Source organism: Neoarius graeffei, chromosome 22 (genome assembly GCF_027579695.1).
Source record: "Neoarius graeffei isolate fNeoGra1 chromosome 22, fNeoGra1.pri, whole genome shotgun sequence".
Lineage (NCBI taxonomy): Eukaryota > Metazoa > Chordata > Actinopteri > Siluriformes > Ariidae > Neoarius > Neoarius graeffei.
In genome coordinates, this window is record NC_083590.1 from 10,809,160 (window position 1) to 11,962,592 (window position 1,153,433).

Below are 1,153,433 nucleotides of genomic sequence, written 5' to 3' on the forward strand. Positions count from 1 at the left end.
ACAGACACACCCTCTACTCCATCCTGGTCCTGTGGCACATAGACTAGATCACCAGCATCAGAGATTTCAGACTCAGAATCGGGACCAAGAATTTCCTCCTCATCTTTTTCAAGCAGCATGTCTGCAAACCATTTTAGCTGTAAATCTGGAATGACAAGACCTGTCCTGTTTCTAGTTAATGATAGCTAGCTAGAATAGAATATGTCAACAGCTAGCAAGCTAATAGTATTGGACATATTTCCCTAACTAGTGAAGTTCAAGATAACCTCATTTTTAGATATCGTTCTAAAGATCTTTTTTTTAGGTAAAAAAAAAAAAATCAAGTTCAGTGATTTCTCCACAGCGTTATTTGAACACGATGAGGTGATGGCAGAATGGAAGGAGGCGGTTCTTCTGGGGAAAAGAATAAAGATTTGTTTCATTTTAAATGTTTGCTTTGTTTGCCTAAAACAAACCACATTATGGCCTCCAAAAACTCCCCGTCCAACCTGCAGAAGCATATGTAAATGTATGTAAACATTTTATTCCAAGAGAAAGCTTGTAATGAAGTTGTCTGTGCTTTTAGAGCTCGTGATAACGTTGCAATAGCTATGCAGTCTGGTTAGTCAGATGACTTTCTATGGATTTGCCGCCAAGTTGCCATAGCCTTGTCCACGGCTAATGTTAACATGTAGCTCGTTAACTAGCACACTGTTAGTTAGCATGTAAAAACGCAATTACACTAACATTACTAACATTAAGTTATCTGAAGTCCTTTCAGAAATATGTTTTAGCAACATCTTGCCAAAAAAATAGAATGTAGAAATCTTTTCTAGTAACGTTGGCTACCCAATATGATTTCGAGTTTGAAAAGAGTTTACTAGCATCAGGCGGAACTTCACTGACTAGCTAGCTAAACGTTAAACCACCATGATGACACAGCATGCGTTCATTTTGTGAATTCATATTTCTGTCTTTGATAACGTTAATGTTGTAGCTTTTGTGACCTTGCATAATTACTATAGCTACTACGTGTTTTTTACCAGTAGCCAAAGAGAGAAACTAGCAAGCATCTTATTGATGATTCTGCTTGGTTGTGAGTTGTTTCATTTTGTAACATTCTACCAGGCGTTTATTCTCCAGGTTCTACAAGTTAGTCAGTAAATCCAGTCGGTTGCTTCAGAGGCATTAGGTTTTGTAAGCGTTGTGACACTAATACAACAATGCGTTGACAGAAAATATACTTTTAATACTTCAGTATTTTTAAAAGCAAGTACTTTAAGTAAAAATTTGACTGGACAACTTTCACCTGCACGGTGGTGTAGTGGTTAGCGCTGTCGCCTCACAGCAAGAAGGTCCAGGTTCGAGCCCCGTGGCCGGCGAGGGCCTTTCTGTGTGGAGTTTGCATGTTCTCCCCGTGTCCGCGTGGGTTTCCTCCGGGTGCTCCGGTTTCCCCCCACAGTCCAAAGACATGCAGGTTAGGTTAACTGGTGACTCTAAATTGACCGTAGGTGTGAATGTGAGTGGTTGTCTGTGTTTGTGTCAGCCCTGTGATGACCTGGTGACTTGTCCAGGGTGTACCCCACCTTTCGCCCGTAGTCAGCTGGGATAGGCTCCAGCTTGCCTGCGACCCTGTAGAACAGGATAAAGTGGCTAGAGATAATGAGATGAGAACTTTCACCTGTATCGGAGTAACATTTGACCAGTGGGATCTGTACTTTGACTTCAGTAATGCAGTTGGGTATTTTGTCCACCTCTGCTGACAAGTGACTGGTGTTGAAATTACAGCACTGTTTATATGTGCTCCCGCCTTTCTGAGGGATGTAAAAGTAATTAGACAAATAAACATCATCATGAATTACACTGACATTTTTATGCCTCCGACACTGAGAGGTGAAACTGGTATGTTTTCAGGTTTACTGTCCATTTTTTCTGAAATTCTTGTTTGCACGCTGTCTCGAGAACGAGTGGCTGAATGTTTGTAGGATTTATATGGAATAATCATTGTTTACTTCTCTGATTCTACAGTAATATAAATCTATAGTGTTCTATAAATGCACTCTGTAGACTCTGGAGAAACAAGTTTATTGCCCCTGTGTAGTGCACTATAAGTCTAGTAGAGAACCATCTGAGATTCAGTCTCTCTCTCTCTCTGATTAAAGTTCATGGTCTCTCTGCTGTTCTCTGTTCAGCTTCAGCTGCTGATGGTTTAATATCACACACAACAGAGGAGAGAAACTCAATATAACACTCAGTATTATCATTATTAATTACACTGTTAATGAGAATAAACAGGCAATATTAAATCCTTATGACATTCTGAATAATAAAATTAATTTTACACTCATCTTTAAAGTAAGAATTAAACCAAGATGAAAATCTGTTGATGAAGTGTGTGTCATTGTGTCTCTGCAGGTTGTATGATTGTGGTGTCTCAGATGAAGGCTGTGCTGCTCTGAGTTCAGCTCTGAGATCAAACCCCTCACACCTGAGAGAACTGACTCTGTCTCAGAATAATCTGGAAGACTCAGGAGTGAAGCGTCTCTGTGCTGTACTGGAGAATCCTCACTGTAAACTGGAGATACTGGGGTAAGATCATCTCTCTGAGAGTCACATGACCTGCTCCTCAGTAAGACACATTCTCTAATAGTGAGACTGAAGCAGAGGTTTTAGGTTCATCATCAGTGTCCTGAAGAGGAAGATTGTTTCTGTTCACTGCACACTGATGATTTGTCACAGGGTCTTTGGGTCAGATGGACGTATGTGAGAAGCTGCAGCACAAAACGGGACTTGATCCGACTGCAGTGTGTCTGAATTCACTGTGAAATTTACTACAGCACTAACTAGTCCCACAAACTGCACCTGAGACACAAACTAACTGCCCTGTGTGTGAGCTGCTGGGTTTAAAGCAGCAGTGACATGGTGGAAATGATCTCAGGAATATAGAGTTTAAAAACTAAAATGAGACGTTTCATGCCACAGAACTGATGCAGTGAAAAATTAAATAGATAAAAAATGACTTTTAAATAAAAATTAAAAAGGAGAAAATAACTTCCAATAAACTGAAACCCACGGCAACAATCCTTTTGTTGATTTTGAATTTTCATTATAAATGTTAAAGTAAATATTGTTCCAGTCCATCTCTGTCAGTGGTGATTGCTTTAAGACAACACTGGAAGCCCGGCTTCCCCTCACATTTCATTAAAATGCAGCAATGAAACGTTTCCCAAAGTGTCTATTTTATTCATCAGTCTTGGTGCCCTTCAATATTTTAGTGAATCAGTATCTCACTGCAATATCGCACTGTTTGTTCATTAAACTCACACTGTTTATTTCACCAAAGTGTCAATCTTGTCATTTTGAGCCCCGCCCAGACGCACCGCTTCACTGGGAGGGAATGAAGTGTGGGCGAGTGTGTTTTCATGCGTTTTTCTGGGTGCACGGCTTCTCCTTATTATGACTGGTCACTCTATCAAAGGGGCGGAGCCTTATAACCAACTGCCAATCAATAAATCATAAAAGAACATGATTGATATCTTGGAGCCTGCAGTGGTGGAATAATTTGGCAATATTTCAGAAATTGTAAATCTAAAGTTCTGTTTGATTCATTGCATTAATTTCTGAAATTTGTTTCTGATTGTAACTCGTGAGCTGTAACTTCCTTCTTCTGCTCACAGCTTAGCTACTTCCTTGATATGGAATGGTGAAAGAAATGCCACATCCATGGGACGGACACACACCTCTCTCTAATTTAAAAAGACACAGAAATCAAATCTTAATGTCCATAAACTGAGGCAGTGAAGCATGTCATTGTGTCTCTGCAGGTTGTGGCAGTGTGGTGTCTCAGATGAAGGCTGTGCTGCTCTGAGTTCAGCTCTGAGATCAAACCCCTCACACCTGAGAGAACTGAATCTCTATGGGAATAAAATAGGAGACTCAGGAAAGAAGCTGCTCTCTGCTCTTAACAATGATAAACATTACAAACTACAGACACTCCTGTAAGTGATAACCTTTTAAGGTAAATCTTGAAAAAAAAAATTACCTCATTATCGTTTTTCTTTGATTTCAGTAAATGTCACATGACCAGGCCATGAAATGAAACCAGTTTTAGAAAATTCACTGTGTTCTATTTAATCCGACTTTTTTCCTCACAGTTGTCTTTAATACTGTTTGTTGTTCAGTAAAATTGATTTAAAATTCATCTGAAAGCAGAAGATGGAGTCAGTCTCCAAAATGTCCCATCTGAGTGCATGAGAGTGATTGTAAATGAACACCTCGTCTCCTTGTGACACCCTGCTGTCTCTGACTTCATCCTGCTGCTTTTGTCTGAATAAGATGATCTCAGCTTTTCCCTGTTCCTGATCAGCAGCACACTTTCCTCTCAACTCTCCTCAAAACTCAGTAAAATGATCATCTTTAATGCCACACAGCCACTAATGTGATTTAAGGAGCCACTTGATTCACTCTGACACTCCTTCTTGCTCTCCACCTCCACACCGTGTCTTCTGTCGTTCCTGTAAAATTCGCCTCGGCTTCTTCTTAAAGTCTGCACTTAAATCTACATGTAGAACAAGAGATCAAACCCACCGCAGTGTTAGTTACTGTTTAAAAAGCTCCAAAGCCTGTGATTGGATAAGAGCAGTGATGTGATGGGAAACGTCTGCTCACTTTCCTGTTAGATCTTGTGGAAGTTCTCGTTTGTTGGAGCTCAATGTTAGAACACATATTATATAAAACTGAATAAATGTTGAATTAAATTATAAACAGGAGATAATGTTTCTCTTGGTGCAGAGATGATTCCATGCTGTTGGTCATGAAGTACCACAGTCCAGTGTGGGGATTAATCCAGATGTTTATTTTATTTTCAGGTTTTGATGAACATCTGTGTGTGTGATGAAGACTCTGGTGACTACTGCAAAAAGAAAATGTTTCTCATGAAGCAGAGATGCTTTGGTGGGCTTTACTTCACTTGCAGAAACACATCATGCGTTGTGCTTTAGGGATCATATAACTCTTTAGTGAGGAAATGTAAGAAAAAAAAAAGGCACTGGTGTTGGGGTAAAATAATCTTCAACAGGGTGGTGTGAAGCAGAGAGTTACTGCTATACCCTGATTGCTGAGTATTTTCTTACAACAGCACATCCCAAAGTGTTTAAAAAAAAAAATCCTTATCACAATTTATTTACAATTGTGTTACAGAATGACAATTTAACCACTTACATTTACTACTTTTGAAATGTGAAGTTATGTGATGTAATTGAGAGTTACTGTATTGTTTGCTGTATTTCTGTAATATAAATATACTTCTCTTAATCATCCTGCAGATCTTTAATAAAACTTCACTGCTTGCTGTGAAACTGGTCGATTTTATTGCCTCATCATGTCATCACACAGCAGTCACACTTTCTGTCGACAAGAAGATTTAATGTTAAACATCCGAGTTTTCAGCTCCTTTATAAAAAACACTAAGCTGTTTAACTGGAGATAAATAAAATTTCCCCACTGAAGGATGAATAAAGCTGAACCTTTCTTAGATGTCCAGTAGATGGGGTCATTGCACCATTGTGTCCAGAGAAGGCGCAGAGTTTCAGGTTTATAACTCCATGTACGTATGCTGGAGAAATCATATCACCTAAATATGATCATATCAGCTATAAACTTACAAAAAAAAAAGTCTGTAAAAATATTGATCAGGACAAATTTAAATAAAATACTAAGATTTTTTATATTTAACCTCCTAAGACCCAAGCTGTTTTTTTTACATGCATTTTTTTTATTTCTTTTTGCCATTTGGGCTTATTAGAACCTGATTAGAATAAAAACTAAGCATCATCTTTGATAAGATGTACTTTTTGAGAAAAAGTATGTCCACATATGTGGATTCTTGTTCTGAATTTCTAAAAAGTGCTGTCCATGTATGTGACCGCTAGGCCCTAGGAGGTTAAAAGACATTTCGAGATTGCGCTTTTGTGCTCCATACATGATTAACATTACATATTGTAGTACAATTTTTAAAAACCAAATGCATTAAAATTAACATAATTCAAAAAAAATTATGAAATTTTAGAATTGTTTTAAATTCTTTTAAATCTTCACTTTACAATAGCTTACATATGTTTGTCTATATGTTTGTGTATACAACTTTTTCCTTTCTAATTTAAACTATTTATATTTTCAATTCATATTTTTAGAGGTTTATGCACGGGACTGCGCAGAGCTGTTTTGCCACACAACATTTTACTGCCATTGTCTTGAATGACTGTGCATGTGACAAATAAAGTAATCTAATCTAAGTGTGTATACAGAAGAAATTATCCACATTTCACTGGATTTTTAGAAACAGCATTTTTATTTGTTGCAAACTCAATAAATAAAAACTTTATACAAAACGTCTGACATCATTTCCACTTAGAATGTAAGCAAACCAGCAAAATTACAGTACACAGCAAATTCCTCAGTGTTGAATTAACACCCAGAGTGTTTATATAGGTCCAATTGGACCTACGTACATAAACACTCTGGGTGTTAATTCAACACTGAGAAATTTGCTGTGTATAAATTTGTGGAAAATGTGATAATTCTTAAAAAATAAAGATGCGTTCTTATCAGATACTTTTATTCCATATTTTGTTGCTTTTTGGGGGGGTTTTGTTTTCGAGTGGAGTTTTTATTTCGTCCTCGGTTAGTTCAGCAACACACTCCACCATTTTGTTTTTCTCTACTCACGGTATACGAGCTGATAGCCTAGTAGTAGAGTAGCCAATCAGAGCACGTGAATGCGGATAGAATAAATATCTACAACGCCACACCTGAGATGAACCCGTGCAGCCCACTGATCTCTACGTAAAATATCTGGAGAGCTCGTTGTTCAATCCACGCTGTACAGATGAGTGAAGTCATCTGGCTGCCATATTACCATCGCGTGTACTTTGTTTATGTAATAAACCGTCATATCTGATCAAATATACGATAGAAATATCTCTTTTGTATATTTCTTCTCCCTTTCTATTTAGGACAGTTGTTGAAACAGGATTATTTTCTCATGTTCTTTGCCATTTTCTCATGTTCTCTGCCATTTTCATTTCGTTCTTGCAGTCATGTCTTAACAGTATTTATTACTTACTTATCCTCTTCTTCCCTGGGGGGAAATAAGGCCCCGACCCGGCGACGCCATTATGCCGATCCTTTGCTACTTTTTGGGCTTCCCCCCATGTAAGGCCCATCTCTTCAAGCTCGGTCTAGACTGTTCTTCGACAGGTTGTTTTGGGTCATCCAGGCCTACGCCTCCCAGCAGGGGTCGACTGTAACGATGTCTTTGGTGTGCGCCCCTGCTCCATTCTTACTCATTTCTCTCAAAACCTGGGTTGACTTTGATGTTTCATACATGGTGCAGACGTTCCATGCTCCTGTTCTAATCCTTGCCTGAGTCTACTCGGACCAATCTCTTGCAGCTCTAACTTCGCCATGGAGGCTTTCATTAGAGTTGTTCATGCTGCCACTGATTGTCCAGCTCAAGTTTACCCTCAGACCGGATGTTTCACTTGTCATTTCCGTAACTTTGTTTCTTTTTTACAGGGTGGAGTAGTTGGCCCCATGCCCAACCCCCAACCTGGAGGACCAGGGGATCACTCCGGCCGACATAGCTCTAGAGGTCACTGGGACACGCACACCGCCCCACCACTAGTAAGGTGGTGATCCTGAGCAGAGCAGAACAGTATTTATTGGTCACATAATTCACATCACACATGTATGGATCTGGATAGAGTTTAATAACTTATAGATTACTCCTCAGTGCTCACACTAATATCTCACACCTCATTTATTTTAACACACATTGGCTTTTTTATACAATTGAATTGTTATATTGATCTTTTTGTTTGATTTAGTTATAAATAGATATTGCCTGATGTTATTTCGGTTCACTCTGACTGGCCAATGAGCTCTCCGGATATTTTATGTAGGGATCAGTGCCCATACTCCTCAAACAGCAATGCTGCTCCAGCGGAAAGGCTGCGGTGAGACTATTGGCTACACTGGTGATGGACACAGAGCTAATAGATAGTTTTCACATGACGTCCCAGAGTCGGGGATTCCCTGGTGGCGGCCATCTTGGAGGGCTAGCTTATCGTACGGGTCACTGAGCACACATTGTAGCGCGCGAGTTACATTCATTTATATATTATTTACATTTATAGTTACATTACTATTTAAAGCTAGCAATGGTGCACACCTGTTGTATTCACGGCTGTCGTAATAGGTCAGGTGATGTCAAGCGGGGCTTTTATGGAATTCCCACTGTACGGGAGTACGAGGGCAAGCAAACAAACTCAGCATACAAAGGAGAAATCTATGGCTTGCGAGAATCAACCGCAAGGATTATCAGCCTTTCAAACACAGCAAAGTCTGCGCCGATCATTTTATAAGTGGTAAGTTGTTTAAATAAACAATTAATTGTGTTCAAGTTTGTTTTTGGAAACCAAAACATCATGTGAACAATCTCTGGAGAATGCCTAACTGGAACCGCTGAGTGTACATTTACATTGTAATGTACACTTAATATCGCTGGTTTGTCACGTTTCTATTTGAAACGTGTCACTTCACTCACGCAAGGGTCATTTTTGAAAAACATTTTAGGTCTATTCTGTATGATTTAATTTGTGTTTGGGATGCAAACAGCGCGCCTTTTGGCGGATGCCGCCTGAATCGCGCAGATCCGGGTTTTTTTTAGGGGGGGCGTTGGAGTGTCTGATTATAATTTCAAAGTAAATTCTGTATTAAAATTACTAAATAAGCAAATCAATTACAGTCCATGAAACAGGAAGTATAAGGATGAGAAAAAAACAGTTTAAATCGGGAAGCTGCGCACATTTGCGCAGTCCTGCACACCGCTCGGGCTGCGCAAATGTGCGCAGCTTCCCGATTTAAACTGTTTTTTTTCTCATCCTTATACTTCCTGTTTCATGGACTGTAATTGATTTGCTTATTTAGTAATTTTAATACAGAATTTACTTTGAAATTATAATCAGACACTCCAACGCCCCCCCTAAAAAAAACCCGGATCTGCGCGATTCAGGCGGCATCCGCCAAAAGGCGCGCTGTTTGCATCCCAAACACAAATTAAATCATACAGAATAGACCTAAAATGTTTTTCAAAAATGACCCTTGCGTGAGTGAAGTGACACGTTTCAAATAGAAACGTGACAAACCAGCGATATTAAGTGTACATTACAATGTAAATGTACACTCAGCGGTTCCAGTTAGGCATTCTCCAGAGATTGTTCACATGATGTTTTGGTTTCCAAAAACAAACTTGAACACAATTAATTGTTTATTTAAACAACTTACCACTTATAAAATGATCGGCGCAGACTTTGCTGTGTTTGAAAGGCTGATAATCCTTGCGGTTGATTCTCGCAAGCCATAGATTTCTCCTTTGTATGCTGAGTTTGTTTGCTTGCCCTCGTACTCCCGTACAGTGGGAATTCCATAAAAGCCCCGCTTGACATCACCTGACCTATTACGACAGCCGTGAATACAACAGGTGTGCACCATTGCTAGCTTTAAATAGTAATGTAACTATAAATGTAAATAATATATAAATGAATGTAACTCGCGCGCTACAATGTGTGCTCAGTGACCCGTACGATAAGCTAGCCCTCCAAGATGGCCGCCACCAGGGAATCCCCGACTCTGGGACGTCATGTGAAAACTATCTATTAGCTCTGTGTCCATCACCAGTGTAGCCAATAGTCTCACCGCAGCCTTTCCGCTGGAGCAGCATTGCTGTTTGAGGAGTATGGGCACTGATCCCTACATAAAATATCCGGAGAGCTCATTGGCCAGTCAGAGTGAACCGAAATAACATCAGGCAATATCTATTTATAACTAAATCAAACAAAAAGATCAATATAACAATTCAATTGTATAAAAAAGCCAATGTGTGTTAAAATAAATGAGGTGTGAGATATTAGTGTGAGCACTGAGGAGTAATCTATAAGTTATTAAACTCTATCCAGATCCATACATGTGTGATGTGAATTATGTGACCAATAAATACTGTTCTGCTCTGCTCAGGATCACCACCTTACTAGTGGTGGGGCGGTGTGCGTGTCCCAGTGACCTCTAGAGCTATGTCGGCCGGAGTGATCCCCTGGTCCTCCAGGTTGGGGGTTGGGCATGGGGCCAACTACTCCACCCTGTAAAAAAGAAACAAAGTTACGGAAATGACAAGTGAAACATCCGGTCTGAGGGTAAACTTGAGCTGGACAATCAGTGGCAGCATGAACAACTCTAATGAAAGCCTCCATGGCGAAGTTAGAGCTGCAAGAGATTGGTCCGAGTAGACTCAGGCAAGGATTAGAACAGGAGCATGGAACGTCTGCACCATGTATGAAACATCAAAGTCAACCCAGGTTTTGAGAGAAATGAGTAAGAATGGAGCAGGGGCGCACACCAAAGACATCGTTACAGTCGACCCCTGCTGGGAGGCGTAGGCCTGGATGACCCAAAACAACCTGTCGAAGAACAGTCTAGACCGAGCTTGAAGAGATGGGCCTTACATGGGGGGAAGCCCAAAAAGTAGCAAAGGATCGGCATAATGGCGTCGCCGGGTCGGGGCCTTATTTCCCCCCAGGGAAGAAGAGGATAAGTAAGTAATAAATACTGTTAAGACATGACTGCAAGAACGAAATGAAAATGGCAGAGAACATGAGAAAATGGCAAAGAACATGAGAAAATAATCCTGTTTCAACAACTGTCCTAAATAGAAAGGGAGAAGAAATATACAAAAGAGATATTTCTATCGTATATTTGATCAGATATGACGGTTTATTACATAAACAAAGTACACGCGATGGTAATATGGCAGCCAGATGACTTCACTCATCTGTACAGCGTGGATTGAACAACGAGCTCTCCAGATATTTTACGTAGAGATCAGTGGGCTGCACGGGTTCATCTCAGGTGTGGCGTTGTAGATATTTATTCTATCCGCATTCACGTGCTCTGATTGGCTACTCTACTACTAGGCTATCAGCTCGTATACCGTGAGTAGAGAAAAACAAAATGGTGGAGTGTGTTGCTGAACTAACCGAGGACGAAATAAAAACTCCACTCGAAAACAAAACCCCCCCAAAAAGCAACAAAATATGGAATAAAAGTATCTGATAAGAACGCATCTTTATTTTTTAAGAATTATCACATTTTCCACAAATTTATACACAGCAAATTTCTCAGTGTTGAATTAACACCCAGAGTGTTTATGTACGTAGGTCCAATTGGACCTATATAAACACTCTGGGTGTTAATTCAACACTGAGGAATTTGCTGTGTACTGTAATTTTGCTGGTTTGCTTACATTCTAAGTGGAAATGATGTCAGACGTTTTGTATAAAGTTTTTATTTATTGAGTTTGCAACAAATAAAAATGCTGTTTCTAAAAATCCAGTGAAATGTGGATAATTTCTTCTGTATACACACTTAGATTAGATTACTTTATTTGTCACATGCACAGTCATTCAAGACAATGGCAGTAAAATGTTGTGTGGCAAAACAGCTCTGCGCAGTCCCGTGCATAAACCTCTAAAAATATGAATTGAAAATATAAATAGTTTAAATTAGAAAGGAAAAAGTTGTATACACAAACATATAGACAAACATATGTAAGCTATTGTAAAGTGAAGATTTAAAAGAATTTAAAACAATTCTAAAATTTCATAATTTTTTTTGAATTATGTTAATTTTAATGCATTTGGTTTTTAAAAATTGTACTACAATATGTAATGTTAATCATGTATGGAGCACAAAAGCGCAATCTCGAAATGTCTTTTAACCTCCTAGGGCCTAGCGGTCACATACATGGACAGCACTTTTTAGAAATTCAGAACAAGAATCCACATATGTGGACATACTTTTTCTCAAAAAGTACATCTTATCAAAGATGATGCTTAGTTTTTATTCTAATCAGGTTCTAATAAGCCCAAATGGCAAAAAGAAATAAAAAAAATGCATGTAAAAAAAACAGCTTGGGTCTTAGGAGGTTAAATATAAAAAATCTTAGTATTTTATTTAAATTTGTCCTGATCAATATTTTTACAGACTTTTTTTTTTGTAAGTTTATAGCTGATATGATCATATTTAGGTGATATGATTTCTCCAGCATACGTACATGGAGTTATAAACCTGAAACTCTGCGCCTTCTCTGGACACAATGGTGCAATGACCCCATCTACTGGACATCTAAGAAAGGTTCAGCTTTATTCATCCTTCAGTGGGGAAATTTTATTTATCTCCAGTTAAACAGCTTAGTGTTTTTTATAAAGGAGCTGAAAACTCGGATGTTTAACATTAAATCTTCTTGTCGACAGAAAGTGTGACTGCTGTGTGATGACATGATGAGGCAATAAAATCGACCAGTTTCACAGCAAGCAGTGAAGTTTTATTAAAGATCTGCAGGATGATTAAGAGAAGTATATTTATATTACAGAAATACAGCAAACAATACAGTAACTCTCAATTACATCACATAACTTCACATTTCAAAAGTAGTAAATGTAAGTGGTTAAATTGTCATTCTGTAACACAATTGTAAATAAATTGTGATAAGGATTTTTTTTTTTAAACACTTTGGGATGTGCTGTTGTAAGAAAATACTCAGCAATCAGGGTATAGCAGTAACTCTCTGCTTCACACCACCCTGTTGAAGATTATTTTACCCCAACACCAGTGCCTTTTTTTTTTCTTACATTTCCTCACTAAAGAGTTATATGATCCCTAAAGCACAACGCATGATGTGTTTCTGCAAGTGAAGTAAAGCCCACCAAAGCATCTCTGCTTCATGAGAAACATTTTCTTTTTGCAGTAGTCACCAGAGTCTTCATCACACACACAGATGTTCATCAAAACCTGAAAATAAAATAAACATCTGGATTAATCCCCACACTGGACTGTGGTACTTCATGACCAACAGCATGGAATCATCTCTGCACCAAGAGAAACATTATCTCCTGTTTATAATTTAATTCAACATTTATTCAGTTTTATATAATATGTGTTCTAACATTGAGCTCCAACAAACGAGAACTTCCACAAGATCTAACAGGAAAGTGAGCAGACGTTTCCCATCACATCACTGCTCTTATCCAATCACAGGCTTTGGAGCTTTTTAAACAGTAACTAACACTGCGGTGGGTTTGATCTCTTGTTCTACATGTAGATTTAAGTGCAGACTTTAAGAAGAAGCCGAGGCGAATTTTACAGGAACGACAGAAGACACGGTGTGGAGGTGGAGAGCAAGAAGGAGTGTCAGAGTGAATCAAGTGGCTCCTTAAATCACATTAGTGGCTGTGTGGCATTAAAGATGATCATTTTACTGAGTTTTGAGGAGAGTTGAGAGGAAAGTGTGCTGCTGATCAGGAACAGGGAAAAGCTGAGATCATCTTATTCAGACAAAAGCAGCAGGATGAAGTCAGAGACAGCAGGGTGTCACAAGGAGACGAGGTGTTCATTTACAATCACTCTCATGCACTCAGATGGGACATTTTGGAGACTGACTCCATCTTCTGCTTTCAGATGAATTTTAAATCAATTTTACTGAACAACAAACAGTATTAAAGACAACTGTGAGGAAAAAAGTCGGATTAAATAGAACACAGTGAATTTTCTAAAACTGGTTTCATTTCATGGCCTGGTCATGTGACATTTACTGAAATCAAAGAAAAACGATAATGAGGTAATTTTTTTTTTCAAGATTTACCTTAAAAGGTTATCACTTACAGGAGTGTCTGTAGTTTGTAATGTTTATCATTGTTAAGAGCAGAGAGCAGCTTCTTTCCTGAGTCTCCTATTTTATTCCCATAGAGATTCAGTTCTCTCAGGTGTGAGGGGTTTGATCTCAGAGCTGAACTCAGAGCAGCACAGCCTTCATCTGAGACACCACACTGCCACAACCTGCAGAGACACAATGACATGCTTCACTGCCTCAGTTTATGGACATTAAGATTTGATTTCTGTGTCTTTTTAAATTAGAGAGAGGTGTGTGTCCGTCCCATGGATGTGGCATTTCTTTCACCATTCCATATCAAGGAAGTAGCTAAGCTGTGAGCAGAAGAAGGAAGTTACAGCTCACGAGTTACAATCAGAAACAAATTTCAGAAATTAATGCAATGAATCAAACAGAACTTTAGATTTACAATTTCTGAAATATTGCCAAATTATTCCACCACTGCAGGCTCCAAGATATCAATCATGTTCTTTTATGATTTATTGATTGGCAGTTGGTTATAAGGCTCCGCCCCTTTGATAGAGTGACCAGTCATAATAAGGAGAAGCCGTGCACCCAGAAAAACGCATGAAAACACACTCGCCCACACTTCATTCCCTCCCAGTGAAGCGGTGCGTCTGGGCGGGGCTCAAAATGACAAGATTGACACTTTGGTGAAATAAACAGTGTGAGTTTAATGAACAAACAGTGCGATATTGCAGTGAGATACTGATTCACTAAAATATTGAAGGGCACCAAGACTGATGAATAAAATAGACACTTTGGGAAACGTTTCATTGCTGCATTTTAATGAAATGTGAGGGGAAGCCGGGCTTCCAGTGTTGTCTTAAAGCAATCACCACTGACAGAGATGGACTGGAACAATATTTACTTTAACATTTATAATGAAAATTCAAAATCAACAAAAGGATTGTTGCCGTGGGTTTCAGTTTATTGGAAGTTATTTTCTCCTTTTTAATTTTTATTTAAAAGTCATTTTTTATCTATTTAATTTTTCACTGCATCAGTTCTGTGGCATGAAACGTCTCATTTTAGTTTTTAAACTCTATATTCCTGAGATCATTTCCACCATGTCACTGCTGCTTTAAACCCAGCAGCTCACACACAGGGCAGTTAGTTTGTGTCTCAGGTGCAGTTTGTGGGACTAGTTAGTGCTGTAGTAAATTTCACAGTGAATTCAGACACACTGCAGTCGGATCAAGTCCCGTTTTGTGCTGCAGCTTCTCACATACGTCCATCTGACCCAAAGACCCTGTGACAAATCATCAGTGTGCAGTGAACAGAAACAATCTTCCTCTTCAGGACACTGATGATGAACCTAAAACCTCTGCTTCAGTCTCACTATTAGAGAATGTGTCTTACTGAGGAGCAGGTCATGTGACTCTCAGAGAGATGATCTTACCCCAGTATCTCCAGTTTACAGTGAGGATTCTCCAGTACAGCACAGAGACGCTTCACTCCTGAGTCTTCCAGATTATTCTGAGACAGAGTCAGTTCTCTCAGGTGTGAGGGGTTTGATCTCAGAGCTGAACTCAGAGCAGCACAGCCTTCATCTGAGACACCACAATCATACAACCTGCAGAGACACAATGACACACACTTCATCAACAGATTTTCATCTTGGTTTAATTCTTACTTTAAAGATGAGTGTAAAATTAATTTTATTATTCAGAATGTCATAAGGATTTAATATTGCCTGTTTATTCTCATTAACAGTGTAATTAATAATGATAATACTGAGTGTTATATTGAGTTTCTCTCCTCTGTTGTGTGTGATATTAAACCATCAGCAGCTGAAGCTGAACAGAGAACAGCAGAGAGACCATGAACTTTAATCAGAGAGAGAGAGAGACTGAATCTCAGATGGTTCTCTACTAGACTTATAGTGCACTACACAGGGGCAATAAACTTGTTTCTCCAGAGTCTACAGAGTGCATTTATAGAACACTATAGATTTATATTACTGTAGAATCAGAGAAGTAAACAATGATTATTCCATATAAATCCTACAAACATTCAGCCACTCGTTCTCGAGACAGCGTGCAAACAAGAATTTCAGAAAAAATGGACAGTAAACCTGAAAACATACCAGTTTCACCTCTCAGTGTCGGAGGCATAAAAATGTCAGTGTAATTCATGATGATGTTTATTTGTCTAATTACTTTTACATCCCTCAGAAAGGCGGGAGCACATATAAACAGTGCTGTAATTTCAACACCAGTCACTTGTCAGCAGAGGTGGACAAAATACCCAACTTCATTACTGAAGTCAAAGTACAGATCCCACTGGTCAAATGTTACTCCGATACAGGTGAAAGTTCTCATCTCATTATCTCTAGCCACTTTATCCTGTTCTACAGGGTCGCAGGCAAGCTGGAGCCTATCCCAGCTGACTACGGGCGAAAGGTGGGGTACACCCTGGACAAGTCACCAGGTCATCACAGGGCTGACACAAACACAGACAACCACTCACATTCACACCTACGGTCAATTTAGAGTCACCAGTTAACCTAACCTGCATGTCTTTGGACTGTGGGGGGAAACCGGAGCACCCGGAGGAAACCCACGCGGACACGGGGAGAACATGCAAACTCCACACAGAAAGGCCCTCGCCGGCCACGGGGCTCGAACCTGGACCTTCTTGCTGTGAGGCGACAGCGCTAACCACTACACCACCGTGCAGGTGAAAGTTGTCCAGTCAAATTTTTACTTAAAGTACTTGCTTTTAAAAATACTGAAGTATTAAAAGTATATTTTCTGTCAACGCATTGTTGTATTAGTGTCACAACGCTTACAAAACCTAATGCCTCTGAAGCAACCGACTGGATTTACTGACTAACTTGTAGAACCTGGAGAATAAACGCCTGGTAGAATGTTACAAAATGAAACAACTCACAACCAAGCAGAATCATCAATAAGATGCTTGCTAGTTTCTCTCTTTGGCTACTGGTAAAAAACACGTAGTAGCTATAGTAATTATGCAAGGTCACAAAAGCTACAACATTAACGTTATCAAAGACAGAAATATGAATTCACAAAATGAATGCATGCTGTGTCATCATGGTGGTTTAACGTTTAGCTAGCTAGTCAGTGAAGTTCCGCCTGATGCTAGTAAACTCTTTTCAAACTCGAAATCATATTGGGTAGCCAACGTTACTAGAAAAGATTTCTACATTCTATTTTTTTGGCAAGATGTTGCTAAAACATATTTCTGAAAGGACTTCAGATAACTTAATGTTAGTAATGTTAGTGTAATTGCGTTTTTACATGCTAACTAACAGTGTGCTAGTTAACGAGCTACATGTTAACATTAGCCGTGGACAAGGCTATGGCAACTTGGCGGCAAATCCATAGAAAGTCATCTGACTAACCAGACTGCATAGCTATTGCAACGTTATCACGAGCTCTAAAAGCACAGACAACTTCATTACAAGCTTTCTCTTGGAATAAAATGTTTACATACATTTACATATGCTTCTGCAGGTTGGACGGGGAGTTTTTGGAGGCCATAATGTGGTTTGTTTTAGGCAAACAAAGCAAACATTTAAAATGAAACAAATCTTTATTCTTTTCCCCAGAAGAACCGCCTCCTTCCATTCTGCCATCACCTCATCGTGTTCAAATAACGCTGTGGAGAAATCACTGAACTTGATTTTTTTTTTTTTACCTAAAAAAAAGATCTTTAGAACGATATCTAAAAATGAGGTTATCTTGAACTTCACTAGTTAGGGAAATATGTCCAATACTATTAGCTTGCTAGCTGTTGACATATTCTATTCTAGCTAGCTATCATTAACTAGAAACAGGACAGGTCTTGTCATTCCAGATTTACAGCTAAAATGGTTTGCAGACATGCTGCTTGAAAAAGATGAGGAGGAAATTCTTGGTCCCGATTCTGAGTCTGAAATCTCTGATGCTGGTGATCTAGTCTATGTGCCACAGGACCAGGATGGAGTAGAGGGTGTGTCTGTGAATCCGTCTCACCTACGGTAGATGAAGAAGACTCCTTCGATGACACAGAAGACTCATCTGATAAATCCTCTGAAGAGGAAACTCCGACCCAGTCTAATAGATTGAGTAAAAATGGGTCTTACTGGAGCGAGCATCCCCCCACTCAGGACAGAACAAGAAGCGACAACATCCTGAGGAGCTGCCCAGGACCTGCACTTGGTTCAACAGCTGTTTCACCAAAAGAAGCCTGGGATATGTTCATCAGTAACAACGTCATTGAGGAAGTTCTGAAATGCACCAACTTAGAGGGACAAAGAGCAGCAGCAGGAAAAGGAAAAGAGTGGAGAAGAATTGCTGAAGAGGAATTTTTGCCCTTTATTGGTTTGACCCTGCTTGTGGGGGTGGACAAGAGCTGGGATGTGACCTTACTTTACTTGACTTTACAGAACTGTTTCTGGATCCACTGCAAAATCCAATGTACAAGGCCACCATGGGGCTCAAGAGATATAAGGATATCCGCAGTTTAATTCGGTTTGATGACAAGAGGACCAGGGCTTTGAGACTGGAAACAGACCACATGGCCGCATTCAGGTATGTGTGGGAATGTTTCCTAGACAATTGCAGAAGACGGTTCATCCCCAGTGACTGTGTGACCACAGATGAGCAGCTAGTGCCATTCCGAGGCAGATGCAAGTTCTTGCAATACATGCCAATCAAGCCTGCAAAATATGGAATAAAATTTTTCTGGATGTGTGATGCGAGGGTACCTTATGTGATAAATGGAATGGTCTACACAGAGAGACAGCCAGGAGAGGAGATTCAGAGGAACCTGGGAGAGAATGAGATGGTTCACACCTACTTTTGTAAGCCGAGAACACGGAGGTGGCCCATGGTGCTCTGGTACAATATGTTGGATGTTGCCACCCTCAAGGCCTACACCATCTTCACTGCACAACACCCCGATTACGAGTGGTGTAACCAGTGCACGACAGCTATTCATCAAGGATCTAGTCAAAGAGCTTGTTATGCCACATATGAAGAGGCGCATGGAGAGCACTCGGTGCCAACAAAAACATACTACTGATGCAATGGAAAGATGTGGGATAAAAAGACCAAACATAGCCACCACCCAGCCACAGGACAACATCAGACAAGAAGGCCAAGTGAAAAGGAAGACGTACAAGATTTGCTCAGCTACCAAAGACAGAAAAGCCAGCAGCTGGTGTTCCCAGTGTACCAGGCCTGTGTGCAAGGAGCACAAACATATAGTTGTCATTTGTGAGGCATGTAAGCACTGAGATGGAAATTTGTGCTATAACCATGTGATGTTATTTCATCAGTTTTATATTCAGTCACATTCACCACTGTTCACTACAGTTCAATAATGTTACACTACAGTTCAATATCAGTGTTAATTTTAACAAATTTGTTATTACAGTATTTTTTTTTAATCACACTTGCAGACATGGGTCATTTTCAACCCAAGTGTGTAAAGTTGATGTAGTAATACAAAAACTATTTTTGTTCATGAAGTAAATAAATAAGAATTAAAATGATTTATGGTAATCAAAAACAAGATGTTTAATGAACACTTGGAACATTAAATGATGAAATAAATTGACTGCAAAAGATATACCAAAGAGATACTCAGCAATACATGAAATAACATAGGAAATGAATACGGGTCATGTTTGATCCATGTTGTGTATTAGAAGGGGTTTGCTTAGCTTGTGCATCAAAGGGTTAATCAGCCCATGCTATATAAACACCTCTCCCCCACTCACTCCATGCGAAGTATCGTTCAGTGTCTTACCCATCATACCAAGCCTTGTTATTCTGCCTGCCTTATCGTGTTCTCAACCCTTGTTATCGGCTCGTTATTCTTTAGTCTAGACCTTATTACTCTGTCTGTCGATCGATCGACCCCTGCCTGTCCGTCGACTTCGATTAAGTCTAGCGTTTTGGATTTGTTTTCCAGTCTGCATTCCCCGCTCTCTGCTGCACATACATCTGTAAGTGCCTGCATCCTGACATCACCCAATCTGGATGCAAGTTTCCTTAAAATAAAACTGAAGGTCTGCACTTTGAGCTCATCTTCATTATTTAATTTCATCAACATACTGTGGAGGACAAAAAAAAAAAAATCATCCACGTCCTGGCTAGATGGGGGGGTGGGGGGGGGGGGGGGTGGTCCTGGATTCAACGTTATAAATAAAATTACATTTTATATATCCTCACAGTTAACCCTGACATTCCACACCATACCTGAAAATTTCATGCAACTAGAAAGAAAAGTTCAAAAGAATGATGAATTGATCTTTGTAATGTTTTTCTGTTGCACTTGTTTTTACAGTAAAATTGGAGCCACACTGCCTGTTAAAAGCCTCGATATCTCAGAAACTAATGCAGATACAAGCTTGGAATTTTACACACTATTTATTGGGAATAGTGACTGTGTCACATCCACTCCGGAGATTACGGATCTCTCACGCCAGCGCCGATCCGGATCCGGGACAGGAATTCCATCTCACCTGTATTCACTTCCTGGTTTTCACCACTGCTTATAAATACGCCGTTCTCAGACTCTGCCAGAATGTCTCGCTTGTTACTCTAGTCGTTTCTGTGCCTCTTATGCTTCTCATGGTTTTTCTCTCGTGTTTGTTCTTGTTTGTTTTTTTGCACTAAGCGTTTTTTGTCCTTGCCTGCCTCGTTGTTTTGTCAATGTTTTTTGTCTCTTTGTACCTGGACTATTTTGCTATTTGTTTTTTCATCCTGTTTATTTACCTTTTTGCCACGCCCTTTTCCCTGGATTAAATCACCTTATTTATTGGATTACTGTCTGTGTTCTGCTTCTGGATCCTAATCTCACCACACCTCCACCACCCCTAACAGTACGTTCTGGCCAATGTGGATCCAGCGGAACTCACCCATCTGAGAACGGCCATCCAGCAGCAAGGGACTCTCCTCTGGACCCATCAACAAGACCTCCAGCAGATCACCAGAACCTCGCCACCCTGTCCAACTCACTCAATCTCCTCACCACACAGATGCAGCGCTATCAAGCCGTGCCTACCCCTACCCAGCTGTCTCCTACTTCAGCTCCTGCCACTGCTTTTCTCCACAAGCTGAGACTCCCAGTGCCTCAGCCCTATGATGGAGAGCCAGGAGCGATCTGCAAGTACCTATCTCAATGCTCATTGATCGTGGAGCTGCAACCTCTGGCCTTCCCCACAGAATGCTGCCAGGTGGCATATATCATCACGCTCCTCACTGGCAAGGCCAGGGAGTGGGGAACAGTGGTCTGGGATGCCGATGCTCCCCGTTGCTCCAGTTTCAAAGATTTCTCCGAGGAGATGGGGCGAACTTTCGACCGCTCTCTGTCTGGCCATGAGGCGGCTAGGGAACTCATGGAGCTGCGGCAGGGGTCCCGGTCTACCTTGGACTACGCCATCGAGTTCCGGACGTTGGCGGCATCGTGCGGTTGGAACAAGAGCACCCAGGTCGACGCGTTCCTGCATGGCTTGTCAGATGCCATTAAGGATGAACTGGCATCACAGGAACTGCCGTCGGACCTCTCCAGTCTTATGGACCTCGCTAACCATATCGACACCCGGTTCCAGCAACGGAGGAGAGAGAAGACCTGCCCCAGCTTCACCTCCTCTCCACCTCCCGCCTCGTCCATCGAACCCATGCAGGTAGACCAGGTACGGGTGTCAGCAGAGGAACAACAGCGACGGTGGAGCACAGGGGCCTGTTTCTACTATGGTCAGCGAGGACACATCTATTGAGCCTGCCTGCTAAAGGGAACGAGACCACAGTGAATCGAGGGGCCCTGGTGGGCAACACTCAGAACCAGCCCCCCGCTGATCGACTGTTACTCCCTGTCATCGTCATCCACGACAACCAGCATCACCATCTCCAGGCCCTCGTCGACTCATGGTGGACAGGAACCTGATCTGCTCCGCCACTGCCAAGCGTGTGGGAATCTCGCTACTCACCCTTGACGTCCCTCTCACAGTCCTGACACTCAATGGCACCGGCTTGACCACCATCACCCACCTTACCGCCCCGCTCACCCTGAGGATTTCCGGCAACCACTCTGAAACCATCCAACTCCACATCATGAACAACCCCCACATACCAATCATCCTAGGATTACCCTGGTTAACACAGCACAACCCCCACCTAAACTGGGCTGACAACACCATCCTAGGCTGGAGCCATTCCTGCTGAGCTTCCTGCCTGAACTCCGCTCTGCCTCCTGCCAAACCACCGCAGCCTTCAGCCAGCGAGTTTCCTGACCTCTCTCACGTGCCTCCGGAATACCTGGACTTAAGAGTCGTCTTCAGCAAGACCCAAGCAGTGTTCTTCCCTCCTCACAGACCCTATGACTACGGAATTCACCTCCTGCCCGGGACGACATCACCCAAAGGGCGACTCTACTCTCTCTCTCTCCCATCGAAAGGCAAGCTATGGAGAAGTACATCTCCGAGTGTCTGGCAGCTGGGATCATCTGCCCTTACTCCTCCCCAGCAGGGGTGGGATTATTCTTCGTGGAGAAGAAGGACAAGTCACTCTGCCCCTGCATTAACTATCGAGGTCTCAACACCATCATGGTCAAGTACCGCTACCCACTACTGCTCATGACACGGCCTTTGAACTACTCCAGGGAGCCAAGATATTTACCAAGTTGGACTTACGCAATGCCTACCATCTCGTCAGGATCAGGGAGGGGGACGAGTGGAAGACGGCCTTTAACACCACCACTGGCCACTATGAGTACCTCGTGGTCCCTTTCGGCCTGACCAATGCACCCGCAGTCTTCCAGGCACTCGTCAACAACGTCCTAAGGGACTTTCTTAACATCTTCGTTTTCATGTACCTGGGTGACATCCTGATCTTCTCTCACTCCCTGGAGGAACATCAGGTCCTCCAGCACCTGCTAGAAAATAAGCTGTTTGTCAAGGTGGAAAAGAGCGAATTCCACCAGAGCTCTGTCTTGTTTCTGGGGTTCATCATCTCCCCGGCTAGGATCCAGATGGACTCCCTCAAGCTTGAGGCAGTCGCTGACTGGCCCACCCCATCCTTTTGATGAGAGCTCCAGCGTTTCCTGGGATTCGCCAATTTCTACAGGCGCTTCATCTGTGACTTCAGCACAGTGGCTGGACCTCTCACTGCCTTGACCTCGATTAAGACCTCATTCAAGTGGGGGGAGGAAGCAGAGAAAGCCTTCTCCGTGCTCAAGCGCAAGCTCACCACAGCACCCATTCTCACCATACCCGATCCAACCAAATAGTTCATCATAGAGGTCAATGCTTCCGAGTCTGGGGCCAGAACCATTCTCTCCCGGAGGGCCAATGATAACACGGTCCACCCCTGCTCCTTCTTTTGCCGGCTGTTCCCTGCTGAATGAAATTATGACATCGGCGACAGAGAGCTGTTGGCCGTCAAGCTAGCCCTGGAAGAGTGGAGGCACTGGCTCGAGGGGTTGGATCTACCCTTCCTTGTCTGGACCGACCACAGAAACCTAGAATACCTCAAGTCTGCCAAACACCTTAACTCACTACAAGCCTGATGGTCTCTCTTCTTCTCTCGGTTCCAATTCACGCTCTGCTACCACCCAGGCTCCAAGAACGGCAAACCCAACACCCTGTCCAGGATATTCTCTGCCTGCCAGGAGGAGTCTAGTACGCCCGAAACCATCTTCCCTCCATGCTGTCTGGTGGGGGCCGCCCTAATTGAGGTAGAAACATTGGTGCAGAAGGCCCTGGAGCAGGACCCCGGAGAAGGTAATTCAAGCAACATACCACCTAACCATCTGTTTGTTCCCTGTTCTGTGTGAACCCAGGTGCTGCAGTGGGGTCATGGCTCCAAGTTGGCTTGTCACCCAGGGGTTACTTGAACCCTGGCACTCATCCAACAGTGCTTCTGGTGGCCATCCATCAAGGAAGACGTCCAGGAGTTTGTGGCAGCCTGTGACACATGTGCCTGGAACAAGACAGCCAATCGACCCCCTGCCGGCCTGCTAAGACCCCTCCTGATTCCTCATCGACCCTGGTCCCACATCGCCCTGGACTTCATCACAGGACTCCCCAACTCAGGTGGCAACACATGCATCCTCACAGTTATTGACCGTTTCTCCAAGACAGTCCTTTTCATCCCTCTGCCTAAGCTTCCCACAGCGAAAGAAACCACTGAATTACTCATCCTTCACATTTTCCGCCTACACAGACTCCCCACTGATATCGTCTTCAACCAGGGTCCTCAGTTCACTGAGAAGTTCTGGAGGGCCTTCTGCAAACTCATTGGGGCCTCCTGTAGTCTCTCCTCAGGGTTCCATCCTCAAACCAACGGCCAGGCGGAACGGGCGAATCAAGATTTGGAGGTGGCACTCAGGTGCATGGTGTCCAGGGATACCGGTTCTTAGAGTAAGTACTTACCTTGGGTCGAGTACGCTCACAACACTCTCCCTTCATCTGCCACAGGTCTCTCTAGGTTACCAACCACCACTCTTCCCCAGCCAAGAGGAGGTCGTTGCCGTACCCTCAGCCCAGACCTTCATACGCCACTGCAGGAGGACATGGGCATTGGCTCGGAGAAGACTCATTCGCTCCACCCTAGCATCCAAGAGACAGGCCGACAAACGCCGCTCTAAGGCACCCACCTACTGGGTGGGGCAGCGAGTCATGCTCTCCACGCATCATCTGCCACTCAGAACCATCTCCCGCAAGCTGGCCCCCAGATACCTAGGACCCTTCCTCATCAGCAAGGTAATCAATTCATGTTCTGTCAGACTGGCATTACCACTCACCATGCGACGTATTCACCCCACTTTCCACATGTCGCAGCTTAAACCTCTGGTCTCTATTTCTTTGTTCCCACTCTCCAAACCCCCTCCTCCTCCCAGGCTCATTGATGGCGGTGAATTCTACACGGTCAAAAAGCTGCTGAAAGTGTGGCGGTGAGGCAGAGGACTCCAGTACCTGGTGGACTGGGAAGGTTACGGTCCCAAGCAGAGAAGTTGGGTCCCCGCCCGGTTCATCTTGGACCCAACCCTCATCTCTGACTTCCACCAGCAACACCCGACGCTCTTCCTAAAGTGCCTGGAGGCGCTTGTTGGGGGGGGGGGGTACTGTCATGCTCCGCCCCGGATATCCACTCTGGAGATTACGGATTTCTCATGCCAGCGCTGATCCGGGACGGGAATTCCATCTCACCTGTATTCACTTCCTGGTTTTCACCACTGCTTATAAATACACCGTTCTCAGACTCTGACTTTGCCAGAACGTCTCGCTTGTTACTCTAGCCATTTCTGTGCCTTTTATGCTTCTTATGGTTTTTCTCTCTAGCATTTGTTCTTGCTTATGGTTTTTTGCACTAAGCGGTTTTTCTTGTTCATGGTTTTTGTTCATGGTTCATGGATCCTAATCTCACCACATCTCCACCACCCCTAACACTTTGTTCAAATAGTATGAAGCAAATCTCAGATGGTTAGTTGGCAACATTTTTTATTCTGGTGATAATTCATTTTCATTAATTTCTAAAGTAAAGTAATACGTTTCAGACACATTGCAGCCACATCAGGTCCCATTTTGTGCTGCAGCTTCTCACATACGTCCATCTGACCCAAAGACTCTGTGATAAATCATCAGTGTGCAGTGAACAGAAACAATCTTCTTCCTCAGGACATTGATGATGAACCTAAAACCTCTGCTTCAGTCTCACTATTAGAGAATGTGTCTTACTTCTTGTCCATGCTGTCACGGAAGGTGGTCGCATTTCTCTGCCTCTCCCTTCCCTTATCTTCCCTGCTTCTGCTGTCTCGCCTGTCTATTGTCTATACTTTTGAGAGACTCTCTCCACACTGCTCTCCAAACTAAAAATCATGGAATTGATAAACTGGTCTCTTCACGCAATTGACACAATCTTCTTGACGATAAGCCTGGGTTCGGGGGAACCAGCCTGTCCTGCCGGAACATTCACAGCTGGCTACACGATGGACGCGTGGGAGAGGTGGCGGGTCGTGTGCCTGGTGGTTCTTTCTGTGGAGGACATTGAAGACATCTACATATATGGAACCATAATTACAGGACTTTTGCTGATTGGATTAGGCATTGCCCTGGTTTATCAAGGAAATCAGAAAATGGTGACGGCTGTCCAAAGCCCCATAAAGCTTCCCAACATGATTGAAGTGGTGGGCAGAGCTGTCGGCACTCAGAATGTGGCTATTCAGAACTTGAACCGCAACATGGATAACATCATGGAGAAGCTTTTGGCTTTGCAAAGGAAAATGGATCGATTCGGAGACCAGAATGGACAAACAGAGTAGTCGTGTAAAGGAATGTGTCTACTCACCCCAAGACCAAACAATCCCAATCTTATCTGCTTTCGGCTCCCTCAGACAGCACTGGCCTTGGCCAAGGCCGTTGCTGGGACAACAACTCCCCCTGAAGATCACTGCAGTGAGACTCTCTCGTATTCCTTCCCCCACTTCCCACTGTCACCGCTTTTACCCCCAGTGTGACAAACGGGTGCGCGACCAGCGCCGTCATGGCTGCAGGAACGGACGGCTGCTTGCTTGTGCTGGGTTACCTCTACCTCCACCACTCCCCCCTTTACCCCCTCCCCTGATTGCCCCCCTCCCCCCTCAAGTCCCGAGTTTTCATGTTGTAAAGTGTACTTCTGTTATTTTGTGCTTATGTGCTGAGGTGTTTTTTTTTAATGCTCCCACATTGTACTCCTCACAGGAGCATAGTGTGGGGGTTGCTTTTTTTTCTCCTCCCCTCTACTCATGTTACTCTATATTTTTTCTTTTCATCCCTGTCTTCCTGTCCTGTCGACTCTCCCTCTGTCAATTGTATGTATGTGTCTATGTAAGGACGGGTTGATGGTCAATTTCGCTGGTACTTGTGACGAGTGACAAAGGGTTTTCTTTCATTCATTCATTACTGAGGAACAGGTTATGTGACTCTCAGAGAGATGATCTTACCCCAGTGTCTCCAGTTTACAGTGAGGATTCTCCAGTCCAGCACAGAGATGCTTCACTCCTGAGTCTCCCAGATTATTATTTTTCAGATCCAGTTCTCTCAGGTGTGAGGGGTTTGATCTCAGAGCTGAACTCAGAGCAGCACAGCCTTCATCTGAGACACCACAACCACACAACCTGCAGAGACACAATGACACACACTTCAGTGCCTCAGTTTATGAATGTCAATATTTGCTTTGTGTGTCTATACATCAGAGGTGTGCGTGTTCCCATGGATTTGGCATTTCTGTGTTACACAATGACACACACTTCATCAACAGATTTTCATCTTGGTGTAATAGTGGTTGTGAAGATGATGTCTCTCATGTTGGACTGTCTCTATTCTCTTCAATCACAAGCTGTTATTAATAATGACTCAAACATTACCACTGTTACTGACATTAAGTTTACTCAAGGTGCAAATGATTCAGCAAAAAGTCAATAATTTAAAGGTTTAAGTGAAGAGTCAGGTTTTGTAGAATTTCTCTGTTTGACTGGATTTTTAATGATCACATATTTAATTGTAAAGACATTTTAATTATTTCTTGAAAGTCAAAGTGATTCTGAGGAGAAATTATCACTTCATGACTAATATACATGTTCTGCATGTTTTACTTTTACAGAAAAGTTTAAGTGATAAACAACACTGTGTACAACTATTAACTGCTGCTTTAGTGAGTTATTGTGACTCTCAGAGAGATGATCTTACACCAGTGTCTCCACTTTACAGTGAGGATTCAGTGAGAAAATGTGTAATTTTGGGAGCTGTTTACAATGGAATCAAGAAGATTTGGTACCAAAAGAACATTTGGGATATGAGAATAACAGTTCAAGCCTTGCTGTTGTTAAGACGCATTGTACGCGATCCCAAGAAAGCATTTTTCAAAGCAAGATGGACGAGTTTTTCTGTGATTTTTATCCGCATAAATGTGTTCGGAGTTGAGAATTCAGTGTAATTTTGGAATCGTTATAAGAAGAAAGCTGAACATTCGCAAACAGTAAGTAAATTGTGTGTGTGTATATATATATATATATATATATATATATATATATATCATCTCATCTTATTATCTCTAGCCGCTTTATCCTTCTACAGGGTCGCAGGCAAGCTGGAGCCTATCCCAGCTGACTACGGGCGAAAGGCGGGGTACACCCTGGACAAGTCGCCAGGTCATCACAGGGCTGACACATAGACACAGACAACCATTCACACTCACATTCACACCTACGGTCAATTTAGAGTCACCAGTTAACCTAACCTGCATGTCTTTGGACTGTGGGGGAAACCGGAGCACCCGGAGGAAACCCACGCGGACACGGGGAGAACATGCAAACTCCACACAGAAAGGCCCTCGCCGGCCCCGGGGCTCGAACCCAGGACCTTCTTGCTGTGAGGCGACAGCGCTAACCACTACACCACCGTGCCGCCTATATATATATATATATATATATCACACACACACACACACCCCTGTTGGTTGTATTCCTATGACTTCTGTTGTGGGAGTAGTTTTCCCTTCTAGTAACCGGTGTGAGCCGTACCGATTTTATTGCCCTCTTCGTTGTTACATATTTTAACAATATTGTGGCAGCGGGGGTGTGGTCGAGCACCGGTCTGTGACAGGAGGGTGGAGCCGGGGAAGGTGAGTGGCAGAATCGCTTCACCTGACGGTAATTAACCTGTGTTTTGTGTGTGTTTTCCCAGTAAACCGCTCCCTATTTTAAGGAGGCTGAGAGAGAGCAGAGGGAGCGCGACCCGGGATTGGAGGCTGAGTGTGTGTCTGTGTGCGTGCGTGCGTTAGACTGAAAAGTTGTTTAATAAATACGCTGTCTCTACCTCCAAACGTTGTCCTGCCGTCCTCTGTGCTCCACCCACACATTGTCCGCGCTACAATGGTGCCGAAACCCGGGAAAAGGTGGAGCACCAGTTCTGCAGCTCCATGGAATCCTCCCCGTTCGCGGACTTGGTCCACGCCCTCGCCACGGCTCAGCAGAGCCAGCACCAGGCACTCGTCACGCTCCGAAAGGAGCAGGAGCGCCGCTTCGAAGCCCTGGTGCTGGCCCAGCAGGAAGATCGAGAGGCGTTCCGGCGGCTCCTCGCGTCGGCGGGGTCCACCAGCGCCCCGGCCGCGGGCCCGTCTCCCCTCACTTTGTCAAAGATGGGCCCGCAGGACGACCCCAAGGCTTTCATCACCTTGTTCGAGCAGGTCGCCGAAGCCTCGGGGTGGCCGATGGAGCGGCGCGCCTCCTCCCCCTCCTGACGGGAGAGGTGCAGCTGGCCGCACTACAGCTCCCCGCCGACCGCCGGCTGGCCTACGCTGACCTTCGCCGGGCCGTCCTCCAGCGCGTAGGGCGCACGCCGGAGCAGCAGCGCCAGCGCTTCCGCGCGCTGCGGATGGAGGAAGTCGACAGCCCGTTCGCGTTCGGCCAGCAGCTCCGGGACGCCTGCTGGCGGTGGCTGAGGGCCGAAGATCGCGACGCCGAGGGAATCATCGACCAGGTGGCGCTGGAACAGTTCATCGCCCGCTTACCAGCCGGAACCGCGGAGTGGGTCCAGTGCCACCGCCCGGCGTCGCTGGATCAGGCCGTAGGACTGGCGGAGGATCATCTGGCGGCTGTTCCGGCGGCAGGACAACAGATGACATCGTCTTCTCTCTCCTCTTCTCTCTCTCTGTCTCCCCCCCCCTCCTCCCGTGTCCCGTCCTCGCCCCATTCCCCCACCACGGAGGCGGGGGCCGGCTCCACCCCAGCCGGCCCGCCGCACCCGTGGTGCCCTCCCGTTTCTCCCTTCTGTGTCTGTCTCTCCCCCCCCTCAGGTGAGTGAGCCCCAGAACACAGCTGCAGAGGGAAGGCCCGGGCCGGTTTGCTGGCGCTGCGGGGAACCGGGCCACCTGCAGCAACAACGTGCAGCGATGGAGGTGGGGGCGGTGGTGTGGATCCCCGACGCGCCAGAGGCTACCCTCGATCGGGCCGGAGCGTATCGCATACCAGTAAGTGTACAAGGGGCTACATATCAGGCGTTGGTGGATTCAGGCTGCAATCAGACCTCGATCCGCCAAAGCCTGGTGCAAGACGAGGCATTGGGGGGAGCACAAGGGGTGAAGGTGTTGTGTGCACGGGGATCTTCACAGCTACCCGTTGGTGTCGCTCCACATATATTTTAGAGGGGGAAAAATCGATAGTGAAGGCGGCGGTTAATCCTCGCCTTACCCACTCTTTGATCTTGGGGACTGATTGGCCGGGATTTCGGGGTTTAATGGCACGCCTAGTAAAGAGTGGGTCCTGCCGGTTGACGGGGGAGGGTCCCGGTGTCGCTTTGGCTAGAGCTGCGGTCGCAGAGCCGTCCACGTCATCTCCGCGACAGGGTGAGGAGCCGCCGGCCCCTCCTCTTTCTATTGGGGAATCCCTCGCGGATTTCCCACTGGAACAATCGCGAGACGAGACTCTGCGACATGCGTTTGACCAAGTGAGAGTAATCGATGGTCAAACGCTCCAGCCGAACGCCACCCCGTCCTTCCCCTACTTTTCCATTTTGAAGGATAGGTTATACCGAGTGACGCAGGACACTCAGACGAAAGAGCGAGTCACCCAGTTGTTAATTCCAAAGAGCCGCCGGGAATTGGTATTCCAGGTGGCTCACTTTAATCCCATGGCTGGACACCTCGGGCAGGATAAGACACTCGCCCGGATAATGGCCCGATTCTATTGGCCGGGGATTCGCGGCGACGTCCGTAAGTGGTGTACGGCGTGCCGCGAATGCCAGTTAGTAAATCCAGCGGCCATTCCAAAAGCGCCCTTGCGCCCCCTACCATTAATCGAGACCCCGTTCGAAAGAATTGGGATGGATCTCGTCGGGCCATTAGATCGGTCAACACGAGGGTACCGCTTTATATTAGTTCTGGTGGACTATGCAACGCGATACCCGGAAGCAGTGCCTCTTCGCAATATCTCAGCACGCAGTATTGCAGAGGCCCTCTTCCACGTCATCTCCCGGGTTGGAATCCCGAAAGAGATTCTGACTGACCAAGGCACCTTGTTTATGTCACGAACACTGAGCGAACTGTATGGGCTACTGGGTATTAAACCGATCCGCACCAGCGTTTATCACCCACAGACGGACGGTTTAGTTGAACGGTTCAATTGCACCCTCAAGAATATTATTAAAAAATTCGTAAGTGAGGACGCACGTAACTGGGATAAGTGGCTCGAACCCTTGTTGTTTGCAGTGCAAGAGGTCCCCCAAGCCTCCACGGGGTTTTCCCCGTTTGAATTATTATATGGGCGTAAGCCGCGCGGCATCTTAGATGTACTGCGGGAAAATTGGGAGGAGGGACCTTCACAGAGCAAAAACGAAATTCAGTACGTTATGGATCTGCGCGCAAAACTCCACACGCTCACCCACCTAACTCAGGAGAATTTGCGGCAGGCCCAGGAACGGCAAGCTCGCCTGTACAACAAGGGCATGCGCCTTAGAGAGTTCACTCCGGGAGATAAGGTACTCGTCCTGTTGCCCACGTCGAGCTCCAAATTAATCGCCAAGTGGCAAGGACCCTTTGAGGTCACACAGCGAGTCGGGGACGTCGACTATGAGGTTAGGCGAACGGACAGGGAGGGGGCACTACAGATCTACCACCTCAATCTGCTGAAACTCTGGAACGAGGAGGTCCCCGTGGCGTTGGTGTCGGAAGTGCCGGAGAAGGCGGAGCTGGGGCCGGAGGTCCCTAAAGGGTCACTGGCATCACGTACCTCTCCGGTCCCCTGTGGAGACCACCTCTCCCCGACCCAGCTCACGGAGGTCGCCCAGTTGCAGGCCGAGTTTTCGGATGTGTTCTCGCCCCTGCCCGGTCGCACTAACCTCATAGAACACCACATAGAGACGCCCCCGGGGGTGGTAGTACGTAGCCGTCCTTATAGATTACCCGAACACAAAAAAAGGTGGTTCGGGAAGAACTTCAGGCCATGCTCGAAATGGGCATCGTCGAGGAGTCCCACAGTGACTGGAGCAGCCCGGTGGTCTTGGTTCCCAAGGCCGACGGGTCGGTCCGGTTCTGTGTGGACTATAGAAAAGTCAATGCGGTGTCTAAATTCGACGCGTACCCAATGCCTCATATTGATGAGCTGCTCGATCGACTAGGCATGGCTCGCTTTTACTCGACACTGGATTTGACGAAGGGATATTGGCAGATCCCCTTGACTCCATTATCCCGGGAAAAAACGGCCTTTTCCACACCGTTCGGCTTACACCAGTTCGTCACACTTCCGTTTGGGCTGTTTGGGGCGCCCGCTACGTTTCAGCGGCTGATGGACCGGGTCCTCCGGCCGCACGCCACCTATGCGGCCGCGTACCTAGACGACATCATTTATAGTAATGACTGGCAGCGGCACCTGCAACACCTGAGGGCCGTCCTTAGGTCGCTGAGGCAGGCGGGGCTCACTGCCAACCCGAAGAAGTGTGCGATTGGGCGGGTGGAAGTACGGTATCTGGGCTTCCACTTGGGCAACGGGCAGGTGCGTCCCCAAATTAATAAGACAGCAGCGATTGCGGCCTGCCCGAGGCCCAAGACCAAAAAGGGGGTGAGACAGTTCCTGGGGCTGGCTGGCTACTATCGTAGGTTTATACCTAATTATTCGGACGTCACCAGCCCGCTGACTGACCTCACTAAAAAGGGGGCGCCAGATCCGGTCCAGTGGACGGAGCAGTGCCAGCGGGCTTTCTCTGAGGTAAAGGCTGCACTGTGTGGGGGGCCACTCTTACACTCCCCTGACTTCTCTCTCCCTTTTTTGTTACAGACGGATGCGTCGGACAGAGGGCTGGGGGCCGTTTTGTCCCAGCAGGTGGAGGGGGAGGACCGCCCGGTCCTATACATCAGCCGCAAGCTGTCAGTGCGTGAGGGGCGCTACAGCACAATTGAGAAAGAGTGCCTGGCGATCAAGTGGGCGGTCCTCGCCCTCCGTTACTACCTGCTGGGGCGCTCTTTCACCCTCTGTTCGGACCACGCGCCCCTCCAGTGGCTCCACCGCATGAAGGATGCCAACGCACGGATCACCCGTTGGTATCTGGCACTCCAACCCTTCAACTTCAAGGTGGTCCACAGGCCGGGGGCGCAGATGGTCGTGGCGGACTTCCTCTCCCGTCGGGGGGGGGGGGGGAGTCGGCTGCGGGCCGGACGGGCGCCCAGCCTGAGTCGGGTGGTGGGGGTATGTGGCAGCGGGGGCGTGGTCGAGCACCGGTCTGTGACAGGAGGGTGGAGCCGGGGAAGGTGAGTGGCAGAATCGCTTCACCTGACGGTAATTAACCTGTGTTTTGTGTGTGTTTTCCCAGTAAACCGCTCCCTATTTTAAGGAGGCTGAGAGAGAGCAGAGGGAGCGCGACCCGGGATTGGAGGCTGAGTGTGTGTCTGTGTGCGTGCGTGCGTTAGACTGAAAAGTTGTTTAATAAATACGCTGTCTCTACCTCCAAACGTTGTCCTGCCGTCCTCTGTGCTCCACCCACACATTGTCCGCGCTACAAATATATACATGGGACACATCCTGTACCCCTGGATCCTGCAACTGATAATGGGTTTAACCCTGCTGATCCACTGAGCTGCTTCTGTAATGTAGATCTGGCAACCCTGTTCAGAGCAGTGAGACGGAGACGCCCTGAGAGAATATTTACTACTTTATCCATTTATTACTCGATTAGATTATTATTACTACAACTGTTTCTTACTGTAATAACTCACTGAATTACTGAAAATCAACAGAAGGATTATTGTTGTGTAGGGACGGATTGCCATGCCCGTAACCATAGTAACCAGTTTGCACACACCAATCCCTGTACTCGACACCATGTTCTATCCCTGCCCATTTTTCTGACTCCCTGTATCGGTATTGGATACAGAGACGATACCGGATACCAAATACAGTGACGTCACGACTGCTTTAAACCAGCGGCGGAACCGAAATTCTCTCTCCCTTGCAGTGGATTCCATGCGTGAAAGAGAGAAGCCGATGCATTGGTGCTACAGAAGGACAGACAACAAAGAATGAGCTTTTGATACCGGACTTTAGCCAAAGTTCAATGTATTTGACCTTCGCAGAGTTGTAATAATAACTGAACCGGTTAGTTACTGCAGCCCACGCAGTATTTCAAACAGGAAAGGTGACCGGATCCCTTTTCCCTTTTTCAATGTCGAGGAACTATAAACAAGATTCCTTCCAGATCACCGGACGACCAACGGGACACCGAGGATCTTCAGCTGACGAGCTGTAAGGAACAAAACCATCTTCTTCCTGGATCTCCGTTCTGCGCTACCTTTGGATCAGAAGGCGCATTTTCAATCGCCAACAAGAGCGATTTCAGTAAGGCTGGCATTGAGGCAATTGTTAGTCTTAGTTGTGGCTAGTTAATGTGAAGAGTGTTGTTCATATGAATTCATTTATGGTTTAAATGTATGCATTTTGATTCACATGAAAGTCGGTCTTAGACCGCATGTTGTTTGATTTACTTTGTTTACTATTTGTATTTAGTTAGATTGTGCATGCGTTCTCTCTCTCTCTTTTTAACTCTTTCTGTGCTGACCATCCCCCTTGGGCGCGGCTGCCACAGAGTTCGCATTCCATACACACACACACGATTTCCCTATCACATTTTAACATCCACTCGCCCTTACACTGTAACACTGGCTATAGCTTATTACTTCTGATCACCACTAGTGCCTTAATTATCATATACACTACTGATTCTTATTGTATCACCATTTATATTGAATTATTCCTTGGCTGCTATTGTTGCTATATCTGATCAGTATTAGTTTGCTAATCCATGTCAGCTATTTCAATAAATGGTATCTTTGGAATAAACTGTCTTGTTTATTGTTACAATATTCACTGAGTGCCAACCTCTACCAAGAAAAGTATTCTAATTGCCTTGACCCATTTGGTATATGAATGTTATAGACCTAGAGTAAATGTATTACATTTGACCTACAATACTCACTAAACTATAGCAACATCACCACCAAGTTATTCCAGTGATGTTATCAGTTTAGCTATAAACTATTAGACACTTGAATTTATGAGACTGATTTGATAAGCCTATTGCACCTACAGTTGTGTGTGTTTTTTTTTTTTTTAAACTGAAATGTCCATTGTTAATCTATTTAATTTTTTACCCCATCAGTTCCCTGGCATTAAAGTGCATATCACGGGTAAATTCAGGAGTAAGATCAATGTAACTCTCCTATTTTATATTAAACTTTGGTCAAATATCTGTCACATCTTGCATTTTTGCAAATTTTTTTCCTTGCACAAAACAAGAAAAATTCAGTTGAAATCAAGCCATTCGAGGCAAATTCATCCGCCTCTGAAAAAACTTGGCATTTGGATTTCCCGGCAAACATTGATTTTCGTGACGTCGCGTGTGGGACGCCTCCCTCTGAATCCAACGTCAGCGCTGGTTTGTTTATGAGAAAACGACCTGGTGGTTTTCTGCAAATTTCTTCAACGTTATCACGTAATTATTAAAATGGTTAACAGATGTACCATAGGAGGGTGTAGCAACACCAATCATGATGGGATTAGTACTCATCATTTTCCAAAAGACTGGACATTGAGAGAGAAATGAGAGCGCTTGGTCTACACAGGCTGTGCACTGAAACCGGGCAAGCTCTCGCAGCCTGCTGGCGCTTCCGCAGGTAACGTCACGAATCTGGCTCCAGACTCCCTTGGGATTTTTCCAGATGTGTTTTATTTTATTTTTTTCTGCTGTAGACAGATGGCCTTGTGCAAAATTACCCTTCTGGATGAGTGTGTAAAGGGACATACTTTTCATATAAAAAAAAAGAAATTGGTCCAGGATATGCACTTTAACGTCTTATTTTCATTTCAAATTCTATATTCCTGAGATCATTTCCACTGGACGGCACGGTGGTGTAGTGGTTAGCGCTGTCACCTCACAATAAGAAGGTCCGGGTTCGAGCCCCGTGGCCGGCGAGGGCCTTTCTGTGTGGAGTTTGCATGTTCTCCCCGTGTCCGCGTGGGTTTCCTCTGGGTGCTCCGGTTTCCCCCACAGTCCAATGACATGCAGGTTAGGTTAACTGGTGACTCTAAAATTGACCGTAGGTGTGAATGCGAGTGTGAATGGTTGTCTGTGTGTCAGCCCTGTGATGACCTGGCGACTTGTCCAGGGTGTACCCCGCCTTTCGCCCGTAGTCAGCTGGGATAGGCTCCAGCTTGCCTGCGACCCTGTAGAAGGATAAAGTGGCTAGAAATAATAAGATGAGGTGAGATCATTTCCACCATGTCACTGCTGCTCACACAGAGGGCAGTTAGTTTGATTCTCAGGTGCAGTTTGTGGGATTAGTTACAGTGTTGTAGTAAATTTCACAGTGATTTCAGACACATTACAGTCGGCTCAAGTCCCGGTTTGTGCTGCAGTTTCTCACATACGTCCATCTGACCCAAAGACTCTGTGACGAATGAATTTATTAAATTTGAATGAATGAATTTAAATTTATAGAGCGCATAATTTATAAAAATATTCTTATGCGCTTTACAAGATATAAAAGTATTTTAAAAAACAACAAATCCGATTTACATGTTTATAATAAATAATGTTCTTTAAATAAAAAAAAGTATTTAATTTAGATTTGAAAATATTCACATCGCCTGAATTCCTTATATCAAGGGGAAGGCTATTCCACACTTTTGGGCCAGCAACCACAAAAGATCTATTACCAAATATTTTACACTTGGTTTAAGGAGCAGTGAGAAGATGTTGTCCATCAATCCGCAGTTCATAGCGGTTAGCTCGCTTCCTTTCCAACATTCCACATATGTAGGATGGAGCGGAGCCTTGAAGAGCTTTGAAAACAATCAGTGTGATCTTGAACTTGATCCGTGAAACCACAGGAAGCCAGTGGAGTTGGAAGAGCGCCGGGGTTATGTGGGCATACCGTGGGAGAAGACAAGTCACCCGTGCTGAAGCATTTAAGACATGCTGTAAGCGGTTAAGTTGGTATTGAGAGACACCGTAGAGCAGAGAATTGCAGTAGTCGAGATGAGACATCACGAAAGCATAAACAAGGGTCTTGGTGGCGTCTTGTGAAAGAAACTTCCTTATCTGCCTTATCTTATAAAGCCCGAAAAAGGCTTTACTGCAGACTTTACCAATGTGCACGTCCATGGACATGTGCGAGTCAAACCAAACCCCGAGGTTGCATACAGAAGAGACTGGCTTATTCTTGGAGGCACCGACATGTACAAAGTCAATGTTAACTTTCTCGAGTTGTTGATAGGAACCAATAATAAGAAACTCAGTTTTACCATCGTTAAGCATCAACATATTATGGCTCATCCAAGCACGAACGTCAGCAATACATTCCTCCATGGCCCGGATGGCTTGATCTTGGGCAAGTGACGACGTGGGACGAAACGAAAAATAAAGCTGAATGTCGTCTGCGTATCCTTGAACAGAAGGCAGGTGATTTTTCACAACATGAAACAACCGAGAAGCATACATAATAAATAACAAAGGACCCAAACAGCTTCCCTGAGGAACTCCACTAAGGAGAGAAAAGTCCCTAGACTGATCCTTATTGATGGTCACGCGTTGCTTCCTCCTGCTAAGAAATGATTTGATCCAAGAAAGGGCAAAGTCATTAATACCAAAGTCACTCTCTAGCAGATCAGACAAGAGCCTGTGGTCGACAGTGTCAAACACTGCACTTAGATCTAACAAAACGAGTAAAGTGACTTCCTGCCTGTCCATGCTGAGAAGTATATTGTTCTGCACTTTGAGCAAAGCTGTTTCAGTGGAGTGGTGCTCACGGTAAGACGACTGGTTACTAGGCAGGGGCACATATTTGAAGCAATGGTCAAAAACCTGAGGAATCACAACCTTCTCAGCAATCTTAGATACAAAGGGTAGATTGCTGACCGGCCGGAAGTTACTATATACAAGTTTGAGACCAAGCTTCTTTAGCAATGGTATAATGAGTGCGATCTTCCAATGTTCAGGAACAAGACCGCTAGCCAGAGATGAGTTTATCATCCTTGTTATGATAGGGGCAAGCACATCGAGACATTTCTTCAACAGCCACGTGGGAATTGGATCTAGCTCACAGCAAGCGTTCGAAGATGAAGAAATTACATTACGTACCACAGTTTCAGACACAGGTGAAAACTGTGATAAAGTCTCTTGAGGAGATGGAATAGAAAAGATGGGTTCAGAAGCCAAACAGCTGGCAACACTTTCTCTGATAAGAGCAACTTTCCAACAGAAAAACTCCATGAATTCATCGGCAAGTTGGCGTGGATCATCATGAGGCAGAAGAGCAATCAATACGCACACTGCAGAGAGAATTCACTACACCAAAAAGTTTCTTTGAGTCCCCTGCACAGTCTTCGATTATAGCAGCGTAATATTTTCTTTTTTCTTCATTCAAGCGAAAACAATATTGATTACAAGCTAAATGATAAGCCATGATGTCAGAATCAAGGTTGCTTTTCCTCATTCTAATTTTTAACTTTCGCCGATTAGACTTCAGTTTCCTAAGCTCATTATTGAACCAAGGTACCCTAGGGCAGTTGACAATGACCTTACGAAGAAAAGGAGCATGCGCATCGAGAATTGAGCTCAAAATGCGATCATAACCATCAGCAAGGTCACCATCATCGAGATTTGGCAGTTCCGAGTTGACAATATCTCTCCGAAAAGCCATGATGTCAATGTCCCTACACTTGCGAAACGAGATCTCTTTCACAGACCCTAAGATTGATGGAATAGCAAGTGAGGTAATGGTAAAACAATGGTCAGAAAGAAACAAAGATGGGCATGGCGAGACTAGAACCACATCATTGAATGACCTGGTGATAATTAGGTCAAGCCAGTGGCCAGAAACGTGCGTCGCAAAGTCAATGTGCTGAGTCAAACCAAAGGTCTCAAGAAGTTCAGCAAATTTCCTTGCATCAGCGTCTGAAGAATCATCCATATGAAAATTGAAATCACCTGCAATAACCAGGACTTCAGAACAAAGTACACGAGTAGCAATGGGGTGCGTCTCCAAATACGGCGGACGATATATAATAACAAACTTAGTTACGCGACCACAAGCACTGATACTCCACTCAGATGATTCAAATGATTGTTGCCTACGTTTTTCCTCAATCAGAGTAGTATTCAAACTGTCCCGCACAAATATTCCAGTCCCACCACCAAACCGACCATCCTCTCTTGGAACTTTCCTAAAAGAATATCCAGGAGGAGCTAGACTTGCTAGAGCTGTGGTATCATCATCACATAACCAAGTTTCCGTGACAACACAAACATCAATGTTCTTATCAACAGCATTAACATTCCCAAAAATGATGGACGTTTTCCTCTGCGAAAAGCGTGAAAACTGAACACGTTTAAGAGGAACAAGGTTCTTGTGGTTTTGACTAGAGCGACGACGTACAGGTGATTTATTTACGACACCCATGAAACTCGCGGGATCGATCCCAAAATCAGCAGACGGTAAAAAACTGATTGTTGAAGTAGACAATAACATCCCTCCAGGGACCGCCACACATGATGTTAAAAAGCCATGCAAACCATGGCCAGACACAGGCAAGTAAGAAGCTGAAATGTTGGTATTTCCATCTTGAATATTTAATAAAGTGGCCGCACTAATATGCAAATCACGTTCTTCATCATGATTTTCTTGATCACAAAATCCATCTTCAGTAGATATTGACGATATCATGGTAGATATTCGGCAAGGAGAAAGGTTGCAAGATTTGCTTAATCCTCCTCTGCACCTCCGGCGTGTCGGCCTGTATTTCGATATCCCAAGTTGAATTAGTAACTTCCATAGTTGTCGGTTAAGTGGCTTCCTTGGCGAACATCGCAATCGTAAAATGGCTAGTAAAGCCGGTTTCGAGTAAACCAAAGTCATTACTAAAGCCTTAATAACTATAAAAACAAAAAACAGTTATTCAAATAAAAAATTTAAAAAATGTAACATATGCAGCCGTTTAGGCGCTCCGCTCCAAATCATCAGTGTGCAGTGAAAAGAAACAATCTTCCTCCTCAGGACACTGATGATGAACCTAAAACCTCTGCTTCAGTCTCACTATTAGAGAATGTGTCTTACTGAGGAGCAGGTCATGTGACTCTCAGAGAGATGATCTTACCCCAGTGTCTCCAGTTTACAGTGAGGATTCTCCAGTCCAGCACAGAGACGCTTCACTCCTGAGTCTCCCAGATTATTAGAGGACAGATTCAGTTCTCTCAGGTGTGAGGGGTTTGATCTCAGAGCTGAACTCAGAGCAGCACAGCCTTCATCTGAGACACCACAACCACACAACCTGCAGAGACACAATGACACACTTCATCAACAGATTTTCATCTTGGTGTAATAGTGGTTGTGAAGATGATGTCTCTCATGTTGGACTGTCTCTATTCTCTTCACCAATCACAAGGTATTATTAATAATGACTCAAACATTACCACTGTTACTGACATTAAGTTTACTTGAGGTGCAAATGATTCAGCAAAAAGTCAATAATTTAAAAGGTTCAAGTGAAGAGTCAGGTTTTGTAGAATTTATCTCTGCTTGACTGGATTTTTAATGCTCACATATTTAATTGTAAACATTTAATGATTTCTTGAAAGTAAACGTGATTCTGAGGAGAAATGATCACTTCATGACTAATATGTTTATACTGCATGTTTTACATAGGCGGCATGGTGGTGTAGTGGTTAGCACTGTCGCCTCACAGCAAGAAGGTCCGGGTTTGAGCCCCGTGGCCGGCGAAGGCCTTTCTGTGTGGAGTTTGCATGTTCTCCCCGTGTCCGCGTGGGTTTCCTCCGGGTGCTCCGGTTTCCCCCACAGTCCAAAGACATGCAGGTTCGGTTAACTGGTGACTCTAAATTGACTGTAGGTGTGAATGGTTGTCTGTGTCTATGTGTCAGCCCTGTGATGACCTGGTGACTTGTTCAGGGTGTACCCCGCCTTTTGCCTGTAGTCAGCTGGGATAGGCTCCAGCTTGCCTGCAACCCTGTAGAACAGGATAAAGCGGCTAGAGATAATGAGATGAGATGTTTTACAGAAAATTTTAATTGATAACACTGTATACAACTATTAACTGCTGCTTTAGTGAGTTATTGTGACTCTCAGAGAGATGAGCTTACCTCAGTGTCTCCACTTTACAGTGAGGATTCTCCAGTACAGCACAGAGACACTTCACTCCTGAGTCTTCTAGTTTATTCCCAGACAGATCCAGTGTCTTCACAGTCAGATGCAGTTCTCTCAGACTGGAGGTTTCTGAGTTGAGCACTGAGACCAGAGCTTCAGCGCTTCTCCCTTTAATTCTATCACAACTGATACTGAAGGAAATAAAATAATGCATAATAAATTCACACAAATGATCAAACAGGTCCTCAAATCTTTCACTGCACCATTTCATTTTCATAAATGGCAAAAGTACAAACTCCAAGTCGACAATACACTGAAATGCTGTAACAGTAATTCACAGTTCGAGCTGTTCGGATTTGAGTTTTCTGCTGCACACGTCGTCACTGACACATGGGATAAACACGCAACATCAAATCTGATCGCCAAATCGGAAAATAAGAGTCTGATCTAAAATATTTATAAGAGGAGAAAGGAAAAGAGTTTCAAAAGTCAGATGAAGCAGGCAGAGTTCGAGGCAGAGTCATATTTATCTGAACAGATCAGGCATTTGATTTGTTCTCTAATTAGTGAGCGACTGAAATGATCACAGCCCAGTGCTGAAGGGGTTTTATGGAGATACTCATGATGAGCTCATTGGATAAGTGTGTGTGTGTGTGTGTGTGTGTGTGTGTGTGTGTGTGTGTGTGTGTGTTCTCAGGTGCTCCTTATTTGTTCTTGGTGCCAGTGATTGGACTGGACAAGTTCTTCCCCTTACACTCTGTGTGTTGTATCTCCCTGTCTGACTTTCCCTGTGTGTGTGGGGTAAAGACCTCTCCCAGAAAAGGACACTGAAATGGTGGAAATGATGGTCTTTCAACATCATACACCCTCATCCAGGTGACCCAGCCAGGGCTGATCAGACCCCTGCTTGTGTCCAGATGGCATGCTAGCTACCATGACTCCATGGTTCTCCTCTCTTGAGCCACAGCCATCTTGAGGCCCTCTCTGCTGCTTCGGTGGTATTGCGGATGGCTCTCCTCTTCTGCTGTCCGACGATGCCTAAACACCCCAGTGCACTGGCCAAGGACCGGGCCGCAAAGCCTCTGCAGCCTACCTCAATTGGAAGGCACTTTGCCCTCCATCCTGACTGCTGGCAGTCATTGACCAGCCCCGTGTACTTGGAGAGCTTCCTTTCAAAAGCTTCTTCCAGGCGGTCTTCCCACGGGACGGTCAGCTCCAGCATTACGACCTGCTTGGTGGCCTCAGATACAAGGACGATATCAGGACGGAGGGTAGTGACTGCAATGTGGCTGGGGAACTTCAGTTGTTTTTCAAGGTCCACTAGCAGCTGCCAGTCTCTTGCAGAGGTCAGGATGCCTGCTGGTGCTTTCTTTGCTTGGGCAACCTGCTCCCCAGCCCTGACAAAGGTGATGGTATACTTGGGGGGGGGGGGGGGGGGGGCGCAGCTGCTTTGCCCATACCAGTCCTGTGTTGATGGCTTCCGCGATGGTCTTCAGGACTTGGTCATGCCTCCACCGGTAACGCCCTTCTCCAAGTGCTGTTGTGCAGCAGCTAAGAACATGTTCCAAGGTGCCTCTCTTGGAACACAATGGGCAAGCTGGTGACACTGCAAGACCCCATGCATGCAGGTTTGATGGACTAGGCAACACATCATACACTGCCTGGATGAGAAATTTGATGCGGTGAGGCTCAGCTCTCCAAATCTCAATTTAGGTCACTTTCCTCTCCAGTGCATTCTCCCATCTTGTCCAGGCCCCCTGCTGTCTCATGCCCACTGCCCTGCAAGATCTTATTTCCTCCACAGCAGCCCTCACCTCCTCTTGGACCAGGCGCCGCTTCTCCTTCCCCCTGGTGTTTATTTGTGGAGTCGGAAAGGATCCTAGACCAGCTCTGCCTCATGCGACCACCCCCACCAGAGCCCTGTGGCGCAGCCTAGCTTCAGCCATTTGCACGGCCTCTTCTGCCTTCCACTTTCTACCCGTCCTCACTTGGATTCCAGCATTGGCCACCTTTGGATCACTGGAGTCTCTGTACCGCAACACTTCTCTAGCCCTCGTTACCTTGAACTCCTCCTCCAAGGATTTAAAGGGCAGCTGCAGTTTGTTATTGCGCCCATAGAGTGTGATGCTGCTCAGGCACTTAGGTAACCCCAGCCATCTCCACAGGTGGTTGCTTACTTTCCTCTCCAAGGTCTCTACTGTGGATACTGGGACGGCATAGACGAGGAGAGGCCACAGGATCCTGGGCAGGATGCCGTGCTGGTAGACCCATGCTTTGAATTTTCCAGGTAGACCGGATTTGTCCACGGATTTCAGCCAGCCATCCAACTCAGCACAGGCTGTCTGGATAGATGTTGCATACTTGAGAGAGCTGTCAAAGACCTTGCCCAGACTCTTAACTGGCTTCTCTGTGATCGTTGGGATGGCTGTGCCTGCGATGTTAAACCGGAACTTGTCTTCCACCTTTCCTTTCCTCAGCACCATGGATCTTGATTTGGCAGGTTTGAAACGCATTCGGGCCCACACCATCATCTTCTCTAGACCCTTCAGAATCCATCAGCATCCTGGGACTGATTCTGTCGTGACTGTAAGGTCATCCATGAATGCCCTAACGGGTGGCTGACGTTGCCCAGAGCTCATAAGAGGTCCTCTGCACTCTGGCTCAGCAGACTTGGTGAGCATATTCATGGCCAAGGAGAATAGCGTCACAGAGATAGTGCACCCTGTGATGATGCCAATATCTACCTTGTGCCAACTGAATAGAGTTGCTCCTGAAGAGACCCTCATCCTGAAGTTGTTGTAGGAGTCAGTAATGAGATCTCTACACCTGCTAGAGACATGATGTTTCACCAGAGTGAGCTGGACAAGCTTATGGGGGATGGAGCCGAATGCGCTGGCCAGGTCAAGCCATAGCACCGACAGGTTTCCCCTATTTTCTCTGGCCTCTCGGATAAGCTGTGTCACCACACCTGTATGCTCCACACAGCCCGGCATCCCTAATATTGCCACCTTTCTGGACTGATGTGTCGATGTAGGTGTTCCTTGCTAGGCAAGTGCACAGCCTCTTGGAGATAGCACTGAAGAAGATTTTGGATTCAATGCACAGGAGGGAGATGATGCGGAACTGGTCAAGCTGGGTGGAGCCTTCCTCCTTAGGGATCCAAACCCCTTCTGCCGTTCGCCATTGTTCTGGGATCTTCCCCTTTCTCCAGAAGACTTGCAGGGTTTTCCACAGCTGCAGTAAAAGTTTGGGACAGTTCTTGTACACTTTGTACGAAGTGCCACTTGGTCCTGGAGCGGAGCATGCTCTAGCTTTATGGACAACCTCTTTGATTTCCATCAGCTTCAGCTCCGACATGTCAAACTGCACCTCTGGCTCAGGTGGGTCAATAAGGATGTCGCAATCTCCCAACTCCAGCTCTCTTCTGGGGTCACTAAACATCTGTGTGAGGTGTTGGTCAATATCTTCCTTTGAGGAGGACAGTTTGCCGCTGCGCTTCTGGCCTAGCAGGTCTTTTATGACCTTGAAGGGGTTAGCGTTGGTCAATATCTTTTTATGAACTTGAAGGGGTAGGTGTTGGTCAATATCTTCCACTTCCAATATCTGCCGCTGCGCTTCTGGCCTAACAGGTCTTTTATGAACTTGAAGGGTTTAGCATTGGTCAATATCTTTTTATGAACTTGAAGGGGTAGGTGTTGGTCAATATCTTCCTTTGAGGAGGACAGTTTGCCGCTGCGCTTCTGGCCTAGCAGGTCTTTTATGAACTTGAAGGGGTTAGCGATAAAGGCCGCTCGTTTACGCGCCCTTTCGCGTCGCCGCCTCCGATGCCACTCTGCCCGGCGTAGAATCCTTATCCTCTTCCGGTGCATGGACATTAGTTGGGCTAGACCAAAGCATTCCTCATCTCCTGCCTCTTTGTATTGAGACTTCAGCGCTTTCATCTCCCGCCTTATGAGGTGGATCTTCTCCGCTCTGTGGTTCCTTGTGTAGTATGTTCCCAAGCTTTTCCTCCCCTCTTCACCGAACCACTCAGCTGCCATCCTGACAATGATTGTTGTCATGGCTTGCAGCTTCCGGTCCGCCTCTCCCTTTGACACAGACTCCAGAATTTTGTCCACGTCATCGTCGAACTGCTTCCACAGTGTAGTCATGGTACGTAGCTGCCGGCCAATTAATCCGCCTCCATTCCGACTGGGTGCTCAAGGAGTGCGGCGCCAACACCTGGAGGTTCCAAGCACTGTGGGGTGACTCCGGGCAAGGCCCCTCCTGCGACTCACCAGGTGGAACACCTGTGCGTTGTGTTGCTGCTGCTCCCCCCAAACACTTCATCTTTGCTTGGTGAATTTTCAAGCCGCGCAAGTTCTTGCATACTTTCCCACACGTACACTGAGAGCTCACAGTCGTTTGTCCATTGCCTTGGTCTGTCACCACTGAATCTGTCCAGTTGGGGTGCTCATCCTCCCCCCCTCTTGGGCACCCCTGGGGGTATCTCTCCATTGAATTCATCGTAGCTTAATTGGGTGTCCTCCTCACAGAGAACACAGATTGGGTTGCCAGCCCGCTCTGCCCTGGCTGCCGTCTCTCCAGTAGTCACCACACTATTCGTGGTTGTCATCCAGTCTTTCCTGGCTGTCACAAATTAAAATAATTAATTTATGTTATGATGTAATAAAAATAAATAAAAACGGTGTTTCTTGGCCTTTCTTGAAATTGTCTTGGCCAGCCCTAAGGGTCCCATCTGCATCTCATCATTGCTGAGGAGTGTGCTCCCATCACCCAATCAAGCATCCAGCCAGAGCAGGTCATGATATATTTTTTACCATATTAACATGCCATTGTTGTGTGTTATGCCTGATGTCAAGACTCTCGTCTCTGCGAGCCTACCACACAGATTTAATACTTGTCATTTTTAGGGCATACCTAACAACGTGTTTTCTTTCTCTCTCTCTTCCCCCCCAATCTGTCCCTCTGAGTTACATGTTAGTCCTGGGATTGAGATGCTGGCCTCTTCTGCCCCTCGGACCTGCTTGATCCATCATGGTGCCCTGTGTCTGGTCGGAGTTTTATCGCATCGCTCCTGTGAAGGATGGCCCCATGAGGATAGTTGAGGGTTATACCTGGAGGATGCTCTTGACTCTTACAATAATGCTTTTATGGCTGAGGACTACAGTTGTCTTGCTAACTTTAGGACTGCAGTTATCATGAATCAGTTTTGCACTCAAGTTTCCATCAATGAAGAGTTATAACATCAACGAAACTGTCCTCATGTTAAAACTGTTAATATTATAGTCAGGCTGTCTGTTGTTGCCCAAATGAGGATGGGTTCCCTTTTGAGTCTGGTTCCTCTCGAGGTTTCTTCCTCATGTCGTCTGAGGGAGTTTTTCCTTGCCACCGTCTTGCTCATTGGGGATAGATTAGGGATAAAATTAGCTCATGTTTTAAGTTGTTCAAATTCTGTAAAGCTGCTTTGCGACAATGTTTATTGTTAAAAGCGCTATACAAATAAACTTGACTTGACTTGTTTCTAATGAGTTCTCTGTGAAGAGCTGTTTTGAATAAAACCTTTGATCAGGTCATAATAAATGTTTTTTGGAATTATAATTTTGTTTTACTGCAAACACCACATGGTCCTACAGGCCCAGTGTCTGCATCATTACATTTCAGCGAGAACACACATTTAATCTGGAGAGATGTGAAGAAAAAAAAAAAATTATTCACACTACATTCAGTGAAGGTTTCGTACAGAAGGGAAAAAAACAAAAACACCTCATTTATTGGATATTGGAGCCTGCAATAGTGGTGTAAATTGTAAATAAACTATAAGTATAAAGTTCTGTTTGATTATTTGCTTCATTTTTTGGAAATGTGGTGTCTGTGAGTCGAGTTAGCTGGCCGTCACTTCCATTTTCAGCTCACAGCTTCAATACTTCTTGGGACAAAATGGCAGCATGTGAGACGTAAATGTTTTTCTCCTTAAATGACATCAACTGGTTTCCACTTATTTAATAGCTGAACTTCAGTTTTATTCAATTCTACATGCAACTGTTTTCCCCTCATTTATCTACTGATCTATTTGTACAACCCCGATTCCAAAAAAGTTGGGACAAAGTACAAATTGTAAATAAAAACGGAATGCGATGATGTGGAAGTTTCAAAATTCCATATTTTATTCAGAATAGAACATAGATGACATATCAAATGTTTAAACTGAGAAAATGTATCAATTAAAGAGAAAAATTAGGTGATTTTAAATTTCATGACAACAACACATCTCAAAAAAGTTGGGACAAGGCCATGTTTACCACTGTGAGACATCCCCTTTTCTCTTTACAACAGGAGACAAGTTGCTCAAGTTTAGGGATAGGAATGTTAACCCATTCTTGCCTAATGTAGGATTCTAGTTGCTCAACTGTCTTAGGTCTTTTTTTGTCGTATCTTCCGTTTTATGATGCGCCAAATGTTTTCTATGGGTGAAAGATCTGGACTGCAGGCTGGCCAGTTCAGTACCCGGACCCTTCTTCTACACAGCCATGATGCTGTAATTGATGCAGTATGTGGTTCGGCATTGTCATGTTGGAAAATGTAAGGTCTTCCCTGAAAGAGACGTCATCTGGATGGGAGCAAATGTTGCTCTAGAACCTGGATATACCTTTCAGCATTGATGGTGTCTTTCCAGATGTGTAAGCTGCCCATGCCACACGCACTAATGCAACCCCATACCATCAGAGATGCAGGCTTCTGAACTGAGCGCTGATAACAACTTGGGTCGTCCTTCTCCTCTTTAGTCCGAATGACACGGCGTCCCTGATTTCCATAAAGAACTTCAAATTTTGATTCGTCTGACCACAGAACAGTTTTCCACTTTGCCACAGTCCATTTTAAATGAGCCTTGGCCCAGAGAAGACGTCTGCGCTTCTGGATCATGTTTAGATCCGGCTTTTTTTTTTTAACTATAGAGTTTTAGCTGGCAACGGCGGATGGCACGGTGAATTGTGTTCACAGATAATGTTCTCTGGAAATATTCCTGAGCCCATTTTGTGATTTCCAATACAGAAGCATGCCTGTATGTGATGCAGTGCCGTCTAAGGGCCCGAAGATCATGGGCACCCAGTATGGTTTTCCGGCCTTGACCCTTACGCACAGATTCTTCCAGATTCTCTGAATCTTTTGATGATATTATGCACTGTAGATGATGATATGTTCAAACTCTTTGCAATTTTACACTGTCGAACTCCTTTCTGATATTGCTCCACTATTTGTCGGCGCAGAATTAGGGGGATTGGTGATCCTCTTCCCATCTTTACTTCTGAGAGCCGCTGCCACTCCAAGATGCTCTTTTTATACCCAGTCATGTTAATGACCTATTGCCAATTGACCTAATGAGTTGCAATTTGGTCCTCCAGCTGTTCCATTTATACCTTTAACTTTTCCAGCCTCTTATTGCCCCGTCCCAACTTTTTTGAGATGTGTTACTGTCATGAAATTTCAAATGAGCCAATATTTGACATGAAATTTCAAAATGCCTCACTTTCGACATTTGATATGTTGTCTATGTTCTATTGTGAATACAATATCAGTTTTTGAGATTTGCAAATTATTGCATTCCATTTTTATTTACAATTTGTACTTTGTCCCAACTTTTTTGGAATCGGGGTTGTATTAACACACTCTGTATCACCTGAAACTCAAAACATCTCAAAGTGCGTTTCTGTCAAAGTGCTTTCAGTTTCTCTCTTTCTAACAGTGGAACAGTAGAACAGTTTTATTCCGCTTTACTTACATTGCTTTTCTGGATGCTGCAATCACAGGCATCACCTTCACAAGAACCCAATCTGTTATCTTCTCTGCACTGGTATATTTACTCAGGTCAAACTCCTCCAGCTCCTGTGCTGAAGTCAATAACACAAATACCAGAGCAGACCACTGTGAAGGAGAGAGTTCACTTCGTTTTCCAGATTTCAGGTAGCGTTGGATTTCCTCCACTAGAGAATCATCACCCAGTTCATTCAGACAGTGGAACAGATTGATGGATTTTTCTGCAGGAAGATCTTCACTGATCTTCTCCTTAATGTACCAAACTATTTCCTTTTTGCTCTGGGAGCTACTTCCTGTCTGTGTTACTAAGGCATGTAAGAGTTTCTGATTGGACTCCAGTGAGAGACCCAGAAGAAAGCGGAGGAACAGATCCAGATGTCCAGTCTGACTGGATAAGGTCTGATCTACAGCACTCTTGTGTACATCTGAAATTATCTTAAAGGGCCGACTCTGATCAATAACATTTCTCTTTTCCTTCATCAAGGTCAGATGCACATACAGAGCTGCGAGATGCTCCTGAATGCTCAGATGAACAAAGCAGTACACTTTACTCTGGTGAAGCCCAACCTCCTCTCTGAAGATCTGCGTACACACACCTGAGTACACTGCTGCTTCTGGCACATCAATGCCACACTCTCTCAGGTCTTCCTCATAGAAGATCAGGTTGCCTTTCTCCAGCTGCTGAAAAGCTAGTTTTCCCAGTTTGAGAAGTATTTCTTCATCACTCTCCTGCTTCTTTGAGTACTTTCCTCTGATGATGTTTGTCTGAATGATGAGGAAGTGTGTGTACATTTGAGTCAGAGTCTTGGGGATCTCTCCACTCTCTGCTTCACCCAACATTCTCTCGAGAACAGCGGCTGAAATCCAGCAGAAGACTGGGATGTGGCACATGATGTAGAGGCTTCTTAATGACTTCAGGTGTGTGATGATGTTCTCGGCCAGGCTCTGATCACTGACCCTCTTCCTGAAGTACTCCTCCTTCTGTGGGTCATTGAACCCTCGTACCTCTGTGACACGATGGACGTACTCAGAGGGGATTTGATCAGCTGCTGCTGGTCGGGAGGTGATCCAGATGAGAGCAGAGGGAAGCAGATTCCCTTTGATCAGGTTTATCAGCAGCACATGCACTGATGCTGATTCAGTTTCATCACACACTCTCACTGTGTTCTGGAAATCCAGAGGGAACCAACACTCGTCCAATCCATCAAAAATGAACAGAACCTTTTCCAACCTGGACATTTCTGTTTCTTTAAAACAGACATGAAGGAGCTCCATCAGACTCAGTTTTTGGTCCTTCATCAGATTCAGCTCTCTGAAAGGAAGTGGAAATATGAGGGGGACATCCTGATTTGCTTTCCCTTCAGCCCAGTCCACAATGAACTTCTGCACAGAGACTGTTTTTCCGATACCAGCCACTCCCTTTGTCACTACAGTTCTGATGGGTTCGTCTTCTTCAGATAAGGGCTTAAAGATGTCATTGCATTTGATTGGCGTTTCCTCTGTTGTTTTTCTCCTGGACGCTGCCGAGATCCGTCTCACCTCATGTTCTTTATTGACGTCTCCACTGTCTCCCTCTGTGATGTACAGCTCTGTGTAGATTTCATTCAGAAGCGCTCGGTTTTCCTGCTTTATCATCACTCCATTTAAACATTGAAACTTCTCCTTCAGATTTAATCTGAACTTTTTCTGGACTTCATTTACAGCAGGAGATTCTGGGTCGTGCCTGTGTGACGGGGAAGTAGGAAGACGTGGTGAGACCTGGGCTCCAATTATTACTGTTTGAGATCACATTTTTTTTCTGACTGGTTTCCACAGATAACCATTCTTTATGATGCTAACACTATGGATCTACCTGATTTGACTGTATGTTTTCTATAATCTAATCCTGTAGATAATAACAGCAGAGAGGTTTATAATACCAGTGCGTCAGTGTCACACTCATGGTGTTGGGTTTGATCTTACCCTGTATCTGTGATGAAGGTCTTTTCTCTTCTGTCTCCTGCCTTCTGTAAAACACTGGGAACAAAAATAGTCGTTGTTAAAGACAACTTTCATCCCTTTCATACTGTAGTCTCAGATTTAGCCTGAATTTTACTGCAATTACTGGAGCAAGTGAATAATTATTTAGAGAACACAGAACTAAAGATATCACCAACATTCTGGACCTGGAAAAGGGGGAAAAAAAAAAAAGTGTGACCCTGTTTTAATTTTAGGTTTCTATTTTTTTTTTTCTGCCTACAGTCCCCTCCAAAAGTATTGGAATAGCAAGGCCAGGTGCTGTTGTTGTTTTTTTCTTTATAATGAAGACCTTTCAGTTTGAGTCCAAAAGATGAATGAGATGAACTGAAACAGCTCATTGTTTTTTTTGTTTTTTTTGCATATAGTCGCATTTCGGGCGGCATGGTGGTATAGTGGTTCGTGCTGTCGCCTCACAGCAAGAAGGTCTGGGTTCGAGCCCCGTGGCCAGCAAGGGCCTTTCTGTGCAGAGTTTGTATGTTGTCCGCGTGGGTTTCCTCCGGGTGCTCTGTTTTCCCCCACAGTCCAAAGACATGCAGGTTAGGTTAACTGGTGACTCTAAATTGACTGTAGGTGTGAATGTGAGTGTGAATGGTTGTCTGTGTCTATGTGTCAGCCCTGAAAGCATTTTAGTATCACTTAAGACCAAGTAACTATAATATACAGTTACGTCCATAAATATTTGGATGGAGACAACATTTTTCTAATTTTGGTTCTGTACATTATCACAATGAATTTTGAATAAAACAATTCAGACGCAGTTGAAGTTCAGACTTTCAGCTTTAATTCAGTGGGTTGAACAAAATGATTGCATACAAATGTGAGGAACTAAAGCATTTTTTTTTTTTTAAACACAATCCCTTCATTTCAGGGGCTCAAAAGTAATTGGACAAATTAAATAATTGTACATAAAATGTTCATTTCTAATACTTGGTTGAAAACCCTTTGTTGGCAATGACTGCCTGAAGTCTTGAACTCATGGACATCACCAGACGCTGTGTTTCCTTCTTTTTAATGCTCTGCCAGGCCTTTACTGCAGCAGTATTCAGTTGCTGTTTGTTAGTGGGCCTTTCTGTCTGAAGTTTAGTCTTTAACAAGTGAAATGCATGCTCAATTGGGTTGAGATCAGGTGACTGACTTGGCCATTCAAGAATATTCCACTTCTTTGCTTGAATAAACTCCTGGGTTGCTTTGGCTTTATGTTTTGGGTCACTGCCCATCTGTATTATGAAACGCCGACCAATCAGTCTGGCTGCATTTGAGCACACAGTACGTCTCTGAATACCTCAGAATTCATCCGGCTGCTTCTGTCCTGTGTCACATCAATAAACACTAGTGACCCAGTGCCACTGGCAGCCATGCATGCCCAAGCCATCACACTGCCTCCGCCGTGTTTTACAGATGATGTGGTATGCTTTGGATCATGAGCTGTACCACACCTTCGCCATACTTTTTTCTTTCCATCATTCTGGTAGAGGTTGATCTTGGTTTCATCTGTCCAAAGAATGTTCTTCCAGAACTGTGCTGGCTTTTTTAGATTTTTTTTTTTTAGCAAAGTCCAATCTAGCCTTTTTATTCTTGAGGCTTATGAGTGTCTTGCACCATGCAGTGAACCCTCTGTATTTACTTTCATGCTGTATACTCTTTATGGTAGATTTGGATATTGATACGCCTACCTCCTGGAGAGTGTTGTTCACTTGGTTGGCTGTTGGAAAGGGGTTTCTCTTCACCATGGAAATTATTCTGCGATCATCCACCACTGTTGTCTTCTGTGGGCGTCCAGGGGCCTCATGTACAAAGACCTGTGTGGATTTCCCACTAAATATGTGCGCACGTCAAAATCGGGAAATTTGCATACGACCAAAAAAATCCGGATGTATCAATCAGTGTGTACGAAGGTTTCCACGCACTCTCCTGTTGTACATCCCAATCAACGTGGAATTCGGTGCACATGCACGAGCCCCGTTCCCCGCCCTGTCTCCTCCCTCAATTATTCCACACTGAATATGTTAATTAGTATAAATAGACCTGCAGTAAGGCCCGCGTTAGGTAAAAGACATGGCAACTTTTACTAACGCGTTAATGTTAATTAAATGTTAGAAATCTCGCGTTAATCAAATTAACATTTAACATTTATTATTACCATTTAACATTAACATTTATTCGCGTTAATCCCTGCCTTTAGCACAGTGTAATAGAATTCACATACATCACTTAATTGTTCTGTCACCTCCAATTAAAGTGATGTTCAAAGTGTATGCTATGAGACATGCAACGGTCACTGATTGTATGCCACTGAATGTGAATGTAGCCTATACCAAGATAACGGTATGATTCGCATCGTCCGCAGTGCCTGCGCCACAATGAGTGTCTATTTGAGTTACATGGGTTTTGAAAACAAAAAAACACCTTTAGTGCTCTAATGTGTACATTTTTTCGGGGACACCCTGTATTTGAGGAAATGTCTTCCTCTCTTAGTAGGCCCAATATTCCTAGCCACATGTAACCAGAAAAACATGTGCACATATTTTCCACAATAGGATTTTAATGACAAATGTATTCTAGCAGGGTGCCAGGGAACAACAGGAGGCCCCCAGTCCATCCCACCCGAGCAGGAAGAGGACCCCCAGCCGAGCAGATCCAGCGTCACTGTCACCTGCCCCCCTTCTCCACCGCCTGCCCCTGTCACCGGGTCCACAGGCCGGGTGCTGACACGCGCGGTCCTTGAGTCGCATGGGAAAATTTTAAAGGGGATAGAGGCGATTAACGACAACCTCGAGGGAATCCGCGAGGAATTGAAGGAACTGAATAACACATTAAAAGAATATCTTAAAAAATGGTGTCCCGTCTGTCCTTACCTTTTCACATTGTGGCTATTAAGCGCTGCCGGGTTTGTATGCCATGTCGCTGTGGCACCTCATTGTGAGGCCCAGGGTCTGGGTCCTCCGGCAGGTCTCGCTCCATTATTGGCATGCCGTGCCGCTGCGCCACATTGTGTAACACGCCACACACCGCGGTTGTGTCTGATTTGTACGCACTTGGAAATCGTTTCATATATTGATCTTGGTAATTATGTGATAAGGCTACCCCACGCAACATCAACTAATAATATTTCAGTCTGACACCTTGCGCCAAATGCGCGAGGAAGATCTATTAAGCTAGCTGCAATGCATGGTCCTGCATGTGCATTCTTTAATTTAATTAATTAACCAATAGTCAATGGGAATAATATCGAAATGATATTGCTGGGGTTTCTCATTTCCCGTAATTACAATATGGAAGGGATGGTTGATGGATCTGTTGGCATTTACCCAACAGTCTCACATTATGTGTCTCGACAATGTCGTATGACTGACATACATTTCAATTCACGCATCCTGATGTTCCGATGCATTTTTGGATGCCTCTTATTGCCATGTCATGACTCTTGACCAAGTAGGCCTAAATGTAGTTGCGTTGCTCTGCCTCTAAAGGGGTGTTCACACGGCAACTTTTACTCTGGTGTAGCACCGGGGCTGCCCCGGTAGAGCGTTCACACGGTACAAGTTATACCGGTGTAGCCCCTGAAAGCTGCTTAAACCGGTGCAAATCTAACCCTGCTCGGGAGGTGGTTAAGAAATTTACTCCGGAGTAAATGCTAGTTTGCGGGGCAGCACCGATATAAAATGGGACGTCTGAACGCTACAGGGGTAGACTCACTACGCGTGAGGAGAGTTGATTACATACGGGCATTGCATAATTTACATCCTCGTAGTCTATTTTGCGCTTCCAAAATGGCGAATATCAGCAATAGAACTGCGTGTCTTCCAGTGTTGCCAGATTGGGATTTTAAGTGCATTTTGGCGGATTTGAACATATTTTGGAATGGAAAACATCAGCAATATCTGGCAACACTGGTGTCTTCATCCACGTTGTTTTCCCGGCGCTTGGTGACGCCATGACAACCGGGAAAAGGAAGTACATTTTCACGCATGCGCATATTTCATTTCCGCATTATTACTATCGGAAATGATAGTAATAATGATAGGAAATGATAGTAATAAAAGGAAATGATATCAAAACTTTATTACTATCAAAGGAAATGATAGTAATAAAGTTTTTGCTACTATTGCACGGTCGCAGAAACTGCCGTGTGACCGCAAGTGGGGCTGCACCGGTGCTAACACGCTTCTCTCTAGTAAGCAGGGTTGTGACGTGTGAACGCTGCGCAAAATTTACACCGGTGTAAGATATATCGCAACAAAATACATCGGTGCAGCATCGATGCAAATATGTGCCGTGTGAACACCCTACAAGTGTCGCCAAGTACCAAGATGCACCAGAAATGTGCGTACGCCAGCCATGAGGTTTGCGTAAAGTACCGCACTTTTCCACGCCAAGTCAATCTTTGTACATACGAATGTTTGCACAGAAAGTGACGTACGTAGCTTTTTTGTGCGTACGCAAGCTTTGTACATGAGGCCCCAGGTCTTTTTGCATTGATGAGTTCACCAGTGCTTTCTTTCTGTCTTTCCTTCTCAGGATGTACCAAACTGTAGATTTTGCCACTCCTAATATTGTAGCAATTTCTCGGATGGGTTTTTTCTGTTTTCGCAGCTTAAGGATGGCTTGTTTCACCTGTATGGAGAGCTCCTTTGACTGCATGTTTTCTTCACAGCAAAATCTTCCAAATGCAAGCACCACACCTCAAATCAACTCCAGGTCTTTTATCTGCTTAATTGAGAATGACATAACGAAGGAATTGCCCACACCTGCCCATGAAATAGCCTTTGAGTCAATTGTCCAATTACTTTTGGTCCCTTTAAAAACAGGGTGGCACATGTTAAGGAGCTGAAACTCCTAAACCCTTCATCCAATTTTAATGTGGATACCCTCAAATGAAAGCTGAAAGTCTGGACTTTATGTCCATGTCCATTATATAACTATAACTTGAATATGTTTCAGTAAACAGGTAAAAAAAAAAACAAAATTTGTGTCAGTGTCCAAATATATATGGACCTAACTGTAAATCACAATAGCTGCTAATGACAGTGGAGCTCATCCATTACTGTGACTTTAACTATGAGAATTATGGGATGTTACCTGTGTATAGGTGAGGGGTTTCCACTTTTAAAGTTCAAAGGAATGATCATAGATCCATCACTCTTCATGGAGACACAGCTGGGTTCTGGTGAGTCTGATCTCTTTATCTGGAGTTCACTGTACAACATTACAGAGAGTTCATTACAGAAAACAGTTACAGTTTTTGATTGATTTGTTAATTTGACTAACAAAAACAGTGGAATGTGTCTTTATTGGTTATTTAAAGGATTTTGTTCACCATTACTATTATTTTGTCACATCCAGATAAATTTACTTCCTTATCCTTTACGTGACACTGTGAAACACTGAACTTCACAGTTACTGATATTAATTACTCTAAAATGTTTCGTGAAATTATTGGAGCAGCACTGGGACCTAATTAAAGTATAACAAACTGATAAATATCAAAACTCTCCTAATGATCTGGACTGGATAAAGGAATGTGTAACACAGCCTTTCACTCTACAGTGACTTTAACTATGAGAATTATGGGCTGTTACCTGTGTACAGGTGAGGGGTTTCCATTTTTAAAGTTCAAAGGAGGAATCATAGACGCATCACTCTTCATGGAGACACAGCTGGGTTCTGGTGAGTCTGATCTCTTTCTTTGGAGTTCACTGTACAACATTACAGAGTGGACATGAGACAGTTTTTCTTCCACAGAATTCTGACACAAAATACCGCTGAGATGAATTTGTATCATATTGTATATCACCATATTTCTGTTCAATATTCATTATGACCTCCACCTCTTCTTACACACTCGGCAGCAGCAGCAGAGGGAGTAGCACACGTGATGACACTCATTTGTTATTTTAATAATTTAAGGCACAATTTACCCTCAAACAATCTTTCTACATTAACAACGGCACCATGAAATAGCTTTATTACAGCTCCACTGAAAAAGATTAAAAAAAAAACGTTCATAACGGGGAAAAATACACCTGATGTTATAAATCCTGATCTACTTTTCTTCTGCACTAAACTCCAGCAGCGACTTCACCGGCTCTCCAGATCTCTGGGGTTATAGTGTAGCTATCTGTCTAGTAGCTTTCTAACAGAAACAGGAAATACGCATCATCCCAATGAGCTAATCCTGTTTCTCATCACAGCTGCTGTAAACGTGAATAAACAAAGGAACCCATTCATAAAAAAAAAAAAAACAGTAGAATAATGTTATTACCTCATAGTGCTTACACTTCCAGTGTTCTCTACTTTTCAAAAATAAAAGGTGGTGCAGGGGGTTTGGGGGCCGCCTAGGCCACCAATGGGGTCCAAGCTGACGGACTTTGGGCTTTTTTGACAGTCTAACTGGCCAATAATTCATAGGAAATGCTAAATCATTGTTAAAATCATTTTACAAAAAACTAACACATTCTTACTGTCCATATCATCTTTGTCAATGTGAGACTCATTTGACATTTCAGTTGAGACTGATGCACCTGTTGTGCATCCCTGAATTAATTATATTTTTTCTGTGTGCGAAAAATAAATGAACTTTCATGCATAAACAAAATACCCAATTACAATAAATGAATACTTTTTTACAATACACACAATTAAATGTTAATTGGGTGAAACCGCTACAATCCATGCACGAGCTGGTGCGTGTGCCTGAGACTGGCACTACAAAGCCAGCCCGGCCTCCGTAGTTTGGGTTCTTTGACCCAGGAACCTGGAAGTCCTGCAGTAAACAACCACAGAGAAGCAACGGGAAAATGCAGCTCTCGCCTACACAATCACAGATACTTAAAATAAAAAAATCTGAACTTAACTAATGTGTGTGTGCTATTATATGATGACTGTAACTGGATATGGTCAGAAAATATGATAGATAAGCGTAACCGTGGCACAATAATGCTACAAACACCCGTAAAGTTATTTACCTGCTGGCTAGCTGCAGCTTGTAGCTTCCAGCGTTACTATGTGTCAGTATAGTGTAATATGGTGCGGTGTAGTGTAATGCAGGGATAGACCTCAATCTGGCTTTCTATTGCAATCGCATAACCACTTCAGGTAGCCCAGTATGCATTCGTTTAATGGTCTTCTGTGTGTTAAATAGCTACAAAATTATAATAAAGCATATACTTTATGATTTATTTGGTGTATACTGATGAAGTTCCTTTTTTTTTTTTTGGCCAAGGGAAGGGTGGCGGGCCAGAATTATAATGTGGCGGTGCGCCACTTTAAAAGCGCCCGTAGAGAACACTGCACTTCAATCATTTCTGTTTCCCTTCTTTTTCTACAGAAACATCCTGTTCTAATTATTGTTCTTAGTCGATAGGATATGAAAAAAAAGGGAATGATAACTTTAATGGATCTTCAGACTCTCCCAAAAATGCTGATGTGTCAGTATCTGAGTTGAACACTCCTACTGTATTGATACTGCAGTGGTGCGATTTGTGTCAACACCGTCTCATCAGTCTGGTCCTGTGAAGCCTGTATTGGGATACGACTCGTATCGTGGCTTTAGTGTATCGTTTCATACCTACTCTTTAACTGCTTTATTATTTTTATAAGAACATCATTTTACTGACAGTGAACAGAATCTGAATGTTTAAAGTGGTGACTGATACCTTTTCATTCTGAGGATAAATTTTTGTTCAGTTATTCTTTTCATATCTACTCACTCCATATTTCAGATATGAACAGTTAATGACTAAAATATTAGAACATGGCAGCTTACCGCTTTTCTGAGGGTGGGGTCACATTATCTGTGTCCAGATCACAGCTCTCCATTTTTGAATATTAGTGTATGGACACACAGCTCATGGACTCACTGCTGATTCCTGAAGACACTGATCTCTTCTTCTGGAATTAATTTCACTCCTAGAAAAGACAAAATAAACATGTAGTTAATACTGAAAAAAAAAATCCTTCACATCTGAAGGTGACTAAAATCATTTGTAGTGAATAGAAAAGCTACTTCAAGTCTAATACTGTTTTCTTTACCACCATTAAATGGGTTTTTGTTGAGTTTAAATGTGTGCAGTTCATTAAAAGTGCTGTAAGATGTCCTCCTCTTATAGATTCCCTCACTGACTGAAACTCATGAGCTTTTCACACACACTCCATTAAAGTCCCAGTAAACTTTAAATCACCACATTATGTGATGAAGGGAAACACAGGTTTGATATTCCTCATATTATTTCTGCTGGGAGAAACTAATAAACAGGAAATGACGAGCTGGAAATAAAATGTTTTATAATTAAACTCCCCCAAACTCTCTGAGTGTTTAATAGATGAGAAACTGAAGAGAGAAACTCGAATATAGAACACACAGCCGATAAACAGCAGCTTTACAGGGAAGATGATTTCAGTTGCGCAGTTTTACTGCTGTTTTTACACGAGCTCAGTCAAATACAACCACATTTCTCTCCAACACAGCACTTACTTTTACTCAGCACTCCATGCTGGGCTTCATTCATCTCACCGCTTCTGCCTGGGGTTGCAGTTTTGTTAGTTTTTCCAACAGCAACAAAATGGTCCCGAGGCTCAAAGATTGTTATTGATACTCCTCTCTAAAACACACAGACTTCTGTCTGCCTGCTGAGAGAGAAATACGCCACACCCTGCTCTGGAATCGTTGAGGGGGAAAAAAACGATGAAACTCGAGTTCTGCAACATTCCTGAGCGTGAAAGTGTAACCATGGGAACAGGCGTCACAACCAGGGCGATGGGGGTGTTGTAAGTACCCTGCCTGGGAAATCCCATGCTGCTTTGCACAATCGTTCCGATCTGAAAAGACAGCATGGAAACTATGGTCTAAAGGCTCTCCTGAGTTAGGGAGCCAATCAGAGAGCGGGGAGGGGTGGAAAGACGGTGACGCGTACTACTCGACAAACGGAAGCTTGTAGTTTATTTGGGACTGTTTACGGATCACATTTAACATGGCGGCGAGCGATACGAACCAAACTTTCGATCATGCTTTAGACACTGTTCTGAATAGTTTAGAGCGAAAGTTTGTTTAAAAAAAAAAAAGAACAGCGTTTGGCGTTACAGTCTTTCTTCGTCGCTCTAACTACGTCACCGGGTACAACTGCCATGATTGGCCATGGGCTACGTATACGCCAAATGATAGACATTCGCAACGTCCAATAAACGGCCGTTGACAATCGTAAACCACACCTCCCCTACGAGAAATTCAATAGGCTGATTCCAGACCATATTTCACTTGTGATATGGTCTGGTGTTAACCAGACTATAACTACCCCACTTTCACTGGGACACAGATGTAGTTATGGTAGATTGACAGAATGGCCATCCAGCCAATCACAGCCAATTCATCAGTCAGAGAAGAAAGAACAAATTCAAATTCCACTGCTGTATAGGCCATGTATCTACCCTTACATACGAGAAAAAAAAAGTTGAAACTGTGAACAAATTTAAGCTCTGGAACAATATTGTATCAGGCTGTGTTGATACTGCAGTCAGTAATGTAGACTTTCCTTCACAGTGGTGTTTTACTGAGTGATTCTAGCTCACATTTTCCATGGAAGAATATAAATATCCTGGAGGAGATGGCTAGGTCGATCATCAACCAGCTAGCTAGCCATATGTTCATGCTGACCAATGGTGTTTGGGTTTATGGAGTGAGATAGCACTGCCACAACAAGAGAGCAAGTTCAACTGTTAGTCACATGTTTTTGGGCCATCTCTTGTCCCATTGCATTTTACTATCATAGAATTGTCCCATCAGCTACAGTTGTTCTATTTCATGCCATATGCCTGTAATTATGATGCAGAAAAGGAAATGAGAGACGAGTATTGACTCCTTTTTGAACTTGATGAGATGATTCAGTTCTCGTTGGTGTGTTATTGCATTCCTTCACGTGTCTTATGTCAGTGAACATTGAGGTAATGGAAGGCTCCTTGTTTGGTCATTTTTAAGTTCAGTAACTCATTCCTTATGACTGCTATGTTCTGCTTGTTTAGGATGGACAGTTACAGCAGGAATCAACCTCAGTGAGACAGGAAGGAGTTACCAATAATATTGCACAGGTGAGCAGATAAATAAAATGAGGTTTAAGATCTGCCCTCATCTTTCAGGAAAGCTTCGAGATACAGCATACTTCAGCAGCACTCTAAAAAAAATCCAGTGGTGAAAACAATCCAGCAGCTGGTTCCAGAAAACATCCCAGAATGATTTAAAATAACCCAATAAAATGGCCCAACAGCCTCAACACAGCATTTGGGTTGAAAAAACAACCACACACATGCTTTCCTTATTCTAGGGACAGAAAGTTATGTATGTAAAACGAAACCCACCATTCCACCGATTCTGATCTTTCGCTCCCATGCAGGAAAGGCAAGCTCCGGCCCTGGAACACATCAACCACTTTTAATCGTTTATAGAGCCCCACTACAAGTCCAGGCCACTTTAATTACCAAGAAAGAGAATAACAGTGCTGTCAATAATAACAATCTCACATAAAAGCTGTTTGTGAAAAAGATAAAAGAAGGCACACTGTGACAAATTTCTGTAGTTTTCACAGCATTTTTACTGTATAATGAACAAATCCTTCCTGTAGAACCTGTATACAGTACATTAGGGGAGAGCGGGGTAATGTGAGACATCGGGTAATGTGAGACACCCCTTGTATCTAGGCAACAGAACACAATTGGGGTCATGTGACCATTATGTTTTCAACCCCCTCCCAATCCCCCCTTGCCAGGAAGGTGAAGTTGGTGCTGTGGTATGTTTTTTTTTCCACAAAAATGTGTTTTTTGCATGTAAAAGTAAATTTTCTTGCTATGAACTTAATCAAATATTGTGTCAAAGCAAATTGATTCAGGTAGAAAAACTTGTATCATACATGTTGATGAACTTCCAACATAGAAAACCATGTGATTGATGCTAGTTGAAGATTAGCCTGAATTGCTAGAGATGTAGTTTTTTTTTTAAATGGTGGCTGTGGGGTAAAGTGAGACAAATGCTGTGGGGTAAAGTGAGACACTGTCTCACTTTACCCCACCATGAAGCACAAGTTAAGTTTAGTCTTAAACATGATCCAGATAGTCCACTCCCTGCAAATGAACCACCTGCTGCAGATGATCCACTCGCTGATGCTAATCCATCCACTCCGCGTGGTCCACATGGATGTGCCTCGCCAGCTGACTCAGATGTTCCCAGCCGACCTGGATATATGTCTCCTCCTGAAATCCTAGCACTTCCCAAATGTCCCCCCAGAGCACAAACCAAAAGAAAGCATGTGAAGACAGCCATCCTAACAGATACTCCTGAGAAGCAGACAATAGAAAAGGCTTATGAAGAGAGACAAAAGAAACTGGCAGAGAAAAAGCAAAATAGCAAAGAAAAAGGAAAACTGAAAAAGAAAGCACCCAAAAGGAAAATCATAGATAGCAGCTCTGAGGAGAGTGATGTCCCTGTCCCACTTGATGATGAGAGCTCTGAGGATGAGAGAAGTGATCCTGGAAACACAGATCTGAACGTGGGTGACTTTGTCCTAGTTAACTTTGCAACCAAACACAGGAGTCTCCGTTACGTTGGCATGGTTGAGAAAGTTGAGGATGACGAAATACGTACACAATTCCTCAGAAGAATCCAGGGAAACAAGAAACAGTGGGAGAGACCCATGTTTGCTATAAAAGAAAATGATGTGGCACATGTTCCTAAAGGTGATGTGGTGAAGAAGCTGCCTCAACCTAATAGGCCTGGAGGAACCACACGGAGAGAGCAACTCTTCACCTTTCCCTGTAACTTTCAGGGCTGGAATGTAGAGTAGGCCTTGTTATAGAGTATGAGGCTGATGTTCTAATCCAGGTGGGTCTAGCCTGTGTCCTGAGTCCCAGGCTGTTCTAGCTGGTTCTGATGGTCCTATGTTCTGAGCCCCAGACTGTGTACTAACTGGTTCTGATTATGGGTCCATGTTCTGACCCCCAGACTGTGCACTAGCTGGTTCTGATTGTCCTTTGCTCTGACCCCCAGACACTAGCTGGCTCTAAAGGTCCTGTGTTCTGACTCCCACACTGTGAATGTTAATTAAAACATTTTGAATTATATTATGTTGTATTTGATTTACTTTTTAGGACTTTGGGTTACTTTCAAGTGTTTAAAAAAATGTGCTTAATTGACCAATCCCCATGATTCTGATACTAGTCCGACATTAGTTTTGGAATGTGTGGTTGTCAATCTAGCTGTCAGGATTCTAATTGTTACAACATGTGTTGTTATGGTAGTTTTAAAATGGAAAACGTAAGTGGATCAGTTTACCCACAACTGCTTCACTTTACCCCCTTGATTTCTCTGGTCTGTTTAAGTTTACCCCTGAGCTGGGGTAAAGTGAGACACAAGACCACTTTTTTTAAAAAAACAATCATATTTTCATTGCCCTTTGTCCTGAAGACATTCTGATAATTTCCATAGCGAGGAAACATCCTGAATTAATAAGAAACGTGTAAATTTTACTGATATATCATTTTAGCTTGGCTAGTGGGGAGCAAATGTAAAAAATGGCTCACATTACCCCGCTCTCCCCTACTGTAGATCTGCAAAGCATCATGATCTAAATTCTTTGGTGGGTGAATTCTACAGTAAATAGATTTTTCCTGTGAAATACAATGCAGTAATTTTTAGCAGGATTTTCCCCCACCTGCTTTTCTTCATACAATTTTGTTGCAAGAGCTGACTGATAAGATTCCACAATTTCTTCAGCCTTTGACTTCAGTAAGGTAACTTAGCTCGTTATTCTGTAATTGTACATTAATTTAGCAGTTTTCAGGTTCCCTGTGTGTGTAACTTTAAAAGTGCACTGGGAGAGAGAAGAGAGACACGCCTTTATTAGCTAGTCAGCTAGTGTGTATAATATTACCAAAATAAACTATTTTCACATTAAATTTTTATAGATTTTATTATCTGGTGACATTTAGTGGATAACGTTATCAGTTTGATGTTAAAGTAACATTATTGGATAAAAGATAAATTAGAACTGTGTGTGTTTTGTGTACCATTTGTACTATGCATGTGTAGAGTTTATGTAGAGTTTATGTAGTGTACTCAGTAGTAGAAACATATTGTGGTATTTCTAATGGGAAGTAAGGAGTCAACAAAAATAATCATAGAGCCATCAGTTTCATCTATAAATTTCTACGTCAGTGAATAATTCCTTTCCTTCCACTGCAGGGAAGAAGATTGCAGCCCAACCAGAGGATTCCAGCCCAGAAAGAAGAATCCAGTCAGTGTTAGACATTTTCCATCCATCTTCTGTAGCCGCTTATCCTGTTCTACAGGGTCGCAGGCAAGCTGGAGCCTATTGTGTTAGACATTTTATAGTTTAAAATTCTACAGTTTTTGGTGCACATGTCAGTTCTGTGTTTTGATCACAGAAACATGAATGTGATCGTTACTGCAACAGCAATTAGCCTACACTACTGTGATTATTACTGGAATAACAGTTACAGTATTTTATAGTTACTGTGATTAAATTCACAATAAACATACAACATACTACAAGTGACTTGACATTTCAGTGTTCTTTTTACAGTATTTATTACTGAATATAATAATAACTATAGTGTTTGATTTTTTAAAATTCCTTATGTATAAACAAACATTCTGTTAAATGAATTTAAAACAATTTGAAAAGAATCAGTTGTTTTTAGAATAATATTAGAATTTGAATGCATTTTTAATAATTAGACTCCTCATCTCACCTCATCTATCCCTTGACCTATGGGGTCGTTGGGGCATCATGGATGCTTGGGCTACAACCCTTCAGCCCAGGCACTGTCCCTTGTAGTATAGTATTTGTTCGACCGGCCGCACGTGTGACATGGCCATACCATTTAAGTTTTCTTTTCTTAACTGTCATGAGAAAGGTCTCATGTGGTCCTATAGCCTGTTCAACAGTCTGGTGGATAGTTTCATTCGTGATGTGGTCCCTGTGTGTTACACCGAGGATTGTCCTGTAGCACCTCATTTCTGTTGCTTTTCTTTGTAGGTCTGCTGTGAGTGTCCACGTCTCGCAGCCATACAGGAAAATGGATAAAGCAAGTGATTGTAGGAGGTGGATCTTTGGTCCCAACTGGATGTGTTTATCCCTCCATATGGTTTTTAGTCTTGCTACAGCAGATGCCATTTGTGCTATTCTAGCCATGATTTCTGGTTTTGACCCTTCGTCGGATATGATGGAGTCCAGGTACTTAAACGTTTTCACTGGTTCCAGTGTTGTTCCTTTGATTTTTACCTCAGTGTGGAACCCATGTGCAATATTTGTCAGCAATTTTATCTTTTTGGCACTTATTTCCATTCTGTAGGCATCTGAGGTCCTGTCCAGCTTTTCCACCAACGTGTTTTGCTCATCCTCTCTCCCTGCTAAGCCATCGATGTCGTCTACAAAACGTAAGTTTGTGATCAGCCTTCCTCCTATTGAAACTCTACCGGAGTGGTTTTCTAGAGCATCTTCCATTATTCTTTCCAGGTATATGTTGAAGAGGGTAGGGGAGAGGAGGCATCCTTGCCGTACTCCTACTGTGGTGTGGAACCAGCTGCCAATATTCCCGTTCAAGTGCACGACACTTGGAGCCTTACTGTACAGTTGTTCAAAAACTCTTATAAGGTTTTTGTTGATATTTCCTCATAGTGGCCCACAGGGCTGCATGCCATACCCTGTCAAAGGCTTTTTTAAAGTCAATAAACATGTGATACAAGTCTTTTTGTTATTGTAGGTGTTTCTCACAAAGTAATCTCAGATTGAAGATTTGTTCCGTGGTGCTTCGTCCTGCCCTGAACCCTGCCTGTTCCTCGGCAATGGTGGACTCAGCGACAGGTTTTAATCTGTTCAAGATGATCTTCAACATAACCTTACTAGGGTGACTTATCAAGCTTATTGTGTGATCATTTTGACATACTTGTAGGTTCCCTTTTTTTTTTGCAAGATTATGATCAATTATACGACAACATGTAATAAATATTGTGGATCACGCAAAATATCTCAATATCTTTAAATAATGTTTTTTTTAAATGTCACATTGTTTATGTAAATCTGTCCTGATCAATGTATTTAAGTTTACAGCTGATATGATCATATTTAGGTTGCATTATTTCTAAAGCAAAGAGTTATAAACCTGCAACACAGCACCTTCTCTGGACACAATAGTGCACTGGCGCCATCTGCTGGACAGCTGCTACTACTACTATTATAATATAAGATTTCCCTCCAGTTAAACAGTTCAGTGTTTTTTATAAAGTCTGCTTAGTTTTCAGCTCCTTTTAACATTAAATCTTCCTGTCTACAGGAAGTGTGACTGCAGTGTGAGGAAATGAGGCGACAAAATGGACCAGTTTCACAGCAAACAGTGAAGTGTTATTAAACATCTGCAGGATGATTAACAGAGAAATATATTTATATTACAGAAATACAGCAAACAATACGGTAACTCTCCACTTCTCAATTACATCACATAACTCATTTCAAAAGCAGTAAATGTTTTTTCACAGGTTGACCTGTGAAAACTTAGTCATACTATGATTTTTTTTTTGTTTTCTTTTGTTCCATTACATTTGTTTTATACTCTCTCATTGTCCTTCATGTTACTTAATTAACCTAACGTATAATTTACAAGTGCAATTATTTTGTAATGCAGATTATACTAAAAGTCAATAAAGGGAAAAACAAATTTAAACAGATAAAGTATGTCATTCTTAAACAGAAAATTATGAATAATAAACTGTAGTGGTAGAACAACAAAAAACACACTTTGGGATGTGCAGTTATAAGAAAATAATCAGCAATCAGTGTATAGCAGTAACTCTGCTTCATCACACCACCCGGTCATTAATTATTTTACTACAACACCACATCACCCACAGTATTTTATTTCTTACATCACTAAAGAGTTATATGATCCCTAAAGCACAAGGCATGATGTGTTTCTGCAAGTGAAGTAAAGCCCACCAAAGCATCTCTGCTTCATGAGAAACATTTTCTTTCTGCAGTAGTCAGTGGAGGAATCAGTTTTAGGTCTGAATATAGAATCAGAGGGATTGAGCTACAAAATTCATGCTAAAGATATAAACTTCATACAACAAAAATATCTACATTGTATTATATAAAATTATATTGATTTATTCAAAGTGTATTTCACTATTAGAATTATGCAAAAATACAGAACGCAGTGTATACTGAAGTAAAAGCCTTGTAGCGAGAGTCCCCTCAGGGGCCTGAAACTGTTCCTGTCCATTTCAGCTCTCTCTTCCACTGACCACGTCTCCGAGTTTCTTTCATTTGTTAGAACTAAATGACTGTGTTCATGAATGTGTTGTCTGGTCCCCAAAATGGAAATGCAGGAACACCAGAGTCTTCATCACACACACAGATGTTCACCACACCCTGAAACGAAAAGAAAAACATCTGGATTAATCCCCACACACACTGGACTGTGGTACTTCATGACCAACAGCATGTAATCATCTCTGCTCCAAGAGAAACATCATTATCTCCTGTTTATAATTTAATTCAACATTTATTCAGTCTTATATGTGTTCTAACATTGAGCTCCAACAAACAAGAACTTCCACAAGATCTAACAGGAAAGTGAGCAGATGTTTCCCATCACATCACTGCTCTTATCCAATCACAGGCTTTGGAGCTTTTTAAGCAGTAAGTAACACTGCGGTGGGTTTGATCTCTTGTTCTACATGTAGATTTAAGTGCAGACTTTAAGAAGAAGCCGAGGTGAATTTTACAGGAACGACAGAAGACACGGTGTGGAGGTGGAGAGCAGGAAGGAGTGTCAGAGTGAATCAAGTGGCTCCTTAAATCACATTAGTGGCAGTGTGGCATTAAAGATGATCATTTTACTGAGTTTTGAGGAGAGTCGAGAAGAAAGTGTGCTGCTGATCAGAAACCGGGAAAAGCCGAGATCATCTTGGGGCGTATTCACACCTACGTTGTTTGGTCCGGACCAAATGAACCAAATTTCCCTTGGTCCGGACCTTTTGGGTTGGTCTGAATACAAACCACCGAACTCTGGTCCGGACCAAACAAGCGGACCGAGACCGAGCTGCAAGGTCGGACTCGGTCCGGACCAAAGGAACTCTGGTGCGGACCTTTTGGAGGTGTGAAAGCAGACCGGACCTAATCTGACAGTTTTGCTTTTTTGTACCTCGGGAGCTTCCGTTGTTTGTCGAGCATTATGGGAAACAGAGTCTTGACACTCCACCGCAAAGTGCAAACACTGTTTCGGTTGTCAAGGGAACCTTACAACAGTCGTTCAGTCATTCAGACCAGTGGGAGGCTAGACTACAGAGTACAAAAAATGAGTAGGGGGCAAACGTGGGCCGAGGAAGAAACGCGCACCCTTGTGGATATATGGGCAGATGTCCACATATCTGAGCTTTTGGAGAGAACACACAAAAATGGCGACGTGTTTGCTGTATTCAGTGAGAAAATGAAGGAGAAGGGGTTCACGCGCTCCCCAGAACAATGTCGGCTAAAAGTGAAGAAACTCCGTCAGACCTACATTAAAATCAGGGACATTCTTTCAAAAAGTGGCGGTACTAGCGACGCAAAAAAGAAATTCATCTATTACGATGGATAAGGCGAATATCCCGACACATACCTCCTCCGTCTTGCGAAGAGCCAGAACTGTCGCAACATGATGTGCGCTCATCAGCGCTATCCTCCGTAGCCGCCTTGCCCTTTGAAGTCGTCGTTGATAAATTACTTGTACAACAGCATAGTAATCGCACAATTGTGAAAAACAGTAAAAACTGGAAAAAACATATAGCTTTGATGACATTAAAAAGAATAACAGCACGGAAAGCCTCCATGACTACTTTTGAACTTAACGCTTTGCGCGCGTGTCGTCTCTGACCAATAGCTGAACGACCTCAGGGCGCGTGGCTTTGTTGACAGATTTTGGTCCGCTTACTAAAATGTACAGTGTGAAAGCGAACCGCACCAAAATGAAAAAATAAAAAAAACATTTGGTTCGGACCAAAGCAAGTGAACTATCGAACTATCCTGGTCTGAATACACCCTTATAGTGGGACAGCATAGCTAACCTATTGTGCATTTTGTGATACAAGCACCAAATTTGGCACAAATGTACATTGACATATGGCGAACATTTTCAGATATTGAGCCACTCGGAATTCTCTCTTCATGTCCGCCATATTGGAATTCAAAATGGCCGCCATTTGAAATCTACATTTGCGCTTATCTGACCTAAACTTCACTTCCCTGTTGTTTCCATTCTGTGGACTGTTACATGAAGAATAGATATTTTTATATTCCAATTAAATTTAAGGTAATACTAGCACTGTGTTTGCCATCCAGACTGGTCCTATTGCAAGAGGATAGTGATGACCACATCAGTGGATTTTATACTTTTCCTCATTAAATAATATTTGGTGCAGGTGATGACCTAATCAATACCTCATTAAGTAAAATGAGATGTGTTGGAATCCCAGCACAGACACTGGAATGAAATGGCTGCCGTACACAGAGATGCTGATTTAAGAAAAGATTTAAGTGGTCTCTTATTTCTTTTTTTTCCAGAGCTGTATGTCATGTCTCTACACAAAATAGCCCATATTATTGAGAAATGGATTGATCAGTATAGTTTGCAAAATTATTTACAAATAAAAAAATTAATTTGTCAACTATTCACCCTCCATTGGTGTAAAATCCCTAAATTAGTTATGGTTAAATCAGCTGAAAGTTTCCAGAAACTATGAGGTGATTTCCATTCTAAAGACAGTGATTTGATTGTAGAAAGCTCCAGGGTTTATTAGAGAGCATACTTAAGCAAACAGCATCATGAAAACCAATAACCTATGAAAACACATGCAGGACAAGGTTCTGAAAAAGTGTCAATTAGGGTTTGGTTATTAAAAAAATATCCCAAACTTGGAGCACCCACAGAGCAATATTAAATCCATCATTTTAAAAAGAGGAAAGAATTTGGTACAATCATGAGGAAGTCATCCACCAAAAGTCAGTGACTGAGTAAGTAACCAAGAGGCAGAGGACGGAATAGATGCTCATTCTTGTTCATCAGCATTATCTAGTTGTTCCAGTTAAACTTTCAGGAACACACACCTTCTCCTGCTTGACAATGCAGTCACCTTCACCCTTCCATCCATCCATCCATCCATCCATCAATTATCTGTAGCCACTTATCCTCTCCAACAGGGTCGCAGGCAAGCTGGAGCCTATCCCAGCTGACTACGGGCGAAAGGCGGGGTACACCCTGGACAAGTCGCCAGGTCATCACAGGGCTGACACACAGACACAGACAACCATTCACACTCACATTCACACCTACGCTCAATTTAGAGTCACCAGTTAACCTAACCTGCATGCCTTTGGACTGTGGGGGAAACTGGAGCACCCGGAGGAAACCCATGTAGACATGAGGAGAACATGCAAACTCCACACAGAAAGGCCCTCGTCGGCCGCTGGGCTCGAACCCAGGACCTTCTTGCTGTGAGGCGACAGTGCTAACCACTACACCACCGTGCTGCCCGTCACCTTCACCTACTTTAGGATAATTAGCCTATTGCTTAACTGTTGGAACTCCTTCGGGTTCCATATCAAACCTAGAACAACACAGAAGCTAATCAATAACTCAAACTTGTCAAAATTTTTACTTCACAGACTTTGAGTAAAATGTTGTCTTGTCAAAAATACATGATGATGAATATTCATCTCTCATGAATTAAGTGGAGTACTGTAATAAAGTATGTCATTTTGAAAAATGGATACCAGCAAATATTGCCATGTACTATAAAAATATTTGACCCAGAGGTAATCGCACATGTAGAATTCAAGTGGCGGCCATTTTGAAATCCAATATGTTGGCTAATTTATAAAAGATACACAATGCAGATTATAACCATCGGATTCCTTTCCTCCCAAAACATACATTTGGACACCAGAATCAAGTCAATAGCAGCATTAGACCCAAAGATAATCGAAAATGTAGATTTCAAACAACGGCCATTTTGAAATCCAATATGGCGGCTCATTGGTACAAAATATGCGATGCAGATTGTTACCATTAGATTCCTTGCCCCCCAAAACATACATTTAGACACCAGAATCGAGTCAATAGCAGCATTAGACCTAAAGATAATCGAAAATGTAGATTTCAAATGGCGGCCATTTTGAATTCCAATATGGCGGACATGAAGGGAGAATTCCGAGTGGCTCAATATCTGAAAATGTTCGCCATATATCAAATTTGTGCCAAATTTGATGCTTGTATCACAAAATGCACAATCCTTTTGAATATTCGAGCTAAACCGCCCCACTATTATTCAGACAAAAGCAGCAGGATGAAGTCAGAGACAGCAGGGCGTCACAAGGAGACGAGGTGTTCATTTACAATCACTCATGCACTCAGACGGGACATTTTGGAGACTCTGACTGACTCCATCTTCTGCTTTCAGATGAATTTTAAATCAATTTTACTGAACAACAAACAGCATTAAAGTCAACTGGGAGGAAAAAGTCAGATTAAATAGAACACAGTGAAAATTTCTAAAACTGGCTTCATTTCATGGCCTGGTCATGTGACATTTACTGAAATTAAAGAAAAATGATAAAGAAATTAAATTATTATCCCCCAACATTTGCCTAAAAAGGTTATTACTTACAGGAGTTTCTGTAGTTTGTAACATTTATCATCCTTAAGAGCAGAGAGCAGCTTCTCTCCTGAGTCTCCTATTTTATTCCCAGGCAGAGTCAGTTCTCTCAGGTGTGAGGGGTTTGATCTCAGAGCTGAACTCAGAGCAGCACAGCCTTCATGTGAGACACCACAATACCCCAACCTGCAGAGACACAATGACACACACTTCTAGGGTTGCCACCTGTGTCTGACAAAAATCCTGGACATTTCGACCATCCAATCGACCTTTTTGCTTGTAAGCAACGGCGCCCTTCACACATCTAACCCAAGACAAAAATCGCCCTTCTATGCTGAAATTGTATTGCTCTAATTAGTAAAAATGACGCTTTTGCTAGTTATTTGTTTAGTTAATTGCTTTACATAATATAGCAGGTCTTCATTATTTTGGTTTATTTCCAACAGTTTTTGGTTGTGGACACCTGGGGGCAGTAGTGGGCACAGGTAAAAGGGGAATACATACTGTAATTAAGTTCTGTTTGTTTGCTTATGTGGAATAAAAATAAATAATTTTTCATTGTATCTAAGAATACCTGAATGTAACAATGTAAGGTGTAGTGTCAAACAGCTTACCTGATTGCTTAGAGTGTGGTGTGTGCTTTGCTTGTGCTTGCCTGTGCCTCTGCTGCTCTTGGCTAAACAAATACATAGGAGGACATGTAACTGATATAACTGGGCACATACAGGAGTATGTACTACACTACACTTTCATTTAATTCACCAAAACCTTACCTAATCTTCCATTTATATTTGGTGTTTTTCTTTGCTGCTGCTATGAGTCCTGGCTGATTTTCAATGAATGTCTTGAACTCAGTACAGGACAACTGAAAGTTTAGCCTGACTTGAAGCTCAGCCTTCACCATTGCAACAGAGAGTCTGTTTCTTTTATCAGTCCAAGCATCCTCCATTGCCCCTTTTCCACCAAAGCAGTTCCAGGGCTGGTTCGGGGCCAGTGCTTAGTTTGGAACTGGGTTTTCTGTTTCCACTGACAAAGAACTGGCTCTGGGGCCAGAAAAACCAGTTCCAGGTTAGCACCAACTCTCTGCTGGGCCAGAGGAAAGAACCGCTTACGTCAGCGGGGGGGCGGAGTTGTTAAGACCAACAACAATAACAAGACCGCGAAAGATCGCCATTTTTAAGCGGCGAGAAGCAGCAGCTGTACAAACGCGAAGTCATCCATTATTATTATTATTGTTGTTGCTTTGATATTCGCGCCAAGGTTTATGCAAACGTAGCGCCGTAACTGACGTATGCAGCGACGTAAGTGACGTTTACAGTGACGTAATGACGTATTCAGCTACGTCATGACGTGGCTCCGCTTAGCACGGCGAGCTTGGAAAAGCAAACTGGTTCTCAGCTGGCTCGCAAGTTGAAATACACATTTTGCCCATCGTGTACAAAAAACCGGGACATTCAGTGTCCCGGATTTTTATTTTTTTTTCCGGGACAGACCATGAAAATCCGGGACAATCAGGAAAAACCGGGACAGGTGGCAACACTACACACTTCACTGCCTCAGTTTATGAACATCAAGATTTGTTTTCTGTGCCTTTAAATGAGAGAGAGAATTTTTTTTTTGAATTTTCAAAAGATCTTTATTACAATCTTAAAAATACATCAAAATCAATTTTCCACTGTATTCAACATGTAAAAATAGTTTAAAAATAAATAAATAAAATATTTAAAAAAAAAAAGTCTATTTTTTAAAGAAATGTGCAAACTGCAGCTTATCATTTTCAACAGCACACAACATATTGTTGCAACACCATCTTTCCTCAAATACATCAAGGCTTTTCATAGATTTATAAAAATGAAAATCAATCAAAATACGACATCTTACAAGAGTAGAAAACACCACTAAAATATCAACATTTAAATCCTGTTCAACTTTCCTTTTACGAGTTACATATATCGCCATCTTCGCTTGCCCAAGCAGGAAGTTTAAGAGTTGACATTTAAAACGATATTTTTTTACGTATTTAAACCCAAAAATGAAAGTCTCCAAAGAGAAACTTTCATTTAGCTCAAAAAAAAAGTGTAAACAAAATAGCAAAAAGAGGGCTCAGCCGCTGACAATGCATAAAAGCATGGAATACAGTTTCCCTTGAGGAACAAAAAGGGCACCCTTGATCCACACCTGGATCTAAAACAGAGACAAAAGCATTCACAGCTATTGCACCATGTAGAATACGCCACTGTAAATCCCCAGCTTTTTTTGGTTAATGGTGACTTGTACAGAGCTCGCCATTGTGGTTTGACATTATTATCAACCTGCAAGACCTCACGCCAGGGTGTATCCACCCTCTTGTCTAGGAACCTTTTATTGAAAGATAAAACATACAGTTTATACAATTGTTTACCTGCTGCAGTAAGAAAAACCAAACTCTCCGTATCTAAATAACAACCTGTACACCCTGCTAAATCTGGGAGCAAAGTAAACCTGGGAAAAAGGTCCTGATAATCAGGACCCCTTTCCCCCCTAAAAAAATCCCGTAGCATTTGCATTTCCTCTCCAGTTAAGAGAGACCGCCATTTCCCTAGTAACCGATCTATTATCCGAATTGACCTCACACCCAAGTGATGGGCTAATGTACAGCTATCAGTCAAATCAGGACCAACAAACTCCACTAAATCCCCAAGGGTTGTAACTCCTGAGCTGATAAATTTAGATGTAGGTACCAGGGAAATTTCTTGGCTTACATCAAGAACAGAGCCATAAATCAGAGGCTCATTAAGTAGCCAGAATAATGACCCTATTGGTCGTGTGCATTGTGTAGTAAAAAGGGACCAGACTTTAAACAGATTCTTATAAAAAACAGGAAACAAATTAAGATTCATTCTCTTTGGACTGAACCTGAACAAAGTTCTATCCATCCCCAGCCCTTCAAAACGTTGTAAAATAGAACAGGCTGCAGCTTTCCAGCTTGAGTTCACTGATCCTGTGAGAAGACGCTGTATAAACTGCAGACGAAAAGCAGCAGTTCGGCTCTGTAGGTGAACGAGTCCATGTCCACCCTCCTCCTTGGGCAGGTATAAAACGCTCTGTGGTACCCAGTGAAGATTGTCCCAGAAAAAATCAACCAGTATTGACTGAATCTTCGCCAGCAGGTTTGATGGAGGGTCCACACAAGCCAGACGATGCCAGAGAGAGGATGCAACCAGGTTGTTAATAATTAGAACACGCCCCCTGTAGGAAGTGATGTTAAGTAAAAATTTCCATTTTTCTAAATGACCTTTAACCTTTTCAACCACTCCTTCAAAATTCTTTTGGATGTACACATCATCACCTAAGAAAACTCCAAGGTATTTAAACCCACCCCTATTCCAGGATAAGCCATCAGGCAGACAAGGTTCACCATTCACCCATCTCCCAACAAGCAAGGCTAAGCTTTTTGACCAGTTCACTTTTGCTGAAGAAACAGCTTTAAACTCATCACAGATTTTCAAAAGGGTGTCAACATCTCTCTGGCCATTAACAAGGACTGCCACATCATCAGCGTAGGCTGACAATTTAAAAACCTCCTCACAGTTTGGGATTTTCACCCCAGCAATATCCCTCCTCAACTTTACTAGGAGTGGCTCAATAGCCAGACTGTACAGCATACCTGACAGGGGACATCCTTGACGGACACCTCTGTATACTTTAAAAGGAGCACACAAGTCACCATTAACCTTGAGTATACTTTCAATGTCACAATATAATGCTTTAATCATACAGATAAAATTTGGGCTAAAACCAAAGGCTGACAAAGTATTCCACAAATAACTGTGCTCCACCCTATCAAAAGCTTTTTCTTGGTCAATTGAGACCACACCAAAATCAAGGCTACAAATGTTACTAATGTGAAAAACATCCCTAATGAAGGAAATATTGTTATGAATCAGTCTGCCTGGCACGCAGTAGGTCTGGTCAGGGTGGACTACCTGGTCGAGAAACTCCCCCAGTCTATTTGCTAAAACTTTTGAGAGCATTTTGTACTCAGAGCAGAGGACTGACACTGGCCTCCATGATCTTATGTCTGTCAGGTCTCCCTTTTTTGGCAACAAAGTAAGCACTGCTCTACGGCAGCTCAGTGGCAGCTTCCCCCTGGTAATACTGTCTTTCAGAACAGCAAGCACATCTGTGCCTAATTCTGGCCAAAAGGACTTATAAAAGTCTACAGGCAGGCCATCCACACCAGGTGCTTTGCCACTCTCCATGCTCTGGAGGGCTCTCTCCAGCTCCTCTAGGGTCAACACCCCTCCAAGGGCTGCATTTGCCTCTTCGGATACCTTAGGTAGATCGCAAAGGAACGCCTTGTCAGTCGCCTGATCTTGCGGAATCTCACATTTGTAAAGCTCCTTGTAAAAATTGACTGCCCTCTCACGTATTGCCGCAGAATCAGATAAGATATTCCCATCCTCAGACCTCAAAACATGAATGAACTTCCTCTGGCCATTCCTTATTTCCAAGTTAAAAAAGAATTTTGATGGTACATCCATCAACTCCACACTCTGAAAGCGGGACCTGACCAGAGCTCCCTGTGCCCTCAACCCTAGAAAATCAGCCAATGTTTTCTTCTTTGCTTTGAGAATTTCAGTAGACCTCTGATCACCGGATTGCTCTGCCTGATTTTGAAGTACAATAATTTCCTCCTCCAGCTTTCTCATTGAAAGTGTTATGCTCCTTGTGACATTGGCTGTATACTCCTGACACAATTGTTTAATTTGTACCTTGCCACAATCCCACCATTGCTGCAAAGACTTAAAACAGGATTTTGTGGTTCTGAATTCCTTCCAAAAAAAGAGGAAGACTTCTCTAAAATGGCCATCAGTCAATAAATTGGTGTTAAAGTGCCAGTAGGCACTTTTTGGTTTGACAGATTCTAAAAACAAAGAACAGAAGACTAAGCTATGGTCTGAAAAGCCAATTGGAATTATGGAACATTTCTTGAATAAACTAAGCTGGTGTCTGAAACCATAAAATCTATCAAGTCTTGCCAAAGACAACAAGTTGTTATGTGAGTGTACCCAGGTATATTGCTTCTGCCCCCCATGAAAGTTTCTCCAGATATCACTGAGGTCATTGGAGTTCACAATCTCTACAAGTCGTCTACGAGAGGGCATGTGTGGCTCTACATGATTTCTATCAATACTTTGTGCAGTGCAATTAAAATCTCCACCAAGAATAACAATATCATCAGGACAACAATTTCCTAAAACATTTCCTATGGTATTCAAAAACAGCATTCTATCTGTTGCTGTTGTAGGAGCATAAATGCAGATAAACACAAAAAAGTGATTCTCAAACTGGGCTCTGACTTTTAAAAGTCTACCCTTTGCAATTTCAATCTGATAGGTAATAGGGATAAAGGACTTTGAAAACAACACTGCAACACCACCACTATTAGATGTACCATGACTGAGAATAGATAGCCCATCAAACTCCTGAGCCCAATCAGCTACATTAGACATGTCACTGTGCGTTTCTTGCGCAAAGAAGACATCAAATTTATTCTGTCTTATTATTTCAAAAACAGCGGCTCGTTTACTTCTTTCTCTAGCACCATTTACATTTAGAGACGCCACACGAACCTCACCCATCATTAAAAAGAAAAAAAGAGAAAATAAAAATAGACCTATACAATCAGCCATCCCAAGACACATGTTGAAAGGGTGTTTAACACTAAACATCTTTAGCAAGTAGAACATTGAGTTTTGTGAGAATTTTTTTGAGACGATAGCACTCTTGATCAGAGAAGCTTCCCTCTCGCATAAATGTTCGTGTTTTCGTCATAAATTGTTCAATATCAGGAAAATAATCATCAACCCGGACCTTCTTAGCATGCTTTGTATCCCTAAGGAATTTCTTTATATCCTCCATTCTGTAATTGCGAGTGCGGTAGCCACTTAGTCGCAGACTGCAGGATATACTACAATCAGATAGATCGCTCTCACTCTCATTATCGCTCAAATCAATAAGAGACCGTTCGTCTTTTTCACTCTTTTGAATTGGTTTCTTTTTCCTTTTCTTTGACGGTATTTTAAAAAACTTATCACCCTCTTCCAAAACAGAAGTTTCCATATCTTCCTCTGGAGCCTCCTCAGCAATAGTGGCATCATCATTGCTTCCCTGACACTGAGAATCAGTGATGATCTCCCCCAAAGGTGTGGAAAGACCCTCCCCATCAGCAGTTTTATCGTTGAGGTTTTCTACTTGTGCTTCAGACCCATGCGCAACATTTTGTTCCTGGGCTTCGCTCACAGGCCCAGTAGCACCAGCGGTACCCTCCCCCTCAGTAGTTGCACTAACGTTAGTGTTAACATTAATCACGCTCGACGCTCCCTCTGCCACATCACCCCTAGTTTCATTAACATTACAATTTTCTTTGCTTCCAGAATTATTAGCGTCTTCCTTTTTATCAGGACACGCACGTACGAGATGACCCGTTTGTCCACAACCAAAGCATTTCATCACGCTAGTTGTTGCATAAAACACATAATTAAAGTTATCCACAGTCACATTCATTGTCAAATCCAAATTATCTTTGTTATCCTTAAGAACCATGTACACAAAACGCCTGAAGGACACTATATGTTTCAACAAAGGGGATTTGCTCGCAATCGGAATTTTCTTAATTGTCGAGACCAATTTACCATAGTGCGACAGTGTTTGTCCTAAAACTTCATCAGAAATGAAGGGGGGAACATTTGAGAGAATTACTTTCTTGGATGGCTTAGAAAGAGGGACAACAGATGTAAAAACACCATCTATCACCACACCCGTCTCCGTCAGGTGATTGGCAAGCTCAATTGATTTTAGGAACAAAACAATCGCATTATTCATGCGGGAAGCTGATACGATATTCTCATAACCAACAACTTCACCAGCAGCCAAACTACAATCCTCAACACTGGCTGTCGATGCGATTTTAACAGCATGACGCCGAGTAAGTTTATCAAAATCCTCTGCCATGATTCCAGCACAAAGGCTGACGGCAGTCACTTTAGGGGAAAACCCCTGTTTATTACCAGAAAGGGACTAACCCAAGTACGAAGTAGAAGTTCAGCAGAAAATTACAAGGAGAAAAAAAAGAAAGAAAATAAGAAAAAAGTAAGAAATAGAGATTTAAACAGACCACTCATTCGCGGCACAGCGGCCACAGCTCCACACTCACTCACAGCGCTCCGGCTCCGCCCACTCACTCCGCATGCGCACACGCAGAGAGAGAGAGAGAGAGAGAGAGAGATGTGTCTTCCATGGATGTGGCTTTTCTTTCACCATTCCATATCAAGTAGCTAAGCTGAGAGCAGAAGAAGGAAGTTACGGCTCACGAGTTACAATCAGAAACAAATTTCAGAAATTAATGTAAATAATCAAACAGAACTTTACAATTTATCTGAAATATTGCCAAATTATTCCACCACTGCAGGCTCCAATATGTTTAGGTTTGAGATGTCAATCATGTTCTTTCCTGATTTATTGATTGGCAATCGGTTACAAGGCTCCACCCCTTTGAGAGATCGACCAATCATAATAAGGAGAAGCCGTGCGTCCAGGCGGAACAAAAAGGGGAAAAAACCCACATTGTCCAATCCACAGTGAGATTTTTCCCCCTGTGAAAACACACTCGCCCACACTCCATTCCCTCCCAGTGAAGCGGTGCGTCTGGGCGGGGCTCAGAATGACGAGATAGACACTTTGGTGAAATAAACAGTGTGAGTTTAATGAACAAACAGCGCGATATTGCAGTGAGATACTCCATCAATCTGATTCACTCAAATACTGAACGACACCAAGACTGATGAATAAAATAGAGACTTTGGGAAACGTTTCATTGCTGCATTTTAATGAAATGTGAGGGGAAGCCGGGCTTCCAGTGCCGTCTAAAAGCAATCACCACTGACAGAGATGGACTGGAACATTATTTACCATTTTAACTATTATTATTATTATTATTAAAATTCAAAATCAACAAAAGGGGCGGCACAGTGGTGTAGTGGTTATCACTGTCGCCTCACAGCAAGAAGGTCCTGGGTTCGAGCCCCGTGGCCGGCGAGGGCCTTTGTGTGGAGTTTGCATGTTCTCCCCGTGTCCGCGTGGGTTTCCTCCGGGTGCTCCGGTTTCCCCCACAGTCCAAAGACATGCAGGTTAGGTTAACTGGTGACTCTAAATTGACCGTAGGTGTGAATGTGAGTGTGAATGGTTGTCTGTGTCTATGTGTCAGCCCTGTGATGACCTGGCGACTTGTCCAGGGTGTACCCCGCCTTTCGCCCGTAGTCAGCTGGGATAGGCTCCAGCTTGCCTGCGACCCTGTAGAACAGGATAAAGCAGCTACAGATAATGAGATGAGATGAATCAACAAAAGGATTGTTTCCAAGGGTGTCAGTTTATTGGAAGTTCTTTTGTCCTCCTTTTTAATTTTTATTTAAAAAGTAATTTTATCGATTTAATTTTTTCACTGCATCAGTTCTCTGGCATTAACGTCTCATTTTCGTTTCAAATTCTATATTCCTGAGATCATTTCCACCATGTCACTGCAGCTCACACAGAGGGCAGTTAGTTTGAGTCTCAGGTGCAGTTTGTGGGATTAGTTACAGTGTTGAAGTAAATTTCACAGTGAGTTCAGACACACTGCAGTCGGATCAAGTCCCGTTTTGTGCTGCAGCTTCTCGCATACGTCCATCTGACCCAAAGACTCTGTGACAAATCATCAGTGTGCAGTGAACAGAAACAATCTTCCTCCTCAGGACACTGATGATGAAGTGAAAACCTCTGCTTCAGTCTCACTATCAGGGGCGGAGCCACCCCAGGGCATGCCTTGGCCTCGCCCTGGCCACCCCAGGGCCGGACAATAAAATTTATAAAACCGATATGTCCCACGAAATGTTAGTTCCTCCCCCTGGATTTTTGTTCCGCCTATTTGGTTTCTGCGGGGATGCATATTACCGTAGCACAAACATTTCTCGCATTCAAGCAGCAGGTGGTATCAGATAGTCATGCTCTAGTCCGACAACACAATCTACGAACTATGTGAACGTGTGATTAATTTGGGATGCAAGTTATTCATCTCTTATACTCTCTTCAAGTTTTCTCACTTTGTAGACAGACAGTTACAATTCTGTCCTCAGACAATTCAGAGTTTCCAGAAATCTCCCGAGTTTCCAGAAATCTCCACTTTGCCCGGGGTTTTCGAAAGTATCCATTTTCAGTGACTGAAACCTTCGTTTACATGCAACTGTATAGATAAATAGGCGTCTTTATACGTAGATATCCGGCTACAGTGGGATTTGTGCTGTGTGCACATAGATAGATACTAGATAGATAGAAAGCAAAACCTCGGTGGTTTTCAATTGTACGACTCAAAAAAGAGAAAATTACGTCGGCAAGTTAGCTGTCTGTGAATCACTTTGCTCACTCTAACCGCAGAATACAACTTTTAAAGTTTGTCTGTTACATGAAAATATAGAGATGTGTGTTACTGGTGGGAGTGCACATTGATTAATAATTGTCACACTCATACATACACAACACTCATGCATTCTCTCAACACACACTCTCCCCCTACCCCTCTCTCTCTCACACACACACACACACACACACACACACACACACACACACACACACACACACACACACACACTCTCCCCCTACCCCTCTCTCTCTCTCTCACACACACACACACACACACACACACACACACACACACACACACACACACACACACACACACACCACATTTCTATATTTACATGTAACACACTCACTCACACACAACACTTATGCACTCTCTTAACACACTGTCTCTCACTCACACACACAATTTGTGCACTACATTTCTATATTTACATGTAACATTCATACACTCAACACAGACACACAACTCATGCACTAAATTTTTATATTTAAATGTAACACTCATGCACTGTCTTAACTCTCTCTCTCATATATGAACACATACTTCACTCAACACACACTATGTATTTCTCTCACTCACTATAAGATACAACTCATGCACTCTCAACACACACCCTCCAGGGATGAGAATGAAAAACATTTAAAAAGTCTGAAAAAAACAGGGCGGGGCCCATGGCCCGGGGCCCAGGGGTTCATGATTTTTGGTGATTTTTTATTTATTTTTTTAACCCCAAAACCATTAATTTTATCAGCAAAAAGTTGCAATGTATTTGGAAATAAATTCCCCTTCTTGGTGGACTACCAGGTGAAAATGATTAATATGGTACAAGAGACTTGTTTTTAATCAATTCACATTTGATGATTTCAAAAAAAAATCAATGCACCTTTTAATATAAACGAGCTCTACAGTATTATATTTCTGCATTTTTGCTATTCATGTCTTTGAATACTCTAATCCTTTAAAATGAAGTGCAAACCAGAAAAAAGTTCTGTCATATAATTCTCTTAAGCTTTCTTCTGATGTTATCATGGTAGCAGGAGGTCTTGCATATTAAGCAGGCAACATTCAACATCACTCATCACTTCCCTTTCGACTGTTGTGTGTACTAACGAGGTTTTATCTGGACAGGATGTTGTGTAATGTAATGCAGATACCATACGGTCAATTTGAAGATCGAGATGGTGATTTTGAGTTAAAGAACAGGCATGTACAATGGGCATTACATATTGGAAAATTTTTTTAAAATCAAAAACTACAAGTTCATCTCGGCCTAAAAAAACGTGGGCAGACGCTCCCGCGCAGCACATCCCAGCAATTCCCCCCCCATGAAATGAGCAATAAGTAGGAGAGTTATACACGGTATCATACCTAAAATTTTGTCAGAAATATAGATATGATACTATGATTCTCCCCAACATACTACATTAGACAAGCTAACCTCATTTATAAAAAGATACACACTTATATATGACGTGTATTTGATATATATGATGTATATTCATACATTGTTACTTTACGGAAATCTTCAATAAGTTTGGTCTTTTCATGACAGCCTGTTGTTGACCTAAATATAATGCACATGAAATGACACTCCTCACCTCAATATGTCCTTTACAATCATTTAAGCCACCATGGGCAATGCTGAAACCACTACTGCAAACAGTGCATCGCGCGAAACTGTCATTATTTTCTACCCTTATTAGACAGGGAGATTCTTTTGTGTAATCTGAGCTGAAGTGGGTTTTGTACGGTACTTTGGTTTTTTGGGGCGCGCGCTCTCTCTCTGCCATGCCGATCCTGTAGGCCGCACTGACTCAACTGAAAACTTCGGTCCTCGAGAAAAGGGATAAAAGCCCGCCCACACTGAAAGCTGATTGGCTTATTTTGCTGAGTAACCCAATCAGGATGCTCTTTGTCTGGCATGCGCTACATGAACAGGCACACAGGCAGTGTTGCCACATTGGGTGGTTTTAAGTGCATTTTGGCGGGTTTTGAACATATTTTGGGATGGAAAACGTCAGCAATATCTGGCAACACTGCACACAGTCTCCCTCGCGTGCGCACATTCTAAGATGTGTGATGCAGACCTTAATGTTGCGCGCGCACGCTCTTGCTCGCTTCTATCAATATGCAGGAGACTCCCGGAAGTTCTGGGAGACTTGGGATGTCTGTGTTATAAGGTGACCACAGATCGTTAATCATACCCCCCCCCGAAAATTTCTCAACGGATTTACATCGATCTCAAAAACGATCATTTTGGTCTGAAAAAGTTGGAAATCTGCCGATCGGCAGAAAATTCTCATCCCTGACCCTCTCTTACACACACACACGGTACACTACATTTCTATATTTACATGTAACACACTCACTGGTATACACACCACTCGTGCACTCTCAACACACACTCACCCACACCACCCATGCACTACATTTCTATATTCACATATAACACACACAACACTCATGCACTCTGAACATACACTCTCTCTCACACACACAACTTATGCACTTCATTTTTGTATTTACATGCAACATATGCTCACACACACAATTCGTATATTACAGCTCATCTATATCTACATGCAGTGCACATACTTGCCCTCTCTCTCTCACACACACACACACACACACCACTCATGCACTACACCTCATCTATGTCATGTGTTACATCAGTGTAACACTTTCACTTACACACACACACACACACACACACACACACACACACACTTTGTAACTCAACACATTTAGTTTGTACAGTACTTACAATGGACAATATCACATGTTGTAAGTGTTTACATATGTTGTATGTATGAGTTAAGTATACAAGTATTTTCCATTTCCTGAGCAAAGCACTCTTTATTCAAGCCTGACTAATATCCTTACTACTTCCCAGGTGCCTGGGACAGGTGATCTTTTAGTTTTTACTTTTGCATTTTAGTAGTGATCGTTAAAATCCTGATGCTTAACTAGAGTAAACAAGTTGGATGGTTTCTTTGTTTTGCAGATGCTTTATGTTACATAAATAAATTAATACATTAATTTCTGACCTGTTGGCTCACACGGGTTTTGTTCATGATTTAGGCACCGGATATGCCACCAGATACATCAGAATACAGGAAATAAAATCTAGCTAATTCAAAATTTCCCAGGGGAGGACCCCCAGAACCCCCCCCCTTTATTTAGTCACAGCATGGCCACCCCTTGTATATCCTTGGCCCCCCCTTTGGCCACCCCATGTAAAAAAATCCTGGCTACGCCACTGCTCACTATTAGAGAATGTGTCTTACTGAGGAGCAGGTCATGTGACTCTCAGAGAGATGATCTTACCCCAGTCTCTCCAGTTTACAGTGAGGATTCTCCAGTACAGCACAGAGACGCTTCACTCCTGAGTCTCCCAGATTATTAGAGGACAGATCCAGGTGTCTCAGGTGTGAGGGGTTTGATCTCAGAGCTGAACTCAGAGCAGCACAGCCTTCATCTGAGACACCACAACCCCACAACCTGCAGAGACACAATGACACACACTTCATCAACAGATTTTCATCTTGGTTTAATTCTTACTTTAAAGATGATGAGTGTAAAATTAATTTTATTATTCAGAATGTCATGAGGATTTAATATCACCTGTTTATTCTCATTAACAGTGTAATTAATAATGATAATACTGAGTGTTATATTGAGTTTCTCTTCTCTGTTGTGTGTGATATTAAACCATCAGCAGCTGAAGCTGAACAGAGAACAGCAGAGAGACCATGAACTTTAATCAGAGAGAGAGAGAGAGAGAGAGAGAGACTGAATCTCAGATGGTTCTCTACTAGACTTATAGTGCACTACACAGGGGCAATAAACTTGTTTCTCCAGAGTCTACAGAGTGCATTTATAGAACACTATAGATTTATATTATTGTAGAATCAGAGAAGTAAACAATGATTATTCCATATAAATCCTACAAACATTCAGCCACTCGTTCTTGAGACAGCGTGCGAACAAGAGTTTCAGAAAAAATGGACAAAAAACCCGAAAACATACCGGTTTCACCTCTCAGTGTCGGAGGAATAAAAATATCAGTGTAATTTATGACGATGTTCGTTTGTCTAATTACTTTTTCATCCTTCAAAAAGAGGGAGCACATATAAACAGTGCTGTAATTTCAACACCAGTCACCTGCCAGCAGAGGTGGACAAAATACACAACTGCATTACTGAAGTCAAAGTACAGATCCCACTGGTCAAATGTTACTCCGATACAAGTGAAAGTTGTCCAGTCAAATTTTTACTTAAAGTACTGAAGTATTTGCTTTTAAATATACTGAAGTATTAAAAGTACATTTTCTGTCAACACATTGTTGTATTATTGTCACAACGCTGACAAAACCTAACGCCTCTGAAGCAACCGACTGGATTTACTGACTAACTCGTAGAACCTGGAGAATAAACACCTGGTAGAACGTTACAAAATGAAACACAACTTACAACCAAGCAGAATCATCAATAAGATGCTCACTAGGTTCTCTCTTTGGCTACTGGTAAAAAATACGTAGTAGCTATAGTAATTATGCAAGGTCACAAAAGCTACAACGTTAACGTTACCAAAGACAGAAATGTGAATTCACAAAATGAACGCACGCTGTGCCATCATGGTGGTTTAACGTTAAGCTAGCTAGTCAGTGAAGCTCTACCTGACATGCTAGCAAACTCTTTTCAAACTCGAAATCATATTGGGTAGCTAACGCTACTAGAAAAGAAAGATTTCTACATTCTATTTATTTGGCAAAATTATGCTAAACATATTTCTGAAAGGACTTCAGATAATTCAGTTTTTACATGCTAACTAACAGTGTGCAAGTTAACAAGCGGTGTGTTTGCATTACCCGTGGACAAGGCGAAGGCAACTTGGCGGGAAAATCCATAGAAAGTCATTTGACTAACCAGACTGCATCACTATCGCAACATTATCACTAGCTCTAAAAGCACAGAGAACTTCATTACAAGCTTTCTCTTGGAATAAAATGTTTACATACTTTTACATATGTGACGCAGCCCTGTGATGACCTGGCGACTTGTCCAGGGTGTACCCCGCCTTTCGCCCGTAGTCGGCTGGGATAGGCTCCAGCTTGCCTGTGACCCTGTAGAAGGATAAAGTGGCTAGAGATAATGATATGAGACATATGTGACGCCTCACCAAATCCAGGGACACATGTCGGCCGAAACGAATCCGAGATAATCGCAAAAGAAGCTTTTTTTTTTTTTTTTTTTTAATTTGTGATTTTAATTTTTTTCCATCATGTGCAAGTTGAGATCTTGAAGAATGCAATCAGTATTTCAGATAATAGATTGTTTTGTTGGAAAAGCATACATTTTTTGTTGCAAATTGTCTCGTTTTTGTCAGGACTGTAGCCTGCTGGGGGGTGTGAATAAATTACCATATGGGCCATTCACATGATGATTTAAGTCTTTTGTTTTTTGTTTTGCCAATCAGCTGTATGATACGAGCTGAGCACATGGCTACTTAACCTGCATACAGGCATGTAATTTCACTATGGAACGAGGAAGCTAAACAGAGCGCAGCGGAGCTGAAACACTGCAAAGCAAACAGACACACAGTATTTACATCGGAGATAAACATTTCTAGCAAAAAAAAAAAAAACAGCCAAAACGAAGTGTTCTCGGATTACATTCCATCGGAGGCATTGATGTGTGCAAGGCGCCGTTTCTCTTTCTGATGGGGTAAGTTTATTAATCTAAGGCCGTGTGGTTATTTTTGCATGTAACGGAGAGTGTTGTGGTTTGGTTAAGCCTCGTGCATTTCACGCACGCCCTCCGTGCGTTTTTTGCATGTAGACCAGCCGTAGGAGCGCGTACCGTACGGCCGGTTGTGATTGAGGCTTTACATGAAACTAGTGTTGTGTTAGTTGTGTCATCGTGCTATCTTTCTTTCTTACGGTGTGAGTAATTTTTCAACCACAAAACATTAAAGTATACTTTAGGACTTATTTTTGTACTTCATAATTGTGTTGGGCATACTTTGCATGGAAGGAAAATTGACGTGGTGATCTTTGTTTACATGAAAGTAGCATCGTGCTTGCTGGTAGGGGGTAGGGCTTTCCTTAATATCATGCAAATGAGCACCATTATGTGGCCGCCCTGCACCCAGAGTAGCTGAGATGGAAAACTTTGAGGGCGAGTTTCTCCCTTTTCTGTTTTAAGAGGTATACACTTTCAAAAGGCCACACATTCTTCAAATATTGTCAGATCTCCACATGGAAGGCATCATTGGAAAGCTTACAAACTGTACTTTCTGAATCTGTCAATAACTCAAAATGCCCCCGGGCAGACATGTGTCCCTGGATTCTGGATTTGGGCACATATGCTTCTGCAGGTTGGACCGTGAGTTTTTGGAGGCCATAATGTGGTTTGTTTTAGGCAAACAAAGCAAAAATTTAAATTGAAACAAATCTTTATTCCTTTCCCCAGAAGAACCGCCTCCTTCCATTCTGCCATCAACTGATCATGTTCAAATAACGCTGCGGAGTAACTGAACTTGATTTTATAGTCTATGGACGTGATGTGACCCTAGTGATTACTAATCGGCTGTCTCAGTGTCACCTGCGAAAAAAAACAAATCACGTTTTAGCAAAGAAAAAACATCCACTTTCTAAACTGCTTCATAGTAACGAGGACCTTGACAGAAATGTAATGGAGTGAAAAGCACAATATTTGTCTTTCAAATGTAGTGAAGTTAAAGTCATAACTTTAAAAAACAAAACAAAAAAACAAGTACAGATACTCAAAAAGTGTACTTAAGTACTCAAGTAAATTTACTTGGTTACTGTCCACCTCTGCCTGTCAGTAACGCGATAGAGAGCGCCACTTCCAAACATGGCTGATCTGAACTACAACACCCAAGAACCACAGCGCCCTCTATCACCTGTCTATTAATTACACCTGTCACTCATTTCCTGGTTAATCAGCCCACGCTATATAAACACCTCTCCCAATTTCACTCCATGTGAAGTATCGTTCAGTGTCTTACCCGTCATACCAAGCCTTGTTATTCTGCCTGCCTTATCGTGTTCTTGACCCTCGTTATTGTCTCATTAACCTAGACCTTATTACTCTGTCTGCCGATCAATCAATCGACCCCTGCCTGTCCCTCGACTTCGATTTCGTCTAGCGTTTTGGATTTGTTTGCCAGTCTGCATTCCCCACTCTCCCCTACACATACATCTGTAAGTGCCCGCATCCTGACATCACCCAATCTGGATGCAGGTTCCCTCAAAATAAAGCTGACGGTCTGCACTTTGAGCTCATCTTCATTATTTAATTTCATCAACATACTGTGGAGGACAAAAAAATAAAAATAAAATCATCCATGTCCTGGCTGGATTCAGGGGGGTCCTGGGTTCAATGTTAAAAAATGTATGTAAAAAATTTTATTTATCACATCACAGTTAAACTCGACATTCCACACCATCCCTGAAATTTTCATGCAACGAGAAAGGAAAGAAAGATGAATGGAACTTTGTAATATTTCTGTTGCACTTGTTTTTACAGTAAAATTCGAGCCATGCTGCCTGTTAAAAGCCTAAAACCTCTGCTTCAGTCTCACTATTAGAGTATGTCTTACTGAGGAGCAGGTCATGTGACTCTCAGAGAGATTATCTTACCTCAGTGTCTCCAGTTTACAGTGAGGATTCTCCAGTACAGCACAGAGACGCTTCACTCCTGAGTCTCCCAGATTATTATTAGTCAGATCCAGTTCTCTCAGGTGTGCGGGGTTTGATCTCAGAGCTGAACTCAGAGCAGCACAGCCTTCATCTGAGACACCACAACCCCACAACCTGCAGAGACACAATGACACACTTCATCAACAGATTTTCATCTTGGTGTAATAGTGGTTGTGAAGATGATGTCTCTCATGTTGGACTGTCTCTATTCTCTTCACCAATCACAAGCTATTATTAATAATGACTCAAACATTACCACTGTTACTGACATTAAGGCCCTGTCCACACAGCAACGGATTCAGGTGAATCTGATAAAATTGTTTATCGTTTCGGCCTGGCGTCCACACGGCACCGGCGTTTTGGGTGCCCCAAAACGAAATCTTTTGAGAACGGGTTCCAGAGTGGAAAGATCTGGCAACGGCACCGTTGCAAAATCGTCTGGATGAGTAGAACGGATTTGTTTACGATGACGTCACAACCACATGACTGAGTGCTTCACGCCGGGCATAGACATATAAACATAGACGCCGCCTTCCAAGTAGAATCATACGTCATCCTCGCCGCCATACTGGATGGGGCAAAGCGGAGAATAAAGATGCCTCATTCATGTGCTGCATTTAACTGTACCAACAGGTTTACCATCCAAACGAGATCACATGGGATTACCTTTCACAGGTGAGACTGGAAAAATACTTTTCATTGTATTTAGTCATTATAACGTAATTTTACGAACAGATTTTTTCTGACTTTGTGGCTAATATGAAGTCTCGCGCATAATAGCCGCTCGGTGAAACCTGTCTCCAAACAATTTATAATTTATAAATAAATTTATAATTTATTTCATAGCCCACCCAACCAATTTCACCACCAGCTGTCAGATGGTGATGGCACACTCAAAAATAGAAGAGATTGGAAGCATGTCAGACTGTGAAGCAATCACATGGAGCAATCCCATTGTAATATGGTTTAATTGAGTTTTTTTTTTCCATATAGCACTGTATATTGCAAAAATTGTTTTTGGAGACATTTTATAGCCTATCTGCACGGCATTTAATGAAAGTGATGCGGAGACGGCACGGCCCGGCTTCAGCAGCGTAAGCACAGCACATTATTCTACACGATCCCCGCTGAGCTCCAAAACATGCCTTGATGTGTAGATATCGTTAGTAGCCTATGACAGTAGCAGCGGAATAAAAAAAAGTTTAGGTCACACCTCCCACGGAATATTGACGGGTATTTCGTACACTGTTTATAACCATCACATTAAAAGTTATATGTGTTGTTTTGATGCCTGTTTGTTTCCCAAATATATACGTGTGTCTTAATGGGTGAATAAAAGGCATCGAGTTAAATATTATTGTAGAAAGGGGCTTTATGAAGTTCAGTCCATTTACTTGCATTGGTTTACGGGGAAGATTTGCCACATCCAATATGGCAGACACTCTGACGTATCCCAGCAACGGGCCACCAGGCTCAATGCGGCGTCCATGTTTATATGTCTATGACGCCGGGTAGAAGAAGGGGTTTATGCGCATGCGTCCTTACTTCTTCTATTGTTCTGGTGTCTCCGATGGGACCGTCTTACAGCACACGTAGAGGTGTGGCATGTGTATTGCATCGTTTTCAGCAAGCGTTGCGTTGCCATATGTACCTGATATTTTACTGATCCGTTACCCATGTGGACGCGATATTTTTTTTTAAAAAACCTCGTTGCCGTTGTCGTGTGGATGTAGCCTAAGTTTACTCGAGGTGCAAATGATTCAGCAAAAAGTCAATAATTTAAAGGTTTAAGTGAAGAGTCAAGTTTTGTAGAATTTATCTCTGCTTGACTGGATTTTTAAATGATCACATATTTAATTGTAAAGACACCTATTTCTTTAAAGTAAAAGTGACTCTGAGGAGAAATGATCACTTCATGACTAATATATTTGTTCTGCATGTTTTACTTTTACAGAAAAGTTTAATTGATAAACAACACTGTATACAACTATTAACTGCTGCTTTAGTGAGTTATTGTGACTCAGAGAGATGATCTTACACCAGTGTCTCCACTTTACAGTGAGGATTCAGTGAGAAAATGTGTAATTTTGGGAGCTGTTTACGATGGAATCAAGAAGATTTGGTACCAAAAGAACATTTGGGATATGAGAATAACAGTTCAAGCCTTGCTGTTAAGATGCATTGTACGCGATCCCAAGAAAGCATTTTTCAAAGCAAGATGGCCGAGTTTTTCTGTGATTTTTATCTGCATGTGTTTGGGGTTGAGAATTCAGTGTAATTTTGGAATCATTATTAGAAGGAGAAAGCTGAACATTCGCAAACAGTAAGTAAATCGTATGAGAACCCTTGTGTATTGCTTTTGGAAGAGAATTTTAGCTTGTATGAAGTTAAAACTTAGTGATTTATTTTATGAGTATAATTAAAAACAGCGTTAGATAATGTGTGTTTTGTTGTTCTGCTTGAAATCTTTAATTCTCGAGTTCCATATTCTCCAGTTTGGGTCTATATTATTAGCATAACAGTCAAAGTGTAAAATTCATAAAAAAATTTAAGAAAAAAAATGTATGTATTTTTTTAAATATTGAGCAAAACTTTTGTTGGTGAGCGGCTTTCATGTTACTTGTTACATCGGAATTTAGCTCAAATTTCCAAATCCTAAAATCACTTTAAAAAAAACCCAAAACCCTTGGTTGTATTCCTATGACTTCTGGTGTGGGAGTAGTTTTCCCTTCTAGTAACCGGTGTAAGCCGTACCGATTTTATTGCCCTCTTCGTTGTTACATATTTTAACAATATATACATGGGACACAGCTTGTACCCCTGGATCCTGCAACTGATAATAGGTTTAACCCTGCTGATCCACTGAGCTGCTTCTGTAACGTAGATCTGGCAACCCTGTTCAGAGCAGTGAGACGGAGATGCCCTGAGAGAATATTTACCATTTTATCCATTTATTACTCTATTAGACAGTGGCGGAACAACTGCACACAAGGCCCCAGGGCAAAACACCAAATCAGGGCCCCCCACGGCAAAACTGCAAACAAATTAGAAGGCTTGCGGCATATAGGCCTAGTCAGGCTATATCTAACAAAAAGCAGTTTTTAAAAGGTGCCCTTCCACCAAAAACGTTTAATACTGGCTCTTTTTGAAATACCATAGTTCACTCTGAGTTGCATATGCATGCGAAAATGTAATTCTACTCCCATTCCCTGTATTAGCTGAAGAAAGAAAATAGTCAGAAAAACGAGTGGATCAAAAAAAGCCATACGAAGTGATGTCACTTCGAAAATTAGTATTCATGGCCTTGCCCACCTTGGCTTGCGACCGCCGACGGGAAGAAAGCGCGAGGAGAGAGATGTAATTCACCCAGAAGTGCAGCGCGGTGCTCCACATCAGTTTCGTTTCTAACGGTGGCTCCAGCCCGACTTTGCACGCTCGTAACTCGGGCAGGGGAGGTCCCAGCCTCCCCAGACTTGGCAGCCAGTGGCCTCTGCCCTCTCCCAAACAAGAGTGCTCCCAGGGCGGGCTCGCTCCACGCCACTGGATGCAATTCGCCCTGAGGCGCGGCGCTCCTCATCAGTTTCGTTTTAACGGCGGCTCCAGCCCAACTTTGCATGCTTGTAACTCGGGCAGGGGAGGGCCCAGCCTCCCCAGATTTGGCAGCCAGTGGCCTCTGCCCTCTCCCGAATGAAAGAGAGCTCCCAGGGTGGGCTAGCACCGCGCCTTGGGGCGAACTACGTCCCGTGGCGCGGTGCTAGCCCGCCCTGGGAGCTCTCTTTCATTCGGGAGAGGGCAGAGGCCACTAGCTGCCAAATCTGGGGAGGCTGGGCCCTCCCCTGCCCGAGTTACAAGCATGCAAAGTCGGGCTGGAGCCGCTGTTGAAACGAAACTGATGAGGAGCGCCACACCTCAGGGCAAATTGCATCCAGTGGCGTGGAGTGAGCCCGCCCTGGGTCCTAGCCTCCCCAGACTTGGCAGCCAGCGGCCTCTGCCCTCTCCCGAACGAAAGAGTGCTCCCTGGGGGGGCTAGCTCCACGCCTCGGGACGTAATTCACCTAACCCTAGGTCCCAGCCTCCCCAGACTTGGCAGCCAGCAACCCCTGCCCTCTCCTGAATGAACCAGCGCTGCCAGGGCCAGTCAGCTCCCAGCCAGGGGATGTTATTCCCCCCACACACCCCGAGGCAAGCTCCGCTCCATGCCTCGTGCCTTGATAAGAGCCGCTGCCATAGGGAGTATTCAATTTAATAAATACATAAATGAATGAATGAAAGAAATGACTCCCTCCCAGTTGCGCGCGCACACATACAAGTGTTCTGGTTGGGGAGAGAGCTCCCTTCGTCTGCTCTCCCTCTCTTCTTATAGGGCACGGTCACTGGGGAAGACACACAAACACGTTAATTCCCGTCAGGTGCAGTGATTCTGCCACTTACCTTCCCTGACTCCGCCCTCCATTCACAGACCGACGCTCGGCCATGCCCCCACTGCCACATCTACACTGTTATTGGTCAAAACATCGATGTCGAGACCATAATAGCCAATCGAAACAGTTTTTACAAAGACACCCACATCCGCTTGTTCTGACCCACTGGAGGTAGCGTCACAGTGCTGTTAACCAATCAGAGGTAACACGTTTACTAGGGTGCATCTGTAACTGGTGCTGGTAGGCCTGTCAATGTGACAACCGTGAATAACATGGACTTTTTGTTTGATTATGGGTTTGTTTTTGTTGTCTGTATTATTAATTGGTTTTGTTTTTGACTAAGTATATTTTTCTTTTGGGTTGCTTTTGCTTAACTTTTGTATTGGTTGAATTGTGTATGTCATGTGAGTTGAACATGAACTTATGACCTGGAAGCGCTAAGGCCAGGTAAAGGATTTCAATGAGTTGGCGTGCATAGCGGTGGCTACTTGCTACGCTTTATGGACATTTTATGAACTTCTGCCGCTGGTACAAGGCGTACACGGTAATTTATCTTACTTTTATATTGTATTTTTCTTTACTTATGTTTCTGTATGTTTTGGTTAAATATTAATGTGTGGTATGTGTTGTTTGTTTTGTTGGTTGCCAGTTTTCACGGTGCTCATGACGAGCAAGGAAAATAAAGAGACCAGTCATGACATCAGTTTGAAGCGTGGACCCGGGTTTATTAGTACCAGCAGTAGCTACAGTGAAAACGTCGCCTTCTGACTGAGGATTGTTGTACTCTGTAGTGGGCCGTCCTTTGGTTTCTGCTACCCTTGTTCTCGGTGGTGGGCCGGATTGATAACTCCGGTAGCCATCACGCCAGACCGTCGTGTGCAGTTGGCTCAACTCGCGTCAACTGGGCGCTTAATCGTGTGGGAGCCTTTTCGGTGGACTATGGGACAATTCATCATCGTGTCTTCATCTTAGCGGACAGAAAGGACTTACCTGCTTTGTACCCTGCTTCGTCGGACTCTTTCATCTGCCGTGTCACAGGTCGTATATCATATAAAAAAAAAAAAAAAAGTAACAATTTTTATTGCTTTGTATGCCAACCTTTTTAAGATTATAAAATGTCTGTAGTTGAAGAGCCAGTTGATGATGTGCTAAAAGCACATGAGTGTAGTATTTGTGGACAAACCAAAGAAGTGATTGAAGCTGAAGGTGAAAGTGTAAAGAATGTAGTTAGACATTTTTCATGTACCTTGTGCATAGGAAAGTCTGAGACCGAAAGGAAAGAGCCTAGTGCTGCCATTCCACAGACAAGTGAAATTAGAAAGTCCTCCCATGACAGGCACTTAACTCCAAAAATGCAAGAATTGAAAGAGCAGGAACTCTCTCAGAAAGAAAAAACGTTTAAGTTGGCATATGAGAAATGGAAAGTCAAGGTCAGAGATGTAAGATCTGCGTTGAAGACGTACTGCAATGAGTCAACTTTATTCGAGATGATGGATGAAATGGAGAGGCAAGAGACTGAAATGAGAAAGTTATACGATGACATGCGGCGTAACATTGCACCAAGTCAAGAAATTAGGAGGAGAATTGATGCTTGCAGCGCAGTAACTGCAGACCTGTTGAGATTGATGAATGTACGAGCAACTGAAGAGGACATTGACTTTGATGTAGAGGCAGAGAGGGCAAGGTTGCGTTCGCTGCTCGACAATGAATATGCACGGTCAATATATGGATCTACCGCTTCTAGAGTCACAAAACATGGCCAGCTCTCCGTCCATCCTTCTGAAGCCGGGAGTATTGCTGCTCAAAGAGCAGAGGCGGCCGCACAGTTGGCAGCAAAGGAAGCTGAAGTAGAGATGGAGGATGATATAGAGGTCAAACGTCAGCAATTAAGAAAGCTTGAGCATCACAGAGATCTTGAAGTAATGAGAGCAAGACTCAGAGTATACAAAGAGGAGGATTTAAGAGAAAAAAGTGAGCAACCTAGCCCAGCATGTGATATGAGTAATCCCAATCCAGTTCCCCCTAGTGCCACATACTTGACAGGACAAGCTGCAAAGAATGAAACATATCTAGTGCAAGCTCTGCAGGAATCAATGGCCTTAACTCGACTTCCCGTTCCAGAACCCTCTGTATTCTCTGGGGATCCATTGCAGTTTATAGAATGGAGTACCGGCTTCAAAGCTCTTATAGAAGGACGATGCTTCAATGCACCAGACAAATTGTTTTATTTACAAAAGTACATTGGTGGCGAAGCAAAGTCAGTTTTGGAAGGTAGCTTCTATAGGAAAGATGAACAGGCCTATGAACAAACATGGAAGAAGCTGCATGAGCGATATGGTCATTCCTTTGTGGTGCACCGTGCATTTAGGGAAAAACTCAACAGATGGGCAAAGATTGGCGCAAAAGAGTATATTAAGTTAAGAGAGTTTAGTGACTTTTTACAATCTTGTTGCGATGCTATGCCACATGTCAAGGGCCTTCAGGTTCTGAATGACTGAAGAGAACCAGAAAATGCTGATCAAACTCCCTGATTGGGTGACAAGTAGGTGGAATCGCTACGTCACAGAAGAATTGGACAAAAGCAAAGACTATCCAGGCTTTAGTGAGTTTTCTGCATTTATTGCAAAGGAGGCACGCATAGCGTGTAATCCAGTGTCATCATTGCATGCAATTAAAAATACAGCGGAGAGGACAGCTAGAGAAATAAAACAGTCACAAGCAAATACCTTTGCAACAGATGTGAGCTCCTCAGAAGCAGGTTGTTCCTCGTCCAAGTCCGAGGATGGTGACACTGAAGATTTTAATTCACTCTTGACAACAGTGGCGCCTAACTTTGGATCACTTAAATGTGCGTTTTGTGGAGAAAGTCATGCCACACACAAATGTCAGAAATTGATGGGAAGCTCAGAAGAGAAAAGAAAATTTGTGCTTGACAATAAGCTGTGTTTTGCATGCCTAAAAAGAGGGCATATCTCCAGAGATTGCAGGAATAGAGTCACATGTGTGCTATGTAAGAAACGCCACCCTACATCATTGCACAAAGATCGTCCTGTAGCAAACGAGTCTTCACAAGCTGTTTTGCCTGTTGAAGAGAACACAGTCTCACTTTCATGTTCTGTTAGTGGAGAAGCAAGCAGCAGTACATCAATGATTGTGCCAGTCTGGCTCTCATCAACCAATACAGAGACAGAGATTCTTGTTTATGCCCTATTGGATACTCAGAGCAGTCATACATTCGTTGATCGAGAAGTATGTGAAAAGCTGCAAATTGAAAAGGAACCAGTAAGATTAAAGCTCTCTACAATGATGGGAGTAGGTTCGGTTGTGGAAAGCCAAAGGGTCAGTGGACTCAAAGTCCGAGGGCTTTCATCAGATTATTCCATCCTCTTACCTCTCACCTATACGAGGGATTTTATCCCTCTAGACCGAGCACACATTCCCACTCCTGAGATAGCTAAGAGGTGGAAACATCTCGTACCCATAGCAGACAAAATTCACGGTTTGATGGAATGTGAGGTTGGACTTTTGATAGGGTATGACTGCTCTAGGGCTCTGGCACCACGGCAAGTTGTTACAGGTGGTGATTATGAGCCTTATGCGATCAAGACAGACTTGGGATGGAGCATTGTGGAAGTGTGAAGCAGAATACTAATCCTGAGTGTGTGACGGGGTTTTGCCATCGCGTATTGGTCAAGGAAATGCCTTTAGGTGACCCCAGCTTCTGTCATAAGAGCCCTGGAACTTGACTTTGCTGATACTCGCATGGGAGAGAGGAGCGTATCACAGGAGGATGTTCAGTTTCTTCAGATCTTAAAGGAAGGTGTCAGTCAAAATGAATGTGGTCACATTGAGATGCCCCTACCTTTTAAAGCACGTCCTCATCTTCCAGACAATAAGAAGCTTGCATTAATTCGTTTGAAACATCTTAAAAGGAAGTTGGAACGAGATTCTAAATTCAAGCATGACTATGAGATTTATGGAAGGAGTGTTTGGAGATGGTGATGCAGAAAAGGTAAAAAATCAAGCAAAGGCTGGAAACGTGTGGTATATTCCCCATCAAGGCATCCATCACCCTAAGAAGCCAGATAAGATAAGGGTAGTTTTTGACTGTTCTGCTAAGTATGAAGGCACCGCCTTGAATGATCATTTGTTGTCTGGGCCTGATCTCACTAATGGGCTTACTGGAGTGCTCTGTCGTTTCCGTAATTACCCAATTGCCATCATGTGTGACGTAGAAAAAATGTTTCATAGATTTCATGTCCGTACAGAAGACCGGGACTATCTGCGTTTCCTTTGGTGGGAGAATGGTGACATAAATGCAGAACCCACAGAATATCACATGAAGGTCCACCTGTTCGGAGCATCATCTTCTCCAGGGTGTGCTAATTATGCTATGAAGCAGCTGGCCAGCTTGAATGAGAAGGAGTACCCATTGGCTGCCCGTTTCATTAGGAACCATTTTTATGTAGATGACGGGCTCATAAGTCTGGAGTCAGTTGAGGAGGCAATAAGGTTGGTGAAGGATGCTCAAGCTGTATGTGTTAAAGGAAAATTGCATCTCCACAAATTCCTTTCTAACAACAGAAATGTACTGGAGTCAATAAGTGTGACTGATCGTGCCGCTGACGTGAAGAATGTCAATCTTAACCATGATCATCTTCCCATACAGAATGTGCTGGGAGTGAGGTGGGATGTAGAAAATGATGTCTTCTCCTTCTCAATCTCCCCTGAGGAGAAAGCCGCTACACGCCGTGGCATCCTTTCAGTTGTGTCCTCCATTTATGATCCTTTGGGTTTCTTGGCCCCATATGTCCTTTTGGGGAAGAGGATACTGCAGGAAATGTGCCAGAAGGGCATTAGTTGGGATGAACCACTGCCAAGTGAATTAAGACCAAGGTGGGAGAGCTGGCTGGAGGATTTCCCAAACCTGCACAAAATACAGATCAAGATGTTTTATACCTCAGGATTTTGGAAAGATTGTGAGGACTGAATTACACCATTTTTCTGATGCCAGCAACCAAGGCTATGGTCAGTGTTCTTATATCAGGCTTTTGAATGATGCCAATGTTCATTGTGCCTTGATTATGGGGAAAGCTAGGGTCGCCCCTATCAAAGTTGTCACTATACCTCGCTTAGAATTGACAGCAGCAGTCATTTCCGCAGCAATGAGTAACATGCTGAAGGAAGAACTTGACCTCAAGGTTGACAGAGAATACTTTTGGACAGACTCACAAGTGGTCCTTGGGTATATCAATAATGAGGCGAGAAGATTTCATGTCTTCGTCGCAAACCGAGTACAGAGAATCCGTGAGGCCACAGACCCAAAGCAATGGCACTACATAAGCACAGAGGAAAACCCTACTGACCATGCCTCTAGAGGCCTTAAGGTGGACGAACTGATCAATTTCAACTGGTTTACAGGACCCAGATTCCTGTGGGAAAGAGATAGTGGCCAGCCCAGGAACACCAGAGTTATTGGTGGGAGACCCAGAGGTTAAAGCTGTCCAAGTATTGAAAACTTATGTTGCAGAAGAAACTGATTTTTTGCAATGCCTGTCACGTTTCTCAAAGTGGACTCTGGCTGCAAACGTTGTGGCTCGAATCCAAAGGTTGGCAAAGAGGTTGAAGACACCGGTGCCCTTGAGCGTGGAGGAAAGAAGGAAGGCTGCATTGACCCTCATTCAGCTTGCACAGCGAGCAGTGTTTGGAGAAGAGATGTGTATGCTCAGCCAAGAGGGTGGGAAGGTCAGTCGTAGCAACCCACTGTACCACCTGGACCCGTTCCTTCAAGATGGTGTATTGAGGGTGGGAGGAAGATTAAGGAGAGCAATGGCACCTTTTGAAGTAAGGCACCCAGTAATCCTTCCCAGAGATAGTCATGTTACACAGCTTGTACTTGCACACCACCATGAGAAAATCGAGCATCAGGGCAGAGGACAAACTCTCAATGAACTTCGAGCCAATGGTTATTGGATTGTTGGTGGTAGCAATGTGGTAGCTCACTACATAAGGAGATGTGTCCGGTGTATAAGGGCTCGTGGGCCCCTAGAGCAGCAACGAATGGTAGATCTCCCTTCTGACCGCACAGATCCTTCCCCACCATTTACCTATTGCGGCATGGACTGTTTTGGTCCATTTTATACCAAGCAAGGTCGTAAGGTGCAAAAACGGTATGGCCTTCTATTCACCTGTCTATGCTCTAGAGCGGTTCATATAGAGATGCTGGAAGATATGACCACTGATGCGTTCATTAATGCTTTACGATGCTTTATAGCTATCCGAGGAGTTGTGAGGCATCTTCAATCAGATCAAGGAACCAACTTTGTCGGAGCAAAAAGTGAACTGGAGAAAGCATTAAAGGAAGTTAGCAAGGAGAGAGTGGCCGCCTATTTGGCAACCAAGCAGTGCGATTTTTGTCTAAATGCACCTAGTGCAAGTCATGCTGGTGGCAGTTGGGAACGCCAGATTAGGACAGTTAGGGGTGTGATGACTTCAGTTCTTACACAATGTGCTGGGCGACTAAATGATGCTTCTCTGCAAACATTCTTTTATGAAGCAATGTCAATAGTTAACAACCGCCCTCTCACAGTGGATGGCCTAAGTGATCCCACCAGCCTAGAACCACTCACTCCAAACCACCTGCTTACCATGAAGTCATCTATTCCGCTTCCTCCACCCGGCAGGTTTGAGAAAGAAGATCTTTATGCAAGGAAACGGTGGAGGCAGGTTCAATATCTGTGTGAGCAGTTTTGGTGCAGGTGGAAGAAGGAATATCTTGCTAACATCTCTCTAAGGCAATGGTGGCATTCTCCCAGGAAGAATATACAGGTCGGGGACATTGTAATCGTAAAAGATGAGGAAGTTTCTCGCAACGAATGGAAGCTGGCTAGGGTTTTGGAAGTCTGTGAGAGTGATGATGGTCTAGTACGTAAAGCTGTAATTCAAGTGGGCTCACGGAGGTTGGGAAAAAAGGGTGAGCGTGTTGCCAAGCCCTCCATTATTGAGCGGCCAATACAAAAGTTGCTCATCCTGGTAACCTCTAGAATTAAAAGCTAAGTTAAAGTTTGCCATTTTATGGTGTATGCAAGTGACTCTAAACCTTTTGACGGCAGGGTTCCCTGTTCTATTGTAGGAGTTTCAGTTAAAGGAAATGTTTGCTATGTCTGGTGTAAATGTTATGAATTTTTTCTTGAAATATTTGCTGTGTTTTAACTATTTTCTACATTGGGGGGTGGAGATTTTAAATGAACAGTGCGATTATGAATTAAAGGTTTCAATTATATGCTGGGTAAAATTACCATTGACTGTGATTTTACATTTTGTGTGCGATAATTTAAGGTAATTTTGGTGGGAGTGTAACTGGTGCTGGTAGGCCTGTCAATGTGACAACCGTGAATAACATGGACTTTGTTTGATTATGGGTTTGTTTTTGTTGTCTGTATTATTAATTGGTTTTGTTTTTGACCAAGTATATTTTTCTTTTGGGTTGCTTTTTGCTTAACTTTTGTATTGGTTGAATCGTGTATGTCACGTGAGTTGAACATGAACTTATGACCTGGAAGCGCTAAGGCCAGGTAAAGGATTTCAATGAGTTGTCGTGCATAGCGGTGGCTACTTGCTACGCTTTATGGACATTTTATGAACTTCTGCCGCTGGTACAAGGCGTACACGGTAATTTATCTCATCTCATCTCATTATCTCTAGCCGCTTTATCCTTCTACAGGGTCGCAGGTAAGCTGGAGCCTATCCCAGCTGACTACGGGCGAAAGGCGGGGTACACCCTGGACAAGTCGCCAGGTCATCACAGGGCTACGGTAATTTATCTTACTTTTATATTGTATTTTTCTTTACTTATGTTTCTGTATGTTTTGGTTAAATATTAATGTGTGGTATGTGTTGTTTGTTTTGTTGGTTGCCAGTTTTCACGGTGCTCATGACGAGCAAGGAAAATAAAGAGACCAGTCATGACATCAGTTTGAAGCGTGGACCCGGGTTTATTAGTACCAGCAGTAGCTACAGCATCAGTTGCCCTTGCTTTCATAAAATCTGATGCATTTTTGTTTGGGTGTTCCTTTTCACCAATAAAGACATCCTGTAAAACTTTTTGACCATATTCAAAAGTCTAATGGTGGCACCATGAGGTTCATTTTTGGCCAAAAAACGCTTATTTTATGTTTTCGCGTAAGGTTTGAATCACAATGTTGGACTCCATTTCTTGATTTCTTGTGAGCCAGAGATCATGTTAAGAACCTTTGCAAGGGATTGAGAAGCATTAATGTGATTCATAATACATTTGCATTGTTTAAAAGTAGTTGAACAATGATTCAATGAACAGCTAAAACTCAAACTGTGCTTGATAATATATTTAGAATATGTACTAAAAATGCGTATCTAAGATATTTGGTATACTCTATAGGCTGGGCTCACGCTAGCCGCTCGCATGTCCGCAAATTGCGAAGTTTTATTCCAATATGCGAAAAGAAAATCATCTGTATTCGCATTTTATGTGAAAGTCATTTAAAGTTTAAGCAAAATCCATCAAACAATTGCGATTTCTCAAGATAAACAGTACCTTTCAGGGCCTGAATTTGGGCGCGGGATTGCGGGTATCGCGCATATTTTTTTAAATTCCTGCACCTTTAACGATTCTAATGCGGGAGATTCCCGCACACATTACTGCATTGCCTGACAACGTCGATCTAATAATGGATCAGTGTGAATGCGCGACTACCTTCTGTTCTCAAGGTTACTTGAATTTAACCCTCCTTTTACTGACTGACCCCCCTCTCCCCCCGTAGCCTACTCAGGAAAAAGAACAGCAGCAGACACACACACAGATACAGCGCGCGCACTCTTCCTCTCTCTGACTTTCACTGTAAAACACATGGACCGCTGGCTAAAATGTACAAGTGCGGTGGCAGAAGTTTCCCCTGCTAAGAGGAAAACTCCTGAATCCGATGGTGGTAATAGCAGTGCGAGTGATATTGTTGAGAATACTGCTGAGAACACACAGGACGAGACCGCTAACGTTAACGTTGCGAAGGGGATTAGATCAGAGCATGGCTATAAGAAAAAAGTATTTACAAGGAAAAGCAAAGGACACTGATGCTGACAAAAGGGAGGACCACTAGGAGAAAGAGTAGGGAAGACTACTGTAATCCGGATGCCATCTCCGAGTCACGTGACTGCATCTTAGCATGTCAATTTATTGTCAGTAATAAATGGTGGTAAAATTTATGATGAGCAGAATATTTGTATTTTTGTTTTTTTATTTCTGTTAAAACATTGTGAAAGCACCTAGATAAGATTTAATGAGAGATGTTCCATCAGAGAGTAAAGGGGAAATACTGTATACGTGAGTTCATGAAGTTATCGTGGGACTTGAGGGGGAGGGAGGAAGGGGGGAAATGAAAAAAAAGAAAGAAGAACAAAGTGGGAGCTCCGGGCAAGCTGCTTGGAGAAGGCTAAAGTTTGAGAAATATTTCATTATTTACTCAGTTACTGATAATTTGTAACAGTTTATTGTTGATGAACCAAGCCATCCGAGTTTTGGGGAGGCTTGATTTTATACCGGGCAGCAACTAGTTGTAAACATTGCGAGGTGGACACCGAGTTAAGGCAACGCACATGAGTTGTGCCAGCAGCTAGTTATAAAAAGAGAAGTGCATAGTCACGCAGCCGTTGTTGGCTATAGTTAGACAAAGAAGACAGCGAACGTTGCTTGGTTAGCGCCTCAGACTACCAGGCACGTCTGAGGTTCCACCAGGTAACCATCGAGGGATCAACGCGCCCCGGATAGCGCCACTGACGACCCGGGTAAAGTCAGTGGTTCATCCGGGCAACGAGGGAGGCTCGCGCTTCGTGTCGGATGGTTGCATGGGCGATATGCGACAACATAAAAATCATCCCGCTACAGCTCGCTGGGTGTCGTGAGTAATAACAGACTTTTGGAAGGAAACAAAACTAGTGAGACGCAACAGGCCTGCAACGTTTGTTATTTTCATAGCCGGCTTTTTTCTTTTGTTTTTCTTTTGGTGCACCGGTGCATTTGTGTGATTGTAACTAAAAGTGTGAAGTAAGCATCGCGGTTTCTCTGAGTGCTTGGGGAAACATTTGTTTAGTTTACAGTGATAGTGGGGCGACCGTGTGACGGATTTACTTGTAAAGGGGAAGCCTTTTGTTTGGTTAAAGGGGCACTTACTATTTGTTACGGGGAAATTTATGAATGCAACTAGTGTGTAACCTCCTTGGTTATTTTATTTCTGCTGGTTTACACAGGGGTAACATAAGTGTTGTTTGTATTGTATTGGTTGGGATTTTTCCTTTTTTTTTATTACCCTTTTGAACATTGGTCACAGACAACAATTTATGTTGCTATTGAGTATGCACCTGGTGTTCTGAATAAATATTTTTCCTTTTGAAAATTCCGTATATTACTTGTCAGACTCCACTCGCTTTAGGATAATTACATTGACAGGTACCAATACTTGCTATAACTTAGCGCGAACCCACTTTGGTCCTCTTATTTATTTGAATGGTAATAGGATGGGCTACATAAAATGGCGACGAGGATGGGATTTATCTAGCAGTGGGTATAGTATTTAAGCTGGTGGTTAACGTAATAAGTGAGTGGAGTAGTTTAGTTTAATATAATAACTTACCAGTAGCAATGTCTTTTTTGGTCAATTGGTGTAAGGGGGAGGGGCTAGACCCCAAACATGCCTTGGTAGTCCGTCGTGTCTTAGCTGATGTCAGCAATGACACATTGGAAGAAACTCTCAATTCAATTAAACGCCTTGGTCGGGTTAAAGTGAAGGGAAAAATGTTCGATCCCCAAACTAATGGATTAATGGTACTGTGTGCTTGTAGTGAGGCGGTGAATATAAAAGCAATTCCACTAGATGTGGTACCTAGCACGGGAGGGGAGCCTTGGACACTCAGTGTGCCCGGTTCAGAAGAAGAAGAAAGTGTGACCCCAAAGCCTGTACAGCAGACTGCGTCAGCACCACTCACAACCGAGCAGCAGTTCCTAAAGTCCATAGGGGATATTTTAGAGAAAACACAACGACCGGTAGTACCTGAGAACACTGCTTTTCGGAGGTTACGAGCTTTCTCCGGAAACGCCCCAACCCCAGCTGGGGAAGAAACCCTCGACACTTGGCTGATGCAGGCCCATTTGATGGTGGATGAATGTGAGTGCTCTGTTGGCGAAAAACGCAAACGCATCATTGAGAGCTTAAAAGGCCCTGCATTAGAGATAGCTCAAGCGGTTAGGTCTAGTGACCCTCAAGCAACACCCAAAGACTATCTAGAGGCCTTGGAGCGGGCCTTTGGCTCTTCTGTATCCGGAGAGGACCTGTATTATACATTTAGATCACTTCGCCAAAATCAAGGAGAGCGATTGTCAGACTTTCTGCGCCGCATTGAACATGCATTAACTAAGGTTGTTTTTAGGGGTGGTGTAGCAGCTAGCCAGAGAGATCGGGTGCGTATTGAACAACTTCTACGAGGGGCAATTGAGTCAGACCTTATGCTGGTACAACTACGCCTCCGTGAGCGCAAGGACTCACCCCCTTCATTTTTACAGCTGCTAACTGAAATCCGGGAAGAGGAAGATCAGCAGTCAGTGAGACAGAAGTCACCGCCCCCGAACCCCAAAGCCACAATACGGCAGGTTAGAACAAATGATGATGAGCCACTGAGTTCCACAGATGCAGCTAAGCTCCGAGCCGAACTGGATAAGCTCAGAGTGGTGGTTGCGAAGCTGACAGCTAACAAAGCAAGACACTCAGCTCCCAGCAGGGAGACAGAGACTACCGTAGCTCCACCCAGTAATCAAATGGACAACGACAGTGAGGTGCGGGCATTACAAAGACAGGTATCTGACCTACAGCAACAATTACAGATTATGGCTGTGAACCACCGAAGTATGCCCTTCAGTACAACCCCAGAATGGAAGCCCCAGGGTGCGGGTAGCTCTTATAGCAAACCAGTGCCTGCTAGCAGTAGGAGGGCGCAGCCTCCTAGTGGGTTAGGAGAGTATTTTTGCTATCGCTGCGGGCAGGATGGACATATAGCCACTCGGTGCAATGCTGAAGAAGACTCCGCTAAAGTCATCACTCGACTTATTCGCAATTTGCGTAAGCAAAAGGGTGAAGACCATGACTTTTCCCAGAATCAACCCGCCTCTGCAGATACACATTGCCCTGCAAAGAAAAGTCACGTGGAGACCCCAGTCGCCTCCCTCCTTCCTGATGGGTTGGTGGGAAAACCATCTCTGAGCCCTGTGAAGATAGAGGGACAGGCATGCATGGCTCTAATGGATAGCGGGTCCACGGTTACTATTATTTTTGAGAAGTGGTACCATGAACATTTGTCTCATCTTACCATTCAGCCCATTTCTAGTTTGTGTATCTGGGGTTTAAGTGACAGCAGCTACACATACCTGGGTTATGTGGCAGTCTCTCTGCAGATTGAAGATGATGAGGGCAATTGCCTTACCCAGACAGTCTTAGCATTGGTTTGTCCTGACCCTAAAGGGCCAGACCAAGTACCCGTGATCATAGGTACCAATGCGAGGGCATTCCGCCATGAACGTGTGGCATGCATCAGATCAAGTGGCCGTCACCCCGCGACAACCTGGAGAGTGACTGCTGGTCTCCCAACACCGAGCTACGAACCCATGAAAAGTCTTACGGCTGATCATGTGGGACAGGTGAAGTGGGTAGGCCCAGGGCCACTTACCTTGACACCTGGGGAATCCTGTCTAGCTGTTGGCAAGGCCACGATCGACGGTGCAGGAACTCCGGGCATACTGGTTGTAGATAGCTCGAATGCATTGCCACAGGGAGTGGCCTTACCTCCTTGTGTGTTGTTACCAACTGACCTGGATAAAGACCATTGTAAAGTTCTCCTACAGAATGTCTCACTGAAAACAAAATCCATTCCCAAAGGGACAGTCATCGCTCAGATCCATAAAGCAGACGTGGTAACTGGTCTTGCCCAGGCTCCATCAACTCAGGATGCCATTGATCCAGCTCTGTTTGATTTTGGCAACTCCCCGTTACCCCAGATATGGCAAGACAGACTGGCTCAGAAGTTAGCTGAAAGGACCAAAGTGTTCTCCGTGGAGGAATGGGATGTGGGGTTGGCAAAAGATGTGGAGCACCGCATTAGGCTGACAGACTGCAGACCTTTTAGAGAACGGTCCCGACGCATTGCTCCAGGGGATATTGATGATGTACGGCGCCATTTACAGGAGTTGTTGGCGGCCGGAATAATTAGGGAATCACGTAGCCCATACGCATCGCCCATCGTCGTGGCAAGGAAAAAGAGTGGCAAAGTTCGCATGTGTATTGATTACAGAACCCTAAACACCCGCACTATTCCTGATCAGTACACCGTGCCCAGGATAGACGATGCACTCGACTGCCTATCCGGGAGCAAGTGGTTTTCCGTTTTAGATTTGAGAAGCGGTTATTACCAGATTCCTATGTCTGAAGAGGACAAGGAGAAGACAGCTTTTATCTGCCCACTGGGTTTCTATCAATTTGAACGAATGCCGCAGGGCATCATGGGTGCTCCTGCAACGTTCCAACGTTTGATGGAGAAAGCAGTGGGAGATATGCATCTGTTACAGTGCCTGGTATATCTGGACGATGTAATCGTGTTCAGCCGCACCCTTGAAGAGCACGAAGAGCGATTGCTTAAAGTTTTGGACCGCCTGGAAGAATTTGGTCTGAAAGTGTCCATTGATAAGTGTCAGTTCTTTCGTACCTGCGTTAAGTATGTTGGACACATTGTGTCTGAAGATGGGGTCTCAACAGACCCAGACAAGATTACTGCGGTGTCCCAGTGGCCACAGCCCACAAACTTAAAGACGTTGCAGTCATTTTTAGGGTTCTGTGGTTATTACAGACGGTTTATCGCTAACTACTCGGCAATTGTACGCCCCCTGACTGATTTGACGAGAGGTTATGAACCCCCCTGAAGGGGGCGACCAAAACAAAATGAACAGGGAAAACTTTACTTGAGCAAGACCGAGCCGCTTGGAGACCGATGGACTCCTGCCTGTACAGAGGCATTCCAAAAAATTAAGACTTGCTTGCTTCAGGCCCCAGTTTTAGCATTCGCTGACCCAACACGCCCTTACATACTGCACGTGGACGCCAGTTTTGATGGCCTGGGAGCTGTGCTCAACCAAGAATACCCAGAAGGGTTGCGACCAGTAGCATTTGCAAGCAGAAAGCTCAGTGGATCAGAACGCAACTACCCAGTCCATCAACTCGAATTTCTAGCGCTGAAGTGGGCGGTAGTCGATAAATTTCACGACTACCTTTATGGCCTTCGTTTTACTGTACGCACCGACAATAATCCACTAACTTACGTCCTGACTAGTGCCAAATTGAATGCCTGTGGCCATAGGTGGTTGGCGGCCTTGTCTGTATATGATTTCAGCATACAATACAGACCAGGCCGTGAAAATGTTGATGCTGACCTTTTATCCCGAAATGTAGCCGGTGAGGTTGAGTGTATCTCCCCTGCTGGGGTGAAAGCCATTTGTAAACCCATTCATGCCCCCTTGCTCCGTGACCCCGCAACACGATGCATTGATCAGTTGGGTGCACCACCCCAGTGCGTTCCGAAGGCGTATGTTCACACAGTCCAGGTCAACGAAAGGAATTTAGAGCCCTTTAGTTTAGCAGAGTTGCGTGGGGCACAGGATGGAGATGACACTATCACTAAAATGAAACAAGCCCTGCTAGCAGGACGTAAAAGTGCCTCCCCACATGACTCGCCAGAACTTGGTGCCTTACGAAGAGAGTGGCCACGTCTCGTTATCAAGAATGGGGTGCTATATCGAAACACTGTCAGGAAATTAGGGAAGATCTCCCAGTTCGTGCTACCCAAGCAGTTGAGAGTCCCTGCCCTTAAGTCACTACATGATGATGGAGGCCACTTGGGCATTGAACGTGTCATTGAACTGATGAGGGAAAGATTTTTCTGGCCTAAGATGGCAAATGACATCGCCAACTACATAAAAAATTGCGGCAGATGTGTAGCTAGGAAGACTCTCCCTGGACGTGTGGCTCCCTTAAATCAGCTTACCAGTAGTGGACCACTCGAGCTGGTTTGCATTGATTTTTTTATCGATCGAGCCAGATTCCCACGGAATCGCAAATGTTTTAGTAGTGACAGACCACTTTACAAGATATGCACAAGCCTATGCAACTCGGGATCAGAAGGCACCTACGGTCGCACGAGTATTGGTTGAGAAGTTCTTTGTCAATTACGGTTTGCCCGCTCGGATCCATTCCGATCAAGGGAGGGATTTTGAGAGCCGATTGATCAAAGAGATGCTCAGAGTGTTGGGGATCCGAAAGTCTAGAACGACTCCTTACCATCCTCAGGGGGACCCTCAACCTGAGAGGTTTAACCGTACTCTGCTGTCCATGTTGGGTACTCTAGATCCTGGAAAGAAACAAAGATGGAGCCAACAAATAGCCACGCTTGTGCACGCATACAACTGCACCCAAAATGATGCCACAGGTTACTCCCCTTATTTTCTAATGTTCGGGAGAGAGGCCCGCCTGCCCATAGATGTGTGTTTTCAGGCAGTGCTAGACAGTGAGGAGGCGGTCACTCACCCGAAGTATGTTGACAACCTGAGGCGTGACCTCAAAACTGCATACCAGTTGGCCATGGAAGCCTCCACAAAGAACCATCAAAAGAACAAAAGGGCTTATGACCTAACTTTACGACATCAGGCTCTGGAAAAGGGGGACAGAGTACTTGTGCGTGCATTAGGGGGAACTGGGAGGCAGAAGCTGAAAGACAAATGGGCTTCACTGCCCTATGTAGTCCTTGATAAGTTGCCAAACTTACCCGTTTATTGGGTGCGACCAGAAATGGGAACAGGGGCAGTGAAAACTCTACATAGAGATCATTTATTACCCATTGGCGAGTTAGTACGATTGCCCTATCCACAGACTAATGGCAATGAGGCACCGGGGCCAGCCAACAAGGGGGTGTCTACACGGCGCAAACACAGGGCAACACAAAATAGTCACCGCCCACAACACACTGACCATGAGTCCAGTTCCTCTGATAGTGATGATTATTATGCCCCTGGAGCGAGTGTGAGTTTAGAGCCTTACCTCGCCCCACCTCTTGAAGGAGCTGTGGGCATAGAAAGTAGAGACCAAGATGTGTTGGAAGTACCCTCTCCTCCGCCAACACAACCTGCTACAGAGAGTAGAGAGTTTGATAATAGCGGAGATGAGAGTTCCCCTATCAGAGAAGCAGATACTGGGGTGGTATTGGACAGTGATGTGGATGGGCAACAAGCTCACTTAGAGCCGCTAGAAGGTGCTACCGATGATACAGACAGTGTCATTGTATCTGTTGACAGTCAAGGTGTAAAACAGCCTGCCCTGAGAGAGAGGCGACACACAAAGCCTGTGCTGCGGTTTACCTATGATGAGTTGGGGGAACCTTCAACTCGCCCTTTAGTTATTCAGCATAAGGGTCTATGGGTATTGATCAACAAAGAGGGGCACAGCCCCAAGGCTGCATGTTTGATGATTCGTATTGTTTCAACAGTCTGATGGGGACATACAGACCATTTGAAGGGGGAGGGTGTAATCCGGATGCCATCTCCGAGTCACGTGACTGCATCTTAGCATGTCAATTTATTGTCAGTAATAAATGGTGGTAAAATTTATGATGAGCAGAATATTTGTATTTTTGTTTTTTTATTTCTGTTAAAACATTGTGAAAGCACCTAGATAAGATTTAATGAGAGATGTTCCATCAGAGAGTAAAGGGGAAATACTGTATACGTGAGTTCATGAAGTTATCGTGGGACTTGAGGGGGAGGGAGGAAGGGGGGAAATGAAAAAAAAGAAAGAAGAACAAAGTGGGAGCTCCGGGCAAGCTGCTTGGAGAAGGCTAAAGTTTGAGAAATATTTCATTATTTACTCAGTTACTGATAATTTGTAACAGTTTATTGTTGATGAACCAAGCCATCCGAGTTTTGGGGAGGCTTGATTTTATACCGGGCAGCAACTAGTTGTAAACATTGCGAGGTGGACACCGAGTTAAGGCAACGCACATGAGTTGTGCCAGCAGCTAGTTATAAAAAGAGAAGTGCATAGTCACGCAGCCGTTGTTGGCTATAGTTAGACAAAGAAGACAGCGAACATTGCTTGGTTAGCGCCTCAGACTACCAGGCACGTCTGAGGTTCCACCAGGTAACCATCGAGGGATCAACGCGCCCCGGATAGCGCCACTGACGACCCGGGTAAAGTCAGTGGTTCATCCGGGCAACGAGGGAGGCTCGCGCTTCATGTCGGATGGTTGCATGGGCGATATGCGACAACATAAAAATCATCCCGCTACAGCTCGCTGGGTGTCGTGAGTAATAACAGACTTTTGGAAGGAAACAAAACTAGTGAGACGCAACAGGCCTGCAACGTTTGTTATTTTCATAGCCGGCTTTTTTCTTTTGTTTTTCTTTTGGTGCACCGGTGCATTTGTGTGATTGTAACTAAAAGTGTGAAGTAAGCATCGCGGTTTCTCTGAGTGCTTGGGGAAACATTTGTTTAGTTTACAGTGATAGTGGGGCGACCGTGTGACGGATTTACTTGTAAAGGGGAAGCCTTTTGTTTGGTTAAAGGGGCACTTACTATTTGTTACGGGGAAATTTATGAACGCAACTAGTGTGTAACCTCCTTGGTTATTTTATTTCTGCTGGTTTACACAGGGGTAACATAAGTGTTGTTTGTATTGTATTGGTTGGGATTTTTCCTTTTTTTTTATTACCCTTTTGAACATTGGTCACAGACAACAATTTATGTTGCTATTGAGTATGCACCTGGTGTTCTGAATAAATATTTTTCCTTTTGAAAATTCCGTATATTACTTGTCAGACTCCACTCGCTTTAGGATAATTACATTGACAGGTACCAATACTTGCTATAACTTAGCGCGAACCCACTTTGGTCCTCTTATTTATTTGAATGGTAATAGGATGGGCTACACTACATATGAGTCATTCTATAATCAGGGGTACATCTCAAGTCCATGTGCTGTATTTGTCAATTTCACTAACTATTAACTTCAGCCAATGATCTTTTGTACATTAGCACACATTTCTCTTTTATATAATACAAAAAGTCAACAAATTACATCATTTTACTCTGCAAAAATGCATATATAATACTGGAATTTGGTGTTTTTATGCTGTCCGATTTTCCAAATGTCAGGTTTGGTCTTCATATTTACATTTTAAAAAAAGGTTTTTGTTTAAAATTTTTACAAATATTTATTCATGGTAATTATTATAATATGACAAAAGTGTTTAAAAGCCTAAAATGCTTTACATTATAAATTAAATGAAGAATTTTGTGTGCGTCCGAGAAACTTATGTCAACTGTGTTACCCACTGAACTCCCCCCCCCCCCCCCAATAAATCGGCAAATGGTTTGGTCCTAAGTCATGTGACCAACATCATGTGATGTCATATCCTCTTTGGTGGGAAATTTGAAGACCGTGTGGTAAGTTTTGAGTTCACGTCTTCAATATTTTCATCAATACTGTTGTATAGTCCTAGAGAGGGTTAATTGTCTGTCAACTGTGTTGTCAACATATTCATATAAACCTGATTTAGAAATTGTATTTACAAAGCAGGGCTTTGAACCAGAATTTTTTTCCTATCGGTTCGTTCCGAACAGAAATGGAATTTTAACGTTTCCGGTTTTGGGTTCCACCATTAAATAGACGTTCCCGAACCGGTTAGAACAAAAAAATTTCATTCCCGGAACGGTTAATTACGTTCCCTGTCAGCTGTTTAACAAATGGCTATAAAATTGTGTCTCATCCAGCTTAAGCCAAATGTAGGCTAATTCTATTACAACCTTCATTAAATAAGACAAGAAATAATTCAAAACAATTATTATTTCAAATGTTGGCGATTTGGATTCTCAGTATGTCTTCCCATCTACACAAACAGAAAAAGTGCCAAAAATGAAAGATAATTCGTTTAGTGTGTTACCAAAGGCTAGTCAGGCCCTATAGAGGGCTACCGCATGACGTCACCGCGCCGCGAGATTTTGTTAGGCGCCATATTGGAAGACCAAGTACACATCTATGCAAGTACATACATACATAAAACAAACTACACCTGAAATGTAGCCAGGGCCGGTTCTGCCCTAATCTGGACCCGGGTGCAACATCGCGCAACCCCCCCCCCCAAAAAAAACCCACCAGTCTAAATCAGGACAACCATCACATAACTATAAACATTTTATATCAACTACTTTAACTAAATGGGCTATAATAAATGAGCCTGCAGGCAGCCACAGCGGGCTGCCTCAGAAAACTAACCATTCAATAACACAACTGAAAGCCTGCAGCCACGGCGGGCTGCCTTAAAAAGTAACCAGTTGTCCTACCTTAAAACTCATTTTGCATTTTCTGCCTCCTTTTTTGTATTTTCGACCCTCCGTTTATTTTCTTTCCTTTTCTGAAAACCCGATTTGTGTCCAGACATTTTGTTCTGCTACCAACGAACTAACTCGTCAGGTCTCGTCTCTCGAGCCCGCGATGATTCCCGTGGGAAGAGCAACAATTGATACAGGCTCTTCTTTGCTCAGACACTCAGTAATGGAGACGTGATAGTAGTCCACCCTCCCGCTCTCTCCATTCAATCAGCGAACGTCACACAGGAAGTGAACCCCAGCGGGTAAAAGAAACTTGTGCAGGAGAAGAATGACTATTTGTAGGCTACAGAAACTTTGAGGAACGAAATAAAAACCGGTATTAACCGGTTACCATTATTTTTAATAAGCGTTTCTGTTCTGGAACATAAAATAATAAAGTTTCTGGTTTCGTTTCTGTTCCATGTGAAATAGAAAAAGTTCCCGGTTTTCGTTCCTTGAACCGGTTCAAAGCCCTGTTACAAAGTATACAGCTAAAGATAATAAAAATATGAATCGATTAAGGTCTTGTAGTGAAAGCTCTGAGGTCTGCAGTTAGCACAACACTCTAAAAATGGCCGAAATGTCAACTGTGTTACCGTCAACTGTGTTACCCATCAGCTATGACACAGTTGAGGAGGAGTACGTTTTTGTCACTTAATCTTCATATTGACAGACAAACAAACAATGATTTGTGTTTTAGGGAGATGGGTTTGTCTGCTGCTGAGAAGCAGCGCAGGTACAGGGCACGGCGTGATGCTGATCCCGAGAGAAGGGCTGCATATTTGCAGAAACACAGGGAGAACTGGCATGAGGACAAAAAAAATAGGGAAGGTGGAGATTGATAAGGACATATGGTCTGAGAGTTCAGAGTTGTGAACAAACCAATATAAAAGGAAACATGAAATAAAAAAGATACACAAATATAAAACTGAATACGAGTTACTTAAAAGAAAAAAGATGAAAATCAGTTGTATGAGTTGGAAATAAGTTGTACGAGTTGGAAAACGTGTCAAAAAAAATACATCTGTACTGCAGACACCACGGTTTAATATGTTCAATTTGTTAAATAAGCTACGTTTCTCTGAAATTGTGTCTAAATGTTGTTTTAACAGTTCACCTGAATTCATCAGCTTATTTGTAGTTAAATTTAAAACAATAAAACGCTCTTTTTATCCTAAAAAGTGTCCTCTTGTTCTTCTGCCCTGTCAACTGTGTTACTCCCGTCAATTGTGTTACATTGCCTGTCAACTGTGTTGCAAGTGTTTTTTGTGCTATAAATCTCTTGTGTTTGATGAACTGTAAAATAAAAGATTGGGGATTATCTCTGGATAGGGAAGTCTTGTATAAGGAGGGAGAACAACTCTAAATTTGACGTAACAAGGATTTATGTTGAAAAAAAGTGTCATTCTGCATCACAGTGAACCATAAAATCCTATTTATGAAGCTCAAAATTCATATTTTCCATAACAGTTGTACAGATTAATTAAAAACATCTTGTTAATGGACTTAAGCACTTTCAAACAAATGTGTTTTCAAATGTGTAGTATTTTTATACATGTTTAAGATGACATAACATTTGTCTGTAACACGGTTGACAAAATAAACAATCAAATGTTCATTTTCATTAAAATATTTTAAAAGTAATTTAAGATTAAGCTTGGCAATTAATTTGTTTAGGAACTTGGGGGTATATACCATGGAAACATAGGTTATTTATTGAAAAAGAATACTGATATTTTGAGATTTTGCTTTACATGAAATGTACCCCTAATTATAGAATGACTCATATGTACAAGAATCCTGCACTCAGCAAAGATGAATTGTTCAGTGTTGAGAACAATTAGATTTTTTTTTAAATTAAAGATGGCATATGACACAGGAGACAGGGCTATATGGTATAAGAGAATCCTGAAAAGTCAACAAAGACTGTTGTCATGTTAACGTTCTATATGTGGACTGAAACAAAGTTTGTAAATTCATTCAGTGTTAAGAACAGTTTGATAGCGTTTTCTTATTTTAATTGTAGACATTAAACAGAGGACAGGGATGATCAGATCAGACATGAGAATAGAAAAATGATAAAAAAAAAGATGATATAAAATGTTATAAAAGGAAAAAGCAAAGGTCACTGATTAAAGAGATGGCCACTAAAAGAAGAGACAAATAACAGAAACGCAGTTAAGAGAATCCTGAAAAGTCAGCAGACTGGTTTAAGTTAGATTTTAAGTTAGACTTGTGTCAATAAATTAATTGAGTGCTATTAAGAACAGACTGATTTTTCTTCTTTTTTTATAATTAAACAAAGCAGTGACACTTAAAGAATAGTGCATGAAGATGAGGAAGAAGCAGCTGTGTAAAGCAACACTAAGGAGGTTGTAAAATTAGCTTAACTAAAAGGCAGACAACCTTCCAAACTCTTCCTAGAGCCTTACTCGCACTGCTAGAAAACGGCTATTGGTGTTTGATGGCATAACAGTCAGTCAGCAATGTCATGCTGTAAAGGATCTCTTTCATTTTGTGGTGGTTTTCTACCCTCCACCCGAAACTGAACAGTCCATATCTTAGACGGCTGGTGGGAATAATACTTGCATTTATCCACCTGGCCTTTGTCTGACAATGCTATCCAAATTTGGAGATATCAAAATGAAGTCTACTAAAAAGGATACCTCAAATGGTGACAAAAGGTTACATACTGTAGAGATCTTCAATCTGAGTAGTGGCAGAAGGTAAGACCTAAGCTATTTAAGCCCACAAGTAGCGTTCCCCACAAACTGTATAAATCCCCCCCCCAAACTGTGTAAATCCCCCCCCATTTGAGTCACTGAGGGGGGGAATTCCCCCCCATTCTGAAAAATGAAATTCAGGCCCTGCCTTTCGTGTCCATCTTCGATGTTTTGATTTATAACCAACGCCCCCGAGTTTCGAAGCTTCTTATTGGTTGACTGCAAATTAGGTCTTCCAATAGCATCGGACCTTATATATAAAATGATCAATTTCCGAGTTGCGCTGATGATGTCGGCAATTCTCGCTCATTAGTGAACAAGATTATAGCGAGGTTTGTTTAAAATAAATTATCCGACTTTACGTATGACAAAAACTTATCTAAAAAGTGAGATAACATATTAGAATATTCTGTTAGCTTTCTCAGTTAGGGATCAAAACACGATATAACCATTCTAAAGATGTATTTTCTACATAATATCAACCCTGACAGAACTTTGGAAGAACTCACAGATGAACCAGGATATATCGACCAAGTGTACCTTGTTTTCAGAGCGTTTTGACGCACATGGTTCAAAGTTTTGACTGCAAGTGTTCCACTTGAGAAATTAAATGTTAGATATAATTATAATGAAAAACATGGACTCCGTAAACCAGATTAAGCGGGTTAAATTAAACATACAATTTCATAAAAATTCATTTTTCAATATTATGTCAGTGCAAGAAACATTTAGAAGTATAACATATCTTGCTAAAAAAATTTACTTTGCTAAAAAGAAAATTGTTCTTTTAGCATTTCTTGCTAAGCGGAATTGCAAATTGCTAAAGAAAAAAATTTGAGTCTTTAGCACTTTTCGCTAAAACAATTTGGGTCCTAGAGTGAGCACAGATAGGGTGCCATAATGTTTCATGAAAAGTGATCGAAATTGTCATAAAAGTCATAAAATAGCTTTTTCCATAACTTTGAGCTCCTGGTGCCAGGGGCGCAGATACGTTTTTTGAACTGGGGGGGGACAATGCTGCCAGCAAACCAATCCCAACCCCCACCCCCAACATGTGTTGTGCTAGGAATATACTCTGATGCCCTCAGGGCGGCGACATTACTCAGCTAAGACATTATGGCAGTGAACGCCAGATTAAACATTAAAACTGCCTTCTGAGCACTGTATCTACAGGCTACCACCGAAAAAAGGAGGCTACCAGAAAGGCATCTCTACTCCGTACGATTTTACTTTCACTACGACATTACTTTGAACAGACTATCAAAAAATTGCAAGGTGATATGATAAAGTAAGGCACAGTTTACTTACAGTCGTTTTTTGAAAAAAATGATGCAATCGTTTTCTGCCTTTTCGGTTTGGCACCCTTCATCATGCCGTGTTGGGGTCCTGAACTAGGAGCTGTCCCCGATATGCCTGTCAAACTTGTTGTGGGTAACCATAGCAACCAAGCTCGAGCTCGCAACCTGTGCAGTCTGCACAGCTCAACCAACCGAATATCAGTCTTTGTTTTGTTTTATGTGAGTTGTTGCAACTATGTATATACTGCTGTGCACCTCAATAAACCGAATGGTAATTAGTCTTTTGATTTTTCCGTGAGGTTTGCCTTATGCAAAGACAGAGAGCATAGACGTTTTTTCCTCCCTATAAGTGGGGGGGACCGAACGAGGTGAATTTAAATCTGGGTGGGACGAATCCCACCCTCTATCTGCGCCCGTGCTTGGTGCCACCATTAAACTTTTGAATTTTGTCAAAATATTTCACCCAGTGTGTTTTCTGACCAAAAGGAACAAAAACAAAAATGCATCATGATCGGAGGAACTTTTCATTTTTAGGGGGCAACTGATTCACCCTAACGTTTACTGATTGCTGTTAGCCAATCAGAGGTAACACGTTTACATGTCATGAATATTAATGAGTAAGAGCTGAAATCCTGTAGTTCTCCTGCCACCCACTCCCCCACCAAACTAGAACAGCCTGAAACAGGAGAACCACAGCATTTTTTTTTTCACCAAAACCAGCTCACAGGGCATTCATTCAGACTAGAGACCACCGCACAATTAATGAAAAAACGATGCAAGGGGACCTATAAGAACGTAGCCTTTGGACCTTGCCATGGCAAAATTGCAAACAAACAGAAGGCCTGCGGCATATAATCAGGCTATATTAGAACAGAACTTGCTCAAAGTTTTATTTTTTATTATTACAACCTCGATTCCAAAAAAGTTGGGACAAAGTACAAATTGTAAATAAAAACAGAATGCAATAATTTACAAATCTCGAACTGATATTGTATTCACAATAGAACATAGATAACATATCAAATGTCGAAAGTGAGAGATTTTGAAATTTCATGCCAAATATTGGCTCATTTGAAATTTCATGACAGCAACACATCTCAAAAAAGTTGGGACAGGGGCAATAAGAGGCTGGAAAAGTTAAAGGTACAAAAAAGGAACAGCTGGAGGACCAAATTGCAACTCATTAGGTCAATTGGCAATAGGTCATTAACATGACTGGGTATAAAAAGAGCATCTTGGAGTGGCAGCAGCTCTCAGAAGTAAAGATGGGAAGAGGATCGCCAATCCCCCTAATTCTGCGCCGACAAATAGTGGAGCAATATCAGAAAGGAGTTCAACAGTGTAAAATTGCAAAGAGTTTGAACATATCATCATCTACAGTGCATAATATCATCAAAAGATTCAGAGAATGTGGAAGAATCTCTGTGCGTAAGGGTCAAGGCCGGAAAACCATACTGAGTGCCCGTGATCTTCAGGCCCTTAGATGGCACTGCATCACATACAGGCATGCTTCTGTATTGGAAATCACAAAATGGGCTCAGGAATATTTCCAGAGAACATTATCTGTGAACACAATTCACCGTGCCATCCACCGTTGCCAGCTAAAACTCTATAGTTCAAAGAAGAAGCCGTATCTAAACATGATCCAGAAGCGCAGACATCTTCTCTGGGCCAAGGCTCATTTAAAATGGACTGTGGCAAAGTGGAAAACTGTTCTGTGGTCAGACGAATCAAAATTTGAAGTTCTTTATGGAAATCAGGGACGCCGTGTCATTCGGACTAAAGAGGAGAAGGACGACCCAAGTTGTTATCAGCGCTCAGTTCCGAAGCCTGCATCTCTGATGGTATGGGGTTGCATTAGTGCGTGTGGCATGGGCAGCTTACACATCTGGAAAGACACCATCAATGCTGAAAGGTATATCCAGGTTCTAGAGCAACATATTCTCCCATCCAGACGACGTCTCTTTCAGTGAAGACCTTGCATTTTCCAACATGACAATGCCAAACCACATACTGCATCAATTACAGCATCATGGCTGCGTAGAAGAAGGGTCCGGGTACTGAACTGGCCAGCCTACAGTCCAGATCCTTCATCCATAGAAAACATTTGGCGCATCATAAAACGGAAGATACGACAAAAAAGACCTAAGACAGTTGAGCAACTAGAATCCTACATTAGACAAGAATGGGTTAACATTCCTATCCCTAAACTTGAGCAACTTGTCTCCTCAGTCCCCAGACGTTTAGAGACTGTTGTAAAGAGAAAAGGGGATGTCTCACAGTGGTAAACATGGCCTTGTCCCAACTTTTTTGAGATGTGTTGTTGTCGTGAAATTTAAAAATCACCTAATTTTTCTCTTTAAATGATACATTTTCTCAGTTTAAACATTTGATATGTCATCTATGTTCTATTCTGAATAAAATATGGAATTTTGAAACTTCCACATCATTGCATTCCGTTTTTATTTACAATTTGTACTTTGTCCCAACTTTTTTGGAATGGGGATTGTATTATTTTATTTATTATTTTTTTATAGGCCGACATGGCCTGTATTTTCCATTCATTTTTTATTATGTTCCAAATAGACACTAAACAACAACAACAACAAAAATCCAGCAATCATGAATGATGCACCCTCATTGTGTAAGCACGTCTTCAACTACAAAGCCGACACGGAAACCTGCGTTCGTCATTAAAAAGGCATTCAACGCACCTTGTGCTCTGCAAAGTCGTCGACTATTTTAGGGATGTTAAGTGCTCTTGCTCGCTCAATCTCAATTGATAAAATGGCCAATCCACAGAGTCTCTCTTGACCCATTGCGCTCCTGAGATAATTTATCAATTTTAATTTGGAGAAAGAGCGCTCTGCTGTCGCAACTGAGACGGGGAGAGTGAGAAAAAGCAAGAAGGGGTGCACACCTCACTAAATGTAGAAGTTACTGCTGGATGATCTACTACCAGCAACCTGGCCAGGCTAAGCACAGATGTGTGTCTCGCTATCTGTTCCTTGAAACAAGCCCTAAATGACACTAGTTGACCAGGAAAGCTGGAGTCAATATCCCGACTATAGTGATCACACAGTCGACGGACCACTGCGTATAGCTCCTCGCCCTTGGCATGCTGGAGCGTATTTGGATGAATAGCCTCAAACAAATGAGCAGTCCGATTTAAACTGACAAACCTTTGTGACAGCTGCTGAATGATTACATCAAGGCATGCATAGAACACATTCACCCGAAAATAATGCTCTGCATCGGAAAGCCGACGGTCTTCGCTAAGGTGATCAAAGTGGTGCTTCACTTTTTTCAACCTGGTGGCTACAAACTGCGTTTGACTGCCCCATTTCACAGCCAATGCCAGAGTGGAAGCCTTTGCCTCATCAAACTACTCCATGTGCTCCTGTAGAGTTCATACAGCATTCTGCAATAATGCAGATGCTTTGAGGAGATCAATGGTCTTCTCCTGCAGTAACTGAGATGGCATTAGTGCACTCCAAAATCTTTGTCTGAAGGCTGATTAAAAATATGAACTGAAATTTAGTAATGGCCTTTTTAAGTGCATCTGCCTCATCTCGTTCATTCGTTTTCTCGCTTGTAAGTGAGAGCTTGTCGAGAGCTTTAATGACGTTTCCATATCTGTACTTTAACGCAACAAGCGCATCGTAGCGGGAGGACCAGCGGGTTGGGCAGAGGCATTTCAAGGTTATGTCCCTGCTCTCTGGGCTCAATAAGTCGCCAAGTAATGCCCATCTCTTAACACCGTTGGCAATCACATCATAAAACTGTCTAATCTCTGGGATAGTGTGGACAGGATCATTCAGTACCAAATTCAGACAATAAGCCGCACAGTGCACGTACTGTACAAAGCAAGGGGCTCCCGCTCCGCTATTCTCCCTTGAACACCAGAATAAATTCCGCTCATGGTCGCTGCGCCGTCATAACCCTGTCCACGGCATCTGGAGAGATCTAAGCCATTCCCTTCAATGCAGCTAATAATTCGGCCCTCCAGTTCAGAAGCGGATGCGTTCACAGTTCTCTCGAATCCAAGAAAAGCCTCAACTATCCTGATTTCACAGGGTTTTATTTTATTTAACCATGATAAGAATGTGAAAATGAGAGATATATCAGTCAACTAGTCTGTAATCATGTGAAAACTTGTAGGTTTCAAGGAATTTCCAATGAAATCGCATAAGGCACATTTATTGGAAGGGCCTGAATGTCAAACTATGGGGCCCCGTACAGCTAGTGGGAGGGCCCAAGGCCCAGAGGCAATGGCCCTGCCCACCCCCCTTTAGCTCCGCCCCACTATTAGATTATTACTACTACAAATGTTTATTACTGTAATAACTCACTGAATTACTGAAACTCAACAGAAGGATTGTGTTTTTTCTTGTACTTTTTTCATGGTTTTTACCGAAAAGTCAGTTTTTAAAATCTATTTATTTTGTTACCCCATCAGTTCTCTGGCATTAATGTCTCATTTTAGTTTCAAATTCTATATTCCTGAGATCATTTCCACCATGTCACTGCAGCTCACACAGAGGGCAGTTAGTTTGTGTCTCAGGTGCAGTTTGTGGGATTAGTTACAGTGTTGTAGTAAATTTCACAGTGAGTTCAGACACATTGCAGTCGGATCAAGTCCCGTTTTGTGCTGCAGCTTCTCACATACGTCCATCTGACCCAAAGACTCTGTGACAAATCATCAGTGTGCAGTGAACAGAAACAATCTTCCTCCTCAGGACATTGATGATGAACCTAAAACCTCTGCTTCAGTCTCATTATTAGAGAATGGGTCTTACTGAGGAGCAGGTCATGTGACTCTCAGAGAGATGATCTTACCGCAGTGTCTCCAGTTTACAGTGAGGATTCTCCAGTACAGCACAGAGACGCTTCACTCCTGAGTCTCCCAGATTATTATAGGACAGATTCAGGTATCTCAGGTGTGAGGGGTTTGATCTCAGAGCTGAACTCAGAGCAGCACAGCCTTCATCTGAGACACCACAATCAGACAACCTGCAGAGACACAATGACACACACTTCATCAAGAGATTTTCATCTTGGTTTAATTCTTACTTTAAAGATGAGGAGTGTAAAATCAATTTTATTATTCAGAATGTCATGAGGATTTAATATCACCTGTTTATTCTCATTAACAGTGTAATTAATAATGATAATACTGAGTGTTATATTGAGTTTCTCTCCTCTGTTGTGTGTGATATTAAACCATCAGCAGCTGAAGCTGAACAGAGAACAGCAGAGAGACCATGAACTTTAATCAGAGAGAGAGAGAGAGAGAGAGAGAGAGAGAGAGAGAGAGAGACTTGACTTTCAAACTTCATTTAATACAAATTGCTTATACATGCATACCATGTCCTTAAAACAAAGTCTTTACCAGTATTTAAAAGTCATTTAAAAAATAAAAGAGTAAAAATGCAGCCTAAAATAAATAAATGCACAACTCTGATGAAATTAACACAGTTAATCAGGCTGCAAGTCCTCTAACAGGCTGTTAAAATTAAGCAAATCATCCTCCAGATAACACACAGCATCTTTATAGCACCATATCCTCTCAAAAGCCCCAAGATCATTCATTTCACTGTAAAAACGAAAATCAATTAAAATTCTTGATTTCACCAACATCATAAAAACCATTAAAATATTGTAACCTGAGTCAAACTCATTTCGCCTACTCACATAAATAGCCATTTTGGATTGTCCAATTAAAAAATTTAATAATTGACATTTAAACCTGCGCTTCTGGCAATATTTAAACCCTAAAATAAAAGTTTCCATTAAAAAGTTTTCATTAAAACCACCAAATAACCTTTCTAAAAGGGTAAAAAGAGGTTTCAGTCTCACACATTGCATGAAAGCATGAAAAATGGTTTCCTTCATTGTGCAAAAGGGACACTGTTCACTTACACTGGGATTTAAAACTGAAATAAAAGCATTAACCGCCACTGCCCCATGCAAAATCCTCCATTGTAAGTCCCCGCATTTCTTAGGTAATGGTGACTTGTGAAAGACCATCCATTGTGGTTTAACCTCCTCCGTGATTTGTAAAACAGCACGCCACGGAGTGTCAATTCTTTTATCTAGGTGTTTTTTGTTCATAGCCAGAACACATAGTTTATACAATACCTTACCAGAGGCAAGGTTACAACCAAGAAAAAATATGAGCTCATATTTAAGTAAAACACCTGAGGAGTCATCCCAATTTGCAGTTACAGTAAAGTTAGGAAATACATCAGAGTCATTTGGAGACAACAAGCCCACAGAAAAATCGGTCAACAACTTATTTTCGTCTTCTGTAAAGAACCCCTTCCACTTTCCAAGAAGATGCTTTATCATTCGTAATGACCTTACTCCTAATTGGTTAGCCTCTGGACTCGCATTTTGAAACAAAGGACCTGCTAAATTGATCAAGTCATTCAGGGTGAGAACTTTAGCCTCACAGAGAACTCCATTGAGGGCAGGAAAAGACTGAACATGTGAGAGGTCTAATATGGATGTTAGGACTAGGACTGTTTTGGCCTCTAGAGGCCGCTGTTATTTCCTTTTCATGTCGTGTTTATTTTGGCCTCTAGAGGCCGCCACTGTTCCTGTGTTTTGTGTTTGTGTTAATTGCCTAATTATCTTCACCTGTGTCCTTAATTAGTTTGTCTATTTAGACCCCTGAGTTCAGTCCTCTTGTCACGGAGTCTTTGTGCTGTTATGTGTATCTCCAGTTTCCTTTGTACTGTGTTTTTTGATCTTCTTAGCTTTTGTATTTTTGCACTTTGCTTTTCTTTTGGATTATACTCTTTGGTTTTTTTTGTCTTTTGTTTTGCCCTGTATATAGTGTATATAGTTTAAATAAACCTTTTGATTCTTTTTCTACTTCCGCCTCACGCCTCTGCATTTGAGTCATCCCCCTGGTGGCCTAGTGGGGGTTTGCTGGATTATCACACCAACGAACCAGGTTCGAATCCCAGCAAAACCCTAACAGAAAGACTCCGTCATGACCGACTCAGCAGAGGCTGCTTCAACTGTCTACCCGGCCAACCTTCAGGGAATTATGGCAGCTTTGACACGCTTCGGAGCGACCATGGACGCTCATGGACGTACGCTCACCAGCCAACGTGAGGCCCTCGCTCGCCACGAGGAACTGCTTCAGCAAATTGGGAAAACCCTGGCACAGCTGACATCTCTGCCTGCATCTCCTGCTCCTGATCCAGTTCCTGCTCCTGATCCAGCTCCCACTCCTGCTCCAGTGCCTCCTGCAATGCTGCCTTCTTCACCTCGCGAACCCAGCCTTCCTGCACCACAGAGGTATGACGGCAAGCACAGTGAGTGCCCAGAGTTCCTTACCCAGTGTCAACTCACCTTTGAGCTTCAGCCTACCACCTACACTACGGATCGCCGCAAGATTGCCTTTGTGATCACCTTATTAGCTGGTAAGGCGCGAGCCTGGGCTACTGCTATCTGGCAAAGACAGGGACCTGAGTGCTTTGATTTCCAGCTGTTTTCTGAAGAGATGCTTCGGGTCTTCGATCAGGCAGACATCAGTACCGACGCAGCCCGAAAGCTCATGTCCATCCGGCAAGGAGGAAGCGTCGCAGATTACGCCATCTCGTTCCGAACACTCGCAGCAGTAAGTGGATGGAACGAGACTGCCCTGGTGTCAGCCTTCCACCATGGTCTGTCTGACCCCATCAAGGACGGTCTGGCCTCTATTGGATGCCCAAGTGACCTCGAAACCCTCATCTCACATGCTATTCGTCTGGACAACAGGATGAGAGAACGCCACCAAGCCTTGAGCCCCCCCAGCCTCCCTACCTCTACCTGGAGACCGTCTACCTCCTTCAGTGACTGTCCAGAACCCATGCAAGTGGGTCGTACTCGCCTCTCCGCATCTGAGAGGGAGCGCAGAAGGAGGGACAAGTGCTGCATCTACTGTGGCAAGCCTGGTCACTTCCGAGCATCATGTCCCGAACTCTTGGGAAAAGGACCGCCCCGTCCAGCCGAGGGAGGGTTGTGACGGGGCCTACCCTCTCTCCCGGACTCCCTGGCCAAGGAATCTACATCCCGGTCTCCATCTCCTGGGGTGAGTCTGTCCACTCTTGTCAAGCTTTGATAGACTCAGGGGCGGCTGGGAACTTTATGGACATTCACTTCGCCCAAAGCATCAATATTCCGACTGCACCTCTTGAAGTCCCACTGTCTGTGTCTGCCCTCGATGGCCAAGCGTTAGGTGATGGAAGAGTCACCCAAGTTACTTCTCCAGTTTTCCTCCAGTCTCAAGGTCACAAGGAAGAAATATCCCTGCACCTGATTCCTTCACCTGAGTTCCCAGTTATTCTAGGCCTTCCTTGGCTTACTCGCCACAACCCTCGCATAGACTGGGTAACAAGCCAGGTTGTGGAATGGGGCCCTGCATGCCATGCCTCTTGTCTTCTCTCTAGCTCTCCTGTGTCTCCTGCCGAGCCCCCTGATCTCACCGAGTTATCTCAAGTTCCCACAGAGTACTGGGATCTCAAGGAGGTATTCAGCAAGAGCAGGGCCGCCGTTCTTCCTCCGCACCGGGCCTACGACTGTGCCATCGACTTGCTCCCTGGGACTACCCCTCCTCGTGGCAGACTGTTTTCACTCTCTCAGCCAGAACGCAAGGCCATGGAGGAATACCTCAAAGATGCCCTGGTCTCTGGGTTTATTCGACCCTCCACTTCACCTGCTGGAGCCGGCTTCTTCTTTGTCGGCAAGAAGGATGGGGGGCTCCGACCATGTATTGATTACAGGGGCCTGAATAAGATCACTGTGCGCAACCGATATCCCCTTCCGCTGATGTCCACAGCTTTCGACCTGCTCCAAGGCGCCACCGTCTTCACCAAGTTGGACCTACGGAACGCATACCACCTCATCCGTATCCGACAGGGAGACGAGTGGAAGACTGCCTTTAACACCCCGTCTGGGCACTACGAATACCAGGTGATGCCCTTCGGACTCACCAACGCACCAGCTGTTTTTCAGGCCCTAATCAACGACGTCTTAAGGGACATGATTAACCTATACGTTTTTGTCTACCTCGACGACATCCTTATCTTTTCCAAGACCGTGCAGGAGCACCGCCACCATGTCCGCCAGGTTCTCCAGAGGCTGCTACAGAACAATCTGTTCGCCAAGGCCCAGAAATGCGAATTTCATGTTCCCGAGGTCTCCTTTCTGGGATTTATTGTACGGACAGGCCAACTCCAAATGGACCCTGCCAAGACCCTGGCCGTCCGGGATTGGCCTACTCCCAAGTCCGTTAAGGAGGTTCAGCGGTTCTTAGGATTCGCTAACTTCTACCGCAAGTTCATCAGGAACTTCAGTTCTGTGGCAGCACCCATGTCTGACCTCACCAAAGGGACAGGTGGATCTTATGGCTGGTCTCCTCAGGCAGAAAAGGCGTTCAAAGACCTCAAGGACCGCTTCTGCACGGCACCCATTCTGGTTCTCCCAGACACCTCCCAACCATTCATCGTGGAGGTGGACGCCTCGGACAGTGGTGTCGTCGCGGTGCTCTCTCAACGTTCGGAAGGAAAGCTGCACCCCTGCGCTTACTTCTCCCACCGCCTGAGTCCTGCTGAGTCCCGGTACGATGTGGGGGATCGAGAACTGCTAGCGGTCAAACTGGCCCTTGAGGAGTGGAGGCACTGGCTGGAGGGAGCACAACATCCATTCCTGGTTTGGACTGACCACAAGAACCTGGAGTACCTCCAGCAAGCCAAGAGACTGAACCCTCGACAGGCTAGGTGGGCCCTGTTTTTCAGTCGGTTTGACTTCACCCTCTCATACCGCCCCGGCTCCAAGAACACCAAACCTGACGCACTGTCCAGACTGTTCTCTGCCACTAACAGGGAGAATGAAGTCGGGCCTATTATCCCTGTGTCCCGGATTGTGGCCCCTGTCCGCTGGGGTATTGAGGAGGCTGTCCGACGAGCCCAACGCCAGGACCCCGGTCCTGGGACGGGGCCACCAGGCCTCTTGTACGTCCCACATCAAGCCCGGGCCAAGGTTCTCCAGTGGGGTCACTCTTCCCCTCTCACCGCCCACCCGGGAGCTCGGAGGACCCTGGACTTCCTGAAAAGACGCTTCTGGTGGCCTAACATGGAGAAGGAAGTAAGGTCATTTGTCCTGTCCTGTGAGGTTTGCACCAGAACCAAGAACCCACGACAGCGTCCCCAGGGTCTCCTGCATCCTCTGACCATTCCCCGGCGTCCCTGGTCCCACGTGGCAGTCGACTTTATCACGGGTCTCCCTGAGTCACAAGGTAACACGGTCATTTTGGTCTTAGTTGACAGATTCTCCAAGGCCTGCCGCTTCATACCACTGTGCAAACTCCCCTCTGCTCTTGAAACTGCGAAACTTTTGTTTAATCATGTCTTCCGAGTCTTTGGTCTTCCACAGGACATCGTCTCAGACCGAGGGCCCCAGTTCTCCTCCCGAGTGTGGCACGGGTTCTGCAAGGTCATCGGAGCCACTGCCAGCCTCTCCTCTGGGTTTCACCCACAGTCCAATGGTCAGACGGAGAGGCTCAACCAGGACCTGGAAACCACCCTGCGAGGCCTGGCTATGGATAACCCGACATCGTGGAGCACCTGGCTGCCATGGGCGGAGTACGCCCACAACACCCTGCAGTCATCGGCCACCAAGCTGTCGCCATTCCAGTGCCAATTCGGGTTCCAGCCACCTCTGTTCCCGGACCAGGAGGAGGACGCGGGGGTGCCCTCGGTCAACCAATATGTGAGACGGTGTCGCAAGACCTGGAGCAAGGTCAGGAAGACCCTCATACAGACCTCCAGAACCAACCAGACTCAGGCCAACCGCCATAGAAGACCTGCACACGCTTTCCGCCCTGGGCAGCGTGTTTGGCTGTCCACTAAGGACCTTCCACTGCGGGTGGAGAACCGCAAGCTTGCTCCTCGCTACATTGGCCCCTTCAAGGTGGTGCGCAGGGTGAACCCTGTCTCCTACCGGCTCCAGTTGCCCCGGACTCTGAGGATCAACCCCACTTTCCATGTTTCCCTGTTACGGCCCGTACTGACGTCTACGTATGCCCCTGCCCCTAGGAACCCCCCACCCCCCCGCATCTTCCAGGGGTAGACTGTGTTCACTGTGAATCGCCTGCTTGACTCCCGCCGGGTCCGCGGCGGGTTGCAATATCTGGTGGACTGGGAGGGCTATGGTCCTGAGGAGCGCTGCTGGGTTCCTGCTCGGGATGTCCTTGATAAAGAACTATGTCGGGACTTCCATTCGGCCCATCCGGATCGCCCTGGGAACGTCAGGAGACGCTCCTAGAGGGGGGGGTCCTGTTAGGACTAGGACTGTTTTGGCCTCTAGAGGCCGCTGTTATTTCCTTTTCATGTCGTGTTTATTTTGGCCTCTAGAGGCCGCCACTGTTCCTGTGTTTTGTGTTTGTGTTAATTGCCTAATTATCTTCACCTGTGTCCTTAATTAGTTTGTCTATTTAGACCCCTGAGTTCAGTCCTCTTGTCACGGAGTCTTTGTGCTGTTATGTTTATCTCCAGTTTCCTTTGTACTGTGTTTTTTGATCTTCTTAGCTTTTGTATTTTTGCACTTTGCTTTTCTTTTGGATTATACTCTTTGTTTTTTTTTGTCTTTTGTTTTGCCCTGTATATAGTGTATATAGTTTAAATAAACCTTTTGATTCTTTTTCTACTTCCGCCTCACGCCTCTGCATTTGAGTCATCCCCCTGGTGGCCTAGTGGGGGTTTGCTGGATTATCACACCAACGAACCAGGTTCGAATCCCAGCAAAACCCTAACAATGGAGCCATTGATCAAAGGTTCTTGCAGTAACCAAAAAAAGAGATGTAGAGCTCATAGTCCTCCCAATCTTGAAAAGACTCCATACTTTAAAAAGGTTCCGATAAAAAATAGGAAATTTCTTCAAGTTCAAACGTTTAGGGTCCATCCAGAAAAGCGTCTTATCGAGCCCCAGCCCCTCAAAAGTGCGCAGAATGACACAAGTCACAGCTTCCCAGCTGCTCTTCGCAGTCCCACTAAGCAGTCTCTGTATGAACTGTAGACGAAAGGCAGCCGTCCTGCTCTGTAAATGAACCAACCCATGTCCCCCTTCTTCTCTGGGTAAAAACAAAACACTTTGTGGCACCCAATGTAAGTTGTCCCAGAAAAAATTAACCAAAACAGATTGAATTTTTGACAGCACAATGACAGGAGGGTCTATACAGGCCAGCCGGTGCCAGAGGGATGAAGCAACCAGGTTGTTTATTATAAGCGTTCTGCCTCTATAAGACAATTTATTAATTAAAAAGTCCCATCTACCAAGACGGCCTTTCACTTTCTCTAAAACACCTTCAAAGTTTTTCAGCATAAACTCATTATTCCCGATAAACACCCCCAGGTATTTAAAACCTTCTCTGCACCAATGTAGATCCTCAGGTAAACTTGGTGGACCATTCTTCCAGTCCCCCATCAACAAAGCCACACTCTTTCCCCAATTTACTTTAGTAGAAGATAGCAATTTAAAATCATTAAGTAATCCCAACATGGCATTCACATCCCTCTGGCTCTTAACAAGAATAGCCACATCGTCAGCATAAGCTGATAATTTAAACTTAAAAGTGCAATTTGGAAGCATTACACCTTCAACCTCATTTCTCAGTTTAATCAAAAGTGGCTCTATCGCCAAGGAATATAACATCCCAGACAAGGGACAGCCTTGTCTAATACCTATAAAAACTTTAAAAGGAGCACACAAGTCACCATTAACCTTTAGTATGCTTTCAATGTCACGATATAAGACTTTTATATATTTAATAAAATCAGAATTAAAACCAAATGCGGCCAAGACATTCCATAAATAGTTATGCTCAATTCTATCAAACGCTTTCTGATATCTCAATAGACAAAGTCCAAAATCTAAATTTAGACGCATAAACTTGCAATCTTTTCTCAGCCAGCACCGAGGAAAACAGTTGATAAGATGTCGCAGACTGACATAGTTACAAAGCCTAAACAATCATCTTTGCAAGTCGTCATCAAGGACACACAAACATCTGACTTGCAGGCCTCCCAACATTCAAGGACAGACGACTCCACTTCTCCTCGGATGGATTTCCCAAATAGCATGAAAAAACTGTTTCCTATGGCTACGCTCTCTTTTTCTAGTCCAAATTTGTCGCGACAAGCAGTGTACCCAGTTCATCAAAATTGTGTTCGTCCAGGACTTTCAGCTGGCTACAAATCTTTTTCACCATCCAAAAGATACATGTCATCTCCAGTCCTTTCACCCTCAAACCAAATGGAACATTTAGAAAGTCTTGTTTGATGTACTCTGGGTCCCTGCAAATGGATGTAGAAAAAAGCAGGGATCCGATGTTGACACTATTCCTGTGTTGATAAGAAACAGAAAACATAGAGCACATTTAACCCTGGGGGTGAACCAATCTAATCTCCTTCCTGTTTTAAAACAGCATCAGAGTGCACAATCAAATATTACTGTAAAACTAGCCCTTCTGAATATTAGATCACTTTTAAACAAGTCATTTTTAATTAATGATCTTATTTGTAAACACAATCTTGATTTTTTGCTTCTAACTGAAACCTGGCTGGATCAAGCAAATAGTGCTACCACCCTTATCGAAGCAGCTCCCCCAAATTTTAATTTTTTGAATGTTACCCGACAAGGGAAAGGTGGAGGGATCGCAAATATTTTCAAAGTCTCTTTTCAATGTAAACAATCCTCACTTGGTGATTTTATGTCCTTTGAACACTTATGTGCACTTGTTACATGCTCTCCTAACATATTATTATTAACTATTTACAGGCCTCCGAGACATTCAGCCAAAGTCTTTCTTGAAGAGTTTGGTGAATTGTTATCAGTCATTTGCTTAGAGTTTGATTGTCTTATTATATCTGGGGATTTTAACTTACATGTAGATAATACTGATAACATTTATGCCAAAGAACTATTTGCAATTATTGATAACTTTAACCTAGTACAACATGTACAGGGACCGACCCACTCTCGTGGTCATACTCTTGACCTCGTCATCACAAAGGGTCTTACTGTTTCTTATACTGTTGTTGACCTGGCCTTATCTGACCATTTCTGTGTTTTCTTTGAAGTTTCTATGTCTCCTCACATTCAGCTCAACGACTATAGGCAGGAGAGTCATAAACGACAACACATGTGCTCTTTTTAAGCAAGCTCTCTCTCAGAACTCAACCAAAATGTCAGACTCTGTAGATGATTTACTGGAATTTTTTAATTTAAATATGACCCAAATTATGGATGATATTGCTCCATTCAAAATCAAAAGAATCAATGATAAGCAGAAAGCACCATGGAAGCAGTACCCGGCTGTTAAACTGCTAAAGAGAGAATGTAGAAAGACTGAAAGAAAATGGCGCAAATCTAAACTTCACATCCATTATCAAATCCATAAAGAGATGCTTTGTAATTATAATTATGAAATTCGTAAAGCAAGACAGTCTTTCTTCTCCAATATCATCAGCAGGAATATGAACAATGCCCGTGTGCTATTTTCAACAGTAGAGAAGCTAACTAATCCCCCACCACAATTAGCACCTGAACTTCTCTCAGTTAATAAATGCAATGAGTTTGCATCCTTCTTCAAAGGTAAAATTGATAAAATACGGCAGAATATTTCTCATAATATATCTCAGTTGCAAAAAATTGAAAAACTGCAATCACCAATGACACAGATAGATAACTTTAACACAATGTCAGAATTTTGTTTAATTGATTATGAGACTCTTGAAAAAACTGTACAAAATCTCAGTTCCTCAACATCTGAACTGGACATTCTGCCCACCAACTTTAAGTCTGTTCTTCATCTTATAATTACAGATGTGCTTCAAATTATAAATACATCCTTGGAGACTGGTGTTGTTCCTGTGTCCCTAAAAAAAGCTGTTGTAAAGCCCCTTCTTAAAAAAAATAATCTGGATCCTTCAGTGTTAAATAATTACAGGCCAATATCAAATCTACCATTTATCGGGAAAATCCTGGAAAAAATTGTCTTCAATCAATTAACTGCCTTCTTGATATCAAACAGCCGTTTTGATAATTTTCAGTCAGGATTTCGTGCCAATCATAGCACTGAAACAGCGCTGATTAAAGTTATAAATGACATACGTCTTAATACTGATGCAGGCAAAACATCGGTCCTGGTATTACTGGACCTCAGTGCAGCTTTTGATACTGTTGATCACAACATACTGCTATATCGACTTGAACACTGGGTTGGATTGACTGGTAAAGTTATCAATTGGTTAAAATCATACTTAAAAGATAGAAGCTTCTTTGTTACCCTGGGAAATTGTTCCTCAACGTCAATGCCCTTGACCTGTGGTGTCCCCCAGGGGTCGATTCTTGGACCATTACTTTTCAACCTTTATATGCTCCCACTTGGGCAAATTATCAATAAAAATTCAATTTTGTATCACTGCTATGCAGATGATACCCAAATTTATTTTGCTCTATCACCAAATGATTATGCCCCCCTTGAATGTCTCTACCAGTGTATCGATCAAATCAATAGCTGGATGTCACAAAATTTTCTTCAGCTGAACACAGATAAAACAGAAATAATTCTATTTGGGAAAAAAAGATGAAAGACTCAGGATTACCACTATTCTTGACACAAAAGGGATTAAAACTAAAGAAATGGTTAAAAATCTTGGTGTTTTCATTGACAGCGAGCTAAACTTTGACAGTCACATGAAAGCAATCACTAAAACGGCATTTTATCACCTAAAAAACATTTCCAAACTAAGAGGACTTATGTCAAAACATGATCTGGAAAAACTAATACATGCCTTCATCTCTAGTAGGGTTGATTACTGCAATGGCCTTTTCACAGGCCTGCCAAAAAAGACCATTAAACAACTTCAGCTGGTTCAAAATGCAGCGGCGAGGGTTCTCACACGAACAAAAAGAACAGAGCACATTACCCCAATTCTAAGGTCCCTTCACTGGCTTCCAGTAAGCTACAGAATTGACTTTAAAGCATTGCTGCTGGTGTACAAATCTCTAAATGGTACAGGGCCCAATTACCTCTCTGATATGTTGCAGCGGCCTAACCCAATCAGATCTACCAGATCGAAACAGAAAAATTTACTATTAAAACCAGTTGTTAAAACAAAGTGTGGTGAAGCAGCTTTTAGCTACTATGCAGTACCTCTATGGAACCAACTGCCAGAGGACATTAAAAATGCTCCTGCTGTTGGCAGCTTCAAATCTAGGTTAAAGACCAAGCTGTTTTCAGATGCTTTCTGTTAAATAATTAATATTTTACATTTTTTATAATCTTTTTCTCTGCATGTTTTAAATTTATTTTAACTTTATTCTATTTTATTCTGCTAGTTTTTTTTTTTCTCTTTCTCCTTTTTCTTTTTGGCATTTTAATATTTTATTTCTACTATTGTTTAATTCTTATTATTTTCTTTTAATTCTTTTAATTAATTATTTTAGAATAAAGATAAAATTATTTTATGTAATTTTATTTCTCTATTGTTTACTGTTTTTGTTTTTACTTCTGTAAAGCACATTGAACTGCCATTGTGTATGAAATGTGCTATATAAATAAACTTGCCTTGCCTTCCAACATCCACAATATCCCTAATGAACCAAATGTTGTCATAAATCAACCTTCCAGGCACACAGTAAGTCTGGTCAGGATGGATGACCTCTCCTACCACTTTTCTAAGCCTATTGGCCAGAACCTTTGAGAGCACTTTATATTCCACACATAGGACAGAGACAGGCCTCCATGACCTTATGTCATTTAGATCCCCTTTTTTTGGCAACAGTGTCACCACAGCTCTTCGGCAACTTTGTGGCAGCCACCCATTGGTTAAACTGTCACTAAGCACCTCCAGCAAATCTGTGCCTACTTCAGGCCAGAAAGCTTTGTAAAATACAACCGGTAGACCATCAATCCCCGGAGCCTTTCCACTCTCCATACTTTGGAGGGCTGTAAACACTTCCTCCAGGGTTATCACCCCTCCAAGGATAGCATTTGCCAAGCTGGACATCTGGGGTAAATTGTTCAAAAAGACATTCTCTGGAGCCTGCTCATAGGAGATCTCACTCTTGTAAAGGTTTTCAAAAAAAGCTCGTGCTCTTTTACGAATGCCAGTGTGAGCATACAGAATAGTGCCATCTTCTGACAACAAAGATTGCATTAGCTTTTTTTGACCGTTTTTCTTTTCCAAATTAAAAAATAATTTGGTAGGCGCATCCATGAGTTCAATAGACTGAAAACGTGACCTGACCAGAGCTCCTTGAGCCTTAACCCCTAATAACTCGGCCAGTAAGTTCTTTTTAATTTTCAATTTTTCCGTTACATTGCCCGTTGTGTCCCCTTGAAGATTCAAAATCTCAATCTCTAAGGCAGTCATACGATTTGAGATGTCCCTCGTGACATTGAAGCTATACTGTTGGGACAATATTTTTATCTGGACCTTAGCAAAATCCCACCACTGCTGTATTGACCTAAAAACAGGCTTTGTGCTCTTACATTGATCCCAAAAAAAATTAAAAACATCCCTAAAATGCTTGTCTTGCAATAAACTGGAATTAAAATGCCAGTAAGCACTCTTTGGTTTAAAAGTACTAATAAATATGTTGCATGTTACCATGCAGTGATCGGAAAACCCAACTGGTACAATGTTACAACTCCTAATGAAATTAGACTGGTGTTTGAACCCATAAAATCTATCTAGCCTTGCCAAGGACAGCATGTTGTTATATGCGTGGACCCATGTATACTGCCTCTGATTTAAATGTAAACTTCTCCAAACATCTACAAGATTGTGAACCTTTACAATTTCAACTAACTTTTTACGAGATGGCATGTGAGGCTCTATATGATTGCGATCTATGCCCTTCTCTGTGCAATTAAAATCTCCCCCAACAAGCAAGATATCTTCACAATCACAAGTTTTTAAAACGTCATCCAGTGTTTGTAGAAAAAGTATGCGCTCTAACACATCGGTAGGTGCATAAACACAAACACAAAGGTTTTACCATCATATTTGGCTCTTACTTTTAAAAGCCTACCTTTAATAAATTCATTAATTTCATAGGAGCATGGAATAAAATTGTAGCTAAAAAGAATACCAACACCCCCACTATTTGAGGTGTTATGACTCAAAACTGATACACCCGCAAATTCACTCGCCCAGTCATCACTATTCCTTATATCTGTGTGAGTTTCTTGAACAAACAACATCAATCTTCTTTTGTTTAAAAGTTTCAAACACAATAGCTCTCTTATTTCGTTCCCTTGCTCCATTTAAATTCAACGAAGCAATTTGAAATTCACACATAAGGAAATATAAAATATAGAACTTAAGATACATAATGATTCATAAAGAAAAAATTACAATTGATTTTTAACATCACTATCATTTAACTTGCCCAGTATCTTTTTTAAACGGAAGCCCTCTTGATCGGTAAATCCCCCTTCTGACATAAACAGATTGGTCTTTGCAATAAACTGATCAACATCTGCAAAGTGATCATCAATCCTTACATTCCTTGCATGTTTGGTTTTGGTTAAAAACGCTTTGATATCTTCGACATTGTAATTCTGTTGAGAAAAGCCGCTTGTGCGTAGACTGCAGGTAACACTACAGTCAGACGCATAACCGCTCTCACTATCAGGCACATCAACTGTCAGACTCTTCTTCTTTGCTTTGCCTCTAGAGCCTGGATGACCCCTTTTCTTGGACGGCATTTTAAAAACATTTTCAGTTTCTATAGGAGGGTTATGTTCGTTAATAACTTCATTAACGATTTGTTCCACTAGATCTGTGTAACTACCCTGCGAAACAGCGGGCATTTCAGATTCCAAAACGAGATCCATTGGGTCACCATCTTCTGGTGTCTCAGCCGGAGGGGCTACCTCTCCTTCACCATTCCCATCACCCGCACCTTCACCCTCCTCACCCGTAGGTGCCTCATCATTCTCAGTGTTGGGTGTTTCCTGAGATCTTTCATCACTGGGGATACCCTCTTTTAAATTCACATTATTCGATCTCACCTTATCTGGACAATTTCGCGCCAGGTGCCCCAGCTGTCCACATCCAAAACATTTCATCGTATTTGTGGTCACATAAATCGTGTAATTAAAATCATCCACCTTAATATTCAGAGAGACTTCAAGTTCTCCCTTGTCTTTCAAAATTATATAAGCAAACCTTCTAAACGAGACAACATGCTTTAAAAGCGGAGATTTGGTTGCCATCGGTATCATTTTTGGGGGAGATACTACTTTTCCGTAACGAGATAAGACCTCTGTAAGCACATCGTTGCTAATAAAGGGGGGGGCACATTAGAAAGCATTACTTTCCTTGAGGGGCTCGACAAAGGTAAAACGGGGAGAAAGACCTCTTCAACCACTACCCCCGTCTCCACCATTTCGTTTACCAAATCAACAGAAGCAAGGAATAAAACCACTGCCCTGTTCATACGAGACGCAGACAAAACATTGTCATGACCAATTAAAGCTCCCACAGCCAAACTGATCTCCTCCACTGAAAGAGGTGGATCTATTTTAATACCATGCTTCCTCGTTAGAAAGCCAAAAACCTGCTCAGGTGCACTTCGCGCCGCCATACTTCCAAAAGGAAGCAGACGCCTGGCGCGTGCACTTTTAACAAAATTCAAACAACAATAAACTAATAACCGTATACGAAAAAAGAAATAGAAAGATAGAAAAGAGACAAAAAAGTTTATGGCACGGCGGCCAAACTTTCAGCACGCACTCACTCACACACGCTCCACTCCACCCACTCGCACCGCACATGCGCAGAAAGAGAGAGAGAGAGAGAGAGACTGAATCTCAGATGGTTCTCTACTAGACTTATAGTGCACTACACAGGGGCAATAAACTTGTTTCTCCAGAGTCTACAGAGTGCATTTATAGAACACTATAGATTTATATTATTGTAGAATCAGAGAAGTAAACAATGATTATTCCATATAAATCCTACAAACATTCAGCCACTCGTTCTTGAGGCAGCGTGCGAACAAGAGTTTCAGAAAAAATGGACAGAAAACCAGAAAACATACCGGTTTCACCTCTCAGTGTCGGAGGAATAAAAATATCAGTGTAATTTATGACGATGTTCATTTGTCTAATTACTTTTTCATCCTTCAAAAAGAGGGAGCACATATAAACAGTGCTGTAATTTCAACACCCGTCACCTGCCAGCAGAGGTGGACAAAATACCCAACTGCATTACTGAAGTCAAAGTACAGATCCCACTGGTCAAATGTTACTCCGATACAAGTGAAAGTTGTCCAGTCAAATTTTTACTGAAAGTACTGAAGTATTTGCTTTTAAAAATACTGAAGTATTAAAAGTACATTTTCTGTCAATGCATTGTTGTATTATTGTCACAACGCTGACAAAACCTAATGCCTCTGAAGCAACCGACTGGATTTACTGACTAACTTCTAGAACCTGGAGAATAAACACCTGGTAGAACGTTACAAAATGAAACACAACTTACAACCAAGCAGAATCATCAATAAGATGCTCACTAGGTTCTCCCTTTGGCTACTGGTAAAAAACACGTAGTAGCGATAGTAATTATGCAAGGTCACAAAAGCTACAACGTTAATGTTACCAAAGACAGAAATGTGAATTCACAAAATGAACGCATGCTGTGCCATCATGGTGGTTTAACGTTAAGCTAGCTAGTCAGTGAAGCTCTACCTGACATGCTAGCAAACTCTTTTCAAACTCGAAATCATATTGGGTAGCTAACACTACTAGAAAAGAAAGATTTCTACATTCTATTTATTTGGCAAAATTATGCTAAACATATTTCTGAAACGACTTCAGATAAGTTATGTTAGCATAATCCCGTTTTTACATGCTAACTAACAGTGTATAAGTTAACGAGCTGTGTGTTCGCGTTAGCCGTGGACAAGGCTATGGCAACTTGGCGGGCAAATCCATAGAAAGTCATTTGACTAACCAGACTGCATCGCTATTGCAACATTATCACTAGCTCTAAAAGCACAGACAACTTCTTTACAAGCTTTCTCTTGGAATAAAATGTTTACATACGTTTACATATGCTTCTGCAGGTTGGACCGTGAGTTTTTGGAGGCCATAATGTGGTTTGTTTTAGGCAAACAAAGCAAACATTTAAAATGAAACAAATCTTTATTCCTTTCCCCAGAAGAACCGCCTCCTTCCATTCTGCCATCAACTGATCGTGTTCAAATAACGCTGCGGAGTAACTGAACTTGATTTTATAGTCTATGGACGTGATGTGACCCTAGTGATTACTGATCGGCTGTCTCAGTGTCACCGGCGAAAGAAAACAATCACGCCTTAGAAAAGAAAAGAAAAAACATCCACTTTCTAAACTGCTTCATAGTAACGAGTAACGAGGACCTTGATAGAAATGTAGTGGAGTGAAAAGTACAATATTTGTCTTTCAAATGTAGTGAAGTTAAAGTCATAAGTTTCAAAAAACAAAACAAACAAGTACAGATACTCAAAAAGTGTACTTAAGTACTCAAGTAAATTTACTTGGTTACTGTCCACCTCTGCCTGTCAGTAACGCGATAGAGAGCGCCACTTCCAGTCAGACTACAAACATGGCTGATCTGAACTACAACACCCAAGAACCACAGCGCCCTCTATTGCCTGTCTATTAATTACACCCGTCACTCATTTCCTGGTTAATCAGCCCACGCTATATAAACACCTCTCCCACACTCACTCCATGTGAAGTATCGTTCAGTGTCTTACCCATCATACCAAGCCTTGTTATTCTGTCTGCCTTATCGTGTTCTTGACCCTCGTTATTGTCTCGTTACTCTAGACCTTATTACTCTGTCTGCCGATTGATCAATCGACCCCTGCCTGTCCCTCGACTTCGATTTCTTCTAGCGTTTTGGATTTGTTTGCCTGTCTGTGTTCCCCACTATCCCCCACACGTACATCTGTAAGTGCCTGCATCCTGACATCACCCAAGCTGGATGCAAGTTCATAAAAATAAATAAATAATTTTATATACATCACATCACAGTTAAACTCGACATTCCACACCATCCCTGAAAATTTCATGCAACGAGAAAGATGAATGGATCTTTGTAATGTTTTTCTGTCGCACTTGTTTTTACAGTAAAATTCGAGCCACGCTGCCTGTTAAAGCCTCGATATCTCAGAAACTAATGCAGATACAAGCCTGGAATTTTACACACTATTTATTGGGAAGAGTGACTTTGTTTAAAAAGTAGGAAGCAAATCTGAGATGGTCAGGTGGCAACATTTTTTATTCTGGTGATAATTCATTTTCATTAATTTCTAAAGTAATAAATTTCAGACACAGTGCAGTCGGATCAAGTCCCGTTTTGTGCTGCAGCTTCTCACATACGTCCATCTGACCCAAAGACTCTGTGACAAATCATCAGTGTGCAGTGAACAGAAACAATCTTCCTCCTCAGGACATTGATGATGAACCTAAAACCTCTGCTTCAGTCTCACTATTAGAGAATGTGTCTTACTGAGGAGCAGGTCATGTGACTCTCAGAGAGATGATCTTACCTCAGTGTCTCCAGTTTACAGTGAGGATTCTCCAGTACAGCACAGAGACGCTTCACTCCTGAGTCTCCCAGATTATTATTAGTCAGATCCAGTTGTCTCAGGTGTGAGGGGTTTGATCTCAGAGCTGAACTCAGAGCAGCACAGCCTTCATCTGAGACACCACAACCACACAACCTGCAGAGACACAATGACACACTTCATCAACAGATTTCCATCTTGGTGTAATAGTGGTTGTGAAGATGATGTCTCTCATGTTGGACTGTCTCTATTCTCTTCACCAATCACAAGCTATTATTAATAATGACTCAAACATTACCACTGTTACTGACATTAAGTTTACTCGAGGTGCAAATGATTCAGCAAAAAGTCAATAATTTAAAGGTTTAAGTGAAGAGTCAGGTTTTGCAGAATTTATCTCTGCTTGACTGGATTTTTAATGATCACATATTTAATTGTAAAGACACTATTTCTTTAAAGTAAAAGTGACTCTGCGGAGAAATGATCACTTCATGACTAATATATTTGTTCTGCATGTTTTACTTTTACAGAAAAGTTTAATTGATAAACAACACTGTATACAACTATTAACTGCTGCTTTAGTGAGTTATTGTGACTCAGAGAGATGATCTTACCCCAGTGTCTCCACTTTACAGTGAGGATTCAGTGAGAAAATGTGTAATTTTGGGAGCTGTTTACGATGGAATCAAGAAGATTTGGTACCAAAAGAACATTTGGGATACGAGAATAACAGTTCAAGCCTTGCTGTTAAGACGCATTGTACGCGATCCCAAGAAAGCATTTTTCAAAGCAAGATGGCAGAGTTTTTATGTGATTTTTATCTGCATAAATGTGTTTGGGGTTGAGAATTCAGTGCAATTTTGGAATCGATATCAGAAGGAGAAAGCTGAACATTCGCAAACAGTAAGTAAATCGTATGAGAACTCGTGTATTGTTTTTGGAAGAGAACTTTAGCTTGTATTAAGTTAAAACTTAGTGATTTATGAGTATAATTAAAAACATCGTTAGATAATGTGTGTTTTGTTTGAAATCTTTCATTCTCGAGTTCCATATTCTCTAGTTCGGGTCTATATTATTAGCATAGCAGTCAAAGTGTAAAATTCATTCAAAAATTTAAGACAAATGTATGCATTTTTTAAAAATATTGAGCAAAACTTTTGTTGGTGAGCGGCTTTCATGTTACGCATTACATTGGAATTTAGCTCAAATTTCCAAATACTAAAATCATCTGTTTTTTTTTTTTAACACATTGGTTGTATTCCTATGACTTCTGGTGTGGGAGTAGTTTTCCCTTCTAGTAACCGGTGTGAGCTGTACCGATTTTATTGCCCTCTTTGTTGTTACATATTTTAACAATATATACACGGGACACAGCTTGTACCCCTGGATCCTGCAACTGATAATGGGTTTAATCCTGCTGATCCACTGAGCTGCTTCTGTAACGTAGATCTGGCAACCCTGTTCAGAGCAGTGAGATGGAGACGGCCTGAGAGAATATTTACTACTTTACCCATTTATTACTCTACTAGATTATTATTACTACAACTGTTTATTACTGCAATAACTCACTGAATTACTGAAAATCAACAGAAGGATTATTGTTGTGTTTTTTTCTTGTACTTTTTTCATGTTTTTTACTGAAAAGTCAATTTTTCAAAATCTGTTTATTTTGTTACCCCATCAGTTCTGTGGCATTAACGTCTCATTTTAGTTTTAAACTCTATATTCCTGAGATCATTTCCACCATGTCACTGCAGCTCACACAGAGGGCAGTTAGTTTGAGTCTCAGGTGCAGTTTGTGGGATTAGTTACAGTGTTGTAATAAATTTCACAGTGAGTTCAGACACACTGCAGTCGGATCAAGTCCCGTTTTGTGCTGCAGCTTCTCACATACGTCCATCTGACCCAAAGACTCTGTGACAAATCATCAGTGTGCAGTGAACAGAAACAATCTTCCTCCTCAGGACACTGATGATGAACCTTAAACCTCTGCTTCAGTCTCACTATTAGAGAATGTGTCTTACTGAGGAGCAGGTCATGTGACTCTCAGAGAGATGATCTTACCACAGTCTCTCCAGTTTACAGTGAGGATTCTCCAGTACAGCACAGAGACGCTTCACTCCTGAGTTTTCTAGTTTATTCCAAGACAGATCCAGTGTCTTCACAGTCAGATGCAGTTCTCTCAGACTGGAGGTTTCTGAGTTGAGTGCTGAGACCAGAGCTTTAGCGCTTCTCCATTCAATTGTATCACACCTGATCCTGAAGGAAACAAAATACATAATAAACTCACACAAATGATCAAACAGGTCCTCAAATCTTTCACTGCACCATTTCATTTTCATAAATGACCAAAGTACAAACTCCGAGTCGACAATACACTGAAATGCTGTAACAGTAATTCACAGTTCAAGCTGTTCGGATTTGAGTTTTCTGCTGCACACGTCGTCACTGACACATGGGATAAACACGCAACATCAAATCTGATCACCAAATCGGGAAATAAGTGTCTGATCTAAAATATTTATAAGAGGAGAAAGGAAAAGAGAGTTTCAAAAGTCAGGTTTAGATGAAGCAGGCAGAGTTCGAGGCAGAGTCATATTTATCTGAACAGATCAGACATTTGATTTGTTCTCTAATTAGTGAGCGACTGAAATGATCACAGCCCAGTGCTGAAGGAGTTTTATGGAGATACTCATGAGGAGCTCACTGGCTAACTCTGTGTGTGTGTGTGTGTGTGTACATACATGTTCTTCCCCTTACACTCACTACGTTTACATGCACATCCAAATCGAGCTACTGTCAGTAATCGAGCAAAGGGTCCCAGAGAAATCCAATCCTACATGCACAGTTACATGCACATAGAGAGAATCGAATTTCTGCCGTTGCTCGACTGAAATCGAAGTTCAAAATGCCATGTATACACCTTAATTCGGCTGAAACTGAACCGAACTTGATTTCTCGGAATCGAGCTACACGACCTAGTTTATGCGATTTCTGCCGAGCTACTTTGTGCATGTATACCCTATCGAGCTAGTTGTCGGGCTACTTCCGGAAGTGACGAGTGATGAGACCACAAGCGGGAAACACAACAGCCTCGGTCGGCATGACAACAGTAGTAGCGAGAAGCAGAAGAGGTCAGGAGGAACAAACGGAGAAGAGAAAATGTGGATGTAGAGCTCTCTGAAGTGTGGGTGGAGCACAGAGGACGGCAGGACAAAGCTTCTGGTACTAATAGGCTTTTTATTGTCAGACTTTTCAGTTTAACAGCCTACTTTTATTCTTGAGAGAAGTGTGCGCTGTGTTCTAGTCCCGGGATGAGCTCTTCCCTCTGCCTCCTTAAATAGGGCGCGGTTACTGGGAAGACACACAAACACAGGTTAATTACCGTCAGGTGTAGTTATTCTGCCACTCACCTTCCCTGGCTCCGCCCTCCTGTCACAGACCGGCGCTTGACCACGCCCCCACTGCCACAGGCAAGCAGAAACGTGCACTTCTGGAGCAATGAGGAGACAGAGTTCATGCTCATTCAGCTTAAGGAGTTGAATATATTAAAATTCATGGACGGGAGAAAAACGTGCAATGGAGAACACGGAACTGATAACTTTGTTTACACTCTTGAATAGCTCTTCTTCATGACGACAACCGGAAGTGTACCAACACGATGGGGCGTGTAGCGCCACCTGTGGCTCGGGTGCACAATGCACCTCACACAATAGCCCGATTTCATTGTGTGCATGTAGGATTGGATTTCTCTGGCACCCTGCTGGGACCTTCAGCTCGATTACCGACAGCAGCTCGATTTGGATGTGCATGTAAACGTAGTCAGTGTTTAAATCGAGCTATTGTTATGAGGTGCATTGTGCACCTGAGCCACAGGTGGCGCTACACGCCCTATCGTGTTGGTACACTTCCGGTTGTCGTCATGAAGAAGAGCTATTCAAGAGTATAAACAAAGTGACTACAGGCGGAAATTAGCATGCACTGCTATAACCTGGTACAGACATCTGTCCTGACCACAAGGATAATGTTTAATTTGTACACTGTCCCTTTTAAAAATAAAATAAACAATAAACTCTAAGAAGAGTGTTTGTAGTTTGTATGTACGAACAGATGTGTTCCTAACAAAGTGGGCGGCTAAGGTGAAGTGTCATGCCGACCGAGGCTGTTTTTTTTTTCGACACAATTCACAGCTATGCAACAGCTGTACAGATGTATTTGGTGATACAGTAAGTGAGCTAAATTTTAAACAGTGCAAACAATGCCACAAAAAGAAAAGATTCTTGCCGTTGTCATGATTCGTTGTCATGCCGACCGAGGCTGTTGTGTTTCCCTTGTGGTCTTGTCACTTCCGGAAGGGGCAGTGCTGAAGTAAGTAGCTCGATAGGATATACATGCACTAATGGCCCTTTTCCACTACCCTTTTTCAGCTCACTTCAGCCCGACACGGCTCGCGTGTCGACTACCAAAAAACAGCACGACTCAGCTCGCTTCAGCCCTGCTTAGCCCCTAAAACTCGCACCGTTTTGGAGTGGGGCTGAAGCGAGCCGAGTGAGGCTGGGGGCGTGAGCAGACACTCCCCTGTGCACTGATTGGTGAGGAGGAGTGTCCTCACATGCCCACACATGCCCCGCGAGCACGCTGGGATCTGTAAACACCGCAAACCCGGAAGGAGAAGAATTACGAATTAAAGCCGCAAGCGGCCTCGACGGGCCCTCGCGCCAGCGGCCAAGGGGGGCGGGGGCATGCGTCCCCGCGAAAGACCTTCCACAGCTTCTTCGGCAAGAGACATTACTCCCACAATGGTGACAAAGCACAGAATTGGACACAGAGTACACGGTGCGCTGAGATGTTGTCATGGACAGAAGATTTTATGCCATGGCTTCCCAACCAAATTAATGTATTTACCTCATCAGTCACCAAGCTACAGCTGCATAGGATTGTCTTCTGTTAGACATCTATTAGTCTGTATGTAACGCTACAACACTTGCTCCCGACTGCCTACCCATTCCCCACAAGTCATGTGTGTTTAAGGCAACCAAAACAACATACTCCTGGTGCCTCATGATTGTAAAGACCTCTCCTGCAACTGCTACAGCGCAATGAGCGCCCCCAGTGGTGAAAGTTCACCAAATTTGGTATACATGTCAAGTGACCTATGAAGAGTTGTTTTGTCAAGTTTGATCAAGTTTGACCAATCAGAAGCCGAGATATAAATTGTTGCCTGAAAACAGCGCCACCAGTGGCAAAAGTTCAGAAAATTGGGCACATATGTCAGGTGACCTGTTAAGAGTGTGCGTATCAAGTTTGATCAAGATTGAGAAAATAGAAGATGAGATATTGATTTTTGAAGAATAAATTTTTTGGTTTTTCCCATGTCAGTAGGTGGCGCTATGCTGTACATGAGCGATTATGAGTTGGAAAAAAAAGTGTCTACAACAGCAACGTACTATCACAAGGTAGTGGTGTGAAGGAGAAGCATTATGGAAGTATTTACCAAAAACCCGTTTTGGAGCAATTGCGTCTGCCAAAAACAGCGCCCCCCATGGACGAAAATTCCCAAAATGTGGTGTACATGACATGGGAGGTAGTAAGAGGGTGGCCGTGAAGTTTGACCAAATTTGAGGAAAGATTGGATTTTTTGCCCAAAAATAGCGCCCCCAGTGGCGAAATATCACAGAAATTGGGTAACATGTCAGATGCCCAATGAGTGATTTGCGTGTGAAGAATGAGCAGGTTTGAGCAATTTGAAGATTTGTTATGAAGTTTTAAGCATGCAAAATTTTGCATTGAAAATTTATTGACGTATAACTTCTGAACGGTTTATGCTACGTGAAACGTATTAAGGAACTTTTGTCAGCCATTTCGGTAGAAGATGTGTATCAATTTTGGTGACATTCCTATGAACGGTCTAGGAGGAGTTGCGCCGTCTTCGTGGCCATGCATTTCGCACAAAAGTGAAATTACCTCACTTCCTGTTGGGCGTGGCTAATGCATTGGCATTACGTTTTTGTCCGGCTTAGTGAGATACATATGCGTACCAAATGGCATGCCACTACTACAAACTACATGGCAACCAGGCACCTTAATGCGGGAGGCCAAAATCACAATGAGTTAGGGGGCGCTATAGAGGCCCTGAGGCCCGCCTGGATCTGGGCTTCTGGTTCTCAGTAGCGGTGGCAGTCTAAGAAAAAGGAGCCAAATTTCGTGCGATGTCGACCATGGCAAGCGCCCCAAAAAGGGTCTTGTAAAGAGTTTGCTTGCCAAGTTTGACAAATCAGAAGCTGCAATATCATTTCTGCCATAACCAGCACCCCCAGGGGCGAAAGTGCACAAAATTTGGCGTACATGTCAGGTGAGCTATGAAGAGTTTGCATATGAAGTTTGATGACAATTGAGTAAATAGAAGATGAGATATAGATTTTTGAAGAATAAATTTTTTGTTTTTTCCCATGTCAGTAGGTGGCGCTATGCTGTACATGAGCGATTATGAGTTGGAAAAATAAGTGTCTACAACACCAACGCACTATCACAAGGTAGTGGTGTGAAGGAAAAGCATTATGGAATTATTTACCAAAAACCCGTTTTGGAGCAATTGCGTCGGCCAAAAACAGCGCCCCCCCATGGACGAAAATTCCCAAAAAGTGGTATACATGACATGGGAGGTAGTAAGAGGGTGGCCGTGAAGTTTGACCAAATTTGAGGAAAGATTGGATTTTTTGCCCAAAATTAGCGCCCCCAGTGGCGAAATATCACAGAAATTGCGTAACATGTCAGAAGCCCAATGAGTGATTTGCGTGTGAAGTATGAGCAGTTTTGAGCAATAAGAAGATTTGTTATGAATTTTTAAGCATGTAAAATTTTGCATTGAAAATTGATTGACGTAAAACTTCTGAACGGTTAATGCTACGTGAAACGTATTTAGTAACTTTTGTCAACCATGTCTGTAGATGATGTGTATCAATTTTGGACACATTCCTATGAACGGTCTAGGAGGAGTTGCGCCGTCTTCGTGGCAATGCATTTCGCACAAAAGTGAAATTACCTCACTTCCTGTTGGGCGTGGCTAATGCATTGGCATTACAATTTTGTCCGGCTTAGTGAGATACATATGCGTACCAAATGGCATGCCACTACTACAAACTATATGGCAACCAGGCACCTTAATGCGGGAGACCAAAATCACAACGACTTAGGGGGCGCTATAGAGGCCCTGAGCCCCGGACAAGTTTGGGCTTTTGGTTCTGAGTAGCGGTGGCAATTCTCGGAACTGGTGCCAAATTTCGTGCGTTTTTGCCCATGGCAAGCGCCCCGAAAATGGCCCAACAGCGGAGAAAAATAAAGAAGAAGACGGAAGAAGAATTAAAGCCGCAAGCGGCCTCGACGGGCCCTCGCGCCAGCGGCCAAGGGGGGCGGGGGCATGCGTCCCCGCGAAATACGTTCCACAGCTTCTTCGGCAAGAGACATTACTCCCACAATGGCGACAAAGCACAGAATTGGACACAGAGTATACGGTGCGCTGAGATGTTGTCATGGACAGAACATTTTATGCCATGGCTTCCCAACCAAATTAATGTATTTACCTCATCAGTCACCAAGCTATAGCTACATAGGATTGTCTTCTGTTAGACATCTATTAGTCTGTATGAAACGCTACAACACTTGCTCCCGACTGCCAACCCATTCCCGACAAGTCATGTGTGTTTAAGGCAACCAAAACAACATACTCCTGGAGCCTCATGATTGTAAACACCTCTCCTGCAACTGCTACAGCGCAATGAGCGCCCCCAGTGGTGAATGTTCACCAAATTTGGTATACATGTCAAGGGACCTATGAAGAGTTATGTCAAGTTTGATCAAGTTTGACCAATCAGAAGCCGAGATATAAATTGTTGCCTGAAAACAGCGCCCCCAGTGGCAAAAGTTCACAAAATCTGGCAAATATGTCAGGTGACCTGTTAAGAGTGTGCGTATCAAGTTTGATCAAGATTGAGAAAATAGAAGATGAGATATTGATTTTTGAAGAATAAATTTTTTGGTTTATCCCATGTCAGTAGGTGGCGCTATGCTGTACATGAGCGATTATGAGTTGGAAAAATAAGTGTCTACAACAGCAACGTACTATCACAAGGTAGTGGTGTGAAGGAGAAGCATTATGGAATTATTTACCAAAAACCCGTTTTGGAGCAATTGCGTTGGCCAAAAACAGCGCCCCCAATGGACGAAAATTCCCAAAATGTGGTGTACATGACATGGGAGGTAGTACGAGGGTGGCCGTGAAGTTTGACCAAATTTGAGGAAAGATTGGATTTTTTGCCCAAAAATAGCGCCCCCAGTGGCTAAATATCACAGAAATTGGGAAACATGTCAGATGCCCAATGCGTGATTTGCATGTGAAGTATGAGCAGTTTTGAGCAATTTGAAGATTTGTTATGAATTTTTAAGCATGTAAAATTTTGCATTGAAAATTGATTGACGAATAACTTCTGAACGGTTTATGCTACGTGAAACGTATTTAGGAACTTTTGTCAGCCATGTCTGAAGATGATGTGTATCACTTTTGGTGACATTCCTATGAACGGTCTAGGAGGAGTTGCGCCGTCTTCGTGGCCATGCATTTCGCACAAAAGTGAAATTACCTCACTTCCTGTTGGGCGTGGCTAATGCATTGGCATTACATTTTTGTCCGGCTTAGTGAGATACATATGCGTACCAAATGGCATGCCACTACTACAAACTACATGGCAACCAGGCACCTTAATGCGGGAGGCCAAAATCACAACGAGTTAGGGGGCGCTATAGAGACCCTGAGGCCCGCCTGGATCTGGGCTTCTGGTTCTCAGTAGCGGTGGCAGTCTAAGAAAAAAGAGCCAAATGTCGTGCGATGTCGACCATGGCAAGCGCCCCAATAAGGGTCTTGTAAAGAGTTTGCTTGCCAAGTTTGACAAATCAGAAGCTGCAATATCATTTCTGCCATAACCAGCACCCCCAGGGGCGAAAGTGCACAAAATTTGGCGTACATGTCAGGTGAGCTATGAAGAGTTTGTATATGAAGTTTGATGACAATTGAGTAAATAGAAGATGAGATATAGATTTTTGAAGAATAAATTTTTTGGTTTTTCCCATGTCAGTAGGTGGCGCTATGCTGTACATGAGCGATTATGAGTTGGAAAAATAAGTGTCTACAACAGCAACACACTATCACAAGGTAGTGGTGTGAAGGAAAAGCATTATGGAATTATTTACCAAAAACCCGTTTTGGAGCAATTGCGTCGGCCAAAAACAGCGCCCCCCGTGGACGAAAATTCCCAAATTGTGGTATACATGACATGGGACGTAGTACGAGGGTGGCCGTGAAGTTTGACCAAATTTGAGGAAAGATTGGATTCTTTGCCCAAAAATCGTGCCCCCAGTGGCGAAATATCACAGAAAATGCGTAACATGTCAGAAGCCCAATGAGTGATTTGCGTGTGAAGCATGAGCAGTTTTGAGCAATTAGAAGATTTGTCATGAATTTTTAAGCATGTAAAATTTTGCATTGAAAATTGATTGACGTATAACTTCTGAACGGTTAATGCTACGTGAAACGTATTTAGTAACTTTTGTCAGCCATGTCTCTAGATGATGTGTATCAATTTTGGAGACATTCCTATGAACGGTCTAGGAGGAGTTGCGCCGTCTTCGTGGCAATGCATTTTGCACAAAAGTGAAATTACCTCACTTCCTGTTGGGCGTGGCTAATGCATTGGCATTACATTTTTATCCGGCTTAGAGCGATACATATGCGTACCAAATGGCATGCCACTACTACAAACTACATGGCAACCAGGCACCTTAATGCGGGAGACCAAAATCACAACGACTTAGGGGGCGCTATAGAGGCCCTGAGCCCCGGCCAAGTTTGGGCTTTTGGTTCTGAGTAGCGGTGGCAATTCTGGGAACTGGTGCCAAATTTGGTGCGTTTTCGCCCATGGCAAGCGCCCCGAAAATGGCCCAACAGCGGAGAAAAATAAAGAAGAAGAAGAAGAAGAAGAAGAAGACGGAAGAATAATTAAAGCCGCAAGCGGCCTCGACGGGCCCTCGCGCCAGCAGCCAAGGGGGGCGGGGGCATGCGTCCCCGCGAAATACCTTCCACAGCTTCTTCGGCAAGAGACATTACTCCCACAATGGCGACAAAGCTCAGAATTGGACACAGAGTACACGGTGCGCTGAGATGTTGTCATGGACAGAACATTTCATGCCATGGCTTCCCAACCAAATTAATGTATTTACCTCATCAGTCACCAAGCTATAGCTACATAGGATTGTCTTCTGTTAGACATCTATTAGTCTGTATGTGACGCTACAACACTTGCTCCCGACTGCCTACCCATTCCCCACAAGTCATGTGTGTTTAAGGCAACCAAAACAACATTCTCCTGGTGCCTCATGATTGTAAACACCTCTCCTGCAACTGCTACAGCGCAGTGAGCGCCCCCAGTGGTGAAAGTTCACCAAATTTGGTAAACATGTCAAGCAACCTATGACGAGTTGTTGTGTCAAGTTTGATCAAGTTTGACCAATCAGAAGCCGAGATATAAATTGTTGCCTGAAAACAGCGCCCCCAGTGGCAAAAGTTCACAAAATTTGGCACATATGTCAGGTGACCTGTTAAGAGTATGCGTATCAAGTGTGATCAAGATTGAGTAAATAGAAGATGAGATATAGATTTTTGAAGAATAAATTTTTTGTTTTTTCCCATGTCAGTAGGTGGCGCTATGCTGTACATGAGCGATTATGAGTTGGAGAAATAAGTGTCCACAACAGCAACGTACAATCACAAGGTAGTGGTGTGAAGGAAAAGCATTATGGAATTATTTACCAGAAACCCTTTTTGGAACAATTGCGTCGGCCAAAAACAGCGCCCCCCATGGACGAAAATTCCCAAAATGTGGTATACATGACATGGGAGGTAGTAAGAGGGTGGCCGTGAAGTTTGACCAAATTTGAGGAAAGATTGGATTTTTTGCCCAAAAATAGCGCCCCCAGTGGCGAAACATCACAGAAATTGGGTCACATGTCAGAAGCCCAATGAGTGATTTGTGTGTGAAGTATGAGCAGTTTTGAGCAATTAGAAGATTTGTTATGAATTTTTAAGCATGTAAAATTCTGCATTGAAAATTGATTGACGTATAACTTCTGAACGGTTTACCCTACGTGAAACGTATTTAGCAACTTTTGTCAGTCATGTCTGTAGATGATGGGTATCAATTTTGGTGACATTCCTATGAACAGTCTAGGAGGAGTTGCGCCGTCTTCGTGGCCATGCATTTCGCACAAAAGTGAAATTACCTCACTTCCTGTTGGGCGTGGCTAATGCATTGGCATTACATTTTTGTCCGGCGTAGTGAGATACATATGCCTACCAAATGGCATGCCACTACTACAAACTACATGGCAACCAGGCACCTTAATGCGGGAGGCCAGAATCACAACGAGTTAGGGGGCGCTATAGAGGCCCTGAGGCCCGCCTGGATCAGGGCTTCTGGGTCTCAGTAGCGGTGGCAGTCTAAGAAAAAGGAGCCAAATTTCGTGCGTTGTCGACCATGGCAAGCGCCCCAATAAGGGTCTTGTAAAGAGTTTGCTTGCCAAGTTTGACAAATCAGAAGCTGCAATATCATTTCTGCCATAACCAGCACCCCCAGGGGCGAATGTGCACAAAATTTGGCGTACATGTCAGGTGAGCTATGAAGAGTTTGCGTATGAAGTTTTATGACAATTGAGTAAATAGAAGATGAGATATAGATTTTTGAAGAATAAATATTTTGGTTTTTCCCATGTCAGTAGGTGGCGCTATGCAGTACATGAGCGATTATGAGTTGGAAAAACAAGTGTCTACAACAGCAACGCACTATCACAAGGTAGTGGTGTGAAGGAAAAGCATTATGGAATTATTGACCAAAAACCCGTTTTGGAGAAATTGCGTCAGCCAAAAACAGCGCCCCCCATGGACGAAAATTCCCCAAATGTGGTATACATGACATGGGAGGTAGTAAGAGGGTGGCCGTGAAGTTTGACCAAATTTGAGGAAAGATTGGATTTTTTGCCCAAAAATAGCGCCATCAGTGGCGAAATATCACAGAAATTGGGTAACATGTCAGAACCCCAATGAGTGATTTGCGTGTGAAGTATGAGCAGTTTTGAGCAATTAGAAGATTTGTTATGAATTTTTAAGCATGTAAAATTTTGAAGTGAAAATTGATTGACGTACAACTTCTGAACGGTTGATCCTACGTGAAACGTATTTAGTAACTTTTGTCAGCCATGTCTGTAGATGATGTGTATCAATTTTGGTGACATTCCTATGAACGGTCTAGGAGGAGTTGCGCCCTCTTCGTGGCCATGCATTTCACACAAAAGTGAAATTACCTCACTTCCTGTTGGGCGTGGCTAATGCATTGGCATTACATTTTTGTCCGGCTTAGTGAGATACATATGCCTACCAAATGGCATGCCACTACTACAAACTATATGGCAACCAGGCACCTTAATGCGGGAGACCAAAATCACAACGACTTAGGGGGCGCTATAGAGGCCCTGAGCCCCGGCCAAGTTTGGGCTTTTGGTTCTGAGTAGCGGTGGCAATTCTCGGAACTGCTGCCAAATTTCGTGCGTTTTCGCCCTTGGCAAGCGCCCCGAAAATGGCCCAACAGCGGAGAAAAATAAAGAAGAAGAAGAAGACGGAAGAAGAAGAATAATTAAAGCCGCAAGCGGCCTCGACGGGCCCTCACGCCAGCGGCCAAGGGGGGCGGGGGCATGCGTCCCCGCGAAAAACCATCCACAGCTTCTTTGGCAAGAGACATTACTCCCACAATGGTGACAAAGCACAGAATTGGACACAGAGTACACGGTGCGCTGAGATGTTGTCATGGACAGAACATTTTATGCCATGGCTTCCCAACCAAATTAATGTATTTACCTCATCAGTCACCAAGCTATAGCTACATAGGATTGCCTTCTGTTAGACATCTATTAGTCTGTATGTAACGCTACAACACTTGCTCCCGACTGCCCACCCATTCCCCACAAGTCATGTGTGTTTAAGGCAACCAAAACAACATACTCCTGGTGCCTCATGATTGTAAACACCTCTCCTGCAACTGCTACAGCGCAATGAGCGCCCCCAGTGGTCCACAAGTCATGTGTGTTTAAGGCAACCAAAACAACATACTCCTGGTGCCTCATGATTGTAAACACCTCTCCTGCAACTGCTACAGCGCAATGAGCGCCCCCAGTGGTGAAAGTTCACCAAATTTGGTATACATGTCAAGGGACCTATGAAGAGTTGTTTTGTAAAGTTTGATCAAGTTTGACCAATCAGAAGCCGAGATATAAATTGTTGCCTGAAAACAGCGCCCCCAGTGGCAGAAGTTCACAAAATTTGGGAAATATGTCAGGTGACCTGTTAAGAGTGTGCGTATCAAGTTTGATCAAGATTGAGAAAATAGAAGATGAGATATTGATTTTTGAAGAATAAATGTTTTGGTTTCTCCCATGTCAGTAGGTGGTGCTATGCTGCACATGAGCGATTATGAGTTGGAAAAATAAGTGTCTACAACAGCAACGTACTATCACAAGGTAGTGGTGTGAAGGAGAAGCATTATGGAATCATTTACCAAAAACCTGTTTCGGAGCAATTGCGTTGGCCAAAAACAGCGCCCCCCATGGACGAAAATTCCCAAAATGTGGTGTACATGACATGGGAGGTAGTAAGAGGGTGGCCGTGAAGTTTGACCAAATTTGAGGAAAGATTGGATTTTTTGCCCAAAAATAGCGCCCCCAGTGGCGAAATATCACAGAAATTGGGTAACATGTCAGAAGCCCAATGAGTGATTTGCGTGAGAAGTATGAGCAGTTTTGAGCAATTTGAAGATATGTGATGAATTTTTAAGCATGTAAAATTTTGCATTGAAAATTGATTGACGTATAACTTCTGAACGGTTTATTCTACGTGAAACGTATTTAGGAAATTTTGTCAGCCATGTCTGTAGATGATGTGTATCAATTTTGGTGACATTCCTATGAACGCTGTAGGAGGAGTTGCGCCGTCTTCGTGGCCATGCATTTCGCACAAAAGTGAAATTACCTCACTTCCTGTTGGGCGTGGCTAATGCATTGGCATTACATTTTTGTCCGGCTTAGTGAGATACATATGCGTACCAAATGGCATGCCACTACTACAAACTACATGGCAACCAGGCACCTTAATGCGGGAGGCCAAAATCACAATGAGTGAGGGGGCGCTATAGAGGCCCTGAGGCCCGCCTGGATCTGGGCTTCTGGTTCTCAGTAGCGGTGGGAGTCTAAGAAAAAGGAGCCAAATTTCGTGCGATGTCGACCATGGCAAGCGCCCCAAAAAGGGTCTTGTAAAGAGTTTGCTTGCCAAGTTTGACAAATCAGAAGCTGCAATATCATTTCTGCCATAACCAGCACCCCCAGGGGCGAAAGTGCACAAAATTTGGCGTACATGTCAGGTGAGCTATGAAGAGTTTGCGTATGAAGTTTGATGACAATTGAGTAAACAGAAGATGAGATATAGATTTTTGAAGAATAAATTTTTTGGTTTTTCCCATGTCAGTAGGTGGCGCTATGCTGTACATGAGTGATTATGAGATGGAAAAATAAGTGTCCACAACAGCAACGCACTATCACAAGGTAGTGGTGTGAAGGAAAAGCATTATGGAATTATTAACCAAAAACCCGTTTTGGAGAAATTGCGTCGGCCAAAAACAGCGCCCCCCATGGACGAAAATTCCCAAAATGTGGTATACATGACATGGGAGGTAGTAAGAGGGTGGCCGTGAAGTTTGACCAAATTTGAGGAAAGATTGGATTTTTTGCCCAAAAATAGCGCCCCCAGTGGCGAAATATCACAGAAATTGGGTAACATGTCAGAAGCCCAATGAGCGATTAGCGTGTGAAGTATGAGCAGTGTTGAGCAATTAGAAGATTTGTTATGAATTTTTTAGCATGTAAAATTTTGAAGTGAAAATTGATTGACGTATAACTTCTGAAGGGTTTATCCGACGTGAAACGTATTTAGTAACTTTTGTCAGCCATGTCTGTCGATGACGTGTATCAATTTTGGTGACATTCCTACGAACGGTGTAGGAGGAGTTGCGCCGTCTTCGTGGCCATGCATTTCACACAAAAGTGAAATTACCTCACTTCCTGTTGGGCATGGCTAATGCATTGGCATTACATTTTTGTCCGGCTTCGTGAGATACATATGCATACCAAATGGCATGCCACTACTACAAACTATATGGCAACCAGGCACCTTAATGCGGGATGCCAAAATCACAACGACTTAGGGGGCGCTATAGAGGCCCTGAGCCCCGGCCAAGTGTGGGCTTTTGGTTCTGAGTAGCGGTGGCAATTCTCGGAAGTGGCGCCAAATTTCGCGTGTTTTCGCCCATGGCAAGCGCCCTGAAAATGGCCCAACAGCGGAGAAAAATAAAGAAGAAGAAGAAGACGGAAGAATAATTAAAGCCGCAAGCGGCCTCGACGGGCCCTCGCGCCAGCGGCCAAGGGGGGCGGGGGCATGCGTCCCCGCGAAATACATTCCACAGCTTCTTTGGCAAGAGACATTACTCCCACAATGGTGACAAAGCACAGAATTGGACACAGAGTACACGGTGCGCTGAGATGTTGTCATGGACAGAACATTTTATGCCATGGCTTCCCAACCAAATTAATGTATTTACCTCATCAGTCACCAAGCTATAGCTACATAGGATTGTCTTTTGTTAGACATCTATTAGTCTGTATGTAACGCTACAACACTTGCTCCCGACTGCCTACCCATTCCCCACAAGTCATGTGTGTTTAAGGCAACCAAAACAACATACTCCTGGTGCCTCATGATTGTAAACACCTCTCCTGCAACTGCTACAGTGCAATGAGCGCCCCCAGTGGTCCACAAGTCATGTGTGTTTAAGGCAACCAAAACAACATACTCCTGGTGCCTCATGATTGTAAACACCTCTCCTGCAACTGCTACAGCGCAATGAGCGCCCCCAGTGGTGAAAGTTCACCAAATTTGGTATACATGTCAAGGGACCTATGAAGAGTTGTTTTGTAAAGTTTGATCAAGTTTGACCAATCAGAAGCCGAGATATAAATTGTTGCCTGAAAACAGCGCCCCCAGTGGCAAAAGTTCACAAAATTTGGCAAATATGTCAGGTGACCTGTTAAGAGTGTGCGTATCAAGTTTGATCAAGATTGAGAAAATAGAAGATGAGATATTGATTTTTGAAGAATAAATTTTTTGGTTTCTCCCATGTCAGTAGGTGGCGCTATGCTGCACATGAGCGATTATGAGTTGGAAAAATAAGGGTCTACAACAGCAACGTACTGTCACAAGGTAGTGGTGTGAAGGAGAAGCATGATGGAATTATTTACCAAAAACCTGTTTTGGAGCAATTGCGTTGGCCAAAAACAGCGCCCCCCATGGACGAAAATTCCCAAAATGAGGTGTACATGACATGGGAGGTAGTAAGAGGGTGGCCGTGAAGTTTGACCAAATTTGAGGAAAGATTGGATTTTTTGCCCAAAAATAGCGCCCCCAGTGGCGAAATATCACAGAAATTGGGTAACATGTCAGATGCCCAATGAGTGATTTGCGTGTGAAGTATGAGCAGTTTTGAGCAATTTGAAGATATGTTATGAATTTTTAAGCATGTAAAATTTTGCATTGAAAATTGATTGACGTATAACTTCTGAACGGTTTATTCTACGTGAAAAGTATTTAGGAACTTTTGTCAGCCATGTCTGTAGATGATGTGTATCAATTTTGGTGACATTCCTATGAACAGTCTAGGAGGAGTTGCGCCATTTTCGTGGCCATGCATTTCGCACAAAAGTGAAATTACCTTACTTCCTGTTGGGCGTGGCTAATGCATTGGCATTACATTTTTGTCCGGCTTAGTGAGATACATATGCGTACCAAATGGCATGCCACTACTACAAACTACATGGCAACCAGGCACCTTAATGCGGGAGGCCAAAATCACAATGAGTTAGGGGGCGCTATAGAGGCCCTGAGGCCCGCCTAGATATGGGCTTCTGGTTCTCAGTAGCCGTGGGAGTCTAAGAAAAAGGAGCCAAATTTCGTGCGATGTCGACCATGGCAAGCGCCCCAAAAAGGGTCTTGTAAAGAGTTTGCTTGCCAAGTTTGACAAATCAGAAGCTGCAATATCATTTCCGCCATAACCAGCACCCCCAGGGGCGAAAGTGCACAAAATTTGGCGTACATGTCAGGTGAGCTATGAAGAGTTTGCGTATGAAGTTTGATGACAATTGAGAAAATAGAAGATGAGATATAGATTTTTGAAGAATAAATTTTTTGGTTTTTCCCATGTCAGAAGGTGGCGCTATGCTGTACATGAGCGATTATGAGTTGGAAAAATAAGTGTCTACAACAGGAATGCACTATCACAAGGTAGTGGTGTGAAGGAAAAGCATTATGGAATTATTTACCAAAAACCCGTTTTGGAGCAATTGCGTCGGCCAAAAACAGCGCCCCCCATGGACGAAAATTCCCAAAATGCGGTATACATGACATGGGAGGTAGTAAGAGGGTGGCCGTGAAGTTTGACCAAATTTGAGGAAAGATTGGATTTTTTGCCCAAAAATAGCGCCCCCAGTGGCGAAATATCACAGAAATTGGGTAACATGTCAGAAGCCCAATGAGTGATTAGCGTGTGAAGTATGAGCAGTTTTGAGAAATTAGAAGATTTGTTATGAATTTTTTAGCATGTAAAATTTTGAAGTGAAAATTGATTGACGTATAACTTATGAACGGTTTATCCTACGTGAAACGTATTTAGTAACTTTTGTCAGCCATGTCTGTAGATGATGTGTATCAATTTTGGTGACATTCCCATGAACGGTCTAGGAGGAGTTGCGCCGTCTTCGTGGCCATGCATTTCGCACAAAAGTGAAATTACCTCACTTCCTGTTGGGCGTGGCTAATGCATTGGCATTACATTTTTGTCCGGATTAGTGAGATACATATGCATACCAAATGGCATGCCACTACAACAAACTATATGGCAACCAGGCACCTTAATGCGGGAGGCCAAAATCACAACGACTTAGGGGGCGCTATAGAGGCCCTGAGCCCCGGCCAAGTTTGGGCTTTTGGTTCTCAGTAGCGGTGGCAATTCTCGGAACTGGTGCCAAATTTCGTGCGTTTTCGCCCATGGCAAGCGCCCCGAAAATGGCCCAACAGCGGAGAAAAATAAAGAAGAAGAAGAAGACGGAAGACGGAAGAAGAAGAAGAAGAAGAAGAAGAAGAAGAAGAAGACGGAAGAATAATAATAATAATAGTGAACTCTTACAAGAACAATAGGGCCTTCGCCCATAGGGCTCGGGCCCTAATAATAGTGAACTCTTACAAGAACAATAGGGCCTTCGCCCTATAGGGCTCGGGCCCTAATAATAGTGAACTCTTACAAGAACAATAGGGCCTTCGCCCATAGGGCTCGGGCCCTAATAATAGTGAACTCTTACAAGAACAATAGGGCCTTCGCCCTATAGGGCTCGGGCCCTAATAATAGTGAACTCTTACAAGAACAATAGGGCCTTCGCCCTATAGGGCTCGGGCCCTAATAAAGCCGCAAGCGGCCTCGACGGGCCCTCGCGCCAGCGGCCAAGGGGGGCGGGGGCATGCGTCCCTGCGAAACACCTTCCACAGCTTCTGCGGCAAGAGACATTACTCCCACAATGGCGACAAAGCACAGAAGTGGACACATGGCAACAATAGGGTCTCGCACTTCGTGCGTTGTCGACCATGGCAACCGCCTCAATAAGGGTCTTGAAAAGAGTTTGCTTGCCAAGTTTGACAAATCAGAAGCTGCAATAGCATTTTTGCCATAATCAGCACCCCCAGGGGCAAAAGTGCACAACATTTGGCGTATATGTCAGGTGAGCTATGAAGAGTTTGCGTATGAAGTTTGATGAAAATTGAGTAAGTAGAAGATGAGAGAGAGATTTTTGAAGAATAAATTTTTTGGTTTTTCCCATGTCAGTAGGTGGCGCTAAGCTGTACATGAGCGATTATGAGTTGGAAAAATAAGTGTCTACAACAGCAACGTACAATCACAAGGTAGTGGTGTGAAGGAAAAGCATCATGGAATTATTTACCAAAAACCCGTTTTGGAGCAACTGCGTGGGCCAAAAACAGCACCCCCCATGGACGAAAATTCCCAAAATGTGGTATACATGACATGGGAGGTAGTAAGAGGGTGGCTGTGAAGTTTGACCAAATTTGAGGAAAGATTGGATTTTTTGCCCAAAAATAGCGCCCCCAGTGGCGAAACATCACAGAAATTGGGTCACATGTCAGAAGCCCAATGAGTGATTTGCGTGTGAAGTATGAGCAGTGTTGAGCAATTAGAAGATTTGTTATGAATTTTTAAGCATGTAAAATTCTGCATTGAAAAATGATTGACGTATAACTTCTGAACGGTTTACCCTATGTGAAACGTATTTAGCAACTTTTGTCAGCCATGTCTTTAGATGATGTGTATCAATTATGGTGACGTTCCTATGAACGGTCTAGGAGGAGTTGCGCCGTCTTCGTGGCCATGCATTTCGCACAAAAGTGAAATGACCTCACTTCCTGTAGGGCGTGGCTAATGCATTGGCATTACATTTTTGTCCGGCTTGGTGAGATACATATGAGTACCAAAGGGCATGCCACTACTACAAACTACATGGCAACCAGGCACCTTAATGCGAGAGGCAAAAATCACAACACGTTAGGGGGCGCTATAGAGGCCCTGAGGCCCGCCTGGATCTGGGCTTCTGGTTCTCAGTAGCGGTGGCAGTCTAAGAAAAAGGAGCCAAATTTCGAGCGTTGTCGACCATGGCAAGCGCCCCAATAAGGGTCTTGTAAAGAGTTTGCTTGCCAAGGTTGACAAATCAGAAGCTGCAAGATCATTTCTGCCATAACCAGCACCCCCAGGGGCGAAAGTGCACAAAATTTGGCGTATATGTCAGGTGAGCTATGAAGAGTTTGCGTATGAAGTGTGATGAAAATTGAGTAAATAGAAGATGAGATATAGATTTTTGAAGAATAAATTTTTTGGTTTTTCCCATGTCAGTAGGTGGCGCTATGTTGTACATGAGCGATTATGAGTTGGAAAAATAAGTGTCTACAACAGCAACGTACTATCACAAGGTAGTGGTGTGAAGGAAAAGCATTATGGAATTATTAACCAAAAACCCATTTTGGAGAAATTGCGTCGGCCAAAAACAGCGCCCCCCCATGGACGAAAATTCCCAAAATGTGGTATACATGACATGGGAGGTAGTAAGAGGGTGGCTGTGAAGTTTGACCAAATTTGAGGAAAGATTGGATTTTTTGCCCAAAAATAGCGCCCCCAGTGGCGAAATATCACAGAAATTGGGTAACATGTCAGAAGCCCAATGAGTGATTAGCGTGTGAAGTATGAGCAGTTTTGAGCAATTAGAAGATTTGCTATGAATTTTTTAGCATGTAAAATTTTGAAGTGAAAATTGATTGACGTATAACCTCTGAACGGTTTATCCTACGTGAAACGTATTTAGTAACTTTTGTCAGCCATGTCTGTAGATGATGTGTATCAATTTTGGTGACATTCCTATGAACGGTCTAGGAGGAGTTGCGCCGTCTTCGTGGCCATGCATTTCGCACAAAAGTGAAATTACCTCACTTCCTGTTGGGCGTGGCTAATGCATTGGCATTACATTTTTGTCCGGCTTAGTGAGATACATAAGCCTACCAAATGGCATGCCAGTACTACAAACTATATGGCAACCAGGCACCGTAATGCGGGAGGCCAAAATCACAACGACTTAGGGGGCGCTATAGAGGCCCTGAGCCCCGGCCAAGTTTGGGCTTCTGGTTCTGAGTAGTGGTGGCAATTCTCGGAAGTGGTGCCAAATTTCGTGCGTTTTCGCCCATGGCAAGCGCCCCGAAAATGGCCCAACAGCGGAGAAAAATAAAGAAGAAGAAGAAGAAGACGGAAGAATAATTAAAGCCGCAAGCGGCCTCGACGGGCCCTCGCGCCAGCGGCCAAGGGGGGCGGGGGCATGCGTCCCCGCGAAATACCTTCCACAGCTTCTTCGGCAAGAGACATTACTCCCACAATGGCGACAAAGCACAGAATCGGACACAGAGTACACGGTGCGCTGAGATGTTGTCATGGACAGAAAATTTTATGCCATGGCTTCCCAACCAAATTAATGTATTTACCTCATCAGTCACCAAGCTATAGCTACATAGGATTGTCTTCTGTTAGACAGCTATTAGTCTGTATGTAACGCTACAACACTTGCTCCCGACTGCCTACCCATTCCCCACAAGTCATGTGTGTTTAAGGCAACCAAAACAACATACTCCTGGTGCCTCATGATTGTAAACACCTCTCCTGCAACTGCTACAGCGCAATGAGCGCCCCCAGTGGTGAAAGTTCACCAAATTTGGTATACATGTCAAGGGACCTATGAAGAGTTGTTGTGTCAAGTTTGATCAAGTTTGACCAATCAGAAGCCGAGATATAAAATGTTGCCTGAAAACAGCGCCCCCAGTGGCAAAAGTTTACAAAGTTTGGGAGATATGTCAGGTGACCTGTGATGAGTGTGCGTATCAAGTTTGATCAAGATTGAGTAAATAGAAGATGAGATATTGATTTTTGAAGAAAAAATGTTTTGGTTTTTCCCATGTGAGTAGGTGGCGCTATGCTGTACATGAGCGTTTATGAGTTGGAAAAATAAGTGTCTACAACAGCAACATACGATCACAAGGTAGTGGTGTGAAGGAAAAGCATTATGGAATTATTTACCAAAAACCCGTTTTGGAGCAATTGCGTCGGCCAAAAACAGCGCCCCCCATGGACGAAAATTCCCAAAACAGGGTATACATGACATGGGAGGTAGTAAGAGGGTGGCCGTGAAGTTTGATCAAATTTGAGGAAAGATTGGATTTTTTGCCCAAAAATAGCGCCCCCAGTGGCGAAATATCACAGAATTTGGGTAGCTTGTCAGAAGCCCAATGAGTGATTTGCGTGTGAAGTATGAGCAGTTTTGAGCAATTAGAAGAATTGTTATGAATTTTTAAGCATGTAAAATTTTGCATTGAAAATTGATTGACGTATAACTTCTGAACGGCTTATCCCACGTGAAACGTATTTAGGAACTTTTGTCAGCCATGTCTGTAGATGATGTCTATCAATTTTGGTGACATTCCTATGAACGGCCTAGGAGGAGTTGCGCCGTCTTCGTGGCCATGCATTTCGCACAAAAGTGAAATTACCTCACTTCCTGTTGGGCGTGGCTAATGCATTGGCATTACATTTTTGTCCGGCTTAGTGAGATACATATGCCTACCAAATGGCATGCCACTACTACAAACGACATGGCAACCAGGCACCTTTATGCGGGAGGCCAAAATCACAATGACTTAGGGGGCGCTAAAGAGGCCCTGGGGCCCGCCTGGATCTGGGCTTCTGGTTCTCAGTAGCGGTGGCAGTCTAAGAAAAAGGAGCCAAATTTCGTGGGTTGTCGACCATGGCAAGCGCCCCAAAAAGGGTCTTGTAAAGAGTTTGCTTGCCAAGTTTGACAAATCAGAAGCTGCAATATCATTTTTGCCATAACCAGCACCCCCAGGGGCGAAAGTGCACAAAATTTGGCGTACGTGTCAGGTGAGCTATGAAGAGTTTGCGTATGAAGTTTGATGACAATTGAGTAAATAGAAGATGAGATATAGATTTTTGAAGAATAAATTTTTTGGTTTTTCCCATGTCAGTAGGTGGCGCTATGCTGTACATGAGCGATTATGAGTTGGAAAAGTAAGTGTCTACAACAGCAACGTACTATCACAAGGTAGTGGTGTGAAGGGAAAGCATAATCGAATAATTTACCAAAAACCCGTTTTGGAGCAATTGCGTCGGCCAAAAACAGCGCCCCCCATGGACGAAAATACCCAAAATGTGGTATACATGACATGGGAGGTAGTGAGAGGGTGGCCGTGAAGTTTGACCAAATTTGAGGAAAGATTGGATTTTTTGCCCAAAAATAGCGCCCCCAGTGGCGAAATATTACAGAAATTGGGTAACATGTCAGAAGCCCAATGACTGATTTGTGTGTGAAGTATGAGCAGTTTTGAGCAATCAGAAGATTTGTTATGAATTTTTAAGCATGTAAAATTTTGCATCGAAAATTGATTGACGTATAACTTCTGAACGGTTAATCCTACGTGAAACGTATTTAGTAACTTTTGTCAGCCATGTCTGTAGATGATGTGTATCAATTTTTGTGACATTCCTATGAACGGTCTAGGAGGAGTTGCGCCGTCTTCGTGGCCATGCATTTCGCACAAAAGTGAAATAACCTCACTTCCTGTTGGGCGTGGCTAATGCATTGGCATTAAATTTTTGTCCGGCTTAGTGAGATACATATGCGTACCAAATGGCATGCCACTACTACAAACTACATGGCAACCAGGCACCTTAATGCGGGAGACCAAAATCACAACGACTTAGGGGGCGCTATAGAGGCCCAGAGCCCCGGCCAAGTTTGGGCTTTTGGGTCTGAGTAGCGGTGGCAATTCTCGGAACTGGTGCCAAATTTCGTGCGTTTTCGCCCATGGCAAGTGCCCCGAAAATGGCCCAACAGCGGAGAAAAATAAAGAAGAAGACGGAAGAATAATAATAGTGAACTCTTACAAGAACAATAGGGCCTTCGCCCATAGGGCTCGGGCCCTAATAATAGTGAACTCTTACAAGAACAATAGGGCCTTCGCCCATAGGGCTCGGGCCCTAATTACGAGAATTTCTGAAGCCTTATGCGCCTCGCCTCATCTATACGCTCTTGCCAGTATCTGTTGGCGTTGTCGGTGACAACAAGCCACAGCACCAAGACCAGCAACACTAACGACTCCATGTTTATTGTTTACACTGATGTCACTGTTTGCGCTGCTTAACGACATCACGTGACGTCCACCCACTTTCGCTAACTCCACCCAATGTGTCCACCCACTTCCAGCCAGCACGGTTCAGCGCGGTTGTAGTCGAAATGCAACTCCAACAGCCCCGCTCAGCACGGCACGGCTCAGCCGCGTTTGTAGTGGAAAAGCAGTATAAGTAGCTCGGCAGAAATCGCATAATCTAGGTCGTGTAGCTCGATTCCAAGAAATCAAGTTCGGTTCAATTTCAGCCGAATTAAGGTGTATACATGGCATTTTGAACTTCGATTTCAGTCGAGCAACGGCAGAAATTCGATTCTCTCTATGTGCATGTAAACGTAGTCTCTGTGTGTTGTCTCTCCCTGTCTGACTTTCCCTGTGTGTGGGGGGTAAAGACCTCTCCCAGAAAAGCCACTGAAATTTGAGACAGAGGTTTTTGTTTCAGAGACAAATAAATCCATCAAAGAGCTTCAGCATGAAAAAGAATAAAAGCTGTGAGGTCAACACAACAGAAAAAATTACAAATTTATAAAAGATGTCAGGACATTACAACAACAACAGAATAATTAGCATGTAATTAATTTATGTTATGATGTAATAAAAATAAATAAGAACGGTGTTTCTAATGAGTTCTCTGTGAAAAGCTGTTTTGAATAAAACCTTTTATCAGGTCACAATAAAGTTTTTTGGAATTATAATTTTGTTTTACTGCAAACTCCACATGGTTCTACAGGCCCAGTGTCTGCATCATTACATTTCAGCGAGAACACACATTTAATGTGGAGACATGTGAAGAAGAAAAAAAATTCACACTGCACTCAGTGAAGGTTTTGCGCAGAAGGGAAAAAACAAAAAACACCTCATTTATTGGACATTGGAGCCTGCAATAGTGGTGTAAATTGTAAATAAACTTGGAGTATAAAAGTTCTGTTTGATTATTTGCTTTATTTTTGGAAAGGTGGTGTTTGTGAGTCGAGTTAGCCGGACGTCACTTCCATCTTCAGCTCACAGCTTCTTGGGACAAAATGGCAGAATGTGAGATATAAATGTTTTTCTCCCTAAATGGCATCAACTGGTTTCCACTAATTTAATAGCTGAACTTCAGTTTTATTCAATTCTACATGCAACTGTTTTCCCCTCATTTATCTACTGATCTATTTGTATTAACACACTCTGGATCACCTGAAACTCAAACCATCCCAAAGTGCGTTTCTGTCAAAGTGCTTTCAGTTTCTCTCTTTCTAACAGTGGAACAATAGAACAGTTCTATTCAGCTTTACTTACACGGCTTTTCTGGATGCTGCAATCACAGGCATCACCTTCACAAGAACCTCATCTGGTATCTTCTCTGTACTGGTATATTTACTCAGGTCAAACTCCTCCAGCTCCTGTGCTGAAGTCAGTAACACAAACACCAGAGCAGACCACTGTGAAGGAGAGAGTTCACTTTGTTTCCCAGATTTCAGGTAGCGTTGGATTTCCTCCACGAGAGAATCGTCACCCAGTTCATTCAGACAGTGGAACAGATTGATGGATTTTTCTGCAGGAAGATCTCCACTGATCTTCTCCTTCATGTACCGAACTGTTTCCTTTTTGCTCTGGGAGCTACTTCCTGTCTGTGTTACTAAGGCATGTAAGAGTTTCTGATTGGACTCCAGTGAGAGACCCAGAAGAAAGCGGAGGAACAGATCCAGATGTCCAGTCTGACTGGATATGGTCTGATCTACAGCACTCCTGTGTACATCTGAAATTGTCTTAAAGGGCCGACTCTGATCAAGAACATTTCTCTTTTCCTTCATGAAGGTCAGATGCACATACAGAGCTGCGAGATGTTCCTGAACGCTCAGATGAATAAAGCAGTACACTTTACTCTGGTGAAGCCCAACCTCCTCTCTGAAGATCTGCGTACACACACCTGAGTACACTGCTGCTTCTGTCACATCAATGCCACACTCTCTCAGGTCTTCCTCATAGAAGATCAGGTTGCCTTTCTTCAGCTGCTCAAAAGCCAGTTTTCCCAGTTTGAGAAGCATTTCCTCATCACTCTCCTGCTTCTTTGAGTACTTCCCTCTGATGATGTTTGTCTGAATGATGAGGAAGCGTGTGTACATTTGAGTCAGAGTCTTGGGGATCTCTCCACTCTCTGCTTCACCCAACATTCTCTCGAGAACAGCAGCTGAAATCCAGCAGAAGACTGGGATGTGACACATGATGTAGAGGCCTCTTAATGACTTCAGGTGTGTGATGATGTTCTTGGCCAGGCTCTGATCACTGACCCTCTTCCTGAAGTACTCCTCCTTCTGTGGGTCATTGAACCCTCGTACCTCTGTGACTCGATGGACGTACTCAGAGGGGATTTGATCAGCTGCTGCTGGTCGGGAGGTGATCCAGATGAGAGCAGAGGGAAGCAGATTCCCTTTGATCAGGTTTATCAGCTGCACATGCACTGATGCTGATTCAGTTACATCACACACTCTCACTGTGTTCCGGAAATCCAGAGGGAAACGACACTCGTCCAATCCATCAAAAATGAACAGAGCCTTTTCCAACCTGGACATTTCTGTTTCTTTTGTTTCCTTAAAACAGACATGAAGGAGCTCCATCAGACTCAGTTTTTGGTCCTTCATCAGATTCAGCTCTCTGAAAGGAAGTGGAAAAATGAGGGGGACGTCCTGATTCGCTTTCCCTTCAGCCCAGTCCACAATGAACTTCTGCACAGAGACTGTTTTTCCGATACCAGCCACTCCCTTTGTCACTACAGTTCTGATAGGTTCGTCTTCTTCAGATAAGGGCTTAAAAATGTCATTGCATTTGATTGGTGTTTCCTCTGTTGTTTTTCTCCTGGACGCTGCCTCGATCTGTCTCACCTCATGTTCTTTATTGACGTCTCCACTGTCTCCCTCTGTGATGTGGAGCTCTGTGTAGATCTCATTCAGGAGCACTCGGTTTTCCTGCTTTATTATCACTCCATTTAAACACTGAAACTTCTTCATCAGATTTAATCTGAACTTTTTCTGGACTTCATTTACAGCAGGAAATTCTGGGGCGTGTCTGTGTGACAGGGTGAAATAAGAAGACATGGTGAGACCTGGGCTCCAATTATTACAGTTTAAGATCACAGTTTTTCTGACTGGTTTCCACAGATAGCCGTTCTTTATGATGCTAACACTATGGATTTACCTGATTTGACTGTACATTTTCTATAATCGAATCCTGTAGATAATAACAGCAGAGAGGTTTATAATACCAGTGCGTCAGTGTCAGGTCATGGTGTTGGGTTTGATCTTACCCTGTATCTGTGATGATCTTTTCTCTTCTGTCTCCTGCCTTCTGTAAAACACTGCGAACAAAAATAGTCGCTGTTAAAGACAATAACTTTCATCCCTTTCATACTGTAGTCTCAGCTTTAGCCTGAATTTTACTGCGATAAATGGAGCACGTGAGTAATTATTTAGAGAACACAGAACTAAATACATCAACATTGTGGACCTGGAAAAGAAAAAAGAAAAGTAGTGTCCCGTTTTAATTTTAGGTTTCTAATTATTTTTTCTGCCTACATTCCCCTCCAAAAGTATCGGAATAGTAAGGCCAGGCCTCGTCGTTTTTTTCTTTACAATGAGGACCTTTGGGTTTGAGTTCAAAAGATGAATGAGAGAAATCAATGAGCTGTTTCAGTTCTTTTTGCATATAGTCGCATTTCTTGCTTCAGCATTTAAGACGTTACTTATAAGACATTTTCACTCGAATAAATGTTTACACTATTTCCTCGAAAGCATTTTAGTATCATTTAAGCATGCTTTCATCTAAACCGGGGAACAGGGGTGCTGCGCCCTCTTCCTCTCGGCGTGCGCCCCCTTACCGAAATGCCGACTGAACCCCAAGTCACACTTAGGCCATGCACTTATATGCTACTGCACAACATGCAATCTTTCTCAAAACGATCTTTTCTCCGTGAAAACATCCCAGCAACACCACGTGACAATGTGCCTGATCATCAAATACGTTATAATTACTCCAAAAATATTCCAATCATAGTAGATACACCGCCAGACGGTGCAAAAACGATCCAAATTGGTGTTTTCCAGATCGAAGCGCCATGTTGTTTAGTTGGTTATTTGTTGCAGCTGCTCTCACGAGATTTGACATGGGTTACATACAAGGTCAGCTGACTTGTAGAGCAAGATTTCTCAAGACTGAATGACCTTTCACCCACTGGTGCGGGAGCTTTTGACAGAAGTAGTTTGTGAGTTGTTTTTGTTGACACTTGGGCATTTAAAGATGTCATCCAGCGGCACGAACCGGAAGAAAGCCAAAGACTGTCCTGGGCAGAAGAAGATGACTTCTTTTTTCTGTCACAAAGCGGATAAAGAGGTTTCCAATGGCGGGATCGCGACAATCGAGGGATCGGTCCGTGCTGCCGGTTCCAGGGCCTCACTGAAGGACGCGCCAACCGAGCGCTGTGACAGCGGCATCACGGAATCCGTGATGAATGAAGACCAGATGTCTTGCTCTGATGAAGGCACCGAGTGTTCAGTGGAAAAGCAAAATGAGAAAAAGGCCGAGTTCCAGGAAAAGTTCAACTATGTATTTTTTTTAGCGCGCTTACATTTTTTGCATGGTTTCAAACTTTGTGATTTGGGTTGGATTCCAACTTTACAATGTTTACTTTTTTAGTTTCCTTTTCAAGAAAATAATTTTGCTCTGGAATTTTTTTTTCCATTTTGAACAACTAACTCTGCCTTATTCTAGGATAAGAAAACAACAGATTTCTCTGGTGAATGTTTAATACTTTGTAAGTTTGATTCATGTGAATTTGAATCATAAACTTGAATCATGAGGAATTAGTATTATGTGTAATTTGAATTATGAGGTATTAGAATTTGGATTAAGTGTTGTTTGTGACAAAGTTTTATTTTCTTTTTCAAATAAACAATTTGTTATGAATTCCCTCTCAGATAGCCTCAGAATGTCCCATTATAGCCTCAATTTTTCAAAGGCTTCGCACGGCGGAAGGGGAACCCCCCAGTCGCTTCGCTCCTTTGCCAGGGTGAGTGCCCTCATACTAAATTTTTGTAGAAAAACCCCTGCTTAAGACCAAGTAACTATAATAGAAATCATAATAGCTGCTAATGACAGTGGAGCACATCCATTACTGTGACTAACTGTGAGAATTATGGGATGTTACCTGTGTACAGGTGAGGGGTTTCCATTTTTAAAGTTAAAAGGTTGACCCATAGACGCATCACTCTTCATGGAGACCCAGCTGGGTTCTGGTGAGTCTGATCTCTTTCTCTGCAGTTCACTGTACAACATTACAGACAGTTCATTATAGAAACCAGTTACAGTTTTTAACTGATTTGTTAATTTGACTTAATTTCACTAACAATGAACAGCAGAATGTGTCTTTATTGGTTATTTAAAGGATTTTGTTCACCATTACGATCACTTTTATTGTCACATCCAGATGAATTTGCTTCCTTATCCTGTACGTGACACTGTGAAACACTGAACTGCACAGTTACTGATATTAATTACTCTAAAAGGTTCAGTGACAGTATTGGAGCAGCATTGGGACCTAATTAAAGTATCACAAACTGATAAATATCAAAACTCTGCTAATGATCTGGACTGGATAAAGGAATGTGTAACACGGCCTTTCACTCTACAGTGACTTTAACTGTGTGAATTATGGGATGTTACCTGTGTACAGGTGAGGGGTTTCCATTTTTAAAGTTAAAAGTTTGACCCATAGATGCATCACTCTTCATGGAGACCCAGCTGGGTTCTGGTGAGTCTGATCTCTTTTTCTGGAGTTCACTGTACAACATTACAGAGGGGACATGAGACAGTTTTTCTTCCACAGAATTCCGACACAAAATGCCGCTGAGATGAATTTGTATCATATCGTATATCACCATATTTCTGTTCAATATTCATTATGACCTCCACCTCTTCTTACACACTCGGCAGCAGCAGCAGAGGGAGTAGCACATGTGATGACACTCATTTGTTATTTTAATCATTTAAGGCACAATTTACCCTCAAACAATCTTTCTATATTACCAATGGTGCCATGAAATAGCTTTATTACAGCTCCACTGAAAAAGATAAAAAATATTTTCATAACAGGGGAAAAATACACCTGATATTATAAATCCTGATCTACTTTTCTTCTGCACTAAACTCCAGCAGCGACTTCACCGGCTCTCCAGATCTCTGGGGTTATAGTGTAGCTATCTGTCTAGTAGCTTTCTAACAGAAACAGGAAATACGCATCGTCCCAATGAGCTCATCCTGTTTCTCATCACAGCTGCTGTAAATGTGAATAAACAAAGGAACGCATTCATAAAAAACAGTAGAATAAACGTTATTACCTCGTAGTGCTTACACTTCAATAGTTTCTGTTATCCCTTCTTTTTCCTACAGAAACATCCTGTTCTAATTATTGGTCTTAGTCGATAGGATATGAAAAAAAGGGAATGATAAACTTTAATGGATCTTCAGAGTCTCCCAGAAATGCTGATGTGTCAGAATCTGAGTTGAACACTCCTACTGTATTGATACTGCAGTGGTGTGATTTGTGTCAACACCGTCTCATCAGTCTGGTCCTGTGAAGCCTGTATTGGGATACGACTCGCATCGTGGCTTTAGTGTATCGTCTCATACCTACTCTTTACTCTTTAACTGCTTTATTATTTTATAAGAACATCATTTTACTGACAGTGAACAGAATCTGAATGTTTAAAGTGGGGACTGATAACTTTTCACTCTGAGGATAAATTTTTGTTCAGTTATTCTTTTCATATCTACTCACTCCATATTTCAGATATGAACAGTTAATGACTAAAATATTAGAACATGGCAGCTTACCGCTTTTCTGAGGGTGGGGTCACATTATCTGTGTCCAGATCACGGCTCTCCATTTTTGAATATTAGTGTATGGACACACAGCTCATGGACTCACTGCTGATTCCTGAAGACACTGATCTCTTCAGCTGAAATTAATTTCACTCCTAGAAAAGACAAAATAAACATGCTGTTAAAACTGGAAAAAAAAAATCCTTCACATCTGAAGGAGACTCAAATCATTTGTAATTAATAGAAAAGCTACTTCAAGTCTAATACTGTTTTCTTTACCACCATTAAATGTTTTTGGTTTTTTTTAGTTTAAATGACTAATTTCTGTCCAGTTCATTAAAAGTGATGAATAAATAGTGACAGATAAAATGGAGCAGTTTGCACTTTTTAGCGACAGTAGAAACTATTTTGTGGAGTGTGGGTTTGGTATTAATATAAAAAATCATGAAGAAACTTTTGTGGTTATTTTAGCGTTTTGAAACCATTTAATATAATTTTGTTTTTTCTTTTCCCCCCTCACACGCTCCTTATAAGACTTTTTTCCTTCAAAATTTTATTGAGAACATATAGTACAAACAAACAAAGCATTTCAAAGTCACAAACAATTCCTTCTTTTGGTTGAGCAAAATAAAAATAAAATAAAAAAGTAAAATAAACAAAATATAAAGGGCTCTCGCATATTAACTTAAAGATATCAAGTAATGAAAACAATTTAAAGGAGATACGCAGAGCCATGGCCTCACTTTCGTTTATAAATGCCTTGAGACCTCAAGAATGGCACAGGAATCGTTTAAAGCGCTAGTAATAAATCTAATATAGTAATTTTTACGATTAAAGTGATTTATATAGGTAGCGGTCCGAGTGAATGACCTTGACATCTGTGACGTCACAGCAGGAAGTCTATCGGTCTCATCGCCATTTCCGCTAAACTAAAACACAGAGCTGACTGCAACTCCGATTCTCCATTTTGAGCTAATTTATCACCATGCCACGTAGATGTGTTACTGGCAGGTGCAGCAACATGACAGAAGGTGGATTTACGCTGCATTCATGGCCCAAGAATGTTCAAACTGCAAAGATTTGGACGCATTTTGCGAGAAGTTCATGGGCACATTGGGCGCCTATGAAGTGGTCTCTCCTCTGCTCTGCACATTTTACTGAAGACTCGTACGAGACCTCTGATCTGTTGAGGAGCGTTGGCTATAAGACCGTATTGAAAGAGGGTGCAGGCCCAACAATTAAAGGGAAAGAAAACTACAAGAAAATGAAAGTATTTATTTTTTAAATAAAAGAAAGTTCAGTTGCACCAGTCCTCCCAGAGTCAGCCAAGGGTTGTTGCCAAAACCCGGGCTTGAAAGGGACGGGACATATCGCTCGGGCAGTGACCTCCCCGCGGTTGTTGCTAAAACTGGTGACATCCTGTTCCATCCCGGGTTTTAGTAATTGCCTGAGCCCAGCAGTAGATTAGATTAGATAGAACTTTATTGATCCCTTTGGGAGGGTTCCCTCAGGGAAATTAAGATTCCAGCAGCATCATTACAGGATAAACAGAGAACAGAAAATAGAGAAAAACTTCTAGATAAACTAAATTAAGTATTTACATATACAAATATAAAAAAGAATAAGATATGGGGAAGAGGGGAAAAAAAGTCCAGCAGGAGAGGTATTGCACATTATATTGCACATTGTCCAGTATTGCTTATTGTCAGGCTTGGCTACTGCTCCTTCCCGTCCTCTGTCCTCCTGTTACCCCTCCTCCCCCCCAGAGAGGAGTTGTACAGTCTGATGGCATGAGGGACAAAGGAGTTTTTGAGTCTGTTCGTCCTGCACTTGGGAAGGAGCATTCTGTCACTGAACAGGCTCCTCTGGTTGCTGATGACGGTGTGCAGAGGGTGACTGGCATCGTCCATGATGTTCAGTAGTTTGTCCATAGTCCTCTTCTCTGCCACCGTCACCAGAGAGTCCAGCTTCATGCCGAGCACAGAGCCGGCCCGCCTGATCAGTTTGTCCAGCCTGGATGTGTCCTTCTTGGATGTGCTGCCCCCCAGCACACCACGGTTAAAACAGGACACTGGCGACCACGGAAATGGCGGAACACACAGTATGAAGAAAAGTGAAAGAGTGGAGCAGCCGTCTGATTTCTAAACTGGATATCGCTGCCATCTCGCCCTTACGGGGAAGAAGTGAATGAACGGAGAACTGAAAGTCAGATTGTTTCTGAAACAGTCGGCCTTCAAGAAGCGAGAACACAGACGGGTAAACTCCGACTCTCATCTGGATTAAAACACCGCGTTGTTTCCCTGCATTTAGATTAAAACATGTGACTTGTATTGTGTGTTTAAGTTAGAGGTGTAAGATTATTTAATTTGCTTCAGAATGTGATTGTCTCAGTTCATCTGATTATTTAATGAGCCTTTTACGTTTTATCAGTGAAAACGCATGCATGTCCATGTATGCTGCATAAGTTATAGCACCCATCCTGCTTTAATGAGACTCAGTGTTGCCAGATGAGAGTGACAGTTTCCAGCCCAATCACAGTTTGAAACCCGCCCAATCCAATAAAATCCCGCCCAAAGGCTTAAGTTGCCAGATCTCAACGGTAGTTGCGTTTATTAGTCATACATGCGTAGGATCGCATAGGCTGATACGCTATCACCACTTACAAGAGAATATAAGCATAAGAAAGAGAATGGAAGTCCGTGTGGCAGGGGAGAACAAGATAGTGCATACACGATACAAAAAAGTAGGCGCCACCCTCTTGTGGCCTTACTCGACACTGCAGAAATATCTAGACTGTTACAGATAGCAAATCACAACCAAAAAGAGCATAATAAAACAATCACAGAACTTGCCAAATACACCTCGTGTATCCCAGTGCCAGGCCCAAGTTAACACAGCAGCAGTAACCACCTGCTATTTACATGTAAAAAGATTACTATGGACATATGGAGACCATATTTACATGAACAGTCACTCTCCACCAGGGTGCTGAAAGACGCACGGCACTACAGTCTACAGTATGACAGCTAACATGGATCAAGAGCACACAACGCCGTGAAAAGTTATTTTAAGCCAGTCAGTAAATGCATTAAAACAGTGGACGCAATTAACAAAGGTCATGGCGTAAATAATAAAAGTCATCTTACCTTTACGCAGAATCAGCGTCTTTCGTTTGAAGAACTTGATTTGATTTGAAGAACTTTTAGAACTATGCACAGTTACTTGAAGCCAGGTCAGCTGGCTAATACATGGATGAATCAAATCTCCCCAACAACTGCCGGGGAGGTTTGAAGGTAGCGGATGTCCATCCATTTCTGCTCAGGCCAGAGCGCACACCCATGAGGCTGGAAAGGAGCCGTAATCCCGTGCGGTTTCTTGTGTCATCCTTCAGGAGTGTCACTTGGGAGAACGCTCTCTCAACGTGAGCATTTGATATTGGCAGAGTGAGTAGTCTGATCACACCGAGGGCTAATTCTTTAAAGCACTGGTTTCCACCAGCATCTTTGAATGCTTCAACTTGCAGCCAAAATGCGTCAATTGTCTGATCACCTGAGAAGCCGGCTGAAGCAACGTTTCTCCACTGGCACTCCAAGGTGTCGTATGAGCACAAGAAAAAGTCAGTGGGCAGATCTTTAACTCCTGGCCTATTTGTCGCGGACATCACAGAGGTCGGGCAAAACAGCTCCAGTTTGCGCAGCATTTCCAATGATGCAGGAAGGCGCATTTGATATTGCACCAGCACTTCCTTTAGAAAGTCAAAACACCGAGATAAAATCCTCTCCTTCACTTCTGGTGCTAATGTACTGGCCTCCAACTGCCGCTGGAAGTCATAACCCAGATCTGCATCCTGGTGTGAAAGGTAGAGGCTTGATGATTTCAGGTCAAGCTCCCTGAGACGACTGTCATTGTTCATGCGTAGTACGCTGGGCTTCACAATTCTCCTCAGTGTAGACATATATAGTCTGTCAAGATCTCTGAACACACCCAGTGAATCTCCAGTTTCCAGCTGAAAATATTTGTTCACAGTCTTGATCTCAATCAAGACAGGCCGGAGAAAGTGCATGTACATGCTGTTTGATTTGTCACTCTACATATCATTCAGAATCCTGGCAGCATAGCAGTGCTCTGCGCCTGATGCCAAACTGAAGTGTAGCTTGAGGGCATCTTCCTGATCTAAAATCCTCTCAATGCAATCTGCGATCACCAACCATCGGGTTGAGCTGGGTGATATTAATTTAAGCGGACAGCCGCCATCATTAATAGCCCGGTAGATGCTGTTATAATCACTCTGGCGTTTTGCAGAATGCGCAAACCAATTGTACGTTTCCCTGATCATGTATTCCAGGTTGCTTGGGAGAAGTTGCATTGCTTTGTTAGCAACAATGTCAAGTGAGTGGCAAACGCAGCGAATAAGCTGCAAGCTAGGCTGCTTCTCTTTAAGAAGTGAAAAAACTGAATGATTTTTTCCGACCATAACACTTGCGCCGTCTGTGGCAATGCCCACCATATTTTTGATGTCCAGTTCGTACTCACCGAGAAAAGTCACTATTGCATCTGCTATGCCACAAGCATCTGCGCTGAGCAGGTTGACCAGCCCCAGGTAGGTACTTACAAACTTGCCGTGTTTCTGTGAGCGGTACTTCACACAAATGCAGAGGAGCTTGTTCACTGATATTGAGGTATTTCACCTGACGTCACAGGGTCACGTGACGCCCCGGTGTCCACCATTTTGGACGGCAAGCTAGCTAATGTCAACAACAGTAGCTAGTATGTTACTGTAGCAATATTTACGTTGTCATTTGGATGACTGTTAAAACCTTTCAGTCTCAAGTTTTTCCTTTACTGGATTTACTAGTTTACTGAGCTAGCGCGCGATGGCTCCCGGCTCGGCCGGCGAGCGCGCGATGGCTCCCGGCTCGGCCGGCGAGCGCACGATGGCTCCCGGCTCGGCCGGCGAGCGCGCGATGGCTCCCGGCTCGGCCGGCGAGCGCGCGATGGCTCCCGGCTCGGCCGGCGAGCGCGCGATGGCTCCCGGCTCGGCCGGAGAGCGCGCGATGGCTCCCGGCTCGGCCGGAGAGCGTGCGATGGCTCAGTAAACTAGTAAATCCAGTAAAGGAAAAACTTGAGACTGAAAGGTTTTAACAGTCATCCAAATGACTGAACGTAAACATTGCTACAGTAACATACCAGCTATGATGTTGTTGACATTAGCTAGTGCTAACAGCTAGTTGCTAATACACTGCTACAACTACACCGACCCTAATAATACAGTTCTTGGTCATTGCCTGGTAACAGCAAATTTATAACGGGCCATGTCTCAACAGACTAAGAAGTTATTTCAATGACATTTAATAACATTTTGTTTATCCTGAGGACTGAAAGTAAATGAAAATGTGAACAAACCTTAGCTGTAATCAGATGGCGACCACCGGCTCCAGGGACGACCCGCTGATGAAGGCATGTTACCCAGCCTGACACAAAATATTTGTAGGCATCCAAACTCTTATACGCTTTCAGATCAATACCTGTGTATGGCGATGGGTTTTTAACGACATAGGTATACAGATCATGTGGGCCGAAGTCAGGTAAAGACGAGGGCTTCGTGTACTTCCGTACGTCAGTGAACAATCCTGGTGGAAGCAGGTAAACGTCATTCTCTAAGCCTGCTAACCTCAATTTTTGCAAATACCTCTCCCTCTGCTCGCCCTGTAAATGCCCTACGTCGCTGGATAGTGAAGGTGTTTTCTGCATCTCGCTCCTTTTTCTTTTATGTTTTTCGTTTGTCGCCTTCCTCGCATTCAAACTGATTTGAGCCGTGCCGTCCAAAATGGCAGCGTCACATGACTTGGTCACGTGAGTGAAATACCTCAATATCCGTGCTTTCATCCAGGTAGAGAGAATATGGAGACTCACCGATATCCTCCTTTAACTCATCTCTGAAGTGCGGTGCCAGAACTGATGTTATAACGGCCGTACATTTTGTCCTGTGCATTTTGAATGCATCCATCTCCTCTTGGAGTATATCAGACAAATCATCGACAGCATTGATGGATGTATGGCAGGCAACGTAGGTTGCAACCCTAAGTTCACGACGTTTTTGATCATCTTTGATTGTGGCTTGTCCTGCACCAGATCCCGCTGGGACAGCAAAGGCTTTAATGCTGGGCTGACAGCGAGACTTGTGCTTTTTTGTAGCACCATGTTCTTTCAAGTCGTTGAGGTGTGCTCTTAATTCAACATTACAATACCTGCAACGAGCCCTGCTGTCGTCTGCTGGGATAGGCGCGATCCAGGTTTTTAATTCAGGGTCGGTCTCCCATTCCTTCCTGTAAAGTTTTTTATATTTTCCCCACTTCGGCATGATGACTATTTCGCTACCAGAATACCAGCACAGAGCCTAGAACGACTAGGATACCAGAGTTGAGAGAGCGCGGGCTTCTGCCTCAGGCTTCTGCGTCGGCGCACTACACTAGTTTGTTGATGTGACGTCACGTTGTTATAGCGACTGAATAACTCACTGCAATGACCATAATACGAGTGAGTGATGTATACTGAATTTTGTATTTGTATTGTTTTTAAACCATAAAATAACGGTTTGTTGTGCAGTTTTCACAATATTAAAAAACCGCCAGTTGTTGGCAAAAGCAGCCCAAATTGTATTTACCCGCCCAATGCATTTTTTCCCCGCCAGATGTAATCAAAAGTAGCCCAATTGGGCGGAAAACCGCCCAATCTGGCAACACTGGTCACTCGACCCACAATCGGTGACGTCAAATCAGTGACGTCACGCGCTGAGGGCTGGCTGGCTCAGCTCCAATAACAACTTTGCGGTGGATTTTAACTCTCAAAAATATATATTTTTATTCCCATTTATGCAGCATACAAGAGTCACGGACGGAGATCCTATCCACTCAGAAACTTCTCATCTCATCTCATTATCTCTAGCCGCTTTATCCTTCTACAGGGTCGCAGGCAAGCTGGAGCCTATCCCAGCTGACTACGGGCGAAAGGCGGGGTACACCCTGGACAAGTCGCCAGGTCATCACAGGGCTGACACATAGACACAGACAACCATTCACACTCACATTCACACCTACAGTCAATTTAGAGTCACCAGTTAACCTAACCTGCATGTCTTTGGACTGTGGGGGAAACCGGAGCACCCGGAGGAAACCCACGTGGACACGGGGAGAACATGCAAACTCCGCACAGAAAGGCCCTCGCCGGCCACGGGGCTCGAACCCAGGACCTTCTTGCTGTGAGGCGACAGCGCTAACCACTACACCACCGTGCCGCCCACTCAGAAACTTATTTAAAAATAAAGGCTCTGCGTATCTGCTTTAAGGTGTCGATAATTGTAGCCGCCGCTCGAGTTTACACTTCTTAGCGACAGTAGAAACTACTTTGTGTCGTGTGGGTTCGGTATTAACCTATAAAGCATGAAGAAACGCTTTTTTGTGGTTATTTTGGAGTTTTAAAACCATTTAATGTGATTTTTGTTTTTCTTTTCCCCATAGCACATCAACACACACCGCGGAGACGCCCAGAAAGCCCAGCTGCACCATTACATGCGCTCCAGTTACACTCCCCCAAACTCTCTGAGTGTTTAATAGATGAGAAACTGAAGAGAGAAACTCGAATATAGAACACACAGCCGATAAACAGCAGCTTTACAGGGAAGATGATTTCAGTTCTGCAGTTTTACTGCTGTTTTTACACGAGCTCAGTCAAATACAACCACATTTCTCTCCAACACAGCACTTACTTTTACTCAGCACTCCATGCTGGGCTTCATTCATCTCACCGCTTCTGCCTGGAGTTGGAGTTTCTTTATTAGTTTTCCAACAGCAACAAAATGGTCCCGAGGCTCAAAGATTGTTATTGATACTTCTGTCTGCCTGCTGAGGGAGAAATATGCCACACTCTGCTCTGTACCTGCACTCAGTGCTCCGGAATCTTTGCCGGAAAAAAACCATGAAACTCGAGTTCTGCAACATTCCTGAGAGTGAAAGTGTAACCATGGGAACAGGTGTCACACCCGGGGGATGGGGGTGTTGGAACTGAGACACAGGTGTAGTTAGATTCACAGAATGGCCATCCAGCCAATCACAGCCAATTCATCAGAGGCAGAGAAGAAAGAACAAATTCAAATTCCACTGCTGTATAGGCCACACATCTACCCTTACATACGAGAAAAAAAAAACCCTGAAACTGAACAAATTTAAGCTCTGGAACGATATTGTATCAGGCTGTGTTGATACTGTAGTCAGTAATGTAGACTTTCCTTCGCAGTGATGTTTTACTGAGTGATTCCAGCTCACATTATCCATGGAAGAATATAAATATCCTGGAGGAGATGGCTGGGTCGATCATCAACCAGCTAGCTAGCCATATGTTCATGCTGACCAGTGGTGTTTGGGTTTATGGAGTGAGATAGCACTGCCACAACAAGAGAGCAAGTACAACTGTTAGTCACGTGTTTTTGGGCCATCTCTTGTCCCATTGCATTTTACTATCATAGAATTGTCCCATCAGCTACAGTTGTTCTTTTTCATGCCATATGCCTGTAATTATGATGCAGAAAAGGAAATGAGAGACGAGTATTGACTCCTTTTTGAACTTGATGAGATAATTCAGTTCTCTTTGGTGTGTTTTTGCATTCCTTCACGTGTCTTATGTCAGTGAACGTTGAGATAATGGAAGGCTCCTTGTTTGGTCATTTTAAAGTTCAGTAACTCATTCCTTATGACTGCTATGTTCTGCTTGTTTAGGATGGACAGTTACAGCAGGAATCAACCTCAGTGAGACAGGAAGGAGTTACCAATAATGTTGCACAGGTGAGCAGATAAATAAAATGAGGTTTAAGATCTACCCTCATCTTTCAGGAAAGCTTCTCGATACAGCATACTTCAGCAGCACTCTAAAAAAATCCAGTGGTGAAAGCAATCCAGCAGCTGGTTCCAGAAAACATCCCAGAATGATTTAAAATAACCCAATAAAATGGCCCAACAGCCTCAACACAGCATTTGGGTTGAAAAAACAACCACACACATGCTTTCCTTATTCTAGGGACAGAAAGTTATGTATGGAAAAAGAAACCCACCATTCCACCGATTCTGATCTTTTGCTCCCATGTAGGAAAGGCAAGCTCCGGCCCTGGAACACATCAACCACTTTTAATCGTTTATAGAGCCCCACTACAAGTCCAGGCCACTTTAATTACCAAGAAAGAGAATAACAGTGCTGTCAATAATAACAATCTCACATAAAAGCTGTTTGTGAAAAAGACAAAAGAAGGCACACTGTAACAAATTTCTGTAGTTTTCACAGCATTTTTACTGTATAATGAACAAATGCTTCCTGTAGAACCTGTATACAGTACATTAGGGGAGAGCGGGGTAATGTGAGACACCCCCTGTATCTAGGCAACGGAACACAATTGGGGTCATGTGACCATTATGTTTTCAACCCCCTCCCAATCCCCCCTTGCCAGGAAGGTGAAGTTGGTGCTGTGGTATGTTTGTTTTTTTTTTTCCACAAAAATGTGTTTTTTGCATGTAAAAGTAAATTTTCTTGCTATGAACTTAATCAAATATTGTGTCAAAGCAAATTGATTCAGGTAGAAAAACTTGTATCATACATGTTGATGAACTTCCAACATAGAAAACCATGTGATTGATGCTAGTTGAAGATTAGCCTGAATTGCTAGAATGTTTTTTCTAAAATGGTAGCTGTGGGGCAGAGGTGGAAAAACTTGATTGACAAAGTAAAAGTCCTGCCTAGGTTTTCCTTCTGCCTGTGCTCTCAACACAGGTGATTTCACCAATTAGCTCATCAACCTGGCTTAGGGGATGTGGTAATTAGGATCAGCTGGTTCATTGAATTGGCTGGAGCAAAAAATGTGGCAGGGTTTTTACTTTCTGCACCCGGGTTTTTCCACCTCTGCTGTGGGGTAAAGTGAGACAAATGCTGTGGGGTAAAGTGAGACGCTGTGTCACTTTACCCCACCATGAAGCACAAGTTAAGTTTAGTCTTAAACATGATCCAGATGGTCCACTCCCTGCAAATGAACCACCTGCTGCAGATGATCCACTCGCTGATGCTAATTCATCCACTCCGCGTGGTCCACATGGATGTGCCTCGCCAGCTGACTCAGATGTTCCCAGTCGACCTGGATATGTGTCTCCTCCTGAAATCCTACCACTTCCCAAATGTCCCCCCAGAGCACAAACCAAAAGAAAGCGTGTGAAGACAGCCATCCTAACAGATACTCCTGAGAAGCAGACAATAGAAAAGGCTTATGAAGAGAGACAAAAGAAACTGGCAGAGAAAAAGCAAAATAGCAAAGAAAAAGGAAAACTGAAAAAGAAAGCACCCAAAAGGAAAATCATAGGTAGCAGCTCTGAGGAGAGTGATGTTCCTGTCCCACTTGATGATGAGAGCTCTGAGGATGAGAGAAGTGATCCTGGAAACACAGATCTGAACGTGGGTGACTTTGTCCTAGTTAACTTTGCAACCAAACACAGGAGTCTCCGTTATGTTGGCATGGTTGAGAAAGTTGAGGATGACAAAATACTTACATAATTCCTCAGAAGAATCCAGGGAAACAAGAAACAGTGGGAGAGACCCACATTTGCTATAAAAGAAAATGATGTGGTGAAGAAGCTGCCTCAACCAAATAGGCCTGGAGGAACCACACGGAGAGAGCAACTCTTCACCTTTCCCTGTAACTTTCAGGGCTGGAATGTAGAGTAGGCCTTGTTATAGAGTATGAGGCTGATGTTCTAATCCAGGTGGGTCTAGCCTGTGTCCTGAGTCCCAGGCTGTTCTAGCTGGTTCTGATGGTCCTATGTTCTGAGCCCCAGACTGTGTACTAACTGGTTCTGATTGTGGGTCCATGTTCTGATCCCCAGACTGTGCACTAGCTGGTTCTGATTGTCCTTTGCTCTGACCCCCAGACACTAGCTGGCTCTAAAGGTCCTGTGTTCTGACTCCCACACTGTGAATGTTAATTAAAACATTTTAAATTATAGTATGTTGTATTTGATTTACTTTTTAGTACTTTGGGTTACTTTCAAGTGTTTAAAAAAATGTGCTTAATTGACCAATCCCCATGATTCTGATACTAGTCCGACATTAGTTTTGCAATGTGTGGTTGTCAATCTAGCTGTCAGGATTCTAATTGTTACAACATGTGTTGTTATGGTAGTTTTAAAATGGAAAACGTAAGTGGATCAGTTTACCCCCAACTGGTTCACTTTACCCCCTTGATTTCTCTGGTTTGTCTAAGTTTACCCCTGAGCTGGGGTAAAGTGAGACACAAGACCACTTTTTAAAAAAAAACAATCATATTTTCATTGCCCTTTGTCCTGAAGACATTCTGATAATTTCCATAGCCAGGAAACCGCCTGAATTAATAGGAAACATGTAAATTTTACTGATATGTCATTTTAGCTCGGCTAGAGGTGAGTAAAGTAAAAATGGCTCACATTACCCCGCTCTCCCCTACTGTAGATCTGCAAAGCATCATGGTCTAAATTCTTTGGTGGGTGAATTCTACAGTAAATAGATTTTTCCTGTGAAATACAATGCAGTAATGTTTAGCAGGATTTTTCCCCACCTGCTTTTCTTCATACAATTTTGTTGCAAGAGCTGACTGATAAGATTCCACAATTTCTTCAGCCTTTGACTTCAGTAAGGTAACTTAGCTCGTTATTCTGTAACTGTACATTAATTTAGCAGTTTTCAGGTTCCCTGTGTGTGTAACTTTAAAAGTGCACTGGGAGAGAGAAGAAGAGAGACACGCCTTTATTAGCTAGTCAGCTAGTGTGTATAATATTACCAAAATAAACTATTTTCACATTAAATTTTTATAGCTTTTATTATCTGGTGACATTTAGTGGATAACGTTATCAGTTTGATGTTAAAGTAATATTGTTGGATAAAAGATAAATTAGAATGGTGTGTGTGTGTGTGTGTGTGTGTTTTGTGTACCATTTGTACTATGCATGTGTAGAGTTTATGTAGAGTTTATGTACTGTACTCAGTAGTAGAAACATATTGTGGTATTTCTAATGGGAAGTAAGGAGTCAACAAAAATAATCATAGAGCCATCAGTTTCATCTATAAATTTCTACGTCAGTGAATAATTCCTTTCCTTCCACTGCAGGGAAGAAGATTGCAGCCCAACCAGAGGATTCCAGCCCAGGAAGAAGAATCCAGTCAGTGTTAGACATTTTCCATCCATCCATCATCTGTAGCCGCTTATCCTGTTCTACAGGGTCGCAGGCAAGCTGGAGCCTCTCGTGTTAGACATTTTATAGTTTAAAATTCTACAGTTTTTGGTGCACATGTCAGTTCTGTGTTTTGATCACAGAAACATGAATGTGATCGTTACTGCAACAGCAATTACACTATTGTGATTATTACTGGAATAACAGTTACAGTATTTTATAGTTACTGTGATTAAATTCACAGTAAATATACAACATACTACAAGTGACTTGACATTTCAGTGTTCTTTTTACAGTATTTATTACTGAATATAATAATTATAACTATAGTGTTTGATTTTTTAAAAATTCCTTATGTATAAACAAACATTCTGTTAAATGAATTTAAAACAATTTGAAAAGAATAATTTGTTTTTAGAATTATATTAGAATTTGAATGCATTTTTAATAATTAGACTCCTCACCTCATCTACCCCTTGACCTATGGGGTCGTTGGGTCATCAGGGATGCTTGGGCTACAACCCTCCTCCGACCCAGGCACTGTCCCTTGTAGTAGAATATTTGTTAGACCGGCCACACGTGTGACATGGCCATACCATTTCAGTTTTCTTTTCTTAACTGTCATGAGAAAGGTCTCATGTGGTCCTATAGCCTGTTCAACAGTCTGGTGGATAGTTTCATTCGTGATGTGGTCCCTGTGTGTTACACCGAGGATTGTCCTGTAGCACCTCATTTCTGTTGCTAGGATCCTTCTTTGTAGGTCTGCTGTGAGTGTCCACGTCTCACAGCCATACAGGAAAATTGATAAAGTAAGTGATTGTAGGAGGTGGATCTTTGGTCCCAACCGGATATGTTGGAGTCCAGGCACTTAAACGTTTTCACTTGTTCCAGTGTTGCTCCTTTGATTTTTACCTCAGTGTGGAACCCATGTGTATTATTTGTAATCAATTTAGTCTTTTTGGCACTTATTTCCATTCCGTAGGCAGCTGAGGTCCTGTCCAGCTTTTCCACCAATGTGTTTAGCTCATCCTCTCTCCCTGCTAAGCCATCGATGTCATTTACAAAATGTACATTTGTGATTGGCCTTCCTCCTATTGAAACTGTACTGGAGTGGTTTTCTAGAGCATCTTCCATTATTCTTTCCAGGTATATGTTGAAGAGGGTAGGGGAGAGGAGGCATCCTTGCCGTACTCCTACTGTGGTGTGGAACCAGCTGCCAATATTCCCGTTCAAGTGCACGACACTTGTAGCCTTACTGTACAGTTGTTCAATAACTCATAACGTTTTCATTGATATTATATTTCCTCATAGTGGCCCACAGGGCTGCATGCCATACCCTGTCAAAGGCTTTTTTAAAGTCAATAAACATGTGATACAAGTCTTTTTGTTATTGTAGGTGTTTCTCACATAGTAATCTCAGACTGAAGATTTGTTCCGTGGTGCTTCGTCCTGCCCTGAACCCTGGCCTCTTCCTCGGCAATGGTGGACTCAGCGACAGGCTTTAATCTGTTCAAGATGATCTTCAACATAACCTTACTAGGGTGACTTAAGCTTATTGCGTGCTAATTTTGACATACTTGTAGGTTCCCTTTTTTTGGCAAGATTATGATCAATTATACGACATGTAATAAATATTGTGTATCACGCAAAATATCTCAATATCTTTAATGTTTTCTTCAATGTCACATTTTGTTTATGTAAATTGGTCCTGATCAATGTATTTAAGTTTACAACTGATATGATCATGTTTAGGTTCAGTGGCAGTTCTAGACCAAAATTACTAGGGGGGCCGAGGTGGGGCCAGTGTTTTTTCAGGGGGGCACATAAGGAAAAAACATGGCAATATTTAAGCGTTCAAAATGTTTTGTTTAGTTTATTTAAAACCAAAACAAAATACATTGAGCATAAATACAATGAGATAAACATTCTGTCTCAATAGCCTAAACATAAATTGTGCTCAATAAATCTTAAAACCATGTTTCTCTTTTTTGTAAAATAAGATTTCTATTTTTGCATACAATGAATCTTTTATCTGTCCAATGACACTTTTTAAATTCACAGCATGAATGAATTTTCTTTTTCACAGCATGAGACTTGAATGTACAATCACTATCTTTATCTAAATCACACTGTCATCATCTCACTCTCTTTATGTACAGCAGGGGGGAAAAATAGAAAGAAAAAATAAATTCACATACAGTAGTCTCAGACCCCGTCCACACGTAGCCGGGTATCTGCTAAATCGAAGATATTTTTCTACGTTTTGGCCTGTCATCAGGGGCGCAGATACGTTTTTTGAACTGGGGGGGACAAAGCTGCCAGCAAACCAACCCCACCCCAACATGTGTTGTGCGAGGAATATACTCTGATACCCTTAAAACTGCCTTCTGAGCACTGTATCTACAGGCTACCACCGAAAGAAGGAGGCTACCAGAAAGGCATCTCTACTCTGTACGATTTTACTTTCACTACGACATTACTTTGAACAGACTATCAAAAAATTGCAAGGTGATGTGATAAAGTAAGGCACAGTTTACTTACAGTCGTTTTTTTTGAAAAAAACGATGCAATCGTTTTCTGCCTTTTCGGTTTGGCACCCTTCATCATGCCGTGTTGGGGTCCTGAACTAGGAGCTGTCCCCGATATGCCTGTCAAACTTGTTGTAGGTAACCATAGCAACCAAGCTCGAGCTCGCAACCTGTGCAGTCTGCGCAGCTCAACCAACCGAATATCAGTCTTTGTTTTGTTTTATGTGAGTTGTTGCAACTATGTATGTACTGCTGTGCACCTCAATAAACCGAATGGTAATTAGTAGGGCTGTACGATTATGGAAAAAATGATAATCACGATTATCTTGATCAAAATTGTAATCACGATTATTAAATCACGATTATTCTTGATGTTAGGGAAATTACTTAAATTTTATTTCACTACATTCAAACAAACAATATGAACAGCTTTCAGTGCAGAATGAAAGAGAAATTCTGATTTCCAAATGACAAATAAATGAAATTTATCCAAGAAATTACCAAAGGATGAAGGAACTGAAAACTCAATTGCAACAATTACATAGCATTATACTGAGGCCTACAAGTTTTTAGCTAGAAAGAGCAGCCTATCAACATGCTCTAGCTTTAAACACGAGCGAAGGCAGGTCACAACATTACCTCCAGTGCTAAATAGTCTGTTGTTCCGACATGGGTAGCTTTTCTCTCTCACCTCAATCTGTTACCTACTCTCACGCTATCACCCCTTGAAGAAGATACCGCTGCACTGAAGCTCTGCGCACTTGCCTTGCTTGCTTATTTAGGCGGAGTAATGAAACCTTACATGCGGCGGTTCGCCCCCTAATGGTTTGGCGGAGTACTGGTCAAAGTGCTTGATCAGATGTGCAGCAGAGCTCGCATTTTAAATGGAAATAAATCGCGATTTTCATTTAATTCAATCGTGGCAGCCAAAATCGCGATTTTCGATTAAATTCGATTAATTGTGCAGCCCTAGTAATTAGTCTTTTGATTTTTCCGTGAGGTTTGCCTTATGCAAAGAAAGACAGCATAGACGTTTTTTCCTCCCTATAAGTGTGTGGGGGGGGGGACCGAAAGAGGTGAATTTAAATCTGGGTGGGACGAATCCCCCCCGTCCCCCCCTCTATCTGCGCCCATGCCTGTCATCCACATGAAAACACATCAAAAACGAATATTTAAAAAAACTCCGGGCAAAGTGAAGATTTTTGAAAACTCCGTGTATGCCTTTTCGTGTAGACAGAGATAACCGGAGTTTTGCGTTTTAGAACGTCACAATCTGCGCCAAAAAATGACAACAAATCTGCCCTGACGTCAAACATGCGACCTTTGTTTACTGCAGAAGCCAGATTAAGCATGGACTTAAGCTAGCCGCACACCACGGCGATCCACGCGGTACCGAACCGACCCATTTCAGAGCCGACTCCCGACAGGGCACGCACATATCCCCCGACTGTTGACGAGTGCAGTCGCGATTGAAGCGACACGTGACAACTTAATAGCTTTGTGATTGGCTATTGGATATAGTTACTGTTAAATCCAACACTTGAAGATGCTACAGGCTGAATTACAAATGACACAACATGGAATATGTAGCGCACTATCTAGGCTGCATGAGCTATTATTCCCAACCTTAAATAGTGCACTTATATAGGGGAGTTAAAGCGATTTGGAATTCAGCCACACAACTTGAGCAGAGTGGCTTTCCAGCCCACTGTGTCTATGGATAAAGCTTCAGTCTATGGAATTACAGTATATACCTGCATTAGGTGCTACCGACACGTAGTTCTCGCGCTAGAAATTGTGTTTAATGATGTCACGTGTTATATGCGAAAGATATGATTGGCTATTGCTAGCGACTCTCGCCGATCAGTCTGGCTCCCGATTAGTTTTTCGAATCGGCTGTGAGATGAGTCGGTACCATCGAAAACTAGTCTTTACGCCTGACTCGCGACTTCAGTTGGCTCGGTACGCTGAAAATCGGCGTAGTGTGCGGCTAGCTAAAGAGTAATGGATCGGAGTAGTGCCTTGAAAGCGTTAATTATTGTGCAGGTGCTATTTACATGTTTAATTTTAGAAGCCCAACTACTGCTCCAAGAGCACAGGCGATGTGATTAGGGGGTAGGATTTGGGGAAATAATGCCATCTACAGGTTTGGGATGCTTATGAATGTGATTGAAAACGCAGATGTTCGGTTATGTGTGGAAGGGATTTTTTTCGAAGACGAGGTGGTGTAGATAAACTACAACAACAAGATTCTGCGATTGTGACTCCTTGAGAAACGGTCTACAAATGCATCAAGGTTCAAAGCCTTGGACCTTCTGGATTCAATGCTGAGCACACCAAGATTGCTTAGACGCTCCTCACTAATGGTGGATCGGAGGTACCGTAGGTCTTCACCAGTTTCAAAGTGGAGAAACTCCGCTCACAAGAGGCAGAGCTCACTGGGAGTGCCACAGCTATTTTGCATAGTCTAAAGAGCTCAAAAAAATACTTCTTTATATGGCTCAGTGAAACGTGTCAACGCTACTGTATCTGATGGCTTTTCAATCAAAAAACTTCGGACGTGACAGCTGTTATCACTCACGTCCGAAGTTTACAATTCGCGCTGCTGCTGGTCTTTCTGCTGCAGGTAACAGTGTGCGTGTAGCGCTTTAAGGAGTCCGTATAGAACACTCCGTCATGTCAGTTCCGATCTTCGAGCCAGCGCACGTCAAAATTAATAAATCTTATCTGTTCACAACAGGGGCCACAACAGGGGCCAGGAGCAATTTTACAGGGGCACTGGCCCCCGTTTAAAACCGCCTATGTTTAGGTTACATTATTTCTAAAGCAAACCGTTACAAACCTGCAACTCAGCGCCTTCTCTGGACACAATAGTGCAGTGGCGCCATCTGCTGGACAGCTACTACTACTGCAATTCTACTTATTATAATTAGTTATATAAGATTTCCCTCCAGTTAAGCAGTTCAGTGTTTTTTATAAAGTCTGCTTAGTTTTCAGTTCCTTTTAACATTAAATCTTCCTGTCTACAGGAAGTGTGACTGCAGCGTGAGGAAATGAGGTGACAAAATGGACCAGTTTCACAGCAAACAGTGAAGTTTTATTAAACATCTGCAGGATGATTAACAGAGAAATATATTTATATTACAGAAATACAGAAAACAATACGGTAACTGTCCACTTCTCAATTACATCACATACCTCATTTCAAAAGCAGTAAATGTTTTTTCACAGGTTGACCTGTGAAAACTTAGTCATACTATGATTTTTTTTTTCTTTTGTTCCGTCACATTTGTTTTATACTCTGTTGTCTCATTGTCCTTCATGTTACTTAATTAACCTAACGTATAATTTACAAGTGCAATTATTTTGTAATGCAGATTATACTAAGTCAATAAAGGGAAAAACAAATTTAAACTGTCATTCTTAAACAGAAAATTATGAATAATAAACTGTAGTGGTAGAAGAACAACAACAACAAAAAAACACTTAAGAAAATAATCAGCAGTGTATAGCAGTAACTCTGCTTCATCACACCACCCTGTCATTAATTATTTTACTAGAACACATCACCCACAGTGTTTTATTTCTTACATCATTAAAGAGTTATATGATCCCTAAAGCACAAGGCATGATGTGTTTCTGCAAACGAAGTAAAGCCCACCAAAGCATCTCTGCTTCATGAGAAACATTTTCTTTCTGCAGTAGTCAGTGGAGGAATCAGTTTTAGGTCTGAATATAGAATCAGAGGGATTGAGCTACAAAATTCATGTTAAATACAAACTTCATACAACAAAAATATCTACAGTGTATTATATAATTATATTGATTTATTCAAAGTGTATTTCACTATTAGAATTATGCAAAAATACAGAAAGCAGTGTATACTGAAGTAAAAGCCTTGTAGTGAGAATCTCCTCAGGGGCCTGAAACTGTTCCTGTCCATTTCAGCTCCCTCTTCACTGACCACGTCTCCGAGTCTTTCATTTGTTAGAACTAAATGACTGATGGGTTTATGAATGTGTTGTCTGTTCCCCAACATGGAAATACAGGAACACCAGAGTCTTCATCACACACACAGATGTTCACCACACACTGAAAATAAAAGAAAAACATCTGGATTAATCCCCACACACTGGACTGTGCTACTTCATGACCAACAGCATGTAAGCATCTCTGATCCAAGAGAAACATTATTATCTCCTGTTTATAATTTAATTCAACATTTATCCAGTCTTTATATAATATCTGTGTTCTAACACTGAGCTCCAACAAACGAGAACTTCCACAAGATCTAACAGGAAAATGAGCAGATGTTTCCCATCACATCACTGCTCTTATCCAATCACAGGCTTTGGAGCTTTTTAAACAGTAACACTGCGGTGGGTTTGATCTCTTGTTCTACATGTAGATTTAAGTGCAGACTTTAAGAAGAAGCCGAGGTGTTACACCTGCTGGCTCAAACAAGTGCAACATAAAGGGAGACCACACGTAGTAATATAATTTGATATAGAAATTTATTTAAGTAATAGATAAAAATCAGTAGTATGAAAAATAAAAATATAATATACTAAGGACTATGTCCAAACGACAAACCAAAACCCCAAAAATGCCTGGAAGGAGGAAGCCCCCCTCCTCCTGGCCAGCTGATCTTTTTAAAAGGCCAGGCCCCTTATTAAGCCAACTCTCCGCACCTGCACCCCAATCACCTGTTGATTAAACACATAATAAGGATACAGGGAACAGGGTGGAGCTAAGGGGCTCCTAAATGAGACAGGGTCGTGACACCCCCCTCCTTAAAACAGAGACACACCCCTGTGGGTCTCTGTAAATGTAACCACTTAGACAATACAGCAATAATACACATTATTCCAAAATACCTAAATACCACAATACATCATAACTACATGCGAATCAAACACTAATAAGGGCACAGCAAATATTAAACAACAAATTCAAAATCTCACACATTCCAGCCATAACGAGATGATACACAACATCCAATCACAAAGTCAGCACCCTCCTGCGTCACACTCTCCCCACCCACCGGCAAAATCTCGGCGCCAGGCAGCTATTTAAGGCAGGCAGAAACGAGAAAGACACATTCGCTTCTGACATGATCAGATATGCAATTAAGAAATTAGTCATCCATAGGAGATCGTGACAAAGCATCAGCCATGACATTTTCCACCCCCCTAATATGACGAATTTCTAAATTATACGGTTGGAGAACCAATGCCCAGCGCATAAGACGCTGGTTAGGGCTCTGCAACGAATGGAGAAATGTGAGCGGGTTGTGGTCAGAATAGACCACCACTGGTCAAACCCCTCCACCCACATAAACATCAAAGTGTTGCAGAGCCCAAACCAACGCTAGCACCTCCTTTTCAATAACAGAATAATTCAATTGATGTCTATTGAACTTTTTAGAAAAATAACCTACTGGACGCGCAATGTCGGCTTTATCTAACTGCAACAAAACCGCTCCAGCACCCACTTGGCTTGCATCCACCTGTAACTGAAAAGGCACATTAAGCCTAGGAGCAGCCAGAACAGGAGCGGTGCTCAATAGCAACTTCGCATTTTCAAACACAGTCTGACAATCTAGAGACCAAAGAAACTTAACATTTTTTTTCAAAAGAGCAGTCAATGGAGCGACAACAATGGAAAAATTGGCACAAAAACTACGATAATAACCCACCATACCTAAAAATCTCATCAATTCTTTTTTCGAGGTAGGTGGGGGAAACGCATCAATAGCCTGTACCTTGGCTCGGACTGGGCAGACTTGACCCTGGCCCACAACCTTACCAAGGTACACCACAGTAGCACGAGCAAACTCGCACTTAGCGAGGTTAACAGTAAGCTTTGCAGCACGCAAGCGCTCAAAAAATGATCTAATACAAGACAGGTGTTCTTCCCAAGTATCACTATACAGTGGCGCTTGAAAGTTTGTGAACCCTTTAGAATTTTCTATATTTCTGCATAAATATGACCTAAAACATCATCAGATTTTCACACAAGTCCTGAAAGTAGATAAAGAGAACCCAGTTAAACAAATGAGATAAAAATATTATACTTGGTCATTTATTTATTGAGAAAAATGACCCAATATTACATATCTGTGAGTGGCAAAAGTATGTGAACCTCTAGGATTAGCAGTTAATTTGAAGGTGAAATTAGAGTCAGGTGTTTTCAATCAATGGGACGACAATCAGGTGTGAGTGGGCACCCTGTTTTATTTAAAGAACAGGGATCTATCAAAGTCTGATCTTCACAACACATGTTTGTGGAAGTGTATCATGGCACAAACAAAAGAGATTTCTGAGGACCTCAGAAAAAGCGTTGTTGATGCTCATCAGGCTGGAAAAGGTTACAAAACCATCTCTAAAGAGTTTGGACTCCACCAATCCACAGTCAGACAGATTGTGTACAAATGGAGGAAATTCAAGACCATTGTTACCCTCCCCAGGAGTGGTCCACCAACAAAGATCACTCCAAAAGCAAGGCATGTAATAGTTGGCAAGGTCACAAAGGACCGCATGGTAAATTCTAAGCAACTGAAGGCCTCTCTCACATTGGCTAATGTTAATGTTCATGAGTCCACCATCAGGAGGACACTGAACAACAATGGTGTGCATGGCAGGGTTGCAAGGAGAAAGCCACTGCTCTCCAAAAAGAACATTGCTGCTCATCTGGTTTGCTAAAGATCACATGGACAAGCCAGAAGGCTATTGGAAAAATGTTTTGTGGATGGATGAGACCAAACTAGAACTTTTTGGTTTAAATGAGAAGCGTTATGTTTGGAGAAAGGAAAACACTGCATTCCAGCATAAGAACCTTATCCCATCTGTGAAACATGGTGGTGGTAGTATCATGGTTTGGGCCTGTTTAGCTGCATCTGGGCCAGGACGGCTTGCCATCATTGATGGAACAATGAATTCTGAATTATACCAGCGAATTCTAAAGGAAAATGTCAGGACATCTGTCCATGAACTGAATCTCAAGAGAAGGTGGGTCATGCAGCAAGACAATAACCCTAAGCACACAAGTCATTCTACCAAAAATGGTTAAAGAAGAATAAAGGTAATGTTTTGGAATGGCCAAGTCAAAGTCCTGACCTTAATCCAATGGAAATGTTGTGGAAGGACCTGAAGTGAGCAGTTCATGTGAGGAAACCCACCAACATCCCAGAGTTGAAGCTGTTCTGTACGGAGGAACGGGCTAAAATTCCTCCAAGCCGGTGTGCAGGACTGATCAACAGTTACCGCAAACGTTTAGTTGCAGTTATTGCTGCACAAGGGGGTCACACCAGATACTGAAAGCAAAGGTTCACATACTTTTGCCACTCACAGATATGTAATATTGGATCATTTTCCTCAATAAATAAATGACCAAGTATAATATTTTTGTCTCGTTTGTTTAACTGGGTTCTCTTTATCTACTTTTAGGACTTGTGTGAAAATCTGATGATGTTTTAGGTCATATTTATGCAAAAATATAGAAAATTCTAAAGGGTTCACAAACTTTCAAGCACCACTGTATGTCACAACATCATCGAGATAAACAGCACAACCCTCCAACCACTCGATTCATGAGTCGCTGAAAGGTGGAAGGTGCGTTGCGTAATCCGAAGCTCATTACATTATACGAATACAAACCTGATGGCGTTATAAACGCAGAAATTTCTTGGGCTCGCGGCGTCAATGGAACCTGATAATACCCCTTTAAAAGATCAAACTTACTGACAAAGTGAGCTAAGCCCACCCTATCAATACAGTCTTCCATCCTTGGAAGCGGAAAGGAATCGGGCTTAGTAACCTTGTTCACCTTACGATAGTCAGTGCAAAACCGAAATGTGTTATCCGGTTTAGCAACTAACAAACATGGTGACGACCAGCTGGAATAGGAAGGCTTAGCCAAGCCATGATCTAACAAATATTGCACCTCGGCTTCCAATTATCTCTCTTTCTCGGGCGGCACCCGGTAAAAACGTTGACGAATGGGCTGACTATTCTCAACCACAATGTCATGTTGAATAACATCAGTACAGGTAGGCACATCAGAAAACAAAAGCATCGAATTCACAAATCACAGATTTCAATTGGCCTTGCTGTTCAGAAGACAAGTGACCAAACAAACAATCCAAATTCAACAACATTTCAGAATTTCTCAGTCGCGGTTGCCACACTGTACCCGAGGAACTTACATCCTCAGGAGCCGCCACATCCTGAGACTCCGCCTCCACTTCGCTCACCACAGCCAAACCGACAGCCTTGGTACTCCCACCACCAAAGTCTGTTTTCAAAGCGGGAGCATAGTAGGGCTTTAAAAGATTAACATGGCACAACTGAGTAGCCCTTCTACGATCTGGAGTGGACAATAAATAATCTAAATCAGTCACCTGACGCACAACTACATAAGGACCCGAAAACTTAGCACAGAAAGGCGAGCCCGACACCGGAAGCAAAGCCAGAACCTGATCCCCAATGTTAAATACACGCTCTACAGCGCCGTCGGTCATACAGGCGCTTCATTTTTTTCTGTGCTTTGGACAAATTTTCCTTAGACAGTTTCCACGCAAGCAATAACTTTCTTCTAAAACCGTGCACATAATCAATTAGGTTTACAGGGGGCTCCACCTGCTCCACTCCCTCTTTTAACACAGAAAGAGGTCCACGAACTTTGTGCGCAAACACCAAATCATTTGGGCTGAATCCCATGCTCTCCTGAGTAACATCACGAGCAGCTAGTAGGAGCCAAGGAAGACCCTCCTCCCAATCTTTATTCAACTCCACACAGTAAGCGCGCAATAAAGATTTTAACGTACAGTGGAAACGCTCTAAAGTGCCCTGACTCTGCGCATGATATGCGCTACTTACCCTAGGTTTAACGTGGAGCTGATTCAAAACTTCCTTGAACAAACCCGAGGTGAAATTACTACCACGGTCACTTTGCACGATTTTTGGTATACCAAATATGGACATGAATTGAGGCAGCGCTTTAACCACAGAACGAGTGGTAATGGTGCGTAACCGATAGGCCGCTGGGTACCGCATGGCCTGACACATAACAGTTAACAAGTAGGTGCACCCAGACTTCGATGGCGGCAATGGACCTACGCAATCAACAATTAGATGTTCAAATGGTTGCCCCACCACAGGGATGGGATGTAACGGCGCAGACTTTATTGTCTGATTTGGCTTCCCTGTCAATTGACAAACATGGCATGTCTGAACATACTCAGCCACACTCTTTAATCTTCGGCCAATAAAAATGCTGTAACAATCTCTGGTACGTCTTACGCACACCAAAGTGTCCCACGACATCACCATGAGCTGACTGTAACACCAACTCCTGAAATTTCACCGGTACCACCAATTGCAATACTGGGTCAGCATCCCCATAAGCAGACCATTTACGCACTAATACCCCATCAATAACAAAATAACCACTCGTATAAGAATTCACATCTTCTACAGGCAACGCCCCACTCAACACCCCTGCCAACTCTTCATCCCCTTGCTGCGCTGCAACAAGATCCTCCTGGGGCAAAGATGATGGCAAAACTGGAACAGAAATGGCACTAAACTTAACATCTTTTCTGCGACTCTGCGCACGGGTCACAGCACAGGCACAGAACACATCAGGGAACCGATCTCCACATTCGTCCGATACCACAGGCAATGGCACTACACTTACAACAGGTGGCAGCGCTGACTCAGCCCACACCCGCCCACCGGCCAGGTTGTTTCCCAGTATAATATCCACCCCTTCTACCGGTAACTCGGGCCGAACAGCCATCGTAACCTCCCCATTAATTAAATCGGATTCCAAATTAAATTTGTGTAAGGGTACAGAAAATGTGTGCATTCCTATCCCCCAAATCAGAACGCAACGGTGTGTATCAGACTGTTCATTAACTGGCAACACATACTGTTTTATAAAGGACTCAGAAGCCCCAGTGTCACGCAATATTTTTACTGGCACTTTCTGCTGGCTGCCCACTACAGACACAAACCCAGTTGTAATAAATGGCCCATAGCCATCATTATACTCTGTCCCCATCACCGACATGTCAACGCTCACATCAGCTGACACACTGCACACAGAACTAGTCAACACCTCTTCAAGCTTACTAACGCTCGCATCCTCCAGTGGCGTCCCCACGCCCCTGGAGGAAGCAGCGCGTACAGGTTTAGAGGATGCAGCACCCACAGGTTTAGCTGGAGCAATTCTACCCCTACCCTTTCCCTGCAAAAGAGGACATTCTTTCTTCCAATGACCGCGCTCGTTACAATAACGACACTGGTCATCCCCAGTAACACTGGGATATGCAGACTGCCTAGAAACAGAAGAACGATGATAACGAGGGCTACGACTACCAAAAGACACACCATTATCATTAACAAACTTACCCTTGTGGATCAAAACAAACTCGTCTGCCAACATCGCAGCTTCAGCGGCAGTTTTAACTTTCCGCTCCGTAATACAAGTTACAATACGATCAGGAATGGTGTTTTTAAATTGCTCAAGCAAAACTAAATCACATAGAGTCTCGAATATATGGACACCTTCAGCTGTACACCAACGATTGAAAAAAGTAGTGAGCTCCCTAACGAACTCTGTATACAGCTGCCTGTCACCTTTTCTCCAATGTCTAAACTTCTGACGATAGGCCTCGGGGACCAGCTCGTAAGCTTTCAATACGGCCCCTTTAACCGATGCATACTTCTTTCTCTCATCAGCGCTCAACGCAACGAAAGCATCCTGGGCTTTTCCCGTGAGCACACTTTGCAACAACAAAGTGCGCTCCGAGTCACTCCACCTTCGATCAACAGCCAGATTTTCAAACAATGCGAAAAAAGTTTCAAGATCTCTATCGTTGAATTTAGGCAGAAGTTTAACCATATTTGCTACATTACATTCCTTAGAATCGCCGGTATTTCCAGCGCTATTCGCGTCCACACTCCTACGTAACTTTTCATATTCCAGCTGCCGGTCTTTATCACGGACATCAGCAGCCAGTCGGTCTCTCTCTAATTGAAACTTAATTAGTTCCTTCTGCTGCTCAAAAGTTAAATGTGTTGTAGACGGAACTACAGGTGCACCCAATACTGGTACACTAAAGGGTATCATTTTGGAAAAATCTAACATCTCCAATTTTACCAATTTGTCTTTTACGGCCAGTCTCAATTCATCCTTTCTTAAAGTCTTGGGTAAATCTGTCACAAACTCAAAATGTGCAGCTACCTCCCAAAGTTGAGCCTTCGTCAAACCATTTAATGCCTTCTCCGACGGAGAATCCACAAATGCGCTCACACTATCCATGACACAACTTACCAAATGTCAATACAAAAATGACCAAATAACACTCACAACCGATCCAAAAGTTGCCAAACTGTCCTGACCAAATTTACCAAATGCCAAACTACTTACCATGCACCTAACCAAGTTACTAGCCTACTTACCAAATGCCAAAACCAAAAATAGCTGCCCAAATTACTAGGCCAAAAGTAGCTGCCCAATACTATTTACCAAATGCCCTTTACATGCATATCAACCATTCCTTGAGGCACATGTCCCACAACTGCTGAAAGTTAAAACGCACAGGAGTAGCCCTGCACCTAACTCAACAGAAATCCCTAATTAAAACTAAACTAGTCTTCAGGAGCCCCCATACGATTGAGTTCCGAAGAACCCCCCCGTGTTCGACTCCCAAACACAAAAAACTAAAATAAACTAAAAAAAACAAACAGCGTTAGGCGCTCTACTCCTACCGCAAGGTTTGCATGTTACTCCGGTGAATCTAATCCACCTGCGTTACCTCAGCAATCAAGGGGCAATTGCCTCAACCAAAATACTTGGTACTAGAACGATGAGACTTCCTCCTCCCCCAAACAAGCAGAAACAATTAAACCAACAACCCAAACGAAAATATATCAAAATATACAAAAATACTACGCGAGTCACCCACCAATTTGATGCGCTAGTTTACCCAAAATCGGTTCCAAAACCGGACAAGCCCCCATATGTTACACCTGCTGGCTCAAACAAGTGCAACATAAAGGGAGACCACACGTAGTAATATAATTTGATATAGAAATTTATTTAAGTAATAGATAAAAATCAGTAGTATGAAAAATAAAAATATAATATACTAAGGACTATGTCCAAACGACAAACCAAAACCCCAAAAATGCCTGGAAGGAGGAAGCCCCCCTCCTCCTCCTGGCCAGCTGATCTTTTTAAAAGGCCAGGCCCCTTGTTAAGCCAACTCTCCGCACCTGCACCCCAATCACCTGCTGATTAAACACATAATAAGGAGACAGGGAACAGGGCGGAGCTAAGGGGCTCCTAAATGAGACAGGGTCGTGACAGAGGTGAATTTTACAGGAACGACAGAAGACACGGTGTGGAGGTGGAGAGCAGGAAGGAGTGTCAGAGTGAGTCAAGTGGCTCCTTAAATCACATATTTGTGGCAGTGTGGCATTAAAGATGATCATTTTACTGAGTTTTGAGGAGAGTTGAGAAGAAAGTGTGCTGCTGATCAGAAACAGGGAAAAGCCGAGATCATCTTATTCAGACAAAAGCAGCAGGATGAAGTCAGAGACAGCAGGGTGTCACAAGGAGACGAGGTGTTCATTTACAATCACTCTCATGCACTCAGACGGGACATTTTGGAGACTCTGACTGACTCCATCTTCTGCTTTCAGATGAATTTTCAATCAATTTTACTGAACAACAAACAGCATTAAAGACAACTGGGAGGAAAAAGTTGATTAAATAGAACACAGTGAAAATTTCTAAAACTGGTTTCATTTCATGGTCTGGTCATGTGACATTTACTGAACTTAAACTAAAATGATAATGAGGTTAAATTATTATTCTTTCTTTTCAAGATTTGCCTAAAAAGATTATTACTTACTCGAGTGTCTGCAGTTTGTAACGTTTATTGTCCTTAAGAGAAGGGAGCAGCTTCTTTCCTGAGTCTCCTATTTCATTCCCAATCAGATCCAGTTCTCTCAGGTGTGAGGGGTTTGATCTCAGAGCTGAATTCAGAGCAGCACAGCCTTCATCTGAGACACCACAATCATAAAACCTGCAAAGACACAATGACACACACTTCACTGCCTCAGTTTATGAACATCAAGATTTGTTCTCGGTCTTTAAATTAGAGGTGTGTGTGTCCCCCATGGATGTGGCATTTATTCACCATTCCATATCAAGGAAGTAGCTAAGCTGAGATCAGAAGAAGGAAGTTACAGCTCACGAGTTACAATCAGAAATAAATTTCAGAAATTAATGCAATCAAACAAACAGAACTTTAGATTTACAATTTATCTGAAATATTGCCAAATTATTCCACCACTGCAGGATCCAATATGTTTAGGATTGAGATGTCAATCATGTTCTTTCCTGATTGACAATCAGTTACAAGGCTCCACCCCTTTGAGAGATCGACCAATCATAATAAGGAGAAGCCGTGCATCCAGGCGGAACAAGCAAAAAAGAAAAAAAAAATTGTCCAACCCACAGCGAAATTTCCCCCCTGTGAAAACACACTCGCCCACACTCCATTCCCTCCCAGTGAAGCGGTGCGTCTGGGCGGGGCTCAAAATGACGAGATAGACACTTTGGTGAAATAAACAGTGTGAGTTTAATGAACAAACAGCACGATATTGCAGTGAGATACTCCATCAATCTGATTCACTCAAATACTGAACGACACCAAGACTGATGAATAAAATAGAGACTTTGGGAAACGTTTCATTGCTGCATTTTAATGAAATGTGAGGGGAAGCCGGGCTTCCAGTGCCGTCTTAAAGCAATCACCACTGACAGAGATGGACTGGAACATTATTTACCATTTTAACAAATTATTATTATAATTCAAAATCAACAAAAGGATTGTTGCCGTGGGTTTCAGTTTATTGGAAGTTCTTTTCTCCTCCTTTTTAATTAAAATTCATTTTTTTATCCATTTAATTTTTTCACTGCATCAGTTCTGTGGCATTAACATCTCATTTTAGTTTTTAAACTCTATATTCCTGAGATCATTTCCACCATGTCACTGCTGCTTTAAACCCTGCAGCTCACACAGAGGGCAGTTAATTTGAGTCTCAGGTGCAGTTTGTGGGATTAGTTACAGTCAGTGCATTCACATGCACATCCAAATCGAGCTGCTGTCGGTAATCAAGCTAAGGGTCCCAGCAGGGGTGCCAGAGAAATCCAATCCTACATGCACACAAGGAAATCGAGCTATTGTGTGAGGTACATTGTGCACCCGAGCCACAGGTGGCGCTACACGCCCCATCGTGTTGGTACACTTCTGGTTGTCGTCATGAAGAAGAGCTATTCAAGAGTATAAACAAAGTTATCAGTTCCGTGTTCACAAGAAGTGTGTTTGTAGTTTGTACGCACGAACAGAAGTGTTCCTAATAAAGTGGGCGGCTAAGGTGAGGTGTCATGCCGACCGAGGCTGTTTTTTTTTTTTTCCGACTGAGGCTGTTTTTTTTTTTTCGACCGAGGCTGTTTGTGTTTCCCGCTTGTGGTCTCGTCACTCCCGGAAGGGGCAGTGCTGAAGTAAGTAGCTGGACTACGTAGCTCGATAGGGTTTACATGCACTAAGTAGCTCGGCTACAATCGCATAATCTAGGTCGTGTAGCTCGATTACAAGAAATCAAGTTCGGTTCAATTTCAGCCTAGCTAAGGTGTTTCCATGCCATTTAGAACTTCGATTTCAGTCGAGCAACAGCAGAAATTCGATTTTCTCTATGTGCATGTAAACACACTGAGTGTTGTAGTAAATTTCACAGTGAGTTCAGACACATTGCAGTCGGATCAAGTCCCGTTTTATGCTGCAGCTTCTCACATACGTCCATCTGACCCAAAGACTCTGTGACAAATCATCAGTGTGCAGTGAACAGAAACAATCTTCCTCCTCAGGACACTGATGATGAAGCTAAAACCTCTGCTTCAGTCTCACTATTAGAGAATGGGTCTTACTGAGGAGCAGGTCATGTGACTCTCAGCAGGGATGTGCACAGGATTATAGAGGGGCAGGGGCTCAAAGTCAGAAAAAGGGCAGCAAGTGCATGATTTTTTTTCCCCCGGTCCTTTCCAAAATATGGAAATGTAGAATTAAAATTAACGTACTAATAGGAAGGTAAGTACTTAGCTATATGTCCTGTGTTGGTGAAAGTGATATGCAATTGCCATTTCTTTTGTGTCAGCAAAATTGTCACTCACATTATCATAGGCTTGGAAGACATGCAAAGCAATAAAACACTGGTGCATTATTCGGCTGTTTTATTGTTAAAGATTTAACATTGAACAGTGAAACCTGAACTTTGAACAAATAAATAAATAGCCTAATGGACAAAACGATAAAAATCAGTCCTTCCTCTCATAAGGTAGAAGCCTAACATTCCAGGGGCCTTAAAGCAGTAACCTTCTGGGGGCCATGTCCCTGTAGATATTAATGACCTCATTGTGATTTATGGGCATGTCTTTTTCAGTCGAGAGGAGAAGGAGATCAGAGAGCCTCTCTTCTTTGCATGGGCTTCTGAGTACATTTTTCACAAGCTTTTGTTTTTTTCTGAAACATAAAACACATTTGATTTGAGCATGTTGTGGAAGAGGTCGACAACTAGTTATATATACAAGAGGAGAATGTAAGCTTCCTGACGATATATGATACTTGCATGTAGACCGAAGCGCGGCCGAGGCAATCGATTGTGAACAGTAACAGGTCAGGTCACGTCAGTTAGCAAGCAGATTATTAAACTACAGAGACTTAAATTACTCGCACAAATGTCAGTAGCCCTACAAACGCCCAAATGTGATGTACATACAGTTTGAAAGGGCGAACTGTTAGACCATAACTCACATGTTCAAGCTGCCTCACTGTTGCGTCTCCTCTGTTATCATTGTGGCAGCGCGCGCAGCGGCTTCTTCCCTCTCACTCAGTCCGCGCGCCCCCTCTCTCTGGCCGCACGCGAGCGGAGCAGCAATGGACAGAGAAGCGGCAGCTCAGCGCGCGCAGCCACCCCGGATTACAAGAACATTGGTAGATTGTCGTGGAGTTTTTGTACCGCCACTGTTTTAAACTTCTAACAGGACTGTATTATTTATTATTATTATTATTATTATTATTTTAAAAGGGCAACATTTAATTCGAGGCAAAAAGGGCAGGGGCTCAAGCACCCCTAAAGCCCTATGTGTGCACGTGCCTGACTCTCAGAGAGATGATCTTACCTCAGTGTCTCCAGTTTACAGTGAGGATTCTCCAGTACAGCACAGAGATGCTTCACTCCTGAGTCTCCCAGATTATTAAGGGACAGATCCAGGTGTCTCAGGTGTGAGGGGTTTGATCTCAGAGCTGAACTCAGAGCAGCACAGCCTTCATCTGAGACACCACAACCCCGCAACCTGCAGAGACACAATGACACACACTTCATCAACAGATTTTCATCTTGGTTTAATTCTTACTTTAAAGATGATGAGTGTAAAATTAATTTTATTATTCAGAATGTCATGAGGGTTTAATATCACCTGTTCATTCTCATTAACAGTGTAATTAATAATGATAATACTGAGTGTTATATTGAGTTTCTCTCCTCTGTTGTGTGTGATATTAAACCATCAGCAGCTGAAGCTGAACAGAGAACAGCAGAGAGACCATGAACTTTAATCAGAGAGAGAGAGAGAGAGAGAGAGAGAGACTGAATCTCAGATGGTTCTCTACTAGACTTATAGTGCACTACACAGGGGCAATAAACTTGTTTCTCCAGAGTCTACAGAGTGCATTTATAGAACACTATAGATTTATATTATTGTAGAATCAGAGAAGTAAACAATGATTATTCCATATAAATCCTACAAACATTCAGCCACTCGTTCTTGAGACAGCGTGCGAACAAGAGTTTCAGAAAAAATGGACAGAAAACCCGAAAACATACCGGTTTCACCTCTCAGTGTCAGAGGAATAAAAATATCAGTGTAATTTATGACGATGTTCGTTTGTCTAATTACTTTTTCATCCTTCAAAAAGAGGGAGCACATATAAACAGTGCTGTAATTTCAACACCAGTCACCTGTCAGCAGAGGTGGACAAAATACCCAACTGCATTACTGAAGTCAAACTACAGATCCCACTGGTCAAATGTTACTACAATACAAGTGAAAGTTGTCCAGTCAAATTTTTACTTAAAGTACTGAAGTATTTGCTTTTAAAAATACTGAAGTATTAAAAGTACATTTTCTGTCAATGCATTGTTGTATTATTGTCACAACGCTGACAAAAACCTAATGCCTCTGAAGCAACCGACTGGATTTACTGACTAACTTCTAGAACCTGGAGAATAAACACCTGGTAGAACGTTACAAAATGAAACACGACTTACAACCAAGCAGAATCATCAATAAGATGCTCGCTAGGTTCTCTCTTTGTCTACTGGTGAAAAATACGTAGTAGCTATAGTAATTATGCAAGGTCACAAAAGCTACAACGTTAACGTTACCAAAGACAGAAATGTGAATTCACAAATTGAACGCATGCTGGGTCATCAGGGTGGTTTAACGTTAAGCTAGCTAGTCAGTGAAGCTCTACCTGACATGCTAGCAAACTCTTTTCAAACTCAAAATCATATTGGGTAGCTAACGCTACTAGAAAAGAAAGATTTCTACATTTCTATTTATTTGGCAAAATTATGCTAAACATATTTCTGAAAGGACTTCAGATAATTCTGTTTTTGCATACTAACTAACAGTGTGCAAGTTAACGAGCTGTGTGTTCACGTTAGCCGTGGACAAGGCTATGGCAACTTGGCAGGCAAATCTATAGAAAGTCATTTGACTAACCAGACTGCATCGCTATCGCAACATTATCACTAGCTCTAAAAGCACAGACAACTTCATTACAAGCTTTCTCTTGGAATAAAATGTTTACATACGTTTACATATGCTTCTGCAGGTTGGACCGTGAGTTTTTGGAGGCCATAATGTGGTTTGTTTTAGGCAAACAAAGCAAACATTTAAAATGAAACAAATCTTTATTCCTTTCACCAGAAGAACCGCCTCCTTCAATTCTGCCATCAACTGATCGTGTTCAAATAACGCTGCGGAGAAATTGAACTTGATTTTATAGTCTGTGGACGTGACGTGACCCTAGTGATTACTGATCGGCTGTCTCAGTGTCACCTGCGAAAAAAAACAATCACGCTTTAGAAAAGAAAAAACATCCACTTTCTAAACTGCTTCATAGTAACGAGGACCTTGACAGAAATGTAGTGGATAGGCCGTAAGGTGAACCCCGAAAAGTCTTTCAGAAACAAGATTCCGCTCCGACGTCTCCGAACTACATAATATCCAATTCTTAAAAATGGACGTATTATGAAATGATGTCATCAAAAAGTTCTCACCTTGTAATGCTGTCAATTTTTCGCACGAAGGCTTGAAAAAGGGAACTAATGTCATCGGCGCGGAATGATATTTTGGCACCGCGGAATAAGATTTCGCTACAGAACAGGTTCCACGGTTGCTGACGTATCCCCATTTCATAAACAAGAGACCAACATGGCAGCCGCCACAGCCTCGTCTAGCAGCAGTGGAGGAGAGGAAAGTTTGGAAATAACGGCAAAAAGGAGAAAACTTCTTGCACGTAAGCAGTGCTATATGCATATAGCTTCTGTGAAGCACGGAGTGACCCAGGAATTTACCTTCAAACGGTGGAATACATACCGGGACAGTATCCGACAGTGGCTGCAGATGAGCGGTGAGAACAGGAGACTAGCCGAAAACTACAAACACTTTAGATTTAGAGTTTGACAAGATACCCGAGGATGCTGCCTTCCACCCTGCATGTTACCGCAGGTTTACAGACAAACTTGCTATTGAACGAGCGGGAAAGTGTATGGTGCGCGAGAAAGAAGGGAGAGATGAAACTCAAGACGCCGCAAGACCCCCCGAAGCTGCTGCCCCCCCCGAAGCTGCTGCCCCCCCCGAAGCTGCCCCCCCCGAAGCTGCCCCCCCCGAAGCTGCTGCCCCCCCCGAAGCTGCTGCCCCCCCCGAAGCTGCTGCCCCCCCCCGAAGCTGCTGCCCCCCCCCGAAGCTGCCGCCCCCTCCGAAGCTGGCCCCCCCCCCCGAAGCTGGCCCCTCAACATCGGGCAGCACTAAGAGTCTTAGATCCAGGTCAGCACTGCCTATGTCCAGCTCAGGTCCCGTCCTTCCTGCCCTGTGCATTATATGTAAAAAAACCCCTCAAATTCATCTTAAAGGGAGGCAAACGACAAAGGGAAGCTCTTTCAAAAGCTGAGACCTTAACAGCAGGTGTGTGTGTGTGTGTCTTCCCCCCCTCTCTCTTTCTCTGTCACTGACACCTAGGTCATTGCCTGGATGCTGACCCCTGCCTTTTTGCACCGTGCCACAGGACTTTTATTTATATATATATATATATATATATATATATATATATATATATATATATATATATATATATAAATTTGCATTTGTAATGTGTATATATCACTGTTTTGTTGTTTACATTTTCTATTAAAGTTTGCAATTTGCCACATAGTTCTGTTGTATGATGCATCTTCTTTGTTGCCGCTGCTGCAGGTGCATAGTGCTGCCTAGTGCGTTTACCTGCCTCTACTGTGCCGCTGCATAGGTAGTGAATACTTGAATCCCTGCCATTGTGCCTCTGAACTGAGCAATAGAACTGCAATATTATATATAGGTTGTATTATTATTATTGTGTATTATTATTCCTATGGACTCTTCTCCTTCCTGCACAATTTCTTAAATCTTGATCTGAAATCACACGCATTGCCTATATATTATATATGCCATTTTATGGCTAATCCATGGTGTGTATAGCCCACAATGACGAGTCAATACTCTATTCCATTACTGCCTGTGTAACATTGTAGGTCTGTTTTTCAAGCAAATTGTTTTATGGTTGATCAGTACTTTATAGTTAATAACCTAAGAGAATGAATGCATGAATGGTCCTAGTCATAGACCATTACACCATATTTTGTACTATAATAATGGTGATAATAAAAATTATTTTTATTCTAATAATAATATAAACACTTCAATATACCACATATATGCAATATTGTCTTAGTGATGTATTTAAAGCACTATTTAGGACTTAGAAGACATTTCACCCACTTTGGAGGGCGTTTTGGAGACTTTTTCTACTAATGTGACTGTAATTACGCAAGCTGTCAGCTGATCTGTGGTCAAAAATCGGCAACGCGATTGGTCCAGACCGGTCACGTGATGTCCCGACACGTCATTTTTAGAGGAAAATACTTCGCCACGCAATCGCTTGGTGCGAGGAATTGACAGGATTATAAGGTGAGAACTTTTTTCGTCACACTTTCTAGTACTCATTCTTAGCTTTAAAATAAATATTTCGTAGTTCGGAGACGTCGGAGCGAGATGAAACGAAAACGGGGTTCACCTTACGACCTAGGAGTAAAAAGTACAATATTTGTCTTTCAAATGTAGTGAAGTTAAAGTCATAAGTTTCAAAAAACAAAAACTCAAGTACAGATCAGGGCTTTGAACCAGAATTTTTTTCCTATTGGTTCGTTCCGAACAGAAACGGAATTTTAAAGTTTCCGGTTTTGGGTTCCACCATTAAATAGACGTTCCCGAACCGGTTAGAACAAAAAAAATTTCGTTCCCGGAACAGTTAATTACGTTCCCTGTCAGCTGTTTAACAAATGGCTATAAAATTATGTCTAAGTCTCATCCAGCTTAAGCCAAATATAGGCTAATTCTATTACAGCCTTCATTAAATAAGACAAGAAATAATTCAAAACAAATTATTATTTCAAATGTTGGCGATTTGGATTCTCAGTATGTCTTCCCATCTACACAAACAGAAAAAGTGCCAAAAATGAAAGATAATTCATTTAGTGTGTTACCAAAGGCTAGTCAGGCCCTATGCATTGATAGGCTAACAGAGGTTAACGTCATTTAATGTTCGCGAGCCTCTCATTAACGTGGACAAATATATTGATATCGTGTTTGAAACTGACGTTTCTGAATAACGATAGACTGCAATATTTACCTCTTATTTAAGATGTGGAGACGTGATAGTAGTCCACCCTCCCGCTCTCTCCATTCAGTCAGCGAACGTCACACAAGAAGTGAACCCCAGCGGGTCATAGAAACTTGCGCAGGAGAAGAATGACTTTTTTATTTGTAGGCTACGGAAACTTTGAGGAACGAAATAAAAACTGGTATTAACCGGTTACCATTATTTTTAATAAGCGTTTCTGTTCCGGAACATAAAAAATAATAAAGTTTCTGGTTCCGTTTCTGTTCCATGTGAAATAGAAAAAGTTCCCGGTTTTCGTTTCTTGAACCGGTTCAAAGCCCTGGTACAGATACTCAAAGTGTACTTAAGTACTCAAGTAAATTTACTTGGTTACTGTCCACCTCTGCCTGTCAGTAACGCGATAGAGAGCGCCACTTCCAGTCAGACTACAAACATGGCTGATCTGAACTACAACACCCAAGAACCACAGCGCCCTCTATCACCTGTCTATTAATTACACCTGCCACTCATTTCCTGGTTAATCAGCCCACACTATATAAACACCTCTCCCACACTCACTCCATGTGAAGTATCGTTCAATGTCTTACCCGTCATACTAAGCCTTGTTATTCTGCCTGCCTTATCGTGTTCTTGACCCTCGTTATTGTCTCGTTACTCTAGACCTTATTATTCTGTCTGCTGATCGATCAATCGACCCCTGCCAGTCCCTCGACTTCGATTTCGTCTAGCATTTTGGATTTGTTTGCCAGTCTGCGTTCCCCGCTCTCCCCTACACATACATCTGTAAATGCCTGCATCCTGATATCACCCAATCTGGATGCAGGTTCCCTCAAAATAAAGCTGAAGGTCTGCACTTTGAGCTCATCTTCATTAATTTAATTTCATCAACATACTGTGGAGGACAAAAAAATAAAGAAATAAATCATCCACGTCCTGGCTGGATTTAGGGGGGTCCTGGGTTCAATGTTAAAAAATAAGTTTTTTTTATATACATCACATCACAGTTAAACTCGACATTCCACTCCATCCCTGAAATTTTCATGCAACAAGAAAGGAAAGAGAGGTGAATTGATCTTTGTAATGTTTTTCGGTCGCACTTGTTTTTACAGTAAAATTCGAGCCACGCTGCCTGTTAAAAGCCTCAATATCTCAGAAACTAATGCAGATACAAGCCTGGAATTTTACACACTATTTATTGGAAATTGTGACTTTGTTTAAAAAGTAGGAAACAAATCTGAGATGGTCAGTTGGCAACATTTTTTATTCTGGTGATAATTCATTTTCATTAATTTCTAAAGTATAATAATAAATTTCAGACACATTGCAGTCGGATCAGTTCCTGTTTTGTGCTGCAGCTTCTCACATACGTCCATCTGACCCAAAGACTCTGTGACAAATCATCAGTGTGCAGTGAACAGAAACAATCTTCCTCCTCAGGACACTGATGATGAAGCTAAAACCTCTGCTTCAGTCTCACTATTAGAGAATGTGTCTTACTGAGGAGCAGGTCATGTGACTCTCAGAGAGATGATCTTACCCCAGTATCTCCAGTTTACAGTGAGGATTCTCCAGTACAGCACAGAGACGCTTCACTCCTGAGTCTCCCAGATTATTATTAGACAGATCCAGTTCTCTCAGGTGTGAGGGGTTTGATCTCAGAGCTGAACTCAGAGCAGCACAGCCTTCATCTGAGACACCACAATACCGCAACCTGCAGAGACACAATGACACACACTTCATCAACAGATTTTCATCTTGGTGTAATAGTGGTTGTGAAGATGATGTCTCTCATGTTGGACTGTCTCTATTCTCTTCATCAATCACAAGCTGTTATTAATAATGACTCAAACATTCCCACTGTTACTGACATCAAGTTTACTCGAGGTGCAAATGATTCAGCAAAAAGTCAATAATTTAAATGTTGAAGTGAAGAGTCAGGTTTTGTAGAATTTATTTCTGCTTGACTGGATTTTTAATGATCACATTTAATTGTAAAGACACTTAAATATTTCTTTAAAGTAAAAGTGATTCTGAGGAGAAATGATCACTTCATGACTAATATATTTGTTCTGCATGTTTTACTTTTACAGAAAAGTTTAATTGATAAACAACACTGTATACAACTATTAACTGCTGCTTTAGTGAGTTATTGTGACTCTCAGAGAGATGATCTTACACCAGTGTCTCCACTTTACAGTGAGGATTCAGTGAGAAAATGTGTAATTTTGGGAGCTGTTTACGATGGAATCAAGAAGATTTGGTACCAAAAGAACATTTGGGATATGAGAATAACAGTTCAAGCCTTGCTGTTGTTAAGACGCATTGTATGCGATCCCAAGAAAGCATTTTTCAAAGCAAGATGGCTGAGTTTTTCTGTGATTTTTATCTGCATGAATGTGTTCGGGGTTGAGAATTCAGTGTAATTTTGGAATCATTATTAGAAGGAGAAAGCTGAACATTCGCAAACAGTAAGTAAATCATATGAGAACTCTTGTGTATTGCTTTTGGAAGAGAATTTTAGCTTGTATGAAGTTAAAACTTAGTGATTTATTTTATATACGAGTATAATTAAAAACATCGTTAGATAATGTGTGTTTTGTTGTTTTGCTTGAAATCTTTCATTCTCGAGTTCCATATTCTCCAGTTCGGGTCTATATTATTAGCATAACAGTCAAAGTGTAAAATTCATTCAAAAATTTAAGAAAAAATGTATGCATTTTTTAAAAATATTGAGCAAAACTTTTGTTGGTGAGCGGCTTTCATGTTACGCATTACATCGGAATTTAGCTCAAATTTCCAAATACTAAAATCACTTTAAAAAAAAAAACACACATTGGTTGTATTCCTATGACTTCTGGTGTGGGAGTAGTTTTCCCTTCTAGTAACCGGTGTGAGCCGTACCGATTTTATTGCCCTCTTCGTTGTTACATATTTTAACAATATATACACGGGACACAGCTTGTACCCCTGGATCCTGCAACTGATAATGAGTTTAATCCTGCTGATCCACTGAGCTGCTTCTGTAACGTAGATCTGGCAACCCTGTTCAGAGCAGTGAGACGGAGACGGCCTGAGAGAATATTTACTACCTTATACATTTATTACTCTGTGGCGGAACAACTGCACACAAAGCCCCGGGGCAAAACACCAATCAGGGCCACCACGGCGAAACTGCAAACAAACAAATTAGAAGGCTTGCGGCATATCAGCCTACTCAGGCTATATCTAACAAAAAGCAGTTTTTAAGAATGTAGCCTTTGGACCTTGCCATGGCGAAATTGCAAACAAACAGAAGGCCTGCAGCATATAATCAGGCTATATTAGAACAGAACTTGCTCAAAGTTTTATTTTATTATTATTATTTTTTTAATAGGCCGACATAGCCTGTATTTTTCCATTCATTTTTTATTATGCTCCAGATAGACAGTAAACAACAACAATAACAAAAAAAGAAATTCAGCAATCATGAATGATACACCCTCATTGTGTAAGCATGTCTTCAACTACAAAGCCGACACGGAAACCTGCGTTCGCATTAAAAAGGCATTCAACGCACCTTGCGCTCCGCAAAGTCGTCGACTATTTGAGGGATGTTAAGCGCTCTTGCTCGTTCATTCTTGTTATGTTTTCTTGTAGTTAATTTAAGTTATTGTAGTCAATGAAGAGGCTTGGTATTCCGTCCATTACGTTTACTTCAGAACTTAACGGGAGCAGATACAAAACACATGTATACAGCGCGTAGGCTTATATCAACTCTACATCCGGTCTCCTCTTCTCTTACTCCCCCCCCCCCAATCCTCATTACCATAGTGCGCCATCTAGTGGCACAGAACACGACATATTCCCCTCTTACTTAAGAATTGAGGGGCGGCACGGTGGTGTAGTGGTTAGCGCTGTCGCCTCACAGCAAGAAGGTCCTGGGTTCGAGCCCCGGGGCCGGCGAGGGCCTTTCTGGGTGGAGTTTGCATGTTCTCCCCGTGTCGGCGTGGGTTTCCTCCGGGTGCTCCGGTTTCCCCCACAGTCCAAAGACATGCAGGTTAGGTTAACTAGTGACTCTAAACTGACCGTAGGTGTGTGAATGGTTGTCTGTGTCTATGTGTCAGCCCTGTGATGACCTGGCGACTTGTCCAGGGTGTACCCCGCCTTTCGCCCGTAGTCAGCTGGGATAGGCTCCAGCTTGCCTGCGACCCTGTAGAAGGATAAAGCGGCTAGAGATAATGAGATGAGACTTAAGAATTGAACATCCACGTTAATCAGGCTATATACGTAATAACCTCAGGTAACACACACACAAGTAAATGCATGACATTTCTAAAAAGTATACCAATAATTTATAAACTAGAACTAAATGTATCTCTGCATTAAACTTGAGCATAAATCAACAAAAAGTATCTCTTCAATTAGGCAGTAAATTTCAACATTAACTGTAAAGGATATTTATTCAACAAAGTCCTCCAGCCAGCGTGGTGGTCGTCTCACATGCGCTGGCACCTCCATGACTGGAACTGGATGTTCATGAGGAGCAGCTGGTTCAACTGCAGGCGCCTCTTCAGGCATGTCAGTCACAGGAAAGTCTGTATGAACCGGCCTTGCAGGAGCACTGGACGTTGTTAAACGAGAGGCGTGCCACTTCTTCCCGTCCTGTAGCAGGTAAGTCGCAGGACCGACCTTCCTTTGAATTTGCATTGGCTCGGTGAACCTCGGGTGTGCTTTTGGCACCTGCATTGGTTTCCGAACACGCACGCTGTCTCCCTCGTTGAAAGTAGGAGAGCGCGCACCTCGTCTGGCGTCCGTGTAAGTTTTCATCTTTTCCTCTTGAGCTGTAACTCTCTGTAACAGGGCAGCAGTATCCTTTGAAGACGCTAGTGGCAGAATGTTGAGGCGAGTGCGCATCTTCCTCCCGAAGAGTAATTCAAATGGAGACGTCCCAGTTGTAGAATGGGAAGTAGAGTGATAGACTTGAAGGAAGTCATTGACGGTCTTTTTCCAGGGCTTCTTCTCTAGGATGGCAGATTGAATGCAGGTTTTAAGCACTCGGTGGAAACGCTCAATAGCGCCATTTGCAGCAGGGTGGTAAACAGATGTGCGTATGTGCTGTATGTCTCTGGATTTCAGAAATTCTGCAAACTCAGCAGATGTGAATTGAGTTCCGTTATCTGTCACTATGCTATGAGGATTTCCAAATCTGCTGAAGACTGATGTGAGGAAGGTTATGACATTGTCAGACGTAATAGAGGCAGTGAAAGCCACCTCTGGCCATTTACTGTGGTAATCAGTCAAGGTGATCGCATACCTGCAGTCCCATGGAGCAACTTCCATCGGCCTGACTATGTCCATAGCCAACTTTTCCCATGGCTGAGACGGAAACGGCACCGGCTGTAGTGGGGCAGCTGCATGTGTAGCAGTTTTGTCGCATGACTGGCACAACTGGCACCCCTTGACTTGTCTGTTAACTTGCTCATCCATGCTCGACCACCAGTATAAGTCACGTAGTCTCTGTTTCGTCCTAACTATTCCTTGGTGACCCTCGTGCGCCAAACTGACTAATGTGTTGTGTAGGGAGAGTGGAGCAACAAGGCGAGTGCCTCTGAACACGTAGTCATTTTGCACACTGAACTCGTCTCGCAAGCGAAAGTAAGGGCAAACAGTGTCAGGAAGCATAGAGGAAGAGCGTGGCCAGCCTTTTTCAATTTGTGAGCGCAGGGCAGCAAGTTCAGGGCAAGCAGCAGATACAGACGCAAAGTCAGTGGGTGACACAGCTGTCATTGACAGCATTGCAACGAACTCTGGCTCAGAGTCCATGCAGCCATCCACAACGGCAGGGAGCGGTATGCGTGACAAACAGTCTGCAGTGCTGTTTTGAGAGCCAGGTCTGTAAATCACGTCGTAGGTAAAGCAAAGTAGACGCGCAGCCCATCGCACAATTCTCATGCCTGCGCGGTCAGTTCCCTTTGAAGTCAGCAGGGTGGTCAGTGCTTGATGGTCTGTACGCAAGGTGAACTTCCACCCCCAGAGGTAAGTTCTCCACTTTTCCACGGCCCAGAGCTTCGTTTTCTATCGTTGAGTACTTGCGTTCAGCAGATGACAACGTTCTCGAGGCAAAGGCAACAACACGCTCTGTCTGGCCATGCATCTGGTTGAGGACAGCACCTAATCCATAGTTGGACGCATCAGTTGACACTATGGTAAGCAAGTCAGGATCGACTAAAGCAAGAGCTGGACTGTCTATCAGCAACTGTTTGGCAGTCTCGAAGCTGTGCTGAGCCTCTTTGGTCCAGGTGAACTCTTTATCCTGACGGATGCAAGCACGCAGAGGTTCAACGACTGTGGAGAAGTTTGGAATTAATTTGTTATACCAGGATAACAGTCCCAGGAAGGATCGCAGTGTTGGAGCATCCGAAGGAGGGGGTGCGTTCATGATTGTGGAGAGATGGTCATCAGTTGGTTGGATGCCTTGGGGTGTAACTGTGTGTCCAAGGAAGTGCAAAGTGGATTTATTAAACTGACATTTGTCTCTGTTCAGCTGTAGACCTGCCTCCTGTAAGCGTTGTAGGACAGAGGCAAGAGTGGCATCATGATCAGCTCGTGTTTTCCCCCATAATATGATATCATCCAAATAATTAGCTACATTGGGCAAGCCTTGTTGTATGGTAGCCAGCATCTTTTGGAATGCAGAAGGGGCTGAGGCTAAACCATATGGAACTCGACAAAATCTGAACAACCCTTCGTGCGTGATGAAAGCGGTAAGATCACAACTCTCTTCGTGTAAGGGCAGTTGGAAGTATGCGGCTTCTAAATCTATCATAGAAAAGACAGTTGCATCCTTGAGACTTGACAGCAGCTCATCAATGTGTGGAAGGGGGTAGCTATCTGTAACAACAGCCTTATTCGGCTCTCGTAAGTCAACGCACATTCGAATAACTCCCGACTTTTTCTGGATGACCACAATGGGGGACACCCATGGTGAGGCATCGATTTTCTCTATTATCCCTTCTTTGAGGAGTCTGTCTATCTCCTTACTCACCGCGTCTCTGACGGAGAGTGGCAAGCGACGCAGTTTCTGTCTCACAGGGGTAACTGTACTCGAGACCTTCACTTTGTGCACGAACTGTTTTGTGCAGCCATAGCCCGATGGCAGTGGCGGTGTGGTGGACAGATCCATCACAGGAGCAGTTGCAGTAGGCCTGTGTACTTCCTGTATCGTAGAGCCATTGATACACAGTTCAAGTCCTCTGATGAGATCCATGCCAAGCAGTGCAGTCCCTGATTCAACAACAAACAGCTGAGTAGAGCAGGAGGCATCATTATGTGACACAAGGACAGGTAGGCATCCCAGCACAGGAATTGGAGATCATGAATAAGTAACTAGATTGGCAGTAGGGGGTTGCAGTGTATCATGACTAAATTTAGCATCATACAGTGATTTTGATATAATGGAAACTGAGGAGCCTGAGTCCACAATGAACTCGACAGAAGCAGTGGCAGACGACGTCTTAACTTTGGCAGTACACTGAATTCTGTCAGCTGTGACAGCATCATTCAGGTACAGTATCTGAATTTCAGGTAAGTCAACTACATCAACGTGATGTGTCTGCTTCTGTGCAGAGCGGCAAACACGTGAGATGTCCAGTCTTTTGGCAATTGTTGCATTTGGCTGTGGCAGCAGGGCAGGACTTGTGGTTTGCCATGTGTTTATCAGTGCCACAGCGGTAGCATGAACATGAAGATGGAGAGGAAGCAGCATGTCCTGCATTGGAAGCAGCGGGCTGTTTCTTAGGGCGAGGGTGGCGCGGACGATTCTTGCCCTCTGTGGATTTAGTATGCACGGCGTTGACTGGGGCCATGGCAGATATTGACTTTGCCTGCATCAAGGCAGCTTCAATTTGTGTAGCAAGGGTAACTGCTTTTTCCAACGTTAAGTTGGTTTCTAGTAGCAAATGTTCTCGTATGCGCTGACTAGCAACGTGTTCCATCAATTGGTCACGCAACATTTCATCCTTTTTGTTTCCAAACTCACATGTAGTAGCCAAGTCTCTTAGCGCGGCAAGATATTGTAGAATGCTTTCACCTTGAGCTTGAATTATCTTTCTAAATGCATGTCTTTCAACAACAGTATTTCTCTTTGGGTTAAAGTGTGCTTCCAAGGCCCTAAGGGCTTCGTCCATTGTCGTACCTGGATTAGGCAGTGTGTAAAATAGTCTCTGGCCCTCAACTCCAAGACTATGCAGCAAAAGTGCCTTTTTCCTCACCTCTGGCCATTTATCCCCCGTCGCATCGACGACAAGTAGGTAGTTCTGGAACATTTTCTTCCATGTGACGAGTGGAATTGGCGGTTCACTAGGGCATGGCAGGAAAGGTGGAGGAAATGGCATCAATGTAAAAGCCATCTTCTTACAGGAAACAGCAAAAGCAACCTCGTCGCCAATTTGTTACGTTTTCTTGTAGTTAATTTAAGTTATTGTAGTCAATGAAGAGGCTTGGTATTCCGTCCATTACGTTTACTTCAGAACTTAACGGGAGCAGATACAAAACACATGTATACAGCGCGTAGGCTTATATCAACTCTACATCCGGTCTCTTCTTCTCTTACTTCCCCCCCAATCCTCATTACCATAGTGCACCATCTAGTGGCACAGAACACAACAATTCTCAATTGATAAAATGGTCAATCCACAGAGTCTCTCTTGACCCATTGTGCTCCTGAGATAAATTATCACTTTTAATTTGGAGAAAGAGCGCTCTGCTGTCACAACTGAGATGGGGAGAGTGAGAAAAAGCAAGAAGGCCATGCACACCTCACTAAATGTAGAAGTTACTGCTGGATGATCTACTACCAGCAACCTGGCCAGACTAAGCAGAGATGTGTGTCTCGCTATCTGCTCCTTGAAACAAGCCCTAAATGACACTAGTTGACCAGGAAAGCTGGAGTCAATATCCCGACTATAGTGATCACACAGTTGACAGGCCACTCCGTATAGCTCCTCGTCCTTGGCATGCTGGAGCGTATTTGGATGAATAGCCTCAAACAAATAAGCAGTCTGATTTAAACTGACAAACCTTTGTGACAGCTGCTGAATGATTACATCAAGGCATGCATAGAACACATTCACCCGAAAATAATGCTCTGCATCGGAAAGCCGACCATCTTCGCTAAGGTGATCAGAGTGGCACTTCACTTTTTTCAACCTGGTGGCTACAAATTGCGTTTGACTGCCCCATTTCACAGCCAATGCCAGAGTGGAAGCCTTTGCCTCATCAAACTGCTTCCTGTACTCTTGTAGAGTTCGTACAGGATTCTGCAATAATGCAGACACTTTGAGGAGATCAATGGTCTTCTCCTGCAGTAACTTTGAGATGGCATTAGTGCACTCCAAAATCTTTGTCTGAAGGCTGATTAAAAATATGAACTGAAATTTAGTAATGGCCTTTTTAAGTGCATCTGCCTCATCTCGTTCATTCGTTTTCTCGCTTGTAAGTGAGAGCTTGTCGAGCGCTTTAATGACGTCTCCATATCTGTACTTTAACACAACAAGCACATCGTAGCGGGAGGACCAGCGGGTTGGGCAGAGGCATTTCAAGGTTATGTCCCTGTTCTCTGGGCTCAATAAATCGCCAAGTAATGCCCATCTCTTAACACTGTTGGCAACCACATCATAAAACTATCTAATCTCTGGGATAGTTTTGACAGAATCATTCAGTACCAAATTCAGACAATGAGCCACACAGTGCACGTACAAAGCAAGGGGCTCCCGCTCCGCTATTCTCGCTTGAACACCAGAATAAATTCTGCTCATGGTCGCTGCGCCGTCATAACCCTGTCCACGGCATCTGGAGAGATCTAAGCCATTCCCTTCAATGCAGCTAATAATTCGGCCCTCTAGTTCAGAAGCGGATGCATTCACAGTTCTCTGGAATCCAAGAAAAGCCTCAACTATCCTGATTTAACAGGTTTTTTTTTTTATTTTTTTTTTTTTAAACCATGATAAGAATGTGTAGCAAAAATGAGAAATATATAGGTCAACTAGTCTATAATCATGTGAAAACTTGTAGGTTTCAAGGAATTTCCAATGAAATCGCGTAAGGCACATTTATTGGGAGGGCTTGAATGTCAAAGGGTGGGGCCCTGTACAGCTAGGGGGAGGGCCCCGCCCACCCCCTTTAGCTCCGCCCCTGCTATTAGATTATTATTACTACAACTGTTTATTACTGTAATAACTCACTGAATTACTGAAAATCAACAGAAGGATTATTGTGGTTTTTTTCATGGTTTTTACTGAAAAGTCAATTTTTAAAATCTATTTATTTTGTTACCCCATCAGTTCTCTGGCATTCACGTCTCATTTTAGTTTCAAATTCTATATTCCTGAGATCATTTCCACCATGTCACTGCAGCTCACACAGAGGGCAGTTAGTTTGAGTCTCAGGTGCAGTTTGTGGGATTAGTTACAGTGTTGTAGTAAATTTCACAGTGAGTTCAGACACATTGCAGTCGGATCAAGTCCAGTTTTGTGCTCCAGCTTCTCACATACGTCCATCTGACCCAAAGACTCTGTGACAAATCATCAGTGTGCAGTGAACAGAAACAATCTTCCTCCTCACAACACTGATGATGAACCTAAAACCTCTGCTTCAGTCTCACTATTAGAGAATGTGTCTTACTGAGGAGCAGGTCATGTGACTCTCAGAGAGATGATCTTACCACAGTCTCTCCAGTTTACAGTGAGGATTCTCCAGTACAGCACAGAGACACTTCACTCCTGAGTCTCTCAGCTTATTATTATAGGACAGATCCAGGTGTCTCAGGTGTGAGGAGTTTGATCTCAGAGCTGAACTCAGAGCAGCACATTCTTCATCTGAGACACCACAACCCCGCAACCTGCAGAGACACAATGACACACACTTCATCAACAGATTTTCATCTTGGTTTAATTCTTACTTTAAAGATGATGAGTGTAAAATCAATTTTATTATTCAGAATGTCATGAGGATTTAATATCACCTGTTTATTCTCATTAACAGTGTAATTAATAATGATAATACTGAGTGTTATATTGAGTTTCTCTCCTCTGTTGTGTGTGATATTAAACCATCAGGGGACCATGCATAGAGTAGCTTCTATACCAGGGTTAGCTAATTAGCTAATTTTCACACTTTCATCAGCAGCTGAAGCTGAACAGAGAACAGCAGAGAGACCATGAACTTTAATCAGAGAGAGAGAGAGAGAGAGAGAGAGAGAGAGAGAGAGAGAATCTCAGATGGTTCTCTACTAGACTTATAGTGCACTACACAGGGGCAATAAACTTGTTTCTCCAGAGTCTACAGAGTGCATTTATAGAACACTATAGATTTATATTATTGTAGAATCAGAGAAGTAAACAATGATTATTCCATATAAATCCTACAAACATTCAGCCACTCGTTCTTGAGACAGCGTGCGAACAAGAGTTTCAGAAAAAATGGACAGAAAACCCGAAAACATACCGGTTTCACCTCTCAGTGTCGGAGGCATAAAAATATCAGTGTAATTTATGACAATGTTCATTTGTCTAATTACTTTTTCATCCTTCAAAAAAGAGGGAGCACATATAAACAGTGCTGTAATTTCAGCACCAGTCACCTGTCAGCAGAGGTGGACAAAATACCCAACTGCATTACTGAAGTCAAAGTACAGATCCCACTGGTCAAATGTTACTCCGATACAAGTGAAAGTTGTCCAGTCAAATTTTTACTTAAAGTACTGAAGTATTTGCTTTTAAAAATACTGAAGTATTAAAAGTACATTTTCTGTCAATGCATTGTTGTATTATTGTCACAACGCTGACAAAACCTAATGCCTCTGAAGCAACCGACTGGATTTACTGACTAACTTCTAGAACCTGGAGAATAAACACCTGGTAGAATGTTACAAAATGAAACACAACTTACAACCAAGCAGAATCATCAATAAGATGCTCGCTAGGTTCTCTCTTTGGCTACTGGTAAAAAATACGTAGTGGCTCTAGTAATTATGCAAGGTCACAAAAGCTACAACGTTAACGTTACCAAAGACAGAAATGTGAATTCACAAAATGAACGCATGCTGTGTCATCATGGTGGTTTAACGTTAAGTTAGCTAGTCAGCGAAACTCTACCTGACATGCTAGCAAACTCTTTTCAAACTCGAAATCATATTGGGTAGCTAACGCTACTAGAAAAGAAAGATTTCTACATTCTATTTATTTGGCAAAATCATGCTAAACATATTTATGAAAGGACTTCAGATAAGTTACGTTAGCATAATTGCATTTTTACATGTTAACTAACAGTGTGCAAGTTAACGAGCTGTGTGTTTGCGTTAGCCGTGGACAAGGCTATGGCAACTTGGCGGGAAAATTCATAGAAAGTCATTTGACTAACCAGACTGCATCGCTATTGCAACATTATCACTAGCTCTAAAAGCACAGACAACTTCATTACAAGCTTTTTCTTGGAATAAAATGTTTACATACATTTACATATGCTTCTGCAGGTTGGACCGTGAGTTTTTGGAGGCCATAATGTGGTTTGTTTTAGGCAAACAAAGCAAACATTTAAAATGAAACAAATCTTTATTCCTTTCCCCAGAAGAACCGCCTCCTTCCATTCTGCCATCAACTGATCGTGTTCAAATAACGCTGCGGAGAAATTGAACTTGATTTTATAGTCTATGGACGTGACGTGACCCTAGTGATTACTGATCGGCTGTCTCAGTGTCACCTGTGAAAAAAACAATCGCGTTTTAGAAAAGAAAAAATATCCACTTTCTAAACTGCTTCATAGTAATGAGGACCTTGACAGAAATGTAGTGGAGTGAAAAGTACAATATTTGTCTTTCAAATGTAGTGAAGTTAAAGTCATAAGTTTCAAAAAACAAAAATTCAAGTACAGGTACTCAAAAAGTGTACTTAACTACTCAAGTAAATTTACTTGGTTACTGTCCACCTCTGCCTGTCAGTAACGCGATAGAGAGCGCCACTTCCAGTCAGACTACAAACATGGCTGATCTGAACTACAACACCCAAGAACCACAGCGCCCTCTATCGCCTGTCTATTAATTACACCTGCCACGCATTTCCTGGTTAATCAGCCCACGCTATATAAACACCTCTCCCAATTTCACTCCCTGTGAAGTATCGTTCAGTGTCTTACCCGTCATACTAAGCCTTGTTATTCTGCCTGCCTTATCGTGTTCTCGGCCCTCGTTATTGTCTCATTACTCTAGACCTTATTACTCTGTCTTCTGATCCATCAATCGACCCCTGCCTGTCCCTCAACTTCGATTTCTTCTAGCATTTTGGATTTGTTTGCCAGTCTGCGTTCCCCACTCTCCCCTGAACATACATCTGTAAGTGCCTGCATCCTGATATCACCCAATCTGGATGCAGGTTCCCTCAAAATAAAGCTGAAGGTCTGCACTTTGAGCTCATCTTCATTATTTAATTTCATCAACATACTGTGGAGGAGCAAAAAAAAATAAATCATCCACGTCCTGGTTGGATTTAGGGGGGTCCTGGGTTCAATGTTAAAAAATAAATTTTATATCTCTCACAGTTAAACTCGACATTCCACACCATCCCTGAAAACTTCATGCAACTAGAAAGGAAAGAATGATGAATGGAACTTTAATGTTTTTCTGTCGCACTTGTTTTTACAGTAAAATTCGAGCCACGCTGCCTGTTAAAAGCCTTGATATCTCAGAAACTAATGCAGATACAAGCCTGGAATTTTACACACTATTTATTGGGAAGAGTGACTTTGTTTAAAAAGTAGGAAACAAATCTGAGCTGGTCAGCTGGCAACATTTTTTATTCTGGTGATAATTCATTTTCATTAATTTCTAAAGTAAATTAGTAAATTTCAGATACAGTGTAGTTGGATCAAGTCCCATTTTGTGCTTTAGCTTCTCACATACGTCCATCTGACCCAAAGACTCTGTGACAAATCATCAGTGTGCAGTGAACAGAAACAATCTTCCTCCTCAGGACACTGATGATGAACCTAAAACCTCTGCTTCAGTCTCACTATTAGAGAATGGGTCTTACTGAGGAGCAGGTCATGTGACTCTCAGAGAGATGATCTTACCACAGTCTCTCCACTTTACAGTGAGGATTCTCCAGTACAGCACAGAGACGCTTCACTCCTGAGTCTTCTAGTTTATTCCGAGACAGATCCAGTGTCTTCACAGTCAGATGCAGTTCTCTCAGACTGGAGGTTTCTGAGTTGAGCACTGAGACCAGAGCTTCAGCGCTTCTCCATTCAACTGCATCACACCTGATCCTGAAGGAAATAAAATAATACATAATAAACTCACACAAATGATCAAACAGGTCCTCAAATCTTTCACTGCACCATTTCATTTTCATAAATGACAAAAGTACAAACTCCGAGTCGACAACACACTGAAATGCTGTAACAGTAATTCACAGTTTGAGCTGTTCGGATTTGAGTTTTCTGCTGCACACGTCATCACTGACACATGGGATAAACATGCAACATCAAATCTGATCACCAAATCGGGAAATAAGAGTCCGATCTAAAATATTGATAAGAGGAGAAAGGAAAAGAGTTTCAAAAGTCAGGTTTAGATGAAGCAGGCAGAGTTCGAGGCAGAGTCATAATTATCTGAACATATCAGACATTTGATTTGTTCTCTAATTAGTGAGCGACGGAAATGATCACAGCCCAGTGCTGAAGGAGTTTTATGGAGATACTCATGAGGAGCTCGGTGACTAACTCTGTGTGTGTGTTGACATGTTCTTCCCCTTACACTCTGTGTGTTGTCTCTCCCTGTCTGACTTTCCCTGTGTGTGGGGGGTAAAGACCTCTCCCAGAAAAGGACACTGAAATTTGAGACAGAGGTTTTTGTTTCAGAGACAAATAAATCCATCAAAGAGCTTCAGCATGAAAAAGAATAAAAGCTGTGAGAAGGTCAACACAACAGAAAAAAATTACAATTTATAAAAGATGTCAGGACATTACAACAACAGAATAATTAGCATGTAATTAATTTGTTATGATGTAATAAAATAAATAAGAACGGTGTTTCTGAGTTCTCTGTGAAAAGCTGTTTTGAATAAAACCTTTTATCAGGTCACAATAAAGTTTTTTGGAATTATAATTTTGTTTTACTGCAAACTCCACATGGTTCTACAGGCCCAGTGTCTGCATCGTTACATTTCAGCGAGAACACACATTTAATGTGGAGACATGTGAAGAAGAAAAAAAAAAATTCACACTGCACTCAGAGAAGGTTTTGTACAGAAGAGAAAAAACAAAAACACCTCATTTATTGGACATTGGAGCCTGCAATAGTGGTGTAAACTGTAAATAAACTATGAGTATAAAAGTTGTTTGATTATTTGCTTTATTTTTGGAAAGGTGGTGTTTGTGAGTCGAGTTAGCCTGCCGTCACTTCCATCTTCAGCTCACAGCTTCTTGGGACAAAATGGCAGAATGTGAGACGTAAATGTTTTTCTCCTTAAATGGCATCAACTGGTTTCCACTTATTTAATAGCTGAACTTCAGTTTTATTCAATTCTACATGCAACTGTTTTCCCCTCATTTATCTACTGATCTATTTGTATTAACACACACACACTCTGGATCACCTGAAACTCAAACCATCCCAAAGTGCGTTTCTGTCAAAGTGCTTTCAGTTTCTCTCTTTCTAACAGTGGAACAGTAGAACAGTTCTATTCAGCTTTACTTACACGGCTTTTCTGGATGCTGCAATCACAGGCATCACCCTCACAAGAACCTCATCTGTTATCTTCTCTGTACTGGTATATTTACTCAGGTCAAACTCCTCCAGCTCCTCTGCTGAAGTCAGTAACACAAACACCAGAGCAGACCACTGTGAACGAGAGAGTTCACTTTGTTTTCCAGATTTCAGGTAGCGTTGGATTTCCTCCACGAGAGAATCGTCACCCAGTTCATTCAGACAGTGGAACAGATTGATGGATTTTTCTGCAGGAAGATCTTCACTGATCTTCTCCTTAATGTACTGAACTGTTTCCTTTTTGCTCTGGGAGCTACTTCCTGTCTGTGTTACTAAGGCATGTAAGAGTTTCTGATTGGACTCCAGTGAGAGACCCAGAAGAAAGCGGAGGAACAGATCCAGATGTCCAGTCTGACTTTTTAAGGTCTGATCTACAGCACGCCTGTGTACATCTGAAATTGTCTTAAAGGGCCGACTCTGATCAAGAACATTTCTCTTTTCCTTCATGAAGGTCAGATGCACATACAGAGCTGCGAGATGTTCCTGAATGCTCAGATGAATAAAGCAGTACACTTTACTCTGGTGAAGCCCAACCTCCTCTCTGAAGACCTGCGTACACACACCTGAGTACACTGCTGCTTCTGTCACATCAATGCCACACTCTCTCAGGTCTTCCTCATAGAAGATCAGGTTGCCTTTCTTCAGCTGCTGAAAAGCCAGTTTTCCCAGTTTGAGCAGCATTTCCTCATCACTCTCCTGCTTCTTTGAGTACTTTTCTCTGATGATGTTTGTCTGAATGATGATGAAGTGTGTGTACATTTGAGTCAGAGTCTTGGGGATCTCGCCACTCTCTGCTTCACCCAACATTCTCTCAAGAACAGCAGCTGAAATCCAGCAGAAGACTGGGATGTGACACATGATGTAGAGGCTTCTTAATGACTTCAGGTGTGTGATGATGTTCTCGGCCAGGCTCTGATCACTGACCCTCTTCCTGAAGTACTCCTCCTTCTGGGGGTCATTGAACCCTCGTACCTCTGTGACTCGATGGACGTACTCAGAGGGGATTTGATCAGCTGCTGCTGGTCGGGAGGTGATCCAGATGAGAGCAGAGGGAAGCAGATTCCCTTTGATCAGGTTTATCAGCAGCACATGCACTGATACTGATTCAGTTACATCACACACTCTCACTGTGTTCTGGAAATCCAGAGGGAAACGACACTCGTCCAATCCATCAAAAATGAACAGAACCTTTTCCCACCTGGACATTTCTGTTTCTTTTGTTTCCTTGAAACAGACATGAAGGAGCTCCATCAGACTCAGTTTTTGGTCCTCCATCAGATTCAGCTCTCTGAAAGGAAGTGGAAATATGAGGGGGACGTCCTGATTTGCTTTCCCTTCAGCCCAGTCCACAATGAACTTCTGCACAGAGACTGTTTTTCCGATACCAGCCACACCCTTTGTCACTACAGTTCTGATGGGTTCGTCTTCTTCAGATAAGGGCTTAAAGATGTCGTTACATTTGATTGGTGTTTCCTCTGTTGTTGTTCTCCTGGACTCTGCCTCGATCCGTCTCACCTCACGTTCTTTATTGACGTCTCCACTGTCTCCCTCTGTGATGTAGAGCTCTGTGTAGATCTCATTCAGGAGCACTCGGTTTTCCTGCTTTATTATCACTCCATTTAAACACTGAAACTTCTTCATCAGATTTAATCTGAACTTTTTCTGGAATTCATTTACAGCAGGAGATTCTGGGGCGTGTCTGTGTGACAGGGTGAAATAAGAAGACATGGTGAGACCTGGGCTCCAATTATTACAGTTTAAGATCACAGTTTTTCTGACTGGTTTCCACAGATAACCGTTCTTTATGATGCTAACACTATGGATTTACCTAATTTGACTGTACATTTTCTATAATCTACTCCTGTAGATAATAACAGCAGAGAGGTTTATAATACCAGAGCGTCAGTGTCTCAGTCATGGTGTTGGGTTTGATCTTACCCTGTATCTGTGATGAAGATCTTTTCTCTTCTGTCTCCTGCCTTCTGTAAAACACTGGGAACAAAAATAGTCGCTGTTAAAGACAATAACTTTCATCCCTTTCATACTGTAGTCTCAGCTTTATCCCGAATTTTACTGCGATAAATGGAGCAAGTGAGTAATTATTTAGAGAACACAGAACTAAATACATCAACATTGTGGACCTGAAAAAGAAAAGTAGTGTCCCGTTTTAATTTTAGGTTTCTAATTTTTTTTCTGCTTACATTCCCCTCCAAAAGTATTGGAATAGCAAGGTCAGGCGTCATCGTTTTTTTCTTTACAATGAAGACCTTTGGGTTTGAGTTCAAAAGATGAATGAGAGAAATCAATGAGCTATTTCAGTTCTTTTTGCATATAGTCACATTTCTTGCTTCAGCATTTAAGATGTTATCCATAAGACATTTTCACTCGAATAAATGTTTACACTATTTCCTCGAAAGCATTTTAGTATCACTTAAGCATGCTTTCATCTAAACCGGGGAACAGGGGCGCTGCGCCCTCTTCCTCTCGGCGTGCGCCCCCTTACCGAAATGCTGACTGAACCCCAAGTCACACTTAGGCCATGCACTTACATGCTACTGCATAACATGCAATCTTTCTCAAAACGATCTTTTCTCCATGAAAACATCCCAGCAACACCACGTGACAATGTGCCTGATCATCAAATAAGTTATAATTACTCCAAAAATATTCCAATCATAGTAGATACACTGCCAGACGGTGCAAAAACGATCCGAATTGGTGTTTTCCAGACCGAGGCACCATGTTGTTTAGTTGGTTATTTGTTGCAGCTGCTCTCGCGAGATTTGACAGAGGTTACATACAAGGTCAGCTGACTTGTAGAGCGAGATTTCTCGAGACTGAATGACCTTTCACCCACTGGTGCGGGAGCTTTTGACAGAAGTAGTTTGTGAGTTGTTTTTGTTGACACTTGGGCATTTAAAGATGTCATCCCACGGCACAAAATGGAAGAAAGCCAAAGACTGTCCTGGGCAGAAGAAGATGACTTCTTTTTTCTGTCACAAAGCATATAAAGATGTTTCCGATGGCAGGATCGCGACAATCGAGGGATCGGTCAGTGCTGCCGGTTCCAGGGCCTCACTGAAGGACGCGCCAACCGAGCGCTGTGACAGCGGCGTTGCGGAACCCGTGATGAACGAAGACCAGATGTCTTGCTCTGATGAAGGCACCGAGTGTTCAGTGGAAAAGCAAAATGAGAAAAAGGCCGAGTTCCAGGAAAAGTTCAACTATGTATTTTTTTAGTGCGCTTACATTTTTTGCATGGTTTCAAACTTTGTGATTTGGGTTGGATTCCAACTTTACAATGTTTACTTTTTTAGTTTCCTTTTCAAGAAAATTATTTTGCTCTGGAATTTTTTTTTCCATTTTGAACAACTAACTCTGCCTTATTCTAGGATAAGAAAACAACAGATTTCTCTGGTGAAATGTTTAATACTTTGTAAGTTTGATTCATGTGAATTTGAATCATAAACTTGAATCATGAGGAATTAGTATTATGTGTAATTTGAATTATGAGGTATTAGAATTTGGATTAAGTGTTGTTTGTGACAAAGTTTTATTTTCTTTTTCAAATAAACAATTTGTTACGAATTCCTTCTCAGATAGCCTCAGAATGTCCCATTATAGCCTCAATTTTTCAAAGGCTTCGCACGGTGGAAGGGGAACCCCCCCGGTCGCTTCGCTGCCTCGCCATGGTGAGCACCCTCATACTAAATTTTTGTAGAAAAACCCTGCTTAAGACCAAGTAACTGTAATATAAATCACAATAGCTGCTAATGACAGTGGAGCACATCCATTACTGTGACTAACTGTGAGAATTATGGGATGTTACCTGTGTACAGGTGAGGGGTTTCCATTTTTAAAGTTCAAAGGAGGAATCATAGACGCATCACTCTTCATGGAGACCCAGCTGGGTTCTGGTGAGTCTGATCTCTTTCTCTGCAGTTCACTGTACAACATTACAGACAGTTCATTATAGAAACCAGTTACAGTTTTTCACTGATTTGTTAATTTGACTTAATTTCACTAACAATGAACAGCAGAATGTGTCTTTATTGGTTATTTAAAGGATTTTGTTCACCATTACGATCACTTTTATTGTCACATCCAGATGAATTTGCTTCCTTATGTGTGAGACACTGTGAAACACTGAACTGCACAGTTACTGATATTAATTACTCTAAATCGTTCAGTGACAGTATTGGAGCAGCATTGGGACCTAATTAAAGTATCACAAACTGATAAATATCAAAACTCTGCTAATGATCTAGACTGGATAAAGGAATGTGTAACACGGCCTTTCACTCTACAGTGACACTAACTGTGAGAATTATGGGATGTTACCTGTGTACAGGTGAGGGGTTTCCATTTTTAAAGTTCAAAGGAGGAATCATAGACGCATCACTCTTCATGGAGACCCAGCTGGGTTCTGGTGAGTCTGATCTCTTTCTCTGCAGTTCACTGTACAACATTACAGAGTGGACATGAGACAGTTTTTCTTCCACAGAATTCCGACACAAAATACCACCGAGATGAATTTGTATCATATCGTATATCACCATATTTCTGTTCAATATTCATTATGACCTCCACCTCTTCTTACACACTCGGCAGCAGCAGCAGAGGGAGTAGCACATGTGATGACACTCATTTGTTATTTTAATCATTTAAGGCACAATTTACCCTCAAACAATCTTTCTACATTAACAACGGCATCATGAAATAGCTTTATTACAGCTCCACTGAAAAAGATAAAAATATGTTCATAACAGGGGAAAAATACACCTGATATTATAAATCCTGATCTAATTTTCTTCTGCACTAAACTCCAGCAGCGACTTCACCGGCTCTCCAGATCTCTGGGCTTATAGTGTAGCTATCTGTCTAGTAGCTTTCTAACAGAAACAGGAAATACGCATCGTCCCAATGAGCTAATCCTGTTTCTCAGCACAGCTGCTGTAAATGTGAATAAACAAAGGAACCCATTCATAAACAGTAGAATAAATGTTATTACCTCATAGTGCTTAGCTGCTTACACGTCAATAGTTTCTGTTATCCCTTCTTTTTCCTATAGAACATCCTGTTCTAATTATTGTTCTTAGTCGATAGGATATGAAAAAAAAGGGAATGATAAACTTTGATGGCTCTTCAGAGTCTCCCAGAAATGCTGATGTGTCAGAATCTGAGTTGAACACTCCTACTGTATTGATACTGCAGTGGAGCGATTTGTGTCAACACCATCTCATCAGTCTGGTCCTGTGAAGCCTGTACTGGGATACGACTCGTATCGTGGCTTTAGTGTATCGTCTCATACCTACTCTTTACTCTTTAACTGCTTTATTATTTTATAAGAACATCATTTTACTGACAGTGAACAGAATCTGAATGTTTAAAGTGGGGACTGATAACTTTTCATTCTGAGGATAAATTTTTGTTCAGTTATTCTTTTCATATCTACTCACTCCATATTTCAGATATGAACAGTTAATGACTAAAATATCAGAACATGGCAGTTTACCGCTTTTCTGAGGGTGGCGTCACATTATCTGTGTCCAGATCACAGCTCTCCATTTTTGAATATTAGTGTATGGACACACAGCTCATGGACTCACTGCTGATTCCTGAAGACACTGATCTCTTCTGCTGGAATTAATTTCACTCCTAGAAAAGACAAAAACAAATGTAGCCTATGGGAGCACTGCACTTTTATTTTGATATGGCAGCTGGCCCCTTGTTTTCCCTGTTGGTCTCACGTAGAGTTTAAAATGTCATGACTTTAGCTCACCTGGGAAGAGACGCTGAGTTGATGCTGAGCACCTGCGGTGGTATATGTTGTGTTTCCTCTCCGTGGTTGTTATTTTTGTCTTTTTTACAAAGAAGCTGGTGGTGTGAGCCCAGCTGGTTGTGTGTGTAGTGACTTCAGTGCCTGGACAAGCAAACGGAAGTATAGCAGTGGCCACATTTGGCATAGCCGGCAGGATAGCTGAGTGCAACTGTCATGAAGTCTCAGAGTTAAGTTGGTTTTGTATGTATTTGTTTTTTTTTTTGTTTTGGGAGAAAAACAGTGGTTGCCTCCAGTCAACGAAAGGCCCTCTAAGTGACCAGCTCTGCAGACGACCAGCCCTCTAGATGAACGGCAAGGTTAAAAAGATCTGCTTTTTCTGCTAAGCTGAAATTTTGTGCCTCTGAACTAGTGCTTTTTGGTTTTGTTTTTTTTTTGTTTAATTGTTGTTGGTAATCAGTCATGAGTAATAGTGATACAGAAGTGAACCCTGATGAACATCTTAGACTTTTAAATGAACGCATTCAACAGCTGCAGGCTGATAATGACCGCTTGCGTGCTACTTTTGGTCAGGCTGGTACTTCTGGGGCTGGTATTTCTGATGCTTATGCTAGCTGTAGTGGGAATGATGGGGGTGGTACTTCCGGGGCTGGTATTTCTGATGCTTATGCTAGCTCTAGTGGGAATGATGGGGGTGGTTCTTCAGGGGCTGGTATTGCTAATGTATCTCATAGATCTGAACGTTACATATATTTGCCAAGGGAGAGAAAATGTCCTAGGTTTTCTGGGAAAGACACAGACACTCTGCCAGTAGAGGAGTGGGTGGAGGAGGCCTGTAGATCTCTGGAAGTACGACACATGTCCCGGGCAGAGCAGGCTTTGTTTTTGTATGACCTCTTAGATGGCGAAGCAAAAAATGAGATAAAGTTCCGCCCTTCCATAGAGCGAAATGATCCAGACAGAATATTTCAAGTTTTGACTGATACCTATGGATGTTCTAAATCGTTTATTTCTCTCCAAAGCAGTTTTTCCAGCGTAAACAATTAGAGGGGGAGTCCATTCGTGAGTTTTCTCATGCCTTGTTGGGCTTGATGGAGGCTATAAAGCGTAACAATCCCAGAGGCATTTCAGACTCAGATGCTTTAGTCCGGGATCAATTTATTGAGCATGTACGGGATGGGCTGTTGAGATGGGAACTGAAGAAGTTGGTTCAGCTTAACCCACGTTCTTCTTTTCTTTCCATACACAGCGAGGCTGTTCGTTGGGTGGAGGATGGGGAGCGTGTTTGTGTGCCACGACCTTGTTCTTATTCCTGTGATTCCCAGGCTCTGGTGGTGGGTGAGTGTCGAGCTGCTAGCCATGTAGTCACTGCTAAACCTAATGATGAACTAGCAGAACTGAAAGAATGCTTACAAAAACAGCAAGCACAGTTGGATGCTATATTGCAGCAATTGGCCTCCTCACACTCACCCAACATGCAGAGTCGGGGTCCAAGCGGACCTTCCCGTAGGCCTTATTGTTTTCAACCAGATGGTAAACCCATATGTTTGCGCTGTGAACAACCGGGACACATTGCCCGTTTCTGCCGTACAGAACTGGCTAGCAGCTCTGGGCCAACCATGCGGGGAAGGGTGGCTGTGCAGGGAATTGAAGCGGATGTGGCAGCTGTAGTCTCTGGGCCACAGGGAAATTAGCCCCCTCTGGTGCAGAGAGTCGGCCATCAGAAGGGGATTTTAACGGCTCAATCATAACCACAAAATATTTAAAGCTTATTGGGTCTTGTCCAGTAGTCGAAGTTGAGATGGGAGGGGTTCGGGTCCCATGTCTACTTGATACAGGTTCAATGGTAACAACCATCTGCGAGAGTTTTTTTAATCACCATTTTCAATCTTGGGATGACAAACAGTTAAGAGAGTGCAATTGGCTTCAGCTTAGGGCAGCTAACGGCCTAGACATCCCATATTTGGGGTACTTGGAGCTCGATGTTCGAGTTCTAGGTAAGGCCCTGCCACGCATGGGTGTTCTTGTTGTCCGTGATCACCCCCACTCAGATGGTGCAGCCAAGGTCCCTGGTCTGTTGGGCATGAATATAATAAGTGGGTGTTATGGGGAACTTTTTCAACAACATGGTTCCACTCTGTTTCAGTCTCCTATCGTACAAAGAGCAAGTGAGGGTTGGAGGAATGCTTTGTTTGAGTGACACAAATTAGACTGCCTGCCAGAAACGGAGCTTTTGGGGCGTGTTAAAATGAGTGGGCGTTTGTCTGTGCGTGTGCCAGCTGGGTCGCTGAAGATGGTAGCTGCCACTTGTGCCACACACTTTGGTCGTGCTCTTCACTCCACTTTGTTTGAACCCACTAGCAGGCTGCCAGCTGTCCTTTTGGCTTCCAAGGCTTACCTCTTGGTGGAAAGGGGGAGGGTATGGGTGCCTATAGTTAATGTCGGGGTACAGGATGTTTGGCTGCCATGCCGAGCTACTCTAGGTGAATTGTTTGTTGTAGAACTGCAGACCAACAGTAGTGCTATTACACTGGAGAGAGCAGGAGACACAGCATGTATTGTGCAGGTTAATACACTTCAGGCTCAACATAGTCCCCTCGACTTGTCAGCCATCTCGTGGCCCAATCTCAGTTCCAGTCAAGATCAGGAGGGTAGAGCACTTCTCCAGCAGTATAGTTGTGTGTTTAGCCAGAGTGAAGAAGATATTGGGTGTACTGACCTCATACATCATGAAATACCATTACTGGACACTGCACCTGTAAGACAGCGCTATCATAGACTTCCCCCTTCACAGTACGATCTTGTTAGGGCCCACATTGGTGAGCTTCTAGACAGGGGGGTGGTGCGGGTGAGCTGCAGTCCCTATTCTTCCCCTATTGTGGTCGTGCAGAAGAAGGATGGCACCATCCGATTGTGTGTCAACTATAGACGGCTAAATGCACAGACTCGAAAGGATGCTTTTCCTCTCCCCCGTATAGAGGAGTCATTGGATGCCTTGACCAGGGCCACTCTCTTTTCCACCCTTGATCTGGCCTCTGGATATAACCAAGTGCCAATGGCTGAGCATGATAAGGCAAAGACAGCTTTTTGTACACCATTCGGATTGTTTGAATTTAATATGATGCCATTTGGGCTGTGTAACACTCCTGGGACTTTTCAACGTCTCATGGAACGTATTTTTGGAGATGAGCGTTTCCATTCCCTACTGCTTTATCTGGATGACATCGTAGTGTTCTCCTGTGACTTTGAATCACATCTGCAGCGTTTAGAGCTTGTCTTGGGGAGACTGAAGCACCATAACCTAAAGTTGAAACTAAAGAAATGTAGTTTCTTCCAGTCCAAAGTGAAGTATCTGGGGCATGTCATCTCGGCTGCAGGAGTGTTGACCGATCCAGAGAAAATTAGGGCAGTGGCAGAGTGGAGGCGCCCACAGATGCTGACAGAGCTGCGGTCCTTTCTGGGCTTTGCTTCTTATTATAGGCGCTTTGTGGAGGGCTTTGCTGGATTGGCGGCTCCTTTGCATAAGGTAGTTGGGGTGTTGCAAAGCTCCAAGAAGAAGCATGAGTCTGGCTCATTAGATGGACATTGGGACGATGCCTGTGAGGCTGCATTTTCGGGGTTGAAGAGTAAGCTAGTAAGCGCCTCTGTGCTGCAATATGCAGACTTTTCCAAGCCATTTATCTTGGAAACAGACGCCAGTCATGCCGGTCTGGGGGCAGTACTGTCTCAAGAATACGAAGGCAAGAAGAGGCCTGTAGCATTTGCAAGCCAGGGATTGCATCCATCAGAGTGTAACATGTCTAATTATAGTGCTATGAAGCTTGAACTTCTCGCCTTGAAATGGTCAATTATGGAGAAATTCAGAGAATATCTGCTAGGTGCTAAGTTCACAGTGTATACTGACAACAATCCCCTTAGCTACCTGCAGACAGCTAAGCTTGGTGCCGTTGAGCAGCGCTGGGCCTCTCAGTTAGCACTGTTCAATTTTGACATCAAGTATCGCCCAGGGACTATGAACAGAAATGCAGATGCTCTATCTCGGTTGCCGGGCCAACCCACTCCAACGTCCATGTCAGAGCTAGTCCCAGGCACAGCCATTCCCTTGGCTATCCAGCAGGCCAGTGCTGTTCTTGCTAGCACTCACAGTGCTTCTTGTGGTGCCATTGATGCTTTTCCAGTTCGAGAAAAGCAAGAACTTAGAGTCTTACAAGCTGCTGATCCGGTTCTGGGCTCCTTTTTGAAGTATTGGAAGAGGGGAGCGGTACCATCCGCAGCTGAATGTGGGCAGGAGCCCGCAGCTGTTAAGGAGTTAGTGCGCCAGTGGGACAGGATCCGGGATCGGGATGGGGTTCTGTACCGGCTGGTACAATCACCAGATGGCGCCATCGATGTCCTCCAGTTGCTGTTACCCCAGTCTCTGCACAGCGAGGTGCTTTCTGCCCTTCATAATGATCATGGCCATCAGGGATGTGAGAGAACTTCCCAGCTGTTGCGAGAGCGCTGCTACTGGCCTGGACTCCGAAAAGACGTGGAGCAGTGGTGTCTGAACTGCGAGCGGTGCACTGTGGCCAAGGCGGGCCAGCCAAGATTGAGAACTTTCCCGGGGCATCTCCTGGCTTCCAGGCCATTGGAAGTAGTAGCACTGGATTTCACCATGTTAGAGCGAGCCAGTGATGGCCAAGAGAATGTGTTGGTAATTACGAACGTTTTCTCCAAGTTTACCCAAGTGTATGCCACACCTAACCAGAAGGCAAACACCGTGGCCCGTATTCTAACTGAGAAATGGTTTTACATCTATGGCATTCCGCAACGCATCCACTCAGATCAGGGGCGAAGTTTTGAGAGTGACCTTCTGAAGAATTTGTGTACACTCTATGGGGTGCGGAAGAGCCGCACTACCCCTTATCACCCTCAGGGGAATGGACAATGTGAGCGGTTCAACTGCACCCTGCACAACCTTCTGCGTACTCTCCCAGCGGTAAAGAAGAGACAGTGGCCAAAACACTTACCTCAAGTAGTTTTTGCTTATAACACCACAGTGCATTCTTCTACTGGGTACTCTCCTACGAGCTCATGTTTGGGCGCAAACCTTTTCTGCCTGTGGATGCCTTGCTAGGCTTTCAAGAGGATTGTGCTGAGGAGGGTTCAATAGAGGACTGGGTGCAAGAACACCAAGAACGCTGCCGGGTGGCGTATGATCTCGCAGGGCGCCACCTGGAAGAGGCTGCAGTCAAAAGAGCAGTCCAACAGCCCCAGGCCAATGCCGAGTTTCTTCCTCCTGGAACAGTTGTTTATCGACGCAATTATGTGCAAGGCCGCAATAAGATCCAGGACGTATGGGGTCCAGTTAAATATAAAGTGGTGAGGTGCTTAGATGATGAGGGAAGAGTCTATGCCATCAGTCCCTTAGATGGTGAGGGACCAGTGAAGAACATCCATTGGACGGAGTTACGGGTCTCCCCAACTGACTTTTGTCCTGAATCAGAGGCGGACCCAAGTGCGATAGAAATGCACACCGAGCCAGGTGTGTCCAACCAGGAAGTCGACTCCGAAGAGGATACGGAGTTGTTGCTCATCGCAACATTGCCTCAAGGTCAGGGGTCTGTTGAGCCCAGTGCCCCAAACCTTGTGACAAGGACCAACCCCTTCAGGATGGATGGCAACCTAGGAGGCCCGATCCTACAACAGGACACGTCACCTGCCCTCAGCACAGGCCAGCCCAGTGAGCCCTTGCAGATCCCAGTCTTGTTGCCACAGACCTTAGGGAGACGGCCTGTGGGGAGTGAGATCCCAGTCAAGGCTATTCTTCGACGGTCATCCAGAGCACAACGGGGCCATCACTCTAACCCCCATCGATTACCACGGTCTGTGACTGCAGTGGGGATTGGGGAGGGGTTAGGGGCGGCAGCTCACCCGTTGGGGGGGGAAATCTTAGACTGGTGTAGTTGTAGTGGGTCAGTATAGAGAGGGTGGGTCACCGGGACGGTTCCCTTCCAATGTGGGGGTGAATGTAGCCTATGGGAGCACTGCACTTTTATTTTGATATGGCAGCTGGCCCCTTGTTTTCCCTGTTGGTCTCACGTAGAGTTTAAAACGTCACGACTTTAGCTCACCTGGGAATAGACGCCGAGTTGATGCTGAGCACCTGCGGTGGTATATGTTGTGTTTCCTCTCCGTGGTTGTTATTTTTGTCTTTTTTACAAAGAAGCTGGTGGTGTGAGCCCAGCTGGTTGTGTGTGTAGTGACTTCAGTGCCTGGACAAGCAAACAGAAGTATTGCCACTGGCCTACAGCTGGAAGCCTGTGTGTGGGTAACAGCTCATGCGATTTGACGAGCAAACGGAAGTATTACTGATGGGGTGGACCCAGCTGGAACCTGACCTATGAGTAAAATTCGTTTCTGTGTAGCTGTCCAAGTGGGAGGAACACATCGTCATCACCATTGGTGCTACAGCAACGGTAGATGGGGCACCACTGTTTTTTTTCCTTATTGAGTTTTTATCAATTTTCTTTTTGTTGGTTTAATACTCTGGGCAATTAGGAAATTGAGCTTTGGTGATCCTGTGTGTCATGACTAGGTATTAGGTTTGTGCATTTAAAGTGTGCAGCCTATGGGCTGTAGTTCCATCCTTTTAGTAGTATTTAGGCTACCGTTGGGGGAAACCAAATTAAGTATTTTTAGAGTAGTACATGTGTGCAGGTGTGTTGTGTTACCATTTAACAAATTAGACTGTGCCCACGTGGCAGTAACTTTTTTTCTTTTTTTGGGTTTGTGGTTTTTGTATTTTTTGTTTATTTTTTTCTTGTGTCTTGTTGATTAATATGTATTGTCTTTTGGTTTTCCTCCCATGAACACCTATACTATTTATACCATACATTATTTTTGCTATTTGCACATTCCTGTTGCCAATAGGCACATTGTCACCTTACCCTCTGTCTATGTGGCTGAGAGCCTAGTGCCCATGAGTAGTCTTGTTTTAAATTAAAAAGAGAAATTAAAAGAAAATAAAAGCTTTTTATATGACTATATGACAGTTGTATTTCAGTTATTTATGTTGAACTGTTGTGGGGAAGTAAATCCAGGTGCCTTATTGTAGGGTTCTCTCATCCTTGAAACTGAGAGTGGCGTAGTCACTTTTGTTATAGCAGTGGCCACACAAACATGCTGTTAAAACTGGAAAAAAAAATCCTTCACATCTGAAGGTGACTAAAATCATTTGTATTTAATAGAAAAGCTACTTCAAGTCTAATACTGTTTTCTTTACCAGCATGAAATGTTTTTTTTTTTTTAGTTTAAATGACTAATTTCTGTCCAGTTCATTAAAACTGATGAATAAATAGTGACAGATAAAATGGAGTAGTTTGCACTTTTTAGCGACAGTAGAAACTATTTTGTGTAGTGTGGGTTTGGTATTAATATAAAAAATCATGAAGAAACTTTAGTGGTTATTTTTGCGTTTTGAAACCATTTAATATGATTTTTGTTTTTTCTTTTCCCCTCACACATGCTCCTTATATAAGACTTTTTTTTCCCTTCAAAATTTTTATTTAGAACATATAGTACAACCAAACAAGGCACTTCAAAGTCACATACAATTCCTTCTTTTGGTTTAGCAAAAAATAAAAAAATAAAGTAAAGTAAACAAAACATAAAGGGCTCTCGCATATTAAGTAATGCAAACAATTTAAAGGAGATACGCAGAGCCATGGCTCACTTTTCGTTTATAAATGCCTTGAGACCTCAAGAATGGCACAGGAATAGTTTTAAGGGCTAATAATAAATCTAATATAGTAATTTTTATGATTAAAGTGATTTATATAGGTAGCGGTCTGAGTGAATGACCTTGACATCTGTGACGTCAAAGCAGGAAGTCTATCGGTCTCATCACCATTTCCGCTAAACTAAAACACAGAGCTGACTGCAACTCTGATCCTCCATTTTGAGCTAATTTATCGCCATGACACGGAGATGTGTTTTTGGACGGTGCAGCAACACGACAGAAGGTGGATTTACGTTGCATTCATGACCCAAGAATGTTCACACTGCAAAGATTTGGACACGTTTTGTGAGAAGTTCACGGGCACAATGGGTGCCTATGAAGTGGGTGCAGTCCCAACATCTCATCTCATTATCTCTAGCCACTTTATCCTGTTCTACAGGGTCGCAGGCAAGCTGGAGCCTATCCCAGCTGACTACAGGCGAAAGGCGGGGTACACCCTGGACAAGTCGCCAGGTCATCACAGGGCTGACACATAGACACAGACAACCATTCACACTCACACCTACGGTCAATTCAGACCCCGTTTACACGCAGCCAGGTATCTATAAAAATAGATATTTATTTATGCGGTTGCACCCATCATTTACACGTAAACGGAGGTTTCAGTCACTGAAAACGGCTGCTTTCGAAAACTCCAGGCAAAGTGGAGATTTGTGAAAACTCTGTTTTCATGCCTGCGTATAAATAGTGGAAAACGGAGTTTTCTCCGTGTTATGGGGAAAATGGAGTTTTAGCATTGTGATCTGACGGTCCCTCCTCCTTGGCTTTCAGATCTCTGGTTGGCTTTCTATTTGTTTGACATGTTTTTGACAGCCTTCTCTGGCTGTTTTTGAGCATTTTGCAAACGGAATTATTTTCTAGTACGGGGAGGAGAAGATACCCGTTTTCATAAATACCCGGCTACGTGTAAACGAAGTATTGGAGTCACCAGTTAACCTAACCTGCATGTCTTTGGACTGTGGGGGAAACCGGAGCACCCAGAGGAAACCCACGCGGACACAGGGAGAACATGCAAACTCCACACAGAAAGGCCCTCGCCGGCCACGGGGCTCAAACCCGGACCTTCTTGCTGTGAAGGTGACAGTGTTAACCACTACACTACCATGCCACCCCAGCTGTGACACTTTCACTAAAAAACTGAACCAGAAGGAAACTAAAAATCGTTTGTAGTTAATAGAAAAGCTACTTTAATTCTAATACTGTTTTCTTTACCAGCATTAAATGGGTTTTTGTTGAGTTTAAATGTGTTCAGTTCATTAAAAGTGCTGTAAGATGTACTCCTCTTATTAGATTCCCTCACCGACTGAAACTCCTCCACTTCATGAGCTTTTCACACACACTCCATTACAGTCCCAGTAAACTTTAAATCACCACATTATGTGATGAAGGAAAACACAGGTTTGATATTCCTCATATTATTTCTGCTGGGAGAAAGTAATAAACAGGAAATGACGAGCTGGAAATAAAATGTTTTATAATTAAACTCCCCCAAACTCTCTGAGTGTTTAATAGATGAGAAACTGAAGAGAGAAACTCGAATATAGAACACACAGCCGATAAACAGCAGCTTTACAGGGAAGATGATTTCAGTTCCGCAGTTTTACTGCTGTTTTTACACAAGCTCAGTCAAATACAACCACATTTCTCTCCAACACAGCACTTACGTTTACTCAGCACTCCATGCTGGGCTTCATTAATCTCACCGGTTCTGCCTGGAGTTGCAGTTTTCTTAGTTTTTCCAACAGCAACAAAATGGCGTTGAGGCTCAAAGATCAAAGATTGTTATCGATACTCCTCTCTAAAACACACACACATCTGGCTGCCTGCTGAGGGAGAAATATGCCACACCCTGCTCTGTACCTGCACTCAGTGCTCCAGAATCTTTGCTGGGGGGGACACCCATGAAACTCGAGGTCTGCAACATTCCTGAGAGTGCAAGTGTAACCATGGGAACAGGTGTCACAACCAGGGGGATGGGGGTGTTGGAACTGAGATACAGGTGTAGTTAGATTGACAGAATGGCTATCCAGCCAATCACAGCCAATTCATTGGAGGCAGATAAGAAAGAACAAGTTCAAAGTCCACTGCCATATACCGGTAGGCCACGTATCTACCCTTACATACGAGAAAAAAACTTGAAACTGTGAACAAATTTAAGGTCTGGAATGATATTTTCTCAGGCTGTATCGATACTGTAGTCAGTAATGTAGACTTTCCTTCCCAGTGGTGTTTTACTGAGTGATTCCAGCTCACATTATCCATGGAAATATATAAATATCCTGGAGGAGATGGCTGGGTCAATCATCAACCAGCTAGCTAGCCAGATGTTAATGCTGACCGATGGTGTTTGGGTTTATGGAGTGAGATAGCACTGCCACAACAAGAGAGCAAGTTCAACTGTTAGTCACGTGTTTTTGAGCCATCTCTTGTCCCATTGCATTTTACTATCATAGAATTGTCCCATCAGCAACAGTTGTTCTATTTCATGCCATACTGTATGCCTGTAATTATTTGTAATTAATTGCAGAAAAGAAAATGACAGGAGTACTGACTCTTTTTTGAACCTGATGATGATTCAGTTCTCATTGGTGTGTTTTTGCATTCATTCACTTGTCTTATGCCAGTGAATGTTGAAGTAATGGAAGGCTCCTTGTTTGGTCATTTTTAAGTTAAGTAACTCATTCCTTATGACTGCTATGTTCTGCTTGTTTAGGATGGACAGTTACAGCAGGAATCAACCTCAGTGAGACAGGAGGGAGTTACCAATAATGTTGCACAGGTGAGCAGATAAATAAAATGAGGTTTAAGATCTGCCCTCATCTTTCAGGAAAGCTTCTAGATACAGCATACTTCAGCAGCACACTAAAAACATCCAGTGGTGAAAACAATCCAGCAGCTGGTTCCAGAAAACATCCCAGAATTATTTAAAATAACCCAATAAAATGGCCCAACAGCCTCAACACAGCATTTGGCTTGAAAAAACAACCACACACATGCTTTCCTTATTCTAGGGACAGAAAGTTGTGTGTGTAAAAAGAAACCCACCATTCCACCGATTCTGATCTTTCGCCTCCATTGTCAGGAAAGGCAAGCTCCAGCCCTAGAACACATCAACCACTTTTAATCGTTTATAGAGCCCCACTACAAATCCAGGCCACTTTAATTACCAAGAAAGAGAATAACAGTGCTGTCAATAATAACAATCTCACATAAAAGCTGTTTGTGAAAAAGACAAAAGAAGGCACACTGTGACAAATTTCTGTAGTTTTCACAGCATTTTTACTGTATAATGAACAAATGCTTCCTGTAGAACCTGTATACAGTACATTAGGGGAGAGTGGGGTAATGTGAGACATCGGGTAATGTGAGACACCCCTTGTATCTAGGCAACAGAACACAATTGTGGTCATGTGACCATTATGTTTTCAAGCCCCTCCCATTCCCCCCCTTGCCAGGAAGGTGAAGTTGGTGCTGTGGTATGTTTTTTTTCACAAAAATGTGTTTTTTGCATGTAAAAGTAAATTTTCTTCCTATGAACTTGATCAACTATTGTGTCAAAGCAAATTGATTCAGGTAGAAAATATCATACATGTTGATGAACTTCCAACATGGAAAACCATGTGATTGATGCTAGTTGAAGATTAGCCTGAATTGCTAGAAATGTTTGTAGTGGTTCAGTGTTGGTGGGTGGAGCACAGAGGATGGCAGGACAGAGATCGGGTTCCCCCCTTGACGGGAGAGGAAGTCTGCCACGACCATCTGCGCCCCCGGCCTGTGGACCACCTTAAAATTGAAGGGTTGGAGTGCCAGATACCAACGGGTGATCCGTGCATTGGCATCTTTCATGTGGTGGAGCCACTGGAGGGGCGCGTGGTCCGAACAGAGGGTGAAAGGGCGCCCCAGCAGGTAGTAACGGAGGGCGAGGACTGCCCACTTGATCACCAGACACTCTTTTTCTATGGTGCTGTAGTGCCCCTCACGCACCGACAGCTTCCTACTGATGTACAGGACGGGGCGGTCCTCCCCCTCCACCTCCTGGGACAAAACCGCCCCCAGCCCTCTGTCCGACGCATCGGTCTGCAACACAAAGGGGAGAGAAAAGTCAGGGGAGTGTAAAAGTGGCCCCCCAAACAGTGCAGTCTTTACCTCAGAAAAAGCCCGCTGGCATTGCTTCGTCCACTGGACCGGATCTGGCGCCCCCTTTTTAGTGAGATCAGTCAGCGGGCTGGTGACGTCCGAATAATTAGGTATAAACCTACGGTAATAGCCAGCCAGCCCCAGGAACTGTCTCACCACCTTTTTGGTCTTGGGCCTCGGGCAGGCCGCAATTGCTGCCGTCTTATTAATTTGGGGACGCACCTGCCCGTTGCCCAAGTGGAAGCCCAGATACCATACTTCCACCCGCCCAATCGCACACTTCTTTGGGTTGGCTGTGAGCCCCGCTCACCTCAGTGACCTAAGGATGGCCCTCAGATGTTCGAGGTGCCTCGGCCAGTCATTACTATAGATGATGATATCATCTAGATAAGCGGCAGCATAAGTGGTGTGGGGACGGAGGACTCTGTCCATCAGCAGCTGAAACATAGCGGGCACCCCAAACAGCCCAAATGGAAGGGTGACGAATTGGTGTAAACCAAACGGTGTGGAAAAGGCCGTTTTTTCTCGGGATAGTGGAGTCAAGGGGATCTGCCAATATCCCTTCGTCAAATCCAGCGTTGAATAAAAGCAAGCAGTGCCGAGTCGATCGAGCAACTCATCAATACGAGGCATTGGGTACGCATCGAATTTAGACACTGCATTGACGTTTCTATAGTCCACACAGAACCGGACCGACCCGTCGGCCTTGCGTACCAAGACCACCGGGCTGCTCCAGTCACTGTGGGACTCCTCGACGATGCCCATTTCGAGTATGGTCTCAAGTTCTTCCCGAACCACCTTTTTTTTGTGTTCGGGTAGCCTGTAAGGGCGGCTACGCACTACCACCCCTGGGGCGTCTCTATGTGGTGCTCTATGAGGTTAGTGCGACTGGGCAGGGGCGAGAACACATCCGAAAACTCGGTCTGCAACTGGGCGACCTCCGTAAGTTGGGTCGGGGAGAGGTGGTCTCCACAGGGGACCGGAGAGGTACGTGATGCCAATGCCCCTTTTTGAACCTCCGGCCCCAGCTCCGCCTTCTCCGGAACCACCGACACCAACGCCATGGGGACCTCCTCATTCCAGAGTTTCAGCAGATTGAGGTGTTAAATTTGTAGCGCCCCACCCCTGTCCATTCGTGTCACCTCGTAGTCGACGTCCCCGACTCACCGTGTGACCTCAAAGGGTCCTTGCCACTTGGCGATCAATTTGGAGCTCGATGTGGGCAACAGTACGAGTACCTTATCTCCTGGTGTGAACTCCCTAAGGCACGTACCCTTGTTGTACAGGCAGGCTTGCCGTTCTTGGGCCTGCCGCAAATTCTCCTGGGTTAGGTTGGTGAGTGTGTGGAGTTTTGCGCGCAGGTTCATAATGTATTGGATTTCGTTCTTACTTTGTGAAGGTCCCTCCTCCCAATTTTCCCGCAGCACATCTAGAATGCCGCGCGGCTTACGCCCATATAATAATTCGAACGGGGAGAACTCCGTGGAGGCTTGGGGGACCTCTTGCACTGAAAACAACAAGGGCTCGAGCCACTTATCCCAATTACGTGCGTCCTCACTTACGAATTTTTTAATGATATTCTTGAGGGTGCGATTGAATCGTTCCACTAAACCGTCCGTTTGTGGGTGATACACGCTGGTGCGGATCGGCTTAATCCCCAATAACCCATAAAGTTTGCGCAGTGTCCGTGACATAAATGTGGTGCCTTGATCAGTCAGAATCTCTTTCGGGATTCCAACTCGGGAGATAACGCGGAAGAGCGCCTCTGCAATACTGTGTGCTGAGATATTGCGCAGAGGCACTGCTTCCGGGTATCGTGTTGCATAGTCCACCAGAACTAATATAAAGCGGTACCCTCGTGCTGACCGATCTAATGGCCCGATGATATCCATCCCAATCCTTTCGAACGGGGTCTCGATTAATGGTAGAGGGCAGAGGTGGGGACTTGAGACTTGGGGACTTGGACTCGAGTCGACTCGAGTCACTGTTTTCATGACTTGTGACTTGAAAAAACATGAAAATACTTGAGACTTGACTCGGACTTGGAAGTTTAAGACTCGGGACTTGACTTGACACACGATGACTTGAGTGACTTGAGTGTTATTTCCATCATGTTTTTATTGTGAAAATAAAATGTAATATGCACATACTTCAGTAATTTTGATTGCACTGCCGTTGCGTTGTCACCGCCCTGTCCATCAGGCACGTTCTCTGCATGGGCTATATACCGGCACGCCCCATGCCACGATGTGTTCACATATTTCACATCATGTCAGCCATCCCAAGAGTAATCACTTTCAGCTTCAAGGGCTACTGCCTAGAAGGTAAACAACGAACAGCGCAGTGCAAGATTTGCAACGTGACGATTTCTGACAGCCAGACCACGACCTCCAATTCCGTCCGGCATTTGAAGATCCATTCTGCCCAGTAAGTTTATTAATGTGTTGTTATTTGGTGATAGCAGCTAAACTCCTCGTTAGCCAATGTTAGCCACGAGAGTGAGCGGTAGGAGGATTTTAGCCGTTGCAGATGTAGCTAGGGATTCAGTTTATTATTGTGAAATTCTTATGTGAATGCTGGTAAGCAATGTAGTTACGTCAAGTTTAATGATATTGTATATCAGTAGTAGTAAGTTGATTGTGCACTTTGCAGTCGTGATGCTGAATAACATAAGCAGCTTCCTACCCTGTTGTTCTGTTTCAGGGTTAAGCTAATGGTCAGCTTGTGAACATGTACACGTTCATGAGCAGTACAAATTCGTGTACGGTAAGTGTGTTCGTGTACATTAGCCAGACTGTCCATAGGGCATAGAGGCAGGGGAGTTTATCATAGCCGTTTGAAATAGCAGTGCAGCAACCTGCACATTTTTTTTCGTCACACTACCCGATCAAAAAAGAAAAGAAAACTCCGTCCCACTGCCTATCATGCACTATTGAAAAAAGCGCCACAATTTGGATTCCCCGGCATGCCACTCGCTGTTTGAATACAGGCTAGCAGCAATACTAAACTCTGCAAAATAGGCTGACTGTGCGCGGGAGTCTCGGTTCCCGCTGTAACACAGTGTTATGAAAATAAATTGTGCAGTCATCCAAACCATGAATTTACATTTAGTATATCAGGCTACCAGGCCGCCAAAACAATGGTTTGAATGACTACAATTTAGAGAGCACAACTCTGTAACTGAACAGGTGCATTGGATATTTCCCAGTGAGGTAATTTAAAAAGTCAAGTTCAAGGAAAGATGAATCCCGCGCACTGTCCTTTCCGTATTGTTCCCGAAACGTTGCACTTGTGGTAAGGAGGACAGTGTGTTAGCCACGACCGAAACGCTGTGAGCAAAGTTCCTGTGGAAAGGAATGCACGGGATGCATATTTCATTTAACATTTATTTTCGTAACAATCTATTATAGCGGGAACCAAGACTCCCGCGCCAAAGTCGTTCTATATGTTCCCGCTCCGCACAGGCTGAGGCAGCCTCGGAGAGGGAGAGAGCGAGAGAGCGCTTTTGCACACACCTCTGTAGCTTGTCATATGGGGTAAGATGATGTCACTTTTGCACGGGCGAACAGGTCTTCTTTTTGAGACCTAAATTATGTCTGACACATTTCTCTATCCTTTGGGTTTTTTTTTTTTTACTGGCGCAAACATACATCGAAGTCACTTCAGGTTTCTCCACGTGTATCTTATTAATAATAATCATCTCATCTGACGTGATTAGAGATTGGAGGAGCTCATGCCCCTGTTAACCCAAGGTGTTGTCCTACCCTCTTTTAACTACGCACATAACAGAATGCCAATTCTCTGTTTATTTTTCTTGTTGGCTGATGACAATGTGAGAAATTTAGTTGGCTTTCAATCTTGCAATCAATTTTGCCATCAATAAATAACTTTGACATTATTACTGTTTTGTTTTATTCCATGATGTATTTTACAGAACATGAGTATTTAAAATGCAAATATTTAACAGGTTGGGCACATGTGCCAGGGATGTTTACTGACATTTACTTATGTATTGCCTTTTCAATGTATTAAATTCATATTCTGCTGCTAAAATTATGCCAATATGCCTAAGGTGACTTGACTTGACTTGACTTGACTTATTATAGGACTTGACTTGACTTGACATAGCCTGTGACTTGACTTGACTTGACTTGACTTGACTTGCCCAAGACAAAAAAGACTTGGGACTTACTTGGGACTTGAAGGTTAAGACTTGAGACTTTCTTGAGACTTGCACATGTGTGACTTGGTTCCATCTCTGGCAGAGGGTGCAAAGGCACTTTTGGAATGGCCGCTGGATTTACTAACTGGCATTCGTGGCACACCGTACACCACCTACGAGCATCGCCGCGAATCCCCGGCCAATAGAATCGGGCCATTATTCGGGCTAGTGTCTTATCCTGCCCTAAGTGTCCAGCCATGGGATTAAAGTGAGCCGCCTGGAATACTAATTCCCGGCGGCTCTTTGGAATTAAAAGTTGCATGACTCGCTCTTTAGTTTGAGTGTCCTGCATCACTCGGTATAACCTATCCTTCATAATCGCGAAGTAGGGGAAGGGCGGGGTGGCGTTCGGCTGGAGCGTTTGACCATCGATTACTCTCACTTGGTCAAATGTATGTCGCAGAGTCTTGTCTCGTGATTGCTCTAATGGGAAATCTGCGAGGGATTCCCCAATAGAGAGAGGAGGGGCTGGCGGCTCCTCACTCTGATGCGGAGATGACGTAGATGGCTCTGTGACAGCTGCTCCCGCCAAAGCGACACCGGGACCTCCCCCTGTTAAATGGCAGGACCCACTCTCTATTAAGCGTGTCATTAAACCCCGAAATCCCAGCCAATCAGTCCCCAAAATTAAAGAGTGGGTAAGGCGAGGATTAACTGCCGCCTTCACTATAAATTTTTCCCCTCGGAAAAAAATGTGGACTGACACCAAAGGGTAGCTGTGAACGTCCCCATGCACACACAACACCTTCACCCCCTGTGTTCCCCCCAATGCCTCATTTTGCACCAGGCTTTGGTGAATTGAGGTCTGATTACAACCAGAATCCACCAACGCCTGATATGTATCCCCTTGGATACTCACCGGTATGCTATACACTCCGGCCCGATCGAGGGCGGCTTCTGGTGCATCAGGGATCCGAACCATCGCGCCCACCTCCATTGCCATGCACTGCTGTTGGAGGTGGCCCAGTTCCCCGCAGCGCCAGCAAACCGGCCCAGGCTTCCTCTCTGCACGGGTGTTCTGGGGCTCACTCACCTGAGGGGGGGAGAGACAGACACAGAAGGGAGAAACGGGAGGGCACCGCGGGTGCGGCGGGCCGGCTGGGGTTGTGCCGGCCCCCGCCTCCGCGGTGGGGGAATGGGGCAAGGACGGGACACAGGAGGAGGGGGAGAGAGAGAGAGAGAGAGAGAGAGAGAGAGAAGAGGAGAGGAGAGAAGAGAAGAGGCAGTTTGCTTTCCTGCCGCCGGAACAGCCGCCAAATGGTCGTCCGCCACACTGTAAAAAATGTCCGTAGAATTAACAGTGAATTTATGTAAAATCATGACATAAAAAAACTGTAAATACAAAAACAATGAAGCAGTGTGTAATTTACATCAATATACTGTAAAACTCCTAACCAAATGCCACTGTTAATTTAACAGTAAGAATATGTTGAATTGATCATATTTTTTTGTATAATTTACAAATTGTTGTAGTTTAAACACAGACAAACTGTAAGACTAAAACAGAATGTGATGGTTAAAATTACATCATTGCCCTGTTAAAAAAAACAAACACATGCCCACCATTGTGGCTCAGTCAACTAAGGCGTCATACAATGAATCTGGGGACCTGGGTTCAATTCCGACCTGAGGTCATTTCCCGATCCCTCCCCGTCTCTCTTTCCAGCTCATTTCCTGTCTCTGCACTGTCCTATCCAATAAAGGTGAAAAAAGCCCCCAAAAAATTCTAAAAATATATATCTGTCTAGTAGATCATTGCTTGTAACCATCATTGTTTATTGTACAATGAATATCCGTAAAATTAAGAGTTATGTACTGATTATTGTACATTGAATACCTGTAAAATTGAACATTTTCAAACTGTTGTTTTTACAAGTGTTGATATACCTTACCGTAAAGCCATATACACTGTCACTGTATTTTTTACGGTGAAAAAATGGCAACCACAGCTGCCAGTTTTTCACTGTAAATTTGACAAGATTTTTTTTTACAGTGCAGCTCGATGGCCTGATCCAGCGACGCCGGGCGGTGGCACTGGACCCACTCCGCGGTTTCTGTCGGCAAGCGCGCGAAGAACTGCTCCAGCACCACCTGATCGACGATCTCCTCGGTGTCGCGATTGTTGGCCCTCAGCCACCGCCAGCAGGCGTCCCGGAGTTGCTGGCCAAACGCGAACGGGCAGCCGACTTCCTCCAAGCGCAGAGCGTGGAAGCGCTCATGCTGCTGTTCGGGGGTGCACCCCACACGCTGGAGGATGGCCCGGCAAAGGTCCGCGTAGGCCAGCTGGCAGTCGGCGGGGAGCTGTAGCGCGACCAGCCGTGCCTCTCCCGTGAGCAGGGGGAGGAGGCGTGCTGCGCGCTGGTCCATTGGCCACCCCGAGGTCTCCGCGAGTTGCTCAAAGAGCGTGATGAAAGCCTCGGGGTCATCCTGCGGGCCCATCTTTGTCAGGGTGAGGGGGGATGGGCCCGCGATGGAAGCGTCGGTTGTCCCCGCCGACGCGAGGAGGTGCCGGAACGCCTGTCGGTCCTCTTGCTGGGCCAACACCAGGGCCTCGAAGAGCTGCTCCTGCTCCTTACGGAGCGTGACTAGCGCCTGGTGCTGGCTTTGCTGGGCTGTGGCGAGGGCGTGGACCAGGTCAGCGAACGGGGAAGACTCCATGGAGCTGTTTGGCATTGGTGCTCCAGATCCCGGGTTTCAGCACCACTGTAGTGGTTCAGTGTTGGTGGGTGGAGCACAGAGGACAGCAGGACAGAGATCAGGTTCACAATAGTGTTTATTTCTATACTTTTCAGCCTAACAACCTTTACTCAAAAATAGAGACACACACGACTAGCGTCTTGTCCGGGGATGAGCTCCTCTGCTCTCTGCTCTCCCTCCCTAAATAGGGCGCGGTCACTGGGAAGACACACACAAACACAGGTTAATTGCAGTCACGTGTAGTGATTCTGCCACTTACCTTCCCTGACTCCGCCCTCCTGTCACAGACTGGCGCTTGACCATGCCCCCTCTGCCACAATGTTGTTTTTTCTAAAATGGCGGCTGTGGGGTAAAGTGAGACAAATTCTGTGGGGTAAAGTGAGACACTGTCTCACTTTACCCCACCATGAAGCACAAGTTAAGTTTAGTCTTAAACATGATCCGGATGGTCCACTCCCTGCAGATGAACCACCTGCTGCAGATGATCCACTCAGTGATGCTAATCCATCCACTCTGCGTGGTCCACATGGATGTGCCTCGCCAGCTGACTCAAATGTTCCCAGCCGACCTGGATATGTGTCTCCTTCTGAAATCCTACCACTTCCCAAATGTCCCCCCAGAGCACAAACCAAAAGAAAGCGTGTGAAGACAGCCATCCTAACAGATACTCCTGAGAAGCAGACAATAGAAAAGGCTTATGAAGAGAGACAAAAGAAACTGGCAGAGAAAAAGCAAAATAGCAAAGGAAAAGTGAAAAAGAAAACACCCATAAAGAAAATCATAGATAGCAGCTCTGAGGAGAGTGATGTCCCTGTCCCACTTGATGATGAGAGCTCTGAGGATGAGAGAAGTGATCCTGGAAACACAGATCTGAACGTGGGTGACTTTGTCCTAGTTAACTTTGCAACCAAACACAGGAGTCTCCGTTACGTTTGCATGGTTGAGAAAGTTGAGGATGACGAAATACGTACACAATTCCTCAGAAGAATCCAGGGAAACAAGAAACAATGGGAGAGACCCATGTTTGCTATAAAAGAAAATGATGTGGCACATGTTCCTAAAGGTGATGTGGTGAAGAAGCTGCCTCAACCTAATAGACCTGGAGGAACCACACGGAGAGAGCAACTCTTCACCTTTCCCTGTAACTTTCAGGGCTGGAATGTAGAGTAGGCCTTGTTATAGAGTATGAGGCTGATGTTCTAATCCAGGTGGGTCTAGCCTGTGTCCTGAGTCCCAGGCTGTTCTAGCTGGTTCTGATGGTCCTATGTTCTGAGCCCCAGACTGTGTACTAGCTGGTTCTGATTATGGGTCCATGTTCTGATCCCCAGACTGTGCACTAGCTGGTTCTGATTGTCCTTTGCTCTGACCCCCAGACACTAGCTGGCTCTAAAGGTCTTGTGTTCTGACTCCCACACTGTGAATGTTAATTAAAACATTTTGAATTATATTATGTTGTATTTGATTTACTTTTTAGGACTTTGGGTTACTTTCCAGTGTTTAAAAAAAAGTGCTTAATTGACCAATCCCCATGATTCTGATACTAGTCTGACATTAGTTTTGCAATGTGTGGTTGTCCATCTAGCTGTCAGGATTCTAATTGTTACAACATGTGGTGTTATGGTAGTTTTAAAATGGAAAACGTAAGTGGATCAGTTTACCCCCAACTGGTTCACTTTACCCCCTTGATTTCTCTGGTCTGTCTAAGTTTACCCCTGAGCTGGGGTAAAGTGAGACACAAGACCACTTTTTTAAAAACAATCATATTTTCATTGTCCTTTGTCCTGAAGACATTCTGATAATTTCCATAGCTAGGAAACATCCTGAATTAATAAGAAACGTGTAAATTTTACTGATATATCATTTTAGCTTGGCTAGTGGGGAGCAAATGTAAAAAATGGCTCACATTACCCTGCTCTCCCCTACTGTAGATCTGCAAAGCATCATGGTCTAAATTCTTTGGTGGGTGAATTCTACAGTAAATAGATTTTTCCTGTGAAATACAATGCAGTAATTTTTAGCAGGATTTTTCCCCACCTGCTTTTCTTCATACAATTTTGTTGCAAGAGCTGACTGATAAGATTCCACAATTTCTTCAGCCTTTGACTTCAGTAAGGTAACTTAGCTCGTTATTCTGTAATTGTACATTAATTTAGCAGTTTTCAGGTTCCCTGTGTGTGTAACTTTAAAAGTGCACTGGGAGAGAGAAGAAGAGAGACACGCCTTTATTAGCTAGTCAGCTAGTGTGTATAATATTATCAAAATAAACTATTTTCACATTAAATTTTTATAGATTTTATTATCTGGTGACATTTAGTGGATAACGTTATCAGTTTGATGTGAAAGTAACATTATTGGATAAAAGACAAATTAGAACTGTGTGTGTGTGTGTGTGTGTGTTTTGTATTCCATTTGTACTATGCATGTGTAGAGTTTATGTAGAGTTTATGTAGTGTACTCAGTAGTAGAAACATATTGTGGTATTTCTAATGGGAAGTAAGGAGTCAACAAAAATAATCATAGAGCCGTCAGTTTCATCTATAAATTTCTACGTCAGTGAATAATTCCTTTCCTTCCACTGCAGGGAAGAAGATTGCAGCCCAACCAGAGGATTCCAGCCCAGGAAGAAGAATCCAGTCAGTGTTGGACATTTTCCATCCATCTGTAGCCGCTTATCCTGTTCTACAGGGTCGCAGGCAATCTGGAGCCTCTTGTGTTAGACATTTTATAGTTTAAAATTCTACAGTTTTTGGTGCACATGTCAGTTCTGTGTTTTGATCACAGAAATATGAATGTGATCGTTACTGCAACAGCAATTACACTACTGTGATTATTACTGGAATAACAGTTACAGTATTTTATAGTTACTGTGATTAAATTCACAGTAAACATACAACATACTACAAGTGACTTGACATTTCAGTGTTCTTTTTACAGTATTTATTACTGAATATAATAATAACTATAGTGTTTGATATATTTTTTTAAATTCCTTATGTATAAACAAACATTCTGTTAATTGAATTTAAAACAATTTGAAAATAATCAGTTGTTTTTTGAATTATATTAGAATTTGAATGCATTTTTAATAATTAGACTCCTCATCTCACCTCATCTACCCCTTGACCTATGGGGTCGTTGGGGCATCATGGATGCTTGGGCTACAACCCTCCTCCAACCCAGGCACTGTCCCTTGTAGTATAATATTTGTTAGACCGGCTGCACGTGTGACATGGCCATACCATTTCAGTTTTCTTTTCTTAACTGTCATGAGAAGGGTCTCATGTGGTCCTATAGCCTGTTCAACAGTCTGGTGGATAGTTTCATTCGTGATGTGGTCCCTGTGTGTCATAGACGTCGCCAGACCCATTTTAGGGTAGCTCCAGCCACCCTATCTTATGGCAAAGCCACCCTATATTTTTTGCCCTTTTTTAAATTATTTATATTTTTATTTTTTTTCCCAAAAAAAAAACAAAGGCAGTAAAGCACTGAACATGAGCCATCAAGAACGCAAGTTAATCCGAACAACAGTTTCTGCTTGCTTATTTATTGTTTAATGCAATATTATTAATATCGTTATGATTCCTCCTCATTGGCTCTGTGTCAAGCGTCACGTCGAGTGGTAGGCTAGTAGGACTTAAAAAACTACGCGGGCATTCTGCAGCAGGCGCGGTGCGGGCTTCCATTGAGTTGGGTTTGCAAAGAGTCAGAATTCTATGCTTTCATTTGCAGACACACACGATGAGATTGTAATTTGATGTCAGTGGTTTGCATTTGCTTAACTTTACCTAGGCTATATTGAGTCTTCTGTAGAATGTTTACATGATGATTTGTGAAGCACTTGCCCTCAGTTTGCGCAGGAATGCATGTCACCTACCATTGTTTTTTTCACATTTTTGTAGTTTAGCTGGTGAAGTTGCTTCGGCAAGCAATTAAATGATGAAAGCAATTTTAAAATAGAATAGAAATGGTGGGAAGTGTGTCCCCAAGGTGTGATGCTCTTGAAATAATGAATTGATTGACAGCCTTAGTAGGTGCTCTGAAAAATGTTCGGCGCGCGCTGTGCGCGCACAATACCTTTTCTCCTCTGGGTGCTAAGCTACCCCTGTCTCTCAAACCTAGTGACGTCCCTGCTGTGTGTTATACCGAGGATTGTCCTGTAGCACCTCATTTCTGTTGCTTTTCTTTGTAGGTCTGCTGTGAGTGTCCACGTCTCGCAGCCATACAGGAAAATGGATAAAGCAAGTGATTGTAGGAGGTGGATCTTTGGTCCCAACTGGATGTGTTTATCCCTCCATATGGTTTTTAGTCTTGCTACAGCAGATGTCATTTGTGCTATTCTAGCCATGATTTCTGGTTTTGACCCTTCGTCGGATATGATGGAGTCCAGGTACTTAAACGTTTTCACTGGTTCCAGTGTTGTTCCTTTGATTTTTACCTCAGTGTGGAACCCATGTGCATTATTTGTTCAGCAATTTTGTCTTTTCGGCACTTATTTCCATTCCGTTGGCATCTGAGGTCCTGTCCAGTTTTTCCACCAATGTGTTTAGCTCATCCTCTCTCCCTGCTAAGCCATTGATGTCGTCTACAAAACGCAAGTTTGTGATCAGCGTTCCTCCTAATGAAACTCTACCGGCGTGGTTTTCTAGAGCATCTTCCATTATTCTTTCCAGATATATGTTGAAGAGGGTAGGGGAGAGGAGGCATCCTTGCCGTACTCCTACTGTGGTGTGGAACCAGCTGCCAATATTCCCGTTCAAGTGCACGACACTTGGAGCCTTACTGTACAGTTGTTCAAAAACTCTTATAAGGTTTTCGTTGATATTATATTTCCTCATAGTGGCCCAAAGGGCTGCATGCCATACCCTGTCAAAGGCTTTTTTAAAGTCAATAAACATGTGATACAAGTCTTTTTGTTATTGTAGGTGTTTCTCACATAGTAATCTCAGATTGAAGATTTGTTCTGTGGTGCTTCGTCCTGCCCTGAACCCTGGCCTGTTCCTCGGCAATGGTGGACTCAGCGATAGGTTTTAATCTGTTCAAGATGATCTTCAACATAACCTTACTAGGGTGACTTATCAAGCTTATTGTGTGATAATTTTGACATACTTGTAGGTTCCCTTTTTTTGGCAAGATTATGATCAATTATACGACAACATGTAATAAATATTGTGTATCACACAAAATATCTCAATATCTTTAAATAATGTTTTCTTAAATGTCACATTTTGTTTTTTATGTAAATCTGTCCTGATCAATGTATTTAAGTTTACAGGTGATATGATCATATTTAGGTTGCATTATTTCTAAAACAAACAGTTATAAACCTGCAACACAGCGCCTTCTCTGGCCACAATAGTGCACTGGCGCCATCTGCTGGACAACTGCTACTACTACTATTATAATATAAGATTTCCCTCCAGTTAAACAGCTCAGTGTTTTTTATAAAGTCTGCTTAGTTTTCAGCTCCTTTTAACATTAAATCTTCCTGTCTACAGGAAGTGTGACTGCAGTGTGAGGAAATGAGGCGACAAAATGGACCAGTTTCACAGCAAACAGTGAAGTTTTATTAAACATCTGCAGGATGATTAACAGAGAAATATATTTATATTTCAGAAATACAGCAAACAATACGGTAACTCTCCACTTCTCAATTACATCACATAACTCATTTCAAAACCAGTAAATGTTTTTTCACAGGTTGACCTGTGAAAAGTCATACTATGATTTTTTTGTTGTTTTCTTTTGTTCCGTCACATTTGTTTTATACTCTGTTGTCTCATTGTCCTTCATGTTACTTAATTAACCTAACGTATAATTTACAAGTGCAATTATTTTGTAATGCAGATTATACCAAAAGTCAATAAAGGGAAAAACAAATTTAAACAGATAAAAAGTATGTCATTCTTAAACACAAAATTATGAATAATAAACTGTAGTGGTAGAAGAACAAAAAAAAAAAAACACTTTGGGATGTGCGGTTATAAGAAAATAATCAGCAATCAGTGTATAGCAGTAACTCTGCTTCATCACACCACCCGGTCATTAATTATTTTACTACAACACCACATCACCCACAGTGTTTTATTTCTTATATCATCATTAGAGTTATAAGATCCCTAAAGCACAACACATGATGTGTTTCTGCAAGTGAAGTAAAGCCCACCAAAGCATCTCTGCTTCATGAGAAACATTTTCTTTCTGCAGTAGTCAGTGGAGGAATCAGTTTTAGGTCTGAATATAGACTCCGAGGGATTGAGCTACAAAATTCATGTTAAATACAAACTTCATACAACAAAAATATCTACACTGTTTTATATAATTATATTGATTTATTCAAAGTGTATTTCACTATTAGAATTATGCAAAAATACTGAAAGCAGTGTATACTGAAGTAAAAGCCTTGTAGTGAGAGTCTCCCCAGGGGCCTGAAACTGTTCCTGTCCATTTCAGCTCCCTCTTCCACTAACCACATCTCCGAGTCTCTTTCATTTGTTAGAACTAAATGACTGACGTGTTTACGAATGTGTTGTCTGTTCCCCAACATGGAAATGCAGGAACACCAGAGTCTTCATCACACACACAGATGTTAATCAAACCTGAAACTAAAAGAAAAACATCCAGATTAATCCCCACACACTGGACTGTGGTACTTCATGACCAACAGCATGTAATCATCTCTGCTCCAAGAGAAACATTATTATCTCCTGTTTATAATTTAATTCAACATTTATTCAGTCTTTATATAATATCTGTGTTCTAACACTGAGCTCCAACAAATGAGAACTTGCATAAGATCTAACAGGAAAGTGAGCAGACGTTTCCCATCACATCACTGCTCTTATCCAATCACACGCTTTGGAGCTTTTTAAACAGTAACTAACACTGTGGTGGGTTTGATCTCTTGTTCTACATGTAGATTTAAGTGCAGACTTTAAGAAGAAGCCGAGGTGAATTTTACAGGAACGACAGAAGACACGGTGTGGAGGTGGAGAGCAGGAAGGAGTGTCAGAGTGAGTCAAGTGGCTCCTTAAATCACATATTTGTGACAGTGTGGCGTTAAAGATGATGATTTTACTGAGTTTTGAGGAGAGTTGAGAAGAAAGTGTGCTGCTGATCAGAAACAGGGAAAAGCCGAGATCATCTTATTCAGACAAAAGCAGCAGGATGAAGTCAGAGACAGCAGGGTGTCACAAGGAGACGAGGTGTCCATTTACAATCACTCTCATGCACTCAGACGGGACATTTTGGAGACTGACTGACTCCATCTTCTGCTTTCAGATGAATTTTAAATCAATTTTACTGAACAACAAACAGCATTAAAGACAACTGGGAGGAAAAAGTCGGATTAAATAGAACACAGTGAAAATTTCTAAAACTGGCTTCATTTCATGGTCTGGTCATGTGACATTTACTGAAATTAAAGAAAAATGATAAAGAAATTAAATTATTATCCCCCCAACATTTGCCTAAAAAGATTATTACTTACAGGAGTCTCTGTAGTTTGGAATGTTTAAGAGCAGCGAGCAGCTTCTTTCCTGAGTCTCCTATTTTATTCCTCATCAGATCCAGGTCTCTCAGGTGCGAGGGGTTTGATCTCAGAGCTGAAGCGAGAGCAGCACAGCCTTCATCTGAGACACCACAATTATACAACCTGCAGAGACACAATGACACACACTTCAGTGCCTCAGTTTATGAACATCAAGATTTGTTTTCTGTGCCTTTAAATTACAGAGAGAGAGAGAGAGAGAGAGAGAGAGAGAGAGAGAGTTTGTGTATGTATCCCATGGATGTGGCTTTTCTTTCACCATTCCATATCAAGGAAGTAGCTAAGCTGAGAGCAGAAGAAGGAAGTTACAGCTCACGAGTTACAATCAGAAACAAATTTCAGAAATTAATGTAAATAATCAAACAGGGCGGCATGGTGGTGTTGTGGTTAGCGCTGTCGCCTCACAGCAAGAAGGTCCGGGTTCGAGCCCTGTGGCCGGTGAGGGCCTTTCTGTGCAGAGTTTGCATGTTCTCCCTGTGTCCACGTGGGTTTCCTCCGGGTGCTCCGGTTTCCCCCACAGTCCAAAGACATGCAGGTTAGGTTAACTGGTGACTCTAAATTGACTGTAGGTGTGAATGTGAATGGTTGTCTGTGTCTGTGTCAGCCCTGTGATGACCTGGCGACTTGTCCAGGGTGTACCCCGCCTTTCGCCCGTAGTCAGCTGGGATAGGCTCCAGCTTGCCTGCGACCCTGTAGAACAGGATAAAGCAGCTAGAGATAATCAGATGAGATGAGATAATCAAACAGAACTTTAGATTTACAATTTATCTGAAATATTGCCAGATTATTCCACCACTGCAGGCTCCAATATGTTTCGGTTTGAGATGTCAATCATGTTCTTTCCTGATTTATTGAATGGCAATCGGTTACAAGGCTCCACCCCTTTGAGAGATTGACCAATCATAATAAGGAGAAGCCGTGCGTCCAGGCGGAACAAAAAGGGGAAACAAAACCCACATTGTCCAGTCCACAGTGAGATTTTTCCCCCTGTGAAAACACACTCGCCCACACTCCATTCCCTCCCAGTGAAGCGGTGCGTCTGGGCGGGGCTCAAAATGATGAGATAGACACTTTGGTGAAATAAACAGTGTGAGTTTAATGAAGAAACAGCGCAATATTGCAGTGAGATACTCCATCAATCTGATTCACTACAATACTGAACGACACCAAGACTGATGAATAAAATAGACACTTTGGGAAACGTTTCATTGCTGCATTTTAATGAAATGTGAGGGGAAGCCGGGCTTCCAGTGTCGCCTTAAAGCAAATCACCACTGACAGAGATGGACTGGAACATTATTAACCATTAACATTTATTATTATTATTATTTTTATTAAAATTCAAAATCAACAAAAAGATTGTTGCCATGGGTTCAGTTTATTGGAAGTTCTTTTCTCCTCCTTTTTAGTTTTTATTAAAAGTCATTTTTTTTAATCTATTTCATTTTTTCACTGCATCAGTTCTCTGGCAGTAATGTCTCATTTTAGTTTTTAAACTCTATATTCCTGAGATCATTTCCACCATGTCACTGCTGCTTTTAAACCCTGCAGCTCACACAGAGGGCAGTTAGTTTGAGTCTCAGGTGCAGTTTGTGTGATTAGTTACAGTGTTGTAGTAAATTTCACAGTGAGTTCAGACACATTGCAGTCGGATCAAGTCCCGTTTTGTACTGCAGCTTCTCACATACGTCCATCTGACCCAAAGACTCTGTGACAAATCATCAGTGTGCAGTGAACAGAAACAATCTTCCTCCTCAGGACACTGATGATGAAGCTAAAACCTCTGCTTCAGTCTCACTATTAGAGAATGGGTCTTACTGAGGAGCAGGTCATGTGACTCTCAGAGAGATGATCTTACCTCAGTGTCTCCAGTTTACAGTGAGGATTCTCCAGTCCAGCACAGAGACGCTTCACTCCTGAGTCTCCCAGATTATTATTATTCAGATCCAGTTCTCTCAGGTGTGAGGGGTTTGATCTCAGAGCTGAACTCAGAGCAGCACAGCCTTCATCTGAGACACCACAATACCGCAACCTGCAGAGACACAATGACACACACTTCATCAACAGATTTCCATCTTGGTGTAATAGTGGTTGTGAAGATGATGTCTCTCATGTTGGACTGTCTCTATTCTCTTCACCAATCACAAGCTATTATTAATAATGACTCAAACATTCCCACTGTTACTGACATCAAGTTTACTCGAGGTGCAAATGATTCAGCAAAAAGTCAATAACTTAAAGGTTTAAGTGAAGAGTCAGGTTTTGTAGAATTTATCTCTGCTTGACTGGATTTTTAATGATCACATATTTAATTGTAAAGACACTATTTCTTTAAAGTAAAAGTGACTCTGAGGAGAAATGATCACTTCATGACTAATATATTTGTTCTGCATGTTTTACTTTTACAGAAAAGTTTAATTGATAAACAAGACTGTATACAACTATTAACTGCTGCTTTAGTGAGTTATTGTGACTCTCAGAGAGATGATCTTACCCCAGTGTCTCCACTTTACAGTGAGGATTCAGTGAGAAAATGTGTAATTTTGGGAGCTGTTTATGATGGAATCAAGAAGATTTGGTACCAAAAGAACATTTGGGATATGAGAATAACAGTTCAAGCCTTGCTGTTGTTAAGATGCATTGTACGCGATCCCAAGAAAGCATTTTTCAAAGCAAGATGGCCAAGTTTTTCTGTGATTTTTATCTGCATAAATGTGTTCGGGGTTGAGAATTCAGTGTAATTTTGGAATCGTTATTAGAAGGAGAAAGCTGAACATGCGCAAACAGTAAGTAAATCGTATGAGAACTCGTGTATTGCTTTTGGAAGAGAATTTTAACTTGTATGAAGTTAAAACTTAGTGATTTATTTTATGAGTATAATTAAAAACATCGTTATATAATGTGTGTTTTGTTGTTTTGCTTGAAATCTTTAATTCTCGAGTTCCATATTCTCCAGTTTGGGTCTATATTATTAGCATAATAGTCAAAGTGTAAAATTCATTCAAAAATTTAAGAAAAAAATGTATGCATTTTTTAAAATATTGAGCAAAACTTTTGTTGGTGAGCGGCTTTCATGTTACTCGTTACATCGGAATTTAGCTCAATTTTCCAAATACTAAAATCACTTTAAAAAAAAAAAAACCTTGATTATATTCCTGACTTCTGGTAACTGGTGTGAGCCGTACCGATTTTATTGCCCTCTTCGTTGTTACATATTTTAACAATATATATACACGGTACACAGCTTGTACCCCTGGATCCTGCACCTGATAATGGGTTTAATCCTGCTGATCCACTGAGCTGCTTTTGTAGATCTGGCAACCCTGTTCAGAGCAGTGAGACGGAGACGCCCTGAGAGAATATTTACCACTTTACCCATTTATTACTCTATTAGACAGTGGCAGAACAACTGCACACAAGGCCCCGGGCAAAACATCAAATCAGGGCCCCCCATGGCGAAACTGCAAACAAACAAATTAGAAGGCTTGCAGCATATAGGCCTACTCAGGCTATATCTAACAAAAAGCAGTTTTTAAAGGTGCCCTTCCACCAAAAACGTTTAATACTGGCTCTTTTTGAAATACCATAGTTTACTCTGAGTTGCATATGCATGCTGCATGTGAAAATGTAATTCTAATCCCATTCCCTGTATTATCTGATGAAAAAAAATAGTTGAAAAAACGAGCGGATCAAAAAAAGCCATACGAAGTGACGTCACTTCGAAAATTAGTATTCATGGCCTCGCCCACCTTGGCTTGCGACCGCCGACAGGAAGAAAGCGCGAGGAGAGAGATGTAATTCGCCCCAAGGAGCGGCGTGGTGCTCCACATCAGTTTTGTTTCTAACAGTGGCTCCAGCCCGACTTTCCACGCTCATAACTCGGGCAGTGGAGGTCCCAACCTCCCCAGACTTGGCAGCCAGCGGCCTCTGCCCTCTCCCGAACGAAAGAGTGCTCCCAGGGCAGGCTCGCTCCGTGCCACGGGATGTAATTCGCCCTGAGGCACGGCGCGGTGCTCCGCATCAGTTTCGTTTCAACAGCGGCTCCAGCCCGACTTTGCACACTCGTAACTCGGGCAGGGGAGGTCCCAGCCTCCCCAGACTTGGCAGCCAGCGGCCTCTGCCCTCTCCCGAACGAAAGAGTGCTCCCTGGGAGGGCTAGCTCCACGCCTCAGGACGTAATTCACCTAACCCTAACCCTAGGTCCCAGCCTCCCCAGACTTGGCAGCCAGCAATCCCTGCCTTCTCCTGAACAAACCAGCGCTGCCAGGGCCAGTCAGCTCCCAGCCAGGGGACGTTATTCCCCCCCACACACCCCGAGGCGAGCTCCGCTCCGTGCCTCGATGAGAGCCGCTGCCGCAGGGAGTATTCAATTAAATAAATAAATAAATGAATGAATGAATGACTCCCTCTCAGTCGCTCGCGCACACATAAGCGTTCTGGTTGGGGAGAGAGCTCCCTTCCTCTGCTCTCCCTCTCCTCTTATAGGGCGCGGTCACTGGGGAAGACACACAAACACACATTAATTCCCATCAGTTGCAGTGATTCTGCCACTTACCTTCCCTGACTCCGCCCTCCATTCGCAGACCGCCGCTTGGCCACGCCCCCACTGCCACATCTACACTGTTATTGGTCAAAACATCGATGTCAAGACCATAATAGCCAATCTAAACAGTTTTTACAAAGACACCCACATCCGCTTGTTCTGACCAACTGGAGGTAGTGTCACAGTGCTGTTAGCCAATCAGAGGTAACACATTTACTAGGGTGCATCAGTTGGCCTCACTTTCATAAAATCTGATGCATTTTTGTTTGGGTGTTCCTTTTCACCAATAAAGACATCCTGTAAAATTTTTTGACCATATTCAAAAGTCTAATGGTGGCACCATGAGGTTCAGTTTTTGCCAAAAAAACGCTTATTTTATGTTTTCGCGTAAGGTTTGAATCACCGCGGGCACAGATAGAGGGTGGGACGGGTGGGATTCGTCCCACCCAGATTTAAATTCACCTCGTTCGGTCCCCCCCACTTATAGGGAGGAAAAAACGTCTATGCTGTCTTTCTTTGCATAAGGCAAACCTCATGGAAAAATCAAAAGACTAATTACTAGGGCTGCACAATTAATCGAATTTAATCGAAAATCACGATTTTGGCTGCCACGATTAAATTAAATGAAAATCGCGATTTATTTCCATTTAAAATGCGAGCTCTGCTGCATATCTGATCAAGCACTTTTTGACCAGTACTCCGCCAAACCATTAGGGGGCGAACCGACGCATGTAAGGTTTCATTACTCCGCCTAAATAAGCAAGCAAGCCAAGTGCGCAGAGCTTCGTTGCAGCGGTATCTTCTTCAAGGGGTGATAGCGTGAGAGTAGGTAACAGATTGAGGTGAGAGAGAAAAGCTAACTATGTCAGAACAACAGACTATTTAGCACTGGAGGCAATGTTGTGACCTGCCTTCGCTCATGTTTAAAGCCAGAGCATGTTGATAGGCTGCTCTTTCTAGCTAAAAACTTGTAGGCCTCACTCAGTATAATGCTATGTAATTGTTGCAATTGAGTTTTCAGTTCCTTCATCCTTTGGTAATTTCTTGGATAAATTTCATTTATTTGTCATTTGGAAATCAGAATTTCTCTTTTAAATTTCATTCTGCACTGAAAGCTGTTCATATTGTTTGTTTGAATATAGTGAAATAAAATTTAAATGATTTCCCTAACATCAAGAATAATTGTGATTAATAATCGTGATTACAATTTTGATCAAGATAATCGTAATTATCATTTTTTCCATAATTGTGCAGCCCTACTAATTACCATTCGGTTTATTGAGGTGCACAGCAGTACATACATAGTTGCAACAACTCACATAAAACAAAACAAAGACTGATATTCGGTTGGTTGAGTTGCGCAGACTGCACAGGTTGCGAGCTCGAGCTTGGTTGCTATGGTTACCCACAACAAGTTTGACAGGCATATCGGGGACAGCTCCTAGTTTAGGACCCCAACACAGCATGATGAAGGGTGCCAAACCGAAAAGGCAGAAAACGATTGCATTGTTTTTTCAAAAAACAACGACTGTAAGTAAACTGTGCCTTACTTTATCATATCACCTAGCAATTTTTTGATAGTCTGTTCAAAGTAATGTCATAGTGAAAGTAAAATTGTACGGAGTAGAGATGCCTTTCTGGTAGCCTCCTTCTTTCGGTGGTAGCCTGTAGATACAGTGCTCAGAAGGCAGTTTTAAGGGCATCAGAGTATATTCCTCGCACAACACATGTTGGGGTTGGGGTTGGTTTGCTGGCAGCTTTGTCCCCCCCAGTTCAAAAAATGTATCTGCGCCCCTGTGAGTCACAATGTTGGACTCCATTTATTGATTTCTTGTGACCCAGAGATCATGTTAAGAACCTTTGAAAGGCATTGAGAAGCATTAATGTGATTCATAATACATTTGTATTGTTTAAAAGTAGTTGAACAATGATTCAATGAACAGCTAAAACTCAAACTGTGCTTGATAATATATTTAGAATATGTACTAAAAATGTTATTTGGTATACTCTATAGGGTGCCATAATGTTTCATGAAAAGTGATCGAAATTTTGTCAAGTCATAAAATAGCAGCTTTTTCCATAACTTTGAGCTCCTGGTGCCACCATTAAACTTTTGAATTTTGTCAAAATATTTCACCCAGTGTGTTTTCTTACCAAAAGGAACATAAAAACAAAAATGCATCATGATTGGAGGAACTTTTCATTTTTAGGGGGCAACTGATTCACCCTAACGTTTACTGATTGCTGTTAGCCAATCAGAGGTAACACGTTTACATGTCATGAATATTAATGAGTAAGAGCTGAAAGCCTGTCGTTCTCCTGCCACCCACTCCCCCACCAAACTACAACAGCCTGAAACAGGAGAACCACAGCATTTTTTTCACCAAAACCGGCTCACAGGGCATTCATTCAGACTAGAGACCACCGCACAATTAATGAAAAAAACGATGCAAGGGGACCTTTAAGAACGTAGCCTTTGGACCTTGCCATGGCAAAATTGCAAACAAACAGAAGGCCTGCGGCATATAATCAGGCTATATTAGAACAGAACTTGCTCAAAGTTTTATTTTTTATTATTACAACCCCGATTCCAAAAAAGTTGGGACAAAGTACAAATTGTAAATAAAAATGGAATGCAATAATTTACAAATCTCAAAAACTGATTCACAATAGAACATAGACAACATATCAAATGTCGAAAGTGAGACATTTTGAAATTTCATGCCAAATACTGGCTCATTTGAAATTTCATAACAGCAACACATCTCAAAAAAGTTGGGACGGGGGCAATAACAGGGTTTCCCCAGGTTTGACCACCATAAATTTAAGACTTTTTTAAGACCTTTTTAAGACCACTTAAATGAGAATTAAAACCTACATCGCAGAACACCAGATCAAATTCCCAATAATGACAAATGTTTCAAGTAAAAATACTTTTATTATAAAGGTTATATACTTAAAAGTCATTATGTGCATTGCTTGTCGAATTCACATTCAAGACAAGCAAGACCGAATTTTGTTATGTAAGAGGTTTTGTTTTTTCCACAGGAGAATGTTGTAGCGACTTCCGAGTCTGGGAACACAGCCTTAAAGAGTTCGCTTATGCCCTCATTCGAGCTGTACAAGTGGTGTCCCGTAATTGTTTTTAAAATCCAGAGCACGAAGTGTCGGGGTTCCACCAACACCCATCATGCCACTGCTCGGCCCTTGTGTTGTTGCTAGCCTTTGCCGATGATGTCTGGCTTGGCTGATGCTGCTGACGTTCGACAGTGGTGCTAATGCCAACTCCAGGTGCATTCGGAGATTGAACCGTGCAGAACTGAGTGATGGGCTGGTGGTGGTGGAGGCAGGGCTCTACACCAACTTTTTTTTTCAGGAGCACACGTGCTCCTAAGTTAAAAATTTTAGGAGCACAGGGAAAAAAATGGGGGCACAAGCACAAGTAGGTTTTCATTTTAGAGGTTTATTGCAGCGCAAACCTTAGACACACCAACACATAAAACGCAAAATTCAATTGAGAATGAATGAATGAACGAATTAATAAAATGAATAACGAACAACTGAATGAATGAACAAACAGTAGCTAAACAGAGAGCAGAGCTCAGCAGAGCTAACATCATCATCAAGGACAGCTCCCACCCTGGCTCTGAGTTCTTTGACTTGCTGCCCTCAGGCAGGCGTTACAGGTGCATCAAAGCAAGGACCAACAGACTCAAAAACAGTTTTTTTCCCACAGGCCATAACCACCTTGAACAATTAGCCTTTTTCACATTACGTCACTTGCAGGGGAACTCATATCCGTTTTCAGCCTTTTGAATGGAAGAAGAGGTATACGGCGGCAACATATGTTAACAAAACTGTGTCTTTCACAGATAAGATTGATAATAATATTGCACATTGTTGTTTATCATTACGTATTCTTAGCGACCATTCCAGTCACCTATCTGCCTTGTTTTGGAGAGGAAGTTTACTGACTTTCTATGGTTGCTACTTGTTAGCCAGCAGATTAGCATGCCGCCTCTTCTTCCATTCAAAAGGCTGAAAACGGATGTGAGGTTCTTCTGCAAGTGACGTAATGTGAAAAAGGCTAATTACATGCACTGACTGATGCCACTTCTGGCAGGTGCAACAATGCACCAACAAGGACCTAAAAGGACAATATTCTCACACTTACCTGATACAGTGCAATACTTATTACAGTGCAACCTCACAGACCAACTTTTTAGTTTTTATAGCTTTTGTATATTTTATATTTATATTTCTAAACTTTTACATCCATACCCAATACAATACAATACCAAATACAGTGCAATATCCTGAGTTTTGTAGCTGAACTGAGTTTCTATAACTAATGTGCAATTAACATCTGCACCTCAACACGCCCAGTTGTGTATAAATATTCTTTGTTTTTCTGCTGTGTTGTGACATGCACCATTTGTATATACTGTATATTATTTGTTTTTCTGCTGTGTTGTATGTTCCCATCTAAATGTTTGCACTGGGGTGTGTGCTTTCCATCTCATTATATAATTTTCCCGCACCTTCTCCCATCGTTCTAGCCTTCTTCACGACACTTTCTTCCTCGTCCGTTCTTTTATTCTTGTTTCCACCAACATTGCTTTTAAAAAATGCTGTTATTCTCTGCATAGCGAATATATTTCTCAGCTCGGTCTGAACCAGCTCTCAGTTATCTCTCAGTTGAATGATCTGATGAATCCCTAAAAAGCACTTTTCCCACCTAATGCCACACCCACAACATACAACCGTGGGAAAGAGGGGCAATCACAGAAAGATGTAGTCTAGTCGTGATCCCCATAGGCCCAATAGTAAACCCAGAAATGTTGAGTACCCTAAAGTTTTATTGCATAAATGTCATCTATAGGCCTATTGGATGGAATTTAGCTTGGCTGCCCAAAGTTGCACTTTGAGCAATTTGCATAATTAGCATAAATAGGTGATTAATGTGAGATTATTACAGGTGAATAGGCAAAAAAATTTAAATAATAGATATCACCATGAAACTCTCTCAGTTGATTACTCATATTAAGATGAGAAAAAAATGTATTGCATGTTTTTGTAATTGATGTTTAAATATGCAAATGAGGCCATAAATCAACAAAAATATGCTAATTAGCATATAAACAAAACTAAATTCGTTTGATAAAGCCAGGGTCAAAAAAGGTTTCTAAGGGTAAATATGTGTACTTGGGGGGTCTGAGTTGGTGAAAACCTTTTGAGGAATCTAGTAGACAGTAGTAGTAGTAGTAGACAGCCATAAAGGCTAAAGGCCAATTTATGCTGACAACCCAGTCCTCGCAGACGGTGTCGCAGATGGCGTCTGCGTAGCCCCCCCACCTTCGCAGACGCTCTGCGTGCACCTCCCAAAAATTGTGACCACCGCAGAAGCCTCGCAGACAGCGTCGCAGACAAGAGGGCTCTGATTGGTCCACTCTACATCCGCTGTACATGCACTTCCGCTTCCCTACTTTCCCGGTTTGTTTTGTTTTCATGACCGCCATTTTTAAAAACACGAGCGAAGATGGAGCAGCACGAAGAGCGGTTGATCGAGGAAGTACATACATCTATACGACTCCAGTTCTAGTCATTATAAGTAACCGGAGGATAAACACTCCACTAACCACACCCACCAACTACTCCTAGCGATTTCGTGAGTTCGCGCCCCCTTGCATTGTGGCGGTGAATAACATCGCGCACACCTTTTACTCCCTGCTCAACAATAAATTACAATTGTCTGCGAAAAGCTATCTGTGAAAGCCTTGTCACAAGAGCATGCAGAGGCCCTAAGTCAGACCAAAAGAACTGCCGAAAGTCGCCAGAAAAAGGATTCTGACAATTCAGCTCCACTATCCCAGACATCTGTGAAGAACACAGTTCACCAACTACACTTTTTACCACAGCCTACATTCTGTGCTTGTGTCAGTCATCATAAGCATCCATACACATGCATCCACCTAGATCTTGCTAGTGGAAAATAAAGCTCTGACTTGTCAAATTCAGGACATTAATTAAATGTTAAAAACCGAGACTGGGCTGAGAAAGAGAATAAAAGTCTCATTTCACTGACCTCTCCAGACGCTCAATCCTGATTTTCTGCTATGGTATTACACATTTAGCTTTTACTTAGTTATTGTTCTATGGTATTACATAATTAGCTTTTACTTGACAGTAAAATATTTAGTCCAGACATTGACACATTCACTTGCTACTTGACTCTCTACTTGATCACTTTTCTCTCCCATGGTGAATGACTATACCCCTAACATCGACAATTCCATCTGGACTGGATAAAGTAATCCAAGTGTAAAGAATCTACAGTATGTTGGAAAATCTAAATTAATGCCTTACCAGATATACTGTAGTGGATACTGTAAGTGTTTCATTAAAGTGCAAGCAATTGTTTATCATTTGCTTGTATGGATAATATGAATGTCATTCATGCAGTATCTTTAACTTCCCTGATGCAAGGTCATATTTTGTTGGTATAACACCTAGAATCAGACTCAAACAATATTAACGACTTGTTTTTGACCCATTCCCTCATTCATGGTCAGTATGGACAGCAAAACAGTACACTGCTTCTTCACGCCATGTAATGGCAAAGGTCAATGTCAAATTTTCAAAAGCTCAGCCATCAACACAATTATCTCTCGAAGCAAAGAGAACGGAGACGACCTACACACAATTTTAGCGTCCTGTGTTGCCTCTGAGGGGGAAACTGTTTCTATTTTAGCACATAAAACCTGCTATTGCAATTACACCTCCAGATCAAGGCACATTCATGTGAAGAAGAGGAAGGGTTCTGTGTCAATTAATCCTGGTCATAGGCCACTCAAATCACAGACTCAACCACTTGAATTTAAAAGAGACTGTCTGTTGTGTGGAAATGAATGCATGCCTAAGGATCCAAAGAACCCTGAGCGTTGGAAGCACGTGATTCAGTGCCAAACAGTTGATGGGGGAAAGGAAAAAGAACATTCAAAGAGGTGTTGGAAGACATATGTGATGAGCGGCAAGATGCCTGGGCAACGGCAGTGTCTCTAAGATTAGCAGGTGTACGAGGAGATTTGCATGCCAGCGATGCTCAGTACCACAAAAGCTGCTATGACAATTTCCGCAAAATTCGACTAAATTCTGTGCCATGTAGGCCAGCAATCGATGAAGCTTTGAGATTTGTGGTTGAGGAAATGAAGGGGAAAATGCAAGAGACGTGGACCATGACTGAGCTGTATGAAATATACATTGCAAACTCAGGTACACTGACTCGGAACCAAATGTTCGCAAACTTATCTGACTATTTTGGTAAAGACATTGTAGTGTTGAATGTGGAGGGCTGTGATACAGTAGTTGGTTTCAAAAACTACTTAGCTAAAACATTGAAAATGGTGAAGCGGTCAAACATTGATGATGAATATGAACTGGACAGGCTCATCAGGAGGATCAAGTTAGAGGTGGCCAGTATACGTAAGCCAAAAGATTACGATCTGAGTGACTTCTCCTTTGCAAAGATCATAAAGGACACAAGTGCTACGTTACTCTCATTTGTTTCAAAACTGGTTTCTGGGGGATCAACAACCAAGGCTTCACTCAGTCTCACACAGTCCATCCAGCAGCACATCAGTGGCAAACACAATCAAACAACATTAGGACTTGCTGTGAAGCTCCACCATAAGTATGGTAGCCGTGAGCTGATAGAGTCCCTCAATGATCATGGCTTTGTCACCAAATATGATGAAGTTCTTTGGTTCCGAAAATCTGCAGCTCAGTTTGTAACAAAGGACCCAGCTGAGTATAACAAAAGTCTTGGTTTGACAACTGAGTTGGGCCCCATATTCAGCTGGGCAGACAACTATGACCTCTATATTACAACTCCGAATGGAATGAAGAGTACGCATGCAATGGTTTCGGAGTTCACACAACATCCTGCACCTGGCACCATTATGACTGGCAACACTGGAGTGATGCAACTTAAGATCCCAAGGTTAAGGTGGACTGAGGAAAGGTCTTTACGGCTCACTCATCAGTCTCTTCAACTGGAGCACTATTCTGGCCCCCCTAAGTTGAAACCACCAGCTCTTCCTGTGAAAAGTCCTAGTCCGGAAATGCGCCAGGTTTCCATCAGCTTGACACAAGCAAAGGAAAGAGATGCTGCTTGGCTATCACAGCTCTTCTCCCACTTAAATCCAGTGGATTGGGCAGGCTATAACACATATGAAGACAGGAAATCACAAACTACCACCAAGCCTAAAACAATTGCAGTGTTTGGGCCCCTTATCGATTCTCCACCTTCACACCCTGATACTGTGCTCACAACTCTAGTCTACCTTGAAAGATCATTGAAGAGCTTTGGCATGAAATATGCACACATCACAATGGATCTTCAGCTCTATATTGTGGCATGTCAAATCCAATGGGGTAACCCAATGAGATGGAAGTCTGTCATCATCCATCCTGAAAAGATGCACACTCTGATGTCATTCCTTGGCTGCATTGGATTCTTAATGAAGGGTTCTGGCATGGAACAACTGCTTGCTGTGGCATTTGGTGGCATTGCAAACATTGTCAATAGAAAATCCTGGACAAATGCACTGCGTGCATATCGGATGCTCTTGGCGGTTCTCCTCCAAGACCTTCTGCAAGAGGGACCACAGACTGATGCTGCCATTACAGAATATCTGGACAAGGCACGTGAACACCCTACAGGCAGGCTTTGGGTGGACTGCCTGATTCGTCCCACCTTCATTGCACTTAATTTTGTTCGTGCAGAGAGACAGGGAGACTTCCTCCTACAGCAGCACTGTCTCAGGCAGATGATACCATACTTCTTTGCTGCTGGGCACCATAATTATGGCCGGTATATCACTTGGTACCTAAGGATGATGCAGAACCTTCCACATGATGCTAAGGAGGACCTCTTAGCAGGAGCTCATGTCTGTCGCCATTCCGATGGTGGAACTGCTGTCCCTGCTGACCAGTTTGGTGAGCAGACCTATATTAAACAAGGGAAAGGACAAGGAGGACTGAAATGCATCTCAACCATTGAGGTCCAAGTTGCAGTGTGGATCAATTCCTATCCCATTTGTTCCCACCTTTCTCAGACAGTGGAGGACATGTATGTGAACCAGGAAAATCCAGAGGAGGAAAATGTTCATGGAGATGTAAAACAGACTAAGACACACAAGGAGGAAGGTGAGAGGAGATGACAGCTTGATCAAGGAGATCACAATAAAATCATGGAGGAGTTCCAGCAACATTCTCATCCCTTAAAAGAGAATCAGCAAAGTCTCTACAACATTGTGAATGGCCAAGTGGCACCAGGTTCAGTGAATGTGCAGAATGCTCTTCAGATTGGTGAACAGCAGAGCAAAGATTTTGCAAATTCCCTTCCTGAAGGCTTCCATAGCTCCATTGGTAAGAAAATCACAACCATGGAGGTGATGAAAAAAGCATTGACTGTGAAAGGCCAGCCCGTCTATGACATGGAGGCCCTGTTTGCTCAACTTTTAGTTGTGGGGCAGCAGCATGGCATAGAGTTGAAAGATGTTTTTGATCATGAGCTCAGTCCAGTTCCACCATCACTCATTGATGAATTTGGCTGCCTAAGGAAGGGTGACAAGTCTGTCCTTGTCCGAAAATTGGGAGTGCCTCATGAGAATGCTTCACTTCCCAATGTTGTTTTAGTTGATGGAAGTCAATTGCTATATCACATTGTCTGGCCAGCGGCAGGTACGATTAAGGACATTGCCTCAAGCATCAATACACGCCTCTCAAATGCCTATACTGTAGCCGGAGTTAATGAGACCCTCATCATCTTTGACCGGTACAATGATGAACCCAGTGCCAAGGATCATGAGAGGAGAAGGCGAGGAGGAATTGGTGCAACTGATTATAAGCTGACAATCAACACACCACTTCCTTGTCGAGAAGCTGTGATGAAGAGCACATCAACCAAAGCCCAGCTATCACGCCTTCTGTGCACTTTTGACCTCACCACTAATAACATCTTGTTTGCGAACGACACAGACTGCATTGTGAAGCATGAAGAGGCTGACATCACCCTAGTTAGCTACATGCTCCATACAGCTGAAGCAGGGGCTCCAATAATACGTATCCTGAGTGATGACACTGATGTATTTGTTCTGTTGGTGTACTGGGCTTGGAAGGCCAATGTCAAATCAACAGTGCAGATGGAGAAGTGGAATGGCACCATACTGGATATAAATGCCACTGTCAGAGAATTGGGTGACAGGTGTCAAGGTCTCCTGGGGATGCATGCACTATTGGGATGCGACACTGCTTCCTATCCCTGTGGAAAGGGCAAGACATCTGCCCTGAAAGTACTCCTAGGGAATTCTATCCCTGGTCTCAATACAGTGCTTGGTGAACCTGATGCTACTCACAGTGCCCTAAAAGATGTTGGGACTGAGTTCTTTGTCGCACTGTATGGGCAGAAGAAGGCCAAGTCGATGAATAGCACTCGTTACCAGATTTACAGTCGCAGCAAAAAGCCTCCTAAACTTAAAAAGCTTCCTCCTACTGATGCCAACCTGATGCTACACATACTGCGTGCTCATCTTCAGGTCATGTTGTGGAAGGCTGCAGGTCAGAGAGAGCCACCTGTAGAAGCAAGAGACATCACTAAGTTTGGATGGGAGGTTGGTGGAAGGGTTATCATGCCTGCTCTTGCCATCTAGGCAGTGGCTCCAGTACAGCTGCTTGATGTCACCAGCTGTAGCTGCAGCACATTGAAGGCCTGTAGTAAAGGAAACTGTAGCTGCCATGCTGCAAGTATCAGTTGCACTGACTACTGCAAGTGTGAAGGGGATGAGGTCGGCTGCTGCAACCCATTCACAGTTCATACAGATGAAGATGATGAGACTGAAGGGAATGAAGAAACAAATTATGAAGATGGTGAAGGCTATTAAGTGGGATGGTGTGGTTGTTCATGCATACTATATATAGTTATTTTACAGTTTGTTTGCACATTTGCAGTTCATGTACATAGTTATTGTGTTATTATTCTTTTGGGTTAGTTTGGGTGTGTTTGTGCATGCTGGATACTTGTTCTGCATGGAACACTCCTTAATCTATCCATACAGTAGTCCAAACACTGCCACCTGATCAGATTCCTTAAACGTTTTCACCAAATCATACCCCCAAGTATACATTTTTACCCTAAGTAAAATTATTTTGACTCGGGCTTCATCAATGAATATGATTTTGTGTGTATGCAAATGAGCGCATATTTGATGGTTTATGGACTCATTTGCATATTTAAACATTAAATTACAAAAACATGCAATACATTTTTTCTAATGTTAGCATAAGTAATCAACTGAGAAAGTTTGATGGTGATATTATTTTTTTTTAGCCTATTCACCTGTAATAATCTCAGTTTAATCGCCTATTTATGCAAATTATGCAAATTGCTCAAAGTGGAACGTTGGGCAACCAAGCTAAATTCTATCCATTAGGCCTATAGATGATATTTCTGCAATAAAACTTTAGGGTACTCAACATTTCCGGGTTCATGAAATCACGACTAGACTAATGTGGCAGAACGCCAAAAAAAAAAGTAACTTTTTCACTCCCCCCCCAGCTGCCATGGGAACCACCGCAGGTGCAAGACGGGGCAATGCACGCAACTACAGACAGGGAGCAAGGCGCAGGCAGAACACACACACACACACACACACACACAACACTGAACACACACACTTGCAACAATACAGGCCATTACTCGTTATACTATATTAGGTAGGCTATCCAGAGCTGGATTTACATACTTTGCAGTTTAATGTTTGATACATCTTAGAATGTTAAACTCGTCGCATCTGTGCTCAGTGCTTTCCTAAATTGTCGGCCGCAAGAAGCCCTCGCACGAATGCGCGGTTTTTTTTTCGTCGTTCGCATGCTGAAAAATTCGCTCGCAAATGCGAGTGAAATGTGCGCACTGTAGAGCCCTGGGTGGAGGGCAGATGCAATGTGCTTTGAGCTCTTCATGTGAGACTCCTAAGCGAAATGACCTATAGTGGACAACTTGAAGGTCTTTCGACAAACACAGCATCTTGCTTCAACGTCACTTCCAGGAACCTCCCTCACCCAATCACGATATCTTTCATCTGAAAGCCACTGCTGATTAAAACGACACTTCCCCATGCTGCGATTCGTGGAGTCTCCTCTCCACCACGGACTCTGACGATTGCGCCAGCGCGAAAATGTATCAATATTGTTTCTTTCTTTGCGCATACTCCAAGAAATTCACTGATGTTACGCAAAACCCACGTTTTCACATTGTAGAATAGTATGAGTAAATTTAAGACCTTTGTTTAAAAAATTAAGACTTGAGCAAAGCAATTTAAGACTTTTTAAGGCCTTAATTTTGGAATATTAAATTTAAGACTTTTAAGACCCCGCGGCTACCATGAATAAGAGTCTGGAAAAGTTAAAGGTACAAAAAAGGAACAGCAGGAGGACCAAATTGCAACTCATTAGGTCAATTGGCAATAGGTCATTAACATGACTGGGTATAAAAAGAGCATCTTGGAGTGGCAGCGGCTCTCAGAAGTAAAGATGGGAAGAGGATCACCAATCCCCCTAATTCTGCGCTGACAAATAGTGGAGCAATATCAGAAAGGAGTTCGACAGTGTAAAATTGCAAAGAGTTTGAATATATCATCATCTACAGTGCAGAATATCATCAAAAGATTCAGAGAATCTGGAAGAATCTCTGTGCGTAAGGGTCAAGGCCAGAAAACCATACTGGGTGCCCGTGATCTTTGGGCCCTTAGACGGCACTGCATCACATACGGGCATGCTTCTGTATTGGAAATCACAAAATGGGCTCAGGACTATTTCCAGAGAACATTATCTGTGAACACAATTCACCGTGCCATCCACCGTTGCCAGCTAAAACTCTATAGTTCAAAGAAGAAGCCGTATCTAAACATGATCCAGAAGCGCAGACGTCTTCTCTGGGCCAAGGCTCATTTAAAATGGACTGTGGCAAAGTGGAAAACTGTTCTGTGGTCAGACGAATCAAAATTTGAAGTTCTTTATGGAAATCAGGGACGCCCTGTCATTCGGACTAAAAAGGAGAAGGACGACCCAAGTTGTTATCAGCGCTCAGTTCAGAAGCCTGCATCTCTGATGGTATGGGGTTGCATTAGTGCGTGTGGCATGGGCAGCTTACACATCTGGAAAGACACCATCAATGCTGAAAGGTATATCCAGGTTCTATATCAACATATGCTCCCATCCAGACGACGTCTCTTTCAGGGAAGACCTTGCATTTTCCAACATGACAATGCCAAAGCACATACTGCATCAATTACAGCATCATGGCTGCATAGAAGAAGGGTCCGGGTACTGAACTGGCCAGCCTGCAGTCCAGATCTTTCACCCATAGAAAACATTTGGTGCATCATAAAACGGAAGATATGACAAAAAAGACCTAAGACAGCTGAGCAACTAGAATCCTACATTAGACAAGAATGGGTTAACATTCCTATCCCTAAACTTGAGCAACTTGTCTCCTCAGTCCCCAGACGTTTACAGACTGTTGTAAAGAGAAAAGGGGATGTCTCACAGTGGTAAACATGGCCTTGTCCCAACTTTTTTGAGATGTGTTGTTGTCATGAAATTTAAAATCACCTAATTTTTCTCTTTAAATGATACATTTTCTCAGTTTAAACATTTGATATGTCATCTATGTTCTATTCTGAATAAAATATGGAATTTTGAAACTTCCACATCATTGCATTCCATTTTTATTTACAATTTGTACTTTGTCCAAAAAAGTTGGGACAAAGTACAAATTGTAAATAAAAATGGAATGCAATGATGTGGAAGTTTCAAAATTCCATATTTTCTGCATTCGTCATTAAAAAGGCATTCAACGCACCTTGCGCTCCGCAAATTCGTTGACTATTTGAGGGATGTTAAGCGCTCTTGCTCGCTCATTCTCAATTGATAAAATGGCCAATCCACAGAGTCTCTCTTGACCCATTGTGCTTCTGAGATAATTTATCAATTTTAATTTGGAGAAAGAGCGCTCTGCTGTTGCAACTGAGACGGGGAGAGTGAGAAAAAGCAAGAAGGCCGTGCACACCTCACTAAATGTAGAAGTTACTGCTGGATGATCTACTACCAGCAACCTGGCCAGGCTAAGCACAGATGTGTGTCTCGCTATCTGCTCCTTGAAACAAGCCCTAAATGACACTAGTTGACCAGGAAAGCTGGAGTCAATATCCCGACTATAGTGATCACACAGTCGACGGGCCATTTCGTATAGCTCCTCGCCCTTGGCATGCTGGAGCGTATTTGGATGAATAGCCTCAAACAAATGAGCAGTCCGACTTAAACTGACAAACCTTTGTGACAACTGCTGAATGATTACATCAAGGCATGCATAGAACACATTCACCCGAAAATAATGCTCTGCATCGGAAAGCCGACCGTCTTCGCTAAGGTGATCAAAGTGGCGCTTCACTTTTTTCAACCTGGTGGCTACAAATTGCGTTTGACTGCCCCATTTCACAGCCAATGCCAGAGTGGAAGCCTTTGCCTCATCAAACTGCTCCCTGTACTCCTGTAGAGTTCATACAGCATTCTGCAATAATGCAGACGCTTTGAGGAGATCAATGGTCTTCTCCTGCAGTAACTCTGAGATGGCATTAGTGCACTCCAAAATCTTTGTCTGAAGGCTGATTAAAAATATGAACTGAAATTTAGTAATGGCCTTTTTAAGTGCATCTGCCTCATCTCGTTCATTCGTTTTCTCGCTTGTAAGTGAGAGCTTGTCGAGAGCTTTAATGACGTCTCCATATCTGTACTTTAACACAACAAGCGCATCGTAGCGGGAGGACCAGCGGGTTGGACAGATGCATTTCAAGGTTATGTCCCTGCTCTCTGGGCTCAATAAGTCTCCAAGTAATGCCCATCTCTTAACACTGTTGGCAACCACATCATAAAACTGTCTAATCTCTGGGATAGTTTTGACAGAATCATTCAGTACCAAATTCAGACAATGAGCCACACAGTGCACGTACAAAGCAAGGGGCTCCCGCTCCGCTATTCTCGCTTGAACACCAGAATAAATTCCGCTCATGGTCGCTGCGCCGTCATAACCCTGTCCACGGCATCTGGAGAGATCTAAGCCATTCCCTTCAAGGCAAGGCAAGGCAAGTTTATTTATATAGCACATTTCATACACAATGGCAGTTCAATGTGCTTTACAGAAGTAAAAACAAAAACAGTAAACAATAGAGAAATAAAATTACATAAAATAATTTTATCTTTATTCTAAAATAATTAATTAAAAGAATTAAAAGAATTAAAAGAAAATAATAAGAATTAAACAATAGTAGAAATAAAATATTAAAATGCCAAAAAGAAAAAGGAGAAAAAGAAAGAGAAAGAGAAAAAAAACCCTAGCAGAATAAAATAGAATAAAGTTAAAATAAATGTAAAACATGCAGAGAAAAAGATTATAAAAAATGTAAAAATATTAATTATTTAACAGAAAGCATCTGAAAACAGCTTGGTCTTTAACCTAGATTTGAAGCTGCCAACAGCAGGAGCATTTTTGATGTCCTCTGGCAGTTGGTTCCATAGCTGTACTGCATAGGAGCTAAAAGCTGCTTCACCACACTTTGTTTTAACAACAGGTTTTAATAGTAAATTTTTCTGTTGCGATCTGGTAGATCTGATTGGGTTCGGCCGCTGCAACATATCAGAGAGGTAATTGGGCCCTGTACCATTTAGAGATTTGTACACCAGCAGCAATGCTTTAAAGTCAATTCTGTAGCTTACTGGAAGCCAGTGAAGGGACCTTAGAATTGGAGTAATGTGCTCTGTTCTTTTTGTTCATGTGAGAACCCTAGCCGCTGCATTTTGAACCAGCTGAAGTCGTTTGATGGTCTTTTTTGGCAGGCCTGTGAAAAGGCCATTGCAGTAATCAACCCTACTAGAGATGAAGGCATGTATTAGTTTTTCCAGATCATGTTTTGACATAAGTCCTCTTAGTTTGGAAATGTTTTTTAGGTGATAAAATGCCGTTTTAGTGATTGCTTTCATGTGACTGTCAAAGTTTAGCTCGCTGTCAATGAAAACACCAAGATTTTTAACCATTTCTTTAGTTTTAATCCCTTTTGTGTCAAGAATAGTGGTAATCCTGAGTCTTTCATCTTTTTTTCCAAATAGAATTATTTCTGTTTTATCTGTGTTCAGCTGAAGAAAATTTTGTGACATCCAGCTATTGATTTGATCGATACACTGGTAGAGACATTCAAGGGGGGCATAATCATTTGGTGATAGAGCAAAATAAATTTGGGTATCATCTGCATAGCAGTGATACAAAATTGAATTTTTATTGATAATTTGCCCAAGTGGGAGCATATAAAGGTTGAAAAGTAATGGTCCAAGAATCGACCCCTGGGGGACACCACAGGTCAAGGGCATTGACGTTGAGGAACAATTTCCCAGGGTAACAAAGAAGCTTCTATCTTTTAAGTATGATTTTAACCAATTGATAACTTTACCAGTCAATCCAACCCAGTGTTCAAGTCGATATAGCAGTATGTTGTGATCAACAGTATCAAAAGCTGCACTGAGGTCCAGTAATACCAGGACCGATGTTTTGCCTGCATCAGTATTAAGACGTATGTCATTTATAACTTTAATCAGCGCTGTTTCAGTGCTATGATTGGCACGAAATCCTGACTGAAAATTATCAAAACGGCTGTTTGATATCAAGAAGGCAGTTAATTGATTGAAGACAATTTTTTCCAGGATTTTCCCGATAAATGGTAGATTTGATATTGGCCTGTAATTATTTAACACTGAAGGATCCAGATTATTTTTTTTAAGAAGGGGCTTTACAACAGCTTTTTTTAGGGACACAGGAACAACACCAGTCTCCAAGGATGTATTTATAATTTGAAGCACATCTGTAATTATAAGATGAAGAACAGACTTAAAAAAGTTGGTGGGCAGAATGTCCAGTTCAGATGTTGAGGAACTGAGATTTTGTACAGTTTTTTCAAGAGTCTCATAATCAATTAAACAAAATTCTGACATTGTGTTAAAGTTATCTATCTGTGTCATTGGTGATTGCAGTTTTTCAATTTTTTGCAACTGAGATATATTATGAGAAATATTCTGCCGTATTTTATCAATTTTACCTTTGAAGAAGGATGCAAACTCATTGCATTTATTAACTGCATTTATTAACTTCAATGCAGCTAATAATTCAGCCCTCCAGTTCAGAAGCGGATGCGTTCACAGTTCTCTCGAATCCAAGAAAAGCCTCAACTATCCTGATTTCACAGGGTTTTATTTTATTTTTTATTTTTTTAACCATGATAAGAATGTGAAAATGAGAGATATATCAGTCAACTAGTCTGTAATCATGTGAAAACTTGTAGGTTTCAAGGAATTTCCAATGAAATCGCGTAAGGCACATTTATTGGGAGGGCCTGAATGTCAAACGACGGGGCCCTGTACAGCTAGGGGGAGGGCCCAAGGCCCAGAGGCAATGGCCCCGCCCACCCCCTTTAGCTCCGCCCCGCTATTAGATTATTACTACTACAAATGTTTATTACTGTAATAACTCACTGAATTACTGAAACTCAACAGAAGGATTATTGTGTTTTTTTCTTGTACTTTTTTCATGGTTTTTACTGAAAAGTCAATTTTTAAAATCTATTTATTTTGTTACCCCATCAGTTCTCTGGCATTAACGTCTCATTTTAGTTTCATATTCTATATTCCTGAGATCATTTCCACCATGTCACTGCAGCCCACACAGAGGGCAGTTAGTTTGTGTCTCAGGTGCAGTTTGTGGGATTCGTTACAGTGTTGTAGTAAATTTCACAGTGAATTCAGACACATTGCAGTCGGATCAAGTCCCGTTTTGTGCTGCAGCTTCTCACATACGTCCATCTGACCCAAAGACTCTGTGGCAAATCATCAGTGTGCAGTGAACAGAAACAATCTTCCTCCTCAGGACACTGATGATGAACCTAAAACCTCTGCTTCAGTCTCACTATTAGAGAATGGGTCTTACTGAGGAGCAGGTCATGTGACTCTCAGAGAGATTATCTTACCTCAATGTCTCCAGTTTACAGTGAGGATTCTCCAGTACAGCACAGAGACGCTTCACTCCTGAGTCTCCCAGATTATTATAGGACAGATCCAGGTCTCTCAGGTGTGAGGGGTTTGATCTCAGAGCTGAACTCAGAGCAGCACAGCCTTCATCTGAGACACCACAACCCCACAACCTGCAGAGACACAATGACACACACTTCATCAACAGATTTTCATCTTGGTTTAATTCTTACTTTAAAGATGATGAGTGTAAAATTAATGTTATTATTCAGAATGTCATGAGGATTTAATATCACCTGTTTATTCTCATTAACAGTGTAATTAATAATGATAATACTGAGTGTAATATTGAGTTTCTCTCCTCTGTTGTGTGTGATATTAAACCATCAGCAGCTGAAGCTGAACAGAGAACAGCAGAGAGACCATGAACTTTAATCAGAGAGAGAGAGAGAGAGAGAGAGAGACTGAAACTCAGATGGTTCTCTACTAGACTTATAGTGCACTACACAGGGGCAATAAACTTGTTTCTCCAGAGTCTACAGAGTGCATTTATAGAACACTATAGATTTATATTATTGTAGAATCAGAGAAGTAAACAATGATTATTCCATATAAGTCCTACAAACATTCAGCCACTCGTTCTTGAGACAGCGTGCGAACAAGAGTTTCAGAAAAAATGGGCAGAAAACCCGAAAACATACCGGTTTCACCTCTCAGTGTCGGAGGCATAAAAATGTTAGTGTAATTTATGACGATGTTCATTTGTCTAATTACTTTTTCATCCTTCAAAAAGAGGGAGCACATCTAAACAGTGCTATAATTTCAACACCAGTCACCTGTCAGCAGAGGTGGACAAAATACCCAACTGCATTACTGAAGTCAAAGTACAGATCCCACTGGTCAAATGTTACTCTGATACAAGTGAAAGTTGCCCAGTCAAATTTTTACTTAAAGTACTGAAGTATTTGCTTTTAAAAATACTGAAGTATTAAAATTAAATTTTCTATCAATGCATTGTTGTATTATTGTCACAACGCTGACAAAAACCTAATGCCTCTGAAGCAAGCGACTGGATTTACTGACTAACTTCTAGAACCTGGAGAATAAACACCTGGTAGAACGTTACAAAATGAAACACGACTTACAATCAAGCAGAAATCATCAATAAGATGCTCGCTAGGTTCTCTCTTTGTCTACTGGTAAAAAACATGTAGTAGCTATAGTAATTATGTAAGGTCACCAAAGCTACAACGTTAACGTTACCAAAGACAGAAATGTGAATTCACAAAATGAACGCATGCTGGGTCATCATGGTGGTTTAACGTTAAGCTAGCTAGTCAGTGAAGCTCTTCCTGACATGCTAGCAAACTCTTTTCAAACTCAAAATCATATTGGGTAGCTAACGCTACTAGAAAAGAAAGATTTCTACATTCTATTTATTTGGCAAAATTATGCTAAACATATTTTTGAAAGGACTTCAGATAAGTTATGTTAGCATAATTCCGTTTTTACATGCTAACTAACAGTGTGCAAGTTAACGAGCTGTGTGTTCGCGTTAGCCGTGGACAAGGCTATGGCAACTTGGTGGGCAAATCCATAGAAAGTCATTTGACTAACCAGACTGCATCGCTATCGCAACATTATCACTAACTCTAAAAGCACAGACAACTTCTTTACAAGCTTTCTCTTGGAATAAAATGTTTACATATGCTTCTGCAGATTGGACCGTGAGTTTTTGGAGGCCATAATGTGGTTTGTTTTAGGCAAACAAAGCAAACATTTAAAATGAAACAAATCTTTATTCCTTTCCCCAGAAGAACCGCCTCCTTCCATTCTGCCATCAACTGATCATGTTCAAATAATGCAGCGGAGTAATTGAACTTGATTTTATAGTCTATGGACATGACATGACCCTAGTGATTACTGACCGGCTGTCTCAGTGTCACCTGCGAAAAAACCAATCACGTTTTAGAAAAGAAAAAATATCCACTTTCTAAACTGCTTCATAGTAACGAGTAACGAGGACCTTGACAGAAATATAGTGGAGTGAAAAGTACAATATTTATCTTTCAAATGTCGTGAAGGTAAAGTCATAAGTTTAAAAAAAAACCTCAAGTACAGATGCTCAAAAAGTGTACTTAAGTAAATTTACTTGGTTACTGTCCACCTCTGCCTTTCAGTAACGCGATCGAGAGCGCCACTTCCAGTCAGACTACAAACATGGCTGATCTGAACTCCAACACCCAAGAACCACAGCACCCTCTATCGCCTGTCTATTAATTACACCTGTCACTCATTTCCTGGTTAATCAGCCCACGCTTTATAAACACCTCTGCCACACTCACTCCATGCGAAGTATTGTTCAGTGTCTTATCCGTCATACCAAGCCTTGTTATTCTGTCTGCATACATGTCAACCTATATGGAATGTCCGTATTTTATATGGATTTGATTCAATAAACGTAGTATACGGGCGTATAAATATAGTTATACGGATTCTTTAAAAAAAACTTCAATATTTATTTAGAGCTATAATCAATTCCCACGATGATAAAAGAACGCATAACATTTACAAACGTACTGTACAGAACAGACAGCCAGTAAAGAGTCTTATGAAATCGCGCGTTATCTTGTGGTAGTGAGACTTCGTTCCACTTTTGATCATGCGCACACCACATTGCGAGAATCCCGCCAACCGTGAAGTCATATTATAAACATAGACGCCGCCTTCTGCGTAGAATCATATGTCATCCTCGCCGCTATATTGGATGTGGCAAAGTGGAGATTCTTCAACCGTCTCTGGTATAGCGTCTAGACAGTAGCCGAGAATAAAGATGCCTCATTCATGTGCTGCGTTTAACTGTACCAACAGGTTTACCATCCAAATGAGATCACATGGGATTACCTTTCACAGGTGAGACTGGAAAAATACTTTATTGTATTTGGTCATTATAACGTAATTTTACGAACAGATTTTCCTGACTTTGTGGCTAATATGAAGTCTCGCGCATAATAGCCGCTCGGTGAAACCTGTCTCCAAACAACGAAGTATTTCCTTCGTAACTACACTGATAACACTTTGTGTTTTTGTCAAACATTGGAGCTTTGTATTCATTCTGAAGGTTTATTGTTATTAATATTGAATAAAAAGTAACTGGGATATATCATTGTTAATTATCATTCAAATTTTCGGTAAATTATTTTAATTTGCATCTTATACGGATTTTATAAGGGAAATACGGATTTTGGAGGTTGGTTATACAGGTTTGATTGACCAAAGGTTGACATGCATGTGTCTGCCTTATCGTGTTCTCGACCCTCGTTATTGTCTCGTTAATCTAGACCTTATTACTCTGTCTGCCGATCTATCAATCGACCCCTGCCTGTCCCTCGACTTCGATTTGGTCTAGCGTTTAGGATTTGTTTGCCAGTCTGCGTTCCCCGCTCTCCCCTACACATACATCTTTAAGTGCCTGCATCCTGACATCACCCAACCTGGATGCAAATTCCCTCAAAATAAAGCTGACGGTCTGCACTTTGAGCTCATCTTCATTATTTAATTTCATCAACATGCTGTGGAGGAGCAAAAAAAAATCATCCACGTCCTTGCTGGATTTAGGGGGGTCCTGGGTTCAATGTTAAAAAATAAATTTTATATATCTCATAGTTAAACTCGACATTCCACACCATCAATGAAAATTTCATACAACAAGAAAGAAAAGTTAAAAAGAATGATGAATATAACTTTGTAATGTTTTTCTGTCGCACTTGTTTTGACAGTAAAATTCGAGCCACGCTGCCTGTTAAAAGCCTCAATGTCTCAGAAACTAATGCAGATACAAGCCTGGAATTTTACACCCTATTTATTTGGAAGAGTGACTTGGTGTAGAAAGCAAATCTGAGCTGGTCAGTTGGCAACATTTTTTATTCTGGTGATAATTCATTTTCATTAATTTCTAAAGTAAAGTAATAAATTTCAGACAGTGCAGTCGGATCAAGTCCCGTTTTGTGCTGCAGCTTCTCACATACGTCCATCTGACCCAAAGACTCTGTGACAAATCATCAGTGTGCAGTGAACAGAAACAATCTTCCTCCTCAGGACACTGATGATGAACCTAAAACCTCTGCTTCAGTCTCACTATTAGAGAATGGGTCTGACTGAGGAGCAGGTCATGTGACTCTCAGAGAGATGATCTTACCACAGTGTCTCCACTTTACAGTGAGGATTCTCCAGTACAGCACAGAGACGCTTCACTCCTGAGTCTTCTAGTTTATTCCCAGTCAGATCCAGTGTCTTCACAGTCAGATGCAGTTCTCTCAGACTGGAGGTTTCTGAGTTGAGCACTGAGACCAGAGCTTTAGCGCTTCTGCCTTCAACTTTCTTACAACTGATCCTGAAGGAAATAAAATAATACATAATAAACTCACACAAATGATCAAACAGGTCCTCAAATCTTTCACTGCACCATTTCATTTTCATAAATGACAAAAGTACAAACTCCGAGTCGACAATACACTGAAATGCTGTAACAGTAATTCACAGTTCGAGCTGTTCGGATTTGAGTTTTCTGCTGCACACGTCATCACTGACACATGGGATAAACACGCAACATCAAATCTGATCACCAAATCGGGAAATAAGAGTCTGATCTAAAATATTGATAAGAGAAGAAAGGAAAAGAGTTTCAAAAGTCAGGTTTAGATGAAGCAGGCAGAGTTCGAGGCAGAGTCATATTTATCTGAACAGATCAGACATTTGATTTGTTCTCTAATTAGTGAGCGACTGAAAGTTTTATGGAGATACTCATGATGAGCTTGTTGGCTAACAGTGCATGTGTGTGTGTGTTGCCAGGTGCTCCTTATTTGTTCCTGGTGCCAGTGATTTTCAGACTGGACATGTTCTTCCCCTTACACTCTGTGTGTGTGTGGGGGGGGGGGGGGGGGGGGGGGGGGTAAAGGTCACCCAGAAAAGGCCACTGAAATTTGAGACAGAGGTTTTTGTTTCAGAGACAAATAAATCCATCAAAGAGCTTCAGCATGAAAAAGAATAAAAGCTGTGAGGTCAAAACAACAGAAAAAAATTGCAATTTATAAAAGATGTCAGGACATTACAACAACAGAATAATTAGCATGTAATTAATTTATGTTATGATGTAATAAAATAAATAAGACGGGTGTTTCTAATGAGTTCTCTGTGAAAAGCTGTTTTGAATAAAACCTTTTATCAGGTCACAATAAAGTTTTTGGGAATTATAATTTTGTTTTACTGCAAACTCCACATGGTTCTACAGGCCCAGTGTCTGCATCATTACATTTCAGCGAGAACACACATTTAATGTGGAGACATGTGAAGAAGAAAAAAAATTCACACTACACCCAGTGAAGGTTTTGTACAGAAGGGAAAAAAACAAAAACACCTCATTTATTGGACACTGGAGCCTGCAGTAGTGGTGTAAACTGTAAATAAACTATGAGTATAAAAGTTCTGTTTGATTATTTGCTTTATTTTTGGAAAGGTGGTGTTTGTGAGTCGAGTTAGCCGGCCGTTACTTCCCTCTTCATCTCACAGCTTCTTGGGACAAAATGGCAGAATGAGAGACGTAAATGTTTTTCTCCTTAAATGGCATCAACTGGGCGGCACGGTGGTGTAGTGGTTAGCGCTGTCACCTCACAGCAAGAAGGTCCGGGTGCGAGCCCCGTGGCCGGCGAGGGCCTTTCTGTGTGGAGTTTGCATGTTCTCCCCGTGTCCGCATGGGTTTCCTTCGGGTGCTCCGGTTTCCCCCACAGTCCAAAGACATGCAGGTTAGGTTAACTGGTGACTCTAAATTGACCGTAGGTGTGAATGTGAGTGTGAATGGTTGTCTGTGTCTATGTGTCAGCCCTGTGATGACCTGGTGACTTGTCCAGGGTGTACCCCGCCTTTCACCCATAGTCAGCTGGGATAGGCTCCAGCTTGCCTGCGACCCTGTAGAAGGATAAAGCGGCTAGAGATAATGAGATGAGATGAGATGGCATCAACTGATTTCCACTTATTTAATAGCTGAACTTCAGTTTTATTCAATTCTACATGCAACTGTTTTCCCCTCATTTATCTACTGATCTATTTGTATTAACACACTCTGGATCACCTGAAACTCAAACCATCCCAAAGTGGGTTTCTGTCAAAGTGCTTTCAGTTTCTCTCTTTCTAACAGTGGAACAGTAGAACAGTTCTATTCAGCTTTACTTACACGGCTTTTCTGGATGCTGCAATCACAGGCATCACCTTCACAAGAACCTCATCTGTTATCTTCTCTGTACTGATATATTTACTCAGGTCAAACTCCTCCAGCTCCTGTGCTGAAGTCAGTAACACAAACACCAGAGCAGACCACTGTGAAGGAGAGAGTTTCCTTCGTTTTCCAGATTTCAGGTAGCGTTGGATTTCCTCCATGAGAGAATCGTCACCCAGTTCATTCAGACAGTGGAAAAGATTGATGGATTTTTCTGCAGGAAGATCTTCACTGATCTTCTCCTTAATGTACCGAACTGTTTCCTTTTTGCTCTGGGAGCTACTTCCTGTCTGTGTTACTAAGGCATGTAAGAGTTTCTGATTGGACTTCAGTGAGAGACCCAGAAGAAAGCGGAGGAACAGATCCAGATGTCCAGTCTGACTTTTTAAGGTCTGATCTACAGCACTCCTGTGTACATCTGAAATTGTCTTAAAGGGCCGACTCTGATCAAAAACATTTCTCGTTTTCTTCATGAAGGTCAGATGCACATACAGAGCTGCGAGATGCTCCTGAATGCTCAGATGAACAAAGCAGTACACTTTACTCTGGTGAAGTCCAACCTCCTCTCTGAAGATCTGCGTACACACACCTGAGTACACTGCTGCTTCTGTCACATCAATGCCACACTCTCTCAGGTCTTCCTCATAGAAGATCAGGTTGCCTTTCTCCAGCTGCTGAAAAGCCAGTTTTCCCAGTTTGAGCAGCATTTCCCCATCACTCTCCTGCTTCTTTGAGTACTTTCCTCTGATGATGTTTGTCTGAATGATGAGGAAGTGTGTGTACATTTGAGTCAGAGTCTTGGGGATCTCTCCACTCTCTGCTTCACCCAACATTCTCTCGAGAACAGCGGCTGAAATCCAGCAGAAGACTGGGATGTGACACATGATGTAGAGGCTTCTTAATGACTTCAGGTGTGTGACGATGTTCTCAGCCAGGCTCTGATCATTGATCCTCTTCCTGAAGTACTCCTCCTTCTGAGGGTCATTGAACCCTCGTACCTCTGTGACTCGATGGACATACTCAGAGGGGATTTGATCAGCTGCTGCTGGTCGGGAGGTGATCCAGATGAGAGCAGAGGGAAGCAGATTCCCTTTGATCAGGTTTATCAGCTGCACGTGCACTGATGCTGATTCAGTTACATCACACACTCTCACTGTGTTCTGGAAATCCAGAGGGAAACGACACTCATCCAATCCATCAAAAATGAACAGAACCTTTTCCAACCTGGACATTTCTGTTTCTTTTGTTTCCTTAAAACAGACATGAAGGAGGTCCATCAGACTCAGTTTTTGGTCCTCCATCAGATTCAGCTCTCTGAAAGGAAGCGGAAATATGAGGGGGATGTCCTGATTCGCTTTCCCTTCAGCCCAGTCCACAATGAACTTCTGCAAAGAGACTGTTTTTCCGATACCAGCCACTCCCTTTGTCACTACAGTTCTGATGGGTTCGTCTTCTTCAGATAAGGGCTTAAAGATGTCGCTGCATTTGATTGGTGTTTCCTCTGTTGTTTTTCTCCTGGACGCTGCCTCAATCCGTCTCACCTCATGTTCTTTATTGACATCTCCACTGTCTCCCTCTGTGATGTAGAGCTCGGTGTAGATCTCATTCAGGAGCACTCGGTTTTCCTGCTTTATTATCACTCCATTTAAACACTGAAACTTCTTCATCAGATTTAATCTGAACTTTTTCTGGAATTCATTTACAGCAGGAGATTCTGGGGCATGTCTGTGTGACAGGGTAAAATAAGAAGACATGGTGAGACCTGGGCTCCAATTATTACAGTTTAAGATCACAGTTTTTCTGACTGGTTTCCACAGATAACCATTCTTTATGATGCTAACACTATGGATTTACCTGATTTGACTATGTTTTCTATAATCTACTCCTGTAGATAATAACAGCAGAGAGGTTTATAATACCAGAGCGTCAGTGTCTCAGTCATGGTGTTGGGTTTGATCTTACCCTGTATCTGTGATGAAGATCTTTTCTCTTCTGTCTCCTGCCTTCTGTAAAACACTGGGAACAAAAATAGTTGCTGTTAAAGACAATAACTTTCATCCCTTTCATACTGTAGTCTCAGCGTTAGCCTGAATTTTACTGCAATAAATGGAGCAAGTGAATAATTATTTAGAGAACACAGAACTAAAGACATCAACATTGTGGACCTGGAAAAGAAAAAAGAAAAGAGAAAAAAGTGTCCCTGTTTTAATTTTAGGTTTTAGCTTTTGACAGAAGAAGTTCGCGAGTTGTTTTTGTTGACACTTGGGCATTTAAAGATGTCATCCCGCGGCATGAAATGGAAGAAAGCCAAAGACTGTCCTGGGCAGAAGAAGAGGACTTCTTTTTTCTGTCACAAAGCGTATAAAGATGTTTCCGATGGCGGGATCGCGACAATCGAGGGATCGGTCCGTGCTGCCGGTTCCAGGGTCTCACTGAAGGATGCGCCAACCAAGCGCTGTGACAGCAGCATCACGGAATCCATGACGAACGAAGACCAGATGTCTTGCTCTGATGAAGGCACCGAGTGTTCAGTGGAAAAGCAAAATGAGAAAAAGGCCGAGTTCCAGGAAAAGTTCAACTATGTATTTGTGGCAGCGGGGGCGTGGTCAAGCGCCGGTCTGTGACAGGAGGGCGGAGTTGGGGAAGGTAAGTGGCAGAATCGCTACACCTGAGTATAATTAACCTATGTTTTGTGTGTGTTCTCCCCAGTAAACCACGCCCTATTTAAGGAGGGAGAGTGAGAGTGGAGGGGAGTGATTATCCAGAGGAGACGACAGTCTGTGTGCGCGCGCGAGTCAGTCTCTGAGCGAATGAATTGAATGTTAAACTGAAAAGTTTGGCAATAAAAGCCGATTGTTTGCATCCTGATCTCTGTCCTGCCGTCTTCTGTGCTCCACCCACACATTGTACCCGCTACAGTGGTGCCGAAACCCGAGAAGGTGGAGCACCTGTCCTGCAGCCCCATGGAATCCTCCCCGTTCGCGGACTTGGTCCACGCCCTCGCCACGGCTCAGCAGAGCCAGCACCAGGCACTCATCACGCTCCGGAAGGAGCAGGAGCGCCGCTTCGAAGCCCTGGTGCTGGCTCAGCAGGAAGACCGAGAGGCGTTCCGGCGCCTCCTCGCGTCGGCGGGGTCCACCAGCGCCCCGGCTGCGGGCCCATCTCCCATCACCTTGACTAAGATGGGCCCGCAGGACGATCCCAAGGCGTTCATCGCATTGTTCGAGCAGGTCGCCGAAGCCTCGGGGTGGCCGATGGAGCAGCGCGTGGCACGCCTCCTCCCCCTCCTGATGGGAGAGGCGCAGTTAGCCACACTACAGCTCCCCGCCGACCACCGGCTGGCCTACGCCGACCTTCGCTGGGCTGGCCTACGCCGACCTTCGCCGGGCTGTCCTCCAGCGCGTGGGGCGCACGCCGGAGCAGCAGCACCAGCGCTTCCGCGTGCTGCGAATGGAGGAAGTCGGCAGCCCGTTCGCGTTCGGCCAGCAGCTCCGGGACGCCTGCTGGCGGTGGCTGAGGGCCGAAGATCGCGACGCCGAGGGGATCATTGACCAGGTGGCGCTGGAACAGTTCATCGCCCGCCTACCCGCCGGAACCGCGGAGTGGGTCCAGTGCCACCGCCCGGCGTCGCTGGATCAGGCCGTAGGACTGGCGGAGGATCATCTGGCGGCTGTCCCGGCGGCAGGACAATGGATGACATCATCTTCTCTCTCCTCTTCTCTCTCTCTCTCTTCCCCCTCCTCCCATGTCCCGTCCTCGCCCCATTCCCCCACCACGGAGGCGGGGGCCGGCTCCACCCCAGCCGGCCCGCTGCACCCGTGGTGCCCTCCCGTTTCTCCCTTCTGTGTCTGTCTCTCCCCCCCCTCAGGTAAGTGACCCTCAAACCACAGCTGCAGAGGGGAGGCCCGGGCCGGTTTGCTGGCGCTGCGGGGAACCGGGCCACCTGCAGCAACAGTGTGCTGCGATGGAGGTGGGGACTGATTGGCCGGGATTTCGGGGGTTGATGGCACACCTAGTAAAGAGTGGGTCCTGCCGGTTAGCAGGGGAGGGTCCCGGTGTCGTTTTGGCTGGAGCTGCGGTCGCAGAGCCATCTACGTCATCTCCGCGACAGAGTGAGGAGCCCCCGGCCCCTCCTCTTTCTATTGGGGAATCCCTCGCGGATTTCCCACTGGAACAAACGCGAGACGAAACTCTGCGACACGCGTTTGACCAAGTGAGAGTAATTGATGGTCAAATGCTCCAGCCGAACGCCACCCCGACCTTCCCCTATTTTTCCATTTTAAAGGATAGGTTATACCGAGTGACACAGGACACTCAGACGAAGGAGCGTGTCACCCAGTTGTTAATTCCAAAGAGCCGCCGGGAATTGGTATTCCAGGCGGCTCACTTTAATCCCATGGCGGGACACCTCGGGCAGGATAAAACACTCGCCTGGATAATGGCCCGATTCTATTGGACGGGGATTCGCGGCGACGTCCGTAAGTGGTGTACGGCGTGCCGCGAATGCCAGTTAGTAAATCCAGCGGCCATTCCAAAAGCGCCCTTGCGCCCCCTACCATTAATCGAGACCCCGTTTGAAAGAATTGGGATGGATCTCGTCGGGCCATTAGATCAGTCAACATGAGGGTACCGCTTTATATTGGTTCTGGTGGACTATGCAAAGCGATACCCGGAAGCGGTGCCTCTTCGCAATATCTCCGCACGTAGTATTGCAGAGGCCCTCTTCCACGTCATCTCCTGGGTCGGAATCCCGAAAGAGATTCTGACTGACCAAGGCACCTCGTTTATGTCACGAACACTGGCCGAACTGTATGGGCTACTGGGTATTAAGCCGATCCGCACCAGCGTGTATCACCCACAGAAGGACGGTTTAGTTGAACGGTTCAACCGCATCCTCAAGAATATTATCAAAAAATTCATAAGTGAGGACGCACGTAACTGGGATAAGTGGCTCGAACCCTTGTTGTTTGCAGTGCGACAGGTCCCCCAAGCCTCCACGGGGTTCTCCCCGTTTGAATTATTGTATGGGCGCAAGCCGCGCGGCATCTTAAATGTACTGCGGGAAAATTGGGAGGAGGGACCTTCACAGAGCAAAAATGAAATTCAATACGTTATGGATCTGCGCGCAAAACTCCACACGCTCACCCACTTAACTCAGGAGAATTTGTGGCAGGCCCAGGAACGGCAAACCCGCCTGTACAACAAGGGCATGCGCCTTAGAGAGTTCACTCCGGGAGATAAGGTACTCGTCCTGTTGCCCACGTCGAGCTCCAAATTAATCGCCAAGTGGCAAGGGCCCTTTGAGGTCACACGGCGAGTCGGGGACGTCGACTATGAGGTTAGGTGAACGGACAGGGAGGGGGCGCTACAGATCTACCACCTCAATCTGCTGAAGCTCTGGAACGAGGAGGTCCCCGTGGAGTTGGTGTCGGTAGTTCCGGAGAAGGCGGAGCTGGGGCCGGAGGTCCAAAAAGGGTCATTGACATCTCGCACCTCTCCGGTCCCCTGTGGAGACCACCTCTCCCCGACCCAACTCACGGAGGTCGCCCAGTTGCAGGCCGAGTTTTCGGATGTGTTCTCACCCCTGCCCGGTCGCACCAACCTCATAGAACACCACATAGAGACGCCCCCGGGGGTGGTAGTGCGTAGCCGTCCTTATAGATTACCCGAACACAAAAAAAAGGTGGTTCGGGAAGAACTTCAGGCCATGCTCGAAATGGGCATCGTCAAGGAGTCCCACAGTGACTGAAGCAGCCCGGTGGTCTTGGTTCCCAAGGCCGACGGCTCGGTCTGGTTCTGTGTGGACTATAGAAAAGTCAATGCGGTGTCTAAATTCGACGCATACCCAATGCCTCGTATTGATGAGCTGCTCGATCGACTAGGCACGGCTCGTTTTTACTCGACACTGGATTTGACGAAGGGATATTGGCAGATCCCCTTGACTCCATTATCCCAGGAAAAAACGGCCTTTTCCACACCGTTCGGCTTACACGAGTTCGTCACACTTCCGTTTGGACTGTTTGGGGCGCCCGCTACGTTTCAGCAGCTGATGGACCGGATCCTCCGGCCCCACACCACCTATGCGGCCGCTTACTTAGACGACGACATCATTTATAGTAATGACTGGCAGCGGCACCTGCAACACCTGAGGGCCATCCTTAGGTCGCTGAGGCGGGCGGGGCTCACTGCCAACCCGAAGAAGTGTGCGATTGGGCGGGTGGAAGTACGGTATCTGGGCTTCCACTTGGGTAACAGGCAGGTGCGTCCCCAAATTAATAAGACAGCAGCGATTGCGGCCTGCCCGAGGCCCAAGACCAAAAAGGGGGTGAAACAGTTCCTGGGGCTGGCTGGCTATTATCGTAGGTTTATACCTAATTATTCGGACGTCACCAGCCCGCTGACTGACCTCACTAAAAAGGGGGCGCCAGATCCGGTCCAGTGGACGGAGCAGTGCCAGCGGGCTTTCTCTGAGGTAAAGGCTGCACTGTGTGGGGGGCCACTTTTGCACTCCCCTGACTTCTCTCTCCCTTTTTTGTTACAGACGGATGCGTTGGACAGAGGGCTGGGGGCCGTTTTGTCCCAGCAGGTGGGGGGAGAGGATCGCCCAGTATTATACATCAGCCGAAAGCTGTCAGTGCGTGAGGGGTGCTACAGCACTATCGAGAAAGAGTGCCTGGCGATCAAGTGGGCGGTCCTTGCCCTCCGTTACTACCTGCTGGGGCACTCTTTCACCCTCTGTTCGGACCACGCGCCCCTCCAGTGGCTCCACCGCATGAAGGATGCCAACGCGCGGATCACCCATTGGTATCTAGTGCTCCAACCTTTCAACTTCAAGGTGGTCCACAGGCCGGGGCCGCAGATGGTCATGGCGGACTTCCTCTCCCATCAAGGGGGGGGGGGGGGGAGTCGGCTGCAGGCCGGACGGGCGCCCGGCCTGAGTCGGGCGGTGGGGGTATGTGGCAGCGGGGGCGTGGTCAAGTGCCGGTCTGTGACAGGAGGGCGGAGTTGGGGAAGGTAAGTGGCAGAATCGCTACACCTGAGTATAATTAACCTATGTTTTGTGTGTGTTCTCCCCAGTAAACCGCGCCCTATTTAAGGAGGGAGAGTGAGAGCGGAGGGGAGTAATTATCCAGAGGAGACGACAGTCTGTGTGTGCGCGCGTGAGTCAGTCTCTGAGCGATTGAATTGAATGTTAAACTGAAAAGTTTGGCAATAAAAGCCGATTGTTTGCATCCTGATCTCTGTCCTGCCGTCTTCTGTGCTCCACCCACACATCGTACCCGCTACAGTATTTTTTTAGTGCGCTTACATTTTTTGCATGGTTTCAAACTTTGCGATTTGGGTTGGATTCCAACTTTACAATGTTTACTTTTTTAGTTTCCTTTCAAAGGGCTGATGACACGTTTTTGACATTTTTGGCGATGTTTTATAACATAAAAAGTAATTCCCGATGATCCATATATTAATTCATGAAGGCACCTATTTTACAAGTTATGATAAAAAACGTGGCTATTTGGGCAAATTTGACGGGGCTGCAGCACCCAGGAGACGAAAGAGGAGGAGGGGCTATATGACATCAGCGAAAGAATCTTCCTCCTCACTTACCAGTTTGTTGTTGATACGAGAGGTGTTCAGTTTATCATTATTAGTATTATTATTATACATTATATATATATATATATATATTAGTGCTGTCAAGCGATTAAAATATTTAATCGCGATTAATGTCGCGACTGTCATAGTTAACTCGCGATTAATCGCAATTTAATCGCACATTTTTGTCACATGAAAAACCATTGTAATTCTCTTATCAGCATAAAAAAGTGAATGGGCTTGCTCACCGTTCGAACTACGGGGGTACACAGGGGATCCGAGATCCCCTGAAACAGACATGAGATCCCTTGAAAACATGATTTGGGAAATGTTGGGGGGTCTCTAAAATATTGGCAAAATGATGTTTATTGACATAGCAATCGTGTGTAACGGGAAGCATTTGCATATCCGAAGTGAGCGCACGATGGAGAGGCGCAAGCACCCCCCCCAAGGGAAAATAAGGGACCCCCCGAAAATATCGGCATAGTTCGAACACTAGTTGTACCAATGTTTTTTTTTTTATTGCAGAGCATAACACGTCTTGTCACAGCCACTGCAAAGTGGGGCCGCCGATGGGAAAACGAAAAACTTAAGCCGAGCACCGTGGCGCTTCGGGGGAGGGCAGAGGACTCTGGCTGTGCGGGGCGTGGCATCATGTCACAGAGCGTTAATCTCGTGATAAAAAAATTATCGCCATTAAAATTCAGTCAAGTTAACGTGTTAATAACGCGACATTTTTGACAGCACTAATATATATATATATATATATATATATATATATATATATATATATATATATATAGTTATTATGCCTTCGCGTTGTGTTGCCGGTTTTTGCTCCAAAATCCACAAGGATGGGGTAAGTTTATTCAAGTTTCCCCGAGACACCCTTCCCAGCTTGACACCCTTCCCAGCTTAAAGGAATCTCTTGGGTGTGCAGTTCAGCACAAACGTGTGCTGCTACCATCAGCAGTACCTACAGTATTCCGGAGGGGGTCTACTAGTAGCTATGCCAGATCCATCAGTCGCCTGGGACAAGGCAACTCCTCCAAAGACAGTCCAACTGTCAGAACATGTGTTGAGAAACAACATAAGATAAAGGTACGTAGAGCTATAGAGTGCTCTGACATGATGCTAAAAATAGTAACCATGCGGTCCGCACGGCCATCTTGGAAGTGACTCGCTCCAGAGCGCTCATAGAGTACACATCATAGAGGACACATCATAGAGTACACATTCATGATAATCATAAATGTAATCAAAAAGTCGGCGTGATATCAGTCATGTATTTGCTTGTGAAAGCTTGTTTCTCGAAGCAAACACTGAGGGAAAGCTAACTTAGCCAGACAAGTAGGCTACAGATTGTCATTTGCTTACGCTGATGTAGGTTATCAAATATTTTGCTTCATTCAAGGATAAAACTAAGAAGCCATAAACTTGAAGACGTGCCTGCCAATATTATCCTAAATGTATCACGGATCAGGCATAGTCGTAAGCTTATTATGTTAGCCGTTTGCATGCTCCATTAGGAACTATGTATTCAGTGTAGCATACAGCTTACATGATATAAGCAGTGTTTACACATGCAAGACAACAATACACAATATTAAAATATTGATTCCGTAACATTTTGAACAAATACGGGTTGACCTAGTTTCCCCGAGACACCCTTCCCAGCTTGACACCCTTCATAAATACGGGTTGACCTTGTTATCCAACCTTGTGGTGTTCAATGCTGGGCTGTCTGCCTGTCCGCTGTCCATCTCGGAATCGGAGTCGCTCTCAGATTGCACAGTAACAGGTTCAAACCTGTACGGTTGGATGCACCCGTGTTCGTCATCACTTGATTCTTCCGATCTATCCAACTCACAACACAATTCTAGACTCCCAGAAGAGGAAGAGCTAGAGAGTTCACCGGCGTTTTCATGCACCATTTCCATTGAGTAGACAGCCAGTGAACCGCAGTGTGTTCTTCCGCTGACATCACCGCGAGCCACGGACCCAGTTTTCTTGCGCTGTGCAATTAAAAGTTGGATATTCGCGTAACAACAGCTTCTTTTCACATAATTATAACAGAAATCTAACATGTTTGCCATGTTGTATAGTTTATTTAAGAAATTGCGTAGAGTCATGTTCGTGTCATCAGCACTTTAAAGAAAATAATTTTGCTCTGGAATTTTTTTTTTTTCATTTTGAACAACTAACTCTGCCTTATTCTAGGATAAGAAAACAACAGATTTCTCTGGTGAATGTTTAATACTTTGTAAGTTTGATTCATGTGAAGTTGAATCATAAATTTGAATCATGAGGAATTAGTATTATGTGTAATTTGAATTATGAAGTATTAGAATTTGAATTAAGTGTTTGTGACAAAGTTTTATTTTCTTTTTCAAATAAACAATTTGTTACAATTTCCCTCTCAGATAGCCTCAGAATGTCCCATTGTAGACTCAATTTTTCAAAGGCTTCACACGGTGGAAGGGGAAACACCCCCCCCCCCCCCCCCCCCCCCCGGTTACCTATAAGACATTTTCACCTGAATAAATGTTTACACTATTTCCTCTAAAGCATTTCAGTGTCACTAAACACCAAGTAACTATAATATAAATCACAATAGCTGCTAATGACAGTGGAGCACATCCATTACTGTGACTAATTGTGAGAATTATGGGATGTTACCTGTGTACAGGTGAGGGGTTTCCATTTTTAAAGTTCCAAGGTTGACCCATAGACGCATCACTCTTCATGGAGACACAGCTGAGTTCTGGAGAGTCTGATCTCTTTCTCTGGAGTTCACTGTACAACATTACAGACAGTTCATTATAGAAACCAGTTACAGTTTTTCACTGATTTGTTAATTTGACTTAATTTCACTAACAATGAACAGCAGAATGTGTTATTATTGGTTATTTAAAGGATTCTGTTCACCATTACGATCACTTTTATTGTTCCATCCAGATGAATTTGCTTCCTTATCCTGTACGTGACACTGAAACACTGAACTGCACAGTTACTGATATTAATTACTCTAAATTGTTCAGTGACAGTATTGGAGCAGCATAAGGACCTAATTAAAGTATCACAAACTGATAAATATCAAAACTCAGCTAATGATCTGGACTGGATAAAGGAATGTGTAACACGGCCTTTCACTCTACAGTGACGCTAACTGTAAGAATTATGGGATGTTACCTGTGTACAGGTGAGGAGTTTCCATTTTTAAAGTTAAAAGGTTCAATCATAGGCCGATCACTCTTCATGGAGACCCAGCTGGGTTCTAGTGAGTCTGATCTCTTTCTCTGCAGTTCACTGTACAATATTACAGAGTGGACATGAGACAGTTTTTCTTCCACAGAATTCCGACATAAAATACCGCCGAGATGAATTTGTATCATATCGTATTTCACCATATTTCTGTTCAATATTCATTCTGACCTCCACCTCTTCTTACACACTTGGCAGCAGCAGCAGAGGGAGTAGCACACGTGATGACACTCATTTGTTATTTTAATCATTTAAGGCACAATTTACCCTCAAACAATCTTTCTACATTAACAACGGTGCCATGAAATAGCTTTATTACAGCTCCACTGAAAAAGATAAAAATAAGTTCAGAACAGGGGAAAAATACACCTGATATTATAAATCCTGATCTACTTTTCTTCTGCACTAAACTCCAGCAGCGACTTCACCGGCTCTCCAGATCTCTGGGCTTATAGTGTAGCTATATGTCTAGTAGCTTTCTAACAGAAACAGGAAATACTCATCGTCCCAATGAGCTAATCCTGTTTCTCAGCACAGCTGCTGTAAATGTGAATAAACAAAGGAACCCATTCATAAACAGTAGAATAAATGTTATTACCTCATAGTGCTTACACTTCAATAGTTTCTGTTATCCCTTCTTTTTCCTACAGAAACATCCTGTTCTAATTATTGGTCTTAGTCGATAGGATATGAAAAAAAGGGAATGATAAACTTTAATGGATCTTCAGAGTCTCCCAGAAATGCTGATGTGTCAGAATGTGAGTTGAACACTCCTACTGTATTGATACTGCAGTGGTGTGATTTGTGTCAACACCGTCTCACCAGTCTGGTCCAGTGAAGCCTGTATTGGGATACGACTCGTATCGTGGCTTTAGTGTATCGTCTCATACCTACTCTTTACTCTTTAACTGCTTTATTATTTTATAAGAACATCATTTTACTGACAGTGAACAGAATCTGAATGTTTAAAGTGGGGACTGATAACTTTTCATTCTGAGGATAAATTTTTGTTCAGTTATTCTTTTCATATCTACTCACTCCATATTTCAGATAAGAACAGTTAATGACTAAAATATTAGAACATGGCAGCTTACCGCTTTTCTGAGGGTGGGGTCACATTATCTGTGTCCAGATCACGGCTCTCCATTTTTGAATATTAGTGTATGGACACACAGCTCATGGACTCACTGCTGATTCCTGAAGACACTGATCTCTTCTGCTGGAATTAATTTCACTCCTAGAAAAGACAAAATAAACATGCAGTTAAAACTGGGGGGGGGGGGGGGGACCCTTCACATCTGAAGGTGACTAAAAATCATTTGTAATTAATCGAAAAGCTACTTCAAGTCTAATACTGTTTATCAGCATTAATTTTTTTTTTAGTTGAAATGACTAATTTCTGCCCAGGTCATTAAAAGTGATGAATAAATTGTGACAAAATGGAGTAGTTTGCACTTTTTAGCGACAGTAGAAACTATTTTGTGTAGTGTGGGTTTGGTATTAATATAAAAAATCATGAAGAAACTTTTGTGGTTATTTTTGCGTTTTGAAACCATTTAATATGATTTTGTTTTTTTCTTTTCCCTCCTCACACGCTCCTTATATAAGACTTTTTTTGCCTTCAAAATTTTATTTAGAACATATAGTACAAACAAGGCACTTCAAAGTCACATACAATTCCTTCTTTTGGTTGAGCAAAATAAAAATAATAAAGTAAAATAAACAAAAATATAAAGGGCTCTCGCATATTAACTTAAAGGTATCAAGTAATGAAAACAATTTAAAGGAGATACGCAGAGCCATGGCCTCACTTTCATTTATAAATGCCTTGAGACCTCAAGAATGACACAGGAATAGTTTTAAGCGCTAATAATAAATCTAATATAGTAATTTTTACGATTAAAGTGACTTATATAGGTAGTGGTCTGAGTGAATGACCTTGACATCTGTGACGTCACAGCACGAAGTCTATCGGTCGCATCGCCATTTCCGCTAAACTAAAACACAGAGCTGACTGCAACTCTGATCCTCCATTTTGAGCTAATTTATCGCCATGCCACGTAGATGTGTTTTTGGACGGTGCAGCAACATGACAGAAGGTGGATTTACGCTGCATTCATTACCCAAGAATGTTCAAACTGCAAAGATTTGGACGCGTTTTGCGAGAAGTTCACGGGCACATTGGGCGCCTATGAAGTGGTCTCCCCTCTGCTCTGCACATTTTACTGAAGACTCGTACGAGACCTCTGATCTGTTGAGGAGCGTTGGCTATAAGCCCGTATTGAAAGAGGGTGCAGTACCAACAATTAAAGGAAAAGAAAACTACAAGAAAAGGAAAGTATTTATTTTATTTTTAAAAAGAAAGTGAGTTCAGCTGCACCAGTCCTCCCAGAGTGAGCCGAGGGTTGTTGGTAAAACCCGGGATGGAACGGGACGGGACATATCGCTCGGGCAGTGACCTCCCCGCAGTTGTTGCTAAAACCAGTGACATCCTGTTCCATCCCGGGTTTTAGTAATTGCCTGAGCCCAGCAGTAGATTAGATAGAACTTTATTGATCCCTTTGGGAGGGTTCCCTCAGGGAAATTAAGATTCCAGCAGCATCATTACAGGATAAACAGAGAATAGAAAATAGAGAAAAACTTCTAGAGAAATTAAATTAAGTATTTACATATGTAAAAAAAGAATAAGATATGGGGAAGAGGGGAAAAAAAGTCTATCAGGAGAGGTATTGCACATTATATTGCACATTGTCCAGTACAGGGGCGTGTTTAGCCTATTTTTGGGGGTGCTCAAGCACCCCCAAAAACGAGCTCAGCACCCCCTAGCTCAGCACCCTCAAAAACACTGCTTTTGGACGTAATTTTCAGAAATAAGTGCCCTTGCGCACTGCGCAATGAATGTGTGCGTGGGCGTGTGTGTGTTCTTGAATTCACCTGTTACGTGATAGTTCTATGACCAGTAAAATCCCTCTCCTCCTTGCGTCCCCTCTGATTGGGTTGCCTGTCCGCGCGAGTGCTTGCTACGACATGGTGTTTTTTTTTAACTGGATTCCACGCCGATGAGGAACTCGAAGTAGCACCTGAGTATTACTGGCATAGCGAGATGTGAAGGTATGGACTGGAGTTACAATTGTTAAACACAACACAATAATATGCATAATGCAATATTGATGTTCCCTGGTCTATGAACAGAATGATAAAAACGACATTTATCATCAATATCGAGATACTTTTGTGCAGAGCTGTACAAGTGCTACGGTGCTAGACCACCGTGTGTTAGTCAATTTTATTTAATGTAACATAGCGTTTACGTTTGCTTATCATTCACAAATCCAAACCCTGGTCATTGTCTGGGGAGACAGTAAGTGTGGTTTGGATATAGCCTACATTTTCAAAGCTTGCCAAGCCTTGTGAGGCCACACAGCCAACTCGATTAATTAAAAAGTTAGCTGGCTAGTGAATGTTCATTCACGTAGTCTGGAATCATGACCACATAAATTTAAGGTTTACAGTACAATCCCAGTCAGATTGTATCTCATTCTCAGGTAATAATTGTATAACAAATACCTTGGTCAATATGCCATGGTTCATTACAGACCCCATGGATTGTTAACTGGAATACTGGGAACATCTGACCCATTATCTGTTTTTGATTCATAGATGGACATACGTTATTTTTTTAAGAGCAAGGGCCTACTACAGTCAACTTCAGGTGAGAGAAAATGGGTGAAATAGTTTGGGCAGTTTTCCATGGTGAAAATAGTGCCATAGTGCTTAATGTTGATTGCTGTAGCTTCTTCTAATACATTTTAACAAAGACTACTTTATGAATGCAAGGAGGAGAAGGTGGTGGTCAGGAGAGAGAACCCAATGAACCAGGTGAGGAAATGGTAGCCTATTTCAGAAAAGCTTTGTGCCCCCAATTATTGGGTCAGATTTAATGTTGTGTCTACAAACACAGTTGCACTATAAACTTGATATGACAGTGAGCAGCATGCATTTGACATTGTAATATTTGAATATTACTAGTACACTAAAAAAAAAACATTGGATTTACTTAACCGAGTTATGGCAACCGGTCCCACGAAACTGTGTTAATTTAGATGTATTGAATAAAGTCATGTTGAGTTTTTCAACACATAACTGTATTCAATACATCTAAATTAACACAGTTTCGTTGGACCGGTTGCCATAACTCGGTTAAGTAAATCCAATGTTTTATTTTTTTGAGTGTAGGCTCACCACAGAATGTTTGTATGTGTGCAAAGAGGGAGACAGGAGGACAGAGGGAGAGCAAAGCTCACAGTTGGAATTTAGAGAGAGAGAGAGAGAGAAAGAAGGAGAGACAATGAGAGGGAGGAAGATGTACAAGAAGCAGGTAAGAAAATGAAAACAGGCCATATTTGTATTTGTCCCAATTCAATAGTGATACTGAATAGAGTTATTTTCTCTTTACATATCTTTTTTTTTAATTATCTTGCTATACAAGGTATATTCACTTTTTTCCTATAAAATGTTCAATTTGTGGCATACTATTAAAGACAGTTCTCTGAAATAAAATGTGTTTTGGTCATATTATCAAATAATGAGGAAATGCAATGGGGAATTTTCCCTACCTGCATCAGAGGAATTATTGCATTTGAGTTTTTCTATCAGTAGGTTGACTTGCAGTGAGCCAACCACCAGCTACTAAGGACAAAGACCCTAGTGGCCTTATGGGTCTCACCACACCACTAAAACACTCAAAAACAAACACAGTGTTTTCTCTACATTGACATGGATTGTGAGCGCATTATTACTATTCACTTTCTGAGAATGTTGACAACCCAGGTGCATATAGGCCTCTTCCTACTTCCTACCTATATCCACCTTTACCTGTGTCCACTACTGCCCTCATGTGTCTAAATAACATCATAATAATTAGCAAATTAATCAAAACAGACACTGAAACGTACATGCACGAAGCAAACAATTAAACAAATGACTATCAAAAGAACACTACCAAAATATAACAAATATAACAAAAAATATAAACTAATGTAAACTAATGTAAAATCATAATAATACATCTTAAATTAGCCAGCCCCAGAATTGCAGCATTGTTGTCTATTTGCCTCACAGGACTGATGACACATGGGGTGCTACCTGACACTATGCTCACAGTTACCGGTACATTATTGCCAGTTATAAAGGACAAGGCAGGTAAAATAGGTAGTTTGGACAACTACAGGCCCATTGCCTTAGCCAGCATTCTTTCCAAGGTTTTAGAGAAGATGCTACTAGACAGACTGTGTGAGTTTATCTATACCACAGAAAATCAATTTGGTTTTAAGCCTATGCACAGTACAGATCTCTGTATATATATGCCTTGAAAGAAACTGTTGAATCCTATAGGAAAAATGGCTCAACAGTATTTCTGGGGTTTATTGATGCTTCTAAGGCATTCGACAGAGTGAATCACCATAAGCTCTTCACTAAACTCATGCTTAGAGGTGTACCTGGATGCATCATACGTATTCTGGTTTATTGGTACGCTAGACAACATATGCAGGTGAAATGGGGAAATAGTCTATCCTCTCCCTTCAGTGTCGGTAATGGAGTGAGACAAGGGGGACTTCTATCCCCTGCTCTGTTCAACCTTTACATGGACAGTTTGTCCAAACAACTGGGTATGTGTAAGACAGGATGCCTGATAGGGAATACTGTCTTAAACCATCTGATGTATGCAGATGATCTGGCTATTATGTCACCCAGCACTGTTGGGTTCCAGCAGCTCCTGAATATATGCTCTGAGTATGGTGTTGAGTTTGATGTACAGTAACAATGCAAAAAAGAGTGTTGTGCTGATATGTAGGACCAAGGAGGATCATAAAGTGTCCTTTCCAACGTTTTACCTTTCAGGACAATTATTATGTGTATCAAGCTGTATAAAATATCTTGGGCACATCATCACTGACAAGTTGGAAGATGATGATGATATGTATAGGCAGAGACGAATGTTGTATGTCCAAGCAAACATGTTAGTAAGAAAATTTCACTACTGTTCTGATGATGTGAAAATAAGCTTGTTTCGTGCCTATTGTACCCCTATGTATGCAGCCCCATTATGGGCCAGTTACAAAAAAGAGACTCTTCGCAAACTCCAGGTAGCATATAATGACTGTCTGAGGATATTGCTGAAAAAGCCCAGGAGTTACAGTGCTAGTAAACTGTTTTGTGATTCAGGTCTAAGCTCTTTACAGGCTCTCTTGAGGAACCTAATGTTTAAGTTCATGTCTCGGCTGGATAAGTCTCAAAACTGTATTATAATGACTCTCACAAGCCCCAGATGCAGCTCTGTCAGATATCAGTCATATCTGTGGAAACATTGGTATGGATGCCTGTTAAGACTGTCATAACTGATAATATGTTTGTATGTATCTGTCTTTTTTTTTCTTTTATGTATATGTATGTCTTGTTATTGGGCCTAGAGCCTGTAATAAAGTTTATAATACACACTATTATTACACAATACACAATAACACATTAATTAACAATTACCACTGTTCAAAATGAATAGCTCCAACATTACAAATGCAGTAGTAGGTCTTGTTTAGTTAAAAATATAACGTAAATATTTGTGTCAGTGGTTGTAAATGTGTAGATATCATAGTTTATTGGGTCAGCTTCTGTTAAAACATTGCATAAGTCTAGTCTTGTCTAGTCTAGTCATCTTGTCTAGTTAAGTCTAGTCTAAATGCGGAGTAAATGTGGAAACACTGTCATTCAAGCCAGGTGCCTCTGTCAGCTCTGGGGGCTAAGCACCCCCAAAGATCAGATGCTAGAATCGCCCCTGGTCCAGTATTGCTTATTGTCAGGCTAGGCTACTGCTCCTTCCCGTCCTGTTCTCCTGTTACCCCTCCTCCCCCCCCCCCCGAGAGGAGTTGTACAGTCTGATGGCGTGAAGGACAAAAGAGTTTTTGAGTCTGCTCGTCCCAAAAGGAGCATTCTGTCACTGAACAGGCTCCTCTGGTTGCTGATGACGGTGTGCAGAGGGTGACTGGCATCGTCCATGACGTTCAGTAGTTTGTCCATAGTCCTCTTCTCTGCCACCGTCACCAGAGAGTCCAGCTTCACGCCGACCACAGAGCCGGCCCGCCTGATCAGTTTGTCCAGCCTGGATGTGTCCTTCTTGGATGTGCTGCCCCCCCAGCACACCACGGTGTAAAACAGGACACTGGCGACCACGGAAATGGCGGAATACACAGTATGAAGAAAAGTGAAAGAGTGGAGCAGCCAGGGCCGGAGTGGGCCCTGTTTTCAGTCCGGGAGTTTAATTCACATTCAGGCCACTTTGAAATGGAGGAGGAATTTGAGTACATTAAAAAAGATAAAACAAATAACTGTTCTTTCACAATACTTTTTATTTGGTTTAAATTCAGGTAGTGACAATGTATGTTGTTCGTCGTTCTCTGCATTACTTTAGGGTTAATAAAACTTCCATTACGCGGTAGTTTAATGACCACAAACGTAATGCAGAGACTGACGAACGATTTCATCTAGTATGAGACGGGGCTCCACTTAAAATTGGATGGTGTGTGGCCACGTGTCTAATCCGCATATACATTTATCTGTGTCACCAACATGTCCCAAAGTTCCTTAGTGAAAATATTTGAAAACACATCCAAAGGACATGCATCTTCAGAAATCGGCATCTTCGGCCCGGGTGTGGGAATGAACTTTTACGTCGGGGGCGAAATCCAGCTGACTGCCACTCCAAATAGCAAAGCAGCGAGTATGGCTGATTGTTTCGCGTTATTTAAGACGAATTACACAACACATTTTTAGTCACTTAGGCTACGTTTACACTAGACCGTATCTGTCTCATTTTCTTCGCGGACGCACTGTCCGTTTACATTAACCCCCCTGAAAAAGCGGGGAAACGGGAATCCGCCAGCGTCCACGTATTCAATCTAGATCGTATCAGCTCCGGTGCTGTGTAAACATTGAGAATACGCGAATACGCTGTGCTGAGCTCTAGCTGGCGTCTCATTGGACAACGTCACTGTGACATCCACCTTCCTGATTCGCTGGCGTTGGTCATGTGACGCGACTGCTGAAAAACGGCGCAGACTTCCGCCTTGTATCACCTTTCATTAAAGAGTATAAAAGTATGAAAATACTGCAAATACTGATGCAAATACTGCCCATTGTGTAGTTATGATTGTCTTTAGGCTTGCCATCCTTCCACTTGCAAGTAATAAGTGATATGCGCTGGGATCTCACACACAGCGGCTCAGTCCCGAATCGTGGCTTGTTCACTTCACTCGCGCGCTCTGTGAGCTGCGCAGGGCCGGAGTGCGCACCCTCCAGAGGGCACTCGCTGTTCAGGGCGGAGTGATTTGGAGCGCAGGATGCCTGCGGAGCCGAGCGTATCCGCGTATTGGTGTTGCTGTGTGCACGGCTAACGGTTTTAGTGTCAACGCGAATCGTTTTAAGAACGTTAATCTGATGATCCGCTGATTCGACGTAATGTAAACGTAGCCATAGTCTTAAAATAACGAAAGCACCCATCTCGCGTGCATTTGAACCAATGCTTGTGCATTACATGCCGCATACGCCTCGAAAATAATGGCAAATCAACAATGCTGGGTACTCAGCAACCGGCAGATAAAGCGTGAGGGCGCATTAGGCAACTCAAAAATGGTTAAATGAAATGTAGGCTAAAGCAAGTGTTCGATTCTGCTTAGAATATTGGCATACGCATACACCTCTTCTAAGTTATATATTTAACAACAATTATTTAACATCAAATATGACTTCTAGGCCTGTGTGTTCATAACCACAATGTGCGCACGCCTGTGGAAATGCACGGTGTGACAGCAAGATGAAATAGGCTGGATGAGGAAATAACGCGCAACAGCACATTTGGGACCTTATCTCATCTCATCTCATTATCTCTAGCCGCTTTGTCCTTCTACAGGGTCGCAGGCAAGCTGGAGCCTATCCCAGCTGACTACGGGCGAAAGGCGGGGTACACCCTGGACAAGTCGCCAGGTCATCACAGGGCTGACACATAGACACAGACAACCATTCACACTCACATTCACACCTACGGTCAATTTTAGAGACACCAGTTAACCTAACCTGCATGTCTTTGCACTGTGGAGGAAACCGGAGCACCCGGAGGAAACCCACGCGGACACAGGGAGAACATGCAAACTCCGCACAGAAAGGCCCTCGCCGGCCCCAGGGCTCGAACCCAGGACCTTCTTGCTGTGAGGCGACAGCGCTAACCACTACACCACCGTGCCGCCCACATTTGGGACCTGTTCATCTAAAATTGTTAATAAGTGGGATGTAAAGCAATGTCCGGTTCTTCTTAGAATTAAGACATACACCACATCTATACCGTGTAAATTGCGAGATTTCACATGACATCAAAAAGCTGAATTGACATCGCAAACTATCGACACATTATAGGCCTAGCATAGACTGATAAAATCGACAAACAGGGTTATCATACTCCATATCTTTCGTAACCTACCAGCTGGTCTTGAGAACATATCTGTCAATTTGGCACATTTTGCTGCCACCTCCTTCCTTTTTTTAAGCTCCGCCCTTTCGGTTCCACCTGGCCTCTTTCTGCCCTCCATCACTGACGCGCGCTGTTTCGCGCCAATGTTGTTTAAGTTCCCCGCAATACAGAGGAGGAGTCTTGGACCAAACCAACTGCAATAGAGGGGAGGGGAGAATTTTCTTATTTGGTAGCGCCTATTTAATCTGCTGCGATGCTGTCGGCGTCTGGGCTGCCATGTGAAAATGCAGAGTGCAGTTGAATTGATGATTAATGCAAGAATAAGATCAGTGACCAAAATTAGTGAAAATTATTTTCCCCATGCTCCAAGCAGGCCACCATTGATGGTTTGGGCCGGGGATGGTCCCGGCTAAATATAGGGCCACCCCGGCATTGGGAGCAGCCGTCTGATTTCTAAACTGGATATCGCTGCCATCTCGCCCTTACGGGGAAGAAGTGAATGAACGGAGAACTGAAAGTCAGATTGTTTCTGAAACAGTCGGCCTTCAAGAAGCGAGAACACAGACGGGTAAACTCCGACTCTCATCTGGATAAAAACACCGCGTTGTTTCCCTGCATTTAGATTAAAACATGTGACTTGTATTGTGTGTTTAAGTTAGAGGTGTAAGATTATTTAATTTGCTTCAGAATGTGATTGTCTCAGTTCATCTGATTATTTAATGAGCCTTTTACGTTTTATCAGTGAAAATGCATGCATGTCCATGTATGCTGCATAAGTTATAGCACCCATCCTGCTTTAATGAGACTCGACCCGCAATCAGTGACGTCACGCGCTGAGGGCTGGCTGGCTCAGCTCCAATAACAACTTTGCGGTGGATTTTAACTCTCAAAAATATATATTTTTATTCCCATTTATGCAGCATACAAGAGTCACGGACGGAGATCCTATCCACTCATAAACTTATTTAAAAATAAAGGCTCTGCGTATCTGCTTTAAGGTGTCGATAATTGTAGCCGCCGCTCGAGTTTACACTCTTAGCGACAGTAGAAACTACTTTGTGTCGTGTGGGTTCGGTATTAACCTATAAAGCATGAAGAAACGCTTTTTTGTGGTTATTTTGGCGTTTTGAAACCATTTAATGTGATTTTTTGTTTTTCTTTTCCCCTCAGCACATCAACACACACCGCGGAGACGCCCAGAAAGCCCAGCTGCGCCATTGCATGCGCTCCAGTTACACTCCCCCAAACTCTCTGAGTGTTTAATAGATGAGAAACTGAAGAGAGAAACTCGAATATAGAACACACAGCCGATAAACAGCAGCTTTACAGGGAAGATGATTTCAGTTGCGCAGTTTTACTGCTGTTTTTACACGAGCTCAGTCAAATACAACCACATTTCTCTCCAACACAGCACTTACTTTTACTCAGCACTCCATGCTGGGCTTCATTCATCTCACCGCTTCTGCCTGGAGTTGGAGTTTTCTTATTTTTCCAACACAAAATATTGTTGAGGTTGAAAGATCAAAGATTGTTGTCAATACTCCTCTCTAAATCTCACACACACTTCTGTCTGCCTGCTGAGGGAGAAATATGCCACACCCTGCTCTGTACCTGCACTCAGTGCTCCGGAATCTTTGCCGGAAAAAAAAAAAAAACCATGAAACTCGAGTTCTGCAACATTCCTGAGAGTGAAAGTGTAACCATGGGAACAGGCGTCACACCCGGGGGATGGGGGTGTTGGAACTGAGACACAGGTGTAGTTAGATTCACAGAATGGCCATCCAGCCCATCACAGCCAATTCATCAGAGGCAGAGAAGAAAGAACAAATTCAAATTCCACTGCTGTATAGGCCACACATCTACCCTTACATACGAGAAAAAAAGTTGAAACTGTGAACAAATTTAAGGTCTCACTGTAAAAAATAATTAGGTGGTTTAACTTAATTCTAATTTAAAAGCAGCTGCCTCAAAATTCCAAGTTTTTTTAACTCATTGTTTCATGTTGTGCAAACCTTTGAATTGCTTTCCTTGAGTCAACGTAACTGTACTGCTACTGTTGTTCCAACTTTGCTGTTTAAGTTCAAAATAAAGTCAACACAATTATGCGAGTCAACATGATGGTTATTGTTATTTTAATTTTGCTGTGGAAGTTCAAAATAAACGTTAACTCTGTTTGAAGTATTCTGTTCACTTATCCCCATTAGTTTTGCCAACTCCATAATTTAATCTAGAAAAGTTTTAACCATCAATATACATTCTATACACTTATCTTAAGTGCATTCATTTCATAATTTCAATTAAATGTCTTAACTGAATCACCACAAATTTTTTCGAACATTGGCTTTAATGAAAAATACTGTAATGTCAGACAAAATTTGCTTAGAGCCATAAGCAACTGCTTTGTAGTTTTCCTTAAAGAAACAATACACCATTAGTCATCTGTTGATAGTATTGTAACACTTCCTTACTTGTCCTCTCCAGAACCAAGACAAAATTTGCTGTATAGAGCAATAAGCAACTGGTTTGCAGCCGTCCTTAAAGAAACAAAATACACCATGTCATTTAACTGTATTATCACACTTGAATGTCTCTCTCCAGAACCTGACATTTAAAAATGCCTGAGTAAAACAAAACATCTCCAGCTCCAGACATGTACAACAGCTGTATATAGCAGCTTAAAAGTGTCAACCTTACATAGTCCAGAAAGGAATAAGGAAGTATGAACAAGTGTGAGGCAAGTGCACGCCTGTCTGTGTGTGCATGTGTGTCTGTGTACGCATATGTTTGCGCGTCGGTCTGCCTGTGTGCGCGCGCGCGCCCGTTTGCGTCGGTCCGTCTGCGCGCGCGCGTGCATTTGTGTGCTGGTCTGTTTGTGTGAGCACGTGTCGGTCTGTCTGTGCGCGTGTGCATTTACATGTCAGTCTCTGTGTGTGTGTGGCTCACGTGGGAAGGCTTCCTGGTTGTCACCTTCATAGCCTATCAGTAGGCCAAGCTGCATGTTCTTCATGGCTGCCTCCAGAGTCTCACCATGGGCCTTGAAAAAAAAAAAAAAAAAGAACTGTGTAAAAGTTTAGGTCAAGACAAACATGGTCTGCCAAGGTCTCAGTCATCCTTAACCTTGACATGTTTTCAGGCTAATAAAGTCTCTTTGCTATTAGTCGTAGCTCTTTGAATTTTGGTGTGTAATCATACATTTATACTTGTATTTAGCCATATTAAGAATAAGCCAACAGCACCAATACATTTTTAATAATCTAATGATGCACATCATTATCCTTGCTGTAAATGTGAGCACCTTAACCAGGATGCAATGAAAAAAAGACCATTTGCTCATTAAAAATGTGTGAAATCCATGTACTGAAGTAGGGCTGTGCGATTAAGGAGAAAAATCACGATCACGATTATTTTGTTCAATACTGAAATCACGATTATTCAAACTATTATTTCACGTGCAAGCATATCTACACGACTATGTCGGTAGGACAGCCAGTCAGTCCATCGGAAACCAGTTTGGTTTTTGGGGGGGTCTGTACGTGAATTAGGTCTGTTGGTCTTGTTTAGTTACACTATGCAATTATCATAAAGCATAAATAGTTAATAAGCTATAAAATTACGTCAGGTTATGCGTCTGGATCTTTGATGAATCACCTGAAATGAACTGATGTATGTTTCTTTCAGAAATTCTGTAGGCTAAATAAAAATGGCAAATTAATCGTTTCAACTCGATTATTTGAGTGTGGTTCGATTGTCACAGGCAAATCGTAATCACAATTAAAGTTCAATTAATTGCACAGCTCTATACTGAAGTTTACTGGGGGAGGAATCAAATTCAATCAGTGTTTAAGGTTGTGTGCGCACACAAGTGTGGTACATGTGGGTGGGTGTCCCCGTATGTGTGCCGTCATACATGAAACACTTACTTCACACATCCTAATGATGTTTGTAGGCTCTTCGGAAAAGTAGTGTGGCAGACCCAGCAGAGCAGCAGTCCTTCTCCTTTCATTTGTGCTCTACAGAACAAAAGTGAAGAATGTTGAGATTTTGTTGTAAATCTAGGACCTAATTATACAATTCTCAACTCATTCACTCACATCTTTCTTCAGACTGTCCAAAATGGCTTTCAGTGCAAGTTTCTTCCCAGACTTGATGGCAGCTTCGTACAGTTCGAGCAATCTTGGAGTTAGGTCATCAAGTCCGTCGAGAAACGGCTCAAGGAGGTCTGTGCCCACTATTCTTTTAAACTCGGCCCGAACCTGAGACGAAAAAAAAAAAGGATTAAGGGCTTAGAGAATAGCGATTCAAAACAGTCACCATCAGGCAAGTGTTGTGAAAGGCTTTTGTCCACTCAGTTCTACTAGACACTTGCACATTCCACTCCATACACAAATTCACAACCTCAGAACAGTGCCAGTACAGTATCAGCCATGTTGTTTGGAATGAAGGTACAAGACTCAAAATTGTAACCAGTTCTGTTACCTCCTGGAGGGAGGCTCACACACCGACAGCCATTAAAACAAAATTGGATTAAGTGATTAATCTCAGTCTCAGTGAGTGTTGTCTGTTGCTGTACCTGTCGCTCACAGAACATGGCCGGCCATTTGGCCATAACATCCCCAATGAGTGGTTGATCCCCCACAATCTCCTTTCTGCGCATGGAAAACGTGGCAGACATCAACTCAATCTGCTTGTGATCTGGGTCTTTTTTCAGTACTTCCACCTGCATTGAATTGCACAGTCACAAAGGACACATGAGACATTAAGCTTCAAAGACACAAGAGCAAAGTTTGTCACTATACTACAGGCAAGTATGTATGCTGTAATATTAGACAAGAATGATGTGCGTGTGTGCATAATGTACCTCAACCATCCTCCGCTTTTCTTCCATGTCCTCAGCACTCAGTCCTTCAGGGGGATCTGGACAGTAGTGTAGCTTGCCCTTCTTGGACTTCTTCAGGTATGGTCCCTTGGCATCTTCTTTTCTTTTGTTGACCCTCACCTCTGGGCATCCAGCTGCACTCAACTTTTGCCGATAATTTCCAAGCTTAAATTTTAGGCTGTGGAACCAGCCATACCAACCCTTCCCAGATCCTGGCTCTCTGAGACTGGGATGCTTCTCCACAAGTGCTTTAGCAACATTCTCATAATGTTGCCTCTCCAGATAAGGAGTAATCTTTGACATGCTGTCTGCAAGTGTGTCCAGGATATCAGTTTTCATGCCTTTAGGAATCACCATAACAGACCCATCCTTTGCATATCTTCCATTCACTTCTTGCAGTGTGAGTTCCACATCATGCGAGAACTCTGGAATGGGAAAGGGCTCAGGCCATTGCTGGGAGTCAGATTCCCCACCACTGAGAGATGTAAGACTAGTTGTATCCAATGTGGAATCGGAGACAGCTGTATCCGTTGTGAACAACACTTTTAATGTTGCTCGCTCCTTAGGAAGGTCTCAGATGTCCGTCAGGTTGGTCAGCTGATCCTTGAACTCAGGGTCTTCAAATTGCAAAACAAACCCCCCTCTCAGGCCAAGGTTTGTGCGCAACACCTGGCAGAGTTCATCAATACTAGTGGGGGTGTTTTCAATGTAAAGATGCCTGATATCCATCTCAGATAGGACAATTCGAAACAGCATTGTGGAGCACTTCAGCCTGAAATTGGAGGAAAAAAAAAGGTTTAATTAATTTTATACAACCCCGATTCCAAAAAAGTTGGGACAAAGTACAAATTGTAAATAAAAACGGAATGCAATAATTTACAAATCTCAAACTGATATTGTATTCACAATAGAACAGACAACATATCAGATGTCGAAAGTGAGACATTTTGAAATTTCATGCCAAATATTGGCTCATTTGAAATTTCATGACAGCAACACATCTCAAAAAAGTTGGGACAGGGGCAATAAGAGGCTGGAAAAGTTAAAGGTACAAAAAAGGAACAGCTGGAGGACCAAATTGCAACTCATTAGGTCAATTGGCAATAGGTCATTAACATGACTGGGTATAAAAAGAGCATCTTCGAGTGGCAGCGGCTCTCAGAAGTAAAGATGGGAAGAGGATCACCAATCCCCCTAATTCTGCGCCGACAAATAGTGGAGCAATATCAGAAAGAAGTTCGACAGTGTAAAATTGCAAAGAGACGCCGTGTCATTCGGACTAAAGAGGAGAAGGACAACCCAAGTTGTTATCAGCGCTCAGTTCAGAAGCCTGCATCTCTGATGGTATGGGGTTGCATTAGTGCGTGTGGCATGGGCAGCTTACACATCTGGAAAGACACCATCAGTGCTGAAAGGTATATCCAGGTTCTAGAGCAACATGTGCTCCCATCCAGACGACGTCTCTTTCAGGGAAGACCTTGCATTTTCCAACATGACAATGCCAAACCACATACTGCATCAATTACAGCATCATGGCTGCGTAGAAGAAGGGTCCGGGTACTGAACTGGCCAGCCTGCAGTCCAGATCTTTCACCCGTAGAAAAGATTTGGCGCATCATAAAATGGAAGATACGACAAAAAAAAAAAGACCTAAGACAGTTGAGCAACTAGAATCCTACATTAGACAAGAATGGGTTAACATTCCTATCCCTTAACTTGAGCAACTTGTCTCCTCAGTCCCCAGACGTTTACAGACTGTTGTAAAGAGAAAAGGGGATGTCTCACAGTGGGAAACATGGCCTTGTCCCAACTTTTTTGAGATGTGTTGTTGTCATGAAATTTAAAATCACCTAATTTTTCTCTTTAAATGATACATTTTCTCAGTTTAAACATTTGATATGTCATCTATGTTCTAGTATTTTGAATAAAATATGGAATTTTGAAACTTCCACGTCATTGCATTCCGTTTTTATTTACAATTTGTACTTTGTCCCAACTTTTTTGGAATCGGGGTTGTACATACAGATAGAAAACACAACAATGATGGTAAAACCATTGCTGCAAGAGCAAACAAACATCTGGATCACTGCAGGCGGTTTGCCTGTGTGCGCGCGCGCGTGTTTGTGTCGGTCTGCCTGTGTGTGCGCGTTGGTGTGTCGGTCTGTCTGTGCGCGCACGTGTGTTTGCATCAGTCTGTGTGTGTGCGCGTACGTTTGTGTGTCTGTCTGCGTGCTCGTTTGCATGTCGGTCTGTGTGCGCGCGTTTGTGTCGGTCTGCCTGTGTGCGTGCATGTTTGTGTGTTGGTCTGTCTGTATGTGTGCACGCGTGTCTGTCAGTCAGTGTGTGTGTGTGCGCGCGCTTGCATGTCGGTCTGTCTGTGTGTGCACGTTTGTGTCGGTCTGCTTGTGTGCGCGCGGCATATCAGTCTGTCTGTCCGTCTCTGCTTGTGCGCGCGTTTGCGTCGGTCTGTCTCTGTGCACGTTTGCGTCGGTCTGTCTCTGTGCGCGCGCAAGCAAATGTTTGAATGTCGTTCTGTCAGTGTGTGCGCGTGCTGCAAGAGCAAACAAACATCTGGATCACTGCAGGGTGGAAAAAAAATTAAACCATGCAAGGGTTAGTATTTGTATCAGGCTATTAAATGTTATAGCAGCCCAAAACCTCGGAGAAAGATCCTAGAGAAAATTGTAAGACAGTTAATTGTTCTAGAGCAAGGTCGCAAGTGTTTTGTACTATAGAAAAGATTTGTTAACATTGCAAGAGGGTTAATTATGCAGGATTACAGTTACAAGCTGTCTTGGGACCAGATTTGTGAGAACAGTAGTTATTTACACTATAATACTTACCGCAGTGTTACTTCAGTAAAAATGTTCTTGGAGTGACGCACAGACGGTCCTGGACAAGGTATGACACAAGTGGCATGTAATCATTCAGATCCTCTGGATTCACCAAGAGGCACTCAGCAGGGCTTTTCTTCACTAGATGGTAACTCCTTAAATGCTCCACATAGTAAGTCACAAATGGTTCAATGAAGAAACAAACACGGCCAGCCAGCACAATGCATATTTCCAAAATCCTTCTGAAGTCCGGTAGTCCACTTGTGCTTCCCACAGAAAGTATCATTCCCTTTGAATACTGCGTTCCATTTACGTAGACATTAGGGGTGAGTCCAACAGTGCCAACATCACTGAACTTATTCAAGACTGCTTGTACAAGACTACCATCTAAAACTCCCAGGCACACATCTGTCACTTTTCCAGTCTCAGTCTCAGGCTTGAAAATGCTGGGCATTTCAAGATAATAGGCCAACATAAGTTGGTGCCTGGAGCCAAGAGAAAGCAGAATGTTTTTAAAGTTATTGGCATCACGCACTACCTTTTTAAAGAAAGAATGCTTGGCCTCAAATCTGATTGTCCAGAACTCTATTAAGGGTCCAAACCTTTGAATTAGGCACGGATAATGTTCAATAAAATGATGCTTGGGGGCGTAACTTGTAATTTGTGAAAACTGTCAGTAGCAAATGTCTATGATCTGATATTTTTGACTGCAAATAACAAAGTGAGTCTTCGGTGTAAGATGGAGTTGCCAAGAGCTCAACCAAGTCTTTCAGCTCAAGGATTACTTCCCATGTTTGATCCCCTTCTGGAACACGGTGGCCAATGAGGAAGGGAAGAAAACGCAGAAGACTCCAATTTTCATGTCCGTTACCACCTACAGTTCCAGTCTTTCGAAAAGTTGAGGGAATTTTCTGAGGACAGTTTGTTTTATCAGAGAATTTAAAAGGGAAGCACTGTATTTCACCATTAAGCTCTTCTAGTGTTAAATAGTTCTTTGAAATCAAATCAGCAAGGCACAGGCTAAGCTCCACAGGTACAATCCCTTCCAGCACATCGTGTAGAAAATCTGGTGGAAAGCCTGTGCATGTGTGAAAACCTGCCAGGCTGTTGAGAGGACAGTCTCGTTTAACACCATCAACAGAGGCAAGGTCACTCTGCTTTAAAACATTCACAGCTTCGTCAAATGATTCTGGTGACCTTAAAACAAAGTTCCCCGATCTAACATCACGCGTCTGTATGTCTTCACGGCTAGCTAGACAAAACCTACAAAACTTCTCAACATTGAAGGACTCTTGCAATCCACCTAAGGAATGGGCTGCCAAGTTGTCAGCAGAAATGAACAAGATGGTGCCTTTCACATTATACCCTAGTTTCTGTACAAAAATACCAGTCGTTTCCAAACATTTAATATCTTCTATCAGTGGCTTCAAAACACAATCATAACCATAAATCTTAACATGTTCAACCTTACACAGTAACGCAAGGTATATCAATGACAATGCTGACTTGTACCTAGAGGGTAAATTGCCAATAACCCAATACACACCGCAGACTTTTTTTTTTTTTTTTTTGATGTCCCCAAAGGATTACAGATTTCAAAATCATCAATATACAATGTAATAGCTACACTTACTTTGTCACCTGAGAGAATTCTATTTGATTTATACAACTCTCCATCCAGGAAAGACCTGTAGTTGCCAGACTGTTCAACAGGTTTGCTTTTCGCCAATGCTTGCACCACCTCTTCCCTTTTAAGAAGATCCGAAAGTAACTTAAGAATAGGAATATAAGTAATTGTATGACACTTCTCTCTATTCAAAAGATATTCGACAGGTTCAATAACAGAAAAGTTGTTTTTGTAATATGACTGTCTTTTGTAGTTAGTGCCTAGAGAACCTTCTCTTGAAAGCAAATTAAGTGGGTTAGCTTGTTGAAATAAATCTGTCAATGATGTCAAACATTCCTCAGAAGAACAATTATACTTCTTTAAAACACTGTCAATCGACTCTTTAGGTATATGTCCAGCACATTCACCAATATCAAACAAATCGTCCACTATTTCTTGAATTGCAGACTGACACGTGAAGGATGGCTTGCAGTCGAAGGAAAAGGCATGCAAACCTGTGCTCAACTGATTTTTGTGTAGGATGGGTATCACGTTCAGTCACTAAAACATCTGGTGACTATCTCAAAAGTTATCCTGTTCATCAACAGAATTTTGACTTTGAAAATGAAGAATAAGTTCAGGTTTGAAATTATTGAATGTAGAAGACTGATGATATCTGGCTCTGTGAGCAGTAAAAGTTGAAACAACTCTTGATTTAAAAGAGCACCCCAAAAATGGGTAATTCACAGCCTCTCTTTTTATCAAATGTCTCTTTAAATGGAGAAAATAATGTTTAAGGTTGCTTGGTGCTGAAAAATTACAAAGTTCACAACGAAGTTTGGCAACCGGACTGGTTCCTTGTTTGTGGCCCTTCAAATGTTTTAGAAGTTCAACATGGGATTGAAAGACGGTAAAACAATTAGCAGGGATGTGATTTGGGGCTGGTGAAATTATCTGAAAATTTTAGCCGGGGGTCTGGGGGCCACAGGCCCCCAGCTGGTCCAGGGCAGCGGCCTGGTGGGGGACAAGGGGGGGGAAGCCCCCCGAAGCTCCTGGGGTTTTCTGACTTAAAAATTGTACTAAAATGGCAAGCAAACACACAAGAAAAAACTTGTCATGATTAACAAATTCAAGCCAATTTAATGGTCAACATGCAACTCTGACACACACACACACACACACACACACACACACACACACACACACACACACACACACACTCTCGCTCACACACTCACACACACTCTCTCTCACTCTCACTCACACACACCCCAAAGAACCAGCGCGAGCAGGGCCCGCTAGCCCCGCGCCTTGTGACGTAATTCGCCCCGAGGCGAGCCGCGGTTTTTCTACAACCATTCCCAGCGGAACTTTTTTTTTCACTATTCTGTCGATTTCTTTAACTCGATTTGCATCTTTACGCTCGATCACGGAGGCTGCCATCTTTCAACTCTTTGTTTGAAGCGAGCTTACGTACAGCTATCTAACAAGCGTGTTCATTGGTTGTTACAGAGCGATGAGCCAATCACGTACCTCGTTTCATCTCATTGACGCAATTACGTCATTGAGATGAAACGAGGTACGTGATTGGCTCATCGCTCTGTAACAACCAATGAACGCGCTTGTTAGATAGCTGTACGTAAGCTCGCTTCAAACAAAGAGTTGAAAGATGGCAGCCTCCGTGATCGAGGTGTAAAGATGCAAATCCGAGGCTGCCATCTTTCAAACAAAGTCGGAATGAATAGGATACGAATGTGGATGAGGGAAAAATCGGAAAAAATTTTTTTCAAGTTTTGAGGTGAAAAAAGCGGAATTCCGCGAATTCGCGGAAAAATCACATCCCTGAATTAGGGTAAATACAACTAAATCCAGTTCTTCCACGTCCATGCTTGTCCTTGTAATGATTAACTATAGTCTTTTGAATAAATGAGGAAAAATTGCAAAACTTACAAGACCACTTCATAAAAATATCACTGAGGCAGGTTATCACAATGTACCTGAAAAACAAAACATAAGAAAAAAAAAAGGTTTTAGTACAAGTGATGTACAACTCAAATGAAGAGTATACATTTCCAGTCAAGCCTAACAAATTGGATTCATTGACTATCACCATGACTGCACAATTATTGCACACTGCAAAAATGTGAATGTAATAAGATTTGTCTAGTCAAGTGAAAAACATGTCACCCTTGATACGAGAGAAAAACCGCCCAAAAAATAAACTAAAATCACCCAAAATAAGAAATTATTTTCAGATAAAGACTACTCTTCAGACTTTTTAAAACTAATTGTAGGACTTTGCCAGTGGTTCAAGTGAAATTTACAAGTTTTTTGCAATAGCCCTGAAATAGATTCCCGAAGCCATCGCCAAGATGGCCGCCGACTACACGGACTTCATACTGAACGACTTTAGCCTCATCAATATCGTTGTGTAAATTCAGAACACAGTTAACTCGTTAACTTACAGTCTGTCAGTCCTCATTAGTGGTTTCAGAACAGCATCTTTCATTAAGAATCTTTTAATTTGTTTTAGTTTCTTAGACAATACAAGATTGACCGCAAAACTCGGGCCAAGTGGCATTAGCTAACGCCATCACTGTTCAGAAGACGTGCTAATCTCCAACCACGCATGGCCATGGAAGCTAAGTAACGGTTTTTTGCTATAGTGAAGAACCCCAGCCCGTAAGACTAGCAGTTATCCAAGTGCATAGTTATCCAAGTGCTAACGTTTAATTGCTGTGACCTTTATACCTATCCAACGAACACCATTGAACCGAAGACCAATGTACCTTTCCCACAAAAAAAAAAATCTCATTACAGATTCGTAATATTAGCAACCAAACCCCAGCTCGAACGACCGCCTAAATAGTTAACCAACATTAGGTGGCTTTAACCTTGCTAATTACCTAGCAACCACCGCTGGAACGAAGCTGAAGGTATTTTCCCCGCAAAATTTCTCTCAAAAGATTCACCACGCACACGAGTGACACTGGCAAGCTAACTTAAGCCCAAACGATAGTGAACCGGAGGCCCACCATGCAGAACGGAGTTTCCCTCATAAAATGTCTCTCTCCATCGGTCGTCACGCACATGTGTGAATAGCAGCAAAACGTTGCTGCACCTGCAGCTTGAATTTAACACGTGATTCACTTGGACCCCAGAACATGAACCTACACCAGCCTCAACTGCTCTTAATTGTTGGCCATTAAAATGTACCTCGCTAAAATTTGTATATCACCGGTGTTAACACTTCGCAGCGCACAGATCAGACGGTAACCACAGCTGACATTAATCATGTTATTGGCGTAAGGCATAATCATCTAGCGAAATTCTAGGCTACAAAACTAAAGAGGAACACTTACCAAAAGCGAACTCGTCCAAACCACTGAACTAGAAGAAGTTCAGTGGTCCAAATCGTCTCTCGTGCAAAACACACAACCGACTCCAGTTGAATTTGGCTGCAGATTGATGGCTGGCGCGTGAATGGCGGGATTGAACTGTAGATCAGGGGTGTCAAACCTGATCCATAAAGGGCCGTGTGGCTGCAGGTTTTCATTCCAGCCATGCAGCAGCACCCTGATTTGGCTTATTCAATCAACTGACACAACCACCCTTTAATCAAGGGTGGGTGTGGCTGCAAGTATTTGACTGTGTGAAGACAGTTCAGTTGATTGAATGAGCCAAGTCAGGTGTGCTGCTGCATGGCTGGAATGAAAACCTGCAGCCACAAGGCCCTTTATGGATCAGGTTTGACACCCCTGCTGTAGATAGTCACGCTACTCGCGCATGCGCAAAGACCCGTCCTCTCCCGTTGCGACAGCTGTACCCCATTTAATTTAAAATAGCAAGTTAATTCATCCACCTTGTATTTCTAATTCATTGAAGTAACTTATGGCCGTAAGTCAGAATGATGACAACTCAGACAATTGAGTTGAAATTTCACAAAACATAATTTCACGTCAGAGTAAATTAAATATATATTCAATCATAACATATTGATGGGATATTTTTTACAGTGGAATGATATTGTATCAGGCTGTGTTGATACTGTAGTCAGTAATGTAGAATTTCCTTTGCAGTGGTGTTTTACTGAGTGATTCCAGCTCACATTATCCATGGAAGAATATAAATATCCTGGAGGAGATGGCTGGGTCAATCATCAACCAGCTAGCTCACCATACGTTCATGCTGACCAATGGTGTTTGGGTTTATGGAGTGAGATAGCACTGCCACAACAAGAGAGCAAGTACAACTGTTAGTCACGTGTATTTGGGCCATCTCTTGTCCCATTGCATTTTACTATCATAGAATTGTCCCATCAGCTACAGTTGTTCTTTTTCATGCCATATGCCTGTAATTATGATGCAGAAAAGGAAATGATAGAGGAGACTCCTTTTTGAACTTGATGAGATGATTCAGTTCTCGTTGGTGTGTTTTTGCATTCCTTTACGTGTCTTATGTCAGTGAATGTTGAGATAATGGAAGGCTCCTTGTTTGGTCATTTTTAAATTCAGTAACTCATTCCTTATGACTGCTATGTTCTGCTTGTTTAGGATGGACAGTTACAGCAGGAATCAACCTCAGTGAGACAGGAAGGAGTTACCAATAATGTTGCACAGGTGAGCAGATAAATAAAATGAGGTTTAAGATCTGCCCTCATCTTTCAGGAAAGCTTCAAGATACAGCATACTTCAGCAGCACTCTAAAAAAATCCAGTGGTGAAAACAATCCAGCAGCTGGTTCCAGAAAACATCCTAGAATTATTTAAAATAACCCAATAAAATGGCCCAACAGCCTCAACACAGCATTTGGGTTGAAAAAACAACCACACACATGCTTTCCTTAGTCTAGGGACAGAAAGTTATGTATGTAAAAAGAAACCCACCATTCCACCGATTCTGATCTTTCGCCCCCATACAGGAAAGGCAAGCTCCGGCCCTGGAACACATCAACCACTTTTAATCGTTTATAGAGCCCCACTACAAGTCCAGGCCACTTTAATTACCAAGAAAGAGAATAACAGTGCTGTCAATAATAACAATCTCACATAAAAGCTGTTTGTGAAAAAGACAAAAGAAGGCACACTGTGGCAAATTTCTGTAGTTTTCACAGCATTTTTACTGTATAATGAACAAATCCTTCCTGTAGAACCTGTATACAGTACATTAGGGGAGAGCGGGGTAATGTGAGACATCGGATAATGTGAGACACCCCCTGTATCTAGGCAACGGAACACAATTGGGGTCATGTGACCATTATGTTTTCAACCCCCTCCCAATCCCCCCTTGCCAGGAAGGTGAAGTTGGTGCTGTGGTATGTTTTTTTTTTCCACAAAAATGTGTTTTTTGCATGTAAAAGTAAATTTTCTTGCTATGAACTTAATCAAATATTGTGTCAAAGCAAATTGATTCAGGTAGAAAAACTTGTATCATACATGTTGATGAACTTCCAACATAGAAAACCATGTGATTGATGCTAGTTGAAGATTAGCCTGAATTGCTAGAGATGTTGTTTTTTTCTAAAATGGTGGCTGTGGGGTAAAGTGAGACAAATGCTGTGGGGTAAAGTGAGACACTGTCTCACTTTACCCCACCATGAAGCACAAGTTAAGTTTAGTCTTAAACATGATCCAGATGGTCCACTCCCTGCAAATGAACCACCTGCTGCAGATGATCCACTCGCTGATGCTAATCCATCCACTCCGCATGGTCCACATGGATGTGCCTTGCCAGCTGACTCGGATGTTCCCAGCCGACCTGGATATGTGTCTCCTCCTGATATCCTACCACTTCCCAAATGTCCCCCCAGAGCACAAACCAAAAGAAAGCGTGTGAAGACAGCCATCCTAACAGATACTCCTGAGAAGCAGACAATAGAAAAGGCTTATGAGAGAGACAAAAGAAACTGGCAGAGAAAAAGCAAAATAGCAAAGAAAAAGGAAAACTGAAAAAGAAAGCACCCAAAAGGAAAATCATAGATAGCAGCTCTGAGGAGAGTGATGTCCCTGTCCCACTTGATGATGAGAGCTCTGAGGATGAGAGAAGTGATCCTGGAAACACAGATCTGAACGTGGGTGACTTTGTCCTAGTTAACTTTGCAACCAAACACAGGAGTCTCCGTTATGTTGGCATGGTTTAGAAAGCTGAGGATGACGAAATACTTACACAATTCCTCAGAAGAATCCAGGGAAACAAGAAACAGTGGGAGAGACCCATGTTTGCTATAAAAGGAAATGATGTGGCACATGTTCCTAAAGGTGATGTGGTGAAGAAGCTGCCTCAACCTAATAGGCCTGGAGGAACCACACGGAGAGAGCAACTCTTCACCTTTCCCTGTAACTTTCAGGGCTGGAATGTAGAGTAGGCCTTGTTATAGAGTATGAGGCTGATGTTCTAATCCAGGTGGGTCTAGCCTGTGTCCTGAGTCCCAGGCTGATCTAGCTGGTTCTGATGGTCCTATGTTCTGAGCCCCAGACTGTGTACTAGCTGGTTCTGATTATGGGTCCATGTTCTGATCCCCAGACTGTGTACAAGCTGGTTCTGATTATGGGTCCATGTTCTGACCCCCAGACTGTGCACTAGCTGGTTCTGATTGTCCTTTGCTCTGACCCCCAGACACTAGCTGGCTCTAAAGGTCCTGTGTTCTGACTCCCACACTGTGAATGTTAATTAAAACATTTTGAATTATATTATGTTGTATTTCATTTACTTTTTAGGACTTTGGGTTACTTTCAAGTGTTTAAAAAATGTGCTTAATTGACCAATCCCCATGATTCTGATACTAGTCCGACATTAGTTTTGGAATGTGTGGTTGTCAATCTAGCTGTCAGGATTCTAATTGTTACAACATGTGTTGTTATGGTAGTTTTAAAGTGGAAAACATAAGTGGATCAGCTTACCCCCAACTGGTTCACTTTACCCCCTTGATTTCTCTGGTCTGTCTAAGTTTACCCCTGAGCTGGGGTAAAGTGAGACACAAGACCACTTTTTTAAAAACAATCATATTTTCATTGCCCTTTGTCCTGAAGACATTCTGATAATTTCCATAGCCAGGAAACATCCTGAATTAATAAGAAACGTGTAAATTTTACTGATATATCATTTTAGCTCGGCTAGAGGGGAGCAAATGTAAAAAATGGCTCACATTACCCCGCTCTGCCCTACTGTAGATCTGCAAAGCATCATGCTCTAAATTCTTTGGTGGGTGAATTCTACAGTAAATAGATTTTTCCTGTGAAATACAATACAGTAATTTTTAGCAGGATTTTCCCCCACCTGCTTTTCTTCATACAATTTTGTTGCAAGAGCTGACTGATAAGATTCCACAATTTCTTCAACCTTTGACTTCAGTAAGGTAACTTAGCTCGTTATTCTGTAATTGTACATTAATTTAGCAGTTTTCAGGTTCCCTGTGTGTGTAACTTTAAAAGTGCACTGGGAGAGAGAAGAAGAGAGACACGCCTTTATTAGCTAGTCAGCTAGTGTGTATAATATTACCAAAATTTATTTACACATGAAATTTTTATAGCTTTTATTATCTGGTGACATTTAGTGGATAACGTTATCAGTTTGATGTTAAAGTAACATTATTGGATAAAAGATAAATTAGAACTGTGTGTGTGTGTGTTTTGTGTACCATTTGTACTATGCATGTGTAGCAGTGGCGGCTGGTAGTCTTTCAAACAGGGGAGGCTGGTCGGTTACGATATTTCCAGATTTTAAAAGAAAAAACACATCAATTTTGCCCATACTCTTGCCTCTGATCTGGCTGATTGTTGGCAGCGTCACAAACTGTGAAATAACAGGTTCTTTTGGCCCATTAGCCTACTGTCCAATATACATGATGGTGGTGTTGGGGGGGGTGTATATTTTAACATTTTATATTTTAAAATTGTGGCATGTTGTTTAAAAATTGATCATTATTGAAAGCAGCTCTTTGTCAGGAACCTCAGCAGTAGAGCTGGGTGCCACACATTTCATTCAATGACACTTTCCCTATATTTTACTTATTTTGACTGAGAAATGTTTTATTGACAATTTTGATAACCCTTCACTTTTAATCCAGGTCTGTAGTGTGAAATGTTCTCGGCTGTGTTTTTGTTTAAAAATGTTTTCCAAATTGTAGCTGTGTTTAATTCATATCCAGAGAAATATATATTCCAATATAATATACTCAGCATAAACATTTTAAATAGATTCTATATTTTTGGTCCATCCATGACATATTACTAAAGTAGCCTATTTACTGTTGTTGATGTGGGTCACTTGTTGTTAGCCAATTCACTTTCTCGTACCAGGAGAGCTGAAAGGAACGAGTATTATTCCCTACCTTTTTCACCAAGTCAATTTGAGGCGTTGGTCTCTTTAATTTTAATTTTTTCCTCGAAAGGAAGACTGGCAAATGGCTTCGCCAAAATTAAATCAGCAATGCTTGGCATCCGTGCGCAGCTTTCTTGCTAGCTGACTAGCCCCCTCAAGTTCAAGTTCAGTCACTCAAATAAACGACATTTCTGGAACTAAGATAGCAAACTTGACAACACTATATTTACACTTTATTCATCTCATCTCATTATCTCTAGCCGCTTTATCCTTCTACAGGGTCGCAGGCAAGCTGGAGCCTATCCCAGCTGACTACGGGCGAAAGGCGGGGTACACCCTGGACAAGTCGCCAGGTCATCACAGGGCTGACACATAGACACAGACAACCATTCACACTCACATTCACACCTACGGTCAATTTAGAGTCACCAGTTAACCTAACCTGCATGTCTTTGGACTGTGGGGGAAACCGGAGCACCTGGAGGAAACCCACGCGGACACGGGGAGAACATGCAAACTCCACACAGAAAGGCCCTCGCCGGCCCCGGGGCTCGAACCCAGGACCTTCTTGCTGTGAGGCGACAGCGCTAACCACTACACCACCGTGCCGCCTTTACACTTTATTTACAATGAAAATATATACAAGCTAAAAAAGCAGGTAGAAACCGTATGTAATGAATGAAATCAAAATGTAAACTGAGCTCTTACAATACACCACAGCACTTGCGAATCCGCATGCGACTGAACTGAAATTCACCGCTGCCTGTCTATAGTTGAAACGAGCTGTCAATCAAAGAAAATATCCGGCCGCTTTCACCAATCACCAGTCTCCTCGCGGAACCTGCCATGTCCCTCCCACTGTGAGGCTGGGAGTCCGTGGGCGGGCGTTTTCGCAGTATTTGTCCAATAACCGTCTTGCATTTTGAGATTGAAAAGCGCAGAGCTCCCAAATGCCATTGAAGTCCACTGAGGCTGGGCTGCATCGTGCTGTCACGAGGGGGAAAAACTCACGCACACATTAAAGTTATAAGGGCATTTTTAGAGGAGGCTGAGCCTCCCTCGTTGTCTTAGAGCAATCGCCCGTGATGTGTAGAGTTTATGTAGAGTTTATGTAGTGTACTCAGTAGTAGAAACATATTGTGGTATTTCTAATGGGAAGTAAGGAGTCAGCAAAAATAATCATAGAGCCATCAGTTTCGTCTATAAATTTCTACGTCAGTGAATAATTCCTTTCCTTCCACTGCAGGGAAGAAGATTGCAGCCCAACCAGAGGAGTCCAGCCCAGGAAGAAGAATCCAGTCAGTGTTAGACATTTTCCATCCATCCATCCATCCATCCATCCATCCATCCATCCATCCATCCATCCATCCATCCATCCATCCATCATCTGTAGCCGCTTATCCTGTTCTACAGGGTCGCAGGTAAGCTGGAGCCTATCGTGTTAGACATTTTATAGTTTAAAATTCTACAGTTTTTGGTGCACATGTAAGTTCTGTGTTTTGATCACAGAAACATGAATGTGATCGCTACTGCAACAGCAATTACACTACTGTGATTATTACTGGAATAAAAGTTACAGTATTTTATAGTTACTGTGATTAAATTCACAGTAAACATACAACATACTACAAGTGACTTGACATTTCAGTGTTCTTTTTACAGTATTTATTACTGAATATAATAATTATAACTATAGTGTTTGATTTTAAAAATTCCTTATGTATAAACAAACATTCTCATCTCATCTCATTATCTCTAGCCGCTTTATCCTTCTACAGGGTCGCAGGCAAGCTGGAGCCTATCCCAGCTGACTACGGGCGAAAGGCGGGGTACACCCTGGACAAGTCGCCAGGTCATCACAGGGCTGACGCATAGACACAGACAACCATTCACACTCACATTCACACCTACGCTCAATTTAGAGTCACCAGTTAACCTAACCTGCATGTCTTTGGACTGTGGGGGAAACCGGAGCACCCGGAGGAAACCCACGCGGACACGGGGAGAACATGCAAACTCCGCACAGAAAGGCCCTCGCCAGCCATGGGGCTCGAACCCAGGACCTTCTTGCTGTGAGGCGACAGCGCTAACCACTACACCACCGTGCCGCCTAAACAAACATTCTGTTAAATGAATTTAAAACAATTTGAAAAGAATCAGTTGTTTTTAGAATTATATTAGAATTTGAATGCATTTTTAATAATTAGACTCCTCATCTCACCTCATCTATCCCTTGACCTATGGGGTTGTTGGGACATCATGGATGCTTGGGCTACAACCCTCCTCCAACCCAGGCACTGTCCCTTGTAGTATAGTATTTGTTAGACCGGCCGCACGTGTGACATGGCCATACCATTTCAGTTTTCTTTTCTTCATGTCGTGAGAAGGGTCTCATGTGGTCCTGTAGCCTGTTCAACAGTCTGGTGGATGGTTTCATTCGTGATGTGGTCCCTGTGTGTTATACCGAGGATTGTCCTGTAGCACCTCATTTCTGTTGCTAGGATCCTTCTTTGTAGGTCTGCTGTGAGTGTCCACATCTCGCAGCCATACAGGAAAATTGATAAAGCAAGTGATTGTAGGAGGTGGATCTTTGGTCCCAACTGGATGTGTTTATCCCTCCATATGGTTTTTAGTCTTGCTACAGCAGATGTCATTTGTGCTATTCTAGCCATGATTTCTGGTTTTGACCCTTCGTCGGATATGATGGAGTCCAGGTACTTAAACGTTTTCACTGGTTCCAGTGTTGTTCCTTTGATTTTTACCTCAGTGTGGAACCCATGTGCATTATTTGTCATCAATCTAGTCTTTTCGGCACTTATTTCCATTCCGTAAGCATCTGAGGTCCTGTCCAGCTTTTCCACCAATGTGTTTAGCTCATCCTCTCTCCCTGCTAAGCCATCGATGTCGTCTACAAAACGTAAGTTTGTGATCAGCCTTCCTCCTATTGAAACTCTACCGGAGTGGTTTTCTAGAGCATCTTCCATTATTCTTTCCAGGTATATGTTGACGAGGGTAGGGGAGAGGAGGCATCCTTGCCGTACTCCTACTGTGGTGTGGAACCAGCTGCCAATATTCCCGTTCAAGTGCACGACACTTGTAGCCTTACTGTACAGTTGTTCAATAACTCTTATAAGGTTTTCGTTGATATTATATTTCCTCATAGTGGCCCACAGGGCTGCATGCCATACCCTGTCAAAGGCTTTTTTAAAGTCAATAAACATGTGATACAAGTCTTTTTGATGTTGTAGGTGTTTCTCACATAGTAATCTCAGACTGAAGATTTGTTCCGTGGTGCTTCGTCCTGCCCTGAACCCTGGCCTGCTCCTCGTCAATGATGGACTCAGCGACAGGTTTTAATCTGTTCAAGATGATCTTCAACATAACCTTACTAGGGTGACTTATCAAGCTTAGTGCATGATAATTTTGACATACTTGTAGGTTCCCTTTTTTTGGCAAGATTATGATCAATTATACGATAACATAATAAATATTGTGTATCACGCAAAATATCTCTATCTTTAAATAATGTTTTCTTCAATGTCACATTTTGTTTATGTAAATCTGTCCTGATCAATGTATTTAAGTTTACAGCTGATATGATCATATTTAGGTTACATTATTTCTAAAGCAAACAGTTATGAACCTGCAACTCAGCCCCTTCTCTGGACACAATAGTGCAGTGGCGCCATCTGCTGGACAGCTACTACTACTGCAATTCTACTTATTATAGTTATATAAGATTTCCTTCCAGTTAAACAGCTCAGTGTTTTTTTTTATAAAGTCTGCTGAGTTTTCAGCTCCTTTTAATATTAAATCTTCTTGTCTACAGGAAGTGTGACTGCAGTGTGAGGAAATGAGGCGACAAAATGGACCAGTTTCACAGCAAACAGTGAAGTTTTATTAAACATCTGCAGGATGATTAACAGAGAAATATATTTATAATTACAGAAATACAGCAAACAATACGGTAACTGGTTTTTGTTTTTTTCTTTTTTATCAGACATTTAATTTTTGGGTTTGTTTACCTGACATGTTTCGACGTACAACTTCCGTCTTCCTCAGAGTGTCACCGGATGTTATTGGTGACGCATCTTTTATCAGCTGCTGTTTCTGAAGGCGTGGCCTTCCTGTCTGGTTTGACAGGTCGGTCACACCTTCTACTGTCTGTTCGTCCCCTGCAAGATGTCACTCCAGGTATGGGAGAGCATGTATGCTCCCTCATCCCGGTTGATGGTCCTCGGGCTTCGCTTACGGATCTCCATGGCCTCCCTGATCCAGCGCTGATGTTTGTTATCTTCTGTGCGGATGACTCTGGCATTCCCCCAGTCCATAATGTGATTTTCCCTTTTGCAATGATCTGTTATAGCTGACTTATAATTTTCCTGTTGTGCCTTTTCTTTTATTGTTCGGGTTTGTCTTGTAGCTGTCTCCTTTTCGCACTCTTTCTTATGTTCATTTTTTCTTGTGTTGAAACTCCTTCCTGTCTCCCCAATATAAGTTTTATTGCATAATTGACATGGAATCTCATATATGGTGTTGCATCTGTTGTCCGGATGTATTCTGTCTTTGGGATGAACCAGGATCTGACGGAGTGTTGTGTGTGGTTTGACAGGTGTGTTAATGTTGTGTTTCCTCATTACTCTTTGAATGCGTTCAGTTATTCCCCTGATGTATGGTAATGTAACTACTCCCCTGTGTTCTTGTTTGTTAGTTTGTTTTTTCTCTTTCTTCTGTGTTTTGTTGTTCTTAACCTGTTCCGCCCCTTTGGATATTGCCCATTGTGGATATTGACACGCCTTCAGTGCGTGTTGTATATGTTGTTCCTCCTGTTCTTTGTCCTGTGGATCTGTAATTATTGCTGTGCGTTCATGTAATGTTCTAACTACGGATATTTTGTGCATTATGGGGTGTTCGGAAGTCCAGTTTAAATATTGGTCGGTATGTGTGGGTTTTCTGTGTACTTTTATTTTGATGTCCCCATCTTCTGTGTGATGTATTTTTAAATCCAAAAATGCTATTGACTGCTCTGTTTCTTCTTCATGTGTGAATTTTATATTGCCGGTATTGTCTATGGTGTTGAGATGGTCGGTGAGCTGTTGAGTGTGTCCCCTCTTTACTTTTTCCAATATGTCGTCCACATACCGTTTCCAGAGTGTTGGTCTGTATTCCGCTGGTATTGTAGTGAGTGCTTTTTGCTCCAGATCCTCCATGAAAAAGCCGCACATGATGGCTGATAGTGGGTCTCCCATGGCAAAACCTTCCTTCTGTCTGTAAATTGTATTCCTGAACTGAAAGTATGTGGATGTGGCAACGAATTGAAGGAGCTGAGTGATGTCTTGTACAGTGAGGTTTGTGCGTTTCTTGAGCGTCCTGTCTGTTTTTAATTTGTCTTGTACTATCTGTATGGTAGCTTCCGTGGGTGTTCTGGTGAAAAGAGATATGACATCATGTGAAATGAAAACTTCGTCTTGCTGCATTTTGATGTTTTTTAGTTCTTCTGCCAGATGTTTTGAGTTTTTGCAGTGTTGGTCTGTGAGTCCTAGTAATGGTTTAATTATTTCGGTGAGTGCTTTTGATAAGTTGTATGTGACTGCACCAATGCTATCTACTATGGGGCGTAATGGTGTTCCTGGTTTATGTATTTTGGTGTGCCGTAAATCCTGGGGATGACATTGACTGTGGGTACTAAATGATTGTAATCCTGCTTATCTATTTTATTTTCATCAAGTAGTGGTTTTAGTAGTGCTTTAAGTTTCTTTTTCTTGTCTTCTGTTGGGTCTTTTTTTAATATTTCAAATGCGTTGTCGCTGAGTAATTCATTCATTTTTCGTTCATATTCATCAGTGTCCATAATAACTGTTTTTCTGCCTTTATCTGCTGGGAGGATTGTGATATCTTTATTTTTAGCTAATGTTCTCATAGCTTTGGCTTCCTGTTTTGTGATGTTGCTAGGTGGTGGTTTGGCCGTTTTCAATATACCAGCTAGTGTGTTTCTTAGTGCTGCTTTTTGTCCGTGATCCTGTATTTTCTCACATGCTAATTCAGTTGCCAGAATGAATTCATCGTGAGGTATATGGTTCGGTGTGACAGCGTAGTTGAGTCCTTTTGCTAGTATACTGCGTTCTGCTTGTGAGAGTTTGTACCTTGATATGTTATGAATCCATTTGTCGTTGATGTGTGCGTGCTCCGGTTCTGCCTTCTTTTTCTGCGCGATGAGTTTGTCCAGTTTTTGGATTTGTCGGGTTTTTGTCATGGTGAATTCCTGTTCGTGTATGTCTGCCAAGTGTCCGTGTATTGCCATTTCCATTTCCTTGTTTTGGGGAAACCGGCGTTTGAAAGTTTCCGTCTCCCTGTGTAGTTCGCTGTTGATATTATTTAGTTTGTCCGTTGTGCACCGTATCCGTTCTTTTACCAGAGTCATCCGCACTTTCCTGATCATCTTTTCCACGTTTCTGGTTGGAATTGGGTTCTTGATGTTCAGGCTGGCCGGTACGACTTCCTCATCCCGGCAGCGCAGATTGAATCTCAGGTGATTCCTGTAGCGGGCCCGTTTCCGTGTCAATCTCTCTATGCGGCGAAACTCCTTGATGCTTTCATCTCCGTAACTAATTCTTAATCTTTCGATTACATTCATTATGTCTTATATTAAATATAGTTAGTTTTTGTTTTTTTCTTTTTTATCAGACATCTAATTTTTGGGTTTGTTTACCTGACATGTTTCGACGTACAACTTCCGTCTTCCTCAGAGTGTCACCGGATGTTATTGGTGACGCATCTTTTATCAGCTGCTGTTTCTGAAGGCGTGGCCTTCCTGTCTGGTTTGACAGGTCGGTCACGCCTTCTACTGTCTGTTCGTCCATGGGCGCAGATAGAGGGGGGGACGGGGGGGATTCGTCCCACCCAGATTTAAATTCACCTCGTTCGGTCCCCCCCACTTATAGGGAGGAAAAAACGTCTATGCTGTCTTTCTTTGCATAAGGCAAGCCTCACGGAAAAATCAAAAGACTAATTACTAGGGCTGCACAATTAATCGAATTTAATCGAAAATCGCGATTTTGGCTGCCACGATTGAATTAAATGAAAATCGCGATTTATTTCCATTTAAAATGCGAGCTCTGCTGCATATCTGATCAAGCACTTTGACCAGTACTCCGCCAAACCATTAGGGGGCGAACCGCCGCATGTAAGGTTTCATTACTCCGCCTAAATAAGCAAGCAAGGCAAGTGCGCAGAGCTTCGGCTTTTGCTAGGGGTTAGCTCAGCGGCTTACATTTGTGGGGGCGGTTTTTGGCATAATCTGATTTGTGACTGGGTCTGGAGGGGATCATGGATGAGGGTAGTGGTGGGGGTGGAAATGAGGATGAGGCATTTAGAGAGTTGCTACTGAATCCCTGGATAAGGAAGGGGGGTAGTCACCAGCAGCAAGCGAAAAGGGCTTTTTCAGATGATGAGGAAGGAGAACGAACAGTGAGGTTGAGAGTGTGGCAGGAGGATGAGCTGAAAGTAGTGGTTGGTTTTAAAGAGGGCTGTGACATTGGTAAAGTTGGACTTGTTACATTGACTAATGGTTTGAAAAAGGTTTTGGGAGAAGTGGAGAGGGCGTATCCGATGAGGAATAGCAGGTTGCTCATTCAGTGCAAGAATAGGGCCCAAAGGGATAAGGCGCTGAATGTTCAATCAATTTGCAAGCTGGATGTAAGTGAAGTAAGGGTGTTTGGAGAACGGAGAGCAAGAGGGGTGATATCTGGCATCCCCTTAGGGGAGAAGATGGAAGATCTCAAAAAGACAATTAAAGGTGGGACAGTGTTGAATGCAAAGAGACTACAGGCTACGCGGGATGGCGAAAAGAGGGATAGCACGTCTGTGCTATTGGAATTTAAGGAAACAGTACTGCCAGAAAGAATTATGGTGGGATACATGAGTTTCCGGGTGCGAGAGTATGTCCCTCCACCAGTGAGATGCTATAAGTGTCAACGATACGGGCACATAGCTAAAGTCTGTCATGGTAAGCAGCGATGTGGGAAGTGTGGAGGAGAACATGAATACGGACAATGCGGGGATAGCGATGTGAAGAAATGCTGCAACTGTGGGGGGGATCATACAGCTGCGTATGGAGGGTGTCCGGCAAGAAAACAGGCGGTAGTGATTCAGCAGGTCAGAACATCCAGGAATTTGTCGTACGCAGACGCGGTCAAAGCAGTTCAGAAAGAAAGCAGAGCGGGTAGTCAAAAGGCGCCGCATTCGCAAGGCACGCCTATTGCGTCAGGAGTAGGGAGCAATGAGGAAGCTATAAACCCAGAGAAACTTATTCTCTTTATTGCTTATGTTGTCAACTGCTCTAATGACATAAGGAGTAAAAAAGATAAGATTAAAATGATCGTCAAAGCTGCCCACAAATTCCTAAATATAGGGAATTTATCGTGGGAAAAAATTCAAGCAGCTTTAATTAGTGAGACGAGTGAACAATCACAACCATTAGGGTAGAACCTCTGATAATAGTCCAGTGGAATGCCAGGAGTCTTGTGGCAAATGGTCAGGAGTTTAAAGGAGTTTTAAATGAAATGAAATATAAGCCAGACGTTATTTGCATACAAGAGACTTGGTTGAAAGAATCACTGGATTTTGTAATCAGAGGGTACTCCTGTGTGAGAAGAGATAGGGTGGGAGGTAATGGGGGAGGTTGTGCCACATTTGTAAGGAAGGGAATACAGTATAGGGAATTGAAGAAAGGCAATGAACAAGAATACATTATAATAGAGGTATGGACAAGAGTGGGTAGTGTCAGGGTAATTAATTTCTATAATCCATGTAAGCAGCTGGAGGTGGGGCATTTGGAGGAAATGTGGGAAAACATGGAGGGTAAAACAGTATGGTGTGGGGATTTCAACGCACATAGCGCTGTTTGGGGTAATAAAGAGGACAGCAATGGTAGGATAGTGGAAAGCTTCATGGAGGAACAGGGATTGGTGTGTCTCAATGATGGCACAAGCACTAGAATAGATGTGGTGAGGGGGACGGACTCAGCGTTAGACCTTACAATCGTGTCAAGGGCGTTGGCGCATAAATGTAACTGGCAGGTGCACACAGACTGTAGTATAGGCAGTGACCACTTCCCCATCACGACCAGAGTGGAGCTAGAGGTGGTGAGGGTAGTTGAGATAAGAGAAGGGAAGTGGATCTTAGGAAAAGCTGATTGGGAAAAGTTTATGAAATTTAGTGACCAAAGCCTGGCGACTATTGATACCAGTCAAAATATTGAAGATTTATGCATTGGTGTGACTTGTAGTATTGTGTATGCGGCCCGAGAGGCAATCCCAATGACTAAACCAAGGGGCTTGAATAAAATTGTGCCTTGGTGGGGTAAAGACTGCAGTGAAGCTATCAAGCAAAGAAACAAAGCTTTTAGGGTGTTAAGACAGACTTATAAATATCAGCACCTGATAGACTATAAGAGGGCTCAAGCACTGGTTAGAAGAGTGATTAAGAAAGCAAAGAAGGAATACTGGAAAAGTTTTTGTAACACTCTTGGACGTACGACTCCTATTGGAAAAGTATGGGGAATGATTAAGAGGATGAGAGGGAAAGGAAGAGGGTATGAATACCCAGTAATGATGGAGGAGGGGAAGGTTATCTTAAGCTGTAAAGAAAAGGCAGAAGCAATTGCACGAACATTGGTCAAAGTGCACAGTTCGAACAATTTAAGAGTAGAGGAGGTAAGGGCCAGACAGGAGACGAGGATAAGGTATGATGTACAAGACAGGGGAAATGTAGAGGAGGAAGGGGTCCTTAATAGACCATTTACCCTCCAGGAGTTGAATAGGGCGTTACAGAAGGCGGGCAGGTCTACTCCAGGTAGAGATAGGGTATGCTACTCTATGCTAGAACACCTTAGTGTTGAGAGTAAGGGAACATTACTCCATTTGTACAACAAGGTGTGGGAGGAGGGGGTACTTCCTATATCCTGGAAGGAATCAATTATTGTTCCCATACGGAAACCAGGGAAAGACCCCAGGATCCCTAGCAGCTATAGGCCAATTGCGTTGACCTCCCAGATGAGGAAAACTCTTGAGAGAATGCTTAACGACAGAATGGTATTTTTTCTAGAGTCCAGGGGGCTTATACACAACTACCAGTCAGGTTTTAGGAAGGGTAGGAGTACAATGGATCCAATTATAGCATTGGAGGACGCAGTCAGAAGGGCCCAAGTAAATAAAGAGTCTGTTGCAGCAGTGTATTTTGATATAGAACGGGCGTATGACATGCTATGGAGAGAGGGGCTGCTTATTAAACTGTCCCAGCTTGGAGTAAGAGGGAGAATATGGGCATGGGTTAAGGCCTTCCTATCTGAGAGAAAAATTACTGTCAGAATTAATGGAGCGTTTAGCAACAGTTATGGGGTTGAGAATGGAACTCCTCAGGGCAGCATTATCAGCCCGTTATTGTTCACAGTGATGATTAACGAGGCTTTTAAGGAGGTTGACAAATCTATAGATGTTGCCTTATTTGCAGATGATGGAGCTATGTGGAAGAGAGGAAGGAACGTGGAGCATATAGTTCAGAGAATGCAGCAAGGAGTGGACAAAGTACAAAAATGGGCTTTGGATTTGGGCTTTAGAATCTCTGTGGAAAAGACAAAGTTTATGCTCTTCACAAAGAGAAGTAGTATTCAGGATCTTAAAATCACTGTTGGGGAGTCAGAGTTGGAGAGAGTGGAGCATTTTAAGTATCTTGGTATGTGGTTTGACAAAAGGCTGACCTGGGCTATGCACATCCAGAAAATCATTGAAAGATGTAAAAGAGTGCTGAACGTTATGAGATGTCTGAAAGGTACGGAATGGGGGGCTGATAGGACAGCAATGAAGACCATCTACTCAGGCCTGATAAGGTCAGTGCTGGACTATGGATGCGTAGCTTATAGGTCTGCGGCTGAATCTATACTAAAAAAACTAGACCTGGTACAGTATCAAGCCTTGCGAATATGCATGGGAGCTATTAAAACCTCTCCAGTGGCGGCCATGCAGGTAGAGTTGGGGGAGATGCCTTTACATCTAAGGAGGGATCAGCTGTCTTTGGTGTACTGGGCTAATCTTATGGGGCACCAGGAAGGTCACATAGGCCGGCAATCACTAATGGATTGCCAAGAGAGGAGAAATGACAGAGTTAGAAGCTTTGGATGGGTTATAGGAGAAATGGCAAGAGAAGTAGAGATCAGAGACTTACCTGTATGTCCTACTGTTCCATTTGCTGCGACTCCTTGGTGGACCTTACAATTGCCTTTAGTTGACCTTGGCCTTCTGGAGGCAAGAGAGGAGGTAGAAGTGGACAAGTATTATGCTGAATGGTACATACAGAATTACTATGGGGACAGCTATATTGTTTATACAGATGCATCAAAGAAGGATAGTCAAGTGGGCGCTGCATTTGTAATTCCAAAATTAAAAGTGACTGTTTTGCAAAGACTGAGCGACAACCTGGCTGTGTACACAGCAGAACTGGTGGCTATATCATTAGCACTGTCTTGGGTGGACAGTAATAGATCTGTTCCAGGGAATATTGTGATTGCTACTGATTCTACTTCAGCTCTGCACAGCATCAAAAATGTACAATCACAGTCAAGACAGGATATCATAATAGATATCATTCAGATGGTAAGCAGGCTGCAAAGGTCAGGGGTCAGTGTAACACTGATGTGGGTGCCTGCACACATTGGAGTTACAGGTAATGAACTGGCAGACCAGCATGCCAAGAAAGCAGTAGACCAACCTGGAGTAGAGATGCACATAAAGTACAGTAAGGCGGAAATGAAATGTATAACTAAAGTCAAAATTAGGCAGAAGTGGCAGGAACTATGGGATAAGGGACACACAGGTAGACATCTGTATAATATTCAGAAAACAGTGGGAAGGGGACGAAGTACACATAGGAGTACACAGGAGGAGGATATCATTTCTAGAATGAGAATTGGCCATACAGGTCTGAACAACATAATGTTTCTAATAAAGAAACATGTAGATGGTAAATGCAGTGACTGTGGCAACCCTGAAACTCCAGAGCATGTGGTAGAGTCATGTACTAGACATCTGGATGAGAGGCAGGAACTAAATAAATGTCTTGAAGGAGTGAAAGTTCCCCTAAAGCTAAGTGAAGTACTTCTAAGGCAGACAGGAGAGCCATGTTTTACATATTTGTTTACCTTTTTGAAGGAAACAGGTCTTCTGTGGAGATTGTAGGCAACACTCCCTTTGCTTATTTGTTTATATTTCCCTTTATTTATTTATTAATTTTATTTTAGTAATATTTTTTTTTTCTTCCCTCTCCCTTTCCTTTTCCCCTTTGAGTGTAGAGTAGCGTAGATCCAGACCCACACTCCCTTTCAGAAGATGGCGGTAATGCACATCTAAAAGTTGCTTGCCAACCGCCAATAAACCAGAAGAAGAAGAAGCGCAGAGCTTCAGTATCTTCTTCAAGGGGTGATAGCGTGAGAGTAGGTAACAGATTGAGGTGAGAGAGAAAAGCTAACCATGTCGGAACAACAGACTATTTAGCACTGGAGGCAATGTTGTGACCTGCCTTCACTCATGTTTAAAGCCAGAGCATGTTGATAGGCTGGTCTTTCTAGCTAAAAACTTGTAGGCCTCAGTATAATGCTATGTAATTGTTGCAATTGGAGTTTTCAGTTCCTTCATCCTTTGGTAATTTCTTGGATAAATTTCATTTATTTGTCATTTGGAAATCAGAATTTCTCTTTCATTCTGCACTGAAAGCTGTTCATATTGTTTGTTTGAATATAGTGAAATAAAATTTAAGTGATTTCCCTAACATCAAGAATAATCGTGATTTAATAATCGTGATTACAATTTTGATCAAGATAATCGTGATTATCATTTTTTCCATAATCGTGCAGCCCTACTAATTACCATTCGGTTTATTGAGGTGCACAGCAGTACATACATAGTTGCAACAACTCACATAAAACAAAACAAAGACTGATATTCGGTTGGTTGAGCTGCGCAGACTGCACAGGTTGCGAGCTCGAGCTTGGTTGCTATGGTTACCTACAACAAGTTTGACAGGCATATCGGGGACAGCTCCTAGTTCAGGACCCCAGCACGGCATGATGAAGGGTGCCAAACCGAAAAGGCAGAAAACGATTGCATCGTTTTTTCAAAAACAACGACTGTAAGTAAACTGTGCCTTACTTTATCATATCACCTTGCAATTTTTTGATAGTCTGTTCAAAGTAATGTCGTAGTGAAAGTAAAATCATACAGAGTAGAGATGCCTTTCTGGTAGCCTCCTTCTTTCGGTGGTAGCCTGTAGATACAGTGCTCAGAAGGCAGTTTTAAGGGCATCAGAGTATATTCCTCGCACAACACATGTTGGGGGTGGGGTTGGTTTGCTGGCAGCTTTGTCCCCCCCAGTTCAAAAAACGTATCTGCGCCCCTGTGTTCGTCCCCTGCAAGATGTCACTCCAGGTATGGGAGAGCATGTATGCTCCCTCATCCCGGTTGATGGTCCTCGGGCTTCGCTTACGGATCTCCATGGCCTCCCTGATCCAGCGCTGATGTTTGTTATCTTCTGTGCGGATGACTCTGGCATTCCCCCAGTCCATAATGTGATTTTCCCTACTCTGAGGAAGACGGAAGTTGTACGTCGAAACATGTCAGGTAAACAAACCCAAAAATTAGATGTCTGATAAAAAAAGAAAAAAACAAAAACTAACTATATTTAATATAAGACATAATGAACGTAATCGAAAGAATACGGTAACTATCCACTTCTCAGTTACATCACATAACTCATTTCAAACGCAGTAAATGTTTTTTCACAGGTTGACCTGTGAAAACTTAGTCATACTATGAATTTTTGTTGTTTTCTTTTGTTCCGTCACATTTGTTGTACTGTATACTGTTGTCTCATTGTCCTTCATGTTACTTAACCTAACGTATAATTTACAAGTGCAATTATTTTGTAATGCAGATTATACCAAAAGTCAATAAAGGGAAAAACAAGTTTAAACAGATAAAAATGTCATTCTTTAAAACAAAATTATGAATAATAAACTGTAGTGGTAGAACAACAACAACAAAAACCACTTTGGGATGTGCGGTTATAAGAAAATAATCAGCAATCAGTGTATAGCAGTAACTCTGCTTCATCACACCACCCGGTCATTAATTATTTTACTACAACACCACATCACCCACAGTGTTTTATTTCTTATATCATGACTAAAGAGTTATACGATCCCTAAAGCACAAGGCATGATGTTGATCTGCAAGCGAAGTAAAGCCCACCAAAGCATCTCTGCTTCATGAGAAACATTTTCTTTCTGCAGTAGTCAGTGGAGGAATCAGTTTTAGGTCTGAATAGAGAATCGGAGGGATTGAGCTACAAAATTCATGTTAAATACATAAACTTCATACAACAAAAATATCTACATTACATTATATAATTATATATTTATTCAAAGTGTATTTCACTATTAGAATTATGCAAAAATACTGAAAGCAGTGTATACTGAAGTAAAAGCCTTGTAGTGAGAGTCTCCTCAGGGGCCTGAAACTGTTCCTGTCCATTTCAGCTCCCTCTTCCACTAACCACGTCTCCGAGTCTCTTTCATTTGTTAGAACTAAATGACTGATGGGTTTATGAATGTGTTGTCTGTTCCTCAACATGGAAATGCAGGAACACCAGAGTCTTCATCACACACACAGATGTTCATCACACACTGAAACTAAAAGAAAAACATCCAGATTAATCCCCACACACTGGACTGTGGTACTTCATGACCAACAGCATGGAATCATCTCTGCTCCAAGAGAAACATTATTATCTCCTGTTTATAATTTAATTCAACATTTATTCAGTCTTATATAATATCTGTGTTCTAACACTGAGCTCCAACAAATGAGAACTTCCACAAGATCTAACAGGAAAGTGAGCAGACGTTTCCCATCCCATCACTGCTCTTATCCAATCACAGGCTTTGGAGCTTTTTAAACAGTAACTAACACTGCGGTGGGTTTGATCTCTTGTTCTACATGTAGATTTAAGTGCAGACTTTAAGAAGAAGCCGAGGTGAATTTTACAAGAACGATAGAAAACACAGTGTGGAGGTGGAGAGCAGGAAGGAGTGTCAGAGTGAGTCAAGTGGCTCCTTAAATCACATATTTGTGGTAGTGTGGCAAGGGAGTAACTTTGATTTTGACATTGGTGGGGACACAAAAGTGATCCAAGGCAGAGCTTCTGAAAGGTGTTTTTTTCCATTAGCAATCATAATTTCATATCATACAGATCTTAGAGGTTAACGGGGTAGCCATGGCCTAATGGTTAGGGAGTTGGTCTTTGGATCCCACCCTTACCTCCCCCTACATCTCCATCCATGGCTGAAGTGCCCTTGAGCAAGGCACCTAACCCAACATTGCTAGAATCTGATGATTTATTACTTTTACACCACACAATTCCTAATTTGTGTTTAAGCAGTCATTCTGTCTCTTCCACAGAAATACATAAAAATAAGAATTAAAAACTTTAAGCATTTCTAGCATTAAATATTGTGGGTTTTTTTTTTTAAAAAGTTCAATATCTGTATTGTTTGACATGGGGGGGGGGGGTCTCAAAATTCACTGACTGCCTTATTGAGACACTCAAATAGGTGCTACTGGTGGCATTTTCTATTCTGTAATTAAGCTCAAATTTAGTGAAAATGATATTTGGATATATAATTTAGTGATTGCCTATTATAGTATGATTATGTTTACATTAGTATTGCATTTATAGTATATACCCCTTTTTTCGTCTTTGTTGCCCCTCCATTTTCCATATTATATCTTTTTGTTGCCTGTTTCTGTGTTCGTAACGTGTGTTATGATTTTCACTGCAGATGTGCTTGTGACTTCTTTTATGTTCATGCTGCAGTTACCAATATTCGTCTGTAGGTGGAAGTAAAGGACCATGGATTTGTTGTATCTAGCCTAGTAGTAGTAGAAAGAGGTCTCTGTAAAACAGTGAACGCAGTAGACTCAGCGGCTGTGACGCTGTTGATTCTGAAATGCAAGTCGCACATCTGCATGGCCACGCAGTAGCCTACATCTGACTACTTACATTCTGTAAAACCATTAGATCTATAAATTTAACATTCATTCATCGAGGATATTATCTAACACCAAGTTACATTGCTCCAGCATTCCTTTTCTCTGCAGCTATGCAGTAGCCTAGCTCTGATGCGTCCTGTCACGTTGCTAAACCTGCCTAAGGAGCCACAGCAATACTTTCCATACGTCAAAAGGATTTTGTTGAGTTTTTAAAGCTCGACGGAAACCCTGCACTTACATTCTTGACTTTGAAGAAGAATGAATGAATGTCTCGTTTCTTGGGAGGGGGGGCCGTCGTCCATGATACTCAAGTCAGCATGTGAGTCGTAGGGCAAGCATGCATGGACATCGAAGTCCAGCTCAACTTGCAGGCTGACGGAGAGTGGGGGGTGCGTGGGGTAGGTCAGGTGTGTACGTGTGAGATACGGGGGGTTGATGGGCGGGTAGTCACGGCTGCTGTGGGAAGTGTGCTGCTTTTACAGCAGATGGAGTGACAGCTGGGATAGCCAACCATGTAAGGTAGCGAGAAACAGGTAGCTAATCAGAGAATGATATCTATGTTGGGGGGGGATTATTAACAGTGTCATGCATTTAACCCTTTGTGTGCCATATAATCATTGCTCAGGTTAGGACATCGGTTTTATTGATCGTGATTAGACAGTAGCGGCTGAATATTGGTAGCAGAGCCGGCCCGTGGCATAGGCAATATAGGCAAATGCTAAGGGCACTGCGTCCATCCAGGGGCGCAGAAACGGGGGGAGAAAAATTATGACTTCCACTATTCTGAAAACGGGTGGTGAGGAATTCAGTAAATAATAATAATAATAATAATAAATTATTATTATTATTATTATTATTATTATTATTATGTCAGCATTATAATGTCTTAGCCTATATTATTATTATTATTATTATTATGTCAGCATTATAATGTCTTAGCCTAATTTAATTGTACAGCAAAGCATGTAGTCAGGGTGCGATTTGTCAAAAAAAGCAGGGTGGGGTGTGATGGTGGTTGTTAATCATGTAACAATAAGCGCTCAACAGTGGTTCGCCCTGTCTATAGTGTGTCTTCGGGCGCGCAAGTGCGCATCCGCGGCTATTCTCTGTTTTGGCCATGTAATAGCCTAAGTGTTGTTGGCTAAAGAGTGTTTTTGCATAACGTAGATAACGGACATAGATCTGTTGCTTGTTTTGAATATGGCTGCACTTGGAGCAGTCTGTCGGTGTCGTTGAGCAGTCTGGGCTGAAGTAAAGGTCTTCTATGCACCGAACAAGTTTCGCAGCGAGATATTCCAATGGTGCCTGGCACGTTTTTTTTTATAAAACAAATTTGCTTTGTTGATCTGTGTTCTCATTAAAATGACAGTTTAGCAGCTCATTCAAACAACCATCTTGGGAAGAGCTTCCTGGAGGAAAATATAATAAATGCGTTGAATACAAGAAACAATCTCAGTGCATCAAGACTGCAGGGAAATGAAACAAGCACTCAGATGTGTTCTCTTTACAAATAGCATAAATGGCACACTTTCTCTCCTGTAAAGGAAGAAGACACAAAAGCAACTCACTGAGCGGGTGGTGAGGAATTCAGTAAATAATAATAATAATAATAATAATATCATCATCATTAATAGACCTGTTACTTTCCCAAGGTGCCCCCTCTCGTCCAACCAGGCTTTACATATGCTAGACTACTACTTGGGGAGGATGGTTGTGCTTTAATGCAAGCTGAAAAAATGTCAAAACGTCCAAAATTGTCAGGAGCCCAGGGGAGAAAGAAAAGGAGGAAAAATGCGACAAAGACAGAGGTAATGTCACACTCAGTAAAGGTGATGTCGATATTATTTTTCTGTTGCAAAACCATGATTGATAACGTCATTAACCACTTGTTTTCTAGGCTATGCAGCAAAGCAATGGATAACATTATATCAGTGTACATAATGTTAGAGCATAACTTGGCATTCTCACATGCTATATTATACTGCAGTTAACTAATTCTTTGCCTTCTGCTAATTTGTATTTCACTGTAATAAACAATTAGACAATACAATTGATAGCCTACCATTACATATCAACAGTTTTTCCCCCTGTTCTACATTTAGTTTTTCAATAGTTGAAGGCAGTACCAAAAAACACCACTAGAGGTCTTTTTAAATCAATTTTTTTTATTTTTATTTAAATCCTTATGTTTTTCATGCACACTGGTTTCTTTAATATCTTATTTTGTGCAATGCCTTATTTATATTGCATTTACGAATTACAACACTTGTTTACATTTTTTATTTTGGGAGTACTGTAAATGTAATACTTTATGTAAGCCATTTATATTATGTTTCATATATTCAGTTCATATTTTGTATTTGTTTCTTTAATTCAGTATTAAATATTTTGAATGTGCAATTTCTTTATTTAATGCCTTTAATTAAGTATTTTGAACGTGTAAATTTTTTGTTTAAATAAAAGAATGTTTTAAGACAAAGCTATTCCATTTCTTGTTAGTATAGATACACTATCAGTGGCTTTAACTGGTGTTGGGGAGGGGGCGCCACCTAAAATCTTGCCTAGGGTGTCAAATTGGTAAGGGCCGGGCCTGACTGGTAGGGACGCATCCCTACCCAAAATTACGCCCTAGTAGTATGGCATTAAAGATGATCGTTTTACTGAGTTTTGAGGAGAGTTGAGAAGAAAGTGTGCTGCTGATCAGAAACAGGGAAAAGCCGAGATCATCTTATTCAGACAAAAGCAGCAGGATGAAGTCAGAGACAGCAGGGTGTCACAAGGAGACGAGGTGTTCATTTACAATCACTCTCATGCACTCAGACGGGACATTTTGGAGACTCTGACTCCATCTTCTGCTTTAGGAAAAATTTTAAATCAATTTTACTGAACAACAAACAGCATTAAAGACAACTGGGAGGAAAAAGTCAGATTAAATAGAACACAGTGAAAATTTCTAAAACTGGCTTCATTTCATGGCCTGGTCATGTGACATTTACTGAAATTAAAGAAAAATGAGGAAGAAATTAAATTATTATCCCCCCAACATTTGCCTAAAAAGGTGATTACTTACCTGAGTGTCTGTAGTTTGTAATGTTTATCATCCTTAAGAGCAGAAAGCAGCTTCTCTCCTGAGTCTCCTATTTCATTCCCAATCAGATTCAGTTCTCTCAGGTGTGAGGGGTTTGATCTCAGAGCTGAACTCAGAGCAGCACAGCCTTCATCTGAGACACCACAATACCGCAACCTGCAGAGACACAATGACACACACTTCACTGCCTCAGTTTATGAACATCAAGATTTGATTTCTGTCTTTTTAAATTAGAGAGGGGCGTGTGTCCCATGGATGTGGCTTTTCTTTCACCATTTCATATCAAGGAAGTAGCTAAGCTGAGAGCAGAATAAGGAAGTTACAGCTCACGAGTTACAATCAGAAACAAATTTCAGAAATGAATGCAAATAATCAAACAGAACTTTAGATTTACAATTTATCTGAAATATTGCCAAATTATTCCACCACTGCAGGCTTCAATATGTTTAGGTTTGAGATGTCAATCATGTTCTTTCCTGATTTATTGATTGGCAATCGGTTACAAGACTCCACCCCTTTGAGAGATCGACCAATCATAATAAGGAGAAGCTGCGCGTCCAGGCGGAACAAAAAGGGGGAAAAAACCCACATTGTCCAATCCACAGTGAGATTTTTCCCCCCTGTGAAAACACACTCGCCCACACTCCATTCCCTCCCAGTGAAGCGGTGCGTCTGGGCGGGGCTCAAAATGACGAGATAGACACTTTGGTGAAATAAACAGTGTGAGTTTAATGAACAAACAGCGCGATATTGCAGTGAGATACTCCATCAATCTGATTCACTCAAATACTGAACGACACCAAGACTGATGAATAAAATAGAGACTTTGGGAAACGTTTCATTGCTGCATTTTAATGAAATGTGAGGGGAAGCCGGGCTTCCAGTGTCGCCTTAAAGCAAATCACCACTGACAGAGATGGACTGGAACATTATTTACTATTTTAACATTTATTATTATTATTATTATTATTATTATTATTATTATTAAAATTCAAAATCAACAAAAGGATTGTTTCCAAGGGTTTCAGTTTATTGGAAGTTCTTTTCTCCTCCTTTTTAATTTTTATTTAAAAAGTCATTTTTTTATCTATTTAATTTTTTCACTGCATCAGTTCTGTGGCATTAACGTCTCATTTTAGTTTTTAAACTCTATATTCCTGAGATCATTTCCACCTTGTCACTGCTGCTTTAAACCCTGCAGCTCACACAGAGGGCAGTTAGTTTGAGTCTCAGGTGCAGTTTGTGGGATTAGTTACAGTGTTGTAGTAAATTTCACAGTGATTTCAGACACATTGCAGTCGGATCAAGTCCCGTTTTGTGCTGCAGCTTCTCACATACGTCCATCTGACCCAAAGACTCTGTGACAAATCATCAGTGTGCAGTGAACAGAAACAATCTTCCTCCTCAGGATACTGATGATGAACCTAAAACCTCTGCTTCAGTCTCACTATTAGAGAATGGGTCTTACTGAGGAGCAGGTCATGTGACTCTCAGAGAGATGATCTTACCACAGTGTCTCCAGTTTACAGTGAGGATTCTCCAGTCCAGCACAGAGACGCTTCACTCCTGAGTCTCCCAGATTATTATCAGACAGATCCAGTTGTCTCAGGTGTGAGGGGTTTGATCTCAGAGCTGAACTCAGAGCAGCACAGCCTTCATCTGAGACACCACAACCACACAACCTGCAGAGACACAATGACACACACTTCATCAACAGATTTTCATCTTGGTGTAATTCTTACTTTCAAAATGATGAGTGTAAAATCAATTTTATTATTCAGAATGTCATGAGGATTTAATATCACCTGTTTATTCTCATTAACAGTGTAATTAATAATGATAATACTGAGTGTTATATTTAGTTTCTCTCCTGTTGTGTGTGATATTAAACCATCAGCAGCTGAAGCTGAACAGAGAACAGCAGAGAGACCATGAACTTTAATCAGAGAGAGAGAGAGAGAGAGACTGAATCTCAGATGGTTCTCTACTAGACTTATAGTGCACTACACAGGGGCAATAAACTTGTTTCTCCAGAGTCTACAGAGTGAATTTATAGAACACTATAGATTTATATTATTGTAGAATCAGAGAAGTAAACAATGATTATTCCATATAAATCCTACAAACATTCAGCCACTGGTTCTTGAGGCTGCGTGCGAACAAGAGTTTCAGAAAAAAATGGACAGAAAACCCGAAAACATACCGGTTTCACCTCTCAGTGTCAGAGGAATAAAAATATCAGTGTAATTTATGTAGGGATCATGCGCCATTTTGTGTCTAAGAACTACAACTCCCAGCCATCTTCCGCGTTGACTACGTCACGCATGGGCGGGACCACTCACAGTTCCTCCTGCACGACCCATCTTCTTCCAAAAGGAGCTGGAAACCAGCCATCTTCCTCTTTGGCGTCTGAACTCCGTAGGGGACGGACCAGATAAAGAGATTCACCATCAGACAGTCCGAAACACGCTCCAACGCGATTTCCTCTCTGTGTCTGCTCCTGATCACGGCAGATACCGGAAACAGGCAAGCTTCAACTCAAACGAGTTAAAAACCGTTTTTTCCTCCATTTTCTTTTAAGCGCGCGCAACTGCAAGTGAAAGCAGTTTACTGAGTTTTAAAGAAGAACGGCGGGTTCCACTTCTTTAGACTCATGCACAGAGTTTTTCTCCTCACGAACTATGAAGCTTCTCCAAAGAACCTCTCCAGGCTCCTGTGAACATCTGATTCGTCAGAGATTCTCCGCTTTCTACAGAAAGGCGAGACTTTTGAATTAAGGCTGGCACTGGGCAAAAATAATATTAGACTAGACAGTAATTAATTCACTAAGTGTGAAGTTATATTCAGGAATAAGTGTGCACACTATTATTTTTGATGATCATTTATTATTGATTTTAATTTGGGTAATCAATAAGTTTTTGCATGTTTTCTCTCTCCTAACATTCTAAGTTCATTTAACTTACTCATATTGTGACCTTATTAAGATTTCAGTGAGTGTGGAATCCCTTTGTTACTTAGAAAACACGTGCTCACTAAATTTTGAGGATTTGCCTCCTCCCCCAACATCAGATAAGAACATTCCACACACCCTAGCTCTGCCTGGCACCGACAGCATTCCTTGGGTCTTAACTCCTCCCCCACAAACACGTGGAGTTAGCCACAAGAGCCAACCCTCTCAAGAGAGACCTAAGCTCGCTCTCTCTCTTCCTCTGTATTTCAGTATTAGATAAATATCATAAGTCCTAAGTTTAATTCAACCTTGATAGCAATTCTCCTGTTTACATTTAAAACCATATAAACTACAGATGACTGTTTGAATGTATTTTAATCATTAATTTCTGGTTTTTGACACACATATGCCGCTTTTCCACTACAAACGCGGCTGAGCCGTGCCGTGCCGAGTCGAGCTGAGTCGGGCTGTTGGAGTTGCATTTCGACTACAACCGCGCTGAACCATGCTGGCTGGAAGTGGGTGGACACATTGGGTGGAGTTAGCAAAAGTGGGTGGACGTCATGTGATGTCGTTAAGCAGCGCAAACAGTGACATCAGTGACAGTGGCAGAACAAGTCAGAGCCGGGCCGGGGGCGGGGCAAATGACCGGGCCCTTTATTAAAGCTTATCATAACATCATTTTAGGCTACAAAATGTCCGCAACTGCGGTGTTTACCAATTTCAACACTACCGGGTGCAACTATGTTATTTAGTACATCAAGTCCTTCAAACGAACATGTAACTCAGAAACAAAAAACATTAGGATACTGTACATGGCTCATAATAAAACATCAATAGCCTATACTGCGCACATTATTTGAAGGGCATACGAATGAGCGCTCAGAGGTTGCAACGGTGACAGGAAGAGTCAGAAATAAAAGGAGGGCGGTGCAAACCTCACTGAATGCACTGTGTTTACCAATTTCAACACTCCGGGGTGCAACTATGTTATTTTGTACATTAAGTCCTTCAAACGAACATGTAACTCAGAAACAAAAAAAACATTCGGCGACATACTGTACATGGCTCATAATAAAACATCAATAGCCTACTGCGCGCATTATTTGAAGGGCATACGACGAGCCTTGCGCTCCGCGAACTCGTCCACGATGCTCTGTATGTCACTGATTCAGTGAGCTTTTAAGCGGTAGTCTCACGACCCGAATAGTAAACAATAAACATGGAGGACATGGAGTCGTTAGTGTTGCTGGTCTTGGTGCTGTGGCTTGTTGTCACCGACAACGCGGACAGATACTGGCAAGAGCGTATAGATGAGGCGAGGCGCATAAGGCTTCAGAAATTCTCGTAATTCATAATTATTCTTCTTCCGGGTTTGCGGTGTTTACAGATCCCAGCGCGCTCGCGGGGCGTGTGTGGGAATGTGAGGACACTCCTCCTCACCAATCAGTGCACAGGGGAGTGTCTGCTCACGCCCCCAGCCTCAGTCGGCACGGTTTGGCTCGCTTCAGCCCTACTCCAAAACGGTGCGAGTTTTAGGGGCTAAGCAGGGCTGAAACGAGCTGAGTCGTGCTGGTTTTTGGTAGTCGAAACGCGAGCCGTGTCGGGCTGAAGTGAGCTGAAGCGAGCTGAAGTGAGCTGAAAAAGGGTAGTGGAAAAGGGCCAATAGTTTACTAGGCCTGAAGAAAGCACATGCTAGCTTAGCCTTTCTTTGTCTGTTAGCCACAAAGCTAAACACGTGGCCTTAGGCCAAGACCACCTGGTGTAGCTAGCCTTTTGTCTAGTGTAGCCACACAGCTAATCACTCGGCTACACACACACACACACACACACACACACACACATACACAGACATACTCTGTTATAAAGAGTTCATTCTGTTGCCATTCAATTATTAAATTTTCATTTTTCTTTTTTTAAATTTTCCTTTTTTTATCTTTTTATAATAAACTCCATTATTATTGAAATCGTGTGGTGTCTATCTGCTGTTCTAAATACTTTTGAAGTCGCCCACATCGCAAAAGAACTATTAAGGTGTATGAATAATTAGATGCAGTTTGGTAAGTGATAAGCTTGAGTTATCAAATTCTTTAAATGATTCACTAAATGATTCACTTGATTCACTGAATGATTCACTGAGTGATTCACCGAATGACTCACTGGATGATTCATTTGAATGATTCACTTCAAACAATTCAATGAGACTGATTCCATGGTAGGATTCAATTCAAATGAGTCAAATTAAATGATTCAATGGGATTGAATCCATTTAATTATTAAAGATTGATCACTTAATACCAATCTACATACACATAATCATTAATTACACCTACATTTATGACGATGCTCGTTTGTCTAATTACTTTTTCATCCTTCAAAAAGAGGGAGCACATATAAACAGTGCTGTAATTTCAACACCAGTCACCTGTCAGCAGAGGTGGACAAAATACCCAACTGCATTACTGAAGTCAAAGTACAGATCCCACTGGTCAAATGTTACTCCGATACAAGTGAAAGTTCTCATCTCATCTCATCTCATTATCTATAGCCGCTTTAGCCTTCTGCAGGCAAGCTGGAGCCTATCCCAGCTGACTACAGGCGAAAGGCGGGGTACACCCTGGAAAAGTCGCCAGGTCATCACAGGGCTGACACATAGACACAGACAACCATTCACACTCACATTCACACCTACGGGCAATTTAGAGTCACCAGTTAACCTAACCTGCATGTCTTTGGACTGTGGGGGAAACCGGAGCACCCGGAGGAAACCCACGCGGACAAGGGGAGAACATGCAAACTCCACACAGAAAGGCCCGGACCTTCTTGCTGTGAGGCGACAGCGCTAACCACTACACCACCGTGCCGCCCCCAAGTGAAAGTTGTCCAGTCAAATTTTTACTTAAAGTATTGAAGTATTTGCTTTTAAAAATACTGAAGTATTAAAAGTACATTTTCTGTCAATGCATTGTTGTATTATTGTCACAACGCTGACAAAATCTAATGCCTCTGAAGCAACCAACTGGATTTACTGACTAACTTCTAGAACATGGAGAATAAACACCTGGTAGAATGTTACAAAATGAAACATAACTTACAACCAAGCAGAATCATCAATAAGATGCTCGCTAGGTTCTCTCTTTGCCTACTGTTAAAAAATATGTAGTAGCTATAGTAATTATATAAGGTCACAAAAGCTACAAAGTTAACATTACCAAAGACAGAAATGTGAATTCACAAAATGAACGCATGCTGTGCCATCATGGTGGTTTAACGTTAAGCTAGCTAGTCAGTGAAGCTCTACCTGACATGCTAGCAAACGCTTTTCAAACTCGAAATCATATTGGGTAGCTAACGTTACTAGAAAAGAAAGATTTCTACATTCTATTTATTTGGCAAAATTATGCTAAACATATTTCTGAAAGGACTTCAGATAATTACGTTTTTACATGCTAACTAACAGTGTGCAAGTTAACGAGCTGTGTGTTCGCGTTAGCCGTGGACAAGGCTATTGCAACTTGGCAGGAAAATCCATAGAAAGTCATTTGACTAACCAGACTGCATCGCTATCGCAACATTATCACTAGTTTCAAAAGAACAGACAACTTCATTACAAGCTTTCTCTTGGAATAAAATGTTGACAAACGTTTACATATGCTTCTGCAGGTTGGACCGTGAGTTTTTGGAGGCCATAATGTGGTTTGTTTTAGGCAAACAAAGCAAACATTTAAAATGAAACAAATCTTGATTCCTTTCCCCAGAAGAACCGCCTCCTTCCATTCTGCCATCAACTGATCATGTTCAAATAACACTGCGGAGTAATTGAACTTGATTTTATAGTCTATGGACGTGACATGACCCTTGTGTTTACTGATTGGCTGTCTCAGTGTCACCTGCGAAAAAACCAAATCACGTTTTAGAAAAGAAAAGAAAAAACATCCACTTTCTAAACTGCTTCATAGTAACAGGTAACGAGGGCCTTGACAGAAATGCAATGGAGTGAAAAGTACAATATTTGTCTTTCAAATGTAGTGAAGTTAAAGTCATAAGTTAAAAAAACAAAACAAAAAAAAACAAGTACAGATACTCAAAAAGTGTACTGAAGTACTCAAGTAAATTTACTTGGTTACTGTCCACCTCTGCCTGTCAGTAACACGATAGAGAGTGCCACTTCCAGTCAGACTACAAACACGACTGATCTGAACTACAACACCCAAGAACCACAGCGCCCTCTATCGCCTGTCTATTAATTACACCTGCCACTCATTTCCTGGTTAATCAGCCCACACTATATAAACACCTCTCCCAAATTCATGCCATGTGAAGCATCATTCAGTGTCTTACCCATCATACCAAGCCTTGTTATTCTGCCTGCCTTATCGTGTTCTCGACCCTCGTTATTGTCTCATTACTCTAGACCTTATTACTCTGTCTGCCGATTGATCAATCGACCCCTGCCTGTCCCTCGACTTCGATTTCTTCTAGTGTTTTGGATTTGTTTGCCAGTCTGCGTTCCCCACTATCCCCTGCATGTACATCCGTAAGTGCCTGCATCCTGACATCCCCCAATCTGGATGCAAGTTCCCTCAAAATAAAGCTGAAGGTCTGCACTTTGAGCTCATCTTTATTATTTAATTTCATCAACATCCTGTGGAGGAGCAAAAAAAAAAAAAATTCCTCCACGTCCTGGCTGGATGTATGGGGGTCCTGGGTTTAATGCAGGGCCGGATTATGGGGGTTTGTGCCCTGGGGCCAGGAGTTCGCAAAGGCCCCCCACACACACACACAAAGGCTACTGAGGTCGCAAACTAGCAGAGGGCAACATGTGAACGAAGTAAATAAAGTGACGTGAACATACTGTATGTTTAGAACATTAAGGCATACAATGTTAGTGATTAAAGATATATGTATTGTGTCAAGAAGTTAACAAGGAAACTGATTAGGATATGTCAATAATTAAGCCGTACCTAAGGAATAATTCATTCTAGGCTATATAAGTTTTTTCCTACTCTTCCTTCTTGCAAAGTCATCCACTAATTCATCAAAGTTAAGTTATCAGACCAACTCTGATTCAATTGCCAGAAGAGAAAGTGAATTCAAGCGGTTTTGGCACATTGTCATCCTGAGTTAATTCTTAATACGAGCCAGTCTGGAGAATGAACGTTCCCCTTCACAATTTGTAATAGGCAGGGTCAAAAAAAGTCTGAGTGCTATGTAGACATTTGGAAAAGTGGACTGTAGATCCAAATCCATCATGGTCTTCAGCATTGTACTTGGGCATTTTTGATTTTCTGACATGAATGATTTGTATTGTACAAGTTCATCTGCCAGGCTCATGTCCAAATCTGTGGGATATGCTGCAGCAAGTGATTTGGCCCTTGAAGTGAGCTCACTGTTGGACATATTGTCAGGCATGAAAAGAACATGAAAAAGATTGGTCAACTGTGTGTATGCCGTTAACCGATGGTTAAGACAGGACACAAGTTTGTCAATTAGAACATTGAATGTTTCAATCTGAAACTTTTCTTTTCCACTAAATTCAACACCTGGCTCTTCACTTTCATCAGCCATACGTTTGCGCTTCTTTGTGCGCTGGAGGTCATGCCTGTAGTCTTGGGAGACTGAATGGGTAACATTTAAAGCTGACCCTTCAAAAAAGGTGAAATTGTCTCTCTGTTCTGCCACAAAGTCACGAAGTGAAGGGAGAAGCCGTGTAGCCGTGTGTATGTCAATGTTATGTTTCTGCAACTGCAGACTTGTGGCTTGGAACCGCTGCAGTATTGTATCCCAAATGTGTGCCATGAAGGCTATCTCTAGCGTGTCCAGCTTGCCACAGACTGCAGAGGCCTCGCTTCTAGTTTCACGTTTCTCCTGTGAATCTTTGGAAATATTGTTCAGTGCCTCTCTCAATTGTGGATAATATTTCCAAAGAGCCTTTGTGGATTCAGCTCTTGAACTCCAGCAAGTACCTGACAACGATTTCAATGTGAGTTTCACATTTGTATCACGAAACACCTTTCCCCACCTGTGTGTTGACGAGGTACAAAATGTGTATAGTGATTGCACAAAGTCAAAGAAACGGCCAGCTTCTGGGCAACTGTCAACAGCATTGACACCAACTAAATTCAACGAATGTGCTGCACAGGGGACATAACAAATTAATGGGTTTATTCATTTCAGATGAGCTTGGACTCCATTGTACATTCCTGACATATTACTTGCATTGTCATAAGACTAGCCTCTACAGTTAGTTAAGTCTAGACCCAGGTTCTCCACCATAGCAACAACACACTCAGCCAAACTGCTCCCACTATGATTTCCAATAGGCTCAAAAGCCAGAAAACGCTCAACTGCTTCTCCACCATTATTTACAAACCTGAAAATAAAAGTGAGTTGGTCCACATGAGCAAGGTCTGGAGTGGAGTCAACTATAACAGAAAAGTATTTGGACTCTTTAATCTCGCTGATAATTGCTTCCTTTGTTCTTTCTCCCATTAAGTGGATAAATTCCTCACAGATTGTTGATGAGAGGTAGGACACAGAGCCTTTGCCCTTGCCTCCAAACCTTTGGAGATGGTCAGCTAGAAAAGGGTCAAATTTGGCCAACAGTTCGACAATGCCCAAGAAATTACCATTGTGAGGTGATCGCAGCTGCTCATCATCTCCCCTGAAAGCAAGGCCCCTCTCCCCCAAAAACTGGATTACAGCAACAACTCTTTTCAAAACTTCCCGCCAGTATTGCCTCTCTGGATCCATTTGTTTGACAAGATCAGAATCAACTCTTCCTGTGTTTTTGGAGCAATTGTGTAATGCTAGCATGCAAGCCCTATGCTCCTCACTCCTCTCATGCTCACCGATACGCTCAGAATGTTTCCAATCAGAAAACCCGTGGACAAACGCATTGTGCTTACTTGAAAATAGCTTGCAAGCAAAACAAAAGATGCAACCAGTTGAAGGAGAGTAAAGTAGCCACTGCCTAGTCACAGATTGGCCATTAGGTAGAGAACATTTGAGTAAGGAATTTGTGAAACTCCTAGTCATGCCCCCCATTGTCCTATCCCTACTTGAGGCAGGGTACTTTTCACTTCGATTTTGAAAAGCAGCTGCTCCTCTACTAACCAGAATCAACTTGGCTTGTTCAGTAATGGAACTTGGCCATAAAGCAGGGTCATTATCTGTTTCACACCAGGAGTTTGAGCCCCCAGCTCCTGGTGTGATACTGGTCTCGGTGTACCCCTTCTGACTTGACAAGACTTTCTCAGGTGATGCCTGGTCTGACAGTGAGTCTCCTGTACTAACAAGAGTGCAGTCTTGGTTAGTTGTGGTATTTGGCCGTAAAGCAGGGTCATTAAGTGTTTCACAACTGGAGTTGGAGTCCCAAGCTTCTGGTGTGAAACTGGGCTCCATGCACTCCTCCTCACTTGGAAACACTTTCTCAGGCGATGCCTGGTCTGATTGTGGGCCTGAGGCCTGAGCCTGACAGGTCGGGTCTACGCTTGATTGGGTCTGTGAGGGCTCCTGTATGATCAAGCCAGTAGTGATCTCTTCATTGCTACAACTCGGGCCACTGATGACATTATCAATACTTGAATCTTGAGGCTTGTCGAAAAAGTTAGAAATCAGAGGCACATTTAAAAAAAAAAAAAATATATCGGCCTGCTTTGCCTCCCTAATTTTTTTGGCTTTTCATTTTGAAGCCCCACTTTTTTGTTTGCAATCCACATTACTAATGCCAAGAGTAATGTGGGAGTGTTATATCTATTGGATTTTCACTGGGACTTCCTAAATTTCTCACAACTGATTATAATAATAATAATAATATACACACACACACACACACACACACAATAATTAAAGGCAATGAGCCTTTAAAAAGGCTTTGAACCTTTGAAGGTGCAGTGTTGTTTCTAGTAATATAATATAATGAAATATAATATAATAACTAAAGACAATGAGCCTTCACAAAGGCTGCTGGAAATGCACTAGCCTTTTACAAAGGCTTTGAACCTTTGAATGTGCAGTGATGTGTTATATAATATAATATAATATAATATAATATAATATAATATAATATAATATAATATAATATATAAATGGATATAAGCCTTTAAAAAGGCTGTTGGATGCTAAACTGCTGAACAAGTCTGGTTGAACAGGCTGAACGGTCAGAATGTTGTGAGGAGTACTGAAGCAGGGAGCCTATATATATATATATATATATATATATATATATATAGAGAGAGAGAGAGAGAGAGGGCCCAAGTCTCCGCCCCTTCTGGTCAGTCCATTGGAAAAATCGATATTAGATTTTTACTTAGACTTCCGAAATTTCTCACTGAAAATACACTAGTCCTTACAACGGCTTTGAGGTCGTAGCGGCGAATCAAATCGATTAAAACATTTATGTTGTTGATTTGATTGGCCGCCGCAGGCGAAATTCGCTCCTCATTTGCATAATATTAAACTTGGCCAAATATTTTCACTTCGCTTCGCCCTGTTCGCTTGCCTTCGCCCCACTTCGCTTCCCTCATAGGAATGAATGGCGAATTTTGCTTCGCTTTGCCAAATTCGTGTGCATGTGTCCCTGGCATGAGGCACACAAGGCATGTTGTTATCTGCTTATGACATGACATGAAGCAAAGAACAAAAACGAACCCCAACACCAAAACCCTTGGTAAATCAAAGGCCCTTTGTAAGGACGTTTGTAATCAGAGGGCTCTCTTCAGGGGCGTCGAAGTAGGGGGGAAAGTGGGACTCAGTCACCAGGGCCCTATGTATCGGGGGCCCCATAGGGAGTCAGTTTTTTTTTTTGTGGGGGGTGTCCATTTGAGCTAGGTCCATAGGGCCCAGAATTTGGTGCTACTCTTAACAGTACGCTTTCCCGTTAGGGCTCTCTCTAGGGCCCCCAGATAGCCAGAAGTCACGACCCTTAGCAGGGGTTTTCATAATCATAGGATCCTTTGAAAGCATTCCCCCTACTTCCTTGAACCCCTAGTTGGCAGACATTACGGCCTCAGGAGTTTTCACGAGAGGCACTACAGCAGGGCCAGGGGCCCTCTGATTGCCGTCCCCCGCCACCCACCAACCCACCCCTTCCCTCTGTTTTCTTCAGATATGCCCTATAACAGTGTAAGTAGTCATAAGATCCTAGAGAATAGAGGCCCTCTGATGTCACAATTGGCATCAGCATCGCTATGGGCCCCCCCGGGCCCCTGGACCCCAGCCCCACTGGCCCGGTCCGTAATCCGGGATAGGTTCAATGTTAAAAAAATAAATAAATAAAAAATGTTATATACAGTGGGGCAAAAAAGTATTTAGTCAGTCACCAATTGTGCAAGTTCTCCCACTTAAAAAGATGAGAGAGGCCTGTAATTTTCATCATAGGTATACCTCAACTATGAGAGACAAAATGAGAAAAAAAAATCCAGAAAATCACATTGTCTGATTTTTAAAGAATTTATTTGCAAATTATAGTGGAAAATAAGTATTTGGTCAATAACAAAAGTTCATCTCAATACTTTGTTATATACCCTTTGTTGGCAATGACAGAAGTCAAAAGTTTTCTGTAAGTCTTCACAAGGTTTTCACACACTGTTGCTGGTATTTTGGCCCATTCCTCCATGCAGATCTCCTCTAGAGCAGTGATGTTTTGGGGCTGTCGCTGGGCAATACGGACTTTCAAATCCCTCCAAAGATTTTCTATGGGGTTGAGCTCTGGAGACTAGCTAGGCCACTCCAGGACCTTGAAATGCTTCTTACGAAGCCACTCCTTCGTTGCCCGGGCGGTGTGTTTGGGATCATTGTCATGCTGAAAGACTCAGCCACGTTTCATCTTCATTGCCCTTGCTGATGGAAGGAGGTTTTCACTCAAAATCTCACGATACATGGCCCCATTCATTCTTTCCTTTACAAGGATCAGTTGTCCTGGTCCCTTTGCAGAAAAACAGCCCGAAAGCATGATGTTTCCACCCCCATGCTTCACAGTAGGTATGGTGTTCTTTGGATGCAACTCAGCATTCTTTCTCCTTCAAACACGACTGTTAGGACTGGGACTGTTTTGGCCTCTAGAGGCCGCTGTTATGTTTATCTTGTCATGTTTGTTTTGGCCTCTAGAGGCCGCCACTGTGTTTTGTGTTTGTCTTGATTGCCTGTTTCCTGCCCTGCCCTGTTCCTTAATTAGTTTGTGTATGAATACCCCTCTGTTTGTTCCCTTGTCACGGAGTCTTTATGCTATGCTGTCTAGTGCTAGTTTCCTCTGTCTCACGTTTCTTGCCTGTGCCCTTATGTTTTTGATATTTTTGCTTTCTTTGGACTTTGTACCTTTTTGATCTTCTGAGCGTTCAGCATTTTGTCTTTCCTTTTGTTTTTGGACATTTAACCTTTGGATATTTTTATTTTTGGTTTATCTGAGCTTTTGGATTTTCTTTTTGTTTTTGCCATTGGATTGTAAATAGTGTAAATAAACTGTTTTTTGATACTCTACTTTCGCCTCACGCCTCTGCACTTGAGTCATCCCCCTGATGGCCTAGTGGGGGTTTGCTGGATTATCACACCAACGACCTGGGTTTGAATCCCAGCAAAACCCTAACAGAAAGACTCCGTCCTGACCGACTCAGCAGAGGCTGCTTCAACTGTCTACCCGGCCAACCTTCAGGGAATTATGGCAGCTTTGACACGCTTCGGAGCGACCATGGACGCTCATGGACGAACGCTTGCAAGCCAACATGAGGCCCTTGCTAGCCACGAGGTACTGCTTCAGCAAATTGGGAAAACCCTGGAACAGCTGACTCCTCTGCCCGAATCTCCTCATCCTGATCTGGCTCCCGCTCCAGTGCCTCCCGCCACGCTGTCTCCTTCACCTCACGAACCCAGCCTTCCTGCACCACAGAGGTATGATGGCAAGCACGGTGAGTGCTGGGAGTTCCTTACCCAGTGCCAACTCACCTTTGAGCTCCAGCCTACCACCTACACTACAGATCGCCGCAAGATTCCCTTTGTGATAACCTTGTTAGCTGGTAAGGCACGAGCATGGGCTACAGCTATCTGGCAGAGACGGGGACCTGAGTGCTCTGATTTCGAACTGTTTACTGAAGAGATGCTTCAGGTCTTCGATCAGGTGGACATCAATACAGACGCAGCCAGAAAGCTCATGTCTATCCGGCAAGGACGTTCGCAGCAGTCAGCGGATGGAACGAGGCTGCCCTGGTTTCAGCCTTTCACCATGGTTTGTCTGACCCCATCAAAGATGGCCTGGCCTCTATCGGATGCCCAAGTGACCTTGAAACTCTGATCTCACATGCTATTCATCTCGACAACAGGATTAGAGAACACTGCCAAGTCCTGAGCCTCCCCGGCCTCACTGCCTCAACATGGAGCCCGTCTACCTCCTCCAGTGAACCCATGCAAGTGGGCCGTACTTGCCTCTCCACATCTGAGAGGGAGCGCAGAAGGAGGGACAAGTGCTGCATCAAGTGTGGCAAGCCTGGCCACTTCCGAGCATCATGTCCCGAGCTCTCGGGAAAAGGACCGCCCCGTCCAGCCGAGGGAGGGTTGTGACGGGGCCTACCCTCTCTCCTGAACTTCCTGGCCAAGGAGTTTACATCCCAGTCTCCATCTCCTGGGGTGAGTCCGTCCACTCTTGTCAAGCCTTGTTAGACTCCGGGGCGGCTGGAAACTTTATGGATGTTCACTTCGCCCAAAGTATCAATGTCCCGACTGCACCTCTTGAAGTCCCACTGTCTGTGTCTGCCCTGGATGTCCAAGCCTTAGGTGATGGAAGAGTCACCCAAGTAACTTCTCCAGTCTTCCTCCAGCCTCAAGGTCACAAGGAAGAAACATCCCTGCACCCGATTCCTTCACCTGAGTTCCCAGTTATTCTAGGTCTTCCTTGGCTTACCCGCCACAACCCTCGTATAGACTGGGTCACTAGCCAGGTTGTGGAGTGGGGTCCTGCTTGCTATGCCTCTTGTCTGCTCTCTAGCTCTCCTGTGTCTCCTGCCGAGCCTCCTGATCTCACCAAGTTATCTCAAGTTCCCACAGAGTACTGGGATCTCAAGGAAGTTTACAGTAAGAGCAGGGCCGCTGTTCTTCCTCCGCACCGTGCCTACAACTGTGCCATCGACTTGCTCCCTGGGACTACCCCTCCTCATGGCAGACTGTTTTCCCTCTCTCAGCCAGAACACAAGGCCATGGAGGAGTACATCAAGGAAGCCTTGGCCTCTGGGTTCATTCGACCCTCCACCTCACCCGCTGGTGCCGGCTTCTTCTTTGTCGGCAAGAAGGATGGGGGGGCTCCGGCCATGTACTGATTACAGGGGTCTGAACAAGATCACTGTACGCAACCGCTATCCCCTTCCGCTGATGTCTACAGCATTCGATTTGCTCCAAGGCACCACTGTCTTCACCAAATTGGACTTACAGAATGCATACCACCTCATCCGTATCCGACAGGGAGACGAGTGGAAGACTGCCTTTAACACCCCGTCTGGGCACTACGAGTACCAGGTGATGCCCTTCGGACTCACCAACGCACCAGCTGTTTTTCAGGCCCTAATCAACGACGTCTTGAGGGACATGATTAACCTGTATGTTTTTGTCTACCTCGATGACATCCTAATCTTTTCCAAGACCGTGCAGGAGCACCGCCACCATGTCCACCAGGTTCTCCAGAGGCTGCTACAGAACAATCTGTTTGCAAAGGCCCAGAAATGCGAATTTCATGTTCCTGAGGTCTCCTTTCTGGGTTTTACTGTACGGACAGGCCAACTCCAGATGGATCCAGCCAAGACCCTGGCCATCCGGGACTGGCCCACCCCCAAGTCCGTCAAAGAGGTTCAGCGGTTCTTAGGATTTGCTAACTTCTACCGCAAGTTTATCAGGAACTTTAGTTCTGTAGCAGCGCCCATATTGGACCTCACCAAAGGGACAGGTGGATCGTATGTCTGGTCTCCTCAGGTGGAAAAGGCATTCAAAGACCTCAAGCACCGCTTCTGCACGGCACCCATTCTGGTCCTCCTGGACCCTTCGCAACCCTTCATCATCGAGGTGGACGCCTAGGACAGCGGCGTCGGCGCGGTCCTCTCTCAACGCTCGGAAGGAAGGTTGCACCCCTGCGCATACTTCTCCCACTGCCCGAGTTCTGTGGAGTCCCGGTATGACGTGGGGGATCAAGAACTGCTAGCAGTTAAACTGGCCCTTGAGGAGTGGAGGCACTGGCTGGAGGGAGCGCAACATCCATTTTTGGTCTGGATGGACCACAAGAACCTGGAGTACCTCCAGCAAGCAAAGAGACTCAATCCACGACAGGCTAGGTGGGCCTTGTTTTTCAGTCGGTTCGACTTTACCCTATCATACCGCCCCAGCTCCAAAAACACCAAACCTGACACGCTTTCCAGGCTGTTCGCTCCCACCAACAGGGAGAGCGAAGTTGGGCCTATTATCCCTGTGTCCCGGATTGTGGCCCCTGTCCGCTGGGGTATTGAGGAGGCCGTCCGACGAGCCCAACGCCAGGACCCCGGTTCTGGGACGGGGCCACCGGGCCTCTTGTACGTCCCACATCAAGCCCGGGCCAAGGTTCTCCAGTGGGGTCACTCGTCCCCTCTCACCGCCCACCCGGGAGCTCGAAGGACCCTGGACTTTTTGAGAAGACGCTTCTGGTGGCCAAGCATGGAGAAGGAAGTGAGGTCATTTGTCCTTTCCTGCGAGGTGTGCACCAGAAGCAAGAACCCATGACAGCATCCCCAGGGCCTCCTGCATCCTCTGACCATTCCCCGGCATCCCTGGTCCCACGTGGCAGTCGACTTCATCACGGGTCTCCCTGAGTCATAAGGTAACACTGTCATTTTGGTCATAGTTGACAGATTCTCCAAGGCCTGCCGCTTTTTACCACTGTGCAAGCTCCCTTCTGCTCTTGAAACAGCTAAACTATTGTTTAATTATGTCTTCCGAGTCTTTGGTCTCCCACAGGATATCGTCTCTGACCGGGGGCCCCAGTTCTCCTCCCGAGTGTGGCACGGGTTTTGCAAGCTCATTGGAGCCACTGCCAGCCTCTCCTCTGGGTTCCACCTACAGTCCAATGGCCAGACGGAGAGGCTCAACCAGGACCTGGAAATCACCCTGCGAGGCCTGGCTATGGATAACCTGACATCGTGGAGCACCTGGCTGCCATGGGCAGAGTACGCCCACAATACCCTGCAGTCATCGGCCACCAAGCTGTCGCCATTCCAGTGCCAATTCGGGTTCCAGCCACCTCTGTTCCTGGACCAGGAGGAGGACGCGGGGGTGCCCTCGGTCAACCAATATGTGAGACGGTGTCGCAAGACCTGGAGCAAGGTCAGGAAGACCCTCATCCAGACCTCCAGAACCAACCAGACTCAGGCCAACCGCCATAGAAGACCTGCCCAAGCTTTCCGCCCTGGGCAGCGGGTTTGGCTGTCCACCAAGGACCTTCCACTGCGGGTGGAGAACCGCAAGCTTGCTTCTCGCTACATTGGCCCCTTCAAGGTGGTGTGCAGGGTGAACCCTGTCGCCTACCGGCACCAGTTGCCCCGGACTCTGAGGATCAACCCCACATTCCATGTTTCCCTGTTGCGGCCTGTACTGACATCTACGTATGCCCCTGCCCCTAGGAATCCCCCACCCCCCCGCATCTTCCAGGGTCAGACTGTGTTCACCGTGCATCGCCTGCTTGACTCCCGCCAGGTCCGCGGCGGGCTTCAATATCTGGTAGACCGGGAGGGCTACGGCCCTGAGGAACGCTGTTGGGTCCCCACCCGGGACATTTTAGATAAAGGACTTTGCCGGGACTTCCATTCAGCCCATCCGGATCGCCCTGGGAACATCAGGAGACGCTCCTAGAGGGGACGGTCCTGTTAGGAATGGGGCTGTTTTGGCCTCTAGAGGCCGCTGTTATGTTTATCTTGTCATGTTTGTTTTGGCCTCTAGAGGCCGCCACTGTGTTTTGTGTTTGTCTTGATTGCCTGTTTCCTGCCCCGCCCTGTTCCTTAATTAGTTTATGTATAAATACCCCTCTGTTTGTTCCCTTGTCACGGAGTCTTTATGCTATGCTGTCTAGTGCTAGTTTCCTCTGTCTCACGTTTCTTGCCTGTGCCCTTATGTTTTTGATATTTTTGCTTTCTTTGGACTTTGTACCTTTTTGATCTTCTGAGCGTTCAGCATTTTGTCTTTCCTTTTGTTTTTGGACATTTAACCTTTGGATATTTTTATTTTTGGTTTATCTTCTGAGCTTTTGGATTTTCTTTTTGTTTTTGCCATTGGATTGTAAATAGTGTAAATAAACTGTTTTTTGATACTCTACTTTCGCCTCACGCCTCTGCACTTGAGTCATCCCCCTGGTGGCCTAGTGGGGGTTTGCTGGATTATCACACCAACGACCTGGGTTCGAATCCCAGCAAAACAATGACAAGTTGAGTTTTTACCAAAAAGTTCTATTTTGGTTTCATCTGACCATATGACATTCTCCCAATCCTCTTCTGGAGCATCCAAATGCTCTCTAGCAAACTTCAGATGGGCCTGGACATGTACTGGCTTAAGCAGGGGGATACGTCTGGCACTGCAGGATTTGAGTTCCTGGCGGCGTAGTGTGTTACTGATGGTAGTCTTTGTTACTTTGGTCCCAGCTCCCTGCAGGTCATTCACTAGGTCCCCCCGTGTGGTTCTGGGATTTTTGCTCACCGATCTTGTGATCATTTTGACCCCACGGGGTGAGATCTTGCGTGGAGCCCCAGATCAAGGGTGATTATCAGTGGTTTTGTATGTCTTCCATTGTCTAATAATTGCTCCCAGTTGATTTCTTCACACCAAGCTGCTTACCTATTGCAGATTCAGTCTTCCCAGCCTGGTGCAGGTCTACAATTTTGTTTCTGGTGTCCTTTGACAGCTCTTTGGTCTTGGCCATAGTGGAGTTTGGAGTGTGACTGTTTGAGGTTGTGGACAGTTGTCTTTTATACTGATAACGAGTTCAAACAGGTGCCATTAATACAGGTAATGAGTGGAGGACAGAGGAGCCTCTTAGAGAAGAAGTTACAGGTCTGTGCGAGCCAGAAATCTTGCTTGTTTGTAGGTGACTAAAAATCCTACAATGTGATTTCCTGGATTATTTCCCCCCATTCTGTCTCTCATAGCTGAAGTGTACCTATGATGAAAATTACAGGCCTCTCTCATCTTTTTAAGTGGGAGAACTTGCACAATTGGTGGCTGACTAAATACTTTTTTGCCCCACTGTCCATCACATCACAGTTAAACTCGACATTCCACACCATCCCTGAAAATTTCGTGCAATGAGAAAGAAAAGAAAGATGAATGGAAAGCTGAATGGAACTTTGTAATGTTTTTCTGTTGCACTTGTTTTTACAGTAAAATTCGAGTCACACTGCCTGTTAAAGCCTCGATATCTCAGAAACTAATGCAGATACAAGCCTGGAATTTTACACACTATTTATTGGGAATAGTGACTTTGTTTAAAAACTAGGAAGCAAATCTGAGATGATCAGTTGGCAACATTTTTTATTCTGGTGATAATTCATTTTCATTAATTTCTTCAGTAAAGTAATAAATTTCAGACACATTGCAGTCGGATCAAGTCCCATTTTGTGCTGCAGCTTCTCACATATGTCCATCTGACCCAAAGACTCTGTGACAAATCATCAGTGTGCAGTGAACAGAAACAATCTTCCTCCTCAGGACACTGATGATGAACCTAAAACCTCTGCTTCAGTCTCACTATTAGAGAATGTGTCTTGCTGAGGAACAGGTCATGTGACTCTCAGAGAGATGATCTTACCTCAGTTTCTCCAGTTTACAGTGAGGATTCTCCAGTCCAGCACAGAGACGCTTCACTCCTGAGTCTCCCAGACTATTAAAGGGCAGATCCAGGTATCTCAGGTTTGAAGGGTTTGATCTCAGAGCTGAACTCAGAGCAGCACAGCCTTCATCTGAGACACCACAACCATCCAACCTGCAGAGACACAATGACACACACTTCATCAAGAGATTTTCATCCTGGTGTAAGTGTGTTTGTGAAGATGATGTCTCTCATGTTGGACTGTCTCTATTCTCTTCACCAATCACAAGCTATTATTAATAATGACTCAAACATTACCACTGTTACTGACATTAAGTTTACTCAAGGTGCAAATGATTCAGCAAAAAGTAAATAATTTAAAGGTTTAAGGTGTCCAAACTGATCCATAAAGGGCCCTGTGGCTGCAGGTTTTCATTCCAGCCATGCAACAGCACACCTGATTTGGCTCATTCAATCAACTGAACTGTCTTCACACAGTCAAATACTTGCAGCCACACCCACCCTTGATTAAAGGGTGGGTGTGTCAGTTGATTGAATAAGCCAAATCAGGTGTGCTGCTGCATGGCTGGAATGAAAACCTGCAGCCACACGGCCCTTCATGGATCAGTTTGGACACCCCTGGTTTAAGTGAAGAGTCAGGTTTTGTAGAATTTCTCTCTGCTTGACTGGATTTTTAATGATCACATATTTAATTGTAAAGACACTTAAATATTTCTTTAAAGTAAAAGTGACTCTGAGGAGAAATGATCACTTCATGACTAATATATTTGTTCTGCATGTTTTAATATGACAGAAAAGTTTAATTGATAAACAACACTGTATACAACTATTAACTGCTGCTTTAGTGAGTTATTGTGACTCTCAGAGAGATGATCTTACCCCAGTGTCTCCACTTTACAGTGAGGATTCAGTGAGAAAATGTGTAATTTTGGGAGCTGTTTACGATGGAATCAAGAAGATTTGCTACCAAAAGAACATTTGGGATATGAGAATAACAGTTCAAGCTTTGCTGTTGTTAAGACGCATTGTACGCGATCCCAAGAAAGCATTTTTCAAAGCAAGATGGCCAAGTTTTTCTGTGATTTTTATCTGTATAAATGTGTTCGGGGTTGAGAATTCAGTGTAATTTTGGAATCGTTATTACAGGGATGTGATTTGGGGCTGGTGAAATTATCTGAAAATTTTAGCCGGGGGTCTGGGGGCCACAGGCCCCCAGCTGGTCCAGGGCAGCGGCCTGGTGGGGGGACAAGGGGGGAAGCCCCCCGAAGCTCCTGGGTTCTGGGGTTTTCTGACTTAAAAATTGTACTAAAATGGCAAGCAAACACACAAGAAAAAACTTGTCATGATTAACAAATTCAAGCCAATTTAATGGTCAACATGCAACTCTGACAAACACACTCTCTCACGCACACACACACACACACACACACTCACTCTCACACACTCACTCACGCTCACACACACATTCACTCACTCTCGCTCACACACACATTCACTCACTCTCGCTCACACACACATTCACTCACTCTCGCTCACACACACATTCACTCACTCTCGCTCACACACACACATTCACTCACTCTCGCTCACACACACATTCACTCACTCTCGCTCACACACACATTCACTCACTCTCGCTCACACACACATTCACTCACTCTCGCTCACACACACACTCTCACTCTCGCTCACACACACACTCTCACTCACACACTCACTCTCGCTCACACACACACACACACACACACACACACACACTCTCTCTCTCTCTCTCACATACACTCTCTCTCTCACTCTCACTCTCACACACACACCCCAAAGAACCAGCGCGAGCAGGGCCCGCTAGCCCTGCGCCTTGTGACGTAATTCGCCCCGAGGCGAGCCGCGGTTTTTCTCCAACCATTCCCAGTGGAACTTTTTTTCACTATTCTGTCGATTTCTTTAACTCGATTTGCATCTTTACGCTCGATCACGGAGGCTGCCATCTTTCAACTCTTTGTTTGAAGCGAGCTTATGTACAGCTATCTAACAAGCACGTTCATTGGTTGTTACAGAGCGATGAGCCAATCACGTACCTCGTTTCATCTCATTGACGTAATTACGTCATTTACGCAATTACGTCATTGAGATGAAACGAGGTACGTGACTGGCTCATCGCTCTGTAACAACCAATGAACGCGCCTGTTAGATAGCTGTACGTAAGCTGGCTTCAAACAAAGAGTTGAAAGATGGCAGCCTCCGTGATCGAGCGTAAAGATGCAAATCCGAGGCTGCCATCTTTCAAACAAAGTCAGAACGAATGTGGATGAGGGAAAAATCGGAAAAAAAAATTTTCTTCAAGTTTTGAGGTGAAAAAAGCAGAATTCCACGAATTCGCGGAAAAATCACATCCCTGTTATTAGAAGGAGAAAGCTGAACATGCGCAAACAGTAAGTAAATCGTATGAGAACTCGTGTATTGTGTTTGGAAGAGAACTTTAGCTTGTATGAAGTTAAAACTTGATTTATTTTCATCTCATCTCATTATCTCTAGCCGCTTTATCCTTCTACAGGGTCGCAGGCAAGCTGGAGCCTATCCCAGCTGACTACGGGCGAAAGGCGGGGTACACCCTGGACAAGTCGCCAGGTCATCACAGGGCCGACACATAGACACAGACAACCATTCACACTCACATTCACACCTACGGTCAATTTAGAGTCACCAGTTAACCTAACCTGCATGTCTTTGGACTGTGGGGGAAACCGGAGCACCCGGAGGAAACCCACGCGGACACAGGGAGAACATGCAAACTCCACACAGAAAGGCCCTCGCCGGCCCCGGGGCTCGATGATTTATTTTATATATGAGTATAATTAAAAACAGCATTAGATAATGTGTGTTTTGTTGTTTTGCTTGAAATCTTTCATTCTCGGGTTAGATATTCTCCAGTGTGGTTCTATATTAATAGCATAACAGTCAAAGTGTAAAATTCATTCAAAAATTTAAGAAAAATGTATGCATCTTTTAAAAATATTGAGCAAAACTTTTGTTGGTGAGCAGCTTTCATGTTACGCGTTACATTGGAATTTAGCTCACATTTCCAAATACTATAATCACCTGTTTTTTTTTTTTTAAACACATTGGTTGTATTCCTATGACTTCTGGTGTGGGAGTAGTTTTCCCTTCGAGTAACCGGTGTGAGCCGTACCGATTTTATTGCCCTCTTCGTTGTTACATATTTTAACAATATATACACGGGACACAGCTTGTACCCCTGGATCCTGCAACTGATAATGGGTTTAATCCTGCTGGTCCACTGAGCTGCTTCTGTAACATAGATCTGGCAACCCTGTTCAGAGCAGTGAGACGAAGATGCCCTGAGAGACTATTTACCACTTTACCCATTTATTACTCTATTAGACAGTGGCGGAACAACTGCACACAAGGCCCTGGGGCAAAATACCAATCAAGGCCCCCCATGGTGAAACTGCAAACAAACAAATTAGAAGGCTTGTGGCATATAGGCCTACTCAGGCTATATCTAACAAAAAGCAGTTTTTAAGAACGTGGTGTAACCCTGAAGGGATTTAATATTCTGCATTTGAAAGTGGATTTAAATAAATAAATTCATAGCGTAATAAATAATTTAAAATGTATTTAAGGTAATAGTAGAAAGTACATGAAGGTTAAGGTTAAAATTCATTTGGCCAGCAAGAAGGTCATTTGGTTCTATTACTTTAAGAGAAGAGGTTTTTTGGGTAACATGTATGGCTTTTTGAATATTACATGTTAAGCGTTAAAAATTTACTATGTATGAATATTTGTGACAATGTTTTGATTTTGCCTGAAAGTATGTGAAAATAAGTCTGTATTACTGTTTTCAATTTATTTCTTTTCTGTATTTTCCGTGATGGGCCAATCACGGAAGAGGTCAAGGGGGGAGGAAGTAAGTAGCAGTTTGTACGGAGGAGAGAGATGCAATTTGGAAAGAAGTCGCGCATTCAGTGAGCCCCGAGTTAAGTAGTTACGCTAATTCACACAAGGTGAAAGTGACTCTTTATCATCATCAAAGTTAAGTTTTCGGTATGAAGACTTTGTTAGAACTTCAATAGTGATAGTTATCCGCCTGTTAAGTGGACAATTTAACGTAAGGCAGAGTTGAAGACTGACGCGGTTTAGCCCAAGGCGTCTATCCAGTGGCTTTGGAACGGACTTTGCGAGCACGCTAGCGACCTGCAAGCTACAACGTGAGGCCCATTCGAGCGCGGGGGCAGCGACGAAAGCACCTGGACACCAACGGAGCCTGACCGTGTTGTTGAGGGGAGAATTGAACGTGCAACGACCGAATTCCACTGCATCTGCCTACAACCTCTCCAACGCGCGAGTGACTGCCAAGATATTGAGGTATTTTAATTCCTTTTATGTTTGCCACAGTGGTGAAGGAGCCGTTGTGTTTAAGGCTACCCCGCACCCAAGCTGCAAATCAGGCCTGCAACGGGAGAACTGGGGTCGGGGAAAGGTATTATTTTGAAACTATTGCCGGCTTTAGTATATAATCTTTTTTTGGGGGGCCCTTTAGGTTTCATTGTGAACCATTCTTGGTGATATAACTAAGTGCTTGAGAACCATTTTTACATTCCTTTTTCAGTAAATAGTTCATGTGTTCTTATAACTTTTTTTGTGGTCATTGAGTGTTGCACATGTGTAATTTAACCCTGAGGAAAATTTAGGTAAAAGTGTTATTGTACATACAAGTAGCAATCAAAACACAAGATAGTTGCTGTAAAAGTAATCCATTTATTTAGTTTATGTATATCAGAGAGGAACATTTTACCTTGTCAGTGAGATTTAAGAAATTGCAATATTCAGAGGTGAAACCTCACACATGATAACCGTATTATAAGAACTCAGGTTAGCCCCTCTCACATATTGTCATTTTCACACGGGAGGCGCTACAGTAGCCTTTGGACCTAGCCATGGCGAAATTGCAAACAAACAGAAGGCCTGCAGCATATAATCAGGCTACATTAGAACAGAACTTGCTCAAAGTTTTATTTTTTATTATTATTATTTTATTTATTATTTTTTATAGGCCAACATAGCCTGTATTTTCCATTCATTTTTATTTATGTTCCAGATAGACACTAAACAACAACAACAACAAAAAATCCAGCAATCATGAATGATACACCCTCATTGTGTAAGCACGTCTTCAACTACAAAGCCAACACGGAAACCTGCGTTCGTCATTAAAAAGGCATTCAACACGCCTTGCGCTCCGCAAAGTCGTCGACTATTTGAGGGATGTTAAGTGCTCTTGCTCGCTCATTCTCAATTGATAAAATGGCCAATCCACAGAGTCTCTCTTGACCCATTGTGCTCCTGAGATAATTTATCAATTTTAATTTGGAGAAAGAGCGCTCTGCTGTCGCAACTGAGACGGGGAGAGTGAGAAAAAGCAAGAAGGGGTGCACACCTCACTAAATGTAGAAGTTACTGCTGGATGATCTACTACCAGCAACCTGGCCAGGCTAAGCACAGATGTGCGTCTCGCTATCTGCTCCTTGAAACAAGCCCTAAATGACACTAGTTGACCAGGAAAGCTGGAGTCAATATCCCGACTATAGTGATCAAACAGTCGACGGGCCACTTCATATAGCTCCTCGTCCTTGGCATGCTGGAGCGCATTTGGATGAATAGCCTCAAACAAATGAGCAGTCCGATTTAAACTGACAAACCTTTGTGACAGCTGCTGAGTGATTACATCAAGGCATGCAGAGAACACATTCACCTGAAAATAATGTTCTGCATCGGAAAGCCGACCGTCTTCGCTAAGGTGATCAGAGTGGCACTTCACTTTTTTCAACCTGGTGGCTACAAATTGCGTTTGACTGCTCCATTTCACAGCCAATGCCAGAGTGGAAGCCTTTGCCTCATCAAACTGCTCCCTCTACTCCTGTAGAGTTCGTACAGCATTCTGCAATAATGCAGACGCTTTGAGGAGATCAATGGTCTTCTCCTGCAGTAACTTTGAGATGGCATTAGTGCAATCCAAAGTCATTATCTGAAGGCTGATTAAAAATATGAACTGAAATTTAGTAATGGCCTTTTTAAGTGCATCTGCCTCATCTTGTTCATTCGTTTTCTCGCTTGTGAGAGCTTGTCGAGAGCTTTAATGACGTCTCCATATCTGTACTTTAACGCAACAAGCGCATCGTAGCGGGAGGACCAGCGGGTTGGGCAGAGGCATTTCAAGGTTATGTCCCTGCTCTCTGGGCTCAATAAGTCGCCAAGTAATGCCCATCTCTTAACACTGTTGGCAACCACATCATAAAACTGTCTAATCTCTGGGATAGTTTTGACAGAATCATTCAGTACCAAATTCAGACAATGAGCCGCACAGTGCACGTACAAAGCAAGGGGCTCCTGCTCCGCTATTCTCGCTTGAACACCAGAATAAATTCTGCTCATGTTCGCTGCACTGTCATAACCCTGTCCACGGCATCTGGAGAGATCTAAGCCATTCCCTTCAATGCAGCTAATAATTCGGTCCTCCAGTTCAGAAGCGGATGCGTTCACAGTTATCTTGAATCCAAGAAAAGCCTCAACTATCCTGATTTCACAGGGTTTTTATTATTTTATTTTTTTAACCATGATAAGAATGTGTAGCAAAAATGAGAGATATATAGGTCAACTAGTCTGTAATCATGTGAAAACTTGTAGGTTTCAAGGAATTTCCAATGAAATCGCGTTATGCATATTTATTGGGAGGGCCTGAATGTCAAAGGGTGGGGCCTTGTACGGCTAGGGGGAGGGCCCAAGGCCCAGGGGCAATTGCCCCACCCACCCCTTTTAGCTCCACCCCTGCTATTAGATTATTATTACTACAACTGTTTATTACTGTAATAACTCACTGAATTACTGAAAATCAACAGAAGGATTATTGTGGGGTTTTTTTTGTACTGTTTTCATGGTTTTTACTGAAAAGTCAATTTTTAAAATCAATTTATTTTGTTACCCCATCAGTTCTCTGGCATTCACGTCTCATTTTAGTTTCAAATTCTATATTCCTGAGATCATTTCCACCATGTCACTGCAGCTCACACAGAGGGCAGTTAGTTTGAGTCTCAGGTGCAGTTTGTGGGATTAGTTACAGTGTTGTAGTAAATTTCACAGTGAGTTCAGACACATTGCAGTCGGATCAAGTCCCGTTTTGTGCTGCAGCTTCTCACATACGTCCATCTGACCCAAAGACTCTGTGACAAAAAATTCAGTGTGCGTGTGCAGTGAACAGAAACAATCTTCCTCCTCAGGACACTGATGATGAACCTAAAACCTCTGCTTCAGTCTCACTATTAGAGAATGGGTCTTACTGAGGAGCAGGTCATGTGACTCTCAGAGAGATGATCTTACCCCAGTGTCTCCAGTTTACAGTGAGGATTCTCCAGTCCAGCACAGAGACGCTTCACTCCTGAGTCTCCCAGATTATTATGAGACAGAATCAGGTCTCTCAGGTTTGAGGGGTTTGATCTCAGAGCTGAACTCAGAGCAGCACAGCCTTCATCTGAGACACCACAACCACACAACCTGCAGAGACACAATGACACACACTTCATCAACAGATTTTCATCTTGGTTTAATTCTTACTTTAAAGATGTTGAGTGTAAAATTAATTTTATTATTCAGAATGTCCAGAATGTCCAGACTGCATCGCTATTGCAACATTATCACTAGCTCTAAAAGCACAGACAACTTCATTACAAGCTTTCTCTTGGAATAAAATGTTTACAAACGTTTACATATGCTTCTGCAGGTTGGACCGTGAGTTTTTGGAGGCCATAATGTGGTTTGTTTTAGGCAAATAAAGCAAACATTTAAAATGAAACAAATCTTTATTCCTTTCCACAGAAGAACCGCCTCCTTCCATTCTGCCATCAACTGATCGTGTTCAAATAACGCTGCGGAGTAATTGAACTTGATTTTATAGTCTATGGACGTGACATGTCCCTAGTGATTACTGATCGGCTGTCTCAGTGTCACCTGCAAAAAAAACAAATCATGTTTTAGAAAAGAAAAGAAAAAACATCCACTTTCTAAACTGCTTCATAGTAATGAGTAACGAGGACCTTGACAGAAATGTAGTGGAGTGAATAGTACAATATTTGTCTTTCAAATGTCGTGAAGTTAAAGTCATAAGTAAAAAAAAAACAAACTCAAGTACAGATTCTCAAAAAGTGTACTTAAGTACTCAAGTAAATTTACTTGGTTACTGTCCACCTCTGCCTGTCAGTAATGCAATAGAGAGCGCCACTTCCAGTCAGACTACAAACATGGCTGATCTGAACTACAACACCCAAGAACCACAGCGCCCTCTATCGCCTGTCTATTGAGGTATTTCACCTGACGTCACAGGGTCACGTGACGCCCCGGTGTCCACCATTTTGGACGGCAAGCTAGCTAATGTCAACAACAGTAGCTAGTATGTTACTGTAGCAATATTTACGTTCAGTCATTTGGATGACTGTTAAAACCTTTCAGTCTCAAGTTTTTCCTTTACTTGATTTACTAGTTTACTGAGCTAGCGTGCGATGGCTCCCGCCTTGGCCGGCGAGCGCGCGATGGCTCCCGGCTTGGCCGGCGAGCGCGCGATGGCTCCCGGCTTGGCCGGAGAGCGCGCGATGGCTCCCGGCTTGGCCGGCGAGCGCGCGATGGCTCCCGGCCTGGCCGGAGAGCGCGCGATGGCTCCCGGCCTGGCCGGCGAGCGCGCGATGGCTCCCAGCCTGGCCGGCGAGCGCGCGATGGCTCCCGGCTTGGCCGGCGAGCGCGCGATGGCTCCCGGCTTGGCCGGCGAGTGCACTAGCTCAGTAAACTAGTAAATCCAGTGAAGGAAAAACTTGAGACTGAAAGGTTTTAACAGTCATCCAAATGACTGAACGTAAATATTGCTACAGTAACATACCAGCTACGATGTTGTTGACATTAGCTAGTGCTAACAGCTAGTTGCTAATACACTGCTACAACTACACCGACCCTAATAATACAGTTCTTGGTCATTGCCTGGTAACAGCAAATTTATAACGGGCCATGTCTCAACAGACTAAGAAGTTATTTCAATGACATTTAATAACATTTTGTTTATCCTGAGGACCAAAAGTAAATGAAAATGTGAACAAACCTTAGCTGTAATCAGATGGCGACCACCGGCTCCAGGGACGACCCGCTGATGTAGGCATGTTACCCAGCCTGACACAAAATATTTGTAGGCATCCAAACTCGTATACGCTTTCAGATCAATACCTGTGTATGGCGATGGGTTTTTAACGACATAGGTATACAGATCATGTGGGCCGAAGTCAGGTAAAGACGAGGGCTTCGTGTACTTCCGTATGTCAGTGAACAATCCTGGTGGAAGCAGGTAAACGTCGTTCTCTAAGCCTGCTAACCTCAATTTTTGCAAATACCTCTCCCTCTGCTCGCCCTGTAAATGCCCTACGTCGCTGGATAGTGAAGGTGTTTTCTGCATCTCGCTCCTTTTTCTTTTATGTTTTTCGTTTGTCGCCTTCCTCGCATTCAAACTGATTCGAGCCGTGCCGTCCAAAATGGCAGCGTCACATGACTTGGTCACGTGAGTGAAATACCTCAATTAATTACACCTGTCACTCATTTCCTGGTTAATCAGCCCACGCTATATAAACACCTCTCCCACACTCACTCCATGTGAAGTATCGTTCAGTGTCTTACCCGTCATAACAAGCCTTGTTATTCTGTCTGCTTGTTCTCGTTACTCTAGACTTTATTATTCTGTCTGCTGATCGATCAATCGACCCCTGCCTGTCCCTCGACTTTGATTTCGTCTAGCATTTTGGATTTGTTTGCCAGTCTGCGTTCCCCGCTCTCCCCTACACATACATCCGTAAGTGCCTGCATCCTGATATCACCCAATCTGGATGCAAGTTCCCTCAAAATAAAGCTGAAGGTCTGCACTTTGAGATCTTCATTATTTAATTTCATCAGCATACTGTGGGGGAGCAAAAAAAAAAAAAAATCATCCACGTCCTGGTTGGATGTAGGGGGTCCTGAGTTCAATGTTAAAAAATAAATAAATAGTTTATATATAAAATCACAGTTAAACTTGACATTCCACACCATCCCTGAAAATTTCATGCAACTAGAAAGAAAAGATGAATGAAACTTTGTAATGTTTTTCTGTCGCACTTGTTTTTACAGTAAAATTCGAGTCACGCTGCCTGTTAAAGCCTCGATATCTCAGAAACTAATGCAGATACAAGCCTGGAATTTTACACACTATTTATTGGGAATAGTGACTTTATTTAAATAGTAGGAAGCAAATCTGAGATGGTCAGTTGGCAACATTTTTTATTCTGGTGATAATTCATTTTCATTAATTTCTAAAGTAAAGTAATAAATTTCAGACACATTGCAGTCGGATCAAGTCCTGTTTTGTGCTGCAGCTTCTCACATACGTCCATCTGACCCAAAGACTCTGTGACAAATCATCAGTGTGCAGTGAACAGAAACAATCTTCCTCCTCAGGACACTGATGATGAACCTAAACCTCTGCTTCAGTCTCACTATTAGAGAATGGGTCTTACTGAGGAGCAGGTCATGTGACTCTCAGAGAGATGATCTTACCTCAGTGTCTCCAGTTTACAGTGAGGATTCTCCAGTACAGCACAGAGACGCTTCACTCCTGAGTCTTCTAGTTTATTCTCAAACAGATCCAGTGTCTTCACAGTCAGATGCAGTTCTCTCAGACTGGAGGTTTCTGAGTTGAGCACTGAGACCAGAGCGTCAGCGCTTCTCCATTTAATTGTATCACAATTGATCCTGAAGGAAATAAAATAATACATAATAAACTCACACAAATGATCAAGCAGGTCCTCAAATCTTTCACTGCACCATTTCATTTTCATAAATGACAAAAGTACAAACTCCGAGTCGACAATACACTGAAATGCTGTAACAGTAATTCACAGTTCGAGCTGTTCGGATTTGAGTTTTCTGCTGCATACGTCATCACTGACACATGGGATAAACACGCAACATCAAATCTGATCACCAAATCGGGAAATAAGAGTCTGATCTAAAATATTTATAAGAGGAGAAAGGAAAAGAGTTTCAAAAGTCAGGTTTAGATGAAGCAGGCAGAGTTGTTCAAGCTCACAATTTTATTGTAAACTGACTCAGAAAAACAATTTTGACATCTAACAAACAAACTCACGTTTGTACAACTCATTTTTCTTAGAAAATAACTAACAAAGATACTTGATTAAGCAAAACAAGTTTTTCTTAGTTTCCTTCAAATTTCTAAAGACTGTCCTACTCTCTAACAAGAAGTTTTAAGTTTTCTTACTTTATGTTCATTGACACGCCTACTACGGGGTTTCCTTCCTTTCTCCACAAGCCCAACGAGCTTCATTCTCAGACCATACTCTCATACACACTAAGTTCTTGAGCAGCTCAGTTCATTGGGCCCAATTCTAATGTGAGTAAAGACCGGTTCTTAAGAAGATCAGTTCATAAGTTCATAAGTTAATTTCAATGTGTGTATTCAAAGTGTAATGTGTGTATTCTTGCACACAATTAGAAATGCACATCTTGCATTCATTCTCAGACCCAATACTCACACATTCATACACAGTATAAGACTAGTTATCAAGAAGCCCTGTTCATAGGGCACGAGTCTGTGAATTCACAATTGTAATGTGAAATTTTCAAAATGGTGAATAAAAGGTTTTTTTTTAACTACACTTTGTGTTGTGTTGAATGATGGGGTGTGGTGAAAATTGTTAGAACTCAAAAAACAAAATTGGTAGAAGTTAGATTTTACATATGAAACTGAAAGTCTTTGTTGATCAAACTTAGTATAATGAGTTTGTATTATTAAAAACAAAAGGTTGGCAGAATTCACAAATCTGTGTTGTGTCAACCTTTGGCTTATTTAGGTAAAGAGAACTCAAAAAAACAAATGCATCACGTTGCCTAGATAATTTCAGTTCTGTCAACCATTTTTTTTACAGTGTATTTATCTGAACAGATCAGACATTTAATTTGTTCTCTAATTAGTGAGCGACTGAAATGATCCCAGCCCAGTGCTGAAGGGGTTTTATGGAGATACTCATGATGAGCTCGCTGACTAACTCTGTGTGTGTGTGTGTGTGTGTGTGTGTGTGTGTGTGTGTGTGTGTGTGTGTGTGTGTGTGTTGACATGTTCTTCCCCTTACACTCTGTGTGTTGTCTCTCCCTGTCTGACTTTCCCTGTGTGTGGGGGGTAAAGACCTCTCCCAGAAAAGGACACTGAAATTTCAGACAGAGGTTTTTGTTTCAGAGACAAATAAATCCATCAAAGAGCTTCAGCATGAAAAAGAATAAAAGCTGTGAAGTCAACACAACAGAAAAAATTACAATTCAGAAAAGATGTCAGGACATTACAACAACAGTATAATTAGCATGTAATTAATTTATGTTATGATGTAATAAAAATAAATAAGAACGGTGTTTCTAATGAGTTCTCTGTGAAAAGCTGTTTTGAATAAAACCTTTTATCAGGTCATCATAAAGTTTTTTGGAATTATAATTTTGTTTTACTGCAAACTCCACATGGTTCTACAGGCCCAGTGTCTGCATCATTACATTTCAGCGAGAACCAGGGGCGTATCACCCGTGGGGGTTGCGTACGTTTCATCCCCCCCACTTTTGTTGAAACACAATTTCATCCCCTGCACTTTTGTCAGATTAAAATGACATCATTATGAAAATTATACAGCTACTATAAAATGTATAACAAGGAAGTAAACTATTGCCTTAACGTTAGACAAAAAACAGCCACGCAACGGACTCAAAACAGTTTTTCTCACCCGAACTTGGCTGACTCGCTCAGTCACCAAAACTGTTTTGTTTGTGTCACCTCTAGAGGACACAAACTTTATTATTTAGTATTATTTAATATTTAGTATTCCAATCGAGTATGTGGAGAAGTAGAACATGTTTTTAGGCTTTTGTGTGATCACGTTGGGGATAATTAAGCTATTTTGTAGAACCATATTGAGTCCTCCTCAATCTCCTGTGAGTGGCTAACTTTTTGTTTTTGAAGTAGGGGTACACCATTTTAATGATGAATGTCTAATAGCAAAGGAAGTATCAACAACCTCCAAAACCTTGATTGATTATATGAACCTACATTGATTATATTACTGCTCTTGATTATGTCATCCAAAAATGTTAAGTTCCATTATACTTAGTAGCAGCAGACACTTTTATCCAAAGCAACTTGGATAGGTTTGCTTGACATGTGCACTTAAATGTCTGTATAATATTAAAAAAGTGAGTAATGTATGAATGATCTGTTCTAAGAAGGCTGAAAACGTGGCTGCGAAGTAGCATGACACAAACACGTCTTAATAGTGTAGCTGTGTGTCATGTTCAGAAGAACAAACTTGACCTGTTGGACAGACAAATGATTGCGCAACAATTTGTTTCTTATAAGAAGCAAAGACACATTTGGTTGTTTCAAACACAAATAGTGTGTCAAGCAAGGTTGTCAGGATTTGTTGACAGTGATGTTAAATAGTAGTAGTTACTAGTTGTAAAGTCAGTTGAGGCAAGTTTTTTATTACGAGTGTGTGTGTTTGTACCAAGTCTACTTTTCATGCATTATAACTGCTTATCACTTTTTAGAAGAGTTTTTCAATTGAGATTTAAAGGCATTTCAAATCGAATGAATGTTCAATAATTGTTGTACAGTAATGTTATTTGGCCATTAAGTGTTTGTTGTATGTGTAGTCTATTGCATCATTTTCAAATTTTATGCATTAAACCTGATGTAATGCATGATGCAAACAAGTTTTGTACACGAGTTTGAATAATTAAAGGTGGGGTATTAGATTTTTTTCAGGAGTATTTTTTACCATATTGCTTGAAAAGCTCCTCACACCCATGTTGCAAGCAGTACAATAGAAGGTTTGACCCAAAAACGAAATATTTTAATCCAGTCTACAATGTAAAATAAAGGAAAAACGCCATCCAATCATATCAAGGTACCACCTCAAAATGATTGGATACTGACACGTCAATCAGACTGAAGCCCGCAAGCAGTCCGCCCTTGTGTGTGTGTGAGAGAGAGAGAGAGAGAGAGAGAGAGAACGAGCAGCCAGGATTTTCTCAGAGCGCTCCCTCCAAACAACGGGGATTTACGTGACTTTTCTGCCAAATTTTATAATGGCAGTCTATGTGGCTGCGTGGCTGTGCTCTCCTCACTTTCAGGCTTCTCATTCAAAAACTGCAAGTCCTATCATGTAGGTAGACACATTGTGTGAATCAGGACAAGTGTGGCTACTACTTTTGAGAAAATTATGTGTGTGGAGTGAAAATTGGGGCTGAAAACACAGTTTAAATGAGAAAGTTTGAGCTATTTTTCCAAGCTCTCTACACTCTAACTTAACGAGACGCGGGGGGTGGGAGCATGGCGAGGGTGGGCTTGTTTCTTTTCAAAATATGGCTTGTGGGAACCGTTATTCCAAAATCTCATACCCCACCTTTAAAGACATTAAAAGCAGGAACTGCCCCGTCTTATTTGAATGCTATACTTAAGAGGTCCTTCTAGGATGCTGCGCTTCTCCAACATGAACTGATTAGCCATGCCTCCTGCTCACACAAAGCGATCCCAGTCCAAACTGTTATGCATGATGGTGTATGATCTATACACTGTGTATGACTTCTTGGGCTATGTGAAGTTTTTGGTTTTGTTTATATCAGTGTATACCAGTGTAGGCAGCAATACTGACATCTCTGTTATAGAACAGTATCCTGTTACCTAGAATTATCACTCAATACTTTTTGCCTTCACTTACTGAATAATTACATAGCCCTGGCAGTAACAACACCAAAACCCAACATGATAGATCTCTGCATGAAATGCAGAACTTGGCTGGAGTCAACTGGATTTATAGGCTTTCTGCTGTCCTCCCTTTCATTTGCATCCATGGACCATGGGTATGAAAAAGTTCCATATCGGTCATTGATAGTACATCACAGTGTACACGCCGGGCGTGTATATAGCCATAAACCGATTTCTAATGATATGGCTTCCCCATTGCAGAACACCCCCACTTTTGGAAAGCTTGATACACCCCTGGCAAGAACACACATTTAATGTGGAGACGTGAAGAAGAAAAAAAAATTATTCACACTACACTCAGTGAAGGTTTTGTACAGAAGGGAAAAACAAGAACACCTCATTTATTGGACATTGAAGCCTGCAATCGTGGTGTAAATTGTAAATAAACTATAAGTATAAAAGTTCTGTTTGATTATCTGTTTTATTTTTGGAAAGGTGGCGTTTGTGAGTCGAGTGAGTTGGCCGTCACTTCCATCTTCAGCTCACAGCTTCTTGGGACAAAATGGCAGAATGTGAGACGTAAATGTTTTTCTCCTTAAATGACATCAACTGGTTTCCACTTATTTAATAGCTGAACTTCAGTTTTATTCAATTCTACATGCAACTGTTTTCCCCTCATTTATCTACTGATCTATTTGTATTCACACACACACTGTATCACCTGAAACTCAAACCATCCCAAAGTGCATTTCTGTCAAAGTGCTTTCAGTTTCTCTCTTTCTAACAGTGGAACAGTAGAACAGTTCTATTCAGCTTTACTTACACGGCTTTTCTGGATGCTGCAATCACAGGCATCACCTTCACAAGAACCCAATCTGGTATCTTCTCTGTACTGGTATATTTACTCAGGTCAAACTCCTCCAGCTCCTGTGCTGAAGTCAGTAACACAAACGCCAGAGCAGACCACTGTGAAGGAGACAGTTTCCTTCGTTTTCCAGATTTCAGGTAGCGTTGGATTTCCTCCACTAGAGAATAGTCACCCAGTTCATTCAGACAGTGGAACAGATTGATGCATTTTTCTGCAGGAAGATCATCTTCACTGATCTTCTCCTTAATGTACCGAACTGTTTCCTTTTTGCTCTGGGAGCTACTTCCTGTCTGTGTTACGAAGGCATGTAAGAGTTTCTGACTGGACTTCAGTGAGAGACCCAGAAGAAAGCGGAGGAACAAATCCAGATGTCCAGTCTGACTGTATAAGGTCTGATCTACAGCACACCTGTGTACATCTGAAATTGTCTTAAAGGGCCGACTCTGATCAAGGACATTTCTCTCTTCCTTCATGAAGGTCAGATGCACATACAGAGCTGCGAGATGCTCCTGAACGCTCAGATGAATAAAGCAGTACACTTTATTCTGGTGAAGCCCAACCTCCTCTCTGAAGATCTGCGTACACACACCTGAGTACACTGCTGCTTCTGTCACATCAATGCCACACTCTCTCAGGTCTTCCTCATAGAAGATCAGGTTGCCTTTCTTCAGCTGCTCAAAAGCCAGTTTTCCCAGTTTGAGAAGCATTTCTTCATCACTCTCCTGCTTCTTTGAGTACTTTCCTCTGATGATGTTTGTCTGAATGATGAGGAAGTGTGTGTACATTTGAGTCAGAGTCTTGGGGATCTCTCCACTCTCTGCTTCACCCAACATTCTCTCGAGAACAGCAGCTGAAATCCAGCAGAAGACTGGGATGTGACACATGATGTAGAGGCTTCTTAATGACTTCAGGTGTGTGATGATGTTCTTGGCCAGGATCTGATCACTGACCCTCTTCCTGAAGTACTCCTCCTTCTGAGGGTCATTGAATCCTCGTACCTCTGTGACTCGATGGACGTACTTAGAGGGGATTTGATCAGCTGCTGCTGGTCGGGAGGTGATCCAGATGAGAGCAGAGGGAAGCAGATTCCCTCTGATCAGGTTTATCAGCAGCACATGCACTGATGCTGATTCAGTTACATCACACACACTCACTGTGTTCTGGAAATCCAGAGGGAAACGACACTCGTCCAATCCATCAAAAATGAACAGAGCCTTTTCCAACATGGACATTTCTGTTTCTTTTGTTTCTTTAAAACAGGCATGAAGGAGCTTCATCAGACTCAGTTTTTGGTCCTTCATCAGATTCAGCTCTCTGAAAGGAAGTGGAAATATGAGGGGGATGTCCTGATTTGCTTCCCCTTCAGCCCAGTCCACAATGAACTTCTGCACAGAGACTGTTTTTCCGATACCAGCCACTCCCTTTGTCACTACAGTTCTGATGGGTTTGTCTTCTTCAGATAAGGGCTTAAAGATGTCGTTACACTTGATTGGTGTTTCCTCTGTTGTTTTTCTCCTGGATGCTGCCTCGATCCACCTCACCTCATGTTCTTTATTGACGTCTCCACTGTCTCCCTCTGTGATGTAGAGCTCTGTGTAGATCTCATTCAGTAGCACTCGGTTTTCCTGCTTTATTATCACTCCATTTAAACACTGAAACTTCTTCATCAGATTTAATCTGAACTTTTTCTTGAATTCATTTACAGCAGGAGATTCTGGGGCGTGTCTGTGTGACAGGGTGAAATAAGATGACGTGGTGAGACATGGGGTCCAATTATTACAGTTTAAGATCACAGTTTTTCTGACTGGTTTCCACAGATAGCCGTTCTTTATGATGCTAACACGATGGATTTACCTGATTTGACTGTATGTTTTCTATAATCTAATCATGTAGATAATAACAGCAGAGAGGTTTATAATACCAGAGCTTCAGTGTCACAGTCATGGTGTTGGGTTTGATCTTACCCTGCATCTGTTATGAAGATCTTTTCTCTTCGGTCTCCTGCCTTCTGTAAAACACTGGGAACAAAAATAGTTGCTGTTAAAGACAATAACTTTGATCCCTGACATACTGTAGTCTCAGCTTTAGCCCGAATTTTACTGCAATAAATGGAGCAAGTGAATAATTATTTAGAAAACACAGAACTAATGACATCAACATTGTGGACCTGGAAAAGGAAGATAAAAAAAAGTCTGTCCCTGTTTTAATTTTAGGTTTCTAATTTTTTTTTCTGCCTACAGTCCCCTCCAAAAGTATTGGAATAGGAAGGCCAGGTGGTAGTGTTTTTTTCTTTACAATGAGGACCTTTGGGTTTGAGTTCAAAAGATCAATGAGAAATCAATTAGCTGTTTCAGTTATTTTTGCATATAGTTGCATTTCTTGCTTCAGCATTTAAGATGTTACCCATAAGACATTTTCACCCAAATAAATGTTTACACTATTTCCTCGAAAGGCAAGGCAAGTTTATTTATATAGCACATTTCATACACAGTGGCAGTTCAATGTGCTTTACAGAAGTAAAAGCAGAACAGTAAACAATAGAAAATAAAATTACATAAAATAATTGGGGAAGAAAAATAATAAGAATTAAACAATAGTAGAAATAAAATAATAAAATGAAATAAAAGTTCAAAAAAGGAATCAGCCTCAAGATTAATTATTATTATGGGTTTAACTCATAAAGCGTGCTCTTCCCGTGGCTCTTCCACGAGGATCACCAAAAATCGTCCCGCAGACAAAATCTACAAGGATCACCAAAAATCGTCCCGCAGACAAAATCTATGAGGATCACCAAATAAAATCGTCCCGCAGACAAAATCTACGAGGATCACCAAAAATCGTCCCGCAGACAAAATCTACGAGGATCACATAAAGCGCGCTCTTCCCGTGGCTCTTCCACGAGGATCACCAAAAATCGTCCCGCAGACACAATCTACGAGGATTACCAAATAAAATCGTCCTGCAGACAAAATCTACGAGGATCACCAAAAATCGTCCCGCAGACAAAATCTACGAGGATCACAGTAAGAAAGAATTAAAGTAAAATCATTAAAATCCAAGATTAAAAAGAAATTAAAATAAAGAAAGTAAAATCATTAAAATCAAAATTAAAAGAAATTATGTTAAAGGAAATTAATTACTTAGGTAAAAATTAATCAAGTGAAAGCATCTGAAAACAGCTTTGTCTTGAGCCTGGATTTAAAACTAACAACAGTAGGAGCATTTTTGATATCATCTGGAAGTTGGTTCCAAAGCTTAGCAGCATAGCAACTAAAGGCTGCTTCACCACACTTCGTTTTGACAGCTGGTATTACTAGCAAGTTTTTCTCTTGTGATCTTAGAGACCTAGTTGGTGCATATAATTGAAACATATCCAGTAGGTAGCTGGGTCCCATCCCATTTAATGTTTTAAATAGAAGAAGTAGTGCTTTAAAGTCAATTCTATAGCTCACTGGGAGCCAGTGCAGAGACCTTAGGATTGGACTGATATGGACTACCCTTTTTGTTCTTGTAAGAACCCTTGCTGCTGCATTTTGGATTAGTTGAAGCTCTTTGATGGTCTTTTTTGGAAGACCTGTGAAAAGGCTATTGCAGTAATCAACCCTACTGGAGATGAAAGCATGAATAAGTTTTTCTAGATCATGTTTTGACATGAGACCCCTGAGTTTAGAAATGTTTTTTAGGTGATAGAAAGCATTTTAGTATCACGAAAGACCAAGTAACTATAATATAAATCACAATAGCTGCTAATGACAGTGGAGCACATCCATTACTGTGACTTTAACTGTGAGAATTATGGGATGTTACCTGTGCACAGGTGACAGGTTTCCACTTTTAAAGTTCCAAGGTTGAACAATAGACGCATCACTCTTCATGGAGACCCAGCTGGGTTCTGGGGAGTCTGATCTCTTTCTCTGGAGTTCACTGCACAACATTATAGAGTGGACATGAAACAGTTTTTCTTCCACAGAATTCCGACACAAAATGCCGCCGAGATGAATTTGTATCATATCGTATTTCACCATATTTCTTTTCAATATTCATTCTGACCTCCACCTCTTCTTACACACTCGGCAGCAGCAGCAGAGGGAGTCGCACATGTGATCATTTAATTATTTAAGGCACAATTTACCTTCAAACAATCTTTCTACATAAACAACAGCATCATGAAACAGCTTTATTACAGCTCCACTGAAAAAGATAAAAATATGTTCATAACAGGGGAAAAATACAGCTGATATTATAAATCCTGATCTACTTTTCTTCTGCACTAAACTCCAGCAGCGACTTCACCGGCTCTCCAGATCTCTGGGCTTATAGTGTAGCTATCTGTCTAGTAGCTTTCTAACAGAAACAGGAAATACATATCGTCCCAATGAGCTCATCCTGTTTCTCATCACAGCTGCTGTAAATGTGAATAAACAAAGGAATGCATTCATAAACAGTAGAATAAATGTTCTTACTTCATAGTGCTTACACTTCCAGTGTTCTCTACTTTTCAAAAATAAAAGGTGGTGGAGGGGGTTTGGGGGCTGCCTACGCCCCCAATGGGGTCCAAGCTGACGGACTTTGGGCTTTTTTTGACAGTGAAACTGGCCAATAAATGGATAGGAAATGCTAAGTCATTGTTAAAATCATTTTACAAAAAATTCACACACTTACTGTACATATCATCCTTATTGTCAACACTGTAAAAATGATTTGTTGTTTTAACCAGGGTTGTACAAAATTCAGAATTTCAGAATTTAATTCAGTTCAAGGAAAGAATTTGAATTGACTCCACCCTACATGATGTTGAATTGAATTTGAATTGGAATTACAGGAAGTGGAATTGAATTCATTGCAATTCAGGGAAATTCATTTTTCTCACATATCAGTGAGAATGTGATACTTTTATTTTTCTTCCAAATGGAAGTAGAGACATTAACATTAAGCATACATTCCCTTAATATTGAATCATTAGCAATATCTTCATTTCCAAGTAATCAAATTAAACAATGTTTTGGTAAATGCAATTATTAATTATTAAAAGTTCTTTACAGAGTAACGGTGTTGCATCTAATGGTCAACAGTTCCTCAAATGTTTTGTCACTGAGGCGGCATTGTTCTGGTCTGAATATCTTGCCTGCAACACTAAATATCCTCTCAACAGGTGCAGAGGAAGCAGGTATGGCCAGATATTTACATGCAAGTACAGCTAGGTTTGGGAAACTGTTTTGGTTCTCTTTCCAGAATGATAAAGGATCGGCATCCTCAGCCAAACATGGTGTGCTCAAGTAAACTGGAAGCTCATGTGAGACTGTGTCAATTGGGACACACTGTAAAAAAAAAATCTATCATTTTAACAGGAAAACCCTGGCAGCTGGGGTGACCAGAAAATCCCTGTAAAAAATACAGCACCCCATGTGAGTGTGAATGGTTGTCTGTGTCTATGTGTCAGCCCTGTGATGACCTGGTGACTTGTCCAGGGTGAACCCCGCCTTTCGCCCGTAGTCAGCTGGGATAGGCTCCAGCTTGTCTGCAACCCTGTGGAACAGGATAAAGCGGCGAGAGATAATGAGATGAGATGAGATGAAAATACAGCACCCCAGTAGATCACTTTACTGGCGAACATGTAAAGTGATTTACAGTGAATGAAATCATGGCTGAAATGAGTGTTACAGTATTTCTCTGTTTTTGTTACCAGTACTTGTAGCTTTAACAAATAAATTTGCTTTAAATCACATATTGATGTTGTAAATATAACAAAAATGTTCTGTTTACTGGTTTACAAAATTTAACAGTGATTTGAACAACAAATATATGTTTCGGGGTTTACAGTGCTGTTCTGTATGCATTTCACATAGTTTTACTGTAAATTTCACAGTCATTTTTTACAGTGCAGCAGTTGTTTGAGTCTCCATGTAGGGAAAGAGTCTGGGGTGTTTCCTTGTTTGAGTACTAATGTCAGAGGTGGCACTGACTTTTGGACATACAGACTCAACTTTTGCAGTGAGAAGATTTTTGATTATGATCGGTTCTTCACCATTACACCAGTCTAGTTTAAATCTTGGATCAAGTGTTGCAGCCATCTGAAAGCATTCCATATCCTCAAATTTTACTAGTTGTCTCTCAAGTGAGGTTTGTAAGGTGGACACAAACTTCTTGTTCCCAGTCACCTTTGCTTGCATGTCTCAGTCCTCTAACACAAGGAATAACCAAGCTTGATGTGACAGCTTTCTCTGCCTGACAGCAGTCTGTGACTTCCTCAAAGGGTTCTAACACCTCACAAAGTTTCTGAATGATTTTTAGTTCATATGCTGTTAGCTGAATTGGGCAGTGGAGCTCAGCAAGGACATCATTTGGAACTTTAAGGACTGATCTCAGCATCTTCAACTGGCTATTCCAGCGGGTGACATTAGCAGGTTGAAGTTTGTGCATTCCCTCCAGGACCTCTGTAGCATGGGTGGATTTATGGCAAAAAACGACAAGTTTCTGGACCTTGCCCAGGAGGATCTTTATGGAGCCAGCATCATCTAAGGCATCACGCACTACCAGTTGGAGACTATGAGCAAAGCAAGATAGTCTCTCTGGTGGAAAGTATATAATCTCCTCTTCTACATTGACCACTTCTAGATCACAGGTGTCATCCTCTTCATCGTCACTCTTACTGTTAACATGAACTGGTGGAAACAGAGTGAATGCCTTTATCATATTGGATGCATTGTCAGTTACAATGAATGATACCTTGTTCTGAATATTGTATTTGTCCAGATCATCATAGACCTGGCAAATATTTTCAGCTGTGTGTCTCCCTTTAAAACGCTGACAGCTCAGCATTATGCTCTTCAAATTGAAATCAACCAGGAAATGGCCCATCATCCCAAAAAAGGACCTCATTGATTGATTTGACCATAAATCAATGGTCAGGCAAATATGGCCAGCTTTTGCCATCAGATTACCTAGATGTGCTTTCACAGAATCTGAGCATTGTGGAATAAGGATCTCTCTGAGAGCTCTTCAGGTAGGCATTGTGAATGAGGGTTGGGCCAGTTGCAAGATATTAATGAAATCCTTATTTTCAACAGTAGAGAGGAGGAGAAGACCATTTGAAATGAATGTAACAATACTATCTGTCAGAGCCACTTAATGTGTATTGGTTGATGACCATTTAGAAGTTGAAGTTGGAGGATGACTGTCCTCATCTTGATTTCATTGGCTTGTGCCACTGCTGGATGCAGACTCCATCAAAATTTCAGGGTGTTTCTTCTGTAAGCAGAAAAGCCAATCTATATTCTCAGTCTAAAGACTGTTCATGCTTTGGATAAAAGTGCCAGCAAGTTTATGTTATACTACATTTGTACTGCAAAGATTTTTGAATTCTCTGCCTCTCTATAATGCTATGCCCAAGGCTACTTTGCTTTCACATGATATGCCAGGATGATTTGGACTTGCACAAGCAAATGAGAAATAGTGTGATTAGATAGTCATTGTATTTCAAAGAGAGCAGGGTATAAGGTAATACTTTACATGTTTCAAGTGGTGAGTAAAGTATAATGTATTACTGATTGATTCACAGTTCCCAATGCAAATACATGCCATGGTCATCAAAATAAAAGACATTACACATCTGTAAACTTACCTGGAGGTGCCATTTGAAATTTGAGGTAGCCTTTATGGAACCACACACTGGAGCACTGCAGTAATTGCAGATTGCTCTGTGGTTTCCATGTCTTGTGGGAATTAGCTCATCAAAATGAACAAGCACAGATGTCCTTTTACGCATGCTATTTCTTTGCATATTGCTGTAATCACAAAAATCAAAAGTACAAACCAGCTCTGGCCCTCAATTAGCTTATTCCACTAGAGTATACTCCCAACAAAATGTCCTAAATGTTTGGACGAACATTTTGAAGACTTGGATAAAGCAAGGCATTCTGGGAAATGAAGTGCTGTCCTATCATTTTCCACAATTTGAAAGTTATTACCATTTTAATGATCTGTTCTATAGAGTATGTTTTTAATGTTAATTACTAGTAAAAAAAAAAAAGGCCTATTTACTATAATTAAGTATTGTGTACATAAAGTCCATACAATAATATCTGTATGAAATTCATATTGTAATCATATGTAATATATACTGTAAAGCTTCGTTGTTAAATACACCTTAATTATATATCATGAATTTCTTTGAATTTCATGGAATTCCAATTCTACTTCCTGCAATTCAAATTTGAATTGCAATTCCGCTTCCTGTTTGCAATCTCAATTCAAATTCAAGAATTGAATTGGAATTTAGGGGCCATTCTCAATTCAATTCTGAATTTTGTACAACCCTGGTTTTAACTTAAAGTTAGTGCAAGGGCTGCCTTAAAATTTTTAGTTAATTGAAATTCATATTGTAAATTAAACTGTTGTGAACTTACTATATTAATTTCAGTGAACTCAAAATTTTAAGGCAGCCCTTGCACTAACTTTAAGTTAAAACAACAAATCATTTTTTACAGTGAATGTGAGATTCATTTGACATTTCAGTTGAGACTGATGCGCCTGCTGAGCATCCCAGAATTAATTATACATTTTTTTCTGTGTGTGAAAAATAAATGAACTTTCATGCATAAACAAAATACCCAATTAGAATAAAGGAATACTTTTTTACAATACACATAATTAATGTTAATTGGGTGAAACCACTACAATCCATGCAAGAACTGGCACTACAAAGCCACCCCGGCCTCCGTAGTTCAGGTCCTTTGACCCAGGAACCTGGAAGTCCTGCAGTAAACAACCATAGGGAAGCAACGGGAAAATGCAGCTCTCGCCTACACAATCACAGATCTCATCTCATCTCATTATCTGTAGCCGCTTTATCCTTCTACAGGGTCGCAGGCAAGCTGGAGCCTATCCCAGCTGACTACGGGCGAAAGGCGGGGTACACCCTGGACAAGTCGCCAGGTCATCACAGGGCTGACACATAGACACAGACAACCATTCACACTCACACCTACGGTCAATTTAGAGTCACCAGTTAACCTAACCTGCATGTCTTTGGACTGTGGGGGAAACCGGAGCACCCAGAGGAAACCCACGCGGACACGGGGAGAACATGCAAACTCCGCACAGAAAGGCCCTCGCCGGCCCCGGGGCTCGAACCCAGGACCTTCTTGCTGTGAGGCGACAGCGCTAACCACTACACCACCGTGCCGCCCACAATCACAGATACTTAAAATAAAAGATCCAAACTTAACTAATGTGTGTGTGCTGTTATATGATTACTGTAACTGTGTACAGTGAGAAAAGACAATAGATAAACATAACCATTGCACATTAATGCTACAAACACCCGCAAAGTTATTTAGCTGCTGGCTAGCTGCAGCTTGAAGCTTCCAGCGTTACTATGTGTCAGTATAGTGTAATGTGGTGCGGTGTAGTGTAACGCAGGGATAGACTTCAATCTGGCTTTCTATTGCAATCGCATGACCACTTCAGGTAGCCCATTATGCATTCGTTCAATGGTCTTCTGTGTGTTAAATAGCTACAAAATTATAATAAAGTGAATACTTTATGATTTATTTGGTGTGTACTGATAAAGTTACTTTTTTTTTTGGCCAAGGGAAGGGTGGCGGGCCAGAATTATAATGTGGCAGTGCGCCACTTTAAAAGCACCCGTGGAGAACACTGCGCTTCAACAGTTTGTTATCCCTTCTTTTTCTACAGAAACATCCTGTTCTAATTATTGTTCTTAGTTGATAGGATATGAAAAAAAGGGAATGATAAACTTTGATGGATCTTCAGAGTCTCCCAGAAATGCTGATGTGTCAGAATGTGAGTTGAACACTCCTACTGTATTGATACTGCAGTGGTGTGATTTGTGTCAACACCGTCTCATCAGTCTGGTACTGTGAAGCCTGTATTGGGATACGACTCGCATCATGGCTTTAGTGTATCGTCTCATACCTACTCTTTACTCTTTAACTCCTTTATTATTTTATAAGAACATCATTTTACTGACAGTGAACAGAATCTGAATGTTTAAAGTGGGGACTGATAACTTTTTATTCTGAGGATAAATTTGTGTTCAGTTATTCTTTTCATATCTATTCACTCCATATTTCAGATATGAACAGTTAATGACTAAAATATTAGAACATGGCAGCTTACCGCTTTTCTGAGGGTGGGGTCACATTATCTGTGTCCAGGTCACAGCTCTCCATTTTTGAATATTAGTGTATGGACACGCAGCTCATGGACTCACTGCTGATTCCTGAAGACACTGATCTCTTCTACTGGAATTAATTTCACTCCTAGAAAAGACAAAAATAAACATGCTCTTAAAACTGGAAAAAAAAACCTTCACATCTGAAGGTGACTAAAATCATTTGTAGTTAATAGAAAAGCTACTTTAAGTCTAATACTGTTTTCTTTACCACCATTGTAGTGTTTTGTGCATGAGGCAATAATCAGGCCGGGCATTGCTTCAGAACACGTCTTTACTTGGTGACTTCCAGGAACAGACACTCCCACTACAGGTGCCGCTTGGCTCAGTAAAAACATCTAAAAGTGTTGGCCAACCAAAAACATAACACAGCAACTAACTGCCTTTTCAGTAATGACCCTCAATGTGACAAACTCAATTGAAAATCACTTCAATCTATTACATTCCTCCCCTTTTAGATTTTTATAACTTTAACCCTTGTAAGTTTAGGAAGAATTAGCAACCACTAACCTGTGCATTTAAATCTCACAACAACAAAAATATACTGCCCTTGAAAATTTTTTTAAATCTTAGCATAATATTAACTTCCTACTATCAACATAAAATGTCTCTTGGCAGATTACATTCACTGTGCAGATTTAAATATACTGCAATTTAGAGAGTCAGTCTTTGAGGAGGTACACGGACCCTCTCTGGGTACCGGCGTTTCTCATGTGAGCTTTTGTTTGCTGTGTGTGAAGATACTAGTGATGATGACACCTCAACAGCCTGTTCAGTTGGGTTAGTGAGAACAGTAGGTGGTGTTAGCTTCACTGGTGTACTAGACAAAACAGCTGGAAAAGCACAGTCCATAGTTACTGGTGGCACATTCTCAACCACTGGTGAGGGCAAGCTTGGTGGAAGTGTCTCAACATTTCCTCGCCATGGCAATATGTGATCAACATGCACTGTGCGCTGCCTCTGACCCTCTTGTATCAGGTATGTGACAGTTCCCAGTCTTTTTAGTACTTTTGCCTGAATCCATTTATCCACTCCTCCCCTGAAATTTTGGATATGGACAGCATCTCCTTCCTGAAAGAACCGAAGAGATGAGCCACCACGGTCATGATGAAGTTTCTGTGTGGCTTGTTTCTCTTCAATCCGTCTGGCAAGCTCTGGCTTAAGTAAACTGAAACGGGTTCGGATCTGGCGTTTCAGAAATAACTCAGCTGGTGTCCGTCCAGTCACGGTATGGGGTGTACTGCAGTACATGAGCAGGAAATTTGCAAGTCTGTGACTGAGTGGCAAAAAAGCCTTTCCCTCCGCCTCCAACACATCCTTCATCAGTGCTCGTTTCAGAATTTGCACTGAGCTCTCTGCAGCCCCATTTGACGCAGGATGGTATGCAGGTACAGCAGTGTGTTTGATACCGTTTCTCTCCAGGAACTGTGTAAACTCCCTCGACACCAGCTGCGGACCATTATCTGATACCAGCTCTTCCGGCAGTCCATACACTGAGAACAGGCTTCGCAGCACTTCGATGGTGTTGTGAGAGGTGATGGAAGACATGGGAAAAACTTCTAACCACTTTGAATGGCTATCGATGACCACCAGGAAATACTGCTTATCCTTCTCAGCAAAATCAATGTGAATTCTCTGCCACACTCTTTCCGGCCATTTCCAGTGATTCAGCAGTGTGACTGCTGGCATTTTCTGGACAGCTTGGCAGATAGAGCAACCTTTCACCAGCTCTTCAATGTCCCCATCACAGCCAGGCCACCACATGTAGCTGCGGGCGAGAGCTTTCATTCGGCAGATACCTGGGTACACATGATGAAGGTCTTCCAGTAATCATTGTCGATAACCTGGTGGTATGATGACTTGCTGGCCTCAAAGAATGCAGCCTTGTTCCGCTGACAACTCCTGCCTGCATATGAAATAAGGCCGCAGTGCTTCATCCTGCACATGACTGGGCCATCCATTCATTGTGTAGTTCCACACTTTGTTCAGTATAGGATCTTTTAAAGTGGCTCTGTCAATGTCTTTTACACACACTGGTAGTTCCTCCAAGTGTGAGAAGTAAAAAAAAGGAGCATCCGAGCGTAGTCCACTCACAAAGCGATCTCTCAGCGCATCATCCAGGTACTGTCCAAAATCACAGCTAGCTGCCTCAAAGCGACCACATACTCAGACAGTTTCATCCTCTTTCTGGTTACGCTTCTGGAAACGAAATCGTTCCGCGATTACAATCGGTGCCGACTTGTAATGCATGCTCAGTACTCTCACCAGATCAGGATACTGCATAGTGCTCGGTACTGTCCAGAGCATTTTTTTAACATAGTCCAGTGGCCAGATTTGGTCTCCTAGTCAATGCCAAACCAGCTTCACTGGGAGACCAAATTTTAAACCAAGTTATGTCTTATCATTTGGTTCAATCAGTTGCAATTAATTAACCAAGTACCATGTAAGTATACATTTAACAAGGAAAACGAAGATCTATGTTATAAGATATACACACAAGATCATGTTGGTTAAGAAAAACAAAACTAAAATTTAGTTACTGAGATGGCTGATGTCAGAATTCGATGCCATTACTCTGTAACTGAGTGTCTTTGACAAAACATTTGTGCTTGGTAATTGCTCTTGATAGCTGTGTAGTCACTGTAGTGTGTTTGTCTGTATGGTGATTGGTGAACCATTGTGCATCACAGAATATGCCACAGAGGTGCAGCCGCATGGACTCTGGGGCCTGCGATTGTATTGCCCAGACCAATTGGTCTCCTAGTGGAAAATCCTTAAAAAATGCTCTAGTACTGTCAGCAACACCAGATTCTTCAGCATATAAGCATCAGCCCCAATCACTGAGAGAAACACGCACACCTTCTTTTCATCCTTTATCTCATTTGCCAACATCCACTGTTCCAAACGTTCCAGATATGACTCAAAATCCTCCTTTGCATCATTGTATTCATCCACACGACCGATTTGCACAGCCATGGCGGGTTTTTCCGATGCTAACTGCTAGTCCGACTCGTGCCTGGTTTTTCAGTCCATTCACGCAGTGGTTTCATTTAAAATCCTCGTCACCATTCGTAGTGTTTTGTGCAGGAGGCAATAATCAGGCCGGGCATGGCTTCAGAACACGTCTTTACTTGGTGACTTCCAGGAACAGACACTCCCACTACAAGTGCTGCTTGGCTCAGTAAAAACATCTAAAAGTGTTGGCCAACCAAAAACATAACACAGCAACTAACTGCCTTTTCAGTAATGACCCTCAGTGTGACAAATTCAATTGAAAAATCACTTCAATCTATTACCACCATTAAATGGGTTTTTGTTGAGTTTAAATGTGTGCAGTTCATTAAAAGTGCTGTAAGATGTCCATTAGATTCCCTCACTGACTGAAACTCCTCCACTTCATGAGCTTTTCACACACACACTCCATTAAAGTCCCAGTAAACTTTAAATCACCACATTATGCAATGAAGGGAAACACAGATTTGATATTCCTCATATTATTTCTGCTGGGAGAAACTAATAAACAGGAAACAAGCTGGAAATAAGATATTTTATTGTTAAATCCCCCCAAACTCTGAGTGTTTAATAGATGAGAAACTGAAGAGAGAAACTCGAATATAGAACACACAGCCGATAAACAGCAGCTTTACAGGGAAGATGATTTCAGTTCCGCAGTTTTACTGCTGTTTTTACACAAACTCAGTCAAATACAACCACATTTCTCTCCAACACAGCACTTACTTTTACTCAGCACTCCATGCTGGGCTTCATTAATCTCACCGCTTCTGCCTGGAGTTGCAGTTTTCTTAGTTTTTCCAACAACAACAAAATGGCGTTGAGGCTCAAAGATTGTTATTGATACTCCTGTCTGTTGAGAGAGAAATATGCCACACTCTGCTCTGTACCTGCACTCAGTGCTCCAGAATCTTTGCTGAAAAAAATCCATGAAACTCGAGTTCTGCAACATTCCTGAGAGTGAAAGTGTAACCATGGGAACAGGCGTCACACCCGTGGGGATGGGGGTGTTGGAACTGAGACACAGGTGTAGTTAGATTGACAGAATGGCTATCCAGCCAATCACAGCCAATTCATCAGAGGCAGAGAAGAAAGAACAAATTCAAATTCCACTGCTGTATAGGCCATGTATCTACCCTTACATACGAGAAAAAAACTTGAAACTGTGAACAAATTTAAGCTCTGGAATGATATTGTATCAGGCTGTGTCGATCCTGTAGTCAGTAATGTAGAATTTCCTTCCCAGTGGCGTTTTACTGAGTGATTCCAGCTCACATTATCCATGGAAGAATATAAATATCCTGGAGGAGATGGCTAGGTCGATCATCAACCAGCTAGCCATATGTTAATGCTGACCAATGGTGTTTGGATTTATGGAGTGAGAGAGCACTGCCACAACGAGAGAGCAAGTTCAACTGTTAGTCACATGTTTTTTGGCCATCTCTTGTCCCATTGCATTTTACTATCATAGAATTGTCCCATCAGCTACAGTTGTTCTTTTTCATGCCATTTGCCTGTAATTATGATGCAGAAAACGAAATGACAGAGGAGTATTGACTCCTTTTTGAACTTGATGAGATGATTCAGTTCTCGTTGGTGTGTTTTTACATTCTTTCACGTGTCTTTTATGCCAGTGAATGTTGAGGTAATGGAAGGCTCCTTGTTTGGTCATTTTTAAGTTCAGTAACTCATTCCTTATGACTGCTGTTCTGTAACAGAATGTTAATTCCAGGTGATGTTGTACCACGGACCCATTTGGGAGGTACGCTGTTTTCCGGTACAGGCTTCTAAGTAAATGGTCAACCCGATACCGTCTCTGGCTTCTTTTAGTTGTAAGAAATAGAACCCAGTAGGAAACAATAACGTAACATGGTGTCAGATTAGTGGTAGTTGATGTGGCTTAAACCAAAGCAGTGACAACGAAAAAAGAAGGAAGGACGACGAGGGGAAAATGAGTGAGGAAAACCGACCAGCGCAGCAACAGGTGCAGTTAGCTCAGGCACAGCTACCTCAGTATTTCCCGCCGACTAAGTTTGACTTCTCAAACCCCAACGAGTGGCCGAGATGGATTAAGCAGTTTGAACACTACAGAATCGCATCAGGGCTCGACAAACAGTCACAGGAGTTTCAAGTCAACGCTTTTATGTATTTGGCTGGGGATGAGGCTGAAGATATTTTCAATGTACTGCTGCTGACAGAAGTACAAAAGACATCTTACGTAGCAGTCATCGCGGCGTTTGAAAAACACTGCATCAGCAAGCGGAATGTGATATACGAAAGAGCCTGCTTCAATCGTCGGAACCAGCAACCGGGTGAAAGTGTGGAGTCTTTTATTACTGCGGTGCATGCGTTAGCTGAACATTGTGAGTTCGGAGGTCTGAGAGAGGAGTTAATAAGGGACAGAATAGTGGTGGGAATTCAAGATGCGAAGCTGTCTGAAAGTTTACAGTTAGATGCAGAACTCACCCTAGCAAAAGCCATAACCCGAGTCAGACAAAGTGCGGCAGTGAAGAAACAACAGCCGGTGCTGAGGGGGATTGAGCAAACAGCAGGACAGGTGGAAGCCATCACAAAGAAACCACAGAAAGGACGTAAAGTTGTATATGAGAAAACAGACAATCAGACAACAGGATGTGGCAAATGTGGGAATGTAAAAAAACATCTCTGGAAAGAATGCCCTGCTCATGACACAGAATGTAGAAAATGCCACAAAAAGGGACATTACGCTAAAAAATGCAGGTCAGCCAAAAGTGTGCACAACATCACACAGGATTACACGAGAGGTGAGGAGGAATGTTACGTCCTCCTACCACTAGGGGCCCCCAGTACCTTTTTGTATGGTTGCTGTACCTAATTGTTTTACAGGTGGCTGGTGTAGAGCCAATGATGTTTCCCCTATAAATGCTAGGGTGGAAGCCTGAACACACTCTTTCTCTCCTCGGGGGCTGGCTCCACACCTATCTGATGCCTGCTTGTCTTTCCTTTGTGGTTGGTTTCCCCTTTTGTATGTACTTTAATTCTTTGTTGGTTCTTCCTTGGTTTGTTCTGTTATTATTTTACAATAAAATACCCCTAGACAAATGAGCCCTGTGACTTTTGTCATAGATGTAACACTGCTACATCTGTTTAACATTTGGGGCCTCGTCCGTTTTTGCACCCTTTTGACTTTTTGATAGTTTTTGTACTGAGAGAAGTGGGTTGTAAGTTTGCGACTTTTAGTGAGCACTTTTTTGTTTGGCTGTGAGTGGTTTCTGCTGTACTGTGAATAGGAAGCCGCCGGGTGGACACAGAGTCCACCACTTTTTTATTTTAGTTATTTGTTTTTGGTGGTAGCCCTTAGTCGGCCTGCTTCAGGGGCGTGGCATCATTCACCCCTTGAGTTTGCGGTTAAACTATGCCTTTTAGGGGAACCACTGAAGACTAGTGGTAAGGTTTAGTTTAGGTTAGTTTTTTATACAGGTAAGTGTTCAGGTTGCAGTGCAGTGCAAATTATTCCGGTCATGTGCTCTGTCGCTTTGGTGTTTTGCGTGGGTTTTTTTTTTCTCTCCTATGCTACTGGTGGTTAGGGGTTCTGGTTAGACTTCGGTGCTGCTTTAGTGGGTGTTTTTTGCCCTTTTGGTCTGTCTAGCCTTGTGTCCTCCTATTGGTTAGGTGGTGGACCACCCTTTTGTGTGTGGGGAGAGAGCTTTTGTGGGGAATTTTAGTGACCACTTTGTTTGCAGGTTTTTTTGGTCACACATTGCAGCAGGTGCGATTTTGTGTTTTTTTTTTTTTTTTGTGAACCTTTTGGAATTGACACCATGACGTCTGTGGCACAAGGTTTTGCCGATAATCCGACCTTGGAGGCTTTTCATAGTCTCACGAAAGATCAATTGATTAAAGTGGCTGGGTTATTTGACATTCAACTCGGCGCTTCTGAGAAGCGGTTGAAGATCTCAATCAAGAGTGTAGTCCATCCCTTTTTGATTGAGAAAGGAATCTTGCCTAACGTTGATCTAACGGAGACAATCCGGTTGAAAGAGCTCTCCATTAGAGAGAAGGAATTGGATAATCGGCAGGAGGAGTTAAAATTAAGACAAACTGAAAATCAGTTGCAGCTAAAAGCACTAGAAAACGAGGCTGCTCAGGGAGGTGTTGATTTGGCGTCAGCGCCGTTTGATGTCACAAAACACATCAAATTGGTACCTCCCTTTGCAGAAAAGGACGTGGATAATTTTTTCCCGCACTTTGAGAAGGTTGCTCACACCTTGAATTAGCCGAAGGAAGTGTGGCCTCTGTTAGTTCAATCTGTATTGACAGGACATGCCCAACAAATATTCGTTTCGTTGTCTCACCGGGAAAGTGCAGATTATGATGTGGTTAAAGCCGCAATTCTGCAGGGTTACCAGTGTGGATGCAATCAGTTAATTATTGAAATTAAGTGATCAATCTCATTAAATCAGTCTCATTAAATTTGAAGGTTAATAATTAAAATGAATCAATCCCATTGAATCATTTACTTTGACTCTTTTGAATTGAATCATACCATAGAATCAGTCTCATTTGAAGTGAATCATTCAGTGAATCGTTCAATGAATCATTTAGTGAATCATACCATTAATCCTGGTGCTTAATAATAAATTACCAAACAGCTAAATTATGGTATATTTCCAAATTATTACGATCACTTACCCTATTACATAACTTTTTTATATGCACCTTTTTGAATTCTTCGAGAGATTGGGGACTTCAGATATTGTTCACACAAACACAGTTTGTTTAATAAATGAATTTATTATAACAAAGATAAAAATGGATAATCAATATATACAAATATGATATGGTGTGTGTGTGTGTGTGTGTGTGTGTGGCCTAGCTTGTTGCTAGCTAAAACAAAGGAATGTTATCTAAATAGAACAAAGGATTAGCTCTGTTGCTAATGTGCTTGTGTGTGTATGTGGGAAGGACTTGACCATGTGTTTAGCCTCGTGTAGCTAACTACACATGGTGGAGGCCTAGATTAGCCTGGTGTTGCTAGTGTGTGTTTGTGAAAGGCCCTATGGCCTAGCTAAAGTGTGTTTGTTAGGCCTGGTGAGGCCTACTGAGCACGTGTTGCTAAAGATAAAGGGAAGCTATCTAAAGTGTGTCAGGCCTGTTGAGCACGTGTTTTCTCAGTAACAAAAAGATTCCACACTCATAACATTACCAAACTCACTGAAACCTTGATAAGGTCAAAATGTATGATAAGGAAATGAAAGTGTTAGTCAGAGAGGAGCATGCACAGCCTATCTATTAAACAATTGAGAGAACATAGAACCAAAATAAATCAACACGCTGCATGTCTAACAGTGTAACAGATAAACCTGGGTTTAAATTCACACTATTTCAATAAAAGCAAATTCCTAAGACTATCTTAATTATGCCCAAATGCCAAAATCTTACTTAATCCTGCCTTTAGCAAGATATGAAGATGTTCGCTGTTGCAGAGCTTCGCTGTTCATGAAGCACGTGAGCCGCCCGTGTAGAAAGTGCAGAGTCTTCTTGGGTCTGGCGGAGCACTTGGGTCGTTTCCATGAAGGCAGAGGATTCTTGATCCGAACTTCAGCGTTCGTGAGGAAAAGTCTCTGATCAGAATAAGATGCACAGCGCTTTTGAGTTAAAAAGGATTCAATCGCTTCTTAACTTTTAACTGCCTGGACTGCAGCCGTGACGTCACTTTTAATACGAGTAAACCGGTTGTAACTCAGGTTGAGTTTAAAGATCGCGCGACTCTGGAGTTTACCTTGGCCAAGGTTAGGCACAGAACGCGCTGGATGGTGAATCTTGCAAGAAAGAGGTGTTTTCGGGTTTGAGAGCATCTCTTTATGCGTCTAGACTCCTCAGAAACCGGACGCGAGAGACAAAGAGCGGAGCTTCCGCTTGGACTTATGTGCGCATGGCGGACTGACGTGGATGATCCTGCCCACATGTGACGTAGGTCATGCGGAAGAGGACTGGGACTTGTAGTCCCCAGAGACAAAATGGCAGCATGATACCTACACCAGTTAGTACCTGAAGCTTACAGGCAGCGCTTCCGGTGCTCAAAAGGTAGACAGTCAGACCTATATGGAATTTGCTCGTGAGAGATACTGTTCGATCGTTGGTGCACAGCTAGTGAGGTGCACAGTAAAGTGCAACTGCGTGAACTGGTGCTGATCGAGGAGTTTAAGAATTGCCTCCCTCCTTCTGTTGCCACCTTTCTCCATGAGCATCAGGTAAATACATTACATCAAGCCACAGTTCTGGCTGACGAGTATGTGCTGACACATCGCATGACTTTTAAGAACAAACATCGTCCTGACTCGCCTAAAACTTTGCCTGGTGGTGAACAAACCTGTCATTATTGTAAGGGGCCCGGTCATTTGGTGGCTGACTGTGCAGTGTTAAAGAAGAAGCACGGAAAGTTGGACACCAAGAGTGTGGGGTTAATTAAAGCTTGTCCTTCCTCCTTTGCTTTACAAGCTGTGTCTGGGTTGAAAACTGGCTATGAACCCTTTCTAAGTGATGGCTGTGTGTGTCTGGCTGGCGATCAAAATCGTGTGCCAGTGCATATCTTGCATGATACTGGAGCTGCACTGTCATTTATCTTAGGGGGAATCTTGCCTTTGTCTGAAAATACGAAGATGGGGACTAGTGTCCTTGTGCGTGGCTTTGAAATGGGGTCGGTGACCGTTCCACTTCACCAAATTGAGTTGCAATCTGATTTGGTCACTGGTACTGTTGCTGTGGGGGTTTGCGGCTCACTGCCTATTCCGGGAGTAACTTTTATTCTTGGGAATGATATCGCATTTGGTAATGTGTGGGCCAAACCGAATTCAAATGTGCTGCCCAAGGTTTCTGTCCCTGATCCATCTGTTGTCCACGAGTGTGTGGGAGCATCCCAAAGTGTTCCCCGCCTGTGCCGTCACTCGTGCTATGACGAAGCACGCAGCTTCTGAGGAGCGTAAGCGCTCACTGTCCTCTGCTGTCAATGCATGTGACTATGGTGCTGGAGCTGTCCTCCTCCAGCTCGGTGCTGATGACGTTGAACATCCTGTCTCTTATTTCTCTAAGAAATTTAGCCTTCCGCAGCGGTCGTATTCGACCATAGAGAAGGAGGCACTAGCCCTGGTCCTTGCTGTACAACACTTTGAGGTTTACTTGGGTGCCTCAAAGAACATCGTTGTTTATACCAACCATGACCCGTTGAAGTTCATCTGCCGCATGCGTAATTCAAATCAACGGCTCATGCGGTGGTGTTTGATCTTGCAACCTTTCAACTTGCAGGTTAAACACATTTGAGGTATGGACAACGTTATAGCGGACGCTTTGTCCAGAGTGCCTTAGTGGTGTCTTCTACGGTATACCTGTATGATTTTTTTTTTTTGTGTTGGTGTTTGGTAATGTGTCTCGTGTGTGTGTGTGTGTATATATATATATATATATGTGTGTATATGTGTATATGTAATGATTCATTCATTATATGTTTTGTTTGCCTTATTGTGCCTATGTTTGTGCCACACACCCGTTCTCTCTGGATGTGGTGCGTGTTTTTTGCACTTAATTATGTTTGTGTGTCTTGCACCCGACCTGCCTGTGAACGTGGTGTATGATGTTTTTTTGTGTTAGTAATTTGGGGACTATGTCACCAACTTAGTGGGGAGGTGTTACGTCCTCCTACCACTAGGGGCCCCCAGTACCTTTTTGTATGGTTGCTGCACCTAATTGTTTTACAGGTGGCTGGTGTAGAGCCAATGATGTTTCCCCTATAAATACTAGGGTGGGAGCCTGAACATGCTCTCTCTCTCCTCGGGGGCTGGCTCCACACCTATCTGATGCCTGCTTGTCTCTCCTTTGTGGTTGGTTTCCCCTTTTGTATGTACTTTAATTCTTTGTTGGTTCTTCCTTGGTTTGTTCTGTTATTTTACAATAAAATACCCCTAGACTTAAATGAGCCCTGTGACTTTTGTCATAGATGTTACACTGCTACATCTGTTTGAATTCACTTTCTTGGGAGAAGTGAAGTCAAGAGGAGAGGATGAATGGGTCGGAGTGTTGCTGTTAAATGGGGAGGCGACGGCATTCAAACTGGATACGGGGGCTGCAGTCACCGCGATTCCCAGTAGCACCTACTCCAGCAGAATCCATGGGGCACTGAAACAGTCAAGGAAAGTGCTGTATGGCCCAGGGCACCACAGACTTAAGGTTGAGGGGTGTTTTAAAGGGAACCTGTCATTGAAAAGCAGAACAACTAAACAGGACATTTATGTTGTCAATGAACTGTCCAAGCCTCTGTTAGGCCTCCTAGCAATCATGGCCCTCAATCTGGTGCAGCGCATCCATGCAGTGGAAGCACAGCAGAAGGACTTCAAGGCGCTGTTCCCCACTGTGTTCACCGGGCTAGGGAAATTAAAGGAACCCTACACAATTGCCCTGGATTCGGGAGCCGTCCCATATGCGCTGTCTTCTCCACGGCGCGTACCTCTCCCCCTCCGCAACAAAGTAAGAACTGAATTGGACCGTATGGTCAGCATGGGGGTCATCTCCAGGTTGTAGTGCCAAAGCCCAATGGCAAGATACGGCTGTGTGTGGACCTAACTAAACAAGTGGGTTTTGAGGGAATGACACATCCTCCCAGCCGTAGATCACACCTTGGGCATACTAGCGGGGGCAAAAGCATTCACAAAGCTGGATGCCACCTCTGGCTTCTGGCAAATCCCGCTGGCAGAGGAAAGTAAGCTGTTGACGACCTTCATCACCCCGTTCGGGCGATATGCCTTCAACCGCTTGCCGTTCGGGATTTCCTCTGCACCCGAACACTTTCAGCGGCATATGGTGCAGATGCTGGAGGGGTGTGCAGGCGCAGTGTGTCATGCCGATGACATTCTGGTGTATGGTGAGAGCAAGGCCCAGCATGATGAGAGACTTTGTCACATCCTAAAGAAACTCCAGGAGAAGGGACTGACATTGAATGGGGAGAAATGTGAGTTTGGCAAAAACTGCATTATGCTCCTGGGCCACCGGGTCTCCGTGGATGGCGTGACACTGGACCCTGAGAAGATCAAAGCCATACAAGAGATGCCAGCACCAACGGACGTTGAAGGGGTGAAAAGACTCATGGGCATGGCAAACTATCTCAGCAAGTTCCTGCCACACCTCGCATCGTACACACGCCCAATCAAAGATCTGCTGTGTGGGAAGAACGAGTGGTGCTGGGGAGCACCACAGAAGGAAGCCTTCAGAAATTTGAAGTCAGAGCTGAGCTCGACACAGGTGCTGGCTGCCTACTCACCGACAGCAGAGATGTGTGTGTCGGCAGATGCCTCATCCTTCGGACTCGGGGGTGTCCTCACCCAGCGGCAGCCAGACGGAGCATGGAAACCGATAGTGTTCATCTCACGAGGCATGTCAGACACTGAAAGACACTATGCTCAGATTGAGAAGGAAGCTCTGGCAGCTACGTGGGCATGTGAGCGCTTGTCTTCGTACCTGCTGGGACTGAAATTCAGGCTGGAGACAGACCACAAGCCCCTAGTGTCATTGCTGAGCACCAAGGCTCTCGATGAACTCCTGCCGAGAGTGCTGAGATTTAGGCTGAGACTGCTGAGGTTCTCTTTTGACATCGTGCACGTGCCAGGGAAGAGCCTGATAACAGCAGATACTTTGTCCAGAGCCCCGATTCCACATACGTTCACACCAGAAGAAAAAGAGAATGAGGCCGAGGTCAAAGTTTTCCTGGAAGCGGTCACTCAGAGCTTCCCTGCCACAGAGAACCGATTGAAAGAAATCGCCGCGAAACAAAAAGCTGACCCAGTCTGTGCACAACTGATCAGGTACTGTGAGACCGCGTGGCCAGAGAGACACGCACTGCCCCCTGAGCTGACTCCCTTCTGGCTGGAGAAAGATAACCTCACCTTGAATGGACAGCTGCTCCTCCGAGGTCAAAGAATCGTGATTCCTGGTGAGCTGAGAAGAGAGATTCTTCAATGTCTGCACAGTGGGCACCAAGGGGTCGTTAAATGCTGAGCTAGGGCCCGCCAGTCAGTCTGGTGGCCAGGACTGTCAGTCCACGTCAGGCAGATGGTGGAGAACTGCAGCATCTGTTCGCAGCATCGGGCAGAACAGAGAGAGCCGTTGCTGACGACAGCCGTGCAAGAGAGACCCTGGCAACGAGTCGGCTCAGACCTGTTCTTTTGGGAAAAGAGAACTTGCTTGCTTGTAGTGGACTATTTTTCATGCTACATAGAAGTAGCCCACCTCAGAGAGGCTACTGCTGAGACAGTGGTGGCTGCACTCAAGGACGTCTTCAGTCGCCATGGGACCCCAGAAACTGTCATGTCTGACAACGGGCCGCAGTACAGCGGTTCAGTGTTCCAGTCCTTTGCCAGATCGTATGGATTTACCCATGTGACCAGCAGCCCCAGATACCCACAGGCCAACGGAGAGGCGGAGCGGGCTGTTGCCACAGTCAAAGGACTATGGAAGGGAGGAGGTGACAAAGCAAGGGGACTGCAGACATACCGCGCCACACCTCTGGAGAGTGGCTACTCTCCAGCACAGCTCCTCATGGGGAGGCAGATTTGCTCTGACATCCCCCAGGTTCCAGTGGCACTGCAGCCTCGATGGCTAAGCATCAGGCAGTTCCGGAAGGTGGAAAGGTGGGCGAAGGAGAACCAGCAGCGCCGGTATAACCAGCGCCACAGAGTTCGTGTCCTGCCGCAGCTGCAGTCAGGCCAAGAGGTTTGGCTGCCAAGAGAAAAGAAACAAGGGACAGTTATGCAGAAAGCGTCAACACCTAGATCATACATCATTAGCACTGATGAAGGTCCAGCTAGGCGTAACTGCACACACATGCGCCCAGTTCACAACACTCAGACATCTACACCTGACATAACTGAAACACCTGCTGTCACCCCAGAGCCAGGTAACATAGGCACACCTGCACACAACACTACGGAAACAAGCAGAGACACACATACAGATACAACCAACACGTACATCACTGCTTCAGGCTGAGTCTCACGCCCTCCCAGATGTTTGGATTTATAAGAGACTTGTGGGACATATGTGTTTGAAAGAAAAAAAAAAGAGAAAAGATGGAATTGAGTTCAATTGTGTTGAAAAGAATGTAATATGATATTCATGTTTGTGCATTTGGGGTATATGTGATTCATGTTGATGCATTTTAAGAGTTTCTTTAAAGTAATGGTTGTATTTCAAGGGTTAGAGATAGTCCTGAAAGACAATGAGTAATGTTTATTGAGAAGAGTGTGTGCCAGTTAGGTCACCAGAGGAAACTGTGTGTTCAGTGGGGAATATAACTTAAGGGGGAGGTGTTCTGTAACGGAATGTTAATTCCAGGCGATGTTGTACCACAGACCCATTTGGGAGGTACGCTGTTTTCTGGTACAGGCTTCTAAGTAAATGGTCAACCCGATACCGTCTGTCTTCTTTTAGTTGTAAGAAATAGAACCCAGTAGGAAACGTAACAACTGCTATGTTCTGGTTGTTTAGGATGGACAGTTACAGCAGAAATCAACCTCAGTGAGACAGGAGGGAGTTACCAATAATGTTGCACAGGTGAGCAGATAAATAAAATGAGGTTTAAGATCTGCCCTCATCTTTCAGGAAAGCTTCTAGATACAGCATACTTCAGCAGCACTCTAAAAAAAAAAATCCAGTGGTGAAAACAATCCAGCAGCTGGTTCCAGAAAACTTCCCAGAATGATTTAAAATAAAGCAATAAAATGGCCCAACAGCCTCAACACAGCATTTGGATTGAAAAAACAACCCCACACATGCTTTCCTTATTCTAGGGACAGAAAGTTGTGTGTAAAAAGAAACCCACCGTTCCACTGATTCTGATCTTTCGCCCCCATGCAGGAAAGGCAAGCTCCAGCCCTAGAACACATCAACCACTTTTAATCGTTTATAGAGCCCCACTACAAGTCCAGGCCACTTTAATTACCAAGAAAGAGAATAACAGTGCTGTCAATAATAAGAATCTCGCATAAAAGCTGTTTGTGAAAGACAAAAGAAGGCACACTGTGACAAATTTCTGTAGTTTTCACAGCATTTTTACTGTATAATGAACAAATGCTTCCTGCAGAACCTGTATACAGTGTATTAGGGTAGAGCGGGGTAATGTGAGACACCCCCTGTATCTAGGCAACGAAACACAATTGTGGTCATGTGACCATTATGTTTTCAAGCCCCTCCCATCCCCCTTGCCAGGAAGGGGAAGTTGGTTCTGGAGCTGTGGTATTTTTTTTTCCACAAAAATGTGTTTTTTGCATGTAAAAGTAAATTTTCTTGCTATTAACTTAATCAACTATTGTGTCAAAGCAAATTGATTCAGGTAGGAAAAACTTATTTATGTTGATGAACTTCCAACATATAAAACCATGTGATTGATGCTAGTTGAAGATTAGCCTGAATTGCTAGAGATGTTTTTTTCTAAAATGGTGGCTGTGGGGTTAAGTGAGACAAATGCTGTGGGGTAAAGTGAGTCTCACTTTACCCCACCATGAAGCACAAGTTAAGTTTAGTCTTAAACATGATCCAGACGGTCCACTCGCTGATGCTAATCCATCCACTCCGCGTGGTCCACATGGATGTGCCTCGCCAGCTGACTCAGATGTTCCCAGCCGACCTGGATATGTCTCCTCCTGAAATCCTACCACTTCCCAAATGTCCCCCCAGAGCACAAACCAAAAGAAAGTGTGTGAAGACAGCCATCCTAACAGATACTCCTGAGAAGCAGACAATAAAAAAGGCTTATGAAGAGAGACAAAAGAAACTGGCAGAGAAAAAGCAAAATAGCAAAGAAAAAGGAAAACTGAAAAAAAAAAGCACCCAAAAAGAAAATCATAGATAGCAGCTCTGAGGAGAGTGATGTCCCGGTCCCACTTGATGATAAGAGCTCTGAGGATGAGAGAAGTGATCCTGGAATCACAGATATGAACGTGGGGGCCTTTTGTCCTAGTTAACTTTGCAACCAAACACAGGGGTCTCCGTTACATTGGCATGGTTGAAAAAGTTGAGGATGATGAAATACTTACACAATTCCTCAGAAGAATCCAGGGAAACAAGAAACAGTAGGAGAGACCCACGTTTGCTATAAAAGAAAATGATGTGGCACATGTTCCTAAAGGTGATGTGGTGAAGAAGCTGCCTCAACCTAATAGGCCTGGAGGAACCACACGGAGAGAGCAACTCTTCACCTTTCCCTGTAACTTTCAGGGCTGGAATGTAGCGTAGGCCTTGTTATAGAGTATGAGGCTGATGTTCTAATCCAGGTGGGTCTAGCCTGTGTCCTGAGTCCCAGGCTGTACTAGCTGGTTCTGATTATGGGTCCATGTTCTGATCCCCAGACTGTGCACTAGCTGGTTCTGATTGTCCTTTGCTCTGACCCCCAGAAACTAGCTGGCTCTAAAGGTCCTGTGTTCTGACTCCCACACTGTGAATGTTAATTAAAACATTTTGAATTATATTATGTAGTATTTGATTTACTTTTTAGGACTTCGGGTTACTTTCAAGTGTTTTAAAAAATGTGCTTAATTGACCAATCCCCATGATTCTGATACTAGTCCGACATTAGTTTTGCAATGTGTGGTTGTCAATCTAGCTGTCAGGATTCTAATTGTTACAACATGTGTTGTTATGGTAGTTTTAAAATGGAAAACGTAAGTGTATCAGCTTACCCCCAACTGGTTCACTTTACCCCCTTGATTTCTCTGGTCTGTCTAAGTTTACCCCTGAGCTGGGGTAAAGTGAGACACAAGACCACTTTTTTTTTTTTAAATAATCATATTTTCATTGCCCTTTGTCCTGAAGGCATTCTGATAATTTCCATAGCCAGGAAACATCCTGAATTAATAGGAAACGTGTAAATTTTACTGATATCATTTTAGCTCGGCTAGAGGGGAGTAAAGTAAAAATTGCTCACATTACCCCGCTCTGCCCTACTGTAGCTCTGCAAAGCATCATGGTCTAAATTCTTTGGTGGGTGAATTCTACAGTAAATAGATTTTTCCTGTGAAATACAATACAGTAATTTTAGCAGGATTTTCCCCCACCTGCTTTTCTTCATACAATTTTGTTGCAAGAGCTGACTGATAAGATTCCACAATTTCTTCAGCCTTTGACTTCAGTAAGGTAACTTAGCTTGTTATTCTGTAACTGTACATTAATTTAGCAGTTTTCAGGTTCCCTGTGTAACTTTAAAAGTGCACTGGGAGAGAGAAGAACAGAGACACGCCTTTATTAGCTAGTCAGCTAGTGTGTATAATATTACCAAAATAAACTATTTACACATGAAATTTTTATAGCTTTTATTATCTGGTGACATTTAGTGTTATCCACTAAATGTCACCAGATAATAAAATCTATAAAAATTTATCAGTTTGATGTGAAAGTAACATTATTGGATAAAAGATAAATTAGAACTGTGTGTGTGTGTGTGTGTGTGTGTGTGTTTTGTGTACCATTTGTACTATGCATGTGCAGGGGCACCGCTAGAAATCTTGGGCCCTATGGAAGATTATAATTTAGGGCCCCCCCCGGTAAAATTTTCAAGCGCAAGCAACTGAATTTGAAGTCTGTTTTTGGCTGGCACTTCTACTTTACTATCCATGTGATCAGCTGCCTAGCAAGTTTAGGTGATACAATTATTTGGTATATGAACATTTTAAATGCAGAACTGTCAGAATTAGACTGAATAGATTGTTGCCGGTTTAACAGCATCAGTTCTTGCACTCCAGCGAGCATCAGACAAGCTGTGGAGAGAGCAGCCGGTAGTTTCTTTGTATATGGCCCATCGTTCTGGACTGGCACTTACAAATTTGTAAAGACAATTGATGAAGCCAAAAAAAGCTGACACTTCCTCACTTGATCCTGCAGCGTGTACCCCAGCGAGATTTAACACATGAACATTTTGACTGAATGAACTCCACACTAAGTTACCTAAGAATAGTTGCTCATAAAAAAAGAAATGTCTTCTCATTTTAATGTAAGTCTTAATAGCCTAATGCTGCTTACTGTAGCCTAGCAATTAAAATAGTTTTTAACCCTAAATCCTTTATTCATGGATTGTATTGCTCACCTCCTTCTCCTAGGATTTGGGTTGAGGGCTGGGGTCCTATTCCTGAGGCTGAATCTGTGGATGTTGAGGGCACCTCATTAGTTTTGAAACCAGTTATTAGCACCAGTATCATGTAGGCTAGCCTAATATTTTGCCTCACGTATTAGCCCAGTAGGCTAGTTTACTGCACAAGTTTAGCTAGTTCTGTGCAGACCTTCTACATTACATTCATCTGATCTTCCATGGCAATAAACGTGAAGTATTTAAATAAAATGACACTGCACTGCTGATTGAAAAGTGTTGTCTTAATATTCCAACTCGGTTAAAATGAAATCTGAGTCTATCATTAGCTAGTATGCTGTAAGGCAGCTGGGCCATAGAAGGTTCACGCTGCACGCTACACGCGTGTAAAGAAAAGTGGACAAACGTAGCATGACTTGCTCTGGGCCATAGAACGGCATTCACGTTGCACGCTGCACACTTCACGCGTGAAGCGAGAAATGAACATGCACACTTTTTTCTAGGCGTGAAGATGGAAATTCCAGTCAATGCATGCACGACCGCCGCGCCAGCCAATCAGAACGGGTCTAGGGAGATAAAATGGACAACTATCGAGAAAAGTTGAAGTTTAATGGCCCAGGGTCCGGTTCTTCACGTGAACGTGTAGCGTGCAGCGTGAACCTTCTATGGCCCAGCTGCCTAATGGCATCAAGTATCAGTGAATAATAGGCTAGCTTTCTTTGGGAAAAACTGAGTCACCAATTGTCGACCCTTTTTCTCCCTTTCAGCTTTCTGCTGCTTCTCCTTCCGTTTTTGATATCCGGACTTCATAATTTATCTCACCACCATCACACCTGCTCCTGCTTAGTAACTTCTAGAATGTACAGCTCAGTTGGAGAGAAACTGCCAGCTGCGCTAATAGCGGCGCTGTGCACACACGGAGCTACACAGTTCACTGCCCCCGCCCACAATCAGACTGTACCATTACTAAAAAGGGAGGAGGGGTGAAATGACTATCATAAATAACTCAAGGAAAATGTGATAGCAAATCATAGCCATGTATAATTTGCATATTTTAATAGATTAAATGAAATCTTTTATTTCAAAAACTTACACAAGACAATACTCATCTCATCTCATTATCTCTAGCCGCTTTATCCTTCTACAGGGTCGCAGGCAAGCTGGAGCCTATCCCAGCTGACTATGGGCGAAAGGCGGGGTACACCCTGGACAAGTCGCCAGGTCATCACAGGGCTGACACACAGACAACCATTCACACTCACATTCACACCTACGGTCAATTTAGAGTCACCAGTTAACCTAACCTGCATGTCTTTGGACTGTGGGGGAAACCGGAGCACCCGGAGGAAACCCACGCGGACACGGGGAGAACATGCAAACTCCGCACAGAAAGGCCCTCGCCGGCCCCGGGGCTCGATCCCAGGACCTTCTTGCTGTGAGGCGACAGCGCTAACCACTACACCACCGTGCCGCCCCAAGACAATACTATTAAAATAATATTAATATCCCTCACAGGCCCCCCTGTCAGTACCAGGCCCTTAGAATCGTCCTAACTTTCCCCCCCCTAGCGGCGCCCCTGTGCATGTGTAGAGTTTATGTAGAGTTTATGTAGTGTACTCAGTAGTAGAAACATATTGTGGTATTTCTAATGGGAAGTAAGGAGTCAACAAAAATAATCATAGAGCCATCAGTTTCGTCGATAAATTTCTACATCAGTGAATAATTCCTTTCCTTCCACTGCAGGGAAGAAGATTGCAGCCCAACCAGAGGATTCCACCCCAGGAAGAAGAATCCAGTCAGTGTTAGACATTTTCCATCCATCATCTGTAGCCGCTTATCCTGTTCTACAGGGTCGCAGGTAAGCTGGAGCCTATCGTGTTAGACATTTTGTAGTTTAAAATTCTACAGTTTTTGGTGCACATGTCAGTTCTGTGTTTTGATCACAGAAACATGAATGTGATCGTTACTGCAACAGCAATTACACTACTGTGATTATTACTGGAATAACAGTTACAGTATTTTATAGTTACTGTGATTAAATTCACAGTAAACATACAACATACTTCGTGACTCGACATTTCAGTATTCTTTTTACAGTATTTATTACTGAATATAATAATAACTATAGTGTTTGGGTTTTTTTTAATTCCTTATGTATAAACAAACATTCTGTTAAATGAATTTATAACAATTTGAAAAGAATCAGTTGTTTTTAGAATTATATTAGAATTTGAATGCATTTTTAATAATTAGACTCCTCATCTCACCTCATCTATCCCTTGACCTATGGGGTCGTTGGGGCATCATGGATGCTTGGGCTACAACCCTCCTCCGACCCAGGCACTGTCCCTTGTAGTATAGTATTTGTTCGACCGGCCGCGCGTGTGACATGGCCATACCATTTCAGTTTTCTTTTCTTAACTGTCATGAGAAGGGTCTCATGTGGTCCTATAGCCTGTTCAACAGTCTGGTGGATAGTTTCATTCGTGATATGGTCCCTGTGTGTTATACCGAGGATTGTTCTGTAGCACCTCATTTCTCTTGCTAGGCATGGCCGTAACTACCAACGCAGTCTAACGCAGCGTCACGTGACGTAGCCTATACTAGTGTCGGCCGGGGAAGTTGGGTTTTGGATAAAACAGGCAGGGTGTAGTCTACGCTCTATCACATATCACCTAACCTAACGTAGGCTAATAGTCACATCGCATTATAGAGCTTTACCCGAGTGCAAAATGAAAACGATGCAACAAATTAAATTAAGGTTTGGACAGCCAACAGAAGAGCAGGGAAAGAGAAGGAGGGAAGGTGAGAAAATATTGTCAGTGCAGTGGCAGACCATTCAGCGGTGTCATGCCAACTTTCCAAGGGGAAACGTTTCATTGTCATTGCCTATTACATTTTAGTTAGCATTTCGAGAAACATTCAAAACTACGTTGTCACAGGCAGCCCTGTGCAGGGCTAAGTAAACGGGCTTGTTTGAGTAACTCTTTCTCTCATAACTCTCTCTCTCACTCACTCACTCACTCACACAGACACACGGTCCGTGTATCATCCGATCATTCAAGTATTCCATTCAATCTGGAAAACGAAAAACAAAAAAACCACTCAATATTTCGTTTTCTTGTTTTTCTGTATGACCAAAAAATGAGGGATTGGTGTTTGTTTTCCTTTTTCCAACTCAAAACAGAACAAATAATAAACAGGGACACCAAAACGAAATAATAACTCTAATTTACGATTATTGATTTTCTCTATTCCCCACGCTACATTAGCCTTCCCATGATCCTCAGCGACAGTCCATCGTCTCTGCGTCTATGAAACAGAAAAATTGCATGTGCATGTATATATCAAGTAATTTATTCATACATCCTATTCATTTAATATATTAAGCTGTTAATGTTAAGCTGATGATCTCTTAATTATTATTATTATTATTATCTCAATATAATAGTACTTATTTCGTTTTCCTGTTTTTCTGTATGACAAAAAAATGAGGGATTGGTGTTTTGTTTTCCTTTTTCCAACTCAAAACAGAACAAATAATAAACAGGGAAACCAAAACGAAATAATAACTCTAATTTACGATTATTGATTTTCTCTATTCCCCACGCTACATTAGCCTTCCCATGATCCTCAGCGACAGTCCATCATCATCTCTGCGTCTATGAAACAGAAAAATTGCATGTGCATGTATATATCAAGTAATTTATTCATACATCCTATTCATTTAATATATTAAGTTGTTAATGTTAAGCTGATGATCTCTTAATTATTATTATCTCAATATAATAGTAATCTGTACTCGAGTTGAGGGGGGATGGGGGGGATGCCATCCTCCCGGAATAAAAAATGGTCAAAATCATCCCCCCTCTAAAACGGGCATCCCCCCTCCCTTCCCTTGAGCAATTTTATCAATAAATGTGGACATTACTTCTATTTAACATTGGAATTAGAAATGCCATTCCACATAGCTCTGCTGAAACTGAGCATACAGTAAGCTACCGTGAGAGAGGGCGCGCGCAAGCGAAGCGTTTGAGGAGGTGACATTCAGTTGGGGTTCCGTTATTTTTGATTTCATTCGGCGTCAGTGACAGCAGCGGATTGCAGCATCATGGCCAAGCGGAGTGGACAGCAAGACCTAAGCAAGTTCGGATATGGAGCCTAATTTGTGGGCGGCGGATAACAACACAGCTATCATAATGAATGTTAGTTTGGAGTCTAGCCAGCTGCTCAGCCTTACATGTGACCGGCTCTCTAATGAGGCAATGAAGCCTTCAAAACTGCTAGTGTCGTTAATTTTAGCCTTCCTGTCTTGAATAACACTTTTTGTTGCCTGAAGAATAACAAACGAACGTCCAGGCTGATTAAATTAATGGCCTTATACAAGAAATCAAAGCTAACATGAACCTGAGTAAGCTATCGATAGCTGGCTAGACTCCAAACTAACATTCATTATGATAGCTGTGTTGTTATCCGCCGCCCACAAATTAGGCTCCATATCCGAACTTGCTTAGGTCTTGCTGTCCACTCCGCTTGGCCATGATGCTGCAATCCGCTGCTGTCACTGACGCCGAATGAAATCAAAAATAACAGAACTCCAACTGAGTGTCACCTCCTCCAATGCTTCGCTTGCGCGCGCCCTCTCTCGCGGAGCTTACTGTATGCTCAGTTTCAGCAGAGCTATGTGGAATGGCATTTCTAATTCCAATGTTAAATAGAAGTAATGTCCACATTTATTGATAAAATTGCTCAAGGGAAGGGAGGGGGGAAGCCCGTTTTAGAGGGGGGATGATTTTGACCATTTTTTATTCCGGGAGGATGGCATCCCCCCCATCCCCCCTCAACTCGAGTACAGATTACTATAATTAACACTGTGAATTTCACCAGAAATCCTTTATTATTCCCTGCCTACCTCTATTTTATTTATTTTTGCACGCTTTATAAGCAAATGTGAACTATTTTTGGAGTTTGTTCATTCATTTAACTCTTACATACTGTTTGGGTCAAATTTGACCCATTTTAACATTTGACAGCAATAAAAATACCCTAAATGTCATTTTTTTGGCCTGATATCGTATGACTTTTCCTAAAGTGATCCAAAATACACAAAACTGAAAATATTTTAAACTGGTATAATTTTACAGAGGGGTTACAATTTTTTGTACACTTAGGCTGTTCTGGGGCAAATTTGACCCATATTCATTTGAATGTCTTTTAAACTTCCCAGAGTGTGTTAAATCATGGTAAAGGGTGGGAGGGGAGGGACAGTACATGCCATGTTCTTTTATATATGACTTATGGGACAGTTATGACAGTGTTCAAGGGGGGACTTGAACCTGTCTCGGGAACTTTACATGTTCCCACCATATTTTCTCACAGAAAATATGGTTTCCATAGGAACATGTACCTGTTAGTTTTTGAAGAGTCATGGGGAATCTCGAAACAGTGAAAAAAACAGTTGCACAGTGATCATACATAGTAAACATAAGGAACAGAGGTCATATGAGGTCAGAGGGTGCCTTGAAACAGGCGTGAGATCTGCACCTGCACCAGAAATGTAACAAAATCTATAGACCTATATAAAGAGTTAATAAATGTTATAAAGAGTTATAAATGTTTTTGCAAACTGTACTTTCAATAAAATATATTAACATCATTATGACTATGTTTTCATGTCTTAGGTAAAAAAGAATGTGTGAAAGATGTTTCTATCCAAAATCGGGTAGTGTAAATATATAAAAAATACACTCTCTTTGCTTTCTGAAACATTGATTAAGGATTAATCAACCATTTATTAATGTCAGATTGGTCATTTATATGTTTTAAAAAGATATGGAGCTCAAAATTGGGTGTGGACTCTTATTAGTAGGGTATTCTTTGCCTGGGTCAAAATTGACCCAGACCATACCATGAAGGCATGGAATATGAACAGTATGTAAGGGTTAAAAAAAAGAAAGGGCAAAACCCACTCCTCGCGCTTGGATGAGGTGATCGGAGCGCGTCGCGCGGGATTCTCTTCAGTCTGCCCTGCCTGAAGCGCTCTGGAGAGAAGTGAGGAGCTGCCAGGGTTCTTCTAATTAATAGTTACAAAAAATTCATATAAGCGTTTATAACACTAAAATTTGCAGGGTAGCGGTGTTGTGTAGCTGGCGAAGTGCCATTGTGCTCGCTCTTGTTTTTATTTTCATGTACTTTGTAAAATACAGCAAACTAATGTTAGCCGGAATGTTGCTAGCGAATGTTAGCTCGTAGTTACCTCAGTACAACATAGTTAGCCTGCATAGTTACTCACGGGGCTAAAGACATTTGTTTGATAGCGTTTAACTTTATTTCGGTATCATATGTCCGCTTAGCAATTTACAGGGGATTTTTCCCATTATGCACGTTATGTTCAAAATCTTTGGGGGTATGCCATGGCTAACTTAAATCGATCCGATCCGAACGGAAAGAATTTCTCGGTTCGAAGCTTATTAGCTTATTCAACGACTGCTATAGTCGTTGAAATATTAGAATCGTTGGTATACCGATATCAGCAGAGCATTCTAATATTTCAACGACTCACTTGTGAACTTTGTATTGACGGTTAATTTGCGTCAATATCCAGAAACGTGTTCATTAAAGCATGTTGGTTGTGAAAATTAAGTTTTTGCTTTTACTATAGTGGCTAGCAACATTGAAATCTGTATGTGGTGTGATGTAGCCAACATGGCCATACATGTCAATCCCTACGGATTTCCCATATTCCCTACGGATTTTGGCATTTTAAAAATGGTACGGGTGTAGTGGTATTCAACTACAGATTTTTCTACATTTTCACCTTTAAATTATTTTGATTTATTACCATAAAAAAAATCGTCATGAAATACGAAAATGCACGGGAGCCGCCATTTTCTACATTTAGAATTACTCAACCGGTACTTCCGCTAGTACCAACAAGCCATTCCGAATGTCTGAGCATGCGCAATTGTGATTTTCCTGCACACCGAGCGGGAAATAACAGCACATGTAGCGTAACAATACACAGGTCAAGATGTCGGCACCACTGAAGAAAAAACTCAAAACATCTAAAACTGGAGGTCGCTTTCTTCCCGAATGGACAGAAACATTCAATGGAATAATTATCGCCTCCAAAATGGGTGCTGAGTATGTCAACTGCACAATTTGTTGTAGAGACGTGAAAGTGTTTGCCTCTGGAATTTACGACGTGAGGGAACACATGAAATCTCAAATGCATGTGAAGAATGCAAACCAGAAAAAGAGACAGCCGTCAATTAATTTCTTCATGCAAAAACCAACAAAGGTTGTATCTGACACTATCTTAAAATCAGAAGTGGCATTTTGCAATTTCATTGCTCAACACAACCTCCCAATGTCCGTCGCAGACCATTTCACAGAACTCGTCCCTACACTATTTCCAGATAGTGATCTAGCAAAGAAATTCAGCTGTAAACGGACCAAGGCAACTCAGATTATAAAACGAAGTCTAGCACCAGAGGCCACTTCTCCAGTGATAGATCATTGTGAGACTATGCCCTTTTCTGTAATGATTGATGAAAGCAATGATAAAAAGAGTGACAAGAGACTGGCAGTGCTTGTCTGAATTTTTAACGTGAATGTTGGGGCTCGATCCAGAATTTTGGACATGCCAGTGTGTAACATTGGTACAGCAGAGTCAGTTTTCAAAACTTTGGATGAAGTATTACAGTAAGTATGTTATGTCCATTTTAATGAATATAGAATAATACATTTCTATTTGTATGAATAATTTCTGAAATATAACTTTGTTTTAAAGATGCATGATGATCGTAATACTAATAAATGAGATGATCATTTAAAATCAAGAGGTGAGAAAAAAATTAAATGCCTGATGTGGTTATGTATTTGTAAATAGGCTTTAATATATGAATAAAAATAAATTCTTTAACTCTGTTATGCACAATTATCTCCTTTGTATGATTGCAGACCAAGATGAACAGTGACTTATGCTGCAAATTAGAGATAACCCATGAACATGTAAAGTTGGGTAGAAGTGCAACATGTTCATACAGTCAGGAACATTGCTGAACAATGTGCCAAGTGAACCCCAAATTATTGGATTATGTGAGAAGAGACACTAAATTTTGTTGAACTGATATAGACTGTTGTTTAATTGAGTGTTAACAGTATATATGGATGTACAGAAATTAACCAGTGCATATATTAGGTAAGATCTGATACATTTTTATTATGCATAAAATATTACTATGGATTTGGTATGGAAATTATGGATTTCTTTACCAGGGAGTACAGGTGAGAGCCGTGAGGGGTTGACATGTATGCATGGCATGGTTATGCTGTTACTCATTTAATTTTTTAAATTAGGCACATGAGACCAGCCAGAGCTGCCATAACGGATTTTTTTGTTATTCATGACAGGTATGTTGCCTTGCTGTTTATTCTACTGTAATACTATTTGGTTTTCGTGCATTTTTTCCATTTCATGTTACCATTTCATGTCACCAATCATTCCTGAAGTGTTAAGCTGGTGGTAATTCATGTACTGAATGTCGCACAAGATGTGACCGTTTTCTGCTGAAATGTAATGTACTGTAAGAATGCATTATTATATGAATGCAGTTTGTACAGTAGTGAGTCTGCCTGAAGCTCTCTGGAGAGAAGCACATGAGACCAGCCAGAGATGCCATAACGGATTTTTTTGTTATTCATGACAGAATAAACCGCAGTCAATCGGCCGTCGTTGTCTGAGTCATCAATGAATATTTCACAAAGACACAACGCAGAGTCAGACCGGTCACACTAGTCCCAATATACAAGAATAAGGGAGATGTACAGGGCTGCAGTAATTCCAGAGGGATAAAACTGATGAGCCACACCATGAAGCTATGGGAAAGGGTATTGGAGGCGAGATTGAGAAGACAGGTAGCAATCTGTGAACAGCAGTACGGGTTTATGCCAAGGAAGAGCATGTCAGATGCAATTTTTGCTTTAAGAATGTTAATGGAGAAGGCCAGAGAAAGCTACAGTGTGTGTTTGTAGACCTGGAGAAGGCATATGATAGCGTGCCGAGAGATGAGCTATGGTATTGTATGAGAACGAGTGGCGTGAATGAGAAGTACAGTTGTGTTCAAAATAATAGCAGTGTATTTAAAAACGTGAGTAAAGCTCAAAATCCTTATAATAGTTTTTATTTCCATGCATTGGGAACAATGCACATTATATTCTACATCAAAACATGAAGAAAAATGTATCAATATTTTAATTACTTTACAGAAAATGAAGAAAAATGAACATTGGGCTGTTCAAAAAATAGCAGTGTCTGCATTTTTCATTACAAACTCCAAATATTTACTGTATAAACTGAAAAAATCTTAAGGATTTAGTATTCCTGTGAATCACTAAACTAATATTTAGTTGTATAACCACGGTTTCTGAGAACTTCTGGCACCTGTGAACAGGTATTCCAGCCCAGGATGATTTGACAACATTCCACAATTCCTCTGCATTTCTTGGTTTTGCCTCAGAAGCAGCATTTCTGATGTCACCCCACAAGTTTTCTATCGGATTAAGGTCCGGGGATTGGGCTGGCCACTCCATAACTTTCATTTTGTTGGTCTTGAACCCTGATGCTGCTCGCTTACTGGTGTGTTTGGGGTCATTGTCTTGTTGAAACACCCATTTCAAGGGCATTTCCTCTTCAGCATAAGGCAACATGACCTCTTCAAGTATTTTGATATATGCAGACTGATCCGTGATCCCTGGTATGCGATAAATGGGCCCAACATCATAGTAAGAGAAACATCCCCATATCCTGATGCTTGCACCACCATGCTTCACTGTCTTCAGAGTGTACTGTGGCTTGAATTCAGTGTTTGGGGGTCGTCTGAAAAACTGTCTGCGGCCCTTGGACCCAAAAAGAACAATTTTACTTTCATCAGTCCACAAAATGTTTTTCCATTTCTCTTTAGGCCAGTCGATGTGTTCTTTGGCAAATTGTATCCTCTTCAGCACGTCTTTTTTTTAACAGTGGAACTTTGCATGAGCTTCTTGCCGATAGATTAGCTTCACACAGGCATCTTCTAATTGTCACAGTACTCACAGGTAACTTCAGACCGTCTTTGATCACCCTGGAGCTGATCATTGGCTGAGTCTTTGCCATTCTGGCTATTCTTTGATCCATTCGAATGGTAGTCTTCTGTTTTCTTCCACGTCTCTCTGGTTTTGCTGTCCATTTTAAAGCACTGGAGATCATTTTAGCCGAGCAGCCCATCATTTTCTGCACTTCTTTACAGTATACGTTTTACCTCTCCAATCAACATTTTAATCAAAGCACGCTGTTCTTCTGAACAATGTCTGGAACGACCCATGTTTCTCAGGTTTTCAGAGAGAAATGGATGTACAACATGTGCTGGCTTCATCCTTAAATTAGGACCACCTGACTGACATCTGTTTTTTTACAGAATGAATGACCTCACTAATTAAACTCCACACTGCTATTATTTTGAACACGTCCCTTTCACTTAATTATTCGATTACACAGACTCAGGAGCATGCATATCATGAATGTTGGGTCTGTTGGTTTTCTATGACTCTGCTACACCTACTGGTAAATTATTTGCCATGTAGTAATATAATTTCCACCAAAAATAGTGATTGATCTGGTTAGTCGTGTTGGACTGCTATTATTTTGAACACAAGTGTATATTAGAGTGGTGCAAGACATTTATGAGAATAGTGAAACAACAGTGAGGTGTGCAGCTGGAACAACTGAATGGTTCAAGGTGAAGGTGGGACTCCATCAAGGATCTGCTTTGAGTCCTTTCTTGTTTGCCATAGTGATGGATAGCTTGATGGACGAAGTGAGGCAAGAGTCACCATGGAACGTGATGTTTACGGATGGTATTGTGATATGTGGTGAAAGTGGAAAGGAGGTTGAGTTGGGTTTGGAGAGATGGAGGTATGCATTGGAATGAAGAGGAATGAAGGTGAGCAGGAGCAAAACAGAATACATGTGCATCAATGAGAATGGGGATGAGAGTGTCATGAAGATGCAAGCAATAGACGTAAAGAAAGTTGGTGAATTCAAGTACCTGGGGTTAACTGTGCAAGAAAATGGGGGCTGCGATAGTGAGGTGAGAAAGCAAGTGCAGGTAGGATGGAGCAGTTGGAGAAGGATTTCGGGAGCCATTTGTGATGGGAAAGGCCCAGCAAAAGTGAAAGGTAAGATGTACAAGACAGTAGTGAGACCAGCTGTGATGTATGGGTTGGAGACCGTACCCTTAACGAAGAGGCAAGAGGCAAAGTTGGAGGTGGTGGAGTTGAGGATGTTAAGGAACTAGTACATCAGAGGGACAGCACATGTGGAGAGCTTGGGAATGAAGCTAAGAGAGATGAGACTGGGATGGTATGGGCACATTGTGAGAAGAGACGCAGAGCATGTTGGAAGGAGAATGTTGAGGATGGAGCTGCCAGGCAAACGAAAATGAGGAAGGCCAAAGAGGAGATACATGGATGTGGTGAGAGAGGACATGAAAGTGGCAGGTGTGGTAGAGAAGGATGCGGAAGACAGGGAGCAATGGAGACCAAAGATCCGCTGTGGTGACCCCTAATCAGGAGCAGCCGGAAGAAGATATAAGATTTCCCTCCAGTTAAACAGCTCAGTGTTTTTTATAAAGTCTGCTGAGTTTTCAGCTCCTTTTAACATGAAATCTTCTTGTCTACAGGAAGTGTGACTGCAGTGTGAGGAAATGAGGCGACAAAATGGACCAGTTTCACAGCAAACAGTTATGTTCTATTAAACATCTGCAGGATGATTAACAGAGAAATATTTATATTACAGAAATACAGCAACTGTCCACTTCTCAATTACATCACGTAACTCATTTCAAAAAGAGTAAATGTTTTTTCACAGGTACTATGATTTTTATTTGTGTTTTTTGTTCCATTACATTTGTTTTATACTCTGTTGTCTCATTGTCTTTCATGTTACTTCATTCATCTAACGTATAATTTACAAGTGCAATTATTTTGTAATGCAGATTATAATACAAGTCAATAAAAAGTAAACAGATAAAAAGTATATCATTCTTTAACACAATTATAAATAAACAGTAGTGGTAGAAGAACAAAAAAATAACTTTGGGATGTGCGGTTATAAGAAAATAATCAGCAGTGTATAGCAGTAACTCTGCTTCATCACACCACCCTGTCATTAATTATTTTACTACAACACCACATCACCCACAGTGTTTTATTTCTTACATCATTAGAGTTATACGATCCCTAAAGCACAACGCACGATGTGTTTCTGCAAGTGAAGTAAAGCCCACCAAAGCATCTCTGCTTCATGAGAAACATTTTCTTTCTGCAGTAGTCAGTGGATGAAGCAGTTTTAGGTCTGAATAGAGAATCAGAGGGATTAAGCTACAAAATTCATGTTAAATATATAAACTTAATACAACAAATATCTACACTGTATTATATAATTATACTGATTTATTTATTCAAAGTGTATTTCACAATTAGAATTATGCAAAAATACTGAAAGTAGTCTATACTGAAGTAAAAGCCTTGTAGTGAGAGTCTCCTCAGGGGCCTGAAACTGTTCCTGTCCATTTCAGCTCCCTCTTCCACTGACTGGGTTCAGCTCGAGTCCCTGTGCTTTTTCACCTGCTCTTTCAGGGTTTTTAAGGGACTGAGGTCCAGGCAGTTTCATGCAGCTCACAAGATGTTCCACATTCAGTGTAGAATTGTGTGCAGTCCGATTCACTGTGCACCATGAACACACACTGACCACGTCTCCGAGTCTCTTTCATTTGTCATTTCATTTCACTAAATGACTGATGTGTTTATGAATGTGTTGTCCGTTCCTCAACATAGAAATGCAGGAACACCAGTGTCTTCATCACACACTGAAAATAAAAGAAAAACATCTGGATTAATCCCCACACACTGGACTGTGGTACTTCATGACCAACAGCATGTAATCATCTCTGCTCCAAGAGAAACATGATTATCTCCTGTTTATAATTTAATTCAACATTTATTCAGTCTTAAATAATATGTGTTCTAACATTGAGCTCCAACAAACGAGAACTTCCACAAGATCTAACAGGAAAGTGAGCAGATGTTTCCCATCACATCACTGCTCTTATCCAATCACAGGCTTTGGAGCTTTTTAAACAGTAACTAACACTGCGGTGGGTTTGATCTCTTGTTCTACATGTAGATTTAAGTGCAGACTTTAAGAAGAAGCCGAGGTGAATTTTACAGGAACGACAGAAGACACGGTGTGGAGGTGGAGAGCAGGAAGGAGTGTCAGAGTGAGTCAAGTGGCTCCTTAAATCACATTAGTGGCAGTGTGGCATTAAAGACGATCATTTTACTGAGTTTTGAGGAGGGTTGAGAAGAAAGTGTGCTGCTGATCAGAAACGGAAAAGCTGAGATCATCTTATTCAGACAAAAGCAGCAGGATGAAGACAGAGGCAAGGCAAGGCAAGTTTATTTATATAGCACATTTCATACACAGTGGCAGTTCAATGTGCTTTACAGAAGTAAAAGCAAAACAGTAAACAATAGAAAATAAAATTACATAAAATAAATGGGGAAGAAAATTAATAAGAATTAAACAATAGTAGGAATAAAATAATAAAATGAGATAAAAGTTCAATTTAAAAAAAAAACAGCAGAATAAAATAGAATAAAAGTTAAGTAAAATTTAAAACATGGAGAGACTGTAAAAGTAAAGAGTTTAAAACATGTAGAGATGGCAATATTAATAATTTAGCAGAAAGCATCTGAAAACAGCTTGGTCTTTAACCTAGATTTGAAGCTGCCAACAGCAGGAGCATTTTTAATGTCCTCTGGCAGTTTGTTCCATAGCTGTACTGCATAGTAGCTAAAAGCTGCTTCACCACACTTTGTTTTAACAACAGGTTTTAACAGTAAATTTTTCTGCTGCGATCTGGTAGATCTGATTGGGTTAGGCCACTGCAACATATCAGAGAGGTAATTGGGCCCTGTACCATTTAGAGATTTGTACACCAGCAGCAATGCTTTAAAGTAAATTCTGTAGCTTACTGGAAGCCAGTGAAGGGACCTTAGAATTGGAGTAATGTGCTCTGTTCTTTTTGTTCGTGTGAGAACCCTAGCTGCTGCATTTTGAACCAGCTGAAGTCGTTTGACGGGTTTTTTTGGCAGGCCTGTGAAAAGGCCATTGCAGTAATCAACCCTACTAGAGATGAAGGCATGTATAAGTTTTTCCAGATCATTTTTTGACATAAGTCCTCTTAGTTTGGAAATGTTTTTTAGGTGATAAAATGCCGGTTTAGTGATTGCTTTCATGTGCCTGTCAAAGTTTAGCTCGCTGTCAATGAAAACACCAAGATTTTTAACCATTTCTTTTGTTTTAATCCCCTTTGTGTCAAGAATAGTGGTAATCCTGAGTCTTTCTTTGAAGAAAATTTTGTGACATCCAGTTGTTGATTTGATCGATACACTGGTAGAGACATTCAAGGGGGGCATAATCATTAGGTGATAGAGCAAAATAAATTTGGGTGTCATCTGCATAGCAGTGATATAAAATTGAGTTGTTCTTGATAATTTGCCCAAGTGGGAGCATATAAAGGTTGAATAGTAATGGTCCAAGGATCGACCGCTGGGGGACACCACAGGTCAAGGACATTGACGTTCAGGTACAATTTCCCATGGTAACAAAGAAGCTTCTATCTTTTAAGTATGATTTTAACCAATTGATAACTTTACTAGTCAACCCAACCCAATGTTCAAGTTGATATAGCAGTATGTTGTGATCAACAGTATCAAAAGCTGCAATGAGGTCCAGTAATACCAGGACCGATGTTTTTCCTGCATCAGTATTAAGACGTATGTCATTTATAACTTTAATCAGCGCTGTTTTAGTGCTATGATTGGCACGAAATCCTGACTGAAAGTTATCAAAACAGCTGTTTGATATCAAGAAGGCAGTTATTTGATTGAAGACAATTTTTTCAAGGATTTTCCCGATGAATGGTAGATTTGATATTGGCCTGTAGTTATTTAATACTGAAGCATCCAGATTATTCTTTTTAAGTAGGGGCTTTACAACGGCTTTTTTCAAGGACACAGGAACAATACCAGTCTCTAGGGATGTATTTATGATTTGAAGCACATCTGTAATTATAAGATGTAGAACAGACTTAAAAAAGTTGGTGGGCAGAATGTCCAAATCAAATGTTGAGGAACTGAGATTTTGTACAGTTTTTTCAAGAGTGTCAATCAATTAAACAAAATTCTGACATTGTGTTGAAGTTATCTGTCTGTGTCACTGGTGATTGCAGTTTTTCAATTATTTGCAACTGAGATATATTATGAGCAATATTATGTCGTATTTTATCAATTTTACCTTTAAAGAAGGATGCAAACTCATTGCATTTATTAACTGAGAGAAGTTCAGGTGCTAATTGTGGTGGGGGATTAGTTAGCTTCTCTACTGTTGAAAATAGCACACGGGCATTGTTCATATTCCTGTTGATGATGTTGGAGAAGAAAGACTGTCCTGCTTTACGAATTTCATAATTATATTTACAAAGCATCTCTTTATGGATTTGATAATGGATGTGAAGTTTAGTTTTGCGCCATTTTCTTTCAGTCTTTCTACATTCTCTCTTTAACAGTTTAACAGCTGGGTATTGCTTCCATGGTGCTTTCTGCTTATCATTGACTCTTTGAAGTCAGAGACAGCAGGGTGTCACAAGGAGACGAGGTGTTCATTTACAATCACTCTCATGCACTCAGACGGGACATTTTGGAGACTCTGACTGACTCCATCTTCTACTTTCAGATGAATTTTAAATCAATTTTACTGAACAACAAACAGCATTAAAGACAACTGGGAGGAAAAAGTCAGATTAAATAGAACACAGTGAAAATTTCTAAAACTGGCTTCATTTCATGGCCTGGTCATGTGACATTTACTGAAATTAAAGGAAAATGATAAAGAAATTAAATTATTATCCCCCAACATTTGCCTAAAAAGGTTATTACTTACACGAGTTTCTGTAGTTTGTAATGTCCATCATCCTTAAGAGCAGAGAGCAGCTTCTTTCCTGAGTCTCCTATTTTATTCCCAGTCAGATCCAGGTCTCTCAGGTGTGAGGGGTTTGATCTCAGAGCTGAACTCAGAGCAGCACAGCCTTCATCGGAGACACCACAATCATAAAACCTGCAGAGACACAATGACACACTTCACTGCCTCAGTTTATGAACATCAAGATGTGTTTTCTCTGCCTTTAAATTAGTGTGTGTCCCCCATGGATGTGGCTTTTCTTTCACCGTTCTATATCAAGGAAGTAGCTAAGCTGAGATCAGAAGAAGGAAGTTACAGCTCACGAGTTACAATCAGAAACAAATTTCAGAAATTAATGTAAATAATCAAACTGAACTTTAGATTTACAATTTATCTGAAATATTGCCAAATTATTTCACCACTGCAGGCTCCAATATGTTTAGGTTTGAGATGTCAATCATGTTCTTTCCTGATTTATTTATTGGCAATCAGTTACAAGGCTCCACCCCTTTGAGAGATCGACCAATCATAATAAGGAGAAGCCGTGCGTCCAGGTGGAACAAAAAGGGGAAAAAAAAAAAACACATTGTCCAATCCACAGTGAGATTTTTCCCCCCTGTGAAAAAACACACTCGCCCACACTCCATTCCCACCCAGTGAAGCGGTGCGTCTGGGCGGGGCTCAAATTGACGAGATAGACACTTTGGTGAAATAAACAGTGTGAGTTTAATGAACAAACAGCGCGATATTGCAGTGAGATACTCCATCAATCTGATTCACTCAAATACTGAACGACACCAAGACTGATGAATAAAATAGAGACTTTGGGAAACGTTTCATTGCTGCATTTTAATGAAATGTGAGGGGAAGCCGGGCTTCCAGTGTCGTCTTAAAGCAAATCACCACTGACAGAGATGGACTGGAACATTATTTACTATTTTAACATTTATTATTATTATTATTATTATTATTATTCTTCAAAATCAACAAAAGGATTGTTGCTGTGGGTTTCAGTTTATTGGAAGTTCTTTTCTCCTCCTTTTTAATTTTTATTTAAAAGTCTTTTTTTTATCTATTTAATTTTTTCACTGCATCAGTTCTGTGGCATTAACGTCTCATTTTAGTTTTTAAACTCTATATTCCTGAGATCATTTCCACCATGTCACTGCTGCTTTAAACCCTGCAGCTCACACAGAGGGCAGTTAGTTTGAGTCTCAGGTGCAGTTTGTGGGATTAGTTACAGTGTTGTAGTAAATTTCACAGTGATTTCAGACACATTGCAGTCGGATCAAGTCCCGTTTTGTGCTGCAGCTTCTCACATACGTCCATCTGACCCAAAGACTCTGTGACAAATCATCAGTGTGCAGTGAACAGAAACAATCTTCCTCCTCAGGACACTGATGATGAACCTAAAACCTCTGCTTCAGTCTCACTATTAGAGAATGTGTCTTACTGAGGAGCAGGTCATGTGACTCTCAGAGAGATGATCTTACCTCAGTGTCTCCAGTTTACAGTGAGGATTCTCCAGTACAGCACAGAGACGCTTCACTCCTGAGTCTCCAAGATTATTATCAGACAGATCCAGTTGTCTCAGATGTGAGGGGTTTGATCTCAGAGCTGAACTCAGAGCAGCACAGCCTTCATCTGAGACACCACAACCCCACAACCTGCAGAGACACAATGACACACACTTCATCAACAGATTTTCATCTTGGTTTAATTCTTACTTTAAAGATGATGAGTGTAAAAATTAATGTTATTATTCAGAATGTCATGAGGATTTAATATCACCTGTTTATTCTCATTAACAGTGTAATTAATAATAATACTGAGTGTTATATTGAGTTTCTCTCCTCTGCTGTGTGTGATATTATACCATCAGCAGCTGAAGCTGAACAGAGAAGAGCAGAGAGACCATGAACTTTAATCAGAGAGAGAGAGAGAGAGACTGAATCTCAGATGGTTCTCTACTAGACTTATAGTGCACTACACAGGGGCAATAAACTTGTTTCTCCAGAGTCTACAGAGTGCATTTATAGAACACTATAGATTTATATTATTGTAGAATCAGAAAAGTAAACAATGATTATTCCATATAAATCCTACAAACATTCAGCCACTCGTTCTTGAGACAGCGTGCGAAGAAGAGTTTCAGAAAAAATGGACAGAAAACCCGAAAACATACCGGTTTCACCTCTCAGTGTCGGAGGAATAAAAATAGTGTAATTTATGACGATGTTCGATTTCTAATTACTTTTTCATCCTTCAAAAAAGAGGGAGCACATATAAACAGTGCTGTAATTTCAACACCAGTCACCTGCCAGCAGAGGTGGACAAAATACCCAACTGCATTACTGAAGTCAAAGTACAGATCCCACTGGTCAAATGTGACTCCGATACAAGTGAAAGTTGTCCAGTCAAATTTTTACTTAAAAGTACTGAAGTATTTGCTTTTAAAAATACTGAAGTATTAAAAGTAAATTTTCTGTCAATGCATTGTTGTATTATTGTCACAACGCTGACAAAACCTAATGCCTCTGAACCAACCGACTGGATTTACTGACTAACTTGTAGAACCTGAAGAATAAACACCTGGCAGAACGTTACAAAATGAAACAACTTACAACCAAGCAGAATCATCAATAAGATGCTCACTAGGTTCTCTCTTTAGCTACTGGTAAAAAGCACGTAGTAGCTATAGTAATTATGCAAGGTCACAGAAGCTACAACGTTAACGTTACCAAAGACAGAAATGTGAATTCACAAAATGAACGCATGCTGTGTCATCATGGTGGTTTAACGTTAAGCTAGCTAGTCAGTGAAGCTCTACCTGACATGCTAGCAAACTCTTTTCAAACTCGAAATCATATTGGGTAGCTAACGCTACTAGAAAAGAAAGATTTCTACATTCTATTTATTTGGCAAAATTATGCTAAACATATTTCTGAAAGGACTTCAGATAATTCAGTTTTTACATGCTAACTAACAGTGTGCAAGTTAACGAGCTGTGTGTTCGTGTTAGCCGTGGACAAGGCTACGGCAACTTGGCAGGAAAATCCACAGAAAGTCATTTGACTAACCAGACTGCATCGCTATCGCAACATTATCACTAGCTCTAAAAGCACAGACAACTTCTTTACAAGCTTTCTCTTGGAATAAGATGTTTACAAACGTTTACATATGCTTCTGCAGGTTGGACCGTGAGGTTTTTGGAGGCCATAATGTGGTTTGTTTTAGACAAACAAAGCAAACATTTAAAATGAAACAAATCTTTATTCCTTTCCCCAAAAGAACCGCCTCCTTCCATTCTGCCATCAACTGATCGTGTTCAAATAACGCTGCGGAGTAACTGAACTTGATTTTATAGTCTATGGACGTGACATGACCTTAGTGATTACTGATCGGCTGTCTCAGTGTCACCTGCAAAAAAACCAAATCACGTTTTAGAAAAGAAAAAAACATCCACTTTCTAAACTGCTTCATAGTAACAAGTAAGGAGGGCCTTGACAGAAATGTAGTGGAGTGAAAAGCACAATATTTGTCTTTCAAATGTAGTGAAGTTAAAGTCATAAGTTAAAAAAACAAAACAAAAAAAAAAAACAAGTACCGATACTCAAAAAGTGTACTTAAATACTCAAGTAAATTTACTTGGTTACTGTCCACCTCTGCCTGTCAGTAACGCGATAGAGAGCGCCACTTCCAGTCAGACTACAAACATGGCTGATCTGAACTACAACACCCAAGAACCACAGCGCCCTCTATCGCCTGTCTATTAATTACACCTGCCACTCATTTCCTGGTTAATCAGCCCACGCTATATAAACACCTCTCCCACACTCACTCCATGTGAAGTATCGTTCAGTGTCTTACCCGTCATACCAAGCCTTGTTATTCTGCCTGCCTTATCGTGTTCTCGACCCTCGTTATTGTCTCATTACTCTCGACCTTATACTCTGTCTGCCGATTGATCAATCGACCCCTGCCTGTCCCTCGACTTCGATTTCTTCTAGCATTTTGGATTTGTTTGCCAGTCTGCGTTCCCCACTCTCCCCTGCACATACATCTGTAAGTGCCCGCATCCTGACATCCCCCAATCTGGATGCAGGTTCCCTCAAAATAAAGCTGAAGGTCTGCACTTTGAGCTCATCTTCATTATTTAATTTCATCAACATACTGTGGAGGAGCAAAAAAAAAAAAAAAAAAATCATCCACCTCCTAGCTGGATTTAGGGGGGTCCTGGGTTCAATGTTAAAAAATGTATGTAAAAAATTTTACTTATCACATCACAGTTAAACTCGACATTCCACACCATCCCTGAAATTTTCATGCAACAAGAATGAAAAGAAAGATGAATTGATCTTTGTAATGTTTTTCTGTTGCACTTGTTTTTCCAGTAAAATTCGAGCCACGCTGCCTGTTAAAGCCTCGATATCTCAGAAACTAATGCAGATACAAGCCTGGAATTTTACACACTATTTATTGGGAAGAGTGACTTTGTTTAAAAAGTAGGAAGCAAATCTGAGCTGGTCAGTTGGCAACATTTTTTATTCTGGTGATCATTCATTTTCATTAATTTCTAAAGTAAAATAATAAATTTCAGACACAGTGCAGTCGGATCAAGTCCCGTTTTGTGCTGCAGCTTCTCACATACGTCCATCTGACCCAAAGACTCTGTGACAAATCATCAGTGTGCAGTGAACAGAAACAATCTTCCTCCTCAGGACACTGATGATGAAGCTAAAACCTCTGCTTCAGTCTCACTATTAGAGAATGTGTCTTACTGAGGAGCAGGTCATGTGACTCTCAGAGAGATGATCTTACCCCAGTGTCTCCAGTTTACAGTGAGGATTCTCCAGTACAGCACAGAGACGCTTCACTCCTGAGTCTCCCAGATTATTATTAGACAGATCCAGGTCTCTCAGGTGTGAGGGGTTTGATCTCAGAGCTGAACTCAGAGCAGCACAGCCTTCATCTGAGACACCACAATACTGCAACCTGCAGAGACACAATGACACACACTTCAACAGATTTTCATCTTGGTTTAATTCTTACTTTAAAGATGATGAGTGTAAAATCAATTTTATTGTTCAGAATGTCATGAGGATTTAATATCACCTGTTTATTCTCATTAACAGTGTAATTAATAATGATAATACTGAGTGTTATATTGAGTTTCTCTCCTCTGCTGTGTGTGATATTAAACCATCAGCAGCTGAAGCTGAACAGAGAACAGCAGAGAGACCATGAACTTTAATCAGAGAGAGAGACTGAATCTCAGATGGTTCTCTACTAGACTTATAGTGCACTACACAGGGGCAATAAACTTGTTTCTCCAGAGTCTACAGAGTGCATTTATAGAACACTATAGATTTATATTATTGTAGAATCAGAGAAGTAAACAATGATTATTCCATATAAATCCTACAAACATTCAGCCACTCTTTCTTGAGACAGCGTGCGAACAAGAGTTTCAGAAAAAATGGACAGAAAACCCGAAAACATACCGGTTTCACCTCCCAGTGTTGGAGGAATAAAAATATCAGTGTAATTTATGACGATGTTCGATTTCTAATTACTTTTTCATTCCTCAAAAAAGAGGGAGCACATATAAACAGTGCTGTAATTTCAACACCAGTCACCTGTCAGCAGAGGTGGACAAAATACCCAACTGCATTACTGAAGTCAAAGTACAGATCCCACTGGTCAAATGTTACTCCGATACAAGTGAAAGTTGTCCAGTCAAATTTTTACTGAAAGTACTGAAGTATTTGCTTTTAAAAATACTGAAGTATTAAAAGTAAATTTTCTGTCAATGCATTGTTGTATTATTGTCACAACGCTGACAAAACCTAATGCCTCTGAAGCAACCGACTGGATTTACTGACTAACTTCTAGAACCTGGAGAATAAACGTCTGGTAGAACGTTACAAAATGAAACAACTTACAACCAAGCAGAATCATCAATAAGATGCTCACTAGGTTCTCTCTTTGGCTACTGGTGAAAAATACGTAATAGCTATAGTAATTATTCAAGGTCACAAAAGCTACATCGTTAACGTTACCAAAGACAGAAATGTGAATTCACAAAATGAACGCATGCTGTGCCATCATGGTGGTTTAACGTTAAGCTACCTAGTCAGTGAAGCTCTACCTGACATGCTAGCAAACTCTTTTCAAACTCGAAATCATATTGGGTAGCTAACGCTACTAGAAAAGAAAGATTTCTACATTCTATTTATTTGGCAAAATTATGCTAAACATATTTCTGAAAGGACTTCAGATAATTCAGTTTTTACATGCTAACTAACAGTGTGCAAGTTAATGAGCTGTGTGTTCGTATTAGCTGTGGACAAGGCTACGGCAACTTGGCAGGAAAATCCACAGAAAGTCATTTGACTAACCAGACTGCATCGCTATCGCAACATTATCACTAGCTCTAAAAGCACAGACAACTTCTTTACAAGCTTTCTCTTGGAATAAGATGTTTACAAACGTTTACATATGCTTCTGCAGGTTGGACCCTGAGGTTTTTGGAGGCCATAATGTGTTTTTTTTAGGCAAACAAAGCAAACATTTAAAATGAAACAAATCTTGATTCCTTTCCCCAGAAGAACCGCCTCCTTCCATTCTGCCATCAACTGATCGTGTTTAAATAATGCTGCAGAGTAACTGAACTTGATTTTATAGTCTATGGACGTGACATGACCTTAGTGATTACTGATCGGCTGTCTCAGTGTCACCTGCAAAAAAAAAAACAAATCACGTTTTAGAAAAGAAAAAACATCCACTTTCTAAACTGCTTCATAGTAACAAGTAAGGAGGGCCTTGACAGAAATGTAGTGGAGTGAAAAGTACAATATTTGTCTTTCAAATGTAGTGAAGTTAAAGTCATAAGTTAAAAAAACAAAACAAAAAAAAACAAGTACAGGTACTCAAAAAGTGTACTTAACTACTCAAGTAAATTTACTTGGTTACTGTCCACCTCTGCCTGTCAGTAACACGATAGAGAGCGCCACTTCCAAACATGGCTGATCTGAACTACAACACCCAAGAACCACAGCGCCCTCTATCGCCTGTCTATTAATTACACCCGTCACTCATTTCCTGGTTAATCAGCCCACACTATATAAACACCTCTCCCAATTTCACTCCATGTGAAGTATCATTCAGTGTCTTACCCGTCATACCAAGCCTTGTTATTCTGCCTGCCTTATCGTGTTCTCGACCCTCGTTATTGTCTCATTACTCTCGACCTTATACTCTGTCTGCCGATTGATCAATCGACCCCTGCCTGTCCCTCGACTTCGATTTCTTCTAGCGTTTTGGATTTGTTTGCCAGTCTGCATTCCCCACTCTCCCCTGCACATACATCACCCAATCTGGGTGCAAGTTCCCTCAAAATAAAGCTGAAGGTCTGCACTTTGAGCTCATCTTCATTATTTAATTTCATCAACATACTGTGGAGGAGCAAAAAAAAAAAATCATCCACCTCCTGGCTGGATTCAGGGGGGTCCTGGGTTCAATGTTAAATGTATGTAAAAAATTTTACTTATCACATCACAGTTAAACTTGACATTCCACACCATCCCTGAAATTTCCATGCAACAAGAAAGAAAAGAAAGATGAATTGATCTTTGTAATGTTCTTCTGTTGCACTTGTTTTTACAGTAAAATTCAAGTCACACTGCCTGTTAAAGCCTCGATATCTCAAACTAATGCAGATACAAGCCTGGAATTTTACACACTATTTATTGGGAAGAGTGACTTTGTTTAAAAAGTAGGAAGCAAATCTGAGATGGTCAGTTGGCAACATTTTTTATTCTGGTGATCATTCATTTTCATTAATTTCTAAAGTAAATTAATAAATTTCAGACACATTGCAGTCGGATCAATTCCCGTTTTGTGCTGCAGCTTCTCACATACGTCCATCTGACCCAAAGACTCTGTGACAAATCATCAGTGTGCAGTGAACAGAAACAATCTTCCTCCTCAGGACACTGATGATGAACCTAAAACCTCTGCTTCAGTCTCACTATTAGAGAATGGGTCTTACTGAGGAGCAGGTCATGTGACTCTCAGAGAGATGATCTTACCACAGTGTCTCCAGTTTACAGTGAGGATTCTCCAGTACAGCACAGAGACGCTTCACTCCTGAGTCTCCCAGATTATTATTAGTCAGATTCAGGTGTCTCAGGTGTGAGGGGTTTGATCTCAGAGCTGAACTCAGAGCAGCACAGCCTTCATCTGAGACACCACAACCACACAACCTGCAGAAACACAATGACACACACTTCATCAACAGATTTTCATCTTGGTGTAATAGTGGTTGTGAAGATGATGTCTCTCATGTTGGACTGTCTCTATTCTCTTCACCAATCACAAGCTATTATTAATAATGACTCAAACATTACCACTGTTACTGACATTAAGTTTACTCGAGGTGCAAATGATTCAGCAAAGAGTCAATAATTTAAAGGTTTAAGTGAAGAGTCAGGTTTTGTAGAATTTCTCTCTGCTTGACTGGATTTTTAATGACCACATATTTAATTAAAGATATTTTAAATATTTCTTTAAAGTAAAAGTGACTCTGAGGAGAAATGATCACTTTATGACTAATATATTTGTTCTGCATGTTTTACTTTTACATAAAAGTTTAATTGATAAACAACACTGTATACAACTATTAACTGCTGCTTTAGTGAGTTATTGTGACTCTCAGAGAGATGATCTTACACCAGTGTCTCCACTTTACAGTGAGGATTCAGTGAGAAAATGTGTAATTTTGGGAGCTGTTTACGATGGAATCAAGAAGATTTGCTACCAAAAGAACATTTGTGATGTGAGAATAACAGTTCAAGCCTTGCTGTTGTTAAGACGCATTGTACGCGATCCCAAGAAAGCATTTTTCAAAGCAAGATGGCTGAGTTTTTATGTGATTTTTATCTGCATGAATGTGTTCAGGGTTGAGAATTCAGTGTAATTTTGGAATCATTATTAGAAGGAGAAAGCTGAACATTCGCAAACAGTAAGTAAATCATATGAGAACTCTTGCGTATTGCTTTTGGAAGAGAATTTTAGCTTGTATGAAGTTAAAACTTAGTGATTTATTTTATATACGAGTATAATTAAAAACATCGTTAGATAATGTGTGTTTTGTTGTTTTGCTTGAAATCTTTCATTCTCGAGTTCCATATTCTCCAGTTCGGGTCTATATTATTAGCATAACAGTCAAAGTGTAAAATTCATTCAAAAATTTAAGAAAAAATGTATGCATTTTTTAAAAATATTGAGCAAAACTTTTGTTGGTGAGCGGCTTTCATGTTACTCATTACATCGGAATTTAGCTCAAATTTCCAAATACTAAAATCACTTAAAAAAAAAAAAACAACACACATTGGTTGTATTCCTATGACTTCTGGTGTGGGAGCAGTTTTCCCTTCTAGTAACCGGTGTGAGCTGTACCGATTTTATTGCCCTCTTCGTTGTTACATATTTTAACAATATATACACGGGACACAGCTTGTACCCCTGGATCCTGCAACTGATAATGGGTTTAATCCTGCTGATCCACTGAGCTGCTTCTGTAACGTAGATCTGGCAACCCTGTTCAGAGCAGTGAGACGGAGACGCCCTGAGAGAATATTTACTACTTTATCCATTTATTACTCTATGTTGCGGAACAACTGCACACAAGGCCCCGGGGCAAAACACCAATCAGGGCCCCCCACGGCGAAACTGCAAACAAACAAATTAGAAGGCTTGCGGCATATAGGCCTACTCAGGCTATATCTAACAAAAAGCAGTTTTTAAGAATGTAGCCTTTGGACCTTGCCATGGCGAAATTGTACACAAACAGAAGGCCTGTGGCATATAATCAGGCTATATTAGAACAGAACTTGCTCAAAGTTGTATTTTTTATTATTATTTTTTTTAATAGGCCGACATAGCCTGTATTTTCCATTCATTTTTTATTATGTTCCAGATAGACACTAAACAACAATAACAAAAAAAGAAATTCAGCAATCATGAATGATACACCCTCATTGTGTAAGCATGTCTTCAACTACAAAGCCGACACGGAAACCTGCGTTCGCATTAAAAAGGCATTCAACGCACCTTGCGCTCCGCAAAGTCGTCGACTATTTGAGGGATGTTAAGTGCTCTTGCTCGTTCATTCTTGTTATGTTTTCTTGTAGTTAATTTAAGTTATTATAGTCAATGAAGAGGCTTGGTATTCCGTCCATTACGTTTACTTCAGAACTTAATGGGAGCAGATACAAAACACATGTATACAGCGCGTAGGCTTATATCAACTCTACATCCGGTCTCTTCTTCTCTTACTTCCCCCCCCAATCCTCATTACCATAGTGCGCCATCTAGTGCCACAGAACACAACATATTCCCCTCTTACTTAAGAATTGAACATCCACGTTAATCAGGCTATATACGTAATAACCTCAGGTAACACACACAAGTAAATGCATGACATTTCTAAAGAGTATACCAGTAATTTATAAACTAGAACTAAATGTATCTCTGCATTAAACTTAAGCATAAATCAACAAAAAGTATCTCTTCAATTAGGCAGTAAATTTCAACATTAACTGTAAAGGATATTTATTCAACAAAGTCCTCCAGCCAGCGTGGTGGTCGTCTCACATGCGCTGGCACCTCCATGGCTGGAACTGGATGTTCATGAGGAGCAGCTGGTTCAACTGTAGGCGGCTCTTCAGGCATGTCAGTCACAGGAAAGTCTGTATGAACCGGCCTTGCAGGAGCACTGGACGTTGTTAAACGAGAGGCGTGCCACTTCTTCCCGTCCTGTAGCAGGTAAGTCGCAGGACTGACCTTCCTTTGAATTTGCATTGGCTCGGTGAACCTCGGGTGTGCTTTTGGCACCTGCATTGGTTTCCGAACACGCACGCTGTCTCCCTCGTTGAAAGTAGGACAGCGCGCACCTCGTCCGGCGTCCGTGTAAGTTTTCATCTTTTCCTGTTGAGCTGTAACTCTCTGTGACTGGGCAGCAGTATCCTTTGAAGGCGCTAGTGGCAGAATGTTGAGGCGAGTGCGCATCTTCCTCCCGAAGAGTAATTCAAATGGAGACGTCCCAGTTGTAGAATGGGAAGTAGAGCGATAGACTTGAAGGAAGTCATTGACAGTCTTTTTCCAGGGCTTCTTCTCTAGGATGGCAGACTGAATGCAGCTTTTAAGCACTCGGTGGAAACGCTCAATAGCGCCATTTGCAGCAGGGTGGTAAACAGATGTGCGTATGTGCTGTATGTCTCTGGATTTCAGAAATTCTGCAAACTCAGCAGATGTGAATTGAGTTCCGTTATCTGTCACTATGCTACGAGGATTTCCAAATCTGCTGAAGACTGATGTGAGGAAGGTTATGACATCGTCAGACGTAATAGAGGCAGTGAAAGCCACCGCTGGCCATTTACTGTGGTAATCAGTCAAGGTGATCGCATACCTGCAGTCCTATGGAGCAACTTCCATCGGCCCGACTATGTCCATAGCCAACTTTTCCCATGGCTGAGACGGAAACGGCACCGGCTGTAGTGGGGCAGCTGCAGGTGTAGCAGTTTTGTCGCATGACTGGCACAACTGGCACCCCTTGACTTGTCTGTTAACTTGCTCATCCATGCTCGACCACCAGTATAAGTCACGTAGTCTCGGTTTCGTCCTAACTATTCCTTGGTGACCCCCGTGCGCCAAACTGACTAATGTGTTGTGTAGGGAGAGTGGAGCAACAAGGCGAGTGCCTCTGAACACGTAGTCATTTTGCACACTGAACTCGTCTCACAAGCGAAAGTAAGGGCAAACAGTGTCAGGAAGCATAGAGGAAGAGCGTGGCCAGCCTTTTTCAATTTGTGAGCGCAGGGCAGCAAGTTCAGGGCAAGCAGCAGATACAGACGCAAAGTCAGTGGGTGACACAGCTGTCATTGACAGCATTGCAACGAACTCTGGCTCAGAGTCCATGCAGCCATCCACAACGGCAGGGAGCGGTATGCGTGACAAACAGTCTGCAGTGCTGTTTTGAGAGCCAGGTCTGTAGATCACGTCATAGGTAAAGCAAAGTAGACATGCAGCCCATCGCACAATTCTCATACCTGCGCGGTCAGTTCCCTTTGAAGTCAGCAGGGTGGTCAGTGCTTGATGGTCTGTACGCAAGGTGAACTTCCGCCCCCAGAGGTAAATTCTCCGCTTTTCCACGGCCCAGAGCTTCCTTTTCTATCGTCGAGTACTTGCATTCAGCAGATGACAACATTCTCGAGGCAAAGGCAACAACACGCTCTGTCTGGCCATGCATCTGGTTGAGGACAGCACCTAATCCATAGTTGGACGTATCAGTTGACACTATGGTAGGCAAGTCAGGATCGACTAAAGCAAGAGCTGGACTGTCTATCAGCAACTGTTTGGCAGTCTCGAAGCTGTGCTGAGCCTCTTTGGTCCAGGTGAACTCTTTATCCTGACGGATGCAAGCGCGCAGTGGTTCAACGACTGTGGAGAAGTTTGGAATGAATTTGTTATACCAGGATAACAGTCCCAGGAAGGATCGCAGTGTTGGAGCATCCGAAGGAGGGGGTGCGTTCATGATTGCGGAGAGATGGTCGTCAGTTGGTTGGATGCTTTGGGGTGTAACTGTGTGTCCAAGGAAGTGCAAAGTGGACTTATTAAACTGACATTTGTCTTTGTTCAGCTGTAGACCTGCCTCCTGTAAGCGTTGTAGGACAGAGGCAAGAGTGGCATCATGATCAGCTCGTGTTTTCCCCCATAATATGATATCATCCAAATAATTAGCTACATTGGGCAAGCCCTGTCCTATAGTAGCCAACATCTTTTGGAATGCAGAAGGGGCTGAGGCTAAACCATATGGAACTCGACAAAAACTGAACAACCCTTCGTGCGTGATGAAAACGGTCAGATCACGACTCTCTTCGTGTAAGGGCAGTTGGAAGTATGCGGCTTCTAAATCTATCATAGAAAAGACAGTTGCATCCTTGAGACGTGACAGCAGCTCATCAATGTGTGGAAGGGGGTAGCTATCTGTAACAACAGCCTTATTCGGCTCTCGTAAGTCAACGCACATTCGAATACCTCCCGACTTTTTCTGGATGACCACAATGGGGGACACCCACGGTGAGGCATTGATTTTCTCTATTATCCCTTCTTTAAGGAGTCTGTCTATCTCCTTACTCACCGCGTCTCTGACGGAGAGTGGCAAGCGACGCAGTTTCTGTCTCACAGGGGTAACTGTACTCGAGACCTTCACTTTGTGCACGAACTGTTTTGCGCAGCCATAGCCCGATGGCAGTGGCGGTGTGGTGGACAGATCCATCACAGGAGCAGTTGCAGTAGGCCTGTGTACTTCCTGTATCGTAGAGCCATTGACACACAGTTCAAGTCCTCTGATGAGATCCATGCCAAGCAGTGCAGTCCCTGATTCAACAACAAACAGCTGAGTAGAGCAGGAGGCATCATTATGTGACACAAGGACAGGTAGGCATCCCAGCACAGGAATTGGAGATCGTGAATAAGTAACTAGATTGGCAGTAGGGGGTTGCAGTGTATCATGACTAAATTTAGCATCGTACAGTGATTTTGGTATAATGGAAACTGAGGAGCCTGAGTCCACAATGAACTCGACAGAAGCAGTGGCAGACAACGTCTTAACTTTGGCAGTACACTGAATTCTGTCAGCTGTGACAGCATCATTCAGGTACAGTATCTGAATTTCAAGTAAGTCAACTACATCAACGTGATGTGTCTGCTTCTGTGCAGAGCGGCAAACACGTGAGAAATGTCCAGTCTTTTGGCAATTGTTGCATTTGGCTGTGGCAGCAGGGCAGGACTTGTGGTTTGCCATGTGTTTATCAGAGCCACAGCGGTAGCATGAACGTGAAGATGGAGAGGCAGCAGCATGTCCTGCATTGGAAGCAGCGGGCTGTTTCTTAGGGCGAGGGTGGCGCGGACGATTCTTGCCCTCTGTGGATTTAGTATGCACGGCGTTGACTGGGGCCATGGCAGATATTGACTTTGCCTGCATCAAGGCAGCTTCAATTTGTGTAGCAAGGGTAACTGCTTTTTCCAACGTTAAGTCGGTTTCTAGTAGCAAATGTTCTCATATGCGCTGACTAGCAACGTGTTCCATCAATTGGTCATGCAACGTTTCATCCTCTTTGTTTCCAAACTCGCATGTAGTAGCCAAGTCTCTTAGCGCGGCAAGATATTGTAGAATGCTTTCATCTTGAGCTTGAATTCTCTTTCTAAATGCATGTCTTTCAACAACAGTATTTCTCTTTGGGTTAAAGTGTGCTTCCAAGGCCCTAAGGGCTTCGTCCATTGTCGTACCTGGATTAGGCAGTGTGTAAAATAGTCTCTGGCCCTCAACTCCAAGACTATGCAGCAAAAGTGCCTTTTTCCTCACCTCTGGCCATTTATCCCCCGTCGCATCGACGACAAGTAGGTAGTTCTGGAACATTTTCTTCCATGTGATGAGCGGAATTGGCGGTTCACTAGGGCATGGCAGGAAAGGTGGAGGAAATGGCATCGATGTAAAAGCCATCTTCTTACAGTAAACAGCAAAAGCAACCTCGTCGCCAATTTGTTACATTTTCTTGTAGTTAATTTAAGTTATTGTAGTCAATGAAGAGGCTTGGTATTCCGTCCATTACGTTTACTTCAGAACTTAACGGGAGCAGATACAAAACACATGTATACAGCGCGTAGGCTTATATCAACTCTACATCCGGTCTCTTCTTCTCTTACTTCCCCCCCAATCCTCATTACCATAGTGCGCCATCTAGTGGCACAGAACACAACAATTCTCAATTGATAAAATGGTCAATCCACAGAGTCTCTTTTGACCCATTGTGCTCCTGAGATAAATTATCAATTTTAATTTGGAGAAAGAGCGCTCTGCTGTCGCAACTGAGACGGGGAGAGTGAGAAAAAGCAAGAAGGCCATGCACACCTCACTAAATGTAGAAGTTACTGCTGGATGATCTACTACCAGCAACCTGGCCAGGCTAAGCAGAGATGTGTGTCTCGCTATCTGCTCCTTGAAACAAGCCCTAAATGACACTAGTTGACCAAGAAAGCTGGAATCAATATCCCGACTACAGTGATCACACAGTCGACGGGCCACTTCGTATAGCTCCTAGTCCTTGGCATGCTGGAGCGTATTTGGATGAATAGCCTCAAACAAATGAGCAGTCCGATTTAAACTGACAAACCTTTGTGACAGCTGCTGAATGATTACATCAAGGCATGCATAGAACACATTCACCCGAAAATAATGCTCTGCATCGGAAAGCCGACCGTCTTCGCTAAGGTGATCAGAGTGGCACTTCACTTTTTTCAACCTGGTGGCTACAAATTGCGTTTGACTGCCCCATTTCACAGCCAATGCCAGAGTGGAAGCCTTTGCCTTATCAAACTGCTCCATGTGCTCCTGTAGAGTTCATACAGCATTCTGCAATAATGCAGACACTTTGAGGAGATCAATGGTCTTCTCCTGCAGTAACTTTGAGATGGCATTAGTGCACTCCAAAATCTTTGTCTGAAGGCTGATTAAAAATATGAACTGAAATTTAGTAATGGCCTTTTTAAGTGCATCTGCCTCATCTCGTTCATTCGTTTTCTCACTTGTGAGAGCTTGTCGAGCGCTTTAATGACGTCTCCATATCTGTACTTTAACACAACAAGCGCATCGTAGCGGGAGGACCAGCGGGTTGGGCAGAGGCATTTCAAGGTTATGTCCCTGCTCTCTGGGCTCAATAAATCGCCAAGTAATGCCCATCTCTTAACACTGTTGGCAACCACATCATAAAACTGTCTAATCTCGGGGATAGTTTTGACAGAATCATTCAGTACCAAATTCAGACAATGAGCCACACAGTGCACGTACAAAGCAAGGGGCTCCCACTCCGCTATTCTCACTTGAACACCAGAATAAATTCCGCTCATGGTTGCTGCGCCGTCATAACCCTGTCCACGGCATCTGGAGAGATCTAAGCCATTCCCTTCAATGCAGCTAATAATTCGGCCCTCTAGTTCAGAAGCGGATGCGTTCACAGTTCTCTGGAATCCAAGAAAAGCCTCAACTATCCTGATTTAACAGGGTTTTTTTATTTTATTTTTTTAAACCATGATAAGAACGTGTAGCAAAAATGAGAGATATATCAGTCAACTAGTCTGTAATCATGTGAAAACTTGTAGGTTTCAAGGAATTTCCAATGAAATCACGTAAGGTACATTTATTGGGAGGGCTTGAATGTCAAAGGGTGGGGCCCTGTACAGCTAGGGGGAAGGCCCAAGGCCCAGGGGCAATTGCCCCGCCCACCCCCTTTAGCTCCGCCCCTGCTATTAGATTATTATTACTACAACTGTTTATTACTGTAATAACTCACTGAATTACTGAAAATAAACAATGATTATTGTGGGTTTTTTTCTTGTACTTTTTTCATGGTTTTTACTGAAAAGTCAATTTTTAAAATCTATTTATTTTGTTACCCCATCAGTTCTCTGGCATTCACTTCTCATTTTAGTTTCAAATTCTATATTCCTGAGATCATTTCCACCATGTAACTGCAGCTCACACAGAGGGCAGTTAGTTTGAGTCTCAGGTGCAGTTTGTGTGATTAGTTACAGTGTTGTAGTAAATTTCACAGTGAGTTCAGACACATTGCAGTCGGATCAAGTCCTGTTTTGTGCTGCAGCTTCTCACATACGTCCATCTGACCCAAAGACTCTGTGACAAATCATCAGTGTGCAGTGAACAGAAACAATCTTCCTCCTCAGGACACTGATGATGAACCTAAAACCTCTGCTTCAGTCTCACTATTAGAGAATGTGTCTTACTGAGGAGCAGGTCATGTGACTCTCAGAGAGATGATTTTACCCCAGTGTCTCCAGTTTACAGTGAGGATTCTCCAGTCCAGCACAGAGACGCTTCACTCCTGAGTCTCTCAGCTTATTATTATAGGACAGATCCAGGTGTCTCAGGTGTGAGGGGTTTGATCTCAGAGCTGAACTCAGAGCAGCACAGCCTTCATCTGAGACACCACAACCCCGCAACCTGCAGAGACACAATGACACACACTTCATCAACAGATTTTCATCTTGGTTTAATTCTTACTTTAAAGATGAGTGTAAAATCAATTTTATTATTCAGAATGTCATGAGGATTTAATATCACCTGTTTATTCTCATTAACAGTGTAATTAATAATGATAATACTGAGTGTTATATTGAGTTTCTCTCCTCTGTTGTGTGCGATATTAAACCATCAGGGGACCATGCATAGAGTAGCTTCTATACCAGGGTTAGCTAATTAGCTAATTTTCACACTTTCATCAGCAGCTGAAGCTGAACAGAGAACAGCAGAGAGACCATGAACTTTAATCAGAGAGAGAGAGAGAGAGAGAGAGAGAGAGAGAGAGAGACTGAATCTCAGATGGTTCTCTACTAGACTTATAGTGCACTACACAGGGGCAATAAACTTGTTTCTCCAGAGTCGACAGAGTGCATTTATAGAACACTATAGATTTATATTATTGTAGAATCAGAGAAGTAAACAATGATTATTCCATATAAATCCTACAAACATTCAGCCACTCGTTCTTGAGACAGCGTGCGAACAAGAGTTTCAGAAAAAATGGACAGAAAACCCGAAAACATACCGGTTTCACCTCCCAGTGTCGGAGGAATAAAAATAGTGTAATTTATGACGATGTTCATTTGTCTAATTACTTTTTCATCCCTCAAAAAAGAGGGAGCACATATAAACAGTGCTGTAATTTCAACACCAGTCACCTGTCAGCAGAGGTGGACAAAATACCCAACTGCATTACTGAAGTCAAAGTACAGATCCCACTGGTCAAATGTTACTCCGATGCAAGTGAAAGTTGTCCAGTCAAATTTTTACTGAAAGTACTGAAGTATTTGCTTTTAAAAATACTGAAGTACATTTTCTGTCAATGCATTGTTGTATTATTGTCACAACGCTGACAAAAACCTAATGCCTCTGAAGCAACCGACTGGATTTACTGACTAACTCGTAGAACCTGGAGAATAAACACCTGGTAGAACGTTACAAAATGAAACAACTTACAACCAAGCAGAATCATCAATAAGATGCTCACTAGGTTCTCTCTTTAGCTACTGGTAAAAAACACGTAGTAGCTATAGTAATTATGCAAGGTCACAAAAGCTACAACGTTAACGTTACCAAAGACAGAAATGTGAATTCACAAAATGAACACATGCTGGGTCATCATGGTGGTTTAATGTTAAGTTAGCTAGTCAGCCAAACTCTACCTGACATGCTAGCAAACTCTTTTCAAACTCGAAATCATATTGGGTAGCTAACGCTACTAGAAAAGAAAGATTTCTACATTCTATTTATTTGGCAAAATCATGCTAAACATATTTCTGAAAGGACTTCAGATAAGTTATGTTAGCATAATTGTGTTTTTACATGTTAACTAAGTGTGCAAGTTAACCAGCTGTGTGTTCGCGTTAGCCGTGAACAAGGCTATGGCAACTTGGCGGGCAAATCCATAGAAAGTCATTTGACTAACCAGACTGCATCACTATTGCAACATTATCACTAGCTCTAAAAGCACAGACAACTTCATTACAAGCTTTCTCTTGGAATAAAATGTTTACATACGTTTACATATGCTTCTGCAGGTTGGACCCTGAGGTTTTTGGAGGCCATAATGTGGTTCGTTTTAGGCAAACAAAGCAAACATTTAAAATGAAACAAATCTTTATTCCTTTCCCCAGAAGAACCGCCTCCTTCCATTCTGCCATCAACTGATCGTGTTCAAATAACGCTGCGGAGAAATTGAACTTGATTTTATAGTCTATGGACGTGACCCTAGTGATTACTGATCGGCTGTCTCAGTGTCACCTGCGAAAAAAAACAATCGCGTTTTAGAAAAGAAAAAATATCCACTTTCTAAACTGCTTCATAGTAACGAGTAATGAGGACCTTGACAGAAATGTAGTGGAGTGAAAAGTACAATATTTGTCTTTCAAATGTAGTGAAGTTAAAGTCATAAGTTTCAAAAAACAAAAATTCAAGTACAGATACTCAAAAAGTGTACTTAAGTACTCAAGTAAATTTACTTGGTTACTGCCCACCTCTGCCTGTCAGTCACGCGATAGACAGCGCCACTTCCAGTCAGACTACAAACATGGCTGATCTGAACTACAACACCCAAGAACCACAGCGCCCTCTATCGCCTGTCTATTAATTACACCTGCCACGCATTTCCTGGTTAAATCAGCCCACGCTATATAAAACACCTCTCCCAATTTCACTCCATGTGAAGTATCGTTCAGTGTCTTACCCGTCATACTAAGCCTTGTTATTCTGCCTGCCTTATCGTGTTCTCGACCCTCGTTATTGTCTCATTACTCTAGACCTTATTACTCTGTCTTCCGATCCATCAATCGACCCCTGCCTGTCCCTCGACTTCGATTTCTTCTAGCATTTTGGATTTGTTTGCCAGTCTGCGTTCCCCACTCTCCCCTGCACATACATCTGTAAGTGCCTGCATCCTGATATCCCCCAATCTGGATGCAGGTTCCCTCAAAATAAAGCTGAAGGTCTGCACTTTGAGCTCATCTTCATTATTTAATTTCATCAACATACTGTGGAGGAGCAAAAAAAAAAAAATCATCCACGTCCTGGTTGGATTTAGGGGGGTCCTGGGTTCAATGTTAAAAAATAAATTTTATATCTCTCACAGTTAAACTCGACATTCCACACCATCCCTGAAAACTTCATGCAACTAGAAGGGAAAGAATGATGAATGGAACTTTAATGTTTTTCTGTCGCACTTGTTTTTACAGTAAAATTTGAGCCACGCTGCCTGTTAAAAGCCTTGATATCGAGGCATGAAAACGGGTCAGGGGTGAAAAAGGTGAGAAGGGTGTGCGAGTGGTGACGTGGGTTCTGGTGTTGTTTTATTTTGTTTGGGGGGTCCTCCCCCAGAATAAATATTATAGCCTCCTTACTAAGTATACTGTATTGACATTTGCACAAGGACATACAGTACAAATACAAATTCAAATACATGTAGTTATAGTGAAATTATGCCCTGGAAAAAAATGTGAATAATAGAACGAAGAAAGTGGAGAACACACAAGGAATAGTGATAATTTTTTCCTTTTATTTGCCTGGACCACCAGTGTCTCCATGGCCCGTTTTCGCCGAGTTGCCACATGTTTCAGCCTTGCCCGCTTCTCTCTTTCAGCAGTCTGTTTCTTGGCCTGCTGAGCACTGCAAGTTGCTTGAGAGCCATACTTGCTCTGCTGCTTTTCCTCCTTGTTCACCCTCTGCTGGTGTTTGTATGTGGCTGCTGCAGAGTTAATGTTCTTGCACAATGTTCTGTCCACTTCCCCAAACTTCACGTCCTCCCTTCTAAACAGCTGCATAGCTGTCTTCCCCCTGGACATCAGCGTGTACTTGACCGTCTGTATTGCATTAAATGTTTCCACATTCATGTTGTCACTCCTCTGATCAATTACATCATTCATCAGACTAAATGAGGACTCGACTCTAGGTCCATGAAAGATGGAGAGGCAACACTTAACCAGTGCACCCAGGGAGGGGTACTTGTCTGGTTTGTCGAAGACATGACCCCACCACTCCACGATGCTCTCTCCCTCCTTGAAGCTGGGGATGGTCAGGTCAACACTGAACTGCACAAGTTCCCTCTGGATATCCTGGTCTGCTGGCAAGAGGTGCCCCAGCATACCACTCAGCCTGCCAAGATATGGAAGTACCTGCAGCTTTCAGTTCTTTTTAAATGAAGGCTGAATACTTTCTTCTTTGCTGCTGTCTTTTAGTAAATCAAATTTGAGACTTTTAATTTGATTTCTTTCAGCACGGACAGCACTACAAAATGGCGTCTCCACTATACAGTGCCCTATATAGAGGGCTACCGCGTGACGTCACCGTACCGTGAGATTTTGTTAGGGCGCCATACTGGAAGACCTCAAGTACATACATACATACATACATACATACCTCACAATATAAAACAAACTACGAGCGAGAGTGAAGTGACACGATGGCTGATAATTCTGGTTATGTGAGTACATTACCAGCTGCAGAAAGGGCACGGTATGTGGAGAAACTGGCTGTGATTGATGGGTTTGACCCATATGATAAGACTCGGGGCAAGGGAGAATGGAAACATAAGGAGGACCTGACACCAATTCTGCCATCTGGTTGCTACCGAGACATTGTAAACTATTTGTTGTTTACACCCAGTGCCTACACTGCTGATGACTTGAAAGCCTACAAAGGGCTACAGGCTTACAATTATGTTGTTAGTGGCTTGGTTCGTGATATTACAGCTGTTGTTAAGAATAACCTACACATAGTTATGGCCAAGGTAATCTTGTTGATATCTTTTAATAATACATCTTTTCAGTTGAAAAATTAATAATTTTGTTACTATTAAGGTATCCATAATTTAGGTTAATTTATCCAAATTATACATATGTATTTATGATATATGCCTACACAACAACTATGCTTTATTTATATAATAGGAGGGAGAGCAAGCCCCAAACCATCCTAAATTATGATTATTATTATTATTATTATTATTAAATTGTAGAAGTCTGGGAGGCTTGCTCCTCATACAGTTATCAACTTGGGGCCAATTTAGCATGTTTTAAATCTGAATTTCTTGCGTTTGCTTACCTCAAAGTGTCCACAGATCATGCACAGACTTATCCATTATATCCACAGGTTTCTTTCAAGTCTACTGTTGGGCCAATAAATCATAAATAAAACAGCTCAGATTTGTTTAAGTCGTTTGCCACTCCACTTTATTCTCGTGGGCTCACATACCACTGCCATTATTTCCCCCTAATCACGAGTTTGTTGGTCTTCCAATATGGCGCAGGGTCTGTTTACTTCCGGTTTCGGGTGACGTCAGTGAAATCCCTCTATAGTGAGTAGCGAGCAATTTCGGACACAGGGATTGTCAAAAGACGCACGTGCCCTCTTTCGAATGCTGACGTAATCAAGCCGGAAGTTTTGTTTGTTTTGATAGCGATCAGGAAAGTTTGAAAAAAGTAGGAAATTCAGTCCGATGACTCAATCCAGCTTCCAGCGGTCTGGTCTGCACTCTGACTGATGTGTGCACGCTCTGGCCAGCAGGAGAAGAGGCGCAAAATGATGCTGCTTGCCCTTCGCAGCGAGATGTACTCGTCGCTATGGCGTCAATATCAAAGCAGGAGGAGGAGGTGCAAACCGGCACGAACTGTCTATGGGTGCGAAGCGACCTCCTTGCCCTTTGGGTCAATATCAAACACCCCCCCCCCCCAATTTTTTTTCTCATCGGATCTACACGATTCACGTAGGTCACCCATTTTGGTTTCAAAACGGCGAATTTTGCCGAAAGGTGAGGGATTTTCATGTATGGATATCTCAGAAACTAATGCAGATACAAGCCTGGAATTTTACACACTATTTATTGGGAATAGTGACTTTGTTTAAAAAGTAGGAAACAAATCTGAGCTGGTCAGCTGGCAACATTTTTTATTCTGGTGATAATTCATTTTCATTAATTTCTAAAGTAAAGTAATAAATTTCAGACACATTGCAGTCGGATTAAGTCCCGTTTTGTGCTGCAGCTTCTCACATACGTCCATCTGACCCAAAGACTCTGTGACAAATCATCAGTGTGCAGTGAACAGAAACAATCTTCCTCCTCAGGACACTGATGATGAACCTAAAACCTCTGCTTCAGTCTCACTATTAGAGAATGTGTCTTACTGAGGAGCAGGTCATGTGACTCTCAGAGAGATGATCTTACCCCAGTGTCTCCACTTCACAGTGAGGATTCTCCAGTCCAGCACAGAGACGCTTCACTCCTGAGTCTTCTAGTTTATTCCCAGTCAGATCCAGTGTCTTCACAGTCAGATGCAGTTCTCTCAGACTGGAGGTTTCTGAGTTGAGCACTGAGACCAGAGCTTTAGCGCTTCTCCCTTTAATCGTATCATACCTGATCCTGAAGGAAATAAAATAATACATAATAAACTCACACAAATGATCAAACAGGTCCTCAAATCTTTCACTGCACCATTTCATTTTCATAAATGACAAAAGTACAAACTCCGAGTCGACAATACACTGAAATGCTGTAACAGTAATTCACAGTTCGAGCTGTTCGGATTTGAGTTTTCTGCTGCACACGTCGTCACTGACACATGGGATAAACACGCAACATCAAATCTGATCACCAAATCGGGAAATAAGAGTCTGATCTAAAATATTTATAAGAGGAGAAAGGAAAAGAGTTTCAAAAGTCAGGTTTAGATGAAGCAGGCAGAGTTCGAGGCAGAGTCATATTTATCTGAACAGATCAGACATTTGATTTGTTCTCTAATTAGTGAGCGACGGAAATGATCACAGCTGAAGGGGTTTTATGGAGATGCTCATGAGGAGCTCACTGGCTAACTGTGTGTGTGTGTTGACATGTTCTTCCCCTTACACTCTGTGTGTTGTCTCTCCCTGTCTAACTTTCCCTGTGTGTGGGGGGTAACGACCTCTCCCAGAAAGGCCACTGAAATTTGAGACAGAGGTTTTTGTTTCAGAGACAAATAAATCCATCAAAGAGCTACAGCATGAAAAAGAATAAAAGCTGTGAGAAGGTCAGCACAACAGAAAAAATTACAATTTATAAAAGATGTCAGGACATTACAACAACAGAATAATTAGCATGTAATTAATTTATGTTATGATGTAATAAAAATAAATAAGAACGGTGTTTCTAATGAGTTCTCTGTGAAAAGCTGTTTTGAATAAAACCTTTTATCAGGTCACAATAAAGTTTTTTGGAATTATAATTTTGTTTTACTGCAAACTCCACATGGTTCTACAGGCCCAGTGTCTGCATCATTACATTTCAGCGAGAACACACATTTAATGTGGAGACATGTGAAGAGAAAAAAAAAAATTATTCACATTACACTCAGTGAAGGTTTTGTACAGAAGGGAAAAAACAAAAACACCTCATTTATTGGACACTGGAGCCTGCACTAGTGGTGTAAATTGTAAATAAACTAGGAGTATAAAAGTTCTGTTTGATTATTTGCTTTATTTTTGGAAAGGTGGCGTTTGTGAGTCGAGTTAGCCGGCCGTCACTTCCATCTTCAGCTCACAGCTTCTTGGGACAAAATGGCAGAATGTGAGACGTAAATGTTTTTCTCCTTAAATGGCATCAACTGGTTTCCACTTATTTAATAGCTGAACTTCAGTTTTATTCAATTCTACATGCAACTGTTTTCCCCTCATTTATCGACTGATCTATTTGTATTAACACACTCTGGATCACCTGAAACTCAAACCATCCCAAAGTGCGTTTCTGTCAAAGTGCTTTCAGTTTCTCTCTTTCTAACAGTGGAACAGTAGAACAGTTCTATTCAGCTTTACTTACACGGCTTTTCTGGATGCTGCAATCACAGGCATCACCTTCACAAGAACCCAATCTGGTATCTTCTCTGTACTGGTATATTTACTCAGGTCAAACTCCTCCAGCTCCTGTGCTGAAGTCAGTAACACAAACACCAGAGCAGACCACTGTGAAGGAGAGAGTTCACTTTGTTTTCCAGATTTCAGGTAGCGTTGGATTTCCTCCACTAGAGAATCGTCACCCAGTTCATTCAGACAGTGGAACAGATTGATGCATTTTTCTGCAGGAAGATCATCTTCACTGATCATCTCCGTAATGTAATGAACTGTTTCCTCTTTGCTCTGGGAGCTACTTCCTGTCTGTGTTACTAAGGCATGTAAGAGTTTCTGATTGGACTCCAGTGAGAGACCCAGAAGAAAGCGGAGGAACAGATCCAGATGTCCAGTCTGACTTTTAAAGGTCAGAACTACAGCACTCCTGTGTACATCTGAAATTGTCTTAAAGCACTGAATCTGAACAAGAACATTTCTCTTTTCCTTCATGAAGGTCAGATGCACATACAGAGCTGCGAGATGTTCCTGAACGCTCAGATGAATAAAGCAGTACACTTTACTCTGGTGAAGCCCAACCTCCTCTCTGAAGATCTGCGTACACACACCTGAGTACACTGCTGCTTCTGTCACATCAATGCCACACACTCTCAGGTCTTCCTCATAGAAGATCAGGTTGCCTTTCTCCAGCTGCTCAAAAGCCAGTTTTCCCAGTTTGAGCAGCATTTCTTCATCACTCTCCTGCTTCTTTGAGTACTTTCCACTGATGATGTTTGTCTGGATGATGAGGAAGTGTGTGTACATTTGAGTCAGAGTCTTGGGGATCTCTCCACTCTCTGCTTCACCCAACATTCTCTCAAGAACAGCAGCTGAAATCCAGCAGAAGACTGGGATGTGACACATGATGTAGAGGCTTCTTAATGACTTCAGGTGTGTGATGATGTTCTCAGCCAGGCTCTGATCATTGATCCTCTTCCTGAAGTACTCCTCCTTCTGGGGGTCATTGAATCCTTGTATCTCTGTGACTCGATGGACATACTCAGAGGGGATTTGATCAGCTGCTGCTGGTCGGGAGGTGATCCAGATGAGAGCAGAGGGAAGCAGATTCCCTTTGATCAGGTTTATCAGCAGCACACGCACTGATGCTGATTCAGTTACATCACACACTCTCACTGTGTTCCGGAAATCCAGAGGGAAACGACACTCGTCCAATCCATCAAAAATGAACAGAACCTTTTCCAACCTGGACATTTCTGTTTCTTTTGTTTCTTTAAAACAGACATGAAGGAGCTCCATCAGACTCAGTTTTTGGTCCTTCATCAGATTCAGCTCTCTGAAAGGAAGTGGAAATATGAGGGGGACGTCCTGATTTGCTTTCCCTTCAGCCCAGTCCACAATGAACTTCTGCACAGAGACTGTTTTTCCGATACCAGCCACTCCCTTTGTCACTACAGTTCTGATGGGTTCGTCTTCTTCAGATAAGGGCTTAAAGATGTCGTTGCATTTGATTGGTGTTTCCTCTGTTGTTTTTCTCCTGGACGCTGCCTCGATCTGTCTCACCTCATGTTCTTTATTGACGTCTCCACTGTCTCCCTCTGTGATGTAGAGCTCTGTGTAGATCTCATTCAGGAGCACTCGGTTTTCCTGCTTTATTATCACTCCATTTAAACACTGAAACTTCTTCATCAGATTTAATCTGAACTTTTTCTGGAATTCATTTACAGCAGGAGATTCTGGGGCGTGTCTGTGTGACAGGGTGAAATAAGAAGACATGGTGAGACCTGGGCTCCAATTATTACAGTTTAAGATCACAGTTTTTCTGACTGGTTTCCACAGATAACCGTTCTTTATGATGCTAACACTATGGAATTACCTGATTTGACTATGTTTTCTATAATCAAATCCTGTAGATAATAACAGCAGAGAGGTTTATAATACCAGAGCGTCAGTGTCTCAGTCATGGTGTTGGGTTTGATCTTACCCTGTATCTGTGATGATCTTTTCTCTTCTGTCTCCTGCCTTCTGTAAAACACTGGGAACAAAAATAGTCGCTGTTAAAGACAATAACTTTCATCCCTTTCATACTGTAGTCTCAGCTTTAGCCTGAATTTTACTGCGATAAATGGAGCAAGTGAGTAATTATTTAGAGAACACAACTAAAAGACATCAACATTGTGGACCTGGAAAAGAAAAAAGAGAAAAAGTGTCCCTGTTTTAATTTTAGGTTTCTATTTTTTTTCTGCCTACATTCCCCTTCAAAAGTATTGGAATAGCAAGGTCTGGCATCATCGTTTTTTTCTTTACAATGAGGACCTTTGGGTTTGAGTTCAAAAGATGAATGAGAGAAATCAATGAGCTGTTTCAGTTCTTTTTGCATATAGTCGCATTTCTTGCTTCAGCATTTAAGACGTTACCCATAAGACATTTTCACTCGAATAAATGTTTACACTATTTCCTCGAAAGCATTTTAGTATCACTTAAGCATGCTTTCGTCTAAACCGGGGAACGGGGCGCTGTGCCCTCTTCCTCTCAGTGTGCGCCCCCTTACCGAAATGCCGACTGAACCCCAAGTCACACTTAGGCCATGCACTTATATGCTACTGCACAACATGCAATCTTTCTCAAAACGATCTTTTCTCCGTGAAAACATCCCAGCAACACCACGTGACAATGTGCCTGATCATCAAATAAGTTATAATTACTCCAAAAATATTCCAATCATAGTAGATACACTGCCAGACGGTGCAAAAACGATCCGAATTGGTGTTTTCCAGATCGAAGCGCCATGTTGTTTAGTTGGTTATTTGATGCAGCTGCTCTCACGAGATTTGACAGAGGTTACATACAAGGTCAGCTGACTTGTAGAGCGAGATTTCTCGAGACTGAATGACCTTTCACCCACTGGTGCGGGAGCTTTTGACAGAAGTAGTTTGTGAGTTGTTTTTGTTGACACTTGGGCATTTAAAGATGTCATCCAGCGGCACGAAATGGAAGAAAGCCAAAGACTGTCCTGGGCAGATGACGACTTCTTTTTTCTGTCACAAAGCGGATAAAGAGGTTTCCAATGGCGGGATCGCGACAATCGAGGGATCGGTCCGTGCTGCTGGTTCTAGGGCCTCACTGAAGGACGCGCCAACCGAGCGCTGTGAGAGCAGCATCACGGAATCCGTGACGAATGAAGACCAGATGTCTTGCTCTGATGAAGGCACCGAGTGTTCAGTGGAAAAGCAAAATGAGAAAAAGGCCGAGTTCCAGGAAAAGTTCAACTATGTATTTTTTTAGCGCGCTTACATTTTTTGCATGGTTTCAAACTTTGTGATTTCGGTTGGATTCCAACTTTACAATGTTTACTTTTTTAGTTTCCTTTTAAAGAAAATAATTTTGCTCTGGAATTTTTTTTTTCCATTTTTAACAACTAACTCTGCCTTATTCTAGGATAAAAAAACAACAGATTTCTCTGGTGAATGTTTAATACTTTGTAAGTTTGATTCATGTGAATTTGGAGCATAAACTTGAATCATGAGGAATTAGGATTATGTGTAATTTGAATTATGAGGTATTAGAATTTGAATTAAGTGTTGTTTGTGACAAAGTTTTATTTTCTTTTTCAAATAAACAATTTGTTACAATTTCCCTCTCAAATAGCCTCAGAATGTCCCATCGTAGCCTCAATTTTTCAAAGGCTTCACACGGCGGAAGGGGAACCCCCCCCCGGTCGTTTTGCTCCCTCGCCATGGTGAGCACCCTCATACGAAATTTTTGTAGAAAAAACCCTGCTTAAGACCAAGTAACTATAATAGAAATCACAATAGCTGCTAATCACAGTGGAGCACGTCCATTACTGTGACTAATGGTGCTTTTCCACTACCAACGCGGCTGAGTTGGGCTGAGCCGTGCCGTGCTGAGTTGAGTTGGGCTGAGTCGAGCTGAGTGGGGCTGTTGGCGTTGCATTTCGACTACAACCGCGCTGAACCGTGCTGGCTGGAAGCGGGTGGACACATTGGGTGGAGTTAGCGAAAGTGGGTAGACGTCACGTGATGTCATTAGGCGGCGCAAACAGTGACATCAGTGACTTTTTAAGCGGTAGTCTCATGACCCAGATAGTAAACAATAAATATGGAGTCATTAGTGTTGCTGGTCTTGGTGCTGTGGCTTGTTGTCACCGACAACAGATACGGGCAAGAACGTATAGATGAGGCAAGGCGCATAATTTGTCGTAATTCTTCTTCTTCCGGGTTTACGGTGTTTACAGATGGTGGTTCCCAGCGTGCTTGCGGGGTGTGTGTGGGCATGTGAGGACACTCCTCCTCACCAATCAGTACACAGGGTAGTGTCTCCTCACACCCCTAGCCCGACTCAGCACGGTTTGGCTCGCCTCAGCCTCGCTGCAAAACGGTGCGAGATTTGGGTGCTGAGTGAGGCTGAAGTGAGCTCAGTCGTGCTGCTCTGAGGTAGTTGAAATGCAAGCCGTGTTGGGCTAAAGTGAGCTGAAAAAGGGTAGTGGAAAAGGGCCATAACTGTGAGAATTATGGGATGTTACCTGTGTACAGGTGAGGGGTTTCCATTTTTAAAGTTCAAAGGAGGACCCATAGACGCATCACTCTTCACGGAGACCCAGCTGGGTTCTGGAGAGTCTGATCTCTTTCTCTGGAGTTCACTGTACAACATTACAGACAGTTCATTATAGAAACCAGTTACAGGTTTTGACTGATTTGTTATTTTGACTTAATTTCACTAACAATGAACAGCAGAATGTGTTATTATTGGTTATTTAAAGGATTTTGTTCACCATTACGATCACTTTTATTGTCACATCCAGATGAATTTGCTTCCTTATGTGTGAGACACTGTAAAACACTGAACTGCACAGTTGCTGATATTAATTACTCTAAATCGTTCAGTGACAGTATTGGAGCAGCATTGGGACCTAATTAAAGTATAACAAACTGATAAATATCAAAACTCCGCTAATGATCTGGACTGGATAAAGGAATGTGTAACACGGCCTTTCACTCTACAGTGACACTAACTGTGAGAATTATGGGATGTTACCTGTGTACAGATGAGGGGTTTCCAGTTTTAAAGTTCAAAGGAGGACCCATAGACGCATCACTCTTCATGGAGACCCAGCTGGGTTCTGGTGAGTCTGATCTCTTTCTCTGGAGTTCACTGTACAACATTACAGAGTGGACATGAGACAGTTTTTCTTCCACAGAATTCCGACACAAAATACCGCCAAGATGAATTTGTATCATATCGTATATCACCATATTTCTGTTCAATATTCATTCTGACCTCCACCTCTTCTTACACACTCGGCAGCAGCAGCAGAGGGAGTAGCACATGTGATGACACGCATTTGTTATTTTACTAATTTAAGGCACAATTTACCCTCAAACGATCTTTCTACATTAACAACGGTGCCATGAAACAGCTTTATTACAGCTCCACTGAAAAAGATAAAAATATGTTCATAACAGGGGAAAAATACACCCGATATTATAAATCCTGATCTACTTTTCTTCTGCACTAAACTCCAGCAGCGACTTCACCGGCTCTCCAGATCTCTGGGCTTATAGTGTAGCTATCTGTCAAGTAGCTTTCTAACAGAAACAGGAAATACACATCGTCCCAATGAGCTAATCCTGTTTCTCATCACAGCTGCTGTAAATGTGAATAAACAAAGGAACCCATTCATAAAAAACAGTAGAATAATGTTATTACCTCATAGTGCTTACACTTCAATAGTTTCTGTTATCCCTTCTTTTTCCTATAGAACATCCTGTTCTAATTATTGGTCTTAGTCGATAGGATATGAAAAAAGGGAATGATAAACTTTGATGGATCTTCAGAGTCTCCCAGAAATGCTGATGTGTCAGAATGTGAGTTGAACACTCCTACTGTATTGATACTGCAGTGGTGTGATTTGTGTCAACACCGTCTCATCAGTCTGGTCCTGTGAAGCCTGTATTGGGATACGACTCGTATCGTGGCTTTAGTGTATCGTCTCATACCTACTCTTTACTCTTTAACTGCTTTATTATTTTATAAGAACATCATTTTACTGGGGCGGCATGGTGGTGTAGTGGTTAGCGCTGTCGCCTCACAGCAAGAAGGTCCTGGGTTTGAGCCCCGTGGCCGGCGAGGGCCTTTCTGTGTGGAGTTTGCATGTTCTCCCCGTGTCCGCGTGGGTTTCCTCCGGGTGCTCCGGTTTCCCCCACAGTCCAAAGACATGCAGGTTAGGTTAACTGGTGACTCTAAATTGACCATAGGTGTGAGTGTGAATGGTTGTCTGTGTCTATGTGTCAGCCCTGTGATGACCTGGCGACTTGTCCAGGGTGTACCCTGCCTTTCGCCCGTAGTCAGCTGGGATAGGCTCCAGCTTGCCTGCGACCCTGTAGAAGGATAAAGCGGCTAGAGATAATGAGATGAGATCATTTTACTGACAGTGAACAGAATCTGAATGTTTAAAGTGGGGACTGATAACTTTTCATTCTGAGGATAAATTTTTGTTCAGTTATTCTTTTCATATCTACTCACTCCATATTTCAGATAAGAACAGTTAATGACTAAAATATTAGAACATGTCAGCTTACCGCTTTTCTGAGGGTGGGGTCACATTATCTGTGTCCAGATCACAGCTCTGCATTTTTGAATATTAGTGTATGGACACACAGCTCATGGACTCACTGCTGATTCCTGGAGACACTGATCTCTTCTGCTGGAATTAATTTCACTCCTAGAAAAGACAAAATAAACATGCAGTTAAAACTGGAAAAAAAAAATCCTTCACATCTGAAGGTGACTAAAATCATTTGTATTTAATAGAAAAGCTACTTTAAGTCTAATACTGTTTTCTTTACCAGCATTAAATGTTTTGGGTTTTTTTTAGTTTAAATGACTAATTTCTGTCCAGCTCATTAAAAGTGATGAATAAATTGCGACATAAAATGGAGCAGTTTGCACGTTTTAGCGACAGTAGAAACTATTTTGTGTAGTGTGGGTTTGGTATTAATATAAAAAAAAAAATCATGAAGAAACTTTTGTGGTTATTTTTGCATTTTGAAACCATTTAATATGATTTTGTTTTTTCTTCCCCCCCACACACGCTCCTTATAAGACTTTTTTCCTTCAAAATTTTATTGAGAACATATAGTACAAACAAACAAAGCATTTCAAAGTCACATACAATTCCTTCTTTTGGTTGAGCAAAATAAAAAAATAAAGTAAAATAAACAAAATATAAAGGGCTCTCGCAGGCCCGGCGCCAGGAACAGTTTACTAAGGGGGCAATTAGAAATCGCAAGGGGGCAAATATTTTTTCATATAGTGTGTAGTAGTGATGGCAGTCTGACAACGTGTTTCAAACAATTAACTGCGCCAACCACAAAACCACGGCCCTGAAGGTTAGTCCGGGAAAATCATGTGGCATATTACCAGGGCAGTTGCGCTTTATCAGCACCCGTGCCCACCTGTTACCCCTCCCCTCCGATTTTCTCACAGACACGCGGTACAACCGGAAAGATGCCAAACATAAAACAACACACACAAACCTACAGGCAAGTCCTTTACATTTAAAATACATACAAATAGCTCCGCGGCATGAAAACAAAACGTCAATGCAAGTCTAAGGTACTTTTGGCTCGGCGGCCAAAATCATAATTTAAAAAAAAAAAAAATCAACAGACCCCGCGGCTGCACCAGTAATAGCCTTCCTGACTCGCACCGAGTCAACGCTAACCACTTAATCCGCGATCCCAGTTTAGGCGTGTAGGGGACTAAACACTCTGAAGTGATGAATTTCACCCCCGCTGCATGGGGGGTGACGTCAACGACACATATTCTTACGCTATTTGCGCACAAAGCGGACCATATATGAACACGTACACCGACATAAACGGAGATAAACTTAGCCTACAAAGAAAGAAAATGGATTCACAATATTGTGATTGAATTGGTTTAATTCGGAGGGGGAAAGACTACTCCCGTAAACTGACTGCATATTGCAGGATATTGCAAAGACAGTGCACTTGTAAGTGTGCATGTAAAACCCCCGCCCGCCCGCCAGCGCGACCCCTCCCCTTGTCCTTATCACAGGTCTGTGTGTGCGCGGCTGTGTCAGCATTTCACACATACACCCACAATAACTAGTCCCCAGTAGTTAGGATTGATACATATGTCTAAAACAGGGTTAATATTAAATTCAGGCTTTTTGAAATAATCCTACCTTAATACAGTTGAATTCTACGATTGCAACGTAAGAATCATAACAACCAATCAGATTTGTTCTACCCAGGCCCGGCGCCAGGAACAGTTTACTAAGGAGGCAATTAGAAATCGCAAGGGGGCAAATATTTTTCATATAGTGTGTAGTAGTGATGGCGGTCTGACAACGTGTTTCAAACAATTAACTGCGCCAACCACAAAACCACGGCCCCGAAGGTTGCTTTAGTCTGGGAAAACCATGTGGCATATTACCAGGGCAGTTGCGCTTTATCAGCCCCCGTGCCCACCTGTTACCCCTCCCCTCCAATTTTCTCACAGACACGCGGTACAACCGGAAAGATGCCAAACATAAAACACACACAAACCTACAGGCAAGTCCTTTACATTTAAAATACATACAAATAGCTCCACGGCATGAAAACAAAACGTCAATGCAAGTAACGCTAACCACTTAATCCGCGATCCCAGTTTAGGCGTGTAGGGGACTAAACACTCTGAAGTGATGAATTTTCACCCCCGCTGCATGGGGGGTGACGTCAACGACACATATTCTTACGCTATTTGCGCACAAAGCGGACCATATATGAACACATACACCAACATAAACGGAGATAAACTTAGCCTACAAAGAAAGAAAATGGATTCACAATATTGTGATTGAATTGGTTTAATTCGGAGGGGGAAAGACTACTCCCGTAAACTGACTGCATATTGCAGGATATTGCAGAGACAGTGCACTTGTAAGTGTGCATGTAAAAACCCCCACCCGCCCGCGCGACCCCTCCCCTTGTCCTTATCACAGGTCTGTGTGTGCGCGGCTGTGTCAGCATTTCACACACACACCCACAATAACTAGTCCCCAGTAGTTAGGATTGATACATATGTCTAAAACAGGGTTAATATTAAATTCAGGCTTTTTGAAATAATCCTACCTTAATACAGTTGAATTCTACGATTGCAACGTAAGAATCATAACAACCAATCAGATTTGTTCTACCGTGCCAGTTTTAGTAGTGATTTATGTGAAATGTATTTTTGTGCAATGCGCAACCACTTAATATTTCGTATTTGAAAATGGAAATTATTAATACGTCTATAATACATTATATTTTCATAAGAAAACAATTAAGTGATCTGAGTCTCCGTTGAGGGGGCGGGGCTGTAGCCACGAGGGGGCGACGCCCCCTTTCGCCCCCCCATGGCGCCGGGCCTGGGCTTTCGCATATTAACTTAAAGATATCAAGTAATGAAAACAATTTTAAAGGAGATACGCAGAGCCATGGCCTCACTTTCGTTTATAAATGCCTTGAGACCTCAAGAATGGCACAGGAATAGTTTAAAGCACTAGTAATAAATCTAATACAGGGGTTTTTCTAGAAAAATTTAGTATGAGGGCGCTCACCATGGCGAGGGAGCGAAGCGGGGGGGAGGGGGGGGGTGCCGGTTGTCCGTCCCCCCCTCCACCGTGCGAAGCTTTTGAAAAATTGAGGCTACAATGGGACATTCTGAGGCTGAGAGGGGAATTGTAACAAATTGTCAACATTGAAAAAGAAAAAGTAATCTTCTGCCCCGGGCAGTCTTTGGCTTTCTTCCATTTCGTGCCACGGGATGACATCTTTAAATGCCCAAGTGTCAACAAAAACAACTCGCGAACTACTTCTGTCGAAAGCTCCCACGCCGGTGGGTGAAAGGTCATTCAGTCTCAAGAAATCTCGCTCTACAAGTCAGCTGACCTTGTATATAACCCATATCAAATCTCGCGAGAGCAGCCGCGACAACTAAACAACATGGCGCCTCAGTCTGGAAAACGCCAATTCGGATTGTTTTTGCACCGTCTGATGGTGTATCTAGAATGATTGGAATATTTTTGGAGTAATTATAACATATTTGATGATCAGACACATTGTCACGTGATGTTGCTGGGATGTTTTCACGGAGAAAAGATCATTTTGAGAAAGATTGCATGTTGTGCAGTAGCATATAAGTGCATAGCCTAAGTGTGACTTGGGGTTCAATCGGCATTTCGGTAAGAGGGTGCACGCCGAAAGTAAGAGGGCGCAGCGCCCCTGTTCCCCGGTTTAGACGAAAGCCTGTAATATAGTAATTTTTACGATTAAAGTGATTTATATAGGTAGCGGTCTGAGTGAATGACCTTGACATCTGTGACGTCACAGCAGGAAGTCTATCGGTCTCATTGCCATTTCCGCTAAACTAAAACACAGCGCTGACTGCAACTCCGATCCTCCATTTTGAGCTAATTTATCGCCATGCCACGTAGATGTGTTGCTGGCCGGTGCAGCAACATGACAGAAGGTGGATTTACGCTGCATTCATGGCCCAAGAATGTTCAAACTGCAAAGATTTGGACGCGTTTTGTGAGAAGTTCACGGGCACATTGGGCGCCTATGAAGTGGTCTCTCCTCTGCTCTGCACATTTTACTGAAGACTCGTACGAGACCTCTGATCTGTTGAGGAGCGTTGGCTATAAGCCCGTATTGAAAGAGGGTGCAGTACCAACAATTAAAGAAAACTACAAGAAAAGGAAAGTATTTATTTTATTTTTAAAAGGAAAGGGAGTTCAGTTGCACCAATCCTCCTGGAGTGAGCCGAGGGTTGTTGGTCAAACCTGGGATGGAACGGGACATATCGCTCGGGCAGTGACCTCCCCGCGGTTGTTGCTAAAACCGGTGACATCCGGCCATTATTAAAAAATGTTCCGTTTCCGGTCCACCGGCCGGGTGAGTGCCGTTTGTGCGGGTGAACTTTTTTTTTTTTTTAACGCCGGTTTTTCGACATTTTTTTCGGGTTCGTAAATCTAAACTCGAACTTGACATTTACGCATTCCCAGGGCTTTCCACTAAGGCTCATACTAGCCAGCCATGACAAATAAGTAGCCAGCCGGGAGAGGGGGGGAGTAAACACAAAATAAACTCCTGTGCACGGAGTTCCCAGTAGAGATGGGATTTATGGCTCTTTGATGGGATCCGCATCTTTGTGATCCGTTCTTTGAAAAGAGCCGTTCAAAAGACTGGCTCATTTGGCTCTTTTTAAAAAAGTTGGGTGCTGTGTTTTTAAATGCCTGTGCAGATTGTTTGTTGACCCCGACTTGAAAGAAATGCTTTTCTGGCAAATGTTGCATTTTGCTTTATTGTTCGGCTCACGGGTGAAGTGCGCCCACACACTGCTCCTTTTCCTCTGGCTCATTTCCAAATCCACGTCTGTTCTCCTCCTCACGCCGACTGCAACTGAACTGACGGTCTCTCCCACTGGCTCTCACACGTTTTTTTTTTTTTGGGGTACACGTGAAGACAGCGTGCACAACTGGTGCCATCCCTCCCCCAACCCCCCAACCCTCCAATTAACTACTCTGAAACAGAGCCACGCAGGGTTTTTTTTTCTTTCTGGAGAACGCACGTGCAAGCAGCATGACCACAACGGGCTGCGCTCTGACGACCACCTCCCACTCCCCGATGTCACATCGGTGCCTATTTGTCTGATAGCTACATTTGCATATCAGACAAATAGGCACCACTGTGCCCTCACCGTAACCTTTCCCTAACTCAGTGAAGGGAGGAGGAGTAAAGGAGGAGCTTTTTTCATCTGAAACACAGTACAGAAAAAGAATGACAGAAAGAACGGCTCCCCCAGCTCGAGACTCGGTTCTCATCGTTCATGCCTAGGAGCTGTTCAAAAGAATCGGTTCGTTCACGAACGTCACAACACTATTTCTTATCCATCCATATATAATAAAAAAATTTAAAAAAAAAAATCCCTCCCTCCCGACTGAAAATTTTTTTGCTCAACTGGTGGACAGGAAACGGATTTTTTTTAAGGATGGCCTCCTGTTCCCTCCCGGGTTTTAGCAATTGCCTGAGCTGAGCAGTAGACTAGACTGAACTTTACTGATCCCTTTGGGAGGGTTCCCTCAGGGAAATTAAGATTCCAGCAGCATCATTACATGATAAACAGAGAATAGAAAATAGAGAAAAACTTCTAGATAAACTAAATTAAGTATTTACATATACAAATATAAAAAAGAATAAGATATGGGGAAGAGAGAAAAAAAAGTCCATCAGGAGAGGTATTGCACATTCAGGGATGAGAATGGAAAATATTTAAAAAGTCTGAAAAAACCAGGGCGGGGCCCATGGCCCAAGGGGGCAGGGCCCATGGCCCAAGGGGGCAGGGCCCAGGGGTTCCAGGCGCTAATGATTTTTGGCTATTTTTTTTTTTTTAACCCCAAAACCATTAATTTTATCAGCAAAAAGTTGTAATGTATTTGGAAATAAATTCCCCTTCTTGGTGGACTACCAGGTGAAAATGATTAATATGGTACAAGAGACTTGTTTTTAATCAATTCACATTTGATGATTTCAAAAAAAATCAAATCAATGCACCTTTTAATATAAACGAGCTCTACAGTATTATATTTCTGCATTTTTGCTATTCATGTCTTTGAATACTCTAATCCTTTACAATGAAGTGCAACCCAGAAAAAAGTTCTGCCATATAATTCTCTGAAGCTTTCTTCTGATGTTCTCATGGTAGCAGGAGGTCTTGCATATTAAGTAGGCAACATTCAACATCACTCATCACTTCCCTTTCAACTGTTGTGTGTACTAACTAGGTTTTATCTGGACAGGATGTTGTGTAATGTAATACAGATACCATACGGTCAATCTGAAGATCGAGATGGTGATTTTGAGTTAAAGAACAGGCATGTACAATGGGCATTACATATTGGAAAATTTTTTTAAATCAAAAGCTATAAGTTCATCTCGGCCTAAAAAAACGTGGGCAGACGCTCCCGCGCGGCACATCTCAGCAATTCCCCCCCATGAAATGAGTAATAAGTAGGAGAGTTATACACGGTATCATACCTAAAATTTTATCAGAAATATAGATACGATACTATGATTCTCCCCAACATGCTACATTAGACAAGCTAACCTCATTTATCAAAAGATACACACTTATATATGACGTGTATTTGATATATATGATGTATATTCATACATTGTTACTTTACGGAAATCTTCAGTGAGTTTGGTCTTTTCATGCCAGCCTGTTGTTGACCTAAATATAATGCACATGAAATGACACGCCTCACCTCAACATGTCCTTTACAATCATTTAAGCCACCATGGGCAATGCTGAAACCACTGCTGCAAACAGTACATCGCGCGAAACTGTCATTATTTTTGACCCTTATTAGACAGGGAGATTCTTTTGTGTAATCTGAGGTGAAGTGGGTTTTGTACTTTGGTTTTTTGGGGCGCGCTCTCTCTCTGCTATGCCGGTCGGTCCTCGAGAAAAGGGATAAAAGCCCACCCACACTGAAAGCTGATTGGCTTATTTTGCTGAGTAACCCAATCAGGATGCTCTTTGTCTGGCATGTGCTACATGAACAGGCACACAGGCAGTGTTGCCACATTGGGTGGTTTTAAGTGCATTTTGGCGGGTTTTGAACATATTTTGGGATGGAAAACGTCAGCAATATCTGGCAACACTGCACACAGTCTCCCTCGCGCGCACACATTCTAAGATGCGTGATGCAGACCTTAATGTTGCGCGCGCACGCTCTTGCTCGCTTCTATCAATATGCAGGAGACTCCCGGAACTTCCAGGACACTTGGGATGTCTGCGTTATAAGGTGACCACAGATCGTTAATCATACCCCCCCCCGAAAATTTCTCAACGGATTTACATCTATCTCAAAAACGATCATTTTGGTCTGAAAAAGTCGGAAATCCGCCAATCGGCGGAAAATTCTCATCCCTGCACATTGTCCGGTATTTCCAGTAGAGGAAATGAGAATAAATATATCTGTGGAAGGCGGCATGGTAGTGTAGTGGTTAGTGCTGTCACCTCACAGCAAGATGGTCCGGGTTTGAGCCCCGTGGCCGGCGAGGGCCTTTCTGTGTGGAGTTTGCATGTTCTCCCCGTGTCTGCGTGGGTTTCCTCCGGGTGCTCCGGTTTCCCCCACAGTCCAAAGACATGCAGGTTAGGTTAACTGGTGACTCTAAGGGCGTATTCACACCTACGTTGTTTGGTCCGGACCAAACGAACCAAATTTCCCTTGGTCCGGACCTTTTGGGTTGGTCTGAATACAAACCACCGAACTCTGGTCCGGACCAAACAAGCGGACCGAGACCGAGCTGCAAGGTCGGACTCGGTCCGGACCAAAGGAACCCTGGTGCGGATCTTTTGGAGGTGTGAAAGCAGACCGTACCTAATCTGACAGTTTTGCTTTTTTGTACCTCGGGAGCTTCCGTCGTTTGTCGAGCATTATGGGAAACAGAGTCTTGACACTCCACCGCAAAGTGCAAACACTGTTTCGGTTGTCAAGGGAACCTTACAACAGTCGTTCAGTCATTCAGACCAGTGGTAGGCTAGACTACAGAGTACAAAAAATGAGTAGGGGGCAAACGTGGGCCGAGGAAGAAACGCGTACCCTTGTGGATATATGGGCAGATGTCCACATATCTGAGCTTTTGGAGAGAACACACAAAAATGCCGACGTGTTTGCTGTATTCAGTGAGAAAATGAAGGAGAAGGGGTTCACGCGCTCCCCAGAACAATGTCGGCTAAAAGTGAAGAAACTCCGTCAGACCTACATTAAAATCAGGGACATTCTTTCAAAAAGTGGTGGTACTAGCGACGCAAAAAAGAAATTCATCTATTACGATGGATAAGGCGAATATCCCGACACATACCTCCTCCGTCTTGCGTGAAGAGCCAGAACTGTCACAACATGATGTGCGCTCATCAGCGCTATCCTCCGTAGCCGCCTTGCCCTTTGAAGTCGTCGTTGATAAATTACTTGTACAACAGCATAGTAATCGCACAATTGTGAAAACAGTAAAAACTGGAAAAAACATATAGCTTTGATGACATTAAAAAGAATAACAGCACGGAAAGCCTCCATGACTACTTTTGAACTTAACGCTTTGTGCGCGTGTCGTCTCTAACCAATAGCTGAACGACCTCAGGGCGCGTGGCTTTGTTGACAGATTTTGGTCCGCTTACTAAAATGTACAGTGTGAAAGCGAACCGCACCAAAATGAAAAAAATAAAAAAAACATTTGGTTCAGACCAAAGCAAGTGAACTATCCTGGTCTGAATACACCCTAAATTGACCGTAGGTGTGAATGTGAATGGTTGTCTGTGTCTATTGTCGCTTTTCCACTACCAACGCGGCTGAGTTGGGCCGTGCCGTGCCGTGCTGAGTCGAGCTGAGTGGGGCTGTTGGAGTTGCATTTCGACTACAACCGCGCTGAACCGTGCTGGCTGGAAGTGGGTGGACACATTGGGTGGAGTTAGCGAAAGTGGGTGGACGTCACGTGATGTCGTTAGGTGGCGCAAACAGTGACATCAGTGACCTTTTAAGCGGTAGTCTCATGACCCGGATAGTAAACAATAAACATGGAGTCGTTAGTGTTGCTGGTCTTGGTGCTGTGGCTTGTTGTCACCGACAACGCCAACAGATACTGGCAAGAGCGTATAGATGAGGCGAGGCGCATAAGGCTTCAGAAATTCTCGTAATTCGTAATTCTTCTTCTTCCGAGTTTACGGTGTTTACAGATCCCAGCGTGCTCGCGGGGCGTGTGTGGGCATGTGAGGACACTCCTCCTCACCAATCAGTACACAGGGGAGTGTCTCCTCACGCCCCTAGCCCCACTCAGCTCGGTTGGGCTCGCTTCAGCCCCACTCCAAAACCGTGCGAGTTTTGGGGGCTGAGTAGGGCTGAAGCGAGCTGAGTCGTGCTGTTCTGAGGTAGTCGAAACGCGAGCCGTGTCGGGCTGAAGTGAGCTGAAGTGAGCTGAAAAAGGGTAGTGGAAAAGGGCCATATGTGTCAGCCCTGTGATGACCTGGCGACTTGTCCAGGGTGTACCCTGCCTTTCGCCCGTAGTCAGCTGGGATAGGCTCCAGCTTGCCTGCGACCCTGTAGAACAGGATAAAGCGGCTAGAGATAATGAGATGAGAAGATATGGGGAAGAGAAAAAAAAAAAGTCCATCAGGAGAGGTATTGCACATTGTCCAGTATTGCTTATTGTCAGGCTAGGCTACTGCTCCTTCCCATCCTCGGTCCTCCTGTTACCCCTCCCCCCGAGAGGAGTTGTACAGTCTGATGGCGTGAGGGACAAAGGAGTTTTTTGGCCCTTTTCCACTACCCTTTTTCAGCTCACTTCAGCCCGACACGGCTCGCGTTTCGACTACCAAAAACCAGCACGACTCAGCTTGTTTCAGCCCTGCTTAGCCACTAAAACTCGCACGGTTTTGGAGTGGGGCTGAAGCGAGCCAAACCGTACCGAGTGAGGCTAGGGGCGTGAGCAGACACTCCCCTGTGCACTGATTGGTGAGGAGGAGTGTCCTCACACGCCCACACACGCCCCGCGAGCACGCTGGGATCTGTAAACACCGCAAACCCGGAAGAAGAAGAATTACGAATTACGAGAATTATGAAGCCTTATGCGCCTCGCCTCATCTATACGCTCTTGCCAGTATCTGTTGGCGTTGTCGGTGACAACAAGCCACAGCACCAAGACCAGCAACACTAATGACTCCATGTCCTCCATGTTTATTGTTTACTATTCGGGTCGTGAGACTACTGCTTAAAAGATCACTGATGTCACTGTTTGCGCTGCTTAACGACATCACGTGACGTCCACCCACTTTCGCTAACTCCACCCAATGTGTCCACCCACTTCCAGCCAGCACGGTTCAGCGCGGTTGTAGTCGAAATGCAACTCCCAACAGCCCCGCTCAGCTCGACTCAGCCCAACTCAGCACGGCACGGCTCAGCCCGACTCAGCCGCGTTTGTAGTGGAAAAGCGGCATTTGAGTCTGTTCATCCTGCACTTGGGAAGGAGCATTCTGTCACTGAACAGGCTCCTCTGGTTGCTGATGACGGTGTGCAGAGGGTGACTGGCATCGTCCATGACGTTCAGTAGTTTGTCCATAGTCCTCTTCTCTGCCACCGTCACCAGAGAGTCCAGCTTCATGCCGAGCACAGAGCCGGCCCGCCTGATCAGTTTGTCCAGCCTGGATGTGTCCTTCTTGGATGTGCTGCCCCCCCCAGCACACCACGGTGTAAAACAGGACACTGGCGACCACGGAAATGGTGGAACACACAGTATGAAGAAAAGTGAAAGAGTGGAGCAGCCGTCTGATTTCTAAACTGGATATCGCTGCCATCTCGCCCTTACGGGGAAGAAGTGAATGAACGGAGAACTGAAAGTCAGATTGTTTCTGAAACAGTCGGCCTTCAAGAAGCGAGAACACAGACGGGTAAACTCCGACTCTCATCTGGATAAAAACACCGCGTTGTTTCCCTGCATTTAGATTAAAACATGTGACTTGTATTGTGTGTTTAAGTTAGAGGTGTAAGATTATTTAATTTGCTTCAGAATGTGATTGTCTCAGTTCATCTGATTATTTAATGAGCCTTTTACGTTTTATCAGTGAAAATGCATGCATGTCCATGTATGCTGCATAAGTTATAGCACCCATCCTGCTTTAATGAGACTCCACCCACAATCAGTGAAGTCAAATCAGTGACGTCACGCGCTGAGGGCTGGCTGGCTCAGCTCCAATAACAACTCTGCGGTGGATTTTAACTCTCAAAAATATATATTTTTATTCCCATTTATGCAGCATACAAGACTCGCGGATGGAGATCCTATCCACTCAGAAACTTATTTAAAAATAAAGGCTCTGTGTATCTGCTTTAAGGTGTCGATAACTGTAGCCGCCGCTCGAGTTTACACTCTTAGCGACAGTAGAAACTACTTTGTGTCGTGTGGGTTCGGTATTAACCTATAAAGCATGAAGAAACGCTTTTTTGTGGTTATTTTGGCATTTTAAAACCATTTGTGGTTTTTGTTTTTCTTTTCCCCCTCGGTCTCTCAGAGAGTTTGGGGGAGTGTAACTGGAGCGCATGTAATGGCGCAGCTGGGCTTGGCTTTCTGGCAGAAAGCCCAGCTGCGCCATTACATGCGCTCCAGTTACACTCCCCCAAACTCTCTGAGTGTTTAATAGATGAGAAACTGAAGAGATAAACTCGAATATAGAACACACAGCCGATAAACAGCAGCTTTACAGGGAAGATGATTTCAGTTCCGCAGTTTTACTGCTGTTTTTACACGAGCTCAGTCAAATACAACCACATTTCTCTCCAACACAGCACTTACTTTTACTCAGCACTCCATGCTGGGCTTCATTCATCTCACCGCTTCTGCCTGGGGTTGCAGTTTCTCTTTAGTTTTATTATTTTCTCCGAACAGCAACAAAATGACGCCGAGGCTGAAAGAGAAACACTTTCACTTCCGGAAAATTGATTCACTCCGAGTGATGTGTCGTTCAGGGAATGAATCGACTCTTTGATTCGGCTCCTTTAGATGGAAAAAAAGGCAAACAATGAAATTGAAATGTTTACTCGTTCAGGGAGACTCTGAATGTAACACAACACATAATTCCATATCTGTTCCGTGTGTTATTTCATAGTTTTGATGTCTTCAGTTTTGTTCTACAATGTAGAAAATGGTCAAAATACACACAAACCTATGAATGAGTCAAAGGTGGACAGTAACGAAGTACATTTACTTGAGTTCTGTACTTAAGTGCACTTTTTGAGTATCTGTACTTGACTTGATTTTTTTTTTTTTGGAAACTCAGGACTAACTTCACTACATTTGAAAAACAAATATCGTACTTTTCACTCCACTGCATTTCTATCAAAGTCCTCATTGCTATGAAGCAGCTTTGAAAATGGATGTTTTTATTTTCTAAAACGTGATTTTTTTTCGCAGGTGACACTGACAGCCGATCAGTAATCACTAGGGTCACATCACATCCATAGACTATAAAGAATTAGAAGAAACCTTTATTCATCACATGCACACTTCAAGCACAGTGAAATTCATCCTCTGCATTTAACCCATCTGAAGCAGTGAACACGCGCACACACACAGAGCAGTGGGCAGCCACACCAGAGCGCCCGGGGAGCAGTCAGGGGTTCGGTACCTTGCTCAAGGGCACCTCAGCCCAAGGCCGCCATACATGTCAACCTATACAGAATGTCCGTATTTTATACGGATTTGATTCAATAAATGTAGTATGTGGGCGTACAAATAAAGTTATACGGATTCTTTAAAAAAACCTCAATATTTATTTAGAGCTATGATCAATTCCCACGATGATAAAAGAGCACATAACATTTACAAACGTACTGTACACCACAGAAAGCACAGACAGCCAGTAAAGAGTCTTATGAAATCGCGTGTTATCTTGTGGTAGCGAGACTTCGTTCCACTTTTGATCATGCGCACACCGCATTGCGAGAATCCCGCCAACCATGAAGTCATAGACATATAAACATAGACGCCGCCTTCTGCGTAGAATCATACGTCATCCTCGCCGCCATATTGGATGTGGCAAAGTGGAGATTCTTCAACCGTCTCTGGTATAGCGTCTAGACAGTATCCGAGAATAAAGATACCTCATTCATGTGCTGCGTTTAACTGTACCAACAGGTTTACCATCCAAACGAAATCACATGGGATTACCTTTCACAGGTGAGACTGGAAAAATACTTTTCATTGTATTTGGTCATTATAACGTAATTTTACGAACAGATTTTTCTGACTTTGTGGCTAATATGAAGTCTTGCGCATAATAGCCGCTCAGTGAAACCTGTCTCCAAACAACGAAGTATTTCCTTTGTAACTACACTGATTGTTGTTAGTTGCTTAGCTAACTTTTCACATACTATGTAGGTTTCCCAAAAATAAAGACATGAAAAAAGCAGTGGGAGACAGCTGTGCGACGGGGAGGGTTTTCTGCTACTCCATCATCCATGCTCTGCAGTGAACACTTCAGAACAGAGGATTTTGACAGAACAGGTCAGACAGTCAGGATCAGAGAGGGAGCTGTTCCTTCAGTCTTCAGTTTCCCAGCTCATCTCCACCGGGTAGGTGTATAGTTATAAGCAGTGAGAATTAGATAATACAGTGCCACACTATGATGAACGTTTTTGAACATATGATGAATGTTTTTAACCTTTCTGAATGTGAAGGAATCAGTGATGTATTTTGTTTTGGTATGACGTTAGAACCTGGCCGAACTCAGTTTGGCGGTCATTCAGAATATCGACGGGTATTTCGCACACTATTTATAACCATCACATTAAAAGTTATATATGTTGTTTTGATGCCTGTTTGTTTCCCAAATATATATGTGTGTGTCTTAATGGGTGAATAAAAGGCATCGAGTTAAATATTATTGTAGAAAGGGGCTTTATGAAGTTCAGTCCATTTATTTGCATTGGTTTACGGGGAAGATTTGCCACATCCAATATGGCGGACACTCTGACGTATCCCAGCAATGGGCCACCAGCTCAATGCGGCGTCTATGTTTATATGTCTATGCGTGAAGTAACATTTTGTTTGAAAAGCATATTTCCACCTGAGCGACTTTCAATAGCGACTGAAAAGCTTCTGAATGGGCACTCCAGGAAAGAAATTCAAAACACAATACAGCGGTAGGTTTCTCTCTGAATGGAAGGACCTTTTCAATGGCATAATCCAACCGGCAGCCTCCAAAAACGAAGAATACGCACACTGCACACTGTGTGTGCGTGACATCAAAGTTGCAGTATTGGGAGTTTATGATGTGAAAGAACATGTCAAATCAAAACTACATCAGTGGAATGCAAGCCAAAGGCAAAATCAGCCACTGATGACAGTATTTGCACGCTCAAAAACTGATATGCCAACACCTGGAAAAGACAGAAAACACAAGGTAGTGGGCGTTTCAGTTCAAGTTAGGCAGTGCTCTGTTAGTTTTCTCTCAAGTCAGGAAGATACACACAGAGAGCAGAAAGAACCTGAATGCAGACACACTGACCTGGCCTACTGCAGTGTAAGATCAACACGGCTAGACACTTGCTGTGACATGCAGCCTAGTGAGGTATTGGTGCGGACTGCTAAAAAAGCTGTCATGGAGTACAGTTCAGAACATTAGAGTGACACTTTGTGTTTTTGTCAAACATTGGAACTTTGTATTCATTCTGAAGGTTTATTGTTATTAATATTGAATAAAAAGTAACTGGGATATATCATTGTTAATTATCATTCAAATTTTAGGTAAATTATTTTAATTTGCATCTTATAAGGATTTTATAAGGGAAATAAGGATTTTGGAGGTTGGTTATACAGGTTTGATTGACCAAAGGTTGACATGTATGGGCCGCCCTACATTAACCGAACTGCATGTCTTTGGACTGTGGGGGAAACCGGAGCACCCGGAGGAAACCCACACAGACACGGGGAGAACATGCAAACTCTGCACAGAAAGACCCTCGCCAGACCTTCTTGCTGTGAGGCGACAGCGCTAACCACTACACCACCGTGCCATCCTATATCATTTCAATCATCCAAAAAAAATTAATAATAATTGAAACTCTAACCAAGGAATTGGTCTCAGTGAATAAAGAAATGTTTATTACATGAACTGAAAAATGGGACAAAAAAATCCAATAAAGTAATCTAATGTCGAATTAAATTAAATCTTATGGAATCAGAAAAGGTCAAAATCTTTCTCGGACTAATCTGTTATCTGTTTCTATTCCCTAAATCTACTGGGGTATCATACATGTGTTTATTAGAGCTCTTCTAAATCCATATGGAATCAATTTTGTGCCAAAATGTTCATACAATACTTTTGAAATATCAAACAAAAACGACAAATCAAAATACAAAAAAAGAAGAAAAAGTCAATTTTTTTAGACTGGCAAACAAATTATTCGTGTAATTGTGCAAAATATCAGTCTATTACTCTTCAGAAGCATTTTATTTTTGTTCTGCGTCTTTCTCAGTTTTGTTTGACGTAATTTATTAGTGATGCAGAAGGAGAGAAGGAGTACCTAGAAATTCCGATTTCGAATAACCCAATAACCGTACATCGCACACAGACAAACAATATATCAAAATGTGTGGCTCGATCGGACTCGCTATGCTATTACTTTGTTCATCAAAATACGAATCGTCCAAAATTTCCCATTCATTTTCTATGGAATTAATTGAAAAAAGGCACTTTTTCAAACCTCCGCTGCTATGGCATGCTTTCACCTAGAGACATGATTCAAACTTTAAAATGTAAAGAAACTTCTCCTCTGTGGATCTGCCATCCTATTTTTTTGCAAGGTTCTATACTTTTGGATCAGTCCCAGCTCAAACACCATGTGGGTACCTGGAGAAAAATCAGGCTTTATAATGGGTGTCTATTGCGTTACACACCCATGGAGCTCGTTAATTTAGAGTGTAGGCAGCCTGAAAAAAAAGCTCAAACTTTCTCATTTAAACTGTGTTTTCAGCCACAATTCTCACTCTACACACACAATTTTCTCAAAAGTAGTAGCCACATTTGTCCTGATTCACACAATGTGTCTACCTTAACGATAGGATTTACAGTTTTTGAATGAGAAGCCTGAAAGTAAGGAGAGGACAGACGCGCTGCCCCATAGACTTCCATTATAAATGTGGCTGCGCTGTGACTGCAAAATCAGAAAAGTCACTCGTTTTTAACTCGCTCTAGTGACCTCATTTTTTTACACTACAGACAAAAAAATTACATCAGTGTGTTCAGGAGACCCTTGTGGCACTCAATGTGAAGTAATTTTGTGAATTGAGGTTTTTCACCCACGTGACCAAGTCATGTGATGCATCGTTAGGCTGCCATTTTGCACGTCACGGCTCGAATCAGTTTGAATGCGAGGAAGGCGACAAACGAAAAACATAAAAGAAAAAGGAGTGAGATGCAGAGAACACCTTCACTATCCAGCGACGTAGGGAATTTACAGGGCGAGCAGAGGGAGAGGTATTTGCAAAAATTGAGGTTAGCAGGCTTAGAGAACGACGTTTACCTGCTTCCACCAGGATTGTTCACTGACGTACGGAAGTACACGAAGCCCTCGTCTTTACCTGACTTTGGCCCACATGATCTGTATACCTATGTCGTTAAAAACCCATCGCCATACACAGGTATTGATCTGAAAGCGTATAAGAGTTTGGATGCCTACAAATATTTTGTGTCAGGCTGGGTAACATGCCTACATCAGTGGGTCGTCCCTGGAGCCGGTGGTCGCCATCTTATTACAGCTAAGGTTTGTTTACATTTTCATTTACTTTCGGTCCTCAGGATAAACAAAATGTTATTAAATGTCATTGAAATAACTTCTTGGGCCGAATCCCATTTCACCCCTTGGACCTACCCCTTGGCCCTTCCCCTCCATTTTGCGCATTCACGTGAAGGGGTAGGGGTATCCCAATCCCAGTTAACGCAGAGGGGTAGGGGAAGGGGTAGGGCTTCTGTACCCCTCCAAACGGAGATTTTCCTGGAGCTGACTCCGAACGAAGGGGTTTGAGTGATTTCCCACAATGCCATGCGGATTTCAGTGAGATTTCATGCGGATTTCAGAAAGATGGCGGTTCCCGCAGCGAAAGATTGTCATAAATGTAAGTATTTTCTCCATTATTTACGTGTTTAAGTTGTTATAACCGTTCTATTACTACGTCAATAGTGTTAACTAGCCTATTAACGTTAACGTACTATAACATTAACGTTGTGTGATCGGTTGATGCAATGAAAATTGTGAACAAAGTTGTTATTTAGCAGTTAGCTCAAGTAATTACAAACAACAGAGGATCTGCTTTTCTGTTGTGTCGTTACGTTAACCAGCTTCCCATCCCTGTGTACTTGAACTAGGGAATCCAGAGGAAACACGCCGCTTGATTCGCTTTCGAGCTGAGAATGAGCAGCGATTTCTGAAATCCAAAGCTGCTGCTAAAAAGCTTTGGGAGTGAGTATTGTTTTCGGTTGCTCGACTGCATACGTTTTGTTCTGTTATTCTCGCTTTTATTGTTTACATGAGAGTTCTGACACCTCTACTGGCATTTTTCCGTTTAGCTGCAGACAACCGTAAAAAGAGGCCTATAGCCCAGGACACAGTGATCACAACAGCAGCAGACGGCATTTCAGCAGAGATTTCTGGTTCTGCCTCTGGCTCTGACTGTAGCGGCTGGTCGCAGCCAATGATGCATTTGGTCGCGTTTTGCTAACGTAAACGCTGACGGAGGTACGCGATGACGTATGCGATCGTTGAAGGGCTATCCCAATATGTAGGGGTTGAATTTCAAGCCCTATCCCTTGTAGCTCAGTTTCAAGGGGAAGGGCCAAGGGGGAGGGGGAGGGGGAGGGGTAGAAATTAGAATTGGGATTGGGCCTTAGTCTGTTGAGACATGGCCCGTTATAAATTTGCTGTTACCAGGCAATGACCAAGAACTGTATTATTAGGGTCGGTGTCTGTGTTGTAGCAGTGTACTAGCAGCTAGCTGTTAGCACTAGCTAATGTCAACAACATCGTAGCTAGTATGTTACTGTAGCAATGTTTACGTTCAGTCATTTGGATGACTGTTAAAACCTTTCAGTCTCAAGTTTTTCCTTTACTGTATTTACTAGTTTACTGTAATTATGATCCGGCAGCTATTTACACCGGATCCAGTGTAAATAGCTGCCGGAGTGCGCTCCGGCTTGCTCCCCCTCAAATTAAGCAACGTGCTCCGGCTTGCTGTAATGAAGCTTGATGTAATTCAAGCACAGGCATTACGAGTGTGCAGTGGGGCATTTAAGACCTCATCAGTTCCAGCTCTTCAGGTAGAAGCAGGGGAATTGCCTTTGTCCTTAAGACGTCAGCAGCTGGCTATGGTGTACTGGACGAACTTACAGGGTCATAAAGAGGCTCACCCTACCAAGTACATTTTAAATCAATGTTGGGAACATGGTAAGGCAGATTTTAATAGTTTTGGGTGGGTCGGGAATGGTCAGGCTGAGGAACTTGGCCTAACTGAGTTGACCCACAGTTCTGTGGTATCTCTACCGGTTATTCCACCTTGGCTGTTTATTATGCCTATGGTGGATCTTGACTTAGTTAAAACGCGTAAGGATGCTGGGGAGGACAGTGATGTGAATTATTTGATTAATGTGCACATACAAAACAAATATCCTGAAGGGGTTCAGATTTTTACAGATGGCTCTAAAGACCCTGAAACAGGGAAGACGGCGGCTGCAGTCTTTATCCCAAAATATAACAAAGAAATATCAAAAAGGGTGTCTGACCACCTAGCAGTTTACTCAGTAGAATTATTTGCAATCTATCTTGCACTGGAATGGATTGAAGAGGTTAAAACTAGATATAATATTATATGTTCTGACTCTATGTCAGCATTGACCAGTATTCTACATGGCAAGTCAGTGTGTAGACCTGACCTACTGTACGATGTCCTTCAAAGTCTCTTCAGACTGCATCAGCAAGATATTCTGGTTAATTTCTTATGGGTTCCATCTCACTCAGGTATTGAAGGGAATGAGGTTGCAGATCAGCTTGCCAAAAATGCTTTAAAATTTGAGGCACAGTTTAATATCCCACTGAGTAAAGCAGAAGTTAAGACCATCATAGTCACTAAAATGCAAGGACTATGGCAGGGGCAGTGGGACAGGGAGAGTAAGGGCAGCTTTCTGCGCACTGTACAAAAAAAGGTTCCCACTAGAAGACAGGATACTTGGAATCGGAAAGAAGAGCAAGTTATAACAAGACTTGGGATAGGACACACTAGACTAAATCATAACCTCTACATCATTGGCAAGCATGCCACAGGTCACTGTGTTAACTGCAGCGAAATGGAGACTGTTAGACATGTTTTGTTAGAATGCCAAGCATACAGTAAACAGAGAAGCGTTCTACTAGAAGAGGTTCGAGAACTAGGGGAGACCAGTCTCGCTCTTGAGAGATTATTTGCCTTTTCAGTACCGTCAGCTTGGAGATTTGTTCTTATGTTCCTGAAGAATACTGGCATTTTTGACAGGATTTAGTTTTTTTTTTTGGTCACTCCTCCATTGAAGCTCCACACCTCATTGCAATGTCGCAATAATACAGTTGGTGGCGGTAATGCACCATAGTGGATGCCAACCGCCAATAAATTGGAAAGAAGAAGAAGACGCTATTGGTTCGTCTCAGGGGGCGGAGTTCTAGATATCCGGAAGTGACGGGCCGCGATTCGGGGCTTGTTCATGTGTAAACTGACACTCCGACATTTTTTTATTCTCCAACTATAAAACTGGATGTAAGATCAACTAAATATAATAAATCTGTATTTAAACGGCACTTTGGTCTCATTTCTTTGTATAAAAACACAACTATTGTGGCCCAATCTGTTTCTGGGCGTTTTTCACAGAGATTTCTGCTTATTTCTGTATTTAAATCTATTGTAGAGTTTGTAATGTTAGAGCAGAGTAAAGTCATGATGTTATTTGTCAGAGCCTTAAGATGGAGCCAGCAGCAAAAAGAAGATATTCACCTGTAGGGAAACATTTTACAACCAATCAGGTGAAATGTCCCGTATTTAGTCTTCTGATGGGTTTTTATCTGTCAATCCCATTAGGTCTTCAGTATTTACAGTAGGTTTTTATTCCCAAGTGATGTTTAAAAGCCCAACACTTCTAGATCAGAGGACCCTTTGCAGTTCTGGACAGAACAGAAGGATGGATCCCCATATTTCTATCTCCTTGCTTTGAGATGTTTGTGGATCCCAGACTCTTCTGGTCCCTGAGAACAGTTTTTTTCAAAGGTGGGTGAAATTATTATTTTATTTTTTAAAATCGTCCATCCATTATCTGTAGCCGCTTATCCTGTACAGGATCGCAGGCAAACTGGAGCCTATCCCAGCTGACTATGGGCAAGAGGCAGGGTTCACCCTGGACAAGTTACCAGGTCATCGCAGAGACAAACAACCATTCATTCTCGCATTCACAAGTACGGTCAATTTAGAGCCACCACTTATCCTAACCTGCATGTCTTTGGACTGTGGGGGAAACCGGAGCACCCGGAGGAAACCCACGCAGACACGGGGAGAACATTCAAACTCCGCACAGAAAGGCTCCTGTCGGCTGCTGGGCTCGAACCCAGGACCTTCTTGCTGTGAGGCAACAGTGCTAACCACTACACTACCGTGCTGCCCCTGGAACAAATTAAATTCCTTACTAAAAATCAAAAAAAATTTTCAGTCCAATCCCACATAAGTCCTATATAATTATCAGTCCCACAGGCTCTTCTGTCCAGTTTCACAAGCACGTTGCTTCCTACTTCTCACAAAACACAACTGTAGTTGTAGTAATACCATTATTATGATCTATTATGTTGCTCAATTCTTTAAGACAAAACTTTGTAATATGGCATATACTAATTCTATATACTAAAATATAATTGTATATACTAACTGAATTTCTAAGTTGTATTCAGAATATCGATATTTAAAATACAGCTCTGGAAAAAATTCAGAGACTACTTCAATTTTTTCTTAAATCAGCATCTCTGTGTACGGTAGCCATTTCATTCCAGTGTCCGTGCTGGAATTCCAACACAAGCACACCTCATTTTACTTAATGAGGCACTGATGAGATGATCACCTGAACCAAATCTTATTTAATAAGGAAAAGTATAAAAACCACTGCTGTGGTCATCACTATTCTCTTGCAATAGTTTGCATGGTAAAAAAAAGTGCTAGTAGTACCTAAAATTTAATTGGAATACAAAAAAATATTTATTATTCCAAAAGGGTTAAAAAGAAAACTTTTAAGTGAGAAAAAGAAGGGTTCAATTCTGGATTTACTGGCAGAGGGGATACAGTGAGTGTCAGGTTGCTTCAATCTGCAAAATCTCAAAGTTAGTAGTTCATAAGAACGAGGTGAAGCAACAGACATTAGGTACATCAAAGTTATAGACTGGCAGAGAGTGAAAATGACTTTCCACTGACTGGGATGATCGTCAACTCCTTCAAATGTCACTCAACAATCATATGATGACGTAAAGAATTGCAAATGGCATCTGTGGTTAAGCGCATGGCAAGGATGGTTCGAAACAGGTTCCTCCAGGCAGGGTTGAAGTCATGCAAAGCTAGATAAAAAGCACTTCATCGTTGAGAAGCAAAGAAGAGCCAGGCTGAGGTTTGCTAAAGACCATAAGGATTGGATCATCTTCTGAGTCCAATTTTCAGCTTTTCCTATCACCTGGTTGTCTAAGGGTTAGACGGAGACCTGAAGAGTCCCACAAGCCAGTGTCTCACACCCATTGTGAAATTTGGTTGAGAATCAGTGATACAATGACAAGATATTTCATGCTTAAACTGATAAACTTTGTTTTTTGTAAATATACACTCATTCTGAACTTGATGCCTGCAACACATTCCAAAAAAGTTGGGACAGGGCATGTTGACCACAATGTTACATCACCTTTTCCTTGAACAACACTCAGTAAGTCTTTGGGAAATGAGGACACTAATTGTTGAAGCTTTGAAGAAGAAATTATTTCCCCATTCTTGCTTGATATGACTTCAGTTGCTCAACAGTCCGGTGTCTCTGTTGTCATGCATAAAAGGTGTGTAAACTTCATTTAGATTGTGTATACATACATATAATTTATTATTATTATTATTATTTTAATTTGTGTGTGCATGTCCCTGAGGGTGAGTGGAACACTGAAGCGCAGACAGGCAGGAAATTATGTATAACACAGTCCTTTTATTAATATTTTTGCTTTTTACCATAATGTTGAGTTTATCTCACACACACACACACACACACACGTTAGGAGACAGCCACCTCTACACACTCTCCCTCCTTTTCTCTGCTCTGTCATCACTGCAACAGATACACATACGCACAACATCAATAACCCTAACCCATAACTAGGGCATCGCTTGTTTACCGCAGTGCATTATGGGTGATACCCAGGGTCAGTTCCACCATATTGTTTACTTTCCCCTTTGTTAAACACCGTCTAACTGGTTTTAATCAGGCCTAAAGTAAATTGCTGTGTGCCTAACTGTCTGCACAACAAATTGAACACCTAATTTGAGCTTTTATCAGCTGCCAGTTGAGAAGAAGAGAAGAAAGAAACGGATAAGTTTAATCTGCAATGAAAACCTTTGAACTGAATTGAAATGGACGAGTGTCTGTAGCTTACATTCCTCTGGTGGGAAAAAGACGGACTTAAACTGTGACCTAGCAGTATTTCCATGGTCTGTGGAATGGCCTTCAGTTATAGAAGATTATAACAATCGATGCTGTTCATCGTCTGAAACTAGCAATATTCCAAAACCTGTAAAACAAAGAAGCATTCTTCGGCCTTTGCCTCTTAATGTACCAGCACTCGTCAGCTGAACAAGCCTGTCGGACCAATAAAACTCCCAAACCACCAAGGGTTCTCTTTCGGGTATGGATAATGTTCAGTGGACCTCACTAGTGGCATTTATTGAAGTAAATGCATTTATCCTGAACATGACACGGCAAATCAGCGGCTTTCCAAAGATTTTTTTTGGAATGTTTCCTGATATCAAGTTTTATTTAACTAATCACTCATTTATAAATGTTTTGATGCTGTTCATCTGGGCCCGGGTTCACAAAGCAATTTTAGACTTAAGTCAACAGTTGATTTTTCATAATAGTTTCCCCTGACTGCATCTGTAACTTTCATTGTGCTGGATCAAGACTAAGTACAAGGCTAAGATTTCATTAGAACAAAGTTTCTTAGAAAAGGGTAAAGAATAACTGAAATTTAAAATAAAAAAATTTGGACTTAAGTCTAAGATTGCTTTGTCATCCCAGGGCCTGTAGTCTGGGGGGGTGTTTAAAAAAGAAAAAAAAACCTTATCTTCTCATCAAGCTTGATTTGGATTCAGATTTTCCTGCTATAAACCCTCGACATGTTATTCACCTCTTTAAATCACCAATTTCATTGTCTTCCACGATAGAGCACGGCAAAACTGCTCCTCTCACATCGGTCTCAGTTAGAATTAATCTGACATCCGCTATTTCACTCAAGAAGAAAAGAAGAAGAAACCTTTATTTGTCACATGCACACTTCAAGCACAGTGAAATTCCTCCTCTGCATTTAACCCATCTGAAGCAGTGAACACATGCACACACCCAGAGCAGTGGGCAGCCACACCAGAGCGCCCGGAGAGCAGTCAGGGGTTAGGTACCTTGCTCAAGGGCACCTCAGCCCAAGACCGCCCCACATTAACCTAACCTGCATGTCTTTGGACTGTGGGGGAAACCGGAGCACCCGGAGGAAACCCATGCAGACACGGGGAGAACATGCAAATTCCACACAGAAAGGCCCCCACCAGCCGCTGGGTTCGACCCCGGAACCTTCTTGGTGTGAGGCAACTGTGCTAACCACTACACCACCATGCCGCCCAACCGTGCCCTCAACTACCAACCCCAGTGATCCCCCATAATGCATTGCGGTAAACAGGTGCTGAAATCGTTATGCTTGGGGGCTATTGACAGCAGGTGTGATTACTTTGCCACTTACCTATCCTGGCCCCACCCTCCATTCCCAAACCAATGCTTGACCACGCACCTGCTGCCACAAAATATAATAAGTCAGTGGGGAAAATATTATCCATATTATGTCAAGAACAACTAAGTAAAGAGAAATGGCAGTCCATCATAAAGAATAAAGAAAAAATACTGAACTAAAAGGTGCGTCCAAACATTTCACTGGTACTGTATGTATATTCAATATATTTTATTTTACAAGGAGAACAATTCCTTTTGTCCTGTGTTCAGGTTTTCATTTTGTAGCCTTTAATTTTCCTGCTTTCGACACATCACCAAGGTGTGGCTTCCGTCTCCGAATTAGGCCCTTTATCTCTCACAAGTTAACACAGGTTAAGGTTTTGGTGACGCAGCCACACACACACACACACACACACACACACACACACACACACACACACACACACACACACACACACACACACAGGGAAAGAGAGAAAGCTGTCTTTCAGGTTTTCTCGATCACAACAAATCTTCAGTCGACGCCATTCGGAGTCTGATCCTAAGAAGAAACAATTTTTGTCCGGGAGTCAAAGTTTACATGAAACATAGACTACACATGAATTAATCACCTGGGGATTTTTTTTTCTGTTGTGTTGTTTGCTTAACTGCTTTAGTATACTATACATAATACCATTTAGTGTTTGTAGGCTACAGAGTAGACGGATATACAGCAGCCAAATGGATCGATTGGATTTTCTAACGGAGGACCAGTTGATTAGATATTTTCGCCGCGCAAAGACAGAGATACCTTGTATAGAGGAACCGCACGTCTTCCTCAGCCAGCTCCGAGACCATGACCTGGTACCTGATGATCTCTACAAGGCAAGGCAACAAACATTTTACAATATTCCTACACTCGAGGAGGGAATTAATTGACTTAACTTGCTAAACACACTGTATATTTATTTACCGTGTCATTGTTACTGTTTGTTTGATCAGTGTTTATTATTGGTGTGACTGGTGTCAGGTGACATAATTAGTAAGTGAAACTCAAAGCATTGTGCTTGCAAGATAAAATCAACCCTGTGTCAGAAATCACACCCTGCTCACTATACAGTGGACTATATAGTGAGTTTGCCATTTTGTAGTGCTGTCTGAAATGATAGTGAGGATCATTTACACCCTATATAGTGCACTCAAAGTATCCCTCAATGCATCATAAAAAGTAGTGTACAACCAATGGTCACTAAGCAAGCAATATATCTCATCATGCATTGCGGTCGCGCTGAAAGAAATCAAATCAAAAGCCTCAAATTTGATTTAATAAAAGGCAGCGACAAAGAAGAAAGAAAGTGTTCAGCCTTGATTTAAAATAACTGAAAGATGCAAGTACTTTGTATTGATTAATGTGTGAAATACGCTCAGTATAATATGGATTTATCACAAAAAGACATGCATGTATTTATTATTTTGAAAATCCACCAGCCGACTGATCTGGCACGTTTTAAGTGTGCGACAATAATGACATAAATAATGACACAATGGAGTAGTGTCCGAAAGTGTTTTTTTTCCTTTTACCAATGAGCTCATTATATAGTCCTCTATATAGTAATTCCCTATATAGTGAGTAGGGAGTAGTGAACGAGTGAGCGAGTTTGTGATGCCATCTATTGATCTGAACCTACAAAAAGAAATGAAAGACAAGTCCAAGCTAGTGCCCGCTTACTACATTGTCCAAAGCTACATACAACAACACTTTGCAGATAAGACAATGATATTTACAGATGGTTCAAAAACCCTGAATCTGGACGCACTGGTGCTGCAGTATATATCCCACAGAATGGCACAGCTATAAAAAGGAGAACAACAGACCATCTTTCAGTATACACAGTAGAGCTTGTGACCATAATGCTAGGATTCCTATGGGTAGAGGAAAACAACCCAAACAATACACTAATAGCAACAGATATTTTATCAGCACTCATGAGCATCAGGTCAGGGAAATCATGCAGGCAAGATATCATAAATGAAATATATCATATCATATACAGAACACACAGAGTCAAGTCAAGTTTGTTTGTATAGCGCTTTTAACAATAGACATTGTCCCAAAGCAGCTTTACAGAATCTGAATGACCCAAGACATGAGCCAATTTTATCCCTAATCTATCCCCAATGAGCAAGCCTGTGGCAACAGTGGCAAGGAAAAACTCCCTCAGACGACATGAGGAAGAAACCTCGAGAGGAACCAGACTCAAAAGGGAACCCATCTTCATTTGGGCAACAACAGACAACATGACTATAACATTAACAGTTTTAATATGAAGTCAGTTTCGTTGATGTTATAAACTCTTCATTAATGGAAATTTGAGTGCAAAACTGTTCATGACAACCGCAGTCCTAAAGTTAGCAAGTCGACTGTAGCCCTCAGCCATATAAGCATTACAGTAAGTGTCCAGAGCGTCTTCCAAGTGTGACTTTCAACTGTCCATATGGGGCCGTCCTCCACAGGGGCGATGTGATGAGACTCCAACCAGACATAGGACATCAGGATGAATCAGGCAGGTCCGAGGAGCAGAAGAGGTCAGCATCTCAAGCTCAGGATTGACATGTAACTCAGAGGGACAGATTTTTTTGGGGGGAAGAGAGAAAACACAGGGTGTTATGCCCAATGTCACCTGAATAAGTAGGAACAGTATACATTTTGCACTGAGTACAAGCAGGGACTCCAGCAAAACTAACTATGACAGCATAACTAAAAGGGGAGAGCCAGAAGGTAACACAGGCATGAGGGAGCCCTGGGACATAAAGCAGCCAGCTACTACACCATCAACAAACTCGAGTGAGCAAGCGAGTGGGGGACTGACAGCATCCATACATCCCAGTTTACCAAAACACTCTATGCCTGAGGACCCTCCAGATCTACACCTTTACAGAGTGGGTTTAAGTGTATGTTTCATTTGGGTTCCTGCTCATGTAGGGGTAGAAGGAAACGAGGACGTAGACATATTGGTAAAACAATCAGTGAAATTGCAAACAGTTAATCTGCAAATTCCATGATGAAAAGCTGAGGCGAAAACCATCATTAAAAGTCAAACAGAAAAAGTATGGCAGGAGAACTGGGACACCAGTGATACAGGAAGACGTCTCTACAATATACAAGAGCATGTGGGTGTTGGGAGAAAGGTGGGGAGAAACAGAAGAGAGGAAACCATCATCATCCGTCTTAGAAGAAAACATACAGCACTCAACAAGACACTTCATGTAATAGGAAAACATCCGACTGGGTTATGCAAACATTGCAATCAGCTAGAATCAGTGCAGCATGTGATAGTAGAATGTGACTTCTATAAGGAAGAGAGAAAGAAACTAAGTCAGGGGTGTCAAACATGCGGCCCGCGGGCTGGATCTGGCTCCCTAGGTGGTTTAATCCGACCCCAGACTTGTAGAGAAAAAATTCTAAGGATGTCAAAAAAAAGTAAATCTCTAGCCCATTCCTGTGACGACTTGTGAATTTTTAAAGAAATAACCGAAATGCTCAATTCAGCTGCTAGGGGCAGCCAAAAAAAGCAGCACTGACATAACAAGAGATCAGGAAATAAACAGTACATTTTAGCAACGTGCCCAGATATGCTGTCTGATTCCATGAATGGCAGTCTTGCCTCACTACTATTAAGTTGCTATCAAAATTATCAAGAGTGATACCCCCATTACCAAAATGTCTTTGTCAAAACAAAGAAAAGTTGACGTAGAGTGCAGAGTTTTCCAGGAAAAATGGACTGAGTATTATTTATTCACAGAGGTGAATACAAAACCAGTGTGCTTGGCTAGTAATCAACAGGTTGCAGTGCTCAAAGAATATAATATTCAGCGCCTCTATGAGACTCATCATAAAGAAAAATTTCACAATTTGTATGGACAATTAAGAAAAGAGAAGGTAAACGAATTGTTAGCTGGTCTGAAGAAACAGCAGTCTGCATTTACTCGCAGCCGTGAGGTCAGTGATGGAGCAGTGAAAGCTAGCTACCTTATTGCAAACGAGTTGGTGCAAGCATCCAAGCCATTTTCTGATGGTGAACTTGTGAAAAAATGCATGCTGAAGGCTGCAGAAGTCGTGTGCCCTGAAAAGCAATCTGCCTTTGCCAACATTAGTGTGGGGAGTTGGTTCAGGTTGTCAGATGTAAAAATGTATTCACTCAACTGTATAAAAATAAACCAGTTGTTTGAGAGTGAAATGCATTTTATTTCAAATCCATTGGCCTCTCTGTGAATAAATGTGTAATAATCTAGATCCCTTGTGATCAGTGATTATGTAGGCTACAAATGTAGGCTGAAGCATAAAGCATAGCCTACTGAAAAAACAATGCTAAAGATTTGGAGTTGACAAAGGTTATTTTGCAATTATTTTACTGGTCCGGCCCACTTGAGATCAGATGGGCTGTATGTGGCCCCTGAACCAAAATGAGTTTGACACCCCTGAACTAAGTGAAGCACTTAACTTCATACTAGAGAATATCTTAGGTAAGGCATTAGGACACATGGCCAACTAATGACATTTTTAAAAGAAACAGGTATAATAGAGTGGTGTAGTGGTTTGCGCTGTCGCCTCACAGCAAGAAGGTCCAGGTTCGAGCCCCGTGGCCGGCGAGGGCCTTTCTGTGCGGAGTTTGCATGTTCTCCCCGTGTCCGTGTAGGTTTCCTCCAGATGCTCCGGTTTCCCCCACAGTCCAAAGACATGCAGGTTAAGTTAACTGGTGACTCTAAATTGAGCGTAGGTGTGAATGTGAGTGTGAATGGTTGTCTGTGTCTATGTGTCAGCCCTGTGATGACCTGGCGACTTGTCCAGGGTGTACCCCGCCTTTCGCCCGTAGTCAGCTGGGATAGGCTCCAGCTTGCCTGCGACCCTGTAGAAGGATAAAGCGGCTACAGATAATGAGATGAGATGAGATGAGATGAGATGAGATGAGGTATAATAGAGGAAATTGGGGGGGGTTCCTGCCAAGCTTCTGTTCCACATCCCAATCCAGTAGGTGGCGGTAATGCACCTTTAAGCTGGCATACCAACCGCTATTAAACCCAAAAGAAGAAGACTGAGTGAGCGACACAGGGATAGTACACAAAGTGTACAATCATCACATGACTGTGCTTAATCCCTTCCACCCACTTCCACTGATGATGATTATCCTGTTCGCTTCCTGAATCGCTTTATCCTGTTCTACAGGGTCGCAGGCAAGCTGGAGCCTATCCCAGCTGACTACAGGCAAAAGGCGGGGTACACCCTGGACAAGTCGCCAGGTCATCACAGGGCTGACACGTAGACACAGACAACCATTCACACTCACATTCACACCTACGCTCAATTTAGAGTCACCAGTTAACCTAACCTGCATGTCTTTGGACTGTGGGGGAAACCGGAGAACCCGGAGGAAACCCACGCGGACACGGGGAGAACATGCAAACTCCGCACAGAAAGGCCCTCGCCGGCCACGGGGCTCGAATCCGGACCTTCTTGCTGTGAGGCAACAGCGCTAACCACTACACCACCGTGCCACCCCATTATTATTATTATTATTATTATTATTATTAATAATTTTTTAAACATTTTACTTTGTTTATTTAACATTTATGAACGCAGCCTTCAGTGTCAGTGCTTTGAGGTAAATCCGTTCATGAGGTGGAGATCTCCAGCAGGCAGTTACCTCAGTAGAACAGAAGCTCTATGGTAGCGGAGTGTGAATGTAAAGAAAAGACGCACATCTTTGTTCTTCGTCCCACCAGGAAATGTGCAAAGACACCTCTTCCTGAAGTAAATATTTCTATTGTGATTAGTAAAATGGAAGTAGCAGGCCTATTAAGCTGTGCTTTTTAATGCCTATGTTAGGGGGTTTTTTTATGTAAATCATATAATGTTGCACATAGCATGTTAGACTTAGCATGTTAGCATACTAACTGTTTGCATGTTAGCCATAGTATGTTAGCATAGTAGCCTTAGCATGTTAGCATGCTAACAGTTAACATGTCATTCATTGGCATGCTAGCTGTTAGCATATTAGCCTTAAAGTGTTAGCATGCTAACAATTAACATGTTAGCCATTAACATGTTAGCATGCTAGCTGTTGGCATGTTAATCTTAGCATGTTAGAATATTAACTATTAGCATGTTAGCTGTTAGCATGCAAGCTGTTAGCATGCAAGCTGTTAGCATGCTAGATATTGGCATGCTATAAGTTGTGTTAGCATGCTAGCTGTTATCATGTCAGGCATTAGCATGTTAGCATGCTAACAACATGCTAATTGTTAAGATGTTAACATGCTAACTGTTAGCATGTTAGCCTTAGCATGTTAGCGTGATAGCTATTCTGCTACAGCTGAGCAAGCACATTGCATTTTCTCAGTGAGAATTCAGTCTAGTTGAATGTAATTTTTTTGAATTAATAAAACTAAATACATAATCTGGTGGAATTTTAATTTTTTATGTTGAAAGCATTTGCACAGGTATTTGAGTATATATGCTCAAAGCTGTGCCTAAATATACACAAATATCGAAGCAAATGCTCATTTTAATAAATCCCACATTGTGCCTTCACCTGTTGTAGACACTACTTAGACATATGCACTGTGTATACCAATGATTAATGGGGACCTTGAGTGTCTCTCTCTCTCTCTCTCTCTCTCTGCAGAAGGTCATGAGGATGAGGAATAAAGTGAGAAAGGAGAAAGGTGTGTATGAGATTTTGGACTGGCTGGAGGATAACCGCGGAGAGCATATGAAAATATTTTGGAGTTGCGTGTTTCAGGATCACATCCAGCAGAAATATCCCACTCTCCGTTTGCTCCGAAACACCCTTCTGGATGGTCAGTCATTCCATTTCTTTTCCTTTATGTACTCTTTTTTTTTTTGTTATACTTTCACAGTTGTATTTTCACTTTTTTCACTCTACAAATGCTGGATGATTGGATATGAATTCTTATCTCTGTTGGAGTTAAGTCAATGTGTAGTATTTCCCTGACATGGGTGGAATACTGAAGTGCGGCAGGTGGGAAATGGTGTTCAGACACAACTTTATTTTCTTTAATTTGCTATTCACCTTTTCATTTGTACACACACACACACATGTTCTTCCCTGGGAGAGCTCCCCTCTCGTCGCTCTCTCCCTCCTTTTCTACCTTCCATTTTCACTGCAAAACACACAAACACAACATTAATTGACAACAGGTGTACTGACTTTGCCACTCACCTTCCCTTCCCCCGCCCTCTATTCACAAACTGACACTTGGCCATTCCCCCGCTGCCACATACCCCGATTCAGGCCGGGGAGTGAGATACCAACGGGTGATCCGTGCATTGGAATCTTTCATGCGGTGGAGCCACTGGAGGGGCGCATGGTCTGAACAAAGGGTGAAAGGGTGCTCCAGCTGGTAGTCTCGGAGAGTGAGGACCACCCACTTGATAGCTAGGCACTCCTTCTCGATGGTGCTGTACTTACTTTCCTGCATCGAGAGCTTGCGGCTGATGTAAGGCAAGGCAAGGCAAGTTTATTTATATAGCACATTTCATACACAGTGGCAGTTCAATGTGCTTTACAGAAGTAAAAGCAGAACAGTAAACAATAGAAAATAAAATTACATAAAATAATTGGGGAAGAAAAATAATAAGAATTAAACAATAGTAGAAATAAAATAATAAAATGAAATAAAAGTTCAAAAAAGGAATCAGCCTCGAGATTAATTATTATTATGGGTTTAACTCAAAGCGCGCTCTTCCCGTGGCTCTTCCACGAGGATCACCAAAAATCGTCCCGCAGAGAAAATCTACGAGGATCACCAAATAAAATCGTCCCGCAGACAAAATCTACGAGGATCACCAAAAATCATCCCACAGACAAAATCTACGAGGATCACATAATGCGCGCTCTTCCCGTGGCTCTTCCACGAGGATCACCAAAAATCGTCCCGCAGACACAATCTACGAGGATCACAGGACGTTCCTCACCCTCCACCTTCTGGGACAAAACAGCCCCCAGCCCTCTGTCCGATGCGTCCATCTGTAAAATAAAAGGGAGAGAGAAGTCAGAGTGGCCCCCCACATAATGAAGCTTTTACCTTAGTGAAGGCCTGTTGACACTGCTCTGTCCACTGGACTGGGTCTGGTGCTCCCTTTTTAGTGAGATCAGTCAGCAGGCTGGTGACGTCCAAATAATTAGGTATGAACCTGCAATAGTAGCCAGCCAGTCCCAGGAACTGTCTCACCCCCTTTATGGTCTTGGGCCTTGGGCAGGCTGCAGTCACTGCTGTTTTGTCAATTTGGGGACGCACCTGCCTGTGACTCAAGTGGAAACCCAGATACTGTGCTGTACACCACCCAATCACACATTTTTTCAGGTTAGCTGTGAGACCCGCATGCCTCAGCAACTCTAGGACGGCTCTAAGGTGTTCTATGTGCCGCAGCCAGGCATTGCTATATGTGATGATGTCATCAAAGTAGGCTGCCGCATAAGCAGCATAGGGGCAGAGGATCTTGTCCATGAGCCACTGGAACGTAGTGGGAGCCCCAAATAGCCCAAAAGGAAGCCTGACAAATTGGTGTAATCCAAATGGAGTGGAAAAGGCCATTTTCTCTTGGGATCAAGGAGTCAAGGGGATCTGCCAATATCCCTTTGTCAAATCCAGTGTTGAATAAAATCAAGCAGTGCCTAACCGATCGAGCAACTAATCAATGCGATGCATTGGGTATGCATCAAATTTAGACACCGCGTTGACTTTTCTGTAATTCACACAGAACCGGACTGAACCAGGACCGCCGGGCTGCTCCAGTTACTGTGGGACTTCTCAATTATGCCCATTTTGAGCATGGCCTTGAGTTTATCCTGAACCACCTTTTTCTTGTGTTCAGGTAAGCAGTAGGGGTGGCTCCGAACCACCGCCCCTAGGGGTGTTTCAGTGTGGTGTTCTATGAGGTGGGTGCGACCGGGAAGTGATGAGAACATGTCAGAAAATTCCTCTTGCAACCGAGCAACCTCTGTGAGTTGGGCTGGTGAGAGGTGGTCTCCACAGGGGACCGGAGCGGTTTGAGTAGTTCATTTTTTAACCTCTGGCCCCAGCTCTACCTTCTCCGGAACTACCGACACCAATGCCACAGGGACCTCCTCGTTCCAATAATATGAGCACTTTATCTCCTGGGGTGAATTGTCTAACACACATGTCCCTGTTGTACAGCTGGGTTTGAAGTTCCTGTGCCTGCCGCAAATTCTCCTGGGTTAAGTGCATAAGGGTGTGGAGTTTTGCGTGCAGGTCGAGAATGTATTGAATTTCATTTTTATTCATTGAAGGTCCATCCTCCCAATTTTCCCGCAGCATGTCTAAAATGCTGCATGGCTTTCACCCATATAATAGTTCGAAGGGTGAAAACCCCGTGGAGGCTTGCGGGACCTCTCGTACTTGAATAACAGGGGCTCGAGCCATTTATCCCAATTTCGTGGGTCCTGACTTACAAACTTTCGAATCAGATTTTTGAGTTTTTGATTAAATCGTTCCACTAATCCATCAGTTTGTGGGCGATAAACGCTGGTGCAAATGGATTTAATTCCTAATAACCCATACAGCTTGCAAAGTGTACGTGACACAAAGGTAGTGCCTTGGTCAGTCAGGATTTTTTTCGGAATCCCAACTCGGGAGAGAACACGGAAAAATGCTTCCCAATACTATGTGCTGAAATATTGCGGAGAGGCACCACTTCCAGATATCGCATTGTCCACCAGAACTAAAATAAACCAATATCCTCATGCTGACAGTTCTAAGGGCCTGACAAGATCCATGCCAATTCTTTTGAATGGGGTCTCAATTAGAGGGAGAGGGCGCAAAGGCGCTTTTGGGGTGGCTGCAGGATTTACTAGCTGGCATTCGTGGCATGCCGCACACCACTGATGGACATCCCCACGAATCCCTGGCCAATAGAACTGCGCCATTATTCAGGCTAGTGTCTTATCTTGTCCCAAGTGTCTGGCCATAGGATTAAAGTGAGCCGCATGGAATACAAGTTCCCTACGGCCCTTTGGGATCAACAACTGGGTTATTTGTTCACCGGTTTGAGTGTCCTACATCACTCGATGTAGTCTAGCCTTAATAATAGCAAAGTATGGGAAGGAGGGTGTCGCATTTGGATGGAGAGTTTGACCATTGATTACTCTCACTTGGTCAAACACATGACGCAGAGTCTTGTCTCATGACTGCTCTGAGGGGACATCCTCGAGGGAATCCCCAAGAGAGGGAGGAGGGGCGAGCTGCTCCTCACTCCTCGTATTACCCTGGTGCGGTACTGACATAGAAGGCTCTGTGCCAGCTTCCCCAGTCAATGCTACACTGGGATCCCCCAGTGATGTATTCTTGCAGGACCCACCCCATTATATGCGCCATTAATTCCCTAAACGCCGGCCAATCAGTCCCCAGGATCAGAGGGTGGGTAAGACACAGATTAGCTGTCTTGATGCAATGTTTTTCTCCCCAAAATAAAATGTGGACGGACACTAGGGGATAATTGTGAACATCCTGGTGCACACACAAAACCTTCACCCCTTGTGCTCTCCCCAGTGCCTCACGTTGCACCATACTTTGGTGGATTGAGGTCTGATTACAGCCGGAATCCACCAACACGTGATACGTATCCCCTTGCACACTCACTGGTATACGCTACAGTTTTTGGTGCACATGTCAGTTCTGTGTTTTGATCACAGAAACATGAATGTGATCGTTACTGCAACAGCAATTACACTACTGTGATTATTACTGGAATAACAGTTACAGTATTTTATAGTTACTGTGATTAAATTCACAGTAAACATACAACATACTACAAGTGACTCGACATTTCAGTGTTCTTTTTACAGTATTTATTACTGAATATAATAATTATAACTATAGTGTTTGATTTTTTAAAAATTCCTTATGTATAAACAAACATTCTGTTAAATGAATTTAAAACAATTTGAAAAGAATAATTTGTTTTTAGAATTATATTAGAATTTGAATGCATTTTTAATAATTAGACTCATCTCACCTCATCTATCCCTTGACCTATAGGGTCGTTGGGGCATCATGGATGCTTGGGCTACAACCCTCCTCCAACCCAGGCACTGTCCCTTGTAGTATAGTATTTGTTAGACCGGCCGCACGTGTGACATGGCCATACCATTTGAGTTTTCTTTTCTTAACTGTCATGAGAAGGGTCTCATGTAGTCCTATAGCCTGTTCAACAGTCTGGTGGATAGTTTAATTCGTGATGTGGTCCCTGTGTGTTATACCGAGGATTGTCCTGTAGCACCTCATTTCTGTTGCTAGGATCCTTCTTTGTAGGTCTGCTGTGAGTGTCCACGTCTCACAGCCATACAGGAAAATTGATAAAGCAAGTGATTGTAGGAGGTGGATCTTTGGTCCCAACTGGATGTGTTTATCCCTCCATATGGTTTTTAGTCTTGCTACAGCAGATGTCATTTGTGCTATTCTAGCCATGATTTCTGGTTTTTGACCCTTCGTCGGATATGTTGGAGTCCAGGCACTTAAACGTTTTCACTTGTTCCAGTGTTGCTCCTTTGATTTTTTTACCTCCGTGTGGAACCCATGTGCATTATTTATAATCAATTTAGTCTTTTCGGCACTTATTTCCATTCCGTAGGCATCTGAGGTCCTGTCCAGCTTTTCCACCAATGTCTTTAGCTCATCCTCTCTCCCTGCTAAGCCATCGATGTCATTTACAAAATGTACATTTGTGATTTCGCCTTCCTCCTATTGAAACTGTACTGGAGTGGTTTTCTAGAGCATCTTCCATTATTCTTTCCAGGTATATGTTGAAAAGGGTAGGGGAGAGGAGGCATCCTTGCCGTACTCCTACTGTGGTGTGGAACCAGCTGCCAATATTCCCGTTCAAGTGCACAACACTTGTAGCCTTACTGTACAGTTGTTCAATAACTCATGTTTTCATTGATATATTTCCTCATAGTGGCCCACAGGGCTGCATGCCATACCCTGTCAAAGGCTTTTTTTAAAGTCAATAAACATGTGGTACAAGTCTTTTTGATGTTGTAGGTGTTTCTCACATAGTAATCTCAGATTGAAGATTTGTTCCGTGGTGCTTTGTCCTACCCTGAACCCTGGCCTGTTCCTCGGCAATGATGGACTCAGCGACAGGTTTTAATCTGTTCAAGATGATCTTCAACATAACCTTACTAGGGTGACTTAAGCTTATTGCGTGCTAATTTTGACATACTTGTAGGTTCCCTTTTTTTGGCAAGATTATGATCAATTATACGACAACATGTAATAAGTTCAAGTTCAATAATTTATTGCCATATCAACCCAGTTGATTGGAATTTGTCTTAGTGCCATTTCAAGTTAAAAAAAGGAGAGGAAACATACATACACAGAACATACAATGACATAACAATGACATAGACCATCATTCAAAACCAATAAAAACCATAAGTTAAACTTGTGCTGTTTTCCAATACTCATAAAGTGACTTGTGCATTCCAGTAAGGTACATTATCAGAGGTCATTTAGAAGTGTTAAGGAGCCTAATCATGGCAGGGTACGTACTATTACAGAAACGGGATGTTTTACCCCTAAGGCTTTGAACTCTCCTACCAGAAGGCAGTGATTTAAAAAGATACCTGGCAGGGTGAGAGGGGTCATCCAGAACTTTCTGGGCTTTGTGGTTGGCACGGGTGGCATAGATAGAAGCTATAGATGGAATGGTCTGTCCAATAATTTTGGATCCAGAACGCACCACCCTCTCCAACTGCTTCCTCTCTGAGGAGGTGGAGCTACTGTACCAGACCGTGATGGAGAAGGCCAGCACACTTTCCACAGTGGCTCTGTAAAACTGTAGCATTGCAACCCTAGCTACACCAAAGCTCCTGAGCTGTTGCAGAAAGTGAAGCCTCTGGTGGGCTTTACTTATGATGATATTGGTGTTAACCTCCCACTTCAGGGACTGACAGATGGTGGTGCCAAGAAATTTAAAACTGGACACTCTCTCCACTGCCTGTCCATCAATGATCAGAGGGGAGAGGACTGGCCTATTTTTCCTAAAGTCAATGATAAGTTCCTTTGTCTTATTGATGTTTAAAAATAGGTTATTCCCCTTACACCATACTTCTAAGGCTTCTACTTCAGATCTGTAGCTTGACTCACAGTTGTTACTGATGAGCCCAACTACAGTTGTGTCATCGGCATACTTAAAGATTTTAACATTATCAGAATGTGACACACAATCATTGGTATATAGGGAGTAGAGCAAAGGGGAAAGAACACACCCCTGTGGGGCTCCAGTATTAAGAATGCTAGATTTGGAGAACAGGTTGCCTATTTTCACAACCTGCCTCCTGTCCGATAGAAAGTTTAAGATCCAGTGACAGAGGGATTGATTAATTCCCATCAGCTGAAATTTATCGAAAAGTGTAGTGGGTATGATAGTATTAAAAGCAGAACTGTAATCTATAAATGATACTCTTGCATATGTAGCTGGGGCCTCCAGGTGCTGCAGGATGCTGTGGAGGCACAAGGACACAGCATCATCTACAGACCTGTTAGCGCAATAGGCAAACTGATAACTGTCCATCACAACACTGGCTAACTGTTTACAGATGAGCCGTTCAAAAACCTTCATTGCAATAGAAGTCAAAGCAACAGGCCTATAATCATTCAAACAACTAGTATTTGATTTCTTAGGTACAGGGATGATTACAGCAGATTTAAAACATGCAGGAACTTTGCACTCACAAAGAGACCAATTAAAAATATCTGTAAAAACAGAGGCAAGTTGATGGGCACAGTTCTTCAAAGTTAAAGCAGACACACCGTCTGGCCCTGCAGCCTTCCTCACATTCTGTTTGCGGAACAGGGCTTTGACTTCATGTTCCTTAACCACAAATGGTGGGGTTACAGGGACTGTACTAGGTGCAGGGACTGTGACAGGTCTGGGGCGATCAAATCTACAGTAAAACTCATTAAGCTTGTCTGGGAGCTGAGGGTCTGCATCTTGAGCAGCCCGTTTAGTCTTGTACCCAGTAATCAGAGGCGATTTTTCTCACCAGGCAAGCCAATCAGCTGCTTGGGGCCCCCACCAGGTGGCGACAGAGAGTCGAAATTTGCACAGCAGTTGATAGAGAAATTTGCGAGTCGAGAGTGAAGAAGAATCGAAATTTGCGTTTTGAAAAGTCATTCGCTGAGTCTGACTCTCACGGGTTTCCCGTTTACAATAAGCTGTTGGGAGGAACAAAATGCTAAGCAGCCAATTGTGTGACCATATTTTTGAGTGACAAAAGTCTTCAAGCAATCAGCGCTTGCAGTCTGCAGAGGGATCCCTTCCTGCGCGTGCAACCACATGTTTGCACAAATCGGAAACCCTGTAGGCTATTAACGTGCACATATTGCGTGTTGGTAGACCTCCATGGCTAAATTATTATGAAGAGAAACTATCCATCCGGGAGTGAAAAAAGAAAGAAGAAAAAAGAAGATGAGGGGAGAAGAAAGCAAGATGGTGGTAAGTCAGTAGCAATAATAATGAACAGAGACAATAGTATTTTTCCCTACCGTTGATAATGAATGATTTAGTGCAAATGGTGCTAGTCTTGTTTCACTCGCGCTAGCATGACCATACTTTATTTATGTTGTTTTTTTTTTTTTTTTAACGTCAAAAGCTATTGCTATGTTATTAAGTAGCCTAGTCCCTACTTTTAATAAAAAGCCTGTTAAGGTAATACAGGATTACACATAGAATGTTGTGGCTTTACGATTGCCATTTAGAACCAATAATATCTTCGAACCAGAAAATGTAGGCCCTAATTATTGTTTTTAAATGTGGCATATATTAGACACAGTAGTTGTTTGGAAAGGTGAAAGCTGTCATCAGCCAATCTGTGACACTGAGGCCTAGTCTGTATTTATTTATTTACAGCTGCAACTGCAGCTACTTGCCTCTGGGCTACTTGCCTCTGAAACAACAGGCAGAGAGATAGCTGAGGCATTGGATATTGACAGGACCTTTCCTGCTAAAAGAGAAAGGAAAACGACCAGACAATTTGCATATGAGGGCCAGGAAGAGACTCAGTCTTCTCCTGAAGAACACTTCAGAAGAGTTTTCTTTCTGCCCCTAGTGGACACAGCCCTCACCAGTCTTAATGATCGTTTTAACAAGCTGGAGAGAGTGTACAACCTTTATGGTTTTATTTTCTCGAAAGAGGACATGCATGAATCAATAAAGAATGGCACACTTGGGCAGAAATGTAGGGCATTGGTGCAAAATATGAATGACCTGGATGCTGAAGATTTAGTTCTGGAGGTCAGAGCTGCATACCATGCATTTCCAGATGAGGTATCTTCTCCAAGAGAGATGCTTGACTACATTTACAGGGAAGACCTTCTAGATCTATATGCAAATCTAAGCATTGCCCTTCGCCTCCTCTTAACCCTACCTGTTACAGTAGCTTCTGGGGAGAGAAGCTTCTCTGCCCTTAAGTTGATCAAAACGTATCTACGATCAACTATGTCTCAAGAGAGACTTTCTGGTCTGGCACTCATCTCGATTGAGCACAGGGTGCGAAGGTCTTTGGACCTTGAGGACATGGTCACCGTGTTTGCACAAGCCAAGGCCCGGAAACAGATCATGTGAAGACATCTCTTACACTATTGTTTCTTTGTTTCATTATTGTTATTTATTAAAATTACAAAGGTCCAGAGTTTGTCCTAGTGAAATTCTGTTGTGTGTGCGCGTGTGTGGTGGGGTGGGGGGGTCGGGCCCCCCAATGAATTTCTGATTGGGGCCCCACTAGACCCTAGAATCGCCACTGCCAGTAATCCTCTGTAGTCCCTGCCATACCCCCCTGGAATCTTTATCTTTTAATTTATCTTCAAGATTATCTCTATATCTAGTCTTTGCTTTCTTAACAGCCCGTTCAAATTCATATCTGGCTACCCTGTATAGGTCTTTATCGCCACTTTTAAAAGCACGATTTTTCTCTATACATAATTGTTTAATCTCTTTATTGAACCATGGCTTATTATTACTAAAAACAACCACAGGCTTTGATGGAAAGCATACATTCTCTACGAAGTTGATATAGGAAGTGACTGTATCAGTAAATTCATCTATACCATCGCATGCTTCACTAAAAACATTCCAGGCCGTTTGTTCCATACAATCAATTAACATTCCCTCAGCAGCAGGAGTCCGTTGTCTTATTGTCATTATGGATCGCTTAACAGTTTTTAATTGTTGGCGGTACTGAGGTATTAGAAAAATCATATTATGGTCAGATTGACCTAAAGGTGCCCGTGACACAGCACGGAACGCCTGCGGAAGAGTACAATAACATTGGTCCAATGTTTTCTCACCTCTCGTAGCAAGGTAAATCTGTCGTTTGTAACTGGGGAGTGATTTATTGAGGTTAACATGGTTAAAGTCTCCCATTAACAGAAGGACCGAGTCCGGGTGTGCTCTCTCCAACTCCATGACTTGGGCAGAGAGTTGCTCTATAGCAGATGTAGCCACAGCCTGCGGGGGGATGTAAACAGCCACCAGAATGATGGAGGCGAATTCCCTCGGTAAATAGAAGGGCCGACATTGAATTGTAAGGGCCTCCAATTCCGGAGAGCAAGACCGATATATTGTTGTTGTGTTGGTACACCATCTATCATTCACAAGGAAGGAGACCCCGCCGCCCTTCTGTTTTAACGAGCCCACCGTGCGGTCCGCCCGAAACAGTGAGAAGCCAGCTGGAAGTATTGCGGAGTCTGGCACACCCTCGTGGAGCCAGGTTTCTGTAAAGCACATCACCGAGCAGTCAGCAACGTCGCGTCTGGAACTAATCAGAAGGGACAGCTCGTCCATCTTGTTGGCCAGCGATCGAACATTAGACAGAATTATGCTGGGTAGTGGGCAGCGATGTTTACGCCTCCGAAGACGCACGAGAGCCTCGGCTCTTCTCCCACGCTTCCGGGCTGGTTGGTTGTGACCCGAGGCCGAGGAACTCTCAGGCGACAGTATCAATGTGGTTACAAAGTCGTTTGATGAGTGCAACAGTCTTGGAGGAGACTGCTGTACAGTGTCCCGAATATGCAGTAATTCCAGTCTCTCATATTTTATCAGACAATCCACGCGATCCACACTTATACAAACAATTAACAGGCAGAGTAACCAGAGCAGCACCAAAGCAAACAGTTATAAACCTGCAACTCAGCGCCTTCTCTGGACACAATAGTGAAGTGGCGCCATCTGCTGGACAGCTACTACTACTGCAATTCTATTTATTATAATTAGTTATATAAGATTTCCCTCCAGTTAAACAGTTGTGTTTTTTATAAAGTCTGCTGAGTTTTCAGCTCCTTTTAACATTAAATCTTCTTGTCTACAGGAAGTGTGACTGCAGTGTGAGGAAATGAGGCGACAAAATGGACCAGTTTCACAGCAAACAGTGAAGTTTTATTAAACATCTGCTGGATGATTAACAGATAAATATATTTATATTACAGAAATACAGAAAACAATACGGTAACTGTCAACTTCTCAATTACATCACATACCTCATTTCAAAAGCAGTAAATGTTTTTTCACAGGTTGACCTGTGAAAACTTAGTCGTACTATGATTTTTTTTCTTTTGTTCTGTCACATTTGTTTTATACTCTGTTGTCTCATTGTCCTTCATGTTACTTAATTAACCTAACGTATAATTTACAAGTGCAATTATTTTGTAATGCAGGTTATACCAAGTCAATAAAGGGAAAAACAAATTTAAACAGTGTCATTCTTAAACAGAAAATTATGAATAATAAACTGTAGTGGTAGAAGAACAAAAAAAAACACTTAAGAAAATAATCAGCAGTGTATAGCAGTAACTCTGCTTCATCACACCACCCTGTCATTAATTATTTTACTACAACACCACATCACCCACAGTGTTTTATTTCTTACATCATTAAAGAAAGAGTTATATGATCCCTAAAGCACAACGCATGATGTGTTTCTGCAAGTGAAGTAAAGCCCACCAAAGCATCTCTGCTTCATGAGAAACATTTTCTTTCTGCAGTAGTCAGTGGAGGAATCAGTTTTAGGTCTGAATATAGAATCAGAGGGACTGAGCTACAAAATTCATGTTAAATACAAACTTCATAGAACAAAAATATCTACAGTGTATTATATAATTATACTGATTTATTCAAAGTGTATTTCACTATTAGAATTATGCAAAAATACAGAAAGCAGTGTGTACTGAAGTAAAAGCCTTGTAGTGAGAATCTCCTCAGGGGCCTGAAACTGTTCCTGTCCATTTCAGCTCCCTCTTCCACTGACCACGTCTCCGAGTCTCTTTCATTTGTTAGAACTAACCCTTACATACTGTTCATATTCCATGCCTTCATGGTATGGTCTGGGTCAATTTTGACCCAGGCAAAGAATACCCTACTAATAAGAGTCCACACCCAATTTTGAGCTCCATATCTTTTTAAAACATATAAATGACCAATCTGACATTAATAAATGGTTGATTAATCCTTAATCAATGTTTCAGAAAGCAAAGAGAGTGTATTTTTTATATATTTACACTACCCGATTTTGGATAGAAACATCTTTCACACATTCTTTTTTACCTAAGACATGAAAACATAATAGTCATAATGATGTTAATATATTTTATTGAAAGTACAGTTTGCAAAAACATTTAAGAACATTTAAGAAGAAGAGGATTTAGTTTATAATAACCCAGTACAACCATTGGAACGTTGAACACCGTCCCCATTGTCTTAACACCAAAAAACTCTCCATAACTACCAATGCAATAACACATTCATTAATTATATAAATTCAGTATGAATTCAACATCAGCAGTTAGAACATAAATCACATCATCCACAACAATATTACTGTGTGCATTCAAAGCAGTAGTGTGACACCTTGTGTGTGTGGGCCTTGCATATGTGTTTCCTACATTTGCAGCAGGTTGTCCCGGTCTTGCAGTGTTTTTTTGGTGGGCAGAAGTTGCACCTCTTTCTTTTCTGTCCCCTTCTGTTGTCTTCATGTGGGACATCAGTGCCAGTGCCAGGCTGAGGTGGCTGTACTGCTCTTACCAGTGCGGCAGAAGCTGCTGTGCGAGGAAGGTGTTGCCGCTTTTGCATGCATGGAGTCACGAGAGCCTTTCCAAGTTCCTCCAAAAAGTGCCTCCTCCAGTTCCTCACGCTTGCCCTCCAGGTAGGGTTTAGCTCTCTCCAGATCACAAACGAGTTGTAGGTGGATATGTCAATGATATTGTGAAATATAGCAAGAGGCCAGCGGGCAGTCCTCCTCTTGCAGCTGTATGTGCCTGTCACTTTATCAAGATTGTCCACTCCACCTTTGTTGGCATTATATTCAAGTATCATGGTGGGTTTTCTGTCCTCCCGAGTACTGATCTCTGCAGCCTTGTGCAATGTGCTCATTAGGATGACATTCTTGTTCTTCTTTGGCATGTATGAAACAACTGTGGTGTCATGGGTGAAAGCAAACTTCGATGAAAATACCTCTCTCCCTCTTGTTGTCACCAGAGTGGGGGGTAGCTCAGGTTTGTTCCGTCTCACTGTGCCAACCATTGTCATCTTCTTCTTTAGGAGCTCCTGACCAAGCTCATAAGAGGTGAAAAAGTTGTCACATGTCACATTGTGTCCTCTTAGCCCTTCTGTCATCTCTAGCACAACGCGCTTGCCCTGTTTTCTCTCTGGGGTTCCCCCAGCTGGCTTCCCAGTATATACTTGCATATTCCAAGCATAACTGGAACGTGCATCACAAGCTGCCCATAGCTTTATGCCATATTTCCCTGGCTTGCTAGGCATGTACTGCCGAAAAGGACAGCGACCTGGAAAAACATGAAAAGGAGGGAAACAATTTACTTTCAAAATGTCATGTTTATGAATGGAATTGTATGTGTATGTGTGACTCTAGCCATTTCATTTCACAACCAACGGCATGTATATACAGAAACTATAATTTATTTAGCCTATAGTAAAATGCAAATCCTACCTCTGAATGGAACCAATCTTTCATCCACTGTCACCTCAGGACCAGGGTTGTACATTAGAGGTAGCCGTTCTACCCACTTGTCCCAGACATCCCTGATTGCTGCCAGTTTGTCAGTGACACGTCGCACAGGTCTTGTCTCTCGATTATCAAATCTGATGACTGCTGATATGGTACGGAACATCTCTAGGGACATGGTGGCACGAAATATTGGTCTTCCTGTGTCAGCATTCCAGAGACTGGAAGCAGCCTCACCCTTTGACCTGTAAATGCCAGCCAGTATTAGAAGCCCTATGTAGGCATGCAGCTGAGTCACATCTATGGTCTTCCACTCTTGACCATACCGTTTGATCCCTTCCCTGTTTGTCATTTCAATGACAATTCTTTCAATGGCTACAGGAAGGAAGAGCTGGAACGTTGACAGAATGCCAAATGCTTGGGAAATAGCCAGTCTTGTGGGTCCTGGAGTCATTCGAATGACATTTTCCCCTGCCATCCTCCCTGCAACTGTATGAGGAAGTGAGGACCAAATGATGGCATTGTTTTTCGACATGACTGTCTCCCCCACTGCCTGCTCATTTTCTTCATCATTGGCATCATCATCATCATCATCATCATCGTCGTCGTCATCATCAGAGTGACTGTAATCAGAGTTTTCCTCTAATTGGTCTTCTTGCTCTGACACATCCTCGTCCAAATCACTGTCTTCATCTTGGAAGATTAGATCAAGTACTTCTTGTACAGTATGTCTCTCCACCATATTCTCTGTAAATATCAGTGCTGTATGATCTGATGACCACTCAACTCCTCTTTATATAGGTCTATAGATTTTGTTACATTTCTGGTGCAGGTGCAGATCTCACGCCTGTTTCAAGGCACCCTCTGACCTCATATGACCTCTGTTCCTTATGTTTACTATGTATGATCACTGTGCAACTGTTTTTTTTCACTGTTTCGAGATTCCCCATGACTCTTCAAAAACTAACAGGTACATGTTCCTATGGAAACCATATTTTCTGTGAGAAAATATGGTGGGAACATGTAAAGTTCCCGAGACAGGTTCAAGTCCCCCCTTGAACACTGTCATAACTGTCCCATAAGTGATATACAAGAACATGGCATGTACTGTCCCTCCCCTCCCACCCTTTACCATGATTTAACACACTCTGGGAAGTTTAAAAGACATTCAAATGAATATGGGTCAAATTTGCCCCAGAACAGCCTAAGTGTACAAAAAATTGTAACCCCCCTGTAAAATTATACCAGTTTAAAATATTTTCAGTTTTGTGTATTTTGGATCACTTTAGGAAAAGTCTTACGATATCAGGCCAAAAAAATGACATTTAGGGTATTTTTATTGCTGTCAAATGTTAAAATGGGTCAAATTTGACCCAAACAGTATGTAAGGGTTAAATGACTGATGTGTTTATGAATGTGTTGTCTGTTCCCCAACATGGAAATGCAGGAACACCAGAGTCTTCATCACACACACAGATGTTCATCACACCCTGAAAATAAAAGAAAAAAAACATCTGGATTAACCCCCACACACTGGACTGTGGTACTTCATGACCAACAGCATGTAATCATCTCTGATCCAAGAGAAACATTATTATCTCCTGTTTATAATTTAATTCAACATTTATTCAGTCTTATATAATATCTGTGTTCCAACACTGAGCTCCAACAAACGAGAACTTCCACAAGATCTAACAGGAAAATGAGCAGACGTTTCCCATCACATCACTGCTCTTGTCCAATCACAGGCTTTGGAGCTTTTTAAACAGTAACTAACACTGCGGTGGGTTTGATCTCTTGTTCTACATGTAGATTTAAGTGCAGACTTTAAGAAGAAGCCGAGGTGAATTTTACAGGAACGACAGAAGACACGGTGTGGAGGTGGAGAGCAGGAAGGAGTGTCAGAGTGAGTCAAGTGGCTCCTTAAATCACATATTTGTGGCAGTGTGGCATTAAAGATGATCATTTTACTGAGTTTTGAGGAGAGTTGAGAAGAAAGTGTGCTGCTGATCAGAAACAGGGAAAAGCTGAGATCATCTTATTCAGACAAAAGCAGCAGGATGAAGTCAGAGACAGCAGGGTGTCACAAGGAGACGAGGTGTTCATTTACAATCACTCTCATGCACTCAGACGGGACATTTTGGAGACTCTGACTGTCTCCATCTTCTGCTTTCAGATGAATTTTAAATCAATTTTACTGAACAACAAACAGCATTAAAGACAACTGGGAGGGAAAAAGTCGGATTAAATAGAACACAGTGAAAATTTCTAAAACTGGTTTCATTTCATGGTCTGGTCATGTGACATTTACTGAAATTAAACTAAAATGATGAGATTAAATTATTATTCCTTCTTTTCAAGATTTGCCTAAAAAGATTATTACTTACTCAAGTGTCTGCAGTTTGTAACGTTTATCGTCCTTAAGAGCAGAGAGCAGCTTCTTTCCTGAGTCTCCTATTTTATTCCCAATCAGATCCAGTTCTCTCAGGTGTGAGGGGTTTGATCTCAGAGCTAAACTCAGAGCAGCACAGCCTTCATCTGAGACACCACAATCACACAACCTGCAGAGACACAATGACACACACTTCACTGCCTCAGTTTGTGAACATCAAGATTTGTTCTCGGTCTTTAAATTAGAGGTGTGTGTGTGTGTCCCATGGATGTGGCATTTATTCACCATTCCATATCAAGGAAGTAGCTAAGCTGAGATCAGAAGAAGGAAGTTACAGCTCACGAGTTACAATCAGAAACAAATTTCAGAAATTAATGCAATCAAACAAACAGAACTTTAGATTTACAATTTATCTGAAATATTGCCAAATTATTCCACCACTGCAGGCTCCAATGTGTTTAGGTTTGAGATGTTAATCATGTTCTTTCCTGATTGACAATCGGTTACAAGGCTCCACCCCTTTGAGAGATCGACCAATCATAATAAGGAGAAGCCGTGCATCCAGGCGGAACAAGCAAAAAAGAAAAAAAAAAATTGTCCAATCCACAGCGAAATTTTCCCCCTGTGAAAACACTCGCCCACACTCCATTCCCTCCCAGTGAAGCGGTGCGTCTGGGCGGGGCTCAAAATGACGAGATAGACACTTTGGTGAAATAAACAGTGTGAGTTTAATGAACAAACAGCGCGATATTGCAGTGAGATACTCCATCAATCTGATTCACTCAAATACTGAACGACACCAAGACTGATGAATAAAATAGAGACTTTGGGAAACGTTTCATTGCTGCATTTTAATGAAATGTGAGGGGAAGCCGGGCTTCCAGTGTCGTCTTAAAGCAAATCACCACTGACAGAGATGGACTGGAACATTATTTACCATTTTACCATTTATTATTATTATTATTAAAATTCAAAATCAACAAAAGGATTGTTGCCGTGGGTTTCAGTTTATTGGAAGTTCTTTTCTCCTCCTTTTTAATTTTTATTTAAAATTCATTTTTTTATCTATTTAATTTTTTCACTGCATCAGTTCTGTGGCATTAACGTCTCATTTTACTTTTTAAACTCTATATTCCTGAGATCATTTCCACCATGTCACTGCTGCTTTAAACCCTGCAGCTCACACAGAGGGCAGTTAGTTTGAGTCTCAGGTGCAGTTTGTGTGATTAGTTACAGTCGGTGCGTTCACATGCACATCCAAATTGAGCTGCTGTCAGTAATCGCACTAAGGGTCCCAGCAGGGGTGCCAGAGAAATCCAATCCTACATGCACACAAGGAAATCGAGCTATTGTGTGAGGTACATTGTGCACCCGAACCACAGGTGGCGCTACATGCCCCATCGTGTTGGTACACTTCCGGTTGTCGTCATGAAGAAGAGCTATTCAAGAGTATAAACAAAGTTATCAGTTCCGTGTTCACAAGAAGTGTGTTTGTAGTTTGTATGTACGAACAGAAGTGTTCCTAATAAAGTGGGCGGCTAAGGTGAGGTGTCATGCCGACCGAGGCTGTTTTTTTTTTTTTTTTTCCGACCGAGGCTGTTTTTTTTTTTTTTTTCCGACCGAGGCTGTTTTTTTTTTTTTTTTTTTCGACCGAGGCTGTTTGTGTTTCCCGCTTGTGGTCTCGTCACTCCCGGAAGGGGCAGTGCTGAAGTAAGTAGCTGGACTATGTAGCTTGATAGGGTTTACATGCACTAAGTAGCTCGGCAAAAATCGCATAATCTAGGTCGTGTAGCTCGATTATGAGAAATCAAGTTCGGTTCAATTTCAGCCTAGCTAAGGTGTTTCCATGCCATTTAGAACTTCGATTTCAGTCGAGCAACAGCAGAAATTCGATTTTCTCTATGTGCATGTAAACGCACTGAGTGTTGTAGTAAATTTCACAGTGAGTTCAGACACATCGCAGTCGGATCAAGTCCCGTTTTGTGCTGCAGCTTCTCACATACGTCCATCTGACCCAAAGACTCTGTGACAAATCATCAGTGTGCAGTGAACAGAAACAATCTTCCTCCTCAGGACACTGATGATGAACCTAAAACCTCTGCTTCAGTCTCACTATTAGAGAATGGGTCTTACTGAGGAGCAGGTCATGTGACTCTCAGCAGGGATGTGCACAGGATTATAGAGGGGCAGGGGCTCAAAGTCAGAAAAAGCGCAGCAAGTGCATGATTTTTTTTTTCCCCCCCGGTCCTTTCCAAAATATGGAAATGTAGAATTAAAATTAATGTACTAATAGGAAGGTAAGTACTTAGCTATGTGTCCTGTGTTGGTGAAAGTGATATGCAATTGCCATTTCTTTTGTGTCAGCAAAATCGTCACTCACATTATCATAGGCTTGGAAGACATGCAAAGCAATAAAACACTGGTGCATTATTAGGCTTTTTTATTGTTAAAGATTTAACATTGAACAGTGAAACCTGAACTTTGAACAAATAAATAAATAGCCTAATGGACAAAATGATAAAAATCAGTCCTTCCTCTCATAAGGTAGAAGCCTAACATTCCAGGGGCCTTAAAGCAGTAACCTTCTGGGGGCCATGTCCCTGTAGATATTAATGACCTCATTGTAATTTATGGGTGTGTCTTTTTCAATCGAGAGGAGAAGGAGATCAGAGAGCCTCTCTTCTTTGCATAGGCTTCTGAGTACATTTTTCACAAGCTTTTGTTTTTTTCTGAAACATAAAACACCATTTGATTTGAGCACGTTGTGGAAGAGGTCGACGACTAGTTATATACACAAGAGGAGAATGTAAGCTTCCTGACGATATCTGATACTTGCATGTAGACCGAAGCGCGGCCGAGGCAATCGATTGTGAACAGTAACAGGTCAGGTCACGTCAGTTAACAAGCAGATTATTAAACTACAGAGACTTAAATTACTCGCACAAATGTCAGTAGCCCTACAAACGCCCAAATGTGATGTCCATACAGTTTGAAAGGGCGAACTGTTAGACCATAACTCACATGTTCAAGCTGCCTCACTGTTGTGTCTCCTCTGTTATCATTGTGGCAGCGCGCGCAGCGGCTTCTTCCCTCTCACTCAGTCCGCGCGCCCCCTCTCTCTGGCCGCGCGCGAGCGGAGCAGCAATGGACAGAGAAGCGGCAGCTCAGCGCGCGCAGCCACCCCGGATTACAAGAACATTGGTAGATTGCCGTGGAGTTTTTGTACCGCCACTGTTTTAAACTTCTAACAGGACTGTATTATTTATTATTATTATTATTATTATTATTATTTTTAAAGGGCAACATTTAATTCGAGGCAAAAAGGGCAGGGGCTCAAGCACCCCTAAAGCCCTATGTGTGCACGTGCCTGACTCTCAGAGAGATGATCTTACCTCAGTGTCTCCAGTTTACAGTGAGGATTCTCCAGTCCAGCACAGAGACGCTTCACTCCTGAGTCTCCCAGATTATTATAGGACAGATTCAGGTGTCTCAGGTGTGAGGGGTTTGAGCTCAGAGCTGAACTCAGAGCAGCACAGCCTTCATCTGAGACACCACAACCATCCAACCTGCAGAGACACAATGACACACACTTCATCAACAGATTTCCATCTTGGTGTAATTCTTACTTTAAAGATGATGAGTGTAAAATTAATTTTATTATTCAGAATGTCATGAGGATTTAATATCACCTGTTTATTCTCATTAACAGTGTAATTAATAATGATAATACTGAGTGTTATATTTAGTTTCTCTCCTCTGCTGTGTGTGATATTAAACCATCAGCAGCTGAAGCTGAACAGAGAACAGCAGAGAGACCATGAACTTTAATCAGAGAGAGAGAGAGAGAGAGAGAGAGAGAGACTGAATCTCAGATGGTTCTCTACTAGACTTATAGTGCACTACACAGGGGCAATAAACTTGTTTCTCCAGAGTCGACAGAGTGCATTTATAGAACACTATAGATTTATATTATTGTAGAATCAGAGAAGTAAACAATGATTATTCCATATAAATCCTACAAACATTCAGCCACTCGTTCTTGAGACAGCGTGCGAACAAGAGTTTCAGAAAAAATGGACAGAAAACCCGAAAACATACCGGTTTCACCTCTCAGTGTCGGAGGAATAAAAATATCAGTGTAATTTATGACGATGTTCATTTGTCTAATTACTTTTTCATCCTTCAAAAAGAGGGAGCACATATAAACAGTGCTGTAATTTCAACACCAGTCACCTGCCAGCAGAGGTGGACAAAATACCCAACTGCATTACTGAAGTCAAAGTACAGATCCCACTGGTCAAATGTGACTCCGATACAAGTGAAAGTTGTCCAGTCAAATTTTTACTTAAAGTACTGAAGTATTTGCTTTTAAAAATACGGAAGTATTAAAAGTACATTTTCTGTCAATGCATTGTTGTATTATTGTCACAACGCTGACAAAACCTAATGCCTCTGAAGCAACCGACTGGATTTACTGACTAACTTGTAGAACCTGGAGAATAAACACCTGGTAGAACGTTACAAAATGAAACAACTTACAACCAAGCAGAATCATCAATAAGATGCTCGCTAGGTTCTCTCTTTGGCTACTGGTAAAAAACACATAGTAGCTATAGTAATTATGGAAGGTCACAAAAGCTACAACGTTAACGTTACCAAAGACAGAAATGTGAATTCACAAAATGAACGCATGCTGTGTCATCATGGTGATTTAACGTTAAGCTAGCTAGTCAGTGAAACTCTACCTGACATGCTAGCAAACTCTTTTCAAACTCGAAATCATATTGGGTAGCTAACGCTACTAGAAAAGAAAGATTTCTACATTCTATTTATTTGGCAAAATTATGCTAAACATATTTCTGAAAGGACTTCGGATAATTCTGTTTTTGCATGCTAACTAACAGTGTGCAAGTTAATGAGCCGTGTGTTTGCGTTAGCCGTGGACAAGGCTATGGCAACTTGGCGGGAAAATCCATAGAAAGTCATTTGACTAACCAGACTGCATCGCTATCGCAACATTATCACTAGCTCTAAAAGCACAGACAACTTCATTACAAGCTTTCTCTTGGAATAAAATGTTTACATACGTTCACATATGCTTCTGCAGGTTGGACAAGGAGTTTTTGGAGGCCATAATGTGGTTTGTTTTAGGCAAACAAAGCAAACATTTAAAATGAAACAAATCTTTATTCCTTTCCCCAGAAGAACCGCCTCCTTCCATTCTGCCATCAACTGATCGTGTTCAAATAACGCTGCGGAGTAACTGAACTTGATTTTATAGTCTATGGACGTGACGTGACCCTAGTGATTACTGATCGGTGTCTCAGTGTCACCTGCGAAAAAAACAATCGCGTTTTAGAAAAGAAAAGAAAAAACATCCACTTTCTAAACTGCTTCATAGTAACGAGGACCTTGACAGAAATGTAGTGGAGTAAAAAGTACAATATTTGTCTTTCAAATGTAGTGAAGTTAAAGTCATAAGTTTCAAAAAACAAAAACTCAAGTACAGATCAGGGCTTTGAATCAGAATTTTTTTTCCTATTGGTTCGTTCCGAACAGAAACGGAATTTTAACGTTTCCGGTTTTGGGTTCCACCATTAAATAGACGTTCCCGAACCGGTTAGAACAAAAAAAATGTCGTTCCCAGAACAGTTAATTATGTTCCCTGTCAGCTGTTTAACAAATGGCTATAAAATTATGTCTAAGTCTCATCCAGCTTAAGCCAAATGTAGGCTAATTCTATTACAACCTTCATTAAATAAGAAATAATTCAAAACAAATTATTATTTCAAATGTTGGCGATTTGGATTCTAAGTATGTCTTCCCATCTACACAAACAGAAAAAGTGCCAAAAATGAAAGATAATTTGTTTAGTGTGTTACCAAAGGCTAGTCAGGCCCTATGCATTGATAGGCTAACAGAGGTTAACGTCATTTAATGTTCGCGAGCCTCTCATTAACGTGGACAAATATATTGATATCGTGTTTGAAATTGATGTTTCTGAATAACGATAGACTGCAATATTTACCTCTTATTTAAGATGTGGAGACGTGATAGTAGTCCACCCTCCCGCTCTCTCCATTCAGTCAGCGAACGTCACACAGGAAGTGAACCCCAGCGGGTCATAGAAACTTGCGCAGGAGAAGAATGACTTTTTTATTTGTAGGCTACGGAAACTTTGAGGAACGAAATAAAAACCGGTATTAACTGGTTACCATTATTTTTAATAAGCATTTCTGTTCCGGAACATAAAAAATAATAAAGTTTCTGGTTTCGTTTCTGTTCCATGTGAAATAGAAAAAGTTCCCGGTTTTCGTTTTCGTTCCTTGAACCGGTTCAAAGCCCTGGTACAGATACTCAAAAAGTGTACTTAAATACTCAAGTAAATTTACTTGGTTACTGTCCACCTCTGCCTGTCAGTAACGCGATAGAGAGCGCCACTTCCAGTCAGACTACAAACATGGCTGACCTGAACTACAACACCCAAGAACCACAGCGCCCTCTATCACCTGTCTATTAATTACACCTGTCACTCATTTCCTGGTTAATCAGCCCACGCTATATAAACACCTCTCCCACACTCACTCCATGTGAAGTATCATTCAGTGTCTTACCCGTCATACCAAGCCTTGTTATTTTGCCTGCTTTATCGTGTTCTCGACCCTCGTTATTGTCTTGTTACTCTAGACCTTATTATTCTGACTGCTGATCGATCAATCGACCCCTGCCTGTCCCTCGACTTCGATTTCGTCTAGCGTTTTGGATTTGTTTGCCAGTCTGCGTTCCCCACTCTCCCCTGCACATACATCTGTAAGTGCCCGCATCCTGACATCCCCCAATCTGGATGCAGGCTCCCTCAAAATAAAGCTGAAGGTCTGCACTTTGAGCTCATCTTCATTATTTAATTTCATCAACATACTGTGGAGGAGCAAAAAAATAAAGAAATAAATCATCCACGTCCTGGCTGGATTTAGGGGGGTCCTGGGTTCAATGTTAAAAAATAAGTTTTTTTATATACATCACATCACAGTTAAACTCGACATTCCACTCCATCCCTGAAATTTTCATGCAACAAGAAAGGAAAGAGAGATGAATTGATCTTTGTAATGTTTTTCGGTCGCACTTGTTTTTACAGTAAAATTCGAGTCATGCTGCCTGTTAAAGCCTCGATATCTCAGAAACTAATGCAGATACAAGCCTGGAATTTTACACACTATTTATTGGGAAGAGTGACTTCGTTTAAAAAGTAGGAAGCAAATCTGAGCTGGTCAGGTGGCAACATTTTTTATTCTGGTGATAATTCATTTTCATTAATTTCTAAAGTAAAGTAATAAATTTCAGACACATTGCAGTCGGATCAAGTCCCGTTTTGTGCTGCAGCTTCTCACATACGTCCATCTGACCCAAAGACTCTGTGACAAATCATCAGTGTGCAGTGAACAGAAACAATCTTCCTCCTCAGGACACTGATGATGAACCTAAAACCTCTGCTTCAGTCTCACTATTAGAGAATGGGTCTTACTGAGGAGCAGGTCATGTGACTCTCAGAGAGATGATCTTACCCCAGTGTCTCCAGTTTACAGTGAGGATTCTCCAGTACAGCACAGAGACGCTTCACTCCTGAGTCTCCCAGATTATTATAGGACAGATCCAGGTATCTCAGGTGTGAGGGGTTTGATCTCAGAGCTGAACTCAGAGCAGCACAGCCTTCATCTGAGACACCACAATACCGCAACCTGCAGAGACACAATGACACACACTTCATCAACAGATTTTCATCTTGGTGTAATAGTGGTTGTGAAGATGATGTCTCTCATGTTGGACTGTCTCTATTCTCTTCACCAATCACAAGCTATTATTAATAATGACTCAAACATTACCACTGTTACTGACATTAAGTTTACTCGAGGTGCAAATGATTCAGCAAAAAGTCAATAATTTAAAGGTTTAAGTGAAGAGTCAGGTTTTGTAGAATTTATCTCTGCTTGACTGGATTTTTAATGATCACATATTTAATTGTAAAGACACTTAAATATTTCTTTAAAGTAAAAGTGACTCTGAGGAGAAATGATGACTTCATGACTAATATATTTGTTCTGCATGTTTTACTTTTCCAGAAAAGTTTAATTGATAAACAACACTGTATACAACTATTAACTGCTGCTTTAGTGAGTTATTGTGACTCTCAGAGAGATGATCTTACCCCAGTGTCTCCACTTTACAGTGAGGATTCAGTGAGAAAATGTGTAATTTTGGGAGCTCTTTACGATGGAATCAAGAAGATTTGGTACCAAAAGAACATTTGTGATGTGAGAATAACAGTTCAAGCCTTGCTGTTGTTAAGACGCATTGTACGCGATCCCAAGAAAGCATTTTTCAAAGCAAGATGGCTGAGTTATGTGATTTTTATCTGCATAAATGTGTTCGGGGTTGAGAATTCAGTGTAATTTTGGAATCATTATTAGAAGGAGAAAGCTGAACATTCGCAAACAGTAAGTAAATCGTATGAGAACTCTTGTGTATTGCTTTTGGAAGAGAATTTTAGCTTGTATGAAGTTAAAACTTGGTGATTTATTTTATATACGAGTATAATTAAAAACATCATTAGATAATGTGTGTTTTGTTGTTTTGCTTGAAATCTTTCATTCTCGAGTTCCATATTCTCCAGTTCGGGTCTATATTATTAGCATAACAGTCAAAGTGTAAAATTCATTCAAAAATTTAAGAAAAAAAGTGTATGCATTTTTTAAAAATATTGAGCAAAACTTTTGTTGGTGAGCGGCTTTCATGTTACTCATTACATCGGAATTTAGCTCAAATTTCCAAATACTAAAATCACTTTAAAAAAAAAAAAAAAACACATTGGTTGTATTCCTATGACTTCTGGTGTGGGAGTAGTTTTCCCTTCTAGTAACCGGTGTGAGCCGCACCGATATTATTGCCCTCTTCGTTGTTACATATTTTAACAATATATACACGGGACACAGCTTGTACCCCTGGATCCTGCAACTGATTGGTTTAATCCTGCTGATCCACTGAGCTGCTTCTGTAACGTAGATCTGGCAACCCTGTTCAGAGCAGTGAGACGGAGACGCCCTGAGAGAATATTTACTACTTTATCCATTTATTACTCAATGTGGCAGAACAACTGCACACAAGGCCCCGGGGCAAAACACCAATCAGGGCCCCCCATGGCGAAACTGCAAACAAACAAATTAGAAGGCTTGCGGCATATCGGCCTACTCAGGCTATATCTAACAAAAAGCAGTTTTTAAGAATGTAGCCTTTGGACCTTGCCATGGCGAAATTGCAAACAAACAGAAGGCCTGCGGCATATAATCAGGCTATATTAGAACAGAACTTGCTCAAAGTTTTATTTATTATTATTATTTTTTTAATAGGCCGACATAGCCTGTATTTTCCATTCATTTTTTATTATGTTCCAGATAGACACTAAACAACAATAACAAAAAAGAAATTCAGCAATCATGAATGATACACCCTCATTGTGTAAGCACGTCTTCAACTACAAAGCTGACACGGAAACCTGCGTTCGCATTAAATGCACCTTGCGCTCCGCAAAGTCGTCGACTATTTGAGGGATGTTAAGTGCTCTTGCTCGTTCATTCTTGTTATGTTTTCTTGTAGTTAATTTAAGTTATTATAGTCAATGAAGAGGCTTGGTATTCCGTCCATTACGTTTACTTCAGAACTTAACGGGAGCAGATACAAAACACATGTATACAGCGCGTAGGCTTATATCAACTCTACATCCGGTCTCCTCTTCTCTTATTTCCCCCCCCCAATCCTCATTACCATAGTGCGCCATCTAGTGGCACAGAACACAACATATTCCCCTCTTACTTAAGAATTGAACATCCACGTTAATCAGGCTATATACGTAATAACCTCAGGTAACACACACAAGTAAATGCATGACATTTCTAAAGAGTATACCAGTAATTTATAAACTAGAACTAAATGTATCTCTGCATTAAACTTAAGCATAAATCAACAAAAAGTCTCTCTTCAATTAGGCAGTAAATTTCAACATTAACTGTAAAGGATATTTATTCAACAAAGTCCTCCAGCCAGCGTGGTGGTCGTCTCACATGCGCTGGCACCTCCATGGCTGGAACTGGATGTTCATGAGGAGCAGCTGGTTCAACTGTAGGCGGCTCTTCAGGCATGTCAGTCACAGGAAAGTCTGTATGAACCAGCCTTGCAAGAGCACTGGACGTTGTTAAACGAGAGGCGTGCCACTTCTTCCCGTCCTGTAGCAGGTAAGTAGCAGGTAAGTCGCAGGACTGACCTTCCTTTGAATTCGCATTGGCTCGGTGAACCTCGGGTGTGCTTTTGGCACCTGCATTGGTTTCCGAACACGCACGCTGTCTCCCTCGTTGAAAGTAGGAGCGCGCGCACCTCGTCTGGCGTCCGTTTAAGTTTTCATCTTTTCCTGTTGAGCTGTAACTCTCTGTGACAGGGCAGCAGTATCCTTTGAAGACGCTAGTGGCAGAATGTTGAGGCGAGTGCGCATCTTCCTCCCGAAGAGTAATTCAAATGGAGACGTCCCAGTTGTAGAATGGGAAGTAGAGCGATAGACTTGAAGGAAGTCATTGACAGTCTTTTTCCAGGGCTTCTTCTCTAGGATGGCAGATTGAATGCAGCTTTTAAGCACTCGGTGGAAATGCTCAATAGCGCCATTTGCAGCAGGGTGGTAAACAGATGTGCGTATGTGCTGTATGTCTCTGGATTTCAGAAATTCTGCAAACTCAGCAGATGTGAATTGAGTTCCATTATCTGTCACTATGCTATGAGGATTTCCAAATCTGCTGAAGACTGATGTGAGGAAGGTTATGACATTGTCAGACGTAATAGAGGCAGTGAAAGCCACCTCTGGCCATTTACTGTGGTAATCAGTCAAGGTGATCGCATACTTGCAGTCCCATGGAGCAACTTCCATCGGCCCGACTATGTCCATAGCCAACTTTTCCCATGGCTGAGACGGAAACGGCACCGGCTGTAGTGGGGCAGCTGCAGGCGTAGCAGTTTTGTCGCATGACTGGCACAACTGGCATCCCTTGACTTGTCTGTTAACTTGCTCATCCATGCTCGACCACCAGTATAAGTCACGTAGTCTCTGTTTCGTCCTAACTATTCCTTGGTGACCCTCGTGCGCCAAACTGACTAATGTGTTGTGTAGGGAGAGTGGAGCAACAAGGCGAGTGCCTCTGAACACGTAGTCATTTTGCACACTGAACTCGTCTCGCAAGCGAAAGTAAGGGCAAACAGTGTCAGGAAGCATAGAGGAAGAGCGTGGCCAGCCTTTTTCAATTTGTGAGCGCAGGGCAGCAAGTTCAGGGCAAGCAGCAGATACAGACGCAAAGTCAGTGGGTGACACAGCTGTCATTGACAGCATTGCAACGAACTCTAGCTCAGAGTCCATGCAGCCATCCACAACGGCAGGGAGTGGTATGCGTGACAAACAGTCTGCAGTGCTGTTTTGAGAGCCAGGTCTGTAGATCACGTCGTAGGTAAAGCAAAGTAGACGCGCAGCCCATCGCACAATTCTCATGCCTGCGCGGTCAGTTCCCTTTGAAGTCAGCAGGGTGTTCAGTGCTTGATGGTCTGTACGCAAGGTGAACTTCCGCCCCCAGAGGTAAGTTCTCCACTTTTCCACGGCCCAGAGCTTCCTTTTCTATCGTCGAGTACTTGCGTTCAGCAGATGACAACGTTCTCGAGGCAAAGGCAACAACACGCTCTGTCTGGCCATGCATCTGGTTGAGGACAGCACCTAATCCATAGTTGGACGCATCAGTTGACACTATGGTAGGCAAGTCAGGATCGACTAAAGCAAGAGCTGGACTGTCTATCAGCAACTGTTTGGCAGTCTCGAAGCTGTGCTGAGCCTCTTTGGTCCAGGTGAACTCTTTATCCTGACGGATGCAAGTGCGCAGTGGTTCAACGACTGTGGAGAAGTTTGGAATGAATTTGTTATACCAGGATAACAGTCCCAGGAAGGATCGCAGTGTTGGAGCATCCGAAGGAGGGGGTGCGTTCATGATTGCGGAGAGATGGTCGTCAGTTGGTTGGATGCCTTGGGGTGTAACTGTGTGTCCAAGGAAGTGCAAAGTGGATTTATTAAACTGACATTTGTCTCTGTTCAGCTGTAGACCTGCCTCCTGTAAGCGTTGTAGGACAGAGGCAAGAGTGGCATCATGATCAGCTCGTGTTTTCCCCCATAATATGATATCATCCAAATAATTAGCTACATTGGGCAAGCCTTGTCGTATGGTAGCCAGCATCTTTTGGAATGCAGAAGGGGCTGAGGCTAAACCATATGGAACTCGACAAAATCTGAACAACCCTTCGTGCGTGATGAAAGCGGTCAGATCACGACTCTCTTCATGTAAGGGCAGTTGGAAGTATGCGGCTTCTAAATCTATCGTAGAAAAGACAGTTGCATCCTTGAGACGTGACAGCAGCTCATCAATGTGTGGAAGGGGGTAGCTATCTGTAACAACAGCCTTATTCGGCTCTCGTAAGTCGACGCACATTCGAATACCTCCCAACTTTTTCTGGATGACCACAATGGGGGACACCCACGGTGAGGCATCGATTTTCTCTATTATCCCTTTTTTGAGGAGTCTGTCTATCTCCTTATTCACTGCGTCTCTGACGGAGAGTGGCAAGCGACGCAGTTTCTGTCTCACAGGGGTAACTGTACTCGAGACCTTCACTTTGTGCACGAACTGTTTTGCGCAGCCATAGCCCGATGGCAGTGGCGGTGAGGTGGACAGATCCATCACAGGAGCAGTTGCAGTAGGCCTGTGTACTTCCTGTATCGTAGAGCCATTGATACACAGTTCAAGTCCTCTGATGAGATCCATGCCAAGCAGTGCAGTCCCTGATTCAACAACAAACAGCTGAGTAGAGCAGGAGGCATCATTATGTGACACAAGGACAGGTAGGCATCCCAGCACAGGAATTGGAGATTGTGAATAAGTAACTAGATTGGCAGTAGGGGGTTGCAGTGTATCATGACTAAATTTAGCATCATACAGTGATTTTGGTATAATGGAAACTGAGGAGCCTGAGTCCACAATGAACTCGACAGAAGCAGTGGCAGACGACGTCTTAACTTTGGCAGTACACTGAATTCTGTCAGCTGTGACAGCATCATTCAGGTACAGTATCTGAATTTCAGGTAAGTCGACTACATCAACGTGATGTGTCTGCTTCTGTGCAGAGCGGCAAACACGTGAGAAATGTCCAGTCTTTTGGCAATTGTTGCATTTGGCTGTGGCAGCAGGGCAGGACTTGTGGTTTGCCATGTGTTTATCAGAGCCACAGCGGTAGCATGAACGTGAAGATGGAGAGGCAGCAGCATGTCCTGCATTGGAAGCAGTGGGCTGTTTCTTAGGGCGAGGGTGGCGCAGACGATTCTTGCCCTCTGTGGATCTAGTATGCACGGCGTTGACTGGGGCCATGGCAGATATTGACTTTGCCTGCATCAAGGCAGCTTCAATTTGTGTAGCAAGGGTAACTGCTTTTTCCAACGTTAAGTCGGTTTCTAGTAGCAAACGTTCTCATATGCGCTGACTAGCAACGTGTTCCATCAATTGGTCACGCAACATTTCATCCTCTTTGTTTCCAAACTCACATGTAGTAGCCAAGTCTCTTAGCGCGGCAAGATATTGTAGAATGCTTTCATCTTGAGCTTGAATTCTCTTTCTAAATGCATGTCTTTCAACAACAGTATTTCTCTTTGGGTTAAAGTGTGCTTCCAAGGCCCTAAGGGCTTCGTCCATTGTCGTACCTGGGTTAGGCAGTGTGTAAAATAGTCTCTGGCCCTCAACTCCAAGACTATGCAGCAAAAGTGCCTTTTTCCTCACCTCTGGCCATTTATCCCCCGTCGCATCGACGACAAGTAGGTAGTTCTGGAACATTTTCTTCCATGTGACGAGCGGAATTGGCGGTTCACTAGGGCATGGCAGGAAAGGTGGAGGAAATGGCATTGATGTAAAAGCCATCTTCTTACAGTAAACAGCAAAAGCAACCTCGTCGCCAATTTATGTTTTCTTGTAGTTAATTTAAGTTATTGTAGTCAATGAAGAGGCTTGGTATTCCGTCCATTACGTTTACTTCAGAACTTAACGGGAGCAGATACAAAACACATGTATACAGCGCGTAGGCTTATATCAACTCTACATCCGGTCTCTTCTTCTCTTACTCCCCCCCCCCAATCCTCATTACCATAGTGCGCCATCTAGTGGCACAGAACACAACAATTCTCAATTGATAAAATGGTCAATCCACAGAGTCTCTCTTGACCCATTGTGCTCCTGAGATAAATTATCAATTTTAATTTGGAGAAAGAGCGCTCTGCTGTCGCAACTGAGACGGGGAGAGTGAGAAAAAGCAAGAAGGCCATGCACACCTCACTAAATGTAGAAGTTACTCCTGGATGATCTATTACCAGCAACCTGGCCAGGCTAAGCAGAGATGTGTGTCTCGCTATCTGCTCCTTGAAACAAGCCCTAAATGACACTAGTTGACCAGGAAAGCTGGAGTCAATATCCCGACTATAGTGATCACACAGTCGACAGGCCACTTCGTATAGCTCCTCGTCCTTGGCATGCTGGAGCGTATTTGGATGAACAGCCTCAAACAAATGAGCAGTCCGATTTAAACTGACAAACCTTTGTGACAGCTGCTGAATGATTACATCAAGGCATGCATAGAACACATTCACCCGAAAATAATGCTCTGCATCGGAAAGCCGACCGTCTTCGCTAAGGTGATCAGAGTGGCACTTCATTTTTTTCAACCTGGTGGCTACAAATTGCGTTTGACTGCCCCATTTCACAGCCAATGCCAGAGTGGAAGCCTTTGCCTCATCAAACTGCTTCCTGTACTCCTGTAGAGTTCGTACAGCATTCTGCAATAATGTAGATGCTTTGAGGAGATCAATGGTCTTCTCCTGCAGTAGCTTTGAGATGGCATTAGTGCACTCCAAAATCTTTGTCTGAAGGCTGATTAAAAATATGAACTGAAATTTAGTAATGGCCTTTTTAAGTGCATCTGCCTCATCTCGTTCATTCGTTTTCTCGCTTGTAAGTGAGAGCTTGTCGAGCGCTTTAATGATGTCTCCATATCTGTGCTTTAACACAACAAGCGCATCGTAGCGGGAGGACCAGCGGGTTGGGCAGAGGCATTCCCTGCTCTCTGGGCTCAATAAATCGCCAAGTAATGCCCATCTCTTAACACTGTTGGCAACCACATCATAAAACTGTCTAATCTCTGGGATAGTTTTGACAGAATCATTCAGTACCAAATTCAGACAATGAGCCACACAGTGCACGTACAAAGCAAGGGGCTCCCCCTCCGCTATTCTCGCTTGAACACCAGAATAAATTCTGCTCATGTTTGCTGCGCCGTCGTAACCCTGTCCACGGCATCTGGAGAGATCTAAGCCATTCCCTTCAATGCAGCTAATAATTCGGCCCTCGAGTTCAGAAGCGGATGCGTTCACAGTTCTCTGGAATCCAAGAAAAGCCTCAACTATCCTGATTTAACAGGGGTTTTTTTATTTTATTTTTTTTAAACCATGATAAGAATGTGCAGCAAAAATGAGAGATATATAGGTCAACTGGTCTATAATCATGTGAAAACTTGTAGGTTTCAAGGAATTTCCAATGAAATCGCGTAAGGCACATTTATTGGGAGGGCTTGAATGTCAAAGGGTGGGGCCCTGTACAGCTAGGGGGAGGGCCCAAGGCCCAGGGGCAATTGCCCTGCCCACCCCCCTTTAGCTCCACCCCTGCTATTAGATTATTATTACTACAACTGTTTATTACTGTAATAATTCACTGAATTACTGAAAATCAACAGAAGGATTATTGTGTTTTTTTTCTTGTACTTTTTTCATGGTTTTTACTGAAAAGTCAATTTTTAAAATCTATTTATTTTGTTACCCCATCAGTTCTCTGGCATTCACGTCTCATTTTAGTTTCAAATTCTATATTCCTGAGATCATTTCCACCATGTAACTGCAGCTCACACAGAGGGCAGTTAGTTTGAGTCTCAGGTGCAGTTTGTGGGATTAGTTACAGTGTTGTAGTAAATTTCACAGTGATTTCAGACACATTGCAGTCGGATCAAGTCCCGTTTTGTGCTGCAGCTTCTCACATACGTCCATCTGACCCAAAGACTCTGTGACAAATCATCAGTGTGCAGTGAACAGAAACAATCTTCCTCCTCAGGACACTGATGATGAACCTAAAACCTCTGCTTCAGTCTCACTATTAGAGAATGGGTCTTACTGAGGAGCAGGTCATGTGACTCTCAGAGAGATGATCTTACCCCAGTGTCTCCAGTTTACAGTGAGGATTCTCCAGTACAGCACAGAGACGCTTCACTCCTGAGTCTCCCAGATTATTCTTATAGGACAGATCCAGTTCTCTCAGGTGTGAGGGGTTTGATCTCAGAGCTGAACTCAGAGCAGCACAGCCTTCATCTGAGACACCACAACCCCGCAACCTGCAGAGACACAATGACACACACTTCATCAACAGATTTTCATCTTGGTTTAATTCTTACTTTAAAGATGATGAGTGTAAAATTAATTTTATTATTCAGAATGTCATGAGGATTTGATATCATCTGTTTATTCTCATTAACAGTATAATTAATAATGATAATACTGAGTGTTATATTGAGTTTCTCTCCTCTGCTGTGTGTGATATTAAACCATCAGCAGCTGAAGCTGAACAGAGAACAGCAGAGAGACCATGAACTTTAATCAGAGAGAGAGAGAGAGAGAGAGAGAGAGACTGAATCTCAGATGGTTCTCTACTAGACTTATAGTGCACTACACAGGGGCAATAAACTTGTTTCTCCAGAGTCGACAGAGTGCATTTATAGAACACTATAGATTTATATTATTGTAGAATCAGAGAAGTAAACAATGATTATTCCATATAAATCCTACAAACATTCAGCCACTCGTTCTTGAGACAGCGTGCGAACAAGAGTTTCAGAAAAAATGGACAGAAAACCCGAAAACATACCGGTTTCACCTCTCAGTGTCGGAGGAATAAAAATATCAGTGTGATTTATGACGATGTTCGTTTGTCTAATTACTTTTTCATCCTTCAAAAAGAGGGAGCACATATAAACAGTGCTGTAATTTCAACAGCAGTCACCTGTCAGCAGAGGTGGACAAAATACCCAACTGCATTACTGAAGTCAAAGTACAGATCCCACTGGTCAAATGTTACTCCGATACAAGTGAAAGTTGTCCAGTCAAATTTTTACTTAAAGTACTGAAGTATTTGCTTTTAAAAATACTGAAGTATTAAAAGTACATTTTCTGTCAATGCATTGTTGTATTATTGTCACAACGCTGACAAAAACCTAATGCCTCTGAAGCAACCGACTGGATTCACTGACTAACTTGTAGAACCTGTAGAATAAACACCTGGTAGAACGTTACAAAATGAAACAACTTACAACCAAGCAGAATCATCAATAAGATGCTCGCTAGGTTCTCTCTTTAGCTACTGGTAAAAAAATACGTAGTAGCTATAGTAATTATGCAAGGCCACAAAAGCTACAACGTTAACGTTACCAAAGACAGAAATGTGAATTCACAAAATGAACGCATGCTGGGTCATCATGGTGGTTTAACGTTAAGCTAGCTAGTCAGTGAAACTCTACCTGACATGCAAGCAAACTCTTTTCAAACTCGAAATCATATTGGGTAGCTAACGCTACTAGAAAAGAAAGATTTCTACATTCTATTTATTTGGCAAAATCATGCTAAACATATTTCTGAAAGGACTTCAGATAAGTTACGTTAGCATAATTGTGTTTTTACATGTTAACTAACAGTGTGCAAGTTAACCAGCTGTGTGTTTGCGTTAGCCGTGGAAAAGGCTATGGCAACTTGGCGGGAAAATCCATAGAAAGTCATTTGACTAACCAGACTGCATCGCTATTGCAACATTATCACTAGCTCTAAAAGCACAGACAACTTCATTACAAGCTTTCTCTTGGAATAAAATGTTTACATACGTTTACATATGCTTCTGCAGGTTGGACCATGAGTTTTTGGAGGCCATAATGTGGTTTGTTTTAGGCAAACAAAGCAAACATTTAAAATGAAACAAATCTTTATTCCTTTCCCCAGAAGAACCGCCTCCTTCCATTCTGCCATCAACTGATCGTGTTCAAATAACGCTGCGGAGAAATTGAACTTGATTTTATAGTCTATGGACGTGACGTGACCCTAGTGATTACTGATCGGCTGTCTCAGTGTCACCTGCGAAAACAACAATCGCGTTTTAGAAAAGAAAAAATATCCACTTTCTAAACTGCTTCATAGTAACGAGTAATGAGGACCTTGACAGAAATGTAGTGGAGCGAAAAGTACATTTGTCTTTCAAATGTAGTGAAGTTAAAGTCATAAGTTTCAAAAAACAAAAATTCAAGTACAGATACTCAAAAAGTGTACTTAACTACTCAAGTAAATTTACTTGGTTACTGTCCACCTCTGCCTGTCAGTAACGCGATAGAGAGCGCCACTTCCAGTCAGACTACAAACATGGCTGATCTGAACTACAACACCCCAGAACCACAGCGTCCTCTATCGCCTGTCTATTAATTACACCTGTCACTCATTTCCTGGTTAATCAGCCCACGCTATATAAACACCTTTCCCACACTCACTCCATGTGAAGTATCGTTCAGTGTCTTACCCGTCATAACAAGCCTTGTTATTCTGTCTGCCTTATCATGTTCTCGACCCTCGTTATTGTCTCATTACTCTAGACCTTATTACTCTGTCTGCCGATCCATCAATCGACCCCTGCCTGTCCCTCGACTTCGATTTCTTCTAGCATTTTGGATTTGTTTGCCAGTCTGCGTTCCCCACTCTCCCCTGCACAGACATCTGTAAGTGCCTGCATCCTGATATCCCCCAATCTGGATGCAGGTTCCCTCAAAATAAAGCTGAAGGTCTGCACTTTGAGCTCATCTTCATTATTTAATTTCATCACCATACTGTGGAGGAGCAAAAAAAAAAAAAAATCATCCACGTCCTGGTTGGATTTAGGGGGGTCTTGGGTTCAATGTTAAAAAATAAATTTTATATCTCTCACAGTTAAACGCGACATTCCACACCATCCCTGAAAACTTCATGCAACTAGAAAGGAAAGAATGATGAATGGAACTTTAATGTTTTTCTGTCGCACTTGTTTTCACAGTAAAATTTGAGCCACGCTGCCTGTTAAAGCCTCGATATCGAGGCATAAAAACGGGTCAGGGGTGAAAAAGGTGAGAAGGGTGCGCGAGTGGTGACGTGGGTTCTGGTGTTGTTTTATTTTGTTTGGGGGGTCCTCCCCCAGAATAAATATTATAGCCTCCTTACTAAGTATACTGTATTGACATTTGCACAAGGACATACAGTACAAATACAAATTCAAATACATGTAGTTATAGTGAAATTATGCCCTGGAAAAAAATGTGAATAATAGAACGAAGAAAGTGAATAGTGATAATTTTTTCCTTTTATTTGCCTGGACCACCAGTGTCTCCATGGCCCGTTTTCGCTGAGTTGCCACATGTTTCAGCCTTGCCCGCTTCTCTCTTTCAGCAGTCTGTTTCTTGGCCTGCTGAGCACTGCAAGTTGCTTGAGAGCCATACTTGCTCTGCTGCTTTTCCTCCTTGTTCACCCTCTGCTGGTGTTTGTATGTGGCTGCTGCAGAGTTAATGTTCTTGCACAATGTTCTGTCCACTTCCCCAAACTTCACGTCCTCCCTTCTAAAGAGCTGCATAGCTGTCTTCCCCCTGGACATCAGCGTGTACTTGACCGTCTGTATTGCATTAAATGTTTCCACATTCATGTTGTCACTCCTCTGATCAATTACATCATTCATCAGACTAAATGAGGACTCGACTCTAGGTCCATGAAAGATGGAGAGGCAACACTTAACCAGTGCACCCAGGGAGGGGTACTTGTCTGGTTTGTCGAAGACATGACCCCACCACTCCACGATGCTCTCTCCCTCCTTGAAGCTGGGGATGGTCAGGTCAACACTGAACCGCACAAGTTCCCTCTGGATATCCTGGTCTGCTGGCAAGAGGTGCCCCAGCATACCACTCAGCCTGCCAAGATATGGAAGTACCTGCAGCTTTCAGTTCTTTTTAAATCAAGGCTGAATACTTTCTTCTTTGCTGCTGTCTTTTATTAAATCAAATTTGAGACTTTTAATTTGATTTCTTTCAGCACGGACAGCACTACAAAATGGCGTCTCCACTATACAGTGCCCTATATAGAGGGCTACCGCGTGATGTCACCGTACCGCGAGATTTTGTTAGGGCGCCATATTGGAAGACCTCAAGTACATACATACATACATACATACATACATACATACATACCTCACAATATAAAACAAACTACGAGCGAGAGTGAAGTGACACGATGGCTGATAATTCTGGTTATGTGAGTACATTACCAGCTGCAGAAAGGGCACGGTATGTGGAGAAACTGGCTGTGATTGATGGGTTTGACCCATATGATAAGACTCGGGGCAAGGGAGAATGGAAACATAAGGAGGACCTGACACCAATTCTGCCATCTGTTTGCTACCCAGACATTGTAAACTATTTGTTGTTTACACCCAGTGCCTACACTGCTGATGACTTGAAGGCCTACAAAGGGCTACAGGCTTACAATTATGTTGTTAGTGTCTTGGTTTGTGATATTACAGCTGTTGTTAAGAATAACCTACACAGTTATGGCCAAGGTAATCTTGTTGATATTTATCTTTTAATAATATATCTTTTCAGTTGAAAAATTAATACTTTTTGTTACTATTAAGGTATCCATAATTTAGGTTAATTTATCCAAATTATACGTACGTATTTATGATATATGCCTACACAACAACTATGCTTTATTTATATAATAGGAGGGAGAGCAAGCTCCAAACCATCCTAAATTATTATTATTATTATTAAATTGTAGAAGTCTGGGAGGCTTGCTCCTCATACAGCTATCAACTTGGGGCCAATTTAGCATGTTTTAAATCTGAATTTCTTACGTTTGCTTACCTCAAAGTGTCCACAGATCATGCACAGACTTATCCATTATATCCACAGTTTTTTGCCAAGTCTCACACAGGTTTCTTTCAAGTCTACTGTTGGGCCAATAAATCATAAATAAAACAGCTCAGATTTGTTTAAGTCGTTTGCCACTCCACTTTATTCTCGTGGGTTCACATACCGCTGCCGTTATTTCCCCCTAATCACGAGTTTGTTGGTCTTCCAATATGGCGCAGGGTCTGTTTACTTCCGGTTTCGGGTGACGTCAGTGAAATCCCTCTATAGTGAGTAGCGAGCAATTTCGGACACAGGGATTGTCAAAAGACGCACGTGCCCTCTTTCGAATGCTGACGTAATCAAGCCGGAAGTTTTGTTTGTTTTGATAGCGATCAGGAAAGTTTGAAAAAAGTAGGAAATTCAGTCCGATGACTCAATTCAGCTTCCAGCGGTCTGGTCTGCACTCTGACTGATGTGTGCACGCTCTGGCCAGCAGGAGAAGAGGCGCAAAATGATGTTGCTTGCCCTTTGCAACGAGATGTACTCGTCGCTATGGCGTCAATATCAAAGCAGGAGGAGGAGGCGCAAACCGGCACGAACTGTCTATGGGTGTGAAGCGACCTCCTTGCCCTTTGGGTCAATATCAAACCCCCTATTTTACACACTATTTATTGGGAATAGTGACTTTGTTTAAAAAGTAGGAAACAAATCTGAGCTGGTCAGCTGGCAACATTTTTTATTCTGGCGATAATTCATTTTCATTAATTTCTAAAGTAAATTAGTAAATTTCAGACACAGTGCAGTCGGATCAAGTCCCGTTTTGTGCTGCAGCTTCTCACATACGTCCATCTGACCCAAAGACTCTGTGACAAATCATCAATGTGCAGTGAACAGAAACAATCTTCCTCCTCAGGACACTGATGATGAAGCTAAAACCTCTGCTTCAGTCTCACTATTAGAGAATGGGTCTTACTGAGGAGCAGGTCATGTGACTCTCAGAGAGATGATCTTACCCCAGTGTCTCCAGTTTACAGTGAGGATTCTCCAGTACAGCACAGAGACGCTTCACTCCTGAGTCTCCCAGATTATTATTAGACAGATTCAGTTCTCTGCAGCTCACACAGAGGGCAGTTAGTTTGAGTCTCAGGTGCAGTTTGTGGGATTCGTTACAGTGTTGTAGTAAATTTCACAGCGAGTTCAGACACATTGCAGTCGGATCAAGTCCCGTTTTGTGCTGCAGCTTCTCACATACGTCCATCTGACCCAAAGACTCTGTGACAAATCATCAGTGTGCAGTGAACAGAAACAATCTTCCTCCTCAGGACACTGATGATGAACCTAAAACCTCTGCTTCAGTCTCACTATTAGAGAATGTGTCTTACTGAGGAGCAGGTCATGTGACTCTCAGGCTACGTTTACATTAGACCGTATCTGTCTCGTTTTCTTCGCAGATGCACTGTCCGTTTACATTAAACCGCCTGGAAACGGGAATCCGCCAGCATCCACGTATTCAATCTAGATCGTGTCAGCTCCGGTGCTGTGTAAACATTCAAAATACGCGGATATGCTGTGCTGAGCTATAGCTGGCGTCTCATTGGACAACGTCACTGTGACATCCACCTTCCTGATTCGCTGGCGTTGGTCATGGGACGCGACTGCTGAAAAACGGCGCGGACTTCCGCCTTGTATCACCTTTAATGAAAGAGTATAAAAGTATGAAAATACTGCAAATACTGATGTAAATACTGCCCATTGTGTAGTTATGATTGTCTTTAGGCTTGCCATCCTTCCACTTGCAAGTGGTAAGTGATATGCGCTGGGATCACACACACAGCGGCTCAGTCCCGAATCGTGGCTTGTGCACTTCACTCGCGCGCTCTGTGAGCTGCGCAGGGCCGGAGTGCGCACCCTCCAGAGGGCACTCGCTGTTCAGGGCGGAGTGATTTGGAGCACAGGATGCCTGCGGAGCCGAGCGTATCCGTGTATTGGCGTTGCTATGTGCACGGCTAACGGTTTTAGTGTAAACGCAAATCGTTTTAAGAACGTTAATCTGATGATCCGCTGATTCGACGTAATGTAAACGTAGCCTCAGAGAGATGATCTTACCACAGTGTCTCCACTTCACAGTGAGGATTCTCCAGTCCAGCACAGAGACGCTTCACTCCTGAGTCTTCTAGTTTATTCCGAGACAGATCCAGTGTCTTCACAGTCAGATGCAGTTCTCTCAGACTGGAGGTTTCTGAGTTGAGCGCTGAGACCAGAGCTTCAGCACTTCTCCCTTTAATCATATCACAACTGATCCTGAAGGAAATAAAATAATACATAATAAACTCACACAAATGATCAAACAGGTCCTCAAATCTTTCACTGCACCATTTCATTTTCATAAATGACAAAAGTACAAACTCCGAGTCGACAATACACTGAAATGCTGTAACAGTAATTCACAGTTCAAGCTGTTCGGATTTGAGTTTTCTGCTGCACACGTCGTCACTGACACATGGGATAAACACGCAACATCAAATCTGATCACCAAATCGGGAAATAAGAGTCTGATCTAAAATATTTATAAGAGGAGAAAGGAAAAGAGTTTCAAAAGTCAGGTTTAGATGAAGCAGGCAGAGTTTGAGGCAGAGTCAAATTTATCTGAACAGATCAGACATTTGATTTGTTCTCTAATTAGTGAGCGACTGAAATGATCACAGCCCAGTGCTGAAGGGGTTTTATGGAGATACTCATGAGGAGCTCACTGGCTAACTGTGTGTGTGTGTTGACATGTTCTTCCCCTTACACTCTGTGTGTTGTCTCTCCCTGTCTGACTTTCCCTGTGTGTGGGGGGTAAAGACCTCTCCCAGAAAGGCCACTGAAATTTGAGACAGAGGTTTTTGTTTCAGAGACAAATAAATCCATGAAAGAGCTTCAGCATGAAAAAGAATAAAAGCTGTGAGGTCAACACAACAGAAAAAATTACAATTTATGAAAGATGTCAGGACATTACAACAACAGAATAATTAGCATGTAATTGATTTGTTATGATGTAATAAAAATAAATAAGAACGGTGTTTCTAATGAGTTCTCTGTGAAAAGCTGTTTTGAATAAAAGCTTTTATCAGGTCACAATAAGGTTTTTTGGAATTATAATTTTGTTTTACTGCAAACTCCACATGGTTCTACAGGCCCAGTGTCTGCATCATTACATTTCAGCGAGAACACACATTTAATGTGGAGATATGTGAAGAAGAAAAAAAAATTCACACTGCACTCAGTGAAGGTTTTGTACAGAAGGGAAAAAACAAAAACACCTCATTTATTGGACACTGGAGCCTGCACTAGTGGTGTAAATTGTAAATAAACTAGGAGTATAAAAGTTGTGTTTGATTATTTGCTTTATTTTTGGAAAGGTGGTGTTTGTGAGTCGAGTTAGCCGGCCGTCACTTCCATCTTCAGCTCACAGCTTCTTGGGACAAAATGGCAGAATGTGAGACGTAAATGTTTTTCTCCTTAAATGGCATCAACTGGTTTCCACTTATTTAATAGCTGAACTTCAGTTTTATTCAATTCTCCATGCAACTGTTTTCCCCTCATTTATCTACTGATCTATTTGTATTAACACACTCTGGATCACCTGAAACTCAAACCATCCCAAAGTGCGTTTCTGTCAAAGTGCTTTCAGTTTCTCTCTTTCTAACAGTGGAACAGTAGAACAGTTCTATTCAGCTTTACTTACACGGCTTTTCTGGATGCTGCAATCACAGGCATCACCTTCACAAGAACCTCATCTGGTATCTTCTCTGTACTGGTATATTTACTCAGGTCAAACTCCTCCAGCTCCTGTGCTGAAGTCAGTAACACAAACGCCAGAGCAGACCACTGTGAAGGAGACAGTTTCCTTCGTTTTCCAGATTTCAGGTAGCGTTGGATTTCCTCCACGAGAGAATCGTCACCCAGTTCATTCAGACAGTGGAACAGATTGATGGATTTTTCTGCAGGAAGATCTTGACTGATCTTCTCCTTCATGTACCGAACTGTTTCCTTTTTGCTCTGGGAGCTACTTCCTGTCTGTGTTACTAAGGCATGTAAGAGTTTCTGATTGGACTTCAGTGAGAGACCCAGAAGAAAGCGGAGGAACAGATCCAGATGTCCAGTCTGACTGGATAAGGTCTGATCTACAGCACGCCTGTGTACATCTGAAATTGTCTTAAAGGGCCGACTCTGATCAAGAACATTTCTCTTTTCGTTCATGAAGGTCAGATGCACATACAGAGCTGCGAGATGCTCCTGAATGCTCAGATGAACAAAGCAGTACACTTTACTCTGGTGAAGCCCAACCTCCTCTCTGAAGATCTGCGTACACACACCTGAGTACACTGCTGCTTCTGTCACATCAATGCCACACACTCTCAGGTCTTCCTCATAGAAGATCAGGTTGCCTTTCTTCAGCTGCTCAAAAGCCAGTTTTCCCAGGTTGAGAAGCATTTCTTCATCACTCTCCTGCTTCTTTGAGTATTTTTCTCTGATGACGTTTGTCTGAATGATGAGGAAGTGTGTGTACATTTGAGTCAGAGTCTTGGGGATCTCTCCACTCTCTGCTTCACCCAACATTCTCTCTAGAACAGCGGCTGAAATCCAGCAGAAGACTGGGATGTGGCACATGATGTAGAGGCTTCTTAATGACTTCAGGTGTGTGATGATATTCTTGGCCAGGCTCTGATCACTGACCCTCTTCCTGAAGTACTCCTCCTTCTGTGGGTCATTGAACCCTCGTACCTCTGTGACTCGATGGACGTACTCAGAGGGGATTTGATCAGCTGCTGCTGGTCGGGAGGTGATCCAGATGAGAGCAGAGGGAAGCAGATTACCTTTGATCAGGTTTATCAGCAGCACACGCACTGATGCGGATTCAGTTACATCACACACTCTCACTGTGTTCTGGAAATCCAGACGGAAACGACACTCGTCCAATCCATCAAAAATGAACAGAACCTTTTCCAACATGGACATTTCTGTTTCTTTTGTTTCCTTAAAACAGACACGAAGGAGCTCCATCAGACTCAGTTTTTGGTCCTTCATCAGATTCAGCTCTCTGAAAGGAAGTGGAAATATGAGGGGGACGTCCTGATTTGCTTTCCCTTTAGCCCAGTCCACAATGAACTTCTGCACAGAGACTGTTTTTCCGATACCAGCCACTCCCTTTGTCACTACAGTTCTGATGGGTTCGTCTTCTTCAGATAAGGGCTTAAAGATGTCGTTACATTTGATTGGTGTTTCCTCTGTTGTTTTTCTCCTGGACGCTGCCTCAATCTGTCTCACCTCATGTTCTTTATTGACGTCTCCACTGTCTCCCTCTGTGATGTGGAGCTCTGTGTAGATCTCATTCAGGAGCACTCGGTTTTCCTGCTTTATTATCACTTCATTTAAACACTGAAACTTCTTCATCAGATTTAATCTGAACTTTTTCTGGAATTCATTTACAGCAGGAGATTCTGGGGTGTGTCTGTGTGACAGGGTGAAATAAGAAAACATGGTGAGACCTGGGCTCCAATTATTACAGTTTAAGATCACATTTATTTCTAACTGGTTTCCACAGATAACCGTTCTTTATGATGCTAACACTATGGATTTACCTGATTTGACTATGTTTTCTATAATCTAATCCTGTAGATAATAACAGCATAGAGGTTTATAATACCAGAGCGTCAGTGTCAGTCAATGGTGTTGGGTTTGATCTTACCCTGTATCTGTGATGATCTTTTCTCTTCTGTCTCCTGCCTTCTGTAAATCACTGGGAACAAAAATAGTCGCTGTTAAAGACAATAACTTTCATCACTTTCATACTGTAGTCTCAGCTTTAGCCTGAATTTTACTGCGATAAATGGAGCAAGTGAATAATTATTTAGAGAACACAGAACTAAAAGACATCAACATTGTGGACCTGGAAAAGAAAAAATGTCCCTGTTTTAATTTTAGGTTTCTATTTTTTTTCTGCCTACATTCCCCTTCAAAAGTATTGGAATAGCAAGGTCTGGCATCATCGTTTTTTTCTTTACAATGAAGACCTTTGGGTTTGAGTTCAAAAGATGAATGAGAGAAATCAATGAGCCGTTTCAGTTCTTTTTGCATATAGTCGCATTTCTTGCTTCAGCATTTAAGACGTTACCCATAAGACATTTTCACTCGAATAAATGTTTACACTATTTCCTCGAAAGCATTTTAGTATCACTTAAGCATGCTTTCGTCTAAACCGGGGAACGGGGCGCTGTGCCCTCTTCCTCTCAGTGTGCGCCCCCTTACCGAAATGCCGACTGAACCCCAAGTCACACTTAGGCCATGCACTTATATGCTACTGCACAACATGCAATCTTTCTCAAAACGATCTTTTCTCCGTGAAAACATCCCAGCAACACCACGTGACAATGTGCCTGATCATCAAATACGTTATAATTACTCCAAAAATATTCCAATCATAGTAGATACACTGCCAGACGGTGCAAAAACGATCCGAATTGGTGTTTTCCAGATCGAAGCGCCATGTTGTTTAGTTGGTTATTTGTTGCAGCTGCTCTCACGAGATTTGACAGAGGTTACATACAAGGTCAGCTGACTTGTAGAGCGAGATTTCTCAAGACTGAATGACCTTTCACCCACTGGCGCGGGAGCTTTTGACAGAAGTAGTTTGTGAGTTGTTTTTGTTGACACTTGGGCATTTAAAGATGTCATCCAGCGGCACGAAATGGAAGAAAGCCAAAGACTGTCCTGGGCAGAAGACGACTTCTTTTTTCTGTCACAAAGCAGATAAAGAGGTTTCCAATGGCGGGATCGCGACAATCGAGGGATCGGTCCGTGCTGCTGGTTCTAGGGCCTCACTGAAGGACACGCCAACCGAGCGCTGTGAGAGCAGCATCACGGAACCCGTGATGAACGAAGACCAGATGTCTTGCTCTGATGAAGGCACCGAGTGTTCAGTGGAAAAGCAAAATGAGAAAAAGGCCGAGTTCCAGGAAAAGTTCAACTATGTATTTTTTTAGCGCGCTTACATTTTTTGCATGGTTTCAAACTTTGTGATTTGGGTTGGATTCCAACTTTACAATGTTTACTTTTTTAGTTTCCTTTTAAAGAAAATAATTTTGCTCTGGAATTTTTTTTTTCCATTTTTAACAACTAACTCTGCCTTATTCTAGGATAAAAAAACGACAGATTTCTCTGGTGAATGTTTAATACTTTGTAAGTTTGATTCATGTGAATTTGAATCATAAACTTGAATCATGAGGAATTAGGATTATGTGTAATTTGAATTATGAGGTATTAGAATTTGAATTAAGTGTTGTTTGTGACAAAGTTTTATTTTCTTTTTCAAATAAACAATTTGTTACAATTTCCCTCTCAAATAGCCTCAGAATGTCCCATCGTAGCCTCAATTTTTCAAAGGCTTCACACGGCGGAAGGGGAACCCCCCCCCGGTCGTTTTGCTCCCTCGCCATGGTGAGCACCCTCATACGAAATTTTTGTAGAAAAAACCCTGCTTAAGACCAAGTAACTATAATAGAAATCACAATAGCTGCTAATCACAGTGGAGCACGTCCATTACTGTGACTAATGGTGCTTTTCCACTACCAACGCGGCTGAGTTGGGCTGAGCCGTGCCGTGCTGAGTTGAGTTGGGCTGAGTCGAGCTGAGTGGGGCTGTTGGCATTGCATTTCGACTACAACCGCGCTGAACCGTGCTGGCTGGAAGTGGGTGGACACATTGGGTGGAGTTAGCGAAAGTGGGTAGACGTCACGTGATGTCATTAGGCGGCGCAAACAGTGACATCAGTGACTTTTTAAGCGGTAGTCTCATGACCCGGATAGTAAACAATAAATATGGAGTCATTAGTGTTGCTGGTCTTGGTGCTGTGGCTTGTTGTCACCGACAACGCCAACAGATACTGGCAAGAACGTATAGATGAGGCAAGGCGCATAATTTGTCGTAATTCTTCTTCTTCCGGGTTTACGGTGTTTACAGATGGTGGTTCCCAGCGTGCTCGCGGGGTGTGTGTGGGCATGTGAGGACACTCCTCCTCACCAATCAGTACACAGGGGAGTGTCTCCTCACACCCCTAGCCCGACTCAGCACGGTTTGGCTCGCCTCAGCCTCGCTGCAAAACGGTGCGAGATTTGGGTGCTGAGTGAGGCTGAAGTGAGCTCAGTCGTGCTGCTCTGAGATAGTTGAAATGCAAGCCGTGTTGGGCTAAAGTGAGCTGAAAAAGGGTAGTGGAAAAGGGCCATAACTGTGAGAATTATGGGATGTTACCTGTGTACAGGTGAGGGGTTTCCATTTTTAAAGTTCAAAGGAGGACCCATAGACGCATCACTCTTCATGGAGACACAGCTGGGTTCTGGAGAGTCTGATCTCTTTCTCTGCAGTTCACTGTACAACATTACAGACAGTTCATTATAGAAACCAGTTACAGTTTTTGACTGATTTGTTATTTTGACTTAATTTCACTAACAATGAACAGCAGAATGTGTTATTATTGGTTATTTAAAGGATTTTGTTCACCATTACGATCACTTTTATTGTCACATCCAGATGAATTTACTTCCTTATCCTGTACGTGACACTGAAACACTGAACTGCACAGTTACTGATATTAATTACTCTAAATCGTTCAGTGACAGTATTGGAGCAGCATTGGGACCTAATTAAAGTATAACAAACTGATAAATATCAAAACTCCGCTAATGATCTGGACTGGATAAAGGAATGTGTAACACGGCCTTTCACTCTACAGTGACACTAACTGTGAGAATTATGGGATGTTACCTGTGTACAGGTGAGGGGTTTCCAGTTTTAAAGTTAAAAGGAGGACCCATAGACACATCACTCTTCATGGAGACCCAGCTGGGTTCTGGAGAGTCTGATCTCTTTCTCTGGAGTTCACTGTACAACATTACAGAGTGGACATGAGACAGTTTTTCTTCCACAGAATTCCGACACAAAATACCGCCAAGATGAATTTGTATCATATCGTATTTCACCATATTTCTGTTCAATATTCATTCTGACCTCCACCTCTTCTTACACACTCGGCAGCAGCAGCAGAGGGAGTAGCACATGTGATGACACGCATTTGTTATTTTACTAATTTAAGGCACAATTTACCCTCAAACGATCTTTCTACATTAACAACGGTGCCATGAAACAGCTTTATTACAGCTCCACTGAAAAAGATAAAAATGTTCATAACAGGGGAAAAATACACCCGATATTATAAATCCTGATCTACTTTTCTTCTGCACTAAACTCCAGCAGCGACTTCACCGGCTCTCCAGATCTCTGGGCTTATAGTGTAGCTATCTGTCTAGTAGTTTTCTAACAGAAACAGGAAATACGCATCGTCCCAATGAGCTCATCCTGTTTCTCAGCACAGCTGCTGTAAATGTGAATAAACAAAGGAACCCATTCATAAACAGTAGAATAAATGTTATTACCTCATAGTGCTTAGCTGCTTACACGTCAATAGTTTCTGTTATCCCTTCTTTTTCCTATAGAACATCCTGTTCTAATTATTGGTTTTAGTCGATAGGATATGAAAAAAAAGGGAATGATAAACTTTGATGGCTCTTCAGAGTCTCCCAGAAATGCTGATGTGTCAGAATGTGAGTTGAACACTCCTACTGTATTGATACTGCAGTGGTGTGATTTGTGTTAACACTGTCTCATCAGTCTGGTCCTGTGAAGCCTGTATTGGGATACGACTCGTATCGTGGCTTTAGTGTATCATCTCATACCTACTCTTTACTCTTTAACTGCTTTATTATTTTATAAGAACATCATTTTACTGACAGTGAACAGAATCTGAATGTTTAAAGTGGGGACTGATAACTTTTCATTCTGAGGATAAATTTTTGTTCAGTTATTCTTTTCATATCTACTCACTCCATATTTCAGATAAGAACAGTTAATGACTAAAATATTAGAACATGGCAGCTTACCGCTTTTCTGAGGGTGGGGTCACATTATCTGTGTCCAGATCACAGCTCTCCATTTTTGAATATTAGTGTATGGACACACAGCTCATGGACTCACTGCTGATTCCTCCAGACACTGATCTCTTCTGCTGGAATTAATTTCACTCCTAGAAAAGACAAAAACAAACATGCTGTTAAAACTGAAAAAAAAATCCTTCACATCTGAAGGTGACTACAATCATTTGTAATTAATAGAAAAGCTACTTCAAGTCTAATACTGTTTTCTTTACCACCATTAAATGTTTTTGGTTTTTTTTTAGTTGAAATGACTAATTTCTGTCCAGTTCATTAAAAGTGATGAATAAATAGTGACAGATAAAATGGAGCAGTTTGCACTTTTTAGCGACAGTAGAAACTATTTTGTGGAGTGTGGGTTTGGTATTAATATAAAAAATCATGAAGAAACTTTTGTGGTTATTTTGGCATTTTGAAACCATTTAATATGATTTTGTTTTTTCTCCCCCCCCACACACACGCTCCTTATATAAGACTTTTTTCCTTCAAAATTTGATTGAGAACATATAGTACAAACAAACAAAGCATTTCAAAGTCACAAACAATTCCTTCTTTTGGTTGAGCAAAATAAAAATAAAATAAAAAAGTAAAATAAACAAAATATAAAGGGCTCTTGCATATTAACTTAAAGATATCAAGTAATGAAAACAATTTAAAGGAGATACGCAGAGCCATGGCCTCACTTTCGTTTATAAATGCCTTGAGACCTCAAGAATGGCACAGGAATAGTTTTAACACTAGTAATAAATCTAATATAGTAATTTTTACGATTAAAGTGATTTATATAGGTAGCGGTCCGAGTGAATGACCTTGACATCTGTGACGTCACAGCAGGAAGTCTATCGGTCTCATCGCCATTTCTGCTAAACTAAAACACAGAGCTGACTGCAACTCCGATCCTCCATTTTGAGCTAATTTATCGCCATGCCACGGAGATGTGTTGCTGGCCAGTGCAGCAACATGACAGAAGGTGGATTTACGCTGCATTCATGGCCCAAGAATGTTCAAACTGCAAAGATTTGGACGCGTTTTGCGAGAAGTTCACGGGCACATTGGGCGCCTATGAAGTGGTCTCTCCTCTGCTCTGCACATTTTACTGAAGACTCGTACGAGACCTCTGATCTGTTAAGGAGCGTTGGCTATAAGCCCGTATTGAAAGAGGGTGCAGTCCTAATAATTAAAGGAAAAGAAAACTACAAGTATTTATTTTATTTTTAAAAGGAAAGTGAGTTCAGTTGCACTAGTCCTCCCGGAGTGAGCCGAGGGTTGTTGGTAAAACCCGGGATGGAACGGGACGGGACATATCGCTCGGGCAGTGACCTCCCCGCGGTTGTTGCTAAAACCGGTGACATCCTGTTCCATCCCGGGTTTTAGTAATTGTCTGAGCCCAGCAGTAGATTAGATTAGATAGAACTTTATTGATCCCTTTGGGAGGGTTCCCTCAGGGAAATTAAGATTCCAGCAGCATCATTACAGGATAAACAGAGAATAGAAAATAGAGAAAAACTTCTAGATAAACTAAATTAAGTATTTACATATACAAATATAAAAAAGAATAAGATATGGGGAAGAGGGAAAAAAGTCCATCAGGAGAGATATTGCACATTGTCCAGTATTGCTTATTGTCAGGCTTGGCTACTGCTCCTTCCCGTCCTCTGTCCTCCTGTTACCCCTCCCCCCCCCCCCCCCCCAGAGAGGAGTTGTACAGTCTGATGGCGTGAGGGACAAAGGAGTTTTTGAGTCTGTTCGTCCTGCACTTGGGAAGGAGCATTCTGTCACTGAACAGGCTCCTCTGGTTGCTGATGACGGTGTGCAGAGGGTGACTGGCATCGTCCATGATGTTCAGTAGTTTGTCCATAGTCCTCTTCTCTGCCACCGTCACCAGAGAGTCCAGCTTCATGCCGAGCACAGAGCCGGCCTGCCTGATCAGTTTGTCCAGCCTGGATGTGTCCTTCTTGGATGTGCTGCCCCCCCCCCAGCACACCACGGTGTAAAACAGGACACTGGCGACCACGGAAATGGTGGAACACACAGTATGAAGAAAAGTGAAAGAGCGGAGCAGCCGTCTGATTTCTAAACTGGATATCGCTGCCATCTCGCCCTTACGGGGAAGAAGTGAATGAACGGAGAACTGAAAGTCAGATTGTTTCTGAAACAGTCGGCCTTCAAGAAGCGAGAACACAGACGGGTAAACTCATGGGCGTAACGACCATAGGCACTGGGGGGGACATGTCCCCCCCCAATATTGGGAAAGTACCAATCTGTCCCCCCCAATATTTGGCGTATTAAAACAATATGAGACAAATAATATGCCATCCTGAACCATGGCTATATAATGAATCCTTGTTATGTCCGATTTACTTTCAATTTAGGAAGCACAGAGAAACAAACAAACAAAAAAAACCCTTTGCGACCACCCCCTATGATTGTGCACTTGGGTCAGCCCATGTGGTTCGTTGGTTTGAAAATCCACTCAGTCGGACTGTCAGGTAGGCTGCTGGTGGACACATTCAAATGGCGGTAGCTGTAAAGAAAAGGAAGGACCCATGGGCGTAAAAATGCGTATGGACGCGTCCATACCAATATTCAGCTGAGTTTAAAATGTCCATACCATTTTTGAATGGAGAAGCCGCGATGCGGGAAACGCTGAATAAAAACACCAAACGCGGTATCGCTTCCAGCTGATTTTCAGTTGTGAACAGACCTCTCAAAGACGGCTGACTATTGGTGGGGACAGCAGGTAAAAAAGCTTTATGAAGCTTTGATTGGCCCGCCTCCCGTTGCCTTGACGTTGCTATGGTTTTTGATTGGCCCACCTCCCGTTGCCTTGACGTTGCTATGGTTTTTGATTGGCCCACCTCCCGTTGCCTTGACGTTGCTAGGGTTTTTGATTGGCCCACCTCCCGTTGCCTTGACGTTGCTAGGGTTTTTGATTGGCCCACCTCCCGTTGCCTTGACGTTGCTATGGTTTTTGATTGGCCCACCTCCCGTTGCCTTGACGTTGCTATGGTTTTTGATTGGCCCACCTCCCGTTGCCTTGGCGTTGCTATGGTTTTTTGTTGTCATTGGCTGTAAGCAGTAGCAAGCGGTAAAATCAGCATCCAGCTCGCTGCTACAGCAAAACAGCACACAGGCAGTGATGTCGGGCAATAAAAGAAAACGTAAGGAAGACATAATATGACATTTTTGTCATATGATCCTGTAACAGCAAGGAGTTTCTGTTTGCAATCTCTCTCTCTTTATGTCTGTCTGTCTCTCTCTCTCTCTCACACACACACACACACACACACACACTAATAAATGCTTGTAGGTAATGCTAAATGTTTACTTATATTTACTTTTTTCTTGCTCATTGTTTGCATGTATATGCATGTGTATATATGCATGTGTATATGCGTATGTATGTAACCTCTGCAATAAAATGTAAAAATGTGAAACAATTGTCACTTAACCCTTTCAACTTAATGAATAAACATTTTTGCAAAATGCACTACAACTACCAAAACTCTTCACACTTCTACCACCCATACCTACATTACTTCCAGATTCTGAAATTGCAGTAACTCAAAAGGAAGCACATGATGTTTCAAATGTGTGAAAATAGTAAAAGTTGTGTGAAAATGAAGCAGCAGCACATAATTTTGATTGATTGTGTTGTTGTATTTTGGGTAGGTCATCCACTACAGCGAAATTCACAGCAACTTCAATGTCCACTTTCTCTGTGTGATAATGTATTGCCCGTATACATGCAGATGTTAGCCTAAGTCTAAGACTGAGTGTACCTGGTGCTAAAAATCAAAATAACACAAAGGAATGGACAACCAATCATTTGTACAGTGTAGGCCACATTTCATGCGACAACCATGGCGCACTGGGGCGCTTGGCCAAATTATGTCCCCACCAATATCAACACCGTTTTTACGCCCTTGGAAGGACCAACGGGCTGACATTCGCCTTTTTTTCCAGACGAGTCACAGACATGATGAGTCTGTCACAGAGAGTCACAGGCATGATGGAGGAAGGGAACAGACAGAGACCTGCTCTGAAGATGAACTGGTAAAGAGCATTGTATTACGAGTCCTTAAAACAACTTTATTTTTAACCTCATCATAGGCTGCATGTCATCAGTAGGCTAGTAATAAGAGCATACTGTCCTTTAATTAAATGTAAATAAATTAAATAAAATTATCATTTTGGTCAGTCATTATAGAGGGATTTCACTGACGTCACCCGAAACCGGAAGTAAACAGACCCTGCGCCATATTGGAAGACCAACAAACTCGTGATTAGGGGGAAATAACGGCAGCGGTATGTGAACCCACGAGAATAAAGTGGAGTGGCAAACGACTTAAACAAACAAATCTGAGCTGTTTTATTTATGATTTATTGGCCCAACAGTAGACTTGAAAGAAACCTGTGTGAGACTTGGCAAAAAACTGTGGATATAATGGATAAGTCTGTGCATGATCTGTGGACACTTTGAGGTAAGCAAACGCAAGAAATTCAGATTTAAAACATGCTAAACTGGCCCCAAGTTGATAACTGTATGAGGAGCAAGCCTCCCAGACTTCTACAATTTAATAATAATAATAATAATAATAATAATAATAATTTTAGGATGGTTTGGGGCTTGCTCTCCCTCCTATTATATAAATAAAGCATAGTTGTTGTGTAGGCATAGATCATAAATACATATGTATAATTTGGATAAATTAACCTAAATTATGGATACCTTAATAGTAGCAAAAAGTATTAATTTTTCAACTGAAAAGATATTATTAAAAGATAAATATCAACAAGATTACCTTGGCCATAACTATGTGTAGGTTATTCTTAACAACAGCTGTAATATCACGAACCAAGCCACTAACAACATAAATGTAAGCCTGTAGCCCTTTGTAGGCCTTCAAGTCATCAGCAGTGTAGGCACTGGGTGTAAACAACAAATAGTTTACAATGTCTGGGTAGCAAACAGATGGCAGAATTGGTGTCCGGTCCTCCTTATGTTTCCATTCTCCCTTGCCCCGAGTCTTATCATATGGGTCAAACCCATCAATCACAGCCAGTTTCTCCACATACCGTGCCCTTTCTGCAGCTGGTAATGTACTCACATAACCAGAATTATCAGCCATCGTGTCACTTCACTCTCGCTCGTAGTTTGTTTTGTATGTATATACTTGAGGTCTTCCAATATGGCGCCCTAACAAAATCTCACGGTATGGTGACATCATGCGGTAGCCCTCTATTCTTGAACGCCTCCATATTTTTGGGCCATTTATTTAGATAAAGTCAATATATTTTCTACAAAGTTCTATGTTGTTTTGACCTATTAACCAGGGTAATGCTCCTTTCTATTGCTTTGATAGCTATTTTTTTGTAGCAATTTGGCATTTCTGCATTTGTTTGAAATGTGTGTGTGTGTGTGTGTGTGTGTGTGTGTGAGACTAGCTCTGGTGTGACAGATTTTCATGCAATGTTTTACATGTTTTTTGTATGTTGTATTGCGTTACATGTTTTGCAGTTGCACATTCTGTTTTGTGTTTTGCCTGATACACAATAAAAAAAAAAAACCAAGATATAAATGTTAACATGTTCATTGGTAATTGTATTCATCAAAACAATGTTCTAGATAAGCACATCTTTATCAATAGGCCCATATAAAAATTGCACGAAATGCACTTAAAAATATTTTGGGAAGGGCTCAAATTTGGACCCCCCCAATATTTATACCATGGTTACGCCCTTGGGTAAACTCCGACTCTCATCTGGATAAAAACACCGCGTTGTTTCCCTGCATTTAGATTAAAACATGTGACTTGTATTGTGTGTTTAAGTTAGAGGTGTAAGATTATTTAATTTGCTTCAGAATGTGATTGTCTCAGTTCATCTGATTATTTAATGAGCATTTTACGTTTTATCAGTGAAAATGCATGCATGTCCATGTATGCTGCATAAGTTATAGCACCCATCCTGCTTTAATGAGACTCGACCCACAATCAGTGAAGTCAAATCAGTGACGTCACGCGCTGAGGGCTGGCTGGCTCAGCTCCAATAACAACTCTGCGGTGGATTTTAACTCTCAGAAATATATAATTTTTATTCCCATTTATGCAGCATACAAGAGTCACGGACGGAGATCCTATCCACTCAGAAACTTATTTAAAAATAAAGGCTCTGCGTATCTGCTTTAAAAACACAACCTGCTCAAACTCAGACTGTATAATCCTCAGCACATCAACACACCGCGGAGACGCCCAGAAAGCCCAGCTGCACCATTACATGCGCTCCAGTTACACTCCCCCAAACTCTCTGAGTGTTTAATAGATGAGAAACTGAAGAGAGAAACTCGAATATAGAACACACAGCCGATAAACAGCAGCTTTACAGGGAAGATGATTTCAGTTCTGCAGTTTTACTGCTGTTTTTACACGAGCTCAGTCAAATACAACCACATTTCTCTCCAACACAGCACTTACTTTTACTCAGCACTCCATGCTGGGCTTCATTCATCTCACCGCTTCTGCATGGGGTTGCAGTTTTTCTTTAGTTTTATTATTTTCTCCGAACAGCAACAAAATGACGCCGAGGCTGAAAGAGAAACACTTTCACTTCCAGAAAACTGATTCACTCCGAGTGATGTGTCGTTCAGGGAATGAATCGACTCTTTGATTCGGCTCTTTTAGATGGAAAAAAAAGCAAACAATGAAATTGAAATGTTTACTCGTTCAGGGAGACTCTGAATATAACACAACACATCTCATCTCATTATCTCTAGCCGCTTTATCCTGTTCTACAGGGTCGCAGGCAAGCTGGAGCCTATCCCAGCTGACTACGGGCGAAAGGCGGGGTACACCCTGGACAAGTCGCCAGGTCATCACAGGGCTGACACATAGACACAGACAACCATTCACACTCACACCTACAGTCAATTTAGAGTCACCAGTTAACCTAACCTGCATGTCTTTGGACTGTGGGGGAAACCGGAGCACCCGGAGGAAACCCACGCGGACACGGGGAGAACATGCAAACTCCACACAGAAAGGCCCTCGCCGGCCCCGGGGCTCGAACCCAGGACCTTCTTGCTGTGAGGCGACAGCGCTAACCACTACACCACCGTGCCACCCCTAACACAACACATAATTCACATAATTCCATATCTGTTCCGTGTGTTATTTCATAGTTTTGATGTCTTCAGTTTTGTTCTACAATGTAGAAAATGGTCAAAATACACACAAACCTATGAATGAGTCAAAGGTGGACAGTAACGAAGTACATTTACTTGAGTTCTGTAAAGTGCACTTTTTGAGTATCTGTACTTGATGATTTTTTTTTTGGAAACTCAGGACTAACTTCACTACATTTGAAAAACAAATATCATACTTTTCACTCCACTTCTATCAAAGTCCTCATTACTATGAAGCAGCTTTGAAAATCTCATCTCATTATCTGTAGCCACTTTATCCTGTTCTACAGGGTCACAGGCAAGCTGGAGCCTATCCCAGCTGACTACGAGCGAAAGGCGGGGTACACCCTGGACAAGTCGCCAGGTCATCACAGGGCTGACACATAGACACAGACAACCATTCACACTCACACCTACGGTCAATTTAGAGTCACCAGTTAACCTAACCTGCATGTCTTTGGACTGTGGGGGAAACCGGAGCACCCGGAGGAAACCCACGCGGACAACATGCAAACTTCACACAGAAAGGCCCTCGCCGGCCCCGGGGCTCGAACCCAGGACCTTCTTACTGTGAGGCGACAGCGCTAACCACTACACCACCGTGCCGCCCAGCTTTGAAAATGGATGTTTTTATTTTCTAAAACGTGATTGTTTTTTCGCAGGTGACACTGAGACAACAGATCAGTAATCACTAGGGTCACATCACATCCATAGACTATAAATAATTAGAAGAAACCTTTGTCACATGCACACTTCAAGCACAGTGAAATTCATCCTCTGCATTTAACCCATCTGAAGCAGTGAACACGCACACACACACAGAGCAGTGGGCAGCCGCACCAGAGCGCCCGGGGAGCAGTCAGGGGTTCGGTACCTTGCTCAAGGGCACCTCAGCCCAAGGCCGCCATACATGTCAACCTATACGGAATGTCCGTATTTTATACGGATTTGATTCAATAAACGTAGTATATAGGCATACAAATAAAGTTATACGGATTCTTTAAAAAAACTTCAATATTTATTTAGAGCTATAATCAATTCCCACGATGATAAAAGAGCACATAACATTTACAAACGTACTGTACACCACAGAAAGCACAGACAGCCAGTAAAGAGTCTTATGAAATCGCGCATTATCTTGTGGTACCGAGACTTCGTTCCACTTTTGATCATGCGCACACCGCATTGCGAGAATCCCGCCAACCGTGAAGTCATAGACATATAAACATAGACGCCACCTTCTGCGTAGAATCATACGTCATCCTCGCCGCCATATTGGACGTGGCAAAGTGGAGATTCTTCAACCATCTCTGGTATAGCGTCTAGACAGTAGCCGAGAATAAAGATGCCTCATTCATGTGCTGCGTTTAACTGTACCAACAGGTTTACCATCCAAACGAGATCACATGGGATTACCTTTCACAGGTGAGACTGGAAAAATACTTGTCATTGTATTTGATCATTATAATGTAATTTTACGAACAGATTTTTCTGACTTTGTGGCTAATTTGAAGTCTCGCGCATAATAGCCGCTCGGTGAAACCTGTCTCCAAACAACGAAGTATTTCCTTCATAACTACACTGATTGTTGTTAGTTGCTTAGCTAACTTTTCACATACTATGTAGGTTTCCCAAAAATAAAGACATGAAAAAAGCAGTGGGAGACAGCTGTGCGACGGGGAGGGTTTTCTGCTACTCCATCATCCATGCTCTGCAGTGAACACTTCAGAACAGAGGATTTTGACAGAACAGGTCAGACAGTCAGGATCAGAGAGGGAGCTGTTCCTTCAGTCTTCAGTTTCCCAGCTCATCTCCACTGGGTAGGTGTATAGTTATAAGCAGTGAGAATTAGATAATACAGTGCCACACTATGATGAACGTTTTTGAACGTATGATGAATGTTTTTAACCTTTCTGAATGTGAAAGAATCAGTGATGTATTTTGTTTTGGTATGATGTTAGAACCTGGCCGAACTCAGTTTGGCGGTCATTCAGAATATCGATGGGTATTTCGCACACTATTTATAACCATCACATTAAAAGTTATATATGTTGTTTTGATGCCTGTTTGTTTCCCAAATATATATGTGTGTGTCTTAATGGGTGAATAAAAGGCATCGAGTTAAATATTATTGTAGAAAGGGGCTTTATGAAGTTCAGTCCATTTACTTGCATTGGTTTATGGGGAAGATTTGCCACATCCAATATGGCGGACACTCTGACGTATCCCAGCAATGGGCCACCAGCTCAATGCAGCATCTATGTTTATATGTCTATGCGTGAAGTAACATTTTGTTTGAAAAGCATATTTCCACCTCAGCGACTTTCAATAGCGACTGAAAAGATTCTGAATGGGCACTCCAGCAAAGAAATTCAAAACACAATACAGCGGTAGGTTTCTCTCTGAATGGAAGGACCTTTTCAATGGCATAATCCAACCGGCAGCCTCCAAAAATGAAGAATACGCACACTGCACACTGTGTGTGCGTGACATCAAAGTTGCAGCATTGGGAGTTTATGATGTGAAAGAACATGTCAAATCGAAACTACATCAGCGGAATGCAAGCCAAGGGCAAAATCAGCCACTGATGACAGTATTTGCATGCTCAAAAACTGATATGCCAACACCTGGAAAAGACAGAAAACACAAGGTAGTGGGCATTTCAGTTCAAGTTAGGCAGTGCTCTGTTAGTTTTCTCTCAAGTCAGGAAGATACACACAGAGAGCAGAAAGAACCTGAATGCAGACACACTGACCTGGCCTACAGTAGTGTAAGATCAACACAGCTAGACACTTGCTGTGACATGCAGCCTAGTGAGGTATTGGTGCGGACTGCTAAAAAAGCTGTCATGGAGTACAATTCAGAACATTAGAGTGACACTTTGTGTTTTTGTCAAACATTGGAACTTTGTATTCATTCTGAAGGTTTATTGTTATTAAAATTGAATAAAAAGTAACTGGGATATATCATTGTTAATTATCATTCAAATTTTAGGTAAATTATTTTAATTTGCATCTTATAAGGATTTTATAAGGGAAATAAGGATTTTGGAGGTTGGTTATACAAGTTTGATTGACCAAAGGTTGACATGTATGGGCCGCCCCACATTAACCGAACTGCATGTCTTTGGACTGTGGGGGAAACCGGAGCACCCGGAGGAAACCCACACAGACACAGGGAGAACATGCAAACTCTGCACAGAAAGACCCTCGCCAGACCTTCTTGCTGTGAGGTGACAGCGCTAACCACTACACCACTGTGCCGTCCTATATCATTTCAATCATCCAAAAAAAAATTAATAATAATTGAAACTCTAACCAAGGAATTGGTCTCAGTGAATAAAGAAATGTTTATTACATGAACTGAAAAATGGGACAAAAAAATCCAATAAAGTAATCTAATGTTGAATTAAATTAAATCTTATGGAATCAGAAAAGGTCAAAATCTTTCTCGGACTAATCTGTTATCTGTTTCTATTCCCTAAATCTACTGGGGTATCATACATGTGTTTATTAGAGCTCTTCTAAATCCATATGGAATCAATTTTGTGCCAAAATGTTCATACAATACTTTTGAAATATCAAACAAAAACGACAAATCAAAATACAAAAAAAAAAGTCAATTTTTTTAGACTGGCAAACAAATTATTCGCATAATCGTGCAAAATATCAGTCTATTACTCTTCAGAAGCATTTTATTTTTGTTCCGCGTCTTTCTCAGTTTTGTTTGATGTAATTTATTAGTGATGCAGTGCCTAGGCATGCATAACTATTGTTCTTCTGTGTGTTTCTTCTTATTATTATAGAAGGAGAGAAGGAGTACCTAGAAATTCCGATTTCGAATAACCCAATAACCGTACATCGCACACAGACAAACAATATATCAAAATGTGCGGCTCGATCGGACTCGCTATGCTATTACTTTGTTCATCAAAATACGATTTTTTCGTGACATAGTCGCGAAAAAATCGTCCAAAATTTCCCATTCATTTTCTATGGAATTAATTGAAAAAAGGCACGTTTTCAAACGTCCGCTGCTATGGCATGCTTTCACCTAGAGACATGATTCAAACTTTAAAATGTAGAGAAACTTCTCCTCTGTGGATCTGCCATTCTATTTTTTTGCAAGGTTCTATACTTTTGGATCAGTCCCAGCTCAAACACCATGTGGGTACCTGGAGAAAAATCAGGCTTTATAATGGGTGTCTATTGTGTTACACACCCGTGGAGCTCATTAATTTAGAGTGTAGGCAGCCTGAAAAAAAAGCTCATGTGTCTACCTTAACGATAGGATTTACAGTTTTTGAATGAGAAGCCTGAAAGTAAGGAGAGTACAGACACGCTGCCCCATAGACTTCCATTATAAACGTGGCTGCGCTGTGACTGCAAAATTAGAAAAGTCACTCGTTTTTAACTCACTATAGTGATCTCATTTTTTTACACTACAGACAAAAAAATTACATCAGTGTGTTCAGGAGACCCTTGTGGCACTCAATGTGAAGGAATTTTGTGAATTGAGGTTTTTCACCCACGTGACCAAGTCATGTGATGTATCGTTAGGCTGCCATTTTGGACATCACGGCTCGAATCAGTTTGAATGCGAGGAAGGCGACAAATGAAAAACATAAAAGAAAAAGGAGCGAGATGCAGAAAACAGCTTCACTATCCAGTGACGTAGGGAATTTACAGGGTGAGCAGAGGGAGAGGTATTTGCAAAAATTGAGGTTAGCAGGCTTAGAGAACGACGTTTACCTGCTTCCACCAGGATTTTTCACTGACGTACGGAAGTACACGAAGCCCTCGTCTTTACCTGACTTCGGCCCACATGATCTGTATACCTATGTCGTTAAAAACCCATCGCCATACACAGGTATTGATCTGAAAGCGTATAAGAGTTTGGATGCCTACAAATATTTTGTGTCAGGCTGGGTAACATGCCTACATCAGTGGGTCGTCCCTGGAGCCGGTGGTCGCCATCTTATTGCAGCTAAGGTTTGTTCACATTTTCATTTACTTTCGGTCCTCAGGGTAAACAAAATGTTATTAAATGTCATTGAAATAACTTCTTAGTCTGTTGAGACATGGCCCGTTATAAATTTGCTGTTACCAGGCAATGACCAAGAACTGTATTATTAGGGTCGGTGTCTGTGTTGTAGCAGTGTACTAGCAGCTAGCTGTTAGCACTAGCTAATATCAACAACATAGTAGCTAGTATGTTACTGTAGCAATGTTTATGTTCAGTCATTTGGATGACTGTTAAAACCTTTCAGTCTCAAGTTTTTCCTTTACTGTATTTACTAGTTTACTGTAATTATGATCCGGCAGCTATTTACACCGGATCCAGTGTAAATAGCTGCCGGAGCGCGCTCCGGCTTGCTCCCCCTCAAATTAAGCAGCGCGCTCCGGCTTGCTCCCCCTCAAATTAAGCAGCGCGCTCCGGCTTGCTCCCGGAGCAAGCCGGAGTGCGCTGCTTAATTTGAGGGGGAGCAAGCCAGAGCGCGCTCCAGCAGCTATTTACACTGGATCCGGTGTAAATAGCTGCCGGATCATAATTACAGTAAACTAGTAAATACAGTAAAGGAAAAACTTGAGACTGAAAGGTTTTAACAGTCATCCAAATGACTGAATGTAAACATTGCTACAGTAACATACTAGCTACTATGTTGTTGACATTAGCTAGCTTGACCTTCAAAATGGCGGACACCGGGGCATCACGTGACCCTGTGACGTCAGGTGAAATACCTCAATATCTCCTTCCGTTTCCGTGTAAAGCCCCGTTATTTGGAGGGAGCGCACTGAGGGAAAATGCACTTTCTGTGTGCCTCTCTGCACTCAACGCGCAGGTGGGGGAGGGGCTGCTCGCTCACACACACACAGGAGGGAGGGGCTGCTCCCTCTCAGAGAGACACAGGCTTGTAGCCTCATGGCAAATCATACATTCACACAGTACAGCTCAGCTCCAGCAACTGTGACTGCTACGCGCACTGCATCACTCTCACAATTTCCCCCAGAGGAATTGTCTCTAGTTTTGGTTGTGATTCCAGCTTTCTCGTTTGCGCTCCCTGACTTTTTGCTTGCAGTTTTGGCACAAACTTCACGTGTGGGCGGGCTGTCCAGGAATGCATTCCCATTGGGTAACTTGTGTTTGACTGACAGCTCCGCTCAGCCATTCCCTACTCGGATTCTGGCGGACTGTTTGACGAGTGACCGATCCATTGACGGTAAACGAGGATCGAGTGGACTTCAGTGGCGACTATGATATTGAATTAATTCAACAAAGTGTAAGTGTGGGACAAATGTGTTGTATGTGTTGCAGTAGTACAGAATCCGAGTAGGGAATGGCTGAGCGTAGCTGTCAGTCAAACACAAGTTAGCCAATGGGAATGCATTCCTGGACAGCCCACCCACACGTGAAGTTTGTGCCAAAACTGCAAGCAAAAAGTCAGGGAGCGCAAACGAGAAAGCTGGAATCGCAACCAAAATAAATTACGTCAAACAAAACTAAGACGCGGAACAAAAATAAAAGGTTTCTGAAGAGTAATAGACTGATATTTTGCACGATTACACAAATAATTTGTTTGCCAGTCTAAAAAAATTGACTTTCTTTTTTTGTATTTTGATTTGTCGTTTTTGTTTGATATTTCAAAAGTATTGTATGAACATTTTGGCACCCAGTCCCTTTATTTCAGTAAATGCTGCACACAGTGTGATGGCGGTGACGGTCAGATGAATCCGAGTCTTCGAATCATGAGTCGATTCTGAGAGCGCGAGACAAATGAATCATCGCTTCGAGGCGAGGATCAAGTTACATAAAACCACGTGACCGCTAACAAACGACACCTCGCGGAACAAGAGTGACGCAATTGGTTCGTCTCAGGGGGCGGAGTTCTAGATATCCGGAAGTGACTGGCCGCGATTCCGGGTTTGTTAATGTGTAAACTGACACTCCGACATTTTATTATTCTCCAACTATAAAACTGGATGTAAGATCAACTAAATATAATAAATCTGTATTTAAACGGCACTTTGGTCTCATTTCTTTGTATAAAAACACAACTATTGTGGCCCAATCTGTTTCTGGGCGTTTTTCACAGGGATTGCTGCTTATTTATGTATTTAAATCTATTGTAGAGTTTGTAATGTTAGAGCAGAGTAAAGTCATGATGTTATTTGTCAGAGCCTTAAGATGGAGCCAGCAGCAAAAAGAAGATATTCACCTGTAGGGAAACATTTTACAACCAATCAGGTGAAATGTCCCGTATTTAGTCTTCTGATGGGTTTTTATCTGTCAATCCCATTACATCTTCAGTATTTACAGTAGGTTTTTATTCCCAAGTGATGTTTAAAAGCCCAACACTTCTAGATCAGAGGACCCTTTGCAGTTCTGGACAGAACAGAAGGATGGATATTTCTATCTCCTTGCTTTGAGATGTTTGTGGATCCCAGACTCTTCTGGTCCCTGAGAACAGTTTTTTTTCAAAGGTGGGTGAAATTATTATTATTATTATTATTTTATTTTTTAAAATCGTCCATCCATTATCTGTAGCCGCTTATCCTGTACAGGATCGCAGGCAAACTGGAGCCTATCCCAGCTGACTATGGGCAAGAGGCAGGGTTCACCCTGGACAAGTTACCAGGTCATCGCAGAGACAAACAACCATTCATTCTCGCATTCACAAGTACGGTCAATTTAGAGCCACCACTTATCCTAACCTGCATGTCTTTGGACTGTGGGGGAAACCGGAGCACCCGGAGGAAACCCACGCAGACACGGGGAGAACATTCAAACTCCGCACAGAAAGGCTCCTGTCGGCTGCTGGGCTCGAACCCAGGACCTTCTTGCTGTGAGGCAACAGTGCTAACCACTACACTACCATGCTGCCCCTGGAACAAATTAAATTCCTTACTAAAAATAAAAAAAAATTTCAGTCCAATCCCACATAAGTCCTATATAATTATCAGTCCCACAGGCTCTTCTGTCCAGTTTCACAAGCACGTTGCTTCCTACTTCTCACGAAACACAACTGTAGTTGTAGTAATACCATTATTATGATCTATTATGTTGCTCAATTCTTTAAGACAAAACTTTGTAATATGGCATATACTAATTCTATATACTAAAATATAATTGTATATACTAACTGAATTTCTAAGTTGTATTCAGAATATCGATATTTAAAATACAGCTCTGGAAAAAATTCAGAGACCACTTCAATTTTTTCTTAAATCAGCATCACTGTGTACGGTAGCCATTTCATTCCAGTGTCCGTGCTGGAATTCCAACACAAGCACACCTCATTTTACTTAATGAGGCACTGATGAGATGATCACCTGAACCAAATCTTATTTAATAAGGAAAAGTATAAAAACACTGCTGTGGTCATCACTATTCTCTTGCAATAGTTTGCATGGTAAAAAAAAAAATGCTAGTAGTACCTAAAATTTAATTGGAATACAAAAAAATATTTATTATTCCAAAAGGGTTAAAAAGAAAACTTTTAAGTGAGAAAAAGAAGGGTTCAATTCTGGATTTACTGGCAGAGGGGATACAGTGAGTGTCAGGTTGCTTCAATCTGCAAAATCTCAAAGTTAGTAGTTCATAAGAATGAGGTGAAGCAACAGACATTAGGTACATCAAAGTTATAGACTGGCAGAGAGTGAAAATGACTTTCCACTGACTGGGATGATTGTCAACTCCTTCAAATGTCACTCAACAATCATATGATGATGTAAAGAATTGCAAATGGCATCTGTGGTTAAGTGCATGGCAAGGATGGTTCGAAACGGGTTCCTCCAGGCAGGGTTGAAGTCATGCAAAGCAAGATAAAAAGCACTTCATCTTTGAGAAGCAAAGAAGAGCCAGGCTGAGGTTTGCTAAAGACCATAAGGATTGGATCATCTTCTGAGTCCAATTTTCAGCTTTTCCTATCACCTGGTTGTCTAAGGGTTAGACGGAGACCTGAAGAGTCCCACAAGCCAGTGTCTCACACCCATTGTGAAATTTGGTTGAGAATCAGTGATACAACGACAAGATATTTCATGCTTAAACTGATAAACTTTGTTTTTTGTAAATATACACTCATTCTGAACTTGATGCCTGCAACACATTCCAAAAAAGTTGGGACAGGGCATGCTGACCACAATGTTACATCACCTTTTCCTTGAACAACACTCAGTAAGTCTTTGGGAAATGAGGACACTAATTGTTGAAGCTTTGAAGAAGAAATTATTTCCCCATTCTTGCTTGATATGACTTCAGTTGCTCAACAGTCCGGTGTCTCTGTTGTCATGCATAAAAGGTGTGTAAACTTCATTTAGATTGTGTATACATACATACATACATACACTTATATATAATTTATTATTATTATTATTATTTTAATTTGTGTGTGCGTGTCCCTGAGGGTGAGAGGAACACTGAAGCGCAGACAGGCAGGAAATTATATATAACACAGTCCTTTTATTAATATTTTTGCTTTTTACCATAATGTTGAGTTTATCTCACACACACACACGTTAGGAGACAGCCACCTCTACACGCTCTCCCTCCTTTTCTCTGCTCTGTCATCACTGCAACAGATACACATACGCACAACATCAATAACCCTAACTGGTTTTAATCATGCCTAAAGTAAATTGCTGTGTGCCTAACTGTCTGCACAACAAATTGAACACCTAATTTGAGCTTTTATCAGCTGCCAGTTGAGAAGAAGAGAAGAAAGAAACGGATAAGTTTAATCTGCAATGAAAACCTTTGAACTGAATTGAAATGGACGAGTGTCTGTAGCTTACATTCCTCTGGTGGGAAAAAGACGGACTTAAACTGTGACCTAGCAATATTTCCATGGTCTGTGGAATGGCCTTCAGTTATAGAAGATTATAACAATCGATGCTGTTCATCGTCTGAAACTAGCAATATTCCAAAGCCTGTAAAACAAAGAAGCATTCTTCAGCCTTTGCCTCTCAATGTACCAAAGCACTCGGCAGCTGAACAAGCCTGTCGGACCAATAAAACTCCCAAACCACCAAGGGTTCTCTTTCGGGTATTTATTGAAGTAAATGCATTTATCCTGAACATGACACGGCAAATCAGTGGCTTTCCAAAGATTTTTTTTGGAATGTTTCCTGATATCAAGTTTTATTTAACTAATCACTCATTTATAAATGTTTTGATGCTGTTCATCTGGGCCCGGGTTCACAAAGCAATTTTAGACTTAAGTCAACAGTTGATTTTTCATAATAGTTTCCCCTGACTGCATCTGTAACTTTCATTGTGCTGGATCAAGACTAAGTACAAGGCTAAGATTTCATTAGAACAAAGTTTCTTAGAAAAGGGTAAAGAATAACTGAAATTTAAAATAAAAAAATTTGGACTTAAGTCTAAGATTGCTTTGTCATCCCAGGGCCTGTAGTCTGGGGGGGGGGGGGGGGGGGGGGGGGGTGTTTAAAAAAGAAAAAAAAACCTTCTTATCTTCTCATCAAGCTTGATTTGGATTCAGATTTTCCTGCTATAAACCCTCGACATGTTATTCACCTCTTTAAATCACCAATTTCATTGTCTTCCACGATAGAGCATGGCAAAACTGCTCCTCTCACATCGGTCTCAGTTAGAATTAATCTGACATCCGCTATTTCACTCAAGAAGAAAAGAAGAAACCTTTATTTGTCACATGCACACTTCAAGCACAGTGAAATTCCTCCTCTGCATTTAACCCATCTGAAGCAGTGAACACATGCACACACCCAGAGCAGTGGGCAGCCACACCAGAGCGCCCGGAGAGCAGTCAGGGGTTAGGCACCTTGCTCAAGGGCACCTCAGCCCAAGACCGCCCCACATTAACCTAACCTGCATGTCTTTGGACTGTGGGGGAAACCGGAGCACCCGGAGGAAACCCATGCAGACACGGGGAGAACATGCAAATTCCACACAGAAAGGCCCCCACCAGCCGCTGGGTTCGAACCCGGAACCTTCTTGGTGTGAGGCAACTGTGCTAACCACTATACCACCATGCCACCCAACCATGCCCTCAACTACCAACCCCAGTGATCCCCCATAATGCATTGCGGTAAACAGGTGCTGAAATCGTTATGCTTGGGGGTTATTGACAGCAGGTGTGATTACTTTGCCACTTACCTATCCTGGCCCCACCCTCCATTCCCAAACTAATGCTTGACCACGCCCCTGCTGCCACAAAATATAATAAGTCAGTGGGGAAAATATTATCCATATTATGTCAAGAACAACTAAGTAAAGAGAAATGGCAGTCCATCATAAAGAATAAAGAAAAAATACTGAACTAAAAGGTGCGTCCAAACATTTCACTGGTACTGTATGTATATTCAATATATTTTATTTTACAAGGAGAACAATTCCTTTTGTCCTGTGTTCAGGTTTTCATTTTGTAGCCTTTAATTTTCCTGCTTTCGACACATCACCAAGGTGTGGCTTCCGTCTCCAAATTAGGCCCTTTATCTCTCACAAGTTAACACAGGTTAAGGTTTTGGTGACGCAGCACACACACACACACACACACACACACACACACACACACACACACACACACAGGGAAAGAGAGAAAGCTGTCTTTCAGGTTTTCTCGATCACAACAAATCCTCAGTCGACGCCATTCAGAGTCTGATTCTAAGAAGAAACAATTTTTGTCCGGGAGTCAAAGTTTACATGAAACATAGACTACACATGAATTAATCACCTGGGGATTTTTTTTTCTGTTGTGTTGTTTGCTTAACTGCTTTAGTATACTATACATAATACCATTTAGTGTTTGTAGGCTACAGAGTAGACGGATATACAGCAGCCAAATGGATCGATTGGATTTTCTAACGGAGGATGAGTTGATTAGATATTTTCGCCGCGCAAAGACAGAGATATCTTGTATAGAGGAACCGCACGTCTTCCTCAGCCAGCTCCGAGACCATGACCTGGTACCTGATGATCTCTACAAGGCAAGGCAACAAACATTTTACAATATTCCTACACTCGAGGAGGGAATTAATTGACTTAACTTGCTAAACACACTGTACATTTATTTACCGTGTCATTGTTACTGTTTGTTTGATCAGTGTTTATTATTGGTGTGACTGGTGTCAGGTGACATAATTAGTAAGTGAAACTCAAAGCATTGTGCTTGCAAGATAAAATCAACCCTGTGTCAGAAATCACACCCTGCTCACTATACAGTGGACTATATAGTGAGTTTGCCATTTTGTAGTGCTGTCTGAAATGATAGTGAGGATCATTTACACCCTATATAGTGCACTCAAAGTATCCCACAATGCATCATAAAAAGTAGTGTACAACCAACGGTCACTGCAATATATCCCATCATGCATTGCGGTCGCGCTGAAAGAAATCAAATCAAAAGCCTCAAATTTGATTTAATAAAAGGCAGCGGCAAAGAAGAAAGAAAGTGTTCAGCCTTGATTTAAAATAACTGAAAGATGCAAGTACTTTGTATTGATTAATGTGTGAAATACGCTCAGTATAATATGGATTTATCACAAAAAGACATGCATGTATTTATTATTTTGAAAATCCACCAGCCTACTGATCTGGCACGTTTTAAGTGTGCGACAATAATGACATAAATAATGACACAATGGAGTAGTGTCCGAAAGTGTTTTTTTTTCCTTTTACCAATGAGCTCATTATATAGTCCTCTATATAGTAATTCCCTATATAGTGAGTAGGGAGTAGTGAACGAGTGAGCGAGTTTGTGATGCCATCTATTGATCTGAACCTACAAAAAGAAATGAAAGACAAGTCCAAGCTAGTGCCCGCTTACTACATTGTCCAAAGCTACATACAACAACACTTTGCAGATAAGACAATGATATTTACAGATGGTTCAAAAACCCTGAATCTGGACGCACTGGTGCTGCAGTATATATCCCACAGAATGGCACAGCTATAAAAAGGAGAACAACAGACCATCTTTCAGTATACACAGTAGAGCTTGTGACCATAATGCTAGGATTCCTATGGGTAGAGGAAAACAACCCAAACAATACACTAATAGCAACAGATATTTTATCAGCACTCATGAGCATCAGGTCAGGGAAATCATGCAGGCAAGATATCATAAATGAAATATATCATATCATATACAGAACACACAGAGTCAAGTCAAGTTTGTTTGTATAGCGCTTTTAACAACAGACATTGTCCCAAAGCAGCTTTACAGAATCTGAATGACCCAAGACATGAGCCAATTTTATCCCTAATCTATCCCCAATGAGCAAGCCTGTGGCAACAGTGGCAAGGAAAAACTCCCTCAGACGACATGAGGAAGAAACCTTGAGAGGAACCAGACTCAAAAGGGAACCCATCTTCATTTGGGCAACAACAGACAACATGACTATAACATTAACAGTTTTAATATGAAGTCAGTTTCGTTGATGTTATAAATTCTTCATTAATGGAAATTTGAGTGCAAAACTGTTCATGACAACCGCAGTCCTAAAGTTAGCAAGTCAACTGTAGCCCTCAGCCATATAAGCATTACTGTAAGAGTCCAGAGCGTCTTCCAAGTGTGACTTTCAACTGTCCATATGGGGCCGTCCTCCACAGTGGCGATGTGATGAGACTCCAACCAGACATAGGACATCAGGATGGATCAGGCAGGTCCGAGGAGCAGAAGAGGTCAGCATCTCGATCTCAGGATTGACATGTAACTCAGAGGGACAGATTTTTTTGGGGGAAGAGAGAAAACACAGGTTGTTATGCCCAATGTCACCTGAATAAGTAGGAACAGTATACATTTTGCACTGAGTACAAGCAGGGACTCCAGCAAAACTAACTATGACAGCATAACTAAAAGGGGAGAGCCAGAAGATAACACAGGCATGAGGGAGCCCTGGGACATAAAGCAGCCAGCTACTACACCATCAACAAACTCGAGTGAGCAAGCGAGTGGGGACTGACAGCAACCATACATCCCAGTTTACCAAAACACTCTATGCCTGAGGACCCTCCAGATCTACACCTTTACAGAGTGGGTTTAAGTGTATGTTTCATTTGGGTTCCTGCTCATGTAGGGGTAGAAGAAAACAAGGACGTAGACATATTGGTAAAACAATCAGTGAAATTGCAAACAGTTAATCTGCAAATTCCATGATGAAAAGCTGAGGCGAAAACCATCATTAAAAGTCAAACAGAAAAAGTATGGCAGGAGAACTGGGACACCAGTGATACAGGAAGACGTCTCTACAATATACAAGAGCATGTGGGTGTTGGGAGAAAGGTGGGGAGAAACAGAAGAGAGGAAACCATCATCACTCGTCTAAGAAGAAAACATACAGCACTCAACAAGACACTTCATGTAATAGGAAAACATCCGACTGGGTTATGCAAACATTGCAATCAGCTAGAATCAGTGCAGTATGTGATACTGGAATGTGACTTCTATAAGGAAGAGAGAAAGAAACTAAGTCAGGGGTGTCAAACATGCGGCCCGCGGGCTGGATCTGGCTCTCTAGGTGGTTTAATCCGACCCCAGACTTGTAGAGAAAAAATTCTAAGGATGTCAAAAAAAAAGTAAATCTCTAGCCCATTCCTGTGACGACTTGTGAATTTTTAAATAAATAACTGAAATGCTCAATTCAGCTGCTAGGGGCAGCCAAAAAAAGCAGCACTGACATAACAAGAGATCAGGAAATAAACAGTACATTTTAGCAATGTGCCCAGATATGCTGTCTGATTCCATGAATGGCAGTCTTGCCTCACTACTATTAAGTTGCTATCAAAATTATCAAGAGTGATACCCCCATTACCAAAATGTCTTTGTCAAAACGAAGAAAAGTTGACGTAGAGTGCAGAGTTTTCCAGGAAAAATGGACTGAGTATTATTTATTCACAGAGGTGAATACAAAACCAGTGTGCTTGGCTAGTAATCAACAGGTTGCAGTGCTCAAAGAATATAATATTCAGCGCCTCTATGAGACTCATCATAAAGAAAAATTTCACAATTTGTATGGACAATTAAGAAAAGAGAAGGTAAACGAATTGTTAGCTGGTCTGAAGAAACAGCAGTCTGCATTTACTCGCAGCCGTGAGGTCAGTGATGGAGCAGTGAAAGCTAGCTACCTTATTGCAAACGAGTTGGTGCAAGCATCCAAGCCATTTTCTGATGGTGAACTCGTGAAAAAATGCATGCTGAAGGCTGCAGAAGTCGTGTGCCCTGAAAAGCAATCTGCCTTTGCCAACATTAGTGTGGGGAGTTGGTTCAGGTTGTCAGATGTAAAAATGTATTCACTCAACTGTATAAAAATAAACCAGTTGTTTGAGAGTGAAATGCATTTTATTTCAAATCCATTGGCCTCTCTGTGAAAAATGTGTAATAATCTAGATCCCTTGTGATCAGTGATTATGTAGGCTACAAATGTAGGCTGAAGCATAAAGCATAGCCTACTGAAAAAACAATGCTAAAGATTTGGAGTTGACAAAGGTTATTTTGCAATTATTTTACTGGTCTGGCCCACTTGAGATCAGATGGGCTGTATGTGGCCCCTGAACCAAAATGAGTTTGACACCCCTGAACTAAGTGAAGCACTTAACTTCATACTAGAGAATATCTTAGGTAAGGCATTAGGACACATGGCCAACTAATTACATTTTTAAAAGAAACAGGTATAATAGAGTGGTGTAGTGGTTTGCGCTGTCACCTCACAGCAAGAAGGTCCGGGTTCGAGCCCCGTGGCCGGCGAGGGCCTTTCTGTGCGGAGTTTGCATGTTCTCCCCGTGTCCGCGTAGGTTTCCTCTGGGTGCTCCGGTTTCCCCCACAGTCCAAAGACATGCAGGTTAGGTTAACTGGTGACTCTAAATTGACTGTAGGTGTGAATGTGAGTGTGAATGGTTGTCTGTGTCTATGTGTCAGCCCTGTGATGACCTGGTGACTTGTCCAGGGTGAACCCCGCCTTTCGCCCGTAGTCAGCTGGGATAGGCTCCAGCTTGCCTGCGACCCTGTAGAACAGGATAAAGCGGCTAGAGATAATGAGATGAGATGAGATGAGGTATAATAGATGAAATTTTGGGGGGTTTCCTGCCAAGCTTCTGTTCCACATCCCAATCCAGTAGGTGGCGGTAATGCACCTTTAAGCTGGCATACCAACCGCTATTAAACCCAAAAGAAGAAGAAGAAGACTGAGTGAGCGACACAGGGATAGTACACAAAGTGTACAATCATCACATGACTGTGCTTAATCCCTTCCACCCACTTCCACTGATGATGATTATCCTGTTCGCTTCCTGAATCGCTTTATCCTGTTCTACAGGGTCGCAGGCAAGCTGGAGCCTATCCCAGCTGATTACAGGCGAAAGGCGGGGTACACCCTGGACAAGTCGCCAGGTCATCACAGGGCTGACACATAGACACAGACAACCATTCACACTCACATTCACACCTACGGTCAATTTAGAGTCACCAGTTAACCTAACCTGCATGTCTTTGGACTGTGGGGGAAACCGGAGCACCCGGAGGAAACCCACGCGGACACGGGGAGAACATGCAAACTCCGCACAGAAAGGCCCTCGCCGGCCACAGGGCTCGAACCCGGACCTTCTTGCTGTGAGGCAACAGCGCTAACCACTACACCACCGTGCCACCCCATTATTATTATTATTATTATTATTATCTCATCTCATCTCATTATCTCTAGCCGCTTTATCCTTCTACAGGGTCGCAGGCAAGCTGGAGCCTATCCCAGCTGACTACGGGTGAAAGGCGGGGTACACCCTGGACAAGTCGCCAGGTCATCACAGGGCTGACACATAGACACAGACAACCATTCACACTCACATTCACACCTACGGTCAATTTAGAGTCACCAGTTAACCTAACCTGCATGTCTTTGGACTGTGGGGGAAACCGGAGCACCCGGAGGAAACCCACGCGGACACGGGGAGAACATGCAAACTCCGCACAGAAAGGCCCTCGCCGGCCACGGGGCTCGAATCCAGAACCGTCTTGCTGTGAGGCGACAGTGCTAACCACTACACCACCGTGCTGCCCCATTATTATTATTATTATTATTAATTTTTTAAACATTTTACTTTGTTTATTTAACATTTATGAACGCAGCCTTCAGTGTCAGTGCTTTGAGGTAAATCAGTTCATGAGGTGGAGATCTCCAGCAGGCAGTTACCTCAGTAGAACAGAAGCTCTATGGTAGCGGAGTGTGAATGTAAAGAAAAGACGCAGATCTTTGTTCTTCGTCCCACCAGGAAATGTGCAAAGACACCTCTTCCTGAAGTAAATATTTCTATTGTGATTAGTAAAACGGAAGTAGCAGGCCTATTAAGCTGTGCTTTTTAATGCCTATGTTAGGGGTTTTTTTTAATGTAAATCATATAATGTTGCACATAGCATGTTAGACTTAGCATGTTAGCATACTAACTGTTTGCATGTTAGCCATAGTATGTTAGCATAGTAGCCTTAGCATGTTAGCATGCTAACAGTTAACATGTCATTCATTGGCATGCTAGCTGTTAGCATATTAGCCTTAAAGTGTTAGCATGCTAACAATTAACATGTTAGCCATTAACATGTTAGCATGCTAGCTGTTGGCATGTTAATCTTAGCATGTTAGAATGTTAACTATTAGCATGTTAGCTGTTAGCATGCAAGCTGTTAGCATGCTAGATATTGGCATGCTATAAGTTATTGTGTTAGCATGCTAGCTGTTATCATGTTAGGCATTAGCATGTTAGCATGCTAACATGCTAATTGTTAAGATGTTAACATGCTAGCTGTTAGCATGTTAGCCTTAGCATTGTTAGCGTGATAGCTATTCTGCTACAGCTGAGCAAGCACATTGCATTTTCTCAGTGAGAATTCAGTCTAGTTGAATGTAATTTTTTTGGATTAATAAAACTAAATACATAATCTGGTGGAATTTTAATTTTTTATGTTGAAAGCATTTGCACAGGTATTTGAGTATATATGCTCAAAGCTGTGCCTAAATATACACAAATATTGAAGCAAATGCTCATTTTAATAAATCCCACATTGTGCCTTCACCTGTTGTAGACACTACTTAGACATATGCACTGTGTATACCAATGATTAATGGGGACCTTGAGTGTCTCTCTCTCTCTCTCTCTCTCTCTCTCTCTCTCTGCAGAAGGTCATGAGGATGAGGAATAAAGTGAGAAAGGAGAAAGGTGTGTATGAGATTTTGGACTGGCTGGAGGATAACCGCGGAGAACATATGAAAATATTTTGGAGTTGCGTGTTTCAGGATCACATCCAGCAGAAATATCCCACTCTCCGTTTGCTCCGAAACACCCTTCTGGATGGTCAGTCGTTCCATTTCTTTCCCTTTATGTACTCTTTTTTTTTTGTTATACTTTCACAGTTGTATTTTCACTTTTTTCACTCTACAAATGCTGGATGACTGGATATGAATTCTTATCTCTGTTGGAGTTAAGTCAATGTGTAGTATTTCCCTGACATGGGTGGAATACTGAAGTGCGGCAGGTGGGAAATGGTGTTCAGACACAACTTTATTTTCTTTAATTTGCTATTCACCTTTTCATTTGTGCACACACACACATATGTTCTTCTCTGGGAGAGCTCCCCTCTCGTCGCTCTCTCCCTCCTTTTCTACCTTCCATTTTCACTGCAAAACACACAAACACAACATTAATTGACAACAGGTGTACTGACTTTGCCACTCACCTTCCCTTCCCCCACCCTCTATTCACAAACTGACACTTGGCCATGCCCCCGCTGCCACATACCCCGATTCAGGCCGGGGAGTGAGATACCAACGGGTGATCCGTGCATTGGAATCTTTCATGCGGTGGAGCCACTGGAGGGGCGCATGGTCCGAACAAAGGGTGAAAGGGTGCTCCAGCTGGTAGTCTCTGAGAGTGAGGACCACCCACTTGATAGCTAGGCACTCCTTCTCGATGGTGCTGTACTTACTTTCCTGCATCGAGAGCTCGCGGCTGATGTACAGCACAGGACGTTCCTCGCCCTCCACCTTCTGGGACAAAACAGCTCCCAGCCCTCTGTCCGATGCGTCCATCTGTAAAATAAAAGGGAGAGAGAAGTCAGAGTGGCCCCCCACATAATGAAGCTTTTACCTTAGTGAAGGCCTGTTGACACTGCTCTGTCCACTGGACCGGGTCTGGTGCTCCCTTTTTAGTGAGATCAGTCAGCAGGCTGGTGACGTTCAAATAATTAGGTATGAACCTGCAATAGTAGCCAGCCAGTCCCAGGAACTGTCTCACCCCCTTTATGGTCTTGGGCCTTGGTCAGGCCACAGTCACTGCTGTTTTGTCAATTTGGGGACGCACCTGCCTGTGACTCAAGTGGAAAACCAGATACTGTGCTGTACACCACCCAATCGCACACTTTTTCAGGTTAGCTGTGAGACCCGCACGCCTCAGCAACTCTAGGACGGCTCTAAGGTGTTCTATGTGCTGCAGCCAGGCATTGCTATATGTGATGTCATCAAAGTAGGCTGCCGCATAAGCAGCATAGGGGCAGAGGATCTTGTCCATGAGCCGCTGGAACGTAGTGGGAGCCCCAAATAGCCCAAAAGGAAGCCTGACAAATTGGTGTAATCCAAATGGAGTGGAAAAGGCCATTTTCTCTTGGGATCAAGGAGTCAAGGGGACCTGCCAATATCCCTTTGTCAAATCCAGTGTTGAATAAAATCAAGCAGTGCCTAACCGATCGAGCAACTAATCAATGCGATGCATTGGGTATGCGTCAAATTTAGACACCGCGTTGACTTTTCTGTAATTCACACAGAACCGGACTGAACCAGGATCACCGGGCTGCTCCAGTTACTGTGGGACTTCTCAATTATGCCCATTTTGAGCATGGCCTTGAGTTTGTCCTGAACCACCTTTTTCTTGTGTTCAGGTAAGCAGTAGGGGTGGCTCCGAACCACCGCCCCTAGGGGCGTTTCAGTGTGGTGTTCTATGAGGTGGGTGTGACCGGGAAGGGATGAGAACATGTCAGAAAATTCCTCTTGCAACCGAGCAACCTCTGTGAGTTGGGCCAGTGAGAGGTGGTCTCCACAGGGGACCAGAGCGGTTTGAGTAGTTCATTTTTTAACCTCCGGCCCCAGCTCTGCCTTCTCCGGAACTACCGACACCAATGCCACAGGAACCTCCTCGTTCCAATAATATTAGCACTTTATCTCCTGGGGTGAATTGTCTAATGCACATGTCCCTGTTGTATGGCTGGGTTTGAAGTTCCTGTGCCTGCCGCAAATTCTCCTGGGTTAAGTGCATAAAGGTGTGGAGTTTTGCGTGCAGGTCGAGAATGTATTGAATTTCAGTTTTATTCATTGAAGGTCCATCCTCCCAATTTTCCCGCAGCATGTCTAAAATGCCGCATGGCTTTCACCCATATAATAGTTTGAAGGGTGAAAACCCCGTGGAGGCTTGCGGGACCTCTCGTACTTGAATAACAGGGGCTCGAGCCATTTATCCCAATTTCGTGGGTCCTGACTTACAAACTTTCAAATCAGATTTTTGAGTTTTTGATTAAATCGTTCCACTAATCCATCAGTTTGTGGGCAATAAACGCTGGTGCAAATGGATTTAATTCCTAATAACCCGTACAGCTTGCAAAGTGTACATGACACAAAGGTAGTGCCTTAGTCAGTCAGGATTTTTTTCGGAATCCCAACTTGGGAGAGAACACGGAAAAATGCTTCCCAATACTATGTGCTGAAATATTGCGGAGAGGCACCGCTTCCAGATATCGCATTGTCCACCAGAACTAAAATAAACCAATATCCTCATGCTGACAGTTCTAAGGGCCTGACAAGATCCATGCCAATTCTTTTGAATGGGGTCTCAATTAGAGGGAGAGGGCGCAAAGGCGCTTTTGGGGTGGCTGCAGGATTTACTAGCTGGCATTCGTGGCATGCCGCACACCACTGATGGACATCCCTGCGAATCCCTGGCCAATAGAACCGGGCCATTATTCAGGCTAGTGTCTTATCTTGTCCCAAGTGTCTGGCCATAGGATTAAAGTGAGCCGCATGGAATACAAGTTCCCTACGGCCCTTTGGGATCAACAACTGGGTTATTTGTTCACCGGTTTGAGTGTCCTACATCACTCGATGTAGTCTAGCCTTAATAATAGCAAAGTATGGGAAGGAGGGTGTCGCATTTGGATGGAGAGTTTGACCATCGATTACTCTCACTTGGTCAAACACATGATGCAGAGTCTTGTCTCATGACTGCTCTGAGGGGAAATCCTCGAGGGAATCCCCAAGAGAGGGAGGAGGGGCGAGCTGCTCCTCACTCCTCGTATTGCCCTGGTGCGGTACTGACATAGAAGGCTCTGTGCCAGCTTCCCCAGTCAATGCTACACTGGGATCCCCCAGTGATGTATTCTTGCAGGACCCACCCCATTATATGTGCCATTAATTCCCTAAACCCCGGCCAATCAGTCCCCAGGATCAGAGGGTGGGTAAGACACAGATTAGCTGTCTTGATGCTATGTTTTTCTCCCCAAAATAAAATGTGGATGGACACTAGGGGATAATTGTGAACATCCTGGTGCACACACAAAACCTTCACCCCTTGTGCTCTCCCCAGTGCCTCACGTTGCACCATACTTTGGTGGATTGAGGTCTGATTACAGCCGGAATCCACCAACACATGATACGTATCCCCTTGCACACTCACTGGTATACGATATGCTCCAGCCTGATTGGGGGCAGTCTCTGGTGCATCGGGGATCCAGACCACCACTCCCACCTCCATTGTGGCACACTGACCCTGGAGATGCCCGGGCTCTCCGCAGCACCAGCATACCGGCCCAGACTTCATCTCACTCACTGGGGCGTGGGGGGGGGGAGGGACACAGACACAGAAAGGACAGACGAGAAGATATCACAGGTGCAGTGGGCCGGCTGGAGGGGGAACCTCTGTGGTGGGGGAACAGGGCAGAGATGGGAAGGAGAGGAAGAAGGAGAGAGAAAGAAAGAAGAGGCGACGTGTCCACCTACCGCTGGAACCGCTGCCAGATGGTTCTCCACCAGCTCAATGGCTTGATCCAGCGATGCCGGGCAGTAACACTGGATCCATTCCATTGTTCTTTCTGGAAGTCATGTGACAAACTGCTCCAGTGTCACCAGGTCGATGATCCCCTTAGCATCACAGTTGTCTGCCCTCAGCCACTGCCGGCAGGCATCCCGGACCTGTTGTCCAAACACAAACAGCCGGCAGACCTCCTCCAAAGTCAGTGTCTGGAAGCACTGACGATGTTGTTCTGGGGAGTGGCTGACACGCTGTAGGATGGCTCGCTTTAGGTTCTCATAGATGGCTTCATCTCACTCACTGGGGCGTGGCTGTTGGTGGGGAGCTATTGTGTGGCTATTGTGTGGCAAGCTGCACCTCCCCAGTTAATAGCGGTAGTAGGTGCGCTGCTTGACCAGCTGCTTGCTGAAAGAGTGCAGTGAAAGCCTCCAGATCATTGTGTGGTCCCATCTTGGTAAGGGTGACATAGGGAGGGTATGTTATGTTCATGGTCGAGGACCCCACCGACACGAGCAGGTGCCTGAACGCCTGGCGATCTTCCTGCTGGGCCAGCATCAAGGCTTCAAACCATTGTTCCTGCTCCTTCCAGAGGGTGACCAGTGCATGATGCATACATGTCAACCTTTGGTCAATCAAACCTGTATAACCAACCTCCAAAATTCCCTTATAAAATCCGTATAAGATGCAAATTAAAATAATTTGCCTAAAATGTGAATGATAATTAACAATGATATATCCCAGTTACTTTTTATTCAATATTAATAACAATAAACCTTCAGAATGAATACAAAGCTCCAATGTTTGACAAAAACACAAAGTGTTATCAGCGTAGTTACGAAGGAAATACTTCGTTGTTTGGAGACAGGTTTCACCGAGCGGCTATTATGCACGAGACTTCATATTAGCCACAAAGTCAGGAAAATCTGTTCGTAAAATTACGTTATAATGACCAAATACAATGAAAAGTATTTTTCCAGTCTCACCTGTGAAAGGTAATCCCATGTGATCTCGTTTGGACGGTAAACCTGTTGGTACAGTTAAACGCAGCACATGAATGAGGCATCTTTATTCTCAGAATCGCCACTTTGCCACATCCAATATGGCGGCGAGGATGACGTATGATTCTACGCAGAAGGCGGCGTCTATGTTTATATGTCTATGACTTCCGGGTTGGCGGGATTCTCGCAATGCGGTGTGCGCATGATCAAAAGTGGAACGAAGTCTCGCTACCACAAGATAACGCGCGATTTCATAAGACTCTTTACTGGCTGTCGTGGGAATTGATTATAGCTCTAAATAAATATTGAAGTTTTTTTTAAAGAATCCGTATAACTTTATTTATACGCCCGTATACTACGTTTATTGAATCAAATCCGTATAAAATATGGACATTCCGTATAGGTTGACATGTATGATGATGCTGGTTCTGTTGGGCAGTAGCGAGGGTATGGATCAAGTCCTTAAATGGGGAGGACTCCATCGGTGGTTCTCTTCAGTATCCTGGATTTCAGCACCACTGTAGTATTTCCCTGTTGTGGATGAAATACTGAAGCACAGCAGGCAGGAGATGGTGTTCACATACAACTTTATTTTCTTTAATTTGCTATTCAGCTTTGCATTTGCACACACACACACACACACACACACACACACACACACACACACACACACACACACGTGTTCTTCCTCAAGAGAGCTCCCCTCTTGTCACTCTCTCCCTCCTTCTCTACCTTCCATTTTCACTGCAAAATACACAAACGCAACATTAATTGACAACAGGTGTACTGACTGTACCACTCACCTTCCGCCCTCCATTCACAAACTGATGCTTGGCCATGCCCCAGCTGCCACAGAGTGCTTTTTTTTGTTCATTCTGAATACTATCTTATAGGACATTGGTTCTCTTGTTTTAGATTTCCATAAGATTGATGAAAAACTTCCCAATGCACCAAAACCAGGCAGGAATAAGGACGTTCAGAGAGAGGAAAAGAAGCAAGAGCAAAAGAAGGGCACAACAAAAAGAAAGAAAACTGGTGAAGACGCAGATGAAGAGGAACCTGGCCCTTCCTCTGTGTCCAGACAGAAGAAATTAAAGCCCACATTCTGTGAGTCAGTAGAAATGTGCCATTTAATGTATGGTTTAGGATTTCTTTAATCTTAGTACTGGGACAATAATTGGAGTGTCACCTAATGATAAGTTTAGGAAAAGAATGGTTAAATATTCACCTGTCTGGAGGATAGACAATGAGTTACTACTGCAATGTGTTTGAGAGTATAAGATTTTTGAGGGGCGGCACGGTGGTATAGTGGTTAGCACTGTCGCCTCACAGCAAGAAGGTCCGGGTTTGAGCCCCGTGGCCGGCGAGGGCCTTTCTGTGCGGAGTTTGCATGTTCTCCCCGTGTCCGCGTGGGTTTCCTCCAGGTGCTCCGGTTTCCCCCACAGTCCAAAGACATGCAGGTTAGGTTAACTGGTGACTCTAAATTGAGCGTAGGTGTGAATGTGAGTGTGAATGGTTGTCTGTGTCTATGTGTCAGCCCTGTGATGACCTGGCGACTTGTCCAGGGTGTACCCCGCCTTTCGCCCGTAGTCAGCTGGGATAGGCTCCAGCTTGCCTGCGACCCTGTAGAACAGGATAAAGCGGCTAGAGATGATGAGATGAGATGAGATTTTTTGGGTTAAAGTTTGTTTATCATTATATTGTAAGTTAATTTTTTATTTGAACTGAAAAGCACTCCAATTCAACTTGCTAACATTTAGCTATTGGTACAAACAGATTAAAAATGAGCAATTCTTAATATTTGCAGATTCACGTATTTCTCAGTAACCTACCTAAAAGGCAGTGGCGAACTAATACTATTAGAGCTGGGACTTGAGTGCAGCCAAAATTTAGCCAGACATCAAAAAAGCAACAGGGTAAAGGATTTTGTAAGGGATTAGCAGCAGGCTGCCTGGTCGCTCTGTTGTGTGTAGCTGTCGATGCTGATTTTAAAATTAACTCAGTGAATTAAATGAATACTTAAGTCTGAGTGAAAAATACTATGGTGAGCATGCAGCGTGGAACAGAAATCACATTCAGTCTGGGGACAGAAATCTTAGTCTCTCGGTCGTTAGCCTGTAGCCCTCGATAGCACTGGCTTGACCACTTTATTAGACTATTATAAGACTACTGATGAATGCTACACCGGCTGGAAGGTAGCTTTACTGCTGCGATGATGGCGCCGACTCGCGGTTAAGCTCATGTTGGCCTTTGAGAAGGCTGAGGGCAATACATTTTTGATCCCTCCCACTATAAATCAAAATCTGATTGGTTAATTCATCTGTCACTTCCTGCATAAACATACACTGCCATGGCCTTCTGTCCCGGCCACAGAATAGAAACCACACAGAATGTGCGACAGCACTTCGGGCGGTTTCGGAAATTTTCGGAATGACGTCCAACAAGTGCTACTGCAGTGCTATTAACTGTAGCAACCGAAGTTCAAGGGATGTTGATCCGAGGACGGGTTTAAATGTACGATTTCATCGCTTTCCTCACCCAGAGAAAAACAAGGACATGTAAGTACACACATTGAGTTATCAGTGACATTGTCATTATTGTAGCATTCATGGTTCAGTGTTAGTAATTTATATCTTGAACATTTTATTTTCATGCATAGTTAGCGGTAATCATTTGAGAGACTCACATATTTTATTGGGAAACTCGCTAAATTTGGGGTTCGGCTTCTCCATGACAACTTATGTCAACAATTGGTAATCTACAAAGCGACTGTTAACATTAAATAAATCCTGTTTCTATTGAATCCCACGAAAGTGCCATAAAAAAACCCATACAATTATTAATCTCTTTGTCCTAAATATATTTTTCAAGTATAGTTACGGTAGCGGTAGTAATATGAGAAACCAACATATTTTATAGGAAAACTAAGTGTGGGTTTTGGCTTCTCCATTTAAAAAAAAAAATTAGTTATTCCCCGAGACAGGTTGGTGCAAGTTTTGTGGGCTGGAGGAGTGTGTCTCCTCGAGAAGTTATCAATTATAATGCATTCATTGTTTTTCTATCATTAAATTTCCATTCATGAGAAGGCCTATTTTTTCTCTCTCCTTGATAAGCTTTACATTTTGATATTTGACTGTTATTTACAGTCCTGGGTTTTAGTCACCCCACTTTGTTTTTTTTATTAGTTGCTGTCAGAAATATCAGTTATATTATCCAAAACATATCAGTTTGTAAATAAAAGATGTGCCTATCTCGGATTTATTTCCTGAATCAGAACATCAAAACAGCCAGGGTTGGCCTAGTAGGGGACGTCAACTTCTTTTGTATACTCACCTGTAAATTAGTATAATAAAATAAAAATAGAAAATAAATAAACTTAATAATACTTGTAACATCACTTGCTCTGGTTTTGTTAATTACAACTGTAGTTGCAAGAATAGCATGTATGTAAGTGTTTTGGAAGATTGACATTGTGTTTTTTCTTCATATTTCAGGTGCCTGAAGTGGAATGTTAATGCCCACAGAGCTGACTTATCATTAAAAGTGAACATGTGATTCTTTGTGGTTCTCTTGCATGTCTCTCTCTCTCTCTCTCTCTCTCTCTCTCTCTCTCTCTCTCTCTCTCGATTGACTGATTGACATGCTGGAGTTTTGAATAAAATTTATACATTGCATGGTCACTGTATGTCCCAACACGACATGGAAGAGGACTGTAAAGGCTGAATGGAGGGAGATGTGTCATATCTGGGCCAGTGTTCAATGAAAGGCCAAAGATCACCAGAGATGGTGTAGTCTAGTTGCTACCCTATGTAACACTGAGTGTAACAGGATCAAGGGAAATTGATTATGGGAAATTGCCTGATGTGTTCAACATTCTATCTTTGGTTGTTATAGAATCAGTACCAAAGAGGATGGACAGGTTCACACCTTGGCCGGCATACAATTGACCAAAGATAAGCCCAGTTGCTGCCCTATGCAGTGCCAGGTATAACTTTGAGTAAAGTAAATGAAGTAAGCACATGTATTGTCATCTCATGATGGGCAACTCTAATTATCTTTTCTTCATTAGCTTCAGTTTGTAACAGTTTGCTTAAGTACACCTTAACGTCTTTTTTTAACCTCTCATGAACATGTGATTTCATACAGCTTGAATATCATCTCTTTTTGTTTTCTCTCTCGATTGACATGCTGAGTTTATAATAAATCACAATCATCTGTATATACTTTATAATGAACTCACCATATCCTTTACATACTGCTTTCGCTTGTTTGAATTTGTAAGAATTTCATGTACAAGTATTGTCCTTTGCGTTTAATAAATACATGTCTAACATGCTTGATCTTTGTCTTTTCTGTTCATTTTTCATTGGCTGATCTGAACTTGCCAAAAGTCAAAGAGTCCCATATACGTTTTCGTACGTACGTTGGGGAGTGCCTGTTAGAGAGCACACTCTGTCTAGGTCGTCGGCATGGTGAGGTAGGGTGGCCAGTTCCTTTCCTCGCCGCCTTTAACTTCCCCAGTGTTTCCACCAGGCCCCCATTCACTGCTGGGTGGACAGGAGGCGAGCCCCAGATCACCGTCCAAGGCGAGGCTCGAACCGGGGACTGTTCGCTTGGCGGTCAAGCGCTCTAACCACTTGGCCACCTCGCCTCCCTGAACTTGCATTCATACTAATTTGAATGTACTGAGCTAAGTGCTGCATTCTGTTGAAGTGATAAAGAAAATTATAAATTTGAGTGCTTAGTTTAGATTATGGAATACAGGGGTAGCAGCTGCCTTCTTCAGTTTTCTTTTAGCCATCAATCTGAGTTGACATGCAAATAACTGAATCATCGATATCATCATCTGTGCTCTGAGCTGCTTGGGCAGAAGGGACTCTCGTACATCTGTCTCCGCAGGTGTAATCAAGATCATGTAGAGAACCTTCACTGCTTCATTCGGGGGATTCATGCTGCTGTGGGAGCAATCCAATATGGCGGCCAATGAAAATATCGTTAGTCACGTTTGATGACGTCACAGGCACTGTCACGCATTCTGTGTGGTTTCTATTCTGTGGTCCCGGCAATAAAGTCCTAACCAATGAGTGAGCAGCTCTAAACTCTTCTCAGCCTAGACACAACAAACAAAACAATCTCACTGGATAACTCGATTTTAATGTTTTCATTTCTGAAGCACATTTGATAGAAAATGAGACCGAATTAGAAGAAAATAACTATCATGAAATTATGAAAGCAATTAAAGAATGAAATAAATATAATATCCAGGCGGCATGGTGGTGTAGTGGTTAGCGCTGTCGCCTCACAGCAAGAAGGTCTGGATTCGAGCCCCATGGCCAGCGAGGGCCTTTCTGTGCGGAGTTTGCATGTTCCTCCCGTGTCCGCGTGGGTTTCCTCCGGGTGCTCCGGTTTCCCCCACAGTCCAAAGACATGCAGGTTAGGTTAACTGGTGACTCTAAATTGAGCGTAGGTGTGAATGTGAGTGTGAATGGTTATCTGTGTTTATGTGTCAGCCCTGTGATGACCTGGCGACTTGTCCAGGGTGTACCCTGCCTTTCGCCCGCAGTCAGCTGGGATAGGCTCCAGCTTGCCTGCGACCCTGTAGAACAGGATAAAGCGGCTAGAGATAATGAGATGAGATGAGAAATATAACATCTGAAAGTGTTAAAATGGGTTTGGATGAACAGGAAGCAATGTTAAAACAATGTACTTGCTCTTTAACTGGCACTTATTGCGTATCACAGAAATGGTGATGTTGGAATCAAGTGCAGATTTTATTTAAAAACCAGGCAGACAATCTAAAACACTATTCCACAATCAGTGCAAGAGTCCCAGAGTGTTTGTCTGTCCAGGTTATTTAGTCAGTGGCAACATGACCAGTGATGACATGACATTCTTCCTCTTAGCCCTACTGTTAAAGAAAGGAGAGCTTCCTGTTACCTGCGGAGACAAAAAAGGCACATTATATCCAGACAAGCTTGCGAGAGGTACCTTTCATTTTGCATATCATTAAACATTTTCCTAATAGTGTGGTTTCACATGTTCTGTACTGTCTCAGTAATCAAAAAATAAATAAAATTCTAGAGCAGCGGCTACAGTTATCGACAGTCCATAATTATCGACACCTTTTCAGATTTACCAATAAAAAACAATTTTATAAAGCTGAGTTTCAGTTACAACAGTTATTATTGGTTAATTAATCAACCAGAATACCACCCTCGCCCTTTGATCTTGTCATCTGATGACACAGCTCGTTACCCAAAATGGAATTTTTTTCAGCACAATCAGCAATTTGAGGAAAACCCGAACATTATCATCGCAGGTAAGCATGGTGGAAAGATCATGGACATGGTTTGACTGATCAAATTCACCGATATTTCATGATCTCCATGTTAAAACCTTCCTTGTTTATTAAGCCAGTATCTCACTGGGCTGCAACAGCCTGTGACTAGTTGGAGACACAACAATTGCGGTAAAATATGCAAATTAGTGACAATTTTCACTTGGAATCACACTGAATTGATATTTGCATATTTTATCGCAATTGTTGTGTCTCCAACTAGTCGCAGCCCAGTGAGCTGAACTCGCACTTCCTGTATCACGGAAACTGACTTGAGAAGGGTTTGTGATGGCTTTGTGACACCAGCGACTCATTTGCGCTATTTTGAGAGAAATTTTGTCACGCAAATTTTTTGAACATGTTCAAAATTTCAGCGACAAAGGATCGACACTTTGCAACTCATGCGAGGAAATTGAGAAGCCCCGCGAATGTTTCAAGACACTTTTGAAACTCTCTCGCGAATGATGTTCGCAATTTGTCGCAAGCTGTCACAGCCCAGTGAGATACTGGCTTTACTCTTGCATTTCACAGTCACCATTTTGTACCTAAACGTGCATTTGAGAAGTCATGTGAGGTGTTAATAGTGATCACCTTCACTGGTGTCCACCATTATCGACACCCTGTGGGATTAAGTGACATTTGCAACTATTATGGATCGATCTTTGTGCAACATTGTTGAAGTAAATGAAGTACTTTAAAAAAAATAAAAGTGCTGTGATTTATAATTTTTTCTGATTCATAACAGAATGGAATGTTTATAGAGTATTTGGAATGATATTGCAACAAAAAGAATTAGACCAGAATTAAATTCCTAGCATATAAAAAATTACATTCTTGAAATATTCCATTGTTTTTTTTTTTTTTTGCAGTTTGTTGTAAATATCTACCACATATTACAGTATCAGAAGACATTTTATATTTTGGTTTGAGGAACGACATGCGACCTTTGACCTGGATTTTCATGTGGTTACAATATCAATTTCCTGTTGACATTTATTGGTAAACTACAAAACTAGAAATTAATCCAAATAACAGCGACTGATTAACAAAATGTGATCTACGAAAATATTTAGAAAGTGGGTAGAAAGTGGAGCAAAAAGATTTTCTGACAGGTTAAACATTATCAGTTCATTTGTTTGTAAACATTAGAATTACTTCCTCATTTACGTAAACACCGACATCGATATATTTATATAAAATATATTTTGTACTAAATATAAGTCTATGTGAAACAAATTTTAAATAAAAACTATGTTTTGTTAACTTAATACCACATACCAATTTACTTTTTTAAAAATAAATAATCATCTGGATGTCGATAATTGTGGACAAAGGTGTCAATAATTGTGGAACGGTGTGACGTGATCTGATACGCTAAGTAATTGGGAATCAACTCATATTTTTTTCCAGTGGAAGTTTGAGTAATTATTCATGCACAATTTACGTATTGAAAGTCTTTTCTACTTTTGCAACAGCCAAAAGATCGTTAAGGTGTCGATAATTGTAGCCGCCACTCTAATAAATATTTCTATTATGTCATTATAGTACACAATGTAGCATTTTATCTAACATTTCTTTAATGTCACATAAAAATAATAGTCAACCAGCTGAAACTGCGTAAATATGCTGGCAGTTTTTGTTTTGTCTCCTTTGTTGAATGATAAACAGCAAAATCTGGAGCAGATATGAAAGGTATATAAGATAACAAAGGATGCTATCTTACCACTAAGAGTAAGATGTGAACTTTACTCAGTTTCATTAACCTGCTGAAAGAAAAGTTTACTGAGGAATTCCTCAATCACGAGACTCCACTGTAATTTGCATAATTATTTGTGAACCCTTGAACAGCCAAAAATGAAGGTTGTTGCATTTTTAATAAACTATTATGAATCAATGAGTAGACATGTACAAATAAAGCCATATGGTGATAATCCTCGTTTCACAGAAATAAAGTTGAGCGTTGTGAGGGTTGAGTTCATTTTTAACTTGGAATTTAAATAAAGTTTTATTCCTATAGGGGACAAGTGTATTTTGTACCAGGACCGCTGGTTCACCCCAAATGAGTTTGAGAGACTTGGAGGAAAAGGAAGAAGCAAGAACTGGAAACTCACCGTCCGCTACAAAAACATCCCACTGCAGAAACTGTTAAAGGTAAATCTACATCTTTGACCGTCACTATGAAGATGGACATGTACTACACTGAGAGACATAAACGTATTGCAATATTAAAAATTAATGTTAAGATCCTTCCTTTTTGTCCTGTTTTTTTTTTTTTAAGGATGGTCGATTGAAGTGTCCACGCACATACAGAGTCAAACGACGGAAGGTGCTGTGCCTATTTAGTCTTTTTCCAGTTGTATCATGCTTTAAAGGTCCCATGGCATGGTGGTTTGTTGATGCTTTAAATGGGCTCGTGGAGGTTTCCGGATGTTATATCCGCAGCCTTTCTCGAAATGAACCCTCGGCACGTAGATATAGCCTCCTGGGAGAAAGCCCCATTTCAGCCCTTTTCCCAGTGCGTCGTTTTGCTAATGAGAAGCATGGAGGCGGGGAAGGGTAGAGGGTGGGGGCGGGTCTTATCATTAACATTCATGACATGTAAACGTGTTACCTCTGATTGGCTAACAGCACTGTGACGCTACCTCCAGTGGGTCAGAACAAGCGGATGTGGGTGTCTTACTATGGCGAGAGAGAAGGAACAAACCGCGAAGGGAAAAATACCGCTCGCTGACGTCATTAAGGTGCGACGTGAGGAAATAAAATAAATTCAACAAATATTTCTGTTTTTACTGAACAAACAAACAAATAAAATGAACGAGTGACTTAAAAAAAAGAATGTAGGTGTCTTTGTAAAAACTGTTTTGATTGGCTATTATAACAGAGCATGCTGCATGCTTTTTGGTTTTGTAGCGCAGAGTACCTGGCTAACTGCAGGAAGCGGTTAGCTGCACAGCTAATGTAGCCATTGCAAGGCTAACGTGGCACCGATTTTAAAACACGGCAAAACATAAGCTCATAAGTTACAGTCAATTTCCAGACTAAACTCAGTTTAACAGAGCATGCTGCATGCTTTTTGGTTTTGTAGCGCAGAGTACCTGGCTAACTGCAGGAAGCAGTTAGCTGCACAGCTAATGTAGCCATTGCAAGGCTAACGTGGCACCGATTTTAAAACACGGCAAAACAACTTAACAGTTATACACTTACTTGTTCGCTGTTTGTGGCTGATGCGGCAGGGATGCTTGGTACGGACCCAGGCTTCAGTGACAGTTCATGTGCAAAACCTGCCCTGTACTGTCCCAAGTTGTGGAAACATTCCTCAGGAAAATGCTTCCGACAAACATACACCGTCTTAGGTAGACTCGACGGCGTATTATTGAAGTAAATAAAATTAAGCCACTGCGTCTTCAGGGGCTCTCCCGTCGGCAGTAAAAACAGACTCTTTTCTGTGTTGTCATATCCACGTACAGCGCAATTTCCATGTTTCGCTCGCTTAGGTGATGCCATGTTGTTGTGTCCTCTATGGTCTCCTCACTACAACTGGGCGGGGCAATCCATACAGTGGGTGGGAATCCAGAGGGGGGGCGTGGGGATCATCTCCCTTGCTGACGTAGTAAAGGGAAGAGTTTATCAACGCGCCATTTTGATGCGCCATTCTCAAATGTTGGGCATAGTTTAGTTTACACATTATGAAATTTCTAGCCACTGGGGTGACTTAAGAAGGTCAGAGGAACTCATTTTAACGTTAAAAAACCTCAGAAAAGTGAAAATTTCATGCCATGGGACCTTTAAATATTTTGTTATTCTTTTATTCAGTAAAATATCTTTTTCTTATTGCAGACAGATATATATATATATATATATATATATATATATATATATATATATATATATATATATATATATATATATATATATATATTCTTTTAGCTGTGTGAACATTGTCACTTATACAATAGCTTCTTAACTGTGGCTTTTATGATTTTTTTTATTCATTATTAAATTACTACAAGTGTAATCAATTCACTATTAATTTACCAACTTTGAGATCAGGACTAGTTTAACTACCTTGTATTAGTTTAGCTGTTGGTTATTATAATAAAGCTGATGAAGACAGTTACCAGAACCCTTGTAGCTGGAGCCACACCTGGTATTATCCAATATTGTTCCTTGAAAAAAAAAAGCGTAAGAGTATTCCTATTCATTATGCAACCAACAAATATCTCCGTTTTGTTTATGTACTTAACCTTAAGACATACTGTGTTAATCAAGCAATTCCAGGTTTACGAAGGGCATATCAGGTGAAAATTCAAATTCAGTCCAAATCACGTGAACCTGCTCTCATTGAATTCAGAATTGAATGCAGAACAACATACTTTTACAGAATTAAAACATGTTTATCCGGTCTTGAGATATTACAAATCAAAGATTGAAGAAATGGCATAATTTTTATTAAACTGCTGTAATATTCTGTCTTGCCCCTTTTCCACCAAATCAGTCCCAGGGCTGGTTCGGGGCCAGTGCTTAGTTTGGAACCGGGTTTTCTGTTTCCACTGACAAAGAACTGGCTCTGGGGCCAGAAAAACTGGTTCCAGGCTAGCACCATCTCTTTGCTGGGCCAGAGGAAAGAACCGCTTACATCAGTGGGGGGCGGAGTTGTTAAGACCAACAACAATAACAAGAACGCGAAAGGTCGCCATTTTTAAATAAGCGACGAGATATCATGGATGCAGTAAAGCAGTAGTCATCTATTATTGTTGTTGTTGCTGCTGCTTCTTCTTCTTCTTCTTCTCCATGGTGTTGTTGCTTCGATGTTCACGCCAAAGTTTATGCAAACGCAGTGACATAACTGACGTATACAGTGACGTAATGACGTGGCTCCCCTTAGCACCCCAAGCTATGGAAAAGCAAACTGGTTCTCAGCTGGCTCGCAAGTTGAACAAGTTGTGAACCAACACCAGCACTGGCCCCGAACCAGCCCTGGAACTGATTTGGTGGAAAAGGGGTATCTGAGGGTCCCATGGTCCAAAATGGGCCTTATTAACCAATGAGATTAAATGTTTTTCTTCATAACTTTTCTATTTTTCAAGATATTTACATGGAAATTGGCAGGAACATAGATGGCTGTATACTAAATACAAATTTTTAAAAAAATTACTAAAAACTAATTATGCAAATTAGTATTTAATTAGTAGGAAATATGCTAATTAGGTAAACATTTTAAATTGGTACACTCAATAAAAAAGTAATAAAATATTATTTCTAATCCCCTCTTTGTGCTCTGTAGGCCTTTGTATTTCTCAGTAGGACCTACTAGTGTTTATATGAAAGAATATAAATGATTTTTACCTCTGCCAAGGAGGTTATGTTTTCGGTAGCGTTGGTTTGTTTGTTGGTTGGTTTGTCTGTTAGCAACATTACGGAAAAAGTTATGAACGGATTGGTCTGAAATTTTTTCCAGAGGTGTGACTGGGCACAAGTAACAATCCATTAAATTTTGGCGGTGATCCAGGTCACCTTCTGGATCCTGGATTTTTTTTAAAGGATTCTTGGCAGAGGTCTGCGCTCTCCGAGTGCTTTTCTAGTTTCGATTAATATTCACAGCATTCAAGGCGAACCTTGAAAAAACTGTCTGAGCCACATCCAATAAGCAATTCACATTAACTGAACTGAAACTGACGCATTTCTCACTTCCTTTTTTAAAAAAATCTCATTCCGACCACTAAGATCTCAATATTTTTCATCAAAACAACTCCAGTTATATTTTAAAATAGTTTTTTATTTACATGAATTGGTTTGATTTGAAAAAATAAGTAGGTAAAGCTATGCTAACTCACTTCAAAGTCTCCCGTGAATCATAACATCAAAACTAGCAGATGGAAAATGTTGCTGAATCCTTCATCAGAAACAGTGAGAGCAAGAGAACATCCCTATAAATAAAAGTGATCTGATTGATAATGACGAGTAATCCAGTGGGAAACTGATCAGATGAGAGAGAGAGAGAGAGCTTTCCCATGACTCAAAAAGAAAAGCACTGGCAGTTTCCTGATGTCCCGCGAGTAGAGTTTTTACTCTGTTGTACCGACTTCAACCTACTGTTACTACCAAAGTACTGGTTGGCTCTTAACCAGATCCATTTCTTTGGAAAGCAGAGATTATAAGCTTTTTAATGAGGTTATTCATGATAGAAAATATTCAAGAGTTAAGCAATGACAGGCTTGGAAATTTAGATGAGTGTCTGTATGGACAGTTTTCACAGCACAGCCAGCGAGCATCTGATATGACTAATTACTACTACTGTTCATGTGGAAGTGAATACTCATACATACTACATAATACACACAGTATAAACATTTAATGACTCAGTTTTCTTCATTTTCTGACCCAGCTGAATCAGTGCTACATTTGTAACACTGGGGGTAAACTGGTCTGCTGCAATGTGTGTCCACGAACTTTTCACCATCGCTGCCACCTACCAACTCTGCATGAGGACACACTTGGGTGAGAAAGAGAGAAAACTAGAGAGAATTTAGACATAAGGTTTTTAAAATTTGAATCAAGAATCTGAGCAAAACTTTTGCAATACAACAAAAGAAGCTTTGTTCATTAAATCTGAAATGACTTTGCAGTTCATGCTTGCCGTTTTTTAATTTATTTAGTTGTTTACTAAAAACAACAGCAGCTTGTGGCCATAGATTTTGTTTAATACAATGGGTGTTTCTCATCGAGACTCACACAGAAGACCTAATACCTGTATCATTACTCAGGGTTGCCAGATTTCAGCAAAAATTCTAGCTGAACTACAGCACTGTACAAAAGTCTTAGGCACATGTAAAGAAATGCTGTCGAGCAAAAATGCCTTAAAAATGATGAAATGTTTCAATGTTAAAAAAATACTATAAACAGGAATCAGTAAGCCATAATGAATGAAACAAAGTCAATATTTGGTGTGAGACGACCCTTTGGTTTTATATATATATATATATATATATATATATATATATATATATATATATATATATATATATATATATTAGTAGTCGCAGGTCCAATGAGTGCAGTTTTATAAGGAAATAAGCTGTAGGTTTTACTGAGCATCTTACAGAACATTTTTGAAATTGCTGATCACTCAAAAAAGAGGTAATATTGTATGGATTAGTGAATGAGGATTTTATTAAGATTAATACAGGGTGTTTAAAAAATTTGACATTATTTGAGATACAAACATCCCAGAAACTACATAGTCTCGGCAAATGAAACTGAACAGGCTGAATGTTGAGAAATATAAGATTTATTCCTGAAAATTTGAATGAGAAAGTCAAAGGCATGTGGATTCCATGAACGATTTTGCAGATTTTCAATATTCGTGCTGCCTGACACACAGACACACACAGACAGACACCTTGAACTTTTTGTGCCGTGACCAAATCTGCATTGCAGTTGGTGCATTTTTAGAGAATTCTCTCATAACACATCTTGTTCGACTGTGTTCGAGCGTACTCTAACACACAAAAAGCCTTTTCTTTTCCAGTGAATGGCATTTCTATACCTAAAACATTAAACATAAAATTTTGACCTGTTTCCACACATGCTGTTAAAATTTGAGGTCAATTGAACAAGAATTGGCAAAGGTATTACAACCCCGATTCCAAAAAAGTTGGGACAAAGTACAAATTGTAAATAAAAACGGAATGCAATGATGTGGAAGTTTCAAAATTCCATATTTTATTCAGAATAGAACATAGATGACATATTAAATGTTTAAACTGAGAAAATGTATCATTTAAAGAGAAAAATTAGGTGATTTTAAATTTCATGACAACAACACATCTCAAAAAAGTTGGGACAAGGCCATGTTTACCACTGTGAGACATCCCCTTTTCTCTTTACAACAGTCTGTAAATGTCTGGGGACTGAGGAGACAAGTTGCTCAAGTTTAGGGATAGGAACATTAACCCATTCTTGTCTAATGTAGGATTCTAGTGGCTCAACTGTCTTAGGTCTTTTTGGTCGTATCTTCCATTTTATGATGCACCAAATGTTTTCTATGGGTGAAAGATCTGGACTGCAGGCTGGCCAGTTCAGTACCCAGACCCTTCTTCTACGCAGCCATGATGCTGTAATTGATGCAGTATATGGTTTGGCATTGTCATGTTGGAAAATGCAAGGTCTTCCCTGAAAGAGACATCGTCTGGATGGGAGCATATGTTGCTCTAGAACCTGGATATACCTTTCAGCATTGATGGTGTCTTTCCAGATGTGTAAGCTGACCATGCCATACGCAACCCCATACCATTAGAGATGCAGGTTTCTGAACTGAGCGCTGGTAACAATTTGGGTCGTCCTTCTCCTCTTTAGTCCGAATGACACGGCGTCCCTGATTTCCATAAAGAACTTCAAATTTTGATTCGTCTGCCCACAGAACAGTTTTCCACTTTGCCACAGTCCATTTTAAATGAGCCTTGGCCCAGAGAAGACATCTGCGCTTCTGGATCATGTTTGGATACGGCTTCTTCTTTGAACTATAGAGTTTTAGCTGGCAACGGTGGATGGCACAGTGAATTGTGTTCACAGATAATGTTCTCTGGAAATATTCCTGAGCCCATTTTGTGATTTCCAATACAGAAGCATGCCTGTATGTGATGCAGTGCCGTCTAAGGGCCCGAAGATCACGGGCACCCAGTATGGTTTTCCAGCCTTGACCCTTACGCACAGAGATTCTTCCAGATTCTCTGAATCTTTTGATTATATTATGCACTGTAGATGATATGTTCAAACTCTTTGCAATTTTACACTGTCGAACTCCTTTCTGATATTGCTCCACTATTTGTTGGCACAGAATTAGGGGGATTGGCGATCCTCTTCCCATCTTTACTTCTGAGAGCCGCTGCCACTCCAAGATGCTCTTTTTATACCCAGTCATGTTAATGATGTATTGCCAATTGACCTAATGAGTTGCAATTTGGTCCTCCAGCTGTTCCTTTTTTGTACCTTTAACTTTTCCAGCCTCTTATTGCCCCTGTCCCAACTTTTTTGAGATGTGTTGCTGTCATGAAATTTCAAATGAGCCAATATTTGACATGAAATTTCAAAATGTCTCACTTTCGACATTTGATATGTTATCTATGTTCTATTGTGAATACAATATCAGTTTTTGAGATTTGGAAATTATTGCATTCTGTTTTTATTTACAATTTGTTCTTTGTCCCAACTTTTTTGGAATCGGGGTTGTAGATTGTGAAATGAGATCAAATTTTTTGAAACACCCTGTATTTGTTGTATGGCTGATGTACAGAATACAGAGGAGCTCTGACCCACCTGCCCCTGTAGACGAGTCACCACTGACTAAAAGAGTTTAGCAATTGAAATTAATTAATTAACTCAAAAAATTACCTTGACAGAAAGTAAGCATTCTGTTAACAGCACATGATATTGCAGGAAGATAGTGCACCATATTTTCCATCGTAACTTGTATTGGTGTATTATGGTGTTTTTGCGGGCCACTGGATATTGTTGCAGTGTAATATTGTGTTGGGACGATGATATTGTTATATCATACTGGACAACCCAATATCACGGTTTTCACTTTCACACCCTTCACATTCAAAGATGATAACATTAAAAGATATAATATTGCTACAGCAATGGAAGAGTTCAGTTACTCAGTTAAGGAAGCTGAAAAAAATATTATAATAATAATAATAAGAAGAAGAATGGGGCGGTGTAGTGGTTAGCACTGTCGCCTCACAGCAAGAAGGTCTTGGGTTCGAGCCCAGCGGCCAGCGAGGGCCTTTCTGTGTGGAGTTTGCATGTTCTCCCCGTGTCCGTGTGAGTTTCCTCCGGGTGCTCCAGTTTCCCCCACAGTCCAAAGACATGCAGGTTAGGATAATTGGTGGCTCTAAATTGACTGTACGTGTGAATGGTTGTGTGTCTCTATGTGTCAACCCTGCGATGATCTGGTGACTTGTCCAGGGTGTACCCCGCTTCTCACCCATAGTCAGCTGGGATAGGATCCAGCTTACCCATGACTCTGCACAGGATAAGTGGTTACAGGTAATAGATGGATGGATGGATGGATGGATGGATGGATGGATGGATGGATGGATGGATGGATAATAATAATCCTTGTAGAATTTTGTTTTTGATTTTGGTGATTTGTGTGTGTGTGTATTTCTTGCTACAGGCATAACTGGATGTGTACTTGGTGTGTGTTCAATGCTAACCACAGATTATGGATTCACATGGACAGGAACGGCGCTTTGAGAATTCCTGTTTCTGGAAACATAATGGTATACACGCACGTACACTCACATACAAACAGATGGCACACAGAATTGTGTTTCCACTTCATTTGTGTTTTTTCCTTCATCAGCGCTGTGAGTATTTGCTGTTGTGTTTGTATAAGGAGGACACACAGCATGTGTTTACTGGCAATCCTACAACAAGGGTAAGAATTTATTCTCAATGAATCACATTAACGTTTTAACCCACTTTCTATGATTTTACTCATTATTTATTCTACTTCCCTGAGGATGTCCTAAATTTTTTCACTGGTGTTTATTGAACTAACACAAGAAAATTTACAGAATGCAAATGCTATGTTTGGTCACATGCATGACGGACAGGATCCTACTTTACAGAATCTTTGTTAAAACTTGTCCTGTGTTCAGATGGGGAGATCCAGCAGTGTGACCACCAACCCAATGTGGCTAAACAGAGTGAAGGCCAAACTGCAGAAAAACAAGTATACAACTGTGGGTCAGTTTGTGCGGGACATCAATCTGATCTTCATCAACTGCCAAGTTTTTAACAGGGTATGACACAAATACAGCTTAAAGATTAAATTATAGATTTCTATTTATATCTCTTTAGTTTAATGTGTTCAATCCTCACTGAGTTTTCATGTTCTCCTCGTGCCTGTGTGGGTTTCCTCCGGGTTCTCCGGTTTCCTCCGACAGTCCAAAGACATGTGGATTCGGTTAACTGGGAACTCTAAATCCCCCAGAGGTGTGAATGTGAGCGTGATGGTCATTCATTTCTGTGTAACCTTGTGGTAAATTGGTGATGTGCCCAGGGTAAACCCTGCTTCTCACCTGAAGTCAGCTGGGATTTGCTCCAGCTTCTCCCAGACCCTGATGGATAAGTGGCATAGATAAAGGATGAATGGATAGTTTAATGTGTGTCGACAAAAACAAATTCATCCAACATTAGCTTTATTGAAACTAATAATAATCTCATCTCATCTCATTATCTCTAGCCGCTTTATCCTTCTACAGGGTCGCAGGCAAGCTGGAGCCTATCCCAGCTGACTACGGGCAAAAGGCGGGGTACACCCTGGACAAGTCACCAGGTCATCACAGGGCTGACACATAGACACAGACAACCATTCACACCTACGGTCAATTTAGAGTCACCAGTTAACCTAACCTGCATGTCTTTGGACTGTGGGGGAAACCGGAGCACCCGGAGGAAACCCACGCGGACAACACACAAACTCCACACAGAAGGGCCCTCGCCGGCCCCGGGGCTCGAACCCAGGACCTTCTTGCTGTGAGGCAACAGCGCTAACCACTACACCACCATGCCGCCCTCAATATAATATTATTTACAAATTAATCAATTATTAATTTTTATTATGTATTATTACTTATCTAGCTATGCATTTTTTGTTTATTAATAATTAGCAATTAATCCTTAATTCTTATTAATTAATAATAATAATAGGGGCGGCACGGTGGTGTAGTGGTTAGCGCTGTCGCCTCACAGCAAGAAGGTCCTGGGTTCGAGCCCCGGGGCCAGCGAGGGCCTTTCTGTGTGGAGTTTGCATGTTCTCCCCGTGTCTGCGTGGGTTTCCTCCGGGTGCTCTGGTTTCCCCCACAGTCCAAAGACATGCAGGTTAGGTTAACTGGTGACTCTAAATTGACCGTAGGTGTGAATGTGAGTGTGAATGGTTGTCTGTGTCTATGTGTCAGCCCTGTGATGACCTGGCGACTTGTCCAGGGTGTACCCCGCCTTTCGCCCATAGTCAGCTGGGATAGGCTCCAGCTTGCCTGCGACCCTGTAGAAGGATAAAGCGGCTAGAGATAATGAGATGAGATGAGATTATTATTATTATTATTATTATTATTATTATCCACATCGAGAGGAATCAGCTGAGGTGGCTCGGGCATCTTTTTCGGATGCCTCCTGGATGCCTCCCTGGGGAGATGTTCCAGGCATGTCCCCCCGGGAGGAGGCCCCAGGGAAGACCCAGGACACGCTGGAGGGACTATGTCTCTCGGCTGGCCTGGGAACGCCTCGGTGTTCTTCCCGAGGAGCTGGCTGAGGTGTCTGGGGAAAGGGAAGTTTGGGCTTCCATGCTTAGACTGCTGCCTCCGCGACCCGGTCCTGGATAAGCGGAAGAAGACGAGACGAGACGAGACGATTATTATTATTATTATTATTATTATTATTATTATTATTATTATTATTATTATTGTGAATGGATAGTTTAATGTGTGTTGACAAGAATAAATTCATCCAATATTAGCTTTATTGAAGGAAAAAATAATAATAATAATAGTATTTATGTATGTATTTATTTATTGCTTCAATAAAGTTAATGTTGGATGAATTTATTCTTGTCAACACAAACTATCCATTAATAATAATAATAATAATAATAATAATACATATTGTATTTAATTTGTATTTAATTTTTGTTTAACATATTATATAATTTATTTAATAATATTATAATAAAATAGTTATTTTATATTCAATATAATATTTACTAATTAATCAATTATTAATTATTTATTATTACTTATCATCTATCTAGTTATTATTATTATTATTATTATTATTATTATTATTATTATTATTACATTTTTTTAATTATTTATTTTTTCGCTCACATGGCCATAGGCTGGTGAAGTATTGTCATCACATGGCATCTGTCATCCGTCCATCCACAATTCACAAAATTCACTACTCCTCCCTGAGTTTTCACTGAATTTTGATTCTGATTGTTTTGTTTGGAAGATCTAATCAGTCTGCACAAAAGTTACTCCCTGGTTTTGTGACTTTTCATGAACAAGTTGCTTATTAGGCCGATTAACGAACTTTGAGGAAAATCGCTTCTCCTCCCTGAGTTTTCACTGGATTATGATTTTGATTGTTTTGATTTGAAGGTCAAATCAAAACTTAGCTGATTATAAACAAGTCTGGTTTCTCATGGTACAGTTGTGTGATTTACTGCGTCACTGACACTCTGGTTATTGTTGTTATTATTATTCGTGTAATAAGTATCGCTGCTGTAAATATATTATGTTGAGCCAAAACTTTAAGCTCAGATTCCTAGTAGCATAAAATAGTTAGTTGTGCAGCTTAGATTTATACAAATCATTCATTGTTAATTCTACCATGTTAAAACATGTCCTCATTTAAGACGAAAGACTTTCTTTTACCCATCTACTTCAGTCACAAGTGGAATTATTTCATGGTATTTCTGACAAGTAAAAAATGACTCTGTGTGTGTGTGTGTGTGTGTGTGTGTGTGTGTGTGTGTGTGTGTGTGTGTGTGTGTGTGTGTGTGTGTGTGTGTGTGTGCAGGATAACAGGTATGGCAGGATGGGAGCCAAAATGAAAAGGAAGTTTGAAAAGGAGTTCAAGACCGTCTTTAAAATCCAGTAGAATTTCTGCACCTTATTGGAAATTTTAATCTTATTCGTGTATCTCAATTTTAATATATTTTACTTCCTTTTATTTTTTTTGTTGTGTAATGTTGTATCATTAAAACCACATTTTCTACGATATAGTCACAGTCTGTGAGCTATTGCTGTTTCAGATTGCATGTAATGTCCTAATACATTTCTTCCAATTGACTTTGTAGAAATGTAGAACTCAAAAATGACCTCAAATAAAAAAAAAGTTCATTTTCTCTTGTCATTTTTCTTTGCTTGTTTTCTTTGTTCTTGGTCACATTTTGCATGATTCAATTGAAAAGTACAAACTGTTGTGTTTTTTTGTCCATAATGAGTTCAGTATTGTTCTACAGTATAGAAAATAGTCAAAATGCACAAGAGTAGGCATCTCCAAACATTTGACTGGTACCGTATATGATGTTATATATTTATCCCTAATGAGTAATCTTTCCGATGAGGTAAAATGTTGTGATGTCTGACTCATCAATGAATCATCTGGCTGAGTTGACTCTTTGAGTAGACTCTTCAAGACTTTTTTTTTTTTTTTTAAGGTGAATGCTGCGAGCTGATTCATGCACCTGAATAGCTGGTTTTGTGATTAGACGGCAGATAAACAATGGTGGGAAAGTCATCAGACTTTATCTTCTGTCTTAAAGCTAGACAGCCTTTTGATTTCATAAAATCGGTGAAATTTAGTTCCCTCTGAAATTTGGTGATTGTGATATATGTTTATTTCTGTAATATCTCACAAAATATCAGGCCATTCTGTGGCAGGGAAGTTATTTAATTTGAAGGAATTAAATCAAATAATGTGCATGAAATCTCTCGCTTCGTGCAGACAGAGGAAGTCCGTGTGTGCATGCGCAGGTTTACCTTCTTCTTCTTTTGGGTTTTACGGTAGCTGGCATCCACAGTGTTGCATTACTGCCATTTACAGTGGTGCTTGAAAGTTGGCGAACCCTTTCGAATTTTCTATATTTCTGCATAAATATGACCTAAAACATCATCAGATTTTCAGACAAGTCCTAAAAGTAGATAAAGAGAACCCAGTTAAACAAATGAAACAAAAATATTATACAGCCCCGATTCCAAAAAAGTTGGGACAAAGTACAAATTGTAAATAAAAATGGAATGCAATGATGTGGAAGTTTCAAAATTCAATATTTTATTCAGAATAGAACATAGATGACATATCAAATGTTTAAACTGAGAAAATGTATCATTTAAAGAGAAAAATTAGGTGATTTTAAATTTCATGACAACAACACATCTCAAAAAAGTTGGGACAAGGCCATGTTTACCACTGTGAGACATCCCCTTTTCTCTTTACAACAGTCTGTAAACATCTGGAGACTGAGGAGACAAGTTGCTCAAGTTTAGAGATAGGAATGTTAACCCATTCTTGTCTAATGTAGGATTTTAGTTGCTCAACTGACTTAGGTCTTTTTGGTCGTATCTTCCATTTTATGATGCGCCAAATGTTTTCTATGGGTGAAAGATCTGGACTGCAGGCTGGCCAGTTCAGTACCCGGACCCTTCTTCTATGCAGCCATGATGCTGTAATTGATGCAGTATGTGGTTTGGCATTGTCATACTGGAAAATGCAAGGTCTTCCCTGAAAGAGACGCCGTCTGGATGGGAGCATATGTTGCTCTAGAACCTGGATATACCTTTCAGCATTGATGGTGTCTTTCCAGATGTGTAAGCTGCCTATGCCACACGCACTAATGCAACCCCATACCATCAGAGATGCAGGCTTCTGAACTGAGCGCTGATAACAACTTGGGTCATCCTTCTCCTCTTGAGTCCGAATGACACGGCGTCCCTGATTTCCATAAAGAACTTCAAATTTTGATTCGTCTGACCACACAACAGTTTTCCACTTTGCCACAGTCCATTTTAAATGAGCCTTGGCCCAGAGAAGACGTCTGCGCTTCTGGATCATGTTTAGATACGGCTTCTTCTTTGAACCAGGGGCGATTTCTCAGATACAACAAGGGAAGCCGAGCTTCCCCTAAAATTCTCTCCCCAAACTGCGGCATCTATGACGTTGAATTCTCATTAAAACAATAACTTGCATAACATAATATATGCCCAAGATTGTATTTACGTTCATAACTATCCTGTAACTTATTTGAGTGATGTCTGACGAACTTGCAGTTCGCTACGAGAATCACCTTTGCTGCCAGGCTGTAACCAATGTTGCCAGATACTGCTGACGTTTTCCAGCCAAAATATGTTCAAAACCCGCCAAAATGCACTTAAAATAGCCCAATCTGGCAACACGCTGTAACCTTTCTTATTTCAATGGGCTCTATGGCTGGCAGCCGGGTATCCATTGCAGTCTATGAGAGGGCTCTGAACAGCCAATTTCGGCTAGTTGTTATTGGTTAAAATCGACAAAATTGTCACTTCCAGGGAAGCCGGGCTTCTCTGGGACTAAACGAGACAGTGGGAGGGACAAGAAGCCATTTGAAAGACATGAGGAGGGCGGGCTCTGTCGGCGAGGAACACGGAAGTCTGATCAGTCAGTCCCTAGCGGATGTCGAGAAAGTGTAGTCGTGTGCCAAAGTGCTGTCCGAATTTCTTTTCATATAAACGTTTCTTCTCATTGATGTCTCTGTACATTACTCTGTAAATAAATGTAAGTATTACTCGTTGTGCTCTGTTAACTTTCATCCATTCTATCAGTTTGATCATTCGCGAATTCACTCGTTTATTTCATTTGTAGTTCAATCTGGTTGTAGGCTAGCTTGAGCCTTATTGGGATCTGCAGTGCTAGCTGCTAACAGAAATTGGTGAAGTCTCTGGAAAGCACAACCAGCTAGTATGACAGGGTCACAGACCATTTTCTGGAAAAGGAGCGGAGGGCAGAATTTGTGTATAAATAGTGTGCATCATATAATGTTCATGAATCTGAAGTGTGTATATTGTTCAGTAATGTTAAGAGAATGGTGGGCTCTGTGTTATAGGTTATACCTGGGTATAATATTCAAGGTTCTGTGTGTTGCATAGCCTACCTGGTTATGAATTTCCAGACTGTGTTGCAGAAGATGTTCAAGGATGTGTTGCACAGCTGGGTGTTGTGTTAAAGACTCTGTGTTGCATATCAGGGTATGATGTTCAAGGCTCTTCGTTGAATAGCCAGTGATTTTTGGATGTTTGATATTTTTGATTAAGGATATGAGGCACTAGCCTGGCAAGCCAGACTATAACATGAAATGTACAAGCAAAAATACTTTCTGCCACTAGGTAGGGTTGTCTAGTTCACTATGCTAATGGGGCACACCTTTCTATGCTTTGATATCCGGCCTACAGGTTTTACGATGAATATGTAAAATGGGCTTCCCCTGTTTTAAAAACCAGCAGCCGCCAATGCTTTGAACTATAGAGTTTTAGCTGGCAACAGCGGATGGCACGGTGAATTGTGTTCACAGATAATGTTCTCTGGAAATATTCCTGAGCCCATTTTGTGATTTCCAATACAGAAGCATGCCTGTGTGTGATGCAGTGCCATCTATGGGCCCGAAGATCACGGGCACCCAGTATGGTTTTCCGGCCTTGACCCTTACGCACAGAGATTCTTCCAGATTCTCTGAATCTTTTGATGATATTATGCACTGTAGATGATGATATGTTCAAACTCTTTGCAATTTTATACTGTCGAACTCCTTTCTGATATTGCTCCACTATTTGTCGGCGCAGAATTAGGGGGATTGGTGATCCTCTTCCCATCTTTACTTCTGAGAGCCGTTGCCACTCCAAGATGCTCTTTTTATACCCAGTCATGTTAATGACCTATTGCCAATTGACCTAATGAGTTGCAATTTGGTCCTCCAGCTGTTCCTTTTTTGTACCTTTAACTTTTCCAGCCTCTTATTGCCCCTGTCCCAACTTTTTTGAGATGTGTTGCTGTCATGAAATTTCAAATGAGCCAATATTTGACATGAAATTTCAAAATGTCTCACTTTCGACATTTAATATGTTGTCTATGTTCTATTGTGAATACAATATCAGTTTTTGAGATTTGTAAATTATTGCATTCCATTTTTATTTACAATTTGTACTTTGTCCCAACTTTTTTGGAATTGGGGTTGTACTTGGTCATTTATTTATTGAGGAAAATGATCCAATATTACATATCTATGAGTGGCAAAAGTATGTGAACCTTTGCTTTCAGTATCTGGTGTGACCCCTTTGTGCACCAATAACTGCAACTAAACGTTTGCAGTAACTGTTGATCAGTCCTGCACACCAACTTGGAGGAATTTTAGCCCATTCCTCCATACAGAACAGCTTCAACTCTGGGATGTTGGTGGGTTTCCTTACATGAACTGCTCGCTTCAGGTTCTTCCACAACATTTCCATTGGATTAAGGTCAGGACTTTGACTTGGCCATTCCAAAACATTAACTTTATTCTTCTTTAACCATTCTTTGGTAGAAGGACTTGTGTGCTTAGGGTCGTTGTCTTGCTGCATGACCCACCTTCTCTTGAGATTCAGTTCATGGACAGATGTCCTGACATTTTCCTTTAGAATTCGCTGGTATAATTCAGAATTCATTGTTCCATCAATGATGGCAAGCCGTCCTGGCCCAGATGCAGCAAAACAGGCCCAAACCATGATACTACCATCACCATGTTTCACAGATGGGATAAGGTTCTTATGCTGGAATGCAGTGTTTTCCTTTCTCCAAACATAACGCTTCTCATTTAAACCAAAATGTTCTATTTTGGTCTCATCCATCCACAAAATATTTTTCCAATAGTCTTCTGGCTTGCCAGCGAGTGGCCTAGTGGTTAGCATGTCTGCCTCTCGATTGGGAGATTGTGAGTTCTACTCACGGTTGGGTCATACCAAAGACCATCATAAAAATAGTACCTACTGCCATCTGGCAAGACATGCTATAATACAGATGCGAGTGGGGATTCAAAATCTTGTGGTTACCAGAGAACTAGCCCCCCCCCCCCCCCCCCCCCCCCCCCCCCATGGAAATAAATTCATTAATTGTTCTGTTAAAAAAAAAACTAATAAAATTGGAAGTGTGTGATTCGAGTTCAGTAGCTTTCGGTCACTAAACAAAAATAATTGGGTGTTGGGGAAAATTCTTTTTATGACCTACACTACACTTTTTATGACCTACACTTAAAATCTGAAAGTCCGTGTACCTTTAATATTGCAGCAAGTATCAAATGAATCTGAGGAAATTATTTGCAATAAAAGTCATCTGTCTTAAAAAATGTACTGATGCAAAAGTATAGATGCTAGAAACATTTATACTCAATATAACATACTATTTATACAGTAAGTTGTTACTGTACAACAACGCAGTTATGAAATTAGGCAATTATCTAAGTCGTAAAGTTTATCAGCACGTGCCTGTTCCCTACAGAGTGTCATACATTTGAAACAAAATTGGTTTTGCAGCACTTTACATTATTACATTCATAACAGTTTGAATGTAAACTATTGATGTGATGTAAGGAAGTAAACAGTTGGGGCTGTGCTGTTATAGGAAAATAATAAGTACTGCAAGTGGTGCTGTTATGTAACCTGATGCAAAGCAGAGGTACTCTTACCATTGCAATGTGGATTACTTTCCAATATCAGCATGCCCTAAACTGTTTTATTTCTTTATAGGCAGTATCTAAGATATTGATTATAAAAATAATGACATTTCGTAATAAAGGCAGTTTAGTTAGTAGAAATAATAGATGAGAGAAGTTTTAAATCAACATGATATCAAACTAAAGAAATCAGACAGTAGGTGTGACATAAAAGAGAATCCTTACCTGATAACGTGTTAAGTAAAAGTGGAGCTGTTCATCACAAACTTGATGTTCAGTGGGGTTGAGTTCAATCAGGGCTCTGTGCAGAACACTTGAGTTCTTCCACTCCATCCTTAACACACCATGTCTTCGTGGAGCTCTGTGCTTTGTGCATGGGGGCACTGTCATTCATACTGGAACAGGTTTGGACCTGTTAGTCCAAGTGAAGGGAAATTGTAATCCTACAGCATACAAAGACATTCGGTACAATTGTGTGCTTCAAACTTTGTGGCAACAGTTTGAGGAAGAATCTAATATGGGTGTGATGGTCAGGCGTCCACATACTTTTGCCAATATAGTGTATCTTTTAATACACAGCTTTATGATATTGTATACTTTATAATTCCATTAATTAACAAATTTTTATTATTATAATTTAAATCAATCTTAATATCTTAACATCTTATGTGTCTTATTCTTGTGTCCCAATTTTTCTATATTTCTCTTTTTTCATTTTTGTATAGTCTACAGTCTTTTACAGTACAGTAATGCATAATAATTATAGTATTAAGAAGTAAGTATTACCATAAGTAGTAAGTCCACACTTTCAGCATTCTCTTAATTTTATCCAGCACAAAGAATTCATTCAACTTGGAGATTGTTGTGACTCAATGAGTCAGTGGTTGAGATTGACAAACAGCTTAAAAACAAAGGTTTTATTCATTTATAGTTTTATTTAATGTCTCACTGGAAAGCGCAAACTCCTCTGACATGAAACTTTACTGTGATGGAAAACGTTTTGATTGACAAAGCACTGACCAGGCCTGTAGTACTTGAGTCCGACTCGTGCCCTAATTTTAAGGACTCGTGTATTAACTGCATTCGGACTCGTAAACTGGAGATGAGGACTTGGATTTTTTCTTTATTTTTTGTCACATGCCATAATAATTTGGCATAAGATATTTATACATTAATACATTAATTTTTATGCTAATTTTGTGCAAGAGAAGCACATTCACCTGTTCATACGTCATGTTCAGGAACAAATTCACGTTAATGGCGCTAAAATGCCTGGAGAGATGCCGCTAGGATTGTCCGCTTTGCTGATACAGACTTCTCGTGCAGTGGGAAAAAATGCACTGCTGTGTGTTCCATATATAGAAGAACTATCGAGGAGACGACGGGGGCAACCTTGAACTTCAATCGTCATTTGGTAAGACTCCACCCAGAAAAGGAAGTGACACACTATGTTCATTGCTCTGTTGATAGTGGGCGGGGCTTGCTGAGTGATGAACTAGCTTTTAATCTATAGCCTGTTAACTAAAATGGGGCAGTCGAGCAGTAACGTTAGTCTAACACAGTAGCAGAGACGCTTTCACATAAAGGCAGCAACAGCCACCATCAAATGGTGCAGGTGGAGTCTTGTTCTCTGACTCAACTTGCATCAATAGTGGACTCGACTCAAAATTTTCCGTAATGAGTTGGACTTGACTCTGACTTGAACACTGGGGACTTGGGACTGGACTAGGACTCAAGGTTTGGCCACTCCCCGTGCCTCTCTCTCTCTCTCTCTCTGCCTCTCTCTCTCTCTGCCCCTCCCTCTCTCTCTGCCCCTCCCTCTCTCTCTGCCTCTCTCCCTCAATCACTCTCTTTCTCCCTCCCTCTCTCCCCCGCCCTCTCTCTCTCTGCCCCTCTCTCTGCCTCTCTCTCTCTACAATGTAAAAAAAGAAAAGTTGAGAATACTTGAAATTTCAAGGCAACCGTCTGCATTAAGAATTTTATGTTTTGCCAATGATGTGCCCATGATAATCCAAACTATGATAAAACTGTTATCTTTATTAAGAATTCTTAATTAAGTCAATTTTCAATTCCTCATTCTGCCAACATAGATTTCTCTTTTTGCTGAACAGTGGCATTCACAGTAGTACAAAAAGGCAATTGAGGTTATCAGACTTTTTTGGGGGGGCTTTTTTCACCTTTATTTGGATAGGACAGTGTAGAGACAGGAAATGAGCGGGAGAGAGGGACGGGGAGGGATTGGGTCTCTCCCTCCCTCTCTCTCTGCCTCTCTCTCTGCCTCTCTCTCTCCCTCCCTCCCTCCCTCCCTCCCTCTCTCTCTCCCCCCTCTCTCTCTGCCTCTCTTTCTCTGCCTCTCTCTCCCCCCCTCTCTCTCTGCCTCTCTCTCCCTCTCTCTCTCTCTGCCTCCCTCTCTCTCTGCCTCTCTCTCTGCCTCCCTCCCTCTCTCTGCCTCTCTTTCTCCCTCCCTCTCTCTGCCTCTCTCTCTCCCTCCCTCTCTCTCTCCCTCCCTCTCTCTCTCTCTCTGCCTCCCTCCCTCTCTCTGCCTCTCTTTCTCTGCCTCTCTCTCTCCCCCCCTCTCTCTCTGCCTCTCTCTCCCTCTCTCTCCCTCCGCCTCTCTCTCTGCCTCCCTCCCTCTCTCTGCCTCTCTCTCTGCCTCCCTCCCTGCCTCCCTCCCTCTCTCTGCCTCTCTCTCTGCCTCTCTCTCTCTCCCTCCCTCCCTCCCCCTCTCTCTCTGCCTCTCTTTCTCTGCCTCTCTCTCTCCCCCCTCTCTCTCCCTCTCTCTGCCTCCCTCTCTCTCTGCCTCTCTCTCTGCCTCCCTCCCTCTCTCTGCCTCTCTTTCTCCCTCCCTCTCTCTGCCTCTCTCTCTCCCTCCCTCTCTCTGGCTCTCTCTCTCCCTCCCTCTCTCTGCCTCTCTCTCCCTCCCTCTCTCTGCCTCTCTCTCTGCCTCTCTCTCTGCCTCCCTCCCTCCCTCCCTCTCTCTCTGCCTCTCTTTCTCTGCCTCTCTCTCCCCCCCTCTCTCTCTGCCTCTCTCTGCCTCTCTCTCTCCCTCCCTCTCTCTGCCTCCCTCTCTCTCTGCCTCTCTCTGCCTCTCTCCCTCCCTCCCTCTCTCTGCCTCCCTCTCTCTCTGCCTCTCTCTCTGCCTCCCTCCCTCTCTCTGCCTCTCTTTCTCCCTCCCTCTCTCTGCCTCTCTCTCTCCCTCCCTCTCTCTGCCTCTCTCTCTCCCTCCCTCTCCCTCTCTCTCTCCCTCCCTCTCTCTGCCTCCCTCTCTCTCCCTCTCTCTCTCTGCCTCTCTCTGCCTCTCTTTCTCTGCCTCTCTCTCTCCCTCCCTCCCTCTCTCTGCCTCCCTCTCTCTCTCCTTCTCTCTGCCTCTCTCTCTCTCCCTCCCTCTCTCTGCCTCTCTCTCTCCCTCCCTCTCTCTCCCTCTCTCTCTCCCTCCCTCTCTCTGCCTCCCTCTCTCCCTCCCTCTGCCTCTCTCTCTCCCTCCCTCTCCCTCTCTCTCTCCCTCCCTCTCTCTGCCTCCCTCTCTCTCCCTCTCTCTCTCTGCCTCTCTCTGCCTCTCTTTCTCTGCCTCTCTCTCTCCCTCCCTCCCTCTCTCTGCCTCCCTCTCTCTCTCCTTCTCTCTGCCTCTCTCTCTCCCTCCCTCTCTCTGCCTCTCTCTCTCCCTCCCTCTCTCTCCCTCTCTCTCTCCCTCCCTCTCTCTGCCTCCCTCTCTCCCTCCCTCTCTCTGCCTCTCTCTCTCCCTCCCTCTCCCTCTCTCTCTCCCTCCCTCTCTCTGCCTCCCTCTCTCTCCCTCTCTCTCTCTGCCTCTCTCTGCCTCTCTTTCTCTGCCTCTCTCTCTCCCTCCCTCCCTCTCTCTGCCTCCCTCTCTCTCTCCTTCTCTCTGCCTCTCTCTCTCCCTCCCTCTCTCTGCCTCTCTCTCTCCCTCCCTCTCTCTGCCTCTCTCTCTCCCTCCCTCTCTCTCCCTCTCTCTCTCTGCCTCCCTCTCTCTCCCTCTCTCTGCCTCTCTTTCTCTGCCTCTCTCTCTCCCTCCCTCCCTCTCTCTGCCTCCCTCTCTCTCTCCTTCTCTCTGCCTCCCTCTCTCCCTCTCTCCCTGCCTCTCTCTCCCTCCCTCTCTCTCCCTGCCTCTCTCTCCCTCCCTCTCTCTCTCTGCCTCTCTCTCTCTCTCCCTCCCTCCCTCGCTCTCTCTCTCTCTCGCTGACAAGTTAAGTTTCGATTTAGTGACGTCAGTTTCCGGGTTTAGTGGCGGGCAGTGAGGCAGGCTGGCAGGCGGGAGGTTTGTGGTGTTTTGGAGGTTTATATTTGCGTAACAAATCTTCCTTCGGCGCTGAGACACTCACAGCACTTCAGGATATCAAAGGTAGAGTTTCATGGTTTTAAAAAAACAACCCTATAAACGTTGTTTTGTTCTGCACGAGCTAAACTTATCATCGGGTGTTTAATGGCCTGTGAGGAGCTTTATACTCCTGCACAGCTCAGATCAGCTCATCTAGGTAAACTTTATTTCAAGGTAAACTTTATTATCCCCAGGGGGAAACTCAAGTGGTCCATATTGCACATCTCCTCAAAACATACCAAAGACATATAGACAGGCAATAGACATACCACATTAAAATAAATCTGTGATAAAAGGTGTGATGTAAGATAAAAACAATAAGAGATAAAACCAAAAGATAAAAACTGTGCGCTACATAAAATAAATAAAATACATAAAAGGGAATTTGTACAGATGAGTGAACTAAAGTGCAACAGATGTTTTTGGTATGTTATTGTATAGTCTTATTGCTGTGGGTACAAATGATTTGTGGTACCTTGCTGTCCTGATTGGCCTCTGCAGAAATCTGTTATTAGACCTGGTGCTTCTTAAAAACTTTAGGAACAGAGGATGTGTTGGGTCAGTTAAAATTTGATCCATACACTGTAAAAAAATATTTGTTGTTTTAACTTAAAAAAGTTAGTGCAAGGGCTGCTTTAAAATTTTGAGTTCACTGGAATTCACATAGTAAGTTAAATTGTTGTGAACTTACTATATTAATTTCAGTGAACTCAAAATTTTAAGGCAGCCCTTAAGGCAACCCTTGCACTAACTTTTTTAAGTTAAAACAACAAATCATTTTTTACAGTGTATTTCTTAAAATAAGCTCATTGAGCTCTCATCTATTCTCAGCTCATCTACTCTCATCTACTCTCAGCTCATCTACTCTCATCTATTCTCAGCTCATCTACTCTCAGCTCAGCTCCTCTCATCTACTCTCATCTATTCTCAGCTCATCTACTCTCATCTACTCTCAGCTCCTCTCAGCTCAGCTCCTCTCATCTACTCTCATCTATTCTCAGCTCATCTACTCTCATCTACTCTCAGCTCATCTACTTTCATCTATTCTCAGCTCATCTACTCTCATCTACTCTCAGCTCATCTACTCTCAGCTCATCTACTCTCATTTATTCTCAGCTCATCTACTCTCAGCTCAGCTCCTCTCATCTACTCTCATCTATTCTCAGCTCATCTACTCTCAGCTCATCTACTCTCAGTTCATCTACTCTCATCTACTCTCAGCTCAGCTACTCTCATCTACTCTCAGCTCATCTACTCTCATCTATTCTCAGCTCATCTACTCTCAGCTCATCTATTCTCAGCTCATCTACTCTCAGCTCAGCTCCTCTCATCTACTCTCATCTATTCTCAGCTCATCTACTCTCATCTACTCTCAGCTCCTCTCAGCTCAGCTCCTCTCATCTACTCTCATCTATTCTCAGCTCATCTACTCTCATCTACTCTCAGCTCATCTACTTTCATCTATTCTCAGCTCATCTACTCTCATCTACTCTCAGCTCATCTACTCTCAGCTCATCTACTCTCATTTATTCTCAGCTCATCTACTCTCAGCTCAGCTCCTCTCATCTACTCTCATCTATTCTCAGCTCATCTACTCTCAGCTCATCTACTCTCAGTTCATCTACTCTCATCTACTCTCAGCTCATCTACTCTCATCTACTCTCAGCTACTCTCAACTACTCTCAGCTCATCTACTCTCATCTACTCTCATCTATTCTCAGCTCATCTACTCTCATCTACTCTCAGCTCATCTACTCTCAGCTACTCTCAGCTCAGCTCCTCTCATCTACTCTCAGCTCAGCTCCTCTCATCTACTCTCAGCTCAGCTACTCTCATCTACTCTCAGCTCATCTACTCTCATCTATTCTCAGCTCATCTACTCTCAGCTCATCTATTCTCAGCTCATCTACTCTCAGCTCATCTACTCTCATCTACTCTCATCTATTCTCAGCTCACCTACTCTCATCTACTCTCAGCTCAGCTCCTCTCAGCTCATCTACTCTCAGCTCATCTGCTCTCATCTACTCTCAACTACTCTCAGCTACTCTCAGCTCATTACTCTCATCTATTCTCAGCTCATCTACTCTCATCTACTCTCAGCTCATCTTCTCTCAGCTCATCTACTCTCATCTACTCTCAACTACTCTCAGCTCATCTACTCTCATTTATTCTCAGCTCATCTACTCTCATCTACTCTCAGCTCATCTACTCTCATCTACTCTCAGCTCATCTATTCTCATCTACTCTCAGCTCATCTACTTTCATCTACTCTCAGCTCATCTACTCTCAGCTCAGCTCCTCTCATCTACGCTCATCTACTCTCGTCTACTCTCAGCTCATCTACTCTCAACTCATCTCATCTACTCTCAGCTCATCTACTCTCATCTCATCTCCTCTCAGCTCATCTACTCTCAACTCACCTCATCTTACTCTCAGCTCATCTACTCTCAGCTCGTCTCATCTACTCTCAGCTCATCTACTCTCAGCTCATCTACTCTCATTTACTCTCATCTAATCTAGTCTAGTTTCATCTCGTCTCATCTACCCTCATCTCATCTAGTTTCATCTCATCTCATCTGTCATCTGGTGAATTATTGTCCATGTAAATGGACCACTGGTGAATTGTGCAGGTATGTGAATGGGAGTCCCTCAGACCCAATGGATCCATTGGATTTTCTAACTGAAGAAGAGATGATGCAGTTTTTTCACCGTAAGAAGACAGAGATCTCTTGCATGGAGGAACCGCACACCTTCCTCAACCAGCTCCGAGACCACAACCTGGTGTCTGAGAAGCTCTACCAGGCAAGGAAGAACAACACACCTTTCCTTACACCCTGTGTCTCATTGGTGTGATTACACTCATGGATATGGATGGAAAGTAAACACAGATAAAGTTTCCTTCACAACAACCTATATGCATGTTCAGAGAAATAACATCACAAACGAGTGCTTTACTGGGAAATCCACCACTCACCATCTGTATTTCTCATCCGAGCTCCATCCAGGACATGGAGAACCAAAACCGTGATATAAATCTCTATATGTAACTCGTGAGGAAATCAATAATAAATTAATGTTTTGATAAATTTGGGGATTTTTTTGTTTGTGAATGTGTCGATATAATAAAAAGACAATCACACGTTGGCTTGAAGATATAAAGTTTATCTTCTTGTGTTGAAAAACTCACATTTTTCATACGAAATACATTGTGGATCTGAGTGGCATATTTAAATAATATTGGTTGGGTTTTTTCTTGTGGTATATCAGATAATATATCATATCTGATATACCGTTGACTCCATCAGTATCATGCTAGCTGAATGGAATATATCCGATAGACCACGAAAAAAAAAGCCAGTCAATATTATTATTATTATACATACATACACACTCTCTTCATATCAGTATTCTTGAAGGCCAACACTAGCTTACCTGCGACTTGGTGCTGTTAGCACGGCAGTCCAGTTACCTTCCAGCCAGTGTAGCGTTCATCAATAGTATTAGCAAAGGCCAACGCTAGCACAGTCAAGCCAGTGCTACCGAAAGCTCCTAGCACAGACTAACAACCAAGAAACTAAGATTTCTGTCTCCAGACTCTTCTTCCATGCTGCATGCTCGCTACAGTATTTTTTCCACTCAGACTTAAGTATTAATTTCCCTGTGTAATTTACTGAGTTACTTTTAAAATCAACATCGACAGCTACACACAACGGAGCGACCTGGCAGCCAAAAGTCTCTCAAAATCTTCTGTTTTTAACGAAGCAAACCTGGCATTCATGTTTGTTTACAAGTTGTCACAGTCGCTCACTAGCACAGAAGTTTTACGTCTCTGACGTGTGACGTCATGTTGTCTTGACAACCAAACAACATCGTAAACCATATTCAGCGCTCATTCTCTATTGGGTAAAGTGATGTAATACACATAGGATAAGCGATATGCTAACAATATTGCATGGTCTCAAACCAAATGAACGAAACTCGCTAGAAAGGAATAAAACATGTTTTTATTCCATGGAAGAAGTGTCCTGTATGTATAATAATCACCAATATTTCACTCCAGTGACATCACTCCCAGTGTTTTCCCACTGATTAGATGCGCATTGACAAAATGGTGAACTGGTTCAAAATTAAAATCTTTTCATGAACAAATTGCATATTTTTTTTGTGGATGTGACCATATCATATGAAGAACATTACACGGTGGGGCAAAGATATGAAGTTTAATCTTCTCGTGTTGAAAATAGTTTCACTTGTTCTCTTTGCTCACTTGTGAATATGTTCACCACTCAAAGATAAACTTCATATCTTCATGAAACTGTAATATCATCTGTATATGATCAGGATATCAATTTGAACATAATCAAGCCAAACTTTTCCCAACATGAAATTTCTATAGACCTGGACATGGATAACAGAATATTATGTATTTATTATATTCTTATCATGTATTTATAACATAAAGATGAATTAAGTGCTGATTTTATTGCCATGTAACATGTTCTGTTGTGGACACGCTGTGTATTGTGTAGGATACAATAAAAATAACGTGATCTTCTCCATCCTTAACGAAAACACAGTTTTTCATCTCTTTTGGCATATGAGGTGTGTTAGATTCTCTCTCTGTTTTCTTTCCCTCTGCAGAAGGTAATAAAGATGAAGAGTAAAGAGAGAAAGCGGGCAGGTGTGTATGAGATTTTGGACTGGCTGGAGAATGAGCGAGGGCAGTTTATGAAACTGTTTTGGAGGTGTGTGTTTCAGGATCACATCCTTCAAAAATATCCTGTTCTCCGCTTGCTCCGAAACAGCCTTCTGGATGGTCAGTCTCTTCATCATTCATTCATTTGTTCATTAATATTGTTGTCATTATTGTAATTCCACTATAATTGTTTTAGCCTCTGCCAAGTATTACGAGAGGCTCCCTGATATGGAGGAAGTGAACAGTAACAAGAAAGAGCCAGTGCAGGAACAGAAAATGAAAGTAAAGGGAAAGAAAGAAGGCAAGAGAAAGAAAAGTGTTGAAGAGACAGATGAGGAGGAGGAAGAGGAGGAGGAGGAACCAGGACCTTCATCTTGCTCCACCCCTACCCAGAGGAAACCAACCAGAAAGCCCACATTCTGTGAGTTATTGTGTTTATCACATCAATACTTTAACACTAACAAAAACAAACAAGTTTCGCAAATGAGAACCTCATGTAAGATGGTGGTACCATCAAAGGTAAACTTTTTGTATATTTAGTACTTATCTTTTACCTCGGACAGTCAGTCAATGTCATACACCTTCAAAGTTTTACTCTACACTAAAGATAATTACAATCCATTTATGCACCTTAAATCTTTTTAAAGGTAAACTGTATCAGCATTTCCTGGGGAGATGCATATTAAAGGTACAGGGCTCGACATTAACTTGGGATAAATTTCTACTCCCCCCCCCCCCCCCCCAATATGATCATCATCACTTTCCCCCTATTTTGCGAGTACTACTTTTTTTTTTAGGAAAACCATAGAATAGTTGTGAATTGCAACATACAATGAAGATCATCTGGTGGTGTGTTGGATCCGCTGGCAGAGGAGGAAGCCGGACAGACCTGGCAGGCCCAAACGTATGGTGAGGGTCTGCTAGGAACGTCTGGCCGAGCATTCTGTCGGGGAGGTCTTTAACTCCCACCTCCGGGAGAGCTTCTCCCAGCTTCCGAGGGAGGCGGGGGACATGGAGTCTGAGTGGACCATGTTCTCTGCCTCCATTGTCGACACGGCTGTTTGGAGCTGTGGCCACAAGGTCTCTGGTGCCTGTCGTGGCGGCAATCCCTGAACCCGGTGGTGGACACCGGAAGTAAGGGATGCCGTCAATCTGAAGAAGGAGTCCTATCGGGCCATATTGGCCTCCGGGACTCCTGAGGCAGCTGGCGGGTATCGGCAGGCCAGGCAGCTTGGGCAGTTGCGGAGATAAAAACTCAGAACTGGGAGGAGTTCGGTGAGGCCATGGAGGAGGACTATCGGTCGGCCTCAAGGAAATTCTGGCAAACCGTCCGGCGGGCGCTTCAGGAGGGGGAAGCAGTACTCTGCCAACACTGTTTACAGTGCTGGTGGGGAGCTGTTGACTTCGACTGGGGACATTGTCGGGCGGTGGAAGGAATACTTCGAGGATCTCCTCCAGGGCTCGAAATTCGCGGTGGTCTGGTTGCCCGAGGCGACTTAATTTGTCATTTGGCGGGTAATTCCTGTCACTAGCCAGCCCGGCTGGCTAGTTGAAAATAAAAAAATATATATGAAGCAAAGATTCAGACTAGGCGTGTGCGATATATCGAATATACTCGATATATCTCCGAAAATTCTCTGTGAGATACATAAAATTTTTATATTGTAACTATCGAGTATTTTATGGTCATCTGCCGACTTGCGTTTGTTTAAAACATTTTCCAGTGGTTTTCTCCCTGTCCCTCAGGCAGTAACGTGAGAGGCTGCCTAAGGGGGAAAAAACCCAATAACGTCATGCACTCGCCAACCAATCCTGGGTCACATCTTGGTGCTGAAAGGAACTTGCAGGAAGATTTTCTAGTTTTGGTTTACAGCGCTGACTCAGTTCATGCAATCGCTGGTGTTGCATAGGCTACCGTGTAAGCTCAGTCAATTTCAGCGACAAATTAAAAATGGAAGCGGACGAATAGGTTTCTAAAAGAAGTAGTAAGGGGTCAGTCATCTGGCATTTTGTTGGATTATATTATGGTGCTCTGTGTTGTTCTCATTTATTTATTTAACAACAGTATCAAAATACTTGGGTCTTGAAATAAATGCACATTAGTCATGAACACTGGTAACTACTCTCTTTTGTGTTATTTTTGACAGAAGTAAAATTCATACATGAGCAAATTTTGGCTAGTTGATTTTCTGTTTGGCTAGTTCAGTGTTTCCCACAGAAATTTTGGAGACTGGGGGGGGCGTGGCGCGTGTGTCCAGTTGAATTGCAGAGGTGCGCGGGGGTTGTTTAGCCTACTAATACTACTAAACTGAGACTAACAAAGAACAAATTCGTTGGTATTGGTTATGCACCTTGTATTTTATTTTAGCATGTTGCTACTGAGGGCAGTCCTACAAGAACAACATATTACAGATAGCAACCAAACCAAAAATCCTACAATACTTCAAGGAAATTCACACCCTGAACTCCTACAAAAAGTTCTACAAAACAAGGACTTATAGCTCTGCTGTATGTCAAAAGTGACCCTGACAAATGCCTGCCCTATTTAGAAAGACCACACCCTGCATTTGTGCATTTGATTTTTCTTGGCTTTGAGAAAAAGAGTTCGAGTGCCCTTTCATAATTTATATCTTCTGGTTGTGGCCCGTTAATGGAAATCCTCAAGCAGGTGGCCAGGTGCTCTCCTTGCAGTCTGTTACGAAGGTCTGTTTTGACCTAAAATGGCAAACAACTTGTTACTACAATGAGTCATGTGATTGTAGAGCTTACTCTGAAATATTTAATTAAGTGAAAGTGAGATTGAACTTAGGTGGGATTTGAGCATAAAAACAATGGGTAAATGTAAATTGAAATTCACATCACTGGTTTGCCTGCAGATGTCCTTACCCTGTTCATTGTGGAAAAGTCTCTTTCACAATTCATGCTCGACACCGGCACAACAAGGGCAATCGCTGCTAAAGGCCTCTGCATGCTCTTGCGACAAGGCTTTCGCAGATAGCTTTTCGCAGACAGTTGTAATTTATTGTTGAGCGGGGAAAATAGGCGTGCGCGATGTTATTCACCGGCACAACGCAAGGGGGCGCGAAGTCGCAAGGAGTAGTTGGTGGGTGTGGTTAGTGGAGTGTTTATCCTCCGGTTACTTACAATGACTAGAACTTTTTTTTTTTTTTAAATAATGACTAGAACTGGAGTCGTATAGATGTACGTACTTCCTCAATCAACCGCTCTTCATGCTGCTCCATCTTCGCTCATGTTTTTAAAAATGCCGGTCGTGAAAACAAAACAAACCGGGAAAGTAGGGAAGCGGAAGTGCGTGTACAGCGGATGTAGAGTGGACCAATCAGAGCCCTCTTGTCTGCGACGCTGTCTGCGAGGCTTCTGCGGTGGTCACAATTTTTGGGAGGTGCGCGCAGAGCATCTGCGAAGGTGGGGGGGGGTACGCAGACGCTATCTGCGACACCGTCTGCGATGACTGGGTTGTCAGCATAAATTGGCCTTAAGTGGCTGAGTAATGGGTATATCTGCCCCCATTCATCGCAGTCACTTGCTAGGAGTGTTATACCAATTTGACATCCTGACAAAGACAGCAAGCAGTTGATGTTAGGCCTACCTCAGTCACTACCTCTTCATCCTGAGGTGAATTTCGAGCCCTCTTTTTGAAATAATTCAAAATGCTCATGATCTGAATTAACAAAAATTTAGCATCAGTTTAATAAGGATCGGAGATTTTCTGTTACAGCTGTAGCGTCTACAATAAGGCTGACATCGTCACCTGACATTCAACGCGTTGCATTAAGGCCTACGTTAGTGGAGAAACACTCTTAATCAGTAAATTTGAAAACGATCAAATTCGAGTCAAGAAGTTAATTTAATTAAGTAGGTAACTAACATTACATTCCCTTAATTATGTGGCCTAATAGCTTCACCTTTAGAAGGTAGCCTATTAGAAAAGGCTAAAAATAATTTAACGTCTTCCATCTCACCAGTAACAAATCGCGTTAAGGCTACTAGCACTAATTCTCAAAAGTGGCATCGAAGTTTGCTCTCTGTTAGAATAGACTACTTTTCCCTTTTAACATGTACATGCAGACTTTGATTAGTTTATCACTGCTGTCACTTCACGTCTCCATCACTTGGATAGACTGCGCACATACAATGTCAAGCGGGAAGCACTTCGCCTGTGAATTTGGAAACGACCTGATCCTGGTAGGATGATAAAGTTAATTTGACGAATTAGATAACTACATAGGGCTAACTGATATTGCCTCAAAATAGCCTACTGTTGGCTTACAGAAAAGGTAGGTTTGCCAGTACAAAATGGACAAAGTAATTTTACTGAAACAATACACTTAACGTCATCCATCAATGCGCTCTCCATACGCCTATAAAGCACAATAGCGTAGCCTAAATGTCACCTTCTCAATCGTGTCAAAGACTACATAAAGTTGTATAAACTTATCTTAACATGTAGATGCAGACAGGATGTAGCTTATCAGAGTTGTCTCCTCACGCTGTCTCAGATAGGCAACGCACGCAATGTCAGGCTGGGTGCGTCAGTGTCGCCGTGCGTGTGTGTGTGCGTGCGGGCGGGCGCGGACTGAGACTATGGCGGCCCAAATTAGACTATGGCGGGCCACCATAGTCTCATCAATGTGTGGGAAACACTGCTAGTTACTTTGGAAGGTAACTAGTCCGGCTGACTGGTGAAAAAAATATATGAATTTCGAGCCCTGTCCTCAATCCCACCGTCACGTCTTCCATTGAGGAAGCGGAGGCTGATGACTCAGAGGTGGACTCATCCATTACACAAGCCGAAGTCACTGAGGTGGTTGGCAAGCTCCTCGGTGGCAAGGCACCGGGGGTGGATGAAATCCACCCTGAGTATCTCAAGTCTCTGGATGTTGTGGGTCTGTCTTGGCTGACACGGCTCTGCAACATCACGGGGCGGTTGGGGACAGTGCCTCTGGAGTGGCAGACCGGGGTGGTGGTCCCTCAAGAAAGGGGACCGGAGAGTGTGTTCCAATTATAGTGGAATCACACTCCTCAGCCTCCCCGGGAAGGTTTACTCTAGGGTACTGGAGAGGAGAATTCGGTCAATAGTCGAACCTCGGATCCAGGAGGAACAATGCAATTTTCATCCTGGTTGTGGAACACTGGACCAGTTCTATACCCTTCATAGGGTGCTCGAGGGTTCATGGGAGTTTTCCCAACCAGTCCACATGTGCTTTGTGGATCTGGAGAAGGCATTTGACCGTGTCCCTCGTGATATTCTGTGGGGGGTGCTTCGGGAGTATGGGGTTTGGGGCTCTTTGCTAAGGGCTGTCCGGTCCCTGTACGAACGGAGCAGGAGTCTGGTTCGCATTGCCGGCAGTAAGTCAGACCTGTTCCCAGTGCATGTTGGACTCCGGCAAGGCTGCCCTTTGTCACCGGTTCTGTTCATAATTTTTATGGACAGAATTTCTAGGCGCAGCCAGGGGCCGGAAGGAATCCTGTTTGGGAACCACAGGATTTCATCTCTGCTTTTTGCGGATGATGTTGTCCTGTTGGCTTCTTCAAACCAGGACCTTCAGCATGCACTGGGGCGGTTTGCAGTCGAGTGTGAAGCGGCTGGGATGAGAATCAGCACCTCCAAGTCTGAGGCCATGGTTCTCAACCGGTAAAGGGTGGCTTGCCCTCTTCAGGTTGGTGGAGAAGTCCTGCCTCAAGTGGAGGAGTTTAACTATCTCGGGATCTTGTTCACGAGTGAGGGAAGGATGGAGCATGAGATCGACAGGCGGATCGGTGCAGCCTCCGCAGTGATGCAGTCGCTTTACCGGTCCGTCGTGGTGAAGAAGGAGCTGAGCCAAAAGGCGAAGCTCTCAATTTACCGGTCAATCTACGTTCCGACTCTCACCTATGGTCATGAGCTTTGGGTAATGACCGAAAGAACAAAATCATGGATACAAGCGGCCGAAATGAGCTAGCAAAGAGCTAGAGACCAGAGGTTTAAGCTGTGACACGTGGAACGTGGGGTGGATGCGTCGCATGGTGAGTGGTAGTGCCAGTCTGACGGAACATGGGTTGATTACCTTTTTGATGAGGAAGGCTCCTAGGTACCTGGGAGCCAGCTTGCGGGAGATGGTTCAGAGTGGCAAATGGCGTGTGGAGAGCATGACTCGTTGCCCCACCCGGTAAGTGGGCTCCTTAGAGCGGTGTTTGTTGGCCTGCCTCTTGGATGCTAGGGCAGAGCGAATGAGTTTTCTCCGGGCCAATGCCCACGTCCTCTTGCAGCGGCGTATGAAGGTCTGGGCTGAGGGTATGGCAGCCTCCTCCTCTTGGTTGGGGAAGAGTGGTGGTTGGTAACCTAGGGAGCACTGGAAGGGTGAGAGACCTGTGGCAGATGAAGGAAGTGTGCTATGAGTGTACTCGATCCAGGGTAGGTATTTACTCCAAGAATTGGCATCCCTGGACACCATGCACCTGAGTACAACCTCCAAAGCCTAGTTCGCCTGTTCTGCCTGGCCGTTGGTCTGTGGGTGGAAGCCTGAGGTGAGACTACAGGAGGCCCCGATGAGTTTGCAGAAGGCCCTCCAGGACTGTGCAGTGAACTGAGGGCCCCGGTCAGAAATGATGTCAGTGGGTAGTCCATGTAGGCGGAAGATGTGGTGGATGAGTAATTCTGTGGTTTCTTTGGCTGAGGGGAGCTTGGGCAGAGGAATGAAATGGACAGTCTCAGAGAAACGGTCAATGACAGTGAGGATGCATGTATTGCCACCTGAGTTGGGGAGTCCTGTCACGAAGTCCAGGTTGATGTGAGACCAAGGTCGATGTGAGGTTGGGAGGGGTCTTAGCAAGCCGGCAGGGGGTCGATTGGCTGTCTTGTTCCGGGAGCATGTGTCACATGCTGCCACAAACTCCTGGATGTCCTCCTTGATGGATGGCCACCAAAAGCGCTGCTGGATGAGTGCCAGGGTTCAGGCGGCTCCCGGATGACAGGCCAGCTTGGCGCCATGACCCCACTGCAGCACCTGGGTTCGCACAGGACAGGGAACAAACAGATGGTTAGGAGGAATGTTGTTGGGGTTACCTTCACCAGGGTTTTCTGCACGAGTGTCTCAACCTCTAGAATGGCGGCTCCCACCAGGCAGTGTGGAGGAAGGATGGTCTCAGGCGGCTTGGACTCCTCCTGGTGGGAAGAGAACATCCTGGACAGGGCGTCGGGTTTGCCGTTCTTGGAGCCTGGGCGGTAGGAGAGCATGAAGTTGAACTGGGAGAAGAAGAGAGACCAACGGGCTTGACGGGAATTCAGGCATTTGGCGGACTTGAGGTATTCCAGATTCTTATGGTCGGTCCAGACTAGGAAGGGGAGCTCTGACCCCTTGAGCCAGTGCCTCCACTCCTCCAAGGCTAGTTTAATAGCCAGTAGTTCTTGGTCGCCGATGTCGTAATTCCGTTCGGCTGGGGATAGTCGGCGGGAGAAGAAGGCGCATGGGTGGACCTTGTCGTCACTGGCCCTCTAGGATAGTATGGCTCCGACCCCTGACTCGGAAGCGTCGACCTCGACAATAAACTGCTTGGTAGGATCGGGTATGATAAGAATGGGTGCTGTGGTAAACCTGTACTTGAGTGTGGAAAAGGCTTTCTCTGCTTCCTCCCTCCACTTGAATTGGGTCTTGGTCGAGGTCAGGGCTGAAAGAGGTCCAGCCACCGTGCTGAAGTTGCGAATGAAATGCCTGTAGAAGCTGACGAATCCTAGGAAGCGCTGGAGCTCTCGTCTCAAAGATGGGGTGGGCCAATCGGCAACTGCCTCAAGCTTGAGGGGGTCCATCTGGATCCTTGCCGGGGAGATGATGAATCCCAGAAACGAGACAGAGCTCTGGTGAAATTCGCTCTTTTCCCCCTTGATGAACAACTTGCTCTCTAGCAGGCGCTGGAGGACCTGCCGGACGTGACCCCGATGTTCCTCCAGGGAGCGGGAAAAGATCAGGATGTCATCCAGGTACACGAATATGAAGATGTTTAGGAAGTCTCTTAAGATGTCGTTAACAAGTGCCTGGAAGACTGCAGGTGCGTTGGTCAGGCCAAAAGGGACCACGAGGTACTGGTAATGACCAGTGGTGGTGTTAAAGGCCATCTTCCACTCGTCCCCCTCCCTGATCCTGACGAGATGGTATGCATTGCGTAGATTTAGCTTGGTGAATACCTTCGCTCCCTGGAGTAGTTCAAAGGCCATGGTCATGAGCGGTAGTGCGTAGCGGTTCTTGACCGTGATGGCGTTGAGACCCCAATAGTCAGTGCAGGGGTGGAGTGACTTGTCCTTCTTTTCCACAAAGGAGAATCCCGCCCCTGCTGGGGAAGAGGAAGGACGGATGATCCCAACTGCCAAAGATTCGGAGATGTACTTCTCCATGGCTTGCCTTTCGATGGGAGAGAGAGAGAGAGAGAGAGTAGAGTTGTCCTTTGGGTCACGCTGTCCCAGGTAGGAGGTCGATACCACAGTCATAGGGTCTGTGAGGAGGGAGGGACACTGCTTGGGTCTTGCTGAAAACAAGTTTGAGATCCAGATATTTCAAAGGCACGTGAGAGAGGTCGGGGAACTCGCTGGCTGAAGGCTGCGGTGGTTTGGCGGGAGGCAGAGCGGAGTTCAGACAGGAAGCTAGGCAGGACTGGCTCCAGCCTAGGATGGTGTTGTCAGCCCAGTTAAGGTGGGGGTTGTGCTGCATTAACCATGGTAATCCTAGGACGATGGGTACGTGGGGGTTGTTCATGACGTGAAGCTGGATGGTTTCTGAGTGGTTACCAGAAATCCTTAGGGCGAGCGGGGCAGTAAGGTGGGTGATGCTGGTCAAGCCAGTGCCATTGAGCGTCAGGACAGTGAGAGGGACATCAAGAGCAAGTAGCTGGATTCCCAGATGCTTGGCAGTTGTGGAGCAGATCAGGTTCCTGTCCGCCCCTGAGTCGACGAGGGCCTGGAGGTGGTGATGCTGGTTGTCATGGATAATGATGACAGGGAGTAACAGACGATTAGCAGGGGACTGGTTCTGAGCGTTGCCCACCAGGACCCCTTGATTCACTGGTGGGCTCATCCTTTTAGCGGACAGGCTCGGCAGATGTGTCCCAGCTGACCGCAGTAGAAGCAGGCCCCCGTGCTCCGCCGGCGATGTTGTTCCTCCGCTGACACCTGAACCCGGTCTACCTGCATGGGTTCGAAGGACGCGGCGGGAGGTGGAGAAGAGGTGAATCTGAGGCGGTTCTTCTCTCTCCTCCATTGCTGGATCCGAGTGTCAATGTGGTTGGCAAGGTCCATGAGGCTGGAGAGGTCTGATGGCAGTTCCCGCGATACCAACTCGTCCTTGATGGTGTCGGACAAGCCGTGCAGGAAAGCGTCGATCTGGGCGTTCTCATTCCAACCGCACGAAGCTGCCAACGTCCGGAACTCGATGGCATAATCAGAGGTAGATCGGGACCCCTGCTGCAGCTCCATGAGCTCTCTGTCCGCCTCCCAGCCGGAAAGACAGCAGTCAAAAGTTCGCCTCATCTCCTCAGAGAAATCTTTGAAACTGGAACAGAAGGGTGCATTGGCATCCCAGACTGCAGTTCCCCACTCTCTGGCCTGGCTGGTGAGGAGTGTTATTGCATATGCTACCCGGGAGCATTCTGTGGGGAAGACCAGAGGTTGCAGTTCTAGAATCAATGAACATTGAGACAAAAATGATCTGCAAGTACCTGGTTCGCCATTGTAGGGCTGAGGTGCTGGAAGTCTCAGTTCGTGGAGAAAGGCGGTGGCAGGAGCTGAAGTAGGAAATGGCTGAGCAGGGGTAGGCACAGCTTGACAGTGCTGCATCTGCGTGGTGAGAAGGTTGAGTGCGTTGGACAAGGTGGCGAGGTTCTGGGTAATTTGTTGCAGGTCTTGTTGGTGGGTCCTGAGGAAAGTCCCTTGCTGCTGGATGGCCATTCTCAGATGGGCGAGTTCCCCTGGATCCATGTTGGCCAGAACTAGGGCTGCACGATTCTGGAAAAAATGTGTATCACGATTTTCTTGATAAGAATTGATATCACGATTCTCTGCACGATTTTTTTTTAAAACAAATTTAAATCTTTATTCAACTCAAATCTCAAGTTCAAAATCAATTTACTATTCAATTTGCATACCAAAAATATTTAAAGTAAAATACAGCACGACTAATACGGTCAAGGCAGTTGTGGTAATGTGCAATGTGCACAATGTCCATGGCTATAACCTCCATGAAGTTCACCTAGAACAGATATTCACACATTCTGTTAGCCAGAACACCAATAAAATAAAAAATAAAATACGCAGAGAAGACCCAATTACTTCTAAAATGAACTGCAATGAACTCTATGAAGTTCACCTACAACAGACATTTACACACATCGTGTTAACCAGAACACTGTAATAAAAACAGAGAAGACCCATTGACTGAACCATAACCAACAATTCTGACAAAAGGGGGAAAATACTATTCAAAACTATTAAGTTGGCCATTCGTTAAGTGCAAAAAACGTATGTGATTTTTGACATAAAGCACAAAGGGCTGAATATGGACCTGGACATGGCCCTGCATAATTGGCTCAAAGATTCTTTGCCAAGAACACAAGTCTGTCAACATTTTGAGGCTTCAGTGATGACCGGAAACAAGTCACGATGTTCCCCCCTGTACTGAACAGCTGCTCAGAGGGTGAGCTTGTGGCGGGAATGCCTAAATATTTCCTCGCCAGCACAGACAGCCGTGGATATTCGTCTGGTTTAAACCCGAAATATTGCCACACCAAAGAATGCGAACCTCTTTTTGGAACAAACTGTGTTGGACGACTTGCCTGGCTCTCTTCGCTAACACCTGGGTTTTCATCATCCTCCATTTTCCTCATGCAGACTTCGCATATCTCTTCACTCAATCATGCTGCTGTGCTCATTTCTGCCTTGCTTGCCGCTGAATCACATGACGTGCAGGTCCATTCATGATTGGTTTAGGGAGAAAGCCTGCTGCTACACGCAACCACATGACGTGCAGGTGCATTTAGGATTGGTTGAGGGAGAAAGCAACTACAGTGGACTTTATGGGAGCACAGAGGGAAACTAAAGTGTGACGCGGCTCGTGATGAAAAAAAACCAGAAGAATCGTCTCTAATCAAAAAGTGAATCGCATGTAGGTGTGAACCGAGATCGCGTTTTTTTAACGATATATCGTGCAGCCCTAGCCAGAACGTACTGTTAGGGTTAATGGCAATGTGGTGAAGTTAGGATCCAAGAGCCGAACACAGACAGTAATCCAATAAATAATATGATTTAATTCAGAGAAGAAAGGGCATGGCAAAAATGTAAACAAACAGGACAAAAAAACAAATGGCAAAAATAGTCCGGACAAAATGAGACAAACAACTTGATAAAAACATGAGACAGGCAAAGACAAAAATGCTAGTACAAGAAAACATGAACAAGAAAAGACCCTTAGTGCAAGAAACCATGAACCAGAAATAACCCTTAGTGCAAAAAACCATGAACCAGAAGAATACTAGTGCAAAAATCATGAACAAGAAAAAGTCACTACAGAGCAAAACCATGAGAAGCAAGAGAGGCACAGAAACAGCTAGAGAAGCAAACGAGACGTTCTGGCAAAAACAGAGTCTGAGAATGGCCTTTAAATAAGCAGCAGTGAAAACCAGGAAGTGAGTTCAGGGGAGAAGGAATTCCTGTCCCGGATCGGCGCTGGCGTGAGAGATCCGTAATCTCTGGAGTTTTTGTCCAGGGCGGAGCATGACAGTAACGGACAATAACAATTTTATCCAAAATAGTTTTTCCTACCTTAGTCGATTTATTTCCATTTCACATGCATGCAGTTGTTGTAAAGTTCAGTGTGTTTGTGTAGAACTCTCTCAGACTGTAGGTTCATTAGTCGATAATGTAGGCCCAATCCCAATTCTAATTTCTACCCCTACCCCTCCGCCTTCCCCTCCGCCTTCCCCTTGGCCCTTCCCCTTGAAACTGAGCTACAAGGGATAGGGCTTGAAATTCAACCCTTACGTATTGGGATAGCCCTTCAACGATCGCATACGTCATCGCGTACCTCCGTCAGCGTTTACGTTAGCAAAACGCGACCAAATGCGTCATTGGCTGCGACCAGCCGCTACAGTCAGAGCCAGAGGCAGAAATCTCTGCTGGCAGGGTGTGATTTGTTAACTAACACCACTGAATGGGATATCTTTGGCGCTTCGTGCACCACATCGGACAGAATGAGGTGTCAGAACACTCATGTAAACAATAAAAGCGAGAATAACAGAACAAAACGTACGCAGTAAAGCAACCGAAAACAATACTCACTCCCAAAGCTTTTTAGCAGCAGCTTGGATTTCAGAAATCGCTGCTCATTCTCAGCTCGAAAGCGAATCAAGCGGCGTGTTTCCTCTGGATAATAACTTAAAACACGTAAATAATGGAGAAAATACATTTATGACAATCTTTCGCCGCGGGAACCGCCATCTTTCTGAAATCCGCATGAAATCTCGCTGAAATCCGCATGGCATTGTGGGAAATCACTCAAACCCCTTCGTTCGGAGTCAGCTCCAGGAAAATCTCCGTTTGGAGGGGTACAGAAGCCCTACCCCTCCCCCTACCCCTCCGCGTTAACTGGGATTGGGATACCCCTACCCCTTCACGTGAACGCGCAAAATGGAGGGGAAGGGCTAAGGGGTTGGTCCAAGGGGTGAAATGGGATTCGGCCGTAGAAATCATAAAATAGAAATCTATAACAGTTTGTATGAAGAAAACAATAGGGTGCCAAGACTTTTGAACAGTACTGTGTTTGAGAATATTTATATATATATTTAACATCATCCACCTCTAGGTTAAAAAAAAAAAATCCTGTGCTGCATCAAGACAGACAGGATAATGTTTGAGTTTAAAATGATTGTTTAGTGTGTAGGTTGTGAGTGTTTTATACAGACCTGGCAACCTGTAACTGAATCAGTGCAGTCGTCTGTCATGACGCAGCACAGGGTTTTTTTGTTTGTTTGTTTTTTAAACCTAGAGGTGGATGATAGAAAAAAAAAGATCTATAAATATTTTGCACAGGACTGTGTTCCTCTGATAACAGAAACAAAGCTCCATCTCTCTGCTCTTCGTCTGTTCTGTTATTTCAGGATTTATCGCACATGTTGCTCCTTGTTGAGTTTTTTATGCCCGAGTTGTTTGAAACCAATCTCGGTTTTCTGTGTTGAATAAGGAAGCAGCTTCACCTGGAAGAAAATCAAACACTTTCATGAAGGCGCTAACTCGAATGTGAGAAGAAAAAATAAAACGAGATACTTAAGCAAACTCTTCCATCCTCACTTCCGACTTTCTGTTTTTGTAAAATACATTTTAAATAGAATTGTTTAAATAGAACTATTTCTCTGTTTGAAGAAGTAAAAACAGCACAAAAATTAACCATACTGAAGACAGATTAAGCTGCTTCCATGAAAGACGGTGTCTGTCTGACCCCAGCTGTAATTATCACGTGATGCGTGACGTCATGCACAAGGAATCTATAAACAGTACGCGTACCATACTACACCAGCGGGAGGATATAAAATAACTCACAAAGCAGCAAATGAAACCGAGACTAAGAAAACAGCCAAGACGTAATGGCGGATACGTAGTGAGGGACACTTTTAGAAACTGAAATAAAAGATCAAAAAGTCTAATTTTTGTGGTGCTCGTTCGTAATATATGCTCATTCCAACTTACCCGGTCGGGCATGTCAGGGACACATCCCACTTGCCGGAATGCATGTTTCACTTGCCCCGGGCAATCTGGCAGTCCTTAATGTTGAGCCCTGGGTACCAAAGATAAAAGTGCCACCCCAATGACAAGGAAAGGTACTTTTTCTCTGAATGTGTATAAAGTATAAAGCAGTAGTTCTCAAACTGGGTTTCCATCACTTCTGCATTTTGAAAATGATGATCCTATTACAGTCAATAACAACCCACCATTACTGAAGTAATTTATCATCAACTTCTTACAGCACATTTAACATGTTGCTTGCCTTGAATGGGTTTAAATACAAAAAAAACCCTAATAGATCTTTAAATAATGTCAGATTGGACAGTATGTGTTTTGTTGGTGGAAAGTTCAAGAATGAAAAGCTCCAGGACTCCAGTAAAAGCCAGAAGATTATTGTGTAATTAAATATTAGTTGGTTTATATTCAAGTCAAGAACATGTGAAGACTTTGCTATGAAGTGTAGTGAGCTGTATGGAAAGACTGATTTGCAGGGCTCATATAGTGGGGCAAAAAAGTATTTAGTCAGTCACCAATTGTGCAAGTTCTCCCACTTAAAAAGATGAGAGAGGCCTGTAATTTTCATCATAGGTATACCTCAACTATGAGAGACAAAATGAGAAAAAAAATCCAGAAAATCACATTGTCTGATTTTTAAAGAATTTATTTGCAAATTATGGTGGAAAATAAGTATTTGGTCAATAACAAAAGTTCATCTCAATATTTTGTTATATACCCTTTGTTGGCAATGACAGAGGTCAAACGTTTTCTGTAAGTCTTCACAAGGTTTTCACACACTGTTGCTGGTATTTTGGCCCATTCCTCCATGCAGATCTCCTCTAGAGCAGTGATGTTTTGGGGCTGTCGCTGGGCAACATGGACTTTCAACTCCCTCCAAAGATTTTCTATGGGGTTGAGATCTGGAGACTGGCTAGGCCACTCCAGGACCTTGAAATGCTTCTTACGAAGCCACTCCTTCGTTGCCCAGGCAGTGTGTTTGGGATCATTGTCATGCTGAAAGACCCAGCCACGTTTCATCTTCAGTGCCCTTGCTGATGAATCATAAAACACGGGACAAGATGTTAAACAGTCCATTGTGCCAGTAGATGGTATGCATGAGAGAGAGAGAGAGAAAGAGAGAGAGAGAAAGAGAGAGAAAGAGAGAAAGAGAGCGCAACATGAGAAGCTGCCAATCAAGATTTGAATTTGGGACACATCATCAGTAGTATGCCCTTGATTCATGGGGTGTTTCGGCCTTTAAATACTATACATTAAATACTATACACCCTCCTCAAAGGTGGCCAGCTACAGGTTGATCAAGCCTGAGCTTGTGTCCCAAGCCCAAATCCCACCCTGTAGTTTGTTACGATGTTATATAGGGTCTGTGAGCCCAGCAAGGATCTTTCCGCTTCATCCATATCCATTGGTTGCTTCTTTCAGCCGGTTCGGAGACAGCTCTTATTGTCTGACGAAGAGCTTGCCCTTGCATGCCAAGGTCTCTGAGCAGCCTGATAGTGGATGAAGCAACGAAACCCCGGCATCCCACTTCTACAGGATAGATCTTTGTCGACCATCCTTGTTGTTGAGCATCCACTGCCAGCTCGGTATATCGCAGTTTCTTGCGCTCATACGCTTCTTCCACTGCATTCTCCCAAGGAACAGTGAGTTCTATGATATACACTGACTTCATCAATGGAGACCAAAGTACCATATCTGGCCTTAAAGTAGTAGATGCAATCTCAGGAGGGAAAATTAGTTGGTGCCCAATGTCAACTAACAATTTCCAATCCCGAGCCTTAGCTAGTTCTCTAAGCTTAAGTGTGGAGGGAGGATGGTTAGGCTTTTTTTCTCGGACAAATGAAACTGTTATGGTGGAGTTAGTTGCTGTCTGGGGTAAGGAGTTGACTGTAGCTCTCTTGGTCTCTACTGCTGCTGCCAGACACTTCAAGACCTGATTATGCCTCCAGGTGTAACGCCCTTGTGTGAGGCTGGTCTTACAGCCAGTCAGGATGTGCTTGAGAGTCGCATCGGCTGGACAAAGGGAGCAGGTTGGGTCCTCACCATACCACTGGTGGAGATTTTTGGCGATGGCAATACATCATAAGTGGCCCTGATGAGGAAACTCAGGTTATTTGCCTCCATCTTCCACAGCTCCCTCCAGCTGAGCTCTCTTCTCTCAAGCCCCTCCCATTTCATCCATTGCCCCTGTTTAACAAGTGAGACAGCCTTTGTGGTTCGATCAACCTCCTCCTGGCGGCGTATCTCCTCGACCATCATTTTCCTCCTCTCTGCCTTGGAAGCCTTGTGCCATGTTGGCTTACCTTCTGACAGACCAAATCCCCCTCTTCCAGACTGGACATGACCCACAATGTCCTTATACCTCAAACCTGACACTGCACTCTGCAGTGCATTGGACGTTGTCCATTTCCTTCCAGTTGCTAGAGGTGGTGCGATCGTGCTGACGATCAGATCTTTGGAGTCCTTTAAGGTCATGTGAAGCCTCACTTTGGCACACTTGTACTCTTCCGTGAGGCTTGTGACCGGAAGTTCAAAGACTCCTTTGCCATAGAGGCTGATATTGGTCAGACACTTTGGGACACCCAGCCATTTCTTTATATATGAGGTCATGGTTCGTTCCATCTTCTCCACAGATGTCATTGGAACCTCATATATTGTGAGTGGCCACATGATCCGAGGCATAAGTCCATATTGCAGGCACCAGAGCTTCAGCTTTCCTGGCAGTTGGGTCTTGTTGATGTTTGCAAGCCCATTGGTGAAGTCGTGCTTTAGCTGTTGGACTTGCTCTTTATCTCCCAGGCTGGCATTGTACCACCTACCTAAACTTTTCACGGGTTGCTCATACACCGTTGGTATTGGATCATCACCAATGTAAAAGCTCATATTTTGAGCTCTTCCTTCACGATTGAAATGCTTCGTGACTTGCTCGGCTTAATTTTCATCCGGGCCCATGTGATGTTCTCTTGCAATTTCGCAAGTAGTCGCTTTGTACATTGCACAGTAGTGGTCAGGGTGGTCATGTCATCCATGTATGCCCGTACTGGTGGAAGGCGTATGCCATTCTTAGTGCGCTCTCCCCCCACAACCCATTTTGAGGCCCTGATGATTACTTCCATGGCCATTGTGAAGGCAAGTGGAGATATTGTACACCCTGCCATAATTCCTATCTCCACATGCTGCCACGATGTTGTATAGGCAGCTGTTGTAAAGCACAGCTGCAGGTCCTGAAAGTAAGCTTTTACCAGGGAGGTGATGAGGGGTGGGACGTGGAAGAAGCCAAATGATTCCCAGAGGAGGTTATGTGGCACAGATCCAAATGCGTTGGCCAGATCAAGGAAGATGACATGGAGATCTCTCCTTTCCTTCTTGGCCGCCTGGATCTGATGCCAAATCATACTGGTGTGCTCCAGACATCCGGAAAATCCTGGTATCCCTGCCTTCTGTACAGATGTATCAACGTACTTATTCTTCTCCAGGTAGGTAGACAACCTCTGTGCTATTACACTGAAGAAGATTTTCCCCTCCACATTGAGGAGGCTTATCAGGCGGAATTGACCGATGTCTTTTGAGTCCTTCTCTTTGGGAATTAGGACGCCCCCAGCTCTTCGCCACACCTTTGGTATTATTCCTTTCTCCCACACAATCCTCATGAGCTTCCAAAGGTGTCGTAGCACATCTAGTGCATTCTTGTAGAGCTTATACGGTACCCCATTTGGCCCGGGTGCTGACGCAGACCTTGCACGCCGTACCGTATGCTCGATCTCCTTCCATTTTGGAGGGCCAGTCTCCATGAAGAATTTGGGAGGTTGGACAGGTGGTATATCAGGTGGGATGACTAGCTGTTCATGTCTTTTTGTGTCCTGGTGGATTTTCTCCAGATGTTTCTCCAGTTCCTGCTTAGGGGTTTGTAACGTCCCACTTTTTTCTTGAAGGAAGAGGTCTTTGACAAACTTAAAGGGTTTTTAAAAAAAAAACGTGTTCTTGAACGTTCCTTCTTTCTGCGAAGTATCCTCATTCTCTCTGCTCTTCGCAAAGTTGTCAAACGACCTTTGATCTCTGCCTGGAGGAGCGTTAGACCTTCTTTCTCTACGTCTGAGGCTTTCTTCCATTGCTTTCCAAGCATCCTTCTCTCTCTAACCAGCCTTTCCATCTCTTGCTGCCTCCTGGACTTGGTTGGTGCTGATGTTATTTTGGCACCTCTCCCTTCACTCACTCCAAAGCGCTGTACGCCATATTGGTAGATGATGTCTCCAAACCTTTCCAGCCTCTTCTCTGCTGTGCCCACTTGTTGTTCCAGAATCCGTGTCAGGTCACTGTTGACAGCTTCCCATTCTCTCTTTTCAAAAGCTTTGGGCCACTTCACATGAGGTTTGTGCGCTTTGATCTTTTCCCTTGAAGGTCTGCGTAATTGAGGCAATTCGTCCACTGACACTACTGCGCTTGTACCATCTTCCTTAGAGCTAAGGGTTTTGATGCTCTGCGATCTTTGGGTTTGCTCCGGCCGCTGTGCTTCACTCGACTTATCTGACTGGTTGCTTCGTAGGAAGTAAGAGTCAATGCGAGGCCCTTCTCTCTGCTTTCTCAAGCACCCCTTCTTTCCTTGGTGGATCTTCAGCCCCTTCGTTGATGTTACTTTAGACCATCCGCAGACACACACCTGAAGTGATTGACCTTCTGCTGTTGTAGTTGTCCCATGCACCGCATTCTTACTCATAGTCATGTTCATTCCTAGGTCAATAGCCATGTGGTCAATCTCTGAGCCATCTTGCGCCCCCGCTCTCGCAGGCTCTAGGGGTATGTTCTCATATTGACTTTCCGTAGCATTTTAGGGTGTACCCAATCACCTGAAAGAGTGTTGGGGACTGCCACCATGAGTAGCTAGCCCATGGCAGCCCCAGTGGGGTCTGTTCCCTCCTGTCAGCTGTCTTTCCAAGCAGTCACACAGTCTTTCCTGTGTCGTCAGCTGTCCTTTCACAGCGGTCACTGGACAAAGCCAGATAATTAGAATCATAAAACACGGGACGAGATATTAAACAGTCCATTGTGCCAGTAGATGGTATGCATGAGAGAGAGAGAGAGATAGAAAGAGAGAGAGAGAAAGAGAGAAAGAGAGCGCAACATGAGAAGCTGCCAATCAAGATTTGGAAGGAGGTTTTCACTCAAAATCTCACGATACATGGCCCCATTCATTCTTTCCTTTACACGGATCAGTCGTCCTGGTCCCTTTGCAGAAAAACAGCCCCAAAGCATGATGTTTCCACCCCCATGCTTCACAGTAGGTATGGTGTTCTTTGGATGCAACTCAGCATTCTTTCTCCTCCAAACATGACAAGTTGAGTTTTTACCAAAAAGTTCTATTTTGGTTTCATCTGACCATATGACTGTAGCAGTTCGGATGGGTGGGTGGAGCACAGAAGGACGGCAGGCCAGAACTGAGTTCACAAAACCCGTTTATTGTAGCTTTTGAGCTTGCTTTTCAGCTTTCTTTCACTCACACCTTCACTCACTCACACACATCTGTTGTGGTCAGGTTGGGGAGAGAGCCCACTCTGCTTTTGCTCTCTTCCTTAAATAGGGCGTGGTCACTGGGGAAGACACACAAACACATTAATCACCCTCAGGTGCAGTGATTCTGCCACTTACCTTCCCCGACTCCGCCCTCCGGTCACAGACAGATGCTTGGCCATGCCCCCGCTGCCACATACCCCCACCGCCCGACTCAGGCCGGGCGGCTGTCCGGCCTGCAGCCAACTCCCCCCCCCCCCCTTGATGGGAGAGGAAGTCCGCCACGGCCATCTGCGCCCCCGGCCTGTGGATCACCTTGAAGTTGAAGGGTTGGAGTGCCTGATACCACCGGGTGATCCGCGCGTTGGCATCCTTCATGCGGTGGAGCCACTGGAGGGGCGCGTGGTCCGAACAGAGGGTGAAAGGGCGTCCCAGCAGGTAGTAACGGAGGGCGAGGACCAGTCATTACTATAGATAATGATATCGTCGAGGTAGGCGGCCGCATAGGTGGCGTGGGGGCGGAGGACCCTATCCATCAGCCGCTGAAACGTAGCGGGCGTCCCAAACAGCCCAAAAGGAAGTGTGACAAACTGGTGTAAGCCGAATGGTGTGGAAAAGGCCGTTTTTTCTCGGGATAATGGAGTCAAGGGGATCTGCCAATAACCCTTTGTTAAATCCAGTGTCGAGTAAAAGCGAGCCGTGCCTAGTCGATCGAGCAACTCATCAATACGAGGCATTGGGTATGCGTCAAATTTAGACACCGTGTTGACTTTCCTATAGTCTACACAGAACCGAACCGACCCGTCGGCCTTGGGAACCAAGACCACCGGGCTGCTCCAGTCACTGTGGGACTCCTCGACGATGCCCATTTCGAGGATGGCCTCGAGTTCTTCCCGAACCACTTTTTTCTTGTGTTCGGGTAGCCTGTAAGGGCGGCTACGCACTACTACCTCCGGGGGCTTCTCAATGTGGTGCTCTATGAGGTTGGTGCGGCCGGGCAGGGGCGAGAATACGTCCGAAAACTCGGTCTGCAACTGGGCAACCTCCGCGAGTTGGGTCGGGGAGAGGTGGTCTCCACAGGGGACTGGAGAGGTACGTGATGCCAATGTTCCCTTTTGAACCTCCGGCCCCAGCTCCGCCTTCTCCGGAACCACCGACACCAACGCCACGGGGACCTCCTCGTTCCAGAGTTTGAGCAGATTGAGGTGGTAAACCTGTAGCACCCCACCCCTGTCCATTCGCCTCACCTCATAGTCAACGTCCCCGACTCGCCGTGTGACCTCAAAGGGTCCTTGCCACTTGGCGACTAATTTGGAGCGCGATGTGGGCAACAGTATGAGTGCGTTATCTCCCGGTGCGAACTCCCTGAGGCGCGTACCCTTGTCGTACAGGCGGGTTTGTCGTTCTTGGGCCTGCCGCAAATTCTCCTGGGTTAGGTGGGTGAGTGTGTGGAGTTTTGCGCACAGGTCAATAACGTATTGGATTTCATTTTTACTTGGTGAAGGTCCCTCCTCCTAATTTTCCCGCAGCACATCTAAAATGCCGCGCAGCTTACGTCTGTATAACAGTTCAAATGGTGAGAACCCCGTGGAGGCTTGGGGGACCTCTCGCACTGAAAACAACAAGGGTTTGAGCCACTTATCCCAATTACGTGCATCCTCACTTACGAATTTTTTAATTATATTCTTGAGGGTGCGATTGAACCGTTCAACTAAACCGTCCGTTTGTGGGTGATACACGCTGGTGCGGATCGGCTTAATACCCAACAACCTATACAGTTCATTTAGTGTACGTGACATAAACGCGGTGCCTTGGTCAGTTAGAATCTCTTTCGGGATTCCAACTCGGGAGATAACGCTGAAGAGCGCTTCTGCAATACTGCGTGCTGAGATATTGCGAAGAGGCACTGCTTCTGGGTATCGCATTGCATAGTCCACCAGAACTAATATAAAGCGGTACCCTCGTGTTGACCGATCTAATGACCCGATGAGATCCATCCCAATTCTTTCGAATGGGGTCTCGATTAATGGGAGAGGGCGCAAAGGCACTTTTGGAATGGCCACTGGATTTACTAACTGGCATTCGCGGCACGCCGTACACCACCTACGGACATCGCCGCGAATCCCTGGCCAATAGAACCGGGCCATTATTCGGGCTAGTGTCTTATCCTTCCCTAAGTGTCCAGCCATGGGATTAAAGTGAGTCGCCTGGAATACCAGTTCCCGGTGGCTCTTCGGAATCAACAGCTGCGTGACTTGCTCTTTAGTTTGAGTGTCCTGCGCCACTCGGTATAATCTATCCTTCATAATCGCGAAGTAGGGGAAGGACGGGGTGGCGTTTGGCTGGAGCATTTGACCATCAATTACTCTCACTTGGTCAAATGCATGCCGCAGAGTCTCATCTCGCGACTGCTGTAATGGAAAATCCGCGAGGGATTCCCCAATAGAGAGAGGAGGAGCCGGCGGCTCCTCACTCTGACGCGGAGCTGATGTAGACGGCTCTGTGACAGCTGCTCCTGCCAACGCGACACCGGGACCTCCCCTTATTAAACTACAGCAGGACCCACTCTTCACTAGGTGACTCATTAATTCCCCAAATCCTGGCCAATCCATCCCCAAAATTATAGAGTGGGTAAGGTGAGGATTAACTGCCGCCTTCACTATAAATTTTTCCCCTCGAAAAAAAAAGTGGGCCGACACTAAAGGGTAGTTGTGAACATCCCCATGCACACACAACACCTTCACCAATTGTGCTCCCCCCAATGCCTCGTCTTGCACCAGGTTTTGGTGGATTGAGGTCTGATTACAACCAGAATCCACCAACGCCTGATGTGTATCCCCTTGGATACTCACTGGTATGCGATACGCTCCGGCCTGATCGAGGGCGGCTCCTGGCGCGTCGGGGATCCGAACCACCGCGCCCACCTCCATTACCGAGCACTGCTGTTAGAGATGGCCTGGCTCCCTGCAGCGCCAGCAAACCGGCCCGGGCTTCCTCTCTGCACTGGTGCTCTGGGGCTCACTCACCTGAGGGGGGGAAGAGACAGACACAGAAGGGAGAAACGGGAGGGCACCGCGGGTGTGGCGGGCCGGCTGGGGTGGAACTGGCCCCCGCCTCCGCGGTGGGGGAACGGGGCGAGGATGAGACACAGGAGGAGAGGGAGAGAGAGAGAGAGGAGAGGGGAGAAGAGGTTGTCTGCTGTCCTGCTGTCGGGACAGCCGCCAAATGGTCCTCCACCAGCTCGATTGCCTGATCCAGCGACGCCGGACTGTGGCACTGGACCCACTCTGCAGCTCCGGCTGGTAGACGCGTGATGAACTGCTCCAGCGCCACCTGGTCGATGATCCCCTCGGCATCGCGGTTGTCGGCCCTCAACCACCACCTGCAGGCATCCCGAAGTTGCTGGCCAAACGCGAACGGCCGGCCAACTTCCTCCAAGCGCAAAGCGTGGAAGCGCTGCCGTTGTTGCTCAGGGGTGCGCCCCACACGCTGGAGGACGGCCCGGCGAAGGTCCGCGTAGGCCAGTCGGCGGGGAGCTGTAGCGCGGCCAGCTGCGCCTCTCCCGTTAGCAGGGGGAGGAGGCGCGCCGCGCGCTGTTCTACCGGCCACGTCAAGGTCTCTGCTACCTGCTCAAAGAGCCTGAGGAAGGCCTCGGGGTCATCCTGCGGGCCCATCTTCATCAGGGTGAAGGGGGATGGCCCCGCGGCGGTGGACCCCGCCGACGCGAGGAGGTGCCGGAACGCCTGTCGCTCTTCCTGCTGAGCCAGCACCAGGGCCTCGAACCGCTGTCCCTGTTCCTTCTGGAGGGCGACTAGTGCCTGGTGCTGGCTTTGCTGGGCCGTGGCGAGGGCGTGGACCAGCTCGGCGAAAGGGGAGGACTCCATGGGGCTGTTCTGCTTCGGCGCACCAAAGCCTGCCTGTAGCAGTTTGGATGGGTGGGTGGAGCACAGAAGGATGGCAGGCCAGAACGGAGTTCACAAAACCCGTTTATTATAGCTTTTCAGCTTGCTTTTCAGCTTTCTTTCACTCACACCTTCACTCACTCACACACATCTGTTGTGGTCAGGTTGGGGAGAGAGCCCACTCTGCTCTCGCTCTCTTCCTTAAATAGGGCGTGGTCACTGGGGAAGACACACAAACACATTAATCAACCTCAGGTGCAGTGATTCTGCCACTTACCTTCCCCGACTCCGCCCTCCGGTCACAGACCGATGCTTGGCCACGCCCCTGCTGCCACAATGGCATTCTCCCAATCCTCTTCTGGATCATCCAAATGCTCTCTTGCAAACTTCAGACGGGCCTGGACATGTACTGGCTTAAGCAGGGGGCACTGCAGGATTTGAGTCCCTGGCGGCGTAGTGTGTTACTGATGGTAGCCTTTGTTACTTTGGTCCCAGCTCTCTGCAGGTCATTCACTAGGTCCCCCCGTGTGGTTCTGGGATTTTTGCTCATCATTCTTGTGATCATTTTGACCCCACGGGGTGAGATCTTGCGTGGAGCCCCAGATCGAGGGAGATTATCAGTGATCTTGTATGTCTTCAGTTTTCTAATAATTGCTCCCACAGTTGATTTCTTCACACCAAGCTGCTTACCTATTGCAGATTCAGTCTTCCCAGCCTGGTGCAGGTCTACAATTTTGTTTCTGGTGTCCTTTGACAGCTCTTTGGTCTTGGCCATAGTGGAGTTTGGAGTGTGACTATTTGAGGTTGTGGACAGGTGTCTTTTATACTGATAACGAGTTCAAACAGGTGCCATTAATACAGGTAATGAGTGGAGGACAGAGGAGCCTCTTAAAGAAGTTGTTACAGGTCTGTGAGAGCCAGAAATCTTGCTTGTTTGTAGGTGACCAAATACTTTTTTTACCGAGGAATTTACCAATTAATTCATTAAAAATCCTACAATGTGATTTCCTGGATTCTTTCCCCCCATTCTGTCTCTCATAGTTGAAGTGTACCTATGATGAAAATTACAGGCCTCTCTCATCTTTTTAAGTGGGAGAACTTGCACAATTGGTGGCTGACTAAATACTTTTTTGCCCCACTGTAAAGTTTACTGACTGGATTATAAAGAAATTAGGCATAACTCAATAAAATATTTGTTTCAATGCGTCTAATGACTAATGCTAGTCTGTTTCTTTCTCTCTCTCTCTCTCTCTCTCTCTCTCAGCCTCTCCATTAAAAAAAGGAAAGGATTCTGAAATTTGGACGTGGGATCTGTATAAAACTTGTCTCCCTGTTAACTGTGGTGATAAAAAAGGCACACTGCATCGGGGCAAGCTAGCCAGAGGTACACCTTAATCAGTCACATGTCTTTTATTAACTCATATTACAGTAGATGCAATTTAACAGTGTAAACCCAACTCTCAGTCTTCCGTCAGTGGATAATCTCGCCTGAATACTGTAGATTTGTTTCAAAGAGCTGCTGCTGTAATCATAACGACTCTCCTGAAGTTCATCTCAGGACTCGTATTCACAATCGGCTCATGCTGAACATCCTGCAAACACACTCAAGATACACTGTCTTGTCTTCTACACCTGTATACCGTAATGTACAATCCCACTATCTACCGTCACCCAGAAGAGGACATGGTTCCTTTTGAGTCTGATTTTTTTTCCTTGTGTTGTCTCAGAAAGCTTTTTGTAAAGCTGCTATTGTGAAAATGTCTGTCGATTAAAGTGCTGTACAAATACCATTGAGTTGAATTGAAACCATTAAATTGGTTAATGACAACAGGAAGCGATAACCATATATGGAAAGTGGAAGACTGAACAAGACAGTCAGTGAGGGCGTAGCTCATTCTGGCCCCGTTTAGTCCAGAAGGAACGATTTAAAGTGGGCCACCTTGCACAATAAATGTTGCAAGCTTTATATATACACTATAGAAGCCATATCCACCCTAGGAATACCAACCTATTTGCCAGAAAGAATCCAAAACAGCGAGGAATTGACTGTGATTTTTGTTGAACTTTAAGACATTAAGGCTTAATTAGTCCATAACTTCATTAATAATTTTAATTAAGTGAATCTGGGTAGACGTTATATGCACCCTAGATACCCCTACCTTCAGGCCAGAAAGAATAAAAATCGGTGAAGAATTGAGAGAGAAGAAGCAATTTGTGTAGAAACTGCTCGTTAGGGATCGATTAATTACTCCATATCTTCATTATTAATTGAAATTATGCAAATTTGGGTAAGAGCCATATGCACCCCAGGCAGACCGACCTTCCTGCCAAAAACAATAAAAACCGGTGAAGAACAGAGAGAAGAAGCAATTTTTGTGAAATGTGGACGACAGACAACACATGATGGGATAAACTCATCACCTGTCGGCTGGATGAGCTCATAATTATATTGTTGGATTGGATTTACTTTCCTGGTTAAGTGACATTCGACTTTGCTCCAACAGGGATTCCGTGTATTCTGAGTAATGGTAAGTGGTTCATCCCGAGTGGCTTTGAGAAGTTTGCGGGAAAAGGGTACTGTAAGAACTGGAAGTCCTCCATCCGCTGCCTAAAAACACCACTACAAAAACTTATCCAGGTAATCAGTCCACTGTGTTCGCAGATGTAAACATGATGTTTCACTTATTATTATTATTTTATTTTTTCACTTTTTTCTCCTTTTTACAAGGCGGGCCATCTGCAGTGTCCACGCATTAAGAGATGGTGTGTTCGGAAGGTGACAAAGCCTTTTCACTTCTCAATCACAGTTTCTCTGTTTTTCCCCCCCAAGTAGTGCGTCGTCACGCTTCTGTTTAGTAAATTTTCTAAAAACAACTGATTTTCTGTCCTTGCAGAGTCAGAAAGTGCTGTTTCCCATCAGTTCTGCTGAAAGCTCCAGCTCTCGTCAGTACACACCACACACACACTTATTATTTATATAATTCACTGATGATGAGTAGAGTTGGCGCCAGATCAGATAGACTGAACACATCTACTCTGTTAGAATCCAGTGTAGAGATGGAGGGGTCAGATGAAGAGCAAGAAGAAGAAGATGACAGCAGTGAGGAAGAAGAGAGTGAGCCGGTGTCTCTGTTGGAGTTTGAGGCCGCAGTATTACCAGTTAGCTGTGGTTCCATCACTGGGGATTTATACAAAAAAAGATTTGCAGGTAGGTAAACAGAGCGAAGCTTAATTTTTCACACTGTGGCCCAAGTGATTCTATGAAACGGGGACTTTCTGCCCTAGAAAACTTACTGGTATGAAAAACAAGCTGCTAGTGCAACTGGAACAGGAAGAGCACTGCAGTAGCACTCTGACCACTAGGCACATCAGGTGAAAATATAAATTCAGTCCAAAGCACTTGAACCTTCTCTCATTGAATTCAGAACATATTTTTACAGAATTAAAATATGGTTATCTGTTCTTGAGATATCACAAATCAAAGATTGAAGAAATGATGTAATTTTTATAAACTGCTGTAATATTCTGTCTGAGGGTCACATGGTCCAAAATGGGCCTCATTAACCAATGAGATCAAATGTTTTTTCTTCATAACTTTTCTATTTTTCAACATATTCACATGGAAATTGGCAGCACATAGATGGTTGTATACTGAATACAAAGTTTAAAAAAATTACTAAACAAACTATGCAAATTAGTATTTAATCATTATTAATTATGCTCATTAGGTAAAACGTTAAATCAGTACACCCAATAAAAAATGTAATAAAAGATTATTTCTAATCACCTCTTTGTGCTCTGTAGGCCTTTGTATTTCTCAGTAGGGCCTACTAGTGTTTATATGAAAGAATGTAAATGATTATTTCGATTAATATTCACAGCTTTCAAGGCAAACCTCGAAAAAATTGCCTGATCCACATCCAATAAACAATTCACATTAACTCAACTGAAATTGACGCTCGCGTTTCTGACTTCCTTTTTTTTAAATCTCATTCTGACCACTAAGATCACAATATTTTTCATCAAAACAAGTCCAGTTATATTCTAAAATAGTTATTTATGTACATGAATCAGTTTGATTTGAAAAAATAAGTAGGTAAAGTTATGAAAACTCACTTCAAAGTCTCCCGTGAATCATAACATCAAAACTAGCAGACAGAAAAATTTTGCTGAATCCTTCATCAGAAACAGTGAGAGCGAGAGAACATCCCTATAAAAGTGATCTGATTGATATTGACGAGTAATCCAGTGGGAAACTGATCAGGGGAGGGAGAGAGAGAGCGAGCCTGACCGCTTTTTGTGACTCAAAAAGAAAAGCACAGGCAGTTTCCCGACGTCCCGCGAGCAGAGTTTTTACTCTGTTGTACCGACGTCAACCTGCCGTTACTCCCAAAGTACTGAACAGATCTTAACCAGATACATTTCTTTGGAAAGCAGAGATTATAATCTTGTTAATGAGAGTATTCATGATATAAAATATTCAAGAGTTAAGCAATGACAGGTTTGGAAACTTAGATGAGCGTCTGCATGGACAGTTTTCACAGCACAGCCAGCAACCATCTGCTTTGTCTTTTACCAGTCCTAGCTAGTACAATCTAACTAACTAGCTTAGCTCTCTCTACATGAGTAGGTTAGATTTATTATACTCGGTAATGCAGATGAAATAAAGATTGATGTCACTCTGGTGATGAGGATGTTGTTTGACTTTGCTGTAGCTTTAGGGGCAGAAAATCAAGAGAATTTGAGATGCATGCAGCCACAGTTTGTAAACTGGGACAGCAAGTTGCGTACCAGTGAATGTCCCAAAAATAGGCATAATTTGTTGTTACAACACTGAACTCTTTATAAAATCTGGAGCACTCAGAGCCTATTCCCTGCTGTAGAGACGAGTGAAGCCATCTGGCCGCCATATCGCCACTCCCATCATGTGGATTTGGTTTATGTTACACCGTTGTACCTGATCAAATTTGCCCCAAGAAAAGTATCTCCTGACTTTTTCCCCCTTTCATTATCTCCTCTTATTTTCTCAACTTTACCCACATTTCTTGCATATCTTTATCGTGCTCCGCTTCACTGTTACTGTTCTTTTTTTCCCTTTTCCAGTTCAGTCTCTGATCATTTTTTTTTGGAACCGCTCTTTTTTACTCCTATAATTATTTTTACGGAGATTATTTCAGTTTTTCTCTTATACAGCGTACCTTTCTCTTTCATATATTTCTTCTTACACACACACACACACACACACACACACATATATATATATATATATATATATATATATATATATATATATATCAGTAGCGGCTGGCTTTTGTAAAAGTGAGGGAGGAAGGAATGCTTGGTTGAAGGTCACGGGCCCCAATGCGACCGCACCTGCTGGACCGGCTATAGTTACACGCACGGGTTGAGTTGATAATAGTTGAAAAACCTATCATTTTAACGGGGTGTGTACACTTTTTATAGCTGCTGTACACATTACTTTCAGGTGTTCAACACATCTTTCTCTTTCAAAATTCTCTCAAAATCTTCCGTATTTAATGAAGCAAACCTGGCGGCCATGTTTGTAGCTCAGCCCATGGAAGGGTTTTGCAAGCAAAACATTCACCACGTCCTCTGTTTCCATTACTTTATTCATAGAATATTTATAACATAGTCAATCCACTTCCACCTCGCCGTTCTCACTCTGACTGCCGAAGTGCCCGAGTCACCGGATCTAGAAGTTAAGTTTGATAAGATAACCCCTCCCCCCAGGCAGCTAAGGCCTCTACTTATTGGTTCATTGCGCAACTAGGGCTGCAGCCTATTGGTTGATATTTTGTAGCACTTGTCAGATCTCTTAGCTAGTCCCACCCTCTTAGAGGAGGATTTTCCTCCTCTCTCTCATTGAAGTCTATGTTAACCACGAGCCGCCAGTGCCGGAGACTGTTTGAATCGGAGTGAATGGGAGCCGAAGGGAGGAAGATCCTCCGTGCAGTAATTTCTAATAGCGAGCGATAGGGGGTGCTAATGTAATTTCACCCAGAGAAACAAATATAATGTACATGTCGTATTTGGCAGTAAAATAGTAATATTCAAGGACAGCAATTCATTAAATTGGTCAAGACAATTTCAACTTTTTATTCTTAGAATTTTTAAGGAGGATCTTCCTCCCTCTCCTCACTGGAGAAGCCACCTGTGATATATATATATATATATATATATATATATATATATATATATATATATATATATATATAATATACACACACACACACTTTGGCTTTGATCAAGTCAGGGACATTTCCATTGAAAATCTGACACACAGTGTTCATCCCAGATATAAATGTCAGATTTTTAACAAAAACGGACAAGAAGGTGAGACAGATCTATCTATCCATCCATCTATCTATCGCTCTTCCTATAGTGGGTCCATGCAAATGCCGCTGTGCACACACGTAAAAATGATCACACACTATCTATCAATACTCACAGGTGAAATGTCCATCCACAACCTTTGACCTGACGGTTTATAGTTCTCTGCTGCACATGGAGGCATTTTTCTTCTAATTTCTCTCACCAACTACATTAATAACTTGTCCAGTTTTGTGTAGCTTCCAGTAGCCTGAATGACTGTCCCGCTCTGCAATGGGAGTGGTAAGATGGCGGGCAGATGGCTTCACTCTGACGAGCCTGTGAGCTCTTTAGATTTTATATAGAGCCCCTGTGTGTTACAGTGGACTGAAATATTGGCAGTGGGATAGTTTATATTCAGTGGGTTGTAAATACCCCCCCAAAAAACAAACAAAAAAACAACAACAACAAAAAACCTTGAAATCTGATTCATCATGTGGTGAAAAGATGCTTGACGTCACTTGGGACATGTTTGTAAAAGCAGCCACATTCAGCTTTGAGCCATTCTTCTACTTGAAACAGATATTAGTTTGTTAAATAAATAAATAGATCAGTAAATAAATAAAGTAAGTCAGTAAGATGTTGTGAAAACGTTGGAACACCACGACCATCAGCAACATTGTGATAATCAGCGTAACGCAAAACATTCTTTGACTCGTTCAGATTTGGTCAGAAGTAAAAGGTAAAAATGGGTTGGATCAGAGTGTGTTTGTGCTGCAGGGTCACGGTGTAAGAGCATCCGCACAGAGGAGCGCTGGTTCACTCCTGAGGAGTTCATAAAGCAGGAGTTAACTCTGACAGACAGCCACTGGAAGAAAGATATACTGTGTCATGGCAAACCCCTGAACTACCTGGTGAAGGTAATGCGAGAGACTAAATACAGTCTGATCAACATCACACAGTTAAAGGTTCTGAGTGCAAAGTTGAATTCTGGGTAAAATGTTCTATTTCTATTGCTGTTGGAGTTTTGAGATGTTTCGCTTCTGCACACACTGTGGATCCTGTGTGTAAATGTTTCACTGAGATAAACAGTGTCCTGCATTTTATGATTCTGGAGATTGCCAAAGCAAGTGAGCAACAATATCACATGACCACTGTGGGGTGTGTCTGTTTGACCTACTTTTAACCGAAGCAAGTCGGTGTGGGCAAACATGGCGGACTCAGCTCTCCCTCCAGCGGAAAAGAAAAGGAAAGCCTGCCTAGTGAGTGCAACTGTAAGATGGAACAAGGTTAGAGAGACAACGTGTCGTTTTTCTGGACCGATAACTAAATCATTCTAGCTAGCGCTTAGCTATCTTAGCCTTAGAACCCATGGGCTCGACTCCACAGTAGCGAGTATGGAGTTACACACCTAATGTTATGATCTTACAGAGAAAGAAACGAGAACACAAAAGCAGGAGCAGGGAAGAGATATAAATATTCGTAATCATATTTATTACTTTGTACTGCATAAGAAGCTTTTTATGCAGTACAAAGTAATTAAAAAAAAATGATTACCAAATTAGCTGCGTAGATGAAACTTTTCAACATAAATATTCGTCTTGTTTCACGGATCTATTCACAAACGTCAGCCACGAATTACACAAATCCCTGCGACTCAAAAGTCTCTGAGGTCGATTCAGAGTCACAATGTTTTCTTGGAGGCGTCGCTATTTGGGTGTGACACAGTTCCAGAGTTATGCTAATTAGTTAAAGCTCCTCCCTCACGTTCGGCCGTTTCCTGTTTCCGTCGGGCCGTACTGTTTATCTCAAGAGGGTGGAAAACAGTCCCAAAATGGAGAAAAGCAACCCTCAGGACATCAAAATGATCACATCTCATTCATCCGCATGATATTGTTCTTGCGGGACAAAGGAAAATGCCATGCACGATAATTTATTTATTTTTTTTAATTTCAGATGAATTTGCACTCAGTACCTTTAACCTGTGAACAAGAGAGAAAAGTGAATAGAGTTCATCTACACTTACTCCTGCCTGGAATATTTAACAGTTATTCCATGAAATCGAGTCGTACATGAGCTGATAGGTGACGAGGCGCGTAGCACCGAGTTGTCTATAATCCATGTACGGTGAGATTGAGTGGAATAACTGTTTTATTCTATCCACATTCACTGGATTTTGAGAAACAGAGCATTTTTATTTTTAATTTTTTGCAAATTCGACAAATAAAAAGTTAATACAAAATGTCATAATTTCTGCTTAGAATGTAAACAAACCGGCGAAATGACAGGAGCAATTTATGAAAAATGCGATAATAATAATTCTTAAAAAAATAAACAAAAAAAGATAAGTTCTTACCATCAAATACTTTTATTCCATATTTTGTTGCTTTTGGGTTTTGGTTTTTTTTTTGTATTTTTTGGGGTTTTGTTTTCAAGTAGTTTTTATTTTGTCCTCGGTTGGTTCAGCAACACGCTCCGCCATATTGTTTTTTTCTACTCACACTTCTTTATGAGCTGATATTCCATATTTTGTTGCTTTTTTGTAATTTTTTTGGGGTCTTTTTCTTCTTGAGGGTTTTTTGGCGGTTGGCAAACCAACTTAAAGGTGCATTACTGCCACCGACTGGCCTGGAGTGTGGAACAGGAGATAATGGGGGAAAAAAACTATATTCATTTTGCCATTTCTGTTTCTTTTAAATACTTGATACTTTTTGTGGTTTTGTTTTCAAGTAGAGTTTTGATTTCGTCCTCGGCTGGTTCAGCAACACACTCCACCATTTTGTTTTTCTCCACTCACGGTACATGAGCCGATATTCTAGTAGTAGAGCAGCCAATCAGAGCACACGATTGCTCATGTCCAGTGAATGTGGATAGAATAATTTCTCATATTCATCTTTTGTTCTCAAATGTTTTCAGTGGATCGCAAAAACAAAAGGATTTGCCTTGCTGTTCCAATACTTTTGAAAGGGACTGTGTTTAGTTTATATAAACTTCAGCTTAAAGAGATTATTCATAAAACGAAAGTAATTTTGTAGGACTTGATCAGGCCATTGTGGAACGCAGCATCATGAGGAATGTCTCTCTGTCTCTTGCTCTCTCGTGAAACCATAAACACAGGTTTAGATGAATGTGTGTATGTTCTGTGTGCAGAAGAAGATCCTGTTTATCCATTCGCTGCTGTGTACATGTGATCAGTGCGCTCCTGAAGACCCAGTGAGTCTGAAACACGTAGCGCACACACATTATAGAACACACAATAAAATAAACATGCCTTGCTATTTCATAAGTGGCCACTTTTAGGCTCAGGTCTAATCAGGTTAACCTTGTAAACATTTAAAGCAGGTTTAACCTGGTATTATTTTTGCTTTATTTTCTTCTTTAACCAGCTGGCTCAGAATAACGATGACATTTGCTTCATTTGTAACTCTGATGAAGATGATGACGGAGATCTGGTATGCTGTGACGAGTGTCCCCGAGCTTTCCATCAGGACTGTCACCTACCAACTCCACACGATGACACTGATGAGTGAGAGCGAGACTTCACACTTTCTGAATAATGAAGCGAGGGCAGTGGGGGTGATGTAGGGAACTGTGACTATCAAACAGACTGAAAATGTTCATAAAAGAAGATTACCGGTAATCTTAAAAAAAAATTTAACTAATTCAAATAAATCTTGGACACGAATGAAGATCACGTGTTAGTTATCAAGATTAGTATGAGAGTCAGTCAGGGTGCATTTCCCCTTTAAAGGAAATATCTCACAAATAAACAAATTGAGCTAAAAGTCGGTTTTTATGTCTGTCCTTTATAAAAAAATCTGCATGTTGAATTTTAACGATATAACCACTAAAGTGATGAAAATAGATGGGAATATTTTTGTCAGGGAGGCCACCGTAACTCTATCGTGTGTGATGTCATTTTCCACGAACACAGTGTTGGTGTCGAAGCGCATGCTATACTACACTATAGTATACAGTAATATTATGGTCTGGTGTGACTTCTCTGTCATTTTGTTGGCATTTCTCAACAAAAATTATGGCAATGCAGGATTAGAAAAGGAATCAAAATAAAGTAATGGCTAGTTTATTTCCTGATTAGTTAAAAATATAGATTTACCTGCTTATCTTCCATCCATTCGATGCGTGACATGGTGTGCTGTCTGTGTTTTGTGGTGAAACAAAGTTGGGATCGCGTTTCTGCTTCGTGCCTCGCTTCTTCCCAGTGATTTTTTTTCATCCGAGTCCTCCACAAAACACAACAATCTTCTGTAAAATGCTCACTGCACAATTTGCCGTTTGTTCCAGAAGTAAAGTTTTCTCACTTCACTCAGTGAAGCCACTCATCCAAACGTCTTGGATCCTTCAAAGGATAGCCAGGCCATGAGGGTCCCAGTGTTTTCTTGGTTACCGAATCATGGTGCATTTACCCATCTTTGAGAAGATATAGATGAAGACATGACTCCTTCACAAACCACTAGAATTATACAACTTAAAGCTAGACGGCCTTTCAATTTCATAAAATCGGTGAAATTTAGTTCCGTCTGAAATGTGGATATTGTGATACATGTTTATTTCTGTAATAGCTCACAAAAATATCAGGCCATTCTGTGTCTGGGAAGTTATTTAATTTGAGGGGATTAAAACAAATGTGCATGAAATCGCTCGCTTCGCGCAGTCAAGCAGACAGAGGAAGTCCATGTGCGCATGCGCAGGTTTACCACCTTCTTCTTCTTTTGGGTTTTACGGTAGCTGGCATCCACAGTGTTGCATTACTGCCATCTACAGGTTTCCCTTTGAGCGTGCACTGACAGTTCCATCATTCTGTCGCTAAACGAACAGCTGATCACACCGAGGTGCTCGCTGAGCGCTGATATTTATTAGTTTGGTCCTGCGTTTCCTTTCCTTCACAATATAATGTCTTTTCTTCTCGCTTTCTTTCCGTTACTGTAGTCGCTCTTTCATATTTCATTCGCACGATCACGTCCTCCATTTTTCTCTCCTGTTTCAAATTTGTATCCCACAATGCCTTGCGCGAACGGGGAAAGCCCACCACATGATGTGATGCATGACGTAGTATCTTGTATTGGGTCATGGTGAAGCAGGAGAAAATAGCGGAGAATTTAGGGCCACGTGGAGATAAATTCAATAATTGTTTTTAAAAAACTAATAAAATTGGAAGTTCGTGATTCGAATTCAGTAGCTTTCAGCCCGCTAAACAAAAATGATTGGGCGTCGGGGAAAATTCTTTTTATGACCTACACTTGAAAAATCTGAAAGTCAGTCTAGCTTTAAATGTAACACACAGACAAAATAATGCTTGAAAAAAGATGGACGGTGATAACAGCTTTGGCTGTACGCAATGGCAGATCCAGGACGGAATAAAGATATGTGGAATCCTACATCACACAGCATCACCCTCAATTTTGTTTCCTAATACAGCCATCCAGTGTAGTTGTTGAGAGTGTACTACGCTATGGAATTACTGTTTGGTTTGGGAATTTAACTGTAAAACTAAAGTCCCAAATTAATAGACTGACTCGCTCAGCACTCAAGGTGGTGGGGGTGAGGGAGCACCCCACCACTCAAGAAATATATGAGGAGTCTGTACTCAAATTGGCAGGAAAAATAATTGAAGATCCCTCTCACGTATTACACTCAGAGTTTGAGCTGTTGCCCTCTGGCAGACGATACAGAGTCCCAGTTAAAAGTAGAAAAAGGTTTTTGAATAGGTACAAATTTTCTTTCATTCCAATATCGGTGAATCTTCTGAACTCAGGCCGTTAACTGGTGTTGATGTCCTGTAATGGTGTGTGTGTGTGTGTGTGCATGTGTGTGTGCATGTGTATGCATGTGTGTGTGTGTGTGCATGTGTGTATGTAAGTTTGGAGAGGCACGTTGGATGCACCTTGGGTTTGCACTTTAGGTAGTGCACTTTATGTATTTTATGTATCTTTATGTGTATTGTCATTATTCGTATGAAATTGTCAATGTCGTGTTGGATGTTCTGTGGCAGCTATGTGTTTGTCCAAGACAAATTTCCTTCGGGACAAATAAATATATCTTGATCTTGATCTTGATCTGGCTAATCCAGGATGGCCACGCCCAAGGAAATGGCTCAGTGGACTGATGTTACAACTTTAATATGTTTTTAAGCTAAAGTCCGCTTAATTTTTTCCGTCGGGAACATTTTGTATTAATGTACAGTGATGACATTTTACAACCCTGTAATTTCAAAATGAATCAATTTAAAGTTGTGAACAGGCTAAAGAGAAGAAGATCCAGAACGGGATGAATTTTGGATTGGGAAATAACAGAATATAATGTTCAACGCAAGAACTGCATTTTCTTAGAAACCAGGGAACTTTAAAAAATGTTGCAGTTTTGGACCCAAAGGGTACTATAATCGTATAATTGTGTGTGTGTAGGGATAAATGGATGTGCACTTTCTGTGTTTGGAAGATTAACCATCAAATGTGGATTCCCATGAGTCTGGAAGATACTTTGAACAGTCCTGTAAGCCAAAACATCATGGTATGTGTGTAAACACACACACACACACACACACACACACACACACACACACACACACACACACACCTGTGGTTCTGATCATGTCTGTTTTCCTTCATCAGAACTGTGAGTATTTGCTGTTGTGTTTGTATAAAGAGGATAAACAGCGCGGGTTTACTGACGATCCCTTCATGACAGTAAGATTTTTTCATCACTTTATCTTTTATTTTCCTGTTTCAGATTCACTCTCTTTAATTCACTTATTATTCACTTCATCTCATAGGGTTCTCATATATTTTATGCAAGCTGTGCTCATCATTGTAAGAGCCTCATAAGAAAGTAGAATCCAGTTTAATTTCCTGTTTAGCTTTATTTATTTAAATTTATGGCATCAGTTTATTCAAATCGTAATGTGAATACTAACTAACTAACCACAGTTTTATTTATAGAGCACTTATAACAATGGACATTGCCACAAATGTAGGTGGCTAAGGAAACCTGGATTATTCGCCCCAAAGCCTCACACGAGCATGACTCGCCACAAACTTTAATATGAGCCCTGGCTCCAGCTGCTCGCGCACACAGGGTTTTAAAAACTCATAACTCAGCCTCCGAAAGTCGTAGCCCCACCAAACTTTACAGGCCCCTCCCTCTCCCCGAAACCTTTCAAAACAATCCAGGCACGGCCTGCTACGATCATGGCTTGGCCTGTTATTCACGCCCGAACTCCTGGTGCAAGCGCGACTCACCGAAAACTTTAATGAGCCCTGGCACACGGGGCTTTAAAACCTCATAACTCAGCCACTGAAAGTCCTAGCCCTGACCAGAGGTGGAAAAACCCGGGTGCAGAAAGTAAAAACCCTGCCACATTTTTGCTCCAGCCAATTCATTGAACCAGCTGATCCTAATTACCACATCCCCTAAGCCAGGTTGATGAGCTAATTGGTGAAATCACCTGTGTTGAGAGCACAGGCAGAAGGAAAACCTAAGCAGGACTTTTACTTTGTCAATCCAGTTTTTCCACCTCTGGCCCTGACAAACTTTACAGGCCCCTCCCTCTCCCCGAGACCTTTCGAGACAGCCCAGGCTCTACCCGCTACGATCGCAGCTCGGCCCGGTATTCATGGCGAATTTCAACTTCTTTCTGGAGCATTTTATTGGTTTGACCTAAATTCTTTGTCTCAGGTTATGCTCTACAAAGCATCATGAGAATACAGGTAATTAGGTCAGGTAAGCATCACCACTTACCACAGGTGGTCGGATCCTGAACCATTGGTCTGTTGGTTGAGCGTGGCTATAGCCCATGTAGCCGGTTAGCGGTACAGTAAACAAATGCCCCGTGACCCATGCCAAGTGGTGCACATATATTTCTGACCGATGCACGTACATTGGTCTGGATCCGTCCCTGCAACTCCACCATCAACAAACCTGACCGAACATATGAAAGAGCGAGTAGGTGGGTGGGTGACGGCATCTAAACATCTCAGTTCACCAAAACACTCTGTCCATAAACCTTAAACCTTATGGAGTTGCACCTTTACCTAAGAGAAAAGCTTATTTAAAAAAAAATACTTGACAAAAATAGTTTTTCAGCTTAAAAACTGAGACTGTCTGAGTCTTGAACAGTAATTGGAAGGCTGATCTGTCACTGTGGGGCTGTGTAAGAGAAAGCTGTGCCCCCTACTGTAGCCTTCATTATTCTAGGTACCAACAAAGAGCATGCACCTTTTGATTGAAGCAGACATGGTGGGATATAAAAGACCAAAAGTGCTTTATTGGTCAATACAAAATAATATTGATTGGGAGGCAGTGCAATATGAATAAATAAGATAGTATTGTATTCACATCTTCTGGTTCTAGTAAGGACTCTTGTGGCTGTATTCTGGTCTAACTGGAGCTTGTTTATGCACCTACTGGAACATCCAGACAGGAAGGCATTACAGTAATCCAGCCTTGAGGGGTCAATAGTCCGTCCATCTGTTATCCGTGACCGCTTATCCTGTGCAGGGTCACGGGCGACCTGGAGCCTATCCCAGCTGACTATGGGCGAGAGGCGGGGTACACCCCGGACAAGTTGCCGGGTCATCGCAGGGTGTCAATAGTGTCAATGAACTACAACCCCGATTCCAAAAAAGTTGGGACAAAGTACAAATTGTAAATAAAAACGGAATGCAATAATTTACAAATCTCAAAAACTGATATTGTATTCACAATAGAACATGGACAACATATCAAATGTCAACAAGTGAGACATTTTGAAATTTCATGCCAAATATTGGCTCATTTGAAATTTCATGACAGCAACACATCTCAAAAAAGTTGGGACAGGGGCAATAAGAGGCTGGAAAAGTTAAAAGGTACAAAAAAGGAACAGCTGGAGGACCAAATTGCAACTCATTAGGTCAATTGGCAATAGGTCATTAACATGACTGGGTATAAAAAGAGCATCTTGGAGTGGCAGCGGCTCTCAGAAGTAAAGATGGGAAGAGGATCACCAATCCCCCTAATTCTGCGCCGACAAATAGTGGAGCAATATCAGAAAGGAGTTCGACAGTGTAAAATTGCAAAGAATTTGAACATATCATCATCTACAGTGCATAATATCATCAAAAGATTCAGAGAATCTGGAAGAATCTCTGTGCGTAAGGGTCAAGGCCGGAAAACCATACTGGGTGCCCGTGATCTTCGGGCCCTTAGACGGCACTGCATCACATACAGGCATGCTTCTGTATTGGAAATCACAAAATGGGCTCAGGAATATTTCCAGAGAACATTATCTGTGAACACAATTCACCGTGCCATCCGCCGTTGCCAGCTAAAACTCTATAGTTCAAAGAAGAAGCCGTATCTAAACATGATCCAGAAGCGCAGACGTCTTCTCTGGGCCAAGGCTCATTTAAAATGGACTGTGGCAAAGTGGAAAACTGTTGTGTGGTCAGACGAATCAAAATTTGAAGTTCTTTATGGAAATCAGGGACGCCGTGTCATTCGGACTAAAGAGGAGAAGGACGACCCAAGTTGTTATCAGCGCTCAGTTCAGAAGCCTGCATCTCTGATGGTATGGGGTTGCATTAGTGCGTGTGGCATGGGCAGCTTACACATCTGGAAAGACACCATCAATGCTGAAAGGTATATCCAGGTTCTAGAGCAACATATGCTCCCATCCAGATGACGTCTCTTTCAGGGAAGACCTTGCATTTTCCAACATGACAATGCCAAACCACATACTGCATCAATTACAGCATCATGGCTGCGTAGAAGAAGGGTCCGGGTACTGAACTGGCCAGCCTGCAGTCCAGATCTTTCACCCATAGAAAACATTTGGCGCATCATAAAACGGAAGATACGACAAAAAAGACCTAAGACAGTTGAGCAACTAGAATCCTACATTAGACAAGAATGGGTTAACATTCCTATCCCTAAACTTGAGCAACTTGTCTCCTCAGTCCCCAGACGTTTACAGACTGTTGTAAAGAGAAAAGGGGATGTCTCACAGTGGGAAACATGGCTTTGTCCCAACTTTTTTGAGATGTGTTGTTGTCATGAAATTTAAAATCACCTAATTTTTCTCTTTAAATGATACATTTTCTCAGTTTAAACATTTGATATGTCATCTATGTTCTATTCTGAATAAAATATGGAATTTTGAAACGTCCACATCATTGCATTCCGTTTTTATTTACAATTTGTACTTTGTCCCAACTTTTTTGGAATCGGGGTTGTAGTATTTCTGCATCATGTAGTGACATTATATTTCTTATTTTAGCCGTATCTTAGAAATATTATAGAAATGAGCTTCAAATGAGTGACTTGAGTCAATAACCGCACCAAAGTCAAATTAACAAACACTGCGAGAACTGGTTTCAAATGCTAGTTGTTTTTGTTTTTTAAACAGATCACTGCAGGCCAATCAATAAGGAAAAGCAGTGAAACATTAAGCAAGCAAAGGGTCACTTGATCTCCAAACAGAACGGACCAGGCAAAGACAAATAACCAGACTAAACAATCAATGTTCATGGAATAAAGGCTCAGTAACGTCACTGCCAATATTGCATGATTTGATAGATGTAACACTTCATCACATAACCTTTGTTAAACCTTGCCCTCGTGCAGGTGCCAGGATACAGTCGTGTGATTTCTAATCCCATGTGGCTGAACAGAGTGAAGACCAAACTGCAGAAAAATGAGTACAGCACCGTGAGAGAGTTTGTAGGTGACCTCAGGCTCATCTTCCAAAACTGCCAAACTTTTTACAAGGTGAGATTTAAAATGACCCTTTTTTTCCCCCATAGATGACTCGGAGTCAAAGTGTTACCTGGAAACTGTATAATAAAGTTATAATTTGTTTAACTCTTTTCAAAGAATGTAAAAAGTGATTTAATAGCAAAGTAAGGAATAAAATACACTTTGTGTCATGCTGTTACAGGAAAATGGTCAACAACAGGGTGGTATGATGTTGAGTATTTACCTATAAGAGCATGCCCTGGAGTGCTTTTTTGTATTCCTCTTATACCACAGCAATTAGCCAATGATTAAATTTTCTTATTAATTAAATAATATGTTGGAAATGTTGCGAAATATCTCCAAAACAATTTACTTCCTGTTCTGACTTACAGTATAGCTGCTATAAACAGTTATTCCCTCACCAGCCTCCATTATTTTTCTCTGTCGAAATTGTCAGTGTGCAGGCACTTACTGATGTAATTGCAGAGGAGAGCGGGGAACAAACAGTAACGAAGCCAAGTCATGTAACAAGAATCATGGTCTTGGACAGGCAAGGGTCGGTCGATTGGCGAACAGGACAACGTAGACTAGGCAGGAAGAGTAGCAAGAGTCAGAATAACGGTAAGTAGTCAGGAAGCTAAGGCTCAGTCGGAACTGGAGAACTCAGGACAATACTTCGCAATGAGTGCTTGAGTACGAGGTGTTTAAGTAGCATTGTGCTGATTACAGATGCACTTCAGCTGTATTCAATACTCTGGTGACTAGGGGCGCTGTGGTTCGTGGGTGTTGTAGTCTTGAGCGGCTATGTTTGTACCAGTTTGTTCAGTGCTGCTGTTCTCAACACTCATACTGACATTAATAAGACAAAATAATGCAGCTTGTCATGTCACCGAGAAACTGTACAGTGTAAACTCCTCTGTCCTGAAGATGTTGGAAAACTTACAGCTTTACCTCTGACTGTTCCAAAGCGCTAACACTGGAAACTGTTTCTGGAAATATTAAACATTTCCTGACCGAAAACTTCACCATAGTATGTATGTATGTATGTATGTAATCTATCTATCTATCTATCTATCTATCTATCTATCTATCTATCTATCTATCTATCTATCTATCTATCTATCTATCTATTAATTAATTATTATGCAGTCATTGCCAGCAAGGGATATGCAACCAGATATTTAAGTTATTCCACGAAATCGAGTCGTACATGAGCTGATAGTTGACAAGGCGCATAGCACTGAGTTGTCTATAATCCATATACGACGAGATTGAGCAGAATAACTGTTTTATTCTATTCACATACACTGGATTTTGAGAAACAGAGCATTTTTATTTTTTGCAAATTCGATAAATAAAAACTTTATACAAAACGTCCGATAAAATAATTTCTGCTTTGAATGTAAACAAACCGGCGAAATGACAGGAGCAATTTATGAAAAATGTGATAATAACAATAATAATTCCATCCATCCATTATCTGTAGCCGCTTATCCTGTCCAACCGGGTCGCAGGCGAGCTGGAGCCTATCCCAGCTGACTATGGGTGAGAGGCGGGGTACACCCTGGACAAGTCGCCAGGTCATCACAGGGCTGACACATAGATACAGACAACCATTCACACTCACATTCACACCTACGCTCAATTTAGAGTCACCAGTTAACCTAACCTGCATGTCTTTGGACTGTGGGGGAAACCGGAGCACCCGGAGGAAACCCACGCGGACACGGGGAGAACATGCAAACTCCACACAGAAAGGCCCTCGTCGGCTGCTGGGCTCGAACCCAGGACCTTCTTGCTGTGAGGCGACAGTGCTAACCACTACACCACCGTGCTCATCTCATCTCATTATCTCTAGCCGCTTTATCCTTCTACAGGGTCGCAGGCAAGCTGGAGCCTATCCCAGCTGACTACGGGCGAAAGGCGGGGTACACCCTGGACAAGTCGCCAGGTCATCACAGGGCTGACACATAGACACAGACAACCATTCACACTCACATTCACACCTACGGTCAATTTAGAGTCACCAGTTAACCTAACCTGCATGTCTTTGGACTGTGGGGGAAACCGGAGCACCCGGAGGAAACCCACGCGGACACGGGGAGAACATGCAAACTCCACACAGAAAGGCCCTCGTCGGCTGCTGGGCTCGAACCCAGGACCTTCTTGCTGTGAGGCGACAGTGCTAACCACTACACCACCGTGCTGCCCTAATAATAATTCTTGAAAAATAAAAAATATACGTTCTTACCATCAAATACTTTTATTCCATATTATTTTTTTGTTGCCTTTTTTTTTTGTATTTTTGGTGTTTTGTTTTTGAGTAGAGTTTTTATTTTGTCCTCAGTTGGTTCAGCAACATGCGCTGCCATTTTGTTTTTCTCAACTCGCAGTACATGAGCTGATAGTCTAATAGTAGAGTAGCCAATCAGAGCGCACGATTGCTCATATCCAGTGAATGTGGATAGAATAATAAGTGTTATTTACTTTAAGACTGTCTGTTCCGATACTTTTGCTCACCTAACGGTTAGGTTGTCTAGAACATGGAAAAGGTGCCATGTTCTAATTTTAATGCCTGTACATGTAAATATCAGGAAGCGAAAGCTGAAATTTGGATCTTGTCTCATTTATCTCTTGTTCTCAAACGCAAATGTTTTCAGTGTATAGCAAAAACAAAAGAATTGGCCCTGCTGTTCCAATACTTTTGAAGGGGCAGTCTTTAATAAAATGTATGAAATAAAAAAAAAATATGATAACCTTTCAGGTTCAAGGAATTAGTCATGAAAACTAAAATAAGGGTTTTTTTTAGTTAAATTGCTCATGTAGAAAAAATACATCCTGTCATTCCTTTGTGTAATTACTGTTTAATAGTAATATACACATGTAGTATAGCTGGTTCTGATTTAATTTCTTACTTAATTTACATAATTAATACAGAATTCAGCTATGGAAATGAAAGTGTTTTGTTGCTGTGATGTAAAGGTGTTTAATTATTGAATTATTGTTGTGAGTTACAACTTAATCTCTCTCTCTCTTCCTTCCTCGCTCTCTCGCTCACGCTCTCACTCGCTGTCTCTTGCTCTCTCTCTCTCTCTCTCTCTGTGTGTGCAGGATAATGACTTTGGCATGATGGGAGCCAGACTGAGCGAGAGCTTTGAGCAGAAGTTCCGCATCGTCTTTAAAATCCAGTAGAGATTCTCCTGTTTCACAAACCTGTGTATGATCGTTCGGTTTACAACTGAAAGAGTGTTTGCTCAAAATGTGATAATCGGGAATTTTTTTTTTTTAATATTTTTTTTATGATTAAATATTATCAGGGGAATTAATTGTGAATTAAACATGACCAGACTAGTCAGGGCAAGAATCGTCACAAGTGTTGCTGCGCCACAAAATGTAAGAGCCAATCAGATTCCTGTATGCAGATTCAGGAAGGAGGCGAGCATTTGGTGTAGAGGGACATCTCAAACTTGCATATTTATTGTGCCGGGATTTTCCCTGTTCTACAGGGTCACAGGCAAGCTGGATCCTATCCCAGCTGATTATGGGTGAGAGGCGGGGTACACCCTGGACAGGTCGCCAGGTCATCGCAGGGCTGACACATAGAGACAAACAACCATTCACACTCACATTCACACCTACGGTCAATTAACCACCAATTAATCTAACTGCATGTCTTTGGGCTGTGGGGGAAACCGGAGCACCCGGAGGAAACCCATGCGGACACGGGGAGAACATGCAAACTCCACACAGAAAGGCCTTCGCTGGGCTCGATCCCAGAACCTTCTTGCTGTGAGGCGACAGTGCTAATCACTACGCCACCGCGCCGCCCACTACTAGACTTAAACCTGGGTAAATTTCAACCGAGATGAAGAAGGGACAGGGAAGGGTCCTGTTCTGACTCTGCAGGTATGGAGGAAATGGTGCAGTACCACCGGAAGTGTTGGGGGCAGTGTAGCTCAGGGTACAAGCAAGGCACGAAGAAGAAATTTTTAAACAGGTTTTTGAGAGAAAATGCCAGAGATAAGGGGTGGCACGGTGGTGTAGTGGTTAGCGCTGTCGCCTCACAGCAAGAAGGTCCTGGGTTCGAGCCCAGCGAAGGCCTTTCTGTGTGGAGTTTGCATGTTCTCCCCGTGTCCGCGTGGGTTTCCTCCGGGTGCTCCGGTTTCCCCCACAGTCCAAAGACATGCAGGTTAGGTTAACTGGTGACTCTAAATTGAGCGTAGGTGTGAATGTGAGTGTGAATGGTTGTCTGTGTCTATGTGTCAGCCCTGTGATGACCTGGCGACTTGTCCAGGGTGTACCCCGCCTTTCGCCCGTAGTCAGCTGGGATAGGCTCCAGCTTGCCTGCGACCCTGTAGAAGGATAAAGCGGCTTGAGATGATGAGACGCCAGAGATAGAGAATAATGTTCATCTTTTTTTTTTTTTTTGCATTGTTCCTTCTGTAAGAAGTTTTGGAAAGCTGTATTAAGATTTTCTATAAATTACGTTTATGTTTCTGTTTGGTTTTATATTGTTGTATTTCACTTTATGATCACGATGTAATGTTACTTAAATTAAAACATTGTTTTATCTCCCCTGCTATGTTTGTTATTCTGTTTTGTATTCATGTTAATGCTTAATTTAAATGTTTAAAATAAGAAAAAATCCTGACTAAAACTCTATCCAGAAAGTCTGTCCAAAGATGGGAGTTGTGTGCACAAGTCCCGCCTCTACGCTCGAATAAGCCAATGGGCTGCGTTATAGCAACCGAACCCGGAAGCGCATTCAAACAACCGTGTTGCGCTGATGCAGGCGCGCAGGTGACGTTCACGACAATTTCAAACCGTTGTTGAAATGTAAATTCGGGTTACAGTCGATACGAAATTACATGCAGGTGAGTGTAATTATAGCTGCTGTTTTTTTCCCATTTGGCTCAGTGTGTCCACGACGTGAATTAACGCGGTATTTGGATGAGCTGCTGCAGTTATCATCACGGCACTCTGGATTGAACCGTAAATGAAGGCGGTGTCGTGAAACCTTGCGCATGCGTAGTAGAAGTATAACGTGTGCATGTATTTTTTTTTTTAAAGTTAAAAGCTTTCTAGGATCTGATTTTGGGTCACAGAGGTGGATGAACTCCATATTAGAGAAGTGGCTCAGTGTATTGAGGGCACTCACCTGATTTGTAAAAACAGTTAGTTTTATCATGAATATAGTGCCTGTTTGGGGTTCTAGGTGTTCCCCATGGGTTTCTGTCTGTGCCGTTAGCCTGTTTGAAATGGGAGGGTTTATTTTCGAGCCTACAGCGTCTTTCAGTTTCATTTCTGACTCACAGTCACCAGATTTGCATAATCTCTGCTCTGAGGAGCATTTCTCAGCACAGACATCCGGGTGTGTGTGTGTGTGAGAGAGAGATTGCTGTCTTGATTTCAGATTAGATAAGACTAGATAGAACTTTATTGATCCCTTCGGGAGGGTTCCCTCAGGGAAATTAAGATTCCAGCAGTATCATTACAGGATAAACAGAGGATAGAAAATAGAGGAAAAAAAAACTTCTAGATAATTTAATTTAAGTATTTACATATACAAATATAAAAAGAATAAGATATGGGGAAGAGAGAGGAAGGAAGGAGGGAGGGGAGGGCAGCAGGAGAGATATTGCACTTTATATTGCACATTATATTGCACATTATCCAGGATTGCTTATTGTCAGGCTAGGCTACTGCTCCTTCCCGTCCTCCTGTTACCCCTCCTCCCCAACTTAAAACATGAGAATTTTATCCCTAATCTATCCCTAATGATGAAGCCTGTGGCGACGGTGGCAAGGAAAAACTCCCTCAGACGACATGAGGAAGAAACCTCGAGAGGAACCAGACTCAAAAGGGAACCCATCCTCATTTGGGCAACAACAGACAGCCTGACTATAACATTAACAGTTTTAACATGAAGTCCGTTGCGTTGATGTTATAAACTCTTCATTGATGGAAACTTGAGTGCAAAACTGTTCATGACAACTGCAGTCCTAAAGTTAGCAAGTCAACTGTAGTCCTCAGCCATAAAAGCATTACTGTAAGTGTCCAGAGCGTCCTCCAGGTGTGACTTTCAACTGTCCACATGGGGCCGTCCTCCACAGGAGCGATGCGATGAGACTCCAACCAGACACAGGGCACCAGGATGGATCAGGCAGGTCCGAGGGGCAGAAGAGGTTCAGCATCCCAGGACCGACATGTAACTCAGAGGGATAGATTTGGGGGGGGAGGAGGAGAGAGAGAGAGAGAGAGAGAAAAACAGGTTGTTAAGGTATGCCCAATGTCACCTCAAGGAGTAGGAACAGTATACATATTGCACTAAGTACAGCAGGGACTCCGGCAACTAACTATGACAGCATAACTAAAAGGGGAGAGCCAGAAGGTAACACAGGCATGAGGGAGCCCCGGGACATAAAGCAGCAGCCACTACACCATCAACAAACTCGAGTGAGCAAGCGAGTGGGGACTGACAGCATTCATACATCCCAGTTTACCAAAACACTCTGTCTGAGGACCCTCCAGATCTACACCTTTACCTCATAAACACCATTAACACAAGGCTTGACTAAACAGATATGTTTTCAGCCTAGACTTAAATGCTGAGACTGTGTCTGATTCCCAAACATTACTTGGAAGGCTGTTCCATAACTGTGGGGCTTTGTAAAAAAGGCTCTGCCCCCTGATGTAGCCTTCATTATACGAGGTACCAGCAGATAGCCTGCACCTTTTGATCTAAGTAGGCATGGAGGGTCATAAAGGACCAGAAGTTCACTCAGGTACTGTGGTGCGAGACCATTCAGTGCTTTAAAGGTCAATAGTAGTATTTTATGATCAATATGAAGTTTGATTGGGAGCCAATGCAGTGTGGATAAGACAGGGGTGATGTGGTCATATTTTCTAGTTCTAGTAAGGACTCTTGCTGCTGCATTTTGAACTAACTAGAGCTTGTTTATGCACTTATTGGAACATCCGGACAGTAAGGCATTACAATAATCCAACCTGGAGGTAAGGAAAGCATGAACTAGTTTTTCCGCGTCATGTAGTGACATTAAATTTCTTATCTTAGCAATATTTCTGAGATGAAAGAAAGCTATCCAGGTGATGTTATCAATGTGAGTTTCGAATGAAAGACTGGGGTCAATAATCACTCCGAGGTCTTTTACTGCTGCACGTGAAGAAACAGAAAGGCCATCCAGAGTCACTGTGTAATCAGAAAACTTACTTCTAGCTGCATGTGGTCCTAGTACAAGTACTTCAGTCTTGTCAGAGTTAAGCAGAAGGAAGTTAATAAGCATCCAGTGTCTAATGTCCTTAACACATTCCTCAATTCTATTAAGCTGGTGTCTCTCATCAGGTTTTGCAGAAACATACAATTGTGTGTCATCAGCATAACAGTGGAAACTAATACAATGTTTACAAATAATATCGCCCAGAGGTAACATAATATATAAAGAAAAAAGCAGTGGACCCAAGACAGAACCTTGTGGAACACCAAACTTTACCTCAGTACGTCTAGAAATATCACCATTTACATCAACATACTGATGGCGATCAGTTAAATAAGACCTGAGCCAGGAGAGGGCCGTTCCCTTAACTCCCACAACATTTTCTCGTCTATCCAGAAGAATGGAATGATCAATGGTATCAAATGCTGTGCTAAGGTCAAGCAACACAAGCAGCGAAACACAGCCCTGATCAGACGCCAACAGTAGGTCGTTTACTACTTTAACAGTGCTGTCTCTGTGCTATGATGAGGTCTAAATCCTGACTGATACATTTCATGGATGTTATTCCTATGTAAATATGAGCATAACTGCTGTGCCACAGCTTTTTCAAGGATCTTGGAGATAAAGGGGAGGTTTGATATTGGCCGATAATTGGACAGCTGACAGGGATCAAGGTCAGTTTTTTTAATCAGGGGTTTGATAACTGCTAGTTTAAAGGATTTGGGTACATAGCCGATCCTAAGAGAAGAATGTATTGTTTTTAGAAGTGGTTCAATTACTTCAGGTATTATCTGTTTGAATAGACGTGTAGGTAAGGGATCTAGTACACAAGTTGAGTCTTTTGATGCCGAGATTAATGAAAGTAATTCAGTTTCTCTAAGGGGAGTAAAACATTCTAATTGCTGATCTGATACAGTTATATTGTTAACTACAGGGTCACTTTCATTGTCTGACCTTAAATTAGTAGTTTGAATTTTTTGTCAGATATTCTCAATTTTGTCATTAAAAAAATTCATGAAGTCGTTGCTACTGCAGGTATGCATGTGTCTATAGTGGACTTATTCCTGGTTAATTTTGCTACAGTATTAAATAGGAATCTAGGATTATTTTTGTTATCTTCTATTAGGGAGGAAAGATATGTTGATCTCGCAGCACTAAGAGCTTTTCTATACATCAGGAAGCTCTCCTTCCACGCTAATTTGAACACTACCAATTTTGTTTGACGCCATTTACGTTCCAATTTTCGAGTGGTCTGTTTTGATGTGCGAGTGTCATCATTATACCAGGGTGCTAATTTTTTGTCTCTGACCATTTTCCATTTAAGAGGAGCTACATTATCTAAGGTATGGCAGAATGTTGACTCTAAGCATTCAGTTGCCTGATCAAGTTCTGCAGGGGCTGACAGTGACCCAATCAAAGCTGATAACTCTGGGGGATCATTTATAAAGCTCTGTGCAGTAGTTGACATGAATGTACGTTTAATACAGTAGCGTGGTGAGGTGCATATATTATTACTCAGACATATTTTGAATGAGATGAGGTAATGATCTGAGAACTTCAGACTGTGGAAGTATGACTATATTTTCTACATTTAACCCGAATGTTAGTAGTAGGTCAAGGGTGTGACCACCATTATGGGTCGGACCTATGACATTCTGATTAACCCCTACTGAATCTAAAATGGACACAAATGCTGTTTTCAAAGGGTCTTCTGGGTTATTGAAGTGAATATTAAAATCTCCGACAACTAAAGCTTTGTCTAAGGAAATAACCAAGTCTGAGATCAAATCTGCAAATTCAGAAAAACTCAGAATATGGCCCCGGGGGCCTGTAAATAATAAGTAACGGAATTAACTGGGTAGACTTATTTTTCGAGGCTACATACATTTATATGAGTATGAAGAACTTCAAACGTATTAAATTTATAACCAGGTTTATGTGTTACACCCAGATAATCATTATAAATAACCGCGGCGCCTCCTCCTCTGCCAGTTAGACGAGGCTGGTGTATATAACTGTATCCAGGAGGACTCGCTTCATTTAATGCTATATATTCATTTGGCTTAATCCATGTTTCAGTTAAACAAAGTACATTAAACTCCTGATCAGTAATGAGTTCATTAACCATTAGCGCTTTAGATGTAAGAGATCTAATATTTAATAGCCCCACCTTTAGATCAAAGGTGCTGGCAGCAGCTGTACAGTCAGTATGATCTAATTTTTTATATTGATTAGGTTACTGGAACAAACTCTCTGAATATTTCTACTTTTTTTGTTGAGCTCGGGGAACAGACACAGTCTTGATGTAGTGGGCCCTGAGTGACGACTCTGTGCAGCTAGCAGACAGTCGGTTTAGCCTGTTCATCTGCTCCCTGGCCTTGGCTCTGGATTGTCAGAAATTAACTAGGCCTGTTCTGAGACTATGGTCTATGCTGCAAGAAATGAGAGCAGCACCTTCCCGAGTGGGATGGATACCGTCCCGCCCTAACAGGCCAGCAGTGCCCTCAAAATTAGCCCAATTATCTATAAAGCCCACACTGTTTTCAGAGCACCACCTGGACAACCAGCAGTTCAGCGACCATAACCTGCTGTAAGCTACATCGGCACGCCGCATTGGGATGGGACCAGAGCATACTACAGCATCGGACATCGCCTTCGCTAATTTAAACACCTCTACAAAGTTACTCTTAGTAACCTCAGAGTGATGAAGGCGTATATCATTAGCTCCTGCATGGGTAACTATCTTTGAGAACCTGTGCTTGCCTAGGACCCTAAGATTACCTGCTATGTCCGGCGCCCTGGCTCGCGGTATACACCTGACTAAAGCTGCTGGTGTCCCTAAAGGCTGAGCTAATTTCACGTGCCATATGATGGAGTCCCCTATAACTAGAGCTCTTTCAGGTTTCTCAGCGGGTGCATCACTAAGGAGAGCAAACCTGTGTCGAGTGATGAACTTGATAAACAGTTAATGAAGAAGAGAGCCTGTACACTCATACACCTTGAATGAATAAACAAATGATGCAAAAATTTAAGATCCACTTTGAAAGGATATAAGTATTGCAGAGATGATCAGCTATTAATATCATGCACATCTAGTCCTGTTTATAAATGCTCACAAATCTCCTAAAAAAAAAAAGACTTCCAATCCTGATTGTCTCATTCTGATCAGAATACACTCACCGGCCACTTTAATAGGAACTTGTTCTTGGGTCTAAGATCCCTGTTCTTGACTGGCAGGAGCGGAACCCAATGTGTTCTCTCTCTGTTGCATGTGGAGATGCTTTTCTACTCACCACAGTTGTAAAGAGTGATTATATGAGTTACTATATCCTTCCTGGCAAAAAAAAAAGCTCAAACCAATCTGTCCATTTTCCTCTGACCCCCTCTTATCAATAAGGTGTGTTTGCTTTCCACCCACAGAATTGTCACTCACTCACTCCATGATGTTTTTTTGTTTTTGGCACTATTCTGTGTAAACTCTAGAGACTGTTGTTTGTGTGTGAAAACCCCAGGAGGAGATCAGCAGTTTCTGAAACACTCCAAACCAAAAATACTCATCTGGCTCAAACCAACACCCATGCCACAGTGAAAGAAAGTCACACTTCACTGTGAGATCACAATTTTTCCATATATATATATATATATATATATATATATATATATATACAACCCCAATTCCAAAAAAGTTGGGACAAAGTTCAAATTGTAAATAAAAACGGAATGCAATGATGTGGAAGTTTCAAAATTCCATATTTTATTCAGAATAGAACATAGATGACATATCAAATGTATAACTGAGAAAATGTATCATTTAAAGAGAAAAATTAGGTGATTTTAAATTTCATGACAACAACGCATCTCAAAAAAGTTGGGACAAGGCCATGTTTACCACTGTGAGACATCCCCTTTTCTCTTTACAACAGTCTGTAAACATCTGGGGACTGAGGAGACAAGTTGCTCAAGTTTAGGGATAGGAATGTTAACCCATTCTTGTCTAATGTAGGATTCGAGTTGCTCAACTGTCTTAGGTCTTTTTTGTCGTATCTTGCGTTTTATGATGCGCCAAATGTTTTCTATGGGTGAAAGATCTGGACTGCAGGCTGGCCAGTTCAGTACCCGGACCCTTCTTCTACGCAGCCATGATGCTGTAATTGATGCAGTATGTGGTTTGGCATTGTCATGTTGGAAAATGCAAGGTCTTCCCTGAAAGAGACGTCGTCTGGATGGGAGCATATGTTGCTCTAGAACCTGGATATACCTTTCAGCATTGATGGTGTCTTTCCAGATGTGTAAGCTGCCCATGCCACACGCACGAATGCAACCCCATACCATCAGAGATGCAGGCTTCTTAACTGAGCGCTGATAACAACTTGGGTCGTCCTTCTCCTCTTTAGTCCGAATGACACGGCGTCCCTGATTTCCATAAAGAACTTCAAATTTTGATTCGTCTGACCACACAACAGTTTTCCAGTTTGCCACAGTCCATTTTAAATGAGCCTTGGCCCAGAGAAGACGTCTGCGCTTCTGGATCATGTTTAGATACGGCTTCTTCTTTCAACTATAGAGTTTTAGCTGGCAACGGCGGATGGCCCGGTGAATTGTGTTCACAGATAATGTTCTCTGGAAATATTCCTGAGCCCATTTTGTGATTTCCAATACAGAAGCATGCCTGTATGTGATGCAGTGCCGTCTAAGGGCCCGAAGATCACGGGCACCCAGTATGGTTTTCCGGCCTTGACCCTTACGCACAGAGATTCTTCCAGATTCTCTGAATCTTTTGATGATATTATGCACTGTAGATGATGATGATATGTTCAAACTCTTTGCAATTTTACACTGTCGAACTCCTTTCTGATATTGCTCCACTATTTGTCGGCGCAGAATTAGAGGGATTGGTGATCCTCTTCCCATCTTTACTTCTAAGAGCCGCTGCCACTCCAAGATGCTCTTTTTATACCCAGTCATGTTAATGACCTATTGCCAATTGACCTAATGAGTTGCAATTTGGTCCTCCAGCTGTTCCTTTTTTGTACCTTTAACTTTTCCAGCCTCTTATTGCCCCTGTCCCAACTTTTTTGAGATGTGTTGCTGTCATGAAATTTCAAATGAGCCAATATTTGGCATGAAATTTCAAAATGTCTCACTTTCGACATTTGATATGTTGTCTATGTTCTATTGTGAATACAATATCAGTTTTTGAGATTTGTAAGTTATTGCATTCCGTTTTTATTTACAATTTGTACTTTGTCCCAATTTTTTGGAATTGGGGTTGTACTGTATGCACTCGTTCTAGTATGTTATAATTTCTGGAGCAACAGATTCTAGTCAGCTAGTCATTCATAAATGACTAGCAGTTTAATAACAAACCTGTTAGGGAAACTTTTTATTTAAGTCAGGAATAAAACATTTGGGGTGTGCTGTTATAGTAAAATAATCAGTGAGCGGGTGGGGCTATGAGGCCCAGTGCAAAGTGGAGTTACTCATACAAACCCAAAGTAGGTTATTTTCCTATAAAAGCACATCTTAAAGTGTTTTATTCCTCAGAAATCTACTGACAATTACAGTTTGTTTGTTTTTGTTTTTTTAATTTATTGATGAACAAGCTTTTGTTGTCATGTTGTGGAACATTTTGGGAGACAAGTTATCGTTTCCATAGTGTCTCAGAGCTGGCGAGGAGCCAAAACCAGCTGCAAAAACATCTGCAGGCGTCCTGTCCTCTGCGAGGGACTGGTAGTTGTTGGTTGACCTTGAGCGGCAACTGAAGTTCCCCAACCACATTGTGACCACCACCTTAAGACCAGATATTGTTCTACTGTCTGAGTCTATCAAACAAGTAGTTCTGTTGGAGCTAACAGTCCCTTGGGAAGACCGCTTGGAAGAGGCCTTTGAAAGAAAGCTCGCCAAGTACGAGGGACTGGTTAATGGGTGTCGTTAAGCCGGATGGAGAGTAAGGTGGCTCCCAGTAGAGGTCGGATGCAGGGGCTTTGCAGCCCGATCCCTGTCCAGAGCCTTTAGTTTGTTGGGCATTGATGGAGTGAGGAAGAGAAGAGCCATCCGCGACACCACCGAAGCGGCAGAGAAAGCCTCAAGATGGCTGTAGCTTAAGAGAGGAGATCCATGGGGGCAGAATATCTAGATTAGCCATCTGGACACAAGTTGGGGTCTGATCAGCCTCAGCTGGGTCGCCTAGATGAGCGTGTATGATGTTGAAAGACCCGAAACACCTGATGATTCCAGGAACATCACTGAAGATGTGTCCAGAAGCATCAGTAGATGTACTTGCATAATTCCTGTTATCACTTATGCTTCCCGCATCATCCTCTCTTTCTTTTATTGCTCTTGAAGACAAAAAAATTCATCTTGTCCGATGGAGAAACACTTCCAAAGTGCTGGAACTGGAGACTCCTTCCATAAACCTCTGTTACAGTAAACTTCACATATACTGCCGTGTTAGTTTTTCTTCATTACATAATGTTTTCTTAATCCATTTATTAGGCTTCGATTCTGTTAATCATTCTCTATGCAAGTCCCTGTGAATGAGCTGTTACTATGGAAATGATAATGCATTCGAACATTTAACGTAAACCTGTGATTTGAATCATAGCTGGTGTCGTGGATCGAGATGCTGTTACAGAAAATTAATCAGCACCTTCAGGTCAGATGCCAACAAAGAAAAAACACATTGTGTAATCTTTGACATGATGGTGGTGGGTTTTTTTGGAAGATGTTTATTTAACACTGTAACTTTTTAAAAGTACTGATCCCGGTTTGTTGTTTCTGTTCAGACGGCTGCTGAAGATGAGCAAGGAGTCAGACTCTGATGAGGAGGCAGGGTCGGGGAGCGGTGCTGACTCGGACTGGCTGAGTGAGGAAGGGCCTTTAAACCTCCGGGATCAAGGGAGGAAGAGGAAGCTGAGGAGACAGAGCAGCAGGCAGGGCTCGTTGTCTCTCAGTGCCTCACGTCAGAAGAGACCCAGAAGCAGTAAGTCAACACAAGGAGATGGGGGGGGGGGGTTGTGTGGGTGTTAAAGTCATGGGTTTGTGCTTTGGTCGCGTCTTGTTTATTTTCCCATCACATAGCTTTACTCGTGAATGTATGAGGAGCTTCTCTGGAGGTTTTCCTGTGGGAACTTGATAGACACAAGTAGTAAAATCCACATAATCAAATTGGAAAGCATTTCATAAATTGCTGAAATGCGTGTCGTGTTTGGTAATACGAAAAAACCTTAATATGTCATGAAAGTAAACAGCAAACATTCACTTATTACACAACCAAGTGTGCCAATACTTTAGTGCTTAGTCTTCAGTCAAAATACAAACCAGTTTGAGATGAAACATCATACAACAGTGATAATGTTGGACACACACAACAAAACACAAGCAGCAGTGTGTTTTCTGAGGCTGAATCTCTAATGTCTTTCTACATTACTGCTTAGGGCGCTAGGTAGTGCATTACATTTAAGTTATTCCACGAAATCGAGTCGTACATGAGCTGATAGCCGATGAGGCGCGTAGCACCGAGTGGTCTATAATCCGTGTACAACGAGATTGAGTGGAATAACTGTTTTATTCTGTCCACGTTCATCGTATTATCTTCAAAATACTTCTGGTGACTTAGAAAACTGTCAGTGGCTCTGCACCAAAGTATTGAAGTGATCTTTTGAGGCTCTGCCAATCAAAACGAATGCTGCGTTCAAGCAAGGATTACCTGTGCTTGTCAAGTCCTCAGTTCAAGACTAACAGCTACGGAGCACGAGCATTCTCTACTTGTGCCCCCAGACTGTGGAATGCTGTTCCAGTGGAGATACATGAAGCACCCTCCTGTGAAATTTTCAAGAAAAAAACTAAAAACTTACTTGTTTAATCAAAGATAACCATTTGACATTTTTAGACACAGTGAATATTTATTTTAATATGATGTATTTTGGGGCGGCACAGTGGTGTAGTGGTTAGCGCTGTCACCTCACAGCAAGAAGGTCCGGGTTCGAGCCCCGTGGCCGGCGAGGGCCTTTCTGTGCGGAGTTTGCATGTTCTCCCCGTGTCCGCGTGGGTTTCCTCCGGGTGCTCCGGTTTCCCCCACAGTCCAAAGACATGCAGGTTAGGTTAACTGGTGACTCTAAATTGACCGTAGGTGTGAATGGTTGTCTGTGTCTATGTGTCAGCCCTGTGATGCCCTGGCGACTTGTCCAGGGTGTACCCCGCCTTTTGCCCGTAGTCAGCTGGGATAGGCTCCAGCTTGCCTGTGACCCTGTAGAACAGGATAAAGCAGCTAGAGATAATGAGATGAGGTGATATATATATATATATATATATATATATATATATATATATATATATATATATATATGCTGCACCAGTGTCTCTTGGTTAAATCGCATCTCATGCCACTCATACAGCTCTCTTAATTACCAGTGAACTGTTATTTAGAAACCTTAAGCCTCATAAGTCAGCAGGTAACAGTTTGCCTACTCGGACACAGGTTTTAGCATTTCTTACTATTTCACATTACAGCATTACATACAATCTGTAGAATAACCGAAAGTGTTATGAGGTTAAATCTCTAACTCTAACACATGTTCGCTTGGCTGTATCTACAGGTTCCTCGGTCCATCAGCGCCTGGGAAGGAGCATAAAAACTAAACCCAAGTTTCCTGTCACATGTGGGAATAAAAAAGGCATCCTACACAAAGATAAGTTTAACAAATGTAAGTTTTACTCCAGGTAATTATTTACTTTTATTTACTACGTAAACAAATTTATCCAAAGTGAGAATGTTTGAAGGAAAGAGCGCAGCAGTCTATGGTTTGAAGACTCAGTTAAAACTCCTCTTCTTAACTACTGAACCATCACCATGCGAAAATAAAGTGACTCGAGCAGCCCGCATTCAGGAAGAAAGAAGACACTTGGAAAAAGGAGGTGAAAGGAGACATGTTACATCATCTGTAATTAAAATCATGTTTTTGTACGGCGGATGTTCCACATAACTGGGTTTAAATCGCATGTGATGGGTGATCTGGTTACATTTACGGTAAGGAAATGTAAACTGAACGTTTATGGAAGGAGTCTCCACCGTTGGCGCCTTTACAACGTTGTAACAGTCCGGAGTGAAGCTGGAAACTTCAGGTCAGGACAGATGAAGGTTATATCTCGCAGTTTTTCTTTAACATGGCAAGCTGCAGGTTTTTGTTTTTTTGTTGGAGGGGTTTTTTTATGAGAAAAAGAGAGACTGGTGAGTGAACGAATATTTATAGCTGTTAACCAGTTTTGTGGACTTTCCACAACATTAAATGGACGAAGAACTGATAAAAATGTACAGTGTGTCATTCTTTAGTAAGTAAACGAGACCGTCAATAATGGCATAGCTCACTTCGGCCCCGTCTAGTCCAAAAGGAACAATCTAAAGTGGGCCACCTTGCGCAATAAATATTGCGAGCTATATATAGAAGCGATATCCACCCTAGGAATACTGACCTGTTTACCAGAAAGAATCCAAAACAGTGAGGAATTGACTGCAATTTTTGCTGAACTTTAAGACATTAAGGCTTAATTAGTCCATAACTTTATTAATAATTGTAATGAAGCAAATCTGGGTAGGTTATATACACCCTAGGTACCCCTAGCTTCATGCCAGAAAGAATCAAAATCGGTAAAGAACTGAGAGAAGTGATTTGTGTGGAAACTGCTCATTAGGGATTGATTAATTACTCCATAGCTTCATTATTAATTGCAATTACGCAAATTTGGGTAGAAGCTATATGCACCCCAGGCAGACTGACCTTCCTGCCAAAAAGAATAAAAATCGGTGAAGAATTGAGAGAGAAGTCGTCATTTTCGTGAAATGTGGATGACCCCAGATGGACGGATGATGGCATTAAACTCATCACCTATCAGCAGGATGAACTAATAACGTGATCATTGAAAAGTTAATGTGGCATAAGAGGAATAAAACACATCAGGACATGCTGTGATTTGGAAATGAGGGATCAAGTAAAACATGGCCATAAATAAACACTTTCCACATGACTCAGCAAAAATTTCTTTGCGGATGCCGCTTCCTTCAGCATGGCTCGTTTTCTGTTGAATTCGTGATATGGGAGTCCAGTATACTGTACATTTTGTATACTAGTGCATCTCAAACAATTAGAATATTGTGAAAAAGTTATTATTTTTCATAATTTAATTCAAAACGATCATCATCATCTTTATAGTCCTTTATTCATCCATGCATGAGTTCAACCATCATCTGATACTTTTCCTCCATCTTGTTCAAGGCAACTGGATATTCCTTTGGATCATAGATCCTGATCGACAACTTGACACCGGGTTTTCCAAGGGCAGCCACAACTCTTGGAACCCTTCACCTCCGGGCACTGGACATGTTTCAACCAGTTGCTTTCACCACGTGTCATCTCTCTACATAGCCAAACCAACATAATCAACAGCGTTGTACCTCATTTTCAATAGAGTCAATGCCGACAAGACTCCTCAATTCATCACGATTATATGTACATTTTTATATATTCTATATTTGTTACATCTAAAGTGAAATATTTCAAGCCTTGTTTTGTTTTAATTTTGATCATTATAACTTAGCTCATGAAAATCAGAAATCCAGGATCTCAAAATATTAGAATATTTCCTAAAATCAATCAAAAAATGATTTACGATACAGGAAAGTCCACCTTCTGGAAAGTCTGTTCATTTGTACACTCAGTAATTGGTTGGGGCTCCTTTACCACAAATTACTGCATCAGTGGGGCGTGGCATGGAGGCAATCAGCCTGTGGCACTGCTGAGGTGTTACTGAAGCCCAGGTTGCTTTGGTAGCACCTTCAGCTTATCTGTATTTTTGGGTCGGGTGTTTCGTATCTGCTCAGCAAACCATTTGGTAGTAGTTTTGGCACTGTGGGCAGGTGCTCGGTCCAACTGGAAAAGGAAATCAGCATCTCCATAAAGCTTGTCAGCAGATGGAAGCATGAAGTGCTCTAAAATCTCCTGGTAGACGCTGTGTTGACTTTGGACTTGATAAAACACAGTGGACCAACACCAGCAGATGACATAGAACCCCGAACGGTCACAGACTGCAGAAATTTCACACTGGGCTTCAAAGACCTTGGATTCTGTACCTCTCCACTCTTCCTCCAGACTCTAGGACCTTGATTTCTGAATTAAACTCAAAATTCTTTCATACTTTCATCTAAAAAGAGGACTTTGGATCACTGAGCAACAGTCCAGTTCTTTCTCTCCTTAGCCCAGGTAAGACGTGTCTGACGTTGCCTCTGGTACAGGAATGGCCTGATTACCTCCGCCAAGGAGGTTATGTTTTCAGTAGCGTTGGTTTGTTCGTTTGTCTGCTAGCAACATTATGGAAAAAGTTATGAACGGATTGTTCTGAAATGTTTTCCAGAGGTGTGACTGGGCACAAGTAACAATCCATTAAATTTTGGCGGTGATTTGGATCACCTTCTGGATCCAGGATTTTTTTTAAAGGATTCTGTATCATTGCGAGATGAGCTGTTTGGCAGAGATCTGCGCTCTCCAAGTGCTTTTCTAGTATTAGGAATGTGACGGTTGTAGCCCCTTTCCTGAAGACGTCTGTGCGTGGTGGCTCTTGATGCACTGACACCAGCCTCAGTCCACTCCTTGTGAAGCTCTCCCAAGTTCTTGAATCAACGTTTCTTGACTATCCTCTCAAGGCTGCGCTCATCCCAGTTGCTTGTGCACCTTTTCCAGCCAGTCTTTTCAGCAATGACCTTCTGTATTCTTCTTACCCTCCGTGCGCAGGGTGTTGATGATCGTCTTCTGGACAACCGTCAAGTCAGCAGTCTTCAGCATGATTGTGGTTGCGTGGACTGAACTAGATCAAGAGATACACGGTCTTTATACTGTTTTGCTCAAACTCCAAATGAAATATTCTCATATTTAGAGATTTTTTTTTGCACTGTAGGCCATATTTAGGAAAATTAAAATACAAAAATGCTTGAAACATTTTAGTTTATGTGTAATGAGTCTAGAATATATTACATTTTCACTTTCTTCAATAGGGGGCGGCACGGTGGTGTAGTGGTTAGCGCTGTCACCTCACAGCAAGAAGGTCCGGGTTCGAGCCCCGTGGCTGGCGAGGGCCTTTCTGTGTGGAGTTTGCATGTTCTCCCCGTGTCCGTGTGGGTTTCTTCCGGGTGCTCCGGTTTCCCCCACAGTCCAAAGATATGCAGGTTAGGTTAACTGGTGACTCTAAATTGACCGTAGGTGTGAATGTGAGTGTGAATGGTTGTCTGTGTCTATGTGTCAGCCCTGTGATGACCTGGCGACTTGTCCAGGGTGTACCCCGCCTTTCGCCCGTAGTCAGCTGGGATAGACTCCAGCTTGCCTGCAACCCTGTAGAACAGGATAAAGCGGCTAGAGATAATGAGATGAGATGAGACTTTCTTCAATAACTGATGAAAAATATTGAACTTTTTGACGATACACTGCAAAAAATGATAGCAAGTGAAAATATCTTGAAAATAGTTGAAACGATCTAGCATTTCTTATTAGAAGAAAACAAGACACCAATTTTGAGATTATTAAACCTAGTTCTAGATTGCAACCAACTTATTCTAAGATGTTTTACCAAGTGTAATTATCTTATTGCACTGGCAGATTATTTCACGTGATTACAGTCTAAATGTTCTCAAATTTATTATGTTTTTCCTTATATTAGGATGGCTAGTTTTTGCAGTGTATTCTAAATGTTTGAGATGCACTAGCAGTATACAACCTTTTAATCTAAAACCCCTTTCTCTCTCTCTCTCTCTCTCTCTCTCTGTAGGTGAGCCGTGCATCTTGTCTGAGAGTCAGTGGTTCACTCCGACTGAATTTGAGAAGTTTGGAGGAAAAGAGAGAAACAAAAAGTGGAAGATCAGCATCTTTTACGGTAGTATTCCGCTACAAACATTTATACAGGTAATCAACCACCGCATGTAACAACATATCACACGTGTCTCTCTCTCTCTCACACACACACACACCTCCACAGGTCTGAGCCGAACTTCTCTGAACTAGACCCCGAAGCCGTTTGTTTTCAGGATAATGGCTGGCTGATGAAATTATTGGCTGGCTAGCTGACTCAGCCAAAACCTTAATGGCTGCTGCAGCCACCAAAATGTTTATGGCTACAAATGGCTGATACTGGACGTCACTGTGTGGCATATATCCGGGCGAACGGATCAAACAAATGGGGGGAATAAATAGCAAATTACCACAGGTCCCCTGGTCTCTTACTTCATTGTAAATATAAATCTAGCAAGATTGTAGTTCAATGCTAATAATAAGCTAATCTGGATTGTTCGAGGAAGGCATCTAGCTATCTACTCTCACTAGCAATGACCAGTGAAGGACTGGCAGCTATCTTACTATGATGAAAGTAGAGTGGTGGAGTACTTTTTTTTTTTTATCAATCTCGAAGTATGTGAAACAAACAAACAAACAAAAAATACCTTTACACTTTCCCTCAGCAGCGGCAAAGAATGCAGCCATCTCGTCGATATCGGAGTCGATTGATGCTCTGGGTGGGTTCCCGGGTTCCCCAGTGTATCGTGGTAACGGTGTGAGGGGCAGGAAGCCAGACAGGTAGTCACAACGGCAAGCTTGTGGTGGCTCTCTGTGCTGTGATATCAGTTCTAAATCTCTACAGTGTATACCTATACGTCTCTATTGTGTTACTACTAGTGTGTACAGTTGATCATGTTTCTGTCACTTTTCTTGTAGCTCATGATGTGGATAAACCCATTATTTGATGTACACAATTCTTAGTGGCTCAGCCAAATTTTATTAGATAGCGGCTCAAATTGGCTTACAAAATTATTGGCTGGCGGCGGCTCAAATTCTAAATGGCGGTTTTAGCGGCGCCTGGCGGCGGCTTCGGGGTCTACTCTGAACGAGGAGCCACCTGAATAACTGACCAAAATATCCACAATAAACAGCACAAAACTTCTCTAATTATTAGTCTATAAAGTTACTCTAATTATTCTTTTCAATGTGTTGTTTGTAGAACGGCTTTCTTTCCTCCCCGAGGTTTAAAACAAAGCGTTCACAGGATAAAGAGGTACAATGTTTTAGTAAAATACTCAAAGGTGGTGTTTTGAACAAAATGGTTAAGTTTCCTGTGACCTGAGAAAAGCTCCATTGCTGTGTCATCGTTTATCGGACACTCACATAATTTGTGTTGCATTTATCTGTGTGTGTGTGTGTGTGTGTGTGTGTGTGTTCTTTTAGCCAGGGTTCAGGAAGGAACTGTTTCTGTCCAGACGTACCAGATATGGTTGGTGGCCAAGTCAATGTCTGTTATTTCCTTCACTTCATGCCCCCACCCACGCGCATTCTTAACTGTTGGGGGAGAGGGAAGTCAAAACTGAAAGATTTTATTTTGGAGTTCACTTTTGATGTTAATCATAATTTAATAAAACAAAAGTAGAAGATAAGATTAGTTTTAAAATCAGGCCATAAATGCTCCATGAATCTGTGCATAATAAAGTGTTCTGTCATAAAATCTTCTGTATCATTAACGAATGTACATGAGGACGAATCTCACACACGCATGCCTCGATGTGTTGGCAGACAATCATATGTCTGAGTCTGTCAGCGCCTCAGACTCGAACTCGGAGTCCAATCACAGCGATGACGAAGATGAGGAGGAGGAAGATGATGACGATGATAAGGAAGATGATCGGGTCACTGAGAGAGAGTTCACTGGAAACTTCTTTAACGTCACATGTTCTACAGGGAGAGGGCGTCTGCACGTAAACCGCTTTGCTACAGGTGTGTGTGTGTGTGTGTGTGTGTGTGTGTGTGTTTAACATTAAAAGAGCTGTTTTAATATCTCATACCTTTCCAGTAATACAAGTAATTGAACATTGATGTAATGCAGGACATAATCATTTTATTCTATTCACTGGATATGAGCAACTGCGCGCTCTGATTGGCTACTCTAATCAGATACTAGGATATCAGCTCCTATACCGTGAGAAGAGAAAAGCAAAATGGCGGAGCCTATTGCTGAACCAACTGAGGACGAAATAAAAACTCTACTCGAAAACAAGACCCCAAAAATACAAAAAAAGCAACAAAATATGGAATAAAAGTATTTGATGGTAAGAACGTATTTATTTATTTTTCAATAATAATTATTATTAGCGCATTTTTCACAAATTGCTCCTGTCATTTCGCTGGTTTGTTTACATTCTAAGCGGAAATTATTTTGTTGGATGTTTTGTATAAAGTTTATTTATTAAATTTGATACAAATAAAAGTGCTCTGTTTCTCAAAATCCAGTGAATGTGGATAGAATAAAACAGTTATTCCACTCAATCTCGGCGCTATGCACCTCGTCGGCTATCAGCTCATGTACGACTTGATTTCGTGGAATAACTGTTATATAATAATAATCAGGCAGCACTATGGTCTACACAAAGAATAAAACCCCTGTGTCATGCTGTTACAGAAAAATAATCGGTGACTGTTTGGTGTGATGAAGCGGAGTTGATTATTTTTCCAATGAAAGCATGTCCTCCAGTGTTTTATTCCTCTTACAAAAATTTGTCAATGAGTACAATTCTTATTTGTTAAAGAACTCGCATGGTGTGGGGTTTTTTTGTTTGTTTGTTTTTTTTAAATACATTTTTAGTTAAATGGTTGTGGAATGTGGGCGACACGGTGGTGTAGTGGTTAGCGCTGTTGCCTCACAGCAAGAAGGTCCGGGTTCGAGCCCTGTGGCCGGCGAGGGCCTTTCTGTGTGGAGTTTGCATGTTCTCCCCGTGTCCGCATGGGTTTCCTCCGGGTGCTCCGGTTTCCCCCACAGTCCAAAGACATGCAGGTTAGGTTAACTGGTGACTCTAAATTGACCGTAGGTGTGAATGTGAGTGTGAATGGTTGTCTGTGTCTATGTGTCAGCCCTGTGATGACCTGGCAACTTGTCCAGGGTGTACCCCGCCTTTCGCCCGTAGTCAGCTGGGATAGGATCCAGCCCGCCTGCGACCCTGTAGAACAGGATAAAGCGGCTAGAGATAATGAGATGAGAATGAGATGAGGTTGTGGAATGTCTTTGTTCCTGTTCTTGCTTATGCTTTAGCAGCTATGAACAGTCATTCCGTCACTAGCCTCCTTCTCTCTCTTTCTCTCTCTCTCTCAAAGTCAACGAGACAAAAAAATATATATATATAAAAGCGCTCGATGAATTAGAACCTATAAGTTCTAGAAAATTAGTCACAACTTTCTGACCAATCAGGTTTGAGAAATCAACAGCGCTGTGATAGAAAGTTTTTGGTTGTTTGTTTTTTTTGTTTGGTTTTTTTTTTTAATAATTTCGACACTTTAAAGTAACCATTAGCTCCTGCATTTTAGAGACTTGTGGGAAATGCATCAGGACGGAGGATGCCTGGCTCACCCCCAAGGACTTCCTCAACCAGAACAAACCTGACGGAAACTGGAGGCGGGACATTATAAGTAATGGCGACCCTCTGGGAATGCTCATAATGGTGATCAATCTGGAATTCACCCAAACACCAAAATTTAAGGCTGAAATCAAATCCAATCTGAACATTATATTATTCACAATCTAAATGATTAGAAAACAGACGTTTGAACAGTCAAGAGTCAACTATTAATTCATTCATTCATTCATTCATTGATCGATCGATCTGATCGGTCTCTGTTAATCATCATGTTTGGTGTTTACTGTTTATTCTAGAGGAGGATGTTGAAGCCTCACATGCTGAACTGCAGGTGTCCAATCTGCACAGGAAATCCTCTATATCTGGTATGTTCTCCTGGTAGCCTTTAATAAAACCTAAAACAGTCACTTTCAACAAAGACATTAAGGTTGATTAATTTTCTACTGTAGCACAAACTGCTGAAAAAGTCAATGTTGACACCTTTCTGTTTTAGTCAGCATTAACTTTTTCAGCAGGTTATGCTACAGGAGCTCTTCTGTGGGATTGGACCATATGGGCTAGCCTTCAACACCCATGACCCTGTCGCCGGTTCACCAGTTGTCCTTTGGATCCTTGGACCATTTTTGTTCGGTACTAACCACTGCAGACCGGGAACACCTCACAAGATGTTCCATTTTGTAGATGCTCAGTCAGACCCAGTCATCTCGCCATCCCAATTTGTCAAAGTCGCTCAGATCCTTACGCTCGCCCATTTTTCCTGTTTCAAACACATCAACTTCAAGAACTAACTGTTCTCTGGCTGCCTAATGTATCCTACCCCTTAACAGGTGCCACTGTAATGAGATAATTAACCGTTATTCCATGAAATCGAGTCGTACATGAGCTGATAGCTGATGAGTCGCATAGCACCAAGTTGTCTATAATCCATGTACAACGAGATCGAGTGAAATAGCTGTTTTATTCTATCCACATTCACTGGATTTTGAGAAGCAAAGCTTTTTTTTTTTCCTTCAAATTCGATTGAAAATAAAAACTTTTATACAAAACGTTCGACAGAATCATTTCCACTTAGAATGTAAACAAACTGGCGAAATGACAGGAGCAATTTGTGTAAAATGCAGTAATAATTATTTTAAAATTAAAAAAGATATGCTCTTACCATCAAATACTTTTATTCAATATTTTGTTGCCTTTTTTTGTATTTTTTTGGGTTTTTGTTTTCAAGTAGAGTTTTTATTTCATCCTCAGTTGGTTCAGCAACATGCTCCGCCATTTTGTTTTTCTCTCCTCACGGTATATGAGCTGATATTCTAGTATCTGATTAGAGTAGCCAATCAGAGCGCGTGGTTGCTCATGCCCATTGAATGAATGTGGATAGAATAATCACTGTTATTCACTTCGCCTGTCAGTGGTTATAATGTTATGGCTGTTTGGTGTGTGTATAGGATAAAGTGTGGTGCGCTGTGTGCATATAACATGTAAATAAGTGACTAGTGGGTGGGACCTTGCATACACACAGGTAAAGCTGATTTGTTTGTGCTCTTTTTGTTTCAGTCATCGGAGTTTCACTTGTGTCTGTGTACATATGATGATTATGAGCTATTGTGAATATCTGTATCATTTATTTGAAAATAATAGGTGTGTGTGTGTGTGTGTGTGTGTGTGTGTGTGTGTGCGTGCACGCTCTTGACCCTAGCTGGACCAGAACAATGATGATGTGTGCTTTAAGTGCAATCATGAAGGAGATCTGGTGTGTTGTAATAAATGTCCACGTGCTTTCCATCATCACTGCCACAAGCCTGCTTTAACGGACGACACAACCGGGTGAGAGACAATAACACAGAGTCAGGAAAGCAAGTGACACAGCGATGTTCACAATGACATCAGTATAAAAGATCTGAGCTTTTAATTAATCGCTGTGTGTGTGTGTTTAGTGATCCCTGGTCCTGTTCCTTCTGCAAGAAATCTCTTTCCATCTGCAAGAAATGAGAGCCAGTGACCCGTCCTGAATGTTCACGTGTGTGTGTGCATGTGTGTGTGCGCCCATTTCACTGATTTGGAAAAATGTATTTTTTTTTTAAATCATGGTGGTGTAGTGGTTAGCACGGTCGCCTCACAGTAAGAAGGTCCGGGTTCGAGCCCAGCGGCCGGCGAGGGCCTTTCTGTGTGGCGTTTGCATGTTCTCCCCGTGTCTGCATGGGTTTCCTCCGGGTGCTCCGGTTTCCCCCACAGCCCAAAGGCATGCAGTTAGGTTAATATGGGACGGCCTTGGGCTGAGGTGCCCTTGAGCGAGGCACCGAACTCCCAACTGCTCCCCGGGTGCTGTTAGCATGGCTGCCCACTGCTCTGGGTATGTGTGTGTGCTCATTGCTCACGTGTGTGTGCATGTGTGTGTTTACTGCTTCAGATGGGTTAAATGCAGAGAGCAATTTCACAAGTGTGTGATGAATAAAGTTGTGCTTTTTTATCTTTCTTTTTGTAAGTGATGACTGTGAGTTCTTTACAAGTCAAAAGTAATAAATGTATAGCACATGGCACAAGTGTAAAAGCTGCTTAAAAAAAATCTTCTATTACCTCTAAAGCTGCTTTTACATGGGCACTTGTGCCAAGTTGCCGTGGCACAATTGCCCATCTAAACACCATTTGTTCCAGAACAATTCAACACCGGTGAGTGCAATTTGTTCCTGCTTACTGTTTAAACACAATCAGTGGAAAGTAGGAGGGGCTTACGCGTACACTGTAGAGATCATCCAGACACGATGCTTCATGTCAAATTCAACGGTCAGTTCTTCTCAAGTGATTTTCCTTGTCAAACTTCTCCACCTTTAAACGATTGAGTCATCTCATCTCATTATCTGTAGCCGCTTTATCCTGTTCTACAGGGTCGCAGGCAAGCTGGAGCCTATCCCAGCTGACTACGGGCGAAAGGCGGGGTTCACCCTGGACAAGTCGCCAGGTCATCACAGGGCTGACACATAGACAACCATTCACACTCACATTCACACCTACGGTCAATTTAGAGTCACCAGTTAACCTAACCTGCATGTCTTTGGATTGTGGGGGAAACCGGAGCACCCGGAGGAAACCCACGCGGACACAGGGAGAACATGCAAACTCCGCACAGAAAGGCCCTCGTCGGCCACTGGGCTCGAACCCGGACCTTCTTGCTGTGAGGTGACAGCGCTAACCACTACACCACCGTGCCGCCCTAGGAGTATAATAATAATAATAATAATAATAATAATAATAGGAATCAGTTAAATTTATATAGTGCCTTTCTCATACCCAAGGTCACCTTTACAATTTTAAAGAAAAAAAAAATTACCAAAAGAGGGTCAGGATGTCATTCCAATGGTGTAGCTACCACAGTCCCACCAAAAGGCGCATGAAGATAAGTCCCACAACACCTGCACAGCCGCTGCGACAACGCCAGGCAACACCAACCACAGTGCGTGTTGAATGCAGTGCTCAGAAATGCCCATTAGTGATGCGGAGTCATCTTCCTGGGAGCAAACTTTCTTCATCGGTCATGTTCCAGAACTGAAACTTTCGATTTCTCTCTCAAATTAGTGTCCAGTGTGAAGTGAAGACAGACCATGGATTATGAATGATGGAGTCTCCGCCTAAAAAGAGGAGGCTATGAGGCTATATGAACAGCAATTTCTAGCTGAATACACAGCCGAGTCATACATGAGCAATTCATAATAGCCAAAGGTTCAGAAGTATACTGGAGAAAGTAAAGTCATATCTCTCTCTCTCTCTCTCTCTCTCTCTCTCTCTGTGGCCATCCTCTTGTTTGAGGGTCGGCGATCCTAGGAAATGCACACGCACTCCTCCAACCCTGCCTGTCCCGTGCCAAGGCAGAGCATGCGGTGCCGGTCAGGCCCATCCAGTCTTGAATGTCATCCATCCATCTCCTCCTAGGCCGACCTCTTGATCTAGTCCCCTCCACTTGGCCCTCCAAGATAGTGCATGTTAGACCTCCAGCTCTTGTTATGTGGCCAAAATAGGCTAGCTTGCGTTTGGTGATAGCAGGTAGGAGTTTCCTTTGGGTGTTCAGTTCCTGCAGAATGGACTCATTAGTTCTATGTTCTACTCAGCTAACCTGTAAAATCCCATGGTATCCGAAGAACTCGAATGCCTCAATGTGTTTCATATCATCTTTCCTGAAGTTCCAACCTTCGGCACCATAGGTTGCGATGGACCAAACGAGTGTTTCAAGAAGTCTGACCTTCAGGGATTTACTGAGGGCGTGGTCTTTCCAGAGTTTGGCTAAAGCTTTGATGGTTGTTCTAGCTATGCCAACCCGATGATTAATTTCCTTGCTGCAGTTAGCGTCCTGGTAGATATAAGCCCCAAGGTACTTGAATGAGCTGACTTGCTCAAGTAGCACACAATTGCAGTAGATGTTGATCGCTTCTACCTCTCGGGTCACTGCCATGGTCTTTGTTTTGGCGGCGTTGATCTCAAGGGAGTATTCTATTGAGACTGTATCAACCTTGTCTACCAGTCGCTGCAGCTGTTCCGGTGATGTAGCAAGCAGAACAACATCATCCACATACTGAAGGTTGTTGATTGTGCGGCCATTGACCCGGACGCCCACCCAGGCTAGCTTGTCAGCAGATTTCCTCATTACCTCTTCGCTGTAAAGACTGAAGCAAAGCGGTGACAGAAGGCACCCTTTCCGTACCCCTTTCTTCACTCTGGATCGGTGAGGGTTTGTTCCACCCTGACTGTTGCTTTCCAGTTTTCATATTGGCATTGAATGATGTTGATGGTGCCATTTCCTATGCCCATATGGCAGAGTACTTCCCACAGCTTATAGTGGTTGACGGAGTCAAAAGCTTTCTTATCAATAAACACAAGGTATAATGGTTGCTTAAACTCCCTTGCAAAGTCAGCCACATGCAACAAATTATCTCAGTAACTTCCGCATGCTAAGTTTAATTAAATGTTGTATGGATGGTCATCTTTCCGTATCAGTGGCAGCTGGTAGTCTTTCAAACGGGAGGCTTGTCGGTTATGATATTTCCAGATTTTAAAAGAAAAAAGAAAAAACACATCAATTTTGCCCATACTCTTGCCTCTGATCTGGCTGATTGTTGGCAGGGTCACAAACTGTGAAATAACAGGTTCTTTTGGCCCATTAGCCTACTGTCCAATATACATGATGGTGGTGTTGGGGGGGTATATTTTAACATTTTATATTTTAAAATTGTGGCATGTGGCATGTTGTTTAAAAATTTATCATTATTGGGGGCGTCGTGGATAAGGCGCCACACCATAAATCCGGAGACCCGGGTTCGCTTCTGACCCGAGGTCATTTCCCGATCCCTCTTGGTCTCTCTCTCTTTCCTGCTCATTTCCTGTCTCTACACTGTCCTATCCAATAAAGGTGGAAAAAAGCCCAAAAAATATCTTTAAAAAAAAAATTGATCATTATTGAAAGCAGCTCTTTGTCAGGAACCTCAACAGTAACAGCAGAGTGTTCTGGAATAGGCACAAGCACTGACCGTGGGGAGCCAAACAGAGCTGGGTGCTGCACATTTCATTCAATGACACTTTCCCTATATTTTACTTATTTTGACTGAGAAATGTTTTATTGACAATTTTGATAACCCTTCACTTTTAATCCAGGTCTGTAGTGTGAAATGTTCTCGGCTGTGTTTTTGTTTAAAAATGTTTTCCAAATTGTAGCTGTGTTTAATTCATATCCAGAGAAATATCTCATCTCATCTCATTATCTCTAGCCGCTTTATCCTGTTCTACAGGGGCGCAGGCAAGCTGGAGCCTATCCCAGCTGACTACGGGCGAAAGGCGGGGTACACCCTGGACAAGTCGCCAGGTCATCACAGGGCTGACACATAGACACAGACAACCATTCACACTCACATTCACACCTACGGTCAATTTAGAGTCACCAGTTAACCTAACCTGCATGTCTTTGGACTGTGGGGGAAACCGGAGCACCCGGAGGAAACCCACGCGGACACGGGGAGAACATGCAAACTCCACACAGAAAGGCCCTTGCCAGCCATGGGGCTCGAACCCAGACCTTCTTGCTGTGAGGCGACAGCGCTAACCACTACACCACCGTGCCGCCCTCCAGGAAATATATATTCCAATATAATATACTCAGCATAAACATTTTAAATAGATTCTATATTTTTGGTCCATTCATGACATATTACTAAAGTAGCCTATTTACTGTTGTTGATGTGGGTAACCACCATATCAGTATTATTTAAAATCATGGATCCGTGTTTAATCAAGAGGCATGGCCAACAATACATTTTCCTCATCACTGAACTTGCTGTTAGCCAATTCACTTTCTCGTACCAGGAGAGCTGAAAGGAACGAGTATTATTCCCTACCTTTTTCACCAAGTCAATTTGAGGCATTGGTCTACCCTGCTTTTTAATTTTAATTTTTTCCTCCAAAGGAAGACTGGCAAATGGCTTCGCCAAAATTAAATCAGCAATGCTTGGCATCCGTGCGCAGCTTTCTTGCTAGCTGACTAGCCCCCTCAAGTTCAAGTTCAGTCACTCAAATAAACGAAATTTCTGGAACTAAGATAGCAAACTTGACAACACTATATTTACACTTTATTTACAATGAAAATATATACAAACTAAAAAAGCTGGTAGAAACCGTATGTAATGAATGAAATCGAAATGTAAGCTGATCTTTTACAATACACCACAGCACTTGCGAATCCGCATGGGACTGAACTGAAATTCACTGCTGCCTGTCTATATTTGAAACGAGCTGTCAATCAAAGAAAATATCCGGCCGCTTTCACCAATCACCAGTCTCCTCGCGGAAAGCTTTGCCATGTCCCTCCCACTGTGAGGCTCGGAGTCCATGGGCGGACGTTTTCACAGTATTTGTCCAATAACCGTCTTGCATTTTGAGATTGAAAAGCGCATAGCTCCCAAATGCCATTGAAATGCACTGAGGCTGCGCTGCATCGCACTGTCACGAGGGGGAAAAACTCACGCACACATTAGGCGAACTGGGGAAAGTTATAATGGAATGATTTCGCACTGTAGTTGGGTTGAGCACATATATTTCTATGATTCTGGATCTGAAATAGCAATGTTATAAGGTCGGCTATAACATAAGCCTAGCGCAATTCATCCTACATGATGTTCGTCATTTTTAGAGGAGGCTGAGCCTCCCTCGTTGTCTTAGAGCAATCGCCCGTGTTCCGTATTGACTTTATTAAGTCCATTGTTGGACTGGTGCACAGTTCAGGAAGTAAATACACTATTCATTTTGTCGTTGTTAAAAGATCAATACATAAATCTTTTGTCTTTGACTTTTGTTGTTGATCAGGATGAAATGACAAACGCTGTATTAGCTCGGTTCTCTGAATCCCTTTTATCTGAACATCCTCTTAATGAGCAGTGAGCGGGCAATAAAGCAAGTTAAAAACAAGCTTCTGATCACTGACTCACTGATTTATGCATGCGTACTTGTGTCAAATCTCCGGTTTGCTTCCAATATAGAGTGAGTGTATAAACATGTAGGAAAGTGCTCATGTAAAAGCAGCTTAAAGTGCATATCACAGGTAAATTCAGGAGCAAGATCAATGTAATTCTCCTATATTATATTAAACTTTGGTCAAATATCTGTCACATTTTGCATTTTGTGCAATTTTTTTTACCTTGCGCAATACCAGAAAAATTCAGTTGAAATCAAGCCATTTGAGGCGAATTGGTCCGGCTCTGAAAAAAATTGCCATTTGGATTTCCCGGCAAACGTTGATTTTCGTGACGTCGCGTGTGGGACGCCTCCCTCTGAATCCTACGCCAGCGCTGGTTTGTTTATGAGAAAACGACCTGATAGTTTTCTGCAAATTTCTTCAACATGATCACGTAATTATTAAAATGGTTAACAGATGTATCGTAGGAGGGTGTAGCAACGTTACATTCTTCATCCAAAGGTGAAGTAACATTGCGCTCAGGTGACAATTCCATATTTCAGTGCAAAATCGTTAACTACTAAACTTGGTCTACACAGGCTGTGCACTGAAACCGTGCAAAGCTCGCGCAGCCTGCTGGCACTTCCGCAGGTGACGTCACAAATCTGGCTCCAGACTGCCTTGGGATTTTTCCAGACGCGTTTTGTTATTTAATTTTTTTCTGCTGTAGACAGATGGCCTTGTGCAAAATTACCCTTCTGGATGAGTGTGTAAAGGGACATACTTTCATATATAAAAAAAAATGAATTTGGTCCAGGATATGCACTTTAAGAAGCACGTTCCTCGCATCTATGGTCCTCTCATCATGCCATAATCTATCGCTCTAGCGCCTCCTTGTGGAGAATCTTCAGTCTGTTGAAACACGAGTAATGTAGAACATGCTCATCTCATCTCATCTCTAGCCGCTTTATCCTGTTCTACAGGGTCGCAGGCGAGCTGGAGCCTATCCCAGCTGACTACGGGTGAAAGGCGGGGTACATCCTGGACAAGTTGCCAGGTCATCACAGGGCTGACACATAGACACAGACAACCATTCAGACCTACGGTCAATTTAGAGTCACCAGTTAACCTAACCTGCATGTCTTTGGACTGTGGGGGAAACCGGAGCACCCGGAGGAAACCCACGTGGACACGGGGAGAACATGCAAACTCCGCACAGAAAGGCCCTCGCCGGCCACGGGGCTCGAACCTGGACCTTCTTGCTGTGAGGCGACAGCGCTAACCACTACACCACCGTGCCGCCCTGTAGAACATGCTTTATAGAGAAAACCATACAGCGTACAGACATTTTACATCCAGCACTCTGTCTCTTTTGATACATATTGTGTGATTTTTAATTCCATGGATGAGTCGGGTTTATTGTATTTGTGTGAATAATATAAGCAGAAGATATTACTGTACATCTGTTAAAAGGTCTGCAATTTTCTGATTTTGATACAATGGTGGAAATCACAACTCGCTGTTATATAAATGTCACATTTACATTATATGATAATTTTAATAAAAATGGGTTCTCTGGTTGGAACAAAACACCTTTCTGGTTCTAATAAATAAGCAAAATATTATTGTACATGTTTCAGTCGTGCCAATTTTTAATAGTTTTTAAATAAATCTGATTTATTTATTTTTTACAGTTTAAGAGGTACCTGAGATTAATGCTAGAATGAAAATACTGTACGTACAGATTGCTTTTCTAGGTAGGCTGCAGCAGCTGCTAGAGATCTGAACATGAAGGAAACTACAGTAAGTAATTAGTCATATCACTGCAATGATAATCGAATGTTATGCAAATTAAGACATCAGAACATATTGCATCATAACATCATAGGAAATCATCATACTCTCAGCCTCAGGATTCGACACGTCTGTCCTCGTGTCTTGCTGGACCACATGACATGAGCTGAATGGTGTGTTAGAGCAGGGAAACTGCAAACCTGCAATTTGACTCTGATCCTGATACTCATTTGTCCAATCCATTTTTGGGATTAGTAGTGTGTGTGTGAGCTACAGGTAAGTGCTGGGGTCAGTCAGGTGCAGGTACTCGGGGAAGCTGTCGCTGCCGTGTCTCTGGTTCCCGCGTTGGCGTGTGGAGAGAGTCTTTCTTTTCTCATTCCCTCGTTTATCGAGCATGGAGATGATCAGCTCAGCCAAGTCCTGCTGCAGGCGCTGGAAGTTCTCTCTGAGAAACAGAACACACAAGTCATGTGTGTGTGTGTTTTTCCTTGTTACTCTTTATGATAATGTTTGTTGTAATCTACACCCACACACACACAGGCCATTTTTCCACTGCACAAAGTACTGACCATATTCCCCATATTCACATGACATGTGGTGCAAGTTTAGTGCATTAATAACCTACATACACTCATCGGCCACTTTAGTAAGAACTTGTCCTTGATTCTAAGATCCCTGTTCTTGGTTGCGGGAGTGGAACCCAATGTGTTCTTCTCTCTCTGTTGCATGCTGAGATGCTTTTCTGCTCACCACGGTTGTAAAGAGTGATATGAGTTGCTATATCCTTCCTGAACCAATCTGCCCATTTTCCTCTGACCCTCTCTTATCAACAAGGCGTTTGTTTACTTTCCGCCCACAGAACTGTCGCTCACTCAGTGTTTTTTGTTTTTGGCACCATTCCGTGTAAACTTTAGAGACTGTGTGAAAACCCCAGGAGATCAGCAGGTTCTGAAATACTCAAACCAGTCCATCTGGCTCAAACCAACACCCATACCACAGTGAAAGTCAGTCACACTTCACTGTTGGGTCACAATTTTTCCCATTCTGATGTTTGAACATTAACTGAAGCTCTTGATTCGTATCTGCGTGATTTGATGCATCAAGGGATCGGCGCATTAGATAACTGCATCAAACAGATGGTGTTCCTAATAAAGTAACCGGTGAGCGTGTACTGTATAGCTAGTCACACTTATGTGGAATTGAAACTGAATGTAAGAGAGATTTTTCATCTTCTTGTATTATCATTGATCACATACTAGCGATGTTACGTTTGATAACGAGGCGTGTTTTGAGTGCGTAGAATAAACCACACTGAAGCCCCTTATCGAGGTGTGTATTGTTTTTCAAAGAATCACACAATCAATGATAAATGAGGTCTCACTTTCTGTCCAATCACACAACTGGGTCATTTTGTCAGAAAGTTCAAACCCCACCTTAATTCATGTGTCGTTGGTGACGCCAACGGCTTGGTTTTATTGGTTGAATTTGCTGAGCTGTACCAGGCAGTCTCCCATCCCAGTACTAACCAGGCCTTTAAAGTACATTGGGGGGCATCGATCTCCACTTCTATAGCCCTCGGCCTCTCGCTTATACAGCTAGGGTTACGGGGGGCGGGTCCTCTGGTAACTGCAAGAGTTTGACTCCCCACTCACATCTGTACTGCAGCACCTCACCAGATGGCAGTAGGTACCATTTCTACAATGGTCTTTTGTACTAGAACTCGCAAGCTCCCAATCAAGAGGCAGACACTCTAACCACTAGGTCAGCTTGCGGTGACTAGTTATATCAAAATAACAATAATAAATGACTCATATTGGGATTTATCGCTAAGTTAAAATGTAAATGAGATTATAAGAAGATAAACAAGTAACGTTGTAAGAATTGTGCGGGTGCTTTATCTGAAGCTGCTTCATCAACGGTCTTGAGTTTATCTTCACTCGAATTTTTTTTGCAAACCACAAAACGTGACCATTTTTAAGACACTGAGGATTCAGGGCTTTTCTTAAACCTCAAACCTGCGTGAGGCTTCATCCACTCTTCCATATCATTAGCTGGTTAAATATTCGGCCAATTTCACAAAGGAACACTGCTCGTTCAAGCACTTTCTTCAAGGTAACCATGAGGTCACTGGTGCGTCTGCACTCTGTAATTATGAGTCACTGGAGCTGGTAGAAAATTAATTGTAATTAGAACCCCAGGTCCAGCTAGGTTCTGGTTCTGTTTGTCGCACCTCTTGTTTTTGTAGGTGCAATGTATTTTTCAGTACACACATACAAGATTTATAGTAACTGTTACAGCTGTACAATATGGACAAAAACATGATGTGTTAAACTTTTTCGATACCACGACCACACATGATTCATCTTTTAAATGACGGAGGTTTTCTTACGCTGTTGGTGGAGTGGGAAGGTTGTAGTTTGTTCCTGTTACACCTTTCAGCCAGTATGTCATCTCCTTTCCTTTACCCTTTAAAACACACACACTCAATTCCTTACAAACACTAAATGCTTCCATGTGAGCCTAGTTAGTAGAATTTCCCATTTGTAGTAGTACTACTATATTCTGACTCTCACCTTGAGGAAGGTCTCTCCTCTTGTCTCATACTCGAACTCACAGTCTGTCCTCTGTAAGATGTTAATTGTGGACTGGCTCACGTGGATCCTCAGAGCTGTTTAGGAAATAAATATAGCAAATGAATAACAGAATAAAAATAAGATCAAAAGGATATTTGAACATGGATGTATATATCTGGATGGGTGAGACTTCAGGTTTATCCATCAAGGTTTGATTGGCTTATGGACAGAACATCATGGAGACACCAGCCTGACTGACCTAAGTTTAGTGAGGTTTGAGAAAACACTCTTATGTGTGACTGTGTGCGTCTCTTACGTAGTCCAGTTGACTCCATTCGTGAAGCAGTGTTCACCGTGTCTCCAAATAAACAGTACCGTGGCATTTTATTCCCCACAACACCTGCTGCACAGGGTCCTATACACATCAGGATACAAATTTGGGCTCAGTAACACATGATAAGGATCACTGAAGGTGTGAAGTTGTGTGTGAATTAGTGTTGTAGTCCAGTCGCGAGTCCCCAGTGTTCAAGTCCAAGTCCATCCATTATCTGTAGCCGCTTATCCTGTTCTACAGGGTCGCAGGCAAGCTGGCCTATGGGCGAGAGGCGGGGTACACCCTGGACAAGTTGCCAGGTCATCACAGGGCTGATACAGAGACAAACAACCATTCACACTCACATTCACACCTATGGTCAATTTAGAGTCACCAGTTAACCTAACCTGCATGTCTTTGGACTGTGGGGGAAACCAGAGGAAACCCACGCAGACACGGGGAGAGAACATGCAAACTCCACACAGAAAGGCCCTCGCTGGCCGCTGGGCTCGAACGACAGTGCTAACCACTACAACACCGTGATGCCCTCAAGTCCAAGTCATTAAAAAAATTTCAAGTTGAGTCCAAGAACAAGACTCCAACCGCACCATTTGACAGTGGCTGTTGCTGCCTTTATGTGAAAGCATCTCTGCTACTGTGTTGGACTAACGTTACCGCTCGACTGCCCCATTTCAGTTAATAGGCTACAGATAAAAAGCTTGTTCATTGCTCAGCAAGCCCTGCCCACTATCAACACAGCAAATAACATGAAAGAGGGTTAACACTAGCTAGTTCATCACTCAGCAAGCCCTGCCCACTGTCAACAAGGCAAATAACATGAAAGAGGGTTAACACTAGCTAGTTCATCACTCAGCAAGCCCTGCCCACTGTCAACAAGGCAAATAACATGAAAGAGGGTTAACACTAGCTAGTTCATCGCTCAGCAAGCCCTGCTATCAACAGAGCAATGAACATAGTGTGTCAATTCCTTCTCTGGGTGGAGTCTTACCAAATGACGATTGAAGTTCAAGGTTGTCCCCGTCATCTCCTCGATAGTTCTTATACATATGGAACACACAGCAGTGCATTTTTTCCCACTGCATGAGAAGTCTGTATAAGCAAAGCGGACAATCCTAGGGGTGTTCTCTCCAGGTATTTTAGCGCCATTAACGTTAGTTTGTTCCTGAACATGACGTATGAACAGGTGAATGTGCATTCTCTTGGACAAAATTAGTATAAAAATTAATGTAGATATAAATGTAAAGATCTTATACCAAATTATTATGGCATGTTACAAAAAATAAAGAAAAAATCCAAGTCCTCATCTCCAATTTACGAGTCCAAATGAAGCTAATGCACGAGTCTGGGTCCAAGTCATCAATGCTCAAGTCCAAGTCAAGTCACAAGTCCTTAAAATTAGGGCATGAGTCGGACTCGAGTCCGAGTCCTGGACTTGAGTACTACAAGCCTGGTGTGAGTACCTGAGTGGACGCCGATACGGATCCACAGCGGTATTCCTGGTAGGTGACGGAGCTGAAATGTTCCCATGAATGTCAAAATATCCAGAGCCATGAGACAGATGTCCACCGCATGTCTGTTTCCGTTCCGCCGGGGCAAACCAGACGCCACCATATACGCATCACCGATGGTCTCCACCTTGAGAAACAGAGATCAGGAAAAAGTCTAAAAACCCTGCCTTGATTTCTTATTCATCCTTACATCATGAAAAATGTGGAAATTCCTCTATGTTGTTAATATAACATTTATTTGCAATACGAGTCAAAAGTCTGGGCACACCCCCTAATTCAGTGGTTTTTCTTTATTTTTTAATTAAAAGTCACTTCATATCTTAAAGTAATGATGGATGTTATTTCTCTTTACTTAGTTGTTCGGTTCTTGACATAATACAGTATGGATTACTATAGTTGTGGTGTGAAATAGGGCTATTTTTTATTTGTATTGTTATTATTTACTATTCCCAGCTTTAACACCCTTCTGCAGAAAGCCCAAGCCAGATGGACCAGCCATGTTGTCAGGATGCTGGACAGGTGACTGTCCAAACAGTTATTGTATGGAGAGCTGTGCCAAGGTAAGCATTCATCTGGGGGTTCAGAAGAAATGCTTCAAGGACAATCTCAAAGCGTCCCCCAAGAAATCGATCTCAACTCCTGGGAGTCACTTGCTCAAGGTCATTCAACATGGCAAGCAAACGCCACCAGTGCCGCACATGCAGCAGAGATGAAACGCATTGCAGAGGCCCAGAAGAAATGAACTATGCAGAAGGCTTGAACTATCACCACGTCCACTACAGCACCTACCAACACGTGCCCAACATGTGCATGTACCTTCAAAAGCCTGGATTAGCCTCATCAGTTACCTCCGGACCCACAACCGCCAACCACCAAATCAAAGTCATGGTCATCTTTGACCCTGAAGGATGAACATCATTTACTATTTACTGTTTGATCTCAAACATGTTCCCCCCCCCCCTTCCCTATATCTTATTCTTTTTATATTTGTATATGTAAATAATTTATTTTAATTTATCTTGACGTTTTCTCTATTTATTTTCTCTGTTTATCTGTAATGATACTGCTGGAATCTTAATTTCCCTGAGGGAACCCTCCCAAAGGGATCAATAAAGTTTTATCTTATCTAATCTAATCTAATCTAATCTAATCTAATCTAATCTAGAATGCAAGAAACTCATCCACTAATTACCTTTTGATGAGGCACACCTGTTAATTGAAAAGCATTCCAGGTGACTCCCTCATGAAGCTGGTTAAGATAATGCCAATAGTATGCAAAGTGTTATCAAGGTAGATGCTGGATACTTTGAAGAATCTAAAATACGAAACGCATTTTGGGGGGAGTTGTTTCACACTTGGGCAGCACAGTGGTGTAGTGCTTCGCACTGTTGCCTCACAGCAAGAAAGTTCTGGGTTCAAGCCCAGCGGCTGACGAGGGCCTTTCTGTGTGGAGTTTGCATGTTCTCCCTGTGTCTGTGTGGGTTTCCTCCGGGTGCTCCGGTTTCCCCCACAGTCCAAAGACATGCAGGTTAGGTTAACTGGTGACTCTAAATTGACTGTAGGTGTGAAATGTGAGTGTGAATGATTGTTTGTCTCTATGTGTCAGCCCTGTGATGATTTGGTGACTTGTCCAGGGTGTACCCCGCCTCTCGCCCATAGTCAGCTGGGATAGGCTCCAGCCCGCGACCCTGCACAGGATAAGCGGCTACAGATAATGGATGGATGTTTCATACATATAATTCTATATATGTTATTTCATAATCTTGATGTCTTCAGTATTGTTCTACAATGTAGAAAATACAAAATACAGGGAAAAAAATGATGGATGAGTAGAGCATGGGGTGCACAAACTTTTGACAGGTACTGTAGATGTGTGTGTTGGTGGGTGGATGGGTGTGTGTACCTTATAGACGTCATGGCTGTCGAGGATACTGTCGAAGCTTTTGTACATATCATTGAGCATGTCCACCACCTCCATGGGCGTGCTGTAGTGGCAGAGCGTGGTGAATCCCACAATATCGCTAAAGTAAACGGTGACCTCATCAAACAACTCTGGCTCCACACGACCCGTCTCCTTCAGGGAGCGCACCACAGGCCTGGAAGTGTAGGGATAAAAATCAGACTACATGAGTTTGCCACAAAATAATGCTTTCCAGAAAGCTAAATTGTGCAGGTATGAAACAAACGACCTGCTATGTGCTACTTTTGCTAACTTCAACATTTGTTTAAAAATAAATAAATAAATAAATAAATAAATAAATAAAAATTCTAATTCTCCCATCACCTCAGATGTAGTTTATGCAATGCTAAACTGGAAAAACTACAGTATATCCTTTTCTTGTTACTTAGCCTTCATGTGATCTAATCAGCTCATGCCTTGATTCATAAAATCATGGAGATACAAATCAAGAGCTTCAGTTAATGTTCAAAATGTTCAAACAACAGAACGGGAAAAACTGTGATCTCCGTGAAAGTGTGTCTTTCCTTCACTGTGGCATGGGTGTTGGTTTGAGCCTGATGGACTGGTTTGAGTATTTCAGAAACTGCTGATCTTTAGATTAGATTAGATTAGATTAGATTAGATTAGATTAGATTAGATTAGATTAGATTAGATTAGATTAGATTAGATTAGATTATTTGTACCCAAAGGTAGATTTGGTGTGCAGCCCAGTGATCTCCACTCATACAAAACATTTAAAACAAAGGACACACTTAACATACAAACATTTGAAATATTACAGAAATGTTTAAAAACAGTAAACATTAGACAGTACCAAAGTAGCGCATCCTAGAGCGACATAGTGTCACATTGTATGGGGGAAAAAAACCCCACAGTGATATACCAGCCATGATAGATTGATGAATATGTAATAAAATGAGACTGATAAGATCCTTAAATATATAAACAAATTAAAAATTAATTATAAAACAAAAATAAAATAAGGGCGGCACGGTGGTGTAGTGGTTAGCGCTGTCGCCTCACAGCAAGAAGGTCCGGGTTCGAGCCCCGTGGCCGGCGAGGGCCTTTCTGTGTGGAGTTTGCATGTTCTCCCCGTGTCCGCGTGGGTTTCCTCCAGGTGCTCCGGTTTCCCCCACAGTCCAAAGACATGCAGGTTAGGTTAACTGGTGACTCTAAATTGACCGTAGGTGTGAATGTGAGTGTGAATGGTTGTCTGTGTCTATGTGTCAGCCCTGTGATGACCTGGCGACTTGTCCAGGGTGTACCCCGCCTTTCGCCCGTAGTCAGCTGGGATAGGCTCCAGCTTGCCTGCGACCCTGTAGAACAGGATAAAGCGGCTACAGATAATGGATGGATGGATGGATTACGTAAAAATTTTTGAGGTAAGTAACTTAAATTTTTTAAGGTAATGTTTCTTAAAAATTACACTATAGTTACACTTACTTGTAATTTTTAAGAAATCTTACCCTAAAAAATTTAAGTTACTTACCTCAAAAATTTTTACGTCATCGGTTTCAATAAAATTTTTGAGCTCAGTGACCTTATCGGGTTTTACAGTGTACTTGAAAAAGGGAATTCTTGTTTTTAAGAGACAGGTTGTTGAACCAGCACGCCAAGCAGAAAGATAAGATAGATTCAATAAAAGCACGGTAAAAGAGGGTAAGCAAGGTTCGATCAATGTGAAAGTAAGACAGTTTCCTCAGACAATGCAGACACTGGTTGGCCTTTTTAAAAACAGCTTCACAGTTTACCTCAAATGTGAGCTTGTTGTCAATAATGGTGCCAAGGTATTTGTACTTGTCTACACTCTCCACTTTCTGACCATTAATTTCTGTGGGCATCTGGATCTGGTTGTGCTTTCTAAAATCAATAACCATGTCTTTGGTCTTCAAGATATTTATCTGCAGGAATGATTTGTTACACCACTCTATAAATTCTTCCACTATTGGGCCATGACCTGCCTCCCCGCCTTGCAGTACGCTCACAATCACTGTATCATCTGCATATTTTAAAATAGATCTGTTCACTGTATTGCTGCGACACATATTTGTATATAAAATAAAAAGGAGAGGGGACAGTACACATCCTTGTGGTGACCCGGTGGAGCTGCAGGTCTGGTCAGACAGGGTGCCGTTGATCCTTACTCTCTGTGTTCGATTTATTAAAAAGTTTAAAATCCACCCCAAAAGGTTGTTACTCAAGTTGAACTGCTCCTCAAGCCTTTCTATTAAAACATGCAGTTGGATTGAGTTAAAAGCAGACATAAAATCAATAATTAATAATAATTAAGGGTGTCTTTCCCTTCTAGATGATTAAAAATCAAATTTAAAAGGGTGGCTGTGGCGTCCTCAACTCCCCTTCGTGGTCTATAGGCAAACTGCAAAGCGTCCATATTCGGCTGTGTTTTCATCATGACTTCAGATTTTACTAGTTTTTCAAAGGTTTTCATCACTGTGGATGTCAGAGCAATAGGTCTGAAGTCATTCAGCACTTTAGGGCAGTTGGATTCGGGGACTGGGACTACCACAGCGTCCTTCCAGCATTTTGGCACATGCTGTGTTTCTAGGGACTTATTGAATATGTGATGGAATATTGGGGCCAGTTCTTCAGAGCATGTTTTGAGAAGGCGGCCGCAGATAGCATCCGGTCCTTGGCTCTTATTTGTTTTTATGTATTTGAATGCTCTCACTATGTCTTCTTCTCTTATATTAAAATGATCCTGGTCCATTAGTTTATGTCTCAGGTCCTGTATTTCAGATTTAAAATCAGCTACATCAAAACGATTATAAAAACTGTTAAGTGCATTTGCAAGATTAAAATCTGAGTCAAAGCCCTCAAGGGTGATGGCACTGCCATTATTTGAGTCAGACTTATTGATGCCTGCAATACTTTTCATACACGACCATGCTGAACCAAGCTTGTTCCTGGACATGTTATGTTCTAATTTTTCCTTATAGTTCTGTTTTGCTTTTAGTACCTCCATTTTCATGTTTTTAGTAGCTGATTGTATGTCATACATAGAACCTTGCTTGAAAGCATTCTTTTTAGCCTGGATGCTGGATTTAATTGATTTCTTCACCCATGGTCTATTGTTGGGATAGATTTTGACTTTCTTGCATGGAATTATCATATCTCTGCAGAATGCAGCATAGGAACATGTCACATCAGTAAGCTCGTCAAGGTCGTCTCCACATGCATCTACAAACACATCCCAATCAGTACAGTCATAACACCCCTGCAGGCACAGAACAGAATCCTCAGTCCATGTTTTGATGTCCTTAAATGTAACCTTTTCCCTCTTCAGAACAGTTTTATATGTGGGCAGGAGGTGCACACAGTTGTGATCCCCACTACCCATAGGAGGTAATGGAAATGATTTATAGGCATCCTTAACTGATCCATAGCATAGGTCGATGGTTTTATCCCGTCTGGTTGAGCACGTTACGTATTGGTACATGTGTGGTAGGATCTTTTTAAGTGAAACATGATTGAAATCACCGTCACTGAGCACAAAAATCGGAGCGTCAGGAGAGCTACACTGGAGTTTATGCACAACATCGGAGACAGTTTTCCAGGCGGAGGGGGCGTGGGCTTTCGGGTGAATATATGCAACCACACTGAAGAGTTGATGAAACTCGCGGGGCAGGTAGAAGGGGCGCAGTGACACAGCTAAGAGTTCAACATCAGGTGTACAGATACGCTCTCTTACTGTCACTGCAAAACAATATCTTTGATTGACATACAGACACACCCCTCCACCCTGAATTTTCCCCGTCACCTCTCTGTTTCGGTCCAGATGGTTTTCACACACAACAGTCTCTAGAGTTTAAACAGAATGGTGCGAAAAACAAAAAACACTGAGTGACTGAGTGAGTGAGGGAGTGAGCGACAGTTCTGTGGGTGGAAAGTAAACAAACACCTTGTTGATAAGAGAGGGTCAGAGGAAAATGGACAGATTGAGTCGAGCTTTTTTGCCAGGAAGCATATAGTAACTAATATAATCACTCTTTACAACCGTGGTGAGCAGAAAAGCATCTCAGCATGCAACAGAGAGAGAAGAACACATCGGGTTCCACTCCTGCAGCCAAGAACAGGGATCTTAGAATCAAGAACAAGTTCCTGTTAAAGTGGCTGCTGAGTGTATCAGAGGAACTTGTACAGCATAGTGCGCCAAATAATCTAAAACTGATTTTTTTTTTTAAAGAAAATGCATTTTTATTTAACAAAGCCATGTAATCATTGATGTGGTGAATTTTCTGTGAGGAGATCGCACTGAGAGAAGGAGTCTCCAGTATCAGCGCTTTGTCACAGTCAGTACGTTTTCTGCCTCGGGAAAGACTTCAGGTCCGAGGGGGTTCATGCTTTACAGTTTCTCTGTAACATGACACACTGTTTTGTTTTTTTTCGAGAGAGAGAATAAGAGAGGCTGGGGAGTGAATGACTGTTTATAGGTGCTGTAATGTAAGTTAGAAAGAGAACTCGCTTGTTTTAAAGACATTCTCCAACATTACATACTAAAGTCACAGTAATTTGTGCTCGCTGTTACAAACTGGGACGTCTGGTCACCGTACCCTATAGATCTGGAATGGTAAGAGATAGAGAATGACCCTTCATGAAGGAAAAAAGTCCATTTTTCATGGATCATTCCTGATCAGTGATCCAGATCAGCACCAAAAGTCACAGCAATGTAATTGAGCCCAGAGGGATTCTTCATGTGAAATTTGGTGATGATTGATTGAAAACTGAGAAAAAAAAGTTAGGAGAATAATAATAATAAGAAGAAGAAAGTAGAAAGCCCCTGAGTGTGAATAACAATTTGCACCAGCGCTGTTAGCGCAAATTTATAATATATATATATATATATATATATATATATATATATATATATATATATATATATGGATAAAAAGCACAGCACATCATTTGCTGAAAAAAAAAAGTTTAAATCGGAACTGTTGGTAAATTGCCCTGGTGTAAGATACTTCAGTTTAATGAAAAACTCAATACACAACACTGTTGTCCATTATATTTCTACTTCTCTTGTGTTTAATTCATCACTGATCATTTGCGATCTATTGTTTATGTTGTTCTTATTCTTTGTGTGTGTATATATATCCCACCCAGGCAGCAGCATGAAGTTGAGTTGGTCAGCTCGGTCTCTCTCTGCCTTGTACAGTGCGGTTCTCTCCTCCACCAGATGCTCCAGGTTGCGCGAGTACATCTGCAGCCGTCGGATCAGATTGTCCATGTAGCTAGCATTGGTTTGGTCATGCAGGTTACTAAAAAACACACACACACACACACACACACACTGAACGCCCAAACACTGATAACCTGACAGAGGATCGAAATGTCCTCCTGTCTCAGTTAAACCATGTTGGAATGAATAGATTTGAATATTCAAGTCCGTCTTTCTTTCATCTGGACTAAAACGAACCTGAAGATCTTCCCCAAAGAGTTCTCTATCTTCTTAAAGTCCGGCCTCTTTTCCGGATCCTCATCCCAACAGTTCTTAATCAGGACGTACAGCTATACACAGACAAAAGAAACACAAGGCCTTCATTTCATTTGTATAAAAGGTTAATGAAGTTTGTTTACTGCACTTCTATATATTGAGGGAGCCAAGGGTTGTGGTCTCTGGTGGGAGGGGCATACTGTCTCTCCCCTGTCAATCACATTACAGGCATTTAGCAGACGCTCTTATCCAGAGTAATGTACAACGCACCCAGAGCAGCCTGGGGAAGATTTGGTGCCTTGCTCAAGGGCACTTCAGCCATTCCTACTGGTTCAGGGAATCAAACCGGTGACCTTTTGGTCCTGAAGCTGCTTCTCTAACCATTAGGCCATGGCTTCACCAGCAACACTAGATAATCATGAGCGTCTGTGATGCTCATACTGTATATGCAGAAGAGGGTGGATAGCGATGTCGTTCGAGTGTGTTAAGCTGCCCTGTGCAGGGTTCTAACAAGACCAAAATATCAGTGTAGTGGCATCAGTCATAACGGCTGAGGGATCAGGGGCTGCCTTAGGTTCCTGAGAGCTCATGGGTTCTACATGCTCCAGACATGCATTCTAGTGAATGTTTTTGATTGAAGATTTATTATAATTCATATTCAGCTATATTAGTGACATGTTTCTGGAATAAGAATAAAACAACCAGTTGATGTTCACCAAGTGCCAGCTTTATTTTCAGCTTCAGCTGTTCAATTACAATCCATGATGATCCATATCTAACTCGGGGACCGGTGCGGATTATGTGCATGTCACGTAAGCGCCTCTTAACACTTTACAGATTGCACTTTACCCTAAACACAGCGTAAGGAAGGAGGTAAACCGGACTAGCATGACCCATGACGATCTCCACATGGAGTCACTCGGGCAGCTGTGCATGGGGTGCTTACATGGATGGGGGTTGGAGTATTGTATGTCCGAACGTAGAACATTTGCATGGCGGCGCGCCATCGCCCCCGTGTGGGGATAACAAGAGAAAATTAAACAAAAGACCACATTTTCAAGATTGACAAGTCTTTTTATTAGTCTAGCGGCGACTTTTACAGGCGTGTCAGCAATATTATGGGAGTAGCGGTAAGGAAACATTGCGTCGCAGCCGGATACACTGAAAAGGCCAAGTTAGAACCCTGCTGTGACCAGTGTTGGGCACGTTACTTTCAAAAAGTAATTAGTTATACTTACTAGTTACTTTTCCCAAAAAGTAACTGAGTTAGTAATGGAGTTACTTTGTCATAAAAGTAACTAATTACCAGGGAAAGTAATTATTCCATTACATTTTGTTACCCCCCCCCCAAAAAAATCAAATCCAATTAGTGTAATCATAATAAAAGTGAATGTTAAACGTGTTTAATGACTGAAATGGACACTTAACAGAACCAATTAGTAACATTATCTACACTATATTAATATTTTTGTGGGACAATGTGAGATAAGACATCTATCAAATGTAATATATTTTTGTAGTTATTAAAATTATGCTACTAATTACTGGTCACTGACGAGGACAAACGCTTTGTTCCTCGACATAATGTGCATTGCACGTAGACATTTTTGCCTTTTATTTCAAGTAATGAAAAGTAATGGCTGTATTTCCAGTGTGAAAGCGCAGTGCTGGGCTGACCGCTCGCCATCGCTGGCTCTTCTCATTGAAAGTGTGCGCAGTAGTGCAGTAGGCGTGGCCTACCTACGTATGTTGTCCAAATCTACTCTGATTGGCTTACTGTGCCGTTGTCTCGCGTCTCCCCGCCCCACACGAAAGCAGAGGAAAGAAAGGCTGAACGAGCAGCGTGCCTTCTTCTTCTTCTTCTTCTTTCAGGTTTAATGGCGGTTGGCATCCACTATGGTGCATTACCGCCACCAACTGTATTTTTGCGGAACTGCGACACTATCTAGTTGGAGTTTCAATGGAGGAGTGACCAAAAAAAAACAATAAATACACTAAATCCTACCTAAAAGGCCTGTATTTTTAAGGAACTCAAAAACATGCTTCCAAGCAGATGGTACTGAGAAGGCAAGTAACCTATCAAGAGTGAGCCTAGTCTCCCCTAGCTCTCTAACTCGTTCTAACAGAATTGCTCTCTGGACACTATAAGCTTGGCATTCTAATAACACGTGATTTACAGTCTCTCTTTCCTGACAGTAGATGCAGTGACCAGTGGCATGTTTGCCAATTGTGTGGAGGTTGCCATTTAATCTACTATGACCTATTCTAAGCCTTGTGATTACTTGTTCTTCTCTACGGCTACCGCTGCCCAGTCTTCTTGAAGGGACCTGTTTTTGAATTGCTCGTAGAAAGCTGCCCCTACTTTCCCCATCCCACTGCCCCTGCCATGCACCCAACATTTTCCTGAATATAATAACCTTGACCTCCGCTTTGCTTAGTGGGATGTTAGACTGGATTTCAGATTTCAAAGCCTCTTTGGCAAGCTGATCCACAGCCTCATTTCCTGCAATGCCCGAATGGGATGGAACCCATAGGAAATTTACTAAAATGTCTTGCTGGTGTAGTCTAAAAAGATATTGAAGTACCTCACAAAGTAAATCAGGCCTACACTTAGACTTGCTGTGAAGGATACTTTTCAATGCTGACAGGGAGTCAGAACATATGACACTGAATCTAGATTTAGTGTCATCAATCCACATTAAAGCAAGATAGATCGAGCAGCGTGCCAGATGAGAACAGCTTTAATAAAGTAACGCATAGTACTTTATTGTAAGTAACGGGAATGGCATTATAACGATGTAAAAAGTAATTAGTTAGATTACTCGTTACTATAAAAAGTAACGCCGTTGGTAACGCCATTTATTTCTAACGCCGTTATTCCCATCACTGGCTGTGACACTGCATGAGCAACAGGTCAAAAATACGATGCTGGCTGGCTAGAAAAAAGCACGTGTTCGTCTTTGCCCTGCCTAGTTGGTAGCTGTCGTGTGATGGGGAGAGCTGGCAGGAGGTGGGAATTAGCCATGACTAAATTGAATAAAGTGAAAATGGGGGAAATTTTAAAGAAGGTATATAATATACCCAGTCCTTTAAGTGGAGAAAATAAGTGCCAGTACTCCCTATATTCACCTGTTGGCGTATGAGTCAGGCGGTCGGTATCAGCCGATCATCAAGTTCTGAATTTCTACAGTAAATAAAAGATAGGAAGACCATGCCGATTTTCACAAAATCTCATCTCATCTCATCATCTCTAGCCGCTTTATCCTGTTCTACAGGGTCGCAGGCGAGCTGGAGCCTATCCCAGCTGACTACGGGCGAAAGGCGGGGTACACCCTGGACAAGTCGCCAGGTCATCACAGGGCTGACACATAGACACAGACAACTATTCACATTCACACCTACGCTCAATTTAGAGTCACCAGTTAACCTAACCTGCATGTCTTTGGACTGTGGGGGAAACCGGAGCACCCGGAGGAAACCCACGCGGACACGGGGAGAACATGCAAACTCCACACAGAAAGGCCCTCGCCGGCCACGGGGCTCGAACCCGGACCTTCTTGCTGTGAGGCGACAGCGCTAACCACTACACCGCCGTGCCGCCCCTTTTCACAAAATTAATTTATTAAACAAACTACTTCAATCAGAGAAGGCATGTCATTGCCTCTTGATCTCATTTTCTGCCGCGGTAGAATTTGACTGTTGAAGAGCTGCGTCATCATCTGACTCCGTTTCGACTCTCATTCTCTTTGTGCCCTTTTGTAGCCATGCCAACATTACTGTCCTGTTTTTGTTTCTTTGTTTTTCCCGTTTGTTGTTTCCGATTTCTCCGTGAACAAGCAAGTGAGCGTCACGTAATCCCGTGAGCGTCGTGTAGTGCACCTGAGGTAATGTAGTTTAAATGTCATAATGAATCGCCAAGAGACACTCTGATATGGGGAGGACAGGAAAGGGTACTGTGGGCTTGTGAGAAGTCCCGGTATGCCGGGGTTAAAATCTAGAAGTGGTAGTACTGCGTACCGGTGTGTACCGGCCCACTTAAAGCACTGAAGACACCCCAGCGTGGAAGATTGTGTATAGAAGGTGAGAGGTTTGTTAAATTCAAACATTTTTTGCACTGAAGGAAAATAGCATTAAAATGATGTGACAGTGCCAGACCGTGTTCATTGTTAGCTAACGCTTTAGCAGTGTCAGGGACGTTCTGTCCATTATCTGCTACAAGTCCCTCCCCTTCTGTTCTCTCTGTGTGTGTGTGTTACCCACATCTTACCTCCACTTCTTTCTCTCCGGCATTCTCAAAGTTTAAGTCAGGTCTGAAGAAACTAGATCCAGAAGGACACTGGACTCGGTACAGTTTCTCTAGAGAGTAAAGAGGAGGAGAGACACGTGAATGGCACATCCACAGCTGCTTCACTCTCAGGTTCATGGTGCAAATTCACATCTCGGAGTGAATTAAAGGAAGTTTGGATCTAAAATGTCATCAAAAGTCTGTAGTTTGTCAGACAGGACAGATTTGACCCCATGACCAGCACATGAAGAGGTTCAGTGAAGCCCAGTGTCATTCAGTTAGTGTTGTTGTTGTTACCTGCCACATCGGAGCAGCTCTCAGTGTAGAAAGGACACTCTCTCAGAATGATCTCATGAGCTATGATAGCAAAACTGTAGATGTCTCCTTTCTGAGAGCTCCCCAGCAAGCGCAGGTGTTCAGGAGCAGTCCACAGGTCTGTCAGACAGACGTGAACAGTGTCAGAGGTGTTCAACCTTTATCAGGCCGATGAAATAAACAAAAAGTAAAAAGACTAGTGTGTATGACAGACCTTTCCCTGGGGTTAGAATAGTATTGCAGCCAAAGTCTGTGATTTTCACCACCATCCGGTTGTCCACGACACAGTTGGTGGATTTGAGCCTCCCGTGTGTCCGTAAATTACTGGAGTGCAGGTAAGACATTCCCTGATCCACCAAGCGGAGGAGACAGAGCAGCACGCAAGGTCATGATTAATTAAGGCATGTTTACTGCCCCTTTGATTTATGTGCATTCGAATACGTACTTATTAACACACCTTTAACGATTTCGAAGTGCATGTCACAACTGTTCCTGACTATACTAAGGACTAACTGATATGCTCTCACTGGCCACTTTATTAGGAACACCGCTACACCCACCTGCTGTTTGATGCAGTTCTCTAATCAGCTTCAGTTAATGTTCACAATGTTCAAACATCAGAACAGGAAAAATTGTGATCTCACAGGGAAGTGTGACTTTCTTTCACTGGGGCATGGGTGGCGGTTTGAGCCAGATGAGTACTTTTGGTTTGAGTATTTCAGAAATTGCTGATCTCCTTCCTGGGGTTTTCACACGCAAAAGTCTCGTGAGTTTACACAGACGGAATGGTGCGAAAAACAAAAAACATCGAGTGAGTGAGTGACAGTTCTGTGGATGGAAAGTAAACAAATGCCTTGTTGATAAGAGAGGGTCAGAGGAAAATGGACAGATTGGTTCAGGAAGCATATAGTAACTCATATAATCACTCTTTACAACCGTGGTGAGCAGAAAAGCATCTCAGCATGCAACAGAGAGAGAAGAACACATCAGGTTCCACTCCTGCAGCCAAGGACAGGGATCTTAGAATCAGGAGCAAGTTCCTATTAAAGTGGCCAGTGAGTGTGTATCAGATTGACAATATTAAGGTACAACAAAAAATAAAATAAATACAGATAATGGCATATAATTCGAATGTCAGGTCATTATGTCAGCCAAAATGATCAGTTACGAGGTGTGTCAGAAAAGTAACAGGACTTGGTGTGCTTCTTCAATGTGAGGGGCATCGTCCACATAGAGCTCTTGCCACAGGGCCAGAAGATCAACCAGCATGTCTACAAAGAGATTCTGCAGCATTTGCTTCATTCAGTGCGTGAGAAGAGGCAAGAGTTGTGGCAGGACAACTCGTGGCTGCTTCACAACGACAATGTGCCGGCTCACAATGCCCTGAGCATCCGGTAGTTCCTTGCCGAGAAGAACATTGCTGTGCTGGAGCAACCTCCCTACTCACCCAACCTGGCCCCGTGTGATTTATTTTTTCCTTTTCCCCAAGGTCATCAAGGGGACCTGTTTTCTGGATGTAGAAGCCATCAAGAGGGCTGTGACAACGGAGCTATGGAGAATCCCGGGAGAATCCTTCCAGGAGTGCATGGAGGCGTTGCGGAGAAGGTTGGGAATGTGCGTTAGACTCAAGGGGGATTATTTTGAAGGGGAAAACTTGTAGTTTGGATTTGACATTTTTTGTGACCCCAGTCCTGTTTCTTTTCTGACACACCTCGTATTGAAATTCTTGGCTCGGTGATCGAGTTAGTGTCTCCGTTGGGACCTGGTCACGAAACAAGTCAACAATTACAGCACAAGGGAATGGAAAAGTGTGTTGGAGTAAAATACTGTTACTGGAACTAACAGCAATATAGTTTTTTCCCCCATCAGTGCTAACTTGCTAGCAGAATACAGTACAAGTTGGCTGGAAAATTGTCGCAAATCATGTTATTTAAAAAAATGTATTCAGTATTTTATTGTGCTTGCTTACACATATAAGTAAGCAACCTTGTTCCGCACTTTCCCAAAGGGCTCATAAAATCCAGACTTCAGGTAATAAAACATTGGAAAGGCTCATAAAGTACTGAGCGATTTCCTCAAAGTAAAAACGAGAAAGGGATGTGAACACTGGCGCTTTCCTCTTTACTGTACGTGCGTACCTTTGCAATGTCATACATGACAGAGATTTTAAACTCCAGGTCCATGAAGCTCTCCTCTGGGTACGAGATCTTATCGTTGAGGACATACTGAAACAGGAGCATCAAATATATTTCCACAGACGGGTAAAATAAACACTTAAACACTTCCTACACACTGTTACAGAAATCTCAGACAGTCAGAGAGTTTAGTTTTGTTCTCAGAGGCCTTGAGGAGTGTGTGTGTGTGTGTGTGAACGTTACCCTCAGAGAACCTCGCTCGCAGTACTCAAACACGCCAAACACTCCGTACTCGAACTTCACCGTGCCGTAGAACTTTGTGAGGTTATAGTAATCGATCTGCAGCAGCTGAGAGACAGACAGATGAATAAGTAAAAGGATGAAAACCAATTTACTTCCCATTGATGCCCTACTAAGACCCATTTAAACATTTTTGTTTTGCATGCATGTAAATTACATAAACTAGATCTCAATCTATAGCAACTTTTAATATCCAAAGAAAGACATAGTATTAATTCCATTATTTCCATTATGAGTTTTCTAAAGATGCTCACAATAAATACAAAATACCATCATGTCAACCAAAAATGTGCCGTAAACTTTGATGTCTGATTTGAAAAAACGGATCGGTCAAAAAGTTTAAGTTTTTCCATTTGAAAGAGAATTCACATGAGCTGTAGATGATGAAGCGTGAGGCCCTAAAGAACGACGAGTTCAGTGCGGAGAAAAACCAGGCTGGGGTCATTTTCACATACAAATCTTCTGCACTTTACGTAGCTGATAGATAATAAACAAACTTCCTGCCATAAACAATCAGGATGGGATTCACACAAAGCGTTTTACTATAAAACTGCAGATAAGGTGACTTTTACTCAGAGCCTAAAACAATACACACACACACACACACACACACACACACGAGTGTTACGTCAGGACTAACGGAGAGTTCAGACAGACGGGATGGAGGGATGGAGGGAGGGATGTTACTTACAGCATTCAGTTCAATGCGCTGGTCCTCCAAGAAATTTCCATCAGTATGTCTCAGTTCTTTGAGAATGACAGGCTAGAAAAAGAGAGAGAGAGAGAGTTTGAACAAACAAGATACAGATATATATATGCATAAATATATTGTATGTGTGGATGAGCGGATAGATGGATGGATAGGTGAGCAATGGAAGGATGGCTGGCTGGAGGGAGGGAAGGATAGACAGACAGACAGACAGAGACTGGGATAGATAGATAGATAGATAGATAGAACGAACCCTGATTCCAAAAAAGTTGGGACAAATTGTAAATAAAAATGGAATGCAATGATGTGGACGTTTCAAAATTCCATATTTTATTCAGAATAGAACATAGATGACATATCAAATGTTTAAACTGAGAAAATGTATCATTTAAAGAGAAAAATTAGGTGATTTTAAATTTCATGACAACAACACATCTCAAAAAAGTTGGAACAAGGCCATGTTTCCCACTGTGAGACATCCCCTTTTCTCTTTACAACAGTCTGTAAACGTCTGGGGACTGAGGAGACAAGCTGCTCAAGTTTAGGGATAGGAATGTTAACCCATTCTTGTCTAATGTAGGATTCTAGTTGCTCAACTGTCTTAGGTCTTTTTTGTCGTATCTTCCGTTTTATGATGCGCCAAATGTTTTCTATGGGTGAAAGATCTGGACTGCAGGCTGGCCAGTTCAGTACCCGGACCCTTCTTCTACGCAGCCATGATGCTGTAATTGATGCAGTATGTGGTTTGGCATTGTCATGTTGGAAAATGCAAGGTCTTCCCTGAAAGAGACGTCGTCTGGATGGGAGCATATGTTGCTCTAGAACCTGGATATACCTTTCAGCATTGATGGTGTCTTTCCAGATGTGTAAGCTGCCCATGCCACATGCACTAATGCAACCCCATACCATCAGAGATGCAGGCTTCTGAACTGAGCGCTGATAACAACTTGGGTCGTCCTTCTCCTCTTTAGTCCGAAAGACACGGCGTCCCTGATTTCCATAAAGAACTTCAAATTTTGATTCGTCTGACCACAGAACAGTTTTCCACTTTGCCACAGTCCATTTTAAATGAGCCTTGGCCCAGAGAAGACGTCTGCGCTTCTGGATCATGTTTAGATACGGCTTCTTCTTTGAACTATAGAGTTTTAGCTGGCAACGGCGGATGGCACGGTGAATTGTGTTCACAGATTATGTTCTCTGGAAATATTCCTGAGCCCATTTTGTGATTTCCAATACAGAAGCATGCCTGTATGTGATGCAGTGCCGTCTAAGGGCCCGAAGATCACGGGCACCCAGTATGGTTTTCCGGCCTTGACCCTTACGCACAGAGATTCTTCCAGATTCTCTGAATCTTTTGATGATATTATGCACTGTAGATGATGATATGTTCAAACTCTTTGCAATTTTACACTGTCGAACTCCTTTCTGATATTGCTCCACTATTTGTCGGTGCAGAATTAGGGGGATTGGTGATCCTCTTCCCATCTTTACTTCTGAGAGCCGCTGCCACTCCAAGATGCTCTTTTTATACCCAGTCATGTTAATGACCTATTGCCAATTGACCTAATGAGTTGCAATTTGGTCCTCCAGCTGTTCCTTTTTTGTACCTTTAACTTTTCCAGCCTCTTATTGCCCCTGTCCCAACTTTTTTGAGATGTGTTGCTGTCATGAAATTTCAAATGAGCCAATATTTGGCATGAAATTTCAAAATGTCTCACTTTTGACATTTGATATGTTGTCTATGTTCTATTGTGAATACAATATCAGTTTTTGAGATTTGGAAATTATTGCATTCCGTTTTTATTTACAATTTGTACTTTGTCCCAACTTTTTTGGAATCGGGGTTGTAGATAGATAGATAGATAGATAGATAGATAGATAGATAGATACTGGGACGACTGGGTGGTTGGAGGTACAGACAGACAGAGTCACTGAGTGCATGGCCTTGCTGCAGTGTGGGTCACAAACACAGAGAGAGGAGGAGGAAGAAGAACAGTAAAACCTTTTTGTCATAGCGTCCTCTCCGTATCTGATAGGTGCTGTCTCTCCTCTTATCCTCATCGATCTGATCAACAGGAACAAACACATCACAGTAAACGTTTACAGCATACACAACTACACACAACTAAAGGAGAGTACAGTACAGATTTACACTGTTACACAGCAGTTCTGCTTTCAAACTCAGAATTATTTGTGTGTGTGTGTGTGTGTGTGTGTGTGTGTGTGTGTGTGTGTGTGTGTGTTACTTTGAGAGAGATTTGGTTTGACTCTTTGCTGTCGAGGGGCGTGATGAGATTGGAGTTGATATGAGACCATTTCTTCTGATTGGAGCGCTGCTTCCGGTTCTGTCTGTAGAAACACACACACACACACACACACCAAAAAACACCCAAATCAAACTCAACAAGAATATGCAAATAAGGCATGCAGGGTTTGACATTAATAAATTGTTTGTTTTTTATTTATGTCTTTTATTTATTTATTTATTTTAATTTGATCAATTTCTAAATTTGACCCGTTTTCTCCAACATGGATCCAGTTCTGGGAATCATAGAACATTTACGAGAACCGCAAGTTCGAGACCTGATCCATAACAGAATGGGCTATGGGAACTCCCCAGCACTCTAGATCATGACAATAACAAATATTTAGATTATTATTTTGTTAATCATACACATTTCACTTCTGGCCTTGAGCTCATATTTAATCACGCAGGATGTAACAAATACTCCGATTGTTTTTATAGATTCTCAACATGTATGTTCGCAATGTAATAATAATAATAATCTTTATCTCATCTCATTATCTCTAGCCGCTTTCATTGGATAAAAATACATATCAGATGTTACAAATTAAGATAGATAAAAAAAGATAATGCACCATAATTACAATATTTACAATTATGAAAAATACTACAAAATTAAAAAGAATATAGCTAAATGTTACCTATTAAAAAATTATCCTTAAAATGTCCCGTGTTTCTCTTGGGTCTTGTACAGGTTCTATTTCTAAGGTGCTCAGATGATTCTTTGTAAGTAGTGAGGAAGCTGTGGATCAGCTCTAATCCTGTGTGTTATAGCTGCACGTGTAATCAGGTTCATTTTGTATTTTTTGTGTTGTTATTTCGATCTGGACTTGGTTAAGCTCAAACCAGGAGGAAATCTGTACAAGCCCTTCGTCATGTCGGACAAACAAGCCAAGCTGGGCGTACTTGTGTCTTACCAGATTCGTCAAATTATCAGCAGATCTGCAAGATTTAAGATGAATATTGTGTTATATTATATTATGTATGTTACCTGTAGAAGATCAAAGCAATAGCGGTAGCCAGTATGACGCTGATTCCAAGCACAATCATGATGATATCATGGGTCTCCAGGCCTGCAAGGTACATCACACACACACACGGGAAATTCAACATAAATAATGCAGCATGAGGAAATGTCCACAGAAGTGTATCTAATAGGCCTGAACATGCCAAGTTTGATTATTGCGTTCCTACCGTTTGCAGATTTGTCTTCAGGAAGTCGGGAGCCAGCCCAGGGCAGGTCAGGGTTATTGTCGTTCAGTGTGATCTTATTGTTGGAGGTGTCGAACACAAACAATGTCTTGTACTAGAAATAAAAATAAGGATGCCAGAAAAATAAAAGATCACCATCAAAATGATGTTAACACTAATGGATTCTTTTTCTCCTGAATGTGTGGTGCGCCGTGATCCCTGCTGGCGTAATTGGGCCCTACTTTTTTTGACACCCCAACAGTGGCGTCAGACGTCTACTTACAGATGGTGCAGACCGTCCTGTAAATCATCTTGCACATATGATGTATGTTTTGTGAATAAATGGTTTCTACCATTTAAGTGTTAACATAATTATGACTAACCCTGTATAATCACTAAAGAAATTCAGCTTTAACATAATCTGTGATGAAAATGCTGAGGCTTTTCGACAGATTTTTCCAGAAACATCATCAAATTTAGGTAAGTACCAACGTAAACATTTTATTTCATCAGTTTAAAAGTTATAAAATTGACATTATTCTATCCACATTCATTGGATATGAGCAGTCGTGCACGCTGATCGGCTAGTCTACTACTAGGATATCAGCTCATATACCGTGAGTAGAGAAAAACAAAATGGTAGAGCGTGTTACTGAACCAACCAAAGATGAAATAAAAACTCGACTCGAAAACAAAATCCTAAAAAATATTTAAAAAAAAAAAACAAAAGCAAAAAAAAAATGGAAAATATGAAAGTATTTGATGGTAAGAACATATGTTTTTTGTTTATTTTTCAAGAATTATTATTATTATTATTATTATTATTATTATTACATTTTTCACAAATTGCTCTTGCCATTTCGCCGGTTTGTTTACATTCTAAGCAGAAATTATTTCGTCGGACGTTTTGCATAAAGTTTTTATTTATTAAATAAAAATAAATAAATAACAATAAAAATGCTCTGTTTCTCAAAACCCAGTGAATGTGGACAGAATAAAACAGTTATTCCACTCAATCTCGGTGCTATGCGCCTCACCAGCTATCAGCTCATGTACGACTCGATTTTGTGGAATAACTGTTACTTAGCTTTGAGTAGGCGTGCTTTATTTAGCATTACTGGAAGAACCATTAGCTATGTTATCAGATTATTATTATTATTATTATTATTATTATTATTATTATTATTATTATTACTGATGAGGCAGTGTAAAGTACACACCAGTGTAATGTGTAATAAATGGCTGACCTGAGTCCTGCTGCTTGTGTACATCAGTGAAAAATTCACATTTCTGTCTCCGTTTTCATCCAAATCATAGCGTCCGCCCAATCCTGATCCCAAACACACACACACACACACACACACACACACACACACACACACACACACACAGAGCAATGTATTAATAATGACAACTCTCAGATATAGAAACACACACCTATTTTAGACACCGCTGATGTGGTGAGTGAAACAGTGAAAACATAAAGAGAGTAGAAAGATAGAGAGAGAGAAAAAGGGGATGAGACTGAGATAGAGAAAGAGGTTGGGCTTGGATCATTGATATCTGAACATTTCCTCGGAGTACACCATGGCTCATTTTTTAGTTCAATGACTGGAGGATTTGTAATTCAACATGGCTGCCTGAGGATCATGAAAATGTGCCGGAGGAAAATGTGACCTTACCCACAAAGGACCGGTTTCGGAAAGGGTTTTCACTGCTGGTGATGGCGTTTCCTGAATCCGGGCCGTGATTCGTGCTTAACATCTCCCTCATCACTTCACTGAAGAGAACCACGCCGTCATAATAACCTGCAACATAATCGTTCAGCGTCTACAGAGAGAGAGAGTATATTAACTATATCATAGCTTATTTTTGATAAGTGTATTAAATTGTGCAGTGTTTAACGACACTATGCTTCAAACTTACAGTGGGACCGTAGGGCCATTCGGGCAGACTGTAGTTCCGTACGTTGTTCATGGTCAGCACCAATACGTCCCTCATAAACTCATATGATGATGTGTTCATGTGATATCCATGACTGAGAGCCAGAAAAAAATCCAAAAATGGCTTAAAAATAATGAAATGAAATGTTTCAACATTAAAAAAAATACTATAAACAGTAATCAGTAAGCCATAAGAAATGAATAAATGAAACAAAGTCAATATTTGGTGTGAGACAACCCTTTGCTTTTAAAAAACAGCACTCACTGTACTCAGATACAGTGAGTGCAGTTTTATAAGGAAACTAGCAGGTTACCCAGCATTGCTCGGGTTTTGCAAAATTCTGGGTTGTCCCCAGACTTCCATGTCAAATTTGGTGAAGATCCATTGAGAAATGGTGATGTTAACCCAAGACAAACAAAAATCCAAACATTTGGGCCTACTGGGGACCTGCTGGGGCCCAAAGATGGAATTTCTGAGTTCTGCCAAATTATGGCTATTTCCTGTACTGACGTGCCAAGTTTAATGAAGATCTGTCGAGAGTTTTTGTTGATAAATGTAACGTGAAGGGCATTGAGGGAGGGGGTGGGTGGATGTTGTGCTCTGCAGGGACCTCCCTGGGGCCCATACGGTACATGAATTTTGTTTATATCTGCAAAATTCCAGCTCATCCCCAGACCTACTTGCCAAATTTGGTGAAAATATGTCGAGAAATGGCAACGTTAGCTCAAGACAAACAAACAAACAAACTTTGCTGCTTATTATAAAAAGATGATGAGCTGTAGGTTTTACTGAGCATCTTACAGAACCAGCCACAGTTCTTCTGGAAACTTTGACTGTCACACTGGCTTCTTCATTTTGCATCAAAATTTTGCCAGTAGCCTTCATTATGTTTTCTTTTTTAATCTGAAAAGTGCTCTTTTATGGATGGAATATGCTGCTCAGATACAAAAAAATGTTTTTCTGTGCTGGAAAAATGAACCAAACTGTTTTGACTCGATAATGTACTGTAGACATTATAAAATAGAAATCTATAACTTCTTTGGTATGGAAAAAAAAGGGTGCCAAGACTTTTGCATAGTATTGTATGCATTTTATTTACTGATCTTCAATAAGAGTCAGGGCCATGATAGATCTGGAGCATATCCTCTGAACGCTGGGTACAAGGCAGGAACACACATTCGCTCGCGCCTCGGGGCAATTTAGCAAATCCAACCAACTTCCAGGCGTGTATTTTCATCTACAGTGTTTATGGAATGGGATTACACCCTGGAGCATGCTAGTAGTTTGTTAGCATATTAGCTTGTGAAACAAACAATGTGCCTGGTAGCCAATGTAGCCTCTTATCCTATGCAGGATCGCAGGTGAGCTGGAGCCTATCCCAGCTGACTATTGGTGAGAGGCTGGACAAGTTGCCAGATCATCACAGGGCTGACACATAGAGACAAACAACCATTCACACTCACATTCACACCTACGGTCAATTTAGAGCCATCACTTATCCTAACCTGCATGTCTTTGGACTGTGTGGGAAACCGGAGCACCCGGAGGAAACCCACACAGACACGGGGAGAACATGCAAACTCCACACAGGAAGGCCCTTGCCGGCCACTGGGCTTGAACCCAGGACCTTCTTGCTGTGAAGTGATCATGCTAACCACTACACCACTGTGCCGCCCCTGGGACAAATATGTTTTCTTTTAAATCCTCTTAATCTCTACAGATTTGAGATAAAGAGGAAGTTACAACAATCTGGGCTTGATTGAGTTTAAATATTTATTCCACACCTCACATAAAATATCCTTGAGTATTCTGCAGTGTGTTGAATGTATCGCTCGAAATGCAGACGTACCGAACCGAGAGCCTCATATCGAATGAATCAACCCACCCCTAATAACCCAGTATTAATATTCAGTACTGCAGTATTAATATTCACCACATCATTATATTTAACAGTTATTCCACGAAATTGAGTCGTACATGAGCTGATAGCCAACGAGGTGCGTAGCACTGAGTTGTCTATAATTCATGTACAATGAGATTGAGTGGAATAACTGTTTTATTCTATCCACATTCACTGGGTTTTGAGAAGCAGAGCATTTTTATTTTCATTTTTTGCAAATACAATAAATAAAAACTTTATACAAAACATAGGCAAACTTTTAAAAACCTATCAATGTTAGGACTAGGACTGTTTTGGCCTCTAGAGGCCGCTGTTATTTCTTTTTCGTGTCATGTTTATTTTGGCCTCTAGAGGCCGCCACTGTTCCTGTGTTTTGTGTTTTTTGTTAATTGCCTGTTTGTCCTGATTATCTTCACCTGTGTCCTTAATTAGTTTGTGTATTTATACCCCTGAGTTCAGTCCTCTTGTCACGGAGTCTTTGTGCTGTTATGTTTATCTCCAGTTTCCTTTGTACTGTGTTTTGTGGATCTTCTGAGCTTTTGCATTTTTGCCTTTTTCTTTTTGAATTATACTCTTTGTTTTTGTTTTTTTTGTTTTGCCCTGGATTGTATATAGTGTACATAGTATAAATAAACCTTTTGTTACTTTTTCTACTTCCGCCTCACGCCTCTGCATTTGAGTCATTCCCCTGGTGGCCTAGTGGGGGTTTGCTGGATCATCACACCAACGAACCAGGTTCGAATCCCAGCAAAACCCTAACAGAAAGACTCCGTCATGACCGACTCAGCAGAGGCTGCTTCAACTGTCTACCCGGCCAACCTTCAGGGAATTATGGCAGCTTTGACACGCTTCGGAGCGACCATGGACGCTCATGGACGTACACTCACCAGCCAACGTGAGGCCCTTGCTCGCCACGAGGAACTGCTTCAGCAAATTGGGAAAACCCTGGCACAGCTGACATCTCTGCCTGCATCTCCTGCTCCTGATCCAGCTCCCACTCCTGCTCCAGTGCCTCCTGCCATGCTGCCTTCTTCACCTCGCGAACCCAGCCTTCCTGCACCACAGAGGTATGACGGCAAGCACAGTGAGTGCCGAGAGTTCCTTACCCAGTGTCAACTCACCTTTGAGCTTCAGCCTACCACCTACACTACGGATCGCCGCAAGATTGCCTTTGTGATCACCTTATTAGCTGGTAAGGCGCGAGCCTGGGCTACTGCTATCTGGCAAAGACAGGGACCTGAGTGCTTTGATTTCCAGCTGTTTTCTGAAGAGATGCTTCGGGTCTTCGATCAGGCAGACATCAGTACCGACGCAGCCCGAAAGCTCATGTCCATCCGGCAAGGAGGAAGCGTCGCAGATTACGCCATCTCGTTCCGAACGCTCGCAGCAGTAAGTGGATGGAACGAGACTGCCCTGATGTCAGCCTTCCACCATGGTCTGTCTGACCCCATCAAGGACGGTCTGGCCTCTATTGGATGCCCAAGTGACCTCGAAACCCTCATCTCACATGCTATTCGTCTGGACAACAGGATGAGAGAACGCCACCAAGCCTTGAGCCCCCCCAGCCTCCCTACCTCTACCTGGAGACCATCTACCTCCTTCAGTGACTGTCCAGAACCCATGCAAGTGGGTCGTACTCGCCTCTCCGCATCTGAGAGGGAGCGCAGAAGGAGGGACAAGTGCTGCATCTACTGTGGCAAGCCTGGTCACTTCCGAGCATCATGTCCCGAACTCTTGGGAAAAGGACCGCCCCGTCCAGCCGAGGGAGGGTTGTGACGGGGCCTACCCTCTCTCCCGGACTCCCTGGTCAAGGAATCTACATCCCGGTCTCCATCTCCTGGGGTGAGTCTGTCCACTCTTGTCAAGCTTTGATAGACTCAGGGGCGGCTGGGAACTTTATGGATATTCACTTCGCCCAAAGCATCAATATACCTACTGCACCTCTTGAAGTCCCTCTGTCTGTGTCTGCCCTCGATGGCCAAGCGTTAGGTGATGGAAGAGTCACCCAAGTTACTTCTCCAGTCTTCCTCCAGTCTCAAGGTCACAAGGAAGAAATATCCCTGCACCTGATTCCTTCACCTGAGTTCCCAGTTATTCTAGGCCTTCCTTGGCTTATTCGCCACAACCCTCGCATAGACTGGGTAACAAGCCAGGTTGTGGAATGGGGCCCTGCATGCCATGCCTCTTGTCTGCTCTCTAGCTCTCCTGTGTCTCCTGCCGAGCCCCCTGATCTCACCGAGTTATCTCAAGTTCCCACAGAGTACTGGGATCTCAAGGAAGTTTTCAGCAAGAGCAGGGCCGCCGTTCTTCCTCCGCACCGGGCCTACGACTGTGCCATCGACTTGCTCCCTGGGACTACCCCTCCTCGTGGCAGACTGTTTTCCCTCTCTCAGCCAGAACGCAAGGCTATGGAGGAATACCTCAAAGACGCCCTGGTCTCTGGGTTCATTCGACCCTCCACCTCACCTGCTGGTGCCGGCTTCTTCTTTGTCGGCAAGAAGGATGGGGGGCTTCGACCATGTATTGACTACAGGGGCCTGAACAAGATCACTGTGCGCAACCGATATCCCCTTCCGCTGATGTCCACTGCTTTCGACCTGCTCCAAGGCGCCACCGTCTTCACCAAGTTGGACCTACGGAACGCATACCACCTCATCCGTATCCGACAGGGAGACGAGTGGAAGACTGCCTTTAACACCCCGTCTGGGCACTACGAATACCAGGTGATGCCCTTCAGACTCACCAACGCACCAGCTGTTTTTCAGGCCCTAATCAACGACGTCTTAAGGGACATGATTAACCTGTACGTCTTTGTCTACCTCGATGACATCCTTATCTTTTCCAAGACCATGCAGGAGCACCGCCACCATGTCCGCCAGGTTCTCCAGAGGCTGCTACAGAACAATCTGTTCGCCAAGGCCCAGAAATGCGAATTTCATGTTCCCGAGGTCTCCTTTCTGGGATTTATTGTATGGACAGGCCAACTCCAAATGGACCCTGCCAAGACCCTGGCCGTCCGGGACTGGCCTACTCCCAAGTCCGTTAAGGAGGTTCAGCGGTTCTTAGGATTCGCTAACTTCTACCGCAAGTTCATCAGGAACTTCAGTTCTGTGGCAGCACCCATGTCAGACCTCACCAAAGGGACAGGTGGATCTTATGGCTGGTCTCCTCAGGCAGAAAAGGCGTTCAAAGACCTCAAGGTCCGCTTCTGCACGGCACCCATTCTGGTCCTCCCGGACACCTCCCAACCATTCATCGTGGAGGTGGACGCCTCGGACAGTGGTGTCGGCGCGGTACTCTCTCAACGTTCGGAAGGAAAGCTGCACCCCTGCGCTTACTTCTCCCACCGCCTGAGTCCTGCGGAGTCCCGGTACGATGTGGGGGATCGAGAACTGTTAGCGGTCAAACTGGCCCTTGAGGAGTGGAGGCACTGGCTGGAGGGAGCGCAACATCCATTCCTGGTTTGGACTGACCACAAGAACCTGGAGTACCTCCAGCAAGCCAAGAGACTGAACCCTCGACAGGCTAGGTGGGCCCTGTTTTTCAGTCGGTTTGACTTCACCCTCTCGTACCGTCCCGGCTCCAAGAACACCAAACCTGACGCACTGTCCAGGCTGTTCTCTGCCACTAACAGGGAGAATGAAGTCGGGCCTATTATCCCGGTGTCCCGGATTGTGGCCCCTGTCCGCTGGGGTATTGAGGAGGCTGTTCGACGAGCCCAACGCCAGGACCCCGGTCCTGGGACGGGGCCACCGGGCCTCTTGTACGTCCCACATCAAGCCCGGGCCAAGGTTCTCCAGTGGGGTCACTCTTCCCCTCTCACCGCCCACCCGGGAGCTCAGAGGACCCTGGACTTCCTGAAAAGACGCTTCTGGTGGCCTAACATGGAGCAGGAAGTAAGGTCATTTGTCCTGTCCTGTGAGGTTTGCACCAGAACCAAGAACCCACGACAGCGTCCCCAGGGTCTCCTGCATCCTCTGACCATTCCCCGGCGTCCCTGGTCCCACGTGGCAGTCGACTTCATCACGGGTCTCCCTGAGTCACAAGGTAACATGGTCATTTTGGTCATTGTTGACAGATTCTCCAAGGCCTGCCGCTTCATACCTCTGTGCAAACTCCCCTCTGCTCTTGAAACAGCGAAACTTATATTTAATCATGTCTTCCGAGTCTTTGGTCTTCCACAGGACATCGTCTCAGACCGAGGGCCCCAGTTCTCCTCCCGAGTGTGGCACGGGTTCTGCAAGGTCATCGGAGCCACTGCCAGCCTCTCCTCTGGGTTTCACCCACAGTCCAATGGTCAGACGGAGAGGCTCAACCAGGACCTGGAAACCACCCTGCGAGGCCTGGCTATGGATAACCCGACATCATGGAGCACCTGGCTGCCATGGGCAGAGTACGCCCACAACACCCTGCAGTCATCGGCCACCAAGCTGTCGCCATTCCAGTGCCAATTCGGGTTCCAGCCACCTCTGTTCCCGGACCAGGAGGAGGACGCGGGGGTGCCCTCGGTCAACCAATATGTGAGACGGTGTCGCAAGACCTGGAGCAAGGTCAGGAAGACCCTCATACAGACCTCCAGAACCAACCAGACTCAGGCCAACCGCCACAGAAGACCTGCACACACTTTCCGCCCTGGGCAGCGGGTTTGGCTGTCCACTAAGGACCTTCCACTGCGGGTGGAGAACCGCAAGCTTGCTCCTCGCTACATTGGCCCCTTCAAGGTGGTGCGCAGGGTGAACCCTGTCTCCTACCGGCTCCAGTTGCCCCGGACTCTGAGGATCAACCCCACTTTCCATGTTTCCCTGTTGCGGCCCGTACTGACGTCTACGTATGCCCCTGCCCCTAGGAACCCCCCACCCCCCCGCATCTTCCAGGGGCAGACTGTGTTCACTGTGAATCGCCTGCTTGACTCCCGCCGGGTCCGCGGCGGCTTGCAATATCTGGTGGACTGGGAGGGCTATGGTCCTGAGGAGCGCTGCTGGGTTCCTGCTCGGGATGTCCTAGATAAAGAACTGTGTCGGGACTTCCATTCGGCCCATCCGGATCGCCCTGGGAACGTCAGGAGACGCTCCTAGAGGAGGGGGTCCTGTTAGGACTAGGACTGTTTTGGCCTCTAGAGGCCGCTGTTATTTCTTTTTCGTGTCATGTTTATTTTGGCCTCTAGAGGCCACCACTGTTCCTGTGTTTTGTGTTTTTTGTTAATTGCCTGTTTGTCCTGATTATCTTCACCTGTGTCCTTAATTAGTTTGTGTATTTATACCCCTGAGTTCAGTCCTCTTGTCACGGAGTCTTTGTGCTGTTATGTTTATCTCCAGTTTCCTTTGTACTGTGTTTTGTGGATCTTCTGAGCTTTTGCATTTTTGCCTTTTTCTTTTTGAATTATACTCTTTGTTTTTGTTTTTTTTGTTTTGCCCTGGATTGTATATAGTGTACATAGTATAAATAAACCTTTTGTTACTTTTTCTACTTCCGCCTCACGCCTCTGCATTTGAGTCATTCCCCTGGTGGCCTAGTGGGGGTTTGCTGGATCATCACACCAACGAACCAGGTTCGAATCCCAGCAAAACCCTAACAATCAATGGCGTCATGAATTGACTTTAGTGTTGTTGGTTTTTTTTGTAGAAAGTGCCATCTCGCTGTCGTGCCAAGGTATAGAATAGCTTTAGACATTTATTTAATTCTTCCTTGGACATTTCAGTTCTGTAATTTTCAAACTTCTTTGAGCTTTTGAACCAGTCTAAAAAAATTCAACAAATTTTAATGCTTAAAGAATGTAAACAAACTGACAGCGAAATGACAGGAGCAATTTGTGACAAATGTGTGTATTGCTGCGGCTCCTTAGCAACGTGATAGGACGCATCAGAGCTAGGCTACTGTATACCTGCAGAGAATAGGAATACTGACCTGACAGAAATCTGCCAGCAGTTTGTCTCTGTTTCATTTATGTGTACAGTTACATGTGAGTAAGGCTGAGAACTCTGAAGTTGACTTACTGTTCCTATTTTGGTACAGGGTATTGGTTTTAGTCCCTGGAGCAATGTTGGGTTAGGTGCCTTGCTCAAGGGCACTTCAGCCATTGATGGAGATGTAGGGAGAGGTAAGGGTGGGATTTGAACCTGCAACCCTGGGATCCAAAGACCAACTCCCTAACCATTAGGCCACGGCTGCCCTCATTAACCTATAAGATCTGCATGACATGAAATTATGATTGCTAATGGAAAAAAAAAACCTTTCGGAAGCTCTGCCTTGGATCACTTTTGTGTCCCCACCAATGTCAAAATCAAAGTTACTCCCTTGCCATCAAATACTTCCATTCTATATTTTGTTGCTTTTTTTCGAGTAGAGTTTTTATTTCATCCTCGGTTGCTTCAGCAACACGCTCCACCATTTTGTTTCTCTCTACTCACGGTATACCGGTATGAGCTGATATCCTAGTAGTAGAGTAGCCAATCAGAGCATGCGATTGCTCGTATCCAGTGAATGTGGAGGGAATAAATAAAATTATTCCACCATTTGATCGCATCATTAGGGACTAGCGATGGGAAAAAGTTTAAAGTGCATATTCTGGACCAATTTTGGGGTTTTTTTTATATGAAAGTATGTCCCTTTTTGCACAAGGCCATCTGTCTACAGCAGAAAAAAATAAAATAAAACACATCTGGAAAAATCCCAAGGGAGTCTGGAGCCAGATTTGTGACGTCACCTGCGGAAGCGCCAGCAGGCTGCGCAAGCTTTGCACGGTTTCAGTGCACAGCCTGTGTAGACCAAGCGCTCCCATTTCTCTCTCATTGTCCGGTCTTTTGGGAAACGATGAGTACTAATCCCATCAAGATTGGTGTTGCTACACCTTCCTATGATACATCTGTTAACCATTTTAATATTTACGTGATGATGTTGAAGAAATTTGCAGAAAACCACCAGGTCGTTTTCTCATAAACAAATCAGCGCTGACGTAGGATTCAGAGGGAGGCGTCCCGCACGCGACGTCACGAAAATCAATGTTTGCCGGGAAATCCAAATGGCAAGTTTTTTCAGAGGCGGACCAATTCACCTCAAATGGCTCGATTTCAACTGAATTTATCTGGTATTGCGCAAGGTAAAAAAAAAATCGCAGAGAATGCAGAATGTTACAGATATTTGACCAAAGTTTAATATAAAATAGGAGAATTACATTGATCTTGCTCCTGAATTTACCCGTGATATACACTTTAAAACACTTTATAAACCCTACAGGGTGACACCAAGTTTCAGCATGAGAGCAAATTCAGCAGACTCACTTAAAAATATCTATAAGGATGAAACCGATCTCCTTGTTCACAGTCGTTACGTTTTTAATCACAGCGATTTCTTCTGGGCCTCCGCACAGGATGAAAACTAGACGAGAAGAGGAAGAGACGATTAGTTTTTTTTTTTTAAATAGTGCACATCATGAGGAGTAAAAATGTATAACAGGATACGAGACTAAAAATAAAATACTATAAAACATCGACTTCATTAAGGAACATCGTGCAGTGATTAATATTACACTCGATTCTGACTCACTCTCATTTCCGCTGTCGATTCATTTTCTGTAACAGCAGTGCTGGGTACAAGCCAAGTCGCATGTTTATATTAATGTGTTTATGTTTCTATGGCAACTTATTATTTTATATCAACATGTAACCCTTAGGGAAAATGTATTAAAATGTTAAGTTTCCTTTGAGGATCTATATATTCAGACAAAACCACTGTATTTTGAGAGTTCTTTATTTTATTTGTAAATCTCTTTTTCCGAATATTCTGTATTAAATTAATCTTCCAGGGGGTAAAATAATATTCTATTCTAGTGTAAAACATGTTGGAAATGAAAGAAATAATTTACGTTTCTGTTTAAAAATGAGCCAATCAATGGGAGAGGTGAGAGGTCACAGGCAGAGGCGATTCTAGAGTCTGTTGTGGCCCCAAGCAAAAATTTCCAGGGGGCCCTTCTGACCAGTGTTCATCACCAATATGTTATAAATAATCTGACACCAACGAAAAATGTATGAAACCAAAGTTTTTTAAATTCCAAATGTGAAAATACAATGGTAAAGAACAATAAAAAACAAAATAAATAAGCCCTCGGGCCCCGACTCTCGGGGGGCCCCTGGGCCAGGGGGCCCCAAGCAGTTGCCTGCCTTGCCTGTTCACAAGCTGCACGTCTGGTCACAGGAGAAAGAAATCCTGTGTAGGCGAAATATACTTCCTTTCTGGCTGCCAACCTGCAGGAGGAGAGCACGCGTGTGGACATTGAAGAGAATTGAGTTACATTTTGATCTCAGTCGAACCTTATGGTTGTCAGACAGACAGCCTATTTTCTAGGTTACATGCAGAAGTGTTAGAGACATTTTCTGAATGAATTTGTTTCATAGCTCACTTTGAAAGATTAGCAGCTCGCTAGCTGGGACTGTTTTGGTGCTAGCTGACTGAGACAGCAGATGACCTGCGTTCAACGAACTAGGCTGTGAGGGGAGAATGGATTGAAGGACAGCTGGTGTTTTGCCGTTCACGGAGATTGTGGAGCTGCGGAAGAGTCGGGCCCCTGACTGCACGGAATTAGACTGCCGCGACCGTGCATGGACTTTCGCTGTGCACGGATTTCTCTTCATCTGCGTGAGTTAACCTTCTTTTGTTTTGCTGTGCAGCACGCGTGAAGTGGCCAGTTACGTTATGTTTTACGGCCTCAACGCACACCAGCGACGATTCAGGCTTGCATCAGGAACTTTGTGAGTGAGGTTTATCTATAGTGCCGGCTTAGGTTATATGTTTTTAGGCCCATAGGGTTGAAGTGTGTGACTAAAACTGGTTTTGTTTAGAGGGGTTATATGTAACCTGTTAAGTTTGAATAACCTGAAAAAAAAGGGGAATTTACAAAGGTATATGATTTATTTACAGTTGAATATTTTATTTCTGTTTTGATTAGGCCTACCCTTATGGTAACTGTATTTTTTTATTTGATATTCCTGTGAGAAATTATTATTTTTAATACAAATAACTAAAACCTTATTTGACTTGTGAGAATTTATCATTGGTGTAAGAATTTAGCTGTTTCAAGGCATTCACCCATGGCATTTCATTTAATGTCAAACACTCCAGAAGTGCATTACTACAGTTAAAATTTGAAGTGTTCTCATTTTATTTGCATACTATTGATGACACAAATGTACACAGTACCCTAGAGTATATACAGGGTTAAGCAGAACCCAGGGCACCACCTGCAATTACACTTAGATGGGCTGGTGGCGCTACAAACAGATTTTAAAAAATGTCGCAAATTGCTGCACTATACAAAGAATAATGGACTTAACACAATAACATGCTGTTTGTTACCGCACCTGCAATGCTTTGTTTGTGTGCCTGTTAACAATCTAGCATCTAGACGGTTGCATCGATGGAATTCATATTTTCAGGGTAGGTGGGCAATGGTCCATAGATTACCTGATTAAATTTTGGGGGTAATCGGGTCAAGGTCACCGGAAAGGTCAACCTTTCGGTCAAAATAACATATTTTCCATTATAACTGAAAAATGGTTGCTGATAGACAGATGTTTACTATTATGAGCATATAGGAACTCCCATATGGCCTTTCATTTGGCACCATGATCTTTGACCTTGAGTGACCTTGAAAGGTCAAGCTCAAGGTCACGGATTTTCAGAGGGCTGTAACTTGAAAATGGTTGATCTTCTTCTTCTTCTGGCTGCTCCCAATTAGGGGTCGCCACAGCAGATCTTTCATCTCCATTGCTCCCTGTCTTCTGCATCCTTCTCTACCACACCTGCCACTTTCATGTCCTCTCTCACCACATCCATGTAACTCCTCTTTGGCCTTCCTCGTTTTCGTTTGCCTGGCAGCTCCATCCTCAACATTCTCCTTCCAACATGCTCTGCATCTCTTCTCAGGATGTGCCCATACCATCTCAGTCTCATCTCTCTTAGCTTAATCCCCAAGCTCTCCACGTGTGCTGTCCCTCTGATGTACTCATTCCTTATCCTGTCCAACCTTGTCACTCCCATTGCAAACCTTCACATCCTCAACTCCACCACCTCCAACTTTGCCTCCTGCCTCTTCGTTAAGGGTACGGTCTCCAATCCATACATCACAGCTGGTCTCACTACTGTCTTATACATCTTACCTTTCACTTTTGCTGGGACTTTCCTATCACAAATGACTCCCGAAATCCTTCTTCAACTGCTCCACCCTGCCTGCACTCTCTTTCTCACCTCACTATCACAGCCCCCATTTTCCTGCACAGTTGACCCCAGGTACTTGGATTCACCAACTTTCTTTACGTTGACTCCTTGCATCTTCACTACACTCTGATCCCCATTCTCATTGATGCACATGTATTCTGTTTTGCTACTGCTTACCTCCATTCATGAGAACTTGAAAATCGTTGATGGTAGACAGATATTTACCATTACCAACTTGTAGGAAGTGCCATATGGGCTTTCATTTGGCACCATGACCTTTGACCTTAAGTGACCCTGAAAGGTCAAACTGAAGGTCATGGGTTTTCATAGGACTAGGCCCTGACAGCTGATGATTGAGAAATATTACGATTATCAACATATAGGTATAAAATAAGTGTTTCCGAGTGAGGTTTGTTTTGCCTGGCAACACTTGGAAAATAATTTACTTGATGGTAAGAGTTACTCCACTTTGTGTCAGGACCCATCACACCACCCTGTCACTGATTATTTTCCTATAAAGGCACACCCTGTGCTGGTTTATTACTTTCTTATGGTATATAAAGTGTAAAAATTGCAAAATATGTTAAAGACAAAGTCAAAGGAGTGTGAATATTTATGCAATGCAGTGTATATGCAGAATAAAACAAAGAATTTGAAACATCTGATCCGAGACTCTCTAAATTAGTTCTGCTGGTTTTACTGCCATATTGTTGTCTTATTTCAGGATAAACGCATCTTCCATCCATTCATCCATCCATTATCTGTAGCCGCTTATCCTGTTCTACAGGGTCGCAGGCAGGCTGGAGCCTATCCCAGCTGACTATAGGCGAGAGGCGGGGTACACCCTGGACAAGTCACCAGGTTATCGCAGGGCTGATAAATGAATCTTGAGCACATTTTTTCTTTTTTTTGCAGATAAATTGTAAAACAGGTTCTTTTTCGTCTTTTTCCAACCAAAACCTGAAAAAAAAACTCTTTAATGGCTTGTTACTCACTGTTGCTGTGTCTCTTCTTGTCTGATATAGCGTCAGCAACTTCTGTTTGACTGCGCAGCACCTTCCTTTTGACAGAATTGGAAAACTGAGCCGTCGCTGCTTCTAGTGCGTTAATGTACCTGCGGCAGACAGAGGCAGAGACATTTGTAAAGGACGAGATACAAGGAGAGATGAGAGAGAAGGAGATAGATGGAGAGAGACAGAGAGAGACAGAAACACATGCTCCATACCAAAAGCACTCCTCAGAGATTCTCTGTTGTTTGTAGACATAAGCCGTCTTCCAGGGCTTGGGCTTGAGTCTGGGCACCGTCACATTCCAGAAGTGAATAAAGAAGCTGGCGACTTTCCGAGCCGGAGGCAGCAGACGAGTCAGTTTTTTCTTGTGGTCACAGGACAGGCCAAAACTCCCCGCAGATATTAAAGATCTGCTCAAAGTAAAACCCACCTCCTCACTGAAATAACAAGATCAACTGTGAGCTACTGCTCACTTACGTGTGTGCCCCCCTCACCACCACCACCACCACCACTTATATCAGAATGCAAGCAATCGGGGAAGCCATGGCCTAATGGACAGAGAAGCTTTGGGACCAAAAGGTCACTGGTTCAATTCCCTGGACCAGCAGGACTGGCTGAAGTGCCCTTGAGCAAGGCACCTAACCCCCAACTGCTCCAGCAAGAGTGGTGGCGTACCTTGTGTCTGACTAGCCAAAGAAAAGCTGATGATGTGATCATCAGTTTGGGTGGTGCCCGACTGAAACCAAACAACAAACAAGCAATCGAAGGAATAGGACACTTATTATAAATGTTGACTTCAACAAATAATTAACCCTGAAACAAGTAAAGAACAGTGTTCTCCCCAGGGATTTCAAATAGCATCCTGGTAAACTGTCATTTTTTACCAAACAACAGTTGTGGTTCACACTCGATTGGAAAAATGAAACGGAAATTGTGCAGACAGATTTACCTTGTAAGTTAAGTAAAAAATTTAAGTCAATAAATAGGATGTAGAAGATTGACAGACATGAAAACTGTAAAAAAAAAAATAGCCAGCTGAAACTCAGTTATGAATATCCAGCAGTTGCGATTTGTAGTTGCGGAGAAAAATGCTACGAAAATTTTGTAAATCCACCCTATATGTTTCATAAATACATTCAGTCCATAAACAGGAAGTCGATGTGTGACAGACCTGAAAACGGTACACATGGTAGGGAACCCCAAGCTGAAGTTTGGTACCAAGTGGCTATGATTTGTGGTTGCTGAGAAAAAGGGTGTTTTGGACAGACGGAGAGAGGTAAACCAGTATCCCCCCCCCCCACCCATCCTTCGGAGCAGGGGTTATAATAATAAACACACACACCTTACATATACACTCGTGGTGGAAAAACATAATAAAACCTGAGGAAGAAACAGACAGAAATATGAGTTTATTATACTTCCTATAAGAGGACATCTCAGAACCCAGAGGAGCACTCTCCATTTCCATAGACACTGTTTTATACTTGCCAAAATAACAACATAACTTGCACATCAGATATCTTCTTAATCTCAGGGTGTTGAGTCTTGGCATCCTCTCTATCACTACCTCGCTCTCCTGGCTATCTTCACACATACAGTGGTGCTTGAAAGTTTGTGAACCCTTTAGAATTTTTTATATTTCTGCATAAATATGACCTAAAACAGCATCAGATTTTCACACAAGTCCTAAAAGAAGATAAAGAGAACCCAGTTAAACAAATGAGACAAAAATATTATACTTGGTCATTTATTTATTGAGGAAAATGATGCAATATTACATATCTGTGAGTGGCAAAAGTTATCCTCCCCAGGAGTGGTCGACCAACAAAGATCACTTCAAAAGCAAGGCATGTATTAGTCGGCGAGTTCACAAAGGACCCCAGGGTAATTTCTAAGTAACTGAAGGCCTCTCTCACATTGGCTAATGTTAATGTTCATGAGTCCACCATCAGGAAAACACTGAACAACAATGGTGTGCATGGCAGGGTTGCAATGAGAAAGCCACTGCTCTCCAAAAAGAACATTGCTGCTCATCTGCAGTTTGCTAAAGATCACATGGACAAGCCAGAAGGCTATTGGAAAAAAATTTTGTGGACGGATGAGACCAAAATAGAACTTTTTGGTTTAAATGAGAAGCGGTATGTTTGGAGAAAGGAAAACACTGCATTCCAGCATAAGAACCTTATCCCAGCTGTGAAACATGGTGGTGGTAGCATCATGGTTTGGGCCTGTTTTGCTGCATCTGGGCCAAGACGGCTTGCCATCATTGATGGAACAATGAATTCTGAATTATACCAGCGAATTCTAAAGGAAAATGTCAGGACATTTGTCCATGAACTGAATCTCAAGAGAAGGCGGGTCATGCAGCAAGACAACGATCCTAAGCACACAAGTCGTTCTACCAAAGAATGGTTAAAGAAGAATAAAGTTAATGTTTTGGAATGGCCAAGTCAAAGTCCTGACCTTAATCCAATGGAAATGTTGTGGAAGGACCTGAAGCGAGCAGTTCATGTGAGGAAACCCACCAACATCCCAGAGTTGAAGCTGTTCTGTACAGAGGAATGGGCTAAAATTCCTCCAAGCCAGTGTGCAGGACTGATCAACAGTTACTGCAAATGTTTAGTTGCAGTTATTGTTGCACAAGGGGGTCACACCAGATACTGAAAGCAAAGGGTCACATACTTTTGCCACTCACGGATACGTAATATTGGATCATTTTCCTCAATAAATAAATGACCAAGCGGGTTAAGCGAAAAAGGACACGTCTACCCATCTTAAGTCTAAACAAATTCCAATCTTATCTTAGCTCTCCCAGCCAGCACTGCCTTCAAGGCCGTCGCTGTAGAAACGTGATTCTCCCCCTGGAGTTCACTGCAGTGAGACTCTGTGTGTGTGCGCGTGTGTGTGTGGGGAGGGTTTCCTATACTTTCTTTCTGTCTGTACTATGAAAGCTAAGTCGAACCGGAGTCAAATTCCTCATGTGTGTAACATACCTGGCAATAAAGTGCTTCTGATTCTGATAATATTTTTGTCTCATTTGTTTAACTGGGTTCTCTTTATCTACTTTTAGGACTTGTGTGAAAATCTGATGCTGTTTTAGGTCAGATTTATGCAGAAATATAGAAAATTCTAAAGGGTTCACAAACTTTCAAGCACCACTGTACACTTGTTTACAATAACCTAGAAAATAGAAACTAATGACATTCTTCATCTTATATAAACATGAGACACAGTGTCTGACCTTCTAAGAATCTGAGAAGCACAGATTCTCTAAAAAATTATATTTTTCCCAACACAGTGTCTGTGAAGCTTACTCTTCTAAAGATCACTAAAGTCATAAGAATTGTCTAAAAATTACATTTTCCTCTACACTCATCGTCCGCTTTAATAGGACCTTGTTCTTGATTCAGAGTGGAACCCAATGTGTTCTGTTTTCTGTTGCATGCTGAGATGCTTTTCTGCTCACCACAGTTGTAAAGAGTGATTATATGAGTTACTATATCCTTCCTGGCAAAAAAAAAAGCTCAAACCATCTCGAATCTGTCTGTTTTCCTCTGACCTCTCTTATCAACAAGGCATTTGTTTACTTTCCACCCACAGAACTATCGCTCACTCACTCACTCACTCACTCGGTGTTTTTTGTTTTTGGCACCATTCTGTGTAAATTCTAGAGACTGTTGTGTGTGAAAACCCCAGGAAGGAGATCAGCAGTTTCTGAAATATTCAGACCACCACCACCATCGGGCTCAAACAGCACCCATGCCACAGTGAAAGAAAGTCACACTTTAAGATCACAATTTTTCCCGTCCTGATGTTTGAACATTAACTGAAGCTCTTCATTTGTATCTGCATGATTTGATGCATCAAGCAATCGGCTGATTAGAGAACTGCATCAAACAGAACAGTAGGTGGAGGGAAGGGTGTTCCTAATAAAATGGCCAGCGAGTGTACATGATTCAGTGTAGAGTTATATAGAGTTATGTTGCACTTACACTCTCTATTAAGGTACTTTTGTAGATATGTTTTAATTTAACTGCCTACCGCAACATTGCACAGAGCCCCGCCCCCGGCGACATTTCTACAACAAGCTCAACTGTGCTAAAGACATTTTTACTATCATTGTAGGCTGTTACTATGGTAACCATTCATTTTCAACAGGCAGGAATCTAGAGAAGACCAAATCATCCATGCTGAGCAGGACAGTGAGGAAGCAGTTTAGATTTAACAAAAAGGAACTGGAATCAAAATGTTACAAAATTGTGATCTAATGGAAGGTTTGTTAAAATTTATACAGGACCAGTTTAAGTTTGGGGCGAAAAAAAAAATCATGGACATAGTCAGCACGTATTTGTTTCACAAGCAATTTAATTTTTATTTTATTAGTAGGCACATTACTTCAACGTGTACGGTTATTTACTGGGTTTATTTATTTCTGAATTTTCGATGCACAGAGGCCATTTTAATTGTTTATAAACATACTAACTTTGATTTTTGGGTGGTGTAGTGGTTAGCACTGTCACTTCACAGAAAGAAGGTTCTGGGTTCAAGCCAGTTCTCCCCGTGTCTGTGTGGGTTTCCTCCGGGTGTTCCGGTTTCCCCCACAGTCCAAAGACATGAAGGTTAGGTTAACTGGTTACTCTAAATTGAGTACACAGAAAGGAACTGGCCAAATCAGCCAAACATGGTTCACCTCAAGCCTGGATCGGGTTCCACAATAAACTTTGATTTTTAAATAATTTAGTTGAGGTTTCCATCACTTTTACAAAGTGTTAAAAACCAAAGACCTCCTGGTTACACTTCATAGACCCCTGTAGGTTCCCAGACCTCACTCTGAGAACTGTGTATCTCAGACAGGAACCGTTAGGGCCTTCTAGGCCTTCAGAGAAGCCCAAACATATCTCCATTTCAAATGTTCTTTCATAATTTCATGATATTCTCTTCTAATTTGGCCTCATTTTCTATCAAATGTGCTTCAGAAATGAAAACATTGTCCTGAAAACATTAAAATCAAGTTATCCAATGAGATTGTTTTGTTTGTTGTGTCTAGGCTGAGAAGAGTTTCGAGCTGCTCGCTCATTGTTTAGGACTTCATTAGCGGGACAGAGGCCATGACAGTGTGTGTTTATGTAAGAAGTGACAGATTAATTAATTAACCAATCAGATTTTGATTTATAGTGGGCGGGACCAAAAATGTATCACCCTAGACCTTCTCAAAAGCCAATGTGAGCTTAACTGTGAGTCAGTTTAACAGTGAAGTCACCTTCCAGCCTGTGTAGCATTCATCAGTAGTGTTAGCGAATGCTAATAAAGCGCTCAAGCCAGTGCTATCGAAAGCTACAGGCTAACGGCCGAGAAACTAAGATTTCTGTCTCCAGACTCTTCTCCCACTCTGTATGCTCGCTATAGTATTTTTCACTCATACTTAAGTATTCATTTCCCTGTGTAATTTACTGAGTTAATTTTAAAATCAACATTGACAGCTACACACAACGGAGCGACCTGGCAGCCTGACACTAATCCCTTACAAAATCCTTTGTCCTGTTGCTTTTTTGGTGTCTGGCTAAGTTTTGGCTGAGCTCAAGTCACAGCTCTAATAATAATAATACATCTGTTTTGTATAGCGCTTTTCATGGTACTCAAAGACGCTTTACAGGAGGTTCAAACATACACACATACACACACACACAGACAACAGATAACAATAATAGACAAAGAAAGAAAAAATAAAAATATAATAAAAAATAAATAAATAAAAGTCCACCAAGTAGGGGTCAGGATGTAATTCCCGTGGTGTAGCAGCCACAGTCCCACCAAAAGGCGCACGAAAACAGGTCCCACATCTCCAGCACCGCCGCCAGCAACATCGCTCGAACACCACGCCATGAATCCACAATGCGAGCAGAGAAGGTCCGCCACGCAGAGCGCTGGTGTGTCCCAAACTGCCTGCACAGCCGCCGCGACACCACCGAGCAACATCGCTCGGAACATCACGCCAAGCATTAAAGCACAGAGCGCTGGACAACCACGATGTAAAATGAGCAACGAGCTCACTGCAGTCCACAGCTGGGCGCGCAGGCATCGCTCATGGTGAACCAAGGCCTGAAGAGAAACCAACGCCCAAAACTGGGTCCGGAGCTACACCCCAACCGGCGGACAAAACACTCAAACAAACTTCAAACCACACAAACACACAGAAAAAAAATAGAAAAAGAAATAAAATATAACAAAAAAGCTCCGGTGAGAAGCGGCAGCCAGAACGCGCACGATGTACTCTCAACCTGAAACCGGAAAACCGGAAAAACTAATAGTAACAGTTCGCTGCTGGTGTATCTAACCTGTAGCAAATATTCTAGTTGTGCACTGAACTGAGGAACAATGATCAATTTGGGTGGTGTAGTGGTTAGCACTGTTGCCTCACAGCAAGAAGGTCCGGGTTTGAGCCCCGGGGCCGGCGAGGGCCTTTCTGTGTGGAGTTTGCATGTTCTCCCTGTGTCCGCGTGGGTTTCCTCCGGGTGCTCCGGTTTCCCCCACAGTCCAAAGACATGCAGGTTAGGTTAACTGGTGACTCTAAATTGAGCGTAGGTGTGAATGTGAGTGTGAATGGTTGTCTGTGTCTATGTGTCAGCCCTGTGATGACCTGGCGACTTGTCCAGGGTGAACCCCGCCTTTCGCCCGTAGTCAGCTGGGATAGGCTCCAGCTTGCCTGCAATCCTGTAGGAGAGGATAAGCGGCTACAGATAATGGATGGATGGATGATCGATTTGGTAAAGCAAGTAACGCAGATGTGAGATTTTCGTACTTATTCACATATTTTAAATCACAACATAAACTCAGGTAATCCATCCTCCCGTTATCTGTCGTAAATCATTCAAAGTTATTCAGTGTCTTTCAGTTTGATAGTAAACCTCAATAAACTGATAAAATATAAAATATTTACTACTTTTTTTTCCAGCAAAGTTGCTGGGATTGAAATCAACAGGATGTGATGTTGCAATTAATGTCAATGAACATTGTTGTATCAGGCATGTTAAGTTGTTAGTTAGCCTTCATTCCAATTGATTTTTCGATATAAATCCACCAGCAGCATCTACAGATGTGATGCAGCTGCAGAACAAACTGCATGCAGCTTTCTGATCTATAGATGATGCACAGTGGAAACACTACAGTCTATAACAAATTTTTCATTTATTTAAAATACATAGAAACAAAGTTGGCAAACCTAGCAACAAAAAGCGTACTGAGTGCTGATCTACAGTTTACACACACACAGACGGCCGGATAGAGCAAACTGCATTTGCACAGCACAATGGTCCAGTAAGCCTTTTCATTTATTTAAACTACATAGAAACTGATATGGCACAAACAGAATCCGCAAACCTCGAGACAGTCAGAGATTTGGAGACACGCATCAGATAAGGCACTGTAGAGTTTGTAGAGGCACTGATCTTCATGTTTCACCATCAAGTAACAATACGAAAGCAAATATTTCCTCAGGCCATCAAAAAATATCTAAATACTGGTCACAGTACAGTCATATAACACTATTCATAATGTTATTTTCACCAAGGGAGGAAGCTAATATGAGGCATAGCAGGTGAAAATTCAAATTCAGTCCAAATCACTTGAACCTGCTCTCATTGAATGCAGAATTGAATGCAGAACAACAGACTTTTTACAGAATTAAAATATGTTTATCCCTTCTTGAGATATTACAAATCAAAGATTGAAGACACGGCTTAATTTTTATTAAACTGCCGTAATATTCCGTCAGAAGGTCACATGGTCCAAAATGGGCCTCATTAGCCAATGAGATCAAATGTTTTTTTCTTCCAGACTTTTGTATTTTTGTATTTTTTACATGGAAATTGGCAGCACATAGATGGTTGTATACAGAATACAAAGTTTTAAAAATTAGTAAAAACTAATTATGCAGATTAGTATATCTGGATCAAGCAAATAGTGCTACCACCCTTATCGAAGCAGCTCCCCCAAATTTAAATTTTTTGAATGTTACCCGACAAGGGAAAGGTGGAGGGATCGCAAATATTTTCAAAGTCTCTTTTCAATGTAAACAATCCTCACTTGGTGATTTTATGTCCTTTGAACACTTATGTGCACTTGTTAAATGCTCTCCTAACATATTATTATTAACTATTTACAGGCCTCCGAGACATTCAGCCAAAGTCTTTCTTGAAGAGTTTGGTGAATTGTTATCAGTCATTTGCTTAGAGTTTGATTGTCTTATTATATCTGGGGATTTTAACTTACATGTAGATAATACTGATAACATTTATGCCAAAGAACTATTTGCAATTATTGATAACTTTAACCTAGTACAACATGTACAGGGACCGACCAACTCTCGTGGTCATACTCTTGACCTCGTCATCACAAAGGGTCTTACTGTTTCTTATACTGTTGTTGACCTGGCCTTATCTGACCATTTCTGTGTTTTCTTTGAAGTTTCTATGTCTCCTCACATTCAGCTCAACGACTATAGGCAGGAGAGTCATAAACGACAACACATGTGCTCTTTTTAAGCAAGCTCTCTCTCAGAACTCAACCAAAATGTCAGACTCTGTAGATGATTTACTGGAATTTTTTAATTTAAATATGACCCAAATTATGGATGATATTGCTCCATTCAAAATCAAAAGAGTCAATGATAAGCAGAAAGCACCATGGAAGCAGTACCCAGCTGTTAAACTGCTAAAGAGAGAATGTAGAAAGACTGAAAGAAAATGGCGCAAATCTAAACTTCACATCCATTATCAAATCCATAAAGAGATGCTTTGTAATTATAATTATGAAATTCGTAAAGCAAGACAGTCTTTCTTCTCCAATATCATCAGCAGGAATATGAACAATGCCCGTGTGCTATTTTCAACAGTAGAGAAGCTAACTAATCCCCCACCACAATTAGCACCTGAACTTCTCTCAGCTAATAAATGCAATGAGTTTGCATCCTTCTTCAAAGGTAAAATTGATAAAATACGGCAGAATATTTCTCATAATATATCTCAGTTGCAAAAAATTGAAAAACTGCAATCACCAATGACACAGATAGATAACTTTAACACAATGTCAGAATTTTGTTTAATTGATTATGAGACTCTTGAAAAAACTGTACAAAATCTCAGTTCCTCAACATCTGAACTGGACATTCTGCCCACCAACTTTTTTAAGTCTGTTCTTCATCTTATAATTACAGATGTGCTTCAAATTATAAATACATCCTTGGAGACTGGTGTTGTTCCTGTGTCCCTAAAAAAAGCTGTTGTAAAGCCCCTTCTTAAAAAAAATAATCTGGATCCTTCAGTGTTAAATAATTACAGGCCAATATCAAATCTACCATTTATCAGGAAAATCCTGGAAAAAATTGTCTTCAATCAATTAACTGCCTTCTTGATATCAAACAGCCGTTTTGATAATTTTCAGTCAGGATTTCGTGCCAATCATAGCACTGAAACAGCGCTGATTAAAGTTATAAATGACATACGTCTTAATACTGATGCAGGCAAAACATCGGTCCTGGTGTTACTGGACCTCAGTGCAGCTTTTGATACTGTTGATCACAACATACTGCTATATCGACTTGAACACTGGGTTGGATTGACTGGTAAAGTTATCAATTGGTTAAAATCATACTTAAAAGATAGAAGCTTCTTTGTTACCCTGGGAAATTGTTCCTCAACGTCAATGCCCTTGACCTGTGGTGTCCCCCAGGGGTCGATTCTTGGACCATTACTTTTCAACCTTTATATGCTCCCACTTGGGCAAATTATCAATAAAAATTCAATTTTGTATCACTGCTATGCAGATGATACCCAAATTTATTTTGCTCTATCACCAAATGATTATGCCCCCCTTGAATGTCTCTACCAGTGTATCGATCAAATCAATAGCTGGATGTCACAAAATTTTCTTCAGCTGAACACAGATAAAACAGAAATAATTCTATTTGGAAAAAAAGATGAAAGACTCAGGATTACCACTATTCTTGACACAAAAGGGATTAAAACTAAAGAAATGGTTAAAAATCTTGGTGTTTTCATTGACAGCGAGCTAAACTTTGACAGTCACATGAAAGCAATCACTAAAACGGCATTTTATCACCTAAAAAACATTTCCAAACTAAGAGGACTTATGTCAAAACATGATCTGGAAAAACTAATACATGCCTTCATCTCTAGTAGGGTTGATTACTGCAATGGCCTTTTCACAGGCCTGCCAAAAAAGACCATTAAACGACTTCAGCTGGTTCAAAATGCAGCGGCGAGGGTTCTCACACGAACAAAAAGAACAGAGCACATTACTCCAATTCTAAGGTCCCTTCACTGGCTTCCAGTAAGCTACAGAATTGACTTTAAAGCATTGCTGCTGGTGTACAAATCTCTAAATGGTACAGGGCCCAATTACCTCTCTGATATGTTGCAGCGGCCTAACCCAATCAGATCTACCAGATCGCAACAGAAAAATTTACTATTAAAACCAGTTGTTAAAACAAAGTGTGGTGAAGCAGCTTTTAGCTACTATGCAGTGCAGCTATGGAACCAACTGCCAGAGGACATCAAAAATGCTCCTGCTGTTGGCAGCTTCAAATCTAGGTTAAAGACCAAGCTGTTTTCAGATGCTTTCTGCTAAATAATTAATATTTTACATTTTTTATAATCTTTTTCTCTGCATGTTTTAAATTTATTTTAACTTTATTCTATTTTATTCTGCTAGTTTTTTTTTCTCTTTCTCTTTCTCCTTTTTCTTTTTGGCATTTTAATATTTTATTTCTACTATTGTTTAATTCTTATTATTTTCTTTTAATTCTTTTAATTAATTATTTTAGAATAAAGATAAAATTATTTTATGTAATTTTATTTCTCTATTGTTTACTGTTTTTGTTTTTACTTCTGTAAAGCACATTGAACTGCCATTGTGTATGAAATGTGCTATATAAATAAACTTGCCTTGCCTTGCCTTGCCTAGTATGTAATTAGTATTAATTATGCTAATTATGCAAAAACGTTAATTCGGTACACTCAATAAAAAAGTAATAAGATTATTTCTAATCCCCTCTTTGTGCTCTGTAGGCCTTTGTATTTCTCAGTAGGGCCTACTAGTGTTTATATGAAAGAATATAAATGATTATTTCGATTAATATTCATAGCTTTCAAGGCCCTGTGATGACCTGGCGACTTGTCCAGGGTGTACCCCGCCTTTCGCCCATAGTCAGCTGGGATAGGCTCCAGCTTGCCTGCGACCCTGTAGAAGGATAAAGCGGCTAGAGATAATGAGATGAGATGAGATGAGCTTTCAAGGTGAACCTCGAAAAAACTGTCCGATCCACATCCAATAAACAATTCACATTAACTCAACTGAAATTGATGCTCGCGTTTCTGACTTCTGTTTTTTTTTAAATCTCATCCTGACCACTAAGATCTCAATATTTTTCATCAAAACAACTCCAGTTATATTCTAAAATAGTTATTTTTTTACAGGAATCAGTTTGATTTGAAAAAAAAAGTGGGTAAAGTTATGAAAACTCACTTCAAAGTCTCCTGTGAATCATAACATCAAAACTAGCAGACGGAAAAATTTTGCTGAATCCTTCATCAGAAACAGTGAGAGCGAGAGAACATCCCTATAAAAGTGATCTGATTGATATTGATGAGTAATCCAGTGGGAAACCGATCAGGAGAGAGAGAGAGAGAGAGAGCCTGACCGCTTTCCCGTAACTCAAAAAGAAAAGCACGGGCAGTTTCCCAACGTCCTGTGAACAGAGTTTTTACTCTGTTGTACCGACTTCAACCTGCCGTTATTCCCAAAGTACTGAACAGATCTTAACCAGATACATTTCTTTGGAAAGCAGAGATTATAAGCTTTTTAATGATAGAAAATATTCAAGAGTTAATCAATGACAGGTTTGGAAACTTAGATGAGCGTCTGCATGGACAGTTTTCACACCACAGCCAGTGAGCATCTGATACATCTATTTATATAGCTACAGATTGTGCATTTCGCGTATACAGCCAAATTTAACACATACCAACGTTTATGGGTTTTTCTTCACAATTCTGCTTCCTTGATCTGTTCCCTGTCTGATTGTTAGTACACCTGAGGTTTCTTTCTTTCTTTTTCAGGACAACATATTGTTGTATTGTCAATGCTCGATGGATTTTCCTTCTTTTCCCAGCATCAAAATGGTTTGTTTTTCTCCAATAGGAAGCTCTCTGGTCTTTATGTTGGTTTATCCTTTTTACAACAAATGCAGTCTTCACAGTCTCAAAACAAGAGCAGGCATTCAGAACTATTAACTGTTTAAACACTGAATCTAACAGTGTGCACCTGGGCAACAAGAAACACCTGTCAGTCACGTGTTCCCATGGGTTTTGATCACTTGAAAATGGCTAGGTTCAAACAAAAGGTACCGTGTTCACCACCAACTAAGGATCACACATTACCCAAATGAAGTTATTGCTGAATTCATAATGAGCACACCCAACTTCCATGAAATCACTTGCTTTCACAAAACAAGGAAGCAACGACAGCAAAACAAACAGAGTTCTCCCTGAACCCACTGGCGTAAAGTATACCCCCGCAGCCTCCGCCAGGCGGGGGGGCCAACCGCTAGGGGGGGCCCGTCGCCCGATGTGATTCAATGCACGAAAAAGTCCGATGAAACATGAAAATAATAAACACAACAATGAAGCGTACCAGAGAAAAAAGTGGTGCTCAAAAGCGGCAAATCAAAAAGAAAAAAGAAGAATTTACATCCACACTGCCCAAAATTTCATCCGTTTTTGGGAGAGTTAGGCCTTATCCTCCAGTTCATGATGCGCTAACAGGTAGGGCCCGGGGGACTAGTGCAGTTAAAGCGAGGCTAATGAGTGAAAAAGTACCTGATTTAAAATGGGATTTGAATAAAAGTTCATTTTTATTATCTTTCTTCTCAATAATTCAATGTTTCTTTTTCTTGAATATTGTTCTCCATGACCACCAGCCATCATCCAACACATTGAGCCAAGATAGGTTGGTTATGTAAAATAGTTTTTAAAAAAAAACTGCACACAAGGTAGCGTAATTTTCTTTAATTTCCGCCAGATTGTTTTATTATTGTGCTGCATTTCATTTTGACTCAGTAGGCCTTTTCAGGCCTGGTTCCACTGTAATTGAATAAGATACCTAGGCCAAAATTTACTTGAGTAAAATTAAAATTACTCATAAAACTTCTCATAACAGTAACGTGAGTAAATGTTAGTTGCTTGCACCCCTGTGTTTGGCAGATTTATTCTTTATGCAAACTTTTACTTAAACTTATGATGTATTTTATTTAACCATACTCTGGCTTTTAAAACAGTTTCATTTTTATTTTCCTAAACCTTACTGAACCTTATGTAATTATCATTATTAATGTTACTGTTATCGTTACTGCTTACTGAGCTGTATGAACTGTGAGCTTTGTCACGTCATACACCATTTTTATTGTTGGATTTATTTGTAATAAATGGATAGCCTACTCTGCTGGTGTACTGAATATGAATGAATTAACAAAACATCTAGGCCTATGGGTTAGGCAATCCTATACGTGTTTAAATGGGCCTGGGCTGTCAGGGGCTGAGCCCTGGCACTTTTTTCACACTTTTCAGCAATCAAAAGAGAGATATACAGACAGAGAGTGAGAGGGAGAGAGAGAGGAGGCCGTGACAGGGTGGCCTGGGGGGGGCCCACACTTTTAGTAGCTGCAGGGGGGCCCCAAGTACTTGCGTTACGCCAGTGCCCGAACCTATTCCCTGATTTGAAAAGCTGCATCCCAGATCTTTTCCATGTCTTCGCGGTTGGGTTAGTTGCATGAATGTAGAATGCACGGGCACTTGTGCTCCTGACGCTGCTCAATTCATCTGTCCTCCAGTGAGGAGGTTCAGTGTAGCTTCAAATGACTGTTGGCCATTTTTATTTCTCTACGTCCTGAATTTACATGCTTTAATTTTTCATTTGCTTATTGACAGGATCGGATCTGATTTAAATAGTAGATCTGAGGGCACAACTATGTTCAAAATAAAGCAAACATTTAAAGGTGCTGACTGCAAAGTCATCTGAAATAAAAAAATATATATATATTGTGCATGGCATTTTCTTCTGTCCCAGAAGAACAATATCACATGGATGAATGAGATGTGATCATTTTGATGTCCTGAGGGTCGCTTTTCTCCATTTTGGGACTGTTTTCCACCCTCTTGAAGTAAACAGTATGGCCCTATGGAAACAGGAAACAGCCAAACGCGAGGGAGGAGCTTTAACTAATTAGCATAACTATGGAACTGCATCACACCCAGATGGCAACGTCTCCAAGAAAACATCATGACTCTGCATCGACCTCGGAGTTTTGAGTCGTAGGGATTTGTGTAATTTGTGGTTGATGTTCGCAAATAGATCCGTGAAACATAAGACAAATAAATAGATCTTTTCTTTGTTCCTGCTTTTGTGTTCTCGTTTCGTTCTCTGGAAGATCAAAACATTAGGTGTGTAACTCCATACTCGCTACCATGGAGTCGAGCCCATGCATTCTAATGCTAAGATAGCTAAGTGCTAGCTAGAATGACTTATTTATCTGTCCAGAAAAATGACACTTCATCTAACCTTGCTCTATCTTGCAGTTGCACTCACTAGGCAGGCTTTCCTTTTCTTTTCCGCTGGAGGGAGAGACGAGTCCACCATGTTCGCCCACGCCGACTTGTTTTGATTAACAGTAGGTCAAACAGGCATGCCCCATGGTGGTCATGTGATATTGTTGCTCACTTGCTTCAACAATCTCCGGAATTGTAAAATGCGGGATGCTTTTTATCTCAGCAAAACATTTACACACAGGATACACAGCGTATGTCTCATCTCATCTCATTATCTCTAGCCGCTTTATCCTTCTACAGGGTCGCAGGCAAGCTGGAGCCTATCCCAGCTGACTACGGGCGAAAGGCGGGGTACACCCTGGACAAGTCGCCAGGTCATCACAGGGCTGACACATAGACACAGACAACCATTCACACTCACATTCACACCTATTAGTCAATTTAGAGTCACCAGTTAACCTAACCTGCATGTCTTTGGACTGTGGGGGAAACCGGAGCACCCGGAGGAAACCCACGCTGACACGGGGAGAACATGCAAACTCCGCACAGAAAGGCCCTCGCCGGCCCCGGGGCTCGAACCCAGGACCTTCTTGCTGTGAGGCGACAGCGCTAACCACTACACCACCGTGCCGCCCACAGCGTATGTGTAGCAGAAAAATATCTCGAAACTCTAATAGCAATAGAACTAGAACATTTTACCTAGAATTCAACTATGCACTCAGAACCTTTAATAGACTCCGATGACGTACAGACTGGTTCACTGGTCAGTCAGGAGGTTTTCAAGAAATGTCTGCGCCTCTCGTAAGCTTCTTGGAAATCTGCTGGTTAGACAGTCCAATTCTAAATAACAGCTACAATCATGGTGGAAGTTAAGTAATGGAGCCCTGGCTTTGATACAACAGCTTTTAAAAGTTGAAAACTACATTTACAACATGATCATAATTTGCTTGCCATTAAAGTGAATAACATTGATAATGTTTTCATGTGCTTGTCTCACTTGTGTCATTTGGTTAAACATTAAACACCATGATTTTACTATAAAACACCTACAAAAATAAAATCTCTCCCCATTAAAAAAGAACCTACTGTACATGTGTTTTGTGTACTTCTATGGGTTATTATCATATGGCCCACCAGTGTCTAGTAGACCGCATGCCTGAGCAAATATGATTATACGCACCCTCGTAAATCTATGACCTTTATTCAGCCTTTATAGCATGCTGTATAGTGCCTGGGATTGGAATTCTTGGAAAAAGAGGATGAATGCCATCCAACATGCTACTATAGTTGGTGTCTATGTAGAAATCAGCAAGCTGTACTCTGGAAATTAAAGCTAGACGGCCTTTCGATTTCATAAAATCGGTGAAATTTAGTTCCGTCTGAAATGTGGTGATTGTGATATATGTTAATTTCTGTAATTTCTCACAAAATATCAGGCCATTCTGTGGCTGGGAAGTTATTTAATTTGAGGGGATTAAAGCAAATAAAGTGCATGAAATCGCTCGCTTCGCGCAGTCAAGCAGACAGAGGAAGTCCATGTGCGCATGCGCAGGTTTACCTTCTGCTTCTTCTTCTTCTTCTTCTTCTTTTGGGTTTTATGGCAGCTGGCATCCACAGTGTTGCATTACTGCCATCTACAGGTTTCCTTTTGAGTGTGCACTGACAGTTCCATCATTCTGTCGCTAAACAAACAGCTGATCACACCGAGGTGTTCGCTGAGCGCCGATATTTATTAGTTTGGTCCTGCGTTTCCTTTCCTTCGTATATAACATAACATCTTTTCTTCTCACTTTCTTTCCGTTACTGTAGTCGGTCTTTCACGTTTCATTCGCACGCTCACGTCCTCCATTTTTCTCTCCTGTTTTCAAATTTGTATCCCACAATGCCTTGTGCAAATGGGGAAAGCCCACCACGTGATGCATGACATAGTATCTGGACTTGCATCATGGTGAAGCAGGAAAAAATAGTGGAGAATTTTGGGACATGTGGAGATAAATTCATTAATTGTTCTATTTTTAAAAAAAACTAATAAAATTGGAAGTCTGTGATTCGAATTCAGTAGCTTTCGGTCCACTAAACAAAAATAATTTGGGTGTCAGGGAAAATTCTTTTTATGACCTACACTTGAAAATCTGAAAGGCCATCTAGCTTTAAAAGATTGTGTCAGTCAACATTTGGTAAAACTTTTCTGTCTAATTCCTTTACATATTGAATTCAGATTGTCAGCATAAACGTGTAGTGAAACGTTTGGTTTTTAGAAGTTATTCTGCCACAAGACGTTCCTGCTGGAATACAAAACTAAAATAAAGTGACAACCAATGAGAACAGAGAGGGAAATATCCAGCAAAAGGGATCTGCTGGGGCAAAAATAATGTGTGATGCTTATCAAGTTTAGTTGTTTTGCATTAAAATAAATACTCACTCCACCAGCTGGAACGTGGCATACGTACAGGATGGTCCAAGCATCACACAGCCGATTTCATTTTGGGTCTACGAGAAACACACACACACACACAAATACACGAATGATCACTCAGAAAGAGAAACATGTCCCACTACAAATCACACAGGCTTTAAATCCATACAGAAAGCACAGGATGGGGAATCAATCACTAAAAACAAATCTCACTTTCACCCACACACACCCTGAAAATCAAAGAAAGGCCTTTAACTTAAAAAGACTTCCTCAAAGATACGAACGTGTAACTTTGATTTCTTTCTAGTTTTTCTTGGTCATAGTAGCCTTCAATAACGAGCACGTCGGCAGAACTCACGTGGAGTGTTTTGAGGATCTCCACTCCTTCACACGCGCTGCTCCCACACCCTTGGCGTCTGTAAAATGTGGTGTTAAACCCGTTGAAGCTGATGTTGATCATGAAGTTCAGGCCTGTTTTAAAAGATCAGACGTTACACAATTACATGCACAATAAATCTTTAATTGATTACTCTTTAATCAACTGTAATGTAGGAAGCCATGGTCTAATGGTGAGAGAAGCAGCTTTGGGTCCACCAAAAGGTCGCTGGTTCAATTCCCTGGACCAGCAGGACTGGCAGAAGAGGCCTTGAGCAAGGCACCTAACCCCCAGTGGCAAGAGTGGTGATGTACCTTGTGCCTGATTAGCCAAAGATGTGATTATCAGTTTGGGCGGTGCCCGGCTGAAACTAAAGAAACGAAACTATATCCACTGTAGCATTGGTGAGCCGAGCTACAGATACAGGCAGGTGACAATGAAAGATTAAAAAAAAAAAAAAGTGTGTTAGTAAAGTGACAAATGTAATGCGCCTTGCCATCAATTCTACAAGTCTCTAGGTTTGTAAATAAAAGTCTCTAGACTTGTCCAAAAATATCTTCCAAAAGATCTTCCATCAGTTGGTGCTGGAACGTGAAGTCTAAACCATCATTCCAAAATGTACTGAGATGTGGTGAGTGTGAAGCCCATCGCATGTGACTGACAATGCAAAAATATATATAATGCCACCCACAGGGTAACAGAGATACTGTTCTTTCCTTTAATTTGTCTGTAGCTGATTAATGTCCTGCAACAACACAGATTAGAGCACGCAAGCTAAGAGAGACAGATCATCTAAATAATCTGTACATAGGACAATATACACAGTTCAGGTGTCCCATGTTATTCATTACCACATTAGTTCAACCCCAAAACCCTCCGTCCCAGTGCAGACTCGCACTAAACCATGCCTCCACTCTCTCGGGTTTTATTGACTCTGGTGCAGTAAATCATTTGGACACTAAAGATGCACTTGGTTAATGTGACCTATAAAACACAAGGTTGTTTAAATGGAATAATAATGATAAAGTACAATAAACTACTTTGTTATTAGATTTGCTGAATAACTGTTATGATGTTTTACAACATTAACTAAAGGAAAACAATCCACTTCAGGTTGGCAACAGTAACTCATCTCATCTCATTATCTCAAGCCGCTTTATCCTTCTACAGGGTCGCAGGCAAGCTGGAGCCTATCCCAGCTGACTACAGGCGAAAGGCGGGGTACACCCTGGACAAGTCGCCAGGTCATCACAGGGCTGACACATAGACACAGACAACCATTCACACTCACACCTATGGTCAATTTAGAGTCACCAGTTAACCTAACCTGCATGTCTTTGAACTGTGGGGGAAACCGGAGCACCCGGAGGAAACCCACGCGGACACGGGGAGAACATGCAAACTCCACACAGAAAGGCCCTCGCCGACCCCGGGGCTCGGACCCAGGACCTTCTTGCTGTGAGGCGACAGCGCTAACCACTACACCACCGTGCCGCCCGCAACAGTAAATCTTCTATAGATTTTGTATACTTTGGAGTAGAGTTGCAGAATTCAAGACTGGCCTCAAGACCACTTTTTGAAGGTCTCAGTCTCGTCTTGGAATCAACTGCATTTTGACTTGGTCTTGTCTCAGTCTCAGATGTAGAGAACTCGGGATTTTATTTCAAGATTGGTCAAGACCACAATTGCGGGGGGGGGGGGGGGGGGGGGGTTCACTAAATTGTCTGATTTATTTGTGAACATAGTTACTGTGATTGGATGTAGAACTTGCTGTTTCAAATGCGATCAGTAATGTGACTCATTGCTAATTTTAACATTTTCTTCCTGTTAACAGCCGTCACCACTCCCCTGCCCCTTCACACACACAGGTCTGGTCCTGGTCTTGATTCGGTCTTGCCTTGCCTTGGTCTTGGTCTTGACTTGATCTCAACCCCTCGAAGTCTTGGTCTTGTCTTGGTCTTGGTGACTCTGGTCTCGGTCATGATTGGTCTTGGTTTCAGTGGACTTGGTTACAACACCAGTTTATAGTATATGTTAAAAGTAAAAAAATTTCAACCTAGATGATTTTTTTTGACCTGGGTTAAAAAAAATTAACCTAGTTCATAATTTCCAACATGGGTAAAAATTTGGATAATCTAAGATTCTTAAGTGGGATTTTCCATCACTTCTTTTATCTCTCTTTCTTCCATCCACTTCCTCTCTGTCTACACCAACCAAGTATTTACTCTTGTCTGGCTGTCTTTATCTACCCAATTAGTATTTATTTATTTTCACATACACTGTAAAAAAAAAAAATCTGTTGTTTTTACGGAAAAACACTGGCAGCTGTGGTTGCCAGAATAATCCTGTTAAAAATACAGTGAAATGTAAACAACATTACAGAATAACTTGTACATTTCACTGGGATTCCATGTACAATTAATGATAACTAAATGTAAATTTTACAGGTATTCAATGTACAATAATCAATACATAACTGTTAATTTTACGGATATTCGTTGTACAATAAACAATGATTCAAAATGGTTACAAGCAATGATCTACTAGGCAGATTTTTTTTTTTTTTTTGGGGGGGGGGCCTTTTTCACCTTTATTGGACAGGGTAGAGACAGGAAATGACCTTGGGTCGGAATCGAATCCGGGCCCCCGGATTCATGGTATGGCACCTTAGTCGACTGAGCCACAACAGTGGCTGTTTTTTTTTTTAACAGGGCAATGATGTAATTTTAACTATCACATTCTGTTTTAGTATTACAGTTTGTCTGTGTTTAAACTACAACAATTTGTAAATTCTACAAAAAAATATGATCAATACAACATATTCTTACTGTTAAATTAACAGTTGAATTTGGTTAGGAGTTTTACAGTATATTGATGTAAATTACACACTGCTTCATTGTTTTTGTATTTACAGTTTTTTATGTCATGAATTTACATAAATTCACTGTTAATTCTACAGACATTTTTTTACAGTGTACTTAATTGGGATTCAAACTCAGAACCCTTAACCACTAGACCACATTAATGAGTCCATTCATAGGCTGTCATCAGGTAGTTTAAAATACAAAGTTTTCCCAAATCCTAACGCTAAACCGAACCCTAGATAGAATAAGTCTCCCTAATACAAGTAGCAAATTAAAGAACTTTCATATTTCAGTAGGCCAACAAATCCTGGAACAATTTTTCTTTGATTTCCTTTGCTTCTATTGATCACGTGTAATGCATACAGTATTATGATCACATGTGTAATGTATATTATGATCACATGTGTATATATACAAGCCCCATTTCCAGAGAAGTTTGGATATTTTCCAAAATGTAATAAAAACAAAAATCTGTGATTTATTAATTCTTGTGAACTTTTATTTAACTAACAAAAGTACAAAGAAAAGATTTTCAATAGCTTCACTGACCAACTTAATTGTATTTTGTAAATATAAACAAAGTTAGAATTTGATGCCTGATACACACTCAAAAAAAAATACAAGTTGGGACAGAGTCATTATTACCATTGTATTACATCACCTTTCCTTCCTTTCCTTTTTGTAGCGCTTTTTAATCATACGGGATCTGAGAGTACGAATTGTCGCAGTTCTGTAATTGGAATTTTTGTCCATTTTTGCTTGATACAAGACTTCAGCTGCTCAACAGTCCGTGGTCGCTGTTGTCTGATTCTCCTCTTCATGATGCGCCATACACTCTCAAAAGGAGACAGATCTGGACTGGCAGCAGGCCAGTCAAGCACATGCACTCTGTGTCTATGAAGCCACTCTGTTGTAGTCCGTGCAGAATGAAGCCTGGCATTGTCCTCCTGGATTACACCTCAGCATCAATAGTACCTTCACACACATGTAACTCCCCCATGCTGTGGGCACTGATGCCCCCAATACCATCACAGATGCTGCTTTTGCACCTTTCTCTGATAACAAACTGGATCATCGTGTTCACCTTTGGCACTGAGAACTCAACATCCAGTTTTCCCAAAAACAAGCTGAAATGTGGAATCATCTGACCACAGCACATGTTTCCACTGTCTTTCAGTCCATCTGAGATGAGTTCAGGCCCAGAGAAATCGTCAGTGTTTCTACATAGAATTGATGAATAGCTTACTCCTTGTGTAATACAGTTTCAGGTTGCATTTCTGGATACAGTGCCGGATTGTGTTAAGTGATAACAGTTTTCCAAAATACTCCCGAGTCCACATGGCTATATTTCTCACATTAGTATGACAGTTTCTCAGGCAGTGGTGCCTGAGGGTTCGAAGGTCACGCATACTCAACAGTGGTTTCCTGAATCTTTTCACAATATTATGTCCTGTAGATTTTGAAAGACCTAAAATCTTGCATTGAGAAATGTTCTTTTTGAATTGATGAACAATTTTATAATGAATTTTGGCACAAAGCAGTGAGCCACGCCCCATCCTTTCTAGTAATGACTGAGCCTTTGGTGCTGCTCCTTTTTGACCCAATCATGTCACCAATTAACTTGCTGATTGTGGAATCTTCCAGAATGGTGTTGATTGAATATCTTACAAAATTTTTCAGTCTTATTTTGTGTCTGTCCCATTTTTTTTTGAGTGTGTATCAGGCATCAAATTCAAACTTCCTTTATTTTTACAAAATACAATTAAGTTGGTCAGTGAAACTATTGAAACTGGTTCTTTGTACTTTTGTCAGTTAAATAAAGATCAATGTGAATTAACAAATCACAGATGTTTGTTTTGATTGTTTTGGAGAAATATCCCAACTTATCTTGAAATAGGGTTTGTACAATATTGTGATCACATCTATAATAATCAGTGTATGTGATTTTTCTCAAAGGTAGCATTGCACTTACCTGTTGTGTCTGTGTAAAGGTTAGACTAATGAAAGTAAATAGTATAAGCACCTGTTTGGTTATTAATTATATTTTGCTCCTCGACGGCTTTTTTCACGGCGAAGCGGACATACTTTAAGCTCCACATTGACTCTTCGTCTTCCAGAAGCACGACGTTTAACGTGACCGATAAATTCCTGCATCTCTCCGCGTCGAACCCGGCCGTCACAGCCAGCAGCGCCGAGCAGCCCGCCAGCCACAAAACACCCAGCATCGCTTACCACACTGATTAATAAACCACGTCCAAATCCCGCTCCTGATGACTACGCTACAGCCAAAATAAACCGACTACCACAGTAAAGCTGCGACTTCTCATGACATCCCTCTGGGTTTATCTAAAAATTACCGTTAAACAGAAATAACGTCTCTGAGTTATTGTCGTTGTAGTTGTTTTTTTATATAGACTATAATCAAGGTTAAAAATTAGTCACTCCAACCATCAAAAAAAAAAAGCCTACATAGTTTACAGCTAAATAATCCTTCAGGTGACCGAAACTACAGGTTTATTTCTCTGTATGATTATCTCTCTATACTTTAAAGCTTAGAAAAGTCATTAAACCAGAAGTCTGAGGAGAAAGTGATTGACGCACACGTTCATGTGAAACACTCGAGCTCCTGGTCTCTCACGTTAATCGACAACCTGACAGTTAGGGAGACGTCACGAAGAGGCGGAGGAGGAGGAGGGGTGATATATTAACCACAAACAACAGCCTATAAATTTTATCTCGCAGTCTTTTTTTTATCAGTTTACTCTCCTTAATCCCTTTTCAGGGAAGATTGTTTGGTTCAAAACACTTTTATTAAATGATAACAATACAAAATGGTTGTTTATGGAAGTGTAGCAGGTTTGTAAGGGGGTACATCCAGGGATTTTACTCCATATACTCGCACTTGTTTGCTATACTAAAGATATGTGACAGAATTTTATGATTATTATAACAATTATTATTATTATTATTATTATTATTATTATTATTATTATTCCAAACTTGACTAAACTTAAACACCAGTTTAATATCGTAAATATATGATGTTGTTGATTGTATACTGTTCCCCCTCACCCACCCACCCTAACCACTACATTCCCAGGGTTAATTTGGTGAACTTAAAAAAATTGCAAATCATCAAATACACAGATATTTCATGCCAACTTGTTCAATTTAACTCCAGCTTTATTCGTTCATCCAGCCGACAGGTGATGAGCTTGTGCCATCATGTGTCGTCCGTCCAGCATCATCCACATTTCATGAAACTTGCTCGGGAAGCGTGGCGGTGTATTGGTTAGCACTGTTGCCTCACAGCAAGAAGGCTCTGGGTTCAAGCCCAGTGGCTGATGGGGGTCTTTCTGTGTGGAGTTTGCATATTCTCCCTCTGTCTGTGTGGGTTTCCTCCAGGTGTTCCAGTTTTCCCCTGCGATCCACAGACATGTGGTTAGGTTAACATGGGGGTGGCCTTGGGCTGCTGAAGTGCCCTTGAGCAAGGCACCGAACCCCCCAACTCTTATGTTATGGTGTGTGTTTGTTCACTGCTTCAGATGGGTTAAATGTAGAAAGGAATTTCTTATAAGCGTACGTGTGATGAATAAAGTTATTCTCTCTCAATTCTTCACCGAATTTTATTCTTTTTGGTATGAAGTTAGAGGTACCTAGGATACATACAAGTTCTACCCAAATTTGCATAATTACAATTATTAATGAAATTATGGACTAATTAAACCTTAATGAGCAGTTTGACAAAACAATCGCTTCTCCTCGGTCAATTCCTCGCCGTTTTGGATTCTTTCTGGCAAATAGGGTGGATATCGCTTCTATATATAGCTTGTATATAGTGTGTGTGTGTGTATATATATATATATATATATATATATATATATATATATATATATATATATATATATATATATCACGGGCGATTGCTCTAAGACAATGAGGGAGGCTCAGCCTCCTCTAAAAATGACGAACATCGTGTAGGATGAATTGCGCTAGGCTTATGTTATAGCCGACCTTATAACATTGCTATTTCAGATCCAGAATCATAGAAATATATGTGCTCAACCCACTACAGTGCGAAATCATTCCCTTATAACTTTAATGTGTGCGTGAGTTTTTCCCCCTCGTGACAGCGCGATGCAGCGCAGCCTCAGTGGACTTCAATGGCATTTGGGAGCTATGCGCTTTTCAATATCAAAATGCAAGACGATTATTGGACAAATACTGCGAAAATGCACGCCCACGGAGTCTCACGGACTCCCAGCCTCAGTGGACTTCAATGGCATTTGGGAGCTCTGCGCTTTTCAATCTCAAAATGCAAGACGGTTATTGGACAAATACTGCAAAAACACCCGCCTACGGACTCTGAGCCTCACAGTGGGAGGGACATGGCAAAGCTTTCCGCGAGGAGACTGGTGATTGGTGAAAGCGGCCGGATATTTTCTTTGATTGACAGCTCGTTTCAACTATAGACAGGCAGCGGTGAATCTCAGTTCAGTCCCATGCGGAATCGCAAGTGCTGTGGTGTATTGTAAGAGATCAGCTTACATTTCGATTGCATTCATTACATACGGTTTCTACCTGCTTTTTTAGTTTGTATATATTTTCATTGTAAATATAGTGTTGTCAAGTTTGCTATCTTAGTTCCAGAAATTTCGTTTATTTGAGTGACTGAACTTGAACTTGAGGGGGCTAGTCAGCTAGCAAGAAAGCTGCGCACGGATGCCAAGCATTGCTGATTTAATTTTGGCGAAGCCATTTGCCAGTCTTCCTTTCGAGGAAAAAATTAAAATTAAAGAGCAGGGTAGACCAACGCCTCAAATTGACTTGGTGAAAAGGGTAGGGAATAATACTCGTTCCTTTCAGCTCTCCTGGTTCGAGAAAGTGAATTGGCTAACAGCAAGTGACCCACATCAACAACAGTAAATAGGCTACTTTAGTAATATGTCATGGATGGACCAAAAATATAGAATCTATTTAAAATGTTTATGCTGAGTATATTATATTGGAATATATGTTTTTCTGGATATGAATTAAACACGGGCGGCACGGTGGTGTAGTGGTTAGCGCTGTCGCCTCACAGCAAGAAGGTCCTGGGTTCGAGCCCCGGGGCCGGCGAGGGCCTTTCTGTGTGGAGTTTGCATGTTCTCCCCGTGTCCGCGTGGGTTTCCTCCGGGTGCTCCGGTTTCCCCCACAGTCCAAAGACATGCAGGTTAGGTTAACTGGTGGCTAAATTGACCATAGGTGTGAATGTGAGTGTGAATGGTTGTCTGTGTCTATGTGTCAGCCCTGTGATGACCTGGTGACATGTCCAGGGTGTACCCCGCCTTTCGCCCGTAGTCAGCTGGGATAGGCTCCAGCTTGCCTGCGACCCTGTAGAAGGATAAAGCGGCTAGAGATAATGAGATGAGATGAGATGAATTAAACACAGCTACAATTTGGAAAACATTTTTAAACAAAAACACAGCCGAGAACATTTCACACTACAGACCTGGATTAAAAGTGAAGGGTTATCAAAATTGTCAATAAAACATTTCTCAGTCAAAATAAGTAAAATATAGGGAAAGTGTCATTGAATGAAACGTGTGGCACCCAGCTCTATGTTTGGCTCCCCATGGTCAGTGCTTGTGCCTATTCCAGAACACTCTGCTGTTACTGCTGAGGTTCCTGACAAAGTGCTGCTTTCAATAATGATCAATTTTTAAACAACATGCCACATGCCACAAATTTAAAATATAAAATGTTAAAATACACCCCCCCCCAACATCACCATCATGTATATTGGACAGTAGGCTAATGGGCCAAAAGAACCTGTTATTTCACAGTTTGTGACCCTGCCAACAATCAGCCAGATCAGAGGCAAGAGTATGGGCAAAATTGATGTGTTTTTTCTTTTAAAATCTGGAAATATCGTAACCGACCAGCCTCCCCTGTTTGAAAGACTACCAGCCGCCACTGATATATATATATATATATATATATATATATATATATATATATATATATATGTAAAGTTTGCAACATTTATTGCGCAAGGTGGCCCACTTTAGATCGTTCCTTCTGGACTAGACGGTGCTGGAGTGAACTACGTCGTCATTGACGGTCTCGTTATTATGTTCACAATGCAGTGAAGTTCTTACATTATGCTCTCCTGCAACAATAGGCTATTTTGCAAAAATTACAACACTAGACACAAACATAATTATTTCCATAAGTGGACAGTGCCACAGGGGTTGGGATGGTAAGAGTCATTGAAATGGTACTACAGGTTACCCATCACTGGTCCTGGTGTACAATGTCAGAATTAGGGTCCACAGTAGGAGAAGTCTGTCACCCAAGGTAGCTATGATCTGCACTAATGTATGCCCTAGGGCTCATTACTGGACCTCAAGTTAACTATCTGTACCTTTTCAGGGCCAAAAAGGTACATTTATGTTCCCAAGCAGTATATAAGTAAGAATAAGTACCTTAAAGGGTACTGCCCCAGGGACAAGCCATGGTACCCCTAAAGGTACAATAATGTACTTTATTTTCTGAGCGTGTACCCCCGTCCTACACATTTTAGTATTGGTTAACAGATTCTTCTGAGCTGAAATGGGTGTGTTAGGGCAGAGAAGCTAAAATGTTCAGGACATGAGATTCTCCAGGACAAAGGTTGTGGTCTATAGTATTACAATATAAAGGTACAAAAGTGCACAATCAATAAAAATTGCAAAATGTGACAACTACAGCAAGTGATATACTGATGGAAAGAGTGTCTCAGAGAAGCAAAAGGACCAAAGGTCTCAGGTGGTTGTAAACAGATAGACTGTGCACAGGTGATAAATTAGCTATAAAAGTGAACCAAGTGTGTGGCCGTAAAACTGTTTGCATGAAGCTCATAAAGCATTTTGATCCCGCTCCTCCCGAAATCCGCGAACAGGCACTATACAGGCCGGGAAACTGAAAACGTGACACATGCTATGGAAATGTTTGTTATGTACAGAAGTGTGAGCATGTGTCTGATCAAAATGTTCATCACATTCCAGCCACTGGTTAAAATTTGGTTGCCTCAGATTTTGATTATGCCGACGACATTGCCATAATACAGCCAGATGAAAGAACCACTCAACTTCTTAACAGAATATGCCACCACGCCGAGAAATTAGGTCTCAGAATTAAACCTAGCAAAACCAATGCGATGTCTATTCATTTAGAAAATCCATCTTTAACTGTGTATGATGAAGAACTCGAAGTTGTTGAAACATTCACTTACCTGGGATCTGTCATCATAGGCGGTTTTAAACGGGGGCCAGGGGGGGGTAAAATTGCTCCTGGCCCCTGTTGTGGCCCCTGTGCTGAACAGGTAACAAGATTTATTAATTTTGACGTGCGCTGGCTCGAAGATCGGAACTGACATGACGGAGTGTTGTACACGGACTCCTTAAAGCGCTACACGCACACTGTTACCTGCAGCAGAAAGACCCGCAGCAGCGTGAATTGTAAACTTCGGACGTGAGAGATAACAGCTGCAGCCCTGCAAGGACTAGGCTACTGCAAAGAGGCGAAGGTAAGGAAAATTATTCAATTTCGTAACGTCAGTGTTTGCACATATCCGTGTTTTACTGTTGTTGTTCACTACAATAATAAATCCGTTTTATTGCGCTTTCTTAAAAGTGCGTTGCACAGCAATAAGTAGCCTAACTTAATATTTTTGGGAAATGGGTAAAATAACCGACAGTGTTTAACCTTCTTGTAAAACTTTAATGGCCTTTTGATATGTAGAGGCTACATTCCTCTCCGTTTACTTTTTAGTATAGACCTACTGTAGGCTATCATCATGGAAAGGAGCAAGAAGGACATTATGTCCTTTTTTGCCCCTGTTGGCAAAAAGCAACATAGAGAGAGTAAGGAAGATGAAGATTATGAAAGAGGAGAGAGAGCCAGAGGTGGAGAGAGAGCCAGAGGTGGTGGTTGGAGAGGTGGAAAGTGAGGCATCTGAAAGGCAATCTGAGAGTGAGGATGAAGACATTCAGGATCAGATTGAGGGACAGAATGAGGGACAACCCAACAAGTCATTGGGACAACCAGATTCACCATGCATATCAAGTACAGCACCATCAGGTTTGTGATGTTGAACAAATGTATGTGTGTGAGCAGTGTCGACCTACAATTCATATAGCCTACCCTGAAAGTGTGAAGTCTGAATAATAATTAATAAATATAAAATACAAATAATAGATATAATAATAAATTAATAAATGAATAATGATAAATAAATGTTGTTCTCAGTCACACTCTCATATTTACTGTATTCATCTTTCTCCAGATATCAGCAAGTGCTTGGACAACACTCCAGTGCAGCCACGTCTGAAGAAAAGGTTCATTGTATGCAAAAATAGAAATCTTATTTTACAAAAAAGAGAAACATGGTTTTAAGATTTACTGAGCACAATTTATTTTATGTTTAGGCTACTGAGACAGAATGTTTATCTCATTGTATTTATGCTCAATGTATTTTGTTTTGGTTTTAAATAAACTAAACAAAACATTTTGAACGCTTAAATATTGCCATGTTTTGCCCATATGTGCCCCCCTGAAAAAACACTGGCCCCACCTCGGCCCCCCTAGTAATTTTGGTCTAGAACCGCCACTGTCTGTCATATCAGCCACTCAAATAACACCGACTGAGGATATCACCAATCGAATTGCAAAAGCATCTGCAGTGTTGGGCGGCACGGTGGTGTAGTGGTTAGCACTGTCGCCTCACAGCAAGAAGGTCCGGGTTCAAGCCCCATGGCCAACGAGGGCCTTTCTGTGTGGAGTTTGCATGTTCTCCCCGTGTCCATCTGGGTTTCTTCCGGGTGCTCCGGTTTCCCCCACAGTCCAAAGACATGCAGGTTAGGTTAACTGGTGACTCTAAATTGACCGTAGGTGTGAATGTGAGTGTGAATGGTTGTCTGTGTCTATGTGTCAGCCCTGCGATGACCTGGTGACTTATCCAGGGTGTACCCCGCCTTTCACCCGTAGTCAGCTGGGATAGGCTCCGGCTTGCCTGCGACCCTGTAGAACAGGATAAAGTGGCTAGAGATAATGAGATGAGATCTGCAGTGTTTGGTCGTCTGAGGAAAGGACTCTGGTCAAGAAACAACATTTTTATTGCCACAAAAATGAAAGTCTATAAAGCAGCTGTTCTGCCAACCCTCCTTTATGCCTCAGAAACGTGGTGTATGACAAAAGCTGACGCGCAACGACTTGAGGTCTTTCAAATGGCATGCCTGCGATCCATAGCTGGCATCAGCTTACGATCTCACATCAGAAATGTGAACATCCAAGAAATGTGCTGCAACCAGCCAAACAATGAAGTGATAATCAAAAAAAAAATAGATTGCAATGGCTAGGACATGTGGCGCATATGGAAGATGGTGCATTCTGCAAAGACACTTGGAGAAGTAAGAGATCAAATGAATGGAGATGCACAAGAAACACACCAAAGAAGACATGGAATAAAGTTATCACCGAAGACCTTGAAGCGATGAAAAGAAGATATGGAGCTGCTAGATGGTATCGAGAACAAACATCCATCATTTGTGAATTAGCTAGCGATAGGCAACATTGGAGGCAAATTGTTTCATCTTTGGGACAGGCGACAGCTGTTTAAAGACGAGCTAAAGCCTTAAGTACAAGTAAGTACAAGTACTGGTTATGACACTGGAATTGCTTTGCTATCATTCTGTTTAATCTAATTATTACAAGCTAAGTCTTTACAAGTGCTGTAAATGAATGACTCGTCCCAAATAGAGTTGTTCAGCCAGAAATTATCTGGTGTCTGAAGTTCTATGACGCTCACAGCTAGAGCTGGGAGGATAATGTACAGTATCTAATAAATAAGGCTTTCAGTTTTGGTTAAACAACATGAATAATTCATCACACACTTGTCTCAGACATTGAGTTGTTCAGTATCACAGACTTGGTTTTGTGATTTCTGATTGTTACCTCCGCCAAGGAGGTTATGTTTTCGGTAGCGTTGGTTTGTTTGCTTGTTTGTTTGTTTGTTTGTTTGTTTGTTTGTTTGTTTGTTTGTTTGTTTGTTTGTTTGTTTGTCTGTTAGCAACATTACGGAAAAAGTAATGAACGGATTGCTCTGAAATTTTTTCCAGAGGTGTGACTGGGCACAAGTAACTATCCATTAAATTTTGGCAGTGATCTGGATCACCTTCTGGATCCCGGATTTTTTTAAAGGATTCTTGGCGGAGGTCTGCGCTCTCCGAGTGCTTTTCTAGTTATCTATTGAAATGTACAAAATGGTCCTTGATGCTAAATCACGTTCTTCCATTAGCATCAGACTTGAGTAGGCGGCGTGGCCTAAAGTGTGATGCTAGAATCGAATGTTTGAAGTGATTTGTAAAAGTGATGTTTATGTAGTTTCAGTTTGATTTATGTAATTATTTATTAAGCTCGGTTTCATTAACTAATCTTCGATTAAAGTTACGTGTAAATGTTTGTGTTGGGAAAACAGAGCTAATAATTCCCGCCAGATTTACTAAAGATTTAGCAAAGCTGATTTTCCTGATACTTGTATACATATGTTGATCAATGCCAATCAGCTGTGAGAGACGTTAAAGCTTACATTTAGCCACATTCACAAAACTAAAAAGCAAAAAGCTCACAACAAGCTGAAGATGACAAAATGATAACTACATTCTGAAAGAGCATTATTGCAGTTTGTCTGTGCTACCATAGCTACACGCTAACTCTTCCTCCATTTATAGAACTTCTTTTTATCTAACTGAATGGCTCGTCTCTTTTTTGTCTCCATTTATGGATTTATTTCATAAAATGTTCACTAAGTAAGTGTGTGTAATTGAAATAAATAAATGTTTGAAAATTGACCGAAAATTTTAACTAACAAACTCAAGCGTAGCTCATGTTAGCAATTCTTTTATGTAACTCAGGAGCGAATGTATGATGTAAACTACTATATTATTCAGACACGAGTGTTTTACTGGGAAATACGCCACTGGTATTTTTCATCCGAGCTCCATCCGGGACATGGAGACCCAAAACCATGAAATAAAGCTCTATATGTCACTTGTGAGGAAATCGATGATAAAATGAGGTTTTGATAAATTTGGGGACTTTTTGTTTGTGAATGTGTCGATATAATAAAAAGAAAAATCACACGTTGGCTTGAAGAGATGAAGTTTGTCTTCTCGTGTTGCAAAACTCACATTTTTCATACGAAATCCATTGCGGTGACATCTGAGTGACGTATTTAAATAATATTGTCTGGCTTTTTTTCGTGGTCTATCAGATATATTCCATTCAGCTAGCATGATACTGAATGAGTCGAAGACGAGTAGCTGAATGGAATATATCTGATAGACCACGAAAAAAAGCCAAACAATATTATTATTATTATTATTATTATTATTATTATTATTATACACATTCCTTTCGGGTGTTCAGCGCGTCTTTCTCTTTCAAAATTCTCGCAAAATCTTCCATATTTAACAATGCAAACCTGGTGGCCATGTTTGTTTACTCACAAATTGTCCCAGTCGCTCGCTAGTGTGGAAGTTTTACGTCTCCAACGTGTGACGTCATGGTGTCTTGGCAACCGTGCAATATCGTAAACCATATTCAACGCTCATTCTCCATTGGGTAGAGTGACATAATACATGTAGGATAAGGAATACTCTAACGATATTGCATGCTATCAAACCAAATGAATGAAACCCACTAGAAGGGAATAGAACGCATGTTTTTATTCCATGAAAAAGTGTCCTGTATGGATAATAATTCCCGATATTTCACTCCAATGACGTCACTCCCAGTGTTTTCCTGCTGCCTAGATGCACAATGTCAAAATGGTGAACTGGTTCAAAATTAAAATTATTTTCATTAACTTGCATATTTTTTTTGTGGATGTGTTCATATAATATAAAGAACATTACACGGTAGTGTTCGCGTTGCTCACTCATGATATATACATTCACCACTCAAAGATAAACTTCATATCTTCGCGTCACCATGTAATATCCTCTATATGAGTGATTCCACGTTTATGGGTACTGAAATGGGGACATGAACTTATTTTTAAAAATTCACCTAAAACCATTTCTTTTTTTTACCATCAGGTCACAAAACATGTAATCTTTAATGAATGATATGTTAAAAGATAACTTTAATTTTCTGAGATGTAATAAAAACATATTTATATGCCAAAGTCAGAACGTAACAGAAGTGTTGTGGACATATATATTCTCAATTTTAACAATGTAGAATTACTTTTTGAAACATAGGAAGGTGATGTTTTAGCAAATATAATTAATAAACATGTGTAGTAGAATAAACATACACATTCTTTCAATAAGATTAACATGGTATATAGCTAGATTGTAATTAATTTGTAACAGACGCGAGATGGACAATCGTAACAGAAGTAATGTAACAGACATCATTTTGGAACTCATAGGCTTGACTTTGGCATATAAATATGTTTTTATTACATCTCAGAAAATTAAAGTTATCTCCCCATTTCAGTACCCATAAGCGTGGAATCACTCATATATTTTTCAAATTAACTGAATTTGAGTAACACAGTTCTTGTGTAAATGCTCCATTGAATAATTAGTGAATAAACCTGTTTGTATCCAGTGTGACACACGAGTCTTGATGTCTGTTGAGGAGACTGTGTGATAATTTAAACATTACGCTTGCACAATGTTAAAGTGGCGGTTATAAATCTTCTTGAAAGCCTGACTCTGAATGTTGGACCTGAAGAAGAAGGAAGTGGCATCACCATGAGTAAGCTGCGTTTAATGGGGTGTGTGATGGTGATATATGGAGCTGGCTGAGTGGCGTGATGTGTTATTGTTCTCGGAAAACAGGATCTGTTAATGGCTACAAAATGTCCATGAAGCCACTGTATTTATTTCTCGATAGGGAGTACACCATGGAAACACACACTATCGTAACAACTGGGAAATACACTGATTTACTGAGGGGTTTTTTTTCGTCGCTGTACCTCCATTCCAGGCCTCATCTCTTGTCATGATCAAACATGTTCAGACACACACCAGTTAATGATTACAGTCTCACATTATCCATCTCTAACTTAGTTCCTCTTTTACAGTCTAATATCTTATCCATTAGCTCGTCTGTTATTAATGGGTCAAACTATCCATCACGGTAGCTCACTCTTCCATGGTAGATCACTCTTCCACTGTAGCTCACTCTTCCATAGTGGCTCACTCTTCCATGGTGGATCACTCTTCCATGGTACATCACTCTTCCACAGTAGATCACTCTTCCACGGTAGATCACTCTTCCATGGTAATTACTCTTCCACTGTAGCTCACTCTTCCATGGTAGCTCACTCTTCCATGGTGGCTCACTCTTCCATGGTAGATCACTCTTCCATGGTGGATCACTCTTCCATGGTACATCACTTTTCCACAGTAGATCACTCTTCCATGGTAATTATTCTTCCACTGTAGATTACTCTCCACAATAGCTCACTCTTCCATGGTGACTTACTCTTCCATGGTAGATTACTCTTCCACAGTAGCTCACTCTTCCACAGTGGATCACTCTTCCATGGTAGCTCACTCTTCCATGGTGGATCACTCTTCCATGGTAGATCACTCTTCCATGGTACATTACTATTCCACTGTAGATTACTCTCCACGGTAGATCACTCTTCCACGGTGGCTCACTCTTCCATGGTAGATTACTCTTCCACTGTAGATTACTCTCCCATGTTAGCTCACTCTTCCATGGTAGCTCACTCTTCCACAGTGGATCACTCTTCCATGGTAGCTCACTCTTCCATGGTGGATCACTCTTCCACAGTGGATCACTCTTCCACTGTAGATTATTCTCCATGGTAGATTACTCTTCCACAGTAGATTACTCTTCCATGGTAGATCACTCTTCGATGCTGGCTCACTCTTCCATGGTCCTCACTCTTCCATGGTAGCTCACTCTTCCATGGTGGATGACTCTTCCATAGTAGAGCACTCTTCTGTGGGAGATTACTCTTCCACAATGAAGGAAGACATATTTGCTAATCAGACGTGAAACACATCTTCTGATATGTCTTTTGAGTGTATAAGAAAAAATTCCAGTTGTATAAATGACTTTATAAATGTCAAACATGAAGCCTGACACCAGACTGAGCAGTGTTGGATTCTGGATTCTGATTGATCAGAAGGTGCTGACTAACTCTTTATAACAGTAGCTATTACAGTATCTCAGGTTTAGATGAAGAACACTTGGTTAATATGTTATCATTTCTGGAGTAACAGCTTACACAGGGACTTTCATCTCAGATGTGTCACGTTATAATCTAAGCATAATAACAATGAACATTTACTAAAGACAAACGTGTGTGTGCGATCAGTGATATGGTCAAGTTTTTCTTGTTTTTAACATTTACGGAAGGAGTCTCCAGTGTCAGCGCTCTGTAACAGTAAAGCCAAATAGGATTGGTTTGAGTGTTTCAGAAACTGCTGATCTCCTGGGGTTTTCACACACAAACAGCAGTCTCTAGAGTTTACACAGAATGGTGCAAAAAACAAAAAACAACCATCAAGTGAGTGAGTGAGTGAGTGAGTGAGTGAGTGAGTGAGTGACAGTTCTGTGGGTGGAAAGTAAACAAACGCCTTGTTGATAAGAGAGGGTCAGAGGAAAATGGACAGATTGGTTCAGGAAGGATATAGTAACTCCAGTGGCGGCTGCTGGTTTTTAAAACAGGGGAAGCCCATTTTACGCATTCATCATAAAACCTGTAGGCCGGATATCAAAGCATAGAAAGGTGTGCCCCATTAGCATAGTGAACTAGACAACCCTACCTAGTGGCAGAAAGTATTTTTGCTTGTACATTTCATGTTATAGTCTGGCTTGCCAGGCTAGTGCCTCATATCCTTAATCAAAAATATCAAACATCCAAAAATCACTGGCTATTCAACGAAGAGCCTTGAACATCATACCCTGATATGCAACACAGAGTCTTTAACACAACACCCAGCTGTGCAACACATCCTTGAACATCTTCTGCAACACAGTCTGGAAATTCATAACCAGGTAGGCTATGCAACACACAGAACCTTGAATATTATACCCAGGTATAACCTATAACACAGAGCCCACCATTCTCTTAACATTACTGAACAATATACACACTTCAGATTCATGAACATTATATGATGCACACTATTTATACACAAATTCTGCCCTCCGCTCCTTTTCCAGAAAATAGTCTGTAACCCTGTCATACCAGCTGGTTGTGCTTTCCAGAGACTTCACCAATTTCTTCTCAATGGCCAGCAGAGCAAGACTACTTAAACGGTGTAGGCCCATTGTATTTCAAGTGAAAGACTTCACTCTTTTTAAACAAGAGAAGCTATGCTCTACTCCAGCTGATGTGGCGCCAATAGTTGCAACTAAAGACAGCAGCTTGTATAGCTGGGGCATTGAACTGTCCAGCTCCATGTCTTTGAAAAAACAACAGAGAATCACTCAGCTTGCCCAGAGTGCCCTGCAAGTCAGTGTTTTTGTACCAAACCTGCAGCTCAGACCGTAGTCTCCCTAAATAAAAAAAATGACCATACATTTTCTCAACACTCTGGAATGCTTCCTCTGGAAACACCAGCTTCATTTCATCAAACCTTCCTGGGTTAACCAGTTCAAGGAAGCACAGACTTTCCAGGTTTGCAAAACGACGAGAAATCTGTTCAATTATGTTATCAAAGATGGCCATATACAAATTTCTGTAATGCTCCTGTGGATCTGACAACGTGGAGCGGCGCTTTCTCAAAGGCACATCTCGAGGGTCTGTTGTCATATTTGCAGCTTTGACATACACAGCTTGAAAAGCCTCCTCTGACCTTTTCTCCACTGCAAAAGAAAGCAGGGCCTCTACTCTCTTTTTGCAGAAAAGGACATCCATGGCCTTGGCTTGCACAATGTTAAACACAACATCTGTCTCACAAAAGATGTCATAGTAGGACTGAAGCAGGAAGGCAAACTCAAAGTCCTCCATCCTCATCACATACCCCTTGGCACAGTCAACTGTATCATCATCCATGCTTTTATCAGCAATTAAGCTGTCAAAAATCCTGATCAAAGCATCATAATTTTCAAGCACAGTGCCCACTATGCAGGAACTAAAATTCCACCTAGTAGGTGCATTTCGGGGGCAGCCTTGAACATTCTGCAGATTCCAGAAAAGATGTTCTTTTAGTTGATTTCGCAAAGAATGTCGCAAACCCAGACAACGTTGCAAAAAACACTCTTGCTTGAGGTATGCATTTAGCACCCTGGGACAACACCAAGTTCAGTCTATGTGCATAACAATGCACAAACATGGCACTAGGCGCTACTGCCCTGACTCTGGCTTGCAGGCCATTGAGAGACGATGCCATAACTGCAGCCCCATCATATGTTTGTGCCACAAGTTTTTCCTCAAAATTGTAAGCATGCATATTCTGCTGCAAAACCTCACAGACTGAGCATCGCGGCCTTCTGACACATCAAAAAATCCAATAAAACGCTCCTGGATTGCACCTGCCCTATCCACATAGTGAACAATGACAGACATTTGGGCATGACAGGATATGTCTGTGGTCTCATCCATCTGCCAAGCAAAAAAGGGAGCAGCCTGCACGTCACTGGTTATCTCATCAGAAACAGTGGCAGCAAGTGCATTGATCAGGTCATTTTGAATGGTGTGAGACATACCAGTAAACACAGCTGATGACTGAAAATGTGTGGCTAGGACAGAGTCATATTTTGCTAATGTTTCAGTAAATTCTCTGTAATTCCCCTTGTTGTCGGATTCATGACTCTCATTGTGCCCCCTGAATGACAGTTCCTGACGGCCAAGCAATGAGGTAACATCTATCAAATGTTTCAGGAAGGCCCTGTTTTGAGTGACTATTTCATTATGCCTTGCACACTGTATACGAGCACCTTCATCGATGGCATGTTCCACCCTGACCCTCCCCAGACAGCTAAGTCTTGCACATGAAGTGACATGCTCATTGCTCGTTTCATGCCTTTTGCAAGCCCTTTTGAAATTCACCAGGTCCCCAAACCCATCTTTTGACCAAACTAAATTTCCCTGAGAGGGCTTCATCAAAAGACATGGCCAACAGTACATTTTATTAGTCACAGGAGACCCAGTCAACCAGTTCACATTTTCATACCAAGACACCTGAAAAGACCTGTTATGACCTGCTGATTTTTGAATGAGATTAAGCTTGGGCTTTGGTCTGCCTTGCTCTTTAATTCTCACTTTCTCCTCATATGGCAGAGTGTCAAAACGTTTTGACAAAAGCATGTCCATGACGTTTGCCATTATAGCAGATAGATACCAGCTGTTAGCAGCTAGCACTGCAGATCCCAATAAGGCTCAAGCTAGCCTACAACCACGTTGATTGAACTACAAATGAAATAAACGAGTGAATTCATGAATGATCAAACTGATAGAATGGATGAAAGTTAACAGAGCACAATGAGTAATATTTACATTTATTTACAGAGTAATGTACAGAGACATCAATGAGAAGAAACGTTTATATGAAAAGAAATTCGGACAGCACTTTGGCACACGACTACACTTTCTCGACATCCGCTAGGGACTGACTGATCATGCTTACTGTGTTCCTCGCCGACACCAAAGTACAGCGACTGCCCTCCTCATGTCTTTCAAACACCACCTCCAATAATCCTTTATCAGCCCGGCTTCTTGGCCCTCCCATGTCCCATTTACCCCCAGAGATACCCGGCTTCCCTGGAAGTGACGATTTTGTCGATTTTAACCAATAACAACTAGCCGAAATTGGCTGCTCAGAGCCGTCTCATAGACTGCAACGGATACCCGGCTGCCAGCAAAGGTGATTCTCGTAGCGAACTGCAAGTTCATCAGACATCACTCAAATAAGTTACAGGATGACATAGGGATAGTTATGAACGTAAATACAATCTTGGGCATATATTATGTTATGCAAGTTATTGTTTTAATGAGAATTCAACGTCGTAGACGCCGCAGTTTGGGAAGAGAATTTTAGGGGAAGTTCGGCTTCCCTTGTTGTCTCTGAGAAATCGCCCCTGAGTAACTCATATAATCACTCTTTACAACCGTGGTGAGCAGAAAAGCATCTTAACATGCAACAGCACAACAGAAGAACACATTGGGTTCCACTCCTGCAGTCAAGAACAGGGATCTTAGAACCAACAGCAAGTTCCGATTAAAGTGGCCAGGGTGTGTTGTAAGCAATACCAGGGACTAGTTTGTTTCTTGGATGTTCCATATCATGAAATGCACCGATAAATGGATTAAAAAGTTCAATGTTTGCTTCATTAGTATTTAAAAATCTCATCTTTTGAAATTGCTCTGCTTTTGGAGGAAAAATGTCCGACATGACATGGTATTCCAGGTGGTAACAATAACACCTCTTCGTCACACGTTGCCATTGTGGATTATTTTCCTATAATGGCACACCCTGAGTGTGTATCCCTTGCATTATAGAAGTATATTTGAAGGTCAGATCGATGGACAGCAGGACTGGTTTAAAATGATACTGTAATGCAGGTCACGTTGGTCCAATAATTAACAGTTTATAGATCATTCTGGTTCATCAGCGCACAGTGAGTAGTGCTGTCTGATCAGGAAGGTCACAGACCAGTAGAATGTGTCATTCTATTATAGTTCACATTCAAGCAGAAGAGTGTTAGCAGTGTTAGCCTGGGACAAATATGTTTTCTTTTAAATCCTCTTCATCTCTACAGATTTGAGATAAAGAGGAAGTTATAACAATCTGGGCTTGATTGAGTTTAAATGTTTATTCCACACCTCACATAAAATATCCTCAATTATTCTGCAGTGTATTGACTGTATCTCTCGAAATGCAGATGTACCGAACCGAGAGCCTCATATCGAATGAATTGACCCACTCCTAATAACCCACCCTGTGTCTGAAATCGCTCACTTGTTCACTACTCCCTACCCACTACATAGGGAATTACTATATAGAGGACTATATAGTGAGCTCATTGGTAAAATGAAAAAAAATGCTTTCGGACACTAGTCCATCGCGCTGGTATTTACGTCATTACTGTCGCACAATTAAAACGTGCCAGATCAGTTGGCTGGTGGGTTTTCAAAATAATAAATAAATGCATGTATTTTTGTGATAAATCCATATTATACTGAGGGCATTTCACACATTAATCAATACAAAGTACCTGCAGATTTCAGTTCTTTTTTAAATCAAGGCTGAACACTTTCTTCTTTGCTGCTGACTTTTATTAAATCAAATTTGAGACTTTAATTTGATTTCTTTTAGTGTGACCACAATGCACAATGGGATATATTGCTTTGGCTAGTGACCATCGTTGTACACTACTTTTCGTGATGCATTGTTGGATACTTTGAGTGCACTATATAGGATGTAAATAATTTTCACTAATGTTTTGGACAGCACTACAAAATGGCGTCCTCACTATATCGTGCCCTATATAGTGAGTAGGGAGCGATTTTGGACACAGAGCCAGTATTAATATTCAGAACTGCAGACATGATTATATTTAACAGTTATTCCACGAAATCGAGTCATACATGAGCTGATAGGCAACGAGCCACGTAGCACCGAGTTGTCTATAATCCATGTATGATGAGATTGAGTGGAATAACTGCTTTATTCTATCCACATTCACTGGATTTTGAGAAACAGAGCATTTTTATTTTTATTTTTTGAAAATTCGAGAAATAAAACTTTATACAAAACGTCCAACAAAATCATTTCCGCTTAGAATGTAAACAAACCGGCGAAATGATAGGAGCAATTTGTGAAAAATGTCATCTCATCTCATTATCTCTAGCCGCTTTATCCTGTTCTACAGGGTCGCAGGCAAGCTGGAGCCTATCCCAGCTGACTACGGGCGAAAGGCGGGGTACACCCTGGACAAGTCGCCAGGTCATCACAGGGCTGACACATAGACACAGACAACCATTCACACCTACGGTCAATTTAGAGTCACCAGTTAACCTAACCTGCATGTCTTTGGACTGTGGGGGAAACCGGAGCACATATGCAAACTCCACACAGAAAGGCCCTCGCCGGCCCCGGGGCTCGAACCCAGGACCTTCTTGCTGTGAGGCGACAGCGCTAACCACTACACCACCATGCCACCCTTGTGAAAAATGTGATAATAGTAATTCTTAAAAAATAAAAAAGATATGCTTTTACCATCAAATAATTTCATTTCATATTTTGTTGCTTTTTTTGTATTTTTTGTGGTTTTCTTCTTCTTCTTTAGGGTTTTAGGGCAGTTGGCAAACCAACTTAAAGGTGCATTACTGCCACTGACTGGGCTGGAATGTGGAACAGGAGATATTGTGGTGGGGGGGGGGAGACTATATTCTTTTAGCTATTTCTGTTTCTTTAAAATACAACCCCGATTCCAAAAAAGTTGGGACAAAGTACAAATTGTAAATAAAAACGGAATGCAATGATGTGGAAGTTTCAAAATTCCATATTTTATTCAGAATAGAACATAGATGATATATCATATGTTTAAACTGAGAAAATGTATCATTTAAAGAGAAAAATTAGGTGATTTTAAATTTCATGACAACAACACATCTCAAAAAAGTTGGGACAAGGCCATGTTTACCACTGTGAGACATCCCCTTTTCTCTTTACAACAGTCTGTAAATGTCTGGGGACTGAGGAGACAAGTTGCTCAAGTTTAGGGATAGGAATGTTAACCCATTCTTGTCGAATGTAGGATTCTAGTTGCTCAACTGTCTTCTGTCTTTTTTGTCGTATCTTCCGTTTTATGATGCGCCAAATGTTTTCTATGGGTGAAAGATCTGGACTGCAGGCTGGCCAGTTCAGTACCCGGACCCTTCTTCTACGCAGCCATGATGCTGTAAATGATGCAGTATGTGGTTTGGCGTTGTCATGTTGGAAAATGCAAGGTCTTCCCTGAAAGAGACGTCGTCTGGATGGGAGCATATGTTGCTCTCGAACCTGGATATACCTTTCAGCATTGATGGTGTCTTTCCAGATGTGCAAGCTGCCCATGCCACACGCACTAATGCAACCCCATACCATCAGAGATGCAGGCTTCTTAACTGAGCGCTGATAACAACTTGGGTCGTCCTTCTCCTCTTTAGTCCGAATGACACGGCGTCCCTGATTTCCATAAAGAACTTCAAATTTTGATTCGTCTGACCACAGAACAGTTTTCCACTTTGCCACAGTCCATTTTAAATGAGCCTTGGCCCAGAGAAGACGTCTGCGCTTCTGGATCATGTTTAGATACGGCTTCTTCTTTGAACTATAGAGTTTTAGCTGGCAACGGCGGATGGCACGGTGAATTGTGTTCACAGATAATGTTCTCTGGAAATATTCCTGAGCCCATTTTGTGATTTCCAATACAGAAGCATGCCTGTATGTGATGCAGTGCCGTCTAAGGGCCCGAAGATCACGGGCACCCAGTATGGTTTTCTGGCCTTGACCCTTATGCACAGAGATTCTTCCAGATTCTCTGAATCTTTTGATGACATTATGCACTGTAGATGATGATATGTTCAAACTCTTTGCAATTTTACACTGTCGAACTCCTTTCTGATATTGTTCCACTATTTGTCGGCGCAGAATTGGGGGATTGGTGATCCTCTTCCCATCTTTACTTCTGAGAGTCGCTGCCACTCCAAGATGCTCTTTTTATACCCAGTCATGTTAATGACCTATTGCCAATTGACCTAATGAGTTGCAATTTGGTCCTCCAGCTGTTCCTTTTTTGTACCTTTAACTTTTCCAGCCTCTTATTGCCCCTGTCCCAACTTTTTTGAGATGTGTTGCTGTCATGAAATTTCAAATGAGCCAATATTTGGGATGAAATTTCAAAATGTCTCGCTTTCGACATTTGATATGTTGTCTATGTTCTATTGTGAATACAATATCAGTTTTTGAGATTTGTAAATTGCATTCCATTTTTATTTACAATTTGTACTTTGTCCCAACTTTTTTGGAATCAGGGTTGTACTTGATAACAATTTTTTTTGGGGGGGTTGTTTTTGAGTAGAGTTTTTATTTCGTCCTCGGTTGGTTCAGCAACACACTCTGCCATTTTGTTTTTCTCTAATCATGGTATATGAGCTGATATCCTAGTAGTAGAGTAGCCAATCAGAGCACACGATTGCTCATATCCAGTGAATGTGGATAGAATAAAGAACATTATATTTGAGCTGGGGCAGCACGGTGGTGTAGTGGTTAGCACTGTCACCTCACAGCAAGAAGGTCCTGGGTTTGAGCCCAGCGGCCGGAGAGGGCCTTTCTGTGCGGAGTTTGCATGTTCTCCCCGTGTCCGTGTGGGTTTCCTCCAGGTGCCCCGGTTTCCCCCACAGTCCAAAGACATGCAGGTTAGGATAATTGGTGACTCTAAATTGACCGTAGGTGTGAATGGTTGTTTGTCTCTATGTGTCAGCCCTGTGATGACCTGGCGACTTGTCCAGGGTGTACCCCGCCTCTCACCCATAGTCAGCTTGGATAGGCTCCAGCTTGCCTGCGACCCTGTACAGGATAAGCGGCTATGGATGGATGGATGGATGGATATTTGAGCTGCAATAAACATCTCCAGTAATGAAGACTGAAGATCTGTCTTTACAGCAAGTTTTTAAATGAGTACTTGTTTTTTGTTTTTGTTTCACTGTACTTATCTTTACTAACCCTCCCTGCTCTGTGTGTGTGTGTGTGTGTGTGTGTGTGTGTGTGTGTGTGTGTGTGTGTTCACCTCCCTGTGCTCTAATGTACATGTGATGAATAAATTCCTAATTTCCCTCTATAACAGGTTTTGTATCAGACAGATTTCACTGATGGATGTCGAGTCTCATTCTTACCGTCACATCTAATAAAGTTTGTTATGAATTTATCAGTCTGATGAGTAAAAAAGTCACCTCGTGATGATAAACATTTGATTAGAGACCTGCAGAGAATACAAAGTCCAGAATGTGGTAAGTGAAAATGAAAAGTATGTAAAATACTAATAAAAATCAGAGTCGAGTCCCGGTACAAAGTCTGTGTAAATTTTTACACTGTTTAGCTCTTGTGATGAGTAAGTGTGAGTACTTCACACTATTTTACTACTCTTAGCACAGACGTCTGGGTTTGTTGATTTGCATGTGTGTGTGTGTGTGTGTGTGTGTGTGTGTGTGTGTGTGTGTAGTCATGACTCTCAGGGAATAATAATAATAATAATAAAAAGTGCAGGTTATGGTCTATAACTTTCTTCCCCTGACATTAATGGATCCAGTACCAGGTGGAACTGGTGATGGTGCACCATGTGTGTTATAGCTGTGGAAGGTATGGAGATGTTTATAGAGCTTGAGTTGGAGTCTTATTAAAGTCATAGGTGTTTCTAGCAAACTGTCAATGATTAATACGGGATGCAGGACAGACACCGTGGTGTTATATTAACATGATGTCACTACAGGAAAAGGTTGTGGATGCAAAATAACACTGATGTTTTCTGCCACATGGAAACAGTATTACCTTCTGAATTAACACTAACTTACTGGTCTTACCGTGGTACAGTAATTGCATATGGGGTCATGTTTGTTTCTTTGTTTTTGAATGATATGTTTATTCCTCAATAGCAATCATTTCATTTTCCAGAGATATCTCATCTCATCTCATTATCTCTAGCTGCTTTATCCTGTTCTACAGGGTCGCAGGCAAGCTGGAGCCTATCCCAGCTGACTACGGGCAAAAGGCGGGGTTCACCCTGGACAAGTCGCCAGGTCATCACAGGGCTGACACATAGACACAGACAACCATTCACACTCACATTCACACCTACGGTCAATTTAGAGTCACCAGTTAACCTAACCTGCATGTCTTTGGACTGTGGGGGAAACCGGAGCACCCAGAGGAAATCCACGTGGACACGGGGAGAACATGCAAACTCCACACAGAAAGGCCCTCGCCGGCTACTGGGCTCGAACCTGGACCTTCTTGCTGTGAGGTGACAGTGCTAACCACTACACCACCGTGCCGCCTTCCAGAGATATATTTATTCTCATTTCCTCTACTGTAATGTTTGAGTAGAAAAGAATGGCTTTTATGTTTTATTTCCAGACATTCAAGTCAAGTCAAGTCAAGTTTATTTGTATAGCGCTTTTAACAAGGCTCGCAGAGATGAGAGTCTTGACATCAGGCATAATACACAACAATGGCATGTTAATATGGTTAAAAAATATCATGACCTGGTCTGGCTGGATGCTTGACTGGGTGATGGGAGCACACTCCTCAGCAATGATGGGATGCAGATGGGACCCTTAGGGCTGGCCAAGATAATTCAGTTACATTTCACCGGGTCTGGGACATGCGACAGAATGTCTGACGGCCGATTCCCTGCAGGCTACGATAGCCAGTCGAGGTCTCCACCCTCTCCACCAAAAGATTTCCTGTTGACTCCATGTAACTCAGGTTTGGGGGGGGGGAGGGAAAGAAAACACAGGTTGTTAGGCATGCCCAATGTCACCTGAATCAGTAGGAACAGTATACATATTGCACTGAGTACAAGCAGGGACTCCGGCAACTAACTATGACAGCATAACTAAAAGGGGAGAGCCAGAAGGTAACACAGGCATGAGGGAGCCCCGGGACATAAAGCAGCAGCCACTACACCGTCAACAAACTCGAGTGAGCAAGCAAGTGGGGGACTGACAGCATCCATACATCCCAGTTTACCAAAACACTCTATGTCTGAGGACCCTCTAGATCTACACCTTTACCTCATAAACACCATTAACAAAAGACTTGACTAAACAGATATGTTTTCAGCCTAGACTTAAACACTGAGACTGTGTCTGATTCCCGAACTCTACTTGGAAGGCTGTTCCATAACAGTGGAGCTTTGTAAGAAAAGGCTCTGCCCCCTGATGTAGCCTTCACTATACGAGGTACCAGCAGATAGCCTGCACCTTTTGATCTAAGTAGGTGTGGCGGGTCATAGAGGACCAGAAGTTCACTCAGGTACTGTGGTGCGAGACCATTTAGTGCTTTAAAGGTCAATAGTAGTATTTTATGATCAATATGAAATTTGATTGGGAGCCAATGCAGTGTGGATAAGACAGGCATGATGTGGTCATATTTTCTAGTTCTAGTAAGGACTCTTGCTGCTGCATTTTGAACTAACTGGAGCTTGTTTATGCACTTATTGGAACATCCAGACAGTAAGGCATTACAATAATCCAACCTGGAGGTAACGAAAGGATGAACTAGTTTTTCTGCGTCATGTAATGACATTAAATTTCTTATCTTAGTGATATTTCTGAGATGAAAGAAAGCTATCTGGGTAATGTTATCAAAGTGAGTTTTGAATGAAAGACTGGGGTCAATAATCACTCCGAGGTCTTTTACTGCTGCACGTGAAGAAACAGAAAGGCCATCCAGAGTTACTGTGTAATCAGAAAACCTACTTCTAGCTGTATGTGGTCCTAGTACAAGTACTTCAGTCTTGTCAGATTTAAGCAGAAGGAAGTTAATGTCCTTTACACATTCCTCAATTCTATTAAGCTGGTGTCTCTCATCAGCTTTTGCAGAAACATACAACTGTGTGTCATCAGCATAACAGTGGAAACTAATACAATGTTTATGAATAATATCACCCAGAGGTAACATATATAGAGAAAAAAGCAGTGGACCCAAGACAGAACCTTGTGGAACACCAAACTTTACCTCAGTACATCTAGAAATATCACCATTTATATCAACATACTGATAATGATCAGTTAAATAGGAGCTGAGCCAGGAGAGGGCCGTTCCCTTAACTCCCACAACATTTTCTAGTCTATCCAGAAGAATGGAATGATCAATGGTATCAAATGCTGCACTGAGGTCAAGTAACACAAGTAGTGAGACACAGCCCTGATCAGACGCCAACAGTAGGTCGTTTACTACTTTAACCAGTGCTGTCTCTGTGCTATGATGAGGTCTAAATCCTGACTGATACATTTCATGGATGTTATTCCTATGTAAATATATGAGCATAACTGCTGTGCCACCGCTTTTTCAAGGATCTTGGAGATAAAGGGGAGGTTTGATATTGGCCTATAATTGGACAGCTGACAGGGATCAAGGTCAGGTTTTTTAATCAGGGGTTTGATAACTGCTAGTTTAAAGGATTTGGGTACATAGCCAATCGTAAGAGAAGAATTTATTATTTTTAGAAGCAGTTCAATTACTTCAGGTATTATCTGTTTGAATAGATGTGTCGGTAAGGGATCTAGTACGCAAGTTGAGGCTTTTGATGCCGAGATTAATGAAAGTAATTCAGTTTCTCTAAGGGGAGTAAAACATTCTAACTGATGATCTGATACAGTTATATTGTTAACTACAGGGTCACTTACATTGTCTGACCTTAAATTAGTAGTTTGAATTTTTTGTCAGATATTCTCAATTTTGTCATTAAAAAAATTCATGAAGTCGTTGCTACTACATACTGCAGGTATGCATGTGTCTATAGTGGACTTATTCCTGGTTAATTTTGCTACAGTATTAAATAGGAATCTAGGATTATTTTTGTTATCTTCTATTAGGGAGGAGAGATATGTTCATGTCGCAGCACTAAGAGCTTTTCTATACTTCAGGAAGCTCTCCTTCCACGCTAATTTGAACACTACCAATTTTGTTTGACGCCATTTACATTCCAATTTCTGAGTGGTCTGTTTTAATGTGCGAGTGTTATCATTATACCAGGGTGCTAATTTTTTGTCTCTGACCATTTTCCTTTTTAGAGGAGCTACATTATCTAAGGTATGGCGGAATGTTGACTCTAAGCATTCAGTTGCCTGATCAAGTTCTGCGGGGGCTGACAGTGACCCAATCAAAGTTGATAACTCTGGAAGATCATTTATAAAGCTCTTTGCAGTAGTTGAAGTGAATGTATGTTTAATACAGTAGCAAGGTGAGGTGCATATATTATTACTCAGACATAGTTTGAATGAGATGAGATAATGATCTGAGATAACTTCAGACTGTATTGTCTACGTTTAAGCTGAATGTTAGTATTAGATCGAGGGTGTGACCACCATTATGGGTCGGTCCTATGACATTCTGATTAATCCCTACTGAATCTAAAATGGACACAAATGCTGTTTTTAAAGGGTCTTCTGGGTTATCGAAGTGAATATTAAAACCTCCGACAACTAAAGCTTTGTCTAAGGAAATAACCAGATCTGAGATAAAATCTGCAAATTCAGAAAGAAACTCAGAATATGGCCCCGGGGGCCTGTAAATAATAAGCAATGGAATTAACTGGGTAGACCTATTTTTCGAGGCTACATACATTATATGAGTATGAAGAACTTCAAACGTATTAAATTTATAACCAGGTTTTTGTGTTACACCTAGATAATCATTATAAATAACCGCAGCGCCTCCTCCTCTGCCAGTTAGACGAGGCTGGTGTATGTAACTGTATCCAGGAGGACTCGCTTCATTTAATGCTATATATTCATTTGGCTTAATCCATGTTTCAGTTAAACAAAGTACATTAAACTCCTGATTAGTAATGAGTTCATTAACCATTAGTGCTTTAGATGTAAGAGATTTAATAGCCCCACCTTTAGATCAAAGGTGCTGGTAGTGGCTGTACAGTCAGTCTGATCTAATTTTATATTGATTAGGTTACTGGAACAAACACTCTGAATATTTCTACCTTTTTGTTGAGCTCGGGGAACAGACACAGTCTCGATGTATTCATGTGACAGAAACATAATGAAATGTTATAAAAACTTAAACACAACAGAGTGCAGCATGGAGGCTGTTCTGGGATCTGCAGAGACACATGAAGTCAGCACAAGAACTAGATCAGGTTCTCAAAAACAACAACAACAACAACAGAAGGAAGAGTCTTCAAAACTTGACGTATGATGTGGGCGTTTTGAATTCACTAAATTCCCTGAAGCATTTGTGTTTTCTTATTATTCTTATTATTATGAGGTCATAAATCTTCAAACAGGAAGTAGTTTGAGGCTGAACACCAAAGTGATTTGAACTTGTGGCTCTCATGGAGATAAAACTTGCAGTCAGTATAATTTATGAAATCAGAGGTTGGATTTAGATGCAAGTCAAGGGCCGTGACCTCAGCTCATCCAGGGTTCTCATTCCCATGGTGTCAAAACACGTCTATGACACAAACACTCCTCTGCCTGACACCACTGAGAGCTGTGATGGGACAGTTTTAGAGATGAGACATGATTAGAGAGGTAGCAGATTTACTGCTGGGCCATCACTGAGAAACCAGAGAAACCAGTAAGGGTTTTTAACCCACTGCAGAATGAAACGGATTCATTTGTATTACTGTGAAAAAGTCTTGGCGCCCCCTTTTTTTCCATCCAAACTTTGTTATAGAGTTCTATTTTATGACTTATACATTATCGAGTCACAACATTACAAACACATTTTAGAGTCCAAATGTTTGGGGTTTTGGGCAGCACGGTGGTGTAGTGGTTAGCGCTGTCACCTCACAGCAAGAAGGTCCTGGGTTCGAGCCCAGCGGCCGGCGAGGGCCTTTCTGTGCGGAGTTTGCATGTTCTCCCCGTGTCCGCGTGGGCTTCCTCTGGGTGCTCCGGTTTCCCCCACAGTCCAAAGACATGCAGGTTAGGTTAACTGGTGACTCTAAATTGAGCGTAGGTGTGAATGTGAGTGTGAATGGTTGTCTGTGTCTATGTGTCAGCCCTGCGATGACCTGGCGACTTGTCCAGGGTGTACCCCGCCTTTCGCCCATAGTCAGCTGGGATAGGCTCCAGCTTGCCTGTGACCCTGTACAGGATAAGTGGCTACAGATAATGGATGGATGTTTGAGGGGGTTTTCAGCACAAAATTAAATGTTACAGGAAAAAAAATTCTGTGATGTTCCATAAGAGAGCACTTTTCAAATTAAAAAAGAAAACATAATGAAGGCTGCTGGGGTTTGGTGCAAAATGAAGAAGTGAGTGTGACAGTCAGAGTGTCCAGAAGAACTGTGGCTGGTTCTGTAAGATGCTCAGTAAAACCTACAGATCATTCCTGCATAAAACTGCATTCACTGGACCTGAGATGGATATTTTTTTAACGCAAAGGGTCGTCTCACACCAAATATTCACTTTGTTTCATTTATTATGGTTTAGTGATTACTGTTTCTAGTATTTTTTTTTAAGTTGAAACATTTCATTTCATTATTTTTAAGCCATTTTTGCTCGACAGCATTTCTTTACAAGTGACTAAGACTTTTGCACAGAACTGTATATTTTTTAAAAATAATATAAAGTTTGAAGTTAGTATAAAGTTCCTTCAGGTTGCTTTTGATCGCCCTGATGTTAGGCGAGATAAGACTTGACTGTTTTTTTCCCTTCTGTTAGAATTGATTTCTATTATAATAAGATTTTATATAGTCATTATTTTACAGCATAAAAGATTTTGGTGTAAAGGATTTTAACTGTGAAGTGCTTCACTAGAAAATATTTTAAAGCTTAGTAGCCTTTAAAGAAAACACTCTCAGAAGGGTATCGGCTGATACTCAACGTTTCAGTATCGGTATCAGTGATGAAAAAGTGATATCGTACCATTTCTAATCCCAACCTCAGTAAATTAAAATAAAATGTCGGTCATGCAAATAATGTTAACTGAAATATAATGAGAAAATTATCAATATAATTTTAAAAATCTGTTGTGTAGATGAGTAAGGAGTAAAATCAAGGACTGCAAAGCTTAATAACTCTGACTGAAACACTGCTCTGTGTGTGTGTGTGTGTGTGTGTGTGTGTGTGTGTGTGTGTGTGTGTGTGTTATAGATGTAATGAGTTTCCAGCTTGCTGTATGAGTATTAATCAGTGCTCAAGTGTCCTTCTTCCTGACAGCAGGTGTGTAAAGGCAGAACAGCCACCAGAGGGCGGTATAAACTCTGATTCTCTACTCGGAGAGCAAAGTTCATTCCCATATTACCCAGTTTATTCCCCATATTACCCACTTTATTCCCACATTACCCAGTTTATTCTCCATATTACCCAGTTTATTCCCACATTACCCAGTTTATTCTCCACATTACCCAGTTTATTCCCACATTACCCAGTTTATTCCCACATTACCCAGTTTATTCTCCATAAGTTTATTCCCACATTACCCAGTTTATTTTCCACATTACCCAGTTTATTCCCACATTACCCAGTTTATTCTCCATATTACCCAGTTTATTCCCACATTACCCAGTTTATTCTCCATATTACCTAGTTTATTCTCCATATTACCCAGTTTATTCTCCACATTACCCAGTTTATTCCCACATTACCCAGTTTATTCCCACATTACCCACTTTATTCCCACATTACCCAGTTTATTCTCCATATTACCCAGTTTATTCCCACATTACCCAGTTTATTCTCCATATTACCTAGTTTATTCTCCATATTACCCAGTTTATTCTCCACATTACCCAGTTTATTCCCACATTACCCACTTTATTCCCACATTACCCAGTTTATTCTCCATATTACCTAGTTTATTCCCACATTACCCAGTTTATTCTCCACATTACCCAGTTTATTCCCACATTACCCAGTTTATTCCCACATTACCCAGTTTATTCCCACATTACCCAGTTTATTCTCCATATTACCCAGTTTATTCTCCACATTACCCAGTTTATTCTCCATATTACCCAGTTTATTCTCCATATTACCCAGTTTATTCCCACATTACCTAGTTTATTCTCCATATTACCCAGTTTATTCCCACATTACCTAGTTTATTCTCCATATTACCCAGTTTATTCCCACATTACCCAGTTTATTCCCACATTACCCAGTTTATTCCCACATTACCCAGTTTATTCTCCATATTACCCAGTTTATTCTCCACATTACCCAGTTTATTCTCCATATTACCCAGTTTATTCTCCATATTACCCAGTTTATTCCCACATTACCTAGTTTATTCTCCATATTACCCAGTTTATTCCCACATTACCTAGTTTATTCTCCATATTACCCAGTTTATTCCCACATTACCTAGTTTATTCTCCATATTACCCAGTTTATTCCCCACATTACCCAGTTTATTCCCCATATTACCCAGTTTATTCTCCATATTACCCAGTTTATTCCCATATTACCCAGTTTATTCTCCATATTACCCAGTTTATTCCCATATTACCCAGTTTATTCTCCATATTACCCAGTTTATTCTCAGCACATCTCATTCAAACGATAGATTCAAACGAGTTTAATCTACCGTTGTATCATCATAGTATCATGTTATAACATGATACTACGATATTGTAACTCATGTTGTAACTATTGTAGTATTATGTTGTAACATGAAAAATTTCACGTTTTAGCAATATAAATGATCAGGTTATACTGTCAAACCAAAATGTAATAATGTGAAAATATATTGTTATAACAATATAGTTAGGGGGGCAACCACTCCCCCTAAAATTATGTTGGAGGGTCTGCTACCCGCCAAGTTACGATGGGAGTTATTTGACTATTTACAAGGAAGAAAAGGAGAGAGTAGTGTGAATAAACAGCCCACTGCGTGCCTTTGTTTTCCCTTATTAAATCCCACTGCATCCCTTCATCCCAGCGTCCCGGCGGTATCCCTTTGTACTGTAGGTTGGTAGCACCCATTTGCACCAAAACCGATGCAAATTAGCCTGGCCTTGACATCACCAATTGCCTCCGCTTTCCAGGATTTTCCTTATTTGGCTTACACAGAACTGCAAAACCCATCACTTTTAGTAGACAAGCTGACTTATGAATATTCTGTGGACTAATTAACCCGTTGCTGTGGCAACTGTCTAGACATGTCTGGTCTCCTTGGGTACGCACACCAAAGCAGGGACCCTGTGACAGCAAGGCTAGTGTCGCTACTTTTGTATCTGACTGATAACTCATGTCCTGTCTGGATGGCTAGATAGCGTTCACGGGGCGTACAAGCAGTTTTCGGTGCCCAAAAACTTGATGCTGCTCTAGATCTACATGAATTCGCTTGCTGCCCTGACCACTCACTGAAAATCAGTATGAAGAGGAGTTTCAAACAAATATCCATTGCAAACTTTTTGAGCTTGACAAAGGCACCCAAGTTGCTTGATGATAACGAGGTAAGTTTTCAGAGTAATTTTTTTATCCCAAGTCAAATTTCACAAACCAAGAAATGAATGACACTGAAGACTAAAGGAAAGACAGTTATTCGTGCTCTTGCTTTATACCACGTAGCTGAGCAGGTCCATCCATCCATCATCTGTAGCCACTTATCCTGTTGTACAGGGTCACAGGCAAGCTTGATCCTATCCCAGCTGACTATGGGTGAGAGGCGGGGTACACCCTGGACGAGTCACCAGGTCATCACAGGGCTGACACACAGAGACACAAACAACCATTCACACTCACATTCACACCTACGGTCAAATTAGAGTCACCAGTTAACCTAACCTGCATGTCTTTGGACTGTGGGGGAAACCGGAGCACTTGGAGGAAACCCACACAGACACGGGGAGAACATGCAAACTCCGCACAGAAAGGCCCTCGTCGGCCACGGGGCTCGAACCCAGAACATTCTTGCTGTGAGGCGACAGCGCTAACCACTACACCACCATGCCGCCTTAGCTGAGCAGGTATATAAATCTATTAGTTCTTTAATTCAACAAGGACACTGAGGACAAATTTTCAAGTGTTTTGTTTGTGTGTGTGGGGGGGGGGGGGAGCAGATCCATGAGAAAATTAAGGGAATGTAGTTTTTCCAATTTACCAATACAGCCCCATATGTCTTTCATACATGCTTCAATGCACCAGTTTTAATTTGAAAAATATGCAACAAACAGGAAAAAAATTTATTTGCACCCGATCTGGGGTCACGACCGGTCATTACCAGTCAGTTGGATTTACTGGGAGCTGACAGTGGTCCTTGAAGGATCGGGAATATTACTTTCATGGGTTTATTCCTCGGTCAAAACAGGATTGCAGAGAGATGTGATCGGTTTTTCGGTAGTATTACGTGTTTATTCAAATTTTCCAAGGCTATTTGACCTAATCATTGAAATATTTGACTGGCACTGTGTGAAGTTTCATCATGATACGTGTTGACAGCAACCTAAGAGGGTGTTATCCTCTCAATGATACTAAGGAGACGTAATCACGTTATCGTATCATTGGTTCTGTTTCATATAGAAAAAAAATACATGGATGAAATATACTCTAATAGAGACATTAAAGTGTATATCACGGGTAAATTCAGGAGCAAGATAAATGTAATTCTCCTATTTTATATTAAACTTTGGTCAAATATCTGTCACATTCTGCATTCTCTGCAATTTTTTTACCTTGCGCAATACAAGAAAAATTCAGTTGAAATCAAGCCATTTGAGGCGAATTGGTCTGCCTCTGAAAAAACTTGGCATTTGGATTTCCCGGGAAACATTGATTTTCGTGACATCGCGTGCGGGACGCTGCCCTCTGAATCCTACATCAGTGCTGGTTTGTTTATGAGAAAACGACCTGGTGGTTTTCTGCAAATTTCTTCAACGTTATCGCGTAATTATTGAAATGGTTAACAGATGTATCGTAGGAGGGTGTAGCAACACCAATCTTGATGGGATTAGTACTCATCGTTTTCCAAAAGACCGGACAATGAGAGAGAAATGGGAGCGCTTGGTCTACACAGGCTGCGCACTGAAACCGTGCAAAGCTCGCGCAGCTGCTGGCGCTTCCGCAGGTGACGTCACGAATCTGGCTCCAGACTCCCTTGGGAATTTTCCAGACACGTTTTGTTATTTTATTTTTTCCTGCTGTAGACAGACGGCCTTGTGCAAAATTATGGAATCAATTTTGTGCCAAAATGTTCATACAATACTTTTGAAATATCAAACAAAAACGACAAATCAAAATACAAAAAAAAAAAAAGTCAATTTTTTTTAGACTGGCAAACAAATTATTCGTGTAATCGTGCAAAATATCAGTCTATTACTCTTCAGAAACCTTTTATTTTTGTTCCGTGTCTTTCTCAGTTTTGCTTGACGTGATTTATTTTGGTTGCGATTCCAGCTTTCTCGTTTGCGCTCCCTGACTTTTTGCTTGCAGTTTTGGCACAAACTTCACGTGTGGGCGGGCTGTCCAGGAATGCATTCCCATTGGGTAACTTGTGTTTGACTGACAGCTCCGCTCAGCCATTCCCTACTCGGATTCTGGCGGACTGTTTGACGAGTGACCGATCCATTGACGGTAAACGAGGATCGAGTGGACTTCAGTGGCAACTATGATATTGAATTTACACTTTGTTGAATTAATTCAGTATCATAGTCGCCACTGAAGTCCACTCGATCCTCGTTTACCGTCAATGGATCGGTCACTCGTCAAACAGTCCGCCAGAATCCGAGTAGGGAATGGCTGAGCGGAGCTGTCAGTCAAACAAAAGTTAGCCAATGGGAATGCATTCCTGGACAGCCCGCCCACACGTGAAGTTTGTGCCAAAACTGCAAGCAAAAAGTCAGGGAGCGCAAACGAGAAAGCTGGAATCGCAACCAAAATAAATCACGGCAAACAAAACTGAGAAAGACGCGGAACAAAAATAAAAGGTTTCTGAAGAGTAATAGACTGATATTTTGCACGATTACACGAATAATTTGTTTGCCAGTCTAAAAAAAATTGACTTTTTTTTTTTTGTATTTTGATTTGTCGTTTTTGTTTGATATTTCAAAAGTATTGTATGAACATTTTGGCACAAAATTGATTCCATACTATGAGTGTGGCCCTGTGATGACCTGGCGACTTGTCCAGGGTGTACCCCGCCTTTCGCCCGTAGTCAGCTGGGATAGGCTCCAGCTTGCCTGCGACCCTGTAGAAGGATAAAGCGGCTAGAGATAATGAGATGAGATGAGACTATGAGTGTGTAAAGGGACATACTTTCATATAAAAAAAACAAAATTGGTCCAGGATATCACTATTTTTATGCATACTTATATATGTGTGTGTGTGTGTGTGTGTGTGTGTGTGTGTGTGTGTGTGTGTGTGTATACACAGAGTCTACCTGTAATGTGCAATTTTTACGAGCCTCTCAATAAGGCAATTTTTCTCTACTTTTTCACGGTAGATAATGCAAATAGCCCTCTGTATTTAATCCTTTGTTTGTCTAATTTTTATTTCAGTTTTATTTGTTATCTGTTTGACATTTTATTGCTACTGTAACACGTGAATTTCCCCGATGTGGGATGAATAAAGTGAATCTAATCTAATCTAATCTAATCTAATCTAATCTAATCTAATCTAATCTAATCTACACTTTAAACTTAGCTTTACTCCACCAAAATTTCCCTCTCAAAATGCTGGAAAGACGGTTAAAAATTCCAAAATTTCCCAGGGTAGCATGGCCCCGGACCCTCCATCCACAACCTCCTGGCGCCGCCTCTGCTTTCCACCAGAACATGGTGTTCTCTGGTCCATGTGCTCTCACTCATCAGCCAAGAACAGCGTTGTGACGTCACTCAAGAGCCTGGAGTTCCAACCCACGTTGACGCCTCTTTTCCCACGTGACCTGCCGGGCGCTTTCTTATTGGCTGGAAAGGACACGGTTGTAAGAAACGAAAAGGAAAGAGAATGAGGTGTGTTGAGCCTCAGCCGGACTGAGAGCAGCTGTGTTGGGGTTTAATCCTCTCCTGTGGACGAGTTACGACTTGAAGTGTCGGTTTTACATCTACTGTTATTTTTATCTTTCGGTTTGTAGAAAGCCTCTGACGTCACTGATCTGCTTATTTGCCTAATTAATTGGCGCGTTTTATTTATGGACTTATTGATTTAATTATTTGATTGACTTGAAATCCGATTTAATTCCTGGATAATCCGACATGGAGTGGAGAAGGAAGAGCTTCCCTGCGGACAGAACCGTGCTGTGTTTGTTTGATGTGGATGGAACCCTGACTCCACCAAGAGAGGTAACACACACACATCATGGGGGGGCATTTTACCTTCATCAGAACCACAACCAGGTTTATTCCCAAGTACATTCTCACATCCAAGGAAGTTGCTTTGGTGGTTGGTGCTTGAACAGTTAAAATAGAATATTTTTTTTTTTAAACAAAAGTAATTATATCAATAGAGTAAAACATAAGAATCTAAAATATACAATTTTTAAAAAAATGGACATATTTAAGGAACATATTCACGGCTTGTTTTGAAGTCCAAGCTGTACAGTGTGTTCTGGAATGTGCAAAAACAGGTCACATGATGGAGATGAGGATGAAGAAGAGAACATGTGCAGTGGGTTAAATAAATAACCAAGCTGTACTGTGTGCGCTGGAGTGCATGGGCAGTAAAAGTTCGCAGGATGAAGATGACCATGAAATGTGCAAACTGGCAGTTCAGAGACGTTACATTACAGGTATTTAGCAGACGCTCTTATCCAGAGTAATGTACAGCACACCCAGAGCAGCCTGGGGAGCAGTTAGGGGTGAGGTGCCTTGCTCAAGGGCACTTCAGCCATTCCTGCTGGTCCAGGGAATCGAACCAGCAACCTTTTGGTTCCAAAGCTGCTTCTTTAACCATGGCTTCTCTCATGGGAGATTGAAAGTCAGAGGTTGGTCAGTCAGGGTCCGTGCCCTTATCGATGGACACTGTAACACTCCGAATAAATAACACCTCAGTAATGTGCTGCACATGATGTGAAAAAAATATTCATCTAGAGTCCTGTGCAAAAGTCTTGGGCACGTAAGGAAACGCTGTTGACCAAAAATGGCTTTAAAAAATAATGAAATGTTTCAACATTAAAAAATGCTGTAAACCGTAATCAGTAAGCCTGAACAAATGAAATAAAGTCAATATTTGGTGTGAGACAACCCTTTGCTCTTTAAAAAATAAATAAATAAATCTCCATCTCAGGTCCAGTGAGTGCAGTTTTATGTGGAAATGAGCTGTAGGTTTTCCTGAGCATCTTCCAGAACCAGCCACAGTTCTTCTGGACACTTTGACTGTCACACTCGCTTCTTCGTTTTACACCAAAACTTTACATCAGTAGCCTTCGTTATGTTTTCTTTTTTAATCTGGAAAGTGCTCTCTTAATATGTGTAATATGCTGCTCAGATACAAACTTTTTTTTTTCTTCTGTAAATTTTAATTTTATGCTGTAAAATGAATGTTTGGACTCTAAAATGTTTTTATAATGTTTTAACTGGATAATGTAGAATTCATAAAATAGAAATCTATAACAAAGTTTGGATGGAAAAAAGGGTACCAAGACTTTTGCATAGTACTGTATAATAAATACGCATACAGTATTTAGATATTTTTTATTTCTTTAAAAAATGTCGCATATGGAAAGAAGCCTTTCCAAGCACGTGTGTTTGTATTGTATTGCATTTGAACACAAACCTGTCTGACGGTGATATGAAGTCAGTCTCCTGGAGCTCGGAGTCATTTTTATCTTCTGGGTGAAAGGTCACTCCCATTTACACTCACTCACTGACTGCCTGCAGAGAAAGAGTGTGTGTGTGTGTGCTGCAGTTCACAACACACAGGGTTCGAAAGCTTTACTTCATGCAGCATGAGCTAAAGAGTTTAGTGAGCAGGAAATGATGATGATGATAATAATAATAATAATAATAATAATAATAATGTTACATTTCTGTGGCACCTTTCACAGTCCTAAAGTCGCTTTACAGGAGAGATGGAAAAGGAAAAAAGACTCCTCAGTAAAATAAGAGAAATGTTCATCTTTTCAAAATGTTCAAAATCAGTTTTAATGTTCTCAGATGACTTAAAACTCATGGATTGCCTTCACACTGAAATGTGTGTGTGTGTGTGTGTGTGTATACAGAAGATCGACCCTCAACTGGATGTGTTCTTTCAGTCACTGCGCACTAAAGTGAAGATCGGAGTGGTGGGCGGGTCCGACTACTCCAAAATCGCAGAGCAGCTGGGAGAAGGAGACGACGGTGAGAAACATCACTGGGCACATTACTCACTCCACTGTCTAATCTCTGTTTGTCTCTCTCTCCTGTCTTCTCTGTGTCTGTCTCTCTCTCCTGTCTTCTCTGTGTCTGTCTCCTGTCTTCTCTGTGTCTGTCTCCTGTCTTCTCTGTGTCTGTCTCCTGTCTTCTCTGTGTCTGTCTCCTGTCTTCTCTGTGTCTGTCTCCTGTCTTCTCTGTGTCTGTCTCCTGTCTTCTCTGTGTCTGTCTCCTGTCTTCTCTGTGTCTGTCTCCTGTCTTCTCTGTGTCTGTCTCCTGTCTTCTCTGTGTCTGTCTCCTGTCTTCTCTGTGTCTGTCTCCTGTCTTCTCTGTGTCTCTCTCCTGTCTTCTCTGTGTCTCTCTCCTGTCTTCTCTGTGTCTCTCTCCTGTTTTCTCTGTCCCTCTCTCCTGTCGTCTCTGTCTGTCTCTCTCTCTTCTGTCCGTCTCTCTCTACTGTCGTCTCTGTCCGTCTCTCTCACTCTCTCTTTGGTGTCTTTACTGAGACTTCTTCTCCTCCTTCTTATTCTCCTTCACCTACATGCAAAGGATCACTTGTCCTTTTGGAAAAAACCCTTAAAACCTCAACAGCTGTTTTTTGTTTTTTTTGTTGTTTTTGTTTTTTAAATCCAAATGTTTTCCAAACTAAAACTCTCATATGAAGCTATGAATCTTTTAAATATATGAAGATCCCGTGAATGTTTTCATGGAACTCATCCCTATCAGGATATAATCCTGATCTACAAAGTGTGAACCATCTGTAATCCTGTGGATCTCTTTCACAGCCTTGTAGAGTTTCAGTCAGATGTAGGTGTTAGAAGGAGTGTGCTGTTTGTGTGGAGGCCGGGTGGGGTGGGGTGATGGTGACGATGCAGCAGGTCATGTTCACACACGTCACGATCCTGAACCTGACCTTACCGGTCTGTTCACAGTCCAGCACTCAGCGTCTCTCACACACACCACATCACATGCTTTAAATGCCTCTGAACTTGACTCTTATTACCATGCTGACTTCCTGTTCGGGGGTCTGTTTACTGTTTACTCTGAAGGTTCGTGGTGTTCGGTGTGTGGTGAGGGACGATGAGGACAGAGTGAGCTTGTTGTGTGAGTGAATCTGGGCGAAAGTCTCCCGGGGTTAATAAGGTGTTGGTTGCGGGTGGCGTCAGTGACAGTGGTCTCTGAGGGAGGGAGGGTCGTCTCCGATATCAGAAAAACTCCTCCGTGTGTGGTACTGAAGTGATGAACAGCCCTTAATGTTCACTAAAACATCACGAACAAAGACCTTTGAAGAGATGTAAAAGCCAGCGGTGTGCAGTGGAACTGAACATCTGTATAATATGAACTGCAGAAACGTACACAGTGTGAACTGTTGCTTTCTCAGAATCACACCAGATACGGGCGAAAGGATAAATAAAGGAATAAGGAAAAAGAAAGAACAAGAAGAAAAAAAAGAACAATCCATGGAGGAAAGGAAGAACATTTTAAAGGTATGAGCGAGAAAGATAGATACAGAATTACTGCAAAAAGAAAAGACATTGAAATTAAGTAAATAACAATGGAAGAATGGAAAAAGAAAAACGAAGAGGAAACAGTCAAAGAAGGAAAAATAATCTCTCTCTCTCTCTCTCTCTGCAGTTATACACAAGTTTGACTACGTCTTTGCTGAAAATGGCACAGTGCAATACAAAGATGGCCGACTGCTGTCCAAACAGGTAGGGGTGAGTGAGAGTGAGAGAGATTGTGTGTGTTTAACCTTGTTTTTATGAACGTGTGGGGTGGACGTGTTTCTCTGAAAACACTGCAGGCAATTATACACACACACCTCTTCAGGCCATTAGATTATACAGACAAAATACTGTGTGTGTGTGTGTGTGTGTGTGTTGCAGGCGATTCAGAACCAGCTCGGTGAAGAGCTGCTCCAGGATCTAATTAACTTCTGTCTCAGATACATGGGTCTGATCAAACTCCCTAAGAAACGGTGAGACTTCTGTCTCTCTCTCCCCTGTCTCTTTCTCTCTCCCTAAGAAATGGTGTGACCTCTCTCTCTGTCCCTCCCTCTCTCCCTCCCTCCATCTGTCTGTCTCCCTCCCTCCGTCTGTCTCTCTCTCTCTCTTGCTCCCTAAGAAATAGTGAGACCTCTCTCTCATCCCTCTCTCTGTCTGTCTCTGTCCCTCCCTCTCTCTCTCTCCCTCTGTCTGTCTGTCCCTCTCCCTCTGTCTGTGTGTGTCTCTCTCTCTGTCTCTTGCTCCCTAAGAAATGGTGAGACCTCTCTCTCCATCCCTCTCTGTCTGTCTCTGTCCCTCCCTCCATCTGTCTGTGTGTGTCTCTCTCTCTGTCGCCCCCCCCCCCCAAAAAAAAAATGTTCAGTCTGCTGCTCTGTACTCACAGTTTAACCAAACACATGTCTATCATCTCTTAGGTTTGGTGAAGAGTGACCTTATCAGTAAGGACGTGTTGATGGAAGGAGTCTCCAGTGTCAGTGTTTTGTAAGAGTCAGAGTTAAAGCTGTAACAGGTTATTTAGTAATATGACGAGCTGTGCTTTTTTTTTTTTCCCTGATGAACTTTGAGAGAGGGAGGTGAGGGAACGACTATTTATAGCTGCTGTAATCTAAGTGAGAACAGGAACTCCTCTCATTAATGTTCCTCACCAATAAAGGGAACTATAAACAGATGAAAAACTACGACTTGTTCTTTCATTAATAAAAAATTTGCACCCATTGGCAAATCGCTGTGGTGTAACTGGAATAAATCACTTCAGGGAATAAATCGACTTTGAGGTGGTGACAGTAACGCCGCTTCATCACTCCACCCTGTGAGTTATTTTCCTTTAACAGCACGTCCTGTTACATTTCCTTCCTTACTTAATCTTCACTAATCCATGACCTCGGGCTTGGTGGTGTTTGACTCGGGCTTGGTGGTGTTTGACTCAGCCGTGGGAGGTCGTCTCTCTGAGAACCTTCTGATGGTTGTAGCTGTAATGATGGCTGGAATGGAGTCATTTGTGAGGTGGAACGTTGAGGATTGACAGCGTGTGGTGGCTTGAGGGGGCTGGGTTTGTGAAATGGGTGTGTCCAGAATATTCCAATATGAATTACAACATTCAAACTGTTAGAAATTCCATCTGTAACCTTTTAGTATTGAATGAACACAGTGCAAATAACGTCAAGTTTTTAAATTAACATAACCGCGAGTTGGCCTAGTGGTTAGCGTGTCCGCCTCTCAATTGGGAGATTGCGAGTTTTACTCGCAGTCAGGTCATACCAAAGACCATCATAAAAATGGTACCTACTGCCATCTGGCAAGGCACGCTACAATACAGATGCGAGTGGGGAGTCAAACTCTCGCGGTTACCAGAGGGCATGCCCCCCACTGTAACCCTAGCTATGTAATAGGCGAGAGGCCGAGAGCTACGTAAACGGAGATTGGCGCCACCATATGACACGGGAAAGGACTTTAGACTTTAATTTAACGTAAATTTTGTAATGTTAAATTATCTTTACCTTTTAGGGTTTAAAGTCTGACACTTTAGAATTAACACTCCTACTAAATTAACTTGTATTATCTTGATTAAGGAATAAAAGATTGATTATTAGACTATTGTCACCCTGGTGTTGATTTATTTTCCTGCAACAGCACATCCTGAAGTGTTTTTTATTCCTCTTATAATACAGCAATGTGCCAGTGATTTACGATTCATTTATTTAAAAAGCAAAAGACAATTTTTATCCATTTCATCATCTTTGCGACGAGAGGATTTCTCGAACTCTCCTGATTCTTGGTCTCCGTTCATCTCTGTCTTCCATCAAGGTTGGTAGCTGATTACTGCATGTCTTCTTCAGGCAACCAGCTGGTTCTTGGCCATGCAAAGGCTCTCCATCAAAGGACATCACTTCTCAGCATAACCTCATCTTTGCTCCGCCATGAACACCTGGCTTGGCGTCGTCTTCGTTCTTGAAGAGCACAGGTTACTCTTGGAAGGTTTCCATAGAGCTCTTCAACTGTAGGGTGTGTTCTCCAGTCAACATCTAAGATGGCTCTTAGCGTTCTCATGTATGTCTCATCTCGAGCTTTTTCTTGTTGGTGTGTCAGTCCATGATGTTGAGCCAAACAGTAGCACAGATTCAACAGTAGATCTACAGAACTCAGTTTCAGATCTTTAGTGACATTCAACTTCTTCCAAATATTGTCTAGTTTGTTCAGAGGAGTCCAAGCTTTTTTTTTTTTTTAAACTTCTCTCCATATCTTTTTCAGAGGATTGTATCTTGCTGCCAAGATACACAAAATCAACAGCATTTATCCGTTTAATGTTGCAGAACATCTGCAAAACAAGCTCCTGTTCTCACTTCTTCCAGACATCACAGCTGTAAACAGTCATTCCTTCAGCAGCTTCCTGTTTTCTTCTCTCTTGATACTACGACAAAAAAAAAAAAAAACCCAGCCTCAATGAGGCTGAAGCTAATATCGGCCACTGTTGTGTGAGTTTGAAATCTGATCAATCCTGTAGGAGTAGCAGCTATTTTTGTGAAATTGCACGTGACCCCTTTGTAGCTGCATCCGTGGTAGGTGGTGCCACCTGGTAAACAATTCTTGTTGGAATCTGTCTTTAGAGTCTTCTGGGTGAGTTTCAGTGAAAACGTCCCAGCGGTTTTCGAAGAGTAGTGTTTATTGTGAGGAGTCACCCAAAAATTTCAGATGCCCATAAAATCATAAATATGACCGGTGGTGCCACCATCTTGAGAACTTTTATGCCCACCCACCTGGGGAACGTTGTATGCGAGTTTGCTTGAAATCGGATCAGTCCTGTAGGAGGAGTAGCGATTTTTGTAAATTGTGGACGGATGGTTGCGGACGATACGTGATCGTATAAGCTCATCTGACCTAGCTTATGGCTGGATGAGCTAAAAAAAAAAAAAAAATCCCAGCTTGTCATGTTGGTAAGAAACCTGGATGTGTAAACTCCTCTGTCCTGATGGTCTCAGAAAACATCTTCAGATAGACGCTACAGCTTTACTCTGACACTGGAGACTCCTTCCTTAAACATCTCCTTATAGAAAATTTCACACCGTTTTGTTTTAATCTGAGCACGTGGTGAATGAGCTGTTGCTATAGAAACGATAACATACCAGAACGAGCGCATACACTGAACCCTGTGATTTGCAGCTGCGCTACTGTCAGAGCTGCTGTTCTAGAAAACTAAAACACCTTCTGACCAATCAGAAATGAGCTCTCTATCACAGTGGTATAAACTAAATGAAGAACATGACGGGTTTTTATAGCCATGAATAATTTACTGCCATAGCTACAAGTGTTTATTCCATTGGTGTATATCGTCTTGTTAGGTTTTCTATCACGTCACGTGCTAACAGGTGGAATTTTATGCTAATTTCACGTCCTGGGTAATCATCATGATGTAAAATCCGTAGACTTGAGACTCGTCGTGGAGAAGGAAACGTGGTGCGAGTGTGTTCCTGAATTAGTTAAGGATGTGTGATGTAAACTCTCCTGTCTCACTGCAGAGGCACCTTCATCGAGTTTCGAAACGGCATGCTGAACATCTCGCCTATCGGACGGAGCTGCACGCTGGAGGAGCGAATCGAGTTTGCAGAGATCGATAAGGTAAACACGAGAGAAGGAAGATGTTTGCTGGAGTAATATAATACGATCTAGCTACCTGGTCAATGTTTGGCCAATGTTAGCAGTTAAGGCCTCTGCATGCTCTTGCGACAAGCCTTTCGCAGATAGCTTTTCGCAGACAGTTGTAATTTATCGTTGAGCGGGGAGTAATAGGCGTGCGCGATGTTCTTCACCGGCACAACGCAAGGGGGCGCGAAGTCGCTAGGAGTAGTTGGTGGGTGTGGTTAGTGGAGTGTTTATCCTCCGGTTACTTAATGACTAGAACTTTTTTTTTTTTTTTTTTAATGACTAGAACTGGAGTCGTATAGATGTCCATACTTCCTCAATCAACCGCTCTTCATGCTGCTCCATCTTCGCTCGTGTTTTTAAAAATGCCGGTCGTGAAAACAAACCAAACCGTGAAAGTAGGGAAGCGGAAGTGCGTGTACAGCGGGTAGAGTTGACCAATCAGAGCCCTCTTGTCTGCGGCGCTGTCTGCAAGGCTTCTGCGGTGGTCACAATTTTTGGGAGGTGCGCGCAGAGCGTCTGCGAAGGTGGGGGGGCTACGCAGACACTGTCTGCGACACCGTCTGCGAGGACTGGGTTGTCAGCATAAATTGGCCTTTAGGAAGCGAGCATTGTTTTAAGCATTATATCATGAAATTGAATGCAAACAAAGCTAGCTGAAGCTAGCTATTGTATTGAGTTAACGATTATGCAAGTTATTTAACGTAGCTATGTTAGCTTGTCACATTACAGACTGTGCGAAACTGTAAAGGAGACTCTGTCCATAAACGTTAACTGAACATCTTACATGGTTCTTCATTCTTAAAATCTGTTTATTATTAGATTATAATAAATGTCGTGTATCCCTGCGTACATTGTTTCTCTTGTAACAATTCTGTTAATCAGCACCTTCTGACCAACCAGAAAGGAGAATGAAACAGCGCTGTGGTAAATATTTCTACACTTCTGTTTCTACTTCAGAAAGAGAAGATCAGGGAGAAGTTTGTTGCTGCTCTGCAGAAGGAGTTTGCAGGAAAAGGGCTCAGGTTCACCCGAGGTGAGCGCACAACACACACATGCCCCCCCCCCCCCCCCCCAAAAAAAAAAAAACAGAAAGGTGTGATTGGGTCACGCAATCTGATCTACTGCTTTTCGTTGTCTGGGGGTTGGCGAGTATGGTTTTAGTTTAGTATTTAGTTTTTTAGGTATTGCACAGCAAGCATCATCATCTTTGGAGTTTTACGGTAAAAAAATCATGACATTACTGCCACCTACTGAAACTAGTCTGTTACTGTCTCTCGGGGGGGAAATTAAACTAAAATGAAGCTGATTTTACCTGCAATTGTTTCATTTTAGTTGCATTGTTCATTGTAGTTTTTATTTCGTTTTCTTCCTTTTATTTATTTTTTTCTGAAAGCTGTCGTTTTTATTTCTGGCTCAGCCATTGGCTGATGCCTGTAGAGGTGTGTGTGTGTGTGTGTGTGTTTTAATGGAGTTCGAGCATGTTTAATAATATAATTGGCGTGCCAGCCTCAGGTAGCGATTCCACAGTTGTGGAGTGGGGCCACTGTGTAAGTGACAGGTTACAAGACCTCAGCCTGTGATGAAATCCTCTGTCGCTGAGTGATCTAGTGCTGTCTAGGAACAGCACGTTTTGCAACGTCGGTGCAAATCCTGGCATCGGCGTATTTCTGAGCGGGTTATTTTTTTCTATGTACCGTTATGTATGTCTCGCCTATCGAACGGAGCTGCACGCTGGAGGAGCAAATCGAGTTTGCAGAGATCGAGAAAGTAAACACGAGAGGAGGATGATGTTTGCTGGAGTAATATAATACGATCTAGCTAGCTACCTGCTCAATGTTTGGCCAATATTAGCACTTAGCAAGTGAGCATTATTTAAGCATTATATCATGCAACTGGGCAGCACGGTGGTGTAGTGGTTAGCACTGTCGCCTCACAGCAAGAAGGTCCGGGTTCGAGCCCCGTGGCCGGCGAGGGCCTTTCTGTGTGGAGTTTGCATGTTCTCCCCGTGTCCGCATGGGTTTCCTCCGGGTGCTCCGGTTTCCCCCACAGTCCAAAGACATGCACAGGGGTGATAGCGTTCCGGCGTGCCGTGGCTGGGGGAAAAAAAAAATCTAGTTCGCCCATTGTCCTGTGTCATTCTGAAATGTGCAGATAGACAGTAAAGGGAAAATTCCCTTTACTGTCTATCTGCGCATCTCAGAATGACACAGGACAATGGGCGAACTAGATTTTTTTTTTTCCCCCCAGCCACGGCGCGCCGGAAATCCGGCGCGGTGCGCCGGAACGCTATCACCCCTGCATGCAGGTTAGGTTAACTGGTGACTCTAAATTGAGCGTAGGTGTGAATGTGAGTGTGAATGGTTGTCTGTGTCTATGTGTCAGCCCTGTGATGACTTGGCGACTTGTCCAGGGTGTACCCTGCCTTTCGCCCGTAGTCAGCTGGGATAGGATCCAGCTTGCCTGCGACCCTGTAGAACAGGATAAGTGGCTACAGATGATGGATGGATGGACCTGCTCAGCTACGTGGTATAAAGCAAGAGCACGAATAACTGTCTTTCCTTTAGTCTTCAGTGTCATAGAACAGGATAAAGCGGCTACAGATAATGAGATGAGATCATGCAACTGAATGCAAATAAAGCTAGCTGAAGCTAGCTATTATATTGAGTTAACTGTTATGTACCGTCGCTTCTGTCTCCCAATCAGACAAAGGCTGAGCTGAGATCTGCACAGGTCTCTAGTTATTACAGTTAACAAAATTATCTCACTGCTAGTTTATTTTAGTCTTAGTTTTCATTAACTATATTACCCCCGCCCTCAAGGTGTGTTAGTTATCACAGTGTATTTATCACTGCTGCTTTCAATCAACATCACACTTTGTGTTTGTTTTCTGTATGTCTATAAAGGATGATGAAATCATGTCCAAGAATGTAATCAGTTCTTGGTGGTGGACTTTGACTTCTGGATCTGTTATTGACTTCCGACTCTTCATTCAGTTTAAATTCTTTTCATGAAGGAACTGCTTGAATGATATGATGACTGACAGTAACGCAGAGCACAGCAGTAATCTGTTTGACTGCAGAATAATAAAAATACGAGTTACGATAAAAGAGTCGTATTGAAATATCGTTATCATTGGTGAAATGTTAGTGGTTTAGAAATACAGTAGTACTGTTAGTGTTATATTGTACTGGCGTGGATTATATCACAGACTCTTCTGAGTGTTTTGGCACCAACTTTATGATGACTAGGAAGGAAAATGTAGGATCCGTGATGCAGTGGGCAAAGGCATCTGACTGGAAGGTTATATGTTCAAATCCCAACGTAGCCAGACTGCCCAGTTGTATCCTCTCAAATGTAAGTACCTTTGGTGGAAAGAAAGGATCAGGCAAAATGTTGGTCTAGTTCACAAAGGTAGTTTAAGATTTTTGTGCAGATTCTCTCAGAAGTAGATGATGATGGTGTTTCTTTAGCCAGGAGAGATGGGCCAAACACTGCTACTACAACACTATTTAGCTGAGTAGCGTGGACCATACACCACCAATCTACCAAATTTGGTGTTTCTATGCCTTTAAGGCTACGTTCACACTGCAGGCTGAAGTGACTCAAATCCGATCTTTTCGCCCATATGTGACCTGTATCCGATCTTTTATTGACAATATGAACGACACAGATCCGATTTTTTCAAATCCGACCCAGGCCGTTTGGATATGTGGTCCTAATTCCGATTCCTATCCGCTCTTTTCATATGCGACTTCAGTCTGAACCGCCAGGTCGCATTCATCCGACTTACACGTCATCAACAAGCCACAAACGTCACTATTCTGCGCTGAAGTAGGCGGCGGGTCTCTCAAAAAAAGTTACAACAACATGGCGCATAATCACGGGCGCAGATAGAGGGTGGGACTCGTCCCACCCAGATTTAAATTCACCTCACTCGGTCCCCGTCTATGCGGTCTTTCTTTGCATAAGGCAAACCTCACGGAAAACTCAAAAGACTAATTACCATTCGGTTTATTGAGGTGCACGGCAGTGTATACATAGTTGCAACAACTCACATAAAACAAAGACTGATATTCGGTTGGTTGAGCTGCGCAGACTGCACAGGTTGTGAGCTCGAGCTTGGTTGCTATGGTAACCCACAAGAAGTTTGACAGGCATGTTGGGGTTGGTTTGCTGGCAGCTTTGTCCCCCCCAGTTTTTTGCCCCCCCCAGTTCAAAAAACGTATCTGCGCCCCTGCGCATGACATCAATGCGAGGGACGGTTCGGGCTGTGAAGGTTCTGAATCTTCTCAATGGAAGGACGCAGAGGTTAGGGAGCTGATTTCCATTTGGGGGGATACAGCTATTCAAGCTAGATTGGATGGGTCATACCACAACCGGGCGGTTTTACTTCCGTAAACACTGGCCATGCTCACTGCGTGTGACCTCGTCGTATCCTGCAATGCGCATGCGGAACACTTTTAGGTCGCTTTTCGTTCATACTGAGGATCACATACAAGTCGCATATATTTGTTAATGTGAACGACCTCACAAAAAAATCGGAATTGAGCATTAAGCCTTGCAGTGTGAACGTAGCATAAGTCTTTCCTTTCCATCCCTTTTTTTTTTTACCCCCCCAGAGAATCACAATAATCATAAATAAAACCTTAATTGAAAATCAAGAAGATTCCAAACAACAGTGCTTGGAACCCTAACAATCTGATTTGCTTAGTTGACATCTTCACACTTAACGCTGTGATTTTTGGTGAACTATTCCTGACCAGGTGTGTGACGGTGATAAAGAAATCTCTGACATCCTGCTGTGAATTATTTCCAAGGCGCAGGTTTAAATACGAATGTTGTCGTGAATGTACTGAAATCTGTGACGTTATTTCTCACATTTTTTATTGCTCCATCTCTATATATATGACCCATCTTTGACACGGCCAGGTATAAAACATCCCAGATTAAACTCTGTTTCTTCTCTCTCAGCTGTGAGGCTTGTATTGTTTGTTCCGTTCTGTTGAAGGTCTGGGGTTAAAGTTCTCACCGTGTCCTGTCTGTTTGTCACTCGTGTCTTTCAGCTGTTTTTCTGCCCGCTGTGCGTTTTAGGCAGTTAATGATCTGTGAAGTGTTACACTCCTCACTGAACTCCATCAGTTACTGGATGAGACATACACACACGCGCTTTGTGTAGACCTTTGACTGCCATAATGAGTCTTGGAGCTGGTTCGTGTTATGTCAACACTAAAACCTAACATGAACCTTAACTTCCTTAACTAGAAAGAAATCTATTGGTTAGTTTAGATTAAACTGTGATTGAACACGGATGCGTGATGACTTGTACAGCATCAGATACTGCAATAATAAGGATCGTGTGTCTCTCTCCATGCTCCTGTTCACAACTGGTATTAACGTGTACTGTGTGAACAAGGTCAAATATGCGTTGGGATGCGATCACTCAGGCCACACTTGGAGGTGGTCTGGGCCACCTACAGCCACGTTCTTTTAGCAGTGTGTATCTGAATGTGTCCTGAGTCGCATCAAATGCTACTCACGCAGTGGACATCATCCGCCTTTAGCGAAAGTACATACTCCTTCACACGCCAGCTCTGTCATATTAAAGTGTAAAGGCAACAAGAACAACATCCTAAATGCTTTAATTTCCAGCAGACTTCATGAGCACCAGTGTTTATGCTCCAGCCAATAAGGTTCCAGAATTCTGGCTACATAGAACAACTACTGGCTGTCCATCCGTTCATCATGTACAGAGGTGCTTGAAAGTTTGTGAACCCTTTAGAATTTGTTTCTGCATAAATATGACCTAAAACATCAGATTTTCACACAAGTCCTAAAAGTAGATAAAGAGAACCCAGTTAAACAAATGAGACAAAAATATTATACTTGGTCATTTATTTATTGAGGAAAATGATCCAATATTACAGATCTGAGTGGCAAAAGTATGTGAACCTTTGCTTTCAGTATCTGCTGTGATCCCCTGCTGCAGCAATAACTGCAACTAAACGTTTGCGGTAACTGTTGATCAGTCCTGCACACTGGCTTGGAGGAATTTTAGCCCGTTCCTCCATACAGAACAGCTTCAACTCTGGGATGTTGTTGGGTTTCCTCACATGAACTGCTCGCTTCAGGTCCTTCCACAACATTTCCATTCGATTAAGGGCAGGACTTTGACTTGGCCATTCCAAAACATTAACTTTTTATTCTTCTTTAACCATTCTTTGGTAGAACGACTTGTGTGCTTAGGGTCGTTGTTTTGCTGCATGACCCACCTTCTCTTGAGATTCAGTTCATGGACAGATGTCCTGACATTTTTCCTTTAGAATTCGCTGGTATAATTCAGAATTCATTGTTACATCAATGATGGCAAGCCATCCTGGCCCAGATGCAGCAAAACAGGCCCAAACCATGATACTACCACCACCATGTTTCACAGATGGGATAAGGTTCTTATGCTGGAATGCAGTGTTTTCCTTTCTCCAAACATAACACTTCTCATTTAAACCGAAAAGTTCTATTTTGGTCTCATCCGTCCACAAAACATTTTCCCAGTAGCCTTCTGGCTTATCCACGTGATCTTTAGCAAACTGCAGATGAGCAGCAATGTTCTTTTTGGAGAGCAGTGGCTTTCTCCTTGCAGCCCTGCCATGCACTCCATTGTTGTTCAGTGTTCTCCTGATGGTGGACTCATGAACATTAACATTAGCCAATGTGTGAGAGGCCTTCAGTTGCTTAGAAGTTACCCTGGGGTCTTTTGTGACCTCGCCAACTATTACACGCCTTGCTCTTGGAGTGATCTTTGTTGGTGGACCATTCCTGGGGAGGGGAACAATGGTCTTGAATTTCCTCCATTTGTTCACAATCTGTCTGACTGTGGATTGGTGGAGTCCAAACTCCTTTTTTTTTTTTTTAAAGAGATGGTTTTGTAACCTTTTCCAGCCTGATGAGCATCAACAACGCTTTTTCAGAGGTCCTCAGAAATCTTTGTTCGTGCCATGATCCACTTCCACAAACATGTGTTGTGAGGATCAGACTTTGATAGATCCGTTCTTTAAATAAAACAGGGTGCCTACTCACACCTGATTGTCATCCCATTGATTGAAAACACCTGACTCTAATTTCACCTTCAAATTAACTGCTAATCCTAGAGGTTCACATACTTTTGCCACTCACATATGTAATATTGCATCATTTTTGGACTTGTGTGAAAATCCAATGATGTTTTAGGTCATATTTATGCAGAAATATAGAAAATTCTAAAGGGTTCACCAACTTTCAAGCACCACTGTAGGACTTTGGGTGAGAGGTGGGTCCCCAATCTATCACGCTGCTAACACCAAGATGAACAAGTCGCATTGGGCAAGTTAGAGTAGCCTTAGTAGTTGATGTTATCCACTGTGAGAGGAAACCAACAGATACAAGGAGAGCATGTAAACTCCATACGGAAAGACCCCAATCTACTGCGAGGTTCGAACCCAGAACCTTCTTACTGTGAGGTGACAGTAGTGACCACAGTGGCACCACCACCACGGCTGCCAACTACCTGCCTTATCTTTAGCTCCTCTGTCCATAAGGCCGATGATCTGTTGCCATGGCGTGGCATCTGTCATCCACAATTCCGTTAAATCGTATCTCCTCCGTCGATTCTCCATGGATTTCCGTTCCGATTGTTTTGTTTGAAAGAACTCCTCACTCTGCACAAAACTTGGTCATTTTGTTAATGAGTTACTAATTGGGTCAAATTAATGAATGTTCCAGGCTTCTGACTAGAATTGTATCATTTCTCATGTGAATCCAGTTCTGATCAATGCTTTGGGTTGATCTTTCATTGGGGAACAAAATTTAGTCCTTTGTTGATGTTCCTGTTGTAAACGATTTGTCGTGGAGGTTGGTCCTCTCACATCGTCACATTTCAGTTCTGTTTGTTTTGGTCGTCATGGTTGATTCAATGCCTGGCCAGATGAGCTACGATGTCCTTGATGTTCTGGTTTACATAGTCATATAATGGCCTACATTTAAACAGCAATAAGAAACACAAATGCTATGATCAAACAAATGTATTTTATTAAACGCTGTCAGCAGGAATTAACACTTTACAGCTCTTTGCTAACTTTGTGAGCTGAACCTATAAGCTACAATAATGGAGTTAAAATTGCCTTGCTATTGTTACTTACATAAACACATTCGCCTGCATTAAATGTCTTTTTTTTTTTTTTTTTTGTTCGTCACTTCCTCAATTTCTTTAGGAGGTTAATGCTGGTTTATAGTCTTGCTAAGCCTCATTTGCAGTACTTGCACCATAACTTGGAAAAAAAAATGACCGAGGGATGTCTGTTTTGATATTTCGGAGTCGAGCCAAAGCGCAGTAGGACTGCACACGGTGAGCTATAGGCTTCGTCACGTGACCAAACACTTGGTGAATCTCTCCTTCAGTATACACACACACACACCTCTCACTCTCTCTCTCACATACACTTTTGTCAGGATTTATATTAAGAATGTGAAATGCTCCTCAAACGCAACACTGATATTTACATGTGCAAAGATCAGTGACATGGATCACAAACACTTTCTACCTTCACAAGAACTTTTTGGACATTTTGTTCATGCATGAGAATGTACACACACACACACACTTACTTGTGGGTTTTGGCTTTTGTTGTTCTCTAAAGGGGGGAGTGTGCAGAGCCAGAGCGATCTGATTGGCTTAAGCTTTACCAGCTGTTGGCTCAGCACTAAAGCACTGATGCAATCAAGCCATTTAATCTCAGATAATTAACTCTGTGTGTGTGTGTGTGTGTGAGAGAGAGAGAGAGCTGGATTAGGGTGTATTCTATCTTTAACAGACAGTTCATCTTTAAGTAGCACAATGGTGCAACCATATGGAGTGAGGAATGTGTCACGTAGCACATGCAACAGAATGGGAGGGAGGGATTGCGAAAGAGAGAGGGGAGGGGCAACAGGAATCTCTCTCTGCGTGAGAAGGTTGCTGCTTTTAAATTAAGGACATTCATTTCGAGAGGGAAGGCAAAGACGTGAAAGACAAAAGTGGCTTCAGGCTGTTCTCTTTCATGCATGCTAAAACACACACACAGTTCTTCCAATCTCCATTCAGTCCAGAATGAAAGCAGGGAGTTCATCAACTAATTAACTCTTAAATGTCCTTATTGTTGCATGTGGTTATTGTGATTTGGAATGTGATTGTGTGTGTGTGTGTGATTGTGTGTGTGTAGGAGGACTGATCAGCTTTGACATATTCCCTGAGGGCTGGGATAAGCGCTTGTGTCTGGATGTTCTGGAGCAAGAGGGACTTGACACCATCTACTTCTTTGGAAACGAAACATCACTGGTGTGTGTGTAGGACGAGACATGTGGACCCTGCTGTAGTAATGACAGCTGGGTTCGTGTAGGCATGGAGACAGACAGCGAAGTAGACACACAGACAGATGGGTAGACAGATGGACACCCACAGAGATGTAGGTTGGTAGACAGATGGGTAGACTGACTGTCAATCATACAGACAGACACATACATACAGACATGTAGGTAGAAAGACAGATGGGTAGACAGACAGACAGATGTTGGTGTATAACACTCCTTTTATATTTGTGTATACAGGGTGGGAACGATTACGAGATCTTCGAGGATCCTCGCACCATCGGGTTTACTGTATACTCGCCTAAGGATACAGCAAGGCTCTGCCAAGAACTGTTCTTTAGCACACCACCCAATGAAGCTTGACACACACACACACACACACACACACACACACACACACGGCCTAACAGAGTCCCTGCCCCCTCTGCTGTTCAGACTGGGTACTGCACTGAGCGCAGGGCTGTGTGGTGTTTAAGTGGACCACAGACTGATGATTTGGGTGAAAGCACCTCCAGGTACTACTGATCCTGATCACTCATTAACCTGTAACTATATGGATGGTTTTTAATAACTGTCCTAATGTGCCAGACTGTCCTAACGGTTTATATTCACTCTTCAGACTGATCAAACTCCACAGGACTCTTTTACATTCATTTTTTTTATAACGTTGTTGCAGATGTGTAGAGCTTTATCATCTTTTGTTTCTACCACTTTTTGCTGCTTGTGGTTTTCTTTTTTTTAACTGCACCTTAACACTCGGTCCTTGCGCTCCGTATTTTCCTGAAACTAAAGTACAGAACATATCGCCCCTTAGTGGGTAAGTGAAGAATCTGCAGTTAGTCTGTTGAAGCCGGATCTCTTGCGTGGTCTACCCAAGAGCCTTCAGTGCAGTACAGCTCCACTAAATCCACCTTCCTGCAGGGAGGCTGGATGGGAACACCTCAGCGGCAAGGAACGGTTCAGTTTAGTACCCTTTTTTTCCTGAGTGTACACACAAGTTACACCCTGATTTTAGCCTTTTCTTCAAGGGTGAAGATAATCTGCAATATAAAATTATTTTAAGCTTTCTGTCTTGCTTTAGACTAACAGGATGCCTCCTGCGATCTTTACACACTGGATTTTTAGAAGTGAAAACATAGTGTGAGATACAATACATGTCAGTGTGATAGGATGACCGATTGACAGAACGCTAGAAGAAACAAGGAAAATAAAGAAACGTGTAGACTATAGATGGTCTGTAGTCATAGACGAGCTTCTTGAAACCAGAGAAATGTCCAGGAAGAGGCTGGACATTCCGCACCATGTTTGTGTCCTGTGATGACTGACAGCGTTGTACTGGTTTACCAGAGAATCAGAATTCTGAGGACTTGTAGACGGGAAAGAGAGAGGGCGGGACCTCAGATATTTGTCCGATCATGACTCCTTACAATCAACGTATGCTAATTTTCAAATCTGTTAGCGTGTCTCAATCCTGATTTAGGATCAGATTAGGAGCTAAACTGGTCCAGAATCAATACTATGAAGTGCAATCCAGTCTTAGGCCGAATCCCATTTCACCCCTTGGACCAACCCCTTGGCCCTTCCCCTCCATTTTGCGCGTTCACGTGAAGGGGTAGGGGAAGGGGTAGGGCTTCTGTACCCCTCCAAACGGAGATTTTCCTGGAGCTGACTCCGAACGAAGGGGTTTGAGTGATTTCCCACAATGCCATGCGGATTTCAGCGAGATTTCATGCGGATTTCAGAAAGATGGCGGTTCCCGCGGCGAAAGATTGTCAAATGTATTTTCTCCATTATTTACGTGTTTTAAGTTGTTATTCAGAGGAAACACGCCGCTTGATTCGCTTTCGAGCTGAGAATGAGCAGCGATTTCTGAAATCCAAGCTGCTGCTAAAAAGCTTTGGGAGTGAGTATTGTTTTCGGTTGCTTGACTGTGTACGTTTTGTTCTGTTATTCTCGCTTTTATTGTTTACATGAGTGTTCTGACACCTCATTCTGTCGGATGTGGTGCACGAAGCGCCAAAGATATCCCATTCAGTGGTGTTAGTTAACAAATCACACCCTGCCAGCAGAGATTTCTGGTTTTGCCTCTGGCTCTGACTGTAGCGGCTGGTCGCAGCCAATGACGCATTTGGTCGCGTTTTGCTAACGTAAACGCTGACGGAGGTACGCGATGACGTATGCGATTGTTGAAGGGCTATCCCAATATGTAGGGGTTGAAGCCCTATCCCTTGTAGCTCAGTTTCAAGGGGAAGGGCCAAGGGGTAGGGGTAGAAATTAGAATTGGGATTGGGCCTTAGTTTTCGTTAACTATGTTACCCCTGCTCCAAAGGTGTGTTATCGTGGTGTGTTTTCATTGGTATTTTCAGTCAACATCAACACTGTTTTCTTCATGAAGGATGATGAAATCATGTCCCAGAACATAATTAGTTCCTGGTGGTGGACTTTGACTTCTGGATCTTCATTCGGTTTAAATTGTGAGATATACTACATGTCAGTGTGATAGGATGACTGGAAACAATGAAGAAATGTCTAGAGGACCACAGACACCATGGACGAGCTTCTTGAAGGCAGAGGAACGTCCAGGGACATCCTGCACCATGTTTATTTGTGTCTTGTGATGACTGACAGCGTTGTACTGGTTTACCAGAGAATCAGGATTCTGAGGACTCAGATATATTTGTCTGTTCATGATTCCTTATAAACAATGTATGCTAATTTTCTAAGTCTGTTAGCACTTTAAATGAAATTACTGTAAATTGAGTTAATAATTCTCTTTACCGTTAAGTTTCACATCACCGTAATCACGGTGACTTTCATACTGAGACGAGTCTTATTTTATCTGCACAACTGACCCAAAGCGTTACCCGTTCTCCCGGCCCAGGCTGTGTGACTGTAAAGCCTCAGTAAAATGTATTGTTTTAATTTTGTCATGTTTTATTTTGATAACGATGACCTGAGTATGATTTACTGCAGCCCTGGTTTTGAAAATAGGAGTCTTAAAGCCAGTGACTGATTTGATTTATAATTAATTAAATCAAGTCAAACAAAAACAAGCAAAAATGACTAACATCAACTCGGACCTCTACGTATATAATAAAATTTACAATGACTGGATGAATTGAATGAATGAAATCTAGATTTGTATCAAGATCATGAAACTAATGCTAGGGTGAGGAATGAAATGTACGTAACATGTAAACTGATTCATTCCAGTGCTTTAGGATTGTTGTACATTTGATTTGAACAAAACGATGAATTGATACAAGCCCCGCCCGCTAGTCCTTTATTTTACTCATCTCACACACCCTCATTTCTATGTAATTTGCAAGAAACACCATCCGGCTGTAAAAGGAAAAGCATCCAGCAGTCTGATCGTACAAATACACCGACAATGAAAATGCGTTACTGTAGATTTAAAAGACTTAACTGGACACAAATTAACTGAATAAACACCTGAAGGGTTTAAAGGAACAGTCTGGACACACAAAAAAATTGCTAAAATAAAAACGTACAGTGTTTTTATCCTTCTCTCAAGCATTAGTTGAGTGAAATTTGTGTCACGTTTAATTTTGCACTGGAGATCTGAGTGAAGTAACGGAAATAATAGAAGTGTATAAAGCCAGTATCTCACTGGGCTGCGACAGCTTGCGAACGTCATTTGCGAGAGAGTTCCAAAAGTGTCTTGAAACGTTCACGGGGCTTCTCAATTTCCTCGCATGAGTCGCAAAGTGTCGCTCCTTCGTCGCTGAAATTTTGAACATGTTCAAAAAATTCGTGCGACAAAATTTAGCCGTAAAGCCGTCGCGAACCCTTCTCGCATCAGTTTCCGTGAGGCTTCCTCTACTTCCCTGCCTGCCGAGGGAAAGCCAGGCTGCGACTAGCTGGAGACGCAAAACAATTGCGGTAAAAATATGCAAATATCAATTCAGTGTGATTTCCAAGTGAAAATTGTTGCTAATTCGCATATTTTATCGCAATTGCTGGGTCTCGCAGCCCAGTGAGATACTAGCCTAACCTCCTTGAGCTAGGTCTTCATTATTACTACACATGAGGGAAAGGAAATGATGTCCATGCAGTCAACGTATAAAATGAGACACCAGTGTATGACTTCTCATAACGGAACTGATGTAAAGACATCTTTCTTTCTGTAATAGCCATGTTGGTGCTGCCTCGTCTCGTCTCATCTATCCATCATGTACAGTCTCGTCTCATCTCATTATCTCTAGCCGCTTTATCCTTCTACAGGGTCGCAGGCAAGCTGGAGCCTATCCCAGCTGACTACAGGCGAAAGGCGGGGTACACCCTGGACAAGTCGCCAGGTCATCACAGGGCTGACAGACACAGACAACCATTCACACTCACATTCACACCTACGCTCAATTTAGAGTCACCAGTTAACCTAACCTGCATGTCTTTGGACTGTGGGGGAAACCGGACCACCCGGAGGAAACCCACGTGGACAACATGCAAACTCTGCACAGAAAGGCCCTCGCCGGCCACGGGGCTCGAACCCGGACCTTCTTGCTGCGAGGCGACAGTGCTAACCACTACACCACCGTGCCACCCTTTTAATAAATATATGCGTGTTAAATTTTAACATTACTGCAATGTTCTATTATTGCAATACATTTTTTTTCTTTTAGTAAAATGTATGTGCGCGGACGCACAAAGATGGTGCCAAAATTAAATGAAAAGTCATTTGCATTTTGTCTATTTAAGCATGCAACAGTGTCAAAAATAAAAACGAAATCAAAACATGGTTTTGCCATTTCATGGCTATAACTAATTAAAATTTAAACACCAACACAAAAAAGACTTTGGATGAGCTCATGAAAAGCCACGCATTAAGGAGTTCCCTTAGAACTGACAGACAGGAGGCTGAAGTGAACTGGAAGGGGAGCGGAGTTGAAGATGCTGAGATGTTCACTGGGAGGGACAAATTTGGACAGGATTAGAAATGGGCAGGTATATTAGTGGGACAGGACATGTAGGGCGTCTTGGAAAGAGGTGAGCTTGAGATGGTTTGGACACGTACAGAGGAGAGATCCAGGGTATACTGGGAAAAGAACAGTGGAGATGAAGGAAAAGAGGAAGCGCGAAGATGAGATTTATGGATGATGGCTGGAGTGACAGAAAAAGATATGGAGGACAGAGGGACATTACCCGCTGTGGAGACCCCTAACGGGAACAGCCGAAAGAAGAAGTAGTTGTTCCTCTGGAAATATTAGGAAGTAAAGCGAGGAGTGTTCATGAAGCTCCTCATGAAGCATTTTCTCCAATAATATTATGGTCCCTTATGTGGACCATGAGTTGTATACGTGTGTACGTACACTGTCCAGCCAAAAGAATCTGCCGTTTGGATTTAAATAAGCAAATACTGTCGAAGAGTGTTTGATTGGATCGTTACTGCAGTGATTAACGTGTTTCAGCTACAGCAATGCTTTTAACCCGAACTGATGCAGTGAGTAGCTTCTCATTTCTTAAACAAGCATGATGGAAGACGTATCCCGTGCTCAAGGGAAAGATCCCGGCAGTTGTTATCCTGCTGGAATTCTGTGAGTTTAGCAGTAGGTTTGTTTTTGGAGGTTTCAAGTTTAGTCTCAAATTCCAGCATAATCTGCAAATGAACTCCGAACAGATGCTCTAACAAACAAAAGATAGGTTACTCTATGGGTCCATGTGGCTGCTGCTTATAAATAAAATAGCTTTCTGATACCATGTGCATACAGTAAATATAGCATATGTGAATGATTGTCTGTGTCTATGTGTCAGCCCTGTGATGACCTGGCGACTTGTCCAGGGTGTACCCCGCCTTTCGCCCGTAGTCAGCTGGGATAGGCTCCAGCTTGCCTGCAACCCTGTAGAAGGATAAAGCGGCTAGAGATAATGAGATGAGATATTTTTACTTTATGAGGCAGCAGCCACAAAAATGAAGCGTAATCCAAAAATGAACAATCACGAAAGTAAAATATACCAGGTGTCTGTACTTTTATATTATTCTACTCTTACCTCTTACAGTTTCCAAAACTGAAACCTCTGAACCGAGGCTGATATACACACGCTGTCACCACGACCCAAATTCTTATTTCCTGGAAATGGCCCGGCGCAAGAGCTCAGTGGTCTCAATGCTCTTTTCGACAGCTTCCTGTAACAACTCAGAAGTGCGTCACATCTCCATCACACATGGGACCACTGGCCGAAGAAGGCGAGGAAAGGGGGACAACCTGGAGTAGATTTTAAAACAGGAACGCACTTTCCTTCTGTAATAAGCATAAACATACCTGAAAGCGGGCGGCACGGTGGTGTAGTGGTTAGCGCTGTCGCCTCACAGCAAGAAGGTCCTGGGTTCGAGCCCCGGGGCCGGCGAGGGCCTTTCTGTGTGGAGTTTGCATGTTCTCCCCGTGTCCGCGTGGGTTTCCTCCGGGTGCTCCGGTTTCCCCCACAGTCCAAAGACATGCAGGTTAGGTTAACTGGTGACTCTAAATTGACCGTAGGTGTGAATGTGAGTGTGAATGGTTGTCTGTGTCTATGTGTCAGCCCTGTGATGACCTGGCGACTTGTCCAGGGTGTACCCCGCCTTTCGCCCATAGTCAGCTGGGATAGGGATAGTCCAGCTTGCCTGCGACCCTGTAGAACAGGATAAAGCAGCTACAGATAATGAGATGAGAAGTTACTATTGCGGACATTTAGCGAACTTCAGCTAGCCTTTGCCAGAGACAAAATGGATCGATTTTTAGTACCTAAAGCTACAGTGAGTGAGGAGACAGAGTCTGGGCCAAGCAAAAAAAAAAGAAGGAAGTATGACCACGATTATTTAAAGTTTGGATTTTCATGGACTGGATCTGAAGATGCTCCACTGCCACAGTGTGTTGTCTGCCAAGAGGTGCTAGCTAACGATGCTATGAGATGTTTAAAATGTGTAAAACAAGATGTTTTGAAAAAAAAAAAAGCACAGATGTTTAAAATGTGTAAAAGAAAAAAATGTGTACAACAACCATTTTTTAAAAATACGAATGGAACATTAAGTATAGCAACAACAAAAATTGTAAGGGAGGGGCTGTTGTTTATTTGCTCTCTGAGGGGGGGCTGACTCTCCCACACTTTGAAAACCCCTGGTCTAGTCCATTTATTTTGAATGGTGAACCAAATACACTCACCGGCCATTTTAATTGGAATACCTGTATGCGCATGCGCGATTGTTACACTCTTACATTCTTCCAACACGATGACACAATGGCTACAACCTCTATGAGACAGTAGCCACAAAAACGGTACCGTCAGGAAAGAGAGACTGTTTTATCCGAATCAGGACTAATATCAGAATAAATAAACCTGTTGTCATTTAGAGCTGCACTAGTACACAATCAAAACAACACCTGCTGACCAAGCCGGGGTGGGTTTCCCAAAAGCCCCTTAACGCTAAGAGCATCTTAACTAGGAGAGTGAGTATTCACGGTCACGCTCGCGCTACCATTTACCGATGATCTTTGTGCTATGATGCTTCTGGGAAACCCACCAAAAAGAAGTAGTAGTACTCACATAAATAAAAGTGCGTCACAGGAGGGTGACTAATAAAGTTTTATTTTTATTAACTCTGTTTCACACATAAATGACGCCTACACTAGCCACAGTGACCGTAGGGAAAAAGTGCTCTGAAATTAAACTTTTTTTTTTATATCTAAACTAACCATGTTGTCAGCAGTTGAGTACAAAAACATGATCATGATCAAATAAAACAAAAAACAACAAAGCATAGAAAAGATGCATAGAGATTTTCTTGTTGAAACTGACTGACTACATGCAGAATCGAACTTAAATCAGACACGATCAACTAAAGAGTTTCTCACGTGAGCTACTTTCACCACCGGGTTTCTACCCAATGATGAGTGAACTACAGACACGACGACGGTACGAACGAGACGTTTCGGGACTTGCTATAGTGATCAGTACAAGTGCGATGCGAGACCGACTGGGTTCGTCAAAACAGGACGAGAAAATCCTGGCGGTTGTTTACCCTGAATCACTCCCGCTGGAATTCTGGGAGGTGGAATTCTGGGAGTTTGGCAGTAGGTTTGTTTTTGGGGTTTCAAGTTTCGAGTGCAATCATATTAGTCTCAAATTCCAGCATAATCTGCAAATGAACTCAGAACAGAAGCTCTCCCCCAGAGAGAGAGGGGGAGGGGGAAAAGATAAACAAATAAATAAATAAACAAAAACAAAAACAAAACAGAGGCCAAGGATTATGACAAGGGCTTTGATCTGATGACTTCAGGAAGTCCAGAGTCATTACTTCGTCTTTCACAGTTCGGTAAGTTTTTAGTTTAACCATGATTCCCTTCTTTTCTTTACGTTTGTCGCTCTCTTCCTGTTCATGCGTATCCGTCAGGAAGTTACTTTACCATTTCCGTAAATCTCTGAATCTCTCAATTCTGCTGTCTTTCTCTTTTTCTGCTTCTTGTTGCGAGATAACAAAAATCATATAACTTGCCTTTTTATTTCTAATAATCTCTCTCTCCCTTTCTGATCCTGACTTTTCCCAATCTCACCTCCATTCTTGCATTCCTTCTCCTTCCTCATCCTACCTCCTTCCTCATCCTACCTCCATTCTCCTCCATCCTGTTTCCACTTGCAGTGTTCCTACTTCAAAAAAAAATTAAACAACAACAAAAAAAAGAAAAATAAAGAACTCCCCGATTCCGCTCCAGGCCAGGTCAACCAACAGCAGGCCGAGGTGGAGCCTACGAGCTGATGATCTTCCCGGACCAGGTCTCGTGCTTCGTTCCAGGGTTCAGGTGTGTGATGATCACCTCCACTGCTTGCACCTTCTGGTTCTTGGGTGGGATGGGACACACTTTATACGTCACCTCGTCGCCCTCCACGGGAACATACTCGCCCTCGATGCTGCATGGAAGAGAAACCGATTGTTCATGCTCTAAAGGGAAGCTGCTACAGAAATGCCAACTGATCTTCAGCTACGGGAGGCGTAGACATCCCGAGCAAAGCAAAGTGGGCGTGGCTAGGAATGTAATTAGAAGCAGAAAGATGTTGCAACTGTGAATGACCGGTTTTAGGAATCCGTTTGTAGTCGTAGCGCCTTCTACAGGCTTGAAGTGTTTAGGATATAGTAACTCTGTACAACCGTGGTGAGCAGAAAAGCATCTCAGCATGCAACAGAGACAGAACAACACATTGGGTTCCACTCCTGCAGCCAAGAACAGGGATCTTAGAATCAAGAACGAGTTCCTATTAAAGTGCATATCCTGGACCAATTTTTTTTATATATATATATATATATATATATATATATATATATATATATATATATATATGAATATGAATGAAAGTATGTCCCTTTACACACTCATCCAGAAGGGTAATTTTGCACAAGGCCGTCTGTCTACAGCAGAAAAAAATAAAATAAAACGCGTCTGGAAAAATCCCAAGAGCCAGATTCGTGATGTCACCTGCGGAAGCGCCAGCAGGCTGCGCGAGCTTTGCACGGTTTCAGTGCACAGCCTGTGTAGACCAAGCACTCCTATTTCTCTCTCATTGTCCTAGCCTGGCTAACGCGACTTCAAAGCTCTCCGAGCTATTGGTCTGGCCAAGATATTAAGCCCAACCGTTTCCCAGAGCCCGTGGTTGACCCGCCTCCCTGAAATGCCTCAGTTTCCTACTGGTCAAAGCCAGAAAAGGCTGTGACAAAGCTTAAACCAATCACATCATTCTTTCCTCTGACGTATGCGACGCGACGGGGCTAACTGGTAGATTAAACTCTTACCGAAGCCGGTCGGGAGCAAGGCGAAAACGTCCTTCCTTTCAATAAATACCTCCAGGGCTGCTCTTTGCTCCGTTTTCAATGAGAACTTCCCGTTGAATGCTTTCAATACAGCATCTATGCGTAATAGATGCGGAAGCGTGAATGAAGCGCTTCCGGCATAGATTCTGTAAACAATCTATGGCTTCCGGTCGCAGTTCTACTACGTCAGTGCCTTGAACACGCCTCTACCCAGGGCCGTTGGAGATGCTCAAAGTTGACTGGTTCCCGATTTTTCGGGAGCTTGGAAGAGCTGTAGATAGCTTGCCTGGCCAGACTACATTGTCCGGTCTTTTGGGAAACGATGAGTACTAATCCCATCAAGATTGGTGCTGCTACACCCTCCTACGATACATCCGTTAACCATTTTAATAATTACGCGATAACGTTGAAGAAATTTGCAGAAAACCACCAGGTTGTTTTCTCATAAACAAACCAGCGCTGGCGTAGGATTCAGAAGGAGGCGTCCTGCACGCGACGTCACGAAAATCAGTGTTTGCCGGGAAATCCAAATGGCAAGTTTTTTCAGAGGCGGACCAATTCGCCTCAAATGGCTCGATTTCAACTGAATTTTTCTGGTATTGCGCAAGGTAAAAAAAAAAAAAAATTGCAGAGAATGCAGAATGTGACAGATATTTGACCAAAGTTGAATATAAAATAGGAGAATTACATTGATCTTGCTCCTGAATTTACCCGTGATATGCACTTTAAAGTGGCCGGTGTGTGCGCGCGCGTGTATAATAGATATAAGAAATATAGCCAATCACATTTTAGAATCCATTAAGGAGTGCGTTATACTGGTTCGATGTGTTTTACTGGACAGGATCAATGTTTTTATCCCCTAAAGACCTTCTCCAGAATTTATTAAACTAACAACAGAGTGATTTTCATGCGATACCATGCACTCGTGTTTAGTATGCGGAGTGTAACAGCAGCGAGTCTCCAACTTCCTGTTTAACATGTCCAACAAGGCTGCAGACACTTAAAGGATCCTGTACTCTCAGTTAGATTTATATTCTTAGGTTTGTAAACATAACCTCTTTAAGGCTCTTTCTGTGATAAGGGCTTACAAATGCCATGTGCCAGGTTTGTGGTTGTGTAGCATGAGTGAGAAAAAATAGAAATGAAAAACAAATATATTTTTGTGGTCATTGTATGTCTGTTAAATAGTAATGACAAAATGAGCAAAGCATCTTGTTGGATTTTTAAAAAAAATTTTTAGAAACCCATTTTGTGACAAAACTGGTGCTGGTATTTCAATCCAATGTCACTCTAATAACATCAAATTTAATTTTTACTCTCGTGTACTGATGGAAAGGCTTCAACTCAAAGTTAAACATGGAAAAATGTTTTAATTGTAACTCTTCCCAAATCCACGTAAGCACCGATCAAAAATCGCGCAACATCCTCCGTCCGACCAAAGTTACGCTCGTTCAGATATCATTTAAAAGGCTAATTTTTAAATTAAATAAAAGCCAGGTGTGTATGTATATTAAACAGATATAAATATGCTTGCTATTGAGGTTTTTGGCAAAAAAAAAAAAATTCTGATAACTTTTATTTGGGTTTAAATGTACGATCGTAACCCTCTGTCGAACAGGCGCCACTCAGAAGTGTTAAGACTGAGCTAACGAGGTCATCGGGATCTCCAGACACACCCATTTGATGCGATGTCACTGCGCGAGACAGCCGGGACGCACGTCATGGCGGCGAGGAAGGTGAAAGTCGTAGTCTGTCCAACAAAATGACGGCCGTGTTACATGCGTTACGCACCACTGACTCCTGTAGCTTCAATTTATCAATGTTTTATGAACAGAATAAAGTTCTTTTTTATTTCTCAGGTCAAATAACCTTATAAAGGTACATTTTAGCGTGTTACCAGGGTTGTACTCTGGCTCCGATCATTTTTCCTGGGTAAAATCTACACTACCGTTCAAAAGTTTGGGGTCACTTTGAAATGTCCTTATTTTTGAAAGAAAAGCACTGTTCTTTTCAATGAAGATCACTTTAAACTAATCAGAAATGCACTCTATACATTGCTAATGTGGTAAATGACTATTCTAGCTGCAAATGTCTGGTTTTTGGTGCAATATCTCCATAGGTGTATAGAGGCCCATTTCCAGCAACTCTCACTCCAGTGTTCTAATGGTACAATGTGTTTGCTCATTGCCTCAGAAGGCTAATGGATGATTAGAAAACCCTTGTACAATCATGTTAGCACAGCTGAAAACAGTTGAGCTCTTTAGAGAAGCTATAAAACTGACCTTCCTTTGAGCAGATTGAGTTTCTGGAGCATCACATTTGTGGGGTCGATTAAATGCTCAAAATGGCCAGAAAAATGTCTTGACTATATTTTCTATTCGTTTTACAACTTATGGTGGGAAATAAAAGTGTGACTTTTCATGGAAAACACAAAATTGTCTGGGTGACCCCAAACTTTTGAACGGTAGTGTACATGGAATTTAGCTAAAACGGTTGGAGCAGATTTTATGCATTTTTTAAATTCTTTTCCTTCTCTATCAAGAAGAGTTCCTATATTATTATTTCTCTGAAAAGTCATGACACTGACTATTTTCGTAAATCTTTTGGCTCAAAAATTAGTTTACACGCGTGACGCCAGATTTTCACGGTTGTCTCCTGGGAGACTTATCCCTGCTTATGACGTATATGCCAGGGTAGGATAACTTAATTATAACTCGTATTTAAAGCTCTTCTTGGAGTTTTATATTTTGAGTGGCATGTCACAGTAACCCCTGATCATAGAAAGAGCCATAACTCACTTTCAGAAAGCGACAGTGAAGGTGTTTCTGCAAAAGGTGGTGGTTGTTTTTTGAGGGTTTTTTTTTTAATCCTGTGGACATTTCTGTATTGTGTGTTCGGGGTCATTATCTTGCCTTCGATCTTAACTTCCTGGCAGAGGCAACCAGGTTTTGTGCTGAAGTGTCCTAACATCAATCCTCACAAGAGCTCCTGAGCTACCAGCCCTGAAACGGCAATGATTTTCGCCAGGCATGTTCAACCAATGGTGCTCACGGCCAAAATATTACATCTTAGTCCGATCTGAACGTAACGTCCGAGTGAAGCACCTTTTCAAAAAACAATACATTCTCATGAACATGATGTGCGTTAAAAGAAAGAACATTACTCAAATCATGATCACTTCTAGTCTTTTTTTTTTTCCCCTGGAGCTATGGACTCACTCTGAGATGTGGACGAAGATGTCTTCTCCACCGTTCGCGGGTCTGATGTACCCGTGACCCTGTGACCTCGAGAAGTTCTTACACACGCCCTTAAACATGGGACCTGAGTTCGCCCGCACCGTGCTGGAGACACAGGAGAAGACGATGACAGAGTTAAAGACACACACAATACTGTACACAAACCAACCAGAGCAGATTGTTTGTGTGTGTGTTACACAAACAACACCTGTGTAATCTCATCTCATTCACATCAAGTCCACCTCGATCCTATCCCTGTTAACCGTTCACAGGTCACTTCGACTTCGAGGACACTTTTTTTTTTTTGTTTTCCCATCCCGTGGACATTTCTGTATCGATTCAGATGTGTCTTCAGGGTCATTATCTTGCCTTAGGTCTTAACCTCCTGGCAGAGGCGTTTTTGTGCAAACAACTATCCCCCGACTACTAGTGTGACTGATATGCTAAGGGAACTGGGGTGGACTGATCTTGAGTCAAGAAGGACATCATCTAGATTAATTTTAATATACAAGATGTGTCACGGACTTGTTGATATCAACGTAAATGATAATCAGGCTTTCGTCTAAACGGGGGAACAGGGGCGCTGCGCCCTCTTACTGACTCCGTGAAAACATCCCAGCAACACTACGTGACAATGTGTCTGATCATCAAATACGTTATAATTACTCCAAAAATATTCCAAATCATAGTAGATACACCGGCAGACGGTGCAAAAACAATCCGAATTGGCGTTTTCCAGACTGAGGCGCCATGTTGTTTAGTTGTTTACTTGTCGCGGCTGCTCTCGCGAGATTTGACATGGGTTACATACAAGGTCAGCTGACTTGTAGAGCGAGATTTCTCGAGACTGAATGACTTTTCACCCACCGGCGCGGGAGCTTTTGACAGAAGTAGTTTGCGAGTTGTTTTTGTTGACACTTGGGCATTTAAAGATGTCATCCCGCGGCACGAAACGGAAGAAAGCCAAAGACTGTCCGGGGCAGAAGAAGATTACTTCTTTCTTTTTCAATGTTAACAGACAATTTGTTACAATTTCCCTCTCAGATAGCCTCAGAATGTCCCATTGGAGCATTTTTCAAAGGCTTTGCACGGCGGGGGGGGGACAACCGGCACCATCTCCCCCCCCCCCCGCTTCGCTCCCTCGCCATGGTGAGCGCCCTCATACTAAATTTTTCTAGAAAAAACCCTGATAATACTGGAGTCAGTACCTGTTCAAGTCATAATTTTAAGTTCAAACAATACAAGGCTACTAAGGGTGTTTATTTTTATTCTTTTTGTTCCCCCATTACACTTTCAAATCGTCTGCCAAGAAACGTACCTGAAAGTAGTTCTTTAGAAACGTTTAAATTTAAGGCTCTTCAATACTTCACTGATTAATTTGTCATGGTAGTCCTGGGTCTGTTTTTAATTTTTTCGTGGTGTTTGTTTATAGCATGCATTTTTACAATGTGTATGTATATATAGGGTTTTTATAGTAGTTTTGTTTAATAGTTGGTGTGATGTCGAATGACTCGCCAACTTAATGTCGAGGACACGCCCATTTGTAGCATTGTTTCAAGCTGAAGTGATAAACATTTAAGCATCCCTTATAAAAAACTTTCATATACTTACCTTATTTTATTTAAATCACCGTCTCTGGTACTATCCTAGACTTTGTTCATTTATACATTTATAAGTGCAAATAAATATAAAATCAGCAGCTCTTGAACCAAATTGCTGGTAGCACGGAGTAATATTTGCTGTTTAGTCCATTATTTCATTACCGAGTTAAAAATAAACACGTTCTTTACAGCTGTAAACAGCATAAAATTTCGGGTAGAAAAGCCTAAATATACCATTTTATTTCCATTTGACTAAGATGTAAATCTGGTTTATGGCTTTAAAAAAAGGTGAAGGAAACAGGCTTTATGAATAAATAACACCACTGAGGAAGTGTAAACACGGTGAAGATTTTTTTTCCTCAAATTAATTAACAAAAGGAAAAGTTAAACAACTCCAGGATAAAGTGCTTACTGAAAATGAACGAATAAACATTAAATGTTAAATCTGCTGTTTTTCATACGCAGACGAAAAACAGCATCTTTTCTGCCAAACCAATTTTTAGCGTCATCTTCCTGGATCTGACCGCAGCTAATGGAAACACGGATTGATTGTGATTTCTTTTGGGAAACAGAAAGCCAGAAAGTGTCAATGACTGTGCAATATTGTGTGTGTGTGTTCCTTACGCAGAGTAGGTGCGCGTGCGCTTGGTGGGCAGAGGGCTGGGCAGCTCCCCTGCTTTCTCCCACACGCGGCTGCCTTCCCTCATGAAGGGGAACGAAATAGGACGAGACCCTGAGCTCGGAGAGCGCAAGGACGACTCGTTCAGCTCCGGTTCCGCCATGCTTTGAGCACAAGTGTGTGTCTTCACCACTGGGTTCGTTAGACCTGGGTGAAGCTGGAGACTCTGAGGTTTCTTTTACAACTGGTCACAAGCTGAGCTTTTAGGATTAATGGTGACCGGACTTACACACTCCTTAATCCTGGCAGAAATCCTGAAGCACACAGAGACGATAAAGATGAGATCCAATTATCGTTATTATTAAATACATAATATCAGTATCATGTAATATCTACACCTAAAACTCAACTCTGTCCCGATTTCAGTAAAAAAAAAAAAAAAAAAAAGTGTCCTGTGTGTTTATAATCACTGGCTGACTCGAGTGTTCCAGAAGTTTCCACTTCATGGCAGGCCTGTGCCTTGGTGGTTCCTGACCATCTGAACCAATTTCCTCTCAGCTGAGGGGGATAGTTTGGATTTTCGTCCAGCAAAGCGGCTTGGCAAAGTGGCTACACCTCCCAATAATTGTTTGAACTGATCATGGAATCTGCAGATGTTTAGAAATGGCTCCAAAATTGGGATTCTCTTTCTCGGATCTGCACTGAGCTCCTTGGACTTTCCCATTGTACTGTGTGTTGGTCAATCCAATGAGTGCTCTCAAACAAACTCTTTTTATGTTGTGCTCAGAGAAGCTACCAGTTGTAGTCAATCATCACTGACAGGAAGTTAAGACATTTTTGAACTTTCAGGACCATTGAATTAATCATCTAAGTGGGTGTGTGTATATTTTGGACCCCGTGTTGATTTAAAAAATTCTAATGACAACTATGACATTCAGGATGTCTTCTGAACATAACTATAACTTTGGGCAAGAGCCATATGTGATCATCTGCTTCATGAGGTATTGACCAACGTGAGAATTTCTATCACAGTGTTTTCACTGTCGTGTGGAGAGTGTGAGCTGTAGTCAGGTAATAAAATTTCTCTTGTGGGACTGTGTATACCAAGCCTGTTTAGCCTCAGGTTCTCCTGCTTGTCAAACAGCCTGTTCAGTCCATGCAGGCAGCTTGTTTTTAGTCCAACAGGGAGGAAAAAAAACTGTTGTCGGCTGCATAAACAAAGCCACAGTGTGTGCTACAGTACGGTGGTGTGTTGACATGCAGGCTGCCTCGCCCCCACGTGAACACACAGGACAGCGCACAACAGTGGCCATTGTGTCCAGGACACAGCGAGCGATGCTTTTTCAGTCACTCTCATGGAGAACATGCGGTTCAGGATAGTACATGTACACACTGAGTAACTTGTGGTTTTATAGCCAATTTAGTGCCAAAACACTAATAACCAAATTACTAATTAGTGGTTAGCATATGGGCACTGGTGGGTTAGTGGGCTATTGATGGGAACGTAGTGAGTTTCAATCCCAGCACTGTTGAACCAGTGAGCAAGACCAGACTAGTGTGTATGAAAGGGGGGTGGGGGACGGGTAACAGCCATTAACAGGAAGAAAAACTTAAAATTAGCAATGAGTCACGTTCTTGGTCGCATTTGAAGCAGGAAGTTTTACATCCAATCACAGTCACAAAATCGGACAATTTAGTGAAATCCCCATAGTTGTGGTCTTGAAATAAAATCCTCCATGTCCTCTATGAATCCATGTCCGAGACAGAGTCAAGAGCGATTAAAAACGTGGTCAATTCCAAGACGAGCTTGTCAAAAAGTGGTCTTGAGTACTACAAGATTAGTAAGTGGTTCATGGTTCTAGACAAGACCAAGACCTTCAAAAAGTGGTCTTGAGACCAAAACCAGTCTCAAGTACTACAACTCCAGTAAGCAGTTCTTGGCCAGCAAAGTGTCAGTGCTGCTTTCGAACCTGTTTCCTGTCTCGGAGCTGGCCGGATCCTTGTCTGTCAGAATACAAAGAACTGGTTCAAGATTAGGCACCAGCTCCGAACCAGTCCTTACACTGCCTTGGTAGAAAAGTGGTATGGGTCAGATTTCGCCTCACTTGCAGGTCACTTTGGATAAAAGCATCCACCAAATGCTTCCTGGTACACCGTTAATATTACCCTATCCCGCGCTGCTCTTCTAATCCGTGCATTTTGTAAGCACAAATGCAAACAGTCCAAGCGTGCATGTTTGAGCAGGAACACAGGTACAACGTCATGGGGTCAGTGACCGTAAAAGGATCAGGACAGACATGGACATGCTGCGGTGAGTCATTAAATCATTAAACCTCAGTGGTCAAAATACAACAACTCACTTAGCAGTTGAAAGACAACAAATAAGAGAATAAATAAGATGAAGGTACTCAACCTTGACACGTGCACTCTAATGGATAACATCCGAGAACCGCACTAGTCGCCAGAGGACTAGCTCGCTACAACGTAGCTGCCCTCAGCAGATAATTGCCAGCTCATGGAACGTGGCGGTAGTTATACCTTCTTCCAGAGTGGTCATAGCAGCACTGAACGGCGCAAGGCAGACGTTGGATTTGCTGTAAAGTCCCACCTCACCCAGAAAATTACCAAACTCGCAGACGGCATCAACGATCACCTTCAGCTCCCACTTGGAGGCAAGAAGAACGCAACGTTGATTAGTGCTTATGCTCCTACAATAGATAAAACGTATCACTGAGGCCCAGAAGACACGAGCTGTGCGGAAGGCTCGAACTATCGCCACCCCGACTACAGCACCTACCCATGTGTGCAGACGCGCAGCTTGTGAACAGGCAAGGCAGGCAACTGCTTGGGGCCCCCGAGAGTCGGGGTCCAAGGGCTTATTTATTTTGTTTTTTTTATTGTTCTTTACCATTGTATTTTCACATTTGGAATTAAAAAAAAACTTTGGTTTCATACATTTTTCGTTGGTGTCAGATTATTTATAACATATTGGTGATGAACACTGGTCAGAAGGGCCCCCTGGAAATTTTTGCTTGGGGCCACAACAGACTCTAGAATCGCCTCTGCATGTGTGCATACCTTCAAAGCCCGGATTGGCCTCATTGGTCATCTCCGGACCCCCAACCACCACCCACCAAATTGAAGTCATGGTCATCTTCGACCTCGAAGGACAAACATCAGGTCCAGTCAAGTCATTTGTATAGAAGAAGAAACCTTTATCTGTCACGTGCACACTTCAAGCACAGTGAAATTCATCCTCTGCATTCAACCCATCTGAAGCAGTGAAGACGTGCGCATACACCCAGAGCAGTGGGCAGCCACACCAGAGCACCCGGGGAGCAGTCAGGGGTAAGGCCGCCCCACGTCAACCTAACTGCATGTCTTTGGACTGTAGGGGAAACCGGAGCACCCGGAGGAAACCCACGCAGACACGGGGAGAACATGCAAACTCCACACAGAAAGGCCCTCACCAGCCGCTGGGTTCGAACCTGGAACCTTCTTGCTGTGAGGCGACCGTGCTAACCACTACACCACCGTGCTGCCCTATAGCGCTTTTAACAATAAACATTGTCGCAAAGCAGCTTTACAGAATTTGAACGACTTAAAACATGAGCTAATTTTATCCCTAATCTATCCCCAATGAGCAAGCCTGTGGCGACGGTGGCAAGGAAAAACTCCCTCAGACGACATGAGGAAGAAACCTCGAGAGGAACCAGACTCAAAAGGGAACCCATCCTCATTTGGGCAACAACAGACAGCATGACTAATATATATAAGCCTAGTCTCGCAAGCGAGCAAAATACAGAAACAGCTAAACAATTAGAGAATGCTAAACGTATAAAATAAATTAATGATTAAATATTATCTCCGGCGGCACGGTGGTGTAGTGGTTAGCGCTGTCACCTCACAGCAAGAAGGTCCTGGGTTCGAGCCCCATGGCCGGCGAGGGCTTTTCTGTGTGGAGTTTGCATGTTCTCCCCGTGACCGTGTGGGTTTCCTCCGGGTGCTCCGGTTTCCCCCACAGTCCAAAGACATGCAGGTTAGGTTAACTGGTGACTCTAATGCCGCTTTTCCACTACAAACGCGGCTGAGTCGGGCTGAGCCGTGCCGTGCTGAGTTGGGCTGAGTCAGGCTGAGCGGGGCTGTTGGAGTTGCATTTCGACTACAACCGCGCTGAACCGTGCTGGCTGGAAGTGGGTGGACACATTGGGTGGAGTTAGCGAAAGTGGGTGGACGTCAGGTGATGTCGTTAAGCAGCGCAAACAGTGACATCAGTGATCTTTTAAGCGGTAGTCTCATGACCCGGAGAGTAAACAATAAACATGGAGGACATGGAGTCGTTAGTGTTGCTGGTCTTGGTGCTGTGGCTTGTTGTCACCGACAACGCGGACAGATACTGGCAAGAGCGTATAGATGAGGCGAGGCGCATAAGGCTTCAGAAATTCTCGTAATTCATAATTATTCTCCTTCCGGGTTTGCGGTGTTTACAGATCCCAGCGCGCTCGCGGGGCGTGTGTGGGCATGTGAGGACACTCCTCCTCACCAATCAGTGCACAGGGGAGTGTCTGCTCACGCCCCCAACCTCACTCGGCACGGCTTGGCTCGCTTCAGCCCCACTCCAAAACGGTGCGAGTTTTAGGGGCTAAGCAGGGCTGAAACGAGCTGAGTCGTGCTGGTTTTTGGTAGTCGAAACGCGAGCCGTGTCGGGCTGAAGTGAGCTGAAGCGAGCTGAAAAAGGGTAGTGGAAAAGGGCCATAAATTGACCGTAGGTGTGAATGTGAGTGTGAATGGTTGTCTGTGTCTATGTGTCAGCCCTGTGATGACCTGGCGACTTGTCCAGGGTGTACCCCGCCTTTCGCCCATAGTCAGCTGGGATAGGCTCCAGCTTGCCTGCGACCCTGTAGAAGGATAAAGCGGCTAGAGATAATGAGATGAGATATTATCTCCTTTTTTCTTTTCGTTTTTCGTATTTGTTTATACGATGTTCGTTCAATTTGTTGCATGTCATTTTGATGCTCTGTCGCCACTTAGCATGATCAGCAACAAAGTCAGACCACGTATTGAGCAAACCACCAACTTTTAATAAACTTCTGCAATTGTCTTTAAAACGTAATCTTGGACGCCCGACCGTTCTTGCACCTTCTGCTAATTCACCGAACATTAGCACTTTGACCATTCGAGTGTCCTCCATCCGAGCAACATGTCCAAGCCAACGTAGACGATTTTTGGCGAGGAGGACTTCGGTATCCTTTGCTCCGGCTCTTTTCAAAACTTCTTCGTTGCTAACGAAGTTATCCCACTCGATATTCATGATTGATCTGAGGTGTCGTTGTTGGATAGTGCGTAGCTGTTTTATTTCATGGCCGTACAATGACCAAGATTCACTTCCACACTGAACGTAAACGCTTACTTTTGTTCTTATGGTTAGATTGTGGTTGTCGAAAACTCGTTGTGTCAGTCGCCCATAAGCACTTGATGTGTTCTGTATACGTGTGATCAGCTCCTGCTTCAGAGTGCAGCCTTTCGAAACATAACCGCCCAGGTATTTGAAGTGATTGACGTTCATCATCAATGAAAAAGCATGACTATAACATTAACAGTGTTAACATAGTCAGCTTCGTCGATGCTATAAACCCCCCACTTGGACATCACCTGTCCACGGTTAAGGCCTCTGCATGCTCTTGCGACAAGGCTTTCGCAGATAGCTTTTCGCAGACAGTTGTAATTTATCGTTCAGCGGGGAGTAATAGGCGTGCGCGATGTTCTTCACCGCCACAACGCAAGGGGGCGCGAAGTCGCTAGGAGTAGTTGGTGGGTGTGGTTAGTGGAGTGTTTATCCTCCGGTTACTTATAATGACTAGAACTGGAGTCGTATAGATGTACGTACTTCCTCACTTCCTCAATCAACCGCTCTTCGTGCTGCTCCATCTTCGCTCGTGTTTTTAAAAATGCCAGTCGTGAAAAGAAAGCAAACCAAACCGGGAAAGTAGGGAAGCGGAAGTGCGTGTACAGTGGATGTAGAGTGGACCAATCAGAGCCCTCTTGTCTGCGGTGCTGTCTGCGAGGCTTCTGCGGTGGTCACAATTTTTGGGAGGTGCGCGCAGAGCGTCTGCGAAGGTGGGGGGGCTACGCAGACACTGTCTGCGACGCCGTCTGCGAGGACTGGGTTGTCAGCATAAATTGGCCTTATTAGAGCCCGCCAGAGTCTGACGCCATAACCAGCCGGGGTTGTGACGTCAGTGCAATGAGAATAATCAAAAACAGAGACAAAGGAGTCATGACTTGGCTTGCTAGATATACAGTAAACCCTAATGACAGCTCATATGGGGTATGATAGGAGTTCCATGATGGCAGTGCAGTGTTTATGAGCTGCCAGTGAACCCACCCTGACTGAATTATTATTATTATTATTATTAATAAAACACAAACGTGACGAGAATTTAATCCATAAAAGCACGGATTTATTACCTCAGCCCAGATATTACGTTTAGTTTTAGCTATAATCACAAAAACAAATGATGATATAATGCTAAAAACACAAGAGATGAACAGGCTGCTCAAAGAGAACACACAGCTGCACTTTCTGCTCGTTAAAAACTAAAAATAAACAGTTTAATGTGTAGGTTTTCCACATAATTCAATTTGTTTGGTTCATAATTTGATTTTCTGTGAGAAATGTGGGTGTATTTATGTGCGCACACACACACACACAGCGCCATGTGTAGCAGCTCCTCTGTGGAAATGTGAGGCGCATGTAGCTTAGCAACATCAACCCTTTCGAGAATGTTCCTGCGCGCGAGACAAAAAAAAAAAAAAGAAATGATGAGGGAAAATAAACTGAGATTAGAAATGATATTTATCTGAATTGGTGGGAAAAAAATAACATTTATTCTTTTAATTTTAGTCTTTCAATGTGAGAAATCAAAACAGCGTCTGTTTTTTAAAAGAAAAAGCATCCCATAAGGCTACTTACGCGTTTTGGGGTTGGTCTTTTTTTGTTTTTTTAAAGATGTCCGCTCACTGAGGCGTGAACCGAGCTCTGGATTCACTCGCCTTCTTACACACACTGTTATGTAACCCTAACCCATCTGTGTGTGTGTGTTTTCCCGTGATGGTACGCGAGAGGAGAGGGAAAGAGAGGAAAGGGCTGCGTCCCAAATCGCATACTCATACTGGGAGTCAATTCCCAAAAAAGAATCGATTCCTCCGTATCATACACTGGAACCTGGGAGTCGATTCCATACAGCGAGTTTCATTTGATTCATCTCTGATACAGCCCTATGGAGCACTTGCATGTGACGTCACAGCCGATCCAGATTGTGACAGACGCCATCTTGTCGGTCAAACGCCATATTTCCGCCTTCTACTTCTACTTCTGCTTCTACCTTTTCTTCTGGAAAAACCTCATCTCATCTCATCTCATCTCGTCATCTCTAGCCGCTTTATCCTGTTCTACAGGGTCGCAGGCAAGCTGGAGCCTATCCCAGCTGACTACGGGCGAAAGGCGGGGTACACCCTGGACAAGTCGCCAGGTCATCACAGGGCTGACACGTTAACCTAACCTGCATGTCTTTGGACTGTGGGGGAAACCGGAGCACCCGGAGGAAACCCACGCGGACACGGGGAGAACATGCAAACTCCACACAGAAGGGCCCTGGCTGACCCCGGGGCTCGAACCCGGACCTTCTTGCTGTGAGGCGACAGCGCTAACCACTACACCACCGTGCCGCCCCTCTGGAAAATCTACTATATACAATTCTACTACAACGGCTGCGGCTACAAGCTCTCCCTACCTCATCTCATCTCATCATCTCTAGCCGCTTTATCCTTCTACAGGGTCGCAGGCAAGCTGGAGCCTATCCCAGCTGACTACGGGCGAAAGGCGGGGTACACCCTGGACAAGTCGCCAGGTCATCACAGGGCTGACACGTTAACCTAACCTGCATGTCTTTGGACTGTGGGGGAAACCGGAGCACCCGGAGGAAACCCACGTGGACACGGGGAGAACATGCAAACTCCACACAGAAAGGCCCTCGCCGGCCCCGGGGCTCGAACCCAGGACCTTCTTGCTGTGAGGCGACAGCGCTAACCACTACACCACCGTGCCGCCCCTCTGGAAAAACCTACTATATACAATTCTACTACAACGGCTGCGGCTACAAGCTCTCCCTACCTGTGCACGTTTTTTATGTTTTTTATGTGTATTTTTGTGTGTTGCTCGTCTGTACCGGACTTCAATATCCACTACAACCGTATGGACTTACTGGACATTGGTTTCCAGCAGAAAATGACGGTTTGTAGCGATTTCCATCGCATGCACAACATTCCGGACGAGATAGCGAGACCAGCGGGGTCTCCGTGGATTGCTATCGGAAGTAAAGCGAAGGAGGCGGCACCGGGAGCGGAAGCAAAAGCGAGGCTGTAGAGCCGGCCTGTTGACTAAGCTCAGAAAACAGCCACTCAAACCTCCACTGCTAAGCCTCTACCTCTCCAACGCCAGATCCATGGTAAACAACACGGACGATTTGGAATTACAGCTGGAATTACCTTATTCTATTCTATAATCGGCTGGTCAGTGCTATACTCAATACTTAAGTGACTTGCCCATCCAGTGAGGATTATTTTCTTGTTTACAAGATGCCACATCTGAGTCGCTGACAAATCCTGAATTTCTGTAAAGATAACTGTCCAGAGATTTATAAGCACGCAGTGCTTCACCACTGAACAGCGAGGGAAAGTTAATGAGGTAATTATACACGTCTGGGTATTCCACCTCTGGCAGTTCAACATCCACTGACACGGTCGTGAAAACTCCGTCCGGTAAGCCATAAGGGTCACTAATCTGTAGATCGTTTATTTTAGACATATATCTAGTTATCTGTTCATTAGAAAAATGAGCCGTGTAGTCCGTCGGTTGAAATTGATCCATTCTGTACATGAGTGCAGCAGTATTCAGCTGTGTTTTTTACCGACAAGATGGCGGCTGTGTACTTTCCGGTCACGTGACTACAAGATCTCTATACTGTATGGCCAAAAGTATCCGGATACTTGAGCATCACACCCTTATGCCTCACAGCAAGAAGGTCCGGGTTCGAGCCCCGTGTCTGCATGGGTTTCCTCAGGGTGCTCCGGTTTCCCCCACAGTCCAAAGACATGCAGGTTAGGTTAACTGGTGACTCTAAATTGACCGTAGGTGTGAATGTGAATGGTTGTCTGTGTCTATGTGTCAGCCCTGTGATGACCTGGCGACTTGTCCAGGGTATACCCCGCCTTTCGCCCGTAGTCAGCTGGGATAGGCTCCAGCTTGCCTGCGACCCTGTAGAACAGGATAAAGCAGCTAGAGATAATGAGATAAGATATATGGGCGGCACGGTGGTGTAGTGGTTAGCGCTGTCACCTCACAGCAAGAAGGTCCGGGTTCGAGCCCCATGGCCGGCGAGAGCCTTTCTGTGCAGGGTTTGCATGCTCTCCCCGTGTCTGCATGGGTTTCCACCAGGTGCTCTGGTTTCCCCCCAAAGACATGCAGGTTAGGCTAATTGGTGACTCTAAATTGACTGTGAGTGTGAATGGTTTTCTGTGTCTATGTGTCAGCCCTGTGATGACCTGGTGACTTGTCCAGGGTGAACCCCACTTCTCACCAATAGTCAGGTGGGATAGGCTCCAGCTTGCCTGTGACTCTGAAGAACAGGATAAGCAGCTACAGATAATGGATGGATATATATAAATTTACCAGCTTAAGGTCAGTCCATATCATGAAATACCGTGACCGAGGCCTCTGGGCTGAAGAAAAATGAATCTTCTTCTTCTTTTGGCTGCTCCCGATTAGGGGTCGCCACAGCAGATCTTTCGTCTCCATTGCTCCCTGTCTTCCACATCCTTCTCTACCACACCTGCCACTTTCATGTCCTCTCTCACCACATCCATGTATCTCCTCTTTGGTCTTCCTCGTTTTCGTTTGCCTGGCAGCTCCATCCTCAACATTCTCCTTCCAACATGCTCTGCATCCCTTCTCAAGATGTGCCCATACCATCTCAGTCTCATCTCTCTTAGCTTAATCCCCAAGCTCTCCACATGTGCTGTCCCTCTGATGTGCTCGTTCCTTATCCTGTCCAACCTCGTCACTCCCATCACAAACCTTAACATCCTCAACTCCGCCACCTCCAACTTTGCCTCCTGCCTCTTCGTTAAGGGTACGGTCTCCAACCCATACATCACAGCTGCTCTCACTACTGTCTTATACATCTTACCTTTCACTTTTGCTGGGACTTTCCTATCACAAATGACTCCCGAGTAGTGGTTAGCGCTGTTGCCTCACAGCAAGAAGGTCCGGGTTCGAGCCCCGTGGCCGGCGAGGGCCTTTCTGTGCGGAGTTTGCATGTTCTCCCCGTGTCCGCGTGGGTTTCCTCTGGGTGCTCCGGTTTCCCCCATAGTCCAAAGACATGCAGGTTAGGTTAACTGGTGACTCTAAATTGACCGTAGGTGTGAATGTGAGTGTGAATGGTTGTCTGTGTCTATGTGTCAGCCCTGTGATGACCTGGCGACTTGTCCAGGGTGTACCCCGCCTTTCGCCCGTAGTCAGCTGGGATAGGCTCCAGCTTGCCTGCGACCCTGTAGAAGGATAAAGCGGCTAGAGATAATGAGATGAGATGAGATGAGATGAGAAATGACTCCTGAAATCCTTCTCCAACTGCTCCACCCTGCCTGCACTCTCTTTCTCACCTCACTATCGCAGCCCCCATTTTCCTGCACAGTTGACCCCAGGTACTTGAATTCACCAATTTTCTTTACGTCTACTCCTTGCATCTTCACCACTCTCATCCCCATTCTCATTAATGCACATGCATTCTGTTTTGCTACTGCTCACCAAATTAATCTCATCTCATCTCATTATCTCTAGCAGCTTTATCCTGTTCTACAGGGTTACAGGCGAGCTGGAGCCTATCCCAGCTGACTACGGGCGAAAGGCGGGGTACACCCTGGACAAGTTGCCAGGTCATCACAGGGCTGACACATAGACACAGACAACTATTCACACTCACATTCACACCTACGGTCAATTTAGAGTCACCAGTTAACCTAACCTGCATGTCTTTGGACTGTGGGGGAAACCGGAGCACCCGGAGGAAACCCACACGGACATGGGGAGAACATGCAAACTCTGCACAGAAAGGCCCTCGCCGGCCACGGGGCTCGAACCCAGACCTTCTTGCTGTGAGGCGACAGCGCTAACCACTACACCACCGTGCCGCCCACCAAATTAATATATTCAAAAAATAAATATATTCTTTACCAGCTTAAGGTCGGTCCGTATTGTGAAATACCATGACCGAGGCCTCTGGGCCAAAGAAAAATGAATATATTCAAAAAATAAATATATTCTTTACCAGCTTAAGGTCGGTCCGTATCATGAAATACTGTGACCGAGGGCTTAAAAATACTACTTTAAAATAAGTCAGTATTTTCAAGACCTCGGTCACGGTATTTCACCATATGGACCTCTCAGCTGATAAATAATATCTTTATTTTTTTCTTTACCAAATTCTAACAGAAAATGAGAGTGCCCGAAAGGGAATCCATATTTAGAACAAACCTGCTACAAGCTCGTCAAAACCACGCCCTGGCTGCTTGTGGACGGTTTCCCTTTGCGAAAACCTCAACCAACTGCTGTTTATGGGCCACAAGGACTTCTCTTGACTTGTTGAACTGAGGGTCCGTGAAGATATTTAGTTTCGAGCTGGACTAATTCAGATAGCGCTGGATACTTCTCTGGAAAGACGTGAGCGAGGACGGCTCGTACACATCGCCATTTTTCTTTGTTGCGGACATGAAAAAGTTGCACAGCAACATGTTTAGTTTTTTGCCAGGTATGTCTTCCACCTTTCGACCTTAATTTAGGTTTTGACAGAACTTCCCAAAGACATTGAGGTCGTAGGTCGTCTTTTTTGTTGTATTTTCCGCCCTTTGCTCCTCAATAAACTGCTGGATTTGCTTGGCGTTAGCAACAGTTACAGGTTTTTGGCTTTCTCCTGAAATGTTCTCTTTTATTTCATCTTCATCAGGGTAGTAAAACTCGCTTTCGCTGTGAACGCTGTCATTATTGCTATCCATGCTGTAAAATTAATACTATTATACTGAGAAATGCAAAAATAAATGTTGACAAAAAATTGCTACTATGTTTGTTGTTGTTGTGAACAAGCGAGTCGCCGAAGGTCCGCAACCGGGGTCCGTATCGTAGGATTTCGGACCGCTCGCAAGCCAATCAGAGCACGGGATTTGATGGAAACCGGACCGTGAAAAAAATAGAGGATATAATACGGTCACATGAAGATATGAAGTTTATCTTCGAGTGGTAAATGTATATATATATTTTTTTCAACACGAGAAGATTAAAGAAGAACTTTACTCATCACACACTTGCAGTGTTGGGTAAGTTACTTTAAAAATGTAATTCGTTACAGTTACAAGTTACCTTGTTTAAAATGTAATTGTAGTGTAACTTTTTCAATTACTTTTAAAAAGTAATGTAACTAGTTACTTTTGGATTACTTTTTAATTACTTTAAGGTTTTAATGAATATTGACCCATGTTCACCATTTAATTTTTGAAAACCGACAGTGTGAACCTTAAAGCAGTACTAAGCTGAGAGGGAATTGCTGACAAGCAATCACAGGAGGTCCATAAGAGATGCTTGCACCGTGCATGTGATTCTCAGACTCCTGTCATAGGGGCCATACTCTTCTGTTCCTCCCCTAGGCTCTACCGTTTTCACAGTTTGCAGACTACACAAGCAGGTTCAGAAACCACTTCTTTCCCACAGCGGTCACCTTATTGAACTCTTCCCAAAGACCAGTCTTTCATTCCCCTCTATCCACACCTTACCATCCATATAGTGTTCCTCTTCAATTCACATCTGTATAGCCCTATCTACAGTGGTATAGGATTACCTTTATAATGATTCCATCTGTATTCATCACATTTATTTATACCATGCTATTTTTCATTGCCCTGTGCATTGTACTGCCATAACTACATTGTACGTACTCTGCGCATACATGCTCTACACATATAACCATCTTTACTTACACTAGCTGTAAATAACGGCATTTTGTCTCTAAATACTGCATTATGTGCAGTCTGCACGTGTTGCACTTGATTAGATGCCAAACTGCATTTCATTACTTCATACATGTGCAATGACAATGACGTGTTCTACTTTAATCTAGTAATAAATAACCAAAGTGAGACTTTTACATCACATTTTATTTTTCTTGTTTTTCTCTTTGCTTGTAAAATGAAACATGGCACAATACAGTCCATCAAGAATTAAGACTGACGATGGGTAGTCAGTCATTGAACATTTAAGAGTCAATGGAATGTTGATTACAAAAAAATACAATAAACACATTCAAGTGAATGGTAGTAGCCTAGCACGTAGCTAACTAGGGAAACGACATGTGTGCTTAACCGTTGTTGTGATATATGACATTGAATCAATCGTACATCATTATATTATGTTGCCCACTGGGATTAATAACAACGATGGTATGTAGGTGGGTGTCAGTTGTTCTAGAGCTGGTAGTTCAACATATTTCGTCAGCATAGCCTACCTTGCTGTTAATGTGCTTACAACCTCAAAATGAATGCCTTCTGATCGGAAATAAACCAGTGAGTTGCACTTAACTCTAAATGTTTCCTTAGGTTTGACATAGACTGCTTCGACGTGGACAACTTCTTGATGGCCGGCAAACACTGCTTGCATTGGACAGTTAAATTTGAGCCATTTTCAGTGATGTAGATGAAATGCTTCTTAAATTTCCAATGCTTGAAGGCGTCTGACATGACTGCTGCTTGAGCTGAACTGAACCGCGCGCTTCTTGCTGCTGTAGTGCTCAAGCACAGAAACAGAGTGGCGCTGCTGCTGGCAAACATGATAGGAAAACCCAGGACAGACAAAGAGCCGTGGCGGGAAACGGCAAAATTATGCGCAAAGCAATAAAAATATCCTTGCTCATGTCGCAAAGGTTTTTGTTTTACTGTGTAACTAAAATTGTAATTCTCAATATTTCCATAAGTAACTGTAACTGAATTACATATTTTCCTGTTGTAACTGTAACGAATTACAGTTACACTTTTTTTGTAATTAAATTACGTAACGTCGTTACATGTAATTCGTTACTCCCCAACACTGCACACTTGTGGAATTCCTCTCTGCATTTAACCCATGTGAAGCAGTGAACACATACATACGCGCACACACACACACACACACACACTCAGAGCAGTGGGCAGCCATGCTAACAGTGCCCGGGGAGCAGTTGGGAGTTAGGTGCCTCGCTCAAAGGTACCTCAGCCCAAGGCTGTCCCACCTAACCGCATGTCTTTGGGAGAAACCGGAGCACCCGGAGGAAACCCACGCAGACATGAGGAGAACATGCAAACTCCACACAGAAAGGCCCCCGCCGGCCACTGGGCTTGAACCCAGAACCTTCTTGTTGTGAGGCGACCATGCCGCCCACTTCATATCTTTGCACCACCGTGTAACGTTCTTTATATTATATGGACACATCTACAAAAAAAATAGCAAGTTGTTAATGAAAAGAATTTTCATTTTTAACCAGTTCGACAATTTGACAACGCGCGTCTACTCAGCAGGAAAACACTGGGAGTGATGTCACCGGCGTGAATAGTAAATTACTGGGAATTATTATACATCCAGGACACTTTTTCATCTCATTCTCATCTCATTATCTGTAGCCGCTTTATCCTGTTCTACAGGGTCGCAGGCAAGCTGGAGCCTATCCCAGCTGACTACGGGCGAAAGGCGGGGTACACCCTGGACAAGTCGCCAGGTCATCACAGGGCTGACACATAGACACAGACAACCATTCACACTCACATTCACACCTACAGTCAATTTAGAGTCACCAGTTAACCTAACCTGCATGTCTTTGGACTGTGGGGGAAACCGGAGCACCCGGAGGAAACCCACGAGGACACGGGGAGAACATGCAAACTCCACACAGAAAGGCCCTCGGCGGCCGCGGAGCTCGAACCCCGACCTTCTTGCTGTGAGGCGATAGCGCTAACCACTACACCACCATGCCACCCCGATACTTTTTCAATGGAATAAAAACGTGTTCAATTCCCTTGTAGCGGGTTTCATTCATTTGGTTCGATAGCATGCAATATTGTTAGCATATCGCTTATCCTACATGTATTACGTCACTCTACCCAATGGAGAATGAGCATTGAATATGGTTTACGATATTGCATGGTTGGCAAGACAACATGACGTCACACATCGGAGACATGAAACTTCCGCGCTAGCAAGTGAGCGACTGGGAAAATTTGTAAACAAACATGGCCGACAGGTTTGCTTCATTAAATACAGAAGATTTTGAGAGACTTTTGAAAGAGAAAGACGCCTTGAACACCCAAAAGGAATGTGTATGTCTAATAATAATAATATTGGCTGGTGTTGCATGGTCTATCAGATATATTCCGTTCAGCTACTTGTCTTTGGCTCGTTCAGTATCATGCTAGCTGAATGGAATATATCTGATAGACCACACCACGCCAGCCAATATTATTTAAATATGTCCCTCAGATCCACAATGTATTTCCTATGAAAAATGCGAGTTTTTTCAACACGAGAAGATAAACTTCATATCTTCAAGCCACCGTGTGATTTTCTTTTTATTATAATCAACACATTCACAAACAAAAAGTCCCCAAATTTATCAAAACTATTCATTGATTTCCTCACAAATTACCGTACATATAGAGGTTTGTGTCATGGTTTTGGTTCTCCATGTCCTGGATGGAGCTTGGATGAACAGTATGAGTGGTGTATTTCCCAGCGAAACAATCATGTCCATATTATCTATATGGATATAGTCTTTGTACACTGTAGCATTACAGTTTCCCTTCACTGGATTTAAGAGGCCAAAACCTGTTCCAACACAAAGCGAACTCCATGAAGATGTGGTGTGCCAAGGTTGGAGTGGAAGATCTCACCTTCCCAGAAGAACGGAGGCTATGGAATGGAATGGAACCGCAAAAGGGACCAAATCTATTGGTGTGCTGTAGTGGATATGGCTTATAGTAAACTAAAAACATGAAACTGAAATGCAAGCGGAGATATACGATTCTGAAAGTGGCGTTTACTCTGTGACGGTCCTTTGGAAAACTTTGAGGGAATTCTTTTGTATAGGTAGATTTTATAAACAAATGAGTCACAAAAACAGCACCATATCAACATCAGACCAGTCTATCAGACTTTAGGGTGAACTCTGGACATGTTGCATGATGTTAAACCAGAAGCTAAAAGCATCCATTACTTCTTAGATATTACTTTAAAAACTTGTAGATCCAGTGCAAAACTATAGGAACTAACAACATGAGACACTGACCATGTCTTAGTCCAAACTCTTACAATTCCACCCCAGTGCCTTTAACATGATCTCATCCTTTAATGAGAAGACTGACTAATACTGGCAGTGGGTGGGATGGGTATTAGCATTTATTCCTAACTCTGGTGCAAAATTAAATCAGTGAAGAATAAAGATCTCACTCAGACACAGAGATGAACGTTAAGAAGAACTTTATGTACATTTTCACTTTATTTTATATCAAATAAAAGCTTGCTTTATTTCGTATCAGCTCACTGACATACAGTAACCAATCAAAATGCACCTGCACCGGAGATAACGTGTATTTTAAAGCAAAAAAAGTCTTTTTATTTCCATACAGGCTGGAGTTGGCTCACACCAGGTGAGAAACAGAATGAGATTAGATTATTTCACTATTCTGAAATGAAGGAGGTCATCGACTGTATTTCCGAGACACGCAAGTTTGATGAGCAGCGGATCACGTTGGCATGGTTACTTCTCACCGATTGGTCCATCGTGCTGTCAATCAAAATCCAATACAGATTTCAAACGCTGATCCAAACTGGGGTCGGAGTAGAGGAGGTCCAGAGAGACGCCATGGTGCTGATGAACACAGCGTTCGCTCAGGACGTCATAAATCCCTTTCTCCGGTTCTGGATGTCAAACAGCAGCCAGTTACTGAGAACCAGATCATCACCACAGAGCCCAGGGTGTCGTTTTGAACCATCGTTAGCTGCTCCACCATGACAGCAAGCCCAGTCCTGGCTCACTGATGGACGCCTGCGCAACGGAAAAACAATTATTTCCTGCACACTCGTGTGTGATTAACAACAGAGTGACGCTAGGTTTCTGATTAGAGACCCTACAAGCATCCAGAGGCTTTTCAAGTTTCTCTCACCACCAGTGTGTAAGGAGACTCTTTCTTCTGCGCCCCGTCGTCTGGAACAGTCGCAGGAACTGTGCTGGTGGTTTTAGCAGGTGCCTCGGGTTCTTTGGTGGGCCCGGTGGGAGATGTATCTAAGAAGAACTCTTCCACGACCCGGAAGCGGATCTCCTCACCCTGGTCCATGTAGAGATCGTGAGCTCCTTCGTCCGTCTCGTACTCCCACACCCACACCTGCTCGGCTTCATCACTATAGCCAGGCGTCAAGGAGCTAATCTCTGTTCGTTATTCAGCCCTCGATAACATCACCATCAATGATTATTAGTTCTATGCCCATAATGCACCACACACTTACTGCACCATCATTCATTCTTCACAAACACATCAGCATGACTCATGCAGGATACAACTTAGCAGGCTGCTGTAAGGACTCAGGTGGGATTAGGATGTCATCGAAGAATCCGAGGCTGACTGTCACACACACACACACACAATTCTTTAACATTTATATCCTTGAGGAATAACAGCTTCACACAAATCCAGAATATTCACAGAAAACTGCCTGCAGATGATAAGTAGCACGATTGAGGAGTCAGCTTTGCCATATTCAGCTTTGAGCTTCCAAAAAAAAAACGTAACAAGATAAACCAACGTACAAGACGTGATGTGAAGCACCTCACCTTGTACAAGCATGAGAGAGAAACTAATTCTCACCATTTTGCAGGAGATTTAAAAATATGACACAGACTCATTACTGGTATAGTTCTTAAAGCAATCCTGTGTCTGCTAGCAAACTAAATTCACTAGTTTTAAACCTTTGAACAAAGCGACAAACGTCCAGGTGGTCTTACAGATGAGGAAGAGGAAAAATAAAGAGAGAAAGAAAATGAGATTGTCGTGGTTTGATATAAAATCTTACCATGCACTCCTTCCTGACTGCAGTATTTGATCTTCCCGACCAGAACCTCATCCAGAAACGGGTGAAACACTACATACCTGAAATGCACTGTGGGGGGAAAACGTATATAATTATTTAATTTAAAAAAAAAAAACAAAAAAAAACACACACACACACACACACACACACACACACACAAACGCTAGGAAATTTTAAATAAAGTCAACATTAAAATGCCAGACAGGAACTGATGCACATCAGGTTGTGCTTAACGAGTAAACACTATAAGCTCTTTTTTCTTTTCTTTTTTTAAAATAACTGTTTGTCTAGTTCCTGTCCACGCCTTTGGAAAGCAGAAAAAAATAAAGTGAACAACTCCCTTTCTGGAAAAACCAAGAGCCCTAAGACAGCTGTTTCTTTGAGCTCCCTCCTCTTATCCAAACTCTAGAAAAAGTCACGTCAACCAGAACATTATAATACCTTTCGTATGAGAGGCTCCGTCCCCAGGAAATATGTACGAGTCCTCCAGTTTAGTGATGTCATATAGGCAGATGCACAAGCCAACGTTATACACAACCTGTTTAAAGAGGAGACAAGTTAATATGAACAGGAGCAAAGCAACAGCTGGACTGATGATGATAATCTCATCTCATCTCATTATCTCGGCGGCACGATGGTGTAGTGGTTAGCGCTGTCGCCTCACAGCAAGAAGGTCCTGGGTTCGAGCCCCGGGGCCGGCGAGGGCCTTTCTGTGCGGAGTTTGCATGTTCTCCCCGTGTCCGCGTGGGTTTCCTCCGGGTGCTCCGGTTTCCCCCACAGTCCAAAGACATGCAGGTTAGGTTAACTGGTGACTCTAAATTGACTAATAGGTGTGAATGTGAGTGTGAATGGTTGTCTGTGTCTATGTGTCAGCCCTGTGATGACCTGGCGACTTGTCCAGGGTGTACCCCGCCTTTCGCCCGTAGTCAGCTGGGATAGGCTCCAGCTTGCCTGCGACCCTGTAGAAGGATAAAGCGGCTACAGATAATGAGATGAGATCTCATTATCTCTAGCCGCTTTATCCTGTGCCGCCTTTGTAAAATATATTTTTATTTAATTTTACAAGTAAGGTGAGAGAGAAATGGCATTTCTTTTCTCCTACATGTCTTGGATATATAGTGAATTGACAATAAAAATCTTTGAATCTTGAATTTAGTGATAAAATACCCAGAGTTTCTATTAGTAATAGGTCTGTAATTGTGTATTCAGTATGCAACTTCACAATATCAGATTATTTTAAAATTTTTATATTATATATTGAACACTTGAATGTTTCTCTTTTGCAAATCTAAAAAAAATTACCTACAGAAGAGATTACACCACCTTGTCACTGATTATTTTCCCAACACAGCATGCCTCGAGTGACTTGTTCCTTATTTATGGGACATGATTTGACCTCAAAGATAATTATTTTGTGTCTTTGATAACAAAAAATATGTATAGCCTACTTTTTTCAGTCAGTGTGCTGCTTTCGTCTTTTTTATATTCTCAGGACTATGAGCTTTCATTTCAGCGCTCCAGGTTACACAATAAGGCTAAATATTTGTGTTTACTTAAATATTGACTTTCGTCCTCTATTTCCCATTTTCTGTATCTGATCAGGTGGAACCTGATAACGAGACTAACATCATACACTTTACAGCCAAAAGTATGTGGACAGCACCCATATGTTCTTGTTGAACATCTTGTTCTAGATTTATTCCCTTTTTCCTGTTATAATGAGCTCTGCAAAGGCTTTCTACTAGAGTTTGGGGTGTGGCTGTGGGGATTTCTGTTCATCCAGTTCGACTACAAGAGGATCGGTGAGATCAGGCACTGATGTTGGGATGTTGAAGTGAAGGAGGCTCCAATTCCAGGTCATCCCAAAGGTGTTGAGTGGGTTTGAGTTCAGTCAGGGCTCTGTGCAGAACACTCCAGTTCTTCCACTCCAACCTGAACACACCATGTCTTCATGGAGCTCATTTTGTAGACAGGGACATCGTCATGCTGGAACAAGTTTGGATGTGTGAAGCAAGAGATGTTCAGCGAGTCTCGATTAGCATGTCTTTGCAAATGAAAACGTGCAGTTTCACAGACTCACGCTCAAGGGAGGGCCCGGGCCACATGGGCCTTCCCTTATACAGTATACGAATGAAACAGTCAAGTCTATGTCAGCATCGGCCTTGGAAGCTTCAGGATGCTTTTTACCAATAGATGGCACTTTGAGCCATTTTCAACCCACAAAGTGCTGATTTTTATAAACTTTTTTTTTTTCAATATTAACACCAGCATTAATGTTTCTTCACAGTACAGTCATATAACTTAGTTTACAGCTCAAAAACACCTTTAAGTGTGCAGTACCTCTTTAAATACAACCTGTATACTGTCGAAAACCTAACTGATGGCTTGTCACATCCCATAAAACTGCATATAACTATAGTAACATTTTAATAAGTGTTCCTTACACTGTGTACAGAGACGTCAGTTACGTACGGCCCGTTCTGTAGTTGCGGGTACATTTCAAGTGTTGACTCTGTTAGTCATTGTCAACTCTGTTATCGTTAAACTGGGCAATCCATTAACAGCATTGACGATAACGGAGTTGACATTTTCCCACCATTTTGTGTCTTAACGCCACATGCTAACCTCAAACCAGCTACCACATGGCATGTATAAAAACAGAACTTTATGGATTTTAATCATATTATTGTTTGTTTGTTTGTTTGTTTTAAATGAGCAAGAGATTGACTCCAATCTCACAATAACAGCTGATGAATAATTAATCTACTGTCGGTATAAAATCCTCAACATTTGGTTCAATTAATGAGAGAAGAAACAGAACATACCTCACTGCCTTTCTGAAGTTTCCTGCCAGAGGAAGTGACATCACTCGGTGCAGGGGTCATGTGTATTATTAAAAGTCTTTGCGGATTTTATGCGGTTTTATAACAGAGCATGGTCTGCAATGGAATTAAGACTTTTGACACCAATAGACAGAAAACATCTAGAGGACAAGAGACACAAGAGATGCAAAGCTGCTCAAGCCCTAAAACTGGCACAACCTCCTGAGCAGATGTCCGAGTAGTCTTTCAAAGACCGCCATGCTCGTGTCAAGCGGCAATGATGATGATGATGATGATGATGATGATGGAAACAGTAATAGAACAATGACATTAAATAATGTTTAGAACACTTTACAGAAATGCCAGGATTTAGACCTAAGTGGAAATTAGCGCTGAAAACCAAGAGGAGGAAAACAAAGCCGTATTAAACAAATGAGTTTGCTGAAAAAGTTGAGTGAAAATGTCGACTCTGTAGAGTTCATCTACGTATTCGGACACATTCTCCAAGCCAAATTCCATTTCTGTCTCAGTCTTGCCTCCCCTTTTAAATCGAAGAGCACTTCAGATCACAATTTACAGCGTTTGAATATTAATCTGGCACCACACAAGCCTTGGACTAAACTCAATGGGATGAGATCTCATTGTCTCTAGCCGCTTTATCCTGTTCTACAGGGTCGCAGGTAAGCTGGAGCCTATCCCAGCTGACTACGGGCGAAAGGTGGGGTACACCCTGGACAAGTCGCCAGGTCACCACAGGGCTGACACATAGACACAGACAACCATTCACACTCACATTCACACCTACGCTCAATTTAGAGTCACCAGTTAACCTAACCTGCATGTCTTTGGACTGTGGGGGAAACCGGAGCACCCGGAGGAAACCCACGCCGACACGGGGAGAACATGCAAACTCCGCACAGAAAGGCCCTCGCCGGCCACGGGGCTCGAACCCAGACCTTCTTGCTGTGAGGCGACAGCGCTAACCACTACACCACCGTGCCGCCGATGATAATAATAATAATATGCCTGATACACACACAAGCCTTAGAGTGTTTCTTCTGCTTCCTGTAATCTCATTTATAAACACAGCGCTGCTGAATTCTCAATTCTGATTGGTCAGATGGTGTTGATTAAGTTTCTAGAACACACGGCTCATAGTAACGCACTCGTTCCAATACGTCATTGTTTAAAGCCAGGGTGGGTACTCTTGGAGAAACCAGCAAGAGAGTAAGCTAGATCTTGAAAGTATCAGAGCGAAACATCCCACCCCTTTCCTTCAGACGTCCCTCCAAAACACATGAACGTGCACCGCCTGACTCGTCCTGGAAGACGAGTCCCCGAGAGAGAGAGAGAGAGAGAGAGAGAGAGAGAGAGAGAGAGAGCGCATCATCATTATATCCAAATACCTCATGTCTCATTCACGTGTCAGAAAACATCTAACATTATCATAAATCAATGTAAATAATGAACATGGATATTATTAGTACTCACAGCTGTCGACTAGCTCGCTAACTTTAGTGATATATCTGTAACATGTCTGACTAGCTTTGTGGAAGACTCCAGTCACTTTTAATGAATGCATGGGCAGGTAGACAGGCAGGCAGGTAGACAGGCAGGAAGGTAGGTAGACAGGCAATCCCAGAACAAGTGTTGCCAGGCAAAACAAACCTCACCCGGTAGCACTTATGATGAATATGAAGGAAGATCTTGCAAAAAAAAAAAAAGATTTTGACCTTTTTGATGACCTTGACCGTGTGTGTGAACATACTTGGCCAATAAACATGGTTCTGATTCTGATTCTCACTCGCAGCTGCAAAACTGTCAAAGATGCTGTTTCAGACGATTTTGACCTTTGTGGTAACCTTGACCGGATGACCCTCAAAATGTTGGAGGTTCTATCCGAGATCAATGCCCATCGATCCTGAAAGTTTCATGAAGATTGGTCCAGCCATTTTCCTGTAATGTTGCTAACAAAACAAACGAAACCCCAGCGAAAACAACACCTCGCCCCCTGGTGGACTCCGTCCTGAGCGAGGTAACAAAATGGTCAGACTGCCACAGATGGCAGATTTTTTTTTTTTTTTTATTGTCAGAGCATTTGATTTATTCATTGCTGTCAAAATGTAAAGAATATTTCAAGAAATATAACAAAAATGCTTCTAAAATAAATTACCCACCCCAGCTTTAAGACCTTGCACAGGGACCTGTATGACAGATCAGCTACGTAATCCGAGGCTAATAATAAACCGTTTAAAATGTGTTATTTAGCAAAGAAACTGAGTGTAATCATTAATGCTGTGAAAATATAGAAGGAGTCTCCAGTCTCAGTGCTCTGTAACAGTCAGAGGTAAAGAACACTTTGAAATGACCACGTTCAGACTGTCGGACCCGTGTGAGCGCTCTGGATTAGACTGGCGTTATTCTGATGATAAACAGGACTCGCCTTGTTGGCCAATTTCTTGTTGAGCTCCTCAGCGATGGTATCGTTCAGCTGCCGGTGGAAATTCCACGGAGGAATCCGTACGGTGTCGATCATCTCAACCACCACAAACATCCTGATGGGCTGCACACACAAAACATCCATCAAGTTAATTCCACACATCAACCAAAGATCAGCTTTGTGGTGATTTATCGTCATATCAATACAATCCCACCAGATGTACTTTAAAAAAAAAGACTTAAGTAGGAGAAATCATTAATAACATGACATTTATTTTAATGAATAAATAAAAAGCAGTCAGATTCACAAACTGCTACCCAACAGAAGTGCACTAAGGGCTTATACACCCTATATAGTGCACTAGATATCAAATAGGAAGCCATTTGGGATTGAGCCACAAGCTTTAACTTGGAAATAAATCTGGTTTTAAAAGAAAAAAAACACACACAACTAAAACAGCCTCTAATACTTATAAAATTATCTTATGAACTGAAAACTTCTTTAGAGAACATTAACATTACTGACAGAACAGATGACATTTCATGCTAAGACTGTTAGCGAAGTTAGCTAACAAATTTAGCCCTTTCCTTTTCACCCACCTTTTTCTCCTTATTTAGAGAAGACACTCATCACACTACTCAAACTTATACTTCATCACACCGCGGTGTAATTGTGTATTTATTCCGTTAAACGGTCATTACATTACAACGCCTTCGTGACGTGAAAAAAAAAAGAAAGAAGGAAAGCCGCATGTGTCGTGTTGTAGCTGAGTTACGACAGTGATTCGCGCTTTACGGCAACACGGAAGCCGCGTATTTGCTTTACGGAGAAAGAAGAAGAAAAAACCTGGTCGTCATGGCAACAGTATTATCACTCTGTACTACTCTGAGAAAGTCAGAACACGAAAAATGTCCAAAATATAAATGTTTATTGTTTGAATAATTAAAAAATAATTAGCAAATAAAATAATTAAAAATAAAAAATAATATATTAATAATAATTATTATAAATTATTATAAATAATAATTAAAAATAATTATTTTGATTAAAATATAAATGTTTACTCAATTTATGATGAATTTGCACCATAAATAGTGGATTTGCACTACTGTTCATAATAGTGGATTTGCACCATAAATAGCGGATTTGCACTACTGTTCATAATAGTGTATTTGCACCATAAATAGTGGATTTGCACTACTGTTCATTAGAGTGTATTTGCACCATAAATAGTGGATTTGCACTACTGTTCATAATAGTGTATTTGCACCATAAATAGTGGATTTGCACCATAAATAGTGGATTTGTACTACTGTTCATTAGAGTGTATTTGCACCATAAATAGTGGATTTGCAATACTGTTCATAATAGTGTATTTGCACCATAAATAGTTGATTTGCACTACTGTTCATTAGAGTGTATTTGCACCATAAATAGTGGATTTGCACTACTGTTCATAATAGTGTATTTGCACCATAAATAGTGGATTTGCACCATAAATAGTGGATTTGTACTACTGTTCATTAGAGTGTATTTGCACCATAAATAGTGGATTTGCAATACTGTTCATAATAGTGTATTTGCACCATAAATAGTGGATTTGCACTACTGTTCATAATAGTGGATTTGCACCATAAATAGTGGATTTGCACTCCTGTTCATAATAGTGGATTTGCACCATAAATAGTGGATTTGCACTACTGTTCATAATAGTGTATTTGCACCATAAATAGTGGATTTGCACCATAAATAGTGGATTTGCACTACTGTTCATAATAGTGGATTTGCACCATAAATAGTGGATTTGCACTCCTGTTCATAATAGTGGATTTGCACCATAAATAGTGGATTTGCACTACTGTTCATAATAGTGTATTTGCACCATAAATAGTGGATTTGCACTACTGTTCATTAGAGTGTATTTGCACCATAAATAGTGGATTTGCACTACTGTTCATTAGAGTGTATTTGCACCATAAATAGTGGATTTGCACTACTGCTCATTAGAGTGTATTTGCACCATAAATAGTGGATTTGCACTACTGTTCATAATAGTGTATTTGCACCATAAATAGTGGATTTGCACTACTGTTCATAATAGTGTATTTGCACCATAAATAGTGGATTTGCACTACTGTTCATAATAGTGTATTTGCACCATAAATAGTGGATTTGCACTACTGTTCATTAGAGTGTATTTGCACCATAAATAGTGGATTTGCACTACTGTTCATAATAGTGTATTTGCACCATAAATAGTGGATTTGCACTACTGTTCATAATAGTGTATTTGCACCATAAATAGTGGATTTGCACCATAAATAGTGGATTTGCACTTCTGCTCATTAGAGTGTATTTGCACCATAAATAGTGGATTTGCACTACTGTTCATAATAGTGTATTTGCACCATAAATAGTGGATTTGCACTACTGTTCATAATAGTGTATTTGCACCATAAATAGTGGATTTGCACTACTGTTCATAATAGTGTATTTGCACCATAAATAGTGGATTTGCACTACTGTTCATAATAGTGTATTTGCACCATAAATAGTGGATTTGCACTACTGTTCATAATAGTGTATTTGCACCATAAATAGTGGATTTGCACCATAAATAGTGGATTTGCACTTCTGCTCATTAGAGTGTATTTGCACCATAAATAGTGGATTTGCACTACTGTTCATAATAGTGTATTTGCACCATAAATAGTGGATTTGCACTACTGTTCATAATAGTGTATTTGCACCATAAATAGTGGATTTGCACTACTGTTCATAATAGTGTATTTGCACCATAAATAGTGGATTTGCACTACTGTTCATAATAGTGTATTTGCACCATAAATAGTGGATTTGCACTACTGTTCATAATAGTGTATTTGCACCATAAATAGTGGATTTGCACTACTGTTCATTAGAGTGTATTTGCACCATAAATAGTGGATTTGCACTACTGTTCATAATAGTGTATTTGCACCATAAATAGTGGATTTGCACCATAAATAGTGGATTTGTACTACTGTTCATTAGAGTGTATTTGCACCATAAATAGTGGATTTGCAATACTGTTCATAATAGTGTATTTGCACCATAAATAGTGGATTTGCACTACTGTTCATAATAGTGGATTTGCACCATAAATAGTGGATTTGCACTACTGTTCATAATAGTGTATTTGCACCATAAATAGTGGATTTGCACTACTGTTCATTAGAGTGTATTTGCACCATAAATAGTGGATTTGCACTACTGTTCATAATAGTGTATTTGCACCATAAATAGTGGATTTGCACCATAAATAGTGGATTTGTACTACTGTTCATTAGAGTGTATTTGCACCATAAATAGTGGATTTGCAATACTGTTCATAATAGTGTATTTGCACCATAAATAGTGGATTTGCACTACTGTTCATAATAGTGGATTTGCACCATAAATAGTGGATTTGCACTCCTGTTCATAATAGTGGATTTGCACCATAAATAGTGGATTTGCACTACTGTTCATAATAGTGTATTTGCACCATAAATAGTGGATTTGCACCATAAATAGTGGATTTGCACTACTGTTCATAATAGTGGATTTGCACCATAAATAGTGGATTTGCACTCCTGTTCATAATAGTGGATTTGCACCATAAATAGTGGATTTGCACTACTGTTCATAATAGTGTATTTGCACCATAAATAGTGGATTTGCACTACTGTTCATTAGAGTGTATTTGCACCATAAATAGTGGATTTGCACTACTGTTCATTAGAGTGTATTTGCACCATAAATAGTGGATTTGCACTACTGCTCATTAGAGTGTATTTGCACCATAAATAGTGGATTTGCACTACTGTTCATAATAGTGTATTTGCACCATAAATAGTGGATTTGCACTACTGTTCATAATAGTGTATTTGCACCATAAATAGTGGATTTGCACTACTGTTCATAATAGTGTATTTGCACCATAAATAGTGGATTTGCACTACTGTTCATTAGAGTGTATTTGCACCATAAATAGTGGATTTGCACTACTGTTCATAATAGTGTATTTGCACCATAAATAGTGGATTTGCACTACTGTTCATAATAGTGTATTTGCACCATAAATAGTGGATTTGCACCATAAATAGTGGATTTGCACTTCTGCTCATTAGAGTGTATTTGCACCATAAATAGTGGATTTGCACTACTGTTCATAATAGTGTATTTGCACCATAAATAGTGGATTTGCACTACTGTTCATAATAGTGTATTTGCACCATAAATAGTGGATTTGCACTACTGTTCATAATAGTGTATTTGCACCATAAATAGTGGATTTGCACTACTGTTCATAATAGTGTATTTGCACCATAAATAGTGGATTTGCACTACTGTTCATTAGAGTGTATTTGCACCATAAATAGTGGATTTGCACTACTGTTCATAATAGTGTATTTGCACCATAAATAGTGGATTTGCACTACTGTTCATAATAGTGTATTTGCACCATAAATAGTGGATTTGCACCATAAATAGTGGATTTGCACTACTGTTCATAATAGTGTATTTGCACCATAAATAGTAGATTTGCACCATAAATAGTGGATTTGCACTACTGTTCATTAGAGTGTATTTACACCATAAATAGTGGATTTGCACTACTGTTCATAATAGTGTATTTGCACCATAAATAGTAGATTTGCACCATAAATAGTGGATTTGCACTACTGTTCATTAGAGTGTATTTACACCATAAATAGTGGATTTGCACTACTGTTCATAATAGTGTATTTGCACCATAAATAGTAGATTTGCACCATAAATAGTGGATTTGTACTACTGTTCATAATAGTGTATTTGCACCATAAATAGTGGATTTGCACTCCTGTTCATAATAGTGTATTTGCACCATAAATAGTGGATTTGCACTACCGTTCATGTACACTTCATAAGCTGTTCTTCTAAGTTACGGTTATTGTACTGTATTTGCACGACTGCTATTTTGTATATTGATTTTAGAGTGTAATTTTACCTCCATTATCTTTTTTGTAAAATATCTCATCTCATCTCATTATCTGTAGCCGCTTTATCCTGTTCTACAGGGTCGCAGGCAAGCTGGAGCCTATCCCAGCTGACTACGGGCGAAAGGCGGGGTACACCCTGGACAAGTCGCCAGGTCATCGCAGGGCTGACACATAGACACAGACAACCATTCACACTCACATTCACACCTACGCTCAATTTAGAGTCACCAGTTAACCTAACCTGCATGTCTTTGGACTGTGGGGGAAACCGGAGCACCCGGAGGAAACCCACACGGAGAGCATGCAAACTCCGCACAGAAAGGCCCTCATCGGCCACAGGGCTCGAACCCGGATCTTCTTGCTGTGAGGCGACAGCACTAACCACTACACCACCGTGCCGCCTTTGTAAAATATATTTTTATTTAATTTTACAAGTAAGGTGAGAGAGAAATGGCATTTCTTTTCTCCTACATGTCTTGGATATATAGTGAATTGGCAATAAAAATCTTTGAATCTTGAATTTAGTGATAAAATACCCAGAGTTTCTATTAGTAATAGGTCTGTAATTGTGTATTCAGTTTGCAACTTCACAATATCAGATTATTTTAAAATTTTTATATTATATATTGAACACTTGAATGTTTCTCTTTTGCAAATCTAAAAAAAATTTACCTACAGAAGAGATTACACCACCTTGTCACTGATTATTTTCCCAACACAGCATGCCTCGAGTGACTTGTTCCTTATTTATGGGACATGATTTGACCTCAAAGATAATTATTGTGTCTTTGATAACAAAAAATATGTATAGCCTACTTTTTTCAGTCAGTGTGCTGCTTTCGTCTTTTTTATATTCTCAGGACTATGAGCTTTCATTTCAGCGCTCCAGGTTACACAATAAGGCTAAATATTTGTGTTTACTTAAATATTGACTTTCGTCCTCTATTTCCCATTTTCTGTATCTGATCAGGTGGAACCTGATAACGAGACTAACATCATACACTTTACAGCCAAAAGTATGTGGACAGCACCCATAGGTTCTTGTTGAACATCTTGTTCTAGATTTATTCCCTTTTTCCTGTTATAATGAGCTCTGCGAAGGCTTTCTACTAGAGTTTGGGGTGTGGCTGTGGGGATTTCTGTTCATCCAGTTCGACTACAAGAGGATCGGTGAGATCAGGCACTGATGTTGGGATGTTGAAGTGAAGGAGGCTCCAATTCCAGGTCATCCCAAAGGTGTTGAGTGGGTTTGAGTTCAGTCAGGGCTCTGTGCAGAACACTCCAGTTCTTCCACTCCAACCTGAACACACCATGTCTTCATGGAGCTCATTTTGTAGACAGGGACATCGTCATGCTGGAACAAGTTTGGATGTGTGAAGCAAGAGATGTTCAGCGAGTCTCGATTAGCATGTCTTTGCAAATGAAAACGTGCAGTTTCACAGACTCACGCTCAAGGGAGGGCCCGGGCGACATGGGCCTTCCCTTATACAGTATACGAATGAAACAGTCAAGTCTATGTCAGCATCGGCCTTGGAAGCTTCAGGATGCTTTTTACCAATAGATGGCGCTTTGAGCCATTTTCAACCCACAAAGTGCTGATTTTTATAAACTTTTTTTTTTTCAATATTAACACCAGCATTAATGTTTCTTCACAGTACAGTCATATAACTTAGTTTACAGCTCAAAAACACCTTTAAGTGTGCAGTACCTCTTTAAATACAACCTGTATACTGTCGAAAACCTAACTGATGGCTTGTCACATCCCATAAAACTGCATATAACTATAGTAACATTTTAATAAGTGTTCCTTACACTGTGTACAGAGACGTCAGTTACGTACGGCCCGTTCTGTAGTTGCGGGTACATTTCAAGTGTTGACTCTGTTAGTCATTGTCAACTCTGTTATCGTTAAACTGGGCAATCCATTAACAGCATTGACGATAACGGAGTTGACATTTTCCCACCATTTTGTGTCTTAACGCCACATGCTAACCTCAAACCAGCTACTACATGGCATGTATAAAAACAGAACTTTATGGATTTTAATCATATTATTGTTTGTTTGTTTGTTTGTTTGTTTGTTTGTTTGTTTGTTTTAAATGAGCAAGAGATTGACTCCAATCTCACAGTAACAGCTGATGAATAATTAATCTACTGTCGGTATAAAATCCTCAACATTTGGTTCAATTAATGAGAGAAGAAACAGAACATACCTCACTGCCTTTCTGAAGTTTCCTGCCAGAGGAAGTGACATCACTCGGTGCAGGGGTCATGTGTATTATTAAAAGTCTTTGCGGATTTTATGCGGTTTTATAACAGAGCATGGTCTGCAATGGAATTAAGACTTTTGACACCGATAGACAGAAAACATCGAGAGGACAAGAGACACAAGAGATGCAAAGCTGCTCAAGCCCTAAAACTGGCACAACCTCCTGAGCAGATGTCCGAGTAATCTTTCAAAGACCGCCATGCTCGTGTCAAGCGGCAATGATGATGATGATGATGGAAACAGTAATAGAACAATGACATTAAATAATGTTTAGAACACTTTACAGAAATGCCAGGATTTAGACCTAAGTGGAAATTAGCGCTGAAAACCAAGAGGAGGAAAACAAAGCCGTATTAAACAAATGAGTTTGCTGAAAAAGTTGAGTGAAAATGTCGACTCTGTAGACTTCATCTACGTATTCGGACACATTCTCCAAGCCAAATTCCATTTCTGTCTCAGTCTTGCCTCCCCTTTTAAATCGAAGAGCACTTCGGATCACAATTTACAGCGTTTGAATATTAATCTGGCACCACACAAGCCTTGGACTAAACTCAAAATGGCTTCTCGTTGGAGAATCCACAGGTACGGGGCAGTTACTGGAGAAATGTTTCTGTATCTCTGAAACAGGAAGTCAGAGAGGAAGTGTGTCGAACTTTCATCTGAGTGACCAATTTCCATGTCAGCCACTGGATTCTTTGTATCTGGAGCTCTGAGATGTTCCTACAAGAAGCTCACACAAGATCCTTTTCTGATTTCATGTGGATCTTGTCTGTGGTAATCACATGTCCATGAGAGACATGAGTTTCCCTTTAACATGGAGCGGAAGCTCTTTAGTTCAGCTCCAGAAAGCTACACAGCCCACAAACCAGTTCACACATCTGAAGACTCTGAAGAAAAACAAGTGCACACTTTGAAGTCATTACAATCTGGCAGCATCCAATCAATCCATGAGCTCGAGACTATTTTATAACGTACGAGACTTTAGACAAAAATAATGGCATGAATAAGTAAGTACAAACAATTAGAGACTTTTTAAATGTCAGTCAGTGAAATCAGTGAGTACAGAGCACAGAACACTCGTTTTATAGTTGTAAATGGTACAGGGATAGAGAGCTTACATACGCTTGCTAACTTTAACCGAGCTGTGAAAGGAGTGAAGTGTCTTAGAGGGTGTGTGTGTGAATGGTTTATATCTTGGTGGGAACCAAATATCACTACAAGTACTGGAATATCTGGCAGTTTGGGCAACTTGGGGACATTTGGTCAGTTCCCACATGGACAGGAAATTTTTCTTTTCTTTAATACAAAAATGGCACTCGTAAGAGTCCATACCTCCACCAAGCCACATATCAACATCAAAATCAAATGTACCAGAGGACCAGCCTCCCACTGTATCCCTAGCTATGTAATAGGTGAGAGGCCGAGGGCTACTGAAACGGAAATTGGCGCTGCCCGATGTGCTTTGTGGCATGGGAAGGATTTCAGAAAACTCTAATGACTTGAACCGAGGATAATACTAAAGCTGTCCACCAAATTTCATCCAAATCCATTCACTACTTTTTGAGTTACGTTGGGAACAGATAAAAAAAAAATCCCAGATCTAGATACATATCCAGATTTGCATCAAAATCGTTCCTTGCCCCGTGGATCACCTTTAATTTAAATTTCATCAAAATCTGTTCAGTACTTTTTGAGTTATGTTGGAAACAAACAAGCAAACAAATGAAAAGTCATGCAGAGCATGATACTTGCGAAAATCATTCCGGTAATTATGGTGTTCACAAAGTAGTACCTGTCAGCTCGATTTTCATGATATTTAAGTGGTTTTCATGACGTTCAAACGAGGTCATATTTGGGTCAAGGTCAAATGTCTCATATGGGTGCACAACTACAATGTTCCCTGAGTCCATTGGTACCACTCACTAGGCTGTACCATTGTTCCTTTTGATAGTTATGGTGTTCATAAGTAATTGTAGTACATGAGCCTCATCTTAACCCTAAATCTAACTCTAACCTTAACCTCAGTCACCAAAACCCCCTTTCAGCAACTTTAGTCAGCACTGTGTGATATTCCCATCCTTGTAGGGAAATACTAAAACAAACACACCCCAACACACACACCACTTTCTGAAGCATGTCTCGGACTCCAGGAGCATTCCCACACTGAGCAGGGCAGGAAATGTGATCACTGCCAGTTAATAATGGAGGCTCTGGGAAGCGATCAGCGTTTATTTTTGAATTCCTGCTCTGAACGGTTCGTCCACACAAAGCGTGTCAGAAACAAGTGGAGTTTACACGTCACTGTTTCTCAGTAACACGCCAGTATTTCTTTTTAATTATTCATTTCAAAAGACTGAACAAGAGAGAGGATGGTGAGGGACGGAGTGTTTCCATTATTGTCATGCACTGTGCACTCAATTCGGCACCTTATGTTGCTTGTGTCGTTTATTGCCTGTCTATTGTGTCGTTGTTGCCTGCAGGGTTGCACTTTATGTTATTATTTGTAGATTGTAGTCCTGTGATGTTTAATGTAGCACCATGCTCCTGGAGAAACGTAGTTTCGCTTTAACTGTGTACTGCACCAACTGTACATGGTTGAAATGATAAATAAAAAGACCTTGACCTTGCATTAGAGAATTCTCGGGATGTTACAGTTTCTTAAACAGCTCCAGAACTCTGTTAAGGGGAAAAAGGGAAACGATAGCACTGGGATTTAAATCCACAGAATCTTTCCTTCAAAACCAGAATGATGAGTGGGGCAGATCATGATGTAACTGATCCCTATAGCAGAGAGAGAGAGAATGCGAGTCAGAGAGAGTGTGTCAGAGAGAGAGAGAGAGAGAGAGAGAGAGAGAGAGAGAATGTGTCAGGGAGAGAGAGAGAGAGAGAGAGAGAGAGAGAGAGAGAGAGAGAGAGAGAGAGAGTGTGTCAGGGAGAGAGAGAGAGAGAGGAGTCAGAGTGTGTGTGTCAGAGAGAGAGAGAGAGAGAGAATGCGAGTCAGAGAGACAGAGTGTGTCAGAGAGAGAGAGAGAGAGAGAGAGAGAGAGAGAGAGAGAGAATGCGAGTCAGAGAGACAGAGTGTGTCAGAGAGAGAGAGAGAGAGAGAGAGAGTGTGTGAGCGAGAGAGAGATCCAGAGGGAGAGTGTGAGCGAGAGAGAGAGCCAGAGGGAGAGTGTGAGCGAGAGAGAGAGCCAGAGGGAGAGTGTGAGCGAGAGAGAGAGAGTCAGAGGGAGAGTGTGTCAGAGAGAGAGTCAGAGGGAGAGTGTCTGAGAGAGAGAGAGAGAGAGAGAGAGAGAGAGAGGAGTCAGAGTGTGTGTCAGAGAGAGAGAGAGAGAGAGAGAGAGAATGCGAGTCAGAGAGACAGAGTGTGTCAGAGAGAGAGAGAGGGAGAGTGTAAGCGAGAGAGAGAGCCAGAGGGAGAGTGTGAGCGAGAGAGAGAGCCAGAGAGTGTGAGTGAGAGAGAGAGAGTCAGAGGGAGAGTGTGAGCGAGAGAGAGAGCCAGAGAGTGTGAGCGAGAGAGAGTCAGAGGGAGAGTGTCTGAGAGAGAGAGAGGAGTCAGAGTGTGTGTGAGAGAGAGAGAATGCGAGTCAGAGACAGTGTGTCAGAGAGACAGAGTGTGTCAGGGAGAGAGAGAGAGAGAGAGAGAGAGCCAGAGGGAGAGTGTGTCAGAGAGAGAGAGACAGAGGGAGAGTGTGTCAGAGAGAGAGAGAGAGAGACAGAGGGAGAGTGTGAGCGAGAGAGAGAGGAGTCAGAGTGTGTGTGTGTGTGTGTGTGTGTGTGTGTGTGTGTGTGTGTGTGTGTGTGTGAGAGAGAGAGAGAGAGAATGCGAGTCAGAGACAGTGTGTCAGAGAGACAGAGTGTGTCAGGGAGAGAGAGAGAGATTCAGAAGGAGAGTGAGAGAGAGAGAGAGAGAGAGAGAGAGAGAGAGAGAGAGACAGAGGGAGAGTGTGAGCGAGAGAGAGAGCCAGAGGAAGAGTGTGTCAGAGAGAGAGAGGAGTCAGAGTGTGTGTGTGTGTGTGTGTGTGTGTGTGTGTGTGTGTGTGTGTGTGTGTGTGTGTGTGTGAGAGAGAGAGAGAGAGAGAGAGAGAGAGAGAGAGAGAGAATGCGAGTCAGAGACAGTGTGTCAGAGAGACAGAGTGTGTCAGGGAGAGAGAGAGAGATTCAGAGGGAGAGTGAGAGAGAGAGAGAGAGAGAGAGACAGAGGGAGAGTGTGAGCGAGAGAGAGAGCCAGAGGAAGAGTGTGTCAGAGAGAGAGAGGAGTCAGAGTGTGTGTGTGTGTGTGTGTGTGTGTGTGTGTGTGTGTGTGTGTGTGTGTGTGTGTGTGTGAGAGAGAGAGAGAGAGAGAGAGAGAGAGAGAGAGAGAATGCAAGTCAGAGACAGTGTGTCAGAAAGACAGAGTGTGTCAGGGAGAGAGAGAGAGATTCAGAGGGAGAGTGTGAGCGAGAGAGAGTGTCAGAGGGAGAGAGAGAGAGAGAGACAGAGGGAGAGTGTGTCAGAGAGCGAGAGGAGTCAGAGTGTGTGTGTGAGAGAGAGAGAGAGAGAGAGAGAGAGAGTGCAAGTGAGAGTGAGAGAGAGAGAGTGTGAGCGAGAGAGCCAGAGGGAGACTGTGTTTGTTTTGCATGGGAGTATCTCAGGTCATGTGATGAAGGTGTGTGTCCAGGTTTGCGTCATTTCTAGCCGTGAAGTTTCTGTTGAAGGAAGTAATGATGGTGTTCTTCTCACCTTTCTTACCATCACATCTGACACACACACACACACACACACACACACACACACACACACACACACACACACACACTTTCCATATAAAGAAACAGAACTGCCTCTTTAATCATTCATCCATTTTAATGATGGAGTATTTAACTCTCTCACTGCCCAACACACAGTTTATAAAAACTACAAACACTTTCTGACCTCTAAATAAGGAATAAAACATCCGGAGCCATGCTGTTTTAGGATAATCATCAACTTCAGTGACGCAGAGTTACTGTTACCACACTGGAGTTTCGTTCCTCAATAACAATTATTTATTTACAACTAGACGCACACACAATTGATTTTTCTGTCTTTTTGGAACATTCTCGCTTTATCAGATGAGCACGTGTCCCGGGTCACGTCTCCTGGGACATTTATTATTGAAACATGTAATGAGCAGTAAACTGTGTTCATGAATCCCACATCCTCCTGTTTCCTCCTGACATTTCGGTTCTTGTGTTTTCGCCATCTCTCCATCATTAACTTCACTTCCCTGAGCTGTATGGGGGTTTTTTTTGTTTGTTTTTTCGAGCAGGTCTTACATCTCGTTGCGTCAGTGGAGTTAAAGTTCTCCCTCCTCTTTAAAAACACTGAATATTCCCTCGGAGACTCCTGAACCGCTTCAGTTTCATCGGCTGAAACCCGAACGCACTCCACGACCCGGCTTTAAGTGTGGACCAGTTACAGCACTGAAACATCAGCAGTCTCGGGGGATGAGGTTTTTCACCTTTATATTACAGGAACATTGCATTATCATGAGCATCATCACTGGAGTAAATGCTCTTTCTGACACACGCGAGTAGTTTTCCTCTTTAGCAGAGAGAAATCTGACTCGTGGTTGTAATCATTTCTGTGTAAAAGCAGAATAAAGGTGCTGTAAGATTCCACCTGGGCCTGCTGCAGGTCCCAGGCTCCGCCCATCTGCGCCTCGATCAGGTGGTCACAGTGGGTGGTGGAGGGCGTGGCCACTCAGGGCAGAACACTGCTGATGAACACAGGTATGTACGACCTCTCATGACCTCCTGACCCACCGGGTCGCCCAGGTGTCGGGACACAGCCTTCTCCGACAGAGTGAGGGGGCGGGGTTCAGTCAGAGAGAGAGAGACAAAGACATACAGTGGGACACAGTGAGTGATATAAAGACAGATATAATGAGAGACAGAGACAAAAAGAGAGACAGCAGGAGCAACAATGAGAGAGAGACAGGTTTTTTTAATATTAACGCAAATATAATGCTCTTCCTGACACAACCCTCAGCGTGGGACGGAGCTTGAGGCGACAGTGAGAACCACAACACCACCGTGATGCTGAAAACTTCCAGCAATGTTTCCAGGAAACTGTCATTTTCCATCATCTCTCCAATAATTTCCAGGATCAGAGGAACTATTAGGAGTTCAGTTTAATATGAGACACAAAAAAACAAAGTCAGTAAAGTGTGAACTCGGAGGAGAAGTGTGGGGGTGCTATGTTATAGAGTGAGTGTGTGTGTGTGTGGTCAGCGTTGTTGATGTTGTTCAGCAGTGTGTTGTAGCTGACGGAGGAGCTGAGCTCGAATCAGCTCATCGCCACGCTGGATTTGGAGCCGAGAGCAGAGGAGACATGAAACCACCTGGCTGTGTGATCCAGGACAAGCTACAGAAACACACACACGCTATCGCCTGATAGTCTCTGGAAATGAGTCATGAAGGGCAATTTTCTCTACATACAATAAACATACAATGGAAATGAAAAAGGCAGACAGAGAGAGAGACAGAAAGACAGTGAGAGAGAGAAACAAACAGTGTGTGTGTGAGTGAGACAAAGAGAGACAGACAGAAAGAGAGAGACAGACAGACAGTGTGTGTGTGTCAGAGAGAGACACACAGTGAGACAAACAGAGAGAGACAGGAAGAGACAGACAGACTGTGTGTGTGTGTGAGAGAGAGAGAGAGAGAGGGACAGGGACAGAGGTAGACAGAGAGAGAGAGAGACAGACAAAAAGAGAGTGAGACAGAGAGACAGACAGAGTGAGAGAGAGAAACAGACAGATAGACAAAAGAGAGAGAGACACAGACAGACAGGGACAGATAGAGACAGACAGACAGAGTGAGAGAGAGAAACAGACATACAGACAAAAAGAGAGTGAGACAGAGAGAGAGAGAAAGAAAGAAACAGACAGAGAAACAATGTAAATATTATTAGAGAATTTATTTCCAAGAGAAAGATCTAATGGCATAATTAACAGATAATTCTGTATTTCAGGGCGGCACGGTGGTGTAGTGGTTAGCGCTGTCGCCTCACAGCAAGAAGGTCCTGGGTTCGAGCCCCGTGGCCGGCGAGGGCCTTTCTGTGTGGAGTTTGCATGTTCTCCCCGTGTCCGCGTGGGTTTCCTCCGGGTGCTCCGGTTTCCCCCACAGTCCAAAGACATGCAGGTTAGGTTAACTGGTGACTCTAAATTGACCGTAGGTGTGAATGTGAGTGTGAATGGTTGTCTGTGTCTATGTGTCAGCCCTGTGATGACCTGGCGACTTGTCCAGGGTGTACCCCGCCTTTCGCCCGTAGTCAGCTGGGATAGGCTCCAGCTTGCCTGCGGCCCTGTAGAGATGATGAGATGTAATATTAATGTATTATTAATTATTGTACACAGTTTTTTTTCTCAAATGTGTTTCTGTGTTGTTTCTGTGCACCACCATCACTTTAAAGCTGACTTTGACAGCGAGGCTGTTGCTAGCGGCAACGGATTAAAAATCCCGCCTCCTGCGCTGTGATTGGCTCTCTGCTTTCGAGTAAGGATTGTTAACCAATCACTGAGTAGCAATGTAACACATCCAACCAATCCAATCCCAGAAAACGGGATTTGAAAAAATACGGGTGGAAAGAGAATACAACAGGGTGAGCCGAGAAGCTGTGCAGCCGGAGTCTCTGAGGGGGAAAAACGTGATAAAAATATTTTTATTGAAGAACAACAGCAACTTTTATTCACTGCGATGCTGCTTTGCGATGCAAGCTCATGTGAAAGTGTGAGATGGTATTATTAAATACCCGTAATCCGCTAAGTGATACAGTAGGACGCCATTTTGTTTGCTGACAAAGATGTCGCTGAATTGTGACGTCATTCATGCGCCTTTTAAAAATCTCTGCGGAAGTGATCCTGTCAGCTGATCAAATATTTCAATTATTTCCCAAACAACTATGCATATTTATCTTTAGCTTATTAACTCTGTTACTAATTTAGACTTAAACTAGTGTACCGAAATGAAGTTAAATTTAGAAAGTAACTTAGAAGGCAGGAAATATTATACAGATTTTATATGGGTTTTTCAGAGATATTATGCTGGTAGTTTTACGTTTTATTTTCAGTTCATACAATAACGAAAACTTAATAACCAACATTCACAAGTATTCAACATTCAACAGTTTCTCTCCTAAGAATCATACAATAATAAATTAAATTGGTCCTAACGTTAACCTGAAACATCACACTGGGACTGGAGCTCTGTGATGGATTCAAATCAAACATGCAAAACTCATCCATTGTAATTTTAATGAAATTAAAAACAATTTCATTTTTTAAAAAAGATGTATTTGAGCTTTCCAGGAAAATTGAGTCTCTTTTCTCTCTTTCCGTAGAAATCTGAAATATGGCCTGTTTAAATATGGCCTGATTATCTGTAGATGTCAGCTTCCCAACTGGAGTTAACCTCAAGAAACTCGCCTAAATAAAGATCTGAATGTTTATTCGGTGCTATTAATGACAGGGTGGTTATCCCTATCGCCTCACAGCAAGAAGGTTCCGGGTTCGAACCTCATGGCTGACGGGGGCCTTTCTGTGTGGACTTTGCATGTTCTACCCATGTGTGTGTGGGTTTCCTCCCACTGTCCAAAGACATGCGGTTAGGTTAACTGGCTACTCTAAATTGCCCATAGGTGTGAATGTGTGTGAAAAGAGAAAACCTCTTTAATAATCCAGTAGAAGGGAAACCACGACTGTAATTCTTCCTAGAAACTGCATGGCTGGAGCTGTCAGAGCGGCCACGTCACTGTAGTGATATACCAAAGAGATAGACAGATTAATGACGTAAATTAAATAACTATAAAACCATGTCAATAGAGAGATGGTTAAACTTCATTTACATATTGTTGTTGTTGTAGTTGTTGAAATGCTGCATCTGGTTGGTCATGTTCAGTACATCAGCATGTTCAATAAACCAGAATAAACCATCGATAATGTGTGGATTCAATTGAAATCCACTGCAAAAGTGTATTAATTTCATCACAGAAAAACCAAGACAGATGATTTAACTTCACAGAGTGAATTTAGTCAAGCTTTGTGATGATTATGAAGGAAAGTTGTTTTTTTTATTATTTTGATCAGTGGTTCTCAACATAGCGTCATTACATTACATTACAGGCATTTAGTAGACGCTCTTATCTAGAACGATGTACAACGTATCCAGAGCACCTGGGGAGCAGTTGGGGGTTAGGTGCTTTGCTCAAAGGCACTTAAGCCAGTCCTGCTGGTCCAAGGAATCAAACCGGCGACCTTTTGGTCCCAAAGTTACTTCTCTAACCTTTAGGCCATGGCTTCTCCAACATCAGGAGGGTCTGTGATTTTTTTTTCTTTTTGGCAAAATAGTGGAAATCACACCCTACCATTATCAAAGTTGTTGTTATTATTGAGGGTTTTTGTTTGTTTGTTTTGACTGGTCACTTCATCAAAACCTTGATAAATTTAGTAAAATATCATTTATATATACAGTAATATCAACTTGGACCTAATGTATTGTCGCTGGAAAGTTCAGGAATAAAAATAGTCAGGATATGAGCGTACACATTTAAATAATGAGCCAAATATAAAAAAATATTTTAAAACCCTGTCTGTGGAATTTTTACAGCTGAAGGGATCAGTGGCTGCAGAAAGTTTACTAGCACAAACTACCCTACACTACCCATAATGCACTTCTCCAAGCAGGCTATTCCTCTCCATTCTGACTGCTCGCTTGTCCAATTAAAGTTTGGCTCCTTTTTATTGCCCAATAGAATTTCTGTTGCTATCACAGCTCATATTTTTAGCTTTACACACCAGAACACAGTCTTTCATATAGAAATATCAGCTCGCCAAATAAAGTAGGAGCAACTATGGACTGTATAATATAATATAATATAATATAATATAATATAATATAATCCTGATTAACTGATTAATTATTCCATGTAGAGTGGACATATAACAAAAATATTTGTAAAATTTAAAAATATATATTCTTTATTTAAATATTAATGTGCACTTTAAAATAAAAAAAAACTTATTGAATACAATCTATGATTCTTAAAATACATATACATGCAGAGATTTATTTTGAACTTAAATAACTATTTTAAGTATTATTTCAATAATATTAATTATTGTTTTCATTTTTAATTATTTTTATCCTCCCTTTTTCTTACATCCTCACCCATGAACCAAAATCAGCTACTTTATAATAAATAAAAATAATTTGTGTTATTCTATGTATTACAATAATTTAAAATAATGTAAAAAATAAACACATGAATTAATAGATAAATAAATATAACAAATATATATGTAAAATGTATGACATAACAACAACAATAATAATAATAATAATAATAATAATAATAATATAATAATAATGAACACATTTTTTCTATTTTTACTTTTGTTTTTTATTTCACTCTTAATTATTTTCTTTATTCATTTATTGCATTTTTGCTTATTATTATTATTATTATTATTATTATTATTATTATTATTAGCAAAAATGCAATAAATGAATTAAGAAAAGAATTAAGAGTGGAATAAAAAAACAAAAGTAAAAATAGGAAAAGGTCAGATTCACTGGAGACAGCAAATCAGGAAGCAGAGTTGGTTAGTCAGGATGAGGTGAGGGCAGCCATGAAAAGAATGAAGACTGGGAAAGCAGTCGGACCAGATGGTATCCCAATTGAGGCTTGGAGGTGTTTGGGTGAGACGGCTGTGGAGTTCCTAAAGAGATTGTTTAATAAAATCCTAGAGAATGAGAAAATGCCAAATGAATAGAGAAAGAGTGTGCTAGTCCCAATATACAAGAATAAGGGAGATGTACAGAGCTGCAGTAATTACAGAGGAATAAAATTGATGAGCCACACCATGAAGCTATGCGAAAGGGTATTGGAGGAAAGATTGAGAAGAGAGGTAGCAATCTGTGAACAGCAGTACGGGTTTATGCCAAGGAAGAGCACGTTGGATGCAATTTTTGCTTTAAGAATGTTAATGGAGAAGTACAGGGAAGGCCAGAGAAAGCTACATTGTGTTTGTAGACCTGGAGAAGGCATACGATAGAGTGCCGAGAGATGAGTTATGGTGTTGTATGAGAAAGAGTGGAGTGAATGGGAAGTATATTAGAGTGGTGCAAGACATGTATGAGAACAGTGAAACAGCAGTGAGGTGTGCAGTTGGAACGACTGAATGGTTCAAGGTGAAGGTGGGACTTCATCAAGGATCTGCTTTGAGTCCTTTCTTGTTTGCCATAGTGATGGATAGCTTGACGGACGAAGTGAGGCAAGAGTCACCATGGAACATGATGTTTGCGGATGATATTGTGATATGTGGTGAAAGTATAAAGGAGGTTGAGTTGGGTTTGGAGAGATGGAGCGATGCATTGGAACGAAGAGGAATGAAGGTGAGCCGTAGAAAAACAGAATAGATGTGCATCAATGAGAATGGGGATGAGAATGTAGTGAAGATGCAAGGAGTAGATGTAAAGAAAGTTGGTGAATTCAAGTACCTGAGGTCAACTGTGCAGGAAAATGGGCGCTGCGATAGTGAGGTGAGAAAGAGAGTGCAGGCAGGGTGGAGCAGTTGGAGAAGGATTTCGGGAGTCATTTGTGATCGGAAAGTCCCAGCAAAAGTGAAAGGTAAGATGTATAAGACAGTAGTGAGACCAGCTGTGATGTATGGATTGGAGACCGTACCCTTAACGAAGAGGCAGGAGGCAAAGTTGGAGGTGGCGGAGTTGAGTTTTTATTAAGGTTTGCGATGGGAGTGACAAGGTTGGACAGGATAAGGAACGAGCACATCAGAGGAACAGCACATGTGGAGAGCTTGGGAATGAAGCTCAGAGAGATGAGACTGGGATGGTATGGGCACATCCTGAGAAGAGATGCAGAGCATGTGGGAAGGAGAATGTTGAGGATGGAGCTGCCAGGCAAACGAAAACGAGGAAGGCCAAAGAGGAGATACATGGATGTGGTGAGAGAGGACATGAAAGTGGCAGGTGTGGTAGAGAAGGATGCGGAAGACAGGGAGCAATGGAGACGAAAGATCCGCTGTGGCGACCCCTAATCGGGAGCAGCCAAAACAAGAAGATTATTATTATTATTATTATTATTATTATTATTATTATTACTGGTTTATAATAAATAAAATAATTTAGATTATTCTTTTTATATTACAATAATTTAAAATAAAAAATAAACACAGGAATGAACAGAAAAATAAATAAATAAATACATAAATGAAGAATAAACATTAATATGACAACAAAAACAAGCTTAATAATAATAATAATAATAATAATAATAATAATAATAATAATAATAATAATAATCACATTCTTTTCTAATTTTGCTTTTTTATTTCACCCTTAATTCTTTTCTTTATTCATTTATTGCATTTTTGCTTATTCTTCTTATTCTTATTACTGGTTTATAATAAATAAAATAATTTAGATAATTATTTTAATATTACAATAATTTAAAATAAAAAATAAACACAGGAATTAACAGATAAACAAATGAATAAATAAATAAAGAATAAACATTGATATGACAACAAAAACAACATTATTAATAATAATAATAATAATAATAATAATAAAAATGAACACATTCTTTTCTAGTTTTGCTTTTTTATTTCACTCTTAATTATTTTCTTTATTCATTTATTATTATTATTATTATTATTATTATTATTATTAAAACACACTATTAAACTATCTCCCCATCATTAGTGCTCGTGTTATTGTTACAGTAAAAAATAAGACTATAAATGGCTGGAAAGTAGTTCCGGCTTGCAGACGTCACAGATGGTGGGCGTGTCCCGGAAGGTGCTGAGTATAAATGCGCGCGGTTGACAAACAGAAACTTTCCGTGAGCCGCTGTAGCGCGCGTGCGGCGTCTAAAGGCGCTTTATAATCAATTCCTCATGCACACTTTTATAATTTTATATCATCAGAGTCTTATCAGTTTAATAAGGTTTACAATGCGTGGTTCACAGGAAATGTAGGGATAATAACAATAATAACCATAATAATCATAGTAATTATTATAATAACAATAATAACAACAACCGCTGGTAAGTTGTCTATAGATCCCAGTTGTTGTTTATTATAAGAGATGAATATATGAATATGCATGAGCCGCTGTGACCTGATGATGTGCTGCTGAGTGTATGATGATGTGATGTGTCTGATTTTGTGAACTTTATCCTGCAAGATCCTTCGGTGTGTGTTTTATCTCCGGCACTGAATGAGTGGCTTCAGCTTCACCTGTCGTCCATTTTAGTAGCTTTTACAGCTTTATTAATCAGATTAATGTGCTCTATATTTATATATATTTTCTGATCTCTTGTTTAAATAATGTATGGATTAATCCCTTTGTAGTCAGTCAGTGTTTAATCCAGCTGCTGCTAGTCAGTACATTTCCTGGACTGGATTTCCAGTGCATAAAATATATTAACCAGTTTATTGTTCATTACGAGCTGAGTTTAGATCCTGTGGTGCTTTTTATTATTCATAGCACCTGTGTGACCCTGATGGTGGTGTATTTGAAATCCATTTAGAAGCATCATGGTATAATCTGATTGACTAGAGTGTGAAATTTTAAAAGGCTTGGTGTTTTGCTTGTGCTTGCATGTTAAATTGAGATTTTTTTTTTTGTTGTGTGTGTGTGTTACCAGTTGGATAAACAAAGCTTAATGTAAACCTGATGGATATTCAGTAATATCCTGAGCCTCCTACAGAGTTTGCATTGATATTGGTGGAAATAAGTGTGTGTGTAAGAGAGAGAGAGAGAGAGAGATAAACATCATGGCTCTCAGAGATGGAGTTAGTTGTTGATGGTGAAGTTTAGGAAATGATGGAGATGTTTGGTTTTATTTTTATTTGAGTCACCTGATTGTCAGGGCAGCTTTGCATCGCATGACATTGAGTGACATTGAGCAGAAGACCTGCCTGCTTGTGGGACTCGAGCTTTCCTTCTTCACTGCTGTCACTGAACAGAACCCACTCAGTGTTTACAGCCCAAACATCTCCCTGTTTATTAAACGCGACTGAGTTTATTGACAGTAAACACACGGTGTGTTAAATCACCCTGCTGGTTGGGTTACAGTCGATGAAGTAAACTGCTAAGACACCATCCATGCCATCTTCTGAGCCTTTAAAATGTTTTAATCAAGGATTAAATGACCGAGACTCCCCCTGAGAACAGGAGATCCTGTCCGCCTTCACTGCACCGCATTCAAACCCATTATTCAGCACCTCCTCCAGCACCTCCTGCACGGTTCAACACTGACCCGAGTCTCTTTTATATCTAAACACTGACTCGATGCACTCTTGAACATTTCTACAGCAGGTTTGAGGACATTCCCAGTTCGCCCAGCCTGTTCTGATAAAGCGGAGGCGGATACGCACGGTGATGACGTCACGGCGCGGGGGCTGATGGGAGTCGTAGTTTCAACAAGTCGGCCATCTTGATCAGGCGACAAGCATTGATTTTAACAAAAAAGCAAATTCACTGAATTTTCTTTAATAATGTAATGGATAAACCACATCACCGGGTTTCATTTGGAACTGTAAACGTGTCTTTTTCTTCTTCTGGCTGCTCCTGATCCTGATTAGGGGTCACCACAGCAGATCTTTCGTCTCTGTTACTCGCTGTCTTCCGTATCCTTCTCTACCACTTTCATGTCGTCTCTCGCCACATCCATGTATCTCCTTGTTTTTGTTTGCCTGGCAGGTCCATTCTCGATGTTCTCCTTCCAACATGCTCTGCATCTCTTCTCAGGATGTGCCCATACCATCTCAGTCTCATCTCTCTGAGCTTCATTCCCAAGCTCTCCACATGTGCTGTCCGTCTGATGTGCTCGTTCCTTATCCTGTCCAACCTCCCATTGCGAACCTTAACATCCTCAACTTTGCCTCCTGTCTCTAAGGGTACGGTCTCCAGTCCGTACATCACAGCTGGTCTCATGACGGTCTTGTACATCTTACCTTTCACTTTTGCTGGGACTTTCCGATCACAAATGACTCCTGAAATCCTTCTCCAGCTGCTCTTTCTCACCTCACTATCGCAGCCCCCATTTTCCTGTACAGTTGACCCCAGGTACTTGAATTCACTGGAAACTGTAAACATGTCTAACTTTACAAAATCTAGCTTGGCCTGATCTGGGATGCCATCTTCACCAGTGCCCAACTTATTAAGACTATACTTTCAGGGATCATTTCTATAGTCACTCTCTAGGAAATGCGATTTGAAATTGTTCTGGGCAGCATGGTGGCATAGTGGTTAGCACAGTTGCCTCACAGCAAGAAGGTTATGGGTTTGAGGCTGGCAGGGGCCTTTTTGTGTGGAGTTTGCATGTTCTCCCCGTGTCTGTGTGGGTTTCCTCTACAGTCCAAAGACATGCAGGTTAGGTTAATTAGTGGTGCTAAATTGACCGACCGTGAGTGTGAATGGTTGTTTGTCTCTGTGTCAGTCCTGCGATGACCTGGCAACTTGTCCAGGGTGTACCCCACCTCTCACCCATAGTCAGCTGGGATGGGCTCCACCTTGCCTGCGACCCTGTACAGGATAAGTGGCTACAGATGATGGATGGATAACACACATGCAGGATATTACACAGTGCCACAGTTTATATTATACGGACACATCCACAAAAAAAAAAACACAAGTCAATCAAAATTGAAAATTTTTTAATTTTGAATTGGTTTGCCATGGGCAGCATGGTGGTGTAGTGGTTAGCACTGTCGCCTCACAGCAAGAAGGTTCTGGGTTCGAGCCCGGTGGCCGACAGGGGCCTTTCTGTGTGGAGTTTACATGTTCTCCCCGTGCCTGTGTGGGTTTCCACCGGGTGCTCCGGTTTCCCCCACAGTCCAAAGACATGCAGGTGAGGATAATTGGTGGCTCTAAATTGACCGAATGTGAGTGTGAATGGTTGTCTGTGTGTCAATCTTGCAATAACCTGGTGACTTGTCCAGGGTGTACCCCGCCTCTTGCCCATAGTCAGCTGGGATAGGATCCAACTTGCCTGCGACCCTGTAGAACAGGATAAGTGGCTACAGATGATGGATGGTTCGCCATTTTGACACCACATGTCTGGTCAGCAGGAAAGCACTGGGAGAGATGTCATCGGAGTGAAATATCAGAAATTATCCATACAGGACACTTTTTTTGATGGAATAAAAACACGTGTTCTATTCCCTTCTAGCAGGTTTCTTTCATTCATTTGGTTTGATAGCATACAATATTGTTAGCATATTGCTTATCCTATGTGTATTATGTCACTCTACCCAATGGAGAATTAGCGTTGAATATGGTTTGATATTGCATGGTCAAGACAACATGACGTCACACGTCAGAGATGTAAAACTTCTGCGCTAGCGAGCAACTGGGACAATTTGTAAACAAACAAATATGGCTGTCAGGTTTGTGTCGTTAAATACGGAAGATTTTGAGAGAATTTTGAAAGAGAAAGACGCGTTGAACACCCGGAAGGAATGTGTATGTATTATAATAATAATATTGGCTGCATTTTTTTCATGGTATATCAGATATATTCCATTCAGCTACTCCTCTTTGACTTGTTCAGTATCATGCTAGCTGAATGGAATATATCTGATATACCATGAGAAAAAGCCAGCCAATATTATTTAAAGATGTCACTCGGATCTGAGATGCATTTTGTATGAAAAATGCAAGTTTTTCAACATGAAAATAAACTTCACATCTTCAAGCCAACCTGCGATTTTATTATACAGACACATTCACAAACGAATGGTACCCAAATTTATCAAAACAGCTCACTGATTTCTTCACGAGTGAGATTTGTCAGTTTTGGTTCTCCAGGTCTACATATATTGTATATATTTAGGGACTGCCTAAAAGCAGAGCTCCAGATGAGTGTAAAATGTGTTTTGTAAATAATCCCACGTTTATTTTTTTAAAGCAAATTAAATAAGTGCTGGATTAAAAACCCATTTGTCTTGTGTTGAATTAAAGATACAAATTTCATTGTCTGGTGGTCCAGTGTCGGAGATGCTTTGCCTTGCACTTATAATCAGGTTCCCTGTGGTGGTACGCAGATGTACGAATGTCACGGTCATGAGAGCCATCAAAAACCAGGTCGATGCATTACCATATTCTCTTAAGTATGGAGGTCCACTATAACTTAAACAACCATTAGAACTTGTAAAATACTTTGTCGAATATGTAGCATCAGTAGTGGCAACTCAAACGGTTCCCATCGACTATCAGAGTTGGGCCACCAGTTTGACCAGCTCTGCTTGTGTTTTGGTAGCTGCTCTGGTTAAGATGGATTTTTCAATGTCAGACAGTCAGCTTGTTCAGGAAGCAGAACTTGTGCATTTTCAGCACCATCAAAACTCTTCGTTTTGCTGACTTTAACATGAACAGTTCCAGAGGTGGGAGGTTTTCTGGAAGGCGATAAATGAGGAACCAGAGAAATACATAACTTCTTTCAAAGCTGTTGCATGCAAGTCTGCGGCTTCCAAACTTCAGAAAGCTATTTTTATTTGCTTTTTTTGTTTCCATTTCTGAGTTTTCTGTAGGTTTTTGTTTTACTGAGTTGAATGTGCAGAAACTGGTCGTGCTTTGACATGGACTGCTGAATAAAACTTTCAGACACTTGATATTAAATTCAGCATAAAACAAAAATCCGGAAACTGGGCATCTTTAATTATTGTGAAGGTGTAATTAATTCATTAAGTTCATACTGGCTGATGGTATTCATTCATGTGTTTTCTCACTATAAATGATTACATGTATTGTGCAATGTGGCTGTATTGGACCTTCAGGTTATTATAAACATTTTACCACTGTATACAACCATAAACTTCAATAAAGTGACTTCTAGATGCATCGTATTTAAATTCAGTTCACTTGTTTGATGAAATGAAAGACTGGCTTATTGTTGACGAGGCAATACAATGACTAACTTGCTAAGTTTCCTTTATGAACTCTCCTGACCCTGAGCATTATTTGGACCCATGCTTCAGTGGAAAGATTTTTTTTTTTTAATGCTGTAAATAAAATAACACCTTTCTTTTACCTTTATTAAAGATTTTCAGGTATATGGTTGACGTATATTTCTAGAATCTTGTTTGAACAGCATACACAATTTCTATTTTGCTTTCAGTGTTGCACACTTGCACTTTTCTATCCTGCTTTGTGAGCGCTAGCTGCTGCCAGCAGGACCATATGAGGGATTTGAGAAGCATAGATTGCTGTCTCAGCCATAGCATCTGCTAAAAAGCACATTCAATCTTTTACCATCTTATCCCCAGTGTTTGGCATCTGAATGGTAACTTCTTTTCTTGCATCCTTTTCAGATTGGAGAAAGTGAGTCTTGTGAGAAGTCCGGGCCTTTCACTCAGCCCAGGGTGGTGTAGCAGGTCAGAGCTTTGTGTCTGGGACTGATCGCATCTGGATGTTCTCCTCTGAAACAGTTCTTTTAAGCTGCACACTTGACCACATTCTACAAGGATTTTTACCCCCCGCTGCATCTTTTACAAGAGACGTGGAAACTGTTGTAGGCCTGTTCTGGCCAGAGAGATCCAGATGTGAGCATTGTTCTGGAACCTTTGATTCTCTCTTCAGCCATGCATTTGGAGGTGAAAGTTGCACTGAACTTCATAGTATCCTACTTGTACAACAAGCTCCCGCGGCGAAGGGCAGACCTGTTTGGAGAGGAGCTGGAACGGATCCTGGTGTCCCGTTTCGAAGGTCACTGGTACCCGGAGGCTCCGTTACGTGGTTCTGCCTTCCGCTGCCTTCATCTCGGAGTCCCTGGGGACCCTGTGGTGGACTTGGCAGCCAGAAGGAGTGGGTTGGACATGGAGGAAGTCCGTGCCAACGTTCCTCCAGAGCTCAGCATCTGGATTGACCCTTATGAAGTGTCTTATCAGATTGGTGAGAAAGGGGCTGTGAAAGTTCTCTACATGGAGGACCCACCAGGTTTGGGGGGTGAAGCTGAAATATCAGAATGCTTAGGAGGGCTTTGTAAAGGAGATATGGAGCTGGAAGATGGTAAGAATTTGGGCTTCAACCCAGACGCTCAGGTCTTTGTGCCCATTGGCAGGCAGGCATCACCAGTCATGCTTCCATCGCTCTCTAATTCACCCACACCGCTCTGTCAAGGTCTGTTCAGCTACGCAGGCTCCAGTACTCCAACGGATCCCACTGTGCACTCAAACACCACCTCTCCATCACCACCCAGTATAGGGATGCCCTACCCTCATCCAGCTGCCCAACCCAGCTCCCGTCCTGCACTGCAACAAATGACCTTCACCACAGCCAGCTTTGCTGCTACCAAGTTTGGCTCCACCAAGATGAAGAAATGCATGGCATCTGGGGTGGTGGGTGGATCTGGCAGTGTCGGCGCTCCTCAACAGCGAATGCTGAGCTGCTCCCCTACTGCAATGTCTTCCATTTCACCACCTGGACTGGTGAAGCACAAGGCCCTGTCTCTCTCCATGCACTCCTTGGCTGGTCCAGTCTCTAGCCAGCTCTCGCCAAATGCCAAAGAGTTTGTCTACCCTGCCTCCCAGGGGCCTCTTTGTTTTGAAGCTGAGGCTCCACACCTAACCCATGCTGGTCCATTCCAAGCACCGCTTCCAGGCCCTGCTCACCCACATACCACCTTTGAGCCATTCTCTAGCCCACCACCAGGTCATGCTATGGGTGTTGTGAGTGGTGGCAGTGGAATTTCCTTCATGGAGGGTCTGGGGGGCTACAACCTGCAGTACTCCAGCCAAGCTTTCCAACCAGTAGTATTGGCCAACTAGGTGTTCAAAAAAAAGCTTGATGTCTTTTGGGATTTAAAAAAAAAAATTTCACCAGTTGTTCCTAATACATAAAGTTAAGATGGTGTTATGACCACTAAAACCACTTCTGATTTGATTTTTTTTTTTCCTTCATAGATTTTTGTTTGTATTCAAAGGTAATTCTTTTCCTTTCTCCCAAGCCAATGGGGAAATAACCAGCCTCCTGCCGCACAGATGTTTTGCATTGAATGCTAATTTGATCTGGGTGTTCCTCACCAAGGTATCGTTCTCTGTAGCCTGGCTGAGCAGCATGAGCTTGATCCAACACTGCTCTTTCATGCTGTGAAGAGCTTCATGCTTAAATTTAATCATGTTGCGAGCAAATTTTGTTGGAAGGTTCAGGATAGCGGAGAGGTTGGGACTTTTCTATATGCTGTCTAGTTGAGCCTCACTGTGGGGTTTTTTTTTTGTGTGCCAATGTAGGCAACACATCTTGAACTGTTATTTTCTTTTTATTTTCTGTGGTTTGAGTATATAGTCGGGACATGGTGCATGCTGGGTATCGGGCCTAGTCAAATGGGGTAGTGCTTTAACGCACAAAGACTGCTTTTTTTTTTTTTTTTTTTATTCAAAAGCCATAAATATGGTTCGGGGGGGGGAGTAGACTAGTTGAAGGCAGTGGCAAGATGACTGTTAATGTGGTAGTGTTTGTCTCCTGTAGGAATACCAAGCCAGTGGTGCGTGAAGGTAAGGGGTCAGGACTTTGGTGGATGGGACATAGTATAGCAGAAAGGCTCATGATAAATGATAGGGCTTTGGCGAGGATGGAATGATGGGGAATGTGTGTATGGGCAGCTATAACCTTTTGGCAGTAGCTTGATACATGGCACTTGGATTGCTGAGCTTGGTGTCCTTCAGAGTTGGAGTCTGGTTTGGGACTACGAATGTGAATCTAATTTCTAGCCAAGTGGGTGTTGAGCAGTTAGATGCTGTGATTCTTCATTATCTTCATGCTCAAAGGTTTAGACATTTTGCATATTAGACAAAGATCCTGTAACGTCTTAAGACGTTACCAAGTTTACCAAGTCCATTGATCTACAATCACTTTCAATCATGGAGATGGTTGATAAAATCTGGCTCGACTGAAAGCATCCTAAGCTTTCTTGATCGATACCTGCTTAACCTGTAACTACGAAACCATCCTTGCACTGTTCCCCATTCCAATGTTGGTCCATTTCATGACCACCATTTTGAGTGGATTAGTTTCTTTTTGGTGGTAAGGGCCCAGAGGTTTGTCGTCATGGCTGGCTGAAACTGGATGTATTTTTTTTTACATTCGTTTGTAATTTATTTAAAATTTTTCTATTTTTTCTGTGCATTTTTTTCCAAGAGAATCTAAAGGCATTTGTAAAAGATATTATATACAGTATATACTATGACGTGTGTATATATTTCTTATGTTAAGATATCCTTTATTTAGTTTCTTATGTGCTGAGGTTATTTTTCCAGAAATAACTAATATATATATAATATGCAAGTTGAAACTAATAAAGTGTTGAACAAAGTATTGTGTATTGTACCTGTTGTATGGAAATCTTTGAATTGAAGACGGGTATGAAGTCTGTCTGTCTTTTGGGATTATCAGGATTTTACTAATGACGGCTGGCTGGTTTAAGAGGGAGTTATTGACCAGTTTGTGGACTCAAATGCATTCATTAGTGCCCATGTGCATAAACCATAGCAGTACAGATCTCTAGACTCAATATTCTTGGGCTCGTGCCTGGTCTCTTATTACTTCCAGCTGGCTGAGTATGAATGCCAAATGCTATCAGCTTTTCCAATAAAGCATCCCCCCCAAAAAAAAAAAAAATCCCTCCAACATTATAATGTTCAATTATGTTGGGCAGAAGTTTTGCATTCTGGTTACCTCGATGTTCAGGCCTGGTGTTGGCTAGGATTTGATGAAGCTGAGAGTCACTTGAGCAGCGAAATCCTTTTATGGTAGCTTCCTCTCTAATTGCATTGCAGAATTCCCACTGCAAAGCTCCTAACACCCACCCAACAAATTCTACCTTTAAGATTGTAAGATGGGGTCTGCCTCCACTAAAGCTGGCTTTACACATTTGAAATCAAGGAATTATTACTTGTCACACTAACCCTATATGAGGCCAATAAAATGTTGGCGGAATTCAACAGGCTGGGTGGTAATGTGTGCTGTTCCTGTCCGAGATCCTCTTACGATAGACCTGTGACTACGTTTTGCTTACATTATCAATCTGGGCGGGAGTTTAATTTTACTGTCCATTTGCATGTTTTATGTTACGCTACAGCAATGACCATATTTGTAACTGTCCTGCAATTGGTGGCCTTGAGAGGAGTATTGTTGGATATAAACTAAACATTTCTCATACTGCCAGAGCTTTTGTGGTCTTAATGGCACGAAATCTCATGTGTTCCATCACCACTGATCTCAACTCATGAACCAAGAATAATTATTATTTTTTTTAAATACAGGGTGTGGCTTTTGGTTTGATTTTTGGTAACAGGGGGGAATCAGGTCAGTATAAAGCTGGGTTGAAATGGGTCTCATGTTGGTGGCTTTTTTCATGTTGACCAGTTTGGGTTATTGATTTGGGCCTATTTTCTAAGAAGCTTTGGAGCAAAAGGTAAAGTGAGCATCATATTGAACATTCCCTCTCTCTTTACTAGCTGATATTCCCTGATATCAAGCCAAGGGAAGGCATAGCCTCTCTAAAGGGAAGTTAGAGAAGCAGCTTTGGGACCAAAAGGTCATTGGTTTGATTCCCTGGCCAAGCAGGAATAGCTGAAATGCCCTTCAGCAAGGCATCTAACCCCCACCTGCTCCGGGTATGTTCTCCAGAGCGATGGACAAGAGCGTCTGCTAAATACCTGTAATGGTTTTGGAAATCTGGTCCTGACTAATTTTCATGCACGCTCTCAAAAAATATTTGAACCAAACTGTACTTGTCCTTAAGGTGGTACCCTTTAGCTTTTACAGAAAAAAGCTTTGAGTAAAGGTGGACCTTATGATCCAAGTATCTACTTTTGAGTTCTTTCTAAAGGTACAATATTCATGTTTCCTCATTAAAATCCCATCCCTTTGATGGTACCAACCAAGAAATGATGAAAACAAAAATGGAAATTACCTTTTATTTTGAAGAGTGTAGGGTGATGAGGGTCAGGTTTTCAGTACCATGATGTCTGATGTTAGTTACTGTTTATTCAGGCTCAATCTGACCAGCTTGTTTATTCAAACTGGGATCTATAGTCCGATATGAAGCTTAAATTATATTTTGCAAAACAGAACTAACTGAATTTACTAGGAAAGGTCGCAAGTAGCTACAAAAAAAAAAAAAGTGTTGGAGTGGGATTAAAAAAAATAGACCTGTGGACATCTCTTCCTGGTTAGTCTTGCTTAATGAGATCATTACAGTGCTGTACACAAGTCTTAGACACGTGCAAAGAAATACTGTAGACAAAAAATGGCTTAAAAGATAATGAAATGTTTCAACATTATATATAAAATTTGTTTTTTTTCAAATCAGTAAGCCATAATAAATGAAACGGTCAGTATTTGGTGTGAGACAACCCTTTGATTAAAAAAAAAAAACTCCATCTCAGGTCTAGTGAGTGCAGTTTTATGTGGAAATGATCCATAGGTTTTACTGAGCGTCTTACAGAACCAGCCCCAGTTCTTCTGGACACACTGACTGTCGCACTCACTTCACTTTACACCAAAACCCAGTACCCTTCATTATGTTTTCTTTTTTTCATCTGAAAAGTGCTCTCTTATGGATGGAATATGCTGCTCAGATAATTTTTCCTGTGCTGGAAAAACGAACGTTTGGAACTCTGAAATGTTTTTCCTCGATAATGTAGAAATCTATAACGACGTGTGTACGGGGAGGGGAAGGGAAGGGAAGCCAAGACTTTTGCACAGTACCGTGGCGCTGATGGTAGAAAACGCTCAGGAATTGTGAACAGTTCTGAAACGAGGAAGCTACCAAAGAGGTATCTGATTCCTGGCCAAAAGCAGTGGTAGATCGCTGCTCGATCGTGATCGTATTTCCTGCTGACTTTCCACCTGCCACTTCCTGTGGACGGGGCGTGTGGAGAGAAAGCAGGACATCATGTTGGTGCGTGTGTGGATTTGCCTTAAATGTCTCTGTAACGTTGAGCTGCAGGAGATGAAGGAAGGATCGACCGAACGTGCTGTGAACGTCCTGAACTGCGCAGTCGTGGGCTGAGGGAGGGCGTGGCTTTTTTTTTTTGGGTGATGACTAGTTAAATATTTGCGTTCGAGGACCATTTACATTCTTCAGGAGGCTGATGCAAATCTTTTCTTCCAACACACCCGAGTGTGGGAACTCGTGCTTGTTTGGCCTTTTAGCACCTGAGAGACGAGCCGTAAACTGAGAACGTTAACGTTGTTCAGTGATTTTCTTTTTTAAAGCAGCTTACTATTGGGGCTCGACTCAAAGAAGCTAATATGATCGACAACAAAGACAGCCTCGACAAAGAATGCAAATCGCGTCTCGGAAACTTTGTATAATGCTAACACGCTGAATACATTTGCATTCATTATGAGCAACGTTTGGGTATTTGTTCTGTTTAATTCGATTTTAATTCCATGTTCCATTCTCGCCTTTACTTCACGGACATGTTGGACCTACGTCTGAGAGAGTTTTCTATCCGAGATGTGTCTTTTCCTTATAAAACCTCCTGTATCTTGTTTTTCACTTTGAAATGAAAATGAATTTTTATATGTAAAGTTTATCAGTGACGAATAAATGGCTATAAGTGATGCTGTAAAATATTATATTGACTTTTTTTTTCCCCCGGTATTTTGATTCTGATGTCCTGAAACATTTCATCCGAAATGCAACGACCAGTTTTCTGTGTGTCTCCCACACCGGGAGTGATTTCTTACTGTATCCTGTTCTTTTTTTAAAAAAACTTTGTAATAAAAAAAATTAAAAAGAAAGCATGAGAAATAAAAGTGACCTGGTTGTCGTTTCACTGCTGTGTGGTACGACTCAGTCATTTACATCAGCATTTGCTTTTCTGTTTGTATTATATATGTCCATCTGACGTGGTGTTCTCTCTCTGTTGCATGCTGAGATGCTTTTCTGCTCACCACGGTTGTAAAGAGTGATTATATGAGTTACTATATCCTTCCTGGCAAAAAACAAAAAAAAAGCTCAAACCGATCTGCACTGAGAGTTTCCCAAAAGTATTGTAGCACAAAGATCATGATTAAATGGTAGAGCGAGCAGCATAATGAACTCTGTCTCTCCTAGTTAAGACGCTCTTAGCGTAAAGAGGCTTTTGGGAAACCCACTGCTGGCCATTTCCCTCTGACGTCTCAACAAGGTGCTTGTTTGCTTTCTACCCACAGAACTGTCACTCGCTTGATGTTTTTTGCACCATTCTGTGTAAACTCGTGTGAAAACCCCAATGTGTGTCCCTAATAAAGTGGCCAGTGAGTGTATTCTGTGAGGAATAAAAACACCGGGAGTGTGCAGTTCTGGGAAAATAATCAGTGACGGGATGCGGATGATGAAGCGTTTTATTCCTTTTATACGACAGCAATTTGTCAACGTCAGCATTTTTTATTAAAAGAACCATTTTTATGCGTTTATAGTTACGTTTAACGTTAACACGCGAAACAATTTCCTGTTCTCGCTTACATTATAGCAGCTACAAACAGTCGTTCCTTCACCGGCCTCGCCCTCTTCTAACGAACTTAATGTGACGAAAAAAAGTTGCAACGTTAACACTTGGGTCTATTTAAATCTGTTTGTGAATGAGCTGTTACTATGGAAACGCTGACATGTCAGAACGAGCGCATTACTTGTACTATCAGAACTGCTGTTCTGGAAAATTAATCAACGCCTTCTGACCAATCAGAATCCAACAGCACTGTGATGCAAATCTAATCGCAGACACAGGCGTATGCTAGTCAGCAGGCAAGCTAGCTAGCAAGCAAGCAAAAGTAACGTCTCGCGCGGTTTATTTAGCTATGCTGTAGCTAAGTTTAGCAGGTGTTTATGTCGCACAATATCCTGAGTACAGGATCTATATTTAATTAGTATTAGTCGTGCTAACGTACGCGCTGCGTGATCATTTCCGATCCGAGTCGGAAAGCGGACATCGCAGATCTATGCAAATTCTGCGAAATCTACGCAGGAGGTTTAAAATGGTCCGTTGTTCCTGTACGGCGTGTTACACATCCTGAGGCACCAGACAGTGAAGCGAACAGGGAGACTGTCTGTGACTGAAGCACGGAGTTCGTTATTCCGCAGAATAAAATGAGGGTCCGAGGAGGAGGAGAGAATGTGTGAGGAAGAACTGTAGTTGATGTGTGTTATATGCACGTCTGGACGGCTGGTTTTGTCCTTCACCCCCTCTCCTCATCATGTCCCATAAACCTTTACTGCACTTTTATCTTCCATTATTCACCCCCCTCCCAGTCCAGGTTATGCTGCAGATAATTTGTTTTTTCTTTTCTGTCGTGCGTGTAATAATCCCTCGCTTCCGGCACTCCTTTACCTCCCCCTGTGTAATAATATCCCTCTCCCCTTCGTGCTGTTGCTCACAGCCCATATCTCACGTACCTTAGTCTCGTCCGGCTAGTTCTCCTCTCATATTTTACCCTTTGAATCCCTCTCTCTCTCTCCTCCTTTCATCCCTCTTTCCTCCCATTGTTCCTCTTCTCGTTCCTCAGCAAACTTTCCACTTCTCCTTTGTCTCCCCTCATCTATATCTCCTCATCCCTCACCTCTCCTCTAAACCATCACTGATTCCCATTGTCCCTGTCTTCCCTCGCAGTGCTCCCCTTATCTCTGTGTACTTGCCTTTCTCTTTATTCCTTTTCTCTTGTATCTGTGCATCCATCCATCACACTCTCTCTCTCTCTCTCTCTCAGGCTGTATTATGTAACCCTGCTTTTGGGGGCGAGGCTGTTTGTTATGTAACCCGTCTCACTGGTGGAATACTAATGAAACACAGACAATAGAGAAATGAACATTCTCACTAGGAGCTCTGAAGTAAGAAATAAAACACACTGTGTCCTGGCATTACAGTGAAGTAATCAACAACAGGGTGCTGTGATGAGGCTGAGTTCCTGTCACCAGCCTGAAATGGATTATTTTCTTATAACGGCATGAGTTTTATTCCTCTGACACCACAGCAGTGTGCCAACAATTATGATTACGGGTTTTTTGGGGGTGTTTTGTGTGTGTGTGTGTGTACCTTCTGTCCTTCGTTCACACACAGCTCCAGGTCACACGTTCCACCGACTGAATGTGGCGTCATCAAGAACGTCCAATCACAAAGCAAATCCTCAAGCAAGGTCAATTCGTATAAAGTCCACTTTATTTACTGTACAGGACAAAATCTGACATTACGCAACACTGACTACAAATAAAAATCAATCAATCATTACACAACACGACAACAAACGGTTAAAATAATTTTCTTTTAAAAAAAAAGTGTCATATTTAAACAAAGAGGACTGCATTTGGACAAAATGATGCCTTAATGCTACATATCGAACGATCCGGTCTCGGAGATTCATCGCCTGCTGGACGATTTTCACCGCAATTTTAAAATATAAAGCTTGACCACAAAACTAAACCATTCTTCGCCGCACTGTTGTGTTGTGTTCTCGACGTAGATATAAATATAAAGCACATTTCAGCACTGTAGAACATCGGTAAGGAGAACCAGTGATCGAAAACGGTTTAGATTCGTACGGATCGTTTTAAAAGCGGAAGGATTTCTTGAGCACGTCGTTAAGCCTCAACAGAACGCCAAGTACAAGCACGCGCCGCTTGCGTTGTGTACCTTTTTAAAACAGGAAGCAACGATGCTTCGTAGTGAAACCGAGAGGACGCTACCCGAGTCGAGAGCATCACCGGACTCGGTTATAGTCAGAATTTCGCTCCGTTTGATTTTCTGCGTCGACCCAAGATCATGACGAGGCCTTCCCCGAGCGTGCTTTTTTTTTTTTTTAAGCTCCAAAGTAAACCAGATGAAATATCCGGCGTCTGTTATTGTTTATTAACGTTAAGAAGTGGAAGCACATCATCATCATCATCGTTCTCCTGTTATTTCTATCCTTCAAAAAAAAAAACCTAAGTGAATCAAATTTTAGACTATACATAGTTCTTTAGCATTAAAACCCCACCTCGATGTGCTCAGGGCAGTGTGTCGCATGCTCTCACTCACTCTCGCTCACTCACTCACAATTCCACATCCCACTCTGGAGCCCGATCACTTCCTGTTAGACGTCAAGTGCGCTACACGGAGTGTACAAGAACTTTGCTCCATTCTCGATTGGTTATAATGAAGCTGAATTCTGAATTAACACTCATTCGACACGCTGTATGACCACGCATACCTGCTTTATGAATTTCCATTCCTGCTGTTATAATAAGCCCCACTCTCCTTGTCTGTTCTCGTCTCTTCTGCGATGGCTTTCCACTCAATTTTGGGGCGTGGCTGTAGGAATTTGTGTTATATTACATTATGTTAATGCCATTTAGCAGACGCTCTTATCCAGAGCGACATACAACATACCCAGGGCAGCGTGGCGAGCAGTTGGGAGTTCGGTGCCTTGCTCGAGGGCACTTCAGCCATTCCTGCTGGTCCGGGGACTCAAACCAGTTACCTTTTGGTCCCAAAGCTGCTTCTCTAACCTTTAGGCCGTGGCTTCCCCAGTTGGATGAACAGGTGTTCATTCATTTCAGCAACAAGAGCATGACTGAGACCAGGTGCTGATGTGGTGTAGTGGTTAGCACTGTTGCCTCACAGCAAGAAGGTTCTGGGTTTGAGCCCAGCGACCGACAGGGGCCTTTCTGTGTGGGGTTTGCATGTTCTCCTTGTGTCTCCCCCACAGCCCAAAGACATGCAGTTAGGTTAACATGGGATGGCCTTGGGTTGAAGAGCCCAAGAGTGGCGGTGCGTACGCAGCGGCTTTGCTCTCCTATGATGAACTGTACATTTGTGCAGTGACAATAAAGGCATTCTGTTCTATTCAATGTTCAGATGTTGAGGTTGAGGAGGCTCCAGTTCCATTTCCAGGTCATCCCAAAGGTCTTGAGTTCAGTTGGGGTCGAGTTGAGTCAGGGCTGCTCTGTGCAGGATGACATACGTCTCATCGATGCTGAAGCCGGTGATTTCTTGCATGTTTTTGACGTAGGTGAGTCGAGATCCTCCTCTCTTGTTACGGCCTTGCGTCGTATGGACTATAGATAGTTTTCACTGACGTCACGGCATTCCGGGGAACGCCCCCCAGCCACCATCTTGCGGGGCAAACAAAACGGACCATCGCCACTACCGGCTACGTTATCTCGGACAAATTTATGAAGTTATATAGTCAGTTTTCTAAAATAAAGGTCAATGTCGGCAAAATCAAGCAAACAGAAGTATATAGATACATTAGACGACATCTCACGACAACGGTATGCAGCCAAACTGGCCTTGATTGGGGGAATTGACCCCTACGAAGTGGACAAAGATGCATTTTCAAGTGACTATGCAGGGCTGCCAAAGCCTGAAACTGCCAAAGCCTGCTCCAAAGCCTGAAACTGACTTCATCAAACTTTAAAGGCTGTCTGATATATACAACTTTATATATTCACAGCGCGCCTTTTGTCGGATGCCGCCTGAATCGCGCAGATCCGATTTTTTTTTAGGGGGGGCGTTGGAGTGTCTGATTATAATTTCAAAGTAAATTCTGTATTAAAATCACATTTGCGCAGTCCTGCACACCGCTCGGGCTGCGCAAATGTGCGCAGCTTTCCGATTTAAACTGTTTTTTTCTCATCCTTATACTTCCTGTTTCATGGACTGTAACGGATTTGCTTATTTAGTAATTTTAATACAGAATTTACTTTGAAATTATAATCAGACACTCCAACGCCCCCCCTAAAAAAAATCGGATCTGCGCGATTCAGGCGGCATCCGCCAAAAGGCGCGCTGTTTGCATCCCAAACACAAATCAAATCATACAGAATAGACCTAAAATGTTTTTCAAAAATTACCCTTGCATGAGTGAAGCGACAAGTTTCAAATAGAAACGTGACAAACGAGCGATATTAAGTGTACATTACAATGTAAACGTACACTCAGTGGTTCCAGTTAGGCATTCTACAGAGATAGTTCACATGATGTTTTGGTTTCCAAAAACAAACTTAAACACAATTGATTGTTTATTTAAACAACTTACCACTTATAAAATGATCGGAGCAGACTTTGCTGTGTTTGGAAGGCTGATAATCCTTGCGGTTGATTCTCGCAAGCCATAGATTTCTCCTTTGTATGCTGAGTTTGTTTGCTCGCCTTCGTGCTCCCGTACAGTGGGAATTCCATAAAAGCTCTGCTTGACGTCATCATCTGACCTATTACGACAGCCGTAAATACAACAGGTGTGCACCATTGCTAGCTTTAAATAGCCTGCTTGGGTTCTTTTGAAGACTTTGTACTCGCGCGTTACAATGTGTGCTCAGTGACCCGTACGGTAAGCTTGACCCGCAAGATGGCCGCCACTAGGGAATCCCCGACTCTGTGACGTCATGTGAAAACTATCTATTCAGTTGGTCTTCGAAGCCAGTGCCCGGGGGGTGCATCACTGTCTTCCTAGGAGTATTTCTGCAAGGTTTCTCCTTTTGGTGGTATCCAGGACATATTCGAGGGCGATTCTATCAGTTCACTTGATGTTTACGATAATACCAGAACAGCTGGTGGATTGTAATCCAAAGACGCTGTGTAGAATTGTGTGCTTCTAACTTTGTGTGGTAACAGGACTGTATATAAAAGTCATGGCCTAATGGTTAGAGAAGCAAGACCAAAAGGTCACCAGATTGATTCCCTGGACAAGCAGAAATGGCTGAAGTGCCCTTGAGCAACCCGCAACTGCTCCCCAGGCTGCTCTGGGTTTGATGTACATCGCTCTGGATAAGAGCGTCTGATAAATGCCTGGAAAGTAATGTAATGTAATACAGGGTCAGTCAAAATGATGTTAACACTAATGGATTATTTTTTCTCCTGAATGTGTGGTGCGCCGTGATCGCTGCTGGCGTAACTGGGCCCTGCTTTTGTGACACCCCGACGGCGACGTCAGACGTCTACTTACAGATGGCGCAGCAGTACGCCATTGATGAACTTCCGCTATAGAGCCGATTGGTTTCTACTATTTAAGTGTTAACATAATTTTGACTACGAGTGAGATGGTCGTGTGTTCACATACTTTTGACCAAGCACACAGTTTTCTCTCTCTCTCTCTCTCTCTCAGTGCACTATGAATGAGGAAGTAGAAAAGCCATTTGGGGTCCAGCTTCAGAAAATCAATCAATAACTAACATGGAGTTTATTTTACCTAATCAATAATTTTTCTTTTTTTTTAATAGACTCCATTGTTATTGCACTCTCTCTCTCTCTCTCTCGTCCTGAGCTGATTGGTCTGTACATCCCCACAGCGCCCCCTATTGGAGAACCTAATTATCCCCCCTTTAAAAACCATAACTCTTCCTAATAACTGTCCGAGATCAGAAGTAAATATGAATTACTCTGACTGTATTGCCCTCGTTAAAAACATAAAAAGTCCATTGCACTGGTCACGGTTTATGATGAAAAAAAAAAATCCCTGCACAACACCTCGATTATACTCTTCATCACATATACATTATACAGCTATAAATTAAATACAGAGTCTGGTTTATCAGATATATCATCAGTGTTATTCTACACATCACTAACAAGACGCAGAACAACAGACATCAGTTCGAAGCTGATTAATTATTCACTGTGGTGATGTAGAATTAATTGCGTAAAGGTGATGGAAGAAGAGAATTTCGAGGACTGGCGTATTTACAAAGATTTCATGCAAAACGTTTGATAAATCATGTCCCGTTTCTTGTTTAACAGTGGCGGTGTGGAGGAAGTGGAAAAGAAGACGCTGTTGGATAAAGACTGCAGTCGTCAGTAAGAATAACAGTCCCTGCCTTAGTCTGAGAAAACACCGCTGCCTGTCGAGCTGCCCGCGTGTGGAGAAGTGCGTAAAAAAAAAAAACCCAACAACAGCTGGCTTTTCTTATCTTACAGAACCAAAAACGCACGGTGAGGATGAAAAGGGAAGAAGCTGGAGGTCAGTTATCACCCACGCACTCCGAAAAAATCGATCGAATCAATCAATCAGCTCCTCACACGCCACCATCAGGTCACGCTGGAGCATGAGCTTCACTCCAGAGGAGAAAGAAAAGGACACGGAACGTCTCCGAGCTCTCGTTAGTCCTTGTCTTCTCGTGTACGCGCGAAGAAACACCAAAAAAAAAAAAAAAAAGAGTCCAATAAGAACCAGAAACTGAAATAACAGATATTATAAGTCATCAGGTGATGCGTGGGATGTAACAGCATGGTGACTAACACTATCAGCTCAGCAATAAACTCTAAAAGTGGGTCACGACAAGACAAAGACAAAACGAGCTCACCTTCAGGAGGAGGAGCTCAAAAAGTAAAAAAAAAAAGTTAACGAGAATTACCCCCGGGGTTATTTTGTCAACCTGGTTAACGTTAGCTACCTGTCATAACCTGTTGTGAGTCATATTAAGAGCAACGTGAGGAAAACGCAGAGCTTTCCAGTGTAAAGCTCTACTCGGTTTAATATCTCCTCCGCTTTAGCACGGAACACCGAGGTTCTCAGGAATTTCTGTACGTCAGGGTCAATCAGAAAACGCTATCGGGGTTTAAAGTGTCACTTTGGGTTGGTCTGGTCGCTCGTTATTAGCTGTGCCTCATGTTCTTGTGAAGATTTAACGCAACGACTTCTGCTGTCTGAAAAGTGAAACGAGAACGCTGATCTGGATGAAGGAGGGCTTCGATGAGCAACATGTTTCGAGACGAAACTCAACGGCAGTGTTTGCAGCTCCACTCGTCAATCACCTCGTGTGTGTGTGTGTGTGTGTGTTTTGTTTTTTTACAATAAACACGAACAAGTGGCTCTTGAGATCACCGTCCCCGCCCCGGTACGCCTCCTGAAGTTACCCATGATTCCTGTGTGACAGATAGTTAGACAGATAGTGGCTGTGTCGGGAGCTGATAACCTGCCGTGTGTCTTGGTGAGATCTGTCCTTACAGAGGGCCGTACTTGGCCTCGTAGAGAGCCATGATCTTCTTGCAGCGGCTGCAGTTCTTCCTGAGCTCGGCCACTTCCTGCCGCAGTGCCGCGTTTTCCCGCTCCAGGAAGCTGGCTCGCACGGCGATCTGGTTCTCCTTTAGGCGCCGCGCGTCCCGGGAACGCTTCGCCGCCAGGTTGTTCTTCTTCCTCCTCGACCAGTACTTCTCATCCTGTCAGCGAGAAAAGAAAAAAAAAAAACAGGGATGAGGGAAGGAGTGAAGTCCTTCTCAGACAAAAGAAACCCGAGATACCACGACAACCTCCAGGTGTGTGTTTAATGCAGAAACGAGCTTCACGTCAGAGCTGAGTTCAAGTTCCCTCCTGCAGTTTTTCTACTTCCTGATTACCTAATTAAAAAAAGTTAATAAATAAGAAACCCGGACCCTGATCTGCTTTGTGAATAAATATGTACGCAGATGACTTTTGACCTCGAATCCATACTGACTGTCAGGAAGCGGCGCAGTTCAGAAAATCTAGGACGACCGGGAAGCTGAACACAGCTCATATCTTTATCCAGGGAACGAGAGCCAAACACAACAACCACCATCTGTCCAACACTCCGTGTAAACAGGTCCAGATCGCAAACCAAACGCGGTCCAAAAACGCGCTGAAATCCAAAACTGAGGAAACTGGGGCATGGAACTCAAGAGAACACAAACACACACGCTGATTATTATCTCGAAAGACTTCACAGCTGCACGCTACACCTCCTGAACGAGAGGAAACTAGAAGCTAAACAGATGTTCACAGCACAACGGATCTCGACCCGTCACGCCGAGTTATTCTGAAAAGCGCATAATGAACTACAACTAATTAATATTCATGTTCATATTAATATTCATGTTGATGCCACTAAATAACAACAGGTTTGTTGGTTATAATCATGTGCTTGTGACTGAAACTAAGACGTGCTTTAAGACAGAGGATAAATCAGTGAATAAGGAGCTGAAGTATTGTATACGCTCCCTGGACACTTTATTAGGAACACCCAGGATACACTACCGTTCAAAAGTTTGGGGTCAACCAGACAATTTTGTGTTTTCCATGAAAAGTCACACTTTTATTTACCACCATAAGTTGTAAAATGAATAGAAAATATAGTCGAGACATTTTTCTGGCCGTTTTGAGCATTTAATCGACCCCACAAATGTGATGCTCCAGAAACTCAATCTGCTCAAAGGAAGGTCAGTTTTATAGCTTCTCTAAAGAGCTCAACTGTTTTCAGCTGTGCTAACATGATTGTACAAGGGTTTTCTAATCATCCATTAGCCTTCTGAGGCAATGAGCAAACACATTGTACCATTAGAACACTGGAGTGAGAGTTGCTGGAAATGGGCCTCTATACACCTATGGAGATATTGCACCAAAAACCACACATTTGCAGCTAGAATAGTCATTTACTAGGGCTGTAACGATATGCGTATCGAAATCGAAATCGCGATACGCAGAGCCACGATCCGTATCGCGATACAAGAAGGCAGAATCGCGGTACACCCTTTCAAACTTCTCCTCAGCCCAAAAACAGAGGCGCTTCCAAACTTCAATTTATGAATACTTTACTTTTTATTTAAATTACATTTTAAACTTACTTAAATTACTTTTATTTTTTATATCTATTAGTAAGGCGTTTTTTCGCCGACCTGCAACAATCTTCTGCGAGTCACGCAACGTCCACACTCGCCACTGGCAGAGCATTCATTTCTTTTAAGCGGTCGCCATTCTGGTTGCGACGCGGGGAGCAAATCTGTAAACAAGCAGCTCATTGGCTGGCTAGGTGTGCCACAAGCCAATCACAATCACTTGACCGGAAAGGCATGCAGTGTTGCCAGATTGGGCAGGTTTAGGTGCTTTTTGGCAGGTTTTGAACATATGTTGGGGTGGAAAACGTTAGCAATATCTGGCAACAATGAAGGCATGTCTGCTTGGGCGGAAGCCTTCTGCGGCAGTTACATTTTGACACGCGAGCAACGTTTCACCATAAAAATTCCGTAATTTCCATCTGTTTTCTGCGATCACAGAAAATCATTGGCCCTATGAGAGTGAGACAGTGAGAGAGCCCCCCCCCCCCAAAAAAAAATCTTAACGGATTTACACGATTTGGAAAAATGACTTTTTCAGAACCGAAAAAAACAGAGCTTCCGGCTCAACAGTATTATTTTGAGAAATAAAACAATCTTTGGATATACATTTGTTCATTTTTGCATACATATTACTCATTCTCTGCAGTGATCTGAATTATTTGTTATTAAATAGTTAATGTAAGTAAGTAAATGTTAATAAGTCAAATTTACTACTTTAAAAAAACATTTTTAAAAAAATCGTGGGCGTATCGAATCGTGGGTCAAAAATCGCGATACGAATCGAATCGTGAGTTGGGTGTATCGTTACAGCCCTATCATTTACCACATTAGCAATGTATAGAGTGGATTTCTGATTAGTTTAAAGTGATCTTCATTGAAAAGAACAGTGCTTTTCTTTCAAAAATAAGGACATTTCAAAGTGACCCCAAACTTTTGAACGGTAGTGTATGGTGGGGGGGGGGGGACTGTGTGACTTTCTTTCTTTCTTTCTTTCTTTCTTTCACTGGGGCATGGGTGTCAGTTTGAGCCAGATGGAATGAACTCTGAGTCTTTCAGAAACCGCTGATCTCCTGGGGTTTTCACACAACAACAGTCTATAGAGTTTACACAGACGGAATGGTGCGAAAAACAAAAAACAACCATCGAGCGAGTGAGAGTTCTGTGGGCGGAAAGTAAACAAACGCCTTGCTGATTAGAGCGCTCGGAGGAAAACGGACAGACTGGTTCAGGAAGTATATAGTAACGCATATAAATCACTCTTTGCAACCGTGGTGAGCAGAAAAGCGTCTCAGCATGCAACAGAGAGAGAAGAACACATCGGGTTCCACTCCTGCAGCCAAGAACAGGGATCTTAGAATCAAGAACATGTTTCTATTAAAGTGGCCAGTGAGCGTGTACTAGAGCGCGGTGCTAGTTGTAATAAAGCAGCGAGTAACTCCGTTCTGCTCTGGTGAATCCGTGTCCAGAACATGTTTAGGAAGTGTTAGAAAAGCACCTTGGCGTCCTCGGGAATGAACACCTTCTTGGCCTTCTTGATCATAGGCTGCGGTTTGAGCTCGTCCTCGGTGAAGCGGTGTTTGCGCGGGTTGAACAGCTCTCCTCCTGGAATGCTGGACAGCACCAGGTCCGCTGGGTCCGGCTGGAAGTTTACGCTCACCTCGATCTCCTCCGGGTTGACAGGAGATGGCGTGGCGCGCTCGGGTTTAACGTTGGGCTCTAGAGCACACGACACCATCTTAATGATCACAGCTTTACGTTTGTTAACGTTCCTGAGGTCTCATTTATGGTACAGATTTATAAAGAATCGTGTGTGTGTTCACCTGTGGCATTCTCGGTCACCTGCAGCTCACTCTCACACCCCTTGTCTTCTCCTTTAATCTTCTGCGCTTCTGCGGCTTTTTCCGTTTCCTTGGGCGGCTGCGGGACGACCGCAGAGACTTCTGGGACCGCGGGGGAACCCTGAGCCTCCTGCTCCAGGCTCTTGTGCAGCTCCTCCTCCAGAGCTGCAGGAATTTGGTTCTCCAGCAGGAACTCGTCCAGGTCCATGTACTCCAGGTGGAAGTTCTCGCCGTCGTACGGGATGGTCTTGTCCCAGATTGTGGGAGTGAGCGAGGCTGAAACTCCGCCCGCGCTGCCGCCAGATCCGCCGCCGCCGCCTCCATCTCCACAAGCCTCCCCGTCACTGACGGAGCCCAGCTTCTCCTTCTCTATCTCTGCGAAGGACAAAGAGCAAGAAGGTCTGTGGTAGAACGTGTGCTTTATGGAGTTATAATAATTAAACTACACCTTTTATAAGTTTACACAATTCACCTCATAATGTATTAAGTTACAGGGACGTGCTGTTACAGGAAAATAATCAACAACAAGGTGGTGTGATGAAGCAGAGTCACGGTGTTTGATTCCTTTTAGACCACAGCAACTAATCGGTCATACTTTTTATCCATCTGTAGTTACATTTAGGCCGAATCCCATTTCACCCCTTGGACCAACCCCTTGGCCCTTCCCCTCCATTTTGCGCGTTCACGTGAAGGGGTAGGGGTATCCCAATCCCAGTTAACGCGGAGGGGTAGGGGAAGGGGTAGGGCTTCTGTACCCCTCCAAACGGAGATTTTCCTGGAGCTGACTCCGAACGAAGGGGTTTGAGTGATTTCCCACAATGCCATGCGGATTTCAGCGAGATTTCATGCGGATTTAAGAAAGATGGCGGTTCCCGCGGCGAAAGATTGTCATAAATGTATTTTCTCCATTATTTACGTGTTTTAAGTTGTTATCCAGAGGAAACACGCCGCTTGATTCGCTTTCGAGCTGAGAATGAGCAGCGATTTCTGAAATCCAAGCTGCTGCTAAAAAGCTTTGGGAGTGAGTATTGTTTTCGGTTGCTTGACTGCGTACGTTTTGTTCTGTTATTCTCGCTTTTATTGTTTACATGAGTGTTCTGACACCTCATTCTGTCGGATGTGGTGCACGAAGCGCCAAAGATATCCCATTCAGTGGTGTTAGTTAACAAATCACACCCTGCCAGCAGAGATTTCTGGCTCTGACTGTAGCGGCTGGTCGCAGCCAATGACGCATTTGGTCGCGTTTTGCTAACGTAAACGCTGACGGAGGTACGCGATGACGTATGCGATCGTTGAAGGGCTATCCCAATACGTAAGGGTTGAATTTCAAGCCCTATCCCTTGTAGCTCAGTTTCAAGGGGAAGGGCCAAGGGGAAGGGGGAGGGGAAGGGGGAGGGGTAGGGGTAGAAATTAGAATTGGGATTGGGCCTTAGTGCTATGGAATGTCCACAAAGCAAGATTGCTCTTGTTATAAACAGCTAGAACCAGTCTTTCTTTCTTTCTTTCTTTCTTTCTTTCTCTGGAAGTTAATAAGACGTGTCAAAGTTGCAGCTCTTCCTCCGACTGATACAAAGTGCTGATCTAAAGCCAGATCAATACTGAAAGGTATCTAAACATGTCCGCCGTGTCCCAAACAGTAGGATTCACGTCATTAAAGGTGCCTTAAGCAAAAGTATTCTCTCTCCCCCTCCCCCCACCCCACCCCTTTTTGAAATTAAAATCAGCATCACGCACAGCTCTGCTAAACAACCTGCTCCCGGCTCACTCGGACGCCTTTCCTCCTGAGCGAACGTGACCTAAACGAACAGGAATCAACGAAATTACCTCATCCCAACCCTATAATTATAATCTTCCCGTCACCTCGACCTCTACGCCCACTGCTGTAAAGGCGTGTCTCTGGTTAATTACCCTGCATTCGCACTCATAACAGGTGTTTAAATACAAGGTGTTTAAAACACTTCAGTGCTTGTGCGCTGTTACACCATCTTTTCAAATCAAACCAGCTGGACGTGACAAATCAGCAATCGAGAACACGCGCAAAAAAAAAAAAAACGTTTCTTATTTTGCGATTTTGATTCGAAAAACAAAAAAGCGTCTTCTTTCTGAATCGGTTTTCCAGCACTCACGCTGTCAATAAAAAGTCATTTACACGGCTGGAAATACACTGCTGTCTATCATTCGGAAAAGAGATCACATCACATCGTATCATACAAGTGTTTCCGAGTCTATACTGACAAATACTTCAGCTGGGAGCGACAAATTAAAGCAGTCCATAGCAAAACATCCGAATCGTATGTAAACTAAAATGTTTTATTAAAGGGGAACTGAAGGCATATTTTTTATTATCAAAATTCTATTTCTCATTTTATTAAATATCAGAACACATTTTTGATCGCCATTTTGCCGCTGCTGTAGCAAGTTCTGAGTGTTTGAAATATGCTCTGTAATATATCAGTCCATATGTCAAAGCAATGGGCGTGAACAAGATTCGTTGAGACCTGTGCGAGACATCGTAGGACGGAAGTAAAACGTACAGCGGAAATCAAAGTGACCGACATCTGCCAGCGTTCCCTGTGTCCGAAATCACTCACTCGTTCACTACTCCCTATATAGGGAATTACTCTATACAGTGAGCTCAGTGGTAAAATGAAAAAACGCTTTCGGACACTAGTCCGTCATGCTGATATTTACATCATTACTGTCGCACAATTAAAACGTGCAGTCGGCTGGTGGGTTTCAAAATAATAAATACATGCGTGTGTTTTTGTGATAAATCCATATTATACTGAGCGCATTTCCCACATTAATCAATACAAAGTACCTGCAGCTTTCAGTTCTTTTAAATCAAGGCTGAATCCTTTCTTCTTTGCGGCTGACTTTTATTAAATCAAATTTGAGACTTTTAATTTGATTTCTTTCAGCGCGCCCTCTTTCGAATGCTGATGTAAATCGACCCGGAAGTTTTGTTTGTTTTGATAGCAATCAGGAATGTTTGAAAAAAGTCGGCAGTAATCGTCATTTAAACTCGTTTTTGTGCAAGATTTCATTTGGAAAACAGTTTTCAAAACGGCGGCGCTGACACCTGGCAGACACTTGACGTTTCGAAGTCTCGCACAAGTCTCGTGAAGATCGCGCGGATAAGCGACGCCTGCCGTGGACCAAACAAACTAAATTCAACACGGCTAAAAACCCAATAGGCCGATAAGTCTCATATTTAATTGCAATTAGTTGCCAATACGAGTCACGATATAAGGTTACTAAAACCCAAAACGTCAATGAATAACACGTTAATTAAGAAATAAAGCAAGTTTAAAAATGACTTCAGTTCGCCTTTAATCTGAAGACTTTAACAGAGGTTTATTATTTTTTTAATTTACCCATATTTATCTTACGGTATTTTGGCAAGGGGTCGTACTGATCCTATAAATCCAACCTAACTACGATTTCAACAATCGTCGGCTGCCCATCGCTAGCAATGATGATTGTTTCATTAGGATGCGCAGAAACGCAGATGGGCCATGAGGCCTGCACCAGAGCGACAGAGTCGCCTGCAGCGGCGGCACCAACAGTCCGGCCGAGCCACCATGGAAATTCGTGAGCTCTCGTATACTATTCTCCTCTCCTAATGAAGCACCTTGTACAGTAAGGTAAGACTAGCGAGGTCGTGCCCCCATCATGTCGTCTCTCTGGACCTTCAAACCTGATGCACAAAAGTCGCACAGACATGACGGTATGGACGTTTCCCCGCAGTGACGACTGACTTGCCGAGTGAGTGATGCCATCCGTTGGCCATTTGAGTGGCTCTTTCGCATCCCATCTGGTGGTGCACCATTGACCCTGTTGGGTTCATCTGCCACACTGTACTGAAAAGCACCCTACTGCCAGCGCCTTACTGGTGATGTACTATTGAACCCATAGCTGGAACCCAGGCAGGTGCTACCACTCCGGGTCACAGCAGACCTGGGAGTGATAGTGGTTAAGGGGTAACTCCACTTTCCCCAATACTCAAGTCCTCTTGGACCCGAGACTCACCACCGGTTCCAGTTTAAAGTCAAACTCAGGACTAGGATTTCAACGACACAAAATAAGTGTCTCATCTCATCTCATTATCTCCAGCCGCTTTATCCTTCTACAGGGTCGCAGGCAAGCTGGAGCCTATCCCAGCTGACTACGGGCGAAAGGCGGGGTACACCCTGGACAAGTCGCCAGGTCATCACAGGGCTGACACATAGACACAGACAACCATTCACACTCACATTCACACCTACGCTCAATTTAGAGTCACCAGTTAACCTAACCTGCATGTCTTTGGACTGTGGGGGAAACCGGAGCACCCGGAGGAAACCCACGCGGACACGGGGAGAACATGCAAACTCCACACAGAAAGGCCCTCGCCGGCCACGGGGCTCGAACCCAGGACCTTCTTGCTGTGAGGCGACAGCGCTAACCACTACACCACCGTGCCGCCCACAAAATAAGTGTGTTAGAAATATTTTCTTTGCCAGTGTGAGGGAACGTATCGCTCCTTTATATAATATAATAATAATAATAATCCTTGGAATTGTAACTTTTGAGAAGATTTTGAAAATGAATGTGTCTGTATACAGTATACTGGCACATAAAATTGTAAATAATAACTCATTAGTTCCTAAAACATTTAGAACTCTGCTCAGGATGGCGAACGAACAACAGATTTTCAGCTCGGGGGGACATCGTTCGTCCACCTGCCGAGACAAATCATGGTCGATTTTGCTTTCAGTTTTCCGTCTCCAAAGTGTGGGAAGGAAGGAATTCCCACAAGAATCAGGAACTTCTGATCACTTCCATTCTTTAAAATCAGCCTTAAAGTCACATCTTACTTTAAATCAACAATATGCATTTCTTTCTCTATACCCTAAAAAATGTTATTATGATGCGTTATAGGCTCAGTGCGAGTGTGAGTGTGTACAGAGCTGTGTATTTAGTCGCAGTGTATATTTGTATAGTTCTCTTGTTCTAACAAAAACAATAATTGTGATGTGACATGGCTGGCTGTTGACATGAGAGTTTATACTGTTTAACCAGCCACACCCACTTTACATCAATAACTGTAGGAACTATTGTTTGCAAATTCAGACAGCGTCGTCTAGGTGGTGTACGGATCGTCAGCACGAAACAGCAGCGTGTCGGGTCACAAGTACAAACGGGTGACAAACAAAAGGAATAAAGAGCTCTTTTAGGACAAGTACAGATTCGACCAGCCTGTGGAGACGTGCGTCCTGTAGTGCACTACATAGGTGTACCACAACATAGACACTAGAGGTGTGACGATTCAGTTTTTTCACGACTTGATTCACGAGTTTGATCTTCCGATCCAATCTGAATTGAATCACGATTCATTTTTTTTGTCCTCTGATTTGCATCAGTTAGAAAACATTGTCGATATTCTGTTAACCTAGAAATGTACAGCAATAAGAAACAAACAAGTCGCGTTGCCTTTAGAGTCTTTATTCAGACTCCAGTCACTCTCCGACTTCCAGGCAGAAATCGTTTCTGCTTCTTAAACATGTCCGGTACAGATGTAGTGGTCTCACTTGAAGTCTCAGATTCAACTCATTGACTTTTTTTTCCAAGGTACTTTTATTAATTTTTAGATTATACAAAATACAATTTTAAATACAGTTTAATATCGTCCAACACACAACCCTACCCCTTTGCACCGTCCCAAATGTAAAACATTACACATCATATTAAGTACGATAAACAATTGTAGAAGACACAAAAAGAACCACGAGTTCAGAAAAAGGAAAAAATAATAATTGAGAAAAAGAGGGGAAGGGGGGGTTACATCTATACATTTAATATGTCTGACGCGTCCATCTTTTCTACCTGATCCAGAACTGGTTGCCAGATTGCGTAAAATTTAAGAACACAGCCGCTTGTAGCATAACAAATTTTCGATGATCCATAAAAACTCTAATCCATATACGGAAAGTTGGAGGGGATCTTTCTTTCCATTTCAGCATTACAAGTCTCCTAGGCGGCACGGTGGTGTAGTGGTTAGTGCTGTCGCCTCACAGCAAGAAGGTCCGGGTTCGAGCCCCGGGGCCGGCGAGGGCCTTTCTGTGTGGAGTTTGCATGTTCTCCCCGTGTCCACGTAGGTTTCCTCCAGGTGCTCCGGTTTCCCCCACAGTCCAAAGACATGCAGGTTAGGTTAACTGGTGACTCTAAATTGAGCGTAGGTGTGAATGTGAGTGTGAATGGTTGTCTGTGTCTATGTGTCAGCCCTGTGATGACCTGGCGACTTGTCCAGGGTGTACCCCGCCTTTCGCCCGTAGTCAGCTGGGATAGGCTCCAGCTTGCCTGCGACCTTGTAGAACAGGATAAAGCGGCTACAGATAATGAGATGAGATGAGATGAGAAGTCTACTGGCCAGGAGTGTAGCAAAAGCTATTATATGCTTGCCACTTTTGTTGAGACGGAGATCCCGCGGTACTGTGCCAAATATTGCTATTATGGCATGGGGCTCTATGAATGTTCCTAGCATGTCGGAAAAAATGAAATATATCTTCCCAAAAGTCTGTTAATTTTGGGCAAAGCCAAAACATATGTGATAAAGTCGCTGGTGTTGTTCCACAGCGATCACCGTTAGGGTTGAAATTTGGTACAAATTTGGCCAATCTTGCTTTAGACCAATGCAATCTATGCACAGTCTTGAATTGTACGACTTTATGTTTATGAGGATGAGTGTATCTTATCTAATGTTGGCTGCCCGATGTCTTCAGAAAGTTCTCTATCTAATTCTTCCTCCCATTGTCTTTTTAAACGTGTCAGGGATTCTAAATTGTAAGAGTTGAGTAAAGTATAGATTTTCGTTGATGTTTAGATGCGGATTCTTCACAAAACTTCAGTTTCACATCAATCTCGACTGGTGGATGGTGCCGCCGAATGATTCTGCGTATTAGTGGCGTTGCCATGATGATGAAGCGTCGACTCGCACGGCTTATAAAATACTCGTTTTCTGTCACGAGGCAGTAAGAAATGCCGCCAAACTGGGCTTTTAAAATCCGGTGGCTTCAGGAACTCAGAGTCGTCCGCCATGTTGTTCACAGAGCAACGTGTGTTCTCGCAAGATCGCTATAGCAACCAAAAACATGGCTGCACCCACGTACAGCTCCGGATACCGAATCGAATTTTTAATATTAAAATTATGCCGTTTGTCGAAATTTGTTATGCATCTAGAGTTATCAGGATGAAATAAGGTATTGTCAGTGAATCGTGATTCATTAAATCTTAAGTGATTTTTGAATCGCGGTTGAAATGGATCGATAGATTGGGGATTGATTCATCGTCACACATCTAACGGACGCCAGAATCAAGGACTTTCGATGCATTCTCCAACATGGTGACTGTTGAGCAATAAACAAGTCAAGTTTATTTGTATAGCGCTTTTTACAATAGACATTGTCGCAAAGCAGCTTTACAGAATTTTAATGACTTTAAACACGAGTTAATTTTATCCCTAATCTATCCCCAATGATGAAGCCTGTGGCAACAGTGGCAAGGAAAAACTCCCGCAGATGACGTGAGGAAGAAACCTTGAGAGGAACCAGAATCAAAAGGGAACCCATCCTCATTTGAGTGATAACAGACAACATGATTATAACAGTTTTAACATGGTCAGTTTTGTTGATGTTATAAACTCTTCATTGATGGAAACTTGAGTGCAAAACTGTTCATGACGACTGCAGTCCTAAAGTTAGCAAGTCAACTGAAGTCCTCAGCCATAAAACCATTACTGTAAGAGTCCAGAGCGTCTTCCAAGTGCGACTTTCAACTGTCCATATGGGGCCGTCCTCCTCCACAGGAGCGATGTGATCAGCTCTGAACAATGAACAAAGACGGCACTTTCCCTAGACAGGGGAAACACTGACACGTGCAGGACAGGAGGTACTCCGCGACTCACGGTTGGGGATTTTTTGTGATAACTTGGGCTCAAGCAAGTCTGTCGGTCCCATGACTTTGATTTAAAGCACATAATAGAAACATAAATCTATTCCAGTTGCACAAACAGAAACAAAAGCAAACAGAAAAAAAGTGTCGGTGCAGACCGTACCAGAACTGAACCAATATTACAGTAACTCCAGTCAAAAAGATTTTTTGCTAGCTATGTTGCAAGAGTCTATTCGAACATAGTAACGAGGCGAGTGACCGCTCGTTCTATATACGTGTTTTCTGATATAACAACATCATAATGTCAGAGATTGGGAGAAGGAAAAACAGGATAACGGAGTATCTGTACTGGGTTAGATGGTAATTCAGAAATAAGAATAATTATTCTATCCACATTGCTCATATCCAGTGCATCGCACACTCTGATTGGCTACTCTACTACTAGGATATCAGTTCATATACTGCGAGTAGAGAAAAACAAAATGGCGGCGCACATCGTACATGGATTATAGACAACTCGGTGCTACGCGACTCGTCAGCTATCAGCTCATGTACGACTCGATTTTGTGGAATAACTTAATTATCTCATTACAGTGGCACCTGTGAAGGGGTGGGATACATTAGGCAGCAAGAAAGAGAACAGCCAGTTCTTGAAGAAGTTGATGGAAAAATGAGAAATGTAAGGATCTGAGCGACTTTGACAAATTGTGACGGTGAGATGACTGGGTCTGACTGAGCATCTCCAAAATGGAACATCTTGTGAGGTGTTCCCGGTATGCAGTGGTTAGTACTGAACAAAAGTGGTCCAAGGATCCGAAGGACAACCGGTGAACCGGCGACATGGTCATGGGTATTGAAGGCTCATTGATTTGCATGGAGCACGAAGGCTAGCCCATATACTAATATGGTCCAATCCCACAGAAAGGTGTCAGGATTGCAATTGTATTCCCAGTTACAAGATGGCCAAAGAACACAGGGTGGTCAATGCAAGCGTTTTAAAGACAGACAGTCTCAAGAGATGCGACATTGATAATTGGGAACATCTGGCCTTAGACCGTTCTGGCTGGAGGCGCCTCATGGCAGTTGGCACCCAACACCGCGAAGTAAGCCTACGCCAAGAAGGAAGGAACGGCAGAGCAGTAACAGCGCTTCCCTTCCTCCAGGGACCACGACAACCTGTCCACACTGTCACAGGACTCTCAGGTTGAGGATTGGCGTCTTAAGTAATCTGCGGGTCTGTAAACAACAGGAGAACCATCCTACTCATTCGAGTGACGATAATGATGGTCCAATCCCACAGAAAAGTGTCAGCATTAACTTTTTCAGCAGTGTGTAATGACAGTAGCTCTTCTTTGGGATTGGACCAGGCAACTCAATGAGCCTTTGATACCCACGACCTTGTCACTGGTTCACCGGTTGTCCTTCGGATCCTTGGAACAGTTTTGTTCGGTACTAACCACTGCATACCAGGAACACCTTACAAGATGTGCCATTTTAGAGATGCCCTGTCAGACCCAGTCATCTCAACATCACAATTTGTCAAAGTCACTTAGATCCTTATATTAAGAAGAAGAAGAAACCTTTATTTGTCACATGCACACTTCAAGCACAGTGAAATTCATCCTCTGCATTTAACCCATCTGAAGCAGTGAACACATGCACACACACACCTAGAGCAGTGGGCAGCCACGCTACAGCACCCGGGGAGCAGTCAGGGGTTCGGTACCTCGCTCAAGTCTGTGAAGATTCTCAGTCATCCAGGTCATAGTAAACTGTGGGTGGGAAAAGAGAGCAACTGGACTTGCTTGAAGATTCTTGAAGATGTTTCACCTCTTATCCGAAAGGCTTCTTCAGTTCTGTCTGACTAATAGGGAGTATCAGGTATTTATCCTCTCATGGATGAAAAGCAATCCTAAGGTGTCGTTGAGTCATCCTGTTGGTGTGGGTCACTGGGGCTGGGTGTGAACGGCCTAGAGAGTCGTTGGGGTGATCAATGGATTGTTGGCTCTCTCACTGAAAACAACAATCCATTGATCATCCCAACAACCCAGCCCAAGGCCGCCCCACATTAACCTAACTGCATGTCTTTGGACTGTGGGGGAAACTGGAGCACCCAGAGGAAACCCACGCAGACACGGAGAGAACATGCAAACTCCACACAGAAAGGCCCTCACTGGCCACTGGGCTCGAACCCAGGACCGTCTTGCTGTGAGGCGACAGTGCTAACCACTACACCACCGTGCTGCCCCCACCATTATTTGCCCATTTTTATGCCTCCGCCACCTTAAGGTGCAGGAGGCATTATGTTTTCGGGTTGTCCGTCTGTCCATCCGTCCGTCCGTGCGTCCGTCCCGAAACCTTGTGAACACGATATCTCCAAGTCAAATGAAAGGAATTTCACCAAACTTTCACCATTTGTGCATTTGGGGACAAAGATAAACTGATTAGATTTTGAGATCAAAAAGTCTAAGGTCAAGGTCACTGTGAGGTCAAATGTCCATCCCCAAATCAGAACTTAATAAGGCGTGTAGTCTACCAGGCGGAGGCATCCCCATCGACGCCGTTGGCGTCGAGTTCTATCTAGTTCCTGCTTCCAACACATCAACTTCTTCAGGAACTGACTGTTCTCTTTCTTGCTGCCTAATGTATCCCACCCCTTAACAGGTGCCACTGTAATGAGATAATTCCACAAAATCGAGTCGTACATGAGTCGCGTCGCACCATCACAGTCTGGCGCTCGGATCCTCCTGCTTCGAACTTCTTCATGAACCGATCAAGAGCTCCAGGAATGGGGAAAACAGTATTTAAGTTATGATGATTTTTTATTTCGAGAGAGATGGAGTATATTTGACCTGTCTAAAAAAGAAAGCAAACCTGAAGAACATTCTGTTCTTGAAACCTGAGACCTTGTCCCACCTTGTTCCTGAAGGTTAGTGAGATCGAATTTCAGTGTTCAGAAGGCAGACATGAAGACCAGCAGGCTTTACTTTCTGTTTATCTCCTGAAGCTGCATGACCAGCCTGGGACCTGCTCCTGGACACTAGATACTCCACAGATCACTAAAACAAACACATAAGCTTTTAGTCCTCACCATCATCTCCGTCGTCGAGTATATTAGGCGGAAGGATGTCCATGATCTTCTTCAAAACTAAAGGCAAAGGCTTCTGAGCGCCGCTGTTGCCAGGAGCAACGGAGAGAGAAACCGCCGTCTGTCCGGACATAACTCAGCACTGGGGGACAGGGTCAAGAAAATAACACCAAAACAAACAAACAAACAAGCAAACCACACAGTGAAAACGCCGATGATAAAAGCCGGGGTCTTACATTACTCTCATAACAACACAACACAACACAACAGCTCCTTCATTATCTCGCTCACATTTGCATACTGATCAACATATTCATACCGCGTAAGCGCAAGCCAAACGCTCATTGGTGGAAAAAATGAATACTAATGAGACCGAGGACGCCTATTGGTCAGCGTAGAGACAGCGTGAGATTTTTTTTTTTTTTGCTTTTTTTTTTTGGAGCTCAGATAGTGTCAGGAATAAATTAACAGTTTAATTATGTATGTTTGTAAAAGTATTTTTTAAATAATATATATACCGAACTTGTTAATTTGTTTCCGGACGTGTTTGTGCGCGTCGTTTCATAAACACGTACTGCGCATGTCTGGCAGGATCACGTGACCAGAAGCTGTCGTCACATGCTGAGCGCGTGGACTTGAGCGTGCTTCTGCAGCGCCACCATTACTGCAGTGTAATGCATTATTACACACTATTACACTATTCTATTCGTGTTATAACACACACACACACTCTTTTTGTTTTGTACAGAATTTAATTTGATCCAACATTTCCACACAGCCTTCCTTATAGGTCCACGGAAATGACGTCACTTCTTTTCTAATAAGCTGTACTGCCTAGTTTCTGAAATTCATCTCATCTCATTATCTCTAGCCGCTTTATCCTGTTCTACAGGGTCGCAGGCAAGCTGGACTATCCCTATCCCAGCTGACTACGGGCGAAAGGCGGGGTACACCCTGGACAAGTCGCCAGGTCATCACAGGGCTGACACATAGACACAGACAACCATTCACACTCACATTCACACCTACGGTCAATTTAGAGCCACCAGTTAACCTAACCTGCATGTCTTTGGACTGTGGGGGAAACCGGAGCACCCGGAGGAAACCCACGCGGACACGGGGAGAACATGCAAACTCCGCACAGAAAGGCCCTCGCCGGCCACGGGGCTCAAACCCAGGACCTTCTTGCTGTGAGGCGACAGCGCTAACCACTACACCACCGTGCCGCCCCTAGTTTCTGAGATTTTTCAAGTCGTCTTCTTTCTTCTTCTGGCTGCTCCTGATTAGGGGCCGCCGCAGCAGATCTTTCGTCTCCGTTACTCGCTGTCTTCCGCATCCTTCTCTACCACTTTCATGTCCTCTCTCGCCACCCTCAACATTCTCCTTCCAACATGCTCTGCATCTCTTCTCAGGATGTGCCCATACCATCTCAGACCCCGTCCACACGTAGCCGGGTATCTGCTAAATCGAAGATATTTTTCTACGTTTTGGCCTGTCATCCACATGAAAACACATCAAAAACAAATATTTAAAAAAACTCCGGGCAAAGTGAAGATTTTTGAAAACTCCGTGTATGCCTTTTCGTGTAGACAGAGATAACCGGAGTTTTGCGTTTTAGAACGTCACAATCTGCGCCAAAAAAATGACAACAAATCTGCCCTGACGTCAAACGTGCGACCTTTGTTTACTGCAGAAGCCAGATTAAGCATGGACAAAGAGTAATGGATCGGAGTAGCGCCTTGAAAGCGTTAATTATTGTGCAGGTGCTATTTACATGTTTAATTTTAGAAGCCCAACTACTGCTCCAAAAACAGGGTCAATATGTCCACATATTTGCTTTGACAAGATTCCCAATCAACGTTTTCTTGCGTCTTTTGAAGTTTATACTCCAAAATTGTGTTTAGAAGCAATTCTGTCTCCGAGTCTGTCCAGACGAACGAGCTTGGCGCCATGTTTTATGTTTAGGCGGAAGTGACGCTAACAGAGGGCTATTCTGATGTGATTAGGGGGTAGGATTTGGGGAAATAATGCCATCTACAGGTTTGGAATGCTTATGAATGTGATTGAAAACGCAGCTGTTCGGTTATGTGTGGAAGGGATTTTTTTTCGAAGATGAGGTGGTGTGGATAAAACATTTTTATAAACGGAGGGGGGGGAAATGTTCGGTTTTAAAAATACCTGGCTACGTGTGTACATGGCCTCAGTCTCATCTCTCTTAGCTTCATTCCCAAGCTCTTCACATGTGCTGTCCCTCTGATGTGCTTGTTCCTTAACATCCTCAACTCCGACACCTCCAACTTTGCCTCCTGCCTCTTCGTTAAGGGTACGGTCTCCAATCCATACATCACAGCTGGTCTCACTACTGTCTTATACATCCTACCTTTCACTTTTGCTGGGACTTTCCGATCACAAATGACTCCTGAAATCCTTCTCCAACTGCTCCACCCTGCCTGCACTTGCTTTCTCACCTCACTATCGCAGCCCCCATTTTCCTGCACAGCTGACCCCAGGTACTAAGGTTTCTCAAGTGTAGATCATAAAAAGAATTTTCCCCAACACCCAATTATTTTTCTTCAGTGGACCGAAAGCTACCGAATTCGAATCACAGACTTCCAATTTCATTTGTTTTTTAAACAGAACAATTAATGATTTTTTTTCTCCACATGGCCCTAAATTCTCCACTATTTTTTTCCTGCTTCACCATGACCCAATACAAGATACTACGTCATGCATCACATCCCGTGGTGGGCTTTCCCCGTTCACGCAAGGCATTGTGGGATACAAATTTGAAACAGGAGAGAAAAATGCAGGACGTGAGTGTGCGAATGAAACGTGAAAGACCGACTACAGTAACAAGAAGAAAAGATGTTATGTTCTATACGAAGGAAAGGAAACGCAGGACCAAACTAATAAATATCGGCGCTCAGCGAGCACCTCGGTGTGATCAGCTGTTCGTTTAGCAACAGAATGATGGAACTGTCAGTGCACGCTCAAAGGTAAACCTGTAGATGGCAGTAATGCGACACTGTGGATGCCAGCTGCCGTAAAACCCAAAAGAAGAAGAAGGTAAACCTGCGCATGCGCACACGGACTTCCTCTGTCTGCTTGACTGCGCGAAGCGAGCAATTTCATGCACACTATTTGCTTTAATCCCCTCAAATTAAATAACTTCCCAGCCACAGAATGGTCTGATATTTTGTGAGATATTACAGTAATAAACATATATCACAATATCCACATTTCAGAGCGAACTAAATTCCACCGATTTTATGAAATCGAAAGGCCGTCTACTTTTAGCATCATAAACGATACTGATGCAATCACACAGGAATCTTCCTGATGGTGGGTGTGTCAGTAATATCACCTTTCTGAGAGTTGCAACACTAGACATGAACACTGGATATTGTCGAGCTAAAATGTACCGTGTTATAATGTGCATGCTTTAACTTTAGGATGAAAATCTTCTTCTTCTGCTTCGCCTGTCCAGTGTGTTCTGGGTCGGGTCCCTTTCCTAGGGTTTCTTGGCTAAGGAAGTACAGCCGGCTAGCCACTCCTCCCCTGCACTGCTTTTGGTCAGGGACAATTTAGAGTAGCCAATTAGAGTAACCTATCTGCATGTCTTTGGACTGTTGGAGGAAACCCACGTAGACACGGGGAGAACATACAAACTCCACACAGAAAGATCCCTTGTCGGCCGTGAGGTTCGAACCCGGAACCTTCTTGCTGTGAGGCGACAGGGATAACTGTTACACCAAGAAGGTCAGCATAAGTAGCTCTGTAGCCTGATACGATCCATAAGCATTAATGACTTACCATTAATGCTTACTGTGTATCAGCACTGAAGTTCATTGTTTGGTCACGTCCATTAACACTTCAAATCCTGTTAGTCCAGAGAATCTTCTGAAACAGTGCCTGGAAGTGTATTATGGGTATTTTGTTTCTTTTGGGAGCAATATTTGGATTCGATCCCACCCTGTGCACAAGATACGTGCGAGTATGATGTAAAAATGGGAAAAAAAAGCCTCCGAAAATAGTGCAATTTATCGTAAATGATGTACGGCTTAAACATGATGGCTGCTGTTTGAATGATTCGCTCTTTCAAACTACCGTCATACATGAGTCCAAAATCACTGAAACGTATGCTTATAATCTGACAACATACAGTACTGTGCAAAAGTCTTGGTACCCTGTTGGTTTTTTTCAGAGGTGGACAAAGTACCCAAGTACTGAAGTCAAAGTACAGATCCCACTGGTCAAATGTTGCTCCGATACAAGTGAAAGCTGTCCAGTCAAATTTTTGCTTAAGTACTGAAGTATTTGCTTTTAAAAATACTGAAGTATTAAAAGTACATTTTCTGTCAACGCATTGTTGTATTATTGTCACAACACTTACAAAACCTAATGCCTCTGAAGCAACCGACTGGATTTACTGACTAGTTTGTAGAACCTGTAGAGCTGAAGCTCCACCTGAGATGCTAGCAAACTCTTTTCAAACTCGAAATCATATTGGGTAGCTAACGTTACTAGATTTCTACATTCTGTTTATTTGGCAAGATTATGCTAAAGTTAACGTTATTCATGTTAGCGTAACTCCGTTTTTACATGCTAACTAACAGTGCACAAGTTAACTAGCTATGTGTAAACGTCAGTCATGGACAAGGCGACGGCAACTTGGCGGGCAAATCCATAGAAAGTCATTTGACTAACCAGACTGCATCGCTATTGCAACGTTATCGCTAGCTCTAAAAGCACAGACAACTTCATTACAAGCTTTCTCTTGGAATAAGATGTTTACATATGCTTCTGCAGGTTGGACCGTGAGTTTTTGGAGGCCATAATGGGGTTTGTTTTAGGCAAACAAAGCAAACATTTAAAATGAAACAAATCTTTATTCCTTTCCCCAGAAGAACCGCCTCCTTCCATTCAGCTGTGGACAAGGCTACGGCAACTTGGTGGGCAAATCCATAGAAAGTCATTTGACTAACCAGACTGCATCACTATTGCAACGTTATCGCTAGCTCTAAAAGCACAGACAACTTTGTTGCAAGTTTTATCTTGGAATAAAACGTTTACAGACCTCAATATGCTTCTGCTGGTTGGACGGCGAGTTTTTGTAGGCCGTGATGTGGTTTGTTTTCAGCAAACAAAGCAAACATTTAAAATGAAACGTATCTTTAATCTTTTCTGAAAGCTGAATCGAGGTAAAGCCGTGGGTGCGTGCAATCCCCAGAAGAACCGCCTCCTTCCATTCTGCCATCAACTGATCGTGTTCAAATAACGCTGCGGAGAAATTGAACTTGATTTTATAGTCTATGGACGTGACGTGACCCTAGTGATTACTGATCGGCTGTCTCAGTGTCACCTGCGAAAAAACCAAATCACGTTTTAGAAAAAAAAGAAAAAACATCCACTTTCTAAACTGCTTCATAGTAACGAGTAATGAGGGCCTTGACAGAAATGTAGTGGAGTGAAAAGTACAATATTTGTCTTTCGAATGTAGTGAAGTTAAAGTCATAAGTTTCCAAAAAAAAAATAATACTCAAGAAAAGTACAGATACTCAATACAGCACTCAAGCAAATGTACTTCGTTACTGTCCACCTCTGGTTTTTTATTTCCTTTCATACAAACTCTGTTATAGATTTCTATTTTATGAATTCTACATTATTGAGTCAAAACATTACAAAAACATTTTAGAGTCCAAACGTTTGTTCATTTTTGAGCACAAAATTACAGAGAAATATGTTTGTATCTGAGCAGCATATTCCATAAGAGCCACAGGCGCAGATAGAGGGGGGGACGGGGGGGGATTCGTCCCACCCAGATTTAAATTCACTTCGTTCGGTCCCCCCCACTTATAGGGAGGAAAAAACGTCTATGCTGTCTTTCTTTGCATAAGGCAAACCTCACGGAAAAATCAAAAGACTAATTACCATTCGGTTTATTGAGGTGCACAGCAGTACATTTTTTTTTGATTGATTGATTTCGCAATAGAAACATATACATAACATGTGAACATATAAATATAAATATTGCGGAGGATAACACAAAGTAAAAATACTTATTTCCATTGTGGTCCTCGAAATACATACATAGTTGCAACTGCGCAGACTGCACAGGTTGCGAGCTCGAGCGTGGTTGCTATGGTTACCCACAACAAGTTTGACAGGCATATCGGGGACAGCTCCTCCTAGTTCAGGACCCCAACACGGCATGATGAAGGGTGCCAAAAGGCAGAAAACGATTGCATCGTTTTATCAAAAAACAACGACTGTAAGTAAACTGTGCCTTACTTTATCATATCACCTTGCAATTTTTTGATAGTCTGTTCAAAGTAATGTCGTAGTGAAAGTAAAATCGTACGGAGTAGAGATGCCTTTCTGGTAGCCTCCTTCTTTCGGTGGCAGCCTGTAGATACAGTGCTCAGAAGGCAGTTTTAATGTTTAATCTGGCGTTCCCTGCCATAATTTCAGTGAGCATATTGTTTCATAAGGAAACTTTGCGAAGAGTTGTTGACTGACTGCCGCTCACGCAACACACAGGCATAGTTAGAAAGTCAGGATGCACTGGTTTACACTTTACACACACACACGTAGCCCAGCCTCTCGCTATGGTTAACAGTTGGAACTTAGCGGTTTTAAAACTAGTTTTGCAGTTTTGCAATTTCTGTGCGTGATGATAATGTGTAAACTTTGGATTTCCATAGGCTATGTTAAAATGTTATCATTGTCCTGGCCTGCAGGTAGTTCCTGGTGATGGCAGTGAGGGAGGTGAAATAACATGTATACACACTACCGTTCAAAAGTTTGGGGTCACCCAGACAATTTTGTGTTTTCCATGAAAAGTCACACTTTTATTTACCACCATAAGTTGTAAAATGAATAGAAAATATAGTCGAGACATTTTTCTGGCCATTTTGAGCATTTAATCGACCCCACAAATGTGATGCTCCAGAAACTCAATCTGCTCAAAGGAAGGTCAGTTTTATAGCTTCTCTAAAGAGCTCAACTGTTTTCAGCTGTGCTAACATGATTGTACAAGGGTTTTCTAATCATCCATTAGCCTTCTGAGGCAATGAGCAAACACATTGTACCATTAGAACACTGGAGTGATAGTTGCTGGAAATGGGCCTCTATACACCTATGGAGATATTGCACCAAAAACCAGACATTTGCAGCTAGAATAGTCATTTACCACATTAGCAATGTATAGAGTGCATTTCTGATTAGTTTAAAGTGATCTTCATTGAAAAGAACAGTGCTTTTCTTTCAAAAATAAGGACATTTCAAAGTGACCCCAAACTTTTGAACGGTAGTATATATATATATACACACAAAATGGAATCATTTGCTGACAGCTCAGTCCCCCCCAGTTCAAAAATCCTATCTGCGCCCCTGATAAGCGCGCACTTTTCAGATTAAAAAAGAAAAGATAATGAAGGCTACTGGTGTAAAATGAAGAAGCAAGTGTGACAGTCAAAGTGTCCAGAAGAACTGGGGCTGGTTCTGGAAGATGCTCAGTAAAACCTACAGATCATTTCCGCATAAAACTGCACTGACTGGACCTCAGACTACCATTTTTTTTAAAAGCAAAGGGTCGTCTCACACCAAATACCGACTGTTTCATTTATTACAGCTTACTGATTACTGTTTATAGTATTTTTTTAACGTTGAAACATTTCATTTCATTATTTTTAAGCCGTTTTTGGTCGACAGCATTTCTTTACATGTGCCTAAGACTTTTGCACAGGACTGTGAATGAAACATGAAAGCTGAGTACACTGTAAAAAAAAAAAAGTGACCATCTCAACTTAAATTTTCTAGGTAACATGATGCAAGAGAATTTTGTGTTGAGATGGTCAACAACAAAAGGTAAGTTGGTTGAACTCAAATTTAAACACGAAAATCCTTCTTAAGTCAACAAAGATCCTTGTTAAGTCAACAAGGATTTCTGAGTTGAAATTTGAGTTCAACCAACGTACTATTTGTTGTTGACCATCTCAACTCAAAATTCTCTTGCATCATGTTGCCTAGAAAATTTGAGTTTACATTTGATTTCAACCAACGTATTTTTGCTGTTACCCAAATTAGGTTACTCTTCTTATAATAACAAATAAATGTTTGCTATAATAACATGTTTTTCTACATTTCATATGATGTTTTTTCCAAGTTACCTGTACCTTAAAACATACAATAAATCACTGGCGCAAAAAAGACACTTACAAATAATTGTCAAAGGAAAACACTTTTATTTGTAAGACTGTGTCTCTTGCAAATGAAAAAGAATATTCTGCAATGTGCAGGAAAAAAGTGATCCACTTCCAGACAGATTGCTACATGTCAATCTCACATTTCAATTTTAGAATGAAGAACTAAAGACCTTTGTTGAAATTTACCTGAACATTAAAGTCAAGTTGGATTACAGACTATAATTTGAAATTTTGAACACATTTGTTGAATGAGTCTTTCACAAGTGTTCTGGAGTAAACTGACATTTATACCACAATAAAAAAGGGGCTCAGGCTGCGTCAGCTACTTGCACTTGAAAAAATAAACCAACTGTGACTGCTATGTGTCAATCTCACATTTCAATTTTACGACAAAGAACTAAAAACCTTTGTTAACCTTTACCTGAGTTTTAAATCAAGTTAACCTTTACACCTCCTTGATGTGATTTGCCCCTGCGCAGAGGTAAGGAAACCCCATACAGCACGTGTATATATGCGTCATTGGTTCTACCAACAAGGATACCAACATGCAGCGTTGCAACAGGTTGCAGCTAGTTCTATCAACAAGGATATCTTTGATATTTGGATGTTAAAATTCTTGATAGCTCAACATATCACAGTGAGAGAAAGTGTATGAGGCCGACCTGGTTTAGTTGGTTGTAAGTGAAAATGACATTTCTGAGTCAAATGATATGTAAAATCTATGTTCAATCAACACCCGCCCGTAAAATTTTTTACAGTGAATATTAGGAGTTAAATGTTGATGTTTAGATGCTGCAGATGGAAAGAAAACCGTTAGCTGAAGATCTGAAATGCTCGAGAGAATAAATCACGTATTGTCAGTAGTATGAGCCTGAAAAACAGATCCTCATGCTAAAAACCGACTGCACGTGTTCATCTGAGATTCGGTTTGAGGTTGAGGTTGTCACTGCACGTTCACACTTCTGCTGGCTGAGGAACCTGAACAGGCGGTTGATCAGATTTCTGACTGGGCGGAGGGAAGTCTGGCTCGACCAGTTCTGCTTTCAGCGCTAACTATCTAACGACACACATTATAATTATAACAACATAACCAAATTTCTTCCTGTATTTCCTGTTTGGAAAATTACAACCATTCGGTACATGTAACATGTTTACACACAAGTGTGCAAGCAAAGCTGGGTCATACTTAAGTAGCTGTACTTAAAAAAAAAAAAGTCTATCCCCCTCAGACACAAGGAAAAATGCTATGGAACTTCACGTGTACAATTGTACACATTATGTCCGAAGGGGATCCTTCTGTCATGTTACGCACTTAATTACAGTTTTATTACAAATGTTTTCCCTCCATGTCGTCGTTGTGAGGACATTCTAAGTGTACAAAAGTGTTCCTCAAAAGTTCTTGAGACAGTTAATGCTTCTCGCTATTACTTTTCAGAAAGGAAGACGCCTTATTTTAGAGTTTAACAAACTCTGTAAAGGTTTTAAAATCCCTTGCAAGTTCAAGATAATATTTTATAAGATCTTAATAACATTAAAATAATAAAACTCTTTCTGATGCTATGTAACATTCTAATCAATTTAGTTGATTTAGATTCCTTTATTTATACAACCCCGATTCCAAAAAAGTTGGGACAGAGTACAAATCATAAATAAAAACGGAATGCAATAATTTACAAATCTCAAAAACTGATATTGTATTCACAGTAGAACATAGACAACATATCATGTCGAAAGTGAGACATTTTGAAATTTCATGACAGCAACACATCTCAAAAAAGTTGGGACGGGCAATAAGAGGCTGGAAAAGTTAAAGGTACAAAAAAGGAACAGCTGGAGGACCAAACTGCAACTCATTAGGTCAATTGGCAATAGGTCATTAACATGACTGGGTATAAAAAGAGCATCTTGGAGTGGCAGCGGCTCTCAGAAGTAAAGATGGGAAGAGGATCACCAATCCCCCTAATTCTGCGCCGACAAATAGTGGAGCAATATCAGAAAGGAGTTCGACAGTGTAAAATTGCAAAGAGTTTGAACATATCATCATCTACAGTGCATAATATCATCAAAAGATTCAGAGAATCTGGAAGAATCTCTGTGCGTAAGGGTCAAGGCCGGAAAACCATACTGGGTGCCCGTGATCTTCGGGCCCTTAGACGGCACTGCATCACATACAGGCATGCTTCTGTATTGGAAATCACAAAATGGGCTCAGGAATATTTCCAGAGAACATTATCTGTGAACACAATTCACCGTGCCATCCGCCGTTGCCAGCTAAAACTCTATAGTTCAAAGAAGAAGCCGTATCTAAACACGATCCAGAAGCGCAGACGTCTTCTCTGGGCCAAGGCTCATTTAAAATGGACTGTGGCAAAGTGGAAAACTGTTCTGTGGTCAGACGAATCAAAATGTGAAGTTCTTTATGGAAATCAGGGACGCCGTGTTATTCGGACTAAAGAGGAGAAGGACGACCCAAGTTGTTATCAGTGCTCAGTTCAGAAGCCTGCATCTCTGATGGTATGGGGTTGCATTAGTGCATGTGGCATGGGCAGCTTACACATCTGGAAAGACACCATCAATGCTGAAAGGTATATCCAGGTTCTAGAGCAACATATGCTCCCATCCAGACGACGTCTCTTTCAGGGAAGACCTTGCATTTTCCAACATGACAATGCCAAACCACATACTGACTGCATCAATTACAGCATCATGGCTGCGTAGAAGAAGGGTCCGGGTACTGAACTGGCCAGCCTGCAGTCCAGATCTTTCACCCATAGAAAACATTTGGTGCATCATAAAACGGAAGATACGACAAAAAAGACCTAAGACAGTTGAGCAACTAGAATCCTACATTAGACAAGAATGGGTTAACATTCCTATCCCTAAACTTGAGCAACTTGTCTCCTCAGTCCCCAGACGTTTACAGACTGTTGTAAAGAGAAAAGGGGATGTCTCACAGTGGGAAACATGGCCTTGTCCCAACTTTTTTTGAGATGTGTTGTTGTCATGAAATTTAAAATCACCTAATTTTTCTCTTTAAATGATGCATTTTCTCAGTTTAAACATTTGATATGTCATCTATGTTCTATTCTGAATAAAATATGGAATTTTGAAACTTCCACATCATTGAATTCTGTTTTTATTTACAATTTGTACTTTGTCCCAACTTTTTTGGAATCAGGGTTGTACTACATCTCTCTTGAAATCTCAATTCTGACTGTGAAAGTTACAGGAGTTTAAAGAAATTTAAAGGCGTCTCCAGTGTCCACGCTTTCTAACACTCAGAGATGGAGCTGTAACTCCAGCCATCTTTCTGACATCCATCCATCCATCCATTGTCCGTAACCACTTATCCTGTGCAGGGTCGCGGGCAAGCTGGACCCTATCCCGGCTGACTATGAGCGAGAGGCGGGGTACACGCTGGACAAGTCGCCAGGTCATCACAGGTCTTTCTGACATCTTCAGGACAGAGGAGTTTATGCTTTACAGTTTCTTGGTAAAACGACAAGCTGCATTTTTTTTTCTTATTAACTTTGAGAGAGAAAGGAGATGCTGGTGAAGGGATGACCGTTTATAGCTGCTATAATGTAATGTGAGATCAGGAACTAATTTGTTTTATGGACCATCCACATCCATCCATCCATCAAGCCATCAATCCTTCCATCCATCCATCCACCCACCCATCCATCCATCAAGCCTTCCATCAATCAATCAATCAATCAATCAATTTATTAAAGGTCATGGAGAAGCTGGAGCCAATCCCAGCTGACTTCATGTGAGGGGCGGGGTTCACTCTGGGCAGGTCATCAGTCTATCACAGGGCTACACAGAAACAAACAACCATCACACACACACATTCACGCATATGGGTAATTTAGAGCAGCCAGTTGACCTGGTCTGCATGTCTTTGGACTGTAGGAGGAAACCAGAGAACCCTGAGGAAACCCACACAGGCAAATTAATGCAAACTCATCAGGACATGCTGTTACTGTAGAACAATAAACTTCAGATTGGTAACAGGAAGTCCACTTCATCACCCTTTCCTGTTGATTATTTTCCTCCAACAGCATAGCGCGGATTGCTTTATTTTAAACAAGAAACCAAACTCGCAAAAACAAATATAAATACAAAAATACAAATACCGAACACAAGAAATATATAACAATATTTTTTAAAAATTACAAATATGAACACTAGCCCCATGTCTATATGGGACTTTTTGTTGTTGTTTATATTGAGCTGAACAGAATGGTGAACATGGTGAGTTTTATTTTAAAATAAAATGTATTTATTTATTTATTTGAATATTTCAGTACATTTGGGTCAATACTTTCAGAATATCACTGTTTTTAAAGTGAGTAAACTTTCACTTCAGTGTAGTTTTTGTGCATTTGTTTTTACCCCCTTGTGTGTAAGGCTCCTCATGTGTCAGATACAAGCTCCAGTGTTCCCAGTAAAGAAAAACACACACACACACATCAAAGTAATCATCAAAATGAAGACCGAGAAGCCTCTGAATATAAATTAGGTGAAGTTTCTTACCGCCTTCATTGCTCTGGCACCGCAGTAAAGCTTGATAAACCTGCTCAATGTCTCCCAAGTCTCCAGGAGCAAACATTTTCTCTCTCTCACACACACCCTGCAGCTCAGATAACCAGCAGACTGAAGTTCCAGCACACCACAGAACACTCAACACTGTCTCTCATCAGTCAGTCACCAGCAGACCCCGCCCACCTCATTAATATTCATGTACACCAACACCACTCTTGGTGCCTTTTTATAATATAATTAGACTTACAGAACCCAGATTCACTTGTATGATTCCGTCAACTGCGTCATGAATATTCAAATAGATGCAGGAGGTGCCCGCCCATCAGTCCCGTGTGTAATTAATAATGACAGATGAAGTAAATAAAAGAGATCAAATGAACTGACTCATGAAAAGGGGACTGGAGGGTGAACACATCTGTAACCTGTACACATCTGTAAGCTGTAACACTGAGTTGAGCTCCAGGGGGCAGTAAGTGATTAGATTAGATTAGATTAGATTAGATTAGATTAGATTAGATTAGATAGAACTTTATTGATCCCTTTGGGAGGGTTCCCTCAGGGAAATTAAGATTCCAGCAGCATCATTACAGGATAAACAGAGAAAATAAATAGAGAAAAACTTCTAGATAAACTAAAATTAAGTATTTACATATACAAATATAAAAAAGAATAAGATATGGGGAAGAGAGGACAGGGGAGGGAGAGGAGGAAAAAAGGGAAGGGGAGGCAGCAGGAGAGGTATTGCACATTATATTGCACATTGTCCGGTATGGTTTATTGTCAGGCTAGGCTACTGCTCCTTCCCATCCTCTGTCCTCCTGTTCCCCCTCCTCCCCCCCAGAGAGGAGTTGTACAGTCTGATGGCGTGAGGGACAAAGGAGTTTTTGAGTCTGTTCGTCCTGCACTTGGGAAGGAGCATTCTGTCACTGAACAGGCTCCTCTGGTTGCTGATGACGGTGTGCAGAGGGTGACTGGCATCGTCCATGATGTTCAGTAGTTTGTCCATAGTCCTCTTCTCTGCCACCGTCACCAGAGAGTCCAGCTTCATGCCGAGCACAGAGCCGGCCCGCCTGATCAGTTTGTCCAGCCTGGATGTAAGACAGGACACTGGCGACCACAGACTGATAGAACATCCACAGGAGTTTCCTGCAGATGTTAAAGGGCCGCAGCCTCCTAAGGAAGTAGAGCCTGCTCTGTCCCTTCCTGTAGAAGTGATGATTAGAAGGAGAATCAGTGGCGTGATGAAGCAGAGTTGCTGTTACTGATTCTTCTCCTGTGACAGAATCTTTTATTCCTCATTTATTTCTCCTTGACACTGGAGACTCCTTCCAAAAATTGTTTTTGTTTGAAAAGCCCGGTTTCTATAGAAACTTTGTGTACTAGGTTTAACTTTTACTTCTTTAATCTGTCCATCCTTCAATCTCATCCATTGCTACTTACAGTAACATCAGTCTTTAATTTTACATCCACCTAGCCATCCATCCGTCCACACATCTATCTGCCTATCCATTCATCTACCCACCTATGCACCCATCTAGCCATCCATCTGCTCATCCGTCTGTCCGCCTATCCATTTATTATACCCACCTGTGCCCATCCAGCCATCTGTCCACACATCTATCTGCCTATCCATTCATCTACCCACCTATGCACCCATCTAGCCATCCATCTGCTCATCCGTCTGTCCGCCTATCCATTTATTATACCCACCTGTGCCCATCCAGCCATCTGTCCACACATCTATCTGCCTATCCATTCATCTACCCACCTATGCACCCATCCATCCATGGCAACTTAAAGCTAGATGGCCTTTCGATTTCATAAAATGGATGAAATTTAGTTCTGTCTGAAATGTGGTCGTTGTGATATCTGTTTATTTCTGTAATATCTCAAAATATCAGGCCATTCTGTGGCTGGGAAGTTATTTAATTTGAGGGGATTAAAGCAAATAATGTGCATGAAATCATGCAGTCAAGCAGACAGAGGAAGTCCGTGTGCGCATGCGCAGGTTTACCTTCTTCTTCATCCACAGTGTTGCATTACTGCCATCTACAGGTTTCCCTTTGAGCGTGCACTGACAGTTCCATCATTCCGTCGCTAAACGAACAGCTGATCACACCGAGGTGCTCGCCGAGCGCCCATATTTATTAGTTTGGTCCTGCGTTTCCTTTCCTTCGTATAGAACATAACGTCTTTTCTTCTCATTACTGTAGTCGGTCTTTCATGTTTCATTCACACACTCACGTCCTCCATTTTTCTCTCCTGTTTCAAATTTGTATCCCACAATGCCTTGCGTGAACAGGGAAAGCCCACCACGTCATGTGATGCATGACGTAGTGTCTTGAATCGGGTCATGATGAAGCAGGAAAAAATAGTGGAGAATTTAGGGCCACGTGGAGATAAATTCATTAATTGTTCTGTTTTAAAAAGAATCTAATAAAATTTCAGGTCTGTGATTCAAATTCAGGAGCTTTCAGTCACTAAACAAAAATAATTGGGTATCGGGGAAAATCCTTTTTATGACCTACACTTGAAAAATCTGAAAGGCAGTACAGCTTTAACATCTTTTATTTTACATCTACCTCTCCATCCATCCATGGCATAAATAAATATAAATACTTTGAAGGACAGTCTATTCTTTTATAAAAAATATTTATTGGCATATTATTTGGTCCATTGCTTGTGGTGGTTTACATGAAACAATTACACAGTAAACAGCAATTAAGAAAAATAAAGAGAATTGATAAAAGAAAAGAAAATCCTCAAGCCATCGACAGGAGTTCCAGATGTAGACGCGTTAAAAGCTGTGCTGTGGGAGGAGACCTCAGTACAGCGGTGCTTTCACACCAGAGACTACAGCATGGTTATAAATCACAGATCACTCAGACACAATGGACAGTGAGAGCACTTCCTGTGTGAAGAAACTCCTTCCTGTGATCAAGACAAACGAAACCTTTAATCTACATTAAACTGCCATTTTATCAGCTCCAAATATTATACAGGTCACTCTGCAAGTGTAAAATTAATGAGCGTAGCCCGTCTCAGTCGCTACAAAGTATTGGCACCCCAGACACTGTCACTGTGATATAAAACTGAATTTAAACTTTAAAAAAAAAAAAAACACAGTATAAAATGTGGCATTGTGACTTTTGTAACATGGCCTTTCTTTCAAAAAAAAAAAATTGTCAATTCCTCAGATGTGTAAGCAAAAACAGCTTTTACTGAGAAACCACAAAAAAAAAAAAAAAAAGACGGCACTGGAGACTCCTTCCAAAAGCGTTCAAAAGTAAAATAAATGTATCCTTTCAGAAAACTTCACATCAATGATTACACTTATTTTAAACTCTGTTAACATGAAATACATTGTTACTATAGAAACGAGGACGTATTAGAACAAGAACTGCGATTTGAAGCTGCACCTTCGGATCAAACAGAACCCAGAATTCAGAGAAATATTCCACATGTATGCCTGTATATGACCTTTTTATTTGATTTGATTTCATTTTCTCGTTTGTTTGGCAGATAATTCATCCTAGAACGGAAATCCATCTCCTAAGGGGCGAGTACAAATGTCTAGAAATGATTTTGATCTTACATTTATTTCGAATAATCTCGTGACCTTTATATTCATATTTATTATGTGATTTTTTTTTTTTTTAATCTTCTCACTTGCAGGAATGAACAGAAGAGTTCCCGTCTGACTGAAACACAGTGCCGCCTCCTCAGGGAAAGATGTAGTAAAACTTTTAATCTCATGATATCGTGACAGAGGAAATGGGAAATCGGCACGTCTAGTCCACGGATACTACACGCTCGTCTCAAGCCACTACACAAGATCTGTTGGGTCTTTGTAGACAAGGGAGAGAGAGAGAGGGAAAAAAAACAAAAATAAACAACCCCACCCCACAACAGCGTCATTATCCTCGGCTTTAACGAGCTTCCCTCCGGAGAACAGTCAGACTGCGACGGAACAAAGAAGCGTATTGAACAATTTTCAAGCGAGGAACGGAAGACTCGAACCAACAAATAAAACAACATCCGACAGTTGCGTGTCAAATATCCACAGGAAGTTGAAAACGTCTTACGTCCCAAGTGAGGATGTTTAAAAAGGACCTCACGTTCTTCAGACGAATTCTGTTGAAAACTAACGCACTTTGGTTAACTGTGAACGATGAGAATTTGCTCCTTGGACCCCCGGGTGAGGTTCATCGTGATCTCAAGGCACTGGGATGGGCGCTGAAGGCACGCGGATGCCCGAGTGCAGAAGCGACATCATTAACGTATACAACTTGTACAATCTGCACTGGTCATGGTGTGAGAGATCGAGAAATAAATGCACTCACGTGGAAATCCTGAGATGTTTCACATCGTCCTGCTAGTTGGTTTTATTTCATCTCTCGAGGTTCACGTACTGTAGCTAACGAGAGGCTATAGCTAGCACTTTAGCATCACATCACAAGTTATCGCCAATATGAGGACACAAAACGGGAGACGAGTCTGTATTTAGTTGCGAGTTAAACACTTGGGGGAGGGGAGGGGTGTTGTTACAGGAAAATAATCAACAACTGAGTTGATCATTTCTGAAGTGTTTTATTCGTCTTATACTAGAGCAATTTGTCTAGGATTATAACGTTTACTTACTATTTAAAAAAAAAAAAAAAACACACGACATGTCCAAGTTTTATCTGTGTGGAACACCGTTATCACTTACGTTAGAGCAGCTATAAAACACAAAACCAGCACTGGAGACTGCTTCCATAAGTTACATAAATAAAAATAACGTCCTCGCAGAAAACTTCAACGTCTCAACAATCACACCGTTCCATCAACGTGCGTGTCTGTAGCGTCTTCTAGGTTACTATAGAAACGATGGCGTATCAGAACGAGAACGAGCGCATTAAGACAAACCTGCGATGTCAGAGCTGTCGTTACAGAAAACGTAAACACCTTCTGACCAATCAGAACGGAGACGGTGACGCGTGCGAGACACAAAGAACTTGCGAAACCGTTAGCTACAGCTACACGAGTCCATTCGGTTCTTCACCACGTGACCTTCATAAGGCTGCGTCCGTAGTCAGACGTCAGTGTGGGTTACTGTCTGTATTACTCAGGCACTTCATGGTCCTGCTGGATTTGGTTCGACTTTGAGAAGAAGAGCGAGATCACAATTTGGGCTCTGAGAATAAACAGCTCCGGGACGATACGACATGAACACGGAGGAGGGGAAAACCCTAAACATCTGGCTCCTCTCCTTCTGAGCGCTACACTACAGCGAGGAGCTTCTGTGTGTTTGGGTTTGGAGACGATGCGTCTCTTCTAACGAGCTTATCAGCGAGGACACGCCGTCCTCCAGGTTCTCCTGCGTGTCGAAAAGACGGCCTTCTGGAATTCCTTCAGCACTCACGCACATCACTCAGGGTTCAAAAACCTGGTTCCCCTTCGTCCATGTTGCCTTTCAGACGTTACTCAAACACACACACACTTATTTAAGATGTCGATTACTCAGGAAAAAGCCCCCCTCCCCTCCCCCCGAACCTTTTTCCCCTCCCTATGCTCCTCAAATCCCACAAATGAAGGATTCTCCGTCTTTTCTCCTGCTACAATTAATGAAATCTTAGCCGATAAAGAAATCCTGAATAAAGGAAAAGGTTTGTAATATTTTCTTCTCATTATAAGTGATTATTAATTATTATTATTATACAACAAATATAAAAGCTTGAAGTCTTCATGTCATGCTGAACAATCTTAATGATCGACGGTGAATTTGCCTCCAGTCACCATATTCTCTCGTGGTGCAAAATAAACGCCGCAGCCTCCATCAGCACACGGATTTATTTATTTTAATAATCGAGCTAGGTGTAAATTCTTGGTTTTGTATTAGACAAATCAGGCGCGAGTTCACGCCACTCGGATTAAATTAAGCCCCACTGGAAACGGCTACACGAACTCCGATGAGCCGAGAACGCCAGGTTGGAGATTTACACTGCTTAAAAAAAAAAAAAATCACGACGCAGTTTCATCCCAGCCCAAAAACGAGCTCGCCATCATAACCAAACGGCGCTTGAGGTCTGCTTTATGGGTTTAAACACAGCTAGCGGTTCCAGGTGTGAAACCCGGCGTCCATGTTGGATTGTATTTTGTGCTCCGAGCTCCTCCCCTTCTGTTCTGGTGCTGCATGATGTGCAGAAAAAAAGTGCCCAGCTTTCATCATCGTATATTTATTTGTATTCCTGAGTGTGAACACACACTACACAGAGAGAGATCAAGTATGATTTGAGACGCAGCCCTCATCCTCGTCCTCATGATGTAGTTTAATCCCAGGTTTTTTTCCTTTTAATCTAATAAACAATCGGAGGACTGAGACGGTTTGTACAGATCGACGCGCCTTCATTCGGACGTTCTCTCACTTGGTTGTTGTCGACTCTAAAGCGCCTTTTGTGCTAATCGACGCGGGGAAAACACGAGTAACTTTCTATAGATTACACGCAACTCAATGGTGCCGATGGATAAGAAAATAAATCAGCAAGTTTTGTTTTCCTTTCTCGGTAAACTGTATTTTGCCGCAGATTAGAAAAATACAATCACTATAGGAAGTAGTAAAAAGGTAGGCTTTTGAGTTTAGGCTCAGCGAAGCGTTAGGATCAGCTGTAAACTAAAAAATAATAATAATAATTAAAAAAAACCACCAGTATGATCATAAAACTCATCATTTCTGTTAGTCTGATCGTCGTATTGCGTTGTACTGTAATAAAAGCGAGAGAATGTGCAGTTTGTGTGTTAATCAGCTCGTTAGAGTAAGTTATACACCACGTTATAAACGACAGAACTGGTCCCGAGCAGCGGTGCTGGCTGGCGCTTTAAACTGGGCAGTGCACAGACGTGACGCTGGGGTTAAACGAGGCTGAAAGGACGCTCGTGTCCGGATTAAAAGGTGCCTAAAGTAAGGGAACTCTGTACAGAGGCACTTGACTGATCGTGACCCTGCGCTGGAGCTCGCCGTCTCAGACTGGGCTGGAAGGAAAGTGGGAATATATTTAAAACTAAAATACAACAATTAAAAATAAATCAAAACGGGTCAGTTAAAGAGAACGCATGCATGGCACTTCAGTGTGTGGCGGCTCACGCGCGCGCGCGTGTGTGGTTTCTCAGTCCAGCAGGAGGAAGTTGTACTTCCCGAAATCGTAGTCGTTCGGGGCGATGAGCATGTCGGCACGGGCTCTCTCCAGCCTCTTGCGCAGGAAGTCCCGCCTCTCACGCCACTCCTGGAGCTCCTCCTGGCTGTGGGCGTAGTCGCAGCTCACACCCTCGGTACAGCCGCTCTCCAACCTGGGGGGAGGGGGGGGACCACATTATTCCCACTGTACAAGCACTCCATCACAACAAGCACTTTTTTTAAATCAGCACCTGAGGCTATATCACGGCAAAAACATTTTTGCAGATATTACAATTATTTTATAAAATAAATACAATTACATAAAAACATAAAAGAATAACTAAACGAGCTTCTTGAAAGCCATGTGACAGAAATGACCTTCTTAAAATCATCCATGGTATTCTGCGAGTAAAAAAGAAAAGTTCTCTCGTGGCGTAAAACCTGTGTGTGTGCGCGTACACATCGGTCTTTGAGCTGCCAGACTCTCTGAAAGCTCAGAGGACAGGAAGTGGGAGAATTAACGATATGAATCGCACTTTAGATTCAGACTGCGTACGTAATCCATCCTGTGTTCCAGTGAAGCCTTTCTAACTCCACCCCGCCGTCCAGAGCGGATCTGAATCGCAGCGTTTCTCTCCGTCAGCCGTTTGCTTTGTTCGCCAAGGTTTCACCAATAACTCCGCCTCTTGGGCGTGTCCATCATCTCATCTGTTCTTCTGCAGCGTCAGTCCGAGTCATCGCAAGAACAATCAACTGCTGAAATCCAGTCTGAACCCGCTGATCTCACTAAATCAGACCCTGTCCCAGTGGGCGTGGCCTAATATTTTAATAAGCATGCTTGATTTGCATACCTTCATCCTGTCAAGATACCCATTTTTTAAATTTATTTTCAGGACTCACTGTGGTTCCTGGGACACTGAGGCACCGTGGACTGGGTGTGTGCGCGCACACACACACACACACACACACACACCCAGAGGGCAATTCAGCGTAACTAATGCACATGTACCTGGGGCAGAGGGAGAAGTAGGGTCCGGGGAAGCGGTGGATCCAAGTGAGACTCTCCTCCTCGCCCGCTCCGCTCAGCACGTGCCCTTTGTGCCTCTCGGATGAGATGTGCTGCTGCCACTGACGCTCGCTGTTACTGTGCTTCCCACACAGGCGGCAGTGGAAACCATCCTAACACACACACACACACACACACACACTCTCTCTCAACACCTCCAGCCAACAAACAGCCTGTCGAACGTTACCATGGTTACACGTACCCTTGTCACAGTGTGCGTTTTTAATAATTAATAATCACCCTGACTCTTCTTTCTGCAATTCCTCATCCTCCTCTCTTTCTGTGCATTTCCAGAACATTCTCTCTCTCGGTTGACCAAATAACGTTTAAGTAACATTTGAGAATTCACCCAAGCTGCTTTCAGACAGTGGAGCGATACAGCGCTCACCGTTAACACCGAGTTTACAGGAATAAACCAAGCTGCTAACGAGGGAGCGAGTTTACAGCAGAGTGTCAGGGCTGTCTGAGGTTTAATAATACAGCGCTGTGAGACGGGGATCTATTCTGAGTTTAAAGCTGGAAATTTATGAGGAAAAAACAAACAAACAAAAAAAACCCCTTGGACGTTCTCAGAGATGAGAAAAAGGTCACAAACGTATGAAAGCAGGGTTTTGCGTTTTTTTTTTTCAGTCAAGGAACCGGATCAGGTCACTTTGTAAGGAGGATCAACATCACGGCTGAGCCGAGAGCTACAGGAAATACAGGCTGTCCTCCTCGACTGCGCCAGATGGAGAGAAGGAAAGACAGGGGGAGAGAGGAAAAAGAGAGAGGACGAAAGAGACAGGCGGGGGGGGGGGAGAAAGAGGAAAAGAGATGGGAGAAAGAAAAAGAACAAAAAGTAAGAGGGGGAAAGTGAGAGTAAGAGATTAACTACATTTCCCAGAATGCACTGCAGCCAGGAAGCACGCGAGTCGTCCCCCCTCCCCCCCCCCCCCAAAATGATATTTTTTATCCTTGAAATTTCTGCAAGTTTTTTTTCCCTCTTCACAAATTTATGACTTTATACTTTCGGAGAATATCAGAGTTTTTTTTTCTCGTAAATGTACAACTTTAACCTCTCAGAATACTATCCTTCAGCTCAGCGCTGTTGTTATTTCCCCCCCCCCCCAAGGGCCCTAAATACACTCCCCGGCCACTTCATTAGGAACCCCCATCCATCCACCTGCTGTTCTGTTTGATGCCGTTCTCTAATCAGCCGATCGCTTGATGCATCAAATCACGCAAATCAAGAGCTTCAGTTCAAGGAAAAGGCAACTTTTGTACAAAATCACCACAAATAGATAGATAAATATATAAAGTAATCGATCATGGAATTTATAGAGAAAGAACAGACCGCATAACAGTATCGTTTAACTTTTAATAATATGGGCTTGCACTGAGCTCAGCGAAGATGCGTTCCGCCATATTGATCTACTGCGTGACGTCATGCGGCCCACCACTGAAAAGAACTCTTCAGTGCTTCATGGTAATAAGGTAAACAACCAGTACAATCACTTCTTCAAAGTTTCACCAAATGGTTTTATTTATGCAACTTAAAGCTCATAATACTGTACAACTTTGGTTGAGTAAAAACACGGAGCAAAAACATGGCTGAATCCTAAATAACTCCTATTTGGATTTGTCCTACCAAGCCTACTGCGCATGCGCGAAGCGGCTCGGTTTTCCCTTTCGGGCGCTCTCGTTTTCTGTTAGAATTTGGTAAAGAAAAAAATAAATAAATATTATTTACCAGCTTACCGGGTCCATGAACATAAATCTGACAGCTGACAAGGTCGGGATATAAACGAATGGAATACAAGCCACCCGCCGGGACTCCTAATCACAGTGATCTGCTTGTAAACACTGTTTTCATGGGCCCAGTGACGTCACAGATCAGAGGGAGGCGCATTAACGAAAGATTCTGATTGGTTTATAGTTGCCCACAATCTCAAAATGGCTGACTCCTCCAACTTCGGCTCCTCTGTGTCAATTCATGATTTCAAAGTTAAAAATATTTTTTCATGTTCGATATATAATGGGGGTGGCACGGTGGTGTAGTGGTTAGCGCTGTCGCCTCACAGCAAGAAGGTCCGGGTTCGAGCCCCGTGGCCGGCGAGGGCCTTTCTGTGCGGAGTTTGCATGTTCTCCCCGTGTCCGCGTGGGTTTCCTCCGGGTGCTCCGGTTTCCCCCACAGTCCAAAGACATGCAGGTTAGGTTAACTGGTGACTCTAAATTGAGCGTAGGTGTGAATGTGAGTGTGAATGGTTGTCTATGTGTCAGCCCTGTGATGACCTGGCGACTTGTCCAGGGTGTACCCCGCCTTTCGCCCGTAGTCAGCTGGGATAGGCTCCAGCTTGCCTGCGACCCTGTAGAAGGATAAAGCGGCTACAGATAATGAGATGAGATGAGATATATAATGGAAATAATTAACGGAATTGATTACGTATATGTTTTTCTCCTATTACACACACTGTACAAAAGTTGCCTTTTCCTTTAATGTTCACAATGTTCAAACAGAAGGGGAGGGTGTGACTTTCTTTCACTGTGGTATGGGTGTTGGTTTGAGTATTTCAGAACCTGCTGATCTCCTTCCTGGGGTTCACACACACACACACACACACACACACACACACACACACACAACAGTCTCTAGAGTTTACACAGAATGGTGCAGAAAACAAAAAACACCGAGTGAGTGAGCGAACGAGAGTTCTGTGGGCAGAAAGTAAACAATAGGAAAGCTCAGAGGAAAATGGCCAGATTGGTTCAGGAAGGATATAATAAATCACTTTTTACAACCATGGTGAGCAGAAAAGCATCTCAGCATGCAACAGCACAAAACACCACCACATCGGGTTCCACTCCTACAGCCAAGAAAAAGTTCCTATTGAAGTGGGTTTTGGATTAAATAACTAAACGTAACACGCGACACGCTCACTGTAGGTATTTTCTGTCCGATCTGGATCATGAGGGATCTAAGGCTACGTTCACACTGCAGGCTGAAGTGACTCAAATCCGATCTTTTCGCCCATATGTGACCTGTATCCGATCTTTTATTGACAATATGAACGACACAGATCCGATTTTTTCAAATCCGACCCAGGCCGTTTGGATATGTGGTCCTAATTCCGATTCCTATCCGCTCTTTTCATATGCGACTTCAGTCTGAACCGCCAGGTCGCATTCATCCGACTTACACGTCATCAACAAGCTACAAACGTCACTATTCTGCGCTGAAGTAGGCGGCGGGTCTCTCAAAAAAAAAGTTACAACAACATGGCGCATAATCACGGGCGCAGATAGAGGGTGGGACGGGTGGGATTCGTCCCACCCAGATTTAAATTCACTTTGTTCGGTCCCCCCCACTTATAGGGAGGAAAAAACGTCTATGCTGTCTTTCTTTGCATAAGGCAAACCTCATGGAAAAATCAAAAGACTAATTACCATTCGGTTTATTGAGGTGCACAGCAGTGTATACATAGTTGCAACAACTCACATAAAACAAAGACTGATATTCGGTTGGTTGAGCTGCGCAGACTGCACAGGTTGCGAGCTCGAGCTTGGTTGCTATGGTAACCCACAACAAGTTTGACAGGCATATCGGGGTTGGGGTTGGTTTGCTGGCAGCTTTGTCCCCCCCCAGTTTTTTGTCCCTCCCAGTTCAAAAAACGTATCTGCGCCCCTGCGCATGACATCAATGCGAGGGACGCTTCGGGCTGTGAAGGTTCTGAATCTTCTCAATGGAAGGACGCAGAGGTTAGGGAGCTGATTTCCATTTGGGGGGATGCAGCTATTCAAACTAGATTGGATGGGTCATACCGCAACCGGGCGGTTTTACTTCCGTAAACACTGGCCATGCTCACTGCGTGTGACGTCGTCGTATCCTGCAATGCGCATGCGGAACACTTTTAGGTCACTTTTCGTTCATACTGAGGATCACATACAAGTCGCATATATTTGTTAATGTGAACGACCTCACAAAAAAATCGGAATTGAGCATTAAGCCTTGCAGTGTGAACGTAGCGTAAAACACAAAGTCTGTGTGGTTTTAGAACCTGCGTGTGGGTGTGGAACCGTCTCAAGTCGTAAAGTTTCACGAACGAACTCACAGTGGTGTCTGCGAAGTCCGTCGGCATGGCGATCTGCTTCTCCTCTGATAACTGGGACGCTGACGCTCCGTCGGGCCGCTTGTTCTGATTGGCCGTCACCGACCACACATCGTAGACCTGCTGCAGGTCCCGCACTACAACACACACACACAGCGGTTTATCCGCCTGACTGCTTTCTCCAGTTATACAATCAATCACAAGGACAGCACTTCAGAGATTACTGATCAAAAGTTTTGGCACCCTAGATAGAATCAGTATTGTTCCTAGGTGGAGCTCGAGCTACATTTGTGAAACGTTTTGTTTAAATGAACAGTTAATGCACGCGTATGATGTAGGGATTGAAAGAGGTGAAGCCTCACAGCCGGTGTTCTTCATGTAGGTCCACAGCTCCTTCTCCTCCAGGCTGTGGGCGAAAGAGCAGTTCCCGATGTAGTGACACTTCTTCTCCTTCAGCACATGGACGCAGATCTGCAGGGACGGAACGTTCCAGAAAGTCAGGAAGCACTCGGACGAGTCGTACGAGGCTTGAATTAACTGTATGGGTCTGATTGATTACACTGGCATATTATCTGTCGTCTGATTGGTTAAAGGGACATGGGAGGCGGGACATTACAGGCTAGAGATTACACCTGAGGACTAGAAGTCTAACGTTGTTTTTTTTTTTTTTAGGAGTTAGATAAAACGTCATTACGTCAAAACGGGAGATGTCATGAGATCAAACCCTCGAGAACGAGACTCACGTCGTACTGCTGAGGGTACGTCTTCGCAAAGGGCAAAGGTCGCACGGCCACCCACTTCTCCCTGTCCAAGGACTTCACCAAGAGCACCCTCCGTTCTTTAATCCAGCTACAGAGAGATAATGAAGGAGTTTAAAAAAAAAAAGCAAAACTGTACAAGAAATAACATGACATGCTTGTGTGCGTGCACACCTGTGCCGTGCTTTAGCGCTGCAGTACTTGAGCGCTTTGTCCGGTTCGCTCGGCAGCCCGACGCTCCAGCACTGACCGCACACAAACTTCATCGTCAGACGCAGGTCGTGAACTTTCACCACCACCGACGCGCTCCCTGCTCCGGAGTATCGCTCAGGTCCCGCCTTCCCATTTAACTCTGCCCCTTTGTTATACCCCTCCCCTTTAAATGTAATGCCGTTGGTCTGGGACACAGAAAGGGTTACTGGCTGCAAGAGGAAGAGAATAAATAAATAAAATTAAATGTAAGAATAAATATAATAGATGGTATTATAAATATGGATAATATGAACAAGTATAAAACGATTATTATTAGTATTATTTATTAATAATGTTTGAATAAATCTCATTTAATAATAAAATCATACTAATAAAATAACAGCAACAGTCTGTATGTAAATAATAATAATAATAAAAAGAAGAAAGTAAACTTATGACGATTTGTTTAATAATTTAACTTGGACTAACTTTAATAATTTTATTTGTAAACTAAAACAGTTGAGTTTATTACTGAATCATTTAAGGAATAAAATACAAAACCAAAATAATGCACTTACTTTAATGAATTAAACATTAAAATTTAAAGTAAAAGGTGGAACAAGTCATTAAAGAAATTTGACTGTGTGTGTGTGTGTGTGTGTGTGTGTGTGTGGTGACAAAGTACTCACTCTCTGCTTGTGCCAGTGCTTCTTAGATTCCTGCACGATCTCCTCATGAGTGGTGCCTACACACACAGAGTTTATAACTTATTATAGGGGTGTGTGTGTATATGCACGCGTGTGTGTGTGTGTATGTATGTACGTACCATGGTCTTTCTGGAGGATCCAGCACTCGAGCTCGATGAGCGAGTGAGCGAAGCTGCAGTTCTTGTCGCGCTGGCAGCCGTAACGCACCTCATGACGACACACATCAAACTGACGATGGGGGCTGAGGGGCCGGATCTTACTGTAACACACTCTGCTGCTGTTCTTCACCACATGCACCAGACACCTCACACACACACACACACACGACAAAATGCTAAACCAGCTGTTCATATGATGAAACAGTGAAGAAATATAAAAACTCCTACATTGTATGAGTGCGCGCGAAAGGGAAAGAAAGAAAAATCAACAACAGGGGAGGGAGGGAGAGAGAGATGGGGAGAAAAAAAGAGCTGGAAAGAGAGGGAGAAAGAAAAAGAGCAGGAGAAGGAAAGAGATGGGAGGGAGGGAGACAAAGTTTATTAAAAAACGAACAAACAAACAGAGAAACTGTGTGGACAGTATGGAAACATACCGAGTTATGGAGCGCTCCAGAGCACCGACGTACCGAGTTACAGAGACTTCTAGAGCACCGACACACAGAGTTACAGACACCCCTTTTCCACCAAATCAGTTCCAGGGCTGGTGCTGCTTCACAACTCGTTCAACTTGCGAGCCAGCTGAGAACCAGTTTGCTTTTCCATAGCTCGCAGTGCTAAGGGGAGCCACGTCATTACGTCGCTGTATAAACCTTGGCGCGAATATCGAAGCAAAAACAACACGGAAGCAGCAGCAACAACAACAATAATAATAATAATAATAATAATAATAAAAAATGGCTGACTTCGCGTTTGTACAGCTGCTGCTTTTCGTTGCTTAAAAATGGCGATCTTTCGCGGTCTTGTTATTGTTGTTGGTCTTAACAACTCCGCCCCCCCGCTGACGTAAGCGGTTCTTTCCTCTGGCCCAGCAGAGAGCTGGTGCTAGCCTGGAACCGGTTTTTCTGGCCCCAGAGCCAGTTCTTTGTCAGTGGAAACAGAAAACCCGGTTCCAAACTAAGCACTGGCCCCGAACCAGCCCTGGAACTGCTTTAGTGGAAAAGGGGCAAGAGAGTTCCAGAGCACCAACGTACAGAGTTCCAGAGCATTCCAGAGCGCCGGGTTCCGGAGCGTTCCAGAGCGCCGACATACGGAGAGTTTCAGAGCGCCGACGTACCGAGTTACGGAGCGTTCTAGAGCGCCGATGTACACAGTTACGGAGAGTTCTAGAGTACTGATGGACTGAGTTATAGAGCGTTCTAGAGGACTGATTAGAGTGTAATGAGGGAATGTACAGCCACACTGACAGGATGGTCACATGACCCTGAGACAGGAGCAACATGAGGAACCAACTTGTTTCTGTCGAACTGATGAGGGAAGTCCATGCTGGAGCACAAGGACGGGTTCTCCTTACAGCGCTTACTGACCGTCCTGGGTTTACCATCAAAACAGCCCTGCGCGCACACACACACACACACACACACCCACCCCCCTGTGAATTAGCGGCAGAGCTACTGTTACAGAAAACTAACAACTCATCAGATTGGAGAATTCAACAACACTAAGGCTTCATTACCACAGTGTGTGTGTGTGTGTGTGTGTGTGAGAGAGAGAGAGAGAGAGAGAGAGTGAGAGTGAGTGAGAGTGCACGCGTACCTCACAGAGGAACATGAACATGCCGCCGTGTATATTCAGTAGTCTGATGACGCTCAGCGCTTGTCTCTGATTGGATGAGAGCGGGTTGAAGAGCAGCTCCCGCGTCAATAAGCCCCGCCTCTCCTGTGTCCACACATCAATCTCCTCCTGACAGTATGCAAAGGTACAGGCCTCACCGTATTTACAGTCCTGACGCTCTAGGACCTCTGTACACACACACACACACACACACACACACACACAGATATGACTATAAAAGTATAAATATTAAGGTAAAGGATCATGAACACGACCCGTTAGTTCACCTTTACAGAGCACATAAGGACCCTGGAAGTTGCTTCGAGCTGGGCGTGGCCGGACACGCCTCCAAGGCACACTGACTCCGCCTTTTCTCCTGCACAGCAGGATGTCTTTCTTACAGCTGTGAGACAAATCGGACTTGTACTCACAGTCCAGCACGCCCGCACCTGAGACAGGGACGAGACGGAGAGAGAGAAGATCAGACAATACAGGAAGTGATTTTAATCATCACAGAGCTGAGGGTGTGTGCGTGTGCGTGTGTGTATTACCTGTACGTATAAAACAGGCTGAACAGGCCTGAGTGAAGTCGTGTGTGTGTTCCAGAGGATTCTTGGAAAGCTGGGATAAGGTAGACGCTACATGACCGTTCTGCTCAAACACACAGTTTTGTCTACATGATTATATTTTGCAGCGCAAAACTCATAAGATCACAGAGAATAACAAGGTCAGCCAGAGGAACAAAGAGAAGTGAAAGGGTCAGGAGGAAGAATAAAGGAAATGACAGGCATAGAGGAAGGAGAGATGGGAAGTTAAATAAAAACAAAAAACAAAAGAGGAGAAGGAAGAAAAAGGAAGTTAAAAAGAAAACCCACCGTGTAAACAGCGTTCACAGAGTCAGAGGAGCTTCTGATCTTCAGTGGAGGGAGAAAAGTGTGAGAGATTTTACCACCTGGAGAGAGAGAGAGAGAGAGAGAGAGAGAGAGAGAGAGTGTGTTATGGATTAATGCTGTTCACATTTATATTTAAATCACACTCTGTCAGAAACGCAGCACTGTAAGAAAAAAAGTGTCAGAGTGCCGACTGTATAAAAATTGACGGCGCTCTCCTGTTCACTCCCATTCTATACAAACGGAGCCAAAATCTCAGGGATGGAGGCGTGGCCTCTGCGCATGCGTGTCAGCCCCAGGGACGGAGGCGTGGCCTGTGCGTCAGTGCTGAGTGTGTGGAGCAGCGGTAAACCCACTCACCGGGCAGTGTGAACTCCGAGAGCGAGTCGAGTCCCTCTCCTCCCACCACCAGAGGGGGTCGCTGAGGCACTGAGCCCTGAGACGAGGCCTGAGAGAAGGAGTCGAGCGAGTCCAGGGGTCTGACGGACAGAAACGGGTCGCGACCCGGCTCACAGAACGAGTCCAGCGTGTTCAGGTGAGTGACGGCCGAAGGGAAGAACGCAGGAGGAAGACACGGGGAGGGAGCAGGGAGGAGCGGCGGGAACGACGGACCCAGACCCATCGCCGGGACATGAGTGGGGACGACGCTGCCTTTAGAGGGGGTCTGAGAGAGAGAGAGAGAGAGAGAGAGAGAGAGAGAGAGAGAGAGAACTGTAGTTACTCTTTACACAGACAATATCCATTTCCTTCTTTAGTTTTACGAATACAATTGGTTTGTGTTGCTCTGGACGTCAGAGACTCACATGTGGGAGCTGCTCTTGCTTGGAGACGCAGTCCAGAAGCGTGTCCAGCTCGTCCCCCACCAGCTCACAGTCCCCCAGCTGCTCAGACACGGGCACCGACAGACACACAGCCGGCTCAGCTGCGTCGCTCACAGGGACCGGGGCGGGCAAGACGGAGGACGTGCTCACAGGCACACCTGCTGAGAGAGAGAGAGAGAGAGAGAGCTCAGAGTACAAACAACACACAATGACCTGATGATGGAAAGCATAAATATTGGCACCCACCTGTGGCATCACACAAGCTGTCCACTCCATTAGAGATCTTTAACAGAAGAAAAACACGACATTAAAACTGTAGAATCGAGGAATTAATAAAGACAGAGAGAGGAAAAAAACCCGCACAACTCTCACCAACTCCAGAGGAGGCATGCCGTCTCCGTTCGTCTCAGTCACACCCTGCTGGAGAAGAGGAAGAGAGAGATCACACTTGCACCTACATTACACTTAGCATCCGTATCCGGGTCAGTATAAACACTCTGGGTCGTGCTGTTACTGTAAAATAATCAACGATGTGGTGGTGTGATGAAGCACTCTCTCACACTTCGCTACTTTCCTGTATATTCACATCCTGATGGGTCATGTGACTGCATGAGCGCTAACGGTACGGACCTGCACATCAACGTAGGCTTTACGCGTCTTCAGACCCAGAGTCTCTGCCAAGTCCTGAGCCAGTTCCTTCACCCTCTCATCCTGAACACACACACACACACATTACAAAGAATTTAAAAAAAACAAACAAAAAAAACCAAAAATACACACACACACACACACACACACACACACACACACACACACACATACATATATATATATATATATATATATATATATATATATATATATATATAAAAAGCACACAACACTGGACACTCAAGCAGAATTATTGGCACCCTTTGTTCTTCATGCGTCACACTGAATGTGAGAGAATCAAATCCTTCAGAATGCTGAAACCAAACTCTGATGTTCTTCCTTCCCTTTTTTTAAAGCACATTTTTAACAAAGGCCCATCGTTCTGGTGCTGGTGTCTATATGCGGCTCCCCCACGCCCCCTATATGTGGCGGCGGCGGCTCCCCCCACATGCAGCTCCTCCCTGAACAAATTCCAAAGCACAAGATTGTCTTAAACATACATGTGTGCGCTGTAGCATCACAATCTCCCTTCACTAGAACTAAGAGAAATTACATTAACATGAAAATTTTTAAAAATAAATAAAAAGTAAATAAATGAAACTTAAAAAAACAATCCAGATGAACCTAAGAGTGAGATTCGGTACATACAGCACAACACTGTACAGTATAATCATATAACTTTAATGACAGACATGGAAATGCTTTATGAAGTTATGATGTGAAGCGGACCCTGGAGAGAGAGAGAGAGAGAGAGAGAGAGAGAGAGTGTGTTACCTGTGGAGAGGTGAGCAGGCAGACGGTGCTGCACTTGTACGCCTCGTCCAGTTGGCCGAGCTCCTTCAGACACACGGCCTTCCTGTATAGAGCCCTGCCGCTGTCCTTACACACACTCAGAGCGCTGTCACAGTCCCTCACACTCGCCTCCAGCTCCCCCTGATGGACACACACACACGGACATGATGCTTAGAGACACACACAATGCTTAGAGAGACACACACACACACAGCACTCATAGTTACCACACTAATGGCCCTTTTCCACTACCCTTTTTCAGCTCACTTCAGCCCGACACGGCTCGCGTTTCGACTACCTCAGAGCAGCACGACTCAGCTCGCTTCAGTCCTGCTTAGCACCCAAAACTCGCACGGTTTTGGAGTGGGGCTGAAGCGAGCCAAACCGAGCCGAGTGAGGCTGGGGGCGTGAGCAGACACTCCCCTGTGCACTGATTGGTGAGGAGGCGTGTCCTCACATGCCCACACACGCCCCGCGAGCGCGCTGGGATCTGTAAACACCGTAAACCCGGAAGAAGAATAATTACGAATTACGAGAATTTCTGAAGCCTTATGCGCCTCGCCTCATCTATACGCTCTTGCCAGTATCTGTTGGCGTTGTTGGCGACAACAAGCCACAGCACCAAGACCAGCAACACTAACGACTCCATGTCCTCCATGTTTACTGTTTACTCTCCGGGTAGTGAGACTACTGCTTAAAAGGTCACTGATGTCACTGTTTGCGCCGCCTAACGACATCACGTGACGTCCACCCACTTTCGCTAACTCCACCCAATGTGTCCACCCACTTCCAGCCAGCACGGTTCAGCGCGGTTGTAGTCGAAATGCAACTCCAACAGCCCCGCTCAGCTCGACTCAGCACGGCACGGCTCAGCCCGACTCAGCCGCGTTGGTAGTGGAAAAGCGGCATAATATGGCTAACAAGGTCACGGAGGATTATAGTCTCTGGTTTAGCGCCGTGCACACAGCATGTCCGGGTCATCACACATTTGCTTCAGAAGATGGTTTACAAGAGCTGGAAATAGCTTTAAATAAATAAAAATAAATAAATATTGGTTTAAAAACCATTTAACACCCAATCAGCATGCTTACTATTCATATTTTATGAGTTTAACACACACTGGGCCTCTTCCTTCTTTTTGTCCATGTGGACTTCCACTTCAATTCAAACCGCAAGTCTTGAACAGGTTTCAAATCACATTACCTGCTTTTATAGATCCCAGCGTGTCCGATTGAGTCACAAACCACGTGTTTGAGTCACTGGACAAATGCCACAAAGTCTTTTTGTGGTGACGTGAGTGAATACACGAGTGTGTGTTATAGAGGGCAGTGATGTTTACCTAAGAATGGTGGAGGTTACCGTTTCTGCATTTCCTTCATCGAGATATTTATTCAGCGGTTTTTCTTGTACATTTCTGTTCTACACCAGTGTCAGAGTCCGAGTCATTAACCCGACTCGACTGCCAGTCTTCCCAGTAACTTGCACAAAGCTAAACCAGAGGCTCTTAACCGCTCACATCATCCCCATCGCTCAGACACGAGACGTTCGCAGTCAGAGTTTTACACCCCAGCGAGTGCTCGAAGGTCACGAGAGAACACTGAAAACGTGTTTGTATTTCTAGAGCTGATAACGAGAGTGGAGTTCGTCAGCTGCTGAATTTGTGGCACAAGGTTATAAACAACCAGATCAACAAAAACTCTCAAAAGACTAAATAGGCTCCAAAACAAGCACAAACGTGGTCAGGAGGCAAAATGATGTAAAAGTATAAAATATTCCATTGTGAGCAAGTTTAAAAAAAAAAAAAAAACCTTAGAGAATAATCGCACTAAAAGCAGAACAGTTCAATAAGTCAGAGGAGTCCGACACAACACAGTTCCTGCTTGAAACCCACGATGTCGTGTACTGACAGTCTGATCCTGAGGACATTTAAAAAAAAAAGAGTGCCACAACAGGATTGCAGTTTGTCATCCTCATGTTCATCCCATTTCACCTCCCACTTGCTCAGTCAAAGGTCAGTTTTGGCCCTTTTCCACTACCCTTTTTCAGCTCGCTTCAGCTCACTTCAGCCCGACACGGCTCGCGTTTCGACTACCAAAAACCAGCACGACTCGGCTCGCTTCAGCCCTGCTTAGCACCCAAAACTCGCACGGTTTTGGAGTGGGGCTGAAGCGAGCCAAGCCGTGCCGAGTGAGGCTGGGGGCGTGAGCAGACACTCCCCTGTGCACTGATTGGTGAGGAGGAGTGTCCTCACATGCCCACACACGCCCCGCGAGCACGCTGGGATCTGTAAACACCGCAAACCCGGAAGAAGAATAATTACAAATTACGAGAATTTCTGAAGCCTTATGCGCCTCGCCTCATCTATACGCTCTTGCCAGTATCTGTCCGCGTTGTCGGTGACAACAAGCCACAGCACCAAGACCAGCAACACTAACGACTCCATGTCCTCCATGTTTATTGTTTACTCTCCGGGTCGTGAGACTACCGCTTAAAAGATCACTGATGTCACTGTTTGCGCTGCTTAACGACATCACCTGACGTCCACCCACTTTCGCTAACTCCACCCAATGTGTCCACCCACTTCCAGCCAGCACGGTTCAGCGCGGTTGTAGTCGAAATGCAACTCCAACAGCCCCGCTCAGCTCGACTCAGCCCGACTCAGCACGCCACGGCTCAGCCCGACTCAGCCGCGTTTGTAGTGGAAAAGCGGCATTTGAGGTCTGGCAGTGAGATAAGGAGCCTGTTAGCAGCGGTGTCTGCCGAGAGCCCACAGCCACCCGGTACTATTACAGCTTGATCTGCCTTCAAGGATTCGAAGGTTTGTCAAGCTTTAGAATCCATACACAGCAGTCTCAAAAGTAGCCGGTCACCGGCGGCAAATCGCCGGCTATGGCTTGTTATGCCGCCGGCTATTGTCAGTCGAGTCACAAAATTTAATATTAAATATTTCTGGCAAAAAAAAGTTGTGAACATAAATTACATCCACTATGTCATGTATGTCCGTTGCCGCGTCAACTGTGTTTACATCCTCGACATGAGTGCAGCCATTACTGCCCTGTGTTGCCAGATTGTGTTTACATCCTCGACACGAGTGCAGCCATTAAGGTGATGATACACGGGGCAACTTTTTGGGCAATGTTGCCGAGCAATGTTGCTGGCAACGGGCAACTAGGTGAGACACAGGGCAACTTTTCAGGGCAACTAACAATGGGCAACGGCAGTTTACAGTTAGCTAAAAAAAAAAAAAACAAACGATGTCTTAATTTTTGCTGTGACCATTTAATCAAGCTGTCTGTTGTTTTTTAGAGCTTTGGTGAGGTAAATTCCTCCATATAGAATATTAAAATAACAACTTACCGGCGTAAAAACAGATGAGGAGTCTCTCCATCTCTTCACTCCACTGACACTGAGCGGCCGCCATATTTGTTTGAAATTTCTGATCCGAACCTCACCGGAGGTCACATGACTCGATACTCGCGTTCTGATTGGCTTATCTCAAAAAGTTGCCAGAGATTATCAAAACCATTCAGAAAGAAGCAATGTTGCCCAATCTCAATAGAAAAGAGTCAAAACGCAATTGCCCAGCAACATTGCTCGGCAACATTGCCCAAAAAGTTGCCCCGTGTATCATCACCATTACTGCCGCCTGCGTTGCCAGATTGCGCGGTTTCCCACCCAATTTGGACGGTTTTAAGTGCATTTTGGCGGGTTTTGAACATATTTTGGGCTGTAAAATGTCAGCAGTATCTGGCAACATATTTTTTTTTTTTACTTAATACAAGAAATTAATGGATGCCAACATTTTTACCAAAATGGTATTTTATTTTCCATTGTTTAGGCAGCTTCAGCATCATACTGTGAGATTCTGTTCAAATTGTTTTTTTCTTCTATGAAGCGTGAGCCATTTATTTTATTAGTTTATAATTATTGTTTAATTTAGTCTTCAGGAGAGACTGCCTGCACACAGCACTAGTATTAACAGTTTTTTTTTTTTCTTACATGAAAGCTGAGGCATTTATATTATATTTTAAGGTAACTTCATGTTGTGCTGCACTTTAACTTTTGAACCAACAGGAGCATTTGGATAAGTAAAGCCTATTTTTCTGCATTTTTGTAGTCCTGGTAATCTTTTATATTGGTAAAGTTGTTTATAGGACCATTTCTCAGTGTCTTTTTTTTAATCAATAGTTTTTCAGTAATAACTTAATATTTAACATATCACTCAATTTTAAACAACCCCCGCGCCTCCCCCATGGCTTGCCCCCATAGTCTCCAAAATTTCTGTGGGAAACACTGGCGTGCGTAACAACGCTAATCAAGCTCAAGCTAGACGACCCGCCTCAAATACCCGTCCCGGGTAAACGTCATCCCAATTTTAGATGGCCTGTTCCAAACCATCCCACCCCATGAAAAATTCGTACTTCCATCCATCCATCCATCCATCCCTGCACGCTTTGCGTGCATTATGTCTGCCGCTGGCAGACATTTTACCATTTTGCACCCTGCTGTAAATTATTTGTACCCTGCTATTCTCCCAAACTTTGCATACAAAGTAAACACTGTGGTGGTGTGCGTTTTCAGTGTGTTCCAGGGCTAAAAGAAACGCCTCGGTTGTGAAGACGGAGTTTTGTCCTGGAATGCAGATGTCATGGTGCTGCTGTGTAACTGCTTGAGCAGTGGCTATGTGGACTCAACTGTCCACTGTGGACTCAGTCCAGGTGTTCGATGAGGAAATCTGATTCTTGGGTCAAGAAACTGCTGGACTGGTACACAACCGGGTCAATCTGACTTTGTAGTACTCGAGACCACGTTTTGAAGGCCTCGGTTTCGTCTTGGAATCAACCGCATTTTTACTCGTTCTTGTCTTGGTCTCAGACACAAAAGGACTCTGGATTTTATTTCAAGACCAGTCAAGACCACAACTGCGGGGATTTCACCAAATTATCTGATTTATTTGTTAACATCGTTCCTGTGACTGGCTGTAAACCTTCCTGCTTCAAATGCAACCAATAACGTGACTCTTTGTTCATTTTAAAATTTCTCTCTGTTAACATCCGTCAACCCTCCTCTCCCCACCCCCCTTCACACACATTAGTCTGGTTCTGGCCTCGGCCCGGCCCCTCAAAAGGCCCGGCCTCGGCCCCTCAAAAGGCCCGGCCTCGGCCCCTCAAAAGGCCCGGCCTCGGCCCCTCAAAAGTCTCAGGCTCGACTTGTTCTTGGTTATGACTTGGTCTCCATTTAGGTGGTCTCGACTACAACACTAAGGTATTGTAAGAAATGTCCCAAGTGGCACAACAGAAAAGCATTTACTAGTTCGAATCCTAATGATTCCACAGATATCCGTGGCCGGGAGCTTGAGACAGTATAACAGGCCGAGCTCTCATGGAGGGAAGGATGGAGGAAATCATGGGCGTCTATGAGCTCGTGCATGCGGCAGTAGGCAGACAGCAGAAAGCACTTTCCTCCGAGAGCGTTAACCATGCGATAGCCTTCACCCTCCCTTTCTTGGAGCAGAGATGCATCAGGAGTTATGAGGTTAAGATTAAAGTCCAGGTTTTTAAAATGGAGTCTTAAAGACGATAAGGACAGACAATGTGAGGGATTCTCTGGGTGTGCCTTCAAATCCTTAAAACCATCTCATCTCATTATCTCTAGCCGCTTTATCCTTCTGCAGAGTCGCAGGCAAGCTGGAGCCTATCCCAGCTGACTACGGGTGAAAGGCGGGGTACACCCTGGACAAGTCGCCAGGTCATCACAGGGCTGACACATAGACACAGACAACCATTCACACTCACATTCACACCTACGGTCAATTTAGAGTCACCAGTTAACCTAACCTGCATGTCTTTGGACTGCGGGGGAAACCGGAGCACCCGGAGGAAACCCACGCGGACACGGGGAGAACATGCAAACTCCGCTCGAACCCAGGACCTTCTTGCTGTGAGGTGACAGCGCTAACCACTACACCACCGTGCCGCCCTCCTTAAAACCATTTCTGAGAAATTCTTTGAACTAATCTGATTGATTTTAGTCAGACAGGAGTCTTTACATGGTTTCATGACACACTGTATTTTCTTTGAATCTAAAACATGAGTTGATGCAGTTTGTCAAGATTTTAACAAATAGAAAAGGGCCATAAGGAAGAACATACTATCTTCAGTATACTCACATATAAAAAAAAAAAAAGATAAATATTAAAAGGAAAAAAAACCCTCACAGTTTAAAGGAACGAGATAAACACGATCGCTCAGTCAGGGAGCTCGGGAAGCGTCGCTGTGCTCTTGCTTGGGGTTTGTTTATTTTTTTTGTTTTAATATTAATCATCATCCCTGAAACCGTTTTATATTTGGATTTTTGAAAAAATTGGTATGAAAATACAAAGTGATAGAGCTGATGTTTAGAAAAAAATAAATCATTCACCGCAAAGTATTGGGGTGCCATTAATTTTGAAAAAACAGTTTGGGTCAGGAAGAGAGCTCAGGAAGTTTTATCGTTTTCTCACATTATCAGTATTATTATTATTATTCACTCTTGGTTATGTGTGTGTGTGGAAAAGAAACCACTAAAATCTTCCTGCAGAAGGACTTAATGCTTGCGGTTCTACAGCGTCTGGACTCGGGCCGGTTCTCTGCACACACACACACGGAACGGTGTTCAGACGGTTAAAGAGGAAGAGGTTAACAGGATAATCCCACACAGCTCACCATGTTGTGTTGCGCCGCAGCTCTGTTCACGTACAGGCTCTCGAGCAGCGCCGCAGGAACCGTCACTCCTTCGCCCTGAGCGTATCTCGCCACGCTCACTCCCTCGCTGAAGTGGCCTCGCGCCAGCGTCCAGTCGCCCTCCCTGAACGCCGCGTTACCTTCGTCCAACAGATTACACACCAGCTGCATGAGGAAGCCCTGAGTGGAATCAGACAGGAGGAGCAAAGTCAGAACCAGCCAATGGGGTGGGACGTTTATATTAATATTCATAAGATGGGAGGTGCTCTCCAGGTCATTATAATACAGCGTTGAGGTGCTGGTTCGTTATGAAGAACAGTTTTATCAGAACAAGACAATTGTCTACGGTCAGCGAGGGCTCTCTTGTTGTTGGTGACCATCAGATTATCTCCAGATCAAGAGGCCAAGAGCTGCTGGTTTGGAGAGACACACATCAGTAAGATCTGCAGTGTGTCTTATTTTCACTCGCACAACATTAAAACGCATAAGAAAGTTTTGATCAACTGAATCAACCAAGACGTTAGTGCATGTGCTAATGTACAGTGGTGCTTGAAAGTTTGTGAACCCTTTAGAATTTTCTATATTTCTGCATAAATATGACCTAAAACATCATCAGATTTTCACACAAGTCCTAAAAGTAGATAAAGAGAACCCAGTTAAACAAACGAGACAAAAACATTATACTTGGTCATTTATTTATTGAGGAAAATGATCATATCTGTGAGTGGCAAAAGTATGTGAACCTCTAGGATTAGCAGTTAATTTGAAGGTGAAATTAGAGTCAGGTGTTTTCAATCAATGGGATGACAATCAGGTGTGAGTGGGCACCCTGTTTTATTTAAAGAACAGGGATCTATCAAAGTCTGATCTTCACAACACATGTTTGTGGAAGTGTATCATGGCATGAACAAAGGAGATTTCTGAGGACCTCAGAAAAAGTGTTATTGATGCTCATCAGGCTGGAAAAGGTTACAAAACCATCTCTAAAGAGTTTGGACTCCACCAATCCACAGTCAGACAGATTGTGTACAAATGGAGGAAATTCAAGACCATTGTTACCCTCCTCAGGAGTGGTCGACCAACAAAGATCACTCCAAGAGCAAGTAATAAAGTAATAGTCAGCGAGGTCACGAAGGACCCCAGGGTAACTTCTAAGCAACTGAAGGCCTCTCTCACATTGGCTAATGTTAATGTTCATGAGTCCACCATCAGGAGAACACTGAACAACAATGGTGTGCATGGCAGAGTTGCAAGGAGAAAGCCACTGCTCTCCAAAAAGAACATTGCTGCTTGTCTGCAGTTTGCTAAAGATCACATGGACAAGCCAGAAGGCTATTGGAAAAATGTTTTATGGACGGATGAGACCAAAATAGAACTTTTTGGTTTAAATGAGAAGCGTTTTGTTTGGAGAAAGGAAAAACACTGCATTCCAGCATAAGAACCTTATCCCATCTGTGAAACATGGTGGTGGTAGTATCATGGTTTGGGCCTGTTTTGCTGCATCTGGGCCAGGACGGCTTGCCATCATTGATGGAACAATGAATTCTGAATTATACCAGCGAATTCTAAAGGAAAATGTCAGGACATCTGTCCATGAACTGAATCTCAAGAGAAGGTGGGTCATGCAGCAAGACAACGACCCTAAGCACACAATTCGTTCTACCAAAGAATGGTTAAAGAAGAATAAAGTTAATGTTTTGGAATGGCCAAGTCAAAGTCCTGACCTTAATCCAATGGAAATGTTGTGGAAGGACCTGAAGCGAGCAGTTCATGTGAGGAAACCCACCAACATCCCAGAGTTGAAGCTGTTCTGTACGGAGGAACGGGCTAAAATTCCTCCAAGCTGGTGTGCAGGACTGATCAACAGTTACCGCAAACATTTAGTTGCAGTTATTGCTGCACAAGGGGGTCACACCAGATACTGAAAGCAAAGGTTCACATACTTTTGCCACCTCACATATGTAATATTGGATCATTTTCCTCAATAAGTAAATGACCAAGTATAATATTTTTGTCTCATTTGTTTAACTGGGTTCTCTTTATCTACTTTTAGGACTTGTGTGAAAATCTGATGATGTTTTCGGTCATATTTATGCAGAAATATAGAAAATTCTAAAGGGTTCACAAACTTTCAAGCACCACTGTATTAGTAGAATGGACCACTGCAATAGTTTATTACATGGCTTGCTGCAAACACAACTGTCCAAGTCACAGCGTATCCAGAACACAGTTTTCCGCTTCCTGCTTTGATCACGTCTCATCTGTGCCAGTGCAATTTAGAATTAAATTTACGACACTAGTAATTGCGTTTAAGGCTATTCACGGGCTAGCACCCGAATACGTTTAACAGTCACTCCACGAAATCGAGTTGGGTACGGCTAGAACCCATGTACGACGAGACTGAGTGGGATAACCATTTTATTCTATCCGCATTCACTGGATTTTGAGAAATGGAGCATTTTTTTTTTTCAAATTTGATAAATAAAAACTTTATACAAAACATCTGACAATCATTTCTGCTCAGGCGGACTTCTTAACCATTCTTGAGGCCTCACGAATGGCACAGGAATGGTTTAAAGCGCTAACAATAAATCTAATATTGTAATTTTTACGATTAAAGTGATTTACAGTATATAGGTAGCGGTCTGAGTGAATGACCTTGACATCTGTGACGTCACAGCAGGAAGTCTATCGGTCTCATCACCATTTCCGCTAAACTAAAACACAGAGCTGACTGCAACTCTGATTCTCCATTTTGAGCTAATTTATCACCATGCCACGGAGATGTGTTACTGGCCGGTGCAGCAACATGACAGAAGGTGGATTTACGTTGCATTCATGGCCCAAGAATGTTCAAACTGCAAAGATTTGGACGCGTTTTGCGAGAAGTTCACGGGCACATTGGGCGCCTATGAAGTGGTCTCTCCTCTGCTCTGCACATTTTACTGAAGACTCGTACGAGACCTCTGATCTGTTGAGGAGCGTTGGCCATAAGCCTGCATTGAAAGAGGGTGCAGGACCAACAATTAAAGGGAAAGAAAACTACAAGAAAAGGAAAGTATTTATTTTATTTTTAAAAGGAAAGTGAGTTCAGTTGCACTAGTCCTCCCGGAGTGAGCCGAGGGTTGTTGGTAAAACCCGGGATGGAACGGGACGGGACATATCGCTCGGGCAGTGACCTCCCCGCGGTTGTTGCTAAAACCGGTGACATCCTGTTCCATCCCGGGTTTTAGTAATTGCCTGAGCCCAGCAGTAGATTAGATTAGATAGAACTTTATTGATCCCTTTGGGAGGGTTCCCTCAGGGAAATTAAGATTCCAGCAGCATCATTACAGGATAAACAGAGAATAGAAAACAGAGAAAAACTTCTAGATAAACTAAATTAAGTATTTACATATACAAATATAAAAAAGAATAAGATATGGGGAAGAGGAAAAAAAAGCCCATCAGGAGAGGTATTGCACATTATATTGCACATTGTCCAGTATTGCTTATTGTCAGGCTAGGCTACTGCTCCTTCCCGTCCTCTGTCCTCCTGTTACCCCCCCAGAGAGGAGTTGTACAGTCTGATGGCGTGAGGGACAAAGGAGTTTTTGAGTCTGTTCGTCCTGCACTTGGGAAGGAGCATTCTGTCACTGAACAGGCTCCTCTGGTTGCTGATGACGGTGTGCAGAGGGTGACTGGCATCGTCCATGATGTTCAGTAGTTTGTCCATAGTCCTCTTCTCTGCCACCGTCACCAGAGAGTCCAGCTTCATGCCGAGCACAGAGCCGGCCCGCCTGATCAGTTTGTCCAGCCTGGATGTGTCCTTCTTGGATGTGCTGCCCCCCCCCAGCACACCACGGTGTAAAACAGGACACTGGCGACCACGGAAATGGCGGAACACACAGTATGAAGAAAAGTGAAAGAGCGGAGCAGCCGTCTGATTTCTAAACTGGATATCGCTGCCATCTCGCCCTTACGGGGAAGAAGTGAATGAACGGAGAACTGAAAGTCAGATTGTTTCTGAAACAGTCGGCCTTCAAGAAGCGAGAACACAGACGGGTAAACTCCGACTCTCATCTGGATAAAAACACCGCGTTGTTTCCCTGCATTTAGATTAAAACATGTGACTTGTATTGTGTGTTTAAGTTAGAGGTGTAAGATTATTTAATTTGCTTCAGAATGTGATTGTCTCAGTTCATCTGATTATTTAATGAGCCTTTTACGTTTTATCAGTGAAAATGCATGCATGTCCATGTATGCTGCATAAGTTATAGCACCCATCCTGCTTTAATGAGACTCGACCCACAATCAGTGACGTCAAATCAGTGACGTCACGCGCTGAGGGCTGGCTGGCTCAGCTCCAATAACAACTTTGCGGTGGATTTTAACTCTCAAAAATATATATTTTTATTCCCATTTATGCAGCATACAAGAGTCACGGACGGAGATCCTATCCACTCAGAAACTTATTGAAAAATAAAGGCTCTGCGTATCTGCTTTAAAGCTGTAGAATGTAAACAAACCGGCGAAATGGCAAGAGCAATTTGTGAAAAATGCAATAATAAAAAAATTCTTGAAAAATAAAAAAAGATACATTCTTAGCATTAAATACTTTCAATCCACATTTTTGGTTTTGTTTTCAAGTAGAGTTTTTATTTCGTCCTCGGTTGGTTCAGCAACACGCTCCGCCATTTTGTTTTTCTCTCCTCACGGTATACGAGCTGATATCCTAGTATCTGATTAGAGTAGCCAATCAGAGCGAACGACTGCTCATATCCAGTGAGGATAGAATAAGAATGATTGTTTAACATGAAGAACAGCGCAATGTCCCTTTTAAGGCCAAATAATAAACTTCTCTGAGTTTCCGAGAGAGTGAACAGAGAGGACGTTGAGGATCGAGAGACAGAGCCTTCTGTGAATTTATGGTTATGCTACCAGGGAGTATTCCTAACTGTAAAACTCTGGACGAGTTTAAAAACGTTTGAAAACGCATTTATTCGAGTTAGCTTTTAGAATTAAGATCTAACTAGATGATTATAATTTTATTGTAGCTTCAGGTTAATTTAATTTCGACGCTACTGTATATTCTTGTACAGTTTTTAATAAGTTGATAATAGGGGTGTTCACACAGCAACTTTTACTCCGGTGTAGCACCGGGGCTGCCCCGGTAGAGCGTTCACACGGTACAAAGTTATACCGGTGTCGCCCCTGAAAGCTGCTTAAACCGGTGCAAATCTAACCCTGCTCGGGAGGTGGTTTAAGAAATTTACTCCGGAGTAAATGCTAGTTTGCGAGGCAGCACTGATATAAAATGGGACGTCTGAACGCTACAGGGGTAGACTCGCTACGCGTGAGGAGAGTTGATTACATAATTTGCATCCTGGTATTTTGCACTTCCAAAATGGCGAATATCAACAACAGAACCGCGTGTCTTCCAGTGTTGCCAGATTGGGCGGTTTTAAGTGCATTTTAGCGGATCTGAATACATTTTGGGCTGGAAACCGTCAGCAGTATCTGGCAACACTGGTGTCTTCATCCACGTTGTTTTCCCGGCGCTTGGTGATGCCATGACAACCGAGAAAAGGAAGTACATTTTCACGCATGCGCATATTTCATTTCCGCATTATTACTATCGTATAGCACGGTCGCAAAAACTGCCGTGTGAACGCAAGTGGGGCTGCACCGGTGCTAACACGCTTCTCTCTAGTAAGCAGGTTTGTGACGTGTGAACGCGCCACAAAATTTACACCGGTGTAAGATATATCGCAACAAAATACATCGGTGCAGCATCGATGCAAATATGTGCCGTGTGAACACCCTATTAGTTGTAACGTTAATTCTCTAATGAGCAGGCGAGGCGATCATATATTCATGCAGCCTCTGCTGTAAATGTAAATTAGTTTATTAAAATTATTATTAGTAGTAGTAGTATTTTCTACAACATGCAAATAATCTCGTTTTTAAAAAAATAACCAGTTTGGTAAACAAGTACAGGAACAATTCGAAGTTTAATGTGGAACCACATCATCATCATAAAAAAAAAATTAAAAAACAACTCAGAACGTACGAGGTGCAGAGATCCAGGTTGTTCAAAATGGCCGCCTCTATAACGTTACACTATTCAACTACAAAGTCTGTTCATCATGTTTATAAACAGGAAGCCCGACTGAGTCAGAAACCACAGCAGCGCTGCACTTGTGTCGCATCGCTGAACAACTCTACGCTCAAGAGTCCCAGTGAAACGGCATCGATAGAAAAACATTCCTCCAAACAACCCCCCCCCCTTTTTTTTTTTTTTGCTGTTGCTGCTTAAAATTCCCTCAGGGGGCTTTCTGTCAGTGCTGGGATTTGAACTCGTATCCTTCTGGTCTCTCAGAGTCATTGATCTATCGCTCACCGGGTCATACCCGCTGGATGGAGGACGTGTACAGCGCGGCTCGTCCCGACACAGCGAGAGCGTTAATCATTAACCAGCTGGTAAACCTACACGAGCCGGAGCCGGTCTCGTTTAGAAATCAGCGACTTCTCACTGAATCCGACGCGACGAGTCAAAGATCAGACTTTCATTATGAGAACAGAACACACGTGATACAGTGCCAGAGCTTTCACCTCTCAGAATAAAACGCAAAGCAACGTGAGATAACCAGAACATCCTCGAGGAATTTTTTTTTTTTTTTTGAGCAAACCACAGCATCCTCAAGTACTAAGAGCAGAAGAAAAGCTCACCTCGTAGCCGTCCGGGTCGGGGTACGGCAGCGACGACCTGCGGAAAACAAAAATTACACAACAATGAACTAAAATCATACTAAAAGGCAACTTCTTAACACACAGTATGAAGCACGGTATTTAGGTTTGCGTAGAAAGTGATGGAAAAAACATTTAAAGGGGCCGTCTGTAACTTTTTGTCGCAAACAAAATGCTGACGAGCTTCTTATCGCCATAACGGATCCGAACCCCAGTGCCACTTTTACACAGCCTGTTCAAGGTACGAACACGGAACGGGGCGGGGCAAGGCGGGTTTGTGTTGTTCGGAGTCTGAGCCGACAGCAGAGGTAGAGAGAGAGTCACGTCTGCGTTTAAAAAAAAAAAAAAAAACGCACTAGACGCCGCTGACCTGCCGCGTTACAGGTCACGCCGCTGCATCCTGAACACACACTTTACTGCAGCTTAAAACAACGAAAGCCGGGAAACAAAGGCTTTTTTTTTTTTTAAACCCTCTGATTAAAGGGGGCGCGTGAATACCTAAAGCTAAGGTCACACATTGCCGATTGATCCGTGAGAACTGTGGCTGGCGCTATCGTGGCCATTCTGGCAGATTTTGAAGGTGATGGTTTCCGTCGCATAAATTTGGGCGGAGTAAATATAGAAATGAAGCCATGACGAAAGACGCTGGTAAACCGACGGCGGCAGCGATGTACGACCTCACGGCAGGCTGCCAGATGGCATAGCTATGGCAAGACAGATTAAGCCACGCCCCCTAGGCAAACTTTTCACTTGCTGTAGAACGCTCCAGTTCCCCCTGTGTAAGCCTCACATAAGCCTTTACGGTTGCAGCGGAAGAATTCGTCCAGCGTTTCACCCACGGCAAATTTTTAAAGCTCACAGGCAACGGTTTTCGATTTATGCAGATTTGAAACTTTATATGTTAAAAAAACCCTCTGTAATTGTCTTCTGGTCCCAAGAAGTATTGTTAATAAGTAATAATTAAAATTAAAAAAAAAAAAAAGTTAGCGCGGATCGCGGCGAATTTCTGCTCGGCGATTTTCGTGACCACTCGGCGCGTGACGTCATTCAAGACAAACAAACCGCTTGAGTTGAGCCCACTTCCGTTTACTTACACTGACGTTCGGCTTGAGCGCAGACGTGCGTTTGGGAATTTCCAAAGAGAAACCCCCATGCCTTACTGTAGTGCAGTGAACTGTAACCACGGGACCGGTTCAGGAAGAAGGTTTTACCTTTTACCAAAAGAGGAGACGAGGCGGAGAGATGCCCCTTTCCCACCAAAGCAGTTCCAGGGCTGGTTCGGGGCCAGTGCTTAGTTTGGAACCGGGTTTTCTGTTTCCACTGACAAAGAACTGGCTCTGGGGCCAGAAAAACCGGTTCCAGGCTAGCACCAACTCTCTGCTGGGCCAGAGGAAAGAACCGCTTACGTCAGCGGGGGGGCGGAGTTGTTAAGACCAACAATAAGACCGCGAAAGATCGCCATTTTTAAGCGACGAGAAGCAGCAGCTGTACAAACGCAAAGTCATTTATTATTATTATTGCTGCTTCTTCTGTGTTGTTTTTGCTTCGATATTCGCGCCAAGGTTTATGCAAATGCAGAGACGTAACTGACGTATACAGCGACATAATGACGTGGCTCCCCTTAGCACCGCGAGCTATGGAAAAGCAAACTGGTTCTCAGCTGGCTCGCAAGTTGAACGAGTTGTGAACCAGCGCCAGCCCCGAACCAGCCCTGGAACTGATTTGGTGGAAAAGGAGTATGAGTGGATTGTGCGCGTGAAGCGAGAGGGTTGGCAGCTGGGTAAATACGCCGCTCTGTGCTCCGATCACTTTTTGAAGAATCCCCGTCTGTTGGAGAGTTTAGGTGTCCGTGTTGGACAGAGAAGCTCAAACCTGATGCTGTTGCGACAAAGGCTACGTTCACACTGCAGGCTGAAGTGACTCAAATCCGATCTTTTCACCCATATGTGACCTGTATCCGATCTTTTATTGACAATATGAACGACACATCTGATTTTTTCAAATCCGACCCAGGCCGTTTGGATATGTGGTCCTAATTCCGATTCCTATCCGCTCTTTTCATATGCGACTTCAGTCTGAACCGCCAGGTCGCATTCATCCGACTTACACGTCATCAACAAGCCACAAACGTCACTATTCTGCGCTGAAGTAGGCGGCGGGTCTCTCAAAAAAAGTTACAACAACATGGCGCATAATCACGGGCGCAGATAGAGGGTGGGACTCGTCCCACCCAGATTTAAATTCACCTCGTTCGGTCCCCCCCACTTATAGGGAGGAAAAAACGTCTATGCTGTCTTTCTTTGCATAAGGCAAACCTCACGGAAAAATCAAAAGACTAATTACCATTCGGTTTATTGAGGTGCACAGCAGTGTATACATAGTTGCAACAACTCACATAAAACAAAGACTGATATTCGGTTGGTTGAGCTGCGCAGACTGCACAGGTTGCGAGCTCGAGCTTGGTTGCTATGGTAACCCACAACAAGTTTGACAGGCGTATCGGGGTTGGGGTTGGTTTGCTGGCAGCTTTGTCCCCCCCAGTTCAAAAAACGTATCTGCGCCCCTGCGCATGACATCAATGCGAGGGACGCTTCGGGCTGTGAAGGTTCTGAATCTTCTCAATGGAAGGACGCAGAGGTTAGGGAGCTGATTTCCATTTGGGGGGATACAGCTATTCAAGCTAGATTGGATGAGTCATACCGCAACCGGGCGGTTTTACTTCTGTAAACACTGGCCATGCTCACTGCGTGTGACGTCGTCGTATCCTGCAATGCGCATGCGGAACACTTTTAGGTCGCTTTTCGTTCATACTGAGGATCACATACAAGTCGCATATATTTGTTAATGTGAACGACCTCACAAAAAAAATCGGATTTCACAAAAAAATCGGAATTGAGCATTAAGCCTTGCAGTGTGAACGTAGCGATAATTCGAGCACAAAATCAAGCAGTCAAAGAAGAAACGGACCAGCAACGCTCAAGCAAAAAGGAGAAGATTGGAGGTCAACATTCTTACCTTTTAACTTTTTCATTTAAATGCTCAGTAGTTGCAAAAAAAAAAAAAATTATAATAATAATAATAATTGATAGACGAGATGAGATGTCAGGCCCAATATATTGACACTGGGAAATACCGCGGATGGCAGGCTAATGTGGCCTACCGGCGTACTGTCAAGTAACCGTTACCTACCAGTATATCCGCTATCGCTTCGCAACAGCCATAAGTTCATACATGTATGATTTCACCTCTCGATATTTAATTTGGAGAGTTCCTACTTCAAAATCAGTCTCGCTTTCAGACATTTTACACAACCGCTCATGACCAAAGTCTGTACACGTGTGCTCGGTTCGCAGGTAAAAACAGAGCTGCTCCTGGTCTGTATGGCTTGAATGACGTCATGACGACGGCCCCCTGGCGGTGAAAGTGCGCATCAGTGAGATGTAAACAAACCTTCGGAACTTGGGCAAAACAGTACATTTTAACCGTTTTATTCAATTTTAGGCTGCAAATTAGACACCAGGGAGATTGAATTCGCTCTTTGGGTCTAGAAAATAAAAGTTGATATTCTACGTTCCACCTCCGACCCTTGCCTAGGACCTTTAACATGACCAAACTTTCCAGGGATGGAAGCCACACCCTTGTGGTTGTCAAGATAGCTCTGCGGATCTCACGCATTCTGACAGAAGGGCCTGGAAGCGATTCCAGCTATGTGAGACCGAGTCTTTAGGAATACCTAAAGCCAGTATCTCACTGGGCTGCGACAGCTTGCGATCGTCATTCGCGAGAGAGTTTCAAAAGTGTCTTGAAACATTCGCGGGGCTTCTCAGTTTCCTCGCATGAGTTGCAAAGTGTCGTGCCTTCGTCGCTGAAATTTCGAACATGTTCAAAAAATTTGCGCGACAAAATTTCTCTCAAAATAGCCGCAAAGCCGTCGCGAACCCATCTCAAGTCAGTTTCCGTGAGACAGGAAGTGCGAGTGTATCTCACTGGGCTGCGACAGCCTGCGACTAGTTGGAGACACAACAATTGCGATAAAATACGCGAATATCAATTCAGCGTGATTCCAAGTGAAAATTCGCATATTTTAATCGAAATTGTTGTGTCTCCAACTAGTCGCAGGCCGTCGCAGCCCAGCGAGATACTACTTTAAAGTGCATATCACGGGTAAATTCAGGAGCAAGATCAATGTAATTCTCCTATTTTATATTCAACTTTGGTCAAATATCTGTCACATTCTGCATTCTCTGCAATTTATTTTTACCTTGCGCAATACCAGAAAAATTCAGTTGAAATCAAGCCATTTGAGGCGAATTGGTCCGCCTCTGAAAAAACTTGCCATTTGGATTTCCCGGCAAACGTTGATTTTCGTGATGTCGCGTGCGGCACGCCTCCCTCTGAATCCTACGCCAGCGCTGGTTTGTTTATGAGAAAACGACCTGGTGGTTTTCTGCAAATTTCTTCAACGTTATCGCGTAATTATTAAAATGGTTAACAGATGTATCGTAGGAGGGTGTAGCAACACCAATCTTGATGGGATTAGTACTCATTGTTTCCCCAAAGACCGGACAATGAGAGAGAAATGGGAGCGCTTGGTCTACACAGGCTGTGCACTGAAACCGTGCAAAGCTCGCGCAGCCTGCTGGCGCTTCCGCAGGTGATGTCACAAATCTGGCTCTTGGGATTTTTCCAGACGCGTTTTGTTATTTTATTTTTTTCTGCTGTAGACAGACGGCCTTGTGCAAAATTACCCTTCTGGATGAGTATGTAAAGTGACATACTCATCTCATCTCATTATCTCTAGCCGCTTTATCCTGCTCTACAGGGTCGCAGGCAAGCTGGAGCCTATCCCAGCTGACTACGGGGGAAAGGCGGGGTACACCCTGGACAAGTCGCCAGGTCATCACAGGGCTGACACATAGACACAGACAACCATTCACACTCACACCTACGGTCAATTTACGCCCTGTCCACACGGCAACGGATTCAGGTGACTCCGATACAATTGCTTATCGTTTAGGCCTGGCGTCCACACGGCACCGGCGTTTTGGGTGCCCAAAACGCAGTCTTTTTGAGAACGGGTTCCAGAGTGGAAAGATCTGGCAACGTTGCCGTTGTGAAGTCGTCTGGATGAGTAGAACGGATTTGTTTACAATGATGTCACAACCACATGACTGAGTGTGCTTCACGCCGGGTAGAAGTGTAACGAACTCGATGCGAGTTGTCAACAAATCCTATAACTTGGTTCATGAAACGCGCTTACAAAATATTTTCACTGTGAATATTTATTGTGTAATGGTGCAAAGTGAGCGAGAGAGAGACTCTGCCCTTAGGGCAGAGTCAATCCCGCCAGCAAAAATAGGGAAAAAAAGGAGCGATCAAAATCTCACCTCTTCAGATGTTGATTTAAGTCCGACAATACATTCCTCAAAAAGGGCGTAGAAGAGCAAATTAATCCATCAACGTGTAGCATTCAATTTATTCCGGACCATTAAAGACGCCGCCTTCCGCGTAGAATCATACGTCATCCTCGCCGCCATATTGGATAGGTCAAAGCGGAGAATAACGATTAGCTGCGTTCAACTGTACCAACAGGTTTGCCGTCCAAACGAGATCACACGGGATTACCTTTCACAGGTGAGACTGGAAAAATACTTTTCATTGTATTTGGTCATTATAACGTAATTTTACGAACAGATTTTTCTGACTTTGTGGCTAATATGAAGTCTCGCGCATAATAGTTTATGCGCATGCGTCCTTACTTCTTCTATTGTTCTGGTGTCTCCGAAGGGACCGTCTTACAGCGCCCCTAGAGGTGTGGCATGTGTATTGCATCGTTTTCAGCAAGCGTTGCGTTGCCATATGGACCTGATATTTTACTGATCGTTGCCCATTTGGACGCGATATATTTTTAAATAACATCTCGTTGCCGTTGTCGTGTGGATGTAGCCTTAGAGTCACCAGCTAACCTAACCTGCATGTCTTTGGACTGTGGGGGAAACCGGAGCAAACCCACGCGGACACGGGGAGAACATGCAAACTCCGCACAAAAAGGCCCTCGCCGGCCACGGGGCTCGAACCTGGACCTTCTTGCCGTGAGGCGACGGCGCTAACCACTACACCACCGTGCCGCCTAAAGCGACATTCTTTCATATAAAAAAAAACATGCAATTGGTCCAGAATATGCACTTTAAGGCGTTGCTTTCTAGTTGGGGGTGGAGCTTAGTTCTGGGCCAAAAAAAAAAAAGGAAGTACTATACTAAAAACAAGAAAACACCAATCTTGATCTGGTGACGAGTCTGTGTTAACCAGGTTTGATCTGGTTCTTACTGGATAAAAGCCAGAGCTTTCTGGATCTCCTCCTTGCGCTTCTGCCGGTCCTGGTTCATGGCGGTTCATGAGGTCCTGGAGATGGAAAAGAGGAGAAAAGAAAACGGAGATGATGTGAAAATGAGACCTGAAGGTGGGTTCTGATCATGGGCTTCTCCTCAGGTTCTTCCTCACAAATGAAACAAAAAGTGAACAGAGTGAGGAGGAGAGCAACTGGGAGGAGGGTCAGATGGTGGGTTTGAGGATCATGAGGAAGAACCATAATAATGTATGTGTGTGTGTGTGTGTGTGTGTGTGTGTGTGTGTCTCTCTCTCTCTCTCTCTCACACACACACACACACAGAGGAGACTGAAGTTATTTCCTTTCCGGAAGAAGGATTTCAACACACACACACACACCAAAAGTAGCTTTGTACAAACAAAACAAGTAAACAACACTCATTATTGCACAATGTGTAAAATTAAACTATATATGATAAACAAATATAAATACTAATACACATCATATAAACACACACACACGAGGTAAATAAACAGCCAGAAAGGAAGCTAGCTGAGAGATAAACACACACCCAGCCGGACTCCAAACTCACCCGCAGCTACAGAAGGGGTTTAGACTGAAGTGAACAGCTTTAATTTGCACTTTTTTTCCTCGTCTGATTGATTTCTCCAGAGAATTCCCTCTCTTTTCTTTCTTTTTTTCCTTTTCTCTCTCAGGGCGCTAACTACACACAACATGTGATGACTCCCTGCTCAGCCGCACCGCAGGGTCCTACACACCGCCGGGTTTCAGGGCTAAGCCTGGGAAAGAGCTAGTGCGCATGCTCAAGGGTCTCTCATTAAAGGTCAGAAGCAAAGGTTTTCAATAGATAGATCAGCCTAGTGGGCGGCACGGTGGTGTAGTGGTTAGCGCTGTCGCCTCACAGCAAGAAGGTCCTGGGTTCGAGCCCCGGGGCCAGCGAGGGCCTTTCTGTGTGGAGTTTGCATGTTCTCCCCGTGTCCGCGTGGGTTTCCTCCGGGTGCTCCGGTTTCCCCCACAGTCCAAAGACATGCAGGTTAGGTTAACTGGTGACTCTAAATTGAGCGTAGGTGTGAATGTGAGTGTGAATGGTTGTCTGTGTCTATGTGTCAGCCCTGTGATGACCTGGCGACTTGTCCAGGGTGTACCCCGCCTTTCGCCCGTAGTCAGCTGGGATAGGCTCCAGCTTGCCTGCGACCCTGTAGAAGGATAAAGCGGCTAGAGATGATGAGATGAGATGAGATCAGCCTAGTAAACTAGACCCACCCGCCTAGCGGCCAAAAATATTTTTTGCCTGCGAGTGGGTCTAGCCTCGCACCATATCAACAAAACACCCCGGGCATCAAATCGTGCCCGCCAATCACAACGCAGGGTTTTTGTTTGGATTCTTTGGGCGGGCTTTTGCAGGAGTGACGACAAAGCTGCGCGACGCTGGAGAAAGCACAACAGGAAAGATGGCTACGGCTAGTGAACAGCGCGCGTTTGACTCCGCTTTGGAATCAGTTTTAGAAGAATTAGACTTGGAGTTTTCGTTGAAACATGAGCAGGAAGAGGCTCTCCGCTCATTCCTTTTCAAGAAGGACGTTTTCGCTGTTTTGCCGACCGGCTACGGCAAAAGTCTGATCTACCAGCTGGCTCCGCTCGTAGCCAAAAGGATGGGGCTAGTTTGTGCAGTACGAAGAATTAATAAACAGCTTTGAAACATTACTTTTTGATTGTTTCTTATTTTCCCGTTATTTTAAATTTAAGGGAAATTATTTCACCAAGCACCACTAAATAAAAACTCTCAAAAACAGTTTAAGCAAACCCTTGAAAAACACTTGAAAAAAATGTGTATGTTAAGTATGTGGTACAGACTCCAAACTCGTGGTCATTATCTCCAAACTTCTTAATATCTAGAACCTGTTTATTAATTAATACGCATTTTGAAAAATTATTTATTTCAAGGCCTCCCCCACTGCTTTCTGTCGCTCTGACTACGTCACAGTCACTGTTGCGCTGATTGGTCAGAGCGTTGGCCTATACGCACAGAGACAGTTTGAAAGACAGCGGTTTGTTCCACCCCCACCCTTCAGAAATGTCTACGGATCGAGGCCAGACTAAATATTCACATTTAGTCTGGCTTGCCAGGCTATAGATAGATAGTTTTCCCCCATAATCCAAAGACATGCAGTTAGGTTGCCCTTGAGCAAGGTACCGAACCCCTGACTGTGTGTGTGTGAGTGTGTGTGTGTGTGCGTGTTCACTGCTTCAGATGGGTTGAATGCAGAGGATGAATTTCACTGTGCTTGAAGTGTGCATGTGACAAATAAAGGTTTCTTCTACTTCTAAACAGAGGACAGAAAATAGAGAGAACTTCTAGATAAATTACAGTGGTGCTTGAAAGTTTGCGAACCCTTTAGAATTGTCTATGTTTCTGCATAAATACGACCTAAAACATCATCAGATTTTCACACAAGTCCGAAAAGTAGATAAAGAGAACCCAGTTAAACAAATGAGACAAAAATATTATACTTGGCCATTTATTTATTGAGGAAAATGATCTGTATACTATCACACGATTACATAGTACTGATGTATACTTTAACTATGCCTATCATGTAATATAGTATGCTTTTTATCTACCAGATACCACTAAACACACTGCACCAGAGGCTCCAACTCTCCCGCCGTGGGCGGGAGATCTCCCGCTTTAGGGAACGTTTAGAAAATCCTCCCGACCTCCCGTTGACAACATAAAAATCTCCCGCCCACCCTTACTACACGATTAGTTAAAAAAATATATAACTTGATACGTTTATGTTGACGAAAATTAATAGTTGACTTTCCACTTTTCGTGTGTCTGACATTGTATGGGTGGACTCAAGTGGGTACCCCGCGGTATATGCCGATTCCCCAGTCGGTACACCGATCGGCGTAACGGGGGGATTGGAGTGAATGCTGGAGGCATGCGCACACAGATCAAGCGCGCATATGAATCGAGCGGAATTCGGTACGCCGCGGGGTCACACTTGAGCCACCCAATGTCTAATGGGGCTTTTCCACTACCAACGCGGCTGAGTTGGGCTGATCCGTGTGGTGCTGAGTTGGGCTGAGTCGAGCTGAGTGGGGCTGTTGGGGTTGCATTTCGACTACAACTGCGCTGAACCGTGCTGGCTGGAAGTGGGTGGACACATTGGGTGGAGTTAGCGAAAGTGGGTGGACGTCACGTGATGTCGTTAGGCGGCGCAAACAGTGACATCAGTGACCTTTTAAGCGGTAGTCTCACAACCCGGATAGTAAACAATAAACATGGAGGACATGGAGTTGTTAGTGTTGCTGGTCTTGGTGCTAGTTTTCTGATCTTCTTCTTCTTCTTTGTCGTAATTCTTCTTCTTCCAGGTTTACAGATGGTGGTTAAAGATCCCAGCGTGCTCGCGGGGCGTGTGTGGGCATGTGAGGACACTCCTCCTCATCAATCAGTGCACAGGGGAGTGTCTCCTCACGCCCCTAGCCCCACTCGGCTCGGTTGGGCTCACTTCAGCCTCACTCCAAAACCGTGCGAGTTTTGGGGGCTGAGCAGGGCTGAAGTGAGCTCAGTCGTGCTGCTCTGAGGTAGTCGAAACGCGAGCCGTGTTGGGCTGAAGTGAGCTGAAGTGAGCTGAAAAAGGGTAGTGGAAAAGGTCCATTAGCAGTTACCGATAAAGTATACAGATGGCGCTATTAATGATGCACACAAGAGAACGAGAAAACCCACGACACTCAACCATTTTGTTTGTTTTTTTGCATCTGCATTTATCGCCTGCTCAGCTTTAACTTTATGTTCTCTTGAATGAGATAATGAAATGAAGTTCCGTTGGTGGAAATGGCGAAAGCCAAACTATGAAGAAAAAATATCAGAAAAGCACCAAGATAAAGTTCGGATCGCCCGTTGCGATGGTGGCCAGGGACGAATGTCGGACTATTTTGGACGGCAGCAAGACGACCCTATATCTGACAGGGTTAGATCACCAGACCAGACATTAGATTCTAACCAAATTGTCTGACTTTTTTTGTCTGACTTTTACTAACTTAGAAATAGAATATTATTAGAAGAACATTATCATCAGAGGGTTTACCATTGGCAATTTATAATAGTCATCATTGACATTAACATTGACTTTAGGCATATTAAAGTTTGGTCGATAGTCACTGGATTTATCTAGATCTGTTACTATTAATAAGATTTAATTGACACGAAATTGACACGAAATGTGGTGAATCATTCATTCATCTCATCTCATTATCTCTAGCCGCTTTATCCTTCTACAGGGTCGCAGGCAAGCTGGAGCCTATCCCAGCTGACTACGGGCGAAAGGCGGGGTACACCCTGGACAAGTCGCCAGGTCATCACAGGGCTGACACACAGACAACCATTCACACTCACATTCACACCTACGGTCAATTTAGAGTCACCAGTTAACCTAACCTGCATGTCTTTGGACTGTGGGGGAAACCGGAGCACCCGGAGGAAACCCACGTGGACACGGGGAGAACATGCAAACTCCACACAGAAAGGCCCTCGCCGGCCCCGGGGCTCGAACCCAGGACCTTCTTGCTGTGAGGCGACAGCGCTAACCACTACACCACCGTGCCGCCCTCATTCATTCATATATATATATATATAAATATATGAGCAGTGCAAATACTGTCCACAAAGTATTTGCACTGCTCATTACACGCTTATTTGCACTGTGACTGGTTACTGCCAACTGCACTACCTCACTACCTCCCACACTGAGAGCTGTATATTCTATTACTTGCTCTTATTGGTAATGTTTTATTTCTTTTGGTATTTTGTTTTTTGTATTTTAGTTTTTTATACATATAATGCTATTTAGTCTTTGTATTGATCTTGTGCAATGCGGAAATGTTACTGGATACCTTGAATTTCCCTCTGGGATTAATAAAGTATCTATCTATCTATCTTACATATCTGTGCATGGCAAAAGTATGTGAACCTCTAGGATTAGCAGTTAATTTGAAGGTGAAATTAAAGTCAGGTGTTTTCAATCAGTGGGATGACAATCAGGTGTGAGTGGGCACCCTGTTTTATTTAAAGAACAGGGATCTATCAAAGTCTGATCTTCACAACACATGTTTGTGGAAGTGTATCATGGCACGAACAAAGGAGATTTCTGAGGACCTCAGAAAAAGCGTTGTTGATGCTCATCAGGCTGGAAAAGGTCACAAAACCATCTCTAAAGAGTTTGGACTCCACCAATCCACAGTCAGACAAATTGTGTACAAATGAAGGAAATTCAAGACCATTGTTACCCTCCCCAGGAGTGGTCGACCAACAAAGATCACTCCAAAAGCAAGGCGTGTAATAGTCAGCGAGGTCACAAAGGACCCCAGGGTAACTTCTAAGCAACTGAAGGCCTCTCTCACATTGGCTAATGTTAATGTTCATGAGTCCACCATCAGGAGAACACTGAACAACAATGATGTGCATGGCAGGGTTGCAAGGAGAAAGCCACTGCTCTCCAAAAAGAACATTGCTGCTCATCTGCAGTTTGCTAAAGATCACATGGACAAGCCAGAAGGCTATTGGAAAAATGTTTTGTGGATGTCTTCAGTTTGTCCAATGATGTCGATACATAAGTCTGAGCTATGTGTGAAATGTTATGAAATTAAATCTAAGTTATTGTTGGGAAAAAAAATGCCTCCAGCAACTCCGACTGGAATCACATACTACACTTCGGCTTGCGTTACTTACCCTCGCAAAAACAAGACAGTCATGTGGTTGTCCCTTACAAATCTTATTCCAACATCATGAACCCAGCCACAAACGAAAAAGCTATCAGCTTCAAGACTTTCATTTGACTCTTTGTGTAAAACGATGTTTGGACGACTAGATAATTAGAAATATCCAGAAACTGTATGTTTGGAAAGTTGCTGAAATCGATTAAAAAGTCTGTCTTTTTTAAGCTGTCAGGGTCCAGTCCATCGCATCAGTAACATTTTTTCCTGATATTGGTTCGATTTTTGGTTCTAGTTCATTAATATAATCAGATGGAGAATGTTTTCCACAAGATGCGTACTTGTACTTAGCTTGGACGGCGTCTCTGATTGTTGCCCATCACTTGGAAACCAGAAGTGAACCAGGAGACAAAAAGTCACATGACTGCAAACAAAGAATAAACAGCAGCTCTGATCGTAGTATCAGGTGCGTCTTAATGAGCTCGTTCGATACGTTATGGTTTCTACGGGGACTCGTAGGGTCGGCACTGCCACTCCACTGTAATAAAATCTAATAACAGACATTTTAAAATAAGACAAAAAAAGAAAGAAAAAGGGGCGGCACGGTGGTGTAGTGGTTAGCGCTGTCGCCTCACAGCAAGAAGGTCCTGGGTTCGAGCCCCGGGGCCGGCGAGGGCCTTTCTGTGCGGAGTTTGCATGTTCTCCCCAAGTCCGCGTGGGTTTCCTCCGGGTGCTCCGGTTTCCCCCACAGTCCAAAGACATGCAGGTTAGGTTAACTGGTGACTCTAAATTGAGCGTAGGTGTGAATGTGAGTGTGAATGGTTGTCTGTGTCTATGTGTCAGCCCTGTGATGACCTGGCGACTTGTCCAGGGTGTACCCCGCCTTTCGCCCGTAGTCAGCTGGGATAGGCTCCAGCTTGCCTGCGACCCTGTAGAAGGATAAAGTGGCTAGAGATAATGAGATGAAGAAAGAAAAAGTGCATGTAGTTGCCGATATGGTGATGTTTTCTGTAAGAAATGTATTTTGTATTTATGGGCGGAGTCTCGAGCAGAGAGTACATTAAAAGTACAAGGAACGTCTGCACCAGTAATTATTACCGTGTTATAGGTTAAAGCCCTTCACGAAGACTAGTGCCTAAAAGATAGCCGCAAGCGGCGACGAAGGGCCCGCGCACATCCGCTTCTGCGACCCGTCACACACGATCATCATACGATGCACACACATCTGAGATGTGCGGCGAAAGCCTGGGTATCTGATGTGTGCGCCACCCACTGGTGAGAGTTTTTAGGCAATTACTGTCCAGGCCCAAATGGTGGCGCTATACCAGAGGGTCACTTTGGGCATGTGGAGATCACCAGAACCATTATATCCCAGAACCTGGGGAGTTTGAGCCGTATCAAGCAATGCATGAAGAATTTACGACACACTTCCTGTTTGCGTGGCGTCACAAACTTATTGTTTCGCCTTTTCAACATCTTGCAAGATAGATAGATAGATAGATAGATAGATAGATAGATAGATAGATAGATAGATAGATATTGCAAATCCCTTCGCAATTCAAAATCAGCAGCATCTTGATATCATGTACACCAAATCTGGCACGAATGCAACAAATTGGCTTGGAGAAGAACATCAAAGCGCACAAAACCACACCTACCAAATTTGACACGGTTCGGTGAAACTATATGTCAGGCAAAAGTCTCAATGACATGTGGGGGCGCTACGGAGTCCCGTGGACACACCCAGGTTCAAGCCTCTATCCCTGAGTAGCTGTGGCCAGGAATGTACCAAATTTCATGAGTTTTCGCCCATTGGAACCACCTCAAAAATGGCCAAGTCTGAAGAAGAAGAAGAATTCTTAGGAAAACAATAGGGCCTTGTACCTCTGGTGCTTGGGCCCTAAATATGATTAATTATATCAATGAGAAACCACACATTTGCCAAAGAAGAATGACATCATCACCTTAAAGCTAGACGGCCTTTCGATTTCATAAAATCGGTAAAATTTAGTTCCGTCTGAAATGTGGTCATTGTGATATCTGTTTATTTCTGTAATATCTCACAAAATATCAGGCCATTCTGTGGCTGGGAAGTTATTTAATTTGAGGGGATTAAAGCGAATAACGTGCATGAAATTGCGCAGTCAAGCAGACAGAGGAAGTCCGTGTGCGCATGCGCAGGTTTACCTTCTTCTTCTTCATCCACAGTGTTGCATTACTGCCATCTACAGGTTTCCCTTTGAGCGTGCGCTGACAGTTCCATCATTCTGTCGCTAAACGAACAGCTGATCACACCGAGGTGCTCGCTGAGCGCCAATATTTATTAGTTTGGTCCTGCGTTTCCTTTCCTTCGTATAGAACATAACGTCTTTTCTTCTCGTTACTGTAGTCGGTCTTTCACGTTTCATTCGCACACTCACATCCTCAGTGCTAGTAATTCTCTATTTTGGGAGTATAGACTGGTACCAAAATTCAAAAAAGTGCTTATTTAAGGAGTTAAAGGCATTTTTGAGACAAAGTCGGCAAACAGTCTTATTTTGTCAATTTGGGTGTGCCGAATTCAAATCTGCAATATGCCGAGCTCTGTCTGACCTCTGTTGACCTCTAGAGGTCATTGAACTTTGGGCCTGTAAACGTCTCAGCTGAACCCAGTTTCTCAGCTTTCTAAGGAATGAAATGTACTAAAATGATTAATGACGTTAGCCAATGGCCTTGTTTGTTAAATGTTTGGGTGCTGAATTCATTTTTCATTTGTAAAACGACATATGACCTCTGATAACCTCAAGGTCATTAAACTTGGCCTATAGGCCTATGCATTTAACGGCATTTTTAAACTGACTTTACTCCCCCAAAAAGAATATGAACAGACAAAAAACAAATAGAAAGGAACAAATACAACAGTAAATGCCAGTCCATGTACATGTGACTTACTTTTCACAATGAGAATGCCTCGGCGATCACCTTACATAACATTGCATTACATTTAGCGGTTATTGTTTATACAAAGCTACTGAAAAAAGGACAGATTCAGCAGTATACAAAATGTGGGGGCGTACAGGGTATACAGGTTAATCAGGGTTAGTATATATGAGAGTTTTTTTCTTTGTTGTTTGTTTTTTGTAAAGGCTTTACCCCGTTTAAAACAAAACAAAAAACAAACAACAAAGAAAAAAACTCTCATATATACTAACCCTGATTAACCTGTATACCCTGTACGCCCCCACATTTTGTATACTGCTGAATCTGTCCTTTTTTCAGTAGCTTTGTATAAACAATAACCGCTAAATGTAATGCAATGTTATGTAAGGTGATCGCCGAGGCATTCTCATTGTGAAAAGTAAGTCACGTGTACATGGACTTGCATTTAATGTTGTATTTGTTCCTTTCTATTTGTTTTTTGTCTGTTCATATTCTTTTTGGGGGAGTAAAGTCAGTTTAAAAATGCCGTTAAATGCATAGGCCTATAGGCCAAGTTTAATGACCTTGAGGTTATCAGAGGTCATATGTCGTTTTACAAATGAAAAATGAATTCAGCACCCAAACATTTAACAAACAAGGCCATTTGCTAACTTCATTAATCATTTTAGTACATTTCATTCCTTAGAAAGCTGAGAAACTGGGTTCAGCTGAGACGTTTACAGGCCCAAAGTTCAATGACCTCTAGAGGTCAACAGAGGTCAGATAGAGCTCGGCATATTGCAGATTTGAATTCGGCACACCCAAATTGACAAAATAAGACTGTTTGCCGACTTTGTCTCAAAAATGCCTTTGGGTGTCACAATTCTGGATTTTGGTACCAGTCTAGTAGGGAGTAATGAACGAGTGAGCGATTTCGGACATGGGGAACTTTGGCAGATGTTGGTGACTTTGATTTCCGCTGTACGTTTTACTTATGTCCTACGATGTCTCGCACAGGTCTCAACGAATCTTGTTAACAGCCATTGCTTTGACATGGACTGATATATTACAGAGCATATTTCAAACACTCATAACTTGCTACAGCAGTGACAAAATAGCGATCAAAAATGCGTTCTGATATTTAATAAAATGAGAAATAGAATTTTGATAATAAAAAATTTGCCTTCAGTTTCCCTTTAATACTTCTAGTTCTACTGACATCTTCTCCCACTTCTAGCATTAATCGTCACACTTCTGATCATCGTCATATCATTTGTTTTGGTGGAGCTTTTTATGGTCGGACGCCCTTCCTGGCACCAACCCTCCCCGTTTATCCGGGATTGGGACCAGCACCGGGTTGGGCTGGCTTGCCTGCCCCAGTGGCTGGGTTCACACACACATATTCATTATAGATTTAAAATAAAAAATAAAAAATAAAATGCTGCCTGGTTACCAAGCGGTACAAGGAAACTTCAAGAAGGTCTCTCTTGAATTCTGGATTCTGATTGGTCATCTGCAAGTCACAGGTTTATTTATTTCAAAGCTGAAAAAAAACCCCGAAAAAATAAACTCCACGAGTACCCTGATGTGACCCACACACATTTAAATTAAAGATACAACTTTATTACAACAGTTTATCCATTTCAAAAGTTGCAATATTGCTAAAATAAGGGTTATCTAGGTGCAGCAATTTTCTGAAACTAGATACAGTGGCATGCAAAGGTTTGGGCACCCTTCCTGAAAATGTCTGTTACTGTGAATAGTTAAGTGAGCAGAAGATGAACTGATCATGAAAAGGCATAAAGGTAAAGACGACACATTTCTTTTCAGCGTTTTCTGCAAGATTTGTGTATTATTTTTGTTTTGTACAATTGGAGAGTGGGGCGGCACGGTGGTGTAGTGGTTAGCACTGTCGCCTCACAGCAAGAAGGTCCGGGTTCGAGCCCCGTGGCCGGCGAGGGCCTTTCTGTGCGGAGTTTGCATGTTCTCCCCGTGTCCGCGTGGGTTTCCTCCGGGTGCTCCGGTTTCCACCACAGTCCAAAGACATGCAGGTTAGGTTAACTGGTGACTCTAAATTGAGCGTAGGTGTGAATGTGAGTGTGAATGGTTGTCTGTGTCTATGTGTCAGCCCTGTGATGACCTGGCGACTTGTCCAGGGTGTACCCCGCCTTTCGCCCGTAGTCAGCTGGGATAGGCTCCAGCTTGCCTGCGACCCTGTAGAACAGGATAAAGCAGCTAGAGATAATGAGATGAGATGAGATGAGATGAGATGAGATGAGATGAGATGAGACAATTGGAGAGTGAAAAAAGAAAAGGAACACCATGTGAAAGTTTGCGCACCCCAATACATTTGAGTTCTCAGGTAACTTTTACCAAGGTTCCAGACCTTAATTAGCTTACTGAGTTGTGGCTTGTTCAAATTCTTCGTTAGGAAAGGGCAGATGATGCAGATTTCAAAGCTGTATAAATTCTCTGACTCCTCAAACTTCTCCCTAAAATCAACAGCCATGGGCTCCTCTAAGCAACTCCCTCGCATTCTGAATAATAAAATAATTGATGCTCACAAAGCAGGAGAAGGCTACAAGAACGTAGCAAAGTGTTTTCAGGTAGCCGTTTCCTCAGATTGTAATGTTATTAAGAAATGGCAGTTAACAGAAACAGCAGAGATCAAGGTGAGGTCTGGAAGATGAAGAAAACTTTCTGAAAGAACTGCTCGTTGGATTGCTAGAAAGGCAAATAAAAAGCCCTGTTTGACTGCAAAAGACCTTCAGAAAGATTCAGCAGACCCTGGAGTGGTGGTGCACTGTTCTACTATGCAGCGACACCTGAACAAATATGACCTTCATGGGAGAGTCGTCAGAAGAAAACCTTTCCTGCATCCTAGCCATAAAATTCAAGGCAAGGCAAGTTTATTTCTATAGCGCATTTCATACACAGTGGCAGTTCAATGTGCTTTACCGAGGTAAAGGCAAAACAGTAAACAATAGAAAATAAAATTACATAAAATAAAGGGGGAAGAAGAGAGAAAAAATAATAAGAATTCAACAATAGGAGAAATAAAATAATAAAATGAAGTAAAAGTTCAGTAAAAACAGCAGAATAAAATAGAATAAAAGTTAAGTAAAGTTTAAAACATGCAGAGACTGTAAAAGTTAAGATGATGATATTTATCAGTTAGCAGAAAGCATCTGAGAACAGCTTGGTCTTTAGTCTAGATTTGAAGCTGCCAACAGCAGGAGCATTTTTGATGTCCTCTGGCAGTTGGTTCCATAGCTGTACTGCATAGTAGCTAAAAGCTGCTTCACCACACTTTGTTTTAACAACAGGTTTTACCAGTAAATTTTGCTGCTGCGATCTGGTAGATCTGATTGGGTTAGGCCGCCGCAACATATCAGAGAGGTAATTGGGCCCTGTACCATTTAGAGATTTATACACCAGCAGCAATGCTTTAAAGTCAATTCTGTAGCTTACTGGAAGCCAGTGAAGGGACCTTAGAATTGGAGTAATGTGTTCTGTTCTTTTTGTTCGTGTGAAAACCCTAGCCGCTGCATTTTGAACCAGCTGAAGTCGTTTGATGGTCTTTTTTGGCAGGCCTGTGAAAAGGCCATTGCAGTAATCAACCCTACTAGAGATGAAGGCATGTATAAGTTTTTCCAGATCATTTTTTGACACAAGTCCTCTTAGTTTGGAAATGTTTTTTAGGTGATAAAATGCTGATTTAGTGATTGCTTTCATGTGACTGTCAAAGTTTAGCTCGCTGTCAATGAAAACACCAAGATTTTTAACCATGTCTTTCGTTTTAATCCCCTTTGTGTCAAGAATAGTGGTAATCCTGAGTCTTTCATCTTTTTTTCCCAAATAGAATTACTTCTGTTTCATCTGTGTTCAGCTGAAGAAAATGTTGTGACATCCAGTCGTTGATTTGGTCGATACACTGGTAGAGACATTCAAGGGGGGCATAATCATTAGGTGATAGAGCAAAATAAATTTGGGTGTCATCTGCATAGCAGTGATACAAAATTGAGTTGTTCTTGATAATTTGTCCAAGTGGGAGCATATAAAGATTGAATAGTAATGGTCCAAGGATCGACCCCTGGGGGACACCACAGGTCAAAGACATTTGATGTTGAGGTACAATTTCCCATGGTAACAAAGAAGCTTCTATCTTTTAAGTATGATTTTAACCAATTGATAACTTTACCAGTCAACCCAACCCAGTGTTCAAGTCGATATAGCAGTATGTTGTGATCAACAGTATCAAAAGTTGCACTGAGGTCCAGTAACACCAGGACCGATGTTTTGCCTGCATCAGTATTAAGACGTAAATTATGTCATTTATAACTTTAATCAGCGCTGTTTCAGTGCTGTGATTGGCACGAAATCCTGACTGAAAGTTATCAAAACAGCTGTTTGATATCAAGAAGACAGTTAATTGATTGAAGACAATTATTTCAAGGATTTTCCCGATGAATGGTAGATTTGATATTGGCCTGTAGTTGTTCAATACTGAAGCATCCAGATTATTCTTTTTAAGTAGAGGCTTTACAACAGCTTTTTTCAGGGACACAGGAACAATGCCAGTCTCTAGGGATGTATTTATGATCTGAAGCACATCTGTAATTATGAGGTGAAGAACAGACTTAAAAAAGTTGGTGGGCAGAATGTCCAATTCAGATGTTGAGGAACTGAGATTTTGTACAGTTTTTTCAAGAGTCTCGTAATCAATCAAACAAAATTCTGACATTATGTTGAAATTGGGGGCGGCACGGTGGTGTAGTGATTAGCGCTGTCGCCTCACAGCAAGAAGGTCCTGGGTTTGAGCCCCATGGCCGGCGAGGGCCTTTCTGTGCGGAGTTTGCATGTTCTCCCCGTGTCCGCGTGGGTTTCCTCCGGGTGCTCCGGTTTCCCCCACAGTCCAAAGACATGCAGGTTAGGTTAACTGGTGACTCTAAATTGACCGTAGGTGTGAATGTGAGTGTGAATGGTTGTCTGTGTCTATGTGTCAGCCCTGTGATGACCTGGCGACTTGTCCAGGGTGTACCCCGCCTTTCGCCCGTAGTCAGCTGGGATAGGCTCCAGCTTGCCTGCGACCCTGTAGAAGGATAAAGCGGCTAGAGATAATGAGATGAGATGTTGAAATTGTCTGTCTGTGTCACTGGTGATTGCAGCTTTTCAGTTATTTGCAACTGAGATATATTATGAGCAATATTCTGCCGTATTTTATCAATTTTACCTTTGAAGAAGGATGCAAACTCATTGCATTTATTAACTGAGAGAAGTTCAGGTGCTAATTGTGGTGGGGGATTAGTTAGCTTCTCTACTGTTGAAAATAGCACACGGGCATTGCTCATATTCCTGTTGATGATGTTGGAGAAGAAAGACTGTCTTGCTTTACCAATTTCATAATTATATTTACAAAGCATCTCTTTACGGATTTGATAATGGATGTCAAGTTTAGATTTGTGCCATTTTCTTTCAGTCTTTCTACATTCTCTCTTTAGCAGTTTAACAGCTGGGTATTGCTTCCATGGTGCTTTCTGCTCGTCATTGACTCTTTTGATTTTGAATGGAGCAATATCATCCATAATTTGGGTCATATTTGAATTAAAAATTTCCAGTAAGTCGTCTACAGAGTCTGACATTTTAGTTGAGATCCGAGAGAGAGCTTGCTCAAAGAGAACACGTGTTGTCATTTATGACTCTCCTACCCATAGTCGTTGAGCTGTTCTGAATGTGAGGGGACATAGAAACATCAAAGAAAACACAGAAATGATCGGATAAGGCCAGGTCAACAACAGTAGTAGAAACAGTAAGACCCTTTGCGATAACGAGGTCAAGGGTATGACCACAAGAGTGGGTCGACCCCTGTACATGTTGTACTAGGTTGAAGTTGTCAATAAGTGCAAGTAGTTCTCTGGCATAAGTGTTTTCAGGATTATCTCCATGCAAGTTAAAATCCCCAGATATAATAAGACAGTCAAACTCTAAGCAAATGACTGACAACAGTTCACCAAACTCTTCCAGAAAAACTTTGGCTTAATGTCTCGGAGGTCTGTAAATAGTTAATAACAATATGTTAGGAGAGCATGTAACAAGTGCACATAAGTGTTCAAATTCAGCGTCCGAAGTTTGCAAATGAACATCTAAATAAGCCTGATGCATTTTGGAAACAAGTCCTGTGGACTGATGAAATCAAAATAGAACTTTTTGGCCACAATGTGCAAAGGTATGGTTGGAGAAAAAAGGGTGCCAAATTCCAGGAAAAGAACACCACTCCAACGCTGAAGCATGGGTGTGGATCGATCATGCTTTGGGGTTGTGTTGCAGCCAGTGGCACAGGGCACATTTCATTGGTCGAGGGAAGCATGGATTCGAATAAATACCAACAAATTCTGGAAGCAAACATCACACCATCTGTAAAAATCTGCTCCACATAATCCACGATCATTTAACATTTATGGAAGGAGTCTCCAGTGTCGGGGCTTTGTACCAATCAGAGGTAAAGCTGTGAGACCAAGTCAAGACCAAGACCAGAGTCTATGGAGACCGAGACAAGACCAAGACTTTACAGGGTTGAGACTGAATCAAGATCAAGACTTTGTGGGGTTGAGATCAAATCAAGACCAAGACTTTGCAGGGTTGAGACTGAATCAAAACCAAGACTTCGTGGGGTTGAGACTGAGTCAAGACCAAGACTTTGAGGGGTTGAGACACAGCCAAGGGCAAGACTTTGCAGGGTTGAGACCAAGTCAAGACTAAGAATTTGCAGGGTTGAGACCGAGTCAAGACCAAGACTTTGTGGGGTTGAGACTGAGTCAAGACCAAGGCAGGGTGAGACTGAGTCAAGATCAAGACTTTGCAGGGTGAGACCGAGTCAAGACCAAGGCTTTGTGGGGTTGAGACTGAGTCAAGACCAGGACCAGACCAGTGGATGTGAAAGGGGTGGGGGAAGGGTGAGAGCTGTTAAAAGGAAGAAAAATTTCAAATTAGCAAGGAGTCACGTGATTGGTTGTATTTGAAACAGGAAGTTTAACATCTAATCACAGTAAAAATATTAACAAATAAATCAGGCAGGTTAGTGAAATCCCTGCAGTCGTGGTCTTGCCCGGTCTTGAAATAAAATCCAGAGTTGTCCATGTCTGAGACCAAGACAAGGCCGAGTCAAAATGTGGGTGATTCCAGAACAAAACCGAGGCCTTCAAAAAGTGGTCTTGAGACCGGTCTCGAGTACTACAGCATGACCTCTTAGCATCATTTACCATCATGAAAGGACACCAAGCTGTTAGAATTTCCTTCCGTAATAACATGTGGCAGGTAACATTTTCACTCATCAATCCGATTCCTAAATGACATTCTTGAAAATAATCAATTAGTAATGATCAATCATCAACAGTAGTGGAGTTGAGGATTTTAAGATTTGTAATGGGAGTGATGAGGTTGGACAGGATAAGGAACAAGCACATCAGAGGGACAGCACATGTGGAGAGCTTGGGGATTAAGCTAAGAGAGATGAGACTGAGATGGTATGGGCACATCCTGAGAAGAGATGCAGAGCATGTTGGAAGGAGAATGTTGAGGATGGAGCTGCCAGGCACACGAAAATGAGTAGATACATGGATGTGGCGAGAGAGGACATGAAAGTGGTAGAGAAGGATGTGGAAGACAGGGAGCAACAGAGATGAAAGATCCGCTGTGGCGACCCCTAATCAGGAGCAGCCAGAAGAAGAAGAAGAAGAAGAATCAACAGTAACATTAAGGGTAGTATCTCACTGGGCTGCAACAGCTTGTGACAAACTGCGAACATCATTCAAAAGTGTCTTGAAACATTCGCGGGGCTTCTCAATTTCCCCGCATGAGTCGCAAAGTGTTGCTCCTTCGTCGGTGAAATTTTGAACATGTTCAAAAAATTTGTGCGACAAAATTCCTCTCAAAATAGTCGCAAATGTCGCAAAACCGTCGCGAACCCTTCTCAAGTCAGTTTCCGTGAGGCTTCCTCTACTTCCCTGCCTGCCGAGGGAAAGCCAGGCTGCGACAGCCTGTGACTAGTTGGAGACAACAATTGCGGTAAAATATGCGAATATCAATTCAGTGTGATTCCAAGTGTAAATTCGCATATTTTATCGCAATTGTTGCGTCTCCAACTAGTCGCAGCCCAGTGAGATACAGGCTTAACTTTGCTTCCTCACACCATCTCACTGTTGATTCTCATCTCATTTCATTATCTCTAGCCGCTTTATCCTGTTCTACAGGGTCGCAGACAAGCTGGAGCCTATCCCAGCTGACTACGGGCGAAAGGCGGGGTACACCCTGGACAAGTCGCCAGGTCATCACAGGGCTGACACTTATGGCCCTTTTCCACTACCCTTTTTCAGCTCGCTTCAGCTCGCTTTAGCTCACTTCAGCCCGACACGGCTCGCGTTTCGACTACCAAAAACCAGCACGACTCAGCTCGCTTCAGCCCTGCTTAGCCCCTAAAACTCGCACCGTTTTGGAGTGGGGATGAAGCGAGCCAAAGCGAGCCAACTGAGGCTGGGGGCATGAGCAGACACTCCCCTGTGCACTGATTGGTGAGGAGGAGTGTCCTCACATGCCCACACACGCCCCGCGAGCGCGCTGGGATCTGTAAACACCGCAAACCCGGAAGGAGAAGAATTACGAATTACGAGAATTTCTGAAGCCTTATGCGCCTCGCCTCATCTATACGCTCTTGCCAGTATCTGTTGGCGTTGTCGGTGACAACAAGCCACAGCACCAAGACCAGCAACACTAACGACTCCATGTCCTCCATGTTTATTGTTTACTATTTGGGTTGTGAGACTACCGCTTAAAAGATCACTGATGTCACTGTTTGCACTGCTTAACGACATCACCTGACGTCCACCCACTTTCGCTAACTCCACCCAATGTGTCCACCCACTTCCACTTCCAGCCAGCACGGTTCAGCGCGGTTGTAGTCGAAATGCAACTCCAACAGCCCCGCTCAGCCTGACTCAGCACGGCACGGCTCAGCCCGACTCAGCCGCGTTTGTAGTGGAAAAGCGGCAATAGACACAGACAACCATTCACACTCACATTCACACCTACGGTCAATTTAGAGTCACCAGTTAACCTAACCTGCATGTCTTTGGACTGTGGGGGAAACCGGAGCACCCGGAGGAAACCCACGCGGACACGGGGAGAACATGCAAACTCCACACAGAAAGGCCCTCGCCGGCTACTGGGCTCGAACCCGGACCTTCTTGCTGTGAGGCGACAGCGCTAACCACTACACCACCGTGCCGCCCCCACTGTTGATTCATTTCCTTTAAAAAAAATAAAACAAAAACAAAAAAAACCCGGGGCAGCATGGTGGTTTTCACAGCAAGAAAGTCCTGGGTTCGAGCCCCGTGGCCGGCGAGGGCCTTTCTGTGCAGAGTTTGCATATTCTCCCCGTGTCCGCGTGGGTTTCCTCCGGGTGCTCCGGTTTCCTCCACAGTCCAAAGACATGCAGGTTAGGTTAACTGGTGACTCTAAATTGAGCGTAGGTGTGAATGTGAGTGTGAATGGTTGTCTGTGTCTATGTGTCAGCCCTGTGATGACCTGGCGACTTGTCCAGGGTGTACCCCGCCTTTTGCCCGTAGTCAGCTGGGATAGGCTCCAGCTCGCCTGCGACCCTGTAGAACAGGATAAAGCGGCTAGAGATAATGAGATGAGATGAGACCAAAAAACCCCTCCAACTCCCACCAAAACCAAGGACTACAATCTCTTCCTGATAAAGAACTACAACTCCCGTGAGCCACCGCGCGCAGCTTTCAAACGCCATGACGTCATCCGAATGAGCGGGACGACTCCGCCGGTGTGTGCATGTGTGCGTGTTGTTCTCCGCTTTCCCACCGAATAAACCGGATTAAAGGTGTTGGAGAGGTAAATCCCCCGCGGTGCCGGTGGCCTGGTGGACTCGGTTTCACCCCGAACGCGCTGAGAGACCCGCGTGTTTGTGCTGTGGGAGGGTTTTAGCTCCTTTAGCTCATGCTAACTGACGCGTTGTTGTCTGTGGGTGAGGATTCAGCGACATAAACATTTATTTATCCACAGTTCAGCTCTTAGCAGCATTTCTGTCTGTCTAAAGCGGCTTAGGATTATATACCGAGCAGACTTTTGTATAAATTACACGCTTTTCAGTAGCATGTCTAATTTATTTATTTATCTGTATTTATTGATTTTTTTTGTCCTATTATGAATATAAGTTGTATTCACAGAATATTTTAATTTCTTTCTTGAACTGTAAAAAGTAACTACGAATTCATGATGATACTGTTTTTGTATGTTAAGATTCACTTCCGGGTTTCCGGGGTCATGATGATGATGCCCTTTATTGTCACTAGTCACATGTACCAGCGAAATTAGCCGTCAACCTGTCCGTACATATACAATTAACATAGGGTAGACAGGACAGGAAGACAGGGATGAAGATAAAAAGGAAACACAACATGAGGAGAGATAAGGGAAAAAAAGAACACCCCTCCCCCCACTATGCTCCTGTCAGGAGTACATTTAAAAAACCTTTGCACATAAGCACACAACAACACAAGTACACTTTAAACACAGGACTTGAGGGGGGGGAATCAGGGGTAAGGGAGGGAGGTAATCCAGCGCAAGCAAGCAGCCGTCCGCTCCTGCAGCCATGAAGGTGCTGGTCACGCACCCGCTTGTCACACTGGGGGTAAAAGTGGCGACCGTGGAAAGTTAGAGAAGGAATGCAAGAGTGTCTCCTGGCAGTGACCTTCAGGGGGAAATGTTGTCTCAGCAACAGCCTGAACCGAGGCCGGTGCTGTCTCAGGGAGCCGAATGTCGATAAGATATAAATTGTTTGGTCTTTCCAGACGCAGTCTTTGCATGTCCACACCGCTCGTCCATATCTGTCCATTCTATTCAAATTCAAATTGATCTCCGAAAAACGTATTCCTTGCAAAGCTGAAAGCAGCTCCGAGATAACAACCATTTTGTGGTTAAAGTTCTGAATGTCCACAGTCCGAGTGCCAACAGCTTTGCCCACCACTCCAATCATATCGGGCAGCTTTGTGGGGCTTTGAACAGCTGTCACCGTTGTCTGATTTCCTCGATATACCAGGGCAATGCCTAATCCAATCAGCAAAAGTCCTGTAATCATGGTTCCTAACAGGTAGATATCTTCAGTGTCCTCCACAGAAAGAATCGCCAGGCACACGACCCGCCACCGCTCCCACGCGTCCATCGTGTAACCAGCCGCGAACGTTCCGGCAGGACAGGTGGGTTCCCCCGAACCCAGGCTTCTCATCGAGAAAACTGTGTCAATTTCGTTAGGAGACCAGTTTATCAATTCCATGCTTTTTTTTAGTTTAGAAAGTAATGCAGGGAGAGTCTCTTCAAAAAGTACAGCAGACGAGACAAGACACAGAAGCACAAGCAGGGAAAAAAGGAGGGAGAGCAGAAAATGCGACCGCCTTCCATGGAAGCACGGGGAGAAAAAAAAGGGTTGGAAAGTGTAATGGCGTTCGTTGGAGTGGAGACTCATTAAAAGGAAAAGTCCTCCCTGACACACTGTGTGTGTATATGTGTGTGTGTGTGTGTGTGTGTTGTAGGTGAGCGGATGGCGTCGGACGTGGTGGCCCAGCTGGCCGACTCTCTGGCCCGGACTCAGGTGGGAGAGGGAGAGCTGAGCTATAAAGGACAGGGTCTGAAGCTGGACAACGCTGAGTCTGGTGAGGACAAAGAACACGATCACGCTCAGATACACACTGATCATCACCACAGGAGTGTAGCATGGACAAGGAAACCAAAAGTCTTACTCAGATTTATCTTAATATTTATTTCTAGAATGATCCGATACATGATCCGATACGCTCCCCTTTATATTGTATGTTTTGTAAACTATCTAATCGTACATGTCCCTTTCTGAGTAATTGTTTTAGTGCAGTAAGCAGCCTGAACTCCGTTTGTAGTTGTGTCTTTGTCTGTCACCACCTTTAACCCCTTATTATTCCTGGTCTTGTCCTCTGTCCCCATGTGGTGTTCAGTGGAGGACATGGTGAAGAAGATTCGGGAGTTTCAGGGTCTTCGTGCTCTGCGTTTGGAGGGAAACACGATTGGAGTCGAGGCAGCACAGGCCATCGCGAGGGCACTGGAGGATAAGCGCGACTTTCAGGTGCGCACACTGTCTCGCACCTTCTTGCATGGTGTCTCACTGTCTCCCACCTTCTTGCGTGGTCTCTCTCTCTGTCTCGCACCTTCTTGCGTGGTCTCTCTCTCTGTCTCGCACCTTCTTGCGTGGTCTCTCTCTCTGTCTCGCACCTTCTTGCGTGGTCTCTCTGTCTCGCACCTTCTTGCGTGGTCTCTCTCTCTCTGTCTCGCACCTTCTTGCGTGGTCTCTCTCTCTCTGTCTCGCACCTTCTTGCGTGGTCTCTCTCTCTCTGTCTCGCACCTTCTTGCGTGGTCTCTCTCTCTGTCTCGCACCTTCTTGCGTGGTCTCTCTCTCTGTCTCGCACCTTCTTGCGTGGTCTCTCTCTCTGTCTCGCACCTTCTTGCGTGGTCTCTCTCTCTGTCTCGCACCTTCTTGCGTGGTCTCTCTCTCTGTCTCGCACCTTCTTGCGTGGTCTCTCTCTCTGTCTCGCACCTTCTTGCGTGGTCTCTCTCTCTGTCTCGCACCTTCTTGCGTGGTCTCTCTCTCTCTGTCTCGCACCTTCTTGCGTGGTCTCTCTCTCTCTGTCTCGCACCTTCTTGCGTGGTCTCTCTCTCTCTGTCTCGCACCTTCTTGCGTGGTCTCTCTCTCTGTCTCGCACCTTCTTGCGTGGTCTCTCTCTCTGTCTCGCACCTTCTTGCGTGGTCTCTCTCTCTGTCTCGCACCTTCTTGCGTGGTCTCTCTCTCTGTCTCGCACCTTCTTGCGTGGTCTCTCTCTCTGTCTCGCACCTTCTTGCGTGGTCTCTCTCTCTGTCTCGCACCTTCTTGCGTGGTCTCTCTCTCTGTCTCGCACCTTCTTGCGTGGTCTCTCTCTCTGTCTCGCACCTTCTTGCGTGGTCTCTCTCTCTGTCTCGCACCTTCTTGCGTGGTCTCATACCTTCTTACAGTTCCATAGTGTCTCACCGTCTGTGTCTCATACCTTCTTAAAGTCTGTCTGACACCATCTCAGAATGTCTCACACTTTCTTACAGTCTCGGTGTCTCGCACCTTCTTAGTCTGTGTCTCACAATGTCATGCATCTTCTTACACAGTCTCGTAGTGTCGCACATTTTTCGCACCTTCATACACGGTTTCATAGTGTCTATGTCTCAGCACTTCTTACAGAGTCTCATATGGCCCTTTTCCACTACCCTTTTTCAGCTCGCTTCAGCTCACTTCAGCCCGACACGGCTCGCGTTTCGACTACCAAAAACCAGCACGACTCGGCTCGCTTCAGCCCTGCTTAGCCCCTAAAACTCGCACCGTTTTGGAGTAGGGCTGAAGCGAGCCAAGCCGTGCCGAGTGAGGTTGGGGGCGTGAGCAGACACTCCCCTGTGCACTGATTGGTGAGGAGGAGTGTCCTCACATGCCCACACACGCCCCGCGAGCGCGCTGGGATCTGTAAACACCGCAAACCCGGAAGAATAATAATTATGAATTACGAGAATTTCTGAAGCCTTATGCGCCTCGCCTCATCTATACGCTCTTGCCAGTATCTGTCCGCGTTGTCGGTGACAACAAGCCACAGCACCGAGACCAGCAACACTAACGACTCCATGTCCTCCATGTTTATTGTTTACTATCCGGGTCGTGAGACTACCGCTTAAAAGATCACTGAATCAGTGACATACAGAGCATCGTGGACGAGTTCGCGGAGCGCAAGGCTCGTCGTATGCCCTTCAAATAATGCGCGCAGTAGGCTATTGATGTTTTATTATGAGCCATGTACAGTATGTCGCCTAATGTTTTTTTTTGTTTCTGAGTTACATGTTCGTTTGAAGGACTTAATGTACAAAATAACATAGTTGCACCCCGTAGTGTTGAAATTGGTAAACACCGCAGTTGCGGACATTTTGTAGCCTAAAATGATGTTATGATAAGCTTTAATAAAGGGCCCGGTCATTTGCCCCGCCCCCGGCCCGGCTCTGACTTGTTCCGCCACTGTCACTGATGTCACTGTTTGCGCTGCTTAACGGCATCACATGACGTCCACCCACTTTCGCTAACTCCACCCAATGTGTCCACCCACTTCCAGCCAGCACGGTTCAGCGCGGTTGTAGTCGAAATGCAACTCCAACAGCCCCACTCAGCTCGACTCGGCACGGCACGACTCAGCCGCGTTTGTAGTGGAAAAGCGGCAATAGTGTCTCTCAGTGTCTCGCACCTTCATACAGTTTCAGTGTCTCACAATGTTTAATTTTTTTTTTAATACAGTATTTGTCTCACATCTTCGTCTTAGTATCTCACACTTTTGTACTCTCCCAGTGTCTCACACCTTCTCCCAATGTCTTACACTGCCTTGTACTGTCTCACAGTTCTGACCCCCCCCATGCACCGCCCTACTGGAGTATTCGTTACTGTGTGTGTTAATAATGAGAGAATATCTGTGTGTTTACTGCAGTGCTGTTACTGGAGCGATATGTTCACGGGCCGCCTGCGTTCAGAGATCCCTCCTGCTCTGGTAAGACCTGCTGGAGCAACACACACAGTCTGAGTGTAAAACATCGAGAGGGTCCTGTTTATCTGTAATCTTTGCAGTGTGCTGCGTGCACAGTGCTAAACTGGAGTGACCTCTCGGTTAACTGACTTCACTGGGGTTAAAGGGAACCTTTTATTTTCTTTAAAATGAAATCATAGACTACGTTCAGACTGCACCCTGAAACGACCCATATCCGATTTTTTTGCCCATATGCGACCTGTATCCGATTTGTTATTGACAATCTGAACGACACAGATCCGATTTTTTTCACATGCGACCCAGGCCGCTTGGATATGTGGTCCTAAATCCGATGCATATCCGATATTTTCACATGCGACTGCAGTCTGACCGGACAGGTCGCATTCATGCGACCTACACGTCATCAACAAGACAAACGTCACTATTCTGCGTTGGCTAATCCCGCCTCTTTGGTGGAAAACAACAACATTTGTACAGTTTTCAGAATTTAAATAGACTTTTATAGAATTGATCAAGCTAATGGTGGCTTTGGTAGGGACCTGGATGTTGATCTGTTAGCCTGATTAAATAAAACAGTTTCTATAACTGATTTATAACTTAAACCATCCTGTACCACATCGCCAGGTCTCGCCTCATCTCCATAGCAAACTGCACTGGTGTTTCTGCACCTTGAGCCAGCGCTGAGAGAAGTTGCAGAATTCAGCTGGCTATAAACAATCTAAATAAATATTTATAAAAATGTAGAAAAAGTTTATTAATATGACGAAATAAATATGTGCAAATGATTAAGCCTGAATTAAGAGTTTGGTAATACAGCGGCCGTATCCCAAATGACTGCCTACTGAAGCTCGAGTGCACTATATAGAGTTTAAAAATCCATTACTTCCTAGTAACATGTAGTGCACTTATATAGAAATTAGGGAGACATTTAGGAGTCAACCCTCGTTACCAGGCTACACGTTTTCATTTCAGTTCAGAAACAAAAACACACACGAGACCTCACACTTTAACACTAACCAGATAATTAAACAAACAAACAAACAAAAAAAGAAAATCATTAAACTTGAAGAGTGCGCTTTTTTTTTTTTTGTTTACGTATTAGGTAGATGTGCTTATTACGTGTCAATTTGCGCATGCGGGACACTTTTGGGTCGTTTTCCGTTCATATTGGAGATCGCATACAAGTCTCATATAATTGGTAATGTGAACGGCCTAACAAAAAAATCGGATTTCACAACAAATCGGATATGGGTCGTTTCAGGTTGCAGTCTGAACGTAGCCATAGTGTGTGAAAACAAATAAGACTTGCTTTGTTCTCGGTTTTATGAATGCAGTAGAACCAGTGGTTTGTGTTCATAGTGTTTGGTTCTCTCTCTCTCTCTCTCTCTCTCTCTCTCTCTCTCTCTCTCTCTCTCTGTGTGTTCAGACGTCTCTGGGTTCGGCTCTAATCTCCGCCGGCGCTCAGTTAAAGGTGCTCGACCTGAGCGATAACGCGTTCGGACCCGACGGCGTGAAAGGCATCGAGACGCTGCTGAAGAGCTCAGTGTGTCACACGCTGCAGGAGCTCCGCCTTAACAACTGCGGCATGGGCATCGGGGGAGGGAAGGTGAGAGAAACGTTACGGTGCAGTGTGGATGTACTTCACCTGCGTGCAAGCAGGAGGATTACGTAACTGCAGTGTGACACCTTCGAGCGTCAAACTGTCATTAAACAGACTGACGAGATCAGAGTCTCTGCTGCTGCTGTGATTGTTGTCGTGATCAAATCAGAAATCCTCACCAGTCCAGAAGACCGGAACTGCAGCAGCTGTAATAGTATAGTGTTAGCACTCAAGTATATGCTTTGAGACAGAACGTTAAGTTTTAGTGAGTCGAGAACACAGTGTCCCGGAGTGCTTTACGATCTCCGTCCTTTATGTTTGTACGGCGTTACACCACGTAGACGCGCCTGAGGACGTGCACAAGCAATACACGATTGTAGGATATGTACGGCAGCCATCTTGCGTACGTCTGATTATCAGCAAGTATAAATCGCTGGTGTTCGCTGTGAAACGGCATCAATCTCTAAATCTGTCTGGACCAAATGACTAGAAGCGACGCTGTACTGGACTGATATTTACAGCACAAGCACCTGTAAGTCATGGGAACACTTTATTAGATACCACCGTGAGAGAAGAGCATACAGAGTGAAAATAACACCATAATGCTAACACGATCAGATTTCACCATTTCTTTTCGCCTGTATTCCTATAGAAATGTTAAAGCTGTACGGCCTTTCAGATTTTTCAAGTGTAGGTCATAAAAAGAAAATAATTTTCCCCGACACCCAGTTATTTTTGTTTAGTGGACCGAAAGCTACTGAATTCGAATCACAGACTTCCAATTTTATTATTTTTTTAAAAAATAGAACAATTTATCTCCACGTGGCCCAAAATTCTCCGCTATTTTTTTCCTGCTTCACCATGACCCAATACAAGATACTACACCATGCATCACATCACGTGGTGGGCTTTCCCCGTTCACGCAAGGCATTGTGGGATACAAATTTGAAACAGGAGAGAAAAACGGAGGACGTGAGTGTGCGAATGAAACGTGAAAGACCGACTACAGTAACGAGAAGAAAAGACGTTATGTTCTATACGAAGGAAAGGAAACGCAGGACCAAACTAATAAATATTGGCGCTCAGCGAGCACCTCGGTGTGACCGGCTGTTCGTTTAGCGACAGAATGATGGAACTGTCGGTGCACGCTCAAAGGTAAACCTGTAGATGCACGCTCACACGGACTTCCTCTGTCTGCTTGACTGCGCGATTTCATGCGCGTTATTCGCTTTAATCCCCTCAAATTAAATAACTTCCCAGCCACAGAATGGCCTGATATTTTGTGAGATATTACAGGAATAAACAGATATCACAACGACCACATTTCAGACGGAACTAAATTTCACCGATTTTATGAAATCGAAAGGCCGTCTGGCTTTAAGGTGATGATGTCATTCTTCTTTGGCAAATGTGTGGTTTCTCATCGATATAATTAAAGGGTTGGCATCATATTAAGGGCCCAAGCACCAGAGGTACAAGGCCCTATTGTTTTCCTAAGAATTCTTCTTCAGACTTGGCCATTTTTGAGGTGGTTCCAATGGGCGAAAACTCATGAAATTTGGTACATTCTTGGCCACAGCTACTCAGGGATAGAGGCTTGAACCTGGGTGTGTCCACGGGACTCCGTAGCGCCCCCACATGTCATTGAGACTTTTGCCCGACATATAGTTTCACCGAACCGTGTCAAATTTGGTAGGTGTGGTTTTGTGCGCTTTGATGTTCTTCTCCAAGCCAATTTGTTGCATTCGTGCCAGATTTGGTGTACGTGATATCAAGATGCTGCTGATTTTGAATTGTGAAGGGATTTGCGATATCTATCTATCTATCTATCTATCTATCTATCTATCTATCTATCTATCTATCTATCTATCTTGCAAGATGTTGAAAAGGCGAAACAATAAGTTTGTGACGCCACGCAAACAGGAAGTGTGTCATAAATTCTTCATGCATTGCCTGATACGGCTCAAACTCCCCAGGTTCTGGGATATAATGGTTCTGGTGATCTCCACATGCCCAAAGTGACCCTCTGGTATAGCACCACCATTTGGGCCTGGACAGTAATTGCCTAAAAACTCTCACCAGTGGGTGGCGCACACATCAGATACCCAGGCTTTCGCCGCACATCTCAGATGTGTGTGCATCGTATGATGATCGTGTGTGACGGGTCGCAGAAGCGGACGTGCGCGAGCCCTTCGTCGCCGCTTGCGGCTATCTTTTAGGCACTAGTCTTCGTAAAGGGCTTTAACCTATAACACAGTAATAATTACTGGTGCAGACGTTCCTCGTACTTTTAATGTACTCTCTGCTCGAGACTCCGCCCATAAATACAAAATACATTTCTTACAGAAAACATCACCATATCGGCAACTACAGTTGTGCTCATAAGTTTACATACCCTGGCAGAATCTATGATTCTTTGACCATTTTTCAGAGAATATGAATGATAACACAAACATCTTTTCCACTCATGCTTAGTGGTTGGGTGAAACCATTTATTGTCAAACGACTGTGTTTTCTCTTTTTAAATCATAATGACAACAGAAACTACCCAAATGACCCTGATCAAAAGTTCACATACCCTGGTGATTTTGGCCAACATGCACAGAAGTTGACACAAATGGGTTTGAATGGCTACTAAAGGCAACGTCCTCACCTGTGATCTGTTTGCTTGTAATCAGTGTGTGTGCATAAAAGCTGAATGAGTTTCTGGGATCCGGACAGACTCTTGCATCTTTCATCCAGCCACTGACAGTTCTGGATTCTGAGTCATGGGGAAAGCAAAAGAATTGTCAACGGATCTACGGGAAAAGGTAGTTGAACTGTATAAAACAGGAAAGGGATACAAAAAGATATCCACTGAATTGATAATGCCAGTCAGCAGTGTTCAAACTGTGATTAACAAATGGAAAATCAGGGGCTCTGTTAAAACCAAACCACGGTCAGGTAGACCAACAAAAATTTACGCCAAACAGCACAGAGACAAGCCTCAAAACTTCTGGAACAAGGTAATTTGGAGTGATGAGACCAAAATTGAACTTTTTGGCCACAACCATAAACGTTACATTTGGAGAGGTGTCAACAAGGCCTGTGATGAAAGGAGCACCATTCCTACTGTAAAGCACGGAGGTGGATCGCTGATGTTTTGGGGAGGTGTGAGCTACAAAGGCACAGGAAACTTGGTCAAAGTTGAAGGAAAGATGAATGCAGCACGTTATCAGCAAATACCGGAGGCAAATTTGTACTCATCAGCCTGGAAGCTGCGCATGGGACGTACTTGGACGTTCCAACATGACAACGATCCAAAACACAAGGCCAAGTCGACCTGTCATTGGCTACAGCAGAACAAAGTGAAGGTTCTGGAGTGGCCATCTCAGTCTCCTGACCTCAGTATCATCGAGCCACTCTGGGAAGATCTCAAGCGCGCAGTTCATGCAAGACAGCCCAGGAATTTACAGGAACTGGAGGCTTTTTGCCAAGAAGAATGGGCAGCTTTACCATCTGAGAAAATAAAGAGCCTCATCCACAACTACCACAAAAGACTTCAGGCTGTCATTGATGTTAGGGGGGCAATACACGGTATTAAGAACTGGGGTATGTAAACTTTTGATCAGGGTCATTTGAATGTTTTTTGTTGTCATTATGATTTAAAAATAGAAAACACAGTTGTTTATCAATAAATGGCTTCACCCAACCACTAACCATGAGTGGGGAAAAAAAGGTTTTGTGTTATTCATATTCTCTGGAAAAAAAAAAGGCCAAGAAAGCAAAAATTCTGCCAGGGTATGTAAACTTATGAGCACAACTGTACATGCACTTTTTCTTTTTTTTTTTGTCTTATTTTAAAATGTCTGTTATTAGATTTTATTACAGTGGAGTGGCAGTGCCGACCCTACGAGTCCCCGTAGAAACCATAACGTATTGAACGAGCTCATTAAGACGCACCTGATACTACGGTCAGAGCTGCTGTTTATTCTTTGTTTGCAGTCATGTGACTTTTTGTCTCCTGGTTCACTTCTGGTTTCCAAGTGATGGGCAACAATCAGAGACGCCGTCCAAGCTAAGTACAAGTACGCATCTTGTGGAAAACATTCTCCATCTGATTATATTAATGAACTAGAAGCAAAAATTGAACCAATATCAGGAAAAAATGTTACTGATGCGATGGACTGGACCCTGACAGCTTAAAAAAGACAGACTTTTTAATCGATTTCAGCAACTTTCCAAACATACAGTTTCTGGATATTTCGAATTATCTAGTCGTCCAAACATCGTTTTACACAAAGAGTCAAATGAAAGTCTTGAAGCTGATAGCTTTTTCGTTTGTGCCTGAGTTCATGATGTTGGAATAAGACTTGTAAGGGACAACCACATGACTGTCTTGTTTTTGCGAGGGTAAGTAACGCAAGCCGAAGTGTAGTATGTGATTCCAGTCGGAGCTGCTGGAGGCATTTTTTTGTTGCAATAATAACTTGGATTTAATTTCATAACATTTCACACATAGCTCAGACTTATGTATCGACGTCATTGGACAAACTGAAAAAAACACGTAAACAATCGAGTTTCAGTTGAGGCCGAAATACAAACTGGTTTCATCAACGGTTTGTTTTACGACGTCCAAAACGTCAGAAAACTTATTCAACATTTGAAGTTTTGATTTTAGATGAATAAAATGATTTAATGTACGTACCGTTTTAACAAAATGATTGCTGCAAACGGGGGCGGCACGGTGGTGTAGTGGTTAGCGCTGTCGCCTCACAGCAAGAAGGTCCTGGGTTCGAGCCCCGGGGCCGGCGAGGGCCTTTCTGTGTGGAGTTTGCATGTTCTCCCCGTGTCCGCGTGGGTTTCCTCCGGGTGCTCCGGTTTCCCCCACAGTCCAAAGACATGCAGGTTAGGTTAACTGGTGACTCTAAATTGAGCGTAGGTGTGAATGTGAGTGTGAATGGTTGTCTGTGTCTATGTGTCAGCCCTGTGATGACCTGGCGACTTGTCCAGGGTGTACCCCGCCTTTCGCCCATAGTCAGCTGGGATAGGCTCCAGCTTGCCTGCGACCCTGTAGAAGGATAAAGCGGCTAGAGATAATGAGAATGAGATGAGATTGCTGCAAACACGAGCATGTGGACTCTGGATTCCTTTCGAACACCGTCAAAGGTTTGGGCAAGCCATGGCCTAACGGTTAGAGAAGCAGCTTTGGGACCAAAAGGTCGCCAGTTCGATTCCCTGGATCTGCAGGAATGGCTGAAGTGCCCTTGAGCAAGGCACCGAACCCCAACCTGCTCCCCAGGCTGCTCTGGGTGTGTTGTATTTTGCTCTGGATAAGAGCGTCTGCTAAATACCTGTAATGTAAGCCATTTTTCATGGTGTCTTTTGGAGATATTTTTTGTTCTTTCACTCTCATGCATGACTTCTTTTGGTATCCTATGATACCCCCCCAATTTGATCAGTTGGAACATCCAAATACAGAGCAGCAATCTGGCATAATTAGAGGCGAAACACCAGACACTACCACAAAGTGACTGTAAACAAATCCGATGCCTGCCCATCAACTGGAAATCTGACCAATCAGAATCCAGAATTCAGCGCTGTTTGTGCGTAATTTGCTTGCATGATGTAATCTTATTTATTGATGTACATTTTTAACCAGGTGTTTATCACTTCCATGGTCGTGTATCGTTCTTCACTTACCGTAAAATCTAGGTTCCGTTGTTCTCCAATCTCGGTATATTTTTTCCGAAGGCTCACTGTGTTGGCTTTGTGTCCTGCACACACTTCAGATCCTGGCAGCGGCCCTGATGCAGTGCCATAAAGAGTCGAGTAAGCTCGGTGCCCCTCTGAGCCTGAAGGTCTTCATCGCAGGACGGAACAGACTGGAGAACGACGGCGCCACGGCGCTGGCTCAGGCTTTTCAGGTGGTGTGAACCAACACTGTCGTCTGTTATTGTTTCAGAGCTGAATTTGTTCGCTCGTTGGCTTTGTTAAAGTAATAAGTCTGCTTGTCCATGTCGACAGTTGATGGGCAGCCTGGAGGAAGTCCACATGCCTCAGAACGGCATCAACCACCCAGGAGTGACGGCTCTGGCCAGTGCCATGCAGCACAACCCCCAGCTCCGAGTGCTCAACCTCAACGACAACACCTTCACCAAGAAAGGAGCCATCGCCATGGCGCAGGTGTGAACACACAGCACGATACAGCTTCATCATCATTCCACATGTCTCGCAGCCTTTCTTTGATCTAATGATGTTTAGGACCTGGTGACACCAAGTGATGAAGTGTTTCAGGTGTTATTTTGTTCCAATCTTCATGCAAACAGGTCTTAAGGTGTGCCCTATGGGGTCATCCATCCCAGATACCTCCGATCTCAGAGAAGTCGACAACGCTGCTTCTGGACACAGTTAACAAACGGCTTCCTTTATGCACAGTAAAGTTTTAACTGGTGTTTGTGGATGTAACTCTGTATTGTAGCTTGATAAAGGTTTGCCAAAGTAATCCCGAGCCCGTGTGGTTCACTCAGCTGTAGATGAATGATGGTTCTTGATACAGTGCCATCTGAGGAATTGGAGATCACGGGTGTTCAGATTAGGCTTGGGCCCTTTGCCTTTCATGCACCGAAATTCCTCTAGATTCCTTGAATTGTTTCATGATATTATGCACTGTAGAGGGTGAAATATCCAAATCCCTTCCTGTCTTTCTTTGAGGAGCATTGTTTTCAAACATTTCAATGATTTTCTCATGCATTTGTTGGCAAACTGGAGATCAGAGCCTAATCTAGGGCGCGTAATATGCGATAATACGTGTTTTTTTTTATCTGTCTGTCGTGCATTTATAAGTAGAGAGCGTGTAGTCGCGTTTTACTGAATCTTGTGCGTATCAATTTGTCAGCACCCGCTAGCAAGCACTGCGGTAAATATAGCGTTGTTTACACACCAATCGGAAAATATCGGAAAGGACCGAAGTATTCCGAATGGTTTATTTAGCGGGTAAAACAGTTTTGTGAACTATTCTATCATTGGTCACTGAACCGGAAGACAGTGTATCTCAACCAATCGTGTGAAGTGTTTTAAAAATACCCAAAAGCACATGGCATATCGTTCTGTCTCATCCAAACATAACAATGTCAAAACGCGTGGTCACGTTGAAAGATCTTTGGAAGAAAAAAGGAAACAAAACGAAGACACAGAAGTGACAGATACTAATCGAAGCCGACATTACACAACCCGATACAAGTACTACCGATGAACCAACCAAGAAGAAAACGAAATATGAAACCGAAGTCGACGATGTTACCACCGAAGTGACAGTCCAGGCAGATACGAGTTCAGCTGTCGTTATCGTCGATGAGCCTGAGGCAACGAGGACAAAATCGAAACGCGATGAAACTAAAGACAATGCAACGAAGAAAAAAAACGAAGTATGAGCACACATTTCATTACATTTTTAAAGTTCAGATCTGATCATAATGTTTGTGCAATACTGTGGATAAGTGTTTGCTGATATGGTTTTCATATCACTGTATTAAAGGATATGTATAGTGCCATAATGATGATATTATATAGATTAACATCTGATATGAATGTTTGTTACACGTCTCTCTCTGGTGGTCTGCTATATAAGCAGGTCTGGACACTACAGCATCCGACTCTCTCCCAGTCTCTTAGCTCGCTCATATGAGCCCGCCTCCCGCTTCACTAAGTCCATCATGCCGCATCTTCTTTGACCCGGAGGCCTCTTTCCCTCAATTCTTCCTTCCATCACAATAACCAACAGTTCTCCGTGTCTGAAGGTGTGACCTAGCCACGCTTTGTCTTTTTCGAATTGTATCAATCAGCGACCTTTCTTCTTCAACCCGCCTTAGTACCTCCTCATTGGAGACTTTGTCTGACCATAGGATGTTTAGGGTCTTCCTCCACAACCACATCTCACAACTCTCAATTCTCCTGATCTCATCCTTTCGCATTGCCCAGGTTTCTGAGCCATAGAGCAGAGCGCTCCAGATTACTGTCTTAATACTGTCTCTTCTTCAACGGCAGGCTAAACGACTTGGTCAGGAGCTCTTTTCTCTTAGAGAATGCGTCTTTTGCCCTTGCGATTCGCGACTTGATCTCTATGTCGCAGTACCCCTCTTGCGTCAATATGCTTCCAAGGTAGCAGAACTGTTTCACTTGGCTCAGTAGTTTACCATCAAGGCGTACCGCGAATTCTTCCCCAGGCTGTTTCGAGATTTTCATCACCTTGGTTTTCTTGGCGTTGATTATCTGGGCAGCGGGTAGTGCACCCCTTCGGGGGTGGCCTACAATGGAGAAGTAAGACGACTCCTTCCCTCCCCTCCCCTCCCTCCCTGTTACATGTATTTAGTTTTATTAATAAAACTGTTCTGTTTATAGATGTACTCTTGAAAATATCTACCAATGTATTACTTATTTTTCTGTCCCCACTAACTGGAACAAATGAGGGATATTTTTACCCATGTTAATATTTTCTGTCCCCTGTTTCTACAACTAGTGAGGGATCTGTCCCCTATTTTCAAATTCCTAGATTAGGCTCTGGAGATCCTCTGCCCATCTTTACTCCTCAAAGACTCGGCCTTTCCTGGATACTGATTACAATCACCTGTTTCAAATCACATCGTTGTTTTAATTCTCATCTCATCTCATTATCTCTAGCCGCTTTATCCTTCTACAGGGTCGCAGGCAAGCTGGAGCCTATCCCAGCTGACTATGGGCGAAAGGCGGGGTACACCCTGGACAAGTCGCCAGGTCATCACAGGGCTCGTTGTTTTAATTGTTTTACCTCATTCTAAGGCAGCTGGGCCATAGAAGGTTCACGCTGCATGCTGCACGCTACACGCTACACGTTCACGTGAAGAACCGGACCCTGGGCCATTAAACTTCATGCTTGGATGTTCACGTGTTGCTTCTGTTCTACTTTGACCGAGTAACCAACAATACGGACTCTTCGGATGACGACGATTGCCTCATTCTGCTTTTACTGAGACAGAGGAAGAGAAAAAGGAACAGAATTTGGAGCCGAGAACACTTCCTTCTGAGAGAAACCCGTGGTGAATTTCACCGAACATTCTATAATCTGCTTGACAATCCCGATGAAGAACTATTTTTCAATTATACCATTCAATTATATTTTTTCTGAAGTTTTCCCCTGAAAGCATAGAGTTATCTCCCTAGACCCGTTCTGATTGGCTGGCGCGGCGGTGACCGCATGCATTGACTGGAATTTCCATCTTCACGCCTAGAAAAAAGTGTGCATGTTCATTTCTCGCTTCACGCGTGAAGTGTGCAGCGTGCAGCGTGCAACGTGAACGCCGTTCTATGGCCCAGAGCAAGTCATGCTACGTTTGTCCACTTTTCTTTACACGCGTGTAGCGTGTAGCATGCAGCGTGCAGCGTGAACCTTCTATGGCCCAGCTGCCTAAAGTACAAGACCGTGAGTTGGCCTAGTGGTTAGCGTGTCCACCTCTTGATTGGGAGATCGGGAGTTCTACTTGTGGTCGGGTCATACCAAAGACCATCATAAAAATGGTACCTACTGCTATTTGGCAAGGCACGCTGCAATACAGATGTGAGCAGGGAGTCAAACTCTTGTGGTTACCAGAGGACCCGCCCCCCACTGTAAGCCTAGCTGTATAGGCGAGAGCTCTGGAAACGGAGATCGGTGCCGCACCTCAAAAGAGCTGGGAAGACCAGACCCTGGCATGGAAGGGACTTTGACATTCTAAAGTCCTTCGCGTGGTCTTCCCAGGCAGTCTCTCGTCCCAGTACTAACCAGGCCGTTAAGGTATATTGGGCAGTGCTAATCTCCGTTTCTGTAGCCCTCAGCCTCTCGCCTACACAGCTAGGCTTACAGTGTGGGGCGGGTCCTCTGGTAACCGCAAGAGTTTGACTCTCTACTCACATCTGTATTGCAGTGTGCCTTGCCAGATGGCAGTAGGTACCATTTTTATGATGGCCTTTGGTATGACCCGACCACGAGTAGAACTCCCGATCAAGAGGCAGGCACGTGAACCACTAGGCCAACTCACGATACCGTTTTACCTCATTACTAGCCCTAAATTTCCTCTTTTTTTTTTTTTATTATTTTTGGAATGTAGTGTGCAGGCCTGAAACAGAAATGCAGGAGTGGATGTACGTTAACTGAAATATTTCTGCTGAAACGCTCTTGTGACCAGAAAAAGTAATAAAAGTAATTCCAAAGGCTTTTTGTTGATCCAGTGTTGCTGAGTGCCACGCTCTTTCTCTGCTGATGTAGATTCTGGCTGTAATTGTTTTGTTGTTGCCTCGACCCGGGTTTGCTCAGTGACCTTGAGGCAACAGCTGGACTAGCAATAATAACGCGATGTAAGACCCGAGCTCGGATGGTCAAAGGAGAAGAGAACTGAAGAGCGGTGTTCAGCTTGATCCAATACTTATGACTATTTTAATGTCCTGCCTGCAGGGTGTGTTCAGAGAGACACAGAAAGGGGGACAAATATTTTTGCTGAAGCAGACAGAAAAGCTTTTAAGCTGCACTTATTGTTAAGCAAATGCTTTGTTCTTCCTGAATCTGGATGAGAAAGTGCTTCAAGTTACCAGTGAATTATTATAGATAATACAGTGTGGGTTAAGTAGTGTGTGTGTGTGTGTGTGTGTGTGTGTGTGTGTGTGTGTGTCAGGCTCTGAAGCACCTCCGCAGTGTGCAGGTGATAAACTTCGGCGACTGTTTGGTTCGCTCTGAGGGAGCCTTCGCCATAGCAGAGACGCTGGTACACGGCCTTCCCATTCTCAAGGTACCGAAACACAAACCCCTTAGATCAGGATCGCGCCGCTGCTTGACTACAGCTGGAGCGGAAATGTTCATCAGTGATATCAGGGCACTGTAGCCTGGTTTATAGACTCGGATTAGCTGGTGTGTGTATAAACGCTGATCTGTTTCTATAGGTTTATTCTTTTCTTATTGTGTTAGGAATTGAATCTGTCGTTTGGGGAAATCTCAGAGGAGGCTGCTGTGGCTGTTGTAAAAGCAGTGAATCACAAAGACCAGCTCAAGAAACTTGATCTCAATGGTACTCACTCTCTCACACACACACACCCTTCCTTCCTCTTCCAGAGATCTGAGCATCCTTTCAATATTGTGGTGTGTGTAGGTAACTGTATCGGTGAGGAAGGGTGTGAGAACCTCCGGGAGCTCATGCAGAGCATGAACATGGGAGACCTGCTGGCGTCTCTGAGGTACGCAACCTTTACAATAAAACTGTCTTTATTATAAATCACTAAAGAAAATCGTGACCTCACTTCCTGTGTGGCTGAACATTCTCTCACTCTGTATACAGTGATGACGAAGGAGAGCCAGAAGATGATGATGATGATGACGACGATGATGATGATGACGAGGATGATGAAGAAGAAGAGGAGGACGACGAGGAGAAGGGGGAGGAAGAGGAGGAGGAGGATGAGGATGAGGAGGAGGAAAATGAGGAAGAGGAAGGAGAAGACGAGCCCAGTGCAACCAAACAGGTCAGTGTTCTTAAGTTAACACAATCAGGATACATGGGACACGCCTCCTTTAGCGCGACTGATGGACATGGAGGACATGCCTCCACTGTAATTTTTGCATATACACCTCACTCCCTTTTGGTAAGTGTGTGTGTGTGTGTGCACGCGTGCAGCTATTCACTCCACCTTCAGTCCCTCGCCCTCCAGACGTCTCGTCCTTCCTCTGCTTTCCGTCTCCAGAGAAACTGCTGCGTCTCGGTGACCAGAGAGTCCAACTGATCCAGAAACAGGTCTGAGTGAGAGACGAGAACCTCCTCTATTCTTCCCTCAGTGCTGTAGGAGTCACACTTTAAGAAATGCACTCTGAGATATACCTCTGTGTGTGTGTGTGTGTGTGTGTGTGTAGGTGGATGTGACGGATGTGAGTAAGACTGTGGAGGCCTTCCTGAAGATCTCATCTGTGTATAAGGAGGAGGATGGTGAGGTGAAGACAGCGGTGCTGGACAGTGTTGGTACTGAACACAGTTTCTCTCCATCCTGCTCTATAGAGATATGAACTGTTTTGTGTGTGTGTGTGTAATATACTGTAATTCTAAAGTGTGTGTAATATATCATACTGTAATTCTCTGTGTGTGTGCAATGTCTAGATGCTGTTTTGAGTAAAGCCTTTTCCATGCCATCAGTCCAGACATTTAGTTTCATCTCTGCGTTACTGGTGATGCTTGGTCTATTAAAGGTACAACACACACACACACACACACACACACACACACCACTTACTTGTGTGGACATCATGACACAAATATACACACTTTCATAAACAATTTTATTTCCGGCAGAAAATGGAAACCCTATTTCGAATATATGCTCTGTGTGTGTGTGTGTGTGTTTAGAGTGAGGATAAATTGAAACCCGTGGTAGTTGTAACAGGCCACCTGCAGTGTTTGGAGCATGCAGTGAAGCAGAAGTATTTCCCTAGAGAGCACATCGCTGTACTCCACGCGTTTTTGGTCAGGTATGTACACGCGCGCGCACACAGAGAGAGAGGTGGGTTTTTTTTTTTGTTTTTTTAAATAATACAGTTACTGCAGTAATCAGTTTAGCAAACCTTGATAATGTCTGTGGTGATTAGGAACAAATTAGTTTAGTTGTGTGTGTGTGTGTGTGTGTGTGTGTGTGTGTGTGTGTGTGTTTTCTCTAGACAAAACAAGTCCTTGGATTCGTGTATCAGTGCTCGAGACAGCCTTCGCACCACCCTGCAGAGACTACTACCCGAGAGCTAGAGAGAGACACACACACACACAGAGAGAGAGAGAGAGAGTGGATGTTTCTCTGCTCCTGGCTGCACATCTTTGTGCGTTTTAGAGGATTTTGGGACTGAAAGGACGTCATTTTGTAGCAGCGCCTCCTTCAGGATGAGACAGGACTCATGGACTGTGGAACGAACACACACACACACACACTCATGTTGTGCTGTGTTTCCTTTAAATAATCCATCTCTGTATGATAAGTAAACCCGTTCTCTATAAAAGTACAACAAAATATAAAATCTGTCTGTGCTTGTGTGAGGAATCTTTTCACTGGTTCAACGCTAAGTTTCTGCCTATAAATCATATGAGCAGAAACCTGGAACCGTGTCTTAAATCCCGTCTGTACTGCATGAGACGCTTTTCGCAGAATTCAGGATTGGGGTTGGTCAGAAGGTGTTGCTTCAGCGGGCTCCAAATCGCAGGTTTATATATTAATGCACTTGTAAAGTTATCATTTCTACAGTAACCACTCATTCACAGTGACCTGTACAGCAGACGCTGCATATTAATATAAGGCTGATGACTTTAAAAAAAGTGTTGAATAAAGGAAAGAAAACCCTGTACTTATGTTTGTGTAATGTTTATGAAAGGAGTCTCCAGTGTTGGTGCTTTGGAACAGGAAGTATTTTGACTGTGGAAGGCTTCAGGATGCTTCCCGGTAACATGACAAACTGATTTTTTTTTTTATATATTACAAAGTGAAAAATAAAGAGGCTGGTGAGGGAATGTTTGTTTATAGCTGCTATAACGTTAGTGAGAACAGAAACTAATTTTGTTTTATTGGCCGTAAGTCAGTCAGTACTGTTAGAGTAAAATAATCACCTTCAGGATGGTAACGCTGACTCCACCACCATATTGTTGATTTATTTTCCTACAACAGCACAACGCTGAGTAATTTATGACTTATTTTTCATTGATGAATACAATTCTACTGCACTGGCAGTCGGTGTAAACATCTCATCTCATTATCTCTAGCCGCTTTATCCTTCTACAGGGTCGCAGGCAAGTTGGAGCCTATCCCAGCTGACTACGGGCGAAAGGCGGGGTACACCCTGGACAAGTCGCCAGGTCATCACAGGGCTGACACATAGACACAGACAACCATTCACACTCACATTCACACCTACGGTCAATTTAGAGTCACCAGTTAACCTAACCTGCATGTCTTTGGACTGTGGGGGAAACCGGAGCACCCGGAGGAAACCCACGCGGACACGGGGAGAACATGCAAACTCCACACAGAAAGGCCCTCGCCGGCCACGGGGCTCGAACCCGGACCTTCTTGCTGTGAGGCGACAGCGCTAACCACTACACCACCGCGCCGGCCGCAAGCTATCTTATGTAATAAATTAATGGTGGTGTTTTTTTTTTTTTTTTTTTTAAGCAAAAGTTTTTGGATGAAACCAACAGGGAAATATAATTCCTGATATGTCCATCATGATTATTTTTACATACTTGGGACATGGAACCAAATTTTGTGGGTGATCAGACTCACATGGTCTTCATTCATATTCACTGAGGTTTCGAAACTTTGCTTGTAGTTAAAGCAGATACGCAGAGCCTTTATTTTTAAATAAGTTTCTGAGTGAATAGGATCTCCATCCGTGACTCTTGTATGCTGCATAAATGGGAAAAAAATATTTTTGAGCGTTAAAATCCACTGCAAAGTTGGCATTGGAGCTGAGCCAGCCAGCCCTGAGCACGTGACGTCACTGTGGTAACTGGTTTTAAGGCCGAGGCCTTTGACAGCTATAGACCAAAGTCATATAAATAAACATTTATGGTGAAAGTAAGAAATACCATTACTAACTTGCTCAACTCGGACTGATTTGACTTCACTGATTGTGGGTTGACTCTCATTAAAGCAGGATGGGTGCTATAACTTATGCAGCATACTTGGACATGCATGCATTTTCACTGATAAAACGCAAAAGGCTCATTAAATAATCAGATGAACTGAGACAATCACATTCTGAAGCAAATTAAATAATCTTACACCTCTAACTTAAACACACAATACAAGTCACATGTTTTAATCTAAATGCAGGGAAACAACGCGGTGTTTTTATCCAGATGAGAGTCGGAGTTTACCCGTCTGTGTTCTCGCTTCTTGAAGGCCGACTGTTTCAGAAACAATCTGACTTTCAGTTCTCCGTTCATTCACTTCTAACACATAAGGGTGAGATATTGCTGCTGAGGCGAGCATATTCAGCAGAGAAATCAGACAGCTGGTTCACTCATTCTCCATTTTCTCCATACTGAGTACTCTGCCATTACTGCTCGGCTCAGGCAATTACTAAAACCCGGGACGGGACTTCACCGGTTTTAGCAACAATCGCGGGGAGGTCACTGCCTGAGCGATAATATGTCACGTCACGTCTCGTCCCGTCCTGGGTTCTAGCAACAACCCTCGGCTCACGCTGCGGGAGAACTGGTGCAACTGAACTTACTTTCCTTTTCTTGTAGTTTTCTTTAATTGTTGATACTGCACCCTCTTTCAATACGGGCTTATAGCCAACGCTCCTCAACAGATCAGAGGTCTCGTACGAGTCTTCAGTAAAATGTGCAGAGCAGAAGAGAGACCACTTCATAGGCGCCCAATGTGCCCGTGAACTTCTCACAAAAACGCGTCCAAATCTTTGCAGTTTGAACATTCTTGGGCCATGAATGCAACGTAAATCCACCTTCTGTCGTGTTGCTGCACCAGCTAGCAACACATCTACGTGGCATGGCGATAAATTAGCTCAAAATGGAGGATCGGAGTTGCAGTCAGCTCTGTGTTTTAGTATAGCGGAAATGGCGATGAGACCGATAGACTTCCTGCTGTGACGTCACAGATGTCAAGGTCATTCACTCGGACTGCTACCTATATAAATCACTTTAATCGTAAAAATTACTATATTAGATTTATTACTAGTGCTTTAAACTATTCCTGTGCCATTCTTGAGGTCTCAAGGCATTTATAAATGAAAAGTGAGGCCATGGCTCTGCGTATCTTCTTTAACCTGTGTATGGTGAACATGAGGCTCTCCAGGTTTGCCTTTTGCTGTTGTATTTTAGCTCTCTAGGCTTGCTGTAGGCAGATCACATGTTACACTGGAAGGCTCAAAAAAACATGGGTAAAGGTCTGAGAGCTCCAGAGGAACTATAGTGAGAACAGAAAGAGGACTGAGATCACATCAGAACTGAAATGGCTACTTTTCGACCAACAGGGAACGGGTTCTTGAACTGGTTCTGTTCATGATTCTTTGAACCAACCTGCATTTTCACCAGTTTTGCCCATAATTGTTGTAAGGATGTGACATGAACAGAGGATGGTACACAATACACAACAGGAGTAAATGTTAGTCTCAAGATGGCAGAGCACATTCATTGATTCCCTGCGAGCTTTTGTTCTGTTGTTGCAGATATTTATTTTCGTTCCTTTTTTTTCTGAAGATGTATCCTTTTCCATTGCATTCTCCATTGCTGCGCTCTGCTTCCTCTCCAACTGAATGACATACCCATGACATCTGATGACATCATTGTTTACACTGGGGGAGGAACAGTTATGATTTTGGTTCCTGCTGGGATCCAACTTTTTAGGTTCCAAACCAATGGTCAGACTGCTCTGAAAAGTTCAAAACTTGGTGGGCGGTACTGTGGTGTAGTGGTTAGCACTGTCACCTCACAGCAAGAAGGTTCCAGGTTTGAACCCAGCGGCCGGTGAGGGCCTTTCTGTGTGGAGTTTGCATGTTCTCCCCGTGTCTGCATGGGTTTCCTCCAGGTGCTCCGGTTTCCCCTACAGTCCAAAGACATGCAGGTTAGGCTAACATGGGGTGGCCTTGGGCTGAAGTGCCCTTGAGCAAGGTACCGACCCCCTGACTGCTCCCTGGGTGCTGCAGTTTGGCTGCCCGCTGTTCTGGGTGTGTGCACTGCTTCAGATGGGTTAAATCTGGGCTGCCAACTCTCACGCAATGAGCGTGAGACACACGCATTTGACTGTCTTCACACGCTCACACGCCATACCTCCGATTTCTCACTCTAGAAAAAAATCTAGTTTATCTATTTGATCTCGGCTACCCATTGCGTCGCGCCAACCACTTGCGATCGATCAATTATGCCTTCTGCATGGCTAAACAGACAGAGAGGTGTTCCCTTCAGTACACACTCCCCTATGGTAGGTGGCACATCTAATGATGCTGCACTCGCCGGAAGTTGGATAATTGCCTACCGTCAATTTAGAGGAAGAGGAGGGAGAAGAAGGTATCTGAGTTGAAGACAAGTGTCTCAGACAGGTTTGTACATATGCACGCCAATGTGTGGTGTTACTGGCATAATTATGAACTTATATAAAGTTTCTGAATCATTTTAGCCTATAAGTGTTGTGAGAATATTTAATGCCATATCGAGAGCTGTGTACTAGGCATGCTAAATCATTATAGGCCTACTGCCGTGCCACAGCCTCTATCTTCCCCAACAAGCAGCACGGGAGAGCACCTCCTTAGCACACGGTTATTAACACGCATTTTTAGTTTGTTTACTGTATGTTATCATACTTTATGACTTTATTTGAAGCCATACTGGAAATGTTGCAAAATAAAGCAAGGAAGAGATAATATTACAAATGCAAGAAGAGCCATTAGCCACCATACCTATTGTTTATTTACAGGGTATTTATTTTTAATTATTTATGATGTATGTAATTGCTCAGTTAAAGTAAATAAAGCATGGTCACCTGTAATATCAAAGAACTTGAACTTCTTGTGAATAATTAAAAAAAAAGACAGAGAACAATATACTGAGGAGACAGGGTTTCAAAGAGGGCAAGACAGGTAGAGAATATTTGTCAGAGAACAGGCCCTGACGAATGCTCTATTACTAATAAGAAACAGAGATAAGAAATAAATTAATAAGAAATATATTAATATAGCTTATTTAAGTATGGCCAAAATGTTTAAGCCCAACTTTGTGTGCACATTCCCACCTATGGCCAAGGTTCAGCTTTTTGTGTTTCAATACTGTTCAAACTTAATCATTTTAATGTTTCTTGTAGCACATGCACATTTTGCTTACTGTTTAAGCATTTTATTTGTTCTTTTGCTGTTGATATTTTTCCCCACGCCAATCTTCTGCTGAACCCAGTGGTGGGGAAAGCCCTTAAATGCATAATGAATAGTCAGTGAGGGACAATCTTATTTTTGCAACAGTTATTAAAAACTGTTTCAAAAAACATTTAGTTTCAATTCAGAAGGTGTTTAGGCTTAGCTGATGAAATATATTCAAACATGAACTTGCCTTTAAATCTGAAACACAGGTGCTACAGGAACATTGGCAGTCATCTGTAGTTTTCTAGTGTGGGGGCTTTTAAGCCAAAACTTGGTGCTTTTGTTGGCCACAAGCTGAAGGCCTGGCAAGTCAGGGTATGTAAGAATGTAGGTATGGCACAGCAGGCCACTCCAAAAATCCACCAGAATGCAGGAACATCTACTAAATCCAAAATCTCAACACCCCCCCCCCCCCCCCCCCCCTCATTGTCCATCTCCAGCTGGACAACCCACAAACAAAATACCAGAATGCAGGGGGACAAGTGAATATCAAACTGAATACAAAATTCCCACTTACTGCATGGTGTGTGGAAAAATTTTGCCGTCGACCCCCCCCCCCCCCCCCCCAAAAAAAAAATCTCACTCCAAGGAATTTTGAAAAGTTGGCAGCCCTGGTTAAATGCAGAGGATGAATCTCACTGTGCTTGAAGTGTGCATGTGACAAATAAAGGTTTCTTCTTCTTAACCCATTCCCTGTTGGTGGAAAAGGGTTAACTGTGAACACAAAAGAGAACCGAGTCCCTTTTCTGTTGGTCCACTTTAAACAAACAAAAGGACTGCATGTGAAAACAGTCTAAAATATGTCTGGGATGTCCTGGTCAACTTCACGGGTAACAGAAATTCTGCTTCATTCTGGCGTCACACTGTTGATTGATCTATGGCACACAGTGTTCTACTACAGACTTCCTGTTCCAGCAGTGTGTGTGACTTGTTTCTTTGCTCCGATGGTGTTGGATGTTAAGCAGGTGAGCTCCAGATTAGTTTATTTGGAAAGGCAAGCATAGTTCGAATTATGGGGGGTACTGGGGGGTACTATACCCCCCAATGAAGACCCAGTACCCCCCAAAGAGACAAAAATACAAGTTTTTGGGGGGTCCGATATTTTTTCTGATATTGTGAAAAGGGATATATAATTCAAACCAACTCCCATTCGGCATTCTTATTGTAGGAACATTTTAATGTAAATTGATTTCAGACAGACACCCCTATTGTGGACCGTAACATTTTTAGTCACCGCAGCGCTAGAACGCGCTACAGCAGGGGGTCTCAAAGTGTGGGAGAGTCAGCCCCCCCTCCCCCCCGCAGAGAGCAAATAAACAACAGCCCCCCCCCCCATGTTTGTTGTTGCTATACTTAATGTTCCATTCGTATTTAAAAAAAGGGTGTTGTACACAGTTTTATTTTTTTCTTTTACACATTTTAATCATCTATGCTTTTTGAAAACATCTTTTTTTTACACATTTAAAACATATGAGCTTTATTAAAACATCTTTTTTTACACATTTTAAACATCTGTGCTTTTTGAAAACATCTTTTTTTACACATTTAAAACATATGAGCTTTATTAAAACATCTTTTTTTAAACATTTTAAACATCTGTGCTTTTTGAAAACCTCTTTTTTTTTACACATTTTAAACATCTGTGCTTTTTGAAAACCTCTTTTTTACACATTTAAAACATATGAGCTTTATTAAAACATCTTTTTTTTACACATTTTAAACATCTGTGCTTTTTGAAAACCTCTTTTTTTACACATTTTAAACATCTGTGCTTTTTGAAAACATCTTTTTTTACACATTTAAAACATATGAGCTTTATTAAAACATCTTTTTTTTACATATTTTAAACATCTGTGCTTTTTGAAAACCTCTTTTTTTACACATTTAAAACATATGAGCTTTACTAAAACCTCTTTTTTTTTTTACACATTTTAAACATCTGTGCTTTTTGAAAACATCTTTTTTTACACATTTTAAACATCTGTGCTTTTTGAAAACCTCTTTTTTTTTACACATTTTAAACATCTGTGCTTTTTGAAAACCTCTTTTTTTACACATTTTAAACATCTGTGCTTTTTGAAAACCTCTTTTTTACACATTTTAAACATCTGTGCTTTTTGAAAACATCTTTTTTTACACATTTTAAACATCTGTGCTTTTTGAAAACATCTTTTTTTACACATTTTAAACATCTGTGCTTTTTGAAAACCTCTTTTTTTACACATTTTAAACATCTGTGCTTTTTGAAAACCTCTTTTTTTTACACATTTTAAACATCTGTGCTTTTTGAAAACCTCTTTTTTTACACATTTTAAACATCTGTGCTTTTTGAAAACCTCTTTTTTACACATTTTAAACATCTGTGCTTTTTGAAAACATCTTTTTTTTACACATTTTAAACATCTGTGCTTTTTGAAAACCTCTTTTTTTACACATTTTAAACATCTGTGCTTTTTGAAAACATCTCTTTTTACACATTTAAAACATATGAGCTTTATTAAAACATCTTTTTTTACACATTTTAAACATCTGTGCTTTTTGAAAACCTCTTTTTTACACATTTTAAACATCTGTGCTTTTTGAAAACATCTTTTTTTTACACATTTTAAACATCTGTGCTTTTTGAAAACCTCTTTTTTTTTACACATTTTAAACATCTGTGCTTTTTGAAAACATCTTTTTTTTACACATTTAAAACATATGAGCTTTATTAAAACATCTTTTTTTACACATTTTAAACATCTGTGCTTTTTGAAAACATCTTTTTTTACACATTTAAAACATATGAGCTTTATTAAAACCTCTTTTTTTTACACATTTTAAACATCTGTGCTTTTTGAAAACATCTTTTTTTACACATTTAAAACATATGAGCTTTTTGAAAACATCTTTTTTTACACATTTAAAACATATGAGCTTTATTAAAACATCTTTTTTTTTTTACACATTTTAAACATCTGTGCTTTTTGAAAACATCTTTTTTTCACACATTTAAAACATATGAGCTTTATTAAAACATCTCTTTTTTTTACACATTTTAAACATCTGTGCTTTTTGAAAACATCTTTTTTTTTACACATTTAAAACATATGAGCTTTATTAAAACATCTTTTTTTTACACATTTAAAACATATGAGCTTTATTAAAACCTCTTTTTTTTACACATTTTAAACATCTGTGCTTTTTGAAAACATCTTTTTTTTACACATTTAAAACATATGAGCTTTATTAAAACATCTTTTTTTTACACATTTTAAACATCTGTGCTTTTTGAAAACATCTTTTTTTACACATTTTAAACATCTGTGCTTTTTGAAAACCTCTTTTTTTACACATTTTAAACATCTGTGCTTTTTGAAAACATCTTTTTTTTTTACACATTTTAAACATCTGTGCTTTTTGAAAACCTCTTTTTTTACACATTTTAAACATCTGTGCTTTTTGAAAACATCTTTTTTTACACATTTAAAACATATGAGCTTTATTAAAACATCTTTTTTTTACACATTTTAAACATCTGTGCTTTTTGAAAACCTCTTTTTTACACATTTTAAACATCTGTGCTTTTTGAAAACATCTTTTTTTTACACATTTTAAACATCTGTGCTTTTTGAAAACATCTTTTTTTACACATTTTAAACATCTGTGCTTTTTGAAAACATCTTTTTTTTACACATTTAAAACATATGAGCTTTATTAAAACCTCTTTTTTTTTACACATTTTAAACATCTGTGCTTTTTGAAAACATCTTTTTTTACACATTTAAAACATGAGCTTTATTAAAACATCTTTTTTTACACATTTTAAACATCTGTGCTTTTTGAAAACCTCTTTTTTTTTACACATTTTAAACATCTGTGCTTTTTGAAAACCTCTTTTTTTACACATTTTAAACATCTGTGCTTTTTGAAAACATCTTTTTTTTACACATTTAAAACATATGAGCTTTATTAAAACATCTTTTTTTACACATTTTAAACATCTGTGTTTTTTTGAAAACCTCTTTTTTTACACATTTTAAACATCTGTGCTTTTTGAAAACATCTTTTTTTACACATTTAAAACATATGAGCTTTATTAAAACATCTTTTTTTTTACACATTTTAAACATCTGTGCTTTTTGAAAACCTCTTTTTTTTTTACACATTTTAAACATATGAGCGTTATTAAAACATCTTTTTTTTACACATTTTAAACATCTGTGCTTTTTGAAAACCTCTTTTTTTTTACACATTTTAAACATCTGTGCTTTTTGAAAACCTCTTTTTTTTACACATTTAAAACATATGAGCTTTTTGAAAACATCTTTTTTTACACATTTAAAACATATGAGCTTTATTAAAACATCTTTTTTTTACACATTTAAAACATATGAGCTTTATTAAAACATCTTTTTTTACACGTTTAAAACATCTGTGCTTTTTGAAAACCTCTTTTTTTTACACATTTTAAACATCTGTGCTTTTTGAAAACCTCTTTTTTTTTACACATTTAAAACATATGAGCTTTATTAAAACATCTTTTTTTACACATTTTAAACATCTGTGCTTTTTGAAAACCTCTTTTTTTTACACATTTTAAACATCTGTGCTTTTTGAAAACATCTTTTTTTTTACACATTTAAAACATATGAGCTTTATTAAAACATCTTTTTTTTACACATTTTAAACATCTGTGCTTTTTGAAAACCTCTTTTTTTACACATTTAAAACATATGAGCGTTATTAAAACATCTTTTTTTACACATTTTAAACATCTGTGCTTTTTGAAAACCTCTTTTTTTACACATTTTAAACATCTGTGCTTTTTGAAAACCTCTTTTTTTACACATTTAAAACATATGAGCTTTATTAAAACATCTTTTTTTTTACACATTTTAAACATCTGTGCTTTTTGAAAACCTCTTTTTTTACACATTTTAAACATCTGTGCTTTTTGAAAACATCTTTTTTTTACACATTTAAAACATATGAGCTTTATTAAAACATCTTTTTTTTTACACATTTTAAACATCTGTGCTTTTTGAAAACCTCTTTTTTTTACACATTTAAAACATATGAGCTTTATTAAAACATCTTTTTTTTTTACACATTTTAAACATCTGTGCTTTTTGAAAACCTCTTTTTTTACACATTTAAAACATATGAGCTTTATTAAAACATCTTTTTTTTTACACATTTTAAACATCTGTGCTTTTTGAAAACATCTTTTTTTACACATTTTAAACATCTGTGCTTTTTGAAAACATCTTTTTTTTACACATTTTAAACATCTGTGCTTTTTGAAAACATCTTTTTTTACACATTTTAAACATCTGTGCTTTTTGAAAACATCTTTTTTTTACACATTTAAAACATATGAGCTTTATTAAAACCTCTTTTTTTTTTACACATTTTAAACATCTGTGCTTTTTGAAAACATCTTTTTTTACACATTTAAAACATGAGCTTTATTAAAACATCTTTTTTTACACATTTTAAACATCTGTGCTTTTTGAAAACCTCTTTTTTTTACACATTTTAAACATCTGTGCTTTTTGAAAACCTCTTTTTTTACACATTTTAAACATCTGTGCTTTTTGAAAACATCTTTTTTTTACACATTTAAAACATATGAGCTTTATTAAAACATCTTTTTTTACACATTTTAAACATCTGTGTTTTTTTGAAAACCTCTTTTTTTACACATTTTAAACATCTGTGCTTTTTGAAAACATCTTTTTTTACACATTTAAAACATATGAGCTTTATTAAAACATCTTTTTTTTTACACATTTTAAACATCTGTGCTTTTTGAAAACCTCTTTTTTTTTACACATTTTAAACATATGAGCGTTATTAAAACATCTTTTTTTTTTTACACATTTTAAACATCTGTGCTTTTTGAAAACCTCTTTTTTTACACATTTTAAACATCTGTGCTTTTTGAAAACCTCTTTTTTTTACACATTTAAAACATATGAGCTTTTTGAAAACATCTTTTTTTACACATTTAAAACATATGAGCTTTATTAAAACATCTTTTTTTTACACATTTAAAACATATGAGCTTTATTAAAACATCTTTTTTTACACGTTTAAAACATCTGTGCTTTTTGAAAACCTCTTTTTTTTACACATTTTAAACATCTGTGCTTTTTGAAAACCTCTTTTTTTTACACATTTAAAACATATGAGCTTTATTAAAACATCTTTTTTTACACATTTTAAACATCTGTGCTTTTTGAAAACCTCTTTTTTTTACACATTTTAAACATCTGTGCTTTTTGAAAACATCTTTTTTTTTACACATTTAAAACATATGAGCTTTATTAAAACATCTTTTTTTTTACACATTTTAAACATCTGTGCTTTTTGAAAACCTCTTTTTTTACACATTTAAAACATATGAGCGTTATTAAAACATCTTTTTTTACACATTTTAAACATCTGTGCTTTTTGAAAACCTCTTTTTTTACACATTTTAAACATCTGTGCTTTTTGAAAACCTCTTTTTTTACACATTTAAAACATATGAGCTTTATTAAAACATCTTTTTTTTTACACATTTTAAACATCTGTGCTTTTTGAAAACCTCTTTTTTTACACATTTTAAACATCTGTGCTTTTTGAAAACATCTTTTTTTTACACATTTAAAACATATGAGCTTTATTAAAACATCTTTTTTTTACACATTTTAAACATCTGTGCTTTTTGAAAACCTCTTTTTTTTACACATTTAAAACATATGAGCTTTATTAAAACATCTTTTTTTTTACACATTTTAAACATCTGTGCTTTTTGAAAACCTCTTTTTTTACACATTTAAAACATATGAGCTTTATTAAAACATCTTTTTTTTACACATTTTAAACATCTGTGCTTTTTGAAAACATCTTTTTTTACACATTTAAAACATATGAGCTTTATTAAAACATCTTTTTTTTACACATTTTAAACATCTGTGCTTTTTGAAAACATCTTTTTTTACACATTTAAAACATATGAGCTTTATTACAACCTCTTTTTTTACACATTTTAAACATCTGTGCTTTTTGAAAACATCTTTTTTTACACATTTAAAACATATGAGCTTTTTGAAAACATCTTTTTTTTACACATTTAAAACATATGAGCTTTATTAAAACATCTTTTTTTACACATTTTAAACATCTGTGCTTTTTGAAAACATCTTTTTTTACACATTTAAAACATATGAGCTTTATTAAAACATCTTTTTTTTACACATTTTAAACATCTGTGCTTTTTGAAAACCTCTTTTTTTACACATTTTAAACATCTGTGCTTTTTGAAAACCTCTTTTTTTACACATTTTAAACATCTGTGCTTTTTGAAAACATCTTTTTTTACACATTTAAAACATATGAGCTTTATTAAAACATCTTTTTTTTTTACACATTTAAAACATATGAGCTTTATTAAAACATCTTTTTTTTACACATTTTAAACATCTGTGCTTTTTGAAAACCTCTTTTTTTACACATTTTAAACATCTGTGCTTTTTGAAAACATCTCTTTTTACACATTTAAAACATATGAGCTTTATTAAAACATCTTTTTTTACACATTTTAAACATCTGTGCTTTTTGAAAACCTCTTTTTTACACATTTAAAACATATGAGCTTTATTAAAACATCGTTTTTTACACATTTTAAACATCTGTGCTTTTTGAAAACATCTTTTTTTACACATTTAAAACATATGAGCTTTATTAAAACATCTTTTTTTTATACATTTTAAACATCTGTGCTTTTTGAAAACATCTTTTTTTACACATTTAAAACATATGAGCTTTATTAAAACATCTTTTTTACACATTTTAAACATCTGTGCTTTTTGAAAACATCTTTTTTTACACATTTTAAACATCTGTGCTTTTTGAAAACCTCTTTTTTTACACATTTTAAACATCTGTGCTTTTTGAAAACATCTTTTTTTACACATTTAAAACATATGAGCTTTATTAAAACATCTTTTTTTTTACACATTTTAAACATCTGTGCTTTTTGAAAACATCTTTTTTTTACACATTTTAAACATCTGTGCTTTTTGAAAACATCTTTTTTTACACATTTAAAACATATGAGCTTTATTAAAACATCTTTTTTACACATTTTAAACATCTGTGCTTTTTGAAAACATCTTTTTTTACACATTTTAAACATCTCTGCTTTTTGAAAACCTCTTTTTTTTACACATTTTAAACATCTGTGCTTTTTGAAAACATCTTTTTTTACACATTTAAAACATATGAGCTTTATTAAAACATCTTTTTTTTAAACATTTTAAACATCTGTGCTTTTTGAAAACATCTTTTTTTACACATTTAAAACATATGAGCTTTATTAAAACATCTTTTTTTTTACACATTTTAAACATCTGTGCTTTTTGAAAACCTCTTTTTTTTACACATTTTAAACATATGAGCGTTATTAAAACATCTTTTTTTTACACATTTTAAACATCTGTGCTTTTTGAAAACCTCTTTTTTTTACACATTTTAAACATCTGTGCTTTTTGAAAACCTCTTTTTTTTACACATTTAAAACATATGAGCTTTTTGAAAACATCTTTTTTTACACATTTAAAACATATGAGCTTTATTAAAACATCTTTTTTTACACATTTAAAACATATGAGCTTTATTAAAACATCTTTTTTTACACATTTTAAACATCTGTGCTTTTTGAAAACATCTTTTTTTACACATTTAAAACATATGAGCTTTATTAAAACATCTTTTTTTACACATTTTAAACATCTGTGCTTTTTGAAAACCTCTTTTTTTTTACACATTTTAAACATCTGTGCTTTTTGAAAACATCTTTTTTTTTACACATTTAAAACATATGAGCTTTATTAAAACATCTTTTTTTTACACATTTTAAACATCTGTGCTTTTTGAAAACCTCTTTTTTTACACATTTAAAACATATGAGCGTTATTAAAACATCTTTTTTTACACATTTTAAACATCTGTGCTTTTTGAAAACCTCTTTTTTTACACATTTTAAACATCTGTGCTTTTTGAAAACCTCTTTTTTTACACATTTAAAACATATGAGCTTTATTAAAACATCTTTTTTTACACATTTTAAACATCTGTGCTTTTTGAAAACTTCTTTTTTTACACATTTTAAACATCTGTGCTTTTTGAAAACATCTTTTTTTTACACATTTAAAACATATGAGCTTTATTAAAACATCTTTTTTTACACATTTTAAACATCTGTGCTTTTTGAAAACCTATTTTTTACACATTTTAAACATCTGTGCTTTTTGAAAACATCTTTTTTTTTACACATTTAAAACATATGAGCTTTATTAAAACATCTTTTTTTTTACACATTTTAAACATCTGTGCTTTTTGAAAACCTCTTTTTTTACACATTTAAAACATATGAGCGTTATTAAAACATCTTTTTTTACACATTTTAAACATCTGTGCTTTTTGAAAACCTCTTTTTTTACACATTTTAAACATCTGTGCTTTTTGAAAACCTCTTTTTTTACACATTTAAAACATATGAGCTTTATTAAAACATCTTTTTTTTTACACATTTTAAACATCTGTGCTTTTTGAAAACCTCTTTTTTTACACATTTTAAACATCTGTGCTTTTTGAAAACATCTTTTTTTTACACATTTAAAACATATGAGCTTTATTAAAACATCTTTTTTTTACACATTTTAAACATCTGTGCTTTTTGAAAACCTCTTTTTTTTACACATTTAAAACATATGAGCTTTATTAAAACATCTTTTTTTTTACACATTTTAAACATCTGTGCTTTTTGAAAACCTCTTTTTTTACACATTTAAAACATATGAGCTTTATTAAAACATCTTTTTTTTACACATTTTAAACATCTGTGCTTTTTGAAAACATCTTTTTTTACACATTGAAAACATATGAGCTTTATTAAAACATCTTTTTTTTACACATTTTAAACATCTGTGCTTTTTGAAAACATCTTTTTTTACACATTTAAAACATATGAGCTTTATTAAAACCTCTTTTTTTACACATTTTAAACATCTGTGCTTTTTGAAAACATCTTTTTTTACACATTTAAAACATATGAGCTTTTTGAAAACATCTTTTTTTTACACATTTAAAACATATGAGCTTTATTAAAACATCTTTTTTTACACATTTTAAACATCTGTGCTTTTTGAAAACATCTTTTTTTACACATTTAAAACATATGAGCTTTATTAAAACATCTTTTTTTTACACATTTTAAACATCTGTGCTTTTTGAAAACCTCTTTTTTTACACATTTTAAACATCTGTGCTTTTTGAAAACCTCTTTTTTTACACATTTTAAACATCTGTGCTTTTTGAAAACATCTTTTTTTACACATTTAAAACATATGAGCTTTATTAAAACATCTTTTTTTTTTACACATTTAAAACATATGAGCTTTATTAAAACATCTTTTTTTACACATTTTAAACATCTGTGCTTTTTGAAAACCTCTTTTTTTTACACATTTTAAACATCTGTGCTTTTTGAAAACATCTCTTTTTACACATTTAAAACATATGAGCTTTATTAAAACATCTTTTTTTACACATTTTAAACATCTGTGCTTTTTGAAAACCTCTTTTTTACACATTTTAAACATCTGTGCTTTTTGAAAACATCTTTTTTTTACACATTTTAAACATCTGTGCTTTTTGAAAACATCTTTTTTTACACATTTAAAACATATGAGCTTTATTAAAACATCTTTTTTTACACATTTTAAACATCTGTGCTTTTTGAAAACATCTTTTTTTACACATTTAAAACATATGAGCTTTATTAAAACATCTTTTTTTTATACATTTTAAACATCTGTGCTTTTTGAAAACATCTTTTTTTACACATTTAAAACTTATGAGCTTTATTAAAACATATTTTTTTTACACATTTAAAACATATGAGCTTTATTAAAACATCTTTTTTTTACACATTTTAAACATCTGTGCTTTTTGAAAACATATTTTTTTACACATTTAAAACATATGAGCTTTATTAAAACATCTTTTTTACACATTTTAAACATCTGTGCTTTTTGAAAACATCTTTTTTTACACATTTTAAACATATGAGCTTTATTAAAACATCTTTTTTTATACATTTTAAACATCTGTGCTTTTTGAAAACATCTTTTTTTACACATTTAAAACTTATGAGCTTTATTAAAACAATTTTTTTTACACATTTAGAACATATGAGCTTTATTAAAACATATTTTTTTTACACATTTTAAACATCTGTGCTTTTTGAAAACCTCTTTTTTTGCACATTTTAAACATCTGTGCTTTTTGAAAACATCTTTTTTTACACATTTAAAACATATGAGCTTTATTAAAACATCTTTTTTTTACACATTTTAAACATCTGTGCTTTTTGAAAACCTCTTTTTTACACATTTTAAACATCTGTGCTTTTTGAAAACATCTTTTTTTTACACATTTTAAACATCTGTGCTTTTTGAAAACATCTTTTTTTACACATTTTAAACATCTGTGCTTTTTGAAAACATCTTTTTTTACACATTTAAAACATATGAGGTTTATTAAAACATCTTTTTTTACACATTTTAAACATATGAGCTTTATTAAAACATCTTTTTTTTTACACATTTAAAACATATGAGCTTTATTAAAACCTCTTTTTTTTTACACATTTTAAACATCTGTGCTTTTTGAAAACATCTTTTTTTTACACATTTTAAACATCTGTGCTTTTTGAAAACATCTTTTTTTACACATTTAAAACATATGAGCTTTATTAAAACATCTTTTTTTACACATTTTAAACATCTGTGCTTTTTGAAAACCTCTTTTTTTTTACACATTTTAAACATCTGTGCTTTTTGAAAACCTCTTTTTTTTACACATTTTAAACATCTGTGCTTTTTGAAAACATCTTTTTTTACACATTTAAAACATATGAGCTTTATTAAAACATCTTTTTTTACACATTTTAAACATCTGTGCTTTTTGAAAACCTCTTTTTTTTACACATTTTAAACATCTGTGCTTTTTGAAAACATCTTTTTTTACACATTTAAAACATATGAGCTTTATTAAAACATCTTTTTTTACACATTTTAAACATCTGTGCTTTTTGAAAACCTCTTTTTTTACACATTTAAAACATATGAGCGTTATTAAAACATCTTTTTTTTTTACACATTTTAAACATCTGTGCTTTTTGAAAACCTCTTTTTTTTACACATTTTAAACATCTGTGCTTTTTGAAAACCTCTTTTTTTACACATTTTAAACATCTGTGCTTTTTGAAAACCTCTTTTTTTACACATTTAAAACATATGAGCTTTTTGAAAACATCTTTTTTTACACATTTAAAACATATGAGCTTTATTAAAACATCTTTTTTTTTACACATTTAAAACATATGAGCTTTATTAAAACATCTTTTTTTTACACATTTAAAACATATGAGCGTTATTAAAACATCTTTTTTTTACACATTTTAAACATCTGTGCTTTTTGAAAACCTCTTTTTTTTACACATTTTAAACATCTGTGCTTTTTGAAAACCTCTTTTTTTTACACATTTAAAACATATGAGCTTTTTGAAAACATCTTTTTTTACACATTTTAAACATCTGTGCTTTTTGAAAACATCTTTTTTTACACATTTAAAACATATGAGCTTTATTAAAACATCTTTTTTTACACATTTTAAACATCTGTGCTTTTTGAAAACCTCTTTTTTTTTACACATTTTAAACATCTGTGCTTTTTGAAAACATCTTTTTTTTTACACATTTAAAACATATGAGCTTTATTAAAACATCTTTTTTTTACACATTTTAAACATCTGTGCTTTTTGAAAACCTCTTTTTTTACACATTTAAAACATATGAGCGTTATTAAAACATCTTTTTTTACACATTTTAAACATCTGTGCTTTTTGAAAACCTCTTTTTTTACACATTTTAAACATCTGTGCTTTTTGAAAACCTCTTTTTTTACACATTTAAAACATATGAGCTTTATTAAAACATCTTTTTTTACACATTTTAAACATCTGTGCTTTTTGAAAACCTCTTTTTTTACACATTTTAAACATCTGTGCTTTTTGAAAACATCTTTTTTTTACACATTTAAAACATATGAGCTTTATTAAAACATCTTTTTTTACACATTTTAAACATCTGTGCTTTTTGAAAACCTATTTTTTACACATTTTAAACATCTGTGCTTTTTGAAAACATCTTTTTTTTACACATTTTAAACATCTGTGCTTTTTGAAAACATCTTTTTTTTACACATTTTAAACATCTGTGCTTTTTGAAAACATCTTTTTTTACACATTTAAAACATATGAGCTTTATTAAAACATCTTTTTTTTTACACATTTTAAACATCTGTGCTTTTTGAAAACATCTTTTTTTACACATTTAAAACATATGAGCTTTATTAAAACCTCTTTTTTTACACATTTTAAACATCTGTACTTTTTGAAAACATCTTTTTTTACACATTTAAAACATATGAGCTTTTTGAAAACATCTTTTTTTTACACATTTAAAACATATGAGCTTTATTAAAACATCTTTTTTTACACATTTTAAACATCTGTGCTTTTTGAAAACATCTTTTTTTACACATTTAAAACATATGAGCTTTATTAAAACATCTTTTTTTTACACATTTTAAACATCTGTGCTTTTTGAAAACCTCTTTTTTTACACATTTTAAACATCTGTGCTTTTTGAAAACCTCTTTTTTTACACATTTTAAACATCTGTGCTTTTTGAAAACATCTTTTTTTACACATTTAAAACATATGAGCTTTATTAAAACATCTTTTTTTTTTTACACATTTAAAACATATGAGCTTTATTAAAACATCTTTTTTTACACATTTTAAACATCTGTGCTTTTTGAAAACCTCTTTTTTTTACACATTTTAAACATCTGTGCTTTTTGAAAACATCTCTTTTTACACATTTAAAACATATGAGCTTTATTAAAACATCTTTTTTTACACATTTTAAACATCTGTGCTTTTTGAAAACCTCTTTTTTACACATTTTAAACATCTGTGCTTTTTGAAAACATCTTTTTTTTTACACATTTTAAACATCTGTGCTTTTTGAAAACATCTTTTTTTACACATTTAAAACATATGAGCTTTATTAAAACATCTTTTTTTACACATTTTAAACATCTGTGCTTTTTGAAAACATCTTTTTTTACACATTTAAAACATATGAGCTTTATTAAAACATCTTTTTTTTATACATTTTAAACATCTGTGCTTTTTGAAAACATCTTTTTTTACACATTTAAAACTTATGAGCTTTATTAAAACATATTTTTTTTACACATTTAAAACATATGAGCTTTATTAAAACATCTTTTTTTTACACATTTTAAACATCTGTGCTTTTTGAAAACATATTTTTTTACACATTTAAAACATATGAGCTTTATTAAAACATCTTTTTTACACATTTTAAACATCTGTGCTTTTTGAAAACATCTTTTTTTACACATTTTAAACATATGAGCTTTATTAAAACATCTTTTTTTATACATTTTAAACATCTGTGCTTTTTGAAAACATCTTTTTTTACACATTTAAAACTTATGAGCTTTATTAAAACAATTTTTTTTACACATTTAGAACATATGAGCTTTATTAAAACATATTTTTTTTTACACATTTTAAACATCTGTGCTTTTTGAAAACCTCTTTTTTTGCACATTTTAAACATCTGTGCTTTTTGAAAACATCTTTTTTTACACATTTAAAACATATGAGCTTTATTAAAACATCTTTTTTTACACATTTTAAACATCTGTGCTTTTTGAAAACCTCTTTTTTACACATTTTAAACATCTGTGCTTTTTGAAAACATCTTTTTTTTACACATTTTAAACATCTGTGCTTTTTGAAAACATCTTTTTTTACACATTTAAAACATATGAGCTTTATTAAAACATCTTTTTTTACACATTTAAAACATATGAGCTTTATTAAAACATCTTTTTTTTACACATTTTAAACATCTGTGCTTTTTGAAAACATCTTTTTTTACACATTTAAAACATATGAGCTTTATTAAAACATCTTTTTTTACACATTTAAAACATATGAGCTTTATTAAAACATCTTTTTTTTTACACATTTTAAACATCTGTGCTTTTTGAAAACATCTTTTTTTACACATTTAAAACATATGAGCTTTATTAAAACATCTTTTTTTACACATTTTAAACATCTGTGCTTTTTGAAAACATCTTTTTTTACACATTTTAAACATCTGTGCTTTTTGAAAACCTCTTTTTTTACACATTTTAAACATCTGTGCTTTTTGAAAACCTCTTTTTTTTGCACATTTTAAACATCTGTGCTTTTTGAAAACATCTTTTTTTACACATTTAAAACATATGAGCTTTATTAAAACATCTTTTTTTTTACACATTTTAAACATCTGTGCTTTTTGAAAACCTCTTTTTTACACATTTTAAACATCTGTGCTTTTTGAAAGCATCTTTTTTTTACACATTTTAAACATCTGTGCTTTTTGAAAACATCTTTTTTTACACATTTTAAACATCTGTGCTTTTTGAAAACATCTTTTTTTACACATTTAAAACATATGAGCTTTATTAAAACATCTTTTTTTTACACATTTTAAACATATGAGCTTTATTAAAACATCTTTTTTTTACACATTTAAAACATATGAGCTTTATTAAAACCTCTTTTTTTTACACATTTTAAACATCTGTGCTTTTTGAAAACATCTTTTTTTTACACATTTTAAACATCTGTGCTTTTTGAAAACATCTTTTTTTACACATTTAAAACATATGAGCTTTATTAAAACATCTTTTTTTACACATTTTAAACATCTGTGCTTTTTGAAAACCTCTTTTTTTTTACACATTTTAAACATCTGTGCTTTTTGAAAACCTCTTTTTTTTACACATTTTAAACATCTGTGCTTTTTGAAAACATCTTTTTTTACACATTTAAAACATATGAGCTTTATTAAAACATCTTTTTTTACACATTTTAAACATCTGTGCTTTTTGAAAACCTCTTTTTTTTACACATTTTAAACATCTGTGCTTTTTGAAAACCTCTTTTTTTTTACACATTTTAAACATCTGTGCTTTTTGAAAACCTCTTTTTTTACACATTTAAAACATATGAGCGTTATTAAAACATCTTTTTTTTACACATTTTAAACATCTGTGCTTTTTGAAAACCTCTTTTTTTACACATTTTAAACATCTGTGCTTTTTGAAAACCTCTTTTTTTACACATTTTAAACATCTGTGCTTTTTGAAAACCTCTTTTTTTTACACATTTAAAACATATGAGCTTTTTGAAAACATCTTTTTTTACACATTTAAAACATATGAGCTTTATTAAAACATCTTTTTTTTACACATTTAAAACATATGAGCTTTATTAAAACATCTTTTTTTTACACATTTTAAACATCTGTGCTTTTTGAAAACATCTTTTTTTACACATTTAAAACATATGAGCTTTATTAAAACATCTTTTTTTTTACACATTTTAAACATCTGTGCTTTTTGAAAACCTCTTTTTTTACACATTTTAAACATCTGTGCTTTTTGAAAACATCTTTTTTTTTACACATTTAAAACATATGAGCTTTATTAAAACATCTTTTTTTACACATTTTAAACATCTGTGCTTTTTGAAAACCTCTTTTTTTACACATTTAAAACATATGAGTGTTATTAAAACATCTTTTTTTTTTACACATTTTAAACATCTGTGCTTTTTGAAAACCTCTTTTTTTACACATTTTAAACATCTGTGCTTTTTGAAAACATCTTTTTTTACACATTTAAAACATATGAGCTTTATTAAAACATCTTTTTTTACACATTTTAAACATCTGTGCTTTTTGAAAACCTCTTTTTTACACATTTTAAACATCTGTGCTTTTTGAAAACATCTTTTTTTTACACATTTAAAACATATGAGCTTTATTAAAACATCTTTTTTTACACATTTTAAACATCTGTGCTTTTTGAAAACCTATTTTTTACACATTTTAAACATCTGTGCTTTTTGAAAACATCTTTTTTTTTTACACATTTTAAACATCTGTGCTTTTTGAAAACATCTTTTTTTTTTACACATTTTAAACATCTGTGCTTTTTGAAAACATCTTTTTTTACACATTTAAAACATATGAGCTTTATTAAAACATCTTTTTTTACACATTTTAAACATCTGTGCTTTTTGAAAACATCTTTTTTTTACACATTTAAAACATATGAGCTTTATTAAAACCTCTTTTTTTTACACATTTTAAACATCTGTGCTTTTTGAAAACATCTTTTTTTACACATTTAAAACATATGAGCTTTTTGAAAACATCTTTTTTTACACATTTAAAACATATGAGCTTTATTAAAACATCTTTTTTTACACATTTTAAACATCTGTGCTTTTTGAAAACCTCTTTTTTTACACATTTTAAACATCTCTGCTTTTTGAAAACATCTTTTTTTACACATTTAAAACATATGAGCTTTTTGAAAACATCTTTTTTTTTACACATTTAAAACATATGAGCTTTATTAAAACATCTTTTTTTTTTACACATTTTAAACATCTGTGCTTTTTGAAAACATCTTTTTTTACACATTTAAAACATATGAGCTTTATTAAAACATCTTTTTTTTTAAACATTTTAAATATCTGTGCTTTTTGAAAACCTCTTTTTTTTACACATTTTAAACATCTGTGCTTTTTGAAAACCTCTTTTTTTACACATTTAAAACATGAGCTTTATTAAAACATCTTTTTTTACACATTTTAAACATCTGTGCTTTTTGAAAACCTCTTTTTTTTACACATTTAAAACATATGAGCGTTATTAAAACATCTTATTTTTACACATTTTAAACATCTGTGCTTTTTGAATACCTTTTTTTACACATTTAAAACATATGAGCTTTTTGAAAACCTCTTTTTTTACACATTTAAAACATATGAGCGTTATTAAAACATCTTTTTTTTACACATTTTAAACATCTGTGCTTTTTGAAAACCTCTTTTTTTACACGTTTTAAACATCTGTGCTTTTTTTTAAAAAAAAACATCTTGTTTTACATGTTTTAAACATCTCATAGCATCGTTAGCTAGCACCTCTTGGCAGACAACACACTGTGGCAGTGGAGCATCTTCAGATCCAGTCCATGAAAATCCAAAGTTTAAATAATCGTGGTAATACTTCCTGCTTTGTTTGCTTGGCCCAGACTCTGCCTCCTCACTCACTGTAGCTTTAGGTGCCAAAAATCGATCCATTTTGTCTCTGGCAAAGGCTAGCTGAAGTTCGCTAAATGTATGCAATAGTAACTTATTCTGGTTTATTTTTCCTCACGTTGCGCCCCCCCTGAAGAACTCTGGCACCCCCTAGGGGAGACGCGCCCCACACTTTGAAAAGCCCTGCGCTAGAAGCAATAGCTTCTAGTCCACACCGTATTCAGTTGATTCATCAGATACAGTCCATGGGTTTGCAGCAATTTATACAGTCTGTGGTTTGCAGCAGAAGACGTGCATTGGTAATGTTAGTTGCTAACCAACTTTTAGCCTGTTGAAAATGTGTTATTTTACAACTTTCATTTATTAAAGTGATTTGTTCTTTCAGCTCATATCACATCTTTATACGTTGAATTACTTACCAACTGAGGCCATTTTTATCATTTTTATTTTATGAATTTTACCTTTGAAGAAGGATGCAAACTCATTGCATTTATTAACTGAGAGAAGTTCAGGTGCTAATTGTGGTGGGGGATTAGTTAGCTTCTCTACTGTTGAAAATAGCACATGGGCATTGTTCGCATTCCTGTTGATGATGTTGGAGAAGAAAGACTGTCTTGCTTTACCAATTTCATAATTATATTTACAAAGCATCTCTTTACGGATTTGATAATGGATGTGAAGTTTAGATTTGCGCCATTTTCTTTCAGTCTTTCTACATTCTCTCTTTAACAGTTTAACAGCTGGGTATTGCTTCCATGGTGCTTTCTGCTCGTCATTGACTCTTTTGATTTTGAATGGAGCAATATCATCCATAATTTGGGTCATATTTGAATTAAAAATTTCCAGTAAGTCGTCTACAGAGTCCGACATTTTGGTTGAGATCCGTGAGAGAGCTTGCTCAAAGAGAACACGTGTTGTCGTTTATGACTCTCCTACCCATAGTCGTTGAGCTGTTCTGAATGTGAGGGGACATAGAAACATCAGAGAAAACACAGAAATGATCAGATAAGGCCAGGTGAACAACAGTAGTAGAAACAGTAAGACCCTTTGTGATGACGAGGTCAAGGGTATGACCACGAGAGTGGGTCGGCCCCTGTACAGTACATGTTGTACTAGGTTGAAGTTGTCAATAAGTGCAAGTAGTTCTCTGATGTTTTCAGGATTATCTCCATGCAAGTTAAAATCCCCAGATATAATAAGACAGTCAAACTCTAAGCAAATGACTGACAACAGTTCACCAAACTCTTCCAGAAAAACTTTGGCTGAATGTCTCGGAGGCCTGTAAATAGTTAATAATAATATGTTAGGAGAGCATGTAACAAGTGCACATAAGTGTTCAAAGGATGTAAAATCACCAAGTGAGGACTGTTTACATTGAAGAGAGGCTTTGAATATATTTGCGATCCCTCCACCTTTCCCATGTTGGGTAGCACTCATGAAATTAAAATTTGGGGGAGCTGCTTCAATAAGGGTGGTAGCACTCTTTGCTTGATCCAGCCATGTTTCAGTTAGAAGCAAAAAATCAAGATTGTGTTTGCAAATAAGATCATTAATTAAAAATGACTTGTTTGAAAGTGATCTAATGTTCAGAAGAGCTAGCTTTACAGAAAGTCTAGAAGTAATATCCGCTTGGGCACTCTGATGTTGTTTTGAAACAGGAAGGAGACTAGACTGGTTTACCCCCTGGGTTAAATATGCTCTCATCTCTCTAGCCGCTTTATCCTGTTCTACAGGGTCGCAGGCAAGCTGGAGCCTATCCCAGCTGACTACGGGCGAAAGGCGGGGTACACCCTGGACAAGTCGCCAGGTCATCACAGGGCTGACACATAGACACAGACAACCATTCACACTCACATTCACACCTACGGTCAATTTAGAGTCACCAGTTAACCTAACCTGCATGTCTTTGGACTGTGGGGGAAACCGGAGCACCCGGAGGAAACCCACGCGGACACGGGGAGAACATGCAAACTTCACACAGAAAGGCCCTCGCCGGTCACGGGGCTCGAACCCAGACCTTCTTGCTGTGAGGCGACAGCGCTAACCACTACACCACCGTGACACCCCTTAAATATGCTCTATGTTTTCTATTTCTTATCAACACAAGAATAGAGAATGGCATAGGCATACTGGGTCCCAGCTTGTTTTCAAAACTACACCCAATGCAGGGACCCCCAGCACATCATACAAGACTCTCTGTATGTTCCATGAGGTTGGGAGGGGGAAGGAGTGGAGATGTCATGTATTTTTTTTAGATGGTGAAAAAGATTGGTAGCCAGCTGAAAGTCCTGGGCGAACACAGGTCAGTCTGTTGGTTGATTTTTGATGAACTGGGTACACTGCTTGTCGCAAATGATTTGGGCTGGAAAAAGAGAGTGCAGCCATTGGCAGCAATCTCTGCATACTTTTAGAGAAATCCATGCAAGGGGGAGACGGAGATGGTACAACAAAGTCAGAAGAGCAAGAAAGGCAATGAGTGAGACCTAAATGTAATTCCTGCATAGTTACACCCCTGGCTGAACCACTAGATGTCCCTGGAATGCTGCTGCACTCACTCGTACTCGCTCAGTGCCTCGGTGTGTGACGGACGGGGTGGCCCATATTAAGGCACGGGATGGAGTGTCCATATTAAGACAAAGACCATATTAAGACAATGGGAGACGGCGAGTCTTCTGCTGTGAACTTTGTCAACAAACAGACGTGACTGATGGAATGTTCTGGATGGAGTGTGTGCTCAGTGACGCAGCATGTTTTAACCTCTAAATATCATTTCATAGGATAAATATGAAAAAGTAGATACAGGATGAGTGAATTAACACACTACTAGATCTGGACTGAGAGTGTGTTGGTGAGAAGTGTGTGTGTGTGTGTGTGTGTGTGTGTGTGTGTGTGTGTGTGTGTGTGAGGTCGGTGTGATATGGGGAGGGGGTGGATGTGGACGGGTCGAGGTCAGGGGATCAGAACAGGTAAACATGTTTAAACACAGTGTGGAGATAAATGTTTAATCCTAAGAAGCCTTTAGTAGCAGCTCTGTAAAGACGCTCACGCGTTACAGCGAGGCTCTGAATCTCATACCAGTTAAAAAGACAAGATATTTTTGCACTAATGAAGTGGAAAGTCAAGTTTGCAGTGTTTGGGTGAACTCTCCTGTCTCAAAAGAGGTTGACTCAGTGTTACCTTTGTACATAAACAGTTGAAAATAGCAGAATGAGTTTATATTAAAACAAAATTAATTAGATACAGTATTCGACACAAGTGGTGCAAATTCAGGGTTGGTTAAGTGTTAAACGTCATCTTTTTCACTTAAGTTTCTTTTTCCTTTGTGTTGAACGGGAACTGAAATGTGTAAACTGTTTATTTGGACACAAACCTATCGCATGTTAATGAAATTACTCCCTAAATGAACTAAATTGGGCAGTGAGATAGTGATGTAATATTGTGTTCTTGACCTTAAAGCCATTCAGATTTTTCAAGTGGCGGTCATAAAAAGAAAAGAATTTTCCCTGACACCCAGTTATTTTTGTTTAGTGGACCGAAAGCTGCTGAATTTGAATCACAGACTTCCAATTTTATTAGTTTTTTTAAAAATAGAACAATTAATGAATTTATCTCCACGTGGCCCGAAATTCTCCGCTATTTTTTCCTGCTTCACCATGACCCAATACAAGATACTACGTCATGCATCACATCATGTGGTGGGCTTTCCCCGTTCGTGCAAAGCATTGTGGGATACAAATTTGAAGCAGGAGAGAAAAATGGAGGACGTGAGTGTGCGAATGAAATGTGAAAGACAGACTACAGTAACGGAAAGAAAGCGAGAAGAAAAGACGTTATGTTATATACGAAGGAAAGGAAACGCAGGACCAAACCAATAAATATGGGCGCTCAGCGAGCACCTCGGTGTGATCACCTGTTTGTTTAGCGACAGAATGATGGAACTGTCAGTGCACACTCAAAGGGAAACCTGTAGATGGCAGTAATGCAACACTGTGGATGAAGAAGAAGGTAAACCTGCGCATGTGCACACGGACTTCCTCTGTCTGCTTGACTGCGCGATGTCATGCACGTTATTTGCTTTAATCCCCTCAAATTAAATAACTTTCCAGCCACAGAATGGCCTGATATTTTGTGAGATATTACAAAAATAAACACATATCACAATGACCACATTTCAGATGGAACTAAATTTGACCGATTTTACGAAATCGAAAGGTCATCTAGCTTTAAACTGAAATGAATGAATGCTAGCTGTGTTTACAAAATCAAATTGCAATTATAAATTGACAATTAGAATTTCCGTTCCTATTATTTATTCTCAAAGTCACTTTGTGCACATTTTTAAGCCTCTTTGTGTGGAACGAAACTCTGTCATATCCTGTTGTTGCAGGAAACTAATCAATGACGGTGTGGTGTGATGAAGCGGCGTTACCGTTACCACCCTGAGGTTGATTTTATTTCCCAGTAACTTCACATCCTGGAGTGTTTTCTCCAACTTTATTACACGGCTTTGTTGATTCTGATTGGTCGGTTACGGCAGTCTGTGGTCTGTTGATTTTGATCAACAGACCATTGCTACGGCCACAGACTCTGGAGGACTACATCTGATCATATCAATCCACAGAAAGAAGGAAGGAAGGAGGAAGTCTGGCAAACTTTGTTGCTTTAATAATCAAATTAAAAAGGGAGCTGATTCATGACACCCTGTAGTGTTTTTTAAAAACCCTGAAGAAAACGTTACTCCATCAGAAAACACCATGAAAGATTTTTCTAATATTAACTTTAATGTTCAGTTTAGGGCGGCACGGTGGTGTAGTGGTTAGCGCTGTCGCCTCACAGCAAGAAGGTCCGGGTTCGAGCCCCGTGGCCGGCGAGGGCCTTTCTGTGTGGAGTTTGCGTGTTCTCCCTGTGTCCGCGTGGGTTTCCTCCGGGTGCTCCGGTTTCCCCCACAGTCCAAAGACATGCAGGTTAGGTTAACAGGTGACTCTAAATTGACCGTAGGTGTGAATGTGAGTGTGAATGGTTGTCTGTGTCTATGTGTCAGCCCTGTGATGACCTGGTGACTTGTCCAGGGTATACCCCGCCTTTCGCCCATAGTCAGCTGGGATAGGCTCCAGCTTGCCTGTGACCCTGTAGAACAGGATAAAGCAGCTAAAGATAATGAGATGAGATGTTCAGTTTAACGTGAATTCGAACGCAACAGAGTTGACGTTGCTATGGATACGGCTCCAAACATAGACTCTAAGGCACTAATTTTTTAAGAGAAGCATTTTATTTTTCAACCAATATTTTATCAAGTTGTTAGCTCCTCTGTCCATCAGGCTGATGAGTTGTTGCCGTGGCGGCCATCGTCTACAATTCAGTTCAATCTCATCTCCTCCGTCAGTTCTCAATGGATTTCTGTTCTGATTGCTGTTTGAAAGAACTCCTCACTCTGCACAAAACTTCGTCGTTGTTTTGTCAATTTTTTTTTGCTAACGAGTTAATTTAGCCTAATTACTAACGAATTTTCCAGGCCTCTCATTAGAATTGTCTCCTCTCTGATTTCTTATCCAATTTCAGTTCTGGTCGATCTTCCCTTGCGGAACAAAATTTGGTCATTTGTTTGTTTTTCCTGTTTGTTTACAACTTTGTTTATTTTCAGTTAAATCGTGTCTCCTCCCTCTCTCTGTTCTCAATGGATTTCAGTTCTAATTGTTTTATTTGAAAGCGCTCGACCTTCTGCAGAAAACTTGGGCATTTTATTGTCAATTTTTGCAAACAAATTAATAATCAGTTTAACTTAATACATTTTCTTCTGATTTAGAATTAATTGTATCTCCTCTCATTGATCATGCGAATTCAATTCTGATGGATGTTTTGGGTCGATCTTCTCTTGGGGGAAAAAAATGTAGTCCTTTGTTGATGTTCCTGTTAACAGTTTATGGTGGAGTTCGGTTCTGTTTAGTGTTTTGGTCGTCATGATTGTTTTGATGGCAGGTCAGATGAGCTTCTACACCCTTGACATTCTGGTTGATTTTCTTTAGAACGTATCTGTGCAATAAGAGGGATAATATAAAGCAAGGAAGTAGTTATTGTGAAATAAACCCCTTTAGGATGGTTCAGGACCCCTCAGCTTCATATCAGGGGTTTATTTCACAATAATGGCCAGCTCGCTGTACGGTATCCCTTATGTAACACATTCATCAATTACCACAATTTTTCTTTTTTTTGGAACATCCATGAAATTAGTAGGTACTTGGTATCAGTTCAGATGATTTTTTTCTCCTCCCTTTTAAAGTTGTTGTTCTGTGGAGGTTAGATGGCTGGTAAGTATAAATTTATAGAAATACAGACCAATGATGTGAAACCCAACACACATACTGAAAGACTGATTTAGCTCCGCCTACTGCCTCGTATGTTAAACATTGCTCATCATGAAATAATTTCTATTCTTTCCTACATTTCTGTCCATCCTGAGGCTTTGAAGTTCCTTATCATGGGCTACAAAACTCCATCAGTAAGAGCTTGAGCTGAACTGACGAACGTTCCTCCACTCGCATTGGTCTTCTCAATACAGTGCTGCACCACCACTAGATGTCCCTCAGACTCACTCGTACTCGCTCAGTGCCTCGGTGTGTGACGGACGGGTGGCCCATATTAAGGCACGGGATGGAGTGTCCATATTAAGACAAAGACCATATTAAGACAATGGGAGATGGCGAGTCTTCTGCGAAACACTGTGAACTTTGTCAGCAAACAGACGTGACTGATGGAATGTTCTGGATGGAGTGTGTGCTCAGTGACGCAACATGTTTTAACCTCTAAATATCATTTCATAGAATAAATATGAAAAGTAGGTACAGGATGAGTGAATTAACACACTACTAGATCTGGACTGTGAGTGTGTTTGTGAGAAGAATAGTGTGTGTGTGTGTGTGTGTGTGTGAGAGAGAGAGAGATCTTTTGTGATTGAGGGGTGGTGTGCAAACAGATATGGTTGTGTCAAGGTCATGGTCAGGGTGTCGGACAGGTAAACAGAACAGGAATGGGTAAATGGCTCGATAACTAAAGGCAGGTGTGTGTGTGTTGTAAAAGAAGTACTAATGCATCTCAAACAGAATATCGTGGAAAAAGTTCAATATTTTTCCATCATTTTTTTTAAGAAAGTGAAAATTTAATACATTCTAGACTCATTACACAAATGTTTCAAGCATTTTTCTATTTTAATTTTGATAATTATGTGCAAAAAAAAACCCTTAAAAATGAGTATTTCATTTGGCATTCGAGTAAAAGAGTATAAACACCATGTATCTCTCAGTCTAGTTTGGTCCACGCAACCACAATCATGTTGAAGACTGCTGACTTGACAGTTGTCCAGAAGACGAACATTGACACTCTCCACACGGAGGGTAAGAAGAAGACACAGAAGGTCAATGCTGAAAAGGCTGGCTGGAAAAGGTGCACAAGCAACAGGGATGAGCGCAGCCTTGAGAGGATTGTCAAGAAAAGTCGATTCAAGAACTTGGGAGAGCTTCACAACGAGTGGACTGAGGCTGGGGTCAGTGCATCAAGAGCCACCACACACAGATGTCTTCAGGAAAGGGGCTACAACTGTCACATTCCTCATATCAAGCCCCTCCTGAACCGGAGACAATGTCCAACGCGTTGAACCTGGGCTAAGGAGAGAAAGAACTGGACTATTGCTCAGTGATCCAAAGTCCTCTTTTCAGATGAAAGAATTTTATATTTTATTTGGAAATCAAGGTCCTAGAGTCTGGAGAAAGAGTGGAGAGGTACAGAATCCAAGGTGTTTGAAGCCCAGTGTGAAGTTTCCACAGTCTGTGATGATTTGGGGTTCCATGTCATCTGCTGGTTTTGGTCCACTGTGTTTTTATCAAGTCCAAAGTCAATGCAGCATCTACCAGGAGATGTTAGAGCACTTCATGCTTCCATCTGCTGACAAGCTTTATGGAGATGCTGATTTCCTTTTCCAGTTGGACCGAGCACCTGCCCACAGTGCCAAAACTACTACCAAATGGTTTGCTGAGCCTAATATTACTGCGCTTGATTGGCCAGACGACTCACCTGACCTGAACCCCAGAGAGAATCTATAGGATATTGTGAAGATGAGAAACACCCAACCCAAAAATACAGACGAGCTGAAGGTGCTATCAAAGCAACCTGGGCTTCAGAAACACTTCAGCAGTGCCACAGGCTGATCGCCTCCATGCCACGCCCCACTGCTGCAGTAATTCGTGGTAAAGGAACCCCAACCAAGTACTGAGTGTATAAATGAACGTGTTACAGAAGTTGGACATTTTCTGTATCGTAAATCATTTGTGATTGATCTTAGGAAATATTCTAATATTTTGAGATCCTGGATCTCTGATTTTCATGAGCTATATTGTAATCAAAATTAAAACAAAAGGCTTGAACTATTTCACTTTAGATGTAATGAATATAGAATATATGAAAGTTTATCTTTTTGAATTTAATTATGGAAAAAAATTAACTTCTATGATATTCCAATTGTTTGATGCACACACTGAAAGACTGATTTAGCTCCGCCTACTGCCTTGTATGTTAAACATTGCTCATCATAAAATAATTTCTCTTCTTTCCCACGTTTCTGTCCATCCTGAGGCTTTGAAGATCCTTATCATGGGCTACAAAACTCCACCAGTAACTCCATCGGCTGAACTGATGAACTTTCCTCCACTCGCGTTGGTCTTCTCAATACAGTGCTGCACCATTAGATGTCCCTCAGACACACTCGTACTCACTCAGTGCCTCGGTGTGTGACGGACGGGTGGCCCATATTAAGACACGGGATGGAGTGTCCATATTAAGACAAAGACCATATTAAGACAATGGGCGAAGGCGAGTCTTCTGCGAAACGCTGTGAACTTTGTCACATCTGTTTGCTGACTGATGGAATGTTCTGGATGGAGTGTGTGCTCAGTGACGCAGCATGTTTTAACCTCTAAATATCATTTCAGAGGATAAATAAGAAAAAATAGATACAGGATGAGTGAATTAACACACTACTAGATCTGGACTGAGAGTGTGTTGGTGAGAAGAATAGTGTGTGTATGAGATCTTTGTGATCGAGGGGTGGCGTGTGAGCAGATGTGGTTGTGTCGAGGTCACGGTCAGGGTGTCGGACGGGTAAATGATCCTATAACTAAAGGCAGTCGTGTGTCGAAAGATAACAGAACCTTCTAACATGACTTATAGTAAACTCTATACACAACATTAGTGTATATTCTGTACATTTCCACCACTGTGCTGTTGGATTCTGATTGGTGTTGATTAGTTTTCTAGAACAGCAGCTCTGACAGTAGCACAGATTTATATTAACGTGCTCATTCTGATGTTGTTCTTTTCTATAGTAATGATATACACAGGGACAAATGGCTTTTAAAAAAAAGTGTAGTCACTGATCTGGAGAAATATTCTGTTAAATGTTTTATCAATGTGTTTTTTAGCAGAACTGTTGCTGTGTGCATTTCACCCTCTCCTCTTATCAGTGTCTGTAAAAACCCTGATGATAACGACGAGGCCATTGTGCAAGCTGAGTGTCTGATCCAGGAATTCAGCGAGACATCATTCAGATATCATTTACGTTACATTCTTACGGCTGTGATTTTGAAGTCATAACCTACTAATTAATAGCTCAACTTTAACCAGTGAGCCACAGTAGGATAATAACGTCTCGCTAATACAACCCCAATTCCACAAAAGTTGGGACAAAGTACAAATTGTAAATAAAAACAGAATGCAATGATGTGGAAGTTTCAAAATTCCATATTTTATTCAGAATAGAACATAGATGACATATCAAATGTTTAAACTGATAAAATGTATCATTTAAAGAGAAAAATTAGGTGATTTTTAAATTTCATGACAACAACACATCTCAAAAAAGTTGGGACAAGGCCATGTTTCCCACTGTGAGACATCCCCTTTTCTCTTTACAACAGTCTGTAAACGTCTGGGACTGAGGAGACAAGTTGCTCAAGTTTAGGGATAGGAATGTTAACCCATTCTTGTCTAATGTAGGATTCTAGTTGCTCAACTGTCTTAGGTCTTTTTTGTCGTATCTTCCGTTTTATGATGCGCCAAATGTTTTCTATGGGCGAAAGATCTGGACTGCAGCCTGGCCAGTTCAGTACCTGGACCCTTCTTCTACGCAGCCATGATGCTGTAATTGATGCAGTATGTGGTTTGGCATTGTCATGTTGGAAAATGCAAGGTCTTCCCTGAAAGAGGCGTTGTCTGGATGGGAGCATATGTTGCTCTAGAACCCGGATATACCTTTCAGCATTGATGGTGTCTTTCCAGATGTGTAAGCTGCCCATGCCACACGCACTAATGCAACCCCATACCATCAGAGATGCAGGCTTCTGAACTGATAACTTGGGTCGTCCTTTTTCTCTTTAGTCTGAATGACACGGCGTCCCTGATTTCCATAAAGAACTTCAAATTTTGATTCGTCTGACCACAGAACAGTTTTCCACTTTGCCACAGTCCATTTTAAATGAGCCTTGGCCCAGAGAAGACGTCTGCGCTTCTGGATCATGTTTAGATACGGCTTCTTCTTTGAACTATAGAGTTTTAGCTGGCAACAATGGATGGCACGGTGAATTGTGCTCACAGATAATGTTCTCTGGAAATATTCCTGAGCCCATTTTGTGATTTCCAATACAGAAGCATGCCTGTATGTGATGCAGTGCCGTCTAAGGGCCCGAAGATCACGGGCACCCAGTATGGTTTTCCGGCCTTGACCCTTATGCACAGAGATTCTTCCAGATTCTCTGAATCTTTTGATATTATACACTGTAGATGATGATATGTTCAAACTCTTTGCAATTTTACACTGTCGAACTCCTTTCTGATATTGCTCCACTATTTGTCGGCGCAGAATTAGGGGGATTGGTGATCCTCTTCCCATCTTTACTTCTGAGAGCCGCTGCCACTCCAAGATGCTCTTTTTATACCCAGTCATGTTAATGACCTATTGCCAATTGACCTAATGAGTTGCAGTTTGGTCCTCCAGCTGTTCCTTTTTTGTACCTTTAACTTTTCCAGCCTCTTATTGCCCCTGTCCCAACTTTTTTGAGATGTGTTGCTGTCATGAAATTTCAAATGAGTCAATATTTGGCTTGAAATTTCAAAATGTCTCACTTTCGAAATTTGATATGTTGTCTATGTTCTATTGTGAATACAATATCAGTTTTTGAGATTTGTACATTCTTGTATTCCGTTTTTATTTACAATTTGTACTTTGTCCCAACTTTTTTGGAATCGGGGTTGTAAATTAATTCGCCTAGATCATGTCTTTTTTTTTCCTTTTAAGGAAAGGGGCAGAAATCTGACCGCTAATATGTTGACATATTTACTGCTAGCTGGTACGAACAGGGTGTGGCACGGTGGTGTAGTGGTTAGCACTGTCGCCTCACAGCAAGAAGGTTCTGGGTTCGAGCCCAGTGGCCAGCGGGGGCCTTTCTGTGTGGAGTTTGCATGTTCTCCCCATGTCCACGTGGGTTTCCTCTGGGTGCTCCGGTTTCCCCCACAGTCCAAAGACATGCAGGTTAGGTTAACTGGTGACTCTAAATTGACTGTAGGTGTGAATGGTTGGTTGTCTCTGTATCAGCCCTGTGATGACCTGGTGACTTGGCAGGGTTCACCCTGGACTCTTGCACATAGTCAGCTGGGATAGGCTCCAGCTTGCCTGTGACCCTGTAGAACAGGATAAGCGGCTAGAGATAACGGATGGTATGAACGGTGTTCGAATGCGTCTATGGATGCTTTTCACTTGCGTCACAGAATTCTGGAAAAAAGCTGAAGCGCCACCATGTTTGTGGGGGAGACTGTGATTGACTCGCTCCTCTGCCAATCAGGGGGCACGACTGGTCTGGAGGGAGAATGAGGAGGCGGGCCAGAATGCAACAATGCAGAGTTGGTTGAACATGGCGGCGAGCACCGGCAGCCGGTAAACTGTGAAGCAGTAAAAGTTTTGTTTTGCTGATAAGCAAGTGACTTTTGCAAAGTTGGAATTCTGGAGCACTGTGAGTGGTGACAGCTGGCGAGTCCTGCGAGAAGACGGCACTGGGGTCCCGAACATTGGCTTCTGCGTCTCGAACAAGGTTTAAAGTTGGTTTCCTCATTCTCTCCCTCTCTCCCCCTCCACCGGGAGGATTTCCCTGCTGCCTGACTTCACCCAAACACCACTGGGTTAAGGAACCCTTGACAATTCAACAAGTTGCCTAACAAGCGAACTTTGGCTCGATTGGATTTATTAAGTTGACCCAGAACTACAGAGCGTTTATTTCTATCGGAGGAGCTGTTTACGAACACTCGGCGTCTCAGACACTGAGACACTAAAGACTGAAACTGAATGTGTGTATGGTAATTTTGGAGGTTTTCTTTCATTTATATGCTGAGGTTTATTTGTCTTTGAGACACACACCAAATACAACCCCGATTCCAAAAAAGTTGGGACAAAGTACAAATTGTAAATAAAAACAGAATGCAATAATTTACAAATCTCAAAAACTGATATTGTATTCACAATAGAACATAGACAACATATCAAATGTCGAAAGTGAGACATTTTGAAATTTCATGCCAAATATTGGCTCATTTGAAATTTCATGACAGCAACGTATCTCAAAAAAGTTGGGACGGGGCAATAAGAGGCTGGAAAAGTTAAAGGTACAAAAAAGGAACAGCTGGAGGACCAAATTGCAACTCATTAGGTCAATTGGCAATAGGTCATTAACATGACTGGGTATAAAAAGAGCATCTTGGAGTGACAGCGGCTCTCAGAAGTAAAGATGGGAAGAGGATCACCAATCCCCCTAATTCTGCACCGACAAATAGTGGAGCAATATCAGAAAGGAGTTCGACAGTGTAAAATTGCAAAGAGTTTGAACATATCATCATCTACAGTGCATAATATCATCAAAAGATTCAGAGAATCTGGAAGAATCTCTGTGCGTAAGGGTCAAGGCCGGAAAACCATACTGGGTGCCCGTGATCTTCGGGCCCTTAGACGGCACTGCATCACATACACGTACAGGCATGCTTCTGTATTGGAAATCACAAAATGGGCTCAGAAATATTTCCAGAGAACATTATCTGTGAACACAATTCACCGTGCCATCCGCCGTTGCCAGCTAAAACTCTATAGTTCAAAGAAGAAGCTGTATCTAAACATGATCCAGAAGCGTAGACGTCTTCTCTGGGCCAACGCTCATTTAAAATGGACTGTGGCAAAGTGGAAAACTGTTCTGTGGTCAGATGAATCAAAATTTGAAGTTCTTTATGGAAATCAGGGACGCTGTGTCATTCGGACTAAAGAGGAGAAGGACGACCCGAGTTGTTATCAGCGCTCAGTTCAGAAGCCTGCATCTCTGATGGTATGGGGTTGCATTAGTGCATGTGGCATGGGCAGCTTACACATCTGGAAAGACACCATAAATGCTGAAAGGTATATCCAGGTTCTAGAGCAACATATGCTCCCATCCAGACGACGTCTCTTTCAGGGAAGACCTTGCATTTTCCAACATGACAATGCCGAACCACATACTGCATCAATTACAGCATCATGGCTGCATAGAAGAAGGGTCCGGGTACTGAACTGGCCAGCCTGCAGTCCAGATCTTTCACCCATAGAAAACATTTGGCGCATCATAAAACGGAAGATACGACAAAAAAGACCTAAGACAGTTGAGCAACTAGAATCCTACATTAGACAAGAATGGGTTAACATTCCTATCCCTAAACTTGAGCAGCTTGTCTCCTCAGTCCCCAGACGTTTACAGACTGTTGTAAAGAGAAAAGGGGATGTCTCACAGTGGTAAACATGGCCTTGTCCCAACTTTTTTGAGATGTGTTGTCATGAAATTTAAAATCACCTAATTTTTCTCTTTAAATGATACATTTTCTCAGTTTAAACATTTGAGATGTCATCTATGTTCTATTCTGAATAAAATATGGAATTTTGAAACTTCCACATCATTGCATTCCATTTTTATTTACAATTTGTACTTTGTCCCAACTTTTTTGGAATCGGGGTTGTAAGTTCATATTGCTTATTTTGTAATTGCCAATAAGGTTAATTTAGTCAGTGTAGTAGCTACTATTAGGATGGTCCCGGGACATCAGCTAGGCTTCTGAATACGAGTATACAACTTTTGAGTTGGGGATTTGGTGAAATAAGGTACTACGGAGTTAATAAGGTTAAGAAATGTTTAAATGTTGAACTGCCATTGAAGGCTTATCTGTGACAACTTAATTATTGCTTTTTATTTTATTACAATCTTATTCTACATTTCATTCTTTCATTTCATAGTTTCATTCAATAATTGTGGAGCATAGGGCTCTAAAATAAACTCATTTGGTTTGATTTAAACTGGCCTACTACTCTAAATTGTGGGGTGGGAAAACAGACACAATACACCAAGATACACACACACATCCCATGTAACTGCCACTCTGATAAGCTCATACATATCCCAGTTGCTACACATAGAGTTATTAGTAAACCCAGTAATTTAAGTAGGCTCTGTCCCCTACATTTAGGGTCAAAACAGCAAGAGGATTTTCATCATGGGTCGGCTGTGGTGTAGGACTCTAGACTAGTCTCAGGACCGCTTTATGAAGGTCTCCGGATTTTATTTCAAGACTGGTCAAGACCACAACTGTGGGGATTTCACTAAAACTCTCTGATTTTTGTTACCATGATTGGATGTAAAATTTCCTGCTTCAGATGTGACTCACTGCTAATTTAAAATTTTTCTTCCTGTTAACAGCCGTCAAAAAAAAAAAAAAAAAACAGCTGCTGAAACACATAACTATTACTACTGTAACTACCAGTAAAACTACTGCTTCCATCGCTGCTACTGAGAGAAACGTCACAGGAACGGTGTAAGATCATTGAATTATCAAATGTTCTCTGACCATATTCAAGATCAGAACTAAAAACAATTTGAAAATCACATCTTGTTCTACAGAAACTGAGTTTTTCTTTGTTTTTAACTTGCGCCGTACGACTCGACAACGCATACATGTCAACCTATACAGAATGTCCGTATTTTATACGGATTTGATTCAATAAACGTAGTATACGGGCATATAAATAAAGTTATACAGATTCTTTAAAAAAACTTCAATATTTTAGAGCTATAATCAATTCCCACGATGATAAAAGAGCACATAACATTTACAAACGTACCGTACATCACAGACAGCCAGTAAAGAGTCTTATGAAATCGTGCGTTATCTTGTGTTAGCAAGACTTCGTTCCACTTTTGATCATGCGCACACCGCATTGCGAGAATCCCGCCAACCGTGAAGTCATAGACATATAAACATAGACGCCGCCTTCTGCATAGAATCATAAGTCATCCTCGCTGCCATATTGGATGTGGCAAAGTGGAGATTCTTCAGCTGTCTCTGGCATAGCGTCTAGACAGTAGCGGAGAATAAAGATGCCTCATTCATGTGCTGCGTTTAACTGTACCAACAGGTTTACCGTCCAAACGAGATCACATGGGATTACCTTTCACAGGTGAGACTGGAAAAATACTTTTCATTGTATTTGGTCATTATAACATAATTTTACGAACAGATTTTTCTGACTTTGTGGCTAATATGAAGTCTCGCGCATAATAGCCGCTCGGTGAAACCTGTCTCAAAACAACGAAGTATTTCCTTCGTAACTACGCTGATAACACTGTGTTTTTGTCAAACATCGGAGCTTTGTATTCATTCTGAAGGTGTATTGTTATTAATATTGAATAAAAAGTAACTGGGATATATCATTGTTAATTATCATTAAAATTTTAGGTAAATTATTTTAATTTGCATCTTATACGGATTTTATAAGGGAAATACGGATTTTGGAGGTTGGTTATACAGGTTTGATTGACCAAAGGTTGACATGTATGACAACGTTACCCTCCATCTCCTGCAGCCTGAATACAGCAGAGCTGACTCACGCGTGCAAGATGAGCAAAACCCTGACTGATAAGATCACAGCTCTTGCTGAATAACGCTTCGCTGACTCGAGTGGGACTGTAACCAACCACAAGGATGATTCAGAAATTTTTATTGACAAGTTAGCAAACACAATATAATGTACATCATTGGATCACAGTGCTGATAAACCAGTAAAATTGTCGTTCAGTGCTCTCACAGGTTATTAAAGTTTCCTCCAGCAATCCCACACACACATGTGATTGTCCCATGAAACTGTTGGTTTAATTTTCTGTCATAACACCAGTTTCCTGAATGAAGGAAAAGCCGTGTAACTTGCTGGCAGTGTGGTTAAGGAGATGTTCTGGAAGGAGGCTGTAGTTTTCTGATTATAGCTGCTGTAATGTTACTTAGTTTTGGACACCAATCAAGGTTATGAACAGAAAGGTGATGTCTTGGACGCTTCCCCCCCTCCATAAGTCATTACTCCTTTATCTAAATGCTGAAGGTGTAATAAAAGCAGGAAGGATCCTGATACCAAAAGAACACTTTCCTTCCTTCCATCCATCTCCCCAACACTACCTGAATCTCCAGGTGTGTACAGTACAAAAACTTTTTCTTTTTTTTGTCCATCACTCTTAATTCTCAGCTGTTAGTAGACTGGTGAAGGTTTAATAAGGTCACTGACTCCAAATCTCAGTTCTCCACCTCGTTCCTACTTCAGTCTCCAGCTTTCTCTTCTGCTTTAAAATCAATCTCTTTTCTTCATCCTGGATTTCCTCCTTCAGGATTTGAGGCCCATTCGAGCCATGAGCTGCTCGTACACGGTCCACGCCATCGCCGCCATCATCGTCCTACGGAGACAGCGAGGCACGGCACCACGGAAGAACCCAGCCAAGCCGTGTTCCTGAAAAACAAACAAAAAAAAAAACACGCACACCATGTTTTCACTGAACATTAAAACGAGTCCAGGTCCATGCTCTAAACCTGAAAGTGAGAGTGAGCGAGCAAATGTTAATACATCAACCATTTCCAGTCTGCGTACTAAAGTAACCTGGAGTCAGATCATCTCAAGATCTCCGATTGACAGCGTTGACCTTTGTCTGGGGTTTAGAAGAGACGGAGACAGAGGAGTGTCTTAAAGCACTAACTGCAGGGGTGAACGTGTAACAAGAGCAAGAAGCCTGAAGCGTACGGTCCTGTGCCACACACTCAGACATGTGGAAGGAAATGCTGGAGCCCAAAAATGGCTTAAAAAAAAAAAAATGAAACGGTTTAACATTAAATAAAACTATAATCAGTAAGCCATAATAAATGAAACAAAGTAAATATTTGATGAGATGACCTTTCGCTTTATAAAAAAAAAAAAGTCTGAGTGAGTGCAGTTTTATGCGGAAATGATCTGTAGGTTTTCCTGAGCATCTTACAGAACCAGCCGCAGTTCTTCTGGACACTTTGACTGTCACACTCACTTCTTCATTTTGCACCAAAACCCAGCAGCCTTCATTGTGTTTTATTTTTTTCCCCCTGCAACATTTAATTTTGTGCTAGAAAACAAACGTTTGGACTCTGAAATGTTGTGTTGCTGACTCGATAATATAGAAGTCAAAATAGAAATCTATAGCAGTTTGTATTTAATACTTTTGCACAGTGCTGTAAATTGATAAATGGGTTTTCCCCCCCTTCATATCTTAAAACAACTTTATTGTTAAACGTATAACAAAAAATTAGCGATAACTGACGTTTCAATATCGCTGACATCATAAACAGTGTTAAGTGATGATGAAAAACTTGAACTGACTTTTAATGTAGAACTGAAGTCATTTTAAACTTGCTTTATTTCTTAATTAACGTGTTATTCAATTGCGTTTTCGGTTTTAGTAACCTTATGTCATGACTTGTATTGGCAACTAACCGCAATTAAATATTATACTTATCAGCCTATTCGGTTTTTAGCCGTGTTGAATTTAGTGCGTTTGGTCCATGGCAGGCGTCGCTTAGCCGCGTGATCTTCACGAGACTTGTGCGAGACTTCGAAACGTCAAGTGTCAGCCAGGTGTCAGTGCCGTCATTTTGAAAACTGTTTTCCAAACGAAATATTGCACAAAAATGAGTTTAAATGACGATTACTGCCGACTTTTTTTCCAGACTTTCCTGATTGCTATCAAAACAAACAAAACTTCCGGCTTTTTCAAAAGAGGCCGCGCGCGTCTTTTGACAACGTTGGCAGATGTTGGTCACTTACCCTGTGTCTGAAATCGCTCCCTACTCACTATATAGGGCACGATATTATAGTGAGTTTGCCATTTTGTAGTGCTGTCCGAAACCTTAGTGAGGATTTACACCCTATATAGTGCACTCATAGTATCCCACAATGCATCACGAAACGTAGTGTACAACGATGGTCACTAACCAAAGCAATATATCCCATCATGCATTGTGGTCGCACTGAAAGAAATCAAATTAAAAGTCTCAAATGTGATTTAATAAAAGGCAGCGGCAAAGAAGAAAGTATTCAGCCTTGATTTAAAAAAACAAGCAAACTGCAAGCTGCAGGTACTTTGCATTGATTGTGGGAAATGCGCTCAGTATAATATGAATTTATCACAAAAACGCACGCATGTATTTATTATTTTGAAAACCCACCAGCCGACTGATCTGGCACGCTTTAATCGTGCGACAGTACTGACGTAAATAACGGTGCGATGAACTCGTGTCTGAAAGCGTTTTTTCCTCTATATAGTAATTCCCCATATAGTGAGTAGGGAGTAGTGAACGAGTGAGCGATTTCGGACACAGGGAACGTTGGCAGATGTCGGTCGCTTTGATTTCCGCTGTACGTTTTACTTCCATCCTACGATGTCTCGCACAGGTCTCAGCGAATCTCGTTTACGCCCATTGCTTTGACATATGGACTGATATATTACAGAGCGTATTTCAAACACTCATAACTTGCTATAGCAGCGACAAAATAGCGATCAAAAATGCATTCCGATATTTAATAAAATTAGATAAACAGAATTTTGATAAGAAAAAAAATTGCCTTCAGTTCCCCTTTAAAGTCCCACGAGTGCACATCCCAGACCCAAAAGCCTTTGCACATATGGAATCAGATTGGATGTTTAATTTTGGCTTTTTTTTTTTTTTTTGCTTGGATGAGCAACATCTTGTAAATCAAACAGTCCAGCTTCCCACTGCATGTTTGGAGAATAATAAAATCTATACTTTGACAACTGGCAAATTGCTGTAGTATGTAACCCAGGTGTGACTGAGGGTTGTTGTTTTTTTCCCTTGGTTGTTTCTTTAATGTGTCACTAATGGAGTTATGTAATTCCCAATTCATGTAATGTACAGTTCATGTATTTAGAAACCAGTGTTAAACATTTAAAATATGAGAGGTAAAAAATATATTTCATTAGAAAATAACAGGAATAATATTAACTTTGTTACACTGTATGGTGTGTGTAATTGCATATTATTCATAAGTCCCTATTGGTGAAATGATACAACTGGGGCATGTCATTGGTTGGTGGATGGGAAGAATATGGCCTATGCACCGGAAACATTCGCATGACGAGGTCAGAAGGCGAGAGACTTGAAGGAGGAGCTCTGGCATTTGGTGAGGCTGGGCAGCGGAGTTTTTTTGGGGAAAGCGGAAAAGAAGTCCCATCCCGGTAGCTGAGTAAGCTAACCAAGTGCAACGTGACTCGTGGGCATGCTTATATTTGAAGTGTAAGTAGCTGCACAGTTGGCGCCCTTGGCTTCCAAACAGTCAGTGGTTCCACTGTGTAGCCAGCGTGGGAGCCACACAGCCCGGATAGCGCCCTGGTGACCTGGAAAGCCAGTGGTTCCTCCGGCTACGAGGGAGCAAAGTCATCAGCTATCTGCAGTTGGCCTTGTACAGAGCGCGCGAGGTTTTCCTTTGTTTCCGATGGGGACTATGGTACCGTGAGTAAAGGACAGTGGGGTTTTTTCCCCAGTCAAAGGACAATTAACAGGCTTGCAACGTTTTATTTTGGGGGATATTTTGTTTAAATGCTGACTTCTTTGTTTAATACATGCACATGTATTGTGAAGGTGTATAGTAACCAAGGTTATCTGAGTGTGGTCACACCATTTTGCTCTACTATGTTCTAAGGGATTGTTCAGCCCTGCGTGGCTAAAGTGTATTTTGTTTCGTCTTTTTGATTATTGGAGAACATTGTATGGTGACATTGAGTGCGACAAGAGAATTTCTATTGTTTAATTGCTGCATTTACTAGGATATGGAGATTTAGTTGATTAAATGGGAGCCGTGATTACGTGTAGCAGCGGTACTGCAGTAGCGGCAATTAGGGGGCCAAGCACCCTCGCGGTTAACCTGTGTACCTACTACTTTTCTAGTTAATCTTCAGGGGTATGTGTTTTCTGATCATAAATGTGTAATTTTTTTTATACATCAGAGTTCAGACCACTCACTGAATATCGTAAGACTTTAAAAGTAACTACAGCTTGAATCCAACTATAGTCTGGTTATCATTGGACATGATTCGGGCTACAAGTCTAAGGGGGGGGAGGGGGAGGGACCCCTTCAGGGTGGTAATGTAACTCTACTTCATTACACCACCCTGTCGTTGATTAATTTCCAAAAACAGTGCATCAGGAAGTCCTTACTTAGTGTATAGTTGTATGTGCGGAATGTTTGTAATTTTTTTTTAAATAAATAACGTACGCAAAAGAGAAAAGTCTGTGGTTGACGTGGAATTTCAAGAGGTGTTCAGATCAGGAATACACATCTCTGGGAAACAAACAAACAAAAACAAACAAACAAACAAGAGCATCACTGATGCAGTAGCTTACACAGCCATTTATAATTAGCCAAATTTCTCTTCAGGAGAAAAAATTTGAACTAGAGTCATCAAATGATGACACATGAAACCCCATTCCAAATTTTCTTAAGTTGAATTGGTTGCTATGGAAATATGGGGGGAAAAAAATTATAAAAAGTCAGAGAAATGTCAAAAGGCACAACTTCTCTAGTCACTTAATATAACTGTCAGGTTTCATGAAAAAAAAAAAAAAAAACTCCTAATAGTTTTTGAGTTATGCTCCAGAAAGTAAAACGTTTACAGACGGACGGAGCGATAGCTGTAGCCCCCTGGATGATACGCCGGGGATAAAAATTTGATCTTAAAACAATCCGAATCAAAATCCAGTGGAAGCTCCAGGAGTAGCAGCGATTTTTGTGAATTGTGGACGGACGGACGGACGACGCGTGAGGGCGATAGCACATCGGTGGATGAGTTAAAAATCCTGCCATGGAAGATTCAGGTTGTGTTTAGGGTTAATGATGATAGCATTAGTGCAGTGATTTGATTTTGATCGATCTCCACCCAAAAAGTGTCCGTAGATCGTTAAAGCCAGTATCTCACTGGACTAGTTGGAGACCCAACAATTGCGATAAAAAATGCGAATTAGCGACAATTTTCACTCTGAATCACACTGAACTGATAGTCGCATATTTTACCACAATTTTCACATCTCCAACTAGTCGCAGGCTGTCGCAGCCCGGCTTTCCCTCGGCAGGCAGGGAAGTAGAGGAAGCCTCGCGTTAACTGACTTGAGAAGGGTTCATGACGGCTTTGTGACACCAGCGACGCATTTGTGGCTATTTTGAGAGAAATTTTGTCGCACGAATTTTTTGAACACGTTCAAAATTTCAGTGATGAAGGAGCGACACTTTGCGGCTCATGCGAGGAAAGTGAGAAGCCCCGCGAACGTTTCAAGGCGCTTTTGAAACTCTTTCGCAAGCTGTCGCAGCCCAGTGAGATACTAGCTTAACTGTTGCATTTGTCTGAATGACGGACGCTTTGATTGCGTGTTCGGATGAACAAGTATTAGCGTGCTAGTTTCTTTTTTATATAAACTAAACTTGTATAAGTGCATGGAACTACGACTCCAGTGTCTCATAATGAGTGATTTCTCCACAGGGTTTCCCCTGATAGTATCGCTCACACAACACACACAGAGATGAGCCTGTAGGGTGGAGGAGGTGAGGCAGTGAAGAGAGCAGGACTTACGCTGTAGATGTACGTGAGAGCGTCTGCGCTCCTTCTGAAGCGATGAGGATTCACCTGCATGTGTGTCTTCACCACATCTGCAGGCTGCGTGATCAGAGACGCCAACACCCCCGCTCCAACGCCACAGCTGAAGTTCGCCAACGTGGCGTACGCCGACTCACTTATCTCTACACACACACACAGGTTTGAGAAAATGCTGGGTCTAAACCTAAACAATCTACTTTAATGAGGACCAGCCAAATAATATATTCTGCATTTCAGTCACTAGAGATATCTGATCCTCACACACTCTCACACACGGGTGCTGACCGTGAGGCAGCGTGTTCTTGGCCTGGCTGTAGAACATGACGTAGATGCCGGAGAAGGGAACGTCTCGGAGCAGAGTGGCTGTGAGACCGGAGAACAGCGCTCTCGTCCCCTCTGTCCGACACACACTGCGCAGAGCTCCTGCTACACTGCTGTAGTTATAACGCCCACTCTGGACAACACACACACACACGTTAAAACAGAAGCACGGGTGTGTACACACACACTCCAAGTCATGTCTCACAGTCGCACCTCAAAGCGCGTTTTGATGACGGTGACCGGCAGCATGCAGACTCCCGCGACACAGCGGGCTCCAGCCCCCAGCAGCATGGCCTCCACGGGATGCATCGCTCGGTCACAGAAGAAGTGCTGCTTCACGCTGTAGTAGGTGCTGAAGTAGATTCCCACACCGGGGATACACCGTACAAACGACTACCTCACACACACACAGACAGGGAGTTAAGGCAGTGTGGTGTAATGGAAGACAGACAAACACATTCTTAATGTTCAAGAGTAAACAGAAAATGTACACACACTGGCCAAAGGTTTGTACACTCCATGACCGTGACACCACCCGTATGTGCATCTTCTCTTCTGGGAAGGCTTTCCACTCGATTTTAGGGCGTGGCTGTGGGGATGTGTGTTCATTCAGCTAGTTGGGATGTTGAGGAGAGTCAGTTCATCCTAAAGGTTTTGAGTTCGGTCAGGGCTCTGTGCAGGACACTCGAGTTCTTCACTCCAACCTTGTCTTCATGGAAGTATGGTCAGACTGGAACGGGTTTGGGTCGCGTATTTCCAGCGAACTTCCAACTTTGTGGTAACAGTTTGGAGAAGAAGAACCACATGGATGGGACAGTGAGGTGTCCACATACTTTTGGCCAGGTAGTGTACACAATGAGTGTGTGTGTGTATATGACAGTCACTCACAGGTGAGACTCCCTTCCAAAGTCCAAGCAGCTTCTCCGTCTTCACAACAGTGAGGAAGACTGTTACCATGCCAACCCTTCCTGAACTAAAACAGAGAAAGGAGCAAATCACAATCACTCACCAAAGCTCCACCCACAAAACAACCGCAACCCATCAGACCCCCTCCGTGTCTACCGACTATCCAATCCAACCATGGGTCCCCGCCCACAAAATGTCCCCATAACCAGTGCACCCTCAGTCCCCGCCCCCAGTGTGACTGTATCCAATTACAGCTCTGTTTCTGAAACAATTAGGCCAGTATCTCACTGGGCTGTGACAGCTCGTGACTAGTTGGAGACAACAATTGCGATAAAACATGTGAATTAGTGACAATTTTCACTTGGAATCACACTGATTTGCATGTTTTATTGCAATTGTTGTGTCTCCAACTAGTCGCAGCCCAGTGAGATACACTTGCACTTCCTGTCTCACAGAAACTGACTTGAGAAGGGTTCGCGACGGCTTTGTGACACCGGCGACGCGTTTGCGGCTGTTTTGAGAGAAATTTTGTCGCACGAATTTTTTGAACACGTTCAAAATTTCAGCGGCGAAGGAGCGACACTTTGCAACTCGTGCGAGGAAATTGAGAAGCCCCACAAACGTTTCAAGGCACTTTTGAAACTCTCTCGCAAATGACGTTTGCAATTTGTCGCAAGCTGTCGCAGCCCAGTGAGATACTGGCTTTACAGTTTTGTAGTTTGGGTTTGGTGATCACTTGACTGCAAGTTTCCTTCCACATGGTTATGATTTTTACTGGCAATCACTAGTGCATATGCACGTGTGTGTGTCTGTCTGTCTGTCTGTCTGTCTGTCTGTCTGTCTGTCTCTCTCGCCCCCTCACCCGGGCTGGACGCTGCTCTGGATGGTCTGTAGACGTGTCTTCACCAGATCCAGCGGCTGGAAGAGCAGAGTGGAGCAGGTTCCGCTCAGAGAACCACACATGAAGGCTTTAATCACAGGGTGAGCCTGTAAAAAAAAAAAAAAAAAAAAAAAAACACACACACTTTACAAAACTGGGGTTTGAAGGCTGTGTGATATTTATAGAGGTCATCATGTTCATAAAGCAAAATACAAGACTGTAGGAGAGTATCTAGTCTGTTGCTGTGTGTGTGTGTGTGTGTGTGTGTGTGTGTGTGTGTGTGTGTGTGTGTCTCCGAGTTAAATATTGAAAGGATCCTTCTGTTTATGTAAAGTGCACTATCTGGCATGAGCAAAGAGTGACAGATAACTGAACATACATTCACTACAATCACAACATCCTCTCTCTCGCACACGAGAAGCAGGGAGGCCGTCACATCAGTGACCGACCCCGCGGCCGCCTCTCTGTGTGGAGTTTACTGCAGGAAACCCAAAAGCATCATCCATCATAAAAATAAACCGGATCCAAAGTGGTGTGTGGTTCATTCTCATTTAACTGGAGACCTGCACGTGTAAACATTAGATATCTTCAAGAAGTTAAATAAATCAATCTGTAAAAGCGTGAAAATTAAAGACTCATGTTTATACATTTATATTAAGTAAATTTATTGCACTTTTTGGAGAGTATTTATTTATTTATTCCACACTCACTATCTTTTTTTTCTCCCTCCCATGCATTCGTTTCTGCTTTTTTTTTGTGGGAAACCCCCCCCCACACACACACCTTTTTCTTTTTTTTTTTTTACAGGCACATTTCTATTTATTTATTTTTTAAAAATCAGGTTTTTTTTGTTTCAAGTTGAATCTTTTCTCTGCCTCTTTTAGAAAAGTCTATAAACATGTAACATACACCTGTCTTCATCCTTTAAAATACCCAACCCCCCCCCCAAAAAAAACTTATTGTTGTAATAAAATAAAAATAATAAAAATAACAGATGTTTCCTTACCAGAGAAAACTCCATGAGGTCAGAGGAGACGCGAACTCAGTTTCTCCTGATTCAGGATTTTTATCTTCCTAAAGAAAGCAAACATCATAGAGGTCACCTGAGGTCACGTGACTTTATTCCACTGTAGGAGTGAATTAATGGCACAGCGCTCCTCATTAACCAGTCAGAAGCTTCACCACGAGCACGTGCTGCTTCTAATAAACGCCACATGATTTCTGTCCTGGTGATCAAATTATATACAGAAGCACAGGAGGGGAGAGGATCTGATCCCAGACTCCTGAAAAACCTCCATACACACAAAACTAATAACAGAAAATAATAAAGAGTCTCAGTGAGGGGTTTGATTTTAACACCATGTCAGTATTAAGTGCTGCATAGAACAGGAGTGAAGTTATAAAGAATAAAAACAAAAACAGCTCCTATTAAACATTTTAAAACACTAATCTAAAGAGGTTCGTTCAGTCTTTTCTAATTGGCGTTATTTATTTGGTCCACTTCCTGCCTGGTGCTGCAGGACGTGAGCAGATCTGAAGGACCATGGACGCTACAGTCCACCGGATGGAGATTGGTTCTGAGGAGAGGGTCAGGAGCTCCTCTGCTGGTTCCTGATGATGGAGCAGGAAGTGTAGGATACTGAGCCCTGGGTTCAGTCTTACCTTCTTACCTCCTGCAGGGCGAAGCAGGCTGCGGGTCAGTTGCTGCTGCTGTAGGGGAGAACCTGAAGGTCCACTGGAGGAACCCAGCTGTGTGTAGAAGTGTTTGCAGCCTCTGGTTTAGTTCAAGTCTCTGCGTCTCTTTGCGTCTCTGCTCCTCACACCACACCTTTAAAGAGGAGGGACAGGAGGCGGGGCAGGTCAGCCCTCTCAACACCGAGTTTGATTGGCTCTTAGAATGAGATATGCAAATGAGTCTAAAAACCCGACCCTGAATGAACACGCATGATCAGAGCTCCTGTTTTACCAGGAATAATAATAATAATAATAAATAATAATAATTTCCCTCTTTTCCTTAATTTTAGCATTGTTTTTCTAAATCTTCAGTTAACAATAATAATGAATTTAGAGTCACACTACAGCACTTCTGTAAGAAGGGAGATTTACTGTTTCCTGTCTGCAGATGACATTTCACTCACTCCATTCTTTCATTAATTCCTGAGAGAGAGAGAGAGAGAGAGAGAGAGAGAGAGAGAGAGAGAGAGAGGAGACTGACGGGGAGGGAGCGAGACAACACGAGAGAGAGAGGAGACTGACGGGGAGGGAGAGAGACAGCACGAGAGAGAGAGAGAGGAGACTGACGGGGAGGGAGAGAGACAGCACGAGAGAGAGAGAGGAGACTGACGGGGAGGGAGAGAGACTGACGGGGAGGGAGAGAGACAGCACGAGAGAGAGAGAGGAGACTGACGGGGAGGGAGAGAGACAGCACGAGAGAGAGAGGGGAGACTGACGGGGAGGGAGAGAGACAGCACGAGAGAGAGAGGAGAGACTGACGGGGAGGGAGAGAGACAGCACGAGAGAGAGAGAGGAGACTGATGGGGAGGGAGAGAGACAGCACGAGAGAGAGAGGAGACTGATGGGGAGGGAGAGAGAGAGGAGACTGATGGGGAGGGAGAGAGAGAGGAGACTGATGGGGAGGGAGAGAGACAGCACGAGAGAGAGAGAGGAGACTGACGGGGAGGGAGAGAGACAGCACGAGAGAGAGAGAAGACTGACGGGGAGGGAGAGAGACAGCACGAGAGAGAGAGGAGACTGACGGGGAGGGAGAGAGACAACATGAGAGAGAGAGGAGACTGATGGGGAGGGAGAGAGAGAGGAGACTGACGGGGAGGGAGAGAGACAGCACGAGAGAGAGAGAGGAGACTGATGGGGAGGGAGAGAGACAGCACGAGAGAGAGAGGAGACTGATGGGGAGGGAGAGAGAGAGGAGACTGATGGGGAGGGAGAGAGACAGCACGAGAGAGAGAGAGGAGACTGACGGGGAGGGAGAGAGACAGCACGAGAGAGAGAGAAGACTGACGGGGAGGGAGAGAGACAGCACGAGAGAGAGAGAGAGAGAGGAGACTGACGGGGAGGGAGAGAGACAGCACGAGAGAGAGAGGAGACTGACGGGGAGGGAGAGAGACAGCACGAGAGAGAGAGGAGACTGACGGGGAGGGAGAGAGACAACATGAGAGAGAGAGGAGACTGATGGGGAGGGAGAGAGAGAGGAGACTGACGGGGAGGGAGAGAGACAGCACGAGAGAGAGAGAGGAGACTGATGGGGAGGGAGAGAGACAGCACGAGAGAGAGAGGAGACTGATGGGGAGGGAGAGAGAGAGGAGACTGATGGGGAGGGAGAGAGACAGCACGAGAGAGAGAGAGGAGACTGACGGGGAGGGAGAGAGACAGCACGAGAGAGAGAGAAGACTGACGGGGAGGGAGAGAGACAGCACGAGAGAGAGAGAGAGGAGACTGACGGGGAGGGAGAGAGACAGCACGAGAGAGAGAGGAGACTGACGGGGAGGGAGAGAGACAGCACGAGAGAGAGAGGAGACTGACGGGGAGGGAGAGAGACAGCACGAGAGAGAGAGGAGACTGACGGGGAGGGAGAGAGACAACATGAGAGAGAGAGGAGACTGATGGGGAGGGAGAGAGAGAGGAGACTGACGGGGAGGGAGAGAGACAGCACGAGAGAGAGAGGAGACTGACGGGGAGAGAGAGAGACAGCACGAGAGAGAGAGAGAGAGAGAGAGGAGACTGACGGGGAGGGAGAGAGACAGCACGAGAGAGAGAGGAGACTGACGGGGAGGGAGAGAGACAACATGAGAGAGAGAGGAGACTGATGGGGAGGGAGAGAGAGAGGAGACTGACGGGGAGGGAGAGAGACAGCATGAGAGAGAGAGGAGACTGATGGGGAGGGAGAGAGACAGCACGAGAGAGAGAGGAGACTGACGGGGAGGGAGAAAGAGAGAGAGAGAGGAGACTGACGGGGAGGGAGAGAGAGAGAGAGAGGAGACTGACGGGGAGGGAGAAAGAGAGAGGGGAGACTAACGGGGAGGGAGAAAGAGAGAGGGGAGACTAACGGGGAGGGAGAAAGAGAGAGAGAGAGGGGAGACTAACGGGGAGGGAGAAAGAGAGAGAGAGAGAGAGGAGACTGATGGGGAGGGAGAAAGAGAGAGAGAGGAGACTGATGGGGAGGGAGAAAGAGAGAGAGAGAGAGAGAGAGAGGGGAGACTGACAGGGAGGGAGAGACAGACAGACAGACAGACAGGGAGGGAGAGACAGACAGACAGGAGACTGACAGACAGACACAGGAGACTGACAGGGAAGGAGAGAGAGACAGGGAGAGAGAGAGAGACAGACAGACAGGAGATTGACAGGGAGGGAGGGAGGGAGGGACAGACAGACAGAGAGACAGGAGACTGACAGAGACACAGGAGACTGACAGGGAGGGAGAGAGAGAAGACTGACTGAGGGAGGGAGAGATACAGACAGACAGAAGACTGACGGAGGGAGAGAGAGAGACAGGAGACTGACATCACGAGAGACAGACAGGAGATTGACAGGGAGGGAGGGAGAGACAGACAGGAGACTGACAGGGGAGGGAGAGAGAGAGACAGCATGAGAGAGAGAGAGAGAGAGAGAGAGAGGAGACTGACAGAGAGAGAGAGAGGAGACTGACAGAGAGAGAGAGAGAGAAAGAGGAGACTGACAGGAAATGCATGGATTTCCCTAAAAGTATGCAGAGACTGCTGCCAATGGCTGCACTCTCTTTTTCCAGCCCAAATCATTCGCTACAAGCAGTGTACCCAGTTCATCAAAAATCAACCAACAGACTGAACTGTGTTCGCCCAGGACTTTCAGCTGGCTACCAATCTTTTTCACCATCTAAAAAATACATGACATCTCCACTCCTTCCCCCTCCCGACCTCATGGAACATACAGAGAGTCTTGTATGATGTGCTGGGGGTCCCTGCATTGGGTGTAGTTTTGAAAACAAGCTGGGACCCAGTATGCCTATGCCATTCTCTATTCCTGGGTTGATAAGAAATAGAAAACATAGAGCATATTTAACCCAGGGGGTAAACCAGTCTAGTCTCCTTCCTGTTTCAAAACAACATCAGAGTGCCCAAGCGGATATTACTTCTAGACTTTCTGTAAAGCTAGCTCTTCTGAACGTTAGATCACTTTCAAACAAGTCATTTTTAATTAATGATCTTATTTGCAAACACAATCTTGATTTTTTGCTTCTAACTGAAACATGGCTGGATCAAGCAAAGAGTGCTACCACCCTTATTGAAGCAGCTCCCCCAAATTTTAATTTCATGAGTGCTACCCGACAGGGGAAAGGTGGAGCGATCGCAAATATATTCAAAGTCTCTTTTCGATGTAAACAGTCCTCACTTGGTGATTTTACATCCTTTGAACACTTATGTGCACTTGTTACATGCTCTCCTAACATATTAACTATTTACAGGCCTCCGAGACATTCAGCCAAAGTTTTTCTGGAAGAGTTTGGTGAACTGTTGTCAGTCATTTGCTTAGAGTTTGACTGTTTTATTATATCTGGGGATTTTAACTTGCATGGAGATAATCCTGAAAACATCAGAGAACTACTTGCACTTATTGACAACTTCAACCTAGTACAACATGTACTGTACAGGGGCCGACCCACTCTCGTGGTCATACCCTTGACCTCGTCATCACAAAGGGTCTTACTGTTTCTACTACTGTTGTTGACCTGGCCTTATCCGATCATTTCTGTGTTTTCTTTGATGTTTTTATGTCCCCTCACATTCAGAACAGCTCAATGACTATGGGTAGGAGAGTCATAAACGACAACACGTGTTCTCTTTGAGCAAGCTGTCTCACGGATCTCAACTAAAATGTCGGACTCTGTAGATGATTTACTGGAAATGTTTAATTCAAATATGACCCAAATTATGGATGATATTGCTCCATTCAAAATCAAAAGAGTCAATGACGAGCAGAAAGCACCATGGAAGCAATACCCAGCTGTTAAACTGTTAAAGAGAGAATGTAGAAAGACTGAAAGAAAATGGCGCAAATCTAAACTTCACATCCATTATCAAATCCATAAAGAGATGCTTTGTAAATATAATTATGAAATTGGTAAAGCAAGACAGTCTTTCTTCTCCATCATCATCATCAACAGGAATATGAACAATGCCCGTGTGCTATTTTCAACAGTAGAGAAGCTAACTAATCCCCCACCACAATTAGCACCTGAACTTCTCTCAATTAATAAATGCAATGAGTTTGCATCCTTCTTCAAAGGTAAAATTGATAAAATACAGCAGAATATTGCTCATAATATATCTCAGTTGCACATAACTGAAAAGCTGCAATCACCAGTGACACAGACAGACAATTTCAACACAATGTCAGAATCGTGTTTGATTGATTACGAGACTCTTGAAAAAACTGTACCAAATCTCAGTTCCTCAACATCTGAATTGGACATTCTGCCCACCAACTTTTTTAAGTCTGTTCTTCACCTTATAAATACAGATGTGCTTCAGATCATAAATACATCCCTAGAGACTGGCATTGTTCCTGTGTCCCTGAAAAAAGCCGTTGTAAAGCCCCTACTTAAAAAGAATAATCTGGATGCTTCAGTATTAAACAACTACAGGCCAATATCAAATCTACCATTCATCGGGAAAATCCTTGAAAAAATTGTCTTCAATCAATTAACTGCCTTCTTGATATCAAACAGCTGTTTTGATAACTTTCAATCAGGATTTCGTGCCAATCACAGCACTGAATCAGCGCTGATTAAAGTTATAAATGACAATTTACGTCTTAATACTGATGCAGGCAAACCATCGGTCCTGGTGTTACTGGACCTCAGTGCAACTTTTGATACTGTTGATCACAACATACTGCTATATCGACTTGAACACTGGGTTGGGTTGACTGGTAAAGTTATCAATTGGTTAAAATCATACTTAGAAGCTTCTTTGTTACCATGGGAAATTGCACCTCAACATCAATGTCCTTGACCTGTGGTGTCCCCCAGGGGTCGATTCTTGGACCATTAGTATTCAACCTTTATATGCTCCCACTTGGACAAATTATCAAGAACAACTCAATTTTGTATCACTGCTATGCAGATGACACCCAAATTTATTTTGCTCCATCACCTAATGATTATGCCCCCCTTGAATGTCTCTACCAGTGTATCGACCAAATCAACAACTGGATGTCACAAAATTTTCTTCAGCTGAACACAGATAAAACAGAAGTAATTCTATTTGGGAAAAAAGATGAAAGACTCAGGATTACCACTATTCTTGACACAAAGGGGATTAAAACAAAAGATATGGTTAAAAATCTTTTCATTGACAGCAAGCTAAACTTTGACAGTCACATGAAAGCAATCACTAAATCGGCATTTTATCACCTAAAAAACATTTCCAAACTAAGAGGACTTATGTCAAAAAATGATCTGGAAAAACTTATACATGCCTTCATCTCTAGTAGGGTTGATTACTGCAATGGCCTTTTCACAGGCCTGCCAAAAAAGACCATCAAACGACTTCAGCTGGTTCAAAATGCAGCAGCTAGGGTTCTCACATGAACAAAAAGAACAGAACACATTATTCCAATTCTAAGGTCCCTTCACTGGCTTCCAGTAAGCTACAGAATTGACTTTAAAGCATTGCTGCTGGTGTACAAATCTCTAAAGAATCATGAACAGAACCAGTTCAAGAACCCATTCCCTGTTGGTCGAAAAGTAGCCATTTCAGTTCTGATGTGATCAGTGTTGCCAGATTGGGGGGGTGCCCGCCCAATTGGGCGTCTTTTGACTGCCTCGGACGGGCAGAAAAAGCCTTGGGCGGGCAAATAAAATTTGGGCTGCTTTCAACAAGTTTGGGCGGGGGGGTTTGTTCTCACGCCAGCCATACATTTTATTCAACAAATAAACAAATCAAATAAATTGTGTTCCTATCCATATACACACAATCTCACACAGCAGGCGACCGATATGGCCACCATATGGAGGCAGCCTACGTGAGATAAAAATGATACATTTTAGAATGTTTCTATAGTTACAGCTAAGCGCAGCTACGCAACCATTTTTAAACTAGCCAGCATGTCGTCCAAGTGGGGAAAACATAAAAAACATTATCGAAAGGAGTGGGAATCTGACGAGGCTTTGAAAGCATGGATTGCACCTGTCCTGCAAGATCCGTCCAAGGCACGGTGCAAGTACTGCAAAAGCGAGATCCGAGCTCAACTAAGCAGCTGTTGGAGAGGTTTAATTCTTCGATGTACGAGTAACAGCTGCTGACGATGGTAATGTGCTGTTCTGAATATGTAGCCTGTGTTTATGCGTAAAGAAGATGGTAGGCCTAATGCACTGTTTTTGTTCTGAATTATAGCCTGTATTAATGCGTAAAGAAAACTTATGGCCAGTTACAATATCTGATTCATTCATTAATGCCATAATGCCTTTTAATTAATGTAAAAAGCCATATACTATAGGCTACGTTACATGTGCTTATATGGCTAGGTTTTTTTTCTATCCTGATTGTTGAGATATTGTGGTTTCCAACACTCAAAGCTGGGAATGAGTGGGCCTATGTCGTGAGTGTATGTTTTTCACATGTTCTGTGTCACTGTAACTTATCTGTGATAAAATACCATTTTACATTTGGGCTAATACATTTAATACTGTAAATGCTTTTAAACGCACGTTTATTCAAATATTAAATGTTTTCGTGTGAAAAAACATTGTTGGGCGGTTTTTAGAACGTGATTGGGTGGAAATCGCTCAACCAAATCTGGCAACACTGGATGTGATCTCAGACCTTTACCCATGTTTTTTTGAGCCTTCCAGTGTAAAGGCCCGGTCACACAGCACTCCGCGTCTATATCACGTACAAAAAGATACAAAAATCTGGTGGACGTGGTCGTAAGTGGTAATTTTTGGTCAATTTTGGCTTTGCCGTGCTTTGTACGGGGTATGGCCGTCGGCGGCTGTTTCACTGCTGCAGCACTGCCAAATCACGGGTAACCGCGGCTCAGCGTCGTTGGAAGAGCGGCTTGCTGCGCATATAAAAGCGGTAGGATATGTTGAGCCTGTATCAGTTGGTTCTGTTGGTGCTGGAGCATTAAGATGAGGACATCACAGCGTTGAGGGTTCATGTTCACCCCTTGACATCTAGACTGCAAGTGCCGAGGTCTCAGAAAATTACGGTATTTACATGCCGCAAATCAGAAGTGATGCAGAAGTGATTAGACAGTGATCAATCGAATTTAGAACTTGAGACGTCGTTTAACGGGCTTAGACAGTGCTATGTACGCGGAAAAATCCATTTCTCAGTGATAAGCCGCTAAACACACGCTATATCCCGTGATACCAACGCGTAACACCCGTCCGATGACCGTGCTCTGCCCGTGATAGACCGCCAAACTTTCGCGTCTTACCACGTCTCCCCAAGTTTTAATAACGGCCGGGACACCGATTATCACGTGTTTTTCACCTGTGTTGCACGTCTTTACCACGTGTGCCGGCCGTGGTTGTCCGCGGTCTAAAGTTTTGAGCAGTCCAAAACTTTTTGCCGCGTCCGACGCCGTTCCGATTTTCCCCTGCGTCCTGTCACGTCTGTATATCGACTGTAACACGTCTTAACTTCGACATCAACACGAACAATATCGTCTGCTTCACGGGAGAGCACTTTTTGACGGGTTTTGGCCGTGATAAAGCCGTAAAGCGCTGTGTGACCGGGCCTTAACATGTGATGGTACAGGGCCCAATTACCTCTGATATGTTGCGGCGGCCTAACCCAATCAGATCTACCAGATCGCAGCAGAAAAATTTACTGGTAAAACCTGTTGTTAAAACAAAGTGTGGTGAAGCAGCTTTTAGCTACTCTGCAGTGCAGCTATGGAACCAACTGCCAGAGGACATCAAAAATGCTCCTGCTGTTGGCAGCTTCAAATCTAGACTAAAGACCAAGCTGTTCTCAGATGCTTTCTGCTAACTGATAAATATCATCTTTACATGTCTTAAACTTTACTTAACTTTTACAGTCTCTGCATGTTTTAAACTTTATTCAACTTTTATTCTATTTTATTCTGCTGTTTTTTACTGAACTTTTATTTCATTTTATTTTATTTCTACTATTGTTTAATTCTTATTTTTTCTCTCTTCTTCCCCCTTTATTTTATGTAATTTTATTTTCTATTGTTTACTGTTTTGCCTTTACCTCTGTAAAGCACATTGAACTGCCACTGTGTATGAAATGCGCTATAGAAATAAACTTGCCTTGACAGGGAGGGAGAGACAGACAGACAGGAGATTGACAGGGAGGGAGGGACAGACAGACAGGAGACTGACTGACTGAGGGAGGGAGAGAGAGAGACAGGGGACTGACAGGGAGAGACAGACAGGAGACTGATGGAGGGAGGGAGAGAGACAGACAGGGAGGGAGAGACAGACAGACAGGAGACTGACAGGGAGAGAGGAGACTGAAGGGGGAAGGAGAGAGAGAGACAGGAGACTGAAGGGGGGAGGGAGAGAGAGAGAGAGAGAGACACACGAAGAGACAGACTGACAGGAAGGAGAGACAGACAGACGCACACATGGAGAGACAGGAGGAGAGGGACAGAGACTTACTTTTGGCCCCAGAACTCTGCACTGTGACTGTAAACTAGTAAAAACTCATTAACTTCATTTTCTGAAGACAGCAGATAGAGTGAACCCTCCTCCCTCCCTCTGTTTGACTACAGCGCCACCCAGAGTCTAAAACAGGAAGTGATTGTTGGGTCAAATCCCAACCCTCAGTGTTTCAGCTCTTCTTAAAACAGCTGTTTCCACATCTAAGGTAAAACATTTACATATTTAAAGGAGGTCCGGGTTCGAGCCCCGTGGCCGGTGAGGGCCTTTCTGTGCGGAGTTTGCATGTTCTCCCCGTGTCTGCGTGGGTTTCCTCCAGGTGCTCCGGTTTCCCCCACAGTCCAAAGACATGCAGGTTAGGTTAACTGGTGACTCTAAATTGAGCGTAGGTGTGAATGTGAGTGTGAATGGTTGTCTGTGTCTATGTGTCAGCCCTGTGATGACCTTGAAATTGTACAAGAATAAGTAATGGGGTGGAGCGAAACGCCCCGCTTGGCAAATTTCTTTTCTTGTTAAAGAATGAATTACATGTAAACTGGACAGAGTTCAGGTTTGGTTTATATTTCTGCATCTCTCAGTCAATCAAAACTTAGGATTAAAAACTCGACACACATTTACCTTTTATTTGCAGTAAAGCTCCACATCACTAACCCACCGTAACGAGCAGGAGTTACTCAGTAACGGAGACGAGTCCATCCAGAGACACAGGGTTATAAAGAGCACGGTGGAAACCAGCCAGACTGGTGCGGGCTTCATTCCAGATCGAAGTCTAGAACGAGGACCTGCAGTTGTTCTGTGTTCCGGATTTAAGACGTGTATCTGAAATGGACCACGTGTCCTCCGATAGTGCGCATTTACACTAAAGCCGACTGTGTTGGATGTGCAGCTGGAGCTCCTCTGTGCCTCCACATGAAATATTTGTATTCAAAAAGAACCACACAGTCCACTGGAGCCTTTTCGAAAGCCAGGTTTATTTGTATAATACCACCAGTTTACAACTCGAGTCTCTGGAGATCATTCAGAGTTGCAGGGAAAAGAAATAAAAAAATTAGCATAGATATATATATATTTTTTAAATCATTTCCTTATGTCAAGAGTGAGAGCCTCGTTAGCTATTCGTAGATCAACAGTAATAATAAATTCCTCTCACTTCCCAGCAGTGTGAGCGAGTAAGATGAAGCCGGGCACATCGCTACACCATGAACTACACCATGCTGACATACCAGTTAAAAAACAAAAAAAAAACCAAACCAAAATGAAGCGAGTGCTCGGGGAGTGAATACAGTGTGCCGAGAGAGAATAATGTGCCCTCCACCCCAGCTTCACACACACGTCAGCGAAGAGGAGAAGTCTGAGGACGTGACTTTAAGGCTTACGAGTGCACAGTGGCTTATCTACGAGTGAACGAGTGTGAGAGAGAGAGTGTGTGTGTGTGCGCGCGTCCTCTGCCTCGTTCCTTCAGTGGTGTTTATTATAAATCACTATATTGCTCAGTGTATACTCTTATTGCCGTTTATTACAGTGCACATCTCTAATATTCTCAGTGCTCGTTCGAGAAAAAGCACGAGTTCCATGGAAGATCGTCAGAGTGTGTGGGGAGAGAGAGAGAGAATGCAGCAGTTATCATAAACGAGTCGTATACTTTCATCCTTACACCGTTATAAAAACTTCAGAATAAAATACATTTCTATAGAGAATGTCACCTACGTTTTCTTTCGTTCTCTTTCTTTTTGGTCCCTTTCCAACAGGTTTTTTTTTTTCTTCTTCACTTCTATTTCAAACTTCTTCACTCTCGTGATTTCGATTAGAAAAATAGATCGAGACACAAGCCTACGAGAAGAGGAACGGCTCCTTACAAAAATATGATCCCCCGTCTTCAAAATCCCGGTGAATACACACAAAAAAAAGAAAAAAAAAAAAAAGATCATTTGGTCCTCGGATGAGTGACTGGACTGGAGTACTGATTGTCAGAGTTGCAGCGTGTGTGTGGTGAGAGAGAAATGGCACTAAAATTAATTCTGAATCCCAGTAGACAGCGTGGTCTATTATATGTATGTATGTTTATGAAAGAGAGAGAGAGAGAGCGCGCTGTGGTTCATCACTACAGCCAGCAGATGGCACTGTTCTCTTCTGTTCACTCTGGTTTGGGTTCAGGAGTTTCACTCTTGGCTTCAGGCTCCTCGTCGCTTTCGACGCCTGTGCGGGTGACGATACGGCGCATGGTGTAGGGTAGATCTCCACGTCTACACACACAGAGAGAGAGAGAGAGAGAGAGAGTGTGTGAGTGAGTGAGTGAGTGGGACAGCCTAAATATCTACTCCATCATAACCAAGACATCAGACATCTTAAAGCGGCGGTCTGTAAGTTTTACGAATGATTCTACGTTAATCAGATCATTCTGAAGATACTTTACATAAACCGTCATTCACAGTAACTAAAAAAAAAAAAAAAAAAAAATCTGCCCACTTCCTCCATTTCTGACTTCTGAGCAAAAATTTTTCTGGCCCTGAAATGTTATTGTTCCATTTCCCAACCGGACTTGACTATATTCCTATAACAGCACAACCCTGAGCGTTTTATTTCTTTCACACAGCGGCAATTTGATTTTAAAAATTACCATTTACGAATGATTAAAGAACACCACATCAGACTTTTTATCCTTTTACAGTTACATTTTATTAAAATGTTATGGAACGTTATATTCAAAACACGTTACGTTACAGGTATTTAGCAGACGCTATTATCCAGAGTGATGTACAACAGGACCCTGGCACACCCCGCCCAGGGAGCAGATGCCTTGCTCAAAGGCACTTCATCTATTCCTACTGGTCCAGGGATTCGAACCAGCGACCTTTTGGTCCCAAAGCTACTTCTCTAACCTGTAGCCTGTCTTTATCCTGTCCATCTTGAGAATTCTTTTTTTAAACTGTTCTGGAGAAACTCCTCTTAGCCCAAGAGCATTAGCTCAAAATTGAGTCCAACCCGGAACAAATTAGTAACAAGCTGAATTTTTCAGAACATGTTCAGAATACCCTTAGGAATAACATACTAAAAGTCCCCGGGAATCCACCTTGTGCTCTCTGAGAAATTCAAGATGGCGTCCAGAATGGCCGCCGATTGGAGATTTTTCAATATCTCAGGGATAAAACATAATATAAACGCAATTAAAATGTTAAATTATATGTTCTCTCATACAAGCAATGCAAATTCACCATTGTCACACTGTTAAAATTAAAATTAACCAAGATTACAAGGTCATTAATGTGGAAATTACATGGAATTTGATGGTTGACATGATTGACAGATTAGCTTAGTAGGCTACCTACATACATGAACATAATGTAAGACAACAATTAGACATCAATTTCCTTAATATTTAGTGCATCTTTAAGCTTTGATAAAATATTCAAGGGAAATTAAATTTGAGAACTCTATCTTCTAAAACTACAATGGCAAGCTGTTTCAGTACACTTCAACATTCCGGCGACTTTCATGACAAAAAGGTCTGCCTCAATAAAAGCTCTTGCTTATAAACAATGAGTAGACTTAAACACTTCTCAGTGCCTCAGTTGTAATGCTTGGACCTTTGTTGTACCATCAATGAAGTAGGGAATTTATGGCCCTTTTCCACTACCCTTTTTCAGCTCGCTTCAGCCCGACACGGCTCGCGTTTCGACTACCAAAGAACAGCACGACTCCGCTTGCTTCAGCCCTGCTTAGCCCCTAAAACTCGCACCGTTTTGGAGTGGGGCTGAAGCGAGCCAAACCGTGCCGAGTGAGGCTGGGGGCGTGAGCAGACACTCCCCTGTGCACTGATTGGTGAGGAGGCGTGTCCTCACACGCCCACACACGCCCCGCGAGCGCGCTGGGATCTGTAAACACCGGAAGGAGAATTATGAGAATTTCTGAAGCCTTATGCGCCTCGCCTCATCTATACGCTCTTGCCAGTATCTGTTGGCGTTGTCGGTGACAACAAGCCACAGCACCAAGACCAGCAACACTAACGACTCCATGTCCTCCATGTTTATTGTTTACTATTCGGGTCGTGAGACTACCGCTTAAAAGATCACTGATGTCACTGTTTGCGCTGCTTAACGACATCACGTGACGTCCACGCACTTTCGCTAACTCCACCCAATGTGTCCACCCACTTCCAGCCAGCACGGTTCAGCGCGGTTGTAGTCGAAATGCAACTCCAACAGCCCCGCTCAGCTCGACTCAGCACGGCACGGCTCAGCCCGACTCAGCCGCGTTTGTAGTGGAAAAGCGGCATTATTCAAGCTTGTTTAAGGGTGGAAAAAAATTAATCTGAGTTTCTAGCGCCAGCCTTTACTACTAGCAATGCCAGTGTGTTCGGACAAAAAAAATGACTAAACTCAGCATGACCTTTTAAAAATGACTGAACTCAGCATGACCTTTTAACATGCCATTTTTCATTTTACACCACCAATTTACTTTAATTAATATTAATGAAAATAAGTGCTCCAACCCCTAGTAATTGTGTTTGTTGTTTTGTGAACAGAATAGGATGATACGGAGTGAACGAGTAACCAATGGATCCACACTCTATAATCGGTAGTGTACATTAAATAGCACATGTATAGATTTACAATTATAAGTCTGTAATTATTAGTCCTAAACATTAAGAACTGAAGCCATTTCAAAAACATACGAGATATCTTCATGATACCATAACGATTATTTTGTCATAACAGTCCATTGTTATTTCTTCTTGGATGTGAATTTATGGGCCAGGGCGTTTCAAGATTGATACTTGATTCAAGGATCGGACTGGATGAAACCTACACACATTCATAGTACTGTGCACGTTCATAAATGTGAACTGGTGAAGTGCCAAAAATATGACAATCTAACCAGACATGGCAAGCGAACACATTATACACAAGTATACTGTTATAATAATGTGTACATTGTTATTATATAATGTTAATACACAATGTAATTAATACACACATGTTGGAATTTACTCTCCTACCCTACAAAACATATATTCTGACCTTTTAATTGCATTAATATTTTGTTTTGGGCCTGAGATATGGGCAGATCTCCATTTGGTGGCCATTTTGGACGCCATCTTGAATTTCTCAGAGAGCACAAGGGGGATTTCCGGGGACTTTTAGTATGTTATTCCTAAAGGTATTCTGAAATTTTCAGCTTGTTACTAATTTGTACCGGGTATAACCCTATTACTCCTGGACTATCTGTCCTGAAGACTTTACAAAGCTCTGGCACTGGAGACTCCTTCCATAATCATGAAGATATGTAATGTAAAGCTGTGATGTGCTCTACTGTCAGAGCTGCTGTTAAAGAAAATTAAATCAACACTTTGACCAATCAGAATCCAGAACTCAGTTGCAATGCGCTGCTGGCAGTTAAATTAGCAAGTCGAGTATTAGCGACTAAAAAAAAAAAAAAAAAAAAAAAAAAAACCCCACCCCCGTTTGTCATTTTGACTCGTTTGGAAAAGGAAAGTAAAATCAAATCGAACCTTAGCGTTTGGGACACAGCCAGCGTGCGAGTTTGAGACGAAGCCTTACCGGAGCTTGCTCTTGAGTGAGGAGACCTCGCGGTTCATGGCGTCGGCCGACTCGGTGGCGTCTTCCAGCTCTCTCTGCAGTTTCCTGCGGTTGGCGTTGGCTCTCTGCGCCTCCTCCTCGGCCTCCTCCAACTGCCTCTTCAGCTGCTTCATACGGCTGTTCAGCTTCTCCACCTGCAGCAGGACGAAGCGCTGCTCGTGAGCCACACAGCTGATGTTTAACGCAACGGTTATTCGCACACTCGCACTAATAACGTCCTCAGTATGTGAAGTGTGTGAGATCTACAGGGTCCGACCTGGTCTTTGTACTGGTCAGCGTTACGTCTCTCATCATCCACCTGCAGAACCACTTCCTTCAGCTTCTTTTCTGAACGACGCACCATTTTGGTGGCTGTCTGCCTCTCTCTAAACACACGTTATAAAGTACAAAAAGAAAAAAAAAAAAAAGCTCGTTAGCCACAGCTAGCGCTCGGTCATTAGGAAATTCTTGGGTCATGTGATTATCTGACCTGGTCTCCATATCCAGCTGCTCTTCGAGCTGTGCGATTTTGGCCTCCAGGGCGGCGATAGAGGCCTTGTATTTGCTCTTCACCGCTCCTTCCAGCTCGGTCAGCTTCAGCTTCAGCTCCTTGTTCTGGCGCTCGAACTGTGAGCGCGCCCCCTCCAGGCGCTGGGTGGTGCTGCGCTCGGCCGTCAGCTCCACGTTGATCTGGTCCGTCTGAGAGAGACAAAGCGAGATGGAGGGCGAGTCAGTGACTGAAGAATGGATTGAGGTTGAGAAGACAGGGCTCACACTACAGAAAACCGTTTTTAAACATCCAAAACGGCTGCCAGGTTCTCTACAGATGGACACACTGATCGGATCAGGTGAAGCTGAGAATCGGCGGCTCACCTGCAGCATGGTTCTCTTGAGGCGATCGTTGACCAGCTCCGTGTTGTTCTGTTCCTCCTCGAGCTCCTCCTCCAGCTGAGCGATACGAGCCTCCAGCCGCCGCTTCTCCTCCAACGTCAGAGCGCTGAGAGAGAGAGAAAGAGACACACAAACATTTCTTTATTACCAGATCACGCCTTACACAGCTCCTCTAACTGGGTTTGTGTCACTTCTCACACACTCAGACCTTCATCAGGCAGAAATTATACAAGCAGAGAAGTGTAGATCATAACACACTGAATGAAACAGACTCAAAAGTTTTACAGATAACGTTTCCACGCCTGTGTGCGCACGCATATACGCTTACTTCTTGCTGTTCTGGTTGTTGAGCTCGTCCTGGAGCTCGTCTCTCTCCTGCTGAGCCTGTCTCTTTGCCCGCTCTGCCGCAGCCAGCTCCTACACACACAGAGAATGTGTATTTTTGTTTGTTTTTTGTGCACGCGTGCGTGCGTGTGTGAGAAAGATTGCGTACCTCCTGCAGTTGGATCATGTCTGCCTCCATGCTCTTGACCTTCTTCTCATTCTCTTTGCTCTGTGCCAGAATCTCTTCTCTGGAGAGACGCGTGTCATCCAGCTCCCGCAGCAGGTCCTTCATCTGAGCCTACACACACACACACGACCTCCATCCATCAATTATCTGTACAGGGTCACAGGTGAGCTGGATCCTATCCCAGCTGACTCTGGGTGAGAGGCGGGGTTCACTCTGGACAAGTCGCCAGATCATCGCAGGACTGACACATCAAGACAACCATTCATTCACATTCACACCTACGGTCAATTTAGAGTCACCAATGATCCTAACCTGCATGTCTTTGGACTGTGGGGGAAACCGGAGCACCCGGAGGAAACCCACGCGGACACGGGGAGAACATGCAAACTCCACACAGATAAACCCCCATCAGCAGCTGGGATCGAACCCAGAATCTTTTTGCTCTGAGGTGACAATGCGAACCACTACACCACCGTGCCGCCCTCACCCAAGACCCGATACGGCTAAATACAAGAGCTGTAGGAAATATTCCTGTACAACTGGCTATAAATATACACTACCGTTCAAAAGTTTGGGGTCACCCAGACAATTTTGTGTTTTCCATGAAGTGTCACACTTTTATTTACCACCATAAGTTGTAAAATGAATAGAAAATATAGTCAAGACATTTTTCTGGCCATTTTGAGCATTTAATCGACCCCACAAATGTGATGCTCCAGAAACTCAATCTGCTCAAAGGAAGGTCAGTTTTGGGCAATTCCATGTAAATGTCAACCTCACCATGCAAAAATAAAGCAACATGTAATACATCAAAACCACTCCCAGAGACATCACCTAGGCCTGTATTTTACAGATGTGAATAAGTGGAACCAATTTGTAACCAACCTAATATGTCACTGTCAGTCTTTCTTTCTTATAATGTAAACCCCAAGCTAAAATCAACTTTGATCATGTACAATTCTATATTATTGCCACAAGCCACAGAAATGTATGCTAAAATCCACAAAACAGCAAAACAATAGCCATCCTAAATATTATTTAAGAACTTTGATAGTTTTAGCTGATATTTAGAGAGTTTTTCAAAGGGTTATGGTGGTTAAATTGCTGATTTTCTAAACATATGCCATGTCTATTTCAGACGCGTCACATCCATAACGGAATTATGTCACATCCATAACGCTGATTTTTTCTTCCTAGATTCTGCTTGAAATAGAAAATATTTTAAACAAAGGCTTTTTTTATTTTCAGCTAAGACTCCTTTATTAAATGCATGCCTGCATTTGGATATTATGTTTGCAATTTCACAGAGTTTGATGAATATGTGTAGTCACCCTGGAAATGGGGTATTTTTTCCGTCACATTCATAACGCATGTCTTTTTTGGCATTTTCTAGAGTTCTAAATGTACTATGGGAATTCTTTTTTTCCCATGACTTCTCCAATATGAGAGGTCTTAAAAATATACAACAAATTTTAAAATACTGGAAAGGAATAAAAATTAACTAGGTCAGTTGTTGCCATTTTGAGTCCAAATGTCACATCCATAACACTGGAATTGCTCTTTTATAGCTTCTCTAAAGAGCTCAACTGTTTTCAGCTGTGCTAACATGATTGTACAAGGGTTTTCTAATCATCCATTAGCCTTCTGAGGCAATGAGCAAACACATTGTACCATTAGAACACTGGAGTGAGAGTTGCTGGAAATGGGCCTCTATACACCTATGGAGATATTGCACCAAAAACCAGACATTTGCAGCTAGAATAGTCATTTACCACATTAGCAATGTATAGAGTGCATTTCTGATTAGTTTAAAGTGATCTTCATTGAAAAGAACAGTGCTTTTCTTTCAAAAATAAGGACGTTTCAAAGTGACCCCAGACTTTTGAACGGTAGTGTAGATATGAAAGTTCTTGGACAGCACACTGATTCACTTTGTGTCCTTTCCTTTCAAAGCTCTCTTCTCCTGGCACTTGGCTCTTCTTTGGTTGTCTTCCTTTCCGCATAAGTGCACTTCTGCCATTCCAGTCTCTCCGGTACAGTGTCCTTCCACTGCATCTCTGCATCCAAGAAATGAGCGACCAATCCTTCTAGAACCTTCTGCCAGTTCACCACAAAACAGTGCTTTGCTTAGGCCAGGGGTCGGCAACCTTTAGCATTAAAAGAGCCATTTGGGCCCGTTTCCCACCAAATTAAAAGCCACTCTGAGCCACAAAACCTACTTGACCACGAAATTGAAGGTAACACACCATATATAGCTTCCTTAAAAGTTGTGCTTCATATATGAACTATAGTGTGTTGCTTTTATGAAATTAATAAACTAGAAACAGAAAACTGACTTATTTTCCATTTTTAACAATGCAAAACACCAAATCCTTTTGAACTCCGAAAAAAAAAAAACCCCTGGCATTTAAAGCTTTTTTCAACTAAAATATTCAATGCAGGCCTGTTTGAGTCCTTCCCTTATTTGAGGATTTTTCTTCCCTAAACTTCCAAGAAATTTTCACGCGCCGACATTGTAAAAATCATACAGCTGCAGCATGAAGAGCAAACAAGAAGTCCCAGTTTGTGTTATTTTGATTGTTTATTTCAGTCCCTTAATTTCCTCACGTGGCGTACACGTGGTTAACGGGATTTCTGCGCCTGAGCTTCACTGCACAGCGTATCTGGATCAGGGTTGTACCGCAAGACGTCACTTTGATTTTCAGGCAGGATTGCAAGCCCTCATCTGTGAGGCGCGAGCGAGGTTTACTTTTGATGTAGCTCATGATGGGTGGGGGGGATGGGGGGGAAGCCTGCTCACACAAGTACTTGGCTCCAAAGATCGACAGGACGCCAAATGCATACTTTTTCGTGCAAGTGTCGAGAATGGCATTCCATGCATCAAGCACAAGTTTGTCTGGTTTGGGAAGGTTTCCAATGTCACTCCATTTGTGATTCTGAGCAAGAATGGCCTTCTGACGAGCAACATCTTCAAGATCAGCTGCCAAGTAGAGGTCTGCGCGGGACAGAATTTTCAGTCCCGCTCCCGCAAAGAATTATGATTTTCAGTCCCGCTCCCACCTGCCATATTTTGTCCCGCTCCCACGCGCAAATCCCGCATGATGCAGACGTTCGCGTTATTTCTCACGAAAGTTCTTGTCATTGGCTTGGGGAATTAAACATGCTGAGCTTAGCTGAGCTCTCCACTGACCGATCCTTCACCTTGCGCACGTAGCGAGGGTGCGCGTTGCCAGGCGGCATGCGCAGCTGAGGCTTTACAGAGATACCCATTGTGAGCTTCACTAGAGGAGCTCTGCTCTCCTGGAGATCTCAAACATGGAAGAGCGGAAAGGAATCGGAAACATACGCGAGATTAGACCACTGTGGCAGCAGGGGCATGGCCAAGCAGCAGTCTGTGAATGGAGGGCGGGGTCGGGGAAGGTAAGTGGCTAGGTCATTACACCTAATGTCAATTTGTGTGTGCGTGTTTGTTTGTTGCAGGGATGGAGTATAAAGGGAGGGGGAGAGAAGAGGGATTCGCTCCCCCGCCACAACACATGTGAGTGAATGAGTGAAAGAAAAAGTTGAAAAGCTCAATAAAGCGAGTGGGTGTGAACACGAACTCTCGCCTGCCGTGCTTCTGTGCTCCACCCACATCGGGGATTACTACAGTGGTGCTGAAACCCGGGACACACACCACTCACTTTATTGAGCTTTTCAGCTTTCTTTCACTCGTTCACTCACTCACACGTGTTGTGGTCGGGGAGCGAATCCCTCTATCCTCTCCCCCTCCCTTTATACTCTATCCCTGCAAACAAACACACAAATTGACATCAGGTGTAATGACCTAGCCACTTACCTTCCCCGACCCCGCCCTCCATTCACAGACTGCTGCTTGGCCACGCCCCCGCTACCACATCTGCAAATTTAGGCATCTTAAAATGTTATTAATGCAAATAAAATATCCAGCACAAATTATATATATGATAGACATAAATTAATAATTTATAAATTTTATTTGAAACACTTTTAGTTAGCGGGACTGCAGCTTATCACCTCTCCCACCCGCATTGTGCACTCCCCCTCCCGCCCGCAATGAGCTTTCAAAATTTGTCCCGCGCCACACTGCTTTGCGTCGGGTCCCGCGGGACTCCCGCGGGAGTGCAGGGCTCTACTGCCAAGCTTCTGAACTTAGACACCCAGACGTCTTTGTCGGCCAGTTCAAGCTCAAGATCGGGCGGACTTGCTGCCGTAAACGCAGTCATGTTCAACAGCGATGGATCGACATGCAGAGGGGTGATGGGGAAGGATCAGGTGATCTCTCAGAACCTATCCTGAAACGCAGTTTGCATTGCGATGATGGCACAAATAAAATCCTCAATTTATCTGATTGTGTGCTTCTTTGAACTCTCTCAAAGAAGGGAAGTGAAGCAGCGTACCTCTCTGCACATCTCTGACAAACACCGCCATCTTGCGCTCAAACGCCAAAACCTCTAGCATCTGCAGGGCTGTTTTTCCTTTCCCCTGCAGACTTTTGTTCAGCGTGTTAAGGTGCGCCGTCACATCCACCATGAAGTGCAGCTTTTCCAAACCAACCTGGCTGATCCAGCTCAGGAAAGGTGATTTCCAGAAAAAAAAAAAAAAAAAAAGTTTTTATGTGCCCCAGACAAACCGTTTCAGTACCTCCCCTCAGGACAGACACCGGACTCTGTCGTGCACATGCGCTCTCAACTTCATCTAATAATGAATGGAACTGTCAGTGGTTTAATCCTTGTGCCATTATTTTGTTCACTATCTGAATGACAAGATTCATAACTTCTGTGCAGTCCGGAGGGAAATGTTGGAACGCACAATGCCTCTTGATGCAGGATGCGGCGAAACGTCAGCAGCTTTTTATCCAGCGACTTCTGAAGTAAACTCGCAAACCCCCGCTGTGCTCCGGTCATACTTGGTGCCTCATCGGTAGCCACGGACGCCAGGTGGGTTGTGTTTATTTCTTTGGTTTTTAAACAATCCAGCACAGCTTCACAGATGTCCTCCCCCCCGCGTCTGGCCTTTGAGCGGTGTTACCTCACTGATTTCTTCCTGTGGCCCAGCAGAGTTCACATATCTGCAGAACAGCACTATTAGCTCAATATCGCTGACATCTTTTGACTCATCACAGGCAAGCTGGAGCTGAATTAATGCCCGTGATTTGTTGACTGGCGATGTTTGCTGCCATTTTAAATGGTCCTGTCCTTGAAGAGAGAGGCATATCTTTAATTTTCTGAATAATTTCACTCATTTTTGAAGTCTGAGAATAGATGTTCTGATATCTTTATGGATGATTCTTTTATATAGTCTCCATCTGGGAACGGCTTGCCGTGCCAGGCTCTCTCTTGGGCTGCCACAAAACTAGCAGAAGTCCTTGAATTCGCAGAGTTCATCCACGACTTGAAAATAGTTTTGCTCTGATCAGCTTTCCGAAATTGCTCTTCTTCGCTCATCTCCAACTGGATATTTTCCAGCAGTGTGTTTATTCTGGAAGTGTCTTTCAAACTTGGATTTCTCTCACCGCATATTAGGTGAGAAACCAATTTTGTCAGCAGTGAAAGCAAATTAATCTGTCCACGACGCATTAAACGTTCCATTTTCGTCAGAAACTTTTCTCTTCTTAGATTTATCCATTGCTAGCTTACCGGGGTCAAAACAAGTCACTTTGTTACGACACGTCACCCCGGGGTGTCTGGCTCACCCCGCCTCAAAGCTGACGGTCGCCTGAACTCGCCGGGAACCTTCACCGGCTCGTAACAGCAGACTCAAACGAGTTCTGATAACCCGTGGGTGGGTCTTGCTAACTCCCGCCACGTAGCACATCTGTACAGCTGAGGGGTAGGTGGCAGACTAAGGGAGCGCGGGGCGACCACCACACCGTTCCCTCCTGACACCACACTCGGGCGGCGCGCACAGGTCTTACACCACCACACAGCCGATTCAAACTGCATTTCGTAACAACTTGTCTGGCGGCAACAGGTGTCGCATACAGGACGTGACTCATATTTTGATCGACAAAATATTAAAACAAATTTTATTTTAATGTCACAAGAACACCTCAAAAGACATAACTTACAATGAAAAAAACCCTAAAGAAATAAAATAAAAATCAATTTAAATTAAGTGGCCATTAGTTATTCACATTCCCCCCCCAAAACGAGCTCGCCCTCTCAAAGCCACGGGAGCCACAGCAGAGGGATGAAAGAGCCACGGGTTGCCGACCGCTGGCTTAGACTGACCGGCCATCTGGCAAACACGCAACATGTCCCACCCAATGCAGTCTGTTTCTGATAAGGACGTTTTCAACGTCTCCAAATTTAGCACGTTCTAGAACTTGATTTGTAACGCAATATGGTCATCCCATTTAATCTTGAGAATGGATCCAAGATGCCGTTACTGGATGGTTCTGAGATTTTTGATTTGCTGATGGTATAAAGTCCAAGTTTCACTTCTGTACACCATCACTGGAATAACACACTGGTTGTACACATTAAGACTGGTTTCTGTTGTTACACACACACAAGCCAAACAGAAGAGCAAATCACACCTGATAGAAGAACCAGAGCTGATGGCAAGAACCTTCAAGGTCAAGAGTAAAGCTGTTGGCTTTTGGTGCAAACTGTTACCCTCACTCAGGATCTTTCTACTTTCTTACCATTATTCTAACGTTTTTAGGACGCTATTCCTCCCTCAGTTTTCAACCAATCACCACCAAACTCCACATGAAGAATACCTCTGGGCTGAATTAAGTTGCTATGACTTTTGGTACTGATCTGGATCACTGAACTGGAATGAGCCATGAAAAACAGGATTTTTCTCAAATCACTTAATTGTCAAGTTTCATGATTTTTTTTTTCAATCAGGTTTTTTTTTGGGGTTCAGGGCGGCAGGGCGCAACGTTTCCTCACCAAGTGTCATTCTCCATCTCTCACTGTTCCGGATCTATAGGGTACAGTGACCAGACTTCCCAATTTGTAACAACTAGCAGAAATTACTGTGACTTTACTCACAGTCTCTATCTAGTTATTATTATGTGTGTGATGTCAGAGTTTGACTCGATGATGTTCACCTGCAGTTTCTTGAGCTGTTTCAGAGCATCGTCTCGGTTCTTGTTGGCCAGGTCGATGGCTGCCTCCAGCTCCTTCAGGTCCAGCTCCATCTTCTTACGCGCTGCCACGGCAACAGAGCGCTGCTTCCTCTCGTCTTCCAGCTCCATCTCCATCTCGCGCACCTAACAGCAGAGAGTACGTTACCCACAATGCACCACACACACCTGTCATAACCCATCACCATCAGTGGTGTGTTTGGTGAGCGTGTACCTGTTTGATGAGCTGCCTCTTCTTCTCCTCTCCCATCTCGTCTCGGCCGGCCAGGTCTCTCTCGTGCTGAGCCTTCATGGCCTGCATGTTAACCTCCAGTCTCAGCTTGGCGTCCTCGGTGGCCTGCAGCTCGTCCTCCAGCTCCTCCAGCTGTGTGCGCATCTCCTCCAGCTGCTGCTCCATGCCACGCTTCGACTTCTCCAGCTCGTGCACCTGAGGGGAGGGACGAGGGAGACGGAGCCTCTGTGACCTGACTGAGTTTATTAAGTTACGGTCAGATATAACCGGTACACCATCATCTGGATCTTACGCTCTTGCCGACGTCATCCTTGGAGGAGACGAGGTCCTCCATCTCCATCCGGAGCGACTTGTTGGTTCGGTCCAGTTCGTTCTTCATGTCCGATATGGTCTCGAGTTCACGGGTCAGAGCGAGAGCACGCGTCTCCTTCTCACGAGCCTCGGCTTCAGCCCGGTCACGCTCCTCAGCATAGCGCGCAGAGATGGCCTTCTCCTCCGCCAACATCTACACACACACACAGGTAGGATACATCAAAATATGAATCTTCCTCTTTCTCCATCTCTGCCTTTTTAAATCTCCATCAATCTTCCTTTCTCTCTGTCTCTCCCGTCTCCTGTCTCTGCGTCTGTCTCCCCTCCCCCTCAGTCCATCCCATCCCTCCCCCTCACCTAAAAATCATTCCGAACGTTAAGTAAAACACATCAGGACTAATCAATCATAGAGATGATGAGCCAGCTGTTCAGAAACTGGTGTAAAGTGAAGAATGGAGAAGTCTTGGACTTCTCTCACACACCTGGTCAAACTTCTTCTGCTTCTTCTCCAGGTTGGATACGATCTGCCTCAGATGGTCCTGGTCCACCAGCAGGTCGTCCAGCTCCTGCTGCAGGCGAGTCTTGGTCTTGTCCAGTTTGTCGTAGGCCAGGTTCTTCTCTTCCAAACGCTGACCGACAGCCTCCAGGTCGCGCTGCAGACGCTTCTTCCCTTCCTCTGCACTCTCCAGAGAACCTGCCTCCTGCTCTATCTTCTTCTTCATGTCAGCCAGCTGGAGACACGGAACAAGTTCATGTTAAACCTTCACCAGGGGCCCGGGTTTATTTACAGGATGGGGATTTCATTTAAACATCACCTGCACGACCAAAAGCCTTCACAAGCAGCAATGAGCAGGTAATCAGGGCCAGTTTTAATATTTATATATTAGCGTTCGGAGTTTTAGTGAAGTGTAAATTCCGTGCGCGTGTGTACCTGGCTCTGAGCTACGATCAACTGTTTCTCGACGTTCCTCTTGGCCTCCTCCTCTTCCTCCAGCTGTTCTCTCAGGCTGTTCTGTTCATCCTCCAGCTGCCTCATCTTTGTGCCGATAGACAGTTTCTGACGAGTTTCCTCCTGGAGCAGCTCCTACACACACACACACACAGTTACAAACCTCACTGGAGACACATTTGCATTTCCTCCTCAAATGACAGACTCAGGATGAAAACAGAAGTGCGGTGAACAGGTAAAGGAGTGTGAGTGAGTGAGAGAGAGAGAACCCATACCTGGACATCCTGCAGTTGAGACTCCACAGCTGAGCAGTCTTTGGTTGCTTTGATGGATTTTCCTTCCACTTCACTCAGCACGCAGTTGACGTTATCGAGCTCCGTCTACAGAAAACACCGACAGCAGATCAGCGCGGGTTAAAACTCATCACTGACTGACGAAATTTTTAAAAGAAAAAGGCTAAAATTTAAATGCATGGCTCTGGCTGGGAACATTTCACTAAGTTAATAGCGTCCATGAAGGTGAAGGTCTTCTGCCCTGTTTCAGGATCTAATTAATAATCGTGTGTGAGACACAGACAGGCTGTGAGCGCCGTGTACCTGTAGCTTGGACACTTTCTCCACCAGCTCCGTTCTCTGCTTCTCGCTCTCCGCGTGTTTGATCTGCAGCTCCTGCACCTGAGCCTCGGCCTTCTTCCTGCGGTGCTCCGACTCGCCCTTACCCTGCATCAGCGCCTGCAGCTCGATCTGCAGCTCGTTACGCTCAGACTCCAGACTCTGCTTCATCTTCTCCACTGATGCTTTGTTCTACACACACAGAGAGCGGCTAGGAATAATCAGTGCGCGTGTGTGTGTGAACAGAAATCTCTGCATACATTTCATCTATAGTCTTCATGCAGTTCCACTAATTCATAGCCAGTGTAAAGTGAGAGAAGAGAAGTGTGTGTTCTCGTTACCCTCTTGGACTGCTCCAGCTGCTCATTGAGCTCATCAAAAGCCTGGCTATGTTTCTGTCTCATCTCCAAAACAACCTGCTCGTGGGTTTTAGCTTCATCCTCCAGACTCCTCTTCAGCTGAGCCACCTCCGTCTCACGCTTCGTCCTGACACACACACACACACACACACACAAATGAGTAATGCCGCTCCACAGTTTGCATCCACTGTTGGAGCTGTAACACACTGAACAGCCACTGCCTAGAATTCCAGATCGGCCATTTTGGATCCAGCCCCATTAACTGAGCAGTACCCAAGCTTAGACAGGAGATTAAAATAAAATACAAAGTCCATTCATGGACATTTCATGTTGGAATTCCAGTGCAAAGAGCCAGCCATTTTGGATCCAACCCCAATACACCCATGTTACAATCCCAGTTCTAGTCGTCAGCCATTTTGGATCTAAACCCATTACACCCATGTTACAATCTCAGCTCCAGTAGTCAACCATTTTAGATCTAACCCCAGCACGCCCATGCTACAATCCCATCTCCAGTCGTCAGCCATTTTGGATCCAACCCCAGCACACCCATGTTATAATCCCATCTCCAATCATCAACCATTTTGGATCTAACCTCATTACCCATATTATAATCCCAGTCGTCAGCCACTTTGGATCTAAACCCATTACACCCATGTTACAATCTCAGCTCCAGTAGTCAACCATTTTAGATCTAACCCCAGCACGCCCATGCTACAATCCCATCTCCAGTCGTCAGCCATTTTGGATCCAACCCCAGCACACCCATGTTATAATCCCCATCTCCAGTCGTCAGCCATTTTGGATCCAACCTCATTACCCATATTATAATCCCAGTCATCAGCCATTTTGGATCTAAACCCATTACACCCATGTTACAATCTCAGTTCCAGTAGTCAACCATTTTAGATCCAACCCCAGTGCACCCATGTTACAATCCCATCTCCAGTCGTCAGCCATTTTGGATCCAACCCCAGCACACCCATATTATAATCCCAGTTCCAGTGGTCAGCCATTTTGGCTCTGTAGCAGTACCTGAGTGCCTCCTGAGCAGCAGTGGTGTCTAGTGTGTCCTCCAGCTCAGTCTTCAGGGCCTCGAGCTCCTCTCCTAGGTCACGGCGGTATTTCTCGGCCTTGGCACGAGCGGCTCGTTCCAGCTCCAGGTCCTCCAGGAGCTCACTCAGCTGAGCCTCCAGTTCACGGATCTTCTTTTGGGCCAGGTTCTTCTGCGCCGCCTCTTCCTCGATCCTGCAGAGAGGAAAGAATGATCAGATGCTTTCATTTAATTGAGGTCTACATTTCATTCTGCATTTCACAGAAATGAATTATTTCAGGAAACTATGAAAATTACACTTTTGTGAACACTACGTATAGAACGATTCACCCAATTCACGAATCATTTCTATTCATGATTTGATTTCCTTTTCATGTACATGAACACAGTGAAGTGTTTCTACCGCGACAAGAAGCAGGAAAACGAGTTGCTTTTGATGATACAAATGAGATCCTACTAAACAAGTGGTTTCAGCTCTGACCTGGCCAGTGCGTCCTGCAGCTCCTCCTCCTTCTTAGCGAGTTGAGCTCGAAGCTCGGCGATCTGGGCCTGGAGCTCAGCGATCTGATCGTGAAGCTCGGTGGAGTCTCCCTCCAACTTCCTGCGGTTCTTCTCCAGCTCCTGCCTCATTTTCTCCTCCCGGCGTAGACGATCTAACACACATACGGTCAGTTTACTACACATGGAAAGAAATGACCTAAGAACTAAACCTGAGCGTGAAAATAAGATCAAGTTGATCATCTAACTCACATATACGAATAAAAGAAAAACATAAATGCCGTAGACGAGGAATGTTAATTATACACGTTTATGAGAATGTGCGTTTACTCCACATAGAAGGGGGTGCAGTTATTTCTCTGCCAAGATACAGAATTTTGATTTTCTTAATGACCATAAAATGGTGCGTTTCTGTCGACATTGTGTTTCTAGAACGCAAAGCAACCGTATTTTCTGCAATTTGATTTTTGTGCTTAAAAAGGCATGACGCCGAAGCCTGGTTACCACGCTGCGGTGAACAGATGAATCACTTGAAGCATTAAAAATCAAAATACTGCTCATGGAGCCTCAGTCTACATCCATGTTTTCCTGATTAGGAGCACATTTCTGAACCCTGGACCTCTGATCTAAATCACAGGTTCTAGGACTCGTACAAGAACACTTCATTCAGATCCACATCTACCAAGTTCTTATTTCACAATATACAAGACTTGATCCATGTTGGGTTCAGCAGCGTATCTGTCCAAGCTCATACCCTCCAGATCGGTGATCATGGCCTCGTGCTTGTTCTTCAGCTTCTGCAGGCTCTTGGATTTCTCCTCCTCCTCGGCCAGGTTGGTGGTGAACTCGCTGATTCTCTCCTCCAACAGCTTCTTCTCCTGTTAAACCAACACAATGATGACCAGTTTAGAAACATGGAGCATCACTGGCTCTTACAGTACAGCGCTGCGGATTCCGTGATTCTGATTGGTTAGGTGGTGTCGATTCATTGACCATTGTGCAGCTGAAAATGCACTCGCTATCATTTCTATAGTAGGGACATTCCCAGAAAATATGACAAATTCAGTTTTAAACGAAGTTTTTTTCCCTCTAAAACCATTAATCCTGGCCTTTAAAAAAAAAATTCTTAAAATAAAATGTAACAGAGCAGGTTAAAAAAATTAAAAATAAAATTTGAGAACTTGTTTGCATTTGCAAAAATTTTATTTTGCCTAAATGAGGATTAGTGACATTTAAAATGATAAAAATTCCTTCGTTTTATTTAAAATTTCACTTTTCTTTCTGAAATATTACCTCTAATACCTTCAACTTTTTATTGTGGAAAACATCATGATCTTTGCTTCAATGGTTTTTGGTGCAGAGCCTAAAATATATGCACAAGAATGTGTACCTTCTTGATGTCTTTACCGTTACCCAAATGGTAAAATCATGCTGTAACTCAGGGCTTTGACAGCAGAGGGCAGTGCAGCTACAGGCTTGTTTTTAATCTATAGCTGTTTAGTCTTTAGTTATTAGCCTTTTAATTAGTGATTGAATTATTATTTACTAGTTTGTGATTGTAAAGTGCTTGGAGCGCATGTGTTATTTACCAGCTGGGAGGTCCGTATTGTGAAATACCGTGACCGAGGTCTTGAAAGTACTGTATTACAGTATTCAAGGCCAAGGTCACAGTATTTCAGCATACAGACCGACCTTAAGCTGGTAAATATTTATTTTTTTCTTTACCAAATTCTAACAGAAAACGAGAGCGCCCGAAAGGGAAAACCGAGCCGAGCCGCTATTTTGAATCCTCATTCACGGCTGCAATGCAAATTGCTTCCTCCTCGGTATACAAGTGCACTTCCATGGCAGGGAAAAAAAAAAAAAAAAAAAACTACATTTTGCCACCTATGTAGTCCCCTATTTATACAAATAGGGGTCATTCAGGATTCAGCCATGTTTTTGCTCGGCGTTAGCAACAGTTACAGGTTTTTAGCTCTCTCCAGAAATCTTTTATTTCTTCTTCCTCAGGGTAGTAAAACTCACTTTCGCTGTGAACACTGTCGTTATCGCTGTCCATGCTGTAAAATTAATGCTGTTCTCCTGAGAAATGCTGGCAAAAATAAAGATTTTTGATAATCTTATAAATAAATCTTATTAAAAAAAAAATGCTGACAAAAAAAAAAAAAAAATGCTACATTTGTTGTTGTGAAAGAGCGAGTTCACAACAACCGTAACCGGGGTCTGTAACTGGGGTCCGTATTGTAGGATATGGACCCGCTCGCCAGCCAATCAGAGCGCAGGATTTGATGGAAATAAAAATATTATAATTACATGAAGGAGGACCAGGATGTTGAGCAGCCATTTTGAGGAGGGGGAAATATCACTGGTGCATCAATGTTGGAATCCAGGATACCGATCAGGTAAATATGAAATTTCAAGATGTCGGGTAAATTAACTGTCTTTGCTGTTACCCCTGAATGATCGAGATAATGATGCTGCATGTTGAAAAAAATTTAATTAGCCAAGTAGCAAGTAAGCATGGGATAATGAATGCATAATTTGTATTTGTTTCTGCATTCAGTGACCCAAAAATGCCATGAGATATCTTTTACCATTACCTTATAGAGTAACGGTAAAGACAACTAGGCATTATTTTTTCATAATAATGATCTCCTGCTTTGCAAATTCATGAAATATGCTTTTGTCGATGAAATATATTTACAGGGATTGTAACTAAAATTAATGTATACAAAAATTTAAAAATGTCTTTACCGTTACTCATCACATTTTCTGAGAATGGCCCAGTAACAATTTTTGTGGATGTTCGACAACATTAAGTGTAACCGTGGCGTTGTAGAAGAGGAACACTTCAGAGACACGCCGTCACAAGACAATTATTAACATCAGGGTTGATTAGTTTCCTCCAACAGCGCACCCACAAGTGTGTTACTCCTTCCATAATAAATAAGTATTTGATAAACAACAGTTATCTCCTGATTTGCCGTGTATTTGCGATTTGGATCCCCCCCCCCAGCGTCTGTGCTCTGACTGACCTTGTTCAGTTTGTTGTTCTGGTCGTCCAGCACCATGACGTCCTCCTCCACCTTCTTCAGCTTGGCCTCCATCGTGACGCGCTCTAGCTGCAGCTTCTGCCGAGCCGCCTCCTCTTCATCCAGCTGCTGCTCCAGATCCTATCGCACAACAGGAACACCGACAGCTTGTTCAACGGAAACCAACAGCTGCTAACCAGCGAAGAGCAGCTTCGTTTACGAGGATTTGTTTCGAGGTCTAGGAAACAAAACACCGATGCTGTACCGTGATGTTCTGCTGCATTTTCTTCTTCTCCATCTGAAGGTGGTTGGCCCTCTCCTCCTCCTCCTCGACTCGAGCCTCCAGGTCGTGCAGGATCTCCTCCAGCTCCTGCTTCTTGGCCACCAGCCGGTTTCTCATCTCGTCCGCCTCGGCGCAGAGGTCCATCTCGGCCTGCAGCTGCTCCTGTAAAGCCAGCTTCTCGGCATTCAGCTGAGGGCGAGAACCATTGCTCAGAGGGATGGAACATCAACAGGGCTGCTTGTGTGCGTGTAGGAGAACATGAACCGATCAGAGCTTAGAAGCTTTATTCTCCTCATAGTGGAAATGATGGTTAATAACACTTAACCAATATAAACAGAGGCGGCGGAGCTTATTGCACATTTACTGTACCTATAACGTACAGAGAGTGGTGCGTGTGTGTTACCTGCTGCTGTTTGACCTCCATCTCCTCCAGCTGTTTCTCAGCCTGCACCTGTTTCTCGCGGACTTTGTTGAGCTCCTCGTCTTTGGCCTGCATCTCCTCCTCCTGCCGGCTCACCTGGAGCAGAGGCTTCACCTACAGAGTCGAGAAGAAAAGCAGGTTACAGAAACACACCATCACACTTTCATTAGATGAACACCAACAGTGCTCGAAGCCCCACCTTAGTGAAGAGTCTCCACCACTGCCAGTTCCTGAGTTTGAGGTAAGCAGCACAGTTCCTCTGGATCACCCTCATAGCCGTCAGCTGCTGCTGCCTCTTCGCAAACGCCCTGATGGCAAAACACGAGTATATTTTATTCACTTCTACCCACATTACATCGCATAAAATACATTTAGAACGAAATACGAGTTCACGCTGGTCCAAGTGTGAATTAAAATAAATTATCTTTAGAAACTTGGAGCTGAAAATCTCGACTGTATTAGCACTTAAAAGTTCAGCATCATAAAATACAAAAGAACCAATCAGGGTTCAATATGCAAATGAAGGATAAAACGCTCCCAGGTGCCGACGGAGGAGACGGAAAGCGTGTTCAGATTTGCACCGAGCACTTTAGGTGGAACTGATCCTTAAACAAACACTTCCTCTTTTTTTAGTGATCAGAATCAGAACAGTGTCATGGTTTTGATTTCTACAGACACACAAGACCGACAGCTGATGACCAGATAAAGACCACGTGAAGCGAAAGTAGCTGCACGTCTTGCACTTTCAATTCAGTTGGTCTGATTTTTCTAAAAACGCTCAAAGGATTCCAGGCATCTCCTGTACCACAGAAACGTAAACATGCCAACTAAACCATCGACGAACACGGGTTTGGCGAAAGGGCGGAGATTACTTGTATTATAAAACACTCAATTCATGATTCAGCTTCATGATTTGATTGTTCCACAGCATTTTTGATGATTAAAAAAAAAAAAAAAAAAAAGAATTTATTACCAAAAATAAATAAATAACCCCCCCCAATTTTCTTAATTACCAACAATAATTACCCACATTTGTAAAGGTTGGCATAAAATATAAAATGGACTTAACTAAAATATTCCTTTTTTTTTTTAAATGAAAGTTAACAAAATCAGCCTTTCCTTAATACATTTTTATGAACATTTGTTCTCCCTCCATCTGCTTCTCTTTTCTTCATCTTTCAGCAGTCGGTAAAAACAGTTCGGATTTCTTATTAATTTATTTGTACACAAATCACAACAGTGCTTTCACCATTTACATCTGATTGTTGTGCATTAGAGCTGTGTTACTTCCACCTATGGTGAAGTCATGTGTATTCCTGATGTGTTATTGTGCCCTCTCCTTTCTAAACATAATTACAGCTAATTTAACAATCAATCAATCCAATCATTGGAGAAACAGATTTTCTAAGTCCTAGGCGACTGAGTTGTGTTCTACGTCTCGACACTCACTTTCGGGCGACGTAACCACGGCACCAGGCCTGGAAGCTGATTATGACGTCTGTAATCTTCATATCACGCTCCTCCTCCAGGTGGGCCAGGACTCCGGCACGGAAGAACACTTTACTCTGTCCGATTCGGTACAAGTTCGAGTCCAACTCCAGAGCTTTGATCTAACACACACACACACACACACACACACAGAGATGCAGACAGAGATGTGTTTTACATATAAAACTTTCTCCAGGTTGCTTTAAGACAGCAGATGTATTATATTTTGGTTGTAATGGCACTAAAACACATGAAAAAACACAAGTTGTAGTGCTGTAGCGAACAGCACTGCAACTTCCAATAGGTTTACCGTAATTACTGGAATAGCCCATCTCCCGTAATAACTCCACCACAAAAATAATAAAACACAGACTGATCTGCTGTACAGAACTTTATAAAACACAGGTCTGGCACCTCGTAGAGATATAAACAGCGTAACTAGAGAAGAGTCAGTAAGGCAGAGAAGTCTGAGCGCCAACCCGAGGTCGGGGAGTAAACTCTTACCATCAGCACACAGGCCTGTTTTCCATCCATGAAGCCCTTGGGGATGGCGTTAGGGGTGAGGATCTCGTACCTGAGGGGCAGAAAGCAAAGCAGAAATCCATCTCAGCTCTAGAACTCCCTCCCTCCCGGTGAGAAACACACAGCAGGCTCGAGCGTACGCACCTCTGTCTGAACTCCTGGAAGACGATTCGGTTGGGGAAGCCCTGTCTGCAGATACGGATCCCCTCCAACACACCGTTACACCGGAGCTGGTCCAGAACCAGGTGAGGGTCCAGTTTACCTGCCTGAGAGAGAGAAAGAGGGAGATTTACTTCTGTTCATCCCATCATGTGGGCGGGGCATGTAGTTTCCTGTACCTTCTTCTCGTGGTTTGGGATGATGCAGCGCACGAAGTTGGGGTTGGTGTTCCTCAGCGTGGCCATCAGCTTAGACAGCTGCTCCTTATAGAGCTGACCCACTGTACGGAACATTCCCTTACGGGTCTTAAACGCTCCGGGCATCTCAGACATTCCTGCCACCTTATCCAAGCCCACGATCCGGTCCACTGAGGGATAGAGAAAGAGGAGAACCGATCAACACCACAACCTCAGCGATGTAGCTTCATTATGGATGAAGAAACGAGCAGCACACGTTCACCCACAATCCTGTGGTACTAATAAACAACAACAACAACAGCAGCATACAACCACACGGTGAGATGAGGGCAAGTCGGAGTGAGGATGAGGAGGCAGGAAACACATGGGGGCGGGGAGAGGGGGATAAATCACACAATGCCAGTGAAGTGAACACACACACGGAGGGGAAACAGATCCAATACAGTGCAGTGTGTGTTTATAAAGTCTTAAATACAAATCTTAATATAATGATTAATGTTTAAATCATAACACCATATGAGGTAGTATCAAAACCATGCAGAATATATATACACACACTGTGTGTGTGTGTGTGTGTGTGTGTGTGTGTGTGCGCGCGCACAAACTATGGATTGCATGCATTCACTAGTTGAGGATGGGGGGGAGGGGATGTCAACTAATCAGGGGGAAAAACCCCACTCGGAAAGAAAGCAGCGAAATGCATGTCATTCTGGGAAAGCAGTTTGAGATCACTTTATTCCATCTACATTCACTGGATATGAGCAATCGCGCACTCTGATTGGCTACTCTACTAGTAGGCTATCAGCTCATATACCATGAGTAGAGAAAAACCAAATGGCGGAGCGTGTTGCTGAACCAACCGAGGACGAAATAAAAACTCTACTTGAACAAAATCCCCAAAAAGTATTTAAAAGAAACCGAAATGGCTAAAAGAACATGGCCCCTACAAAAATATCTCCGTTCCACACTCCAGCCCAGTCGGTGGCAGTAATGCATCTTTAAAAAAGTTGGTTTAAAATCACCAAATAAATATTTTTAAAAAATTCAATAAAAAGTATGACAGTAAGAACGTTTTCTAATTTTTTTTTTCCACGCATTATCGCATTTTTCACAAATTGCTCCTTTCACGTTGCCAGTTTGTTTACATTCTAAGTGGAAATGATTGTCAGATGTTTTGTAAAAAGTTATCAAATTTTGAAAAAAAAAAAAACCCAGCTCTGTTTCTCAAAACCCAGTGAATGTGGAGAGAATAAACCAGTTCCTCCACTGAATCTCGGTGCTACGCGCCTCGTCGCCCGTCCGCTCCTGTACGACTCATGGTATAACCGTTAAACGTGAAGTGTTGAGATGTGAGAAGCGTACACAATGTGTTTTTTTTTTTATTTAATTTATTTCAAACTCTCCTCCTTGTTGTCGTCCTTCAAAGCTAAATAAAACGTTAAATCAAATCCCTCGTCACTACGCACTCCGACTCCGTTAGCTTTTAGGAAGTTCCTGAGGTTAGAGGGCGGAGTTAAACATCCCAGAGGAACCGGAAAACATTAAAAGTGGCCTCCTTCATCCAAAGTCAGACGGCTCACTGAGCTAAAACAAGAGTGCTGTTGATGGACACGAGCTGCTGCGCTGCGCACGCTCACCATCTCACCTGAACCACCAGCTCGTCCGGACATGTGCAATTCGAGAAACGAATGAAAATTTTGTAAGTGAACATTTATTTAAAAAAAAAAAAAGTTCTTTGAATAAAAACAGGAAATGTGATTTGTCACCGGTGTAGAGCTGTTAAAGGGGAACTGAAGTCATTTTTAAACTTGCTTTATTTCTTAATTATGTTGTTATTCAATTGCGTGTTCGGTTTTAGTAACCTTATATCGTGACTCGTATTGACAACTAATCGCAATTAAATATTATACTTATCGGCCTATTCGGTTTTTAGCCGTGTTGAATTTAGTTCGTTTGGTCGACGGCAGGCGTTGCTCATCTGCGCGATCTTCACAAGACTCGTGCGAGACTTCGAAACGTCAAGTGTCGGCGCTGCCATTTTGAAAACTGTTTTCCAAACGAAGTATTGCACAAAAACGAGTTTAAATGACGATTACTGCTGACTTTTTTTTTCAAACTTTCCTGATTGCTATCAAAACAAACAAAACTTCCGGCTTGATCACATCAACGTTTGAAAGAGGGCGCGCGCGTCTTTTGACAACGTTGGCAGATGTCGGTCACTTTGATTTCCGCTGTACGTTTTACTTCCGTCCTACGATGTCTCGCACAGGTCTCAACGAATCTCGTTTATGGCCGTCGCTTTGACATATGGACTTATATATTAGAGTGCATTTCAAACACTCATAACTTGCTACAGCAGCGACAAAATAGCGATCAAAAACGCATTCCGATATTTAATAAAATGAGAGAAATAGAATTGGGAATATATATTAGATATAAAAATTGCCTTAACAGCTGAAAAACAGCGAATTCTTGATTCAGTTTTTGCTTCGACTATGTCCAAGATGAGTAGTTGATTTTTTTTCCGGGGGGGGGGACAAACAAAAGTAAATAACGAACAGTTGTGCAATCCTTAGTGTGTACAGACCCAAATCCAAAAACATCATGACCATGTGTGTGTATATAATGCTAATCCGAGAGAATCAAGTTCCACAGTGTGTGTGTATGTGTGTGTGTGTGTGTGTACTGTGCTGATCCGTGCGTGAATACAAACAGAAGCAAACCCATGCAGTTTATATACCCATCTCTGCAGTACCCAAGACCAAGAGCAGGGGAGCCCCAACCACACTATTACACAGAGAGGGAGAGAGGAAGAGAGATGAGCGCAGGCTGAGGAACACACACTCACTCACACACACACACACAGGAGGGTATCTACTGTCAAAAATAATGATGCATCAACGAAAGCGTGACGTTATAAATCTCATGTTCGTACTCCGAGGTGGTGATGCTTCGTGACTGCATTTCAGAGAGACACGACTGCAACACAGCGATGAAGGCGAAATGCAATGCAACCTTCGTTAATGTTTAACTTTACACTACCGTTCAAAAGTTTGGGGTCACCCAGACAATTGTGTTTTCCATGAAAAGTCACACTTTTATTTCCCACCATAAGTTGTAAAATGAATAGAAAATATAGTCGAGACATTTTTCTGGCCATTTTGAGCATTTAATCGACCCCACAAATGTGATGCTCCAGAAACTCAATCTGCTCAAAGGAAGGTCAGTTTTATAGCTTCTCTAAAGAGCTCAACTGTTTTCAGCTGTGCTAACATGATTGTACAAGGGTTTTCTAATCATCCATTAGCCTTCTGAGGCAATGAGCAAACACATTGTACCATTAGAACACTGGAGTGAGAGTTGCTGGAAATGGGCCTCTATACACCTATGGAGATATTGCACCAAAAACCAGACATTTGCAGCTAGAATAGTCATTTAGCACATTAGCAATGTATAGAGTGGATTTCTGATTAGTTTAAAGTGATCTTCATTGAAAAGAACAGTGCTTTTCTTTCAAAAATAAGGACATTTCAAAGTGACCCCAAACTTTTGAACGGTAGTGTGTATATACATCAATCCCCTGCTGACTTTTTCCACTGGTGAGAGCAACGCGGTTCAGGTTTTGCTTTTCAGTGTGCCACGTAGCCATCGTGTCCCGGATGAGAAGCTCGCTCAGCACACAATCTTCTCCGAGCAGGACAAGGGACAAGCGAAACCACACCAACTTCAAATAAATAAAACGCGCGCGTGTGTCACCGACTCCTCAAACGGTTCGAGTTCACATGCGATTGTTTTTGACAGGAAACCCCTCCATCAGCAGCAGGATAAACACAAAGAGAAAGAAAAAGGAAGGCAGAATCAAAACAAAAGTAAACAGAAAGATGTCACCTGAGTCGGAATGGAGGAAAGGAAAACGCTGATAAAAATAAGCTCTCTGGCAACTCGGCACCTCTGAGAGCCGACACAACCGAAAGAGAGAAAACGAGACGAGGAGGATGAACAGAAGGACAGATACAAAGGAGCAGCAGAGAAGAAACAACGGTGAGAACAAGGGATGGACAGAGGAACGGCAGGAAAAAAAAAAAAAAAACGAAGAAATGTGAAAAGTCAGCATGGGGAAATCAAATCAAAATCCAACGGTGGTTCCTCCTGCAACCCGAATCCCACGGGAACATAAACTACAGGACTTGATAAACCCCGTTCTTTCTGCTAACACACAGGAGGAGTTGAGATCCAGCCCAGGTTTGCACTCGGCTCCACTCACCGTCCTTCCACAGCTCAGACACAAACTTATCGGTGGACTGGTTGAGCAGCGACGCCACGTTATCGTTCAGAGGGTCCATGTTCTTCATCAGCCACTCGCCAGCTTTGTAGTCCACCTGAGGAGGAGAGACGCAGAAGTTTTTACACCCTTAAATGCAGGAAGTGGAGCAGGACGTGTGCTTGGACGCTTTTGCGTGTGCGCGTTCACCTTGCCGGCGTAGTGGATGATGCAGAAATCAGCCTCGTCCTTCAGCTTCTTGGGTTTGAAGAATTTGGGGTGTGTGCCCTGCTCCTGCAGAACCTTCTCCACGAAGCTCTTATCTGTGGCTTTGGGGAACCAGCACTCCTCATCCAGCAGGGCCAGGATACCTGGAGGACTCGCCTGGAGAACATGCAGGAACATGCAAATCAGGACAAAACTCAAACTCTCAAACACCCTTTTACAAAGCACCGGCAGCTCTTCTCCCCAAACCCTGAGCTCTTCTCTTTGTGAACTCGAACCTCCTGACACACGTCCTTCACTACACAAACATTCTCGTCTTAAACATGGCCAAAAAGGTCTCGTATTTCTTCTGAGATCATCAATCAAAACCGGTTATTCAGCCTGCGTTTACCCGTGACTGCTCAGTTCTAGCATTACACACGTAACGAAAACTCAAAGCGGTGTCTAAATCGGGGACACAGCCGACGCCTCGCGCTGATCGATCGATTATGTGTGGCTCGCTTTTATTCGACACTAGAATTGACTAAGGGATATGAGCAGATCCCCTTGACTCCATTATCCGGGGGGGTCCACGCTGTCTGGATTATACCAAGTCATCACCCTTCTGTTTGGGTTGTTTAGGGCCTTAGGGACATTTCAGCATCTCATGGACTGAATCCTCCGTCCCCACAATGCGAATGCGGTGACCTATTTAGATGACGTTATTTATAAATCGAGTTTCCTACAATATTTTTGAAAAAAAATAAATAAATCCACTAAAAGCAACATTAATTTTCCTATTCTTCATCAGCGTAAATATTCCTTTTATTAAATAAAAAAATGCTTTTCATTTTCTTAATAGCCAACAATTAAATCACTCATTTGTAAAGGTTGGAGCAAAATATAATAGGCTATTAACTAAAATACTCCTTTTTTTTAAAAAAAACATTGACAAATATTCCTTTCCTTAAACTTATGAACATTTGTACTTCCTCCATTTGCTTCTCTTTATCCTTCAGTAGTCTTAAAACAGAGCTCCAATTTTTTCTTAAATCTATCTGTACACATCGCACAGCAGCTCGTTCACATTTTACGTCTGTTTTGTGCTTTTTCACACACATTAGACCTGTGTTACTTCCACCTACAGCGAAGTGACGTGTATTCCTGATATTGTATGTTAATACAGCGCCCTCTGCTGTCCAAACGCCACGATTACAGCAAAGAAACGCCAAGGCTGTGTCCAAAAATCACACTCATTCCCTACTCCCTATCTAGGGAATTCTACATACAGGACAAAACATTGAGCACGTTGGTAAAATGGTGGTGGTGGGGGGACCGCTTTCAGACACTACTCCACCGCACGTCATTACTGTCGCACAATTAAATCGTGCCAGATCAGTCGGCTGGTGAGTTCTCAAAATAAATTACGTGTTTGTGATAAATCCATATTACAACGTGGGAACTACGCTCAGTAATCAGTGCAAAGTAATTTGTATCTGCTGCATCTTTCAGTTCTTTTAAATCAAGGCTGAACACTTTCTTCTTCACCGCTGCCTTTTATTAAATCACATTTGAGGCTTTTGATTAATTCCTCGCTCTGTGCTTTTTTATTCCTGTATTTTATCTGTCTTATCCTAGTTTAGCTTATTTTCTATTCTCTTACTTATTCTTCCTCCGTCCGTTCATCTCCAACACTCTTTCTTCCAGCCTAACTGCAATGCATGATGGGATTTATTGCTTGGTTAGTGCCCATCGGTTGTACACTACTTTTCATGATGCTTTGAGTGCACTCTACAGGGTGGAATAACCCTCACTGTACAATCGGACAGCGCTACAAAATGGTGAATTCACTAGATAGTGAGTAGGGAGTGATTTCGGACACGGTAAGAGATCACACAGCCTGATCGTTTTAGGGTCATTCCGTGCCAACTCACCTAAATTTCAGGAACTCCCCCACATCACCGTCTCAGATTTTACTCAAAAAATTCTCTAATCAAGAATCATATGTTTGTACCACACATGCAAAATATTAGCCCCCAATTATGTTGTAGTTTTGGAACTACAGGCCTTTGAAATATTGATGTCAAAACACCACATGTCGAAATTGGCTCTTTCCCCAACTTCAGAGACCCATAACTTTTTATTGCAGCTATCTAGAAAGTTGTGTGTGCAGATTCTTACTGAATGATACCCACTCTTTTCAAATCTGTTGCCAGAAAGCCTCTGAAGGACATACTTTTTGCATAATAGGAAGCCAAAAATGGCATTTTGGCCAAAATCGCTTAAAATTCATTAAAACTCTAAGGGGCCTAGTAGAAATATGAAACTAGTTAGATTTTTTTCCTCATTAAATAGTAATTGTAGGGTTGTTATCTGTTCACAGAAACATATTTTGCGATGAAAATTATATTCCTGAATTTTTAAAAATTTTTTTAACATCTTACGTCCTTTCCGAGGGGGCTAAAATAGGGCATTTTTGCCATCTTATTTGGTAATGTGGCTAGGGGTTTAGGATCTTCTAATTTTTTGTGAAGATGCTCTCATATAAGATGTAACTACTCCCTGATTTTTTTTAACAAACGCCCCTTGCTTCATATTTTAATAATTTGTTTTGTACATGGACAGTTTCATCATTTTTCACTTTTTTCCACATTCAGAACTCTGTAACTCTAAATTGGAAGATTCCTACTAGCAGCTATTTCAGATTTACATACACTGACACACAAATTTTCATATTTTAGTAGTAGTATGCCCAAGAAATTCATATTTTTCTTTCTATTGGGACCTAAAAACAGCTATTTGGCCAAAAATGACAAAAATGTTGACTTGATATTTTTCAAGTTCTGGAGGGAATGGGCTATTTTCCTCATAAATTAAAGATGTGGTGACTTTCTATCCACACACATTTTATATATATATATATATATATAAGCAATGATATCCTTAGCCCAATTGCACCCACTCAGCTGGAGATGAGAAGGGTTTCTTCTGATGTGGTACCATCATCGGTAGTGGACATAGGACCTGAAACCACACCAGTTTTACAGTCCCAGTTACAGGCCCCAAGCCAAATGTCCCAATCTGCACCAAATATGTACCAGCCGGGCAAATATGTTGCCTGTGTTTATGACAGAAAATGGTACATTGGAAATATTGTCACCAGAAATGAAGAAGAAAATGATGTGTATGTCAATTTCATGAGACAAGGACGAGGCAACACATTCTCATGGCCACCACAAAGCAGGAAAGATGAATGTTGGGTGCCTTTGCTTCATGTCCTTTGTGTGGTAGAGGCCCCAAACATAAAAAGTGGGGGACGCCAATACCAACTAACAGAGGATGACTTCAAACTTGTGAAAGACTTAAGTTTTAACTTATGTACTACTAGATGACAGTTTATGAGTGTCTTAGCACATCACATGAAACTGTACTGCCTGTGAATGAATTACCCATTATCACGGATGCCCATATTTGACTTTAAATTATGTACAAATCTTGTGATGTTTTTCAACATCATGATCATGGATCATTGAATGTGTTAATATGTAAATAAAACCTCATTGCTAAATGTTTTGTGCTTACACAACCTTGAAGTATATTAAAAATACTACTCCAGAATTTTGTTATTTTTCTATATTTTCCAAGGATATTCAACAAAAATTGCAATTATACCTAAAATTTTCTAATTGCAAAAAATACTATACAATACAGTAAAAGTTGTTCAGGAAATGTGTATGCCTAGATTACGTTCTTATAAGCCTTAATTTGTGTGCAAAACACCCCTTCATTATTCCCTTGTTTATTAAAAGCTGCCCAGCGTTTGTCATTTTTGGCCAAATAGCTGTTTTTAGGTCCCAATAGAAAGAAAAATATGAATTTCTTGGGCATACTACTACTAAAATATGAAAATTTGTGTGTCAGTGTATGTAAATCTGAAATAGCTGCTAGTAGGAATTTTCCAATTTAGAGTTACAGAGTTCTGAATGTGGAAAAAAGTGAAAAATGATGACTGTCCATGTACAAAACAAATTATTAAAATATGAAGCAAGGGGCGTTTGTTAAAAAAAATCAGGGAGTAGTTACATCTTATATGAGAGCATCTTCACAAAAAATTAGAAGATCCTAAACCCCTAGCCACATGACCAAATAAGATGGCAAAAATGCCCTATTTTAGCCCCCTCGGAAAGGACGCAAGATGTTAATTTTTTTTTTAAATTCAGGAATTGAAATTTCATGGCAAAATATGTTTCTGTGAACAGATAACAACCCTACAATTACTATGTAGTGAGGAAAAAAATCTAACTAGCTTCATATTTCTACTATGCCCCCTAGAGTTTTAATGAATTTTAAGTGATTTTGGCCAAAACGTCATTTTTGGCTTCCCATTATGCAAAACGTATGTCCTTCAGAGGCTTTCTGGCAACAGATTTGAAAAGAGTGGGTATCATTCAGTAAGAATCTGCACACACAACTGTCTAGATAGCTGCAATAAAAAGTTATGGGTCTCTGAAGTTGGGGAAAGAGCCATTTCGTCATGTGGTATTTTGACATCAAAATTTCAAAGGCCTGTAGTTCCAAAACTACAATGAATTGGGAGCTAATATTTTGCATGTGTGGTACAAACATATGATTCTTGATTATAGAATTTTTTGAGCAAAATCTGAGACGGTGATGTGGGGACCCTTAGGTGAGTTGGCACGGAATGACCCTTTATTTTTATTTCATCGACTCGAATCATCAAATTCGTATCATCGTGACTTATCGTTGCACCACGCATCGTTCCATGCCCATCTTGTAGCAGCGGCAGATTATTTTGCTTGTTTCTAGAAATAACTGTTTAGGACGAGAACCTCTCTGCCAACAGAACCAGAGCACTTCACGCTTGAAAATTTTTTTTTTTTAATTTATTTTTTTTTAAAAAGTCATTAGATTGGAGTAATATTTAGCAGGATTTACACACGGACTGTTTGCTGTTGAGTCTGAATCAAAGGAAAGGTAATACTTAACATTTAAAAAACACCTTTTCATGAAGGCTGCAAAACATCCTTTTAACAATTCTTTACAGGCAGAAATTTGGCAACGATGAAAAACAAGTCTTTGGCACGTAGGTGTTTAAAATAAACAACACACGGGGCCAGATGACTCAATTCTGATTGGTCAATCAAGGAGGGCTTTTTTTCTTAACGCGGGGCCGTATTTCTGAAATGCTACTGGCTAGTTTGTTGCTTGGTTACGGTTACAAAAATGAGCAAATTTTGTCAAAATGGCTGACTCTGCAATGCCGCGTTTCGCTATATTTGACGAAGAAATGATAAACCCATTGAAAGCTGCAAGCGAAAATGAAAATACAAAAAAAAAAATTTCTGGCTTTCCGTGTTTAAGAAATGGGCCGCAGAAAGACAAATAAACAACTCTAGTGGCGTATGAATGCTGTGAGTTTAGGGGTGTTCACACGGCAACTTTTACTCCGGTGTAGCACCGGGGCTGCCCCGGTAGAGCGTTCACACGGTACAAAGTTATCCTGGTGTCGCCCCTGAAAGCTGCTTAAACCGGTGCAAATCTAACCCTGCTCGGGAGGTGGTTTAAGAAATTTACTCCGGAGTAAATGCTAGTTTGCGGGGCAGCACCGATATAAAATGGGACGTCTGAACGCTACAGGGGTAGACTCGCTACGCGTGAGGAGAGTTGATTACATACGGGCATTGCATAACTTGCATCCTGGTATTTTGCGCTTCCAAAATGGCGAATATCAACAACAGAACTGCGTGTCTTCCAGTGTTGCCAGATTGGGCGGTTTTAAGTGTATTTTGGCGGATTCGAACACATTTTGGGCTGGAAAACGTCAGCAGTATCTGGCAACACTGGGGTCTTCATCCACGTTGTTTTCCCGGCACTTGGTGATGCCATGACAACCGGGAAAAGGAAGCACATTTTCACGCATGCGCATATTTCATTTCCACATTATTACTATCGTATAGCACGGTCGCAAAAACTGCTGTGTGAATGCAAGTGGGGCTGCACCGGTGCTAACACGCTTCTCTCTAGTAAGCAGGTTTGTGACGTGTGAACGCGCCACAAAATTTACACTGGTGTAAGATATATCGCAACAAAATACATCAGTGCAGCATCAATGCAAATATGTGCCGTGTGAACACCCCTTTAGGCAAGGTGCAATTGCAGTTTTATGCGAGAAGTGAGGAAAGAAAATGGGGAAAACTACAAACCAGACTCTCTTAAAGTAACGCAGGCAGCATTGGATCGGCATCTGAGACGAGAGAAATATCCGGGATCAATCCTGAAAGATGTTACTTTTCAAGAAATCACGAAAAGTCCTTGAGGGAAAAAGCGAGAGATTTGCGAAAACAAGGAACGCTTTAGAAACTGATTCCAACGTGCAACACAGTCTTGCGCCCTGACTGGTTCAGAAAACGTGAATGACAAAATGTTGTGAACTTGAACGGCTTCCGAAGTGTGAATTTGGCCCGATATATTATAAGCAAGCAATCATACAGTTCCTCGTAAAATTAAGGATCTCTCGTGATTTCAAAGTTTTTAAACTGTCCTTGTCGCTTTGCGACTCGGGGAATTTTCAAAACTTGGAAATCACTCGTGAAATTAATCCTCAATTTTACTCGGCCCCATACGCTTACCTATACTAATTAATCTCACCAGCGCAAAAAAAAAAAAAAAGCGTTCAAAGGGTCACGGAGCCTCGTACGATATTAACATTATATTTGTGTGAAAGAATACTCGAACTTCCTGTTTGGTTGCTCGAATTAATTAATGACTCAGGGGAGTTTTAAGTGATAAATTGTGGGTAAAAAGGGTTTTAATAAAACAAAACCGCACCTTCTGCATCATCTTTTATGTTGGCTGTATTGGTTGTGTGTGCGCGCACTGCTGTTTACAGTTTTACTAACAACTGGTTTGAAGTTTGTTTTCAGCAAATCTGGCAACCTTTCCAGCCACAAAACGTGACCGGAAGCGCTGAATGAAACAAGCGTCTAGCCGTCCGAGACGGACTCTGCGTCTCGCAGGGTTCCCCGCCCACACTTACAGGCTTCTCGATGAGGTCGATGCAGGGCTGCAGGTCGAGGCCGAAGTCGATGAAGCTCCACTCGATGCCCTCGCGCTGGTACTCCTCCTGCTCCAGGATGAACATGGTGTGGTTGAAGAGCTGCTGCAGCTTCTCATTGGTGTAGTTGATGCACAGCTGCTCGAACGAGTTCAGCTGAAAGAAGGGGAAAAAAAAAAAGTGCTTTAGAACCAACACGCTTTCACAACGGAGGAGACGATGAAGCACGGGGAACAAATCCCGACGACTCAGCAGTACCTCGAAGATCTCGAAGCCGGCGATGTCCAGGATGCCGATGAAGGACGCTCCCTGGCGCTTGGTCTTGTCCAGGGCTTTGTTGATGCGCATGACGAGCCAGCGGAACATCCTCTCGTACGTGGCTTTGGCCAGAGCCTCCACAGCAAACTCGGCCTGCTCCTGCGTCTGTGCCTTCTGCACGTAGTCCCGGCCCACCTTGATACGGGGGCTCAGGATGGCCCGGGTAAAGTCCGTCACGTTCATGCCCATCAGGTGGCACACCTTCTGCGCCGCTGGAGGGGAGAAGGAAAAAAAATTGTTTAAAAAGCTTTAAAAAAATCACCTTTATGGTGGGGAAACGATTTTAAACGCCTGACTCATAAGACACAAAATGACCTAAAGTGGGCGGGGCTGATACAATGTCACTAAATCATTCAAACATTAGACCACGCCCACTCTTTAGGGAATTCTGAGATATGAATCACCCGTATCATCAGGCATGGAGGCTTGGTCTGAGTGACGCTCCTTCTTAAAGCTGATGTTCCCCAGCTGCAGGACAGAAGAGATGACACGCAGCAGACCTGCAAAACAAACACGTGTATATTATGGAGAATGAGGCGGTCGTTATAAAAAGGAGCTACAAGTTTTATCTTCCTTCTGTTCCCTTATTTATGCTTTTAAGTTAGCTAGCTAGTTTAATGTCCGTGGCTAACACGTTATAGGACAGAACGTTAGTATACACAATTTATTCTATATTTAAATACCAGTGGTTTATTTATACCCGATTAGATTTAACTCCACTGTACTGTTTAAATCATCAGGATGAGTCTCTGTTCAGGACTGCAGAGGCTTTGCACCGTCATGTGACCTCCATAGCAACAGTAACTATGCCGCTATGACAGGGGGCAGGTTAAAACAAAATGGCGACGAGACAGACAGAACACGTGACTTATTTTCCCCTGAAATATTGTGATTTTTAGGCTTTGAAGAGCAGAACAATTACAGAAAAAACTAGAATTCATCAGTAACATCCATCTCTGCAACGTTATGAATGTCCCCCCCCCCCCCGGAATCGAGGCCTGATGTCGAATCCCCCGACAACGCCACCTGCAAATCTTTACACGAAATATCAGATCAAGGCCCACAAGTCTCGAAGTGGACCAGCTTTTTGGTCAGGATGCATCTTTACAGGTTGAAGATTCTAATCAGAAAGACTGGAGTTCTGAAGGATTACTTTGTTTATTATAATCAACGAGGCACTGAGATTAAGCTTGTGTTATTTCTCCCGAGGTTAAATGAAACTCCTTCGAAACCTTGGACAGCCGTTTTACAAACAAAAACGCACACGGTAGTGTATTAACAGCCTGCTGGTTGGGGTCGAGTCTGCTCGCGTGGAGGAGCGATACGGTTTGACGGTGAAGCGGGAATTTGAACTCGACAGAGACGGTGACTAAAGTTACAGTAATTTGTGCAAGCTCTTACAAACGGGGACGTCCGGTCACCGTACCCTATAGATCCAGAAAGGGAGGGGGGCAGCAAGAGAGAGAAAAAGAGAAAACCCGTTTTTCATGGATCATTCCGGATCAGCGATCCAGATCAGCACCAAAAGTCATCGCAACATATTTCAGCCCAGAGGGATTCTTCATGTGAAATTTGGTGATTATTGGTTGAAAATGGAGGGAGGAAGTGTGCCCTTAAAAAAAAAAAAAAAAAAAAAATTATCCTGAGTGAGTAATCGTTTGTGCCGCCGCTGTTTATGCATATTACTGATGAAAAGTGGCTTCCTTGTAAGCAGCTTAAGCCGACACCAATAACAAAGTACCACAATCCTTAGAATTACAAGACACTGATATTTTTACTTAAATCTTCGAAGGCCAGGGGGAAAAAACAGACACAGAAATCATAGGACTTTCTTTGATCGTCTCTGAAACTGCAACAACCCTGAGCAACAGCAACGCTACAAAAACTACCACCAACACCAGTTACGTAGGTTTTCCTGGACAAATAAAACCAAACGTTATTGACACAAAAGGTCGAAATTTGTCTGAAAAGCATTTTAAGTTCTCAAATTATTATTTTTTTAAATTCTTACCTTCATGGATATGAAATGAGCGCACGAACCATAGGGTGTTTGATCTCTCCGTTCCACACCGAGTCCCGCTGAATGTTTCTTCGCCCCGTTTTTCCCTTCTACATTCCGAAACCTCCCCCCGATGAAGAATTACTTTCGGTAAACTCAAAAACCTGATGTCTTCGTTTCCTTCAGAATGATCTGCACGGCCAAAACCGCAGTAAAACCTTCCCACGCTGATCAACAACTGACTCAGCCGAATGAAGTACTACAAGCGTGGCCCCGTCATGGCGGCATAGTTACTGTTGCTATGGAGGTTATGGAGCAAAACCTCTATAACGATACATCCAGGGATTAATAATGAAGTACACGTTTAGAGTTCTTCGTCTGTGTGTGTCTCTCTCACCGATCTGCTCGTCCTCAGGGAAGCCCATGATGCGCATGGCCTCCGTGGTCTCCACGAACATGTCTTTGTCCTGCTGGCCAGGGATGGTGACGTTTCCGTTGGACAGGAAGCGATACTTGCTGTAGCCCTCCAAACACAGTTCATCTACACACACAAATATAAATCTGATCTTAGCTCAGGCTCAAGACTTTATTAAAAACACCACACGACATTAACGGACTGTTCGCTGTGTGATGTAAAAAGCACCAAACAGCATTCCCCCCCCTCCGAGAGGCTGCACGTATTTGGGCTCGACTGATTCGTGAGCCTCTGTGGACGGCACGTGGTTCAACTATTTAAATATCCACTAGGGGGCGCTGGTTAACAGCAGATCATGTGGCATGAACACAGTTGGTAAGTAACATGTACGGTAATTTGGCGTGATCTTGTTTGGTGCTCATTTAATACCTGAACTCATACGTCATTAAAATCCCATTTAATTAAACTTCTATTTCATAACATTAAATGCAAATATAAACAGATAAAAACAGTATGATGTCATAATTTAATAGATAAAAAAATCAATCGATAAATTGCTGTAGCACTTCAGGATCGACTATGATAGGAAAACAATCGACTCCGGGGTAGGAACGGTGGCGTTTATTTTGCTGGATCGTCTCATCGTCGATTATTTTCCTCCAACGGTATGACACGGAGATGTTCACTCCATCATCGTACAGCATCACGTCAGGCTTTGCGTGCGAACGGATACATACACAGATCTATAAAACCAGCTGCAGAAACTCACTGCGTAGTTTGTCTCCAGCTCCGGTGAGCATGTAGTAGAAAATGTGGAAGGTTCTCTCCTCGCGGGCCTGGCGGATGGCGCGGGATTTCTCCAGCAGGTCTGAGAGCGCGCTGGTTAAGGAACGCTGCACAGCACTGTCCGTGGCGTCACCTTCATAACACTTCACGTTTGTACGTGTTCGTTGAAACGACTTTTCCAAGACTCGATGATTTAGATCGACACTTCAGCAGCCGGTTTCACTAAGTTAGACTATGACTTTAACTTGGACAGCGGGTATAGTCGGGCTTAGCATAGACGTCTAACAAATACTGTTACACAAAGCAGTTAAGACTCCGACTATCTTAAGTCGTACTATGCTGCAAAGGATTGTGGGTATTTTAAGACTCTTCAAAACAAACAAAAAAATGGCGGACACAGTGGTCGTTCAGTGCCGTTTAGCCACTCGGAAAATCTGGCTATATTAGAGGAATTTAATTCCTACAAAGACGTTTTATTAGGCAAATTCAGCGAAGAATGTAGCAATAAGAAAAAACATGAAGTGTGGGGAAAAAAATAACGTCGTCTGTGAATAGCGTTAATCCATCTGCGAGAAGAGATGTTGCTGCCGTGCGTAAAAACACCCCCACTGGAGGAGGGGGTTTGAAGAAACTAAAAGTAACCACCGAAATGGTCATCAACGTTTATGGCGACGAGTCGCCCTTATTCTGGGGAGTGAAAGGAGGAAAGGAGAGCGGAGTAACTGGCTTCGCCAGACCCAGCAGCAACTCACTTAGCAACGTTGCTAGCAACAATGAAGCTGAGGCTCCTTCACCCTCGGAGTTGTCGTCACCCAGTACCTGCGCGGATGTGACACTACACGAAGAGCCTACCAAAAGGAAAGACTGCAACTTAAATTGAAGAGACTCGCGCAGATGGAGGAGTGATGTAGTAATGTGCGAGTGTGAGTGTATGAGAGAGAGAGAGATAAGTGGTGATGAAATTATATGCATAAATGAATTGATATATATTATTTATAAGTAATAAAATGAATAAGCTGGCATTACACTGTTTGTTCTTTATTGAATACTTTATAGTTAGATTATAATCGCCTAAATTTGTGTATTACATACTTACAATGTACTTCACTGCCTTAACATTTCAAGCTTTCTTGTAGTTATTGACATTGATGGCACTTATGGCTTGACCTTTTTTTTTTATTAAATTTTATAGCCCTTAGACCCATATTAGACTGGGGGGAGGGTGTCTAATTTTAGGCTTAAAAAGTAAGACTTAAAAAATTAGTCTTAACTTTTGTGAAACTGTCTTACTTGCATTAGACTGGTCTATAAAGAAACTTGAGACCAATCTTAACCCATAGACCAGTCTAAACTACTTTAGTGAAACCGGACCCAGGACGCGATCAGAGACGGAGCTCGTTTATTCAGTCCGACAAAGCAAGGGTGTGCAAACTTTTGCACTCAGCTGCAGGAATCAAAATGTTAGAAGTCACATCACACCCGTTTTATAAGAAAAGTTCTCTTAAAAAAAAAGTGTTGATATTTGAGCAGCGTTTTATTTTTAAACTATGAGGAGTGGGTGTGGCCAAATATTTTAATGAGGACGCTCGACTGACAGCTTGGCGTCAGAGCCGACTTCAACCCGCGAGCAGAGTTAGCGCAGTAAGCCTGCTAGTTTAGTTTACACTTGCCGGCTTTGCCTATTGGTGACTGGTAAAGATGATTGGTAAGCTCCACCCATTATTAGCTTAGCCACACCTACTTTATATAACTCAGGGCAGTTTGTTGAGCTCTGAACGTCGATAATGATTCAAACGGATTAGAAAAGCCGTGTTTAAGCAGAAATGACGCAGTGAAAGGATACAGGTCTCGATGTTGGCGCCAACGATGTACCCGTTAACGTCGAAGTTGATTCTGATGAATTTCCCCTGTCGGACAGGAAAACACACACCTTCAGAGAATACGAACACACACGGCCATGTTTATTACGTCACGGTGAGGCTCTTACGAATCTCGACGAGTTGTCGTTCTTGACGGTCTTGGCGTTTCCGAAGGCCTCGAGGATGGGGTTCGCCTGCAGGAGCTGCTTCTCCAGCTCCCCCTAGTGGTCACACAAACAACCAAACACACACACACAACCAAAAAACACACACACACTCAGCATGGTGACAATATAAAGTGCGAACACACCAACATCTCAACCCTGACAGACAGCAGAGTGGTGGAGGAATCTGCAGGACTCACCGTGGCTTAGCAGCTCTTCAACTGGCGACAATTAGCGGAGGAAAAAAAAAGCGCAACACACACACACACACACACACCAGCACAAAATGCGCGCGCACACACACAAAGTAGGTCCCAGGGGAAACGTTAACCCAAACACAAGAAACCCATCACCTTAGAGAAACCCATGACCTCATGCACAGCTGGAACACCTAACCACTCCGACATCAGATTACACTCCGGTCCTCCACACACCCACCCCTGATCAGAGTCCAAAAAAAAAAAAAAAGTCACCAAAACATTCCACCTGGTGAAAACATGAGCCCTGAAACCACCTCACTCTTGGCAGCGATCTGCAAATGCGTTCTCTGATAAAGGGTTTACATGAATCAGATAATAATCAGATTACCCTCCGACTACATGACTCACCTCAAGTGTCGTTCTATTAAAAATAACGAACGTTACCAAAACACAGAACCCGTCTTAATTCTCATGTTCTCTATGCAGCTATACGAAACAAACGAGTGATGAGATCAGATTATCCGATGCATGTACACCATTAATCTGATTAACACCCGAACTAAAACCCTGCCATTTTACTGGCTGCTTCTGAAACGCGACGCGTCATTGCTGCTGTATTCGGATACAAAATGCCACCGTTTATCAACCTGCATAATCCGATAACCTCTGAAATCTCGTCGCTATGGTAACACAAACACGTTTACTCCTTAATACACAGCGACTGTAGCACCAACAGCCACCAAACTCCGTGCTTCCTCCTGTATCCATGACAACAACCAGCTGTACGATACACATCACTACGTCAGATCCGTACGATGTTAGCATCGATGCAGCGCCTGCGAGGATCCGAGTGTTCCTTTAAAGATTAGATTCGGGTTTTTTGTGACGATAATGTGTCCTGTTTGTAAAGCGCCTGCCTCACAGAATTCACTTTAAATAAAGTACAGTGCAAATAAAATAAATCTTATAGCTTACATTCAACTTGTTATACAAAATAAAAACTTATTTGTAATTATACAGGGTCAGTCAAACATTATGTTAAGACTTAAATGGTACAAACCATTTATTTCACCAAAAGCGTACATCATACGTGCAAGAGGATTTACAGGACGGACTCAACCTGTCCACCATCGCGAGCAACAGCGGCATTTAAAGCCCGGACGCACGTTTCACGGCGCACCACGCATTCGGGAGAAAAATAATCCACGGGTGTTCACATAATTTTGACTAGCCCTGTATGAAGAAAAAAACAAACCCCAAAATTAAAATTACTTTTAAAAATGAATTTGAAAGAAAAAAAAAAAAAAAATTTAGATCAGATTTTAGAAATCTAACAGATTATATTTAAAATAAATAAATAAAAATATTAAATAACTGCCGTGACACAAAAATATGAGTCTGGATGGGTTTCTCCTGCAGTGTATTTATATTTAAAATAAATAAACCCATCCTTTTCTTTTCCCCCTCCCTTTAAATTCAGTTTCCATTGCTTTATTACATACAGACGTGTTAAAAAAAAAAATGGATCATTTAAAAAAAAAAACCCACACCAGTTGTCTTGTCGCACAGAAATCTCCCCTAAAACGCCTGTACATTATGTGATCTAGCCCTTTATTAGCATTAAACATTAACAAGAGCAGGCTTCCGGTTCAGAGCTCAGTGATCCGCGTGAACGAGCCTGTCCGGAGGGGGTGTTTCCCTCACGATGGGAAACGTCTAAAACGATCAGGAGTGTTTGAGATGGGCGTGGTCATCAGCGCTGTAACGGATTCCCGTGGAGGAAGCGTGAAGTTACACAGGCCGGGTTTCCCCTCGGTGCTGGGAAGAGGAGCGCCGCTGACCTGCGGGTCACGACAGGGACGTCGGTTAAACAAACACGCATCACCCGACCTGCTGTTTCACACAGCGATCGCTATAAACGCACAGCTCATAAACTGCAAATGAACCATCTGATACGAACTGAAATGAAAGAAAGAACTGTAGGTAAAAAAAAAAAAAAAAGCCGTTTTTGTTTCGTTTCTCCTGCGAGACAGTAACGCGCCGGTTCCACAAGGTGGCAGTAATGTAATCCTGACTGCCCTGAAACTCCAAAGAAGATGAAGTGCACCGTACGGGACACAGTGTGAACACGCAGAGATCCTCTTCACTTCTGTTTTCGTACGTCCTTAATGAGTAACAAAATCACAACACACAAATGCAGAGCAAGCGCGCGCGCACGCACACACACCAGCTGATCCCAAACCCGAACCCACACGCTGACAACAAACAAAGACGGAGGCCATTCAGACAGACTGGATTTTTCCGGTTTCGGAGTCGCTGGGCGTGTTTAAAGCATTCCACGTAACTCTAAATAAATAAACATTAATTTACGTGTCAAATTGCTGTGCAGTAAGACACTTCGTGCGTTTTTAAAATCACGCTGTTATTGGAAAATAATCAACGTTGTCATGGTGACCGCTTCTCTACATCTCCGCTTCATCGCCCACGTGGCTGATTATTTTCCTCCAGCAGCACCGCACACGCAGTTTTATTTATCTATCCATCCTTACGCAGCCCCCTCAGGGAGCCAGTCGGACGTCGCGCAGGTTCTCGGCGTTTCTTGGTTATTGTGCGTGTAAGAATTCAGCGAGCGTGTGTTTGGTGAAGTAGGCGTGGCTTATTAGTAAGCTGGAGTGAGACTGGAACATTAGCGTGAACAGTGTGTGAGCAGCAGGACTCGTGATGGAGTTAGTGAGAGGGTCGACAGCATGGGTCACTCACGGGCTACGAAAGTGAAGGAAAAAAAACCCCACATGAGCCTGGCAATATATTTTGGCACCCCACTTATTTTGGTGCATCATGTTAATTACTAGCTGTCGTCTGTCTGAATGGCGGCTTCGCTCTGCACGCAACCAGCTAGAGCCCCACTATACAGCGCACATCAGCCGAGAGAGAGAGAGAGAGAGAGAGAGAGAGAGAGACACACATACAGAGAGAGAGGGAGGGGTGAACAGAATGGGGGTAACTCACATGTGACAGGACCGAGCTGCTCTGTTGATGGAAAGAAGAAACAAAACTCAAACTCTCACTCAAATACACCCCTACACACACACACACACACCCGTCCGAGGTTTTGAAAAGAACCAGGTCCCTTTTGAGAATAAATCTCTGACGGATGAAAGTGTGGAGTCTCTCAAATGACCCAACCAATCAGCACCCTCCGTTTCACCTCAGACTCCGCCCACTTTCCCTAATCCTCATGACTTTGTGCACTTCAGCTCCGACGGTGAACGGAGGCTCCGGGCTGAACAGATGAAACTGATGGACAGTGAGCGGAGTGCAGCGGTGAGGACTGGAGGATGTTAGCTGGAGTCACTTTTCACCAGAACTGGAAGATGTTCTACAGGACGCGTTTCCCTCTGAAAGCCCTCGCGCTCCTGCGACGCCGTGTGCAGATCCTCGGCGCGGGTTCAGAAGTTAAAGGGCTGAGTGAGCGTTAGCAAACTACGTGTGTGTTGAAATGTCCGGCTGCAGATTAATAACAGCTTCAGTGCTTCAACCCTGAACACTCGGGTTAGTGACGCGTTCCTGAACATTTATAGAGGTGAACTCACTCTCTCTCTCTCTCATGAGCCACGCCCCCATCAGGAGAGCACATGTAGTGTGACAATGTATTTAAAACACACACCTGATATATGAGAGAGAGAGACCGACCGACAGAAGAGGAGCGAGGGAGGAAGAGAGAGAGACCGACCGACAGAAGAGGAGCGAGGGAGGAAGAGAGAGAGACAGACCGACAGAAGAGGAGCGAGGGAGGAAGAGAGAGAGACAGACCGACAGAAGAGGAGCGAGGGAGGGAGAGAGAGACAGACCGACAGAAGAGGAGCGAGGGAGGGAGAGAGAGACAGACCGACAGAAGAGGAGCGAGGGAGGGAGAGAGAGACAGACCGACAGAAGAGGAGCGAGGGAGGGAGAGAGAGACAGACCGACAGAAGAGGAGCGAGGGAGGGAGAGAGAGACAGACCGACAGAAGAGGAGCGAGGGAGGAAGAGAGAGAGACAGACCGACAGAAGAGGAGCGAGGGAGGAAGAGAGAGAGACAGACCGACAGAAGAGGAGCGAGGGAGGAAGAGAGAGAGACAGACCGACAGAAGAGGAGCGAGGGAGGAAGAGAGAGAGACAGACCGACAGAAGAGGAGCGAGGGAGGGAGAGAGAGAGACAGACCGACAGAAGAGGAGCGAGGGAGGGAGAGAGAGACAGACCGACAGAAGAGGAGCGAGGGAGGGAGAGAGAGACAGACCGACAGAAGAGGAGCGAGGGAGGGAGAGAGAGACAGACCGACAGAAGAGGAGCGAGGGAGGGAGAGAGAGACAGACCGACAGAAGAGGAGCGAGGGAGGGAGAGAGAGACAGACCGACAGAAGAGGAGCGAGGGAGGGAGAGAGAGACAGACCGACAGAAGAGGAGCGAGGGAGGGAGAGAGAGACAGACCGACAGAAGAGGAGCGAGGGAGGGAGAGAGAGACAGACCGACAGAAGAGGAGCGAGGGAGGGAGAGAGAGACAGACCGACAGAAGAGGAGCGAGGGAGGGAGAGAGAGACAGACCGACAGAAGAGGAGCGAGGGAGGGAGAGAGAGACAGACCGACAGAAGAGGAGCGAGGGAGGGAGAGAGAGACAGACCGACAGAAGAGGAGCGAGGGAGGGAGAGAGAGACAGACCGACAGAAGAGGAGCGAGGGAGGAAGAGAGAGAGACAGACCGACAGAAGAGGAGCGAGGGAGGAAGAGAGAGAGACAGACCGACAGAAGAGGAGCGAGGGAGGAAGAGAGAGAGACAGACCGACAGAAGAGGAGCGAGGGAGGAAGAGAGAGAGACAGACCGACAGAAGAGGAGCGAGGGAGGGAGAGAGAGAGACAGACCGACAGAAGAGGAGCGAGGGAGGGAGAGAGAGAGACAGACCGACAGAAGAGGAGCGAGGGAGGGAGAGAGAGACAGACCGACAGAAGAGGAGCGAGGGAGGGAGAGAGAGACAGACCGACAGAAGAGGAGCGAGGGAGGGAGAGAGAGACAGACCGACAGAAGAGGAGCGAGGGAGGGAGAGAGAGACAGACCGACAGAAGAGGAGCGAGGGAGGGAGAGAGAGACAGACCGACAGAAGAGGAGCGAGGGAGGGAGAGAGAGACAGACCGACAGAAGAGGAGCGAGGGAGGGAGAGAGAGACAGACCGACAGAAGAGGAGCGAGGGAGGGAGAGAGAGACAGACCGACAGAAGAGGAGCGAGGGAGGGAGAGAGAGACAGACCGACAGAAGAGGAGCGAGGGAGGGAGAGAGAGACAGACCGACAGAAGAGGAGCGAGGGAGGGAGAGAGAGACAGACCGACAGAAGAGGAGCGAGGGAGGGAGAGAGAGACAGACCGACAGAAGAGGAGCAAGGGAGGGAGAGAGAGACAGACCGACAGAAGAGGAGAGAGGGAGGAAGAGAGAACATGAGATTGACAGAAGGAGAGAGAGAGAATATATGAGAGCAAGAGACAAAGACTGACAGAAGAGGGGAGAGAGAGAAAAACACTGGAGGATAGACAGACAGACAGGCAGGCAGACAGACAGCTCTAACCTGATCTTTCTTGGTCTTGTGAGATGAAGCCACATGGGCCAGATACTGAATGACCTTCTTGGTGTTCTCCGTTTTCCCAGCTCCAGACTCGCCCCTGATCACACACACACACACACACACACTGTAGTACTCTATTCTCTGCAGGAAAGCCCAGGCTGTGTGTGCGCTGAATGCCTCACTCACGTGCACAGGATGGACTGATCCTCACGGTCTGGAGGAGAGAGAGAGAGAGAGAGAGAGAGAGAGAGAGAGAGAGAGAGAGAGAGAGAGGGGTGGGGTGGTTTAGCCGTTAGCTGTGTGTTTCAGTGTAACTTAACTGTACACACGCCTCGCTAACAGGAAGTGCTCATCCTACACACAAACACGATCCTGCTGACTTTTCAAAAGTACCAGCCTCACCCGAGTAAGCTGCAGCTCACACCCCGAGAGCACACGCGCGCGCGTCACACTCACCCTGCATCATGCTCCTGTAGGCCGTGTCTGTGATGGCGTAGATGTGCGGCGGCATCTCATGCCTCTTCTTGCCCTTGTACATGTCCACAATCTCCTCGGAGTAGATGGGCAGGTTCTTGTAGGGGTTGATCACCACGCAGAACAGCCCGGAGTACGTCTACACACACACACACACACACAGCTGGGTGATATGACAATATACCAATATCGTGATAAAATCGTCACAAAATCGTCAGTACTTTTTAAATTGAATTCAAATATACTGCATTCGTTTTTAAAATACAGTTTTTTACAGAAAAAAAACCGATTCTGCTGAGAGTCTGTAAACAATCCTGGGCTGCAGAGATATCTTCAGGTATCACGATACGATATTTCAGTCATATCGCCCCACCCCCTTCTACATTTACTTCAGAAAACGCTCTTAAAATGTTCAGACATTAAAATTCTACACTTAAGCTATAAAACAGTGAAGTTAAACCTTTAACAGATTAATTTTACTTTGCAGTTTTCACATTTTTATAAAATCGTTAAAAAAAAGTTTTAAAAGGTAGATTTTTCCTCTAATTTTAGTTTACTTAATTTCCCCCCTTTTCAGAATGCGAGTTATTTTGAATATATTAATTTAAAACTACATTAAATAAAGTAAATATTAAATAAAAGCAGCATCAAACCAGGATTTGGAAAAAAGGGGGAAACCCCCCACATTTGTGTTTGTCGTTTGTGCGGAACCCTGTACATCAGGTATCAGAGGCTACGTTCACACTGCAGGCTGAAGTGACTCAAATCCGATCTTTTCGCCCATATGTGACCTGTATCCGATCTTTTGACAATATGAACGACACAGATCCGATTTTTTCAAATCCGACCCAGGCCGTTTGGATATGTGGTCCTAATTCCGATTCCTATCCGATCTTTTCATATGCGACTTCAGTCTGAACCGCCAGGTCGCATTCATCCGACTTACACGTCATCAACAACCCACAAACGTCACTATTCTGCGCTGAAGTAGGCGGCGAGTCTCTCAAAAAAAGTTACAACATGGCGCATAATCACGGGCGCAGATAGAGGGTGGGACGGATGGGATTCGTCCCACCCAGATTTAAATTTACCTCGTTCGGTCCCCCCCACTTATAGGGAGGAAAAAACGTCTATGCTGTCTTTCTTTGCATAAGGCAAACCTCACGGAAAAATCAAAAGACTAATTACCATTCGGTTTATTGAGGTGCACGGCAGTGTATACATAGTTGCAACAACTCACATAAAACAAAGACTGATATTCGGTTGGTTGAGCTGCGCAGACTGCACAGGTTGCAAGCTCGAGCTTGGTTGCTATGGTTACTAACAACAAGTCTGACAGGCATATCGGGGTTGGGGTGCTGGCAGCTTTGTCCCCCCCCCAGTTTTTTGTCCCTCCCAGTTCAAAAAACGTATCTGCGCCCCTGCGCATGACATCAATGCGAGGGACGCTTCGGGCTGTGAAGGTTCTGAATCTTCTCAATGGAAGGACGCAGAGGTTAGGGAGCTGATTTCCATTTGGGGGGATGCAGCTATTCAAGCTAGATTGGATGGGTCATACCGCAACCGGGCGGTTTTACTTCCGTAAACACTGGCCATGCTCACTGCGTGTGACGTCATCGTATCCTGCAATGCGCATGCGGAACACTTTTAGGTCGCTTTTCGTTCATACTGAGGATCACATACAAGTCGCATATATTTGTTAATGTGAACGACCTCACAAAAAAAATCGGATTTCACAAAAAAATCGGAATTGAGCATTAAGCCTTGCAGTGTGAACGTAGCGAGAGTTATCTTAAACAGTCATGAGATTTAGAATGAACATTAGGTCAGCTTTTATATTTGGCTGTTTTCTGCACAGACTGAAAGTATACGCCCCCCCCGGACGGTATGGACCCTTTTCACGTGACGTCACGACAAACGCGGCCGCCATTTTGGACATGAACTACCAGTAGTCTACCACAGCCAACAACGAGGAACGACGGCGAAGCATCGAAAGGAATATAGCCATCAAAGAAAGTTTTTACTTTCAGCAAGACTTCCATCATGCCATTATATTGTTGTGCACCTGGATGTAGTAACCATCAACACACAAGGCAAGATTTATCATTTTATCGGATCCCGACAGATGCTGACCGACGGAGAAGATGGATGGTCTCTAAAATATTGGCAAAATGATGTTTATTGACATAGCAATCGTGTGTAACGGGAAGCATTTGCATATCCGAAGTGTTGTGTTTACATCAAAGATAAAATAAACCGATATGACAACGACTGCTGCTGCCAGGTTGGGGACACAAACTAGTAGAAAGGAAGTGTGCCAACAGACTTCCTTTGTGGTCGATTCTGCTTTAAGGTAAGATGCATTTTAATTATTCGTCTGCTGTGGGTTTGGAATCGGTAGCCTGAGCGATTCGTTCATGTCTGTGGTGCCATTTGTTTGTTGACGCGTGTTGAAATGGAAGATTGGTTGTTGACATGATTTCCAGTGATGCTTTGGTGCTGCTGTGGATCAGATGTGTTGAGTAGCCTGACTGTTTTTTTTTTTCTTGCGTGTGGTATCATTGTTGACGCGAGGTTGTTTTTTGAACATGCCAATGCGGACACGATTTCCCCTGATGAGTTATGACTTCAGACGCGATGCGTGTGTGGAGTCCGCGTGATATGTGCGTAAGATAGGCTTCTCATGTGTTTGGAGATCCGCGCTCTGAGACAGGCGCAAGCGCCCCCCCCCCAAGGGAAAAAAAGGGACCCCCCGATAATATCGGCATAGTTCGAACACTGGGTTGGAGAAAGTAATGGCAAATAGTGAGTGCACAAACCATAGAAGGTAAACTGTACACAGCGCCAGGGCAGTGTGATGGTATGTCTACTTTTAGATTGTGTTAGCTTGTCAATGAACACACTCGTCACTCGACGAGTTTCACGTCTTTACGACGGATACTTAAATGTGTGTTAGGTATTATTGTTGCAGTCTAAGCAGTCATTGTAGCAGCTAGATGAGCGAGAACCGAAAGGGTCTGTGCCATAAACCGTTATTTCTTCATGTCCAAAATGGCGGTCGCGTTTACGAAGGTCACGTGAGTGAAAATACAGCGCCTTCAAGAGAAGGGAAGGGGGAGGGGTTAAACTGTGGCGACTTTGAAGAATCTAAAATAATTATTTATTAAAACGCCGTGTGTCATACAGTTCCGCATGTGTATATACTACTACCAAAAAAAAAAAAAGTCACCGACACTATCTAAAATCGCTTAAGGATTTAATTTGCATTTTAAAAATCTACGTCTTCCCTTTGCTCATTACACATCTTGGATTCACTGTCCATGCGCTACCGTCTTTTATACATTTAAAAATCCATTTACATCTTTCTATTCACGTCATGTTATGTCACTTCCTGTTACTCGTAAGCCCCTGATCAGACGGTGACCTGACTTCATCTCCAGCGACTCAATCCATCAGACTTTCAATTGACCGACGGTCTATTACGCATCGATCAATCATCGCTTGAACTGATCCAGGAACGGAAGGAGCTCCAGACGGCGTCTCGCAGGCGGGAAGGTGCAGCACAAATCAAAGCCAAATCTAACCGTCTGTATGGAGGATGGAGGAAAGGACCGAGGGCCATCACTCCGTTTCTCCTTCTCCATTTTGCAACTCAGGAAAGATGACAGATGTTTCCTGAGAACAGGCGCGTGCGCGTGCAGAAACAGCAACAGATGAGGAATCCATGATCACGAGGTGTTTTAAGTGAGAGCTCTGATGAAACATCTCAATCTCACTGTGTGGAGCCGAACAAATCAGGAGTGAGTCATGTTCAGGGCCTGGAACATCTCATGTGCACGCGCACGCCGCTGTAGAGATGTTTGTCCTCCTCTCTGCTGAACATTGTTCCCTAGAGCTTCCTGTTTACGACTGAACTCTAAACAGGGAGAACACATCCTGTCTCTCGGTGCGCGCGCGCGAGAGAGAGAGCGAATGAGCGAGAGGTCAGTGAAGCGTTCCGAGACGGGTTATTAGTGGAGCGCACAGGGAGACGCAGGACTGGCTGGAGTCCAGGCGAGGCACGAGCAGATCCAACACACGGCTAGTCTCATCCCGCGGCTACACACACTTCTCATTCTTTCTCTCTCTCTCTAAATAACTCATCCCTGCTGTAACAGCAACAACATTTTTCAGAGTCGAAACCCTGAACAACAAACCCCCGAGGTTTGAGCAGCGTCCGACGTCTCGATGCCTGAACAGACGATTTTCATTATCCTCAGAGAGACGGTTTTAACGTCAGCGCTTACAGCAGGGACGCGCGAGTCCCGGGGACGACTCGAGCTACAGAGCAACAGGCAACTCGCGCACATCGTTCATCTTTTGTGGGCGTGGTCTACTCCGGGTTTTAGAAATCTAACCACTTAAAGCTAGACGGCCTCTCAGATTTTTCAAGTGTAGGTCATCAAAAGAATTTTCCCCGACACCCAGTTATTTTTGTTGAGTGACTGAAAGCTACTCAATTCGAATCACAGACTTCCAATTTTATTAAAAAGCAAACAATTAATGAATTTATCTCCACGTGGCTCTAAATTCTCCGCTATTTTTTCCTGCTTCACCATGACCCGATTCAAGACACTACATCATGCATCACATCACGTGGTGGGCTTTCCCCGTTCACGCAAGGCATTGTGGGATACAAATTTGAAACAGGAGAGAAAAATGGAGGACGCGAGTGCGCGAATGAAACGTGAAAGACCGACTACAGTAACGAGAAGAAAAGACGCTATGTTCTATACGAAGGAAAGGAAACGCAGGACCAAACTAATAAATATCGGCGCTCAGCGAGCACCTCGGTGTGATCAGCTGTTCGTTTAGCGACAGAATGATGGAACTGTCAGTGCACGCTCAAAGGGAAACCTGTAGATGCGCATGTGCACACGGACTTCCTCGGTCTGCTTGACTGCGCGATTTCATGCGCGTTATTTGCTTTAATCCCCTCAAATTAAATAACTTCCCAGCCACAGAACAGAACGGCCTGATATTTTGTGAGATATTACAGAAAAACATATCACAACGACCACATTTCAGACGGAACTAAATTTCACCCATTTTATGAAATCAAAAGGCCGTCTCGCTTTAAACACTAGTTACATAATTGGTGCGAAATTTGGACTGATTTACACGTTGAGTACTCAGCTTTCATGCTAGCATCATCTTCAGATTAGCAAAGCAAGCTAACTGTACTAGCAACTTAAACACCAGCGATCTCTGTTACATCTTTCAGAGGGTTAGTCATTTTTCTTCATAACGTCTGAAACTGTTGTCGCTTTGAGCAGACGGAAAGCAGCTGCTTAGCACAACCAAGCCACTCGCTACAGTAGTTTTAACAAAGCTAACGTAGCTAAAGACTTTTTTTCCCCTTCATAGAAGCTAGCATGTTATCCAACAGCTGGGAATCTCCGAGCTACTGGGCGGCCATTTTAGGCTCCTGTTTGATTCACTAATTGAGGATAAATATCGCGTAGTGCTGCTTCACTACAGCTTCTGCCCTGGAAAGATCAAATCGTTCATACATCCGGTGTCCATTTTGGTCTTTTCGAACACCACGCCTGATTAAACTCAAGCGTTAAGGATATAAGGGACTTACATAGATGAGGCCGGAGTAGTATCTCTCCTTCAGGTTGTGCAGCACGGACGCTTCGTTGAGGCACGTCAGCTCGGCCATGTCCTCCACCTTGTTGAACTTTGGCGGGTTCATCTTCTGGACGTCGTCCTTGTTGATGCGGAGCTTCTTGCCCGAGTCGGCGAGCTCCACCACCACCTCATCGCCATGTTCCTCCCTGAGAGAACCGGCCTCGAAGCCCAGCCGCTCCGACGGCACCCACACCAGCTTCTTGGAGGCCCAGTCGGCCTGCGCCAGCGGGTTGTTCACCACCGAACGGTCCACGTACAGGTACTTATCCGCAGCCGACATGGTTGCTGAAGGGAAAACATCAAAAAGATGAAATTAGACAAAAGGACACCTTTGAAGAATCAGAACACCTTCAATTATCTCAACTGGGATTCAAAAAGGAGCGTGGACTCCTGGACACACCTAATTCTTTACTTTTATTCAGTCACTTCATGGCTTTTTAAAAAAAAAAAAAAAAAAAAGGCATTGATGTCATTTCTCTTTACTTAGTTGAGCGGTTCATGACATCGGTATTGCATTAATTACCTTTCGACGAGCCACCTGCTAATTGAAAAGCATTCCAGGTGACTACCTCAGAGCTGGTTAAGATGATGCCAAGTGTGTGCAAAGCGTCAAGGGAAACACTGAATACGCTGAAGAATCTAAAATATGAAACTTATTTCTTTTAACACTTGTTCTTTACCGCATAATCCCATACATTATTTCAGAGTTGTGATGTCTTCGCTTTTGTTCTACAATGTAGAAAATACAGAAAAACCTGTGAATGAGGAGAGTAGGGGGTGTACAAACTTAAGTGGTACTGTCCATTTAGTTGCTGAAATTTAAACCCATGACCTCATGATAAACAATAAGATCTGAAAAGGAATTAGTGAAGAAAATGTTAATCGGTTTCTCTGAAAGTGAACAGAGAGTAACGTAGATTTTAATTCTTTCCACGTTCACTGGATATCAGCAATCATGCGCCGATAGTCTAGTAGTAGAGCAGCTAATCAGCTCATATACCGCGAGTAGAGAAAAACAAAATGGCGGCACGTGCTACTGAACCAGCCGAGGACGAAATTTAAAAAAAAAAAAAAAAAACCCTCAAACAAAACTCCAAAAAAATACAAAGAAGCCACAAAATACGGAATCAAAGTACGACAGTAAGAACGCATCTTTCCCCCCCCAAGAATTATCGCATTTTTCACAAATCGCTTGTCATTTTGCCGGTTTGTTTACTTTCTAAGCGGAAAAGATTTTGTATCAAGTTTTAAATTTATTGAATTTGCAAAAAATAAAAATGCTCCGTTTCTCAAAACTCCGTGAACATGGACAGAATTTAAAAAAAAAAAAAAAAAAAAAAAGTTATTCCACTCAATCTCGTCGTACATGGATTATAGAGAACTCGGTGCTACGCGCCTCATCAGCTATCAGCTCACGTACGACTTGATTTCGTGGAATAACTTAATTGTTGTGCACTTTCCTGGGAGCATCCTGGATGAGACGTTTAAACACGTCTTAAAGTCTGGAAAACACGTTTCGATCCAAGTATCTCTGCAATTTCCTCATGTTGGAGGAACTTTTTTTTTTTTGTTCTTTTGACCCCCCAAACATGCTTTATATCATTTTTACACAACCCAGGGTCACTTTTACTCGCTTTGCACTTTTTGGATATGATATGAAAATCATTTTAATACATTTCTGCTCTCTCCTCCTCACAAATCATCCGATATCTCGCGTGCACCAAAAAAACAACAAAAAACACACACCGCACAAACCCAACCCAACCCATAACTAACGAGTGAACATGGAACTCGTCTTTCCTTTTGTTTCTTTCTGTAGGATTTCCAGGCACGCAGAACATCAGAAGGAAACCAGGATTACAGGTCTGCATGCTTTAGTGTAGATTTGACTGAGCAGACTCCATATTTTTGAACTGTAGATGATCCCGAGCGTGAAGAACCTCCATTTAAAACGTTACGTTTCTACAAACTTCTAGCAAAACACACAAACTGGGGGGGAAACCCATGTAAATAAAATAAAAAAAAAAAATCCTGTGTGAAATGAGTGATAATCTGACAAAACTGCTGTGGTGCTGGAAGAAGTGAAATCCATAAATAATTTAATCATCGTCATCAATAATACATGCAAAACCATTAAAAGCTTTTAAAAATAAGTATCCAGATCTACTAGATGTCAAAGAAACGTTCATAAAGTCCAGAAAGACAATTAATCGCTAATTTAAAAATAATCAGATTCGACACTGCTACAAGCAAAAATAAATAAATAAAAAACAAACCCCACCCCACACACACACACACACCAAACCTCACACACCCTTTCAAAAAAAAAACCAGCTCTGTAAAGGCATTAGTGCCATCCAGGTTTATTTTGAAAGCTGCAAACTGAAAGCCCGTGCAGCCTCGCCCTCGATAATAACGTAGTGAGAAGACAGAGATGCACGAAGCTGTGTCGCTCCACACACACACACACACCAAACTTCCTGCAAAAATCACAGCTCAGAACATGAAGCTCGGTTTGCTATGGTTGAAACAGCGAGAGAAACCAGTTGATTGAGTCCTCATGAAGCACATTAGTGTGGATGTAAGTTGACCACACTGAAGCAGCGCACAGGACTCAACGTACGTGTGCATGCGTGCGCGCGCATGTTGGTAAAACCGGCTTTCCAGGTTAGAACGTTGCAAAAACAAAGTGCACTGCACTCTGAAACTAGAAAAGCACTCAGAGCGCAGACCTCCGCCAAGAACCCTTTAAAAAAATCCAGGATCCAGAAGGTGACCCGGATCACCGCCAAAATTTAATGGATTGTCACTTGTGTCCAGTCACACCTCTGGAAAAAAAAAACTTCAGAGCAATGTGTTCATTACATTTTCTGTAATGTTGCTAACAGACGAACCAACAAACAAAAACCAACACTACCGAAAACATAACCTCCTTGGCGGAGGTAATAACTTCGTCTCTCATTCCATCCTGGTGCCGTGTCTGGTTAGTCTGGTTAACACCAGACCATATCGCAAGTGAAATACGGTCTGGAATCCGCCTATTGAATTTCTCGTAGGGGAGGTGTGGTTTACGATTGTCAACGGCCGTTTATTGGACGTTGCGAATGTCTATCATTTGGCGTATACGTAGCTCATGACCAATCATGGCAGTTGTAGCCGGTGACGTAGTTAGAGCGACGAAGAAAGACTAACGCCAAACGCTATTTTTTTTTTTTTTTTAAACAAACTTTCGCTCTAAACTATTCAGAGCAGTGTCTAAAGCTTGATCGAAAGTTTGGTTCGTATCGCTCGCCGCCATGTTAAATGTGATCCGTAAACAGTCCCAAATAAACTACAAGCTTCCGTTTGTCGAGTAGTACGCGTCACCGTCTTTCCACCCCTCCCCACTCTCTGATTGGCTCCCTAACTCAGGCGAGCCTTTAGACCATAGTTTCCATGCTGTCGTTTCAGATCGGAACGATTGTGCAAAGCAGCATGGGATTTCCCAGGCTAGTGTCTGGTTGGAGTCTTGTCACATCGCTCCTGTGGAGGAGGACGGCCCCACATGGACAGTTGAAAGTCACACCTGGAGGACGCTCTGGACTCTTACGCTACGTTCACACTGCAAGGCTTAATGCTCAATTCCGATTTTTTTGTGAAATCCGATTTTTTTGTGAGGTCGTTCACATTAACAAATATATGCGACTTGTATGTGATCCTCAGTATGAACGAAAAGCGACCTAAAAGTGTTCTGCATGCGCGTTGCAGGATACGACGACGTCACACGCAGTGAGCATGGCCAGTGTTTACGGAAGTAAAACCGCCCGGTTGCGGTATGACCCATCCAATCTAGCTTGAATAGCTGCATCCCCCCAAATGGAAATCAGCTCCCTAACCTCTGCGTCCTTCCATTGAGAAGATTCAGAACCTTCACAGCCCGAAGCTTCCCTCGCATTGATGTCATGCGCCATGTTGTTGTAACTTTTTTTGAGAGACCCGCCCCCTACTTCAGCGCAGAATAGTGACGTTTGTGGCTTGTTGATGACGTGTAAGTCGGATCAATGCGACCTGGCGGTTCAGACCGAAGTCGCATATGAAAAGAGCGGATAGGAATCGGAATTAGGACCACATATCCAAACGGCCTGGGTCGGATTTGAAAAAAAATCGGATGTGTGTCGTTCATATTGTCAATAAAAGATCGGATACAGGTCACATATGGGCGAAAAGATCGGATTTGAGTCACTTCAGCCTGCAGTGTGAACGTAGCCTTACAGTAATGCTTTTACGGCTGAGGACTACAGTTGACTTGCTAACTTTAGGACTGCAGTTGTCATGAACGGTTTTGCACTCAAGTTTCCATCAATGAAGAGTTTATAACATCAACGCAACGGACTTCATGTTCAAACTGTTAATATTATAGTCATGCTGTCTGTTGTCGCCCAAATGAGGATGGGTTCCCTTTTGAGTCTGGTTCCTCTCGAGGTTTCTTCCTCATGTCGTCTGAGGGAGTTTTTCCTTGCCACCGTCGCCACAGGCTTCATCATTGGGGATAGATTAGGGATAAAATTAGCTCATGTTTTAAAGTCATTCAAATTCTGTAAAGCTGCTTTGCGACAACATCTATTGTTAAAAGCGCAGACTCATTGGACAATATTAATACCAGGGTGGAAGGTGGCGAGATGACTGCGAGTCGACTCCAAAACTTTTGCACCATCTCTTTCTGGGGAAAACACAAAAGCCTGTAAATGTTAGGCCTGTGTTTAAAAAAAAAAAAAAAAAAAAAAAAAAAAAAATCGATTTTCCGATTCTGGATCGATTCGCATATTAATTACTTAGGATTGATTCGTACGTTCAAAGATCGATTTTTTTTTATTTTAATTTTTAGTACATTTTTTTCCACCACAAACATTTCCCCCAGTGACCCCCGTCACGTCATCGAATTCTCGCAGGCGCACTCGGTGTGTGACCCCGCAGTGTATGACCTCAAACAAACATGGCGTCGGAGAGTAGTGATAGAGTTAGCGAAAACTTTCTGAAAACACCACCGTCTCTCAAGGCTCCAGTCTGGAGATATTTCGGGTTCCGAAAAGAAAAAGACACAGATGCGCTCGACAAAACCAATGCCGTTTGCAAGTTGTGTCAAATCGAAGTGAAGTATTTTGGAAATACGACGAACTTGAACAAGCACTTGCAACGACATCACCCGGGGATCAAGCCGTCCACAGGACAAACAGGACAGCAAATGAAGCTGAAAGAAAATTTAACACTGCCAGCCAATTCAGCACGATCTCATAGCATAACCATGGCGATTGCGGAATTTGTCTGTAAAGACATGCGGCCGTACTCCGTCGTTGAAAATGAGGGCTTCAGGCGGCTTATGAATGTCGTGGAACCACATTATGCTATGGTGAGTCTATGGTGAGACAAGTGAAAGTGTTATACTTTGTTTATAGGCTCTTATGTTCTTATGTTCTTTTGTATTTACAGGTTATTTATGTTCTTATTTACAGTTTCTTATGTTTCATGTTATATTGATTGAGAGGTCTTTTTTATATTGATTAATAAAAATTATGCATTTGGTTGCAACAGCTTTTGGGTGAATTCTTATTGTCAAATAATGCATTGGTTGGTGTCCCAGCTGGAGGTGGATTGACCCTTACCATTTTAACCAGTCTTACAGCCATCAGTAAATACAAATACTTATGATTTGCTGTTAAAATTTTTGCGTTCCTCGTCCATTCTGAGTATGTAGGTTGGCAACAATATTGTTTGAAGTCACAATGCATTCGTTCATCCCCTGAATGTTTTAAAAAGTAGTTAACAAAAATAGAAAATAGATTAGTTCTTTATTTCTGGCTTCCCTGAAAAAAAAAAAAAAAAACCTGGCTGCACGCCACTGCGACATAGTCATGAAATTAAAAATTTTTTTTTTTTTTAAAGAACACTAACCTGAATCGGATCGGATAGAATTTTAAAGAATCGAAAAGAATCGATTCTTAGGCCGAATCCCATTTCACCCCTTGGACCAACCCCTTGGCCCTTCCCCTCCATTTTGCGCGTTCACGTGAAGGGGTAGGGGTATCCCAATCCCAGTTAACGCGGAGGGGTAGGGGAAGGGGTAGGGCTTCTGTACCCCTCCAAACGGAGATTTTCCTGGAGCTGACTCCGAACGAAGGGGTTTGAGTGATTTCCCACAATGCCATGCAGATTTCAGCGAGATTTCATGCGGATTTCAGAAAGATGGCGGTTCCCGCGGCGAAAGATTGTCATAAATGTATTTTCTCCATTATTTACGTGTTTTAAGTTGTTATTCAGAGGAAACACGCCGCTTGATTCGCTTTCGAGCTGAGAATGAGCAGCGATTTCTGAAATCCAAGCTGCTGCTAAAAAGCTTTGGGAGTGAGTATTGTTTTCGGTTGCTTGACTGCGTACGTTTTGTTCTGTTATTCTCGCTTTTATTGTTTACATGAGTGTTCTGACACCTCATTCTGTCCGATGTGGTGCACGAGGCGCCAAAGATATCCCATTCAGTGGTGTTAGTTAACAAATCACACCCTGCCAGCAGAGATTTCTGGTTCTGCCTCTGGCTCTGACTGTAGCGGCTGGTCGCAGCCAATGACGCATTTGGTCGCGTTTTGCTAACGTAAACGCTGACGGAGGTACACGATGACGTATGCAATCGCTGAAGGGCTATCCCAATACGTAAGGGTTGAATTTCAAGCCCTATCCCTTGTAGCTCAGTTTCAAGGGGAAGGGCCAAGGAGAAGGGGGAGGGGTAGAAATTAGAATTGGGATTGGGCCTTAATCTTCAGAATCGGAATCGGATCGATTCTTGAAGTTTGAATCGATTCCCAGCTCTAGTAAATGTTCGATCTTACACAGGACTTCAGGAATGCAGAGATCAGGATGCGTGTGGAAGGGTTCACTCGCTCGACAACCAATCAGATTCCTGCTCTGGTCTCCGATCAGGGACTGGACACCATCCTCTGGGAGAACGTCCTCGCCGTTGGCTGGCTTTTGCAGTTTGGACAAATTGCTTTGTTGATCGCACGTGTGCCAACGCATCATTTAAACAACTCCAGCGTGTGAGTAAGATCACAAACCGTACACACTCGAAGAGTGTCTCTTCAGTCACCTTGGGAGCAAAAACGTGGTTATGCAACCTTGTCGTGACAAGCCCTGACATGACCCAGAAGGCCTCTCTGCTGTTCCATGCTCGAGTGTTCCTTCCTGCGACACTGCGAACAGACCGAGAGGTGACTCGACGGGTTTTCGGCAGAAACAGAGAAAGGCTCTGTGTAAAACCTGCAGCTTTCAAAAGTAAAGCGATTATGATCCGATCCACGCTCCAGGTTTCACACCTCACGCCATTAGCATTCCGCTCTGCAGGAGACCAACACACTCCGACATGCTGAAGCTAGCGGAAAAAAAAAAAAACAGCTGGATTCTTTCAGATTAGCCTGCGACACTTTTAGCCAGAATGAGGCAATGAAGGCAGATAAATCTCTAGCTTAAGCAGCTTGTGGTTTTATGAGATTGTGTTACTGTTTCAAGATGTTTAACTGATTTAAAAAAAAAAAAAAAAACGACTTTTTTTAGGTCACTACAACAACTTAGCTTCATATTAGCAACTTCTCACTGGGGAAAGGAGAAAAAACCCACACAACATGGGACAAAATAAACAATTAACATTAATTATAAGATATTTAACATCTAATTACATTTCCTTCACAATCACGTCCCATCACACAATGCAAGTGCTGGTAGCAAATCAGCCCGCTAGCCAAAGCTGGCTAAGTTAGCTAGCACGCTAATATAAATTTCAAAACATATGCTGAAAATACTTAAATATAATTCATGAGAGGAAAAAAAAAAAAAAAGTTGACTTGTGTTGCGTTTCCTCAGAAACACTGCTACGTCCTGCTGGAAACTATTAAACAATTAGAAAGCAGAGAGAACTTTCCAGAAAGAGCTTTTTTTTTGGTCAGGCGTGCTGCTTTAAAAAAAAAAAAAAGGTTTAAAAGTCCATTTTTACTAAATGTTGTGCACATAATGAGTCAAAGTTCATTCGCAAACTTGTTGACAATTGCACGCTTTCATATAAACAAAAAAAACACAAAGAAAAGAAGAAAAGAAGAAAGAAAAGGGAAAAAAAAAATAAAGGTGTGGCTCATGAAGGGAATCCAAGGTCAGTTTACTCAAACAGCACGAGTGTGGAAATTTACTAAATGTTCCAAATCAATCTCTCTCTCTCTCTCTCTCTCTCTCTCTCTCACACACACACACGTGACTTTATATTTAAAAAAAAAAAAAAAAAAAGTTAGTAAACGAACTCCATACTACTTTGCATTGTCCGCCCGTCCGTCCGTTGCCCCTTTTCCACCAAAGCAGTTCCAGGGCTGGTTCGGGGCCAGTGCTTAGTTTGGAACCGGGTTTTCTGTTTCCACTGACAAAGAACTGGCTCTGGGGCCAGAAAAACCGGTTCCAGGCTAGCACCAACTCTCTGCTGGGCCAGAGGAAAGAACCGCAAAGACCAACAACAAGACCGCGAAAAATCGCCATTTTTAAGCGACGAGAAGCAGCAGCTGTACAAACGCCAAGTCATCCATTATTATTATTGCTGTTGCTTCTTCCGTGGTGTTTTTGCTTCGATATTCATGCCAAGGTTTAAGCAAACGTAGCGACGTAACTGACGTATACAGCGACGTACTGTAACTGACGTATACAGTGACGTAACTGACGTGGCTTCCCTTAGCACCGCGAGCTATGGAAAAGCAAACTGGTTCTCAGCTGGCTCGCGAGTTGAACGAGTTGTAAACCAGCACCGGCCCCGAACCAGCCCTGGAACTGATTTGGTGGAAAAGGCGTGCGCGCGTCTTTTTTTGTCTAAAACCTCACATTTAAACATGAATATAAAACAATCAAGCAGACAACTTCTAGTCAAATAAAAACCCTTTAGGGAACGCTTTAGAAAAGCCAAACTAGCATGGTGGGCAGCACTCCTCAGAGAATTAGCGGTCACTAATTCCTCTGTTAAATAAAACAACTTCTAGACCACACACACACACAGGAAAACTCTTTCCCCATTACATTACCACAGCGTTCCTACCGAACGTCACTAAAAACTCATGCTAGCATCACATCAAGTGCTAGCTAGATTAGCATATTGATCAGAGGAGGGGAATCGCTCTCTCTCTCTCACACACACACTTCTCTTTACTTCAGATTAATGTGTTTAGTAATCCGATTACTGACTGGCTGCTGAGTTGTGTGTGGCTTTTTTTTTTTTTAAATTATGAGATACATCTTTTAGTCGCCTCGCCAATCCGTTAAGGGTTGTTATGGGCAATTCCATGTAAATGTCAACCTCACCATGCAAAAATAAAGCAACATGTAATACATCAAAACCACTCCCAGAGATATCACCTAGGCCTGTATTTTACAGATGTGAATAAGTTGAACCAATTTGTCACAAGAATTGTTCCCTTCGCCTTCACTACTTTAGCTAATGACACGAATAACTTTGATCATGTACAATTCTATATTATTGCCACAAGCCACAGAAATGTATGCTAAAATCCACAAAACAGCAAAACAATAGCCATCCTAAATATTATTTAAGAACTTTGATAGTTTTAGCTGATATTTAGAGAGTTTTTCAAAGGGTTATGGTGGTTAAATTGCTGATTTTCTAAACATATGCCATGTCTATTTCAGACGCGTCACATCCATAACGGAATTTCGTCACATCCATAACGCTGACTTTTCCTTCTGAAACTCTGCATGAAATACAAAATATTTTAAACAAAGATTTTTTAATATTCACCTTGGACCCCTTTATCAAACGGATATCTCCATTTCGACATTAGGTTTACAATTTCACAGAGTTTGATAAAAATGTACAGTCACCCAAGAAAAGTGATACTTTTTCTGTCACATCCATAACGCATCTTTTATTGGCGTTTTCTGGCATGCCCTAGATGTACTATGGGAATTGTTCTTGTTCTATCACTTCTCCAGTATGGTACAGCCTTAAAATATGCAACACCTGTTTAAATACTGGGAGACAATAAAACATGCACTGGGTCATTTGTTGCCATTTTGAGTTCAAGTGTCACGTCCATAACGTTGGAATTGCTCTTTACAATCAGGGTACAAAGTTTGTGTCACAGGGGTCCAAAATTAAAATTGATTCAAACTGGTTCTTGTGTCAGTTTTTAAGTGAAGGACAAGTTAAAGAACAGATTTCAGGTCATTTTTTGACGTGTGTATGGTAGTTTTGTGTAATCTGCTATAAGACGGGAGAAACAAATGAAGTGATTCTCGGAGAGGACTTTTTTTTTTTTGACAATTCAGAATCCACTACTTCCAAAGTGCTTTTAAAAATAAGGCTGTAAGCTTTGTGTTAGTTGTCGCTAATATTTATGTCCCGATATCTTGACCACATTTTAGGATGAAAATCATTTTAGATATGTTATTTTATATTGAAAAATTAGCTGTCTCGGAGAGGACATTTTTTTGACAATTACATACTAATTTGATCAAAATAGTCTGAAAACTTACTGGCATTCAACATTAAAACTTAACTATGTTTCCAATGATAGGGAACCAAATATTTGTTTTATGGTATAAAGAATGATTTAAGTGCATCCCTTTTGTGGTCAAAAAAAAGCACTTTTTCTAAATGACACGAGTAATTTTGCTAAATAGGTCACGTTGCCATACATTCACCAAAAATAACGTTATCACCAAATTTTTTTTGCATGGTAAATAGAGCTATCACAGGGCTACAATAAACAACCAAGTTTATTTAGTCAAGCCTTTTAATATTGAAGATAAGTGTTAAATGTGATGTTTAGCTTACGTACCCTGACTGTAAAACAACCCTTAAGCCAGTATCTCACTGGGCTGCAACAGCTTGCGAACGCCATTCGCGAGAGAGTTTCCAAAAAAAAAAAAAAAAAAAAAAGGTGTCTTGAAACGTTCGCGGGGCTTCTCAATTTCCTCGCATGAGTCGCAAAGTGTCGCTCCTTCGTCGCTGAAATTTTGAACATGCTCAAAAAAATTTGCGCGACAAAATCTCTCTCAAAATAGACGCAAATGCGTCGCAAAGCCATCGCGAACCCTTCTCTCCCTGCCTGCCGAGGGAAAGCCGGGCTGCGACGGCCTGCGACTAGTTGGAGACACAAACAATTGCGGAAAAATATGTGAATATCAATTCAGTGTGATTCCAAGTGAAAATTGGTGCTAATTTGCATATTTTATCACAATTGTTGGGTCTCCAACTAGTCGCAGCCCAGTGAGATACTACCCTTAGTTTAACTATTTTCCAGGAAAAAGCAACAGTGCTACAATCACTACTTCATAACACACAATCTACTCTTAAATTCAAGTTATACTTTTTTTTTTTTTTTGAAGACCGCTCGAAACCGAAGTGACTGGAGGACACCGATGGCTAACAAACCAACCCTGGAGTCACGCTACTAAAATATATTTAAGAGTTTTTATGGTTGCAGAAGATAGTGCTCCTGAAACTCCTGAAAAATCAGACGATCCAAATCACTGCAGGTCACAAAGTCAACCTGAGGTGAGGTTTAACACAGTACAAATCGTTTGTACGTCGTTCAACCACGCACCCAGCTCAGGACTTGTGTTCTGGAGTCACGCTGGCGTGTGTGAGGAAAGACTGTTCAAACAGAGCTGTTCACCATATTGTATCAACACACACACACGAGGAGCCAAGACCAGCAGGACTTTTCTTCTCACGACAGCCCTCCCCAGACACACACTCCACGCTGACCCCCACAGCTGACTCCCATCACCACTCTTCCTGTACTCCAACTTGATGGAGCCCTAAAATTAGTCCTCCCCTCCATCGGGCCCCGGGCCCCCTCCTCAACCACTCAAATGATAAACTCTGTTTATTCAAACTGCCAGGGTCACATTCCTGTCGTAGTCTCTCCTTATCAGAGCAAAGAGCAGGACCGTTTCAATTAATTCTCTCCTTTCTGCCTCGTCTTTAACCCTCTCTCACGTCGGTCCATCACATCCTCGCCGGTCATGAAAAGCACCAGTGGGCGGGGCTAAACTTAAAGCTGAAAAATCATCATAAAGTGTATTTGTTAACAAAAAGGTCTTAAAGCAGAACCCCTAATGGCTGTAAGGAGGGAAAAAAAGAAACCAACACAGAAATGTTATGAAGTAGTAATAGCGAGGGGCTGATTTCTTTCTAGCCCAGACTGTTCATCGTGACGCAGGTAAGCAACGCCCCCTAGACCGGATCTCAACTTCTGCTGTTTTTCACGGGTGATCGAGGATGTGAAACATAGCTGCGGGTGTAAAACACAAAACACCTAAAACCCTAAAAGCACTTTTGAAAAGTAGACAGTGTTAAAAAAAAAAAAAAAAAATCCCATCATCCAGCCAACCAAAGTATAAATTACGCAACAAGACAGACGACAGAACCAGAAGTAGTTTAGTGCTTTAAGAAGAAAGCTTTATTTTATGTGTCACATGCACACTTCGAGCACAGTGAGATTTCATCCTCTGCATTTAACCCATCTGAAGCAGTGAACACGTGCGCACACACCCCCAGAGCGCCTGGGGAGCGGTCAGGGGTTCGGTACCTTGCTCAAGGGCACCTCAGCCCAAGGCCACCCCACGTTAACCTAACCGCATGTCTTTGGACTGTGGGGGAAACCGGAGCACCCGGAGGAAACCCACGCGGACACGGGGAGAACATGCAAACTCCACACAGAAAGGCCCTCGCCGGCCACGGGGCTCGAACCCGGAACCTTCTTGCTGTGAGGCGACTGTGCTAACCACTACACCACCGTGCCGCCCAAACGAAAGTGTTACAACTGAATGAAAGTTTTGCAGGAAATTGTAAGAGTTTGTGCCGCACTGTTCATATATCATATCATCGATGAGCCTTCACAAGATAACACATTAGTCCTTAACTTCAAACACGCTCTCTGCGTACGCGCGCGCACACCTTGGAGAAACATTTACAAAAAAATAAGACCAGCCAGGTTTCCAACAAGCTAATGAGTCAGCAAACATGAACCAACAAACATACAGGAGTAAAGAGAATACATCAGAGAGAAACGCTAACATTCGTATACACCAGTGACTAACATGGAACAGCTGGAATGACCCGCTTATTAACCAAAGCTTTTCTTCGCTATTAACACTGCCTTTAAAACACCAGTTGGACTGAACACCGGCGTTACACACTCCATTATAAACTCCAAAAGGGTCCTCATACCTAGGGAACTCCAATCAGCTGTAAAGGAGTTGTTTCATGTACAGATGAAACAATCCGACGCAACCGCCCATCCCCCACACATCAAATGACCTCGGTCAGTCGAAACACGGTTTACGCTTTAGTTCTGCATTTGAGTTACGAGGCTAATGCTGCTAAAGCCTCAGTTAAATCAGTCCCACTGGGAGACTCCCATGAGCATCACAGCTTCACTAATTTTAGCTGTCCATTTCTCTGCCAGCTCACGTACTAGTGAACTACATCAGAGAGGAAACGCTAAAGGCTACGAGTCAGACACGGTGAACAACTCGGTACAGGTGTGTATACAGTTTCCACAATGCTACCTTTTAGTTAAAGGATGCAGGAGCCTCAAATTGACGGAGGCTGTGCTGATGGAAAACCTTGAATTACCTTTAAATGGACACGTCGATACTTTAAGGGACATTTTCAAATGCTAATTTGGCTAGCAATGCCGGAAAGCTAGTAGAGAGGCTAGGTTAAGCTGGTACAACCCCCCCCCCCCCCAAACAACCCCCACCAAGTGTTGTAGTACTCGAGACCAGTCTCAGCACCACTCTTTAAAAGGTCTCAGTCTCATCTCGGAATCAAGCGCATTTTTACGCAGTCTTGTCTTGGTCTCGGGGATTTTATTTCAAGACCAGTCAAGACCACAACTGGGGGGGGGGGGTTCATTAAACTGATTTATTTGGCAACGTTGTTACTGTGATTGGATGCAACATTTCCTGCTTCAAATGCAACCAATAACATGACTCCTTGCTAATTTGAAGTTTTTCTTCCTGTTAATGGCAGTCACCCTTCCCCCGCCCCCTTCACACACACACACACCAGTCTTGACTGTCTCACCCTGAAATGGTCTTGACTTGACCTCAAACCCCTCAAACTCTTGGTCTTGACTTGGCCCATGTTTACATTAGACCGTATCAGCGGATCATCAGATTAACGTTTTTAAAACGATTAGTGTGCACACAGCAACACCAATACACGATTTGCGTGCACACAGCAATACCAATACGCGGATACGCTCGGCTCCGCAGGCATCCTGCGCTCCAAATCACTCCGCCCTGAACAGCGAGTGCCCTCTGGAGGGTGCGCACTCTGGCCCTGCGCAGCTCACACAGCGCGCGAGTGAAGTGCACAAGCCGTGATTCAGGACTGAGCCGCTGTGTGAGAGATCCCAGCGCAGATCACTTACCACTTGCAAGTGGAAGGATGGCAAGCCTAAAGACAATCATAACTACACAATGGGCAGTATTTGCATCAGTATTTGCAGTATTTCCATACTTTTATACTCTAATGAAAGGTGATACAAGGCGGAAGTCCGCGCCGTTTTTCAGCAGTCGCGTCACATGACCAACGCCAGCGAATCAGGAAGGTGGATGTCACAGTGACGTTGTCCAATGAGACGCCAGCTAGAGCTCAGCACAGCGTATCCGCGTATTCTGAATGTTTACACAGCACCGGACCAGACACGATCTGGATTGAATACGTGGACGCTGGCGGATTCCCGTTTCCCGGCGTTTCCAGGTGGTTTAATGTAAACGGACAGTGCACCCGCAAAGAAAACCAGACAGATACGGTCTAATGTAAATGTAGCCTTGGTCTCACGGTTTAGGTACTCTTGACTACAACGCTACCCCCACCCCAGCCTGATTCATAACAATCCAAGTCACATTCATTTTTTTTTTAATTCACAACATTAAAGTGTGAAAAATTCCTTTAACTCGGACATCAAAAACGGAGGGAACATTCCAGAATGGCTTTGAAGTCCTAAAGTCACAAAACTACACACAATTATAGAGAACATTCCAGAAGATTAAACTGGCCGTGAAGACCTACAAGTGTGGAATTGTACAGCCCTCTCTTGGAGAACAATAATCAGGGAAAAACTCTGTTTACGTGTATAAAGTTCTAAACGCCTTCAGGTATACACAGAACATTCCAGGCTTGGAGTTTTTAAAAAAAAAAAAAACACACACACACACCACTTTACCCAAATGGAGGGAACCTTCCAGAACATCCCTGACTTAAAAGGTAGCTTTCCAGAAGGTTCCAATGGCTGTGCAAATCCTGAAACTTAGATATTTTAGGTCAGTGAAGTTCTAAAGGTCTAGAACTAGGACACAATTACAGAGAACATTCCAGGACATCTTTGGAGGTTTTACACCCGTAGATACTAGATGCAACAGAGGGAACGTTCCAGAACATCGTTGGATGTGAAGATCTAAGAATCCACAATTTGCACAGCCTTTGAAATTTTCTGGAAAATTCCTTCAGGTTGGGTGAAGTTCTGAAATTGTACAAGTTTCCACAAGTGCCCAGATTCTACCTGAGAAACCATCAGTCAGTATGAGCCAAACTAAAAACAGGTTGTGTCAAACGCTGCATCCTGGCATGTGTTTGTTTTTTGTTTTTTTATCATCATCATGGGAGTGGAACTTCAACACACACCCCATACTGGCTGCCAAGTGAATTGTACGAGAGGTAATAAAATTTCTATAAGCTCTGCCAAGGAATCGTATCATCGCCAGGTTCAGACAGATGGGTGGAGGATGAGGTGGTGCAATAAAGAAAATTGTCTGGGTTTTGTAACAGAGGTGTCAAAGGACACTCTTGGAACCAAGTTCAGGTCTAAAGCCACGAAGCTGATGTACTGTAGACACTGAATTATGACTTGCTTCCGAGAGAAGACAAACCGAACCAGACAAAAGCTGCTGCAACACTGCAGGCCTTCATGCACAACCCCCGTACCTTCACACCAATCGGACCATGGTTACATATACACCGGACCTGACCCAGATCCGACTCCTGTGTTTAGAACATTCCTTTTGGCGCTACCATGGAGATTACGGTCATCATTTTCCATCCCCCCCCCCAAAAAAGACCCTTCATAAGCACTGGACACATAACCGACTGCATCCTTTACTCTGTCACGGCCTGAAGAACAACGTCCTCGGGTTATAGAGCTACCCCGCAGTTTTGTTTCCCTCTCCCTCATGGTTTTACCCCTCTACAGGTTGCTCAGACAGAATGTATCTGATCTAGACGCCACTGATTCACCTCCACGATTCCTGTTTGTCGTTTGAACACCAGATGATGAATCTTTGGCTTCACACATTGCACAATCTGAATAACTTCAGAATTACTGGAATTGGGGGGGAACCCACCCAAGTCCAGATCTCAGGCAGGTCAGATTTTAATCGCCTTGTTGGAATGCAGCCCTTATTCAAAGTGAAAAACATCTGGACCGATCTGTTTATATGCACGCACTAATAAATATCAGATCTGCATCAGAATTCATAGGGGGAAAACAACAACAATGCAAAAGCAGCGAGAGATGCAGGACGAGCGAGCGTGTCCTCTGCTCATACAGGCATGACACAGTTAAATCAGTCACATTGGAGGACTCCTGGGAGCCGCACGGCTAATTTTAGCCGTCCATTTCTCCTCCTCTGACAGAAGAGTGAACTAAATCCGAAAGGAAACGCTACACGATCATGAACGCCCTTGATAAAATGGCAGAAATGTACAAGATTCTAAAAGGCTTCGAATATTCCTACATGGGTTTTGTCCCTGAATACGTTCTGAGGGATCAAGTAACCAGATCAATCGTAGTCCGAAACACAAATTAGTGCTGAAACCAAAGCGCCAGACGACACGGTTTCATATCTAGGACTCCAGCGCTGTTGCTGAGAGACCGTCAGTGACCCGTGACGGCCTCTGGTTCCCAGAGGAACAGCAGTAGCAGAAGGGAGGCCAGGTATTTCACGACTCTTAATAAAACGACTCGATTGCCATGAAAAGTCAGGCTTCACTCCCTCCCTCCCTCGCATGTTCTTGTTTTTGTCCCCCCCCCCATCCACTCTGCATTCATTCCATTCCAGTAGAGTCGAGTTGAACGGAGTCGAGCGCCTCCCGCTCAAGTTCATGCTGCCGAAAAAGCCAATAAAACTGATGGATGAGTTGTGGACTGGAAAGAAGAGAACTATAAAAGGCCAAATATGAGCATCGGTGCAGTAAAGAGAACGAAGGACGTCTCGCTCTAACGTTGGGGGTTTAGAACTGGTTTCTTGAAAATAAAATCCGTTGTGTTTCTTCACTGACCTACAGCTGATGTTCTGTGAGGTCCAGAACACTGGAACACACCAGCAGTTCCTCAACCTCAGCTACATCACTCCAGAGATTTCTGTTTAATCTCGCTCGTACAGCTATTGATATTTTTTGGACCTGCTCACGATAATTTTACAATAAACGGGGCGCAAAAAAAAGTCTAAAGCCAGTATCTCACTGGGCTGCGACAAATTGCGAACGTCATTCGTGAGAGTGTTTCAAAAGTGTCTTGAAACATTCGCGGGGCTTCTCAATTTCCTCGCATGAGTCGCAAAGTGCGTCGCAAAGCCGTCGCGAACCCTTCTCAAGTCAGTTTCCGTGAGGCTTCCTCTACTTCCCTGCCTGCCAAGGGAAAGCCAGGCTGCAACAGCCTGCGACTAGTTGGAGACAACAATTAAGGTAAAATATGCAAATATTAATTCAGTGTGATTCCAAGTGAAAATTGTCGCCAATTCGCATATTTTATCGCAATTGTTGCGTTTCCAACTAGTCGCGGGCTGTCGCAGCCCAATGAGATACTACCCTAACAGTCTAATTAACACGTCATTTACAGCAAGGTTTGATTTTCACACCTATTTAACAATTACGAAAAAAAAATAGAAGACGTGAAATAAATCCAACAACTAGGGATGTCCCGATCCGATCACGTGATCGGAAATCGGGCCCGATCACATGGTTTCAGACTCGATCGGAATCGGGCATTGCCTCCCGATCAGGGATCGGATATATATCTATATAATATATTCTCATTTTTAACACATCAATAGCTATGCGTTGGCACAGAGTGAGACCAGACCTCTTGTCTCAACACAGCAACATCAACGCGTGCGGCATGACATCACTTTGTAGCGGAGACGCTATTGGTTATTGGCTGCCTGTTGCCGGCAAAGTTGAACACGGAAGCAGTTCGAAGCGGAAAGCAAAGCATGAGATCATTTTTTTTTTTCGTTGGATGACAAAAGAAACGGGCTCAAACCTGAAAGGGTAGAAATGCTTGTTTTCATCAAGAAAAACGTTCATTTCCTTAATTGAAATTACTGTACACCACTGTGAGATGCGTTCTTAAAAGCAAATTACCGGCACTGTGGCACTTTTTTTTTTTTTTATTTGTTTACATTCCTGCCAGGTATTTTAAGGTTATTTTTTTTAAATTTGTTATTTATTGTTCAAACTGCCTCACGTAAGTGCTCTGTTTGCTAACGGAGGTCTCATCTCATTATCTCTAGCCGCTTTATCCTTCTACAGGGTCGCAGGCAAGCTGGAGCCTATCCCAGCTGACTACGGGCGAAAGGCGGGGTACACCCTGGACAAGTCGCCAGGTCATCACAGGGCTGACACATAGACACAGACAACCATTCACACTCACACCTACGCTCAATTTAGAGTCACCAGTTAACCTAACCTGCATGTCTTTGGACTGTGGGGGAAACCGGAGCACCCGGAGGAAACCCACGCGGACACGGGGAGAATATGCAAACTCCGCACAGAAAGGCCCTCGCCAGCCCCGGGGCTCGAACCCAGGACCTTCTTGCTGTGAGGCGACAGCGCTAACCACTACACCACCGTGCTGCCCTGCTAACGGAGTTGTTGGATGTTAAAATAAGGTGTTAAATAAAAAATGAGGAACATCCTGGATCCGTTTCTTTCCTCGTCTTTATTTTTTATGGATTATAAGAAGTATCGGATCGGGACTCGGTATCGGCAGATACTCAAAATCAAATGATCGGTATCAGATCGGAGGGCAAAAAAACCTGATCGGGACATCCCTACCAACAACATCTCAGCGACAAAATTTCAGCCCAAATTATACTCCAACCTCCTGATGATTTTCTCATCAACTCGATGTACAGCTACAGCTCGTCGACATATGACAAAAACGTCACCTTTATAAATAAATTGTCGTGCAATTGCTTTTATCTTAACGTCCAATCAGAGAGCAGCGGGCTGTTCTCACTCAACGGGTGTAAAGTGGCAGCGTGGCGACTGTGGTGCCTCACTCAGACGCCTGATCACGGCCTTCATTTAACCACACTCTTCCCCTCACACACACACACACCTGATGGACTGATAGAGCAGGATACAGTGGTGGACGAGTGCGGAGAGGACATCCTGCTTCGTGTGCGCTGCTGCAGAGAGCGCGAGAAGTTCATAAAAGGAAAAAGGCAGCAGAAAGGAAATGACAAACAGAGAAAGCTATTTTGTCGTTTGCGAATTCTTGTGCAGGGGAAAGAATGTAGCGTCTTCCTGAGGAGACTTAAACCCAGCTATGAAAGGAGGCCGATTGAGCCACGATGCCAATCGGGCATCGAAATGCGCAGGACGACTGCGGGACAAATCCTGACAGTATGCCTCTATTAGGCCTGTGTATCTAAAATAACGCAAAAGCTTTCGTATAAATCTGCAGAACAGATGCTGTGTGTTTCACAACAACGCTACACTGTTACACAATTCAACACCACACCACACGGGCTGCATTACCACCAACACAATCGAGGGTTTTTCTTTAGGTATAGCGGCCTTGAGTGCTCAAAAGGTGCTACAAACATTTATTAATAATATATTACATAAATATTTTTCCCTCCTGTTGAATTAATTTTTTAAGCCGCTATTCTTTTTCTATTTAAAATCCAACCCTGCTGTTTTGTTAGCAGTTTGTTAACTTATAAATTTATGACAATATATGTTATTTACCAGCTGGGACGTCTGTACGGTGAAATACTGTGACCGAGGTCTTGAAAGTACTGAGCGAGGCCCTCTGGGTCGAGGTCAGTATTCAAGGCCGAGGTCACGGTATTTCACAATATAGACCGACCTTAAGCTGGTAAATAATATATTAATTTTTTTCTTTACCAAATTCTAACAGAAAACCGAGCCGAGCTGCCATTTTTAATCCTCGTTCACGGCTGTAATGCAAATGGCTTCGTCCTCGGTATACAAGTGCACTTCCATGGCAGGAAAAAAAACTACATTTTGCCGCCTATGTAGTCCCCTATTTATACAAATAGGAGTCATTCAGGATTCAGCCATGTTTTTGCTCGGTGTTAGCAACAGTTCGAGGTTTTTAGCTTTCTCCTGAAATGTTTTCTTTTATTTCTTCTTCCTCAGGGGAGTAAAACTCGCTTTCGCTGTGAACGCTGTCGTTATCGCTATCCATGCTGTAAAATTAATGCTATTCTCCTGAGAAACGCGAAAATAAATGTTGACAAAAATTGCTACTACGTTGTTTGTTGCGAACAAGCGAGTCACCAGAAGTCCGTATCCGAGGTCTGTATCGTAGGATATGGACCCGCTCGCCAGCCAATCAAAGTGCAGGATTTGATGGAAACCGGACTGCGAAAAAAAAAAAGCGTATTCTTCTATCCACATTCACTGGATACGAGTAATCATGCGCTCTGATTGGCTACTCTACTACTAGGATATCAGCTCATATACCGTGAGTAGAGGGAAAACAAAATGGTGGAGCATGCTGCTGAACCAACCGAGGACGAAATAAAAACTAAAACAAAATCCTAAAAATAAATAAATTTATATATAAAAATACAAAAGCAACAAAATATGGAAGTATGACAGTAACAACACTTACTTTTCAAGAATTATCGCATTTTTCACAAATTGCTCCTGTCGTTTCACTGGTTTGTTTACATTCTAGGCGGAAATTATTTTGTCACATGTTTTATATAAAGTTATTTATGGAATTTTGGAAAAAAAAAAAAAAAGCAGCTCCGTTTCTCAAAACCCAGTGAATGTGGATAGAATAAAACAGTTATTCCACTCAATCTCGTCATACATGGATTATAGACAACCGGGTGCTATGCGCCTCGTCAGCTACCAGCTCATGTACGACTCGATTTCGTGGAATAACTGTCAACTTTCGAGAAGTGAGGGAGTATCAGAGATATTTTTGCCATCTGTAGCTTAAATAACGTTTATATAGTTCATTTTTCCCCCCAGAAAGACATTATGCATAAATCACAGTATCTCATGATTTTTTTCCCCCAAAACCGCATCAACCTTTAGGTTTTCGGAGGCGGAGCCTGAGAAGGCGTGTCGTAATAAAGTAACCAGTGTAAACAGAGCCACCATGTCGACTCTTATTGGCTCGTATCACAAAACAGGCTTGTAGCAAATCTCTAAAGGGTCTGATAGGTGACTAAATGAGGTCTTTGCTCATCGAGTGCGTTAGGATTACAGAAGACATTTTCACCTTATCAGTCGATTAATTAAAAAATAAATAAATAAAATCACAGCTTGAGCATCAGCAGAGATTTCCTGCTTTAAAAGCAGCAGCAGGGGTCTCTCTCTCTCTCTCTCTCACACGTTCATGTTCAGGCAGGTAGCACTTCCCCAAAAAGCATTGAGACAGACGAAGCTGGTCGAGCAGTGATAAAGCAGCCCGAGGGCTCGTGGAGACACAGCGTCAGTGCCTGGATTAGAGGCTTTGGGTTTTTTAATGGCTGGGAAAGAATGCAGGCCGAGTGGTTTTTCACTCGCCTTTCGCTCATCTGTGCAGCGAGACGTCTCGACACGTCCAAGTCTCACCTCGCAGGCACAAACGCACACACGGACTCATCCTGTCCTTTCATGGCGATGAAAAGCAGCACAGATTTAAACTCTCAACGCTCGACCAAGATTTACATTTAATCCCGACTGGATACGCAAATCAGCTGGGACGTGAGGTCATGTGATCACTTCTATTACACACACACACAGGCCACTTTATTAAGGACACCCATCCATCCACCTGTTGTTCTGGTTTATGCAGTTCTCTGATCAGCTGATCGCTTGACAACAGCGCAGTGTGTAAACTGCCAGGAAGGATCTAATAACTCAATCACTCTTTACAACCGTAGTGAGTAGAAAAGCATCTCAGCATGTAACCGAGAGAGAGAGAGAGAGAGAGAGAGAGAGAGAGAGAGAGAGAGGTCCACATTGGGTTCCACTCCTGCAGCCAACAGCAGGCATCTTAGAATCAGGAACAAGTTCCTATTAAAGTGGCCAGGGAGTGTATGAATGTGATTAAAATGTAAACAGTATACTGATTAAATGAACGCGGTTTACCGCTTACAACCGAAACCTGTCCGGCTTTTCAAGTTTTACTGTTTTAATTTTGTGACAAGTCGCTAACGAGTTAAAGATGCTAATAGCTACATGTTTTAATCATAAACAATCCTAAACCAGCAGCTATACACTTCCCTTACTCTCAGCTTCAGTGCTAAACTAAAAACACAAAGCTTATGTAAACTCAGATTTCCAGAAGAAGAAAAAAAAAAAATCTTAAACGTATAATATTGAATTTTCTAGCACAGTCCAGAAAACACTGGAACGTAGCTCCGCCCCCAAAGAATAGCTCTGCTCTCCTGCACACTAAAGGCCTCTGCATGCTCTTGCGACAAGGCTTTCGCAGATAGCTTTTCGCAGACAGTTGTAATTTATTGTTGAGCGGGGAGTAATAGGCATGCGCGATGTTATTCACCGGCACAACGCAAGGGGGCGCGAAGTCGCTAGGAGTAGTTGGTGGGTGTGGTTAGTGGAGTGTTTATCCTCCGGTTACTTATAATGACTAGAACTTTTTTTTTTATAATGACAAGAACTGGAGTCGTATAGATGTCCGTACTTCCTCAATCAACCGCTCTTCATGCTGCTCCATCTTCGCTCGTGTTTTTAAAAATGCCGGTCGTGAAAACAAAACGAACCGGGAAAGTAGGGAAGCGGAAGTGCGTGTACAGCGGATGTAGAGTGGACCAATCAGAGCCCTCTTGTCTGCGGCGCTGTCTGCGAGGCTTCTGCGGTGGTCACAGTTTTTGGGAGGTGCGCGCAGAGCGTCTGCGAAGGTGGGGGGGCTACGCAGACACTGTCTGCGAGGACTGGGTTGTCAGCATAAATTGGCCTTAACCGCTTACAGCTTCCGTAACACGAGAGCGAACACCAACATTAACATGTTTTGTGGAGTTTCTGCATCATTAAGGGTAACTACGAACAAATAAGTGCTGTGGTAGAAGAGGAAATCAAACACTTCAGGACTTGCAGTTCTGGGAAAGCAATCAAATCCAGGAAGGTTACAGTAACTCTGCTTCATCATGCTGCCATGCCGCTGATTATTTCCCTCCTCTCTCACAGCACTGAGTGTTTTATTCCTGAGATAAATGATCAGGCTGATGTTAGTTTCTGCTACTGATGCACTATTTATGGATTAAATGTTTACAAACTCAGGAGGCTCACTGAGTGCCTGCTTACGCTCAGATAGTCGGACATCCTGTTCGTGTAAATTCCATCAGCAGATAAAATGAGACACTTATTATTCAATGCTGAAAGAAAAACAATTAAATAAATAAAGCAAGAATTTTCTAGATGATTGGGTCGTTGAGTTCCACCTTAGTGTGCACGCACATCTGCTTTTTATCTCTGATCACAGGGCGAGTGGTGCAGTATACTGATACAGCTCAGGGTGAGGTCATGGGCCAAAGTCCATCTCAGTCTAGTTACTTATGAACTACAATGAACTGCCTTTGAGACAAGCGGTCCTGCAGTACAGCAAGCTGCAACTCACTACAGTCCAATACAATCCAATATGGTCCACTATAATCCACCACGGTCCTCTCCAATCCACCACGGTCCTCTCCAATCCACCACGGTCCTCTCCAATCCACCACGGTCCTCTCCAATCCAACGATGATCTACAACAATCCAACACTGTCCACCAGAGTCCTCTACAATCCAACACTGTCCACTACAATCCAACATGGTCCACCAGAACCAACAATGATCCACCACAATCCAACACTGTCCACCACAATCCAACACTGTCCACCACAATCCAACACTGTCCACCAGAACCAACGATGATCTACAACAATCCAACACTGTCCTCCACAATTCAACACTGTCCACCAGAGTCCTCTACAATCCAACACTGTCCACTACAATCCAACATGGTCCACCAGAACCAACGATGATCTACAACAATCCAACACTGTCCACCAGAGTCCTCTACAATCCAACACTGTCCACTACAATCCAACATGGTCCACCAGAACCAACAATGATCCACCACAATCCAACACTGTCCACCACAATCCAACACTGTCCACCAGAACCAACGATGATCTACAACAATCCAACACTGTCCTCCACAATTCAACACTGTCCACCAGAGTCCTCTACAATCCAACAATGTCCACTACAATCCAACATGGTCCACCAGAACCAATGATGATCTACAACAATCCAACACTGTCCACCAGAGTCCTCTACAATCCAACACTGTCCACCAGAGTCCTCTACAATCCAACACGGTCCACTACAATCCAACACGGTCCACCAGAACCAATGATGATCTACAACAATCCAACACTGTCCACCAGAGTCCTCTACAATCCAACACTGTCCACCAGAACCAACGATGATCTACAACAATCCAACACGGTCCACCAGAGTCCACTACAATCCAACACGGTCCACCAGAGTCCACTACAATCCAACATGGTCCACTACAATCCATCCATCCATCCATCCATCCATCCATCCATCCATCCATCCAATATAATGTAATAAGGTCCACTACAATCCAATACGGTCCACCATGGTTCTCTACAACCCACTACGGTTCTCTCGAGTGAACTACAGGAAACCAAGCTACACTATAGCAAACTGCAGCGTACTGCATTGACCACATTTACAACTACTCCCCAATACAGTTCACTACCTGCCCCTATGGTCCATTACAGCCCACTACGGATAACTACCCCCCACCCCACGGTCCACTACTTCACACTTCAGCACAGAGGGTCAGGGCGGAGCTGCTTTGGGCAAAAGCAACAAAACCATACAAAAAGCACATCTGAAGCTGGACCTGAGCATGCACGCACACGTTTTTCCACCCACTGAGTGCAGGCGCCTGTGAGCTGTTGAACAACCCCCCCCCGTTTCTTCTAAAGCCGGCTTCCTGCACCAACAGGAAGTTTAAAAAAAAAATAAAAAATCATACTGCTGATTTAGCACTCGCCCATATGACAAGTTCACACTTCAGTAAACTGCATCGTTAATAGGACACTGATTTTTACACCCCGTTACAGGCTTTACTTACAGAAGGGCTTATGAGTTTCAGTATTTTAGACAAATAAATTAGCATTAACTCGATAGAATAAGTGGCTGGTGTGTGTGTGTGTGAGAAACACTGCAGCAGGATGTGGTGATGTTGAGAGTAGTGTGTTCATGTGCATGCTCTTGCGCGCGCTCTCTTACTCTGTGTGTGCGTGCGTTGTTTCTTTGGAGATTAAGCGAGTCAGGTCCCGGCTTCCTTCTATTGTATTCTTCACAAAAGTTACAGGTGTGCTGAAGGAAGGCAAGCGCCGAGACCGGGCAGAGAGGCGGCCCAAAAAAGGGAAGAAAAGCGCACGCGCACACACGGGAGGAAGAATGATCTCAACCAAAAATGAGAGCATCGAGTGGCGTTAGCATGGGTGATAAAGTCGCATGATAATCACGCTTTTGAAAGGAGCAATACATCCACTTATTAAATTCGTACGTTACCACAGCAGAGCTCCATTTCCCTCACGGATATTTACGAACGATGACTCGTCTTCGTCGCCGACTTACAACAAAAGCCGAAATCCTGATTAACCACACCTGCTAATTATTCATATAAACTTTATTCATGTTAGGATGCTTTGTGCAGGAGCGCAGTGTCCCCTCAAGGTTAAACGTTAAAATTAACGTCTGGTGAAACAGCCTTCTGCAGAGTGACCCATCAACCACTCGCATGTGGAAATCAGTCTTGATGCTTATTAATTTCATTTAATGGTCAACGCCTAATATTAATTACCACAAATTTGTACCTTCTCACTACAAGTGGGCGTTTTCTCCTTCATTCAGCTTTCAAACCTTGTTTCTGCCCTTTTTGTTCTGTAGCTTCACCACGCACGCGTGTCTAAGGTCACGTGATAGAACGTCCATGTTCACGGCGAATGAGGAGGAACATTAGTTGTACTGAGAAACAAAGCAGAGATCTCAGATAGAAAGAAACAAGTAGAACTTGAAGCCAAGAGCGGCGACAGGGACGCCTCCACCGCCAACAAGTCCAGCCCTCCTTCATACTTTGTACAGCTGAATATACCTTAAAACATTTAACAGTTATTCCACAAAATCGAGTCGTATATGAGCTGATGGGCGACGAGGCGCGTAGCACCGAGTTGTCTATACTCCGTGTATGACGAGATCAAGTGGAATAACTTTAAAGTGCTGATGACACGTTTTTGACATCTTTGGCGATGTTTTATAACATAAAAAGTAATTCCCAATGATCCATATATTAATTCACAAAGGCGCCTATTTTACAAGTTATGATGCCGGCTTTTGCTCCAAAACCTACAAGGATGGGGTAAGTTTATTCAAGTTTCCCAGAGATCCCGAGCTGCATGCGAAGTGGGTGAAGCAAGTCAGGCGCACTCGTGACAAGTGGGAGCCCTCACCAACATCCGTCCTGTGGTCTGAACACTTCGATTTGGATTGTTTTGACACCCTTCCCAGCTTAAAAGAATCTCTTGGGTGTGCAGTTCAGCACAAACGTGTGTTACTACCATCAGCAGTGCCTACACAGTGTTGCTAGATTGGAAGGTTTCCCACCCAGTTGAGCGGTTTCAAGTGCATTTTGGTGGGTTTTGAACATATTTTGGGCTGGAAAACGTCAGCAGTATCTGTTGCCAGATACTGCTGACGTTTTCCAGCCCAAATTATGTTCAAAACCCACCAAAATGCACTTGAAACCGCCCAACTGGGCGGGATTCCTCCCAATCTGGCAACACTGCCAGTATTACAGAGGGGGTCTACTCGTAGCTATGCCGGATCCAAAGACAGTCCTCCTGTCAGAACATGTGTTGTGAAACGACATAAGATAAAGGTACGTAAAGCTATAGATTCTGCATGATCATCATAAATGTAATCATAAAGTCGGCGTGATATCAGTCATGTATTTGCTTGTGAAAGCTTGCAGCTTTCATGTAACTGCCGCCTAGCAACGAGAGGCAAAGGGTAAAGAGGGTAGGCTATCATAGATTCTATTCGGAAGAGATCAACACAATTCTAGACTCCCAGAAGAGGAAGAGCTAGCACTAGAGAGTTCACCGGCGTTTTCATGCGCCATTTCCATTGAGTAGAACCAGAGTAGAACATCAGCGTGTTCTCCCGCTGACGTCACAACATGGCCGCGAGCCACGGACCCAGTTTTCTTGCGCTGTGCAATTAAAAAAGTTGGATATTCGCGTAACAACAGCTTCTTTTCACGTAATTATAACAGAAATCTAACATGTTTGCCATGTTGTATAGTTTATTTAAAGAAATTGCATAGAGTCATGTTCGTGTCATCAGCACTTTAATTCTATCCACATTCACTGGATTTTGAGAAACCGAGCATTTTTTATTTTTATTTTGTGCAAATCTGATTTAAAAAAAAAAGCTTTATACAAAATGTCTGACAAAACCATATCTGCTCAGAATGTAAACAAACCGGTGAAATCTGTGGAAAATGTGATTGTTTAATTTTTTTTTCAAAAATTCTCTTACCATCAAATACTTTTATTCCATATTTTGTTGCTTTATTTTAGTACTTTTTTTTGGGGGGGGGGGGGGGGGGGGGGGTTTGTTTTCAAGTAGAGTTTTTATTTCATCCTCGGTTGGTTCAGCAACACGCTCCGCCATTTTGTTTCTCTCTACTCGCAGTACATGAGTTGATATCCTAGTAGTAGACAGAGCACACAACTGCTCATATCCAGGGAACATGGATAGAATAAACCTCAATATACCTCAAAACAGGAAGGTTTTTTCTTCAAAAAAGGTTCCATTTCAGACATACGACCTTGGTGTGACCTTGACGACATTTGGATGAATCCCAAGACGTAAATTGGTTCACGGGCAGTTTACAAAATCATAGTATATAAATCCTACAAAACACACACACTTGATCCTGAGATACCGCTCTAGCAAGAATCTCGGACTAGCGGACTACCTTAAATCATAATGGCTCTAAAAATAAAAAAAAAGGAAGAGAAGAAAGTAATGATGAGGGAGAGAGAGAAAATGGGATGCCCTAATGGAACCTTAGAGTAAAAGGGAGAGGAGGAAAGGGGGCGGGGGGAAAAACCCAGACGACGTGTTAATGTACATCTATAGTGGCTGAGCTGCATTATTGGAAAAGTCCCACACCTAAAAGTTGTTCTTCCACTGTTTGTCGTTTCTCCGTTAGCTTTGCAGGCGTCACTAAACGTAAACCCGCTACACTGACACCGTGCTCAGTAGTTTATTGCTAATTGGCGTTAATCATGTTAGCACGAAACCCCCATCAGCATTACTGAAATATTCGTAAATCTGGTCGACATTAGCTCAGCTTATCCTACAAAAACATTTAAACACAACTTTGCTAATAGACCGATAAACGATTCTCAGTGTGATTAGGTCTAAATGACCGGCTAGTCAGTGCCAGGTCTCATTACGCGAACTACATCCTGGTCAGCGATCTTGGCGCTGTGCTGCGAGCAGCCTGACTCATACTGGTCGAGTGTTTATGAACACGGCCTGTTGACTCACATCCAAACGGCCCAGTGTGGCCTTTAGCATTGTGCTGTAAACGCCCTGGGGGCATTATAACGAGCTCCGTGTGCCTGTGGTGCTCTAACTGTGAGAAAGTGCACGAACCTTTATACTGGTTACCATTAGTACTATACTGTTTAAAAAAAAAAAAAAAAAAACCCACACAGATGGGAAATGATTAACTCCTCTTCCTTCCTGCTCCTAATCTCTGACAGTGCCGAGTGTCTCCACCTCCATTTTCTCTCAAACTACTGTCATTTCTGTTGTCACGCACTGCATCAACACAGATTTACCAACCTCACACTATTGTAAAACATTTTCCACCACATCTGGGAGGGAGGGAGAGAGAGAGAGAACATAAACGGAGCCAGGAGAAGCGAAAGAAAGCACTGGATTACTGTGAAAAGTCAAAACAATAAAGGAAGCAGGATTCAAGTGGGTCACTGAGCCCCAGCGAGGACAAATCGCTCCAACTCTGGCAGAAAATCAGGTCAACTCCCCACACACACACACACGCATGCATCAAAGCTAAACCTCGTCATGCTACATGTTCAGTGTTCAGATGAAAAGCCCAGAGCTACAAGAATAAGACAACCGTAAAAGCAAAACAACAAAATCACTTCCATTAACAGGATTTCACCTTAGAAACGTTTAGCTTCCGCAGCAACACTTTACAATAAAGCCAGTTGCATGATTAGCCAACATCAGCGATGCTAACATCCCCTCACGAACCATTTTCTAACCACGTAATGCTTAGCCTACAATACAGCTAACAGTACCTCAGGAACACTTTAGCATCCAGCTGGCTTCGCTAATAATTATTATTCTTTGTTAGCATGTATTAGCACTGCCTAATCGAAACTTTAGAGACAGTTAGATAATTATCCAACCTGCTAACTGTAGAGCTAAAGTTACCTCACACACACAGCCGAGCAAGTTAACGCACCCAAAAACTTCAGCCTGTTAAATAATTAGCAGTAATATAAAGTAGATAATTAGTAGTCTGGTTAATGTTAGCTAAACTTGCGTCAGTGACACTTTAGCCAGCTAGAAACTTAATTAATATAAATGTACTGAGGTAATGTTAGCAAGTAACACTTTAGTCATTTACATACTTGGCTTTCCAGACAACTTTAATCACAGCTAGCTCGGATATAATGTTTCTCTGTAACAGCACACATTTAGAACAGCTGTTTGATTAGCAGGGAACCGTTAGCATGTCTCCTACACTTCTGCTCGAGTTGAGTCCATCATGTACACAGAGTACGTGTTTTATAGCATAGCTAGCATATCACAGGCTAATCTTCTGTACTGCATATGGAGGCAATTTCTTATCAGGAAATGTCTCATGATGAAATGCAAACACACGTGTACGCACACTCCCTGCCTCTCGCCCAGCCCGCGACGGTCCCCCTCCCTGCCTCTCGCCCAGCTTGTGTGCCTCCCTCCCTGCCTCTGTCTGCCTGTGACTGTCCCTCTCTCACTGCCTGCCTCCGTCTCACTGTCAGTCTCTCCGTGTCTAACTGACTCTGCCTGCCTCTCTCCATCTGTCTGTGACTGTCCCTCTCCGTCTGCCTGCCTCCGTCTCACCGTCTGTCTCTCCGTGTCTGACTGACTCTGCCTGCCTCGCTCCGTCTGTGTCTGCCTGTGACTGTCCCTCTCCGTCTGCCTGCCTCTGTCTCACCGTCTGTCTCTCCGTGTCTGACTGACTCTGCCTGCCTCTGTCTCACCGTCTGTCTCTCCGTGTCTGACTGACTCTGCCTGCCTCTGTCTCACCGTCTGTCTCTCCGTGTCTGACTGACTCTGCCTGCCTCTGTCTCACCGTCTGTCTCTCCGTGTCTGACTGACTCTGCCTGCCTCTGTCTCACCGTCTGTCTCTCCGTGTCTGACTGACTCTGCCTGCCTCTGTCTCACCGTCTGTCTCTCCGTGTCTGACTGACTCTGCCTGCCTCTGTCTCACCGTCTGTCTCTCCGTGTCTGACTGACTCTGCCTGCCTCTGTCTCACCGTCTGTCTCTCCGTGTCTGACTGACTCTGCCTGCCTCTGTCTCACCGTCTGTCTCTCTCCGTGTCTGACTGACTCTGCCTGCCTCTGTCTCACCGTCTGTCTCTCTCCGTGTCTGACTGACTCTGCCTGCCTCTGTCTCACCGTCTGTCTCTCTCCGTGTCTGACTGACTCTGCCTGCCTCTGTCTCACCGTCTGTCTCTCTCCGTGTCTGACTGACTCTGCCTGCCTCTGTCTCACCGTCTGTCTCTCTCCGTGTCTGACTGACTCTGCCTGCCTCTGTCTCACCGTCTGTCTCTCCGTGTCTGACTGACTCTGCCTGCCTCTGTCTCACCGTCTGTCTCTCCATGTCTGACTGACTCTGCCTCTCACACAAAACAGATTCTAACATAGGAACCTTTAAAACAAGCTGACCAAGTCATGACGTGACTCGAGCAGCAACATGAGACTGCTGCGACTGCACTTTTCCTCAGAGTCATTAGACAACAATGTGGGAAAAGTACCTGATGCATACGTGTGTGCGAGTAGAAATTTTACACTCCTGAGCCTCCAGAGGAAATACGATCTGAAGGAGGATGATGCAGGAATTATTTCCCATAATGTGGCTCATCCCCCTGATGCCGAATGCCTCTTGTACGTCCCGCTCATCGTGTCTCAGATTACTGCACATGAACTGATTTATTCATAAAGCTTTCACAGGGACGCTTACATGAGAAATGCGGGGCACGCGAACGTCCTGTTAGTCGTGAAACACCAGAGTTTGTGTAAATATACGTTCAAGGAGACACTGCTTCAGATCACAGTGAGCGGAGGGTTTATATACAAACTACACTGACAAGTTTATTCAGTTCAGTCACACAAACATCACATCTGTGAAACTCAAGGCCTTTCATATTAACGACTTGAAATAAAGCAATCTGGAAACAAAAGTAACGGCACCCTCTAGAACAGTTAAGCATTAAAACCTGACGCATCATGGACACTTTACTCGCCGCACTCTTCGTCCAGCCGCCGTGCGAAACGTCCCGGACACACACACTCCGTTCTTCCCAGGACGCAACAAAGCATTCGTGGACATCATCTTAACGTTAAACATGCTGAAGCCTTTAATATCATTTGTGATCGCTGACGTGCTGCAGCAGCTGGAAGGTTTGGCGCAGGCTACACTCGGGAGGTGCTCCTTCACCATGGAGGCTCATTTTAAAATCAACACAAATCTTTTCCAACTTTATCCACACACAAAACTGAGAAATGTTTGGATTTCTACATACACCAGTGATGGTGGGATAAGGAATTATTTATTAGCTCTTACTTCACTATTACTACATCCTCATGAGTCCTGTAGATTTTTCCATCTAATTGCAGATGGAGAGACAGTGTGTGTGTGTGTGTGTGTGTGTGTGTGTGTGTGTGTGTTATTAGCCTCCCACAGTACAGCTACCCAACTTTCCTATAAGGTTCTCTTGGACAGGAAATGGTGCGCCATATTTATGCCCATTAGCCTGGTTCTCTCACTGAGAAAGACACCATTTCTTCTTCTCACAAAAAAAAAAAAGGAAGTGAAGGTGATGACTTTTTTGGGTTTTTAAATAACAACCCACTGGGGAAGTTGAGAAAACGCCTAGAAGGAAAGAAACAAATACCCAGTCCAAGAGATTAACATTTTGGAAGAACTTGAAGCCAAATCACAGTTATTTTTATCAAAGTACTATTGGGTACATGAACTGCAGTGCATTATGGGAGTTCAGGAACTGCTTCCAAATACACCAAGTACGAGAAACAGTGCACATTACAAAGCCACAGCCCACAGGGACCTGACCGGATCGTTAAACCGGATTTCCCATAATGCATTATTGATGTGTTGCACTTAACGTCGATAACAATAACGATGACTTGCATTAGTTTTAACCCTCAGAAGGACAGACTCATGGCAGTAATTAGCAACAAGGACACCGAAGGCCAGGACTTCAGTGGCTTTGAAGGGGTTTTTTTCTTCTAAAAATAGTCTCCAGGTATGAAATTCAACATGGACACAGTGACGTCCTGATAACGTAGCGGCATTACAGAGTATGGTACGTGGAAACCCTGCGAGCTAAATTACTCAAGATTAAGACAGTTGAACCTGACTCAGCAGTTTGTGCAAGAACATGACGATTAGAAAGGTCATTAGTAGCCTACAAAACATCTGGTATTGTGGAGAAGATATAACGAGTGAGATTTATCATCATAATACACTTTGAACATAAATAATTACAAACTGACTGAAAACAGCAGATCCAATGTTAAAGTATGATCTTTAAACAAAGTATTTAACCCTCTTCCCAACACTTTTGTTTGTAATTTGTGAGTAAACCTATCCCAGGTATATCAGGAAATATGATCAAGATCACATATTGAAAATGTCTGAGAACGCCAATAGTATATCATCACATTGCCCCGCCCCTAACATGTTTAGCCTCACAAAAATTGATTCTGGTCACGTTTTAGTTAGTTTATTCATTTTCTATATCGTTTATCCATCAAGCAAAAAAACAAGAATAAAGTGCTCAGGACGCTAAATATACATTACGTAAATCCATATGAATGGGCAATAAGAGACTCTAATATGAAGTTCTATCTACATAGATGAATCTTAAAGTTCTCATTTGAAAAGAGAGAGACAGAGTCAGAAGATGCTTAATGTCTGTGCGCAATGTGTTCCAGAAGTGAAGCGCAGCTACAGCAAAAGAACAATAGTCATACATCTTGAGATGGTAATCCAGCGGCTTTAAAAGAACAGCATGATATCCATGTGAACTTGAGCCAACCAGAGCCGACTTTGGATGAGAGGTGGGGCGAACACAGAGACGAACAACCAACCGTTCACACTTCTGGGTGATTTTGAGCAACCAGTTGACCGAATCCATGTCTTTGGACTGTCGGAGGAAACCAGAGAACCCCAAGGAAACCCACAGAGGAAGTCTCCAGTCGGCTGCAACTTGATATTCGAACCTAGAACTTTCTTGCTGGGAGGCGACAGCGATACCTTCTGCGCCACCCATGCCTTGAGTTAATCATCTTTTGGCTGCTCCACATATCTGATTTGGTGCAAGTTTTGCATTGGATCCTGTTCCTGACAACCCTTCGCAACTCTATCCAGGCTTGGGACTGGCACCAAGTCACTGGATTGTCCAACCCCAGTGACTGGGTATAAACCCCTGCTTCGAGTTAATAAATCAAGAAAATGTTGGTCGTAGTTGGTGTATTATTTTAAAGCTCAAGTGTCGTCCTGTGATTGGATTAAACTGCACATCAATTTATAAAAAAAAGGCACATAAAATCGTCATTGTTTGTTTGGGGTTGGGACCTCATTCACCTTCAGGTCCTGTTAGAAGTTTTGGAATTAGAAGGGTAGTATCTCACTGGGCTGCGACAGCCTGCGACTAGTTGGAGACCCAACAATTGCGATAAAATATGCGAATTAGCGACAATTTTCGCTTGGAATCACACTGAATTGACATTCGCATATTTTACTGCAACTGTTGTGTCTCCAAGTTAACACAACAATTGTCTAATGAGATACACCCACACTTCTTGTCTCACGGAAACTGACTTGAGAAGGGTTCGCAACGGCTTTGCGACACCAGCGACGCATTTGAAAGAAATTGTGTCGCACGAATTTTCTGAACATGTTCAAAATTTCAGCGACGAAGCAGCGACACTTTGCGACTCATGCGAGGAAACTGAGGCTACGTTTACATTACGTCGAATCATCAGATTAACGTTCTTAAAACGATTCGCGTTTACACTAAAACCGTTAGCCGTGCACACAGCAACGCCAATACACGGATACGCTCGGCTCCACAGGCATCCTGCGCTCCAAATCACTCCGCCCTGAACAGCGAGTGCCCTCTGGAGGGTGCGCACTCCGGCCCTGCGCAGCTCACAGAGTGCGCGAGTGAAGTGCACGAGCCACGATTCGGGACTGAGCCGCTGTGTGTGTGATCCCAGCGCAGATCACTTACCACTTGCAAGTGGAAGGATGGCAAGCCTAAAGACAATCATAACTACACAATGGGCAGTATTTGCATCAGTATTTGCAGCATTTTCATACTTTTATACTCTTTAATGAAAGGTGATACAAGGCGGAAGTCTGCGCCGTTTTTCAGCAGTCGCGTCACATGACCAACGCCAGCGAATCAGGAAGGTGGATGTCACAGTGACATCCAATGAGACACCAGCTAGAGCTCAGCACAGCGTATCCGTGTATTTTGAATGTTTACACAGCACCGGACCAGACACGATCTGGATTGAATACGTGGACGCTGGCGGATTCCCGTTTCCAGGTGGTTTAATGTAAACGGACAGTGCATCCGCGAAGAAAACGAGACAGATACGGTCTAGTGTAAACGTAGCCTGAGAAGCCCCACGAACGTTTCAAGACACTTGAAACTCTTTCGCGAGTGACGTTTGCAATTGGTCGCAGCCCAGTGAGATACTGGCTTAAGAGGAGCGAACTCCACCACCATGTTGGAAATTTCCAACAGACCCAGAGTTTGGAGTGTATCAAGAACGCATTTATTTATTTTAAAAAAAAAAAAAATACATAAATAAAAAAAAAAATCCCCCCATTGTCAGTCAGTCAATGTGCTTTTCTTCCAGCCCTCCACCCCTTTAAAAAAAAAAAAAAAAAATTTGGAATCACGACCTGCAACAAAATCGTGCGCATGCGCATTTCAGAAAAGTAGAGCGATGTGTGTGGAGTTTTTTTGTAAGGAAACATCATGGCATCCACAGGCGCACGCGCGCGCACGGGAGACCAAAGCTACGTCATAACCCAGATTGAGCACGAGCAAACAGGAAGTGAGGGGTAACGTCACCGCTCACAGCCATACTCTCCACACACTTTATATATTTAAAAAATAAAACTATAATTCTCCGTCAGGAAGCGTCTGAGCGCAAACCCGCTCCAGAATAGAGTTTATAAAGTTTATTAATATCCGCAGGAAGCACTTTAACGCGCACAGTGAGCGCCACAGCTCGCGCCGCACAGCCTCCATTTTTCCCCTCCCTCCTGTGAGCACTTCCTGTGTTTAAAAAATAAAATAAAATATAAATAAAATAAAATAAAAAGTTGCCCTGAGCCTCTTTAGTGCACCGTTTCTCCCCGGGACTCTCTCCGGGCGGACGAACAAACAGCCGGAAGTAGGAAAGGTGTAAACAAGTGTGCAGAGTAGTGCAGCTCATTAATTAATAACCGGAAATTAATTTCACTTTTTATTTATTAGCGGCGCGCGTGCGCGGCCCACCCGGGGAAGGTGGTGAAGTGCGCGCGCTCGGTTGTAACACACACACAGCGGCCACATCGGCCGGCCCAAAGCGGTGCGCGCGCACTGAAACAGCTTTAACACAAATACAAACAAGTAAACAACCACCACCCTGACCTGCCTGTTAGAGGCTCTTTCTTTCTGTCCCAGGGGCTGAAGAGAAACGCAGGCTGCTGCTCTATCCGGGATCTCTCTCTCTCTGTCACACAGCGTCGCAAACTTCCTCAAAGCCAGTGAGCGTCTCTCTTCTCTTCTCTCCCCTCCTCTCTCTCTCTCTTCCTGAACTGTAGAAGCGCGGCTTGGCTCCGGGGTGCGGTCCCTGAGTGGAAGAAGGCGTGGCCTCATAGCACACGGGCCCGCCCTTCCGAACCCCCTCCAGCCAATCAGAAGCAAGTATTCCAACAATCCCCATTCAGCATGAACCAATCAGAACGGCTGAAAAGTTTCAGTGTGACAGGACGGAATAATATTTTAAATAATAATAATAATAATAATGATGATAATAATAGTAATAATAATAATATAGCTACCACACTGCCTATTTGAATGAATTAGTTGCTCAATGATGTCATTAAATTTATGCAAATTGTTTGATCAGATCTAGGAATGATGGATTAAAATGATATCCTGTGTGTGCAGTTTGGGAGGAGGGCTGTGATCCTGAACCCTACAGAGAAAGGAGAGAGAGAGAGAGTGTGAGAGTGTGTGTGTGTGTGTGTGTGTGAGAGAGAGAGAGAGAGAGAGAGATGTGGGGGGAGGCTGAGGCAGTCCTAAGCTAATGTTTAATAAGTAAGGTATGTGCACTAAGGATCTTTATGCCCATATAAGTATCCAGGCCGTGCAGGATGAAACTACATCACTCTTTGTTGCCCTGCTGTAGTGCCGCCCAAGTGCAGCATGCCAGGAATTACTCACACACACCACCTCATACTACCAACCTTCTCTCTCTCTCTCTCTCTCTCTCTCTCTCCACTATTAACTCTTACTTTATCTATTTATTTATCCCTTCATTTATTTATTTATAAGTACCATTTTCTCACTGCATTCCTTCCCTTCCAGTCCTTCCTGTTTTGTTATGTTTAGGCGTGGACTAGAGCTAAATCTGAAATCGCTCCCTGCTCCCTAAATAGTGTAATTAAAATGGTGGCTTTAACACTCTTTCTTCTGCACTATATATATATATATATATATATATATATATATATATATATATATATATATACACTCGTTGGTCACTGTATTAGGAACATCCATCCATGTTTTTCTGCAGTTCTCTAATCAGCCGATCCCTTGACACATCAAATCACACAGACACAAATCAAGAGCTTCAGTGAATGTTCACAAGGTTCAAACATCAGAATGGAAAAAAATTGTGATCTCAAAGTGAAGTGTGACTTTCTTTCACTGTGGTATGGGTGTTGGTTTGAGTCAGATGGACTGGGTGTTTGAGTGTTTCAAAACTTGCTGATCTATTGGGGTTTTCACACACAACACAGAATGGTGCAAAAAACAGAAAACATCGAGTGAGTGCGTGAGTGAGTGAGTGAGTGAGCGACAGTTCTGTGGGTTGAAAGGAAACAAACGCCTTGTTGATAAGAGAGGGTCAGAGGAAAAGGGACAGATTGGTGCGAGCTTTTTTGTCAGGAAGGATATAGTAACTCATATAATCACTCTTTACAACCGTGGTGAGCAGAAAAGCATCTCAGCATGCAACAGAGAGAGAAGAACACATTGGGTTCCACTCCGAATCAAGAACAAGTTCCTATTAAAGTGGCCGGTGACTGTGTGTGTGTATATATATATATATATATATATATATATGTATATATATATAAATTTTTTACACAGGTGTGAATGTGAACTAGACTGCATTTCCGCAGAGAAAATGCAAAGTGTGCTTGCTGAGCTGTAGCAGAACAGCTATCATGCTAAAAGCTAGCATGCCAACATGATAATGCCACCATGCTAACAACTAGCATGCTAACAGTTAGCATACTAACATGCTAAAAGCTAGCATGTTCACGTTAATGCTAACATGCTAATAGATAACATGCTAACAGCTAGCATTCTAACATGCTAATGATTAACATGCTATTTGTTAAAATTCTAACACTTTAAGGCTAATATGCTGACAGCTATCATGCTAACAGCTAACATGCTAACATGCTAATGGATAGTATGTTAACTTTTAGCATGCTAACACGCTGAGGGTGACATGCTAACAGCTAACATGCTAACAGTTAGCATGCTAACATGCTCAGGCGAACTCGCTAACAGCAAACATGAGAACTCTGCATGCTACCATGCTAATCCTAACATGTTAACAGCTCTCATGATAGCATGCTAATGGTGAACATGCTAACAACTCGCGAGCTAACAGCAGACATGATATCGTAATGGGTAACATGCTAACAGCTAGCATGGTAACACGTGAATGCTTATATGCTAATTGCTATTGTGTGTGCATGTAAGTATTCCTAATAAAGTGGCCATTGAGTTGAAGTTGATTTGCTGTCAAAGTCTCAAATGAGCAGATCCTTGCCAAATGCATCATCACCCATGGGGGAAGGGAGGAATGACTCAGTCAAGCTTCCACTGATTAGCGGCAAAATGGAGAAAAAATGGACGGATGAAAGGCGAGAGAAAGACGAGTGCGGGTCAGAACCGATATCATGTGTGTGATGGTGATTTGGCCTGAGGTGCCGTATGAAGTTTGGTGGATGTGTAGTGAAGTGTTACCGAGCAAAACTCCATTCATTTGAATGGGGCCAAAAATCAATGGAAGCCTATGGAGGTAAAAAGAGATGCATGAAAACCAAGGAAAAGATGAGTGCAGGTCTCAGATGAGGGGATGGATCTGTGCGGGGACGTGGCCTGAGGCATCAAGTGAAGTTTCTTGAAGTTTGGTCACTTGGTTAAAAGAACTGATGGAGAGTGAAAGTTTTTCCCCTGCAACACCATTCATTTTCAATGGGGCCAAAAATCAATGCAAGCCTATGGAGGAAAAAGGGATGAGCAAAAAGAAAGGAAAAATATGAGTGCAGGTCAGAACCGATTGCATGTATGTGTTGGGGGAGTTGGCCTGAAGTATCACATGAGGTTTGGCGCATCTGCGATGGAGCGTGTCCGAGTAGGACGATTCGATTCATGAGCCCTATTCATTTTCTATGGGAAAAAAACAAAAGAAAAATGACAAGAACAAAAGAACGGGCGCGTTGATCCAAAAGCTGTATACAAGCACACTACACCACTTCGGGCCAGACGTCTCAGAGTTGGAACGGTGTCTCTATCTCGAACGCCCTAGGAGGAGTAGTGGATCCAAAAAACGTGTCGGAATAAGGCAGAATAAGTAAACTTAAGTAGAATAATAGTGTGCTTGCACTAATTAGAGTTTGTCAGGAGTTAAATCCAGCACTCTAATTGGTTGTTTGTTTTGTTTCCCTTTGAAAATCTATAACCGTTAACCTTCCAAAGAACCCCTGAGGAACCATGTTTTAATTAGAACTATGTGGTTCTGTGCTCTGTGTGTGTTTTGTCCCCTCGTGTCTTACAACTATGTGATGATGAATGGAACATTCCTGAGCTCAGATTCATCCACAAATGGCATGAAAGTCAGGAATTGATTTCTGTGCAAATGTGTGTGTGTGAGATGATGATGCAAGACTGAGAGAGCGCCGTTAAAGGAACAGCTCAGCAAAAAAAAAAGGACCATTTTGTAGTTGCTGAGTTTCATGCTGGAGCGAATGCAGGGACCATCGAAGTCTAAAATCATTTAAATTCATCCAAACTTCCTTCAGTCAACACTGTTCAACCGCATAAAAGATAAGAGGTACTCCAAAAGTATTGGTGCCCTTCCTGAAAAAGGAGCCACGCTAGCAATTACAGATAATTTTATTACTTTTTTTTTGATGCCCAGCCAATACATCAGCTTATTCAAGTGAACCCCAGATCACTTTTTTCAAGAGCTAAAGTTAACAGTAGAGAACAGCTTTCAAACTCAGCCAAAGGTACCAAACTCTTAGGTCCCGGTTCCACAGCACCGACAACTATAACTCTACCAATAACTCTGACTGTCCCTCGGCCTGAATTTAGTCCCAGTCTGGACCAGAAACACCACAACTATAATATCGCTTGGTCCTGACACTTAGGGAAATGAACACATGCAACTTAGGAATAGTCATGGAAGTTTTTTCCAAGTAGTAGCACATTATTCCGAGTCATACTGGACAGCTTGGACTCCAAAATAACCCATGCACACACACTGGTGGTTGATATAATACGGATAGGTCACGGATTACGGAAATATAATAAAAATGGACACAAAATACGGCGTGGTTATGGATTTTAATCTCATCTCATCTCATTATCTGTAGCCGCTTTATCCTGTTCTACAGGGTCACAGGCAAGCTGGAGCCTATCCCAGCTGACTACGGGCGAAAGGCGGGGTACACCCTGGACAAGTCGCCAGGTCATCACAGGGCTGACACATAGACACAGACAACCATTCACACTCACATTCACACCTACGCTCAATTTAGAGTCACCAGTTAACCTAACCTGCATGTCTTTGGACTGTGGGGGAAACCGGAGCACCCGGAGGAAACCCACGCGGACACGGGGAGAACATGCAAACTCCACACAGAAAGGCCCTCAACGGCCACGGGGCTCGAACCCAGACCTTCTTGCTGTGAGGCGACAGCGCTAACCACTACACCACCGTGCCGCCCTATGGATTTTAATACGGATGCTAATAATTTACATATTGGTCACGGACGTTTCAGTATATTACAGATTGGTTACCGATTTCATATGGATGATGCATCACGGATAAAAAATTAAGGAGTCTAGAAACAATTAAATGTTTGGACTGCCGAAGTTCATAATTAAAACATCTTACCTACATTTATATGTTTATTAATTTACCATTGATATTTTACGGAAAATAATCACATATACGTGAATAAAAGATCCATGCTTTATATTATATTTTTTTATTATATTTTTTCCGTGAATCCGTATTCTGTGACTTCATGATGCAACGAGGATGTACAAAGATGCCTGGAGGAAAAATAGCATGTGCTCAGACAACGTCACATGTAAACAGTTACCTGATTGGTCAGATGTTTATCGGATCAGGTACAGGTCTGGAAAAATGGCTCCAGAAGTAATCTCAGCGATACGGATAAACCCAGGCCTGGGCTTTAGGGATTGTTATTGGTCTGGTGTGAGCACCGACCACATCAACTGCAGAGGCCCGAGTTATTAACCCCGCCGACAGTAGTCGGAGGGGTTATTATTTTCACCTGCGTCAGTCTGTGTGTGTGTGTATCTGTCTGTCTGTCTGTGTGTCTGCAAGATATCTCAAGAACCAATGGATCGATTTGGACCAAATTTTGTACATGTGTTGCCAATCACCCAGGAAGGAAACCATTAAATTTTGGAGGTCAAAGGTCAAGGTCATGGCAGAACTTTGAAATTTTCGCCCAATGTATTTTAATAGGGAAAAGGCGGGGTTTGCACTCGTTAGAGTGTCCCTGTCTAGTTTATCGTTATAGTTATAGTGGGACCGGGCCTTTAGTCATGGATCCTGAAAAGTGTCGAACTGTTTAGGTGAAAAGTGGAACTATTTTATCATCCAACACTTCCTTTTGTACAATTTTGCCTTCAAACACTTGTATTAGGAGGCGGGGCTTCTGAAGATCTGAGGAATGATTTTCAAGATGGCCGCCCAATAACGTTGCAGTGTTGACAATGAACGATTACAGTAGATCACTGTGTGTGCTTATGTGACACAAAGATGTTTGATGAGATTAGTATCTTTTTAGCTATTTTAAGCAACTTTAATCTCTGACAACATCTTGTTTGATCAACTGTATTGAGGGTAAAGGCTCGGTTGTTTAAGGTTGGTGAAATAACTCCTTAAAAATGGCTCATGATTGTGTGTGCGTGTGTGTAGACATGTACTTTTGTCCGAGGCCTGACGCCAGCAAACATCCTGTGCTTCAGAGACATCGTGTTGTGGCTGTTTTGCCACCGAGACAAAATATCCACATCATTAATCAGCTACAAGGAGCGCACACACACACACGTACACACACACGCACATGTACACACACACACACATACACACACATACACTCTGCTAATATATCTTTAGCCTCGATGGCTTTAACCCGAGCACAGAGCCCAACTCTGACCGTACAGCTCTTTGTTTAGCTCCTGCCACTGCAGCTTTCAGCAAAACACTTCAAAGAAGCTTGTTCCAAGTGAACCACGCCCACTCTTAGGGAACTTCTTTGGGTTTTGGGTGGATTCAAAAAAATCTAAATGAGGTAAACTCTGCACCAGTGGAGCGAGTGCATTCATTTGGAGCTACTTTTGTCAAAGTGTAATTTAAACTCGAGCTTGTGAGGACATACACGGGGTTTTATACCACAACGCTGATGAACTCTGGATTCTGATCGGTCCAAAGGAAGGTGTTGATTCTTCATGTGCAACCACGTGACAAAACAGTGTGACGTATGCATCCGTCGCCATGTTGGATGATATACAAATCCAAAATGCCGTGTCGTGCAAACAATAACTGTGATGCATCTCCAACTTTCTTGAAATATTATGATTCTCTGGAGTCCTCTCTCTGCCAAGTCAAGATTCAGAGAAAAAATTGAAATTTGTGGCTTTGACCCACATATGTTAAAGCCATCAAGTTATACAGAGGATTTAACCTCATTACCACCGATAGTTCACGCTGATATCAGGGAATTCTTTCTCGTTTTACAAACCTCGTGGACAACGAACGCACAAATGAAGGCTTATAAAAGCCAAGATACCTACAATTTCTTTGTGTCTGGCTGGGTTGGTTGGTCGTCTTCTCGCCAAACTATTCCATAAAAGATGACAGGGTGCTTGTTCATACTCATGTAAACCATTCTCAAGTCTCAATCTCGAGAAACACTGCTCAAAAGTTCAATTTAATCAGCAGAAAACATAATTTTAATTAGCAATGAACTCTTACCAGATATAAAAAATTTAAAAAATGGTTAGTTAGCAACAGGTCAGTAAGATGATTGGGTATAAAAAGAGCATCCCAGAGAGGCGGAGTTTCTCAGAAGTAAAGATGGGGAGGGGTTCACCGCTCTGTGAAAGACTGTGTGGGCAAACAGTGCAACAATTTAAGAATAACATTCCTCTGGGAAGGCATCATTAATGCTTAATGATATAAACACATTTCAGAGCAATATGCTGCCTTCCAGACAAAATCTTTTTCAGGGAAGACCTTCCTTTGTTCAGCAAGACAACACCAAACCGCTTTCTGCACATATTAAAACTACATGGCTCCGTAGTAAAAGAGTCCGGGTGCTAAACTGGCCTGCCTGCAGTAAAAGAGTCTGGGTGCTAAACTAGCCTGCCTGCAGTCCAGACCTGTTTCCCATTTAAAACATTTGACGCATTATGAAGCACAAAATATGACAAAGGAGACCCTGAACTGTTGAGCAACTGAAATTGTATATCAGGCAAGAATGGGACAACATTTCTCTTTCAAAACTACAGCAATTGGTCTCCTCAGTTCCCAAACGTTTAGTGTTGTGAAAAGTAGAGGTGATGCAACACAGTGGTAAACAAGCCCCGTCCCAGTTTTTTTGAAACGTGTTCCTGACATCAAAGTCAAAATGAGCATATATTTTTCAAAAAAACAATAAAATTTCTCAATTTCAACATATGATATCTTGTCTTTGTACTATTTTCAATGAAATATAGGGTTTCTGTGATTTGCAAATTATTGCAGTAGTCAGATGGGATAGGCTCCAGCTTGTCTGCGACCCTGTAGAACAGGATAAGCGGCTACAGATAATGGATTGATTTTTTTTTTTTTAATTTACAGTTTGCACAGTGTCCCAACTTTTTTGGAACTGGGGTTGTAATAAACATGACCTAAATGGAAATTTATTGCACTGTAAGAGGAATCAAACACGCCAGGATGTGATCCTATAACAAAATAATCAACTTTACGGTGTTAACTGTAACTCCGCTTCATCACACTAGCCTGTTTTGGATTATTTTCCTATAAAAGCATGACCCGCAGTGTTAGTCTCACAGGTGTGCTCTGTAATCTAACACATCTAGGCAGGAAGGTTCTTTGTCATTCCGTGAATCAGATTCGGTTTCTCCTGATCCGGAGTGCTGGGGTTTGGTGATCAGAGTGTGAAATGAAGAATTAGGAGGCAGGTCTGTGAGCTGAGAGAGAGCGCTGCAGTGGAATGTGAGGAATGTGGCGTCTCTGTTTACACCGTCAGCAGCGCCACATCATCTCCAACTGATAACCAGGGGAAAAGTTCTCCTTTTATTTCACCGTCTCCTCCCTTCAGAGATCAACCTGCCTTTACTCTCAACCCGACTGCTGTCTGTAGGTCTGTCTGCTCTGACTGCTGTCTGTAGGTCTGTCCCCTCTGACTGCTGTCTGTAGGTCTGTCCGCTCTGACTGCTGGCTGTAGGTGTGTCTGCTCTGACTGCTGTCTGTAGGTCTGACTGCTGTGACTGCTGTCTGTAGGTCTGTCTCCTCTGACTGCTGTCTGTAGGTCTGACTGCTGTCTGTAGGCCTGTCTGCTGTCTGTCTGCTCTGACTGCTGTCTGTAGGTCTGTCTGCTCTGACTGCTGTCTGTAGGTCTGTCTGCTCTGACTGCTGTCTGTAGGTCTGTCTGCTCTGACTGCTGTCTGTAGGTTTGAGTGCTGTCTGTAGGTCTGTCTGCTCTGACTGCTGTCTGTAGGTGTGTCTGCTCTGACTGCTATCTGTAGGTCTGTCTGCTCTGACTGCTGTCTGTAGGTCTGTCTGCTCTGACTGCTGTCTGTAAGTCTGACTGCTGTCTGTAGGTCTGTCTGCTCTGACTGCTGTCTGTAGGTCTGTCTCCTCTGACTGCTGTCTGTAGGTCTGTCTGCTCTGACTGCTGTCTGTAGGTCTGACTGCTGTCTGTAGGTCTGTCTGCTCTGACTGCTGTCTGTAGGTTTGACTGCTGTCTGTAGGTCTGTTTGCTCTGACTGCTGTCTGTAGGTCTGTCTGCTCTGACTGCTGTCTGTAGGTTTGACTGCTGTCCATAGGTCTGTCTGCTCTGACTGCTGTCTGTAGGTCTGACTTCTGTCTGTAGGCCTGTCTGCTGTCTGTAGGTCTGTCTGCTCTGACTGCTGTCTGTAGGTTTGACTGCTGTCTGTAGGTGTGTCTGCTCTGACTGCTGTCTGTAGGTCTGTCTGCTCTGACTGCTGTCTGTAGGTCTGTCTGCTCTGACTGCTGTCTGCAGGTCCGTCTGCTCTGACTGCTGTCTGTAGGTCTGACTGCTGTGACTGCTGTCTGTAGGTCTGACTGCTGTGACTGCTGTCTGTAGGTCTGACTGCTGTGACTGCTGTCTGTAGGTCTGTCTCCTCTGACTGCTGTCTGTAGGTCTGTCTCCTCTGACTGCTGTCTGTAGGTCTGTCTGCTCTGACTGCTGTCTGTAGGTCTGACTGCTGTCTGTAGGTCTGTCTGCTCTGACTGCTGTCTGTAGGTTTGACTGCTGTCCATAGGTCTGTCTGCTCTGACTGCTGTCTGTAGGTCTGTCTGCTCTGACTGCTGTCTGTAGGTCTGTCTCCTCTGCTGTCTGTAGGTCTGTCTGCTCTGACTGCTGTCTGTAGGTCTGTCTGCCCTGACTGCTGTCTACAACACTGACTTTAAGAAGTAAAAATAAATAAATGAATCCAGACATACATTCATAAGTAAATACACCCTGCTTGCTTCTTTCACTCTGCCTAGCTACGGTGGTGATTATTCTGTCACTCATTATTCTGTCATTAATTTAATGATTAAATAGAGGGATGAAAATAGACAAAATGAAGAAGAAGAAGAAGAGAGGGAAAATAATGCATGAGAGAGAGAAATGGAAAATGTAAAAAGAGGGAGAAACCATGAGAGAGAAGGAAAAGGGGTGGAAGGAATGGAGAATAAAAGTAGAAAGAGTAAAAGAAACAGAAAGTGAGATGAAGATGGGATGGAGAGAGAAAAAGAGAGGAGTAGGAGTAGGAAGAAAGAACAGATGGAAATGGAAAAGAGGAAAAAAATCAGAAAAAAGAGAGATGAGAGGGAGAAGACTGGAACAGAGGGGGATGGAGGGAAAGAGCAGGAGAAAGAGAAAGGGAGAAGAAGAGAAGTGAGTGAGTTTGATATGAGATGAGAGAAAGAGACAGAGAGATATATTACCAAATAAGGTTCCTTCTGACCTCACTCTCTACTTACACACACACACACACACACACACACACACACACACACACACACACAGTGTGTGTAAGAGGAGCAGGGTGTGGCTCTGTGAGCACAGAGAGTCCATTCACTTTCACACACTACCACTATCAACATCACCAGCACTTCCACTGCCCAGTGAGCTCGGAACCAGCACCAACGCCACATTTCTGCTCCTCTGAGACACACGTGCACGCTACAGAGATCCTACCAGTCTGTAACTAAACACACAAGCATCTTTAGGATGTTAGAAAATTCCTCATCGTAGAATGTAATAGAGAATTAAACACTGGTTTGCTCTTCCAGAAAAATAATCAACAGTGTTATTTCCCAATAACAGCCCGTCCCAGAGCGCTTTATTCTTCTTACACCACAGCAATTTATAAATTATCATTTTTTATCTGTTTATAGTTAGTCAGTTTGGGGCGGCACGGTGGTGTAGTGGTTAGCACTGTCGCCTCACAGCAAGAAGGTCCTGGGTTCGAGCCCCGGGGCCGGTGAGGGCCTTTCTGTGCGGAGTTTGCATGTTCTCCCCGTGTCCGCGTGGGTTTCCTCCGGGTGCTCCGGTTTCCCCCACAGTCCAAAGACATGCAGGTTAGGTTAACTGGTGACTCTAAATTGACCGTAGGTGTGAATGTGAGTGTGAATGGTTGTCTGTGTCTATGTGTCAGCCCTGTGATGACCTGGCGACTTGTCCAGGGTGTACCCCGCCTTTCGCCCGTAGTCAGCTGGGATAGGCTCCAGCTTGCCTGCGACCCTGTAGAAGGATAAAGCGGCTAGAGATAATGAGATGAGATGAGATGAGATCTGTTTATAGTTAGTCAGTTTGGGGCGGCACGGTGGTGTAGTGGTTAGCGCTGTCGCCTCACAGCAAGAAGGTCCGGGTTCGAGCCCCGGGGCCGGTGAGGGCCTTTCTGTGCGGAGTTTGCATGTTCTCCCCGTGTCGGCGTGGGTTTCCTCCGGGTGCTCCGGTTTCCCCCACAGTCCAAAGACATGCAGGTTAGGTTAACTGGTGACTCTAAATTGACCGTAGGTGTGAATGTGAGTGTGAATGGTTGTCTGTGTCTATGTGTCAGCCCTGTGATGACCTGGCGACTTGTCCAGGGTGTACCCCGCCTTTCGCCCGTAGTCAGCTGGGATAGGCTCCAGCTTGCCTGCGACCCTGTAGAAGGATAAAGCGGCTAGAGATAATGAGATGAGATGAGATGAGATCTGTTTATAGTTAGTCAGTTTGGGGCGGCACGGTGGTGTAGTGGTTAGCGCTGTCGCCTCACAGCAAGAAGGTCCGGGTTCGAGCCCCGGGGCCGGTGAGGGCCTTTCTGTGCGGAGTTTGCATGTTCTCCCCGTGTCGGCGTGGGTTTCCTCCGGGTGCTCCGGTTTCCCCCACAGTCCAAAGACATGCAGGTTAGGTTAACTGGTGACTCTAAATTGACCGTAGGTGTGAATGTGAGTGTGAATGGTTGTCTGTGTCTATGTGTCAGCCCTGTGATGACCTGGCGACTTGTCCAGGGTGTACCCCGCCTTTCGCCCGTAGTCAGCTGGGATAGGCTCCAGCTTGCCTGCGACCCTGTAGAACAGGATAAAGCAGCTAGAGATAATGAGATGAGATGAGTTAGTCAGCTCCTGTTCTCCCTGACGTTATAGCAGCTATAAACAAACAGTCTTTCACTCAAAACAAAACAAACAAACAAACAAAAAAAAAAAACATGCAGCTTGTTAGAAAGAAAATGCAAATTGTAAAGTCCTTCCTCTGTCTAAAAAATGTTGGAAGTTACACCTTTACAAAGCACTGACGCTGGAGACTCCTTCAGTACACGATAAGCAGGTGTGTAGCCCACCGTTCACCTTTACTAAGCATGAATAAACTGTTTTAAAAAAATCTCAGTTTATTGTCAGTTATTCTTCTTAAAGTGTTTTATTCAATAACTTTTCAGTAAAGTAGAAAAAGTGAAGATTTAGAAAAACAAACTGTATTAAAAATGAAGGAAAAGAGCACAACGTTTCGTTATCAAGCGAGTGCTTGTAACCTAAGTCAATGTCAAAACATATAAAAAATAGATTAGCATAATGCTACATGAAAACACTCAGCTGATAATGGTGTCCGAGTGACACTGAAACGTCGCGCTCTTTTCCTTAAGTAGAAAAAGTGTTTTTTTTTTTTAGAATAACCTTTTTTGTTAGGGTTTTGAACCTGGTTCGCTGGTGTGATAATCCAGCAAACCCCCACTAGGCCACCAGGGGGATGACTCAAGTGCAGAGGCGTGAGGCGAAAGTAGAGTATCAAAATCAGTTTATTTACACTATATACACTATTTACAATCCAGGGCAAAAACAAAAAGGATAATCCAGAGGTTTTGGGGCAAAAACCAAAAAGTATAATCCAAAATGCAAAACACTCAGAAGATCGATAAAAAAAAAAAGAAAATCCGAAAGTTCAAAGACCAAATAAGAAAAAGGCAAAAATGTAAATGCTCAGAAGATACCAAAGGTTAAGTGAAAAATCCAACAAGAAAACAAAAGGCCAAAACCACAAGGGCAAAAGCAAGGACACGGGACAGAGGTTCTAACGAAAAGCATTACAGCACAAAGACTCCGTGACAAGGGAACAAACAGAGAGGTATTTATACACAAACTAATTAAGGAACAGGGCGGGGCAGGAAACAGGCAATCAAGACAAACACAGTGGTGGCCTCTAGAGGCCAAAACAAACATGACATGATAAACATAACAGCGGCCTCTAGAGGCCAAAACAGTCCCAGTCCTAACAGGACCCCCCCCCAGGAGCGTCTCCTGACGTTCCCAGGGCGATCCGGATGGGCCGAATGGAAGTCCCTACAAAGTCCTTTATCTAAAATGTCCCGGGCGGGGACCCAACAGCATTCCTCAGGGCCATAGCCCTCCCAGTCTACTAGATATTGAAGGCCCCCGCGGACCCGGCGGGAGTCCAGCAGGTGGCGCACGGTGAAAACAGTCTGATCCTGGAAAATGCGGGGGGGGGGCGGGGGATTCCTAGGGGCAGGGGCATACGTGGATGTCAGTACGGGCCGCAACAGGGAAACATGGAATGTGGGGTTGATCCTTAGAGTCCGGGGCAACTGGAGCCGGTAGGCGACAGGGTTCACCCTGCGCACCACCTTGAAGGGGACAATGTAGCGAGGAGCAAGTTTGTGGTTCTCCACCCGCAGCGGAAGGTCCTTGGCGGACAGCCAAACCCGCTGCCCAGGGCGGAAAATGTGGGCAGGCCTTCTATGGCGGTTGGCCTGAGTCTGGTTGGTTCTGGAAGTCTGAATGAGAGTCCTCCTGACCTTGTTCCAGGTCTTGTGACACCGTCTGACGTACTAGTTGACCGAGGGCACCCCAGCATCCTCCTCCTGTTCTGGAAACAAAGGTGGCTGGAACCCGAATTGGCACTGGAACGGCGACACCCTGGTGGCTGATGACTGCAGGGTGTTGTGGGCGTACTCCGCCCATGGCAGCCAGGTGCTCCATGATGTCAGGTTATCCTTCACCAGGCCTCGCAGGGTGGTTTCCAGGTCCTGGTTGAGCCTCTCTGTCTGACCATTGGACTGGGGATGGAACCCAGAGGAGAGGCTGGCAGTGGCCCCGATGAGCTTGCAGAACCCGTGCCATACTCGGGAGGAGAACTGGGGCCCCCGGTCTGAAACGATATCCTGTGGGAGATCAAAGACTCGGAAGACGTGATTGAATATTAGTTTAGCTGTTTCAAGGGCAGAAGGGAGCTTGCACAGTGGTATAAAGCGGCAGGCCTTGGAGAATATGTCAACTATGACCAAAATGACAGTGTTACCTTGTGACTCAGGGAGAACCGTGATGAAGTCGACTGCCACGTGGGACCAGGGATGCCAGGGAATGGTCAGAGGATGCAGGAGGCCCTGGGGATGCTGTCATGGGTTCTTGCTTCTGGTGCATACCTCACAGGACAGGACGAATGACCTTACTTCCTTCTCCATGCTTAGCCACCAGAAACATCTTTTCAGGAAGTCCAGGGTCCTCCGAGCTCCCGGGTGGGCGGTGAGAGGGGAGGAGTGACCCCACTGGAGAACCTTGGCCCGGGCTTGTCGAGGGACATACAAGAGGCCCGGTGGCCCCGTCCCAGGACCGGGGTCCTGGCATTGAGCTCGTCGGACGGCCTCCTTGACACCCCAGCGGACAGGGGCAACAATCTGGGACACAGGGATAATAGGTCCAACCTCACTCTCTCTGTTGGTGGCAGAGAACAGCCTGGAAAGTGCGTCAGGTTTGGTGTTCTTAGAGCCGGGGCGGTACGATAGGGTGAAGTCGAATCGACTGAAAAACAAGGCCCACCTAGCCTGTCGTGGGTTCAGTCTCTTCGCTTGCTGGAGGTACTCCAGGTTCTTATGGTCCGTCCACACCAGGAATGGATGTTGCGCTCCCTCCAGCCAGTGCCTCCATTCCTCAAGGGCCAGTTTGACCGCTAGTAGTTCTCGATCCCCCACATCATACCGGGACTCCGTAGGGCTCAGGCGGTGGGAGAAGTATGCGCAGGGGTGCAGCTTCCCTTCCGAGCATTGAGAGAGCACCGCGCCGACACCATTGTCCGAGGCATCCACCTCCACGATGAATGGTTGGGAAGTGTCTGGGAGAACCAGAATGGGTGCCGTGCAAAAGTGGTGCTTAAGGTCCTTGAACGCCTTTTCCGCCTGAGGGAACCAGACATAAGATCCACCGGTACTTTTGGTGAGATCCGATATGGGTGCAGCTACGGAACTGAAGTTCCTGACAAATTTGCGATAGAAGTTCGCGAATCCTAAGAACCGCTGGACCTCTTTAATGGACTTGGGAGTTGGCCAGTTCCGGACGGCCAGGGTCTTGGCTGGATCCATCTGGAGTTGGCCTGTCCATACAATAAAACCGAGAAAGGAGACCTCGGGAACATGAAACTCGCATTTCTGGGCTTTGGCAAACAGATTATTCTGTAGAAGTCTCTGGAGAACTTGGTGGACATGGTGGCGGTGCTCCTGTAAGGTCTTAGAAAATATCAGGATGTCATCGAGGTAGACGAAAACCTATTGATTGATCATATCCCTCAAGATGTCTTTGATAAGGGCCTGAAAAACAGCTGGTGCATTGGTGAGTCCGAAGGGCATCACCTGGTACTCGTAGTGCCCTGACGGGGTGTTAAAGGCAGTCTTCCACTCGTCTACCTGTCGGATATGGACGAGGTGGTATGCGTTCTGTAAGTCCAACTTGGTGAAGACAGTGGCGCCTTGGAGCAGATCGAACGCTGTGGACATCAGCGGAAGGGGATAGCGGTTGCGTACAGTGATCTTGTTCAGGCCCCTGTAATCAATACACGGCCAGAGCCCCCCATCCTTCTTGCTGACAAAGAAGAAGCCGGCACCAGCGGGTGAGGTGGAGGGTCGAATGAACCCAGAGGCCAAGGCGTCCTTGATGTACTCCTCCATGGCCTTGCATTCTGGCTGAGAGAGGGGGAACAGTCGGCCCCGAGGAGGAGTAGTCCCAGGGAGCAAGTCGATGGCACAGTCGTAGGCGCGGTGCGGAGGAAGAATGGCGGCCCTGCTCTTGCTGAAAACTTCCTTGAGATCCCAGTACTCTGTGGGAACTTGAGATAACTCGGTGAGATCAGGAGGCTCGGCAGGAGACACAGGAAAGCTGGAGAGCAGACAAGAGGCATGGCATGCAGGACCCCATTCCACAACCTGGCTTGTTACCCAGTCTATCCGAGGGTTGTGGCGAGTAAGCCAAGGAAGGCCTAGAACAGGGGTGTCAAACCTGATCCATAAAGGGCCTTGTGGCTGCAGGTTTTCATTCCAGCCATGCAGCAGCACACCTGACTTGGCTCATTCAATCAACTGAACTGTCTTCACACAGTCAAATACTTGCAGCCACACCCACCTTGATTAAAGGGTGGGTGTGTCAGTTGATTGAATAAGCCAAATCAGGGTGCTGCTACATGGCTGGAATGAAAACCTGCAGCCACACGGCCCTTTATGGATCAGGTTTGACACCCCTGGCCTAGAATAACTGGGAACTCAGGTGAATGAATAAGGTGCAGGGATATTTCTTCTTTGTGACCTTGAGACTGGAGAAAGATTGGAGAAGTTACTTGGGTGACTCTTCTGTCACCTAAGGCTTGGCCATCCAGGGCAGACACAGACAGTGGGACTTCAAGAGGTGCAGTCGGGACATTGATACTTTGGGCGAAGTGGATATCCATAAAGTTTCCAGCCGCCCCTGAGTCTAACAAGGCCTGGCAAGAGTGGACGGACTCAACCCAGGAGATGGAAACCGAGATGTAGATTCCTACCAGAGGGTAGGCCCCGTCACAACCCTCCCTCGGCTGGACGGGGCGGTCCTTTTCCTGAGAGCTCGGGACATGATGCTCGGAAGTGACCAGGCTTGCCACAATAGATGCAGCACTTGTCCCTCCTTCTGCGCTCCCTCTCGGCTGCGGAGAGACGAGTACGACCAACCTGCATAGGCTCTGGACAGTCACTGGAAGAGGTGGACGGACTCCAGGTTGAGGCAGGGAGGCCGGGGAGGCTCAGGACTTGGCGGGGCTCTCTAATCCTGTTGTCAAGACGAATGGCATGAGAAATCAGTGTTTCGACGTCACTTGGGCATCCGGTAGAGGCCAGACCGTCTTTGATGAGATCAGACAGACCGTGGTGAAAGGCTGAAACCAGGGCAGTCTCGTTCCATCCACTTACTGCTGCGAGCGTCCGGAACGAGATGGCGTAGTCTGCGACGCTTCCTCCTTGCCGGATGGACATGAGCATTCTGGCTGCGTCTTTACTGATGTCTGCTTGATCGAAGACACAAAACATCTCCTCTGTAAACAGCTGGAAATCAGAGCACTCGGGTCCCTGTCTCTGCCAGATGGCTGTTGCCCAAGCTCGTACTTTACCAGCTAACAAGGTTATCACAAAGGCAATCTTGTGGCGATCCGTAGTGTAGGTGGTAGGCTGGAGTTCAAAGGTGAGTTGGCACTGGGTAAGGAACTCCCGACACTCACCGTGCTTGCCGTCATACCTCTGTGGTGCAGGAAGGCTGGGTTCGCGAGGTGAAGGAGGCAGCATAGCAGGAGGCGCTGGAGCAGGAGCAGAATCAGGCGCAGGAGATGGGGGCAGAGAAGTCAGCTGTGCCAGGGTTTTCCCAATTTGCTGAAGCAGTACCTCGTGGTGAGCAAGGGTCTCACGTTGGCTTGTAAGAGTCCGTCCATGAGTGTCCATGGTGGATCCGAGGCGTGTTAACGCGGCCATCATTCCCTGAAGGTTAGCTGGGTAGACAGTTGAAGAAGCCTCTGCTGAGTCGGTCATGACAGAGTCTTTCTGTTAGGGTTTTGCTGGGATTCGAACCTGGTTCGCTGGTGTGATAATCCAGCAAACCCCCACTAGGCCACCAGGGAGATGACTCAAGTGCAGAGGCGTGAGGTGAAAGTAGAGTATCAAAAACAGTTTATTTACACTATATACACTATTTACAATCCAGGGCAAAAACAAAAAGTATAATCCAGAGGTTCTGGGGCAAAAAACAAAAAGTATAATCCAAAATGCAAAACACTCAGAAGATCGATCAAAAAAAAAAAAGAAAATCCAAAAGCTCAAAGACCAAATAAGAAAAAGGCAAAAATGTAAACGCTCAGAAGATACCAAAGGTTAAGTGAAAAATCCAACAAGAAAACAAAAGGCCAAAAACACAAGGGCAAAAGCAAGGACACAGGACAGAGGTTCTAACAAAAAGCATTACAGCACAAAGACTCCGTGACAAGGGAACAAACAGAGGGGTATTTATACACAAACTAATTAAGGAACAAGGCGGGGCAGGAAACAGGCAATCAAGACAAACACAGTGGTGGCCTCTAGAGGCCAAAACAAACATGACACGATAAACATAACAGTGGCCTCTAGAGGCCAAAACAGTCCCAGTCCTAACATTTTCATAATTTTAACCATTTTTAAACCATTAAAAAACAAAAATCCACATAATATTTAACAATTATTCCACGAAACTGAGTTGTACATGAGCTGATAGACGATGAGTCGCGTAGCACCAAATTGTCTATAATCCATGTACAACGAGATTGCGCAGAATAACTGTTTTATTCTCTCCACATTGACTGAATTTTGAGAAACAGAGCATTTTTATTTTTTTGCAAATTCGATAAATACAAACTTTATACAAAAACGTCCGACAAAATAATTTCTGCTTAGAATGTAAACAAACCGGTGAAATCACAGGAGCAATTTGTGAAAAATGCGATAACAATAATAATAATAGTTCTTGAAAAATAAAAAAAGGTACGTTCTTACCATCAAATACTTTCATTCCATATTATTATTTTGTTGCTTTTTTGTATTTTTTGTGTTTTTGTTTTCAAGTAGAGTTTTTATTTCATTCTCGGTTGGTTCAGCAACACGCTCCGCCATTTTGTTTTTCTCTACTCATGGTATATGAGCTGATATCCTACTAGTAGAGTAGCCAATCAGAGCGCATGATTGCTCATATCCAGGGAATGTGGATAGAATATTGCCATACATATCACTACAGTAACATCTGGAATGGTGGTGGAGTGCGAAGTATTGCCACCTCACAGCTCCAGGGAGTCTGGATTCAATCCTGAGCTCGGGTTACTGCCTGTGTGGAGTTTCAAATGTTCTCCTCTGGGTTCTCCGGTTTCCTCCCAGTGTTGGGTTAGTCATAGGCTTCTAAGTGTGGCACAACTTAAAAGCGCTTGCTCAATGGTTAAGAGCTCATGAGTTGGAATCCTGATGATGTGCCAGCAAGCAAACCTGGTAGGAGGGGGGAGACCCTGTCAATCACAGCCATCTGGGCAACCACAAGCAAACTTTCCTCCAAGCACAAGCAGCAGTTCCAAAAACATGTGGTTGTCTTGGAGGTGGTGGTTGTTAGCCTTCGTATGATCGTAGGAACCTGGCCAGAGTGAGTGCTGTGGATAGACTGGCGTCCCAGTGTTCCTGGGAAAGTTCTGGATCTACTGCAACCCTCACCAGGATGAAATGGTGATGAAGAAGTGATGATGTGGCAGCTAAAAAACATCACAAACTAATAGGTTGCTTATGGAACCATAAGTGGTTCTTCTCTGGTAGGATCTCCAGACCTTTTATGTATAAGGAAAGAGTGACAAGTGTGGGCGTGGCTTTCATAGGATTCACACTTGAACTTTGACCTACATTTATAGATGAACTCACAATAAAAGCGCAACAAAGAAACATCACCACCAAGCATCCATTAATCCTTCTTTTCAATAACAAGCCTTTCAAAAGGCTCTTTGAAGTAACTCTCTGGGCTTTTTCACGATTGTTCTGGTTTTATCGTCCTGCAAGCAGCCTTCAGGACCACACCAGTAATGTGTTTCCCGTTTCCTGCATGTGTGTCCCATCAGTGCACTAATTATCCCTCAACACCGTGTGCCAAGACTCTCTTCTTGCACAACTCCAACTTTACCCAGGCTCTTTCGACCTGAGGCCCTGCGGCCGTGTCACTGTGGGTGTGTATCTGCATGTGTGAGTGTGTGTGTCCTTAAATGGCATGAAATTTCACCCATTGCTCTCAACAGAGCCTCCAAACAATCGACACTGCCATCGGGACAGCAAATGGAAAGCAAATGGAAAGCATGTTTGTTCCTCTGTTTCTTTCTTACTTCACCCCCCAGCTCTCTCTCTCTCTCTCTCTCTATCCCCCCTCTCTTTTCTGTCAGTCCTTCCTGTGTTTCCTTGTAATCAGCTACAGGAACAAGCGCTGATAAACATGCTGACTCACAACAATCCGGAAAACTTGCAATGTGGCAATGCACATACTCACGACTATACTCAGAACCGCTCGAACCCCCAGCAGAAAAACAACACACGCTCTGTGGTGGGTGGGAAAATCTCCCATAACGTCCTTCCTGTGCCATCAAGGAGCATTGGGTGGCGCTGATCAACCGAGCTATGTAATAGGCGAGAGACAGAGGGGTATAGAAACGGAGATCAGTGCCGCCCAATGCACCTTGATGGCACGGGACGAACATTATGGAGGATTTTCCAACCCACTAGACAGCTCTCCTCATCACATGACCCCTACCAACCAGGAAGGTCAAAGGTTATCATATACTTCCTCCAAACCAACCGAATCTTTTTGAACTGCTGCGGTGTAAGACACTCAGAGAAAAGTGCTATCCGCCCACTTCTGTATGCACGAGCTCACAGACATCCGTGATTAACTAATGTCGCTGTGATTGACAGGGGAGAGAGAATGCCACACCTCCCTCCCTCCTTCCTTCCTTGAGAGCACAAGCCAGTTTTCTACCGTGCAAAGGCAAACTGCAGTATAAGACAGTCCAACAGTGTCACCGACACAATATGGAGAAACTGCAGTTTAGCTCTCTTGAGCTCCTGGCCATGGATGGCTGGGATTCAAACTAAGGATCTGCAGATGACTTTTCTCTTGCGCCACATGGGAGCCCTAGTTTACCATTTTTTTGTGTAAACATGAGCCTCAAATGCATATGGATGTCATTTGTCATTGTAAGCCCTGCATCCTCAAAGTGTAAGGGTAGAATAGCCATGTTGGAGAAACCATGGCGTAATGGGTAAAGAAGCAGCTTTGGGACCAAAAGGTCACCAGTTTGATTCCCTGGACCAGCAAGAATGGCTGAAGTGCCCTTGAGCAAGGCACTGAACCCTCTACTGCCCCCCCCAGGCTGCCCTGGGTATGCTGTACTCCTCTCTGGGTAAGAGCGTCTGCTAAATGCCTGTAATGCAATGTTGATTTGATGTCATGTGTTGAATTTAGTCTTGCTGACTTGATGAGGTGTTTTGTCTAATTATTCCTACTTGGAGTTCAGAAATTCCAAGTATTATCATCATCATCCCTGGACCATACCCTGCCACTCCACCAGATGGCACCATCACCAGAATTCACTTCCTGTATCTGGATTATAGTATAAAAACACATGGTTTCATTACACATGTTGCGAAGTCTTGCTAACGTCTCCCATGTTAATCCTGATTATGGAGTCTTATCTGTGTATGGATATTCGCTATCCCTGGCCTGACTAGACTTTTTATCTGTAATGTTTACCGACTTTGTGTCGTTACAACAATCTGTTCATATTGAACATTGTTTTGACACACTCAGTACTTACTGTTTGTTTTTACTCTTCCACATCTGTATTTTCTCAGCGAGGTTTCTTCTCACCACTGTCACATCTGGACTGCTCATTTTTTAACACTTAAATCTACATCTGTATTTCTGTGAAACTGATTCGTGACAGTGTCGATGGCTAAAAGTGTTACACAGATCAAATCAAATCACACTGAACTGAACTGAACTGTGTGGATGAAGACTGAGGTGTGTGTTTATGGACACTTTCACTACTCGTGAGCTACAGAAGTCTCGTAAATCTGATGCAAAATGAAGAAGTTCACTTCAGACAGCAAACATCTAATCAACTATACACACACACACAGGCGGACACACGCCAGAGTAATCTGATGGCATGTGGAGTATGCAGTGTAGATAGCATTTCACAAATAAACTAAAATCAAATAGATTGCAGAGTCTGTGTGTGTCTGAGAGAGAGAGAGAGAGAGAGAGAGAGAGTGCAGGGGAATTCAGCAGCCTTCTCTCTCACTCTATCTCTCTCTCACCCACTCGCTGTGTTCTTTTGCCCTTATATGGTAACAGAGTAGTGAACAGAGAGAGAGCGCGCGAGAGAGAGTGGAGGTGTGGTCGATTGTTTCAGGGCGGAAGAGGTGTGGAGTTACGCCAGCTCCCTCCCTCCCCTCCACCTTGTTCCTCACATTTCTTTAGGGAATACTCATATATATATATATATATATATATATATATATATATATATATATATATATATATATACGCACACACACACACACAGGGTTAGTCAAAATCATGTTAACACTTAAATGGTAGAAACTGTTTATTCACAAAACATACATCATATGTGCAAGATGATTTACAGGACGGACTCAACCAACCGTCTCAAAACCAACGAGCAGCTGTACCATTTAAAGCCTGGACACACATTTCGTGGGGAAATGTCACCCATGGCGTACCTCTATCTGCAGGAGAAAAATAATCCATCAGTGTTAACATAATTTTGACTAACCCTATATATATACAGACAGATAGACAGACAGACAGTGTGCTTTTGTGTATATGATATTAAGCAGTTGTCTTTTGTGGAATGTCTCTTATCTCTGTCTCTAGAGCATCAAAATTAAAGACCCTTCCCCCTCCAGTCCATCTACACACACACACACACACACACACACACACACACACACACACACACAGTCTCTCAGTGAAGTGGGAGCTAAGTTTCAGAATAAATGTACACCAACGAATCTACAAACATCTGTCTGCCTGTCTTCTCTGTCTGTCTCTCTCTCTACCTTTCTGTCTCTCTGTCTCTCTCTACCTCTCTGTCTGTCTGTTTCTCTGTCTCTGACTGACTGAGAGACAGACAGACAGATAGTCAGTCAGTCTGTCTTCTCACCTCTGGTAATAAGATAAGGGTAGAAAGTGTAAGGACACAAGATCCTCAGAGTAGAGCCTCAGAGTAGATCCTCAGAGTAAAGCCTCAGACCAGAGCCTCAGAGTAACGCCTCAGAGTAGATCCTCAGACCAGAGCCTCAGAGTAGATCCTCAGAGTCAATCCTCGTAGGAGATCCTCAGAGTAGATCCTCGGACCAGAGCCTCAGAGTAACACCTCAGAGTAGATCCTTAGAGTCAATCCTCGTAGAAGATCCTCAGAATAGATCCTTGGACCAGAGCCTCAGAGTAACACCTCAGAGTAGATCCTCAGAGTCAATCCTTGTAGGAGATCCTCAGAGTAGATCCTCAGAGTAGAGCCTTGGACCAGAGCCTCAGAATAGCGCCTCAGAGTAGATCCTCAGAGTCGATCCTCGTAGGAGATCCTCGGAGTAGATCCTCAGAGCAGATCCTTCTGAAAGATGGAGGCAGCTCAGGCAGTTCATAAGGGCACATTAAGGTATATTGTGTTTTCCTACTCATGTGGTTCTCCTTCTACTGTAGAGAGCCATAAATAACTAGACAAATCATAATACAGTCTCTCTCTCTCTCTCTCTCTTGTACATACACACAAACAAAAGCCTCTTTAAATCTAATTAAACGTAATACATTTCTCGTTCTCATGTTAAATTGTAAACTGATCTGTAGAAGAACTTGTATGAATAAAGCAAACCAGGTTTCCTGCCCATGAGCTCATAAGGCCAAAAAAAAAAGTGTGTGTTTCCGGTTACGTAGATTTCAAAACTAGGGTCGGCAGGCAGGCATTTTTTTTTAAATTTTTTTTTCAAGATGGCTGCCATAACCTATATTTAGACCGGAATAATTTCACAAAATATAATGAATTTCTTTGCAGGTCACCTGAGTTACCACCTTCTGATGAATCTGATGCAGCATGAGACACCTTTTAACATGAATTTTTCTGTAAATATAACAGCTCAATACACCATGAGAGAGAGAGAGAGAGAGAGAGAGAGAGCAGCCCCGCCCCTCTCTGCTCCCTGAGTGCAGCTCGTCGCCTTGGTAACGGTGCAGGGAAAAGACACAATATAACAAGCAAAGAGCGCTTTCTCTCAGAGTTCCCTCTCCTCGAACAACGCTGATTTACACGGAAACGAAAGGAGCTATTCACAAAATTCTTTCACATTGAGTGCTACAAGGCTCCCATGAACACATTAATGTAATGTTTTTTGTCCCTAGTGTAAAAAATGTGGACACTAGAGCGAGTTAAAAACAAGTGACTTTTCTGATTTTGCAGTAAAAGCGCTGCCAGGTTTATAATGTGAGTCTATGGGAGAGCGCGGCTGTCCTCTCCTCACTTTCAGGCTTCTCATTCAAAAACTGTAAATCCTATCGCTCAGGGAGACACTTGTCTTGATTCACACAATGTGTGACTACAACTTTTGAGAAAGTTGTGTGTGTAGAGTGAAAATTGTGGCTGAGAAAACAGTTTAAATGAGAAAGTTAGAGCTTTTTTTTTTCAAGCTGCCTACACTCTAAACTCCACTGGTGTGTAACGCAATAGACACCCATTATAAAGCCTGAATTTCTCCAGATGTGCTCATGGTGTTTGATCTGTGACTGATCAAAAAGTATAGAACCCAGCAAAAAAGTTGAATGCCAGATCCACACAGGAGAATTTTGTCTCCGTTTTAAAGTTTGAATCATGTCTCTAGGTGAAAGACAAAATAAGCGTTATCTCTGCTTCTGTCCCCTCCACCGAGTGCGCGCACACACCGCATGTCGGGGCCGCGGATGAGTTACTCTCCCCGATCAACGAATTCGGCGGGGAATTTGTGGTTATTATCGGTACAAACAGCGCGAATCACAACTTAAATGAGTGCGGTTCAGTTTGACATTGTCAGTCCATTAGATAAACATTTAATTTTATTAAAATCGAAAATTAATATTTAGAGCCTGTAGGCTACAAAAATAAGTCATTAAAGTAGCCGGCTGGACTTAATTGTGTAGTCGGCTGTATGGCCGGCAGCCGGCGCTTGTGGAAAGCCCCGATTTTCCCAGTGAGTGACAAAAACTTCCGGTTCACGCGGTTGGGTTATATGTAAAAGCCGCGACTGGGAAAAAAACGAAAAAAATGTTTAGGGTCGGGCGGTACGGATTAGGGTCGGTCGGGTAACCGGAAACACACATTTTTTTTTTTTTGGCCTAAGGGAAGGTTCGAACTCTCCCCTCTCCGTGTGTCATGCAAATCGTGACAAATTTGAAAGAGTGGGTGCATGTTGCATGATTTTTTTCACTACTAATGTTTTCACAGACACAATATGACAGTTATTGCAACCTGAAAGATTTTGTTTCATCCTCAGGGTGTGCAAACTTTTTTTTTAAAAAGAACCTTTTCCTTATAATAAACGACCTCCTGTACCATGTGATCACAGAGCAGCCACTTGTCTTACAGACAGAGATTAGCCTGGGAGGTTCTCCACATGGCTGTAACGTGTATGTATATACTTATATAAATGTGTGTGTGTGTGTGTGTGTGTGTGTGACCCAGTCAGCTGTACGGTTGCTCTGTATGTGGAAGTGATCCTCGGGGGAAACACGACAGCCTCATATACAGGAGTGTAATAAGCACTTGTGGCTGATGGGGAAAGCATGATGTCATCTGTGGTCGAGTAATAACATACTGCGATCAGAGAGAGAGAGAGAGAGAGAGAGATCTTGTGACATTATGAGACTGGTATGATGTTCTCATGTCATATATTATTACTGCAGGTGGCTGAGAGACTGAACTGATGACGGGGAGGAAAGAGAGAGAGAGAGAGAGAGAGAGAGAGAGAGACAGAAAGAAAGGGAGAGCGAGCAAGACAGACAGACAGACAGACAAACAAAGGGAGGGAGACAGACGGAAAGGGAGAGAGAGACAGACAGACAGACAAAGGGAGGGAGAGAGAGAGACAGACAGACAAGGGAGGGAGAGAGAGACAGACAGACAGACAAGGGAGGGAGAGAGAGACAGACAGACAAGGGAGGGAGAGAGAGACGGACAAGGGAGGGAGAGAGAGACGGACAAGGGAGGGAGAGAGAGACGGACAAGGGAGGGAGAGAGAGACAGGGAGAGAGAGACAGAGAGAGAGACAGACAGACAGACAGAAAGGGAGAGTGAGCAAGACAGACAGACAAAGGGAGGGAGAGAGAGACAGACAGACAAGGGAGGGAGAGAGACAGACAGACAAGGGAGGGAGAGAGAGACAGACAAGGGAGGGAGAGAGAGACAGACAAGGGAGGGAGAGACGGACAAGGGAGGGAGAGACAGACAGAAAGGGAGAGAGACAGACAGAGAGAGAGATAGACAAAGAGAGAGAGAGAGAGCACACGAGAGTGAGAGACAAACAGACAGACAGAACAGGAGGGAGGGAGAGAGAGAGACAGACAAAGACAGCACAAAAGTGAGAGACAAAGAGAGAGAGAGAGACATAGATAGATAGATAGATAGATAGATAGATAGATAGATAGATAGATAGATAGGTCTATAACCAGGTGCTTAATTCCAGGACTAAAGGAATAGTTTGGGCTAAAACTGGCCCTGTTGTTCCCCAATTTACCTCCAAATAAAACTCATCACCTCCCCAAACAAACATTTTAACAAACCCTGTGACCTCCTGTGCTGTAGTGTTTTATTCCTCTTAGACCACTGCAATGTGTCAATAATTACAGTTTGTTCTTCTTTAAAAAAGGACAGACATTTTATCCGTTTTTAGTTACATTTAATGTCGTGTAATGTGAGTCCCGTTCTCACTTACATTATTGCAGTCATTCTCTCTCTCTCTTTCTCAAAGTCAATAAGACAAACAACAACAAAACCTCTGCATTTTGTCATGTTACCAAGAAACAACAAACAAGCGTAAACTCCTCTGTCCTGAAGATGTCGGGAATCTTACAGTGACACTTCCAGCTCTGTTACAGAGTGCTGACACTGGAGACTTCTTCCATCAGGGTTCATTAACGTTAATCATCTTCTCTTTCCAGGAAACTTCACCACATCAACGCTTACACACGGTCTTTAATCTGTTTCTGTGGAGCATCTGTCGTACAAATCCCTGCAGTTATTTATAATTAATATAAAAGATATATTGAGAAAATTAATCAGCGGGCGGCACGGTGGTGTAGTGGTTAGCGCTGTCGCCTCACAGCAAGAAGGTCCTGGGTTCGAGCCCCGGGGCCGGCGAGGGCCTTTCTGTGTGGAGTTTGCATGTTCTCCCCGTGTCCGCGTGGGTTTCCTCCGGGTGCTCCGGTTTCCCCCACAGTCCAAAGACATGCAGGTTAGGTTAACTGGTGACTCTAAATTGACCGTAGGTGTGAATGTGAGTGTGAATGGTTGTCTGTGTCTATGTGTCAGCCCTGTGATGACCTGGCGACTTGTCCAGGGTGTACCCCGCCTTTCGCCCGTAGTCAGCTGGGATAGGCTCCAGCTTGCCTGCGGCCCTGTAGAAGGATAAAGTGGCTACAGATAATGAGATGAGATGAGAAATTAATCAGCACCTTCCGACCAATCAGATACAAGAATTCAACAGCTTGTTCGCTAGTAATGTCATTTCTTTTTTTTTTCAGGTTTTTTTTGAATGATAGTGACATCTTGTTGACAAGGCTATTTTTTCCCTCAGAAACTCTGTGTCTTGTTTTTTTTTTTACTCAAACCTCACAGATTTGCATATTCACATGATTAAAGTCCAACTAGTTCAGTTTGGTGAAGTGAAATTCAGCTCGAAAGGAAATGAACTCCTTTTTCACTTTCCTGCATCCTGTTTTTCATTCAAGCGAACTAGCCTCTTTGCCAGTCAAATTTTGTTAGCGTTCAGCCTGACAGACTGTTTATTTGCCTTCAGGAGCCCTGGTAGAGCTGTGGGCGGAGACTCGTATTATTAACTAGCGTTAAGGGAAAGTGTGCAGGATCGAGTCCTGACACAAACCCGGGTGTGTCACCTGACCAGGAAGCACAACAGAAGCTGAAGACAGCTATAGAGTTCAGTCCAAGTGAATAAGTGAAATAGTGAAAGATTTAGTGTGTTAATGATTCAGACAGACACGCAGAGAGAGTGAGCGATGACTGACTGAAAGACGAGAGGACGTGAACTCATACTGAGGAAATTATATGAGGCAAAGCGGTTTACGCTGATGTCGTCATTGGCTGCAAAAACTGCAAAGAAGACACGTTATAATTATGTACTAATCACCGAGCGCACCTGTATGTGATAAGTGATCTTTGTGTAATAATTATCCCAACACTAAAGCATTAAAGCAGCCATATGTAACTTCTTTTCATTTATAAACATTGATAAAGAAAGAAAACGTTCCTCCACGTTGCTCTGGAGAACCTAAAACATTAAAATCATTTTGTCACACGGGCGATTGCTTTAAGACAACGAGGGAGGCTCAGCCTCCTCTAAAAATGACGAACATCGTGTAGGATGAATTGCGCTAGGCTTATGTTATAGCCGACATTATAACATTGCTATTTCAGATCCAGAATCATAGAAATATATGTGCTCAACCCAACTACAGTGCGAAATCATTCCGTTATAACTTTCCCCAGTTCGCCTAATGCGTGCGTGAGTTTTTCCCCCTCATGACAGCGCGATGCAGCCCAGCCTCAGTGGACTTCAATGGCATTTGGGAGCTATGCGCTTTTCAATCTCAAAATGCCAGACGGTTATTGGACAAATACTGCGAAAATGCCTGCCCACGGACTCCCAGCCTCACAGTGGGAGGGACGTGGCAAAGCTTTCCGCGAGGAGACTGGTGATTGGTGAAAGCGGCTGGATATTTTCTTTGATTGACAGCTCGTTTCAAATATAGACAGGCAGCGGTGAATCTCAGTTCAGTCCCATGCGGATTCGCAAGTGCTGTGGTGTAAGAGATCAGCTTACATTTTGATTTCATTCATTACATACGGTTTCTACCAGCTTTTTTAGTTTGTATATATTTTCATTGTAAATAAAGTGTAAATATAGTGTTGTCAAGTTTGCTATCTTAGTTCCAGAAATTTCGTTTATTTGAGTGACTGAACTTGAGGGGGCTAGTCAGCTAGCAAGAAAGCTGCGCACGGATGCCAAGCATTGCTGATTTAATTTTGGCGAAGCCATTTACCAGTCTTCCTTTCGAGGAAAAAATTAAAATTAAAGAGCAGGGTAGACCAACGCCTCAAATTGACTTGGTGAAAAAGGTAGGGAATAATACTCGTTCCTTTCAGCTCTCCTGGTACGAGAAAGTGAATTGGCTAACAGCAAGTGACCCACATCAACAACAGTAAATAGGCTACTTTAGTAATATGTCATGTATGGACCAAAAATATAGAATCTATTTAAAATGTTTATGCTGAGTATATTATATTGGAATATATATTTCTCTGGATATGAATTAAACACAGCTACAATTTGGAAAACATTTTTAAACAAAAACACAGCCGAGAACATTTCACACTACAGACCTGGATTAAAAGTGAAGGGTTATCAAAATTGTCAATAAAACATTTCTCAGTCAAAATAAGTAAAATATAGGGAAAGTGTCATTGAATGAAATGTGTGGCACCCAGCTCTATGTTTGGCTCCCCAAGGTCAGTGCTTGTGCCTATTCCAGAACACTCTGCTGTTACTGCTGAGGTTCCTGACAAAGAGCTGCTTTCAATAATGATCAATTTTTAAACAACATGCCACAATTTTAAAATATAAAATGTTAAAATATACCCCCCCCAACACCACCATCATGTGTATTGGACAGTAGACTAATGGGCCAAAAGAACCTGTTATTTCACAGTTTGTGACCCTGCCAACAATCAGCCAGATCAGAGGCAAGAGTATGGGCAAAATTGATGTGTTTTTTTCTTTTAAAATCTGGAAATATCGTAACCGACCAGCCTCCCCTGTTTGAAAGACTACCAGCTGCCACTGTTTTATCAACATGGTCTAATTGGTCCCACAGCTTCTACTGCGTCTACCCATAATGCCATTCAATGACCTGCTGATAGCGGTACAGTGGGATTAATCCTTCACTTCATCTCAACGTAAACCAATGAAGCTTCAATTACATCTATGCTAGATTTGAGTACATCCTGTCTATTTTTCTGTTAGTAAGATCAAATGTCAAAGTCTCTCCCTCCTTTGCCAGGATCTGGTCTTCCCCGAGAGTCTCTCATCCAAGTCCTAACCAGGCCCTTAAGGCGCATTGGGTGTCGCCGATCTCCGTTTCTTTGTAACTATATAGGATATAGTAATAGAAGTAAGTTATTTATAATCATGCTGTCTATTATCACTCAGATGAGGATGGGTTCCCTTTTGAGTGTGGTTCCTCTCAAGGTTTCTTCCTCATGAAGTCTCAGGGAATTTTCCTCGTCACTGTCACCATAGGTTTGCTCATCAGGGATAAATAAATTTATTAGGGATAAAACTAGCTCATTAATTCTCTGTAAAACTGCTTTGCAGCAATGTCTGTTGTTAAAAGCGCTATACAAATAAACTGACTTGACTATAGTCCTCAGCATCTTGCCAAGTTCGGGTCAGGCAGGTCTGAGGAGCAGAAGAGGTTCAGCATCTCGATCCCAGGACCGACATCGAGATGCTGACCTCTTCTACCCCTCGGACCTGCTTGATCCATCCTGGTGCCCTGTGTCTGGTTGGAGTCTCATCGCATCGCTCCTATGGAGGGCGGCCCCATGTGGACAGTTGGGGGTCGCGCCTGGAGGACGCTCTGGACTCCTGCAGTGGTGCTTTTGTGGCTGGGGACTACAGTTGACTTGCTGACTTTGGGACTGCGGTTGTCGTGAACAGTTTTGTGCTCGGGTTTCCATCAGTGGGGGATTTATAGCATCAACGAAGCTGACTTTATGTTAGGACTGTTAATGTTATAGTCATGTTGTCTGTTGTTGCCCGGATGGGAATGGGTTCCCTTTTGAGTCTGGTTCCTCTCAAGGTTTCTTCCTCATGTCGTCTGAGGGAGTTTTTCCTTGCCACCGTTGCCACAGGCTTGCTCATTGGGGATAGATTAGGGACAAAATTAGCTCATATTTTAAGTTGCTCAAATTCTGTAAAGCTGCTTTGCGACAAATGTTTATTGTTAAAAGCGCTATACAAATAAACTTGACTTGACCGACATGTAACTCAGAGGGACAGATTTGGGAGGGGGGGTGGAGAGGGAGAGAAAACACATGTTGTTAAGTATGCCCAATGTCACCTGAATCAGTAGGAACAGTATACATATTGCACTGAGTACAAGCAGGGACTCCGGCAACTAACTCTGACAGCATAACTAAAAGGGGAGAGTCAGAAGGTAACACAGGCATGAGGGAGCCCCGGGACATAAAGCAGCAGCCACTACACCGTCAACAAACTCGAGTGAGCAAGCAAGTGGGGACTGACAGCATCCATACATCCCAGTTTACCAAAACACTATGTCTGAGGACCCTCCAGATCTACACCTTTACCTCATAAACACCATTAACAAAAGACATGGTACATGGTAGATGTCTGGGTGAGGAAGAAGTGAGAAAAGAAGAGTCAGTGATATGGAGAAGGAAGCCAGAGACAGAGCTGAGATAGAAATCACAAGAATCTTCAGGTGTGTGTGTGTGGGCCTGTTTGAAGATGACATGGAGCTGACACTGATTACAGACTAGACAAGAGTGAACACGTGATAAAACACACAAACACAAAGCCAGAGCCAAGATTTTTAAGAAAAGTGAGATCATCAGTTTTAAAGAAACACACACACAGCTAATTTATGATCTCAGATAAAACATTAACACTGTGAGGTAACCGCTAATGTAGAATAAGAAGCTAACCCTCGAAGCTAATTCTTGATTTAGAATAAAAGACGAACACTCTGAGGTAACCGCTAACGTAGAATAAGGCTACATCCACACGACAATGAGAGGTTACTTAAAAATATATCGCGTCCAAATGGGCAACGATCAGTAAAATATCAGGTCCATATGGCAACGCAACGCTTGCTGAAAACGATACAATACACATGCCACACCTCTAGGGGCGCTGTAAGATGGTCCCTTCGGAGACACCAGAACAATAGAAGTAAGGACGCATGCGCATAAACTATTATGCGCGAGACTTCATATTAGCCACAAAGTCAGGAAAATCTGTTCGTAAAATTACATTATAATGACCAAATACAATGAAAAGTATTTTTCCAGTCTCACCTGTGAAAGGTAATCCCATGTGATCTCGTTTGGACGGTAAGCCTGTTGGTACAGTTAAACGCAGCTAATCTTTATTCTCCGCTTTGACCTATCCAATATGGCGGCGAGGATGACGTATGATTCTACGCGGAAGGCGGCGTCTTTAATGGTCCGGAATAAATTGAATGCTACACGTTGATGGATTAATTTGCTCTTCTACGCCCTTTTTGAGGAATGTATTGTCGGACTTAAACCAACATCTGAAGAGGTGAGATCGCTCCTTTTTTTCCCCTATTTTTGCTGGCGGGATTGACTCTGCCCTAAGGGCAGAGTCTCTCTCTCTCTCACTTTGCACCATTACACAATAAATATTCACAGTGAAAATATTTTGTAAGCGCGTTTCATGAACCAAGTTATAGGATTTGTTGACAACTCGCATCGAGTTCGTTACACTTCTACCCAGCGTGAAGCACTCACAGTCATGTGGTTGTGATGTCATCGTAAACAAATCCGCTCTACTCATCCAGACAACTTCACAACGGCAACGTTGCCAGATCTTTCCACTCTGGAACCCGTTCTCAAAAAGATTGCGTTTTGGGCACCCAAAACGCCGGTGCCGTGTGGACGCCAGGCCTAAATGATAAGCAATTGTATCGGAGTCACCTGAATCTGTTGCCGTGTGGACAGGGCCTAAGAAGCTAACACTCGAAGCTAATTCTTGATTTAGAATAAAAGTCTAACACTCTGAGGTAACCGCGAATGTAGAATAAGAAGCTAACACTCGAAGCTAATTCTTGATTTAGAATAAAAGTCTAACACTCTGAGGTAAATGTTAATGTAGAATAAGACGCTAACACTTGAAGCTAATTTTTAATATAGGAAAAAAAAAACCCACCAACACTCTGAAGTAACCGCTAATATAGAATACAAAGCTAACCCTCCAAGCTAAATCTTGATTTAGAATAAAACACTAACACACTGAGGTAAATGTTAATGTAGAATAAGACGCTAACACTCTAAGCTAATTCCTGAACCTGAATAAATTAGAAGCTAACACTCTCTGTGCTATGCTAATCACTGATGTAAGATGAAAGGCTAACACACTAAACCAGTTCCCAGTGATGAAGAAAATGAAGGCCTACCGCTCAGCTAACGACTGGTGTGAAATAAAAGACAGAGATGCTAAACTACGGTGTCGGACGAAATCCTAGTGTCCTTAGCTGATGATGTAGGCGCTTTGCTAATGACCGATGTAGCATGACAAGCTAAATATAGGGTCGTGTTCGTATAAAAAACAAGCCGTGTGCTACGGACACCGTGTCATTACATCGGCTGTGAACCTCAACACCTTTGTGCTTCAGTTGCAGCCTGGGTGAAGTGAGTTCACACAATTTGTTCTTCATTACATAGTAATTTGTTCATTATGCATTTGTTTTTAACTCTGGAAAAAAATATATTGCTAACGTACCTGAGGGTGTCTTTAGAACATCCTACAACTATTTCTTGGACGAATAGAAGACTAATAGAACACTAAGAAGAATCTAGACCTCAAAACCTTCCCCGATTAGTCAAAAACAGTAGCTGGATTTCGAATCCCATGACCTCGTACTTACAGTATTTACTGTTTCTCGATGATTATTACACAGAACACGTGTTTCAGTGCGTTTGTTCCTGAGCTTGTTAAATTTGAGTGATTGTGATGCCATTTAGCCCTCAAATGAATGAATAAATGAATGGTTCCCCAAAAAAGCGTTAGCCAATCTCAAGCAACGAAGTCCAATATATATTTTTTGTCTCTTTGCTAATTCTTGCTCTTAAATTAGCAAAATTGTTTTTTTTTCCAAACGTCACAAAATCAGCAAATAAAAACTAAACCGTTACTAGCTTCCATGCTAAAGTCATTTTTAAATTTCCAGCTATAATTTCAGTATGAAGGATGCGCTTACTGTGAAAACGTACTTTTCTTTTTCCCCCGACAATCTTCACAAAACTCAGATGATGCAGCTTCCTGTTGAGCACGTACATGAGTGACTTGTCTTGTGGATTTCAAATATTTCTTAGAAGTGAACGTTTTCAAATCCAACAAATCCACTGACTATACCTTCAACATCAGGCTGTGATAATGCTAGCTAGCTAAGCTTACTAGTTAGCTGGCAAAGGTTAAGATGCATCATAAACGATTTAGCATGATTTTTAACATTATACTATACAGACACGAGTATGTTACTGCTAAATACGCCACTCATATTTTTCATCCAAGCTCCATCTGGGACATGGAAACCCAAAACAGTGACATAAATTTATATTTATGTAGTTTATAATCATTTTTTCATACAAAATCCATCATGGTGACATCTGAGTGACAGATTTAAATAATATTGGCTGAGTGGTCCATCAGATATATTCCATTCAGCTAGCATGTTACTGAACGAGTCGAAGACGAGTAGATGAATGGAATATATCTGATATACCACAAAAAAAGCCAGCCCTTATTATTATTTATTATTACATACACATTCCTTTCAGGTGTTCAACACGTCTTTCTCTTTCAAAATTCTCTCAAAATCTTCCATATTTAATGAAGCAAACCTGGTAGCCATGTTTGTTTACAAATTGTCCCAGTCGCTAGCTAGCGCATAAGTTTTACGTCTCTCTTCCAGTTTTTCGATATCCATTGGCATGTTTTTCTCTTGCAAACATGCATGAAGAACATCTAATGAAGTTTTGGTAGCTGTTCGGGTGTTTTCCCGCGAACAAAGAAATGCTTGTACGCATGCACAGCAGGAAACTCTCATATTGGATATTTACATCAGCTCCGACGTGTGACGTCATGTTGTCTTGACAACCGTGCAATATCGTAAACCATATTCGACGCTCATCCTCCATTGGGTAGAGTGACGTAATACACGTAGCATAAGTGATATGCTAACAATATTGCATGAATGAAACCTGCTAGAAGGGAATAGAACACGCTTTTATTCTATGTCACTCCCAGTGTTTTCCTGCTGAGTAGATGTGTGTTGTCAAAACGGCGAACCAGTTCAAAATTAAAATTCTTTTGATTGACTTGTGCATTTTTTGTGGACGTGTCCATATAATATAAAGAACATCACATTGTTGGCTGATGTTTAACTGGTAAAATTAGCATAGCATGAGCGACTGGTGGTTGCCAAGTGTGTTGTTTGAGATATAACTCCGGACTTGTAGTAGTGTGCATTAGCTAATGGAGTCCATCAGGGACTTTCTGGTTACACAAGTACATAGGTTCTGGTGGTACGCATCATGGTGTGTCCTTTCATAGGTGGATGATTACCTTCAGAATATAAAATGATAAAGAACATTAGGAGCAACACATTTCATGAAATTACCACCAGGAACTCCTTCAAATCCATTAGGAACAGTTAGAAATCTGAAAAGGTCATTAGAATAGGGATGGCTTAAAAAACAAAACACTAGAGCGAAACAGAGCACTGTACCTGTACATTACCCAGCATGCAGTGCTGCCGAACACCACTGCCAGAAATCAAGACACAACAGTGGGTTATTTCCAACACTCATCCAACAGCCCATATCATCATCAGCTGTGTGACTGAAGCCATAGTGGCTTTGGTTCATTTGAACACAGCAGATTAGAGCTGGTATTTATTTTAAAACACACACACTCATTACAGTGGAATTTCAGACATGTCCATTAAGAGCCAAGGGGATTTTTTTCCCCCAGTGTTCCTCCTGCATGACTGTAAAGGAGGCACTAAAAGAAAGAGCTCCGAGACTCGCGGTAGAACGTCATCCATCTGCTTTATTCCTCAATCCATTAGAGCTGGTCACGTTACACTCCATTTATGGAGTTAATATCAAAATTAAATCTACAAATCACCATCATCAGCACTCATGCTTCATAGTAGAACTTCAAATTCAGTCAGAACTGACAATCAGGACATACCCATTCTCTCGTCCATACACGAGCGCTTGCTTGCTTGTTTTTATTTATTTATAAAAAGAGTGGTGTGAGGGGTTAAAGTGAGAATAGTGATCTGGGATCAGCACTCTCGCCTTGCTGTAGAGCTGCATTCATTCATCAGGATTAGACAGAGTGACCTTAATCTGGATCTCAGATAAATATTACGCCACATCCTCCTGTGGCCTTGGCTTAAAGTGAAAAGCTGCCCTCTGGTGGAGGAGAGCAGGACCTGCAGGGAGAAACGAAGCCTCTATGACAGCACTTTTTTTGGGAGGGGGGGGGGGGGTCCTTGAATTAAAAAAAAAAAAAAAATCCCACAAAATCTGAAACAGTTCACTATTTTCAGCAGCAAAAGTCAGTAAAGAACAAAGCGTAGACAGACAGACAGCCAGACAGACAGACAAACATAACAGATACAGCCAGACAGTCGCAGGACAATTTGTGGATTTGCCGTGTGTGTGTGAACTAAAGTATAAAGAGGGCTGGGTTTGAGGCTCTGACTGACAGGTTCATTGTCCAATAAGCTTGTTGACAAAAGAATCCAGCTGGTCTTCATCTTTAATCCCTACGAACTGGTCAATGACATCACCACCACGCATAGCTATCACCGTAGGAACTGCAGATACCTAGAAAAGGTGCAAGATCAGTGAACATGAAACAACAACAACCTCCTCTTAGTAAAGAATCATCTGTTGACTCACATTAAAACAATCAATATATTAAATTAGTTTTAGCAGACAATAAATCTGGTGTGTGTACAATCAGCCTGCGATCTCCATCCACTCGGTGAAGCACAGTGGTGGGAGCATCATGCCGAGTGACCACGTTTACATGCACATCCAAATCGAGCTGCTGTCGGTAATCGAGCTGAAGGTCCCAGCAGGGTGCCAGAGAAATCCAATCCTACATGCACACAACTGAAGTCGGGCTATTGTGTGAGGTGCATTGTGCACCCGAGCCACAGGTGGCGCAACACGCCCCATCGTGTTGGTACACTTCCGGTTGTCGTCATGAAGAAGAGCTATTCAAGAGCGTAAACAAAGTTATCAGTTCCGTGTTCTCCATTGTGCGTTTTTCTCCCGTCCATGAATTTTAATATATTCAACTCCTTAAGCTGAATGAGCATGAACTCTGTCTCCTCATTGCTCCAGAAGTGCACGTTTCTGCTTGCCTGTGGCAGTGGGGGCGTGGTCAAGCGCCGGTCTGTGACAGGAGGGCGGAGCCAGGGAAGGTGAGTGGCAGAATAACTACACCTGACGGTAATTAACCTGTGTTTGTGTGTCTTCCCAGTAACCGCGCCCTATTTAAGGAGGCAGAGGGAGAGCAGAGGGGACAGCTCATCCCAGGACTAGAACACAGCGCGCGCGCGTGTGTGTTTTTCTCTCTCAAAAATAAAAGTAGGCTGTTAAACTGAAAAGTCTGACAATAAAAAGCCTATTAGTACCAGAAGCTTTGTCCTGCCGTCCTCTGTGCTCCACCCACACTTCAGAGAGCTCTACATCCACATTTTCTCTTCTTCGTTTGTTCCTCCTGACCTCTTCTGCTGCTCGCTACTACTGTTGTCATGCCGACCGAGGCTGTTGTGTTTCCCGCTTGTGGTCTCGTCACTCCCGGAAGTAGCCCGACAACTAGCTCGATAGGGTATACATGCACAAAGTAGCTCGGCAGAAATCGCATAAACTAGGTCGTGTAGCTCGATTCCGAGAAATCAAGTTCGGTTCAATTTCAGCCGAATTAAGGTGTATACATGGCATTTTGAACTTCGATTTCAGTCGAGCGACGGCAGAAATTCGATTCTCTCTATGTGCATGTAAACGTAGTGAGTGTTACCCTTCGTCTCTAGTTGGATTCACTGATTAACCCTCTCCTTATTTGGTTGCTGACTTTTGCTGCACTAAGCAGACACACGGTTGTACCGTATTCTTTACATTTTATAAAAATAGATTCAGCGTTGGAGATATTTCCGTTATATTCTCGAGGAAACTCTGGGTTCTTCCAGGAATGTGTGTATTTATATTATCATTTGTACTCAATCCAAGGACAAGAGGAGATACTGAAGATTGTGCGTTTTGAAAATGTAACAGCTTTGTCCTTGTTTAAGCTGCCTGTAGGATTGTTTAGAGAGCATGACTGATTTATTTGTGGATTCCCTGTAAGATTAAGTGTAATGAAGTGTGAGTGGGTGTTTTACACAAACCAGCCTGTAGAACCTGCAGATCTGTGTGTGTGTGTGTTCTGTGAACTGGTTCTTACCCCATACTCTATAGCCAGGTCTGTGTGTTCATCAATGTCCACTTTGGCCATGGCAACACGACCCTCCTGCTTAGCAATGGCCTTCTCCAGCCTGGGGCCCAGGATCTTACAGGGACCACACCAGCTACACACACAAAATGTGGATCATTACATCTGTGACCTACCTAAGAAACATCACTTTTTAGAACAACCCAATTACAGTGCATTTTTCTTTCCAAGTCATTGAGCTCAGGTTAGTGTTTATGCGGAATTCCCTGAGGTGCGGGCAAGTGGGTGAATGTCAGGGGACCACACCCCTTTGGCTTGGCCAGAGGCAAAGGCCACACCCATTTGGCTAGGCATGAAACACCCAGAACATACTCCTTTTGCTAGGCCACACCCATTTTTCCTCAACACAAGAGGCCTAAGCCACATGATTTTTTACACACAAGTCCTACCTAGGCCACGCCCAAGACCCCCAAGCTGCACACGATTTTCAAGGTGCAAGACCTCCTTTGCCTCCTTGATGCAAGATACACCCACCCATACCCCTTTTCCTAGACACAAGACACACCCCTTTTGTTACACCTGGAAAGCCCAGAGATGACAAACCTTCTGCTAGGCCTGAGGCACTGCAGCCACGCCTCTTTAGTTCCACCTGAGGCACCAAAACCACATCCCTTCTGTGAGGTCCATGAGATTAAAGCCACACCCCTTTTGCTAGGCCAGAGACACTGAGAACATGCTCCTTTTGCTCAACCTGACAGGTTCAGACGCCACACCTACTTCACTGATTATGCCCTAAATTTCTCAAGATTAAATCAGCCATGACATCCTGGACACAACTGCATTTTTTTTTTTTTAAATAAAGCTCACAATCCAGAGTTCAGCTTCGGGTCCTGTTTCCAACAGCAACCAACCATAACACTGTTTTATGGCACTTAACCAATAAACAAGTCCATAATCAACATAACCATGAAGATAAGACAAGACAGAAGATATGGAGGAAATAAAAAGTGGGGCAAGAGATAAAATGGGTGAAATGAAGGTCAGGTGTTCTCCTGAATTACACGCTGGGTGAACAGTATGGAAGAGGAATAACGCACAGACTCAACTAGAGAGTCTCAGATCAAGGAGTTACACAGGGTTTCAGAAACGCTTAACCACACACACACACACTCCACTGCAGGGACAGGAACTAAAATTATTTGCGAGAACCATTGTCATGCAGCACGTTTTAAAAAGTCTCAGCCAAATATTTGGCTTTCACAAAGTACACCAAAGATGGCTGACAAACAAGGTGTGGCACTGTCACATAAAACATCATCCATTTTTAAAGCTAGACTGCCTTTCAGATTTTTCAAGTGCCGGTCATAAAGAGAATTCCCCCCCGATGCCCAATTATTTTTGTTTAGTGACCAAAAGCTACTGAATTTGAATCACAGACTTCCAATTTTATTATTTTTTAAAAACCGAACAATTAATGAATTTAAGGCCATGTGGCCCTAAATTCCCCACTATTTTTTCCTGCTTCACCATGACCCAATTCAAGATACTACGTCATGCATCACATCACATCACATGGTGGGCTCTCCCCGTTCACGCAAAGCATTGTGGGATACAAATTTGAAACAGGAGAGAAAAATGGAAGACGCGAGTGTGCGAATGAACCGTGAAAGACCGACTACAGTAACGGAAAGAAAGCGAGAAGAAAAGACGTTATGTTATATATGAAGGAAAGGAAACACAGGACCAAACTAATAAATATCGGCGCTCAGCGAGCACCTCGGTGTGATCAGCTGTTCGTTTAGCGACAGAATGATGGAACTGTCAGTGCACGCTCAAAGGGAAACCTGTAGATGCACGCTCACACGGACTTCCTCTGTCTGCTTGACTGCGCGAAGCGAGAGATTTCATGCACATTTGCTCGGGAATCCCCTCAAATTAAATAACTTCCCAGCCACAGAATGGCCTGATATTTCGTGAGATACGTTTATTTCTGTAATACATCACAATGACCACATTTCAGAGGGAACTAAATTTTATGAAATCGAAATGCCGTCTAGCTTTAAAATTTCAGAGTGGTGAAAATGCTACTAAAAATCGGTCATACTGACCAGTCAGACACCGCCAACTTCAGCAAGGGATTCTTTCCTTACCATCATATTGTTCACAAACAACTCAAATGTGAATGATAAATACACAGAGTCTTAAGAGGCAGGACTCCAAACAGCACCTGATTGTCGTGGTTTCCTGGTATTTTCTGTGTACAATTTGAAAAAGTGTTTATTTTAGAGAATATTGGATACAGCGAGCGAACCGGCTCCTGCGTGAACGGTTTAGGAGCAATGAGCAAGCTCAGGGAGCATCAGCACCACCTTGTACTTCAACACGCCTGCTCAGAGCGTTTTGCATGAAGTAGCGCACACTGAGGCAGCACACAAATGACGGTGCGTGTAAGCACAGAGTACATGGTTTTTATCAAACAGAACATGTCCCCACACACTCCTGTAGTCTATTGCCGCTTTTCCACTACAAACGCGGCTGAGCCGTGCCGTGCTGAGTTGGGCTGAGTCGAGCTGAGCGGGGCTGTTGGAGTTGCATTTCGACTACAACCGCGCTGAACCGTGCTGGCTGGAAGTGGGTGGACACATTGGGTGGAGTTAGCGAAAGTGGGTGGACGTCACGTGATGTCGTTAGGCGGCACAAACAGTGACATCAGTGACCTTTTAAGCGGTAGTCTCACGACCCGAATAGTAAACAATAAACATGGAGGACATGGAGTCGTTAGTGTTGCTGGTCTTGGTTCTGTGGTTGTTGTCACCGACAACGCCAACAGATACTGGCAAGAGCGTATAGATGAGGCGAGGCGCATAAGGCTTCAGAAATTCTCGTAATTCGTAATTCTTCTTCTTCCGGGTTTACGGTGTTTACAGATCCCAGCGTGCTCGCAGGGCGTGTGTGGGCATGTGAGGACACTCCTCCTCACCAATCAGTGCACAGGGGAGTGTCTGCTCACGCCCCCAGCCTCACTCAGCTCGCTTTGGCTCGCTTCAGCCCCACTCCAAAACCGTGCGAGTTTTAGGGGCTAAGCAGGGCTGAAGCGAGCCGAGTCGTGCTGTTCTTTGGTAGTCGAAACGCGAGCCGTGTCGGGCTGAAGTGAGCTGAAGCGAGCTGAAAAAGGGTAGTGGAAAAGGGCCATTTGTGACTCAGGACAAAACGACAATCACTTTAATAGGAACTTGTTCTCGAGTCCAAGACCCCCGTTCTTGGCTGCAGGAGTGGAACCCGATGTGTTCTTCTGTTCTCTGTTGCATGCTGAGATGCTTTTCTGATCACCACGGTTGTAAAGAGTGAGTATACGAGTTACTATATCCTTCCAATCTGTCCATTTTCCTCTCATCTCTCTTATCAACAAGGAGTTTGTTTACTTTCCACCCGCAGAACTGGTCGCTCACTCACTCTGCGTTTTTTGCACCATTCTGTCTGTGTAAACTCGTGCATGAAAACTGCAGGAGATGAGCAGTTTCTGAAATACTCAAACCAGTACATTTGGCTCAAACCAACACCCATGCTACAGTGATCAGGATCGGCTAATTAGAGAACTACATAAAACAGCAGGTGGATGGATGTTTCTAATAAAGTGGCCAGCGAGTGCATAGTGGATATAGTAGAAGTTAAGTATAGTACACCGTTTCCAGAGGAACAGGATATAGGATAAATGTCCTCCATCAGCTGTGCAGGCAAAGTGCTATTAAAGCTGTAGGAGGTGAAACCAGTTGAACCCAAAAAAAAAAAAAAAAAAAACCCACAACACCACTTTTGCCCAAAAGCGTCCTGTACTTCAGGGACACACGTAATGTTTGAACAGCATATCGGTGTTATCTGGGTTTCACGTTCGGGTACACAAGGACATAGTGTAGGAAATAAGCGTCTGTTTATTTTCAAACCAAAAACTGTGGAAAAAAAAAAAAAAAGTCAGGATCTGGAGCGAGATCATGTCTGTGGTCACTCCAAGTACGACATTTAGAGTTGCACTGCTTGGTAAAACCAAACAGATTTAGCTCAAGACCCTGCTTTAGAGGCTTCCAGGAACACAAGTGTGTTTACAGGTTTTGCTCAGATCTGCTTTTAGAATAAAACACACGTAGCGTACATCATATTCTTAGTATGTACAACCCCGATTCCAAAAAAGTTGGGACAAAGTACAAATTGTAAATAAAAACGGAACGCAATGATGTGGAAGTTTCAAAATTCCATATTTTATTCAGAATAGAACATAGATGACATATCAAATGTTTAAACTGAGAAAATGTATCATTTAAAGAGAAAAATTAGGTGATTTTTAAATTTCATGACAACACATCTCACAAGGCCATGTTTCCCACTGTGAGACATCCCCTTTTCTCTTTACAACAGTCTGTAAACGTCTGGGGACTGAGGAGACAAGTTGCTCAAGTTTAGGGATAGGAATGTTAACCCATTCTTGTCTAATGTAGGATTCTAGTTGCTCAACTGTCTTAGGCCTTTTTTGTCGTATCTTCCATTTTATGATGCGCCAAATGTTTTCTATGGGTGAAAGATCTGGACTGCAGGCTGGCCAGTTCAGTACCCGGACCCTTCTTCTACGCAGCCATGATGCTGTAATTGATGCAGTATGTGGTTTGGCATTGTCATGTTGGAAAATGCAAGGTCTTCCCTGAAAGAGACGTCGTCTGGATGGGAGCATATGTTGGTCTAGAACCTGGATATACCCTTCACCATTGATGGTGTCTTTCCAGATGTGTAAGCTGCCCATGCCACACGCACTAATGCAACCCCATACCATCAGAGATGCAGGCTTCTGAACTGGGTGCTGATAACAACTTGGGTCGTCCTTCTCCTCTTTAGTCCGAATGACACGGCGTCCCTGATTTCCATAAAGAACTTCAAATTTTGATTCGTCTGACCACAGAACAGTTTTCCACTTTGCCACAGTCCATTTTAAATGAGCCTTGGCCCAGAGAAGACGTCTGCGCTTCTGGATCATGTTTAGATACGGCTTCTTCTTTGAACTATAGAGTTTTAGCTGGTAACGGCGGATGGCACGGTGAATTGTGTTCACAGATAATGTTCTCTGGAAATATTCCTGAGCCCATTTTGTGATTTCCAATACAGAAGCATGCCTGTATGTGATGCAGTGCCGTCTAAGGGCCCGAAGATCACGGGCACCCAGTATGGTTTTCCGGCCTTGACCCTTACGCACAGAGATTCTTCCAGATTCTCTGAATCTTTTGATGATATTATGCACTGTAGATGATATGTTCAAACTCTTTGCAATTTTACACTGTGGAACTCCTTTCTGATATTGCTCCACTATTTGTCGGCGCAGAATTAGGGGGATTGGTGATCCTCTTCCCATCTTGACTTCTGAGAGCCGCTGCCACTCCAGCTGTTCCTTTTTTGTACCTTTAACTTTTCCAGCCTCTTATTGCCCCTGTCCCAACTTTTTTGAGATGTGTTGCTGTCATGAAATTTCAAATTAGCCAATATTTGGCATGAAATTTCAAAATGTCTCACTTTCGACATTTGATATGTTGTCTATGTTCTATTGTGAATACAATATCAGTTTGAGATTTGTAGATTATTACATTCTGTTTTTATTTACAATTTGTACTTTGTCCCAACTTTTTTGGAACCGGGGTTGTAATAAAATCACTCTGCATCATGCTATTATAGGAAAATAATCAGTGATGAATGGATGGCGCGATGAAGTGGAGTTTGCTACCTTAAAGGTTATTTCCTCCAGGTGCAGCACGTCCTGAAGTTATTACATTTTAGCATAAATACACAGGTGATTATAGAAAATCCTGCGTGCTGATTGGTCGAGAGATTTGGACTACTGTATTTCTTGATAATCACCTCGAGCGATTCGGCAAAACGGCGGCCGATGGCTTCGTCACTGTAAGTGAGGAAGAATTACAGAGGATGAAAGAAAATTCTGCTCCTAAAATAAAAGCATTAAAAGATGCTCCGAAGTTTTAAAACTATTCAAAGGTAAGGTGGAACTGTGATTTATTTTATCAGTTTCAAAATAAAGGATTTTATGCAACTCGGCGTAGATCAGTGACAAGTCTGTGCCGCACCGTTATTACATTTACATGATGAGTTTGAAGTGTGAAATAAAGGATTTAAAAAAAAAAAAAAAAAAAAAAAACCTGTGTATTTAAAACTTAAAAAAAAAAAAAAAAAAACCCCACCCTACTGCGAGTTGGCCTAGCAGTTAGCGTGTCCGCCTCTCGATCGGGAGATCGCGAGTTCTACTCGTGGTCGGGTCATACCAAAGACCATCATAAAAATGGTGCCTACTGCCATCTGGCAAGGCACGCTGCAATAGATAGTTTTCACATGACGTCACAGAGTCGGGGATTCCCTGGTGGCGGCCATCTTGCGGGGCTAGCTTACCGTTCGGGTCACTGAGCACACATTGTAACGTGCGAGTTACGTTTATTTATATATGAGTGATTCCACGCTTATGGGTACTGAAATGGGGACATGAACTTATTCACCTAAAACCATTTCTTTTTTTACCATCAGGTCACAAAACATGTAATCTTTAATGAATGATATGTTAAAAGATAACTTTAATTTTCTGAGATGTAATAAAAACATTTATATGCCAAAGTCAAGCCTATGAGTTCCAAAATGATGTCTGTTACATTACTTCTGTTACGATTGTCCATCTCGCGTCTGTTACAAATTAATTACAATCTAGCTATATACCATGTTAATCTTATTGAAAGAATGTGTATGTTTATTCTACTACACATGTTTATTAATTATATTTGCTAAAACATCACCTTCCTAGGTTTCAAAAAGTAATTCTACATTGTTAAAATTGAGAATATATATGTCCACAACACTTCTGTTACGTTCTGATTTTGGCATATAAATATGTTTTTATTACATCTCAGAAAATTAAAGTTATCTTTTAACACATCATTCATTAAAGATTACATGTTTTGTGACCTGATGGTAAAAAAAAGAAATGGTTTTAGGTGAATTTTTAAAAATAAGTTCATGTCACCATTTCAGTACCCATAAGCGTGGAATCACTCATATTATTACTATTTAAAGCTAGCAATAGTGCACACCTGTTGTATTCACGGCTGTCATAATAGGTCAGATGATGAAGTCAAGCGGAGCTTTTATGGAATTCCCACTGTACGGGAGCACGAAGGCGAGCAAACAAAGAAACTCAGCATACAAAGGAGAAATCTATGGCTTGCGAGAATCAACCGCAAGGATTATCAGCCT

General features: G+C 42.6%; 19 protein-coding genes across 44 annotated transcripts in view; 6 read left to right on the top strand and 13 right to left on the bottom strand.

Annotated features, from left to right (window-relative positions):
* LOC132870629 (ribonuclease inhibitor-like) overlaps positions 1-5,336 on the top strand; it is a 10,386-nt gene extending 5,050 nt beyond the window's left edge. For 4 of the 5 annotated variants that reach the window (XM_060904368.1, XM_060904369.1, XM_060904371.1 and 1 more), the window contains 3 exons: positions 2,395-2,568; positions 3,804-3,977; positions 4,848-5,336. In XM_060904368.1, coding sequence (XP_060760351.1) covers positions 2,395-2,568; positions 3,804-3,977; positions 4,848-4,854 — 355 coding nt within the window. In that variant the 3' untranslated portion in view covers positions 4,855-5,336. Of the gene's footprint in view, positions 1-2,394; positions 2,569-3,803; positions 3,998-4,847 lie in introns of all 5 variants that reach the window. The other variant, XM_060904370.1, reaches the window with a different exon arrangement.
* LOC132870621 (NACHT, LRR and PYD domains-containing protein 3-like) overlaps positions 1-177,907 on the bottom strand; it is a 627,732-nt gene extending 449,825 nt beyond the window's left edge. Inside the window, exons 1-5 of the mRNA XM_060904345.1 lie at positions 177,747-177,907; positions 169,994-170,136; positions 168,824-168,940; positions 168,309-168,425; positions 166,413-166,463 (exon numbers count right to left, since the gene is read on the bottom strand). Coding sequence (XP_060760328.1) covers positions 166,413-166,463; positions 168,309-168,425; positions 168,824-168,940; positions 169,994-170,046 — 338 coding nt within the window. The 5' untranslated portion in view covers positions 170,047-170,136; positions 177,747-177,907. The remainder of the gene's footprint in view (positions 1-166,412; positions 166,464-168,308; positions 168,426-168,823; positions 168,941-169,993; positions 170,137-177,746) is intronic.
* On the bottom strand, positions 12,394-59,581 carry LOC132870625 (NACHT, LRR and PYD domains-containing protein 12-like). 2 transcript variants are annotated; one of them, XM_060904363.1, is made up of 12 exons: positions 59,204-59,581; positions 58,496-58,638; positions 56,310-56,426; positions 55,810-55,926; positions 50,674-50,727; positions 48,677-50,434; positions 40,893-41,087; positions 39,893-40,066; positions 26,699-26,872; positions 15,162-15,335; positions 13,733-13,926; positions 12,394-12,882 (listed from the first exon to the last, which is right to left on the bottom strand). In XM_060904363.1, exons 2-11 carry the CDS (start codon positions 58,546-58,548, stop codon positions 13,749-13,751), a joined length of 2,994 nt encoding a protein of 997 aa, XP_060760346.1. In that variant the 5' UTR covers positions 58,549-58,638; positions 59,204-59,581; the 3' UTR covers positions 12,394-12,882; positions 13,733-13,748. The 2 variants fall into 2 exon arrangements, with proteins under 2 accessions (XP_060760346.1, XP_060760345.1); XM_060904362.1 differs by having other exon boundaries at positions 13,753-13,926; positions 59,204-59,580.
* Positions 177,908-207,354: 29,447 nt separating the features above from the next.
* Positions 207,355-535,098, bottom strand: LOC132870622 (NACHT, LRR and PYD domains-containing protein 12-like). Of its 8 annotated transcripts, none has more exons than XM_060904347.1 (16): positions 534,936-535,098; positions 528,409-528,551; positions 527,237-527,353; positions 526,724-526,840; positions 524,166-524,216; positions 522,162-523,928; positions 520,541-520,735; positions 513,692-513,868; positions 504,889-505,062; positions 427,848-428,021; positions 424,576-424,749; positions 367,073-367,246; positions 276,447-276,620; positions 255,637-255,810; positions 253,719-253,883; positions 251,790-252,834 (listed from the first exon to the last, which is right to left on the bottom strand). In XM_060904347.1, exons 2-16 carry the CDS (start codon positions 528,459-528,461, stop codon positions 252,819-252,821), a joined length of 3,702 nt encoding a protein of 1,233 aa, XP_060760330.1. In that variant the 5' UTR covers positions 528,462-528,551; positions 534,936-535,098; the 3' UTR covers positions 251,790-252,818. The 8 variants fall into 8 exon arrangements, with proteins under 8 accessions (XP_060760331.1, XP_060760330.1, XP_060760329.1 ...); XM_060904346.1 differs by lacking the exons at positions 251,790-252,834; positions 253,719-253,883; positions 255,637-255,810; positions 276,447-276,620 and adding exons at positions 333,638-335,463; positions 339,894-340,067; positions 341,420-341,593; positions 359,660-359,833; XM_060904348.1 differs by lacking the exons at positions 251,790-252,834; positions 253,719-253,883 and adding an exon at positions 207,355-207,532.
* On the bottom strand, positions 221,546-223,612 carry LOC132871035 (NLR family CARD domain-containing protein 3-like). Its single transcript, XM_060905191.1, has 2 exons — positions 223,556-223,612; positions 221,546-223,316 (listed from the first exon to the last, which is right to left on the bottom strand). The coding sequence occupies exon 2, from the start codon at positions 223,256-223,258 to the stop codon at positions 221,546-221,548; it is 1,713 nt and encodes a 570-aa protein (XP_060761174.1). The 5' UTR covers positions 223,259-223,316; positions 223,556-223,612.
* On the bottom strand, positions 492,332-496,032 carry LOC132870627 (piggyBac transposable element-derived protein 4-like). Its single transcript, XM_060904364.1, has 2 exons — positions 494,920-496,032; positions 492,332-494,755 (listed from the first exon to the last, which is right to left on the bottom strand). Exons 1-2 carry the CDS (start codon positions 495,674-495,676, stop codon positions 493,788-493,790), a joined length of 1,725 nt encoding a protein of 574 aa, XP_060760347.1. The 5' UTR covers positions 495,677-496,032; the 3' UTR covers positions 492,332-493,787.
* Positions 535,099-547,182: 12,084 nt separating the features above from the next.
* On the top strand, positions 547,183-637,101 carry LOC132870279 (uncharacterized). Its single transcript, XM_060903916.1, has 26 exons — positions 547,183-547,605; positions 553,780-553,954; positions 559,585-559,776; positions 564,573-564,653; positions 567,024-567,157; positions 567,285-567,332; positions 571,392-571,504; positions 575,187-575,292; positions 575,376-575,450; positions 575,674-575,817; positions 588,483-588,612; positions 591,149-591,390; positions 593,230-593,404; positions 593,481-593,705; positions 617,730-617,849; positions 618,970-619,103; positions 619,194-619,241; positions 619,360-619,408; positions 619,509-619,673; positions 623,576-623,715; positions 625,946-626,008; positions 626,182-626,321; positions 629,221-629,326; positions 629,428-629,502; positions 633,419-633,562; positions 636,641-637,101. The coding sequence occupies exons 1-26, from the start codon at positions 547,462-547,464 to the stop codon at positions 636,719-636,721; spliced, it is 3,249 nt and encodes a 1,082-aa protein (XP_060759899.1). The 5' UTR covers positions 547,183-547,461; the 3' UTR covers positions 636,722-637,101.
* A 1,189-nt stretch (positions 637,102-638,290) lies between these two features.
* LOC132870633 (nuclear body protein SP140-like) lies at positions 638,291-659,664 on the top strand. Of its 2 annotated transcripts, XM_060904373.1 has the most exons (12): positions 638,291-638,403; positions 647,369-647,419; positions 647,550-647,746; positions 649,362-649,469; positions 653,575-653,708; positions 654,796-654,849; positions 655,020-655,065; positions 655,362-655,562; positions 657,144-657,277; positions 657,490-657,558; positions 658,890-659,017; positions 659,128-659,664. In XM_060904373.1, exons 3-12 carry the CDS (start codon positions 647,563-647,565, stop codon positions 659,180-659,182), a joined length of 1,113 nt encoding a protein of 370 aa, XP_060760356.1. In that variant the 5' UTR covers positions 638,291-638,403; positions 647,369-647,419; positions 647,550-647,562; the 3' UTR covers positions 659,183-659,664. The 2 variants fall into 2 exon arrangements, with proteins under 2 accessions (XP_060760356.1, XP_060760357.1); XM_060904374.1 differs by lacking the exon at positions 647,369-647,419.
* Positions 659,665-666,679: 7,015 nt separating this feature from the next.
* Positions 666,680-727,045, bottom strand: gucy2ca (guanylate cyclase 2Ca). Its single transcript, XM_060904004.1, has 27 exons — positions 726,844-727,045; positions 721,939-722,051; positions 721,587-721,654; positions 704,762-704,983; positions 704,532-704,650; positions 700,605-700,701; positions 691,410-691,521; positions 691,166-691,313; positions 690,731-690,813; positions 689,487-689,598; positions 689,284-689,365; positions 688,234-688,336; positions 687,990-688,052; positions 685,970-686,041; positions 685,222-685,326; positions 684,982-685,068; positions 683,058-683,190; positions 682,826-682,963; positions 682,511-682,599; positions 678,226-678,317; positions 677,909-678,067; positions 672,732-672,924; positions 670,781-670,955; positions 669,303-669,401; positions 668,987-669,081; positions 668,803-668,879; positions 666,680-666,858 (listed from the first exon to the last, which is right to left on the bottom strand). Exons 1-27 carry the CDS (start codon positions 727,043-727,045, stop codon positions 666,684-666,686), a joined length of 3,213 nt encoding a protein of 1,070 aa, XP_060759987.1. The 3' UTR covers positions 666,680-666,683.
* Positions 727,046-760,446: 33,401 nt separating this feature from the next.
* LOC132870634 (phosphomannomutase 1) lies at positions 760,447-780,730 on the top strand. 2 transcript variants are annotated; one of them, XR_009651158.1, is made up of 8 exons: positions 760,447-760,784; positions 762,662-762,779; positions 764,424-764,500; positions 764,675-764,766; positions 768,307-768,406; positions 769,391-769,466; positions 777,664-777,910; positions 778,049-778,134. XR_009651158.1 is itself a non-coding variant. In XM_060904375.1 (8 exons), exons 1-8 carry the CDS (start codon positions 760,698-760,700, stop codon positions 778,169-778,171), a joined length of 789 nt encoding a protein of 262 aa, XP_060760358.1. In that variant the 5' UTR covers positions 760,447-760,697; the 3' UTR covers positions 778,172-780,730. The 2 variants fall into 2 exon arrangements, 1 of the variants encoding a protein (XP_060760358.1); XM_060904375.1 differs by having other exon boundaries at positions 777,664-777,779; positions 778,049-780,730.
* A 4,136-nt stretch (positions 780,731-784,866) lies between these two features.
* Positions 784,867-800,240, bottom strand: csdc2b (cold shock domain containing C2, RNA binding b). Its single transcript, XM_060904005.1, has 4 exons — positions 800,034-800,240; positions 793,066-793,374; positions 790,823-790,945; positions 784,867-786,709 (listed from the first exon to the last, which is right to left on the bottom strand). The coding sequence occupies exons 2-4, from the start codon at positions 793,221-793,223 to the stop codon at positions 786,547-786,549; spliced, it is 444 nt and encodes a 147-aa protein (XP_060759988.1). The 5' UTR covers positions 793,224-793,374; positions 800,034-800,240; the 3' UTR covers positions 784,867-786,546.
* A 9,406-nt stretch (positions 800,241-809,646) lies between these two features.
* Positions 809,647-817,316, bottom strand: polr3h (polymerase (RNA) III (DNA directed) polypeptide H). The gene is made up of 7 exons (XM_060904376.1): positions 817,133-817,316; positions 816,537-816,656; positions 811,713-811,809; positions 811,254-811,340; positions 810,742-810,805; positions 810,350-810,584; positions 809,647-810,231 (listed from the first exon to the last, which is right to left on the bottom strand). Exons 2-7 carry the CDS (start codon positions 816,645-816,647, stop codon positions 810,181-810,183), a joined length of 645 nt encoding a protein of 214 aa, XP_060760359.1. The 5' UTR covers positions 816,648-816,656; positions 817,133-817,316; the 3' UTR covers positions 809,647-810,180.
* A 19,384-nt stretch (positions 817,317-836,700) lies between these two features.
* Positions 836,701-845,165, top strand: LOC132870636 (protein Tob2). Its single transcript, XM_060904377.1, has 2 exons — positions 836,701-836,895; positions 842,168-845,165. The coding sequence occupies exon 2, from the start codon at positions 842,438-842,440 to the stop codon at positions 843,620-843,622; it is 1,185 nt and encodes a 394-aa protein (XP_060760360.1). The 5' UTR covers positions 836,701-836,895; positions 842,168-842,437; the 3' UTR covers positions 843,623-845,165.
* Positions 845,166-853,340: 8,175 nt separating this feature from the next.
* On the bottom strand, positions 853,341-884,142 carry tefb (TEF transcription factor, PAR bZIP family member b). 2 transcript variants are annotated; one of them, XM_060904378.1, is made up of 5 exons: positions 883,987-884,004; positions 871,244-871,382; positions 860,203-860,595; positions 859,878-860,098; positions 853,341-856,972 (listed from the first exon to the last, which is right to left on the bottom strand). In XM_060904378.1, the coding sequence occupies exons 2-5, from the start codon at positions 871,371-871,373 to the stop codon at positions 856,757-856,759; spliced, it is 960 nt and encodes a 319-aa protein (XP_060760361.1). In that variant the 5' UTR covers positions 871,374-871,382; positions 883,987-884,004; the 3' UTR covers positions 853,341-856,756. The 2 variants fall into 2 exon arrangements, with proteins under 2 accessions (XP_060760361.1, XP_060760362.1); XM_060904379.1 differs by lacking the exon at positions 871,244-871,382 and having other exon boundaries at positions 883,987-884,142.
* Positions 884,143-886,630: 2,488 nt separating this feature from the next.
* On the bottom strand, positions 886,631-923,430 carry zc3h7ba (zinc finger CCCH-type containing 7Ba). 3 transcript variants are annotated; one of them, XM_060904381.1, is made up of 23 exons: positions 923,251-923,430; positions 922,658-922,732; positions 916,313-916,349; positions 909,584-909,781; positions 902,862-903,020; positions 902,067-902,147; positions 901,809-901,853; positions 901,683-901,719; positions 901,419-901,594; positions 900,976-901,279; positions 900,601-900,677; positions 900,277-900,376; positions 900,013-900,174; positions 899,708-899,913; positions 899,405-899,505; positions 898,076-898,260; positions 897,939-897,994; positions 897,232-897,479; positions 897,043-897,148; positions 896,662-896,770; positions 896,303-896,436; positions 892,158-892,327; positions 886,631-891,321 (listed from the first exon to the last, which is right to left on the bottom strand). In XM_060904381.1, exons 2-23 carry the CDS (start codon positions 922,714-922,716, stop codon positions 891,141-891,143), a joined length of 2,931 nt encoding a protein of 976 aa, XP_060760364.1. In that variant the 5' UTR covers positions 922,717-922,732; positions 923,251-923,430; the 3' UTR covers positions 886,631-891,140. The 3 variants fall into 3 exon arrangements, with proteins under 3 accessions (XP_060760364.1, XP_060760365.1, XP_060760363.1); XM_060904382.1 differs by having other exon boundaries at positions 900,277-900,346; positions 901,809-901,856; XM_060904380.1 differs by having other exon boundaries at positions 901,809-901,856.
* On the top strand, positions 922,661-960,882 carry rangap1a (RAN GTPase activating protein 1a). Of its 4 annotated transcripts, XM_060904387.1 has the most exons (17): positions 922,707-922,790; positions 923,375-923,502; positions 942,896-943,015; positions 943,331-943,458; positions 945,872-945,931; positions 947,355-947,534; positions 953,300-953,434; positions 953,535-953,693; positions 958,190-958,303; positions 958,480-958,579; positions 958,661-958,745; positions 958,847-959,030; positions 959,183-959,299; positions 959,416-959,521; positions 959,657-959,745; positions 959,903-960,024; positions 960,211-960,882. In XM_060904387.1, the coding sequence occupies exons 3-17, from the start codon at positions 942,904-942,906 to the stop codon at positions 960,290-960,292; spliced, it is 1,773 nt and encodes a 590-aa protein (XP_060760370.1). In that variant the 5' UTR covers positions 922,707-922,790; positions 923,375-923,502; positions 942,896-942,903; the 3' UTR covers positions 960,293-960,882. The 4 variants fall into 4 exon arrangements, with proteins under 4 accessions (XP_060760366.1, XP_060760370.1, XP_060760367.1 ...); XM_060904383.1 differs by lacking the exon at positions 923,375-923,502 and having other exon boundaries at positions 922,661-922,790; XM_060904384.1 differs by lacking the exons at positions 922,707-922,790; positions 923,375-923,502 and adding an exon at positions 941,103-941,331.
* Positions 960,883-999,786: 38,904 nt separating this feature from the next.
* On the bottom strand, positions 999,787-1,009,684 carry slc25a38a (solute carrier family 25 member 38a). Of its 4 annotated transcripts, none has more exons than XM_060904008.1 (8): positions 1,009,531-1,009,684; positions 1,008,867-1,008,934; positions 1,007,843-1,007,967; positions 1,006,963-1,007,047; positions 1,006,288-1,006,467; positions 1,006,039-1,006,207; positions 1,005,730-1,005,896; positions 999,787-1,000,577 (listed from the first exon to the last, which is right to left on the bottom strand). In XM_060904008.1, exons 2-8 carry the CDS (start codon positions 1,008,879-1,008,881, stop codon positions 1,000,455-1,000,457), a joined length of 864 nt encoding a protein of 287 aa, XP_060759991.1. In that variant the 5' UTR covers positions 1,008,882-1,008,934; positions 1,009,531-1,009,684; the 3' UTR covers positions 999,787-1,000,454. The 4 variants fall into 4 exon arrangements, with proteins under 4 accessions (XP_060759991.1, XP_060759989.1, XP_060759993.1 ...); XM_060904006.1 differs by having other exon boundaries at positions 1,009,523-1,009,684; XM_060904010.1 differs by lacking the exons at positions 1,007,843-1,007,967; positions 1,008,867-1,008,934; positions 1,009,531-1,009,684 and adding an exon at positions 1,006,570-1,006,845 and having other exon boundaries at positions 1,006,963-1,007,003.
* Positions 1,009,685-1,019,441: 9,757 nt separating this feature from the next.
* LOC132870641 (myosin-9-like) lies at positions 1,019,442-1,108,277 on the bottom strand. Of its 3 annotated transcripts, none has more exons than XM_060904389.1 (41): positions 1,108,102-1,108,277; positions 1,071,673-1,072,004; positions 1,066,029-1,066,185; positions 1,065,759-1,065,786; positions 1,065,576-1,065,669; positions 1,062,993-1,063,013; positions 1,059,748-1,059,840; positions 1,059,604-1,059,667; positions 1,057,744-1,057,842; positions 1,056,957-1,057,100; positions 1,054,965-1,055,060; positions 1,054,501-1,054,772; positions 1,054,225-1,054,398; positions 1,047,174-1,047,347; positions 1,046,967-1,047,081; positions 1,042,685-1,042,872; positions 1,042,491-1,042,612; positions 1,042,329-1,042,398; positions 1,041,786-1,041,946; positions 1,040,536-1,040,644; positions 1,040,319-1,040,450; positions 1,039,898-1,040,104; positions 1,039,636-1,039,773; positions 1,037,355-1,037,478; positions 1,036,584-1,036,755; positions 1,036,084-1,036,296; positions 1,035,031-1,035,175; positions 1,034,675-1,034,881; positions 1,034,354-1,034,458; positions 1,034,061-1,034,213; positions 1,033,612-1,033,860; positions 1,033,110-1,033,322; positions 1,032,800-1,033,012; positions 1,032,550-1,032,711; positions 1,025,451-1,025,579; positions 1,025,286-1,025,374; positions 1,024,940-1,025,063; positions 1,024,557-1,024,765; positions 1,024,344-1,024,452; positions 1,024,049-1,024,221; positions 1,019,442-1,020,733 (listed from the first exon to the last, which is right to left on the bottom strand). In XM_060904389.1, the coding sequence occupies exons 2-41, from the start codon at positions 1,071,997-1,071,999 to the stop codon at positions 1,020,625-1,020,627; spliced, it is 5,883 nt and encodes a 1,960-aa protein (XP_060760372.1). In that variant the 5' UTR covers positions 1,072,000-1,072,004; positions 1,108,102-1,108,277; the 3' UTR covers positions 1,019,442-1,020,624. The 3 variants fall into 3 exon arrangements, with proteins under 3 accessions (XP_060760372.1, XP_060760371.1, XP_060760373.1); XM_060904388.1 differs by having other exon boundaries at positions 1,108,098-1,108,277; XM_060904390.1 differs by lacking the exon at positions 1,062,993-1,063,013 and having other exon boundaries at positions 1,108,098-1,108,277.
* A 35,448-nt stretch (positions 1,108,278-1,143,725) lies between these two features.
* The window catches only part of txn2 (thioredoxin 2), a 24,508-nt gene continuing 14,800 nt past the window's right edge, over positions 1,143,726-1,153,433 (bottom strand). Inside the window, exons 3-4 of the mRNA XM_060904391.1 lie at positions 1,146,159-1,146,282; positions 1,143,726-1,144,531 (exon numbers count right to left, since the gene is read on the bottom strand). Of these exons, the coding sequence (XP_060760374.1) occupies positions 1,144,415-1,144,531; positions 1,146,159-1,146,282 (241 nt within the window). The 3' untranslated portion in view covers positions 1,143,726-1,144,414. The remainder of the gene's footprint in view (positions 1,144,532-1,146,158; positions 1,146,283-1,153,433) is intronic.

What these genes read in the sequence shown, in the direction of transcription:
- LOC132870636 (XM_060904377.1), top strand. Translation starts at nt 842,438, where the DNA reads ATGCATTTGGAGGTGAAAGTTGCACTGAACTTCATAGTATCCTACTTG.
- tefb (XM_060904378.1), bottom strand. Translation starts at nt 871,373, where the DNA reads ATGTCCGGACAGACGGCGGTTTCTCTCTCCGTTGCTCCTGGCAACAGC. An exon ending in GGTGACCGAGAATGCCACAG is followed by an intron (nt 860,099 to 860,202) that starts GTGAACACACAC and finishes CGTGTGCTCTAG; the next exon opens with AGCCCAACGTTAAACCCGAG. An exon ending in TCATTCCCGAGGACGCCAAG is followed by an intron (nt 856,973 to 859,877) that starts GTGCTTTTCTAA and finishes TCTCGCTGACAG; the next exon opens with GATGAGAAGTACTGGTCGAG.
- LOC132870634 (XM_060904375.1), top strand. Translation starts at nt 760,698, where the DNA reads ATGGAGTGGAGAAGGAAGAGCTTCCCTGCGGACAGAACCGTGCTGTGT. An exon ending in ATCAAACTCCCTAAGAAACG is followed by an intron (nt 764,767 to 768,306) that starts GTGAGACTTCTG and finishes GTCTCACTGCAG; the next exon opens with AGGCACCTTCATCGAGTTTC. An exon ending in AGTTTGCAGAGATCGATAAG is followed by an intron (nt 768,407 to 769,390) that starts GTAAACACGAGA and finishes TTTCTACTTCAG; the next exon opens with AAAGAGAAGATCAGGGAGAA.
- polr3h (XM_060904376.1), bottom strand. Translation starts at nt 816,647, where the DNA reads ATGTTTGTGGTGGTTGAGATGATCGACACCGTACGGATTCCTCCGTGG. An exon ending in ACAAGAAATTGGCCAACAAG is followed by an intron (nt 811,810 to 816,536) that starts GCGAGTCCTGTT and finishes CTCTTTAAACAG; the next exon opens with GTTGTGTATAACGTTGGCTT. An exon ending in AGTCTCCTTACACACTGGTG is followed by an intron (nt 810,232 to 810,349) that starts GTGAGAGAAACT and finishes TCCGTTGCGCAG; the next exon opens with GCGTCCATCAGTGAGCCAGG.
- LOC132870279 (XM_060903916.1), top strand. Translation starts at nt 547,462, where the DNA reads ATGGATCGATTGGATTTTCTAACGGAGGATGAGTTGATTAGATATTTT. An exon ending in TCCAGACAAGCTTGCGAGAG is followed by an intron (nt 564,654 to 567,023) that starts GTACCTTTCATT and finishes TTATTCCTATAG; the next exon opens with GGGACAAGTGTATTTTGTAC. An exon ending in CTGTAAGCCAAAACATCATG is followed by an intron (nt 629,327 to 629,427) that starts GTATGTGTGTAA and finishes TTCCTTCATCAG; the next exon opens with AACTGTGAGTATTTGCTGTT.
- LOC132870633 (XM_060904373.1), top strand. Translation starts at nt 647,563, where the DNA reads ATGAGCAAGGAGTCAGACTCTGATGAGGAGGCAGGGTCGGGGAGCGGT. An exon ending in CAAAGATAAGTTTAACAAAT is followed by an intron (nt 649,470 to 653,574) that starts GTAAGTTTTACT and finishes CTCTCTCTGTAG; the next exon opens with GTGAGCCGTGCATCTTGTCT. An exon ending in AGCGTTCACAGGATAAAGAG is followed by an intron (nt 654,850 to 655,019) that starts GTACAATGTTTT and finishes GTGTTCTTTTAG; the next exon opens with CCAGGGTTCAGGAAGGAACT.
- zc3h7ba (XM_060904380.1), bottom strand. Translation starts at nt 922,716, where the DNA reads ATGAACCAGGACCGGCAGAAGCGCAAGGAGGAGATCCAGAAAGCTCTG. An exon ending in AAAGCTCTGGCTTTTATCCA is followed by an intron (nt 916,350 to 922,657) that starts GTAAGAACCAGA and finishes TGTTTTCCGCAG; the next exon opens with GTCGTCGCTGCCGTACCCCG. An exon ending in CTGCGGCGCAACACAACATG is followed by an intron (nt 903,021 to 909,583) that starts GTGAGCTGTGTG and finishes TGTGTCCATCAG; the next exon opens with GGGGAGCTGGAGGCGAGTGT.
- LOC132870627 (XM_060904364.1), bottom strand. Translation starts at nt 495,676, where the DNA reads ATGGTGGAGAGACATACTGTACAAGAAGTACTTGATCTAATCTTCCAA. An exon ending in AAGATTGGTTCCATTCAGAG is followed by an intron (nt 494,756 to 494,919) that starts GTAGGATTTGCA and finishes ATGTTTTTCCAG; the next exon opens with GTCGCTGTCCTTTTCGGCAG.
- slc25a38a (XM_060904008.1), bottom strand. An exon ending in CAAGAACACGCTGCCTCACG is followed by an intron (nt 1,005,897 to 1,006,038) that starts GTCAGCACCCGT and finishes GTGTGTGTGTAG; the next exon opens with AGATAAGTGAGTCGGCGTAC. An exon ending in CTCTCACGTACATCTACAGC is followed by an intron (nt 1,000,578 to 1,005,729) that starts GTAAGTCCTGCT and finishes TTTGTTTTTCAG; the next exon opens with GAACACGGCTTGGCTGGGTT.
- rangap1a (XM_060904383.1), top strand. Translation starts at nt 922,715, where the DNA reads ATGGCGGTTCATGAGGTCCTGGAGATGGAAAAGAGGAGAAAAGAAAAC. An exon ending in GCTGGACAACGCTGAGTCTG is followed by an intron (nt 943,016 to 943,330) that starts GTGAGGACAAAG and finishes TGTGGTGTTCAG; the next exon opens with TGGAGGACATGGTGAAGAAG. An exon ending in CAAGAAACTTGATCTCAATG is followed by an intron (nt 958,580 to 958,660) that starts GTACTCACTCTC and finishes TGGTGTGTGTAG; the next exon opens with GTAACTGTATCGGTGAGGAA.
- LOC132870625 (XM_060904362.1), bottom strand. Translation starts at nt 58,548, where the DNA reads ATGGAGAGCTGTGATCTGGACACAGATAATGTGACCCCACCCTCAGAA. An exon ending in AACCCCTCACCTATACACAG is followed by an intron (nt 50,728 to 55,809) that starts GTAACATCCCAT and finishes TTTTGTTCCCAG; the next exon opens with TGTTTTACAGAAGGCAGGAG. An exon ending in TGTAAACTGGAGACACTGGG is followed by an intron (nt 26,873 to 39,892) that starts GTAAGATCATCT and finishes GTGTCTCTGCAG; the next exon opens with GTTGTGTGGTTGTGGTGTCT.
- LOC132871035 (XM_060905191.1), bottom strand. Translation starts at nt 223,258, where the DNA reads ATGAAGAAGTTTCAGTGTTTAAATGGAGTGATAATAAAGCAGGAAAAC.
- csdc2b (XM_060904005.1), bottom strand. Translation starts at nt 793,223, where the DNA reads ATGGCGGAACCGGAGCTGAACGAGTCGTCCTTGCGCTCTCCGAGCTCA. An exon ending in CGCACGCGCACCTACTCTGC is followed by an intron (nt 790,946 to 793,065) that starts GTAAGGAACACA and finishes CTGTGTCTCCAG; the next exon opens with CACGGTGCGGGCGAACTCAG. An exon ending in ATCTTCGTCCACATCTCAGA is followed by an intron (nt 786,710 to 790,822) that starts GTGAGTCCATAG and finishes TCTTCCATGCAG; the next exon opens with CATCGAGGGCGAGTATGTTC.
- LOC132870622 (XM_060904346.1), bottom strand. Translation starts at nt 528,461, where the DNA reads ATGGAGAGCTGTGATCTGGACACAGATAATGTGACCCCACCCTCAGAA. An exon ending in TGTAAACTGGAGACACTGTG is followed by an intron (nt 424,750 to 427,847) that starts GTAAGATCATCT and finishes GTGTCTCTGCAG; the next exon opens with GTTGCAGTATTGTGGTGTCT. An exon ending in TGTAAACTGGAGACACTGGG is followed by an intron (nt 367,247 to 424,575) that starts GTAAGATCATCT and finishes GTGTCTCTGCAG; the next exon opens with GTTGTGTGGTTGTGGTGTCT.
- LOC132870641 (XM_060904389.1), bottom strand. Translation starts at nt 1,071,999, where the DNA reads ATGTCGGCTGCGGATAAGTACCTGTACGTGGACCGTTCGGTGGTGAAC. An exon ending in CCGGCTTCGAGATCTTCGAG is followed by an intron (nt 1,054,399 to 1,054,500) that starts GTACTGCTGAGT and finishes CCCTTCTTTCAG; the next exon opens with CTGAACTCGTTCGAGCAGCT. An exon ending in AACAGGCCTGTGTGCTGATG is followed by an intron (nt 1,041,947 to 1,042,328) that starts GTAAGAGTTTAC and finishes TGTGTGTGTTAG; the next exon opens with ATCAAAGCTCTGGAGTTGGA.
- gucy2ca (XM_060904004.1), bottom strand. Translation starts at nt 727,045, where the DNA reads ATGCTGGGTGTTTTGTGGCTGGCGGGCTGCTCGGCGCTGCTGGCTGTG. An exon ending in ACACAAGCAGCAGGACTCAG is followed by an intron (nt 689,599 to 690,730) that starts GTCAGCCATTTA and finishes TTTTATTTCTAG; the next exon opens with TACAAGACATTGTTTGTGTT. An exon ending in TGAAGACAAATCTGCAAACG is followed by an intron (nt 689,366 to 689,486) that starts GTAGGAACGCAA and finishes TGTACCTTGCAG; the next exon opens with GCCTGGAGACCCATGATATC.